This window comes from Mobula birostris, chromosome 2, assembly GCF_030028105.1.
Source record: "Mobula birostris isolate sMobBir1 chromosome 2, sMobBir1.hap1, whole genome shotgun sequence".
Classification (NCBI taxonomy): Eukaryota; Metazoa; Chordata; class Chondrichthyes; order Myliobatiformes; family Myliobatidae; genus Mobula; species Mobula birostris.
In genome coordinates, this window is record NC_092371.1 from 238,106,685 (window position 1) to 239,260,117 (window position 1,153,433).

Sequence of the window (1,153,433 nt, forward strand, 5' to 3'; positions counted from 1 at the left end):
GATCGGTGGTGGTGCTGATGCTTCTATTTTTGCCAGTGGTGAGAGGGGGGTTGTTGCTCATGGCCACTTATGCACAGGAGGGAGGGGAGCTGGGGGGGGGGTACTTTGGGGTTCTTATGTTTATCTGTCGTTCATTCTTTGGGGTACTCCTCTGTTTTTGTGGATGTTTGCAAAAGAAAAGCATTTCAGGATGTATATTTTATGCATTTCTCTGACATTATATTGAACCTTTGAAGTAACAAGCAGGGTGGACAAAAGAGAGGTAGTGGATGTCATTTACTTGGATTTCAGAAGTCATTTGATAAAGTGCCACACATGAGGCTGCTTAACAGGATAAAATCCTATGCCATTACAGGAAAGATATTGGCAGGCAGGAGGCAGCGAGTGGCAATAAAAGGGGTCTTTTCTGGTTGGCTGCCAGTGACTAGTGGTGTTCCTCGGGGGTCAGTATTGGGACCTCTACTTTTCCCATTGTTTGTCAATGATTTGGATAATGGAATTGATGGCTTTGTGGCAAATTTTGCAGATGATACAAAGATAGGTGGAGGGGTAGGCAGTGCTGAGGAAGCAATGTGATTGCAGCAGAACATAACATAATCGAAGGATGGTCAAAAAAAAGTGGCAGATGGAATACAGTGTTGGGAAACGTATGATAATGCACTTTGATAAAAGGAAAAATAGTGCAGACTGCTATCTAAATGGGGAGATGATTCAAACATCAGAGGTATAGAAGACTTGGGAGTTCTTGTTCAAGACTCCCAGAAGGTTAGTTTACAGGTTGAGTCTGTGGTAAAGGCGGCAAATGCAAAGTTGGCATTTATTTCAAGGGGAATAGAATATAAAAGCAAGAAATAATGCTGAGGCTTTATAAGGCTCTAGACAGGCTGCACTTGGAGTGCCGTCAACAGTTTTGGGCCCAATTTCTCAGAAAAGAGAGAGTCCAGAGGAGGTTCACAAGGATGATTCCTGAAATGAAGGGGTTAACATCTGAAGACTGTTTGGCAGCTTTGGGCCTGTACTCACTGGAATTTAGAAGAATGTTGAGGGATCTCATTGAAACCTATCGAATGTTGAAAGGACGAGATAGGGTGGATGTGGAGAGGACATTTCCTATGGTGGGGATATCCAGAACTTGAGGGCACAGCCTCAAAATTGAGGGGCAACCTTTTAGAACAGAAGTAAGGAGAATTTTTTTTAGCCAGAGAGTGGTGAATCTGTGGAATGCTCTGCCACAGACTGCTGTGGAGGCCATGTCCATGGGTATACTTGAGGCAGAAGTTGACAGTTTCCTGATCGGTCAGGGCATCAAAGGATATGGCAAGAAGGCAGGTGTATGGGGTTGAGTGGGATCTGGGATGAGCCATTTGGGAATGGTGGAGCCTAATTCTGCTCCTATGTCTTATGGTCTTACGGATGCTTTTTCCAAGAATCCACTCTAACACTGCTATTTTCACAGAAGGCTAAGAAAATGTGGCATGTTCACGATGGTTTTCATCAATTTTTTACAGATTCGTCATACAAAGTATCTCATCTGGATGGCTTTCTCCCAGAACTCTAGATATAGCGGTCAAACTGGAGGGCTTCTCGAGTTAACGAATGGACCAAGCTGCTGATTCGGAAAAGGCGAAAGGTGTGAGTTTCACGATAAACTCTCGGTGCTCTGATGTTTTGTTGAACTCAAGTGCTCCCAGCTTTGTACACCTAATAGTCAAATGCTGTCCATTCTATTTACTAGGGTGTTCTCATCTGTGATCTTGACCGCAGTTTACATACCACAAGTGGCTGACGAGAATCAAACCCTTGAGGTACTGCAACCTCTTATTTACTGTCAGTAAGACCAAGGAGATGATTATTGACTCTACTTCCTTAGGAGTTTACAGAGATTCGGCATGACATCCAAAACTCTGGCAAACTTCTATAGATATGTTGTGGAGAATATATTGAGTGGCTGCACCACAGCCTGATATGGAACCAGCAATACCCTTGAACGGAAAGTCCTACAAGAAAGTAGTGGGTACAGCCCAGTCTATTGTGGGTAATCTTCTCCCCACCATTGAGTACATCTGCATGAAATGCTGCCATAGAATCAGGGACCCCTACCACCAATGTCATGCTCTCTACTTACTGCCGCCATCAGGAAGAAGGTACAGGAGCCTCAGGACTCACACCACCAGGTTCAGGAACAGTTATTACCCCTCAACCGTCAGGCTCTTGAACCAGAGGGGATAACTTCACCTGTCCCATCATTGAAATGTGCCCACAACCAATGGACTCACTTTCAAGGACTCTTCAACTCGTATTTATTGCTTATTTATTTATTATTATTATTATTTTGTTCTTTTTATATTTGCACAGTTTGTTGTCTTCTGTAGTCCGGTTGAACGCCCAAGTTGGTGCAGTCTTTCATTGATTCTATTATGGTTACTATTCGATAGATTTATTGAGTATGCCTGAAAGAAAATAAATCTCGGGGTTGCATATGGTGACATACATTTTTATAATAAATTTCCTTTGAACCTTGCACTTTCCGGTCCTTTGGGAAAGTAGCAGACCAAATCAATGATACCACCAACTCAATTATTCTCTGTTCTCCCCCTCCCATCAGGCAGCATATACAAAAGTTTGAGGACATGTACAACCAGGATCAAAGATAACTTCATTCTGCTGTAATAAGACTGCTGAATGGACCTCTCATACAATGAAGGTCTCTCAATCTACCACACCGCAGTCATTGCACATTATTTTCCAGCTACACGGCACTTTCTCTGTAACTGTAACACCAATTATATCTGGATGGCACGCAAGCAAAAATAAATTTCACTGTACCATAGTACAGGTGACAAAAATAAACCAATTACCTTTAACAAGCATCACTGAGAAATGGAAAAAAAAAAGTCTTGTTTTGGTGTGAAATAATTGGGCTTGATGTTGGATGACAAGTGAACTATTTAACAACGTGATGCCCCAAAGTTGCTGAAATAGCAAGAAAAACAAAAACTTGAAATGTATGTACTAGAGAAGTCACTAATCTGAAACTATTTAGCATAATTGTTGTAATTTAAGTAACTTCTGTGGTAAATTCAATATCTTCAGACATACCCACCATTTTCGGACCTTTCAGCCAGAGGCATTGGACCTAATTCCCAAATTTCAGCCTGGAGTTCAGGGTCCCATCGAAGCTCAAAGGTCGATCATTAGTCCAGAAGTCAAAACCCAATAAGGGCAGACTAGAAACTGAAGGCCTGGAGACTGTAGTCTAAGTCTGGAGACTGGAAGACTGGAGACTAGAGTCCGAAGACTGGAGATTGTTAACCTTGGGGAACCGCTTCGCCAAGCACTATGCCCTGTCTTGTTGAACAAGTGCCACGTCTGCCCCTACATCTCCTCTCTCATGACCATTCAGGGCCCAAAACAGTCCTTCCAGGTGAGGCAACACTTCAGCTGTGAGTCTGTTGGGGTTTTCTACTGTATCCAGTGCTCCCGGTGTGGCCTCCTGTATATCGCTGAGACCTGACATAGATTGCAAGACTGCTTCACCACGCACCTATGCTGCATCCTCCAGAAAAAGCAGGATCACCCGGCCACCACCCGTTTCAATTCTACTTCCCATTCCCATTCCATGTCAGTCCATGGCCTCCTCTCCTGTCACTATGAGGCCACATTCAGGGTGGAGGAGCAACATCCAATATTCCATCCAACCTGATGGCCTGAACGTCGATTTCTCAAACTTCCAGTGTGTATCTCCTCCCCCGTCTCCTTTACCATTCCCCATTCCCGTTTCACTCTCTCATCTTACCTGCCCAGCACCTTCCTTGGGTGCTTTTCTCCCTTCCCTTTCTCCCATGGTCTTCCAGCCAACCCTATCAGATTCCCCCTTCTTCAACTTCACAGTTCTTTACTTCTCCCCTCCCCCTCCCAGTTTTACCTATCACCTGCCACCTTGTACTTCCTCCCCTCCCCCCCACACCCCCACTTTCTTACTCTGACTTTTTATCTTTTTTTCCAGTCCTGATGAAGGGTCTCAGCCTGAAATGTTGACTGTTTAATCTTTTCCATAGATGCTGCCTGGCCTGCTGAGTTCCTCCAGCACTTTATCTGTGCTGCTCGGATTTCAAGCATCTGCAGATACTCTCTTGCTTGTGATTGGACATCCTTATGAGTGTTAGTTCTTGGCGCAAACAATACATTTCCCTGCATGTGATAGATACATCTGAATCAGAATTTGAACTTGCATCCACCTATACTGCCAGAAACAAACTCACCCGTTTCACTGCTGCTATGTTTAATTTGGTGAATTACTAGTTCCAATAGACAGCTAAGGATCAGAATTTGTTCTTTTTTTTGCACGTTTTGTATTTGATCTTTCCTTTAACAGGTTCCATGGTGTTTCTTTGTTTCATGGCTGCTGTGTGAGGATCAATCTCAGAGTTGTATCTGTCTACGTACTTGGATAGTATATGTACTTGATTTTAGCTTTCACAATATTTCTAAACTTCAGACGCTTGGTGAAAACACCTCGCATTGATTTTTTGAGGGGGGCTCTCTTTGATCTGTTTACTGTCAAAAAAGAATGTCAGATGCATTTACAAATTTAGAATGAGAAGCACTGAGCTGGCCTGACAGTGATGACAGTTTGAAGTAAGAATTCAATTCGTCTGTCTTTTAGTTTGTCTTTATCCTTAACATGCAAATTTCAAACATTACTAATAGTGCACACATCTTGTCAGCGTTAGACTGGCTCACTGCTGCATCGTCTACATTGCAATTTCTATGTCACATTTTGCTATTATTATTTGATAAAGGGAGCATTGCTTCAAAATTCATCCTCAGTTAGTACCAATAAATATGCATTATTATAATGTCATCATATTAATTCTGACTAGAAAATTTATACCATCTAGAATGAATGAAAGACACTCCATGGCTGGCTTATTAGGTACAGGAATGGGACCTGGTGTAGTCTTCTGTTGCTGTAGCCTATTCATTTCAAGATTCGACATGTTGTACACTCAGAGATATTCTTCTATCCACCACTGTTGTAATGCGCGGTTATTTGAGTTACTATCGCCATCCTGTCAACTTGAGCTATCTGACCATTCTCCTCTGACCTCTTACATTAACAAGGTGTTTTCACCCACAGAAATGCTGCTCACTGGATGTGTTTTGTTTATCGCACCATTCTCTGTAAACTCTAGATACTGTTCTGCGTGAAAATCCTAGGAGATCAGCAGTTTCTGAGATACTCAAACCACCCCATCTGGCACCAACAATCATTCCACAGTCAAAATCAATTAGATCACATTTCTTCCCCATTCTGATATTTGGTCTGAACAACAATTGAAGCTCCTGACCATGTCTGCAAGGTTTTACATGTTGAGTTGCTGCCATATGATTGGCTGATCAGATATTTAACAAGAAAAGCTGTACCTAATAAGACCATAAGACAAAGACAAAGGAGCAGAAGTAGGCCATTCGGCCCATCGAGTCTGCTCAGCCATTTTATCTTGAGCTGATCCATTTTATCCTATTTAGTCCCACTGCCCCGCCTTCTCACCATAACTTTTGATGCCCTGGCTACTCAGATACCTATCAATCTCTGCCTTAAAGACACCCAATGACTTGGCCTCCACTGCTGCCCGTGGCAACAAATTCCATAGATTCACCACCCTCTGACTAAAAAAATTTTTTCGCATTTCTGTTCTGAAAGGGCGCCCTTCAATCCTGAAGTCATGCCCTCTCGTACTAGACTCCCCCATCATGGAAAACAACTTTACCATATCCACTCTGTCCATGCCTTTTAACATTCGAAATGTTTCTATGAGGTCTCTCCTCATTCTTCTAAACTCCAAGGAATACAGTCCAAGAGCGGACAAACGTTCCTCATATGTTAACCCTCTCATTCCCGGAATCATTCTAGTGAATCTTCTCTGTACCGTCTCCAACGTCAGCACATCCTTTCTTAAATAAGGAGACCAAAACTGCCCACAGTACTCCGTGAGGTCTCACCAGCGCCTTATAGAGCCTCAACATCACATCCCTGCTCCTATACTCTATTCCTCTAGAAATGAATGCCAACATTGCATTCGCCTTCTTCACTACCGACTCAACCTGGAGGTTAACTTTAAGGGAATCCTGTATGAGGACTCCCAAGTCCCGTTGCATCTCAGAACTTTGAATTCTTTCCCCATTTAAATAATAGTCTGCCCGTTTATTTTTTCTGCCAAAGTGCATAACCATGCACTTTCCAACATTGTACTTCATTTGCCACTTCTCTGCCCATTCTTCCAATCTATCCAAGTCTCTCTGCAGACTCTCCGTTTTCTCAGCACTACCGGCCCCTCCACCTATCTTCGTATTGTCAGCAAACTTAGCCACAAAGCCATCTATTCCATAATCCAAATCGTTGATGTACAATGTAAAAAGAAGCAGCCCCAACACGGACCCCTGTGAAACACCACTGGTAACCGGCAGCCAACCAGAATAGGATCCCTTTATTCCCACTCTCTGTTTCCTGCCAATCAGCCAATGCTCTATCCACGTATGTAATTTTCCTGTAATTCCATGGGCTCTTATCTTGTTAAGCAGCCTCATGTGTGGCACCTTGTCAAAGGCCTTCTGAAAATCCAAATATACAACATCCACTGCATCTCCCTTGTCTAGCCTACTGGTAATTTCCTCAAAAAATTGTAATAGGTTTGTCAGGCAGGATTTTCCTTTAAGGAATCCATGCTGAGTTCTGCCTATCTTGTCATATGCCTCCAGGTACTCTGTAACCTCATCCTTGACAATCGACTCCAACAACTTCCCAACCACCGACGTCAAGCTAACAGGTCTATAATTTCCTTTTTGCTTCCTTGCCCCCTTCTTAAATAGCGGAGTGACATTTGCAATCTTCCAGTCTTCCGGAACCATGCCAGAATCTATCGACTTTTGAAAGATCATCGCTAATGCCTCCGCAATCTCCACAGCTACTTCCTTCAGAACATGAGGGTGGATTCCTTCTGGTCCAGGAGATTTATCGACCTTTAGCCTATTCAGCTTCCTGAGTACTTTCTCTGTCGTAATTGTGACTGCGCACACTTCTCTTCCCTGCCACCCTTGAGTGTCCGGTATCCTGCTGTCTTCCTCAGTGAAGACTGATGCAAAATACTTGTTCAATTCCTCTGCCATCTCCTCATCTCCCATTACAATTTCTCCAGTATCATTTTCTATTGGTCCTATATCTACTCTCACCTGTCTTTTAGTATCCTCTTCAATACTATTTGCTAGTTTCCTTTCATAGTTAATCTTTTCTCTCTTAATGACCTTCTTGGTTTCCTTTTGTAAGGTTTTAAAGACTTCCCAATCCTCTGTCTTCCCACTAATTTTTGCTTCCTTGTATGCCCTCTCCTTAGCTTTAACTTTGGCTTTGACTTCTCTTGTCAACCACGGTTGCATCCTTTTTCCACTTGAAAATTTCTTCTTTTTTGGAATATACCTGTCTTGCACATTCCTCATTTTTCGCATAAACTCCAGCCACTGCTGCTCTGCCGTCTTTCCCGCCAGTGTCTCTTTCCAGTCAACTTTGGCCAGTTCCTCTCTCATGCCACTGTAGTTTCCTTTACTCCACTGAAACACCGACACATCAGATTTTGGCTTCTCTTTTTCTAATTTCACAGTGAACTCAATCATGTTATGATCACTGCCTCCTAAGGGTTCCTTCACCTCAATCCCTCCAATCACCTCCGGTTCATTACACAATACCCAATCCAGTACAGCCGATCCCCTAGTGGGCTCAATAACAAGCTGTTCTAAAAAGCCATCTCGCAGACATTCTACAAATTCTCTCTCTTGAGATCCAGTGCCGACCTGATTTTTCCAATCTACTCGCATGTTAAAATCCCCCACAATTATCATAACACTGCCCTTCTGACAAGCCTTTTCTATTTCCAGTTGTAATTTGTAGTCCACATCCCTGCAGCTGTTTGGAGGCCTATAAATAACTGCCATCAGGGTCCTTTTACCCCTGCTATTCCTTAGCTCAACCCATAAGGATTCTGCACCTTCCAATCCTATATCACCTCTTTCTAATGATTTAATATCATTTCTTACCAATAAAGCCACGCCTCCCCCTCTGCCTACCTTCCTATCCTTCCGATACACCGTGTATCCTTGGAAGTTCAGCTCCCTGAGACATGCATCCTTTAGCCAGGTCTCAGTGATGGCCACAATATCATACCTGCCAATCTGTAGCTGTACAACAAGATCATCCACCTTATTTCTTATGCTGCGTGCATTTAAGTACAACACTTTAAGACCAGTATTTGATACTTTTTGCTTTGATTTCACTGCAACTTTTTTGCACTGCAACTCATCCCAATGGCTACACATTTGCCCCATCACCTGCCTGTTTTTCCTGACATCTTTACTGCTCACTATCTTACATTTATTTCTGTTTTCCCCTTCCTCCGCTCTATCATTCCGGTTCCCATCCCCCTGCCAAATTAGTTTAAACCCTCCCTAACAGCTCTATTAAACTTTCCCACCAGGATATTGGTCCCCTTCGGGTTCAGGTGTAACCTGTCCTTTTTGAGCAGGTCATACTTCCCCCCAGAAGAGACCCCAATTATCCAAGAATCTGAAGCCCTGCCCCCTACACCAGTCATTCATCTGCCTGATCCGACTACTCTTGCCCTCCACTGAGTGTACATTTCGAAGACTGGCACAATCTCGTAAAGTGTTAATTGCCACTAAGTAGGGACGAAGTTCTGGCTATTTAATCTTTGGTTAACTTGAACAAACATAGGAAGCCTGCTAGCTCATTTACATAAACATCAAATATTATCAAAAATGCCCACCATCCGTGCACTCTATTCTCACTACTACGATTGGGCAGAAGGTACAGAAGCTTCAGGTCACACACCAGATTCAGGAACAGTTATTACCCCTCACCAATCTGGTTCCTGAACTGGCATGAATAACTTCAATCACCACAACTCTGAACTGATTCTACAACCTTTGGACTTACTTTAAAAAAAAAAGTTCTTTACAACTCATGTTCTTAGTATTTTATTGTTATTTGCACGGTTTGTCTCTCACTACAGATTGGCTGTTTTTCAGTCATTGTTTTTGTATAGCTTTTCATAGATTCTATTGCATTTCTTTATTTTTCCTGAAAATGATGGCAAGAAAATGAATCTCAAGGTAGTATGTGGTAACATGTAAGTGCTTTGATAATAAATTTACTTTGAACTTTGATACTGTTATATTTTTCATCTCCCTGCATTAACAATATTTAAAATACATTTGGATATACACATGGATGGGAAAGGATTTGAGAACTTGAATTGGAATTGCAATCAAAATGTGCTTATCGTGTACCAATATACAATGCAGAATAAAGTGTAATAGCTACAGAGAAAGTACAGTGCACATACACAATAAAATTCAAAGTAAATTTATTATCAACGTGCATATATGTCACCAAACCACCCTGAGATTCATTTTTTGTGGGTACTCACAATAAATACAAAGAAGCACAATAGAGTCAATGAAAGCACATGCAACAAATGCAAACAACCAATGAGCAAAAGAATACAAACTGCAAATACAAAAAGGAAAAAAGTAGCAATAAATGTACTAAATAAATAAGCAATAAATTTCAAGAACATGAGATGTAGAATTCCTTAAACTGAATTCATACTTTAAGCTCCCGTACCTCCTTTCTGATGGCAGCAAAGAGAAGAGAGCATGATGTGGATGGTGGTGCAGGGTGCAAGGTCATAACGAAGTAGATTGTGAATTCAAGAATCTGTCTAATACTTCAGAACCAGAATCAGAGTTTAAAATCAGGTTTATTATCACTTTCATATGTCATGAAATTTGATAATTTGACCATTCAGTCGGCTTGTAACAGTGACCAAATAAGGTTCAAATAGGATTGGCTTATATAGCAACTTGTATAGCATGGATGACATGGGCCAAAGGGTCTGTTCCCATTCTGTATTACTCTATGATACTATAACTTTCTTGATGGAGCATTTGAGCCACTACAAAGTTCAAAATTCAAAGTAAATTTATTAGCAAAGTAGATATATGTCATCATAACAAGCTTGAGATTTATTTTTTATGGGCAGACTCAATAAATCCATAATAGAATAATAACCCAACAGAATCAGTGACAGATCACACCAACTGGCCGTTCAACGAGTGTGCAACAGACAATGTGTAAATACAAAGAGAAAGAAATAATAATAATAATAAATAAATCAGTAATAAATATCAAGAACATGAGGTGAAGAGACCTTGAAATTGAGTTCATAGGTTCATTGACTAATGCAAAGCAAATACATTTCTTCCTATTTTGGACAATGCCATTGGGTCTCTGGCACTGAGCCTGGTTCTGTGGTGCAGAAGGGAAAGAGGAAGATGAGGAATGTGGTAGTCATAGGGGATTTTATAGCGAGGGGAACAGACGGGAGGTTCTGTCAGAGGATGTCTCAGATCGGGTGCAGAGTATTTTGGAGGGAGAGAGTGAACAGCCAGAGGTCTTGGTACATGTTGGTACCAATGACATAGGTAGAAAAAGGGAAGAGGTGCTGAAGAGAGAGTACAGGGAGTTGAGTAGGAAGCTGAAAAGCAGGACCTCCAGGGTAGTAACTCAGGATTGCTGCCTGTGCCACATGCTAACAAGCGCAAGAATAGCATGATCAGGTATATTAATGTGTGGCTGAGAGACTGGCACAGGGGACAGAGCTTCAGATTCCTGGATCATTGAGGTGTCTTCTGGGGGAGGAACCACCTGTACAAAAAGAATGGGTTACACCTGAACCCAAAGGGGTCCAATATCCTGGCAGGCAGGTTTGATAGAGCTGTAAGGGAGGGTTTAAACTAATTTGGCAGGGGGATGGGAACCAGAGTGATAAGACTGAGGAACGGGGAAACAGAAATAAATCAAAGATAGCATACTACAGAGATGATAGAAAGGACGGGTAGGAGATGAGGCATGATCACAGCCAGTGGGATGAGTTACGGAACAATACAGTCGTGGTGCAGTTAAAACAGAAAGCAACAAATACTGGACTGAATGTGTTATATTTGAATGCACACAGAATAAGAAATAAAATGCAAGATCTTGAAATTCAGCTACAGAATGGCAAGTATGATGTTGTGGCCATCTCTGAAACTTGGCTAAAGAATGGCTGCCATTGGGAGCTGAACGTCCAAGGATATATGGTGTATCAGAAAGATAGGTTAGTAGGCAGAGAGGGTGGTGTGTCTCTGTGTATAAGAAATAATACTAAATTATTAGAAAGGGATGACGTGGGATTGGAAAGTGTAGAGTCTCTATGGGTTGAGTTAAGAAATGGCAATGGTAAAAGGACCCGAATGGCAGTTGTATACAGGCCTCCAAACAGCAGCCAGGATGTGGATTACAAATTACAGCAGGAGATAGAAAAGGTGTGTCAGGAGGGCAATGTTATGATAATCATTGGGGATTTTAACATGAAAGTGGATTGGGAAAACCAGGCCAGTACTGGACCTTAAGAGAGAGAATTTGTAGAATTACTAAAAGATGCCTTTTTAGAACAGCTTGTTGTTAAGCCCACTAGGGAATCAGCTGTGCTGGATTGGGTATTGTGCAACGATCCAGAGTTGATAAGAGCTTAAGTTTAAGGAACCCTTCGGGAACAGTGATCACAATATGATCGAGTTCACTTAGAAATTTGAGAAAAAGAAACATAATTCCAATGTGTCGGTATTTCAGTGGAATAAAGGAAATTACAATGGCATGAGAGGGAAACTGGCCAAAGTTGACTGGAAAGGGACACTAGCAGGAAGGACAGCACAGATTCAGCCTCCAGGTCTGGAGACCGGGAGGCTTACAGCTCAGCCAGGGCTAACCTGAGGAGGGGAATCTCTCAGGCTAAACACATATACAAACAGAGAATCGAGGAGCATTTCAACTCCTCAGACCCCTGGCGCACGTGGCATGGCATACAGGTCATTACAGACTTCAGACCACCTAGTACTGTGCCCCCTTCCAGCTCTGCTTCCCTCCCTGATGAGCTCAATTACTTCTACACTCACTTTGACCGAGAGAACAAGGAGGTCACCCTCAAAGCAGATCTCCCACCTGGTGAACTGCCTCTCTCACTTTCCGCCTCCGATGTTTACGCCACCCTGAGCAGGGTGAATGTACGGAAGGCAGCTGGTCGTGTGCTCAGAGTCTGTGCAGGGCAGTTGGCCGGGGTCTTCACGGACATTTTTAATCTGTCCCTGGCCCAGGCAGTTGTCCCCACAAGCTTCAAGATCGCCACCATCATGACAGTGCAGAAGCATTCCACTGCCACGGGCCTGAATGACTTCTGTCCGGTTGCACTCACCCCCAGCATTGCAAAGTGCTTTGAGAGACTGGTTCTATCACATCTGAAATCCTGTCTGCCCACTACCCTGGACCCCCATCAATTTGCCTGTTGCACCAACAGGTCAACAGAGGACGCCATCTCCACGGCACTTCACTCTGCCCTGACCCACCTGGACAGCCCCAACTCTTACGTCAGAATACTGTTCATTGACTTTAGTTCGGCATTCAATACCGTGATCCCCTCCAAGATGATCGCCAAACTTCGCCAGCTTGGTATTAGCTCATCCCTCTGCAATTGGACCTTGGACTTTCTGATCTACAGACCCCAATCAGTTAAATTAGACAACCTCTCCTCCTCCACTCTCACCCTGAACATCGGTATGCCTCAAGGCTGTGTGCTGAGTCCTCTTCTGTACTCCCTTTTCACCAATGACTGCGTTCCTGTTAATGGTTCTAACTCCATAATCAAGTTCGCAGATGACACCACGGTGGTTGGTCTGATCAGAGGGGATGTCGAGACGGCCTACAGGGATGAGGTCCAGCACCTGGCTGCGTGGTGTGCCGACAACAATCTGGCCCTTAACACCCAGAAGACCAAGGAGATCATTGTGGACTTCAGGCATGCCAGAAGTCACACTCATGTCCCCATCTACATCAACGGAGCTGTGGTGGAGCGTGTATCAAGCTTCAAATTCCTTGGTGTCCACATATCTGAGGATCTTACCTTGTCCCTGAACTCCTCCATCCTGATCAAAAAGACGCAACAGCGCCTTTATTTCCTGCGGACCGAAGAAAGCTCACCTCTGTCCCAGGGTAATGACAGACCTTTACCGCTGTACCATTGAGAGCATACTCACCAACTGCATCTCAGTGTGGTATGGCAATTGTCCCGTATCAGACCGCAAAGCACTCCAGCGTGTGGTGAAAACTACCCAGCAGATTATCGGCACCCAATTGCCCACCATTGAGAACATCTACCATCAACGCTGCCTGGGCAGGGCGAAAAGCATTATCAGGGATGCATCTCACCCTAACCATGGACTTTTTACCCTCCTCCCATCCGGTAGGCGCTACAGGAGCCTCTGCTCCCGCACCAGCAGGCACAGGAAGAGCTTCTTCCCTGAGGCTATGACCCTGCTGAACCTCTCATCACAGCGCTAAGCAGTATTGCATCCATATTGTACTGTCTCAGTACTTTTATATTTGTGTGCTGTAGCACTTTTTTTATTCGCAGTTATTTTGTAAATAACACTATTCTTTGCACTTCTGGTCAGGTGCTAAATGCATTTAATTGACTTTATATCTGTACTTGGCACAATGACAATAAAGTTGATAAAGAGCAGCAATGGCTGGAGTTTCTGTGAAAAATGAGGGAAGTGCAAGACAGATATATTCCAAATAAGAAGACATTTTTGAATGGAGGAAGGACACTACAGTGGCTGATAAGTGAAGTCAGAGCCCAAGTAAAAAGCAAAAGAGAGGGCATACAAGGAAGCCAAAGCTAATGGGAAGATAGAGGATTGGGAAGCTTTTAAAAACTTACAGAAGGAAACTAAGGTCATTAGGAAGGAAACGATGAATTATGAAAGGAATCTGGCAACAAGTATCAAAGAAGATACAAAAAGCTTTTTAAGTATATAAGGGGTAAAAGAGAGTCGAGGGTAGAAATAGGACAAATAGCAAATGACGCTGGAAATATTGTAATGAGAGATGCAGAGATAGCAGAGGAAGTGAATGTGTATTTTGCATCAGTTTTCACAGTGGAAGACATCTGCAGTATACCAGACATTCAAAAGTGTCAGGGAAGTGAATTATGTGCAGTGAAAATTACGACTGAGAAGGTGCTCAGGAAGCTTAATGGTCTGAGGGTGGATAATCTCCTGGACCTGATAGAATGCACCCTTGGGTTCTGAAGGAAGTAGCTGGGGAGATTGCAGAGGCATTAACAGTGATCTTTCAAGAATCGATAGATTCTGGCATTGTACCGGATGACTGGAAAATTGCAAATGTTACTCTGTTATTTAAGAAGGGTGGGAGGCAGCAGAAAGGACCTGTTAGCCTGACATCAGTGGTTGGGAAGTTGTTGGAATCGATTGTTAGGGATGAGATTACAGAGGCACATGACAAGATAGGCCAAAGCCAGCATGGTTTCCTGAAAGGAAAATCCTGCCTGACAAACCTACTGCAATTCTTTGAGGAAATTACAAGCAGGGTAGACAAGGGAGATGCAGTAGATGTGGTGTACTTGGATTCTCAGAAGGCCTTTGATAAGGTGCCACACATGAGGCTGCTTAGCAAGATAAGAGCCCATGGAATTACAGGGAAGTTACTAGCATGGGTGGAGCATTGGCTGATCAGCAAAAACAGAGAGTGGGAATAAAGGGATCCTATTCTGGCTGGCTGCCAGATACCAGTGAAGTTCCACGGGGTCAGTGTTGGGACTGCTGCTTTTTACAATGTATGTCAATGATTTGGACTGTGGGATTAATGGATTTGTGGCTATGTGTGCCGCTGATACAAAGACAGGTGGAGGAGCAGGTAGTGCTGAGAAAATAGAGAGCCTGCAGACAGACTTAGATAGTTTAGGGGAATAGGCAAAGAAGTGGCAAATGAAATACATTGTTGGAAAGTGTGTGGTCATGCACTTTGGTGGAGAATTAAACGGGCAGACTATCATTTAGATGGGGAGAGCATTCAAAAAGTAGAGACGCAAAGGGACTTGGGAGTCCTTGTTCAGGATAACCTAAAGGTTAACCTTCAGGTTGAGTTGGTGGTAAAGAAGGCGAATACAATGTTGGCATTCATTTCTAGAGGTATAGAATATAAGAGCAGGGATGGCATGTTGAGGCTCTATAAAACACTCATGAGATCACACTTGGAGTATTGTGTGCAGTTTTGGGCTCCTTATTTTTGAAAGGATATACTGACATTGGAGAGGGTACAGAGAAGATTCACTAGAATGAAAGTGTTACTGTATGAGGAACGTCTGGCAGCTCTTGGGCTGTAAGGGTAAGATGAAGGTACACATACCAATCCTCAAAGAGGGATCAGAAGTGGAGAGAGAGAGCAGTTTCAAGTTCTTGGGTGTCAAGATCTCTGAGGACCTCACCTGGTCCCAACATATTGATGTAGTCATAAAAAAGGCAAGACAGTGGCTATACTTTATTAGGAGTTTGAAGAGATTTGGCATGTCAACAAATACACTCAAAAACTTCTATAGTTTTACCGTGGAGAACATTCTGACAGGCTGCATCACTGTCTGGTATGGAGGGGCTACTGCACAGGACCGAAAGAAGCTGCAGAATGTTGTAAATCTAGTCAGCTCCATCTTGGGTACTAGCCTACAAAGTACCCAGGACATCTTCAGGGAGCGGTGTCTCAGAAAGGCAGCATCCATTATCAAGGACCTCCAGCACCCAGGGCATGCCCTTTTCTCACTGTAACCATCAGGAAGGAGATACAGAAGCCTGAAGACCCACACTCAGCGATTCAGGAACAGCTTCTTCCCCTCTGTCATCTGATTCCTGAATGAACTTTGAAGCTTTGGACACTACCTCACTTTTTTTAATATACATTATTTCTGTTTTTGCACATTTTTTGAAAATCTATTCAATATACGTAACTGATTTACTTGTTTATTTATTATGTTTTATTTTATTTATTATTATTATTCTTTTCACTCTCTGCTAGATTATGTATTGCATTGAACTGCTGCTGCTAAGTTAACAAATTTCACGTCATATGCTGGTGATAATAAACCTGATTCTGATTCTGATTCTCTGGAGTTCAGGAGAATGAGGGGGGATTTAATAGAAACATTCCAAATGTTAAAAGGCCTCAACGGATTAGATATGGCAAAGTTATTTCCCATGGTAGGGGAGTCTAAGACAAGATGGCACAACTTCAGGATTGAAGGACTTCCATTTAGAACAGAGATGTGGAGAAATTACTTTAGTCAGAGGGTGGTAAATCTGTGGAATTTTGTTGCCACAAGTGGCTGTGGAGGGCAAGTCATTGAGTGTATTTAAGACAGAGATAGATAGGCTCTTGATTAGCCAGGGCATCAAAGGGTATGGGGAGAAGGCAGGGCAGTGGGGATGACTGGAAGAATTGGACTGGCCCATGATTGAATGGCAGAGCAGACTCGACGGGCCGAATGACCTACTTCTGCTCCTATATTTTATGACCTTAAGAAAAAAATAAGCTTGCTGCTGGGTGTTTTTCACAACCTTAATAATCCTATCAGAAGGAAGATTGGAACTTGAAGGGGGTGAATACTTATGCAATCAATTATTTTGTGTTTTATATTTAGAGCACTTAGAACCATAGAACCATAGAAACTACAGCACAGAAACAGGCCCTTTGGCCCTTCTTGGCTGTGCCGAACCATTTTCTGCCTAGTCCCACTGACCTGCACACGGACCATATCCCTCCATACACCTCCCATCCATGTATCTGTCCAATTTATTCTTAAATGTTAAAAAAGAACCCGCATTTACCACCTCGTCTGGCAGCTCATTCCATACTCCCACCACTCTCTGTGTGAAGAAGCCCCCACTAATGTTCCCTTTAAACTTTTCCCCCTCACCCTTAACCCATGTCCTCTGGTTTTTTTCTCCCCTTGCCTCAGTGGAAAAAACCTGCTTGCATTCACTCTATCTATACCCATCATAATTTTATATACCTCTATCAAATCTCCCCTCATTCTTCTACGCTCCAGGGAATAAAGTCCTAACCTATTCAACCTTTCTCTGTAACTGAGTTTCTCAAGTCCCGGCAACATCCTTGTAAACCTTCTCTGCACTCTTTCAACCTTATTTATATCCTTCCTGTAATTTGGTGACTAAAACTGAACACAATACTCCAGATTTGGCCTCACCAATGCCTTATACAACCTCATCATAACATTCCAGCTCTTATACTCAATACTTTGGTTAGTAAAGGCCAATGTACCAAAAACTCTCTTTACAACCCTATCTACCTGTGACGACACTTTTAGGGAATTTTGTATCTGTATTCCCAGATCCCTCTGTTCCACTGCACTCTTCAGTGCCTTACCATTAACCCTGTATGTTCTACCTTGGTTTGTCCTTCCAATGTGCAATACCTCACACTTGTCAGCATTAAACTCCATCTGCCATTTTTCAGCCCATTTTCCCAGCTGGTCCAAGTCCCTCTGCAGGCTCTGAAAACCTTCCTCACTGTCTACTACACCTCCAATCTTTGTATCATCAGCAAACTTGCTGATCCAATTTACCACATTATCATCCAGACCATTGATATAGATGACAAATAACAATGGACCCAGCACTGATCCCTGTGGCACACCACTAGTCACAGGCCTCCACTCAGAGAAGCAATTCTCTACCACCACTCTCTGACTTCTTCCATCGAGCCAATGTCTAATCCAATTTACCACCTCTCCATGTATACCTAGTGACTGAATTTTTCTAACTAACCTCCCATGCGGGACCTTGTCAAAGGCCTTACTGAAGTCCATGTAGACAATATCCACTGCCTTCCCTGCATCCACTTTCCTGGTAACCTCCTCGAAAAACTCCAACAGATTGGTCAAACATGACCTACCACGCACAAAGCCATGTTGACTACACATTATCCCCTAATAAGCCCCTGTCTATCCAAATGCTTGTAGATTCTGTCTCTTAGTACTCCCTCCAATAACTTACCTACTACCGACGTTAAACTCACCGGCCTATAATTTCCCGGATTACTTTTCGATTCTTTTTTAAACAACGGAACAACATGAGCCACTCTCCAATCCTCCGGCACTTCACCCGTAGACGGCGACATTTTAAATATTTCTGCCAGGGCCTCCGCAATTTCAACACTAGTTTCCTTCAAGGTCCGAGGGAACACCCTGTCAGGTCCCGGGGGTTTATCCACTTTAATTTTCCTCAAGACAGCAAGCACCTCCTCCTTTTCAATCTGTACAGTTGCCATGGTCTCACTACTTGATTCCCTCAATTCCATAGATTTCATGCCAGCTTCCTTAGTAAATACAGACGCAAAAGACCTATTTAAGATCTCCCCCATTTCCTTTGGTTCCGCACAAAGCCGACCACTCTGATCTTCAAGAGGACCAATTTTATCCCTTACAATCCTTTTGCTCTTAATATACTTGTAAAAGCTCTTTGGATTATCCTTCACTTTGACAGCCAAGGCAACCTCATATCTTCTTTTTGCCCTCCTGATTTCTTTCTTAAGTATTTTCTTGCACTTCTTATACTCCTCAAGCACCTGATTTACCCCCTGTTTCCTATACATTTCATACAACTCCCTCTTCTTCTTTATCAGAGTTGCAATATCCCTTGAGAACCAAGGTTCCTTATTCCTATTCAATTTGCCTTTAATCCTGACAGGAACATACAAACTCTGCACTCTCAAAATTTCCCCTTTGAAGGCTTCCCACCTACCAATCACATCTTTGCCAGAGAACAACCTGTCCCAATCCACGCTTTTCAGATCCTTTCTCATTTCTTCAAATTTGGCCTTCTTCCAGTTCAGAACCTCAACCCTAGGACCAGATCTATCCTTGTCCATGATCAAATTGAAACTAATGGTGTTATGATCACTGGAATCAAAGTGCTCCCCTACACAGACTTCTGTCACTTGCCCTAATTCGTTTCCTAACAGGAGATCCAATATTGCATCCCCTCTAGTTGGTCCCTCTATATACTGATTTAGAAAATTTTCCTGAACACATTTTACAAACTCTAAACCATCTAGACCCCTAACAGTATGGGAGTCCCAATCTATATGTGGAAAATTAAAATCCCCTACCACCACAACTTTATGTTTCCTGCAGTTGCCTGCTATCTCTCTGCAGATATGCTCTTCCAAGTCTCGTTGACTATTGGGTGGTCTGTAATACAATCCCACTAATGTGGCCATACCTTTCCTGTTTCTCAGCTCCACCCATAAGGACTCAGTAGACAAGCCCTCTAATCTGTCCTGCCTGAGCACTGCTGTAATATTTTCCCTAACAAGCAATGCTACTCCCCCACCTTTCATTCCTCTGCCTCGATCACATCTGAAACATCGGAACCCTGGAATATTAAGCTGCCAGTCCTGCCCCTCCTGTAGCCAAGTTTCACTAATTGCTACAACATCATAATTCCACGTGTCAATCCATGTCCTCAACTCATCTGCCTTCCCCGCAATACTCCTAGCATTGAAATATATACACCTCAGAAGATTTTTACCACCACTCACAACCTTTCTATGAGCGGATTTGCTTAAACTTTCAAAATCATTTATTTTCACCCCAGCCACACTGTCAGCTCTGGCACTCTGGTTCCCATCCCCCTGCAAATCTAGTTTAAAGCCTCCCCAATAGCATTAACAAACCTCCCTGAAAGGATATTGGTCCCCCTGTAGTTCAAGTGTAACCCGTCTCTCTTGTACAGGTCCCACCTGCCCCAGAAGAGGTCCCAATGATCCTGAAATCTGAAACCCTGCTCCCTATACCAGTTCCTCAGCCACTTGTTCATCCTCCAGAGCATCCTATTCCTACCCTCACTGGCACCTAGCACAGGTAGCAATCCTGAGATTACCACCCTTGAGGTCCTGCTTTTCAACTTCCTACCAAGCTCTCTATACTCACTGTCCAGGACCTCCTCACTCTTCCTTGCTATGTCATTGGTACCGATGTGCACCACGACATCTGGCTGATCACCCTCCCACTTGGAATGTCATGCAATCGATCAGAGACATCCTTGACCCTGGCACCTGGGAGGCAACAAACCATCCTGGATTCTCTGTCACGACCACAGAACCTTCTATCTGCGCCTCTAACTATCGAGTCCCCTATCACTACCGCTCTCCTCTTTTCCCCCCTCCCTTCTGCACTGCAAAGCCAGACTCAGTGCCAGAGATCCGGCTACTGCAGCTAGTCCCAGGTAAGTCATCCCCCCCAACAGTATCCAATGCAGTATACTTGTTGTTGAGGGGAATGGCCACAGGGGAACCCTGCTCTGCCTGCCCTTTCCTCTTCCCTCGCCTGACAGTGACCCAATTTCCTGTGCTCTGCTCCTTTGGCGTAACTACCTCCCTGTAGCTACGATCTATAATCTCCTCATTCTCCCGAATGATCCGCATGTCATCCAGCTCCTGCTCCAGTTCCCTAACGCGGTTTGTCAGGAGCTGCAGCTGGATGCACTTCTTGCAGGTGTCGTTGTCAGGGACACCGGAGGGCTCCCTGACTTCCCACATCCTGCAAGAGGAGCATTCCAACATCCTGCCTGGCATTCTCTCTACGCTAGACAATCTGAACAAAAAAACTTACCGGAACCTACCCTGGCCTCTGCCTGTTCTTGTCGAAGCCTGTTTGAGCCAAAGCCGCCCCACTCTGATTCAATCCATTTTGTAGAGATCTGTTTTCACTTTGACACAAAGGAGTATTTTTCTGTTGATTAGTGTCAAAAAGGCCAAATTAAATACACTATGATTCAATGTTGTAAAACAATAAAACATGAAAACTTCCAAGGGGGGTGAATACTTTTTATAAGCACTGTATATCTGGTTCCCATTGCTCAGAGACAGGAGGTGATTAAAGTATAAGTCTCACCTTCAGAGTTAATCAGGACCAGGACCCTTCGTCAGAACATTCAGCATCTGACCTGCAGCATCTGTCTTGGATCTGAAATGTCAACTCTACAGAGTGCATCTGACCTTCTGAGTGTGTCCAACGTTCTCTGTGTCTGCAGGATCCCTTGCCTCTTCAGGCAATGACTTGTGGGATCTCACGTGGGGAAATTTGATGGCTCTGTTTCTGTACTCGCTGAAGCTTAGAAGGATGAGGGGGGATCTCGTTGAAACCTACTAGACATTGAAAAGTCAAGATGGAGTGGATGTGGAGAGGATGTGCGACCATTGCTGAGGATGCAAAGGAGGTTTCGGAGAACAATCCCAGAAATGAAGAGGTTAATGTATGAGGATGTTTGATAGTCCTGGGCCTGTACTTGCTGGAGTTTATAAGAATAAGGGAGGAATCTCATTGAAACATATTGAATATTGAAAGGTCTACAGAGAGTGGACATGGAGAGGATGTTTCCAGTAGTAGGGGCGTTTAGGACCAGATGGCACATCTCAGAATAGAAAGACATCCCTTTAGAACAGAGGTAAGATATCTTTAACCAGTAGATGATGAATCTGTGGAACTTACTGCCACAGACGACCATGAAAGCAGTCATTGGGTATATTTAAAGTAGAGGTTGATTAGTAAAGGAATCAAAGATTATGGGAAGAAGGCAATGAGAATGGGGTTGGGCGGGATAATAAATCAGCCATGATAGAATGGTGGCGCAGACTCGATGGGCTGAATGGCCTAATCTGCCTCTATGTCTTACGACATGGAATCAGAGTTCTTTGGCAGAACTGTAGCTGTTTTGGAGTCACAAAATGGGATAAAATCCAATACTGTTTTAAATGAGGTAAACAAGTGAAAAAAATCTACTCCATTTGAGCCCCATTCAAATGGTGAGGGAGGAATAACTTTTACAAGTAGGTTCAAATATAAATTTAAAAAAAACACAAAATGAAGCTCATTACACCACCTCAAGCTATCATGTTCAAATTTAAAGATTATATCAGCCAGAGTTCTACTCGTGAGGAGCATCAATTCACAAAAGTTTGGATGGGAATTGGAAAGACAAAGTGGGCAAAAATTGGTCCCATTGTAAAATTGTCTCTACTTGCGACATGGAGGGAAATATTATGCGGTTAGCAGTCAATCACTGACCCTCTTGATTTGACACCAAATAAGTAATGTAGTTTTTATTCTGCTTTCAAAGGATAGGCTTACAGCTCAGCCAGGGCCAACCTGAAGAGGGGAATCTCTCAGGCTAAACACATATACAAACAGAGAATCGAGCATTTCAACTCCTCAGACCCCTGGCGCATGTGGCATGGCATACAGGTCATTACAGACTTCAAACCACCTAGTACTGTGCCCCCTTCCAGCTCTGCTTCCCTCTCTGATGAGCTCAATTACTTCTACGCTCACTTTGACCGAGAGAACAAGGAGGTCACCCTCAAAGTGGATCTCCCACCTGGTGAACTGCCTCTCTCACTTTCCACCTCCAATGTTTACGCCACCCTGAGCAGGGTGAATGTACGGAAGTCAGCTGGTCCAGATGGAATACCTGGCCGTGTGCTCAGAGTCTGTGCAGGACAGTTGGCCGGGGTCTTCACGGACATTTTTAATCTGTCCCTGGCCCAGGCAGTTGTCCCCACAAGCTTCAAGATCGCCACCATCATGACAGTGCAGAAGCATGCCACTGCCACTGGCCTGAATGACTTCTGTCCAGTTGCACTCACTCCCATCATTGCAAAGTGCTTTGAGAGACTGGTTCTATCACATCTGAAATCCTGTCTGCCCACTACCCTAGACCCCCATCAATTTGCCTGTTGCACCAACAGGTCAACAGAGGATGCCATCTCCACGGCACTTCACTCTGCCCTGACCCACCTGGACAGCCCCAACTCTTACGTCAGAATACTGTTCATTGACTTTAGTTCGGCATTCAATACCGTGATCCCCTCCAAGATGATCGCCAAACTTCGCCAGCTTGGTATTAGCTCATCCCTCTGCAATTGGACCTTGGACTTTCTGATCTACAGACCCCAATCAGTTAAATTAGACAACCTCTCCTCCTCCACTCTCACCCTGAACACCGGCGTGCCTCAAGGCTGTGTGCTGAGCCCTCTTCTGTACTCCCCTTTCACTTATGACTGCGTTCCTGTACATGGTTCTAACTCCATAATCAAGTTCGTAGATGACACCACGATGGTTGGCCTGATCAGAGGGGATGACGAGATGGCCTACAGGGATGAGGTCCAGCACCTGGCCGCATGGTGTGCTGACAACAACCTGGCCCTTAACACCCAGAAGAACAAGGAGATCATTGTGGACTTCAGGCATGCTAGGAGCCACACTCACATCCCTATCTACATCAACGGAACTGTTGTGGAACGTGTATCAAGCTTCAAGTTCCTTGGTGTCCACATTTCCGAGGATCTCACCTGGTCCCTGAACTCCTCCATCCTGATCAAAAAGGTGCAACAGCACCTTTATTTCCTGCGGAGCATGAAGAAAGCTCACCTCTGTCCCAGGATAATGATGGACTTTTACCGCTGTACCATTGAGAGCATACTCACCAACTGCATCTCAGTGTGGTATGGCAATTGTCCCGTATCAGACCGCAAATCACTCCAGCGTGTGGTGAAAACTGCCCAGCGGATTATTGGCACCCAATTGCCCACCATTGAGAACATCTACCATAAATGCTGCCTGGGCAGGGCGAAAAGCATTATCAGGGATGCATCTCACCCTAACCATGGACTTTTTACTTTCCTCGCATCCGGTAGGCGCTACAGGAGCCTCTGCTCCCGCACCAGCAGGCACAGGAAAAGCTTCTTCCCTGAGGCTGTGACATTGCTGAACCTCTCATCACAGCGCTAAGCAGTATTGCATCCGTATTGTACTGTCTCAGTACTTCTATATTTGTGTGCTGTAGCACTTTTTTTTATTTGCAGTTATTTTGTAAATAACACTATTCTTTGCATTTCTGGTTAGATGCTAACTGCATTTCATTGGCTTTGTATCTTTACTCGGCACAATGACAACAAAATTGAATCTAATCTAATCTAATCTAATTATTATTTCAAAAAGCTGTAAGGAGATTGGAATTTGTACCTAAATGTTACTTTTTTTAAATTGGTGTTTAATAAGACCATAAGATATAAGATCAAAAGTAGGCCATTTGGCCCATCGAGTCTGCTCCACCCATCCAAACATGGGCTGATCCAAGTCTTCCAGTCATCCCCACTCCCCTGCCTTCTCCCCATACCCTTTGATGCCCTGGCTAATCAAGAACCTATCTATCTCTGCCTTAAATACACCCAATGACTTGGCCTCCACAGCCGCTCGTGGCAACAAATTCCACAGATTTACCACCTTCTGACTAATTTCTCTGCATCTCTGTTCTATATGGATGTCCTTCAATCCTGAAGTCATGCCCTCTTGTCCTAGAATCCCTTACCACGGGAAATAACTTTGCCATATCTAATCTGTTCAGGCCTTCTAATGTTCAGAATGTTTCTATGAGATTCCCCTCACTCTCCTGAACTCCAGGGAATACAGCCCAAGAGCTGCCAGACATTCCTCATACAGTAATCCTTTCATTACTGGAATCATTCTCGTGAATCTTCTCTGAACTCTCGCCAATGTCAGTATATCCTTTCTAAAATAAGGAGCCCAAAACTGCACACAATATTCCAAGTGTGGTCTCACAAGTGCCTTATAGAGCCTCAACATCACATCCCTGTTCTTATATTCTATACCTCTAGAAATGATGCCTACATTGCATTCTCCTTCTTCACCACTGACTCAAGCTGGAGGTTAACCTTCAGGGTATCCTGCACAAGGACTCCCAAGTCTCTTTGCATCTCTGCATTTTGAATTCTCTCCCCATCTAAATAATAGTCTGCCTGTTTATTTCTTCCACCAAAGTGCATGACCACACACTTTGCAACAGTGTATTTGCCTATTCCCTTGAACTACCTAAGTGAACGGCAGTTCTGTGGGCGAAAATGCTTTGTTAATGCGAGAGATCAGAGGAAACTGGCCAAACAGGTTTAAGGTGACAGTAACTCAAATAGCCACACGTTGCAACAGTGGTGTGCAGAAAAGCATCTCTGACTGCAGAATATGTCGAACCTTGAAGTGGGTGGGCTGCAGCAGCAGAATTCAACTCAAATTAAATCAAGTTTGATTATTATCCAAACCATACATTGATACAGCTGAACAAGACTGTTCCCCCGGGGCCAAGGTGCAAAACATTCAAAGTAGCAAGTAACATTCAAAATAGTGAATAGCATACTTCAAAATAGTAAGCAAAGAAGCACGTTCACTCAAGAAAAAACATATATGTCCAAGAGCCTGAGGGGCAATGTCTGGCAATCTATTGCCTAGTCTCCTGGCAGTGTGTGGATGGACATAATCCAAAGTCTCTCACCTGCAGCAGCAGCCAAGCCCAAGGCTTGAGGCCTAGTCCAACTTCAATGCTTCTGAGTAGCGGGCAGCGCAGTCTGCACCAATGTCAGCTCCTCTGAACCCACGTTTCGTAAGGAACAAATTTTACAAAGAGAAAAAAAAGCACCTTTGGTTGGCCTGCAAGAGGCTGCTGCGTTCACGTACACCACCATCTTAAGACCATGAACTTACGCTCAGTGGCACTGAGTGTAGGTTCTTGCTTGTAAATCAGTTGAGAATGTAATATAGGGTTTGAGGAAGATTGGGTACGTTGATAGATTCATCTACGTTCCCTGGCCACAACCTCGCTAGAGAGCAGACTATAAAGTATCACTCACAACGCGCTGGAGGAACTCAGCAGGTCGGGCAGCATCCGTGGAAAAGATTGGTCGACGTTTCGGGCCGGAACCCTTCGTCAGGACTGTAGAGGGAAGGGACAGAGGCCCTACAAAGAAGGTGGAGGGAGGGTGGGAAGAAGAAGGCTGGTAGGTTCCAGGTGAAAAACCAGTAAGGGGAAAGATAAAGGGGTGGGGGAGGGGAAGCATGGAGGTGATAGGCAGCTGGGGGAGGGGGCAGAGTGACATAAGGATAGGGGAAGGAGGGAAAGGGAAATACTGGATGTTGGAGAATTCTATGTTCATACCAAGAGGCTGGAATCTACCTAGACGGTATATGAGGTGTTGCTCCTCCAACCTGAGTTTAGCCTCATCATGGCAGTAGAGGAGGCCATGTACAGACATATCTGAATGGGAGTGGGAAGTAGAGTTGAAGTGAGTGGCTACTGGGAGATCCTGTCTGTTCTGGCAGACGGAGCGGAGGTGCTCGACGAAGCGGTCCCCCAATCTGCGTCGGGTTTCACCGATGTAGAGGAGGCCGCACCGGGAGCACCAGATGCAATAGATGACCCCAACAGACTCACAAGTGAAGTGTTGCCTCACCTGGAAGGACTGTTTGGGGCCCTGAATGGTGGCAAGAGAAGAGATGTAGGGACAGGTGTAGCACTTGTACTTACAGGGATAAGTGCCAGGTGGGAGATCCGTGGGGAGGGACATGTGGACCAGGGAGTCGCGGAGGGACCACTCCTTGCGGAAGGGGGAGAGGGGTGGAGAGGGAAAGATGTGCTTAGTGGTGGGGTCCTGTTGAAGGTGGTGGAAGTTGCGGAGGATAATGAGCTGAATCCGGAGGCTGGTGGGTGGAAGGTGAGAACAAGGGGAACTCTGTCCCTGTTGTGGTGGCGGGAGGATGGGGTGAGAGCCGAAGTGCGGGAAATGGAGGAGATGCATGTGAGGGCATCACTGATGACAGCAGAAGGGAAACCACGATCCTTAAAGAAAGAGGACATTTGAGATGTCCTGGAATGGAAAACCTCATCCTCGGAGTAGATGCGGCGGAGATGAAGGAACTGGGAATAGGAAATGGCATTTTTGCATGTGGTGGGGTGGGAAGAGGTATAGTTGAGGTAGTTATGAGAGTCGGTGGGCTTGTAGAAGATGTCAGTGGACAGCCTGTCTCCAGAGATAGAGACTGAGAGATTGAGAAAGGGGAGAGAAGTGTCCGGGATAGACCAAGTGAATTTGAGGGCTGGGTGGAAGTTAGAAGTAAAGTCGATAAAATTGACGAGCTCAGCATGGATGCAGGAAGCAGCACCAATGTAGTCGTCAATGTACCGAAGGAAAAGTTGGGCAGCAGTACCAGAATAGATTTGGAGCACAGACTGTTCCACATAACCAACGAAGAGGCAGGCATAGCTAGGGCCCATGCGAGTTCCCATAGCTACACCCTTAGTCTGAAGAAAGTGGGAAGAGCCAAAGGAGAAGTTATTGAGTGTGAGAACCAGTTCCGTCAACCGGAGGAGGGTAGTGGTGGTGGGGAACTGGTGAGGTCTATTATCCAGAAAGTAGCGGAGGGCTTTGAGGCCTTCTTGATGGGGAATGTATAGGGATTGGACATCCATAGCGAAAATGAAGCAGTTGGGACCAGGGAACTGGAAGTTATTGAAGAGGTGGAGAGCATGGGATGTATCCCAGATGTCGGTGGGGAGGGACTATAAAGTATATTAAAGGGGCAAAGATTATTGGGAGTGATGAGGGTGGAGTGCCATGGGAGGGGTGTGGGATAGGTAGCTGATAAAGAGTACCAGGGGAGGGAAGTGACACGAATGCAGACATGCCTAGCCCTTAGACACCAGGCAAGGTCATTTGATTACAGACAATTGGTTTATTGATCATTTCAGAATGTCCCTGGCATTTCCCATTCCCTCCCCTCTCCCTTCCCCTTTCCCCAACCATGATTCCTCTCTCCCTGCAGCCTTCCCACTCTCAGTCCACAATAGAGACCCATATCAGAATCAGGTTTATCATCACTCACATGTCATGAAATTTGTTTATTGTTTCGCGGCAGCAGTGCAGAGCAATATATAAAATTACTACAGTACTGTGCAAAAGTCTTAGGCACCCTAGCTATATACGTGTACCAAAGACTTTTGCTCAGTACTGTACAGTAATGCCACCACACATACATTACAGGCTCTCTTTCAGTGCAGTCATAAAGGCATTACCCCAATGCATAACTATAGGTAGAAGTGAATGACTCACAAAACACAAGATGGGAGCAGAAGTAGGTCACTCAGCCCCCTCGAGCCCATCTCGCCATTCAGTATGATCTTCCCCCAAACTAAAACTTCTCTTTGTTCCTTATAGCCCCAGTCTCTAAGATTTTTGAAACACTTCTCATTTGATTATATTATAGTGAGTGACAATGCCATTATTTCATTTTAACGCTCTTCAAAGAGGATTTTGAAAGTCTAGTGTCCTAAAAGTACCTAATTATGTATAGTCAAAATACCCTTTTCTCTTTTACAAAAAAACATTTTATTATTGACAGAAAATAGAAATACTACAAGATTTCATTTGAAGCATATGTTCATTATTAGCATATGTTATTGTCAGATTTTTAAAATATATTATTAAGAAATAAATCTCCAGGAGCACATGTCATAATACAAAATTCACCGGGACTTCAATTCCAAACAAAAAAATTGAACCTATCATTGCCAAAGATTTTTTAATAAATTGTGAAGCATGATTAAATTGTATCAACATAATTGATCTACACAGCCTATGAATGCTAAACAGTGTGTCAGCTAATTGGTTAAAGTGAAAGAAACAGTAAAATTATTAAATAACCGTACCATGAGCTGCTGATCAACATTAATATTCTGAATGTGTTAAAAAGATCTTTCCATTAATCTTGACTCTGTTGTTAAAATGTGGCATATGCTTTTTCAAATTATCTCTGCTATTTACTGGACCGCATTAACCCATTTAAATTACACAACTCCTCTGAAATAGCTGATAAAGGAATTTCAAGTGGATGAACATACTAAGTTTTCATACACTGCAATCCTATAGGGTAATCTTGGGGCCTGATAAATTTATGGAGCAGTTCCTTACTTATAATTTGACATGACTAAATTTTGCCATAAAGCATTCTGTAGTACAATCAGTGTGCAATATTACTATTTGAATATTCAATCTTACCTGCAAAGAAATATAATTTACTGTTCAATGGATCAAATAGCTAATTTAGCAATTTTCCTCTTACCAAAACTGACAGTATATGAAAAAAGAGACTAATGTATTATTCAAGTAATATTGGACACATGAGAGTACAGTCTTGCTAAACTAATTAGAAGTGGGATATCTGAAGGATAAGTCCGAAGGTCACGGCTATCAATCACCCATCAGATCTTCATGTTGGCAAGTGTATACATATAGAGTTCATTACTGCTACCATGCCTTAAGGAAGATTATTTTTCAGTTCATATTGCCAAAAGTAATCAAATAAATTTTCACCCAATTCCATAATGTGTATGTATGAATCCACAGCACAGCACATTACAATCTCCGTTCCATTCTACTTGTCCTGGGACAATAATTTGGGATTGCACTCAATCGAATTTGAAGTTCAGATGCCAGGAACCTGGAGCCTAAGTATCCTGCTTCAGCAGCTGAGTTTTGACCATAAGACCACAGGACATAAGAGCAGAGTTAGGCTATTTGGCCCATCGAGTCTGCTCTATCATTTCATCATGGTTCCATAGTCTATTATTTGGCACTCTTACCACTAGAAAGCAGCTAAAGCTGTGAATTAATCAAAATACAAAACAGAAAATCATGACAGCTACATCTTTCCTTTATCAGAAAAAATCTAAATTTAAATTAGCATTAACACGCACAAAACGCTGCAGGAACTCAGCAGGTCAGGCAGCACCTATGAGGGGAATAAGGAGCCGACTCTTTGGGCCAAGTCTCTTCATTTGGACTGATGAGTCAAAGAAAGCTAAAGAATTAAAGCATTAAGTTTTATAAGGTGTTCATCAAACCACATTTGAAATATTCTGAGTGGTTTGGGGCCCCATATCTAGGAAAGGATGTGCTGGAATTGGACAGGGTCCAGAGGATGTTCACAAGAATGATCTCAGAAATGAAAGGGTTAACGTACGAAAGTGTTTGATGGTCTGGGCCTGTACTCACTGAAGTTTGGAAGAATGAAGAAAGATCTCGTTGAAATTATCCAAATATTAAAAGGCCTAGATAGAATAGTAGGTGGGCATGTGGCCAAGTGGTTAAGGCATTGGACTAGCGACCTGAAGGTCGTGAGTTCGAGCCCCAGCCGAAGGAACGTGTTGTGTCCTTGAGCAAGGCCCTTAATCACACATAGCTCTGCGACGACACTGGTGCCAAGCTGCATGGGTCCTAATGCCCTTCCCTTGGACAACATTGGTGTTGTGGAGAGGGGAGACTTGCAGCATGGGCAACTGCCAGTCTTCCATACAACCTTGCCCAGGCCTACGCCCTGGAGAGTGAAGATTTTCCAGGCGCAGATCCATGGTCTCGCAAGACTAACGGATGCCTTTTAGTTAGAGTAGAAGCAGAGAGGATGTTTCCATTAGTGGGAGAATCTAAGACCATAGAACGCAGTCTCAGAATACAAGGACATTCATGAGGAGGAACTCCTTTAGCCAGTGGGTGGGTTAATCTGTCTAATTCATTGCCACAAAGGGTGTGGAGGCCAAATCAATGTGTATATTTAAACTGTATACATTCTCTGATATTAAATGGAACTATTGAACAATTGAACCATTTTCTTCAGCAAGCAATAAACCAGAAATTTTGAATCAGGGGTTGGAGTAGATTTTGGTACTAACCCAGAGATTTTAAAATGCAACCTGAAAAAGACAGGAAGTTTAAATAATTTTCTCATTTAAAACTTATAAGGGATATGATTGCTAATATCTCAATTTTCATATGTTTACCTATATATACATTGCAAATCACACAATAAAAATACACTCATCTGCAAACAATTCTATTATGTAAAATTATATACATTCTTTGGAGGCACTTTAAATACTACACCAATTGTAATAGAATTGGATTCTGTAATTACCTGATCTTGATGTTTTAGTTAAATGACCATTATTACCAAATGTTTCTGTATTTACATATAGCAAAAAAAGAGCACTAATCATTGAAGGAGATATGAATCAAAATCCATTGACAGATAAGCAATGAAGGACGAATCATTATTTTCTCTTCTTCTGATAACTATATATCTAGTTATGATACTCACTAAAATTATGTATGAGTCATGTTTTCCCCGCAGAAGGTAAAATTTGAGATAATTCAGAGAGAGCCTAATAAAATTTGGCAAAAACTATAGGAATGAAATTGAGCAAGACTGAATAATCCCACCTTAAATATGCATTATATCATAGTAAATACAAATTGTTTTCATTTTCGTAATAATCTGGTGGGGCAGCAAAAAAAAACATTTGTGTATCCGTTATTTGCCCGACCTGATTTTCTTTTCCAATGCAGTCCACGGTGGCATTCCATCGTGTCCAACGATGACAGGATACCTGTGCGGGAGAGTTTTTAAAGTGGAAAACCCGTTGCACTGGGATAGTTCCACTCTCACAACTTCAGAGGTCTTGGACCAGTGGTACAAACAAGTGTCACAAACTGGGGGCTTCCTTGGATGCAGTGGATGAGCTTGTCATCTCCTGTGCCTTGTCGTGCCCTGAACTGCCTTCCTGGCCGTTGCATCTCACTGTAGGTCTCATCTGCCCTGCCCACTGGAGCCGACTTCACATTCTAGGACTGATATGAAGAAAATCTATATTCCTCCAGTTCAGATGTTGGTGTCAGAACAGGATTTTTTAAGAATATCTCCGGAAATAACACAGCTAATAACCAATTTGTCTATTATTCCTTCCATATCGTTCTGAAACACTGCCCCTCACCCCACTCTCATGGCTAGGGGTTCACTTTCTGGAAAGTGGCCCACAAAATCATTGTCATGTTGAAGAATAGATGGGCTCTTGGAGAAAACACTGCAGCTGGTTCTCACCAAACATTTGAGCATATGCTTTATCTCAGCATGTTTCAAACTGAATTATTTTCCTTCCCAATCCACGGAGTACTGATTGGCCTCTTCATCCATACAGTCCACTTCAGTGACATCAGTCCAGCTACTTATGAAAGCAACAAGGTTTGATATGCTTCCTTCAAAAAAATGACACGGTAGCGTAGTGGTCAGCACAAACACTTTACACTGTCAGCCATAAGGCTGGGGTTCAGTTCCTACCACTGTCTGTAAGGAGTTTTAACGTTCTTCCCGTGACCATGTGGGTTTCCTCTGGGTGCTCTGGTTTCCTCCCACATTCCAAAGGATGTACAGGTTAGTAGTTTAATTGGTCTTTTGAGTGTAATTGGACAATGCGGGCTTTTTGGGCCAGAAGGGCCTGTTAACGTGCTGTATCTCTCCCTCTCTTCATAAAACAATGTGCAAATTAAGTTCAATGAGATAGAATTCATTATAGCCTAAAGGCTAGAGCATGTACTCAGCGTGGTATGATATACACACATGCCGGCCTAAATCTAAGCCAATAAGCTATATTACAGATGTCAAGATGTGAATGTTAAAAACAGTTCGATTCACTGTAAGAAAAGTTACCAGAAAAATTGCCAACACTAACTAACAAAAACATTGGCATCTGTGTACGCTGAAAGATCGGTCTCAAAGAAGTCCTCCAGCTTCCACTGGAGGGTCTCAAATGTTGGTCGTTCATAATCATTCTCTTTCCAGCATTCCAACATGATCTCATATAGTGGTAAAGGGCATTCTGCAGGGCATGGCATTCTGTATCCTTTCCCCAACTCCTGGACAACTTGAAGGTTTGTCATTCCTGCGGGTGGGGGGGGGGGGAAGCCAACATATAGATATTACAAAATTGTAAAGATAAACATAAATAATAAGCTGGAAATCTCAAAAAGTATTTTCCTTTACAGAAAATTCTTCAAAGGACCACTTGATGGTTCTATCAGATGGATTTATTAAATTCCAAATTAAACCAGGCAAGGAATGTTCTTTCCACATCCACTCTACCTTGGCCTATCGAATATTGAAAACCTTAGCCAGAATGGATATGGGAGAGTCTAGGTCCAGAGGGCACAACCTCCGAAAAAAGGGATTTCCCTTTAGAATAGAGATGAGGAGAAATTTCATTAACTAGAAGCTTGTGAATCTGAGGAACTCATTGCCACAGATGGCTGTGGAGATCAAGTCAATGAGTGTATAAAAAGCAGAGGTTTTGGTAGGTACATGTCAAAGGTTATGGGGAGAGGACAAGAGAATGGGGTTGAGAGGGATAATAAATCAGCCATGATCAAAAGGTGGAACAGACCCAATGGGCCAAATAGCCTACTTCTGCCCCTCCCCCCATGTGTTATGGTCATAGACTTATAAAACACTATGGCACAGGCCTTTCAGCCCATCTAGTACTGTATGTGCTGAACTATTATTCTGCTTATTCCCATCGATCTGCAACCAGATCCTTGACCTTCACTGGGACCAAAGCCATCTATATCCCTTCCACTGATGAACATACACAAATATCTCTGTAAGATTGGGTAAACATGACCTACCACGCACACAGCTATGTTGACTATCCTTAATCAGTCCATGTCTTTCCAAATACTCATATGCCCTGTCCCTTAGAGCAGGGGTCCCCAACCTTTTTTTGCAGCGCGGACCAGTTTAATATTGACAATATTCTTGCGAACCAGCTGACCGGGGATGGGGCGGGGGGGGTGTTCAAGTAGGGTTAAACTCACCTCAACATGTCTTTTACACTTAGGGTTGCCAACTTTCTCACTCCCAAATATGGGACAAAAGTAGCAGTCAAATCCCGGGACACTTTACCCCAGGAAAGACTACCACGACCATGAAGCCTTGTGTGGGCACATGTGTGCGCATGCGCGACGTGCCGATTTTCTTTTCCCCATAAATCGGTTTTGCCTTCATCTTCCCGACTATACTGTACATACATTATTTCTACTTTATATAGGGCTGTGTATTTATCATATCATTCCTGCTTTGACTATATGTTAGTGTTATTTATTTTCAGTTTTATGTGTTATTTGGTATGATTTGTTATGTTATTGTTTTAGGTCTGGGAACACTCAAAATTTTTTCCATCTTAATTAATGGTAATTGCTTCTTCACTTCATGCCATTTTGGCATGAAAGGTTTCATAGGAATGCTCTACCTTAGCAGGGGAACTACGAGACAAACCAATTTAGCCCAATATACAGGATGTGCCATCAAATACGGGACAGTTGGCAACCCTATGTTCAAGTTCAACAGTGCACGACAGGGAATGAGGAAAGGTGCAGCTGACTCATATCATTTCCTCGCGGCCCGGTAGCACATGCTTTGCGGCCCGGTACCGGTCCGCGGCCCGGTGGTTGGGGACCGCTGCCTTAGAATACCTTCCAATAACTTTCCCACTACTGATATCAGGGTCACCAGCCTATAATTTCCCAGCTTATTCTTAGAGTTATTCTTAAACAACAGAACAAGGTTAGCTGTCCTCCAATCCGACAGCATCTCACACGTGGCTAAGGCCATTTGGTTTATGGCCTTATGTTCTGACAAATGAATTTAGTATCCTGAGCAATTTTTGGATTTTTGATGTTGTTCACTTGAGCTACAATAATCCATGCATACAAACTCTTCCTTATGTGGATTCAGATTTACTCAAACCATTATAGACAGTTTCAGTAAAATTTCAGTGACATACAGTACTGTACAAAAGTCTTAGGCACATACACATCGCGAGAGAGCCTAAGTCTATTGCTAGAGAGTCTTAAGTCTTTAGAGAGACATTCTGTAATGATCAATACATCAATTGTTTGGTATCAAATGACCTTTGGTATCTTAGGGCTGGCTGTGTATGCATCCGTGCCACCCCCCCATCCCAGCACTCCTTCTCTGCCACCTGTCCCACTGCACTCCACCATCGACTCTCTGTATACACATGACTGTGTGGCTAGGCATAGCTCAAATACCATCTCTAAATTTGCTGACGATACAACCATTGTTGGGAGAATCTCAGGTGGTAACGAGAGGGCATACAGGAGTGAGATATGCCAACTAGTGGAGTCGTGCCGCAGCAACAACCTGGCACTCAACATCAGTAAGACGAAAGAGCTGATTGTGGACTTCAGGAAAGGTAAGATGAAGGAACACATACCAATCCTCATAGAGGGATCAGAAGTGGAGAGAGTGAGCAGCTTCAAGTTCCTGGGTGTCAAGATCTCTGAGGATCTAACCTGGTCCCAACATATCGATGTAGTTATAAAGAAGGCAAGATAGCGACTATAATTTATTAGGAGTTTGAAGAGATTTGTCATGTCAACAAATACACTCAAAAACTTGTATAGTTGCACCGTGGAGAGCATTCTGACAGGCTGCTTCACTGTCTGGTATGGAGGGGCTACTGCACAGGACCAAAAGAAGCTGCAGAATGTTGTAAATCTAGTCAGCTTCATCTTGGGCACTAGCCTACAAAGTACCCAGGACATCTTCAGGGAGCAGTGTCTCAGTAAGGCAGTGTCCATTATTAAGGACCTCCAGCACCCAGCGCATGCCTTTTTCTAGCAACGCACATCAAAGTTGCTGGTGAACGCAGCAGACCAGGCAGCATCTGTAGGAAGAGGTGCAGTCGACGCTTCAGGCCGAGACCCTTCGTCAGGACTAACTGAAGGAAGAGTTAGCTAGTCCTGACGAAGGGTCTCGGCCTGAAACGTCGACTGCACCTCTTTCTACAGATGCTGCCTGACCTGCTGCGTTCACCAGCAACTTTGATGTGTGTTGCTTGAATTTCCAGCATCTGCAGAATTCCTGTTGTTTGCATGCCCTTTTCTCACTGTTACCATCAGGTAGGAGGTACAGAAGCCTGAAGGCACACACTCAGCGATTCAGGAACAGCTTCTTCCTCTCTGCCATCCGATTCCTAAATGGACATTGAATCTTTGGACACAACCTCACTTTTTTCTAATATTCAGTATTTCTGTTTTTGCATGTTTTTTAAATCTATTCAATATACATAATCGATTTACTTGTTTATTTATTATTATTTTTATTAATTTTCTTTCTCTGCTAGATTATGTATTGCACTGAGCTGCTGCTGCTAAGTTAACAAATTTCCCATCACATGCTGGTGATAATAAACCTGATTCTGATCCTTTGCTCCACACAGATTTTCAAACTCACTCTCTGCTCCATGTTGACAAATACCGTTCTGTGCAAATGTCTTAAACACCCTAGCTATATGTATATACCTTAGACTCATGCACAGTACCGTAGTGATTCTAATTGTGTTCTGAAACGAAGAGCTAACCTGGGTAAGGTATCTTTCCATAAGTGATAATTTCATACAGCAGTATTCCAAAGGACCAGACATCCGATTTGATGCTGAATTTATTTGAGTGAAGGGCTTCCGGTGCAGTCCACTTTACAGGAAATTTTGCTCCTTCTCTTGCTTCATAAACATTTTCATCATCTCCCTGATAATGTCAAAAAAATGGTCTTAGCAATAATGTATCCAGCAGTTTAAATAATGCACTCAAGATTACACTGGCAAGATAGCAAGATATTCACCTTGTTTTATTCTATTCTTTTATTTAGAGATACAGTAACTGGCCCTTCTTGCTCAACTAGCCCTCACTGCTCAATTACATCCATCACCATTATGTGGCACAGGCAGACATGGTCTTTCCACGGCCATCACACATCAAAGTTGCTGGTGAACGCAGCAGGCCAGGCAGCATCTCTAGGAAGAGGCACAGTCGACGATTCAGGCCGAGAACCTCCCCCATTTTATTTTTTAATAAAAATGCCATCCCCTTCTTGCAATTCCTCGGTCTCTGCCGCATCTGCTCTCAGGATGAGGCTTTTCATTCCAGGACGAGGGAGATGTCCTTTTTTTAAAGAAAGGGGCTTCCCTTCCTCCACTATCAACTCTGCTCTCAAACGCATCTCCCCCATTTTATTTTTCAATAAAAAGCCCTGACGAAGGGTCCCAGCCCGAAACGTCGACTGCACCTCTTCCTAGAGATGCTGCCTGGCCTGCTGCGTTCACCAGCAACTTTGATGTGTGTTGCTTGAATTTCCAGCATCTGCAGAATTCCTCGTTTTTACCTTTCCACGACCATGATTGTTCTTGGCAATTTTTTCCACAGAAGTGGTTTGCCATTGTCTCCTTCTGGGCAGAGTCTTTACAAGACGGGTGACCGTTGCCATTATCAATACCCCTCAGGGATTGTCTGCCTGGCGTCAGTGGTTGTGATATGCACCGGCTGCTCAAACAACCATCCACCACTGCCCCCGTGGCTTCATGTGACCCCTGACTGGCGGTGGGCAGGGGGAGGGAGGTCAGGTAAGCAGGTGCGACTCCTTGCTCAGGGGTGGCCTGCAGGCTAGCGGAGAGAAGGAGCACCTTGCGCCTCCTTTAGTAGAGCTGTATCTATATATAGTTATATATTTGCCTTATTTTATTTTAATCTTTTATTCAGAGACACTGCACAGTAGCAGGCCCTTTCAGTCCAATGAGCTCTCACTACCCAGTTTCACCCATGTGACTCATTAATCTACTGACCCGTATGTCCTTGGAATTTGGGAGGAATGCAGAGCAAACCCATGCTGTTGCAAGGAGAACATGTAAGCTCCTTATAGTCCGCTGCAGAACTGAATCTGGGTCGCTGATGCTGTAATAATGTTACTCTAGCTGCGACATTCTATGCTACTGTGCCATTATGTTAGTACCCACTACCCACGCTCAGGGCTCAGAGTCCCCATCGTCCCACACTTAACAGGTAACTCAGTCAATCAATCCACCTTATCCTTCAATGAGCAATGAAATGAAAGGGAAATAATTGTCATCTTACCATAAAAACTCGGGCAAGTCCAAAATCAGCTACCTTGCAGGTGTTGTTCTCCCCAACCAGAACATTCCTGGCAGCTAAGTCCCGATGGATATAACTTTTAAGTTCCAGATATGCCATTCCTGCAGCTACCTGTGCAGACATTTCCAGTAGGTCAGTTACAGTCAAGCTTGACTTCTGGTTCTCTGTCGAAATTAATACATGGTGAATGTTAGAATTCAGAAAATATTTTCAATTCTCCTTAAAATGTCTTATCTGCTAAAAAGCATGATCTGCTCTGGATGTCGGTATTGGTTCTGTGGCCAAATGTGTGGATGATAGGTGATGGGGCGGGTAGTGTTGAGGAAGCAGGGAATCTGCAGGTCATGGACAGAATAGGCAATAAATGGCAGATTGACTTCTGTGCTGGGAAGTGTGTGATTACGCAACTTGATATATAAAAGATAAAGGCACAGACTACTTTAAAAATGGGGAGAAAATTTAGAAACCGGATGTCCAAAGGGACTTGGGACCCTTTCTTAACTTGCAGGTTGAGTCCGTAGTAAGAAAGGCAGATGCAATGTTAACATTCATTTAGAGAGGGCTAGAATATAAAAGCAAGAATGTAATGCTGAGACTTTAAAAGGCATTGTCCAGACTGCATTTGGAGTATTGAGAACAGATTGGGCATTACCATTGGAGAGGATCCAGAGGAGATTTCCGAGAATGGTCCCAGAAATGAAAGGGTTAATGCATGAGGATGTTTCATGGCTCTGAGCCTGTACTTGCTGAAGTTTATAAGAATGAGGGGAGATCTCGTTGAAACCTATGAATATTGATAGGCCTAGATAGAGTGGATGTGCAGAGGATGCTTCCAGTTGAAAGAGAGTCTAGAATCAGAAGACACAGCCTCAGAATAGAAGCATGTCTCTATAGGACAAAGATGAGGGGAATTTCTTTAGCCAGAGGGTGGTGAATCTGTGGAATTGTTTGCTACAGACGGCTCATTGCTCCATTAAGGAGGAGATACAGAATCCTGAAGGCACACAGTCAACAATTCAGGAATTGCTTCCTCAGATTTCTGAATAGACATTGAACCGATGAACACTACCTCACTGCTTTTTTTCCTCTCTTTTTACACGACTTATTTAATTTAATTTTCTTACTATATATATTTCTTACCGTAATTTACAGTTTTTATTTTGTGTTGCAATATACTGCTGTCACATAACAACAAATTTCACAACATATGCCAGTGACATTAAACCTGATTCTAGTTCCCTGGAGGCCAAGTTATTGGGTATATTTAAAACAGGGGTTGATAGGTTCTTGATTAGTAATGACATTGTGAAGGGGAGAAGGCAGGTTGAGAGGGAAAATAAATCAACTCTGATCGAATGGCAAAGCAGACTCGATTTGCCAAACGACGTAGTTCTACTCAAATGTCTTAGGGAAATCGAAAGTGAAGCAACCTGAAACCCTGCAGATGCTGAAAATCTAACAGAAAAGTTGCATGCTGGAAACATTCAGCAGGTAAGGCAGCATCCATGGAGAGTGAAACATGGATGCTTCACTAATAAATCAAGCCAATGACCTTTCCACCCGATGAAAAGTCTGGAAAAGATAACCCTGTTTTTTTTTTAATCTCTAAGCAGGAAAACTTTTTCTTTCTTTTTTAAATACCATCATCTTTATGTGCCATGTCGTATGACATAAGCAATCATGGACATTTATCTGTACCCGACCATGACTGTACTTGGCAAATTTTTCCACAGAAGTGCTTTGCCATTACCTTCTTCTGGGCAGTGTCTTTATCAGGCAGGTGACCCCAGCCATTATCAATTGTTCCTTTCCACGCACGCCTTGTGGCACATCAGAAGACTACCATTTCTTTAGCCTATGTCTGTTTTTTTTTTACAATGCTGAGTTGCTAGCATGACTCTCAACCCAGCTCGGATGGAAAGCGTTCAAGGAGTCAGTCAGATTCTAACCCGAGACCACCCACTTTGCAGCCCGGTGCGGATGCCACTACACCTCCAGCCAGCTAGCCATGATCAGTACCCTTCAGAGATTGTCTGCCTGGCGTTAGTGATCGCGTAAACAGGACTTGTGATATGCACCGTCTATGAATGGGTTGGCTGAAAGCTTTATCCAAATCTTCAAGAAGTCCATTAAAGTGATGGACAAGGAGAACATTTCCGTACAGCACAAGCTGGACAACTTTCTTCTTGTATATCAGAACTCTGTCTATGCAATGACAAATCAAACACCTGCAATGCTGTTCATGAACAGGAATCTGAGATCTCGCAAAGAGCTCCTAAAACCAGACCTCCGGAGGGAAGTGAAGACTAAACAGTTAAGCCAGTTGCCAAGTGAAGCAGCAAGGAGCTTTGTGATTGGACAGAAATTCCTATCACGTGATTACCAAGAAGACAAGTGGACACCCGGTAGGATAGCTACAAGAACTGGACCACTGATAATACACAGTGGATGTTGGAGATCGGACATGTGGATCAGATACTGGATGCTCAACTGAAGAACATACCCTAGTCGATTATACCCAACAAGATGAACATATTACAGTCACTGAACTTATCTCTCAGTGATGATCATGTCACTGACAGCAACATGACATCGGAAACCGAGAACATTATCTTAGACAGGACACCAACCAAACCTGATGCCACTTCACAGGTCCAGAGCCGTCATCCTGAAATCTATTTCTTTTAAAGCAAAGACCCTCCCCTCAGCATTATGTATTGATCTGTTGTCTACACATATGCATTATTCTCTCTCTCTCGCTGCAATATGAATACACCAGTTAAATCCATCTCCCGCGTGCGTGCTTTTATTTAATTGATATGTAGCTGCAAAGACACACTTTTCAGCAAATAGCTTCTAATGAGGCAAAATGCTTTAAATTAATTCTTGCTGAATGATGTTTCAATGTGACTAAGCAGTCCCATCAGGAAGCAGTGGTGTCTGGGACCATTACGTTACCTGTCATTTTGGAGTGCTGTTTTGCTCTGTAAATATCAGTGCACATTGCTTAATGACCATTCTTGTACATTCAAAAATAAAGTGGTTCCCAGGTGGCTCAGCAGTTAATTGCATCGTGCAGCGTCGTATTGCTGGGTACAGACTGGGAAAACACAGGTCCAGTGTTTTACCCTTCTCTATCCCTGTAATCTTCTCACCTTCTCCAAATTTCTGCAAAGTTGGTGTTCCTTTAACCCCATCTCTTCATCCCGCCTTTCATAACTATGCTGTCAAAAGTTGAGGTTGGAAGCTTCCAAATTCTAACCCCACTCATTCTCTGTCTCTTGCCCTCTCTCTCTCTCTCTCTCACACACACACACGCACTTACTCTATCACTCACACGCCCACTCAGTCACAGACCAACTTAGTCATACACTCACTCCCACACTCAACACATGAACTCACATGCACGCAAGCGTGGCAACACACACACACACACACACACACACACAGGATGCACATATGAGGTTAAAAAAAGGCTCCTTAATATCATATATGTTTTCACTATAAAAATATGCAGCAAAGAACCAATGGATCGGATTCCTTTTCTCCCGCCCTTTACCTTTCCCACCCACCTGGTTTCACTTATCACCTTCTAGATTGTGCTCATTCCTCTCCCCACCCCCGCAACCTTATTTGATTCTGGTATCTTCCCCCTTGGTTCCATGAGGTTGTTATAGCCAGAGGTGGAAGTGGGCACAAGCTTCTACTACCTATTAAATGCTCCCAATGATATGCATCGCAAATAGCCTCCGACAACCAAGTCCAGCTCCTGCCCTTCACATGTGGTTTATTTACTAAGCCTGGCAGAACCATTTCTACTGGCAGGATAAGGGGTAAGGGTGCTGTACTGGCACCTTAAAACCAGTTAGTTTGGGCAGATGGGGCTCATCAGCCATGGTTGGCAGCTTTTTTAGGAGAAGGGAAACTCTGACCTCAAACCTCCGGTGCCTTGCGGCAATACTTACTCATGAGGAAGGCTTTGGGAGTAAACCCTGGGGGAAAAATCTGGAGCTGGAAGTCCCTAAGGCAGTCCTATGTTGAAATCAACATTGATTGGCAACTCCTGCGAGACTGCTGGTGCCAAGCTGTATCAGTTTCTTCTGTTCCTTTGAATTCATCAGATGCGTGGAGAGGGTGAGCTTGCTACATGGGCAACAGCTTGTTCTCCATATTGGACTGCCGTGGTTTGTGTACTGGCACGCGTATCACATAGGCAGCTGAGGCACAACACTCATGGTCAACACAGGGCCACTGCCCCCTTTCTTTCCAGTCCTGAAGAAGGGTCTTGGCCCTAAATGTCGACTATTTATTCCTCTCCATACTCTCAGTGCCTGACCCACTGAGTTCCTCCAGCATTTTGTGTGTGTTATAATGAATCTGATGTCATCTGAGAGAAATGGAATTAAATGAATATTTTCTTTCAGTGGCTCTGAGCAATACCTAGCAATCGGTTTTTCTATCGAGTTCATGAACTGGTTTCTATTAGCTTTTGTAATGCATTTTATATCATGTTAGCTTCTGCATGCTTTATGTTTAATATATGTATGTCCATGGCATCTAATTGTTTGAAAATTACTTTAGTCGAGCAAGAAGATCTCTGCATCATAACTTGCTTCTCAAACTATTTTCTCCATTGTGGATCAGTAGCACCTAATATTGCTGACTGCTAAGCGTTGGTGTCAGTATTGAATCTTACCAAGATTGTCGGCATCTTTAATTTTACTGCTATAAGCTGTAAACAAGGAGGTTCAGTGACACGTATTGTTGGGTGTGAGCTGTAGAGCTGCTAATGTTGACCTCATTACAAAGGGTATCATATTTAGTGCAAAAGAAAAGGAAGGGGTACCTCAAGGCTCAGTGCTGGGACCCCAGTTGTTTACAATATATATTAATGACTTAGATGAGGGAATTAAATGCAGCATCTCCAAGTTTGCGGATGACACGAAGCTGGGTGGCAGTGTTAGCTGTGAGGAGGATGCTAAGAGGATGCAGGATGACTTGGATAGGTTGGGTGAGTGGGCAAATTCATGGCAGATGCAATTTAATGTGGATAAATGTGAGGTTATCCACTTTGGTGGCAAAAACAGGTGAACAGATTATTATTTGAAAGGTGGCCGATTAGGAAAAGGGGAGGTGCAACGAGACCTGGGTGTCATTATACACCAGTCATTGAAAGTGGACATGCAGGTACAGCAGGCGGTGAAAAAGGCGAATGGTATGCTGGCATTCATAGCAAGAGGATTCGAGTACAGGAGCAGGGAGGTGCTACTGCAGTTGTACAAGGCCTTGGTGAGAACACACCCGGAGTATTGTGTGCAGTTTTGGTCCCCTAATCTGAGGAAAGACATTCTTGCGATAGAGAGAGTACAAAGAAGGTTCACCAGATTGATTCCTGGGATGGCAGGACTTTCATATGATGAAAGCCTGGATCGACTAGGCTTATACGTTGGAATTTAGAAGATTGAGGGGGGATCTTATTGAAACGTATAAGATCCTAAAGGGATTGGACAGGCTAGATGCAGGAAGATTGTTCCCAATGTTGGGAAAGTCCAGAACGAGGGGTCACAGTTTGAGGATAAAGGGGAAGCCTTTTAGGACCGAGATTAGGAAAAACTTCTTCACACAGAGAGTGGTGAATCTGTGGAATTCTCTGCCACAGGAAACAGCTGAGGCCAGTTCATTGGCTATATTTAAGAGGGAGTTAGGTATGGCCCTTGTGGCTAAAGGGATCAGGGGGTATGGAGGGAAGGCTGGTACAGGGTTCTGAGTTGGATGATCAGCCTCGATCATACTGAATGGCGGTGCAGGCTCGAAGGGCCGAATGGCCTACTCCTGCACCTATTTTCTATGTTTCTATGAAAGGGGAACGTTTTGATAAGGGCCACAAAAGCACAAGTAGCAGGCATCACTGGAATTCCCTTTCTGGGATTGAAAATGAACACAAGGGGCTGGTGATCTGTTACCAGCGTAAACCTCTGTCCACAGAGGTAGTAGTGGGACTTCTTTGTTCCCCATACTGGACCAAGGGCCTCTTGGTCGATCTATGCATAGTTGCATTCTGCTTTCATGAGTGATCTTGAAGCAAATGGAATCAGGTCCTCAGATCCATCTTTCATAATGTGTGACAAAATGGCTTCAATGCCATAAGGGGACACATCGCATGCCAGTCTGATAGGCAGGGATGGGTCATAATGAGTGAGCAGTTCATCAGATGCTATTTGTCTCTGTTTCCTTGAATGGTCTTTCACATCTTTCTGACCATTCCCACTTTGCTCCTGTCTGTAACAGTGCGTTCAATGCGTGCAGCACTGTAGCAGTGTTTGGGAGAAACCAATGGCCGTAGTTTACAGGCACAAGTATGAACTGAGTTGTGACACAGTTTCTGGTTTGGCTGCCTGTAGCACTGTTCCCATCTTCTCTGGTGACTTGTGTAAGCCATGCTTGTCAAAGACGTGTCCACAATATGAGAGTTCATTCTTCAAAAACTCACATTTCTCCCTCTTTGCATGCAGACATTACTCACTCCGCCTGGTAAGCACTTTACCAAGGATCTGGAAGTTGTTCTTCGTCATTTTTGCCAGTCACAATAATGTCCATAAGACTATAAAACATAGGAGCAAAATTAGGCAATTTGGCCCATCGAGTCTGCTTCGCCATACAGTCATGGCTGATCCTTTTTCTTTTCTCCTCCTCAACACCATTTACCAGCCTTCTCCCCGTAACCGTTGATGCCATGTCCAATTAAGAACCTATCAATCTCTGCCTTAAATACACCCAGCGACCTGGCCTTCACAGCTGCACGTGGCAATAAATTCCACAAATTCACCACCCTTTGGCTAGAGGAATTTCTCCGCATCTCTGTTTTATACAATTATACTGGGACAGCCCCTTGTGAGTGTTGATTGTGAGGAACTTCCTGCTTGACTCGTCAATCTCCAACTGCGGATAGGCTTGTGACAAGTCAATTTTTGAAAACCTCTCCCTACCTGCCAAAGATGCAAAAATGTCTTCTATTCTTGGCAGGGGATACTGCACAGTACACAGCACCAGGGTGATGCTCACCTTGAAATCCCCAGGCGAATGGCCCCAGTCTTCCCTTTCTTGATTCTGGGACAATGGACATGGCCCAATCACTCCCCTCAATCTTGGAGAGAATTCCAGACACCTCCAAGCTTTGCAGTTCAGCATCCACTTTAGGACATTCTGCATAAGGCACTGGATGCACTTTATGGAATTTTTGTGTTGCTTTTTCATCTGGTTCAATTCTGGCCTTCATGTCTTTGAGTTTACCAATCCTTTCTCAAACACTTTCTCATTAGCATTAAGTAGCTGTGCCAGTCTCTGGTTAGTGCTACCATTTGGGCTGCTGTTGCCTGTTTATGTCACACTGAGAGCTTTGACTGAGTGCAATCTAGTCAGATTTTTCACAACCATTCACATCTGAAAAGAGCTGGTCCTTCACTTTTCAATACATAAAGCTCTAACTGTTGTGTTTGGCCTCTATACGTCACATTTATTTTCAGTTTGCCTTTGGGAGACACTCTTTCATCCGTGTAAGCTTCAGCATCACTGAGGTCTTTCCTAATGGAATCTTAGAAAACAGTCTGTCGTAGTCAGCCTCTGGAATGATGGACAAAGCTGGCCCTGTATCCAGCTCCATTTTCAGTTTTACACCAGACACGTCTATTGTGATCCAAATTGTCTTGTGATCTGCTTCATTTATACTATGCAATTCTAGGCATGACAGTTCACCTTTGTCAGACCCTGTTATCTGATTTTGTTTTACATTTCGTAACTTTATGCATTTGTTTAGTTTTGCGTTTCAGACTTTTCACTCAGCTGTGCTTTTTGTTTGCCTTGCACATTCTCTCTCTCTGACTTTGTCTATGACACTTTTTACAAACTTTTGCTTTGAACCAACACAGATCTACATTATGGGAGGATTTACCACATTAATAACATCTTTGGCTTTTTGCACCATTCAGGGACATTTTGTGCATTTCACATTCTAAACTCCATTTTCTCTAGTTCTGCTGCACCCTTTGCTGCAGTCTCTGACAATATTGCAATGATCAATGTCCGTTCTAAGGTTGGGGCTCTTTTGACCATAAGACTGTAAGATCTAGGAGCAGAATTAGGCAATTTGGCCCATTGAGTATGTTCCACTACTCAATCATGGCTGATCCTTTTTTCCCCCTCCTTAGCCCCACTCCCTGGCCTTCTACAAGTAACCTCTGATGCCGTGGCCAATCAAGAACCTATCAATCTCTGCCTTAAATACACCCAAGGACTTGGACTCCACAGCTGCCATTGGTAACAAATTCCACAAATTCACCACCCTCCAGCTAAAGAAATTTCTCTGTATCTCTGCTTTAAATAGACGCCCCTCTATCCTGAGGCTGTGCCCTCTTGTCCAAGACTTCTCCCGCCATGGGAAATTCCACATCTACTCTGACTAGGCATTTCAACGTTTAAAGGGTTTCAATGAGATTCCCCCCTTATCCTTCTAAATTCCAGTGAGAACAGACCCACAGCCATCAAATGTTCCTCATATGGTAACCCTTTCATTCCTGGAATCAGCCTTGTGAACCTCCTCTGAACCCTCCCCAATGCCAGCATACTTTTTTCTTAGATAAGGAGCCCAAAACTGGTCAGAATACTCACCAGTGCCTCAGCATCTCATCCCTGCTCTTATATCCTAGACCTCTTGAAATGAATGCTAACATTGCATTTGCCTTCCTCACCACCAACTCAACCTGCAAGTTAGCCTTTAAGGTGTTCAGCACAAGGACTCCCAAGGCCCTTTGCATCTCAGATTTTTGGATTTTCTCCCCATTTAGAATATAGTCTACACATTTATTTCTTCTAGCAACGTGCATGTCCATGCATTTTCCAACATTGTGTTTTATTTGTCTCTTTCTTGGTCATTTTCCTAATCTGTCTAAGTCCTTCTGCAGCCTTCCTGTTTCCTTAGCAATACCTGCCCCTCCACCAATCTTCGGATTATCTGCAAATTTGGCAAAAAAGCCATTTATCTTCTGGACAGTAGCCTCTTTTGAGTGCTTTGACTATACATGCCACATACAAGCCTGTATATGTTAATGCACCAGAAAGTCCATCTCTAAAGTCACAGTACTGGGAAAGTTTGCACAGTTCTGCAGTGTATACAGAAACGCTTTTATCCTTTGACTGGTTCCTTTTATAACATCTAAATTTCTCAGTTATTACCAGTAGATTAGGGCTCAAGTAATTTTGTAAAATTATAACAACTTCATCAAACATCTTGCTTACTGGCTTTGCAGGGGTTACTAGGTTGCATAAGAGACTGCATGTTCTTGCACACATTAAGCTAAGAAGTGTAGGGACTTTATTTTGCTCTTCCACGTTGTTCATGTTACAATACAATTCCAACCTCTCGATAATGACTCCCAGCCTTCATTAGCGCTATCAAATTTGTCAACTTTCCCGACTGAAGCTATCACCACATTATTTTCACTTTAAATTCAGTGTGTCTTTCAGTGTGTATTATGCACTGTACTCACACCTTTGTTAGTATCCGTGCCTCCTAGGGGTTCCTTCACCTCAATCTCTCTAATCACCTCTGGTTCAGTACACAATACCCAATCCAGTACAGCCAATCCCCTAGTGGGCCCAACAACAAACTGTTCTAAAAAGCCACCTCACAGACATCCTACAAATTCTCTCTCTTGAGATCCAGTGCTGACCTGATTTCCCCAATCCACTTGCATTTAAGTATAACACCTTAAGACCAGTATTTTGATTTCACTGCAACTTTATTGCACTGCAACTCATCCCAATGGCTACAAATAGTCATAGTCATAGTCATAGTCATAGTCATACTTTATTGATCCCGGGGGAAATTGGTTTTCATTACAGTTGCACTATAAATAATTAAATAGTAATAAAACCATAAATATTTAAATAGTGATATGTAAATTATGCCAGGAAATAAGTCCAGGACCAGCCTATTAGCTCAGGGTGTCTGACCCTCCAAGGGAGGAGTTGTAAGGTTTGATGGCCACAGGCAGGAATGACTTCCTATGACGCTCTGTGCTGCATCTCGGTGGAATGAGTCTCTGGCTGAATGTACTCCTGTGCCCAACCAGTACATTATGTAGTGGATGGGAGATATTGTCCAAGATGGCATGCAACTTGGACAGCATCCTCTTTTCAGACACCACCGTCAGAGAGTCCAGTTCCAGCCCCACAACATCACTGGCCTTATGAATGAGTTTGTTGATTCTGTTGGTGTCTGCTACCCTCAGCCTGCTGCCCCAGCACACAACAGCAAACATGATAGCACTGGCCACCACAGACTCGTAGAACATCCTCAGCATTGTCCGGCAGATGTTAAAGGACCTCAATCTCCTCAGGAAATAGAGACGGCTCTGACCCTTCTTGTAGACGGCCTCAGTGTTCTTTGACCAGTCCAGTTTATTGTCAATTCGTATCCCCAGGTATTTGTAATCCTCCACCATGTCCACACTGACCCCCCTGGATGGAAACAGGAGTCACTGGTGCCTTAGCTCTCCTCAGGTCTACCACCAGCTCCTTAGTCTTTTTCACATTAAGCTGCAGATAATTCTGCTCACACCATGTGACAAAGTTTCCTACCGTAGCCTGTACTCAGCCTCATCTCCCTTGCTGATGCATCCAACTATGGCAGAGTCATCAGAAAACTTCTGAAGATGACAAGACTCTGTGCAGTAGTTGAAGTCCGAGGTGTAAATGGTGAAGAGAAAGGGAGACAAGACAGTCCCCTGTGGAGCCCCAGTGCTGCTGATCACTCTGTCGGACACACAGTGTTGCAAGCACACGTACTGTGGTCTGCCAGTCAGGTGATCAAGAATCCATGACACCAGGAAAGCATCCACCTGCATCGCTGTCAGCTTCTCCCCCAGCAGAGCAGGGCAGATGGTGTTGAACGCACTGGAGAAGTCAAAAAATATGACCCTCACAGTGCTCGCTGGCTTGTCCAGGTGGGCGTAGACACGGTTTGCCCCATCACCCGCCTGTCTTTCCTGACATCTTTACTGCTCACTATCTTAGATATATTTCTGTTTTCCCCTTCCTCCGCTCTATCATTCAGGTTCCCAACCCCTTGCCAAATTAGCTTAAACCCTCCCTAACAGCTCTATTAAACCTTCCCGCCAGGATATTGGTCCCCTTCGGGTTCAGGTGTAACCTGTTCATTTTGAACTGGTCATACTTGCCCCAGAAGAGATCCCAATTATCCAAGAATCTGAAGCCCTGCCCCCTAGACCAGTCTCTCAGCCACGCATTCATCTGCCTGATCCTACTATTCTTGCCCTCGCTAGCATGTGGCACAGGTAGCAATCACAATATTACTACCCTAGAGGTCCTGCTTCTCAGCTTCCTTCCTAACTCCTGGAAAACTCTCTTCAGGACCTCCTCTCTTCTCCTATCTATGTCATTGGTACCAACATGTACCAAGACAACTGTCTGCTCGCCCTCTCCCTTCAGAATATTCTGGAGCCGAGCCGAGACATCCCGTACCCTGGCACCTGGGAGGCAACACACCAGGTGGGTATCTCTATCAGGCTCACAGAATCTCCTGTCTGCTCCCCTGACTATGGAATTCCCTATGACTACCGCATTCCTCTTCTCCCTCCTCCCCTCCTGCACAACAGCACCAGGCTCAGTGCCAGAAACCCGGTCACCGTGGGTGTCCCCTGTCAGGTCATCCCCCTCAACAGCATCCAGAACAAGATATTTGTTGCTGAGGGGGACAGCCACAGGGGTGCTCTCCACTATCTGGGCATTTTCCTTCCCTCTCCTAACACTCACCCAGTTTTCCGACCCCTGTAGCCTAGGGATGACTACCTCTCTGTAGGCTCCTGTCTATCACCTCTTCACTTTCCCTGATAAGCAGTAGGTCATCAAGCTGCAGCTCCAGATCCCTAACACTGTCTCTGAGGAGCTGCATCTCAGTGGCCATCAGGGAGGCTGGAGGTCTCCCACTATTCCCACATCTGACACCCTGAACAAAGCACTAACCCTGCAGGCATGCTATCTAATTCTACAGGAATGAAACAGGAAAAATAAGTCTACTCACCCACTTACCTCGACAAACAGATGAACTTTTTAAACCATTAGCTCGTACCGTTAGCTATGTGAGCCCTGCTGTTCCTGTCTGTCCGGGCCGATTCGCCAAGGGGAGAAAAAAAAGAGTTGGCGCTTCGCTCTCACCTCTTCTCGTTTACTGCCAAAGCCCGTTGAAGCCAAAGCCCTACACTCTGCTGCCACTCACTCCGCTGTCCGCTCCGACTGCTGCCCGCTGTATAGGGTGGTCTCCTTTTTAAACTCTCCGCGCTGTCCTGTCTACGTCATGCACCTGCGCAGTCTCGTCCTTCTTGCACTCGAAGAAGTTTTTTTAAAAACTGCCTTCCTTCAGAATTCAGCTCCCACGCCACTCTGCTTTTCCCAATCCAGAAGACTATCCACCACTTGCACTGTCGGTTCGTTCCACACTCGCACCACCCTCTGAGTGAAGAGGTTCTCCCTCATGCTCCCTGTAAACATTTCGCCTTTCACCCTTAACCCACGACCTCTAGTTCTAGTCTCACCCAACCTCAGTGGAAAATGCCTACTTGCATTTACCCTATCTATACCCCTCATAATTTTGTATACCTCTATCAAATCTCCTCTCATTCTACTATCTCTAGGACTGGTAATACAGTCCTAACCTATTCAACCTTTCTCTATAACACAGGTCTGGCAACATCCTTGTAAATTTCTCTGCATTCATTCAAGCATCTTTCCTGTAGGTAGGTGATGAAAACATAGGAATGTTATGCGTATTTTATATATGTCATCATCATGTGCCATGTCGCATCCATTGCCTTCTTCTGGGCAGTGTCCTTACAAAATGGGTGACCCCAACCATTATCAATTCTCTTCAGAGATTGTCTGCCTGGTGTCAGTGGTCGCATAACCAGGACTTGTGATATGCACCAGCTGCTCATACAACCATCCACCACCTGCTCCCATGACTTTATGTGACCCTGATTGGTGGCTAAGTCGGTGCTACACCTTGCCCAAGGGTGACCTGCAGGCTAGCGGAGGGAAGAAGCACCTTTAGTACGAACATATCTCAACCCCGCCACCTAATTGATAGGCATCCATTAGTCTCGTGAGACCATGGATTTGCGCCTTGGAAGATTTCCAGGGCGCAGGCCTGGGCAAGGTTGTATGGAAGACCGGCAGTTGCCCATGCTGCAAGTCTCCCCTCTCCACGCCACTGATGTTGTCCAAGGGAAGGGCACTAGGGCCAATACAGCTTGGCACCAGCTTCGTCGCAGAACAATGTGTGGTTAAGTGCCTTTCTCAAGGACATAGAACTAGTGACTTTCAGATCACTAGACGAATGCCTTAACCACTTGGCCACATACCAACACACATGCCACCTAATTAATATGTATACATATGTATAAAATACACAAAGATACAAAATATACATACAAATTATGTATATGTACATACCTTGATAATAAATTTGACTTTAAACCCTCTTAAAAGGTACAAAAAGTAGCAGCCTTTCAGTCACTATAAGTTTAAATGCCTTAGATTACTTTCACAAGCATCAAAAATATAGTTACATTTGCATTACATCTCAATGCGTAAAAGCTTTGTCATCTTTATAAGATCTAAATCACCCAGGGATAGGCTCACCATAAAATCAAACAGAAGCCAATTCCTCTTCAGAGGTAACCATCTGGATGAGCACAATCTCAGATTAATTTCACAGGGATCCTTAGCAAATGCTCACTTCCTACATTTCCTTCCCCTTTGGAGTTAATAGCAAAGTATATAACATCATTTCAGATTGTACCAGCACCTGGTAGGTTCTAAAAAGACACCATACTTACTGTGTAAATAATCAAGCAAGCTCCCATTTTTCATTAATTCAGTGATAATGTAAATTGGCTCTTCAACGGTGCACACAGCATACAGCTGAATTAGCTTGGGATGTCTCAGTGACTTCATTATTTGTGCCTCCCTTAGGAAGTCCTCTTTGGCCATCATTCCTAAAAATGGACACAGCAAACAAATTCTGTTCACTCACTCTTACCCAGCAGGATCCACAATAAAATCTAACAGGGAGATTATCATCCGTACCTAAGGAATTAGTGGCATTACTTGGTCAGCCAAAGATTTTCAGTCCCTGTGCATTGATAGTAGGTTCAAACACAGTACTCACCACTATTCCAGGCCGATCATGTTATATTGAACATTGATTCAGGACCATGCTTTCTGGTGGTGTCCTGTTATAAAAACTGAATATTCTGGGATAGAAATTCTGCTTGCAACAAGCAAAATGCTGAACACAAACATCCCACCGATCCCCTGAACTTCCAGATCATTAATTTCCAATTCTGATCTCTGCTCCTTCTAAAACGATTAAGTCAAGTGGAGATGAAAAGGGATCTCCACGGAAGAAAGGAATAGGTTTGCTTGTGCGTGACAATTTCTAATGACTTACACTATACTGCATGTCTGCTCATCAAGATCCTAATAAAGCAATAAAGTCTCTCCACCTAAGATTGGCTTCCTTTACCAAGTAAACAGTCAATGCTTCGGGCTCTTTATCTTTCCCACCCACCTGACTTTGCCTACACTGTAAAACGGGATATAAATCAAGAAATAATGGGTGTTGGTGAGAAAGTTATTGCAATAGTAATAGGTAATTTTAATTCTCAAATTTACAGAGTTATTTCTTAGAGCTCAAGAACAGATAGGCCTACAAAAAGTGGTGGATACAGCCCGATCTATCACAGGAAAAACCCTCCCCACCATTGAGCACATCTACAGAGAGCGCTGCCACCAGAAAGCAGCATCCATCATTAAAGCCTCCCACATTCCAGGCCGTGCTCTCTTCTTGCTGCTGCCATTGGGCAGGAGGTGGAGGAGCCTTAGGTCCCACACTACCAGGTTCAGGAACAGTTATTACCCTTCAACCATCAGTGTAGATAACTTCACTCACCTCAACTCTGAACTGATCCCACGACCTACTGACTCACTTTCAAGGACTCTACAATTCATGTTCTCTGTACTTACTATCTATTTATTTATGGGTTTTTTTATTTCCACAGATTGTCTTTTTTGTCATATTGGTCGCTTGTCAGTCTTCTTGTGCAGTTTTTCATTGATTCTATTGTATTTCTTTATAAATCAAGAAATAATGGGGGTTTTTAAGAAAGTTACTCAATAATAGTGTGTGATTATAATTATCCTATTCACAGAGTCTATTCAGAATAATTTCTTAGAGTAAAATGATAGGGAACCACCCAGGGAGCAAGCTATTTTAGATTTGGTAGAGTAAGTGAAGACAAGATTAATTAATGCACCTCATATTCTGTGCAAGTAACCTCGAACGTGATGGCAAGCATATTATTTTCTCCTTCTGAAATATTTTTGTTCTTTTTCTTTTTTTCTTTTCCCCTCCCCTTCCCTCTTCTTCTATTCCACACTCTGGCCTCTCACCTATTCTCCACGTCTGCCTATCATCTCCCCCTGGTGCCCCTCCTTCTTCCCCTTCTCCCATTGTCCACTCTCCTCTCTTATTAGCGCCCTTTGCCAGCCCTTTGCCAGCCCTTTGCCTTTCCTACCCACCTGGCTTCACCTATCACCTTCTAGCTTGTCCTCCTTCCCTCCTCCCTACATTTTAATTCTGGCATCTTCCACCTTCATTTTCAGTTCCGATTAAGAGCCCTGGCCCGAAATGTCAACAGTTTATTCATTTCCATAGATGCTGTCTGACCTGCTGAGTTCCTCCAGTGCTTTGTGTGTGTTGTCTGGATTTCCAGATTCTGAAGAACCTCTTGTGTTTATGATTAATGAATGCAAGGTACAAAGTACTTTGCACAAAAGTACAGCTAGGGTGCCTAAGACTTTTTGCACAGTACTGTATTTGTCAACATGGAGTGGAGGGCCTGTTTGTAAACCTGGCGGGAGCAAATGATGTTGGGAACGGCGAGGTGGGAATGGCGAGGTTGGAGCGTCATCAGAGGGGTGTGCGAAAGGTGGCAGAGAAGGAGTGCCAGGGCAGGGGCAGGGGATGGTGCAGGTGCAGGCACACCCAGTCCGGAGATACCAGGCAAGATCATTTGAACCCAAACAATTGGTTTATTGACCATTACAGAATGTCCCTCTGGTGCTTCCCGCTCTCTTCTCTCTCCATTCCCCTTTCCCAACTATAATTCCCCTCTCCCTGCCCGCTTCCCACTCTCAGTCTACAATAGAGACCTTTATCAGAATCAGGTTTATCATCACTCACATATGACATGAAATTTTTTGTGGCTGAAGTACAGTGCAATGTATAAAATTACTACAGTACTGTAGAAAATTCTCTCTCTCTCTCTCTATCACCATATACACCTATGAAATTTGCACAGTACTGTATACACTTAGTTCAAAGGTTCAAAGGGTCATTTATTATCATACAACTCTGAAATTCTTCAATTCTCTAGGTAGCTATGAGACCAAGAAAGAAAAGAAAAAAAAGGCAGTACAATCATGAATCCCCAAATCCCACCTCCCTGAAAATAAACAAACAATTACAGAGCAGGTACATCAACCACCAAATCCCTCCTCATGCACAAAAACCAAACCAACACAGAATAGGCATACTTTGGAGGTCACTTTATTAAGTACACCTGTACACCTGCTCGTTAATGCAAATATCTAATTAGCCAATCATGTGGCAGCAACTCAATGCCTAAAAACATGCAGACATGGCCAAGAGGCTCAGTTATTGTTCAGGCCAACATCAGAATGGGGAGGAAATAGGATCTCAGTGACTTTGATCATGGAATGATTGGTGGTGCCAGATGGGGTGGTTTGAGTATCTCAGAAACTACTGATCTCCTGGGATTTTCATGCACGACAGGAGTTTACAGAGAATGATGAGAAAGACAGAAGGCATCCAGTGAGTGGCAGTTCTGTAGGCAAGAATGCCTTGCTAATCAGAGAGATCAGGGAAGGATGGCCAGACTGATTCAAGCTGACAAGAAAGTGACAGTCACTCAAAGAACCACGCGTTACAACACAATGTGCAGAAGAGCATCTCTGAACGCACAACACATCGAACCTTGAAGTGGACGGGCTACAGCAGCAACAGGTTCCATTCCTGTAACTAATTAAGGTGACCTCTGAGTGTGTACTAGTGGAACACACTTAGCATGCACTCCAACTTTATAAATTCAATAGAACATTGATTCAAGGTGCAATTTTGGCATTAATCAAAGGACCACCCTTACCTGATTCACTGTTGAGGATATTATCCTCAACTTACACCCCCTTCTTAAAGACTTTAATCGTTAATAAACCCCCTCATTCCTCCTTACATTTACTGCCATGTCTACCTCCCTCCACAAGTCTTCTTTTCTCAGCCTGGCTCCTGGTTGATTTCCTCACTGTGCCTTGGGACTCGATTTGATATTTTACGCAAATTTCTCCCCAAAAGTCATCCCCTCAACCTCCTACTATGTCACTTACATAGCTCCCTCTCAATTCCCCCACCCCACCCTTAAAAAAATCCTCCTTGCAACCATTTGCAAGTGCAAAGCCCATAGGGATGTGGTGTAATGGGAGAGAGAACCATACAGCACAGGAACAGCCCCTTCAGCTCACAATACCAATTTAAACTAAATCTCTTCATCCATATCCCTCCCTTCCTTGCATATTCTTGCGTCTATCAAATGGCTTCCACCACTACCCCTGACAGTCTATTCAAGGCACCTCGTCTACATTGAAAAACTCACCCTGCACGTCTCCTTTAAGCTTTCCCCCTCTCCCCTTAAAAGCATGTCCTCTGGTGTTCAATATTTCTAACCTGGGGAAAAGATCCCGACTGTCTACCCTGCTTAAGAGACTCTCATCCTTTTTTAAAAGCTCTGTTGGGTCTCCCCTCAACCTGCAATCCTCCAGAAAAAAAAAACAAACCATGCTTCCCTGACCTCTCCTGATAGCTCATACCCTCTAATCCAGGCAGCATGTTGCTAAACCACTCCTGTACCCTTCCCAAAGTTTCCATGTCCTTCCGGTAGTGGAATGACCAGAACTGAACACAATATATCAAAAATATCAAAGCCTCTAGAACCCTACCCAATACTTTCCACATGGAAGCATTTCTAAGCCAATATCTGCTTTAGTAATAACCAGTTTCTGATCAGCACGCCTTTAAAAACATCACTGACTTACTCCTTACAGACAGCAGCTGGAATGAGTTATCAAATGAGTGATCGTACCGGTCTTTAGTGTTTTTATGGCAACTGGGGTTCTGTCATTCCAAACTCCTTGCCACACTTCTCCAAATGTTCCAGCACCCAATTTCTTTACCAGTTTCAGAGAGCTACGAGGGATTTCCCATTGATCCACAGTATTGTAAGACAATCCAACCGTATCCGGTGTTCCTGCCTGATGGTTTAAAAAGAGACGGTCAGACATATTTTAAACTTTCAACAGCATACAAGGAGCCAGTGAATAGAATCCTTTAATTTATGAAGATTGTAAATGACACCCACAAGGCCTCATTGTATGAAATCTATGAGAGCAACCTGTCATTAATTTTATTTTTTTTATTTAAAGATACAGCATAGTAACAAGCCCTTCAGGCCCAGTGAACCTGTGCCACCCAATAACACCAATTAACCTACTAAACTGCCACTGCTACTGTGTGGTAACCGGAATCTCCGGAGCAGAAGGCCTCAAATCCTCGGCTTTGCTTGTTTCGCGGCTGGGGCGAGGTCGAAGGCGCTCGGCAGAGGATGGCGCTCGGGAGGCTGTATCGGAGGCTCGAAGTTTTCGGACGGACGGACTCAGTGTTGGCTGTGGTCGGCTGCTTCCAAGGCATTGGCAAGTTGACGGTGCCTGGAGGTTTATGGCAGGGAGTTTCTCCCTTTTGCCGCCTGCTATCGGGGACCCGGGAGTCGATCGACTTGGGGACTTTGAGACTTTTTTTTACTGTGCCCATGGTTTCTCCTTCATCAAATTATGGTATTGCTTTGCACTGCTGTAACTATATGTTATAATTATGTGGTTCTGTCAGTGTGAGTCTTTGGTTTGTCCTGTTTTCTGTGATACCACTCTGGAGAAACATTGTATCATTTCTTAATACATGTATGCATTTCTAAACGACAATAAAAGAGGACGGAGTGTTCTCATAATCTAAAAAAAAACTGTATGTTTTGGAATGTGGGAGGAAACTGGAGATCATGGGTTAAGGGTAAAAGGTGAAAAGTTTAAGAGGAACAAGAGGGGAAACTTCTTCACTCAGGGGGTCGTGAGAGTGAGGAATGAGCATGTAAGTGGTGCATGCGAGCTCGATTTCAATGTATAGGTACATCAATGGTAGGGTTATGGAGGGCTATGGTCCCAGTGGGAGTAGGCAGTTTAAATGGTTTTGGCATGGACTAGATGGGTTGAAGGGCCTGTTTCTCTATGACTCTATGATTCTCTGACACCCAGAGAAAACCCACTCAGTCACGGGGAGAACATAAAAACTTCTGAGAGACAGTGGCGGCAGGGCAGCGTAATCCTACTTCAGCGCAGCTGTCACATCAGCTTGTCTCCACCATGAGCAAACAAAAGCCACATCCTAGAGCTCAGCTCCCGTGATCCCATGCGGTGCAAAGCAACGTTTCATAGGTGCTGGATTCTGTACCATACCACCCAACGCAGCATGAGCATACTTGATCATTTTCTGAGAAAAACCACATGCCTGGCTGCTGTGCTGAGCAACATGCAGCTGCAATGCAGCGATTCCTGTTCCTGGTTCTTTGCATGCGTGTCTCTTAGTCCACATCCTCAGGAATTAACATTACCCACAGGAAGTCAAGGTCATCACATCAAAAAGAGAAATGGAAAATATTTGCATATACATTCATTATTCATAATGCCTGCTACGACTTCACCATTGGAGCACTTTTGGCATCTAGTCAGTATTTTCTGTTGCGAGTTCACAGAAGACTATTGGTGAGGTAGACAGTAATCTATTTCTTTCAGGTGATGCCACCTGAGAGGCAAGAATAGACCAGGTCACTGGGTGAAAGCTGGCAATCATCGTTGAGTGGTGTCACACAAGGCGGTGCTGCCTTTTTTGAATGTTCTATACCTCAAAGAAGTCAGCGCCGGAATTGTAGCCTCTCTTTAGCGTGAACTTCATTGTCAGCCTGGATCACAAGTACAAGCCCGAGGAATTCTGCAGATGCTGGAAATTCAAGCAACACACGTCAAAGTTGCTGGTGAACGCAGTAGGCCAGGCAGCATCTCTAGGAAGAGATTCGACGTTTCGGGCAGAGACCTTTTGTCAGGACTAACTGAAGGAAGAGCTAGTAACAGATTTGAAAGTGGGAGGGGGAGGGGGAGATCTAAAATGATAGGAGAAGACAGGAGGGGGAGGGATGGAGCCAAGAGCTGGACAGTTGATTGGCAAAAGGGATATGAGAGAATCATGGGACAGGAGGCCCAGGGAGAAGGAAAAGGGGGAAGTTACGAAGAATAATATGTTGGACCTGGAGGCTGGTGGGGCGGTAGGTGAGGACCAGGGGAACCCTATTCCTCGTGGGGTGGCGGGAGGATGGAGTGAGAGCAGATGTGCGTGAAATGGGGGAGATGCATTTGAGAGCAGAGTTGATGGTGGAGGAAGGGAAGCCCCTTTCTTTAAAAAAGGAGGACATCTCCCTCATCCTGGAATGAAAAGCCTTATCCTGAGAGCAGATGCGGCGGAGACGGAGGAATTGCGAGAAGGGGATGGCATTTTTGCAAGAGACAGGGTGAGAAGAGGAATAGTCCAGATAGCTGTGAGAGTCTTTTCCTTCTCCCTGGGCCTCCTGTCCCATGATCCTCTCATATCCCCTTTGCCAATCACCTGTCCAGCTCTTGGCTCCATCCCTCCCCCTCCTGTCTTCTCCTATCATTTTGGATCTCCCCCTCCCCCTCCCATTTTCAAATCTCTTACTAGCTCTTCTTTCAGTTAGTCCTGATGAAGGGTCTCAGCCCGAAACGTTGACTGTAGCTCTTTCTAGAGATGTTGCCTGGCCTGCTGCATTCACCAGCAACTTTGATGTGTGTTGCACAAGTCCAAGCCCCTGGTTTCCTGGCGGGCTCTTCTCTCCTCCCATATATTGCAGTGGAAAGGATAGTGAGGGCTAGTAACTAATAAATCGGGATGTGGATCGTGCTAATGTGGTCACAGGGAAACGCAGACAAAGCCTCAAAGCAGAGAGATGGAATGCAGCGGCAACGACACCCAAGCTTCAAGAACTTCATTAATAATGCTATAATGTGCGTCCATCAGTCTTTCTTTGTGTGTAGTTATTCTTTGATGCTGTTGTACAGTATTTCTTTGGTTTTTTAACTTGTTTTTATTTATTGAGATACAGCACAGAATAGGCCTTTCCAGTTCTTTGAGCCACTTGGCAATCCCCCGATTTAATCCTAGCCCAATCACAGGGCAACTAACCTACCAACCAGTACATCTTTGGACTGTGGGAGGGAACTGGAGTAACCGGAGGAAACCCAGACGGTCACAGGGAGAATGTACAAACTCCTTACAGGCAGTGGCGGGAATTGAACCCTTGTCGCTGGTACTGTAAGGTGCTGTGCTAACCACTACACTATCATGCCATGCCATTTTACTGTCAACGCCTGCAGGAAAATAAATCTCAAGGTAGTACATGGTAACATATACATAGTTTGATAAAAATTTTACTTTGAACTTTGCATTGTTGTAATTGAAAATATGGATTTGCTGTTAGAACTGTTGAAATTATTTTATCCTGTAATCAAAGATCTAGTCTGCTTAAGTCTTCCTGTCACCATCATTCTGTTATCAAAAATGTAATTTTATTGGCAATCTCGTCAACTGAAAATGTTAAAGCTGTGCCCAATTTGTGCTCAGGTAGATCAACATTGACTGCTCTGGTGAGTGTCAGATTCGTTTAATAAACCACCCATTATTTCAAACACCGACTCCATGTGGCCTTTTGATTTGCTCCGATACATTTTACAAAGGTGGATGAGTCAAAGATTCAAAGTACACTTCTTATTAAAGTATGTATAAGACCATAAGACCAGAAGATCTAGGAGTAGAATTAGGTCATTTGGCCATTGAGTCTGCTCTGCCATTTCATCATGGCTGATCCAATTTTCCTCTCAGCCCCAATCGCCTGCTTTCTCCCCATAACCCTTCGTGACCCGATTAATCAAGAAACTATCAACCTCTTCCTTAAATATACATTAAGACTTGGCCTCCACAGCTGCCTATGGCAATGAATTCCACAGATTCACCACTCTCTGGCTAAAGAAACTCCCCGAACTTGGAGGACCACTCTTAGTCTGGCCTCTATTTTTGGCCTGTTTGGCATGGATATCCCTACCGAAAGTCAAAGTACAAGGACCTGACTCCAGCCAACATAGCTCTCTGAGTCATAGAAGCACGCAAGCCTCCAAATCCTACAGCAAGTTTGTGGTCCTCTTGGAGGTCATTACTATTGAGTTTAGATCATTAAGAATGAATAAATGACTCAATACTTCATTTAGTAAATTTGAACATTTATCTCACCTTCCTGCATGGAGTCTTAAGTTTGGTACACAAGCCGTCTTGGTTCATCATGTAGTTGTTGACCAGCTCAGCCAGCGTTTGAAATGTTGCTCTTCGTGCAATAAAAAAGCCTCCCTCGTCCAACTTCCTGATTTTATAATGTTTCACTACGTCCCCATCACGAACTGCAAATTACATATGAAATTGGAAATAAATAAAGCACAATATATTTTATTCAAACGGTTTTCGTGGACAGATGGTTTGAACGACAAAAAAATGAAAGAGATGGAACTACAGCAGATCTAAACTTTCACAGATGAGAAGGTCAACTGCACTCTGCCCGCAATGACCATCACCAGCTTCTAGTTCCTCATCATTCCCAACCCATCACCTTATGGTGAGGTTGAGTGGGTTGAGACCTTCAAGTTCCTGGAAGTGACCATCACCATCAGCCTGTCCTGGTCAAACCACAGAGATGTCACAGCCAAGAAAGCTCACCAATGCCTCCTCTTCCTTCCTGAGGCTAAAGAAATTTGGCATGTCCCCACCAGTCCTTACAATTTTTATTTATGCACCACAGAAAACATCTGAATGCTTAATGGCTTGGTGTGTGTGGCAGCTGCTCTGCCTGTGATCACAAGAAACTGGAGAGAGTTGTGGACACAGCTCGGCACATCACAGGAACCAGCCTCCTCTCCACGGACTCTGTTTATACTTCTCCCTGCCTCAGTAAAGCAGCCAGCATAATCAAAGACCCTACACACCTCAGGCATTCTTCCTTCTCCCTTCTTTCATTGGGCAGAAGATACAAAAGCCTGAAAGAGCATGCCACCAGGTTTAAGGACAACTTCTAACCTGCTGTTATGAGACTATTCAATGATTCTCTAATACAATATGCTGGATTCTTGACCCTGTTATGCTCTCACACTTTTGTTTATCTGCAATCTCTGTAGCTGTTAAACTTTATTCTGCATTATTAATGTATTATAATTAAATATAAATATAAAGGCACCCGTTAGTCTTGCGAGACCATGGATCTGCGCCTGGAAAGTCTTCACTCTCCAGGGCGCAGGCCTGGGCAAGGTTGTTTGGAAGACCAGCAGTTGCCCATGCTGCAAGTCTCCCCTCTCCACGACACCAATGTTGTCCAAGGGGAGGGCATTAGGACCCATACAGCTTGGCACCAGTGTCGTTGCAGAGCCATGTGTGGTTAAGTGCCTTGCTCAAGGACACAACACGTTGCCTCGGCTGGGGCTCGAACTCACAACCTTCAAGTCGCTAGTCCAATGCCTTAACCACTTGGCCACGTGCCCATATGTGTTGTAATTAGATTACCTTTAATTGTCACACGTACATCAAAGCATGCAGTGAAATATGTCATTTGCGTCAAATCAAATCAGCAAAGGTTGTGCTGGGCAGCTTGTAAGTGTCACCACGTTTCCCGCATTAACATAGCATGCTGATAACTTACTAACCCTAACCATGAGAGCTTATTGTGAGAGGAAACCAGAGCACACAGAGGATATCCACGTGGGGAGAACATACAAACTGCTTACAGACAGCCGCAGGAATCGAACCCTGATCTTACAGCCAGAGCTGTAAAGCCTTGCATCAACAGCACGCGGCCTTGTTCTACCTCAGAGCACAGTATGCAAGACAAGCTTTTCACTCATTCTTGGTACATTGGACCACTGCAATTCTAATTCTAATTCCAGTCCTCAGCATTCTCCACCCACTGGGTGAAGCCCAACATAAACATAGAACATAGAACATAGCAATATACATCACATTACAGGCCCTCTGGACCACAATGTTGCGCCGACCAAGTAACCCACTCCAGAAACTGCCTAGAATTTCCCTCACCCATAGCCGTCTATTTTTCTAAGCTCTATGTACTTATCTTTGTGGCATCCGTTAGTCTCGCGAGACCACGGATCTGCGCCTGGAAAGTCTTACTTCAGTCTGTGTTGGTAGAGCAGCGTCTGTTGTGGCTGTAGAGACCCACACAGGAGTGACAGTCTCGGCTGCAGCGGCTGCACTTGAAGGCGCTGTCCTCCAGTGTTGTCTTGGTGCTGTTTTTCCGACGAGTGCGCTCTTCTTCAGCAGCGAACTTCAGCTTCTCTTCTCCTCTCTTGAGACCTCATGTACTTATCAAAGAGTCTCTTAAAAGACCCTAATGTATCCGCCTCTATCACCTTCACTGGCAGTGCAGTCCATGCACCCACCACTCTCTGTGTGAAAAACTTACCACTGACATTCCCCTTGTACCTCCTTCCAATCACCATAAAACTGTGCCTCCTCATGTTAGCCATTTCAGCCCTGGGAAAAAACTTCTGGCTATCCACACGATCAATGCCTCTCATCATCTTATACACCTCTATCAGGCCACCTCTCATCCTCCGTCGCTCCAAGGAGAAAAGGCCAAGTTCACTCAACTTATTTTCATAAGGGATGCTCTCCAATTCAGGCAATGTCCTTGTAAATCTCCTCTGCACTCTTTCTATAGTATCCACATCCTTCCTGTAAGTGGTGTAGAAGGAGTTCAGGGTCTCACCGCTACCATTCAGAAGGAGGTACAGGAGCTTTAGGTCCCATACCACCAGGTTCAGGAACAATTATTATCCTTCAACCACCAGGCTCCTGAACCAAAAGGGTTAACTTCACTCAGCTCAACAATAAACTGGTTCCACAACCAATGAGCCAACTTTCAAGGACTCTACAACTCATGTTCTCAATATTAATTAACTGATTTTTAATTAATTAATATTTGCAAAATTTAATTTCTTTTACATATTCGTTGCTTGTCATTCTTTGCTTGTATGTAGTTTTTTGTTGATTCTGTTGTATTCCTTTGCTCTACCGTGAATGCCCATAAGATAATGAATCTCAGGGTAGTGTATGGTGATATATACATACTTTGAACTTTTAATGGGTTAAAGCACAATGACCTAGTGGATGAGAATTTAGGCAAAAGGATTATGATTGAGGAGCCAGCCACAGTTCCTGCAGTTCGCTACGATGCCGCATATCAGAGAAAGTACCTCACAAGACAAAGAGTCTAGAGGCCGTGATGCATTTCAGAAAAAGAAATGGGAAGAGATGATTTGAACTAAACGGTTCATTTTCGAAGGGGATGCAGGAACACAGAGACTAGAGAGTGAGCAGATGAAAGTCTTTTGACAATGACAGAAATTGAAAAATCAGACAGAATCTTTAGCTTTATAAAGAAGAGGGAAAAGTAGAAAACCAAGGAAGATTGCTAACCTTCATACTCCACAAGTTAGAGACTAGTTGGAGAACTGGAGTCAGTTTTGGCCATCGCATTATATTGAAGCAGATCAAGACTCAGCATGGATGTAGAAAAGGTTTACCAGAGTAATCCTGCAGCAAGAGACCTCCAGAAGGTAGAAGGAAGAAAATTAGGTTGCGCCCTGTAGAGCAGAGAAGGTTTTGACTGAGCAATTTAGTCCTGAGAAAGATTCTGAGAGAAAAACTAAAAAAAAGTAAGGAAAAATTATCTTCAGAGACCATAGATTTACAGCAATTGATAAAATGCAACATAACAGAAGTGTGAACTAGCTTGTAATTATTATCCACAGACTCACTTTCAAGGATTCTGCAATTCATGCTCTCAATATTATTTGCTTTATATTTCCACAGTTAGTCTTCTTTGGCACATCGGTTGTTTGTCAGTCGTTGTTTATCTATAGTTTTTTTTTGTAAATTCTATTGTATTTTCTGTAAATGCTTGCAAGAAAATGAATCTCAAGGTTCCCATGATTACCAAAATTCTATTAATCTCTGCTCTGGATGAGCAAAGATTCAAAGTACATTTGTTATCAAAATATGTATGCAGAACACAACCTTGAGATTTGTCTTCCCCGCATACAGCCACAAAACATGGAACCTATTCAAAGAGAAACCACAAACTCCCCTTCTTCTTAGTAATGAGAGCCCTCATCTCAGTACTACCATCGGGGGGTGGGGGGAGGTACTGGAGCCTGAAGACCCACACTCAATGCTTCTTCGCCTCTACCATCAGATTTCTGAATGGTCCATGAACACTACCTCACCATTCCTCCTTTGCACTTCTCGTTCATTTATATGAAGAAATTTTTTTTTTGTGTCTTGCAATGTCCTGCTGTCACAAAACGACCAAGTTCACAACATGCATCAGCAATAATAAACCTGATTCTGATTCACATTGACTGAGCCTTCCAGGGTAAAGGAATACAAAGGTTCATCATCCTCTGAGTGAAGATATTTCTTCTTACTTTGGTCTTAAATTGTCTATCCCCTATTATTAAACTGAGCTCCTGGTTCTAGACTCCTCATACTTCTTCCTGGCATACTCCTGACATCTATTTATTTATTCATTGATGTATAGCCACACCAGCCCTTCAAACTGCATCACAGAGCAATCCCCCGATTTAATGCTAGCCTAATCACCGGACAATTTACAATGACCAATTAACCTACCAACCAGTATGTCCTTGGACTGTGGGAGAGCATCTGGAGGAAACCCACACAGTCACAGGGAGAAGGTACAAACTTCTTATAGGCAGTGGTGAGAACTGAATCCGAGTTGTTGGTACTGTAAAGCGTTGTGCCACACCAACTAGCCTGTCAAATTTTTTATGTAGGTTTCGATAAGGTTTCCCCTTGTCTTTCTAAAGTCCACTCAATCTCTCCTCAAAGAGCAAACCTACCAGCATTGAAGCTAGTCTAGTTAATCTTTCCTGCTTTCCTTCTATGTTAAATACACCCTTTCCTAGGTAAAGAGACCGAAACTGAATCTAATATTCCAGATACAGTCTCACTAAGGCCCTATACAATTGAGGTTCTCCAGTAATTCCTCCTGGGAGGGGGGAGAAGATGGCGGCACGACGGCAGCGCGTGCGGCCACTTCGGTGATGCTGTCTGTTATCTGTCAAGTAGGGGACCGTGCACAATTCTGATTTGATGGAGACAGACGTGAGAGTGTGGAGGAACATCTGGAAAACTTCTGAAATGCTTGATGTAGTGATTTCTCCTTTGAAATGCATAGTGTATGTGCTTTAACAGACCTGCAATTTGTCCCAAAACTGATTTTGGGTTGCAGCAGACTCCAGCAACAAATAGGAGAACTGCTATTTAGGGAATGCTTCATTACAAATTGAAATCATCAAGGCAAACAACTTCATACCAGACACCACATGCTGCAGAACATCACTCCGTAATGCTCACACCATCCTATACAACCGTAGCTTAGATGTAAATAAGATTTGCTTTACTTGTCATATGTACACCGAAACATCAAAATAATAAATGGCACAGTTTGCAGCAGTAACAACACAGACCAAGGTTGTTCAAGAGGCAGCCTGAAGTGTTGCCCTACTTCCGGTGCCAACATAGCATGCTCTCAATTTACTGACCCGCACGTCTTCAGAATGTGGGAGGAAACATTCTCTTCTGAAAATGTACGGGTTACAGTTAGTAAGTTGCGGGCATGCTATAATAGTGAGGTGCCCAGCACTTTTGCACAGGCCTGTATTTGTCAATGTGGAGTGAAGAAAGATTATGTAATTCTGGCAGGAGCAAAGGATGTTGGGACTGGCGAGGGTGGAGTGCCACAAGAGGGGTATTGGACAGGTGGCAGAGAAGAAGCGGGGGGTGTGGCACAGGTGCAGACGTACCCAGCCCTGAGACAACAGGCAAGATCATTTGATTCCAAACAATTGGCTTCCCTTCTCCCTTCCACTTTTGCCAACAAAGATTCCCCTCTCCCTGCACCCTTCCCACTCTCCATCCACAATAGACCATATCAGAATCAGGTTTATCATCGTTCATAGGCCATGAAAACTTGCTGCTTGCAGCAGCAGTACAGTTTAATAATTAAAACCACTACAGTACCATGCAAAAGTCTTAGGCACCCTAGCTATACTATATATATGTGTGTGTGTGTCTGAGACTTTTGCACAGTACTGTATTTGTCAGTGGAGTGGAGTGGAGATTAGGTTTGTAAATCTGGAGGGAGAAAAGGATGTTGGGAATAGTGAGGGGGGAGTGGCGTGGAAAGAGTGTGGGACAGGTGGCAGAGAAGGAGTGCCAGAAGGTGGGGGGGTGGTGTGGGTACAGACACACCTAGCCATGAGACAACAGGCAAGGTTTTATTTCCAAACAATTGGACTTCTACTGCCTATATACAAAAATAGTCCAAGTGAACTGAAGCGACACACATCAAATTTGCTGGTGAACGCAGCAGGCCAGGCAGCATCTCTAGGAAGAAGTACAGTCGACGTTTCAGGCTGAGACCCTTCGTCAGGACTAACTGAAGGAAGAGTTAGTAAGAGATTTGAAAGTGGGAGGGGGAGGGGGAGATCCAAAATGATAGGAGAAGACAGGAGGGGGAGGGATGGAGCCAAGAGCTGGACAGGTGATTGGCAAAGGGGATATGAGAAGATCATGGGACAGGAGGTCCGGGAAGAAAGACGGGGGGGGGGGACCCAGAGGATGGGCAAGGGGTATATTCAGAGGGACAGAAGGAGAAAAAGGAGAGTGAGAGAAAGAATGTGTGTATATAAATAAATAACGGATGGGGTACGAGGGGGAGGTGGGGCATTAGCGGAAGTTAGAGAAGTCAATGTTCATGCCACCAGGTTGGAGGCTACCCAGACGGAATATAAGGTGTTGTTCCTCCAACCTGAGTGTGGCTTCATCTTTACAGTAGAGGAGGCCGTGGATAGACATGTCAGAATGGGAATGGGATGTGGAATTAAAATGTGTGGCCACTGGGAGATCCTGCTTTCTCTGGCGGACAGAGCGTAGGTGTTCAGCAAAGCGGTCCCCCAGTCTGCGTCGGGTCTCGCCAATATATAGAAGGCCACATCAGGAGCACCGGACGCAGTATATCACCCCAGTCGACTCACAGGTGAAGTGTCGCCTCACCTGGAAGGACTGTCTGGGGCCCTGAATGGTGGTAAGGGAGGAGGTGTAAGGGCATGTGTAGCACTTGTTCTGCTTACAAGGATAAGTGCCAGGAGGGAGATCAGTGGGGAGGGATCGGGGGGACGAATGGACAAGGGAGTCGCGTAGGCAGTGATCCCTGCGGAAAGCAGACAGGGGGGGAGAGAAAGATGTGCTTAGTGGTGGGATCCCGTTGGAGGTGGCGGAAGTTACGGAGAATAATATGTTGGACCCGGAGGCTGGTGGGGTGGTAGGTGAGGACCAGGGGAACCTTATTCCTAGTGGGGTGGCGGGAGGATGGAGTGAGAGCAGATGTGCGTGAAATGGGGGAGATGCGTTTGAGAGCAGAGTTGATGGTGGAGGAAGGGAAGCCCCTTTCTTTAAAAAAGGAGGACATCTCCCTCGTCCTAGAATGAAAAGCCTCATCCTGAGAGCAGATGCGGCGGAGACGGAGGAATTGCGAGAAGGGGATGGCGTTTTTGCAAGAGACAGGGTGAGAAGAGGAATAGTCCAGAGAGCTGTGAAAGTCAGTAGGCTTATAGTAGACATCAGTAGATAAGCTGTCTCCAGAGACACAGACAGAAAGATCTAGAAAGGGGAGGGAGGTGTTGGAAATGGACCAGGTAAACTTGAGGACAGGGTGAAAGTTGGAGGCAAAGTTAATAAAGTCAACGAGCTCAGCATGCGTGCAGGAAGCAGCGCCAATGCAGTCGTTGATGTAGCGAAGGAAAAGTGGGGGACAGATACCAGAATAGGCACGGAACATAGATTGTCCAAGTGAACTGAAGTCTGGTTACCCTCCAATATGATGGTTGACTGGGTAACCTCCAACTCAATGGCATGAAAATCGATTTCTTCTTCTGGTAAACAAATTCCTCCCCCTTCCTCTGTTCTCCACTCTAACCTCTTACTTCCCACCTGCCTACTATTTCCCCCTTGACCCCCTCCTCATTGCCTTTCTCATATAGTCCACTCTCCTGTCCTATCAGATTCTTTCTTCTCTAGCCCTTAACCTTTTCCACCCACCTGGCTTCACCTATCACCTTCTAGCTAGCTTCTTTCCCCTCCCCCCTCCTTTTTATTCTGGCATCTTCCTCCTTCCTTCTCAATCTTGAAGAACGGTTTGGCCCAAAATATCGACTGTTTATTCTTTTCCACAGGTGCTGCCTGATCTACTGAGCTCTTCCAGCATTTTGTTTGTGTCAACTGAAGTCGAGTTCATCATCATGTAGACATGTGTGACGAGGTACAGATACAGGGAAATACTTGATTCAGCAACATCACAGGTACATAGATACACACTGCACACAACATAAAATTTTATAGACAGTGAAGAGTGAGAGAAAAATGACCGCACAAGAAACAAGAGTTTACTGTAAACAGACACAATCTGAAACAGGTCCATGATCTTGCAAAAGGTAGTCTGTATTGTTCTGTTACTGAGGTACAGTTAGGGTTGTGGATATACATTTAAAACTTTGAGATTTTTTATCTATTTAACCTTGTAATGTGACAAAATGGAATCTGTATAATCCCAAAGTCCTGTGCTATATGCTGAGTGTGTATGTGACAGAAGGCATGTAATGTTCTGATCATTGTTCATTGTATAACTAAGGGAAGGTTGGTACATTGCGTGGCCTTGAATACTGCAGCTGCTAGGTGGAGGAGCTGACTCCCAGAACAGATAAAAACCAAGAAAAGTTGTATTTAAAAAACTTTGTGAGCTGTAAAACAGCAGTGCCTGCCATCCACTTAGGAATGGAGATGTTTCTCCTTGCAAGTAATAAACATGCTTTTGAACAGATCGATTCTGTGTTTTTTTTTGGTTCTTTGTTATGAGACCTAGCGAAAGGTGCACGATAGGATCTCGACAAGAACCTGATGGTTGTAGAAAGTAGCTGTTCCTGAACCTGGTGTTCTGGGACTTCAGGCTTCTGTAACCCCTGCCAGCAAACATTAGCATGTCTAAAATAGGCCACAGCTCAGTAATGCATGGGAAACACAAACAAAATGCTGGAGGAGCTCAGCAGGTCAGGCAGCATCTATTGAGGGGAATAAACAGTCAATGTTTCAGGCCAAGACCCTTCATCGGGACAGATGACGACTCTCATACTGAAACATCGACTGTTTATTCCCCTTCATAGATGCAGAGTTCCTCCAGCATTTTGTGTGTGCTGCTCTGGATTTCCAGCATCTATGCTGCTGTGCTCTATAACTCTATAACAAGACTCATTTAGATCCACAAAGGACAAAAATATTTTATAAAGGATAACAATGATACCTGAGAGAGAGTAGTCACCAAGTTTGCTTTCACTCTCTCGGACAAGGAAGGAGCCAGGACTGTTTCCCGCCATCATCAGCTGTTTTTCTGCATCAGCACGCTTTATCCCTCCGAAGAACCATCTGTAATGAAACGATAAGAATGCTTAAGTAGGAACTCTGGACTGGTAAGCAACATGACATTGCCAATTTTCTCTTCCTTGTGCTGTCCAGAAAATCAGCTGAGTGACAAACCGCACAGAAAAAGGAGCTTTTACTTCAGTAAAGTTTTCGTCGCAACATTCCTGCCTTCCCTCATTATATTATCAACCAATGAATTATTGTCCCATCTTCTGAGAGGCTAACTGTGAAGCCCTTACTCATCAAAAGACAAACGGCCTTTCAATATATCTATTAACCTGGCTTCCACAGATTTACTAACCTCTGGCTCAAGAAATTCCTCTTCATCGCTGTCCAAAAGGGACGTCTTTTCATTCTGATGATGTGCCCTCTAGTCCTAGACTCGCCCGTTATAGGAAACATCCTCTTCACATCCACTCTATCTCGGCCTTTCAACATTCAATGGGTTTCAATGAGATCCACCTTCATTCTCCTAAACTCCAACAAGTACAGGCCCAAAACCATACAATAGCCCTTTCATTCAACGATCATTGTCGTTAACCTCCTCTGGACCCTTTCCAATGCTGGCACATCCTTTCTTAGATGTGGGGCCTGGAACTGCTGACAATAGTCCAAATGTGGTTTGACCAATTTCTCATTAAATTCTTGCTTTTTATAGGCATATAGCAGCTCATAGGCATAAAGTCGACTTTCATATGTATTCTGTACAACACCATCTCTGTGACCATTCACTACCGAGCTGATATTCTTCTATCTGAGCAAGGTCTTCTTTTCAGTTTAACATAGGCTGCACCAAATCCATTCTGCGTTAATTATTGTTTGTATATCCCAGCCCTTCGGGACAACTCTGCCTCCCAGCAAAGCAAATCTATGAGCTTCATTCCCCTTGCTGCTACTTTAATCTTACACAGGCGAAGTAATTCCCCTTGGATCCATTTGTCCCTCACTTACACTATAGGGGATCACCATCACCAATTAATTTCCCAGCATGTCTTTGTGACGTATGGAATGACACAGTTATGTAGCAGTTAGCGCAACACTTTGCAGTGCTAACAGTCACCAATCAGGGCAGAATTCCTGCCACTGTCTATAAGGGCTCACACCACCAGGTTCAGGAGCAGTTACTACCCATCAACCATCAGGCTGTTTAATCAAAGGGGATAACTTCACTTGCCCCATCACTGAAATCTCCCACAAACAAATGACTCACTTTCAAGAACTCTTCATCTCATGTTCTCAATATTTGTTGCTTATATACTTTTTATATATAAGCACGTGGCCAAGTGGTTAAGGCATTGGACTAGCGACCTGAAGGTCGTGAGTCCGAGCCCCAGCCGAGGCAGCATGTTGTGTCCTTGAGCAAGGCACTTAATCACACATTGCTCTGCGACGACACCGGTGCCAAGCTGTATGGGTCCTAATGCCCTTCCCTTGGACAACATTAGTGTCATCGAGAGGAGAGACTTACAGCATGGGCAACTGCTGGTCTTCCATACAACCTTGCCCAGGCCTGCGCCTTGGAAACCTTTCAAAACGCAAATCCATGGTCTCATGAGACTAATGGATGCCTAAAAAAAAATTATTCTTTTGTATTTGCACAGTCTGTTGTCTTTTGCACTCTGGTTGCCTAGTTGGGTGGTCTTTCATTGATTCTATTATGGTATTGTAAGACTCTTCATCAAGACTGGAAAAAAAGATGAGGTCAGGGAAAGAAGGTTGGGTTAAGAGAGGAGAAATACAGGGTGGTGGGTGATAGGTGAAACTAGATGAGGGGGAAGGGGTGAAGTAAAGAGCTGGGAAATTGATTGGTGAAAGCGATAAAAGGCTGGAGGAGGGGGAATCGGATAGGAAAGGGTAGAAGATCATGGAAGAAAGGATAGGAGAAAGAGCTCCAGAGGGAAGTGTTGGGCAGATAAGGAGATAGGAAAAAGAGATAAACAAGTGTAATGCCCTGGAAAGGTTTCACTGCTAATGTAATGGTTTCTCTGCCGCAGCGGTGTTTGGGTTATGACTAGAGATAACGGGGTCTTTGGAATGTGCGGCGTCCAATGAGGGGAGTGTTTTTTTCTTTCTTGTGTGCCCGAGAGGAGGTAGTCGCGGTCTTTTCGTCAGCTAGAGATGAAGAGAGAAGACGTGAGAAGCCAAAGCTCGTAAACCACAAGACGGAGTGGACTTGAAGTGAGGGTCCAGGAGTCGACGACGCTCGGAGGAAATCGATGGACAGAAAATAGTGCACATCAGACTGTTTCATTAAAATGGGCCCTTTTTGTTTTCTTTACTAACCCTATAGTCAAATTAAACATCATAAAGCTCAATCATTTAATTTCATATGGTGTACTATCTGATATTTTGTGGTGCGGATTTGTAACAGGGTAACACATCATGCAGCATCCACACAAACGAGATTACACAAGTTTGGTGGGGTCGGAGACTGTCTTTCCCCTAGACTAGAGCCGCTGGAATGGGAAGTGGTGAAATGGAGTGGGGCAATTACCAGAAGTTCGAGAAATCGAAGTTCATGCAATCCGATTGGTGGCTACCCAGACGAAATATAAGGTGTTGCTCCTCCAACCTGAGTGTGGCCTCATCGCACAGTGAAGTAAAAGTAAATTTATTATCAAAATATGTATATGTCACCATATATCACCCTGAGATTAATTTCCTTGCAGGTATTTACAGGAAAAAATTTTAAAAACAATAGAATGTATGAAATTATACATAAATTGAACATCGAATTCTTGAAATTCTGGTAATTGCGCTCTCCTTCACCATTGCCCCATTGCCATTTCCCTCTCTCAATTTATCTCCTTACCTGCCCCTCACCTCCCACCTGTACTCCTCCACCCTGCCTTTCTTCCATGATCTTCTACCCCCTATTAGATTCCCCTTCTCCCACCCTTTATTGAAATCAGAATCAGGTTATTATCTCCAACATGTGCTGAGAAATTTGTTAACTTAGCAGCAGCAGTTCAATGCAATACATGATAATATTCTTCTCTTTCACCAATCAACATTCCAGCTCTTTACTTCACCCTTCCCCCTCCCAGTTTCACCTATCACCTACCGCCTTGTACTTCTTCCCCTCCTCCCCCACCCACCTTCTTAATCTGATTTATCTCTTTTTCCAGTTCTGGTGAAGGGTCTTGGCCCGAAACGTGAACTGTTTACTCTTTTCCATTGATGCTGCCTGGCAGGCTGAGTTCCCCCAGCATTTTGTATTTATACATCAATAAAAACTGACCACCAACCAATGTGCAAAAGAAAACAAGATCACAAGACAAAGGAGCAGAAGTAGGCCATTCAGCCCATCGAGTCTGCTCCGCAGCTCCCCCATGAGCTAAACTATTCACCCATCTAGTTCCAATTTCCGGCTTTTTCCCCATATCCCTTGATACCCTGACTAATTAGATAACTGTCAATCTCCCCCTTAAACACCCTCAATGATCGGGCCTCCACAGCCATATGTGGCAACGAATTCCACAAATCCATGACCCGCTGGCTAAAAAAATTTCTCCTCATCTCTATTTTAACTGGGTACCCTCTAATTCTAAGACTATGACCTCTTGTCCTGGACTCACCCACCAAGGGAAACAATCTTTCCACATCTACTCTGTCCAACCCTTTCAACATTCCAAATGTTTCTATGAGATCCCCTCTCATTCTTCTATACTCTAAAGAATACAGTCCAAGAGCCGACAGACGCTCCTCATATGTTAGCCCCTGCATTCCAGGAATCATCCTCGTAAATTGTGCAAATTAAAATAAATAAATAAATAATGCTGAGGTCATGTTATAGAGTTTATGAAATTGAGTCAGTAGGTCATGGAATCAGTTCAGCATTGCGGTGAGTAAAGTTACCCATGCTGATTCAGGAGCCTGATGGTTGAGGGGTAATAACTGTTCCTGATACCCATGCTGATTCAGGAGCCTGATGGTTGAGGGGTAATAACTGATCCTGAAACTTAAGACTCCTGCCCAACAGCAGCAGCACGAAGAGAGCATGGTCTGGATGGTGGGCATCATCCTTGTGGATAAATGCTTCTTTCTTGTGGCATCGATCCTTGTAGAGGTGCTCTCAGGTGGGGAGGGTTTTGCCTGTGATGGACTGGGCTATATACACCACCTTCGAGAAGCATCGCCTTTCCTGGCCCTTGGTATTTCCATACCAGGCCACGATGCAACCAGTCAGGATACGACCCGCTGTGGATCAATAGAAGTTTGTCAAAGTTTCAGGTGTCCGTTGTGGAAACCACATTATTGCCTTTGAAAGGGTAGCAAGTCACACAATAAAACTAATTTCTAATATTAAAATATCAGCAGTTTTTGGATGACTCTGCCATAGTTGGATACATCAGCAGGGGAGATGAGGCTGAGTACAGGGCTACGGTAGGAAACTTTGTCACATGGTGTGAGCAGAATTATCTGCAGCTTAATGTGAAAAAGACTAAGGAGCTGGTGGTAGACCTGAGGAGAGCTAAGGTACCGGTAACCCCTGTTTCCATCCAGGGGGTCAGTGTGGACATGATGGAGGATTACAAATACCTGGGGATACAAATTGACAATAAACTGGACTGGTCAAAGAACACTGAGGCTGTCTACAAGAAGGGTCAGAGCCATCTCTATTTCCTGAAGAGACTGAGGTCCTTTAACATCTGCCGGATGATGCTGAAGATGTTCTACGAGTCTGTGGTGACCAGTGCGATCATGTTTGCTGTTGTGTGCTGGGGCAGCAGGCTGAGGGTAGCAGACACCAATAGAATCAACAAACTCATTCATAAGGCCAGTGATGTTGTGGGGATGGAACTGGACTCTCTGACGGTGGTGTCTGAAAAGGGGAAGCTGTCCAAGTTGCATGCCATCTTGGACAATGTCTCTCATCCACTACATAATGTACTGGTTGGGCACAGGAGTACATTCAGCCAGAGAGTCATTCCACCGAGATGCAACACAGAGCGTCATAGAAGTCATTTCTGCCTGTAGCCATCAAACTTTACAACTCCTCCCTTGGAGGGTCAGACACCCTGAGCCAATAGGCTGGTCCTGGACTTATTTCCTGGCATAATTTACATATTACTATTTAACTATTTATGGTTTTATTACTATTTAATTATTTATGGTGTAACTGTAACGAAAACCAGTTTCGCCCGGGATCAATAAAGTATGACTATGACTGTGACTATGACTATTAAAATTTAACATTAAGGGAAAATGTTAAGGAAATACAGTGTTCTTTATGAAATGGAGAGATCTGAATATTTATATGAAATAAGGACACAGCGAATATTTTCACCCTTGTGATCCTGCTGTGGTTTGAATTGTTCAAGCCCACAGCAAAAGCTGATTTAGGAACAAAAACAATTTGTACACGGGCAAGCTATGCAACCTATCTTGAGAAAGACACAATGTAGATGCCAATATTACTACAGTCAATACAGGAAAAACCTGATCTGTACTCTGAGCGAAATAGAAACATAGAAACATAGAAAATAGGTGCAGGAGTAGGCCATTTGGTCCTTCGAGCCTGCACCGCCATTTATTATCATGGCTGATCATCCAACTCAGAACCCCGTCCCAGCCTTCCCTGCATACCCCCTGACCCCCGTAGCCACAAGGGCCATATCTAACTCCCTCTTAAATATAGCCAATGAACTGGCCTCAACTGCTTCCTGTGGCAGAGAATTCCACAGATTCACCACTCTCTGTGTGAAGAAGTTTTTCCTAATTTCGGTCCTAAAAGGCTTCCCCTCTATCCTCAAACTGTGGCCCCTCGTTCTGGATTTCCCCAACATCGGGAACAATCTTCCTGCATCTAGCCTGTCCAATCCCTTTAGGATCTTATACGTTTCAATCAGATCCCCCCCTCAATCTTCTAAATTCCAACGAGTACAAGCCCAGTTCATCCAGTCTTTCTTCATATGAAAGTCTTGCCATCCCAGGAATCAATCTGGTGAACCTTCTTTGTACTCCCTCTATGGCAAGGATGTCTTTCCTCAGATTAGGGGACCAAAACTGCACACAATACTCCAGGTGTGGTCTCACCAAGGCCTTGTACAACTGCAGTAGTACCTCCCTGCTCCTGTACTCGAATCCTCTCGCTATAAATGCCAGCATACCATTTGCCTTTTTCACCGCCTGCTGTACCTGCATGCCCACTTTCAATGACTGGTGTATAATGACACCCAGGTCTCGTTGCACCTCCCGTTTTCCTAATCGGCCACCATTCAGATAATAATCTGTTTTCCTACTTTTGCCACCAAAGTGGATAACTTCACATTTATCCACATTAAATTGCATCTGCCATGAATTTGCCCACTCACCCAACCTATCCAAGTCACCCTGCATCCTCTTAGCATCCTCCTCACAGCTAACACTGCCACCCAGCTTCGTGTCATCCGCAAACTTGGAGATGCTGCATTTAATTCCCTCATCCAAGTCATTAATATATATTGTAAACAACTGGGGTCCCAGCACTGAGCCTTGCGGTACCCCACTAGTCACCGCCTGCCATTCTGAAAAGGTCCCATTTATTCCCACTCTTTGCTTCCTGTCTGCTAACCAACTCTCCACCCACACCAATACCTTACCCCCAATACCGTGCGCTTTAAGTTTGCACACTAATTTCCTGTGTGGGACCTTGTCAAAAGCCTTCTGAAAATCCAAATATACCACATCCACTGGTACTCCCCTATCCACTCTACTAGTTACATCCTCAAAAAATTCTATGAGATTCGTCAGACATGATTTTCCTTTCACAAATCCATGCTGACTTTGTCCGATCATTTCACCGCTTTCCAAATGTGCTGTTATCACATCCTTGATAACTGACTCCAGCAGTTTCCCCACCACCGACGTTAGGCTAACCGGTCTATAATTCCCTGGTTTCTCTCTCCCTCCTTTTTTAAAAAGTGGAGTTACATTAGCCACCCTCCAATCCGCAGGAACTAGTCCAGAATCTAACGAGTTTTGAAAAATTATCACTAATGCATCCACTATTTCTTGGGCTACTTCCTTAAGCACCCCGGGATGCAGACCATCTGGCCCTGGGGATTTATCTGCCTTCAATCCCTTCAATTTACCTAACACCACTTCCCTACTAACATGTATTTCGCTCAGTTCCTCCATCTCACTGGACCCTCCGTCCCCTACTATTTCTGGAAGATTATTTATGTCCTCCTTAGTGAAGACAGAACCAAAGTAATTATTCAATTGGTCTGCCATGTCCTTGCTCCCCATAATCAATTCACCTGTTTCTGTCTGCAGGGGACCTACATTTGTCTTTACCAGTCTTTTCCTTTTTACATATCTATAAAAGCTTTTACAGTCCGTTTTTATGTTCCCTGCCAGTTTTCTCTCATAATCTTTTTTCCCTTCCTAATTAAGCCCTTTGTCCTCCTCTGCTGAACTCTGAATTTCTCCCATGGAGGGGTGTGGATAGTGTGCGCGTTGAAGGGGCAACACGCACACAAAATGCTGGAGGAACTGGAGTCCTGAGGAAGAATCTCGACCTGAAACGTTGACTGCTCATTTTCCTCCATGAGAAGTGACCTGAACTCCTCCAGCAACTTGTATGCGTTGCCCCATCATGAGAAGCACGACACTATTACAGCTCGGGACATTCCAGCGTTTGGAGTTCAACTCCCACCGCTGCCTGTAAGGAGTTTGTACGCTCTCCCCGTGACCGTGTGGGTTTCCTCCGGGTGCTCCCGTTTCCTCCCACAGTCCAAAGACATACCGGCCAGTAGGTTAACTGGTCATTGTAAACTGTCCTGTGATTAGGCTGGGGTTAAATAGGTGACCCGGCTGGTGGCGTAGTGGCATCAGTGTCGGACTTCGGGACGAAAGGTCCCCAGTTCGAATCCAGCCGGTTCCCCTGCACGCTTTCCATCCGTGCTGGGTTACGAGCTGGTGATCTCTTTGGAAACTCACCCGGCAGAGGGCAATGGCAAACCACTGCTGTAACTTGCCTCGTACGCGGTTCCCCACTACGTCAGAGAGGCGTGGAGGGAAATCAGCCGCTAACTGGAGAAACTCCGGATGTGGCGTACCTTTCCTTTCCTTAAATAGGGGGGTTGCTGGGTAGAATAGCCTGTTCCATGCTGAATCAGTAAATAAATAAATGGAATTTCCAGCATCTGGAGAATCTCTTCTGCAGGTAGAAGGGATTAGTTTAATTAGATGCCATAAGCTTAATTAGTTCAGTGCAGCACTGCAGGCCAGAGGGCCTGTTCCTCTGCTGCACTGTTCGATGTTCTACGATCTCAGCAGAGTTGAAGTGACGGTAATTGCAGAACGTTGCTAGGTACTGCAATCCTTCCCCTCATTATGGGAAAACTTCATCATTCATCAGCGACGATCCTATTCTTCACTGAGACTGGTCCCTCTCACAGCTTGACAGTGTTTGAGCCATCCTGGACTGATGGCTGCTCAAAGCAGTCTTGTGGGATTAACAAGATAGCTTCATGTTTGCCAAAACACAATTACATTTTGCTTCGACACCAATCAATCTGCTGTTTGGTGGGGCGAGGGGCACTGCAGATTCTCCCAGTTGGATATAAATACAGAAACTGCACAACACACACAATGCTGGAGGAACCAGGCAAGTCGGGCTATGGAGGGGAATGAACAGAAGACAATTCAAGCCGAGACCCTTCACTATGATTGGAAAGAAATGGGGAAGAAGCGAGAGTACGAAGGTGGTTGGGGAGGGGAAGGAGTACAAGGAAGGGAAGGATAGGTGAGGTCAGGTGAAGGGGTAGATAGAGTGGTAAAGGGCGGAAGAAAAGGAATCTGATGAGAGATGCAAGTGAACCATGGGAGAAAGGAGAAGAAGAGGGGAACCCGGGGAAGATGATGGGGCAGGTGGGGGGAAAAGAAGGGGTGGGAGGGTAAACTGAATGAGGAATGGAAAATCAGAGAAGGATGAAGGTGGAATCAGTCCTGCTGAAAGATCATCAACCAGAAACATTTAACTTTTTTTCTGACTCACTCTACAGCGACTGCCTGACCCAGTGAGCATTCGTTTTTACACTCAGTGGCCACTTTATTAGGTATACCCGTACACCTGCTCATTAATACAATTACCTAATCAGCCAATCATGTCGCAGCAAATCAATGCATAAAAGCATGTAGACACAGTCAAGAGGTTCAGTTGTTGTTCAGACCAAACACTTACGTCACTAATGTGACACAAGTGACTTGGGCAATGTTGTTGGTGTCAGCCGGGATGATTTGTGTAGCTCAGAAACTGCTGATCTCCTGGGACTTTCACACACAACGGTCTCCAGAGTTTACAGAGAACGGTGTGAAAAACATCCAGTGAGCGGCAGTTCTGTGGGCAAAAAATACCCTGGTAACGAGGGAGGTCAGAGGGGAATGGCCAGATTAGTTCAAGTTGACAAGAAGGTGACAGTAACTCAAATAACCACACATTAGAACAGCGGTGTGCAGTAGAGTATCTCCGAACGCACAACACATCGAACCTTGAAGTGGATGGGCCACAGCAGCAGAAGACCACGAACATACACTCAGTGTCCACTTTATTAGATAAAGGAGATGCCAAATAAAATGGCCACTGTGTGTATTTTAGCACACTATTTAGCTTTGCCAGAAAGATCTTTCGGTAAGATGGCAGCGTGCTCAGGTGCAGATGCTTCTACAGGTCCAATCTAAGGTGTAATTTTCTCTTTTTTATGATCACAAGACACTGCCGGACATTAAGAACTTGAAGTACTACAAGTTTACCCATTATCGAGTTGCTCATTGGTCGAGGAGCTAAACCTGGTGTGGATGGTGTTGTTGCCTGCTACAGAGTTGGTGCATTAAGGTGGTGAGCACTGTAACAGCGAGTGATTGCCTTATCATTTTTCTAGGACATTGATAATGTGGAACGCTGCGAGTCCTGCTCACTGGATTATTGGCAGGACTGACGGCGGAGGAACCACTTGGCATTGGCTGTAGCACAGACTAGGCCTCATGCTGCAGTGTCCCCTATTGTAGCCACCCTGTAGAGGTGTCACAGCGGTGTGGCACAGCATCCATGCTGGTGTTGGTGCTGCCCTCTAGTGTTCACTTGGTGGAAAACAAGCTGGATTGCATTCATCTGCAGACTGCATTAATCTTGCTGACAACGTCCAAGGACTCAGGGACTTGGGCTGTATTATGAATTTTTTTTCTGTGACTGTTTGCTGCAATCCTATCTGTGTTATACGTATCTTGTGCTGGGTATGATTGTTGGGAGTGGGTTTTGTACCTTGGCTCTGGATTAATGCTGTTTCATTTGGCTGTAGTCATGGATATTCATGTACGGCTGAATGACAACTAAACTTGAACTTGAAAGAAAATGCTGATCTGTTGCTCCTTTCGCTTCTAGTTTCCCTGATACAGTGTTGGAAGGAAGTGCCGCAGAAAAGACGGGCTCCGTGTTACGAGACAGCTGCTTTCAGCATTGTTTTCTGCCATGTTTGAAATATTATTTCAGTTCTTAACGATCAATGAGAATTTTCAAAGCTGATCTGTGCAACCACTTGTACAATGGAACAGACTTTCTATTTTCATTTCTCAAGGGCAGGTTATCTTGCTGATTGCTGCACAGAATTTGCATAAAGACTTCACAGCGGGTTGACAGGGTGCCAAGGGCTTTGCAGCATCTGAAACTATAATCAGAAGGAAGCAAGCTACCTACTGTAAATCTGAGATAAAAGCTGAAAGTTCCAGAAATACTCCAGAGGTCAGGTGACAACTGTGGCAAAGTTCGGATAGCATTTCAGGTCGATGATTCCCCTTTATCGATGCTATCTGACCTGCGGATGGTTTCCAGCACCTTCGGAATGTGTTTCAGAATTTGGGTGGCAAGGTAGAGTAACTAGCATAACACTATTACAGTGCTAGGTTCCATTTGTACTCTCTCTCTGTGATTGTGTGGGCTTTATCAAAGTGCTCCAGTTTCCTCCCACCTTCTGCAGACGTACAGATCAGTAGGATAATTGGTCACAATGGTGTAACTGGGTAGCTCTGGGTCTGTTACCATGCTGTGTCTCTCAACAAAATTTTATTTCAATCCATAGATGCTGTCCCCAGCTTTCAGCCTGGTTTGCTCAAAATTTCCAGCATCTGTAGAGTTTCTTGTGCTTCAAAGTTTTCCAAAGCGTACAGAAGGTTAAAAAGTGAACAAACAAGAGGAAAACTGCAGATGCTGGAAACCCAAGCAACACACACAAAATGCTGGGGGAGGTCAGTGGGCCGGGCAGCATCGAGGAAAACAGTACAGTCGACATTTCAGGGCAAAACATTGACTGTGCTCTCTCCCTAGAGGCTGCCTGGCCCACTGAGTTCCCCCAGCATTTTGTGTGTGTTGCTAGGTTAAGAGTGAATCTGACTCTTTAAGCCTTCTCTGCCATTCACTATTATCCCAGCTGATTGCCCAAAATCAGGTCCCTGTTACAGACTTTCTTCTCATATTTTTTGATCTCCTGCCCCAGAGCAAAAGGAAGTGTCCGACAAATGAAAATGTACAGTTCTGTGCAAACGTCTTAAGCACATATATACAATATATAGCTTGGATGATGAAGACTTCTGCACAGTACCGTGTTTGTCAATGTGACACATGAAAACCTATTTACAGACATCCCACCTCTCCCGGAAGTTCCGGGAGTCTCCCGCATATTAATAGCGGCTCCTGATGCCTGCAAATTATATACAATATCACAGAAATCAATTTTTTTGAGAGCGAGCGAGCGAGAGAAAGCAAGACAGAGCGCGAGAGCGACCACGAGAGAGCGAGAGCGCGAGAGAGAAAGCAAGTGAGAGTGAGAGCGAGAGAGAGAGAGAGAGAGAGAGAGAGAGAGAGAGAGCAAGCAAGCGAGAGAAAGCAAGCGAGAGCGCAAGAGTGCGCCATGGCAGAGTGTTCCAAAAAAATATAAAACGTACATCACCCCAGACTACACTAAAGTGTACCCCTGCCTAATAGGGGTCAAAATAATGACAGTGTTGCTTGCTGCACTGTTTGCAACAGTAATTTTTCTATTGCCCATGGTGGGTTAAGACTGTAAAAGATATGTTGAGGTGAGTTTAACAGGTGTCATTTGTTCATTAGCATAGCTAACGTTATTTAAACTAGCTGGCCAGCTGCTAAGGAGCTACTCTATTGCAGACATCCCACCTCTCCCGGGAGTGTCCCGCAAATTGATGGTGCTACCTCCTTGAAATGAGTTTTTGCAGGGTGGGATGTCTGTATTTACAAAGACAAATGTTACAAATGACATGAACATTGACACAAAAGATAGTTTCCTAACTAATTAATAATTTGTTGATTATCTTGTGGAAACCTGAATAAATTCAGAAGGACACAGAATAATTATTTATTTACTGAAATACCGCGTGGAATAGGCCCTTCGACCCCTTCAATCCGTGCTGCCCTGCAATCTTTGATTTGATCCGAGCCTAATCACGGGACAATTTACAATGACTGACAACTGGTACGTCTTTGAACTGCGCACCCCAGATGAAACCCGAGCAGTTACAGGGAGAACATACAAACTTCTTACAGGCAGCGGCGGGAATTGAACCCGGGTCGTTAGTGCTGCAAAGCGTTGCACTAACCACTACGCTACCGTGCCTTGTTGGTAGTTCAGGTTTTAGTTAATTGTATCTGTGTAGATCAAGGAAGGACAAAGAATTAGGAATTCCCATAAATTGCCCTTTCATTGCCTGGGGAAGCTATATTAAAATTCATTTGACCAGTAAAATTAAATAGCCTCAGTATTTCCTACTTGACAAAAAAAAATACTAATGTGTCAGAATGTTTGACTCAGCTCCTTCCACCTTTGATCTGTACTTAACAAAAAAGGGGCAAATTAAAAACAAACAATGGAATCCACTGGCTCACACTGAATAAATGATTTATGCCTGGTTTAATATAGCTGTATTTCAAGGTCACTGTAATAAAGATTAGTTTTATTGTTACATGTACATCAACACATGCAGTGAAATGATTGCATTGGGCGGCCTGCAAGTGTTGCTATGCTTCCAGTGCCAACATAGCATGCCCATAACTCACTGTATGTCTTTGGAATGTGGGAGGAAACACATCCAGAGGAAATTTACACAGTCACAGGGAGAACATACAAACTCCTTAATCTTCAGAGTCTTCAGATGCTGGAAATCCAGAGTAACACACACAAAATACGAGGGGTGATTGATAAGTCTATGGCCAGAGACAGAAGGAGTCAATTTTAGAAAACCTAGCACATTCATTTTTCAACATAGTCCCCTCCTACATGTACACACTTACTCCAGCAGTCGTGGAGCATACGGATCCCTTCTTTGTAGAAGTCATCCACAGCAGGGGTGATTGATAAGTTCATGGCCTAAGGTAGAAGGAGATGAGTTATACAGCTCTTGTTACACGCACATGCAGTTCAAATCTTTGAGTGAAAATGCAGAAAGTTTAAAGTTATTAACTCATCTCCTCTACCTTAGGCCACAAACTTATCAATCACCCCTGCTGTGGACCACTTCTGGAGGCCCAAGACGCTGACTTCTACAAAGAAGGGATCCGTATGCTCCACGACCGCTGGACTAAGTGACCATAAGACAAAGGAGCAGAATTTGGCCATTCGGCCCATCGAGTCTGCTCTGCCATTTTATCATGACCTGATCCATTCCCCCATTTAGTCCCACTCCCCCGCCTTCTCACCATAACCTTTGATACCCTGGTTACTCAGATACCTATCAATCTCTGCATTAAATACACCCAATGACTTGGCCTCCACTGCTGCCCGTGGCAACAAATTCCATAGATTCACCACCCTCTGACTAAAAAATTTCTTCGCATTTCTATTCTGAATGGGCGCCCTTCAATCCTGAAGTCATGCCCTCTCGTACTAGACTCCCCCATCATGGGAAACAATTTTGCCACATCCACTCTGTCCATGCCTTTCAACATTCAAAATGTTTCTATGAGGTCTCCCCTCATTCTTCTAAACTCCAAGGAATACAGTCCAAGAGCAGACAAACGTTCCTCATATGTTAACCCTCTCATTCCCGGAATCATTCTAGTGAATCTTCTCTGTACCCTCTCCGATCTCAGCACATCCTTTCTTAAATAAGGAGACCAAAACTGCCCACAGTACTCCAAGTGAGGTCTCACCAGCACCTTACAGAGCCTCAACATCACATCCCTGCTCCTATACTCTATTCCTCTGGAAATGAATGCCAACATTGCATTCGCCTTCTTCACTACTGACTCAACCTGGAGGTTAACCTTAAGGGTTTCCTGTACGAGGACTCCCAAGTCCCGTTGCATCTCAGAAATTTGAATTCTTTCCCCATTTAAATAATAGTCTGCTCGTTTATTTCTTCTGCCAAAGTGCATAACCACGAAATTTCCAACATTGTATTTCATTTGCCACTTCTTTGCCCATTCTTCCAATCTATCCAAGTCTCTCTGCAGACTCTCCGTTTCCTCAGTACTACCGGCCCCTCCACCTATCTTCGTATCGTCAGTAAACTTAGCCACAAAGCCATCTATTCCATAATCCAAATCGTTGATGTATAATGTGAAAAGAAGCAGCCCCAACACGGACCCCTGTGGAACACCACTGGTAACCGGCAGCCAACCAGAATAGGATCCCTTTATTCCCACTCTCTGTTTCCTGCCAATCAGCCAATGCTCTATCCACGTATGTAACTTTCCCATAATTCCATGGGCTCTTATCTTGTTAAGTAGCCTCTTATGTGGCACCTTGTCAAAGGCCTTCTGAAAAACCAAATAGACAACATCCACTGCATCTCCCTTGTCTAGCCTACTGGTAATTTCCTCAAAAAATTGTAATAGGTTTGTCAGGCAAGATTTTCCTTTAAGGAATCCATGCTGAGTTCTGCCTATCTTGTCATATGCCTCCAGGTACTCTGTAACCTCATCCTTGACAATTAACTCCAACAACTTCCCAACCACCGATGTCAAGCTAACAGGTCTATAATTTCCTTTTTGCTTCCTTGCCCCCTTCTTAAACAGCGGAGTGACATTTGCAATCTTCCAGTCCTCTGGAACCATGCCAGAATCTATCGACTTTTGAAAGATCATCACTAATACCTCCGCAATCTCCACAGCTACTTCCTTCAGAACACAAGGGTGCATTCCATCTGGTCTGGGAGATTTATCTACCTTTAGACTATTCAGCTTCCTGAGTACTTTCTCTGTCGTAATTGTGACTGCGCACACTTCTCTTCCCTGCCACCCTTGAGTGTCCAGTATACTGCTGATGTCTTCCTTAGTGAAGACTGATGCAAAATACTCGTTCAGTTCCTCTGCCATCTCCTTATCTCCCATTACAATTTCTCCAGCATCATTTTCTATCGGTCCTATATCTACTCTCACCTGTCTTTTACTTTTTATATACTTGAAAAAGCTTTTAGTATCCTCTTTGATATTATTTGCTAGCTTCCTTTCATAGTTAATCTTTTCCCTCTTAATGACCTTCTTAGTTTCCTTTTATAAGGTTTTAAAAACTTCCCAATCCTCTGTCTTCCCACTAATTTTTGCTTCCTTGTATGCCCCCTCCTTTGCTTTAACTTTGGCTTTGACTTCTCTTGTCAGCCAGGGTTGCATCCTTTTTTCATTCGAAAATTTCTTCTTTTTTGGAATATACCTGTCTTGCACATTCCTCATTTCTCGCATAAACTCCAGCCACTGCTGCTCTGCCGTCCTTCCCGCCAGTGTCTCTTTCCAGTCAACTTTGACCAGTTCCTCTCTCATGCCACTGTAATTTACTTTACTCCACTGAAATACCGACACATCAGATTTCAGCTTCTCTTTTTCTAATTTCACAGTGAACTCAATCATGTTATGATCACTGTCTCCTAAGGGTTCCTTCACCTCAATCTCTCCAATCACCTCCGGTTCATTACACAATACCCAATCCAGTACAGCTGATCCCCTAGTGGGCTCAACAACAAGCTGTTCTAAAAAGCCATCTGGCAGACATTCTACAAATTCTCTCCCTTGAGATCCAGTGCTGACCTGATTTTCCCAATCTACTCGCATGTTAAAATCCCCCACAATTATCATAACACTGCCCTTCTGACAAGTGTGTAAATGTAAGGAAAAATAAATGTTCTAGGTTTTCTAAAATTGACTCCTTCTACCTTTGGCCACAAACTTATCTGTCACCCCTCGTACTGGAGGAATTCAGCAGGTCAGGCAGCATCAATGGAAATGAATAAACAGGCGGTGTTTTGGGCTGAGATCCTTTATCAGGGTAATTCCACTGTTTGAAGTAAAGAGAATACAGGGAGCTAATAACTATTGCCTGACGATAATAATTGAAAAGATGTTGGAATGTATAGAAGATGCGATAGCAAATATTTTGAAGAATTTGGTGCAGAGTCAGTGTGGCTTTACCAGTGTGAAATCATACTTGTCTACTAATGGAGTTCTTCCGAGATCTACACGGAAGTAGATGTGGCGGACTTGGATCATGAAAGGTCTTGGCCCAAAACATGGCTGTTTATTCCTTTCTACAAATGCTGCCTGACCTGCTGAGTTCTGGCATTTTGTGCGTATAACCCTTTATAGACAGCAGTACGGAATCATACCCCAATCTGACTGTGGCTGCAGTAAAGCTCTGTGCTAACTGCTACAGCAACATGCCACTCTCATATGAGTCTTTCAATGTCACATGCACAGTTAAGTCCATTTTGCTGTGATGATTGTTGCTTATATTCCATTTGGAAAACAGCTGCAGTGGAAGAGCAATGGAATGCATCACTGCCAAGATGCAAGTCATTGTCCTATCAGAATGACAATCTGGTGATAAATATTCCCTTCTCCTCTCATGTTTGCTAAGCTTGTTTTCCAACAGTTTGTTTAGTTTCTGGTTGTAAAGTCTTCAGTTCTTAAAATATAAATGGAAAGCAGTAATCAGTTTAAAGTTAAAACAAAGTATTGTCTATAGAGCAACTTTGCAAACAAGCTCTGTCGATAGTGTGACGAAAGAGGGGTACAAAAGTACACATAGGCTAAGATATTAACTGTCCTGTGCTAGCACCAGTGGGATCAACAGTTGATCTGCCACCTGTCTTCAGGAGAGAGAGATAAGTAAGACAATGGAGCAGCATTTGGAAATGTTAATGAAAAGACGAGACAGTTTAACGGAAGGAGACACCGGTCTGAGTATTGTCAAGACCGGCTCCTTTTGAACCCTGAACTGTTTGAAGTGTGATGGACAGGCGATACCCCAGCAGGGGGATAAAAAGGGGCAGGTTCGCTAAGACACCACACACGACACCACGAGGTAACGAGATCCTGGAAACGGTGCGCCCCCACAAGTCGGTGGGAGTTTTGGAGGTCTGGTCGCGGGACCGGCCATAGACACACAGGGTGGAAAGATACGGTCCGCGGGAACCTGGTGTGTGTCCGCCCTTGCCTGGGTGCCAGGTTCACCGCTGAAGAACGATCGTGTCTGGAACGGAGGGGTCACAGTCAGTGACCTCAGAAGACATTACAAAGGGCTCGCCTGAAAGCTAACTGCAAGGAATATCGAAGGTCTGTTTGGAATCCGATTTGCATATTCATTCCTTCTCTCTCTCTCTCCAACGGCATGACGGCGATTACTGCGAACTGAACTAAACTGAACTCTGTCACTTGTGATTGATCATCTTACTCCTAGACTGTGATAGAGCTGGATTGACCCTATTATCCTAGTTCTGTGTACGTGTGTTTATTCATTGCTAACCTGTTGCATTTATATCCTTACTATTAGAGTACTGTGTTGCTTATTTCTTTAATAAAACTTTCTTAGTTCCAGTAATCCAGACTCCAACTGAGTGATCCATTTCTGCTGGTTTGGCAACCCAGTTACGGGGTACGTAACATAAGTGGGGGCTCGTCCGGGATTTTGAACATTAAATTTGGGACGAGGTAAATTGATTGGGTTAAAATTCCCGAAAGAAGGAAAAGGCAAACAGCAGAAATGGAGATTGAGGAATTTCTAAAGGCGCCGACCTTGGAGGCATTAGAGGATGCCAGGAAAGCAGAATTGGCAGCTGTGGCCAAACGGTTGAATCTTGTTAAGGGGAAGTCCACAATGAGGAGAGAGGAGATACACAGAGCTATCGTAGAGCGCTATGTATTTAAAGGTGTGTTTCCCCAATGGGAGCTGGAGGTGATATCTATTGGAAAACCTGGTGGAAACGCAGTACAGGTGCAGCTTGAAAAACTGAGACTCGAGCACGAGTTCCGGGTACAGCAGCTAGAACACGAAGAGAAGCAGTTAGAACGGCAGGAGAAAGAGAGACAGTTAGAACGGCAAGAGAGAGAGAGGGACAAACAGTTGGAGCGAGAAGAGAAACAGAGGGAAAAGGAATTCGAGCTGGAGAGGTTAAAGATAAGGGCAGAGCAGGGAACCAAGGTGGAGGGTTCAGGGCGACCCAGGAGGTTAGGCTGGTTCCCCCATTTGACAATACCAATGTGGATCAGTACGTTCTCCATTTCGAAAAAGTTGCTACAAGTCAGGACTGGCCGAGGGATAAGTGGGCTGTTTTGCTTCAGAGTGTACTAAAAGGGAAAGCCCAACAAGCTTACTCGGCTTTGTCCGCGGAAGGTGCCCAGAGGTATGAGGTGGTGAAAGAGGCCATCCTCAGGATTTACGAGTTGGTCCCGGAGGCATACCGGCAGAGGTTCCGGAATGCGAGGAAGCAGTGGGACCGCACGTATTTAGAGTTTGCCCGTGAGATGCAGACATATTGTGAGCGTTGGTGCGCCTCGAAAGGGATTATGACAGACTGCTACAGCTGATCCTGAGTGAGCAGTTTAAAGGTTGTGTCCCTGACGGTATGAGACCCTACCTAGATGAGAAAGAGGCAGACACTTTAGCCGCAACTGCTAAGTTAGCGGATGAGTATGCGTTGATGCATAAAACGAAGTTTGCCCCGAGTAAAGGCTACCAGAAGGGTAGTCAGGACGGCGGGAGAGTCCGCCAGAAAAGTCAGAAAATAAGCCAGGGACTAGTGAGAAGGATAAGGTAGACCGGGAGCAGTCTGGTAGGAAGTCTCCTGGGGTCGTATGTTATAATTGTGGGAAAGCCGGACACTTTGCGTCCAGGTGCTTTGCCCCAAAGGAGGAGACGGGAAAAGGAAAGGCAGCGTTTCCGACTGGCTGTATTGAGTTGGTAAACAAACCGCTAGGAGAGGAGAGGGCTAGCAAAGTTCAGGAAGGGCGCGAGAGGTTTATCTCGGCCGGATTGGTGTCGGTGAAGGAGGGGTTAAACCCAGTTCCAGTGCGGATCTGGAGAGACACGGGAATGTGTCAGTCATTGATATTGAAGAGTGTGTTAGAGTTTAGTTCAGAGACCCAGACTGGGGAGGTCAGGGTCAAAGGTATTGGGGAAGGGACAGAAGCAGTGCCTTTGCACCAGGTACACCTACAAAGCGACTTGGCCTCTGGACTAGTCACAATCGGGGTGAGGCCCGAATTACCGATGAAAGGCGTGGAAATCTTACTCGGTAATGACCTCGCTGGCGGGGAGGTGTACCCAGCAGTGAGATTGACAGGGCCGCCTGTCAGCATTAAGGCCCCGCCCATGGACTCACAGGTTCATCCTGTTTGCGCAGTGACTCACTGTATGTCCAGAGACACTGCTGAGACGTTTCTACCAGCCTTGTACGAGGAGGGGGTAGAAAGTGAAAAGAAGGAACGTAATGAAACAGGAGGAAGTGGGGAAATTAAGGTAGATTTATCATTAGAAAAGAAGGACTTTATACAGGCACAGGAGCGAGACGAGGAAACAGCTCTCTGTGAAACAGAATTAGGAAGGGAGCCAGTGAATTATGGTGTGAAGGGGGAGGTGCTAAGGAAGGAAGGGAGACCAAGTACCGCAGATGAGGAATGGGGGGTGGTGCAAAAGAGTTATGGGGATGAGATTTTTAACCTGGCCCACAAGGTACCCCTCGGTGGACATTTTGAGGTGCTGAAGGAAACAGTCACGGAGCCATGAGAGAGTTTTTCTGGCTGCACAGGAGGAAGGATGTTATTGATTATTGCAGACGTGAACTGAGACTGTCACAGGCTTTTGATATGCTAACAAACCTAGTCGGTGTTAGCGCGGAAATCAGTGAAGCTAGGGTGCCACCTGATAAGGGGAAAACCCATTTTGAAAAGATGAGTATGGTACCGACCAGATGGGAGAAGGCTATTGTTTTGGCCAGCTCTGCTGATAAGGTCTCTCCCTTAATCCCCAAACAAAGCGACCCTTTAGGAGAGCTAATTAAACGGCTCGCACACGTGTATTTGATTGTCCCAAGGCGATGCAAAGAACTGGGACATAGGGTGGTGTGTTTGTCACGGTAGGGCAGCCTAGTGAACAACACCCCTATAGAATGAGTAATTCAGTGACGAAAGGGCTAAAGAACACAGAAGTGTATATTGGCGATGTAATACGGCTGTCTGAAGCCAGCTTGATAGTGAACCTTGAAAAAAATGAGTTCGGCCATGCGAAGGTCACTTATCTGGGAATTGTGGTAACACAGGGGCAGTTGGCAGCGATGCAAGCTAAGGTGCGGGCTATCTCTGACATCCCGACAGACAAGAGGGCCCTCAGAAGGCTCTTGGAGATGGTGGGGTACTGTAGGAAGTTTTGCAATAACTTTGCAGTACTACCCCTCCCCCTCCTACTAAGCCTTGCAAAAGAAAACTAAGTCGGGATGGGACGACCCTTGTTATCGTGGTCCGGGATGAAACCCAATGAGACGTTACATTGATCACAATTCATCAGTGTTTTCGGCCACTATGAAGTTTGTTAAGTTGGAGCCTGGTTTAGAGGATTATTAAAATAACACGTATAAAAGGGACAGAAAATGTGACTGCTGACTGTCTGTCAAGGTGTTGACAACTTAAAATTCTCTGTAATAGCCAAATAGCTGATGAAGATGTATATTTGTGTGTATCTAATAATGTATTCATGCTTATAATTTTTACCCCGGTAAAAATCCTTAAAGGGGAGGGGTGTGACGAAAGAGGGTGACAAAAGTACACCTAGGCTAAGATGTTAACTGTCCTGTGCTAGCACCAGTGGGATCAACAGTTGATCTGCCACCTGTCTTCAGGAGAGAGAGATAAGTAAGACAATGGAGCAGCATTTGGAAATGTTAATGAAAAGACGAGACAGTTTAACGGAAGGAGACACCGGTCTGAGTATTGTCAAGACTGGCTCCTTTTGAACCCTGAACTGTTTGAAGTGTGATGGACAGGCGATACCCCAGCAGGGGGATAAAAAGGGGCAAGTTCGCTAAGACACCACACACGACACCACGAGGTAACCAGACCCTGGAAGCGGTGCGCCCCCACAAGTCGGTGGGAGTCTTGGAGGTCTGGTCGCGGGACCAGCCATAGACACACAGGGTGGAAAGATACGGTCGGCGGGAACCTGGTGTGTGTCCGCCCTTGCCTGGGTGCCGGGTTCACTGCTGAAGAATGATCGTGTCTGGAACGGAGGGGTCACAGTCGGTGACCTAGAAGACATTACAAAGGGCACGCCCGAAAGCTAACTGCGAGGAATATCGAAGGTCCGTTTGGAATCCGATTTGCATATTCATTCGTTCTCTCTCTCTCTCCAACGGTACAACGGCGATTACTGCGAACTGAACTAAACTGAACTCTGTCACCTGTGATTGATCATCTTACCCCTAGACTGCGATAGAGCTTGATTGATCCTATTATCCTAGTTCTGTGTACGTGTGTTTATTCATTGCTAACCTGCTGCATTTATATCCTTACTATTAGAGTACTGTGTTGCTTATTTCTTTAATAAAACTTTCTTAGTTCCAGTAATCCAGACTCCAACTGAGTGATCCATTTCGGCTGGTTTGGCAACCCAGTTACGGGGTACGTAACAATAGAAGAAGCTCTGTCTATGTAAGGTAACTACACCTGCTCTATTGCTGCTCAGGGATGCGGTATAAGATGATAGTTTGATTAATTTGGATTGTTTTAAACCGACAAGCTGACTCTAAGTTGCTTAGTTCAAGGAAGCTTGCAGACTAGATAGATAATATCATTTAGCATATCAAATAACCTACTGTGTTTATATTTCTTATAATGTATAGCATATTATATGTATTGGACTGTACTGCTGCAAAATATAATATAAATTATAAGAAATATATATGTAAATCAAATAAGTAGCGCAAACAAAATAGTGGAGTAATGTTCATTGTCCATTCAGAAATCTGTTGGCTAAGGGGAGAAGTGTGTGCCTTCAGGCTCCTGTACTTCCTCTGTGATGGTGCCATGGTTCCGAGTGAACAGTGGCAGACATCCGAGTTTCGGCTCTCCAATTCTCTGGAGTATGGTTAGCTGCAGCTGTCCCTTTAAGACTCGGACTGCCAAGTATTGCCTGCTATATTCCTTCACAGAAAGTCTGTACTTAAGGGCCTTGTGCTGAGTACTCAGTGCTCAATCGTAAGAGTTCTGTTTTCTAGTACTACTGCTTGTGATCTTGCCTTTGGATCATCTTGTTTATTTCAAGTATGAATCTGAGTCTGAGGTAATGCTAGACTTTACTCTGCACTTGTTACAGATGGTAGCAATGAGGAGAGGACATGTCCTGGGTGATGGCGGCGGGGGGTGTCTTTCATGATGGATGCCACCTTTTTTGAGGCATCACCTTTTTAAGGTGTCCAGAATGTTGGGGAGGCTAGAACCCATGGTGGAGCTGGCTGAGTTTACAACCCTCTGCAGATTTTTCCGATCTGTGCCCCTCCATACTAGACAGTGACGCAACAAATTAGAATGCTCTGCGCAGTAAATCTGTGAAAATTTGCCCTGATTGAGTATTAAGGGATCAGTAGAGGCTGCGATTCACTGCTCAGAAGTAGAATGGCAATGACATCGACATCAGGGAAATTTGTTTTCCACATTCACACATCCCCAGAGTGCAGCTTGTCTCTTAAACTATAAGAGACAAACTCAAAGACAGAAAACAGACATCCATTAGAAACTCATGTAGAAATAATTGGGTGAAATTAACAGCCATTTATTAAAGAGCTTTAACCAAGAGCTGGATTTCTTTCAGTAGCCCATCCTGTGAAGGAGAAAGGCACTCAGCAACATTTAAACCAAGGCCCAGAGCAGGCTTTAGCTTTTGGAATACTTTTGATTTCTAAAGCAACACACACAAAATGCTGGAGGAACTCTGCAAGTCAAACAGCATCTTTGGAAATGAATAGGTGATGTTTCAGGCCAAGACTCTTCTTGATTTCTAAAGTAGCCAGAGTGAATCTCTGCAGATTTTGTTTCTCTCTGATGGGGCCATTTTTTAAATAAACCCTCTTCGAAAAGACTGGACAGTTTTTGGATGGGGCTCAGATTAACATGAGGTGATTGCGTAAAAACGGATTTGCGGGAGCTAAATTTTACGAAGCAGACAATGGTTATGATCACATTGGAACTAGCAGTGGTCAAAAAGAAATAAATCAGTATCTTCAGATAGGATTTGGATAAACATTTTAGAGTGCATAATTTACAGGGCTGTGGAGGGAAAAGAGGAAAATGTGACTCACAAGACTGTTTGCCTTAGATCTGACACACACCTGATTAAAGACTGACTTTCTTATGTGCCTTAATTCCATGTTTTTTAAATGTGCTGTACAGAACAGATGGGTGGACAATAGATCTCCAGATTTTTATGCATTACTGAATTTCATAGAGCAGGTAATTACGTATCACCAGCTATTTTAAGAACTCCATTTATGCTTTACTTAACATGTTGCAATTGAAAAACAGATCAGTCTTACTAGTTCTACAATAATAGGCTCCAAATAAAACTAAACTGGTGTTTAATCTGTTGAGGCTTGACAGCAGAACAGGCTAAACAACCTTCTTCAGTTACAGAGTGACTAACTGGGGCAACCTGTTGGAATTTACAAGAAGTCAAAGTGTTCCCCTTGCCTGTGCCAATGCTATGATCAGATTAATTGCATTCCCTTCTTCTTTGCTCACTACCTGGCCAATTATTTTTCTCTTCAATCATTAATCTAGTTATATTTTGAGATTTACGAATGAATCAAGTTCCGGTCACGGTTTCAAGAAGTGCCTTCCAGTTAGTGCTGAATCATGAAGCAAAGTTTTATCCCCATGGTCAATTAGTTTCTTTCACCAGTCATTAAAATTTATGATGGCTGGTCACTGATTCCTCCAACAGCAGGATTGGCTCCGTCCACTTCAGAACACAAAGCTGACACCCAGCTATGCTTTAATAATGTAAGGCGGAACGTGGAGGCGGGGTCCAGGCAATGCGACAATCCCGGGTCTCAGAGCAAGTAACGACCCAATACCAGGCCGGATGGATTGAAAAGGCAGGGTGTGGAGACCAGAGCCGAGGGTCAGGCGGTTTCTACTCACTGCCCTGTGACGTTTACTGCACTGAGTCTGAGGCTGTGGGCGTGTGAGCTCCACCACGTTTTGTTCTGCTGTGTGATGAACTGAGGCTGAGGCTGTGGGCCTAGTCTGGCTGCTCCGGGCTTCATGTCTACGGACTCGCCTTTCGTTCTTACTTTTACTTTACTTTATTACTTTATCATCGCCAAACAATTGATACTAAAGCGTACAATCATCACAGCGATATTTGATTCTGCACTTCGCACTCTCTGGAGTACAAATCGATAGTAAATATAATGAAAATTTAAATTATAAATCATAAATATAAAGTAGAAAAGGGAAAGTAAAGAAGTGCAAAAAAACCGAGAGGCAGGTCCGGATATTTGGAGGGTACGGCCCAGATCCGGGTCAGGATCCGTTCAGCAGTCTTATCACAGTTGGAAAGAAACCCACGGACTTCTTCATCAAGTTATGGTATTGTTACACTGTTTGTAATTACATGTTATAATTATGTGGTTTTGTCAGTTTTTTCAGTCTTGGTTTGTCCTGTGTTTTGTGATATCACACCGGAGAAAATAATGTATCATTTCTTAATGCATGCATTACTAAATGACAATAAAAGAGGATTACGTGTCTTCATAATCATATCATAAGCTGTTCCCAAATCTGGCCGTATCTCTTCTGCCAAAGTTACTCAGGTGTCGGGATAAAGATACGTCTCTACTAAAGGAGGTGTAAGATGCTCCTTCCCTCTGCTAGCCTTGGGCAAGGTGTAGCACTTGCATAGCCCCCCAATCAGGGTCACGTGAAGCCATGGGAGCAGGTGGTGGATGGTCATATAAGCAGCTGGTGCATATCACAAGTCCTGGTTATGTGACCACCGACAGCCGGCAGACTATCTCTGAAGAGTATTGATAATCACTGGTGACACCCATCTGGTAAAGACATTACCTAGAAAAGGGCAATGGCAAACCATTTCTGCAGAAAAATTTTCCAAGAACAATCATGATCATGTGACCATGACGGATCACATCATACAACACGCACCTAATGGTGATGACTATGGTTGTGTGATACGATGCACATCTCAAGGTCCTGTGTGATCACAACACTCTGTTCAGCATTGGTAACATAAAAAGCCCAGCTCACTGGTTTATTGCAAGTTGCGTGGCCTCTAGGGTTGCTTACGGTCCCATATTAGCCGGGACATCCCGTATATAGGGCTAAATTGGTTTGTCCCATACGGGATCGCCCTTGTCCCGTATTTGACTGCTACTACTCTATAATCACCAGAGGGCACACTTCCAGACAGATGTGAGCTATGTTATGAACCCCAGTTTCAATTCCTGGGACGGTACGTGATGTACTGGGAATCTGTGACTTTGTTTCTGTGAGTGTCATGCGAGGATCTACCCCAAGAGTATAAAAGGACCAGCGCAGATTGCTCCAGGGAGAAACCTTGATGGAGAGTCGTTGTGTTTGGACAGCAGAGTCGTTAGTGAGAGTGAAAAGTGCAAACTTCGATCGAACCCAAAAGGGAGTGGGTAGTCGATAACGCTGTACATTTCGGAGGTGACTGACATTTCGTAAACCAAACGTGGATTTTTGGCACCCACTTTGGTAAACCCCTGCAAGGTCTCAGGTGTGCGGTGACCAGTCCTGAAAAAAGGGACATCTCCTGTCAGTTACGTGGTGAAATTCTCACTTTTTGTGGACTCTTCGTAGACTCTTCGAAACAGACCGCATCGTGAACACGCTTCCACTGTAAAGGTACGGTGGCCGCTTTGTGAGATCAGCGTTCGAAAGGTACTGTTTGTCTGCCGGGTCGCCTTTGGAAAGGAACGATGGCAGTTTTTGGTATATCTCTGCGAGACTCGCTTCTTCACTGTATTTTGAATCTCTGTCTTCAAGACAGTCTCTTCGCTACACTTCGAATCCAAAAGTTTCTCCTCTCAATCACCCTGTTAACTTCATTTTAAGTTAGCGCTTGTTTAATTCTCAATGTTTCTGCTTAAATGTTAATAAAGTTCATTGTTTTTCGATAATATCCCATATTCTCCATCCCACATTCTGCTGCTGCTGGGTTCGTAACAGCTATATTTTGCCAATTCCTGCCAAAACAAAAAGCTTCAGTAACGTCTGGTGTTGTTCAGTCGGTTTGGCATATGCAAATATGGATAAACCTGCAAAAAAGAAAAGACTGTGCAGCTATAACAAGCAATGGGAAGCAAAAAAGACGTGGGTTAAGCCCGTCAGCAGTGACTCGACGTCGACGAAGGCCTTCTGTACTTTATGCCGTCAGGAATTCTCAATTAGCCATGAAGATGAGAATGACCTAACTCAGCATGCTTCCACATAAGTGCACAAGAAGGCCACACTAGCTAAAGGTGCAAGCAATTTGGTGCATTCTTCGTGAAATCTACTGTGGAAAATGACAAAATCGTGGCAAGTGAAGCCTCATATGAGTACCATACAGTTAAACACGGACTCAGCTACAGCAGCACCAAGTGTCTTGCTAAGCTCAACGGTGCTTTGCTTAATGACTCAAATGTTGTGAAGAAGATGCACTTGGGAAGAACGAAAGCTGAGGTGATTACAATGAATGTTTTAGGACCAAAGACTGTGCGGGATATTATAGATGATCTGTCCCCGACCGAAGAAGGTGAGCCCGTGTATTTCTCATTTGGCACCGATGCCTCAAACAAGGGAGATAGAAAAATGTTTCCAGTGTGCGTGAGGTATTTCTCTGTGTCTAATGGAGTGCAGTGTAAGTTACACAGTGATGAAACTGCAAATGGCGTACATCAAGCTCTGATGAGCTGTCTGGAAAAGTATGAACTGGATATTACACACGTCATAGACTAAGCAGCAGATAAACTTTGGAAAACACCACTCAGTTTACCAGTTATTGAGCAGTGCCAACAATTGCATTCTGAAAGCTAATTGCCCAGCTCACATAGCTCCCAACGCCTGCAAGCACGCCTGTGATCAGCTGTCAGTGGATATTGAGACAGTTGTTCTAAAGGCCTACAGACACTTCTCAACATCTGCTTCCCAAAGAGAGGAACTGCGTTCATTTTTTGCCTTCGTTGACATTGAGTGGCGTGAAATTCTATGTCATGTTTGCACACGATGGCTCTCTCTTCATCCAGCTGTCGAACGTCTCCTGCAAAGCTGGCCAGCTCTTATGTCATACTTCAGGTCCCTTGAGACCTGTCCTGTGGGACTGAAGAAGATTTTTGAGGATGAAGAAAAAACTGGAGCTACTGAAATTTATCTGTGCTTTTTCCACAACGTGGGATGTGTTTTTGACCAACTCGTAAAAAAAGCTGGAGGAAATAACACTCTGCATCACAGATGTTTACGAGGAAGTCCGAAAGTTCAAAATGAAGATGCTTCAGTGGAAACAGGACAGCTTTTTTGGATACCAGACCAAGCAGCTGATGGACAAACAAGTGCCAGTACAAAGGTCCAAGCAGCAACAGGACTTGGTGAAGTTCTATGACTCTGTCATTACATACATTGACAAGTGGTTTGATTTCTCACCAGAAAATGTAATGGTGAAACTGAAACCGATCGGCCTCTATGAGGAGCTCTCCTTCACTGACCTGGAACAGATGGTGGCTGCCCTCAAAATGACAGAGACAGTCAATATGGACCAACTCTGTGAAGAGTTTTGTGCTAGCCGGGAGGAAATACAGAAAGCCAGACAGGATACCACAAAATCCACCAATGAAAAGTGGGTGGCAGTTTTCCAAAACATAGGGAAAGCCAACTTGATCAACATGTTCGGGGTTGTCTCATTTGTCCTCAGGATGCCAGGCTCAAATGTCTTTGTAGAGAGGACCTTCTCTTCGATGACCATTAAATGGTCGGACTCAAGAAACAGATGCAGCACAGAGTCACTTGTCATGTAAGGACTTCTCTCTGGCTGTGCAAAAGGTCAAAGGACTGCTTGAATCAGTCAAGAGCAGCAAGAAATACCCATGGAAAAGGTAGACTTGGTGAGCCCCCCCCCCCCCACTTTCCTCTTTTGCAGTGATTATATGTCTACTCTATAGGCACATACAGATAGGGTTATTTGGTGTTATTTCATGTCTGACTAGTAGTCAGATTATGCTCTGTATTATGCCTTGTTATAATTTGGTGTTACATTTCATATATAACACTGAAGATATGTATACATGGTTCATATATTGGATTTGTTTACCTAATCGGGGTTGTTGTGTTTCTCTCTCTCTCTCTTGAAAAAGGTCCCTGTTGCCATCTGCTAGCTGCCAGCCCCCTCAGTCACTTTATCCCAGGCCTGTTCCATACCCACACTGCCGCGGCACACCACCTTTTGTCCCTTATTTGGGAGTGAGAAAGTTGGCAACCCTAGTGGCCTCGGATGTATCGAGGATTAGGCCTCATGCCACGGGCTTGCCTCTTGAAGCAGTTCAGGAGGGGAGATGCCAGAGGCGGTGTGGCGTGGCATCCATGTTGGATTGGCAGCTGGCCTCTCCCACTAGTGCTGCCCCCCAGTGTTCGCTTGCTGGAAGACAGGCTGAATTAAGTGCTTGTGTTTAGGCCAACAACACACATGCACCCTCAATTTACAGAATATGTCACTCAAAGACTTGAGCTATATGTATATTTTTTGTGACTATATGTTTACTGCTATAAACCCAAGAAAATCTGCAGATGCTGAAAATCCAAAGCAACACACACACAAAATGCAGCAGGCAGGCAGCATCTATGAGTGTGGCCCCTCACCTTCTTGGTCTGACTCCTTTCCCCTCCTATCCTTCCTGAAGAAGGGTCTCGGCCCAAAACATCAACTGTTTACTATTTTCCATAAATGCTGCCTTGCCCGCTGAGTTCTTCCAGCATTTTTGTGTGTGTTGCTTTATACAGTATGTGCTACGTGTGCCTTATGCTGTGTATGACTGTTGGTACTACGTTTTGCACTTGGCCCCAGCGAAATGCTGTTTCATTTGGCTGTATTCATGGGTATTCAGGTATGGTTGAACGGCAATTAAACTTGAATTTACAGTTCTCTGCAAAAGTCTTAGGCACATGTATAGAACTAGGGTGCCTTAAACCTTTGCACAGTACTGTAATAATTTTATGTATTACACTGTACTATTCCCACAAAAAAATCATGACATATGTGAGTGATGATAAACCTGATTCTGATGTGCTCTTTTGTGGTCTGACAGTGGGAAGGGGGCAGGGAGACTGGAATCATGGCTGGGAAAAGGGGGGGAAGCAGGAAGCACCAGAGAGACTCCTGTAATGATCAATAAACCAATTGTTTGGAATCAAATGCCCTTGCCTGGTGTCTCAGGGCTGGGTGTGTCCTCACCTGCCCCAACACACCTCCCTCCATGGGCACTCCTTCTCTGCCACCTGTCCCACACCTCTCCAGCAGTGCTCTACCATCAGCATTTCCAACATCCTTTGCTCCTACCAGATTGACAAACTCAGTCTCCACCCCACGTTGACAAATACAGAACTGTGCAAGAGTTCTCGGCACCCTAACTATCCATATGTGCTTAAGGCTTTTGCGCAGTACTGCAACTTAAACATAAAATAGATTGTATAACTCACACCTGTGGTGGAGTTCCAGTCCTACGTTTTCATAATACGCAAGGAGCATGAATTTAGAAAATGTTAGATTTCTTTTTGTAGAATTTTAATAAAAAAGAGATTAGCTTTATCTGTCACATGTACATCAAAACTGTCACAAGGAGAATGTACAAACTCCTTACCTACAGGCCAGGAAATGAACCCCAATTACTGGTGTTGGCACTGCAGAGCGTCACGCTAACCACTACGCTACAGTTAAAATGAATAATGGTGTACATGTGGAGGAGAAGGCAGTCACTTAAATAAAAGATGTAGTGAAATATCTCACATGATCGTCATTACACAAAATTACAACTATTGGGATAGAATAAACAACAGGCCTAAAAGCTGGAGAATGACCAACTGACTGCAAAGTTCAAGGTTCAAAGTAAAGTTATTATCAGAGTGTGTGTGTATATATAGAGTAAAAATATATATATACACACACTCATAATATATATATATACTTTTTTTGTAATTTATTTTTATTAAAGTTCATCATTAAACAAACATTTCCATAAGATGTATTTCAGATACTGTACATATATATATCATATAATCATATTTGTCACAAATCTTCACATAATATTTATCTGAGGTATACACTTATAGAAAGGAGAGGAAAGAAAGAACAATCGAAAGAAGAAAACTATGGGAGTGATCTAATATATATATATATAGTGTAATATATAGTATATTTTATATATATATATCCATCACATCAAATGACCTTGACTGGTGTCTCAGGTATGGATGTGTCTGCACCCATAACACCCCCGGCACCTGGCATTCCTTCTCTGCCACCAGTCCCATCCTCCCATGGTGCTCCACCCTCACCATTCCGAGCATCATCTGCTCTCAAAGATAGAATGAGGAGGAGGAATCGTCAACTCAGGCCTAAGAGGCCAGCATCAGGCATTTTCATGCCTTACAAGGCGCAGAACGAAAGACTGTGTGACGCGCCACTCCTCACACAGACATAGAGCAATGTGTGGTTAGGTGCCTTGCTCAAGGACACGATACGCTGCCTTAGCTAAGGCTCGACCTGGCGACCTCCAGATTACTAGACGAATGCCCTAACCACTTGGCCACGTGCCCACAACAAAGACAGAAGGGACCTCTCAAAGATTCAGTTCAAAGATTAAAAATACATTTCTTACTAAAGTATTTATAAGACCATAAGATATAGGAGCAGAATTCGGCCAAATGGCCCATCAAGTCTGCTCTGCCATTTCGTCATGGCTGATTCAGCCCCAGTCTCCTGCCTTCCCCACCCCCACCCCCATATTTCTTCATGCCCTGACCAATCAGGAATCTGTCAACCTCTGACTTAAATGTACTCGATGACTTGGCCTCCACAGCTGCCTGTGGCAATGAATTCCACAGGTTCACCACTCTCTAGCTAAAGAAATTCCTCCTCATCTCTGTTCTAAAAGGACGGCCCTCTTATTCTGAGGCTGTGTCCTCTGGTCTTAGACTTTCCCACCATAGGAAACATGCTCTTCACATCCACTCTGTCGAGGACTTTCAGTAGGTTTGGATGAGATCTCTCCTCATTCTTCTGAATTCCAGTGGGTAGAAGCCCAGAGCCATCAAATGCTCCTCATGTGAGAAGCCTTTCAATCCTGGAATCACTTTTGTAAACCTCCTTTGAACTCTCTCCAATGTGAGCATATCATTTCTTAGATAAGAGGCCCAGAACTGCTCACAATATTCCAAGTGAGGCTGCACCAGTACGTTATAAAGCCAAAGTATTATGTCCCTGCTGTTCATACAGATCATTACACTGTGCAATGAGGTAGAGCAATGTAAAACAATAACAGATGCAGAATAAAGTGTAACAACGACAGAGGAAGTTCAGTGCAGGTAAACAATAAGGTGCAAGATCATAACCTCCAGTCGTGTTTCATAATCTCCTACTTAACCTTCATGGCAATGTTTTTCTCTCTGTCTAACTAAATGTAAAATCACATAAAAAAAAAATTCTCCCAATGTTTAATCTTTTTCCTTACTGATCCTGAACCTGACATGCAAATAGTCTCCTGACGTGTTGGTTGCGAAAAGTTTATCTAGTTATCTGCCAAAACCCACATGAAGTTGAGCCACAACCCATTTGTTTCCCTTCAGCAGTTTGATCGGGCATAAAAAGATTAGCAAAGGAAAGTTCTTCTGACAAGCAAATTCCCTGAGGGATTAAATAGCGTAAGGAAATTCTATTATTTTCAACATTCTACCCCAGCACGTGTTGCTATTTAAAAAACCACAAGGGTTATTGAAGTTTTGAGACTTGGAGGATAGTGATAGTGAGTGCTAACCAGATCTTGGAAGTCACAGAGCAATACAGCACAGATACGGACCATTTGGCCCAAGGCCAAAGCCAACCCACCCAGCTGGTCCCAATTTCCTACATTTGGTGCAAATCTATGCCCCCCAGTTTTAAACTCCTCTACCCTGGGGAAAAGACTGTTACTGTCTACTTTACCTATTAAACATTTCTATAAGCTTGCCCTTCATTCTTCTACGAGTAGTTGGTGATGCCGTAGTTGGAGTACTGCATAAGGAATAAAGACCTACCCTGTAACTCAGCTCCTCTAGTCCTGGCAACACCATTGGAAACCCTTTCTGCACACATTCCGGTTCAGTCCCATAAAAGGCTGACCAAAACTGAATGCAGTACTCTAACTATGGCATCACCAACGACTTGTACAACTCCATCACAGTTTCCCGATTCCTTTACACAATGCCCTGAATGATGTAGGCCAGCATGCTAAATTCCTCTTTCACCCCTTGTCTACCTGCAACTATTCGAAAGCACAGGAATGTGAGAAGCTGCTGAGAGCAGTGGACTGTGCCCAATTCATCACAGCCACATCCTTCCCCACCACTGGTAGAATCTACAGGACGCACCATCTCAGGAGGGCAAAATGTGTCATCATCTATCCAGTCCTGATGAAGGGTCTTGGCTCACAACATCAACTGTTTATTCATTTCTACAGATGCTGCCTGGCCTGCTGAGTTCATCCAGCATTTTGTGCATGTTGCTTTGGATTTCCAGCATCTGCAGAATCTCTCATGTTTACAAGTCCCTCTATTCCATTACACTCCCTAGTGCCCTAATTCAGATAGTTAACATTTCAGACAAGCTCAGAGCATCCTGGGTGTATAACGATGAATAACACAGGGGTTCCCAACCACTTTATGCCATGGACTGAGGTGTCTGAGCGCCCCAGGTTGGGAACGCCAGGTATAACACAACCCGCTCTGGTTACCACTGAACTGCTGTTTATTTTGTGATTTGATTAAGTGGGCATGCGGTATCCATAGGCAAATGTTTTATGAACCTGAAGTGGGTAATTGACTATATGCAAAATTCCTCACTATATTATGTTACAACCTCAATCGCTTCCATTTGATTTGTAACATCTCCTCACCAGCCACCAACACAGGTGCACCTCAAGGCTGCGCACGTAGCCCTCACTCTAACTTCTAATCATCTGACTGTGTGGCTAAGCACAGCTCCAACAGATTCTTCAAATTTGCCAATCACACTGCTGTTATTCTGGGGAATAACACTGTTGGGAATAGTTACTCTGGTCAAGATGGTGCCAGTGAACAAAGATTTCTCAGGCGACATCTTCCAGATAGTTGATTATTTCACCTCTTCTACGCCTTTCACTTACTCTTTTTATCTTAATTGTGTCTTGGAAACTGTTGGAGCCTGTGACTTCAGTTTGGCGTACAACTGAGAGATCTAGTGCTCTGCTGTTGACAAGAAAATTCCAGGAGAGGACCACGAGCTTGAGCTGTCTCAAACAGGATGGAGCACGGGTCCATGGTCGACCCCCTTTCTTGTCGTTTGAAGCATCAAGGAAGATTGAGGCGGATGTGGAAGAGGTCTGTGGAGTTTCAATAATCATCACCTCCACATTGCAAGTAAAATAGGCTCATCCATATTACAATTTCCAGCTGCTGAATTGTCATTTAAGACAACTTTTGGTGAGTAACAACCAGGTCTTCATGTTGTATTCATTAATTTAATAAGGCCACTGTTACTGTAGTGTGAGTGTGTAGAGGCGGTCGCTCTGGAGTCGGGCTGGAGTTTGCCCCTCACAGGAGGCCACGTTGGACCGGAGGTCGCTCCCCATAGGAAGATGCTTCGGGTCGGAGGGTGCCCCTCACAGGAGGCTGCTTCTCGGCAGATGAGGGCTCCATGGAAGGACTGAGTTTGAACTGTTGCTCTCATCAGTGCTGATGGAGGATACTTTTGAAATTCCGAGACGTGTGATTATTGGTGTGGGCTGCAGTTTATATTGGTCTCCTTCAGGATTTCCATGCGTCAACCATATTTTTTTTCCATTATGCTGCTTGGCCTGCTGAGTTCCTCTAGCATTTTGAACATAGAACATAGAATAGTACAGCTCATTACAGGCCCTTCGGCCCATAATGTTGTGCCGACCCTCAAACCCTGCCTCCCATATAACCCCCCACCTTAAATTCCTCCATATACCTGTCTAGCAGTCTCTTAAACTTCACAAGTGTATCTGCCTCCACCACTGACTCAGGCAGTGCATTCCACGCACCAACCACTCTCTGAGTAAAAAACCTTCCTCTAATATCTCCCTTGAATTTCCCACCCCTTACCTTAAAGCCATGTCCTCTTGTATTGAGCAGTGGTGCCCTGGGGAAGAGGCGCTGGCTATCCACTCCATCTATTCCTCTTATTATCTTGTACACCTCTATCATGTCTCCTCTCATCCTCCTTCTCTCCAAAGAGTAAAGCCCTAGCTCCCTTAACCTCTGATCATAATGCATACTCTCGAAACCAGGCAGCATCCTGGTAAATCTCCTCTGTACCCTTTCCAATGCTTCCACATCCTTCCTATAGTGAGGCAACCAGAACTGGACACAGTACTCCAAGTGTGGCTTAACCAGAGTTTTAAAGAGCTTTGTCTGTGTTGCTCGGATTTCCAGCATCTGCATATTTTCTCTTATTTTCATTTTTTATGTATTTTCTTTCTTGTTGCCGATTGGCGGGTGGGCGATACGCTACTTTCTTGGGTGAGGGAGGGCGTGGGTGTTTGATGGCATTGTCACTGTTTATGTGTGTGGGAGGAGTTGAGGGTTTGCGGTTTGATGTTTTAGCTGCTGTGTCCGGGAAGACAATCAGTTAGTTTTTGTGCGAGGGAGAGGTTGGGGAGTTTAGGGTTTGTGAGCTTTGTTTCTTTTCCTTTCTCGAGCTACAGTTTAGCAATACTATGATCACTTTGGCCATTTTGCACTAAAATGGACTTTTCTTTTGTTTGAACTCTGTTTTCTTGTAAAAATGGTGCATAAATTATGTCGAACACATCACACCAGGTGGCAAAACATTTTAATTCCGATCCCCATTCCGGTTCTGACATATTGGCCCTTGGCCTCCTCTTGTGCCAAGATAGGGCCACCCTCAGGGTGGAGGAGCAACACCTTATATTCTATCTGGGTAGCCTCTATTCTGATGGAATTAATATTGATTTCTACTTCTTGTAATTCCCTCACCCTCCCCTCTTCTTCTAACCCCCACTCTGGCCTTTTACCTCCTCTGACCTGCCTTATCACCTCTGCCTGGGCCTTCCTCCTTTCCTTTCTCCCATAGTCCACTCTCTTCTCCTATCAGGTTCCTTTTTCTCCATCCCTTGACCTTTCCCACCCACCTGGGTTCACCTATCACCTTCCAGCTATCCTCTCCAACCCCCCCCCCAACCTTTTCATCCTGGCGTCTTCCCCTTCCACTTCAACTCTAAGGAAGGGTCTCGGCCTGAAACGTTGACTGTTTATTCATTTCCATAGATGCCGCCTGACCTGCTGAGTTCCTCCAGCGTTTTGTGTGTGTTACTTATAATTTATGTTTGTGTTTTCCGTGTGAACGCCGCCTATGCGATGCTATTCGCCTGAGATGCTGCTGCAAGCAAGGTCTACATCACACCTGTGCATGCACGTACTCGTACACATGACAATACAAACTTGACTTTGACTATTTAGACCAGGAAATGATAAGAAATTGCAGAGGAATGTTAATAGATTCCACGTCATAACAATATATCATAGAGTAAACACATGCAATCATTTATTTGCAGATCATTTCTGGGTTTTGAAAATCTTGATCAGCATGAATAAAATGAAAAGGAATTACTACATAGCAGGAAGTCACCTAAAGCTGCAAATAAACACAAATGTCAAGCTGCCTAGGGCACATTCTCGGGACTAAATTCAACAGCCCCATGTTGGGATCTTCCTGCTCATGAAACATGGACTCATAGAACACTACAGCACAGAAATAGACCATTCGGCTCATCTAGTCCATGCTAAACTATTAATCTGCCTGTCCCATCAACCTACACCACAAACCCTCTCATCCTTGTACCTGTCTCTTAAATGTTGAAACCAAACCAATATTCACTACTTCCACTGGCAGCTCATTCCACACTCTCACCTCCTTCTGAGTAAAGAAGTTTCCCCCCATGTTCCCCTTCCACATTTCACTTTTCACCCTTAACCCATGACCTCTAATTCTAGTCTTACCTTAAGTCACCCAGACCAGAGGAACTGAACCCTAGGGTTCTGAAAGAGGTAGAGACTGTGGTGACATTAGAAATGATCTTTCAAAAATCATTGAACTCTGGCATGGTGCCAGAGGATAGGAAAACTGCAAATGTTACTCCACTCTTTAAGAAAGGAGGAAGGCAGCAGAAAGGAAATTATAGACCAGTTAGCCTGTCCTCAGTGGTTGGGACAATATTGGAGTCAATTGTTAAGAATGAGGTGATGAAGTACTTGGTGACACAGGGCAAGATACTGTAGTACAAAGGCAGCATGGTTTCCTTCAGGGAAAATCCTGCCTGATGAACCTGTTGGAATTCTTTGAGGAGATTACAAGTAGGATAGATAAAGGAGATGCAGTGGATGTTGTATATTTGGACTTTCAGAAGGCCTTTGACAAGGTGCCGCATATGAGGCTGCTTACCAAGTTAGGAGCCCATGGTACTACAGGAAAGTTACTAACATGGCTAGAGCATTAGCTGATTGGTAGGAGGCAGTGAGTGTGAATAAAAGGATCCTTTTCTGGTTGGCTGCCAATGACTAGTGGTGTTCCACAGGGGTCGGTGTTAGGACCACTTCTTTTTATGCTGTATATCAATGACTTAGGTGATGGAATAGATGGCTTTGTTGCCAAGTTTGCAGATGATACAAAGATTGCTGGAGAGGCAGGTAGTATTGACGAAACAGGTAGGATGCAGAAGGACTTAGACAGATTAGGAGAATGGACAAGAAAGTGGCAAATGAAATACAATGTTGGAAAATGCCCGGTCATGCACTTTGGTAGTAGAAATAAATGTGCAGATTATTTTTCAAACAGGGAGAAAATCCAGGAATCTGAGAAGTAAAGGGACTTGGGAGTCATTGTGCAGAACACCCTGAAGGTTAACTTGCATGTTGAGTCGCAATGCCACGTTAGCATTCATTTCAAGAGGTCTAGAATACAAGAGCAAGGATGTGATGCTGAGGCTTTATAAGGCACTGGTGAGGCCTCACCTTGAGTATTGTGAAGAGTTCTGGGCTCCTCATTTTAGAAAAAATGTGCTAGCATTGGAGAGGGTCCAGAGGAGGTTCACAAGGATGATTCCAGAAATGAAAGAGTTATCATACGAGGAATGTTTGATGGTTCTGGGTCTGTACTCACTGGAATTTAAAAGAATGAGGGGGGATCTCATTGAAACCTTTTGAATGTTGAAAGGCCAAGACAGAGTAGATGTGCAGAGGATGTTTCCTATGGTGGGAGAGTCTAGGAGAAGAGGGCACAGCCTCAGGATAGAGGGGCGCTGTTTCGAAACAGAGGTGCGGAGAAATTTCTTTAGCCAAAGGGTGGTGAATTTGTGGAATTTGTTGCCACATGCAGCTGTGGAGGTCAGGTCGTTGGGTGTATTTAAGGCAGAGATTGGTAGGTTCTTGATTGGACATGGCATCAAAAGTTACGGGGACAAGGCTGGGAACTGGAGTTGAGGAGAAGATAAAAAAAGGATCAGCCATGATTGAATGGTGGAGCAGACTCGATGGACCAGATTACCTAATTCTGCTTGTATGTCTTATGGTCTTATAGTCTTATAATCTGGAAATGCACTGCCCGTGCGCAAAGCGCTGGATGAAAAAAATCAAAAATTCCTACTGTACAAAATATTAAAATAAATATGAGATAATATATGATACAAGGATTGGAGGTGTAGTAGACAGTGAGGAAGGTTTTCAGAGCCTGCAGAGGGACTTGGACGAGCTGGAAAAATGGGCTGAAAAATGGCAGATGGAGTTTAATACAGACAAGTGTGAGGTATTGCACTTTGGAAGGACAAACGAAGATAGAACATACAGGGTTAATGGTAAGGCACTGAGGAGTGCAGTGGAACAGAGGGATCCGGGAATACAGATACAGAATTCCCTAAAAGTGTCGTCACAGGTAGATAGGGTCGTAAAGAGAGCTTTTGGTACATTGGCCTTTATTAATCAAAGTATTGAGTATAAGAGCTGGAATGTTATGATGAGGTTGTATAAGGCATTGGTGAGGCCGAATCTGGAGTATTGTGTTCAGTTTTGGTCACCAAATTACAGGAAGGATATAAATAAGGTTGAAAGAGTGCAGAGAAGATTTACAAGAATGTTGCCGGGATTTAAGAAACTCAGTTACAGAGAAAGGTTGAATAGGTTAGGACTTTATTCCCTGGAGCGTAGAAGAATGAGGGGAGATTTGATAGAGGTATATAAAATTATGATGGGTATAGATAGAGTGAATGCAAGCAGGTTTTTTCCACTGAGGCAAGGGGAGAAAAAAACCAGAGGACATGGGTTAAGGGTGAGGGGGGAAAAGTTTAAAGGGAACATTAGTGGGGGCTTCTTCACACAGAGAGTGGTGGGAGTATGGAATGAGCTGCCAGACGAGGTGGTAAATACGGGTTCTTTTTTAACATTTAAGAATAAATTGGACAGATACATGGATGGGAGGTGTATGGAGGGATATGGTCTGTGTGCAGGTCAGTGAGACTAGGCAGAAAATGGTTCGGCACAGCCAAGAAGGGCCAAAAGGCCTGTTTCTGTGCTGTAGTTTCTATGGTTTCTATTTTGAGTCTATCCTTAACCAAGATGAGTACGAGGATGAATACACAGATGGGACTCTCCCACTTTGACAGAGGAAAGCTCCAAAGTCAATAAATTAGTCATACGTCTCAAAGAACAAACACTGAAACCACACCAAACTAAATACTATCAATATCTGCAAATCTGTAACAAATTCTGAAGCTGATTTTCATACTGTAAATGTGGAAATAAATTTTTTAAATTGAGCTACGTTAATTTAAAATTTTATATTTTGAAAGCCAACTTGTATTCTTATAAGCTGAGTCAAATTGAGTTTATTGTCTTTTAAAATGACAATCAAGTACAATAAAATCTGCACATAGAGTAGATTCAGACAACTAACAAAACTGTGTGTAAATTAAGTTATACAAGACAGTGAAAAAAACCAAGAATAACAAGTTTGAGAGAGATATCAGGCATATAAGGATATGGTAGACACAAGAGATACTGTGGAGACTGCAACAAGAACTACATTGTCCAGACAGGACGTGAACTCTCAACTCTTTTATGGGAACACAAACTGGTGGTACGGAGACATGATCCATTGTCACTGATCTCGGTACATGACAAACGAGAAGGACACCACTTTAACTGGGACACCACCAAGGCAAACTTGAAGCAGGCATGAGAATTTTTAGAAGCGTGGTTCTCTTCTGAGGCTCGGTAAACAAACATATCAAAATCGATGCCATCTACCAACCTCCAAGAGCCAAAGAAATGCAAGCCAATACAATTCAAAGGTCAACTGAAGGGGGTAGCCAATCAGGACCGAGGCAGGTGAACAGCGGGGGGGGGGGGGGGCAACGTAAACGGGAGCTCTCCCAGAGAGAAACGCCAACTTCTGCGCACTGAGGATGTCACCTTGATTGGTCATGAAACGTCTACAAGTTAATTGTCAAGCTCAGGAAACACCACTACTTCAACAAGAGATTCTGCAGATGCTGGAAATCCAGAGCAACACACATAAAATGCTGGAGGAACACAGCAGGTCAGGCAGCATCTGCTGAGAGGAATAAACTGTCGATGTTTCAGGCTGAGACACTTCATCAAGATATAAAACATAGAACATAGAATAGTACAGCACAGTACAGGCCCTTCGGCCCACAACGTTGTGCTGACCCTCAAACCCTGCCTCCCATATAAGCCCCCACCTTAAATTCCTCCATATACCTGTCTAGTAGTCTCTTAAACTTCACAAGTGTATCTGCCTCCACCACTGACTCAGGCAGTGCATTCCACGCACCAACCACTCTCTGAGTAAAAAACCTTCCTCTAATATCCCCCTTGAACTTCCCACCCCTTACCTTAAAGCCATGTCCTCTTGTATTGAGCAGTGGTGCCCTGGGGAAGAGGCGCTGGCTATCCACTCTATCTATTCCTCTTATTATCTTGTACACCTCTATCATGTCTCCTCTCATCCTCCTTCTCTCCAAAGAGTAAAGCCCTAGCTCCCTTAATCTCTGATCATAATGCATACTTTCTAAACCAGGCAGCATCCTGGTAAATCTCCTCTGTACCCTTTCCAATGCTTCCACATCCTTCCTATAGTGAGGTGACCAGAAATGGACACAGTACTCCAAGTGTGGCCTAACCAGAGTTTTATAGAGCTGCATCATTACATCGCGACTCTTAAACTCTATCCCTCGACTTATGAAAGCTAACACCCCATAAGCTTTCTTAACTACCCTATCCACCTGTGAGGCAACTTTCAGGGATCTGTGGACATGTACCCCGAGATCCCTCTGCTCCTCCACACTACCAAGTATCCTGCCATTTACTTTGTACTCTGCCTTGGAGTTTGTCCTTCCAAAGTGTACCACCTCACACTTCTCCGGGTTGAACTCAATCAGCCACTTCTCAGCCCACTTCTGCATCCTATCAATGTCTCTCTGCAATCTTTGACAATCCTCTACACTATCTACAACACCACCAACCTTTGTGTCATCTGCAAACTTGCCAACCCACCCTTCTACCCCCACATCCAGGTTGTTAATAAAAATCACGAAAGGTAGAGGTCCCAGAACAGATCCTTGTGGGACACCACTAGTCACAACCCTCTAATCTGAATGTATTCCCTCCACCACGACCCTCTGCCTTCTGCAGGCAAGTCAATTCTGAATCCACCTGGCCAAACTTCCCTGGATCCCATGCCTTCTAACTTTCTGAATAAGCCTACCGTGTGGAACCTTGTGAAATGCCTAATGAAAATCCATACAGATCACATCCACTACACCACCCTCATTTATATGCCTGGTCACCTCCTCAAAGAACTCTATCAGGCTTGTTAGACACGATTGCCCTTCACAAAGCCATGTTGACCGTCCCTGATCAGACCATGATTCTCTAAATGCCTATAGATCCTATCTATAAGGATCTTTTCCAACAGCTTTCCCACCACGGACGTAAGGCTCACTGGTCTATAATTACCCAGACTATCCCTACTACCTTTTATGAACAAGGGGACAACATTCGCCTCCTTCCAATCCTCCGGTACCATTCTCGTGGACAACAAGGACATAAAGATCCTAGCCAGAGGTTCAGCAATCTCTTCTCTCGCCTCGTGGACCAGCCTGGGGAATATTCCGTCAGGCCCCGGGGACTTATCTGTCCTAGTGTATTTTAACAACTCCAACACCTCCTCTCCCTTAATATCAACATGCTCCAGAACATCAACCTCACTCATATTGTCCTCACCATCATCAAGTTCCCTCTTACTGGTGAATACCGAAGAGAAGTATTCGTTGAGGACCTCGCTCACTTCCACAGCCTCCAGGCAAATCTTCCCGCCTTTATCTCTCATTGGTCCTACTTTCACTCCTGTCATCCTTTTTTTCTTCACATAATTGAAGAATGCCTTGGGGTTTTCCTTACCCTACTCACCAAGGCCTTCTCATGCCCCCTTCTTGCTCTCCTCAGCCCCTTCTTAAGCTCCTTTCTGGCTACTCTATATTCCTCAATAGACCCATCTGATTCTTGCTTCCTAAACCTCATGTATGCTGCCTTCTTCCACCTGACTAGATTTTCCACCTCACTTGTCACCCATGGTTCCTTCACCCTACCATTCTTTATCTTCCTCACCGGGACAAATTTATCCCTTACATCCCGCAAGAGATCTCTAAACTTTGACCACATGTCCATAGTACATTTCGCTGCAAATTCTGCTTTCTACACATCAAGGACAGAGAAACTATTATAGCTTAACTTTTTAGTTCATAGTTCAATAAGGAAAATGTAAAGACAGGAGATTGGGGCTGAGACGGAAATGGGTCAGCTATGATGAAATGACAGAGCAGGCTTGATGGGCCAAATGGCCTAATTCTGCTCCTATATTTTATGGTCTTAGTAAATACAGCTATTGCTACATTTTTCTATAAGCTAAGTAACAGCATTAAATCTACAGGTGAAATTATTAAAAGTGCAAAGTATATTTTATCCTTGTATACCAGATTGCAAAATTTAGTCAAGGCAGTCATGTTCACTTGATAATCAAAAATCACTGCAAATGTTGGAAACTGGACTTATCCATTCACAGAAAGAAGATTTGACAGAGGTACACAAAATTAAGAAGGGTATAGATAGAGTAAATGCAAGCAGGCTTTTCCCATTGAGGTTGGGTGGGACTACCACCAAGGGTCATGGGTTAAGGGTGAAAGGAGAGAAATTTAAGGAGAACTTGAAGAGAAACTTCTTCACTCAGAGAGTAGTGAGAGTGTGAAATGAACTGCTAGCACAAGTGGTGCAGGCAAGCTCAATTCCAACATTTAAGCAAATTTTGGATAGGTATATGGATGGTAGGTCGATGGGAGTAGGCAGTTCAAATGGTTTTGGCAAGGTCTAGATGGGCTGAAGGGCCTGTTTCTGTGCTGTACTTTGCTACGACTCTACAACTCTAGAACCTTGATATTTTGGTACCATTTTGCTGTTTGGGACAACTATAATTTTGCCTTCTTCGTTCTTAGCTAAAAATGAACACCACGAAAATTAAATTTCCCCATGTTTATATTTTGTTGTAAGCCTGGTAGTGTGGGCATGTGGCCAAGTGGTTAAGGCATTGGGCTAGCGACCTGAAGGTTGTGAGTTCGAGCCCCAGCCGAGGGAATGTGTTGTGTCCTTGAGCAAGGCACTTAATCACACGTTGCTCTGCGACGACACTGGTGCCAAGTTGTATGGGTCCTAATGCCCTTCCCTTGGACAACATCGGTGTCGTGGAGAGGGGAGACTTGCAGCATGGGCAACTGCTAGTCTTCCATACAACCTTGCCCAGGCCTGTGCCCTGGAGAGTGAAGACTTTCCAGGCGCAGATCCATGGTCTCGCAAGACAAACGGATGCCTTTTTTCTAAGCCTGGTAATAATATTAGATAAGGTAAAAAGAATCTTTTCCCCATGGTAAGGGCATCAAAAGCAGGAGGTCACAGTTTTCAGGTGAGAGGCAGGAGACTGGACGGGGATCTTAGGGACTTTTTTTTAACATAGAAAATGGCTGATATCTGAAGCCCACTACTGGTGGAGAGTCGAACTGGATATACTCAGTAAGTTTAAGATACAGTCCATGGATGGAATTCATTGCCACATTTGGCTATGGAGGCCAAGTCATTGGATATACTGTATTTGAAGCTGAGGTTGATGGATTGTTGATAAGTAAAGGCGTCAAAGATTATGGGGAGAAGACAGGAGAATGGGGGTGAGAGAAAAAAATCAAAGTTCAAATTTCAAAGTAAATTTATTATCCGAGTACATATATGTCACCATATATAATCCTGAGATTCATTTTCTTGCTGACATTCAGAGTAAGAGTAGAACAAAAAAATACAATAGAATCAATGAAAAAAGAAAAAGGATAACTGGCAAACAACCAACGTGCAAAAGAAGACAAAATGTGCAAATACAAAATTATCAAATATTTGTTGTGGCATCCGTTAGTCTCGCGAGACCATGGATCTGCGTATGGAAGGCCTTGCTTCAGTCTGTGTTAGAGCAGCGTCTGTTGTGGCTGTAGAGTCCCACACGGGAGTGACAGTCTCGGGTGCAGCGACCGCACTTGAAGGCGCTGTCCTCCAGTGTTGTCTTGGTGCTGTTTTTCCAACGAGTGCACTTTTCTTCAGCGGTGAGCCTCAGCTTCTCTTCTCCTCTTTTTAGACCTCTGCGTAGCTCCAGCCTCCAGTGAGAGCGATCGCTTGCAATGTCCTCCCACCTCTCGACGTTCATGTTCAGTGACCTCATGTCTCTCTTGCAGACGTCTTTGAAACGAAGATGGGGCCGCCCTTGTGCTCTCTTGCCGGAGGCCAGTTCCCCGTACAGCAGGTCTTTCGGAATCCTCCTGTCTGACATGCAGTGTACGTGGCCCAGCCAGCGGAGACAGCATTGTTGGAGCAGGGTGAAGAGGCTGGGTATCTGGGCGCAGGCCAGGACCTCATTGTTGGTGACTCGGTCAGTCCACGTGATGTCCAGGATGCGTCTCAGGCTGCGAAGGTGGAAGGCGTTGAGACGCCGCTCTTGTCTGGAGTAGAGGCTCCAGGTCTCGCTGCCATAAAGCAGTGTGCTGAGGACGCAGGCCCCGTAGACTGCAACTTTGGTGTGCGTCGTCAGCTTTCTGTTCTCCCCAACTCTCTCTGTCAGCCTGCTGAATGTTGAGGCTGCTCGACTGATCCGTCTGTTGACCTCTGGGTCTAGGGAGAGGCTGCCCGTGATGGTGGAGCCAAGGTATGTAAACTCATGAACTACCTCCAGCTCGTAGTTGTTGATGGTAATGGCAGGGGGGTGCTCAATGCCTTGGCCCAACACGTTGGTCTTCTTCAGGCTGAAGTCCTGGCAGGCTCTTGAGAAGCTGTCCATGAGGCGTTGCAGTTGTTCTTCAGAGTGTGTTGCCAGTGCCACGTCGTCTGCAAACAACATGTCCCTGATGAGTACTTCACGATCCTTGGTTTTCGCTCTCAGCCGGGATAGACTGAACAGCCTCCCGTCCAATCTGGCGTGGAGGTAGACACCATCAGTTGATGTTCCAAAGGCGTGCTTCAGCATGACTGCGAAGAAGATGCTGAACAGGGTGGAGGCAAGCACACAGCCCTGCTTCACACCACTGCGGATACTGAAGACCTCCGAAAAAGAGCCGTCGAAAATATCAAATGTTAGTAATAATAAATTAATATGAATTATTATTTGATCAGCTCAGATCAAATAGAAGAGCAGACCTGATGGGCCAAATAATCAAATTCTGCTCCTATGTCATACTGTCTTTTGGTCATTTAGTTGGCTGGGACACTGGAGATTCATTCGTTATGTGCCATATCCTAAGACATAGGCAATCATGGTCTTTCCATGATTACAGTTGTTCTTGGCAAATTTTTCTACGGAAGTGTTTTGCCTTTGCCTTCTTCTGGGCAGTGTTTTTACAAGACGGGTGACCCCATTATTAATACTCTTTAGAGATTGTCTGCCTGGCATCAGTGGTCACATAATCAGGACTTGTGATATGCACCAGCTGCTCATACGACCATCCACCACCTGCTCTCCAAAATAAACTTCAAAGGCTGTAAATCTAAATTAAAAATGGAAAATGCTAGAAATTTTTGGTGGACAACGCTGCATCTCTTCCCACAGCTGCAGTTGATTTGCTGTCTATTTCCAGTATTGTCTGTTTTCCATTTGGTATAGTTACCGCTCTCTTCGTATGAACAGCCAAACCTCAATGATAGCATTTCCCACAATCTATCAATGCCTATAATTTTGGGATAAAGGTAATGATGAGGTTTATTTGTCACTTGTACATTGAAACACGAAACATACCGTTTGCATCAAATCAAATCAGCGAGGACTTTGTTGGGCAGCCGGCAAGTGTCGTCACAGTTCTCACGCCAATATAGCATGCCCCTGACTCACTCACCCTACCCTTATATCTTTGAAGTGCGGAAGGAAACCAGAGCACCTGGAGGAAATCCACATGGTCATGGAAAGAACGTACAAACTCCTTACAGACAGCAGCAGGAATTGAACCCCAATCTTACAGCCAGTGCTCTAAAACATTGCACTAATCGCTATGTTACAGTACAGCCCCCACTCTGCTGAGTCAATTTAAAAAGCCTAAATTATTATTTTAATGTATCTAAATTAAAAGTACAGAATGCCTTGGACGTTGCGTAACCAGAGAACAAAATTAAAACTGCACTTTCCTGGCAGGAGCAGCTTTAGTCAAGTTGAAGAGATTGAGATTTCTGTGAAAATAGGATTCGGTGCTGACATGGTTGTCCAGGAGCATTTCTTTATACAACCACTTGACCGGGGTTCACAACCTTGTGTCCAAGGACCCCTTGAGTAGTGATATTTGTCCACAGCATAAAAAAGTTTGGGAGCCCCAGACATAGACTAAATTATGAATTGCAGGAAAAGTTTTTTGAGCCATGTTGTACAATTAAGAAGATTGAGTAAGAATAGTTCGATGATGTGATCTTTGCTGAGAAAGAGGTTCTGTTATACTGGAGAATGACAGGCCACTTCAACAGAAATCAGAAGAGACTCTCCCTAATCTCAGTAAAATGTAACTTTTCATAAGTCTGTCCAATTTTTACATTTTTTATTGCAATTTATAGTAATTTTGTGCATTTACTCCGTAAGTTATAGGTCACATTCTACTTGTGCACCCATCAAACTTGTTCATCAAACAGGTGATTTACAATACTGTGCAAAACTCTTTGGCATATATATATTTTGCTAGGGTGCCTAAGACTTTTGTACAGTTCTGTATTTGTCAACATGGAGTAGAGAGCAAGTTTGCAAATCTGGTGGGAGCAAAGAATGTTGGAAAAGGTGAGGATGGAACGCTGTGGGAGGGGTGTGGGGCAGGTGGCAGAGAAGGAGTGCCAATGACAGGGGTAGCACGGGTGCATACACATCTAGCCCTGAGGCGTTCAATTCCAAACGATTGGTTTATTGATCATTATAGAATGTCTCTCTGATGCTTCTTGCTTCCTGCCCTTTTCCTTCCTCTTTTCCTAACCATGATTCCCCTCTCTCTGCCTCCTTCGCAATCTCAGTCCACAATACAGACCCATATCAGAATCAGTTTTATCGTCACTCACATATCTCATGAAATTTGCTATTTTTGTAACAGCAGTACAGTGAAATACATAAAATTACTACAGTACTGTGCAAAAGTCTCTGGAACCCTTGCTAGCTAGATATATAAGAGTTTTGCACAGTACTCTACCTAGAACATAGAAGAGTACAACACAGGTACAGGCCCTTCGGCCCACAATGTTGTGCTGATCCAATTAAATTAGTAATTAAATGGACAACCTCTGCCTACACAATGTCCATATTGTTCCATTTTGCTCACATTCCTGTGTCTATCTAAATGTCTCTTAAAAGTCTATAATCCATCTAAATTATATTAGCTATAAAACATGGAATGGAATGTATCAAAACAAATGAAAGTTGTGATAACAACATTGCCATCACCACTGGTTACACCATCATCAAATCGAGTACAGAGAGCAGAGAGGGAAGTTCCAATGAAAGAACAAATTGAATGCATTTCATAGACCTGTTTCATGCATTGTCATAAAATATTGCTATGTTCAATTTTGCTTCCATCGTAAACGCATTTCATACACTTGGAAATACCATAGAAACACGAGAAAGTCTGCCGGTGCTGGAAATCCAGAGCAACACACACAAAATGCAAACACGAGAAAACTTGCAGATGCTGGAAATTCAAGCAACACACACAAAATGCACGAGAGAATGCACGGTCCTGACGAAGGGTCTCGACCCGAAACGTTGACTGTACTTCTTCCTTTCAATGCTGCCTGGCCTGCTGTGTTCCACCAGCATTTTGTGTGTGTTACATGCAAAATGCCAAAGGAACTCAGCAGGTCAGGCGGCATCTGTGGAAATGAATAAGCAGTCGATGTACCTTAGTTCATAAGGAACGTTGTTTCATTCAGCTATACACATGTGTATTATTTTATGTGCTGAATATGTACAGTGTTTTGCACCTTGGTCCCCGAGGGACGTTGTTTCATTTAGCTGTACGGTTGAATGACAGTAAACTTGAACTTGTACTGCTTTTAAAACTGTATCAGTATACAATGATCTTAAATTACGGGTCAAAAGTTAATGGAGAAGAAAACCTGATGCCTCAGGCTGTGTGCTAACTGCAGTCTATTGCAGTCTCTGTCACTCTATTGTCAACATATACAACCCGGAAAATGAATCTCAGGGCTGTATATGGTGACCTAGGAAATTTACTTCGAACTTTGTCACTGCACCAGTCCCTCCATCACCCCTGAATCAGCTTCACTATTTGAGCGGTACATCAAGGATTGTTCCTCAATCATGTTATTTGCCTTCTGACCTGATCTCCTTTGCATTACCACTTAATAAACTGCTGACAAATGGGGCATTAGGATTCACAGAAGAGAGAAGAAAGCTGACAAATCAATAAGCAATTTTCTGATATACAAGTATCGGAATAAAGTGTAATGGACATTGACGATCGGAGCCACTGCTGCACATTGTCAACAAGTAGTCAAGTGGAATCAATAAACTTGCAACATAAAACTGGAATACAAAAATGCAAAGTAGTTTTGCCCTGAACCCAGCAACCCAAAATCCTTGATCTCAATGTTACATCAGAATCACAATCTGGTTTGACATCACCAACATGTGTCGTGAAATTTGTTTGTTTTGCAGCAGCAGAACTTTGCAATACATAGTAATTTAAGAACTACAAATTACATTAAGAATGATATTTAAAAAAAAATATACATTAAATAAGTCATGTAAAAAGTGAGGGGAAAAGTAGTGAAGCTGTATACATGGGTTCATTGTCCATTCATAAATCTGAAGGCAAACGGGAGGAAGCTATTCCTGAAGTATTGAATGTGTACCTTCAGAATCAGATTTAATATTATTAGCATATGTCATAAAATTATGTTGAAAGGCCTAGAGAGAGTAGACGTGGAAAGGATGTTTCCCATGGTGGGAGAGTCTAGGACAAGAGGGCACAGCCTCAGGATAGAGGGGCACCTTTTCAAAACAGAGATACAGAGAAATTTCTTCAGCCAAGGTGTGGTGAATTTGTAGAATTTGGTGCCACATGCAGCTGTGAAGGCCAGGTCGTTGGGTGTATTTAAGGCAGAGATTGATAGCTTTTTGATTGAACATGGCATCAAAGGTTACGAGGAGAAGGCCGGGAACTGGGGTTGAGGAGGAGACAGAGAAAAGGATCAGCCATGATTGAATGGCGGAGCAGACTCGATGGGTGAGATGGCCTAATTCTGCTCCAATATCTTATGGTCTAAGAGGGCACATCCTAGATGAACGGGGTCCTTAAAGATGGATGCGACCTTTTATTTCCTGCTGACCCCTTGAGAATCAGCCACTCATTACTGTTTTCAATCATAGTTTCACAATCATCAAGCTGAATAAGACAAGATATGCAAGTATACTTTAGTTTGGAGGGTTCCTTTTATTTGCCTTAATTTAGAGAAAAATTTGGAGAAGATTATCTTTATTTCCCATATGTACAATGAAATATTGAAACATATACTGCAGGCTTCATTTGCATTAATAACCAACACAGTCTGAATATAGTGCCCACTCTATTAGGTAATCTATACATTTGCTCATTAATGCAAATATCTAATCAGCCAGTCATGTGACAGCAACTCAATGCATCAAGACATGCAGACATGGTTAAGAGGTTGTTGTTCAGACCAAACATCAGAATGGTTAAGAAGTGTGATCCTAGATTGAGTAAACCTTTATTACAGAAATTAAAAAAGGATGGTGGTATGGCTTTGCCAAATTTTAGAATGTATTTTTGGGCAATTAACATTCGATATATTACTTTTTGGATTCATTACTCAGACATACATGAATGTCCTTCATGGTTGGATTTAGAGGAAAACTCGGTGAAAGGGTTCTCTTTGGCCTCTTTACTGGGAGCTCCTCTTCCATTTTTGTTTTCTAAGATTAGTAGGCAAGACTTCAATCCTATTATTAAACATACTTTAAGAATTTGGTTTCAGTTTCGTAGATTTTTTGAGTTACATAATTTTGTTCTTTCTAGTAATATCCGTTTTAATTATTTTTTTAAACCATCAATCTTGGATCAGACCTTTTTAATTTGGAAAACCAAGGGAATAACAAATTTTTCAGATTTGTTTTTATTGGACTTTTTAATGTCTTTTTCTCAGTTAATGGATAAATATGGTTTATCTAATGTACATTTCTTCAGGTATTGACAAATTAGGAACTTTTTATGTGGTTTGCTGCCAAATTACCCTTCTGCTTATCCACCTAATATGACAGATGCTTTTTTTCAGCTTAAACCACTTCAAAAGGGGTTGATAGCTGTAAGTTATAAATGGATATTGAATTTACATATGATATCTAACGATAAAATTAAGCGTGCTTGGGAGTTGGAAGTTTAAGAGTCATTTTCAGATAATCAATGGAGTAAAATTCTTCATTTGGTTAATAACTCATCTATTTGTGCCCGTCATTCCTTGACACAGTTCAAGGTAGTGCATCAAGCCATATGTCAAAGGATAAACTAGCACGTATTTTTTCTAACATCAGTCCTATTTGTGACAGATGTAATAGTGAGCTGGCCACTTTAACTCATATGTTTTGGTCTTGTATAAAGCTAGACAATTTTTGGAGAGATGTTTTTAAAACATTATCAAAAGTCTTGGATCTGGACCTACAACCTAATTTACTGACGGCAATATTTGGGATTACCCCATCGAAACCAGGTAATATTCCTGTTTCTACTCAACTTTCAACTTTATTGGGTAGGAGAGCCATTTTACTGAAGTGGAAGGATTCTAACCTACCTACTGTCTTTTATTGGCTCTCCTCCATTATGTCCTGTTTAAGTTTAGAGAAAATAAGAAGTCAGACATTTGATACATCCTTTAAATTTGAGCAAATCTAGCGACCTTTTATTCAATATTTTCATTTGATTTGATTTATTACTCTTCCTTTTTTTTTCAAAGTTTTAGATTTATCAGAAAGTCTTTCTTTTTCTTTTCTGGTCGTATCTTCAGAACGTACTGCCCAGTCCCTTTTTTTTTTTGTACAGCGTAGTGGGTTTTTTATTCCTTCATTTAAAATTCAAAGCTTTTTCTTTCCTCTTCCATACAACCTGATATGGAAGTTGTCCTGTCCAAGATCGGAAGAAGCTGCAGAAGATTGTGAACACGGCGCAGCACATCACACAAACCAATCTTCCGTCCGTGGACTCACTTTACACCACACGCTGTCGGAGCAGTGCTGCCAGGATAATCAAGGACACGACCCACCCAGCCAACACACTTTTCGTCCCTTTTCCCTCTGGGAGAAGGCTCAGGAGCTTGAAGACTCGTATGGCCAGATTTGGGAACAGCTTCTTTCCAACTGTGATAAGACTGCTGAACGGATCCTGACCCGGACCTGGGCCGTACCCTCCAAATATCCGGACCTGCCTCTCGGTTTTTTTGCACTACCTTACTTTCCATTTTTCTATTTTCTATTTATGATTTATAATTTAAATTTTTAATATTTACTAATTTTAACTATTTTTAATATTTAATATTTGTAATCCAAGGAGTGGGAAGCGCAGAATCAAATATCGCTGTGATGATTGTACGTTCTAGTATCAATTGTTTGGCAACAATAAAGTATAAAGTATAAGTAAAGTATAAGTATGAACTGATAAGAGGAGAATTGCTGTTTTCTTTTTTATTATATATTATATACTAGCTTAACACTATGTATGTTTTGATAATGTCTATTTTAATCTCTGTATGGTTATTGATATATATATATATTTTTTGAGATAATTCTCCTCTTGTTTGTATTTATGTTCCTTTTAAATCAATAAAAAGATTAATAAAGAAAGAAAGAAGATGAAGTGTGATCTGAGTGACTTTGACTATAAAATGATTGTTGGTACCAGATGGGGTACTTTGGGTATCTAGAGCTTAGTAAACCCAGTCTCTAGAGTTTACAGACAATGGTGCAAAAATACAAATCACATCCAGTGAGCAGCAGTTCAGTGGTCAAAAATGCCTTGTTACTGAGATAGTTCAAGCTGAATGGACAGACTGATTCAACTTGAATAACACTAGACAACAAAGATATTGCTTCCTGAATACTTTTGGGTATGTCTTACGGATTTTGAGCTGCTGATCATGGAAATTACCAGAAAAATTTCACTATCATGCACTATTTTTTTGAAATTGCCTATTTTTTTTAACCTCAATTCATAATTGAAATAAGAATAACTGATGCCATAAATCAACTTGTTCTAGTGGGACCAGAGAAAATCTCATGGAAGGCATTCAAGGATTTTGTTGAAAATTTTCTTGGCATCTACAATGCAGCAAATTACATGCAGCTGGTTGACAATGTACCTCAAAACTATAAAACCAACTTACAGTGGTCTATCATAAACAAAAGAAATTCTGAGGAAACAACACTTCCGAAAAAATGTGTTGTGCAGTACATCACTGTTGTGTGTGTTGCTTGGATTTCCAGCAGCTGCAGACTTTCTCATGTTTGCAAAAATAAGTTTGCTAAATGTCCAGATGGCTCAATGCAAGGAAAACAAGAGGTTAAACATTTTTTCTTTAAAACCTTCCCAGATTTTCATGCACAACAGACCCTAGAGTTTACAGAGAATGATGCGAAAAGCAAAAAGACATCCAGTGAGCGAGCAGCAATTCTGTGGGTGAAAATGCCTTGTTAATGAGAGTGGTCAGGTGAGAATGGCCAGACTGGTTCAAACTGACAGGAAGGCGACCGTAATTCAAATAAGCATAAGACATAGGAATAGAATTAGGCCATTCAGCCCATCAAGTCTGCTCCACCATTCCATCATGGCTGATCCCAGATCCCACTCAATCCTATAAACCTGCCTTCTCGCCATATCCTTTGATGCCCTAACTGATCAGGAAACAATCAACTTCCGCCTTAAACATACCCACGAACTTGGCCTCCTCCGCAGTCTGTGGCAGAGTATTCCACAAATTCACTACTCTCTGGCTAAAAAAATTGCTCCTTACCTCTGTTCTAAAGGGTTGCCCCTCAATCTTGAGGCTGTGCCCTCTAGTTCTGAATACCCCCATCATAAGAAACATCTTCCCCACATCCACCTTATCTAGTCCTTTCAACATTCGGTAGGTTTCAATGAGATCTCCTCACATTATTCTAAATTCCAGTGAGTACAGGCCCTATAACCATGCATTATTTGAGATTCTGTTCTACAGGCATATTCTATAGATGTATTGAGTGTGATCACAAAAAATGAATCTCAGGGTTGTATACAGTGACATATATGAACTTTGATAATAAAATTTACTTTGAACTTTGTTACAACAGTAGTGTGCAGAAGAGTATCTCTGAATGCAAAGCATGTGGAACCTTGAAGTGGATTGGCTACAGCTGCAGAGGATAGTGCACATAAACTCATGGCCACTTTATTAGGTACAGCCAATACATAAAAAAGTTAAAGTCTGTCCAGAGCCTTGTGGCCCTTCAGGCCGGTGTTTATGCCTGTTTCTGTGGCGAGAAGCGACTGAGAATACGAGACTCCCCCCGGACAGGACACCAGTCTATCGCGAGGTTAACACCCAACATTTGCCGGTACCCATTTTCAGCTGGGTGGACTGGAGCAGTGTGTGGTTAAGTGCCTTGCTCAAAGACACAACACACTGCCTTGGCCGAGACTCGAACCCATGACCTTCAGACCGTGAGCCCAACGCCCTAACCACTTGGCCATGTGCCAATACATAATGAAGTGGCCATGGAATAGATAAATAACAAAAACTGAAAAACAATTGATGTGTACAGAAACACGCACAAAATGCTGGAGGAACTCAGCAGGTCAGGCAGCATCTATGGAAAAGAGTAAACAGTCGACGTTTCGGGCCGAGATCCTTCATCAGGACTAATGTGTAAAAGAAGACAGACCATGCAAATAGTAATCAAGAAGTAAATCAATAATACTGAGAATATGAGTTGTGGAGTCCTTGAAAGTGAGTCCATAGATTGTGGAGTCAGCTCAGTGTTGAGTGAAGTTATCCACGCTGCTTTAAAAAACTTGGCCTAGTCCTGATGTCAAGGTCCACATTCCCAGCTGGGAAATGGCCAACATTCCAAGAGGGTAGTTAACAACCACCTGAAATATTCTTCATATAGGCCAAAAGATATCTTCAATATTAATGAAATGAGTTTACTTAATGGATCTGTAGCCATGCAGAACATTGTTAACAAAGAAATTGCTCAGCTGGGGGTGATTGAAGGCAAGCTTAATTATAGTTTGTGCCAGCGTAGCTGAGGGCCAGGAAAGAAGAAAATTGCCGATGATTACATTTTTTAGAATGGCCAGTATTATTATCAATTTGAAACCTGCAGAAAAGATTTGAGACTAAAGATCATCTTTGTTCATCAAAACATCTGGTGAAATGCGATGTTTGCATCAGTGAACAACACTGTCTGAATATGCGCCGGGGGCAGCCCGCAAGCATCAGCACACTTCTGGCATCAACATAGCCCGTCCATAACCTGCTAACACTAACCCTGCCCGTATGCCTTTGGAAACTGGAGCACCCAGAGAAAACCAACACAGTCCAGGGTAGATTGTACAAACACCATACTGACAATGGTGGCAATTGAAACCCAATCACGAGTTGCTGGTGCTGTAACAATGTTACGCTAATCACTACTCTACCCTACCATACAGAAGCAAAATACAGTATCACTGACTGAGGCTCTTTTCTCTTATTTTGAACTCATCATGATTGGCAGAGTTTCCGAAGTGACTGAAGTTTAATGTAACGGAGACCTTATTTTTATCATGTTCACAACCAGGCTAATTCTGCGACCAAAATGAAAGAATAAGAGATGAGTCTCAGGAATTTTGCAGAATCTTAGTGTTCAGGCTTTCCAGTGTGAGTAACAGAAACTACTTTTGGCATGGTACATGTTCTTTCTTCTTCTTCATTTGTCCATTACACTGCTGACGTTTAGGGGAGCAATGGAGGTCCTCCATCTCTGGTGGCATTCACGGTTTCCTCCATCGTGTCAGTAGCTTCCTTTTGGTTTACCGTCAGTCACTCAAGTTGCAGGTGAAGACGCAGGAATACCGTCGCACTCAGATGTAGAAGGATTCTTCATTACTGTTTTCATAACAGTTCAGTTTTACCTGTCAGGGTTGTACCCCTTTGCTGAACGCTCCACTGAACCTGGAGGACCAGTGGACCACTCTTAGTCCGACCTCTACCCTTTGACCTGTTTGGCATGGATGACCTTACCAAGAGTCAAAGCATAAAGCCTGACTCCTGCCAACATTGAGGCATGCAAGCCTCCAAACCATGATAAGACTGTGGTCCTCTTAGGAGATGGTACATATACTCCCAATAAATGTACACATCCCAGCTGAACACACACTAACTTAGCACAACCTTCTCTTTGCAGTTGCCAGCAGACATCTGGTATGAAAATATGACGTACCTAAAACCCAAGTACTGACCTGTCCTCATAAGACAGCATTCCTATTTCAAAGCAAGACACGCATTTTCATGGAGGAACTCAGCAGGCCTGCCATCATCTATAGAGAGAGCAAGACCCTTCCTCAGGATTGGGAAGGAAAGGGGAAGAAGCCAGAATAAGAAGGTGAGGGGAGGGGAAGGAGTGCAAGCTAGCAAGTGATGGTGAGACCAGGTGGATGGGAGTGGGGGAGGGATGGTGAGAAGCTGTGAGGTGATTGGTGGAAATGGGAAAAGACTGAAGAAGAAGGAATTTGAGTGGGCCAAGGAAAGGAGGAGGTACACCAGCAAAGGTGATGGCCAAATAAGGAGAGAAGAGGTAAGAAGTGAGAGTGGGGAATGGAAGAAGGAGGAGGGATAGGTGGGGAGAAGTTACCAGAAGTTAGAAGAATCGATTTTCATGCCATCAGGTTGGAGGCTACCCAAATGGAAAATGAGGTGTTGCCCCCCAACCTGAAAGTGGTCTCATTGTAGCAGAGGAGGAGGCCATGAAGCGACTTGTCAGAATGGGAGTGGGGATTGGAATTTAAATGGTTGGCCCCTGGGAAATCCTGTTTGTTGTGGATGAATCAAAGGTGCTCGACAAAGCAGTCCCCCGATCTACATCAGATCTCTGTCACCCGCAAATCTGTTGGGGGTCATCAAAAACTTACCCTATATGAACATACTTTTAGCTTTTAAATACCTTTTATAATTTCCACACTCATGCCCAGATCTCTTACACCACACTCTGCTTACCAAATCTATTTCCACTCACTTATCTCATCTATAGTGCATGGTACCTCCATTATGTTTACAGCTTACTTTGTGTCATCTGCAGACTTAGCCACTACATAGTCAATGCTTCCATCTGTCATTTACAGAAATCTGGGTTAGGGTTCAAGCCCTGTCCTCCGTGGTTTATCACTCATTTCCGAGAACCAGCTAGTTAAAGGGCCATTAATGCCGAGTGACTCTTTGAACTTCTTCAAGACTTTTCCAAGCAAAAATACCTTCACTGTAATCCATTGTATCTCAATTACTTTAAAAGCCTTGACTTGATCACCACACAAACCTTTAAGCACAAGATTAGGAAAGAATTCGCAATTATCTTTCCAGTACTCAGTCAGAATTTAATCCTTTAAACCTTGACATCATTACGGATGCGTTTCAACAAAATGCCTCCAGCATTGCTGGAGAAGTACAGTCAGTGGCCACTTTATTAGGTATACCAGTCCATTAATTCCAAATATCTAATCAGTCAATCATGTGGTAGCATCCCTAGGCATAAAAACATGCAGATATGGTCAAGTTGTTCAGCGGTTGTTCTGACCAAACATCAAAACAGGGAAGAAATGTGATCTAAGTGACTTTGACTGCAGGAAAATTGTTGGTGCCAGATGGGGTGGTTAGCCTATCTCAGAAACTGCTGATCTGTTATGATTTTCACATGCAACAATCTCTAGAGTTTACAGAGAATGGTGCAAAAAATAAAAAAAAAAATTCAGTGGGTGGTAGTTCTGTGGATCAAAAGGCCTTCTTAATGAAAGAGGTCAGGGGAGACTGACCAGACTGGTTCAAGCTGATGAGAAGGTGGCAGTAACTTTAACAACCACACATTACAGCAGTGCTGTGCAGAAGAGCATCTCTGAATGCATAACATGTTGAACCTTGAAGTGGATAAGCCACAGAAGCAGAAGACCACGAACACACACTCAGTGGCCATTTTATTAGATACAAGCAAAACCCAATAAAGTAGATTTCTGGTCAACAAGCAGTTATCAAAACAAGAGGAACAATAAAACATATGGGAAAATGTTGCAGAACAGTTTGAATGTTTTTATTATGCATTATATAGCTTCAATATCCCAACCGTTCTGCAACCTCATAATTACATCTTTAAGAATACATTGCTAGTCCTAACATAGAAACACAGAAGATCTACAGCACATTACAAGCCATTTGGCTCACAATGTTGTGCCAACCACATAACCTAGTCTAGAAGCTGCCTAGAATTACTCTACTGCATAGCTCTCTATTTTTCTAAGCTCCGTGTACCTATCTGAGAGTCTCTTAAAAGACCCTATTGTAATCATACAAAAGAAGATACAGTTTTTTTCCATTCCAACTAAACTTGCAATGGAAGTTCGGAATCAGAGTCAGAATCAGGTTAAGTCACAGACATACATCATGAAATTTACTGTCTCGCGGCAGCAGTACATTGCAATACCTGATAACACAGAAAAAACAGAATTACAGTAAATAAATATAAATATTAAATAGTTAAATTAAAAATAGTGCAAAAACAGAAATAATATTAAAAACTGAGTTCATGTTCATGGGTTCAATGTCCATTCAGAAATCGGATGGCAGAGCTGTTCCTGAATCATTGAGTGTGTGCCTTCAGGCTCCTGTTCCTCCTTTTGATGGTAGAAAAGAGAGGTGGGCATGTTCTGTGTGATCATTCATTCATTCAGGTGCCTTGCCATTCGGCGTGGGCGATCATGTCTCTCCATCCATCACGGTCCCTGACCCTCCCAATTGTAGTTGTTGCCTCCCTGTTTCTAACCATGATGTTATTCCATCTATCATTTTCATTCTCTGCCTGCCTCTGCTTCTTTTTCCTTCCAGCTTTCCAGTTGTAACCAAATGTTCTAATGTCTCTGTTCGCATGATGTGTCCAAAGAGTTTTGATTGCCGTTTTCTGATTTTTTTTAAGTAATGTACGTTTTGTTTTCGTTCTCTGTAGAACTTCTACAGAGAATCCTGTCCTGGTTATCCTATGATATGCATAGCATTCTTCTGAGGAACCACATCTCTGCTGCATTGATTCTTTTTTCCACTGCATTTGTGATGGTCCATGACTCGCAGCCATACATCAATATAGGAAGAATGTAGCAGCTGAGAGTTCTAAGGCAGATGTCAATTGCTATTTTCTTGTTCGTTAGGATGTTTCTCATTTCTGTAAATGCTGTTCTTGCCATTGCTATTCTTGCTTTTATGTCTGTTTCGCATTTGCTGTCAGATGCCCATGATCCAAGGTACTTGAACTTGTGAACTTGTTTCAGGATTTCATTTCCCAATACGATCCTACAGTTTGGGATATCAGGTTTTTTTTGATAGGGGTCCTTAATGACGGCTGTCACCTTTTTCAGGCATCACTCCTTGAGGATGTCCTGGATACTATGGAGGCTAGTACCCATGATAGAGCTGACTAATTTTACAACTTTCTACAGCTTACTTTGATCCTATGCAGTAGCCCCCCCCCCCACCGCCCCCCATACAAGACAGTGATGCTGTTCCTGAGATGTTGAGTGTATGTCTTCAGGCTCCTGTAACAACCTCCCTAAGGTAGCAATGAGAAGAGGACATGTCTTTGTTGGAGAGGCAACCAATCAAAGGTTCAAAGGTCCAATTTAATGTCAGAGAAATGTGTACAATATACATCCTGAAATGCTTCTTCTTCGCAAGGGGTGAATTCAGTGCAAGGTGGCAAATTCAAAATGCCACCGAGGTTTAAGTGGTGAATGTTAGCAATATGCCATAATTGATTCCTGTCATTCATGCAAATAGAGATGGAATTCAGAGACTGCACAGAGAACAACACAGGAGGGTGTGCTTTGCTGAGCTCACTGCCTGGTTTGGCCTCCCGTGCTTTTCCCATAGTCACAGCTGATTCGCAGCTCTGCAAAGCCAAGCCTTCCTGCCTAGGCCGTCCCGTGAGGGAGAGGTTGCCACAAGTGGTGATGAGGCATCAGGTGATGAATTGTGAGGCCCTGCTCATAGACCCTTCTGACTGCCATTCCACCGTTCACTACTGTTTCCCGAAGGCTCATATTAAAATACCTCAAGCAGATTTAATGGCATTTAATACCTCAGTAATATTTAAATAATATTGCAAATATATTGTTTGAATAAGCATTCTTTATTTAAATAATTCATTACAGGTTATACATATGTAACACGCTGTAAGGTTCTACAGCTAATGTAATGGCCGCTCTGTAATGTTTCACTGCTAAGGTAATGGCTTCTCTGTAGCAGCAATGTTTGGGTTATGACTAGAGATAACAGGGGCTTTGGAATGTGCGCTATCCAATGAGAGGCAAGTTGTTCTTTCTTGTGGGGCTGCAGGGACTGCGCGGTCTTTTGTCCGAAGAGCAAAGACGTGAATGGAGAGAGTTGGTAGACCGCCAGATGGAGTGGACTTGGAGTGAGGGTCCGAGGGTCGGCTACGCTCGGAGGAGGTCGACACGGAACAAATGGACGGAACCATGTGGAGCGAGGGTCTGAGGGTCGGCTACGCTCGGAGGAGGTCGATGCGGAACAAATGGATGGAACTGTGAGCTCCAATGTTGCACACTAGACTTTTTCATGAGAATGGGCCCTTTTCTTTTTTTGTTTCTTTACTAACCATATAGTCAAATTAAGAATCATAAAGCTCAATCAATTAATCGGATATTGTGTACTTTGTTATTTCTTGGTACTGATTTGTAACAGGGAAACACATCATGCAGCATCCACCCAAACAAGATTTCTTAAGTTTGGCCGGGCCAGGAGCTGTCTTCCCCTAGACTAAGCTGCTAGCCGAACCGAGGATTGCATGTAAAAGTACATAAATGGTATGCGTCATGACGTTACCACATCATATACCGACCCCTCACTTAAAGTAAAAGCTAACTAAACACACTATATCTGGATTCCCATCTTTTTCTTGCAATTAGTTTTTATGATTTGGAGTTACAAGACCTGCTGGAAATCCAGAGCAACACACACAAAATGCCGGAGGAACTCAGCAGGTGAGGCAGCATCCATGGGTCTTGGCCCAAAATGTCGATTCTGTATTACAGACATAGATTATATTGTCAATTACATTACAAATGTTGACTATAAACATTGATTCTCCTTCATCGATGCTGTCTGACATGCTGAGTTTCTCTAGTGTTTTGTGTGTGTTGCTCAAGAAGGTATATTTTGTTTTAAAAAAATACTTAAAGATCATATAAGCCAGAAAATTAAGTTAAAAAATAAATATGTTTGAGAAGTCAGGCACTGGAGTTTCTGTTTTGGTGTTCATGTTGCAATACAAATGCATGCAAATCAAAGACAAAGGACAAGGAGAAGATGATTGACAGTTCTCTTTCCAGTTGAGGTGAGTAATTTGAAACCATTGTTTTTAAGAAGTCTCCCATATTTGCATGAAGCCTTCCTCATCCTTAAGACCTCAGAAGTTTTACAATTATTGCAGCCTCTCAGAAATTCCCACTCTCTGGCCAGATCAAAGTGTTATTTTAAAGATTTTCAGAGTGATAAGGGTCTGCCTGCTTCTATGGCATTTTGTTCTACAAGCAGTACATTATACAATTCCAAGTTGTCTTTGTTTTGAGATAACAAGCCCTTCCAACCTAACCAGTCTATTTAACCACAGACTGATTTACAACCAATATTCCCTCTAAGGCATGCATGCACACACATCTTTTGCTCCTAGTGCACAACGGAACTTAAACTGCGCACAAAAGGTTGTCACCCTCTACCTCATTGGAACGTCAAGTATATTTCACGATCATACACGATCACATTTCCTTTTCTGGCTTCTGATGCGGATGGCGCTGACAGCGTGGAGTTTGCGATGTTTTGTCTGAAGATTCTAGAACTGGCTTATCTATACTGCTTTTATTGAAGTTATTCAGTACGCACTTCTGTTGTTGCTGGGCAAAAAATGACACGGCACAAGATTTCTGCTACACTGGTCATTACAAATTAGACAGAACATTGCTTACAATGACCGATTAACGTACTAACTGGTAGATTTTGGAATGTGGGAGGAAACTACAGCACCCAGAGGAAAGCCACATGTTCACGGAGAGAACACACAAACTCCTTGCAAATGGCATTGGAATTGAACTCTGAACTCCCTATGCCCCAGTTGTAACAGTCCCACGCTAACCACTACGCTAAATTGTTGAAATTACCGCTATCGTTTTCCAAAATTAAAGCATATTTGCAGCAGGAAAGTTATGCACATAGAGAATGATTCAAAATTCTGCAATAACAAGTACATCAGTCACTGAAAGCAAGCATGCAAGTACAGCAGGCAGTGAAGAAAGCTAATGGCATGCTGGCCTTCATAACAAGGGGAATTGAGTATAAGAGCAAAGAGGTCCTTCTGCAGCTGTACAGGGCCCTGGTGAGACCACACCTGGAGTACTCTGTGCAGTTTTGGTCTCCAAATTTGAGGAAGGACATTCTTGCTATTGAGGGAGTGCAGTGTAGGTTCACAAGGTTAATTCCCGGGAGGGCGGGACTGTAATATGTCGAAAGATTGCAGCGACTGGGCTTGTATACTCTGGAATTTAGAAGGCTGAGAGGGGATCTTATTGAAACATATAAGATTATTAAGGGATTGGACACGCTGGAGGCAGGAAGCATGTTCCCGCTGATGGGTGAGTCCAGAACCAGAGGCCACAGTTTAAGAATAAGAGGTAGGCCATTTAGAATGGAGTTGAGGAAAAACTTTTTCACCCAGAGAGTGGTGGATATATGGAATGCTCTGCCCCAGAAGGCTGTGGAGGCCAAGTCTCTGGATGCTTTCAAGAAAGAGATGGATAGAGCTCTTAAAGATAGCGAAATCAAAGGTTATGGGGATCAAAGGCAGGAACTGGATACTGATAGTGGATGATCAGCCATGATCACAGTGAATGGCGGTGCTGGCTCGAAGGGCCGAATGGCCTACTCCTGCACCTATTGACTGTTGTCTATAACCTCCTGTTATACAAAAGTCACAGAAATTAATACTGAAGAATTTTCCTAAAAAAAAGTGCAACCTTGCGAAAATAATTCACTGCTTAATTTGGGGACTGATTCAAACTTCCATTTGACAGAAATGACACATCACTGAGCACAATATAAAAATCAATCCAGACTAGGTGCTGAAATTCACTTCATTAAAATAAACCAGAAAATGTCATTCCAACCTTCAGTTTATCATCTTCACAGCTGAATTAACAAAATTAGCTGGAATGTGCACTTTACAGAAGATGAGGTTTCATTAAGTATAGTGCCCACTTTCGCTGTGAACAATGCTGCCAAGCCTGATTTGAGCATGGAAGAATATTTGCCAGATAGGTTACCTACAAAGTATTTGAAGATTCAATTATTTTTTAATTTATCAATATTGAATTATCAAAATTCAGCATGCAGTGCTGAAATTATTTAATGAAACTACTTTAGAGAATGGTTTATAGATTTTAATATGAACTGGCATGTAGAAATTTAGTGTCTATTGAACTGTAACCAGTAAAATTGAAGTGCGTTATATTAACTTCAACTCAAATGTAAATTAGATGATCCCTCGGTGGGGTGCTGTGGTTTAGCTGAAAACAAATAAAAATACCTTGAAGCTAGAGTGGATGTGGCAAAGTTGTTTCCCATGATGGGGGAATCTAGTACGAGAGGGCATGACTTAAGGATTGAAGGGCACCCATTCAGAACAGAGATGCAAAGAAAATTTTTTAGCCAGAGGGTGGTGAATCTATGGAATTTGTTGCCACGGGCGGCAGTGCAGGCCAAGTCATTGGGTGTACTTAAGGCAGAGATTGATAGGTATCTGAGTAGACAGGACATCAAAGGTTATGGTGAGAAGGCGGGGGAGTGGGACTAAATGAGAGAATGGATCAGCTCATGATAAAATGGCGGAGCAGACTTGATGGGCCGAATGGCCGTCTTCTGCTCCTTTGTCTTATGGTCTTATAATTCTATGGCTGATTTCTGAAACAATTCAAGTAAAAAGCAGTCAGATAATAGCAGGGTAAACTAAACCCCACTACCCAACTGTCAACTCAACTCCCCACCCCACTGCCCATGTCATGTCCAATATGAATCAGAATCAGGTTTAATATTGCCGGCATATGTCGTGAAATTTGTTGACTTTGCAGCGGTTGTACAATGCAACACGTAAAAACCTGTGAATTACAGTAAGTGTATATACAGTAAATAGTTGAATTTAATAAGTAGTGCAGAAATAAAAAAGAATAGAATGCAGTGAGGTAGTGCTCATGTGTTCAATGTCCATTCAGAAATCTGCTGGCCGAGGGTAAGAAGCTATTACTGAATTGCTGAGTGAGAGGCTTTAGGCTTCTCTACCTCCTTCCTGATGGTAGCAATGAGAATAAGGAATGACCTGGGTGATGGGGGTACTTAATGATGGATGCCGCCTTTATGGTGGAATCACTCCTTGAAGATGTCCTGGATGCTACGGAAGCTAGTACTCACGAAGGAGCTGACTAAGTTTACAACGCTCTGCAACTTACCTCAACGCTAGATATTCCAGGCACATAGGCACTAGGAATTTAATCTCCTTGCTTCCTTGCCACATCCAATAAGAAATTACTTTAGATATTCCAGCCACATGGGCACAGGGAATTTAATCTCTTTGGTTCAACATAGACTTGTTCACACTTTATATTCAGGAGATCTAGAGAACTAATTGTTTTGTGCTAACAGCAAAGGGGTTTCTGCATCGCAGTTAGCACATCTTACAGCGCCAACGACCACCGACCCAGGGCTTCAGATCCTGCCACTGTCTGTAAGAAGTTTGTATGTTCTCCCTCTGACTGTATGTAGGTTTCCTCCCTCATTCCAAAGGTATATGAGCTAATGTTAGTAAGTTGTGAGCATGCCATCTTTACACAAGAAGCATGAAAACACTTGCAGGCTGCCCCCAGCACTTCCTTGGCTATTGATGACAATGAGGTATTTCACTGTAGGTTTTGAAGTATGTGTAACAAGTAAAGCTAATCTTCAACTTTATCTTCACATCCTCATTCCTTCCAAAGCCGAGCCTCATTTATGCTAATAAAGACTTGTGCTTATACATTATTATCCTTGAACTCAGGATATCCGATTGCGTTTTACAGACAATCAGACAATTCTTGTAAAGTAGGTAATATAGCAGATAATTCATGAGTCAGAGGTGTGATAATTATGTTTTGTTATATTGTTTATGCACTACATCTTGGTTGAGACATCTACTTAAAAAAACTGTGGAATCTTTTATGTCAACCTGAAAGAGCCTCAGCTGAATGACAGTCTCTGAAAGTGGGTAGACTTCCAATATTGAAACAGAAGAGATTCTGCAGGAAACCTTGAGTAACACGCACAAAATGTCGGTGTTCAGTACCTTAGGCACAGTCCTGTATTTGTCAACGTGAAGCAGAAGTGAATTCATAAATCTGGCAGAAGCAAAGGATGTTCGGAACGGCGAGGGTGGAGTGCTGGGTGTTGGGGGGGGAGGTGTGGGGCAGGTGGTAGAGAAGGAACACCAGGGACGTGGGTTGGCGTGGATGCAGACACACCCAGTCCTGAAACACCAGGCAAGGTCATTTGAATCCAAACAATTTGTTTATTGATCTTTACAGAATGTCTTTCTGATGCTTCCTGCTTTCCCCCCCCCCCGCCCCATTCTCCTTTTCCCAACCATGATTCCCTTCTCCCTGCCTCCTTCCTACTCTCATCCACAATAGAGACCCATATCAGAATCAGGTTTATCAGCACTCACATGTCATGAATGGGTGCTTCCCTGGTGTCATGGATTCTTGATTACCTGACTGGCAGACCACAGTACGTGTGCTTGCAACACTGTGTGTCAGACAGAGTGATCAGCAGCACTGGGGCTCCACAGGGGACTGTCTTGTCTCCCTTTCTCTTCACCATTTACACCTCGGACTTCAACTACTGCACGGAGTCTTGTCATCTTCAGAAGTTTTCTGATGACTCTGCCATAATTGGATGCATCAGTAAGGGAGATGAGGCTGAGTACAGGGCTATGGTAGGAAACTTTGTCACATGGTGTGAGCAGAATTATCTGCAGCTTAATGTGAAAAAGACTAAGGAGCTGGTAGTAGACCTGAGGAGAACTAAGGTACCGGTGACCCCTGTTCCCATCCAGGGGGTCAGTGTAGACATGGTGGAGGATTACAAGTACCTGGGGATACGAATTGACAATAAACTGGACTGGTCAAAGTACACTGAGACTGTCTACAATAAGGGTCAGAGCCATCTCTATTTCCTGGGGAGACTGAGGTCCTTTAACATCTGCCGGACGATGCTGAGGATGTTCTGCGGGTCTGTGGTGGCCAGTGCTATCATGTTTGCTGTTGTGTGCTGGGGCAGCAGGCTGAGGGTGGCAGACACCAACAGAATCAATAAACTCATTCGTAAGGCCAGTGATGTTGTGGGGATGGAACTGGACTCTCTCATGGTGGTGTCTGAAAAGAGGATGCTGTCCAAGTTGCATGCCATCTTGGTCAATGTTTCCCATCCACTACATAATGTACTGAGTGGGCACAGGAGTACATTCAGCCAGAGACTCATTCCACCGAGATGCAGCACTGAGCGTCACAGGAAGTCATTCCTGCCTGTGGCCATCAAACTTTACAACTCCTCCCTTGGACGGTCAGACACCCTGAGCCAATAGGCTGGTCCTGGACTTATTTCATAATTTACTGGCATAATTTACATATTACTATTTAACTATTTATGGTTTTATTACTATTTATTTTTATGGAGCAACTGTAACAAAAACCAATTTCCCCCGGGATTAGTAAAGTATGAGTATGACTATGAAATCTGTTTTTTTTTTACAGCAACAGTACAGTATAAAACTCCCAGAATACTGCGTAAAAGTCTTAGACAACCTAGCTCTATATACATACATACATACATATATACACACACATATACACACACACAGTATGTGCCTAAGATTATTGCATAGAATAGTAATTCAGCAGGTCAGGAGAGAAATAAACAGTTGATGTTTCAGGCTGAGAGCTTTCATCAGGACAACAAATCGCCAACATTAGGAATGACAGGATTAATGACTAAGCATCCTGATATTATCACTCAATGGCATGGGTGCTACTGAATGGGTCATCAGTGTATGTGCAGTATAAGCAAATCTCCACCCAAAATATGAGGAAATATGATCATTCCTAGGAGTGTAAGACTGGTGCGTAAGTACTGGTTGAGCAGATAACAGAGCATCTGTTATTTCTTTTTAAGTTGCCATGGTGTGCATAGTATTTTTTGTAACTGAAGTTTTAGGTATTGCCAATATTTATTAGATTAGATTAAATTATTAGATTATGAGGACACGCAGTCCTCTTTTATTGTCATTTAGTAATGCATGCATTAGGAAATGATACAATATTCCTCCGGTGTGATATCACAGAAACACAGGACAGACTGAAAAACTAACAAAACCACATAATTATAACATATAGTTACAACAGTGCAACAATACCATAACTTGCTGAAGAACAGGCCATGAGCACACTAACAAAGTTCAAAGTCTCTTGAAAGTCCCACATCTCACACAGACGGGGGAAGGAAGAAAACTCTCCCTGCCATGCCCGACCACAGCCCGACTCTGAGTCATCCGAAAACTTCGAGCTCTGATCAGCCCTCCGACACCGAGTACCGAGCACCATCTCTATCCGAACGCTTTGACCTCAGCTTCAGTCGCCAGCAGCAGGCAAAGCCAGGGATTTTGGGGCCTTTCCTCCGGAGATTCTCGATCGCACAGTAACAACGGCAGTGAACCAGGCATTTCAGAAATTTCTCCAGATGTTCCTCTGCTTCTCACGTCGGTCTTCATCAAGTCAGAATTGTCCACGGCCCCTATTTAACAGATACAATATAATTTCACTGGAGAGCTGCACGCGCTGCGTCACGCTGCCATCTTCTCCTCCCTATTTATTTCAACAGATTCAAATTACATTTATGATCAAAGGATGTGTGCAGTATGCAACCCTGAAATTCATCTTATTGCAGACAGACTCGTAACCTGTTCAAAGAAAACATCAAACACCCAACGCACAATAAAAAGAACAAATCGTGCTAATGGCAAAGAACAAGAAAAAAAACACACACTATATTAAACATCAAACCACAGAGTTTTGGAAACAGTCTAGGAATGTTCAGCTTAGTTCAGTTCAGTTCAGTTCAGTTCAATTTAGCGCTGTGTCGTTCGTTGACTGCAGGCCGCAGTCAGTCCGCCCCGATTAAAATCGCACAAAATTGCAATAAAAAAAGTAACCAGAAACCAGAAACACATATAACATGAGCTGCAGAGTCTAATCTAATCTCTATTGTAATAAAATCAACATCCTGTAAGATTTATGCAGTCCTGAAAAAAATTCACCTCTTGTACTTCCTTCTAGTTGCGGGTCAGATATTCAAGAAACAGTCAACAGCAAACTGAAAATCTTTTAAGAACTTTGTGTAATTTTGTAACCAGCAGAACAGGTATTCTGGCCTTCAGCTGTGATATCAACTGCTACCCCCAATTGCTCACTGGCTGCCAGGCTTCCTGAGGGTTATTCAGTCGCCTTCAGCGGATTGTTCTTGGTTTGGTTCCTAGTTTCTCTCCCCTGCCAAGATTAGCCTACAGCTGATCATCCCTCCTCACCTTCAGATTGCTGGCTCATGAAACATTCCATCTAAAAATGAAAAATCAGCCTTACAAAGGGCAGAGGCATGTACAGTTTGTGCCTGTGATGCAAGTTTGAAGCTTACGTTTGGCCGTTGTCACAAATTACTGTTCTAATACTATAAAACCATAAGACAAAGGCGCAGAATTAAGGAATCTGACTCACTGAGTCTGCTCTGTCATTCATCATGGCTGTTATTATCCCTCTCAATCCCATTCTCCTAATAACCTCTGATGCACTGCCTAATCAAGACCCGATCTAAGCTTTTATATCCCTACATTTACATTCTGCCCTTCAATAAATTGACAATAAACTGGACTGGTCAAAGTACACTGAGACTGTCTACAAGAAGGGTCAGAGCCGTCTCTATTCCCTGAGGAGACTGAGGTCCTTTATCATCTGTCAGATGATGCTGAGGATGTTCTGCGAGTCTGTGGTGGCCAGTGCGATCATGTTCGCTGTTGTGTGCTGGGGCAGCAGGCTGAGGGTGGCAGACACCAACAGAATCAACAAACTCATTCCTAAGGCCAGTGATGTTGTGGGGATGGAACTGGACTCTCTCACGGTGGTGTCTGAAAAGAGGATGCTGTCTAAGTTGCATGCCATCTTGGTCAATGTCTCCCATCCACTAGATAATGTACTGGTTGGGCACAGGAGTACATTCAGCCAGAGACTCATCCCACCGAGATGCAGCACAGAGCGTCATAGGATGTCATTCCTGCCTGTGGCCATCAAACTTTACAACTCCTCCCTTGGAGGATCAGACACCCTAAGCAAATAGGCTGGTCCTGGCCTTATTTCATAATTTACTGGCATAATTTACATAATACTATTTAACTATTTATGGTTTTATTACTACTTATTATTTATGGTGCAACTGTAATGAAAACCAATTTTCCCTGGGATCAATAAAGTATGACTATGACTATGACAACTTCTGCTTTAAATATACCCAATCACGTGGCCTCCACAACCGTCTGTGACAATGAATTTCACAGACTTACCACCAACTGGCTAAAGAAATTCCTCCTCATCTGTGTTCTGGCAGGACGTCCTTCTGTTCTGAGACTGAGCTCTCTGGTCCTAGACTCTCCCACTATATGAATCATACTCCCTACATCCACTCTGTCTAGCCCTTTCAATATTCGACAGGTGTCAATGAGATCCCCCCTCATTCTTCCATACTCTAGTGAGTACAGACCCAGAGCCGTCAAATCTCCTCATATATAAACCTTTCATTCCTGGGATCATTCCCATCAACCTCCTCTGGACCCCCTTCAATCCCTGCACTTTCTTTCTTCGATAAGGGGCCCAAAACTGCTCACAATACTCCAAGTGCAGTCTGAGAAATGTCTTATAAAGATACAGGATGACATCCTTGCTTTTATATTCTAATCCTCTCAAAATGACTAACATTGCAGTTGCCTTCCTTACCACCAACTCAACCTGCAATCTAACTTTTAGGGAATCCTACACGAGGACTCCCAAGTTCCTTTGCTCCTCCGGTGTCTGAATTTCTGAGAGTGCATTCCGGTTAATTGAACTATTGGTTAACTGGGGCAACTGCTAGTTTTGGACAATCTTAAAGTTCAAAAACTAATCAAGAAAATTGCCGGGATTCACCGCATTTATTTGAGACTCTATGCATTTAATTGGGGCAGCAGAGTATTGCCATATAGGTTCCAACTAGCGGTAGTCACATGCACTTGTGATGTTTCAGTGTACTTGGAACGATCATCTTTTAAATAGTATCAGTTGCATGTTTTTCTATTAAAGTCATAGAGAAATACAGCACAGAAACAGGCCTTTTGGCCCATCTAGTCCACGACAAAAACATTTAACCCTAATGACCTGCACCAGGACCATTGCCCTCCATATCCCTACCATCCATGTACCTATCCAAACTTCTCTTAAATTTGAAATCAAGCTCCCATGAGCCACTTCTTCTGGCAGCCAGCTGCACACTCTTACGACCTTCTGAGTGAAGAAGTTTCCCCTCATGTTCCCTTTAAACTTCTCTCCTTTCATCCTTAACCTATGACCTCTGGTTGTAGTCTCACCCAACCTCATATCTGTAGCCCTCATAATTTTGTATACCTCTATCAAATCTTCCCTCAGTCTTCTACATTTTAAAGAATATAGTCTTAACCTCTTCAATCCTTACTGATAACTCAGGTCCTCCTGTAAATTTTCTTTGCATTCTTTCAACCTTGTTTACATCTTTCCTGTCGGTAGGTGACCAAAACTGCACACAATACTCCAAATTAGGCCTCACCAATGTCTTATACAATTTCAACAAAACATCCCTTCTTCTGTACTCAATACATTGATTTATGAAGGCCATTGTGCCCAAAGCTATGCCCTACCTACCATGATGCCACTTTCAACAAAATATAGACCCTCATTCCCAGACCCACTTGTTCTACCACACTCCTCAGTGCTTTATCGTTCACTGTGTAAGTCCTACCCTGGTTAGTCCTACCAACGTGCAAAATCTCACACTTGTTTGCATTAAATTCCATCTGCAATTTTTCAGCCCATTTTTCCAGCCGATCCAAATCCCTCTGCAAGCCATGATGGCCTTCCTCACTGTCCACTACAACCCCAATCTTGGTGTCATCTGCTGATCCAGTAAACCATATTATCATCCAGATCATTGATATAGATGACAAACAATAAAAGACCCAGCACTGATCCCTGTGGGACAGCAGTAGGCACGGACCTCCAGCCAGAGAGGCAACCATCTACAATCACTCTCTGGCTTCTCCCACAAAGCCAATGTCTAATCTAATTTATTACCTCATCTAGAACACTGAGCTTTTAAACAAAAAGCAATGATTTTTTTTGTCACTGATAATTGAGGAGAAATTAGCGGTAAAATAATTCAGGACTGTTTTGCTCACTGTGGATTTAAGCATTCAGGCTTGGAGATGCCAGAAAAGCCTGGGAGTGAAAATGAAACAATTTCACCATTTCAGTAAGTTAGGAACTACGAAGAATTTGAAGGTATTGACAATCATATTGAATGTTACAATGAAAGTGAAGATTTGGAGGATGCAATTGTCAATAGTATTATACAAAGACAGCCCCTGATCTGCACTGATTTTGTTCATTTATAGTCAATCAAAACAATGTGGCAGTGGACACTCTGTCGATAACTATTAGGAACTAGTAAATAAATTTCTAGTACTGTAGTACCATTGGTAATGTTCTAATTTGTTCTGTATTTCATTTAAATACGTAATTTGTTACTCACTTTATCTTCTTTATACCTTTTTAACTATTTCCATTGAAACTTCTGCTAATTGGGACAGCCGCTTAATTGGGCCAAAATGTACTGGCCCTGCTGTGTCCCAGTTAACTGGAATCCACTGTACACACAACCTCTAAATTAAGCCGCGTGACGTTTTGATTACTGCTTTCTTGCAATTACAAATGAACTGACAGATCGGGTTTGGAGAGTTATGTCCTGCTTTCAGCTGTAAACCCCACGGATAATGTGAGAAACCGGCTCACGTCATTTTTCCATTTCATTCAGTGACAGAGCTGTATCTTGGATTTCCTAATCTTCACTTGAATTCTGTAGAATCATTGTGCGACATGATGATCAAAGAATCACATCTGGGGAGCAGAACCAAAACCTTTATACTGTATCTCGGTCTATGTAACAGCAGTAAACCAATTATGAATCAGACTATGAATGAGACGCGTTTCCAGCTCATCAAATATGGGACAAATGCCAAGAGCAATATTTGCCTGACAAAAGGGTTATGCTGCAGTCAGCAGGGAAACTTTTAAAAGATAAAGTCAATATTCAATCATTATGGTTTGGCAGCATGGTATGAAGGGCAGTGAGTTACTGGAACCATTCCCAGCTATCACTGAAGCTAAACAGAAAACTCTTTTTAATATGTTGTTCTCCATCACATAGACAGATGTTCTTTAAGACTTCATATACCAAGCTCTATAAGTTAAGGAGATCAGAATCATGTAGATTATCACCAACATACATTGTGAAATTTATTGTCCTGCAGCAGCAGTACAGTGCAAGACATAAAGAATAAACGGGCAGACTATTATTTAAATGGGGAAAGAATTCAAAGTTCTGAGATGCAACGGGACTTGGGAGTCCTTGTACAGGATACCCTTAAGGTTAACCTCCAGGTTGAGTTGGTAGTGAAGAAGGTGAATGCAATGTTGGCATTCATTTCTAGAGGAAGAGAGTATAGGAGCAGGGATGTGATGTTGAGGCTCTATAAGGTGCTGGTGAGACCTCACATGGAGTACTGTGGGCAGTTTTGGTCTCCTTATTTAAGAAAGGATGTGCTGACATTGGAGAGGGTACAGAGAAGATTCACTAGAATGATTCTGGGAATGAGAGGGTTAACATATGAGGAACGTTTGTCCGCTCTTGGACTGTATTCCTTGGAGTTTAGAAGAATGAGGGGAGACCTCATAGAAACATTTCGAATGTTGAAAGGCATGGACAGAGTGGATGTGGCAAAGTTGTTTCCCATAATGGGGGAGTCTAGTACGAGAGGGCATGACTTAACGATTGAAGGGCGCCCATTCAGAACAGAGATGCAAAGAAATTTTTTTAGTCAGAGGGTGGTGAACCTATGGAAATTGTTGCCACGGGCAGCAGTGGAGGCCAAGTCATTGGGTGTATTTAAGGCAGAGATTGATAGGTACCTGAGTAGCCAGGGCATCAAAGGTTATGGTGAGAAGGCAGGGGAGTGGGACTAAATGGGAGAATGGATCAGCTCATGATAAAATGGCGGAGCAGACTCGATGGGCCGAAGGGCTGACTTCTGCTCCTTTGTCTTATGGTCTAATTACGATAAGTCACAATAAGCAATATTTTTCAAATAATGCAAAATGAGAGCAAAAGGTAAGATACTGTTCACAGGTTCATGAACGTTCAGAAATCTGATGGTGAAGAAGAAGAAGCTGTTTCTGAATCGTTGAGTGTGGGTTCTCAGTCTCCTGTAACCCCTCCTGTTGTGAAGAGGGCATGTCCTGGATGGTGAGGGGCCTAAGTGATGGACGCCACTTTCTTGAGTCATTGCCTATTGAGAATGTTCTCGATGGCGGGGAAGCTGGTGCCCACAATGGAACTGGCTGAGTTTACAACCCTCCGCAGCTTTTTCCAATCCTGTGCATTGGCACCTCTGTACCAAATAGTGATGCAAAGACTAAATTAGAGAAAGCAATGAATAGATTTTCTGTTTCCTGATGACTGTGTCTTAAATGCGGTCATCTACAATAATGCTCAGACGATTTAGCAAGGTTGAATCGATCTAAACGCCAGGTCAGTATTGGGAAATGTATCATAATGCAGTTTGGTAAAAGGAACAATAGGGCAGACTATTATCTAAATGAGGAGAAGGTTCAAATATCAGAGATATAGAGGGACTTAGGAGTCCGCAAACACGAGGAAATCTGCAGATGCTGGAATTTCAAGCAACACACATAAAAGTTGCTGGTGAACGCAGCAGGCCAGGGAGCATCACCAGGAACAGCTACAGTCGACGTTTCGGGCCGAGACCCTTCGTCAGGACTTAGGAGTCCTTGTGCAAGACTCCCAGGTTGAGTCTGTGGTAAAGGCGGCAAATGTAATGTTGTCATTTATTTCAGGAGGAATAGAATATTAAAGCAAGGAGAGAATGCTGAGACTTTATAAGACACTAGTCAGGCCACACTTGGAGTATTGTCAACAGTTTTGACCCCCATATCTCAGAAAGGATGTGTTGTCATTGGAGAAAGCCCAGGGGAGGTTCACGAGGATGATTCCAGGAATGAAGGGGTTAATATATGAGGAGTGTGTGGCCTGTAGTCACTGGGATTTAGAAAATGCAGGGGGGTCTCATTGAAACCTACCGAATGTTGAAAGGACTATATAAGGTGCATGTGGAGTGGATGTTTCCTGTGGTGAGGGTATCCAGAACTACAGGGCACAGCCACAAAACTGAGGGACAACCTTTTAGAACAGAGGTAAGGAGTAATTTTTTTTAGCCAGAGAGTGATGAATCTGTGGAATGCTCTGCCACAGACTGCAGTGGAGGCCAAGACCATGCATATATTTAAGGCGGAAGATGATTATTTCCTGATCGGTCAGGGCGTCAAAAGATACAGCGAGAAGCCGGTGTATAAGTTGAATGGGATCCAGGATCAGCCATAGTGGAACGGTGGAGCAGACTTGATGGGCCAAATGGCCTAATTCTGCTCTTATGTCTTATGGTCAACTTGGAAAGGTGAGGTATGGGCCAGAACATAACGGCAGGGTCCAGGCCCAGAGCATATTGATGCAGCAGGGGACGACCTGGTCTTTGGACAAATTAATCACCAAGCCAGATGGACTGAAAAGGCAGGGTGTTGAGACCGGAAGCGAGGATTGGGCCTGTTCTGCTCGCTGCTTTGCAATGTTTACTCCGCTCTCCTTGGAGCTGAAGCCTGTGCCCTGTTCCGGCTGCTCTGGGCTTCGCGTCTGCGAGTTTTCAATGGTTTGCCCCATGTGTGATGAATTGAGGCTGAGGCTATGGGTCTACTCCGGCTGCTCTGGGCTTCGAGTCTGCGAGGTTTCAATAGTTTGCCCCATTGTGTGATGAACTAAGGCTGAGGCTTCGGGCCTACTCCGGCTGCTCCAGGCTTCGGGCCTATGGACTCAATTTGGTTTTCAATGCTGTTGCTTCCTTTTATTGTTTGCAGGATTTGTTGTTTTGTTCTCTCTCTGCACATTGGCTGTTGGCTTTTTTAATTGGGTTCTTTCAGTTGTTTTGTTATGTGGTTGTCAAGGTTGTGTAATTTATACACATTTTGATAATAAACATAATTTGAACTTCAAAAATTTAGATTCAATGGCTGATAACTACACTTTCCAATCCACATTGAAAAGATGTAGTGATGCATCCAGGAAACAGCCTGCTACTTGAAACACTTAATTTGATCCAACCATGCTTTAGGGAATGGATAAGTTCTCTTAGGCTGGTGAGTTCCTCCAGCGTTTTGTGTGTGTTGCTCCAGATTTCCAGCATCTTTAGAATTTCTCATGTTTTGACATTAAAATTATGCCCACTCGTATTAGCCATTCCTACCCTGAGGAAAAATCTCAGGCTTTCCAGTCTCATCATATACAGTAACCGCTCATTCTCCTTTGCTCCAAAGAGAAAAGCCCTACCTCGCTCAAACTCTCCTCATAATTTATTTATATTGTGGAAGTTTAGTTGATTGCCAAGCTTGGCAAAATGTTTGCAGATGTTTTGGCCCTATTGCAGACATCCCACCCTGAAAAAACTCATTTCAGAGAGGTACCACCCCGCTCCCGGTCAACCTCCAAGGGTGTATGTAATACTTTGTTTAGTGATTTTGTCTAATCTGTAAACCAAGTTGGGTATATACAGAAAATGTGACATTAAAATATGTACTTATATTATACTATATTATCATATTTATTCTATTACAACTTTAAGCAAGTCTACAGGGAGTTTGGCCTCATCACGTAGGACATCAGTAGCATAGCTCCTTAGCAGCTAGCCAGCTAGTTTAAATAACGTTAGCTATGCTAATGAATGAATGACACCTGTTAAACTCACCTCAACATGTCTTTTACATTTTAACCCACCATGGGCAATAGAAAAGTCACTGTTGCAAACAGTGCAGCGAGCAACACTGTCATTATTTTTGAGGTCGACTGTAAAGCCCGCCCACAGAGAAAACTGATAGGTCCATTTAGCACAAAGAGAGACCAATCAGGATGCTCCCTCTCAAAAAAATTGATTTCCGGGATATTGTATATAATTTCCGGGCATCATGGAGCCACTATCAATATGCGGGAGACTCCCAGAACTTCCGGGAGAGGTGGGATTGAGAAGCCATCATCTGTGCGCATTTGAGGGATTGAGGGATCGTCTCCTCAGAATGCCAGTTTATATACTACTCCAGGGTCCGAATGGGAATTGTTTAAACATCATGATCCGGTTGGCTGGTTCAAACACTGGAACGGTTTAGCAGTAGAAGATTGTAACTGGCTAGATTCAAGGGAGGCCCACTGGAAATACTTGCTTCACTGTCAGATCCCGATGTTACTGGCGATTCATTGATTGCTGACATGGCTGTTTTTCTTTTCTCGATGGGTTTGTTGATAGATCCCTCTGCAGAGAACCACACTTTGAGAAATTCCCGTTCAGTTCTTGTTCATGCTTGATCAAGACCCTGGCTGTCGTCCAGTTGAAATGGTGCCCCCCTTCGTCTTCATGATAGTTTTCTTCCTGTTTGACCAATGTGGTACTTATAAACGACAGCAAGACTGCTTCGGCAACACAACATCACAGTTAACAAAGAACATAGTAATCTACATCATATTACAGGCCCTTCAGCTCACAATGTTGGGCTGACCTTGTAAACTACTCTAGAAACTGCCTAGAATTTCCCTACTGCATAGCCCTCTATTTTTCTAAGCTCCATGTACCTATTTAAGAGCCTCTTAAAAGACCCTATTGTATCCGCCTCCACCACCGTCGCTGGCAGTGTATTCCACGCACCCACCACCCTCCATGTAAAAACTTCCCTTGGCGTCCTCCTGACATCCCCCTACTTCCAAGCACCTTAAAACTGTGCCACCTTGTGTTAGTCATTTCAGCCCTGGGAAAAAGCCTCAGACTATCCACATGATCAATGCCTCTCATTACCTTGTACACCTCTATCAGGTCACCTCTCATCCTCTGTCGCTCCAAGGAGAAAAGGCCAAGTTTACTCAACCTACTCTCATAAGGCATGCTCCCTAATCCAAGCAACATCTTTGTAAATCTCCTCTGCACCCTTTCCATGGTTTCCACGTCCTTCCTGTGGTGAGGTGACCAGAACTGAACACAGTACTCAAAGTGGGGACTAACTAAGGTCTTATATAGCTTTAACTTTGCCTCATTAATCCCATGGTTGATGAAGGCCAACACAACATTGTCAACCTGCACAGCAGCTTTGAGTGTCCTATGGACACGGACCCCAAGATCTCTATGATCTTCTACACTGCCAAGAGTCTTACTATTAATATTATATTCCATCTTCAAAATTGATCTACTGAAATAAACCACTTCACACTTATCTGTGTTGAATTCCACCTGCCACTTCTCAGTCCAGATCTACATCCTATCGATGTCCCACTGTAACCTCTCACAACCCTCCAGACTGTCCACAACACCCCTAACTTTTGAGTCATCAGCAAACTTACTAACCCACCCTTCTACTTCCTCATCCAAGTCATTTATAAAAATCACAAAGAGGAGGAGTGTGCTGCAGAACACCACTGGTCACCATCCTCCATGCAGAATACGAACCATCTACAACCACCCTTTGCCTTCTGTGGGCAAGCCAATTCTGGATCAACAAAGCAAGGTCTCCTTGGATCCCATGCCTCCTTACTTTCTGAATGAGCCTTGCATGCGGAACCTTATCAAATGCCTTACTGAAATCCATATACGCTAAATCTACTGCTCTATCTTCAACAATGTGTTTTGTTACATCCTCAAAGAATTCAGTCAGGCTCATAAGGCGTGACCTGCCCTTGACAAAGCCATGCTGACTATCCCTAATCAGATTATGTCTCTCCAAATGCTCATAAATCCTATCATAAATCGAGTCAGCTCCGCCATTCAATCATGGCTGATCCTTTATTTTTTTCTCCTCCTCAACACCAGTTCCCGGCCTTCTCCCCGTAACCTCTGATGTCATATCCAATCAAGAACCTATCAATCTCTGCTTTAAATACACCCAACAACCTGGCCTCCACAGCTGCAGGTGGCAATAAATTCCACAAATTCACCACCCTCTGGCTAAAGAAATTTCTCCGCATCTCTGTTCTGAGAGGGTGCCCCTCTATCTTGAGACTGTGCCCTCTTATCCTAGACTTTCCCACCATGGGAAACATCCTTTCCAACAACTGCTCTGTCCAGGCCTTTCAACATTTGAAAGGTTTCAATGAGATCCCCCCTCATCCTTCTGAATTCCACTGAGTACAGACCCAGAGCCATCAAAAGTTACTTGTATGATAACCCTTTCGTTCCTGGAATCATCCTTGTGAACCTCCTCTAGACCCTGTCCAATCCCAGCACATCTTTTCTAAGATGAGGGGCCCAAAACTGTTCATAATACTCAAGGTGCCTTATAAAGCCTCAGCTTCACATCCTTGCTCTTGATTTCCTGGATTATCTCTACTCCTTTCCTTGAACAAAGAAACAACATTTGAAACCTTCCAATCCTCTGGTACTTCTCCTATCCCTATTGATGACGCAAAGATCATCACCAGAGGCTCAGCAATCTCCTCCCTCACCTCCCACAGTAGCCTGGAGTATATCTCGTCCAGTTCTGGTGAATTATCTAACTTAATATCTTTCAAAAGTTCAAACACATCCTCTTTCTTAATGTTTATACGTTCAAGCGATTCAGTCCGCTGTAAGTCATCCCCATAATTGCCAAGGTCCTTTTCTGTAGTGAATGCTGAAGTACAGTATTCATTAAGTAACTCCGCTACCTTCCGACTCTATGCACACATTTCCACTATCACTCCTGATTAGTCCTATTCTCACACAGTTCATCCTCTTGCTCTTCACATACTTGTAGAATGCCTTGGGGTCTTCCTTAATCCTGCTCACCAAGGCCTTCTCATAGCCCTTTCTAGCTCTCCTACTTTCATTCTTGAGCTCCCTCCTGGCAGCATTGTAATTTTCTAGAGCTCTCACAGTACTTAGTTTCTTGAATCTTTCATAAGCTTTTCTTTCTTCTTAACTAGATTTTCTACATCCTTTGTACACCTTGGTTCTTTTACCCTACCATCCTGTCCCTGTGTCAATGGAACATACCAATGCAGAATGCCATGCAAATATTCCCTGAACATTTGCCACATTTCTGCTGTGCATTTCCCTGAAAACATCTGTTCCCAAGTTCCTGCCTAATAGTATCATATTTCTCCCTACCCCAATTAAATGTCTTCCCAAATTGTCTGTTCCTATCCCTCTCCAGCACTACGGTAAAGGAGATAGAGTTGTGATATCTAACCTCCAAAATGCTCTCCCACCGAAAGAACTGACACCTGACCAGATTCATTACCCAAAACCAGATCAAGTACAGCCTCTCCTCTAGTTGGCTTATCTACATATTGCGTCAGGAAACCTAACAAACTCCACCCCATCTGAACCCCTTGCTCTAAGGAGATCCCAGTCAATATTAAGAAAGTTAAAAATCACGCTTCACAACAGCCCTATTATGATTGCACCATTTCAGAATCTGCCTCCAAACCAGTTGCTCCATCTGCCTCCAGTTGCTCACAAACCGACTGCAACATTCAGAAGGAACCTATCAAAACCCAAAGCACAACAAAATGTGGCTGATAGCAAAAACATTATCTACAAAATCCAATGTAGTGACTGCAACAAGTACTACATTGGTCAAACAGGAAGAAAACTATCGACCAGGCTGCAGAAGCATCAGCCAGTGTGCAGAACGCACGACCCACTCTTGCTAGTATCAACTCATGAAGCTGAACAAGGACACCATTTCAACTAGAGGGAAGGTTCTTGGGAAACTGAAAGGTCTGAAGGTAGATAAGTCACCTGGTGTACACCCCAGAGTACTGAAAGAGGTGGCTGAAGAGATCGTGGCGGCTTTAGTAATGATCTTTCAAGAATCACTAGATTCCGGAATGGTCCTAGAAGACTGGAAACTTGCAAACATCACTCCATCTTTAGAAGGGAGACAGGCAGAAGAAAGGGAACTATAGGCTAGTTGGTCTGACCTCAGTGGTTGGGAAGATGGTGGAGTCAATTATTAAGGAGTGATGTTAGCATTCATTTCAAGAGGACTAGAATACAAAAGCAAGGATGTACTAGTGAGGCCTTACTTGGAGTATTGTGAACAGTTTTTGGCACCTTACCTTAGAAAGGATGTGGTGAAATTGGACAGGATTCAAAGGAAATTCACGAAAATTATTCCAGGAATGAATGGCTTGTCATATGAAAAGTATTTGATGGCTCTGGGCCTGTATTCACTAGAGTTCGAAAGAATGAGGGGTGGCCTCGTTGAGACCTATCGAATGGTGAATGGCTTTGATAGAGTCAATGTGAAAAGGAAGTTTCCTACGATGAGAGAGTCTCAGACCAGAGGACACAGAGGGGTGTCTTTTTAGAACGGAGGTGAGAAAGAATTTCTTTAGCCAGAGAATGGTGAATCTGTGGAATTCTTTGCCACAGGCAGCTGTGGAGGCCTAGCCTTTATGTAAATTTAAGGAAGAGGTTGATAGATTCTTGATTGGTCAGGGCATGAAGAGATAAGGGGAGACAGAAGCTGAGAGGAAAATTGGATCAGCCATGATGAAATGGCAGAGCAGACCTAATGGGGCTAATGGCCTAATGGCCTTTTAACGTTCGGAATGTTTCTCTGAGATCACCCCTCATTCTCCTGAACTCCAGGGAATACAGCCCCAGAGTTGCCAGGTGTTCCTCATACAGTAACCCTTTCATTCCTGAAATCATTCTTATGAATCTTCTCTGAACCCTCTCCAATGTCAGTATATCCTTTCTAAAATAAGGAGCCCAAAACTACACACAATACTCCAAGTGTGGTCTCACGAGTGCCTCAGAGCCTCAACATCACATCCCTGCTCTTATATTCTATATCTCTAGAAATGAATACCAACATTGCATTCACCTTCTTCACAACCAACTCAACCTACAGGTTAACCTTTAGGGTATCCTGCACAAGGACTCCCAAGTCCCTTTGCATCTCTGCATTTTGAATTCTCTCCCCGTCTAAATAATAGTCATCCCATTTATTTCTTCCACCAAAGTGTATGATCATACACTTTCCAACATTGTATTTCATTTGCCACTACTTTGCCCATTCCCCTAAACTATTTAAGTCTCTCTGCAGGCGCTCTGTTTCCTCAACACTACCCGCTCCTCCACCTATCTTTGTATCGTCGGCAAATTCAGCAACAAATCTTAAACTCTGCCCCTTTGGACTCCTCACTTGGGAAAAAGACTATTACCACCTACCTTATCTATGCCTTTCATAACTTAGTTTCTATACGGTCACCCCTCAGTCTCCTGCATATAAGAAACAAGCTTGGCCAACTCTCCCTGTGACTCAGCCCCTCTAGTCATGATAACATCCTCATAAATCTCATTAATATTTCAGCTGGCAAAGAATTATTACCATAGTGAAGCTACAGGTTATGAATGGAGATCTGCAGAGACAAAATCAAAATATTCTTGCAACATCAGTAGATTGGCTGTTATTATGCAACCCAGAGCAATATGCCTTACACAGCATGGCACAGAGAGTTCAAGGGACAAGAGTGCCCAATTTGCCAGTCAGACTTTCTCAGAAACCAAAGCGTCAGTGATTTCCCATAACCTTCCGACATATACACTCAGTGGCCACTGAATACACCTGCTCATTAATGCAAATATCTAATCAGCCAATCATGTGGCAGCAACTCAATACATAAAAGCATGCAGGCTTGGTCAAAAGGTTCAGCTGTTGTTCACACCAAACACCGGAACAAAGAAGAAACGTGGTTGGAGTGGCTTTGACCGTGGAATGATTGTTGGCGCCAGAAGGGGTGGTTTGAGTATCTCAGAAACTGCTGATCTCCTGGGATTTTCACACACAAACCTCTACAGCAGGGATTCCTAACCTGGGGTCTACAGGCCTGTTGATTAATGGCAGTGGTGCATGGCATGAAAATGTTTGGGAACCCCTGCTCCAGAGTTTACAGAGAACGGTATGACAAACAGAAATCATCCAGCGAGCAGCAGCTGTGTGGGCAAAAATGCCCTGTTAATGACAGAGGTCCGAGGAGAATGGACCGTAACTCAAATAACTACATGTTATAACAGTGCATACCCGAAGGCATGATTCATCGAACCTTAAAGTGGATGACCTACAGCAACAGAAGATGATGAACATACTCTCAGTGGCCACTTTATTAGGTATGGGAAGCAGAACACCAAATTTCACCACATTTGCCAGTGATTTTAAACCTTATTCTGATTCAATATATTCAATATACACACATTCTTTCTCTCTCTCTCTCTCTCTCCTTTTTCTCCCTCTGTCCCTCTCACTATACCCCTTGCCCATCCTCTGGGTTTTCCCCCCCCTCCCGCTTTTCCTTCTCCCTGGGCCTCCTGTCCCATGATCCTCTCATATCCCTTTTGCCTATCACCTGTCCAGCTCTTGGCTCCATCCCTCCCCCTCCTGTCTTCTCCTATCATTTTGGATCTCCCCCTCCCAGTTTTAAATCTCTTACTAGCTCTTCCTTCAGTTAGTCCAGACGAAGGGACTCGGCCTGAAATGTCGACTGTACCTCTTCCTAGAGATGCTGCCTGGCCTGCTGTGTTCACCAGCAACTTTGATGTGTGTTGCTCAATATATTCGTAATATTTTCAGAATAAATTCAATATTTAAAATAATCTGAATCACTAAACATATTTTTTTCAATTTAACTTGATTGAATAGACTTTCTCCTGTTGCCTGATTGTCATGTAGTGGTAGGAGTCCATTGTGTCCAACGATGACAGGAAACCTGTGCGGGAGAGTTTTTAAAGCGGAAAAGCCGTTTTCCACTGGGACAGTTCCACTCTCTCGACCTCAGAAATTCGGATCCAGTGGTACAAACAAGCATCACAAACTGGGGGCTTCCTTGGTTGCAGTGGATGACCATGGCATCTCCTGTGCCTTATCGTGCCCTGCGCTCTCCACAGAGCGTTGCAGAACCGCCTTCCAGGCTCTTGGATCTCACTGTAAATCTCATCCAAGTCCTCCGGAGATGACTTCGCATGCTAGGACAGGCATGCCCTTATCTGACCAGGATGTGAGGCCGCAGGCTACCTTCACCTGTCAGGATGTAGCCGCTGTCACACTCAAACAGCTACTTGAAGCCACAGGTGAGAGCTGAGTGTCCAGTAGGGACCAAAGGTGAGTGAGCTGCCCCAGAATGGACATGACAAGCCCCTTCACCAGAGGTACTACCCCACCCTGGACATCCCATACACCATTGTACAGTAATGCTGTACAATATCCCTCAAAGCATTTGCCAGCTGTACAGAAGGAGCTCGTTAATGGGAACATCCAGTGTTAGGCAACATGTTCTCTTTACATGAAACAATCCTTTCAGCAAACAGTGCCTGAGCCATTGTTTGCTTTTACGGGATATTAATCAAACAGTATGCTCTCTGTTCACTCTGAGAGTCCATGGCATTCCATTAATTAGTCATTTTAACACATAGGCTGATAAATCAGAATGAGAAATTTAGCTAAATGGTTATTTTATATTCTTCTAGAAAACTGTTACTAAGCACAGAAAGAACGCAGGATTCCTGCCGAAGGGTTTCAGCCCGAAACATAGACTGAACTCTTTTCCTAGAGGCTACCTAGCCTGCTGAGTTCCTCCAGCATTTTGTGTGTGTTGCTCGGATTTCCAGCATCTGCAGGTTTTCTCTTGTTTGCAAGTTAAATAGCCACCCTTTGATCTGTCAGCGTCACTGGTCATAAAGGCACAGCATTAAATTATATGAAGACAGACAGAGTCATAGAAAAGTACAGCTACAGAAGCAGGCCCTTTGGCCCATCTAGTCCATGCTGAACCACTTAAACTACCTACTCCTATAGACATGCACCAGGACCATAGCCCTCCATATCCCTACCATCTATGTACCTGCCCAAGCTCCTCTTAAACGTTGAAATCGAGCTCGCATGATCTCTCACGATGGGAAAGATTAAAATGAAAAGATGTTTCTTATCGCAATTGTTCCTCAATAATTCCAACTTGGTGAAGCAAAATGAAGGGGAGGTAAGAAGACTTCATGTGGGCCAGCGGGTGGGTTTCTCCATACTCCAAGTCACCCGGCTGCAGGATAATTTTGCATAGACTTAGCAGAGCCAAGGGCCTCTTTCTGTTTTGCATGACTCAATGATGAGGGGTTCTTCACTTTGTTCTGTGAGACTTAACCTCAGGCCTGCATATGTGCTTCATCAACTTCACTATATCTCCCACTGAGTGAAGCAACTTCCATTTATGAAGATGGCAAATGCTAATATTTGACCAGTGACAATCATTGCAGCGAGAAGAGAATCCCTACTTGAAATATTTTATCTAGAGACACAGTTACAGGCTCTTCCAGCCCAACCCTTGTGACCAATTACCCAAATAACCCGCACATCTTTAGGTGGTGGGATAAAACGAGAAAACCCAGAGGAAACCTACGCAGTCACAAAGAGAATCCTTACAGACAGCAGAGGAGTTGAACCTGGGTCTCTGGCACTCTCATAGTGTTAGGCTAAACCACTATGCTACTATGCAGCCTGAAAGCTCGCAGGCCTGACTTTAATCGCTGGAAATTCTGAAATAAAACAGAAAATGCTGACAATACTCGGGCAGCAGTTGAGAAGAGCTAACATAATCTTCCTGAAAGGTCTTTGTTTGGGTGTCACTGCCAGTAACCTGGAAACACAGTGTGAGCAGTCCATAGTTCACTTCTACCTTTGCTGCGAATTGTTTGTTGAGGAGGGAGAGAATGCATTCAATTCAAAGGAGAGGAACATACTCAATTACAAAATAAATCAAGTTTTTTAAAATTATTTTTGTTCACTTAAACATTTCAAGTGTTTAAGCAGTACTTTAATAATTTGACAATTGCTACAATCAAGGAGGAAGTACAGCAAGTCTGAAGACACACAGTTTAGGAACAGCTTCTTCCCCTCCACCAACAGCCTCTTGAACAACAGGGGATAACCACACTCATTCTATTTCTGGTGTTTCCACAACCAACGGTCTCACTTTAAGGACTTATTATCTTATTATTTCACATTATTAATTGCTATTTATTTATATTTGCATTTGCAAAGTTTGTTGTACATTGATCCTGTTTACAGTTACTTTCTATTGATTTGCTAAGTATGCTTGCAGAAAAAGAATCTCGGGTTTACATGTGGTGACATGTCCGTACTCTGATAATAAATTTTATTTTGAACCTTGAACCATCAGCTTTCTGAATAGTCCATAAACCCATGAACAATACCTCACATTTTGCTCTCTTTCTGCACTACTTGTTTATTTTTTATACATGTCTTATTGTAATTTATTGTAATGTTTAATGTATTGCACTGTACTGTTCCTGCAAAACAACACATTTCATAGTGTCATAGAGCAGTACAGCACAGCAACAGGTTCTTTGGCCCATCAAACCATTTAAATGGCCTACTCCCATCAACCTGCACCGGGACCATTGCCCTCCAGACCCCTTCCTGCCTCTCTGCTTAATCTCACTTTGTTAATAAATCACGTTCTTCTTTCCTCCTTTATCTATGATCTGCCTTTCATTTTCTGTTGTTGCTTCTCCAGCAATCCAATATCTATCTTCCTCTCGCTGCACAGAACAGCAGCAGGTCCAATTATTGACACAAGAGGCTGAGCAGATGCTGGAAGTCTTGAGCAACACACACACACACACACACACATATACTGGAGAAACACAGCAAGTCAGGCATTATCCATAGACCAAAAGAAGAAATTGATATTCATGTCTTCAGGTTGGAGGGTACACAGAAGCATGGGCATGTTTGTATGGCATTCCCATTCCAATGTGTCAATCCATGGCCTCCTCTTGTGTTCTCAGGGTGGAGGAGCAAAATCTTATAATCCCACTGGGTACCCTCCAATCTGATTCTCCTTTTGGTTTACAATTCGCCTCCCCCCATTTGCCACCCTGACCTTTCACTTCTCACCTGTCTATTACTTTCCCTAAGTCCCCTCCTTCTTCCCTTTCTCCAAAGGTTCACTCTCCTCTCCTATCAGATTCTTTCTTCTCCAGCCCTTTCCCACCCACCCGGTTTCACCCATCACCTTCCTGCTAGCCTCTTTCCCCTCCCCCACCATTTTACTGTGGCATCCTCTTCCCTTCTGCTCAGCCCAGAAGAAGGGTCTTGACCCAAAACATCTCGTGTTTATTCATTTCCATAGACACTGCCTGACCTGCTGAGTTCCTCCAAAATCAGATCAAATCAAGTTTAATTAGCATTCAAACCATACATAGATACAGCTGAACAAGATAGCATTCCTCTAAGGCCAAGGCACAAAACATTCAAAATAGCAAGCAAACATTCAAAAATAGCAAGTAACGTAATTCAAGATATTGAGCAAATAAACATATACTTTTGATTTCATTTATTAATTGAAGGGTATAATGAAATACAGCACAACAAAGAAAATCTTTCACATTTCATAAACTTTTTCTATCTGCATCCAATTTCAGCAGTGTGGCATCAAAGTTCATGTGCGTGGGAGCGTGCACCCGCACAGCTCAGAGGAAACAATGCTGAGGACCCACCAATAGACAACCCCTTAGGAGAACATCATGGTCAACTCAAGTGATCACACTATTGCTGTTTTTAAAGTAGATTATGAAACTGCTGCCTCAGTAATTTTGTATAATTAAACTACAAAAGCACCGATAAACGACCTGCAATTTTCCAAATAGAGTGATTTGCTTTGAGGTAAAATGATTTGTTTATTTTGGGAAAAATACCCAACATTTTCCATACAAATGATCTTCTAGAAGCAGGATTATTACCACTAACTTACATTTTGAACTTTTTTTTTTGCAGCAGTGCAGTACAAATTAGAATAACCTAATCTGTCAATTCATAGTTCATAGTTTAATTGTTATTTAGCTGGACAACAAAACAGTGTTACTCTGGGGCCAAGGTGCAAATTAAGTACCAATAATCACAGATAGCACATAGCAGGTAGCAAGCACATGTAAGATATCAGTAAAATACAGTCACACAAAAATATACATAGTCCAAGACCCTGAGTCCATGGATATGGCAGAGAGTGCAATCGACCACAACTCGGCTCGTCTTCTGCCGACTTATCTGTGATAACAATATTACCTGGTTTGCGTGACAGAACGCTATTTCATCAGACAGGCATTAGGAGCCTTTGTCTAATACTTCACCTGAAGGACAGCAAAATTTTTGTCAGGATAGTGGCAATTCCTTTGTTTGAATTCCAACTGTGTAATGGGATATCTCTTACATCCACCTGAATCAACAGATTTTACACTTAAGCTTTTGAAATGCATTGTTCATGTTTCAAGAGTTCAAGAGTGAACTTTACCTGAATGCCCAACTCAAGAGATGGTAATATTCAATCAGGGAAAATATTGTAAAAGTGAAGTATTGTGATATATTACCATGAACTACAGTATCTCATTTCAAAAGATTCAAAGATTCAAAAGATTCAGAAAAACTCTATTGTCATTCTAACCATACATCAGCTCTGCAGGGCAGAATGAGACAGCATTTCTCAGGGGCAGTGCAATCATAACATAACAAATGCAACACTAAATAATAAACATAACAATAAATAGTAAAACACAACAGCCACATGTCAGTTAAAATCAGTTATAAGTGTCCAGTGCAAGTTAAGAGTGTCCAAGGCAGAGTCAGGTGGAGCAGCTATTTAGCAGTCTGACTGCCTGCGCGAGGAAGCCGTTTAGTAGCCTTGTGGTTTTAGTTTTGATGCTCCTGTAACGTTTGCCTGATGGCAGAAGAACAAACAGTTCCTGGAGAGGGTGTGAGGGGCCTTTATTGATGTACCGTGTCTTCTGGAGGCATCGACTCTGAAAGAGGTCTTGGACAGAAGGTAGGGAGATCCCACTAACCTTCTCTGCTCCCCTAACCACTCTCTGCAAGGCTTTTTTGTTGACAGCACTGCAGCTGGATTACCAGGTTGTGATGCAAAAGGTCAGCACACTCTCAAACACGCCTCTGTAGAATGTAGTTAAGATGTTGGTGGGGAGTGATGCTTGTTTAAGCTTCCTCGGAAAGTGCAATCTCTGCTGGGCCCGTTTCACAATCCCAGTGGTGTTCCTGGACCAGGTGAGATTGTCCAAGATCTGCACCCCAAGGAACTTGATGTTTTCCACTCTCCACTTTTCGACCCTAAGTTGAAGTTCTCTGGTAAAAAATGTAAAATTGCTGAAATCTGAGCAAGCATCTCAGCTGATCTCTCCTAGGCCCACCATATTAATGTAATCGTGGTGAAGGCACACCAGTGGTCATACTACCTTAGGAGTTTGAGGAGATTTGGTACATCACCAAGGAGTCTAGCATATTTCGACAGATGCACTATGGAGAGCACCCTGACTGGTTACACCACAGCCTGGTATGGAGTCACCAATGCACAGGTTCGTCCAAGGGTTCAGCGTCATCGACTTAGCCAGCTCCATGATGGGCATAATCCTCCCCATTGTTGAGGATATCTTCTGAAGGCGGTGCCTCAGGAGGTGGCACCCACCATTATACTTTATACTGTATTGTCACCAAACAATTGATACTAGAATGTACAATCATCACAGCGATATTTGATTCTGTGCTTTCCGCTCCCTGGATTACAAATATTAAATATTAAAAATTAGTAAATATTAAAAATTTAAATTATAAATCATAAATGGAAAATAGAAAAATGGAAGGTAAGGTAGTGCAAAGAAACCGAGAGGCAGGTCCAGATATTTGGAGATTAAAGACAGGTCCGGACATTAAAGACCCACATCATCCAGGACATGCCCTCTTCTCATCAGTACCATCAGGGATGAAGTACAGGAGCCTGAAAAACCATACTCAGCACTTTAAGAACATCTTCATTCCCTTTGTCATCAGATTTCTGAAGACACAATGAATCCATGAACACCACTTGTTTCACTACATCTATCTACTGTATCTATCTATTTTTATTGTAACCTGCAGTTGCTTATTATGCCTACCCCGTGCTTCTACCACTAAACAAAAATTCACAACTTTGATTTGAAAAAGCCCATGCTTGTTTAGTCTGATTGAATTCTTTTGAAAAAGTAACAGAAAGATGGGAGAAGATGACTAAAGTGGGTGTGATATTTGCCGTGCCATATGATGTAAGTGACTGTGGTCTTTCCATGACCATGATTGTTCTTGGCAAATTTTTCTACAGAAGTGGTTTGCCATTACCTTCTTCTGGGCAGTGTCTTTACAAGACAGGTGACCCCAGCCATTATCAATACTCTTCAGAAATTATCTGGCCAGCATCTGTGGTCACATAACCTTGACTTGTGATATGCATCAACTGCTCATATGACTGTCCACCACCTGCTCCCATGGCTTCGCGCGTCCCTGATCGGGGACTAAGCAAGTGCGACACCTTGCCCAAGGGTGACCTGCAGGCAGTGGGGGAAGGAAGTGCCTTACATGTTTCATAATTTCCATAAAGTAGTTTAGACTCAGGAATTGGAGGTGGCACAATAATATCAATAACATGGATGCTGCCATTTTTGCAGTACAGGTAATCCTGAAGGAACATGAAATAAAATTAATGAATTTAAATGAGACACAGGCACAAAGTGATCTAGGGATACAGGCAGACCAATGAAGGTACAGACATAAGTTAATGAATGAAAGGATATGCTAAGAAGATTAGAGGCTATTGAATTTTCAAATACTGTATATTAAAGATTAAACATTAGCTTTATTTATGATATGTACATTGAAACATAGAGTGAAATGCATCATTTGTGGCAAATCAATTCAGTGAGGATTGTGCTGGGCAGCCCATAGGCGTTGCCACCCTTTCAGCGCCAACATAGCCTACTCACAACTCACTAATCCTAACCGTAGGATTTGGAATGTGGGTGGAATCAGCTTGGCACCTAGATCGATTGAACCTTGCTCCTAGTTTAGGTGGACAGGGTCCGAAACTCCTCCGCACGGGAGAAAGGTCACAAAAATGTAATAGCGGGGTGGGAGGACATAAGATCACAATCGATTCAATGAACCGAATGTGGCCTCCTGTCCCGTAGCGTAACGCTTTACAGACCCACTGACCCAGGTTCAATTCTGCCTCAGTCTGTAAGGAGTTGGTACATTCTCCCCGTGACCACTCAGGTTTCCTCCAAGTGCGTCCGGTTCTCTCAAATCAAAGACGTACCAGCTAGTCGGCTGTGGGTCTGCTACGTTGGCGTTCCAAACATGACCACACTTGAGGGCTGCCCCCAGCTCAATCTTTGGACTTTGTTGGTCATTGACGCAAACAGTGCATTTCCCTGTATGTTTCAATGTACATGTGACAAATAAAGCTAATCCTTCAGCTTCACAACTCTGCCAGCACAGTCATGTATCAGTCCACACTAGCGTTGAAGCAGGTTCATTGATTTCTGAAACATGCTGTCTTATACTGGCGGCTTTTAATTTTAGATTCCAAAAAAGCACCAGTCTCCCCTCCATGGACTCTGTCTATACTTCCTGCTGCCTCAGTAAGGCAGCCAGCTTCACCCAAACCAAACATTCTCTCTTCTCCCCTCTCCCTTTTGGCAGAGGAAACACTTGACCTCACAGTCTACCTCGTTCTGACTCTGCACCTTATTCTCTACCTACGTTGCACCTTCTCTGTAGCTGTTTCATTTCTGATATTGTGTTACACTGCACTATCTCAAACGGGTGGCAGGGTGGACATACGTCTCTACCAAAGGAGGTGTAAGGCACTCCTTCCCTCCGCTAGCCTGCAGGTATCCCTTGGACAAGGTGTAGCACCTGCTTAACCCCCCGATCGTATGAGCGGTTGGTACATATCACAAGTCCTGGTTATGTGATCACTGATGCCAAGCAGACAATCTCTGAAAAGTATTGATAATGGCTGGGGTCACCTATCTTGTAAAGATACTGCCCAGGGGAAGGCAATGACAAACCACTTCTGTAGAAAAATTTGACAAGAACTATCATGGTCAAGACCACAATCGACCAGGCACATAATGAATGAATGAACCTCAATCATTTGTGTAATGATTTGATCTAGAACATAAAACATACTGTAGGGCATTACAGCACAGTACAGGCTCGTCACCTATGATATTGTGCTGACTCCATGATTGACCCAAGCCTTCCCTCCTCCTATTTCTATCATCTATGTGCCTATCTATGAGTTTCTTACAGGAACCTTGGCAGTGTGGAGGATCAGAAGGATCTTGGGGTCCAAGTCCATAGGACACTCAAAGCTGCTGCGCAGGTTGACTCTGTGGTTAAGACGGCATACGGTGCATTGGCCTTCATTAATCATGGAATTGAGTTTAGGAGCCGAGAGGTAATGTTGCAGCTATACAGGACCCTGGTCAGACCATACTTGGAGTACTGTGCTCAGTTCTGGTTGCCTCACTACAGGAAGGATGTGGAAACCACAGAAAGGGTGCAGAGAAGATTTACAAGGATGTTGCCTGGAATGGGGAACATGCCTTATGAGAATATGTTGAGTGAACTCAGCCTTTTTACCTTGGAGTGATAGAGGATGAGAGGTGACCTGATAGAGGTGTATAAGATAATGAGAGGCATTGATCGTGTGGATAGTCAGAGGCTTTTTCCCAGTGCTGAAACGGCTAGCGTGAGAGGGCATAGTTTTAATGTGCTTGGAAGTAGGTACAGAGGAGATGTCGGGGTAAGGTTTTTTTATGCAGCGAGTCGTGAATGCATGGAATGGGCTGCCGGCGATGGTGGTGGAGGCGGATATGATAGGGTCTTTTAAGAGATTCCTGGACAGGTACCTAGAGCTCAGAAAAATAGAGGGCTATGGGTAACCCTAGGTAATTTCTAAGGTAAGGACATGTTCGGAACAGCATTGTGGGCCGAAGGGCCTGTATTATGCTGTAGGTTTTCTATGTTCTATGTTCTATGAACCTAATATATCTACATGAACAGTGGCAATAAAGTTTCCACTGTACCTCGGTACATATGACGACAATAAAATAATATTCATTTCAAAAATCTGCATTTTTAAATCAGGTTTGGAAGTAGATTCTAAATGGAAAATTTCTATTTCATAAAACCTGTTTCAATTTTGGCTCATTTTGAAGTTTAACTTTGGCATTGAATTTGTATGTCCAAGTGTTGCTCCCCGAAATTATTTGGGCTTTGCGAAGACAAGAACCTACTCATTGTATAGCTACACACACAAAATGCTGAAGGAACTCAGCAGGTCAGGCAGCATCTCTGAGAATGAAAGAACAGTCGACGTTTTCGGCTGAGACCCTTCATCAGGATTGGAAAGTAAGTGGGGAAGAAGCCAGAAAATCAGTACATGGCTTCCCCATGTCACCAACACTGTCTTCAGGAATTTGAACCCACCTTTTGCAAATAAATATTGTCCATGAACAAGAGAATATTTCGTCTCTTTCCATGTTACCATTATCATATAGTCATAGAGAAAAAAAACAGAAACAAGCACTTCAGCCCACTGCGTGTGTGCTGACCATTAACCACCCATTTACACTAACCTTCCACTAGCCTTTTATCCCTTTTCTTTATCCTTTGCACATTCCCATCAACTACCAGCTTACACACAGTGGGTAATTTACCCAACTACCTGCAGGATGTAGAGGAAAATGGAACACTCACAACACGCTGGAGGAACTCAGCAGGTCGGGCAGCATCCGTGGAAAAGATCAGTCGATGTTTCGGGCCAGAACCCTTCGTCAGGACTGTAGAGGGAAGGGGCAGAGGCCCTATAAAGAAGGTGGGGGGAGGGTGGGAAGGAGAAGGCTGGTAGGTTCCAGGTGAAAAACCAGTAAGGGGAAAGATAAAGGGGTGGGAGAGGGGAAGCAGGGAGGGGTTAGGCAGGAATAGGGGAAAACAATGGGTAGTAGAAGGAGGCGGAACCATGAGGGAGGTGATAGGCAGCTAGGGGAGGGGGCAGAGTGAAATAGGGATAGAGGAAGGGAGGGGGAGGGAATTACTGGAAGTTGGAGAATTCTATGTTCGTACCAAGGGGCTGGAGACTACCTAGACGGTATATGAGGTGTTGCTCCTCCAACCTGAGTTTAGCCTCATTATGGCAGTAGACCAGCCTTCCAGCCTACCAACCTACCAGCCTTCTCCTTCCCACCCTTCCCCACCTTCTTTATAGGGCGTCTGCCCCTTCCCTCTACAGTCCTGACGAAGGGTTCCGGCCTGAAACGTTGACCAATCGTTTCCACGGATGCTGCCCGACCTGCTGAGTTCCTCCAGCGTGTTGTGAGTGTTGCTTTGATCCCAGCATCTGCAGATTATTTTGTGTGCAGAGGAAAAAGGGAGCAGCCAGAGGAAATCCACACAGCATAGAACAGGAGTTCCTAACCTGGGGTCCACAGACCACTCGTGAGTCCATGGAATTGGATGGGAAAAAAATTACATCTTCATTTTCAGTAACCTCTAAATGAAATTTAGCATTCTTTCAATTATGAATGCATTACTATATCACAAACGTGTTTTTAGCATTTTGATAACTATATTTCAATATAATTGGTTTCTTTTGTAATCCTATGTACTTTGTTTTATATATTTCAATAGATTATTCTGATTATTCCTTATTTTAAGGTCCCCTTAAACTTATTCTGAGAAGAAGTCCATAGTACTGCCAAAGAGGTCCATGGCATAAAAAGGTTAAGAAGCTCTGGGATAGAGCATGCAAACTCCAAACAGGTAACATGTAGTATTAAACTAAAGCAGATCAGCAAATGGTCCATGATGTGTATTTAATATTTCAGTAATATTTGAGTAATATTGTAAATATATTGTTTGATTAAGCATTCCTGCTCATTTAAATAATTAATTATGGGTTATATATAAAAGTATGTGAACGGCATACATCATCACGACACCATGTCATACATGCATGTCTCGCTTAAAGTAAAAACAAAAATAGGGTGTGCATCTCTCAGGCTCCCTTCTTTTTATGTCGATTAATTTACATTTTGGAGTTTAAAAACATAACAGTTCTTAATCCCCCATTCTCTCTTAGAATCACAGAGTCATCGCAAAGTACAACACAGAAACAGATCCTTCAGCCCATCTAGTCCATGGCAAACCATTTAAACTGCCTACTCCCATCGACCTGCACCGGGAACATAGCCCTCCATGCCCCTTCTATCCATGTACCTATCCAAACCTCTCTTAAATGTTGAAATCAAGCTCACATGTACCACTTGTGCTGGCAGCTCATTCCACACTGTCATGACCCTCTGAATGAAGAAGCTTCCCCTCGTGGCCCCTTAAACTTTTCACCTTTCACCCTTAACCCATGACCTCTAGTTTTCGTCCCACCCTACCTCACTGGAAAAAGCCTGCTTGCATTTGCTCTATTTATACCCCTCATAATTTTGTATTTCTCCTCTCAATTCTCTACTTTCCAAGGAATAAAATCCTAACCTACTCAATCTTTCCTTATAACTCAGTTCCTCCAGTCCAGCAACAACCTTGTAAATTTTCTCTGTGGTCTTTCAACCTTGTTTACATCTTTCCTTATCAAATTAAATCTGTTGATCATTGCAATAATTTCAATGATCTTTCAACAATAGCTTCTCAGAAAATTAGTTCCAGGTTTTCTACTACGGTTCATGACAGAAGCTGCTCCCTAGTTTCATTGCCAAATGGCTTACTCTAACTTTGAAATTTTTACCCATTTGTTCCACATCCTCAGATCAAAGGAAACAGTTTCTCATATTTACTCTATCAAATACCTTTATAATTTAAAGACTTTAATCCTGATAACTTTCTCAAAGAAGGAAGAAATACAAGCTGAATTTATGCAACATGACTTCATTGCACCTTTTAAAACCCATAAGAATTCGATGAATTTCTACTATGTTCCTTAGAAACCTGTTTTCCTTGCCTAAATTAAAACACAAAACAGGTGTAAATCAAATTCTGGTCAACAGATGCATTCTAATTCCAGCTGCTGCTTACGCATGGGAGAGGGGAGCTGTGGGGGGGGGGGGGCTTTGGGGTTCTAACATTCAACTATCATTCATTCTTTAGAGCACTCCTCTGTTTTCATGGATAGTTGTGAAGAAAAGGAATTTCAGGATGTATATTGTACACCTTCCTCTAACATTAAATGTACCTTTGAAACCTTAGAATTAACCCATTAGATGGCTTTTCCTTCCTATGTGTTAACTACCAGAAATGTGTACAGATGCAGAAAAATCTTTTGCTCCTCCACTTTCGCCATTCTTTTTGTCATTAAGAATCTTACTCACCTTTCTTAGATCTAATATAGATCACTTGAAGACACACTCAATGTTTGAGGAATAGCTTCTTCCCCTCTGCCTTCAGATTTCTGAATGGACAATGAACCCATGAATGCTACCTCACTATTCCTCTATTTTGCAATACTTATTTATTTATATTTATATATACTTCCTATTGTAATTTATAGTTTTTATTACATGTATTCAATGTCTGTGAGCTCTCCACTGGTTGGGGTCAACCATGGATATTACGAACCAGCTCTCTGCATGATATGAAAGCCTGGGCAGTATGATATGGAGAGCAAGCTGTTGCCCATGTAGCAAGCTCCCCCTCTCCACGCAGCTGATAAACCCAAAGGAACGACAGAGTCTGATACAGTTTGGCACAGCAGTGAAACAGGAGTTGCCAGTCAGTGTTGAACTCAGCCTAGGACTGCCTTAGGGACTCCAGCTCCGGATTTTTCCACGGAGTTTACTCCCAAAGTCTTCCCATCATGGGCATACTGTGTGCCAGTGATATTAAACTTGATTCTGATTCTTGCTCACAATGAATTTCATCTGTCACAGAACTGTCTATTCGTTGATACATTTTCATCACTTTCTGTCCAATTGTGTTACTACTGCAAAGAATCAAGTTTAAGGATTGGGAAGATTTCATATCGTTACCCCCAAAAAAAATGTTTTCTTCATCATTTGATACAGATAATTATCATGCAAGTGTTCTCCACCAAAATAAAATCAACTGGTTTAGATAGGTATTAGGTACTTCTCACAAATCCTGGAAAGGGCGCCACGGTAGCGTAGCAGTTGACATGACGCTATTACAGCTCAGGGTTCAATTCTGACCTTATCTGAGGGAGTTTGTTTGTCCTCCCATGAATGTGTGGGTTTCCTCCAGGTGCCCTGGTTTCCTCCCACACTCCAAAGATGTGCTGGTTAGCAGGTTAACTGGTCGTTGTAAATTGTCCGGTGATTAGGCTGGAGTTAAATAGGTGAGCTACTGGACAGCTTGGCTTGTTGGGCCAGAAAGACTCGTTCCACGCTGTTTCTTAGGTCAGGGTCAAATCGGGGTTGTCGGGGACTGCGAGGTCATCCAGCTTGAAGGGCTGTATCTCAAAATAAAATAAAATTAAAACATTTGAATCTGTCTGTCTAGAAGCTGAGTGGAGGTCATAAAATATAGAACATAGAACAGTATAGCACAGAAACAGGCCCTTTGGCCCACATTGTTATGCTGAACCAGCTAACATTTAAATCAAAAACACCCAAACACTGATCCCTCTTACCTACACAATGTCCATATCCCTCCATCTTCCTTATATCCATATGCCTATCCAAACATCTCTTAAAAGCTTCTAATGTCTTTGCCTCCACCACCATACCAGGGAGCGCACTCCAGGCACCCACCCCTCACATCCGGTTTGAACCTACCCCTTCTCACTTTCAATGCATGTCCTCTGGTATTAGACATTTCTACCCTTGGAGAAAGATATTCCCTATCTACTCATCTCATAATCTTATAAACCTACATCCAATCTGCCCTCAGCCTCCGACACTCCACAGAAAACAACCCAAGTTTGTCCAACCGCTTGTTGTAACTCATGTCCACTAAACCAGACAGTATCCCGCTAAATATCTTCTGCACGCTCTCCAAAAGCCTCAACATCCTTGCTATAGTGGGGTGAGCAGAACTGTATGCAATGGTCCAGATGTGGCCTAACCAGAGTTCTATAAATCTGCAACATAACCACTTGACTTCTTAACTCACATAACCTCTTGAGTTTTGAGCTAATATCAAAACACTAAAGTTTAGTTATAGAACTGCTGTTGCTAGGTGATTTTACTTTGGGTCATGACTGGTAGAAACTTTCAGAAAGTAAACTGCCTTTTATTCAAAGTCAAAGGGATTCAGAAATCTTTTATAACTCAGAAATACTCTGCAAGTTTTAAATGTGTGTTAAGAACTAAGTGTCTAAATTTAAACATGTATCATTAAAAATAAAATAAACTGCCCTTCATTAACTAGAGGTATCTCCACCTTGGTAGGGAGGGGGAGCCCAGCACTCCAGTGGTGGATATTGGCATCTAGACCTTGCCACAGGCACTGAGCATGGCAGTAAGTTAGTCTGAAAAGAGTAAGTGGATTCAATATCACCTTCCTATAGTGAGGGTACACATAGGTACCTATATTGGATAGGGATTAAAACCTTTTGAGTTTTCAGCCTTTGCGGACAGTGAACCCAATACCATCACAGGCACCATGGTAGTGTATCAGTTAGCAGACACTATCACAGCTCGGGACATCGGAGATTGGAGCTTAGTTCCAATGTCATCTGTAAGAAGGTTGTACATCCTCCCATGAACCTGTGGGTTTCCTCCAGGTGCTCCGGTTTCCTCCCACAGTCCAAAGAGGTACCGGTTGCCAGGTTAACTACTCATTGTAAACTGTCCCGTGATTGGGCTAGGATTAAATCGGTGGGTTGCTTTTGGCTTGGCTCAAAGGGATTAATCAGCACTGTATCTCTAAATAAGTAAACATCTGATTCACCAAATGATTTCTATATTATAATACCTTTAATGTAAATTAAGTCAAGTCAAGTCGTCACTTTTTATTGTCATTTCAACCATAACTGCTGGTACAGTACACAGTAAAAATGAGACAACGTTTTTCAGGACCACTAATATTCAATCTCATATTCTTCCCAATGGTTCCTTCATTAATTTCTCAAGAGCTGTACTTACTGTACCTTTGATATTTTACTTTATAGAATGTATCTTATTGCTAGTAATACACCACAATCAAAGTCTGAATCCTTGCCCGTGATAACTCAAATGACAAAGTTGTGCAGTTCATCTTGTGACATGGCGTTTCACTGATTAGGAACAACATTCCCTCTTTTCTTTTACGACTGCATATTTTTACTTGGCCTGAAAAGTGCACGGCGCTTTAATAAAATATTATAAAAAAAGGAAAATTCCAACGGCGCGGCAACGAGGGCTACGTGCGTGGGAGCAGTTCCGTTGCTGCGTGGCCACATAGAGGGAGCAGTGATTAACAGCACAGTTCCTTCAATCTGAAATAGAAGTCAGCATAACTGCTGTAATTTGTTTCACAATCATTTCCTGGCCAGCTTCAGGACCAAAATGTTCAGTCAAATAAATCACAATTGAACTAACGAGCACAGTAACAAACAAAACAAACTTGCAGATGCAGCCAATGTGCTAACGGCATTTTCAACGGCTCGGGCATTCTTTGATGTGGTCTCCCTACCTTGTTTACTTTATGATAATTAAATAAAAAGGAAAAGGCAAGCACTATTTCTCACAGGTGTAGCCTCATATGGCAATAACTCCACAGAGAGACTATTAGTATTTTGCGACCAGCTGGTGCATGCAGCATCTAGAATTGGGAGCACATTAATCATTTTTAACAGGCTTGCGCTGAAATCAAAACTGAAGCTATTAGCATTTTCAAATGAAGTTATCTAGGGAAATTGTCTGAAGCATATCATAAACTTAATTTATCAACATTTCATATATGTTGCTGTAACTCTTGAAAAATGAATCAGAATCAGGAACCAAAAGCAAATAAAAACTTACAACAGAACATTTGATAACTTACAAACATGAGAAAGTCTGCAGATGCAGGAAGTCCAAAGCAATACACATGGAATGCTCACACAAGGAAATCTGCAGGTGCTGGAATTTCAAGCAACACACATAAAAGTTGCTGGTGGATGCAGCAGGCCAGGCAACATCTCTGGGAAGAGGTACAGTCCACGTTTCGGGCCAAGACCCTTTGTCAGGACTGACTGAAAGAAGAGATAGTAAGAGATTTGAAAGGGGGAGGGGAGGGGGAGATCTGAAATGATAGGAGAAGACAGGAGGGGGAGGGATGGAGCCAAGAGCTGGACAGGTGATTGGCAAAGGGGATATGAGAGGATCATGGGACAGGAGGCCCAGGGAGAAAGAAAGGGAGAGGGGAGAAGCCCAGAGGATGGGCAAGGAGTTATAGTGAGAGGGACAGAGGGAGAAAAAGGAGAGAGAGAGAGAGAGAGAGAGAGAAAAAAAAATAATTAATTAATTAATTAATTAATTAATAATTGGGGTACAAAAGGGGAGGTGGGGCATTAACTTAAGTTTGAGAAGTCAATATTCATGCCATCAGGTTAGAGGCTACCCAGACAGAATATAAGGAGTTGTTCCTCCAACCTGAGTGTGGCTTCACCTTTACAGCAGGTCAGGCAGTAACTATGGTCATGAATAAATAGTCGACATTTTGGGCCGAGACCCTCCTTCAGGACTGGAAAGGAAGGGGGAAGATGTTAAAAAAAATGTGGGGGGGGTGGGGAAGAAGCTGGCTGGAAGGTGATAGGTGAAGCCAGGTGAGTGGAAAAGGTCAAGGACTGGAGAAGGAGAAATCTGATATAAGAGGAGAGTGGACCACAGGAGAAGGGAAGGAGGAGGGGATCCAGGGGATAGTAATGGGCAGGTGAGCAGAGGCAATAGGGCCGTTTTGGGAACAGCAGAACAGGGGAAGGGGAGAAATTGTTTACTGGAAATTGTTTACCATCAGGTTGGAGGCCATCCAGACGGAATACAAGGTGTTGCTTCTCCAGCCATGAGTCGACACATTGGAACGGGAATGGGGATTGGAATTAAAATGATTGGCCACCAGGAAGTCCTGCTTGTGGCGGTTGGTGCAGAGGTGCTCGACAAAGCAGCCTCCCAACTTACAACATTTCTCACCAAAGTAGAGGAGATAACTTAGTTCAGTTACTTGATAACTTGGTCTACTTTGAACTCCTAAATCAAGCACCATTTTTCCTTGCATTCCTTCACATCCATAGGTTTGAACACATTGCTAATCACTTTGCTACTCGGTCTCTGCCATTCCTTCGGGTTTATCAGATGCATGGAGAGGGAGAGTTTGCGACAGGGGTAATAGCTTGCTCTGCGTATCGTTCTGCCCAGGCTTGCGTACCTTGACAGCTGGAACGCAACGTCCATGGTCGACCATGACTGACGGAGGTCTCACTAAACACATTGCTAATATTTCCCATCTGGCAAATTAAATATTTTAACTTTGAATATTTTCTCTATCACAGTCATATATACTCTTGCCTTCATCTGTCCCAAGTTTCCTCCTTAATTATATCACAAATGTAGGGTCTCCTTTCTGAATAAAACTGTCCCTTACTTTTGGCAGTTTGTATATTGGGACTGTGCAACTACAAATGTAGAATGGTTAGACACTCTGTCTGATTATTCTTATCACGTCATGTCCTACTATATTGAGAAATTGTGCCAATAAAATTCATTAAAATTATTTGTAAAAGGTACGCATGGGGTGGCAGGGTGGAGATACAGCTGTACCAAGACAGGTATGAGGTGATCCTTCCTTCCCCTAGCCTGCAGGTCACCCTTCGGCAAGGTGTAGCATCTGTTCAGTACCCTGATGAGGGTCACGTGAAGCCAATGGATGCAGGTGGTGGGTGGTCGTATGAGCAGCTGGTGCATATCACAAATCCTGGTGATGCAACCACTGACACCAGGTAGGCAACCTCTGAAGAGTATTGATAATGGCTGGGATCACCCATCTTGTAAAGACACTGTCCAGAAGAACGCAATGGCAAATCACTTCTGCAGAAGAGATTGCTTAAAACAATCATAGTCATTGAAAGACCATGATCGCCCACATCATACAACATGGCACATCATGGTGATGATGATGACACGTTAAATAATTCTGAAGTTCTTGTATGAAGCTGGTGAGAAGAGGGTGAGGCACTTATCCAGGGTTTCATCAAAGGGAAAATAGAGCCTAGAATTGGAGATGTAATAATTCTATTGTTTAGATAGATAGATAGATATACTTTATTGATCCCGAGGGAAATTGGGTTTCGTTACAACCGCACCAACCAAGAATAGAGCATAAATATAGCAATACAAAAACCACAAACAATCAAACAACAAAATGCAAACTATGCCAGATGGAAAAAAGTCCAGGACCAGTCTATTGGCTCAGGGTGTCTGACCCTCCACAGGAGGAGCTGCAAGTTCGATGGCCACAGGCAGGAACGACCTCCCCAGTGTTGAATCTCGGTGGAATGTGGCCGAAGTCCAACAGTAAAAAGTTCAATATCCGGTCTACAAACATGTTCCTCGATCGTAATATGACCCGGATTGCACCATCTGTTGTTAACCAGAACAGTAAGCACCCAACTCCTTTACGCTTACCGCTCTCAGTGCACTTCCAGTCAGCCGGAACGGTCTGGAAGCCGTCCATGGAGGAGTTTTGATCGGGTATGTCCTCATGCAGCCCCGTTCTAGTGAAACACATCACACTGCACTCCCGAAATGTTCTCTGACGCCTGGCTAGCAAGGTGAACTCGTCCATTTTATTACCCACCATTTTAGAAGGAATTGGCAAGATGGAAAAGTGAGTTGTAAATCAAACGTCAGTAAATTATTGGTTTTGTGATAGCATGGGGTGAAATTAATAAGCATTAGAAAAAATGAAAGTTTATCCGACTCATGAAGTGTGTACTTCTGTAAGACATGTTACTGAAGACATGATAGATAGAACAATGTGGTAGTTTTGGTCTGCAATCACCATAAGAACCATTAGACATAGGAGCAAAATTAAGCCATTTGGCTCATTGATTCGTCTTTGCCATTCCATCATGGCTGATTTATTATCCCTCTCAACCCCATTCTCCTGCCTTCTCCCCGTAACATTTGATACCCTTACTAATCAGGAAACTATCAATATAAAAGTTGCTGGTGAATGCGTTCACCGGCTACTTTTATGTGTGTTGCTTGGAATTCCAGCATCTGCAGATTTCCTCGTGTTTGCAAGGAAACTATTAATCTCCACTTTAAGTATACCCCATGACTTGGCCTCCACAGCTGTCTGTGGTAATGAATTCGACAGATTCACCACCCTCTGGCTAAAAACATTCTTCCTCATCTCTGTTATAAGTGGACGTTCCTCTATTTCAGGGTTCCGAACTTTTTATGCCATGGAACAATACCAGTAAGGAAGGGGTCCATGAACTCCAGGTAGGGAACCCTTGCTCTATTCCAAGGCTGTGCCCTCTGATCCTAGACTCTCCAATTCCATCCTCTCCATGTTTACTGTATCCAGTCCTTTCAATATTCAATAGGTTTCAATAAGATCCTCAGAGAACCATAGAATTATCAGCAATGATTTCTCTTCCATGTCCAAGTTCTGATAGCCTCATAGAGTTATCTTTGCCCTTCCTATGCCATATTTACATACTTCCCCTCGTTGACAGCATCCAGAATTATTGAGCTATTTTACACAAGTGGATACTATCTGCAGCTCCAAAACATCACCCCTCCCAACCACCCACTGCCTCCTGTGAATGTACATTGTTGGCTTGGTTATCCAGCATTCAAATAAGCAGAAATTTCTCCAAATAGAGACTGGGAAGAGAGAGGTCAGTCTCCTTTACAAACTCTATCTTTCCCTCCTGGCTGAATCCTAGCGTCACAATTTTAATGTCATATTTAATCACAGGAGGAGCTTTGGGTCACGTGTCAATGCCATCAGAGTTGTTTCTACCTCAGTAGTATCATCCAACTGCCTTCTTTCATCTCAGGTTAAGATTCACGTTCATTTATTTATCTCACGTACATTAAAACATACAGCAAACATACACCACCGAAGGATGTGCTGGGGGCAGGCAGCAAAAGTGTCAGCACACGTTCCAGTGCCAGAGATAGCATGCACATCATCCTCAGCAGAACAATGACAAAGCAAGCCCCTTTCTACCCACCCATTCACGCACACAGACACTTCTCCAACTCCAGGACAGGCCAGCCTCCACTGGGCTCATAGACATCACCATCCAACCCAAATATCTGTTGCTGAAACTTTCATCCAATTCCACAGTATTCTGGTTGACCTTCCTTGTTCCATTGAACATCACCTTGAGGTCGTCCATAACCCTAATGTCTGTCTCCTAACTCACACCCAGCCTTATTCACATAGTGCTGTGTGCTTGTGACCATATATCATAAGTAGACCAAACAAGGCTTTGAGTCATAAAAAACGTCAGAATAAAAACAGGGACTTCGGCCCATCTAGCCCATACTGAACCATTTAAAATGCCTACTCCCATCGACCAGCACCGGGACCAAAGCCCTCCATGCCCCTACCATCCATGTACCTATCCAAACTTCTCTTAAACGTTGAAATCAAACTCGCATGCACCACCTGTGCTGGCAGCTCATTCCACACTCTCACAACCCTCTGAGTGAAGAAGCTTCCCCTCACGTCTTCCCTAAATTTTTCACTTTTCGTCCTTAACCCATGACCTCTAGTTGTAGACCCTCTCAAACTCAGTGGAAAAAGCCTGCTTGCATTTACCCTAACTATACCCCTCACAATTTTCTATACCTCGATCAAATCTCCTCTCAGTCTTCTATGTTTTCCCCTTATTTTTCAATCTCTCATAGTTCTACCCCATCTTCTGTAACCTCGAGGCTTTAAAGCCCTTGCTGACTTTTGCTGTTAAACTCTATTCTCTTTCACATCCCTGATTTTAAATGCAACCCCACATTTAGCTGCAAAGAACTTACGTTCCTGGATGCATCCCACAATCCTTCTGCCTCGCTTTTTCCATTTCTGGTTTAAATATTTCCTGGCAGTCGCCCACCCTCATTCCCTTACCCCAGCAAAATCTGGAATGGTCAGACTTTCAGCTGATACCTCCCTTGTGTGGCTTGTGTCCCTTGGTAATGGAGCATCTGTGAATACATAACAATGTTGAAGGCTCTGCATTGCTATAAATTGCTGTTTCTATTATATGCATCCCCTAATCATTTTACAGTATTTATTTATTGAGATAAAGCACGGAAAAAGCCCTTCCGGCCCTTTGAGCTGTGTTGCCCAGCAACCTCCAGTTTAACACTCGCCTAATCACAGAATTAGTGTTGGCGCGTGGCCAAGTGGTTAAGGCGCTGGTCTAGTGATTTGAAGGTCGCTAGTTCGAGCTTCAGCTGAGGCCGCGTGTTGTGTCCTTGAGCAAGGCACTTAACCACACACTGCTCTGTGACGACACCAGTGCCAAGCTGTATGGGTGCTAGTGCCCTTTCCTTTGGACAACATCGGTGGTGTGGAGAGGGGAGACTGGCAGCATGGGCAACTGCCTGTCTTCCATACAACCTTGCCCAGGCCTCCGTCTACATCGAAAGTGATGGACAGCCGAAGAAGAAGAAGAGTCACAGAATAAGTTATAATGACTAATTAACCTACCAACCGGTATGTCTTTGGGAGGCAACTGGAGCACCTGGAAGAAACCCTTTGATAGTAAAGTTAATAGTACATGGTTTCATATTGAGTGTGGCCTTCTAGATAAGGAGATGGCTGGAGGGTAAACAGCAAAGAGGAGAGGTAAAGACATGCCTCTTATACTGTACAGATATGATGTTACACCATGATTTGTGTTGTTTCTATTGATAGTTAATGCAAACAATGGTTTCCAGTTTAAGTTGGTGCTGGTGAATCTCAGTGACTTCTGGCTGGTGGCCGATAAAACAAAGAAAACAACTAAGTACTTTGTTAATCACTACTTTTCTGGCAAATGATAATTGCAAGCAATAGCCTGTGACTTGGGGCAATTCGCTGTGGCAGAACCGACGTAAGGCGAGGCAGCAAGCCCGGCGCCGAGAGCGAGGAAGACCCGAGGTTTCAAGGTTCAAAGTATATTTATTATCAAAAATCAATAAATTATACAACCTTGAAATTTGTTTGCTTACAGGCAGCCACAAAGCAAGAAACCCAAAAGAACCCAACTAAAGAAAAAATAAACACTAATACCTGAGAAAGCTTTGATCGATTTAAGCACCATGCCAAATCGAGGTAGCAGGGTCCAAGCCCTGAAGCATATCGACGCGGCTGAACCCATTGGGCCAGATTGAAAAGGCCAGGGCGTTGGGGCCTGAGGTGAGGGACAGGCCAGTTCAGTCACTACTCCACCCTGTGCTGAACTAAGGGTCTGGGGGTGGACTCTCTTTGTGGACTTCAGTTCAGAACACTATTTACTGGCGTTTATTGTTTGCTTTCTTCTCTGCACATCGGGTGCTTGATGATCTTTTTTTAATAGGTTCAGTTGGGTTTCTTTGTTTCGTGGCTGTCTGCTAGGAGACGAATCTCAAAGTTGTGTAATGTACTCATGAACATTTTTTAAAATCTAGTTTGGGGTCCTCTTCATGTATCACATCTACAGTATGATGAGTCCAGAAAGACTGCAGGGATATGATAAACAGGTCTGTGAGTAAGGAACAGATAGTGGCAAGTGATATCGAATATCATTTGTTTTCAAGCAATACGAAAGAAAACCTACTAAAAGGTGAAGCATGATTGCAAGAATCAGTCTGATATGAAACACAAATTGTTAGAGATGTCGGCCACAGCAGGTGCCAGAGGAGCTAGATAAAGATGTCCCGATTTGATATAAATATTTGGAGAGCTTTCTAACTGGCTGCATCGCTGTCTGGAATGGGGAATTGGGGAGAATCAAAATAAGCTGCAGAGAGTTGTAAACTTATGAGGGGTGATTGATATGTTCATGGCCTAAGGTAGAAGGAGTCAATTTTAGAAAACCTAGCACATTTATTTTTCAGCATAGTCCCCTCCTACATTTACACACTTAGTCCAGCGGTCGTGGAGCATACGGTTCCCTTCTTTGTAGAAGTCGGCGTCTTGGACCGCCAGAAAGTGGTCCACAGCAGGGGTGATTGATAAATTTGTGGCCTGAGGTAGAAGGAGATGAGTTATACAGCTCTCGTTACATGCATGTGCAGTTCAACTCTTTGAGTGATTATGCAGAAAGTTTGAAGTTAACAACTCATCACCTTCTACCTTATAGGAATAGGGTTCCCCTTGTCCTCACCTACCACCACACCAGCCTCTGGGTCCAACATATAATTCTCCGTAACTTCTGCCACCTCCAATGGATCCCACCACTAAGCACATCTTTCCCTCCCCCCCTTTCTGCTTTCTGCAGGGATCGCTCCCTACACAACCTCCTTGTCCATTCGTCCCCCCCATCCCTCCCCACTGATCCCCCTCCCGGCACTTATCCTTGTAAGCGGAACAAGTGCTACACATGCCCTTACACTTCCTCCCTCTCCACCATTCCGGGCCCCAGACGGTCCTTCCAGGAGAGGTGACACTTCACCTGTGAGTCGGCTGGGGTGATATACTGCGTCCGGTGCTCCCGATGTGGCCTTTTATATATTGGCGAGACCCGACGCAGACTGGGAGACTGCTTTGCTGAACACCTATGCTCTGTCCGCCAGAGAAAGCAGGATCTCCCAGTGGCCACACATTTTAATTCCACATCCCATTCCCATTCTGATATGTCTATCCACGGCCTCCTCTACTGTAAAGATGAAGCCACACTCAGGTTGGAGGAACAACACCTTATATTCCGTCTGGGTAGCCTCCAACCTGATGGCATGAATATGGACTTCTCTAACTTCCGTTAATGCCCCACCTCCCCTTCGTACCCCATCCGTTATTTATTACTATATTTTTCTCTCTCTCTCTTTTTCCTCCCTCTGTCCCTCTGACTATACCCCTTGCCCATCCTCTGGGCTCCCCTCCTCCTTTCTTTCTCCCTAGGCCTCCTGTCCCATGATCCTCTCATATCCCTTTTGCCAATCAACTTTCCAGCTCTTGGCTCCATCCCTCCCCCTCCTGTCTTCTCCTATCATTTTGGATCTCCCCCTCCCCCTCCCACTTTCAAATCTCTTACTACCTCTTCTTTCAGTTAGTCCTGACGAAGGGTCTCGGCCTGAAACATCGACTGTACCTCTTCCCATAGATGCTGCCTGGCCTGCTGCATTCACCAGCATTTTTTGGTGTGAAATTGTATTTGTTTTTTTTTTAATTTTCCATTAGAACATAATCCTTAATTCATATCCTCTGTGTTACAAACATCTGACTTATGGACTCCTCAAACGTATGAACAAGTACCTAGGGACCACAATGTTATTAAGCTGACTGCAAAAGGTTATGGAATCAGGTAGTACATTGAGCACAGGACCTGATGTGTCCTCACTTGCCCTTCCCCCTGCCCCAGCACCCCTTCTCTGCCACCTGTCCCAGACCCCTCTCACCATGCTCTACCCTCGCCATTCCCAGCACCCTTTGCTCCCGCCAGATTTACAAACTCACTCTCCGCTCCACGTTGGTAAATAGAGTGCTGTACAAATGCCTCAGGCACCTAGTTACATATATTCGAGCCAAAGACTGTTGCATGTTACTGTATTTAGAGATACAGAATGGAACAGGCCCTTCCGGCCCGACGAGCCACGCCGCCCGGGCCTCGCCTATGTAACACTAGCCTCATCACAGGACAATTTACAATAACTAATTAACCTACTAACTGCACATCTTTGGAATGTGGGAGGAAACCTGGGGAAAACTCAGGCATTCACAAGGAGTACACACAAACCCGTCACGGTGCCGGAGCTGAGCTCCAAACTCTGATGCACTGAGCTCAAACAGCTTTCTCTTCTCTGAGGAAGAGATGTGAGATGATTCCTGGCAATTTTATCAACACATTCTAATTTGCTTTCTGAAGTCATGGAAGTACTTCAAATAGTTTTATAAGCCACTTATGAGAAGGGTTCCAAGCTGCAATAAAGTGAAGACTTTATCCCTCATAGGACATATCTAACGTGACAGACAAATGACAGGATAAAACAGGACATATTAAAACAGTCCCACTTATATTCATCGCTGGCTGGTGGTGTAGTGGCGTCTGCACCAGACTTCAAGGTGAATTGTCCTGGGTTCGAATACGGCTGGCTTCTTGCCAGACGTACTGGGCTGAGCATCGATCCAGCAACTCAGCCGTGTAAAAAAGGGGGGAAAAATGCTAAAGAAATGGCAAAGTTGCCACCTAACACTCTTAAGGCGTGAAGAATTTACACCGCCCTCGTAAAGTGTCTACTTTGATTATAGAAATTAAAGGGAGAATAAAGATTTCAGAAGCCATATTCGAGGGTTTATTGCATCATTTTAAACCACAGATAAACAGAAAATCTATCATTACCTGTGCCATCCCCGTATACCAGGCAGAAAATTCAAAACTACTTTCAATCTAGGGAATTCAGATGCCACCAAGGTTCCTCGAAGTTTGTTTTACAACTGTGCGGACCATAAGACCATAAATAAATAAAGGCATCCGTTAGTCTTGCCAGACCATGGATCTGCGCCTGGAAAGTCTTCACTCTCCAGGGCGCAGGCCTGGGCAAGGTTGTATGGAAGACCAGCAGTTGCCCATGCTGCAAGTCTCCCCTCTCCACGACACTGATGTTGTCCAAGGGAAGGGCATTAGGACCCATACGGCTTGGCACCGGTGTCGTCGCAGAGCAATGTGTGGTTAAGTGCCTTGCTGAAGGACACAACATATTGCCTCGGCTGGGGCTCAAACTCAGGACCTTCAGGTCGCTAGTCCAATGCCTTAATCACTTGGCCACGTGCCCACACATAAGACCATAAGATCATAATATAGAGGAGCAGAATTATGCCATTTGGCCCATCGAGTCTGCTCTGCTATTTCATCATGGCTGATACAATTTTCCTCTCACCCCAATCTCCTGCCTTCTCCTCGTATCCCTTCGTGCCCTGACCAATCAAGAATCTATCAACCTCTGCCTTAAATATACATAAAGACTTGGCCTTCACAGATGCCTGTGGAAACGAATTCCACAGATTCACCACTCTCTGGCTAAAGAAATTCCTCCTTACATCTGTTCTAAAAGGCCACCCCTCTATTCTAAGGCTGTGTCCTCTGGTCTGAGACTCTCCCACCATAGGAAACATGCTCTCTACATCCACTCTATCAAGACCATTCACCATTCGATGGGTTTCAATGAGGTCACCCCTCATTCTTCTGAATTCAGGTGGGTAGAGACCCAGAGCCGTCAAACGCTGTTCACATAACAAGCTTTTCAATCCTGGAATCATTTTCGTGAATCTCCTTTGAACTCTCTCCAGTTTCAGCACATCCTTTCTAAAACAAGGGACCCAAAACTACTCACAATACTCCCAAGTGAGGCCTCACCATTGCTTTATAAAGCCTCAACATTACATCCTAGCTTTAATATTCTAGTTCTCCTAAAACGAACGCTAACATTGCATTTGCCTTCCTCACCACCAACTCAACCTGCAAGTTACCCTTTAGGGAACCCCCCCACAAGGACTTCCGAGTAGTCCCTTTGCACCTCAGATTTTTGGATCTTCTTTCCATTTAGAAAATAGTGTACCCCAGTGAAACCTTTCACCATGCTTGTCACTGACGGTGCTAAGGTTTGCAGGGAAGAAGTCTAAACGGGAATGCAAAAAATAAATTTTTAGTGACATGTTGCACTTCATGGTTTTGTATGGCTGAAACATGTTGTCAACCAGCTGCACACAGATTAGTGCTCTGCAGTTAACCTACCATTATTCTGAGCAGGAAATTTTTTTTCTACACGGCCTGAAAAGTGCACGGCACTTTAGATGTTTTTAAATGCGAGCATACTTTTCCGATTGAATTTAGATGGGACTACAACTAGAGGTCATGAGTTAAGAGCGAAAAGGCGAAACATTTCTGAGGAACATGGGAAACTTCTTCACTGAGGGTTATGAGAGTGTGGAGCGAGCTGCCGACCAAGTGGTGCATGCGAGCTCGATTTCACTGCTTAAGGGAAATTTAGATAGATACATGGATGGCAAGGATATGGAGATCTATGGTCCAGGTGCAGGTCGATGGAACTAGGCAGCTTAAATGGTTCGGCAAGGACTAGATGGGCCAAAGGGCCTGTTTCTGTGCTGTATTTTTCTATGACTCTGCGACTCTAGTTTTTGTAATAAGCTTACAATGAATATTTAGAATGGAAACCGAAAAATGACATACTTTGAATTTTATTTACAGATTAAATGGTATATCAAATAAAATCATTTATAAACATTTTCTAGCTATACCCAATTCCAGCTGATCAGCAACAAAGGCTATGTGTGTGGGAGCATTTCAGTTACTGTGCAGCCACGCACACGTGCAGCTCAGTGGCTGCTGCATATGATGATTTAGTTTACCGGCAGTTTTGAACCTTGTCAGCAAGGTTGGCATTTGTCACCAATACTAACTACCCTGGGAAAGCTGTTACCTTTCGCTACTGAGGTACTCCTGATGTTGTTGGGTATGGAGGTCCAAGATTTACACACGATACTCAGTATCATTTTAATGTTGGGCAGCAGAGTAGCATAGTCGTTAGCACAACGCTTTACACTGCAGGTGATCCAGGTTCAATTCCTACCACTGCCTGAAAGCAGTTTGTACATTCCCCCTGTGACCACGTGGGTATCCTCCCACAGTCCAAAGTCGTACTGATTGTAGGTTAACTGATTGCTGTAAATTGTCCCGCGATTAGGCTTGGACAAAAATCAGGGGATTGCTGGGAGGCGATGCTCATAGGGCCGGAAGGGTCTATTCCACGCTATATGTCAATAAAATAAAAATCGTACAGAAGTGTGAATTTTTCTATTTTTAGATTCGGTGACTTAATTAACGCTAGAATTATTTCACAGCTCTGAGCATATAGTCCAAACTTCCTCCTGCTGACAGATTTAAAGTCCATCCTTAGACTAGCTTTGACCTTTGTTCCAGCCTGTTGGTCTCCTCTCACTATATCATAAAATTACCTAAATGTCATAGACTTCTATGTTTACTTTCCATAGTTATTCTGGCTGAAGGTTTTGGGCATTTAAAAAAGAACTATGGTAAACACAAGAGATTGTGCAGGAACACACATTAAAGTTGCTGGTGAATGCAGCAGGCCAGGCAGCATCTCTAGGAAGAGATACAGTCGACGTTTCCGGCCGAGACCCTTCGTCAGGACTAACTGAAGGAAGAGCTAGTAAGAGATTTGAAAGTGGGAGGGGGAGGGGGAGATCTAAAATGATAGGAGAAGACAGGAGGGGGAGGGATGGAGCCAAGAGCTGGACAGTTGATAACTGTCCAGCTCTTGGCTCCATCCCTCCCCCTCCTGTCTTCTCCTATCATTTTAGATCTCCCCCTCCCCCTCCCACTTTCAAATCTCTTACTAGCTCTTCCTTCAGTTAGTCCTGACGAAGGGTCTCGGCCCGAAACGTCGACTGTACCTCCTCTTATAGATGTTGCCTGGCCTGCTGCGCTCACCAGCAACTTTTATGTGTGTTGCTTGAAATTCCAGCATCTGCAGATTTCCTCGAGATTGCGCAGGAGCTGGAGATGCAGAACAACACAGTTTATATAGAACACTACAAACCAAAAGCTAAATTTCAATCACATACACTCAGTGACCAGTTCATTAGGCACATCTGTACACCTGTACATCTGCTCATTAATGCAAATATATGATCCACCAATCATCTGGCAGCACCTCAGCGCATAAAAGCATGCAGACATGGCCAAGAGGTTCAGCTGCTGTTCAGACCAAACATCGGAATGGGGAAGAAATGTGATACAAGTTATTTTGACCGTGGAATGATCGTTGGTGCCAGACGGGGAGGTTTGAGTATCTCAGAAACGGCTGATCTCCTGGGATTTTCATGCACACAAGTCTCCAGAGTTTACAGTAAATAGTGCGAAAAGCAAAAAAAAAAATCATCTATTGAGTGGCAGTTTGGTGGGCAAAAACACCTTGTTAACAAGAGAGGTCAGAGGAGAGCGGCCAGACCGGTTCAAGCTGACAGGAAGGCGACAGTAACTCAGATAATCATGCTTTACAACAGTGGTGTGCAGAAGAGAATTTCTGAACGTACAACATGTCGACCCGTGAAGTGGGTGGGATATGGCAGCAGAAGACCATGAACATAAACTCAGTAGCCACTGTATCAGGTACAGGAGGTACCTAATAAAATGGCCACTGAATGTATACTATCTTAATGAGATTACCAGTAAGTGTTTTTATTAAATTAATGTCACCACATTTTGCAAGTGGATATTCTGTAAATCAGTTAACATCAGGCTAAGACGACAAAAACAGTAAACAAATCCTCAGCAAACATTAATATATTTGTATATCATTGTTAATTTGAATTTCCCACAAAATATCAGTGGCCTGCAACAATAGTATACAATCCATAAGACCATAAAACATATCAGGATAATTAGGCCATTCGGCCCTTTGAGTCTGCTCCACCATTCCAACATGGCTGATTTATTACCCGTTCTCCTCCCTTCTCCCAGTAACCTCTGATTCCCTGACTAATCAAGAGCCAAAACTTTGATATGTTTTATCTCCATACAGTGTGTACCTGTTTCCTGGTCTGCAGCATACGGAAACTATTGGTGAAAGATTATCATTTTAATAACTAATGTGTTATTCCAGTATGTGAACCGGTGCATTCAAAGTCCTTTCCAAAAGCGTCACTTCTTGAAGTGCAAATCAAAAAGCAAAGATATAAACTATGTGAAAAGTGTAGAGGTCAAAGCTCTCTGAGGGCATCCCATCGCTTATTCCATGTACGCCTTGCTTTTGATTAGGACAAGGGAGTGAATTTCAACCCCAGGGAGCGCTATAAACTAACACAAGGGCATCAAGTGGGGCGCCTGGAGCATCCTCAGAATAGAAGGACGTCCCGCTAGGACAGAGATGAGGAGGATTTTTGGCGGTGAATCTGCGAAACTCATTGCCACAGACAGTTATGGAGGCCAAGTCACCGAGTATAGTTAAAGCGGAGGCTGATAGGTTCTTGATTAGTCAGGGCGTCAAAGGTCACGAGGAGTAGGCAGGAGAATGGGGTAGAGAGGGATAATAAATCAGCCATGATGGAATGGCAGAGATGGGCCGAATGGCCTAATTCTGTTCCTATGTTTTATGGTCACTGATCGGGGTTCAGAAGTCGTCTGGAGTTATCCTATTTCAGCCTTTCCAACTGATCACCATTGGTACCGACGACATTGTAGTTTTTACCAGTGTGACAAAGGTCCACTTTTACTTTGGTTGGACGGCAGCGAATAACCGCGGTCTCCGGAACACTGCCCTCTGAGGCAAACACAGACACCTGTCTAGGGCCGAACATAATAACTCGGTACTCACGGCTCTGCCTCGATGCTGCGGTCGGGCGCCACGTAGTTGCTGGGGATATATCCCTGCCTGCCTCTCCCTCGCTTCAGCGAGCGGGCCAGCCACCAGTTGTCCAGCGACTGATCGATCACCTCCAGCCTTTCGCCCGCCTCGAAGCTCAGGTCCTCGGACGTGCGAGCCGAGTAGTCGTACAGAGCCACGTAGATAATGCGCTTGTCGCCGATCGTCGACGTCTTCTGAGCCGGTTCCATGGGCAGCGGACGGGAGAGTGTGGCATTGCCGCTGGCCACCGTCACCGCCAACTCCGACTCGTTGGGCTTGGGTTTCTTGAAAACACACGGGCAAATGCACTTCAGCCAAACACAGTGAGTCCGAATGAAATTCCCCATGGTATCGCTGCTTATTTAACCTCCGCGCCAAAAACACATTGGAGAGCAGGCAACTTGCAACAAATTGTCTTTTAAAATATATATATATATACATATAAAGTAAAAATTTTTACAGTGTAAAAGAAATAAAGCAAAGAAAGCGGACTCCCTGTGCGCGTTCCATTAGCTGTTCTACCGACAACGCTCCCTGTACCTGGATCTCGAACCAGGAAGTGTTTTCGGCAGGCAAAAAAGGTGGTAGGAATCTGCACTGAAACTTTGGCATCGAGTAGACACACCTTACCCGTATCGAACAGCCTCAGTCAGGTAGCGTCCCCCCGCACGATGAAAATCTCTTCACTTCCTGGTCCGGTAAGTGCTGATTTGCCGGTGGACTATTTAAAAGAAAGGGGTGTCCTTCACAATAATTGTTAACAATTGAAATAATTGTTACTCTGGGTCCGATGTAGCACAAAAAAAACATAATATGATAAAAACACAATAATAAAAAACATAATAAATATAAAAGCATAGAATGTTCGGCAGATGCGAGATGGGCCGAAGGTCCTGTTTCTGTGCTGTACTTTTCTATGTTACTATGTCTCTAAGATACCTCATGTGTATAGATTCATTGTATGTCCAAAGGTGACGTTGGGTACTGGAGTGCCTGAACATAAGGGGACTCTGACAGGAGGTGATAAAGTCTTGGTGGTGGGTTCGTGACTGGAGGTGCTGATCTTCCGCCAATCTTGACAGCCTGAGGAATTCGGACTAAATTGAGGAGAGATACAAGTGTCAGCCGCAAGAAATGAACTCGAGTTTATGAACTTTATACAGCCTGCTATATATACCATCTCAAATAAAAAGAGTCTGCCTGTTCTGATGCGCTCCTGCCGAATACGTGGCGCAGCTTCCAGCACCCGCCGAGTCTCCAGAAGAGAACTACTCCTCCGCCGTGTGAACTCGGCGGGTCCTTCTTGATTTCAATGCTCGCAGCTGTGGATCGATTATACCCCTTAGGCCAATGAATGGGAATCCAAACTTGTAAGGTGTATTGCGTTCTGAAGAGAAGCAGAGGTGTTGCTAGGTATGATGATGAGGGAGATGCTGAATGAATCGAGAAGTGCCTAAATCTTGCGGGGTGAAACCATGCAGACAGACCCAGATATTAAATTCCACATGATCGGTGACATACTCGGTTCACCGTGGTTATGACTCTCTGAGCCTCGATTTTTCATGAAACAGATTGTTTGTCCAGACTTTTGATCATCGATGTCGAGGAGTCTGGGGAAATATTTATTTATCGACTGGTTGATGAGATACAGCGCAGAATTGGCCTTTCTGGCCCATCGAGCCACGCCACCCAGTGATCTGTGGAAAAGGGTACAGATGATGTTTGGGTCTCTGCCCGAAACGTTGACTGTACTCTTTTTCACAGATGCTGCCTGACCTGCCGAATTCCTCCACCATTTTGTGTGTGTTGCTCGGACCTCCAATATATGCGGATTTTCTCTTGTTTGTGAGTGGATCACCCAGTAATACCCCGATTTATTCTTAGCCTAATCACAGGACACTGACGAGAATTGAACCCGGGTCGCTGGTACTGTAACGCGCTGTGCTAGCCACTACACTACTGCGCCGTGATAACTTGTTTATTATTGTCACATGTACCCAAGGTGCAATGAGAAACGTTGTCTTGTCTGCCATCCATACAGATCATTTCACCGCATCAGTACATTGAGTAGTACAAAGAGGAATGCGGAACAGAATGCAGGATAAAGCGTTACAATTACAGAGAAAGTACAGTGCAGATGAAGTTCAAGGTAAGTTGTGAAATCTTATACTGTATAATGGTCTTATAACAGTGGGATAGAAGATGTCCTTGCAGCTGATGGTAGGTGCTTTTGTATCTTCTGCCCAGTGAGAGAGGGCAAAAGAGGGAATTTTCAGGGTGGGCAGTGTCTTTGTTTATGCTGGCTGCTTTACTGAGACATTGGGAGGTATCTAGTGATTCTTAAAAGATCATTACTAATGCCTTCGCGATCTCTCCAGCCACCTCTTTCAGAACTCTGGGGTGTACACCATCTGGTCCAGGTGACTTGTCTACCTTCAGATCTTTCAGTTTCCCAAGAACCTTCTCCCTTGTTATGGTAACTTCACACACCTGGAGCTTCCATCATATTGCTAGCCCCTTCCACACGGAAGACTGGTGCAAAATACATATTCAGTTCATCCACCAGTTCATTGTCCCGCAAAACTACCTCCCCAGCATAGTTTTCTAGCAGTCCAATATCCACTCTGGCCTCTCTTTTACTTTTAGAAACTTCTGGTATCCTCTTTAATATTTTTGGTGAGCTTTCATATTCCATCTTTACCTTCTGAATGACTTTTTCATTGCCTTCTGTTGTTTTTTAAAAGTTTCCCAATCCTCTAACTTCCCACCAATCTTTGCCGTATACATGCCCTCTCTTTGGCTTTTATGTTGGCTTTGACTTCTCATGTTAGCCACGCTTGTGTCATCTTTCCTTCAGAATACTTCTTCCTCTCTGGGATGTATATATCCTGTGCCCTCCAAATAACTTCCAGAAATTCCAGCCATTGCTGCTGTGCTGTCATCCCTGCCAGTGTTCTTTTCCAATCTGCTCTGGTCAGCTCCTCTCTCATGCGTCTGTAATTGCCTTCACTCCCCTATAATACTGACTTTAAATCTGACTTTAGCTTCTCAAATTTCAGGATGAATTTGATCATATGATGATCGTTTTCCCATAAGGGTTCTTTTACCTTAAGCTCTCTAATCAATTCTGGTTCATTGCCAAACACCCGATCCCGAACAGCTGATCCCCAAGTGGGCTGAAGCACGAGCTGCTCTAAAAAGCCATCTCGTAGGCACTCTAGAAATGCCCCCTCCTGTAATCCAGCACCAACCTGATTTTCCCAATCTTCCTGCATATTGAAGTCCCCCATGACTATTGTAACATTGCCCTTTTGGCATGTATTTTCTATCCCCGGTTGTAATTTTTAGGCCACATTCTTACTACTGTTTGGGGATCTGTATACAACTCCCATCAGGGTTTTTTTACCCTTGTAGCTCCTTAGCTCTATCCACAATGATTCAACACCTTCTGACCCTATGTCACTTCTTTCCGATGATTTGATTTTCATTTTTTACCAACAGAGCAATGCCCCCCTCTCTGCTTTCTTGCCGATCCTTTCAATACAAAGTGTATCCTTAGGCATGAAGCTCCCAGCTGTAATCTTTACATCATACCTACCAATCTGCAACTGTGCTGCAAGTTCATCTACCTTATTCCATGCAATGCGCACATTCAGATACAACACCTTCACTCCTGTATTCACCCTTTTCAATTTTTTCTGCTTTTTACATTGCAACTCATTCTGTTGACTGAAATTTTGCCCTATCAACAGCCTCTCTTCACTACAAAATTGCCTCTGTAAATCAGCTACCTCACCCTTAACACTATTATCTGCCTTTCCTATGATGATACTTGCATTGAAATATAGGCAGCTCAGGATACTGGTCACACCATACTCAACCTTTAGATTCCTAACTTTGAAGTCTTACCAACATGTCTCCTCAACTTCTCCACCAACTGTTCTGGCATTTGGGTTCCCATCCCCTGCAACTCTAGTTTAATCCCCACCGTGCAGCATTAACAAACCTTCCCGCCAGGGTATTAGTCCCTCTCCAGTTCAGATGCAAACTGTCCCTTCTGTACAGGTTCCACCTTCCCTGGAAGAGAGCCCAATGATCCAGAAATCTTATGCCCTCCCTCCTACACCAACTTGTTAGCCACGTATTAATCTGTGTAAACTTCCTCGTTCTGGCCTCACTAGCACCTGCCACAGGTAGCAATCCTCAAGGTCCTGTCCTTCTATTTACCACCTAACTCCCTGAAATCCCTATGCGAAACCTCGTCACTCTCCCTACCCATGTCATTGGTACCTACATGGACCATGACTTTTGGCTGTTCACCCTACCACTTAGAAATGCTTAGATTTGATTATGAGGACACTCAGTCCTCGGTTATTGTCAGTTAGAAATGCATGCATTAAGAAATGATACAATGTTCCTCTGGAGTGATATCACAAAAAACAGGACAAACCAAAGACTAACACTGACAAAACCATATAATTATAACATATAGTTACAGCAGTGCAAAACAATACCATAATTTGATAAAGAGTAGACCATGGGAACGGTAAAAAAAAGTCTCAAAGTTCCGATCAACTCCTGATAGTCCCCGATAGCAGGTGGCAGAAGGGAGAAGCTCTCTCTGCCATAAACCTCCAGGCGCCGACAACTATCGATGCATTGGAAGCACCCGACCACAGCCGACACTGAGTCTGTCCGAAAACTTCGAGCCTCCGATCAGCCCTTCGACACCGAGCACCGAGCACCATCTCTGCCGAGCACTTCAACCCCGTCCCAGCCACCGAGCAACAAGCAAAGCCGAGGACTTGGGGTCTTCCCCTCCGGAGATTCAGGATCTCACAGTAACAATGGCAGCGAAGCAGGCATTTCGGAAGTTTCTCCAGATGTTCCTCCATTCTCTCACGTCTGTCTCCATCACATCAGGATTGTGCACGGCACCCTACTTGACAGATTACAGATATCATTCACCGGAGTGGCTGCGCAAGCTGCGTCTCACCGCCATCTTCTCCTCCTGCTGAGGGCTCGATTAGAGATATCCTGTACCCTGGCACCCTGGAGGCAACATACTCACCTCATTTTCACCCACAGAACCTCCTCTCAGTTCCCCTAACTAACGATCCCCTGTCACCACAGTGTGCTTCTTCTGCCCCTTCCCTTTTGAGACACAGAGGCAGGCTCAGTGCCAGAGACCCAACCACTGTGATTTCCCTCTGCTAGATTATCCCCCCTGACAGTATCCAAAGTGACATATCTGTTGTTGAGAGGTTGGCTACAGGGTACTCTGCACTCTAGTCCTTTCCCTTCCTGTCACCCAGTTTCCTGCATACTGCACCTTGGGTGTAACTACCTCTCTATATGTCCTGTCTATTACCCTTACAGCCTCCCAAATGACCTGGAGTTCACCCAGCTCCAGCTCCAACTCTTTAACGTGGTTGGAAGCTGTACCTGGACGCACTTCTCACAACTGTAGTCGTCAGGGACACTGGAGGTCTCCCTGCCTTCCCACAAGAGGACCATTTCACTATCCTTACCTGGCATTTCTGCTGCCCTGGCTGAGCAGATATAAAGAATTGGCAAGACCTGACGCAGGCTGGGAGACCGTCTCGCTGAACACCTACGCTCTGTCACCCAGAGAAAGCAGGATCTCCCAGTGGCCACACATGTTAATTCCACGTCCCATTCCCATTCTAATATGTCTATCCACGGCCTCCTCTACTGTAAAGATGAAACCACACTCAGGTTGGAGGAACAACACCTTATATTCTGTCTGGGTAGCCTCCAACCTGATGGCATGAACATTGACTTCTCAAACTTCCGTTAATGCCCCTCCTCCCCTTCGTACCCCATCCCTTATTCATTTATTTATTCCTTTCCCTTTTTTTCTCTCTTTTTTCTCCCTCTGTCCCTTTCACTATACTCCTTGCCCATCCTCTGGGTTCCCCCCCTCCCATTTCTTTCTCCCTAGGCCTCCTGTCCTATGATCCTCTCCCTTCTCCAGCCTCGTATCCCTTTTTCCAATCACCTGCCCAGCTCTTAGCTCCATCCCTCCCCCTCCTGTCTTCTCCTATCGTTTCGGATCTCCCCCTCCCCCTCCCACTTTCAAATCTCTTACTAGCTCTTCTTTCAGTTAGTCCTGACGAAGGGTCTCGGCCCGAAACGTCGACTGTACCTCTTCCTATAGGTGCTGCCTGGCCTGCTGCGTTCACCAGCATTTTTTGTGTGTGTTGCTTGAGTTTTACTTTCCTTTGCTGTCTCTGAATGAAGCCTCAAAGAGCTAAAGCCTTAAGATCACCACTCTATGTCTACTCAGGCGACAGCCACTGGCTTGCCCCTGGCTTCCTTCAATTTGGTTTTACTAATTAATCCCAAACACTGATCGGCCACTGGTCAAAACTCTGTTACGCTGCCGCCACCTGCCCCTGCCTTTTATCCTTGGGCAGTGGACCTGACTGAAGTCCTCTCCTCTCCACACTTCCAATGTCTGGATTGACCGCTGGTCAAAGCAAAGGTTTTGACTCTTTGCAGAGGGTAGCCCAAGTATGTAGAGATGAACAGAAAATAATATCAATGCATATCACGCCTTTGTATGTTATGAACAATTTACAAATAATCAATGTTTGATTTCCTGGTGGCAAACTAATTTTCTGGGATTTAGGTGAACATTCTGGCTTATGAAGTGACTGCATGGTCTAATATTGGGCACAGCCAAATCACCAACTAGCCAGGCAAAGCAGAGTTTGAAAATGTAAGCCCGATGTCCAGGGATGCACCTAGCTACTGGGTTTTGTGAAGGAGAGGCTGAGAGGTAAGGGAATGTCATTAACTGTACGTAAGTCAGATCATGTCTATGTGCAGATAGACCGTAAAACCAGAAGACAAAGGAGCGGAATTAGTCATATTGGCCCTTCGAGTCTGCTTGGCCTTTTGATCAACTTAATTTCCCTCCCCATCCCATCTTCCTGCCTTTTACCTCTGATTTTTGACCCACTTACTAAACAGGAACCTTTCAATCTCTGCTTTAAAAGGTGCTGGGCAAAGGCCGGCAATGACATAAAGGATCCCGCTCAACCTGCTTCTGGGCTGCTTGTCCCACCTCCATCAGGGAAGAGGCAATGAAGCATCCTCGCCAGGACCACTGGGCTCAAAGTCAGTTCCCTGAAGCTGTCAGGCTAATCAACACCTCCGTTCATTAAACCAGCTCATCAGCAACCACACCTCCCGCCCCCCACCATGACATCCACATCCTCTCCACAACCCTTCAGCAGCCACTTTACACTCACACTCCGCACCTCTTACCTGCACCAACACAGCTACTGTTACTTGTACAATAGAACATAGAACATAGAATAGTACAGCACAGTACAGGCCCTTCGGCCCACAATGTTGTGCCGACCCTTAAACCCTGCCTCCCATATAACCCCCCACCTTAAGTTCCTCCATATACCTGTCTAGTAGTCTCTTAAACTTCACTAGTGTATCTGCCTCCACCACTGACTCAGGCAGTGCATTCCACGCACCAACCACTCTCTGAGTAAAAAACCTTCCTCTAATATCCCCCTTGAACTTCCCACCCCTTACCTTAAAGCCATGTCCTCTTGTATTGAGCAGTGGTGCCCTGGGGAAGAGGCGCTGGCTATCCACTCTATTTATTCCTCTTAATATCTTGTATACCTCTATTATGTCTCCTCTCATCCTCCTTCTCTCCAAAGGTAAAACCCTAGCTCCCCTAATCTCTGATCATAATCCATTCTAAACCAGGCAGCATCCTGGTAAATCTCCTCTGTACCCTTTCCAATGCTTCCACAATGTGTTTTATAGGTTCATATTTATATATTTGTTGTGTTCTTCATGTTTATTGTGTGTTTTATGCTGTATCAGATCCAGAGTAAAAACCTTTTCATTCTCCTTTACACTCGCGTCCTCCAAGAGAACCACAGCCTTGTGGTTATGTTTGGAGGCTTGCTTGCCTCAATGATCCGGAGAGCTATGTTAGCTGGAGTCAGAGCTTCAGTCACAAACTAGAGAAAACCTGCAGATGCTGGAACTCCAAGCAACACACAAAATGCTGGAGGAACTCAGCAGGCCAGGCAGCATCTGTGGAGAGATTACAGACGATGCTTCGGGCTGAGACCCTTCAGCGGACTGCAGAAAAAAAGATGAGGAGTGGAGTTAAAAGGTGGGGGGAGGGGAGGGTGAAAGGTGAAACTGGGAAGGGGAGGGGTGAAAAAAGAGTTGGCAAGTTGACTGGTGAAAGAGATTCAGGGCTGGAGAAGGGGGAATCTAATAGGAGAGGACAGAAGGCCCTGGGAGAAAGACAAGGGGGGAGGAGCACCAGAGGTGGGCGGGCAAGGGGATAAGGTGAGAGAGGGAAAGAGGGATGGGGAATGATGAAGTGGGGGGGGTGGCAATTTTCGGAAGTTAGAGAAATTGATGGTCATGTTATCAGGTTGGAGGCTACCCAGACAGAATATAAGGTGTTGCTCCTCCAACCAGAGTCTGGCCTCATCGCGGCAGTGGAGGAGGCCTTGGTTAGGCATACTGGAATGGGAATGGGAAGCGGAATTAAGATGGGTGACCACTGGGAGATCCCACTTTTTCTGGAAGACGTAGCATAGGTGCTCGGCAAAGTGGTCTTCCAATCTCACCAATATACAGGAGGCCACACCGGAAGCACCAGACACAGTATATGACCCCAACAGGCTCACAGGTGAAGTGTCACCTCACCTGGAAAGACTATTTGGGGCCCTGAATGGTAGTGAGGGAGCAGGTGTAGCACTTGTTCTGCTTGCAAGGATAAGCACCAGGAGGGAGATCAGTGGAAGGGACGAAGGACAAAGGAGTTACAAAGGGAGCAATCCCTGCAAAAAGCAGAAAGTGGGAGGGAGGAAAAGATGGGCCTGGTGGTGGGATTCATCTCCAACAGAATTCATTTTCAAGGACTCTACAACTTTTTTTTACAAAATCTACAATGTAATTTTTATAAATGACCTGGATGAGGAACTGGAGGGATGGGTTAGTAAGTTTGCTGATGACACAAAGATTGGGGGTGTTGTGGATAGTGTGGAGGGCTGTCAGAGGTTACAGCGGGACATTGATAGGATGCAAAACTGGGCTGAGAAGTAGCAGATAGAGTTCAACCCAGATAAGTGTGAGGTGGTTCATTTTGGTAGGTCAAATATGATAGCAGAATATAGTATTAATGGTAAGACTCTTGTCAGTGTGGAGGATCAGAAGGATTTTGGGGTCCGAGTCCATAGGACGCTCAAAGCAGCTGTGCTGGTTGACTCTGTGGTTAAGAAGGCGTACGGTGTATTGGCCTTCATCAATTGTGTAATTGAATTTAGGAGCCGAGAGGTAATGCTGCAGCTATATAGGACCCTGGTCAGACCTCAGTTGGAGTACTGTGCTCAGTTCGGGTCGCCTCACTACAGGAAGGATGTGAAAGCCATAGAAAGGGTTCAGAGGAGACTTACAAGGATGTTGCCTGGATTGGGGAGCATGCCTTATGAAGACAAGTTGAGTGAACTCGGCCTTTTCTCCTTGGAGGGACGGAAGATGAGAGGTGACCTGATAGAGGTGTATAAGATGAGGAGAGGCATTGATCATGTGGATAGTCAGAGGCTTTTTCCCAGGGCTGAAATGGTTGCCACAAGAGGACACAGGTTTAAGGTGCAGGGGAGTAGGTACAGAGGAGATGTCAGGGGTAAGTTTTTTACTCAGAGTGGTGAGTGTGTGGAATGGGCTGCCAGCAACTGTGGTGGAGGCGGATACGATAGGGTCTTTTAAGAGACTTTTGGATAGGTACATGGAGCTCAGAAAAATAGAGGGCTATAGGTAAGCCTAGTAATTTCCAAGGTAGGGACATGTTCGGCACAACTTTGTGGGCCAAAGGTCCTGTATTGTGCTGGAGGTTATCTATGTTTCTATGTTTCTGGTCTCAGTATTATTTTTTTACTTATTTATTTTCTTTTTGTCTTTACGTAGTTTGTCTTCTTTTGCATATTGGTTGTTTGTCAGTCTTTGTGTGTAGTTTTCATTGATTCTATTGTATTTCTTTGTTCTACTGTGAATGTCTGTAAGAAAATGAATCTCAGGGTAGTATATGGTGACATATACAGTACTCTGATAATAAATTTACTTTGAACTTTGAACTTCCGTTTTCCTCTATTCTATAAGACAAAAGACCATAAGACATAGGAGCAGAATTAGGCCATTTAGCCCATCGATTCTGCTCCACCATTCAATCATGGCTGATCCTTTTTTCCTCCTCCTCAACCCCATTCCCCGGCCTTCTCCCTGTAACATTTGATGCCATTTCCAATCAAGAAACTATCAATCTCTGCCTTAAATACACCCAATGACTTGGTCTTCACAGCTCCATGCGGCAACAAATTACACAAATTCACCACCCTTTGGCTAAAGAAATTTCTCCACATCTCTACTTGGAAAGGGCGCCCCTCTATCCTGAGGCTATATCGTCTTGTCCTAGACTCTCCCACCATGAGAAACATCCTTTCCACATCTACTGTGTCTAGGCCTTTCAACATTCAAAAGGTTTCAATGAGATCCCCCCTCATCCTTCTGAATTCCAGTGTGTACAGACCCAGAGCCATCAAACGTTCCTCATAGATAACACAATTCCTGGAATTGTGAACCTCCTCTGGACCCTCTCCAATGCCAGCATATCTTTTCTAAGATGAGGGGCACAAAACTGTTTACAATACTCAAGGTGAGGCCTCACCAGTGCCTTATAAAACCTCAGCATCACATCCTTGCTCTTGCACTCCAGACCTCTTGAAATGAGTGCTAACATTGCATTTGCCTTCCTCACCACCACCTCAACCTGCAAGTTAACTTTCAGGGTGTTCTGCACAAGGACTCCCAAGTCCCTCTGCATCTCAGATTCCTGGATTTTCTCCCCATCTAGAAAATAGTCTGCACATTTATTTTTACTACCAAATGCATGACCATGCATTTTCAAACATTGTATTTCATTTGCCACTTTCTTGGCCATTCTCATAATCTGTCAAAGTCCTTCTGCATTTTCATCTATTCCATCATCTAAATCATTTATATACAGCATAAATAGAAGTGGTCCCCTGTAGAAAACCACTACTCACTGGCAGCCAACCAGAAAAGGACCCTTTTTTTCCCACTCGCTGCCTCCTACCAATCAGCCAATTCTCTAACTATTCCCTTGGTGTATGTAATGAGGTGTGTAAGCCTTTCAGTTTATACATATATAAAATGAGACAAGAACTAGAGGTCAAGATGATATATTTATTTAAGGGAACCCTGATGGGAAAATCAATCAATCAATCAATCTCTCTCTCTCTCCCCCCCCCCCCCCAGATGCTACCTGGTTGGCAGGATACTTGGTAGTGTGGAGGAGCAGAGGGATCTGGGGGTACATGTCTACAGATCCCTGGAAGTTGCCTCACAGGTGGATTGAGTAGTTAAGAAAGCTTATGGGGTGTTAGCTTTCATAAGTCAAGGGATAGAGTTTAAGAGTCGTGTGGTAATGATGCAGCTCTATAAAACTCTGGTTAGGCCACACTTGGAGTACTGTGTCCATTTCTGGTCGCCTCACTATAGGAAGGATGTGGAAGCATTGGAAAGGGTACAGAGGAGATTTACCAGGATGCTGCCTGGTTTAGAGAGTATGGAATATGATCAAAGATTAAGGGAGCTAGGGCTTTACTCTTTGGAGAGAAGGAGGATGAGAGGAGACATGATTGAGATATACAAGATATTAAGAGGAATAGATAGAGTGGATAGCCAGCGCCTCTTCCCCAGGGCACCACTGCTCAATACAAGAAGACATGGCTTTTAAGGTAAGGGGTGGGAAGTTCAAGGGGGATATTAGAGGAAGGTTTTTTACTCAGAGAGTGTTTGGTGCGTGGAATGCACTGCCTGAGTCAGTGGTGGAGGCGGATACACTAGTGAAATTTAAGAGACTACTAGACAGGTATATGGAGGCATTTAAGGTGGGGTGGGGTTATATGGGAGGCAGGGTTTGAGGGTCAGCACAACATTGTGGGCTGAAGGGCCTGTACTGTGCAGTACTATTCTATGTTTCTATGTTCTATGTTTAGGGGGCATGTGCTATAACAAGACGCTGGCTAAACTTGGGTTGTTTTCTCTGGAAGGCCGGAGGCCGGGAGGAGATCTGATAGGGGTTTATATGATTAGAGAGACGTAGGTAGAGTGGACAGAGAGTATCTGTTTCCCAGGGTTGAAATATTTAATTCCAGAGGGCATGCACTGAAGGTGAGAGGAGGTAGGTTCAAGGGGTAAGTTTTTTCACTCAGAGTTGTGGATGCCTGGAATGCACTGCCTGGTATGGTGGAAGAAGCAAATACATTATAGGCTTTGAAGAGACATTTGGATAGGCACTTAGATGTAAGGAAGATTGAGGGATTTCGACAGGGTGTAGCTAGGAGGGATCAATGTTTGGGTGGTTTTGTTTTGCTTTTTAGCTGATTCAGTACAACATTGTGGGCTGAGTCACCTGTTTCTGGGCTGTACTGTTCCATGTTCTATCTCTCATGCTACTCACTTTATTAGTTTCAGGTGTACCCAACAAAGTGAGTGTATGTATAACAAATACCCTTAAATATTTTTAATTGGCTTGCAAACTTTTAAAATTTAAACTGAAACTTTATGTGAAATATATTACATAGATTCATTCACTGTTTCAGATGTAAAATATTTGTGAGAAATGCACCTAAAAATTGTGCATGCCAAAGAAAAATTTGTATGTTTAATTCACAATGAGCAAAATGATAGTGCAAAATTGAAATACAGGTATGCGTCACTTAACGTCCACGATACGTTCTGTGAAATCAGACGTTATGTGATTTGGACCTTGTGCGAACACCATATTATATATTTAGCAAACCTATATGGAGTACTGCAGTGTACCTGTATTGACTAAATAGCTAAGAGCTTACACTAAAACTGTGTACTGTACACTATAATACATACATATATACACTAAAGTTTTTTATTTCATTTTAAACTTTTTAATTTTCTTCACTTTTTAAACTTTCATGTAAACGCTTTCTTAGCCTATATTACACACAATTTACCAATATCGTAGTCTAGTCCTGCTTTTTCTTTAAGCATTTCAAACAAGCTCTGTGCCTTAGCAGTGATCGTCAACGTGCTGAGAGGGATTCTCTTTTGTGTTGGGTCCTCAATCCATCTCATTAGCAATTTCTCCATATCCGATATAGTTCCCTCTCACATTTTCGTGAACCTTGTAGTTTTCTGTGAAGCCAATCCTTTAACAGCTTCAAGAATTTTTTCTTTTTTTTCAGGATCGTCGTGATTGTTGAGTGTGACATGCCTAAATCCCAAGCAATAGCATTCACTGGTTTTCCACTTTCATATTGTTTAATAACCCAAACACGAGGAATTCTGCAGATGCTGGGAATTCAAGCAACACACATCAAAGTTGCTGGTGAACGCAGCAGGCCAGGCAGCATCTCTAGGAAGAGGTACAGTCGGCGTTTCAGGCTGAGACCCTTCGTCAGGACTAACTGAAAGAAGAGCTAGTAAGAGATTTGAAAGTGGGAGGGGGAGGGGGAGATCCAAAATGATAGGAGAAGACAGGAGGGGGAGGGATGGAGCCAAGAGCTGGACAGGTGATTGGCAAAAGGGATATGAGAGGATCATGGGACAGGAGGCCCAGGGAGAAGGAAAAGGGAGAGGGGGGGAAAAACCCAGAGGATGGGCAAGGGGTATAGTCAGAGGGACAGAGGGAGAAAAAGGAGAGAGAGAGAGAAAGAATGTGTGTATATAAATAAATAACGGTTGGGATACGAGGGGGAGGTGGGGCATTAGCCTTGTCTCCCCCCCCCCCTCTGCTTTCCGCAGGGATCGCTCCCTACGCAACTCCCTTGTCCATTCGTCCACCCCATCCCTCCCCACCAATCTCCGTCCTGGCACTTATCCTTGTAAGCAGAACAAGAGCTACACATGCCCTTACACTTCCTCCCTCACCACCATTCAGGGCCCCAAACAGTCCTTCCAAGTGAGGCGACACTTCACCTGTGAGTCGACTGGGGTGATATACTGTGTCCGGTGCTCCCAATGTGGCCTTTTATATATTGGCGAGACCCGACGCAGACTAGGAGATCGTTTTGCTGAACACCTATGCTCTGTCCGCCAGAGAAAGCAGGATCTCCCAGTGGCCACACAATATTAATTCCACGTCCCATCCCCATTCTGATATGTCTATCCACGGCCTCCTCTACTGTCAAGATGAAGCCACATTCAGGTTGGAGGAACAACGCCTTATATTCCGTCTGGGTAGCCTCCAACCTGATGGCATGAACATTGACTTCTCAAACTTCCACTAATGCTCCACCTCCCCCTCATATCCCATCTGTTACTTATTTATATACACATATTCTTTTTCTCTCTCTCCTTTTTCGCCCTCTGTCCCTCTGACTATACCCCTTGCCCATCCTCTGGGTTTTCCCCCCCTCCCCCTTTTCCTTCTCCCTGGGCCTCCTGTCCCATGATCCTCTCATATCCCTTTTGCTAATCACCTGTCCAGCTCTTGGCTCCATCCCTCCCCCTCCTGTCTTCTCCTATCATTTTGGATCTCCCCCTCTCCCTCCCACTTTCAAATCTCTTACTAACTCTTCCTTCAGTTAGTCCTGATGAAGGGTCTCGGCCCGAAACATCGACTGTACCTCTTCCTAGAGATGCTGCCTGGCCTTCTGTGTTCACCAGCAACTTTGATGTGTGTTGCTTGTTTAATAACCTTTTGTTTCACTTCCAAATCAATACTTTTCCTTTGCCTCTTGCTGCTGCTGTCACTAAGAGTGGTTTTGCTGCATTTGGAAGCCATGATGCACTTTACGGTAATATTTTTGAAAGAAAATTAAACAGGGAGATAACACTACTACACTCAAGAGACACGCGATACACGAGGTTGGTTATCTCCGCTACGTCACATTCTCCGATTGGGACAATGGACGTATATGCGATTGGATGTTGTCCGAATGGACGTTAAGCAAGAATGAAGGTGCAAGAGACATAATGACATAATCACAATTTATTCATATAACATACGATCTTCAAAATGAATAAAAATCTAAATCTAATTCATGGTGACAACTTTAGATCTTGTGACATAAATCGCAACTGGACACAATAGAGTCTTGCGGATACAATAGGGTCTTTTGAGAGAATCTTAGGTACATGGAGCTTAGAAAGATAGAGGGCTATGCACTAGGGAAATCCTAGGCAGCTCCCAGAGTAGGTTACATGGTCGGCACAACATTGCGGGCTGAAGGGCCTGTAACGTGCTGTAGATTTCCTATGTTTCCATGTTTCTATATTATTGGGTCAATATACCACCTAACCCCAAAAAAATTGCAAACAAAAAGTTTTATGATCATTTATTGTCTATTCGATGTGGAGAACAACACATCAAAAGTTGGACAATTTTGACACACATGAAAGCCTCCAAAAATGACATCAAAAAACAAGATGGCCTCCAGCAGAAAAACGTCAAAAGTCTGAATGATAACGATCAAATTGCAAGTTTTTTAAACCTGGCGTTTTAATGAATGCTCTTTTCACCAATGGTTTTCAAATAACGTAGTTTTTGGAATGAAAGTTGCATTTGTACTGACGTCATGATGTCATCAATGACGTAATCAAGGAACAACTATGGTATTAAGTACTGACATCATGACACATAATATGCTACCTTATGGATTCTCAGATGCAGTCTTGTTCATCATCCTCTTCTATCACTGGCTCATTTGTCATATTGTCATAGCTGCCATCTTTGCAATGCCCACATGCACTGGTTCAATCCAGCCCATGCTTTCTGCAGGTACACTTTAGCGTATTGCAGCCTCCCGAACAGTTGCAGTGAATCATCTGAATAAGTACCTCTGGAGCTGCCTTTTGTCTGTCATCACTGGAACGAGATTTTCCCCCTTCTACCCTCCATCCCCACTCAGACGGCTCCATTTCATCACTACAGCCCATCCACTCCATAACCTGGTAGTAAGTCCGCGGGGAGTGAAATTTACAGGCTGAGGTGACTCATGGCAAGACGTGACGAAAGTCTTAGCTCTCGCAACTTTCTTGCAGAGCATATTGTATCTGATAGATGTCAGGGAGTCGTTCTGATTTCCATTGAACAACCCCACCATTGCCCTACAGCCATTGGTTTCCACAGCATCCTGACTTTGCTTTGGTGAACAGAACGCTTTCGAACAGTCTCTGATTCCCTTTTCTTTCATGATGATTCTTTGGAACCCCGACTTCTTTCCGATCCCAAATTCTCTGGACGTTGAGTCGCATCCGGTAAAGGCGTGGAGAAACAATCGATCATCACAAGCTGCTTCTCCGAGTATCTGCTTAAGGACCTTGATATTATAGGCATTTGATTTCACCTTGTCCGAGCGGAAATAGAGTTCAGTGCAGTTTGTTACCACTACATGGTAGAGCAAGAGTACGAGGAGATCTGTGTCTTCTCCAGCGAGGGTGGTAGATTTGAAAGCAGACATTGCGACGGCTGCTTTTGCAATCTCAACGTCAGCATTTCCTTCAGCTTGAATCACTTCGCAGCCTCTCTGTCGCAAACGTGCCATGATGAGCTGGATAATTATCTGCTTGTTTGTCTCATTCAACAAGAAGTCCTCCTTTTTTCCAACAAATTTTGTCGCCATTGTAATGTTCACCTTGTTCGCATTCAAATTTCTACTTCGACGCTGATGAGTATGGTCCTTTATGCTTGGCCCAACCCCATAACCATCAAACACTACAGTGGCCCTGGCATAGTGTTTGATAGTGAATGAGGTGTAGTCATCTGCACTTGAACTGTAGATGTACCTCTCCATCCATCTTAAACGGTGCAGAAGTGATCCCCATCTCAAACATAGTGATCTGTCACTGGGACAGTCTGTGTGACAGCATTGTCTGATTTGGAGGTGACATAGTTCTTTATCACTTCTGCCAGTTGTGGCTTATCCGGCTGGTGCGAGATGTTCTATCTTCAAACATAGTCATCGGATATGGACAGAGTTCCTAGTTCATCACTTCGTCTAGCCGGAGATCACCTGTCTGTGACACAACTAGGAACCTCTGGAATAACAATGCTGGATCTATGGTATGGTCTTCAGCAACTTCCACTGCCCTGCTGGATGCTAGTGTCTTGACCTTCGAACTTCTTTTGTGCGAATATGAGAAAACAGTGTCCATCCATCTTCCTAATTGTGTCATTTCCTATTGCAAACAGATCATGTACGTTGACATTCTCATTTGCATAAACACCTGTGATGATGTTGTGCAATGATTTATCATCTGAAAATGGCATGAAACAGTCCAGTTTTGCTGTGACTTTTTCAAGGTCAGCCTCATCTCTACTCACTCTGGAGGTGGACAACTCCTTATGTTGTTCACCTGCTGTGTAACTATTCACAGTCAGTTCTTTCATGGCGAGGTTGTCAGAAGATGACACAGTGGAAGACATAGTCCAGACTGCTCTCTGGTGCTCTGACATCCCATTTCCTCGCGTTAGGCCCCCTTGGCTTTTTAGTGAGCACATTAGTGTCTGTTCTATCACAAGATCAGAGCCAAGGCCAGCCCAGTATTGGCTGCTGCGTCTGATTACATGGATCCCAGAGTGGAACTTGTGATGTCGTCCTCCAATGCATGTATCTTCTGGAGATAGAGACGAGCTGACTTCAGATAATTTGGATGGCCAGCGGCCGCGAATATCGGCAAGCAAGCTGAGACGGCGCTGAGATGCATCACCCATGACCCCATTTGATCAGCAGCAACAGGTGCCCTAGCAACCCCTACCGTGCGCTGGTAGTTGACCCACAGCGTGCTGCTTTTGGAGGTCCCTGCCAGTTCATCCTTTCTGAGAGTTACAGTGTTGTCAATCCTGAGAATGCAATCTGATTTCAACAATGACTCTAAGTCACTTGCGCCAGTCTCCATCAGCGTGTACAGTCTCTCAATTTCCTCCGCTTGGTCTTGAAAACCAGGGTCACCCTCCACGATCCTCCATTTTATACCACAATTATGGCACTGCCGTTGTTAGAAACAAGAGAAATACAGCAAAATAAGACAGATATGGGTCCAATTCTTATCACTGGCGGCCATTTTTTTAAACGTCAGCTTTTTTTTACTTTCCCATGCTCCGTTTCTGTCGAACTTTTGATATGTTGTTCAGTATGTCTGAGAGTACAAGAAATGACCATAAAACTTTTTTTTTTACAATTTTTTTGGGGTAGGGGTATTTTAGCACTATATTGACAGCATCAATAAATCAGATGATTAATAAGTGTCCACGCACATTTAAGATTTCAAGGAGAATCCGTTGATTATTCTGTGCTCTCGCTCTAAAGATTTGGATCACTAGATTTATTTTCTGACACATTTGACTTATTAAAGCACGTTGGATGCAGGTATGTGATTGAACTATCATCTGGAACCAAATTCTCAAAACTGACTCAATCAATGTTACAAAGTTGTAATTTACTTTCTTTCTATAATTCTAAATAGTAATAATATTCTTATTGAACTATTGTATATATAAACATTTAATATACATTCAGTGACAACTTAATTACATGCATCTATATACCTGCTCATTAATGCAAAAATCTAATCAGCCAGTCACTCCATGCATAAAAGCATGCAGATGTGGTCAAGAGGTTCAGTTGTTGTTCAGACCAAACATCAGAATTGGGAAGAAATAAGTGACTCTCACTGTGGAATGATTGTTGGTGTCAGATGGTTTGAGTAGCCGAGAACCTGCTGATCCCCTGGGATTTTCATGCGTAACAGTCTCCAGCGTTTACAGTGAATGGTGCAAGAAACAAAATGCATCCAGCAAGAGGTATTTCCGTGGCCAAAAACGCCTTGGTAATGAGAGAGGTCAGAGGGGAATGGCAAAACTGGTTCAAGCTGACAGGAAGGTGATAGCAACTCAAATAATGTATTACAAACAGTGGTGTGCAAAGGAACATCTCTGAATGCTTAACACGTTGAATCTAGATGGAGTACAGCAGCAGAAGACCACAAACATACACTCAGTGACCATTTTATTAGGTACCTCCTTATAATATGTGGTAGAAATGATAAATTGGAAAAGAGCTGAAAATACAATTGAAATACTATTAAGCACTGAAACTGAGGTCTAACTAACAGAAGATATACTTTTATTGTTGGAAATATATCCAAAGATAAATCGAAATTTATGCATTTTTTTAGGCTTGTTAAAACTTAACTATGTTGAGTCCCACAGACCAGCGGTCCCCAACCACCGGGCCGTGGACCGGTACTGGGCTACAAAGCATGTGCTACCAGACCGTGAGGAAACGATATGATTTGGCGATATGAGTCAGCTGCACCTTTCCTCGTTCCCTGTCACGCCCACTGTTGAGCTTGAACGCACGCGAGGTCATTACGCACGCGTCATCCATGTCAACGCGGGAAGGAGATCAACTCCTCGAGCTTGCAAATGACGGCGGGCTAAAAAGTATGTTTGACATAACATCTCTGCCGGCATTCTGGATCAAAATCAAGGCTAAATATCCTGAGATTGCCACGAAAGCACTGAAAACGTTGCTTCCATTTCCAACATATCTCTGCAATGAATGCAATGAAAACTAAATTGTGGAATAGACTGGACATAAGGAACTCCCTTCGAGTATCGCTGTCTCCCTTCACCCCTCGATAGGATCGTCTTGTCGCAGGGAAACAAGCCCAGGGCTCCCACTGATTCAGCGATATTGGTGTGTTGCAATGATTTTATACGTTCATACGGGGAAAATATGTGCTGTGTGTTTAATATCCAAACGATACTTAAAATGTTATGATGCTATTGACTTATAAGTGACTTATAATTGACTTATCACTATATTCATGCAAGGAAAATATGCGCTGTGTGTTTACTATTAAATTCATTAGATAAACCCTTTTAGAAACGATATTTTAGATTATGAAGACATGCAGTCCTCTTTTATTGTCATTTAGTAATGCATGCATTAAGAAATGATACAATATTTCCTCCAGTGTGATATCACAAAACACAGGACAGAGCAAGACTGAAAAAACTGACAAAACCACATAATTATAACATATAGTTACAACAGTGCAACAATACCATAACTTGATGAAGAACTCCATGAGCACAGTGTATTAGCCACAAATTGAGTGTATTAGCCACTTATCACCTATATTCCGGTCATGATTAACACCCCCCCACCGAACAGAATCGCCAAAAACAATTTGTAGGAAAAAAATCGGCATGTACACGCATGCGCACTGGTGCCCGCGTGAGGCTTCATGGTCACTGTAGTCTTTCTCGGGGTAAACACAACATATTTGACTGCTACTCTTGTCTGTTGGCAACCCTACAACCCTACAACCCCCCCCCCACAACCCTGGTCGGTCAGTCCACAAGAATATTGTCAATATTAAACTGGTCCGCAGTGCCAAAAAGGTTGGGGACCGCTGAACAAGACAATTCATGATAACTCTGCCATGGACGGTCGCAGGCACATCTGTGAAAGGAGGCGGTTTGGACATGGGGCTATGATTATTATGATTATGAGGACACGCAGTCCTCTTTTATTGTCATTTAGTAATGCATGCATGAAGAAATGATAAAACGTTTTTCCAGAATGATATCACGAAAACGCATGACAAACCGACTTAAAACCTAACAAAAACCACATAATTATAACATATAGTTACAACAGTGCAAAGCAATACCGTAATTTGATAAGAACAGACCATGGCACAGTAAAAGTCTCAAAGTCTCTCTAAAGTCCCATCATCTCACGCAGACGGTAAACCTCCAGCGCCGCCAACTTGCAGCATCCTGGAAGCATCCAACCACAGTCCGACTCCGAGTCCGTCCGAAAAACTCTGAGCCTCCGACCACCTCTGCGACACCGAGTACCAGGCACCATCTCTGCCGAGTGCTTCAACCCCAGCCCCAGGCAACAGGCAATAGGCAAAGCCGAGGATTTGGGGCCTTCGTCTCCGGAGATTCTCGATTGCACGGTAGCAGCGGCAGCGAAGCAGGCATTTCAGAAGTTACTCCAGATGTTCCTCTGCGCTTTCTCACGGCTGTCTCCATCAAATCCGGATTGTGCACGGCCCCTAGTTACACATAATCGATATTCCCATCCCATACTAACCCAAAGCTACAGAATCGCCAACAAAAGCAACAAAGTCCTCATCCCTGGGAGAGGAAGGATGTTCAAAGACGGGTTACTCCTGGGGACAACTTGAAAGTCTGGCGCAGGACAGAGGACCTTGACAAACCGCTGCCAGCGGCCTGTGCCCCATTAGGGTGATGGGCTTAAGAAGAACAACAGCAACAATTCAGGACAAAAGCAGCTTCACATGATGGTGTTAGAAATAGTAAAAGCCTTTTCCATATTTATAATGAAAGAGAATGCGATTCCTTTGTTAAGATTGCAATACAGCTGTGATTATCAACTCACAACTCACAAAATGCTGGAGGAACTCAGCAGGCCAGGCAGCATCTCTGGAAAAGAGTAAACAGTCGATGCTTTTGGCTGAGATGCTTCATCAGGGCTAGAAAGAAAGAGAAGTCAGAGGAAGAAGATGGAGGTAGGGGATTGATGAGACAGGAGGTGGGGTGAAGTAAAGAGAGGTGGTTGATTGGTGAAGGAGATAAAGGGCTAGAAAAGGGGGATTCTGATAGGAGAGGATAAAAGACCATGGAAGAAAGGGAAGGGGGAGGAACACCAGAGGGAGTTGATGAGCAGGTAAGGAGAGAAGTTGAGAGAGGGAAACAGGGATGGGGAATGGTGAAGGGGGTGGGGGCAATTACCAGAAGTTCAAAAAAATCAATGTTCATAGCCTCAGGCTGGAGGCTACCCAGACAGAATATAAGGAATATAACTCTACCTATTACATTGGGTTGGTTCAGTGAATCAGAAATCCTGAGAAGGACGACTGCATTAAACTGGAAGAATACAAACCATCAAACTTTTCTAAAGGCAATTGTAAATATATTTTATCGACTTCTTGAAGCTCGAGTACCACACTCCCTGAGGCATGGTCAATCTTTCTGCCTTTGTAATCATCATATGTGTACAGGATTGGTTTGCCATTTTTATATAATCCAATTTGAACACTTCTGTCTCTGACATGGATGTGATAGGAGAAATAGTAGATGCCAGGTATTTGACATGTAAAAATTCCTGTCTCTGGATCATAGGTATTGGCTTGGTTGTATTGTATTCTGTCAAAAGCTATGGGTGATCCTGCTCTTGGGTACGGGGTAGAGAGAGTGGCTTTAAAGCCTTGACCAGTACTACACGCTCCTGAGATCCGCTGCAAATTAGGGTCAGTGTTGGACAATATATTTGTTTCTCCAGCTGGCCCTGGTGGACCCGGTGGTCCTGGTGGGCCAGAGGGGCCTTGAGGGCCTTGAGGTCCTGGTGATCCCCATATTTCCACACTACCATTTGCTTCCTCCAGCAGAATTCCAAACTGGGAAAGGTTGGGTTGGCCTGAAAGCCCAGGTGGTCCTGCGTCCCCTCGCAATCCTTTTAGCCCTGGAAGACCTCCAGGCCCAAATACACCCCGACCACCAATATTTCCATGAGGTCCCTCCGATCCTCGAGCACCTTGTTGACCTTTAGGCCCTCGAAAACCAGGAAGGCCTTTTATTCCTAACTCGCCAAGAATACCAATGGATCCTTTATCGCCTTGTGGACCAGGTGGTCCTCGTTGTCCCTGTGGGCCTCGGGTACCTTCTTCTCCTCGACTTCCTGCTATCCCAGGATATCCTGATGGTCCTTCCTCACCCAGTAACCCAGGGAGCCCCTGCAGCCCGATTTCCCCAGGATCTCCCAAAGGCCCAGGATAGCCGGTTGGGCCTGGAAGTCCCTGCTCTCCCACTGGACCTATGAGCCCTGGAGCTCCTCTGGGCCCTGCAATACCAAATTGTCCATCTACTCCTGGATCCCCTTTCTCGCCAGGATTACCGTTCAAGCCCCAAGGGCCAGGATCACCCTTGATACCCAGTAACCCTGGTCCTCCAAGTGCTGGTGACCCAGGTTTACCCCTGACACCCTTTGGACCAGGAGGACCTTTTATCCCAGGAAGCCCAGCAAATGCTTGTTTTCCATTTACTCCTGCTATTGATACTGAGATCCCTGGAGGACCTCGTACTCCTCTTTCACCAGGCAGCCCGGGGATACCGGGTTCACCAGAGTTTCCCACATCACCTTTCTCTCCCACAGTCCCAACAGTGCCAGGGACACCTGGCGTCCCTTCAACTCCTTCTCCACGAGGTCCTGAAATCCCCTGTGGCCCTGGGTAACCCTTCTCTCCCTTTCTTCCCGGAAGGCCAATCCCGATGTTCCCTTTTTCTCCATGAGAACCCGGCTGCCCTGGTTCTCCGCTGACTCCGCTTTTGCCTTTGGGTCCTGGAGATCCTGGTGGCCCTTGGGAACCTGATCTGCCACCTTGTGGGATTGCGTTCATGCCAGGAGCGCCGAGCGGTCCCTGTTCACCTTCTTCTCCTTGTAATCCCAGAGGTCCTATGTCACCCATTTCTCCACAGAGTCCTCCTTCACCTTTTGCTCCTGGACTTCCTGGTATTCCTGGCCTTCCCACACAGGACACCCCCGGTAGTCCCGGGTGACCACCTGATCCAGGCATACCTCGGGTACCTCTATTCATTGTACCTCTTGGCCCTGGTGGACCTCTTAGTCCAGGCAAGCCCGGCTGACCTCTGATTCCTGTGAAAAGAAATAAGGACGAGTTACAATATGCCAATGAGAATGTGAATCCAGTATCATTTTCCATCAATCTAACACTCCTAAAAAAAGAAGTTTCAAATCTTGATGAAGGATTAGCTGTATTTGTCACATGTACATTGACACATTGAGTGAAATCTGTTGTTTACATCAAATCAAATCAGCGCAGACTGTGCTGGGCTGGGCGGCTCGCGAGTGTCGCCATGCTTCTGGGACCACGATAGCACGCCCATAACACGAATCCATACGCCTTCGGAATGTGGGAGGGAGCTGTAGCTCCCGAAGGAAACCCTGGTGATCACAGGGAGAGCATACAAACTCCTCGGTGGTGGGAACTGAGCCCCGGTCAGTGATCTCTGGTGCTGTAAGTCTGCTACACTAACTACACACAGGGAAGTCCTGAGGCTGATGACATGTAGTTGCAGTGCCAGGAGTAGTTCGAATATAGAACACACAGTGCTACAGCACGGTACAGGCCCTTCAGCCAGCAATACTGTGCTGACATTTTAATCTACGACCAATCTAGCCCTTCCCTCCTACATTGCTGTCCATTTTTCTATCTCCGTGCATTCTGAGTTATATTTGTTTAACTTACTTATGGTAATATTTTGTTTTTATGTGCTGCTTTTGATGTATGTTGCGTGGGTGCAATGTGGACTAGAGGAAAGTTGTTTCGTTCATATGTGCAGTCAGATGACAATAAACTGGAACGTGAATTTGAACTTGAACTATCCAAGAGCTCCTTAAGTGTCCCCAGTGTAACTACCACCATCCCTGGTAGTGCAGTCCATGCACTCCCCACTCTCTATGTAAAATATCTCTATGCCCTATACTTTCTTCCAATCATCGTAAAATTATGCCCCCTCATATTAGCCACCTCTACCCTGTGGAAACGTCTTTAGCTGTCCACTCAATCGATACCTTTTATCATATTGTACTCCCTTATCAAGAGTCCTCTCATTCTCCTTTGCACCAATGTATAAAGCTCGAATTCATTCAACCTGTCCTCAAAAGTCATGGTCTCTAATTAGATTAGATTAGATTCAACTTTATTGTCATAGTGCCGAATACAGATACAAAGCCAATGAAATGCAGTTAGCATCTGACCAGAAATGCAAAGAATAGTGATATTTACAAAATAACTGTGAATAAAAAAAGTGCTACAGCACACAAATATAAAAGTACTGAGACAGTACAATATGGGTGCAATACTGCTTAGCGCTGTGATGTGAGGTTCAGCAGGGTCACAGCCTCAGGGAAGAAGCTCTTCCTGTGCCTGCTGGTGCGGGAGCGGAGGCTCCTGTAGTGCCTACCGGATGGGAGGAGTGTAAAAAGTCCACGGTTAGGGTGAAATGCATTCTTGTTAATGCTTTCCGCCCTGCCCAGGCAGCGTATATGGTAGATGTTGTCAATGGTGGGCAATTGGGTGCTGATAATCCGCTGGGCATTTTTCACCACACGCTGGAGTGCTTTTCCGGTCCGATACGGGACAATTGCCATACCACACTGAGATGCAGTTGGTGAGTATGCTCTCAATGGTACAGCGGTAAAAGTCTGTCAGTATCCTAGGACAGAGGTGAGCTTTCTTCATGCTCCGCAGGAAATAAAGGCGCTGTTGAGCCTTTTTGATCAGGACGGAGGAGTTCAGGGACCAGGTGAGATCCTCGGAAATGTGGACAACCAAGGAATTTGAAGCTTGATATACACCCCACAACAGCTCCGTTGATGTAGATGGGGACGTGAGTGTGGCTCCTAGCATGACTAGGGCGAGGTTATTGTCTAGACAGCCATGGTAAATTGTTAACAGAAGCTTGCGAAATATGAGAAAGAACGATGACAAGCTCCTGCCGACAAGATTTTATAACAAACTATAGGAGTGAGTTCCTACGCGGCATAAGCACCACTGTTGTCTGAATCAACTCTCTGTAGTTTTATGTTGTATGTTGTAACTTTTATGTTGGAACGTCTCATAAATGTGAATAATGATTTGTAATGGACAGTGCTTCAGCAGCTGAAGCCTTTCCCTGGATTTCATGTATCACTAAGTCCGAGTTACGCACGGACCTAGGATTTGAGCAAAGTCAAGCTTGCAATTTGGTCAGTGGAACATGAATTTACGCGGGAGATAAAAGGCGCAGCTAGTTCAATCGAAGCAGTTTTCCCCGATTCACATTCATTTATTTACGGGGCTAAGCCTTCTGTACCTCCTGCCTGATGGCCGTAGCAGGAAGTGAGTGTGGCCTGCATATTGAGGGTCTTTGATAATGAATGCTGCTTTCCCGCCCTGAATACCCATTTCCACCACTCTGCCCTTAATCCGTGAGCCACTGTTCAGAGACCTAATCTTCAGATCCCCAGGATTAAGAACAGCAAAAACTCATGACTTTTTAGGAGAAAAAAGTGCCTTCAGAAAATTGAAATATTCATCCATTGTTTCCCTATATCCATTCTACAAGCTCAAAGAACTTAAGCAAATGACTTCCAAACAACTTTCCATTCATAAAAACCACTGACTGTGTGGTTGTCTTGTAAATTCAGACTCAGATTCTTATCATGTGTACATGAAAACAGACCATTGTAATGTATGGATCTATTTTTTTTAGAGCGACGACCCCCCCGACCCCCCCCCCCGCCCGCTTGCACTATGTATTGATCTGTAGTCTGCAAATGCACTGTTATCTACACATGTGCATTGTTCTCTCTCTCTCTCTCGCTGCAATGTGAATACACCAGTTAAAGCCATCTCTCGCATGCATGTTTTTATTTAGTCGATATGTAGTTGGGCACAGACACAGCAAATTGGCAACAAGTATGGGATGCACTTAGTCAATCTTTGAAAACCTCTCCCTGCCTGCCAAAGATGCAAAAATGTCTTATACTCATGGCAGGGGGCTCGCAGTACGCAGCACGCAGCACCAGGTTGATACTCACTTTGTAATCCCCACATGTGCGAACTTATCCCCACGTATGTAGCCTTCCCTTTCTCGATCCCAGGACAATGGACATGGTCCAATCACTCCATTCAACCTTGGAGAGAACTCCAGACACCTCCAAGCTCTGAAGTTCAGCATCCACTTTAGGACGTAGTGCGTAAGGCACTGGACACGCTTGGTGTTGCTTTTCATCCAGTTCAAATCTGGCCTTGTAAACTACTACCTCTGGTTTCTCCGAAACATTGGTACAGTTCTGCATCCATTGAACACACTGTTACAGACAGGAGCAAAGTGGGAACGGCCAGCAAGATGTGAAAAAGCACTCAAGGAAACAAAGAGACTAACAACGTCTGATGAACTGCTCACGCATGATGACGCATCCCTGCCCGTCAGACCGGTGTGTGATGCATCCTGCTATGGCATTGGGGCCATTTTGTCACACACTGTGAAAGATGGATCTGAGTGGCCGATGGCGTTTGCTTCAAGATCACCGACAAGCGCAGAACACAACTACGCACAGATCAACTGAGTTGGTGAATTGGTCAGGTACGTTAATTGGTCATTGCAGATGATCCTGTGATTAGTCTAGGGTTGAATCAGAGGATTGCTGGCGGTGTGGCTCGAAGGGCCTATTCTGCGCCGGCTCAATAAATAAATAAATAAATGTGTAATTCTTCAGAGCTCCTCCTGATTTTTACTGATTTTGCCAGTTTATTATATAACTGGGCCTGGTGTAGAGAAATAAGCAATGAACAATTGTTCTTTTTATTTCAAAAAGCACTGAAAAATGAAAAAAAATTTACCCAAGACCAGTTCTGTTCTCCAGAGTGGTATGGTACGCAGAATGTTTCATCCGGTCAATCGATTAAAACCAAGAAATTATCAATCCCTTTCTCTTAATAACAGGTACTCTTTGGAATTGGCTTATTATTTTTCCTTCTCACGCAAGTTGCCATAGAGCACTGTAACACAAAAGATAGGCCCTACAGCCTATCTAGTCAGTGTCAGATTATTATTCTGCATAATCCCATTGACTCACTGATAATGTTTTTGCTCGTTTTTGCTACCTTGACAGATAGTCACCTGTCTACTAGGTTCAGCTTCATAACTTGAAGCATAGCACTATGTCTACATGATAATAACACTTCCCAAACATATATGCACACATACATACCCACTGATACTGTATTAATATTATACATATTTTTCTGCTGTTCTTTGCTGTAATTCAATTCCTAATCCTAGCTCAACAAATGATGTAATTTAACTGTGCTGTTTGCCTCCTCCATAAAAGTTACAACCTCATGAAATCAATGAATTCAGCTCAATTCACTCGTTGACTATTTTTCACACAGCACATCAAAGTTACAGCTATTCTTCATAATAAACTCACTGAAAGTTTTGCCTGACTTTTGATTTCCCAGTTTTCACAACTTCTGACTCTTCATAGAACATAGAATAGTACAGCACAGTACAGGCCCTTCAGCCCACAATGTTGTGCCAACCCTCAAACCCTGCCTCCCATATAAGCCCCCACCTTAAATTCCTCCATATACCTGTCTAGTAGTCTCTTAAACTTCACTAGTGTATCTGCCTCCACCACTGACTCAGGCAGTGCATTCCACACACCAACCACTCTCTGAGTAAAAAACCTTCCTCTAATATCCCCCTTGAACTTCCCACCCCTTGTATTGAGCAGTGGTGCCCTGGGGAAGAGGCGCTGGCTAGCCACTCTATCTATTCCTCTTAATATCTTGTACACTTCTATCATGTCTCCTCTCATCCTCCTTCTCTCCAAAGAGTAAAGCCCTAGCTCCCTTAATCTCTGATCATAATGCACACTCTCTAAACCAGGCAGCATCCTGGTAAATCTCCTCTGTACCCTTTCCAAGACTTCATAGAGTCACAGAAAAGTACAGTACAGAAGCAGGTCCTTTGGCCTATCTCTTAGAAGTTGAAATCAAAATTGCATCCTCCACTTGCACTGGCAGCTAATTCCCCACACTCACCACCCTTCGAGTGAAAATGTTTCTCCTCATGTTCCCCTTCCGTAAATGTGATCCTCAAGTCCCGGCAAGTTCCTTGTAAATTTTCTTTGTATCTTTCAAACTTATTTACATCATTCCTGCTAGGTAGGTGACCAAAGCTGCAGACAATACTCCAAATTAGGCCTCATTAACATCTTATACAACTTCAACATAACGTCCCAACTCCTGTACTCAATACATTGATCTATGACGGCCAATGTGTCAGAAGTTTTCTACCTGTGACACCACTTCAATGAATTTTGAACCTGTATCCCCAGATCCCATTGTCCTACCAAACTACTCAATGCCCCACTGTTGGAGCACTGTTGGAGGAGGTGTTGGAGTTGCTAAAATACATTAGGACAGATAAGTCCCCGGGTCCTGACGGAATATTCCCCAGGCTGCTCCACAAGGCGAGAGAAGAGATTGCTGAACCTCTGGCTAGGATCTTTATGTCCTCGTTGTCCACGGGAATGGTACCGGAGGATTGGAGGGAGGCGAATGTTGTTCCCTTGTTCAAAAAAGGTAGTAGGGATAGTCCGGGTAATTATAGACCAGTGAGCCTTACGTCTGTGGTGGGAAGGCTGTTGGAAAAGATTCTTAGAGATAGGATCTATAGGCATTTAGAGAATCATGGTCTGATCAGGGACAGTCAGCATGGCTTTGTGAAGGGCAGATCGTGTCTAACAAGCCTGATAGAGTTCTTTGAGGAGGTGACCAGGCATATAGATGAGGGTAGTGCAGTGGATGTGATCTATATGGATCTTAGTAAGGCATTTGACAAGGATCCACACGGTAGGCTTATTCAGAAAGTTAGAAGGCATGGGATCCGGGGGAGTTTGGCCAGGTGGATTCAGAATTGGCTTGCCTGCAGAAGGCAGAGGGTGGTGGTGGAGGGAGTACATTCAGATTGGAGGATTGTGACTAGTGGTGTCCTACAAGGATCTGTTCTGGGACCTCTACTTTTCGTGATTTTTATTAACAACCTGGATGTGGGGGTAGAAGGGTGGGTTGGCAAATTTGCAGACGACACAAAGGTTGGTGGTGTTGTAGATAGCGTAGAGGATTGTCAAAGATTGCAGAGAGACATTGATAGGATGCAGAAGTGGGCTGAGAAGTGGCAGATGGAGTTCAACCCAGAGAAGTGTGAGGTGGTACACTTTGGAAGGACAAACTCCAAGGCAGAGTACAAAGTAAATGGCAGAATACTTGGTTGTGTGGAGGAGCAGAGGGATCTCGGGGTACATGTCCACAGATCCCTGAAAGTTGCCTCACAGGTGGATAGGGTAGTTAAGAAAGCTTATGGGGTGTTAGCTTTCATAAGTCGAGGGATAGAGTTTAAGAGTCGCGATGTAATGATGAAGCTCTATAAAACTCTGGTTAGGCCACACTTGGAGTATTGTGTCCAGTTCTGGTCACCTCACTATAGGAAGGATGTGGAAGCATTGGAAAGAGTACAGAGGAGATTTACCAGGATGCTGTCTGGTTTAGAGAGTATGGATTATGATCAGAGATTAAGGGAGCTAGGGCTTTACTCTTTGGAGAGAAGGAGGATGAGAGGAGACATGATAGAGGTGTACAAGATAATAAGAGGAATAGATAGAGTGGATAGCCAGCACCTCTTCCCCAGGGCACCACTGCTCAATACAAGAGGATATGGCTTTAAGGTAAGGGGTGGGAAGTTCAAGGGAGATATTAGAGGAAGGTTTTTTACTCAGAGAGTGGTTGGTGCGTGGAATGCACTGCCTGAGTCAGTGGTGGAGGCAGATACACTAGTGAAGTTTAAGAGACTACTAGACAGGTATATGGAGGAATCTAAGGTGGGGGCTTATATGGGAGGCAGGGTTTGAGGGTCGGCACAACATTGTGGGCCGAAGGGCCTGTACTGTGCTGTACTATTCTATGTTCTAATGTTCTATGTTTGTTCACTTTGTAAGATCTACCCTGGTTTGTCCTCTGAAAGTGCAACATCTCACACTAGATTCCACTTGCCATTTTTCCAGCTGGTCCAGATCTCACTGGAAGCTCTGATAGTCTTCCTCACTGTCCACTACACCCCCAATCTTTCAAAGGTTTCAAAGGTACATTTAATGTCAGAGAAATGCATACAATATACATCCTGAAATGCTTTTTCTTCGCAACCATCCACAAAAACAGAGGAGTGCCCCAAAGAAATGAACCGCAGTTAAATGTTAGAACCCAACAGCCCCCCCCAGCTCCCCCCACCCACTCATAAGCAGCAGCAAAGCAATGAACCCCCTTCCCCCACCAGCAACAAAAAGCATCGGCGCCCACCACCGAGCGCCCCCGCGTGCAGCAAAGACGCAGACTTGCAGTTGCCCAAAGACTACTCGTTCACCCGGTAATTCAACATACCATACATTCTTTCTCTCCCTAATAAGGGAAAAAGAGATGTTTTGGTTTCACAGAGTCCTGGTATTATCAGCCAGTTGACCACATTATCATCCAGATATTTGATATAGATGACTATTTGGGATTGAAATGATTATGTAATGGTTGTACGATTTACTAAGCAATTTGCTTTCTACAATTTACTAAGTAATCTAGCATTTACAAGCATAGTCAAGAAAGTTCATCATTACTTTTTGTAGGATTTTCCGTTCAAGGGCATTGGTGTTTCCATACCAGGCTGTAATGCAGACAGCCAAGGTACTCTCCACTACACTTCTATAGAAGTTTGTCAAAGTTTTAGATCTCATGCCAAATTTGTGTGAACTCCTGTGGAAGCAGAGGTGCTGCTGTGTTTTTTTCCGGAATTGCACTTACGTGCTGGGTCCAGGATATGTCCTCCAAAATAATAACATGGAGGAATTTAAAGTTCCTGACTCTCTCCACCCCAGATCCTTCGATAGATCTGGCTTGTGGATCTCTGCTTTCCTCCTCCTGAAGTCAACAATTAGTCAAAGAAAACATCAAAGCCTGCTTGAAAAAAAAACACCATGGTAGGCATTTGGAAACTTTCCCTGTCCCAAGTCTACTCAAATGTATGAGCCAGGAATATCGAGGAACATATTGAGCACCTCAAGTCTCTATAATAAAAAAATCCCAAACAATTTACGGGCCGAGACTCTTTGGCCTGACAAAGGGTCTCGGCCAGAAACGTCGACTGTACCTCTTCCTATAGATGCTGCCTGACCTGCTGCGTTCCACCAGCACTTTTTGTGTGTGTTGTTTGAACTTCCAGCATCTGCAGATTTCCTCCTGTTATCCCAGATAATTTGTCCACCAGCCCAACCAAGCAAGCACCTCTTATCCCACTTGTTTCAGAGTCTACTCATATGGTGAACATCGCACCTTTATGTCACAGAAATGGAACTGATGCAAGTTATTCTCGATCCCAAGACTACTTAGAAGAGAGAAGAAAAGCACAGACAATTAGGCGGAACGTGGAACAGGAACGCCGTCGAAAGGCTGATACGGGAACACCGAATAGTTTGCGATATCAGCTACTGGCCAGCAGATGGTGCTGTTGTACTGTACAAAAATCTATCGACACTTGCTTTTCACTCACGGTGCAACTGAACCCTTTGAATAAAAATATAGCGATTACTTTTTTTTCTGAAGCTTCCTGCTGCAAAAATAATTAAACCTGTAAAATACTTCGAGCCAAACTCTATTAGCTGCAGTGATACAGAACCTCTGTTGTTCAAATTAAAGCAAATGCCGGTGTAAATCCGGAAACCCGTGTCTGAATGTCCCAATGCTGAGATTTCAGCCGCTGAAATAGGCTCAGGGCGTCCAACAGCAGCACTTACCCTTCGCTAACAACCCCCAGTATAAGGTCGGGGCATCGCCACTCAAATACCATGGCAGGCCAGCCATGAAGCGATTAAAATTACCGAAAGCCCGTTGATTTTAGGGGGATTTGTAGATAATGATTTAGAGAACAACAAGGAAGGTCCATTAATATCTGTGATTTTAGTTAACTCTTATTATTAAGAAAGGGTCACTTTACTTTTTGTTAATTATTTACATCATTGTTAAAAGATTGTTATGTCTTGAATGTCGAAAATAATTAAAATTAACAAAATTAGTGATAATTTTGACAGAGGAAACATCTTTATCTCCAAAAGTTGCTTTTCATCAAGAATCTTTGAATCTTTGAATTATTTAGTGACTTTATCAAGCTGGCCTGGTTAAAATCTCCCAGAATGATGGGGAAGGCATCAGGATGTGCTGTTTCATACCTATTGATTACGTCACTCAGTTCATCGAGAACCTGAGGTGGAATGTACATCGCTACTAAAAAGATCCCTGAAATCTCCTGTGCCAGGCTAAAATGAAAATGTTCAATGTTTTCCATCATTTTCAGTGTTGAGGCTGTCCGTGGTGTGGGCAGCCCGGAGATGATTATATGAAACCTGGTGTGGGCAGCCCAGAGGTGGATTATATGAACTATCAGAGCCTGAAGACACACACATCGATGTTTTAGGAACAGCTGCTTCCCTTTAGCCAACAGATCACCGATCTTAGATATTTCTTATTGTAACTTAAAGGAATTTTTTTATGCATTACACTGTACTGTCGCTGCAAATCAAATTTCACAACATGTCAGTGATAACAAAGCTGATTCTGATTCTGATTGTGAAGAGAGTCTGAGTGAAGTCAATCGTAAGCTGGAATATTGTCTGATACCTTGGCATACTCCCGATGGTGTAACGTACGGTTCCACCTGGGCTCCCAGTTGCTGATCCAGTTCCCTCTCTCTATAACCGGAGGCTCCAAAGGCATTCATGGAATTCATATGCACAGCTACAGTACGTGAGTAACATACATTTACCGCAACAGAAACTAAATGAGTCACAATCACAACACAGTGCCAAGGTTTGAACCATAGATTCAGAGAAAGTACAGCACAGAAACAGGCCCTTCAGCCCATCTAGTCCATGCCAAACCATTGAAATTGCCTAATCCCATTGAACTGCACCCTGGCCACAGCCCTCCATATCCCTATCATCCATGTACCTATCTTAAATGCTGGAATTGAACTCACATGCACCACCTGCGCTGGCAACTCATTCCATACGTTCACTACCCTCTGAGTAAAGAAGTTTCCCCTTAAACTTTTCACCTTTCACGCTTAAGCCCATGACCTCTCATTGTAGCCCCACCCAACCAGAATACCTGAAGAGAGCTTCCAGCCTCTTCTTATGTGTTGCATTCCCAGCTGGATCAATTGTTCTCTTAAAAAAAATCAGAAAATTTCCCATGTCAAATCTGTCACAAAATCATTGTAATTTCCAGGCTATTTTTGTTTTATGAAGGATAAGTAAAAATGTCTGCTTCTCTTCACCACTGTCCCCTCTAAACAGTGGGTGCGTGGCTGCACGGTAACTGAAATGCTCCCATGCACATAGCCTTTGTTGTCACGCAGCTTGAACTTTCTTTTATATAATGTTTTATTAAAGTGCCGTTGATGGAGGGGCAGGTAGTGTTGAGGAAACAGGGAGGATGCAGAAGGACTTAGATTAGGGGAATGGGCAAGAGAATGGCAAATGAAATACAATGCTGGAAAATGCACGGTCATGCAACTTTGGTAGTAGAAATTAATGTGCAGACTATTTTCTAAATGGGGAGAAAATCCAAAAATCTGGGGGTCCTAAGACTTTTGCATAGTACGGTATTTGTCAACGTGAACATAGAACAGTACAGCACAGTACAGGCCCTTCGGCCCACAATGTTGTGCCGACCCTCAAACCCTGCCTCCCATATAAGCCCCCACCTTAAATTCCTCCATATACCTGTCTAGTAGTCTCTTAAACTTCACTAGTGTATCTGCCTCCACCACTGACTCAGGCAGTGCATTCCACGCACCAACCACTCTCTGAGTAAAAAACCTTCCTCTAATATCCCCCTTGAACTTCCCACCCCTTACCTTAAAGCCATGTCCTCTTGTATTGAGCAGTGGTGCCCTGGGGAAGAGGCGCTGGCTATCCACTCTATCTATTCCTCTTATTATCTTGTACACCTCTATCATGTCTCCTCTCATCCTCCTTCTCTCCAAAGAGTAAAGCCCTAGCTCCCTTAATCTCTGATCATAATGCATACTTTCTAAACCAGGCAGCATCCTGGTAAATCTCCTCTGTACCCTTTCCAATGCTTCCACATCCTTCCTATAGTGAGGTGACCAGAACTGGACGAAGTGGAGAGTGTGTTTGTAAATATGCCGGAAGAAAAGGATGTTGAGAATAGAAGGGTGGAGTGCCATGGGAGGGGTCTGGGACAGGTGGCGGAGAAGGAGTGCCAGGGCTGGGGCGTGATGCTGGTGCAGACACACCCAAATCCTGAAAACCAGTTAAGATCGCCTGATTCCAAACAATTGGTTTATTGATCATTACAGAATGTCTCTCTGGTACTTCCTGCTCCCTGGCCTCTATATATGTGCCTAAGACTTTTGCATAGTACGTAGCACGATAGAGATCCATCTCAGAATCAGGTTTATCAACACTCACATATGGCATGAAATCTGTTTTTTTTGCAGGAACAGTAGCAGTACAGCACAATACATAAAATTACTACAGTTCTGTGCAAAATTCTTAGGCACACTAACTATATACTGTACATGTGCCTAACACTTTTGCATAATACTGTAATTCTATAGTCCATAAGACCATAAGATACAAGAACAGAATTAGGCTATTCAGCCCCTCAACTCTGAATCCCCATTTGACCCAGGCTGGTTTATTATCCCTCTCAATGCCATTCGACTGCTGTCTCCCTGTAACCTGTAATCTGAAGATCTACCGTGAGCCCAACATATCGATGCAATTACAAGCAAGACATGGCTGTAGCTATATTTCATTAGCAGTTTGAGGAAACTTGGTATGACACTAAAGACTCTCACAAATTTCCACAGTTGTACCATGGAGAGCATTCTAACTGGCTGCATCACTGTCTGGTATGGAAGGGTGACAGCAGAGGATTGGAAAGAGCTGCAGAAGGTTGTTAACTCAGCCAGCTCCATCATGGGACTACCCTCCCCAGCATCCAGGACACCTTCAAAAGGCGGCATCCATCATTAAGGACCCCCGTCACCCAGGACATGCCCTCTATAACGGGCGCACCAATCGTGAGTTGGAGAGCTCTAGAGAGGAGGTGGCGCACAGGTCTGGGAGCGAAGTTTCGGTGGGGAAAGCTTCGCGGGAACTCGGCTACAACTGGAGCACCAATCGTGAGTTGGAGAGTAGGGAAGGTTCAGGCATTGCCTAGTGGGGCGGTCATCAAAGAAGGGTCATCGATGGGGTGGTCTGAGGCAGAGTGGTAGGGCTTTGGCTCATTCGGGCTTCGGCGGGGTAAGTGGGTAAGCGGATTTCATTTTTTTCCTTGCATTTTTTAAAGAATAGAGAGCATGTCTGTAGGGTTAGTACCCTGCTCTGGGTGTCAGATGTGGGAATCCTGGGAATCTTCCAGTCTCCCAGGTGGCCACATCTGTGCCAGATGCTCCGAGATGCAACTCCTGCGAGAGCGTGTTAGGGATCTGCCGCTGCGGGTTAATGACCGATAGATTATTAGGGAAAGTAAGCAGGAGATAGAAAGGAGATACAGGGAGTTAGTCACCTCAAGGCTGCAGGAGTGAGACAAGTAGTTGACTGTCAGGGAAAGGAAGGGAAGAGCTCAGATAGCAGAGAGCATTCCTGTGGCCATTCCCCTCAGTAATCGTTATCTCATTTTGCATGCTGTTGAGGGGGGTGACCTGACAGAGGACGATCACGGTGATTGGGTCTCTGGCACTGAGCCTGGTTCTGTGGTGCAGAAGGGAAAGAGGAAGATGAGGAATGTGGTAGTCATAGGGGATTCCATAGCGAGGGGAACAGACGGGAGGTTTTGTTAGCCTGATAGCGATACCCGCCTGGTGTGTTGCCTCCCAGGTGTCAGGGTACAGAATGTCTCGTATTGGGTGCAGAGTATTCTGAAGGAAGAGGGTGAACAGCCAGAAGTCTTGGCACATGTTAGTACCAATGACATAGGTAGAAAAAGGGAAGAGGTCCTGAAGAGGGAATTCACGGAGTTGGGTAGGAAGCTGAAAAGCAGCACCTCCAGGGTAGTAATCTCAGGATTGCTGCCTGTGCCACGTGCTGACAAGCACAAGAGTACCATGATCAGGCATATTAATGCGTGGCTGAGAGACTGGTGTAGGGGGCAGGGCTTCGGGTTTCTGGATCATTGGGGTGTCTTCTGGGGGAGGTACGACCTGTGGATGGTTTACACCTGAACCCAAAGGGGTCCAATATCCTAGCAGGCAAGTTTAATACAGTTGTTAGTAAGGGTTTAAACTAATTTGGCAGGGGAATGGGAACTGGAATGAAAGGGCTGAGGAAGGGGAAACAGAAATAAATCAAAGATAGCTTGCAACAGCAATGATAGAAAGGACAGGCAGGAGATGAGGCATAATCGCAGCCAGTAGGATGAGTTACAGAGCAATAGAGGCGCGGTGCAGTTAAAACAGAAAGCAACAAATAACTGGACTGAAAGTGTTACATTTGAATGCACACAGCATAAGAAATAAAATGGATGATCTTGAAATTCAGCTACAGAATGGCAAGTATGACGTTGTGGCCATCTCTGAAACTTGGCTAAAGAATGGCTGCCATTGGGAGCTGAACGTCCAAGAATATACGGTGTATCAGAAAGACAGGTTAGTAGGCAGAGGGGGTGGTGTGGCTCTGTGTATAAGAAATAATATTAAATCATTAGAAAGGGATGACATAGGATCGGAAGGTGTAATGTCTCTATGGGCTGAGTTAAGAAAAGGCAAGGGTAAAAGGACCCTAATGGTAGTTGTATACAGGCCTCCAAACAGCAACTGGGACGTGGATTACAAATTACAGCAGGAGATAGAAAAGGCGTGTCAGAAGGGCAATGTCATGATAACCGTTGGGGATTTAACATGAAAGCGGATTGGGAAAACCAGCCCAGTACTGGACCTCAAGAGAGCGAGTATGTAGACTGCCTAAGGGATGGCTTTTTAGAACAGCTTGTTATTGAGCCCACTAGGGGATCGGCTGTGCTGGATTGGGTGTTGTGCGATGATCCAGAGGTGATAAGAGAGCTTAAGGTTAAGGAACCCTTAGGGAACAGTGATCACAATATGATCAAGTTCACCTTTAAAATTTGAGAAGGGGAAGCTAAATTCCAATGTGTTGGTATTTCAGTGGAATAAAGGAAATTACAATGGCATGAGAGGGGAACTGGCCAAAGTTGACTGGAAAGGGTCACTAGCAGGAAGGACAGCGGAGCAGCAATGGCTGGAGTTTCTGTGAAAAATAAGGGAAGAGCAAGACAGATATATTCCAAATAAGAAGAAATTTTTGAACGGAAAAGGGACACTACCATGGATGACAAGTGAAGTCAGAGCCAAAGTAAAAGCAAAAGAGAGGGCATACAGGAAACCAAAGCTAGCGGGAAGATAAAGGATTGGGAAGCTTTTTAAAACTTACAGAAGGAAACTAAAAAGCTCATTAGGAAGGAAAAGATGAATTATGAAAGGAAGCTGGCAAGTAATATCAAAGAAGATACTAAGAGCTTTTTTAAGTTAGATAAGTATTTTTGTCTAACCTGAAGATATTGCAGGAAGTGTGTATGAGAGAGAGAATATTTGCTAATTAACTCTTCAAAAGTCATCAATCGACCATCACAAAATAAATCTGCAAAAAAAACAGATCTCCTTATTTCTCCATAAGAGAAAAATGGGATCGGTTATTGAAGGTTTAAATAGAAAATTTTGATGTAAAGAGCTAGACAATTTAAAAAGTTGCTTAAATTTGGAATTTTAGCAAGTTGTAAAGGTAATGAAGCTCCTAATAATGAGGTTAAATGAAATTGTTTGATAACTTTTAATTCCAAATCAATCCAAGTTGGTTTTTGGCTCTTGTCGAGCCAATATAGCCAAAAACATAATTGTCGAATATTAACAGCCCAATAATACAATCTTAAATTAGGTAGTGCAAGTCCACCATCTTTTGTAGATTCTGATTTGTTGGATACTCTTTTGAATATGAATCCTTTAGTGAGAGGTTCCATTGGTAGAATTTATAATTTATTTTTACTACAAAAAGATAACCTCTCACGAAAGATGAAACAAGATTGGGAGAGAGAACTTAATATGACCTTTGTTAATGAAGATTGGTTGCGAGTTCTGAAAATGGTCAATTCTTCTTCAATATGTGCCAATCACTGTTTAATTCAATTTAAAATTGTTCACCGTTATTATTTAACAAAGGAGAGACTATCCAAAATATTTCCTAACATAGATATCTATTGTGATAAGTGTAAAACTGAAGTAGCCACCTTGTCACATATGTTCTGGTCATGTTCTTCGTTAAAATCTTTTTGGAAATCTTTATTTTCTATAATTTCTAAAGCTCTGAAAATTAACTTACAACCTAATACATTGACTGCTCTATTTGGAATAGTTCCGCATTATATTCAGGGTATTTCATCTTCAGACCAACATGTAATTGTATTTGTTACATTGTTGGCAAGAAGGGCTATTTTATTGAAATGGAAAGATACCTCTGTCCCTACATTAATTCAATAGTTTTCCCAAGTAATGTTATGCCTTAGTTTGGAAAAAATTAGAAGTAGAACTTTTGATCCTCGATTCAATTTTGTGAGAAGATGGGGCTTTTTTTGCCAAAGATTATCATTTAATTTGAATTAATTTATATAGTTTCCTTCCAATCTTATTTTATATAAATGTGAATTGACGGTTGATGATTTTTCTTCTTTATATATATAGATGATTGTAAGACGTATTGCTCTGGGAGTTGGTTCCAAAAGGGTTTTTCTCTTTTTTTTCTTTTTTCTTTTTCTTTCTCTTGTAGTTAGTGTTTTTTTTCTTTTAGTTAGTTAGGGTTCTCTTTTTTCCTTCTTTTCTTTATAAAAAATATCTTTTTTTCATTATCATATATTATTCTTTTTTGATGTTTTTTTCTTCAGCATTATTAACTGTATATATATCAATTTGTTGAAGTCTGATATCATTTTATAGCTGTAGAAGATTATGTATCAATAAAAAGATTTTTAAAATGAAATTAAAAGCTTTTTTTAAGTATAAAATGGGTAAAAGAGAGTCGAGGGTAGATAAAAGACCAATAGAAAATGATGCTAGAGATATTGTAATGAGAAATGCAGAGATAGTAGAGGAACTGAATGCATATTTTGCATCAGTCTTCACAGTGGAAGACATCCACAGTATATCGGACATTCAAGTGTGTCAAGGAAGTGAAGTTTGTGCAGTGAAAATTACGACTGAGAAGGTGCTCAGGAAGCTTAATGGTCTGAGGGTGGATAAATCTCCTGGATCTGATGGAATGCACCCTCGGGTTCTGAAGGAAGTAGCTGGAAAGATTGTGGAGGCTTTAACAATGATCTTTCAAGAATCGATAGATTCTGGCATTATACCGGATGACTGGAAAATTGCAAATGTTACTCCACTATTTAAGAAGGGTGGGAGGCAGCAGAAAGGAAACTATAGACCTGTTAGCCTGACATCAGTGGTTGGGAAGTTGTTGGAATCGATTGTTAGGGATGAGATTACCAAGTACCTGGAGGCGCATAAAAAGATAGGCCAAAGCTAGCATGGTTTCCCGAAAGGAAAATCCTGCCTGAGAAACCTACTGTAATTCTTTAACAAAATTACAAGTAGGGTAGACAAAGGAGATGCTGCAGACGTGGTGCACTTGGATTTTCAGAAGACCTTTGACAAGATGATGTACATGAGGTTGTCCAGCAAGAGAAGAGCCCATGGAATTACAGGGGAGTTACTAGCATGGGTGGAGCATTGGCTGGTTAGCAGAAAACAGAGAGTGGGAATAAAGGGATCCTACTCTGGCTGGCTGCCAGTTCCACAGGGTTCGCTGTTGGGACCGCTGCTTTTTACGATGTATGCCAATTATTTGGACAATGGGATTTGTGGCTAAATTTGCCAATGATACAAAGATAGGTGGAAGAGCGGGTAGTGTTGAGGAAACAGAGAGCATGCGGAGAGAGTTAGATAGTTCGGGGAATGGGCAAAGAGTGGCAAATGTAACACAATGTTGGAAAGTGTATGGTCATGCACTGTGGTGGAAGAAATAAACAAGCAGACAATTATTTAGATGGGGAGATAATTCAAAATGCAGAGATACAAGGAGACTTGGGAGTCCTTGTACAAGATACCCTAAAGGTTAACTTCCAGGTTGAGTCGGTGGTGAAGAAGGCAAACACAATTTCTAGAGGTATAGAATATAAGAGCAGGAGTGTGATGTTGAGGCTCTATAAGGCACTCGTGAAACCACACTTGGAGTATTGTGTGCAGTTACTGATGTTGGAGAGGGTTCAGAGAAGATTCACAAGAATGATTCCAGGAATCAGAATCAGAATCAGATTTATTATCACCGGCATGTGACGTGAAATTTATTAACTTAGCAGCAGCAGTTCAATGCAACATATAATCTAACAGAGAAGAAAAAAATTATAATAATAAATAAAATAAAAATAGTAATAATAATAAACAGGTAAATCAATTACGTATATTGAATAGATTTTAAAAACGTGCAAAAACAGAAATATTGTATATTTAAAAAAAGTGAGGTAGTGTCCAAAGATTCAATGTCCATTTAGGAATCGGATGGCAGAGAGGAAGAAGCTGTTCCTGAATCGCTGAGTGTGTGCCTTCAGGCTTCTCTACCTCCTACCTGATTGTAACAATGAGAAAAGGGCATGTCCTGGGTGCTGGAGGTCCTTAATAATGGATGCTGCCTTTCTGAGACACCGCTCCCTGAAGATGTCCTGGGTACTTTGTCGGCTGGTACTTAAGATGGAGCTGACTAGATTTACAACCTTCTGCAGCTCCTTTCGGTCCTGTGCAGTAGCCCCTCAATACCCATCAGTGATGCAGCCTGTCAGAATGCTCTCCATGGTACAACTATAGAAGTTTTTGAGTGCATTTCTTGACATGCCAAATCTCTTCAAACTCCTAATAAAGTATAGCCGCTGTCTTGCCTTCTTTATAACTACATCGATATGTTGGGACCAGGTTAGATCCTCAGAGATCTCGACACCCAGGAACTTGAAACTGCTCACTCTCTCCACTTCTGATCCCTCTATGAGGATTGGTATGTGTTCCTTCGTCTTACCCTTCCAGAAGTCCACAGTCAGCTCTTTCGTCTTACTGACGTTGAGTGCCAGGTTGTTGCTGCGGCACCACTCCACTAGTTGGCATACACACATCAAAGTCGCTGGTGAACACAGCAGGCCAGTCATCATCTCTAGAAAGAGGTACAGTCGACGTTTCAGGCCAAGACCCCTCATCAGGACCCTTCGTCTAGTCTTGATGAAGGGTCTCAGCCCGAAATGTCGACTGTACCTCTTCCTAGAGATGCTGCCTGGCCTACTGCATTCACCAGCATCTTTGATGTGTGTTGCTTGAATTTCCAGCATCTGCAAAATTCCTCATGTTTGCGACTAGTTGGCATATCTCACTCCTGTACGCACTCTCGTCACCATCTGAGATTCTACCAACAATGGTTGTATCGTCAGCAAATTTATAGATGGCATTTGAGCTATGCCTAGCCCATGTTTGAATGGCGGAGCAGACTCAATGGGCCAAATGGCCTACTTCTCCTCCTATATCTTATGGTCTTATGGTCTCATTGCTACCATCAGATGGGAGGTACAGGAGCCTGAAGGCACACACTCAGAGTTTCAGGAATAGCTTCAGATTTCTGAACTGACAATGAACATTACATCACTATTTTTCTGTCATTTTGCTTCATTTATTTACTTTTTCATATGTTTCTTATTGTTATTTACAGGTTTTATTATGTATTGTACTGAACTGCTGCCACAAGACAACAAATTTTACAACATACACCAGTGATATGAAACCAGATTCTGATTCTCAGGATTGGTGCTGCTAAGCTGAATCAGTTTGAACAGCAATCCTGAGGCATCATGTCATCGTTACTCAAGCTAATGTTTGTGCTAGAAGATCAAAGGGCACGGGAAATACACAGCAGGCCCAGCAGCATCCGTGAGGGGAAAATCAGAGGTCCCATTTCAGGCTTTCATCACAGCTTGGAAAAGTGAGAAAACAAATACATTTTAGGTTGTGGAGACAATATAGGGAATGTCAATGATTGGATGGAGACCAAGATTGTCTTTGGTGCTGTCTGGGTGAGTAGTTATTAATCACAGCTGATCTGTCTGGAGGAGGAGAAGAAAAAAAATGAGAGACAAATGAGAACAGAGAGGAGAGAGGAGGAGGATTAAAAAACAAAGATGAACAGAGCTGCAGCACATAGCAGTTGCTGGAAATCTGAAGTAAAAGAGAATGCTTAGTTCTCAGCAAGATGGTAGCCTCTGAGGGTTGACAAAGACTGAGCTAATACTGGAGGTTAATATTAGGCGTTTGAGGAGATTTGGTATGTCACGTAAAACGCTCTTAAATTTCTACAGATGTACTGTGGAGAGCATTCTGACTGGCTGCATCACCGACTAATATTGGGGGTGGGGGGATGTCTACAGCACAGGATCAAAGTAAGCTGCAGTGAGTTGTAAATTAGTCAGGTCCATCATGGGCACTGGCCTCCATAGTAATCAGGACATTTTCAAGGAGAGATATCTCAAAAAGGCGCCGCCATCATTAGGGACCACCATCGCCCAAGACATGCTCTCTTCTCGTTGCTACCATTAGGAAGGAGGTACAGAAGCCTGAAGGCACATCATCAACGATTCGGGAACAGCTTCTTCCCCTCTGCCATCTGATCCCTGAATGGACATTGAACCCAAGAACACTACCTCACAATTTTTTAATTTCTATTTTTGTATTATTCATTTATGTGGAGGAGGAGGAGGAGGAGGAGGAGGAGAAGATGACGGTGCGACCACTCTGGTGAATGATATCTGTAATCTGTCAAGTAGGGGCTGGGCACAATCCTGATTTGATGGAGACAGACGTGAGAGAACGGAGGAACATCTGGAGAAACTTCTGAAATGCCTTTTTCGCTGCCACTATTACTACGTGATCCAGAATCTCCGGAGGGGAAGGCCCCGAATCTTCGGCTTTAGTCATAGTAGTCATAGTCATAGTCATACTTTATTGATCCCAGGGGGAAATTGGTTTTTGTTACAGTTGCACCATAAATAATAAATAGTAATAGAACCATAAATAGTTAAATAGTAATATGTAAATTATGCCAGTAAATTATGAAATAAATCCAGGACCAGCCTATTGGCTCAGGGTGTCTGACCCTCCAAGGGAGGAGCTGTAAAGTTGGATGGCCACAGGCAGGAATGACTTCCTATGACGCTCTGTGCTGCATCTTTGAGGAATGAGTCTCTGGCTGAATGTACTCCTGTGCCCACCCAGTACATTATGTAGTGGATGGGAGACATTGACCAAGATGGCATGCAACTTAGACAGCATCCTATTTTCAGACACCACCGTGAGAGAGTCCAGCTTTGCTTGTTGCTCGGCGGCCGGGACGGGGTCAAGGTGCTCGGCAGAGATGGTGCTCGGTGTCGGAGGCTCTCAGTTTTTGGATGGACTCAGAGTCAGCTGTGGTCGGGTGCTTCCAATGCATCAGCAGTTGTTGGTGCCTGGAGATTTATGGCAGAGGGAGTTTCTCCCTTCTGCCGCCTGCTATTGGGACTACCGGGAGTCGATTGGAACTTTGAGACTTTTTTTTACTGTTCCCATGGTCTGCTCTTCATCAAATTATGGTATTGCTTTGCACTGCTGTAACTATATGTTATAATTATGCGGTTCTGTCAGTGTTAGTCTTTGGTTTGTCCTTTTTTTTGTGATATCACTCTGGAGGAACATTGTATCATTTCTTAATGCATGCATTTCTAAATGACAATAAATGAGGACTGAGTGTCTTCATAATCTAACCTAATTTAACTATTTTATATATATTTACTGTAATACACAGATCTATTGTATTGTACTGCTGCCGCATAGCTAACAAATTCCTTGACATATGCCGGCTGTATTAAACCTGTTTCTGATTGTGATTCTGAGTTATATCAGACTGGCTTTGTAAGTTTGAACACAAGATGACGATTATCAGAAACTGTTGAAGTCACTTTGGAGTCCTGAGAGCTGCAAGGTTCTTTGATAGAAAACGAGATTATTCTGGGTTTCTCTAGAATACGTCAAAGATAGAAAGGCAGAGGGAGAGTGAGATGGAAACTCCACTTGAGGCTCAGTATACCTTTGCAGAAGTGATCTGTAAGTCTGTCACTGACTGCAATTTCTTTCTTTACTCAGTTTTGATGAAAGTTCAGTAACCTGGCACATTGACTGTATCTCTCTCTCCAGAGAAATATTTTCTGATCTGCCTCCTTCCGCTTTCCCTGCTTTTATTTAAGATTTCTCATGTCTATGGTATGTGAGAGTATTTCTTGCCAAGTTATTCACTGAAGATAGTGATAAAATTAGATTTGAATTCCCATGGCTGGTTTATTAACTCAGATCTCCTGACCAGTAACTTTACCGCACCTTATTGTGCCAAATGTTTTATTTCTGGTCTGTGAATGCCTGGTAATAATTTCATTCCACAGTCAACTTGCTAGGTTCAGGTTCACTGAAATGTACAGTGAGCATTAACAACCAACACAACCGAACGATGTGCTGGGGGCAGCCTGCAAGTGTCGTTGCACTTTCTGGTGCCAACATAGCATACCCACAATGCTCGGCAGAACAACACAGACACCACAAAACAGAATTGTCTCATTGAGAAAACTAACTCTGTTCATAGTTCAAAGTAAATTTATTATCAAAGTACATATATGTCACCATATTCAACACTGACATTCATTTTCTTGCGGGCAAACACAGTAAATCCAAAAATTACAACAGAATCAATGAAGAACCAAACCCAACAGGATGGACAAACAACCAATGTGCAAATACAAAAGTGAAAATAAATAAACAAACAAACAAACAAATAAACAAATAGATAAATAATTAAATACATAGATAGACAGATAGATAAATAGATAAGCATGTTCTGACGTCGGTCTCCAAGACAGAGACCACAGGGTCACTAGACGCTGCAGGGATTTGCACAGGTGTAATTTTATTCCCCTTTTCAAAGCCCGCATTTTTTTTACTTTTTATTCTCCTTTTCAAAGCTTCTACAGTAAAGAAGCACCACAGGCCCAGACCTCACATTGGATACACACACCCTCCATCCCAGGAATCCATCTACTGAACCTGTGTTGCATTGCTATTGCCCGATACCCTTCCTTGAGTATGGAGACCAGATATGAGCGTATATAATATAGGACTTCAGTTCCCAGGGTGCAATGCATGCGGTTCACCCCGGAACTTGAAGTGACATTGGTGTGCCAGTTGCAAGCGTTCAGGTTGAACTGAATTCACGAGCTGGTTGCACGTGCTCATGCGGAGCTGAAGCCATTAATGGAGTGTCCTGTGAATAAAATGTGCCAGTGTTTTTACTAATGCAAGTTTGCCTTTATTAAGAACAAACATAACAACATATACACGTTATTCCTGGTGAATTTTCACCAGGACCCTTGCATTAGTAGCAAGCCATTTTTAGAAAATCACTTAATTACATTGGAAAACCAACACAGACATCCCACCCTGCAAAAACTCATTTCAGGGAGGTAGCACCACCACCCCTGCCCCCCACTACCCCATTTCCCCCTCCCAGTCGACCTCCAAGGGTGTATGTATACAGGACATTTGATTATGAAAGAACACAATTGATCACGTATTGAAACTATTTACACACACACACATATTGGCAGATTTGAGCATTTTGCTGGAAGTCGCAACCTCATAGCGGTCTGTGTCGATGAATTTGTTAATTTTGCAAGATATCAGATTCACAAGTGTTTTGTGAGATAGCTGACTTCTGAATTCTGTCTTAATGTGATGCACCATGCTGAATCCCCTTTCTACATCACAATTAGAACTTGGCAGCGCCAAAAGCAACTTCATCAACTGGCAGAACTCTTTGAATCTCAACTGCCCTGTGCTCACAGATTTTACTTTGGACAGCTTCCCCCAGAACTCATCAACTGGCAAACATATGTAGTTTGGCACCAGTCCTTCAAGGTTAATTGAGACATAATCCAGGACTTCCAAGTTGAGCTGTTCTCTTGCATCTACCTTGATCACATTTGGAAATCTCCCTGCCAAAGTCAAAATCTGCTTTGGATTCACCTCATCTTGGCTCTCTGTATTGACCACTGACAGAGTTTTCAAGATTTGGTCTCTCGTTGGGAACTTCTCCAAGATTTTTTGAAAGCACCTGACATAGAATGCTCTGGCATCTTTGAAGAACTACTTTGTCTTGTAAGGGGGTTATCATCACGTAGGACATCAATAGAGTATCTCCTGAACAGCTAGTCAGCTAGTTTAAGTAACATTAGCTATGCTAATGAATGAATGACACCTGTTAAACTCACAACACACTGGAGGAACTCAGCAGGTCGGGCAGCATCCGTGGAAACGATCAGTCAATGTTTCGGGCCGGAACCCTTCGTCAGGACTGAAGAGGGAAGGGGCAGAGGCCCTATAAAGAAGGTGGGAGGAGGGTGGGAAGGAGAAGGCTGGTAGGTTCCAGGTGAAAAATCAGTAAGGGGAAAGATAAAGGGGTGGTGGAGGGGAAGCAGGGAGGTGATAAGCAGGAAAGGTGAGATAGGGGAATAGGAGAAAACACAATGGGTAGTAGAAGGAGGCGGAACCATGAGGGAAGTAGTAGGCAGCTTGGGGAGGGGGCAGAGTGACATAGGGATAGGGGAAGGGAGGGGGAGGGAATTACCGGATGTTGGAGAATTCAATGTTCCTACCAAGGGGCTGGAGATGACCTAGACGGTATACCTGAGTGACTGGCTACCTGAGTGTTGCTTTGACCCCAGCATCTGCAGAGCATTTTGTGTTTATGACACCTGTTAAACTCACCTCAACATGTCTTTTACAGTCACTTAACCCATCGTGGGCAATAGAAAAGTCACTGTTGCAAACAATGCAGTGAGCAACACTGTCATTGTTTTTGACCCCTATTAGGCAGGGGTACACTTTAGTGTTGTCTGGGTGAAGTTCGTTTTATATTTTCTTTTTTGGAACACTCTGCCATGGCTGCAAGACACTAAATTGAACTGATGGACAATGAAAGAGAGAGAGAGGTCAAATGTAAAGCCCACCCACAGGGAAAACTGATAGGTCTACTTAGCACAAAGGGAGACCAATCAGGATGCTCTCTCTGTCACTCTCTCGCTACGTCTGTCATTCGCTCTCTCTCTCTCTCTCTCTCTCTCTCTCGCTCTCAAAAAAATCAATTTCCAGGATATCGTATAAAATTTACAGGCGTCAGGGAGTCGCTATCAATATGCGGGAGACTCCCGGAACTTCCAGGAGAGGTGGGATGTCTGCCAACATGTTATAGCACTGTTTATTACTGAAATTGCAATGGCATTTTGCTGACTACATCTATATTGTACCAACCAACTCCTGTCAATTACATCATCAGATCCACCCTGCTAAGTCTAATTAGCAACACCTGGCTGACTCCCAACGTTCCTTGTGAAACTGGAAAGGGAATAGCAACATTTGGAGTAACAACACTGTGGGTCTCCAGGAGGGTGTGGTCGACACCCCACCCCAGCATGCCTGGTAGCAGAGTGCTATTTATTGTTCTTGTTTTAAAATGCTTTCATGGGATTATGGTGGGATGTTTGAAATTCATTTATTGCTACATTTTAGCTCGGATTTTACAGTTATTGGCTTGTGTGTTTGTGGGTCACCCTGACTGTAACCGGAGTGTGTAATAATCACCTCCCCCGTCTTTATGTGACCAAGTGGGTTCCCTCCCCCAGTCATAGTGCCCGGTCTGTTTGTGTGTTTATCACAATAGAACCAACAGTTGAGCTAAATGAGCTTCTCTTGTCTATCATCATGGACCGAATGCTCACCTCATTGGTGTCAGGAGTGGGATTAGAAATTAACAGTAAGATTGAAGATTTACAATGTTAGAAAATGCATAGCCATACACTTTGGTGGTAGAAATAAATGTGCAGACTATTTTCTAAACGGGGAGAAAATCCAGGAATCTGAGATGTAGAGGGACTTGGGAGTCCTTGTGCAGAACACTCTGAAGGTTAACTTGCAGGTTGAGTCAGTGGTGAGGAAGGCAAATGCCATGTTAGCATTCATTTCAATAGGACTAGAATACAAGAGCAAGGATGTGATACTGAGGGTTTATAAGGCACTGGTGAGGCTTCACCTTGAGTATTGTGAACAGTTTTGGGCCCGTCATCTTAGAAAAGATGTGCTGGCAATGGAGAGGGTGCAGAGGAGGTTCACAAGGATGATTCCAAAAATGAAAGGGTTACCATATGAGGAACATTTGATGGCTCTGGGTCTGTACTCGCTGGAATTTAGAAGGGTGAGAGGATCCTGTTTAAACCTTTCGAATGTTGAAAGGCCTAGACAGTAGATGTGGAAAGTATGTTTCCCAAGGTGGGAGAATCTAGGACAAGAGGGCACAGCCTCAGGATAGAGAGGCGCCGTTTCAAAACAGAGATGTGGGGAAATTTCTTTAGCCAAAGGGTGGTAAATTTGTGGAATTTGTTACCACATGCAGCTGTGGAGGCCAGCTGTTGGGTGTTTTTAAGGCAGAGATTGATAGGTTCTTGATTGGACACGGCATCAAAGTTTACGGGGAGAAGACCGGGAACTGGGGTTGAGGAGGAGATAGAAAAAAAGATCAGCCATTATTGAATGGCGGAGCAGACTCGATGGGTCGGATGGCCTAATTCTGCTCCTATGTCTTATGGTCTTATGGTTACAATGTTGGATGGAGAGCCTTAAGGCCCGGGGAATAAGTCAAGCAGTATGCCTTCCCCACACCCTTGGGCCAGGCTCCCAAACACGGGGCACTGACCCAGAGGGAGGACCTGGGACCGAGCATTGCGCCTTCCCAGGGAGCCCCGGTGGGGTGCACTTACCCAGACTCCCCAACCCGGGGGACATGGCAGAGCGCATCACTTGCCTTCATCGTGGCCCGCACCAGGGGACTCAAGATACCACAGCCATGGGAGGATGGGCAACATGGCAGGCTCCACCAATGCCACTAGAACAAGAAGAAATCGAACGGCCTCAGCTGTTCGCGCCGCAAGGGCCAACTGGAAGGTCCCCAGATACAATGGAGCCAGCCAACTGGAGCCTTAGCTGTTGGTGTACCTGGCCCTGGTGCAGGAGGGAGATGCCCTGCGGGCCCTCCTCAGCCTAATACTGGCTGAACAGCATGACTACAGGGCCCTGGAGCAGTGTTTCGAGCAAAGGCCATGACAGCAAGCAATGAGGGAAGAACTGGGCACCACTGTGTGGGAGAAAGCCTGGGTGTGTTCACAGCAGTTCTCCACCATTGTGCTCAGCATGGCTACCCCCAGTTCCCTCCCGCGGCCCAGAAAGAGCTGGCCCTCCACGCCTTTGTAAAGGCTCTGACGCCAGAGCGCCTTCAGCAGTGTTTGCCTGACATCACCATCATCGCTGGCCAAGGTGCTGGCAGAGGCAGAGAGGGCAGAAGCAATTTTAGCCCCCCAAGGTGTTCCAGTTGCCTAGCACACCGTGAGCCCGGGCTTGTGTCACTGAGGCGGAGGAGGAAACTGATGAGGATGAGCCTGTGAGACAGGTCCGACCACCGCTGCACCAGCCCCACTGTGGGCCACAGAGCAACCGGTGTGGCAAAGCAGGCCATCTGCCTCAGGACTATCCCATACCAGCGCCACAGCCCAGCCATCAGGAAATGTCAAGTGGGCAGCACCACCCGAGACCTCCAGTAGAGTGCCTCCAGTGTTGCCCCTTCGGTTGGGCCATTTGGGTGAAGAGCAAGGCTTATACGTGGACTGTGGTGGAGGGCATCAGATGCCGTGCGTTGGTGGACACGGGGGCAACCATCACTATCATCCATCTGGGTGTCGTCCCCAACACGGACCAGCCATCTTCGCCTGGGTGGACAACGATGGCGGTCCAGCTGGCTACGGTCTCCGGCGACTGTGCGTCAATGAGGGGGAAGAGTGGCTGGGCATCGCAGCAGGGAGAAGCACAGTGGAGCACAAGGTGTGGCTTGCTGACACCTGAGAGTGCTGTATCATTGGCCTGGAGCTACACGCTGTCCTGCTGGGCTCCCATGTGGACGTGCCGGGGGCGACACTCTACCTCGGCACTGCGGCCGCGGCTCTCCGGGAGGGCAGCTCCAGGAAGCGAACACAGCAGGCGCAACAATAACCACCTTCGGTCTGACGGCAGCCCACCGCAGTGCAAGCACAACCCACATTACGGGGTGTGTAACAATCACCTCCCGTCTGTATGTGCCTGATTGGCTTCTCTCCCCGGGTCTTAGTGTTTCTGTGCTTTTGTCTCAATAAAACCGGCAGCTGAGCTAAACGAGCTTCTCTCATCTGGCATCATGGACCAAATGCTCACCACAATACTGTTAGAAATCGCTCAAGGGAACCGCTGATAAATTTTGAGCACAAAAGATTCTGCCGATGCTGAATCTTGAGCAACAAACACAAAATGAAGGAGGAACTCGGCGACTCAGGCAACATCTATGGGGAAGAATAAACTGTTGGCATTTTGGGCTGAGACCCTTCTTCAGGACTGGAAAGGAAGGGGGAAGATGCCAGAACAAGGTGAGAGGGGAAGGGAAGGAGTACAAGCTGGCAGGTGGTAGGTGAGACGAGGTGGGTGGTTTGGGGAGGGGGGTGAAGTGAGAAGCTGGGAGATGATAGGTGGAAGAGGTGAAGAGCTGAAGAAGGAGGGGAGGGCCATGAAAGAAGGGGAGGTGCACCAGAGGGAGGTGATGGGCAAGTGAGGAGAAGGGAAGGCATGAGATGAGATCCGGAATGGGAAGTAGAAGAAGAGAGAAGGAAAGGAGGGAGGAAAAAGTACCGGAATGTTCATGCATCTGGTTGGAGGCTAATCAGATGGAATGTGAAGACTTGCTCCTCCCAACATGTCAAAATGGGAATGTGAAGCTGACTTGAAATGGATGACCACCCAGAGATCCTACCTCTAAAGGTGGACTAAATTTTGAACTTATGTCTAGATCTATGAAAGACTAACCTACTTTACAGGGTCAAAACCTATCAAAGGAAAACACCCTCTCCATGACATCACCACTCCTGTAGAAGTTGACGTCATCGCTCCTAGGATCAATTTGCTTCCATACTCTGAAGACACACTGTCAATTTTAGTTTGCTGCAATGTAAACATACTGTTCACGGGCAGAATTGGCAAATGGTTTTAAAATAATAAATAAAATGGAAGATAGAATTTTTTTCTCTCGGGTAGAATAGAGACTTGAACAAATAGCATATTAAATAGTAACAGGAAACAAGGAAGAAATACAGATGTCAGGGATGAGATTAATTTTCTACATCCATGCTACAGCTAGACCACAACTAAAGGTCATGGGTTAAGGGTGAGAGGTGAAAGGTTTAAGGGGAACATGAAGGGAAACTTCTTCACTCAGAGGTTGATGAGATGGCGACGAGAGAGGACCAGTGGAGTGAGTTCGAGATGGAGGATGGCGGTAAAGAGGAATGGAGTGGAAAGAGTAAGAAAAGAAAACAGAGGTATGAGATATCGAACTGTGAGGAGTCAGAGGATGATCGAAATAGGATAGCAAAACAATGGAAAGAAGATGAGATTAAAGCAATTATAAAACTGAGCGAAGACAATTTCGGTGACTGGAACCCAATTCTTTTGACGAAGACAATCAACAAACTTATAGGCGAGGTTAACAGAGCAAAAATTTTACGAAATGGATCGCTATTTGCCGGGATAGTGCTCAGCAAGGCAAAGTGATAAAATTAAATAAAATAGACGGCAAGAAAGTACAATGCTCCATACCCCACAACAGAAAGTGGACTAGAGGAGTTATTTCGGGAATACCAACAGAAGTTACTATGGACAAGATTAAACAGAACATAAAAGGAGCAAAAATTATTGAGGCCAAACGTTTAAAAGCTACAAGAAATGGAAAAAAGTGTGATAGTTTGTCAGTTACGATTAACTTCGATGAAGAGAGATTGCCGACTGAAGTTTATTTAGGATATATGTGTTATGAAGTCAGAATATATATACCACCTCCTTTAAGATGCTTTAAATGCCAGAAATTCGGGCATATGGCAGCGGTCTGCAGAGGGAAACAATGATGTGGGAGATGCGCTGGAGAACATGAATATGGGAAATGTGAAGCGGGAGCTAGGCTGAAATGCTGTAATTGTGGTGAGGAACACAGCGCAGCTTACCGAGGGTGCATTGATAGTAAGAAAGAAGCTGAGATACAATATGTGAAAGTAACTCAAGGAATCAGTTACGCGGAGGCAGTGAAAGCATTTGCTGGAAAGAAGGCTATCAAGCAAACAAATACAAGGAATAATAAACCGGTGAACTGTGAGGGCTGTAATAAGATAAATAAGGATACACTAACAATGAGTAGAAAGGATTTCATACTGTTTATGGTAGATGCCATTAACTGTTCAGCGCAAACAGACAAAAGAACTGAAAAAATTAAAATTATAGTCAAGTCTGCAGAAAAATATCTTGGGATTACAGGGTTTAGGTGGGAAGCAGTCAAAGAAACGCTGAATGGAGGATCAAACAGTTGACAGGCAGGAGAGGCGGGATATTAATGGCAGTATATATATTACAAGGGGAAGCAAGGAGTCTTATTGCAAATGGTCAAGAATTTACAAAATATGTATCAGAACTTAAAGGAAAACTTCAGATTTTATGTATACAAGAAACATGGTTGAAACCCAAGGTAAAGGTGCAGAACTCCAACAACAAATAGAAGTACTCAAAAAGAACAACTGAGAGTTGGAAAAGAGATTGGATGAAACAGTACTGCATTTAAAGGAGACGGTTTCTGAAAAGGATGCTTGTTGTCAAAAATTCAGTGACTTGGAAAACAGATTAAGAATGGAGGAAATTAGTCAAAGTTATAAAAGGAAAAAGGAATTGTTGCAAAGTGAATTATTTACATCCGGATTATTAAACGAAAACATGGGAACAAATTTAAAAGTTAAGCATGCAATAAATAATAAGAAGATTTTAGTCTTACAAATGATGCAGATGAAATCAATGTAATTGAGGTGATGCAATTACTTGAAAACCATGTGATAAAAATTAGGGAGAACAGCAGTTTGCAACACTGCTCTCCAACGGGCGCATACAGCATTTGCAAGAGGAATTGCAATTACAGAGTGAAACGAATAGAGATATGCAGGTGGAACTAGGTTGTCTAAAGTGGGTTGGAAAGAGATTGAAAATGGAGGAACTTATTACAAAATTACAAAAGGAAAAGGTATTGTGGTAAAGTGAAGTATCTACATTCAGGTTATAAATGAAAACATGGAAGCAAATGAAGAAAAACTGCAAGATCACAGTAAACAACAAGAGATTATGATTCAGGAAAAGGGAAACTTGGAAAAAGCAGATAGACTTGAAAAACAGCAATTTTAAATGTTAAGCATGCGAAAATTAATATTCTTAAACAAGAAGCTTTTAGCTTTACAAATAATGCAGTTGAAATCAATAATGCAATTACTTGAAAACCATGTGACAAAAATGAGGGAAGAAAAGCAGTCTGTGGCACTGCTACTTACTGAGTGTATACAGCACTTGCAAAATTAATTGCAATTACAGAGTGATGTAAATATAGATATGCAGGCTGAACTAGATTGTTTAAAGCTGAGTACTCCAGGATGAATTTGGTTGAAGACGGAAGCCTAGCAGGTGGTGGTGATGCACCTTAAAGAAGGTTTGCCAACCGCCATTAAACAAGAAGAAGAAGACTTCTTCACTCAGAGGGTTGAGAGAGTGTGTTATGAGCTGCTGGATAGATACATGGGTGGTAGGGGTATGGAGGGTTACGGTCACAGTGCAAGTCGATGGGAGTAGGCAGTTTAAACGGTTCAGCACAGACTACATAGGTTGAAGGACCTATTTCTGTGCTGTACTTTTCTATAACTTTATGATTCTATGCTGGGTCCCCCAGGAACAGCAAATAGCAGCCAACTATGCATTTCATAGTGTGTGTTTTGACAGAACTGGTGTGTCAGGCTACTACGATCTCCCACGAAACTGAAAATGATGTGAATACTTAACAGCTCAGTCAGAATTTTGGCATGAGACACTGTTGGGTCTCCTGAGTATTTTCTGCATTTTCCCTTTTATTTCAGATTTCCACCATCTGTCATATTTTGCTTTAGGGTAGCAGCCTGTAACTATTCTAAAACAAGTTATTAATTTGACAGAAAACAATCAAGGGACTTAATTTGTCAAGAAATATGAAGAATAATATAAAAGTAGATGATGTTTATTTTATATTTAACATGAGGATTTATTATGTGACATTTGACTTTTCTTCCAGTTTTCAAATTTGCTCTCTTTTTTACAATCTGCCTTTTACATTTTATTATTTGCCTTTTGAACCCTATCTTTTACACCATCATTTGTGAAATAGCAGTGTATTTATGTTAAAGGTTTTAGAATTGGGTTATAATTATAGAGTGGTCAAGGGATTTTAAAGATGGGAGAAATCTGACAACATACCATTTTGCAAAGACCACTCCTCTAAGCAGTACACGCCCATATTAGAAGGTCCTTTATAATGACATTATAAATAAAATATTCATTTTTTGTATATAATAAAATTATAAACATGTACTATATTTTTATTTATATTATCAGTTTATAATTAACTAAATAAAACATGTCCAAATAACTTCTTCCCATTCCATGTCCTTGAGTCAAACAGCAAAGAAATAAGTCTTTCATTCTCCCAAATCTTGAGGCCCTGCACTGGTCAAGGTTGACCATGGATATTGTGTGCTAGCTGTCTCTGCGATGCTCAAGCCAGGGCAGTACAATATGGAAAGCGAGCTGTTGCTCATGCAACAGATGTCATCTCTCCACGCAGCTGATGAATCCAAAGGGACGGCAGAGAACAATACAGTTTTGTCGTGTATTTAATATTCCAGTAATATTGTAAATATATAGTTTGTTTGAGCATTCTTTGTTGTTTACATAACGCATTGCGGGTTATGTGTAAAAGTACATAAATGGCATACGTCATCATGCCACCAAGTGATAAATGCACCCTTTGCTTAAAGTAAGTCTCCCATTCCTGATTCCTTTGTTTTCCTTTTGATCAATTTTATGTCTTGGAGTTACGAAACATAACACCTTTGGCACCAGCAGCATTGCAGGAGTTGCCAGTCAGTATTAAACTCAACATAGGTCTGCCTTAGGGAGTCTGACCAAATCTATACTGACCTTTTTACACTAACATTATTCTCTCCACATTTCCATCAACTCCTCCAGGTTCCAGCACTTGCCTGTAGCCTCAGGACAATTCACAGTGGCTAATTAATCACCTAACACACCTCTTTGCCATGTGGGAGGAAACTCCACAGAGACAGACAGACTCAACTGTTTTACTGGCTGAATCATTGTGCCATTTAATTTTTTCACTTTGGTTAAGCCTGTTCCGCATACCTTTCCTTTGCTTCCAGAGCAAAGGCAGCAAAGAAATAAAATATCAGTTTCCATATCATTGTAAAGCACTTCTAAAAAAGAAAACAAAAGCATCAAAAGATCACACATTTTGCAATGTGATTTTATAACAATTAAACCTACCACAATAATTCGTTCCCGAGACGATGAACACAGAAGCCAGCAGTAGAAATGCAACTATTTCTCCTCCTTCCATGTTTACAGACCTAGCTCTCTGAATGATTAAAAAGACACTGTCAGAATACACCTAAAAAAAATCATTTGGATGAAAGGAACACTGGCAAACTACACTGAAATTTTAGATAAAGTTAAGTAAGTCCCAGGACATTACCTCTGTCAGTGTGAGGTGTCTGCTTTCCAGTTCTGGTAGACAGAGATCAAGCACAATGTTGTATTTATATGAGGCTTATTCATTGAGTAATTTAGCAAAGTAAATCATGAAAAATCCTGACTACATAATTATGTCTGTGCTGAATATGTCACTCTCTTATGAACAAGTCATGGCAGGTAGGAGTACATCAAACAAAGTTTATTTACCCTCTTGGTAGTAATTTCCATGTTATGCAAACTCCAATTTGCAATGTCTTTCTTGACAACAACCATGTCTGGCTGCGCCCAGTCCTGGAGTGAGCAATTGTTTATTGCTCAAGATGACATTAATTCATGGGTGACTTGATAGAGGTATACAACGGCCTAGATCGAGTGACTGGCCAGACGCTTTATCCCAGTGCGGAAATAACTAATATCAGATGGTATAATTTTAAGGAGACTTTTAGAAGTATAACTCTTGCTTCGGCTAGTGGCTTAATATAGGGGGTGATAGCCCCCAGCCCGTCCAAACTTAAGAAAATTCATTTGGGTGGATGTGGCTTGATGTGTCCCCTGTTACAAATCAGCACCCTGAAATAACGGACAGTACACAATGTGCAATTAATGATTAAGCTTTATAATTCTTACTTTGACTATATTGTTAATAAAGAAAACAAAATAGAAAAAGGGCCCATTCTCATGAAACAAGTCTATTGCACAAGGTTGGAGCTCATTGATAAGGCCGTTCATCCACTATCAACCTCCTCTGATTGTCGCTGACCTTCGGACCCTCGCTCCAAGTCCACTCCATCCGGCGGATTACCAACTCTCTCCATTCACGGCTTCTCTCCTCATCTCTCCCCGGCAAAAGACCCACAAATTCCCGGCTCCCAGACACACAAGAAAGAACAACAACCTGCTCATGTGGCTAGCATGCCCCATTATCTCTAGTCATAACTGAAACATTGCTGCTACAGAGAAACCATTACCTCAGCAGTGGAACATTACAGCGTGTTACAGAAGGTATCAAGGGAATGTGAGGGGTAGGTTCTTTACGCAGAGAGTGGTGAGTGCATGTGATGGTGGTAGACATAGATACATTCGGAGCATTTAAAAAACTCTTAGATAGGTACATGCAGTATCTATCCCTCAAAAAGTGGTGGATACGGCCCAGTCCATTACAGGTAAAGTAGTGGATACATAGAACATAGAATAGTACAGCACATTACAGGCCCTTCGGCCCACAATGTTGTGCTAACCCTCAAACCCTGCCTCCCATATAACCCCCCACCTTAAATTCCTTTATACATCTGTCTAGTAGTCTCTTAAACTTCACTAGTGTATCTGCCTCCACCACTGACTCAGGCAGTGCATTCCACACACCAACCACTCTCTGAGTAAAAAACCTTCCTCTAATATCCCCCTTGAACTTCCCACCCCTTACCTTAAAGCCATGTTCCCTTGTATTGAGCAGTGGTGCCCTGGGGAAGAGATGCTGGCTATCCACTCTAACTAAGCCTCTTAATATCTTGTACACCTCTATCATGTCTCCTCTCATCCTCCTTCTCTCCAGAGAGTAAAGCCCTAGCTCCCTTAATCTCTGATCATAATGCATACTCTGTAAACCAGGCAGCATCCTGGTAAATCTCCTCTGTACCCTTTCCAATGCTTCCACATCCTTCCCATAGTGAGGCAACCAGATCCATTTTCTTTTGGGGTTACTCAATAAATTCATAATAGAATAATACCAAAACAAAATCAATGAAGGACTGCCCAACTAGAGTGTTCAACCAGAGTTCAGAAGACAACAGTCTGTGAAAATAGAAAAAGAAGAAATAATGATAATGTTGGAAAGGTGGGGAAAGTTGACCGCTGAGTCATTCAACTTCGGGGACTGCCCAGTTCCTGCGGGTTAGAAGAGGAGGTTGGTATGGACGATGTTGAAGCTGGGAAGTGTCTTTTCCACTGACAAGTTTGATGTGGGTTGTTCCAAGAGCACGCGTCACATTATCCGTTCAGAGAGAGGTCGTGGTGTCTGATCCCTGCAGAGTTGGAGGACGTTTGGCAGCAATTGTGTAAGTAGAAGGAAGCTGGGATCTTCACCAAGTCCCAAATCTACAATGTGTCCCCAATAGTAGTGGCCCGAAAAAAGAATGGGAAGGTACGGATATGTGTGGACCATAGGACTCTGAACAGGTGCACCATCTCTGACCAGTATACTGTCCCAAGGATTGAAGACAGGCTAGTCTGTCTGAGTGGTACGAAGTGGTTCAGTGTGCTGGACTTGAGGACTAGCTATTGCCAGATCCCCATGAGGCAGACAAAGAGAAAACGGCATTTGTATGTCCTCTCAGAATTTTCCAGTTCGAAGGATACCCCAGGGCATCTTGGGAGCTGTACTATTCTATGTCTTATGTTCTATGTTTTATGAATATGTACTTTGATAACAAATTTTACTTTTGAACTTCTGGATGATAGAAAAATTGAGGTTCTACACCAAAGGAGGGAAGGGTTAGATTGATCTTGGAGCAGGTTTTAAGGTCGATACAACATTGTGGGCTGAAGGCCCTATGCTGTGCCCTTTTATGTTCGATGTTCAATGCAACTTCGAAGCAATGAACATCATGTCACACTTGTCCACCTTAATTGTCTGACGTTCTGGGAACTTAGTCCTTTCTGGATGTTTGCATTCTTTGTATTTTTGTTTCTTAAAGATTTCTACTCTTCAATTTTGCCAATCAGGCATGGAAAGGCCAGTTCTCATTATGCTATATAATTTGTGAGTGAACATGTAGATTTGTTAGTCTTTGAGTCATCAAACACTACCGTTAATCTGTCTAGTCCCATCAAACTGCACCTGGACCACAGCTCTCCATACCCCTCCCATCCATGTATCTATCCAAATTTCTCTTCAATATTGAAACCGACACCGCATCCACCTTTCCACTGGCAGCTCCTTCCACACTCACACGACACTCCGTGAAGAATTTACCAATCATGTTCCCCTTAAACATTTCACCTTTCACCCTTAACCCATGACTGTTGTGTATTTAATATTTTAGTAATATTTGAGTAATCTTGTATATATATTGTTTGATTAATCATTCTTGTTTGTTTAAATCATGTACAAATACATTAATTGCATGCATCATCATGCTACCAAGTGCTACGTGTGCGCCTCGCTTAAAGTAAACTTGAAATCAGGCCTGGAATTCGGACTCTTGTGTCTTCTTTTGAATTAGTTTAATGTTCTGAAGTTATAAAACATAACATACTTTACACTTTATTGTCGCCAAACAATTGATACTAGAGCGTACAATCATCACAGCGATATTTGATTCTGCTCTTCGTGCTCCCTGGAGTACAAATCAATAGTAAATAGTAAAAATTTAAATTATAAATCATAAATAGAAAATAGAAAAGGGAAAGTAAAGTAGTGCAAAAAAACCAAGAGGCAGGTCCGGACATTTGGAGGGTACGGCCCAGATCTGGGTCAGGATCCATTCAGCAGTCTTATCGCAGTTGGAAAGAAGCAGTTCCCAAATCCGGCTGTATGAGTCTTCAAGCTCCTGAGCTTTCTCCCAGAAGGAAGAGGGACGAAAAATGTGTTGGCTGGGTGGGTCATGTCCTTGATTATTCTGGCAGCGGCAACAAGGTATTTTTAAAATGAAACCAAGACAGCTATCAACCTGCTAAAGTACTGCAAGCAACAGTCAATTTCATTAAAACAGTCCAGTTTCAGGTATGGTTGTTACTCCTTAACCAACAGGCTCTTAAACTAGAGGGGATAACTTCACTCATCCCAAAACTGAACTGAACACAACCTATGGACTCACTTTCAAAGACTCTTCATTTCATGTTCTTGATATTTATTGCTTATTTTTTATTATTATTATTTTGTATTCGCACAGTCTGTTGTGTTTTGCACAGTGGCTGTTTGTCCATCTTGTGTCCTGTTTTTCATTGATTCCATTGTGGTTCTTTGTATTTACTGTGAGTGCCACAAAATATGAATAACACAATTGTATATGGTGAGATATATGCACTTTGATAATAAATTTACTTTTTAAACTTCGATTTTTTATTCTACAATCTTTCTGAGCTCATCATCCAGTTTCTCACCTCATGATCTTACTATTTGTTAATGGCTGACACGATTCTGGTTGAGGTGACTCAACCACTCTTAGTATTTCTATAGGTATCTATCTCTCCTTACTTCTTGTAAGTGTTTTTAGATTGTCCTCACCTGTTCTTTATTAGGGGCACTTATTCAATGGTCTGGATTATGTCATCAGGGCAAAATAACAGCAATTATTGCAGACATCAAAGAAAGATGAGCACAAAGATCCAGCAAATCCTCTGCTGTGGGGCTAATATTTCCTGAGGATGGCTACTGTTGGGTTTCAGCTCTTCATCCAGGTGTTGAACAGCCAAGCTGGCCCACCAGCAATTCTGAGAAGAGTTCTCAAATAGCAAAAAAAATATGTACTTTAAAAACTGCAGTCTCTGGTGAATAAAATCGATGATCTCAGAACCAGGGTGCTGAATCAGAGGGACATTAGGACCGCGTGTGTCCTTTGTTTCACAGAATCCTGGTTAACCCTTTCCGTACTGGATGCAGATTGATGGGTTTACTATACACCATCAGGATAGATCTACAGAGTCTCTCAAAAGCAGAGGTGGAGGAGTATGCCTCATGATCAATTCTTCTTGGTGCACAAATATATCAGTGCTGCCCCAATTCTGTTCGGGACCTGGAATATCTAGCAGTAAAGTGCCGTCCTTTTTACCTACCATGGGAGTTCTCTGGGTGAGACGAAAGAGCTGATTGTGGACTTCCGGAAGGGTAAGACAAAGGAACACACATCAATCATCATGGAGGGATCAGAAGTGGAGAGGGTGAGCAGCTTCAAGTTCCTGGGTGTCAAGATCTCTGAGGACCTAACCTGGTCCCAACATATCAATGTAGTTATAAAGAAGGCAAGACAGCAGCTATACTTTATTAGGAGTTTGAAGAGATTTGGCATGTCAACAAATACACTCAAACTTCTATAGTTGTACCGTGGAGAGCATTCTGACAGGCTGCAATAATGTCTGGAATGAAGGGGCTACTGTACAGGACTGAAAGAAGTTGCAGACGGTTATACATCTAGTCAGCTCCATCTTGGGCATTAGTCTACGAAGTACCCAGAACATCTTTAGGAAGCGGTGTTTCAGAAAGGCAGCATCCATTACTAAGGACCTCCAGCACCCAGGGCATGCCCTTTTCTCACTGTCAGGTAGGAGGTACAGAAGCCTGAAGGCACATACTCAGCGATTCAGGAACAGCTTCTTCCCCTCTGCCATCCGATTCCTAAATGGACATTTGAATCTTTGGACATTACCTCGCTTTTTTAAAAATATACAATATTTCTATTTTTGCATGTTTTTTAAATCAATGCAAAATACGTTATTGATTTACTTATTTATTATTATTATTTTTTTCTTCTCTCTGCTAAGATTATGTTTTGCATTGAACTGCTGCTGCTAAGTTAACAAATTTCACGTCACATGCCGGTGATAGTAAACCTGATTCTGATTCTAATTTTGAAAAGTTTAAAATAAAGAATTTAATATATCCATGTAGTTAATGTGAATTTGAAATATCTGAAAGAAACATCTTTCTTTCATTACAAAGGCAAAATCCAAAAAAGGTATTTATACTTCCTCTTAATCCCCAAGGCAGGGGACAGTCAATACCCAGGTTGAAACAAGCTGTGGAAAGACTTTGGGAAAGTTATCATAAGAAAGTTGATTTTTTAAAATCAGATGGATGAGTATTAAGCCACATAGGACCAAGGGGGTAGAGTATGGGTGTATAAATTTGTGAATAAATCACTGAAGGTAAGTTGCTGCATGAATAATCATTGAAGATGTTGTTGGAACACTAGGGTCTGAGTACATATTTCAAATGGAAACTGGGTAACATTTTAAGCAGTATGCATGATAGAGTCTGGAAGTATACATTGGATAGATTGTTGTGGATTGTTATTCAAAAGATGGTACATGACAGGCTATCGACCCCTTTATTCTCGGTCAGTTTGGATCATACTTACTTGGAGCTCTCACAATATGATCTCAGGAATAAGAGCACTAATGGAATCAGCACTAAAGGTTTTTGAGGAGTTACACATGTAGAGATTCTTTACTAACAACATTGACAAGAGTTGTGGACTCAGCTACAAGAAACTGCAGAGAGTTGTGGATCACAGGAACCAGCCTCCCTTCAGAGGACCCTCTCCACTTTTCTCACTGCCTCAGTAAAGCAGAAAGAGTAAGGCTCCCTTCCCTATATGGCCATAGAAGCAGAATTAGGCTATTCAGCCCATCAAATCTTCTCCGCCTTTGCATCATGGCTGATTTATTATCCCCTCAACCCCATTCTCATGCCTTCTCTCCGTAACTTTTAACACCCTTACTAACCAAGAATTTACCCAATGACTTGGCCTTCTCAGCCATCTGTGGCAATGAATTCCACAGAGTCACCACCCTCTGCCCAAAGAAACTCATCCTTATCTTTGTGAGATCCTTGTATTCTGAGGCTGTATCTGTAGTAGTAGTTAATAGGTTACTCTTGTGCACTCCATTAGCCACTCCCACATGGGAGGAGTTCACATATTGTACAAGCAACGTTATCAATAAAATTCAATTAAAGTTGGATTGCAGGGTATCCTCAAGAGAGAAGGTGATCAGCCAGAGGTGGTGGTGCATGTCAGCACAAATGAGGTCAGGAAGAAGATGAGAGACATTTTGCAGCATGACTTCAGAGAACTCGGAAGAAGGCTGAAAAGCAGGACCTCCAGGGTGGTTATCTCGGGTTTGCTTCAGTTCCTTGTGCTGGAGAGGACATGAACAGGGAGATAGCGAGTATAAGCCCAGTCGATCCAGTCTTTCTTCATATGAAAGTCCTGCCATCCCAGGAATCAATCTGGTGAACCACCTTTGTACCCCCTCTATGGCAAGAATGTCTTTCCTCAGATTAGGGGACCAAAACTGCACACAATACTCCAGGTGTGGTCTCACCAAGGCCTTGTACAACTGCAGTAGTACCTCCCTGCTCCTGTACTCGAATCCTCTTGCTATGAATGCAAGCATACCATTCGCCTTTTTCACCACCTGCTGTACCTGCATGCCCACTTTCAATGACTGGTGTATAATGACACCCAGGTCTCGTTGCACCTCCCCTTTCCCTAATCAGCCACCATTCAGATAATAATCTGTTTTCCTGTTCTTGCCACCAAAGTGGATAACCCCACATTTATCCACATTAAATTGCATGGGCCATGAACTTGCCCACTCACCTAACCTATCCAAGTCACCCTGCATCCTCTTAGCATCCTCCTCACAGCTAACACTGCCTCCCAGCTGCATGTCATCTGCAAACTTGGAGATGCTGCATTTAATTCCCTTGTCTTAGTCATTAATATATATTGTAAACAACTGGGGTCCCAGCACTGAGCCTTGCGGTACCCCACTAGTCACTGCCTGCCATTCTGAAAAGGTCCCGTTTATTCCCACTCTTTGCTTCCTGTCTGCCAACCAATTCTCTATCCACATCAATACCACACCCCCAATACCATGTGCTTTAAGTTTGCACACTAATCTCCTGTGTGGGACCTTGTCAAAAGCCTTTTGAAAATCCAAATATACCACATCCACTGGTTCTCCCCTATCCGCTCTACTAGTTACATCCTCAAAAAATTCTATGAGATTCGTCAGACATGATTTTCCTTTCACAAATCCATGCTGACTTTGTCCGATGATTTCACCACTTTCCAAATGTGCTGTTATCACATCTTTGATAACTGACTCTAGCATTTTCCCCACCAACGATGTCAGGCTAACCAGTCTATAATTCCCCGGTTTCTCTCTCCCTCCTTTTTTAAAAAGTGGGGTTACATTAGCCACCCTCCAATCCTCAGGAACTAATCCAGAATCTAAAGAGTTTTGAAAAATTATCACTAATGCATCCATTATTTCTTGGGCTACTTCCTTAAGCACTCTGGGATGCAGACCATCTGGCCCTGGGGATTTATCTGCCTTTAATCCCTTCAATTTACCTAACTCCACTTCCCTACTAACATGTATTTCACTCAATTCCTCCATCTCACTGGACCCTCTTTCCCCTACTATTTCTGTTCTTGTTCACATAAATCTATGAAAACTATCCAGAGAGTTATCAGCCTAGTTGCTAAATGCATGCACCATAAGGCCGAGGCTGAGCTGAGAAAATGCCAGGGTTGTCTTCTATCTAGACCCAAAAGTCTGTACATTGTAGTAATCTGCGGGCCACTAGCCTGGGGAAGTGCACATGGAGACAGACACAGCAGAGAAGTCAGACAAACTCTCAGTGAAAGCAAAGAAGACTTTTGTACTTCAAATAAATAAAATAATAAACAATCAGGAAAATTGAGCAAATGGCCACATCTACTGACCTAATAAACCCCACCCCCCAACCACAAGATATTTGATTTCTCTAAACCAGGTGACTTTGAGAGATGGCTCAGATGGTTTGAGAGACTTAGGGTTGAAAACAATCTCACTCAGGCTTAAGAAGAGCATCAAGTATTATACACTGATATACCGTATGGGTGACAAAGCAGATGACATCATGGGTGGATTAGGATTGACAGATGCTCAGAAAAAGTACAAAAGAGAGCAGGACAAATTCAAAGAATACTTCATAGGAAAGCGTATATGAGATGACAAAGTTCAAGTCCAGAAAACAGGAGTCAGCTGAAAGAGTAAATAACTTCATCACAGCATTGTATGCCCTGTCAGACAACAGTGCATATGGAAATCTGAGGGATGAGTTCATTGGAGACAGGAGTGTTGTCGGGCTACTAGACACCAAATTGTCAGAGAGACTTCAGTTGCAGGCAAATCTCACACCAGAGAAACCTATTACTACTGTCAGGCTAAGTGAGAACGTTCGTCAGTAACAGACAGAACTCAGGCACAAAAATGATGCTGAGGTAATGCTAGAAGCCGTACAAAAAGGGTACAAACAAGGTGCCCTCAGAAAGACCACAGAAACAGGTGACAGTAGAAATCAGCTCAAACAAAACAGGCAAGTGAAACCAACAGTAGGTAAAATGTCCAACTGCAGGAGATGCAGCAAGTCCCCATTCCACGTCAAAGAGCTCTGTCCAGCAAAAGAAGGGAAATACCACCAATGCAATAGACTTAGCTATTATAAAAGCCAGTGTCACTCAAAAACAGTTCTTTAGGAGGTCAAAGAAGATTTAACTATCCTTCATGTAATCTCCTCCAAAAATTCCAACAGGTTCATCAGGCAAGATTTTCCCTTAAGGAAACCATTCTGACTTTGTCCTATCTTGTCCTGTGTCACCAAATACTCCGTAACCTCATCCTTAACAATTGACTCCAACATCTTACCAGCCACTGAGGTCCAGCTAACTGATCCGTAATTTCCTTTCTGCTGCCTTCCCAGTCTCTTAAAGAGGGGAGTGACATTTCCGGCCGAAACCCTTCAGAAGGATCTCTTTTCCATAGATGCTACCTGGTCGGCTGACTTCCTCCAGCATGTTCTGTGTGTTGCTTGGATTTCCAGCATCTGCAGAGTTTCTTTTGTTTGTGATTAAATATCTCCTCACTGTGGATTACTACTAATAGAATTTTGAAGTTTCCAAGCTGTCTTCTACATCCTCAGCTGCAGTTATACAGCACCTGAAGGCTGTGTTTGGTCGCCATGAAATAACAGACACTTGTTTCAGACAACGGTCCACAATTCAGCTGCTCAGAATTCAGAGCCTTTGGTAGGGACGATGAGTTCAAAGACCAGGCAAGCAGTTCACAGGATCTACAGGCAAATGGAGAAGCAGAAGGAGCAAGGCAAACTGTTAAGCATCTCCGACTGAAGGCAAGACATTTCTACAAAGCACTGTTAGCTTATTGATCCACACCTCTTGGGAATGGCTACTGTCCATCAGAGCTGTCAATGGGCCGGAGACTGAGAACAGGCCTTCCCTTTCTTCCTTCCCTTCTCCAACCTCACTTACAAACTTAGACAAAGTGAGGATTTTTGAGACAACTGCATGTGAAAATGAAGAGCATGCATAGAAACAGAAACATAGAAAAACCTACAACACAATACAGGCCCTTCGGCCCACAAAGCTGTGCCAAACATGTCCTTACCTGAAAAATGACCTAGGGTTACCCCTAGCCCTCTATTTTTCTGAGCTCCATATACCTGTCCAGGAGTCTCTTAAAAGACCCTATCGTATGTATCTGTCTCCACCACCATAGCCGGCAGCCCATTCCACGCATTCACCACTCTCTGCATAAAAAATTACACCTGATATCTCCTCTGCACCTGCTTCCAAGCGCCTTAAAACTGTACCCTCTCGTGCTAGCCATTTCAGCCCTGGGAAAAAGCCTCTGACTATCCACACGATCAATGCCTCTCATTATCTTACACACCTCTATCAGGTCACCTCTCATCTTTCGTCGCTCCAAGGAAAAAAGGCTGAGTTCACACAACCAATTTTCGTAAGGCATGCTCCCCAATCCAGGCAACGTCCTTGTAAATCTCCTCTGCACCCTTTCTATAGTTTCCACGTCCTTCCTGGAGTGAAGCAACCAGAATTGAGCACAGTACTCCAAGTGGGGTCTGACCAGGATCCTATATAGCTGCAACATTACCTCTTGGCTCTTAAACTCAATCCCATGGTTGATGAAAGCCAATGCACCATATGCCTTCTTAACCACAGAGACAACTTGCGTAGCAGCTTTGAGTGTCCTATGGACTCGGACCCCAAGATCCCTCTGATCCTCCACACTGCCAAGAGTCTTGCCTTAATACTATATTCTGCCATCATATTTGACCTACCAAAATAAACCACTTCATACTTATTAGGGTTGAACTCCATCTGCCACTTCTCAGCCCAGTTTTGCATCTTATCAATGTCCCGTTGTAACCTCTGACAGCCCTCCACACTATCTACAACACCCCCAACCTTTGTGTCATCAGCAAATTCACTAACCCATCCCTCCACTTCCTCATCCAGGTCATTTATAAAAATCACGAAGAGTAGGGGTCACAGAACAGATCCCTGAGGCACACCACTGGTCACTGACCTCCATGCAGAATATGACCCATCTACAACCATTCTTTGCCTTCTGTGGGGAAGCCAGTTCTGGATCCACAAAGCAATGTCCCCTTGGATCCTATGCCTCCTTACTTTCTCAATAAGCCTTGCATGGGGTACCTTACCAGATGCCTTGCTAAAATCCATATACACTGCATCTACTGCACTTCCTTCATCAATGTGTTTAGTCACATCCTCAAAAAATTCAATCAGGCTCATAAGACACGACCTGCCTTTGACAAAGCCATGCTGACTATTCCTAATCATATTATGCCTCTCCAAATGTTCATAAATCCTGCCTCTCAGGATCTTCTCCATCAACTTACCAACCACTGAAGTAAGACTCACTGGTCTATAATTTTCTGGGCTATTTCTACTCCCTTTCTTGAATAAGGGAACAACATCCGCAACCCTCCAATCCTCCAGAACCTCTCCCGTCCTCATTGATGATGCAAAGATCATCGCCAGAGGCACAGCAATCTCCTCCCTTGCTTCCCACAGTAGCCTGGGGAAAATTCCGTCCGGTCCCGGTGACTTATCCAACTTGATGCTTTCCAAAAGCTCCAGCATATTCTCTTCCTTAATATCCATATGCACAAGCTTTTCAGTCCACTGCACGTCATCCCTACAATCGCCAAGATCCTTTTCCATAGAGAATACTGAAGTAAAGTATTCATTAAGTAGCTCAGCTATCTCATCCGGTTCCATACACACTTTTCCACTGCCACACTTGATTCTCTCACGTCTTATCCTCTTGCTCTTCACATACTTGTAGAATGCTTTGGGGTTTTCCTTAGTTCTGCCCACCAAAGCCTTCTCATGGCCCCTTCTGTCCCTCCTAATTTCATTTTTAAGCTCCTTCTTGCTAGCCTTGTAATCTTCTAGATCTCTATCATTACCTAGTTTTTTGAACCTTTTGTAAGCTCTTCTTTTCTTCTTGACTGGATTTACAACAGCCTTTTGTACACCACGGTTCCTGTACCCTACCATCCTTTCCTTGTCTCATTGGAACATACCTATGCAGAACCCCACGCAAATATCCCCTGAACATTTGCCACATTTCTTCCATTGTTGCTGTTTCTGCAGCACTGCCTGTGCCCGGCACAAGAGAGAACCTTAGCACCGGGTACGTTGTCTCCCCAGGAGATGCCCAAGATGTGATGAAGGCACCTTAAATGGAAGGTGTTCTCTCTTGCTAGGTGTATGTTGTCCAGGTCTTGCTGCTGTACAGCGGTGTGCTAGCGACACAAGTATTGTACACTGCTGTCTTTGTTTTGAAGAGAGCTCTCCTGGACTCGTGGTGAGGCGGGCAAGAGTTGTTGCAGCCTTCCTGATGCACACCCTTGGTCCATTTCTGCATCAAAGGAGGGGTTGTCTCTAATAATGAACCTGATGAACAACATCCAGTTTGTAGTTATTAATGGTAATAACTGGAGGTGCCTCTATGTCTCGCCTTTGTTTTTGTAGAGGGTAATAATCGTGGTGTCCCTCATATCCTGCGGTATGGCTTCTTCCTGCCAGCACTGACAGAGGACTTCATGCAGTGGGTGCAGTAGGGGAGTCATGCAGTGCTTGATCAGGTCTGGGAGAATCCCGTCGTTGCCTGGTGTCAAGTTGCCGATGTCCTTCCTGAGCTCCTTCAGGATCTGCTCTGTATCCCGTTCTTTGCTGGCGGGCACTTGACTGTGTCCAGGGCTGAGGTGATGACAAGTGTTCACCCTGGAGTAGAGGTCGGACTTATGCTCTACCCACCTTTCCATCTGTTTGACCCTGTCTGTGATTACTTCCCTATTGACAAGGATCCACAATGAAAAACTTCAGAATTTATACGATTTTGGAAGGTTTTAAACATCGTCTCCACTATCTCGAAAGGCAACTCTTTCAAAAATCAGGCTCTTGGGATGTATCAATTTTTAAGCTTACCACTTTCTCTTGACTAATCTATTACTCTTGCTAGAGTCTAAATTACCCCACTTGGAGAACTTTGCTCAGTTCTGGTCGCCCCACTACAGGAAGGGATTTGGAAACCATAGAAAAGATGCAAAGTAGATTTACAAGGATATCGCCTGGATTGGAGAGCATGCCTTATGAGAATAGGTTGAGTGAACTCGGCCTTTTCTCCTTGGAGCGACGGAGGGTGAGAGGTGACCTGATAGAGGTGTATAAGATGATGAGAGGCATTGATCGTGTGGATAGTCAGAGGCTTTTCCCCCAGGTCTGAAATGGCTAGAACGAGAGGGCATAGTTTTAAGGTGCTTGGAAGCAGGTACAGAGGAGATGTCAGGGGTAAGTTTTTTATGCAGAGAGTGGTGAGTGCGTGGAATGGGCTGCTGGCGATGGTGGTGGAAGCAGATATGATAGGGTCTTTTAAAATATTCCTGAACAGGTACACAGCTCAGAAAAATAGAGGGCTATGGCTAACCTTGGGTAATTTCTAAGGTAAGGACATGTTCGGCACAGCTTTGTGGGCCAAAAGACCTGTATTGTGCAGTAGGTTTTCTCTGTTTCCATGTTTCTATACATTCCTGCCGAAGGGTTTCGGCCTGAAATATCAACTGTACTTTTTTCCATAGATGTTGCCTGGCCTACTGAGCTCCTCCAGCTTTTTGTGTGTACTGCTTGTGAAACCTCCCGGTTTCCTTGGCTGTGTAAGTCTCGGGAAGACAACCTCTGGCTCCGCCAAACTCGTGAGATTAAGCCGCACTCCCACACCAAACCCCTGCTTGAGTGGATGCTGTGTAATTTGGTACCCTGTTACAAATTAGTGCCACGAAATAACAGAGAGCACGCAGAATACAATTAAAAGATTACCTTTATGATTATTAATTTGACTAAAGGGTTAGTAAAGAAAAGAACCCCATTTTAATGAAGCAGTCTAAAATGCACAAGTTGGAGCTTACAGTTTCTCCAAATCACCGATCCTCAATCAATCACACCCCGAGCTTCACTGAATCACGGTCCCGCTCAGGGTCAAATCCTTTGACCTATCTCTCTCACTATTTTGATCTTTTTTTGCCCAACTTACTTAATTTAATATTATTATAATTTATAGTATTTTTATGTATTACATTGTACTGCTGCAGCAAAGCAACAGATTTCATAATATATTAAACCTGATACTGATCGTCCTTGTCAGTCTTTGATGCACTCTTTCCAGTTTAAAACCATCTTTCCTATAGCAGGGTGACCAAAGCTGAACCAACAGCTCAACTTGATCCAAATTGATTCTAATTCTAATACCAAGATCACTCGCTGCATATGAATTGACCTCAAAGTACACACCTTGCAATTCTCCTGAGTTGCAATGCTTGATAGATCTTTCAGCTTAACAATTTACCCACTTCTATTTTCTAATTAGGTGTGCCAAATTTAGCTCTCAGCCATGTCAAACTGCTGTTAGTTAAAACACTTTGTACTTTTTCTGCATGAGGCATGTCTTTAGCTTTCTGTGGAAATATTAAACTAGCGACCAATTTACCTTGGAGCATATTTCTGCGAGGAAAATCACTTTCTTTGATTCCCTCACTTCAGCCCATTCATCCACAGTACATTTTTTCCCCCACATAAGCATTACCATTGGCCACGAATTTCATCTGCATCCTCAGCACGTAGAATGTGAATAACATGCAAGCCTTGTTACAGGCTGAAAACACTGCTTGTGTTTGAGCCAACTCTCTTTTCCTATAAAAACGGTGCAACAATTTCGAACGAGGTTGGAGGCGACATTGGATGCATTATAATTCTGGCAGGGTTAATGTTCTACAAGGCGAAACACAACAGCATGAATAGCAGCAATGCTTCACAGATAAACTCAATGCCTTCTACATCCGCTTTGAAAGGGCGAATATAACTACAACTGTGAAAATCTCTGCTGCACCCAGAGACCCTGCGATCTCTGTCTCAGAGGCCGACGTTAGGCTGTCTTTAAAGAAGGTGAACCCTCGCAAGGTGGAAGGCTCCAACAGAGCACCTGGTAAGGCTCTGAAAACTTGTGTCAACCAACTGGCAGGAATATTTAAGAACATTTTTAACCTCTCACTGCTATGGACAGAAGTTCCCACTTGCTTCAAAAAGGCAACAACTATACCAGTGCCTAAGAAGAATAATGTGAGCAACACACATCAAATTTGCTGGTGAACGCAGCAGGCCAGGCAGCATCTCTAGGAAGAGGTGCAGTCGACGTTTCAGGCCGAGACCCTTCGTCAGGACTAACTGAAGGAAGAGTGAGTAAGAAGAATAATGTGAGTTGCTTTAATGACTATTGTCCAGTAGCAATCAAATCGACAGTGATAAAATGCTTTGAGAGGTTGGTCACGACTAGACTGAACTCTTGGCTCAGCAAAGACCTGGACCCATTGCAATTTGCCTGTCGCCACAATAGATCAATGGCAGACACAATCTCAATGGCTCTTTACACAGCTTTAGACCACCTAGACGACACAAACACCTACATCAGGGTGCTGTTCATCGACGATAGCTCAGCATTTAATACCATCATTCCCACAGTCCTGATTGAGAAGTTGCAGAACCTGGGCCTCTGTACCTCCCTCTGTAATTGGATCCTCAACTTTCCAACCAGAAGACCACAATCTGTGGGGATTGGTGATAACATATCCTCCTCGCTGACAATCAACACTGGCACACCTGAGGGGTGTGTGCTTAACCCACTGCTCTACTCTCTGTATACACATGACTGTGTGGCTGGGCATAGCTCAAATACCATCTATAAATTTGCTGATGATACAACCATTGTTGGTAGAATCTCAGATGGAGATAAGAGGACTTACAGGAGTGAGATATGCCAACTAGTTGAGTGGTATCGCAGCAACAACCTTGCACTCAACATCAGTAAGACCAAAGAACTGATTGTGGACTACAGGCAGAGTAAGACGAAGGAACACATACCAATCCTCATAGCAGGATCCGAAGTGGAAAGAATGAGCAATTTCAAGTTCCTTGGTGTCAAGATCTCTGAGGACCTAACCTGGTCCCAACAGATCAATACAGATATAAAGAAGGCAAGACAGTGACTATACTTTATTAGTAGTTTGAAGAGATTTGGTATATCAACAAAAATGCTCAAAAGGATCTGGAGAGCATTCTGACAGGCTGCATCTCTGTCTGGTATGGGGTGGCTACTGCACGGACTGAAAGAAGCTGCAGAGGGTCATAAATTTAGTTGGCTCCATCTTGGGTAGCCTACAAAGTACCCAGGACACCTTCAAGGAGCGGTGTCTCAGAAAGGCAGTGTCCATTATTAAGGACCCCCAGCACCCAGGGCATGCCCTTTTCTCACTGTTACCATCAGGTAGGAGGTACAGAAACCTGAAGGCACACACTCGGCGATTCAGGAACAACTTCTTCCTTTCTGCCATCTGATTACTAAATGGATATTGAACCCATGAACACAAGCTCACTTTTTAATATATATTATTTCTCTTTATGCATGATTTTTAATCTATTCAATATACATATACTGTAATTGATCTACATATTTATTTATTTTTACCTTTTTTCCTATATTATGCATTGTATTGAACTGCTGCTGGTAAGTTAACAAATTTCATGACACATGCTGGTGATAACAACCCTGATTCTGATTCAATACATCAGAGTCCTGAGACAAACATGGTCTAAAGTGATGTGTTTCGTGTTCTAACAATATTTTTGAGACTTTTTTCTGCAGCCGGTCCAGACCTGTGTTTAAACTGAACACTATATCCCCGATGTCTGTGAGTCCGCGGGAGGCCTAGAGGCGGCCTGCCCTGGGGTTGGAGGTGCAGAGGTGGGGTAGCTTGTTCTGAAGATAATAATCATATTAACAACTTTATTTATAGAGCACTTTTCATACAATGTAGTTCAACATGTTTTACAATGGCTTAAAAGTGTAAACATGAAAATAAAAGAAAAAAGGATGTTAGTTAAAAGCAAGGCTAAATAAATAGGTTTTGAGATGACGTTTAAAAGTGTCAACTGATTCTGCATCCCCGTTCCACGGGCTCTGGACAATACTTCTAAATATACCTCTTTCGAATTACTCTCACAGCAATCTGCAGCATGTAATTTCCCTTTAAGCGATGTACTTTTAAATCTTGTAATTTACTATTTTTAAATTTATTTTTATTTATTTATTTTCTGTGATGCTGCACAGTCTTTTGTCTTTTGCACACTGCTTGTCTGTCCTTTTGGTGCACTCTTTTATTGATTCTCTTATGGTTATTATTCTATGGATTTATTGAGTATGCCTGTAAGAAAATGTGATACCTGTAAGAAAATGAATCTCGGAGTTGCATATGGTGACATACAGTATATGCACTTTGAGAATAATTTTACTTTGAACCTTATAGCTTTAGGTACAGAATTCCACAGTTTAGGAGCATAGTTCAAAGAAGATAACCTGCTAATTTTCTTTTGAGGGAGATTGCTTATTTAAGAAATTGGTGGAAGAAGCAGAATTATAAAATGAAAACTATTTTGTGATATACTCTGGTCCCACACCAGTATGAGCTTTAGAAACAAATAATAAAACTTTACAATCAATTCTAAAAGATACAGGAAGCCAATGCAGAATAGCTAGGATGGGAGTGGTATTTTCCCTCATCCCAATTTTATGTAAATATCTAGCAGTGTTGTTCTGAATGAGTTGATTTTTGTCAATAGATTGCATTGGAAGGCCAGTAAATTGCAGTAATATAGTCTATTTGATTTAAAGGCATGAATAAGTTTTTCAGCATCATTACATGACAGGAACAGATATTCCTTTGTAATATCTCTTAAGTATAGAAATGCTGCTCTGGTCACTTTCTTTATGTGAGATTTAAAATTCAAATATGAATCAAGAATAACACCCAGGCCCGTTACTTCTGATTTTACAAGGGGAGCCAAGTTCCCAAGTTTATCTCATTTGGCTTTGGGACCAACCAGAAGTATTTCAATTTTATCTTCATTTAGTTTTAGGAATTTATTGCTCATCACTAATCACTAATGGATAACAATCTGTTTTCATGCAAGATAAAATCAAGATAATATTGCTTTGATTTGGTTCCTTCTGGGATGGAATCACCATTATTCTAGATTTTGCCAACTTAGAATGGTGCTAGCACCAACTTCATAAGAACATCGATTTTCAACAAACATGCAACAGGAAAGACTTCATCAATGTAACAATAGTTTAACTAATTTGTTCTATAGCATCTGTGTTCTAAAATGTTTAGTAAAAGTAAATATGATCATGGACACCAGATGAATGGTCGAACACCTTTGCTCCATCCACCACAAATGGTGGTTTTCCCAGTGGCCACCCATTTTAATTCATCTTCCAATTCCCATACCGGTATGTGATTCCATGGCCTCCTCTACTGTAATGATGAGGCCACTCTTAGGTTAGAGGAGCAACACCTCCTATTCCATCTTGGAAGCCTCTAAGCTGACAGCATGAACATCAATTTCTGTAACTTCCAGTCACTTCTGCCCCTTGCCCTACTCTGTTTTTCCATTCCCTTTTCTAGCCCCCTTCTTACCCTTTCTCTTCGCCTCATCTCCCCATTCTCTTTCTCCTGTGGTCCATTCTCCTCTCCTGTCAAATTTTTTCTTCTTCAGCCCTTTATCTCTTCCACCTATCATCTCCCAGCTTCTCACATCATCCCACCCCTCCCCCTCACCTGGTTTCTCCTATCACCTGCTAGCTGTACTCCCTCTTCTCACCCTACCTTCTTATTTTGGTTTCTTCCCCCTTCCTTTTGAATCCTGATGATCGGTCTCGGCCTGAAACGGCAACTGCTTAATTCCTTTCCTTAGGCACTACCTGACCTGCTGCAATCCTCCAGCATTTCGTGCGTGGCTCTGGATTTCCAGAATCTCAAAGTTCAAGAGTAAAAGTAAAATTTATTATCAGAGTACATACATGTCACCACAAACAGCCCTGATATTCGTTTTCCTGCGGGCATACTTAACAAATCTATGGAACAGTGACGGTAAACAAAATCAATGAATCAGAATGAGAATCGGGTTTATTATCATCGGCATGTGTCATGAAATTTTTTAACTTAGAGGCAGCAGTTCAATGCAGTACATAATACAGAAGAAAAAATAATAATCATAAATAAATAATCTGCCAATGGAGGCTTACAATCAAACAGCAATGGAAAGATTGCATAGTCATCAGACCAAGGGACACTGAGTTGTTGCCCCAGGTGTTTTCATAAATATATTTTATACAAAAAACATGCAAAACATTCCAATATCATCAACATGAAGGTGACAAGACCAAAAGACATAGGAGCTTTGACTTACTGAGTCTGTTCCACCGTCTCAGCATGGCTGCCTTTTTATCCCCCTCAACCCCATTTTCTCTTTCTTCTCCCTGCCTTCTGCCCTTTCCCTGTGGCATTTGATGTCAGAATCAGGTTTATTATCTCCGGCATGTGACATGAAATTTGTTAACGTAGTAGCAGCAGTTCAATGCAGTACATAATACAGAAGAAAAAAATAAATAAATAAGTAAATCTTATTCAGTGTACTTTGTACAGTATATGTATATTGAATAGATTAAAAATCATGCAAAAAAAGATATAATATTCTGTATATTAACAAAAAGTTGGGTAGTGTCCAAGAGTCCGTTTAGGAATCAGATGGCAGAAGGGAAGAAGCTGTTCCTGAATCACTGAGTGCGTGCCTTCAGGCTTCTGTACCTCCTACCCGATACTAACAGTGAGAAAAGGACATGCCCTGGGTGCAAGAGGTCCTTAATAATGGACGCTGCCTTTCTGAGACACTGCTCCCTGAAGATGTCCTGGGTACTTTGTAGGCTAGTACCCAAGATGGTGGAGCTGACTAGATTTACAACCCTCTGCAGCTTCTTTTGGTCCTGTTCAGTAGCCTTGCACACCCGCCCCCCCGCCCCCATACCAGACAGTAATGCAGCCTGTCAGAATGCTCTCACAGTACATCTATAGAAGTTTTTGAGTGTATTTGTTGACATACCAAATCTCTTCAAACTCCTAATGAAGTATAGCCGCTGTCTTGCCTTCTTTATAACTGCACCAATACATTGCGACCAGGGTTAGATCCTCAGAGATCTTGACACCCAGGAACTTGAAACTGCTCACTCTCTCCACTTCTGATCCCTCTATGAGGATTGGTATGTGTTCCTTCGTCTTACCCTTCCTGAGGTCCACAATCAGCTCTTTCATCTTACTGACGTTGAGTGCCAGGTTGTATCTGTGGCACCATTCCACTAGTTGGCATATCTCACTCCTGTACGCCCTGTCATCACCACTTGAGATTCTACCAACAATGGTTGTATCATCAGCAAATTTATAAATGGTATTTGAGCTATACCTAGCCACACAGTCAAGGTTATATAGAGAGTAGAGCAGTAGGCTAAGTACACACCCCTGAGGTGCACCAGTGTTGATCGTCAGTGAAGAGGATATGAAGAGGATATGTTATCACCAATCCGCACAGATTGTGGTCTTCCGGCTAGGAAGTCGAGGATCCAATTGCAGAGGGAGGTACAGAGGCCCAGGTTCTGCAACTTCTCAATCAGGATTATGGGAATGATGGCATTAAATGCTGAGCTATAGTCAATGAACAGCATCCTGACATAGGTGTTTGTGTTGTCTAGGTGGTCTAAAACAGCATGGAGAGCCATTCAGATTGCATCTGCCTGTTGTCCAGGTCCTTGCTGAGGTGGGAGTTCAGTCTAGTCATGACCAACCTCTCTAAGCATTTCATTACTGTTGATGTGAGTGTTACTGGGCGACAGTCATTAAGGCAGCTCACGTTATTCTTCTTAGGCACTGGTATAATTGTTGACTTTTTGAAGCAAGTGGGAGCTTCCGCCCGTAGCAGTAAGAGGTTGAAAATGTCTTTGAATACTCCTGCCAGTTGGTTGGCACAGGTTTTCAGAGCCTTACCAGGTACTCTATCGGGACCTTCCACCTTGAGCGGGTTCACTCTCTTTAAAGGCAGCCTAACATTGGCCTCTGAGACAGAGATCACAAGGTCATTGGGTGCAGCAGGGATCTTCACAGCTGTAGTTGTATTCTCTCTTTCAAAGTGGACATAGAAGGCATTGAATTCATCTGGTAGTGAAGCATCGCTGCCATTCATGATATTGGGGTTTCGCTTCCTAGGAAGTAATGTTTTGCAAACCCTGCTAGGGTTGTCGTGCATCCGATGTCACCTCCAACCTCGTTCAAAGTTGTCTCTTTGCCCTTGAAATAGCCCTCCGCAAATCATACCTAGTTTTCTGGATCACCAGACTTGAATGCCACAGATCTGGCCTTTAGCAGATGATGTACCTCCTGGTTCATCCACGGCTTTTGGTCTGGGAATGTACAGTAAGTCTTTGCAGGCACACACTCACCCACACAGGTTTTAATGAAGTTGGTAACAACTGCAGCATACACAGTCCTTACTGATCAAGAACCTATCAACTTCCAGTTAAATATTCCCAATAACTTGGTCTCTCAGCCATTTTTGGCAATGATTTCCATAGATACACTGCCCTCTGGCTGAGGAAATTCATCCTCCTCTCTGTTCTAAAGGAATATCCTTGTATTCTTAGGCTGTGCCCTCTGGTCCTAGACTTCGCCATGATTAGAAACAACCTTTCAACGTCCTCTTTATCTGCGTCTTTCAATATTCCAAAGGTGTCATTGAGTTCCCTCCTCATTCTTCGAAATTCCAGCAAGTACATGCCCACTCAGAGCCATCAACTGCTCCTCATTTGTTAACCCTTTCATTCCTGGGATAATTCTTGTGAACCTCTTCTGGACCTTCTTCAATGCCAGCACATCCTTCCTTAGATAAGGGAGCCAAAGCTGCTCACAATACTCCAGATGTAGTCTGACCAATTCCTCATAAAGCCTCATCATTACGTCCCAGGAGCTTTTAGGTCAAATACTGCTGAGAATTTTGAAGAAGTGGCGTCAGTTTGCCTTAATGGAGACCAATAGTTCACAAGGCATCACTATAACCATGGCTGGTTTAGACACTCCAAGGAGTGCATGTCAAAACAAAATTCCTTGTTCTCCTTGATGTGAACTGCAAATGTATTGGGTACAGATATGTAAGTACTTACACAACATTGGAATATATCAGTAAAATAATGAGATGAACACGACTAAGCCTGGCTGTGAAAGGAGGGTGGTTGGGTATGGGGTAGCAACCCCATTCTTAAAAACTCACGGCTACAGAAACAACAGCAGAAGCTCCAAAGACCTCATCCCTGGGTGAGGAAGATGGGCTACACCTGGAGACAACTCGAAAGCCTGGCCCAGGACAGAGGGCTCTGGGTGAGCTGCAGTCAGTGGCCTATGCCTCAATAGGGGTAATGGACTTAAGAGAGAATGTGATGAACCCTTGCTGTACTGGAATGCCAGAAGAATTTAAGACCAACAGTGGACCATATTCAGACTTGTTTGAGAATTTTATGCAATTTCATAGTATCAAATATTCATTGTAATTTTCTTTTCATCCTACTTCCAATGTAGGCATTAAAGTAGCCTTCAAGAAGCAAGTGTCCCTATGTTACTTCATAACAAATCATGGATTTTATGACTTTTCCTTCAATTGCCATACAACACAAAATTTTATCACCATTTTTATTTCAAATGTTTCCTTGTCATATTGTCAGGTGAACAACAGATTTTGTTAGATTGCAGATCATGGTCTCTCTCTCTGGGGCTCTGTTATTGCTTGTTTGCTGGGTGGTGGGCCCTGATGCTTCCTGCTGGAACAAGTGGGGGGTGTAGTGAGGGGGAGAGCTGATGCTTTGCTACTGCTTGTGTGTTGGGGGCGGTGAGTGGGCTTTGGGGTTTTAACGTTTTTCTGTCATTCATTCTTTGGGGCTTTCTTCTGATTCCATGAATGTCTGTGAAGAATAAGAATTTCAGGTTGTATACTGTACACATTCTCTTATTTTAAGTGGAACCATTGAAAGAAACTATTGAACCATTGTCTTTGGACACTAATGAACTTGGTACAGCTCAGTATGAAGGGAAGAGTGGAAGAGCAACAACTGAGGTAAAGCTAATGATTCAAGACAAGTGAAACAATTATGACTAATGCCTCTTTCACCTCATTGGGTGCAATTAAGGCAGAGATTGATAGGTTCTTGATTGGACATGGCATCAAAGGTTACGGGGAGAGGGCTGAGAACTAGGTTTGAGGAGAACACAGAAAAACAATATCAGCCATGATTGAATGGCGGAGCAGACTCGATGGGTCAGATGGCCTAATTCTGCTCCTGTGTCTTACGAACTAAATGAACAAGTCAGGGTGGATAAATCTGAGACTCAGCAATGGAATTTCGGTGAAGTAGTGGAAGATTGTAATCCAAAACAGCATTTGGTACGAAATGAAAAAATTACCCAAAGCATCTACTTTGTCAAAGACAGGTATTAATGTACATTAATACATCATCGCATATTGAAGTACATGAATATGATATATTTGTGTACATCATACAAGTGTGAAGACAATGAATTGATTCCTGATACAGTGCCTATAAAAAGTATTCACACTCCTTGGAAGTTTTCATGTTTTATTGTTTTATAACATTGAATCACAGTGGATTTAATTTGGCTTTTTTGACACTGACAACAGAAAAAGACTCTTTCGTATCAAAATGAAAACAGATCTCTACAATATGATCTAAATTAACTACAAATATAAAACACAAAATAATTGATTGCTTAAGTATTCACCCCCTTCCAGTCAGTATTTAGTAGATGCACCTGTGGCAGCAGTTACAGCCTTGGGTCTGTGTAGGTAGGTCTCTATCAGCTTTGTACATCTGGACACTGCAATCTTTCCCCATTCTCCTTTACAAAACTGATCAAGCCCTGTCAAATTGCACGGAGATCATGAGTGAACAGCCCTTATTAAGTGGAACTTGACCACTCCAAGACATTTATTGTTTTTAAGTGTAGCCCCCTGGTAAGCCTCAGGCTCACTCAACTTGCTTTCGTCTAGAGGGAGCAGCCTTCAGCCCTGCCAAACTGGGTAATCAAGTTTGTGTGGATGCTGTGTGATGTACCCCACCCCGCCAAATAACAGACAATACATCATATGCGATTAAATAATTACACTTTATAGATCTTACTGGAACTATGTAATTAATAGAGATAAAATATAAAAGGAAAATAAAAGGCGCCAAACTTATCAAAGTTCAACCACTTCGTGCACAACAGTTGGAGCTCAATTAACGAGTCCTCTTTCCACCATTCGATCCCCTCTGACCCCCTCGACCCACCGCCGGGACCAACCACGGTGGTCGACCAGATGCTCCACACGAGTCTGTCTTTGTCTCCTCTCCTCACTGAAGACTCTAGGCCTCAGACTCCCGCTTGGGGTCCGTCCTGCCACCCAGCTTACAGCATCACGCCTCCTCTCTCATCGCGGCCACTGGGAGATCCTTTCTCTGGCGTTTAGATTGTTTTGCTGAACACCTACGCTCTGTCCGCCAGAGAAAGCAGGATCTCCCAGTGGCCACACATTTTAATTCCACATCCCATTCCCATTCTGACATGTCTATCCACGGCCTCCTCTACTGTAAAGATGAAGCCACACTCAGGTTGGAGGAACAACACCTTATATTCCGTCTGAGTAGCCTCCAACCTGATGGCATGAACATCGACTTCTCTAATTTCCGCTAATGCCCCACCTCCCCCTCGTACCCCATCCGTTATTCATTTTTATACACACATTCTTTCTCTCACTCTCCTTTTTCTCCCTCTGTCCCTCTGACTATACCCCTTGCCCATCCTCTGGGTTCCCCTCACCCCTTGTCTTTCTCCCCGGACCTCCTGTCCCATGATCCTCTGATATCCCCTTTGCCAATCACCTGTCCAGCTCTTGGCTCCATCCCTCCCCCTCCTGTCTTCTCCCATCATTTTGGATCTCCCCCTCCTCCTCCCACTTTCAAATCTCTTACTAACTCTTCCTTCAGTTAGTCCTGACAAAGGGTCTTGGCCTGAAACGTCGACTGTACCCCTTCCTAGATATGCTACCTGGCCTGCTGCGTTCACCAGCAGCTTTGATGTGTATTGCATGTATCCCAATTGGTTCATTTTCTCTCTTATCAATAATATAACCCAATCAAGCTGCGAAAGAGAAGCACTTTCTCAGCAGCTAACATAACAAAGAAGCCATTTTATTCTAACATAACAAAGAAGCCATTTTCATTAGCCTTAGCAGTAACAAAAGAAGAAACCCCTTACATAAGCCATTCCTGTGTAGCTTTGGCTTTATGCCTGGGGTCATTGTCTTGCTGGAAAACAAATTTTCTCCCAAGTCACAGTTCTCTTGCAGACTGCATCAGGTTTTCCTCCAGGATTTCCATGTAATTTGCTGAATTTATTTCACCCTCTACCTTCACAAGTCTTCCTTGGCCTGCTGCATTGAAACAACCCCACAGCATGATGCAGTCACCACCATGCTTCACGGTAGGGATGGTGTGTTTTTGATGACATGCAGTGTTTGACCTTTGCCAACATAGCGTTTAGACTGATGGCCAAAAAGATCAATTTTGCTTTCAACAGACCATAGAACCTTATTCCAGCTGACTTCAAAGTTTTCCACATGCCTTCTTGCAAACTCTAGCAAAAATTTCATGTGAGTTTTTTTCAACAGTGACTTTCTCTTTGCCACTCTCCCATAAAGCTGTGACTGGTGAAGCACCCGGGTAACAATTGTCGGATGCGCATTCCGTCCCATCTCAACCACTGAAGCTTGTAACTCCTCCAGAGTTGTCACAGGTCTCTTGGTAGCCTCCCTCACTAGTCCCCTTCTTGCACGGTCACTCAGTTTTTGAGGACGGCCTGCTCTTGGCAGATTTACAGCTGTGCCATATTCTTTCCATTTCTTGTTGATTGACTTAACAGTACTCCAAGGGATGTTCAGTGACTTGGAAATTTTCTTGTATCCATCTCCTGACTTGTGCTTTTTAATAACATTTTTGTGGAGTTGCTTAGAGTGTTTTTTTTTTGTCTTCATGGTGTAGTTTTTGTCAGGATATTGAATCACTAGCAGTTAGAGCTCCCAGATACAGGTGTATTTTTACTACAGTCAATTGAAACACCTTGACTGCACACAGGTCTCTATTTAAATAACCATGTGACTTCTAAAACCAATTGGCTGGACAAGTGATGATTTGGTGTGTTATATTAAAGGGGAATGAATACTTATGCAATCAATTATTTAGTGTTTTATATTTGTAATTAAATTAGATCACTTTGTAGAGGCCTGTTTTCACTTTGACACGAAAGGCAGTTTTTCCGTTGATCAAAAAAGCCAAATTAAATGCACTGTGACTCAATGTCGTAAAACAATAATAAATGAAAACTTCCAATGGGGATGAATACTTTTTGTAGGCACTGTATTTTCTCAGAATCAACCACTGTTGAAAATTCACAGGTTAGTAATAATCTTGGCTGAGGGGTGCCAGCTCTTCAGTTCAGTGAACAAATATAGGTACATCGAGTCATAGAGTAGTAGAGCACAGAAACAGGCCCTTCGGCCCATCTACTCTGTGCTGAACCATTTAAACTGCATACTCCCATGAACCTGCACCGAGATCATAGCTTTCCATATCCCTATCATCCATGTATCTATCCAAAACTTCTCTTAAACATTGAAATCGAGCTTACATGCACCACTTGCACATTCTTACCACCCACTGAGTGAAGGGATTTGCCCTCATGTTCTCCTTAAACATTTCACCTTTCACCTTAACCCATGACCACTGGTTTCCCTTTTATCCTCAAACTGTGACCCCTTGTTCTGGACTTCCCCAACATCGGGAACAATCTTCCTGCATCTAGCCTGTCCAATCCCTTTAGGATTTTATACGTTTCAATCAGATCACCCCTCAATCTTCTAAATTCCAACGAGTATAAGCCTAGTTCATCCAGTCTTTCATCATATGAAAGTCCTGCCATCCCAGGAATCAATCTGGTGAACCTTCTTTGTACTCCCTCTATGGCAAGGATGTCTTTCCTCAGATTAGTGGACCAAAACTGCACACAATACTCCAGGTGTGGTCTCACCAAGGCCTTGTACAACTGCAGTAGTACCTCCCTGCTCCTGTACTCGAATCCTCTTGCTATAAATGCCAGCATACCATTTGCCTTTTTCACTGCCTGCTGTACCTGAATGCCCACTTTCAATGACTGGTGTATAATGACACCCAGGTCTCGTTGCACCTCCCCTTTTCCTAATCGGCCACCATTCAGATAATAATCTGTTTTCCTATTTTTGCCACCAAAGTGGATAACTTCACATTTATCCACATTAAATTGCATCTGCCATGAATTTGCCCACTCACCCAACCTATCCAAGTCACCCTGCATCCTCTTAGCATCCTCCTCACAGCTAACACCGCCGCCCAGCTTCGTGTCATCTGCAAACTTGGAGATGCTGCATTTAATTCCCTCATCCAAGTTATTAATATATATTGCAAACAACTGGGGTCCCGGCACTGAGCCTTGCGGTACCCCCCTAGTCACTGCCTGCCATTCTGAAAAGGTCCTGTTTATTCCCACTCTTTGCTTCCTGTCTGCCAACCAATTCCCTATCCACATCAAGAAAAGACTTCTAAGTACTACATGTTTTGACTTCAATTGTTTGGAGTCCAACTTTAATCAGAAATGTCTTTAATCTTAGGTGTATAAGATGATGAGAGGCATTGATCGTGTGGATAGTCAGAGGCTTTTTCCCAGGGCTGAAATGGCTTACACGAGAGAGCACAGTTTAAAGATGCTTGGAATTAGGTACAGAGGGGATGTCAGGGGTAAGCTTTTTACGCAGAGAGTGGTGAGTGTGTGGAATGGGCTGCCGGTGACGGTGGTGGAGGCAGCTACAATAGGGTCTTTTAAGAGACTCCTGGGTAGGTACACGGAGCTTAGAAAAATGGAGGGCTCTGGGTAACCCTAGGTAATTTCTAAAGTAAGTATGTGTTCGGTACAGCATTGTGGGCCAAAGGGCCTGTATTGTGCTTTAGGTTTTCTATGTTTCTAGAACAAGGAAACTTTTTTTTGTTACTTTTATTCTCCACCCCACTCAAATTCCAGTCTGTGAGTCTTTGGCCTGCTGTGCTATTTCAATGAATCTTGGTGTAAGATACAGCACCATTATTAAGCATTTTAGAGCATTTTAGAATTAATACTGAAGTCAAAACTTTCAGATAACTAGCACTTCCTTTTTGTGTCGTTATGAGTTAGTTCTGTTCTAAAGTCATCTACCTTAAACATTAATTTGTTATTTTTCCCTCCAAAAATACTGCTGTGTATTACTACAGCATTGTTTCAGATTTCTGGCAAATTCGATGTTCTGTTTCTGACAATTGCAGCATGTTCTTTGCTTTTTTTCTTTCTTTGCAGGTCAATGGGAGCGAGCAGTTTAAATGATTTTGGCATGGACTAGATGGGTCGAAGTGCCTGTTTCTGTGCTGACTCTTCTACATATTAATTTGAGAATGCTCTTAAAGCATTGGACAATTGGTTACCATCCTTACACTGACATTCACTTTGTTCTTGCCATTTCTTCACCTCTTTGCAACTTAGAACTTTTTCTTTCCATTTTCCATTTCTGATGCAAATAATTGATCTGCAATTTTAATTGTACTTTAATTAAATTTCATAAAGGATGTTGCTGGGACTGGAGGACCTGAGTTTAAGGAAAGATTGATTAGCTTAGAACTTTACTCCCTAGAAATTAGAAGATTGAGGGAAGATTTGATAGAGGTATACAAAATTATGAGGCGTATAGATAGGGTACATTCAAGCAGGTTTCCCCCCCCGCCCCACCACCATTCCTCATCCCCTTTTCCCTTTCTCAGTTTATCTCCTTGCCTGCCCATCACCTCTCTCAGGTGCTCCTCCTCTTTTTCTTTCTTCCATTGTTCTGTCCTCTCCTATCAGACTCTCGCTTCTCCAGCCCTGTATCTCTGTTACCAATTAACTTCCCATCTCTTTACTTCATACCACCCCTCCAGGTTTCACCTATCACCTGGTGGTTCTCTCTCCTCTCCCCCACCTTTATAAACTACTCCTCATCTTTTTTCTCTCACCTCCTGCCGAAGGGTCTCTGCCTGAAACATCAACGGAACTTTTTTTTCCATAGATGCTGCCTGGCCTGCTAAGTTCCTCTAGCATTTTGCGTGTGTTTTTTGTTTACAACTAGAGGTCATGTGTTAAGGGTGAAAGGTGAAAAGTTTAAGGGGAACATGATGGGAAACTTCTTCATTCAAGAGGGCGGTGAGAGTGTGGAATGAGCTACCAGCACAAGTGGTGGATGTGATTTGATTTCAAAGTTTAAGAGAAGTTTTCGATAAGCACATGGATGGGTGGGGTACAGAGGATTATGGTCCAGGTACAGATTGATGGGAGTAGGCAGTTTAAATTGTTTGGCATGGACTAGATGGACTGAAGGGCCTGCTTCTGTGCTGTAGTTCTCCATGACTGTAACAGGGTGTTGTGGTAGTAATAAGTAAAACAAAAACGGAGTGCAGAGTAAAGTTTTAAAGTTACAGATAAACTGCAGTGCGTGGAAACAATAAGGTGTAAGATCATAACGAGGTAGATTCTGAGGCCCAAGAGTCCAGCTATGTTATACTATCCAACAGCCTTATAACAGAGGGATAGCTGTTCTTGAGCCTGTTGGTTCGGGCTTTTGTATCTTCTTTCTGATGGGAGGGAGGAGGAGAGAATGCTCAAAGTGGGTGGGGTCTTTGATTATGCTGGATGCTTTCCCAGGGCAGTGAGGACAGAATCCACTAAGGGGAAGTTGTTTTCTGTCACCTACAGTGTCAACAATTTTCTGCTGTTTCTCGTGATTGTCATACAAAACCATGATACATCCAGATAGATCAGGGGTTCCCAGATTGGGACCCTCTGAGAGAGATCTTTCTTATCACTAAAAATTGGTGGGTGTCTAATTCCTTTAGTTTTCTGAGGAAGTAGAGGAGCTGGTGAGCTTTCTTGGCCATGACAAGCTGTTGCAGATGTTCACTCTGAGGAACTTGAAGCTCACAAACTTTTCAAGCTGAGCACCATTGTTGTAAACAGGAGCAAGGGACCAGCCAACTTCCTAAAACTTCTACATGAGGAATTCTGCAGATGCTGGAAATTCAAGCAACGCACATCAAAGTTGCTGGTGAACGCAGCAGGCCAAGCAGCATCTCTAGGAAGAGGTACAGTCGACGTTTCAGGCCGAGACCCTTCGTCCTAAAACTTTTGCTGACATTGGGGAAAGGCTGTTGTCATGACACCATGTCAGTAGGCTCTCAATCTGCATCTCGTACTGTGAATCATCATTATTTGAGATACAGCCCACTGTGGTGGGGTCATTTGCAAATGGAGCTGGAGGAGAATCTGGCTGCACAGTCATGAGTAGTTAGGGAGTAGAAAGGGCTGAGGACTACTGTTCCCTCTAAGCTACACAGGCACGTGCCCACACAGTAACTGAAATGCTTCACTGCTGGAGTTTTCTTTTGTATATGTTTTATTAAAATGCCACGCAGTTTTCAGGCCGTGTAAAAGTTTCCTGCTCAGAGCAATGGTTGGTCCATGCAGCTGTGAAAAAAAAGGGGGTAGGTTGCTGACGAGACAGCCTAATGGGGCTGCAGTGCTGAGAATAGTAATGATGGAAGTGTGCTGCCTAACCTTTCTGAATGTGATCTGTTGTGTTTCTCTGAAGCTGCTTTCTGACCTGTTGTGTATTTCCAACAACTTCTATTTTAAGTGGATAGTATTGTGTTTAGAACTTAGGAGCACTCTTATATATACTTTCTTTCTAATGGCATTTACGTGCTGGGCCCAGGTACAAATCCTCTGAAGTAGTAATACCAAGAAACTTAATGTTGCTGACCCTCTCCACCTCTGATCCCTGATGAGTACCAGCTTATTGACCTCCAGTTTTCTCCTCTTAAGGTCAATAATCTTCGTCTTGCTGATATTTAGTAAGTTGTTGTTGTTGTTGTGGCACCACTCAGCCAGATTTTCAATATCCCTCCTATTTGCTGTTCTAACGCCACCATGTTCTAACTAAAAACACAGTAAACATCTTTCTGCTTTTGACACCGTCCTACAGGAACTAATTGTCTGAAAAGTGAAAATCTTGTAAAACTGAAATCTGAAGATTTAACAAAAGAATGTTTTTTGTATCAATGTTTCCATGAAACAGAAAACATTTGAGGTGCTTTTGACTATGTTGGTTTATTTTTGTGCAGTCATTCTGAGCAGTTGTGTTGGTGCTGCTGGTAACCATGGTTATAGTTGATTACAAAACCCAGGTTTTATCGCACTGTCCCGTCTTCTCAATCTTTTAATCGGAAAAAAGTGACCCTGTTGGGAAGTTTCATAGAGACAAAAGAAGAGAGAAGCAGCCACATACAAAATGTTGGAACTCAGTAGGTCAGGCAGCATCCATAGAGGGGAATAAATGGTCAACATTTTGGGCTGTAATGCTTCATCAGGACCTGCAATCTGTAATTGTCCTGATGAAGGGCCTTGGCCTAAAATGTCAACCGCTTATCCCCCTAAAATAGATGCTGCCTGACTTGCTGAGTTCCTTCAGCATTTTGTGTATGTTCACTTAGATTTCCATCAACTGCAGAATCTCCTGTGGTGTGAGAAGCAGGTGCTTGCCTTTCAGCTCATCAAACCCATTTTCTCATTCAATATTCTTCTTATTGGCCATTCTAGTAGAGGCAAGTTGTCTTGATGTTGTCCTTCACTCTGGACGACACTAACAGTATGCCTGATGTTGTAGTGTGTGAAGGAAGAGAAGCGGATGCAGTTACTGTTACAAGAGAGAAGGTGCTCAAAAAGCTGAAAGACCTAAAGGTACATAAGTCACCTGGACCAGAGGAACTGCACCCAGGGTTCTGAAAGAGGTAGCGTTAGAGATTGTGGTAGCATTAGAAATGACCTTTCAAAAATCTTGGTACCAGAGGACTGGAAAATTGCAAATGTTACTCCACTCTTTAAGAAAGGAGAAAGCAGCAGAAAAGAAATTATAGACCATTTAGCCTGACCTGGCCGGCTGGTGGCGCAATTGCATGAGCGCCAGACTCCGGAGCGAAGGTTCCCGAATCCAAGTCGGGCCACCCCTCGAGCATGCTTTCCATCCGTGTCAGGTTGAGCGTCCAGCTAGCCACTCGGCCTCGTAAAAAAAAATGGGTCGAGTCAGGAATGTTCATATCGTGACCCAGTTAATCCGAAAGGAGACCAATCCTGACACTATGAGCCAGACAAGAATGGCTGACTGTCTGGTGCGACACGATTTTAAAAAAGCCTGACCTCAGTGGTTGGGAAGATATTAGAGTCAATTGTGAAGGATGAGGTAATGGAGTACTTGATGACACAGGACAAGATAGTACAAAGTCAGCATGGTTTCCTTCAGGGAAAATCCAGCCTGACAAACCTGTTGGAATTCTTTGAGGAGATTACAAGTAGGATAGGTAAAGGGGATGCAGTAATGTCGTATATTTGAACTTGCAGAAGGCCTTTGATAAGATGCTACACATGAGGCTGCATATCAAGTTAAGAGCCCATGGTATTACAGGAAAGTTACTAACATGGTTAGAGCATTGGCTGATTGTAGGAGGTAGTGCATGGGAGTAAAAGGATCCTTTTCTGGTTGGCTGTCAGCGACTAGTGGTGTTCCCCAGGGGTCGGTGTTGGAACCACTTCTTTTTATGCCGTATATAAATGATTTAGATGATGGAATAGATGGTTTTGTTGCCAAGTTTGCAGATGATACGAAGATTGGTGGAGGAAACAGGTAGGATATAGAAGGGCTTAGACAGATTAGGAGAATGGGCAAGAAAGTGGCAAATGAAATACAATGTTGGGAAATGCACGGTCATGCGCTTTGGTAGTAGAAATAAATGTGCAGACTGTTTTCTAAATGGGAATAAAATCCAGGAATCTGAGATGCAGAGCGACTTGGGAGTCCCTGTGCAGAACACCCTGAAGGTTAACTTGCAGGCAGAGTCAGTGGTGAGGAAGGCAAATGCCATGTTAGCATTCATTTTAAGAGGACTAGAATACAAGAGCATCAGCATTGGTGAGGCCTCACCTTGAGTATTGTCAACAGTTTTGGGCCCGTCATCTTAGAAAAGATGTGCTGGCATTGGAGAGGGTCCAGTGGAGGTTCACCAGGATGATTCCCGGAATGAAAGGGTTATCATATGAGGAACGTTTGATAGTTCTAGGTCTGTACTCGCTGCAATTCAGGAAGAATCTCATTGAAGCCTTTTGAATGTTTAAAGGCCTAGACAGTTAATATGGGAAGGATGTTTCCCATGGTGGGAGAATCTAGGACAAGAAGGAAAGTCTCAGGATAGAGGGGCGCCTTTTCAAAACAGAGATGAGGAGAAATTTCTTTAGCCAAAGGATGTGGAATTTGTTGCCACATGCAGCTGTGGAGGCCAGGCTGTTGGGATTATTTAAGGCAGAGATTGATAGTTTCTTGATTGGACATAGCATCAAAGGTTAGCCATGATATAATGATGGAGCAAACTCAATGGGCCAGATGGCCTTTTTCTGCTCCTATGTAAAGGATCTAAAGGGTCAACTTATAGCATCAAGATGTGCATATTGTCAACCATAAGCTTCCACGGGGCAGAATTTCTAACCTACCTTCAACCTCATAAAGTCTGTAGCTGCTGGAAATCCATAGCAACACAAAAAAAAATGATGGAGGAACTCAGCAGGTCAAGCAGAACCTATGGAAATTAATAAACAGTCAATGTTTCAGGCCCAGATCCTTCCTTAGGAGGGAGAATTCAGAATAAAAAGGCGGGCGGAGAGCAAGGAGGCTAGCTTGAAGGTGATAGGTGAAGCCAAGTGGGTGGGAAAGGTAAAGGGCTGGAGGGGAAGGAACCTGCATATTTCCTGGAAGGATATGTGGTTGTGGTAGTGGGTCGGATGAGTAAGAGGTCAGCAGAGTTCACAGATGGGAAACAGTGAGAGAGGCAAGTACAACTTCCATATTTATTATCCTTCATTGATGCTGCCTGAACCAGTAAGTGCCTTATACATTTTGTGTATATGGACATTCTAGCAGTGTTAGAAATGCCTTTGCATGAGAAGACCATAAGGCATAGGAGCAGAATTAGGCCATTTGACCCATTGATTCTGCACATCATTCAACTGTAGTTGATTTATTTTCCCTTTTAATCCCATTCTCCTGCCTTCTCTCTACAACACTTGACACCCTTAATAATAAAGAACCCTTCAACCTGTACGTAAAGCCTCAATACCACCACCATTTTGTATCATTTGCAGACTCACTAACACCTCCAACATTCATATCCACTGTTCAGGTGTTGTAATTTATGATTTGGAGGCAATGAATCAGAATCAGAATCGTGTTTATTATCACCGGCATGTGACGTGAAATTTGTTAACTTAGTTTTTCAATGCAAAACATAGTATAAAAATAATAATAAATAAATTGCGGTATACATATATTGAATAGATTAAAAACATGCAAAAAACAGAAATAATGTATACTAAAAAAGTGAGGTAGTGTTCATGGGTTCAATGTCCATTTAGGAATCAGATGGCAGAGAGGAAGAAACTGTTCCTGAATCGCTGAGTGTGTGCCTTCAGGCTTCTGTACCTCCTACCAGATTGTAACAGTAAGAAAAGGGCATGCCCTGTGTGCTAGAGGTCCTTAGTAATGGACACTACCTTTCTGAGACACCGCTCCCTGAAGATGTCCTGGGTACTTTGTAGGCTAGTACCCAAGATGGTGGAGCTGACTAGATTTACAACCCTCTGCAGCTTCTTTCAGTCCTGTGCAGTAGCCCACCCCACCCCCCCCAAATACCAGACAGTGATGCAGCCTATCAGAATGCTATCCATGGTACATCTACAGAAGTTTTTGAGTGTATGTCAACATGCCAAATCTCTTCAAACTCCCAATGAAGTACAGCCGCTGTCCCGCCTTCTTTAATAACTACATCGATATGTTGGGACCAGGTTAGATCCTCAGATCTTGACACCCAGGAACTTGAAACTGCTCACCATCTCCACTTCTGATCCCTTTATGAGGACTTGTACAATATACCTGTGCTTGTTCTTTCATTTGTTCATTCACTCTCTTATTAATGGTAGTAATGTTTTTTCTCACAATGGCATTGAGCTGCGACCTCTGAGTCTTGGCTCAGATTTCATTTGTTCGTTATGACGTAGGTGATCATTGTCTTTCAGTGATGATTGTTCTTGGCAAATTTTTCTACCGAAGTGGTTTGCCATTGCCTTCTTCTGAGCAGTGTCTTTACAAGATGGGTGACCCCAGCCATTATCAATACTCTTCAGAGACTGTCTGCCTGGTGTCAGTGGTCACATAACCAGGACTTGGTGATATGCACCACCTGCTCCCATGACTTCATGATTTTGGGTAGATGGGGATGGGGGGTGCTATAAGCAGCTGCTACACCTTGCCCAAGGGTGACCTGCAGACAAGCGCAGGGAGGGAGCGCCTTCCTTTGGTAAAGACGTAACTCCAGCTCACCACCCAGGTTTAGTTGTTTTATAATTATATATTTTTTATGTTTGTAGCATCTCATGACATAATTTTAAAGAGGAGAGGTGTCAGGCCAGATCCTGAAGTCAGGTAGCTCCTCAGGAATGGTCTTAGTAGATGCAGTGGGCGCTTCCCATTTGAACATACCCTCAGATGCAAAGTACACTTATCCTGGAGGACCTACTCACTGTCCTCAGTTGTTCATCCAGTACCAAAACACCAAATCCTGTACCCACCAATCTCATAATTTGCTTCCAGACTATCAGATGCAGAGTCCTCAGCCTACAGTATTCAGGCGCTACACTGGATTGTTAGTTAAGACCTTCCCATGGGGGTAAAGACCTTTCCCAAATGAGGATCACACATCAGGTAATGATACTCCCTCTAGTATACCCCTCTCTCATGTTTCTCAGCTGGGTAGCCTTTGATGCAGAGCCCTCTCCACAAGATGCCCTGTCAACACTTTTGTACCCAGAGACACCAGCTATGTGTTGTAATCCCATGCCCGTTCACAAATCTTCTGGGCCCTTCTCACTGGAGTCCTTGATCCCAGATGCAAAGAACTCCTCACTGTACTTGTGCAGTGTGACAGTAATCTCAACAAGGGTGTGCAAGGGACCACATTTCTGGCGTCCTGGCCTCCCTTCCCCTCGTTGTTCACCCAGAGCACTCGGGCCTCACCTGCTGTTATGGGTAGACAGGATCATGTCGGACTCCCGCCTCAGGTGTGAGCGTACAGATCACATCCCCACCCCTCCCGCGGTACTCGGGCCCCTCCCCCCTCTCCTCCTCCCCACGGTGGCGTTGACGCGCGTGCTGCGGCAGTCAAGTCAGTGCGGAGGGCGGGCGGGAAAGAAGGAAAGAGGGAGCTTGCTGTAGGCCGCCGTCGCCATGGCTGAATACTTCTCGCTGGCCGACTGTGATGTGATCGGCTTCGACCTGGACCATACCCTGTGCCGGTACAACGTGACCAGCACCTTTGCGGTGAGTCTGTTGGCGGCGGGGGCGCTGCTCATCACCTCCGGCCCGGCCTACTCTGCGGGTAGGGCGTGAAGCCGCGGCTGAGGCGCCAAGCCCGGCGGGCTGAGGAAGCGGCAGCGCGGCCCTGCTCGGTACCGCCGGGGGGCAGACGGGGGAGATCCAGGCAGCTGCCGCCTGTATCAGCAGCGCGGCAACATGAAGCCGGCTGAACACCTTCGGCGAGGGTCGGCTTGTTTATGTTTTGCAGTCGTTTCCCTCTCGAGATTCCTTCTGATATCAGACCGGAGCATTTACTGAAAGTAACTGAATTTTATTTATAAACGTGACACCCTTCACCACGCCCCCTCCATCTCCCACCCACCCATAGCAATACTGGAATTTTAGCACCGAATCCAACTTTACATCTTGTTACTCGTACGCGGCAGGCCATTCGACTGATTACTCGTCATGTTTTAGACCTCTAACGGCGGGGATGGGGTTGTGGGAGGGGGTAGTAATAAATTTCTAAAAAGCCTTTGAACTATTTCTCTTGTAGTTGCTTTGCCTGCACCTGCCCCTGCCCCTGCTGCACGATCTTTTCGCCGAAAGTGGGACGCAAGAATGAATGGTTGTTGGGGCTTAGTTGATCAATCCGGTTCACGTCTCGGAGTAACCAGTTATGCAGTAAATTGATTTGTCTTGAAATCCACTCCCAATACAGTAGAAAAGTTACACACTACAAGGTCACACAAACGGTGGTAGGGATTAAAGGTGCATTTTAAACATTTCTTCATGTGGGCAAGTCATTGAGTCCAGAAGAAGAACTGCGGTCGGAAACGTCGACTGTTATTCATTTCCAGGATGCTGCCTGACTTGCTGAGATTCCCCCAGCATTTTGTGTGTGTTGCTTTGGATTTCCAGCAACTGTAGAATTTCTCCTGTCATTGATTAGATGTAAAGCTGGAAGCTTCCCCGTTTGCTGATAGTCAACTTATCAGTAACTGATAAGATTGGATTTGTCCAGCTTTTTGTGTACAGAATCTTTCTGGTAGTGTTTTATTTTGCTGTGGTACAGTTGCATTTCATTTAGAAGGTTCCAGTGGATGCATTTGGAACAGCCTTTACTTTGTAGTTAGAGATATGGCTAGTTCTGGTGGATACTGTCCTGTGCTTGGGATATTTCTTATTCTATCAGAATCAGGTTTAATATCATTGGCAAATGTTGTGAAATTTGTTGTTAGGTGGCAGTACATTACCATACATAATAAAAAGCTGATTTACAGTAAATATATAATGTTAAGTAGTGCAAAAGGAGAAAAAAATAAGTAGAGGTGGGTTCAATGTCCATTGAGATGTTGGTTTCCTGTGGGCATACTCAGCAAATCTATAGAATAGCAACAATAACAGGATCAATGAAAGATCAACCGGAGTGCAGACAACAATGAACTGTGCAAATTCAAATATAAATAAATAGCAATGAATAATGAGAACATGAGATAGAGTCCTTAAAGTGAGATCATTGGTTGTGGGAACATCTCAATGGATGAGCAAGTGAGTGTAGTTACCCTCTTTTGTTCAAGAGCCTGATAGTTGAGTGGTAGTAATTGTTCTTGAACCTGTTGGTGCGAGCCCTGAGGCTCTTGTACCTTTTACCTGGTGGCAGCAGCAAGAAAAGAGCATAGCCTGGGTGGTGAGGATCTCCGATTTTGGATGCTGCCTTCCTATGACAGCATTTCATGCAGAGCTGCTCAGTCGTTGGGAAAGCTTTCCCCCTGGTGTACTGGGTTGAAAAAAAACCTTTTGCAAGATTTTTCCGTTCAAAGGCATTCGTGTTTCCATACCAGGTAGTGATGCAGCTTGTCAATACACTCTCCACTGCACATAGAAGTTTTCAAAGTTTTTGATGTTACGTCGAATCTCTGCAGTGTCCTAAGGAAGTAGAGGTGCTGCCATGCTTTCTTTGCAATTGCATTTACATGCTGGGTCCAGGAGAGGTCCTCTGAAATAGTAACACCCAGGAATTTAAATTTACTACCCCTCTTCTGCTCTGATCCTCTGATGAGTACTGGCTTATGGACCTCTGGTTTCCCTTTCCTAAAGTCTAGAACCAGTTCCTTGGTCTTGCTGACTTTGAATGAGAAGTTGTTGTTATGGCACCGCTCAGCCACATTTTCAATCTCCCTCCTGTATGCTGATTTATCATCACCTTTGGAGAAGAAGCTGTATGTGATGTGAATGTTGCAGGCAAGGCCAGTGTGTAATGCTCATTCCTCAATATTCTTGAGAAGATGTTGATGAGGATTTGTAACTTTTCCAGTGAAGGTAACTCCCACATTACATTCAGATGGAAGTTCAAAGATTTAGACCTGGAGATGATGAATGGTTGGCAATACATTCCTAGGTCAAGATGGTCTATGAGTTAGAAAGGAACTAGGCAGGTATTTCATGTGCCTGGTCTCCTTGCTGGTATGGGTCATTGGTCTGGGAGATGACGTTGTGTAAATTTTGATTAATAACTGCAGTTTATGGGGCAAGGGGTTAACCACAATCTGCAACACATGGGTTGCTTTGTCTTGGATCATGTTGGAGCAGCACTTGTTCAGGCAAGTGAAGAGTATTTCCTCATGCATGTGACATGAATTGTAGCTGGTGGAAATGTGGGATCCTTTCATTAAAAAGTTATTTAGCTTCAGATCAGCTTTTACAACTGCTGTATTTATCTAACTGGCCAGTTGAGTTTCATGATAATTCCTCAAATATTGATGTTAATGGATGTGGAAGTGTGTACATGACAGTCTCTGAAGAAAATTCTATTAAAAGTGGTTAGGTTCACTCTTCAAGAGGTGGTCAATATATGGAGTTCCAGTGGCATAAATGTTACTTTCCACTCATTAGCCATGCCTGAGCATTTTCTGGGTTTTGTTGCATATCTGGAGTCCAGCAATCTGCAAATGTATAATTTTGATTTCAAGATGGAATAAAAATCATTGATGGTTGGGCTGAGGATATTACCCTGAGGAATTTTTGAAGGGATTTCCTGGGGCTGAGATGATTGAAATCCAAAACAATGGTATGATTCCAACTGTTAGAAGGTTTTTCTCCTGATGTCCTTTAGTTTAACTAGAACATCTGATACCACACGGTATCAAATGCCATCTTCAAGAAATAGGCAATGACTTGACACATCATCTCTGGAACATATTGGGACCAAGACTTTGTTGACCTAAAGAGCCAAGTGGTCTAGGTACTGAGCTATAGAAATGCAGTTAAATTCCATGAAGTGTGATGGGAAAAGAAGCCAATTTTACTGTGATACTGTAATTTCATTTGGGATCAATAAAGTATATAACTATACAGTATACTAGACTTAAGTTGACATCCTAAAGAGGCACGCCATTTTATAAAAATCGCTTGTATTTGTTATTTCAATTCATAATTCAAGTCAGAATAACCAATGTCAAGATAAAAGGAGGCATTTTTGTTGGTCCACAAATCAAACAGTTCATCACTGACAGGCAATTCAAAGAACTTGTGGGACCAGAGAAAAGTGCATGGAAGGTATTCAAGGATGATAGAACATAGAAATCTGCAGCACATTACAGGCCCTTCAGCCCACAATGTTGTGCCGACCACGTAACCTCCTCTAGAAACTGCCTCAAATTTCCCTACTGCATAGCTCTCTATTTATTAAAGCTCCATGTACCTATCTAAGAGTCTCTTAGAAGACCCTGTTGTATCTACCTCTACCATCTTTGCTGACAGTGCATTCCACACACCCACTCCTCTCTGTCTGAAAAACTTACCTATGTAATTACCCTTGTACTTACTTCCAAGCACCTTAAAACTATGCCCCCTTGTGTTAGCCGTTTCAGCCCTGGTGCTCTCATCCTCTGTTGCTCTAAGGAGAAAAGGCCAAGTTCACTTAACCTATTTTCATAATGCATGCTCTCTAATCCAGGCAACATCTTGTAAATCTCTTCTGCACTCTCTCTCTATATAGCCACATCCTTCCTTTAGTGAGGTGACCAGAACTGAACACAGTACAAATGCGGTCTAACTAAGGTCTTATCTAGTTTTAACATTACCTCACGGCTCTTGAACTTAATCCCACGGTTGGTGAAGGCCATCAGACTACATGCCTTCTTAACCACACTGTCAAACTGCCCAGCAGCTTTGAGTATCCTATGGACACGGACCCCAAGATCTTGCTGATTCTCCACACTGCCAAGAGTCTTGCCATTAATATATTCAGTCTTCAAATTTGACCTACCGAAATGAACCACTTCACACTTATCTGGGTTGAACTCCATCTGCCATTTCTCAGTCCAGTTCTGCATCCTATCGACGTCCTGCTGTAACCTCTGACAACCCTCAAGACTATCCACAACATCCCCAACTTCTGTGTCCTCAGCAAACTTACTAGTCCACTCTTTTACTTCCTTATCCAGGTCATTTATAAAAATCATATAGAGGAGGGGTCCCAGAACCCCTGCAGAACACCACTGGTCACCATCCTCCATACAGAATATGAACCATCTACAACCATCCTTTGCCTTCTGTGGGCAAGACAATTCTGGATCCACAAAGCAAGGTCTCCTTGAATCTCATGCCTCCTTACTTTCTGAAGGAGTCTTGTATGGGGAACCTTATCAAATGCCTTACTGAAATCCATGTACACTACATCCACTGCTCTACCTTCATCAATGTGTTTTGTTGCACCCTCAAAGAATTCATTCAGGCCCAACCTGCCCTTGATAAAGCCATACTGACTATCCCTAACTAGATCATGTTTCTCCAAATGCTCATAAATCCTGCCTCTCAGGATTTTCTCCAACAACTTGCCACCACTGAGGTAAGACTTACTAGTTTATAATTTCCTGGGTTATCTCTAATCCCTTTCTTGAACAAGGGATCAACATTTGCAACTCTCCAATCCTCCAATATTTCTGTCACTATTGATGATGCAAAGAGGCTCAGCAACCTCCTCTCTTGCTTCCCATGGTAGCCTGAAGTACTTCTCATCTGGTCCCAGCAACTTATCTAACTTAATGCCTTTCAAAAGCTCCAGCACATTCTCTCAATGCCTATATGCTCAAGCAAAAAAAGTTGTTGTCCAATGTTTTCATCTATGCCTGTTGATTTTTCTGGCATCATCTTGTCCACTCATCGACCTGAGATTGGTCTCCTGGCTTTATGATAATATTGGAGTGTATATTTTGTACCATTAGGTCATGCGTTGAATTCCGGCTTTCATAATTTCATATCAGTGAAGCTTGTTTCCAGGCAACAGAGCTTGCACTAATTAACAAGGAGAATGTGAAACTCCTCCAGTTGCTTGCAGTAATTATGAACTGATGTACTTGAACATATAATTGAAATTTCATAAGTTTCAAGCAAGATGTAAGTGACTAGTCATCCATATTTGAAAATCATTAAGTAGTCAAGTACTCTTATGTACCTGCAGCTCTTTCAATCATAATTTTCAATATCTTCTCAGGGTAATACTTGTTAAGACTGTCACTCAGTAGTGATTTGTCTTGTAAAAGATTTTTATTTAAGATTGTTTGCAGGAAGGCCTTCCCAAAAGACACTGCCACGGGAAAAGTAGAAATTAATTAGTCAGGTTATTTTTTTGTCGAATGCTTATTTCTTGCAAAACTCAACTAATATGTTGAAGTGGGAAAATTTGTTTTAAGGTGGAATTGATCCTTAAGAGCAGGGGTTCCCAACCATGGACCCCTACTATTACCGAGGAGTCTGTGAACCTCAGTTTGGGAACCCCTGCTTTAGAGTTACGCACCAGTAGCATAATTGATAATTGTATCAGCCATTCAGCAAGAATTGTTATGTGGCATCTGAATGGTTTAGTAACTTATTTTGTTATTGTCACGTGTAATGAGTTGTAGTGAAAGACTTCTGTTGTGTATGCTATCTGTACAGATAATTTCATTACAACAGTGCGTTGAGGTTGTACCAATATCAGAAAGCAGCATAAAGTGCTACAGTTACAGAGAAAGCGCAGTGCAGGCAGTCAATAAGTTGCAAAACCATAATAAGCTTAAGTGTTCATCTAATCATAAAAAGGACTATTCAATAGTCTTATAACAGCAGGGTAGAAGCTGTTCTTGAACCCAGTGGTATGTGCTTTCAGGCTTCACCTGATGGGAGGTGAGAAGAGAGATTGTCTGGGGTAGGTACGTTTGTTGCAGACTCTTGTATTGTCCAAACAATTTAAAAGTGGAATTGTAATAGAAGGTGCATGCCTCATATGTGTTGGATACTGACATCATTGTGGCGTATTCATACAATGATACCATAATCGTTCGGCTGTTCTAACTTTCTTGAGTGGGTGCCTTTTAATTAAAAATGAAGGAGATTCATTTTTAAAATGATATAAATAGAAAAAAGTATTTTAGATGTAATTATTCAGGTTTTTATATGTAAGGTTTTTCTTTTTTAAACTCTTAATCTGTTTATAGCAGAGGGATGCCAATTCTTCCTCCCAAATCATTATCTGAGAGTTGAATGTTTTGCAGTGTAGAGCATGATCCTGTTGTAGTAGTACCATGATAATTAAACCCTCGGAAATATCCTGTCTACAATTAAAATTATCAATTTTACTTTCCTGTCTGAATTATTTCAATAATGGTTTAGCACAGACATTCATTTCAAGCCACTGCAGAGAGGCCAAATTTCATCCAAATGATTTGGACTGATAAATGCAGTTTCTAGATGAAACACAAAGAACTTCGTAGTGTACAGTTCTATATTTATTTAAAATTTTGAAGCCCTATACAGTATTGGCACAGCTTTAAGGGATGTGGATGCTCTTGTGGAGTAGATTTTTCTGTTGCATCTTGGCTTTGCTAGGGAAAATGTGGATTTGAACTTCAGCATGTTTAGCCATTTGGATGTGCAGTGGTGCTAGAACGTTTGTGAACCCTGCAGGATTTTCTGTATTTCTGCTTAAATAAGACCTAAAATGGGATCAGCTCTTCACGCACGTCCTAAAACTAGATAAAGAGAACCCAATTAAATAAATAACACAAAAACATTATACCTGTTTATTTATTTATTGAGAAAAAATGATCTAATAATACATGTATTTGTTGGAAAACATATGTGAACTTCTGGGGTATTGTCTTCTACAAAAACTATTTGAACGCAGCAGGCCAGGCAGCATCTCTAGGAAGAGGTACAGTCGACGTTTTGGGCTGAGACCCTTCGTCAGGACCCTATTCCAGCCCCTATTCCAGCATCTGCAGATTTCCTCGTGTAAAGCTATTTGAAGACAGGTGTTCCAGTCACTAAGATGAGATTGGAGGTGTGGGTTGTAGAGGTGCCCTGCCCTATCAAAAAGACACACAAAGTCAGGTTACTGACAGAGCTTGCTCTGTTTATGTGCACCATGCCTTGACCAAAATAACTTTCAGAGGACCTTAAAAAAAGAATTGTAGAGATGTATGAAGCTGGATAAGGCTACAAAAGCATTTTTACAGACCTGAGTGTTCAGCAGTCCACAGTAAAAGAAATTGTGTACAAATGGAGGAAACTGTACTGTTGCTGTTCTCCCTAGGAGTGGGCATCCTGCAAGGATCACAGCAAGAGCACAATGTGCAATGCTGAAGGAAGTGAAAAAGTACCCAAGGATAAGAGCAAAAGACCTGCAGAAATCCCTAAAACTTGCTAAAGTCTCTGTTCATGTGTCCACCATAAGAAAAACACTGAACAAGAATGGTCTCTGTGGAAGTACACTGCGGAGGAAACCACTGTTCTCTTAAAATTGCATGTCTCAACTTTGCAAAAGACACCTGGATGTTCTACAATGCTTATGGGACAATGTTTTGTGGACAGATGAGACAAGAATTTAACTTTTTGGCAGAAATGCACATTGCTATGTTTGGAGGTAAAAGCACACCAACACCAAAACCTCATCCCAATTGTGAAGCATGGTAGAAAGAGCATCCCGGTTTGGGGCTGCTTTGCTGCCTCAGGGCCTAGACAGCTTGCAATCGTTGAGGGATCAATTAATTCAAATTTTATCAATACATTTTACAGGAGAATGTCAGGGTAGCAGTCTGTTACCTGAAGCTTCATAGAACTTGGATAATGCAACAAGACAATGATCTGAAAGACAAGAGTAAATTAACAACATAATGGTTTAGACAGAAGAAAATTTGTGTTTGAAAAGGCCGAGTCAAAGTACTGACCTTAATCAATAGAAGATGTTGTGGAAGAACCTGAAGCAAGCAGTTCATGCAAGGGAACCTCCAACATCCCAGAGTTGAAGCAGTTTTGTAAGGAGGAATGGCCTAAAATTCCTCCAAGCTGATGTGCAGGACCGATCAACAGTTTGGCTGAAGTTATTGCTGTACAAGGGGGTCACACCAGTTAATGAAAACAAAGGTTCATATGCTTTTTCCAACAAATACATGGAATATTGGATAGTTTTTCTCAATAAATAAATGAACAAGTATAATGTTTTTTGTGTCATTTATTTAATTGGATTCTCTTTATCTAGTTTTAGGATGAGTGAAAATCTGATCACATTTTAGGTGATATTTATGCAGAAATAGAGAAAATTCTACCATGTTCACAAACTTTCTAGCACCACAGTAGTATCTAATTTGTGAGACCGTAAATGTTTTTAAATTTCAAATATTTCAGTGGAGAGGCTCAATTACAATTACAAAACAAACTCTTAAGGTTTGTTGTAAAATGTAAGTATGTTCCTCTTGTTTTAGTTAAATATTCTTTATTGATAAGAAATAAAAGAATAATTATTTATATTATTTACTACAAATTGTTACCAAGTAGGTGTCTGTTTGCTGTGTGAGGTGTGAAATAGCAGTTATTATGTTAAGATTATTCTCAAAATTCCTAACAGCTAAACAAAAACTTCTGAGATCTGAGTCTTGTCTCTAAAAAGTTATCATATATACAAAGTGACAGTATTTCCTGAGGACACAAGTTTGTGATTCCTCTAATTTCTAGTTAGCTCTCTGTTACATCATTGAAGACACATGATATTGCCAGTATTTATTGTAAACTTTGTTTTTATTCCAGCTAATTTATGACAGCTTTGCTCAGTACTTAGTTGAACAGAAAGGCTATGACCAGAAACTTATGACAGTGACTCCAGACTCTTGGGATTTTTGGTAAGTCTTTTTGTTTTCACTATTTATAGGTGCTAAAAAAAGACTACTTGCCTTTACCCTGTATGAAATTACCAAAATTTTGGGTGAGACCAAAGTAAGAACAAATTCCAAGTTAAATATTTTCATTTTGATCGTTAGAGTAAAGATTGTTGTGTGAAAGGAATAATATTTAGTTGGGGCAGGAAAGGTGGTAGGGGGAGACAAAGCATTTAACATTGTGGCTGCTGAGTGTGCCAGGCTTTAGATGTTTCAAAAAGAACAGAGAGGGAAGCAAAAGAGGTGGGGGCGTGGCATTGCAAATTAGGATAGTGTCACGGCTGCAGAAAAGGAGGAAATCATGGATGGATGGTCTACTGAGTAAGTGTGGGTAGAAGTCAGAAACAGGAAAGGGGCAATAACTCTACTGGGTGTTTTTTTATAGACTCCCAATAGTAACAAAGATATCAAGGAGCAGATAGGGAGGCAGGTTCAGGAACGGTGAAATAATGAAAGAGTTGTTGTGATGGGAGATTTTAACTTCCCTAATATTGATTATCTCCTTAGTGCAAGGGGTTTAGATGGGGTGGAGTTTGTTAGGTGTGTTCAGGAAGGTTTGATAGATAGCTAGATAGATAGATAGATATACTTTATTAATCCCGAGGGGAAATTTGGTTTCTGATACAGTATGTAGATAAGCCAACTAGAGGAGAGGCTGTACTTGATCTGTTATTGGGAAATGTACCTGGTCAGGTGTCAGATCTCCCGGGAGGAAAGCATTTTGGAGTTAGTGACCACTAAGGGAAGATGAACCCTGGGTGGCCTCCCAAGACTATGGTCAACGCGCTCCTAGAAGACAGTGGCGTGGCTAATGTAGATGAGAAGTGAACACACTGATGAGGGAGAGGGAGAAGTGGAGAGTCCGTCATTGTGCCTGATGCCGGCCCCCTAGGCCTCAGTAGTAGTAGCAGCAGCAGCAGCTTCTCCACCACAGGGCTGGTGAGGGATAGGAGCAGATAATTTGGGAAACATTTAATTGGGGTAGAGGGAAATATGATGCTATTAGGCAGAATCTTAGGAGCAGATGTTCTCAGGGAAATGCACAGCAGAAATGTGGCAAATGTTCAGGGCACATTTGCATGGTGTCCTGCAGAGGTACGTTCCATTGAGGCAGGGAAAGGATGGTAGAGTTAAAGAACCATGGTGTACAAAGTATGTAGAAGATCTAGTTAAGAAGAAAAGAAAAGCTTACAAAAGGTTCAGGAAACTAGGTACTGTTAGAGCTCTGGAAAATTACAAGGGTGCCAGGAAGGAGCTTCAGAATGGAATTACGAGAGCCAGAAGGGACTATGAGAAGGCCTTGGTGAGCAGGATTAAGGAAAACCCCAAGGCATTCTATAAGTATTTGAAGAGCAAGAGGATGAGCCATGTGAGAATAGGACCAATCAGGTGTGATAGAGGAAACGTGTGCGTGGAGTCAGAGGAGGTAGCGAAGCTACTTAATGAATACTTTGCTTCAGTATTCACCAGGGGAAAAGACCTTGGCAATTGTGGGGATGACTTGCAGCGGACTGAAATGCTTGAGCACATAGACATTAAGAAAGAGGACGTGCTGGAGCTTTGGAAGAGCATTAAATTGGATCAGTCACCGGGACCGGATGAGATATACAGGCTACTGTAGGAAGCGAGGGAGGAGATTATTGAACCTCTTGCGATGATCTTTGCATTATCAATAGGGATGGGATAAGTACCGGAAGATTGGAGGGTTGCAAATAAGACCATAAGACAAAGGTGCAGAAGTCGGCCATTCGGCCCATGGAGTCTGCTCCGCCATTTTATCATGAGCTGATCCGTTCTCCCATTTAGTCCCACTCCCCCACCTTCTCACCATAACCTTTGATGCCCTGGCTACTCAGATACCTATCAATATCTGCCTTAAGTACACCCAATGACTTGGCCTCCACTGCTGCCTGTGGCAACAAATTCCATAGATTCACCACACTGACTAAAAAACTTTCTTCACATCTCTGTTCTGAATGGGCACCTTTCAATCCTTAAGTCATGCCCTCTCATACTAGACTCCCCCATCATGGGAAACAACTTTGCCGCATCCACTCTGTCCATGCCTTTCAACATTCAAAATGTTTCTATGAGGTCTCCCCTCATTCTTCAGTCTTCAGTCTTTGAGATGATTCAGTCTTTGGCATGAAGTTAAGAATGTAAGATGTCAATGCAGGATTGTCTAATGTGTCACCTCGAGCCACTTCTGTCATTCAGTAAGACCTTTGCTGATCCTGTATCTTGCGTACTTCATTGTCTAATCTCCATTTTCTGATTCATATATACTCACTGAGCATTTGAAATCATCTGAGGATTTCAAAAACTTATAAATTTTGATGTCAAGACGGTCTTCATTTACCATTTCTAGAGGGCCAACCTCTATAGAGGGGCACCACAGTAGCATAGCAGTTAGCACGACACTATAGAAGCTCGGGGCACTGGAGTTCAGAGTTCAACTCGACTGTTGTCTTTAAGAAGTTTGTACGTCCTTCCCATGAGCATGTGGGTTTCCTCCCTCAGTTCAAAGACGTATCAGTTAGTAGGTTAATTGTTCATTGTAAATTGTCCTGTGATTAGGCAGATTGCTGGGTGATATACTCGTTGGGCTGGAAGGGCCTGTCCAATACTGTATCTCTAAATAAATAAATAAAATCTTACCCTGAGATTGCTTGCTGATATTTTTTTTTTACTCCAACTAGCTGGTTTTTGCACTGTACCTTATCAATTCCAAAGAAACCTATCACAATCAGATCACTTTTCTTTCTTTATGATCTCCAGTGAGCATTGGCAATCTTAATCATTCTCCTTTTGTGGACATTTCTTTTATTTGAGGAATTAATCTTGTGATCTATGCCATACTAATTCTAAAACTTGCAAAACTGCACGATGTCATCTGCAGGCAAGGTACAGCCCATCCCAATGCATTTCAAATTATAGTTAGTGACTTTAACCAGGCCTCTGCCCAATTATCAGCAGCACGTAATCTATTGCAACAGAGGTCCCAACACTAGACCACTACTACACTACGATAAGGAATGCCTATCATTCCTTTTCTAGACCACATTTTGGCACATCAGATCATTTAGCTGTACTCCTGCTATCTGCATACAGGCAGCATAAAAAGCAAGGCTTCAGAGGTCAACACAGCTAAGAGGTGGTCATGGAAGGCAGAGGAACAGTTACAGGATTGCCTTGAGTCAGTGGACTGGGTTGTGTTCAAGCACTTGTCTGAATATCTGAATTACTTCACCAGTGTTGTAACAGACTTTATTAGAACAGCATTCAGCCCAATCAGAAGCCCTGGATGAACCATGAAATCCAGAATTTGTTGAGGACCAGTTTAGAGGCATTCAAGTATGGAAATCAAGAATGCTACAAGAGGTGTAGATATGACCTCCGGAAAGCCATCTCATGGGTGAAGTGGAGATTCCAGACTAGACTGGAATCAATGAGGATGCTTGACAGCTGTGGCAGGGTTTGAATGCTATAACCTCCTACAAAATTAAATCTAGCAACATGGGGGACAGCAGAGCTTCGCTTCCAGATGAGCTCAATGCCTTCTATGTTTGCTTTGACCACCAGAACGGAGAGGGACCACTGTGCACCCCAGTGTCTCCCAGTGATCCTTTGATCTCAGTATCTGATGATGACATGCTTTCAAGAGGGTGAATCCAAGGAAAGCATCTGGTCCGGACAGAGTACCTGGTCGAGCACTGAAAACCTGTGCTGACCAACTGGCTGGTGTGTTCACAGATATCTTCATCCTCTCACTCCAGCAGTGTGTGGTACCCACTTGCTTCCAGCAGGTTTCGGTTATACTGGTGCCCAAGAAGAGGGTGGTAACCTGCCTCAATGACTGTCGCCCAGTGGCACTTGTATCCACACTGATGAAGTGTTTTGAGAGGCTGGTGTTGAAACATATCAGCTCCTGTCTGAGCGGTGACTTGGATCTCCTCCAATTTGCCTACTGAAGCAACAAGTCCGTAGCAGATGCCATCTCATTGGCTTCACAGAACCCTGGAACATCTGGACACCAAAGATGCATATATCATGATGCTCCTTATAAATTACAGTTCAGAATGTAATACCATCATCCCTCAAAACTAATCAATAAACTTGAAGACCTGGACCTCAATACCTCCTTGTGCAGTTAGATCCTGGATTTCCTCTCTTGTAGACCCCAGTCAGTTTGAATTTGCAAAACATCTCCACATTCTCCATCAGCACAGGTGTACCACAGGGCTGTGTTCTTAGCCCCTGCTCTATTTGCTTTACACCTATGAATATGTGGCTAAGTACAGCTCCAACATCATATACAAGTTTGCTGATGACATCACTGTTGTGGGCTGTATCAAAGGTGGTGATGAAACAGCAGATAGGAGGGAGACAGAAAATTTGGCTGACAACAACGACCTCTTAGTCAATGTCAACAAGACCAAGGAACTGATTGTTTACTTTAGAAGAGGGAAACCAGAGGTCCATGAGCTAGTACTCATTGGAGAATCAGAGGTGGAGAGGTAGATTCAGAAATAGGAGACAGGGTAGTGGTCGAAGGGAGTTCTGCAGGCATCTGTGCCGGGACCACTACTGTTTGTAACATATGTAAATGACCTGGATGAATATGTAGATGTGGGTTAGTAAATTTGCAAGTGATACCAAGATTGGTGGAGTTGTGGATAGTGTAGAGTACTGGCAAAGAATACAACACAGTATAGTCCAGTTGCAGGTATGGGCTGAGAAATGGCAGATGAAATTTAACCCAGATAAATGGGAGGTGCTACTCCTCAGAAGGGCAAACTCAAAGAGAAAATACACTATTAAGGGCAAGGTACTTTAAGAGTGTTGCTGAGCAGAGAGAACTTGGGATCGACATTCATAGCTCCCTGAAAGTGGCTACACAGGTGGATGAAATGGTTAAGAAGAACTATGGAATGCTTGCTTTTCTTAGTCAAGGCACTGAGTTCAGAAGTCAGGAGGTGATGTTGTAATTTCATAAAACTCTGGTTAGACCACATCTGGATTACTGCTACAGTTCTGGTTGCCCCACTATAGGAAGGCTGTTGAGGCTTTGGAGAGGGTGCAGAAGAGGTTCACCAGGATGTTGCCTGGTTTTGAGGTCATGTGCTATCACATGAGACTGGACAGTGGAGGCTGAGGGGAGTTCTGATAGAGGTATGCAAGATTATGAGAGGCACAGATAGAGTAGACGAGGAGTATCTGTTTCCCAGGGTTGAAATGTCAAATACTAGAGGACGTGCATTGAAGGTGAGAAGGGATAGGTCCAAGGGTGGTGTGAGGGCTAAGTTTGTTTTACTCAGAGAGTGGTGGATGCCTGGGATGTACTGCCTGGTATGCTGCTAGAGGCAAATTCATTAGCGGCTTTTAAGAGAAGTTTGGATAGGCACATGGATGTAAGGAAGATGGAGAGGTTATGGATGTGGTGTAGCTAGGAGGGAGTAGTGTTTGGGTGTTTATGATTTGCTTTATAGCTGGTTTGGCACAACATTGTGGTTTGAATGGCCTGTACTGTTCTGTACACTTGTATGTCTTGTGTCCTACTCCTTTTTTATGCTTCTGTGTTAAAGATTGCCTCAAGAATCAGGGGAGAAGATTTAGGACGGAGATGAAGAGAAACTGTTTGTCCCAGAGAGTGGTGAATCTGTGGAATTATCTGCCCAGAGAATCAGTTGAGGCTTCTTCACTAAATATATTTTAAGAAACAGTTAGAAAGGTTTTTACATAGTAAGGGAATTAAGGGTTATGGGGAAAAGGCGGGTAGATGGAGCTGAGTTTATGGACTGATCTGCCATGATCTGATTGAATGGCGGGGCAGGCTCAATGGGCTGGATGGCCTACTCCTGCTCCTATTTCTTATGTTCTTATTAAGATAATTGAGGTGGGGTATAATTGGAGGTTTCAGTGCAAAGTGCAATTACATGTCTGTGAGGGATCAATTTTGTTGAGAGTTGTGGCTGTGGTTGGGGAGAAGTCAAGTGGACATACAATACCGAAACGAGACATGTTGGCCTAGCACGTTGATCATCAAGTATCTATCTAGATTAATCCAATTTACCGGCACTTGATCTATCAAGTGCTCACCCTGGTGGTTCTTAACTGTTGCGAGAGCACTTGTTTTCACTACCCACTTATGCAGGATAGATCTTTGGATGACTCCAGATTCGTGCTACAAGTGTGGGAAAATAATTCATTGCTGAGATTTTTTAATTACATTATAGAAGAAAATGAAACCAGTTAAATGAAATTTTATGCAAGTGTTTATTATTTCTGTGATAAAGTGTTGGATGAGGGCAAATGTGTTCAACCAGGGCTGAAAATTTCATATACCTGTGCTGAATCCTGATGCTTTTGTGATCCAAAGATTCTTTGCAAATTAAGAATGAGGCATGAAATTTGTTGCTTCTGATCATTTTATTAAATGTTACAAGGACAAAGACAACAAAGGGAGAAGCATGGTGAGAGACAGAGGAAAGAGAAGAGCAAGGAGAGAGCAGACGAAGAGAGCCTACGGAGGAGAAAAAAAAGAATGAACAAAGATGGTCTTGTCTTCTTATACCAGACCACTAAGTTCCAACAGATAACAAATAACCAATTAAGTAGCCAGATTCAAGTAATTGACTCCTGCCACTGAAACTAAGAACCTTCCAGAAAAATAGAGAGACAACCATAACCACTGAGAAACATCCTGAACAATCACATGTATATAGGTGATTATATAAAAACACAAACAAATGTAGGAGTGTTCAATAGTAAGTCTAGAGACAAATCCAACACCTGTTTGTACCCACTGTTTGCCTCACTGCTTTGATCTCTTCTTATTTGATTTGGGTGCCCTGGCTCAAATCACTGCAAAGAAACCTTTTCTACTCTGAGCTGATGTCAGATCCGGTTTAACAAAATCTTGTTGATAGAAGATCTGTGAAAGATTATTAAGCCACTATCTGTGCTACTAACATTTATCAAATAACTTAATGTTTGTGACATGTGTAAATAACTATTTCTTACACATCAAAGATTCAAAGTTTATTTATTACCAAAGGATTTATAAATTATACACCTTGAGATTTCCCTGCTTTCGGGCAGCCACAAAAGCAAGAAACCTGAAAAACCTAATTGAAAATAAAAAGAAAGACCAAAACCACTGCACAGAGAAAGAGAAAAAAAAAACCATGTGTAACCTTCAGGTTCGGCCAGTGGCGTTAGTCTAGGGAAGACAGTCTCCGGCCCTGCCAAGCTTGTGAAGTCTCGTTTGTGTGGATGCTGCATGATGTGTTACTCTGTTACAAATCAGTACCATGAAATATCAGACAGTACACACCATATGCAATTAAATGATTGAGCTTTATAGTTCTTAAATTGACTAGGGGCTAGTAAAGAAAACGAAACGAAAAAGGGCCCATTTTAATGAAACAGTCTAATGTGCACGTTGCAGCTCACGGTTTTCATGTCCGTTAGTTCTCCATCAATTTCCCCTGGGCGTCGTCGACTCCCGGCCCCATTCCGAATCCACTCTGTCCTGCAGTCTATGACCTCTCTGTTCCGGCATCTTCTCTCTCCATCTTCCGGTGAACAAAAGAACATGAATACCTCACTCTCGGGCACACAAGGAAGAAAACACTCCCCTCATTGGACAGCGCACATTCCAAAGCCCCTGTTATCTCTAGTCATAACCCAAACACTGCTGCTGCAGAGAAACCATTGCAACTAGCAGTGAAACCTTTCCCAGGGTGTTACACATGCAAACAGTAGAACCAAGGAACAGCATCCAATCCATATTGAGTCTTTAGGTCCGTTCCTTGGAGCAGCCGGAGTAGGCCTAAGCCTCAGTATCAGTAGCACAGCAACAGAAACAGTTGTCACGTACCCTGTGACGGGTTAAAGAACCAGCAGAAATGGATAACACTTTGGAGTCCAGTATTGCTGTTAACTAATAGTATTTATTAGTAACTACTCAATACTGTAATATGAATACTGTAATATCAATACTGTAATATTAATGGAGACTATGGAGCCATGAGGGAGGAGCTGGCCAAAGTTGACTGGTTGGTATCCTAGCAGAAAAGACAGTGGAACAGCAATGGCAGGTATTCTTGGGAATAATGCACAAGGTGCAAAATCAGTTCATCCCCTGGAGAAGGAAGGATTCAAAGGGGGGAAAGTGGCCACAGTGGTTGACAAAGGAAGTCAGGGATAGCATAACATTAAAAAAGAAGTATAACAGAGCTAAGGTGAGTGGGAAGACGGATGATTGGGAAATTTTTAAGGAGCGACAGAGCTTAACTAAAAAGGCAATACAAGGAGAAAAAATGAGGTATGAACGCAAGCTAGCTAGGAATATAAAGGAGGATAGCAAGAGTTTTTTTAGGTATGTGAAGAGAAGGAAGATAGTTAAGAACAATGTTGGGCCCTTGAAGAATGAATTGGGAGAAATTGTTATGGGAAACAGAGAAATGGCAGACGAATTTAACTTTGGATCTGTTTTCACTAGGGAAGACACAAGCAATCTCCCAGATGTATGGATGGGCCAAGGACATAGAGTAACAGAGGAACTGAAACAGATTGACATTAGGAAGGAAACAGTGATGAGTAGACTGATGGAACTGAAGGCTAACAAATCCCCAGGTCCAGATGGTCTGCATCCTAGGGTACTAAAGGAGGTGGCTCTGGAAATTGCGGATGTATTGGTGATCATTTTCCATTGTTCCTTAGATTCAGGATCAGTTCCTGAGGATTGGCGAATGGCTAATGTTATCCCACTTTTTAAGAAAGGAGGGAGGGAGAAAACAGAGAACTATCGCCCTGTTAGCCTAACATCAGTAGTGGGGAAGATGCTAGAGTCCATTATTAAAGATGAAATAGTGGCATATCTTGATAGCAGTGATAGGATTGGGCCGAGCCAGCATGGATTTACCAAGGGCAAATCATGCTTGACTAATCTATTGTTTTTCGAGGATGTAACCAGGAAAATAGATGCAGGTGATCCAGTGGATGTGGTGTACCTTGACTTTCAGAAGGCATTTGATAAGGTACCACATAGGAGATTGGTGGGTAAAATCAGAGCTCATGGCATTGGGGGGGAGGATATTGACATGGATAGAAAACTGATTGGCAGATAGAAGGCAAAGGGTAGCGATGAATGGGTGTTTCTCGGAATGGCAGGTGGTGACTAGTGGGGTGCCACAGGGCTCGGTATTGGGACCTCAGCTGTTTACGATTTACATGAATGATTTAGAGGAAGGCATTGTGAATAACATCAGCAAGTTTGCTGATGATACTAAGCTGGGTGGCAGTGTGACATGTGATGAGGATGTTAGGAGAATTCAAGGTGACTTGGATAGGCTGGGTGAGTGGGCAGAAACTTGGCAGATGGCGTTTAATGTGAATAAGTGTGAGGTTATTCACTTTGGGAGCAAGAACAGGAAGGCAGATTATTATCTGAACGGTGTGGAGTTAGGTAAGGGAGAAATACAAAGAGATCTAGAAGTACTTGTTCATCAGTCTCTGAAGGTGAATGAGCAAGTGCAGCAGGCAGTGAAGAAGGCTAATGGAATGTTGGCCTTTATTACAAAGGGAATTGAGTACAAGAGCAAGGAAATCCTTTTGCATTTGTACTGGGCCCTGGTGAGACTACACCTGGAGTATTGTGTGCAGTTTTGGTCTCCAGGGTTAAGGAAAGACATCCTGGCTGTGGAGGAGATACAGCGTAGGTTCACTAGGTTAATTCCTGGGATGTCCGGACTGTCTTACGCAGAGAGGTTAGAGAGACTGGGCTTGTACACGTTGGAATTAAGGAGATTGAGGGGGGATCTGATTGAAACATATAAGATTATTAGGGGATTGGACAAGATAGAGGCAGGAAATGTGTTCCAGATGCTGGGAGAGTCCAGTACCACAGGACGTGGTTTAAGAATAAGGGGTAGATCATTTAGGACAGAGTTGAGGAGGAACTTCTCCCAGAGAGTTGTGGAGGTGTGGAACGCGCTGCCTCAGAAGGCAGTGGAGGCCAATTCTCTGGATGCTTTCAAGAAGGAGCTAGATAGGTATCTTATGGATAGGGGAATTGAGGGTTATGGGGACAAGGCAGGAGCCAGGTATTGATAGTTGATGATCAGCCATGATCTCAGAATGGCGGTGCAGGCTCGAAGGGCCGAATGGTCTACTTCTGCACCTATTGTCTATTGTCTATTGAATACAGATATATCAACAGGTTAGCAATGAATATATATTTATATATATATAGTGTGTGCGTGCGTGTGTGTGTGGTGTGACAAAAGACCAAGTTATCAGAAGATTGATGCTAATGAGAGAGGTAAGTGAGACAATGGAGTAGCATTCGGAAATGTTAATGAGAGACGAGAGATTAACGAAAAGAGACACAGTTCCAAGTATTGTCAGACTAGTTGCTTTGAACCTGAACTGTTTGAAGTTTGATGGACAGGCGATACCCCAGCAGGGGGATAAAAGGAACAGGTTCGCTAAGGCAAGAGACACCACAAGATAACGAGGCCCTGGAAGTGCAGTGTGCCCCCACAAGTTGGTGGGAGATTTGCAGGTCTGGTCGCGGGACCGACCATAGACGCACAGAGTGAAAAGGTATGATCGGCGGGAACCTGGTGTGTGTGTCCGCCCTTGCCTGGGTGCCGGGTTTACCGCGGAAGGACGATCGTATCCGGAACGGAGTGGTCACAGTCGGTGACCTCAGAAGACAGTAAAAGGGCTCGCCCAAAAGCTAACTGCTAGGAACATCAAAGGTCTGTTTTGAATCAGGAAATTTACATATTTGCTCTCTCTCTCTCCAATGGCACAACAGCGATTACTGCGAACTGTACTAAGCTGAACTGAACTCTGCGTCACTTGAGTCTGATCATTTTACCCCTAGACTGCGATAGAACTTGATTGATTCCTATTATCCTAGTTCTGTGTACGTGTGTTTTACCATTGCTAACCCGTTGCATTTATATCCTTACGTTCAGAGTACTGTGTTACTTATTTCTTTAATAAAACTTACTTAGTTCCACTAATCCAGACTCCAACTAAGTGGTCCATTTCTGCTGGTTTGGCAACCCAGTTACCGGGTACGCAACAGTGGAGATATATGAAAATCAAGCTTCTTTAAGTCTAGGAGATAGTCTTATGATGATGAGTACAGTTCAGATCAGTTTGTGGTATTGAGTTGAGTAGTGATGGAGAGAGAGAGTTGAGTCTTCAGGTGAGCTGACGCCGTTGATCTTCCCGTTGTCCTCCGAAATCCTTTAGAAGTCACCTGACTGTAACCACAACAAAGGGGACCATTCTTCTGTGGTGGAATTATCAACCCAGGCGAGGGTTGGACACACGAATAACTCCCCACCGGTCACACCCTTTTCACACTGCAAGAGCTACTGATCGATCTGCCTGATCGATCCTCCAAAACCCACCTTTTCTGTGGGCACAACAAAGCTCATTCAGTGTCCAAAACCATGTGTCTGTAGGTCTAGCATTTGACCTTCTATTTATTTCACCGTGCTGAGTACCAACTGTCTCTCAAGTAGCTCCTCCTTCTCTCTCTGTAAGGACTTACAAGCAGGCAGTGTCCTTGTAGAAAGTATAAACAAACTGTGAGCAGTCTTCGCCTCTCTCTTTCTTTCTCTTTTAACAAGGTGTCTGTGTTTGGCACCTCTCTCTCTCCCTTTTCCAAATGCACAGTTCATAGGGGTAATTCAGGACCCCGTCACACAGTTCACCACCAAGAGCTGAATGAACAACATGGGAGAGCGAGTGGAATCAGCCTGACCCTCACCTCCGGTCCCAACCCTCAGGCTTTCCAATCTACCCTGACCAGTGTTTAAATTGCCCAAGCACAGGGAGTGTCTTGCTGTAGGGCCTGGACCCAGGCACTGTGAAACGCCTGGGTAGCCCAGCTGGAAGCCATATTCAATCTTACTACATTAGTTCAGTGCTTGGAGCGACCCTCCCTCTCACTTGGGTTAGGTGGATGGGCATTGAAACTCTTCCGCAACGATTCCTCTCCTACTGCATCTCTGACAGCGTGGACAACTCCATCTGCAACCCTGTCTTAAACATGTTGCGCTTCAGCTTTGTGGAGCACTAGCATGGCTCATCCTTTGAATCAGCTTATCAATGGTAAATACAGAATATTGTTGATGTCGGACTTGATAATGATAAAGTCATTAAACGACAGGGAAAGTAGTTCAAATATGTTTGTAAGAGGTGGCCATTGTCTGGAGTTGTGCAATATGAATATTACCCATCTTAATATTCATCAGAGGTAAAGCCTCCCCATTATATAGGACATCTGCACAAAGTGTCACAGGAAAGCAGTGTCTATCATCAGTGACCCCCACCACCCTGTAGGCAGGTCAATATACCACCTAACCCCAAAAAATGGGGTTGGGACCATTCGTATGACAGCATTGTCTGATTTGGAGGTGACATAGTTCTTTATCGCTTCTGGCAGTTGTGGCTTATCTGGCTGGCGCAAGATGTTCTTTGCTTCAAAGACATCGGATATGGACAGAGTTCATAGTTCATCACTTCGTCCAGCCGGAGATCACCTGTCCGCGACACAACTAGGAACCTCTGGAATAACAATGCTGGATCTGTGGTATGGTCTTCAGCAACTTCGACTGCCCTGCTGGATGCTAGTGTCTTGACCTTCGAACTTCTTTTGTGCAAATATGAGAAAACAGTGTCCATCCATCTTCCTAACTGTGTCATTTCCTATTGCAAACAGATCATGTACGTTGACATTCTCATTTGCATAAACACCTGTGATGATGTTGTGCAATGATTTATCATCTGAAAATGGCATGAAACAGTCCAGTTTTGCTGCGACTTTTTCAAGGTCAGCCTCATCTCTACTCACTCTGGAGGTGGACAACTTATGTTCTTCACCTGTTGTGTAACTATTCACGGTCAGTTCTTGCATGGCGAGGTTGTCAGAGGATGACACAGTGGAAGACATAGTCCAGACTGCTCTCTGGTGCTCTGACATCCCATTTCTTCGCGTTAGGCCCCCTTGGCTTTTTAGTGAGCACATTAGTGTCTGTTCTATCACAAGATCAGGGCCAAGGCCAGCCCAGTATTGGCTGCTGTGTATGATTACATGGAACCCAGACTGGAACTTGTGATGAATATAAAAGAAACATGTCATTACCCCTACCCCTAAAAATTTGGGATTATCATGATTGAGATTTTTCTTTTGTTTTAACTTTCGAATATGCATGAAGATGGCAGCACTGTACTTTATGGAGCGCTAAAACCTCAAATATGGATTCAAAGTCAGCGAGAACGTTGGTAGGGAAACCTAAATTGATTGAAACAATAAGACATTTGGATTAACAGTGACAATAACCATTAAAATACTATGAATACGTCATGACAGGACGTCATATGATGTCATGAAATAATAGTTCATAGTTCTGGAGATAAAACACACTGCGGGTATTCCCATTCACATTTTGCACCACAATTATGGCGCTGCCATTGTTAGAAACAGTGAAATACAGCAAAATAAGACAGATATGGGTCCAATTCTTTTCATTGGTGGCCACTTTTTTAATGTCAAATTTTTTAAAATTTCCCATGCTCCGTTTCTGTCCAACTTTTGATATGTTGTTCAGTATGTCTGAAAGTACAAGAAATGACCATAAAACTTCTTCTTGTACTTTTTTTGGGGTAGGGGTATCTTGGCGCTATATTGACAGCATTACTGGTTGTGCTTGATTCTTGCTGCTGCTACCAGGAGGAAGGTACAGGAACCTTGGGTATCACACAACCAGGTTCAGGAACAGTTATTATCCCTCAACCATCAAGCTCTTGAACAAAAGAGGATAACTTCATCCAACATCACTTGTCCCATTATTGAAATGTTCTCACAACCAGTGGACTCACTCTTCATCTCATGTTCTTGATATTTATTGCTTATTTATTTATTTATTATTATTATTATTACTTATTTGTATTTGCAGTTTGTTGTCTTTTGCACACTAATTGAACGTTGGTGCAGTCTTTCATTGATTCTATAATGGTTATTATTCTGTTGTGGACTTCTTGTGGGCATACTCAATAAAATGAATCTCAGGATTATATATGATTAGATATATGAACTTTGCTAATAAATTTACTTTGAACCTTTGAACTTTGAATCTGCTCTTTGTGGCGTCAGGGCAAGGATTGGTTCAGTATGTAATGTATTAGCAAAGAAACAAAATGTTGTGCACTCCCCACAATTGACAATGTGATGGAGGAAAGATCACTTGGTTGATAATCCTGCACTTTTGCCAGATTTTTGAGGATTATGTTCCATTCTCTTTTTCTTATTAAAAAATTATGCATTTCATCCATTCTGTGATGGCAATGCCACATATTGTTTCTGAAAATATTGGTAGTTTCGAAAGTATTAAGTAAGCTATTATATCTACAGATAAACTGTAAACCCAAACAAGCAATTACAGGGGTAATGATGATAATTTCAAGCATTAGGCAAAAATTATAGTGGCTAGAACCAAAGAAATTTTCTATTTAAAAGGTGGAATTAATCTCTCAGGTTCTTTGTCAACTCCTCTCACTAAATATACAGCAAGATAATTAGGCTCTGTGTCTTTGATGTTGCCAGAAGGTTTGAAACAACTGAATAAGCTAGGAAACTGTCCTGAGGAACTCGAGGCATTGTCCTAGAGTTAAATTGCTGTATCAATGTGGTATTTTAATAATTTTACAACTGTTCCTTTCACATTTACTGGTACTGCTCTGATTTAAAATGAACAGTGGTTATGCATGACTTCCATATGTCTTTCTTTTTCAAGCAGAACTTGGGTTGAGTTGCTCTCTGATTTTGGCAATTTACTTGCAAACCTTTCATCACCATGCGAGAAGACATCATCAGTGTGCTGTTGATTGTGGTGTGTCCTCCGAATGTTTGGCCTTTATATACTTTTCAATCAGCTGATTGGATGTCATTTTGGAAACTGAGTTGTGATGTGGGGAGGAAATCTTGTTACTGATTGGCTGTGTGGCAAACAGGGTTTGCCAACCCGGGGTCCACGGACCCCTTGCTTAATGGCATAAAAAAATGGTTGGGAGCCCCTGGTTCAGAGGTTTTCAATATTTGTTTGGTAACTGAAATGTGAAGAAAGCTACAGGTGAGGGGTAATATTGAAGATGGTGAGGAGTGGCCATCAGAATATTTTGCATTGACATTCAAGACTGTAGAATGGACAGGTAAAGTGATAGGGGTAATGTCTGTGGTGGGGTGGTGGGATAAATCACTGGTTGTGGTGAGAGCTGAAATCCAGTTAAAGGGTGGATTGTGTAGAGCTGAAGATAGGAAAAGGTGTTCTCGAAGTTGGAATGCTACTTAAATTTGGGCTGCTGCTTTTTTTTTTATCCATTATCTCTGATTTGCTGCTTTTTACAACCCTAGTTCTTTTTTCCATTAGGAGTACATTTCGTAGTTAGCTGTAAGTGGGGACAAATGTGGAAAATTAACTCTGTCTTGAGCTAGAGGGCTTAGTGATAAAGTTTGCCTTCCCAGAGAGGAAAATGATGGTTTGCTACCACAAATTTTGCCTGGTACTTGTGACATCAGCAAGCATCTGTCATCGGTCAGACCATTTAATGAGCCAGTCTTATTTACATTGCTAGCCGCAGGTGCAAAAATATTTATTTTTGAAGCCATTTAGCATCTTTAATATCTAATTAATGGTTTTTCCATCACGGAAGAGCTGGAAGCTATTCATGGTGAAAGAACAGATAAGTCAAACCCACAATACTTATTGTAAAACCATTGAAGTATCATTTGGTAAACATAGAATTTAGCTTATTGTGGTGATGTAGTCACTTTGAAAATTTTTCTTTTAAATTTATTCAGCAAATGTGGGTATTGGAATTATGTAGTCATGCATGCCAGGTTAAGAGTGACATTTGGTCTCAAAACATAATGTGTTAACTACAACAACACGCAAAATACTAGAGGGAGTCAGATTATGGTAAACGATCACTGCAAACAATGATGAGACTGGGTTGAGAGTTGAAGCGTACGTGTACGAGGTGGAGTTAGAGGTCGAGGTGTGCTTGAGAAGTTGGAATAGGTCGAGGCATACTTGAGATGGAGTCAGATGGAGAAAAGTTGGAGTGGAGGAGATTCGGGGTCTATCCATCCAAATGGAGAGCGATGTTTGGTCGATCTAAGCAGCAGGTTGATTTGGAAAAGTTGTGTACGGGCCTAATGTGGTGGTGGGGTCTAGGCCCTGAGCGTATTGAAGTGACAGGGCCCTGATCCTTGAGCAAGGAATGACCTAATGTTTGGATGATTTACTGGTGCAAGGAAAAAGTTCGTGAACCCTGGGTTTTTATATTAGTTACTCATAAAATGTAGTCTGATCTCCATTTGTCAAAATAATAGACAGACACAATCTGCCTAAACTAATAACACACGAACAATTGTACTTCTCTTGTCAGTACTGAGTACACCATTTAAACAATCACAGTCTAGGTTCAAAGTAGTATGTGAACTCTGGGGTAATGCCTTCTGCAAAAGTTATTTGGAGTCAGGTGTTCCAATCAATAAGATAAGATTGGAGGTGTGGGTTATAAAGGTGCCCTACCCTATCACAAAGACACACATTAGACCATCAGGAAATATCCTGTACTTTGTTCCAAATCTCAGAGTTGACAGAACCTGCTCTTCTCAAGAAAGATCTGTTTATGTGCATCGTGTGTCAATCTAAACAACTTTCAGAGGAACTTAGAAGAAGAATTGTAGAGATGCGTGTAGCTTGAAAAGGCTACAAAAGCATTTCTAAAGACCTGCGTATTCATCAGTTCTCTGTAAGAGAAATTGTCTATGAACGGAGGAAATTCAGTACTGTTTCTACTCTCCCTAGGAATGTGCATCCTGCAAAGACTGCACCAACAGCACAACGTGCAAAAGGAAGTGGAAAAACAAAGGAAGTGAAAAAAAACACAGGAGCAACAGCAAAGGTTTACAAGAATCTCTATATTTTGCTGAAGTCTCTGTTCACGTGTCCACTATCGGAGAAACACTGAATAAGAATGTTGTTCATGGAAGGACACCACAGAGGAAACCACTGCTCTCAAAAAAAAACTTTGCTGCAGGTCTCAAGTTTGCAAAATACCATCTGGATGTTCCAGAATGCTTCTGGGACAATGTTCTGTGGACAGATGAGACAAAAGGTGAACTTTTTGTAAGAAATGCACACCAATTTATTTGGAGAGAAAAGGACACTGCACACCAACACCAAAACCTCACCCCAGCTGTGAAGCATGGTGGAAGGAGCATCATGGTTTGGGGCTGCTTTTGTGCCTCGGGACCTGGACAGCTTACAGTCATTGAGGGACCAACAAATTCAAAATTGTATCAATTAATTTTACAGGACAATGTCGGTGTAGCGGTCCATCACCTGAAGCTTAATAGAAGTTGAATGATGCTACAAGACAATAATCAGGAAGACAAGAGTAAATCAACAATACAGGGGTTAACATCCTTTTTCCAGCCTGGACTTTGAATGATTAAACAATGTGTTCAATAAAGACATGAAAAGTACAATTGTTTTTGTGTGCTTTTAGCTTAGGCAGATTGTTTTTGTCTAATATTGTGACTTAGATGAAGATCAGACCACATTCTATGAGTAATTAATGCAGAAAATCGCGTAATTCAGAAGATTCACAAACTTTTTCTTGCGACTGTAAACGCCGGGCTAGAGGATTGAAAGGCCAGATGTCAGGACCAGAGGCAAAGGTCAGGCTGGTTCTGCAAGCTGCTCTGTGACAACTCTACTGAGGCTGTGGCCTGTTCCCGCTGCTCCGGATTCCCTGTCAGCGGGCTCCGCGATATTTACTCCACTGTGTGCTGAACTGAACGTGAGGCTGTGGGCCTGCTTCAGGCTCCATGTCTGAGGATTCACTTGCGTACCAAATGCAATTTTCTAACTTTTATTGTTTGCACGGTTTTTTTCTCTCTTTCTTGAGAGAAACCAGAACTGAACTGAAGAGATGGAGGAAGGGGCGGTTGGCTCACAAATAGAGAAAGCTTGGAGACAGTACGAGAGGGAGGATAGGCAGGTGATAGAGAAGGGATAAACTCAGACCTATGGTTTGAGATATGTCTATTTTAAATCAAGAAGCATCATGAACAAAGCATATGAGCTTAGAGCGTGGATCAGTACTTGGAGCTATGGTGTTGTGGCCATTACAGAGGCTCGGATGGCTCAGGGGCAAGAATGGTTACTTAGAGTGCCAGGCTTTCGATGTTTTAGAAAGGACAGGGAGTGAGGAAAAAGAGGTGGGAATGTGGCACTACTGATCAGATATAGTGTCACGGCGGCAGAAAACAAAGAAGTCATGGATGGATTGTCTACTGAGTCTCTGTGGGTGGAACAGGAAGGGGTCAATAACTCTACTGAGTGTTTTTTATAGACCACCCAGTGGTAATAGGGACATCAAGGAGCAGGGATGTAGTTTGTTAGGTATATTAAGGAAGGTTTCCTGACACAATATGTAGATGAGCCTACAAGAGGAGAGGCTGTGCTTGATCTGGTATTGGAAATGAACCTGGTCAGGTGTCAGCTCTCTCAGTGGGAGAGCATTTTGGAGATAGCGATCACAATTCTATCCCCTTTACCATTAGAGAGGGATAGGAACAGACTTTAGGAAAGCATTTAATTGGAGTAAGGGGTAATATGAAGCTATCACGCAGGAACTTGAAAACATAAATTGGGAAGAGATGTTCTCAGGGAAACGTATGACAGAAATGTGGCAAACGTTCAGGGGATATTTGCGTGACGTTCTGCATAGGTACGTTCCAATGAGACGGAAAGGATGATAGGGTACAGGAACCGTGGTGTACAATGACCGTTGAAAATCTACTCAAGTAGAAAAGAAAAGCTTATGAAGGGTTCAAAAACTAGTTAATGATAGAGATCTTGAAGATTATTAGGCTAGCAAGAAGGAGCTTAAGAATGAAATTAGGAGAGCCAGAAGGGGCCATGAGAAGGCCTTGGCGGACAGGATTAAAGAAAACCCCAAGGCATTCTACAATGTGAAGAGCAAGAGGATAAGACGTGAGAGAATAGGACCAATCAAGTGTGACAGTGGAAAAATGTGTGTGGAACCGGAAGAGATAGCAGAGGTACTTAATGGGTACTTTGCTTCAGTATTCACTACGGAAAAGGATCTTGGCGATTGTAGGGATGACTTACAGCGGATTGAAAAGCTTGTGCATATAGACATTAAGAAAGAGGATGTGCTGGAGCTTTTGGAAAGCATCAAGTTGGATAAGTCACCGGGACTGGATGAGATGTACCCCAGGCTACTGTGGGAGGTGGGGGAGGAGATTGCTGAGCCTCTGGCAATGTTCTTTGCATCATCAATGGGGATGGGAGAGGTTCCGGAGGATTGGAGGGTTGCGGATGTTGTTCCCTTATTCAAGAAAGGGAGTAGGGATAGCCTAGGAAATTATAGATCAGTGAGTCTTACTTCAGTGATTGGTAAGTTGATGGAGAAGATCCTGAGAGGCAGGATTTATGAACATTTGGAGAGGCATAGTATGATTAGGAATAGTCAGTGTGGCTTTGTCAAAGGTAGTATGAGCCTGATTGAATTTTTTGAGGATGTGACTAAACACATTGATGAAGGAAGAGCAGTAGATGCAGTGTATATGGATTTCAGCAAGGCATTTGATAGGTACTCCAATGCAAGGCTTATTGAGAAGTTAAGGAGGCATAGGATCCAAGAGGACCTTGCTTTGTGCATCTAGAACTGGCTTGCCCACAGAAGGCAAAGATTAGTTGTAGACAAGTCATATTCTGCATAGAGGTTGGTGACCAGTGGTTTGCCTCAGCGATCTGTTCTGGGTCCCCTTCTCTTTGTGATTTTTATAAATGACCTGGATGAGGAAGTGGAGGGATGGGCTAGTAAATTTGCTGATGACACAAAGGTTGTAGGTGTTGTGGATAGTGTGGAGGGCTGTCAGAGGTTACAGTGATCTGATGGATGCAAAACTGGGCTGAGAAGTGGCAGATGGAGTTCAACCCAGATAGGTGTGTGGTGGTTCATTTTGGTAGGTCAAATATGATAATAGGTTATAGTATTAATGGTCAGACTCTTGGCAGAGTGGAGGATCAGAGGAATCTTGGAGTCAGAGTCCATAGGACACTCAAAGCTGCTGCGCAGGTTGACTCTGTGGTTAAGAAGGCATACAGTTCTTTGGCCTTCATCAACCATGGAATTGAATTTAAGAGCCGAGAGATAATGTTACAGCTATGCGGGACCCTGGTCAGACCCCACTTGGAGTACTGTGCTCTGTTCTGGTCACCTCACTACAGGAAGGATGTGGAAACTATAGAAAGGGTGCAGAGGAGTTTTACAAGGATGTTGCCTGGTTTGTGGAGCATGCCTTATGAGAATAGGTTGAGTGAACTTGGTCTTTACTCCTTGAAGCAGCGGAGGATGAGAGGTGTAGAAGATGATGAGAGGCATTGATCGTGTGGGTAATCAGATGCTTTTTCCCCAGGGCTGAAATGGCTAACACAAGAGGCACAGTTTTAAGGTGCTTGGAAGTAGGTACAGAGGGGATGTCAGAGGTAATTTTTTTAATACAGAGAGTGGTGAGTGCGTGGAATGAGCTGCTGGTGATAGTGGTGGAGGCAGATACAATAGGGGCTTTTAAGAGAGTCCTGGATAGGTATATGGAGCGTAGAAAAACAGAGGGCTATGGGTAACCCTAGATAATTTCTAAAGTAAGCACATGTTTGGCATAACATTGTGGGCTGAAGGGCCTGTATTGTGCTGTAGGGTTTCTGTGTTTCTATGTTTAAACACCAAAACATTGAGTGTTTGTATTTTTTTTAATGGGTTCTTCTGGGTTTCTTGTTCTGTGGCTGCCTGTAAAGAGACGGATCTCAAGGTTGTATAATATATACATACTTTGATAATAAATGTACTTTGCACTTTGATGGAGAGGGGTACAGACTAGTTGGTGATAGTTGAGTCCAGGTTGGAGTGCAGGAAAGGGAGAATGAAATGAAATGCTAGGAGGTGATAGTTGAAAGAGGTAAAGGGCTGAAGAGATGGAATCTAATTGGAGAAGAGAATGGACCATGGAATAAAGGGAAGGAGGAAGGAAACTGGGGGAGGTGAGAGGAGAAAGGGTGAGGGTAACCAAATAGGAAATAGAAAAAGCAAGAAAGGAGGAAGATTCAAGATGTTTGATGTCATTTCCTGTACACAGTGTAAACAGAACAAAATAGTTGCTACTCTTGGATCCAATGCAGCACAAAGAAACATACATAATAAATATAAATACATACATTGATTGTATGTACATAAAGTGACGTTGGGTTTGGCAGAAAATAATAAAGTCATGGTGGAAGTGGCGAGTGGAGGTGTTGGTTGGCTTTACTGCTTGGGGAAAGTTACTGTTTTCACAAACGTTTGTAGTTTGGTCCTGTGTGGATGCTACATAGCCTCCTCCTTAATGGAGGTGGGACATGAGCAGAGTGTGCACGAACTTTCATGATGTTACTGGCCTTTTTCCAACACCCTTCTGTGTATATGTCTGATGGGCGGGTAGGCTGGTGCCAGTGCTGTGTTGGGCAGTTTGACTACCTGTTGTATAGTCTTTCTGTCGGCCGCAATGCATTTTCCATACCAAGCAGTGATATAGCTTAGAGGATGCTCTCTACTGCGCCTCTGTAGAATGACGTGAGAATGGATGTTCAATGGTTGCACTTTTCAGCAGCCAACACGCTGGATGTGTTCTGAGACTTTGAGATGTTCTGTGTAAAAGGGGAGGAATTACCAGAAGTTAGAGGAATTGATCTTCGTGCCATCAGGTTGGAGGCTACTAAGACAGAATACATGTTGCATCTCCAACGTAAATTTGGCCTTATGGCAGCAGAGGAGGCTAATAACGGATGTGTCTCAATAGGAATATAAAGTCAAATTAAAATGGGTAACCCACTGAGATCCTGCCTTATGTAGCAGACAGAATGAAGGTGGTCGACAAAGTGGTCCTCCAATCTGTGTTATTTCTCACCAATGTAGAGGAGACCACACTGCTTACAGTAGATGACCCAATGGGTGCAGGTGAAGGGAAGAAGTGTAAAGGAAGGTCTAGCTCTTGTCACACTTGCAGGCATGTGTCTGGGTAGATCAGTGGGAAATGCTAACCGGATAGAATTTGGCAAGTACTTGAGTGGTTTTATGGACACTAATGCTGATTTTAAATTCTGAAGCGGCTGTGATAGAATTTGAACACATGTTTTAGCTGATTAGTCAAAGATTATAATTACTGTACAATGTAACCACAATGCCACTGTTACTCAGTAATGTACTTGTAAATAGGATACTCTGTGATTTGGAACAATGTACAGTATATTTCCTCATGGTCCAATGTATGTGTGTTGTATTCAAATTTGTGTTGTATTTCAAATGTTAAGGAAAGGTTATAGAAATGGTGGATATTTGGTAGGGAATAGACTGCCTGTAGTCAGAGTGATCATATTAATCTTTGGTTCATCTCTAATTTCAGTTGGACAACAATTGTTGTGAACTCTAACATGAAAATTGATTGAATTGAATTGACTTTATTTCTTACATCCTTCACATACGTGAGGAGTAAAAATCTTCGTCTCCGTCTGAATGTGCAACGTGCAAATTATAGTAATTTGTAATAAATTGTATGTATAGTAAGATGTACAACAGAACAGTCAGTATGACATAGAAATACAACGGTGTCAGGATGAATTAATCAGTCTGATGGCCTGATGGAAGAAGCTGTCCCGGAGCCTGTTGGTCCAGGCTTTAATGCTGCAGTACAGTTTCCTGGATGGGAGCAGTTGGAACAGTTTGTGGTTGGGATGACTCAAGTCCCCAATGATCCTTCGGGCCCTTTTTATGCAACTGTCGCCGTCAACGTCCTGATTAGTGGGAAGTTCACAACCACAGATGCGCTGGGCTGTCCGCACCACTCTCTGCAGAGTCCTGCGATTGAGGGAAGTACAGTTCCCATACCAGGCAGTGATATAGCCAGTCAGGATGCTCTCAATTGTACCCCTGTAGAAAGTCAATAGGATTTGAGGACTCATGCCAAGCTTCAACTGTCTGAAGTGAAAGAGGCACTGTTGTGCTTTTTTCACCACACAGCCAGTATGTACAGACCAAGTGAGGTCCTTGGTGATGTGTATACTGAGGAACTTGAAGCTGTTCACTCTCTCAACCCCAGATCCATTGATGTCAATAGGGGTGAGCCTGTCTCCGATCCTCCAAACTTCATTAACAGATTGGAGCTGTGGGTGGCGACACAGTCATGGGTGTACAGAGAGTAAAGGAGGGGGGCTTAGGACACAGCCCTGTTGGCTGTTTCCACCTCTCATGATGGGGATGTAGGGTTTTGACTTTGTGAGGCCCAACTCAAAATCCAAATTCAATTATTTTATATAAATTGTAGTTGATAAAGCCAAGTATTCAAAATTTAAAATCATTTTTGTATTGAAATTGTGAAACAAATCAGAGTGATATTCCCAAAGCCAGGGACCCTCCATTTGGAAGAAAATTGGGTCCTGATTATGATTTGAACAGTGTTGCCAAAAAAAACCCCACAAAGTATTGTAGCAATTGTACAAATGTAGCTTTCGTGTTTCTGAACTATTTATAGAATGTTTCCCATTGACTTTGTATTGGATGCATCATCTAACTCTGAAGTGATGAAGTCAAGACTAGAGAAAACTAAATGGACTGAAGCCATTAAATCTCTTGATAAAAATTTTAAACTTCCACTTTGTCACCCTTTAATGTGATTTATTCTTATGGCAGTTTCAAAGGCTTGCTTTTGGACTTGGAAGATGGAAATTTACTGAAACTAGGTGAAGATGGGACCGTTCTGAGGTAATTATTATTTGATTGTCTTATTTATAATGAGCAAGGAATTTCATGAAATTCTGATTTTATATTTTCACTCTTGTGTTACTAGCACGTAACCTTTAGCTTCATTAAAATGTAATTGGGCTTAAGACTAAAGTGGTGCCCACAACACTATGCTAAATTGTACTAACTCCTATTTTTTTCTCCAAATGTGATAGTACTTTCTTTCTCCTGAACTGCTGCAGTTTTCTGTAGAAGGTAGGAAAGGTTAGGAAATTCCAAAATCTTGATCTGTGTTGCCAGAGGAATAACAGTACATATCCAGATCATGAGTCACGCTTCTGTAAATCCATAAGATGTATGAGCAGAAAGACGCCATTCAGCCTGTCGAGTCGGCTGCACCATTCAATCATGATCGACGTTTCATTTCTCAACCCAGTTCTCCCACCTTCTCCCCATTACCCTTAATCCCCATACCAATCAAGAATCCAGCAATCTCTGATTTAAATGCACCTAGTGACTTAACCTTAACAGCCCTCTGAGGCAATGAATTTCAAAGTCACTACTCTAGCTAAAGTCAGGTTATTCATAACCCCAGGAAATTCTGTTTCTCCTTGCCTAGTGAAGTGCAATATTCTGACCATACAATTAATCCCAATAAAGACTTAACACAAATTTTCTCATACATTTTAAAGCACTTTTTCAAGCTAGTAGGACTATAACCAGAGGTCATAGGTTAAGGGCAAAAGGTGAAATGGTTAAAGGGAGCATGAGGGAAAACATCTTCACCCAGATGGTCGTGAATGTGTGGAACAAGCTGCCAGCACATCTGGTGTATGTATGCTCGATTTCAGTGTTTAAGAGAAGTTAGGATTGCTACATGGATAGTAGGGGTATGGAGAGTTGTGCTCAATGGGACTAGCTAGTTTAAATGGTTTGGCATAGACTAGAGGGGCTGAAGGACCCGTTTCTGTGCTGTACTTTTCTGTGACTCTATGTCTATAACTCTAGTGATGATAATTGGATTTTGCTTCCTGGTACCAGTTAATGACTGGATTCAGGATAAATTCCATTACTTTCATTACGGGTGTCTAAGCGTGATTATTCATTGAAATGAAAGAATTGTACCAAGCGTATACAATATGGGTCAGTATGGAAAAGGATGTTTTTGATTTACAGAGAAATTGGCTTACAGACAGAACTATATAAAATTATGTTGCCTTTCTTCATCCCTATTACCAAAATGCACCTTCTTAAATTCATCTTTATTCAATTTGAAGCGCTAATTCTCTGACCATTTTGCTGTAGTTTTGTTAAAATTTATTTGTATGTTCTTAACTGTTTGCCGCACTTTAAAGGTATTGTTTTCTGATGCAATTCAATGTTACTTTGATTTTGGTTTCTCTAATGATGTAGTCCTGAAATGCCAGGGGAGAACATCCAATTTTGTAAGGAAGCTTGGATATGCCTTGAGCCTGTTTTATACGATGCTTATGGAAGGATTTACACCCCTCCCCCTCCCTGGGAGGTTTTCATATTTTATCGTTTTACAGCATTGAATCATAGTGAATTTGGCCGTCTTTGACACTGATTAACAGAAAAAAACTCTTTCATGTCAAAGTGAAAACTGATCTCTACAAAGAGATCTAAATTAATTACAAGTATATAACACAAATTAATTGATTGCATAAATATTTATCCTCTTTAACAGGACACACCAAATCATCACTGGTGCAACCAGTTGGTTTTAGAAGTCACTTAATTAGTCATATGGAGATCTGTTTTTGGAGACCTGTGTGCAGTCAAGGTGCTTCAATTGATTGTAGTAAAAATACACCTGTATCTGGAAGGTTCAACTGCTGGTGAGTCAGTATCCTGGCAAAAACTACACTATGAAGGCAAAAGAACACTGAAAGCAGCTCTGCGAAAAGGTTATTGAAAACCATAAGGCCACCAAGAGACCTGTGACAACTCTAGAGGAGTTATAAACTGAGATGGGAGAGACTGCACACACAACCGTTGCCCAGGTGCTTCACCTTTATGACAGCTTTATGGGAGAGTGGCAAAGCAAAAGCAACTGTTGAAAAAAACACGTAAAATCTCAGCTAGAAACATGTGGGTGACTTTGAAGTCAGCTGGAAGAAGGTTCTATGGTCTGATGAAACCAAAATTGAGCTTTTTGGCCATCAGACTGAACACTATATTTGGTGTAAGCCAAACGCTGCACATCATCAAAAACACACCATTCCTATTGTGAAGCATGGTGGTGGCTGCATCATACTGTGGTGATTCATCACTGCATCAGGTCTTGGAAGGCTTGTGAAGGTAGAGGGTAAAATGAATGCAGCAAAACAGAGGGAAATCCTGGAGGAAAACATGATGCAGTCTTCAAGAGAACTGCGACTTGGGAGAAGATTTGTTTTCCAGCAAGACAATGACCCCACCCGTAGAACCAAAGTTACACAGGAATGGCTTAAAAACAAGAAAGTTAATGTCTTGGAGTGGCCAAGTCAGAATCCAGACCTCAATCCAATTGAGAAATTGTGGCTGGACTTGAAAAGGGCTGTTCACTCATGAACTCCATGCAATCTGACAGAGCTTGTGCAGTTTTGTAAGAATGGGAAAATATTGCAGTATCCAGATGTGCAACTCTAACTGCCAAGGGTGCATCTACTAAATACTGACTTGAAGGGGGTGAATCCTTAAGTAATTAATTATTTTGTTTATTATGTTTGTAATTAATCTAGATCATATTGTAGAGATCTGCTTTCACTTTGACAGAGCTTGATCAGTTTTGTAAAGAAGAATGGGGAAAAATTGGGCCTGTGTGGATAGATCGCTATCAGCTTTGCACATCTGGACACTGCAATTTTTCCCCATTCTTACAAAAGGCTGTAATTAGAAACATAGAAAACCTACAGCACAATAAAGGGCCCTTCGGCCCTCAAAGTTGTGCCAAACATGTCCCTACCTTAGAAATTACTAGGCTTACCCATTGCCCTCTATTTTTCTAAGCTCCATGTACCTATCCAAAAGTCTCTTAAAAGACCCTATCGTATCCGCCTCCACCACCGTCGCCGGCAGCCCATTCCACGCATTCACCACTCTCTGAGTAAAAAAACTTACCCCTGACATCTCCTCTGTACCTACTCCCAAGCACCTTAACCCTGTGTCCTCTTGTGGCAACCATTTCAGCCCTGGGAAAAAGCCTCTGACTATCCATACGATCAATGCCTCTCATCATCTTATATACCTCTATCAGGTCACCTCTCATCCTAAGGAGAAAAGGCTACGTTCACTCTACCTATTCTCATAAGGCATGCTCCCCAATCCAGGCAACGTCCTGGTAAATCTCCTCTGCACCCTTTCTATGGTTTCCACACCCTTCCTGTAGTGAGGCGACCAGGACTGAGCACAGTACTCCAAGTGGGGTCTGACCAGGGTTCTATGTAGCTGCAACATTACCTCTTGGCTCCTAAATTCAATTCCACGATTGATGAAGGCCAATACACTGTATGCCTTCTTAACCACAAAGTCAACCTGCACAGCTGCTTTGAGCGGCCTATGGACTCAGACCCCAAGATTCTCCTGATCCTCCACACTGCCAAGAGTCTTACCATTAATACTATATTCTGCCATCATATTTGACCTACCAAAATGAACCACTTCACACTTACCTGGGTTGAATTGCTGCCAAAGGTGCATCTACTAAATACTGACTTGCAGGAGGTGAATGCTTGTGCAATCAATTATTTTGTATTTTATATTTGTAATAAATTTAGATCACATTGTAGAGATCACGAAAAAGTATTTTTCTGTTGATCAGTGTAAACAGAACCTACTTAGATTCACTGTGATTCAATGCCGTAAAACAATATAACATAAAATCTTCCAAGGTGGGGTAAGTACTTCTTTGAGTATGAGACCATTTTCTATTAAAATACAAGATATGAAATGAAGGCAGCCAAATGTGATTGATTTTTTGTGTTTCATGTTAAATTATACATGTCCCTACTTTTTTTAATGTTGAAATGTCAAGTTAGGGCTGAACTACTTTCTTGATTTGAGTTTGACAATTTTTTTCATGCTGCTGAATTAGAAAATTTGCTTTCTGAGGAAGGTGGAATATGTGTTCAATACTATTACATTGGTTCCTGTGTGTCAGTATAATTATAATTTGTAAATTAGAAAGCCTAGAAGTTATCTGTTCTATTTATGAGCAAGACTGTATTGAATTTAGTAAATAAGCAGTATGCTATATGCTTTTTGTATAAATGAAATCTGGAACTATAGGATCTCACTTGTTTTAAATAGGGCTAGTCATGGCACAAGAATTTTAACAGCAGAAGAGATATTGGAAACATATGGAAAGAAGAGAAAATGGAAACACTTCAAAACAATCAATGGTGTTTTTGCACGTTCAGGTACGAAGCAAGATGATTAAAAGGATGCATTTAATTGATTTCACTTTTTAAAGTACAGTGGATTCTGGTTAACACACACAAAATGCTGAAGGAACTCAGCAGGCCAGGCAGCATCTGTGGAAAAGAGTACAGTGGATGTTTCAGTCTGAGACCCTTCAACAGGACTGGAGAAAAAAAAATGAGCAGTTTCTGGTTAATTAACCCAATTAAGCGGCTGCCCCAATTAGTCGAAATTTCATGGAAATAATTAAAGCGTATTTTTTTAAAAAAAGACAAACTACTGTTTAACTGAGTAACAAATTATGTATTTTCATGAAATACAGAACAAATTGGAACCCAACCAATACCACAACAGTACTATAAAACTGTGCATTAATTCCTAATGGTTATCCATGCAGAAATTCATCTGCCATGTTCTTTTGATTGACTAAATAAACAATTTGCACAGTCACCTATTGTAGATAATGGACTGCCATAACACAATAATTAAGACGATTGCATCTTCCAAATAGTCATTTTCATTGTAGCAATCAAGATGATTGTTGATACCTTTGTAAATCCTAACTTGTTGAACTAGTGAAATCGTTTCATTTTCACTCCCAGCCATTTCTGTCATCTCCAAGTCTGAATGCTTGAAACCGTAGTGTGTAGAACAGTTTCACATTGTTTTACTGCTTATTTCTTGCCTACTATCAGTGACAAAAATCACCACTTTTTGAACACAAACACAAGCTATTTAAAAACTGATTGCCTAAGCACAGTGTAGAGTCTAATAGCTGTTCAAGTGGATGCGACTTACGCTAGTTAGAAACTGTTCTGCAACAGTGTCCTGCCCTAAATAAGTGGTCTAGTGTCCCAAATAAACAAACGAATCCTGGCTATTTTTTCAATTTAGGTTTTGTTTTTCAAGACTTGTTCCAAATAAACGGCCCAGTTGACTGGAATCCACTCTATTTACATTTGTGAAGATCTTTAAATATTTAATTTAAGTGTTAACAGAAGGAAATAAATTTCCTCTAAAAGAGTACAATTCTGAGTTAATGTAATTATTTATTTCTACAGATAAGAATTAATTGTGGAGATAGTTAATTTGACAAGTTTGCAATGCATTACTTATATTTCATAATAAAGTAGAATATATAAAAGAGAGATTTTGATTGGCCTTTTTTCTCCTTTTTCTCAGGCAAATATCATTTCTATGACAATTATTTTGACCTGCCAGGAGCTTTGCTGTGTGCACGTGTAGTAGATCTATTAGATCAGGTAAGGAAGGCTTTAAGTTCTTTTACTTTTTCCTCCCTGAGTCATGGAAGGCACAGTAGACTAAAGGCTATCCATACCGTTATCTCATACTGGTTACTTACTGTAAATTAAATTATTTATTCTGATTTTGATCCTAGAAAAACAACATGTTTTGTATAAATATGAAGAAGTATTATATACTGTAATGGAATCAGAAATTCGAGCAGCCGTAAATAAAACAAAACATAACAGAGCAACTGGTCCAGACAACATCACTGTTGAAATGATACTGGCCTTAGAAGGTTTTGGAATAGAGAAAATAACAGAAATAACAAATGAAATCTATGATCATGGGGAGATACCCGATGATTTAAGTAAATCAGTGTTCATCACACTTCCAAAGAAAAAGGGAGCAACAGAATGTGAGTTACATCGTACAATAAGCCTGATGAGCCACATGGCAAAAATTATTCTCAGTGTAATCATGATGAGAGCAAGACACTGTATAAAACCAGAAATCAGTAAAGAACAATGTGGCTTTGTGGAAAACACTGGAACCAGAAATGCAATTTTCATGCTACGGATGATCTGTGAACGAGCCATCCAGGTACAAAAAGACATCTACCTATGTTTCATTGACTATACAAAAGCTTTTGACACTGTCAGACAGCAAGATCTTCTGGAAATGCTTCAAGATCTTGACATAGATGGGAAAGATATACATTTCTTAAGAAACTTATACTGGGACCAGACAGCATCCATCAGAATAGAAGGAGAAGTGAGTGAGTATGTGAATATCATGAGAGGAGTCAGGCAAGGTTGTGTCTTTTTGCCAGACTTATTCAACCTGTATAGTGAAAATATCTTGAGAAGTTTCAAAGACATCAAAGAATTCACAATTGGAGGCCATAATATAAATAACATCAGATATGCTGATGGCATCGTACTAATAGCTGACTCAGAAACAAAACTTCAAGAGTTACTCACTATAATGGCAGCAGAAAGTAATTGCAGAGGCCTCTCACTCAACACCAAGAAGACAGAAAGCATGGTCATCTCCAAAAAGACAAACATCCCACAATGTGTGATCAAGATCAGAAATACAAACATCAAACAAGTCAACAAATTCAGATATCTTGGCAGCCTAATAACAAGTAATGGCAGGTGCGACACAGATATCAAATACAGAATAGCAACGGCAAAAGAAGCTTTCCAAAAAATGAAGCCCGTATTAACAGACAGAAAGATGAGCACGTACACTAAAAACAGAATACTGCAGTGCTACATTTATTCTATCCTGACTTATGGAAGTGAATGCTGGACCATTTCTCCAGCAATGGAAAAGAGACTAGAAGCAGCTGAATTATGGCTCTACAGGAGAATGTTAAAAATATCATGGACCACACACACATCAAATAAAGAGTTTCTCAGAAGAGCCCAGGCAGTTCGATCACTCATACCAACAATAAGAGAAAGACAACTCAGATTCCTAGGACTCATCATGCGGAAAGGTGAACTAGAAAAACACATACTATCTGGAAAGATTGAGGGGAGCAAACCTAAAGGAAGACCTCGGCTTATGTACATCAAAAGCATGGCCAGGTGGCTACACATCGAGGAAATGGAAGTCATCCAAAAAACGAAGGATAGACCTATATGGAAAACCATGGTCACCAAAGTCTGCATCGGATATGGTACCTAGACAGACAGACAGTGGTTTGTTCAATTTCTACTGTCGCGTCCTTTTCAAGGCGGTTAGTCCACCTTTGGTCCCCACCTGGCACTCAGCTCTCACTTGTGGCTCTCTGTAGTTGTTTGCATGCAACAGCGACCACACCCCAGGCAACGGCTTCGACAAGACGGCTAAACCAGGTGAGGGTAGCCGACGGGTCTCAAACCCTCGGTGAGATAGGGAGTTGTCTATCCCAGCATGTGAAGACAGACTCCAGCAGATTGAGCGGACGAGACCAATGGAAGGTCCAATGGTCAAGAAGGTGGTGTCTGCAAGCGTCGTGGAACGTGTAGAGCACGACTAGACACAGAAGATGTCCTGATCTGCCACAGCACCTAGTCCCATCTCCAGCCGTCTTGACTCTGTCTTGCCACTGGATCCAGATGGGAATTGGAAAGAGAGGGTGAGGCTGACGCTGCGCAACTCTCCCTCACTTAAATCCAAAACAAGCGTTAGTCTCGACACCATTGGTGTCGAGGTCTTCATGAATGATGACGATGGACGAACACGCTGCAGCTGTAAAGAAAGCACAACTTCAGAAATCTTTAACCATTTATATTTTTCCTATAATTTTAAAATTTGGGATATAAACACTAGGCATAAATACTGAAAATCAGCAAAATTATACTTAACTAGTCAAGACAATTAGTGTTATGCACCTTCAGATTTTGTTGTTAAAGAGTTAATGTTCACAGATAACTTTGAAATGAGAATTGAGATTGCACATATCCTGTCCAAGTTTTCAGAAATTAAAACTGGAAGGTCTAACTTGTCATTCTAATCTTTATTTTGATGGCTGAAAATTACTTTGCACAACTCTTGATTAAATTAAAATGGCCTATTTGAAGAGCAAAAATATTGTATGCTTTTCTGAGTTCCTGGGTACCCATTGGGAATTTCAAGCCTTGACTATTTGACAAAGCTTTTCACTGGGGAGCAACTTTATTTTCTATTTAAAGCTTCATCAAATGATGCAACACTCACAACATTTTGTGTTATTTTTAACTTTGCTACCTGAAAAATGGTACTTCCTCTTTAGTTGCAAAGCTACTGGCTTTTGTTAACTCTTTTTCCTTTCTTTCTATCTTATAAACGGACCAGTGTTGTAATTGACTAAACTGAGCCTCATAGAAGCTGTATATAAGACCAGAAGATACTGGAGCAGAATTAAATCATTTGGCCCATCGAGGCTGCTCCACCATTTCATCATGGCTGATCCAATTTTCGTCTCCGCTGCAATCCCCTGCTCTCTCCCTGTATCCCTTCATATCTTGACCAGTCAAGAATCTATCAATCTCTACCTTAAATATACATAAAGATTTGGCCTCTACAGCTGCATGTAGCAAAGAATTCCACAGATTCACCACTCTCTGGTTAAAGAAATTCCTTCTCATCTTCATTCTAAAAGGACACCCCTCTATTCCTCTGGTCTTAGACTCTCTCATCATAGAAAACATCCTGTCCACCTCCACCCTATCAAGGCCTTTAACCATTCATTAGTTTTTAAATGAGGTCACCCCTCATTCTTCTAAATTCTAGTGAATACAGACTTAACGTCATCAAACACTCTTTATATGACAAGCCATTCAATCCTGGAATCATTTTCATGAGCCTCCTTTGAAACCTGGCCAGTTTCAGCACATCCTTTCTAAAATAAGGGGCCCAAACTTGCTTACAGTACTCCAAGTGAGGCATCACCGGTGATTTATAAAGCTTCAAAATTACATCCTTGCTTTTATATTCTAGTCCTCTTGCAATGAATACTAAAATTGCATTTACTTTCTTCACCAGACTCAACCTGCAAATTAATCTTTTTAGAATCTTGCACAAGGACTCCCAAGTCTCTTTTTGCACCTTGGTTTTTTGTATTTTCTCTCCATTTAGAAAATAGTAAATCCTTTCATTTCTTCTGCCAAAGTGCATGACCATACAATCCTGAGACTGTATTCCATCTACAATTTTCTTGCCCAATCTGTCTGTCCATCTAAAGCCTCTCTACTTCCTCAAAACTATCTGTCCCTCCACCTGTCTTCATGTCATCTGCCAACTTTGCAACAAAGCCATCTATTCCATTATCCTTTATTCCCAATCTTTGCCTCCTGTAAATCAGCCACTGCTTTATCCATGCTAGAATCTTTCCTGAAATACCATGGGCTCAAGGTTTGTCAAGCAGCCTCATGGGTGGCACTTTGTCAAAGGCCTTTTGGAAATCTAAGTACATAACATCAACCGATTCTCCTTTGTTTATTTTGTTTGTTACTTCTTTCAAAGTATTCAAACAGATTTGTCAGACAAGATTTTTCCTTGCGGAAACCATGCGGACTATAGACTATTTTATCATGTGCCTCCAAGTGCCCTGAAACTTCATCCTTAATAATTGACTCTAACATCTTCCCCACTACTGAGGTCAGACTAACTGGCCTATAGTTTCCTGTCTTCTGCCTCTCTCCCTTCTTGAAGAATGGAGTGACAGTTGCAATTTTCCATTCATCTGGAATCATTCCAAAATCTAGTGATTCTTGAAAGATCATTACTAATGCCACCACAATCTCTTCAGCCACCTCCTTCAGAACCCTGGGGTGTACACTATCTGGGCCAGGAGATTTATCTACTTTCAGATCTTTTAGTTTCCCAAGGAACTTCTCTCTAATTATGGTAATTTCACACACTTAATGAACCTTGACACCTGGAACTTCCATTATACTGCTAGTGTCTTCCACAGTGAAGACTGATGCAAAATACTTAGCAATTCGTACGTCATTTCATTGCCCCCTATTATTACTTCTCCCACATTGTTTTCTAGTGGTGTAATGTCCACTGTCGCCTCTCTCCTACACTTTATGTATCTGAAGGAATTTTTGGTATCCTCTTTAATATTATTTGCTAGCATTTTTGTATTCCATCTTTACCTTTATGACTTTTTTTAGTTGCCTTCTGCTGTTTTTTAAAAGTTTCCCAATCCTCTAACTTACCAGGAATTTTTCCTCTATTATATGTCTTCTCTTTGGCTTTTATGTCGGCTTTGACCTCTCTTGTTAGCTATGGTTGAGTCATCTTTCCTTTTGGATATGTTTTCCTCTTTGTGATATATATATATCCTGTGCTTCTGAATTGCTTCCAGAAATTCCAGCCATTGCTGCTCTGCCGTATTCCCTGCTAGTGTTCTTTTCCAATCAATTCTGGCCAACTACTCTCTCTTGCTTCTGTAATTCCCTTTACTCCACCGTAATACTGATACATCTGACTTTAACTTCTCCTTCTCAAATTTCAGGGTGCATTCTATCATATGATGATCACTTGTCCTTTTATTTTAAGCTCTCTAATCAATTCTGGTTCATTGCACAACACCCAATCCAAAATGGTTGATCCTTTAGAGGCCTCAACCATGAGCTGCTTGAAAAAAATCCCCCCCCCCCCCCAGTAATCCAGCACCAACTTGATTTTCCTAATCTAACTGCATATTGAAGTCCTCCATGACTATTTTAACATGTTGGTAGCAATGACATAAGAAGGAAAAGTAATGAGGTCCTGAAGAGAGAATTTAGAGAGCTAGGCGGAAAGATGAGTTGCAGGACCTCCAGTGTAGTAATTTCTGGATTGCTACCTGTGCCACGAGCCAGTGAAGGTAGAAACAGGGAGAAACAGGATGTTTTGGCAGATAAAATGTGTGGCTGAAAAGCTGGCGTAGGGGGAAGGGACTCAGGTTCGTGGATCATTGGGATCGCTTCTGGGGGACCAATATTCTCGCAGGCAGGTTTGTTAGAGCTATTGGAGATGGTTTAAACTAATCAGGCAGGGGAATGGGAACTGGAGTGAAGGGATTCAAGATAGGATGGATGGTAAGAATACAAAGATAGTGTGCAATCTGTCAGGAAGGGAAGGCTGATTCTAGGACAAAATTGCAGCTGGCAGGCTGAGTATTTGTGTATTAGGGATGAAGAATCAAAAAGGTTAGCAAATAGCAGTACTCAAAGTGTTATATTTCAAGCACAGAGTATAAAAAATAAGGTGGATGATTTTGTTGCACTTTTACAGTTTGTTGGGTTTGATGTTGTGGCAATCATTGAATCGTGGCTAAAGGATAGCTGTAGTTGGGAGCTGAATGTGCAAGGTTACACATTGTATTGGAGGATTAGGAAGACAGGCAGAGGGGTTGATGTGGCTCTGCCAATAAAGAATGGCATCAAATCATTAGAAGGATATGACATAGGATCAGAAGATGTTGAATCTTTGTGGGTAAGAAACTGCAAAAGTAAATGGACCCTGATGGCAGTTATATACAGGCATCCAAACAGTAGATGAGATGTGAACCACAGATTACAATGGGAAATAGAAAAGCATGTCAAAAGAGCAATGTTATGATAGTCTTGGGAGATTTTAATGTGCAGGTAGATTGGGAAAATCAGTTGGCAATGGATCCCAAGAGAATGTATTTGTTAAGTGCTTATGAGATGGCTTTTTAGAGCAGTTTGTCATTGAGCCTACTGGATTGGGTGTTATGTAATGAACCAGAGGCAATTAGGAACCCTTAAGAGGCAGTGATCACAATATGATTGAGTTCAACTTGAAATTTAGTAGGGAGAAAGTAAAGTCTGACAGTGGGGTAAAGGGCATTACAGTGGTATGAGAGAGGAGTTGGCCAAAGTAAGTTGGAAGGAGATGCTGGCAGGGATGACAGCAGAGCAGCAATGGCATAAGCTTCTGAGAAAAATGAGGAAGGTGTAAGATAGATGTATTCCAAAAAGAAAGAAATGCTTAATGGCAGATAGTACAACTGTGGCTGTCAAGGGAAGTAAAAGCTAAAAGCAAAAGAGAGAGCATACAACAAAGCAAAAATTATTGGGAAGATAGAAGATTGGGAAACATTTCAAAACCTCCAGAGAGCAACAAAAAGGATCACTGCGAGGGAAAAGATGAAGCATGAAACCAAGCTAGCAAACAATATCAAGGTGGATAGAAAAGGCTTTTTCAAGTATATAAAAAATAAAAGAGAGATGAGAGTGGATATAAGACTGCTAGAAAATGAGGCTGGAGAAGTAATAGTGAAGGGGGGGCATGGTAATGAGATGGCAGGTGAACTAAATGAATATTTTGCCTCAGTCTTTACTGTGGAATTCACTAGTAGTGTGCCAGGTGTTGAAGGGGGTGAGGGAAGAGAAGTGAGTTCAGTTACTATTACAAAAAAGCTGAAAGACTTGAAGGTACATAAGTGACCGGACCAGATGAACTCCACCCTAGGGTTCTGAAAGAGGTAGTGGTAGAGTTTGGAAGCATTAGAAACGATCTTTCAAGAATCATTGGACTCTGGCATAGTTTTGGAGTACTGGAAAATTGAATTGCAAATATCACCCCACTCTAAGAAAAGAGGAAGACAGGAGAAAGGCAATTATAGACCAGTTAACCTGACCTCAGTGATTGGGAAGATAATGGTGTCAATTGTTAAAGTTGAGGTTAGGGAGTACTTGGTGACACGGGACAAGATAGGACAAAGTTAACATGGTTTCCTTGAGGGAAAATCTTGCCTGATGAACTTGTGGGAATTCTTTGAGGAAATTACAAGTAGGATAAATGAAGGGAATGCAGTGGATGTTGTATGTTTGGATTTTCAGAAGACCTTTCACAAGATGTCACACATGAGGCTGCTTACCAAGTTAATTGCCCAAGTTAAAAACCCTAGCTGGCCGGCTCTCCCATCCATTCTGCTCTCCAATGTCTACTCCTTGTCAATAAATTGGACTACATCCGACTCCAGCGGACTACTCAATGTAAGTTTAGAGTCTGCTGTGTTTTTTAGGAAAACGTGGCTCACTGACAAGAGTTCCAGATGCCGCTTTTCGGCTAGATGGGCTCGCTTTGTTTCGGGCCGACAGATGCAGCTCTGTGTGGTAGGGCTCACAGTGGTGGCTTGTGTGTATACATCAACACGGAATGGTGCAAGAACACTGTGCTAGACTCTAGATACTGCTCATCGCTAGTGGAGTTTGTGACTGTTAGATGCAGACCATTTTATTTACCACAGGAATTCACCACTGCCCTTATAGTCAGTGTGTACATTCCCCCCAGTGCTAATGCTAAGGAGGCGCTCTGTGAACTGTATGGGTCTGTTAGTGAACTGCGGAACACACACCCTGATGGACTGTTTATTGTCGCTGGAGATTTCAACCATGTGAATCTCAAGTCAGTGCTCCCCAAGTTCCATCAGCATGTGGATTTTGAAGCGAGTGGGAAGAACGCGTTGGACCTTGTTTATACAAACATTCCTGACGTGTACCGGGTGGAGCCCCACCCCCCACCTCGGTTACTCAGACCTCATCTCTGTTATGCTAATCCCAGCTCGTTAGATGCTCTGGACCAGTTCTGAAGTAGGTGAAAATCTGGCCAGCAGGAGCCACCTCTGCTCTTCAAGACTGCTTTGAGCATACTGACTGGCACATGTTCAGGGAGGCTGCAACCGATAGCGGCTCCACCACCTTAGAGGAGTACATGGCATCAGTGGCTAGCTACATCAGCAAGTGCATTGATGATGTCACTGTGTCCAAGACCATCACTATACGCTCCAACCAGAAGCCATGGATGACCGCGGAGGTGCGTGTGCTGCTGAGGACCTGAGACTCCGCCTTCAGAACAGGTGACAAGGCATCAGAGAGGCAAAGCATGCACACGCCCAGTGAGTCCACAGCCATTTCCAGGACAATGGTAACACACGGCGCATGTGGAAGGGCCACCCCTCCTCCCAATGACCAAGTGCTGTGTCTTACCGTGGCCAATGTGAGGAAAATTCTATGCAGGGTCAACCCATGGAAGGCTGCTGGACCAGACAATATTCCTGGCAGGGTGCTCAGAGGATGTGCAGACCAGCTGGCAAATGTTCTCACTGACATCCTCAACATGTCTCTGAGCAGCGTTGTCGTTCAAGGCCACCACCATCGTCCCCGTGCCGAAGAAGTCTTCAGTGTCCTGCCTCAATGACTACCGTCCCATTGCTCTCACATCCATCATCATGAAATTTTTCGAGAGGCTTGTCATGCGACACATCAAGACCCTGCTGCCCCCCTCACTGGACCCCCTGCAGTTTGCGTATTGTCCCACCTGCTCAACAGACAACGCCGTTGCCATCACCCTCCACCTGGCCCTAACCCACCTGGTCAAAAAAGACACATACGTTCGAATGCTGTTCATAGATTTTAGTTCAGCATTCAACACAATCATTCCTCAGCACCTGATTGGAAAGCTGAGCCTGCTGGGCCTGAACGCCTCCCTCTGCAACTGGATTCTAGACTTCCTGACTGGGAGACCTCAGTCAGTCCGGATTGGAAGCAGCATCTCCAACACCACCACACTGAGCATGGGGGCCCCCCAGGGTTGTGTGCTCAGTCCACTGCTGTTCACTCTGCTGACCCACGATTGTGCAGCAATGCACAGCTCTAACTACATCATCAAGTTCGCCAATGACACAATCGTGGTGGGTCCCATCTGCAAGAACGATGAGTCAGCATACAGAGAGGAGGTGCAGTGGCTAACGGACTGGTACAGAGCCAACAACCTGTATCTGAATGTGGACAAAACAAAAGAGATGGTTGTTGACTTCAGGAGAGCACAGAGTGGCCACTCTCCGCTGAACATCGACGGCTCCTCCGTTGAAAGCACCAAATTTCTTGATGTTCACCTGGCGGAGAATCTCACCTGGTACCTCAACACCAGCTCCATAGCTAAGAAAGCCCAGCAGCGTCTCTACTTTTGCGAAGGCTGAGTAAAGTCCATCTTCCACCCCCCATCCTCACCACGTTCTACAGAGGAGGTATCGAAGGTATCCTGAGCAGCTACATTACTGCCTGGTTCGGAAATTGCACCGTTTCGGATTGCAAGACCCTGCAGCGGATAGTGAGGTCAGCTGAAGGGATCATCGAGGTCTCTCTTCCCGCCATTACAGACGTTTACACCACACGCTGCATCCGCAAAGCAAACAGCATTATGAAGGACTGCGCGCACCCCTCATACAAACTCTTCTCCCTCCTGCCATCTGGCAAAAGGTACCGAAGCATTCGGGCTCTCACACCCAGACTGTGGAACAGTTTCTGCCCCCAAGCCATTAGACTCCTCAATTCCCAGAGTCTAGTCTGACACCAATCTACACACACACACACACACACACACACACACACACACACACACACACACACACACACACACACTCCCTTTGCAATTTTCGCTCATTTCTTTCTCAATTCCTGCTAAAACATGGTTTACATTTACATTTATATCATTTATTATTATACTGTAATTTATCCTTTACTGTGCCTATTGTCTTGTTTATTAATTACTGTACTGTCTTACACTGTTTTGTGCACTTTATGTAGTCCCGTGTAGGTCTGAAGTCTAATGTAGTTTTGTATTGTTTCATGTAGCACCATGGGCCTGGAGGAGCGTTGTTTCGTTTTTTACTGTGTACTGTACCAGCAGTTATGCTTGAACTGACAATAAGAGTGACTTGACTTGACTTTTATTCATATAGATGATCGAATAGATGGCTTTGTTAGTAAATTTGCAGATGATATGAACATTAGTGGAAGGGCAGGTAGTGTTGAGGAAACAGGAAAGCTGTAGAAAGGCTTAGACAGATTAGGAGAATGGGCAAGAAAGTGGCAAGTGAAATACAATGTTGGAAAATGTATGGTCATGCACTTTGATAGGAGAAATAAATGTGCAGTCTATTTTCTAATTGGGGAGAAAATCTAAAAATCTTAAGATACAAAGGGACTTGGGAGTCCTTCTGCAGAACACCCTCAAGGTTAACTTACGGGTTTAGTCAGTGGTGAGGAAGACAAATGCATTCATTTCAAGAGGTCTAGAATTTAAGAGCAGGGATGTAATGCTGAGGCTTTATAAGGCCCTGGTGAGGTCCCACTTTGAGTATTGTGAACAGTTTTGGGCTCCTTATTTAACAAAAGATGTGCTGGCATTGGAGAGGGTGCAGAAGAGGTTCACAAGGATGATTCTGGGAATGAAATATGAGGAATGTTTGATGGCTGTAGGTTTGTACTTGCGGCAATTTAGAAGGATGAGGGGGGATCCCATTGAAACCTTTCGAATGTTGGAAGGCTTTTACAGAGTAGATGTGGAAAGGAAGTTTCCCATGGTGGGGGAGTCTAGGACAAGAGGGCACAGCCTCTGGATAGAGGGGCATCCATTTAAAGCAGAGATGCCAATAAATTTCTTTAGCCAGAGGATGGAGAATTTGTGGCATTTATTACTACGGGCAGCTCTGGAGGCCAGGTCATTGGGTGTATTTAAGGCAGAGCTTGATAAATTCTTGAATGGCCATGGCATCAAAGATTATGAGGTGAAGGTCAGGGAGTGGGGCTGAGGAGGGATAAAAAAAGATCAGCCATGATTGAATGGTGGAGCAGATTTGATGGGCCAAATGGCCTGATTCTGCTCCTAAGTCTTATGGTCTTATGGAGCAGAATAATGAAATGGCAGAGCAGACGCAATGTACCAAATAGCCTAATTCTGTTCCAATCTAATGTCTCTGGTCTTATGGTTATTCCCCTTCAACCATTAGGCTCCTGAACCAGTATAGATAGCTCTTCACCTCAACTCTGAACTGATTTCATGACCTATGGACTTAACATTCAAGGACTCTGCAACTTATGTTCTCAGCTTTATTCACTCATTCATATATCCATCTATCTATTCATTTATTCCTATTTGTTTTTAATTGCATTTGCACAAATTGTCTTCTTTTGCACATTGGTTGTTCATCAGTCTTTGTGTGTAGTTTTTCATTGATTTTTTTTGTATAAAAAGAAGATTGTGCCAATGAACAATGTGACCAAGTGTAACATCCTACAGTTCACAAAGCTACTTCTTTTACTTCTTATTCATTCAAGTATGTTTCTGCTACTATTGGAACCTGTGGTTTACTTTTTGATGGTGTGCTTTTGGGCTAATTGAGCGATCTGGTGCTTTGCTGTGTTGCCAAGGGGGTTCGGTGAGGTTTCGTGTAGAGTGTGCAGCCTGGAGACTGGGCACAAGCCCATGATTGACTCCATTTCTTGCTGATCTCTCTGATTAAAACATTGAGTAAGATTGAAATCATCAAGTCCAAGAACTGAAGGTGAACAGGTGTTCAGCGCCATCAGCCTGTGTTTTACAGGTCTCTTTCTCTCCCTCTCGTTCAATGCTGCTGGAGGATGGTGCCCGAGTCTTGGGTCTTGGGCAAGTTTTGACCAATATGGTTTGTGGGTTGAATGCTATAGTTCATGGTGTGATTATGTTTCTGGTTGCTCCTTTTTGCATTGCTATATTTTGATTGGGGCAGAGAGGGTCTGTAGCCTGCAGTCAACAAGCATTAAATTGAACTGAGCTGAACTAAACTGAACATACTTAGACTGTTTACAAAACTCTGTGGTTTGATGTTTTATATTTTGTGTTTTCCACTTTTTTCATGCCATTTGCATGACTTGTTCTTTTTTTTGCCATTGGGTGTTCGTTGTTTTCCTTGAATAGATTCCATGGTGTTTCTTTGTTTCATGGCTGTCCCTGGGAAGATGAGTCTCAGGGTTGTATACTGTATACAAACTCAGATAATAAATGCACTTTGAACCTTTGAATATTTGTATTTCTTTGTTGTACTATGAATGTCTGCAAGACAATGAACTCAGGGTAGTATATAGTGATGTATATGTATTTTGATAATAAATTTACTTTGATCTTTGGTTAAGAACTATATCAGAGCCTCGAGAGCTCAGAGCACTGGTGTGAAACTACAGCATTAATTGGATAGCCTCATCCCCTTTCTCACTCCCCTTTCACAGGACAGGTCATGGAGTTGATTGCAGAACTTCTGACATCTGACGTGTCCTTCTTTCCCTGTGAAATCGTACTGTGCCAATTTTTCCGCTATCTGAGCCTTGTGGGCTGGTTTTAAACCCCTGCTCCTGCAGTATATCTGAAACGCTGCCTATGACCCCAAGTGACCTGCTTTATTCTCTAAGGTAATAAGTACACCATCTACATTATTGTAAAATGGCTGTGTAGTTTGGTATCAGATTAACTGTTCCTAAAGGTCTGTGTCATAGCCTTGTGACATATAGCTGGGCTATTTTGGAATCTTTGGGGGATGTATACTACTGCCCACCCAGGGTGAAGGCAAATTTGTCTTGGGACTTGAGGTTCTTCACTGCAGCTCTGTAGCCTGCAGTCAATGAACAACCTTACAACCTTTTTTAACCTCTTCTTTGGTCTGTCTCCTTAGCCCATACTATTGTGGAGCAGGTTAATCCCACAATGATCCTCAAGACTAAAACTTCCTCATGGGCTGAGCTCAGCCTTCCTTCAGCACTTTCAAGAAGACTGGATCATCTCTCCCTGGATTGCCCAGCCCTGAGCGTTTCTCATACTGTACGCCTGTTAGAATAGAATAGAACTTTATTGTCATTGCTCAAGGCATGAGATGGTGGTGCTACTCCAGTCCGTGCAAAACAGATACTTACAATATGTAAGATATTATATAAGATGGCACCAGTAACTGGTGACTCTGCGCGTGGTCTCCCGAGCAAACTGCCCTCTACACTATCCTATACCCAAGAAACTCTTCGAAACCTCCAATCTGTTACCTCCAGCAAGATCAACAACACCCTGGTGAAGCTACTGACCAACTGGAGAGCACAGCACCAGAATTGCTTCTTAAACTCCGGACCGCACCTGGACCCGACCAGCGACCCGACCAGCAACCCGACCACGTTCCCGGAGAACCGCGGTCTGCTACCGTGCCAGAGCGCTTGGAGACGTGGCCCATTCCGACCAGCACATCTCTGGAGCAGACGACCACACAGAACTGACGGCGGAGACCTCAAGGTTCCCCGGTGCGACCACCGTAAAGCCCCGTTGGTGGACATCCACAGCTGCCGGAAGTGAGGCCTCTGCCGCCGACCTTGGAAATTGAGCCCGAGGCTCGGCTGGAGCGGGGGCCTCCACAACCGTGACTCAGCTTATGGACTTGTTTCAGCCAGGAGCCCGGCCCTCCGGGATTAAATGTCAGCTTTGGGGCCCGACCCAATCGACAGCCCGGGCCCCCGGCAGCTGGAAGTGGCAGTGGAGCCTCCCCCGTCACTTGGCCTGACCCGGAGCGCCCGACGACGCGACCTGCCGATCAATCCCTGGGGGACACGTCCACCAACCTCAGAGAGCTGACAACAACTCACTGCATCGATGGAAACCTGGAAAGATGCACTATTTACCGAGGAAGCATGGGAAATGAGCTGGGCTGCTGATCAGATTGAAGCTGAGGGGCTTCAGGGTCCCTATGCCCACCATCCTACTAGCTAATGTGCAAGAACAAGGTGGATGATCTTAAAGGGAGACTGCATCATGCAGGGAGATGCAGAACTGCTGTGTATTCTGTTTCACCGAGACCTGCCTCTCCCCTGCCACCCCCGACTGTGCCATCCGACCGGAGGGATTTTTGATCCATCAGATGGACCGCATGGCGTCTTTGGGCAAGACGAGGGGAGGTGGTGTCTGCCTACTGATCAACACTGCGTGGTGCTTGGACACAGTGGCACTGACAAGCTCCTGCAGCCCAGACCTGGAACGCCTGTCAGTGAAGTGTCGTCCCTACTATCTGCCACAGGAATTCACCTCGGTCATACTGACAGCGGTCTACATTCGCCCCCTGGCGGACGTGGAGTGTGCTCTGAACATACTGTATGCCAACATCAATGAACTTCAGACCAAGTATCCGGAGGCTTTGCTCATTACAGCCAGGGATTTTAACCAGGCCAATCTCAGAAAGGCGCTGCCAAAGTTATACCAACATGTCTCCTGCCCCACTAGAAGCCCGAGTATACTTGACCACTGCTACATAGCAGTCAAGGATGCCTACTGTTCCGTCCCATGACCTCACTTCGGAAAATCAGACCATCAGGCCGTACTCCTCCTCCCGGCTTACAGACAGAAACTGAAGTGGGAGATCACGGTGTCAAAAGTAGTGTCACGTTGGACGGAGGAAACGGATGAGGTCCTCCGTGACTGCTTTGAATCGGTGGACTGGTTAGTATTCAAGGACTCGGCAGCTAACCTCGATGAGTATGCCTCAGCTGTCACGGACTTTATTTGGAAATGCATGGAGGACTGTGTGTCTCGCAAGACGATCCAGGTATTCCCTAACCGGAAACCTTGGATGAATTACGAGGTCAAGTCTCTCTTGAAGGCTAGGGCTGCGGCTTTTATGTCTAGGGATACCAGTCGCTTCATGGAATCCAGACGTGAACTCTGGAAAGCCATTAAGGGCGCCAAGAGGCAATATGGAGCCAAGTTGGAAGCCCAGGCTAACCAGAGGGATGCAGGGTGTAAATGAGATCACTGGGCTCAAAGAAAAGGTTGGGAATATCAATAACTGTGGCGCTTCTTTTCCTGACGAACTTAACATATTCTACGCAAGATTCGAACAGGAGAGGAGTGTCCTGCTCCCTCCGGAAGAACCAGACCTGGTGGCATTGAGATTCATCGTCACCGAGGAGGATGTTAGAAGGGCCTTCTTGAAGATAAATCCAAGGAAGGGAACGGGCCCAGATGGCATCCCGGGATGGGTTCTCTGGGCCTGTGCAAGCGAGCTAGCTGGAGTGTTTGCTGACATCTTCAACTGCTCCTTGCTTCAGTCTAAGATCCCCTCGTGTTTTAAGAAGGCAATGATAATCCCAGTGCCGAAGAAGAGCAAGGTGGCATTCCTGAATGACTATTGACCTGTGGCTCTGACAGCAATTGCTATGATGTGTTTCGAGTGATTGGTTATGGCACACATCAGCCACAGCCTACCGGTCAACCTCGACGCTTTGCAATTCACCTACCGGAGCAACAGGTCAATGGCAGATGCCATGTCTCTGGCCCTATATTCCTCCTTAGAACACCTGGAGAATAAAGACGCATACGTAATGCTCCTTTTCATTGACTACAGCTCTGCCTTTAATATCATCATTCCAAATAAACTGATTCCTAAGCTCCGGAACCTGGGCCTTAGCACTCAGATCTGCAGCTGGATCTTCAACTTCCTCACAGACAGGACCCAGGCCATAAAAATAGGGGACAAGCTCTCCTCTACAATCACTCTGAGCACCGGTGCCCCACAAGGCTGTGTACTCAGGCCCCTGCTGTATTCACTGTACACCCATGATTGTGTAGCCAAGTTTCCATCAAACTCAGTATATAAGTTTGCTGATGACACAATAATTGTAGGCCATATCTCGGGTAATGATGAGTTTGAGTACAGAGAGGAAATTAAGAACCTGGTGGCATGGTGTGAAGACAATAACCTCTCCCTCAATGTCAGTAAGACGAAGGAATTGGTTGTTGACTTCAGAAGGAGTAGCTGACCGCACGACCCAATTTACATCAGTGGTGCGCAAGTGGAACAGGTCAAAAACTTTAAGTTCCTCGGGGTCAATATCACAAGTGACCTGACTTGGTCCAACCAAGCAGAGTCCACTGCCAAGAAGGCCCACCAGCGCCTTTACTTCCTGAGAAAACTAAAGAAATTTGGCCTATCCCCTAAAATCCTCACTAATTTTTATAGATACACTGTAGAAAGCATTCTTCTGATATGGAAGTTGTCCTGTCGAAGACCGGAAGAAGCTGCAGAAGATCCTGAACACGGCGCAGCACATCACACAAACCAATCTTCCGCCCTTGGACTCACTTTACACCGCATGCTGTCGGAGCAGTGCTGCCAGGATAATCAAGGACACGACCCATCCACCAACACACTTTTCATCCCTCTCAGGCTCAGGAGCTTGAAGGCTGAACGGATCCTGACCTGGACCTGGGCCGTACCCTCCAAATATCCGGACCTGCCTCTCGGTTTTTTTGCACTACCTTACTTTCCATTTTTCTATTCTATTTTCAATTTATGATTTATAATTTAAATTTTTAATATTTGCTATCGATTTGTAATCCAGGCAGCGGGAAACGCAGAATCAAATATCACTGTGATGATTGTACGTTCTAGTATCAATTGTTTGTCGACAATAAAGTATAAAGTACAATGTAAGTGGTATGGCTTAATTTAAAAAAAATCCATGTTTGAGTGCAACAGATGACTCTGATAGTCCATAACATTCAAAGTCCATTGGTGAGCCAATATGTTCTGCATTGTCCATAGAGGGATCATCATCTTTCTGAACTATTGACACTGTTATTCCTCAATTACTCCCACCTTCCTCCAGTTATTGCATTACTGTCCTTTCAAAGTAGTGGGATCTGTTCTCATTGCTGGCATCTACTTGTTGGCCACGCATCATTACCCCCACCTTCACTCCCTCTCCCAACCCCTCTCCCAAGCCCCTCCCCCTCTCTTCCCCCCTCCTCCCCTCCCCCTCCCTCCTCTCCTTCCCCTCCATCCTCTCCCCCTCTCTCCCCAACTCTCCCAGCCCCCACCTACCCCCCTCTACCCACCTACCCCACTTTACCCACCTACCCCCTCTCTCCCCCTCAGTCCCTCTCCCTCACCCCCTCCCCCTCACCGCTTCCCCTCATCCCCTCCCGCTCATCCGCTCCCCGTCACCCTCTCCCCCTCACCCCTCCCCTTCTTCCTCTCCCCTCCCCTCTCCACCCCTCTCCTTCCCCTCTCCTCTTCCTCCACCACTCTCCCACCCCACTCTACCCCCTTCTCTCCCACCCTACCCCTCTCTCCCCCACAACTGCCTCTCCCTCACCCCCTCTCTCTCTCCCCCTCTCCTCACATCCTCTCCCACCCTCCTCTCTATCTCTCTCTCCCACACTCCCTCCCTGTCCTCCACACTATCACTCACCTCTCACACTCTCCCCCTCACACTCTCCCTCACTCTCCCTCACACCCTCACTCTCGCTCACACTCTCCCTCCCTCACTCTCTCCCTCTCTCTCTGTCTCTCCCTCACTCTCTCCCTCCCTCTCTCTCTCCCCCTCACTCTCTCTCACTCCCTCTCTCTCCTTCACACTCTCTCCCTGACACTATCTCTCCCTCCCTCACACTCTCTCCCTCCCTCACACTCTCTCTCCCTCCCTCACTCTCTCTCTCCTTCACTCTCTCTTTCTCTCCCTCACTCTCTCTTACTCTCCCTCACACTCTCCCTCACATTCTCCCTCACACTCTCCTTCACACTCTCTCACACTCCCCCTCACACATACAGCTATACAAGAGTGCTGGGCTGGAGATACGTCTCTACCAAAGGAGATGTGAAGCGTTCCTTCCCTCTGCAGGCCTGCAGGTCGCCCTCAGACAAGGTGTAACCTCTGCTTAGCCCCCCATCCCCCAACCAGGATCAGCGTCACGCGAACCCATTGGAGCAGGTGGTGGCTGGTCCTTTAGCAAGTAAATCACATATGGACAATGTGCAAAACATGTGGCTAAGAAAATCTTTAATTACACGCTACAGGCCTGGGAAAGTACAGATGAACGAAAGAAAACGATCAAACCAAGATAGATCAAAGTCCTTATCGATGATGTTTTGGTAGCTGTTAATATCAATACCTCTATATATACAATTCAGTGTGCACATGTTGTTGTCACTGGACAAAAAATTGCACAGCATAAGATTTTTACGCACACTGGTAATTACAAATTGAAGGGAACATTGGTCATGGATTGCCCATTATATACAACATGGCACATAATGTTCGAACTAACTACTATACAATTTTCTGAACATGTGTACACGCACAACCTTCTGACATGCTGAATGGTCAGTAACAACCTTTTGCAACTTATTGCTCTGTCTCACCAAACTACTAGATAGTGTCTGATATTTGATTGTGTGTGTGTGTACACTCAGAAACACACGTTTATATCTGCCAGTTCAACACTGCTATCTGCTAATACTTGATGTCGTATAGTAGTTGGCCTGAGTAGATCTAAGAATGTATTAAAAATATGCAGTCCCTCAGACCGCTGAAGTTGCTGTCCACATAGCGAGTCACAGATATATCTTGGACGAACTCCTAAATGTTTTTGTGAACCACACAGAAGCTGTAATTGGCAAATATAAGAGTCTTTAATCACACAGCAGGACTTCTGGGGAGAAAGTCTTAAGAACATTTCACTGTCATAACACAATATTTTATTCCTTTTAAACACAAAGATAACAATGAACAATTAACTGTAGTTACAGTGTATTTAATCACCTATTTAATCTTAAGATTTTAAATATAGTCAGGTAACTTTGCAGAATTACAAATGTACAATGGTAGCATATCCCAATTAGTAGAACATCTTTGAATATTTGATTACTTGTAACTAGTCAAAGAGCTTCTAAGCACAAATCCCAGGGACTGAAAATAGTATAACACTCTTCTTCCTTTCAGAATCAGAATCAGAACCACTTTATTGCCAGTACGTGAAACATACCAGAATTGATTGTGGTTCAGTGCCAAGCATAAATCACAGGACAATACCATAACAGAGAACACATGAGCAACCAACAATTTACAAGACAATAGTGCAAATAACCATGAGCAATCAACAATTAGCACAAATGTCAATAATCAAACTTAAATAAACATGAACATATGAATAGAGAAATTAATTATCAACAGAACAAGGAGAGCAGGAAAGACCATTTCACGGATGTTGTGCAGGAACTGTTAGGGTATTACACCTGGGTGAATTTTGTTGAGAAGCTAGGTAGCTACAGGAAAGCTTTGGAGATGATGTGTCATATTGCTAATGATGGGAGGGAGGGAGGAGAAAATGGCGGCACAACGCAGCGCGCACAGCCTCTCCGGTGAAATGATATCGTATTTGTTAAATAGGGGCCGTGCACAATCCTGATTTTATGGAGATGGATGTGAGAAGCACAGAGGAACATCTGGAGAAACTTCTGAAATGCCAGGTTCGCTGCCGCTGCTACAGTGCGATCGAGAATCTCCGGAGGGAAGGCCTCAAATCCTCGGATTTGCCTGTTGCTGGCGGCCGGGGCTGGGGTCGAAGCGCTCGGCAGAGATGGTGCTCGGTGCTTGGTGTTGGAAGGCTGGTCGGAGGTTCGAAGTTTTCGGATGGACTCAGAGTCGGACTGTGGTCGGGTGCTTCCAGGATGCTGCATCAGCAAGTTTGCGGCGCTGGAAGCTCATGGCAGGGAGAGTTTTTCTTCCTTCTACCGTCTGCGTGAGATGTTGGGACTTTCAAGAGGCTTTGAGACTTTTTTTTACCGTGCCCATGGTCTGTTCTTCTATCAAATTACGGTATTGCTTGCACTGTTGTAATTATATGTTATAATTATGTGGTTTTTGTCAGTTTTTCAGTCTTGGTCTGTCTTGTGTTTCCGTGATATCACACTGGAGGGACATTGTATCATTTCTTAATACATGCATTACTAAATGACAATAAAAGAGGACTGCATGTCCTCATAATCTAATCTAATCTAATCTAATGAATTTGTAGCGTCTCGCTGATGGCAATTTGGAGAATAGGTGATTGCTACAGTGGGTGAAGTTCAAAGGGAGATAAACACCTTGCCAGAAGAAACCACTTCAGCATTACTGGACTGTTCCGAAAACACAAACTAGAGCGTATTCAGGGAGGTGGCTATCTACCCATTGATGACCATACGGGATCTGTAAATGGCTATATAGAGAAGTGCACTGTTACTAAACACATCTATCTCTGTGAGCGCAAATCAGAAGCCATGGTTGACAGCAGAGGTCCAGGCACTGCAGAGAGATCATGATGCTGCCTTCAGATCAGGGAATAAGATAACTCTTATAAGATAGTCAAGTTAGAAATGATAAGAATTTGAAGATATTGATAATCATCTTGAATGTTACAGTGAAAATGAAGTTTTGGATGATGCAATTGTCAATATCATTGTAAGAAGGCAGTCCGTTATTTGCACTAGGTATCTGTGCTGATTTTGATTCCAGTCAATCAACAGAATGTGGCATATACTGCATGAATTCCTCCGTCGATAACAATTAGGAACTAATACACAGTTTATAGTACTGTAGTAATATTGACAGTGTTCTAATTTGTTCTAGGTTCCTTTTAAATACATAATTTGTTACTCAGTTAAACATTAGTTTATCTTTTTTTAATACCTTGTTACCTAGTTCCATGAAACTTCAGCTAATTGTGGCAGCAGTAATTGAGCCATGAAGTACTGGTTCCGATGTCTTCCTGTAATGCAATGTGAATTGATTTGCTTTGATCTCATTCATCCTGTTGTGCTCCACAACTCAAAGTTCTGATTATGAGGAGTAGGTTTTTGCAAATATTGTGGATGGGGTACGTTTGTCAATTGTTACAGGAGGTACTTGCTGTATAAAAGATTTAATCTGATCTTTCATATTGAATGCTCACGGAACACCTATATATACTACTAAAACTTTCATGCTCTGTCTGTCTGTCTGTCTGTGACCTCCAAGTAGTTTAAACAGTGTATTACGATGGCACTTTTTTTGGCTAAATGGAATTAAAGTGCGCTAACTTCAAGAATGCAGGCAAAGTTCAGGGTTATATATTCATAAAAGATTGCTCATTTGCCAAAATTAATTGGCTCACTTTGACCTGAGAGCCGATCCGCCATCATAGAAATCGGGAAGCAACAGCTCGATGCATGTGCACAGCCAGCCTCAGCAGCGACGCCTACTGGAGCAAAAGGGAAGGGCAGCTCTATTTCGAGGGGTCACATTCTGCTGATCACCATCAGCAAGTGCAGGATTGGGACAGATCCTGCCACCCATCAATAAGAGATAATTAAATCTTATTATAATGACGTACTTCGAGACACCCATAAAACCCTTTGCTGCAGTCAAAGGACAACAGTGACTATATCGCGTTCATTTAGGAGAGCGCCATCCACATCATCAAGAATAATCAGCATCCTTTGATGTTAGTGCTTCGTATCTTCTATCCAGCATTAGGGTTAAAAAAAAAATGGTCAGCCTAATTCTGCCGCGTGGAAAGGTAAGGGGGACATTATGGCCAAGAGATTACGTCAAACGTTGTCGGGAAGTGGCAAGGAGAGGGAGAGAACGAGAATCGGATGAGGCCAGGGCCACACAACTCCAGGATCAAACAGTCAGAACAAAAAAAGATGACAGAAGAAGAGACAGAGGAGGAGAGGCATACACGTCTCCAGGATCAGAGACAAACAACAAACAGCAGAAGAGATGAAGAGACGGTGGATGAAAGGGGTGCACGTTTCCAGAATGGCAACGACAGGCACGAGGGTGGCAGATAAACCAGAAATGATGCCATCAAAAGTGCCCTTCGTTAAATGAGGAGCAGCAATATTTGCTTTACTATGTGTCGTTCTTCTTTAATAAACTGAGGTTTTCTACTTCAATTTCCAAAGCAAAGCGATACCAATAGCATTCAGGAAAATTTAATGTTCATCCTGGTCACATCAGACTGTACTACCCTTCTCTCAAAGGGTGCCCCAACGGGTCACCCCGTTGTCTAGTATATACTACAGTGAAGGTTGGAACCATTTAATAGAGTGATTTCTACCTTTGTATCTTTCAGATCATATATCCACTTTTTAAATACAGTTAACTTGACCCAGCTGGTGGCGTAGTGGCATCAGCGTCGGACTTCGGGACAAAAGGTCCAGAGTTCAAATCCAGCCAGCTCCCCTGCACACTTTCCATCTGTGTTGGGTTATGAGCTGGTGATTTCTTTGGAAACTCACCCGGCAGAAGGCAATGGCAAACCACTGTTGTAACTTGCCTCGTACGCGGTTCCCCATTACTTCAGAGAGGCGTGGAGGCGTGAAATCTAACCGGAGAAACTCTGGATGCAACGTACCTTAACTTGATCTATGAGTACACTAATAATTGAACCATTGAGCAGGTTGTTAAAACTTTAAATCATTGCTTTTTCACAGAACAGAAATGTGAAGAAATATGAATTCTGGAAGGATGTTATTGCTTCCATTGAATACAATTACAAAGCTTCTGCCTTCAAAGGTAAGGCATTATTTCCTCTTAATAATACACATTTACTCACAAATTTTGTGGCAAATAGATCTTGGCAATATTTTGGATGAATATTGTATCAGTAATTTTATTTGGTGATTTGAAGGCTATATGAGCTTGGCTATTCTCACTGTTCTACATAGTTTTATGACTGGATCTTCTTTTAGGACCAGTTTTGATAGTACATTTGATATACCTTGTGAATAAGGACCTTCGCATCAGATGTCAAATGCATTAAATCATGTGCTATTGTATGGATATCTCCACTGTACAGGTCAATTAAGTTATAAGTCATGTGGAAAAGTACTGATTTAAGTAATTTTGACATTTATGAAGGAATAGTTTGCACTTTTGGTCTATTCTAGTAATACAATAAAACACGATGGTAGAATTCTTGTTAATTTTTATCTGAGAATGATTTAATTGTATGCACTGTTGACTTTTCACTCGATAGATTGAAGAAGTGTGTGCGCAATTGATTAACTCCCTGGCATTATATCTGATTTTTGTCTAAATTCTATGTCCCCATGTTTGATTATATTTTGGCTCATTATAATTGAATTTTAGATAAGTAATAAATATTAATTTTCTGTTGTTAACTTGTTAAGTGCATTTTTAAAAAAATCATTGCATGTTCTTTAGCTAGTTGTTGTTTGGCTTCTATAAACTTGATACTTTGATGTGATTGCAAATGCTTAAGGATATAATATCTTGTGCATGAATGATTGTCGAAAACTTTGAATCTTAAATTTCATCTTTGTATGAGTTCTTTCATTTCCTTTGGCTCAATTTTGTTTGCTTTGATCTACTTTTGTACAAAATTATTTGATTGTGAAGAGAATGGGTGGACCTTCATGATTACAACTTCCTAGGGATATTCCACCTCTAAGTGCCCATATTTGCTGATAAAGCATATTGAGTTTGGTTTTTGGTTTGATTCAGTGAACTTTATTTGTAACTATGGTTAAAACATTATTATGTCATAATATATCAAATCAGATAAAAAGCTTGCTGTTATCCATGAGACTGACTGTTCAGGCAATAACGGTCGAACACTGTTAGGGTTATAGTAGGAAATTGGTGAGCTTTGTTGTGAATGGTCAAATAATTAATACGTTATACAAAATCTGATCCTTAGTTGTTCTCTCCACACTAAAGGAGGAAATTCTGATGAAGAGACAAGCATATATGAAAATTAGCACTTTTGATTCCCTTTTAAATGTCAAATATTTATACTTGTTGGGCCCTACCATATTGCTCTAGTTCTCGATGGACTGGGACTTGCTAGGGGATGCTGGCGAGTTGCAGTTCTGTGGATTCTACATGAATGCTAATGTCCTGAACTTGTTGGCTGTACTTTGCAGTGGTGTTATCCATGGAGCCCAGCGAAGAGACAGAGAGTTGCAGTTTCCCAGGGTTTACCAGATTAGACCTGGCACAGGAACACTGACTCCATTTGTTCCAATAGAGAGTCAAATTAAGTAACCATTAATTAATGTTATGTTTTGAATTATTTGTGAATATTCGAATGGTTGTTCTAGTTAAAATTTCAAAGTTTAAGATGTAATTGTCAACCAGCTTGGCCTCAGGTAGTGGTTAAAAGGGATGTTTGTTTTATTCAGCTGCTTTATAGGTAGGGCTTGTCTTGTCTGTAGGTGATTATATTGTATAACATCTCATGGTTATGTCCTTCCACCATTAAGAACCTCACATTTTACGATCTGGACATCTCTCCAGCAAGTTAACACTGGCAAATCTGTATTGACTTTACAACACACACAAAATGCTGGGGTTTTGTGTGTTAAAACTATGAAGTTTTAGACATAATTGGCAACCAGCTTGGCGTCAGGTAGTGGTGTAAAGAGATGTTTGTTTTATTCAGTTGTTTTATAGGCAGGGCCCGTCTTGTTAGATAACATCTTGTGGTTATGTCCTGCCGCTATTCTTTTCAATAGATGCTGCCTGGCTTGCTGAGTTCCGCTAGCATTTTGTGTGTGTTACTTTGGATTTCCAGCATCTGCAGATTTTCTCGTGTTTGTGTATTTATTTTACATTCAGGTTAATAAACTGCATAATCCTAGGTATGCCTACAAGCACAAGGAACTTAATAAGCTGCTAGGAGTAGTGACTATGGTTCAAGGCAGGTTTTGCTTCACCGCTCCGTAAGTCAGTGGGGAACTAGCCTTGGACCTTTATGCAAGGAATTAGCACTTTTGCAAATAATGGAGATACAAATGAACTAGTTAGTAATATGCTTTATTAGGATGAGGCACATTACATCTAGTATTAAGTTGATCCAAATTTATTTCTGTTGGAGAATGTGCTTAATCTCTGATGTGATTATATTGTCACTGCCCTTTGCTGTGAGTGAGGGTGTTGGGGATTTGCTGCTGCTGTTGCTTTTTTTCTGAGGAGGAGGGGGCTGGGGATTTGATGTTATTGTCCTCTGCAAGGGAGGGGGGTTCGAGGTTTGTGAGTTTTGTTTCTTTTTCATTTTTGTGCCGGGGGGGGTGGGAGGAGGAGTTGATGCCTTTTCTTTCAGTAAGCCCATGTTTTTTTCTGTATTTCACGGCTATCTGGAGTTGTATTGTACATGCATACCTTGAAAATAAAATGAACCTTTGAATATTTGGAGTCAAATGTAATTTACAGGGTGGAATTGATGTAAGATTAATTTTTAAATTTTTGGATAATGTATTTACAAATTAATTATCAGGTTTATTAAAGTAACAATTAAATGGGGGAAGGCACACCACAAGGTGGGTGCTTAACAGACTGTTGTACTCTCATGAGTGTGTGGCTAAACAAAACTCTGTAAGTTCACCAATGCCATCACCGTTGCTGGTGGAATCTCAGATGGTGATGAGGAGGCATATAGGAGTGAGATGGATCGACTTAGTGACTGGTACCACAACAACATACCAACTTCCACTCAACGTCAGCAAGACCAAGGAGTTGATTATGGAGTTCAAGAAGGGAGAGCTGGAGAAAACATGTTGAGGGGTCATTAGTGGAAAGCTTCAGGTTCCAGGCATCATCATCTTGGAGGATCAATCCTGAGCCGAACATGTTGGTGCAATTTCAAAGGAAGCACACTAGTGGCTCTACTTCATTAGAATGGAGTTTGAGGAATTCAGTATGCCACCAAAGACTCTGTGGTGAGCCTTCTGACTGGCTGCCTCACAATGGGGGCCTCAATGCACAGGATTGTAAGATATTACAGTGGGTAGCTCAATTAATTGAGGGCATAAACCGCCCCCCCCCCCGTGAAGATATCTTCAAGAGTCAGTGATTCAAGAACATAGAACATAGAATAGTACAACACAGTACAGGCCCTTCGGCCCACAATGTTGTGCCGACCCTCAAACCCTGCCTCCCATATAAGCCCCCACCTTAAATTCCTCCATATACCTGTCTAGTAGTCTCTTAATCTTCACTAGTGTACCTGCCTCCACCACTGACTCAGGCAGTGCATTCCACACACCAACCGCTCTCTGAGTAAAAAACCTTCCTCTAATATCCCCCTTGAACTTCCTACCCCTTACCTTAAAGTCATGTCCTCTTGTATTGAGCAGTGGTGCCCTGGGGAAGAGGCGCTGGCTATCCACTCTACCTATTCCTCTTATTATCTTGTACACCTCTATCATGTCTCCTCTCATCCTCCTTCTCTCCAAAGAGTAAAGCCCTAGCTCCCTTAATCTCTGATCATAATGCATACTTTCTAAACCAGGCAGCATCCTGGTAAATCTCCTCTGTACTCTTTCCAATGCTTCCACGTCCTTCCTATAGTGAGATGACCAGAACTGGACACAGTACTCCAAGTGTGGCTTAACCAGAGTTTTATAGAGCTGCATTATTGCATCGCGACTCTTAAACTCTGTCCCTCGACTTATGAAAGCTAACACCCCATAAGCTTTCTTAACTACCCTATCCACCTGTGAGGCAACTTTCAGGGATCTGTGGACATGTACCCCCAGATCCCTCTGCTCCTCCACACTACCAAGTATTCTGCCATTTACTTTGTACTCTGCCTTGGAGTTTGTCCTTCCAAAGTGTATCACCTCACACTTCTCCGGGTTGAACTCCATCTGTCACTTCTCAGCCCGCTTCTGCATCCTATCAATGTCTCTCTGCAATCTTTGACAATCCTCTACACTATCTACAACACCACCAACCTTTGTGTCGTCTGCAAACTTGCCAACCCACCCTTCTACCCCCACATCCAGGTTGTTAATAAAAATCACAAAAAGTAGAGGTCCCAGAACAGATCCTTGTGGGACACCACTAGTCACAATCCTCCAATTTGAATGTACTCCCTCCACCACCACCCTCTGCCTTCTGCAGGCAAGCCAATTCTGAATCCACTTGGCCAAACTTCCCTGGATCCCATGCCTTCTAACTTTCTGAATAAGCCTACCGTGTGGAACCTTGTCAAATGCCTTACTAAAATCCATATAGATCACATCCACTGCACTACCCTCATCTATATGTCTGGTCACCTCCTCAAAGAACTCTATCAGGCTTGTTAGACATGATCTGCCCTTCACAAAGCCATGCTGACTGCCCCTGATCAGACCATGATTCTCGAAATGCCTATAGATCCTACCTCTAAGAATCTTTTCCAACAGCTTTCCCACCACAGACGTAAGGCTCACTGGTCTATAATTACCCGGACTATCCCTACTACCTTTTTTGAATAAGGGGATGACATTCGTCTCCCTCCAATCCGCCGGTACCATTCCTGTGGACAACGAGGACATAAAGATCCTAGCCAGAGGCTCAGCAATCTCTTCTCTCGCCTCGTGGAGCAGCCTGGGGAATATTCCGTCAGGCCCCGGGGACTCATCTGTCCTAATGTATTTTAACAACTCCAACACCTCCTTTCCCTTAATACCAGCATGCTCTAGAAGGTGGCATCCATCATTAAGGTTCCTCACCAACAGGAGATGCCCTCTTCATATTACTACCATTGAGAATGAGATACAGGGGCCTGAAAACCCACACCAATGATTCAGAAACAGCTTCCTCCCCTCTGCCATCAGACTTCTGAATGGTCCATGAATGCCAGTTTGTTATTATGTTCTTTGAACTATTTATTTATTCTTGACATTTATGTAAATTTTTGTCTTTGCACTGTACTGTTGCCATTAAAAAAATAAATTTCCTATTGAAGTCAGTGGTAATAAATCTGATTTTGAGCTTGATTGTTTCTTGATTATTTCATTGCAAAACTTTTAAAGTACAAAACAAAATCAATAATAACTGCTGTACTTTTCGCAAATCTTACTGAGTCTGCAGTAGCATGTGCGACATAAATGTATATGAAACCTTGAAGTGTTTGTCTTGCTTAAATAAGCATAAAATAATTGAAAACTGCAGATTTGGAGAAAAAAATACAAATGCTTCCATTGATGTTGAAGCTGATGCATGACAAATTAGGAAGACCTATTTTATAATTTAAAAAGTTTATCGGATTTTAACTTGCTGAACTTTGCTTGTTTTCCACCCTTAATTGTCAATGTCCTTCACTGTACACCAGAAGGATTTACAGAATTAATTATTCACAATTCCACTCTGGACAAAGCAGGTATAGAAAAGTAAGTACCCGTTGCTCTCATTTTGCTTTGCCCATATTAATAAATTTTGACAGGTAGCAATGAAAATATTTTATTATTTGTCTGTAAGGACAAAGTGGAATCAATATTTGTTAATATTTATTAATGGGCTGACTTCTGCCAAGTTGTCCAAGGCACAAATTGCTTGTGGGTGCCTACATGCAACTGTGCTTCGAATTGTTTATTTTGTAGACAAAGCAACCAGTCTATTTGTCATGCAACTCCACCTGCCTTGTAATTACACCACACCTACTTAGTATTGATGTTGCATGATCATCACTTAATAGTCCTTTTGGCTGTTGCTTGGTGAAGCTTAGGTATTTTAGTGGCAACCACAGTAAAAAGAGTAATTCAAGTGTTGAATAACATGACATTCTTTAGGATATGTAAGTAGACTTTTGGTTCATGCTTTGTTCTCATTGTCACCATCCGGAAGGAGGTACAGAAGCCTGAAGGGACACACTTAACGATTCAGGAACAGTTTCTTCCCCTCTGCATAGTATTTTCTGACCATTTGGCTTCAATAAACTTTTTTTTGGGTTCCTTCTCCGTGCCTTGTGGTGAATTGGTGGTAACCTTGCTGTTTAAGCATTTTCCCAGGAGGCATCATTTTAAGGTGCTTCGAAGTACATACACGGGGGATGTTGGAGGTAAGTTTCTTCACACAGAGTGGTGGGTGTGTGGAATGCACTGCCAGTGACAGTGGTAGAAGTGGATACAATAGGGTCTTTGAAGAGACTGTCAGATAGGTACATGGAGCTTAGAAAAATAGAGGGCTATGTGGTAGGGAAATTCTAGGCAGTTTCTTGAGTAGGTTACGTGGTCGGCACAACATTGTGGGCTGAAGGGCCTCTAATGTGCTGTAGATTTCTATGATTCTATAATTCTATGATTTGTCTGTTTTATACGAAGCTGAGTTGCTAGATTGATGTTCAACCCAGCATGCATGGAAAACATGGAAGGAGTCGGCGGGATTCAAACCTGGGACCACTCACTTCGAAGTCCAGTATGGATGCCACTACACCACCGGCTGGCTGATTTAATAAACTTTGAAATAATTAAACTTTTATAGGTTTTCAAGACATTGAATACTTAAGTAACTGCACTGAATATAATCTGTATTTGTGGCATTCCTATTTCATTTGACCTAAATATAAACACAATCAAAGAGTGCAATTATAGAAGAGCAGAGCCCTTTTCTATACTTCTTGGATCATAAACACTTCAGAATACTAAATGCAATGGGTCATATTGAGAAATAGTAATTGTTATAAAGATGAAAGTGGTAGTCATTTTGTGCAAATTTCCAACTGTAGATGAATTGAGACATTTGTCAAAAATTGGAGTCATTTCATTTATCTTGTTGGTAATAATAGTGGCAGAAAAATGCCATTGAAATTAGCCTTTCCCTAGTTGAGGATTTTAACTTGAGGACCGGTGCTAGCTTTTCCCATGAAACTAATAGAAGTATGGTCACCTGTCCCAAGGTCTGAGGACATAGTTTTTAAAGAATGATTAATATTCTGCAAAAAAAAACAGCAAAAGAAATATAACATGAACCTGTTAAATCAAATCAATGATATGCCACTTTCTTTATGTTTTGTACTTAAGTAATGGGCAGGTTTTACGATGAAAATATTGAGAAGACTAATGATACTATTACTTATCAATTATTAAAGTTTACACTGACTTGAAGAAGGTTGTGATGGCAGAGTGAGATGTACCATTGCAGTTAGCTTTAAAGGATATGCTGTTGCTACATTTGCATGCTAGGCAACAACTGTACTCAGTTATGGTATAGTTTTGACATTACTAGTCTAAGCAACATCTTTCTTGTCTCTTTCTTTCTACCATCTGTCACGTGGCCACAGTTTCACTATTTCACTCTCTATTTCTTCCTGTGTCTAGGTCAATACTTGTTTGTCCTCTATTTCTCATTCAGTGACCGGATTGAGATTTTTTTGGTCAGAGTAGACCCAACTATTTTAAGCTGTTTTATCAATCAATGTTCCATTCAAGACACAGTTCCTCAGGTGACACCTACTTGAGCATGAATTCGATAATGTTCAGGCATGGGCATTAGGCCTCCAAGAAGACCACACCTTGTTGGAGGCTTGTGCACTTCAATAACTTGGAGAGCTTTGTTGGCGAGAGTCAGGGCCTTATGCTTTGGGGTCTTGTTAGGGTCACCTGTTCTAAACAGGTCAAAGGGTAGAGGCCAGAAAGTGTGGTTCATTGGCCCTCCAGATTTTGGGGTTCAAGTCAGGGCTAACAACCCTGACTGGTCAAAAAAAATGTTGCGGAATTTTGAAGCAATGAAGAGTCCTTCGATAGAGATAGAGAGGGAGGACTTTCATTGCTGCCCTAAATGCCAGTGGCATAATAGACAATAGATGCAGAAGTAGGCCATTTGGCCCTTCGAGCCAGCACCGCCATTCACTGTGATCATGGCTGATCATCCACAATCAGTATCCAGTTCCTGCCTTATCCCCATAACCTTTGATTCCGCTATCCTTAAGAGCTCTATCCATCTCTTTCTTGAACGCATCCAGAAACTTGGCCTCCACTGCCTTCTGGGGCAGAGCATTCCACATATCCACCACTCTCTGGGTGAAAAAGTTTTTCCTCAACTCCATTCTAAATGGCCTACCCCTTATTCTTAAACTGTGGCCTCTGGTTCTGGACTCACCCGTCAACGGGGACATGCTTCCTGCCTCCAGCGTGTCCAATCCCTTAATAATTTTATATGTTTCAATCAGATCCTCTCTCTCATCCTTCTAATGAGCAATAAGTATGGGCATTAGGGTGGAAGGCGAGGAATATTTGCCCCAAAAAATTGCCTGCCAATGACTACCTCCAACAAGAGCCAAGTCTATCTAAACACTCTTGATGTTCAACACTCTTGTACTTTTGCTGGTGTACCTGCCATCAACATCCCTTGACCAGAAGCTCAAATGGGGCACAATGGTAGCATAGTGGTTAACGAGACACCATTACAGCATGGGGCATCAAGTTTGGAGTTCAATTCTGACATTGTCTGTAAGAAGTTTGTACATCCTTCCAGTGAGTGTGTGGGTTTCCTCCAGGTGCTCTCGTTCCTTCCCACATTCCAAATGCATACTAGTTAGAGGGTTAATTTTAGTCATTGTAAATTGTCCTCTGATTAGACTAGATGGTTTGCTCGGCAGTGCAGCTCGTCGTGCTGGAAGGACCTGTTCCGCGCCATATATCTAAGTAAATAAATAGTCTACCTATATGAGTAATGTGGTTATGAGAAGAGATCAGATGCCAGCTATATGTAGTGGGTGACATTCCTGAAACCCTAAAAGCTTCCAGGGGAGTGCTATGATGCTTAATACATGTCTGGATTGATATATCTCCAAAAGTGCTCAAGAAATTTAACAGCAGGCCTAGGTAGGGTGCTTGATTGGCACCCTGTCCATCATCCTGAACATTCATTCCCTCCATCATCAGTCCATCATCTACAAACCTGCTGGACAGCATTTTCTAAGCCAGCACCTTCTGTTATGAAAAAGGACAAGGGCAGCTGGTGTATGAGAAGACACCATACCAAACAACATTCTTGAGCAAGTTCACCAGAACATCTGAATTGCAATGGTTCAAGAAGGTGGCTTACTACCTCCTTAAGGACAATTAAGCATGGCAAATATCTACTGGCCATGTCATTTGTTGAAAAGTGAATACACTTTTAGCAGTAATTACTAAAAAGTGTCCAGTTGTATGCTCTGTTTGCTCAAGTTCATAATGGGACTTCCCAAGCCCCATTGTAATTAGTGTATATGTTCAGGGAGTGTAAGAATGAAATTGTGAGCTGAGGTGCATAGGCAATGTCTAATTGTTGACCTGCTGCATATATTTCTCTCAATGTATGTGTTCAGTAAGATGCAAGCTAAAATTATTTTTTGTTCTAACGCATTATTATTTGTAGTAAAATGAATGAAGTGTTAAAAACTACTGCACCTCATCTTTAAAAAGCACTTGTTAAACTTTATTAATTGATACTGCTGGAATAGAAAAGCTACCAATAGGAGTGTGCTGAACATAACTTGCATTGTGCCCTTCTGGAAATTGATTTATTTTTATCTGTGTAATTAAGCACACTCAGCTTTTATTTTGAAATGAAAAGATTCAGATCTCCATTGGGTCACTTCCTGTGTAGTCAGGAAGAGGTAAGTAGGAAAGCACATTGCTAGGCAGAAGGCCAGAGATTTATGTTAGGAGCTAAAGAAGTGTCTATCTAAATCTATCCTGTTGTTTCTCTAGCAGAAGCATTGTTTGTAAGTTGATGTTATATTGTTTAGAAGTTGATACATTTTATTAAATGTATCAATAAAATTTTTCTGAAATAGAATGTTAAATTTGAGTTTATTAGATGCTCACCTAGATGCTAATGGTTTACACATTCTATTTTCCTGTAGTATTTACTTGTTGGAATATTATGATATTTACCTGCAGGACTAAGTTCTTACTTATTTGTGTATATTTTCTTGTGTGAATGGAACAATATGATAATTGCACTGTCTTTTGTCGCTTTTCAATTTCACTCCTTATTCATCATGTCATGCCATTGAGTCTGCAATAAACCCAAGGAGCTAGGATGCTATATCCTTATTCTCATGTTATTTTTGTCTAGCTGATGTTGCAACACCTCAGCGAGGGCAGTACAACTAGCATTCAGTATTTGTAAAAGAACTGAAAAGTTCATCATGATATTTTGAGGATTTTGTTTTAAGAAACATTTTATTAACAGAAATAATAACAGCAGAACAAACTTTTGCTCTGTGCAAAAGCACATTGTTAATATGATCTTTCCCACTGCTATTCATCTGAATTTCATCTCTAATCAGGATTCTGTTCTTCTGATCAAAATAGAGTCACAATATTAGTCATTTACATCACCCATTTCTGTTAATGTACATCATGATTGAGCAATTAGACACCCTGAAAAGGAAGAAGTTTTATCATCTGATGAATACAACCCATTGGAATCTTTTGAAGGTAATTGAATATAAACTTGATCATTTTTGTGCAGACGTAATATAGCACTCCCTGAAGCCTGATCAATGTAACCTTTTTTATAGTCATCGTATGTATACATTACAGCTTTACCATTTTTGTATAATCCAACCCAAACATTTGTTCCTAGGACTTGTATGTGATAAGAAAATTGATAGATGCCGGGTACATCACATGTAAAGATTCCAGTTGATGGATCATAATTATCATTAGAATTAATTAATATTCTATCAAATTTCACTGGTTTGCCTGCTGATGAATATGAACGAGACAGCATGGCTGTAAATGCTGGAAAAGAACTAGCTTCCTCTGACATGCTGGAGGAGTCATCATCACCACTATCATCATATTTTCCTGATCGTACAATCATTCTTCCCGGTGGGCCTGGTAGACCAGGATGTCCTGGAGGCCCTGGGGGGCCTTGTCGTCCAGGTGAACCAGGTAGCCCAGCAGGTATTTTTCCATAATATTCACCTGGTTTCCCAGGTGGCCCAGGAGGACCTGGATCTCCCTTTTCTCCAGGGTATCCAGGGGCCCCTTGTGATCCAGATGGCCCTCGTGGACCAGATGGTCCAGGGGCCCCTCTCATTCCTTCTTTACCTGGAAATCCAGGTGGCCCAGAAGATCCTGGAGAACCTGGCATACCTGATTTACCAGGTGATCCAGCTGCACCTGTGTCACCCTTTTGACCAGCTGGGCCTTGTTGCCCCTGTGAGCCTGGCCTTCCAGGTTGACCTGGAGACCCTGGTGTTCCTGGTGTGCCACTTGGCCCTGGTAGGCCTTTTGATCCTGGATACCCTTGTGGACCTGATGGTCCTGGCTGACCTCTTGATCCTGGTGCTCCAGCAGGTCCTGGTAACCCTCTTGGACCTTGTTCTCCTGGTGAACCAGATTTTCCAGCAGCCCCTGGAGCTCCAGGCTGTCCTCTTTCTCCTTTTTTCCCTTGTTCTCCAGGGTAACCATTTGCACCTGCAGGACCACGCTCTCCTTTTGGACCTTGACTTCCGGGTTTTCCAATGCCTGGCAATCCAGGTGCTCCTCTCAAACCTTCTTTACCCCTTGAGCCCTTTGGTCCTGGAGCTCCTGTTGCTCCAGGCTTTCCATTTGCTCCAGGCTTTCCATGTCCTGGCTGTCCAGATGGTCCTGGTGATCCTCTCTGGCCTTGTGCTCCTGGCATTCCCTGTGAACCTGGGGCACCTTTTTCACCCTTTGCACCTGTTTTACCAGGGGGACCAGCAGGCCCAGGACGTCCAATTCCATTTGATCCGGGTACACCCGGAGGCCCTCTTGGTCCTGTAGCACCTTTATCTCCTGGGCGCCCTGGAGCTCCTGAGCCCCTTTCTCCCTTTGGCCCTGGATGACCCAGACTCCCTGGTTTTCCTTTCTCTCCAGGTGACCCTGGTGCTCCTGGATGACCTCTTGCTCCTTGGGGACCTGGTTTACCTGGAATTGACAATCCAGGAGGCCCAGAAGGTCCCCTTGGTCCTGGACTGCCTCTTTCTCCTTGTTTCCCAGGAGATCCCCGGTCACCTTTTTCTCCAGGGGATCCACTTGCACCTGGTTTTCCTGGGGCTCCTGGACTGCCTGGTCTCCCTGGAGATGATTTTCCCTCTGGTCCTTGTGGTCCAGGTTTACCAGGAGGTCCTGGCATTCCGATACCTGGCCTTCCAGCCTGTCCTGGTGACCCTGCTGGACCTGGGGGTCCACGTGGCCCAGGTGGTCCACGTGGTCCATATTTTATTCCTTTTGCAGAAAGAAAGAAAATATACTTTAGACTTCCTCATAAAATAATAATTTTTATTTGTTACTTTAAAAAAATTTCCTGATCCAAGTCACAGTTATTGTTAATTGTTTTACCCATAAAATACCAGTGCTCTGCTTTTTAAATTCATCTCAAGCCTGAAATGAAGCTTCTTATGTTCTTCCCTAAAAATTTGTCATCAGTAGAAATTCAACTCAGCACTGGTCTGATGATTGTTCCTCTTGATGTGGTATATTTCAGCCATCATTCCATTATTAGTTATTGTCCCTTTAGCTGCTTTTGTCTTGGGCATCAGAATTCTGACTCTCAAATCTTTTCTTGACCTTTCCCTCTAACCTCCTTGCCCCATGAGCTTTATGTCACTGGTTTGACCAAATTCCTGGTCATAATTCTTGTTTTGGACATTAAACCCAGGAACACTACCTCACAACAAACAACAGGAATTCTGCAGATGCTGGAAATTCAAGCAACACACATAAAAGTTGCCGGTGAACGCAGCAGGCCAGGCAGCATCTCTCGGAAGAGGTGCAGTCGACGTTTCAGGCCGAGACCCTTCGTCAGGACTAACTGAAGGAAGAGTGAGTAAGGGATTTGAAAGTTGGAGGGGGAGGGGGAGATCCAAAATGATAGGAGAAGACAGAAGGGGGAGGGATGGAGCCAAGAGCTGGACAAGTGATAGGCAAAAGGGATATGAGAGGATCATGGGACAGGAGGTCCGAGAAGAAAGCCGGGGGTGGGGGGGGAACCCAGAGGATGGGCAAGGGATATATTCAGAGGGACGGAGGGAGAAAAAGGAGAGTGAGAGAAAGAATGTGTGTATAAAAATAAGTAACAGATGGGGTACGAGGGGGAGGTGGGGCATTAGCGTTAGTTAGAGAAGTCGATGTTCAGGCCATCAGGTTGGAGGCTACCCAGACGGAATATAAGGTGTTGTTCCACCAACCTGAGTGTGGCTTCATCTTTTCAGTAGAGGAGGCCGTGGATAGACATGTCAGAATGGGAATGGGATGTGGAATTAAAATGTGTGGCCACTGGGAGATCCTGCTTTCTCTGGCGGACAGAGCGTAGGTGTTCAGCAAAGCGGTCTCCCAGTCTGCGTCGGGTCTCCCAGAGAAAGCAGGATCTCCCAGTGGCCACACATTTTAATTCCACATCCCATTCCCATTCTGACATGTCTATCGACGGCCTCCTCTACTGTAAAGATGAAGCCACACTCAGGTTGGAGGAACAACACCTTATATTCCGTCTGGGTAGCCTCCAACCTGATGGCATGAACATCGACTTCTCTAACTTCCGCTAATGCCCCACCTCCCCCTCGTACCCCATCTGTTACTTATTTTTATACACACATTCTTTCTCTCACTCTCCTTTTTCTCCCTCTGTCCTTCTGAATATACCCCTTGCCCATCCAATGGGTCCCCCCCCCCCCGTCTTTCTTCCCGGACCTCCTGTCCCATGATCCTCTCGTATCCCTTTTGCCTATCACCTGTCCAGCTCTTGGCTCCATCCCTCCCCCTTCTGTCTTCTCCTATCATTTTGGATCTCCCCCTCCCCCTCCAACTTTCAAATCCCTTATTCACTCTTCCTTCAGTTAGTCCTGACGAAGGGTCTCGGCCTGAAACATCGACTGCACCTCTTCCTAGGAACACTATCTCACTCCTTTTTTATTTCTGTTTTTACACTACTTATTTAAGTTAATGATTTAATGTACATAGATATACTTACTGTAATTCACAATTTTTTTTTCCTATATGAATCATATATTGCATTGTATTGCTGCTGCAAAGTTAACAAATTTCACAATATATGCTGGTGATTTTAAACCTGATTCTAATTCTGAACGATGATGTGGTAGTTACTATTAAAATATGAACAGGAAACAGAATTATTTCTTAATCCTGTTACAGTATGCGGATTGGCTCATGAGGCTAGAACATATTGCCTGTGCTTATTGGCTAACCCTTTTCTTCCGTTGTAAATAGTATGTTCCTTTCAGGAACTATTTATTCATTCGTTTTAAAACCACCATCACTCCTTTATAAATAAACATACTTGTACACCGAATATTGCTGCTCCAATTCCAATCTACAGTTCCTCTTTAAACTTGTTGATTACATCACTTCCCCATCCCCATGCTTTTCTTTAGCTTAGCTCCATATTTAAGTCTCTTTAATATACTGTCTGCACATTCCAAAGCTCTAAAGACATTTTAGCCAGAATCATTCTTCTGAACCTGTCTGCAGTTTTTCACACACCTATCCATAGCATTCCTCAGCAAAGCTTGTTCTCCTGATGATGCTGTCTTCCATTGGCTTCAGTATAGCTGAGTAAATTCTTCTAACAAAAACCATGCCCAGCAATAAATTCTCACCTTTTTGTTATGGGTGTCAACTAATTTAATCTAGATTCTACTTTTGCTTCCTCACCCATTTATCTCATGAAATTTAATTTCAGGCTGTTTATATTGAATGTTGTTTGCCATCCAGTGCATTAAAGAATATTTTGCTGTCAATCAAAATGATTGATTAAAAAAACTACAGGTCTGCATGCAATTGTAAACTGGATATCAAGCAGATTATGAAAAGTACTTAGTGATATTGTTAAAAGTCAGGGTTAGTAAAGGCTTGCATTTTATTCAAATTTTGTAAGTGGTGTAGCAAATTAATTTTATTACCTGATGAAAGTTCACTCCCAAATTAATTTGCCTCATAAAGCCTCAATTTTTTTCATTAATTAGACATAATGTTTGCAAAAATATTCTTTCAATGTTTCTGTCAAGCATTGCGTATAATTTTCTCCAATTTTTCTCTGGATTTATTTTTAGGAAGTGTTTACTTTTATTTTACCTCATTTGGTGATTTTGCCTTCTATTTATAAAGCTGCTTTTAAATAATCAAATGCAGATCGTATCAGTTACTTAGAAGTTTAATTTAAAAATCATGCTATATTTTGTCCTTACAGTAGTTCAGTTGTTTTTTTCTGCTCACAATCGTGTTCCGATTTTTGTGATTCTTTCCCTTGCAGTGTAACAGGACTACAACTTTCTTTTTTCTTATATAGCCTTTCATTCCAATCTTTTGGTCTATTTTTGCCTCCACTGGTGCCTACAGTTGCAGCTGAAGTTCAATTACCTTTTCTCTAGTCCAAGGATATGAAAGGAAGATTGCTATTAATTCTCCATGTGGAGTGAGATTGTTGAATAGTATTTAATATTTTACAGAAATTAATATATTTTCTTGAATATCCATGGTTAAGTCTTTATTCGTAATTCTATGCAAAACTAAACATGATTTTGAGAAAGCTCAAAGTTACCATTGAAGATTTAGTCATAATTTAATTTTTCTTTGTCATTCTACTTCTGATTTCCCACATTGAATGAAGATTCACATAACTTTAGAGAATATGAAGGCCATCTTTTTCTTCAGTGGAGGAGTAAGTTTTTGAGAAATATGTTGTTTAAATATTTTGAATAAATATGATTTATCTTTCCTTCTGAGCAGCTTAAATTTTACAGATTTTAATTAAAAATAAATTTATTTGTGCAGTCATTCCAGACATGAGGGGGTTAGACTATGAGGAGAGATTGAATTGCCTGGGACTGTACTTGTTGGAATTCAGAAGAATGAGGAGGTCTTGTAGAAGCATATAAAATTATGAAGGGGTTAGATAAGATAGAGGCAGGAAAGTTGTTTCAAACTAGAACTAGGGGACATACCCTCAAGGTTTGGGTGAGTAAATTTAGGATGGAGATGAGGAGGAACTGCTTTTCCCAAAGCCAAAGAGTGGTGAATCTTACGTTATGTATATAAAAGGAGAATTAATATGCATTGTGATTTAAATTGCTGTGTGTTTCAATTATGGTTGTGTGGAATTGATTAAAGGGTAAGAATAATATATTATAATTAAAGAATTGGTGTTACTTTCCACGTAGATGATAATAGGTTTATCCTCTATTGTTGTTCATCCTGTGGGAGCAGCTTAACCTGATAAGTAACCAAATCTCCCTGTGACTACGTCAGAGTAAGAACCCTGTTTACCATTTGGAAGTCTGAAGAAATCATTGAGTAATCAAATAATATATAATATTTTCTGTTTGCAGTTACCATTAGTAGAGTTTTTAAGGGCACTGGCATTGTACAAGATTTTGCTGAGGCTGCACATGGAATTGTGTACAGTTTTTGTTGCCCTGTTTTAGGTAAGATACCACTAAGGTGGAAAGAGTGCAAAGAATCTAGCCAGGATTCCAGGGTCTTAATTATAGGGAGTAGTTGGGTATGGTAGGACTTTATTCTTTGGAGCATAGGAGCCTGAGAGATGATGATCTTCTCGATATCTATAATATTATGATGGGCATGGATAAGAAAATGTACACAGATTTATCCTCAGGAAAAGGGAATCAAATATGAAAAGATATACACAAAAGTTGCTGGTGAATGCAGCAGGCCAGGCAGCATCTCTAGGAAGAGGTACAGCCAACGTTTTGGGCCGAGACCTGACAAAGGGTGTCAGCCCGAAACATTGACTGTACCTCTTCCTAGAGATGCTGCCTGGCCTGCTGCGTTCACCAGCAACTTTTGTGTGTGTTGCTTGAAATTCCAGCATCTGCAGATTTCCTCTTGTTTGTGATGAAAAGATATACAGGTGTCTCCTGCTTTTCGAACGTTTGCTTTACGAAACCTCACTGTTACAACAGACCTACATTAGTACCCTGTTTTCGCTTTCAGAAGGTGTTTTCACTGTTACGAAGAAAAAGCAGCGCGCGATAAAAGGCAGCGCGTGCCCTGAGTAGCCATTCTCCCCTGGATTCGGAACGGCATTGCTTTAACACGTGCCTGTGAGCAGCCGTTTGCAAGATGAGTTCTAAGGTATTGGAAAAGCCTAAAAGAGTTCATAAGGGTGATACACTTAGCGTAAAACTAGACATAATTAAGCGTTTCGATCGTGGTGAACCAAGTAAGGACTAAGAGAGTTTGGCTTGTGGAAGCTGACGAACATGATGTTGAAGAGGTTTTGGCATCCCATGACCAAAAACTGATAGATGAAGAGCTGATGCAATTGGAAGAGGAAAGGATAACAATTGAAACTGAATGCAGTAGCGAACGGACCGAAAGTGAAGTCGTCCAGGAACTGAACGTGAAGCAACTGTGTGAGATTTTCGCTGCAAGGATAAAGTACGACTTTAATTTTGAAAGGATACTTAGGTTTAGGAGATATTTGCAGGACGGTTTGAGTCCTTACAAAGAACTGTATGATAGAAAAATGCGCGAGGCTCAGCAGTCAAGCAAGCCTTCCACAACAGCCACAGCAGACGACGAACCTTGACCTTCAACATCGAGGCAGACAGTCATAGGAGAAGATGAGCTGCCTGCTCTAATGGAAACAAACGACGAGATGACACCCCAGTGTCCCACCACCCCAATACCCAGGCCACGGACAGATACCGATTCGCGGAGAATGCAGCGGTAGCCAGGAGGCACACAGCACATCTTTAAGAACACAAAATACTCTGCAGATGCTAGGGTCAAAGCAACACTCACAACACGCTGGAGGAACTCAGCAGGTCGGGCAGCATCCGTGGAAACGATCAGTCAACGTTTCGGGCTGGAACCCTTTGTCAGGAGAAGCTGACAAGTTAATTAATTAGGTGCTGCCCGACACGTAAATGTCGGCCCAGATCAGAGACGACGCAATCGGAAATCGGCACTGATCTGGGCCGACAATTACGTGCCGGGTGGTACCTAATTAATTAGCATGTTTATTTCGGCTTTTTTCTTAAAGATGTGCTGTGTGCCTCCCGGCTACCGCTGCACCCCTGCATACTCCGCGGCAATGTATCGCTCGGCGGCCTGGAGGGTGGGGGCCACTGCACCACCCAACCTGCAATGACTCAGTCTAACATACCATCATCAGTGTGCTGGGCGCTGAACCAATTCCGGTAAGTGATACTACACTGTACATACATTATTTCTACTTTACATAGGCTGTGTATTTTTACGTGTTATTTGGTATGATTTGGCAGCTTCATAGCTTAAAGGTTACTGGAGAACGCTTGCACCGTGTTTTTGCCAACAGTGCTTGCATGAGATTTTCTGCCAACGGCGCTTGCGTGAGATTTTCACTACGAATAACAGTACAGTAATGATTGTGGAAAAGGATTTCTACTTTATATAGGCTGTGTATTTATCATATCATTCCTGCTTTTACTATATGTTACTGTTATTTTAGGTTTTATGTGTTATTTGGCATGATTTGGTAGGTTATTTTTGGGTCTGCGAACACCCACAAAATTTTCCCATATAAATAAATGGTAATTGCTTCTTCGCTTTATGACATTTCGGCTTATGAACCGTTTCATAGGAACGCTGTACCTTTGGATGGCGGGGGAAACCTATAGTTCTAAGGTATGGAGGGAACCCGAGGGGTCACTTCACACAAAAGAGTGGTGCATGTGTATATAGAAACATAGAAAACCTACAGCACAATACAAGCCCTTCAGCCCACAAAGCTGTGCCGAACATGCCCTTATCTAGGGTTACCCATAGCCCTCTATTTTTCTGAGCTCGATATACCTGTCCAGGAGTTCCTTAAAAGACCCTATTGAATGCGCCTCCACCATTGTCGCCAGCAGCCCATTCCATGCACTCACCACTCTCTGCATAAAAAGCTTACCCCTGACATCTCCTCTGTACCTATGGAATGGAATGCTAGAGAAAGTGGCTGGGCCAGGTACGATAACTACATATTAAGTACATTTAGACATGTACATGGATAGGAAGTATTTAGAGCAGGGCTCTTTGGTTAATGGTGGGGGTCTGTGGCATAAAAAGTTTGTGAATCCCTGGTTTCGAGGGATGTGGGCCAAATGCAGGCATACAGGACTAGCTTAGATGGGCATCTTGATCAGTAGGGACAAATTGGTCTGCAGGGCCTGTTTCCATACTCTTTGACTGTGGCATCATGCTGGTGTCTAGCAACAAAATTATTGTACATCTACTGCTTTATTTTGCTCACACTTTCATTGGTTTTTCTACCTGATCAGCATTAATATGAAATCAGTATGTTTAGGTAACATATGCAAAATTGCATTGGAATTTCTTTTTTTGTTGTAAAAGAAAACTTTCGCGCCATTTATTGCCGTATTAGTTTTTTTGAATTTTGAATTGAATTGAATTTATTTCTTACATACTTCACGTACATGAGGAGTAAAAATCTTTACTTTATGTCTCCGTCTAAATGTGCAATGTGTAATCATAGTAATTTATAATAATTTATAATAAATAGAACAGTCAATGTACACTCAAATCAGCGTGAGTTAAGCAGTCTTATGGCCTGTTGGAAGAAGTTGTCTCAGAGCCTGTTGGTCCTGGCTTTTATGCTGCAGTACTGTTTTCCGAATGGTAGCAGCTGGAATAGATTGTGCTTGGGTGACTCAGGTCCCCAATGATCCTTCGGGCCCTTTTTATACACCTGTCTTTGTAAATGTCCTGAATGATGGGAAATTCACAACAATAGATACGCTGAACTGTCCGCACCACTCTCTGCAGAGTCCTGCAATTAAGGAGGTATAGTTCTCATACCAGGCAGTCAGCATGCTCTCAGCTGTGACCCTGTAGAAAGTTCTAAGGATTTAGGGACCCGTACCAAACTTCCTCAACTGTCCGAGGTGAAAGAGGTGCTGTTGTGCCTTTTTCACCACACAGCTGGTGTGTACAGACCACATGAGGTCCTCGGTGATGTGGATGCCGAGGAATTTAAAGCTGTTTATCCTCTCAACCCCAAATCATTGATGTCACTAGGGGTTAGCCTGTCTCCATTCCTCCTGTAATCTACAATCAGCTGCTTTGTTTTTGCGACGTTGAGGGAGAGATTGTTTTCTTGACACCACTGTGTCAGGGTGATGACTGCTTCCCTTTAGGCCACCTCATTATTGTTTGAGATTAGGCCAATCAATGTAGTGTTGCCAGCAAATTGAATTAGCAGATTAGAGCTGTGGGTGGTGACACAGTCATAGGTATACAGGGAGTAAAGGAGGGGACTCAGTACACAGCCCTGAGGGCTGAAATGTTCATTTATTGGCCACAATAAACATCTGGTTTTGTTTTCTATCTGTAATTATTTTACTGTTTGAGGATAGAAAGGAATTAAACTGTAATAGGCGAGGCAGTGCTGACTTCCTAATGTCAATCTTTGTGTTTTCGACTTCTGTGTTTCCCATGCCTTTTAGGTGTCTATTCAAACTGTTTCATGTGTTCAACAGGGATGATGTCGTCAAACTGCCTGATCAACCAAGGAAATAGAAAATGGGGAATTGTGTTCTATGTGCATAATATTAGTTTTGGGGATAAAAAAATGACCAAGATGTTTCAGAATCTGGTTTAATATCACTGGAAAATGCTTACTTTCACATTAAACTAGTATCCCACGCAATAGCATAACATTTTTGTTTTTATGGAGAAAGGTGCAAAACTATGCGGACAATGGAGGGACATTAAATATCTGAAGCAGCTTTGGGATTCTACAAATACAAACTCAGAAACTCTTAAGTTGATGTTAGTTTAATAGTTTAACATTGATAGTTTTGATTTTGTTGCAGTTGCAAAATCCACACTGTGGTTTATAATAGCGAAGTATTTTATACATTTAAAGATAATGCAGCATTTGTATGAAGATTGAAACAACGCAAGTCAAACTTACCTGCTTCGTTGCTGTTTGAATTATCTCCATCCCAGTCATTTCCATTCGTTTCATTTTCACCCGAGTCACTTTCTCCCGAGTCATTTCCCCCTGAGTCGTTTCCACCCAAATCACTTCCACCGGAGTCATTTCCACCCGAGTCACTTCCACCTGAATCATTTCCATCTGAATCACCCCATTTTAGAAAATAAATAAAATATTAAAATTAATCAAAAATTTGTTATTTGGTATGTTTGAAAAATTTTTAAAGCTAAAATCTTATACAGCACCTTCATAAGTATTTAATTAGAATATAATATTAACTCCTAGTTTTCTTGTAGTTTGCTAGAGCAAAGAAAGGCATCATACTGTATAATATTTGTGGGAACCATCTTAGTATCCAGTTCAAGCATCATAGATTTATAATAAAATAAGACTTGCTCACTCTCATATTTCTGGTAGTGGGGTTTGTGGAGGTTGGCAAGCATTGAAAACATTAACTGCAAAATGTAAAAGCTAGGCTTTGGAAAATGCGAGTGAGATGTAGCCAAATTCAGTGATGTATAACTCTTCTGTGTAACTAGAATGCAAGCATAATACTGGCTTCTTAAGTATTTAGGAGGATGTCCAGTTGGGGTTCCCAACTTGGGGTCCGTGGGCCCCTCAGTTAATGGTAAAGGGTCCATGGCATTAAAAAAGGCTGGGAACCCCTGTTACAAGTGCTTCCTGATTTCTTGCACATGTGATCTTTGTCTCGTACTCTTACACGTGCATTTGCTTTATGAAAGTTACCATAAGTTAAGTGGGTAAAGGATCCCAGGATAATTGATATTTATCAATAACGTAGAATCTTTGATCCTGGCTATCTAATGCCAAAGAATGCTGAGTGCCTGTACAAACATGGGAACATAAGAAATAGGACTAAAAGTAGGGCGTTTGGCCATGTGAGTCTCACTGCCATTCATGCAATCATGGCTAATCAATCTTCTGCCCATTACCATTTTCTTTTGTTCCATTACTATCTGTTAATAAGGAATGCAGCAACCTCAGTTTTTTGAATACCACCATGACTCCATGACATTTTTTGGTAAGGAGGTTTAAGATCGTGACCCCTGGTTCTAACTTGAGTCAAGGTATCCTCCCAGTATCTGCCCTACTGAGACGTCATTGTATTTTTATGTTTCTATAAGATCACCTCTCTCCTTTATTTTAAATAGAAACTCAGACTACTTAATCTGATCTTTTATGATACATTTACAATTCCAGGAGCTAGTCTGATGTATCTTTGCTGTACTCTTGGCTAGAAGGCAACTCCATTTTTAAGGTAAGGAGATCAAAATTGTTGGCAGTATTTCAGGTGTGATCTCATCAAAGTCGAACATAATTTTAGAAAGATAAATTTGAGAATAAATTACTTTTGTACTCAAATCCTACTGCAATAAAGACCTGAGTTAAAAGGAAAGACTGAATAGTTTAGGACTTTATTCCTTGGAAGGTAGAAAATTGAGAGGAGATTTGATTGAGCTAAACAAAATTATGAGGGGTAGAGATACAAACATGCTTTTTCCACTGCGATTTGATGTGAATACAATTAGAGGTCATGGGTTAAAGGTGAAATGTGAAAAGTTTAAGGGGAATATGAGGGGAAACTTCTCACTCAAGCGTGTGGTATGAGCTGCCAGTGCAAGTAGTGCGTGCGAGATTGATTTCAATGTTTAAGCAAGTTTGGATAGATTATATGGATAGTAAGGATATGGAGGGCAATGACCCTGGTGCAGGTCAATGGAAGTAGGCAGTTTGAATGGCTCGGCGTGGACTGGATGGGCTGAACGGCCTGTTTCTGTGCTGTACTTTTCCATGATTCTAAATCATTTGCTTCCGAATTGCCTGACTCCCTGGCAAGTTAGCTTTCAGTAACTTATGTAGAAAGATGATCAGTTCTTGATCGTCAACCATTCCCAATCTCAGGTTCAAATGTTTTAAATATTTCTGTTTATTACTACTGTAATGGATAACTTTACATTCTGCATATTGTACTTTGGCTGCCATATTGTTTTTCAGGCACTGAATCTGATCTTTTTTTGCATCCTTAACACTGCTCATATTTCCACTTCTGTTTCACATTGTTAGAACATAGAATAGTACAGCACAGTACAGGCCCTTCGGCCCACATTGTTGTGCCGACCCTCAAACCCTGCCTCCCATATACCTCCCCGCCTTAAATTCCTCCATATACCTGTCTAGTAGTCTCTTAAATTTCACTAGTGTATCTGTTAGTATGAAACAAAAGTTACATTCAGTCTTCCCAGGCAAATAATCTGTATGTGTTCATAGTAAAGTGGTGGAAAATTGTTGCCTTATGTATATAATAATGTATTTACAGGATAGCGTGTATATAAATGAAGAACATATAACTCTGCATATCAAAAAATTGGTTGAATAATGTATGCTTGGAGAACAAAATGCATGTACATACTGCCCATGGTAAAAGAAAAGCAAAATACTACAGAAGCTGAAAGTCTAAAATCATTATATAATGCTGAAAATTGTCACCAGGTCAAGTACCACCTGTAAAGAATGAAAAGGATTAAAGTTTAAAAAAATAATTACCTGTTTTCAGAAATCCAGTATATGGAGTTATTTATTATTAGCTCTGATAAAAGGTCATTAAATCAAGACATTAACTTTATTTTCTTCGTCTACATGTCCCTCTTGATTTGTTAACTATTTCAAGAATACTTTATCTTCATTGCACATGTAAGGAAAGGCAAATGGTGATAGTGATTTAGGAAAAGTAGCAGGAGAATATCTGTAAGGGATGTACTGTACAAAGGAACTTTTGAATTGAGTAGAGAACCTGTTGTAGTGGAACAGTTTTGTTTTTTTGTTAACTAAATTTTAGTTTTGAATGTTTAAGATGTGTCATTGACAAAATAATAATGTCCAGCTTGTTCAGCTTTGACTTTTACGAACTCATTTGTCTTAAGTTCAAGCTTACCCTGGTTGGTTTTCCATTGGTGAGTCTCGTGGCCCTTTCCGTAGGCCAAGGTCAGGGTGAGAAGTAATAAAAGCGCAATAATTTGTTTTGATACCATGGTTGTAGATCAGATCTGTAGTTGATAAATGTTTTTGCAAAAATTAATAAAACAAGGTCCAGAGTAATTTGAATATATTCAGTAGAATTGTAGGAGTTGAGCTTGAATAGAATTGATTAGATCTTTCAGCCTAAAATCTATGGTGAAGTGCTTTGAGAGATTGGCTATGGCTAGAAACAACTCCTGCGTAAGCAAGGATATAGACGCACCACAATTTGCCTATTGCCACAATAGGTCTACAGCGGATGTGATCTCATTGACTCTTCACATGGCCTTGGATCACCTGGACAATAGTAATAATTACATCAGGCTGCTGTTAATTGACTACAGCTCAGCTTATAACGCAGTTATTCCTACAGTTCTGATCAAAAACTTCCAAAACCTGGGCCTCTTTACCTCCCTCTGCAACTAGATCCTTGACTTCCTCATCATAGTCTGCCAAGGGAAATAAAATCTCCACCTCTTGGATAATCAACACTGGTGCACCTCAAGGATGTGTGCTTAGCCCACTGCTCAACTCTCTGTACACACATGACTGTGTGGCTAGGAACAGCTCAAATACCATCCATATATTTGCTGACAACGCAACTATTGGCAAAATTTCCGATGGCGATGAGAAGGCGTACAGAAGCAACATGCATCTGCTTGTTGAGTGGTGTCGCAGTAACAACCTTGCAGTCAATGTCAGTAAGACCAAAGAATTGATTGTGGACTTGAGAAAGGGTAAGATAAGGGAGTCCACCCACCAGTCCTCATCAAGGGAGCAGAAATGGAAAGGTGAGCAATTTCAAGTTACTGGATGTCAACATCTCTGAGAACCTATCCTGGCTCCAACATATTGATGCAATTACAAAGAAGGCATGACAGCAGCTATATTTCATTTGGAGTTTGAGGAGATTTCGTAAGTCACCAAAGACACTCGCAAATTTCTGCAGATGTAGCATGGAGAGCATTCTAACTGGCTGCATCACCATCTGGTATTGGGGTGGGGGCTGCACAAGATCGAAATAAGCTGCAGAAAATTGAGGACTCAACCCCATCATGTGCCTCCCCAGCATCCAGAACATCTTCAAGGAGCGATGCCTCAAAAAGGCGGCATCCTTTATAAAGGACCTCCATCACCCAGGACGTGCCCTCTTCTCATTGCTACCATCAGAGAAGAGGTACAGGAGCCTGAAAGCACAATGATTCAGGAAGAGCTCCTTCCCCTCTGCTGTTTGATTTCTGAATAGACATCGAACCCATGAACACTACTTCACTTTTTTTTCTCCTTATGCATAACTTGTTTGATTTAACTTTTTAATATATATATTTACTGTAATAATTTATTATTATATATTGCATTATACTGCTGCCGCATAATAAAACATTTCACAACATCTGGTAATATTAAATCTGATTCTGAATACATTACCAATTTAAGAAAACACTTATTTCTTTACATTTTGCTGTAAAGCTTTTAAGATATTCTGAAAGGTCTCACTTGCATTCAGATAATATGTAAATGCTGGAAACGTTACTTTACCAATACACTTCTGCACCCTACAGCTGAGCTGTATGACCACGTGCAACCCGCACTGATGCACTTGATGCAGTGTGCTAGCAACCAGACTAATTGGTATGTTAATCTCAACATATGCACACAGAAATTGATCTTTTTGCATCCTGGTACTCCAAGTAAACAGTAGCATAAAATGAAGTTCGAACGTACCGGCATAATTTAGATTTCAGAACCTTGCTTCAGTCCAGTTTTCCCTGGTGATTGATCTCTGCAATGGGTGATGAAGATGTGACTTTTAAGCAGAATGTCATGTATTTATATATGGGAGACCTTAGTTTTGGACAACTGAAATCTTTTAACTCCTCCTTTTCAAAGCATAAGTGCTAATTATGAATTTTATGTTTACATGTATTTCTTGAAGGTGAGGTCAGCCTTGTGGTTGCTTGTGGTTAGAGCTTCCTTGCCATCTTAAGGATTAGTATCTCTCTCGTGCAGTTAGTTTATCATCCAAATAGGGGGCAGATCATTTTTAACTATTTTCGGAAGCAGTAAAAATATTGATTTTAAACCTGGATTAGTGAGGCTTTTTTCACACAGAAATAAAGTACTATTCTAATTTTGTCATTCATTCTTTAGTGGCATGATTCCATCAGTTATTAACTTTGCATTGTAACTCTGCTTCTGCTAGTTAAACAAAGGTATCAGGAAAGGTAACTGCAGAGAAGAGGAAAACGTATTTGAAACCAAAGTTTAATGTATCAATTTCTGCCAGTTTCTCAGTTTGCTCTAAAGATAATGTAACTGCAAAATAATTGATAATCAGAAAGTTGAGGGCTAAAGCATATTATCTGGATGGCTTTAAAAAAGAATATAAAAGATATGCTACCTTTCTTCAAAGTAAGACAGGATGTGCTTAGAGATGATATATATTCATTTCATTTGGAATGGACTGTATTGTTGCTGTACTGGAGTAATGAGATGTTATTATCGTGTTGTAGTCTTCCGTTTCCCTTGTTTTTCAGTTGGCCGCTTTTCTTTTTTTGTAATGCTGCTATTTGTGTTACATAATGATCCTTTACAATACAGGAAGATCTTTTCTGTTATAATTCCCAAGTTTTCAAAATTGCTTAATTACACTGTAAGTGTTATTTTTTCCTTTTGGCAAAGGGAGGTTGATTATAACGTTTGTGTATGTGTAACCTGTAGCGTGCACACAAAAGGTTGCTATTGCCTTTTCTCATTTCTGTTCACGACTTTTCAACTCTAACTTCTGGCATGCAGCTTTTGACAAATTATACTGCTATTATAATGTGGATAGATATTGCCTGAGAGATTTGGCGTGGACTGCATTCAACAGTGAACGACAGCACTCGCTTCTAACCTTGATGAAAACTGCAACGAAAGATTTATCAGGGATATTGGTGTGATTTCATATTCCCAGGTAACAGTGGTAATTGGGTACCAGTTCCGAAGAAACACTAGTCATCAATTTACAATGTTGACATCAAACAGCCTGTGCACCTAATCACGTTCAATATTCTGATTGCAAACAGCAAAGTTAAAAAGCTCCATTTAACTCGTTAAATATTTTGCAATTTATTTAAATATTATCTGTACTACACTTCATGAAATTAAGATGCAGAGGAAGTTTCACATACAGTTTAAAAATACTTCTTAAATTTAATGCTTGTGAAATTTTGTGCTATTTGAAAGAATAACTGTATTTATAAATAATGTCTTTTAAGAGCTTGTAGGTTGTTTCAACAACAATTTTTCTACAGTGCAATAGCAGCCACTTGTAGCTCATGCAGCAAGTCATAATTTCTTTCCTCCTTTTATAACGGTGAGAACTTCTGTAAATCATTTAATTGGCTCATTATTTTAATTATGATTGACTAGAAATCTGACTGAAGTTCCCCGTACAGATGCAAAGGTACACTGCCATTCCTTTTGTATTAGTTTTTTTATGTTTAAAGATGTTATATTTAATTTATTTCATCTTCTCCTTTAGTTCTATCAAGTTTTAGCCCACTGTAGAAATGTGTTTGGGTTAGTATCAGAATCAGTTTTAATATCACTGGCATACGTAATGAAATTTGTTGACTCTGTAGCCGCAGTACATTGCAATACATAAAGCTGTGCCGAACATGGCCTTACCTTAGAAGTTACCTAGGCTTACCCATAGCCCTGTATTTTTCGAAGCTCCATGTACCTATCCAGGAGTCTCTTAAAAGACCCTATCGTATCCGCCTCCACCACCGTCACTGGCAGTCCATTCCACGCACTCACCACTCTCTGCATAAAAAAACTTACCCCTGACATCTCCTCTGTACCTACTTCTAAGCAGCTTAAAACTATCCCTTCTTGTGCTAGCCATTTCAGTCCTGGGAAAAAGCCTCTGACTACATGCCTCAAGTATTAAATATATAATACTTAAAAATGTAATGATGTAGTGTTCATGAGTTTAATGTTCATTCAGAAATGGATGGCAGAGGGGAAGAAACTGTTCCTGGATCATTGTGTGTGTGCATCCATGCTACTGTACTTCCTTCCAGATGGTAGGAATGAGAACAGGGCAGGGAGTCCTTAATAATGGATGCTGCCTTTTTTTGAGGCATCACTCCTTGAAGATGTCCTGGAAAGTATGGAGGCTAGTGATTATGATGTAATTCATTGCTTAAGGTTTGAAGGATCAGAATGCTTTGCAGACCATCATTTTAAGTGTTGTGGTCAATGTTGCAACAAAGGAGATACAGCAACAAATTTGTACACAGCACAATCTCTCAGAGAGCATTGTGGCAGCAATTATAAACTTGGTTTTAGTAATCTGCTGGATAGTCTAATATCTGGCTTTATTACTTTAGAATTTTTCTAAGAGATCTCTGCACACATTGGATTCAGTATTTGTAATTGGTTTGTTGACATGCATCATGATGTGCTTTTCTCTGAATATGTCTTTATCTTCATCTTTGCCTTTCAACTTGATACATTTTAATAGCTTAATGGAAAGAAAATGTTTAGTTGAAAAGTTGTAAGGATTGTCCAGTAATTTTTTTTTGCAAAGACTCAAATTTTATTTTATCAAAACTTTGACTTTGACACAAATATAATCTGCGGCAAGTACATGTTGAAGGGATGCTTTGTCTGCCCACTCATTTATCCCCTCAATAAGGTCATTTTGATTTTGGAATAGTGGAAAGTGGGTGGTACCAGGTTTGCTGCCTGGTTTTCTATTCCATTACCTAAAGTCAAAATGACCCACAAGCTTACACACAAATAACATTTATATAATAGAGAAGATAACAGCATCTATTAATCATAAGTTGGAACAATTTTATTCATACTGGAAACATAGTTTAACTGCATAACACCTCATAGGCCTGATTTTATTCTCACAAGTCAATATGTTGTTATAAAAAAACACACCCTGCTCTGTACATAGTTTTCTTCTTTTGATTGTCTGTTCTTTCTTCTTTCTATAAATGTATACCTCAGATAAATATTGTGTGGAGATTTGTGACAAATACGATTATATGATATATATGTACAGTATCTGAAATACATTTTATGGAAATGTTTGTTTGATGATGAAATTCAATAAAAAAATAATAAAAATAAATTACAAAAAGAAAGAAATTTAAGAACATAAAACATAAACACCAGTAGAGTATGGGCTTTTGGCCCACAATGTTGTGCTGACCTTTTATGATCAATCTATCCTTTCCCTCCTACATAGTCCATAACACTCTTGTGTTCTTTCGTCTATATATCTACTATATCTAAGAGTCTCCTAAATGTCCCTGTGGTACCAGCCTTTACCATCACCCCCAGCAGTGCAGTCCAGGTGCTTAACAATCTCTGTGTGTGTAATCTCCTCCAAACTTTTCCATCACTCACTATGCCCTCTAATATTAACCATTACCACCCTGGAAAAGAGGCTCTGACTGTTCACTCTATCTGTGCTTCTTCTAATCTTATACATCTCTATCAAATTGCCTCTCATTTTCCTTTGCTCTGAAGATCACTCAGCCTCAAACATGTTCTCTAATTGAGGCACCATCCTGACAAATCTCTCTGCATTTTTGATGTAAAATATCAAGAAAACTAATAACATAAGAAATCAATTAATGCACTTGTATTACCTCTGTTATTTTATTGATAGGTTTACACTTCATTATTTTTTAAAAAATTGTTAGTGGATGCTCACCGGTAATTTTCTGGTTCCTCTCATCATTAATGATTTATATGGTTCACATTTCCAACTCTGGTTTGTTTTTTTCCTACTACAATATAACTTAAATGAATGTGAGAGGTGCATTAAAGTTTGCTTGGCCAATCCATCTGGATAGATTGTGTTGACCTGGAACATAGAAACATAGAAAAACCTACAGCACAATACAGGCTCTTCAGCCCACAAAGCTGTGCCAAACATGTCCTTACCACAGAAATTACCTAGGGTAACCCATAGTCCTCTATTTTTCTAAGCTCCATGTACCTATCCAGGAGTCTCTTAAAAGATCCTACAGTATCTGCCTCCACCACTGTCGCCAGCAGCCCATACCATCACTCCTGACATCTCCTCTGTACCTGCTTCCAAGCACCTTAAAACTGTGCCCTCTTGGGCTAGCCACTTCAGCCCTGGGAAGAAGCCTCTGACTATCCACGTGATCAATGCCTTTCATCATCTTGTACACCTCTTTCAGGTCACCTCTCATCCTCTGTCATTTCAAGGAGAAAAGGAGTTCCAAGGAGTTCACTCAACGTATTCCCAATCCAGGCAACGTTCTTGTAAATCTCCTCTGCACCCTTTCTATGGTTTCCACATCCTTCCTGTAGTGAGGTGACCAGAACTGAGAACAGTACTCCAAGTAGGGTCTGATCAGGGTCCTGTATAGCTGCAACATTTCCTCTTGGCTCCTAAACTCGATTCCATGATTGATGAAGGCCAATGCACCATATGCCTTCTTAACCACAGAGTCAATCTGTGCAGCAGGTTTGAGTGCCCAATGGACTCGGACCCCATGATCCCTCTGATCCTCCAACTGCCAAGAGTCTTACCAATAATACTATATTCTGCCATCATATTTGCCCTACCAAAATGAACCACCTCACACATTTCTGGGTTGAACTCCACCCGCCACTTCTCAGCCCAGTTTTGCATCCTATCAATCTCCCGCTGTAACCTCTGCCAGCCCTCCACACTATCCACAGCACCCCCAACCTTTGTGTCACCAGCAAATTTACTAACCCATCCCTCCACTTCCTCACCCAGGTTATTTATAAAAATCATGAAGAGTAGGGGTCCCAGAACAGATCACTGAGGCACTCCACTGGTCACCGACCTCCATGCAGAATATGACCTGTCTACAACCACTCTTTGCCTTCTGTGGGCAAGCCAGTTCTGAATCCATAAAACAATGTCACCTTTGATCGCATGCCTCCTTACTTTCTCAATAAGCTTGCATGGGGTACCTTAGCAAATGCCTTGCTGAAATCCATATACACTACATGGACAGCTCTACCTTTATCAATGTGTTTAGTCACATCCTCAAAACATTCATCCAGCTCGTAAGCCATGACGTGCTTTTGACAAAGCCATGCTGACTATTCCTAATCATATTATGCCTCTCCAAATGTTCATAAATCCTTCCTCTCAGGATCTTCTCCATCAACTTACCAACCACTGAAGTAAGACTCACTGGTCTATAATTTCCTGGGCTATCTCTACTCCCCTTATTGAATAATAGAACAACGTCCGCAACCCTCCAATCCTCCAGAACCTCTCCCATCCCCACTGATGAGGCAAAGATCTTCGCCAGAGGCTCAGTAATCTCCTCCCTTACCTCCCACAGTAGCCTGGGGTACATCCTGTCCGGTCCTGATGACTTATCCAACTTGATGCTTTCCAGAAGCTCTAGCACATCCTCTTCCTTAATATCTACATGCTCAGGCTTTTTAGTCCGCTGTAAGTCATCCCTACAATTGCCAAGGTCCTTTTCTGTAGTGAATACTGAAGCAAAGTATTCATTAAGTATCTCTGCTATCTCCTCCATACACACTTTACCACTGTCACACTTGATTGGTCCTATTCTCTCACCTTATCCTCTTGCTCTTCACATACTTCTAGAATGCCTTGGGGTTTTCTTTAATCCTGTCCGCCAAGGCCTTCTCATGGCCCCTTTGGCTGTCCTAATTTCATTCTTAAGATCCTTCCTGCCAGTCTTAAAACCTTCTAGATGATCTTTTAGTTTTTTGAACCTTTTGTAAGCTCTTCTTTTCTCCTTGAATAGATTTACAACAGCCTTTGTACACCACGGTTCCTGTACCCTACCATCCTTTCCCTACCTCATTGGAACGTACTTATGCCCCATCTGATGCTGGTTAATTTCTCCATTGGCAATCTCCAATGGATTAGTGGGCCAAGTCCATAATCGAGGCTATTGGATGATGGGTCTGTTATTTAATGACCAATACATGTACCATGTTAATTAGATCTAAGTGAGAGAAGATGAAACACATTAAACTAGAAAAAAGAATGGTGGAGCAGAGGTTCCCAACCATTTTAATGGCTATGGACCCCTACCATTAACTGAGAGGTCTGTGGACTGCAGGTTGGGAACCCCTGCCTTTTTGGGACCTGGTCACCATAAGGTTGGAAATGGGAACTGAAAATATTCTGGTGGCAGCAGAAGTTCGGAAAGAAATCATTAAAAGGTGGAAGTCAGTCCAGTGGAAAATTAATTCACGAGTTAACCAAAGCCAATATTGGCTTGAAAGGGGCAAATTTAGTGTGGAATAGGTTTTCCTTATAGGTATGCAAAAGGCGTTTTTGTGGAAGTGGCATTTAAATCTGAAGGCAGATAAGAACAGTGATCTGGATTGTTCTTATATTGCCTAACACTGGAATGTTATCTGACTTTGGCCAAGCAGTAAAAGGAAATTTGTGTGGGCACGTGGCCAAGTGGTTAAGGCACTGGACTAGTGACCTGAAGGTCGTGAGTTCAAGCCCCAGCTGAGGGAACGTGTTGTGTCCTTGAGCAAGGCACTTAATCCCACAGTGCTCTGCGACGACACTGGTGCCAAGCTGTATGGGTTCTAATGCCCTTCCCTTGGACAACATTGGTGTGGTGGAGAGGGGAGAAACATAGAAACATAGAAAATAGGTGCAGGAGTAGGCCATTCGGCCGTTCGAGCCTGCACTGCCATTCAGTATGATCATGGCTGATCATCCAACTCAGAACCCTGTACCAGCCTTCCCTCCATACCCCCGATCCCTTTAGCCACAAGGGCCATATCTAACTCCCTCTTAAATACAGCCAATGAACTGGCCTCAACTGTTTCCTGTGGCAGGGAATTCCACAGATCCACCACTTTCTGTGTGAAGAAGTTTTTCCTAATCTCGGTCCTAAAAGGCTTCCCCTTTATCCTCAAACTGTGACTTGCAGCATGGGCAACTGCTGGTCTTCCATACAACCTTGCCCAGGCCTGCACCCTGGAGAGTGAAGACTTTCCAGGCGCAGATCCATGGTCTCGCAAGACTAATGGATGCCTTTAGTTTAGTTAGTTTAAAAGGGAATTAGTATTGTTTGGAGAGGTTAAGCTAGATTTGGTGAACTGAAATCTAATTTTTTCTGAAGTGTTGTTCTATTTAAAAATATATTGTATTCTTTGAGTGTGCATTACTTGTAGTCTGATCACATTACTCTGTAACTTAACATTTCATTTCCTCTCAAATTTCCAGACTTGAATTTGCCTCAAAATAAACTAATGAAGCTACTTAGCAGTTAATTTTCATAAAAGTTGCTGGTGAACGCAGCAGGCCAGGCAGCATCCGTAGGAAGAGGTGCAGTCGACGTTTCAGGCCGAGACCCTTCGTCAGGACTAGCTTTTATGTGTGTTGCTTGAATTTCCAGCATCTGCAGAATTCCTGTTGTTAGCAGTTAATTTTATTTAGTTTCTGGAGAATATTTGAATAATTAAATAATTTAACATAATACATAATTGACTGACTATTATTTAATAGAATGTAAAAAAGGTATGTATCACTGTGTAACCTTTTAATTATGATTTTCATCACAGAGTAGCAAGTAGTACACAAAATAATTAAGTGCCTAGGCATCTTCATTATCATGTGAAAGTCAAATCAAAAGCACAAATTAAGTTCATGGTCACCAGCGCAACAGCCAAAACTCCATCATGAACCTAGAACATCATTTGGAGAGAAACAAATCAGTCAGGAGGAATGTGAGAAGCTCCAGCTGTACATAATTAGTACACAGATTTAGGTAGTTTAAATCCAACACTATTGAGTGTGAAACCAAAATAAATCGGTTAATTTATGGACTATAGCAAAAAACACATTATCAAAATTTTAAATTGGTCTGTAGAAGACCGACATGATTTCAGTCTTGCATTAACTGTTTGATATATCCAGGCCTTTGAAGTGGTAGTGATACTGATCTTAAAACCAAAGATAGAATCATTGAAAAATAGTACCTTTATGTCAAGTACAGAAAATCCTACTTTAATAAAGAAAAAACTACAGAGAGTGATAAATCTTGTGCTTGGTCATGAAGGACTGATTTGAATGTTTGCAAATAGTGCAAATTAACTTGTGTCTTGCAGAGAAGTACAAAGCATATAATAAACCAAAATTTAAAAAAAACTGATAAAACAGCAGAAAATATGTTTGTACACAGCAAGAATGTGAGAGTTTGTAAAAAGATTAGGCAAAGATTGGGTTCGTAAATTTGCTGATGACACAAAGGTTGGAGGTGTTGTGGATAGTGTAGAGGGCTGTCAGAGGTTACAGCAGGACATTGATAGGATGCAAAACTGGGCTGAGAAGTGGCAGATGGAGTTCAACCCAGATAAGTGTGGGTGGTTCATTTTGGTAGGTCAAATATGACAGAATATAGTATTAATAGTAAGACTTTTGGCAATGTGGAGGATCAGAGGGATCTTGGAGTCCGAGTCCAGTGGGTACTCAAAGTTGCTGTGCAGGTTGACTCTGTGGTTAAGGAAGCATATGATGCATTGGCCTTCATCATTTGCGGGATTGAGTTTAGGAGCCAAGATGTAATGTTGCAGCTATATAGGACCCTGGTCAGACCCTACTTGGAGTACCGTGCTCAGTTCTGGTCGCCTCACTATAGGAAGGATGTGGAAACCAATGAAAGGGTGCAGAGGAGATTTACAAGGATGTTGCCTGGATTGGGGAGCATGCAATATGAGAATAGGTTGAATGAACTTGGCCTTTTCTCCTTGGAGCGATGGAGGATGAGAGGTGACCTGACAGAAGTGTACAAGATAATGAGAGACATTGAACTTTTGGATAGTCAGAGGCTTTTTCCCAGGGCTGAAATGGCTAGCACGAGAGGGCACAGTTTTAAGGTGCTTGGAAGTAGGTACAGAGGAAATGTCGGGTAAGTTTTTTACACAGAGAATGGTGAGTGCATGGACTGGGCTGCCAGTGACGGTGGTGGAGGTGGATACGATAGGGACTCCTGGATTGATACATGGAGCTCAGAAAAATAGAGGGCTATGGGTAACTCTAGGTAATTTCTCAGGTAAGGACATGTTTGGCACAGCTTTGTGGGCCAAAGTGCCTGTATTGTGCTGTCGGTTTTCTGTGTTCTACGTTTCTATCTCTAATTGCCATCCCAAAATGTTCCACTTTCCCTACAATGTCAAAGGTATGAATTATCTATATCTTCTGTTTCTATGTTGCACAAGTTGATGTTTAGAATGCAGTGAACGTCTCTGAGAGAATGGTTAGACAACATGAATGACAGAGGAAGGAGGTATGGTTACAAACATAGTGAATAACCTGATTTCTCCAGAATAATGCAATGGACGCAGCCCAGAGACCACCCAATATCATCCATCTTTCAACAAAAGGGACTCCTGTAAGACAAAAAAAAAGGAAAGGTTGATTTTGGAAGACCAGTTCAGAAGCAGAATCAGGTTTAATATCACTGGCATATGTTGTAGCAGCAGTACATTGCAATATATAACATCATATCCTGTTTCATTTGGAGTGATTTGTTTTTTGTCCCATTACTCTGTGGTTCTAATTGAGTTGCTAGAAAGCTAATGATCAAAAAACCACAGTAGCGGTTCAAGGTGATCTTCTTCTGTGAACATCGTTTCAAATCTATTGGGATTTCACATTTACTGAACAATGTATGATCTATGTAAGGTGGGATATTAAGGAGGGTATTACTTAACACAATGGATTTCTCTTTTACTTCTCATTTTTTCCATATGTTCTCATGAAAATAAAATTATCTTTCACTTGCACATGCATTCCACCCCTTGGTGATTAGCATCTAGTAATCCAGTCTTGTGTGTCCTCCTTACATGGATGTCCTGTTCTTTCATTTTCATTCAATCTTGTTCACTTGGTCATCTTTGGATGTGTTCTCTGTTTCAATCATTGTGGAAGTGCTGGTTGTGGAAATTGGGTGTCAGTATCAAGGCATTAATTATTGATAAATTAAACATGCATTAGAAATGTAATACAAAATAATTGCTTAGCTGTAAAGTGTAGCATGTAGCAAAAGTTGGAATGGGACCCAACAAGATGGCAGTTCACCCATTCAGAAACAATTTATCTTTCTCGAAATTGCATTTAAATTACTTTATGTAATCAAGCATAAGATAATAATTCATATGATCTCCATTAGCTTAAATTTTATATTGGGCTAGTTTGAATGTGTACAGCTTCAAAACTCTTAATGATTGTTTTTATTAGAACTTTATATGGTGTGTGAAAATTGGACAAAGAAATGTGTTAAATATCGTACCAGAACCAGAACAGAATCGGGTTTAATATCACCAGCATATGTCGTGAAATCTGTTGCCTTTGTGGCAGCGGTGCATTGCAATACATAATAATAGAGAGAAAAATGGGTAAAAGTAGGCAAGTATTACTTTTCTCATCTTTTGTGGAATGTTTTTGCCTATTTCATTTTTTATTTCTGTTGTAGCTGACTGTGGAACTCTGTTGCTTTAACATAATTTTCGGCTTTCCATTTATTTATTTCATTATTTAAAGCATTTAAGTGCTGTCAATGGGCAAATAATCTGGCTAAAAATTGTTGCAAGTGGAGGCTAATTTCACCTGGGCTCAAATTTTCTTAAAAGCTGCTCTCTGTGAATTTGACATTGCAGGAGATTGTCCAATAATTTTATACATGCAGCATGTTAACTGCAAAGCGGAGCAATAGACTATTAAAAATTGAAATACCCATGGTAACAGCAAAGTATTATCCATGAAACTGCTGGACACATGGCTTTGTTACTTATAATGAATATGCATAATAAGTTACATTCATTAGAAAGACATGCAGAAATGATTGAAGTATTTTGTTTATTTTATTTTTTTTAATTAATTTGATTGGGAGCTGTATTAAAGTCTATTACTTAAGGTTCAATATTCCAATAAAGATTCTTAAATACATCATCATGTGATATTCAATGTTTTCACCAATTTGTGCATGGAAAAGATGTTTCAGATCTATGTGGTGTCTTTGATTATTTTTGTGGATATAGGCTAGTTATTTATACTATTTAGTATGAACAAATTGCCCAAGATAAGCAACTTGCCCAGGATTTGTAAATTTAAAAGTTTGTAAAATCAAGAAGTCACGTAGTTCAAAAACAATACCAAACTTCCTGGGGTCACTTCAGTCTGGTAGCATAGGCAGTATCCAGGTTATGTAAGAGTTCCCTGCCAAAGAACTGTCTGCAAGTCAGAAATGTATGTTTACCCAAGCATATTGTATCACTTTAGGTGCACTTGCTTTAATTCTTTCATCCATCTCTTATTTGGACTAACACTACTCCTAGTTCAACTCATGGAATATATATTCTATTCAGTCAGTTATAAGCACTATGAAATATGGACATAACGTGGAAAATGTGTAGCTCAGGTGGTTGATGGTTAGGTTGAGTTGTTCTCTGATCTTGGCAATCCATTTGTAAGCATTTCGTCACCAAATGAGGAAACGTCATCAGTGTGCTGCTCACTTGTGATATGTCCTTCGAATGCTTGGCTTTTATATACTTATCAAGCAGTTGATTGGTCGTCATTACGGGAACTCAGTTGTGACGTACGGAGGGGATCTGGTCGCTGATTGCATGGCGAACTCTTGTGTGTCATCTGGAAATGTTTTTATACGCCTTGGCTTATCTGGAATCGAGGTCTACATGTCTGTTTATAAAATTAATTGTGGATAACTATGCTTCTAGGAATTCTCTTGCATGCTGCGTGTTTGCTTACGCCGTGGCTTTAAAAAATGCTTATTGAGGGTGTTAGCAATATTGTGTAAAAATCTTTTGTTTATTCTTTTAGGAGCATTATTACAATTTTACAATGAAGAATTGTCACTGTTTTCTTTTTGTGTTTGCTTTAATGTTGAACAGAAAAGATATAAATGGAACAGTTGAATCATAGTATTGTTCAGGTTGTTTATTGTTTTGCAGAAATAATAGTAATACACTAAAATGTGAAAATTGTACAACATAATTTAATCCCCGAAGTTCTAAGAATTTCAAGCATTAAATTACAAATAATAAATATTGCAAACTATTTTAGGTGGATTACAATGAGAGAAACTTTGAGACATTTTATAAGGCTGTAGTGTCGTAACAGTTGTACAGAAGAATTGTGTCACTGAAATGGAAATTCAGAACCTTAGGCTTATCCTGATGGTGTCCTGAAAGCTGATGTTAAACTTCCAGATTTACAGAACTTAATTTTGCCAACATTGCAGTTGAAATGTAAATGCAATACAAAGGCTAGTATTATGTACCTAGAAAAAATGTTTTTTGTGTTGATGTCATTTGCAAAGATATTAACAAAATTATCCTGTTCTTAAACAGTCATGTTGAATTATGCCATAAACATGATCAGTGTTAGAACATTAAATTTAAAAAAATGAAAGGTCATGAAGGCATATAACTTTTGATACTATATTTCTCAAATGATCATATTTTTTCTTCATAAATTGTGCACACAAATTAGAAATAAATTGTCATGCTGTCAGCGAATATATTATTTTGATCTTTATAGGGATGATTGGTTTCCTGGAATGCATGCCTGTCCTTTAAAAATACTGCAATGATTTCTTGGTTTGACATTCTTTGGGTATTTATGTCACTTTCATAAATTTACCCTACAATGTCATCTGACTGTGTCAGATATAGACTCACAGCTTTGCCTCTTAAGACTGACATGCATCATGATGGTGTAATTAACAATCCAGTAAAAGATGAATACATATACTCAGAAGAATATAAGCCATTAGACTTTTTTGTTGGTAGTTTTACATACACTTTGTCACCATCATTTAAATGTAAAATGGCAGTTCCTGAGGCATGATCAACATATTGTGGTGAATATTCATCATATGTATACATTACAGGTTCATTGTTTTTATATAATCCAACCCAAACATTTGCCTCCTTGACATGTACGTGATAAAAAAATTGGTAGATGCCTGTTATTTCACATGTAAAAATTCCATTTGATGGATTATAGTTGTTATTTGAATTGATCAATATTTTGTCAAAGACTATTGGTTCATCTGTTGAATGAAATGGATGAGAAAGAATGGCAGTAAATGCTGGAACAGGATTCACTACATCACCTGAGTTGATATAGCCATGATAGCCTAAATATTTTCCAGTGTGCATAATAATTTCACCAGGTGGGCCTGCTGGACCAGGAAGTCCTGGACTGCCTGGTGGCCCACTTGCTCCTTTTGGTCCAGGTGGACCTTGTGGCCCTTCAATGACTTTTCCATTAAATTTACCTGGGGGCCCTGGAGGACCTTGTGTTCCTGGAACCCCTGGATCTCCTTTTACTCCTGGATGCCCTGGAGAGCCTGGAAGCCCAATTAAGCCTTTTGGACCGGGTGTTCCTGGAAGTCCTTTCTTTCCAGGTTCACCTGGATGACCTTGAGGTCCTTGAGGCCCTATTCTACCTGCACTGCCTGGCTTTCCACGTGGTCCAATAAGTCCTTTATCACCCTTTTTACCCTCTGGACCTGGTAGTCCTTTATCACCTTTTGATCCTGGTTTTCCGGGGGACCCTGGAGGTCCTCGCTCACCAGTTGATCCTGGCTCACCTTTTGAGCCTGCCTGCCCTTTTGGACCCATCATTCCTGGATGACCCTTTTCTCCTGGTGCACCAACTGCACCAGGTGGACCTTTTGGGCCTTTTAGTCCTGGTGGCCCTGATGGTCCTATCAAACCTCGTGGTCCAGGTTTTCCAGGTGAGCCATGCTGTCCTTTCTCTCCTGGTTTTCCAGCTTCACCAGGTAAACCTGGATGTCCTTTTAGTCCTGGCAGTCCTGGTTTTCCTAAGCCTGGCACTCCAGGTGTACCTAGCAAGCCTTGTAGACCAGGGTGGCCTTTCTTCCCAGGAATTCCTGGAGGTCCTCTTGCTCCAGGTTTTCCAATCCCTTGTTTTCCAGGTGGTCCGGGTGGGCCATTTTGGCCTGGTTTTCCTGGACTTCCTGACTCTCCTGGTGATCCTTTTTCACCCTTGTGTCCTGGTTCACCTTTAGGACCAGGCAGTCCTGGGTGTCCTTTACCTTGTGGTCCAGGTAGACCTGGTGGACCTCGTGGTCCAGGAGGACCCTTATCGCCAGGTTGCCCTGGACTTCCAATACCCTTGTCCCCTTTTGGCCCAGGTTGACCTGGATATCCTGGGTTCCCTTTTCTTCCAGGAAATCCAAGTGTTCCTGGTTGACCTGGTTCTCCTTTAGCACCTGGTTTACCAATGACAGATAACCCAGCTGGTCCAGGAGGTCCACTTGGTCCTGGAGGCCCTCTTGGTCCTTGCTTCCCTGGGGATCCCTTTTCCCCTTTTCGTCCAGGAGTTCCTGGCACACCTGGCCTTCCTGCTTCTCCCGGATGGCCTGGTTTTCCAACAGCTGATAATCCTTGTGGCCCTGGTGGCCCAGGTTTACCAGGATGCCCTGGTAGCCCAAATCCTGGCTTTCCTGGGTATCCTGGTGGACCAGGTGGCCCAGGTGGGCCAGGTGGTCCTGGCTCTCCATCTTGTTCTTCTGTTAAAAAGAAATAAAGTTCACTTAGATTAACGTGTTGGAACACTGTTACTAAATTGTGCGTGTTTTTCTGTACTTGCCTCTGTGTGCCATATAAAGTATTTTTAATGAAAATGTCTGTGTTTGCTGCTGAAGTGAATTCAATTTAGTAAGGATGAGTAGGACATGATGCAAGTAAGTAATAGATGCAAGTAGTCTAACAAACTTTTTAGTGTTGAAGTACTTTATAAGAAACCATCTTTGGTTGACGTCTTACAAGTTAACCATACATTTTGGTGCGTTTGTTGGTTTTTAAATTTATTTTAACCAAGTGGGAAAGGGGGTTAGGTTTTACCTTCACAGTTAGGTAACAAGTATTAATAAAGTTAAAATAGAATGTGTTTTGAGCTGCATCCCCTATATAGAGTCTGGGGAGTGAGATGCCTTGCTGATAATCCCCATTAACGCCATTTCCAAGACTCTGTGGGTTTGTAAGCTATTCTATTATATTCATCTGGTATAAAATTGTTTGATGTACTTGGTTTCTGACCAAATTTATGGTCTTTATTCTCCCAGGAGCATACCTCAATTAGGAATTGAAATGATGTACTCCCTTTTCACCTATGACTGCGTTCCTGTACATGGTTCTATTTCCATAATCAAGTTCGCAGACAACACCACGGTGGTTGGCCTGATCAGAGGAGATGACGAGACGGCCTGCAGGGATGGGATCCGGCACCTGGCCGCCTGGTGTGCCGACAACAACCTGGCCCTTAACACCCAGAAGACCAAGGAGGTCATTGTGGACTTCAGGCATGCTAGGAGCCACACTCACCTCCCCTCCTACATTAACAGAGCTGTAGTGGAGCGTGTATCAAGCTTCAAATTCCTTGGTGTCTACATTTCCGAGGATCTCACCTGGTCCCTGAACTCCTCCATCCTGATCAAAAAGGCGCAACAGCACCTTTATTTGCTGCGGAGCATCAAGAAAGCTCACCTCTGTCCCAGGATACTGATGGATTTTTACCGCAGTAACGTTGAGAGCATATTCACCAATTGCATCTCAGTGTGGTACGGCAATTGTCCTGTATCGGACTGCAAAGCACTCCAGCGTGTGGTGAAAACTGCCCAGCGGACTATCGGCACCCAGTTGCTCACCATTGAGAAAATCTACTGTTAATGCTGCCTGGGCAGTGCAAAAAGCATTATCAAGGATGCATCTCACCCTGACCATGGACTTTTTACTCTCCTCCCATCTGGTAGGCGCTACAGGAGCCTCCGCTCCCACACCAGCAGGCACAGGAAGAGCTTCTTCCCTGAGGCTGTAACCCTGCTGGACAGCGCTAAGCAGTATTGGACCCATATTGTACTGTCTCAGTACTCTTATATTTGTGTGCTGTAGCACTTACTTTTTATTCACAGTTATTTTGTAAATAACACTGTTCTTTGCTTTGTATCTGTAATTGGCACAATGACAATAAAGTTGAATCTAATCTAATGTAAATAGAAATATGTACTTCCATCCTTTTGATGACTTGCAAGGCTACCCTGAGCACATCCTCATGGCCTCCTCCAACTGTACTATTCATTTGCATTTTCTACCCTTGGGTGATGGGGTGGTGGGGAAAATATCTCCCCATGTCATTAGCCTCAACTTCCCAAGTGGACATTGATCCCTTGGACACTACCACACTCAAAAAAAAATATTTATTATTATCATTTTTATTTTATTTATTTTTTTTCTCTTCTAGATTATGTATTGCATTGAACTGCTGTTGCTAAGTTAACAGATTTCATGTCACATGCTGGTGATAATAAACCTGATTCTGATTCTGATTTTTATTCTTTCGGCTGCTAGCACCTTTCCACTTGGTAGTTTTGAATACAATTAATGTTAAAAGCATATTAGCCTATACTTTGTAAAGTGTTTAACAGACAATGATTTATTTGGCTCTGCTTAGATTTTCCACTACTTCTATTTTCTATTTGTTTTTCTAAGTTTATATTGTATTTAATTGTGCTCTTAAATATTTATCACGTTTTTATTTCCCCATTCCCATTCTTGGGGTAAGGCTAATGCTTGGAAAAAAAAATCTTGAAAATTTTACTCCAAACTCAAAGGAACTCTGAAATGGTTGAATGTTGATTTCAATCCATAATGAAAAAGATAAGTGAAATCCTTCTTAAATTTTCAGAGAAGTGAATGCTTGATCACTTAACCAAGTTAGTGAAAAGAGAATATGCAATGGATTCTTAATATATGATCTTAATATTGTTTATAAAAAAACTCTTCTGTTCTGCATACAATTTTGTATCTTATTACCTGAGGAAGACGAGGAAGAGGAATCAGAATTGTTATTAGTTTCATTGTCTTCTGAATCTTGTTCATTAGATTCATCACCTATTTGAGAAAGAAACAAGCATTTTGTACTTAAAGTTTGTCAACTAAAATGCAAATATTGACGTTAGTTATTTACTTCTTCTTGGAGCATTAATTTTGAGAAGAAAATTTTGGATTTGGTTGCTAAAGCATAATATAACCAGACTGGTTAACTCAAAAAACAGTTGCAATGTTTTAAGAGATGGTTGAACAGGCTTTGTTCTTGATCGTATCAGTGTTAGGCATCACTTCACCTGTGTATCTGTTGGGGTTGTCTACGGTATCTGGTGCTCTTGATACAACCTCTTCTACATTGGTGAGGCCCAATGTAAATTGGAGGTCTACTTTTGTTGAGCACCTGCACTCCATCCGTCAAAAGCGGAATTTCCTGGTGTTGATGTCCAACCATTTTAATTCCTATCCCCATTCCCATTCTGACATGTCAGTCCATGGCCTCTTCTTCTGCCATAGTGAGGCCACTCTCAGGGTGGAGGAACAACACCTTACTTCTGTCTCAGTAGCCTCTGACCTCATAGGATGAACATTGATTTCTCTTTCCAGTAATACTGCTTTTTCCTCCTCCTTCCCTCATCTTCTATTCCCCACTTTGACCTCTTACCTTTTCTCCTCACCTAATTATCAGCTGGCCCTGGTGCTGCTCCTCCTTTTCCCTTTCTCCCATCATCCAGTCTCTTCTGATCCCTTCTTCACTCCTTTGACTTTTCCACCAAACACTTCCCAACTTCTTACTACTTACTTCAATCACCCCCACCCCACACCAGGCTGGCTTCACCTATCACCTTCTAGCTTGTCCTTCCTCCCCTTCTCCACCTTTTTCTTCTGGCATCCCCCCCTCCCTTTCTGGTCCTGATGAAGGGCCTCGACCCAAAACGTTGATGTTTATTCATTTCCATTGATGCTGCCTGACCTGCTGGTTTGCTCCAGCATTTTGTGTGTGTTGCTCTGACTTTCCAGCATCTGCAGAATCTCTTGTGTTCTTGTATATCAGTGATAAATTTGATTCAAAATGAGAAGCACAAGGCCTTTAACACAAACATCTACAAGGCCTTTAACACTGGAAGAATAACTAAGAGGTATATGTTCTCCTTGAGGGAGAATTAAGAAGTTATTATTTAGCACACCAGAATTTAAGGTGGCACAAAAGTTCATTTATCACACAGTTTCTCGGCTCATTCAATATCATCTTAGTTTTTTACTCTATGCTATTGTAATTGATTCAGAGGTCTCTGGGAGTTATCAACAGTGAGAAAGGTTTAGAGAAGTTGCAACATAGAGCAGATTGTTAATCCATTGTCAGGTGTGCCCTGGGAATCTTGAGAGAGTATTATACATAATGTGACGTCACTAATTGCACCTCCTACTGATCCTACCACAACCTAAGCAAATGTTTGATTATTAAACAAAATTGGAGAGCACATTACTGCAGGATAACATTGATATGCATTGCATATTGGTAACAAGGGAACAAAAATGGGTAAAATGTGACCGGTGGGATGCTGCTGGGATTCATACTGAAGTTTGGTGTTTGCATTCTATGTCAGTGTTTTGGATGAGGATCAACTGTTATTTCCATCTTTACTATGACATAAAGAAAGCAAAGTTGGGGAGTGCAGCTGTTCTTCAGGGGATAAAGTTAATGGGCAAAGATGTGTGATTTGAAATATATAGTGAAAAATATGCGGTCATCTTAAATAGAGAACATTTGCAAATTATGATAGGTTAAAAGGTGTTGGTGCTCATTGAGAGCTGGATGTCTTTGTATGGGAATCACTGAAAGTGAGCACACATGTATGGCAAGCAATTCAGGAGGGAGATGGTATGATTGCCTTGACTGCAAGAGGATTTAAGTACAAGAGTGGAGTCATCTTATTTGGATTATACAGATTACATGTGAAAATGGAACTGGAATACAGTTGGAACTCTTGTCTCTGATTGATATATTTATCATAGGAAAAAGGTGCAGCGAAATGTTCAGTAGATTGATGCTTTGGACACCGAGTTTGTTGTATAAAAAGAGATAGTGTAGACCAAGTCTGTGCCTTGAATTGTATGTAAGACAATTGAAATCTGAAAGAACATGTCAGTTATCCTGTAGAAGGATAGCATAGTATTTTGATTTGCATTTTAATTTCAGATTTCCACATTTTATTTTGTCGACAAAAAGCTTACTTGTTGAGTTAGCATCTGCACCCTGATTGTTTTCTTCAGAAGACGATCTCCTTGAATAGTGGCCCTTTTCCAGATGTGCTGTTTTTGGAGAGTAGAATAAATTCAAATTTGAAGGAGCCTCTGATTCTAGTTTGAACATTTGTCAATATATACTACATAAGGTAAGATTCTTAAGATAAAACAAAATGTTGTTTCATGACCAATCACTTTAGTAACAAAATCTGAAATATGAAACATCAGTGCACTTGAATGGAAAATCCTACAAAAGGTAGTGGATACGGTCCAGTCCATCATGGGTAAAGCTCGCCCCACCGTTGACTACATCCACATGGAGTGTTTTTGCAGGTAAGCAGCCTCCATCATCAGGGAACCCCACCACGCAGGTCATGTTTTCTTCTCGCTGCTTCCATCAGGAGCCTCAGGAATCACATCAACAGGTTCAGGAACAGATATTACCCCTCAAGCATTAGGACCTGGACCTGAGGGGATAACTTCACTTGCCCAATCATTGAACTGTTCCCAAAACCTATGGACTCACTTTCAAAAACTCTTCATCTCATGTTCTGGGTATTTACTGTTTGTAGGTACAATTGCATTAGTAATGCTAATCATGTGTTAGCCAAACTATGTATGTAGTTCTCCTTCCATAAAACATATAGGTAAATCAGATTGATTTTTAACGTGGTGTGGAGTTTCATGATCATCAGTTCTGATATGGATCTTTGTGTCAAATTTTATTTTTAGATTTGACTGGATTAGTGTGTTGTAATATAAACCAGAGTGCGATGAAAATCATTGCTTGCATGATGCTGACAGTAAACAGTTTACATGGTAATTAAATACAACAGTAAATACAATAAGAGCACAGAACAGCAAAGCGATACAAAGTTCCTCGGGCAAACTGATGGACTGCAATATAAAGGTACCAAAAGTGTCAATAACAGAACTACCAAGAGAGGTAGAGTAAAGTGAATGAGAATGTGGCAGTATCACCAGGAAAGGAGTGTGACAGAGTTGATGGGTTTGAGAGTCTGACAGCAGTGGCAAAGAGCTGATCTTAAGTGTGGATGTCTGATCTTTCAACCTCCTGTATCTTTTGCGAGAAAGTAGAGGAGAGAAAAGGTAATAGCCAGAGTGGCAGGAATCCTTGATGATTATACTGACCTTCCTGAAGCAACACACCATGAAGACAGATTGGATGGAAGGAAGTGATGAACAGTGATAGACTGGTCTTTATTTGAGCTATCCAGTTAGTGTGGTGGGTTTGCAGTCATATGTCCAGATCAGTGGTTCACTTTCCTGGTTACCGTTCCAGTAATATGGCCACCTTATCTTGCAATATCTATAAATTACTGGCCTGTTTGGTTATTTTGGGTTAATCACCTAGTGTCAACCTGGATTGGTTTGCCTTTAATGGAGTGAAGATGACAGTTTCCTTCTCTGATAGTTTTCACAATAATTTGAATTGAATTCAGCTTTGCTACAATAGGGTTTGCAAACAGCAGGTGGTTTACGAGCATTGTGCTATGACACTGGGTTGCTATGCAGCACTTACCTTAATCATCCCATACCTGTGTACTATTCTTGAATGATGAATTCTTGTTTGCTCTGGTATTAATCCAAAACCATGCAGCATCTGATAAAACTAACATTTATGAGACTAACACACACAAAATGCTGGAGGAACTCAGCAGGCTGGCAGCATCTATGGAAAAAAGTACGGTTGACGTTTTGGGCCAAGATCCTTTGGCAGGACTGGAGAAAAAAAAAACTGCAGAGTAGATTTGAAAGGTAGAGGAGGGGGAGAGAGAAACGCCAGGCGATAGGCGAAACTAGAAGGGGGACGGATGAAGCAAAGAGCTAGGAAGTTGATAGGTGAAAGAGGCAGAAGGCTACGGAAGAAAGAAAAAATGGAGGGGAGGGAGCATCAGAGGGAGGCGAGTTTCACCTATTGCCTGATGTTTGTCTGTCTTCTCTCCACCTTTCAAATCTACTCCTCAGCATTTTTTCTCCAGTCCTGCCAAAGGGGTTCAGCCCGAAACGTTGACTGTACTTTTTTACATAGATGCTGCCCCTGCTGAGTTCCTCCAGCATTTTGTGTGTGTTGCTCGGATTTCCAGCATCTGCAGATTTTCTCTTGTTTGTGATTTATGAGATTAAAATTGAAATAAAGTGGTTTGACAACAACCTTTCCTACAATGTCAGCACAACAAAAGAGTTGGTCATTGACTTCAGGAAGTTTGTGGCAGTGCAGTGTACACACTCCTATTTACATCAGTGGTGTCGAGGTTGAGAGCTTCAAGTTCCTAGGAGTGAACATTGTTGTTGTCCACACAAATACTATTGCCAAGAAAGCTCACAAGCACCTCAGCTTCCTCCGTAGGCTTAAGAAATTTAGCATGTTCCTTTGACCCTTACTAATTTTTTGTTGATACACCATAGAAAGCTTTCTATCTGGATGCATTATGGCTTGGTCTGGCATCTGCTCTGCCCATGACCATGAAAAACTGCAAAATGTTGTGGACGTGGCCTAGTACATAGCAGAAACCAGTGTCTCTTTCAGGGTCTCCTTGCTGCCTTGGCAAAGCAGCCAGCATAATTAATGACCCCACCCACCATGGCTATTCTCTCCATCCCTCCCTCTCACCCCACTCTCATTGGGCAGAAAAACAAAACTTAAAGCTTATACCACCAGGCTAGAGCACAGGTGTTGTCCCACTGTAGGAGCCTTGTATCTTTATTATCAGTCTGTATTGTATTTGTGTTGCACATCCTCGCTCTAGATTAGGGTAATTTGTCACGTGGGTTTGGGTGGTGTTGGAAATAAATGAATATAGTCACCTGTTTACCTTCATAGTGGCACAGAGAGAGGATGAGTAGGGAGCACAGTTTTTTTGTTAACCACTCTTGTATTTGTTTGAATTTGATCCAATTACGTTCATCTCACTCATTTTGTTTCACTGGACTTATGAAAGAATCAAATGATTTTATTGATGGTTTGCAATAAAGGATTAAATGTACTTTTTGAGTTGGAATTCAGTTTGTTGGAAACGTGTCATACAATGCAATATTCCCTCAGCCTCTCAGTGACTTGTGTTTTCAGGTTGTTGTTACACCCACTGTATGGAAAGATGGAATTGTTTACTGCACTGCATTTTCTCTAATTGTACCACTTTATGTGCATTCTGTTATTATTTTTACTGTGAATGACCTGTAAGACAGTTCTTTTTCACTGTACCTTGGTAATATATATGACAATTATAAACCAATTTGCTAAACGTTGTTACTTACTCCCAGAACTGAAATAACCATACTGGGTGTATTCTTCAGAGGATCTCCTTGAGTACTGACCCTTGACCTGGTAACCTGAAAGTGTAATACATTGAAAGCTGGTGAATTTCCCTCTTTTGATTTGAGCATTATTATTTATTCACCTATTTCACCTATTTGTTCATTTTACCAACAAAACTGTTTGCTCAATGGATTTTAAGTGAAAAATGTTAGTATAAGTAGAAACATAGAAAACCTACAGCACAATACAGGCCCTTTGGCCCACAAAGCTGTGCCAAACATGTCCTTACCTTAGAACTACCTAGGCTTACTCATAGCCCTCTATTTTTCTAAGCTCCATGTATCAATCCGGGAGTCTCTTAAAAAAGACCCTATCGTTTCCGTCTCCACCATCGCCGCCGGCAGCCCATTCCACGCACTCACCACTCTCTGTGTAAAAAAACTTACCCTTGACATCTCCTCTGTACCTACTTCCAAGCATCTTAAAACTCTGCCCTCTCATGCTAGCCATTTCAGCCCTGGGAAAAAGCCTCTGACTACTCACATGGTCAATGCCTCTCATTATCTTGTACACCTCTATCAGGTCACCTCTCATCCTCCATCGCTCCAAGGAGAAAAGGCCGAGTTCACTCAACCTATTCTTTTAAGGCATGTTCCCCATTCCAGGCAACATCCTTGTAAATCTCCTCTGCACCCTTTCTATGGTTTCCACGTCCTTGCTGCAGTGAGGTGACTAGAATTGAGCACAGTACTCCAAGTGGGGTCTGATCAGGGTCCTATATAGCTGCAACATTACCTCTCGGCTCTTAAACTCAGTAGTAATTGTTTTGACAAACTTCCATTGATACTGGCATCTTCCCCTTTCCTTCTCTGTTCTGAAGAAGGGTTCTGGCCCAAAACGTCAACTGTTTATTCATTTCCATAGATGCTACCTGACCTACTGAGTTCCTCCAGCATTTTGTGTGTGTCGCTTTCCATTGGCAAGAGTGGGTTTTAATACACAAATCTGTAGGCAGTTCTGTTGTGATCAGATAGCCAGTTTTTGTCAGTTTTACAGAGATGGGATTGATTTTGTATGGAGCAGATACCCTGAAGATCATTGGGTTTTATTCCTGCACAATGACATATAATCACCTCAACCATTTTGGAGATAATTTAACTCACTTGCATTACTGGACTGGGAAGAAGGTTCCAGGCTGTCTTCCCTGAAGGAACGGGGATATAGGTTTGTGTCATAAGTCCACACTAATTGAGGAAAATCCCAGTTTGATTTTGCAACTATTCATCTAGGGTGGGTTACTCATGTAGTGTCATTGCCACTGGATTTTTTCTGCAGTCTTTAAAATTCACATTAATTTAGCACAAAGTTACCTCACGTACACAGTAAATACTTGTTTCAGCTAGTGCAGACATCCAATATGTAGATTCTTTTAAAGCATAATCATATCGGAACTGACTAAATCAACATGTTACTTACTTCCAGAATCAAAGTGACCACTGTGGGTGTCTTCTTCAGAAGATCTCCTCGAATACTGGCCCTTAGTCTGGTGACCTTAATGTGTAATAAATTGACAATTGGTGAACTTCTCTTTTAATTTGAGCATTTGTTAATTTTTTATCTTTTTATCACCAACAACTATTTGCTGAATGAATTTTATAGCAGATAATGTTAGTATTTATTCTAACAAGCTTCCATTGGATAGAGTGGCTTTTAATGTTCAAATCTGTAGGTAGTTCTGTTGTGAACATAGAAACAGAGAAAACCCACAGCACAATACAGGCCCTTCAGCCCACAATGCTGTGCCAAACATGTCCTTATGTTAGAAGTACCTAGGCTTACCCATAGTCCTCTATTTTTCTAAGTTCCATGTAGCCATCCAGGAGTCTCTTAAAAGACCCTATTGTATCCGCCTCCACCACCACCGCCAGCAGCCCATTCCACGCACTCACCACTTTCTGTGTAAAAAAAAAACTTACCCCTGTCATCTCCTTTGTACCTTAAAACTATATCTTACCTACCAGAATGAACCACCTCACACTTACCTGGGTTGAACTCCATCTGCCACTTCTCAGCCCAGTTTTGCATCCTATCATTGTCCCGCTGTAACCTCTGACAGCCCTCCACACTATCCACAGCACCCCCAACCTTTGTGTCATCAGCAAATTTACAAATCCATCCCTCCACTTCCTCATCCAGGTCATTTATAAAAATCACAAGGAGTAGGAGTCCCAGAACAGATCCCTGAGGCACACCACTGGTGACCGACCTCCATGCAGAATATGATCCGTCTACAACCACTCTTTGCCTTCTGTGGGCAAGCCAGTTCTAGATCCACAAGGCAAAGCCCCCTTGGATCCCGTGCCTCCTTACTTTCTCAATAAGCCTTGCATGGGGTACCATATCAACTGCCTTGCAGAAATCCATATACACTACATCTACGGCTCTACCTTCATCAATGTATTTAGTCACATCCTCAAAATATTCAATCGGGCTTATAAGGCACATCCTGCCTTTGACAAAGCCATGGTGACTATTCCTAATTATATTATGCCTCTCCAAACGTTCATAAATCCTGCCTCTTAGTCTCTTCTCCATCAACTTACCAGCCCACTGGCCTATAATTTCCTGGGCTATCCCTATTCCTTTTCTTGAATAAGGGAACAACATCCGCAACCCACCAATCCTCCGGAACCTCTCCTATCCTCATTGATAATGGAAAGATCATCGCCAGAGGCTCAGCAACCTCCTCCCTCGCTTCCCATATTACCCTGGGGTACATCCCTTCCGGTCCTGGTGACTTATCCAACTTGATGCTTTCCAAAAGCTCCAGCACATCCTCTTCCTTAATATCTACATGCTCAAGCTTTTCAGTCTGCTACAAGTCATCCCTACAATCACCAAAATCCTTTTCCATAGTGAATACTGAAACAAGGTATTCATTAAGTACCTCTGCTATCTCCTCCGGTTCCATACACACTTTTCCACTGTCACACTTGATTGGTCCTATTCTCTCAATTTTATCCTCTTGCTCTTCACATACTTGTAGAATGCCTTGGGGTTTTCCTTAATCCTGTCCGCCAAGGCTTTCTCATGGTCCCTTTTGGCGATCCTAATTTCATTCTTAAGCTCCTTCCTGCTAGCCTTATAATTTTCTAGATCTCTATCATTACCTAGTTTTTTGAACCTTACATAAGCTCTTCTTTTCTTCTTGACGAGATTTACAACAGCCTTTGTACACCTCAATTCCTGTACCCTACCATCCTTTCCCTGTCTTCTTAGAATGTACCTATGCAGAACCGCACGCAAATATCCCCTGAACATTTGCCACATTTCCGTATGTTTCCCTGAGAACATCTGTTTCCAATTTATGCTATCAAATTCCTGCCTGATAGCCTCATATTTCCCCTTATTTCAATTAAACCTTTCCCTAACTTGTCTGTTCCTATCTCTCTCCCATGCTATAGTAATGGAGATAGAATTGTGATCACTATCTCCAAAATGCTGTCCCACTGAGAGACCTGATACCTGACCAGGTTCATTTCCCAATACCAGATCAAGTACAGCCTCTCCTCTTGTAGGCTTATCTACATATTGTGTCAAGAAACCTTCCTGAACACAACAAACTCCACCCCATCTAAACCCCTCAATCTAGGGAGAGGCAACTTAAAATCTCCCATCACAACAACCCTGTTATTACTACACCTTTCCAGAATCTGTCTCCCTATCTGCTCCTCGATGTCCCTGTTACTATTGTATGGCCTTTAAAAAACACCCAGTAAAATTATTGACCCCTTCCTATTCTTAACTTCCACCCACAGAGACTCCATAAACAACCCCTCCATCACTTCTTCCTTTTCTGCAGCCGTGACACAATCCCTGATCAACAGTTCCACACCCCCACCTTTTTTGCCTCCCTCCCTGTCCTTTCTGAACAGTAAACCAATTCTTTTCATTTTATCTGGAATGGAACTGATTTTGCATTTTCATAGAGCAGATACCCTTAAGATCATTAGGTGTCATTCCTGCACAATGAGTTATAACTGTGTAGTTACTTATTGGAGATACTGTAATTTGAATCACTGACATTGCCAGACTGTGAAGGAGGATTAGCTGTTTCCCCTGAAGAAACTGTATTTGGTTTCTCATTAGTCTAAATTAATTGAGGAGAATCACTATTCAGTTTTTCAACTATTTGTGGTAGGGTTTGAATTTGCATATTGTCTGTTGCTTATGTCGTAATATTGCCACTGGATTATTCTGCAGTCTCTAAATTCACATTAATTTAACATAGTTACATCACTTACCTTGTGTCAACTGGTGCTAAGCATTCAATGTGTAAACTCCTGTAAAAGATATTCATATCCTGTCAAATTATCCTGACTAGTTTGAAGTATTACTTACTTCCAGAATCCAAGTGACTATCCTGGGTGTCTTCTTCAGAGGATCTCCTTGAATAATGACCCTTAACCTGGTGACCTGAATGCGTAATAAGTTGACATTTGTTTTTTTTCCACCAGTAACCATTTGCTCAATGTAATTTACAGCAGAAAATGTTAGTATTTGGTTTAACAAGCTTATTTTAGAAAGGGCTGTTAATGTACAAATCTGTAGGCAACTCTATAATTGTGAATAGATAGTATAGTTCTTGACAGTTTGACTGGGATGGAATTACTTCGTGTTTTCATTGTGTTGATACATTTTCATTGTGTTCTTTAGGTTTTATTCCTCACAGTGACTTATATTTGGATGGTCTTCTCGGTTATTTCAAAGATGATTTGGAATCACTGATATTGCCGTTCTGGAAAGGAAGATATAAGCTTTCTTTCCTGAAGGGGCTGAGATATTTTCTCGTAATAGTCCAAATGAATTGATGAAAATCCCAGTTCAGTTTTGAAATTTCTCATGGTGAGGTTTGAATTTGCAACATATAGGTATAGTACTTTTACCTACTAGGCTACTAGGCTACTCTGCAGTCACATTCATTTCACAAAAATTTACCTCACTTATGCAGTTAACATTTGTGCTGATGCAGAACATCCAATGTGTGAACTCCTGTAAGGAGCAGTCTTGACCTAGCTGACATAATAATATGTTACTTACTGCCAGAATTGGAGTGACCATTTTGCCTATTTTCTTCAGAGGATCTCCTTGAATACTGACCCTTTACTTGGTGACCTGGAAGTGAAATTGGTGAATTTCTCTTTTGGATTGAATACTTGTTATTTTTTCATTAATTAACTAATTTTGCCAACAATTATTTGCTCAGGTATATACAGGTAAAAAATAGTATATGTAGTAATTGTTCTTACAAAGATCCACTAGAACAGGAGTTCTCAACTTGGGGTCCATAGACCCCTCAGTTAATAGTAGGAGTCCATGACATAAAAATGTTTAGGAACTCCTTCACTAGAAAGAGTTGCATTAATACACATATCCATAAGCAGCTCTCCTAAAGTGAATATAAAGCCCGGTTCTTTTTATTTTGATTGAAATGTGATTGATGTTATGTTTCCATGATCCTGATACCTTTAAATTCTTTGGGTTTTATTCCCATGCAGTGACATATAACCACAGTTCAACAGTCATTTCAGAACTGATTAGAGTCACTGGTTTTGCTGGCCTAAGAATGAGGAAGCCTGCTGTCTTCTTGAAGGAATTGATGTATTGGTTTCTCAAATTCGTCCAAATTAATTGATGGAAATCCTGTTCAGATTTGCAACTTCTTTTGGTAGTAACCACTAGGCTACCCTGTGGTCTAAGTTCACTCTGATTTAACACAAATTTATCTCACTTATACAGTGAATATTTGTTTGTACTGGTGCTGAACATCCAACGTGAAGACTTCTGTAAAGGATAATCATGTCCAAACTGACATAAAAACCATAAGACATTGGAGCAGAATTATGCCATTTGGCCCATCGAGTCTGCTCCATCATTCAATCATGGCTGATCCCTTTTCCCTCTCTTCGGCCCCACTCCCCGGCCTTCTCCCCGCAACCTTTGATGCTGCGTCCAATCAAGAACCTATCAAGCTCTGCTGTAAATTCACCCAATGACCTGGCCTTCATAAATTCACCACCCTCTGGCTAAAGAAATTTCTCTGCATTTCTGTTTTAAATGGACAGCCCTCTATCCTGAGGCTGAGCCCTCTTGTCCTAGACTCTCTCATCATGAGAAACATCCTATAACATGCTACTTACTGTCAGAATTGGAGTGACTATTCTGCCTATTTTCTTCAGAGGATCTCCTTGAATACTGGCCCTTCACCTGGTGACCTGGAAGTGAAATAAATTGACAATTGGTGCATTTCTCTTTAGGTTTGAGCATTTGCAAACTTTTTTGCTAATTAACTAACTTCCCTTGAGGTGCTCTGCAGGGATCTGTTCTGGGACCCCTCCTCTTTGTGATTTTTATAAATGATATGAGGAAGGAGAAGGATGGGTTAGTAAGTTTGCTGATGACACAAAAGTTGGGGGTGTTGTGGCTAGTCTGGGGGGTTGTCAGAGGTTACAGTGGGACATCAATAGGATGCAGAACTGGGCTGAGGAGTGGCAGATGGAGTTCAACCCAGATAAGTGTGAAGTGGCTCATTTTGGCAGGTCAATTTTGAAGACAGATTATAATATTAATGGTAGTGTGTGGAGGATCAGCGAGATCTTGGGGTCCGTGTCCAAAGGACATTCAAAGCTGCTGTGCAGGTTGACTGTTGTTAAGAAGGTGTATGGTGTGATGGACTTAATCATCTGTGGGATTGAGTTCAAGAGCCATGAGGTAATGTTAAAGCTAAATAAGACCATACTCCCACTTGGAGTACTGTGTTCAGTTCTGGTCCCCTCATTACTGGAAGGATGTGGATACTATCGAGAGAGTGCAGTGGAGATTTACAAGGGTGTTGCCTGGATTGGAGAGCATGCCTTATGGGAATTGGTTGAATGAACTTGACCTTTTCTCCTTGGAGTGACGGAGGATGAGAGGTAACTTGATAGAGGTATATAAGATGATGAGAGGCATAGGTCATGTGGATAGCCAGAGACCTTTTCTCAGGGCTGAAATGGCTAACACGAGGTGCTGGGAAGTAGATACAGAGCAGATGCCAGGGGTAAGTTTTTCACACAGCCAGTGACAGTGGTGGAGGCGGATACAACAGGGCCTTTTAAGAGACTCTTAGATCAGGGGTCCCCAACCTTTCTTGCACTGCGGACCAGTTTATTATTGACAATATTCTTGCCGACCGGGGTCGGGGGGGGGAGGGCAGGGTTACCAACGGAGAAGAGTAGCCGTCAAATACGTTGTGTTTACCCAAAGAAAGACTACCATGACCATGAAGCCTTGCGCGGGCACCAGTGCGCATGCGCGTACATGCCGATTTTTTTCTACAAATCGTTTTTGGCGATTCTGTTTGGGGGGGGGTGTTAATCACGACTGGAATATAGGTGATAAGTGGCTAATACATTCAATTTCGTTTCTAAAAGGGTTTATCTAACGAATTTAATATTAAGCACACAGCGTACATTTTCCTCACATGAATATAGTGATAAGTCAATTATCAGGGGAGGACAGGGGAGCTTGAAATAAGTGTTGAACGAACTTCCAGCAGAAGTGGTAGAGGCAGGTTCGATATTATCATTTAAAGAAAAATTGGATAAGTATATGGACAGGAAAGGAATGGAGGGTTATGGGCTGAGTGCAGGTCGGTGGGACTAGGTGAGAGTAGCGTTCGGCACGGACTAGAAAGGCAGAGATGGCCTGTTTCCGTGCTGTAATTGTTATATGGTTATATAAGTCACATATAAGGCAATAGCATCATAACATTTTAAGTAACGTTTGGATATTAAACACACAGCACATATTTTCCCCGTATGAACATATAAAATCATTGCAACACACCAATATCGCTGAATCAGTGGGAGCCCTGGGCTTGTTTCCCTGCAACAAGACGGTGCCATCGAGGGGTGATGGGAGACAGCGATACTCGAAGGGGGTTCCTTATGTCCAGTCTATTCCGCAATTTAGTTTTCGTTGCATTCATTGCAGAGATATGTTGGAAATGGAAGCAACGTTTTCCGTGCTTTGTGGCAATCTCAGGATATCTAGCCTTGATTTTGATCCAGAATGCCGGCAGAGATGTTAAGTCAAACATACTTTTCAGCCGTCGTCATTTGCAAACTCGAGGAGTTGATCTCCTTCCCGCGCTGACATGGATGACGCCTGCGTAATGACCTCGCGCGTGTTCAAGCTCAACAGTGGGTGTGACAGGGAAAGGTGCAGCTGACTCATATCGCAAAACCATATTGTTTCCTCGCGGCCCGGTGGTTGGGGACCACTGTCTTAGATAGGTACGTGGAATTTAGAAAAATAGAGGGTTATGCAGTAAGGAAATTCTAGGCATTTTCTCGAGTAGGTTACATGGTTGGCAGAACATTGTGGGCCGAAGGGCCTGTAATGTGCTGTAGACTTCTATGTTCTAACAGCTATGTGGTCAATAATTTTTACAGTATAAAATCTTAGATAAATACTATAGACTTTCATGGTTCCTTCTTTTCTTGGTGTGTCAGGGCCAGATGCATGACAGATGCTTTGGCATCTATCGTAGAGAGGTTCTGTCAGTAAGCATAGTAGTCAGTGTCCAGTGTGGCAGGAATGGATATGTGCCTTTCTCAGCTATTCAAAGCACTTCATGATGATTGGCGTCAGTGCTCCTGAATACTGGAGGGAAGATCAACCTTTTTACCAACATATTTTAAGAACAATTATACATAATAAATTGATAGGGAAACATTCATGGTTATGGTGCTGTATAATGGAATCATAAGTTACTAATCATGTTATCTGTTAGGTTAGTAAGATAGTATGGATTATGCAGTATATTGAGCAAGCAGAGATGGTTAAGGTTCATTGTGAGATACTGACATCTGCTGGAAGGAGTGTATATTTGTAGGCGCTATGAATTCAGTGATAAGTCAGCTGGGATCCTGTTCCCGAGAACTTGTTGTTGAACAGCTTGTTTATAATCATTGTTCATATCTACACTTAGAAGTTGTTTATTGAAACTAATCTGTGCTTGCCCAATAGTGCTATGAGTAGCAGAAAAATTCTGTTGAACTTTTAAGATTTTAAGGAGTGAATTGAGCTTATAACTGAGCATGGATTTTACTTGGATCTTTGAAATCAAGGTTAGTTCCAGGGAATGGGATTGATACTACTCTGACTTGATAGTAAACCTTACATCTGAGAACTCAAGAATTTACAAGCTGGCGGAGGCTTCATGGTCCCTTAAGCCTAATCAACCATTCTGTAAAATCATGGCTGATCAGGTACCTGAAGTCTATTTTGCTGCTCTGTGCTATGTTCTTTGACTCCTTTTGTACCCTCTGTAGTAGTGAAGACTAAACTTTTATAACTGTTGACTAGAAAAAGTTCTTATTTCATTGGTAATTGGTCAACTCATGGTCCTGAGCCTCTGCTTTGTAGTTCTAGTCTGTCTAACTGAAGGGAGCAGCTTTTGAGATCCACTTTGTCAGTTGCTCACAGTGTTGTAGCTCTCAGTGAGATCATGTGCTCCTAAGTTCCATGAATATAGACCCTGATTTGTCATTCTGTATTCATAAGACAATATACTCATCCCAAGGGTCAATCTAATGAGTGTCCTCCAGGATCACTGTATTTCTATAGGTAGAGAACTAAAGTGCGCACAAATATACCAAAGTTCTCACACAAAAAAGTCTCTAAATTATAAGCTAGACTTCCTTTCTTTAATATTGCAGCAGCCTTCAGTAATAGCTAACATCTGTTGTCTGCTGCAATTTGGTCTGGCACGTAAAACAGCCAAACAGCGGTTCATCATCGCTCTCAGATCCGGGCCCTACCACGTTGATATGCCCTCAGGCCTGGAGCCCACCAACTCGATTCAGCTCATACCTGACCTTTCCAATTCACTTAAATTGGTCAAACCTCTGCTTGTTTCTCACGCTTGGGCCTGGGCTCTGCTGCCTCATCTCTATTACGCTGCTTGGAATTGCCTCCAAGTCCACTTCAGCAGACAAACATTGGTTTGTTTCCCAGTCTCAGGCCCAGGCCCCGCCACCTTGATTTGGTGTGTATACACCATGCTGTAATCACCCTGCCCTGCACCTTCGAAATTTCAGTTTACATCGCAAAAAATGCCAAGGTTCTACAGCTGATGCAAAAGCTCAACTCCAAAAGGAAGGTTACAGGCTTTTGATTGCAGTGATCATTTTTGAGAAAAAGTGTACAGTAATTAATAGTTGTTTTGCTGTCAGCAAGTCATCCCTGTGCTTTACCAATGCCATCTTAAACCAGATTCTCTATAGCATTACAGCTAACTTTGATACTTTGATTTGTATATCAGCAAACTTGAGGGTTCGGTACTGATTCTTGTGGTGTCTCCCTAATAAACAGTCTGCCCAACTCCTATATGTTCCTGCTCCATCTTAGACCGTAAGCTATAGGAGCAGAATCAGGCTATTTGGCCCATCGAGTCTGTTCCGCCATTCAATTGTAGCTGATCCTGTTTTCCTCTCCTCAGTTCCACTCCCCGGCCTTCTCGTTATAACCTTTGATGCCATGTCCAATCAAGAAGCCATTAAGCTCTGTCTTAAATACACCCAACAACCTGGCCTCCATGGCTGTCTGTGGTAACAAATTCCACAAATTCACCACCTTCCGGTTAAAGAAATTTCTCTGTATCTCTGTTTTAAATAGACGCCCCTCTATCCTGAGGCTATGCTCTCTTGTCCTAGACTCTCCCATCATGGGAAACAACCTTTCCACATCTACTCCGTCTAGGCCAGGGGTCCCCAACCTTTTTTGCACCGTGGACCGGTTTAGTATTGACAATATTCTTGCTGACCGGCCGACCGGGTGAGGGGGTGGGGGGGGGGGGGAGGGTTGCCAACTTTCTCACTGTGTTTACCCCGAGAAAGACTACCACGACCATGAAGCCTTGCGCGGGCACCTGTGTGCGCATACATTACGTACGTATGCGTGTATGTGCCAATTTTTTTCTACAAATCGTTTTTGACGATTCTGCTCAGTGAAACTACACTATATATACTTCCACTTTATATAGGCTGTGTATTTATCATACCATTCCTGCTTTTACTACATGTTAGTGTTATTTTAGGTTTTATGTGTTATTTGGTATAATTTGGTAGGTTATTTTTTGGGTCTGGGAATGCTCAAAAATTTTTCCCATATGAATTAATGGTAATTACTTTTTCCCTTTACGCCATTTCGGCAAGAAAGGAACGCTCTACCTTAGCGGGGGAAATACGGGACAAGGACAAAGGCGGTCCCGTATGGGACAAACCAATTTAGCCCAATATACGGGATGTCCCGACTAATATGGGACAGTTGGCAACCCCGGGGGTGGTGGGGGGGCTGTTAATCACAACTGGTATATAGGTGATAAGTCAACTATAAGTCACTTATAAGTGGCTAATACACTCAATTTTGTTTCTAAAAGGGTTTATCTAATGAATTTAATATTAAGCAGCGCATATTTTCCTCGCATGAATATAGCGATGAGTCAATTATATGTCACTCATAAGTCAATAGTATCATAACATTTTAAGTAACGTTTGGATATTAAACACACTGTGCATATTTTCCTCGTGTGAACATATAAAATCATTGCAACACACCAATATCACTGAATCAGTGGGAGCCCTGGGCTTGTTTCCCTGCAACAAGACGGTCCTATCGAGGGATGATGGGAGACAGCGATACTCGAAGGAGGTTCCTTTTGTCCAGTCTATTCCACAATTTAGTTCTCGTTGCATTCATTGCAGAAAACCCTGCTTCGCAGAGATATGTTGGAAATGGAAGCAACGTTTTCAGTGCTTTCGTGGCTATCTCAAGATATTTAGCCTTGACTTTGATCCAGAATGCCGGCAGAGATGTTATGTCAAACATACTTTTCAGCCCGCCGTCATTTGCAAGCTCGAGGAGTTGATCATCTTCCAGTGCTGACATGGATCACGCGTGGGTCATGACCTCGCGTGCATTCTAGTTCAACAGTGGACGTGACAGAGAATGAGGAAAGGTGCAGCTGACTCCCATCGTTTCATATTACCAAATCATATCGTTTCCTCGCAGCCCGGTAGCACATGCTTTGCGGCCCGGGACCAGTCCGTGGCCCGGTGGTTGGGGACCACTGGTTTAGGCCTTTCAGCATTAAAAAGATTTAAATGAGATCCCGCCTCATCCTTCAAAATTCCAACGAGTACAGACCCAGAGGTGTCAAATGTTCCTCATGTGATAACCCATTTTTCCTGGAATCACGGTTCGGAATTTGCACCGTCTCGGATCACAAGACCCTGCAGCAGATAGTGAGGTCAGCTGAAGGGATCATCGGGGTCTCTCTTCCCGCTAGTACAGACATTTACACCACATGCTGCATCTGCAAAGCTAACAGCATTGTGAATGACCCCATGCACCTCTCATATAAACTCCTCTCCCTCCTGCCATCTGGCAAAAGGTACCGAAGCATTCAGGCTCTCACGACCAGTCTGTGTAACAGTTTGTTCCTTCCCCCAAGCCATTAGACTCCTCAATCCCCAGAGTCTAGTCTGACACCAACCTACACACACACACACACACACACACACACACACACACACACCACTCCACTCCACTCCACTCCACTCCCTTTGCAATTTTTGCTCATTTCTTAATTCCTGCTAAAACATTGTTTACATTTACATTTACATCATTTATTATTATATTGTAATTTGTCCTTTACTGTGCCTATTGTCTTGTTTATTAATTATTGTACTGTCTCGCACTGTTTTGTGTACTTTATGTAGTCCCGTGTAGGCCTGAAGTCTAATGTAGTTTTGTGTTGTTTCAGGTAGTCTAGTGTAGTTTTGTGATCATTTCATTTTTACTGTGTACTGTACCAGCAGTTATGGTTGAAATGACAATAAAAGCAACTTGACTTGACTTGACTTGTGAACCTCCCCTGAACCCCTTCCAATGCCAGCGCATCTTTTCTTAGATGAGGAGCCCAAAACTGTTCACAATACTCAAGGTGAGGCCTCGCTTCTGCCTTACAAAGCCTCAGCATCACATCCCTGCTCTTGTATCCTAGACTTCTGGAAATGAATGCTAACATTGCATTTGCCATCCTCACCACCAACTCTACCTTTAGGGTGTTCTGCACAAGGACTTCCAAGTCCCTTTGCATCTCAGATTTTTGGATTTTCTCCCTATTTAGAAAATAGCCTGCACATTTATTTCTACTATCAAAGTACATGACCATGCATTTTCTAACGTTGAATTTCATTTGCTATTCTCTTGCCCATTCTCCTAATCTGTCTAAATCCTTCTGCACATACCTGTTTCCTCAACACTAACCTGGCCCTCCAGCACTCTTTGTATCATCAGCAAACTTGGCAACAAAGCCATCTGTTCTATCATCTAAATCATTGATGGACAGCATAAAAAGAAGTGGCTCCAACACCAACCCCTGCGGAACACCACTAGTCACTGGCAGCCAATCAGGAAGGGATCGTTTCATTCCCACTCACTGCATCCTACCAATCAGCTGATGCTCTAACCATGCCAGTAACTTTCCTGTAATACCATGGGCTCTTAACTTGGTAAGCAGCCTCATGTGCAGCACCTTGTTAAAGGCCTTCTGACAGTCCACATATACAACATCCACTGCATCCCCTTTATCTATCCTACTTGTAATCTCCTCAAAGAATTCTAACAGGTTCGTCAGGCAAGATTTTCCCTTAAGGAAACCATGCTGCCTTTGTCCTATCATGTCCTGTGTCACCAAGTATTCCATAACCTCATCCTTAACAATTAACTCCAACATCATCCCAACCACTGAGGTTAGACTAACTGGTCTATAATTTCCTTTCTGCTGCTTTCCTCCTTTCTTAAGGAGTGGAGTGACAGTTGCAATTTTCCAGTCCTCTGGCACCATGTCAGAGTCCACTGATTTTTGAAAGATCATTACTAATGCCTCCACAATCTCTACTGCTGCCTCTTTTACAACCCTAGGGTGCAGTTCATCTGCTTAGGTCTTTCAGCTTTTTAAGCTCCTTCTCCCTTGTAATAGTAACTGCACCCACTTCTCTTCCCTCACACCCTTCAACATCTGGCACACTGCTAGTGTCTTCCACAGTGAAGACTGATGCAAAATATTCATTTAGTTCATCTGCCATCTCCTTGTCCCCCGTTATTATTTCTCCGGTCTCATTTTCTAGTGGCTCTATATCCACTCTCATCTCTCTTTATTTTCACACTCTTCAAGAAGCTTTTACTATCCACTTTGCTATTGTTTACTAACTTGGTTTCATATTTCATCCTTTCCCTCTTTTAATTGCTCTCTGTTGGTTTTAAAAAGTTTCTCAATCCTCTATCTTCCTGCTAATTTTTGCTTTTTTGTATGCCACCTCCTTTGCCTTTACATTAACTTTGACATGGCATTGATCGTGTAGATATCCAGAGGGTTTTTCCCAGGGCTGAAATGGCTAACATGAGGAGGCATAGTTTTAAGGTGCTTGGAAGTAGGTATAGAGGGGATGTCAGGGGTAAGTTTTTCACACAGAGAGTGTTGGGTGTGTGGAATGCACTGCTCGTGACAGTGGTGAGGCGGATACGATAGGGTCTTTTAGGAGATTCTTAGATAGGTACATGGAACTTTGAAAAATAGAGGGCTATGCAGTAGGGTAATTCTAGGAGTTTCTGGAGTAGGTTACAACATTGTGGGTCAAAGGGCTTGTAGTGTGCTGTAGATTTCTATGTTCTATGTTCCCATGTCAGCCATGGTTGTACTATTTTCCCACTTGATTATTTCTTTGTTTTGCAGTACATCTATCCTGTACCTTCCTCACTTTTCCCAGAAACTCACACCAGGATAGTATTTGGTGACATATATGTGCTTGGGTAATAAATTTATTTTGCACATTGAAATTTACTTTGGACTTTGAGCTTAGTGTGACAATTCCTGCTTTCAAAGTGTGACTCCCTGCAGTTTTCCCCTCCAAAGGTCTTAGAATACAAAACATTAAATATATACAAGGTTGAAATATATTTTTGATGACTTGGCCTGAAAGAAGAGTTGAAGCCAAAGGTCAAGAGCTGTGATCTAATTAAAAGGCAAGGCTGGGTGGAAGGTCTGAGTGTCCTAGGCCTGAACCAATTCTCAGTGTTATAAACCACTTTTCAAAAAGAGTTTATTGTCGATAAATGTTCTGACAAATACGGCATATGTATGCAGTTTTTCCCTCATTGGATAATACATAAAGAGGATTGAAAGATGCCGCAAATGCAATTGGTAGATAAAGAAGATTACCTTTACAGAGCATATCAATCAGCAGTTCAGTTATAGAGTTAAACTAGAAAATTTAGGAGATAATGGATTTAAATATGAGAGGTTATCATGAGCTGGAAAGTGGTGCTGGGGGTCAAGGCATTAATTTGGGAGCATGGCAGGGTAAAACCAACTTTACTGCTGATAGAAGTTTTCAGTGTATGTTCAGTAACTGAGTGAATTTGGGTGCTTGAAACACTGACATCATATATTGGATGTGCTACAGCAATTTACTTTGTGATAGTTATAACTTCCTTCTTGGTGGGTGTTCCATTTACAAAAGTACCTTTGAATTTAAGTTACCTTTTACGCTTGCAGAATTAGTAACCAGATAGATTGAAACTGGCAAGAAGTAGTGAAGGTGAATCATACTTAAGCACTCAAGTCCAAGGACTGGAATAGAACTCAGGTCATGAGCCAGCGCTTTATGCAAAACTGAATAACCTGTTTCAAAAAGTTCAGGGAAGGAAAAGTCCATTTGTAAATCACCAACCCACGCACTAATCCTGGTGTATATTTGGTTCTGGAAACCAGTAATATTTTGATGTGGTTATTTATATTTATCATGAATACAAAATGTAACATTTTTTAAAATAAATGGAATGATCTATTGCCACATTGTGCAAAGTAAAATTAGAATTCTTTATCTGCTTATTTTCTGTATAGTTTTTGTTATTGGACTTTGCTATCAATATGTTATATGTAATTAATAATAATACTTTATTTAAAATTTCATAATAAGTTTGATGTTTTTACATATAAAAAATAAAGAAAAATTACGTAATGTGAACAGTTACTAATAGTAACTCAAACCTTTATGCATTTAGTATTGTGTGTGGATTACTTATTAACCAGTTCTGTGACCATTGATTAATCTTCAACGGGAAACAGAACTTACTTGAGAAGGTTTCAGCCCGAAACGTCGATGGTCCGTTCATTTCCATAGATGCTGCCTGACCTGCTGAGTTCCTCCAGCATTTTGTGTGTGTTGTGATTGTTACCTGAGCATCTCTTTTAGAAAATGTGTTTATTTTTGTTCATTCTATTGTTTTTCAGTGCTGTAGAAAAAACCCTTTATTTTCCAAAACTCTCTTATTTACTTATTCTAACTTATTCATTTATTTATTTATTATTTTTATTTTATTTTTTTCTTCTGTGTTAAGCATGGCATTGAACTGCTGCTGCTAAGTTAACAAATGTCATGTCACATGCCGGTCTATAATAAACCTGATTCTGATGATGAAATGATAGGAAATGATGGAAATTAGTAATGTACTTTGTTCAGAAAGTTCAGTACTATGATTTCTGTGTTCCTATTCAATGTAAATTAATCAACTGCTCCACAGAAAATGAATCTTAGGGTTGTAGGTGATGACATGTATGCACTCTGATAATACATTTTACTTTGAATTTTGGACTTCGAACTTTAAGATTAATTATCAAATATAAGGTAATAACTTCAAAGTCCTTGGGTTGATTTTATGAACAGGGAAATTAAGGAAGGAACCTTTCAAGCTGAACCTTTGATCATTTTTGCTTTCACAGCTGCTGGCACCTCGCTGTTAAGAGAGCATTGTCTTTCTCAGGTTTATAATAAACAAACTCATGCTTGCTCATGTTGTATTCCTTTTGTCATGGTTAGCCTAATTAGTATATCTATGCATTTGTTAAATTCCTTTCCCACCAATATAGCACTCTTTTATGAATTGTGTATTGTTTGCAAATTTAATGAGTTTCTGATATCTTGGTACACATCCTTGGTTAAGAACTTTTGGTCCATCCTACAACCTGGTGTCAAGTTTTTTTTCCCTCTACTTCCCAATCAATAACAAATTTATATCACAAGGTTAATCCTAATTTCAAGTATTCCTCTAGTTTTCATTATACTCTTCTGAGACAGTACTTGAACTTTCAAGAGGAGCCTTCCCTTTCTTCCATGGTCTTCTGTCCTCTCCCATCAGATTCCCCCTTTTCCAGCCCTTTATCTATTTCACCAATCAACTTCCCAACTCTTTACTTCACCCCTCCACCTCTCCCACGTTCCCGCCTTGTACTACTTCCTCCCATTCCCCACCTTCTTAGTCTGATATCCCTTTCCTTTCCAGTCCTGACGAAGGGTCTCGGCCTGAAACGTCGACTGTACCTCTTCCTAGAGATGCTGACTGGCCTGCTGCGTTCACCAGCAACTTTGATGTGTGTTGCAAGATATTTTTGCATTTGGTATTGTAGGAATTGTTGAGAAAATCCAGGCTGAAGATGTGGTGCCTACCAGCATATATTGCCAAAGAGTGTTCACTGACTAAATTCAACGCAAGTTCCATGTGTGGATGCCAGCCAACTTTAGTGCTCTTGCTTGGCTTGGAATGCATACATGCAAAATAATTATTATTGATAGTTTTTGGTAACTTATCAAATACTTTCTGGAAATCAGTATCGACAACATCCTGGGCGCACTAGTGCCCACCATGCCAGTGACTTTTTCAAAATATTCAACTAAGTTTGTCAAACCACGCTAGTTCTTTTTAGCAATTGATTCTTGATTCTTGAATTGATAAAATTGATTGCCTGAAAGTTTGTCATCATCGATATCCAACTAATTTTCTTTCCCTTAGTTAAATAATATTGATTTTTTAAAATCCTAACACAATATTCCTGAACCCAGAAGGTTTTCTCAAAGGCATCTTTCCTCTAGTGTGATACTTGGGGTTAACAGGAGTTCAAAGTGATCAGTAATTGAAAGATGAGGTCTGGTAAAATTATGATCGCCAGTCACGTAAGCTGGTGCTGACTGTAATTGCTCAAAAGGTACAGTATATTTTTTTACCTCCTATCGTTCAGAGAATCAGGACAAGAACCTAAGCATGGACTTGAGGTACGGTATCATATCTGTCAAAGTAGATAAAAAATGCAAATTCTGGCAATCAGAATTGTTAAATAAATGCAAAATATGAAAAGATATTCCTGATTTGCAATTTTATTCTCCATCACATTTCAAATTCCAATATTAGGAAAATGTTTGAGCAGATTAAGATTGCACCTCAAACAAATCCTACTGGAAATGGACAGGTAAAAAAAACACAAAACCTGACTAATATTTAAAATTTCTGATGTTATTTCTTCTGATGTTTTGTATCTAAAATTGGTAATCAACGCTTTTGCTATAGGAGAATAAAATGAGTCTTCATCAATGATTAAATTTATGGTACAGGCAAAATTAAAGCTTACTTACTTTCAGAATTGTCATCAATCTTGAATGCATACTTTCCCTTTACTTCATGACCTATTTTATGAAAGAAACAAAGCAATAACCAAAAGCATGAGTTTTTTTAATTACAGTTGATATAAATATTAAGAGGAATGTGTTTTAATTGATCTTTGTGAGTGAAGAAGGGTAATAAAATATTTTTATTTGCATAGCTCATAATATGATTAATGAATGGATCTTACTTGCAGAATTAGAGTGGCCATTGTTTCCATATCCTTTTACTTCATTACCTATTTTGAGGAAGAAAAACAAAATAAGGTTGTTGTTATTTTTAACTCCTTCCCTTCTCTAAATACAAGATCTCATAACATTGAAGAGAGCAGCGCAGGAACAGGCACTTCAGTCTCTGATGTCTGCACCGGTCGTAATGCCAAACTAAACTAATCCCATCTGCCTTCAAATGATCCATATCCCTTCATTCCCCACATGTTCATGTGCTGTCTAAATGCTCCTTAAACCCTATTATGTGTTGCTTTCCACACTCGTGCTGTCAGGTACCTACACTCTGAATGTGTGTAAAAAAAAATATCCTTCACACCTTAAAGCTTTTCCTCTAGTATCTGCTATTTCTGACCTGGGGGAAAATGCTCAGACTATCTCTGCCTCTCATAAATTTATAACTCGGAATTAGTTTATTATTGTCACATGTACTGAGATACAATGAAAGGCTTGTCTTGCATATTGTTCATACAGATCAAATCATTACACAGTGCATTGAGGTAGAACAAGGTTTAAAAAAGAGAACAGGATGAGGAATAAAGTGTAGAGCTCCAGAGAAGGTGCACTACAGGTAAACTTCTATCAGGCCTCCCCTCAACCTTTGTCACTCCAGAGGAAACAATCTAAGTTTGTTTAGGCTCTCCTGCTTAGCTGATAATTTCTAGCCCAGGCAGCATTCTGGTGAACCTCTTATGTACACTTTCCAAAGCCTCCACATCCTTCCTGTAGCGGGGCGTCCAAACTGTGCAAGGGTCAGTTGAGGAAAGATTTGTAAGGTTTAACTCTCACAAATATTTGTACATTTTAGTTCTTTTGAAGACGTTAGATTTGGCAGGACAGGAAGAGTTTATAACCTTAATGATAAGATATTTTTAATTCTGCACAGCTTCAGGTAAAGTTAGGAAGTTGAGGTGATTTTGGAGATCCAACCAAGAAAAAGAGATAGGTAAAACATGTATGTTAGACTGAGTTTACTTCTAGGCTGTAACACAGACATTAAATCCAGTGTTGCACCAAAGTAACTTTACAGTTTTATTAACAAGAGAATTATAACTCAAGTCAAGTCACTTTTTATTGTCATTTCGACCATAACTGCTGGTACAGTACACAGTAAAAATGAGACAACATTTTTCAAGACCATGGTGCTACATGAAACAATACAAAAACTACACTGAACTATGTAAAACAACACAAAAACTATACTAGACTACAGACCTAACCAGGACTGCATAAAGTGCACAAAACAGTGCAGGCATTACAATAAATAATAAATAAGACAATAGGCACAGTAGAGGGTAGTAGGTTGGTGTCAGTCCAGGCGGTGGGTATTGAGGAGTCTGATGGCTTGGGGGAAGAAACTGTTACATAGTCTATACTAAATAGACTATAATACTAGAATGACAAGATAATGAGGCATATGGCATGCTTGGCTTTTTTGGGAGGGGCACTGAGTAAGGGAGTCATACTGCAACTATATAAAACTTTAGTCAGACCTCATTTGGAGTATTGTGTACAGTTCTAGTTACTGCATTAGGAAGGATGAAGAGAAACTGGAGATAATGCAGAAGGGGTTACCAGGGTGCTGTCTGGCGTACAGGGTATGAGATATAAGGAGTGGTTTGACAAGCTTAGGTTGTTCTCCCTAAGTGTTTTCAAAGTTCAAAATACATTTAGTATCAATGTATGTATTCTATATACTGTACAACTTTGAGATCCATCTTCTTGCAGACCAAGGTCAAACTTGATAGAGGTCTTTAGAATGATGAGAGGCATAGATAGAGTAGTCTGTCAGAATCTTTTCAGCAGGGTAGAATTGTCAAATACCAGAGCAAATGCATTTAAGACTGGGAGTTTTTTTTTATCCAGAGCATAGAAAGAAACAGTTTGGTGGAATTAGATAGGGACAATGATGAAAGGAATGGAGGGATTTGGACAATGTAGGCTATTTATTTATTTAGAGATATAGCACAGAATAGGCATTTCTGACCCTTTGGGCTACACTGCCCTACCAACTCCTGACAACCCTGACAATCTACAATGACCAGTTAATCTACCCAGTATGCCTTTGGACTCTAGGAGGAAACTGAGGCCCAGGGAAAACCCACACATTCCATGAGGAGGACACACAGAAACTCCTTACAGCAACTCTGATGTCCTGAGCTGTAATAGTGTCTTGCAAATCTTTATTCTACTGTAGGGCCCATCTTTGCTAGGACCTCTCTTGTTGTAATGAATGTGGCATCAAGATCAATAAAACAACATGGGCCTAATGGCCTGTCCAGTACTGTACTGTTGTGTGTTCTATAAGTGGGCAGCAATCTTGATCTGAAGCCTGAAAGGGCACTGTACTCGCATTTAAATATTTCCTTTTGTGAGTCTTAAATTTATGATTGGCGATAATTGCGCACAAGAGAACTCCAAGCTAAATTGCATATATTTTAATACAAAAAGTATTGATGAACTCAAAGCTTTAAGTAAACAGGATTCCATCAGTGAGATATGGTCGAAGGAACAACAGAGGGGTGGATAAAAGGGAAGGAGGTATGGCACTGTTAGTCAAAGAAGCACTATTGATGGGAGATATCATAAAATGCTTCTCAAGTGAGACCATGTAGGTTGACATTAGGAAAACGAAGTGTGTTGTTGTTTTGCAGGGGCTATGTTACAGACCTCCTAATAGTTAACAGAACATACGGGTTTGGATATGGAAACAGAAAACTTAGAGCACAGTACAGGCCCTGCGGCCCACAATGCTATGCCGAACGTGTACTTACTTTAGGAATTACCTAGGGTTACCCATGGCCCTCTATTTTTCTAAGCTCCATGTACCTATTCAAGAATCTCTTAAAAGACCCTATTGTATCCACCTCCACCACCGTCACTGGCAGCCCATTCCACGCACTCAGCACTTTCTGCGTAAAAGAAAAACATACCCCTGACATCTCCTCTGTACCTACTTCCAAGCATCTTAAAACTAGGCTTTCTCGTGTTAGCCGCTTCAGCTCTGGGAAAAAGCCCCTGACAATCCACACGATCAATGGCAGTCATCATCTTAAACACCGCTATCAGGTCACCTCTCATCCTCTCTAATATAGGCAAGTATCAGAGAGATTCAATAAAATAAACTAATATACTGTGGGATTCTAATTACCCAAGTATTAACTGCAATTGCATAAGCTTCAAATGCTCAGAAGGGATTGAATTTTTGAAGTGTCTGGGAGAACATTTTCATGCAGTATGTAGATAGAACAGTGAGTGAAGGAGTATTACTTGACCTTATCTTGCGGTCAAGTGGGGGGGGGGGGTGTCTGCAAGGGATCATTTTGAAGATGGTGACCATATTCTGTATATCTTCAAGTAGGTGTGGAAAGAGATGGAGATGGACCAGCATCGTTCGTTCGTTATGTGCCATGCCGTATGATATGGGCGAACATTGGCAAATTTTCTACAGAAGTGGTGTGCCATTGCCTTCTTCTGGGCCGTGTCTTTACAAGACCAGTCTTTTATTAGACTTTTGGATAGGTACATGGAGCTTAGAAAAATAGAGGGCTATGGGAAAACCTAATAATTTCTAAGGTAGGGACATGTTTGGCACAACTTTGTGGGCCGAAGGGCCTGTATTGTGCTGTATATTTTCTATGTTTCTATTTCAGCCATTATCAATATTCTTCAGAGATTGTCTGCCTGGCATCAGTGGTTGCATAACCAGGGCTTGTGATATGCACCAGCTGCTCAAAAGACCATCCACCACCTGCGCCCATGGCTACATGTGACCCTGATGGGGGAGCTAAGCAGGTGCTACACTTGCCCAAGGGTAACTTGCAGGCTAGAGGAGGAAAGGAGCACCTTACACCTCTTTTGGTAGAGACATATCTGCAACCCACCCTGGAACAGTATTAAGGTATTAAACTGAGGAAAGATCAATTTCATTAATATGAGAGAACCTGGCAAAGATGGATTGGGTGCATCTACCTGCAGATTTGATTCATCTGCTCATTGATCAGCTTGTAAAGAAGGAATAGCAAAATTTCAAGGCCAAGATTTTCCATTATGGGTAAAAGCTAGTGTGGAGGAAGTGACAAGTAAGAATAGGGATCCTGAATATTTAGGGATGGGTAAAGAAGGTTGTACTTACACTTGGATAATAAATGTACTTTGAACTTTGAAGTAATAAAAGTGCAGGAAAATGCTTTAAAAGGAAACTAGGAAGAGTATGATGGACAAAAGAAATCATAGGTAGTCAGAATTAAGGTGAATCTAAAGGTGCTGAAGAAGAATAACCAGGGCGAAAAAGTAGGGCACAATTAGACAACTTGAGCAATCTGTGTGTAAAGCCAAAAAGTATAGGAGTGATCATCTATACATCGTTCACAAAGGAAGTAGACTTTGGAGAATTCAGTGATGAATGTTCAGTGCAGGTCTCCAGGAATAAAGAAGAAGATACATGAAGATGGATTAATTAATGGCCACACACACACAAAATGTTGGATGAGCTCAGCAGGCCAGCCAGCATCTATGGAGGGAAATAAACAGTCAGTATTTCGGGCCGAGAACCCTCATGCGGACGTGAGGAAGCTAGGTCAGGTGTGAATAGAACTCAAGGACATACATTTTGGGTAAGGGGAAAGAATTTAGGGGGACCTTTAAATACTCAGAGTGTGTCTGAAATGCAATGCCAGAGAGAGGGGTAGAAACAGAGTTGCTGATGGCATTTAAGTGTCCAGATAAGACAAAGAAAGTCACAGACCAGGTGCTGGGAGATAGGATCAATAAGGGATGGGTTCCCACAGTAGACAATGAGCCAAAAGGTCTCTTTCCATGCTGTATGACTCCACATTTTTTGTATTAAAGATCAAAAATTAAAGAACAAAATTTTCATTCTGAGTGTTGCTTGCTTTTATTGTTTGCACAATTTGTTTTTTCTCTCTGCTCATTGGGTGTTTGTTGGTCTTTTTTTCGTGGGTTCTTTTGGTTTTCTTGTTTTGTGGCTGCCTGTAAGGAGATGAATCTCAGGGTTGCTTAATTTATACATTGATAAGTGTACTTTGAACTTTGGTATGTGAGCATTAGCTGTTCTTATTATTGCCTTTTACCATCCAGAATTACACGTTAATAATAATGCATTAGACATAAACTGAATAAGTTATTGCTCTTTTGAAAAGTAAGAAGTACGTGTGAAAATATTACAACTATGCAATAGTTTTACACAATTTATTGGATGTAATAGACTTGCAGTCTGTAATCATGAAATTGAATAGCTAGATCTGACTGAACCAAATCGATTATCAAAACAACACACATACAATGCTGGAGGAACTGAGCAAGCCAGGCAGCATCTATGGAAAAGAGTAAAGTACAGTCAACGTTTGCATTGTGTGTGAGTGTGTGTGTGTGTGTGTGTGTGTGTGTGTGTGTGTGTTGCTTGGATTTCCAGCACTTGCAGATTTTCTCTTGTTTGTGATTATCAAAGCAGTTTCTATTTACACAACACACATCAAAGTTGCTGGTGAACACAGCAGGCCAGGCAGCATCTCTAAGAAGAGGTGCAGTCGACGTTTCAGGCCGAGACCCTTCAAGTCTACAAACATAGATACATAGATGTCTATAATGTTAGGAAGCATCTTTACATGATGGTTTGTCAACTATTTTTGTTTGTAAATTGCGGTGGATTGGGTTCCTGATTCATTTGGCACAGATGGTATGGATTACGTTTGATACCTTGAACCTCCAGTAGTTCATCATTGGGATGACTTTTTTTCACAAAACGACAGCATTATTTCTTTCTTAAATTACAAGTACCTGGCATGCTTCAATGTGTGGATTGTTATTTTTGAAAAAAAAAACATTCTAAAAGCACTTCTGACTTTTTTGTGCGCTTTAATATTGATTTTAAGGTACTTTTAATGGAAAAAAACTTTGTAGATTATGTATTTATAGTGTCTAAAAATGGAATTTTCTGCATACCAAAACCTGATGTGGTAACAGAAGACAAATTGGGAAGTGACAGCTGGTGCCTATCCTTAGGCCAATGTAACTAATGTCTGCGGTGGAAATGTACGTAACCACTGCCATTCGCCATTTCCTTTTGGAAATCACTGAGAGTTTTACACGTCCTACAAGTGTCATAGAATACGAACTCAAGACATTAACTTCTTCACAGGATTTTCTAATTTCATTAAAGCTAATGTAAGATAGTAGGGAAAACTGGGAAGCAATACACTATAGTGTATTTTGTTGTTAAAAGTAAAGCAGTACTGCTCATAATATGATTGAATTCATACTGCAATTTGAGAGGGAGGAGCAGAAGTCACATGAATCAGTACTACAGTGGAATAAAGGGAATTACAGAGGCATGAGAGAGGTGCTTGCCCAGATGCATTGGAGGAGGATACTGGTAGGGATGAGGACAGAACAGAGGTGCTCAAGTTTCTGGGAATAGTTCACAAGGCGCAGGATGGATATTTCCCACAGAAGAAATTCTCAAATGGCAGGGTTAGCCAACCGTGGCTGATAAGGGAAATTAAGGACTGCATAAAAGCCAACGAAAGGGCATATGATGTAGCAAAAGTGAGTGGGAAGTCAAATGATTGGGAAGCTTTTAAAATCCAACAAAAAGCAACTAAAAAAGCTCTAAGAAGGGAAAAGATGAAATATGAGGGCAAACTAGCTGATATATAAAGCTGGATACTAGAAGATTTTTTCAGTTATATAAAGAATAAAAGAGAGGTGGTGTTGATATTGGAGCACTAGAAAATGATGCTGGTGAGGAAGTAATAGGGGACAAAGAAATGGCATATGAGGGGGAGGGGGAATGTCGACTCAGACGATGAGAGGCCTGCGTCGGGCATTTTCATGCCTTACAAGGCGCAGATTAGAAGTCTGTGGGGCGTCACTCCTCACACAGACTAGAGCAATGTGTGATTAAGTGCCTTGCTCAAGGACACAAACACGCCGCCACAGCTGAGGCTCGAACTAGCGAGCTTGAGATCACTAAACAAACGCCTTAACCACTTGGCCACGTGCCCAACACAATGAACTCAATAAATACTTTGCTTCGGTCTGTACTGTGGAAGACACTAGCTGTATGCCAGGTCTGTGAGTGTCAGGGAACAGGAGTGAGTGGCATTGCTACTACAAAGGAAAAAAATTTAGGAAAACTGAAAGGTCTTAAGGTGGATAAGTTACCTGAAGAGATAATGGATGCATTGGTCATGATCTTTCAAGAATCACTTGATTCTGGCATTGTCCCGGAGGACTGGAAAATTGCAAATGTCACACCACTCTTTAAGAAGGGGGGAAGACAAAAGTGAAGAAATTATAGGCCAGTTAGCCTAATCTCAGTGGTTGGGAAAGTATTGGACTCCATTATTAAGGATGAGGTTTCGGAAAACTTGGAGACTAATGATAAAATAAGTCAAAGTCAGCATAGCTTCTGTAAAGGGAAATCTTGCCTGACAATCTGTTAGAATTCTTCGAGGAAGTAACAAGCAGGAAGACAAAAGAGAGGTAGTGGATGTCATCCACTTAGATTTTCAGAAGGCATTTGATAAGATGCTTCACATGAGGCTGCTTAACAAGATAAAATCCTATGGTGTTACAGGAAATATACTGGCATGGATAGAGGAATGGCTGACAGGCGGAAGGCAGCGAATGAGAATATAAGGGGCCTTTTCTGGTTGGCTGCCAGAGACTAGTGGTGTTCCTCAAGGGTCAGTATTGGGACCACTACTTTTCCAATGTTTGTCAATGATTTAGATAATGGAATTGACATTTTGTGGCAAAATTTGCAGATCATCTGAAGATAGGTGGAGGGGTAGTTAGTGCTGAGGAAGCAATGCAATGGCAACAGGTCTTGGACAAATTGGAATAATGGGCAAAAAAGTGGCAGATGGAATACAGTGTTGGGAAATGTATGATAATGCATTTTGGAACAATAGTGCAGACTATTATCTAAATGAGAAGCTACAAACATCAGAGGTGCAGAGGGACTTAGGAGTCCTCGTGCAAGACTCCTAGAAGGTTAATTTACAGGTTGAGTCTGTGCTAACGAAGGCAAATGCAATGTTGACATTTTTTCAAGGGGAATAGAATATAAAGACAATGAGATAATGCTGAAACTTCTTAAGACACTAGTCAGCCGCACTTGGGATATTGCTAACAGTTTTGAGCTCCTTATCTCAGAAAGGATGTACTTTCATTGGAGAGAGTCCAATGGGAATGAAGGGGTTAACATATGAAGAGCGTTTGGTTGCTTTGGGCCTGTACTTATTGGAATTTAGAAGAATGTATGGGGATCTCATTGTAACCTACTGAATGCTGAAGGCCCGAGATAAGGTGGATGTGGAGAGGATGTTTTCTCTGATGCGGGTATACGGAACTAGAGGACGCAGCCTCAAAATTGGGGTGACCTTTTAGAACAGAGGTAAAGAGGTAAGAGTGGTGAATCTGTGGAATACTCTGCCACAGACTGTAGTGGAGGCCAAGTCTGTGGGTATACTTAAAGCGGAAGTTTCTTGATCGGTCAGGGCATTGAGGGATATGGTACTGAGAGGGCAGGTATATGGCATTGAATGGGATCCAGGACAACCCATGATGAAATGGCGGTGCGGACACAATGAGCTGAATGGCTTAGGATGGCCTGAAGGATCATTGCTGACCAGAGTCACCCCAACCACAGTCTATTCCAGCTGCTACCATACGCGAAACAGTACCGCAGCATAAAAGCCAGGACCAACAGCTTCCAGTACAGCTTCTTCCACCAGGCCATCAGACTGATTAACTCATGCTGAATTGAGTGATTTGATGTTACATTGACTGTTCTATTTATTATAAATTACTATGATTGCACTTTGCACATTTAGTTGGAGAAAAAATGTAAAGAATTTTACACCTCATGTATGTGAAGGATGTAAGAAATAAAGTCAATTCAATTCAATTTTAGTTTTAACTACCTCTGATATGTTGAAAGGCTTTCCTGTAGTCAACCCTATCTATGTCTGTTGTAATTTTATATACCCTAATCATGTTCCCTTCTTGGCCTCCTCTACTACTGGAAGAACAGACATAAACTCTCCAGTGATGTACTGGTTGGTAGGTTAATTGGTCATTGTAAATTGTCCCATGATTAAGCTGAGCCAGGGGTTCCCAACCTGGGTCCCTAACTCCTCAGTTAATGGTAAGGTTCTATGGAATTCAAAAAAAAGTTGACCCCTGGGCAAGAGTTAAATTGGCAGCTGCTGTGTAGTACAGCTCAGAATGCTGGAAGGGCCTATTCTGTGCTGTATCTCAATAAATAAATAAATAAATAAATACACAAGTTTCCAGGATATATGGGGAAGTTGAATGCAGACCCTGCTGTTGGTGAAGCAATGGAACACAGGTACTAGATTGAGTTGGAGCCGTAGATGTTGCAAGCAGAGACCAAGTGTGGAAGAGACCATAAGACAAAGGAGCAGGAGTTGGCCATTCGGCCCATCGAGTCTGCTCCGCCCTTTTATCATGAGCTGATCCATTCTCCCATTTAGTCCCACTCCCCTGCCTTCTCACCATAACCTTTGATGCCCTGGCTACTCAGATACCCATCAATCTCAGCCTTAAGCACACCCAATAACTTGGCCTTCACTGCCGCCTGTGGCCACAAGTTCCATAGATTCACCACCCTCTGGCAAAAAAAATTTCTTCGCATCTCTGTTCTGAATGGGTGCCCTTCAATCCTTAAGTCATGCCCTCTCGTACTAGACTCCCCCCCCCCCCCATGGGAAACAATTTTGCCACATCCACTCTGTCCATGCCTTTCAGCATTTGAAATGTTTCTATGAGGTCCCCCCCTCATTCTTCTAAATACAGTCCAAGAGCGGACAAACATTCCTCATATGTTAACCCTCTCATTCCCGGAATCATTCTAGTGAATCTTCTCTGAACCCTCTCCAACGTCAGCACATCCTTTCTTAAATAAGGAGCCCAAAACTGCCCACAGTACTCCAAGTGAGGTCTTACTTATAGAGCCTTATAGAGCCTCAACGTCACATCCCTACTCCCATACTCTATTCCTCTAGAAATGAATGCCAACATTGCATTCGCCTTCTTCACCACCGACTCAACCTGGAGGTTAACCTTGAGGGTATCCTACACGAGGACTCCCAAGTCCCGTTGCATCTGAGAACTTTGAATTCTGTCCCCAGTTAAATAATAGTCTGACTGTTTATTTCTTCCGCCAAAGTGCATAGCCATATACTTTCCAACATTGTATTTCATTTGCCACTTCTTTGCCCATTCTCCCAATCTATCCAGGTCTCTCTGCAGACTCTCTGTTTCCTCAGCACTACCGGCCCCTCCACTTATCTTTGTATCATCAGCAAACTTGGCCACAAAGCCATCTATTTCATAATCCAAATCATTGACGTACAACGTAAAAAGAAGCGGCCCCAACGCGGATCCCTGTGGAACACCACTGGTAACCGGCAGACAACCAGAATAGGATCCCTTTAGTCCCACTCTCTGTTTCCTGCTAATCAGCCAACGCTCTATCCACGTTTGTAACTTTCCAGTAATTCCATGGGCTCTTGTTAAGCAGCCTCATGTGTGGTACCTTGTCAAAGGCCTTCTGAAAATCCAAATATACAACATTCACTGCATCTCCCTTGTCTAGCCTACTTGTAATTTCCTCAAAAAATTGCAATAGGTTTGTTAGACAGGATTTTCCTTTAAGGAAACCATGCTCAGTTCTGCCTATTTTGTCATATGCCTCCAGGTATTCCATAACCTCAACCTTGACAGTCGACTCCAACAACTTCCCAACCACCAATGTCAAGCTAACAGGTCTGTAATTTGCTTCTTTTTGCTTCCTTGCCCCCTTCTTAAATAGCTGAGTGACATTTGCAATCTTCTAGTCCTCCGGAACCATGCCAGAATCTAATTGACTTTTGAAAGATCATTTCTAATGCCTCCGCAATCTCCACAGCTACTTCCTTCAGAACACCAGGGTGCGCTCCATCTGGTCCGGGAGATTATCTACCCTTATCTACCCTTAGACTATTCAGCTTCCTGAGTACTTTCTCTGTCGTAATTGTGACTGCGCACACTTCTCTTCCCTGCCACCCTTGAGTGTCCGGTATACTACTGATATCTTCCTCAGTGAAAACTGATGCAAAATACTCGTTCAGTTCCTCTGCCATCTCCTTATCTCCCATTACAATTTCTCCAGCGTCACTTTCTATCAGTCCTATATCTACTCTAACCTATCTTTTACTCTTCATATACTTGAAAAAGCTTTTAGTATCCTCTTTGATAAGAGAGAGATGTCACACTGAAGAGGGACCACAGAAAAATGTGAATGTGGGTCAGAATTTTAAAATCACTACGTAGAGGTGAAAAATGAGAAGAACCTTCTTGCATTCTCTAATACTGTAAAGCTTTGCATCAAAAAAAAACTTGAGTTCAGAATCCTGTGTTATTTGGATGGAATTTGGGAGAAAGCAGGCCACTAGAACAGTCAAATTTGCCTCACTCCATCCTCCTACCACCCCACCAGGGATAGGATTCCTCTTGTCCTTACCTACCACCCCACCAGCCTTCGTGTCCAGCACATAATTTTCTGTAACTTTCACTATCTCCAACGGGAACATTGATTTCTCGAACTTCCAATAATGCCCCCTCCTTCTCTGTTCCCCATCCCATTTTCCCTCTCCCACTTCATCTTCATGCCTGCCAATCACCTCTCTCTGGTGCTGTCCTACTTTTTCTTTCTTCTATGCCGTTTTTTCCTCTCCTCTTAGATTTCCCATTCTCCAGCCCTGTATCTCTTTCACCAATCAACTTACCAACTCCTTACCTTACCCCTCACCCCTCACCCCCCCACCCCAGTTTGACCTAACACCTTGTGTTTCTCCCCCTTCCCCCCACCCTCTGACTCTTGACTCCTCATCTTTTCTTTCTCCAGTCCTGCTGAAGGGTCTCAGCCCAAAATGTCAACTGTACTCTTTCCTATAGATGCTGCCTGGCCTGCTGAGTTCCTCAGGCACTTTGTGCGTGTTACTTGGATTTCCAGCATCTGCAGATTTTCTCGTGTTTGTGATTGGATGGCCCCTTGAATATTTGCCTCTTAGGAAACATCCTACTAGCATGTAGTTGGTATGGGAATCTTGTATGTTTCAATAAAATCATAAATTAATCTTCAAACCAAGAAGTTATGCCAATTTAAGTTGCTGTCTCTGTATTGGACAGCTCTGTCATCCTAGGAATTAATTCAATGAATTATTACACATGCAAATGATCTACCACAAGTTTAGCCTTGATGGGTCTGTTTTGTTGATGTGGTCTGCAATCCATAGTTTGTATTATTCCTGCTTTTACATTTTTTTCAAAATATGAAGCAATCCACATTAATACAGCCTCCTAAAAACTCTTCCCTGTCTAATCTAGATATCTTACCTTGAAGTAGAGAAGCTCAATTTTCAATTATAAGCCCTGCTAATAAATATTGAATATAACTTACTTGCAGATTTTGAGTTGCTGTTATGCCCACTGTCTTCTTTGCTTGCTGAATGGTGCAAATTTACTTCATTATCTGTTTTTGAAAACAAGACAAGTTACTATTTTATTTTTTAAATTTTGCTCCATGTTATACAACTTTGGAAGGACTTTTAACACTCCTGATGAATAACAAAATTTTTTTCAGATTTAACTTTCAGAATATCAATATGAAGTAGCTCATTTAGTTGAAAAAGTGGTTATTTTGTTAAGTATAAACAAGTTCTTATGTTCCCAAAACACACACACAAAATGCTGGAACTCAGCAGGCCTGGCAGCATCTATGGAAAAGAGTACAGTCGATGCTTTGGCCTGAGACCCTTCGGCAGGACTGGAGAAAAAAAGATGAGCAGTAGATTTAAATGGTGGGGGAGGGGAGAGATGAATACAAAGCGATAGGTGAAACCGGGAGGGTGAGGGATGAAGTAAAGAGCTGGAAAGTTTATTGGTAAAAGTGATACCGGGCTGGAGAAGGGGGAGTCTGATAGGAGAGGAGAGAAGGTCATGGAAAAAAGAAAATGGGGGAAGAGTGCCAGAGAGAGGCGATAGGCAGTCAAGGAGATAAGCTGAGAGAGGGAAAAAGGGATGGGAAATGGTGAACGAGTAGGGTGGGGGCATTACTGGAAGTTCGAGAAATCGAAGTTCATGCCATCAGGTTGGAGGCTACCCAGATGGAATATAAGGTGTTGTTCCTCCAACCTGAGTCTGGCCTCGTTGTGACAGTAGAGGAGGCCACAGATTCCTCCAACTTGAGTGTGGCCTCATCGCAACAGTAGAGGAAGCCATGGATTCCTTGAATCTGAGTGTGGCCTCATTGCGACAGTCGAGGCAATAGATTTATGTTCCCATTTTTGTTGAGATTTACCGGTAAACTACAGGAAGAAATTTTGACAAATATTAAATCTAAGGATCACACCCTCTCTAATCAAAAGCTCCAGTGTACCAAGAATAAGATAAAGTTGAGATTCTGAGCAGCGTACTCCTGTAATTTTCTGAGTGGTCACCAGGTGGTCTATTTGGTAAAAACACTTAAACCTACTTAGATCATTGCCCATCATCCTTTCCTGTTAAGGGTTGATAGTTCATGGGAGAGTTCAATTGTTCCAGCATCTGCTGTTAGCACCAACTACTACGACTTGCTTCCATGAAAAACCCTTAAGGACAAATAAATGCTTTTTTCCTTTGCATTACCTCCTGCAGTCAAACAATGAATCCAAATTGCAACTTCTGCTCTTTTTACCAACACCTTTTCCTTGAATCCGGACAGAGACCTCTTCATGTAGCCTGTGGGTACATTTCATACTGAACCCCTCCACTCACTCAGAGAGCATAAGACACACCAACATGTTGCCCTTTCTATAGAATGCTACCTGACTTGCAGTGTTTTCGTATTTTCCATTTTTATTCCAGATTTCCAACAGCTGAAACTTACTGATATTCAAGAATTTGGACATCTCTTTAGCATATTAATTTATAAATATTATGCACTGAACCTGATCCAGAGCAGTAAGGTTTTTTCCTCCTAAGTCTTGTCTGCCAAATTTGACATGCATAGTTGGATCTTTTCAGTTTGGGTCAGATACCTGTGCCTATGTGCTCTTATTGATTTGAACTTGATGGCCACATGTAAGCAAGTGTCTATTTTCATTGACAATGTACTTGAGTTTATTTAGTAGAAGTCAAGATAAGGCAAGAAGCTTTTGATCAAGTGTACACTTGAATTGACTTTATTTCCTACATCCTTCACATACATGAGGAGTAAAAATCTTTACGTTACATCCCCATCTAAATGTGCAATGCGCAATTTATAGTAATTTGTAATAATTAGTATGTACAACAGGACAGTCAATATAGCATAGAAATACAATGTATAAGTGTGAACTGATTGGTCTGATGGCCTGGTGGAAGAAGCTGTCCTGAAGTCTGTTGGACCTGGCTTTAATACTGCGGTACCATTTCCTAGATGGGAGCTGCCGGAACAGTTTGTGGTTGGAGTGACTCGGGTCCCCAATGATCCTTCGGGCCCTTTTTATACACCTTTCTTTGTAAATGTCCTGAATCATGGGAAATTCACATCTACAGAGGTGTTGGGCTGTCCGTACCACTCTGCAGAGCCCTGCGATTGAGGGGATTACAGTTCCCATACAGCCAGTCAGGATGTTCTCAATTGTGTAATTGTTTGCTCTTAGACATCAGTTCAAGAGGTTCCCCAGAAATAACAGTTATACCATCAAACAAACTGAACAGTTTATCAATAAAATATTTTCACAGACAGCAAAGCAAAATATAAAAAAAACATGATTTTTAATTTTTAATCACATTGCAGGGTACTAAAATAACATGCCTGATGTATGTAGATGTAGAAAACAATGATCAAAGCAGCACACACAAAATGCTGAAGGAACTCAGTAGGTCAGGCAGCATCTATAAATGATTTGGGTTGCGACCCTTCAGGACTGGTAAATACTCACTGAGTTTTGTATTTTTATGGGGCAGGAAGTTACAAAAAGTACAAGGCAATGACAACTCAGTCATCCATGCCACTGATTGCTTTTCTTAAAATTGTTAATAATAGCATTAACAAAAGTTGTGAATCTGCTATAATATTCTCAGAGAATTGAGGCCCAGTATAAACAGCTGTGCTTTACTTTGATGTTATGCGGAATATCGGTAGCTCGGGTTGGCTATTTGGAAATTTGGTTAATTGCCTAGCTTGGCAAAATGCTTGCAGATGTTTTGGCTGCAATGGAGAAGCCATCATCAGTGCACAGTTTAGGGTGTTGTCTCTTCAGAATGTGGGCTTATATACTCCTCTGGGGTCTGAATGGATATTGATCAGACATTGTGATCTGGTTGGCTGGTTCAAAGCACTGTGAACTGTTTAGCAGTAGAAGATTCTGATTGGCTAGCTTCGAGGGAGGTCCGTTGACTATCCAGATTCCAAATGGACCTCCCTTAAAGCTAGCCAATCAAAATCTTCTACTGCTCAACATTTCACAGGGTTTTGAACCAGCCAGCCAGATCACAACATTAAATCAATATTCATTTGGACTCCAGAGGAGTATATAAGCTAGCATTGTAAGGAGGCAATACTCTCAACTGTACACTGATGATGGCTTCTTGTGTGGAGCCAAAACATCTGTAAACGTTTTGCCAAGCTCGACAATCAAATAAACTTCTAAGTGTTTTAATTAGTTTTATTACTGATTATTTGTGTAAATTACCTTTCCCATTGATGCTAACTTAAAATTCCTAAACCAGGCCATGTTTTCCGTAATTAGACTTATTTGCAAAGAACATAATTTAGCTACTTATTTCAAATAGCACTTCAGTAATATTAATCTTTATTAATAAGGATTTTGATTTAGGATTCTTTTTGCAAAAAGTAGTTAGTTAGGAAAGTAAATCTATAAATTTGCTGAAGATACAGCTATTGCTTGTAGAATCTCAGATGGTGACAAGAAGGCATACATGAGCGAGATATGCTAACCAGTGGAGTGGTGTCGCAGCAACAACCTGGCACCCAACGTCAATAAGACGAAAGAGCTGATTGTGGACCTCAGGAAGGGTAAGATGAAGGAACACATACCAATCCTCATAGAGGGATCAGAAGTGGAGACAGTGAGCAGTTTCAAGTTCCTGGGTGTCAAGATCTCTGAGGAACCTGGTCCCAACATATTGATGCATTTATAAAGAAGGCAAGACAGTGACTATACTTCATTAAGAGTTTGAAGAGATTTGGCATATCAACAAATGCACTCAAAAACTTCTACAAATGTACTGTGGAGAGCATTCTGACAGGCTGCATCACTGTCTGGTATGGGGTGGGGGCTACTGCCCAGGACCAAAAGATACTGCAGAGGGTTGTAAATTTAGTCGGCTCCATCTTGGGTACTAGCCTACAAAGAACCCAGGACATCTCAAGGGGAGGTGTCTTAGAAAGGCAGCATCCACTATTTAAGGACCTTCAGCACCCAGGGCATGCCCTTTTCTCACTGTTACCATCAGGCAGGAGGTACAGAAGCCTGAAGGCACGCACTCAGTGATTCAGGAACAGCTTCTTCCCCTCTGCCATCCGAATCCTAAATGGACATTGAACCCTTGGACACTACCTCACTTTTTTATTATATATTATTTCTGTTTTTTTGCAATTTTTAATCTATTCAATATACGTATATTGTAATTGATTTACTTATTTATTATTATTCTTCTTCTATATTTTGTATTGGTTTGAACTGCTGCTAAGTTAACAAATTTCACGAGACATGCCGGGGATGATAAACCTGATACTGATAAATCATAGTGTAATCTCTAGTTAATTAGACAGCCATGAACTTCCAGATCTCCAGGTCATCACACTGATCATGAAGCCACGTGGCAGTTTTTGAGATACGGCCATCTTCTTGTCAAAGGAAAACATTTGTTCTGGATAAGATAAGGTATGAATACTGCATTTTGTGTCTAGTCACCCTTTCCTGCAAGAATACTATAGTAGTACATGCAAAATGTAGTGTTTCTAAGTCTGGGAAAACTGAGTCTTTAAATCATTAAAAATTAGATGCTACACGCCTCAAATTGAAATGAAATAATAATTCTGGCAGGGCCTTATGAGTTCTTTCATCTTTCACCAAGACATATAATGGCATTTGAGCTGTGTAATGGAGCCTGAATTTTGATTAATTGATACCTCAGGCCAGAGATAAAATTAATGATATAAAATTATAGCTAGATATTCTTAATTATAATCTTTTGGTGGTTTGGTTTTTAACAAAGGACCACTAGAAGTTCAGTATTAAGCATTACTGAGGAAAACTATTTTTGTATATCCTGGTGTTAAGCTGCAATAATTCAGGAGCTTTACTGCACTTTGCTGTGATTTAAATAGTTTATCCCTTTGATTTTTGTCAATTTGTTATTCCAGAATTGAATAAACATTTTTAATAATCTGTTCAAACTTTTTCCTCAAAAATAAATGTCATACAAATTTGTCACCAGTCAATTATCATTAACACTTTATTGTGTTCTGGATAATCTCATTTGTGTAAGGCTGTAAATAATGTCTGTAAAAAAAATTGATCATATAGCTACAATAAGACTACATTGCAAAGTGGTTATTCAGCATGATTATTCTTATTGGTTCGTCAGGGCATGAGGGCCGGAGATTGGGGCCGAGAGGGAAGATGAATCAGCCGTGATGAAATGTCGGAGCAGACTCGATGAGCCAAATCATGGCCTAATTCTACTCCTTTTCGTTATGGTCTTAAGGTCTTAATTAACAGATCTCTGTGAGATTTAGTATCATGTCCCTTGCTTTAAAGTGTTACCATGCCATTCCTGTTCACACTGTATTACAGTTAAGTTTTCACCACAGTATACCACCTTTGTGATTCATATATATCCAGATGGAACTGATAGAAAAGGAATTTGCTCTGATTGCTTTAGAAATACCTATGTGATATATGTTTGATCATTGTTACTTTTTCTGTCACGTTAAACAGTATCTTTTGCAAAGTATTGACAGTTCTGTTCAGATCTATACTTTATACTTTATTGTTGCCAAACAATTGATACTAGAATGTACAGTCATCACAGCAATATTTGATTCTATGCTTCACGTTCCCTGGAGTACAAATCGTTAGTAAATATTAAAAAATCAAATTATAAATCATAAATAGAAAATAGAGAAGGGAAATTAAGGTAGTGCAAAAAAAAAACCGAGAGGCAGGTCCGGATATTTGGAGGGTACGGCCCAGATCCGGGTCAGGATCCGTTCAGCAGTCTTATCACAGTTGGAAAGAAGCTGTTCCCAAATCTGGCCGTATGAGTCTTCAAGCTCCTGAGCCTTCTCCCGGAGGGAAGAGGGACAAAAAATGTGTTGGCTTGGGTGGGTCGTGTCCTTGATTATCCTGGCAGCACTGCTCCGACAACGTGCGGTGTAAAGTGAGTCCAAGGACGGAAGATTGGTTATTTTGCGGTGAGTGCCACTAAAAACGGGATTTCTCTTTGATTGAAGAAGCCCCAAGTATGTGAATGAGAATTGCTGGTGTTTCTTGAGTTTCACTGTGATATCATACTTTTTGAGTCTAGTGGTAGAGCAGTTTCCCCATACTTAAACTGAGGAATTTTATTGGCGCCTCTGAGCCATTTTTGGAACTATGACAGAAAACAAGTGATTGCATTAAATTAAGTGACGTGGAATGGCTGTGAGTGACGAGGATAATATAAACTTATTTTCTAACTGAATTTACTTTAATGTTTTAACTTTTCAGTGCTTTAAGGTGTTTTGTGATCTAATTTTTTTATTTCCAATAATATTTTTATTTAATTGATTTTAAATTTGGATAGCGCCTGGTATGCGATAGTTTTAATAGCAAACTGTTAAAGGCATTTTAGCCCTTCTGTGACAACTGTCTTAAACCCACTTTGCTGCTACTGTTGCACTGGGCCTCACCTCTGTGGATCAGGACCAGCAAGTCAGTATTTTCTGATTCACAAAAAGTAAACTGCCTTTTTATATGGTTCTGGACCATTAAATGGACATTGTTTTTTCTATGAAATTATGCTAGTAATGGAAAATATCGCTCAGTTTTAGTAGGCAGAGCCCTAAAGTGGATCAGGTTAAAATCAAACAAAAATCAAAATAAAAACTTTAAATGGCAATATGAAATGAAAATGGAAAATTCTGGGATAGAGTCAGCAGATTAGGCAGCACCCATGGATAAAGGGATAACTAATGTTACAAATCCAGGACCTTCATCACTCTTCTTTTACACAGAACTCTGTAAGCACCAAGTGAGCCAGCTGGAACCCTACGGCATACATATTTTGTGTTCAAGTTGGCAATGTGTATGTTGAAATGTTTAGGTTTGATTTGGTTTGAGACAGACTCTGCTATGTCAGCCAGGCTCAGTACTTTATCTATGGTTAATTTCTTTGAATGACCAGATTTGTCACTATCATTCCAAACAGATTAATAGCATGATTGATGGTCAGATTAGATATAGAAATGATCCCAGTTCTCTGGTCAAAGTTAATTTTGGGTTAGCTGTATTTGGGTCCAGTTTTAACTTTATTCTTCTAAATTGGATTCTGACTTAAAAATTTGATACAAGAAGTAGCACCTCTGACAATGTAGCATTTCCTTTGTACTGCAGTGGAGTACCTGCCTTTGTAATGTGCTTAAGAATGAGGATAGAACCCACAAGCACCCAACCAAGTGGTATATTTCTATAACACCATAAGATATAGGAGCAGAATTAGGCCATTTGGTCCATCAAGTCTGCTCCTCCATGGCTGATCTAATTTCCCTGTCAGCCTCAATCTCTTGCCTTCTCTGCATATCCCTTCATGCCATGACTAATCAAGAATCTATCAACCTCTGCCTTCAATATACCCAATGACTTGGTCTCCATAGGTGTCATACCATGACCATGTTAATTTTTGTGATCAGAAGGTTACCTGTTTAAGTAAGTGCATAGTGTAGATTTAGCATTTTTAGAGCAGTATTATAGTGTCATGAGACCATGTGCTGAATGGCTCTTTGGACCTGGATCAAATGCTATTACTTTATCTGTAGTTGGTGGGAATTAGTTTCAACTGATCTTATCTTGTAAGTCAATTTATCAGAAGGGAATGCATGCTGCAAATCTACACAAATGACCAGTACTACGCACAAAATGCTGGGTTCCTCCAGCATTTTGCATGTGTTGCTTGGATTTCCAGCATCTGCAGATATTCTCTTGTAAATGACTAGTACTTATGCCTTGCTGGTTGATCAGTTTATAGTGACCTTTTAGTTATTTTTCTCTCTTTTTCCCAAGAGCATTCTACTTGTGGAACACAAAATAAGGCATAAAGCTTAAAATCAAACTACAGTTAAAACGAAGAACAGTGATCAGCTTGCATTGAGATGACAGCTAATTTTGTCATCTTTATCTGCCTATCAGAATAGTTAAACTGTAACCATTCCAAAGAAATATTTAACTATGAGGTATAGACTTACTCCCATAGCTTTTTATATTATAAGCTGGATATACATATCTGATAAGATCAGTTCCATAAACCAGGTTCAGTGGCAGCAACAGCAGAAGTGCACTAATTTCTTTTGAAACCATGTTGCACCTGTAATGTAAAGAAAAAAGCAATATTGAGAAGTGTTAAAGGAAAACATAATTCAAGGATATTGGATTAACAAATTAGTTGAATGGAATGTATTTCTCTCCAGTTTTTACGCAAGCAAAAATGACTCTGATAAACAGTTGCCTTTTTCAAAATTTGCCTAGTATTTCAGTCACATCAATGGAAAGAGGAAAAGTTCAAGAGATTTAGTGATCTAAATCTTTTGATTTGAAAGCCCTTACAAATTGTTTTATTTTGTGTCTCTTATGTGGTGCCCTTCGAAATAATTAATAGTATTTATAATCATATCTGAAAGGTGTTACGTGCCAGGTATGATTTTACAACCTAAGTTTCCCAGAACATTTCTATCTAAGCAAAACGTTGGCAGTCAATAGTTTGGCTGCAGGATTTTGACACATGATCATATTGAGAGTGTTTAAAGGACACGCAATGTAATGCTAATGAAGTTAGTGAACTAAATCCCAGATTTCCATATTCTTCTGCATGTTAACAAAACTCTGAACAAAATTCTAAACAAACATACCAGTGTTTGTGGTCTTCGTGGACTTGCTTCTGTAAAAGTTTCCCAAAAGATTGACCTGGATGAAGAGTAACTTAAGTATACTTTAAAAAGATGAATCCTGTTGTATTTATATAGAGGTGGTTCTACAGCTAATTTCATGGCTCCTCCTGTTAAAATGGAAGCATTAATTAGGAAGTCTGTACTTTTTTTAAAAATATCAAAATGTTGCATCAAGTTAGGGAGTTCCTCGTGGTCAGTGTTGCTTTGCATTCTCTAGGTGTAGTCTTTGGCAATAGCAAATTATTTAATAATCATGCATTTCCATCCTTCTAAAGTCTTGACAACATTAAAGGAAATAGTATTTTTTGATAATTGTGTCTGTTGATTTTTAATATGAACATAAGACCTTAAGACATAGCAGCAGAATTAGGTCATTCAGCCCATGGTCATACTACACTGCAAAGTCTCCTCCAGGAAGCCTACCCTGAAGAAGTTAAAATTTTCCATTCGACGGGAGTTCAGTAAAACCCTCTCTCACTGCTCCTCTTCTGTGATCTCTGCAGCCTTTTGACTCTTCTACCACATGCACCAATCAACTTCCTAACTCTTTGCTTCATCCCTCTCCCTCCAAATTTTATCTGTCACCTTGTGTTTCTCTCTCCCCTTCCCCCACCTTTTAAATCTACTCCTCAGCTCTCTTTCTCCAGTCCTGCTGAAAGGTCTTGGCCCAAAATGTCACTTATACTTGTTCATTGATGCTGCCTGGCCTGCTGAGTTCCTTCAGCATTTTGTGTGTGTTGCTTCGATTTTCAGCATATGCAGATTTTCCCTTGTTTGAGGTCATTAAGTTCATTGGGTCTGATTCACCATTGGATCATGGCTGATTTAGTTTCCCTCAACCCCTTTCTCCTGCCTTCTCACTGTAATCTTTGACCCCCTTACTAATCAAGAAACTCCTAAGGTTCTTGACAAAGAACCCATTAACTACCCCTTTAAATATACCCAGTGACTTGGCCTCCACAGTTATCTATTACAGTGAATTTCAGAGATTTATCACCATCTGCCCAAAAAAATTCCTCCTCATCTGTATTTTAAAGGGACCTCCCTCTATTCCGAGGCCGTGCCCTCTGGTCCTAGACTCTCCTGCTATAGAAAACATCCTTTCCAAGACTTTCATTAGTGAGTAGCTTTCAATCTGATCCACCCCTGTCCCCCTCCATTCTTGAATATAGGCCCAGAGCCATCAAACACACCTCATATGTTAACCTTTTCATTCCTGGAATCATTCTCATCATCCTCCTCTGGGCCCTCTCGAATGCCAGCACACCCTTTCTTAGATAAGGGGTCCAGTAGTGACATCAAACCTTAGGTCGTGTTAGTTGTTAACGTAAATAGTGCACTTTACTGTTTGCTTCGTTGTACATGTGATAAATAAATCATTCTGAATCTGAATCTGTATCTCATCTTCTCTCTAGTGTGCTTGCACCACAGACTGGTAATGATTTTTGAAAATCTGTATCTTGGGGATATCAGAATTTAGTTCTAGAATAAAAAGTAATTATTGATTCTACATGGATGAAGGAACAACAGCATTTTAAAGTAGTAAGAGTTGGAGTTAGAGTCATCATGCTGTACTCTGTGACCTATAATGGTGAAATCACCCATAAATAGAGTGGAATAAGTTACTTGTGCCATGTTAATTTACATAAATATTTAAATTCTGTTCAAAGTTCAAAGTTTAATCTAAATTCTGAATGATTGCAAAGTCTCAGGTATAGACATTAGTTTAATTCTAAAATGGATGGAGTTTGGTGATTACTTTGGATTCATATTAAAGAGTCCATTTTTGAAATTTTGAAATGCTTATAATATTACAAATCGTGATGAAATGCATAATACCAATGGGTCTCCTTTATTGGAGAAAACATGGCATGGTGAGATGTTATGAATTCATATTTCTCTGTAGCTTGGCTAATATACTGAATGTCTTTTTGGAATCTAATTACAGAGATAAATATACTTGATGCATTTCTGAACTGAGTCTCCAGGTTCTGTGGGATATACTGAGTACCCGTTCTAGAGCATGGCGATATGCATCTAGAATTTAAATTTATGTAGTTGCTCCTTTCCCAATTTTGTTTTTTGTATTTTGTCCCACAGGCTATATTATGAAACAAAACACATCCTATTCGTGAGTATCTGGTTAAATTCTGTGCTGGAATGTGTTACTATATACATACCATTGCAGCTTGTTTTTACCTCCTGAACAAATTAAAGACAAGTACATAAAAATGTTGAAAACCAAATGACAGATGAACTGGTACTATTTTACACAAAGTACAGTCTTCATAAAGACTATGCTTCATCCTATTTAGAGCTTAATTTCTCAAGTCTCATGTTCTAGTTTGTGATTTAAAGTTGCAAATTAATGCAAAAACAAATCCAGTTTAATTTAGTGCTCTTAAAAAAAATCTGCACCCTAATTACCATTTAAATTATGTTCTTCTTGTCCCATAATTTAAAATTACATACATAAACTGAAGGTCATAAATGAGAGAGACTTTAAAACACTTTTTATAATGCTGTTTACATTATAAATACATGCTGGTGCTTATGTATTTATGACCGTTTTATTCCATATCCATCTTTTAACCTATTACTTTATTTTTGTATAATTCTTCATTCTTTATAATTGCTGAATGTTTTTTTCTGTTGCATGCCCTGGCCTATACACCACAGCAAATTTCTAATACATACCCTTGTGTTGTGTGAAGTAAAGTAAATTTATTATCAGAGTAAATACATATATGCCTTCATGTACAACCCTAAGATTTATTTTCTTGTGGATATACTCAGCAAACTTATAGAATAGTAACTATAGCAGCATCAATGAAAGATCAAGTAGAGTGCAGAAGACAACAAACTGTGTAAATGCAAATATAAATAAATAACAGTAAATAACGAGATCATGAGATAATGAGATAAAGAGTCCTTAAAGTGAGATCGCTGTTGTGGTAACTTCTCAATGATGGGGGAAGTGAGAGTAGTTATTCCCTTTATTCAGGACCCTGATAGTTGAGGGGTAGAAACCATTCTTGAACTTGGTGGTGCAAGTCCTGAGGCTATTGTACCTTCTACCTGACAAAAGCAGTGAGAAGGGAGCATGACCTGGGTGGGGGGGATCTCTGATGATGGATGATGCTTTCACACGACAGATGTGCTCAATGGTTGGGAGGGCTTTACCTGTGATGTACTGGGCCAAATCCACTACCTTTTGTAGAATTTTCTATTCAAAGGCATTGGTATTTCCTTACCAGGCTATGATGCAGCCAGTCAATATATTCGCCACTATGCATCTATAGAAATTTCTCAATGTTTTAGATGTCATGCCGAATCTCCACAGACTCCTGAGGAATAGGGGTGCTGCCATGCTTTCTTCCAGGACAGGTCCTCTGAAATAGTAACACAGAGGAATTTCCAGTTGCTGACCCTCTCTATCTCTGATCTGCCGATGAGGACTAGCTCATGGACTTCTGATTTCCCTCTCCTGAAGTCTATAATCAGCTCCTTGGTCTTGCTGGATTGAGTGAGAGGTTTTTTTATCATACCACTCAGCGAAGTTTTCATTCTCCCTCCTGTATGCTGATTCATCACCACTTTTGATTCAACCCGCAATAGTGGTGTCATCTGCAAACTTAAATATGGCATTGGAACTGTGCTTAGCCTCACAGTGTAAAGTGAATAGAGTAGAGGGCTAAGCACACAACCCTATGGTGCACCCGTGCTGATGAAGATTGCGGAAGAGATGTTGTTACCAATCCAAACTGACTCCGGTCTACAAGTGAGGAAATCCAGGATCCAAGTGCACAAGGAAGTATTGAGGCCAAGGTCTTGGAGCTTATTGATTAGTTTTGAGGGGATGATAATATTGAATGTTGAGCTATAAAGAGCATCCAGATATATGCATCTTTGTGTGAAGAACCAATGAGATATATCAGTAATATCTGAGTAACATAGTGAATATATTGTTTGATTAAGCATTCTTTGCCATTTAAATAATTCATTATGGGTTATATATTAAACTATGTGAACAGCATATGTCATCATGCCACCACATCATAGACGAATGCCTTGCTAAAAGTAAAGCAAGATTAATGTATAGGAGTTATCCTGCCTCTGTGTTTTTCTTTCAATTAGTTTAATGTTTTAGAGTTACAAGATAATTATATATGAAGCATAAAGTTGATCCTTAAAATACATTAGGATGGTGATACTTAGGTACAGTATTCAGGAAAAAATTGTGTTTATTAATAATAATATAGTTTTTTCAAGAAATAATTGGAACTAAATATTACAGCCTAACTTGGAACAGAATCTTAAAGAAAAGTTCCCATGAGAATCCTGGGTTGTCAGCAAACTACTTCTCCATTGTTGAAGTCTTGCAGCAGACCATAGTTATTGGAACTCTGGCAGAAAATTTGTCTTTGTGGGAGTCCCAAAATATATTTGCACTTGTGTTGAGGTATGCTGATAGTATTGTGCTGAATTGCTGCTGTACCCCAGCGTAATGCAGACCTAAGATTCAACATTGTTTAATGTCATTTCCAGTACACAAATGTAAAGGAAAACAATATAATTGTTATTCCAGATCTGAACCAGCACGTAAAAGCAATAAGATCAAAAAAAACCCACAAAAATAAAAAAAAACAATAAGTATAAGTATATAAGGTACTTTATATACATAGATTAATTGTACATCCATAAAGTGACGCTAGGTACAAGACTGCCTGTACATATGGTGACTGTGTCAGGAAATGATATAGTAGTGGTTGTTGGGGTGTGTAGAGGGATGGGTTGGTAGTTGGAGGTATTGATCAGCTTTACTGCTTGGGGAAAGTAACTGTTTTTGAGTCTGGTGGTCCTGGTGTGGATGCTACGTAGCCTTCTCCCTGATGAGAGTGGGACGAACAGTCCATGAGCAGGATGGGTGGAATCCTTCATGGTGTTGGGATTTTCCAGAGCTTTTCTGTGTATGTATGTCCTTGAATGTGGGTAGGCTAGTGCTGGTGATGCATTGGGCAGTTCTGACTACCCGTTGTAGAGATTTCCTGTCTACTGCAGTACAGCTTCCATACCGTGCAATGATGCCACATGTTAGGATGCTCTCTATTGTGCATCTGTAGAAGGATGGGAGTATTGGTATGCATAGTCCAGCTCTCTTTAGCCTCCTCTGAAAGTGGAGGTATTGGTGAACTCACTTGATTGTGGCTGTCTTATCATTGTTGGTGATGAGCCTTGCCACTGCTGTGTCATTGGTGAATTTGACAATGTGATTACTTGGGTGTGAGCAGTGCACAGCAATGGGCTCAGCTTACAGCCCTGGAAGGGCACCCATGTTGAGGAGTTGTTGTGCATCCTGATTATCTGAGGTCTGTTGGTTAGGAAGTCTGAGACATATTAGGACATCTAACTCTCTACACTTATAATAATATGAACATCATTGCATTGCCGATCGACAGATGACGCATTAGCCACAGCTCTACACACTGTCCTTGCACATCTAGAGAAGAGGGATGCTTATGTGAGAATACTGTTCCTGGACTACAGTTCATCTTTCAACACCATAATTCTCTCCAGGCTCGACAAGAAGCTGAGAGACCTCGGCCTTCACCCTGCCTTGCGTAGCTGGAGCCTGGACTTCTTGTCAGATCGCCGGCAGGTGGTAAGAGTGGGCTCTCTCACCTCTGTCCCTCTGACCCTCTGACCCTCAACACAGGTGCCCCTCAGGGCTGTGTACTAAGCCCCCTCCTCTACTGTCTGTATACGCATGACTGTGTCGCCACCCACAGCTCCAGTCTACTAATTAAATTTGCTGATGACTCTATACTGATTGGCCTAATCTCAAATAATAATGAGGCAGCCTACAGAGAAGAAGTCATCACCCTAACACAGTGGTGTCAAGAAAACAACCTCTCCCTCAATGTCGCAAAAACGAAGGAGCTGGTTGTGGACTACACAAGGAATGGAGAGAGGATAGCCGGAATTGACATCAATGGATCTAGGATTGAGAAGGTGAACAGCTTTAAGTTCCTTGGCATAAAGATCACCGAGGATCTCACATAGTCTGAACATACTGGCTGTGTGGTGAAAAAGACACAACAGTGCCTCTTTCACCTCAGATAGTTGAAGAAGTTCGGTGTGGGCCCTCAAATCTCAAGAACTTTCCGTAGGAGCACAACTGAGAGCATCCTGACTGACTGTATCACTGCCTGGTATGGGAACTGTACTTCCCTCAATAGCAGGACTCTGAAGAGAGTGGTGTGGACAGCCCGGTGCATCTGTAGATGTGAACTTCCCACTATTCAGGACATTTACATTGACAGGTGTTTAAAAAAGCCCAAAGGATAATTGGGTACCAGAGTCACCCCCAACCACAAACTGTTTCAGCTGCTACCATCCAGGAAACAGTACCGCAGCATAAAAGCCGGGACCAACAGGCTCCAGGACAGCTTCTTCCACCAGGCCATCAGACTGTTGAATTCATGCTGACACAACTCTATTTCTAAGTTATGATGACTGTCCTGTTGTACATACTATTTATTATAAATTACTATAAATTGCACATTGCACATTTAGATGGAGAGGTAAGGTAAAGGTTTTTACTCATGTACAGTATATGAAGGATGTAAGTAATAATGTCAATTCAATTTAATTCAGTTCAATTGTTCTGCATTTGAACTACTGTAATATAAGGTAGATACTGGTAGATGGCTTCCAGTTTAAAAATATTAGGCAATCTAATTGTATGAATTAAAGCATTAAGAGGCTGTTATTGCATTTAGTCACGGTTGTGAAGAGAGGTCTCAGCCCTCGGCTCTTTATTCCTCTCCACAGATCCTGTTTGCCCTGTTGAGTTCTTCCAGCACTCTGGATTTCCAGCATCTGCAGAATCTCTTGTGTTTGTAGTTTTCAAGCTAAGATCTCTCTAATAGCACTCAAAATTTTAATCATTAGCTGTTCCGATTTACTAGTTCTAATTGGGTGCACCATCTTTCATTCCTGCTAGGGCACCAGTTGAGCTATCTAGTATGTGGGATTGTGAGGGGTTTTTGTTTTCTTTAAAACACATGGAGTAATCTTTGGTGCTGGAACGGAAATTGAATAAGCAATGAAATCACATCAAGAATGTAGAATTATGCTTACATCATCAGTTCAAGCAAAAATTAGTGGACCTTATTTAGTTGTGCTAATGTTATTATTTAGTCACCTTTAAATATGTAGTACAACTGTAAGTTGTCCCATATCTTATAATTCTAAAAATAAATTGGAAATCACTTAAAATATGTATAAGGCATCCATTAGTCTTGCAAGACCATGGATCTGCACCTGGAAAGTCTTCACTCTTCAGGGCGCAGGCCTGGACAAGGTTGTATAGAAGACCGGCAGTTGCCCATGCTGCAAGTCTCCCCTCTCCACGACACCGATGTTGTCCAAGGGAAGGGCAAGGGCCAATACAGCTTGGCACCGGTGTCGTCACAGAGCACTGTGTGGTTAAGTGCCTTGCTCAAGGAAACAACACGCTACCTTGGCTGGGGCTCGAACTCACAACCTTCAGGTTGCTACTCAAATGCCTTAACCACTTGGCCACATGCCCACACTAAATATATAATGAATGTTGAAATGCATAACTGTATGCCCTAAATAATCAGCTATCTAACGGTAGCGAAAAGTTCAGGTTTGCTAGACACTGAACAGAAAGAAGAAGAAAACAAGGTAGTGTGCATGGGTTTGTGGACCATTCAGAAATCAGAAATCTGATGGTGGATGACAAGAAGCTGTTCTTAAATAATAGAGTGCGGATCTTCAGGCTGCCTTACCTCCTTCCATGGATGGACATGTCCTGGATAGTGAAAGTCGTTAGTAATGGATGCTGCTTCCTTGAGATGCCACTTCTATGGGAGGGGGAAATTGTGCCTCTGATGAAGCTGCTGAACCCACAACCCTCTAGAGTCCTGTCCATTGAAGCTTTCTTACCACGTTGTGATGCAATCATTGAAAATGCTCTAGACCCTGTACATTTATAGAAATTTGCAGTGTGTCTGGATTGCCATGTATCTTCTCAAAAATCTGTATTGTTGTACAGTTCCAACAATGCAATGTAGGAATATGAGTTGTAATATTATTGGAATGTTAAATTCTTAATGACATTGCATTAGCTGTACAGTGGGTTTTCCTTAGTAACTACAGCTGTCAATTAATACTAGTGTAAATTAATGCATTAATTGTATGTGTTAATGGAGAAATGGCATTGCAGTTTCCAAAAGAAGGGTTTATCAATATCTGCCTTTTTGAGGCATCACCTTTTGAAGGTATCTTCAATGATGGGAAGACTAGTCCCCATGATGGAGCTGGTTGAGTTTGCAACTCTTTTCAGCTTTTTCTAATCCTGTGCAGTGGCCCCTCCATACCAGATAGTGTTGCAACCAGTTAGAATGCTCCCCACAGTACGCCTATAGAAATTTGTTAGTCGTTGGTGACATACCAAACATCCTCACTATGTTGGGCCTGGGATAGATCTTCAGAGATGTTGACATCCAGGAACCTGAAACTCCTCATCCTTTCCACTGCTGATCCCTTAATGAGGACTGATGTGTGTTCCCTCGACTTCCCTTTCCTGAAGTCCACAATCAGTTCTTTAGTCTTATAAACAGCAACCTGACATAGTTGATTCAAATCTGAGTGGAGAGTCAGTGAGATTGCATCTGCTGTAGACCTGTTGCGGTGAGTCCAGATCCTTGCTCAGCAGTGAGTTGGTTCTGGCCATGACCGTCCTCTCAAAGCGCTTTATCACAGTGACGTGAGTGCAACTGGGAGATAATTGTTGGAGAAGCTAACTTCACCACATCCCTGGAACCCCAGCTTGTTATGGTCATTGAACCATTAATAAGAAGGTAAAGCAATTGACATATGCACACATACTTAACTGTAGTTATTCAATTTGTCAGAACACTGGTCACAACTCAATTCAAATGAAGCTTGTCTTTATGGGACTTCACCAATACCACTACTGTGTCCTTAAATCAAAAGCGCTTTCTACCATACCATTCTTTGAATCATTTAATTGATTCCTCTAATTTGTTTTATTTTGTGTTAATTTGAATACAGTTCAGTTAGTAATCCAAATCATATAGCATTTGTAGCTTTGGTAATATACACCTTTATTCCTCGCGCAATGGGCGAATTTTCTCATTAGTATGTTATTAGCTCCTCTGAGGACAAATTATCTATAGTAATTAGTTAGGTGTCAATTAAAATAAAAGTTAAAATATCAATTCCTTCCTGTCCCAAGGAAATGTGCTAATGCTGGCAGCAGATAGGCAATGCTGTGTTTTGGATTCATGTTTCTGGCTGCACAGTGCAGTATCTGTTCAGACTATATTTTTCCTACTAATTGCCAATCCTGCATTGACAGTTCAGGATTTCTTTTCAATCCCCTATACTGAATTGATTTCTCTACTATGGTGGCGTATTTTAATTGTCTATTCCTGTAATAGTCTTGTTCACATTTTCAGTGGCAGCCAGTACTCTTGTATCCTGAGACATAAAGCATAACTATGTAACAAATTTGCCTTCGAGGACTTGCATTTCTCACACATTGGGAACACCTCTGGGAATATTTTATGAATCCTTACTTTTGAGTAATGTAGTCTCTGTAGGATTTTATATTGTATTAAACAATGCCTGGCATTAATGGAACAGGAGTTAACATACTCCAAAGCCTCATTCCATATAACCTCCTCTATCTCTGTACCCAATTCCTTTTCCCACTCTTTTTTAATATTATCCAATGTTATATGACACTTGTTTTGTATGGCATCATACAGATAGGCGATGATGTGTTCTGTCCCTAAACATGATCTTAAATGATTATCTAATTTATCAGGTTCTGCCGTCTCAAAACCAGAAAGATGTGATCTTATATAGTGTCTTAGTTGGAGATACCTGTAAAAATGACTCTTTTGCAATCCGAATTTGTCCTGGAGCTGCCAAAATGATGCAAAAATCCCTTGTATGTATAAGTCTCCAACTCTGCGTATCTCTAATTCTTGCCATGCATCAAAGGCCCCATCTATACATGAAGGGCTAAAGAGGGGTTCGCTGATATAGGTACAAGAAAAGATAATGTTCTGAGTTTCAAATGGTTCCCCATTTGTCTCCACATCTGTATGGTGCTATGGATAATAGGATTGCCTCTATAACAGGTTTTATTTAACTGAATAGGGGACATAATGATTGCCCGTATGGAGTATGGTAGGCAATCCTCACGCTCCATCTCCAGCCATCCAGGAAGTACAACAGTATCATCTATCCAGTATGCTATATGGCTAATGTTAGCAGCCCAGTAATAAAAAATAAAGTTGGGTGGTGCCAGCCCCCCACTGGTCTTATTTTTGCAGAGATGTTCTTTCCTAATTCGATGGGCTTTCTAATTCCATATAAAAGGTAGAATTATCGAATCTAATCCTTTAAAAAAGGTTTTGGTAAGATAGAGGGACAGGTTCTGAAATAGATAGGGCAGTTGGGGAAGAAAGATCATCTTGACTGCATTTGCTCTATCCACTAAAGAAATTAGGAGTGTCTTCCAAAGTTCTATTTTCTTTTTAATCTTTTCAATTTGCTTCAAACAGAGAACTATACTTTTTGGTTATTACAATTCCAAGGTAAGTAAACTTCTCAAGGGTTATTTTGAATAGAAGTTGTTTAAGCCCCTCCTGTTCTTCTACTCGGACTGGGAATAAATCACTTTTCCCCCAATAAATCTTATACCCAGAGAAAGTGCCAAATAAATCGACTATTTCCAGCAAAACTGGAATAGTAATATATGGTTTCATTACAAACAACAAAACATCGTCCGCATAAAGGGAAATTTTGATGATAGTATATTCTGTATTGTACCCATAAATTTCGGGGTGAGAACATATAGTCTCCATCAGTGGTTCCAGGGCCAATGCAAACGATAAGGGACTTAATGCACAGCCCTGTCTTGTACCCCTGTGCAACCTGAATGCTTCTGAGAGGGTCTGATTAGTTAGTACTTTAGCACTAGGTTTACTATACAGTAGCTTAATCCAAGTTATAAATTTGCCTCCCATTCCAAATGTTTTCAAAACCTTGTAGAGGTATTGCCATTCCACTTGGTCGAATGCTTTCTCAGCATCTAAACTTAATATTATAAGGTCTTCCTTAGGATTTCTTGGGGAATATGTACATTATATTAAGAAGACGCCTGATGTTATGGAAAAAATTACTTTTAGGGATAAACCCTGTATGATCAGTATGAGCGTACCAATTTATTTATCTGCTGACTGAGTCTCCTAGCCAGCTTTTTAGCAAAAATTTTCTGATCTGAATTTAGCAGTGAAATCGGCCTATAAGATCCTACCTCCTCTGGGTCTTTGTCTTCTTCAGAATAAGCGTGATAATGGCCTCGTTCAGGGTTTAGGGTAACCTGCTAGTTTCAAACGACTTTCTATACATCCTTACCATATAAGGTGCTAAACTTCTTATAAAACTCATTACCTATTCCATCTGAACCTGGACTCCTGCCATTTTTGAGGGATCTTATTGTCCTTACTATTTTGTCATTTGTAATCTCTGTTTCCAAAGCCTGAGTGAAGGTAGCCTACAAGTATCCAGAAATATGTGCACGCGTCCCGTCAGTACATTAGATTGAGATGCATATAATTTTTCATAATACTGACGGAATCTTTGATTAATGTTTTTGTGTCTCATCAGCGGAGCACCTGAGTCTGATTTAATTTTATGAATGGACCGATCACTTTACAATCTGCGCAGCTGTCTTACCGGCAATTTGTGTGGACTATCACAAAATTCAGAGAAATTCGGTTTTGTAAACATAAAGGCTCTGAACTTCCTTTCTGAGAGTATTTGGTTAAGTTTGTGTTTTAATGCTGAAATTCTGTTGTATTTTTCTGCAGCTTTCTCTCTATTTGTGAGCCAACCTCCTCTTCCCCAGTCTCTTCAGTTCGGTTCCCACCCCCCAACAATTCTAGTTTAAACTCTTCCTAGTAGCCTTAGCAAACCTCCCCACCAGGATATTGGTGCCCCTGGGATTCAAGTGCAACCCATCCTTTTTGTACAGGTCACACCTGACCCAAAAGAGGTCCCAGTAATCCAGAAATATGAATCCCTGCCCTCTGCTCCAATCCCTCAGCCACACATTTATCCTCCACCTCATTCTATTCCTATATTCACTGTCGCGTGGCATGGGCAGTAATCCGGAGATTGCTAGTCTTTATTTTAGGACCTCTTCCCTTTTCATACCTATGTCATTGGTACCAATATGTATGATGACCTCTGGCTGTTCTCCCTCCCACTGCAGGATATCTTGGACGTGATCTGAAGCATTCTGGACTCTGGCACCTGGGAGGAAAACTACCATCCCAGCCCTCCTGAATTCTTTCTTAAGTGTTCTCTTGCATTTCTTATGCTCCATAAGCACCTCATTTGTTCCTACCTGTGTATACCTGCTGTGTACCTCCTTGTTTTTCTTAATAGGGCTTCAGTACCTCTTGAAAACCAAGGTTCCCTACACCTGTTATCTTTACCTTTTATGCTGACAGGCACATATAAGCTTTGTACTCTCAAAATTTCACTTTTGAAGGCCTCCCACTTAGCAAGAACACCTTTGCCAGAAAACAGCTTGTCCCAATCCACACTTGCAAGTTTATTTCTGATGCCATCAAAATTGGCCTGTTCAAAATTCTGTCCCTTTCTTTCTTTTTCATTTCCTTAGCTCTCAGTGTGGTATGGCAATTGTCCCGTATCGGACCGCAAAGCACTCCAGCATGTGGTGAAAACTGCCCAGTGGACGATCAGCACCCAATTGCCCACCATTGAGAACATCTACCATAAACGCTGCCTGGGCAGGGCGAAAAGCATTATCAAGGATGCATCTCACCCTAACCGTGGACTCTTTACTCTCCTCCCATCCAGTAGGCACTACAGGAGCCTCCGCTCCCGCACCAGCAGGCACAGGAAGAGCTTCTTCCCTGAGGCTGTGACACTGCTGAACCTCACATCACAGCGCTAAGCAGTATTGCACCCATATTGTACTGTCTCAGTACTTTTATATTTGTGTGCTGTAGCACTTACTCTTTATTCGCAGTTATTTTGTAAATAACACTATTCTTTGCATTTCTGGTCAGATGCTAACTGCATTTCATTGACTTTGTATCTGTACTTGGCACAATGACAATAAAGTTGAATCTAATCTAATCTAATCTAATCTCTTCCCCATTCTGATTTCTCACAACTTTTCTGGGTACACTTGAATGTCATGGAAAAGTTGTAATTATCTAGAAAGCGAGATCAACAAAAAAGCGAGTATGGAAGACTAACTCCAACAGTGTGGTCCTTCTTCTGAAAAGATAAGACCTCATGGCAACATATTAACTCCTGGTGCTGGCAGTTGTTGGCATTATGTTGTCATCTATATGAGGCATAACAAGTATTAAGATCTTTTGGAGTGCCTCATTCTCTAGTGACCCCTCATCCATGCTTGTTTTTCCAGGAATCAGTTTTCAATGTTCACCATGGTGGGATCCCATCTTCTACCTTCTGCAAAATTCAAGTTCATCTAAACCCTGCCTTGTACCTAGTCTCACACATCAAAGTTGCTGGTGAACGCAGCAAGCCAGGCAGCATCTCTAGGAAGAGGTACAGACGACGTTTCGGGCTGAGACCCTTCGTCAGGACCTCTTCCTAGAGATGCTGTCTGGCCTGCTGCGTTCACCAGCAACTTTGATGTGTGTTGCTTGAATTTCCAGCATCTGCAGAATTTCTCGTGTTTACTGTACCTAGTCTCATTGTTATTATTCTGTGTTTGATGATGCACATTGACTCCCTGCTGAACATTGCCTAAATTATAAAATTCTAAGGCTCCTTTTAAAGTCCTTCCATGGCTTAATCCTACTTCTGTAATCTTGCCACTTCTAATTTGATGCATTTCTTTGTGGCTCAGTGACAAATTGTGTATAGTTATACAACTGTGAAACAATTGGGAACAGTTCTGTTTGTTGAAGGTGTTACATGAATGCATGTTACTCAAATATATGAGCATAATTGGGGGCCTGCTAGGATTAGCATTGTAGTTTCTATTAGTGACTTATTTTCAAATGAAGGTCAATGTTTTGATTCCGGTCTCATTTCCAACACAGAATGCCGAAGGAGGAACAGAAACTGAAATTTTCATTCCTACCTTGTTGATAAATTTTATTTTTATTTTGTATTTGGCCCTGGAATGATGAGAAAGACCAGAAGGTTGTGCTTTCTAGATTCATGTTTGCCTATTCTGCAATACTGATTTAGAGGAAAATGATGTGTCTCTATTAACTTATTATTTTAGATTTTCTAAGTGAAATACAACAGCTAATATTTATCATAAAACATCATTCATGTAATTTATGTTCTAGAACAGGGGTTCCCAGCCTTTTTTATGCCATGGACCAATACTATTAAGCAAGGGCTCTGTGAATCCCAGGTTGGGAACCTCTGTTCTAGAATCTAAGTTGGTTTTGTCAGGGCATGTACGTGATGAAAAATATAATCGTAATGACCATCCAGGGTTTACAGTTATTCAACTCAATATTGGCATGATATATCCTCCTGAACTGGGGCCAACTTATGAATGTAATTATTGATGTGCTTCTGAGACTCTCCAATGAAGTCATAAAATTTGTAACAATCATCATTTATTTAAGTGCATGGTAACAAAAATGCATTTGTAATTTTGCCAGATTTGAGAAATCCACTTTTTAACTGGTCAATTACAAAACAAAATATTTTATTATCTGCTACAGTAAAATTTACATGTTTGTGTTTCAAATGTATATATATTTTTGGAGAATGCATATATTATCAATGTCTTAGATTTATCTGGAACTTATAATATGCTTTTTACAGTTTGAATTGCGTAATAAGTAATTTGCTATTGAAATACATAAAGTAATGGTGGTAGACAGTTCTTGACACAGTTAAAAGACAAACACTGAAATGTTTGAATGTGTGTAATAGCATTGAAAATAACAGAAATTTCCAGATTATTTTTAGCTGAATCGGACTGAGGTGGTTAGTTGTTAAGGGTGATAAAATAAATTTCAAGCACCAAAATACATTTTTATACAAACATTTTCTGCAAAAATGGGCAATCAAAGTGTTTAACTCAAAGGAACAATTAAATTTTGAAGTACCAAGACCCTTTTAGTAAAAGAATTTAATGCATATATTCAGAATTTTTTTGGAAAATTATTTTATCAGAAGAACAATATACTTTTGTTTCCAAGGTGCATATCCTAAACCTGAAGGCTTTGTTTCAGACAGATGACGTTTGGTAAATAAAAACAACACAACTGTTTACTGGTCAGAACAGGATGTTTCTTAATATAACAATGATTACGTTTGATCCTTTATGAATTTGTTCTGTTAACTACATTGTGTTGTGCCTCACTCAGAATAGAATATTCAGCACACCACTGGATATTTCCAAGCTGATGCACATCATGAGTGAACAATTAGAAACCCTGAGAATGCTGAGTGCATGAGGTCTGAAGAATATAAACCATTAGACTCTTCTGTAGGTAACTGAACATGGACTTGATCATTTTCATGTAGATATAAGACCACACTTCCTGAGACCTGATCAATATAACCTTCTGTGTAGTCATCATATGAATACATCACAGGCTGATCATTTTTGTATAATCCAACCCAAACATTTGCTCCCTTGACTTGCACCTGATAATTAAACTGATAGAGACCAGATATTTCACATGTGAAAATTCCGGATGATGGATCATAGTTCTGATTTGAATTGGCCACTAATTTGTCAAACACGATTGGTTCCCCGGTACGGTAATATGAGTGGGAAAGAATAGCAGTAAAGGCAGGATATGGACTGAGCATCCCACCTGCCGGCTCTCCTGATTTAATATAACCATTATAATTATACTTGCCTGGGGACATAATCATTTCAGCTGGTGGACCTGGTGGGCCAGGAGGACCTGGTTGACCTGGAGCACCTGGTGGTCCTTCTGGTCCAGGTGCGCCACTTCTCATCTTCCCGTAAAATTGTCCAGGAGGACCAGGTAGACCAGGACGTCCTGGATCTCCTTTCTCTCCAGGAAACCCTGGAGAACCAGCTGGACCAGCTGGACCTTTTGGACCAGCTGGGCCTGCACTTCCTCTTGCCCCTGCTTCACCAGGGTACCCAACTGGTCCTTGGCTACCAGGACGGCCAGGGCTTCCTGGTTTACCAGGTGCACCAGCTGGTCCCATGCTGCCTTTGGCGCCAGTTGGTCCCTGTTGCCCTTCTCGGCCAGGTCCACCTGGCATTCCGGGCATTCCTGATTTTCCAGGGGCACCAGCAGGACCCATCTCACCCTTGGCTCCTGGATATCCAGACCGCCCAATGGGCCCCATAGGACCTTTCTCTCCAGGTGCACCTGTCACACCTGGCGCGCCTCTTGGGCCCTGTGGTCCGGTTGGTCCTGGTAAACCTCCGGCTCCAGGAGCTCCAGTTGGCCCAGCTAAGCCCATCTCTCCTTTCTCACCAGGGTAACCAGGAACACCTGCAACACCAGCTTCTCCTTTGGGCCCTGGTAACCCTGGTTTTCCATAGCCAGGTAGTCCAGGTGCACCGGGCAGACCCTGTGGACCAGCGGCACCCTTGTGTCCAGGAGCTCCAGGCATTCCTGGTGCACCTGGTTTTCCAGGTTTTCCAAATCCGGGTAATCCGGGACTTCCTGCTGGTCCTTTAGGGCCTGGTGCACCTGTATATCCTGTTGGACCAGGTGAACCCCTGGCCCCCTTTTCACCCATTGGACCTGGGTGACCAGGTGCGCCAGCTACACCTCTTCCTGCTGGTCCAGGTTGGCCTGGTGGCCCCTGAGGACCTGTTGCTCCTCTGCCGCCGGGAAGCCCAGGCATTCCCACTCCCCTATCCCCCTTTGCACCTGGGAGACCCATGGGTCCTGTCATTCCCCTTTCCCCTTGTCGTCCAGGTGCTCCTGTAGGCCCTTGAGGCCCTTGAGCTCCTGGTTTCCCGGCAACAGATAATCCTGTTGGCCCAGGATATCCCATGGGCCCTGCTTTGCCAATTGGCCCCGGAATCCCCTGGGGTCCTCTGTCGCCTTTTGCTCCTGGGGCTCCTGGTGCACCTGGTCTTCCTGGTGCACCTGGGATTCCTGGCTTTCCCGCAGCTGAAATTCCTGGTGGCCCTGGTCTTCCAGGTTTGCCAGGGGCTCCAGATGCCCCAATGCCACTTATTCCAGGAGGACCCGGTGGTCCGTGAGGGCCTGGTGGTCCTCGTGGGCCCTGTGGCCCTTGTATGCCATGTAGTCCTTGATGAGCTTCAAAATCTGTAATTAAAAAATTAAAGCGGTTATATTTTATCATGTCTACCATTAAGAGCAGTCTAATAGAATCATGCAATTTTTGTGTTGGGAATGTACATTACAGAAAGAACTGTTAACTTAGAACAATTTATTCAGAAATTATGAAGAGTGCTCAGTTTGCAAACAGTTTGATTTCTGGATGCAAGTTTAAAATTCTATTCCAAGTATCTCAATGAGAAAATTAATTTTGTCTGAGTTTTGCATAGCAAGTTAATTAAGGGATATGGGGAAATGGCAGGTGGGGTGAGCTGCGTCTGTGGCCAGATCAGTCATGATCTTATTGAATGGTGGAGCAGGCTCAATGAACTGGAGGGCGGACTCCCGCTCCTACTTCTTATGTTTTTTATGTAAGTCTTCCTTGTGGTTTTTGGTGGATCATTTATGCGAAACATATATAGTGTTGCCCACCTCTGCTATCTTCACTGTCTTCTCGTTCTCTTTCTTCTTCCTCTTCAGAATATTGAGCATCATATCCTTTTACACGATAATCTAATTTGGAAAAGACAGGAAAGAGGTTTGTACCACAAAAGAGAACAATAGGGAACTGCAACCTTTTTATAAAGCTATTGTTTCTGTAAGAATGTAAAGATCTTGTATCTGTATAGCACATTTCCCATACAAGGATGTTATAAAATGCTTAGCTGTAATGAAATCCAGTTGCCAAATTGCAGACAGCAATCTTTGAATTGAATGATTAACTTATTCTTAATATTGTTTGAGAACAACTGCTGGCCAAGTTTAAAGAAAACACTCTCCTCTTCACAAAGTTCAACATATCTTTCAGAATAGGCAGAGGCCCTAGTTTTTATTGGCTAGACAGTGCTACTTGCTAGCGAGTGGTTTTGTGAAGAACTGCTAACCAGATACTGTATGTAAACCATCTTGTTCTTGGCCTCCATGTGGAAGTTAGATGTTGTGTGTGTTGGAGGAGTTGACTGGCATGTGTTGAATGATGAACTGGGTTAAAAATAGCAAGTGCTGGCTTCTTTACTTGTTTTTATATAATCTTAATGTTTTAAATTAATTTCCATCATTTAAACCCAATTTTCAGTAAATTGATTTTTAAAATACATCCTCATCATTTGAATGTATTTCATCTGTTTTTAAATATCAGAAATATTTCAAAACAGTTAGATAAAGCCTTTGAAGGAAGTGCACCATCATCAAACTATCAATGTAGTCCAGTCGCAGGTAGTCAGGATCTGTCACCTGTGGCTTAATAGTTGCAGGTGCCCCGCTCTACTTGATTGGACCGATGAGGCAGAACACTTGGATGTGGACAAATACTAAAAGTAGTGAGGCATCAGGAATAGCTTAAGGCATGTGAGAGAAGTGAGCCCTTCTGAGCTGTGATGCCTTGTTTGAAAGCAAGTGTCTTTTGACATGTAATCATTGTCTCTGCAGGTAGATCTTGCAGTCTCGCCCAACACTGTAAGAGAAAAATCTTCATCAGCCACCCACTCCCTATTGCAATTAAGGATGAACAATGAATGGTGGCATTACCAGTGACAATCAGATTACAGAAAATTACTAAAATAAAGCTCCGGTATTACATTGAGTCATGAGACTATTTGTTTGCAAGTACTGCAGAGAATTGAGCCAACATTTTTAATGTCTGTAAAATAATCAAGAAAATAATGGTTCAAATTTTGCGAGAGAATGATAGTGAGAAAAAGAAGGTATGAACAAATTGCTGATAGACGTCTAGGGTGGAGATTGAATTTATGCCAGACAATTAAATTGTGAATTTCCTAGAGACTAAAGTAACAGATGTAAGAAACAATAATAGAAAGAGAATGTGCATGAACCTCTGATTTTATTTTTAAAATTGATTCTAGAATGCTTTCTGATGAATTGTTAAATTGTACGTACTTAAAACTGTCCAGGAAGCATTTCAAAACTCTCAAAGTTACTTGAGCGTTTTAGGATATTTTGAATATTTTAACAAGAATTAATTTGCACATCTTGGGGTGGTTTTGAATGTTCAAGGACCAGAGTGTGCAGAGCTGCATGTATTTTCTGTTGTGTGTGTAAGCAAGTTCAGGACCTTGCCATGAGCACAGAAGCCTCAAACTTGCTGGCATGGTTCTTGTGCAGTTTTCCCAGCTGTGTACCTGACTGAAGGGGGGCATTTGACTGATTGAAACCATTTAGGCTATCAGTAGACCGATCCCATTTCTCTCATTCCTCTGCACTTGATTTCTCTGTTTTCCAAAACTTTTCTCATTTTCTCTGATATCCAACAACTCTGCTTACACAAAGCAATTAAACTCCCAGTGTATCTTTAAGAATTGTGAGGAAACTGGAGCACCATGGAGAGAATAGGCAGACTTAATGCAGTCGTCATCTGAGGTAGCACTAACACGGTGCCACTAGATTGCTCCTGTTAACTTCCGATTCGTTGTGGAGTCTAGCAGCAGCAGAATATGAATTTCCCAAATTTCACAGTAAATTTTCCACTGAGGAATTTGCCTGCTGAACCCTCAGCATTTTGGCACCGATTGAGGATGAATGAACTCATTCAGTTGACTGAATGGGAATGCCTGAAGGACAAGTATAGGCATGAATTAATTTGCAAATTTTAGTTTGTAATGTTTTTAACCATTGAAACTGTTCTAAACATTTTTTTATTGTTTAAGTGAATTTTGATAGCCTTTTAGATGTTGATTCAAAAACATTTAGGCTTCTCAACTGTTAAGATTGCTGAGAATTCTAGGGGCACGGCCTAGAGAGCTGTCAGGGATTTTTCAGCCGTTCCCTGAACAGGACTTGTTCTGGCTTCTCCACCATTTGACATTAATTCACACAAAGATAATCCGTAAGAGCATAAGACTTTGGAGTAGAATTGGGCCATTCAGCCCATTGAGTCTGCTCTGAAGTTCCATCATGGCTGATTCCAGATCCCGCTCAAACCCATGTACCTGCCTTCTCACCACATCCTTTGATGCCCTGACTGATCAGGAAATTATCAGCTTCCGCCTTAAATATAAACATAGACTTGGCCTCCACTGCAGTTTGTAGCAGAGCATTCCACAAATTCACTACCCTCTGACTAAAAAAAAATTCCTCCTTATCTCTGTTATAAAAGGTCACCCCTCAGTTTTGAGGCTGTACCCTTTAGTTCTATCTTCTCCTCAACCCCATTTCCTGGCCTTCTCCCTGTAACCTTTGATGCCGTGTCCAGTCAAGAACCTGTCAATCTCTGCCTTAAATACATCCAATGACCTGGCCTCCACAGCTGAATGAGGCAACAAATGCCACAAATTCACCACCCTTTAGCTAAAGAAGTTTCTCCGTATCTCTGTTCTGAAAGGATGTCCCTCTATCCTGAGGCTGTGCCCTCTTGTCCTAGACTCTCACACCATGGGAAACATCCTTTCCACATCTACTTTGTCTAGACCTTTCAACATTGGAAAGGTTTCAATGAGATTCCCCCCTTATCCTTCTGAATTCCAGCGAGTCCAGAGCCATCAAACATTCCTCATATGATAACCCTTTCATTCCTGGAATCATCCTTGTAAACTTCCTTTCCAATGCCAGAGAAGAGGGGCCCAAAACTGTTCGCAATACTCAAGGTGAGGCCTCACTAGTGCCTTATAAAGCCTCAGCATCACATCCTTGCTCTTGTATAAAACTTCAGCATCACATCCTTGCTTTTGTTGACACCTGATGCATCCTGCCTATCAGCCATTTCTCTGTCTATGCCAGCATCTTTTCTGTAACACCATAGGATTTTATCTTGTTAAGCAGACTCATATGTAACACTTTATCAAATACTTTCTGATACTCCAAGTAAATGACATCCATTGCCTCTCCTTTGTCCACCCTGCTTGTTACATTATTGAAGAATTCTAACAGATCAGTCAGGCAAGATTTCCCTTTACAGAAACCATCCTAACTTTGACTTATTTTATTATAGAAACATAGAAAACATACAGCACAATACAGGCCCTTCAGCTCACAAAGCTGTGCCAATCATGTCCCTGCCTTAGAACTACCTAGGCTTTACCCATAGCCCTCTGTTTTTTCTAAGCTCCATGTAGCCATCCAGGAGTCTCTTAAAAGGCCCCATCATTTCTGCCTCCACCACTGCCGCTGGTAGCGCATTCCACGCACTCACCACTCTCTGCGTAAAAAAACTTACCCCTGACATCTCCTCTGTACCTGCTTCCTAGCACCTTAAAACTGTACTAGCCATTTTAGCCCTGGGGAGAACCTCTGACTATCCATACGATCAATGCCTCTCATTATCTTGTACACCTCTATCAGGTCACCTCTCATCCTCCGTCGCTCCAAGGAGAAAAGGCTGAGTTCACTCAACCTATCCTCATAAAGCATGTTCCCCAATCCAGGCAACATCCTTGTAAATCTCCTCTGCACCCTTTCCATGGTCTCCACGTCATTCCTGTAGTGAGGCGACCAGAACCGAGCACAGTACTCCAAGTGGGGTCTGACCAGGGTCCTATGTAGCTGTAACATTACCTCTCGGCTCTTAAACTCAATCCAACGATTGGTGAAAGCCCATGCACCGTGTGCCTTCTTAACCACAGAGTCAACCTGTGTAGCAGCTTTGAGTATTCCTATGGACTCAGACCCTAAGATCCCTCTGATCCTCCATACTGCCAAGAGTCTTACCATTAATGCTATATTCTGCTATCATATTTGACCTACCAAAATGAACCACCTCAGACTTATCTGGGTTGAACTCCATCTGCCACTTCTCAGCCCAGTTTTGCATCCTATCAATGTCCCATTGTAACCTCTGGCAGCCCTCCACACTATCTATAACACCCCCAACCTTTGTGTCATCAGCAAATTTACTAACCTATCCCTCCACTTCCTCATCCAGGTTATTCATAAAAATCACGAAGAGTAGGGGTCCCAGAACAGATCCCTGAGGCACAGCATTATTAGTCTTCAAGTACCCTGAAACTTCATCCTTAATAGTAGATTCCAACATATTTCAGAGACTAGAGACAAAGAAGGACAGTTCGTAAAAATCACAGGAAGAATAGAAGGTACAGAAATAACATTGCTGAATGTTTATGCTCCTCCAGGTTGTGAATGGTCATTTTATAGACACATTTTTGACCTAATGGTCAGTTCTCAAGGGGTAGTAATTTGTGGAGGGGATTTTAATATTAGATTAAATCCTATATTAGATTCTTCAAGAATAGTTACTCAGAATAAACCTCTGACTCGGAAAGTGAATTCATTGATGGAGGAGTTGGGAATTATAGATGTCTGGAGGGAATTACACCCTACTAGTAAAGATTATACATATTACTCTTTCCCTCATTCAGCCTATTCAAGGATAGACTATTTCTTTATCTTTAATACAGATAGACTCAGGATAAAAAACTGTAATATTGCAACAATTGATCTGTCGGATCATAGCCCAGTCTCTATGTCTCTAATCCTGGAAAGGAAAATGAGGAAAACACTATGGAGGCTAAACTCACATATACTCAATAACCCGAAAGTAATGGAGAGATTAAGGGGAGAAATCAAAGAATATCTAGACCTTAATGACACAGGAGAAACATCACCAGTGATCTTATGGGATACATTGAAAGCTGTACTGAGAGGGAAAATTATTTCCATTACCACTCACATGAAAAAAATCAATGCACAAAAATTAGCAGACCTTCAAGGAAAATTAAAACAACTTCAAGTTGTAGACAGTAACAAAAGTAATTCAAATCGAAAACAGGAAATTAGGAAATTGCAAAGTGAAATTGACGATATTTATACGTTGGAAACTCAAAGAAATTTTCTTTACCTGAGACAAAGGAATTATGAAGTAGGAGGTAAATCAGCTAGATTATTAGCATATAAATTACGAAAACAACAAGCAGACAATACAATTCATAAAATAAAAAATCCAAAGACAAAGCTTGTGGAGAGTACAATAGGGAAAATTCAAGAGAGTTTTGAAACATATTATTGAGAGCTGTACTCCCAACCCCGGGCCCCCAATGAGCACTATATAGACAGTGTATTGAATTTTTTAGATCTACCTAAACTTACAGATTTACAAAATGAAAGTTTATTAGAACCAGTAACTGTCAAAGAACTGAACGTGGCCATCTCTAGGTTAAAGGCTGGAAAGTCCCCGGGTTCTGATGGGTTTACCTCAGAGTGGTACAAGTCCCTGAAGACACAGTTAGCCCCATTACTACTTAACACCTTTAATTGGATCTTGCAGAGAGGAGAAACTCCACCTTCCTGGAGAGAAGCGATTATTTCAGTTATTCCTAAAGAGGGTAAAGATAAACTAGAATGTGGCAATTATCGGCCAATTAGTGTTCTTAACTTAGATTACAAACTATTTACATCTATATTAGCGCGCAGATTGGAAAAGCTTTTACCTGGCCTAATCCATTTAGACCAGACTGGATTTATTCAACAAAGGCAAACACAGGACAACATAAGGAGAACTCTGCACATATTAGAACAGGTTAATAAGAACGAGACAGAGACAATGGTAGTAGGATTGGACGCTGAGAAAGCTTTTGATTCGGTTAGTTGGGCATTCCTATACAGAGTGTTAGGAAGATTCGGCTTTCAAGAAAAGTTTATTAAAGTAATTCAGACTCTATATGACAGCCCTACAGCCCAAATTAAGATAAATGGGGACCTCTCTGACTCCTTCATCTTAGAGAGAGGCACTAGACAGGGATGCCCAATTTCTCCTCTCCTTTTTGCGCTATATATTGAACCACTTGCCCAACTAATAAGACAGAGCGAAATCGTAAAAGGTATCAAGGTGGCAGGGATTGAACAGAAAGTGGCGTTATTCGCAGATGATGTTTTGGTCTATCTGAGTGAACCAGAAAAATCATTTATAGGTTTGTTTACACTGTTGGATGACTTTGGGAAAATATCAGGTTATAAAATAAATGTAAAGTAAATGCAGGTTATGTCCCTAAATTATACACCATCCAAAAAATTTCAGGATACATATGATCTTAAGTGGGAAGCTAAATCATTAAAATATTTAGGAATAACCCTGCCGAAGGATCTTTCAACACTGTCACAGGTAAATTATGGGCCATTAATCTCAGAGATAAAAGCAGATATGTATAGATGGAATCTTATCCCCTTTTTAAGTTTAAATTCAAGGATAAATACTATAAAAATGAATATTCTTCCTCGGTTATTGTATCTTTTCCGTACTTTACCAGTGGAGGTGGATGATAATCAATTCAGGGAATGGGACAAATGGATTTCCAGCTTCATTTGGCAAGGAAAGAAACCTAGAATTCGATATAACACCTTACAGTTAGGGAAGGAAGGAGGAGGTATGGTTCTTCCTTGCCTGAGAAATTATTTTTATGCCTCACAGATAACCCCTCTGTTATATTGGTGTAATAGGGAATATAAGGCTAGATGGAAGGAAATAGAATTTGGATTAGTTGACAGTTTTCCTCTTCAGGCCTCAATAGCTGACAAAGGATTGATGGCCCAGTTGGAAAAATTTAAAAACGCTTGGATAAATCTTACATTAAAAGTATGGCAGAAGGTGGTTAATTCATGTGGAATTAATAACATGTTAAAACTCTTTAGATGGTGTGCATATGATACCGAATTCCTTCTCAACAGAGGAGATAAAAGATTTGAGCTATGGATAAAGAAAGGTCTTACAACCTACCTCTCATTTATAGATAAAAGAGTATTACAAAGTTTCCAAATCCTGCAGGACAAACATGGCCTAGAACATAATGACTTTTTTAGGTACCTTCAAGTACGAAACTATGTTAACCAGAGTTGTAGATATACAGACCTATCAACAGTAGAATTAGAATTTTTCAAGATTCTGAATTCGGTTTGCAGTTCAATACCTAGTAAATCAGTTTCTCGATTATATAATGCACTCTCCCATGCTAAAAATGTAAATACACTGTATATTAAAGAGAAGTGGGAGAAAGAAGCGGGGTTGGTACTTCAGAGGAGGCTTGGGAGAAAATCTGCAGCTTTCAATGGTCCTCGACTAATTCTTTGACTTGGAGAGAACATTGTTGGAAAAACATTATAAGATACTTCAAGACCCCATATCAGGAAAAATATAAAGGTACAAATGTGATGTGTTGGAGAAGGTGCGGCTCCAAGGAGGCAAATCATTTTCATATTTTTTGGGATTGCCCTAAATTAAGTCTATTTTGGGAAGGTATTCATAGAACATTAGTTAAGGTACTTAGGTCCCAGATACCTCTGAACTTTGAGACGCTCTATTTGGGGCATGTATTGTTTCCTGAACAGAAGGAAGATATAAAGTTGCTGCAGGCCCTCTTAGCGGCAAGTAAGAAATCAATCACTAGAAAATGGCTAAATCCAATACCACCTACATTAGAAGATTGGTACGAAATTATCTTGGAAATATTTAAAATGGAAAAGTTGACTTACTCCCTGAGAACTCAAAAAGAAAAATTTTATCAAATCTGGAATAAGTGGATTGAATATATAACCCCAATGCGAGCAGACTTTAGGTGACTCTCCTAATGATTTATACTGCTCTTCTCATCAACACAGTAATATTGCTAACGTAAGCACCCCTAGTCTAAATGTTTGTTTTTTTTGTTTTCTTTTGGAAAATAGAGAATTAACACAAGTAAAGGGAAAGATTTGGGAAAGGAATAAAAAAAAAAATGAAAAAATTAAATAAATAAGTACATAGGGATTGGATAATTATGTCTGCAGGCAGGAGCAAGCATGAACAAATTAGGACATAAACACCTACAATGGTTGATACATAGGCTTATATACAACATTTTGGACCAGTGGAAATGGTCCAGAAGGGTTATATGGAAACTATTATTACCATTTTTCTTAACAACTAATTCCATTACTTAGCCTAATAGGTTAGATTTACCACAGTACATAATTATCTATTTAAATGTTTATTTTTCTTTTATATCATCTCAATGTGTACTTAAGAATATATAAATAATTGTAGTTTTATACATATAAAAAAATGGAAAAGGTTATATGTGTGAAAAAAGTACATGATATTTGTGAATTCCTTATCCAAATAAAAATAAAATTAAAAAAAATGAAAAAAAAAATAGTAGATTCCAACACTTTCCCAACCACTGGGGTGAGGCTAACTGGCCTATAATTTCCTTTCTTTTGCTTTCCTCTCTTCTTAACGAGTGGTGTGACATTTGCAATCTTCCAGTCCTCCGGGACCATGCCAGAATCAAGTGATTCTTGAAAGATCATGACCAATACATCCTCCCTATTTTAGAACAAGTTGGGTCTTCCCATTAAATCGTCACAGGAAAGACCTGTAAAAATATCAAATTCATATTTCTTTTTTTCATCAGTTGTGAGTTGGCATTGTTTGTTTCTCTGTAGCTGTTACACTTTATTCTGCATCATTTGTTTTACTTTGTTCTACCTCAATGCATTGTGTAATGATCTGATCTGCATTAAGAATATACAAGACAAGCTTTTCAAAGTAGCTCGGTATTTGTGACGATACTAAACCAGTTTGAATTCCACGCATTGTCAGCTCACATCTGGAAGAAGGTTCTGATGCATTAATTGCATTGGGATGTGACTAACTGAATATCATTTTTGTTCTGACTTTGTTGTGTTGGTCACCCCATATGAAACTCCTTATGAAACAGAAGGCTGTTGATAATGTCAGGCCAAATTCTCATAGTAGTTTCCGCAGGTTCATGCTGTGAGATAATCCATTGTTCTGCATTTTTAAATCAAAGTCAGCTACTGCCAATAATGTTTATTGTTGTCTGTAATATATCTCCAGTATGTGTCAAACTTATCTTAAATTTAGTAAGTGAAATAACTGATATAGTGATGCCAGAAATTATTCGGTGTAAGATTGCTTTGTTATACATTGTGAACAGGTTTGTTATACCAATTCTGTCCCATTTCACGCGCATCTGCTCTCACCCCATCCTCCAGCCACCTCACTAGGAATAGGGTTCCCCTTGTCCTCACCTACCACCCCACCAGCCGCCGGGTCCAACATATAATTCTCCGTAACTTCTGCCACCTCCAACAGGATCCCACCACCAAGCACATCTTTCCCACGCACCCTCATCTGCTTTCCACAGGGATCGCTCCCTACGCGACTCCCTTGTCCATTCGTTCCCCCCATCCCTCCCCATCAATCTCCCTCCTGGCACTTATCCTTGTAAGCGGAACAAGTGCTACACATGCCCTTACACTTCCTCCCTTACCACCATTTAGGGCCCCAGACAGTCCTTCCAGGTGAGGCAACACTTCACCTGTGAGTTGGCTGGGGTGATATGCTGCCTCCAGTGCTCCTGATGCGGCCTTCTATATATTGGCAAGACCTGACGCAGGCTGGGAGACCGTTTCGTTGAACACCTACGCTCTGTCCACCAGAGAAAGCAGGATCTCCCAGTGGCCACACATTTTAATTCCACGTCCCATTCCCATTCTGACATGTCTATCCACGGCCTCCTCTACTGCCAAGATGAAGCCACATTCAGGTTGGAAGAACAACAGCTTATATGCTGTCTGGGTAGCCTCCAACCTGATGGCATGAACATTGACTTCTCTAACTTCTGTTAATGCCCCACCTCCCCTTCGTACCCCATCCCTTATTTATTTGTTTGTTTGTTTATTTATTTATCCCCCCCACCCACCCTTTTCCTCTCTTTTTTCTCCCTCTGTCCCTCTCACTATAACTCCTTGCCCATCCTTTGGGTTCCCCCCTCCCCCTTTCTTTCTCCCTAGGCCTCCCGTCCCATGATCCTCTCCCTTCTCCAGCCTCGTATCCCTTTTGCCAATCAACTTTCCAGCTCTTAGCTCCATCCCTCCCCCTCCTGTCTTCTCCTATCATTTCGGATCTCCCCCTCCCGCTCCCACTTTCAAATCCCTTACTCACTCTTCCTTCAGTTAGTCCTGACGAAGGGTCTCAGCCCGAAACATCGACTGTACCTCTTCCTATAGATGCTGCCTGGCCTGCTGCGTTCACCAGCATTTTTTGTGTGTGTTGCTGTTATACCAATTATTTAGCTCTTAGAAAGTAGAACATGGAATAGTACAATAATAGGACAGGCCCATTGGCCTGTGATATTGTGCCAAACTAATTAAACTAATGACTGTAACAAATGCAAAATGTTGGAGGATCTCAGTCGGCCAGGCAGCATCTGTGGAAATGTCAACTGTACTTTTTTCCATAGATGCTGCCTTGCTTGCTGAGTGCCTCCAGCATTTTGTGTGTGTTACTTGGATTTCCAGCATCTGCAGATTTTCTCTTGTTTGTGATTTGATAAACTAATGACTTTTGATTAATATAATCAAATCCCCTTTCCCTGCACATTGATCATATTCCTTCCTTCTCTGCATATTCATGTGCCTATCTAACAGTCTCTTAAATGCTGGTATTCTCTCTACCTTTATCACTATCCATGACAATGCATTCCTGGTCTGCAGCACTCTCTGTAACAAAAAAAACTTGCCTTGCATCTCTGCTTTGTACTCTTCTTCCTCTCACCTTAAATACATACCTTCTTGTGCTAGGCATTTCTATACTTTGAAAGAGATACTAGCTATCTAACTATGCCACACATAATTTTATAAACTTATATGAAATCTTATCTTATCACATGTCTGTCTAGAGTAAACAGCCCTAATTTGTCCTCCCCTCACAGCACGTGTCCTCTAAACCAGGTGGCATCCTAGTAGATTTCCTCTGCACCTTCCTTCCTCTCCAAAGCTGTCTCATCCTTTCTTTAATGAGCTGACCATAATTGAATACAATTCCCTAAATTTGGCCTTATCGGAGCTTCATATAACTATAATGTCACTTCATGGCTCTTGAACTAAGTGCTCAACTAACGAAGGCAATCATGCCCTACCCTTTCTTTACAATCCAATCAACCTGTGCAGTCACTTTTTGGGAATCTCTCAAAATCTGCACCTCACTCCTCACAATCCTGTATTCAAAACACTGCTCTGAAAGATGCTTTATCTTTTTTAAAGAAGGTTTTTGAACAAGGCTATCTGGTCAGTGAGTGAATAGAACAGTTGGAGGGTGCGAGCATAGTCAAAAGAAGTTGTGAAATGCAGAGCAAGAGGACGCCCGTCAAGTCGGGCTAGTCATCTCCTTCAATCCCAGAGAGTTCCTAATACTACACATGGATGACTCATACAGACTGAGAAATCAAGTTATCTGAAATTCCCCCAAGTGATGATCCGGTCTGAGTTTGCTTTCTCCAGTGTAGAGGAGACTACATTGTGTACACCGAAAGCAGTACACATGATTGGGAAGATGTGGACATGAATCACTTGGAAAGACTGTTTAGATTTTTGGATGGTGGAAGGGAAGAAATGAACGGACAGATGTTGCATCCCCTGCGCTGCAAGGGAAAGTACCATAAAAAGGTGTTTGATCGGAATGGAAGAGTGAACCATGAAGTCCTGGGGAGGGTCCTTGCAAAATGTTGAATGGGGAAAAGGGGAAGGTGTGTCTGATGGTTGAATCTGTTTGAACTTGTTGGAAGTCATGGAGAATGATCTGTTATATGTTATGTATTGGTAGCAAGGAAGGTGAGGACCAAGGGGAACTCTGTCCTTGTTCTGTCTTGGAGGAGATGTGCTGATCAAAGAGGTGTGGTCAGAGGTTTTGTAGGGGGAATTCCCAGTAGGGGGAATTCACGGTTCAGAAAGAAGACATGTCAGAGGCACCTGTATGGAAACTCTCATCGATGGAGCAACTACACCAGGTGGCCACTTTATTACACCAATACATGTGCTCATTAATGTAAATATCTAATCAGCCAATCATGTGGCAGCAACTCAGTGCATAAAGTCATGCAGACATGGTCAAGAGGTTAGGTTGCATTTAGAACAAACATGAAAAATGGGGAAAATATGTGATCAAAGTGACCTTGACTGTGAATTTGGTGCCAGGTGGGATGGTTTGACTATCTCAGAAACTGCTGGATTGCTGATCTCCTGGGTTTTTCATGCATAGCAATCTCTAGAGTTTACAGAGAATGGTGTGAGCAACAAAAAACATCTAGTCAGTGGCAGTTCTGTGGGTGAAAACAGTTGTTAATGAGAGAGGTTCGAGGATGGCCAGAGTGGTTAAGGCTGAAAGGAAGGCAACAGTCACCCAAATGTGTTACAACAGAGGTGTGCAGAAGACTATCTCTGAATGCACAACACATCAAACTCTGACGTGGCTGAGCTACAGTAGTAGAAGACCATGAACATACCTCAGAATCCTCTTTATTAGGTACCTCCTGTACCTGAGTGTATGTCAGAAGGAGAGGATCCAGGAGAATGGATTAGGGTCCTTACAGGAGGCAGGGTGGCACAAAAGGTAATTCAGATAGCTGTGGGTGTCAGTAGGCTTGTAATAGATGTTAATAGCTGGCCTACCTCCAGAAAAAAAGAAAAGTAGAGTCAGAAATTGACTATGTGAAGGTGAGGGTATGGTGGAGAGGAGGGAGGGAACGTCGACTCAGACCATGAGAGGCCTGTGTCAGGCATTTTCATGCCTTACAAGGCGCAGATTGGAAGTCTGTGTGGAGCGCCACTCCTCGCACAGACTAGAGCAATGTGTGATTAGGAGCCTTGCTCAAGGGCACAAACACGCTGCCACAGCTGAGGCTCAAACTAGCGACCTTGAGATCACTGGATGAACGCCTTAACCACTTGGCCATGTGCCCAGCACAATGGTGAAAATTGTATGGTGGAAATTGGCAGCAAAAGTAATGAAGATGTTGGATTCTGCTTGAATGCAGGAGGCAGCTGTGCTGCAGTCATCACTGACCCTGAAAAAGAGCTGAAAGACTGAAATAAAGACCATTCAATATGTCCCACAAAAAGACAGGCAGAACTTGGGACCTTGTAAGTACTCATAGCTACATCTGGAGGAAATGAGTAGAGACGAGTGAAAAGTTGTTTAAAATGAGAACCAGATGAAAGAGTGTAGGTGGAGGGGAACAGTTTGGCTCACAGACCATCCCAATGTGGGATGGAAGATTGTATGCCCATAATGAGGACAAATTTGTTGGGACCAGGGAATTGGATATGGTGAAAATGGTGGAGGACATTGGAGGTGCCATGGGTATAAGTGGGAAGTGGCCAAACTAGAGGAGAACAGATAAGAGTCAAGGTAGGAAGAACTAATTTCAAAAACAATGTGCTGTTCTTGTGGATTTTGGGCAGAAAATAGAATCAGGCTTTGATTGGTTAAGATTGGAAGCTGTGGAGGGAAGGTCTGTTAAGGAAATGAGATCCATGACTGTTTAGATGACATTGGCCTGGTGTTCTCTGGTGGGGTTGTGATCTATATTGCTTATGTGATGCCTGAAGGTTTCTGTTTGCTGGAGGTGAGTTCACTACTAAAAGATTCCTGTTGAAATGCAGAAGTATTTCTCTCAAAATCTGTTTCAACAAGATGAAATTGGAGATAGGAATTTACAATTTTTACAGTATTTTTAAATGATGCTTTGAGCTTTTAAATGGTCGCCATGACTAGAAAACAAAACATTATAAACCCAGCAGAAACACCTATTTTAACTCTTTGTCCTTTACCCTAATACATATTTACATCTTTAGTTTGGAGAAAGGATAGTTATAATGTTTTTCTGTCTCATAGGATATCTCCATATTTTTTTCTTGTTTTAGTGTTAATTTATCATGCAAACATTAGTGAGAGTGGTGTTTCCACCTGGGCATTTACAGATTGTGAGAATATGCTTAGTAATTTAAAAACAAATGCACAATGTAAAGGTAGCTGGTATTGACTGTTGAATTCAGCAAGAAGCTCAATTTATTTTCACTTTGGACTTCAATAACTAGCTTCATGAATTGACAAAACAGATATTGACTAAGGAGGCAGAAGGGAAAGGGGCAGTGTGTTTGTGGTTGCTTGCTCACTGGAATGAATGTTTGGGGCCTTGAAGTGTCGTCTCCAGGTGAGTCTTTCGGAGTCATCCACTGTATCCAGTTCTCTTGATGCAGCTTCATCTACATTGGTGAGAACTGACGTAGAAGAGGGAATCACTTCATCAAGCACTTTCTGCCCGTCCGCCATAAAAGGCAGCAATTCCACTTCAATTTTGACTTCCCCTTCCCATGCTGACGTGTCAGTTCATGGCCTCCTCTACTGCCATGATGTGGCCACTCTTAGGTTGGAGGTGCAGCACTCATATTTTGTCTGGGTAGCCTCGAAGCTGACAGAATGCACATTGATTCTCTAAGTCTGGTAATTTGTCCCCTTTTCCATTTCTCTCTTTTTCCCCATTCCTCTTATTGGGTCACTTCTGACCCCTTCCCCTTACCTGCTCATCACCTCCCTCTGGTGCCCTGACTCTTTTCATTCCATGGTCCACTGTCCTATCAGATTCCTCCTTCTTCAGCCCTTTACCTCTTCTACCTACCACCTCACAGCCTTTTGCTTCATTCTCCTTCCTTCACCCAGCCACTTCCCCCCCATGCCTTGTGTCACCTATCACCTGCCAGCTTGTACTCCTTCCCCTCCCCCCACCACCTTAATCTGCCATCTGCCACCTGCCTTCCCAGTCCTAATGAAGGGTCTTGGCCCAAAACGACAACTGTTTATATACCCCTCCACTGATGCTGAATGACCTGCTGAGTTTCCAGCATCTACAGAATCTTTAGTGTTTGTAGGTATTTTTATTTAATTTGATCCATTTTATTTAAATATCTTTAATTTTGCAGGAATATTTTAAGACTTTAATGTTTGATATTTTAATACTTAATTTTTAAATAAAATTTCAATAAAACTCCTTTAAAGTTGAATATTAAAGTATTTGAGACAAATGGGATTAGTTTAGCAAAGTGGTTTGCAATAAAAGACTAGCTTTGATTTTATTGAATGACAAAAGGATATGGTTTGCATCTGCTTCTGTTTCTATTGTTCTTATAATTGCCAAAGACACTTATAAACATTCAGTTTAAATAACAGCTTTAACAGCTGGTAAACTCTGAGGTGGAGCCATTATTTGTACTTGGCCAAATGCTGCAGCTCACTGAACTTGTTTGATCAACTGGGAATCAGCTTTCCAGTTAATGAGTGTATGTGCTGCCTACTGCGAGGGACAGCTCCAAGAGAGGGTGAACAACAAGCTCAAATGGTCACTAGTCAGTGCAAGGTCGCCGATCCACCCCTGCTCCATCACCACCACCTCACAATGATTTTACTATTTACCCAAGAAGTAAAGCACAGATTAATTTGGAACATAGAACAGTACAGCACAGCACTTTGGCCCATGATGCTGTGCTGACCTTTTAACCTACTCCAAGGTCAATCTGACTCTTCAGAAACACAAGAAAATCTTAGATGCTGGAAATCCAAGCAACACACACAAAATGCTGGAAGAAGCATTTATGGAAAAGAGTAAACAGTTGACATTTTGGGCTGAGACCCTTTATCAGGACTGGAAAGGAAGAAGTCAGAGTAAGTTCGTGGGGGGAGGGAGGAAGAAGTACAAGGTGGCAAAGAAGGGGGTGGGGGGTGAAGTAAAGAGCTGGAAGTTGATTGGTGAAGGAGATAAAGGGCTGGAGAAGGGGGGTCAATCTAACTCTTCCTTCCCACACAGCCCTCTATTTCTCTTTCATCAATTTGCCATGTGCCATCGTTGTGGTAGACATCATGCTTTCATCAGATTCCAGCTTTAGTACTAAAGGAATGGATCCTGTAGTGTTTTAAAGAAAGATTGAACATTATCTTTAGGCATTATGGGACTTCCATCATATTTAGGATGGCACTGGAGCTTTATAGTACCAGTGATCCAGGTTAACTTCGTGTTGCTGTCTGTAAGGAGTTTGCATGTTCTCCTTATGGTCATATGGGTTTCCTCTGAGTACTCTGGATTTCTACCATGGTTCAAAGACGTAGGTTAATTCATTTTTGTAAATTGCTTCATGGTTACTTACTGCCTGTTACTTTACTGGCATTTAGGGCAGCAATGAAGGTCTTGCATTTGTCTATCCATGCCATTGCACACAGATACAGAAGAATTCTTCATTGCTATTATCGTAACAATTTTTATGATCAGTCAGGGATGTTGGCCGTAGCTAAACCCCTGAACGTGGAGGACAGGTGGACCACTCCTACTTTGGCTTTTACCCTTTGACCTGTTTGGCATAAGTGACCCTACCAAGAGCCAAAGCTCTAGCCCCTGACTCCAGTCAACATAGTTCTCTGGGTCACTGAGGCATGCAAGCCTCCAAACTCTGTGACAAGGTTGTGGTCCTCTTGGAGGTGTCCCATGATTAGCCTAGGGTTAAATTGGGGTTTGCTGGGCAGCGCGGCTCGAGGGACCAGAAAGGTCTATTCTGCACTGTATCTCAATAAGTAAATAATAATGATAATAAATTTCTCATCTGGATTGCTTTCGTCAGGAAGATTTTTCTTTATACTAGTAAATCTTCCTTAAGTAGTAGTAAATCCAAATATTGACATATTAGTATGAACATCATATCCACCCTAAATCAGGAGTTCTTGGTCCAAATCTCTATATACCATAGAAACAAGGCTTTTTGGTCAACCCTGATACTGAAGAATGCTGCTACAGAGGTGCCCAAAATGCTTCCTTAAATATGCCAAATTGTACAGAGAATATATTTAAACTTTATCATGACACATTGTGTATAGATCTGCATTCAAGTAAAGATCGGAGCACAAAGAAAAGTACATATGTATGAATTTCATCTCGGGGTAATACGTTTCCTACTTGCATTGTTTACAGTCATAATTGATTATTACATATTTTATAAAATGCTAATTTATCTTGGCTAATTATACTCGTTATAGTAATAATGGGGACCAAAAGAAAAAAATCTTGTATTTATACTTATACTTTTTTTAGCACTGCATAAATGCCTCTAGGCAAGTTTTGCTTCAGCTGATAGTAATTTGATGTGACTCCAATTTAGACCTACTTATGACAACATTCAATTTAGTTACCCAGGCTTAATTCTTTTAAATGAAACTTAAATATTTAATTGTAGATTCCATTCACCATTAAGCAGAAAATGAAATTGATACCAGTTGGACTTTTATTTTATGCAGTTGTTGTATAAGAATAACAGTAAGCTAACTAAAGTCAACAAGTGTGTCCATTCCTTGATGTGCTATAAAATCCACCCCCTGCTGTTGGACTCCATGTGGAGTTTATCACTAAAAAGAATAAAGAGTAAAGTGCTATTTGAATAATATATTTTATGACAATGGTGCATTTTAAAAATTCTTCAGAGACATTAAATTATATCCAGCGTCCAATGTTCACAAACTGCCATGTACACCAACAGGACAAACTTGAGATAATTTTATTTTAAGGCTGCTGCTTAAAAGACAAATATTAACCAGAACACCTCAAGTCTTTAAAAAGTAGCACCAAGTAAGATTTTCTATTAAACTGCTCATCCAGTTTTTGAGAATTCATCCCTCCTTGAAATGTGGGTCTGGGTTGTAAACTCAGGGCCTAAACCCATGACGATATGATTCAGAAGCTAAGTTATTGATCCAAAGCTGACTGCAAAATGTTTGATATTCACTTGTGCGAGAGGCTGTTTACAAGTTTTTATTACTAATTGCTTCCGGTCTATATATTGGAAAATGAGCTGATTATGCTTATTCTAAAACTGGAAACTAACTCATACTTCTGCATATTTTACTTCCTTATTTCTACTGTGCATATTAGTGGAAAGATGAAGACAATCAATTAATGGATTGGATAAACTTTTCACTATGGACATCTTTAGAAATATTGGATTGAATTATGTTGGTTGTGACTGGCAGTTCTGAAATGATCTGCCAGAATTCAGGCCTTCCAGGGTAAATACACCTGGAGAGTGTTGAGTGAAAAGGTGGTAGAACGTCTGTCATTCTGTTGATAAACTCCACATGGAGTCCAACAGCACAGGGAGTGGAATTCTCCAACATTAAACTGAGATTCTGCCTGCTGTAGTTATGACAATACTATTTACTTGAATGGTGGGCAATAGAATTTATTTAGCATTTCAAAATATATTCTCCAGTAATTTTAATAGTTTATTTGACTCTGAATATGATAGAGTAAGTTTTTATACTTTCTTCATTGACTGACAGGATATTGAGACTCTGCCTTCCAACCTTTATATATTTATTTATTGAGGTACAGTGTGGAGTAGGCCCCTTTTGGCCCTTCAAGTCACACCGCAAAGCAAGCTATTAATTTAACCCTAGCCTAATTACGGGACAATTTACAATGGCCAATTAACCTGTTTGGATTGTGGGAGAAAACTGGAGTGCCTGGAGAAACCCCACACAGTCACAGGGAGACCCTACAAGCTCCTTACAGGTAGCATCAGGGATTGAACACAGGTTGCCAAAACTGTAAAGCGTTGTGCTAACCACTACGCTACCATGCTGCCCCACGTTACCTTGCCTCCTATTAAAATGGCTTGGGGCGTTCCTGGGTGGGGAGTTAACTGTGCACTGCCCAAGGCTTACTAGCCACCAAGTCCTTGTTAAATATTTCCCAATGTAGAGCTAATTTTATCCCATCACCCGCATCTGGGCCAAAAGAATTGTGCAGACAGATGGAGTGTGAGAGCTGAATTCAACTCAATGCAGACCATACTTTATCAAAAAATGTTTCAGAGCACCTTGCTTGTGATTCCTCAGCATTTTATTGAAGGATACTCTTTGTCATTTTCAATACAAAAGGCAGCTGGGGCCCCAGATTTGATAAATATGAAAATTACAGCATTTTCAATTAGTTCCTACTAATTGAAATCTAATTGAAATTACTTACTAATTCATCAATGAAGGTCAATAATTATTATTTTTTATGTATTTTATATAGCTTGGATTAATTTTGCATACCATATAGACTATTTTGCATATGTTCATTTAAATACTATGCCCCATACACAATAGAAAATTGATAATTTAACAAGTTATATTTCTATAATATTGGTGATATATTTGCTAACATTTAAATAGCAAAATAAATTTAATTATGCAATTTCTAAATTAGTTAAACACTTGTGTTTCTAATATGTTAAGATTCAAGCTTATATATTATTTTCTTAATTTGTCTAAGTCCTTTAGTGTGTTTGCATGGATGTGTCTATACTGCTGCACTCACCATGTGCTGCACCTTGCAATATGTCATGAATGTTTACTGAGGAACATAAAGTAAACACAGCCACAAGCCACATTGACTTTTGAATAAGTTATGGTCTAGTCATGGACAAGTGCAGGAGTTCTTGCTCTCAGTGCTACAAAACAACTATGCAAAATCTCGTCTACTGGAAATTCTATAGTGGAGGACAATATAAGACTGAGGAGCTGAACAGAACAGAAACTAAATATCTTTGTCTCACAACTTTGTCAGAGAAGTAATTTGAGGAACCTCCAAATATCCTGACCTGCCTCTCGGTTTTTTTGCACTACCTTACTTTCCATTTTTCTATTTTCTATTTATGATTTATAATTTAAATTTTTAATATTTACTATCGATTTGTAATCCAGGGAGTGGGAAGCGCAGAATCAAATATCGCTGTGATGATTGTACATTCTAGTATCAATTGTTTGATGACAATAAAGTATAAAGTATAAAACTGGATATATGAAGCAAAATTTTAAATAAGAAACATTTATATTTAAACTTACTAACTTTGTCTTACTTAGGTTAGCAAAATGTAAAATAAAATATAGCAAAAACTTAAAAGGTGAAATCTTTAAACTCACCCTCTTGGCTTTTTAAATTTTTGCGTAAATAAGCATATCTATTATATCCTGTTCCGTAGACCAGAGTCACCGATACCAACAACAAAAGAGCACAGATCTGTTTTGAATCCATGTTTGAAGCTTAAATCTGTAGAACATTAACAGAAAATATTAGAAAATAGAGTGGTTTTATTTTTAATCAATCAAATTTTTTGTTAATGATGACCAAAATTATTGCAAAGTTCAAAGTATTTTTATACTGCTTGCTGTAATTCTAATTAGCAATGATTTTGAAGCAATTCTGAGAGGCCTTAGTAATTTATGACCAATTTTAATATGTTTTTGCATAATAATTCTGTGATAAATTGATTCAGAAAGTTTGCAAGCTAAACTGAAAACCCAAGTTTTAACAGAATCACATCACAGATTAGTTAATCATGAGTAGACTGTTACCCTTACTCATAAATGCTTTTTTTGTATGCTTACAGAATTGACTACAAATGAAAGTTCAAACATACCAGCATAATTTGGTTCCACAGGCAATGTAGTATCCCAAATGGATTATCTTCTGAAATTGTGGAATGTCAGTTGGAGCAGTGCTTCCAAAACGATGCCCACTGCTCTATTTATATAGGAGAGAGTTCTTGACATGTCGTTAAATTTGTCAGCTCCTCCTTTTGAAGAGTGTAAGTACTAATTATGGAATACATTTTTTTAACATGGAAAAGTTAAATCAGGTTAGTGGATTTCTTGTGGTTTGAGCTTCCCTGCCTTCTTTGGCATTGGGTTGCACCTTATGCAAATCCAAATGAGGAACAGTGGTTTCAAAGCAACCCCTGATTGTTTTTTTAATAAAAATACTTTTTTATTCAAAGCTACCATTGAGTAAAATTGTGAAAATTGATCTGTCAAATCACAGTTGATGTGTTATTCAGATTTCTGAACTGAATTTGTTTTCGCTGATTAATGCAAAACTCTTTCTTAAGCAATTTAAATATTTTAAATGATGACACAAATCAAACAGCAGAAAATTGATAAACTATTTTCAGAATAAATTAATGTGAGATGATGAATTAAGTAAAAAGAATAGATAAACTGCTTTCTTTTATTCTGTAGCGATATGCAGGTCACTTGAAGTAGAGAAAATGGTTTATAAAGTGATAAAAGACAAAGCTTTACTGTTCATTTCTGGAGACATAGAACTGGAAGACAAGCCGTTTCCTTAATTATAAATAACTAACCACATTTGGATCACTGTACATATAGCCTCAACAATAATCAAAGGTGCAAAATAGATTGGTAGTACTGAGAACATTTTAAACAAAATACAACTGAGGGGGTTCCTTGATGCAAATCTTTAATATTGAGAAAGGTTTTGAAATAGTAAACAATAACTGTTTCTGCTTGATTTCGAAAGCTGAGGATTATTATATATATCAATATAAATCCCTGACATAACATTCTGGATAAGCTAAAGTGTGTTTAGAGTATGGAACTTATACCAGGTATATTAGAGGGAAAGAATATAAACGTAGTTAAAGGAATATTACACTACAAAATAAGGTAGAAAGGGATAAAATGTCGTGATTTACAGAATAAGATGAAGAAGGTAAAAGAGGATTCACGTAGAACATAGACATGGGTGAGGACAAATTTGCGTTTTATGTTTTCTATACTTCCTGGAGGAACATAGGCATGAAAGGGTAGAATATGCACTTTATGCTTCATGAAAATAATTTTCTCCAAAACAAGTTTTGAACAGTGGTAGATATTGCTGAATGATCCATCTCTGCTCTCAACCTGAAACACTTTTCCTCCATTCCCTTTCTTTCAAAGTGTTAATGCTGAAATGGGATATAGTCTCACCAGTACAGAATACCTCAAGTTTCTTGTCTATGGTCTTGAAAATGAAAGATGAAATTTTAAGTATCACGAGAGATTTCATGGTATTCAACAAAGTGTTTAATAGGCATTCTTTACATGTAATCCATTGCCTAACCTGACCTACTGAAAATCAATGTACACTTGAAGAGGTTGCTAAAGTTTTAATTACAGTAAGAACTTAGAAGAATTATCTCCTCTGTCTTTGCAATCCTGAAACTAAATATGACACTTCTCCAGCCTGTCTTTAATTTCTTTGTATTTAACTGGCCTAACAAAAGCATGGCATTGAGGAACAACCCTCTTTAATTCCAAAGCACAGATGCATACTGAGTAAACCTGTCCAATAGTGTAGCTTCAGCATTTTAAGTAGTTTTGCGAGAACATCATTGATGAAATAAACTGAAAGGGCTATGAAGTAGTTTTTTTTTAATTGTATTTCAGAATTGCTGATGTTCTTCAGCACATATGAAGTTATTCCAGAAGATGTATACTGTAAATGACAAAATACCCTTTTTTTGAACCTTAAACATATGAATGTTGTTGAAGATTTGCATGGAGGTTACCCTCTGAAATACGTACCTGTTACCGAGAAAAAACTTGACAGAGTGATGTTCAAGCATTGCTAATTTGATGGACTGAATGCATGTAACATAGTGTTAATATAAGGTTTATAGTGCTATTGAAAGACAATAACTTCCTACAGTCTTGTATTGATCAGGAAGTTAATTCTCCAATCTAGTTTACTTATCATTGATTATGAATTTTGCATTACATGTGTGTCTTATGCTCTATTTAGTTTTTTTACCAAAGGACATTAATCTTGGACGGCAGCATATCAGGCATTGACTCTTGTGTTATTATTACATTGTTGAATGTATTATTTCTTTTTACTAACCCCGGTCAGAAGAATGAAATTACTATTTTGTTGGAAGTAATTCAAACAGCAGTACCACGTCTTCAAGAAATAAGTATAAGAAAATATTGAGACAATATTAGGATTTTCAGTATAAAAGGCAGACTGTGACTTTAATAAAGTGCAAATATTATGAGAAAACACATACAGTTAAAATAAAACTATGTTAGGGTGACTAGAATACTGTAATGGATGAAAGGAAACAGTGTAAACTATTATACAAAGATTTAGGACAGCAGAATTTAATGTAATTCACAATGGTACAAGACTATATTGTACTGTTAAATCTATAAATGTTGGAGATATTTCATAAGAAATGCTTATTTTTTTCTATTTCTTTTGCTGTTGCTTTGTTGTTGAGTTAATTTCATGATATCTGATATCAAAAATGCATTGATACTGTAATTATACTGTTGCATAATTTATGACTGAATATTCCAAAAAGGACAAATGCTGAATTTAACTCTAGCAGTTTAAGAGAGACAACACTTGGTGGTGCCCTTGACTTAAAATAAATTGAAGGTTCTACGTCAACCCTTACAATGTGCTGTACAAACTTTTCTACAAATAAAGACCATGGGAGCTTAGGAGCATTTTCATTGATAGATATAATCTTTAATATATTTATATTTTAGTTTTAGTTAGGTGAGAGTGTTGAATATTACAGTGTCTCAAATACCTTTATGTCCAACAGTTTAAATTAAGTCAACATATATCTCACACAAGCAACAATAGTTCAGTATATGGTGACATTCTCTTGAACGATTAATTACTCAAGTATATCATGACTATTGTGCTCCCAAACTTTGTCAGTCGTTAGTCCATACCCTTGAATACTAATCCCAATCTTTAAAAGTTCAATTAACTATGTGTGTGTGTGTGTGTGTGTGTCTGTGTATCTATACACACACACACACACACACACACACACACACACACACAGTGCCTATATAAGTATTTATCCCCCTTGGAAGTTTTCATGTTATGTTCTTTTACAGCATTGTATCACAGTGAATTTAATTTGGCTTTTTCGACACTGATCAACAGAAAATCTCTTTTCTGTCGAAGTGAAAACAGATCTCTACAAAGTGATCTAAATTAATTACAAATATAAAACAAAAAATAATTGATTGCATAAATATTCATCCCCCCCTCCTTAATTATAACACACCAAATTATCACTGGTGGAGCCAATTAGTTTTAGAAGTTGAACAGTGAACTGTTTTTGGAGACCTGTGTGTAGTCATGCTGTTTCAATTGAATGTAGTAAAATTACACCTGTATCTTGAAGGTCAAACTGCTGGTGAATCAGTATCCTGGAAAAGCCTACACAATGAAGACAAAAGAACACTCGAAGCAACTCTGCAAAAAGCTTATTAAAAAGCACAAGTCAGGAGGTTGATACAAGAAAAATTTCAAGCCCCTTGGAGTTCAGTTACATTAATCATCAAGAAATGGTAAGAATATGGCACAGCTGTAAATCTGCCTAGAGCAGGTGTCCTCAAAAATTGAATGACTGTGCAAGAAGGGGACTAGTGAGGGAGAGCATCAACAGATCTATAACAAATCTGAAGGAGATACACTCTTCAGCGGCTGAGATGGGAGACTGCACATACAATGACTGTTGCCTGGGTGATTCACCAGCCGCAGCTTTATGGGAGAGTGGCAAAGAGAAAGCCATTGTGGAAAAAACTCACATGAAATCTTGGCTAGTACTTGTCAGAAGTCATGTGGGAGACTCTGAAGTCAGCTTGAAGAAGGTTCTATGGTCTGATGAAACCAAAATTGAACTCTTTGGCCATCAAAATAAATGCTATGTTTGGCAAAAGCCCACCACACATCATCAAAAATACACCATCTCTACCGTGAAGCATGGTGGTGGCTGCATCATGCTGTGGGGATGCTTCACTGCAGTAGGCCTTGTAAAAGTAGAGGGTAAAATGAATGCAGCAAAATACATGGAAATCCTGGAGGAAAACCTGATGCAGCCTGCAAGAGAGCTATGACCTGGGAGAAGATTTGTCTTCCAGCAAGCAATGACCCCAAGCATAAAGCCAAAGCTATACAGGAATGGCTTATAAACAACAAAGTTAATGTCCAGGAGTGGCAAGTTAGAATCCACACCTCAATCCATTTGGGAATTTGTGGCTGAACATGATAAGGGCCATTCACTCACAATCCCCATACAATCCGACAGAGCTTGAGAAGTATTGTAAAGAAGAATGAAGAAAAATTGCAGTGTTCAGATGTGCAAAGCTGATAGAAACCTATCCACAGAGACCCAAGCTGTAATTGCTGCTAAAGGTGCATCTACTAAATACTGGCTTGAAGGAGGTGAATACTTATGCAATCAATTATTTTGTGCTTTATATTTGTAATTAATTTAGATCACTCTGTAGAGATCTGTTTTCACTTTGACATGAAAGAGTCTTTTTCTGTTGATCTCTGTGAAAAAAGCCAAATTAAATCCATCGGTCCATAGGTTGTGGGAGCATTTCAGTGATGAGACAAGTGAAGTTGTCCCCTTTGGTTCAAGAGCCTGATGGTTGACGGGTAGTAACCGTTCCTGAACCTGGTGATGTGAGTACAGAGGCTCCTATGCCTTCTTCCTGATGGCAGCAGCGGGAAGAGAGCATATCCTGGGTGATGTGGGTCCTTGATGATGGATGCTGCTTTCCTGTGGCAACTTTTCATGTCAATGTGCTCAATGGTGGGGAGTGCTTTTGGACTGGCTCATATAAACTACTTCTTGTAGGATTTTCTGTTCAAGGACATTAGTGTTTCCATTCTAGGCTGTGATGCAGCCAGTCTATCTTTAGAGTTCATCAACATGTTAGATGCCAGGCTGATTTATGCAAACTCCTCGTTCAGTAGAGACATTGCCCTTCTTTCTTCCTAATTGCACTTAAGAGCTGGGCCCAGGGCAGGTCCACTGAAATAATAACACCAAGAAATTTAAAGTTGCTGACCCTCTCCACCCTTGATCCTTTGATAAGTACTGATCATAGACCTCTAGTCTTGCAGCGTCTGCTGATGTTATAGTGGGAGGTTGTCAGAGTCCAATCTGCACTCAGGGCAATAATCCTATTTCACTTATGGTGCTTTATAGCCTGTTGTGTCATTATTGTTGTGGGTAATCATTATTTATGTAAAGCTTAAACCTTGCGATTAATAAAAACTTAGAAAACCTACAGCATAATACAGGCCCTTCAGCCCACAATGCTGTTCAGAATGTGTACTTACTTTAGAAATTATCTTAGTTTACCCATAGCCCTCTATATTTCTAATCTCCACGTACCTATCCTGGAGTCTCTTAAAAAGACCCTATCGCATCCGCCTCCACCACCATTGCCGGCAGCCCATTCCACGCACTCACCACTAAAAAAACCTACCCCTGACATCTTCTCTGTACCTACTTCTAAGCACCTTAAAACTGTACCCTCTCATGTTAGCCATTTCAGCCCTGGGAAGAAACCTCTGACTATCCACACGATCAATGCCTCTCATCATCTTATACACCTCTGTCAGGTCTCCTCTCATCCCCCGCTGCTCCGAAGAGAAAAGGCTGAGTTCTCTCAACCTTTTCTCATAAGGCATGCTCCCCAATCCAGGCAACAATATACTTTTGCTGTTTTTAGTTAGATGTGTCAATGAGGAAGCAGAAATAACTTATTTTGTGAATAGTCAGATAGCAACCTTACTTAACATATCACTCAAAACATATTTCTAGATTATTACTGCATTAATTTTCCCATATATTACAACTCATACCTGCAACCTAGTGGCTCTAAAGGGAGAATACAGAATACTGATCCAACATTCAACATCTGAGATTTAAAATCAGTCGAAATAAATGGGAAATTCACTTGTTTGAGATGTTAATTGGTAAAGAACTATTGAAGTTGCACTGGCTGCTTAAAAACAAATTTTTAAAAAGTTTGGTTACTGCATTTTTAACTTTTTACAGATGTTACCTATTTTTACTCCAATTTGTTTGAGTTAGTGGTTAGAACATGGCAATGTTAGGAGCAAGAAAAGCACATTGGACCTCAATGGCACACCCTAATTAGTGAATATTGGCTCAGTCCTCGTGCCTCCTATCCTTTCTTTCGAACTCTTTCCCCGGAGCATATTCAATTGTTAATTAAACCCTGAATTACTTTCCCAATAATAAGTGTACTCATGAGGCTGCTCTGTTGTCCATTACCTCTGCAGTTTGGAGTATTTTAAAATATTCCTTTAAAGTTATCATTTCTCATGTTTCATTCCGTCCTTTGTCTTTAGGTTATCGGAAGCCCTCCTGATAATTTTGAAGTCTGAGTGTTGATTTTCTTGAGTGATTGAGAGCTGCAGCAAACTGATGTTTATACTAGAATGTGCTGAAGGACAGTTAACTATTCCTAGTCTGGGCTGATCTAGGTATCTGATGCAGTGAGAAGGAAAATCAACCTTTTCTCTCCCAATTCTGTCATGTCTTGTTCACTCACCTACCCTGTACTCTTGGACCTGACTAGTTCCCAACATTTAACACTTCAAATCTGAAATCAGTGTATTTAAATCCCTATAGAGGTACAGCCATTTGCAGCCTCATGCAACCACCTCATCCCATACCCATACTAATTTTCCTTCCTTTACCAGTATCATCTTTCTTCACCTTGTGTCATGTCCTGTCTGCATTTGTGATCTTGGGTTGGGTTCAAAGCAGTAGAATTCCCTTTGTACACTTCTATGTCTTTGCTTCTAGCTTTCTTTAGGTAACTATAGTGTAGACAAACTTCTAGTTATGTGATGGAGAGTATATTCACTTGTTGCATCCCGACCTGGTATGGAAATACCAATGCCCTTGAATGGAAAATCCTACAAAAAGTAGTGGATATGGTCCAGTCCATCATGGTTAAAGCCCTCCCCACCGTTGAGCCCATCTACATCGAGTGCTGTCACAGGTACCACCAGTAGCCAGGTCATGTTCTTTCTCGCTGCTGATTTTAAAAAGAAGGTACAGAAGCCTCAGAAACTTCACCACCAGGTTCAGGAGCAGTTAATCCCTTTTAACCATCAGGCTTCTGAACCAAAGGGAATAACTTTACTCAACTTCACTTGCCCCATCACTGAAATGTTCCCAGAACCGCAGAGATCGCTCCCCACGCGACTCCCTTGTCCATTCGTCCCCCCCATCCCTCCCCACCGATCTCCCTCCTGGCACTTATCCTCGTAAGTGGAACAAGTGCTACACATGCCCTTACACTTCCTCCCTCACCACCATTCAGGGCCCCAGACAGTCCTTCCAGGTGAGGCGACACTTCACCTGTGAGTCGGCTGGGATGATATACTGCATCCGGCGCTCCCGATGTGGCCTTCTATACATTGGCGAGACCCGACGCAGACTGGGAGATCATTTCACTGAACACCTACGCTCTATCCACCAGAGAAAGCAGGATCTCCCAGTGGCTACACATTTTAATTCCACGTCCCATTCCCATTCTGATATGTCTATCCACGGCCTCCTCTACTGTGAAGATGAAGCCACACTCAGGTTGGAGGAACAGCACCTTATATTACGTCTGGGTAGCCTCCAACCTGATGGCATGAACATTGACTTCTTAAACTTCTGCTAATGCCCCACCTCCCCCTCGTACCCCATCCATTATTTATTTATATACACACATTCTTTCTCTCACTCTCCTTTTTCTCCCTCTGTCCCTCTGACTATACCCCTTGCCCATCCTCTGGGTTTTTCCCCCCTCCCCCTTTTCCTTTTTCCTGGGCTTCCTGTCCCATGATCCCCTCATATCCCTTTTGCCAATCAACTGTCCAGCTCTTGGCTCCATCCCTTCCCCTCCTGTCTTCTCCTATCATTTTGGATCTCCCCCTCCCCCTCCCACTTACAAATCTCTTACTAGCTCTTATTTCAGTTATTCCTGACGAAGGGTCTTGGCCCAAAACGAAGACTGTACCTCTTCCTAGAGATGCTGCCTGGTCTGCTGCGTTCACCAGCAACTTTTATGTGTGTTGCTTGAAATTCCAGCATCTGCAGATTTCCTCGTGTTTGCGCCACAACCAATGAATTCGTTTTCAAGGACTCCATCTCATGTTCTCAATATTTATTTTTTATTTATTAGTATATTTCTTTCTTTTATATTTGCACAGTTTGTTGCTTTTGCATATTAGTTGTTTGTCCATTGTGTTGGGGCAGTCTTTCATTTACTTTTGTGTGCTTCTTAGATTTACTGTGTATGCGCACAAGAAAATAAATCTCAGGGTTGTATATGGTGATATTTATGTTTTTTGATAATGAATTTACTTAATTAATTCCACATAACCCATGCTTTTAGCCAAATGTTGGCTCCCCAACACCCCTCCCAGTAACTATTCTTCAAGTTAGCATGAAAAGTTTCCATCGTTCACTGGTTAAAGTGACAAGGGAGATTGAACTGTTGGCTGCCTGCCTTTCTATCTCTGGGGGATCGCTCTGCTATGGAGATGGAAGACTGCTTTTTTATCGCTGGTGAGATTGCTCTGATACGGAGAGGGGAGACTGCCTTTATTGCTGGTGAGGTTGCTCTGCTACAGAGAGGGAGAATGTTGCCCAGGTTTTCTGTGTTTTGAATGTGAACTTGGACTGTGGACATTTTTCAGTCTTAAATTTTTTTTGTATTCTGTGTTTGTCGTGTTTTTTTTGTATTCTGTGTTTAGTGTGCGGAGGAAGAAATTTGGATTTCCATTTTTGCTTCTTTTTTTTTGTGCTGGGAAGAGGGACTTGAGGGTTTGATGATCATGCTGCCTTTCTTTTCTTTATTGGTTTCATGGCTATCTCAGAATCAGGATCAGAACCAGGTTTATTATCACTGGCATGTAACGTGAAATTTGTAGAAGAAGAACTTCAGAGTTGTATACATTGATAATAAATGGACCTTTGAACCTTTGAAGATATCTTGTAAAATATTCGAACGTTAACCATAGAACAGTAGGACCTTCAGCCTACGATCCTAAGAGCTTCAAGTTCCTAGGAATGATCACCAACGCCTTTCCTGGTCCAACCGTGTAGTCGCCACAGCCAAGAAAGTTCATAAGTTCCTGTACTTCCTCAGGAAGCTAAAGAAATGTGGTATGTTTCCTTATGCTAATGTCAGCCTTTTGGAATATCCTTATGCTAACATCATATTTTCTAGAACGTATTTTATTATTTACTAATTCATTTGTGGTAATATTATTTTTTGTGTTGTGTGTGAGTTATATGTACTGTGTTGTGCACCGTGGTCTGGAGGAACATTGTTCCATTTGGCCTTCTCCAAAGCCAGCACATTTTTTTTAGATAACGGGCTCAAAACTGCTCACACTATCCACTACCCCAAGTGGTCTGGCCAATGCCTTATAAAACTTCAGCATTACATTCTTGCTTTAGTATTCTACTCCTCTTGAAATGAATGCTAACATTGCATTTGCCTTCCCTACTAGTAACTCAAACTGCAAATTAACCTGTTGGGAATCCTGCACCTTGGATTTTTGAAGTCCCCCCTGCCCCATCCCCAATTAGAAAGTAGTTCACGCCTTCATTTCTTCTGCCAAAGTGGATGGCCATGCACTTCCCTACATTGCAATCCATCTCCCCCCAATCTCTATCTATGTTCTTCTGCAGACACCTTGCTTCCTCAACATTACCTGCCTCTTCATTTGTCTCGTTATCATCTACAAACTTGGCCACAGATCCATGAACTCCTTCATCCAATCATTGATCTATTACATGAAATGAAGCAGTCCCTACACTGACCCCTGCGGAACACCAGTAGTCACCAACAATCAACCAGAAAAGGTTCCCTTTATTCCCATTCTCTGCCTCCATGCTAGTACCTTTCCTATACTGTAATTCCATGGGCTGTATTTTGTTAAACAGCTTCATGTCAAAAGCCTTCTGAAAATCCAAATAAACAAGGTTCACTGACTCTCCTTTGTCTATCCTGCCTGTTATTTCCTTAAAAAGCCTGAAAAGACGTCCCACCAGGCTCAAGGACAGCTTCTACCCCACTGTTACAAGGAAATTGAATTGTTTCCTAGTATAATAAAGGATGATCTCATTGAACCCTATGAAATGTTGACCGGCCTTGATAGAGTGGATGTGAAGAGGGTGTTTCCTATGGTGGGGGGAATCTAAGACCAGAGGATGCAGCTTCAGAATAGAGGGATGTCCATTTAGAATGGAGATAAGGAGGAATTTCTTTAGCCAGAGAGTGGTGAATCTGTGAAATTCTTTGCCACATAAGGCTGTGGAGGCTACGTCATTGGGTTTATTTAAGGCAGAGGTTCATAGATACTTGATTAGTGAGGGCATGAAGGGATACAGGGAGACAGCAGGAGTTTGGGGTTGAGAGGGAAAATGGATCAGCAAATCTCACTCCACTGTTTAATAAGGGAGGAAGGCAAAAGAAAAGAAATTATAGGCCAGTTAGCCTAACCTCAATGGTTGGGAAAGTGTTGGAGTCTATTATTATGGATGAGGTTTCGGGTACTTGGAAACTAATGATAAAATAAGACAAAGTCAGCATGGTTTCTTTAAAGAAAATCTTGCTTGATAAACCTGTTCTTTGAGGAAGTAACAAAGGAGAGGCAGTGGATGTCATTTACTTGGATTATCAGAAGGCATTTGATAAGGTGTGTCACATGAGGCTGCTTAACAAGATAAAATCCAATGCTGTTACAGGAAAGATAGTGGCATGGATAGAGGAATGACTGACAGGCAGGAGGCAGCAAGTGGGAATAAAGGGGACTTTTTCAGGTTGGCTGCCAGTGACTAGTGGTGTTTCTCAGGGTATTGGGACAATTACTTTTCACATTGTTTATCAATGATTTGGATAATGGAATTAATGGCTTTGTAGTAAAGCTTACAGATGATACGAAGTTAGGTAAAGGGTTGTTAGTGCTGAAGAAGCAGTGCAATTGTAGCAGGGCTTATTCAAATTGGAAGAATGGATAAAACAAAGTGGCAGTGTTGGGAAATATACCATAATGCATTTTGGTAAAAGGAACAATAGTGCAGACTGTTATCTAAATGGGGAGAAGGTTCAAACATCAGAGGTGCAGAGGGACCTAGGAGTTCTTGTGCAAGACTCCCAGAAGGTCAACTTACATGTTGAGTGTGTGATAGTGAAGCCAAATGCAATGTTGGCATTTATTTAAAGGAGAATAGAATATAAAAGCAAGTAGATAATGCTGAGACGTTATAAGACACTGGTGAGTCCACACATGGAATATTGCCCACAGTTTTGGGCCCCATATCTCAGAAAAGGTGTGTTGTCAATGGAGAGAGTCCAGAGGAGGTTCATGAGGATGATTCCAGGAATGAAGGGGTTAATATATGAGGGCCTGTACTCTCTGGAATTTAGAAGACTGCGTGGGGATCTCATTGAAACCTACTGAATGTTGAAAGGACTGGATAGGGTGGGTGTGGAGAGGATGTTTCCTATGGTGGGTGTATCCAGAACTAGAGGGCACAGCCTCAAACCTGAAGTGACCTTTTAGAACAGAGGTGCAGAGGAATTTTTTTAGCCAGAGGGTAGTAAATCTGTGGAATACTCTGCCACAAACTGCAGTGGAGGACAAGTCCATGGCTATATTTAAGGTGGAAGTTGATAGTTTCCTGATTAGTCAAAGCATTAAAGGATATGGTGAGAAGGCATGTGTATGCGGTTGAATGGGATCAGCCATGATGGAATAGCAGAGCAGACTCGATGGGCTGAATGGCCTAATCCTGCTTCTATGTCTTATGGTCAGCCATGATTAAATGGCAGAGTAGACTCGATGGGCCTAATTCTGCTCCGATATCTTATGGTTTTATGGTCTTACAGTAAGGTGAACTTATGAACTCACAATTTACCTCTACCTCACTGCGACCTTTTTCTTTATTATGCACTTTTTCTGTAACTGTAACACTTTATTCTCCACTCAATTTTTAATTTACCCTGTACCACCCTAATGAACCAGTGTGTCTGAGCAGCTTGCAAGGCAAGTTTTTCGCTGTATCTGAAAATAAAAAAAAACTCAATGTACCAATTTACTCTCCTCAGGCAGCCCATTCTCATTTCTACCTGGTTTCTGTGCAGTTTTACTCTTTGAAATCATTCTGTTGTTCAAAACTTGGAGAGGGTATTTATTTGAATTTCTAAGATTTGCACAACCAATTAAATGATTTCCTCTGCCTGTGCTATTAAAGGCATTAAATCGTTATGAACTGAACAATTATACATACTGTACGTACTGAGGTGACCATTCTATATGAACCTAGGTAATGCTTGCTTTAGATTTGTTCTTAGATAACTATTGTTCTAAACACTTATGTTTCATTTTTGTTGCTTTTGTGCAAATAAAGTATAACTTATATGAACGTGGTTCCTTTAAATGTCGGTTCCGAAATACTGTCATGTGTTGGAGGAGCTCAGCAGGTCAGGCAGCATCTATGGATGGGAATAAACAGTTGATGCTTCAGGCTGAGATCCTTGATCAGTCTTGAAATGTTGACTGTTTATTCTCATCCATAGATGCTGCCCGTGTTGCTGAGCTCCAGCACATTGTGTGCATTGCTCTAGATCTCCAGCATCCACAGAAAGTCTTGTGTTTGTGGATCTGAAATTTGATTGTTCCATTGAATTTCTACATTTACAATAGGAAGCAGAGAAATTTTATGATTTCAAGTGACAATCTTAATTATGAATAAACTAGTGAATTCATAATTTTAAAATAGTTGTTTGTAAAGAATGGATGAATAGAGAGCTGATTAGGTCTTGTTTTAAAAATTTATTTGACATCACATAATAAATATATAAGTATGGTGATACAAAACAATATGCTGGATGTTGTTAAACGTATACGAGCTTTCCATGTGCACTTCTTTTCTATGTTTGATTCATCTGAAATATTGCTCCATGGATGCTAGCAGCTTTTCTGCAGTTTGAATCAGCTGGTCTTTCTTTTGTGTCTCCAGATGTTATTGAAAGCAGTCTAACAACTGCTACGCTGCCTTCTTTTGCAAGGTGCAAGGCGCACACACTTCCCCACAATGTTCACTCAAATTCTGATCTAGAATACTGAGACTATTACATTTACTCATCCTCTCACCTTCTGCTGTACAACTTATGACCTCAGTATTATCTTTTTTAATTTGTCCAATTCCTTTGCACAAAGGCTGTTTGTCATTCTTCGTTTCTGTTTAGCTTTTCATAAATTGCATTGTATTTCTTTATTTTCTTGTACATGCCCGCAAAAAATCTATCTCAAGGCAGTGTATGGTAACATACACATTCAAAGGTCAAAAGTACTGTACATATGTGTCACCATATGCATTCTATAATTATACACTTACTTTGAAATTGCCTTTGGAGGATGAGGGATGTTCACTGTCAAGTTGGCTGATGGATAACCAGCAAACAAATTCACACAAGTAAAAGAATTTCAGGATGTATAAATTTCTCAGACATTAAATGTACCTATTGAACATTACATGAATGGCAATGACAAAAAAGAACAAAGAAAATATCTTTACATTAAAAAAGCTACTCATGAAAAAATTGCATTTTCTTTGGAATAAACACATTTAAAGTATTTTAAATGAAAAAAAAAGAGCTTTTGGTTGTAAACCAAATAACTAAAATTGATGAAATCTGAACTAGTGTACAAAAAGAGAAAATCTGGAAATAAAATAATTAGTGTAATTCCGTGAGTAACACGAACACTGAAAAAGATTACAATCTTGTTTAGGGTACGAAATCCTTAATATCGTACGATCAAACATACATCTTACTTTAATGTAATTTCCTCAAAGATTCTGATTTGGAAGAGGAAAATAAAAATATCATACTGACTGAACACCTTTTTAGTTTTTAGAAACAACAGGTTTTTTCTTCATGAAGGTAACAAGCTATAAAAATGCATACAATTTTTCTGGTTCATTTTGTGTATCTTGTACATCAGTGCATATATAAACTATATATCATATTTAGTAAACTTAGATTTAGAGCATATATGCAGTATAGGAAGTGTTATACAGATATACTTCATATTAAAATAACAGAGGTGGTTTTAGTTTGATTGTTGTTATAAGTAATTGTCCCTTTTTGGCTTCTGTTGTTTCCTTAATGAGGTTGCATTGTTTATCGAGTGGTGTTTGTTGTCTCAAACCTGATCAGATGTATTATCATGATGCAAATTATGAAGGGCTAATTAAAAACCCCGAGAAAGTTGACTGTTTCTTATCAGATGAGTATAAACCATTGGCTTCCTCTGAAGGTAGTAATACATAGACTTGGTCATTTTCATGTAGGTGTACTATAGCATTACCCGAGACCTGATTAACATTCCCTGCGGTGTAATCATCATATGTCTGTAGAATGGGTTTTCCATTTTTATATAATGCAACCCAGACATTTGCTCCTTTGATTTGTACATGGTAGCTAAATTGGTAAAGCCCTGGTATTTCACACACAAATACACCAGACGATGGATTGTAGTTGTTATTTGAATTGGTCACTAATATGTCAAACATAATTGGTTGACCTGCTGGTGGATATGGCTGAGATAGAATGGCTGTAAAAGCTGGAATAGGGCTTAATAATCCAGATAGTGGCTGTACAGATTTTTCTGGTTGGATAAAAATTTCACCAGGTAAACCTGGTGGGCCGGGAGGTCCTGGTGGACCTGGAGGACCTACTTTTCCATTTTCACCCGGTGTTCCTGGTGGCCCCATGATTACCTGTCTGCTGACAATGCCTGGAGGTCCTGGGAGGCCAGGAGTTCCTGGATCACCTTTATTTCCGGAAAGCCCTTGTGCACCTTGCAGACCAGGCAAGCCTTTGTGACCAGGTGCTCCCACAGGTCCCCTCAGACCTATTGGACCTGGAAAGCCCAATGGACCTTGAGGACCAGGAGCACCAGGGCTTCCTGGTTTACCAGATGGGCCAGGAAGTCCAGGATCACCTTTTGGCCCTTCAGATCCAATTGTTCCTGGTAGACCTGGTGGACCAGGTTTCCCTGGAAATCCTGATGTACCTGGACTACCAGTTGGACCTCTCTCACCCTTTGCCCCGTGGTACCCTTGTATACCCATATGCCCTTGTGCCCCTTTCATTCCTGGTGAACCAGGGATCCCTTGTAACCCTCTGGGGCCTTCTGATCCTGGTAGACCAGCTGGTCCCATTAATCCTGGCAGACCTGGTTTGCCAATTGGTCCCATCTCTCCTTTCTTTCCAGGGTATCCAGTATAACCAACTGGACCAGGTTCTCCTTTGGATCCTGGTTTACCTGGCTTTCCAATGCCTAGCAAGCCTGGTGCCCCTGGCAAACCTTGTAAGCCAGGATGACCTTTGTGACCAGGGGTCCCTGGTAATCCTGGTGAACCATTCACTCCAGGCTTTCCAATTCCAGGTAGTCCAGGTGGTCCTGGTGGCCCCTTTTGACCTGGTGCACCTGTGAAACCAAATGGACCTGGGGGTCCCATCTCACCCTTTTTTCCTGGTTCCCCAGGACGACCAGGTGCTCCAGGTGCACTCAATCCCACTGGTCCTGGGATTCCTGGTGACCCTGGGGAACCTGGAGGTCCTTTCTCGCCTGCAGGTCCTGGGATACCAATTCCTCTTTCCCCTTTTTGCCCAGCAGGGCCAGGATAACCCGGATGTCCCTTTGCTCCAGGTAGCCCAGGGGCGCCTGGAGATCCCCCTGCACCTGGTGGACCTGGTTTACCAACTACTGACAGCCCAGCTGGCCCAGGATTTCCTGGAGGCCCCGGGCTGCCTCTGTGCCCCTGTATCCCTTGAATTCCTGGATCACCTTTTGGTCCAGGATACCCTATTCTCCCTGGCTGTCCTGGTGGACCTGGAGTACCTGGAATTCCCTTAAAACTGAGTCCTTGTGGTCCTGGTGGTCCTGGATCGCCAGGAGCTCCTTTCTGCCCAACACCTGGCTCGCCTGGATATCCCACTTGGCCTGGGGGTCCCGGTGGTCCTGGAGGTCCAGGGGGTCCAGGTAACCCTGGATCTCCCCTCACTGTTGAAGTTAGAAAGATGCATCTCAGTATAGCCTGTTTTTATGGTTAATTTTGATTCCTGTTTAAACTAGAATTATGAGCAAAACTAAAACAAGTTATGTTTCATAAACACATAATATTCTGCAGTTGCTGGAAACTCACAGCAACACACGGAAAATGCTGGAGGAAATTAGCAGATCAGGCAGCATCTGTGGAGAAGAATAAACACTGATATTTTGGGCTAAGGCCCTTCTTCTGGAATGGAAAGGAAGGGAATGGAAACCAGGATAAGAAGGTGGGGGAAGGGAAGAAACTGGCAGGTGATAGACGAGACCAGGTGAGACTCAAATTGAGGGGGGTGGGGAATGAAGTAAGAAGCTGGGAGGTGATAGGTGGCAGAGTTAAAGGGCTGAAGTAGAAGGAATCTAATAGGAGAGGAGAGTGGACCAGGGGAAAAGGAGAAGGAGGAGGGGAACCAGGGAGATCATGGGCAGGTGAGGAGAATACCTATTTGATTACCTTACACTGGCTTGAGAAGTGTAAAACTTAAATCACAATTTGAACAATGTTAGAACTAAGGTGTAAGATTTTCTGCTAGTTTGTATTGATTTTTTGTACCATTTTATTCCAAGCTGCCTGTTGTCTAAAGGTTATGGAATGACAGTTTTAAATGTCCGTAAGTGCTGGCTGAATTTCTCTAGCCTTCTGCATTATTTAAAAATTATAGCATGAGGAACCAGTCCTGCCCACAAAATCTGCCATACCATATGGTCAACTAAATTCCATTTTATGAACTTTTGAGGAGCAACTTCATTCAGCTCCAAGATTCTGATGGACATATTTTGAAAGCTTTTATTATTTGTTATCAAACTACTGCAACCGATAAATGGGGCTTTTACATAGTTATTCTACAGGAAATTTCAATTATTTAAAATAGACATCTTGATTTTGCATGATAACTCATTCTAACCCTTAATAAAGTTCAAATTTAAAAGCAGCAAATACTACTGTCCTTTAAAAATAAATTACATTGTCAAAAAACAGGCTACTTTCACTTGACCAGGGAGAATTTTATGTTTAGTACTGTACAAATCAACTGAATTTAAATCTTAGATATGGAAGCCAATTTCCCAAAACAAGCTAATTCTATGCAAAGTGGGAAAATATAGGCAATAAATAAAAATTGTGTACTCAATTAGTTAAAGCTTGTTGTTGAAATGTAGCTTTTAAAAATTGTTTAACAAAAGTTTAATGGAGTAAACAGCATACAGTGCTATAAAGTTGAGAAAGCTTGAGTACTATAAATTACTTCTGCTAAAGTAATTTTTGAATGTGTTTTGATATTACTGTACTTTGCAAAAGTCTTAGGGGTGTGTGCATATATCTAGAATGCCGAAGAATTTTGCACAGTACTATATTTGTCAACGTGGAGCAGAGAGCGAGTTTGTAAATCTGGCTGGAGCAAAGGATGCTGGGATTGGCGAGGGTGGTGCATTGAGGGAGGGGTGACAGAGAAGGTGTGCTGGGGCGGACAGTGGCGCAGATGCAGATAAACCAGCCCTGAGTCAAAAGGCAAGGTCATTTGATACCAAACAATTGGTTTATTGATCATTACAGAGTGTCTCTCTGGTGCTTCCCCTTTCTCTTCCCCTTTTCCCAGCCATGATTTTCTTCTCCTTGCCCCCTTTCCAATCTCAGTCCACAATAGGGACCCATATCAGAACCAGGTGTTTCATCATCACTTATGTACAGTAGATTATGATTTTTGCAGCAACAATACAATGCAATACATAAAATTACTGGGGTACTGTGCAAATGTACCTAAGACTTTTGCACACTACTGTATATGCGCCTAAGATTTTTGCAGAGTAATGTATTTTCTTGCTAGATTGTTATTTGTCGTCCATTTTGTTAATGTTGTATTTTTCATCTTATTAATTGTGAAGATGGTTCCATTAGAACAGGAATGACATGGACATTATAGATTTTAAGTGGGAAGAAAGGGAATGAAAAAGGTATGGCTAGGTCTGGGATTAGATGGAAGTAAGGCAATGTTAAATTAATAAAAAAACAACCTGCATAGTTCTGGTAAAAGTCAGCAACCCTGAAATGTTACTTTGTCTTTCTCTTTCTGGATGCTGCCTAATTATTTACTGTTCTTTTCTGTGTCACATTTCTGCAATGTGCTAATTGACTTTTACACATTTGTATTATGTTCTCTCTTAGACACTTTATATTGCATTGTTTATGATGTCAATTAATCACGTGAATTTCTGTGAAAAGTATCAGTTTTAACATTATCTTGCTCTGTTTACTTAAAGGATCTAAGTGATTATATTAACTTTTGACTTGTGGAAGTATATAATTTAAAGCATAACAGTAGCTAGTAGTTAAGTTTGCTATGGTCATTTATTAGAAGTTGAATACAGAAATATACTTCCAAGGTCTCTTCATCTCTTGTTCTCAATATTTATTGCTTATTTATTAATTAGAGTCATAGAGATATTATTATTTTTTCCCTTTGTTTTGTATTTGCTTAGTTTGTACACTGGTTGTCAGCCCTGTTGATGAGGTCTTTCAATTATTTTATCATGTTTATTGGATTTACTGAATATCCCCACGAGGAAATGAATCTCTGGTTGTATATAGTGACATGTATGAACCTTGATAATAAATTTACTTTGAGCTTTGAAAAATGCATCACTAATTTGCTTTATGTACAATTTACCATATCACAAATGGAAAATAATGTTGAGTTTGGAAAGTGTATTTTCTCAGAGAATCACAATCCATTCAAATTGGGTGTAGGCCACTTCACCTTTGGCCGTGCTTTGCCAATTAATGAACTCAAGCTTGATTCAAAGACTCTTGACTTTTTTTTAAGATTATGAGAACACTCAGTCCTCTTTTATTGTCATTTAGAAATGCATACATAGAAACATAGAAACATAGAAAATAGGTGCAGGAGTAGGCCATTCGGCCCTTCGAGCCTGCACCGCCATTTATTATGATCATGGCTGATCATCCAACTCAGAACACCACCCCAGCCTTCCCTCCATACCCCCTGACCTCCGTAGCCACAAGGGCCATATCTAACTCCCTCTTAAATATAGCCAATGAACTGGCCTCAACTGTTTCCTGTGGCAGAAAATTCCACAGATTCACCACTCTCTGTGTGAAGAAGTTTTTCCTAATCTCAGTCCTAAAAGGCTTCCCCTCTATCCTCAAACTGTGACCCCTCGTTCTGGACTTCCCCAACATCGGGAACAATCTTCCTGCATCTAGCCTGTCCAATCCCTTTAGGATCTTATACGTTTCAATCAGATCCCCCCTCAATCTTCTAAATTCCAACGAGTACAAACCCAGTTCATCCATTCTTTCTTCATATGAAAGTCCTGCCATCCCAGGAATCAATCTGGTGAACCTTCTCTGTACTCCCTCTATGGCAAGGATGTCTTTCCTCAGATTAGGGGACCAAAACTGCACACAATACTCCAGGTGCGGTCTTACCAAGGCCTTGTACAACTGCAGTAGTACCTCCCTGCTCCTGTACTCGAATTCTCTCGCTATAAATGCCAGCATACCATTCGCCTTTTTCACCGCCTACTGTACCTGCATGCCCACTTTCAATGACTGGTGTATAATGACACCCAGGTCACGTTGCACCTCCCCTTTTCCTAATCGGCCACCATTCAGATAATAATCTGTTTTCCTATTTTTGCCACCAAAGTGGATAACTTCACATTTATCCACATTAAATTGCATCTGCCATGAATTTGCCCACTCACCCAACCTATCCAAGTCACCCTGCATCCTCTTAGCATCCTCCTCACAGCTAACACTGCCACCCAGCTCCGTGTCATCCGCAAACTTGGAGATGCTGCATTTAATTCCCTCATCCAAGTCATTAATATATATTGTAAACAACTGGGGTCCCAGCACTGAGCCTTGCGGTACCCCACTAGTCACCGCCTGCCATTCTGAAAAGGTCCCGTTTATTCCCACTCTTTGCTTCCTGTCTGCTAACCAACTCTCCACCCACACCAATACCTTACCCCCAATACCGTGTGCTTTAAGTTTGCACACTAATCTCCTGTGTGGTACCTTGTCAAAAGCCTTCTGAAAATCCAAATATACCACATCCACTGGTTCTCCCCTATCCACTTTACTAGTTACATCCTCAAAAAATTCTATGAGATTTGTCAGACATGATTTTCCTTTCACAAAACCATGCTGACTTTGTCCGATCATTTCACCACTTTCCAAATGTGCTGTTATCACATCCTTGATAACTGACCCCAGCAGTTTCCCCACCACCGACGTTAGGCTAACCGGTCTATAATTCCCCGGTTTCTCTCTCCCTCCTTTTTTAAAAAGTGGAGTTACATTAGCCACCCTCCAATCGTCAGGAACTAGTCCAGAATCTAATGAGTTTTGAAAAATTATCACTAATGCATCCACTATTTCTTGGGCTACTTCCTTAAGCACCCTGGGATGCAGACCATCTGGCCCTGGGGATTTATCTGCCTTCAATCCTTCAATTTACCTAACACCACTTCCCTACTAACATGTATTTCGCTCAGTTCCTCCATCTCACTGGACCCTCTGTCCCGTACTATTTCTGGAAGATTATTTATGTCCTCTTTAGTGAAGACAGAACCAAAGTAATTATTCAATTGGTCTGCCATGTCCTTGCTCCCCATAATCAACTCACCTGTTTCTGCCTGCAGGGGACCTACATTTGTCTTTACCAGTCTTTTCCTTTTTACATATCTATAAAAACATATCTATACATGCATTAGGAAATGATACAATGTTTCTCCGGAGCGATATCACAGAAAACAGGACAGACCAAAGACTAACACTGACAGAACCACATAATTACAACATATAGTTACAGCAGTGCAAAACAATACCACAATTTGATGAAGAGCAGACCATGGGCACAGTAAAAAAAAGTCTCAAAGTCCCGAGTCGATCGACTCCCGAGTCCCCGATAGCAGGTGGCAAAAGGGAAAAACTCCCTGCCATAGACCTCCAGGCACCGTCAACTTGCCAATACCTTGGAAGCAGCCGACCCCAGCCAACACTGAGTCTATCCGTCCGAAAAACTTCGAGCTTCTGACCAGCCTCTCCGATACAGCCTCCCGACTTGGACTATATGTATATTTTTGTGTGTGACCGTATTTTACTACTGTTTTACATGTGTTATGTTTGTCTTGTGCTGTGAATGACTGTACAGTGTTTTGCACCTTGGCCCTGGAGTAACGCTGTTTCCTTTGGATGTACAGTATTCACATGTAGTTATGAATGGTTGAATGACGAATGAACTTGACCGATTGTAGCTTCAACTTTCCATCTATCTACAAGAGCCTTTTATCCTCTTCCTCATCAAGAACCTATCTACCTTTCACTTTAAAAATATTTAAGATATTTTCTTCCAGCATTCTTTGCGACTTCCAAAACTCTGAGATAAAATTGTCTCAACTCTCTTAAATGGCTGACCTTTAATTTTTTAACAGTGACATCTAGTTCTGATTTTTCCAGAGCAGGCAAATTCCTCTCCATGTGCACTCTATCAAGACCACAGAGGATCTTGTATATTTCACCCTCTCCATGTCTACTCTATCAAGACCAGAGAAGATCTTGTGAATTTCAGTTGTCACTTGCTACTGTTCTAAACTCCTGTCCTGTCTAATCTGCCCTCAGAATCCAACTCACATATTCCTGTTATTAGTCTAGTAAGCCTTTTTGTAATCTGTCCCCATCCTCATTCTTTGAGGAAACGGACGGTAATCCAGAAATTTTCTCGTCAATACATTGTATCACACACAAAATGCTACAGGAACTCAGCAGGTCAGGCTGCACATATGGAAAAGAATAAACAGCTGATGTTTTGAGATGAGAGGCATCGTCAGGATTGAGAAGGGAGAAGATGCCGGAATAAAAAGTTTTGTGGGGGGGGGGGGTGGGTAGGGGAAAGAGGCTAGCTGGAAGATGTTAGGTGGAACCAGATGGGTGGGGAATGTCAAGGGCTGGAGAAGGAGAAATCTAATAGGTGAGGAGAGTGGACGATAGGAAAAAAGGAAGGCGTAGGGGACCCAGGGAAAATAATAGGCAGGTGAGAAGAAGTGAAAGGTCGGATTGTGGAAAGAAGAAGGTGGGGGGAGAGATATATTCACCAGAAGGAGAAATTGGTGTTCATGCCATTAGGTTGGAGGGTATCAAGATGCTGCTCCTCACCCTGAAGGAGGCTATGGATCAACATGTCGGAACTGGAATGGGAATTAAAATGTTAGACCACTGGAAAGTCCCACTTGTGGTGGATAGTGTGGACCGCTCGACCAAGTGGTCCCCCAATTTATGATGGGTCTCACTAATGTAAAGGAGGTCACATCGGGTGCACCAGACACAAAGACGACCCCAGCAGATTTGCAGGTCAAGTGCACCGAATGCACTATGGTACTGAACATGACCTGCCTAATTTTGTATTCAATTCCCGAAAAATATATGTTGTTAATACTTTGCTAATCTACTTTTATGGAAAATTCTTCATTGAAACTTCCAAAAACTACACAATGCAAGCAGATTACTTGTCCAACCAACTGTCCATCCTCCAAGAGGAACATAATCTTGTCATAGGCTTTGGAGACTTGCATGCCTCAATGACCCAAAGAGCTATGTCGGCTGGAGCCAGAGCCTTGTGCTTTGACCCTTGGTCAAAGGGTAGAGGTGAGACTAAGAGTTGTCCACTGACCTTCCTGGTTTAGGATTCAGCTCTGGGCTAACAAACCTGACTGGTCAAAAAAATTGTTATGGAAACAGCAATGAAGAAAGCATATGGTGCATTGGCCTTCATCAATCATGGGATTGAGTTTAGGAGCCAAAAGGTAATGTTGCAGCTATATAGGACCCTGATCAGACCCCACTTGGAGTACTGTGCTCAGTTCTGGTTGCCTCACTACAGGAAGGATGTGGAAACCATAGAAAGGGTGCAGAGGAGATTTACAAGGATGTTGTCTGGACTGGGGAGCATGCCTTATGAGAATAGGTTGAGTGAACTCGGCCTTTTCTCCTTGGAGCGATGGAGGATGAGAGGTGACCTGCTAGGGGTGTATAAAATGATGAGAGGCATTGATCATTTGGATAGTCAGAGGCTTTTCCCCAGGGCTGAAATGGCTAGCACAAGAGGGCACAGTTTTAAGGTACTTGGAAGTAGGTACAGAGGAGATGTCAGGGGTAAGTTTTTTATGCAAGGAGTGGTGAGTGTGTGGAATGGGCTGTCAGCGACGATTTTGGAGGGGGATTCGATAGGGTCTTTTAAGAGACTCCTGGACAGGTATATGGAGCTCAGAAAAATAGAGGGCTATGGGTAACCTGGGTAATTTCTCAGGTAATGACATATTCGGCATAGCTTTGTGGGCCAAAGGGCCTGTATTGTGCTGTGTGTTTTCTATGTTCTAAGAACTCTATAGCTGTGTGACAGTATCCCCGAGTCTCCACTCAGGGTTAGTATGACTGACAGTAGTCAAAAATTGTGAGGAAGCTACTTGTACAATGAATGAAGCCTGGAAACTCTGAACCACACCTGGGGCACAATAGAGAAGATGGCCAAGGACAGTCAGAGATGGATGACCTTCATTGCTCCCCTAAATGCCAGCAGCGTACCAGACAGTAACTAAGACCTGTCTGTGAATGTGCTTAGCATCATTGGTTTCAGCGTCATTGCATAAAGCATGTAAGGTTCAAATGTGAAAAAAGAGTGCAATATGGAGCTTGACCTGTGGCAGTTTCTGGGTAAAATGTAGTGGTTTGGAAAGCAACACCATTGTTTAAGAATTTTTGTGCTGATTCTTCAAGAGGACAGAGAGCATTCTGTTACCCGCACAAAAAATGCTGGTGGAAGGCCAGGCAACATCTAGAGGAAGAGGTACAGTCGACGTTTCGGGCCGGGACCCTTCGTCAGGACTAACTGAAAGAAGAGATAGTAAGGAATTTGAAAGTAAGAGGGGGAGGGGGAGATCTGAAATGATAGGAGAAGACAGGAGGGGAGGGGTGGATCTAAGAGCTGGAAAGTTGATTGGCAAAAGGGATACCAGCCTGGAGAAGAGAGAGGGTCATAGACAATAGACAATAGGTGCAGGAGTAGGCCATTTGGCCCTTCGAGCCAGCACCGCCATTCACTGTGATCATGGCTGATCATCCTCAATCAGTATCCAGTTCCTGCCTTATCCCCATAACCTTTAATTCCGCTACTTTTAGGAGCTCTATCCATCCCTTTCTTGAAAGCAGCCAGAGACTTAGCCTCCACAGCCTTCTGGGGCAGAGCATTCCATATATCCAGCACTCTCTGGGTGAAAAAGTTTTTCCTCATGGGACAGGAAGCCTGGGGAGAGAGAGAGAAGGGGGGAGAGGAGCCTGGAGGGTGGAGAGCAGGTAAAGAGTTATAGTGAGAGGGACAGAGGGAGAAAAAAGAGAGAGAAAAAGGGGGGGAGAATATATTAAATAGATTAATAAGCGATGGGGTGTGAAGGGGAGGAGGGGCATTAACAGAAGTTTGAGAGGTCGATGTTCATGCCATCAGGTTGGAGGCTACCCAGACGGAATATAAGGTGTTGTTCCTCCAACCTGAGTGTGGCTTCAGTAAGGAGGCCGTGGATAGACATATCAGAATGGGAATGGGACGTGGAATTAAAATGTGTGGCCACTAGCATCCTGTTTCTTCTTTTGGTTAGGAAGTTTGACAGAAGAAGTGAGACACTGGAGGACTTTGTTCTGGGATGTTTACTGAAAACCCTGTAGGGAAGTTGGCAAATAAAACTAACAGGAGATACCAACCTCCATTACAAAGTACCACAGATCTGGAGGAAATGCATGAACACTCAGTGACTTTGCAAGGTCAGCCAAAGGAAAAGAACTAATTAATTTCATGCACGAAGCATCCTTGGCAATTATAACTTTCTTTTCCTCATGCTACCAAATAAGTTGTATTTAATATGTGCTGAGTATCTCTGTTAAGTATAGGATGCTGTTAGCACCATCACTTCTATGAAGAAACTTTTCTTAAATCATAGAATGCATTTAAGTTAGAGTACTCCTTTAACGTTTATTTGGCCTACTTTCTTATTTACTGTCTGTTATGCTGCTGACATTTGGGACAGCAATGAGGGTCCTTCATCTCTGGCAGCTTCATCATGTCGGTAGCTTCCTTTCAGTTTTCAGTACAGTCAGTCTTACAAGTCCAAGCTGGAGACTCAGGAATACCACCACACTCAGACGTAGAAGGATTCTTCATTGCTGTTTCTGTAACAACTTTGTTTTACCAGGAAGGGTTGTTAGCCCCCAGCTGAACTCCCGAACCGGAGGACCAGTGGACCACTCTTAGTCTGGCCCTCTACTCTTTGACCTGTTTGGCATGGGTGATGCTATCAAGAGCAAAGCAAAAAGCCCTGACTCAAATCAACATAGTTATCTGGGTGATTGCCTCCAAACCCTACAACAGGGATTAATTTATTCCTGAGATTTAGGGATCAGCGGGAAGACTGTTTGTATTACCTTTCCCCATTGGGTTAGCTTTGTGAGGTAATGCAACTTGTGTGGTCCTTTGATGTTTTGGAGGCTTAGTGAGCTTTGCAGGGAGAAGTGGAGTTGTTATTTCCCCATGAGAGTCCCAGGGAAATAGAAAATGTAGAAAACTACGTATGTTTGCTGAAGCTGCAGTGCTCCTACGATGAGCACCACAGTGAGTGGTGTCAGTCTGGTCAATCCAGTAAATAGGTTCAACGTGAAGAACATTGAGCACCTTGAAGACATCTTAAAACTTCTGGCTTGTGCGTTAGCATAGTGGTTAGTGTAATATTTTACAGTGCCAGTGACTGGTGTTCAATTCCACTGCTGTCAGGAGTTTGCATGTTCTCTACCTGACTGGGTGGGTTTCCTTCAGGTCCTTTGGCTTCTTACAACAAATATATGGTTATGCTATGTTGCTGCCGGAAGCATGGCGACACTTGCAGGCTTCCCATCACCACATTCTCGGACGGTGTTGGTCATTTACGCAAACGATGCTTTTCACTGTTTGTTTTAATGTAATAGTAGGCAGCCGTCGACCCCAGGGGATCATGGGTTTGCGCCTCTGGTAGACTGTGCCCTCTCCAGGTGCAAGCCTGGTCAGGAAGATTTGAAGAACCGGCTGTTGCCCATGCAACGGGTTCCCCCTGTCCACGTCACTGATGTAGTCCAAGGGCAGAGCAGGTGCTGATACAACTTGGCACCAGTGTCATTGTAGAGGTTGCCTTAGGGACCCTGGCTCCGGATTTCTTCTTCAAGGTTTACTCCCGAAGCCTTTCCCATGTATGGGTATGGCTGCAAGGCAGCAGAGGTTTAAAATCAGAGTTTTCCTTCTCCGAGGCAGGCTGCTGTCCTAGGCTGACGAGCCCCACCTGTCCAAAGCAACTGGTTTTGAGGCGCCATTGGTCTGCATTTGCTTCTTCTCTTGTCAGTAGAAACAGTTCCGCCGGGCCTAGTAGCTAAGCCACACGTGAAGGCCAAGAGTTGGACTTGGTTGTCAGAGGCTGTTAGAGTCACATGCCATTTGGAGCACTTTATAGGTAGTCAGAGCTTATACCCAACACCACTCCGTCTATGACAACCTTAGGAACCAATGTATGTGTGGCAACTGAGGCTAATCTTCATCTTTTTAACTTGTGGATGGTGGCGTCTTTAAGAGACTCATTTTAGTGCATCTTGCCTGTCCTCTGTCAGTATGATATTAAAGTGGCTGATCAAGATAATGTTCCAAGCAGTTTAATGTGGAGAATTGATAGATATAAGACCATAAAACCATAAGACGTTGGAGCAGAATTAGGCCACTTGCCCATCGAGTCTGCTCTGCCATTCAATCATGGCTCATCAATCTCTGCCCTAAATACACCCAACGACCTGGCCCCCACAGCTGCCTGTAGTAACAAATTCCACAAATTCACGAGCATCTGGAAAAAGATGTTTTTCCGCATCTCTGTTTTAATTGGATGCCTCCCTATCCTGAATCTGTGTCCTTTTGTCCTAGACTCCGCCACATGGGAGGCATCCTTTCCACACCTATTCTGTCTAGGCCTTTCAACATTCAAAAGTTTTCAATGAGATCCCCCCTCATCCTTCTAAATTCCAGTGAGTACAGGCCCAAAGCCATTAAATGTTCCTCAAATGATAACCCATACATTTGCTTTGGTAGCAGAAATAAATGTGCGGACTATTTTCTAAATGGAGAAAATCGAAAAATCTGAGATGCAAAGGGACTTGGGAGTCCTTGTGCAGAACACCTTAAAGGTTAACTGACAGGTCGAGTCAGTGTTGAGGAAGGCAAATGCCATGTTAGCATTCATTTCAAGAGGTCAAGAGTACAAGAGCAAGGATATGATGCTGAGGCTTTATGAAGCACTGGAAAGGCCTCACCAAACAGTTTTGGGCCCCTCATCTTAGAAGAGATGTGCTGGCTTTGGCGAGAGTCCAGAGGAGGTTCACAAGGATGATTCCAGGAATGAAAGGGTTATGATACGAGAAGGCTTTGGGCCTGTACTCACCGGAATTCTGAAGGGTGGGGGGGGGGGGGATCTTATTGAAATCTTTTGAATGTTGAAAGGTTTAGACGGAGTAGATATGGAAAGGATATTTCCCATTGTAGGAGAGTTGAGGACAAGAGGGCACAGCCTCAGGATAGAGGGGTGCCCTTTCAAAACAGAGATGCGGATAAATTTCTTAAGCCAAAGGAATTTGTGGAATTTTTTGCCATGTGGAGTTGTGAATGCCAAGTTGTTAGGTGTATTTAAGGCAGAGATTGATAGGTTCTTGATTAGCCATGGCATTAAAGGTTATGGGGAGAAGTCCAGGAACTGGGTTGAGGAGGAGATAAAAAAAAGATCAGCCATCATTGAATGGCGGAGCAGGCTCGATGGGTCGGATGGCCTAATTCTGCTCCTATGTCTTATGGTCTTATGGAATCATTCTTGTGAACCTCCCTCTGAACCCTCTCCAATGCCAGCCCTTCTTTTCTTAGATGAGGAACCCAAAACTGTTCACAATACTCAAGGTGAGGCCTCACCACTGCCTTATAAAACCTCAGCATCACATCCCTTTTCTTGTATTCTTGAAATGAATTCTAAGATTGCATTTGCCTTTCTCAGCACCCACTCAACCTGCAAGTTAACCTTTATGTTGTTCTACACAAGGTCTACACAAGGGCTCCCAAGTCCCTTTTCATCTTAGATTTTTGGATTTTCTCCCCATTTAGCAAATAGCTTATACATTTATTTCTACTACTATAGGTCATGACCATGTATTTTCCCACATTGTATTTCATTTGCCACTTTCTTGCCGATTCTCTTAATCTACCTAAAGAACTTCTGTAGCCTTCCTGTTTCCTCAACACCATCTGCCCCTCCACCAATCTTCATATCAATCTACTTTCCTCCTTTCTTAAAGAGTGGAGTGCCATTTGCAATTTTCCAGTCCTCTGGAACCATGCCAGAGTCCAGTGATTTTTGAAAGATCATTATTAATGCCTTCCCAATGTCGACTGCTACCTCTTAAAGAATCCTAGGGCACCGTTCATCTGGACCAGGTGACTTATCTACAGTGCCTATTAAAAGTATTTACCTCTTTTGGAAGTTTTCATGTTTTATTGTCTTACAACATTGAATCACAATGGATTTAATTTAGCTTTTTTTGACACTGATCCACCCAGAAAAAGGTTCTTTTGTGTCAAAATGAAAACAGATCTTTAGAAAGTGATCTAAATTAATTACAAATATAAAACACAAGATACTTGAGTGTTTAAGTATTCACCACCTTCAAGTCATTATTTAGTAGTTGCACCTTTGGCAGCAGTTACAGCCTTGAATCTGTATTGATACTATCAGCTTTGCACATCTGGACTCTGCAATTTTTCCCCATGCTTCTTTACAAAACTACTTAAAGTCTTTCAGATTGCATAGAGATCATGAGTGAACAGCCCTTTAAAAGTCCAGCTGCAAATTCTCAATTGGATTGAGGTGTGAACTCTGATTTACCACTCCTGGACATTAACTTTGTTGTTTTAAGCCATTCTTGTGTAGCTTTGGCTTTATGCTTGGTGTGAATGTCTTGCTGGAAAACAAATCTTCTCCCAAGTTACAGTTCTGTTGCAAACTGCACCAGGTTTTCCTCCAGGACTTCCCTGTATTTTGCTGCATTACTTTTATCCTCTACCTTCATAAGCCTTCCAGCACCTGCTATAGTGAAACATCCCCACAGCGTGATTCAGCCACCACCATGCTTCACTGTGAGGATGGTGTGTTCTTTTTTGATGATATGCAATGTTTGGTCTAATGGTGAAAAAGTTCAATTTTGGTTTTAACAGTCCATAGAACCTTCTACCAACCGACTTCAGAGTCTCCCACACGCTCTCTGGCAAACTCTAGCCAAGATTTCATGTGAGTTTGGAGGGCAGAGCTTAGTCAAGATGGCGCTAAACAGCAACTCCTTTGCTTGTATCTTCGGAAACAGCTCTATTTCCATCTTTAATATCTCTATTTTTCCCTTTCAGGGTTCTTTTGAAGACCCTGTACTGGAGTTACATGTTGATGTCGGTTCTTTACGTGGAATGGAACCCGCTCTCGGGATTTCATGACTGGCCATTGTCCGACATGCCAATGGCGCAGCTTAAGAGTTCGGCTCACCTTTGGAAGCCTAGGATCTCGGGGCTCTGGAGACGGGCGGATCAAAGGTCGGTGTCCTGACAGACCGGTGAGTCGTGGGAGCCGGAAGATCCTTGGCTGTGTGGCCAGAGACCCGAGATCTTTGGGCACAGAGTTCGGAAAAGGCGGCGCAATGGACTTTTAACATCGTAAACTAGCGGGTTGTTTGTTATGTCTCCCCTCTCACTGTGACACGGAGACATCTCTTTCTCCCTTATTAGGGAGAGAGAGAAAACTGTGGTATGTCGAATACCGGTGAATATGTAGTCTTTGGAGTTCTGCAAGTCTGTGTCTTTGCAGTTGATTTTGCTCACGCTTGAGTGCTCGGTGATGGGTGCCGATGCTTTAGTTTTGCCTTTGGAGGAGAGAGGATCATGTCTGTTGCCACGGTTCTAACATTTAATTGTCATTCATTCTTTGGGGGCACTCCTCTGTTTTCATGGATGGTTGTAAAGAAAAAGCATTTCAGGATGTATATTGTATACATTCCTCTGACATTGAATGTGCCTTTGAAACCTTTGAGTTATTTCAATAGTGGCTTTTTTTTTACCAATCTCCCATAAAGCTGCGACTGGTGAAGCACGCGGGCAACAGTTGTATGCACAGTCTCTCCCATCTCAGCCGGTGAAGCATGTAACTCCCCCAAAGTTGTCATACGTCTTGCTTGGTGGTCTCCCTCACTTGTCCCCTTTTTGCAGGGTCACCCAGTTTTTGATGATGGCCTGCTCTTTGCAGATTTACAGCTGTGCCATATTCTTTCCATTTCTTGATGATTAACTGTACTCTGCGGAATGTTCAGTGACTTGGAAATTTTCTTGTATCCATCTCCTGACTTGCTTGATCTTCCACAGACCGGTGAATTTTTACTACATTCAATTGAAACACCTTGACTGCATGCAGATCTCCAAAAACAGATCCAATTTAACTAATTATGTGACTCCTAAAACCACTTGGCTGCACCAGTGATGATTTAGTGTGTCTTATTAGAGGGGTTGATTTCTTATGCAATCAATTATTTTGTGTTTTATATTTGTAAATTAACTTCCATCACTTTGTAGAGATCTGTTTTCCCTTTGACACCGAAGAGTCGTCTTCCGTTGATCAGTGTCATAAAGCCAAATTAAATCCATTGTGATTCAATGTCATAAAACAATAAAACATGAAAATTACCAAGGGGCGGTGAATACTTTTTATAGGCACTGTACCTTTAGGTGCTCCAGCTGTGACATAACATGTATGATATGACATTATGCAGGTCAGGGGCACATTATATGGCATTCATATTGGGTATGGTTAACGTTGGCACATAGGAGCAGATAAAATTCACCTCATCTGTTGACCCAACTTGGGGTTAGTTAATCGTCGTTGTTGTCGTGGCTATCCCTCAAGGTCGAGGATGATGGTCTTCGTTCTGTTGATCTACTTATGGGCTCTCAAGTGGCTTATGAGTTCAATTTTGGCTTTGAAAGTTCTTCCGCATTCAGGACAGGTAGTTCCAGATGGCAGATTGGGCTTTGGTTGTTGCTGCCTCTCTTTCCATTTTCTTCTCTTTTCTTCTAATTCTGCACGTCTGTTGGCTTTGAAAGTTGCTGTTCCTTCTTGGATGATGGCTTGCCAGAGTTTCCCGTCCTTGGCATTGGTTTCCCAATTGTTGATGTCGATGTTACATTTCTTCATGTTGGCTTTTAAGACGTCTTTGAATCTCTTCTATTGTCCGCCTCTTTTACGTTTGCCTTCTTTAAGCTGAGAGTAGAAGATTTGTTTTGGCAGACGTTCGTCTTTCATCCAAACAACAAGAAAAATGTCGTGAACAACTTCAACCTTTGTACATGACATTCATTGACCTCACCTAAGCCTTTGACTGGGTATCAAGGGAACTCCTATGGGATGTCCTAGCCACCTATGGATGCCCTGAAAAGTACATTCGAATCCTGAGACTCCTCCACGATGGCATGCTTGCCACAGTCGTGGTCAGCAACAGTAACTGTGAGTCTTTTCAAATTAGATCAGGAGTAAAACAGGGATGAGTGATTGCCCCGAATTTGTTCACCATCTTCATTGCGACAGGCATCCACATTATCAAGGACGACCTACCCCCAGGAATCGAAATTGTCTACAGAACAGATGGCAGACTTTTCCATCTTGCTCGTCTCAAATCCAAAACGAAGACATTCACGAGTTCCAATACGCAGTTGACAACAGTGTCACAGCTCTTTCAGAAAACCACCTACAACAGATTCTGGTTAGTTAATATCCTGTTGTTTATTGGTGAATGCTGCTTCATTACTAGAATTGGATATTGAAAAGATGAATACAATAGTATTGAAAGCTAACAGTCAGATGTTCCCAACCATTTTGATGTCATGGACCAATGTCATTTAGCAAGGTGTTTGTGCCTCCCATGTTGGGAGTCCTTGACAGACTCCTATCAGATGGGCAGCCATTCATGAAGCAGCTGATGGTGATTGGCCCAAGGACCCTCTGGTGAAAAATTTCTGAAGCGATATGTCACAGTGGTGGTAATTGGCTTTGCCAACTGCTACCTTTTTTGTGAAATGTCTAAAATTCCAGTCACTGAAGGATTTTTTAAACAACACTCATTCACTAGTTTGCACTGTACTCAGCCAATTGTTGCCTTGATACTTAGGTCAGTTAGGCCTGATTTATACTCCTATATCAACGCAACGCTGTAAGTACTGCATCACCGCAAACCTTACGCAGAGCCAACGCGAATCCCTATGCCAGAGCCTGATGCGCACCTCTCCCAAAATGTAACTACGCGTCGCAGCAACGCAGAACGCAACAGCTGTGATTGGTCCGCTTGGTAGCATCGCATTTCATCCTATGCTGCAATAGCTTCCCATTGGGTGACTGAAGGGCAGGGAAGGAACTCTGGCTGCAATGCTTTCCATAAAGCTTTACAGACCTCCGAAATTATGGAGGACGCATTTTGCTTTTATGAAAAAAGACGCTCGCTTCTCGTTTACCCCGAGAAAGACTACCATGACCATGAAGCCTTGCACGGGCAGGTGTGTGCGCCATGCGTGACGTGCGCACAAGTATAAATGTTCACAACGCGCATCGGCCACTTGCATAGGTTACGGCGTCGAGTTGATGCAGAAGTATAAATCAGGCTTTATTCTCATGCTTCTGATAATGTCTGTATACGGATTAAGATTATGATAAACTCTTGACTCCGGAGGAGTTGGCAGAAGCTGAACGGTGTTGGTGAGCAGATTACCGATGAGTCAACTAGCCATAAGTACACAGCCTTGCAGGATGTTTACGTACAGTTTATCCTTGACCATGGTATGCGTGAATTCACCATGCCCCAAGTTTGAAGGGCAGTCTGCATTTCTCTTACCTGTGTTTTAAGTATCTTCATGGTGAATTTAGAAGGAATACATTTAGAAAGGTTTGAGCAACAGGAGAGGTGACATTTGGAGTCAGCAGCAGGGCGCAGGATCTTGATAAATATGGTGTGCGGTTTGCAACTCAGCCTGGGTAAAACAGGATGCCAAGATTATAAAACTGTCTGATTCAACCTCAGCGTCTGGCCAGCGGGAGCAATGGTATCTTTGGCAACAGAGAACACCCTTCAGTGGATTCAGCATTCAGTTAGAAGAGAAACTGATTTTTCTGCAAATTGATGTCAGACACTTTAACACCATGGTGATAATCATGTGGTGTAGACAAGTTCTGGGCAGTTAGCTATGCGTGTTATCAGCATACACAGAGGCCGATGATATCCATTCCTGTGGATGATGTCAGGAGGTGCATAATGGGATGGCAGCCAGGATGACGTCCTTGAGGAAATCCAGGGTCGCTGATGATGGTAGAAGAAAGTCCATTGAAAACGTGATGAGTGCATTTAAGGACGAGTGAACCAATCTAATGGAGTTGGCTAAGAGGGAAGGTAGTGAGGGAGGATGGCATATTTTATCTGTCAGATAACCTGGAGAGATCAGGGGTATGAGGACAAGTGATGCAGTGTACTCAACATGAATATCTTCTGATTTTAGATAGAGTAAACTGTAGTTTCAGGGAAGATTATGGAGGTATTATGAGTCATAGCTCCAGATGATGTCTTTGTGGCCCTGGAAACAATTGGACACTTGTATTTTTTTCACTAAGATTATGAATAATGCTTCGGATTATTTTAATGAATACATTGTGGTAGCTGTATGAAACAAAATTTGTTAATCTTGCAAAAATAAATTGGACATTCTGAGGTGCACTACTTTTCTGACTTACTTATGTATTAGAGGACTTAGGATCTTCTGTGATCCCGAGCCCTTTGGGCTTTGGAGATACATCCTCACCACTTGCTAATTTACTTATATTTATACCTTCAGCAAAGTTGGCCACATTACTTTTGGTCCCTTCATCTAAGTCATTAATATCGATAGGGCATTGTAGAGGCCTCCGTGCTAGGCCATGTGGCACCCACTGGTTTCTGATTGCGAATCTGAAAATGACCCCTTTATATCTGACTACTGTCAATTAGTTAAATTGCAATCCCAGTAAATTTATAACACACAACTTTCTTACCCTCTGCATAGCCATTTTTGAGGCACATTATCAAATGCCTTATGGAGATTCAAATATACTTGAACCACTCATTACCTTTACCTGCTCGATTTATTACATCCTCCACAAACTGCAGTCAACTTGTTAAGCACCATGTCTTTTCAGGAAACCACGTTTTACTGCTTGATTGTTATACACTGTTTGAACAAAAACATCCACAACTTCACAAAACATATTACAAGGAAAAGTTTACATTTGTCCTCCTTTAAACATTGATGTTTCTTACCCATGATTCCCTTTGCATTTTCTTCTGGAGTCTGGTGTTGATTGCCTTTTACTTCATAACCTGCATGGTAAACATATTTTAAGTTAATTGAAAACCAGCACAATATGATTAAATTTCTGAATAAAGAACTGACACGTGACATCAATATTTTTGTGAGTTTTTAAGATTGCATGCATTTCAGCTTATTACCACTTTATTTCCTTTCTGAATGTACATATTGGTTAATATTTATCTATTTCAGGTTAATATGAAACATTTTTAAAAAGGTAGACTACAGATAAATTTTTTCCCTCAAAAAAGATTTTGCAACTACAATACATTTGGCTTTTTCATTCTGATTTTTAAACAGACTCCTTCTTTGAAATTTTTAATATTGTCCAGTAACCAGCTCATACATTGGAATCTTACAAATACCTCATCCTGCTGTATAGAGTATACAGATTTTCAGAGATTTGAAGATCTTTTGTGTGACTGACTCAAGAGTAAAACACCTGAGGACTGAAGAACTGAGTGGGAGAAGGAATATCTCCAAATCAGCGATAAGCCAAAGTAGGCGCATTTCTTGCTAGGTTACCTGGGTTAATCATGAGGCTAAAATTTCAAGTTCAAGTTTATTGCCATTCAACTGTATATATGTATACCGCCAAAGCAAACAACGCTGCTCCGGACCAAAGAACACAACGGAGTACATATAACAAACACACAGCAAATAAAGTAATAGTACCACAAACAAATTAATGAATAGTATAATATATTCCAGAAGATTGACATTTAGCATCAGGTACATTTACAACACAAGTCGAAAAGTAAATAGTGTAACACTACTGGCACTTCATAAGTGGTGAGACCTGGGTGGCAGGGAGAGCAGTAGTCTGATGGCCTGACGGAAGAAGCTGTTTTACATCCTAACAGTTATTGTCCTAATGCTCTGCTACTTCCTGCCTGGTGGTAGGGGATCAAAGAGATTGTGGGATGGATGGGAGGGATCCTTGACAATGCTAAGAGTCCTGAGTACATAGCGCTCCTGAAAAAGATCTTAGATGTGTTCAAGAGAGACACCAATGACGTCAAGTTTATTGACCAAGCTCAACATTTAACACAATTATTCCTACATTTCTGATCAAAATCTCCAAAACCTGAGCCTCTGTACAAATGGCCTAATTTTGCTCCTATATATTATGGTCTTAAACTCCAAGGCAGGGCACAAAGTAAATGGCAGGATACTTGGTAGTGTGGAGGTGCAGAGGGATCTCGGGGTACATGTCCACAGATCCCTGAAGGTTGCCTCACAGGTGGATAGGGTAGTTAAGAAAGCTTATGGGGTGTTAGCTTTCATAAGTCGAGGGATAGAGTTTAAGAGTCGCGATGTAATGACGCAGCTCTATAAAACTCTGGTTAGGCCACACTTGGAGTACTGTGCCCAGTTCTGGTCGCCTCAATATAGGAAGGATGTGGAAGCATTGGAAAAGGTACAGAGGAGATTTACCAGGATGCTGCCTGGTTTCGAGAGCATGCCTTATGATCAGGGATGAAGCGAGCTAGGGCTTTACTCTTTGGAGAGAAGGAGGATGAGAGGAGACATGATAGAGGTGTACAAGATAATAAGAGGAATAGATAGAGTGGATAGCCAGCGCCTCTTCCCCAGGGCACCACTGCTCAATACAAGAGGACATGGCTTTAAGGTAAGGGGTGGGAAGTTCAAGGGGGATATTAGAGAAAGGGTTTTTACTCAGAGAGTGTTTGGTGCGTGGAATGCAGTGCCTGAATCAGTGGTGGAGGCAGATACACTAGTGAAATTTAAGAGACTACTAGACAGGTATATGGAGGAAATTAAGGTGGGGGCTTATATGGGAGGCAGGGTTTGAGGGTCGGCACAACATTGTGGGCCGAAGGGCCTGTACTATGCTGTACTGTCCTATGTTGTATACTTCTACTGTAATTTACGGTTTTTATGATGTACTACTGCTGCATAACACGAAATTTCATGACTTATGGCAGTAATGTTAAACCTGATTATGATAATCTCCTCAGCGGTCCTCACAATTGACTGTAGGGTTTTGTGGTTGGATGCCTTGCAATTCCCATACCAGATAGAATCAGAATCAGAATCAAGTTTATTATCACTGGCATGTGATGTGAAATTTGTTAACATAGCAGCAGCAGTTCAATGCAATGCGTAATCTAGCGGAGAGAAAAAAATAATAAATAAAATAAATAATAATAATAAATCAATCAATTACAGTGTATGTATATTGAATAGATTTTAAAAAGTTGAAAAACAGAAATATTGTATATTTTTAAAAAAAGTGAGGTAGTGTCCAAAGATTCAATGTCCATTTGGGAATCAGATGGCAGAGGGGAAGAAGCTATTCCTGAATCTCTGAGTGTGTGCCTTCAGGCTCCTGTATCTCCTACGTGATGGTAACAGTGAGAAAAGGGCATCTCCTGGGTGCTGGAGGTCCTTAATAAGGGAAGCTGCCTTTCTGTGACTGAAATGGTCTCAGGTTCTTTCTGAGACTGAACTGGTCAGGGCACTCTCAATGGTACTTCTGTAAAAATTGTTTAGAATGGTGTGAGGCATGGGGCTGAGATGCCTCAGTGCTTTCTTGACTAATGCAGTGGGTTGAGGTACCAGGTGAAACCTGGTGCTCTTAACTCTGCAGCGAGCAGCCATTCATTTACAGTGAGGAGTTATCAGTCTGCAATCACTTCTTTAGTCTTGACGACATTGAGAACATTGAGATTCAAGTTGTTGTGCTCACATCTTTCTACAATGCTTTACCTCCTGTTTAAAATTATTACACCTTACTACCAGTAACATTTCTAGAAAAAAATAAACTTCAGGGTGTGCATTGCTCTTTTCAGGCTTTCTGCATATTTTAGGTGACTTTTGAGATAGTATCTCCTCTTCATGTTACTGATTTGCTGATCACAAATGAACATAAATTCTGTTTATAGAGCCTTCATAGATTACTTTCCAAATCTGAATGAAGAGTGCAAAGCCATTTGTTCAGGGAAATGCTACTTTCTGAAAGAAAGACTTCACAAGATGAAACAAGCCTCCACAATGTTGTTAGCCTGAGGCATGAGTAGCCTGAGGCATGAGTCAGTTAAATGCCTCTTGGTTCTCATTAACATTTTAAGATTTTCTTAGGAGAGGGAGCTGTTGACGATCTGCTAATCCAGATAAAGATTAGTTTTATTTGTCGCATGTACACTGAAGCATCCAAACATAAAATGTGGTATTTCACAGTTCAAGGACGTGGGATCAAGTGTCGTCATGCTTCTGGCACCAACGTTGCATACCCAAAATTTATTAACCCTAACTTTGGATGTGGGAAGAAACCAGAGCACCCTAAGGAAACCTACATGGTCACGGAAAGAATGTACAAATTTCTTACAGACAGCGGCAGGAATTGATCCCCAATCTTACGGCTGGCACTGTAGAGTGTTATGATAATCATTATGCTACTGTGATTGGTAGGACAAGTTGTCTTACTAATCACGTGAAGAATAGTCATACTTTATTGATCCCGGGGGAAATTGGTTAAATTTGTTAAAGAATTGAACAGTCTCCTAATTTCCTGTCTATACATAAGGTGAGGTTGGAATTTGCACTACAAAAGTACATAACTGAGCAATCCATGTGAAGATACAGTATACTATCAGGTTACACACTCTTCCAGGTGTCGGATCAGGTATCATCACATTCTTGGAAAAGAGTAAACAGTTAAAGTTTCGGGCCGAGACCTTTCATGAGGACTGGAACAAGGATATTAAAAGCCTTCTAACCTTTTTTCTAGTTCTAATAAAAGATCTTGGCCCAAAATGTAAACACGAGGAAATCTGCAGATGCTGGAAATTCAAGCAACACATACAAAAAGTGCTGGTGAACGCAGCAGGCCAGGCAGCATCTATAGGAAGAGGTACAGTCTATGTTTCAGGCTGAGACCCTTTGTTAGTCCTGACGAAGGGTCTTGGCCTGAAACGTCAACTGTACCTCTGCTGCCTGGCCTGCTGCGTTCCACCAGCATTTTTTGTGTGTGTTGGCTCAAAATGTCAACTCTTTACTCTTTTTCATAGATGCTGACTGGCCTGCTGAGTTCCTGTAGCATTTTGTGTGTATTAGTTTGATTTCCAGCATCTGCAGATTTTCTCTTGTTTGTGATCAGCACGTCCTTGGGAACTTGGTATGTTCCAAAACGTGTCGAGCAGCTCATGCTAGTAGCCAGCAGAAAATGCAAGTTCCAGGTACAAACTCCATTGGTGAGTGTGCGATTCTCTGTGTTTTCTTATGGAATGCACAAATGAAGTTTCTGAGAGCTCAGGATAAGAATAGGAAAATCCAGAGGGTTCAGAAAAATAGTGGTAAAAGATGCCGAAGGACAGGCTAAGGAGGTTTTACCACATCAAGCCTCTATGATATTGCTTTGGTGCCTCAGATGTTCACTGAGATATGAAATGCCTGAAAAATCCTAAATAAGATGTTTTTCTTATTTGCCTATTTGGATCCAGTGATATCATAAAAGATATTAGGCAACATTGCCATGAATAGATGATGATGGAGAAAGTGTGCAGGCAGACTAGTACAAGGCTTCATTTTAAGTTGTAAACAAGAATTGTACTCAAAGTTCAAGTTCAATGTAAATTTATGATCGACATATGGATATGTCACCCTGTGATTCATTTTTTGTTGGTATGAAAAAACACAGTAGAGTCAATGAAAAACTACACACAAACACAGACAGACAAACAATCGATATGCAAAAGAAGACAAATTGTATAAATACAAAAAAAACAATAAATAAGTAATAAATAATATTGAGAACAACTTGCAAGTTGCTCAGCATTGCTGGTCATTAAATGGTTGCCATGGCTTAAGAGTTATGGAGCTTTAAAGAAGGTTGAACACATCTGTCAGGCAGACATGATCTCCATCAGCAAAGAAATAACAGGGGTGCAGTGGATGTAATCCTGCCAGTATGTAAGGCCTTTGCACATCTGTACTTCATCTTGCAAAATCGATATTTGCCATTGTCGCAGTAAAACATTTAAGCCAGATGCCTCCTCACCAGGTGCATGCAGAAACATGCGAAGAGGCTCTCATGAGCTTGAATGTTCAAGAGTAACAAAAATTGTCCCACATTAGCAGCAGCAACTGTTTGTATGGCAAATAGGTATGCTTCTCGTAGAATTAGGAAACCTTTAAAGAAAAATACTTTGGGTTGATCACCTGCTGTGAAATGAAACGAAGGTATTGATTGTGTTTGATATTATTCTCTGAACTCACACCAACTAGACAACAAAAGTGAAGTTATTTATATAATTCAAGTCATTTTTTTTTAGGAGATCAGAGGATGCCTTTCCTGGGAATACGTAGATTAGAATTTGAGTGAAGTGAAATTTTAAGTACCTTACCTATTAGTTCATTTGAGCAAGGGTGGAGTGAAGAATCATTTTCACTAAAGTTTATCATACGTAAAATTAAAAAGAAAAATATCATCCAGATTGACTGTAAACTAGTAACTTCAGATGGGGCTATACTACACAGTAGCTGAAATTGGTTCATCTTTTAATTAGTGTAAATGACAGCAGTCTCATATAGTTGTTTCCTTGAGGTGAAAACTTACCAAGACTTTTTGTATTATAGGGTGATTGATTGTAGGTTTTATATCCAACTCCATAAACCACGGTAACAGATATAGACATCAGAAGTGCAACAGTTTCCTTTGAAATCATACTTGAAGGCTTAGTCTGTAAAGGTTTTAATAGAAATTTATTTATAATCACTTACATATGGAATAATTAATATTTAATGGCATAATGAAGTTTACTATCAAAATGAAAATTGGAAGTAACAATAAAACATATATATGGCCAACTACACTAATCTCTTCTGCCCACACAATGTCCAAATCCTTCCATTTTTCTTCACATTCAACTAAGCATCTCTTAAAAGTCGTGAATGTATCTGCCTCTACCACCACCCCAGGCAGTGCACCACTACTCCAGACATCCTCCATAAGATATAGATTTTTGAAAAGTCTTGATTAGGCCAAATAACAGACAAATTAAACCATCATCTCACTGGATATCTCTCTTAGTGTCCATGATTCCAATCATCACTTCAAAATAAATTTGTAGAGAACTATAAAGGGGGAAATATGGATATAAAGTAATCCAACCCATTTGAAACTAATTGAAATCTGTGACATGATGTCTTGCTCCTTTGCATGCTAACGTAATTAAAAATTGAAATGCAACATACCGGCATGTTTTCTCCTCTGAACCGTGTTTCAGTTTTGCATCCCTATTGAATTATTCCCTGATATCTTGGAACATCTGAAGCAGAAATGCTTTCAAAATTATAAATGCTGGTACTTATATATGAGAGACTCCGACATACACAACTGTGAATTTTAAAACTCCTCCCTTTAAATGGAAGTAATAACTATGCAGTTTTCTTTTAACTTTAAAAATGCATCAGGTTGGTGGTTTTGTTCTGGTATGTTGTCTCCCTTCAGACTGGTGTCCAACATGACCATGCAGACAGTTTTCTGCATCTGTGATAAATCTTCAATTTTTTTTTCCAGTATTTCAAATTCTGAGTCCTGAGGGACCATATTGCAATATTTCAGTACTTTCTCACAAAGACATTACTGAAAACATTCTTCAGTTTTTAATGATCTAATCCATGTAAGTTTTTCTTTTAACATTTAATTACATTATAGCTAATCAGAAAACATTGTCCCATTTTAGCCCTGGCCTAATCGCGGGACAATTTACAATGACCAATTATCCTACCAACCGGCGCGTCATTGCACTGTGGGAGGAAACCGGAGTGCCTGGAGGAACCGGTGTGGTCACAGGGAGAACGTACAAACTCCTAACAGACATCAGTGAACCTGGGTCACTGGTACTGTAAAGTGTTGTGCTGACCACTACACTGCCGTGCCACCCTATAAGATTAGAAGTCTTTTATTCACACAGTTTGATAAGTATCTTTGCTGTTATTTGCTCATTTATCTGAAATTACACAAATTACTGATTTAAATATCATAATCAAACTAGCTAATTTGAGTCCTATCCTGAGTCTCTTCACCCCCACGAAATTAGTTTAAACCTTCCCTAACGGCTCTAGCAAACTTGCTCACAAGAGTATTGGTTCCCCTCGGGTTCAGGTACAACCCGTCACTTTTGAACAGGTGATACCTGTTGGGACAGCTCAGCACATCTGTGGATGCGAACTTCCCACTATTCAGGACATTTACAGCGACAGGTGTGTAAAAAGGGCCCAAAGGATCATTGGAAACCTGAGTCACCCCAACAACAAACTGTTCCAGCTGCTTCCATCCGGGCTACGGTACCGCAGCATTAAAACCAGGACCAACAGGCTTCAGGACAGCTTCTTATACCAGGCAATCAGACTGATTAATTCATACTGATACAATTGTATTTCAAAAACCTGAAGCTCTGCCCCTTGCACCAGCTTCTCAGCCACACATTAATTTGCCAAAATGTCCTGTTTCTACCCTTACTGGCACGTGGCACAGGCAGCGATCCAGAAATTACTACCTGGGTGGTCTGGCCCCTCAGCTTTCTACCTAGCTCTCTAATGTCTGTTTTCAGGATTGCTTTATTTTTCCTTCCTATGTCATTGGTACCAGTATGTACCAAGTCATATGGCTTATCTCTCTCCTTCTCCAAAATGTTGTGGACGTGATCGGAGGCGTCCCTGACCCTGGCACCTGAAAGGCAACATGCCATCTGGGTGTCCCGTTCACATCCACACTCTCTCCTGTCTGTTCCCCTGACTATTAAGTCCCCTTTCACTACCGCTCCCCCCTCCTCCCTCCCTTTTGCACACAGACCTTTGCTCAGTGCCAGTAACCCAGTTTCCATGGAATTCCCCTAGTAGGTCATCCCCCACAACAGTATCCAAAGTCGTATACCTATTTTCATACTACCCTGAGATTTATTTTCATACAAGCGTTCACAGTAGGACAAAGAAATACAATAGAATCAATGAAAAACTACACTCAGACTGACAAACAACCAATGTACATATACAAAAAAAACAATAGTACATAAATAAGTAATACTGAGTTGTGGAGGCCTTGAAAGTCTCTAGGTTGTGGAATCAGTTCCGTGTTGAGGTGAGTGAAGTTATCCACACTAGTTCAGAAGCTTGATGGTTGAAGGGTGATAACTGTTTCTGTACCTGCAAGTTGTCTTGGATATTTGACCTCATGCTGAAAGAAGATTATTGATAAAGTAGCTAAAGATAGTTGAGTCTGGGGAACGTCTCTCAGCAACTCCAGTAGTGGTTTCTATGATTGAGGTCCAATAACTACAGCTGTTTTCCTTTGTGGAAGCCATGTCACCAAACTCTGGGTAACTTCTAGATGAACTGGCTTCACTGACTTGAAACCTCATGCAATCAAGTGCTGCCTTTGGGGTAAGTGCTATCTATCATTGTCATCTCACTTCCTGAATGTAGCTTCTTGGTTTACATGTGGATCAAGGCTGCAATGGAGACAGGAGTGAGTCGTCTTAGCAAATTCGAAAATTGGCAATAGGGCGTGGGTTATTGTATTGCAAGTGACATATTCCATCACATTGCTGATGATTGATGTTAAGCTGGTTGGTAAGTAATCACCTTGATTAGCTCTGCTTTTTGAGATTAGGAAATACCCGGGTAATTTTTGGCCAGTTGGTTTAAAAGCAGCTGGGTCTGAGATAAAAGCAAGAGACGCTGCAGATGCTGGAAATCCAGACCAACACACATAAAGTACTTTCAGCCACCCCTTCAAACTGTACTGCTTCCGCCCTCTGCCCTTACATTCTAGGTACGCTCACCTTCACAGCTATACCTCCCCCAATCGAGGTGTTCGATAGCACAGTCAGAGTGTTACTTGGTCCTTTGGTTGTATACCCTCAGATTCTTCTTAGACCATAAGACATAGGAGCAGAATTACGCCATTCAGCCCATGGAGTCTGTTCTGCCATTCCATCATGGCTGATCCTGGATCCTACTCAACTCCATGCACTTGCCTTCTCCCCATATCCCCATATCCTTTGATGCCCTGACCAATCAGGAAACTATCAACTTCTGCCTTAAGTATACCCATGGACTTGTCTTCCACTGCAGTCTGTGGCAGAGAATTCCACAGATTCACTACTCTCTGGCTAAAAAAAAAATTCCCCCTTACCTCTGTTCTAAATTTTGCAGCTGTGCCCTCTAGTCTTGAGTACTCCCACCAGAGAAAACATCTTCTCCACATCCACCCTATCTAATCCTTTCAGCATTCAAGCAACACACATCAAAGTTGCTGGTGAACGCAGCAGGCCAGGCAGCATCTGTAGGAAGAGGTGCAGTCGACGTTTCAGGCTGAGACCCTTCGTCAGAACTAACTGAAGGAAGAGTGAGTAAGGGATTTGAAAGTTGTTCATCAGCAACTTTGATGTGTGTTGAAACGTCGACTGCACCTCTTCCTACAGATGCTGCCTGGCCTGCTGCGTTCACCAGCAACTTTGATGTGTGTTGCTTGAATTTCCAGCATCTGCAGAATTCCTGTTGTTTCTTTCAGCATTCAGTAGGTTTCAATGAGATCCCTGCATTCTTCTAAATTCCAGTGAGTACTGGCCTAAAGCTGCCAAATGTGCCTTATATGTTAACTCCTTCATTCCCATAATCATCCTCATAAACCTCCTCTGGACTTTTTCCAATGACAACATATTCTTTCTGAGAAATGGGCCCAAAACTGTTGGCAATACTTCAAGTGGGGCCTGACTAATGTCTTATAAAGGCTCGGCTTTATCTCCTCGCTTTTATATTCTATTCTCCTTGAAATAAATGCCAACTTTGCATTTGAAATAAATGCTAACTTTGCATTTACAATTTTTACTATAGATTCAACCTGTAAATTAACCTTCTGGGAGTCTTGCACAGGGACTCCTAAGTCCCTCTGCACCTCTGATGTTTGAACCTTCTCCCCATTCAGATAATAGTCCGTGCTATTGTTCCTTTTACCAAAATGCATTATCATACATTTCCCAACACTGTATTCCATCTGCTACTTTTTTGCCCATTCTTCTCATTTGTTTAAGTCCTGCTGCAATTGCATTGTTTCCTCAGCACTACCTACTTCTCCGCCCATCTTTATATCATCTGCAAACTTTGTCACAAAGCTGTCCAATTCCATTATCCAAATCATTGACAAACAATGTGAAATTTAGTGGTCACAATACTGACCCCTGAGGAACACCACTAGTCACTAGCAACCAACCAGAAAAAAACCCCCTTTATTCCCACTGCTGCCTTCTGGCTGTCAGTCATTCCTCTATCCATGCCAGTATCTTTCCTGTAATGCCATAGGATTTTATCTTTTCAGCAGTCTCATGTGTGGCACTTTATCAAATGCCTTCTGAAAATCCAAGTAAATGACATCCACGGCTTCTCCTTTATCCAGCCTGCTTGTTACTTTCTCGAAGAACTCTGAACAGATTTGTCAGGCAAGATTTCCCTTTACAGAAACCATGCAGACTTTGACTTTTTTTTATCATTAATGTCCCAAGTACCACGAAACCTCATTGTTAATAATGGTATCCTGCTTTATATTATTGGCTAGTTTGCCCTCATATTGCATATTTTCCCTTCTTATAGCTTTTTAGTTGCCTTTTGTTGGATTTTAAGAGCTTTTCAATCATCCAACATCCCACTCACATTTGCTATCTTATATGCCCTTTCCTTGGCTTTTGTGCTGTCCTTAACTCCTATGTCAGCCATGGTTGCCTACCCCTGCCATTTGAGAACTTCTTCCTCTGTGGAATATGCCTATCCTGTACCTTGTGAACTATTTCCAGAAACTTCACCCACCTCTGCTCTGCTGTCATCCCTGCCAGTATTCTCCCCAATTCACCCTGGCAAGCTCTTCTATCATGCCTCTGTAATTCCCTGTATTCCATTGCAATACAGATACATGCGAGTTATGCTTCTCCCTCTGTAATTGCAGTATAAATTCAATCATATTATGATCACTGTCTTCGAAAGGGTTTCTTTACATTAAGCTCTCGAGAAAGATCTGGGTTATTGCACAACACCCAATCTAAGATAGCCTTTCCCCGAGAAGGCTCAAGCACAAGCTGCTCTAAAAGGCCATCTCCATAAGACAAAGGAGCAGAAGTCAGTCATTCGGCCCATCGTGTCTGCTCCGCCATTTTATCATGAGCTGATCCATTCTCCCATTTAGTCCCACTCCCCTGCCTTTTCACCATAATCTTTGAGGCCTTGGCTACTCAGATACCCATCAATTCCTGCCTTAAACACACCCAATGACTTGGCCTCCACTGCCGCCCGTGGCAACAAATTCCATAGATTCACCACCCTCTGGCTAAAAAAATTTCTTCGCATCTCTGTTCTGAATGGGTGCCCTTCAATCCTTAAGTCATGCCCTCTTGTACTAGACTCCCCCAACATGGGAAACAATTTTGCCACATCCACTCTGTCCATGCCTTTCAACATTCGAAATGTTTCTGTGAAGTTCCCCCTCATTCTCCTAAACTCCAAGGAATACAGTCCCAAGAGCGGACAAATGTTCCTCATATGTTAACCCTCTCATTCCCGGAATCACTCTAGTGAATTTTCTCTGAACCCTCTCCAATGTCAGCACATCCTTTCTTAAATAAGGAGCCCAAAACTGCCCACAGTACTCCAAGTGAGGTCTTACTAGTGCCTTATAGAGCCTCAACATCACATCCCTGCTCCTATACTCTATTCCTCCAGAAGTGAATGCCAACATTGCATTCGCCTTCTTCATCACCGACTCAACCTGGAGGTTAACCTTAAGGGTATCCTGTACGAGGACTCCCAAGTCCCGTTGCATCTCAGAACTTTGAATTCTCTCCCCATCTAAATAATAGTCTGCCCGTTTATTTCTTCTGCCAAAGTGCATAACCATACACTTTCCAACATTGTATTTCATTTGCCACTTCTTTGCCCATTCTCCCAATCTATCCAAGTCTCTCTGCAGACTCTCTGTTTCCTCAGCACTACCGGCCCCTCCACCTATCTTTGTATCACAGACTGTTCCCCAAGGGTTCCTTAACCTTAAGCTGTCTTTATCACCTTAGAATCGTTGCACAACACCCAATCCAGAAGCTAGATTCCCTAGTGGGCTCAACAACAAGCTGTTCTAAAAAGCCATCCCTTAGTCATTCTACAAATTCTCTCTCTTGAGGTCCAGTACAGGCCTGATTTTCCCAATCCGTGTTAAAATCCCCGATGGTTATCATGACATTGCCCTTCTGACACTCCTTTTCTCTCTACTGCTGTAATTTGTAATCCACATCCCGGCTTCTGTTTGGAGGCCTGTATGCAACTGCCATTAGGATCCTTTTACCCTTGCCTTTTCTTAACTCAACCCATAGAGCTACTACACATTCTGATCCTATGTCATCCCTTTCTAATGATTTAATATTATTCCTTATACACAGGGCCACACCACCCCCTCTGCCTACTAACCTATCTTTCCGATCCTTGGAAATTCAGCTCCCAATGGCAGTCATCCTTTTGCCAAGTTTCAGAGATGGCCACAACACCATACTTGCCAATCTGAGGCTGAATTTCAAGATTGTCCATTTTATTTCTTATGCTGTGTGCATTCAAATATAACTCTTTTAGTCCAGCATTTGTTTCTTTCTGTTTTAACTGCACCATGCCTCTATTGCCCTGTAACTCATTCCACTGGCTGTGATTATGCCTTATCTCCTGCCTGTCCTTTCTATCATCTCTGTTGCATGCTATCTTTGATTTATTTCTGTTTTCCCCTTCCTCAGCCGTATCACTCCCGTTCCCATTCCCCTGCCAAATTAGTTTATACCCTCCCTAACAGCTGTATTGAATCTACCTGCTAGGATTTTGGACTCCTTTGGGTTCAGGTGTAACTCGTCCTTTTTGTATATGTTGTACCTCCCCCAGAAGAGGCCCTAATGATCTAGGAACCCAAAGCCCTGCCCCCTACACCAGTCTCTCAGCCATGCATTAATATGCCTGATCATGCTATTCTTGTGCTCGTTAGCACGTGGCACAGGCACAATCCTGAGATTACTACCCTGGAGGGTCTGCTTCCTACCCAAATCCTTGAATTCTCTCTTCAGGATCTCCTTCCTTTTTTTTACCTATGTCGGTATCAACACGTTCACCCTCTCCCTTCAGGATACTTTGCACCCATCCGAGACACCCTGTACCCTGGCGCCTAGGAGGCAACACACCTTGTGGTTGGCTCTATCAGGCTGACAGAACTTCCTGTCTGTTCCCCTCACTATGGAATCCCCTATGACTACCATATTCCTCATCATCTTCTCTCCCTTTTGTAGCACAGAACCTGGCTCAGTGCTAGAGACCCAATCGCCGTGGTCGTCCTCTGTCAGGTCACCCCCCCTTAACAGCATCCAAGACGAGATTACGATTAGTGAGGTGGATGGCCACAGGGATGCTCTCTGTTGTCTGAGCTCCTCCCATACTTCCTTGACAGTCACCCACTTATCTAACTCCTGCAGCCTCGTGTGACTAACTTCTTGTAGTTCCTATCTCTCTCCTGCTCACTTTCCCAAATAAGCTGTAGGTCATTAAGCCACAGCTCCAGATCCCTAACACGGTCTCTCAGAAGCTGCACCTCAGTGCATCTGGGGCAGATGTGGCCATCTGGGAGACTGAAAGATTCACAGGATTCCTACATCTGACACCCAGAGGAAAGTACTAACTGGACAGACTTGGTCTCTATTCCTCAAAAAGTGCAAGGAAAAAACAAAGCCCACTTACCCAATTACCTTGCTAAAGTGTCACTAAAGGTTCATTTTCTACATTCTCACTTAGACCTCTTCCCTGCAAATCTTGGTGCTGTCAGTGACAAGCATGGTGATAGGTTTCACCAGGACATTGCGGTCATGAAGAAACAGTATCAGGGCAACTGGAATCCATCAATGCTGGCTGATTATTGTAGGACACTTAAGTGAGAAGCCTCAGACACTGAGTACAAATGAAAATCATCAACAAAACATTTTAAATTTAGTTGAGCTATTGAAAAGCGTCAGCAGCATAATGCAATTAAATGCATTACGTTCAATTTTTTTTTCTTCTTTCTCCAAATTCTTACATGATACAAGTTGTCTGAAATTATATTTGCATTCAGCTTCAAGTGATCTATCATAAACAAAAAAAATTATGAGGAAGCAACACTTATAAAAAATGTGTTGCCCAATGTTATTCATTTCCACCCTGGGGAAAGGCAATCAATACCTCTTATCATCTTGTACACCTCTATGAAGTCACCTCTTATCCTCCTTCACTCAAAGAGTAAAGCCCTAGCTCACTCAACCCATCCTCATGAGGCATGCTGTCTAATCCAGGCAGCTTCCTTTTAAGTCTCCTCTGTACCATCTTTAAAGCTTCCATATCCTTCATTTTATGAGGCAACCAGAACTGAACACAGGCTGATGATCTGTGCATAGAATCATTAAATGCTGATCAGGGAATGGTAGGAAATGAGCTTTTGTGTGTAAATAGCATGCAGTTTCCACAGTTCCACAACTCATGAGATGCTTCAGTTAATGGTGATATTTGACAGAGAAATTAATTAGAGTATTATTGGTGCGTTTCACTCTCTTAATACTTATCCAAATACTCATCTGGTTTACATAACTGTGGTAATCCTTTTATCTTAAGGAAGACTGCTGATGTTTGTAAATAGAGCAATATCAGATTTGAAAAATTTTGTCTCGCGTAATAACTCTTAATGAGTAAAATCTCTTATGAGGATAGGTTGAGCAAGGTAAGGCGTTTCTCTTTGGAGCAAAGGTGGATGAGAGGTGACTTGATAGAAGTGCATAATATGATAGAGTGGACAACCAATAACTTCCCAGAGCAGACATGGCTAAAATGAGAGGGCAAAATTTTAAGCTGATTGAAGAAAAATATAGAGGGGATGTCAGAGGTGGCTTTTTTACACAGAAAGGTGAGTGTGTAGAACACCCTGGCAGGGGCAGTTGTAGAAGCAGATACATCAGGGACATTTAAGAAACAATTAAATAGGGACATAGATAAAAGAAAAATGGAGGGTAAAGTTAGTTGATCTTCTAGGTTAAAAGGTCAGCATGGTGATCAGGGGGCTTGAAGAAGTGATGCAACAGATTGTAACAGCAAAACCAACAAGAACAATATCTATCTCTCCCCCTCTAGTGAGAGAGAGCCTGTCTGAGATGTCAAAGTGTTGGGATAGACAGTAATTCTTTTGATGAACTCCAGATCATGATCTCTGTGGAGGCTTTGCTGTTGCTTGCATGGTAGGGTGGTGGGGGTTGATGATTTTGCTTTAGCAAGTGGGGGGAGGGGTTGAAACATTTGCTGCTGCTTGTACGTGGGAGGGTGAAGGGGGTCTATGGGAATGATGTCTTTCTGTCATTCAATCTTTGGGTTTTTTTTCGTGTTTCCTGGATGTCTGCAAAGACTAAGAATTTCAGGATGTATACTGTATACCTTCTGATATGAAAATGAACCATTAAACAACATGAATCAAAGAGCCTTTAATGTGCTGTAATTTTCCTTGTTCTGTGTTCTGATCTTGCAAACAGTATTTTCTGTTTCATTGTAGGAGCAACTTGCAATAGCTGCTTTGATTTTCACTGCAGTTTTATAGAGCAAGAACTCTCATAAGGTTATATTTTGGACCCTGGGGTACAAAGCAGCATGTTTACAGGAACATGTTTATGGCTGGTAAATCCACAAATAGGTTAAATGGGTGATCTAAATAATTGCTTAATTGTGAAAGAAATGTAACTAAGTAATAAGCTTTCACAACCTACACATCATTATGTTTGTATTCTCCAGCAGTATGAAGCATAACAATATTTATCTAGAGCAGTAGCTGGTCTAATATACTACATTTTGTTTTCAAGTTTTTAATTTTCTGTAAATGAGCCAAGGCTGAAGAAAGGGAAATGTGAATTAAACGAAGAAATAATGCAAAATTGGAATTTGAAAATCTGAATACTGTGTAGTGTAAAAAGGAATGATTGAGAATTCTGAACTCCAGTAAAAGATACCAAAAGAAGAGAAAATCTTGATTTCAATGGAGTGATGATGCAATATGTAGGTTGGGGGAAGAAGAGGAATTGATAGAATGGAGTATTCTCATTAAGGGCAACAAAAAAATTTTGATATTAATGACCAAATTAATTTACATGTTGTTGATCAAATTGATTCACTAACCATTGCTGAAGTAATTATGAGTGCCATCACAAGAATTTTTTTAGATTAGATTATGAGGATACTCAGTCCTTGTTTATTGTAATTTAGAAATGCATGCATTAAAAAATGATACAATGTTCTTCCAGAAAGATATCACAGAAATACAGGACAAACCAAGACTAAAACTGACAAAACCACATAATTATAACATATAGTTACAACAGTGCAAAACAATGCCATAATTTGATAAAGAGCAGACCATGGGCACAGTTAAAAAAAAAATCTCAAAGTCCCGATAGCCTCATCATCTCACGCAGACGGTAGAAGGGGGAAACTCTCCCTGCCATGAACCTCCAAGTGCTGCAAACTTGCCGATGCATTGGAAGCACCCAACCGCAGCTGACTCTGAGTCCATCTGAAAACTTCGAGCCTCCGACACCGAGCACCGAGCACCATCCTCTGCCGAGCTCTTTCGACCTCGCCCCGGCCGCCGAGCAACAAGCAAAGCCGAGGACTCGAGGCCTTCCCCTCTGGAGATTCTGGATCACACAGTAGCAGTAGCAGTGAAGCAGGCATTTCAGAAGTTTCACCAGATGTTCCTCCGTGCTCTCACGTCTGTCTCCATCAAATCAGGATTGTTCCCGGCACCCTACTTGACAAATAACAGGTTATCTCCACTGGAGTGGCCGCTGTGAGCTGCATCGCGCCGCCATCTTCTCCTCCTGTATACACAAGAATGAAGCTTGTGTAGCGAATCATCTTAAATGTGCAGTGTTAAGTTCAAGAATACAAAATTATAAAGGTGTATTCTATTGAATCATAAAATGCACAACATAGAAGGATGCCTTTTGACCACCGCCAGTCAAGTAGGATAGTCTAGCCTGGTCCCAGCTTTCTGCACCTGGTTTGTATTCCATCTAGGTCGCAGATCTTAAGTGGCCATTGGTCAAATTTATTCTGATAGTTTAAGCTTTCCTCATTTTGCTTTGAATTCCTCTAATTACTTTAAATCTAATTTCTTTGGTTTATGACACATCAGCATGGAGAAATAGAATCTTCTGATTTCCTCTAGTTGGCCTCTCAAAATTTAATATGCTTCATCTAAATACCTTTTAGCCTCCTCACCAAAGAAAACAACCATAGCTTATTCAGGCTTCCCTCATGGCCACACAGCAAAGTCTTTGACCAATGCAATGGCATCCTTCCTGTTATGTGGTGACCAAAATGGAGCACAGCGGTCCAGCTGTGCCCTAACAAATGCTGTATAGAGTTCTAGAATAACTTCCCATTTTTTGCATTACCAAGATATAAAACATCCCTTGTTCCTTTTTAGCCATATTTTTAGCCAGTTCTGCTGCCCTTGGGATCCGTGGGCACGCACTTCGAAGTCTCTCTGTTCTGCTACATTAAGCAAAATCCTCCATTTTATTGTATTACCCTCCTTGCTGTACTCCCCTGACGTGCATTGCCCAATACCATTTATCAAGAACTGTTCTCCTCACTGATTCGAAGAGGGAGTCTGAGAGTCTGAGTGGGAGTGCCGAGAAAGACATTTTTGAAATTTTCGTTATTTTTTTTTTCTCCAACGGCGTTCTGAGAGGCGGGACTGCGCAGGCGTGTGACGTCGGGCTGTGCAGTGCGGCAGATTTAAAAGGAACAGAGCCTCATAGAGTGGGCAGCGTAGTTTGCGGGCTGCGGAGTGAGCCGGGAGCAGAGTGAAGACTTAAGGGCTTCGGCTCAACGGGCTTAGGCGGAAACAGGCGAGGAAGGTTTGGCATTCATTTTCTGTTGTTATTTGAGGAGAGGGGCAGTATGAGTGTGAGGGCAGTTTGTTGTTCTCAGTGTCGGATGTAGGAGGCCCTGGAGTCTCCAAGCCTCCCGGACGTCTACATCTGCGCCAAGTGCATCGAGATGCAGCTCCTAAGGGACCGCGTTACGGAACTGGAGCTGCAGCTCGATGACCTTCGTCTGGTCAGGGAAAGTGAGGAGCTGATAGAGAGGAGTTGCAGGCAGGTGGTCACGCCGGGGCCACGGGAGGCAGACAAGTGGGTCACGGTTAGGAGGGGGAAGGGGGAAAGTCAGGTAATAGGGAGTACCCCGGTGGCTGTGCCCCTTAACAACAGGTACTCCTGTTTGAGTACTGTTGGGGGGGACAGCTTACCCGGGGGAAGCGACAGTGGCCGTGCCTCCGGCACAGAATCCGGCCCTGTAGCTCAGAAGGGTAGGGCAAGGAAGAGGAGGGCAGTTGTGATAGGGGACTCGATAGTAAGGGGGTCAGATAGGCGATTCTGTGGACGCAGTCCAGAGACCCGGATGGTAGTTTGCCTCCCTGGTGCCAGGGTCCGGGATATTTCTGATCGTGTCCAAGATATCCTGAAGTGGGAGGGTGAGGAGCCAGAGGTCGTGGTACATATAGGTACCAATGACATAGGTAGGAAAAGGGATGAAGTCCTGAAAGGAGAATATAGGGAGCTAGGAAGGGAGTTGAGAAAAAGGACCGCAAAGGTAGTAATCTCGGGATTACTGCCTGTGCCACGTGACAGTGAAAGTAGGAATGCGATGAGGTGGAGGATAAATGCGTGGCTGAGGGATTGGAGCAGGGGGCAGGGATTCAAGCTTTTGGATCATTGGGACCTCTTTTGGCGCAGGCGTGACCTGTACAAAAAGGACGGGTTGCACTTGAATCCTAGGGGGACCAATATCCTGGCAGGGAGATTAGCGGGGGCTACTGAGGTGACTTTAAACTAGAATGGTTGGGGGGTGGGAATCAAATTAAAGAGGCTAGGCGTGAGGAGGTTTGTTCACAACAGGGGGATGGGAACCAGTGCAGAGAGACAGAGGGGTGCAAAGTGAGGGTAGAAGCAAAAAGTACTATGGAGAAAAGTAAAAGTGGCAGGCCGACAAATCCAGGGCAAGCATTAAAAAGGGCCACTTTTCAGCATAATTGTATAAGGGCTAAGAGAGTTGTAAAAGAGCGCCTGAAGGCTTTGTGTGTCAATGCAAGGAGCATTCGTAATAAGGTGGATGAATTGAAAGTGCAGATTGTTATTAATGATTATGATATAGTTGGGATCACAGAGACATGGCTCCAGGGTGACCAAGGATGGGAGCTCAATGTTCAGGAATATTCAATATTTAGGAGGGATAGACATGAAGGAAGGGGAGGTGGGCTAGCGTTGCTGGTTAAAGAAGAGATTAACGCAATAGAAAGGAAGGACATAAGCTGGGAAGATGTGGAATCGATATGGGTAGAGCTGCGTAACACTAAGGGGCAGAAGACACTGGTGGGAGTTGTGTACAGGCCACCTAACAGTAGTAGTGAGGTCGGAGATGGTATTAAACAGGAAATTAGAAATGTGTGCAATAAAGGAACAGCAGTTATAATGGGTGACTTCAATCTACATGTAGATTGGGTGAACCAAATTGGTAAAGGTGCTGAGGAAGAGGATTTCTTGGAATGTATGCGGGATGGTTTTTTGAACCAACATGTCGAGGAACCAACTAGAGAGCAGGCTATTCTGGACTGGGTTTTGAGCAATGAGGAAGGGTTAATTAGCAATCTTGTCGTGAGAGGCCCTTTGGGTAAGAGTGACCATAATATGGTGGAATTCTTCATTAAGATGGAGAGTGACATAGTTAATTCAGAAACAAAGGTTCTGAACTTAAAGAGGGGTAACTTTGAAGGTATGAGACGTGAATTAGCTAAAATAGACTGGCAAATGACACTTAAAGGATTGACGGTGGATATGCAATGGCAAACATTTAAAGGTTGCATGGATGAACTACAACAATTGTTCATCCCAGTTTGGCAAAAGAATAAATCAAGGAAGGTAGTGCACCTGTGGCTGACAAGAGAAATTAGGGATAGTATCAATTCCAAAGAAGCAGCATACAAATTAGCCAGAGAAAGTGGCTCACCTGAGGACTGGGAGAAATTCAGAGTTCAGCAGAGGAGGACAAAGGGCTTAATTAGGAAGGGGAGAAAAGATTATGAGAGAAAACTGGCAGGAAACATAAAAATGGACTGTAAAAGCTTTTATAGATATGTAAAAAGGAAAAGACTGGTAAAGACAAATGTAGGTCCCCTGCTGACAGAAACAGGTGAATTGATTATGGGGAGCAAGGACATGGCAGACCAATTGAATAATTACTTTGGTTCTGTCTTCACTAAGGAGGACATGAATAATCTTCCAGAAATAGTAGGGGACAGAGGGTCCAGTGAGATGGAGGAACTGAGCGAAATACATGTTAGTAGGGAAGTGGTGTTAGGTAAATTGAAGAGATTGAAGGCAGATAAATCCCCAGGGCCAGATGGTCTGCATCCCAGAGTGCTTAAGGAAGTAGCCCAAGAAATAGTGGATGCATTAGTGATAATTTTTCAAAACTCGTTAGATTCTGGACTAGTTCCTGAGGATTGGAGGGTGGCTAATGTAACTCCACTTTTTAAAAAAGGAGGGAGAGAGAAACCAGGGAATTATAGACCGGTTAGCCTAACGTCGGTGGTGGGGAAACTGCTGGAGTCAGTTATCAAGGATGTGATAACAGCACATTTGGAAAGTGGTGAAATGATCGGACAAAGTCAGCATGGATTTGTGAAAGGAAAATCATGTCTGACGAATCTCATAGAATTTTTTGAGTATGTAACTAGTAGAGTGGATAGGGGAGAACCTGTGGATGTGGTATATTTGGATTTTCAGAAGGCTTTTGACAAGGTCCCACACAGGAGATTAGTGTGCAAACTTAAAGCACACGGTATTAGGGGTAAGGTATTGGTGTGGGTGGAGAGTTGGTTAGCAGACAGGAAGCAAAGAGTGGGAATAAACGGGACCTTTTCAGAATGGCAGGTGGTGACTAGTGGGGTACCGCAAGGCTCAGTGCTGGGACCCCAGTTGTTTACAATATATATTAATGACTTGGATGAGGGAATTAAATACAGCATCTCCAAGTTTGCGGATGACACGAAGCTGGGGGGCAGTGTTAGCTGTGAGGAGGATGCTAAGAGAATGCAGGGTGACTTGGATAGGTTGGGTGAGTGGGCAAATTCATGGCAGATGCAATTTAATGTGGATAAATGTGAAGTTATCCACTTTGGTGGCAAAAATAGGAAAACAGATTATTATCTGAATGGTGGCCGATTAGGAAAAGGGGAGGTGCAACGAGACCTGGGTGTCATTATACACCAGTCATTGAAAGTGGGCACGCAGGTACGGCAGGCGGTGAAAAAGGCGAATGGTATGCTGGCATTTATAGGGAGAGGACTTGAGTACAGGAGCAGGGAGGTACTACTGCAGTTGTACAAGGCCTTGGTGAGACCACACCTGGAGTATTGTGTGCAGTTTTGGTCCCCTAATCTGAGGAAAGACATCCTTGCCATAGAGGGAGTACAAAGAAGGTTCACCAGATTGATTCCTGGGATGGCAGGACTTTCATATGAAGAAAGACTGGATGAACTGGGCTTGTACTCGTTGGAATTTAGAAGATTGAGGGGGGATCTGATTGAAACGTATAAGACCCTAAAGGGATTGGACAGGCTAGATGCACGAAGATTGTTCCCGATGTTGGGGAAGTCCAGAACGAGGGGCCACAGTTTGAGGATGGAGGGGAAGTCTTTTAGGACCGAGATTAGGAAAAACTTCTTCACACAGAGAGTGGTGAATCTGTGGAATTCTCTGCCACAGGAAACAGTTGAGGCCAGTTCATTGGCTATATTTAAGAGGGAGTTAGATAAGGCCCTTGTGGCTACGGGGTCAGGGGGTATGGAGGGAAGGCTGGGGCGGGGTTCTGAGTTGGATGATCAGCCATGATCATAATAAATGGCGGTGCAGGCTCGAAGGGCCGAATGGCCTACTCCTGCACCTCTTTTCTATGTTTCTATGTTTCTATGACCACAGAACCATATTTTGTATCTTCAGCCTACTGTTTGTTGTGCTTGTCTGCACTTAAGTCATAATCAATTATATACAGGCCACTTTATTAGGTACCTTCACTACCTGATGTATGATACCATTAAGAAAGTCTTTGACTATAGTTACCTAGGGTCAAGAATGATGAGTTCGGAGAAGGACATAAAGGTACGGAAGGCGCTGGCGTGGAGGGCTATGACCGACATGAAGGAAATCTGGAAGTCGAACCTGACCAGAGGGCTTAAAAAGAGGATTTTCATAGCTGTCATAGAGTCCATTCTCACTTACGGATGCGAGACTTGGACACTCACCAAGCCGGTGCGGAGGTCTCTAGATGGTTGCTATACACGAATGCTCCGGATGGCTCTTGACGTGAGTTGGCAACGGCACATGACGAACGTCGAGCTCTATGACAACCTACCGATGCTCACCACTAAAATCGAGGCGAGAAGACTGCAACTAGCGGGGCACTGTCTACGCCACCCTGAGCTACCTGCCAGCCTAGTCATCATATGGGAGCCCAAGCACAGGAGGATGAACCCTGGGCGCCCTCCCAAGACTATAGTCAACATGCTCCTAGAAGACAGCAGCATTGCTAATGTAGATGAACTGAACACACTGATGAGGGAGAGGGAGAAGTGGAGAGTCGGTCATCGTGCCCGATGCCGGCCCCCTAGGCCTGAGTTGACGTAGTAGTAGCAGTCACTACCTAATAAAGTGGCCATTTTATAAATTTATGGACTTCTGCTGCTGTAGCCCATCCACTTCAAGGTTCAACGTGTTTGGTGTTCAGAGATGCTCTTCTGCACATTGCTATTGTCATGCATGGTTATTTGAATTACTGTCGCATTCCTGTCAGCTTGAACCAGTCTGGCCATTCTCCTCTAACCTTACTTGTTAACAAGACATTTTCACCCACAGAACAGCCACTCAATTGATATTGTTTTGTTCTTTGCACCATTCTTTGCAAACTCTAGACAGTGTGAAAATCCCAGGACAGCAGAGTACTCAAAACCATCCCGTCTGGCACGAACAATCCAAGTCTCTTAGATCACATTTTTTCCCCATTCTGATGTTTTGTCTGAACAAAAGCTGAACTTAGTTTTAATGTTTTTAATGGATTGATTTGCTGCCATAAGTTTGGCTGATTAGATATCTGCATTAATATGTACATAATAAAGTAGTCACTCTTAGTATGTCATTAAATTTGCTGTTTTGAGGCAGCAGTACAGTGCAATGGCAATCCATAAAATACTATGTTACAATAAGAAATATACATTAAAAATAAGTACTGCAAAAGAAGAGCAGAATAGTGAGATACTGTTCATGGGTTCATGGACCATTCAGAGATCTATGGGCAGAGGGGAAGAAGATGTTCCTAAAATATTGAGTGCGTGCCTTCAGCCTCTTCTGCCTCCGCCCTGGTGTTAATGAGAAAAGGACACGTGTTGGATGTTAGACCATAAGATATAGGAGCCATTTGGCCCATTGGGTCTGCTCCGCCATTCAATCATGGTTTATCCAATCCTTCCAGTCATCCCACCTCCCCTGCCTTCTCCTTTGATGCCCTGGCTAATCAAGAACCTATCTTTCTCTGCCTTAAATGCACCCAATGACTTGGCCTCCAAGTCACTCATGGCAACAAATTCCACAGATTTACCATCCTATGACTGAAGTAATTTCTCCGCATCTCTGTTCTAAATGGATGTCCTTCAATCCTGAAGCCGTGCCCTCTTGTTCTAGACTCCCCTACCTTGGGAAATAACTTTGTCATATCTAAACTGTTCAGGGCTTTTAACATTCATATTGAAGGTTCTTAATGATGGATACTGGTCCTTAATAGGTGAGGAGGCTAGTGTCCATGATAGAGATGGCTGAGTTTACAACCCTCTGCAGCTTTTTCCAACCCTGTGCAGTGGCTCCTCCATACCAGTTGGTGAGGTATAACTAGTTAGAATGCTCTCCATGGTACATCTGTAGAAATTTGCTAGAGCCTTTGGTGAGGTACTAAATCTTCTCAGACTCCTGATGAAATACAGTCACTGGCATGCCTTCTTTGTAACTTTGAAAATATGTTGGACCCAGGATCAGTCTTCAGAGATGTTGACACCCAGAAGCTGCGCATGCTTGCCACTGTTGACCTCCAGATGAGGACTCTCCCTTCCTGAAGTCCATGATCAACCTTTTTACTGATGAAAGGTTGTTGTTGCAGCACCACCCAACCAGCCAGCCTATTTCACTTCTTTGCACCTCCTAGCCACTATCTGAGATTCTGCCAACAGTTGTGTAATCGGCAAATTTATAGATTGCATTTGAGCTGTGCCTAGCCACACAGTCATGAGTGTAGAGAGAGTAGTAATTACTTGGTTTATTCCTTTTTCCCTTTTTAAACAATATTAGTAATCCACCAATGCTCTGTACTTAGAGGATTTGAAAATGTGTACTCAGAGCCTCCGCAGTTTCATCCAGACCTACAAATTATTCATTGTCAAAGATATCAAGCTCCTTCATACATCCTTTTTGGTAACTATGCTTATCCAATCCAGCATTTCACAATAGGTCCACTTCACAAATAGCATTGATATCATCCCCCTCCTTTATTGAGACAATTATGAAATATTTCATGTGAGCCTTTCACTTATTCCCACTTTCACACACAAGTTATTTTTAAGAAGCATGGAAAACTGCAGCACAGAAACAGGCTCTTCAGCCCATCTACTCCATGTCAAACCATTTAAACTGCCTACTCCTATTCACCTGCACCCTTACCATAGTCCTCCATTGCCCTCCTATCCATGTACCTATCCAAACGTCTCTCAAACGTTCAATTCAAAATTGCATCCACCACTTGTGCTGGCAACTTGCTTCACACTCTCACCACCCACTGAATGAAGTTCCCCTTCAGGTTCTAAACATAGAACATAGAATAGTACAGCACATTACAGTCCCTTCGGCCCACAATGTTGTGCCGACCCTCAAACCCTGCCTCCTATATAACGCCCCACCTTAAATTCCTCCATATACCTGTCTAGTAGTCTCTTAAACTTCACTAGTATATCTGCCTCTACCACTGACTCAGGCAGTGCATTCCACGCACCAACCACTCTCTGAGTAAAAAACCTTCCTCTAATATCCCCCTTGAACTTCCCACCTTAAAGCCATGTCCTCTTGTATTGAGCAGTGGTGCCCTGGGGAAGAGGCGCTGGCTATCCACTCTATCTATTCCTCTTAATATCTTGTACACCTCTATCATGTCTCCTCTCATCCTCCTTCCCTCCAAAGAGTAAAGCCCTAGCTCCCTTAATCTCTGATCATAATCCATTATCTCTAAACCAGGCAGCATCCTGGTAAATCTCCTCTGAACCCTTTCCAATGCTGCCACATCCTTACTATAGTAAGGTGACCAGAACTGGACACAGTATTCTAAGTATGGCCTAACCAGAATTTTATAGAGCTGCATCATTACATCGCGACTCTTAAACTCTATCCCTCAACTTATGAAAGCTAACACCCCATAAGCTTTCTTAACTACCCTATCCACCTGTGAGGCAACTTTCAGTGATCTGTGGACATATACCCCCAGATCCCTCTGCTCCTCCACACTACCAAGTATTCTGCCATTTACTTTGTACTCTGCCTTGGAGTTTGTCCTTTCAAAGTGTACCACCTCACACTTCTCCGGGTTGAACTCCATCTGCCACTTCTCAGCCCACTTCTGCATCCTATCAATGTCTCTCTGCAATCTCCTTAAACATTTCACCTTTCACCCTTAACCCATGACCTCTAGTTGTAGTCTCACCTAACCTCAGTAGAAAAAAACTGCTTGCATTTACCCTATCTACACCTTTCATGATTTTGTATAATTCTATCAAATCTCTCCTCAATCTTCTACGTGGTAGAGAATAAAGTTCTAACCTATTCAATCTTTCTTCATAACTCAATTCCTCTACTCCCAGCAAAATACTTGTAAATTTTCTCTGTATTCTTATAACCTTATTTACATCATTCCCGTAGGTACATGAGCAAAACTGCACACACTACTCCAAATTAGGCCTCACCAATATTTTAAACAATTTCAACTTAATATCCCTTTTGTACTTTTTGTACCCTAACTATAGAAAAAAATTATTATTTATAAACATGAAAAAGCCTGCAGATGCTTAAATCCAAAGCAACACACACAAAATGCTAGAGGAAATCAGCAGATCCCGCAGCATCTATGGAAATGAATAAATAATTGATGTTTCAGGTCGAGACCCTTCTTCTTCTTGTTATTTTCTGGCTTTTTTATGTATCTGCATACCTGTCCTTGGTACATTTTGTAATCCAAAGGACTTCAGATTGACAATACAAACCTTTTTCTGTGAGGGAACATGTTCATCCTGACTTTCTTGAATCATTTCTTATATGTCTTCTGTTCTGTTACCTTAAAGTTCACATTTCTTGACCATAAACCAAGTAATATCAGTGTTTTTTGCAAAACTGGATTAGAAATTGCATCTCACACTCCCCCACACCCACCAGGCTGTGATGCAACCAATCAAAATACTCTCCACCAAACATCTATAGAAGTTTGTCAAAGTTTTAAATGTAATGCCGAATAGAATTTAGAATTTATTTAAATCTTACGTCCATCCCACAACATGAGGGAGTAAAAATCTTTGCGTTATGACTCCGTTGTAATGTACAGACATGTGAATTTAAAAGATAAATGGCTTGCAGAAAGAAGCTGTCCTGTAATTTGTTGGTCCTGGCTTTAATGCTGTGATAGGATTTGCCAGATGGAAGCAGCTGAAACAGTTTATGGTTGGGGTGACCAGTGTGCCTGATTATCTTCCAGGCCTTCTTTCTGCACCTGCTGCTATAAGTATACTCAGTGGAGAGAAGTTCACATCTACAGATGTGGCTGGGCTGTCCGTACCACTCTCGGCAATGCCCAGTAATCAAGGTTGGTGCAGTTCCCGTGCCAGGGTGTGATACGGCCAGTCAATATGCTTTCAATGGTGCCCCTGTAGAAGGACTTGAGGATTTGGGGGCCTATGCCAAACTTCTTCAGTTGCTTGAGGTGGAAGAGATGCTGTTGTGCTTTTTTTTGCCGCAAAACCAGTGTGATCATCGGTGATGTGGATACCAAGGAACTTCCAACTACTTACCTTCTCAACTGCAGACCCATTGATGTTGATTGGGCCAAGCCTGTCTCCATTCCTCCTGTAATCCACAATCAACTCTTGTTTTTTGGACATTGAGGGAGAGATTGTTATTCCGGCACCACTGTGTCAGGTTGTTATCCTCTCCTCTGTAGGCTGCCTCATCACCACCAGAAATAAGACAGATCAAAGTCTTCTCATCTGTGAATTTGATCGGCAGATTGGAGCTGTGTGTGGCAGTACAGTGTGGGTGTAAGGGAGCAGAGGAGGGGACTCAGAACACAATCCTGGGGGGCGGGTACCTTTGTTGAGGGGCAGAGGTGAGGGAGCCCATCCTTACCACCTGTCAGCGATCCGATAGGAAGTTTAGGATCCAGCTGCACAAGGTGGGGTGCAGGCTGAGGTCTCTGAGCTTCCTGTCAAGTCTGGAAGGAATTATGGTGTTAAATGCTGAATTGTAGTCCAGGAACAGCATTCTAATGTATACATCCCTCTTCTCCAGGTGAGTGAGGATGGTGTGTAGTGCTGTGGCTATGGCGTCATTAGTAGACAGGTTCCATTAGGTGAATTGTAGGGGTCCAATGTGAATGGTAGCATGCTGCAGATGTAGTCTTTACCAGCCTGTCAGAGCATTTGCTTATAATTGAGATGAGTGTAACAGGGCAACCATCGTTCAAGCAAGCTACTTTGGTTTTCTTAGGTACAGGGACAATGATGAACGATTTGAAACAGGAGGGCATTACACACTGGGAAAAGGTGAGATTAAAAATGACCATAAACACACCAGCCAGGTTTTTAGGAAGTACAGTTCGACTTTCACTAATCTGACTACCTGTAATCTAGTTCCTTCGATAATCCAGCACTGATTATACTTAATGTGATCCTTCTGTAATTCGGCATTTTCATTAATCCGGCACTCCTCAGGTCCCAATGGTGCTGGATTAGTGAAGGTCGACCTGTAATCCTGAAATAGTAAGGAAGTAATAAGGCAGTAGAGGCACTGCTGTGCTTTCTTCGTAATTGCACTTGTGTCCTGGGCCCAGGACAGGTTCTTTGACTGCTAAGAGCGGAAGTTCCCACTTGCTTCAAAAAGGCAGCAGTTAGGATGTTGCCTGGATTGGAGAGCATGCCATATGAGAATAAGTTGAGTTAACTAAGCCTTTTCTCCTTGGAGCGACGGAAGATGAGAGGTGACCTGATAGAGTTGTATAAGATGATGAAAGGCATTGATTATGTGGATAGTCAGAGGCTTTTTCCCAGGGCTGAAATGGTTGCTACAAGAGGACACAGGTTGAAGGTGCTGGGAGTAGGTACAGAGGAGATGTCAGGGGTACGTTTTTTACTCAGAGTGGTGAGTGCGTGGAATGGGCTGCTGGCAACGGTGGTGGAGGCGGATATGATAGGGTCTTTTAAGAGACTTTTGGATAGGTACGTGGAGCTTTGAAAAATAGAGGGCTATAGGTAAGTTTAGTAATTTCTAAGGTAGGGACATGGCCGGCACAAATTTGTGGGGCGAATGGCCTGTATTGTGTTGTAGGTTTTCTAAGTTTCTGTGTTTCTATACCAGTGCCTAAGAAGAATAATGTGAGCTGCCTTAATGATTATTGCCCAGTAGCACTCACATCGACAGTGATGAAATGCTTTGAGAGATTGGTCATGACTAGACTGAATTCCTGCCTCAGCAAGGACCTGGACCCTCTGCAATTTGCCTATCGCCACAATAGGTCAACGGCAGGCACAATCTCGATGGCTCTCCACACAGCCTAAGACCACCTGGACAATCAAACACCTATGTTAGGATGCTGTTCATTGACTGTAGCTCAGCATTTATGACCATCATTCCCACAATCCTGATTGAGAAGTTGCAGAAACTGGGCCTCTGTACCTCCCTCTGCAATTGGATCCTCGATTCCCTCACCGAAAGATCACAATCTGTGCAGATTGGTGATAATTTCTCCTCCTCGCTGACAATCAAAACTGGTGCACCTCAGTAGTGTGTGCTTAGCCCACTGCTCTACTCTCTCTATACCCATGACTGTGTGGCTATGCATACCATCTATAAATTTGCTGATGATATAACCATTGTTGGTAAAATCTCAGATGGAGACGAGAGGGTGTACAGGAGTGAGATATACCAACTAGTGGAGTGGTGTCGCAGCAACAACCTTGCACTCAACGTCAATAAGATGACAGAGCTGATTGTGGACTTCAGGAAGGGTAAGACGAAGGAACACATACCAATCCTCACAGAGGGATCAGAAGTGGAGAGAGTGAGCAGTTTCAAGTTCCTGGGTGTCATGATCTCTGAGGACCTAACCTGATCCCAACATATCGATGAATCTATAAAGAAGACAAGACAGTGACTATACTTCATAAGGAGTTTGAAGAGATTTGGTATGTCAACAAAAACACTTAAAAACTTTTATAGATGTACATGAAGAGCGTTCTGACAGGCTCTGTCGCTATCTGGTATGGTGGGGGTGGGGAGGGACTACTGTACAGGACCAAAAGAAGCTACAGAGGTCGTAAATTTAGTCGGCTCCCTCTTGGGTACTAGCCTACAAAATACCCAGGACATCTTCAAGGAGCAGTGTCTCAGGAAGACTCACAACATGCTGAAGGAACTCAGCAGGTCGGGCAGCATCTGTGAAAACGATGAGTCGACATTTCGGGCCAGAACCCTTCGTCAGGACTGTAGAGGGAAGGGGCAGAGGCCCTATCTAAAAGAAATGTCGACTCATTGTTTCCACGGATGCTGCCCGACTTGCTGAGTTCCTCCAGCGTGTTGTGAGTGTTGCTTTGACCCCAGCATCTGCAGATTATTTTGTGTTTACGTGTCTCAGAAAGGCAGTGTTCATGATTAAGGACCCCTTTTCTTATTGAGCATGCCCATTTCTTTTTGTTACCATCAGATAGGAGATACAGAAGCCTGAAGGCACACACTCAGCGATTCTGGAAGAGCTTCTTCTCCTCTGCCATCCGATTCCTAAATGAACATTGAACCCATGAACAGTACCTCACTTTTTAAATCTATTATTTCTGTTTTTGCATGATTTTTATCTATTCAATATACAAACGTCTGTACATATACTGGAACTGATTTACTTATTTATTTATTTTTCCTTCCCTATTATGTATTGCGTTGGATTGCTGCTGCTAAGTTAACAAATTTCACGACAAATGCCGGTGATAATGAACCTGATTCTGATTCTGACTCTGAATTGATAACACTCAGCAATTTAACATTGCTGACCCTTTCCATTTTTGATCCTCCGATGAGGACTGACTGGTGGATCTCTGGTTTCCTCTTCCTGAGATCAGTATTCAGCTCCGTGGTCTTGCTGACATTGAGTGAGAAATTGTTGTTGTGGCAGCACTCAACCAGATTTTCAATCTTCCTCCTGTATGCTGAATCTTAATGCAAGGAGCATTCGTAACAAGGTGGATGAATTGAAAGTGCAGATTGTTATTAATGATTATGATATAGTTGGGATCACAGAGACATGGCTCCAGGGTGACCAAGGATGGGAGCTCAATGTTCAGGGATATTCAATATTCAGGAGGGATAGACATGAAAGAAAAAGAGGTGTGGTGGCGTTGCTGGTTAAAGAGGAGATGAATGCAATAGAAAGGAAGGACATAAGCTGGGAAGATGTGGAATCGATATGGGTAGAGCTGCATAATACTAAGGGGCAGAAAACGCTGGTGGGAGTTGTGTACAGGCCACCTAACAGTAGTAGTGAGGTCGGAGATGGTATTAAACAGGAAATTAGAAATGTGTGCAATAAAGGAACAGCAGTTATAATGGGTGACTTCAATCTACATGTAGATTGGGTGAACCAAATTAGTAAAGGTGCTGAGGAAGAGGATTTCTTGGAATGTATGCGGGATGGTTTTTTGAACCAACATGTCGAGGAACCAACTAGAGAGCAGGCTATTCTAGACTGGGTTTTGAGCAATGAGGAAGGGTTAATTAGCAATCTTGTCATGAGAGGCCCCTTGGGTAAGAGTGACCATAATATGGTGGAATTCTTCATTAAGGTGGAGAGTGACATAGTTAATTCAGAAACAAAGGTTCTGAACTTAAAGAGGGGTAACTTTGAAGGTATGAGACGTGAATTAGCTAAGATAGACTGGCAAATGACACTTAAAGGATTGACGGTGGATATGTAATGGCAAGCATTTAAAGATTGCATGGATGAACTACAACAATTGTTCATCCCAGTTTGGCAAAAGAATAAATCAAAGAAGGTAGTGCACCCGTGGCTGACAAGAGAAATTAGGGATAGTATCAATTCCAAAGAAGAAGTATACAAATTAGCCAGAAAAAGTGGCTCACCTGAGGACTGGGAGAAATTCAGAGTTCAGCAGAGGAGGACAAAGGGCTTAATTAGGAAGGGGAGAAAAGATTATGAGAGAAAACTGGCAGGGAACATAAAAACGGACTGTAAAAGCTTTTATAGATATGTAAAAAGGAAAAGACTGGTAAAGACAAATGTAGGTCCCCTACAGACAGAAACAGGTGAATTGATCATGGGGGGCAAGGACATGGCAGACCAATTGAATAATTACTTTGGTTCTGTCTTCACTAAGGAGGACATAAATAATCTTCCAGAAATAGTAGCGGACAGAGGGTCTAGTGAGATGGAGGAACTGAGCGAAATACATGTTAGTAGGGAAGTGGTGTTAGGTAAATTGAAGGGATTAAAGGCAGATAAATCCCCAGGGCCAGATGGTCTGCATCCCAGAGTGCTTAAGGATGTAGCCCAAGAAATAGTGGATGCATTCGTGATAATTTTTCAAAACTCGTTAGATTCTGGACTAGTTCCTGAGGATTGGAGGGTGGCTAATGTAACTCCACTTTTTAAAAAAGGAGGGAGAGAGAAACCGGGGAATTATAGACCAGTTAGCCTAACGTCGGTGGTGGGGAAACTGCTGGAGTCAGTTATCAAGGATGTGATAACAGCACATTTGGAAAGCGGTGAAATCATCAGACAAAGTCAGCATGGATTTGTGAAAGGAAAATCATGTCTGACGAAACTCATAGAATTTTTTGAGTATGTAACTAGTAGAGTGGATAGGGGAGAACCAGTGGATGTGGTATATTTGGATTTTCAAAAGGCTTTTGACAAGGTCCCACACAGAAGATTAGTATGCAAACTTAAAGCACATGGTATTGGGGGTAAGGTATTGATGTGGATAGAGAATTGGTTAGCAGACAGGAAGCAAAGAGTGGGAATAAACGGGACGTTTTCAGAATGGCAGGCAGTGACTAGTGGGGTACCGCAAGGCTCAGTGCTGGGACCCCAGTTGTTTACAATATATATTAATGACTTGGATGAGGGAATTAAATGCAGCATCTCCAAGTTTGCGGATGACACGAAGCTGGGCGGCAGTGTTAGCTGTGAGGAGGATGCTAAGAGGATGCAGGGTGACTTGGATAGGTTGGGTGAGTGGGCAAATTCATGGCAGATGCAATTTAATGTGGATAAATGTGAAGTTATCCACTTTGGTGGCAAAAATAGGAAAACAGATTATTATCTGAATGGTGGCCGATTAGGAAAAGGGGAGGTGCAACGAGACCTGGGTGTCATTATACACCGGTCATTGAAAGTGGGCATGCAGGTGCAGCAGGCGGTGAAAAAGGCGAATGGTATGCTGGCATTCATTGTGAGAGGATTCGAGTACAGGAGCAGGGAGGTACTACTGCAGTTGTACAAGGCCTTGGTGAGACCACACCTGGAGTATTGTGTGCAGTTTTGGTCTCCTAATCTGAGGAAAGACATCCTTGCCATAGAGGGAGTACAAAGAAGGTTCACCAGATTGATTCCTGGGATGGCAGGACTTTCATATGAAGAAAGACTGGATGAACTAGGCTTGTACTCGTTGGAATTTAGAAGATTGAGGGGGGATCTGATTGAAACGTATAAAATCCTAAAGGGATTGGACAGGCTAGATGCAGAAAGATTGTTCCCGATGTTGGGGAAGTCCAGAACGAGGGGTCACGGTTTGAGGATAAAGGCGAAGCCTTTTAGGACTGAGATTAGGAAAAACTTCTTCACACAGAGAGTGGTGAATCTGTGGAATTCTCTGCCACAGGAAACAGTTGAGGCCAGTTCATTGGCTATATTTAAGAGGGAGTTAGATATGGCCCTTGTGGCTAGGGGGATCATAGGGTATGGAGGGAAGGCTGCTGCAGGGTTCTGAGTTGGATGATCAGCCATAATCATAATAAATGGCGGTGCAGGCTCGAAGGGCTGAATGGCCTAATCCTGCACCTATTTTCTATGTTTCTCTGTTAACCACTTTTGATCTGGCCTGCAACAGTGGTGTCATCAGCAAACTTGAATATGGCATTGGATTTGTGCTTAGCTACACAGTCGTAAATATACGGTCAATGATGGCTACCAAATGTTGACTTTTTAAAGTTCAAGTTCAGGTTCAATTGTCATTAAACTATATACATGTGTATAGCTAAACGAAACGGTGTTCCTCTGGGGCTAAGATGAATAACACAGTACACACAGCACCTATAGCACATATAATTACAGTAGCAGTAAAATATAACAGTCACCAAAACATGTTATACAGCCCAAGTCCCTGAATGTCCTGGACTGTAGATTATTAGTTCATGGAACATTGTCCTGGAGTCACGTTTCTGTAAGAATGAGCATGCAGCAGTCCTCATCATGTACTAGTGCAGCCACAGATGATCGCAATCCATATGTCTGCCACTGAACTAACACTGGGGGGCAGCATAGACGGGAGGAGTCCAGCATCGATTCTCGCTGAAACACACTGACTCCAGTATCACCGTCACCTCCCCTGGGCGGCTGCAACAAAACACCAAAGAGTCCAGAATCCCTGAGGCCACGCAGCTCCCCACCTTCCATCTTACCAATGATCAAGCGAACAGGACTGGCAGTATTCTATGAAAACAATTTGCAGAGGGATCAGTTAAATATATTCCACACCTGGAATCTGGTTCTAAATAACCTCAAATGAGTAGGATGAAAATAACTTCCCTGTAATGATGTAAAAGATCAAATTAAAATGGATTTGGCTGCACTCAGCCAAAATGTGCATGAAGGAGAAAGAAAATTACTGATAATTTTGTCCTGAATTAGCCTTATTACACAGAGACACCACAAATATGTCTGCTAAGGCAAATGAAATTGCCACATTGATGTAGCTGCTGATACAGATTTCAATTATTTAATGTTATATCACGATGGAAGGGCCAAGCAGAAAATGCTGGAAGAACTCGGCAGGTCAGGCAGCATCCCTGGAGAGTAATAAATGGTCAACATTTCGGGCCGAGACTCTTCATCAGGACTGGAATGGAAGGGTAAAGAAGCCAGAATAATAAGGTGAGGGAGGGGAAGGAGTACAAGCTGCTGTGTGAGAGGAGGGGATTTGAAGTAAGAAGCCGGGAAGTGATAGGTGGAAGAGGTAAAGAGCTGAAGAAGGAATCTGATAGGAGAGAAGAGTGGACCATGGGAGATAGGGAAGGAGGAGAGGCAGCAGAGTGAGAGAGAGAGATAGCGTGATTGTTTGTTTATTTATTTATTTAGAGAGACAGCGTGGAATAGGCCCTTTGAGCCATGCTGCCCAGCAATCCCCCGCCCCCCCCCCCCGATATTTTTAATCCTAGTGTGATCACGGGACAATTTACAAGCACCTGGAGAACGTACAGACTTCTTTCAGACAGGTATGGGAATTGAACGAATGTCACCTGTAATGTAAAGCCTATGCTACTGTGCCTTAAATAAATAATAAATTTACTTTGAAGAGAATTGGTAAGAGGGGAGCCAGAAAGGGAAACGAAAAATGAGAGAAAGCATAAATTCTGATAACAAAGGAATCTATGAATACAGATCCATAATTCCTCGGAAGATATATAGGTAGATAAGGTGGCAAGAGAGCTTTTGGCACATTGGCCTTTATAAATCAGCGTATTGAGTACAGGAGTAACGGTTTTATGTTTAAGTTGTGTATGACATTGGTGAGGCCAAATGTGGATCCTTGTGTGCAGTTCTGGTCACTAACCTACAGGAAAGTTCTCAGTAAGATTGGAAGAGTTCAGAAAAAAATGACAAGGATGTTGCTGGGACTTGACTTGAGTTATAGGGAAAGGCTGAATAGGTTTGGACTTCATTCCCTGGGGTGCAGGAGAATGAGGGGAATGAGGAGAATGTAGAAGAATAAGGGAAGATTTGATAGAGGTATACAGAATTATGATGGGTATGGACAGGGTAAATACATGCAAGCTTTTTCCACTGAGGTTGGGTGAATCTAGAACTAAAGGATAAGGGTGAGAAGTGAAATATTTAAAGGGAACTTCTTCACTCAGAGGCTGATGAGAGACGAACTGTCAGTGGAAGTGGTCGATGCGGATTTGACTGCAACATTTGAGAGATGTTTGGATAAGTATATGGATGGAAGAAATATGGTGGCCATGGTCCTGGTGCCAAGCAGAATAACATTTATGCACAAACTACACGGGCCGAAGGGCCTCTATGATTCTATGAAGTGACAACGGGAATGAAAAATGTAGCAAAAGTACTTCTTTGATCTAAAGCATAAATTCTCCTAGAAAGATTAAAAGCAGCATTCTGAGTCAGTGGGGAAAGGCTGAATGTGATACTGTGGAATATAGCTCTAAACTTGGCAAGGCACAAGCAAAATCACACCAGGTTTCATCATATAAGTTTGTGCCACATAATGTATAATTAGCTGATAAAGTTCAGAGTATATTTATTATCAAAGTGTTTTTATGTCACCATATACAACCTTGAGATCTATTTCCTTACGAGCATTCACAATAGAAGAAAGGAACAAAATAGAATCAATGAAAAGCTACTCACCGGGGCTCGTACACCAACTTGGCTCGTTAGCTAACTCTCCTAACAGCCATATGACTCAGCGGTGAGAAAACTGCCTTTCATAAGCAATATACTCCTCAGGTCGGTATGATTTAGTGTTCAACCAAACAGAATGTCAGGCTGTTCTAATTGAAGGAACCTCGATTTGAGTAAATGCTGAGTAAATAGTGCCCGTACACATTTATCAGTAACCCAGAAATGACAGATGTACACCAGCTTAAAAATATAAAGAAAGTATGTTTACCAAATTTCAACTTTATCAAACACTTAAGAGAGAAATAAAAAGCAAGATAAAAGGACCCATTACTGTTAAACCAGTCCAATGTGCCCATAAACATTGGAGCTCTTTTTTGGAGTAGTCAGTTGTCTTGTTTTACATATGTGCTGAACCCACATTCTTTGTGAAGGTATCCAGCCATAGTTCAAACTTCCCTTGAAGATGATTTTGAATGAAATGGCTCACTTGGGAGTATTGGCACTTCCTTCTTGGAGCCATTCATCTGCACAAGTAACTTCTTAAAAGCGAAAGTGCTCCTTCGAACGGCATTCTGCGGTATCTTCACTTGTGCCGCACTCAGCAGCTCCTGCCAATTACCCAAACCAAACCACTATCCTTAAGAAATCTGATCCTGCACAGCTCTCCGAAATCTTCCATTAGGCAGAAACTTGTAATTGGCCAACACAACGTTATAAAGTTGGACAACATGGCTCCTTATCTTTAGCTGAAGCCAAAATACTCTTACCTACAGGACATGCTGCTTTTACAGAAAACTGCTAAAATAAAATACCTCACAGCATAACAGTAGAAATTTTAACCAGGGTATTACAGTACACAGAAACAAAGACTGACAAACAATCTGTGCAAAAGAAGACAAACTGTGGGGAGACATAAAAAGAAGAAGTAACAATAATAAGTAGATAGTAAATTGTAAATAAATAAAGCTGAGTATTAAGACCATAGACATAGGAGCTGAATTAGGCCATTCAGTCCATTGAGCCTGTTCCACCACACCATCGTCATTGACCCATTCTCCTGCCTATTTCCCGTAATCTTTGACACACTAACTAATCTAAAGCTTATCAACCTCTGCTTTAAATATACTCAATGACTTGACCTGCACAGTCATCTGTGGCAATAAATTCCACAGATTCACTGCCCTGTGGTTGATGAAGTTCCTCCTCATCTCTGTTCTAAATGAATATCGCTCTATTCCAGGGATTCCAAACTTTTTTATGCCACAGGCCAATACCATTAAGCAAGGGGGTCCATGGTCCCCAGGTTGGGTACCCCTGCTCTATTGTGGGGCTGCGTCCTCTGGTCCTGGACTCATCCACTATCAGAAACATCCTCTCCACGCCCATTCTATCTAGGCCTTTCCATATTTGATAGCTTTCAATGAGATCTCCCCCGATTCTTTGAAATGCCAACGAGTACATGCCCAGAGCTATCAAACGCTCCTCATACGTTAACCTTTTCATTCCCGGATTCAGTCTTGTGAACCTTCTCTGGACTTTACAATGCCAGCACATCTTTTCTCAGATAACATGCCTAAAACTACTCACAGTACTCCAAATGCAGTCTCAATATTACATCCTTGCTCTTATTTTCTAGTCTAAAAATGAATGCTAACATTCCTTACTGTCAGCTCAACCTGCAAGTTAATCCTGCACAAGAGCTCCCAAGTCCCTTTGCACCTCTGTTTTTTTTAAAATTTCCTCTGCATTTAGAAAATAGTCTATACCTTTATTCCTTCTACCAAAAGTCCGTGGCCATACACTTCCTTACTCTATATTCTATTTGCCACTTCTTTGCCCATTCTCCCAATCTGTCTTAAATACTTTTGCAGACTCTCTGTTTCCTCAACACAACCTGCCTCTCCACCTGCTTTATAACATCTGCAAACTTAGCCACAAAGCCATCAATTCCATCATTCAAATCATTGACATATAATGTGAAAAAAAATGGTCCCAACACCAGTCTGGGAGGAATACCATCGGTGATCGGCAGCCAACCAGAAAAGGTTTGCTTTATTCTCTCTCTTTGCTTCTTGCCAGTCTGCCATTCGTATCCATGCCAGTATGTTTTCTTGTAATTCTATGGCCTCTTATCTTGTTAAGCAACCTTATGTGTAGTACCTTGTCAAAGGCCTTCTGAAAATACAAGTAAACAACATCCACTGATTCTCCTTTGTCTATCCTGCCTGTTATTTCCTCAAAGAATTCCAACAGATTAGTCAGGCAAGATTTTCTCTAATTTGGCGGACTTTGGCCTATTTTGTCATGTGCCTCCAAGTTTCCCAAAACCACATCCTTTAATGATAGACTCCAACATCTTCCTAACCACTGAACTCAAGTTATCTGGCCTATAATTTCCTCTCTTCCACCTCCCTTCTTAATGAGTAGAGTGCTATTTGCAATATTCCAGTTCTCCCGAACTATTCCCGAATCTAGTAATTCTTGGAAGATCATTAATAAAGCCTCCACAATTTCTTCAGCCATGTCTTTTAGAACCCTGGGGTGCAGACCATCTGGTCCAGGTGACTTATCTATCTTCAGACCTTCAGCTTCCCAAACACCTTCTCCTTAGTCATAGTAACTACACTTGATACTCCTCAATTTCTGGCGTACCGCTAGTGTCTTCCACAGTGAAGACTGACACGAAATACTTAATAAGTGTGTCTGCCATTTCTTTTTTCCACATTACTACTTCTCCAGCATAATTTTTCAGTGGTTTGATATCCACTTTTGCCCTCTTTTTATATAGCTGAAAAAACTTTTGATAATTTCTTTTATATTGTTGGCTAGCATCACTCTGTATTTCATTTTTTTTTCTTTCCTTTTGGCTCTTTTAGTTGCCTTCAGTTGGTTTTTAAAAGCTTCCCACAAATATATTTTATGTCCTCTCCTTGGCTCTTATGCTGCCTTTGACTGCTCTTATCAGCTAGGGTCGAGTGATCCTCCCTTTAGAATACTTATTCATCTTTGGGATGTATCTGTCCTCTGCCTTCTGAATTGCTCCCAGAAATTCCAGCTGTTACTGTTTAGTCATCAACCCTGCTAGTGTCCACTTCCAATCATTTTTGGCTAGCTCCTCTTTATGTTTCTGTAATTTCCTTTACTCCAGTGTAATACCGATACACTTGACTTTAGCTTTTCACTCTCAAATTGCAGAATGAGTTCTATCATATCATGATCACAGCCTCCTGGGTTCATTTACCTTAAGCTCCGGAATCAAATCTGCTTCATTACACACACCTAATGCAGAATTACCTTTCCCCTAGTGGGCTCAAGTACAAGCTGCCCTAAAAAGCCATCTCAAAAGCATTCTACAACTTCCCTCTCTTGGGATCCAGTACTGACATAATTTTCGCAATTTACCTGCATATTGAAATCAGAATCAGGTTTAATTCAGAAACAAAGGTTCTGAACTTAAAGAGGGGTAACCTTGAAGGTATGAGACGTGAATTAGCTAAGATAGACTGGCAAATGACACTTAAAGGATTGACGGTGGATATGCAATGGCAAGCATTTAAAGGTTGCATGGATGAACTGCAACAAATGTTCATCCCAGTTTGGCAAAAGAATAAATCAAGGAAGGTAGTGCACCCGTGGCTGACAAGAGAAATTAGGGATAGTATCAATTCCAAAGAAGCAGCATACAAATTAGCCAGAGAAAGTGGCTCACCTGAGGACTGGGAGAAATTCAGAGTTCAGCAGAGGAGGACAAAGGGCTTGATTAGGAAGGGGAAAAAAGATTATGAGAGAAAACTGGCAGGCAACATAAAAACGGACTGTAAAAGCTTTTATAGATATGTAAAAAGGAAAAGACTGGTAAAGACAAATGTAGGTCCCCTGCAGGCAGAAACAGGTGAGTTGATTATGGGGAGCAAGGACATGGCAGACCAATTGAATAATTACTTTGGTTCTGTCTTCACTAAGGAGGACATAAATAATCTTCCAGAAATAGTAGGGGACAGAGGGTCCAGTGAGATGGAGGAACTGAGCGAAATACATGTTAGTAGGGAAGTAGTGTTAGGTAAATTGAAGGGATTGAAGGCAGATAAATCCCCAGGGCCAGATGGTCTGCATCCCAGGGTGCTTAAGGAAGTAGCCCAAGAAATAGTGGATGCATTAGTGATAATTTTTCAAAACTCGTTGGATTCTGGACTAGTTCCTGAGGATTGGAAAGTGGCTAATGTAACTCCACTTTTTAAAAAAGGAGGGAGAGAGAAACCGGGGAATTATAGACCAGTTAGCCTAACGTCGGCGGTGGGGAAACTGTTGGAGTCAGTTATCAAGGATGTGATAACAGCACATTTGGAAAGCGGTGAAATGATCGGACAAAGTCAGCATGGATTTGTGAAAGGAAAATCATGTCTGACGAATCTCATAGAATTTTTTGAGGATGTAACTAGTAGAGTGGATAGGGGAGAACCAGTGGATGTGGTATATTTGGATTTTCAGAAGGCTTTTGACAAGGTCCCACACAGGAGGTATTGGTGTGGGTGGAGAGTTGGTTAGCAGACAGGAAGCAAAGAGTGGGAATAAACGGGACCTTTTCAGAATGGCAGGCGGTGACTAGTGGGGTACCGCAAGGCTCAGTGCTGGGACCCCAGTTGTTTACAATATATATTAATGACTTGGATGAGGGAATTAAATGCAGCATCTCCAAGTTTGCGGATGAAATGAAGCTGGGTGGCAGTGTTAGCTGTGAGGAGGATGCTAAGAGGATGCAGGGTGACTTGGGTAGGTTAGGTGAGTGGGCAAATTCATGGCAGATGCAATTTAATGTGGATAAATGTGAAGTTATCCACTTTGGTGGCAAAAATAGGAAAACAGATTATTATCTGAATGGTGGCCGATTAGGAAAAGGGGAGGTGCAACGTGACCTGGGTGTCATTATACACCGGTCATTGAAAGTGGGCATGCAGGTACAGCAGGCGATGAAAAAGGCGAATGGTATGCTGGCATTTATAGCGAGAGGATTTGAGTACAGGAGCAGGGAGGTACTACTGCAGTTGTACAAGGCCTTGGTGAGACCACACCTGGAGTATTGTGTGCAGTTTTGGTCCCCTAATCTGAGGAAAGACATCCTTGCCATAGAGGGAGTACAGAGAAGGTTCACCAGATTGATTCCTGGAATGGCAGGACTTTCATATGAAGAAAGACTGGATGAACTGGGCTTGTACTCATTGGAATTTAGAAGATTGAGGGGGGATCTGATTGAAACGTATAAGATCCTAAAGGGATTGGACAGGCTAGATGCAGGAAGATTGTTCCCGATGTTGGGGAAGTCCAGAATGAGGGGTCACAGTTTGTGGATAAAGGGGAAGCCTTTTAGGACTGAGATTAGGAAAAACTTCTTCACACAGAGAGTGGTGAATCTGTGGAATTCTCTGCCACAGGAAACAGTTGAGGCCAGTTCATTGGCTATATTTAAGCGGGAGTTAGATATGGCCCTTGTGGCTACGGGGGTCAGGGGGTATGGAGGGAAGGCTGGGGCGGTGTTCTGAGTTGGATGATCAGCCATGATCATAATAAATGGTGGTGCAGGCTCGAAGGGCCGAACGGCCTACTCCTGCACCTATTTTCTATGTTTCTATATCACTGGCATATGTTGTGAAATTTGCTAACTTTACAGCAGCAGTACAATGCAATACAGAATTAAAAAATACACGTGGACTAAGATGTTAACTGTCCTGTGCTATGACCAGTGGAATCATCAGTTGATCTGCCACCTGTCTTCAGGGGTTTCGGCCCGTTTATGATCAAGACTCCCTCGAGGTGGTGGGCCAGCAGTGCTAAACCACCACCTCCCACTGGTGAGCTTAAAAACTTGGCATCTGCCTCTATCAGAATTGTTGGTTACTTCCATCCAACAGACAGTTTGCTCTTCAGGTGTCTATGCAACTACTGAAGGGTTTGCAAGATATGTATACTCTGTCTGACTATCTGACCCTCTGGACATACTTGGTCCACACCCATGCTGATCCTTTCTCTGCTGCCTCAGCTACAACCCTGCTGGTTGACTTGATCTCTCTTCTAGTGAAGCCAAGGTCATGCAGCTACTTCTGGAAAGTGAACGCAATAAACCCACGGCAGCCTGCTTCGAATGGATAGCATGAGACCTTCCACCCTCTGTCTCTGCACTCTGATCTTAATTCTGCATACTTGGTTAACTTGCGCTCATGGGCTTCATCGATGTTGTCTTCCCAGGGGACTGTGAGTTCACCAATAACCACTTCTCCACTGGTGTCAGACCATACGATTATATCTGGACGCAATGTGGTGAAAGCTATTTGCTCCAGGAAACTACCTTTTCCGTCCAGATCAGCCTTGACACACCAATCATTGGTTGAAGAAAGTATGCTTGATCGTGAGCCTGCGCTGTACACCCTTGACTTGGAGCCTTCTTTCACAAATGATATGCGATGTTCTGTGCAACATGGGACATGAGATAAGTTGTGCTGCAGTACTCTCTGCTCAACCGCTTCTGTTACAACTTTGAGAACGTTGTTATGTCTCCATGTGTACATGCCGCTGGAAAGATTGACTCTGCATGCACTCAAAATAATAGAGAAAATAATAATAGAGAAAAAAAACTGAATTACTGTGTGTGTGTGTGTGTGTGTGTGTGTGTGTGTGTGTGTGTGTAAAATAGTTAAATAAGTAGTGCAAAAACAGAAGTAGTGAGGTAGTGTTCATAGATTGAACATCCATTCAGCAATCTGATGGCAGAGGGGAAGAAGCTGTTCCTGAATCGTTGAGTGTGTGCCTTCAGGCTTCTGTACCTCCTTCTCGATGGTCACAATGAGAAGAGGGTGAAGGGGGTCCTTAATGATGGATGTCACCTTTTTGGAGCACCGCTCCATGAAGATCTCCTGGAAGTACCCCATTACTATTGTAAAATTGCCCTTTGTACATGCTTTTTCTAACTCTTGTTGTAATTTATATCCCACATCCTGGATACTGTTCAGAGACATGTATACGAATCCCATCTGGATCTTTTTACCCTTAGAGTTTCTAACTCTACCCGCAAGGATTCTAACTCTTAAACATGAGAAGTTCTGCAGGTGCTGGAAGTCCCGAAGAAGGGTCTTGGTCCGAAATATTGACTGTTTATTCATTTCCATGGATGCTGCTTGACCTGCTGAATACCTCCAGTACTTTGTGGCTGTTGCTTAGGATTCTACGTCCGATGTAATAATATATGTAGTGCACTGATTGACATCTTTACTGTTATGCTTGTAGGTATTTCATTTAGCAGCTCTATAAGAGCTGTTTGTTCCGTTTTCAGCCTGTTTGGATTATTATTGAAGATAAAGGATGATGTGGAATGTGTGGCATCCAATTAGCGTGGAGGTTTCTCTTGGTGAGGGACAGTAAGGTTGGTCTTGGGCTTTTGTTCGAGAGGCGACACTGGGGAGAACTGGTCGTAGCCATTGACCGAGGGCCTAGCACATGAGTGACAGAGAAGTTCAAGATGAGCTCCAACTTGTGCACATTTAACTGTTTAATTAGAATGGGGCCTTTTCTTTTTGTTGTTCTTTACTAATCCTTTCGTTAAGATTCATAAATATAATTCCTTTAATTGTATGTAGTGTATTGTCTGTAATTTTGTGGCATTAATGTGTAACAGGGTAGCGAATTACACAGCATCCACACAAGCAGGGGGTTGGCGGGGGGCTCACGCCTCAATCTCACACCTTTGGCGGGTCCCTCGACTTACGCAGCCGAGGAAACCAGAGTGTTTCAAATATATAATTTATATTATTTAGAAGGGCCGAGATGGCCTGTTTCCGTGCTGTAATTGTTATATGGTTTATATGGTTATAAGTATTAAGTTATGTTTCTTCTCTTATCTATTCACTCTTGCTTTCCTTCTAAATTTCTCAGCAAAGATTTTGCAAATTTTATCTCATTTTGCTGAAAGGAGCTTGCTTCAGTGATCACATTTGCTGGCATTTCTATTACCCAATCTCAACTTTTATTGATTCCATAAGCATTCTTCAGTTCCGTTACATGTGTACCTTAAAGTAGTTATGACTGGAAAAGACAATTTAATCCAAAAGATTATCTCCCTTTATCTTCGTGTTCATAACTGGATATTAGTCTAACTCTGTTGTTTATTGTGAAATAAAATTGTTGTGCTTTCACATATTGTGAGGGTATTACTGTTGGAAAGTGAAACTCTTCCCATTTCCACTGCATCGGCCATGCCATAACCAGATCTAGGTTAAAGTATCTCTCCAGGGCACGGAGCCTTTCACTGATCTGTTGTTGGGTCAGTTCTAATGCTGGCCCAGATAGACTGGAAAGAAGGGGTTGGTTGGGATCAGAGCCGATTTTGCTTCCTCTCCATGATGGTCATTTCTCTCTTCATAATTGTGTTCTTTCAAGTTTGTTGCTTTGTGGCTACCTGTGAGGAAGCAAATCTCATGGTTGTATAATATATACATTATTTGATAATGAGTGAGTCTTGATTCTTTTCTTTATGTTCTGTCTGTATCCAGCTATGCCAGTGTAACATAGGGTTCCATTTCCCTTATTGGGTGGCCTCTTCCTGTGTTATTGCCAAATAGTTTGGAATTAGCTTTAATTTATTGTTGAAATTGGATTCAGGCGATCTCAGCTCATTGCACAATGGGCCAACAGTGTTAGTGGACAGAAGGAACTTTCATACCATAAGTCTGACCAGTGTTTAACCTAAACCTCAAACCTTGCTTTAATGATAAACAGGCCGATTGAAACAAAATTTAAATAAAATGCACTGGTAATGAGAATTAAAATGTCAGGTATAGGGGGATAAAGTGTACAAAGCCACAGAAATGCTCTGCTGTCCGATTACTAAGGATTTTCTCCATCAGTTGTCACACTGTATAACTTTACCAACTGTAGTGGCTCTACCTGCTCACCATCACAGATCAACATCGTCTTTGAACGGCTTCTATTTGCTCAATATACAACTTATTTGTGATCACAATCATCAAGTCATGGAAATCCAAACCCAATTTGTTGGCAGTAGTCATGGCGCTTTCAGATAGTGCCAATTCTCAAATAACTTCCACTGCACTCACACCATGGCAAACTCACTGCTAGGATGTACCTCAGTTTAATAAGGCAAAGGTCTCTTCCTTCACTTCCTTATATGGTATCTGGCCACCTTTCACTAAGAAATTTCTCTAGGCTTTATCCTTTATCTTGTCAATAACAATTTAAAGTTGATGTCCCTTTTCGGGGAGCATAATGGTTAGAGTAACACTTTATAACGGCAGCGATTAGAGTTCAATTCCCATCATGGTGTGTTAGGAGTTCATAATTCTCCTTGTGACCACGTGCTTTTCCTCTGTGTGCTTTGGTTCCCTTCCAAAGACATATAGTTTGGGGTTACACACATAAAAATTGCTGGGGGACGCAGCAGGCCAGGCAGCATCTATAGGAAGAGGTACAGTTGACGTTTCGGGCCGAGACCCTTCGAAGGGTCCTGACGAAGGGTCTCGGCCTGAAACGTCGCCTGTACCTCTTCCTATAGATGCTGCCTGGCCTGCTGCGTTCCCCAGCAATTTTTATGTGTGTTGCTTGAAATTCCAGCATCTGCAGATTTCCTCGTGTTTGCGTAGTTTGGGGTTAATAAGTTGAGGATATATAATGTTGGTGACAGAAGCATGGTGACACTTGCAGGCTGCCCCCAGCACATCCTTAGACTGTGTTGGTTGTTGACACAAACAACATTTTTTTTGCATGCTTTGATGTTTTGAGGTACATGCTTTGTGCAGAATTATCATTAATCTTTATGGATTTGTTTATAGAACCAAACATACTTTTAATTCTTTTATACTCAGAATTTTAAGTTTTATTAATTAGCAAGGAAAAGATGAATTATGAAAGGAAGCTGGTGACTAATATCAAATAAGCTTTTTGAAGTATATAAAGGGTAAAGGAGAGTCGAGGGTAGCTATAGAACCAATAGAAAATGACACTGGAGATATTGTAATGAGAGACACAGAGATAGCAGAGGAACTGAATGCGTATTTTGCATCAGTCTTCACAGTGGAAGACATCTGCAGGATACTGGACATTCAAGAGTGTCAGGGTTATGTGCAGTGAAAATTACGACTAAGAAGATGCTCAGGAAGCTTAATGGTCTGAGGGTAGATAAATCTCCTGGACCTGATGGAATGCACCCTCGGGTTCTGCAGGAAGTAGCTGGAGAGATTGCGGAGGCATTAACAATGATCTTTCAAGAATCAATAGCTCTTTTGTTGTACTGGATGACTGGAAAATTGCAAATGTAACTCTGCTATTTAAGAAAGGTGGGAGGCAGCAGAAAGGAAACTGTAGACCTGTTAGCCTGACATCAATGGTTGGGAAGTTGTTGGAATCAATTGTTAGGGATGAGATTATGGAGTACCTGGAGGCACATGACAAGTTAGGCCAAAGCCAGCATGGTTTCCTGAAAGGAAAATCTTGCCTGCCAAACCTACTGTAATTTTTAAAGCAAATAACAAGCAGGGTAGACAAAGGAGATGCAGTGGACGTGGTGTACTTGGATCTTCAGAAGGCTTTTGACAAGGTGCCGCACATGAGGCTGCTGAGCAAGATAAGAGCCCATAGAATTACAGGGAAGTTACTGGCATGGGTGGAGCATTGGCTGATTGGCAGAAAACAGAGAGCAGGAATAAAGGGATCCTATTCTGGCTGGCTGCCGGTTACCAGTGGAATTCCACAGGGGTCGGTGTTGGGACCGCTGCTTTTTACAATGTATGTCAATGATTTGGACTTTGGGGTTAATAGATTTGTGGCTAAATTTGCCGATGATACAAAGATAGGTGGAAGAGCGGATAGTGTTGAGGAAACAGAGAGACTTAGGTAGTTTTGGGGAATGGGCAAAGAAGTGGCAAATGAAATACAATGTTGGAAATTGTATGGTCATGTACTTTGGTGGAAGGCATAAACAGGCAGACTATTATTTAGATGGGGAGAGAATTCAAAATGCAGAGATGCAAAGGGACTTGGGAGTCCTTGTGCAGGATACCTTAAAGGTTAACCTCCAGGTTGAGTCGGTGGTAAGGAAGGCGATTGCAATGTTGGCATTCATTTCTAGAGGTATGGAATATAAAAGCAGGGATGTGATATTGAGGCTGTATAAGGCACTTGTGAGACCACACCTGGAGTATTGTGTGCAGTTTTGGGCTCCTTATTTTAGCAAGGATATACTGACATTGGAGAGAGTTCAGAGAAGATTCACAAGAATGTTTCCAGGAATGAAAGGGTTACTGTATGAGGAATGTCTGGCAGCTCTTGGGCTGTATTCCCTGGAGCTCAGAAGAATGAGGGGTGATTTCATAGAAACATTCCGAATGTTAAAAGAGCTGAATAAATTTGATATGGCAAAGTTACTTCTCATGGTAGGGGTGTCTAGGACAAGAGGGCACAACTCCTGGACTGAAAGATGTCCATTTTCAACAGATATGCGGAGACACTACTTTTGTCAAAGGGTGGTAAATCTGTGGAATTTGTTGCCATGAGTGGCTGTGGAGGCCAAGTCATTGGGTGTATTTAAGGCAGAGATAGATAGGTTCTTGATTAGCCAGGGCATCAAAAGGTATGAGGAGAAGGCAGGGGAGTGGATATTTCTGGAAGAATTGGATCAGTCCATGATTGAGTGGCGGAGCAGACTCGATGGGCTGAATGGCCTACTTCTGCTCCTATATTTTATGATCTTATGGTCTTATTCATTTGAAGTTTTTTAGATGTTCCAGCTGATTTACAGCCTGTAGCATTTTTTCTATTGAGCGTCTTCTGTATCACTGGCTTAGCTCCAAAATTTATGATCTCCCACCTGTTGACATTAGAATGCAACATTAACCTTTCATCTTAATCCACTAAACTAACTGACTGGCTCTTTAAACACACTCTAATATCTCCCAAGGTAATTTAGCATTTTTAAAATCTACATGTGTTGTGGTTTCAGATTTAAATTCTTCTTAACTTTGATGAGTCACAAGCCATTCATGCATACCAACAGATTTAGCATTGAGTTGTGGTAAACCATATTCATCCCTTTTTCAATTGAAGTCAAACATGTTTTCCAATATTCTGTTTCTGATATAATTTTATTTCATTTTCTTTAAAGATACAATGTGGAACAGACCCTTCCGGTCCAATGAGCCAAGAACCCCAAATTTTTAACACTCGCCTAATCACTGGACAATTTACAGTGACCAGTAAGCCTACACACTGGTGCGTCTTTGGAATGTGGGAGGAAACGGAGCACCTGGAGGAAACCCATGGGTAGGAGAGATGAATTTCAGAATTGAGCTCTGAACTCCGATGCACTGAGCTGTAACAGCATCACGCTAACTGGTACACTTGGGCCGCCTGGTGGTGTAGTAGCATCAGGACTTTGAGGCAGATGGGCCTGAGTTCGAATCCGGGTGGGTCCTAAACTGGGCAGCAGCAGTGTCTCTGTGGAAGAAAGGCGTGGCCCTTTGCTTCCGTATCTTGCCACAAAAACCCTCTGGATAACTACACTATCCATGGGGTTGTCGTAAGGTTGATGGCATTCAACAACAACTGCTACACTACTGTGGCACCCTCCTATGATATCGTGGGTTAAGTCATATCCTGGCTATGTTTTTAATTCATTTTATTGAGAAGAGTGATTGCAGCAAGGCCAATGTTCTTTGCCCAATACAAAATAGCCTTTGACTTTTGTGTCTGTCTTGGCCATTTCAAAGGGCCTTTAAAAATCAACCACACCAGTGTGGATCTGGTGTCACACGGAGAGCAGCAGATTTTTTTCCCTGTAGGAAACCAATGGGTGTTATGATTATTTTTGTCACCATTAAAAGAACCAACTTTTCATTCAATACTTACATTGTTACTTGAATTTGAATCCCCTATTTCTTTTGGTGGGTTTCAAACTTGATTTATATTAATATTCCAAGTCACTAAAAAACAGTTCATTAATCTAACCACAGTGTTCTTGTACCAGTGATTTTGATTTTGTACTGTCATTTTAACCTTATAACTTTTACAGCATTCAGATTTCCATTACCACTACCTGTACGTGAAATGAAGAGATATAGGAACAGAATTAGGCCATTTTGTCCATCAAATCTGTTCTGCCATTTCATCATGGCTGATCCATTTCCCTATCGATACAGAAAACGAGGGACACAGAAAAAGGAATGTAGTGCACTAGAGTGAAGTGAGCAAGTTTAAAAGAGTTCTCAAAGCCCGTATTAAAAGTTTTCATAGATATATGAGGGGAGCTAGCCCCTGTTCTAAAGATTGACAGCAGGTGAGCTCCACCAGCAGGCTCATCCATTCCTATCTACTCAGTACAAGCCATTGAAATGTTAATCTCTGCCCTCCACCTCTACTTAACTTCCCCCATACTTTCCCAGAAGCGATATACCCATCTTGCCAATCTGTGGCTCAACATGGCCAAACTTGTAATGATCAAGCACCTCTATAATTCTGGATGAATAGAAGCAAGCGGGATTCAGAGTATCATCATAAACAATTTTATTTTTTATGCACATTTTGAAATAAAATGTTTTGTAACTATTAATGCATTTCAATACAGTTTTAATTTATTTTTTAGTAGTAAGCCCTTGGGTTTATAAAAAAAAAGGTTCAGCATACTTGTTTTCTGAACAATATTGCCAGTTGAGACCTGTTATAGTTATAAATGGGTTTCTATTATCCATAGCACCTCCTTTTGAATTAATTCTGGAATAATTCATTTGTAAGTTAAGAATTTGACAAATCTTTAAATAATAATTGGTGTACAATAGATTGGTTTTGAATAGTTCTATGTGGAAAACACTAAACTACTAGATTTTTAAAAAATGTGTTTCTATTGTGATAGTTCAGTTTAACATAGCATTGTCAAACTTTTCTGTCAGCTTATTTCACAACACATGCACTTGCTGCTTGAAGCCTAATTCTTTGTAACACTTTGGGTCCTCTTGCTGCCAGGAGGAATAGTTGCATGTTGTAAATATTTGGAAAGCCCCTGTTGGTTCTATCTGAAGGGATATGGATAAAAATAATCATTGAGCAGTTGGTCAAGTGAGCCATTATGTGATTGATCGTTATAAAATCTGTAAGAAACATTTTTAACTAAGACATTTGAAATAACATCAATTCTCTGCTGTCTTTCTTTGCTAGGGTGGAGTTGACTGATTGACACTAATTCTCCTTTGAAACAATAGGCAATAGATATGAATTTAATGATATATTTTCCCTGAACTTTATATAACATAATGAAAAGGCTAATTGCCATTTAGTCGGAGACAGTAATGGAGCAGTTTGATAAAGCGCTGTGGAAAGGAGTTTCAACATTAGCCCACCTTGGACAGAAGAGGAGTGGGAAATGTTCACGCACAGGCTCCATCCAGCAAGCCACCCAAAACATTTTAGTTGTGAAGCTTTTTTGAAAAGTATTCTGTTTGAATTGGCAGCACCCCACAAACATGTAGAAACTACTCGTTGCTGCGGTGGGGGTTGGGATGTTTGTAGGTGATGTGGGCGACCAGGAGAATTGCCAATATAATTGACATGCATCAAATAGTTTGACTAATTAAAAATCCCGAGAAGGATGAATGCATATAATCAGAAGAATATAAGCCATTGGACTCAACTGAAGGTAACTCAACATAAACTTGGTCATTTTCACGTAAGTGTATTATAGAACTCCCTGAGGCTTGATCAACGTAACCCTCTGTATAGTCATCATATGTGTACATTATGGGTTCGTGATTTTTGAACAGTCCAACCCAAACATTTCCTCCTTTGACTTGTAAATGGTAAGTGAAGTGATAGATACCTGGTGTTTTACATGTAAATATTCCAGTTGTTGGATCATAGTCATTGTTTTGATTGGCTAATATTTTGTCAAATACGATTGGTTGTCGTGTTGCTGGGTAGGATTCCGAAAGAATGGCTGTAAAGGCCGGATATGAATTTGCCACACCTCCTTCTATGAAGCCATTGTAACCCCCATACTTTCCTGTCTGTGCACTTTCCCCCGGAGGCCCTGGTGGACCAGGTGGGCCAGGTGGACCTGGGGGACCTTCTGGACCTGGAGGGCCTTCAGGTAATTTTTCAAGAAAGCCGGCAGAAAGACCCGGTAGTCCTGGTGGCCCTGGAGGTCCTGGATCTCCTTTTTCACCAGGGAATCCTGGAGGTCCTTGGTAACCAGGAGGGCCTCTTGAACCAGGAGGTCCAGGGGGCCCATCCATTCCAACCTCACCGGCAAACCCTGGTGGCCCTGGAAGACCTTGAGCACCAGGTTCACCTGTTTTTCCAGGTGGGCCAATGGGTCCAATGGCTCCTTTTTGGCCAAGTGGTCCCATTGGACCTTCAGGTCCTGGCACACCAGGTTCTCCTGGAATTCCTGATTTGCCTGGGGCACCCCCTGGACCCATCTCACCCTTTGGTCCCTGATAACCTTGAGCGCCTGCTGAGCCCTGTGCCCCTTTAGCCCCTGGTGCTCCAGGTGGACCAGGCGCACCTTGTAGACCTTCAGGCCCAGGTGGACCAGATGGTCCTAAAAGTCCAGAGGCTCCAGGATTGCCTGCGGCACCTTTCTCGCCTTTCTCTCCAGGATATCCGGCAGGGCCTGGAGCACCTGAGTCCCCCTTAGGTCCTGGTGGACCCTGTCTCCCAAAACCAGGAAGTCCAGGTTCACCGGGTATGCCTTGGGCACCAGGTGGACCATCGGGTCCAGGAGGTCCTGGTAACCCTGGTGTGCCATCTTCTCCAGGCTTTCCAATACCTGGTGGTCCAGGTAACCCAGGTGGCCCTTTTTGACCTGGTGCACCAGAAAATCCAGGTGAACCTGGTGAGCCCTTTTCACCTTTCTCTCCTGGTTTTCCAGGAAGGCCTGTCACTCCTGGTTTTCCATATCCTGTTTCACCACGAATTCCTTGTGGTCCTGGTGGCCCAGGAGGACCCCTTTCACCTGCACGGCCCGGTATTCCAACTCCTCTTCCTCCCTTTTCACCAATTGGACCAGGGTCCCCTGGTTCTCCTTTCTCACCAGGTGGACCTATTGGTCCTGTAGTACCTGGTGACCCTGGTGCACCTGGTTTACCAGGAATGGACAATCCATTTGGCCCTGGAAATCCTCTTGGACCTGGTGAACCTTTCTGTCCTTGCATGCCAGGAGATCCCATGTTGCCTTTTGGTCCTTGGTTGCCTCTTTCACCTGTCTTTCCCGGTGGTCCTGAAGCACCCTGCTTCCCTACTCCTGGCAGCCCCTGTGGGCCTGGCTGCCCTGGTGGGCCTGATGGTCCTTGAATTCCAGCACCTGGTTTTCCTGGGTATCCTGGTGGACCTGGCGGACCGGGGTATCCTCGTGGACCTTGTGGTCCTCGATGCCATCTCACTGTTAATACGAGATGAAGAGATCTAGTTTAGATTATGGTATTGACTAAATTTATATTGCTACATTATAAGGGTTTTACTGATTTCAATATTACCCTTTTTAAGGATGTATATTTTGAGAGGATTAGATAGATTTTCTGAGTATGCCTGCAGGAAAAAGAATCTCAGGGTTGGATGTGGTGATATTATTGTCCTATGATAATAAAATTTACTTTGAACTTTGAACCTTTGAGAATATAAAAGCAAGGATGTAATGTTAAGGCTTCATAAGATGCTGGTGAGGCCTCATTTGAAGTATTGTGAGCAGTTTTGGGCCCCTTATCTAAGAAAGGATGTGCTGACATTGAAGAGGGTTTAAAGGAGGTTCACAAAAATTATCAGTGGAAACCACAAGAATGAAGGGGGTCTTATTGAAACCTATTGAATGTTGAAACTCCTCACAGAGTAGATTTGGAGAGGATGGTTCCTATGGTGGGGGAGTCTAAGACCAGAGGACACAGCCTCAAAATAGAGGGATGACCATTTATAATGGAGATGAAGAGGAACTTCTTTAGCCAGAGAGTGGTGAATCGGTGGGGTTCTTTGCCACAGTCAGCTGTGGAGGCCAGGTCGTTGGATATATTTAAGGCAGAGGTTGATAGATTCTTGATTAGTCAAGCCATGAAGGGTTATGGGGAGAAGGCTGGAGATTGGGGCTGAGAGGGAAATGGATCTGCCATGATGAAATGGCAGAGCAGACGTGATGGGCCAAATGACCTAATTCTGCTCCTATATCTTAAGATCGTAAGGCCTATTTCAAGAGATGAGTAGAAATGCCCAGTAATGTGAAGCTTATGATGATTTTTCTTTTTTATTTATTTACAAAAGTTAGTAACTTATTAGCATGAGTTATACCGGTAAAGAAGCAGATATTTAGAAGGTTTATAAAAAATAATGGATTGTGAGTAAGTGTATTGCAAGAACTTGAGACAATTATTCAGCTGTTACACAAATCCTTGTAACAGATTTGATTTTAATAATTTAAAAGTTCTATATTCCCAGGTTTATATACATAGAAGGAATTGTATATTAATGCCAGGCTTGTATCCCTTCCCCTTATGAGGCCAACTTCCAGTCCAGATAATTGGGCGTGAATATATAGGCTGACACTTCACTGTGGTGCTGGGGGATTACCAGGATGTCAGAGGTGGCTTCAATTAACCATGATGTTAAGCAGAGATCCGGTTTATCTTCAGCAGCAAGTACAAAGAGCCAGGGGAACGCAACAGGTCAGGCAGTGTCTATGGGGAAGAAAAGATTCATTGTTCTTTTTCAGAGTGAGCCAGGGGATATCCTGGGCAATAATTATACCTCAAATTTTCATGTATCTCATCACTACAACATGGCTGTTTTTAGAAACTTGGCTCTGCACAAATTGCCTTCATTATTACCTGTATAACACCTGTGACAATGTCTAAATAGATACTTCATTGATTGAAAATTTACAGCAGTCCATAGAGGTAAGTTTCTGCCCCATGCTAGAATAGAATCCTGATGAATGGTGTTGGCCCGAAATGTTGACTGTTTATACCCTTCCACGGATGCTGCCTGACTTGCTGAGTTCCTCCAGCATTTATTGCTCAATATTTCCACCATCTGCAGAATCTCTTGTGTTTAGAAATTTTTATTCCCTTTTATTGTTCATCATTGTGATCACTTTCCCCACCTCTGCCCATGATATAGTGCCAGTACCTTAGTTAAGTTGTTGTAGCAGCACAGAAAAAGGCCACAGCATGATGCATAACTACTTGTTTAGCTCTCCCCGATTAGTAGTCTGTCCACCTGGCCAGAAGTCCAGGAACTGATGGCTGCAACTATTGGCAAAATTCTCCAAGTTTACCCAGTTAAACCCTTTCATTATGTTATGGATCTCCACCTGGTTGGTTTTACCTCTTGTCTTCTGCAGAGAAGTGTGCCTCAGTCTGCTTGGTTTTCTTGACAGTGGAAAATCTTCAAGTTCTGTTATCATCCTGGTAAATTACTTTGCACCCCCTACAAAGCTTTCATATTCTTGTTGTGATATTGAGACCAGAAATCTTCCTTTTGCTCTGAGTGCAGTCCAAATGAGAAAATTTCAACTCTGATTTTTGACGTCAAAATGAGCTCCAGTTGCTTGTTTTGCTTTTTAGATGAAGCTGTTAGTACATTTGAGTTTCTGTGTCCTGTTATTTCTCTGTCCTGTTCAGACTGTCACTAGGCTAAAGCTACATGATGCAACAGAAATTGCTGGAGATTTATGGCAGGTATCTCTAGAATCTTGTGTTTTTACTTCAGATTTCATGTTTCACCATGCTTTTTAATTGCTCTGGGTTTCAAATGATCTATAAGCACATAGAGTATTGATCTTAAGAAGCAGAATTAGGCCATTTGGCCCATCGAGTCTGCTCTGCCATTCCATCATGGCTGACTTATTATTACTCTCAACCCCCTTCTCCCCATAACCTTTGCCCTAACTAATCAAGACCCTTTGAACCGTTGCCTTAAATATAATCCATCGTCTTGGCCTCCACAGCCTTCTATGGCAATGAATTCCACAGATTCATTACCCTCTGGCTCAAGAGATGCCTCCTCATTTCTGTTCTAAATGGATGTCCCTCTATGCTGACTGGTTAGAGTGTAATGAGGAATAAAAGTCTAGTAGTAGTGAAACAAATTGAAACAAAATTCCTCCCATTGAGAAAGCACAGGATCCAAGCATACCTTAACAGTCTAACAGTTTCAGAGCAAAACAAAGCATAACTCAGCAGCAACATACCATCCACTTTAAGGCTCCCCCTAACACTTTGTCACTAGGAACAATGTAGCATCGATTTATTATCTTAGTTGTATAGTTTGCCTTCTTTTACACCTTGGTTGATTGTTAGACTTTGTCTATTTCTGTACAGGTGTTTGTACAATTCTATTGTATTTCTATATTTACTTTGAACTTTGAATATTTTAGCTGATTTTAATAATTGGAGCAAATCACAGTTTCTTTGACACTCCAAGAACTCAGTGATAGTGTTTTATAGTTAGCGGTCTAATGGTAAAAAGAGGAACTGGTGATTGTGGAAAGATGTGTTTGCAGAGAGGAGAGATGATGACAGAAAACTGATTGTAATGGAAATCTGGGAAGTTGGAGTTTGAAATCATTTACCTAACATTACAACAAGTGGCACACCACATTTGTTTAGTAAGTTGGTCTGAGAAAGTCATTAAGAAGTGAGTAAAATTGATAGGGAAGGGCATAATTGGAGAGTTGATGTGACAAAAACACATCACATAAATAAACTAGATTTCTTATTCCCCTGCAATAATCTTGCTTCTATTAAGAATTATTAATGGACAATTCAATTCTCTGTGTAATACAAGCCTACTTCTCACCTCTGGGGATAGACACGCGGTTTTCTTCCGAACTTTCAGAACTTCGATCTATGCTTCGTTGACCTGTTTTGGAAAAGTCAACAAAGCACTATGGAACTTGGTGAATATTTTCATTTTTTACTTTGGGTTCACATACAAGCACAGAAGTAATATCTGGAATTGGATTACCACAAATGATCTTTTGGCAGTTCTGCAATAATTTATGTTTATTCATGTTCCTAGTGAAGAAGAAATATAAATGTCATGGTTAATATTCTCTCAGCTCCTTGCATGTAACTAATGTTGTATTAAAAGTTTGTATTCAGTACTTCATTAAAAAAAGAGTACATCTTTTGATCACCAAGCCAACTTTTGATTTGTGTTCAAACTTTAACTCCCCGATGAGCTTTAATTTCTGACGGGAGCTACATATGGGCCTCCGAACAGTACCCAGGATATGGGCTACAAATAACAACATGAGATAGAAAATGTATGTCAAAAGGGAAATGTTACCATACACATGGGGGATTTCAATATGCTGGTAGATTGTAGAAAATCAGGTTGGTGCTGGATCCCAAGAGGGAGAATTTGTAGAATGCTTGTAAGATGGCATGTTAGAGCAGCTTGTGGTTAGGCCCACTAGGGAAAAGGCTATTCTGGATTAGGTGTTGTGAAATGAATTGGATTTGATTAGGGAACTTAAGGTAAAGGTACCCTTAGGTGACAGGGAGTATAATATGATAGACTTCACCTTGCAATTTAAGAAGGAGAAACTAAAGTCAGGTGTATCAGTATTACAGTGGAGTAAAAGGAATTACAGAGGCATGAGAGAGGAGCTGACCAAAGTTGATTGGTGGGGGACACTAGCAGAGATAACAACAGAGCAGCAATGGCTGAAGTTTGTATCAGTTCTGTACTAAAACATTTTTGACACAATTCAAATATGTAATTACTTGAACCATTTCCCTGCCTTGCTAAATTATTTTAGTGCTGATTTTAATCAAGTTGTATATGAATAAAAAGTAAACAGAAAATCAAAAAATGAACCCATATTTTACATACAAATCTTTTCAAACCTGCAATGAAGAACTAACATTAACTTCTATTTTTTTCTCTGTTTATGGTTAAAGTTAGATACTAAGAAAGTCTATATTGTTGGATGTAAAGTACAATAGACTATTATGTATATAATAAGAACTGTGTTTTTAGTTAATTAAAACAAGGTTGCCATTGACATTTTTTATATTTTGATGATACTTATGCAACCTGTTTTATATTTTTTTAGTTCTTATTTTATCTCCTTAATAAACTCAATGTCCTTGGGTTGAATTGAGTTCACAGGCCCGGATATCTTAATTGCTGGCAATGCCACATTCGTTACACTGGACTGCCTGGATTGACCATGAACACTGCACCACACCCTTCTGACTAAGCCATGTCAGGACCATGTGGGTGAATACTTAACCAATTACGAGCAGAGGAAAGACTTACCATTCATGAATCTATTATGGTGAACTAATAGAATATTCTTTCTTAGCAATAATTAGATTCTCTAATCTAAAAATAACTGCAAAGCACTCTGGTTAATGTTAATTTTTTGCAAAACAAATTAAATAGTATTATAATAGTAAGTTTGATTTTATTTATTCTTAATAGGAGCACATTACTTTTGTTTGGAAAGAACTTCATTTGATAAACTCAGCTGAAAGGCCAAGGTCTGTTACTCAAGCTGTTGAAAATAAACCAAGACATTGCAGCTGGGTGATGCCATAAGATTCAGCCAGAATAATTACTACTAGAAATATTGCAAAATAATAAAAAATAAAGGCCTTGATAGAGAGGATGTGGAGATGTTTCTTGTGGTGGGGGGAGTCTAACACCAGAGGACATCACCTCAGAATTAAGAGATACCCATTTTGAAAAGAGATGAGGAAATATTTATTTAACCAGAGAGCAGTGAATCTCTGGAATTTGTTGCAACAGGCGACGTGGAGGGCAAGTCCTTAGATATACTTAAGACAGAGTTTGTTAGATTCTTGCTTAGTCAGGGCATGATGGGATATGGGGAGAAAGCAGGTGATTGGGGCTGAGAGGGAAAGTTGATCAGCCAGGATGAAATGGCACAACTGACTTGATGGGTCAAGTGGCCTAATTCTGCTCCTCTATCTTATGGTCTTATAATCTAAATTAAGAGTGTACTTAAGAAGAATAGACGTCTTAACTTTAAGCACAATTATTTGTTTCATTATCGCCATGGTAGTTTATTTTCCGCCTGATTATTGGTTTTAACAATAACTGATTATTAGCAACTGATACCTCATTGTAGGTTTTAATATCTGTATGGTACCTATTATTTTGTAAACTTCTTGTCTCTCTAATTTACCTGTATTACTTTCGTTTCAGGTCTGCATAGTATTTGGGTCTTCCTTGCCAAGGTTGGGTGTCCACAGGGAAACACCTGAGTTAATTGACTCAGATGGAAATCCTGACCTTATGTGGACCTGATGTTAACCTGGGACTAATTGAGGGACAGATTTTACAACAGTTACTGAAGGTACTGGGCACTAAACCAGAAATTGACTATCATGTCCAGTATCAGCTGATGTAGGGTTGATGACCTCATTCATTTCCGTAGCGATTATTGGCCACCTTTTTTTAAAAAAAAAAAGTTACGTTCCTTTAATGTTTTAATGGTTTGCAATTACAATAACATTTAATTAATTAACTATGTACAAAATATTACTTGAATCTTAATGGCTTCCAGACATATTTCTTAAAACTTTTCAAAGCTTTAACAGGAAACAAAGGCCACTTTCAGCTTTGCCTTCTGATAAAACATATCAGGGCAATACAGGGAGCGGCCTTTGGCCTAGTCATTGCTGCCCATTATCAAGATGCAGAGGGAAAACAAGATATATCCTCTATGTCTGTCCCTGATGAACATGTCCAGCATGGACACAGCTTGGTATTGTTATCAGTTTGTGGCACATCTACTTCTTCAGAAGATTAAAAAAATTTACCATGTACTGGATGACTGTTACCAATTTTTACAGACTCACCTTAGAAAAGCCACTATATGGATGCCTTCCAGCTTTTTAGCATCAGGAAGCACTGCCTCAATAGGGATGAAGCTAAGAGCTGGAAAGTTGATTGGCAAAAGGGATATGAGAGGATCTAAGAGTGGGAAAGTTCATCCTTCCCCCTCCTGTCTTCTCCTATCATTTCGGATCTCCTCCTCCCCCTCCCACTTTCAAATCTCTTACTATCTCTATCTTCAGTTAGTCCTGACGAAGGGTTTCGGCCTGAAACGTCGACTGTACCTCTTCCTATAGATGCTGCCTGGCCTGCTGCGTCCACCAGCAATTTTTATGTGTGTTGCTTGAAATTTCAGCATCTGCAGATTTTCTCGTGTTTGCAGTATCAAATCTAACACCATTTAATACCTAACCTGCTATTTTCATTATTCAACACCAATGAGCTGACCTTTTTCTGACATGTGTATGCCAGTTTTGTAGCACAGCATTTGAACTAATATAATTCAAATTGGAACTTACATTAAAAATAGATACGACTCTTGATTTGTGCAGACACTGATTTTCCTTTACTTTATCATGATTATATTGTGACCTCTGACCTTTCATCTTATTTAGTATCAGCCATTCATCAGTTTATTGGCAATGACTTTTGCCATTTCAAAAATAAAGCTTTGTTGAAGATCTTCGAGAATTTTGAAGTTTAAATAAGCCGTATGATGACAAAGTATCTGAAGAAAATCTATTTTTTTATATCACTTTCTTAGTTATTTATCACAAGAATTGCACAGCATTAACCTAGTCCATTTAAGAAAGCTGCTCCTAGGAGCTTTGATCTGCAAGGATAATACCCCGTTGCTTGTTATTTGCCAATTGTGGTGGTCGACTATTTCATTCTGCCTATGTTGACAAAGACAATTGGAATTATAATATGGATGGATGAAGCAGAACGCATGCCTGTTATACCAGTAATTACTTGGCTGCAAGTTTGTGCAGGAGTGACCCAGGCTCACCCTAGTTGTCTGAGGAGTTGGTGAAGTATTTGGTTTTGGGAGGGACAGAATATGCCATTCTGAGCCTTTTTATATTCCATGTTGTCTGGAAAAGTGCATCAGCAGATAGATGCTTGAAAGGTTTCTCCGCTCAATTTAGTGATGCACAATATGCGGGCCTTGCATCGAGGATATAGAAAAATAAGGTTCGTGAGAAGAAAATAAAAATTAAAAATTAGTTGCCCAAACTATCATTCAGAGACAAGAAACAAAGACCTGAAGATTCAACGGAGCTGCACAGAGCTGTCATTTTGAATGATTTAGTTTATTAAAACTCAGAATAACTACAACATAAACACTTACCATTAGTATATCTATAATATCCAAGTCCATTGACCAAGGTAACAGTTAATAGCAACAGATATGTACCAGCCTCTTTTGGAGCCATCTTTTTGTTCAAATCTGTAAAGGATTTATAGATTTTTTTGACTATTGATAGAAAGGAATTTGTGAACCAATGTAGTTATCTTTAAATCCAGAGTAGCACTGTGTTCAAGATAAAACTATTACATAAATTATCTATAAGAAAATAATACATTGTAAAAATTGTGAATTGTTGCATTCTTCAATATTTGAGAAGTTAATATCATTTATAGTTTTAAAACTGCTAACAATTACAACATTTAAGTTCTTACACCAGCACACACAAAATGCTGGAGGAACTCAACAGGTCAGGCGGCAGCTGTGGAAAGGAATAAACAGTCAACGTTTTGGGCTGAGACCCTTCATCACAACTGAGTTAATAAGTGTAGAACTTTATCAGTTCTGAAGAAGGGTCTGGTGTGAAATGCTGACTGGTTATTCCTTTCTGTAGATGCTGCCTGACCTCTTGAATTCCTCCAGCATTTAGTGTGTGCTACTCTGGATTTTCAGCATCTGCAGACTCTCTTGTGTTTAAATTATTATACTATCTATTGCTTAACAGTGGTCTGCCACTGTATTTAGTATATAGAGTACTTTAAATTCCAGAAATATAATATTCTGTAATAAGTAATGTAGTACCATAGAACTAGAATGACAATTAAAGTTTAATAAACATACCGACATTTTTAATCTTCAAAATCTTGATTCAGTGCAGTCTCCCAATAATCTATCCTTTGAAGTAGTGGGGTGTCCAATGAAGAAGTCTTTTCTGAAACAATATATGTTGCTTTTTATAAGAGAATGCTTACTCACACAACAATACTTCAAAAGCTCCTCCCTTCAAGTGGAAATACCAATTATACTGCTTCATTCTTCCCAGTGACAAGTTTTATCAGGTCTGTGGTTTCCTCGGTTTTGAGTTGCCTTGCCCTCATTGGCGTTGCTCTCCTCTCTGCAGACACAAATGTGGAACAGCTTTCTGGATTGAGTTGTGAATGACTTGCATACTTTGATTGGATTTAGACATCAACTGTACTTGTAAAGAATAGAGGGCACTGCCACAGGTCTATTAAGCTTGTCTCAGACATTGTAATCTAAATATATATAAGTTATGCATGTGGAAGTTCCAATCAGGTTGATCAAAACTAGCTGGTCATTTTCTCTGCCATTCAACGGTTGCCGTAACAAAATTGTAATTATGTGAGAACAAGGGGTGTAACAAGAAACAGAAAGAGATAGTCACTAATAAGTCACAAAAGAGTATTGACCAGCAGGTTTCTTATTTCTGTAATTAATTTCCATTAACATCCATGGAACTAAGTACCTGAGACAGCCTTCCAGATGCTGTGGTTGGAAACATCTGTGACGATGGGGTCCAAGCCTTCAAGAGTCGAGTGCACAAACACCTATCATCTCTGAGAGGGAAGCCACATGCTTCTTCATAAGCTATCATGAGGGGAACCAGGATAGCAATGCTTGGTTGTTGGTAGGTAGGGTTAATACCTGACTTTCAAGAACACTTATGAGTTATGTTCCGGCTGGACTTAGTCCTTAGACTACTGGAGAACAATGCAGAAAGAACGGGTGCTGTTTTCTCCCAGTAGGGATTAGTTTTGAGTTCCAAGTGATCCTGCTACGTTTTGTCACCCTGCAACCTTATCCTTTAATCTCTTTGAATTACAGAGGACAGCATGTGTATAAGTGTCTCTCTCCAGCGGACTTCATCATGATCATCATGACTCCAGTATTTCTACTATGTTTTAATGTTTCTTAATTGTATATATGATTTTTTTGTGTTTCTATTGCTGAGCAGCAGTGAACCATCTGATTGACCTATCAGAGTTCTCTTTGGGAACTAGTTGACTTGATCAGCATTTCTGATTTGGCTGTTGTTCATGATTGCACTTAAAAAAAGACATAACATAGAAACATAGAAAATAGAAACATAGAAAATAGGTGCAGGAGTAGGCCATTCGGCCCTTCACGCCTGCACCGCCATTTATTATGATCATGGCTGATCATCCAACTCAGAACCCTGCACCAGCCTTCCCTCCATACCCTCTGATCCCCCTAGTCAATGAACTGACCTCAACTGTTTCCTGTGGCAGGGAATTCCACAGATTCACCACTCTCTGTGTGAAGAAGTTTTTCCTAATCTCAGTCCTAAGAGGCTTCGCCTTTATCCTCAAACCGTGACCCCTTGTTCTGGACTTCCTCAACATCGGGAACAATCTTCCTGCATCTAGCCTGTCCAATCCCTTTAGGATTTTATACGTTTCAATAAAATCCCCCCTCAATCTTCTAAATTCCAACGAGTACAAGCCTAGTTCATCTAGTCTTTCTTCATATGAAAGTCCTGCCATCCCAGGAATCAATCTGGTGAACCTTCTTTGTACTCCCTCTATGGCAAGGATGTCTTTCCTCAGATTAGGGGACCAAAACTGCACACAATACTCCAGGTGTGGTCTCACCAAGGCCTTGTACAACTGCAGTAGTACCTCCCTGCTCCTGTACTCGAATCCTCTCGCTATAAATGCCAGCATACCATTCGCCTTTTTCACCACCTGCTGTACCTGCATGCCCACTTTCAATGACTGGTGTATAATGACACCCAGGTCTTGTTGCACCTCCCCTTTTCCTAATTGGCCACCATTCAAATAATAATCTGTTTTCCTGTTTTTGCCACCAAAGTGGATAACCTCACACTTACCCACATTAAATTGCATCTGCCATGAATTTGCCCGCTCTCCTAACCTATCCAAGTCACCCTGCATCCTCTTAGCATCCTCCTCACGGCTAACACTGCCGCCCAGCTTCGTGTCATCCGCAAACTTGGAGATGCTGCATTTAATTCCCTCATCTAAGTCATTAATATATGTTATAAACAACTGGGGTCCCAGCACTGAGCCTTGCGGTACCCATTAGTCACTGCCAGCCATTCTGAAAAGGTCCCGTTTATTCCCACTCTTTGCTTCCTGTCTGCCAACCAATTCTCTATCCACATCAATACCACACCCCCAATACCGTGTGCTTTAAGTTTGCACACTAATCTCCTGTGTGGGACCTTGTCAAAAGCCTTTTGAAAATCCAAATATACCACATCCACTGGTTCTCCCCTATCCACTCTACTAGTTACATCCTCAAAAAATTCTATGAGATTCGTCAGACATGATTTTCCTTTCACAAATCCATGCTGACTTTGTCCGATCATTTCACCACTTTCCAAATGTGCTGTTATCACATCCTTGATAACTAACTCCAGCAGTTTCCCCACCACCGACGTTAGGCTAACCGGTCTATAATTCCCTGGTTTCTCTCTCCCTCCTTTTTTAAAAAGTGGAGTTACATTAGCCACCCTCCAATCCTCAGGAACTAGTCCAGAATTTAAAGAGTTTTGAAAAATTATCACTAATGCATCCACTATTTCTTGGGCTACTTCCTTAAGCACTCTGGGATGCAGACCATCTAGCGCTGGGGATTTATCTGCCTTTAATCCCTTCAATTTACCTAACACCACTTCCCTACTAACATGTATTTCGCTCAGTTCCTCCATCTCACTGGACCCTCTGTCCCCTACTATTTCCGGAAGATTATTTATGTCCTCCTTAGTGAAGACAGAACCAAAGTAGTTAGTCAATTGGTCTGCCATGTCCTTGCTCCCCATAATCAATTCACCTTTTTCTGTCTGTAGGGGACCTACATTTGTCTTAACCAACCTTTTTCTTTTCACATATCTGTAAAAGCTTTTACAGTCAGTTTTTATGTTCCCTGCCAGTTTTCTCTCATAATCTTTTTTCCCTTTCCTAATTAAGCGCTTTGTCCTCCTCTGCTGGACCCTGAATTTCTCCCAGTCCTCAGCTGAGCCACTTTTTCTGGCTAATTTGTATGCTTCTTCTTTGGAATTGATACCATCCCTAATTTCCCTTGTCAGCCATGGGTGCACTACCTTCCCTGATTTATTCTTTTGCCAAACTGGGATGAACAATTGTTGTAGTTCTATTGGCTGATACCTCCACATTGTAGCATCTGCTCAGTATTACTGTGTGATGACAACCAAGATTGTTGTGTGCACAAGTCTCAAGACTGGCGTTCAAGCCTGCAATCTTTTGACTTGAGTAAATGATGAATGCTACTCACTTGGTGATGATTGAACCCCTCCACATTTCTCATGTGTTGATCAAATTTTTCTGATTTGTCTTCCTTAGAATGGATGTACTTTTGTATTATCACCTAATGATTTTCTTTTATTGGATCTCACGTGCCTAAGAGTATGTTCACTCTTGGTTATGACAGATATGATTAACACACTCTTTAGAACCACGTGTTAAAGAACATATGGTAGGCCTGCTCTGTTGCCGCCGGAATGTGTGGTGACACTTGTGGGTGGCCCCCAGCACTTCCTTGGATTGGTTGGTTGTCAAAGCAAACAATGCATTTCACTCTAGGCTTTGAAGTACATGTTGTAGGAGCTGTGTATTGACTTATTGTTCATCTCTATTGTATTCATGTTGCGTATCCTCACTCTGGGTTAAGGTGTGATTTGTTACGTGGGCTTGGGCGGCATACAATGCTTGGCAATGGGTGATGGTTCAAATAATACGAATATAATCACCTATTCATCTGCTTGGCGACATAGAGACTCGGGTGAGAAGGAAGTGCATATTTTTCATTGACTGCTCGTTTTTGACTGCTCATCGTTCATCTCCGTTTGAATTTATTTCAATTGTGCTCGTCTTTGATCCAATTATTTTTGCATGAAAAATCAAATGATTTTATTGTTGTTTTTCAAGTAGTCACTATACGTGATAAAGCTGAAGCTAAATCTGAATCTGAATATGCATATATACTTAGAACCACTTGTTTCTTATTTTGTCATGTTCCATTACATTTGCACCTGCTTTTTCTTATCAGTTGTTAAATCTCACATCATATTTTGATTGTGATACAGCATGTGTCGTTTTGCTTTTAAGGTGCAGTATATGTGTTTTGTCATTTACCAAGAACTTTAATTAATACTGACCATTATTCTTATATTAATAATCAACTTAGTTTACTCAACATTTATTTTGTTATCCTTTGAACTTCATTTGACATTTTAGTCTGTGAATCTACTCTTCCACTCTCAACCCTAATTTCATATTCAGGCATGATATACCTGCTATATCTGCTCTCCTTTACTGTCATATTGCAAACTAAATTTATTTATTTGCATCACGAAATTGGCCTTTCTGGCCTTACGAACTGACTGCTCAGCAATCCCCCGTTTTAACCCTAGTTTAATCATGGAACAATTTACAATGACTAATTAATCTACCAACCAGTACATCTTTGAACTGCGGGAGGAAACCAGAGCACCTGGAGGAAACCCATGTAGTCACGTGGAGAACGTACAAACTCCTTACAGGCAGCGGTGGGAAATGAACCCGTGTCACCTGTACTGTAAAGTCTCATTTATTCATGCCTTTTCTGAGGAAACCCATTAGGATTATAATTTGGAGGTGTTGTGGAGATAACCACAGGTTAGGGAGGCCACAATACACTCAGGACTTTGAAAACAGACCCAGCAAACTTCAGCTGTAGCAGTGCTGAGCCTGGACTTTGTAAAGCACCTTGGGGCTGGTAGATTTGAACTTGCATAATGAAGATGACTGTACCCAAAAATATCCCCAGGAAAGAAAATTAGTTGGGAAAAGATCAGCTGAAATGAGATAAATCAGGCAATTTTTTTTGTTCCTTGCAATAAATGTTCAAGAAAATGTTATTGGCTGCAGTCTACAATCACCACAGTCTTTCCACGTGTCCAGGATAAAAAAGCGGGTAGGAAAAATCATTGCGAACTCTGCCCTGCCAGCAAAATGCCTTTTGTGATAGCTCCCTTCTGGAAGGCACTATAGGGCTATTAAAACAAAACTTCACGTTATCTTAGAAATTTCTGTCATCAGGCAGTTAATTTGATCTTGGAAAAAGACCCCCACTATCCAGGCCTTGCTCTCTTCTCACTACTATCTTTGAGGAGGAGGTGCCACACCACCAGGTTTAAGAACAGTTATTTTCCGACAACGATCAGTCTCCTGAACTGGTATGAGTGACTTTCCTCATTACAGCTCCAAGTTGATTCTACAACCTACAAACTCACTTTCATGACTCTTTACAACTCATGTTCTCAGTATTATTCATTTTGTTTGCATGTTTGGTTAAGTGTAATTTTTGGTTAAATTCTGTTGTATTCTTTATTTTTTCCCTATAAATGCCTGCAAGAAAATGAATCTCTATATAATTTATAGTAACGTACAGGTATAATGTACTTTGGCAATAAACTTACTCTGAACTTTGAACTTCAATCAAGTCCTGATTCACGGCATGACTATTAGTCACTGGCAGATGCGGTAAGTAATTAAATCATTTTAACGCAAAACAAGAGATAATAATCAAACTATTCAGACAGACAGCATATGCCTCAGACTTGCATGTCTAGGTTTCTTTCTCAGTTCCAATGCCCTACAGGTGATACAATATTGGTTATGCATTGTACTCATCAGAAATTTAGGCTCTGTGACGTCAATGGCATTGTGGATTTCAGGAATGAGAATGCAATGTAGAACTGTTTTTAATTTGTTAGTGTGTGTGTGGTTAGCAAACGAGGACACATTCCTTCTTTGCTTTATCACACTGCATGTTCATAAATTACAAGGCATAATGTTCACTTCCAGCTTTCTATGCTATTGGAAAAGATAATCTGTTCAAAAGGTGAGCGGCTCATTGTAACCAATTTATTCAAAGTTCAAAATACATGTATTGTTAAATTATGTATGCAGTATACAATCCTGAGATTTGCTTTCCCATGGACAGCCACGAAGCAGAGAAAAACCATGGAACTCATTCAAAGAAAAACATCAGACTGCCACCCCGCCCCCGTACAAAAAATAAAGCGCAAAAATGGCAAAAAAAGGGGTAAAAAACACAGAATTTAAAACATCACCCATAAAAGTTATTGAAAGAGTCCAGGCATATTCAATTTCAACTCACTTCTAGTTCAACTTAGCACTCTTGCACCATTCTTCAACAGCATTGAGGGGGAGGGAGGCCATTCGAATGCAGAGACCTACCTCCGAGAGCAGCAAATGAGACCATCACACACAGACACCTTCCTCTAGCAGCAGCGAATAACACCTGGTAGATGGTGTTGAACACACATTCGCGTTCCGCTCATGCCTTGATGATTTCAGTCTTCCTTGTTGTTTTAATCAGTGAAAAATAAAGTGGATTATTGGCTTACGCCCCATTTCCAGGCTTCTTGTTCTCAAAGCCATTTGCCACCCGTGGAGACAGTAAACGCTAGATTGCTCAATCAGCCTGAAAGCGCACCACCAAAATGTAGATCACAGGCTCCACTTTTGTGAAAAAACAGACGTAAAAAATTGATTCTTCCTAAAATTAAAGCCGCACCCACAGGGTCAGGAGCGGGCCACAGAAGTCACAGAACTACATATTCTAAGGCATTCCTCAGACTTTCATTAACTTGCATGGAGGAACGGTTACAATTTGTGTTTCTTTATATGGATGGATGGACAATGGCATGATCAGCTGAGAAATCAGTGGACTGTCAGATGGTAATTAGGTGGAGAGTAATCAGTATGCAGGAGAAGGACGTTGGTGAATGAAGACAAGTAAGAAGAAAGAGGACAGAGGTTTGGATGGTAATGGGGACTTAGAGGTGCAAATGCAGAACCAGCCTTAATGGCCCAATCAGCCGTGCTGCCCATTAACCCATTTATTTAACTCTAGCCTCATCACAGGACAATTTACAATGACCAATTCTCCTACTAACTGGTATGTCTTTGGACTCTGAGAGGAAATCAGAGCACACAGAGGAAACCCACTTGGTCACAGGGACAGCATACAAATTCCTTACAAATGCTGCCAGAATTGAACTCCAAACTCCAAACCCCTGATGTGCAATAGCATCACGCTAACCTCTATGCAACTGTACCGTATACTTCTGATGTCTGGACTACCTTCAGCAAGAACCTTGGGGTGCTGGATAAATATTTTTAATGTTGTATTTGCAAAGATCATCAGTTTTCTGAAAGGATAAGCAAACCAGCATTGGGGTCCTTTCACAGGCCAACCTCTGATGCTCTGTTCTGAGCTTTGTTTCAGGAAAAGATTACTACTGGGTAGAGAAAGATCCAAGGACGTGTTGAGTGTCCTTGAGAAATGTAAGATTCAAATAGATTCCTGGGAATCAGCCATGATCAAAAGGTGGAGCAGACTTGATTGGTTGAATGACCTAATTCTGCTTCCATATCTTATAGTCTTTTGATAAGAGATGGAAATATAAAGCGATGGGGGAATGGGAGAGAAACCAAAAGAACAAGGAAGAGAAGTACTACACATGAAGTACTGTAGGTAGAAAAGGCACATCAGCAGGGATAAGGGATTGAGGGATGGACAGTTCACCAACTAAGGCAAATTGCAAAGCTCTGTTATTGGGGGTTGTGCCAATAGATGGAAATACTTTCCAGAATGTTTAATTGTGAAAGGAAAAATGGCTTTTAATGGGTTATGAAAGCCACCTGGATCCGCCATAGCTTTCCACGAAGGTTGAGGAAAGGAGGGCGGAAGCAGTGTGTGGGTTAAAATGGAAAATACAGCAATTATAGGGAGAGAGTCCCATCAGTGCTCTTTGGGAATTCTGTGGCCTGAACAATTGTACTTTATGGATGAGAAAATGGAAGATATAACTCATTTTTAATGCGAATTTTAGTAAAAATAATTTGCCAATGTACGGGATTAATAAATGCAGGAGCTACAGTTTGGCCCACAGATTCACTACCAAAGAGGATGATTTTCTTTGGCCAATATTTTTAATGATGGGTAAACCATGGGCAGCCTACCTCTTAGTCTTGATCTGTGCAGCAGTTTCCGGGACTTACAGCAAACTGGTAAAATTATGTTTTTTTTATTCCCAGATTACTGCACTTCTGGCCAAAATCTTTACCTAGCTGTTTATTTATTATAAAATATTACTTTTTCTTTTATGAATTCCACTTTGAATTTGCAAGCTTTTGTTAGGACTCAGATTTTTACATTACTAGAATGCCAATGTATGAAGTATTTATTTAAGGTCCGGGTCTCCTCAGCTCAACTCTGTTTTCTGTATTAGTTAATCAGTAAGTGAAGAAGATATCAGATTAGATTTTGATTTTTGATTGCCCAAAGCCAACCACCAAACGTGAATGAGCAGTCAACATGTAGCATAGAATTATTTGTATTATTGTTTAATAGGAATTGCAGGTGATATAAGGAAGGAAAACTATAGAAAGGACTAGCTGGAGGCTATTTTGAAGTATCACAACCATAGACTCTCTTTCAAGGACTCTACAACTTAGTATTATGTATGTACTATTTTAATGTTCCCACAACCAATGGACTCAGTTTCAATGTCTCTTCGTCTCATGTTCTTGATATTTATTGCTTATTTATTATTATCCTTTCTGTATTTCTGGTTTGTTGTCTTCTGTACTCTGCTTGAATGCCCAAGTTGGGTGGTTTGTCATTGATTCTGTTATGGTTATTACTCTATAGATTTATTATGTCCACAAGAAAATAAATCTCAGGGTGGTATATGGTTTGTTTATATATATATATATATATATACTTCAATAATGGATTTACTTTGAACTTTGAACTTTATTATTTGCTTGATTTGTCTTCTTTTGCACATTGTTATTCATCAGTCACTTATAGATTTTCATAAATTCTGCTGCATTTCTTTATTTTCCTGTAAATGCCTGCAAGAAAACAAATCTCAAACTATTATACAGGTATAGTGATATATATGTACCTTGATCATAAATTTATTTTGAACTTTAAACTTTGAGTTTAGGCTTGTGAATTAACTAGACAAGACTGCAAATGCTGAATGTATTACCAACATCTGATTGACGTTGTATTGGTTCTTCACTTCTTATGATACTCCTGAATTGTGACAGCTTCCATTGGTTTACTGATTATGAGTGTTGGTAACCAGTGCACAGTAGGGAACTGTTTTAATGCACATATAATTTTACTTAAATATCATTTGTTTTATCATCTCACTCCGATAATGTTTATTGTCACCATCGGCCACAAGAGGAGCTTCCCGGTGGCCAAATATTGTAATTTCGATTCTCATTCCCATTCCGATGTGTTGATCCATGGCCTCCTTTTGTGCCAAGATGAGGCAGCAACACCTTATATTGCGTCTGGGTACCCTTCAACCTGATGGTATGAATATCAATTTCTCCTTCGGATGAACAAAATTCCCTCCTCTTCCTCTATTCCCTATTTTGTCCTTTTACCTCTTTTCATCTGCCTTTTTCTTTTCTCTGGGTCCCCTCCTCCCTTCCTTTCTCCTATTATCCACACTCCTCTCCTATCAGATTCTTTCTTCTCCAGCTCTTGACCTTTCCCACCCACCTGGCTTCAGCTATCACCTTTCAGCTAGCCTCCAATCCCTCTCCCCTACCTTTTTATTCTGGCATTTTCCCCCTTCCTTCTCAGTCCAGATGAACAGTCTTGACCTGAAGCATTGACTGTTTAGTAATTGTCATAGATGCTGCCTGACCTGCTGAGTTGCTCTGGTGTTTTGCGTGTGCTGTTTTATTGTTTTCGTGTCATTTTTATATTCCCAATTTGTCATGTTGAATGAGTTTTCTTTCTGTGAATGTGACTTGTTGCTGCTATTACAACTCTTTTGAAACATTCTGACACATTATGTATTTCCAGGTGTAAGAATGGGATCCCCTACAGTAGGTTTTCACTGATGGGAGGGAACGGGGCTCATTGATTTGTTAAGTATGTGCAGGTGGTCAAAGCAATCCCCTCACCTCAGTCCTCCAGTATTTTTCCTATGTAACTCATTCCTTGCACACGCCCATCTGGTTTTCCCTTCCTTTCCACCACTCTTCCCCCCCCCCCCATCCGAACAGGATGTGAAAATCTGAGCATCTTGAGGAAACCGATGTGAGAAGATCAAGGAGAATCTCTTAAGAAGTATGTTGAACTGGACGCAAATTACAAACCAAAATGTCTATGGGTTCGGGGCTGAGGAGTGAGCCATTGACATCTGAGGAACCATGCTCATAACGGCTGATAACCAGGGATCCAGGCCAGTGGAGGTCATTCAGCTATCCAGTTGGCCAGGACCTAGAAGGGGCTAGCAGCCAGCAAGACGGTCAACCAATCAGAACAATGAGTCAGGCCAATACAAACGTGAACACTCAGCAGAAATAACACTTAATTGTACACTGATGATGTCACCTCGACTGGTGATGAAATGTTTGTGACCTCCAGGCTCAGCGAACAAACCTACAAACAAGCAGCCAACCTGAAATACCAATCTTTTCTTTTGTTTCAACCAAGGAGAATGTGCAAATTCCACTCAGCAATATGGCTCAGGATTGTACCTGGGCCACTGGAATGCTTAGGGCACAGCAGCTCTTATTCATGTTCTATAAATGTTAGACTACCTGGCAAAGACTAATAATTTTCCCATTAAGCAGAGCAGATGAGAAATTTGGTAGGTCGTCAAATCAAAGGTTCATTTTATTGTCAAAGAATGCATGCGCAATACAATTCTGATATTCGTCTTCTCCAGATAGCCATGAAATACAGAAAACCATGAGAATCATTAATAGATAAGACATCAACCCCTTCCCCCACAGGAGAAGGAAAAAGAAACAAAACCCACAAACCCCAAACCCCCACCCCCTCCCTCGCACTAAAAATCTAACAGATCCTCCATACAGAAAACAGCAGCTGGAACACAAAAGCAGCTGTACAGGGACCTGGTGAGACCACACCTGGAGTACTGTGTGCAGTTTTGGTCTTCAAATTTGAGGAAGGACATTCTTGCTATTGAGGGAGTACAGCATAGGTTCACAAGGTTAATTCCCGAGATGGCAGGACTGTCATATGTCAAAAGATTGGAGCGACTGGGCTTGTATACTCTGGAATTTAGAAGGCTGAGAGGGGATCTTATTGAAAGATTATTAAGGGATTGGACATGCTGCAGGCAGGAAGCATGTTCCTGCTGATGGATGAGTCTAGAACCAGAGGCCACAGTTTTTAAGAATTAGGGGTGGGCCATTTAGAACAGAGTTGAGGAAAAACTTTTTCACCCAGAGAGTGGTGGATATATGGAATGCTCTGCACCAGAAGGCTGTGGAGGCCAAGTCTCTGGATGCTTTCAAAAAAGAGATGGATAGAATTCTTAAAGATAGTGGAATCAAAGGTTATGGGGATAAGGCAGGAACTGGATACTGATAGTGGATGATCAGCCATGATCACGGTGAATGGTGGTGCTGGCTCGAAGGGCCAAATGGCCTACTCCTGCACCTATTGTCTATTGTCTATTGTCTAAAACCCCAACCCACTCCCCCGCAAAAAGGAACAGCGCCAACAGCACCAAATCCCAATCTCCTCTCCCACACACAAAACCAACAGATCACCCACTCAGAAGAACAAATGCTACACCATATTGATTATCATCTGGAATATGACCAAGGATGTTCAGAAAATGATTTATGACATTCATATGTTGTAAAATGTTAGTCATCACTCAATTTAAAATACGTTGTTGCCTCATGCTGTGTCCAACCAACTTTTCTGTCCCAGTCCTCATCAACAGAAAAACGGATGAGTGGAGTTTATCCTAACAGCCACTGCGTGTGCTCACTTCCACAACGGCAGTTATTTAGCTTATAATCAATGTATGTGAAGCACATTGTGATAACTCTCAAAGTTCAAAGTAAATTCTATTATCAAACTACATATACAGTATACAAGCCTGAGATACATTTTCCTGTGGACATACTCAGCAAATCTCTAGAATAGTTAGATATGAGTTAGATATGGCCCTTGTGGCTACGGGGGTCAGGGGGTATGGAGGGAAGGCTAGGGCAGGGTTCAGAGTTGGATGATCAGCCATGATCATAATAAATGGCGGTGCAGGCTCGAAGGGCCGAATGGCCTACTCCTGCACCTATTTTCTATGTTTCTATGTTTCTAATAGTAACTGTAACAGGATCAGTCAAAGATCGACCAGAGTGCAGAAGAAAACAAATTCGCAAATACCAGTAAATAATGAGAACAAGAGATAACCTGATAAAAAGTCCTTAAAGTGAGAACATTGGTTGTGGGAACATCTCAATGGATGGGGCAAGTGACTGTAGTTATCCCCTTTTGTTCAAGGATCTGATGGTTGCGGGTTAGTAACTGTTTTTGAACCTGGTGGTGCGAGAACTACTGCTGCTAAGTTAACCAATTTAACGACACATGCCGGTGATAATAAACCTGATTCTCATTCTGATTTTGAGTCCTGAGGCTCTTGTACCTTCTACCTGATGGCAGTAGCAAAAAAAAGGGCATGGCTTGGACGGTGGGGATCTCTGATGAAGTCTGATGACTAAAGATTTATTATGTGAATTTTTATCATTCACATAAGAAGATAGATTTCCAAATTTTCATGTGACTATATTTTGTGAAATAATTCAATAGGTTTTATTACTGTCAAAGCATTAGATTAGATTAGACTTACAGTACTAAATGTTGAGGTCCAACCATCTGAGGGTTGTCACCTTGTCATGGTGGAGGGGCATGTGAGTTCCTGAGATTCCGACAGCGATGCCATCTGGAGTTTAGCCATCTGACGCTCAGCTCCTTGGTCATCGTTGGCAATTAGGTCGAGGGGAAGGTTCCTGGCAATATGCGATCCAACAAAAACTTCAGCAGTGGAGCTTGTGGAAGATGATGACATAGCACACCGGCAGTGAAGGTGGAAGAAGGCTGCATTCCAAGCCACTGAACCCTGACCCTGATCTACCAAGGACCATGTATTACCTCCTGACACACAGGTGTTCTCCATTTAGTGAATTAACCCGAACATCCCAGATTAAGTTCCACAGCAATCAGCTTGGAATTCAATGCTATCATCCCCTCAAAGCTAATCAATAAACTTAAGGTCTTAGACCTCAATATCCCTTTATGCAAATAGATACTCGATTTCTTCACTTGCAGGCCCCGGTCAGTTTGGATTGGCAACAAAATCTCCTCCACAATCACCATCAGCACAGATGCATGACAAAGATGTGTGCTTAGCCCCTGCTCTACTTGATTTACACTTATGACTATGAGACAAAGCACAGCTCCAATGCCATATTTAAGTTTGCTGACAACATCGATCGTTGGGTGAGTCAAAGGTAGTGATGAATCAGCATACAGGAGGGTGATTGAAAATCTGGGGCTGAGTGGTGCCAGAACAACCTCACGCTCAGTCTCAGCAAGACCAATGACATGATTATTGACTCCAAGAGGAGGAAGCTGGAGGTCCATGAGCTAGTTCTTATTGGGGGATCAGAGGTGGAGAAGGTCAACAACTTTAAATTCCTCAGTGTTTTTATTTCAGATGATCTGTCCTGGGCCCAACACGTAAGTGCCAATACAAAGAAAGCTCGGCAGTACCTCTACTTTCTTTGTATTGGCACGTTGACAAACTTCTATAGATATGTGGTGCAGAGTATATTGACTGGTTGCATCACAGCTTGGCATGGAAACACCAATGCCTTTGAATGAAAAATCCTACAAAATGTAATGGATATGGCCCAGTTTATCACAGTTAAAGTCCAACCCATCTACATGGAGCGTTGTCACAGGAAAATAGCATCCTTACCACCCAGCCCATTCTCTCTTCTCACTGCTGCCATCAGAAAGAAGATACTGGAGCCCCAGGACATGCACCATCAGATTCAGGAACAGTGGTTACCCCTCAATCATCAGGCATTTGATTCAGAGGAGATTTCTCACCTCACAATCCTTCCCCCTTCAAAGTTTGAAGTTAAAAGTAAATTTTTTATCATTTTCCCCATCACTGAATTGTTCCTGCAACCTATGGACTCACTTTCGAGGACCTTTCATCTCATGTTATTGATAATTATTGCTTATTAGTCTTCCTCCTCCTTCTCCCCCTCCCTCCTCCCTCTTCTGCCCCTCCCCTCCTCATCCCTCCTCCTCCCTAATCATCCTTTCTTCCTCCTCCTCCTTCATTCTTCCTCCTTCCTTCTTCCTTTTTCCTTCCTCCTCACTGGTTATTAGTCAATCTTGTTAGGTGTGGTCTTTCATTGATTGTATTGTGTTTCCTGTATTTACTCTGATTGCCCGCAAGAAAATTAATCTGAGGGTTCTTTATGGTGACATATGTGTGGATCTCAAATTGGCCTCTACAGGCACCTGAAGATCCACCAATAGACAATCCATAAGACATAACAGCAAAATTAGGTCAATCAACCCACTGAGTCTGTTTCACCATTTGATCATGACTGATTTATTTTCCCTTTCAAAACCATTCTTCTGCCTTCTCCCTGTAACCCCTGGTGCACTGATTAATCAAGAACCTACCTCCTTAAATATACCCAATGACTTTGCCTGCACAGCCATCTTTGCAGTGGTTGTCACAGATTCACCACCTTCTGGCTAAAGAAATTTTTCCTTAGGTGAGAAAAATATTGAAAAGGAACCCCTTAGGAGAACATTAAACTCAACTCGAGTGATCGCATTACTATCTATAAAACTTTTCAGATTTATTGTCTTAAATATTAAAAGGCAAAATTGCTCTAATTGAACCAAAGTCCACATTCTAACAATTTTGATTCTGGATTCAAACAACTGTTACCTTTTTAAGTCCTGTTATATTTATTGGGTAACTGCATAGTCTTTGACTGTATATTCCTGCTTCATTTCACAAACATGTCTTTTCATATATTATGTAGACAGTCCAGAATTCATCTAATTTGCCACCCTGACAACATACTAAAATATTGTTAATTTTACGAATGCCTCTTTGCTATTTGGTGTTTTGATTTATTCTGAAAATATGAATAAGCCAACAGTGTTCTTCCTGAGATCCTCCAGAGCTTCCATCTTTATGATTGAAAAGAAGGTCATTTTGAGCCAACAAGTCTATGCTGACACATTAACTCACTGTTTTTCCATTGTAACCTCTTTACCCTGCATTCTCATCAGCTATTTCCAGTCCACCCACCCCTCCCCAGATGCTAACACTTACTAACGTACTAGAGACATGAGTAACCTTTAGGGTGTGGGTAGTCAGGGGTGAACCCAGGTCACTAAAGCAGTGGGGCAGCAGCTCTACTTGCTACACCAATCTGCCGTTACAGACCTGACAGATTAGAAAAATATTAGTATGTCGATATATTGAAAACTGAAAATGCCAGAAGTACTTAGCAGGTAATAGACATCCGTTAGTCTCGTGAGACCATAGATTTGCGCCTTGGAAGGTTTCCAGGGCGCAAGCCTGGGCAAGGTTGTATGGAAGACCGGCAGTTGCCCATGCTGTAAGTCCCCCCTCTCCACGCCACCGATGTTGTCCAAGGGAAGGGCACTAGGACCCATACAGCTTGGCACCAGTGTCGTTGCAGAGCAATGTGTAGTTAAGTGCCTTGCTCAAGGACATAACATGCTGCCTTGGCTGAGGCTCGAACTAGCGACCATCAGGTTAATAGACCGACGCCTTAACCACTTGGCCACATGTCAACACACTTAGCAGGTCAGGTAGTATAAAACCATAAGATATAGGAGTTTAATTAGGCCATTTGGCCCATCGAGTCTGCTTTAAGTATGTGTAGAAAGGATGCCACGTGAGAAAAAGATCAAGGATCACCTTGATTTGGCTTATACATTTACATGTATTGGGAATGTGATTTGATGTCAAGCTAACATACCACAGCAAATTTATAATACATGTTGGTGACAAATAAAGTTGATTCTTGATCTTGGATTCCGTATTTTTGATTCATGCTTCTGGTCCAATACTCTGACAGGAATTTATCTTTATTTTAATCAATGGGGGCTCTAGACTAAGACAAAGCAATTGAAAATATATTCTGAACAATGAATTCTTTTTTAAAGTTCGTTGTTTGTATTTTTCAACCAGTGCACCATACTTCATCACAGTTGCAATGTTTTTATTTGGATTTATAGATACAGCACAGTGACAGGATCTTCCAGCCCAAAAACTTGCACTGCTCAGTTAACTTATCCCATGTGACCAAGTAAAGATGAATTTGTATGCATTCTTTTAGAAAATAGGAGGAAACTGGAACAGATGGAGGAAACCCACAATCTCACGAGGAGAACTCCACAGTACACAATACATGTGCTTGCAACACTGTGTGTCCGACAGAGTGATCAGCAGCACTGGGGCTCCACAGGGGACTGTCTTGTCTCCCTTTCTCTTCACCATTTACACCTCGGGCTTCAACTACTGCACAGAGTCTTGTCATCTTCAGAAGTTTTTGGATGACTCTGCCATAGTTGGATGCATCAGCAAGGGAGATGAGGCTGAGTACAGGGCTACGGTAGGAAACTTTGTCACATGGTGTGAGCAGAATTATCTGCAGCTTAATGTGAAAAAGACTAAGGAGCTGGTGGTAGACCTGAGGAGAGTTAAGGTACCGGTGACCCCTGTTTCCATCCAGGGGGTCAGTGTGGACATGGTGGAGGATTACAAATACCTGGGGATACGAATTGACAATAAACTGGACTGGTCAAAGAACACTGAGGCTGTCTACAAGAAAGGTCAGAGCCGTCTCTATTTCCTGAGGAGGCTGAGGTCCTTTAACATCTGCCGGACGATGCTGAGGATGTTCTACGAGTCTGTGGTGGCCAGTGCTAACATGTTTGCTGTTGTGTGCTGGGGCAGCAGGCTGAGGGTAGCAGACACCAACAGAATCAACAAACTCATTCGTAAGGCCGGTGATGTTGTGGGGATGGAACTGGACTCTCTGACGGTGGTGTCTGAAAAGAGGATGCTGTCTAAGTTGCATGCCATCTTGGTCAATGTCTCCCATCCACTACATAATGTACTGGTTGGGCACAGGAGTACATTCAGCCAGAGACTCGTTCCACCAAGATGCAGCACTGAGCGTCATAGGAAGTCATTCCTGCCTGTGGTCATCAAACTTTACAACTCCTCCCTTGGAGGGTCAGACATCCTGAGCCAATAGGCTGGTCCTGGACTTATTTCATAATTTACTGGCATAATTTACATATTACTATTTAACTATTTGTGGTTCTATTACTATTTATTATTTATGGAGCAACTGTAACGAAAACCAATTTCCCCCAGGATTAATAAAGTATGACTATGACTATGACTAACTTATCAATCTTATGAACAGCGGCAGAACTGAACCTGGGTACAGGCGTTGTAGTAGAGTTACACCAGCCATTATACTTTATACTTTATTGTCACCAAACAATTGATACTAGGACGTACAACCATCATAGCGATATTTGATTCTGCGCTTCCTGCTCCCTGGATTACAAATCGATAGTAAATATTAAAAATTTAAATTATAAATCATAAATAGAAAATATAAAAATGGAAAGTAAGGTTGTGCAAAAAAACCAAGAGGCAGGTCCGGATATTTGGAGGGTACAGCCCAGATCCGGGTCAGGATCCGTTCAGCAGTCTTATCACAGTTTTAAAGAAGCTGTTCCCAAATCTGACTGTACAAGTCTTCAAGCTCCTGAGCCTTCTCCTGGAGGGAAGAGGGACGAAAAGTGTGTTGGCTGGGTGGGTCGTGTCCTTGATTATCCTGGCAGCACTGCTCCAACAGCGTGCGGTGTAAAGTGAGTCCAAGGACGGAAGATTGGTTTGTGTGATGTGCTGCGCCGTGTTCACGATCTTCTGCAGCTTCTTCCGGTCTTGGACAGGACAACTTCCATACCAGGTTGTGATGCACCCTAGAAGAATGCTTTCTACGGTGCAACTATAAAAATTAGTGAGGATTTTAGGGGATAGGCCAAATTTCTTTAGTTTTCTCAGGAAGTAAAGGTGCTGGTGGGCCTTCTTGGCAGTGAACTCTGCTTGGTTGGACCAAGTCAGGTCATTTGTGATATTGACCCTGAGGAACTTAAAGCTTTTGACCTGTTCCACTTGCGCACGCTGATGTAAATTCGGTCGTGCAGTCCGCTACTCCTTCTGAAGTCAACAACCAATTCCATCGTCTTGCTGACGTTGAGGGATAGGTTATTGTCTTTGCACCATGCCACCAGGTTCTTAATTTCCTCTCTGTACTCAAACTCATCATTACCCGAGATACGGCCTACAATTGTTGTGTCATCAGCAAACTTATATATTGAGTTTGATGGAAACTTGGCTACACAATCATGGGTGTACAGTGAGTACAGCAGGGGGCTGAGTACATAGCCTTGTGGGGCACCAGTGCTCAGAGTGATTGTAGAGTTTGTCCCCTATTTTTACACTGAAGTTTTCAACTCTTTGTTTTCAAATCTCTGCAGGACTTCACTCCTCCCTATCTCAACTTTCTTCAGTGCTGCAATTTGTTTTTCCATTAATCGTCACTTGGTCATTTCCAGATTACTTTCAAATCCGGAAATCTCCCAGCCTATTACACATTTCTGTCCCTATATCCCTTATTATTTCTTGAAGATGTAAAGTCATATTTGTAACAAAGTTCTTCCTTATTTACCCTACTGAGGCAAAGTGGATGCAAAAGAATGAAGGAGAAACACATGGCTGCTTACAGAAATACAATACCTCCATGCAAGTCTGTGCTATCGGATGTCACATGGTAAATTGATCTATGTGCAGTGTCTTGAATCTATATTTTCTCAACAACTGAATTAGAAATAATCATTATTAAGGGGTATCTTATTGCATGGTAGCTGATCGCATGTTTGAATTTGATTAAAAGCTATTATGTTTTAGTGTATTACCAACTTAAGCTTGGAAATTACAGTGCTGTGTCTGAAGCACATGTATATGCTAGGGTGCCTAAGACTTTTGCACGGCCATGTTGTAATCTTATGTATTGCATTCTGCTGCTGCCGTGAAAAGAAAAATAACCTACTGTATGTGAGTGATGATAAACCTGATTCTAATATGGGCCTCCATTGTGGACTGAGAGTGGGAAGGGGACAGAGAGAGGAGAATCATGGATGGGAAAAGAAGAAGGGAGAGGGGAGGGAGTGGGAGGCACTAGAGGGACATTCTGTAATGCTTGGAATGAAATCATCTGGCCTAGTGTCTGAGGGCTGGGTGTGAGTGCATCCACGCTACCCCCCATTACTAGCACTCCTTCTCTGCTAACCGTCCCATACCCTTCATTATGTGGAAAGCAGTAGCTTTTTTAAAATGTTGTCATTTGTAACTGATGGGGTAAAGCATGTGCTTACCTTATATACAAACACAATCAATTACCTTTATTTACGGTCATTGGTTGGGCTGCTGTGCTGTGAGTGAGAAAGGGAAAAGAGTGGTAAGCTTTGCACGAGGAAGGACAGAGACAGAGGTGGGAGGAAGAAAGTGTGGGAAAGAACTTAATGTCACTGTGGACACTGAATGGATTGGTGTCGATTTGTATGTAAACCCACAAGGCAAAGTCAGGTTTTCAGTTGTTTTAAATTGGCTTGTCATTGGTTCAGGATGCCGCTCTGTCATTTTTGTGCAGGGGTGTGTATGGTTGATATTTTTTTCTTCCAGCGATGCTGTGGATTTTCTGTATTTAATGGCCATCTGGAGAAAACAAATTTCAGAGTTGTTTTCTGCTTACATACTTTGAGAATGCAATGAACCTTTACAAAGCCCATTCATCACCTAAGAGAAGTCCTACACAGGCCTGTTTCTTTTAAAATTAGAACCGGAATAGAAGATGTCATTCACAAGTCCAGGATTGCTTAGAAAGGTGACTGAGGCCTCCGTTGGTCAGAGTTGACCGCGGATGTTGTGTTCGAGCCATCTTGATATGCACGCCAGGTCAGTACAATATAGAGAGCAAGCTGTTGTCCATGTAGAAAACTCCCCTTCTTCATGTATCTGATGAACCCAAAAGAATGGCAGAGACCAATACAGTTTGGCATCAGAGGCATCACAGGAGTTAGTGTTGGACCCAATGTAGCACTGCCTCCAGATTTTTCCCACAGAGTTTATTCCTGAACCCTTCTCCATGAGCGGATATGGCTGCAAGGCAGGGGAAGTTTGAGGTCAGAGTTTTCCTCCTTCTAGATGAGCTGTCAACCACGACTGACAAGCCCCATCTGCCCGAAGTGACTGGTTTTAAGACACTAGTAACCCACCTTTCCCCTTCTCCTATGAATAGAAACAGTTCCGCTGGGCTTAGTAGATAAAAAGTCCAGAAGCTGGACTTCATGTCAGAGGCAATTTGAGACATCCGTCACTGGTAGCATTTAATAGGTAGTGGGAGATTATCCCCCCTAACACCCTCTACACCACCCCACCCCCCAGCTATGACAATTAATGAAGCTGGAATTTGTTGTCAGAGGCGATTTGAGACATCCGTCACTGGTAGCATTTAATAGGTAGTGGGAGCTTATCCCCACTAACACCCTCCACACCCCCTCCAGCTATGACAGTTACTGTATGTTTTATGCTTTAAGTTAATTCTCAATTGCAGAAAACGTATCTGAACTTCACTTTAGAATAGTTGCATTTCATATCTTTTTTTCAAATGTTTCTACATTTATTTAAACAAAACTGAAATTCTAACTTATACATAAAATTAAGCTTAATTTAAATATATTGTCCAGTTGTAGTACCTGGACAATATGTTTCAATAATTTTTCTATGAAATGTAATGAATGGCTACTGCTCAGAAGTTCCCTTCTTGATTTCCCTAGTTTTTTGATGTTTAGGGAAAATAAATGTAACTGTCAGAAATTGCTAAAATAGATTAAATGGTTCAGATACCAAGCAATTAAACTCGAATTGAGTTTTTTTCCTTATCTCAGTGTTACTTATTTACTTATTTTATTCCTTTTATTTAAATAAAACGTGAATAGTTCTGTTGTGTTGACTGGCAGATTGTGTTCAATTTAATGTCCTTAGCAAAGATTAGTTTTGGCATTGACATCAGAATCAGCTTTAATATCACCTGCATATGTTGTGAAATTTGTTATCTTTGCGGCAATATGTAATAATAGAAAAACTGTAAATAAATAAAATAGTTAAATTAAACAAGTTGTGCAAAAATAGAAATAAAAACACATAGAGAAGTAGTGTTCATGGGTTCAACGTCTATTCAGAAATCTGATGGCAAAGGGGAAGAAGCTGTTCCTGAATTGTTGAGTTTGTGCCTCCAGGCTTCTGTACCTCTTTCCTGATGATAGCAATGAGAACAAGGCATGACCTGGGTGGTGGGGGTCCTTAATGATGGACACCACCTTTTTGAGGCATTGCTCCCTGAAGATGACCTGAATACTACGCAGGCTAGTGCCCATGATGGAGCTGACTGAGTTTACAACTCTTTGCAGCTTATTTCAATCCTAGAGGTTTGTTGAAACATTTTATAATTCAGCGTTTCTTACTTTAACATTTTGCTGCATTATATATGAATGAATCAAACTGTACGAAGCTGTGAAAATATCATGCATTTATAAATAAACACTGACTACGTTAGCCCCATCGATTAAGTGCTTAGTTTGTAACATCTCAATTCCTCTTCTGCTTTTCTTTCCAATTTTAGCTTTCTTTTTTATAAATGGTAAACATATGTTTCATATGTGACAGTGGTCAAAAGAACAATTAACCATGCAAGACCCATAAGAAGTGTTTCACCATTTGCTACTTGTTCATGGTTTTACTTAAAGGACTTTTGTTTCTCTGAATCTGTTGACCATGGCAGTAAATAACCTAAATCCAGTATCAAGAGCAAAAAGTCCTTTAACTTAAATTTAAACAAAATTAAAATCATTCCCGTTCTGATGAAAGGTTGTAGACTCAAAACCTTGGCATTTTCCACAGATGTTGTGTGACCAGCTGAGTTTTTTTCCTGCATTTTTTGTTTTTGTTAGAAAAACAAAACAGGATTGTTCCTTTGACAATTCATTGAATGGAGTGGAACAATTGTTGCACAATCCGGGTATTTCAGTGAAATTCTCCACCCCACAGACAGCTGTGGAGACCAGCTCAGTTCAGCTGTGATTATTTCAAATAGGCGCTTCATACAAAGAGCTGCCGTTCTCTGACGCCCTTGTGTTAAAGTGGCATCCATCTTCAAGAACTGTCACTATCCAGGACATGACCTCTTCTCGTCACTACTATCAGAGGCCTGAAGGTGCACACTGAACATTTTAGGAATCGCTTCTTCCCTTCTGCCGTCAGATTTCAGAATTATGAACACTACCTCATTGTTTTGTCCTCTTTTAAGAATTAGAATCAGATTTATTATCACTGACATATGTCATGAAATGTGTTGTTTTGTGGCAATGTATAAAATTCACTATAAGTTACAATAAGAAATATACAGTGTAAAAAATAAGTAAGTGGTGTGAAATAGACATGCCCAGACATCATCTCTGATGAAGCTGGCAGAGTTTGTCATCGAAACTTTGGTTAAAATTGATATCTGTACCCAAATGGAGACCTGGGAAGAATTTATTCATCATATATGCTAGGAAAGCAGTAGATTCTTGATCACTTACCTCTACGGGGAGGAAGTTCATTGCAATACAGTGGGCCCTCCATGTCCGCAGAGATTTGGTTCCAGGACTCCCTGCGGATACCAAATTCTGCGGATGCTCAAGTCTCGTATATAAAATGGCGTAGTATTTGCATGTAAAAACCAATTTCCTTCAGGATCAATAAAGTATGACTACTACTACTACTAACCTACGCACATCCTCCCGTATACTTTAAATCATCTCTAGATTATAATACCTAATACAATGTAAATGCTATGTAAATAGTTGTTATACTGTATTGTTTAGGGAATAATGACAAGAAAAACAAGCCTGTACCTGTTCAGTACAGACGCAACCATCGTAGCTCTTCTGGGAACGCGGATGCTGCCTCGGCATCAGCCGATGCCGATTCTCCCGCGATCTTTAAGTTCTTGAGGCTGTAGCGCTTTACATAGCTAGCCAGCCATCCCTTACTAGCCTGAAACTCCTTCCTCTCACTCACAACACAAGTAGCGAACGAACAAGACGCGAGGCAAACAATGCTCAAACGAGTAATACTTTTAATCCTCTCTAGATGACAGTACTTATAATACCTGATACAATGGAAATGCTGTGTAAATAGTTGTTACACTACTGTTTAGGGAATAAGGACAGTTTGGAGGAGGATCATTAATACTAATGTCGGGATCTGTGCTCAAACAACGAGCGTTGGAGAGAGAACTTTAGTTTTTCTTCTGATCCCGATCCGCGGTTGGTTGAACCCGCGGATATGGCGGGCCGACTGTATTCATCACTTTGAATCATTACATAAAGAGAAGGCAAGGCTTCTTTGTTCTTTAGCCTTCTTTTTGAGATGCCAGGACAACAACATCACCCTAAGTTTGTGAGGTGCATTCCGTGGTGGTTTCTCTGGTGGCTAAATGCATTCTACAGTGAGCTAGCCAAGTATTGATTTGAGAGCATCGTTCCGCTCTGGACATCAACACAAACAGACAACCGTCTCTTCACCTGGAATAGTCAGCCCTCTTGTCTCCTAGTGCTCGCTCTAAGTAAGAACTGGAATCCGATTGTAAACAAGATCGGACAATGGAAATCTGACTGGCTGAGGACCAACCAACTAGGAAGGATGAGCGACGGAGGTATAGACTAACCAATCAGGAAGGACTGACGACGGGGTATAGATACCACTGGACTAGACAGACCTAGGCATCATCTCTGATGAAGATTGCAGAGTTTGTCATCAAAACATTGGTTAAAATTAATACCTGTACCTGGCTGGAGGCCTGAGAAGATTTAAACTTCTTCAGGGGAACACCATATTCTAAACCGCCAGTGTTACTTTTGTGGCAAAACCCTGCAATACTGCTCTGCAAACTTCTCAATTAGAGATTTATCCCTTTTTGGAAGTTGGGCAGGGTTCTTAGGATCACTTACAATACTATTGTAGTGCTTTTGAAACAGAGTAATGAAAAGTTCAAGCCATTAACTAAGAGCATAAATATTTGGATGTTCCAGAATGGAATCTGCCACGTCGTTCTTTTGTAACAGAGAAAGAAATGTTTTCATAGTGTGTAGTCCCAAACTGCAAGGCAAATCCAGCTTAGTCCACGACACATTACTCTTTAAAGAAACAAGTAACAAGGTGATGTTAAGCAACACACACAAAATGCTGGAGGAACTCAACAGGTTAGGCAGCATCTATGGAAAACAGTACAGTTGACATTTCGGGCCGAGACCCTTCATCAGATCTCGGCACAAAATGTCGACTGTACTCTTTTCTGTAGATGCTGCTGGCGTGAGTTCCTCCAGCATTTTGTATATGTTGCTTGGATTTCCAACATCTGCAGATTTTTTTCTTGTAGGTGATGTCAAGCAATGTGCTTTGTTACCTAACTGTGCATTTTTAAGATCTGTTTTTCAAGCATATTTAGGCTATTTTTTTAGCTAGTTCTTACAGTTTTGCAATATTATCTCCAACACCAATCTTGTGGATTTTCTAATTTTATTTACTCTCATCCTCCCTCTTCCAACTCCTGATGGTCTTTTGTAAATTCTACCTTGAATGTTCAACAACATTTTCATCTGATGTAAGTGGAGTAACCACTATCTGCCACAGCAGCAAAACTGACTGACTCAGTCACAGCAAATGAATGGTAACTCAGTCAACCCACAGAAGGTTGACCTTTTTGTTCTTTGCTTCAACTTCTATTACAACATGGCCCAGGTTAAATCAGGTTATGAGTTTCTGCTGTGTTTTGTCGTTTGCTCCGAGTGTTAGAATGAGTAATCTTTCAGACCCAGCTGTTGCGGTACTGTCAAAGTCAATTTATTGTCAAAGTATGTTTGTGTCACCTTAGACGATGTTGCAATTCATTTTCTTGTAGGCATTCACAAGAAAATAAAGAAATACAATGGACTTTATGAAAAAATATATATAAATAAAGACTGACAAAAAACTGATGTGCAAAAGAAAGCAAATTTTGCAAATATAAATAAATATTTACGTGAATTGTAGACTTGTGTTGTATAATGCTTGAAAGTGAGTCTGTAATCATTTCAGAGTTGAGGTGAGTGAAGTTATCCGTACTGGTTTAGAAGCTTGATGGTTGTAGAGTAACAACTATTCTTGAACCTAGTGTGGGACATAAGGCTCGAGTACCTCCTTCTCAATGGTAGTAGCGAGAAGAGAGCATGGTGGGAGGGGGGTCCCTTATGATGGATGTTGCTTTCTTGTGACAGCGCAGGGGCACTTCCTGTGATGGACTAGGCTGTATCCACCACTCTCTGTAGACTTTTCCGTTCCTGGGCATTGGTGTTTCCATACCAGGTCATTTTCAGAACGGACTAGGTCTATTAAAAGTAAATTTGTATTGATGTGTTGATTTGCCTGATGCCAGGCATAGGCAACTGGATGATTCTGTTGGACATGCTAGAATATTGCATCAGCAATGAGTGGATTCCGTATCTTAGCACTACAGGTAAGCTTCCTGCTAATCTGTCCTTCAGACAGCATTGATTGTTTCTAGGATATAGCAAGCCTATCACCATTTTGCACAGGACTTTTCTTATTAAATCTATGGTGGAAGATTTTCATGAATGTATCAACTTAGAATCCATCTGTGTAATGATCAGTATGTGAATAAATTGGCCTTTGATCTATCTAAGTATGTGAAGAGTATAAAATCTCCAGAAATTCTTGCTCCTAGATTATATCCAACAACTGTTTTCTCTCAGAGAATTGGGAGTCTTTGGAACTCTACTCCTCATAGGACAGTGGGACCAGTGATTTTGAGTATTTTTAAGCCAGAATCTTGATTAGTGAATAGTTTCTGGGAAAAACAGGAATGTAATGACAAGGGTGCAATCAAATTACAAGTTACCTTTTTATTTTTTAAATTTTATTTAGAGATACAGCATTCAATAGGCCCTTGCTGCCCTTCGAGCCATGCTGCCCAACATTTCACCGATTTAACCTTAGCCAAATCACAGGGCAATTTACAATATCAAATTAACCTATTAACCAGTACATTTTTGGACTGTGCGAAGAAATTGGAGCACCTGGAGGAAACCTATGCACACATGGGAAGGAATGTACAAGCTTTCTTACAGAGGACTCTGGAATGGGACTCCAAACTCTGACGCCTCGAGATATAATAGCGTCACGCTAACCATGTCGTGAAGCTGACTGGGTCACATAGTCCTACTCCTAAATTGTATATTGTACGTAGGTATTTGATAACATTGAATATTGAGCTTTGAGAAGACATCTTTATACTTCATACTTTATTGTCGCCAAACAATTGACACTAGAGCGTACAATTGTCACAGCGATATTTGATTCTGCTCTTTGTGCTCCCTGGAGTACAAAGCGATAGTAAATATTAAAAATTTAAATTATAAATCATAAATAGAAAATAGAAAAGGGAAAGTAAGGTAGTGCAAAAAAACTGAGAGGCAAGTCCGGATATTTGGAGGGTATGGCCCAGATCCGGGTCAGGATCCGTTCAGCAGTCATATCACAGTTGGAAAGAAGATCTCAATATTAGAATCTCTTTTAATATCATTAGATGCTGTGAATATAAATGTTTAGGAACTTGAATCTGAAAGGAAACACAAGTCTCCATGATAGCGTTAGCAAAAGATATTTAACTTGGACATGAATGAATTGTTGATACTTGGTTGTATAAAGTGTTAGGAGGTACCAGAACACTGCCAGTGAGCATTGAATCATAACACAGGGATGTGGGATTGGCACGAGGACTGAGGGTGAGTGTCAGGAGCGGGCTGAAAAGCATCTGTTTTTCCTTTTACTGTTTGACTGATTTTACCAATGTTGCCTTTAGCGGTATTAAAAATCTAAGACTTTTGCCTCACATTGAACACCAAACAATCTGAAGTTTTTATTTACATTCTAGAGTACAAATAAAAGTTGTGCTTTCTCCCCATGACCATATGGGATTCCTCTGGGTGCTCCGGTTTCTTCACACATTTAAATGATCTACCACATTCCAAAGACATACGGGTGAGGGTTAGTCAGTTGTGGCCATGCTATGTGGGCGCCGGAAGCATGGAGACACTTGCGGGCTGCCCCCAGCACAGCATTGGACTGCGGTGATCGTTGACACAAACGGCACATTCCACAGTATGTTTCAATTTTTCAATGTACATGTGACAAGTAAAGTTAATCTTTATCTTTAGAATGAAGAAAATATAAAATTTTGCTCGAATGTTCCAAAACCCAAATGGAAAACCTTCAGCACAGCTTTTTAATAACACATATGCCTATCTCATTCATATTCAAATATTACTGGAAATGTGTTTTCTAATTGTTCAGGCTTATCCTGTGGTATTATTTGCTCTTCCTCTATTACAATGTGAATGGAGTAAGCCACTACTTGGATTTCATCTTAGGATAATGCTAGCAAATGTTGCTTTTAAGACCTTAGGATATAGGAGCAGAATTAGGCCATTTGGCCTATTGTCTGCTCTGCCATTTTATCATGGCTGAGCCATGCATTTCCCTCTCAGCCCCAGTCTCCTGCCTTCTCCCCATATCCCTTACTGCCCTGATTAATCAAGAATCTGTCAACCTCTCCTTAAATATACTCAAAGACTTGGCCTCCACAGCTACCTGTGGCAATGAATTCCACAGATTAGCAAAAAAGCTAAGGATCTAAGAGAGTGAAGTGTGAATTATTTCATGCTAAAATTGTAAGATCTCAATTATGTTTCTTTAATATTGACTGTGATTGGCACTTCTACAAAACTGGAACGAAATCTCCTGTTTCCAAGTTTCTGTCTTGCTTTTTTCCTGTTTAAAAAAAACCAAATAATTTAAAGAAATGTTTAGTTTCCTGAGGTTTCCTTCAACTATAGTTGTTTTTACATATACAGTAATTTAATATCATGTTTTCCTCTTATCTGTCTTGCCTTCTGTCTTTTGCCTGTGTGCGCGCGTTCTCTCTCTCTCTCTCTCTCTCTCACACACACACACACACACACACACACACACACACACAGACCGGAGGACACTGTTTTTATGCTGTAGTTCTGTGGATTCTGGGATGGTTGATGACATTGCTGGACTGTTCATATGACCAGAAGAGAAGGTGGGCAGATGGCATAGCAGTTGGTGCACTTGGTCTTTTTTTTTGGGCTGGCTTTCTGTATTTTCCTATCCAGGAGTATTTGGGGTTTTCAGTTCCGTTGCAGATACTCCACCATCATCTTGAGAAGTCAGGAGCCAGGGATTTACATGAGTCAGTGCCATTCGCCAAGGAGGGTTTGAGGACATCTTTCAAATGTTCCTTTTGTATTCCTGGCAATCTATAGCCATGACACAGCTCTGAGTAGAGTGCCTGAGTAGAGAGTCTGGTGCTGGCCAGGGGAGCACACTCTTTGTTCATCAGAGGGTACGAACATCAGGTCATCTGTCCCCCAGTGGAGTTGATAGATTCTGTATGAGACTACATTCATGGTATCTTTCCTGTGCTTTAAGGTGTCTGTGAGCGGTCATCCAAGTCTCAGAAAGGATTCTTGCTGCCCAGTAGAACATGAACTTTATGCTGATTTTGAGGGCTCGATCTTCCAATACTCTTCTTCAAACTTCCAAAGACTGTTCTGGATCATTGGAAGTGATAATAAGCTTCACTGTATGCTTTCACTGAGTGGTGGCTGCCAAGATCTAGGAATTGGTGCCGTTGTTTGCTTTTTTCGTTTTAGGGCTGTGTTGTGCTGTGGCAACAGTCTGGCACAAGAAGCTTTTGATGTTTAATATGAGCCTAATCTCTTTTATACCTCAGTGAATTAGTCATTGGTGACTTGGAGTTTGGACTAAGATTGAAGTTCATACTGGAATGGAAGCCATGTAGGTTGAACAGAGCAACACATATAAAATGCTGGAGGAACTCAGCAGGTCAGGCAGCATCTATGGAAATGTATAAACAGTCAACAGTTTATAAGCAGTTTGGGGTCAAGACCTCTTCCACCCACCTGGCTTCACCTAGTTTGTACTCCTTCCCCTCCCCCACCTTCTTACTTTGACTTTTTCCCCTTAACCTTCCAGTCCTGAAGGAGGGCCTCAGCCTGAAACATCGACTGTTTGTTCTTCTCCACAGATGCTGCCTGACCTGTTGAGTTCCTCCAGCATTTTGTGTGTGTTGCTTTGGGTTTCCAGTACCTGTAGAACCTCTTGTGTTGTAGTTTGAGCAGTTTCCCCTGTAGATTAGCTTCACTGCAGCGTTTATCTAGTGGAGGTGAGGTACAGCATTTTTGTGAGAAAGACTGAGAAAAGGTTTGGAGTGTATACAGCACATTGTTTCTTGAGTAGAAAAGCTGACTGAGCTGTTTCAGAGGGCAGGCAAGTTGAGCTGCATGAAGGCCAGACCAGAGAATAATGGCATATGGTATTTTCTTCCCTGAAGGATATTTCTAAAGCAGATTGCAGTGCAGGCAACGTTCACTGGATTGGTTCCAGGGAGAAAGCAATTATCTTGTGAAGAAAGGTTCTCTCTGGAGTATAGAAATAGTGAGAAAAAGTATTGAAGCCAATGAAGTATTGGAGTAGGATTGGATGAGATAGGGTGATAGGTTTGACAAGGTAGATACAGTGACAATGTTTTTCTTGGAAATGGAAGATTAAACAAGATTGGGAAAAGGAGCTCAATTTGACTTTTATGACGGAGGATTGGACGCGGATTCTGAAGCTGGTTAACTCTTCTTCAATCTGTGCTAGTCATTCACTGATTCAATTTAAAATTGTACATCGTTACCATTTGACGAAGGAGAGACTGTCTAAAATATTTCCTAATGTTGATAATTATTGTGATAGATGTAAAACTGAGACAGCTACACTGACACACATGTTTTGGTCTTGTTCTATACTGGAACAGTTCTGGAAGTCAGTTTTCTCGACAATTTCTAAAGCACTTAAAATTAATTTACAACCTAACAAATTAACTGTGCTTTTTGGAATAATTCCTCAAAATATTCATGGTATCTCTGTGTCTGACCAACATGTTATTACATTTGTTACATTGATAGCTAGGAGGGCCATTTTGTTGAAGTGGAAGGACACATCAGCTCCCACTTTGTCACAATGGTTCTCTCAAGTGATGCTATGCCTTAGTTTGGAGAAAATTAGAAGTCGAACCTTTGAAACTTTATTTGATTTTGAGAAAAGATGGGGCTCATTTGATCGTTATTATCATTTGAGTTAATTGGTAGATCTCCTCCACAATCTAATTGTAAATTTTTGGTATTTTTTTTTTCTTGCTGGCGGTTTGATGTCTATCTTTAGAAGCTCTTTGTATGACGCATGGCTCCGGGGTTGTACACCTAATGGGGTTTTTTCCCACTTTTTCTGCTTGGGGTATTTTTATTATCACCAAAATTTTTCAATCCTTAAAATAATGTTTTTTTTTCCTTGAGACATTGTAAGTGTTGTTTACTTCAATGTACTCCTGTTATTTTTGAATAATATATAATAATAAAAAGATTTAAAAAGAAAAGAAAGGCCTATTCCGCGCTTTAGCTCTAAATAAATAAATGAACTTTTTGAACATCTTCACCGTCCTCTAACTTCATTGTAAATGCAGTTAGAAAACTTTGCTGCAAATTTTAACATTGGAACACCTACAACATACTTTTGAAATCTCTCACTGTCAGCAGCTCACAGTCTGTCATCTGTCTCTAAGCAACAGATTCCGTATTTTGGTTTCATGTTGCACTTACTCATGGGTCTTCATGCTTTTCTTCCCTTGACTTGCCTTACGGCAGGGTGTGCTGCAAACTTACTTCAGATCTGAATGCCATCCAAAAGGTTTTTACATATTGTTAATATTATTGTCTAATAATCCACAACCAATGGACTCACTTTCAAGGACTCTTCATCTTGTGTTGTCGATATTTCAAGTCAAGTCAAGTTACTTTTTGTTGTCATTTCGACCATAACTGCTGGTACAGTACACAGTAAAAACGAGACAGCGTTTTTCAGGACCATGGTGCTACATGAAACATTGCAAAAACTTCACTGAACTATGTGAAACAACACAAAAACTACACTAGACTACAGATCTACCCAGGACTGCATAAAGTGCACAAAACAGTGCAGGCATTGCAATAAATAATAAGCAAGACGATAGGCACTGTAGGGGGCAGAAGGTTGGCGTCAGTCCAGGCTCTGGGTATTTAATGCTTATTTATTGATTTTTGATTGATTATTATTTCTTTCTTTTTGTATCTGTGCGGTTTGTTGTCGTTTGGATACTGGTTGTTTGTCCTGTTGGTGTGGTCTTCCATTGATTCCATTATGTTTATTATTCTATCATGGATTTCGTGAGTATGCCCACAAGAAAATGAATCACAAGGTTGCATATGGTAACATATATGTACTTTGGTAATAAATTTACTTTGAGTGTTGAATTTTAATGATTTCTGGTTTTAATTCATATGCTTTCAACATTCTCGACTGGTTTTGCACTCTTACTAAACAATGCTATAATAACTTGGTTTAGAGGAAATAGGCTTTATATGTCACATGTACATTAAAACATCAGAACATGCAGTGAAATGTGTAACTTGCGTCAATGACCCACACAATGCAAGGGTGTGCTGGGTGCAGCCCTCACAAGTGTCGCCGTGCCTCTGGTGACATGTGCGAAGAACCTGGAGCACCTGGAGGAAACGCACACAGGCTTGTGGAGAAGTTACAGACTCTTCACAGACAGCAGCAGAAATTGCACCTTGGTGTTTCTTAGCTGGCGTTGTAATGCATTACGCTAACCACTGCGTTACTGCGCCACCCCTTTATATAATCAGTTCACTACAGCATTGAGCAGATTGTGTCTTCAGCTTAAAGCTAATCTGTAATTACTACCCAACTATGTCTAATATTCTGCCAACAGTAAAGCAATTTAAATGTTAAATTCCAATTCCTTCCACTGTCCTAATTTGAGACTTAGTTTAATAGGCTTTCAGATTTAACAATTTTGTTATAGTATTTGTTAAGCTTTATCTCTCTCATCTGAAAAAAAATACAGTACTGTGCAAAAGTCTTAGGCACACATATATAGCTTGGGTAACTAAGCCTTTTGCACAGTATGTGGAGTGGAGAACGAGAGTAAATTTGGCTTGAGCAAGGACGTTGGGAATGACGAGTGTGGAGCGCTGCAGAATGGGTGTGGAACAAGTGGCAAGGAGTGCCAGGGGTGCAGGGTGGCATTGATGCAGACACACCCAGCCTTGAGACACCAGGCAAGGTCATTTGATTCCAAGCACTTGGTTTATTGATCATTATGGAATGTCTCTGGTGCTTCCCGCTCCCTCCCCTTTTCCCAACCATGATTCCTCTCTCCCTGTCCCCTGTCCCACTGTCAGTCCACAATAAAACCCATATCATCACTCACATATGTCATGAAATGTGTTTTTTTTTGTGGCAGCCGTACAGTGTAATACATGAAATTACTACAGTTCTGTGAAAAGTCTTAGGCACCCAAGTTTTACATATATGCTTAAGACTTTTGCACAGTACTGTACCATCATGTGATATATATCTTTTTAAAATTATCTTTCTCCTTCAACTACTAAAAATCTGGAGTTTTTTTAGTTGGAATATTAAGGCTGAGTAGAGATTATGCTTCTGCTGTAAAATAAAATTGATGAAAGGTTGCATTAACATCCTACAGTATCATGAGTAATTCAAATGACAGCTCGAATTGATTCAGCTCCTAATCCATACCCATTTGGTATAGTGTCAGTGTACACGATGCTTGAAAGAAAACACATGCCCTTATTTTTCAAGATTTAGTGGTCAACAAATGTGTGACATTGTCTTTGTGGAGTTGTTGGGATTTTTATTTGTCTTAAATCTTTCTGGCCCAAATTCCAGAGACTTGTGGATCTCTTCCATGGACTGAAGGACTGCAGCAACAAGAAAATTAATAGACAAAAGAATCATACCACTTCTCTCTGATTACAAATAGTATTGTGAATACTATTACTATACTATAGTATTATTAATATTTATATATTATTAATATACTATAGTATTATAGTATCGTAAGGGGCAAAGGTGGGTTACCGACTCCGTAAAACCAGTTGCTTTGGGCAGATGGGGTTCACCAGCCATGGTTGGCAGCTCATTTAGGAGAAGAAAAACTCTGATCTCAAACCTCTGCGGCCTTGCAGATATACCCACTCATGGGGAAGTCTTCGGTAGTAAACACCTAAAGGAAATATCTGATGCTGGTATCCCTGACTTCTAGTGGTGAAAGTTTAAATCCTAGGTTCAGATTAAGTTTAGTTCAAATTGTATTTATTACCGAAGTATGTATACCAAATACAACCTTGAGATTCAAGGCAGCCGCAAAACAAACACAATAGAATCAATGAAAAGCCCTACACCACAAAGACCATCAAACATCCAATGTGCAAAAAAGACATATCATGCAAACAATAGAAACAGTAAACAAATACTACACAGAATGTTAATCACTGAGTTCCGGAAAATGAGTTCACAGCCACGTGCGTGCCGATGGCTGCAGCTGCGGAGTCAGTTCAGTGCTGAGGTGAGTGAAGCCTCGTGGAATAGTGAGCTGAACGTCAGTTCATCCTTTGCTCTTGGCCTCAACACCTTGATCTTTGAAATCAGCTAAACATCATTTTCACTCTTGGTCCGGGCCCCGCCACCGTATTCTTCAGAGTCCAGTTCACCGAATCTTTCAGAATACCGAAAAAACGCCAGGTCCTACAGACGGTTCAAATGCACAGATCCGAAGGGGAAATTATAGGCTGCAATTGCAGTGATCATCATCCAGAAAAAGTGTATTTATTAGAACAGTTAATACTTTTGTTAGTTGCTTGCAAATCATCGCTGTGTCTCACCAGCATGTTCTAGATAATTAAATCTGGACATTTTTTAAAAGTGGGTATCAATAATAGTGACCATACTTGGATTGCCATTTCATCTCCTATCACATATATTTCCTTTGTTCTACCCAGTTCCTTCTCTGTTACCAGCTTGTTTTCTTTTGCCCAGTTCTTCTGAACATCCTCTGACCTGAAACTCAAAGGAAAACATCAAAAACAGTAACTAACAGAGCTGTCAGTTATAAAAATGGAAAATACTGGTAACACTCAGCAAGACTGGGAACATCTGTGGAAAAAGAAATGAAATCAATATATCATCTTCACAATGAAATATCATTGACCTGAAACATTAACTGTGGGGGTGCCATGGTAGTGTGGCAGTCAGCCTGACGCTATGATATCTTGGGGTATTGGTATTCAGAATTCAATTCTGGCACCATCTGTAAGGAGTTTGTATGTTCTCCCCTCTAGAAACTCCCCCTCCTGGAATCCAGCACCAACCTGATTTTCCCAGTGTACTTGGGTATAGAAGTCCCTCATGACTCTATTGTAACATTGCCCTGTGGGCAGGCATTTTCTCTCTCCTATTGCCACATCCTTACTACTGTTTGGGGGTCTGTATACAATTCACATCAGGATCTTTTTACCCTTGAAGTTCCTGAGTTCTATCCACAATGACTCCACACCTTCCGACGCTATGTCACCTCTTTCTAATGATTTGATTTCATTTTTTGCCAGTTCACCAATAGCTCTGAGATAATGACATTTGTCAGTCATACCTTTCTGCATCTCTAAAGTGCCAAGCAAACTGTTTTGTTCAGGGCAATTTGGAATCAATGGGCTCCTATGTTTTGTGGTCTGACCTAATGGAATGGACAATAATCTGTGAACATGTAAATTATTTAGCCTATTGGTAGAGCTGGCATTTAATTACCATAAATGCAAGAGATTCTGCAGATTCTGGAAATCTAGAGCAACAAACACAAAATGCTAGAGGAACTTAGCAGGACAGGCAGCATCTATAGAGAGGAATAAACAGTCAACATTGTGGGCCAAGACCATTCATCAGGACTGGAAAGAAAAGGAAGAGAAGACAGAATAAGGTAGAGGGAAGGGGAGGAGTGCAATCTGGCAGGTGAAGCTGGGTCAGGGGGAAGGTGGGTAGGTGGGTTGTGAGGCAATGAAGTGAAAAGCTGGGAGTTAATAGATGGAAGAGTTAAAGAGCTGAAGAAGAAGGAATCTGATATGAGAGGACAGTGGTCTGTGAGAGAAAGCGAAGGAAGAGGGGCACCAGGGGGATGATGGGAGGTGAGGAGAAGGGGTAAGGGGGGAGCCAGAATGGGTGATGGAAAATGAGAGAAGGGGTAAGGGGATGAAATTGCTCAGTTAGAGAAATTGAAGTTCATGCTATCGGGTGGGATGTTACCAACTACCATTCCTGTTTTGGGATCCACCTACCATTGTTCAAAGTGTACCTTCCGTTTGATACAACTCAGTTGTGAATGCACCAGAATCTGAACCAAGGTGCATTCAAATAAAACTTCTGCTTTTTAAACCCCTCATCCCTTACCACCAGAAATAAAACAAAAATATTAGTGCATTTTAATGATAAATGCCAGGAACAGAAGGTCAATAGGTGCCAAGATAAAGATCATTAGGCCACAAGATTCCAGTAAGTTGGTCTTCAACCACACCAGAATTAGAAGCCAACCTAAGTTGCAATTATGTTTATTTTTATAAATATTTGTAAACTAACTTTGAAACAGAACATTTAACCAAGTGAAGATTGTTGATGAGAGCTTCCATATTTCAAATAGGACCTCACTGTGGTGAATTTTTGCCTAACTCTAAAATAGTGTTTTGAAACTTAATAATTATACATTTGAAGCCGAGCGTATTATTTGTCTCTGGTGTACGGTCCAGTTGTTTGGTATTATTGAATGATTTCAGTAAAACGGCTCTAAAAATATCTGCTGTCCTGCTAAATATTTATTCACACATAAGGAAATCCACTAAGTCATGGAGATGAAAGTTTTTTTTAATAATCTGCATTTGTGTAAGGTAAAAAAAGGACGTAATAATAAGATACCTTCTTTGTATATCTAATTTAGTGGCAATTTTTAAAAAAGATACACAGAAACTAAATACTTTTTTAAATCAGTTTTCATATATAATGTTAGAATGGTTTGAAACAAGGTTGAGAAATTTAACATCAATGTGAAGAAGCTTTTGGAATTATTCCTCACTCATGCAGAAACCAGAATCTAGAATCTGAAAAAAAATTAAAATAAAGTAGTTCAAAGTAAATTTATTATCAAAGTAAATATACACTATATGTCACAATATACACTATATGTCACCATCTACAACCCAGAGATTCATTTTTTGCAGACATAAATCTAAAGAATAATAACTATAACAGAATCAATGAAAGACTGTGCCAAATTGGGTGTTCAGCCAGTGTGCAGGCACAACAAACTGTGCAAATACAAAAAGAAAGAAATAACAATAATAATAAATAAGCAATTAGTATCAAGGATATGAGATGAAGAGTGCTTGAAAGATGAGTCCTTGGTTGTGGGAACATTTCAATGATGGGAGGAGTGAACTTATCCCCATTGGTTCAAGAGCCTGATGGTTGAGGGGTAATAACTGTTCCTGAACTTGATGGTGTGAGTCCTGAGGCTCCTATACCTTCTTCCTGATGGCAACAGTGTCAAATAATACTGCCAGGTCTCATCTCTATTAGAGGCATAGAGACAGAGATAAAATGAAGAATGTTTGCATTTACCTCTTGCTGGCTCTGTTGCTTTGGGAGAAAATGAAATGATTTTTATGTTCAAAATATATTTTTCTCATTTCATTTTTGACTGTTTCCGAGAACCAAAACTAAATTGGTATGTGGTTGTGCTTTAAACATTAAAAACATCAAAGCGTAGCGTCTGAACCACATATAAAGTTACAGTTTATTCTTTAAATGAATACCATCTTAATGCTTGGTTTACAGTAATACATTACAATGTTACCATATCTTTATGAAAGCCTGGGCTTTGATTCCTGGATTTTCTAATTAGCAGTCACTACAGTACTCACGTTGTGGACAAATGTCAATTCAGCGATAGGAACCTAAAAATAAAAGCATAATGTGGGAAACTGTGAAAATACTTATTCATCATGCATTTGTATAGTTGGGAATTACAATTAAAGTCTGCATATACATTGATTTATTTAAATATGGCATTACTTGTCAATATTTTTTGTAGCAGAGAAGAAATGTGCTTTCCTAACATTATAATTATGTTTAATATTTCTTCAGTAAACTATTGCACTAAATAGAATAATTATTTGACCTCAGATCTGTTTATAGGGATATGGATAGAAGGCAGGAGACTGGACTCGGAGGAAAATGGATCAGCCATGATGAAATGGTGGAGCATACTCGATGGTTTAATTCTGCTCCTATATTTTATGGTCTTATAAATTTTGGACATCTATTGATATCTGTTTTAGAGTTGGACCATTAATGCAGAGTTTGTTGGTCATAATTCTGATAAAAGGAGTTCTGGGTGATTTGTTCAATAGGTCAGGGCTATTGATTTGCACTTTTTGCTTCCACAGATACAGCTTGACCCAGTGAGTTCTTTCAGTATTCTGTTTTTCATTCCCCAGTCTTCTCTTTTCCTTGGAGAAATCCCCAGGAATTCATTTATTCCCCTTTGGTCTAATTTTCAGTGGTGGTATACTGATAATTTTGAGCTGGAAGAAAATTAATGTTTGGACTTGCTTTGAAGAGAATCATTGAATGGTTACAGCAGAGAAAGAGGCCTTTTGGCACGTCAATTTGACTCTGGTTCAGAGGAGTTCCCCTGGGTGGCTTGCTCCAAACATATTTGGTCATTAAGGAAAGATTTTGCCTTTTACCTTCAGAGCTTGCTGTCAATGCATGGGCTGCCTTATTTCCTGAAACAATGAATACACTTCAAAACCACTTCAGAGGTTGTACAGTATTTTGGAAAAATAAAAAATGCACTTTATGAAAACAAGTCTTTCCATAATTTGTATAGCTGATCAATATCTACTTTTGTTCATGTAAAAAGTACCAAACCATTCTTATCCCAACAAAACTGTGCCAGTTTCAATTGCTATAATTATAATTGCTATAACTTTAACACTTGGAGTATAGTCTGGTAAAGTTACACATTTACATATTTAAAATATATAGCATGTCTCAACTAGCAGAACCACTTTGAATATTCAATACCGGTCTCTGTTCCAAAAGTCAGTCACCCAAAATATACAACCAAGAGAAAATCTACAGCCAAAGTTTCGGACTGAAGCCCTAAATATTGATCCTGCCAAAGGATTTCGGCCCGAAACATCAACTGTACTCTTTTCCATAGATCTGCCAGGCCTGCTGATTTTCTCCAGCATTTTGTGTTCGTCGCACCCAAATATACCCCTTTTGTTACAGAATTGAAGAATGACACCATGGATGTTCGGCTAACCAGAAGATTAAGTTAGAAAATCCGTGGAGTTCGTTGCCACAGGCAGCGCGAACACTTACGGCAGAGGTTGATAGATTCTTGATTCTTGATTAGCATGAAGGGTTATGGGGAGAAGACAGGAGACTGGGACTGAGATGGAAAATAGATCAGCCTTGATGAAATGGTGGAGAAGCCTCGATGAGCCAAATGGCCTAATTCGGCTGTTGTATTTTGTGGTCTTATGGTATGAAAACAGATTGGTCCTAAACTGTAGATGAAGTGGCCAGGGTACCTTTAACAATATGCTAACAGCAAAATTCTGCTGAAGCGTCTCAGCCTGAAACATCAATTGTTTTATTCATTCCCATAGATGTTACCTAAACTGCTGAGTTCCTCTAGCATTTTGAGTGTATTGCTCTGAATTTCCAGCATCTGCAGAATCTCTTGTTTTTGGAATATTCATCTATTGCAGAAGTTCCCAACCTGGGGTCCATGGACCCCTTGGTTAATGGTGGGGGTCCGTGGCATAAAAAAGGTTTGGAAGCCCTGATCTATTATCTTTCCCTGACAAGTTTCAGTGGGATAGAATCAGAATGTCCCACACCCACTGTTTGGTTTCACTAGCCACAAAATATCAGTTGGAAGTTAAATTGTGGACAGCTTTTATTTCCTGAAGACTGGTTCTCATTCCATTTAAATTTTACTTATGCTATCCATAATGTCATAACTTCAGAATAATCCCCAACACTCCCAAGGTCAAACCCAAAGAGTACAAAGTATAATTACAAGCATATGGAGCTATTAGCATCCGTAAGATGGAGCATTTTGAAAATCTCATCAACTACAACCCTATCCTTAGTAGCCTTGACCCATCCCACAACAATCCATCAAGCTTAGGTTTGCTGCCACCCTGACCTACAGGTCCAAAACAGGTCAAGTGCCAACTGAGAAACAACAAAACCTCATGAGCAGACAGTATCTCTGTGTAGTTTCGGGACAGACTGGTGAGAAGCTTCAGTCACAAATCTACAGCTTCATTTTCTTTCTCTTCCCAGGTGTGGGCTTGCAGGAGATGTTCGAGATACCGTAATGATGGATCCTCAGGAAACCAATCAGTATAGAAAGGAAAGTCATTGTCACAGTCTTCCTCACCCACACACTCCCAGTGGTCAAAAAGGTCCTCCTGAAATTGCAGGGTGGGTACTCTCCATCCAGAAGCATAGTAGACATGCTCATCAGGCATGCTAGCTCCAATAGATTACTAGGTGCAGCACCATGGTCGTCTTCAATCTCACTAAACTATTTAGCTCTGTCAAATTTGAGTGGTTCCAGCAATTATTTATGATGTAGTCTTAGTCATAGTCTTTACCAGTGGGTGTGTAACAGATCCAGTTTCAAAGTAGTCTGGTGTCAAACAAGGCTATGTTATTATTTCAACATATTTATCAATTTTCTTTGCCACAATTCTTTAGGTCATTTCCATCAAACATCCTGTTTGATTTTAAATATGTAGGACTACTGGAAAATTTGTTAGCCTAAAGTACCACTCCAGAATCAACATTATTACTCCACAGCATCAGGCTCCTGAACTGGTGTGGATAACTTCACTCACCACAACACTGAACTGATTCCACAACCCATGGACTCACTTTCAAAAGACTCTACAACTCATGTTCTCGGCATTATTTATTTATTCGTTACTTCTATTTGTACATTTTGTTTCTTTTGCACATTGGTTGTTTGTCAGTCTTTGTGTGTAGTTTTTCACTGACCCAATTGTATTTCTTTGTTCTACTGTAAATGCCTGTAAAAAAAAGGTGAATCTGAGGGTAGTACGTATATGGTGACAAATATGTACTTGGATAATAAATTCACTTTGAACTTTAAAAGTCACCATAACCCTGCAGGCAACCTTGCAGGATGTGTCAGACTCTTGTGCATGTGTACATTTGGAGGTTTAGCACCAAGTCAATGATACCTCTGATTGAAGCATTGGAGAGGGTGAGCATTAATCTTCACACCTGCAAAGCATGTCTTTTACCAGTTGACCCTACTGTACAGTACCACTCTCCAACAACAATGGTCCTTAAAAAGAACATGGAAAACATGGGCGCTTCCTGTATCTCAAGAACCACCTCTAGATGAGGCCAAACGTTGAAAATGAAATTCACTATTTCATCCAACACAATATTTGGGTGTATGAGAAAAATGATGCTTGAATATTGAGACCTGAACCTCAGCACAAAACTCATGATCCATTGAAGGACACGGCAGCTATGGCTCCCAGTGCAACCTCCTCCACATAGGTGAGATTCAATGATGATTGAGTGACAACTTTGTTGAGCACCTACACTCCTTCCCCCCAGAAAAGGCAGGATTTCCCAGTGCCCACCCACTTCAATTCAAGTTCCCATTCCCATTCCGACATGTTGATCCATGGCCTCCTCGATTGTCAATGATACCACCATCAGGTTGGAGGTGCAGCACCTTAAATTCCGTCTGGGTGCCACCTCATATCCCATCTGGGCAGCCTCCAACTGATGGCATGAGCATTGATCTCTCTGATTTCCAGTAAAATTTCTCTCCTCTCCCCTTTCTCTGTTTTTCCTTTCTCCATTCTGGCTCTTCCCTTATTTCTTCTCTTTACCTCCCTCTGGTTTCCTTCCTCCTTCCCTTTCTCACATGGTCCACCCTCCTCTCCTATCAGATTTGTTCTTTTTTAACCCTTTTCCATTTCCAGCTTCTTACTTCATGCTCCCTCCTTCACCCACCCACCTTCCCCCTCACCTGATTTCACCTATCACCTGCCATGTCTCCTTTCCTTTCCCCCAACTGCTGATGCTGGTTTCTTCCCCTCTCTTTTCCCAAAATATCAGCTCTTTATTCCTCTCCATAGATACTGCCTGACCTGCTGAGTTCCTCCAGCACTTTTGTGTGTGTTTCTGGAACTTACAGCAGGAATTTCTAACAAATGTCATCAGAACCATCCCCACAAATCTTCCTGATCTGGTAACTGGAATAAGAGAATGAACAACATTGTCTTCTCCAAGGCCAACACCACAACCTTGGGACCCTAATTACAGTTAGTTGGCTCATTCTCCAGAATGTGTTATTCTTATGAAGTCTTATCATGGCAAGTAACCAACCCAGTTACCTGCTATGAAATTTGCCATTCAATGTGGTAAAGCTTGGCCTGGCTGAAATTCCTTAATTTTACCTTAATAATTGGAGTAATACGCACAAAATTATGGAGGAACTCAGCAGGTCAGGCAACAGTTATAAAAAGAATATACAGTCAACGTCTTGGGCCAAGACCCTTCATCAGGACTGGAAAGGAAGGAGGAGAGAAGCCAGAATAAAGAAGATGGGAGCAGGGTAAGGAGTACAAGCTGGTAGGTAATGGGTAAAGCCAGGTGAGGGGGAAGTCGGTGAGTGGGGAGGGGTAAAGAAGTGAGAAGCTGGGGGGTGATAGGTTGGAAAGGTTAAGGCTGAAGAAATGGGAATCTGACAGAAGAGAGTGGACCATAAGAGAAAATGGAAATGCTAAAGCTGAAGTTTAGAGCTTGTGTTAAGTATAAAGTGTAGTATCCTTGTTAAGGTTATCATTTTAATTAATTTAATAATTATCACTCGTCATGGCAGAAACACCCCCATTATAATTGTGACCCGCTCCTCCACCTTTGTACCTTTGTATCAAACACAAATTTAGCCACAAATCCATTAATACCGTAGTCCAAAACATTGATTTACATCGTAAAAAACAGTGGTCCTAACACTGACCCCTGTGGAACTCCACTGGTAAATGACAGCCAGCCAGAATAGGATCCCTTTATTCCCACTCTCTGTTTTCTGCCGACCAGCCAATGCTCCACCCACACTAGTAACTTCCTTCAGAACTTCCATCGTTAATGCCTCCGCAGTCTCTCCAGCTACTTCCTTCGGAACTCGAGGGTGCACTCCATCAGAAATAAGTTCTGTTCACCTACCTACAGGAAAGATGTCAATAAGATTGAAGAGTACAGAGAAAATTCACAAGCATGTTGCTGGGACTTGAGGACCTGAGTTATAGGGAACGATTGGATGGGTTGGGACACTATTCCCTGGAGCACAGAAGAATGACTGGAGTTTTGAGAGGAGTGTATAAAATTATGATGGGTATAGAATGGGTAAGTACAAGCGGGCTTTCTCCAGTGAGGTTGGATGAGACTTGAACTAGAGGTCATAGGTTAAGGGTGAAAGGTGAAATATTTAAAGGGAACCTGAAGGGAACTACTTCACTCAGAGGATGGTGAGAGTGTGGAACGAGCTGCCAGCGGAAGTGGTGAATGCGGGGTCATTTACAACATTCAAGAGAAGTTTGGATAAGTACATGGATAGGAGGGGGTTGGAGAGCTATGGTCAGGATGCAAGTTGGTGGGACTAGGCAGAATAACAGTTTGGTGACCTGATGGCCTGTTTCTATGCTGTTGCACTCTATTGACATTACAGACTATCTGTAGAAACAGGGCTTGAAAACCAACACCAATTATCAGAATCAGGTTTAATGTCACTGGCATACATAGATCATGAAATTTGTTAACTTTGCGGCAGCAGTACAATGCAATACAATAATAATGGAGAATAAACTGAGAATTACAGTAAGTATATATATGAGAAGAGGGCTTGTTTCTACAGATATCCTTTTCTAACACGTTTTTTCTCCCCTCATTTCCTATCAACTCTCCTTTGTCCTAAGATTCTATCATCCACCTACACATGAAGCGCAAACTATTGCAGCCAGTCATAACTGATCAACCTACACAATTTTTGGCACGTGGGAGGAAACTGGAGCATCCGGAGGAAGCCCACATGATCACAGGGAGAATGTGCAAAGTCCACACAGACAGCACTCGAGGTCAGGATCAAACCCTGGCCCCTGGAGTTGTGAGGCAGCAGCCCTACAAGCTGTGCCAACTGTGGCCTCAGGAGAAGGAAAAATGAAATAGATTTGTATATTATGAGCAAGTTCTGTAAAGTGAAAGGAAATTATATTTCTTTACCTGCGATGTTTGTGAAGCATCTACTTTATATTATCATTACAGAGTGTAGTACTTTTCCCATATTTCTTTTGCATTGCTTCAGTAACTTTATTATGGAGAGCAATGGCTGATTTGCTGTCTCAGTTAAATTGTGACAGGACTGTGGTAAATACCAGAGGCCACACTCCACATCCTAGACTGCCTGTGAACATTACCACAGGAGATCTACCAGTTTATATAAATTTGATTGCTGCCAAAGATTTTAGTGCTATATTTAACTTTGCCTCTGGCTGTTTTCTGGCAAGTGAAAGGGTATCATCAATGTTCCATTCTGTGTAAGATTTGTGGGCTGACCTGCAATTTGTTTTTCCCTTCCGTTCGTTGTCTGTCAACAGATATAGGACTAAAAATGTTTAAGTTGCTTTATGACTTATGCATAACTTTATGGTGCTACTTATAGAATGCAAAAATGTACCTGTATTTTAACCAATACAGTATATTGTTATTTTCAAATTTACTGAATATGAAGTAAGATAAACTAAGTATTGTATAGATTCACATGTGAGTATATTAACTTAGGATTTTATGTATCTCATGTTGAACAATACTTCTTTATATTTTGTTTAGTCGGGGTTAAAAAATTAATTAAGTTGAGAATTAGAAGCACAAATGTGCCTTTCTGCAGATGCTGAAATATGAGCAATAAGTTGTGTTCCCCTCCTAAGAAAAATTGTGTGGGCAGTAATGGAATTTAATGTCTGAGGGAAAATCCTAATAAGTCCAATGGGTGGTTATTGGAACTGAATAGACTTCAAACAATGGAACCCGTCAGGGCGACTAATGCGACGTGAGTACTACTGGCAAGACTTGCGTTTATTGCTTGTTCTGAATGATGATGAGACGGACTACAGAGAGGTCGTGGAGTGTGAAAAGAACAACCAAATTTCGAGTGTGGAGGAGACAAAGAAAATCATTATGGACTTCGGGAAAGTGGATATGAACCAGCCCCTCTGCGAATACATGACTCCTGTAGAGAGAGTTACGTGCACCAAGTGCCTGGGAGTCCACACCATGGATGACCTCACCAGTCCCTTAATATCACCTCCACTTAGCAAGCAAGGCTCCCTCTCCCCCCCACCGTGCGCGCGCGTGCACACACACACACACACACACACACACACACACACACACACACACACACACACACACACACACACCCCTTAACCGCATTTTATAGGGCGCCATTGAGAGCGTCCAGAGAAGCTGCATCTTCATCTGATACGGGAGCAGCCAAGCATCGGCCCTGAAGTCCCTACAAAGGACTGTGAGAACAGTTGAAAGGATCATAAGGGTCTCCCTACCATCCTTCGGGGACATTTATCAGGACTGTTGTGTATGCAGGGCTCCCATCCATCCATACAGCATCCTCAGGAAGGAGACTCCAATGCAAGAATTGTTAGGATGGGGAACAGTTTCTTCCCTCAGGCCATTAGGCTTCTGAGCTCCCTGCTGCATCATATTCAGAGCGTCACCAGTTAATCTGTTCTGGACCTCACAACATTTACTTAATGAACTCTACTTCATTTATTTATCTGTAATTTCACTGTAGATTTTATCCTTACTTTCATAAGTTATTGTGTGTTATATGTGAGTTATGTGTACTACTCTCAAAATTGATGGGCAACTCTTTAGAACAGGGGTACGGAGGAATTTTTTTAGCCAGAGAGCAGTGAATTTGTGTAATGCTCTGCCACAGACTTCTGCCAAGCCTGTGGGTACACTTAAGTGGAAGTTGATAGTTTCCTGATCGGTCAGGCATCAAAGGATATGGCGAGAAGGCAGGTTTATGGGGTTGAGTGGGATCTGGGATCAGCCAAGATGCAATGGCGGAGAAGACTCGAGGGGCTTAATGGCCTAATTCTGCTCTATGCCTTATGGTCTTATGGTGTTTTACACCCCGGTTCAGAGAAACGTCTTGTTTGACGGTATACATGAATATGGTTTAATGGCAATAAACTTGACTTGATTGACTCTTCAGAGCATGATGCAGAGCCACCTTCTTGAACCTTGCAGGTTTACTGGGGAATACTTTATTGGATGAGAAGGTCCCATGAGTAGACCTGGAGACGATGAAGGATCTTACAACTCAGGAGAGCGTAGATATCAAGTCAAGAACTACAAATAATCTTCCCAGATACCACTGTCACTGGTCTAACTACAAGAGATTCTGCAGATGATGGAACTCCAGAGTAACACACACAAAATACTGCAGGATCTCAGCTGATCAGGCAGCATCTATGGAGAGTTCAAACTACATTTATGTCGCCATGTACAACCCTGACATTCAGTTTCCTGCAATCATACTCAGCAAATCTATAGAATAGTAACTATAACAGGATCAATGAACAATCAACTAGAGTGCAGAAGAGAGCAAACTGTGCAAATGCAAATATAATAGCAATAAATAACAATAACATGAGATAATGCGATGTCCTTAAAGTGAGATCATTGGTTGTGAGAACATCACAATGGATGGGCAAGAGACTGTAATTAGTCCCTTTGTTCAAGAGCCTGATGGTTGTGGGGTGTAAACATTTGGCATTCTGTGTCAAGATGCTTCATCAAGACTGGAAAGGAGAGGGGCAGAATAAAGTGGGGGGAGGGAAGGGAAAAGAGTACAAGCTGGAAGGTGATCGGTGAAATCATGTGAGGAGAAAGGTAGGGGTGTAAGTAAAGGGGATGAGAGAAGCTGCCAAGTGATCGGCGAAAGAGGTAAAGGGCCAAAGAAGAAGGAATATGATGGGAGAAGACAGTGGAGCACGGAATGAAGGGAAGGAGTAGAGGTGGTGAACTGGAGGGAGGTGATGGGTAGGTCATGATGGCAGAGGAGGTGAAGAGAAAGGTTGGAGCGCCACCAGGATTGGAAGGTGGACAATGGGAGAACATTAACTAAGCGGGGAACCAGAGGGAGGTAATAGGCAGGTGAAAAGAGAGGGTTAAAGGGGAGCCAAATTGGGAAAGGAAAAAGAGAAAAGTGGCGGGGGGGGAGAAACTGCTAGATGTTAGAGAAATTACTCTACTTGATGGTTGAGGTGAAGGATTCAGGCATTGCTTTCAGATAAGTTTAGGTGAACAGATGCATTGCATTTTTTGCAGATGATGCGCATGCCTGTAGTGTATTGTTCATGATCAGAATTAATACTCAAGGGTTCTCATTCAAGTGGACTGCTTTGTCCTGGACTGTGTTGGAGCTGCACTCACCTAAGCAGATGGAGAGTATTCCCTACATTCCTGATTTGTGCTATGTAGACTGTGTAAGGGTTTTGTGGTGTGAGAAGGTGAGTCAGTCACCACAGGTTGCACACCCTCTGACCCGTTCTTGTAGCCACAATATTTATGTGACTGGTCCATTCGAGTTTCTAGTCAATATTAAACCCCTGGGTTTTAATGGTGGGGGTTTCCGTGAAGGTAGTGCCATTGAATTTCAAGCATTGGTGGTTAGACTCTGTTATTAGAGAGAATCGTTGCCTAACATTTTTGTGGCACCAATATTACTTGCCACATATTAGCCCTGTCTGGCTGCAGTCAGACGTGGACTGTTTCATTTACTGTGGAGTTGTGAGTGGAGTTGAACATTGTACATCATCAGTGACCATCCTTAAGCCCCATCCTCTGGCTGAAGTCGGTAGGTCAAGATGGCTGAGCAAGTGTTGCTTGATAGCACCTTATGTCACTCAATTAATGACTGAGAGGGTCTGATATTCACTTCCCAGATATTGATGACACATTTCTTCTCTGAACTATCTTCAAAGCAGGGGCACCACTGTAGTATAGAGGTTAGTGCAGCACTATTACAGTTTAGAGTTCAGAGTTCAATTCTATCACCATCTTTAAAGAGGTGGTAAGTTCTCCCTGTGACCGCATGGGTTTCCACTGGGTATTCCAGTTTACTCCTGCAATTCAAAGATGTACTGGCTAGTAGTTTAAAATTGTCCTGTGATTAGGCGAGTGTTAAATAGGTTGGCTGCTGTGCGGCGCAGCTCATAAGGCCAAAATGGGCCTGTTCCGCGCTGTATTTGTAAATAAATAAATAGATACAATATCAACTAAATATTAAATCAGTTGCACACTGAATATCGATTTAGGCCGGTACTGTTACTTAATTTGTGTGATTACAATATATAATATAATAAGGACATTTAGGTTGATGTAGCTGGAAGTGGTACTGGGAATAAGCTCCCACTACCTATTAAATGCTCCCAATGGAATGTATCTCAAATAGCCTCTGACATCCGTCCTTCACGTGTAGCTTAGCCCTGTGGAACTGTTTTTACTGACAGGAGAAGGGGCAAAGGCAGGTTACTAGCGCCTTAAAACCAGTCGCTTCGGGCAGATCAGGCTTGTCAGCTGAGGTTGGCAAGTCATCTTGGAGAATGAAAAATCTGATCTCAAATCTCCGCTGCCTTGTGTCTATACCCACTCCTGGGGAAGGTTTCGGGAATAAATCCAGAGCTGGAGTCCCTAAGACAGTCCAATTTTGAGTTTACCACTGATTGGCAACTCCTGCTACACCGCTGGTGCCAGACTGTGTCAGTCTCTGCCATTCCTTTGGCTTCATCAGCTGTGCGGAGAGAGGGAGCCTGCTGCATGGGGTTCTCCATTTCATACTGCCCTGACATGTGTATTATGTAGACAGCTGGGGCACAATATCCATGGGCGATCCCAATCAATGGAGGAGCTCAAGAACATTTAAGAGAAGATACCATGGTTGTTTTTTTATGGGTTAGGTTTCAATAGGTACATTTAATGTCCAAGAAATGTATGCAGTGTGCATCCTGAAATTCTTCTTCTTCACAAACATTCACAAAAACAGAGTGCCCTAAAGACAGTTAAATGTTAGAATCCCGAAGTCCTCCCCAGCTTCCCCCTCCTATGCATAAACAGCAGCAAAGCGATGACCACTCCTCCCCCACCAGCAAAAAAGCATCGACCCCCCCCCACCAAACACTCAAATGTGCAGCAAAGCATCAATAACGACACAGACTTGCAGTACCCCAAAAGCTACCTGGGGTACAGGTGTCCACGTTCGACAGCGAAGGGGGAGAGACATAACAAAACAACTTGCTGATTTATGGTGTTAAAAGTCTGTTGCGTCACTTTTTCTGAGCTCTATTCAGAGATTAAGGGAGCTAGGGCTTTACTCTTTGGAGAGAAGGAGGATGAGAGGAGACATGATAGAGCTGTACAAGATAATAAGAGGAATAGATAGAGTGGACAGCCAGTGCCTCTTCCCCAGGGCACCACTGCTCAATACAAGAGGACATGGCTTTAAGGTAAGGGGTGGGAAGTTCAAGGGGGATATTAGAGGAAGGTTTTTTACTCAGAGAGTGGATGGTGCATGGAATGCACTGCCTGAGTCAGTGGTGGAGGCAGATACACTAGTGAAGTTTAAGAGACTACTAGACAGGTATATGGAGGAATTTAAGGTGGGGGCTTATATGGGAGACAGGGTTTGAGGGTCGGCACAACATTGTGGGCCGAAGGGCCTGTACTGTGCTGTACTATTCTATGTTCTATGTTCTACGCGCAAAGATCTTTGGTTTCTGGGCACACAGACAGCAGCCAGCTTGCTGCTTTTGATCTATGTGGTTCCATGACGCATCAGTTTTCTGCGGCGGCACCAACCTCGAATCTGTCCGCCTCCAAAGCCATGAAAATCTGGCACCCTGAAGGCACACTAGTCTTCTAGGCCGCATCCTTGGCATCATGAAACGTGGCCGGTCGTGAGGCCCTGAAAGCAGGTCCCATTCCCGCAAAGAACCAATGTCAGCGTGTAACTCCAGGACAGGGTCTTAAAAAGAACCTTGAAAAAAAATAGATGTTGAAGATAGAAATAGAGCTGTTTCTGAAGATGCAAGCAAAGGAGGCACCATTTAGCGCCATCATCCTAAGCTCCACCCTCCTATAATTGATTAGTTAGATTAAATTTCACATATGTTAAGGTTCCAAGTTGTAGCTTGTGTACTTTTTAAGAACCTGCTTCAATTTGATAAAATAAACATTTCTTCTACTCAGCGGGCTTTGAGTGCCTGCAAACATTGCAATCAAATATTCTATTCTGTTGGGGAAAAAAGAAACCTAAATATTTTTAAATTAAAATTTGAGGGAGTTAAATGTGTCATTAAATCTTCTTTTCAAAGAAAATTTCAAACATCACAGCAAGATTGGGGATACTCTTCACATGACGTATGTGTAGTTTTAATTAAGATGTGCTAAAACCCGAAATTATAGTCTGGTAAAAATTGCATGCTTTACCGTCTGTGTCTGAGAATGCATTTCGCAACTAGGATATGAAATAAAGGAGTACAAAATAATCTTTGCTAACAACACTCCCTGCGTACATAAAAAGTGAGTCTAGACTGTGTTACCCATCTGTCCTATTGCTTTTTTTCCTGTTGGCACCACCTAATGGTCAATATAAGTGGAATATCATAAATGAGTTCTTTAATGTGGCCTGATTCTATTACAGAGAGCTTCCATCAAATGCCATTTATGTGCATGTCATCAAAATCAGTTTTTCTGATCTTTGTAGTAACATTTTTAATGTTTCAATAAAATTTCTAAAATGAATACTCAATCAGTATACTCATAAGTCAATGTTATTTTATGTATTTTGGTCCACCTTGACCCTGTGTGGCTATCGAGAACGTTACTCAAATGAAAAGATAAAAATTTGCTCAAATCTTTTCATAACAAACTTTAGTTCATTCAACCTACATAGGATTTAAAGAGCTCAGGGGGTTACTCAGTAGAATGACACAGTTAGTAGCAAGTTTCTGCAGATATCCAATTAAGATTAATAACTTGACTAAGGACTTTTGGCCTAAAACATTCTTTCTATTTCTAGCTTGGCCAGAGCTATGCAAGAATTAACTGTGAATTGACTAAGTAAGGGCATCGTCTGACTATCAATGACACTGAGGTTAATGATAACCAGTAAATGGAGCAAAATCAATGGGCTGAATTGCCTAATTCTGCTCCTATGTCAGATGGCCTAAAATGTAGCAGCATTTAATGTTTTTGATTCAGATCTCCACCAACTGCAGTTTTTAAAAATATTTTCAATATGAACCTCAGTTTCGTTAACTTAGATCTTGGATTTCCCTAATATGACTTGCCTTTTTTGATTTTCACTATTCATTTTTCTAATATTTTCTAACTGCAATCAGAGCTACTATTAATTTCAGTAGAATTGGCTTAGTGAAGGTTCTTCACACATGAGAACATCTGCAGGTGTTGCAAAATGATGAGGCCACATTCAGGTTGGAGGAGCAACACCTTATATTCTGTCTAGTTAACTTCCAACCTGATGACATGAACATTGATTTCTCTAACTTATAGTAATTGCCCATTCTCCATTCCTGTTTCCCTCTCAGCTTATCTCCTTTCCTGCCCGTCACCTCCTTCTGGTGCTCCTCGCCCTTCCCTTTCTCCCATGGTCTTCTGTCCTATCCAATCAGATTCCCCCTTCCCCAGCCCTTTATCTCTGTCACCAATCAACCTCCCAGTTATTTACTTCACCCCCTCCCCTTCTCCCAGTCTCATCTATTACCTACTATCTTGTACTTCTTCCTCCCCTTCCCCACCTTCTTATTCTGACTTCTTCTCCCTTTCTTTCCAGTCCTGAAGAGGGGTCTCAGCCTGAAACATCAACTGTGTACTCTTTTCCATAGATGCTGCCTGACCTGCTGAGTCCCTCCAGCATTTTGTGTGTGTTGCTATTGAAGGTTCTTGCCCAATGTGTACTTACAGGAAAATCTAGCTCATTATTCCTGCAGCAGAGAACATCCAGGATTTGAAATGCTCAGTTTGCAGCTTAGAAGTACTGTGGAGAACTCTTTATCAAATGTGCTTGTTCCAGGAAATTTACTGCCACTTTGCCAGTGCCACAAAAATGATGTGCCAGCCATGATTCCAATGACCATGTCGCAAAGTCCAAAGGTCAGTGCAGTCTTGGGTCAAGAAAGAATTTGTTATCAGATAAATCTACTTAATCTTTCGAGCCTCAGTATTGCTCTTCACACCCAACAAACTTCCTGCTGGAGCTGAACTAATTGGAAGCTGTACAATCTTTGTTGCCTGCACCTCAGACTTTCCAAAAATCCACTTATTGAACTTCAGGACACAGATGATGAAGAGTCTTGGCCCAAAATGTTGACTTTTTATTCCACTTCATAGATGCTGCTTAATCTGCTGAGTTTCTCTGGCATTAGTGTTTGTTACTCTGGATTTCCAACATCTGCAGAATCTCCTGTGTTCAGCACACAGATGATGCTTGTATTTGTGCATGCTCAAAGGCCAAGCTGTAACTTACCATTTATAAATACAAAAGGTTCTGCAGATGCTGGTATTATCTATGAAGAGGAATAAAGAGCTGACATTTCAGACTGAGACCCTTCTCAAGTTGCCATTGACTTCTTGCGTAGATGAGAGATCACTGAATATCTGTAAAACGAGATCTCTTCCAACCTGTCCCGGCTGTAGAACAGTACCTCCCAAATTAAAGGTGCACAAGGTGACATTGGAAAGTGTGGATCACTTTCAGCATTTTGGAAGCCACTTCTCAGTAAATGCAGACACTGATGATAAAATTCACCACTGTCTCCACTGAACCAACACAGTTCTTGGCTGTCTGAGGAAAAGTGTTTAAAGAACAAAACCTCAAACTCAACATGGTTTACCAGGCAGTTGTGATTGCTTCCCCATCTGTATGCTTTTAAGACATAGGCTACCTACAGCAGACAGGTCAAAGCACTGGAGAGGTATCTTTGTGTTGAATCTACAAAGTCATCCAACATGCATTGGCTGAATATGTGAACAAAAATCAGTGCTCCCTCCCAGAGCCACATCCTCAGCACTGAGCTCCTAACTGCAGTTTGTCAGCGTATATGGCCAGCCCATTTTACTCCAGGGCCCATAAGGCATTCATTTGTTCATTATGTGCTGTGTCGTATGACTGTGGTCCTTGACCGTGATTGTCTTTGGAAAACTGGCCATTGTCTCCTTCTGGGCAGTGTCTTCACAAGACAGGTAACCCCAGCCATTATCAGTCCTCTTCAGAGATTGTCTACCTGGCATCAGTAGTCACATAACCAGGACTTGTGATTTGCACCGGCTGCTCCCATGACTCTGAGCGGAGGGCTAAGCAGTTATTACATCTTGCCCAAGGATGACCTGCAGGCTAGCAGTAGGAAGGAGTGCAGTGCATTACACCTCGTTTGGTAGAGACATATCTCCACACCACCACCCAGACCATAAGGCATAGGAGAAGATTAGGCCACCCGGTCCGTCAAGTCAGTTCTGCCATTCAATCATAGCTGATTTACTTTCTATTTCAACCCTATTCTCCAGCCTTCTCCCTATAACCTTGACACCTTTGCTAATCAAGAACAGTGCCAGGCTCCTGAAGAAAAATCTTGACTCTGAACTCTTATCAAGGCAAGAGAAGGCTCGGTGAATAGAGGAAATTGTTCAAGGATGTTCTCACACTTTGTTTGAAAGAAAATGTCATGTGCTCACATAACTGTCAGTAAGTCTGGTCCAAAGCCAATCAGTAGGGAGACAGCAAGACAGCAAGCATCTTAAGACACTTTCTGGTGCTCATGGATACATATCAAAGATGATTGGAAGTGTGCACCACGTCCCTTTCTACACAGCTACCTGCCCTGTCTAGTATCTGCTGCATAGGTCCCAAATTCATCGCAGGGTCCATAGACTGTTGTAGAAGCTAGTCATTTTCATCTGTGGATCTATCAATAAGAACATCCATCCATCCAAAGGCCATCTCAGGAAAACGTATGTGTAAACTAAGGAATTTATTAGACATACAAACAATAGCTTCAGCAAAGGTCAGGTTGTACGTGATGATTTCTATGTAGGTAACACTCCAAGGTAGCGGGGGGTGGGGATACATCTCTTCCAAAGAAGGTGTAAGGCGCTCCTTCCCTCCACTAGTCTGCAGGTCACCATTGGGCAAGGTGTAGCACCTGCTTAGCACCTCTTCACCCCACCTCCCCCGTGATCAGGGTCACGTGAAGCCATGGAAGCAGGTGATGGATCCTCATATGAGCAGCTGGTGCACATGACAAGTCCTAATTATTCAACCACTGACACCAGGCAGACAATCTCCGAAGAGTATTGATAACGGTTGTAAAGACACTGTCCAGAAGAAGGCAGTGGCAAACCACTTCTATAGAAAAATTTGCCAAGAACAACCATGGTCCTGGAAAGACCATGATCGTCTACGTGATATGACATAGCACGTAACGAATGAGTAAACACCCGCAAGATATTTCACACAGGCTTAACCAGATGAAACACCAGTGGGGCAAAGACCGGGTTATTGGGTGGGGTGATCAATTCTGTTCTATTTTCTCCCTGTCATATATTCAGGAGTTTCTGGAGATACTGGAAATGTTGAGCATCACACACAAAATGTTGGAGGAACTCAGCAAGTCAGGCAACATCTATAGGTGGAATAAACAGTTGATGTTTTGAGCTGAAACCCTTCATCAGTGCTAGAAAGGAAGGTGCAGAACCCGGTATAAGAAAGAGGAGGGAGGGAATGTGAATGCTTCGATTTCCTTTATGTTCTGGGTTTCCTCCCATATGCCATAGTCATGCTGATTTGTAGGCTAATTAGTGATTGTGAATATTCACAGTGTATCATGCAGATAGGAAGATCAGAATGGAATAGATGGTGTATAAGGAAGATTGTCTGGCAGGTAAATAAGAGGAGGTGGGTATGTGAGGTGGAATTGATCGCATTGCTTATCGAGCCGGCAAAAGCTTGATGGGCTGAATAGTAGGAAATTTGGGAACAGTTGGTTCACAATGTGAAAAGTGAAATTGTCATGGTCCGGTCCGTGAACTGCAGACTCTGGGTCTTCCAGCTGTCCCTTGTTTCAGTTGGGCTTAATCATAGGCACCTGATGCTTATCTTGGGGCTGGGAATATAAGTGGCCCTGGGTTTGAGTGTGGTTGCTGGTTTGTCTTGTCAGTATCCTGTCCTCAATTCCGTGGGGTAAATCAGGCTGTCTTTGCCGTTACCCTGCGGTTGGATCTGTCCCTTCCTGTCCTTGCCTCCGTTGGGTAAGCCAGGCCATCTTTGCCATTACCCTGAGGCTGGACTGTTCCCTTCCCTTCCCTGCCCCTTCCTTCTGAAGCCTTGCCCGCAACCTTGTCAAGTTCAACCACCAGAGCGAGACCGGAGCCTTGCTGTGTCAAGATAAGGAACAGTCTATCGTTGAGTTGGAACTGTCTGTGTGTCCACGCCTTCACTGGGTAGGTCTGGCTGTTTGCTGCTACCTAGTGTTGGGAACTGTCTCTGTGTCTACACCTTCGCTAGGTAGGTCTGGCTGTTTGCCGCTACCTAGTGTTGGGAATCATCTCTGAGTTCACACCTGCACTGGGTACGTCCAGCTGCTTGCCACTACCTAGTGTTGGAAACCATCTCTGTGTCCGTGCTTTGCTAGGCAGGTCCGGCCGTTTGCCGCTACCTAGTGTTGGGAACCGTCTCGTCATGTTCAGCATTCTATGTAGAGACCCAGCCCCAAGTCCTGTTCCTAAGGAGGGATCCTGGCTCTGTGTTCCTGTTGCTCAAGTCCAAGGCTCCGTGTTCCCGTGCTTTAGAGCTAGGCTCTGTGTTTCTGTCCTCCCCAAGACCAAGGCTCTGTGTTCCTGTTGTCCCAAGTCCAAGGCTCGGTTGTTCCTGAGTACCAAGTCAAGGCTTCGTGTTCTCGTCCTGTCCATGTGCCTCGTCCTGTCAATGTGCTTCATCCTGTGCTAGCGTTCCCTTGTCTTGCCCAGGAGTCTCTTGTTCTGTCCTGTAGCCTCACCTAGTCCTGTCTCCCAAGACCATCTCATGTCTTCGCGTAGTTCCGGAGACTGAGCCTGAGTCAAGACCCAGGTTCTGGGTCCTTGTCCAGTCTCTGGCTCGGATTCCAAACCCAAGCTTCGTCCTGTCCTCACCATGAAGTATCCAAGCCTCAAGGAACCCAAGACTCGAGGAACCCAAGCCACGAGGAACCCAAGCCATGTCCAGTCCTGTAGCCTTGTCAGGACCCCTCGCCTAGTTCCGGGGTCCGAGCCTGAGTCAAGATCCAGGTTCTGGGTCCTTGTCTAGTGTCTGGCTCGGAGTCCAAGCCCAGGCTCCTAGTTCCCAGTTCCTAGTCCTGGTCCCGCTTGCCTAGCCAATGTCCTAGCCCAAGTCTCTGTTCTTGTCCCAGCTCCTAGTCTGTATGCAGTCACGTCCCTAACTCTAGTCCTGTCCTGTTCCTAGTACTTCAGTGTCTGTGTCTTGCATTTGGGTTCGCTCCCAGTGCCCCCGTTATGACAGAAATGGAGGGGTTTGGAGGGAGAGTTCCAGTCTTTGATGTGTGGATGTTTGAGAGAATGGCTGTCAGTAATGAGGTAAAGAGAGTAAGGCCCTTATTTTTGAGTTACAGAATTTTGGCAGAAATAGGGAAAGGTGAGACTATGAAGAGGGTGATGCAAGAACCAGTGCAATTTGTCGAGGATGGGTGGGAGGTGGGATGTGCGAGATGGGTAATATGGATGGTGGAAAACCTCAGGACAGAGAATCATGCAGATGAGCAATGGAATAAGCCTGGGAACATGAAATGCAAACGTGAGAGTTTCAACAGCGGGAGGTATGTCACAGAGATCCTAATGAAGAAGAATCTTTGATGTTGGAATGTTAATTAAGGATAGGAACCAAGGTTGTGAATGTCATGGTTCAAGCTGAGAGAAGGATAAATCACTCAGAAAGGCTGGGGACCTCTACTCACTGGAGTTTAGAAGATTGGTGGGTGGCGTGGGGGAGCTTATTGAATCCTATCGAATTTTGAAAGTGTGGATGTGAAGGGGATGTTTCCTTTGGTGGGGGAGTTTAGGACCTGAGAGCACAGCCTCAAAATAGAGGGACATGCATTTAGAACGGAGATCAAGAGGAATATCTTTAGCTAGGTGGTGGTGAATCTGTGGAGTCTGTTGCCACAGGCAGCTGTGGAGGCCAGGTCATTGGGTGCATTTAAGGTGGAGGTTGATAGGTTCTTGATTAGTCAGGGCATGAACGGTTATGGATAGAAGGCAGGAGAATGGGGTTGAGAGGGAACTGGATCAGCCATGATGAAATAGCCGAGAGACTCGATGGGTTGAATAGTCTAATTCTGCTCCTATGTCTTATGGTCTAAAGAAGGAATCCTTCATGACTACACAAAGTTGATGTTTCTTGTTAATGAAGAGTTTTCAACCTGAAACATTGACCCTGTTTCTTTCTGTACAGATTCTGCCTCACCTCTGAGTTTTTCCAATTTTATTTCAGATTTTCAGCCTCTGCAATCTTTTTAACTTTTCTGTCAGTGACAAGATTATATAACTATAATTAACTAAGTAGAAGAGAGTAAACATAGTGAGTTAGTGTTCCTGGGTTCATTGTCTCTTCAAAACTCCGATGGCGGATGGGATGCAGCTTTTCCTAATTCATTGAGTGTGTGTCTTCCTCTCAAAGTTCAATATCCAAAGTAAAGTTTATTATCAAAAGTACGTATGTCACCATATACAACCTTGAGATTTATTTTTTTATGGGCATACTCAACAAATCTATAGAATAGTAAATATAACAGAATCAATGAAAAACCGTCCAACTAGGCTGTTCAGCCAGAGTGCAGAAGACAACAAACTGTGCAAATACAAAAATAAGAAACAATAATAATAAATAAATGAGCAATAAATATCGAGAACATGAGATGAAAAGTCCTTGAAAGTGAGTCCATTGGTTGTGCGGACATTTCAATGCTGGGACAGGTGAAGTTGAGTGATAACAAAAGGGCATGTACTGGGTGGAGCGTGTCCTTAATGGTGGATGCTGACTTCTTACGAATGTCCTCGATGCTGGGGAAGCTAATGCTCATGATGGAGCTGACTAAGTTTACAACCCTCTGCAGCTCTTTCTGATCCCGTGCTGTGCTCTGTCCATGTCAGGTGATGCAACCTGCCAGAGTGTTCTCTACAGTACATTTGTTGAAATTTGCTTGAGTCTTTGGTGAGGTGCCAAATCTCCTAAAACCTATGTGGAAATATCACAGCAACATTATCAATTGGGTGTAGGCAGCCAGTTGATGTAACTACCGTGTATACATCACCTAGTAACATATGGAGGACCACACTAATGTTTACTTAGGTGTGCTGTACATGTACACAAGAGAGCTGGTTTTCAGATAAAATCTGTTGTGTGGCCCATAACGTAGTTGTGCTACTCAGGAGAATTTCTTGCCTGTGGTTTCTTCCATCTAATCTGCCAAACAAAATCATAACTAGCTAACAAAGATCCTGTTTCATATCTTGATTACGTTTGCACCCAGAGGAATTTCATGTCTCAAAGATTAAAACCTGTGGAATGTATAGGACAAGTGATCCCTTCTCCACTAACCATAAGTGTCTTCTGTGTTCATGAGTGAAGTAGAAGAGGCCTTTAGGAAGATTGTAACCGTAGTGAACTGCAAAACTAAATGGCCGTCTTCACTAGTTATATCCATGACTTACAGTCAACTGCAATGGATGGCAGATTGTCCTAGAGGTGGTGCAACCAAAAAGGAAAAGCTATAATTTGGTAAACATGGGCAATACTGTGTCTCCATTAATTCCAGAAGCTCCATCCTAATTCTCACATCTGGTTAGTCAGACTACTGTTTGTTTTCCTGTCTTATCCACCATTGGTTTCTGAGGTCCACTTGGTTTGGAAGAATTCCAGAGAGGTATCCAAACCAGCCCAATTATGTTACACTTTTGACTTTTAATTGACTGTGCTGTGACACTGGGATCTGCAGAAGGATGTACTTAAGACATGGGAACCAGAGGGTCTGATGAAGAACATTTTGTAGTGTAACCCTTATCATGGACGTTTCAATTTTTTTTGCTGTTATTGTCCAAACCAGTAGTATTTTACCATTATTGTACCGTCTTTGTTTAATTCTAACCATTTATATAACTGGTAGATAGAAGGAGGTCAAAGTTCAAAGTAAATTTATTCCCAAAGTACATACTGTGTATGTCACCTTATACGACCCTGAGATTAATTTTTTTGCAAACGTTCACAGTAAATAGAAAGAAACACAGTAGAATAAATGAAAAGTACACACAAAAGATGGACAAACATCCAATGTGCAAAAGATAACAAATTGTGCAAATACAAAAAGAAAATCAAAATAATAATATAATAAAATTATATTTTATTAACATATTGTGGTAATACTTCATTTTATGTTTTGTGGGTGCATGGTAGTCTAGAGGATCATCATTTTACAAACAAGAAAATTGGCGGATACTGGAAATCCAAGCTATACGCCCAAAATGCTGGAGGAACTCAGCAGGCCAGACAGCATCTATGGAAAAGAGCACATTCAAAGTTTTGGGCCGAAATCCTTCATCAGGAACATTGTTTCATTTGGTTATACGTATGCATTGTCAAGTGACAATAAAACTTGTACTTGAACTTGAAATCAATAAGCAATAAATAAAATTGAGAACAAGAGTGGTAGAGCCCTTGAAAATGACTGCATAGATTGTGGAATCAGATCAGCGTTGGGGTGAGTGAAGTAAAGCACACCGGTTCAAGAATCTAAACGCAAACAACAGGAATCCTGCAGATGCTGGAAATTCAAGCAACACACATCGAAGTTGCTGGTGAACGCAGCAGGCCAGGCAGCATCTCTAGGAAGAGGTACAGTCAACGTTTCAGGCCAAGACTCTTCGTCAGGACTATCTGAAGGAAGAGTGAGTAAGGGATTTGAAAGTTGGAGGGGGAGGGGGAGATCCAAAATGATAGGAGAAGACAGGAGGGGGAGGGATGGAGCCAAGAGCTGGACAGGTGATTGGCAAAAGGGATACAAGAGGATCATGGGACAGGTGGCCCAGGGAGAAAGAAAAGGGGGGGGGGAAGCCCAGAGGATGGGCAAGGGGTATATTCAGAGGGACAGAGGGAGAAAAAGGAGAGTGAGAGAAAGAATGTGTGCATAAAAATAAGTAACAGATGGGGTACGAGGGGGAGGTGGGGCATCAGCGGAAGTTAGAGAAGTCGATGTTCATGCCATCAGGTTGGAGGCTACCCAGACGGAATATAAGGTGTTGTTCCTCCAACCTGAGTGTGGCTTCATCTTTACAGTAGAGGAGGCCGTGGATAGACATGTCAGAATGGGAATGGGATGTGGAATTAAAATGTGTGGCCACTGGGAGATCCTGCTTTCTCTGGCGGACAGAGCGTAGATGTTCAGCAAAGCGGTCTCCCAGTCTGCGTCGGATCTCGCCAATATATAAAAGGCCACATCGGGAGCACAGGACGCAGTATACCACCCCAGTCGACTCACAGGTGAAGTGTTGCCTCACCTGGAAGGACTGTTTGGGGCCCTGAATGGTGGTAAGGGAGGAAGTGTAAGGGCATGTGTAGCACTTGTTCTGCTTACACGGATAAGTGCCAGGAGGGAGATCAGTGGGGAGGGATGGGGGGACGAATGGACAAGGGAGTTGTGTAGGGAGCAATCCCTGCGGAATGCAGGGGGGGGGGGAGGGAAAGATGTGCTTATTGGTGGGATCCCGTTGGAGGTGGTGGAAGTTACGGAGAATAATATGTTGGACCCGGAGGCTGGTGGGGTGGTAGGTGAGGACCAGGCGAACCCTATTCCTAGTGGGGTGGCGGGAGGATGGAGTGAGAGCAGATGTACGTGAAATGGGGAGATGCGTTTAAGAGCAGAGTTACGTGAAATGGGGGAGATGCGTTTAAGAGCAGAGTTTACATGAAATGGGGGAAATGCGTTTAAGAGCAGAGTTACGTGAAATGGGGGAGTTGCGTTTAAGAGCAGAGTTTACGTGAAATGGGGGAGGTGCGTTTAAGAGCAGAGTTTACGTGAAATGGGGGAGATGCTCTTAAACGCATCTGCTCTTAAACGCATCTTCCCCATTTCACGTACATCTGCTCTCACTCCATCCTCCCGCCACCCCACTAGGAATAGGGTTCCCCTGGTCCTCACCTACCACCCCACCAGCCTCCGGGTCCAACATATTATTCTCCGTAACTTCCGCCACCTCCAACGGGATCCCACCACTAAGCACATCTTTCCCTCCCCCCCCCCCCCGCATTCCGCAGGGATCGCTCCCTACGCGACTCCCCTGTCCATTCGTTCCCCCCCCATCCCTCCCTACTGATCTCCCTTCTGGCACTTATCCGTGTAAGCGGAACAAGTGCTACACATGCCCTTACACTTCCTCCCTTACCACCATTCAGGGCCCCAAACAGTCCTTCCAGGTGAGGCAACACTTCACCTGTGAGTCGACTGGGGTGGTATACTGCGTCCTGTGCTCCCGATGTGGCCTTTTATATATTGGCGAGATCCGACGCAGACTGGGAGACCGCTTTGCTGAACATCTACGCTCTGTCCGCCAGAGAAAGCAGGATCTCCCAGTGGCCACACATTTTAATTCCACATCCCATTCCTATTCTGACATGTCTATCCACGGCCTCCTCTACTGTAAAGATGAAGCCACACTCAGGTTGGAGGAACAACACCTTATATTCCGTCTGGGTAGCCTCCAACCTGATGGCATGAACATCGACTTCTTTAACTTCCGCTAGGCCCCACCTCCCCCTCGTACCCCATCTGTTACTTATTTTTATGCACACATTCTTTCTCTCACTCTCTGTTTTCTCCCTCTGTCCCTCTGAATATACCTCTTGCCCACCCTCTTGGTCCCCCCCACCCCCCCGCTTGTCTTTCTTCCCGGACCTCCTGTCCCATGATCCTCTCGTATCCCCTTTTGCCTATCACCTGTCCAGCTCTTGGCTCTATCCCTCCCCCTCCTGTCTTCTCTTATCATTTTGGATCTCCCCTCCCCCTCCAACTTTCAAATCCCTTACTCACTCTTCCTTCAGTTAGTCCTGACGAAGGGTCTTGGCCTGAACCGTCGACTGCACTTCTTCCTACAGATGCTGCTTGGCCTGCTGCGTTCACCAGCAACTTCGATGTGTGTTGGTTCAAGAATCTAATGGTTGAGGGGTAATAACTGTTCCTGAACCTGTTCAGAAGGATCACAAGCGCAGACTTCTCCCCATTCATTGACCCATTATTCTGATGAAGAGCCCCAGACGTGAGATGGTAACTGTTTCACTTTCCACAGATGCTGCCTGACCTGACTGTTTCCAGCAGTTTCTGTTTTTGTTTCAAATTCCTAGCATCATATTCCTTTTTAATTTTCTTTAAATCTGATTTTCTTTGTGACCATTATCATTCTGTTGAAATTGTTTCCAGCTGACATAGGTACCTTCCCTAATTGTGACTCCTATTTAACCTTGACATTAGCTAAAACAAGGAAAGTCCTCATTTATAACAGTTGATTACCTAGCATAGTAATCAATAGATCCTTGTCATGTAAAGCTACTGAAGAATTTGACCAGAGGTGGATAAGCTGGGTAAGCAGTCAAGGCTGTTGAAGCTATTCTTTTTAGCCTTATTTGCCACATGTACATCAAAACATACAGTGGTCAGGGCATGAAGGGATATGAGGTTTCAGTACTGCGTAGGTCCTTCAGGCCTTTCGAACTATGCTGCCCCAATAACCCCACAATCCCAATTAACCCTAACCAAATCAAAGGGCAAGTTACAATAAGACCATAAAATATAGGAGCAGAATTAGACTATTTGGTCCGTTGAGTCTGCTTTGCCATTTTTCATGGCTGATCCATTTCCCCCTCAGCTCCAGTCTCCTGCCTTTTCCCTTATCCCTTCATGCCCTGACTAATCAAGAATCTATCAACCTCTGCCTTAAATATACCCATTGACTTGGCCGCTACAGCTAACCGTGGCAACGAATTCCACAGATTCACCTCCCTCTAGCTAAAGAAATTCTGCCTTGTGACTAATTAACATAACCCGGTACATCTTTGGACTGTGAAAGGAAGCTGGAGTATGCAGGGAAAGCCCTTGTGGTCACTGGGATGATGTACAGAGGCTCTAGAGAACCATGTGGGAATTGAACTCTGATCTCTTGATGTCACAAGCTGTATTAGCTTTGTGCTTACCACTACACTACTGTTGTGCCCACTGTGGCACTGAACTCAATGAGAAGATAATGAGGACAATTGCTGTTGCTGCTGAAATAGATCTATGCCTGCATGGTAAGTATAGACTTGTGGAAGATTGTCCAACTAAGTCCTCATACAGAGATGAGGTGGAAGGTCTGCATTTTTCGCTTCTAGATGTCATGAATCTGTGAGATCGACCTATTGGTCTATTTCAGCACAAGTGATGTTAGTCAAATTAGAAGCATACTCTTAATAATTTAGGGTTCCAGATCCCATATGTAAAATCTGTAATGTAAATTTATTGTAATTTCATGATGTGCTGCATTAAAAACGGTGTAAGAGTGTAATGGTTGATCATATTAGATTTTCTCTCATTAGTGATAGGAAATGCCGAGCCCCAATTTGTATCTTGCCAATTGACAAACTGAAACAATGCATGGCAATTACCACATGCCAACAGAACTTGTAAGTTTTTCTCGAACTTCCAGTTATTGTCCCCCCACCCCCTTCACCATTCCCCATTCTTGTTTCCCTCTCACATCTTCTCGTCTTACCTCATAACCACCATCCGGAGCTCCTCCCTTTCCCTTTCTTCTATGGTCTTCTGTCCTCTCCTATCAGATTTCACCTTCTCCAGCCCTTTCTCCAACGTTGACAGTTTATTCCCCTTTATGGTTCCTGAATCCCCAAGCAGCAACTATATGGTGAGCTTTTGCTGGGCAAGAGGAATCAAGGAAGATTTAAGAGGTTTAAAGGTTGTGTGAAAGCTAACACTGGGGTTGTACCAAAACAGCTGGAACAGACTGGAATGGCTAGCGAGCCTTGTTTAGAACCACTCACAACAAGCTGGAGGCGAGACATCAAGCAGTACTAATCGCTGCCTGACAAAGAAGGAAAGTAGTAGCAGTGGCTTCACTTCCAGATCCACACGGTTTTCATGTCCTTATTGTGGACATCTAAGTCGTTTACAACTTGGAATCAGCAGCCACCTATGAACACATAGCAGAGATGCACAAATTTAACTGTCATAAGAACAAGAGTAGACCATCTGAACATGGAATCTCCACCTACCTGCTTTTTCCTGATAACCCTTAATTCCCCTACTGTGCAAAAATCTATCCAACCTTATCTTAAGTATATTTACTAGGGTAGCCTCCTGCTTCATTGGGCAGAGAATTCCACAGATTCAGCACTCTTTGGGAAAAGCAGTTCCTCCTCATCTCTGTCCTAAATTTACTCCCCCAAATCTTGAGGCCATGTCCCCTAGTTCTAGTCTCACCTACCAGTGGAAACAACCTTCCTGCTTCTATCTTATCTATCCCTTTCATAATTTTATATTCTTCAGTCCTGAAGAAGGATCTCGGCTGTTCACTCTTTTCTATAGATGCTGCCTGACCTGCTGTGCTCCTCCAGCATTTTGTGTGCATTACTAAAATTATTCAAGTAAGGCAGCACCTGTGGAGAGAGAAAATGAAGTTTAGGTCACTAATCTTTACTCTTTAAAGAGAATGGATATGCCAGTGTGTTAAACTAAAGCAACCCGAAAGAAAAAAACAAACGCATCTCCCCCATTTCACGCACATCTGCTCTCACTCCATCCTCCCGCCACCCCACTAGGAATAGGGTTCCCCTGGTCCTCACCGACCACCCCACCAGCCTCCGGGTCCAACATATTATTCTCCGCAACTTCCGCCACCTCCAACGGGATCCCACCACTAAGCACATCTTTCCCTCCCCACCCCCTGCATTCCGCAGGGATCGCTCCCTACGCGACTCCCCTGTCCATTCGTTCCCCCCCATCCCTCCCCACTGATCTCCCTCCTGGCACTTATCCTTGTAAACGGAACAAGTGCTACACATGCCCTTACACTTCCTCCCTTACCACCATTCAGGGCCCCAGACAGTCCTTCCAGGTGAGGCGACACTTCACCTGTGAGTTGGCTGGGGTGATATACTGCGTCCTGTGCTCCCGATGTGGCCTTCTACATATTGGCGAGACCCGGCGCAGACTGGGAGACCGCTTTGCTGAACACGTACGTTCTGTCCACCAGAGAAAGCAGGGTCTCCCAGTGGCCACACATTTTAATTCCACGTCCCATTCCCATTCTGACATGTCCATCCATGACCTCCTCTACTGTAAAGATGAAGCCACACTCAGGTTGGAGGAACAACATCTTATATTCCGTCTGGGTAGCCTCCAACCTGATGGCATGAACATCGACTTCTCTAACTTCTGCTAGTGCCCCACCTCCCCCTAGTACCCCATCCATTATTTATTTTTATACATACATTCTTTCTCTCTCTCTCCTTTTTCTCCCTCTGTCCCTCTGACTATATCCCTTGCCCATCCTCTGTTTCCCCCCACCCGTCTTTCTCCCCAGACCTCCTGTCCCATGATCCTCTCATGTCCCCTTTGCCAATCACCTGTCCAGCTCTTGGCTCCATCCCTTCCCCTCCTGTCTTCTCCTATTATTTTGGATCTCCCCCTCCCCCTCCCACTTTCAAATCTCTTACTAACTCTTCCTTCACTTAGTCCTGACGAAGGGTGTCGGCCTGAATCTTTGACTGAAACCCTTCCAATAGATGCTGCCTGGCCTGCTGTGTTTACCAGCAACTTTGATGTGTGTTGCTGAAAGAAAAAAATATGTCCACTCTTTAAGAAAGGAGGGAAGCAGCAGAAAGAAAGTTATAGACCAGTTAGCCTGACCTCAGTGGTTGGGAAGATGTTGGAGTTAATTGTTAAGGATGAAGTTATGGAGTACTTGTTGACACAAGAGAAGATAGGACAAAGTCAGCATAGTTTCCTTAAGGGAAAATCTTTTCTGACAAACCTATTGGAATTCTTTGAGGAGATTACAAGTAGGATATATAAAGGGAATGCAGTGGATTTTGCATATTTGGACTTTCAGAAGGCTTTTGATAAGATGCTACACATGAGGCTGCATATCAAGTTAAGAGCACATGGTATTACAGGAAAGTTACTAACATGGTTAGAGCATTGGCTGATTGTAGGAGATAGTGCATGGGAGTAAAAGGATCCTTTTCTGGTTGGCTGTCAGCGACTAGTGGTGTTCCCCAGGGGTCGGTGTTAGAACCACTTCTTTTTATACTGTATATTAATGATTTAGATGATGGAATAAATGGCTTTGTTGCCAAGTTTTCAGATGATAGGAAGATTGGTGGAGGAGCAGGTAGTGTTGAGGTAACAGGTAGGATGCAGAAGAGCTTAGACAGGTTATGAGAATGTGCAAGAAAGTAGCAAATGAAGGACAATGTTGGAAAATGCATGGTCATGCACTTTGGTATTGGATATAAATGTGCAGACTATTTTCTAAATAGGAGAAAATCCAAAAATTCTGAGATGCAAAGGGACTAGGTAGTCCTTGTGCAGAACAACCTAAATGTTAACTTGCAGGTAGAGTCAGTGGTGAGAAAGGCAAATGCAACGTTGGCATTCATTTTAAGAGGACTAGAATACAAGAGCAGGGATCTGATACTGAGGCTTTAAAAGGCAGTGGTGAGGCATCTTGAGTACTGTGAACAGTTTTTGGCTTCCCATCTAAGAAAGGAGAGGGTTGGGGGGGGTTTAGGACAAGAGGGCACAGCCTCAGAATAGAGGGGTATCCACTTAAAACAGAAACGTGGAGAGATTTCTTTAGCCAGAGGGTGGTGAATTTGTGGAATTTGTTACCACAGGCAGCTGTGGAGGCCAGGTTGTTGGACATGTTTAAGGCAGAGCTTGATAGGTTCTTGATTGAATATAAGATCAAACATGAGAGAAGGCCGGGGAGTGTGGCTGAGCAGGGGAAAAAGAGATCAGCCATGATTGAATAGCGGAACAGACTTGATCGGCTAAATAGACTATTTCTGTTCTTTTATCTTATGGCCTTATAAAGATGGTAGAAATTATGCAGTCCAACCTGTAACTTATTCATGGCATGGAAAATTGCAATTGTCCATACGAGTGTCCATCTCAGCATACTACCACTGTTATTTCATGTCTTATCAGCTGGTAGTTTCCTCTTTTGATTTTAGGAGCTTCTAATTTTTCATTATAAATGTTTACTATGATCTTTACTCAAATGACGATTTAACTCTGTGTTTTGGTCAATGGAAATCACTCAGAATTAAGTGATCACAATTGTGTGCACAACTAAAAATCATGAACTATTTTAGGTACAAAAAAATTAAAGAAGTCTGCAATGGTGATTGAAAGCTCAGAAAACCAAAGGCATCTGTTTATTTCTAACCAATAATTGCATACTGTTCTTGGCAAAATTTAATTTTGTGTTTCCCACCCAGCTCTTTTTGAAAAGCACTTTTGCAGGATGGATTTGAAGTAGGTTTGTATACCGTGTTGCTTATTTATTTTTGCACAAAGTTGGCCAAAACCATGAAACTATGAGCTGTAGCTGTAAGAATGTGAAGAAAGAAACTCTAGAGATTTAGCAGATGCTGGAAAACTTGAGCAACACATCCAAAATGCTGGAGGAACTCCACAGGTCAGGTGGCGTCTATGGAAATGAATAAACAGTCAACTTTTTGGGCCGACACTCGGACTGAAAGGGAAAGGGGGCTGATGCCAGAATAAGAAGGTGCGGGCAGGTGATAGGTGAAACCAGGCATGAGGAGAAGGTAGGTGGGTGGAAGAGGGTAGATAAAGTGAGGAGATGGGAGGGGATAGGTGAAAGAGGTAAAGGGGTCTGATAGGAGAGGACAGTGGACCACAGAATAAAGGGAAGGAGGTGCTGAATTAAAGGGAGGTGATGGGCTGGTCATAAGGGTGGTGGGGAGGGGGGGGGCGGTCAAATCCATTATCTCTGATGTTCTGTCCATTGGTCTGAGCAGGAAATTTTTACAAAACCTGAAAACTGCATGGCACTTTAAATTTTTCTTGTAATATGCACATTAAATAAACACAAACCACAACTCATAACACAAATAAACAATTTCAAGTAATCAAAACAACTGACAGGGACAGTGGCAAATGTAAAATGTTTTGACTAGATGATGTCGGTAATCAGTGGAAGGGCAGTTTATCAACAATGAGCTACCGACTTCTATTCTGTGTTTATTGTCACAGTTTGTAACTTGAAACACTGAAACTGTAAGTACGTTGAAGCTCTAAAATGTTTCGGAGCAAAGATTGTGGTACATTTATTATTTAGAAAATTTATGGATTATATTTATTAACATAATTAATTACAGAGTTTTTCACAATTACATTAACATAGATTTCAAAATTATATAAGAAGACATTTCGAGCTGCGCAGTAACAAAGGCTGTGTGCGTGGGGGCATTTCAGTTACAGAGTGGCTGTGCACCAGCACAGCTTAGAGGGAACAGTGATCATCTCTACCACTAAGAAGGATTAGGGCAGCAGATACATGACACCATCATCACGTGCACATTGAACACAATCTGACAGCACTCTCATTGCTCCCTATTTGCTGTCACTCAAACTTCTGTAGTTCACTCTCCAAAAGCACTGTCGAAGTACTTCGTTAGAGGACTTTGATGTTTATGAGTGTGATTCAGTACAACTTTTGCAGGGGTAATTAGAAATGAAAAATATATATTGGCCTTGTAGTTTTAAAGATAAAACTGCAAGGCCAAACTGCAGTTTTAAAGATAAATTAAATCAAAGCGACTGTGCAGATCTTATCTTTGCATTATGTTAATGGTTGTGTTTTGAATCTGTAGGCTAAGGACAGCAGGAAATTAAAGCAGTATGGTTTTTTCTGAAGGGCTGACGAGATTGGAATTAGAAATAATTTGTATGTACTGTGCTCCCATGGCAGGCTAAAATAAGTGGAATATTGACACAGTTAAATATGCCTCTGTAAATATATGAGGTGATATTGCTGACTTTGACAGCTCATTTAAATTTAAAGCAGGGAGGAAATGGTAGGGAAGTTAGTAGGCGTACAGGCAGAAGAGCCATTAAAAGCACCACAGATTTTCCAGACTACTGTTTAATGCCATTTAAGGGCTCTGTATGTATTTTTGTTTTCTTTTTCTCCCAACCTTGGGATTATAATATTTATTTTTTTTTGCCCCACGCTTCCTTTACTGGCACTGGAGAATTGGTCTATAGGGACCTGGAGGCCAGTGTGTTCAGAAGACGAGGGTGGGCTGTGGAGGGATGCCAGGTTGCTTCAGAGGTAGGGGCTCGTGCAGTCCTGATGGTGTGTATTAACAATGTTTGCACAGAGATATGCACTTGGTGGCCAGTTTATTAGGTACACCTGCACACCTGCACACCTGCTGCTTAATGCCAATATCTAATCAACCAGTCATGTGGCAGCAATTCAATGCATAAAAACATGCAGACATGGTCAAGAGGTTCAGTTGTTCTTCAGACCAAACATCAGGATGGGGAAGAACTGTGATCTAAGTGACTTTGACCATGGAATGATTGTTGCTGCCAGACAGGTTGGTTGATTATCTCAGAAACTGCTGATCTCCTGGGATTTTCACACTTAGCCATCTCTAGAGTTCACAGAGAATAGTGCAAAAAACAGAAAATGTCCAGTGAGCAGCAGTTATGTGGGTGAAAACACTTTCTTAATGAGAGAGGTCAGAGGAGAATGACCAGACTGGTTCAAGCTGACAGGAAAGTAACAATAACTACGCATTACAACAATAGTGTACGGAAGAGTATCCCTGAATGCACAACATGTCAAAACTTGAAGTGGATGGGCTACAGCAGCAGAAGACCTCAAACATACGCTCGGTGGCAACTTTATTAGGTTCAGGAAGTACCCAATAAAGTGGCCAGTCAGTGTACATAAGTCTCCTTATCTATCGATAGACTTTTGATGCCATTACAGTGTCATATTAATGCCGGGTTAACATCACTGTTTGATTTTTCAGAGGCAGGCAATCTTTGGAATGCATTTTGTTCATTCAAGTCATTTCAGCGTTCAGGACAACTACATCACAAATATATTTGCCCGATTTCTATGTGACGATACCAAACAATGACATATAATAAAGGAATGCTCTGTTATGGCAAAGACATTACTTAAATGAACAACCAATTCAAAGTTCAAAAAAATCATTGCAACTCTATTATCGAATACATATATATCACCATAAACTACCCTGAGATTCATTTTCTTGCAGCCATTCACAGTTGAGCAAAGAAATACAATAGAATTAATGACAAACTACACACAAAGACTGAGCAAACAACTAATGTGCAAAAGAAGATAAACTGTGCAAATACGAATAATAATAATATATAGTGGTAATAAATACAGGATGAAAAACTTACTTTATAGATATAGCCATTCCAAGACTCTCACAACATACAAAAATCAATAAATGAACAACACCACAAATACACTGAATTAAAAGAGAAAATTGCAAGACTTTGGAATACATTGTCCCAATAGTAATATCTACAGCTAGTATCATCCCAAAGTCACTACACAATAGCATTAAATAATTAGACCTATGCGGCAATATTTATGTAATTCTCCCAAAAGCCACAATACTAAACTCCACTAAAATAATCCGAAGGTTCCAAGCAATTGAGAAATAAGTGTGCTTGGCATGCCGGTTCCTCAGGCTTTACCAGCTTCAGCTGAGAAAAAATAACAAATTTCACAACATATGCTGGTGATATTAAACATGATTCTGATTCTGATTAGGTTAAAGGGTCAGCTCAAAATTGTTGGCCCTGTACTGTTCTATGTTCTATATCACGACTGATCTTGCAGAATAACATAGACCACTTCTATAGAAACATTATTTAATTTGAAGATTTTTCTTATGTGTCCAGTATAGAGTTTGATGTTTAACATTTTGAGTGATATTTGTTCACTTTTTGCTGCTTGCGTGATTTGTTCCTCTTTTTTGCATGTCTGATGGTCTTGTTGTGTGGGTGTTTTCTTTAAACGGCTTCTATGGTGTTTCTTTGTTTTGTGGCTGTCTGCAAGAAGATGAATCTCAAGGTTGTATACATACTTTGGTAATAAATATATTTGAACTTTGCATAGGTGGGAACCTTATAGCAACATTTGGATTTTTTGAAGGGATTTTAAGGCAGGAACTAAGCCTTCAGATATATCTGGCTGGTGTTAAATTTGTGTTTAATTCTGGAAAACATTGTTTTTTAAAAAAAACTGTTTTAACAAAGAACTCCCAACACACCCATTCCCATTGAATCATACAAAAACAATTGTAAAACCACAATGCCATTGAAACAGAAGGGCATGGCGAATTCTGGTTTGTGCAACTAATCTGGAGATAATTACAAAACTCCCAACCCCTCCTTTAACAAGACCAGGGTTTCTTGAGGAATTCACTGCTTCAAGTCCACTACCTATCACCGTCAACGTTCCTTCACAGATGCTCATCATCAAGCCTCAACTCTCCACACAATTTATGATTCCAAATACATAATATCTGTAAGCTCCTCATCAGCCAGGATATCTTCAAGGAGCAAAGCCTCAAAAAAGTGGCATTCATCATTAAAGAGTTCTATCACCCAGGACATGTCCCCTTCTCATTACTGCCATCAGGGAAGGAGGTACAAGAACCTGAAAACACACACACAATGATTCAGGAACAGCTTCTTCCCCTCTGCCATCAGATCTCTGAAGGGATATTGAACCTATAAACACTACCTCACTACTTTTTTTTCTCTTTTTGCATTACTTAGTTTCGAGATACAGCATGGTATAGGCCTTTCTGGCCCTTCGAGCCACACTGCCCAGCAATTCCCCGAGTTAATCCTAACCTAGTCACAAGATAACTTACAATGACCAATTGGCCTTCTAACTAGTATGTTTTTGGACTGTGGGAGGAAACCAGAGCACTTAAAGGAAGCCTATAAGGTCATGGGGAAACAGGCAGTGGCAGGAATTGAATCCACGTCACCTGTACTGTAAAATGTTGTGCTAACCACTACACTGTCATTCTGTCCTCAGAGCACCCAGAAAAAAATGACATGCTCACCGCAAGAATGTACAAACTTATCGTAGACAGTGACAGGAACTGTACCCCCAGTGATTGATCAGTGATCAATAGCACTGTAAAGCCTTGTGCAAACTGCTGTACTGCCACGTGAGTTCGTTGCAAAAAATCACCAAGGACTTACCGGATAGAATAATCAAAGGTGTGCTGCACTAATTGACCTCTGTCCGTGTTGTTACGTCTGCATTCAGATTTTATTTCGTCAGTTGTGTCAAATGCGTGGTGATACCCTTTTCCACGATGGACTGATCAAATCCTTCAACACCACAACACTGCTAATTAACAAGTAACTAGTTACATGATTGTGGGTGTGGTAAAAGCCAAGGGAATAAGTTCATGCTTTGTTAGTTGCATTTTGTAGGTAGCTGGGGACTGGCAGATGTCATATTTTTTGCTGACCAGTCAATAATGCTCAATTATGTTTAGATTACACTTGGGTACACTTCAGTTACATCGCTTCAAGATTGTATGCTTGCTAATAGCTAATAAAGGATTGAATGCACACCTTTGACTTTGGAACACAGGCAGTGGCAATTGTTTTGGTTTGGCCGCTACAGTGGGAAAAGGAATTAATGCAAAAATTGTACTAAAAAACCTGCAATGAAAACAGAAAATCTTGGAATAGCTCAGAGGATCAGATGGTATCTGTAAAATAAAATTAATTATTAATCTGTTTAGAATTTCTCACTTGTTATAATTTCGATCAGAAGTACTGCCTTTTCATTGATTGAGCAGAAGAGCCATATGGGAAATTAATCACCCATCTGACTCATGATCTGGACCAACTGGGAAAATAGGCTGAAAATGGCAGATGAAACTTAATGCAGACAAGTATGAGGTGTCGCCATTTGACAGGACACACCAGGGTAAGACTTACTCAGTGAATGGTAGGGTACTAAGGAGTGCAGTAAAACAAAAGGATCTGGGAACCAGATCAATAATTTCTTGAAAATGGCATCTATGTTATATAGGCTTGTAAAGAGAGCTTTTGGCACATTGCCCTTTATATATCAGAATGTTTAGTACAGGAGTCGGGATACAGTATTAAGTTGAAGTTGTATAAGACATTGGAGAGGCCAAATTTGGAGTATTTTGTGTAGTCCTGGTTACTTACCTACAGGAACAATATCAATAATCACAGGACAATTTACAATAACCAGGTAACCTCCCCAGTATGTCTTTGGACTGTGGGAAGAAAGCTGGGCACCCGGGGAAAACCTACACATTCCACTGGAAGAAAACCCAAATTCCTTACGGAGGATACCAGGATGGCACTCCATATTTTGACGCCCAAGCTGTAATAACGTTGCGCTTACCTTGTGGCCTGGACTTGACCCTCCTTTGATGATAAGATTCCTTCAGTAAAGACTGATCATTTTACTAGGGGCAGTATGGTACCACAGTGGTTAGCACAATGCTTTACAGTACAGGCTACCTGGGTTCAATTCCCGCTGCTGCCTGTAAGGAGCGTGTACGTCCTTCCCAGGACTGCTTGGGTTTCCGGGGATCACTGGGCGGTGTAGCTTGAAGGGCCTATTCTGTGCTGCATCACAATAAACAAAAACAAACATTAAATAGAATATACCCTGGGGGAATATCCCAAATGGTATCAGTCATTCAACACCCAGGCTCATTCCCCATTCATGATACCTTGTTGTCCACTGCCTATTCTAATGGAGTCGGCTCAAGAGACAATTTTCTAATCAGCAGTAGAGTCCTGGTGCATCAGTTAGCTGCTTACGTTTGGGGACATAAGAATAAAAATAAAGTTGGAGTAGGCCACTTGGTCCTCGTGCCTGCTGTGCTATTCAGCAACATCATGGATGATTTTTTTGCTCTGGGCATGTCTAAATTAACAAGGTGGGTTCTGGAGGACACCTGTGAGAGCTGAGAAAGGATTTACAAGATTGTTCAATAAAGTGGATTGAAAAATGTCCAAAGCTTAGTGTCTCGAAATCAGGAAATATATATAATCACTAGCCACTTTATTAGGTACAGCTGTGGAACCCAGTGTGTCACCTTCTGCTGTAGCCCATCCATGTATGTTTGACGTGTTTCTGAGTTACTGGTACCAATAATCATTCCATGGTCAAAGTCACTTAGATCACACTTCTTCCCCATTCTGATGTTTGGTCTTAGTCTGAACAACAACAGAACCTCTTGACCATGTCTGCATGCTTTTTTGCATTGAGTTGCTGTTTCATGATTGGCTGATGAGATGTTTGCATTAATGAGTCAGTGTACAGGTGGACCTAATAAGGTGGCCACTGAGTGTATTAAATATGATCCATGTTCAGGTGGCTATATAGTGAGGTATAAAGGTAAATGGTATTTAGAAAAGAGATAGATGCAAATAAAATATTCACTTTTATTAAAGAAAGACACCAAAGAAGCGAGACTCCATAATTGTGAAATTAAATTTTTATGGCCAGAAAGGCTATTGGCAATCATCACAGACTTATCACAGCCTAAAAAAAGTTCACTAACTTTATTGTTCTTGGTTCTGATTAGTGTGGAACTACAGTGCAATGTGGAGTCAGTGGTTCTGAGGTATTGCATGGGAATGGAAATTTTAGATTCTGTACCAAACTGCCCAATATGAGCTAAGGGCCTCACTATTATTCTCCTAGTATCTAAGACATTGATATAAATCCTTGAATATTTTGTATATCACCATCTTCTTGAATTATCGCTGTCTTCCTCCTATTCATTTTATTTAGGAAAAAGTCAAAATGTGACCAACTGCATTTAACTAAAACTCAGTTGTCTTTTAGTTTCAATTCTTGACAGTCAAGTCCTAGTTACTACAACTTGGGAGCCTTCTTTGAAATATACGCTTTCCAATCATATTCCTTTTCCCTTATTGCTATAGTTAGGTTATAGCTGAATTAAGATCACAAGTTTTGAAAGAGATTTTTTCTAAGTTCTTTTTCTACTTTACCACTTATACTTGAACCATTTGTAGGCAGCGAATAACATATAAAACCACAAAACATAGGAACAGAATTAGGCTATTCAGCCCACCAACTCTAAACATACGAACATAAGAAATAGGAGCAGGAGTAGGCTATTCGAGCCTGCTCCGCCATTCAATATTATGGCTGATCTGGCCATGGACTCATCTCTACCTACTTGCCTTTTCCCCATAACCCTTAATTCCCCTACTATGCAAAAATCTATCCAACCTTGTCTTAAATATATTTACTGGGCTAGCCTTCACTGCTTCATTGGGCAGGGAATTCCACAGATCCACCACTCTCTGGGAAAAGCATCCTCCTTGTCTCTGTCCTAAATCTACCCCCCAAATTTTGAGGTTAGTTCTAGTCTAATTATAGCCAGTTACATTGAGCACATCTACAAGGAGCACTGTCTCAAGAAAGCAGCATCCGTCACCAAGGACCTCAAAATCCAATCATGCTAGAGATACACACGGTCACAGGTGAAGATACATATGGCTAAGAGGTGGAAAACATGGGTGGTAGTTGTATATGGGCCTCCAAACAATACTTGTAATGTAGGTTTGATATCAAACAAGAAATTAAAGGTGCAAAAAGATTTGCCGTGATGAAATGCTGGTACAGACTTGATGGGCCAAATGGCCTAATTCTCCTATATTTGTCACTTGAACATCGAAACATGCAGTGAAATGCATTGCTTGCATCAAATCAAATTGCCAAGGAATGTTCTGAGCAGCCTGCAAATGTTGCCATGCTTCTGGTGCCAATGTAGCATGCCCACAGCTTAGCAACCCAATGTATACATCTTTAGGAATTGTAGGAAAGTGGAGCACCTGGAGAAAACCCACATGGTCTCAAGGAGAACGTACAAACTCCTTACAGACAGTGTCTGTGACAGCTTTAAACCAAAAGACTTTGGGAAATGTTGCCTCTAATAATAAAATTCATCAAGGCATGATATGATTAAGAATAGTCAGCATGGCTTTGTCAAAGGCAGGTCATGCCTTATGAGCCTGATTGAATTTTTTGAGGAAGTGACTAAACGCATTGATGAAGATAGAGCTGTAGATGTAGAGTATATGGATTTCAGCAAGGCATTTGATAAGGTACCCCATGCAAGGATTATTGAGAAAGTAAGGAGGCATGGGATCCAAGGGGACATTGCTCTGTGGATCTAGAACTGGCTTGCACACAGACGGCTGTAGATGGGTCATATTCTGCGTGGAGGTCGGTGACAAGTGGTGTGCCTCGGGGATCTGTTCTGGGAACCCCAACTCTTTGTGATTTTTTAAATGACCTGGATGAGGAAGTGGAGGGATGGGTTAGTAAATTTGCTGATGACACAAAGGTTGGGGGTATTGTGGATAGTGTGGAGGGCTATCAGAGGTTACAGCGGGACATCAATAGGATGCAAAATTGGCTGAGAAGTGGCAGATGGAGTTCAACCCAGATAGGTGTGAGATGGTTCATGTTGGTAGGTCAAATAAGATGGCAGAATATAGTATTAATGGTAAGACTCTTGGCAATGTGGAGGATCAGAGGGATCTTGGGGTCTGAGTCCGTAGGACACTTAAAGCTGCTGCACAGGTTGACTCTGTGGTTAAGAAGGCATACGGTGTATTGGCCTTCATCAACCGTGGGATTGAGTTTAAGAACTGAGAGGTAATGTTACAGCTATATAGGACCCTGGTCAGACCCCACTTGGAGTACTGTGCTCAGTTCTGATCACGTTACTGCACGAAGGATGTGGAAACTATAGAAAGGGTGCAGAGGGGATTTACAAGGATGTTGCCTGGATTGGGGAGCATGACTTATGAGAATAGGTTGAGTGAACTTGGCCTTTTCTCCTTGGAGCGACTTAGGATGGGAGGTGACCTGATAGGGGTGTATAAAATGATGAGAGACATTGATCATGTAGATAGTCATAGGTTTTTCCCCAGGGCTGAAATGGCTAACACGAGAGGACACAGTTTTAAGGTGCTTGGAAGTAGGTACAGGGGGGATATCAGGGGTAAGCTTCTTTTTACGCAAAGAGCAGAGAGTGATGAGTGCTTGGAATGGGCTGCCGGACACAGTGGTGGAGGCAGATACAATAAGGTCTTTTAAGAGGCTCCTGGATAGGTACATGGAGATTAGAAAAATAGAGGACTCTGGGTAACACAACGTAATTTCTAAAGTAAGTACATGTTCGGCACAGCATTGTGAGTCGAAAGGCCTGTACTGTGCTGTAGGTTTTCTTTGTTTCTATGTTCTATGTTCTAAGTTGATATTTCATTAAAACGAGAAGAGTTCACTATGGGCAAGGAGCTCTCTGCTTTGTCAGCTTATTTCCCATGTGGTGAAGTCAAAACTATATTGCCTGGATTTGCTTCTGTTTTCTCCTTGATTTTATGACTTAAATGTTTGCCTTTCATTTGAATTGAAAAATAGAATACATATGGTCACAGCCCAAATTCAAATGTATTCTTCAGTTAGCCATATGAACTATGATGATTGTTTGGTTTAAAGCTCCAAATTCAACCACAAACATCCGAGGGAGGGGTTTTTTTCCCAGTAAAGAGACCACTTTGGTCAGATCAAAGCTAAACACAAAACTCAGTAAGTACAGTGGATGTTGTTTGTAATTGCTTTGTGTCAAGAGAGGACAGAATATACAAAAAAAAAGGTGCATTAACAAATTAAATTCAGGCAAGAAATAGTTGCAATGGGACAAATAGATCCAGAGTACAAAATAGAAATGTTAAGATGTCTAAAAAGTTAAGGAAACTGATAAGGTGCTCTATCTAAATATGTGAATCATTCATCATGAGGTGGATATTGCCAATGGATGTGAAGCGATTAACATGACAGAGCCATGACTAAGAGTGACTAAGGATATTTGTATCTAGTAAGCACAAACCTAAGTTTATGGGGTGATGTTAGTAAGGAATGAAATGCAACAGCGAGGAAGGATATTATGTAGGAAAACTAAAGTATGGATTTAGTCCAGGTGAAGTTAAGAGGCAGAAGACATTGATGGGAGTTGGGTTAAGTTGTTCACCAATTTTGGCAATTTACCTGCAAACGTATTGTCACCATGTGAGGAGACATCATCAGTGCGCTCATACTATTAGTCTTCCTGAACAGTTAGGAGACAATTTGCAGGCACAATAGTATAGTGGTTAACACAACGCCTTACAGTACATGCGACTTGCGTTCAATTCCCGCCGCTGCTTTTAAGGAGTTTGTACATTCTCCCCGTGACCGCATGGTTTTCCCCCATGTGCTCTGGATTCCTTCCACAGTCCAAAGATGTACCACTTGGAAGGTTAATTAGTCATTGTAAATTGTCCTGTGATTCAGCTAGGATTAAATTGGGGGATTGCTGGACGGTGTGGCTTAAAGGGTCAGAAGTGCCTTTTCTGCACTGTATCTCAGTAAATAAATAAAATAAAATGAAAAATATCATTGGTGCGCTGTCAATTGTGGTGTGTCCTCGGAATGTTTGGCTTTTATATACTTATCAGTCAACTGATTGGACGTCATTTCTGTTATCTGAATGGACACTGAACCCATGAAAACTACTTCACTGCATCTGCAGATTTCCTCGTGTTTGAGTTTTTAAATTCACTACTTCTGTATTTTATTTTATTTAACTATTTTTATTTATACTTACTGTAATTCAGTTTTTTTCTCTATTATTATGTATTGCATTTTATTTTGGCTGCGAAGTCAATACATTTCATGACACATGCCAGTAATATTAAACATAATTCTTATTTGGATGTGGGAGAGGAATTAAGTTTCAAAAGTGACATCCCATTAGTTGATTGAGAGGTATATAAAGGCCAAGCATTCGGATGACACACTACAGTCAACTGCGCACTGACTATGTCCCCTTGTGTGACGACAAAAGGTTTGCAAGTAAATTGCCAAGATCAGAGAACAACTCAGCCGCCCAAGCTACACATTCCATTGGAAGGAGTTGAATCTGGGCCTCGAAACCGTACTGGTAATGTACATCTGACAGTAAACAAGCAAATGAAGGTGCATATAGCAAGAATTCTTGTGTAATTGTGAGTAGTATAATCTCCATACGTTGTCATCATCACCATTATGTGCCATGTCATTAAACATGGCTGATCATAGTCTATCCATGACCGTGATTGTCCTTGGCAAATTTTTCTACAGAAGTGGTTTGCTATTGTCTTCTTCAGGGCAGTGTCTTTACAAGTCAGGTGACTCCAGCCATTATCAATTCTCTTCAGAGATTGTTTGCCTGGCATCTGTGTTTGCATAACCAGGACTTGTGATATGTACCATCTGCTCATATGACCATCCACTGCCTGCAGTGTCATGTGGCTTCATATGACACTGAGCAGGGAACTAAGCAGGTGCAACACCTTGCCCAAGGGTGACCTGCAGGCTAGCAGAGGGAAGGAATGCCTTACACCTCCTTTGGTAGAGTTGTATCTTCCCCCTGCCAGCTGGTCAGATCCCACTTGGAGTACACACAAAATACTCTGCAGATGCTGGGGTCAAAGCAACACGCACAACATGCTGGAGGAACTCAGCAGGTTGGGCAGCATCCGTGGAAATGAACAGTCAACGTTTCAGGCTGAGACCCTTCATCTGTGCTCAATTCTGGTGGCCTCACTATAGGAAGGACGTGGAAATCATAGAAATGGTGCAGAAGGGATTTACAAGGATGTTGCCTGGATTGGGGAGCATGCCTTATGAGAATAGGTTGAGTGAACTCGGCCTTTTCTGCTTGGAGCGACGGAGGATGAGAGGTGACCTGATACAGGTGTACAAGATAATGAGAGGCATTGATCGTGTGGATAGTCAGAAGCTTTTCCCCAGGGCTGAAATGGTTAGCATGAGAGGGCACAGTTCTAAGGTGCTTGGAAGCAGGTACAGAGGAGATGTCAGGGGTAAGTTTTTTATGCAGCGGGTGGTTGAGTGCGTGGAATGGGCTGCCGGCGGCGGTGGTGGAGGCGGAAATAATAGGGTCTTTTAAGAGACTCCTGGTTGGCTACATGGAGCTTAGAGAAATAGAGGGCTGTGGGTAAAACCTAGGTAGTTCTAAGGTAGGGACATGTTCAGCACAGCTTTGTTGGCCGAAGGGCCTGTATTGTGCTGTATGTTTTCTATGTTTCTATATTTCTATTTTCGACCACATATATTTGAAATATCTGTAGGCTGTGAATAAATTTAATCATGGCCATCTACATTGCGGATGGAAGGAGCACCTTACACTTTCTGTGGTATGAATAATTCTCCACCACCAACAACCATATGCTCTAGCCAAAAACAACCTTCAAAAATATGAAAGAAGAATTTCAGAAGTGTGTACAGGATAGGCTTTTGGATGTTGAGTAGACACCTACAGTATAAGCTACCTAAATCTGGTTATTGTGCAGCAGCAAAAAGTTAGATGACAGTCTTTTTGTATGGAAGAGTGGCCATAACTTGATAGTATTCTTCATTAACATGGACCATGAAGTAATTAAATCCAAAACTCGGTCCTACGTCAAAGTAAAGGAAAACATGAAGGTCCAAGGAGTGAGATGTCAAAGATGAATCTGGGGTGGGGGTTTTGTTGAAAGGCATGGCAGTGAATTTAGTTGGCTGATGGTTTAGTGACATCTGCACTGCACTTCGAGGTGAGTGGTCCAAGGTTCGAATCCAGCCAGCTCCTTGTATGCTTTCCATCTGTGCTGGGTTGAGCATCGAGCTAGCAACTTGGCTTTGTAAAAAAGAGACAAAAGCTAAGGAACTGGCAAGGTTGCCACAAGGTGTGGAGAGGAACATCTATGGCAGTGAATTGGCAAAGGCTAACATTTGAACCATTAATTGAGTACAGGAGACGGGATATTATGTTGAAGTTGTATAGTTGGCCCTCCGTATCCGCGGATTCAACCAACTGCGGATTGAAAATATTCAAAAACAATTCCAGAAAGTTCCAAAAAGCAAAACTTGAATTTGCCGCGCGCCAAGCACTACGCTGAATCCATGTGAATGAAGTGATGTGTAGGCATACCCTGCTGTAGCCTCCCGCCATTGCACAGATCCTCAGTCTCTCTCCAGCACTCGTTGTTTGAGCACTGTTCGCCTCGCGTCTTGTTCGTTCGCTACTTGTGTTGTGAATGAGAGGAAGGAGTTTCAGGCTGGTAAGGGACGCTGGCTAGCTATGTAAAGTGCTACAGCCTCAAGAACTTAAAGATCGCGGGAGAATCGGCATCAGCTGATGCCGAGGCAGCATCCGCGTTCCCAGAAGGGCTACGATGGTTGCGTCTGTACTGAACATGTACAGGCTTGTTTTTCTTGTCATTACAGTGTAACAACTATTTACATAGCATTTACATTGTATTAGGTATTACTTTATACTTACGCTTTGTACTTTATTGTCGCCAAACAATATACTAGAACGTACAATCATCACAGCGATATTTGATTCTGCGCTTCCTGCTCCCTGGATTACAAATATTAAATATTAAAAATAGTAAAATTAGTAAATATTAAAAATTTAAATCATAAATCATAAATAGAAAATAGAAAAATGGAATGTGAGGTAGTGCAAAAAAACCGAGAGGCAGGTCTGGCTATTTGGAGGGTACAGCCCAGATCCGGGTCAAGATCCGTTCAGCAGTCTTATCACAGTTGGAAAGAAGCTGTTCCCAAATCTGGCCGTACGAGTCTTCAAGCTCCTGAGCCTTCTCCCGGAGGGAAGAGGGACGAAAAGTGTGTTGGCTGGGTGGGTTGTGATAATTATATGCAAATACTACGCCTTTTTATATAAGGGACTTGAGCATCCGTGGATTTTGGTATCCACAGGGGGTCCTGGAACCAATCCCCCGCGGATACCAAGGGACGACTGTATAAAACATTGCTGAGTCCTAATTTGGAGAGTATTGTGTGCAATTTTTGACAAGTACCTACAGGAAAGCTGTCAATAAGGTTGAAAGAGTACAGAGAAAATTGACAAGGATGTTGCCTGGTGTAGACGACTTGAGTCATAAGGAAAGGTTGAATAGATTAGGACTTTATTCCTTGGAATGTAGATGTTTGAGAGGAGATTTGATAGAGGTATACCAAATTAGGAGGGCTATAGGCAGGGTAGATGCAAGCAGGCTCCTTCCACTGAGGTTGGGTGGGACTACAAATAGAAGTCATGGATTAAGGGTGAAAGGTGAAAAGTTTAAGGGGAACATGAGGGGAAACGTCTTCACTCAGAGGGTCATGAGAGTGTGGAATGAGCTGCCAGCACAAATAGTGCATGTGAGCTTGAGTTCAATGTTTAAGAGAAGTTTGGATAGATACAGTATATGGTTGGTAGTAGTATGGAGAGATGTGACTCTGGTACAGGTTGATGGGTATAGGCAATTTAAATTGTTTGGTATGGACTAGATGGGCTGAAGGGCCTGTTCGTGTGCTGTATTTCTCTAAGACTCTATGACTATATATGGGAACAACAATGGTTATCAGCCATGATCAAATGGTGGAACAGACTTGACGAGCCGAATGGAAAGACTATAAGAAATTTACCTGTAAATTTATAAGAATTTACCTGTAAATTTATAAAACTATGAGAAATTTACCTGTAAATTTTCTGTTAAACCATGAAGGGGAAATAGTGAAAACAGATCCAAAACCTGAACATGTAAATCAAAAATATTACTGTAAAATTCTGTGTCCGTTCCAGTTCTATCACATTTGAGTGTTTATGGCAGTATTGTTAACAAGCATGAAAGACAATTTAGTTCCCAAGTTATTCCTTCGTCATTACACTCTGTATGATTTACAGTGAATGCTTCATCCAGCTCTTGCAGCTTTACAAAGGCTGGGACAGTTACCTGATGGAGGGAAAGTTTTTGAAAACAGTAGTGTTTGATCTGTAGGATCCTCCTCAAGCATCAGATGTTTCCTGCAAAGTCTCTGATTGAAATACAGAAATACTGTACTGTGCATGTACGAATTACCAGGGTGCCTAAGCTTTTGCACTGTACTGTGTTGCAGAACTCCAACGTGCCCATACAAAAAGATCCTAAATGAGAACGTTAAATGAGAGGAAACTTAAATTCCTGGGCCATGTCATCAGAAAGGGAGAAATAGAATGCCTTACGCCTACCCCACCCAATCACCTCTCCCTTTGCTGGTATTCCCTATTGCCTTCCAAATTCTACTCTTCCCCTCCCACACCTTCTTATTCTGGAGTTTTCCCTCTTCTTTTCCATTCTCAATGAAGGGCCTCAGCCTAAAACGTGGAGAGACTCTTTGTTCCTCTCCACTGATGCTGCCTGACTGGCATTTTGTGTGTGTTACTAAGAGTGGACTAATTTTACCTGTAGAGAAGCAGGGAGGGTATGTGATAGCTAGAATTTGGGAAAGGGGTGAAATATTGAAGATGTTGAGGAGTTGAAATGTTATTTGGCAGGGGTGAATACAATCATCATTGAAAAGAAATTAGGTGAATAAGGGTGGAGTCTCTATTTAATGGGTTTGGAGAGGGAACAGATGCATGATGAATTGGATCACTGAAGCAATTGTGCAAAGTCAGGGTCTGGTTGGTCTACTACAATCCTAAATGACAATTAGATTTTAATCTTGGTTAAACAAAACTCTGAGGGTGACCACATAAGATGACTAATTCCAAGCTTCCAGTTAGCGCGCCACATTTACATTTTTGAACATTCCTGAGTTTGGAGTTCAATTCAATCGCTGTCTGTAAGGAGTGTGCGTGGGTTTCCTCCGGGCCCACTGGTTTCCACTCACAGTACAAAGATATACCAGCCAGTAGGTTAATTGGTTATTAAATTGTCCTGTCATTAGATTACTGTTAAATCAGTGGGTTATTGGATGGTGCAGCTCATTGGGCTGGAGGGGCCTGTTCCGTGCTGTATCTCTAAAAAAGAAATAGATAAATTTAAAAAAATAAATATGACTGGAAAAGAATAAATAGATAAATGAATAAACTATTTACTAAAGTGGCAAATTAATTAATTGATTAGATAGTTCGATAAAGCTTTAACTTCCAATACCAATAATGCAAGGTCCTAGATGTTGACTGCTCAAGTTATGAATCAGAACTTATATAAGATAGAAATCTCTGATTGCTAATTTTAAATCTTTTTCCAGTTGTTTTGGTCTACGTGTGCAATTTACTTGTTTAATGGTTGGCTTAACGTGGAGTTTCATAGTTAAGCAATAAACTTCTATTTCTTATTGTCAGTCAAATGCTTGTTTAAACATTTCCAACCTGGTCACACATTCCATTGCATCAGGACATGAGTAACAATGTGGAGGAGGCCTTTCCGGTGGTCTGAATACAGTGATTCTGATCCAAGTTAAATTCACAATTTCTTATTTAATGGGATGTGGGTGATGCTCGCAAGACCAGGATTTATTGTCCATCACTAATTGCTCTTGAGAAGGTGGTGGTCATCTTCTTGAACCAGTGCAGTCTGCATGGGAAGGGTCATGGGACGTTCCAGGATTTCACGAAGCAACAGCGGAAGAGCAAAAGTATATTTCCAAAGTAACACGCACAAAATGCTGGAGGAACTCAGCAGGTCAGGCAGCATCTATGGAAATGAATAAACAATTGATGTTTTGGGTTGAGACCCTTTGTGAGGAATGGACTGAAAAGGAGAAGAAGCCAGCATGAGAATGGGGGAGAAGGAATAGGAATAGAAGCTAGATGGTGATAGGTGAAGCCAGGTGGGTGGAAGAAGGATATGAAGGAAGAAGTTGGGAGGTGATAGGTAGAAAGGGAAAGGGCTGAAAAAGTAGGAATCTAGTAGGAGAGAAGAGAGAACCATGGGAGAAGGGAAAGGAGGAGGAATACCGAGGGAGGTGATAGGTAGGTGAGGAGAAGAGAAGAGGTAAGAGGGGAGCCAGAAACAAGAGAAAATCTGCAGATGCTGGAAATCCGAGCTACACCCACAAAGTGCTGGAGGAACTCAGCAGGCCAGGCAGCATCTATGGAAAAAAGTACAGTGGACGTTTCGGGCCACAAGCATGGGGAATAGAAGAAGAAGGAAGGTGGGGTGGGGGGGGTGTGGATGACAGACAGTTAGAGAAATCAATGTTCATGCCATCGTGTTGGAGTCTACCCAGACCAAATATGAGGTGTTGCCCCTCCAGCCTGAGAATGGCCTCATCTTGGAAATAAAGGAGACCATGGACTATTTATTGTATCTTCATCAAGCAATTCATATTCGCTATCTTTAGTCCACTTTTGTCCCTCATTAATGAATGTGTAACTACCAAAGTCTGTAGAAAATGGCATAGCAATTAACACAAGTCACTGCTTCATAACATCTTGCATTTAATCCTGGTCTTGGGTAACTGCCTGCAAGTTGCCATGTCAGTCTGCTGCATCATGGACACTAACATCCAGGACACCTTCAAAAGGTGATGCCTCAAAACGGCGGCATCTATTATAAAGGACCCCCAACACACAGCACATGCCCTCGTCTCATTGCTACTGTCAAAGAGGAGGTACAGGAACCTAAAGACACTCAATGTCTTGGGAACAACTTCTTTTCCTCCGCCTTTGGGAGCAGTTATAGCCTTGAGTCTGTGTGGATAGGTCTCTATCAGCTTTGCACATCACTGCAACTTTTCCCCATTCTTCTTTACTTAATCAGACATTGCTCTAGTGTCTGTGCGAGGAGTGGCGCCCCACACAGACTTCCAATCTGCGCCTTGTAAGGCATGAAAATGCCCAACGCAGTCCTCTCATGGTCTGAGTCGATGTTCCCTCCCTCGTTCTTTACAAAGCTGCTCAAATTCTGTCAGACTGCATAGGGATTGTGAGTGAACAGCCCTTTTCAAGTTCAGCCACAAATTGTCAATTGGATTGAGGTCTTGGTCACTTTTTTTGTTTTTAAGCCATTCCCGTGAGGCTTTGGCTTTATGCTGGGGTGATTGTCTTGCTGGAAAACAAGTCTTCTCCCAAGTCACAGTTCTTTAGCAGACTGTATCAGGTTTTCCTCCAGAAATTCCCTGTATTTTGCTGCATTCATTTTATCCTCTACCCTAACAAGCCTTCCAGGGTTGGCAGCACTGAAGCATCCCCATAGCACGATGCATTACACCATGCTGTAGGGATGGTGTGTTTTTGATGATGTGTGGCATTTAGTCTAATGGTCAAAAGCTTAATGTCGGTTTCATAGAACCTTCTTCTAGCTGACTTCAGTCTCCCACATACCTTCTGGCAAACTCTAGCTGAGATTTCATGTGAGTTTTTTTTTGAACAGTGGCTTTCTCTTTGCTACTCTCCCATAAAGCTGTGACTGGTGAAACACCTGGGCAACAGTTGTTGTCTGCGCAGTCTCTCCCATCTCAGCCACTGAAGCTTGTAACTCCTCCAGAGTTGTCATAGATCTTTTGGTGGCCTCCCTCACTAGTTCCCTTCTTGCACCATCACACAGTTTTTGAGGATGGCCTGCTGTAGGCAGATTTACATCTGTGTCATATTCTTTCCATTTCTCGATGATTAACTTAACTGTACTCCAATTCAGTGACTTGGGAATGTTCTTGTGTCCATCTTCTGACTTGTGCTTTTCAATAACCTTTTTGTGGAGTTGCATGGAGTGTTCTTTTGTCTTCATGGTGTAGCTTTTGCCAGGAAATCGACTCTTCAGCAGTTGGACCTTCCAGATACAGGTGTACTTTTACTACAATCAGTTGAAACACCTTGACTGCACACAGGTCTTCAAAAACAGATCTCCATTTAATTAATTACAGTACGTGACTTCTAAACCCCATTGGCTGCACCAGGGGTGATTTGGTGGGGGTGAATACTTATGCAATCAATTAATTTGTGTTTTATATTTGTAATTAATTTAGATCACTTTGTAGAGATCTATTTTCACTTTGACATGAAAGAGTTTCTTTGTTGCTAAGTGTCAAAAAAGCCAAATTAAGTCAATAAACAATAAAACATGAAAACTTCCAAGGGGGGGTGAGTACTTTTTATAGGCACTATATATTTCTTGTTGTAATTTATAGTTTTTCTATTATGTATTGCACTGCTCTAATGACACAAAACAACAAATTTCATGGCCTGTGCCACTGATATTAAACCTGATTCTGGTTCTGCCTGCATGTAGTTTTCACATTCTACGTACGACCATGTGGGTTTTCTCTGAATGTTCTGGGTTCCTCCCAGATCCCAAAACCATGCTGGTTGATAGGTTACATGGCTACTGTAGGTTGCTGCAAGTCTGCACGGCTTCAGATGTTTTGAGGAGTTGGGTTGGTGCAGGATTTGATGGACACGTGGAAAATAGATTACAGAGGTGTCATTGGAGGAATGGGTCTTGTGGGATTGCTCTGAAATCTGGCATGGATTTAATGGCCTTCCATATATGAGAAATGTAATACATTTGAAAACTATAGAAACTGCTACCAGATTTCCTCTGTGATAATACTGGGTGCCAACACATAAATTAGGGCCTAATTTTAAGAGATAGGCCTAAATAATTTTAGTGCAATTTGATTTGGACTCTAGTCAAAGATGAACAGAGGGTTCCTAATTTTTAGAGCATCTTTACCTTAAATTAACTTTCATTGAACTAAGTGTAGATAAATGATTCATTTTCTGAATTTGTACTCCCCTTGTAGGCTAAATTGCTTATCAAAAATTCAGTCTGATTATCCAACCATTTAACTTGGATGGAACATCTTTGTACTGGAAGGAGGTTTGAGGCTACCCAGACAGAATATAAGGTGCTACTCCTCCACCCTGAGGGTGCCCCCTCATCTTGGTCCAAGAGGAGGCCATGGACCGACATGTTGGAATAAGAATAGGAATTGAAATGCTTGGCCACTGAAAAGTTCCGCTCATGGCAGATGGAGCAGAGGTGCTCGATAATTTCTGATAGGTCTTACCAATGCGGGGGGGGGGGGCCTGTTTGGAGAATTGCATTTTACAAGGCAATCATTCTGAAAAACTCTCCCGCACAAATTTCCTTTCATGGTTGGATACGATGAACAACCAGCAGCTACTAATAAGTATATGTACTACCACGTCTACAAAATGTGTGCTCTTTGTTCTGCTCTCCACAGTGAATCTGAATCACTCAGGAGGCCTGTTTGGAGAATTACATTTTACAAGGCACAGGTGTGAACTTCATTTATTGATTCAAGAGGCAGCAGCTTTTGTGGGGCCCAAAATGAAAGGAATTGATCTCACACAAAAAGAATTATATCAGACAGGTGTCTTGGACCGAAACATCGAGTGTTATTTGTTAGCGCAATGTTATTACAGTTCAGGGCATTCTGTTGTTTGGAGCCATCTGTAAAGAGGTTGTATGTTCTCCCCGTGGGTTTCCCACCCTTTTTGGGTGCCACAGTAGTGAGGTGGTTAGCAAAGCACTTTACAGTACAGGTGAACTGGCTTCATTTCCCAGCGCTGTCTATTAGCAGTTTGTATGTTCTCCCTGTGACTGCCTGGGTTTCCTCTGGGTGCTCTGGTTTCCTTCCATGGTCCAAAGACGTATTGGTTCGTAGGTTAACTGGTCACTGTAAATTGTCCCACGATTAGGTTAGGGTTAAATCAGGGGATTTCTGGGTAGCGAAACTTGAGGGCCAGAAGGGCCTACTCCATGCTGCATCACAATAAATAAATTCCTCGCCACTGATGCTTCCTGACTTGCTGAGTTCCTCCAGCATTTCATGTGTGTTGCTCTAGATTTCCAGCATCTTGTATTTAGGAATTATCTCAGTAATTTAAAACATAACTGATGTAATCTGGTATTTTAGTTTGTTTTCTGAAAAGGCTAATCCAGCATCAGATGGTAGCAGATATCAGGAATTGGGGACGTGAAGGTCAGTAAGCTAAATTCTTCTTATGTTCTCACTCCGCCTAAACCATCCGCCCACGGCTCCTTTGATGGCTAATGAATCCACTCCCTCTCCACAACTGTCTCCAAGTCCCGACACTGGTTTGTGGTGACCCTGTGCGATCTATAAAATGGTTTAGTATTGCCACAGAACTTCAGACATTGACTTCAGATTCTTTAGTGCTTCCTGCTTTCTGACCTCTGTTTGTAACTTGGACCAGCCTCTAATTTCTCCCATAGTTATACGTTCTGGGGGACCTTTCTATATCCATCCATCTACTGTTGTGCGTTGGTCCACGTGTCTCCAAGGCCTTTTTATTTTTATCCTTTTGTTTTCTCGTCACCATTCGATGCCTCCCCTAACCTAATTTCAATCAGTCGTCTTTCTAATCTTCTGTTACTATCTCTCACATACACTCGCAGTAAGGAGTTTTTACATTCTCTGTGTAACTGCATGAGTTTCCTCCCACATTGCTAAAACGTACCGGTTGGTAGGTTACCTGGTCATTGGAAATTGTCATGTGATTATTTTAGGGGTAGATCTGGGGATTGCTGGGTGGTGTGACTCGAAGAGCCGGAAGGACCTATTCCACGCTGTAGGTCAGTCAATTAATAGATAGATACACACATAAATAAATAAATAAATAACACAACAGTCATGGACAAAGGAGAGTTGAGGTTAACAGAGAACAGGAGGAAATCGAATTGCTGCCATCAAACCAACTTGAAAGAAGAAACAGGCTCAAGCAGCTACTGTGTATGCCCCATGTTTGCTGATATTTCTTATGTTCTGAAGAGCTAATCAAATCTTTAAGCATACAGCTCTCTCTGTGACAATCACTTGCAGCACGCCTATAGGACACACTCTCACCATCGCTCATTCCATATCATTCAAGCCACCATAAACTGGGAACAACCGTCTCAATCAGATTTTCCATAAAAATCCAAACAATCATTTTTCAAAATCGGAATTAGAAACATATTGAATGTCATGAAATTTACAAATTTGTTGTTTTGTGGTAGCAATACAATGCAATATGTACAAAATATTAATACTGTATAAGTTAACGTGTGTAGTGCAAAAAGAGAGGTATTGTTCATGGACCATTCAGAAATCTGATGGCAGAAGGGAAGAAGCTGTTCCTGAAAGGTTGTGTCTTCAGGCTCCTGTACTTCCTCCCTGATGGTAGCAATGAGAAGAAGGCATGACCTGAATGGAGAGGTCCTTAAAGAGGAGCAATGTGTCATGTTCCAACTTGATGGCATGAACATTAATTTCTCCTTCTGGTAGAAAATAGATTCCCTTTCCCCCACCCCGCTTTCATTCCCTACTTTGGCCTCTTAGCTCTTCCCATTACCTGCCAGTCACCTTCCCCTGTGCCCCTCCTGTTCATTTCTGTCGAAATCTGCTAAAGTCATTCATGACATAACAAATCTCCTCACCTTAGTTTTTAAAGGCACTTTTCTTTATTCTGAGGCTGTACCCCCAAATCCTGGACATTCCTACTAATGGAAATATCCTTTGTGTGACCACTCTATCTGGGCCTCTCAGTATTTGGTAGCTTTCAAAGAGATTCTCCCTTCTCCTTTTAAACTCCATCGAGTAAAGGCCTAGAGATGACAACTAGCCTCATACTTTGTCTTTCATTCCCAGGGGAATCATTCTTGTAAAAAAAAATAGAGATGGTGCAGACATAAAAACGTTGTTATATAGATGCAGAACAAATATACAGTGGAATTGCTTGCTGGTTTTACGGTGCAGGAAGCAGAAAATTGCAACTTTAACTTGGCAACTCTCAATCATGTCCGAATGTGCTTGTCCTCACCGCAGAGGAAGACATAGGCCATTAATCATTCCCACTGTTTCTTCCAAAAATCATTCTTGGGTGTTGCAATCAAAACTTTCGGTGTTATTTGTTGTGAACCTTATAATAATTAGGTCTATCTCTCCCTCTTGTAAACAGGAGGAATAGCTAATTCCAGCTTAAATTTATGACTGAAAATGTAATTTAAATTAAGTGTTGGTATGGTCCAGTGTGCTACTTTAATAGAATGTAGAACAGTACACCACAGGAACAGGCCTTCAGCCACAGTGTCATGCTGAACTAAATAAATTAGTTATTAAATGGCCAACTAAACTAATCCCTTCTGCCAATACAATATCTATATCCTGACCAATATCCTGGCAGGGAGATTAGCGGGGGCTACTGAGGTGGCTTTAAACTAGAATGGTTGGGGGGTGGGAATCAAATTAAAGAGGCTAGGCCTGAGGAGGTTAGTTCACTACAGGGGGATGGGAACCAGTGCAGAGAGACAGAAGGGTGTAAAGTGAGGGTAGAAACAAAAAGTACTATGGAGAAAAGTAAAAGTGGCAGGCCGACAAATCCAGGGCAAGCATTAAAGAGGGCCACTTTTCAGCATAATTGTAAAAGGACTAAGAGAGTTGTAAAAGAGCGCCTGAAGGCTTTGTGTGTCAATGCAAGGAGCATTCGTAATAAGGTGGATGAATTGAAAGTGCAGATTGTTATTAATGATTATGATATAGTTGGGATCACAGAGACATGGCTCCAGGGTGACCAGGGATGGGAGCTCAACGTTCAGGGATATTCAATATTCAGGAGGGATAGACATGAAGGAAGGGGAGGTGGGGTGGCGTTGCTGGTTAAAGAAGAGATTAACGCAATAGAAAGGAAAGACATAAGCCGGGAAGATGTGGAATCGATATGGGTAGAGCTGCGTAACACTAAGGGGCAGAAGACGCTGGTGGGAGTTGTGTACAGGCCACCTAACAGTAGTAGTGAGGTCAGAGATGGTATTAAACAGGAAATTAGAAATGTGTGCAATAAAGGAACAGCAGTTATAATGGGTGACTTCAATCTACATGTAGATTGGGTGAACCAAATTGGTAAAGGTGCTGAGGAAGAGGATTTCTTGGAATGTATGCGGGATGGTTTTTTGAACCAACATGTCGAGGAACCAACCAGAGAGCAGGCTATTCTGGACTGGGTTTTGAGCAATGAGGAAGGGTTAATTAGCGATCTTGTCGTGAGAGGCCCCTTGGGTAAGAGTGACCATAATATGGTGGAATTCTTCATTAAAATGGAGAGTGACATAGTTAATTCAGAAACAAAGGTTCTGAATTTAAAGAGGGGTAACTTTGAAGGTATGAGACGTGAATTAGCTAAGATAGACTGGCAAATGACACTTAAAGGATTGACGGTGGATATGCAATGGCAAGCATTTAAAGGTTGCATGGATGAACTACAACAATTGTTCATCCCAGTTTGGCAAAAGAATAAATCAAGGAAAGTAGTGCACCCGTGGCTGACAAGAGAAATTAGGGATAGTATCAATTCCAAAGAAGAAGCATACAAATTAGCCAGAGAAAGTGGATCACCTGAGGACTGGGAGAAATTCAGAGTTCAGCAGAGGAGGACAAAGGGCTTAATTAGGAAGGGGAAAAAAGATTATGAGAGAAAACTGGCAGGAAACATAAAAACGGACTGTAAAAGCTTTTATAGATATGTGAAAAGGAAAAGACTAGTAAAGACAAATGTAGGTCCCCTGCAGACAGAAACAGGTGAATTGATTATGGGGAGCAAGGACATGGCAGACCAATTGAATAATTACTTTGGTTCTGTCTTCACTAAGGAGGACATAAATAATCTTCCAGAAATAGTAGGGGACAGAGGGTCCAGTGAGATGGAGGAACTGAGCGAAATACATGTTAGTAGGGAAGTGGTGTTAGGTAAATTGAAGGGATTGAAGGCAGATAAATCCCCAGGGCCAGATGGTCTGCATCCCAGGGTGCTTAAGGAAGTAGCCCAAGAAATAGTGGATGCATTAGTGATAATTTTTCAAAACTCGTTAGATTCTGGACTAGTTCCTGAAGATTGGAGGGTGGCTAATGTAACTCCACTTTTTAAAAAAGGAGGGAGAGAGAAACCGGGGAATTATAGACCGGTTAGCCTAACGTCGGTGGTGGGGAAACTGCTGGAGTCAGTTATCAAGGATGTGATAACAGCACATTTGGAAAGTGGTGAAATGATCGGACAAAGTCAGCATGGACTTGTGAAAGGAAAATCATGTCTGACGAATCTCATAGAATTTTTTGAGGATGTAACTAGTAGAGTGGATAGGGGAGAACCAGTGGATGTGGTATATTTGGATTTTCAGAAGGCTTTTGACAAGGTCCCACACAGGAGATTAGTGTGCAAACTTAAAGCACACGGTATTGCCGGTAAGGTATTGGTGTGGGTGGAGAGTTGGTTAGCAGACAGGAAGCAAAGAGTGGGAATAAACGGGACCTTTTCAGAATGGCAGGCGGTGACTAGTGGGGTACCGCAAGGCTCAGTGCTGGGACCTCAGTTGTTTACAATATATATTAATGACTTGGATGAGGGAATTAAATGCAGCATCTCCAAGTTTGCGGATGACACGAAGCTGGGTGGCAGTGTTAGCTGTGAGGAGGATGCTAAGAGGATGTAGGGTGACTTGGATAGGTTGGGTGAGTGGGCAAATTCATGGCAGATGCAATTTAATGTGGATAAATGTGAAGTTATCCACTTTGGTGGCAAAAATAGGAAAACAGATTATTATCTGAATGGTGGCTGATTAGGAAAAGGGGAGGTGCAACGACACCTGGGTGTCATTATACACCAGTCATTGAAAGTGGGCATGCAGGTACAGCAGGCGGTGAAAAAGGCGAATGGTATGCTGGCATTTATAGCAAGAGGATTCGAGTACAGGAGCAGGGAGGTACTACTGCAGTTGTACAAGGCCTTGGTGAGACCACACCTGGAGTATTGTGTGTAGTTTTGGTCCCCTAATCTGAGGAAAGACATCCTTGCCATAGAGGGAGTACAAAGAAGGTTCACCAGATTGATTCCTGGGATGGCAGGACTTTCATATGAAGAAAGACTGGATGAACTGGGCTTGTACTCGTTGGAATTTAGAAGATTGAGGGGGGATCTGATTGAAACGTATAAAATCCTAAAGGGATTGGACAGGCTAGATGCAGGAAGATTGTTCCTGATGTTGGGGAAGTCCAGAACAAGGGGTCACAGTTTGATGATAAAGGGGAAGCCTTTTAGGACGGAGATTAGGAAAAACTTCTTCACTCAGAGAGTGGTGAATCTGTGGAATTCTCTGCCACAGGAAGCAGTTGAGGCCGGTACATTGGCTATATTTAAGAGGGTGTTGGGTATGGCCCTTGTGGCTACGGGGATCAGGGGGTATGGAGAGAAGGCTGGGGCAGGGTTCTGAGTTGGATGATCAGCCATGATGATAATAAATAGCGGTGCAGGCTCGAAGGTCCGAATGGCCTACTCCTGCACTTATTTTCTATGTTTCTATATCCTTTCCTTTTCCTCACATTCATGTGCCTGTTTTCAAAGTTCCTCATGTATCTGCCTCCAAACTTACCGCAGGCAGCGCATTCCAAACACCCACCTTCCTCTGTATAAAAAGCTGTCCCTCACATCTCCTTTGGAATTACCCTCATCTCACCCTCCTTTTCATTAATGTTGGCCAGTTTTCTGTAAGCAGTGGAGTAATAATTTGGTATCTACATGCTACAGTATGTCGGGGTGAAAAAATGCAGGTGTAGTCCAAGCATTTTGTTTTGATGAAAACACAAACCCAGAAATGAGTAACAGTTTGGTGAAGAACTTGGATGGAGTGGCCAGGGGAAGATATTGGGGTGGAATTCATTTGTGATTAGGTCTTAGCAGTAATGGGGGTGTGGGGTTTAAAAAGACATTGGGTAGATTTAAGGCAGAGGTTGATGGGTTCTTGATTAATCAAGGTGTCAAAGGTTACATAGAAACATAGAAAACCTACAGCACAATACAGGCCCTTCAGCCCTCAAAGCTGTGCTGAACATGTCCTTACCTTAGAAATTACCTAGGGTTACCCATAGCCCTCTAATTTTCTAAGCTCCATGTACCTATCTGGGAGTCTCTTTAAAGACCCTATCGTATCTGCCTCCACCACCGTCACCAGCAGCCCATTCCACGCACTCACCACTCTCTGTGTAAAAAACTTACCCCTGACATCTCCTCTGTACCTACTTCTAAGCAGCTTAAAACTGTGCCCTCTTGTGTTAGCCATTTCAGCCCTGGGGAAAAGCCCCTGACTATCCACACGATCAATGTCTCTCATCAACTTATACACCTCTATCAGGTCACCTCCCATCCTATATCGCTCCAAGGAGAAAAGTCCGAGTTCATTCAACCTATTCTCATAAGGCATGCTCCCCAATCCAGGCATCATGGAGAAGGTAGGAGAATAGGGTTGAGGGGAGTGATAAATCAGCCTTGATGGAATGGCAGAGCAGGCTTGGGGGGGCCAAATGATCTAATTCTGCATCTAGGTTGTGTGTCCTATGGTCCGAAGAGAAAAAAAAGCTGTGCAGGACAGATGTATTCATTGAACTGGTGAACAAGGTGAAATTCCCTGGAGTAAGGAGAGTGTTGAACTTGTTACCTCCTTATCCAGGCCAGATGATAACTTGGAGCAGTATAGTAGTGTAATACTTTACAGCACCAGTAATCTCTGACTGGGGTTCAATTTCCACTGTTGTTTGTAAAGAATCTGTACATTCTCTCCGGTTACCACCTGGGTTTCTTCCAGACACTCTGACTTCCTCCCACATTCCAAAGACATGCAGGTTCGGATTAGTAAGTTATGGGCATGCTATGTTAGCACCGCGAATATGGCTACACTTGATGGCTGCCCCCACCACAATCCTCAGACTGTGTTGGGCATTGGTGCAAATGACATATTCTACTGTATGTCTTGATGTTTCAATGTACATGTGACAATTAAAGTAAATCTTCTTCACCAGCCTGACTCAATTCCTGGTGAAGTTCCTTGAATTTTTTTTGCACTGTGAAAATCTTCATCATTTTCCAGAGCAAAGTAGAATGTACGACCAGCAATTCTTGTACCATTCTGTGTCTGGTTCACTTCCTCTGTGGGGTAGCTGATAGCCCATGAATTACTTTTGCAATCATGGTTATAGTTCAGCTTTTTCACCAGTGTGGATAACTTCAGTCTCCCAGCGCTGAACTGATCTCACAATCTATGGGCTCACTATCAAGGACTCTATAACTCATGCTATTCCTCTCTTGTGCTATTTATTTAGTGTAGCTCAGTAATTTTAGTTCCTTAAGGTTGTCACAGCCGGGGGTGGTAATGGGAGCAAGCTTCCAGTACCTATTAAATGCTTTTAATAGCGTGTGTCTCAAATAGTCTCTGACAACCAAGTCCAGCCATTGCTTTATACTTATTAGCTAAAAGGAGAGGGGGAGTCTGCTACATGGGGACAGCTTCTTCTCCATATTGTACTGTCCTGGCTTACGTGTCATGTGGACAGCTAGGACGCAGCAGTCATGATCGACCTCGACCATTGGAGAGCCTCAGTCATACAAAACAATACATTTCATGACATTTGTCAGGAATTATAAACCTGATCTTGATTCTGATTCTGATTTTTTTTGATTTTCTGTTGCATCCATCTTTGCTGTTCCAATGCCTTTTGTACTGTATCTTTGTAATATACTGTGGGGCAATACAGTAGGGCATAGGTTTCTGACAGGGGCTTCGGTTTCAAGTTCAAGTTCAGTTTATTTTCATTCAACCATACACGTGTATACCACCAAGCAAAGCAACGTCCCTCCAGACCAAGGTGCACAACACAGTACATATAACTCACATACATAATCCATAATATTACCGCTAGTCAATTAACAAATAATAATGTGCATTTACATTACAAGTTAAAAGTAAACAGTATTATGATACTGACCATGTTCCATATAGCCATATATATCCCATATTCCAAAGCCATACAGGTTTGCATGTTAATTGGTTACGTGAGTGTAATTGGGTGGCGCAGGCTCACTGGGCAGGTAGGGCCTGTTATTGTGCTGTATACCTAAACAAAAAAAAGTAAAAATTAATCAGCTTCAACTTTGCATGACAAACACCTTCTGGTATTTTGACAAATTCCTTCTGAACATCAGGAAGGAGGTACTTCCAGTGTTTTGTGTGTGTTGCCAGGAGGTGCAGGAGCCTGAAGGCACACACTCAACAATTCAGGAGCAGCTATCAGATTTCTGAAGGGACATTGAACCCATCAACACTACCTCACTGCTTTTTTTTTGTTTTTATCCTTGCACCACTTACTTAATTTAACTATTTTATATATACCATATACTTACTGCAATTAATATTTTTTTAGAAACATAGAAAATAGGTGCAGGAGTAGGCCATTCGGCCCTTCAAGCCTGCACCGCCATTTATTATGATCATGGCTGATCATCCAACTCAGAACCCTGCACCAGCCTTCCCTCCATACCCCCTGATCCCTTTAGCCACAAGGGCCACATCTAACTCCCTCTTAAATATAGCCAATGAACTGGCCTCAACTGTTTCCTGTGGCAGAGAATTCCACAGATTCACCACTCTCTGTGTGAAGAAGTTTTTCCTAATCTCAGTCCTAAAAGGCTTCGCCTTTATCCTCAAACTGTGACCCCTCGTTCTGGACTTCCCCAACAGCGGGAACAATCTTCCTGCATCTAGCCTGTCCAATCCCTTTAGGATTTTATACGTTTCAATCAGATCCCCCCTCAATCTTCTAAATTCCAACGAGTACAAGCCTAGTTCATCCAGTCTTTCTTCATATGAAAGTCCTGCCATCCCAGGAATCAATCTGGTGAACCTTCTTTGTACTCCCTCTATGGCAAGGAAGTCTTTCCTCAGATTAGGGGACCAAAACTGCACACAATACTCCAGATGTGGTCTCACCAAGGCCTTGTACAAATGCAGTAGTACCTCCCTGCTCCTGTACTCGAATCCTCTCGCTATAAATGCCAGCATACCATTCGCCTTTTTCACTGCCTGCTGTACCTGCATGCCCACTTTCAATGACTGGTGTATAATGATACCCAGGTCTCGTTGCACCTCCCCTTTTCCTAATCGGCCACCATTCAGATAATAATCTGTTTTCCTATTTTTGCCACCAAAGTGGATAACTTCACATTTATCCACATTAAATTGCATCTGCCATGAATTTGCCCACTCACCCAACCTATCCAAGTCACCCTGCATCCTCTTAGCATCCTCCTCACAGCTAACACTGCCACCCAGCTTCGTGTCATCCGCAAACTTGGAGATGCTGCATTTAATTCCCTCATCCAAGTCATTAATATATATTGTAAACAACTGGGGTCCCAGCACTGAGCCTCGCGGTACCCACTAGTCACTGCCTGCCATTCTGAAAAAGTCCCATTTATTCCCACTCTTTGCTTCCTGTCTGCCAACCAATTCTCTATCCACATCAATACCTTACCCCCAATACCGTGTGCTTTAAGTTTGCACACTAATCTCCTGTGTGGGACCTTGTCAAAAGCCTTTTGAAAATCCAAATATACCACATCCACTGGTTCTCTCCTATCCACTCTACTAGTTACATTCTCAAAAAATTCTATGAGATTCGTCAGACATGATTTTCCTTTCACAAATCCATGCTGACTTTGTCCGATGATTTCACCGCTTTCCAAATGTGCTGTTATCACATCCTTGATAACTGACTCCAGCAGTTTCCCCACCACCGACGTTAGGCTAACCGGTCTATAATTCCCCGGTTTCTCTCTCCTTCCTTTTTTAAAAAGTGGGGTTACATTAGCCACCGTATTATATATTGCATTGTATGACTGCCACAAAGACAACAAATTTCACGACACATGCCAGTGATATTAAACCTGATCCTGATTCTGATTTGAGCATTCCATATCTTGGGCCTTGTTGTTACTGAATTTCCAAGCAGTGCACTCAAAACCAAAACAATCATCAGCATGATGCACAGTGTGGCTCTGTAAGAGATGAAAAAATACTGACCACACCATTTTACTGGTGGAGACTAATGAGACTAATTGCTTGCTAATTGCCTTACAACTTAAATGACTTCTTTAAAGAGAATTTGTTTGTTGTGCTTTGAGCGACTTTTTCCAGTTGTGCGAAGCTGCTTTATGAATTCAGCAATTTCTGTTCATTTACCCTGTTTACTGACTTGTTGCTTCCTCATCTGCCTGAGGTAGGAATCAGAATTTGCTTTTCACATGCCATAAAATTACCTTAATTTTCACTTGCGCCACCAATTACTTAAAATTACTACACTGTATACAGTGTGCACGTCCTGAATTGTGAGATGTCCAAGTGTTTGTGTTGCTGTTCCTCACAGTGTTAGCTATTCCCCCGAACTTCCAATTGGGTGGTTTTGTAACAAATATATAGAAATTGAAAAAATCTATCGAGAAAAGGTGATGATAACAGGGTGTTTTATTCTTTTTGTCCTCTTTAAATTAAATTGAATGGCATTAAGGTGAATACATTATCTGATTGTTTAAAGTGGTACAGCAGCATAACGTAAATGATTAAGGCTTCACAAATTGTTACAGAGAGAAAAAGATCTTTGTACCTTATTCTTAACTTTGTAGACAATATTTCAAAAATTTAAACTTCAAAGTAAACTTATCATCAAAGTACATATATGTCACCTGAGATTCATTTTCTTGTGGGTATACTCAATAAATGTAATAACCATAATATAATCAATGAAAGACTGCACCAACAGGGCAGACCACCATTGTGCAAAACAACAAACTGCAAATACGAAAAACAAGCAGGAATAATAACAATGATAAATAAATAAACAATGAAGATTGAGAGCATAAGAGGAAGAGTCCATGAAAGTGAGTCCATGGGTTGTGCGAATAGTTCAGTAATGGGGCGATATTTAAAAAGAACTAATCAACCTGGTACAGCAAAGACGACTTCATTTTAATCATCACTCACTTAAATATATTTTTGGTAGCCTGATTGCAGAATTTAATGTATTCATTGATTACTTTGGTCAGAATGTTCAATATATATATATGAATAATATATGCCAGTAATACTAGGAATTGTTATTCAGCTGCAGATCTGTCACAATTAAAGTTGCAGCAAGGATATGACAACAATTATTGATTTAGTACTGACAAATATCAAGGATCAACTTTATTCACCATCTACATTTACATGTATTAGGAATGTGTTGGCATGATGTGCAACAAAAGGCAACATTCAGCAACTACAGTATAAAGAATAAAAATAAGTTAAGAGTCTGAAATACAGATATCAATCAGAATAACTATTTGGGGGAAAGAAACTTTCAAGATAGTGTAAAGTTTTTGTTTTAAAAGCCTTATAGCGTTGTTTGTTTATGTATTTATTTTATTTAGAGATACTGTGCAGAGCAGGTTCTTCTGGCCCTTTGAACCGTGCCACCCAGCAACCCACCGATTTAACCCTGGCCTAACCAAGGGCCAATTTACAATGACCAACTAACCTACTAACTTGTATGTTTTTAGACTGTGGGATGAAACTGGAGCACCTGGAGGAAACCTACAGAGACACGGGATGTAAAAACTCCTTACAGACAGCAGCAGCTATTGAACCCTTGTCACTGGCTATGTTACCACGCCGTTCCAGAATGGAGTTTTTGGAAAAGGCAGTTTGTGGGATGGGTAGTCTCTGTAATGAGTTTTGCTGACCACTACTTTGTTACGGACCCATACAAATTCTGAACTGATGGTAGACTGCAGCCAATGACTTTTCCTGTTGGCCTGACAGTTCGCACTCATGGGGAGCTTGTTGACTTCATCAGCTTTGCCTTCAACGTCCATCCTGCCTTCAAATTTACCTGGTCCATTTCCAACACCTCCCTCCCCTTTCTCAGTCACTATGCCTCTATCTCTGGAGGCAGCTTATCTACTGGTGTTTATTATAAACCCACTGACTTCACAGTTACCTGGACTATACCTCTTCCCACCCTATTACTTGTAAAAATGTCATTCCCTTCTCTCAATTCCTCTGTTTCTGCCATATCTGCTCTCAGAATGAGGCTTTTCATTCCAGAACTAAGGGGGTGTCTTCCTTCTTTAAGGAAAGGGGCTTCCCTTTCTCCACCATCAACACTACCCTCAACCACATCCTTTCCATTTCACGCATGTCTGTCCTCTCGCCACTCCACCACAGAGAGGGTTCCACTTGTCCTCATCTAACACCCCAACAGCCTCAATAACTTCCGCCATCTCTAATAGGATCCCACCACCAAGCACACGTTTCATTCCCACCCCCACTTTTTGCTTTCCGCAGAGATCACTCCCTACACAACTCCCTTGTCCATTTGTTCCTCCTCACTGTTCTCCCTCCTGGCACTTATCCTTGCAAGTGGAACAAGTGCTATACTTGCCCCTACACCTCCTCCATCATTACCATTCAGGGCCCCAAACAGTCCTTCCAGGTGAGGCGACACTTCACCCGTGAGTTTGTTGGGGTCATCTACTGTATATGGTGCTTGCAGCGTGCCTCCTATATTTCGGTGAGACCCAATGTACAAACTGAGAGACATATTTGTCGAGCACCTACACTCCGTCAATCAGAAAAAGCAGGTTGTCCCGTTGGCCACTCATTTTCAATTCACTTGCCATTCCCATTCCAACATGTCAGTCCATGGCATGCTCTACTGTTGCGACGAGGTCACACTCAGGTTGGAGGAGCAACATCATATACTCCATCCTGGTAACCAACAACTTGATAGCATGTACATCGATTTCTCGAACTCCAGTCTTCACCATTCACCATTGCCCATTCCCATTTAGCGGGGATGACTGGAAGAATAGGATCAGTCCATGATTGAATGGCAAAGCAGACTCAATGGGCCGAATGGCCTACTTCTGCTCCTATGCCTTATGGTCTTATCTCTTTACCTGCCCATCACCCCCCTCTTGTGCTCCTCCCCCTTTTCTTTCTTCCATGGCCTTCCGTCATCTCCTATCAGATTCCACCTTCTTCAGCCCTGTATCTCTTTCACCAATCAACTTCCCAGCTCTTTTCTTTGCCCCTCCTCCCCTCCCGGTTTCACCCATCACCTTGTGGTTCTTCCTCCCCTTCCCCCACTTTCTTACTCTGACTCCTCATCTTTTTTTTCCCAGTTCTGATGAAGAGTCTCAGCCCAAAATGTCAACTGTACTACTTCCATAGATGCTACCCGGCCTGCTGAGTTTCTCCAGCATTGTGTGTGTGTTGCTTGGATTTCCAGCATCTGCAGATTTTCTCTTGTTTCTGACAGTTGACTGTAGTTTTCGTATGTTGTGAGAGGATGCTGTGTCAAACCAGATAGTAATGGCTGATAAGAGGACGCTTTCTATGACAGTGTAGAATTGTACCTGTATGTTCTGGGGAAGATGAAATTTACCAACTACTGCAAGAAGTACATCGTTTGCTGAGCCACAATTGTCACAATACCTTGAATTTAAATAGTGAATTTTCTGTAGATTAACATCCCAAAATAGCAGAATGGAAAATGTGTTGCAGTATTAACATTATTCTCATCATGTTGTATAATATTTAATAGTCATAGTCATAGTCATACTTTATTGATCCCGAGGGAAATTGGGTTTCGTTACAGTCACACCAACCAAGAATAGAGTATAAATATAGCAATATAAAACCATAAAAAATTAAATAATAATATGTTAATTATGCCAGGAAATAAGTCCAGGACCAACCTATTGGCTCAGGGTGTCTGACCCTCCAAGGGAGGAGTTGTAAAGTTTGATGGCCACAGGCAGGAACAACTTCCTATGACATTCTGTGTTGCATCTCGGTGGAATGAGTCTCTGGCTGAATGTACTCCTGTGCCCAACCAGAACATTATGTAGTAGATGGGAGACATTGTCCAATTTAGCATGCAACTTGGACAGCATCCTCTTTTCACACACCACCGTCAGAGAGTCCAGTTCCATCCCCACAACATCACTGGCCTTACGAATGAGTTTGTTGATTCTGTTGGTGTCTGCCACCCTCAGCCTGCTGCCCCAGCACACAACAGCAAACATGATCGCACTGGCCACCTCAGACTCGTAGAACATCCTCAGCATCGTCCGACAGATGTTAGAGGATCTCAGTCTCCTCAGGAAATAGAGACGGCTCTGACCCTTCTTGTAGACAGCCTCAGTGTTCTTTGACCAGTCCAGTTTATTGTCAATTCGTATCCCCAGGTATTTGTAATCCTCCACCATGTCAACACTGACCCCCTGGATGGAAACAGGGGTCACCAGTGTCTTAGCCCTCTTCAGGTCCACCACCAGCTCCTTAGTCTTTTTTACATTAAGCTGCAGATAATTCTGCTCACACCATGTGACAAAGTTTCCTACCGTAGCCCTGTACTCAGCCTCATCTCCCTTGCTGATGCATCCAACTATGGCAGAGTCATCAGAAAACCTCTGAAGATGACAAGACTCTGTGCAGTAGTTGAAGTCCGAGGTGTAAATGGTGAAGAGAAAGGGAGACAAGACAGTTCCCTGTGGAGCCCCAGTGCTGCTGATCACTCTGTCTGACACACAGTGTTGCAAGCACACATACTGTGGTCTGCCAGTCAGGTAATCAAGAATCCATGACACCAGGAAAGCATCCACCTGCATCGCTGTCAGCTTCTCCCCCAGCAGAGCAAGGCGGATGGTGTTGAACGCACTGGATAAGTCAAAAAACATGACCCTCACAGTGCTCGCTGACTTGTCCAGGTGGGCGTAGACACGGTTCAGCACGTAGACGATGGCATCCTCAACTCCTAATCGGGGCTGGTAGGCGAATTGGTGAGGATCTAAGTGTGGCCTAACCATAGACTGGAGCAGCTCCAGAACAAGTCTCTCCAGGGTCTTCATGATGTGGGACGTCAATGCCACCAGTCTGTAGTCATTGAGGCCGCTGGGGCATGGCGTCTTCGGCACAGGGACGAGGCAGGAATTATGGTCAAGATTTCTGTTATGAAATTACAGTACTGGCACACACTGCAGGTCGATGACAGAAATGTGTGATATTTTTCGGACTATATATTTGACCTGTTCCATGGCCAATTTTCCAGTAAAATTTTGCTTAATTAAAATGTTGTGTTCAACATTGTTTAGCTTTTCGATCTTTATGTTGCTGAGAACCAATGCCCTGAGTCACATTCAGAATATTCATATCCTGTTCTGATAAATTATTGACTTTACTGAGTCAGACCCCACTGTGATTAAGTAGTATACTGCACAGATGTGAATGAAACAATACGATTATTGAATCTTTTACCAGTTAGCCACTACTCTTCACTATTTCCTTGGGTGACTAAGGAATTTTGGCATGTCACTGTTGAACCTTAACAATTTTTATAGATGCATCCTTTGTCTGCATTACGGCTTGGTACGGCAACTGATCTGTACGTGACCACAAAAAACTGTGGAGGTGTGGACACAGCTCCACGCATCATGGAAACCAGCCTCCCCTCCATGGACTCTGTCTTCACTTTTCATGGCCTCAGTAAAGCAGCCAGCATAATCAAAGACCCCACGCACCCCAAACATTCTCTCTTCTCACCTCTTCCATCAGCTAGAAGGTACAAAAGCCTGAAACTACATACCACCAGGCTCAAAGACAGTTTCTACCCCACTGTTATATTACTATTAAATTGTTCCCTCGTATAACAAAATGGACTGTTGACCTCACAATCTACCTCGTAATGATCTTGTGCTTTGTTGTTTACCTCCACTGCCCTTTCTCTGTAGCTTTTACACTTTATTCTGCATTGGTATTGTATTACCTTGTTCTACCTCAATGCACTCTACTGTATAATGAATTGATCTGAATGAACAGTATGCAAGCCAAGCTTTTCACTGTATCTTTGTACATATGACATTAATGATTGGTTGTCCATCGTATCCAATGTTGACAGTTAGATTTGTGCAGTTCTCTTGTGTGTTCTTGGTGGGCTGGTGAGTCCAAGTTCTGAGCAATGTAGATGTCCACAATAAGGACATGAAAACTCTGCTGGATCTGAAAGTGGAGCCACTGCGACTGCTTTCCTTCTTTGTCAGGCAGCGACTCATCTCTCCTCCAGGTTGTTGTGAGGTGCATGGAGCTGCAGCTTGATGATCTTCGGCTTGTTAGGGAAAGGGAGGAGGTGATCGATAGGTGCTATAGGCACACTGGGGCCACAGGAGGCAGATAAGTGGGTGACTGTCAGGAGAGGGAAGGGAGAGCGTCAGGTGGTGGAGAACACCCCTGTGACTGTCTCCCCTAACAATAAGTACTCTATTTTGAGTACTGTTTGGGGTGGGGAGCTACCTGGGGGAAGCAACAATGGTTGTGCCTCTGGCACTGAGTCTGGCCCTATGGCTGAGAAGGGTAAGGAAGAGGGTGGTAGCATTAATAGGGGTCCATAGTTAGGGGGACAGATAGGTGGTTCTGTGGGTGCGAAAAAGAAACATGAATGATAGTTTCCCAGGTGCCAGAATTCGTGATGTTTCTGAATGTATCCACAATCTCTTGAAATGGGAGGGTGAGCAGCCAGAGGTCATAGTACATATTGGTACCAACGACATAGTTAGAAAAAGGGAGGAGGTCCTGAAAGCCGAATACAGGGAGTTCAGAAGGAAGTTGAGAAGCAGGACCTCAAGTGTAGTAATCTCGGGTTTGCTGCCTGTGCCACGCAATAGTGAGTATAGGAATAGAGTGAGGTGGCGGATAAATGCATGACTGAAGGATTGGAACAGGGGGCAGGGATTCAGATTTCTGGATCATTGGGACCTCTTCTGGGGCAGGTGTGACCTGCACAAAAAGGCTGGGTGGCACTTGAATCTGAGGGGGACCAATATCCTGGTGGGGAGGTTTGCTAAGGCTGTTGGGGAGAGTTTAAACTAAGTTTTGCAGGGAAGTGGGAGCCGAAGTAACGAGGCAGAGGATGGAGTGGTTGGTGCACAAGTAAAGGCAGCTTGTAGGGGGTTTGTGATGAAGGATAGACAGATGATAGAGCAAAGATGCACTCAGCCTGATGGTTTGAGAGCTGTCTATTTCAATGCAAGGAGTATCATACAAGGTGGATGAACTTGGATCAATACGTGGAACTATGACGTTGTGGCCATTTCAGACACTTGGGTGTCTCAGGAGCAGGAATAGTTGTTGAGTATGTCGGGCTTGACATGTTTCAAGAAGGACAGGGAGAGAGGCAAAAAAGGTGAAGGCATGGCATTGCGGATTAGGGATAGTATTACAACTGCAGAAAAGGAGGAAGTCATGCAGGGATTATCTACTGAGTCAGTTTGGGTGGAAGTGAGAAACAGGAAAGGAGCAATAACTCTACTGGATGTTTTTTATAGACCCCCCCCCCCCCAATAATAACAGGGCCATCAAGGAAAAGATAGGGAGGCAGATTCTGGAACGGTGCAATAGTAATAGGGTTGTTGCGATGGGTGATTTTAACTTTCCTGACATTGACTGGCATTTCCTTCTAGGGGTTTAGGTGGGGTGAAGCTTGTTAGGTGTGTTCAGGAAGGTTTCCTGACACAATATGTATATGTAGGTAAGCTAACTAGAGGAGAGGCTGTTCTTGATCTGGTATTAGGAAATGCACCTACCCTCTTCAGTCCCGACGAAGGGTTCTGGCCGGAAACATTGACTGATCGTTTCCACGGATGCTGCCCGACCTGCTGAGTTCCTCCAGCATGTTGTGAGTGTTGCTTTGACCCCAGCATCTGCAGAGTATTTTGTGTAGGCAATTTGGAGAAACATTTAATTCGGGTAGGGGGAAATATGATGCTGTTAGGCAGGAACCTGGGGCATACATTGGAAGCAGATGTTCTCAGGGAAGTGCATGGCAGAAATGTGGCAAATGTTCAGGGAACATTTGCATGGCATTCTGCATAAGTATATTCCATTGAGGCAAGAAAGGATGGTAGGGTAAAAGAACCATGGTGTACAAAGAATGTGGAAAATCTATTTGAGAAGAAAAGAAAAACTTACGAAAGTTTCAAGAAACGACGTATTGGTAGAGTTCTAGAAAATTACAAAGCTGCCAGGAAGGAGCTTAAGAATGAAATTAGGAGAGCTAGAAGGGGCCATGAGAAATTTTTGGTGAGTAGGATTAAAGAAAACCTCAAGACATTCTACAACTATGAGAAGAGCAAAAGGATGAGCTGTGTGAGAATAGGACCAATCAGCTGTGACAGTGGAAATGTGTGTGGAATCAAAGGAAGTAGTGAAGGTACTTAATGAGTACCTTGCTTCAGTATTCACCAGGGAAAGGACCTTGGCAATTGTGGGGATGACTTATAATGACTGAAATGCTTAAGTATATAGACATTAAGGAAGAGGATGTGCTGGAGCTTTTGAAAAGCATTAAGTTAGATAGTCGCCAGGATCGGACAAGATATACCCCAGGCTACTGTGGGAAAGCGAGGGAGGAGGTATCTGAGCCTCTGGCTATGGTCTTTTCATTATAAATAGTGATGGGAGAAGTACTGGAGGATTGGAGGGTTGAAAAGCAATAGACATAACCCAGGAAACTATATAGACCAGTGAATCTTACTTCAGTGGTAGGCAAGTTGTTGGAGAAGATCCTGAGAGGCAGGATTTATGAGCATTTGGAGAGGCATAATCTGATTAGGGATAGTCAGCATGGCTTCGTCAAGGGCAGGTTGTGCCTTATGAGCCTGATTGAATTCTTTGAGGATGTGACTAAACACATTGATGAAGGTAGAGCGGGATTTCAGTAAGGCATTTGATAAGATTCTCCATGCAAGGCTCATTCCGCAGGGATCGGTTCTGGAACTCCTCCTGTTTGTGATTTTTGTAAATGACCTGGATGAAGAAGTAGAAGGGTGGGCTAGTAAGTTAGCTGATGACACAAAGGTTGGCGATGTTGTGGATCGTCTGGAGGGCTGTCAGATGTTACACTGGGACATTGATAGTATGCAGAAGTGGTCTAAAAAGTGGCAGATGGAGTTGAACCCAGATAAGTATGAAGTGGTTCATTTTGGTAAGTCAAATTTGAAGACAATATAGTATTACTGTTAAGACTCTTGGCAATGTGGAGGATCAGAGCGATATTGGGGTCCGTGTCCATAGGACACTCAAAGCTGCTGTGCAGGTTGACAGTGTCATTAAGAAGGCGTTTGGTGTGTTGGCATTCATCAGCCGTGGGATTGAGTTCCAAGAACCGTGAGGTAATGTTACAGCTATATAAAACCTTGGTCAGACCCCACTTGGAGTACTGTGTTCTGTTCTAGTCACCTCACTACAGGAAGGTTGTGGATACTATAGAAAGAGTGCAGAGGAGATTTTTTACAAGGATGTTGCTTCAATTGGAGAACATGGCTTATGAGAATAGGTTGAGTGAACTTGTCCTTTTGTCCTTGGAGCGGTGGAGGATGAGAGGTGACCTGATAGAGATGTATAAGATGATGAGAGGCATTGATTGTGCAGATAGTCAGAGGCTTTCTCCCAGGGCTGAAATGGCTAACACGAGGGGGCACAGTTTTAAGATGCTTGGAAGTAGGTACAGAGGAGATGTCAGGGGTGAGTTTTTCACACAGAGAGTGGTGGGTGCATGGATTGCACTGCTGGCAATGGTGGTGGAGACAGATACAATAGGGTCTTTTAAGAGACTCTTAGATAGGTACATGGAACTTAGAAAAACAGTGGGCTATGCGGTAGGGTAATTTTTGACAGTTTCTAGAGTAGGTTACATGGTCGGTACAACATTGTGGGCCAAGGGGCTTGTAATGCGCTGTAAATTGCCATGTTCTAGGTTCTGTGATTCCCACTGCTATCTATAAGGACTTTGTATGTTCTCCTCTTGACTGCGTGAGATTCCTCCAGTAGTTCTGGATTGCTTCCACATTCCAAAGGTGTACGGTTAGAGTTAGAATGTTGTGGGCATACTATGTGGTTTCGGAAGTGTGGTGACACATACAGGCTGCCCCCAGCTCAAATCTTGCTGACACAAACAACACATGTTCAATGTACATGTAACAAAGTTAATCTCTTTAAAATCTTTGAGGAAAGAAAGAAGGGCAAGAAAAAAAAAACTGATCCCAAAGTGGATTTGCAAGATTTAATAAGTGGTAAAATTGTACTCAATTTTTATGGGAAACATAATTCATATTTGACTTTTTTGCAGTCTTTTGTGGTGTTACACTGTTTGCTATGTTAGTTGTGCAGTTTCTCTAAATTACGAGGTGTTTATATAAATCTGCAATGAGACAAAGATTTACCATTGTTTACCCATCTAGCTCCTAGAAAATTCATAATCACCTGAGAGGAATTTGACCTATATTAATGCTTGTGGTGAGTCAGAAATCCACATTAAAGTGTAATACTTATTGTTCAAAGTTCGAAGCAATAACAGAGTTTGGATTCTAAATCGCTGCACACTACTGGTTTCAGTGGTAGAGTGATATAGACACGGTAGCGTTGTGGTTAGCACAATGCTTTACAAAATCAGCGACCTATGCTCAATTCCTACATCAGGCAGTCCTGATGAAGGGTCTCGGCCTGAAACATCAACTGTTTTCTCTTTTCTGTAGATGCTGCCTGACTTGCTGAGTTCCTCCAGCATTTTGTGTGGGTTGCTTGGATTTCCAGCATCTGCAGATTTTCTCTTGTTCAGGTTCAATTCCTGCAATGCTTAGTAAGAGGTTTGTACGTTCTCCCCGTGACCATGTGGTTTTCATCTGGGTGACCATAGGACATAGGAGCAGAATTAGGTCATTCAGCCTATCGAGTCTGCTCGGCCATTCCATCGTGGCTGATTCCGGATTCCACTCAACCCCATACACCTGCCTTCTCCCCATATCCTTTGAGGCCCTAACCAATTGGGTAGCTATCAACTTTCACCTTAAATATGCCCATAGACTTGGCCTCCACTGCAGTCTGTAGCAGAGCATTCCACAGATTCACTACTCTCTGGCTAAAAATTCCTCCTTACCTCTGCTCTAAAAGGTCACTCTGCAATTTTGAGACTGTGCCTTCTGATTCTGGATATCGCACCATAGGAAACATCCTCTCCACATCCAATTTATCTAGTCCTTTCATCACTCAATAGGTTTCAATGAGATCTCCCCGCATTCTTCTAAAATGTGTGCTCCGGGTGCTCCGGTTTCCTCCCACAGTCCGCAGACGCATCGGATGGTTGGTTCATTGGTCATTGTAAATTGTCCTGTCATTAGGTTAGGATTAAATCAGGGGATTTCTGGGCGATGTGGCTTGAAGGGCCAGAAGAGCTTATTCCACACTGTATCTCAATAAAATTAAAAATAAATATATGGATTCATCTTTTCTGATGTGCATTTTTATATGCTGCTCTTCATCTCATGTTCTTGATACTTACTGCTTATCTATTATTATTATTTAACTTTTTCTCAGCTCAAGCTTGTAAAACATGAGGTATGGGTATAGCCAAGCACATTCTTTTCTCAATTATTAGGAACTTTCAGACTACTCTAGCGGTGTTTTGTCTTGTGGCTTTCTGGAGATTTACATAAATATTGCTGTGTAGGCCTAATTGTTTAATGCTATTGTGTAGTGCCCTTGGGAAGATACCAGTTATAGATATTACTATTGAGACAACCCTGTTTGTGTTCCATAGTCTTTCTATTTCCACTTATCATTCAGCATATCTTTGGTGTTTTTCAGTTACTGATTTCTGTGTGTTATGTATGTTTGGAATAGCTATATCCATTAAGTAGGTTGTGCTTGCTTGTTTATCCTGTATTATTATATCCAGACAGTTATTATGTATTGCTCTATCTGTAAGAATGGATGGGTTGTAATATAATTTGTAGGACTCTGAATCTAAAACTTGACCAGGCTTGCATTTATAGTAAGGTACGTTGCCTGTTATGAGTCTGCATTTTAAAGCAAGATTTTGGTGAATGATGTTTGCCACTTAATTGTGCATGAGTAAATAATCAGATTGAGTTAAACTACTGTAGGATCCTGTAATGTCTTGGATTGTTTCTGGTTTCTCTTGGATTTTTTTTGCATTTATCATCTTGAATTTGTTGGTCTTTCATAAGACAGATAGATACTTTATTGATCCCAAAGGAAATTACAGTGTCACAGTAGCATTACAAGAGCACAGATATAAATATTAGAAGAGTAGTAGAAAGAATAAAGAATAAGTTACCATAAACAGTCTAACAGGAAGGGATTATCACTTCCCTGGCTAAAGGTTGACTCATTATAGAGCCTAATGGCCAAGGGTAAGAATGACCTCATATCGCGCTTTTTGGAGCAACGTAGTTGTCCTAATCTATCACTAAAAGCGCTTGTCTGTTCAGCCAAGGTGGCATGCAGAGAGTGAGAAACATTGTCCAGAATTGCCAGGATTTTCCAGAGGGTCCTTTGTTCTACCACAGCCTCCAGTGTGTCCAGTTTGACTCCTATAACAGAACCGGCCTTTCTAATCAGTTTATTGAGTCTGTTGGCATCACACATCAGCGGGAACATGCTTTCTGCCTCCAGCGTGTCCAATCCCTTAATAATCTTATAGGCTTCAATAAGATCCCCTCTCAGCCTTCTAAATTCCAGAGTATACAAGCCCAGTCGCTCCAATCTTTCAACATATGATAGTCCCGCCATCCCGGGAATTGGGATCGGATGGTGTGAACTCCAAGGTTCTGAAGGAGTGTGCTGAGCTCTCCAGCGCATTTTCGGTCTGAGTCTCAGCCTGGGAAGGTTCCTGACTGTGTAGAAAGCATCATGTGAGGTCCTAGTACCCAAGAAGGGCCAACCAAAAGCCCTGAATGACTACTGTCCAGTGGCCCTGGCCTCACACATCATAAAGATCCTTGAGAGGCTGGTCGTGGCTCACATCCAACCCCCGGTCAGATCAGCCCTCGACCTCCTATAGTTTGCCTACCAGGATCACACTGGAATCGACGATGCTATCGTCTACCTGCTGAACAGAGTCCTATGGTCTGATGAAACAGAAATTGAACTGTTTGGCCATAATGACCATCGTTATGTTTGGAGGAAAAAGGGTGAGGCTTGCAAGCCGAAGAACACCATCCCAACCGTGAAGCATGGGGGTGGCAGCATTATGTTGCGGGGGTGCTTTGCTGCAGGAGGGACTGGTGCACTTCACAAAATAGATGGCATCATGAGGAAGGAAAATTATGTGGATATATTGAAGCAACATCTCAAGACATCAGCCAGGAAGTTAAAGCTCGGTCGCAAATGGGTCTTCCAGATGGACAATGACCCCAAGCATACCTCCAAAGTTGTGGCAAAATTGCTCAAGGATAACAAAGTCAAGGTATTGGAGTTACCATCACAAAGTCCTGACCTCAATCCGATAGCAAATTTGTGGGCAGAACTGTAAAATCGTGTGTAAGCAAGGAGGCCTACAAACCTGACTCAGTTACACCAGTTCTGTCTGGAGGAATGGAACAAAATTCCAGCAATCTATTGTGAGAAGCTTGTGGAAGGCAATCCAAAACGTTTGACCCAAGTTGAACAATGTAAAGGCAACGCTAACAAATACTAACAAAGTGTATGTAAACTTCTGACCCACCGGGAAAGTGATAAAAGAAATAAAAGCTGAAATAAATCATTCTCTCTACTATTATTCTGACATTTCACATTCTTAAAATAAAGTAGTGATCCTTACTGACTTAAGACAGGGAATGTTTTCTAGGATTAAATGTCAGGAATTGTGAAAAACTGAGTTTAAATGTATTTGGTTAAGGTGCATGTAAACTTCTGACTTCAACTGTACCTCTACCACCACCCCAGGCAACTCATTCCGCAACTGTGTAAAAATCTTTGCCCCTCACATCTCCTATGAAATTACCCCCTCTCACCTCACATGCACCTTAGACATGTCAACTCTGAGAAAAAAGATTTTGTTTGTCAACACTATCTATGCCTCTCAATTTGTTCAAAATTGTTTAAATGTAATTTACTTAAAAAGGAAAAGGATTGTTATTTTAAAAGAATTTACTGTGTTCATCAGTCAGCTTATTTTGGCGAAGTCTCACTCAGAAACTTGCAGCGTTTCAACATCTTTAATGATGTGCAACATTGCAGAGGTGCCAATCGATTTGTATTGTAATTGTCAGTACCGGTAGTGATGGATATCTAAGCTCAGATTTTCAGCTTTCAACATTGACATTATGCATTTTTGCATTCAGTTTTGGGCATGTTACAGGCTGTATTTGTAATTAAATGTCTTTAGTTTTAGGTGGAGCAAAATGTGATTAGACTGGGCATGTTCCCATTCAGCATCTGCTACCTATAACAGGGATTGTTGCATTACTAGGTTGTCCGACATCAACCTAGGAATGTTGTCCTGCAATTATCTTTTATTTTTAAACCTTTTACAAATTAGAAATCATTCTTCAGTTAGCTTGTACAGGAGCACTTTTTTCCCTAATGTTTGGTTCTTATAAATAAAACTTTAAGAGCAGTGCTTTTGAAGTTGTTTCACTGTGCGGAGAAGTCGAAAATGATGTTGCTTGAAATCTACAGACTGTTGCACCCTGGCACGTACTACAACCACATGTTTTTGCCACTTATTTATCATACCATGCAGACACTGAGACATGCGCCTTAAGTATTCATTATTGAGTCTAGGATGCAGTTCCGTTTTTTGCAATCTAGTTAATTAATATGTCTGAATATTTTGTCATGCTCACTCTCAACCATACTGCAATCCATTACTTCACTCCACCCTTCTATAAAAATGGTTATTGTCTCCGCTTTTTTGGGAATAGGGTGGTGATATTTTTTGAAATACATATACGTTGTCATTGGATATCAAAGACAACAGACTGTGTAATATAGTTCTGTTGTTAAAATAAAAGTATTTCTCCTATGATGCATCGTTTTTCCTCTCCTAGTTTCCTCTTGTTCTTTCAAGCCTAGACTCAATGGCCACTTCCTTCAGTATAGGAGTGGAACTTAGTGCGGTCTTCTGCTGTTGTAGCCCACCCACTTCAAAGTTCGATGTGTTGTGCATTCACAGGTGCTCTTCTGCACACCACTGTTGTAACACGTAGTTATTTGATTTACTGTTGCCTTTCTGTCAGCTTGAACTGATGTGGCCATTCTCTTCTGACCTCTCTCGTTCAGACATTTTCACCCACAGAACTGCCACTCACTGGATTTTTTTTGTTTTTTGCACCATTCTCTGTACCTTTCTAGAGACTGTTGTGTGTGAAAATCTTAGGAGATCAGCAATTTCTGAGATACTTAAACCATCCTGTCTGCTACCAGCAATCATTCCACATTCAAAGTCACATTTGACCATGGAATGATCACATTTCGAAAGGTCAGATTTGTTCCTCATTCTGATGTTTGCCCTGAACAACAACTGAACCGCTTAACCATGTCTGCATTTTTTTATACATTGAGTTGCCACCACCTGTTTGGCTATTTAGATATTTGCATTAATGAGCAACGGTACCGGTGTACCTTATTAAGTGGCCATTTAGTGTATTTTGTTAGATCAGGGCAACATGTTGAATATAGACATTCGCAAATGTCTACAGATGTACTGTGGAGAGTATTCTAGCTGGCTGCATCACTGTCTGCTGTGGGGGGTGGGGTTGCTACTGCACAGCATTGAAATAAGCCGCAGAAAGTTGTAAAATTTCAGGTAATTTCTTCCCCATCCTCTCTTTTTCCTATCTCCTTTAACTTCCTTACCTACCAGGCTTTACCTGTCATCTTCTAGCTATTGTCCTTCCCCTTCCCACACCTTTTTATTCTGTCATCTTTCCCCTTCCTTCTCAGTCCTGAAGGTCTCCCAAAATGTCGACTGTTTATTCTTTTCCATTGATGCTACCTGACCTGCTGAGTTCCTCCAGCATTTTGCGTGTGTTATGTGTCGTTTTACTGCTTGTTCAGGATGAACCATTCACACTTGGAGTCTGACGGTGGACATCACTCAGATTCTCAGCATAGATCCAAGGGCAATAGCGGGACCAACTAGCAATACGAATTTGCTTCTGGTCACCAAATAAAGGGAGGTATAATTTGGGGGGTAGTTGAATCCCAAGTTTTCAGTGATGATTTAACTTTTTTGTATTTGACTGGGCATTGATCCCCTTCATGTGATTTGGACCCAATGATCTAGCTCACAATGGTCAAGGCTTAATCATACAATCTTCTGATCCCTGAGGAGAAGGGTTTTTTGTTCACGCAAGTACAGAATCAGAAATTAAGCTGTGTTGTCAGTATTCCTTCATTGTATTATTTGTGTCCAGGGGTTATGACAATGATGGAGATCAATATTGAGTGGAAAGGTATGTACAAATTTCTGAGGTCTCTATTGGGCAGGGTCAACCGTGGATGTTGTGTCCTAGCTGTCTAGATGCACAAACCAGAGCAGTACAATATGGAAAGCAAGCTGTTGTCCATGTAGCAAACTTTCCCTCTCCACACAGCTGATGAACCCAAAGGTTCAGCAGAGACCAATACAGTTTGGCTCCAGCAGCATTGCAGGAGTTGCCATTCAGCTTTGAACTCAAAGTAGTACTGCCTTCGGGACTTCAGCTTTAGATATTTCCCTCAGGTTTATTGCCGAAGACTTCCCCATAAGAGGGTATAACCACAAGCCAGTGGAGGTTTGAGATGCCAACTATGGCTGATGAGCCCCAAATGCCCCAAGCGACTGGTTTTAAGGCACCAGTAACCCAATTTTACCCTTTTTTCCCTTCAGTAGAAAAGGTTCAGTCAGAGTTAGTAGCTAAGCCACGCGTGAAGTCCACAAGCTGGACTTGGTTGTCAGAGGCTATTTGAGGTGCATGCCATTGGGAGCATTTAATAGGTAGTGGGAGCTTGTCCTCACTGCCTCCCTCCACACTCAGCAGTGACAACCTGAAGGAACCACGTACAAGTGTAGCACATTCATTACTAATCTACTCTGAAGGTCTGAAGGCATGTTCCCAGAATGTATTAATTTTTGACATGCAGTACATTACTTCCAGTCTTTTAGATATTTTATTTTACTTTAAAATGGTCAATAATAACATTTTATTGAAAATTATGAAAGTCAGTTAAGAATTAAATAGTCCTCACACTTCAAGAAAGTGGAGGAGTTTAATTACTCACCACAAGGCAGAGCAATAAATTTAAGATTATATATCCTTTGTGTGCTTTACTGTGTTTCTGTGGTGCATTTCTAGGCCCTGCTGAAAAAGGAGACACACAAATATGATCCCTGAACTGTTGCCCATCCCTAATGCATGGATGAAGCTTAAATAGATTTGTAAATGGCTAATTTTGTAGAGAAATGCACACACACAGTGGGGGAGGAACTCAGCAGGTTAGGCAACACCTATAAGAGGGGAATCAACAGTCGATGTTCAGGCCAAGTCCCTTCATCAGTACTGGGAAGGAAGGGGAAGAAGCCAGAATAAGTGGGGGCAGTGGTAGCAGTAGAAGCGGCAGGTGATAGGTGAAACCAGGTAAGAGGGAAGATAGGTGAGTGGGCGAGGCGGAATGAAATAAGGAGCTGGAAAGTGATAGGTGGAAAAGGTAAAGGGTTGAAGAAAAAGGAATTTGATAGGAGAGGAGAGAACACCATTAGGGAAAAAGGATAGGAGGAAGGGCACCAGAGGAAAGTGATGGGCAGGTGAGAAGAGAAGGGGTAACAGTGGAGTCAGAATGGGCAATCGAGAAATAGAGAAGGGGGGGGTAGAAATTAACAGAAGTTAGAGAAAAGATGTTATCAGGCTGGAGGCAATCCAGACAGAATATGAGGTATTGCAAAGTCAATTGCCGGAAGGAATTAAACCAAGAATGCCACCACAGACCTAGTGAGAGATTATAGAATTAATATTTCAGGACAATGATTTTTCATCAAAAACAGTCAATAGAAATATTGCAATGTGTTTAAAATTTAATGATTAAGAATTTTATTAATTTTATCAGTAGCAATTTCAATTTGTACTTTTACATTACTTCAAAACTGAAATGAATACCTGAAGTAAAAATTTATTTCTGGAAGCCTTAACTTACCACCTTTGTTCATATAAATAATCAGTATGGAATGATTGAAGATGACTATAATTCTATATCACAGTTCTAATGGTTGTTGTCAATTTGCATAAAGTAATAATGAAAAGAATCAAATGTATGGATTCATTTTTTTGGGGTATTGTTAAACACCCAGAACACACTGCACCGGAAGCAAAAGAACTTAGGTTATGGGCCCTGATGAACGGTCTCAACCCAAAACGTCAGCCATTTATTCCCTTCCATAAATGGTGTCTGACCTCCTGAGTTCTTCCAGCATTTTGTGTGTGTGTTGCTTTGAATTTCCAGCATCTGCAGAATCTCCTTTGTTTAGGTTATTAATTTCTCTGGTTTGGGATGGGTCCATTCAGTTGTATTGTTGACCACCAATGGTATCATGATTGTAGGCACCCACATGTGGAAGACTTGTTGGCTCATAGTTAATTACAGTACATGGACTGCAATTATTGGGACCCTTGAATAGATAGCCACAATGCCAAGCAAATGGCAAATGTTAACATTTAATGTAGCTTTGGTTGTCTCGCTCCAGGAGCAGACACTTCATGGACAATGTGCACAATTAAGTAGTAATCTGGGATTAGTTTGATGGTGAAAAAAGGACTTTTTTTTCTTTGATTTGTTCACTCTATGTGATGAGGTTGTACTTACGCTTGGAGACACAGGTTAGGATGATTAGGAAGAGGAGAGCTTAGATGAACCAAAATAACCAGGAATAACCCATGAAATGAGTGCGATTGCAAATCTGTAACACCTCAGAGTTTGATGAAAGGACTAATCATGACACAACTGAGCTATGCATTGACATTCAATAAAAATAAATTCTTACCTTGCAGTGGGTCCCTTTTTAAAAACCGTATAGAATTCTGCTTTGAACCCATTTTTTATTGCAAGTTGTACCTCACCAGATTAGAATGACTACTGAATTGAACTGAATTCTAAACATTAATATCAATAACTAAGAAGGAAAATACACATAATTATCTTCAAATATTTTCCCTACAAGGCAATTGCCTTATACTGTGCTGAATTGAGTGTCGAGCTAGCAACTCGGCCTTGTAAAAAGCAGTTGAATGCTACGGAACGGCAAAAATGTCGCCACATGTGCCAGAAGGCAAGAAAGGGAACAACAACAACCATAATTACTGTTGGGTGTCAAATGAGGCGGATAATACATTGTAGCAACAGAATGCTTCAATCCATGAAATCTGTTCCATGAGGATATTACTTTCCCTGTACCCATTCAGATATTTAGATTTCTTATGATTGCTGAATGAATCCCAGATCCATTTCAATTACATCACATAGCCTTAAAGAAAGAGGTAATCTCTAATCAGTTTTGTGTGGTCATGCCTTTACAAAATTGAGTATCATGTGTTTTGCCATGAAAAGCAACACAAAAGTCAGGAACAAAAATATCCTCCTTAATATTTTTCGCAAATAACATTCAATGTTGTGACATTGTTGTATTTCAAATAGATGGTGGTCTTTGTGTGTAGTTTTTCATTAATTCTATTATATTTCTTTGTTCTGCTGTGAATACCTGAAAGAAAATGAACCTCAGGGTTGTATATGGTGATATGTATGTACTTTGATAATAAATTTGCTTTGAACTTGCATCACATGATTTGCTTATGCAACTTACTGTCAAACTAATGCAGGAAATACCATATTAATGTATTTTAATACTCTCCCTATTCAAGAGATTGTAATGATTTCTGAACATTTGTGTCATTATTACAGTGATATAACCTTGTTTAATAATGAATGTTGTTGTGTTTCATGATATTTAAGGCAGAGGTTGATAGATTCCTGATTGGTCAGGACATAAAGGGCTATGGGGAGAAGGCAGGAGATTGGGACTGAGAGGGAAGTGGATCAGCCATGATGAAATGGCGGAGCAGACTTGATGGGCCAAATGGCCTAATTCTGCTCCTTTGTTTTAAGCTCTTGTTTATTGATTTCTTAATGACACTATTTCCTGATTTTTGCTTCAGTATTGAAATTTTGACATTTCGTTTTCTCTCTTCCACTCATACCATGAAATAGAACATAGTTAGTTTAATTAGTTGAGCTTTATTGTCATTTCTGAGGACAAGGAGATTGCAGTGCCTCTCCAATCCATGCAAAACAGCACACTGGCAGTTCATTTACTGAAAACACAATGACTACACTTAAAATATTTAGAGTGAGATCTAAATTACAACTGCTTTAAAAACATCGGCTCTAAAATGAAAAGAAACAGTGGCTGCCTCGTGTTGCACAAGGCCATTTTACAAAGTCCTGACGAAGGGTCTCGGCCTGAAACGTCGACTGTACCTCTTCCTAGAGATGCTGCCTGGCCTGCTGCATTCACCAGCAACTTTGATGTGTGTTGCATTTTATAAAGTACAATGTTTAAATATAAACAGCATCAAGAATGAAAGCTGAGATTTTTTTAAAAAGAGCTCTGAAATCAAAGGAAGTTAACTGTCCCATTTAAACCCAAATACTTCACATGCCCATGTATTACACTTAAGAGTTTGTCCATAGTGCCAATGGACTTTGGGTGGGTGTGTGGGGTGCGGGCATTGTTCAGTTACTCGACAACTCAGGGGAAGAAGTTGTTTTTCAGTCTGGATATCCTTGTAGAGATGTCTCAGGAGCTCCTGCCAGATGGTAGGAGATTGAAAAGGCGATTGCTAAATGGGATGAGTCCGTTATGATGCTGGGAGCCCGCTGTAGACAGTGTGAGTTGTAGATGGTTTCCATATCTGGTAGTTGTGTCCTAAGGTGTTCTGTGCAGTCTTGATCACGCACTGAAGTGATGTTTGGTCAATCTTGCTGCAGCTAGTTTACCATACTGTCATGCAGTAGGTCTGTGTGCCCTCTATTACACATCGATAAAGGTTTATCAGCAGCTTTTGTGGTAGATCTGCTCTCTTTAAATCCCTAAGATAGCATAGAAAATAGATCAGAGAACTGTACAGCACAGGAATAGGCCCTAAGTTAGTATCAAATGGCTAACTAAACTCATCACTTCTGCCTACACGATATCCACGGCCTTTGATTTTCTTCAGATTCATATGTCTAACTAAATGTTTCTTAAACGTTTCTAATGTATCTGCCCAGGCACCCACCATTCTCTGCGTTAAAAAAAACTTGTCTCTCATATCTCCTTTGAATTTACCCCCCCCCTCAATTTTTAATCCATGCACTCTGGTATTAGACATTTCAACCCTGGGAAAAAGATACTGTCTGTCTACCTATGCCTCTCCTAATTTTATAAACTTCTATCAGATCTCTCCTCAGCCTCTGCTGCTCCAGAGGAAACAACCCAAGTTTGTCCAAGCACTCATTATAGGACATGCCTTCTAATCCACTCAGCATCCTGGTAATTGTCTTCTGCACGCTCTCCAAAGCCTCAACGTCCTTCCTATAACGGGGCAACCAGAACTGTGTGCGGCCGAACTAGAGTTTTATAAAGCTGAAACAAAACAAGAACGTCAACGTATTTTCTTTCATTTGGTATTTCTGCCCTTTGGTACATTCATTGTTTTTACATATTGCCACATTTCCCAAAACCAGTGTTGCCTTTTGGGTTGTATCTTTGGTTTCTATATAATGCTGTTTGGCTTGTGATGAAAGCTGTCCTTGATGGTGGGCAGAACAGTAACCCCAGCAGGGAACAACCCATGTCTTCAATCAGAATACTCTCCAAAACTTTTAGAAAAATAGTCCACATCTTGTTCACATTATTTTGCACTTGTAATCTCATTACATGATATGTTAAAGAATACATTCCATACTTAAATAGCTGCTTATATAATTGCTCATTCATCCAGTAACTAAAGTGGTACACATTATTCTTTCAAAAGCAAGTTATTTTCATGGGAACTTTGACCACTAATATGTCCCAGAGCGTTTCACGGTCAATATAAGGTTCAGATCAGTTAATTCAGAAACAAAGGTTCTGAACTTAAAGAGGGGTAACTTTGAAGGTATGAGACGTGAATTAGCTAAGATAGACTGGCAAATGACACTTAAAGGATTGACGGTGGATATGCAATGGCAAGCATTTAAAGGTTGCATGGATGAACTACAACAATTGTTCATCCCAGTTTGGCAAAAGAATAAATCAAGGAAAGTAGTGCACCCGTGGCTGACAAGAGAAATTAGGGATAGTATCAATTCCAAAGAAGAAGCATACAAATTAGCCAGAGAAAGTGGATCACCTGAGGACTGGGAGAAATTCAGAGTTCAGCAGAGGAGGACAAAGGGCTTAATTAGGAAGGGGAAAAAAGATTATGAGAGAAAACTGGCAGGAAACATAAAAACGGACTGTAAAAGCTTTTATAGATATGTGAAAAGGAAAAGACTAGTAAAGACAAATGTAGGTCCCCTGCAGACAGAAACAGGTGAATTGATTATGGGGAGCAAGGACATGGCAGACCAATTGAATAATTACTTTGGTTCTGTCTTCACTAAGGAGGACATAAATAATCTTCCAGAAATAGTAGGGGACAGAGGGTCCAGTGAGATGGAGGAACTGAGCGAAATACATGTTAGTAGGGAAGTGGTGTTAGGTAAATTGAAGGGATTGAAGGCAGATAAATCCCCAGGGCCAGATGGTCTGCATCCCAGGGTGCTTAAGGAAGTAGCCCAAGAAATAGTGGATGCATTAGTGATAATTTTTCAAAACTCGTTAGATTCTGGACTAGTTCCTGAAGATTGGAGGGTGGCTAATGTAACTCCACTTTTTAAAAAAGGAGGGAGAGAGAAACCGGGGAATTATAGACCGGTTAGCCTAACGTCGGTGGTGGGGAAACTGCTGGAGTCAGTTATCAAGGATGTGATAACAGCACATTTGGAAAGCGGTGAAATGATCGGACAAAGTCAGCATGGACTTGTGAAAGGAAAATCATGTCTGACGAATCTCATAGAATTTTTTGAGGATGTAACTAGTAGAGTGGATAGGGGAGAACCAGTGGATGTGGTATATTTGGATTTTCAGAAGGCTTTTGACAAGGTCCCACACAGGAGATTAGTGTGCAAACTTAAAGCACATGGTATTGCGGGTAAGGTATTGGTGTGGGTGGAGAATTGGTTAGCAGACAGGAAGCAAAAAGTGGGAATAAACGGGACCTTTTCAGAATGGCAGGCGGTGACTAGTGGGGTACCGCAAGGCTCAGTGCTGGGACCCCAGTTGTTTACAATATATATTAATGACTTGGATGAGGGAATTAAATGCAGCATCTCCAAGTTTGCGGATGACACGAAGCTGGGTGGCAGTGTTAGCTGTGAGGAGGATGCTAAGAGGATGCAGGGTGACTTGGATAGGTTGGGTGAGTGGGCAAATTCATGGCAGATGCAATTTAATGTGGATAAATGTGAAGTTATCCATTTTGATGGCAAAAATAGGAAAACAGATTATTATCTGAATGGTGGCCGATTAGGAAAAGGGGAGGTGCAACGAGACCTGGGTGTCATTATACACCAGTCATTGAAAGTGGGCATGCAGGTACAGCAGGCGGTGAAAAAGGCAAATGGTATGCTGGCATTTATAGCGAGAGGGTTCGAGTACAGGAGCAGGGAGGTACTACTGCAGTTGTACAAGGCCTTGGTGAGACCACACCTGGAGTATTGTGTGCAGTTTTGGTCCCCTAATCTGAGGAAAGACATCCTTGCCATAGAGGGAGTACAAAGAAGGTTCACCAGATTGATTCCTGGGATGGCAGGACTTTCATATGAAGAAAGACTGGATGAACTGGGCTTGTACTCGTTGGAATTTAGAAGATTGAAGGGGGATCTGATTGAAACGTATAAGATCCTAAAGGGATTGGACAGGCTAGATGCAGGAAGATTGTTCCTGATGTTGGGGAAGTCCAGAACGAGGGGCCACAGTTTGAGGATAGAGGGGAAGCCTTTTAGGACCGAGATTAGGAAAAACTTCTTCACACAGAGAGTGGTGAATCTGTGGAATTCTCTGCCACAGGAAACAGTTGAGGCCAGTTCATTGGCTATATTTAAGAGGGAGTTAGATATGGCCCTTGTGGCTACGGGGGTCAGGGGGTATGGAGGGAAGGCTGGGGCGGGGTTCTGAGTTGGATGATCAGCCATGATCATAAAAAATGGCGGTGCAGGCTCGAAGGGCTGAATGGCCTACTCCTGCACCTATTTTCTATCTGAGTACTTTTTCAGTATGATGATGGTTTTTACTTCCACCATCCTTTCAGAGTTTAAGACTCCGTTTTTCTCTGGATGAAAAGAAATCCCTCCTTTTCCCTTTAATTATTTTAGTCTTTTAATATAGTTTAAATTAAATCATAGAACCATAGAAGACTACAGCACAGAAAACAGGCCATTCGGCCCTTCTAGTCTGTGCCGAAACTTTATTCCACTAGTCCCATTGACCTGCTCCCAGTCCATAACCCTCCAGACCTTTCCCATCCATGTACGTATCCAATTCATTCTTAGAACTTAAGAGTAAGCCTGCATTTACAATGTCAGATGGCAGCTCGTTCCACACTCCCACCACTCTCTGAGTGAAGAAGTTTCCCCTAATGTTCCCCTAAACCTTTCCGCTTTCACCCTAAAGCCATGTCCTCTCGTATTTATCTAATCTAAGTGGAAAGAACCTATTCGCATTTACTCTGTCGATACCCCTCATAATTTTGTCAACCTCTATCAAATCCCCTCTCATTCTTCTACGCTCCAAGGAATAAAGTCCTAACCTGTTCAATCTTTCCCTGTAACTCAACTCCTGAAGACCCGGCAACATCCTAGTGAATCTTCTCTGCAGTCTTTCAATCTTACTGATATCCTTCCTATAATTAGGTGACCAGAACTGCACACAATACTCCAAATTTGGCCTCACCAATGTTTTATACAACCTCACCATAACATTCCAACTCCTATAGTCAGTACTTTGATTTATGAATGCCAGGATGCCAAAAGCCTTCTTTACAACTCTGTCTACCTGTGACACCACTTTCGGGAAATATGTATCTGAACTCAGAGATCCCTTTGTTCCTCCACACTCCTCAGTGCCCTACCATTTACTGTGTATGTACTACCTTGACTTGTCCTTCCAAAATGCACTTGCCTGCATTAAATTCTGTCTACCATTTTCTGGCCCATTTTTCCAGTTGGTCCAGATCCCTCAGCAAGCTTTGAAAGCCTTCCTCGCTGTCCACAACGCCTCCAATCTTAGTGTCATCAGCAAACTTGCTGATCCAATTTACCACATTATCATCTGGATCATTGATATAGACAACAAACAACGATGGTCCCAGCACAGATCCTTGAGGCACACCACTAGACACAGGCCTCCAGTCTGAGAAGCAATCATCCACTACCACTCTGTCTTCTCCCACACAGCCAATTTCGAATCCATTTTACAACCTCTCCATGGATACCTAGTGTCTGAACCTTCTCAACTAACCTCCCATAGGGGACCTTGTCAAAGGCCTTACTAAAGTCCATGTAGACAACATCCACAGCCTTTCCTTCATCTACTTTCTTGGTAACCTCCTCAAAAAACTCTACAAGATTCGTTAAACACGATCTACCACGCACAAAGCCATGCTGACTATCCTTAATCAGCCCTTGGCTGTCCAAATACTTGTATATCCAATCTCTCAGAACACCTTCCAATAATTTACCTACTATTGATGTCAGGCTCACCGGCCTGTAATTACTCGGTTTACTTTGGGAGCCTTTTTTAAATAACGGAACAACATGAGCTACCCTCCAATCCTTGGCACCGCACCCGTGGCTAAGGACATTTTAAATATTTCTGCCAAGGCCCCTGCAATGTCTACACTAGTCTCTCTCAAGGTCCGAGGAAATATCATGTCAGGCCCGGGGGATTTATCTACCTTTATTCGCTGTAAGGAAGCAAGCACCTCCTCCTCTTTAATCTCTATATGTTCCATGACACTACTGCTTGTTTCCCTTCCTTCCGTACACGCTATGCCAGTTTCCTGAGTAAATACTGATGCAAAAAAACTGTTTAAGATCTCCCCCATCTCGTGAGGCTCCACACATAGACGACTGCTCTGATCTTCTAGGGGACCAATTTTGTCCCTTACTATCCTTTTACTCTTAATATACTTGTGGGCACGTGGCCAACTGGTTAAGGCATTGGACTAGTGACCTGAAGCTCGTGAGTTCGAACCCCAGCAGAGGCAACGTGCTGTGTCCTTGAGCACGGCACTTAATCACACATTGCTCTGCGATGACACTGGTGCCAAGCTGTATGGGTCCTAATGCCCTTCCCTTGGACAACATTGGTGTCGTGGAGAGGGGAGACTTGCAGCATGGGCAACTGCTGGTCTCCCATATAACTTTGCCCAGGCCTGCGCCCTGGAGAGTGAAGACTTTCCAGGCGCAGATCCATGGTCTTGCAAGACTAACGGATGCCTTAACACTTGTAGAAACCCTTCGGGTTTACCTTCACATTTTCTGCCAAAGCAACCTCATGTCTTCTTTTTGCCTTCCTGGTTTCCTTCTTTAGTATTTTCTTACATTTTCTATACTCTTCAAGTACCTCATTTTCTTTGTTGCCTATATCTGTTATACACCTCTCTCTTTTTCTTAACCAGATCGCCAATATTGCTTGAAAACCAAGGTCCCCTATGCCTGTTAACTTTGCCTTTAATCCTGGCAGGAACATGCAAACTCTGCACTCTCAAAATTTCGCCTTTGAAGACTTTCCACTTACTGAACACATCCTTGCCAGAAAACAACTTATCCCAATCCACTCTTCCTAGATCCTTTCTCATTTCCACAGCATTGGCCCTTCCCCAATTTAGAACCTGAACTCAAGGACCAGACCTATCCTTATCTATAATTAACTTGAAACTAATGACATTATGGTCACTGGACCCAAAATGTTCGCCTACACATACTTCTGTCACCTGACCTGTCTGGTTCCCTAACAGGAGATCAAGTATTGCATCCTCTCTTGTAGGTACCTCTATATATTGATTTAGAAAACTTTCCTGAACACATTTGACAATCTCCAAGCAATCCAGCCCTTTCACAGTGTGGGAGTCCCAGTCAATATGTGGAAAGTTAAAATCCCCTACTATTATAACATACTGTTTCTTACATTGGTCTGCTATCTCTCTGCAGATTCCCTCTGACTATTGTGCGGTCTATAATACAACCCTATTAGTGTGGTCACACCTTTACCATTCCTCAGCTCCACCCATATGACCTCTGTAGACAAGCCCTCCGGGCTGTCTGTCTACGCACAGCTGTGATATTCTCCCTGACTAGTAATGCCACTCCTCCGCCTTTCATCCCTCCCCCTCTATCACATCTGAAACAGAACCCCGGAACATTAAGCTGCCAGTCCTGCCCCTCCTGCAACCAAGTTATTGTAACTAATAGCAATAATATCGTAATTCGACGTGCCAATCCACACCCTAAGCTCATCTGCCTTACCTACAATACTCCTTGCTTTGAAATAGATGCACATGAGAACATTTCTATCACGTACAAACCTTTGATTTCTGTCTATGCATGCAGTCCTCACATGACCTTTATCCTCCTCCACCTCACTATCTGCTCTAACACTCTGGTTTCCCTCCCCCTGCAAATCTAGTTTAAACCCCCTGGAGCAGCACTAGCAAATCTATCCCCAAGGATGTCAGTCCCCCTCCAGTTCAGGTGCAAACCGTCCCATTGGAACAGGTTCCACCTTCCCTGGAACAAAGCCCAATTGTCCAGAAACATGAAGCCTTCCCTCCTGCACCATCTCCTTAGCCACGTATTTAGCTGAATTATCTTCCTATTTCTAGCCTCACTAGCACGTGGCACGGGTAGCAATCTTGAGATTGCAACCCTGGAGGTCCTGTCTTTCAACTTTGCACCTAACTCCCTAAACTCTCTTTTCAGGACCTCCTCCTCCTTCCTATCCACGTCATTGGTCCCTACATGGACCACGACATCTGGCTGCTCACCCTCCTTCCTGAGAATACCGAGAACTCGATCCGAGATATCGCGGACCCTGGCACCAGCGAGGCAACAGACCATCCGGGATTCTCGATCTCTCCCACAGAACCTCTTATCTGTCCCCCTGACTATCAAATCCCCTATCACTACTGCTCTCCTCTTTTCCTTCCTTTCCTTCTGAGCTGAGGGTCCAGTCTCGGTGCCAGAGACGCGACCACTACAACTTGTCCGTGGTAGGTTGTCCCCACCAACAGTATCCAAAACAGTATACTTATTATTAATGGGAACGGCCACAGGGGTGCTCTGCTCTTTCTGTCTATTCTCCTTCCTTCTCCTGACAGTCACCCAGCTTCCTGCCTCCTGACTTTTAGGGGTGACTGTCTCCCTGTAACTCCTGTCTATTTCTGCCTCTGCCTCACAAATGATCCAAAGTTCATCCAGCTCCAGTTCTAGTTCCTTAACTCGGTTTGTCAGGAACTGCAGCTGGATGCACCTTTTACAGGTGTAGTCATCAGGGACGATTGTGCTGTCCCTTACTTCCCACATACTGCATACGGAGCACTCGACTGCCCTAACTGCTGCCTCCATTACCTACTCCTAAGTTAATTAAATTAGCTAAAGGAACTTACCCGGCCTTACCTCACTGGGAGCAGGCTCGTCCTCAGTCTCTGCTCACCGAAGCCTCTCGAGCCAAAGCCTCAAAGCTCCACTCCTACCCTGAGCCACTCATACACTGGCCGCTCCTCTTCAGTTACCCCTCCTTTTATTTGTCCTTGCCAATTATCTCAAGTACTCACTCCCTCTAATCAACTAATCAACACTCTGTTTAACCCTTCTGTTGCCCTCCGCGCTTCTTTTAAAGCACACTCACCTCAGCTGCTTCCCAACACTGAGTGCTCTCCCGAGCCCCTCGCTCCTTCTCCTGCTGCGACGGTCCTGCGATCACACTGCGATCGCTGATATTATGGAAGCAAATATAGAATGTGCATTATGTCTTCTTGGAGGCAGCCGTCGATCCCAGGGGATCATGGGTTTGCGCCTCTGGTGGACTGTGTCCTCTCCAGGGCGCAAGCCTGGGCGGGAAGATTTGAAGAACCAGTTGTTGCCCGTGCAACGGGTTCCTGCTCTCCATGTCACTGATGTAGTCCAAAGGAAGGGCAAGCACCGATACAGCTTGACACCGGTGTTGTTGCAGAGTTGCCAGGGTGAAGTTGCATTAAACTGCCTAAGGGACCCCTGCTCCATATTTACTCCTGAAGCCTTTCCCATGGGTGGGTATGGCCGCAAGGCAGCGGAGGTTTAAATTCAGAGTTTTCCTTCTGCTAGGCGGGCTGCCGTCCAAGGCTGATGAGCCCCACCTGCCCGAAGCAACTGGTTTTGAGGTGCCAGTGTCTGCCTTTGCCCCTTCCCTTGTCAGGAGAAACAGTTCCATGAGGCCTAGTAGTGAAGCCAAACATGAAGGCCAAGAGGGGGACTTGGTTGTCAGAGGCTGTTAGAGTCACATGCCATTTGGAGCACTTTATAGGTAGTGTCCACCCCGTCTATGACAACCTTAGGAACCATTATGTCTTATAAGATCCCATTATAAATGATACAATTAAGGTGTTGTTTGAAAGGTGTACACATTAATTATTTTAGCATGAGTCCATTCCATGGCCTTCGGTGTTACGACTATGTAAAGATTAAGATTATAAATGTAAGAGATTCTGCCAATGCTAGAGATCCAGAGTAACACACACAAAATGCCAGAGGAACTCAGCAGGTCAGGCAGCACCTATGGAAATGAGTAAACAGTCAACATTTTGGGCCGAGGCTCTTTATTCCTCTGCATAGATGCTGCCTGACCTGCTGGGTTCCTCCAGCGTTTGTGTGTGAATGTGTATATATTGTACTTAAGGTAGATACTTCTGATCATTTTGTAATGTGATTGTAACTACATTGTGGGATGCATCATATTCTAATTCATGTGTAGTCTTATGTTAAAGTTTGTGAGTAATTAAAGATGACATGTCCTGATACCTAGAATAAACGGGCGCATGGCTCTCAGTAGGGGAGCAAGAGGTCAGGGAGTTCATACTCGACCAAGTATGTGGCTATAATTGTGTTGTTTAGTAAACATAGAAACATAGAAAACCTACAGCACAATACTGTGCCGAACATGTACTTACTTTAGAAATTACCTGGGGTTATCCATAGCCCTCTATTTTTCTAAGGTAGATAACTTTTGTAAATATTAGCAGTTTTTGTTTTGCTATTTTTGCTAATTTTTGTAAGTTTGATTTTTGATGCACCTATTATACACCCTTGCACAAAGGTGCTCAGCGACTCCAACCATTTTCTTTCTTTGGTCAAAAGCCACGTTTTCTAACACGTGATCAACCTGTTCCAGGCTGTAATTCCACTGAGCTATCTCTAACAGACAGGCAAACCTGTTCATTTACCTCACATCTGGATTTGTCAATCTGACCTGTTACTCCAAACTAGTTGCAGCAATTGTTTTAAAATGGGCAGAGGAAAGGTTTCAACTATGTTTTCAAATCTTGTTGAAGGCATTCCCCAGCTCTGGAGAATCTCATGGAAGATGGAGAAGTTGTGTTTGGAATGAGATTGAGTCTGGTCATCAGGAAGCAGATGCCACAGAACATTAGTAGGCATAAGTGGCCAGCTGGCTTCCTTCGATTGCTATTTATTATTAACCTATTATTATCATTAGGCTCTTTCTCAAATGGAACAGGCAGTGGCTTCTTTTTGTGTTTTGATTCTATGGTTGAGCTCATGAGCCAAGGATTTCCGTGAATTGGTGAGGATATTTTTGACGACGATATTGTGAACATGCTCAAAGTCTATTCTGTGTCCTCCTGGAACTTTCTTGCCATATGGTGCTTACTCTAGGAAACTGGTGTCAGGCAAACAGGCGATGTGCCTTCCAACTTAAAGTTGGGATATTGGCTTTTAGAATATTAACTTTTAACTTTGTCTGCCAATGGAATTCAAGGATTTCTCAATTCCTTCCCTGCTAAACAAGCCATCTCAGTAACTTAAAATACATTTGTATTTCTTACTTCCTTAAGTTTGGATGAAACGTTAATGCTATTTCATTTATCACAGAAGCTGCTTGACTTCTGAGTATTTCCAGCTCTTTTTGTTTGAATTTTTAAACCCCTTCAGAGGCCCATGTACCTTTGGTTTCTGTGAAGGAGGATCAATTGTCTTTGTTTTGGACAGGAGGCAGGATCAGGGTATAATGTCTTTTTGGCCTCATCAGGGGCTGGGCCATTTGTGGTGATGAGCTCAGAGTGCAAATTTAACACTAGAGCATTTTGCATCTTTCACTTATGGCCTAGATGGTAGGAAGACCCCCCCCCCCACCACCACCCGGGCCATGCGCTCTTCTAGCTGCTGCCATCAGGAAGTGGGTACAAGAACCTTAGGTTCCACATCACCAGGTTCAGGAACAGTTATTACCTTTCAAGCATCAGGCTTCTGAACCAGCTTGGAGAACTTCACTCACCTCAACATTGAACTGATTCCATAACCTATGGACTCATTTTCAAGGACTCTGCAATTCATGTTCTTAGTGTTATTTATTTACAATTTGCAGTATTTATTATTATTAAGGTATTGGTTTTTTGTACATATATGCATAGTTTGTCTTCTTTCACACATTGGTTGTCAGTAAGTCTTTGCATGTAGTTTTTCATATATTCTATTGGACTCCTATTCTACTGTGAATGCCCATAAGAAAATGAATCTCAGGATGGTATGTGGTGACATATTGCGTACTTTGACAATAAATTAGCTTTAAATGTGAACTTTAAGGAAGAAACACTAAGATGCCAGGCAAGGTAATTCACGACACCAAAGCCCATTCTACTGAAGCTGGTATTCCTCAGTGTCCAGGAGAAGATGTATGTTTGATATCACAGACCTGATTGACCAGAGAGCACAGCCTCAGAATACAACCATCATGGTTACCCTGCAACCATCACATTCCTGAACCAGCGTGGATAACTTCACTCAATCCAACTCTGAACTGATTCCACAACCTATGGACGCATTTTCGAAGATTCTACAACTGAGTTCTCAGTATTATTTATTTCTTATTTCCAGAATTTGTCTTTTTTTGTAAATTGATCATTTTCAGTCTTTTTTATGTAAAGTTTTTCATAAATTTTAGTGTATTGTTTTATTTTCCTGTAAAATGCCTGCAGGAAGATGAATTTCATGTCTGTATGGTGACACATACATACATAAATTTCACTTTGACTTTGATTCAAAGGGACGTCCTATTAGAATAGAGATGAGGAGAAATTTCTTTAGCCAGAGGGTGATGACTCTGTGGAATTCATTGCCAGACGGCTGTGGAAGCCAAGTGTTTAGGTAGATTTAAAGTGGAGATTGATAGGTTCTTGATGAGTAAGGGTGTCAAAGGTTATGGGGAGAAGGCTGGAGAATGGGATTAAGAGGGAAAATAGCTCGGCCATGAAGGGATGGTGGAGCAGAGTGGTGCGTGAATGGTCTAATTCTGCTCCTGTGGACAGATAGCAAGCAGGGATGGCCAAATCAGTAATAAAACACTGTGTTATGATGGTCATACAAGCTTCATTCAGTTTTCCTGATAACCATTTGTGTGCGAATATCCAGGATATTTGACAGCAATCAGACCTTTATCAAACCTTTGACCCCCACCCAACAAGTACATCATTGTCATAAACGCAAGAGGTTCTGGAGATGCTGGAAACCCAGAGTGACACACACAAAATGCTGGAGGAACTCAGCAGGTTAGGTAGCATTTATGGAAACAAATAAAGGGTTGACATTTCAGGCCGACATTTCTCACTGTCATAAAAAGCATTAAAATTACTGAAAGAGGACTGTTATATCCAGTCAGTAACTTCCAGCTTTATGGTTTCAAATGTTTCAGCTCTGTCCTAGCTGTAAATGACCTTTCCTGTGGGGAGCTGCAAATTCCTTTGGCAAATCGTCCTGTCAGCACACCTGCTTACAGGTACTTTAGAATGAGGATTTCAGAACCGGAATCAGAATCAGATTTACCATCACTGACGTTTGTTGTTTTGTGGCAGAGGCACTGTTAATACATAAAAACTACGTTAAGTTACAATATGAATTATAAAAGAGCAGAATAGTGAGGTGGTGTTCGTGGGTTTATGGGCCAATCAGAAATCTGATGGCGGGGGGTTGGAAGCTGTTTCTAAAATGTGGCGTGTGGATTTCAGGCTTCTGTCCCTCCTCCCTGATAGTAGTAATGAGAAGAGGCCATGCCTCAGATGGTGAGAGTCCTTCATTCTATGAAAATCATGTCTGACGAATCTCATAGAATTTTTTGAGGATGTAACTAGTAGAGTGGATAGGGGAGAACCAGTGGATGTGGTATATTTGGATTTTCAGAAGGCTTTTGACAAGGTCCCACACAGGAGATTAGTGTGCAAACTTAAAGCACACGGTATTGGGGGTAAGGTATTGGTGTGGGTGGAGAGTTGGTTAGCAGACAGGAAGCAAAGAGTGGGAATAAACGGGACCTTTTCAGAATGGCAGGCGGTGACTAGTGGGGTACCGCAAGGCTCAGTGCTGGGACCCCAGTTGTTTACAATATATATTAATGACTTGGATGAGGGAATTAAATGCAGCATCTCCAAGTTTGCGGATGACACGAAGCTGGGTGGCAGTGTTAGCTGTGAGGAGGATGCTAAGAGGATGCAGGGTGACTTGGATAGGTTGGGTGAGTGGGCAAATTTATGGCAGATGCAATTTAATGTGGATAAATGTGAAGTTATCCACTTTGGTGGCAAAAATAGGAAAACAGATTATTATCTGAATGGTGGCCGATTAGGAAAAGGGGAGGTGCAACGAGACCTGGGTGTCATTATACACCAGTCATTGAAAGTGGGCATGCAGGTACAGCAGGCAGTGAAAAAGGCGAATGGTATGCTGGCATTTATAGCGAGAGGATTCGAGTACAGGAGCAGGGAGGTACTACTGCAGTTGTACAAGACCTTGGTGAGACCACACCTGGAGTATTGTGTGCAGTTTTGGTCCCCTAATCTGAGGGAAGACATCCTTGCCATAGAGGGAGTACAAAGAAGGTTCACCAGATTGATTCCTGGGATGGCAGGACTTTCATATGAAGAAAGACTGGATGAACTGGGCTTGTACTCGTTGGAATTTGAAGATTGAGGGGGGATCTGATTGAAACGTATAAGATCCTAAAGGGTTTGGACAGGCTAGATGCAGGAAGATTGTTTCCGATGTTGGGGAAGTCCAGAACGAGGGGCCACAGTTTGAGGATAGAGGGGAAGCCTTTTAGGACAGAGATTAGGAAAAACTTCTTCACACAGAGAGTGGTGAATCTGTGGAATTCTCTGCCACAGGAAACAGTTGAGGCCAGTTCATTGGCTATATTTAAGAGGGAGTTAGATATGGCCCTTGTGGCTACGGGGGTCAGGGGGTATGGAGGGAAGGCTGGGGCGGGGTTCTGAGTTGGATGATCAGCCATGATCATAATAAATGGCGGTGCAGGCTCGAAGGGCCGAATGGCACCTATTTTCTATGTTTCTATGTTTCTATGACAGATGCTGCCATTTTGATGCATCACTTCTTGAAGATGTCCTCAGTGGTGGAGAAGCTTGGGTCCATGATGAAGCTGTCTGAGTTTACAACCCTCGGCAGCTTTTTGTCGGTCCTGGGCACTGTCACTGCCATTTAACCATTCTTCCGGCTTCACAGAAACGTTTCCGAACGTGATGGTGTTAGTGTTCGCTGTAGAAGAATCACAGTTGATGCAAACCTGGCACCAGAGTGAAAATTCAACCTGTTTGTGCAGTTTGAGATTTTTATTTTATATAGATATCACAGCCAATTTCCCTTGTTGGTTTCAGCTATGTAAGACTTGGAATGCAGCATTTTATCCTGTTCCCAACATGCAACAATGACTGCATTTCCAAAATGCTTCATTGGCTCCAACAGTGGTTTGAGGCTTTGAACAGGGAGAACACCTTGTACTGGAATGGTACTTGTGGTTGACTATAGTTACTCACATGGAAACAAACATGGAACTTTTTTTATTTAGAAAGTTTCAGGATTCAGGATAGTAACAGGCACTTCTGGCCCAATAAGCCTATGCCGCCCAGTTACACCTGTGTGACCAACTAACCTACTAACCCGTACACCTTTGGATTGTGGGAGGAAACTGGAGCACCTGGAGGAAACCCACGCGGTCACAGGGAGAATGTACGAACTTCTTACAGACAGTGGCTGGAACTGAACCTAGTTTGCTAGTGCTGTAACAGCTCTGCGCTAACTGCTACACTACTGTGCATCCCAACGTTTAGCTGCTGTGTTTTTATTACTGTCCCAAAGGCGCTAGGCACAACACAATGAAGCAGGAAAATAATTTATTCTCATTCTCCTTTTAATTTTGAGTTGTGGAATAATGAGAGGCTGGATGGTAAATGCTTCCCCAAATTTCTGATCAAGATGATCTGACCAAGTGGTGACTGAGTGAATAGTTTGGAACAGTAGGACTTGATTTCAGGCCCATGAGTCATCAATGTGCATGCTGGAATTTCTCCTTTTAGAAGACCATAAGACTGTGAGGTGTAGGAGCAGGATTAGTCCATCTGCTTCATCCACCGTTCCATCAGAGCTGATTATATTTTCCCTCTCAAGAAGGTGCTGAATCCCCAGCATTTACTACTGCAGAGGCTATTGGAGGCTGGATCAATAGGGGTATTTGAAGCTGGAGTAGGTAATTTTATTTTTGAGACATAATAAAATCAAGGGCAATGGCAATGGAAGATGAGACAGACAAGACACGACCTAGTTTCAAGATGGTTCAAGGTGGCCCCAGCGAACAAAACAACCAGTGGTGACCTCCTGCAGACAACTTACAAAACTACTTAGAACATAGAACATAGAAGAGTACAGCACAGTACAGGCCCTTCGGCCCACAATGTTGTGCTGACCCTCAAACCCTGCCTCCCATATAAGCCTCCACCTTAAATTCCTCCATATACCTGTCTAGTAGTCTCTTAAACTTCACTAGTGTACCTACCTCCACCACTGACTTAGGCAGTGCATTCCACGCACCAACCACTCTCTGAGTAAAAAACCTTCCTCTAATATCCCCCTTGAACTTCCCACCCCTTACCTTAAAGGCATGTCCTCTTGTATTGAGCAGTGGTGCCCTGGGGAAGAGGCGCTGGCTATCCACTCTATCTATTCCTCTTACTATCTTGTACACCTCTATCATGACTCCTCTCATCCTCCTTCTCTCTAAAGAGTAAAGCCCTAGCTCCCTTAATCTCTGATCATAATGCATACTTTCTAAACCAGGCAGCATCCTGGTAAATCTCCTCTGTACCCTTTCCAATGCTTCCACATCCTTCCTATAGTGAGGTGACCAGAACTGGACACAGTACTCCAAGTGTGGCCTAACCAGAGTTTTATAGAGCTGCATCATTACATCGCGACTCTTAAACTCTATCCTTCAACTTATGAAAGCTAACACCCCATAAGCTTTCTTAACTACCCTATCCACCTGTGAGGCAACTTTCAGGGATCTGTGGACAAGTACCCCGTGATCCCTCTGCTCCTCCACACTACCAAGTATCCTGCCATTTACTTTGTACTCTGCCTTGGAGTTTGTCCTTCCAAAGTGTACCACCTCACACTTCTCCGGGTTGAACTCCATCTGCCACTTCTCAGCCCACTCCTGCATCCTATCAATGTCTCTCTGCAATCTTCGACAATCTACACTATCTACAACATCACCAACCTTTGTGTCGTCTGCAAACTTGCCAACCTACCCTTCTACCCCCACATCCATGTCGGTAATAAAAATCATGAAAAGTAGAGGTCCCAGAACAGATCCTTGTAGGACACCACTAGTCACAATCCTCCAATCTGAATGTACTCCCTCCACCACCACCTTCTGCAGGCAAGCCAATTCTGAATCCACCTGGCCAAACTTCCCTGGATCCCATTCCTTCTAACTTTCTGAATAAGCCTACCGTGTGGAACCTTGTCAAATGCCTTACTAAAATCTATATAGATCACATCCACTGCACTACCCTCATCTATATGCCTGGTCACCTCCTTTTACTTCTTTTACTTCTTTTTTCAAATATTATTCTACTACTAAGATGTGTGTGATCGGAACCTGTAATTTACACTTTGATGGTATGTTTTTGGCCTGATTGAGCAATCTGGTGCTTTGCTGTCTCCAAGAGGGTTCACTGAGGTTTGCTGCTGGGCGTGCAGCCTGGAGGCCTGGAGGCCTGGAAACGAGGTATGAGCCCATGATTGACTCCACTGCTTCTTTCTGATTGAGGTGTGAGCAAGGTTGAAGTCAACGAGGATGAGAGACCGTGTGGGCGGGTGTTCGGGGCCGTCTGCCTGCGTTTGACGAGTCTCCCTCTCCCCCTCGCTAGCTGTTGTCAGAGGAAAGTGCAGGAGTCATGTTGCAAAGATTGACTTGAAAAGCTGTGGACCGGTTTTGAGGTACTTTGGGGTTCAAGTTGCATGTGTTCCTGGATTCTGTTTACTATTTTATTTGCTGTTGTTGATTGAAGCGATCTATGTGGACTGGGGCACTTCAGTGAGCGATGCTGCCTGCAGTGGGCTAGTGGCGCGACGCTGAACTGAACTGAACTGAACTGGACACTACTGGACTCCTGGTTTGACATTTGATATTCTTCGTCTTGCCAGCTTGCTTTTTGCTGTTTGCGCAATTGGTTCTTTGTTTGCCTGTTGGGTGTTTGATATTTTGTTGAGCGGGTTCCATGGTCTTTGTTTTGTGGCTGCCTGTGGGAGGGTGGATCTCAGCGTTGTATTCTGTGTACGTACTTTTGATGGTAAATCTACCTTGAATCTTTGAATCTTGGTGAATAACAGGCCAGGCTCGAGAGGCCGAGTGGCCTCCTCCTGCGCCTTGCTGGTGATTCGGTTTGCAGCTTAGAGACTTTACCGTGTAGAGTGTATTGGCCAATGATTTTACCATAACTGGAAGAATAAAAGTTAACATTTTCTAAACCACTCAGCCTTGGAATTGTGCTATGCATTTAGACACAAGAGTGAAAATATTTTCAAGGTACCTGGCAGTTGTGCACCTTTGGAAGGAATAGAAGTTCAATTAAAAAGACGTCATTCAGAAACAGTAGAAACAAAAATAAACTGAGTCCTGGCTGTATGTGACCTTTCCTGTGGGGAAGCTGCTAGGGGCAAGTCGTTCTGACAGCACATCTGTTTACAAGTCCTTTGGAATGAGGATTTTGTCCATTCTTCCGGATCCACAGAAATGTTTCCAAATGTGATGGCAATGGTGCCAGCTGCAGAAGAATCACGGTTGTGGCAAACCTGGCATCAGGATTGATCTCTATCCTCATGTCCCTCTATTCTGAGGCTGTGCCCTCTGGTCCTAGACTTCCCTACGATAGGATACATTCTCGCCACATCCACTCAATCTAGACCTTTCAATATTCGGTAAGTTTTAATGAAATTCCCCCCCCCCACCACCTCCATTCTTCTAATCTGCAGTGAGTACATGCCCAGAGCCATCAAACATGCCTCATACATTAACCCTTTCATTCCTGGGATCATTTTTGTGAACCTCGGGGCCCTCTCCAGTGTCAACACAACCTTTCTTAGATGAGGGACCCAAGACTGCTCACAAATCTCCAAGTGAGGCCTCACCAGTGCCTTATGAAGCCTCAACACTACACCCCCGCCTTTGTTTTCCAGTCCTCTTGCAATGAACACCAACACTGTATTTGCCTTCCCATCACCAATTCAACTTGCAAATTAACCTTTAGAGAATCCTGCACTAGACCCATATGCACCACACATTTTTGAATTTTCTCTCCATTTAGAAAATTGTCTACACGTTTATTTCTTCTACCAAAGTGCATGAAGAAGAAGAAAGCCCTTAACTCTGAGTGGAGTCATGGGAACGTCACCATGATGGCGTTTTTTTTAGCAGGCTTTCTTACTTTTACGAAGCCGAGTTGCTAGCTCGACGCTCAACCCAGCACGGATGGAAAGCATGCAAGGGAGCCGGCTGGATTCGAACTCGGAAGCCTTCACTCCGAAGTCCAGCGCTGATGCCACTACGCCACCAGCTGGCTAAAAGTGCATGACCATATGCCATTTCTTTGCCCATTCTCCTAATCTAAGTCCTTTGTAGCCTGTTTAGAGCAATTAACATATTTTTACATATAACCTGTAATTAATTATGTAAACGAACAGGAATGCCTGAACAGTAATCTTGTATACGTACAAGATTACTCAGATATTATTGAAGTATAAAATACACAACAACCATGGAAAAAAGGAGAGAGGGGAGAGAAATCACCAGTAGTTTGGGAAATTGATGTTCACGTCATCAGGTTGGTGGCTACCCAGACGGAATATGAGGTGTTGCTCCCTGAACCTAAGTTTGGCCTCATTGTGGCAGTAGAGGAGGTTGTGGACCGACATGTCAGAACGAATTGAAATGGGCAGCCACCAGGAGATCCTGCCTTTTGCAGCAGACAGAACAAAGCTTGTTCTAGGACCATAATTGTTTTCAAAATGGTTGCTCATTTAGAGGAACCAGTAAAGTTGTGTTAAAAATCCTCAGGTTTAGGCATTTCTTATCCAAACAACTATTAAAAACATCATGATGACGCAGAAATGTTTGCCATTCAGCAAGAAGTGGCTCATTCTAAATAGGGTAAAAATGTCCACAACATTGTGTGGTTAATTTTTATTTTTGTAGATCCAAATCTAGCTTTTGCATCACTAACATAGTTATAATCTGCAGGGAAAAAAACTGAATTCTTTAGTCTTTTGAATAGTGTGAGTAGTGTCACAAAGTTTTACTGAATGTTAGTCGGGAGTTTAAATGACAAAACAAGAAGATTGTTTCTTCAAATATGCCAAGGGACAGCTTTTTGTCAATAAACTAGTCAAGATTCCGAATCCAAAATCACAAGAGGAGTCAATGGATCACCATATCTGAATGGGAATTGGAATTAAATTGTTTGCCCATGAGTAGTTCTGCATTTGGCAGATGGAACAGAGGTGTTTGATGAAGTGGCCCCCTCTCCACCAATTTAGATATAATAAATTACCCCAGCAGATTTGCCTCACCAGACAGAGCTCTTTGGGGCCCTGAATGTAGATGAGAGGTGAATGGGCAGGTGTAGCATTTAGGCAGTTTGCCGGGATAAGTGCCAGGGGTGAGATCAGTGGGGAGTGACGATTTGATAAGGGAATCATGGAAAGTGGAGAAAGGGGGAGAGGTAAAGATATGTTTGGTTGTATGATCCCTTTAGAGATGGCAAGAGTTTTGGGGAATAAATGTGTTGGATGTGGAATCTCATGGGGTGGTAGGTAAGTACAAGCTAAACTCTATCACTGTTAAGGCAATGGGAAGATGGGGCGAGTGCGGATGTTCGGGGAAAGGAGGAGATGCGGGTAAGGACAGCATCATTAATGACTTGGTGAGGCCAAGTCACTAGGTGCATTTAAGGCAGATAGGTTCTTGATTAGCCAGGGCATCAAAAGGTATGGGGAGAAGGCAGGGGAGTGGGGATGACTGGAAGAATTGGATCAGCCCATGATTGAATGGCAGAGCAGACTCAATGGGCCGAATGGCCTACTTCTGCTCCTATATCTTATGGTCTTATGGTCAATAGTGGCGGATGGGAAAGCCTGTTTTTTGAACAAGGAGAACATTTCTGATGTCCTGGAATGGAAAGTCACATCCTGGGAACAGATGCGGCAGAGCTGAAGGAACTGAGAAAAGGGAACAGCATTTTTACAGGGGACAGTAGGAATCGGTAGGTTTATAAAAGACGTCTGTTGACTGCTTGTCTCAGAGATGGAGACAGAGAGGTCAAAAAAGTGGAGGGAGGTGACAGAAATGGACCAAGTGAATTTAGAGGCAAGGTGGAAGTTAGAGGCAAAGCTGATGAAATTAATGAACTCATCATGGATGCATGAAGCAGTACCAATACAGTCGTCAATGTAGCAGAGGAAGAGTTGGGGAGCATTACTGCAGAAGGCTCAGAATGTGGATTGTTCTACGTAGCCAGAGAAGAGGCAGGCATAACTGGGCCCCACAAGTGCCCATGACTACCCCTCAAGCCTGGAGAAAGTGAAAGGATTGATCAAAATGTCACATGGTTTACAACTGTGTGTGGCCACTATCTAGATTTAGCTTAGTGAATTGTCAACCTGTCAACCTGTTCAGTTTTTATTTCTACTTATAAAGCTTCAAGTTATAAGACATAGGAGCAGAATTAGCCCGTACAACCTGTCAAATCTGCTCAGCTATTTCACCATGGCTGATATATTTGATGATCAAGAGCCTATCAACCTCTGCCTTAAATATACTCATTAACTTGGCCTCCGCAGCCGTCTGTGGCAACGATTTTCACTCTCTGTTGAAATAAATACCTCTTCATCTCTGTTTTAAACAGACACCCCTCTATTCTGAGGCTATGCCCTCTGGTCCTAGCCTATGATATACTGCAGATACTGAACAAATAAAAGAATAAATCTGACAACATAACAAGCACAGGTCATTGTACATTGCCTCCGCATCATAAATTACAGCACCTGAACAGTGAATATGAATGCTGGAGGTATCATTAGTAAGTCTGCAGATGATTTGAAATTGGTGGTGGTATTGAGGCTAAGTCATATTTAAACCTGATGTTGATAGGTTTTTGATTAGTAATGGTGTCAAAGGTTATAGGGAAAAGGCAGGGGAAAGATATTGATAGGAAAATAAATCAGTAACGATCAGACTTGATGGACTGAATGGCCTAATTCTGTTCCAATGTCTTATGGTCTTATGGCAGTGAGGAGAGTAAGCTGCTGTGACAGAACTATATTGGTGAGTTGTCAGGTTGGACAGGGAAAAATATGAAGCGTTGAATTTTAGAGAAATTTGCCCAGAATATACAAAATAAATGATAAATCTCTAGGATGTACTGAGGAACAGAGAGACCTTGAGACGCACGTCCAAGGATCCCTGAAAGTAATAACATAGGTGAGTAGGAAGGCATACAGGATATTTGCCTTCATTTGAATGTTAGAGCAAGGATGTTATGGTATAATTTTATTCTGTAGCTGAACTATTCTGTGCAGTTCTGATCACTACAGTATAGGAACTGTGTGAATGTACAGGAGAGGGTGCAGATGTTGCCTGGGGTGGAGCATTTCAGTTGTGTAGGGAGACTGGATTGATTGGAATTGATTCCCTTGGTGAAGAGAAGGCTGAGGTGTTACCTCACTGAGGTACACAAAATTATAGGGCAGGGAAAGAGAAAAGAGGAGGAAAAATTATTTTCTTAGCCGAGGTGTACTGGTTAAAGGTTAGGGGTAGGGGATTAGAGAGGAGTAAAACTTTTAAGACCATAAGACATAAGAGCAGAAGTAGAGCATTCAACACATCGAGTCTGTTCTGCCATTCCACTATGACTGATGTATTACCCTTCTCAACCCCGCTCTTTTTCCTCTTCCCCATAACCTTTGATGCCCTGATTAATTGAGAATCTATCAACCCTTGGTTAAATATACCCATTCAGACAATTGTAATCACAGGGTGGTTTAAATCTGGAATGCATTTCAAGATTCAGGATTGTTTATTGCCATTCTGCAGTACACGGATGCAGAGGAGAACAAAATGATTGTTACTCAGATCAAATGCAACATAAAAAACACACTGGACGGCGCATTTCGAAGGATAGGAGGGCACTGTATCTCAATCAATCAGTCAATCAATAACATTATAAAAAAACAATAAATATAATAGCAATCCTATAAAACACAATGTACCTAGACTGATTTAATGTACATAAAGTGACGCTAGGTGATGTGTACAGTATGTAGTGGTGGGGGGTGGTAATCTTGAGGGAATGGTGGAGCCAGGTAATCTTTCAATATTTAAGAAATATTTAGATGAGCAGTTGAAATGCATTGGCATAAACACACTGTAAGTGCTGGGAAGTGGAATTAGTTACCTGATGGCTAACAGAGAGTCAGTGGCCAAAGGTCCTGTAAGCATGCTGTTTGTCCTGATGTCTCTATCGTTGCTGCTTACGTTTCTTGCTGACTAACTGAGAGAATTAGCCACCGTTACTTAGGAAATTACAATTTAGACCGTGAGACATGGGAGCAGGATTAGGTTATTGGCCGATCGAGTCTGCTCCACCATTGCATTATGGCTGATCCGATATTCCTCTCGGCCCCAATCTCCTGACTTCCCCTAGTTATCAGCCATCATGGAATGGCGGAGCTAATTGTCAGGTCATCCGCTTTGGAAGGGAAAATGGAAGATCAGATTATTATTTAAATGGTAAAATCTGTGATATGCAAAGAAGATTTCAGTTTGTAATTTGTAATTGAGTTGCATTGCAACTCAAAATTCTGCCTAGAGCCCATCTGACTCCAGATCGTCTTTTGAAATTTAAGACGGGGGTTTCTCCAATGTGTTCTAAATGTAGAGTAACTACTGGAACTTTCACCCACTGTTTTTGGATGTCCCAAACTTCAGGCATACTGGAGTGATACTTTGGGTGAAATGGAAAAGATTCTGAAGATGGAGCTTGAACTGGACCCAGTGTCTTTTCTCTTAGGCTTACCCAGCAGTCGTATTATTAATGCACATCAGAAAAATCTTTTTAACGTCCTGACTTTCTGTGCAAGGAAGAACATTTTACTTTGTTGGATATCTGATAAGGCCTCTGGACTTTTGGGTTGGCGTAAATTAATCATGGAATACATTCCTTTGGACTTTTTGACATGTATGGTACACTCAAAAACAAATAGTTTTCATAGAACATGGCAACCTTTTCTGCAGTATGTAGATGTAAACCTGTCTGCTATACTAATAAGGGCTTTTGTATAGGATGTTGTGGCGATGTCTGTTTTTTGATGGAAGTGTTCTGATACCTGATAAGACATGTAAATGTAAGTGTATCTGGAAATTGAAAGTTTTGTTATGCTGAGCATAACTAAAAATAAAAAAAATTGCAACATGCTGCTGTGCAGAGGGACTTGAGAGTGTTTGCACATGAATCACGAAAGGTTGGTTTACAGGTGCAGCAGGTTATCAAGAAGGCAAATGGCATGTTGGCCTTCATTGCTCAAGGGATTGAACTTAAGAGCAGGGAGCTTATGCTGCAACTGTATAGGGTTTTGGTGAGGCTACACCTGGAGTACTGCATGCAGTTCTGGTCTCCTTACTTGAGAAAGGATATACTGGTGTAAGAGGCAGAGGAGGTTCACCAGTTTGATCCCAGAGACGAGGGGGTTAGACTATGAGGAGAGATTGAGTCGCCTGGGACTGTACTCGCTGGAATTCAGAAGAATGAGAGAAGATGTTATAGAAATATATAAAATTATGAAAGGGGTAGATAAGATAGAGGCAGGAAAGTGGTTTCCACTGGTAGGTGAGACTAAAACTAGGGACGTAACCTCAAGATTCGGGGGAGTAGATTTAGGACAGAGATCAGGAGGAACTGCTTTTCCCAGAGAATGGTGAATCTGTGGAATTCTCTGCCCAATGAAGCAGTGGAGGCTAGCCCAGTAAACATATTTAAGACAAGGTTGGATAGATTTTTGCATAGTAGGGGATTTGGGATTATGGGGAAAAGGCAAGTAGGTGGAGATGAATCCATGGCCAGATCAGCCATGATCTTATTGAATGGCGGAGCAGGCTCGAATAGCCTACTCCTGCTCCTATTTCTTATGTTCGTATGTTTAGAGTTGGTGGGCTGAATAGCCTAATTCTGTTCCTATGACTTGTGGTTTTATATGTTAAAGAAATGAAATATTTTAAAGACAATGAAAGTATAATGATGTACTTTAATTTTTAATGTTAAATAAAGTAGTATTTGATTATATAATTAAATAGCAGTTAATTAAACAAAAGGTTTTAGTTATATATCTAAAATAGTTTATGTAATTATATAGACCATAAAACCATATACCGTATAGACCATATGCCATGAAAAGAATCCTTGGAGAATAAGCAGATAGTAACATTCTTATTTTGTGCCTTCCTGTTATGTTCTAACTTCCGTCTGCAAATTCCTGTAAAGATTATTTGTCATTGTAGCAATATTAAATCAAATGAAATAAAGACACAGATCATGCATTGAGCAGTTAAAACTATACACAATTCCTGTGTCAGAATCTGAATGAGTGATTTTAATATGTTTAAAATAAAGCAGTTTGTTGACTGCTTGGTATCCCAGGTTTATTAAGATGAGTTTTTTAAATAATTCCCTACCCTGCATGGTTCAAATATTTACTTATTGCCAGGATCCAACAGGGGCTTTCAGCATTCCTTCAGGAGGCGACAAATGGGTGACTTGTTCTCTAGCAAATGGCACCATGCCAGTCAATACCCTCGTGGTCGCAGGTGGATCTCCTGAGGGAAGCTGTGTGCATTCTGCCAATACTTTTCCACCATGACCAGGAACTTGGTGAAATTGAAATACAGCATTTCAATGATGGAATAGAAATATTGTACTTCACAAATCTCTATCTCCATTTTGCCTGTAGGTAAAAAACATTTTAATGTCAGGTAAACAGAAAATAGATGGGAACCAGAACTATGTTACAAGTGATGTGCCTCAGGGATCTGTTCTGGGACCCCCTACTCTTCGTGATTTTTATAAATGACCTGGATGAGGAAGTGGAGGGATGGGTTAGTAAGTTTGCTGATGACACAAAGGTTGGGGGTGTTGTGGATAGTGTGGAGGGCTGTCAGAGGTTGCAGCGGGGCATCAATAGGATGCAAAACTGGGCTGAGAGGTGGCAGATGGAGTTAAACCAGGATAAGTGTGAACTGGCTCATTTTGGTAGGTCAAATATGATGGCAGAATATAATGTTAATGGTAAGACTTTTGGCAATGTGGAGGATTAGAGGGATCTTGGGTTCCGAGTCCATAGGACGCTCATAACTGCTGGCCAGGTTGACTCTGTGGTTAAGAAGGCATACAGTTCATTGCCCTTCATCAATTGTGGGTTTGAGTTTAGGAGCTGAGAGATAATGTTGCAGCTATATAGGACCCTGGTCAGACCCCACTTGGAATACTGTGCTCAGTTCTGGTCACCTCACTACAGGAAGGATATGGAAACTATAGAAAGGGTGCAGAGGAGATTTACAAGGATATTCCCTGAATTGGGGAGCATGCCTTATGATCATAGGTTGAGTGAATTCGGTCTTTTCTCCTTGGAACGATGGAGGATGCTAGGTTTCCTGATAGAGGTGTACAAGATGATGAGAGGCATTGATCGTGTGGATAGTCGGAGGCTTTTTCCCAGAGCTGACATGGCTAGCACGAGAGGGCACAGTTTTAAGGTACAGGGGAGATGTCAGGGGTAAGTGTTTTACACAGAGAGTGGTGAGTGCGTGGAATGGGCTGCCGGCGACGGTGGTGGAGGCGGGAACGATAGAGTCTCTGACTCCTGGACAGGTACATGGAGCTTAGAAAAATAGAGGGCTTTGGGTAACCCTAGGTAATTTCTAAGGTAAGGACATGTTTGGCACATCTTTGTGGGCTGAAGGGCCTGTATTATGCTGTACGTTTTCTATGTTCTATGTTCACTTACCCCGACTCTGAACTGATTCCACAACTTATCGACTAACTTTCAAGGATTCTACAACTCGTTCTCAATATTATTCATTTATTATTATGACTTTGTTTCTCTTTTCTGTATTTGCACAATTTGTTTTTTTTTGCACATTGGTTGGTTGTCTTTGTGTACAGTTTTTCACTGATTCTATTTGTTTCTTTGTATCTACTCTGGATACATGCAAGAAATTGAATCTCCATGATATGCAGTGACATATATTACTTTGATAATAAATATACTTTGGAATGCGCTGGATGAATTGATATTAAAATTCATGAGATCCATCTTTCATTTTCCTCAGTCTGAAACATCAACTATTATTCCTCTCCATGGATGCTCTCTGAGCAGCTGAGTTCCTCCAGCATTTTGTGTGTGTTCCTCTGGATTCCCAACATCTGCAGAATCCCTTGTGTTTATATATTCACCTTTACCTTCCATGTTACTCTGTGGTGTAATTGTAAGGCGTCACATCCATGTCAAGTCCCTGCAGATTGAGAGCTTGTTATTGATGTTCAAGCCTCGGTCTGTACAGAGGTGCCAGTGACACACAGCAGATGGCGCTATTGTGCTGTGATGATATCCCATTGTCAAATCTGCTGTACCACTGTGAACTGAAGTAGAATGTGTAACAGCTCTTGCTCTATCTAGGTCTTTCGAATATTGAAAGGCCTAGATAGAGTGGATGTGGAGGGGATGTTTCCTATAGTGAGGGAGTCTAGGACTAGAGGACACAGCCTAAGAATAGATTTAGAACAGGGATGAGGAGGAATTCCTTTAGCCAGAGGGTGGTGAATCTGTGGAATACATTGCCACAGACAGTTGTGGAGGTCATGCCATAGTGTATATTTAAAGCAGAGTCAGATGTCAAAATTTATGGGGAGAACGCTGGAGAATGGGGTTGAGAAGAATAATAAAGCAGCCAGGATGAAAGGCGGAGCAGACTCAATGGGCCAAATGGCCTAATTCTGCACCTATGTCTTATCTTCTTATAGTCTAAATTATAAAGAAGAAAGTATGGTAGATTAGGTGATATAAAAATGAAAAATATTGAGTTGAACAGCAAAATCTGTTGACTCTACTTCAGTTCCCAATGGTATAGCAATTTTAACAATGAAATATGATACCACAGCACAACAGCACCATCTGCTGGCTGTCACTGGCATTGAGGCTTGTAGCTCAAAACCTGCTTGGACTTAGACAAGGATGTGGTGCCATCTTGTGGCAATGGCTGAGCTGCTGATGGTTTTGTACAATACAAATTCCTGGTGCATCTTTGTACTACAGTATACCAGAAGTTCGAGAGCATCAGGGGACAGAAGTGAATATAATTGCTTTTACCAGGGAGAAGGTGCTTGGGAAACTGAAAGGTGCAAAGGTAGATAAGTCACCTGGACCAGATGGTGTGCACTCCAGAGTTCTAAAAGAGGTGACTGAAGAGATTTTGAAGGCAATAGTAATGATCTTTTAAGAATCACCAGATTCTGGAACGGTTCTGGAGGACTGGAAAACTGCACATGCCATATGAAGGGAGAAAGGCAGAAGAAAAGAAATTATAGGCCAATTAGTCTGACCTCAGTGGTTGGGATGATGTTGGAATCAATTGTTAAGGATGGAGTTTTGGGGTACTTGGAGGAACATGATAAGATAGGCCATAGTCAGGAGGGTTTCCTCAAGGGAAAATCTTGCCTGACAAATCTGTTGGAATGCTTTGAGGAAATAGCAAGCAGGAGAGACAAAGGTGAATCAGTGGATCTTGTGTACTTGGATTTTCAGAAGGCCTTTGATAAGGTGCCATACATGAGGCTGCTAAACAAGATAAGAATCCATGATATTACAGAAAAGATACTAGCATGGGTAGAGCATTAGCTGATTGGCAGGAGGCAAAGAGTGGGAATACTGGGAGCCTTTTCTGATTGGTTGCCGGTGACTAGTAGTGATCCACAGGGGTCGGTGTTGGAACCACTTCATTTTACATTGTATGTCAATGGTTTTCGATGACAGAATTGATGGCTTTGTGGCCAAGTTTGTGGACAATATGAAGATAAGTGGAGGGGCAGGTAAAGTTGAAGCAGGGAGGCAGTGTTGAAGAAGGACTTGGACAGATTAGCAGAATGGGCAAAGAAATGGAAGATGAACTACAGTGTCAGGAAGTGTATGGTCGCGCAATTTGGTAGAAGGTATAAAAGAATAGACTATTTTCTAATCAGGAGAAAATTCGAAAGTCTGAGGTGCAAAGGGATTTGGGAGTCTGGAGGATTCCCTGAAGGTTAATTTGCAGGTTGAGGCAGTAATGAGGAAAGCAAATGCAATGTTAGCATTCATTTTGAGAGCAGTAGAATATAAAAGCAAGGACGTAATGCTGAGGCTGTATAAGGCACTGGTGATGCCTCATGGTGTATTGTGAACAGTTTTGGATCCCTTATTTAAGAAGATAAGTGCTGACATTGGAGAGGGTTCAGAGGAAGTTCACAAGAATGATTCTGGAAGCGAAAGGCTTTTCATATGAGAAATGACTGATAGCTCTAGGTTTTTACTCACTGGAATTTGGAAGAATGGGGGGGGGGTGGTGATCTCATTGAAACCTATCAAATACTGAAACGCCTAGATAAAGTAGATGTGGAGAGTATGTTTCCTATGGTGGAGGAGTCTATGGCAAAGAGGCACAGTCTCAGAATAGAGGGATGTCCATTTAGAACAGAGATGAGGAGGAATTTCTTTAGCCAGGGGGTGGTGAATCTGGAATTTATTGCCACAGCTGCTCTGGAGGCCAAGTCATTTGTTATATTTAAAGCAGAGGTTGATGGTTTCTTGTTTAGTTAGGGCATGAAGGGTAGTGGAGAGAAGGCAGGAGAACAGGTTTAAGATGGATAATAAATCAGCCATGATGAAATAGCAGAGCACTTGAAGGGACATATGACCTTATTCTGCTCATGTGTCTTACAGTTTTATAGTCACTGCAGAGAATGCACAGGGAGAATCTCGTCGGAGAATTCTCCCACTCGTCAACGTCTACCGTAACCACCATGGAAGTCCTGGTGAGGATGGAAAATAGTTGTGGAGATACACGATACTGTACACGCTAGGAACTGGAGAAAAAGCAAACAAACTGTTGGAAGGACTTAGTGGGTGAAGAAACAATTTGAATTGGCTGGAAGCTGAGGCCAGATTGGAAGTCCTGGAGTCAAGGGCTGATGGCCAGAGCCTGAGTCAATGAATCTCTGTGAGTCCACTGAGGAAATCAAAGGCCCAATATTTACAAATCCACAAGTTTACTGGAGAAGCCCAAGGCCCAATGTCTGTGAATCTCTGTGAGTCTACTTGTGAAGCTGAAGTTCCAATGTCTGCAAACGCATGAGTCTACTGGAGATGCCCAAAGCCCAGTCAGTATCTGTGAATCCAGGATTCTGCTGGAGGGTGAGGATGGCTTTCCTGGGGTTAGAGGACAGTGCATATGCATGCGTAGGTGAGAGGGTGAGAGGGATAAACGGGTATTGTTGTTGTTGCTTTGTCACTTAGTATGTTCTGTTTTGCTGTGTTCTGTGATGTTCTACAAGACATGGTGGATATACTATTTTGGTGCCAGAATGTGTGTTGACACTTATAGACTGCCCCTTAGTACATCACTGGGTACATAGGATATTAACACAGATGACACATTTCACTGTACATCAAAGTACTTGTGATAAATAAATCTAATTCTGAATCTGAAGATCTGTGGAGACAAAGGGACAGTCAGTGTTTTGGTTTGAGACCCTACGTCAGGGCTTATTAAAATATTTTTGAAGATTCACTCCCAATTTGCGTTACATCTCTCCATCTTTACATAAGAGATTCAATTTATGATTGGATAATTACTTCCAAATTTTAGAACCAGCATTTCTCTGCAAAATATAATTTCAAAGTAGATTTATTATCAAGGTACGCATATATCACCATATATGTCCAACCCTGAAATTCATCTTCTTACAGACATTCACATAGAACAAAGAAATACAACAGAATCATGATAAGACTACACACAAACGAAGACTGACAATGTGCAAAGGAAAGAAATATAGGAGTTAAATTCAAACTCAGCGAGGGTACAAAGCTTGTAACAACAAAATTAGCCACACATTGCATGCCTCTGCTGATCTGTGAGTATAACTTTTGCCTCTCCTGAGGCTGAATTTCAAACCGAAAGGTTCTCTGTTTCCCTTTATGGTTCTCAAGTGAGTGGTTCAGTATGCTGGTGCCGTTCTGCAGTTTTAATGCATTAGACGTGGAAGGAGGGTGATTGAGTGATTTTAAGACAGAGGTAGGTAAGGCAGAAAGAGGATTTTGTGAAGCTAGGATTACAATCAGATCTATCACGAACTTATTCTGTCATGCATTGGGCTTGAGGACCAAAATGGCCTACTGGTACTCCCTAACTGCTATGCTGGCATGCATGTTTGCATGTAGTAGTCCAATCACTCAACTTTCTCCTAAGAAGTTGCCAGTGAATTCCGTTAATGGAGAACCCCTGTGGTTGGCTTTGTGTAACATGGGGAGGCTGATGCACGGGCAGTCATCAGGCAGTTCTTCACGGGGGGGGGGGGGTCAGGGTCCGGAGGCATGGAACACAAGATGATCAGTGACTCCTCACTGCTGCAGCCTTCCTCTGCCTTCACTGCCGTTGTGATGTGTCATCATCTTCCACCAGCTCCATGGCTGGACCTCACCGCCATGGGTGATGCTACCAGGATCTACACTCCTGACGGCATTGCTCTTGGGATCTTAGGAACTCACAAGCCTCTCCACCACAAGACAATGATCCTCAGATAAACTGTATACAGCAACTCCGTCATGATATGTTTCTTCCCTACAGAGATTATAAAGCACCATTCAAGTGCAAGATATGGGTTAAAGGGAGATTGATTGCAATTGTAAACACCTACCTAGATATACCTCCCCCCTCCCTGCACACCCAGCTCTCACTGGCTGTGATGACAACAGTAAAAGTACTGAGCGTGCTCTGTGCAGGCAGAGCTGCCATCTTTCATTAACACAAGGTCTAATCAGCCCACTTGAGTGCACAAGAGATCATTGCATTATTCCTCTTGCATAAATAAGTTTGCTTTCTACTGTTTTACCTAATATGTATTCCTATTCAAAAAGAGGTTAATGGATTATTAGCACAAGAAATTCTGCAGATGCTGGAAATCTGAAGCAACACACACACAATTGCTGGAGAAACTCAGCAGGTCAGGCAGCATCTATGGAAATGAATAAACAGCTGACGTTTCAGGCTGAGATGTCATTGTGGCACAAGAGGAGGCCATATCATGCAACATACCCCAGCTATGTGTGTCTTTGGAATGTGGGAAGAAATCTGAGCACGGACGAAACCCATGCAGAATGTCCAAATTCCTTGCAGACAGCAGCAGGAATCAAAACCCAATCACTGTAAAACTATTGTGCTAACCACAATGCTACTGGGCGCCCTTTCATTCAAGCTGCAGTCTTACCAGAGCTTGATGACTGGAGGATTAGAGTATAAGTCATGTAATTGAGCAAGATCCTCTACTCTTGTACTCAAACTCTCTTGCAATTAAAGGCCATTTGCTTTCCTAATTGCTTGCTGAACCTGCAGATTAATTTACAGGAGACACCCAGGTATCTCCGAACACCTCCACCTTTCAATCTCTTGTTATTTCAAATATATTCCTCATTTCTCTTTTCTCTTTTAGCAGACGCCTTTCAAACATTGAAACAGAAAAGCAACAGATGAGAATTCACTATTATTTTTTCACTATTATAAGAATAAACATGGAAATTGCAAAATAATTGACTATGTTTCCTAATCTCTGTATTCACCACAGAAATAAATTCTTTCATCTTTCCTTGTCTTTAGCCCTTTGGACTACTCATTTGAGTCTGAGTTATTTTTTGTAATTTATAATTTTATATTGACATGTTCACCACCCTGTCTGAAGACTATTTTCATCATGGTATAAATACAGGAGATTATGTCATGTTATGATTCAGTCCTCACTGACAGGAATGGACCTCGCCACCAACGTAAAGAGTAACTCATGACGTTCAGCTTGTTGAGTGAAATACACTCAGTGACCACTTTATTAACTGCCTCCTGTACCTAACAACATGGCCACTGAGTGATGTTCATGGTCTTCTGCTGCTGTAGCCCATCCACTTCAAGGTTTGACGTGCTGTGCACTCAGAGATGCTCTTCTGCACATCACTGTTGTAACTTGTGATTATTTGAGTTACTATTGTCAGCTTGAACCGGTCTGGCCATTCTCCTCTGATTTCTCTGGCCATTCTGCAGTTAACAAGGTGTTTTCGCCCACAGAACTGCCACTCACTGGATTTTTTTTTGTTTTTCACACCATTCTTTGTAAACTGTAGAAACTGTTGTCAGTGAAAATTCCAGTAGATCGGCAGTTTCTGAGATACTCAAACCACCCCATCTGGCACCAACAATCATTCCATGGTCAAAATCACTCATGAAAACAATCTTAATTTTGAATTTCAAATAACAGAGGGAGGCATGAACTTTTCCGGTACCAGTCCAGTTTTTAAGACTTGTACACAGATGCTGAATTATCCAGTTTGGTGAGCAGGGCATGGAAGCAGACTCCATGCCAGAAATGTGCCACTTGGAATGTTAATAAAGGGTGAAACTTGGACCTGTTGGAGGGAAGGGTATGGTTCACAAAGATGGTTGTTGGTGCAAGCATTAGTTTACCCAGTTGGGTTCCCCTGGGCATTTAACCAGCTTTACGACAGTTAAATTCCTTTTATGTTATATGTCAATGATTTGAATGATGGAATTGATGGCTTTGTTGCAAACTTTGCAGACAATACGAAGATAGGAGGGGGGCAGGTAATTTTAAGAAAGTAGAGAGACAGATTAGGAGATTGGGCAAAGAAATGACAGATGGAATGCAGTGTCAGGAAGTATATGGTTGTGCACTTGAGTAGAAAAAATGAAAGGGTTGACTACTTTGTACATGAAGAGAAAATATAAAAATCTGAGGCACAAATGGACTTGGAAGTCCTTGTGCAGGATTCCCAAAAGTTTAATTTGCAGGTTGAGTCTGTGATGAGGAAGGCAGATGTGATGTTAGCATTCATTTCAAGAGGACTAGAACTTAAAAGCAAGGATGTAAGTTTGAGACTTTATAAAGAACTGGTGAGGCTTCACTTGGAGTATTGGGAGCAGATTTTGGCCTCTTATCTTAGAAATGATGTGCTGGAACTGGAGAGGATTCAAAGGAGATTTACAAAAATGTTTCCAGGATTGAACAGCTTGTCATATGAAGAGCGTTTGATAGCTCTGGGCCTGTATTCACTGGAATTCAGAAGAATAAGGAGTGACCTAACTGAAACCTATCGAATGTGGAAAGGTCTCGATAGAGTGCATGTGGAGAGGCTGTTTCCTCTGGTGGGAGAGTCTACGATCAGAGGACACTATCTCAGAATAGTTGGTGTAGTTTTAGAATGGAGATGAGGTGGAGTTTCTTGAGGCAGACAGTGGTGATTCTGTGGATTCCAAACAATTCGTTTATTGATCATTACAGAATGTCTCTCTGGTACTTTGTGCTTCCCCACCTCCCCCTTTCCCATTTTCCCAACCATGATTCCCCTCCTCCTGCTCCCTTCCCACTCTCAGCCCACAATGGAGACCCATATCAGAATCAGGTTTATCATTACTCACGTATGTCATGAAATTTGTCTTATTTTCTTCGGCTGCAGTACATTGCAGTGCGCTAAATTACTACAGTACTGTGCAGAAGTCGTAGGCATCCCAGGTATATATATGTGCCTAAAATTTTACACACTATTGTATCTTAAAAGGCACTTAGCTGAGTATGGAGTGAGGAGACACTGTAAGCTTCTTCTACGTCTATTCCTGTACTAAAGATTGATGCCAAATCCTAATCTGCCTCCTTCCTTCTCACCAAATCAATTCCCTCAACTTACTCTCAGTCGCTGTTTTCTTCTCTTACCTGGCGTGCTAATCCATCTATTAGACCCTTGCCTTAACCCCACTCTGAGTCATAGAGTCCCAGAGCATGGGAACAGTCCCTCTGTTCATGACAACCATCAAAGTTAGTCCCATTCGACTGTGTTTGGGCCATATTCTTCTAAACTAGAAGTTCCCAGCCTGGGGTCCATGGACCCCTTGATTAATAGTATTAGGCCATGGCATAAAAAGGGTTGGGAACCCCTGCTTTACACCTGCCTGGGAATGCAGGCAGGGTAGAAGAGGGAGTGTTATCCTAATGTTCCTGTTAACTCACCCAGAACTTCTTCCTCTCCACCATCAGATTTCTGAATGCTTAACCAACTCATGAACACTACTTCACTATTTTGCTCTCTTTTAGCATTATTTATTTAATTTCTTCATACACACACACACACACACACACACACACACACATACACACACATCTTGTTTTAATTTATGGTTCTTTTATGTAATGCTCTTCACTGCGGTTGCAAAACAACAGATGTCACAACATATGTTAGTGATATTAAACCCAATCCTGATGATAACTCAGGCAAAAAAAAATTGTAAGTGGTTAAAGGTAATACACAATGTTACCCCCCTCTCATCTCCTAGCGATTATAAGTAGAAGGCCCTGATTCATCAACAAGTTAGATGACATGACATAGAGTTTAATATTAGAGTGGAATTTGACTGACAATTTACACCACAGAGAATGAATGATTTCTCACCAAAAAAAGACACCCGGGGGAGTCATTGTTGTTAATGAGTTCAATTTGTGTTCTACCGCCACCTTGTGGCTCGGAGTGAATCAAACTTAAACAGGACAAATGAAATGGAACTGTTGTGCAGAATTAAAAGCCCTCTTTCACCTTCTGGTAAAAAAATTTCCCTCTGCCCCTCCCCTCTTCTTCTATTCCCCACTGTGGCCTTTTACCTCTTCTCACCTTCCTATCATCTCTCCCTGGGTTCCCTTTCTCTTATGTCCACTCTCCTCTCTCCTATCAGGTTCTTTCCTCTCCAGCCCTTTATCTTTCCTACCCACCTGGCTTCACCTGTCACCTTCCAGCTGCCCTGACGAAGGATCTCGGCCCAAAACGTTGACTGTTCGTTTCCACGGATGCTGCCCACCTGCTGAGTTCCTCCAGCGTGTTGTAAATATACTTTTGAATTACCTGAATGCTTTGCAGTGCCAGCAATCACTGATCAGGGTTCAATTCCCACCGCTATGTGTCAGGTGTTTGTATGTTCTCCCTGTGACCCTGTGGGTTCCCTCCAAGTGCACAATCCTCACTGATCTGATTTGATGCGAATGGCGTATTTTACTGTATGTTTTGATATACATGACAAATAAAGTTCATCTTTATCTTTATTCTTAATCCTACTTTCAAGTCGATGGGTCAAAGCTCCACAAGGCAAATGTTAGCATTCATTTCAAGAGGACTAGAATATAAAAGCAAGGATGTAATGTTGAGACTTTATAAAGCACTGAGGCCTCATTTGGAGTATTGTGAGCAGTTTTGGGCCCCTTATCTAAGAAAGCATGTGTTGATCTTGGAGACAGTACAAAGGAGGTTCACGAAATCATTCCAGGACTGAAAGGCTGTTAATATGAGGAGAGTTTGATGGCTCTTGGCCTCTACTCACTGGAATTCAAAAGAATGCGGGATGACGTCATTGAAACCTACCAAATGTTGAAAGGTGAAAGGCCTTGATAGAGTGAATGCGGAGAGGATATTTCCTATGGTAGGGGAGTCTAAAACCAGAAGACACAGTCTGAAAATAGAGGTGCGTCCTTTCCGAACAGAGATTAAGCAGGATTTATTTAGCCAGAGAGTGGTGAATCTATGGAATTCGTTGCCACAGGCAGCTGTGGAATCATTGGTTATATTTTAAACAGAGTTTGATAGGTTCTTGATTATTCTAGACATAAAGGGATATGGGGAGAAGGCAGGAGATTGGGGCTGAGAGGGAAAATTGGATCAGCCATGATGAAATGGCAGAGCAGACTTGATGGGCCAAATGGCCTAATTCTGCTCCTATATATTATGTTCTTGTGTCATGTGTCTTGAAGTGTTCGGTCGAGTGTAGTAAGGGATTTTACTTCCACTCTCTTTTTGGGTGATGAGTTCCACATCCCCACCACTTGTAAATATTTTCTGGAGTGTCTTCATTTTTATCTAGCGCTGAAATCTATGTTCCCTTCCCTAGCTACTGACATCTCTACTTCCCAGTGTCCACTTTTAAAAATAATGTCTTAAAATACGTCAGGAGCCTTTTTCCACTTCTGAAGGAAAAATATAATGTTTGAACAGAGATGAGGAAGAACTTCTTTAACAGAGGGTTGTGAATCATTGCAATGCCAGCTATGGAGGCCCAATCATTGGGTATATTTAAAGTGGAGGTTGGTGGGTAGATAATTGGTAAGGGTATCAAAGGTTAAGAGAAAAGACCAGAGAATGGGGTTAGTATCAGAGAGTATATACAGGATACAACCTGAAATTGAACCATTCAGTATGGTGCTGAGAGGGGTAATAAATTAGGTATGATGGAATGGCAGAGCGACATTCGGAGCAAGGGGGCTGTGAGTAAATGACTGATTTTCGGAGCCGAGGCAGTTTTTACCAGTCGAGGTAAAAGAGAGGCAAGACTGTGCAGGCGCATGACATCAGCCAGTAGAGCACAAAAGGTTTAAAAAGAAGTCCGCCATATCCAGCAGGTAGTATTCGGAGCGGGCAGCGGAGTGAGAGGCAAAAGAGTGATAGGGCATTGGCTCAACGGGCTTAGGCAGTAACGAGGTGAGGCGAGGTAGGTTTACCGGTGTTATTTGCAGAAAGGAGGAAGTATGTGTGTGAGGCCAGTTTTCTGTGCTCGGTATCGGATGTGGGAGGTCCTGGAGTCTCCCAGCCTCCCAGACAGCCATATCTGCACCAGGTGTGTCGAGCTGCAGCTCCTAAGGGACCAGGTTAGGGAACTGGAGATGCAGCTCGATGACCTTCGCCTGGCCAGGGAGAGCGAGGAGGTGATAGAAAGCAGTTATAGGCAGGTGGTCACACCGGGGCCATGGGAGACAGACAAGTGGGTCACAGTCAGGAGGGGGAAGGGGAAGAGTCAGGTTCTAGAGAGTACCCCTGTGACTGTACCCTTGACAATAAGTACTCCTGTTTGAGTACTGTTAGGGGGGGACAGCCTACCTGGGGAAGCGACAGTGGCTGTGCCTCTGGCACAGAGTCTGGCCCTGTGGCTCAGAAGGGTAGGGAAAGGAAGAGGAAGGCAGTAGTGATAGGCGACTCTATAGTTAGGGGTTCAGACAGGCGATTCTGTGGATGCAGGAAAGAAACTCGGATAGTAGTTTGCCTCCCAGGTGCCAGGGTCTGGGATGTTACTGATCGCATCCAAGGTATCCTGCAGTGGGAGGGAGAACAGCCAGAGGTCGTGGTACATATTGGTACCAATGACATAGGTAGGAAAAGGGAAGAGATCCTGAAAAAAGAGTACAGGGAGTTAGGAAGGAAGTTGAGAAGCAGGACCGCAAAGGTAGTAATCTCGGGATTACTGCCTGTGCCACGCAACAGTGAGAATAGGAATAAAATGAGGTGGAGGATAACTGCGTGGCTGAGGGATTGGAGCAGGGGGCAGGGTTTCATATTTAAACCATAGAAAACCATAGAAACTACAGCACAGAAACAGGCCTTTTGGCCCTTCTTGGCTGTGCTGAACCATTTTCTGCCTAGTCCCACTGACCTGCACATGGACCATATCCCTCCATACACCTCCCATCTGTCCAATTTATTCTTAAATGTTAATAAAGAACCCACATTTACCACCTCATCTGGCAGCTCATTCCATACTCCCACCACTCTCTGTGTGAAGAAGCCCCCCCCCAATGTTCCCTTTAAACTTTTCCCCCCTCACCCTTAACCCATGTCCTCTGGTTTTTTTCTCCCCTTGCCTCAGTGGAAAAAGCCTGCTTGCATTCACTCTATCTATACCCATCATAATTTTATATACCTCTATTAAATCTCCCCTCATTCTTCTATGCTCCAGGGAATGAAGTCCTAACCTATTCAACCTTTCTCTGTAACTGAGTTTCTCAAGTCCCGGCAACATCCTTGTAAACCTTCTCTGCACTCTTTCAACCTTATTTATATCCTTCCTGTAATTTGGTGACCAAAACTGAACACAATACTCCAGATTCGGCCTCACCAATGCCTTATACAACCTCATCATAACATTCCAGCTCTTATACTCAATACTTTGATCAATAAAGGCCAATGTACCAAAAGCTCTCTTTACGACCCTATCCACTTGTGACGCCACTTTTAGGAAATTTTGTATCTGTATTCCCAGATCCCTCTGTTCTACTGCACTCCTCAGTGCCTTACCATTAACCCTGTATGTTCTACCTTGGTTTGTCCTTCCAACGTGCAATACCTTACACTTGTCTATATTAAACTCCATCTGCCATTTTTCAGCCCATTTTTCCAGCTGGTCCAAGTCCCTCTGCAGGCTCTGAAAACCTTCCTCACTGTCCACTACACCTACAATCTTTGTATCATCAGCAAATCTGCTGATGCAATTTACCACATTATCATCCAGATCATTGATATAGATGACAAATAACAATGGACCCAGCACTGATCCCTGTGGCACACCACTAGTCACAGGCCTCCACTCGGAGAAGCAATTCTCTACCACCACTCTTTAGCTTCTTCCATTGAGCCAATGTCTAACCCACTTTACCACCTCTCCGTGTATACCTAGTGACTGAACTTTCCTAACTAACCTCCCATGTGGGACCTTGTCAAAGGCCTTACTGAAATCCATGTAGACAATATCCACTGCCTTCCCTTCATCCACTTTCCTGGTAACCTCCTCGAAAAACTCCAATAGATTGGTCAAACATGACCTACCACGCACAAAGCCATGTTGACTCTCCCTAATAAGTCCCTGTCTATCCAAATGCTTGTAGATTCTGTCTCTTAGTACTCCCTCCAATAAATTACCTACTACCGACGTTAAACTCACCGGCCTATAATTTCCCGGATTACTTTTCGATCCTTTTTTAAACAACGGAACAACATGAGCCACTCTCCAATCCTCCGGCACCTCACCCGTAGACAGCGACATTTTAAATATTTCTGCCAGGGCCCCCGCAATTTCCCTTCGAGGTCCGAGGGAACACTCTGTCAGGTCCCGGGGATTTATCCACTTTAATTTTCCTCAAGACAGCAAGCACCTCCTCCTTTTCAATCTGTACTGTTTCCATGATCTCACTACTTGATTCCCTCAATTCCATAGACTTCATGCCAGTTTCCCCAGTAAATACAGACGCAAAAAACCTATTTAAGATCTCCCCCATTTCCTTTGGTTCCGCACATAGCCGACTACTCTGATCTTCAAGAGGACCAATTTTATCCCTTACAATCCTTTTGCTCTTAATATACCTGTAAAAGCTCTTTGGATTATCCTTCACTTTGACTGCCAAAGCAACCTCATGTCTTCTTTTAGCCCTCCTGATTACTTTCTTAAGTATTTTCTTGCACTTCTTATACTCCTCAAGCACCTGATTTACTCCCTGTTCCCTATACATTTCATACAACTCCCTCTTCTTCTTTATCAGAGTTGCAATATCCCTTGAGAACCAAGGTTCCTTATTCCTATTCAATTTGCCTTTAATCCTGACAGGAACATACAAACTCTGCACTCTCAAAATTTCCTCTTTGAAGGCTTCCCACCTACCAGTCACATCTTTGCCAGAGAACAACCTGTCCCAATCCACGCTTTTTAGATCCTTTCTCATTTCTTCAAATTTGGCCTTCTTCCAGTTCAGAACCTCAACCCTAGGACCAGATCTATCCTTGTCCATGATCAAATTGAAAATAATAGTGTTATGATCACTGGAACCAAAGTGCTCCCCTACACAGACTTCCGTCACTTGTCCTAACTCGTTTCCTAACAGGAGATCCAATATTGCATCCCCTCTAGTTGGTCCCTCTATATATTGATTTAGAAAACTTTCCTGAACACATTTTACAAACTCTAAACCATCTAGTAGACCCCTAACAGTATGGGAGTCCCAATCAATGTATGGAAGATTAAAATCCCCTACCACCAGAACTTTATGTTTCCTGCAGTTGCCTGCTATCTCTCTGCAGATATGCTCTTCCAAGTCTCGTTGACTATTGGGTGGTCTGTAATACAATCCCACTAATGTGGCCATACCTTTCCTGTTTCTCAGCTCCACCCATAAGGACTCAGTAGACAAGCCCTCTAATCTGTCCTGCCTGAGCACTGCTGTAATATTTTCCCTAACAAGCAATGCTACTCCCCTACCTTTCATTCCTCTGCCTCGATCACATCTGAAACATCGGAACCCTGGAATATTAAGCTGCCAGTCCTGCCCCTCCTGTAGCCAAGTTTCACTGATTGCTATAACGTCATAATTCCACATGTCAATCCACGCCTTCAACTCATCCGCCCTCCCTGCAATACTCCTAGCATTGAAATATATACACCTCAGAAGATTTTTACCACCACGCACAACCTTTCTATGAGCGGATTTGCTTGAACTTTTAACATCATTTATTTTCACCCCAGCCACACTGTCAGCTCTGGCACTCTGGTTCCCATCCCCCTGCAAATCTAGTTTAAAGCCTCCCCAATAGCATTAACAAACCTCCCTGAAAGGATGTTGGTCCCCCTGTAGTTCAAGTGTAACCCGTCTCTTTTATACAGGTCCCACCTGCCCCAGAAGAGGTCCCAATGATCCTGAAATCTGAAACCCTGCCCCCTACACCAGTACCTCAGCCACTTGTTCATCCTCCAGAGCATCCTATTCCTACCCTCACTGGCACCTAGCACAGGTAGCAATCCTGAGATTACCACCCTTGAGGTCCTGCTTTTCAACTTCCTACCAAGCTCTCTATACTCACTCTCCAGGACCTCCTCACTCTTCCTTGCTATGTCATTGGTACCGATGTGCACCACGACATCTGTCTGGTCACCCTCCCACTTCAGAATGTCATGCAAGCGATCAGAGACATCCTTGACCCTGGCACCCGGGAGGCAACAAACGATCCTGGATTCTCTGTCACGACCACAGAACCTCCTATCTACACCTCTAACTATCGAGTCCCCTATCATTACTGCTCTCCTCTTTTTCCACCCTCCCTTCTGCGCTGCAGAGCCAGACTCAGTGCCAGAGATTCGGCTACTGCAGCTTGTCCCAGGTAAGTCATCCTCCCCAACAGTATCCAATGTGGTATACTTGTTGTTGAGGGGAATAGCCACAGGGGAACCCTGTTCTGCCTGCCCTTTCCTCTTCCCTCGCCTGACAGTAACCCAATTTCCTGTCCTCTGCTCCTTTGGCGTAACTACCTCCCTGTAGCTACTACCTATAATCTCCTCATTCTCCCGAATGATCCGCATGTCATCCAGCTCCTGCTCCAGTTCCCTAACGCGGTTTGTCAGGAGCTGCAGCTGGATGCACTTCTTGCAGGTGTCGTTGTCAGGGACACCAGAGGGCTCCCTAACTCCCCACATCCTGCAAGAGGAGCATTCCAACATCCTGCCTGGCATTCTCACCGCACTAAACAATCTGAACAAAGAACTTACCGGAACCTACCCTGGCCTCTGGATCATTGGGACCTCTTCTGGGGCAGGTGTGACCTGTACAAAAAGGATGGGTTGCACTTGAATCCCGCGGGACCAATATCCTGGTGGGGAGGTTTGCTAAGGCTACTGGGGAGAGTTTAAACTAGAATTATTGGGAGGTGGGAACCAAACTGAAGAGACTGGAGAAGAGGAGGTTGGCTCACAAATAGAGAAAGCTTGGAGACAGTGCGAGAGGGAGGATAGGCAGGTGATAGAGAAGGGACGTGCTCAGACCGAAGGTTTGAGATGCATCTATTTTAACGCAAGGAGTGTTGTGAACAAGGCGGATGAGCTTAGAGCATAGATCAGTACTTGGAGGTATGATGAAATGGCCATTACAGAGGCTTGGATGGCTCAGGGACAGGAATGGTTACTTCAAGTGCTGGGTTTTAGATGTTTCAGAAGGACAGGGAGGAGGGTAAAAGAGGTGGGGGTGTGGCACTGTTGATCAGAGATAGTGTCACGGCTGCAGAAAAGGTGGATGCCATGGAGGGATTGTCTACAGAGTCTCTGTGGCTGGAGGTTAGGAACAGGAAAGGAGTCAATAACTTTACTGGGTGTTTTTTATAGGCCACCCTATAGTAACAGGGATATCGAGGAGCAGATAGGGAAACAGGTCCTGGAAAGTTGTAATAATAACAGAGTTGTTGTGAGAGAGATTCTAATTTCCCAAATATTGATTGGCATCTCCCTAGAGCAAGGGGTTTAGATGGGGTGGAGTTTGTTAGGTGTGTTTAGGAAGGTTTCTTGACACAATATGTAGATAAGCCTACAAGAGGAGAGGCTTACCTTGATTTGGTATTGGGTATGAACCTGGTCAGGTGTCAGATCTGTCAGTGGGAGAGCATTTTGGAGATAGTGATCATAATTCTATCTCCTTTACAATAGCATTGGAGAAAGATAGGAACAGACAAGTTAGGAAAGCGTTTAATTGGAGTAAGGGGAATTATGAGGCTATCAGGCAGGAAATTGGAAGCTTAAATTGGAAACAGATGTTCTCAGGGAAAAGTACGAAAGAAATGTAGCAAATGTTCAGGGAATATTTGTGTGGAGTTCTGCATAGGTACGTTCCAATGAGACAGGGAAGTTATGGTAGGGTACAGGAACCGTGGTGTACAAAGCTGTAATAAATCTAGTCAAGAAGAAAAAAGCTTACAAAAAGTTCAGAGAGCTAGGTAATGTTAGAGATCTAGAAGATTATAAGGCTAATAGGAAGGAGCTTAAGAAGGAAGATAGGAGAGCCAGAAGGGGCCATGAGAAGGCCTTGGCAGGCAGGATTATGGAAAACTTCAAAGCATTCTACAAGTATGTGAAGAGCAAGAGGATAAGACGTGAAAGAATAGGACCTATCAAGTGTGACAGTGGGAAAGTGTGTATGGAACCAGAGAAAATAGCAGAGGTACTTAATGAATACTGTACTTTACTTCAGTATTCACTATGGAAAAGGATCTTGGTGATTGTAGTGATGACTTGCAGCAGACTGAAAAGCTTGAGCATGTAGATATTAAGAAAGAGGATGTGCTGGAGCTTTTGGAAAGCATCAAGTTGGATAAGTCACCGGGACCAGATGAGATGTACCCTAGGCTACTGTGGGAGTCGAGGGAGGAGATTGCTGAGCCTCTGGCGATGATCTTTGCATTATCAATGAGGATGGGAGAGGTTCCGGAGGATTGGAGGGTTGCGATGTTGTTCCTTTATTCAAGAAAGGAAGTAGAGATATCCCAGGAAATTATAGACCAGTGAGTCTTACCTCAGTGGTTGGTAAGTTGATGGAGAAGGTCCTGAGAGGCAGGATTTATGAACATTTGGAGAGGTATAATATGATTAGGAATAGTCAGCATGGCTTTGTCAAGGGCAGGTTATGCCTTACAAGCCTGATTGAATTTTTTGACGATGTGACTAAACTCATTGATGAAGGAAGAGTAGTAGATGTAGTGTATATGGATTTTAGCAAGGCATTTGATAAGGTACCCCATGCAAGGCTTATTGCCCACAGAAGGCAAAGAGTGGTTGTAATATAATAGGCATGCGTTAGTCTCGTGAGACCATATATTTGTGCCTTGGAAGGTTTCCAGGGCGCAGGCCTGGGCAAAGTTGTATGGAAGACCGGCAGTTGCCCATGCTGCAAGTTTCCCCTCTCCACGCCACCGATGTTGTCCAAGGGAAGGGCACTATGGCCAATACAGCTTGGCACTGGTGTCATCGCAACGCAATGTGTGGTTAAGTGCCTTGCTCAAGGACACAACACGCTGCCTCAGCTGAGGCTCAAACTAGCGACCTTCAGATCACTAGACCAATGCCTTAACCACTTGGCCACGTGCCAACACAAGTGGTTGTAAACGGGTCATATTCTGCATGGAGGTCGGTCACCAGTAGAGTGCCTCAGGTTTCTGTTCTGAGATCCTTACTCTTGATGAGTTTTATAAATAACTTGGATGAGGAAGTGGAGGGATGGGTTAGTAAGTTTGCTGATGACACAAAGGTTGGGGGTATTGTGGATATTGTGGAGGGCTGTCAGAAGTGACAGCGGGACATTGATAGGATGCAAAACTGCGCTGAGAAGTGGCAGATGGAGTTCAACCCAGATAAGTGTGAAGTGGTTCATTTTGGTAGGTCAAATATGATGGCAGAATATAGTATTAATGGTAAGACTCTTGGCAGTGTGGGAGATCAGAGGGATCTTGGGGTCCAAGTCCATAGGACACTCGAAGCAGCTGCGCAGGTTGGCTTTGTGGTTAAGAAGGTATACGGTGTATTGGCCTTCATCAATCGTGGAATTGAATTTAGGAGCCAAGAGGTAATGTTGCAGCTGTATAGGACCCTGGTCAGACCCCACTTAGAGTACTGTGCTCAGTTCTGGTTGCCTCACTACAGGAAGGATGTGGAAGCCATAGAAAGGGTGCAGAGGAGATTTACAAGGATGTTGCCTGGATTGGGGAGCATCCCTTATGAGAATAAGTTGAGTGAACTCGGCTTTTTCTCCTTGGAGCGATGGAGGATGAGAGGTGACCTGATAGAGGTATATAAGGTGATGAGAGGCATTGATCGTGTAGATAGACAGAGGCTTTTTCCCAGGGCTGAAATGGTTGCCACAAGAGGGCACAGGTTTAAGGTGTTGGGGAGCAGGTACAGAGGAGATGTCAGGGGTAAGTTTTTTACTCAGAGAGTGGTGAGTGCGTGGAATGGGCTGCCAGCAATGGTGGTGGAGGTGGATACGATAGGGTCCACCTCCACCACCATTACTAGGGGTAAGCCTAGTAATTTCTAAGGTAGGGACATGTTCGGCAGAACTTTGTGGGCCGAAGGGCCTGTATTGTGCTGTATGTTTTCTATGTTTCACACCCCATGAGCCAAATGACCTCATTCTGTTCCCATGTCTTGTGGTTGTTATTGTATGTGGCTGCTTTTCTGAAATGCCCATCTTAACATACTGAATGGCTGTTACGCTCGTACTTCCCCGTGTTAATTTTTTTTCAAAAAGTAACATCTGAAAATACCTTAGGAGCCTTTTTCCTCTTTTAAAGGAACATTCAGTTGTTTTTATTGTACAGGTCTGGTTTTCCTTAATGTCTGTCCAAACAAAGCGGAAGGGCCTCAGCTTGCTGTGTCTCTGGATGTGATAACAATGTGCAGCCTTCCCTGACTGAGAGGCAAGGCGAGCTAACAGTGCCACACTGTCACTTTGTGACAGAAAACAAACCAGTTTTAAAACAACGCAAGTGTTGAAGAGGTTAAACATGTTAATGGACCATATGTCATTCCTGAAATCAAAGTGGAGTGATGTTGGAATGCCAGTTCAAACACCATTACCTGGAAACATTTCTTCTGTTGTTTTCCCAGGATTCAATTTCCTTTCTCCTCCAAATGCTTTAATCACACATCTGGTAACCATTTGTTGGGGGGAAAAGGAAGCCAGTTGTTCCTCTCAGATGAGTGTTATTTAACACTTTTTCGAAGTGATTTTGACATGTTGGTTGTGAAGTTTGCTTTCAATATTTGGACGTTAGATGTCAGCTGATGTTTGAGCCAATGTTTGTGTCCCTTTCCATATGTTGTGTTGCTTGTCTTGAACTGGCAGTTTTGGGGGAAGAGTTGTGACTAGGCCTAGTTGGGAGTTGTTCAAAGTTCAAAGTAAAGTTTATTCATCACAGAACATACATGTCACCACATACAACCCTGAGGTTCATTTTCCTGCGGGCATACTCAGCAAACCTATAGAATAGTAAGTATAACAGGATCAATGAAAGATCAAGTAGAGCATAGAAGACAACAAACTGTGCAAATATGAATACAAATAAATAGCAATAAATAACAAGAACATGAGATAACAAGATTAAAGAGTCCTTAAAGTGAGATCATTGGTTGTGGGAACACCTCAATGAAAGGGCATTAACACAAGAGAATTTGCAGATACTGTAAATCCAGTCCCATTGAAGGGTCACAGTCTGAACTATCAACTGTTTACTCTTTTCTATAGATGCTGCCTGGTCTGCTAAGTTCTGCCAGCATTTTGCGTGTGTTTCAATGAATGGGCAAGTCAGTGTAGTTATCCACTTTTGTTTAAGAGCCTGATGGTTAAGGGATAGTAGTTGTTCTTGAACCTGGTAGTGCGAGTCCTGAGGCTCTTGTACCTTTTACCTGACGGCAACAGCGAGAAAAGTGCATGGATTGGGTGGTGAAGATCTCTTATGATGAATACTGCATTCCTATGACAACATTTCTTGTAGATATGCTCAATGGTTGGGAGGGCTTTACCTGTGATGTACTAGGCCGAATCCACTACATTTTGTTGGATTTCCCGTTCAAGGGCATTGGTGTTTCCATACCAGGCCGTGATGCAGCCAGTCAGTAAACTCTCTACTACACATCTATACAAGTTTGTCAAAGTTTCTGATATCATGCTGAATCTCTACAGACTCCTAAGAAAGTAGAGGCACTGCTGTGCTTCCTTTCTAATTGCATTTACATGTTGTGACTCTCGACCAAGGTGGGGAGGGGGGCAAGTAGGTGACAAGTGAATAGTAGGGGTTTGTTGTAAAAATTGGTCCTCCGGTGTCTGACATTGTCATTAAATTTCTTTTAACTTTTTTAGTTCCTTTTTGAGTGAGTTTCCCCTGACACTTGTATGAAGAGTCCTTTACGACCCTAGATTGCTCATTCTGCATGTGGATTAACAAGTGGACTGTAAAGGCACTGATTCAGCTATTTATTTGTATTTACATTTGCACAGTTTGTTGTCTTCTATGCTCTATTTGGTCTTTCATTGATCCTGTTATAGTTACTATTGATCCTGTTATAGACGATGTCCTGGATACTACAGAGGCTGGTGCCCATTATAAAGCTGACTACGTTTACAACTCAAAGTCGCTTCATTTGATTCTGTGCAGTAGCCCCCTCCCCATACCAGGCAGTGACACAGTCAGTTAGAATGCTGTCCAGTGTATATCTGTAGAAATTTGTTTTTGTTGACAAACCAAATCTCCTCAAACTCCTGATGAAATATAGCCGTTGTTGTGCCTTCTTTGTAGCTGCATCAACATATTTCTGTTTCTATATAATCAGCAGTATACATGTGATTGTTCTGGGAGTTTTTCGGTGATTACAGCTGCCCATGTATTTTTCTGGAAACATCAAGTTGCAGTGGCGGGTATCATATGACTTGAATCTGGCTATTAATGGAATTTACTGTAAAACCAGACCACCTTTGTTCATGTTCTACTTCCCCTGATCTTTCCCCCACACCTACCTCCCTACCTCCCTCTCTCTCTCTCTTACATTTTCTCTCTCTCTCACTCTGTCTTTCATTCTCTCTCTGTCTCATTCACTCTTTCATTCTCACTCATTCTCTCTCTTTCATTCTCTCCCTCTTTCATTTTCTGTCTCTCTCTTTCATTCTTTCTCTCTCTCTCTCTCTCATTCTTTCTCTCTTATTCTCTCTTTCATTTTCTCTCTCTCTTTCATTTCTTTCTCTTTCATTCTCTCTCTTCATTTTCTCTTTCATTCTCTGTCTATCTCTCTCTCTCCCTTCATTCTCTCTGAGCATTTGATGCCTCCAGGCCAGTACTCACTGGAGTTGAGGAGGGGTCTCATTGAAACCTATTGAATGTTGGAAGGCCTCAGTAGAGTGGATGTGAAGGAGATGTTTCCTCTGCTGGGAAGTCTAAGACCAGAGGACACAGCCTCAGGATAGAGGGCTGTCCTCTTAGCACTGAGGTGAAGAGGAATTTCTTTAGCCAGGGAGTGGTGAATATGTGGAATTCGTTGCCACAGGCTGTTGTGGAGGGCAAGTCATTGGTTATATTTAAGGCAGAGCTTAATAGGTTCTTGGTTAGTCAGGGCAGGAAGGGTTATGGGGAGAAGGCAGGAGATTACGGCTGAGATGGAAATGCATCAGTCATGATGAAATGGCAGAGCAGATTCAATAGGTCAAATGGCATAATTCTGTTCCTATATCTTGTGCTCTCTCTTTGTGCTTCTTCTCCCTTTGCCTGTGTTCTTGTAACGATTAAATGATCGGATGCAACAAGTTTCATGTCTCATTCTTAACTTCTGAAGAACCTTTGGATCACAGAAGCATCAGGATCCAACATGGTGCTGAATTTCTTTAAAAAACACCTGACCTTAAATTTGCTGCAGTAGGTGATAGTAAACTCTATATCTCTCTACTACATCCTAATCCAATTATCTCTCTGTGCCAAGAATTCACTATTCCTGACCATGAGGTTACTATTTCCTGTTTACACACACTCTGTGGTTCTTAAGTAATTGGAACCCTTAGAATGTCTCATTTGGTTGAAGTGGAATCAGTGGGTCCCTGAGCTTGCTACGTTGTTCCATTCACTGAATGCATCTCCAGTTTGTATGGATGAGGTTTTAACTTTGCCAGTGCAGCAACAATGTTACAATAATTATCATCACCCAAGGAAAGGAAAGGCAGATACAGTATTGGAAGAATACAATATTCAAAGTTCAAAGTAAATGTATTATTAATGTCAGTCTTCTTCAACATACAATACCCTGGTTGACTTTAGACCATATAGGTCAGGATATAGGAGCAGAATTAGGCCATTTGACCCATCGAGTCTCTTCTGCCATTTCATCATGGCTGATCTATTTCCCTTAGCCCCAGTTTCCTACCTTCTCCCAGCATCTCTTAATGCCCTGACCAATTAAGAATCTATCAACCTCTGCCTTGAATATACCCGTTCGACATCTACAGCCAAGTGTGGCAATGAATTCCACAGATTTTCTTGTAGGCATTCACAGTGGATCAAAGAAATACAACAGAATCATTGAAAAACTACACCACAGACTAGCAACCAACCAATGTGCAAAGGAAGACAATCTGTGCCAATACAAAATAAAATAATAATAAATAACTAAATAAATAAGAAAATAAAAATATTGAGAACTTGAAAGTGAGTTCATTGGGTGTGGAATCAGTTCAGAGTAAAGTTATCCATACCAGTTCAGGAGCATGATCCTTCATGTCTGTCGTCAAGACTACTACTTTCTTCTGTAAAATGAATGTGCAGAACTTTGAATATATACATCACTGCAAAAGTCTAAGGTTCATATATATATATATAGCCAGGTTGTCTGAGACTTTTTCGCAGTACTGTACTGTATTTGCCAATGTGGAGCAGAGAACAAGTTTGTAAATCTAACGGGAGCAAAGGATGTTGAGAATGGTGATTGCAAATGAAGAAGAATGCCAGACACCAAGCAAGGTCATTTAACACCAAAGAATTGATTTATTGATCATTACAGAATGTCTCTCTGGTGCTTCCTGCTCCCTTCCCCTTTTCCCAACCATGATTCCCCTCTCCCTACCCCCTTCCCACTGTCAGTCCACAATAGAGACCCATATCAGAATCGTTTATCATCATTCACACATCATGAAATTTGTTTCTTTTTGCAGCAGCAGTACAGTGCAATACATAAAATTACTACAGTACTGTGCAAAAGTCTTAGACTCCTCAGATATATATATGTGCCTAAGAATTTTGCACAGTACTGTATTTATTTTGGTTTTGTTGCAGATGCAATGCATAAAACTGGAATTTTTGTCGGGATTTATATCCACAAAAATATTGTAGGCATTGGATATTTATTTATAGAAGCGTTATACATTTTGAAGGAGTTCAGACGATGAAGTTGAGGGTTGCTTTGTGTACTCAGATGTGCGTCTTGGCAATCCCCTTTGAAGTTTGAGAGAAGGCAATTATATTCAACACGTGTTGTCCAAAAGGGCCAGATTTCAGTGGAAGAAATGCACATAGCTGGCGTGGGTGTGGAATTTGGGTACATATCTGCAGCCCAGGGAAGGTGCAGAAAGTATTTATTGAGAGATCAGTTTTATAAGCAGGCACATTCAGACAGAGTTGAAGCAGGTTGCTAATATTTAGCTGCGATCATTAGTGAACTCAGTGTTGTAGGGCAGTGAGTGAAAATCTCAACAGAAACAAAGAAGTTCATATTCATACAATAACTTTGTTATGAAAAGTCCACGTTCAAAATGTCAGTATTTCTCTATATATCACTAAAGCGGCTTATCCTGCTTTGATGTTCCAGACATAAACTCCAGATTCTGTAAGTGCAAAAAATCTAAAGTGACAATTACAACAGCTCGGCCTGGAATGTCGACTGGTTATTCCTTTCCGTAGATTTTGCCTGACCTGCTGAGTCCCTCCAGCATTTTGAGTGTGTTACTCTGGATAGTCCAGTAGTCCGTTGTTTCAGATCTTTTGTTTTTATTTGTTTTGGACTTTGAAAAAGACACCTCTCACTGTCGTATTTAAAACCCTGCACACTAGCATCAGTCTTATGGTTGAAAGAGTACAGAAAAAATTTACAACGATGTTGCTGGGTCTGGAGGACCTGAGTTTTAAGGAAAGATTGAGTAGGTTAGGACTTTATTCCTTGGAATGTAGAAGATTGAGAGGAGATTTGATAGAGGTATACAAAATTATGAGAGGTATAGATAGGGTAAATGCACGCAGCCTTTTTCCACTGAAGTTGGGTGGGACTACAACCAAAGGTTATGAGTTAAAGGTGAAAAATTTAAAGAAGGCATGAGGGTCGTGAGAGTGTGGAGCGAGCTGCCAGCACATATGGTACAAGTGAGCTTGATTTCAATGTTTAAGAGAAGTTTGGATAGATACGTGGATGGTAGGGATATGGAGAGCTAAGGTCCTGGTGCAGGTCGATGGGAGTAGGCAGTTCAAATAGTTCGGTTCGAAATAAATAGACCGCAGCGGCTGTTTCTATGCTGTACTTTTCTATGACTATGATTTTTCGAAGGTAATGGCTTTTAAAAACAGAATGATAACTGAACAAAGAAAGCAGTCGGCCTTTGAAAGTTACCTGCTGCTCAAGTAGACAAACTGTGAAAGACAATAGGAAGGGATGCAGACTGGATAAAGAGAAATTATATAGGTGACCCACCAAAATAAACGTAGGCTGATTTGGGAGTGAGGCCCAGCTCCATGGAATAGTAGATTGTTTCACATGGTGCACTATACCACATTGAGAATGCATTAGATGTCTGAGTAACAGGCAGATATGGATTTGGAATCGGTCACTTTCTGCTTCCAAGCTAAGCTCTTACTGTAAAGCTGCTGTTAAATCACATTGTGTGATAATCTTGGAAACAGAAACAAGAATACGATATATTTTTAATTTAAATCTTTGTCCTGATGTCAGAAACTGTGTGGAGTTTACACTAAATATTAAATCCTAAAAATTGGCTTGGACAGCAGGTTCCACTAGAAACACACACAAAATGCTGGGGGAACTCAGCAGGCCAGGCAGCATCTATGAAAGAGAGCACAGTCGATGTTTCAGGCCAAGATCCTTGAGTAGGGCTTGAGAAAAAAAGATGAGTAGAGTTAAAAGGTGGAGGGAGGGGAGGGAGAAACACAAGGTGATAGGTGAATCCAGGAGGGGGAACTCTACTATTCATCTTTTTTTCTCCAGTCCTGACGGAGACTGTGCTCTTTTCCATAGATGCTGCCTGGCCTGCTGAGTTCCTCCAGCATTGTGTGTGTTGCTTGGATTTCCAGCATCTGCAGATTTTCTCTTGGTTTTGATTAGGTTCCATTAGGATGATTTTTTATCGCAAAATGCAGGTATTACTGACAAATCCTGCATGTAATACCCACTTCTCTTGAGAAAATATAAGTAGGCAAGTACAGTGTAGATTCCCAAGAATGTGGACAAGATCGAGAGCCTCTAATTTGCTGCTGTTATATCTCCAGGTTTTAGTAACCCTACACTCAAGAGTCTAGGTATCTATTTCAAATGTGTTGGTCACCTGTTAGCCTGAACAGTTTTGGATCCAACATACTCCCGATTATTCTCTAGTCTTATTTCAATGTCTCCCTTCATTAGACAGTTCCAAAAGCCATTGGTGCAACACAATAGTTCAGTGCTGTCAAAGTCAAGGGTGGGACGGTGGAAACCTGATTGGTTGAGGAATAACCAATCAGGAGGGACAGATGATGGGAGTTGAGTACATAGCTGATATCTTTTTGTAAATGTTGGCACTATTAGATTATAAAGTCCTGTTTTATTGTCATTTAGTAATGCATGCTTTAAGAAATGATACAATATTTCCTTTGGTGTGATATCACAAAACACAGGACAGACCAAGACTGAAAAAACTGACAAAACCACATAATTATAACATATAGTTACAGCTGTGCAACAATACCATAACTTGATGAAGAAGTCCATGAGCACAGTAAAGTTCAAAGTCTCTCAAATGTCCCACATCTCATGCAGACAGGAGAAGGAAGAAAAACTCTCCCTGTCATACTGACCACAATCCGACTTTGAGTCATCCGAAAACTCCAAGCTCTGATCAGCTCTCCGACACCGAGTACTGAGCGCCATCTCTGTCCGAATGATTCAACCTCCTTCTCGGTCGCCAAAAGCAGGCAAGGCCAGGGATTTTGAGGCCTACCCTCCGAAAGATTCCCAACCACGCAGTAACGACAGCAGCGAACGAGCGTTTCAGAAATTTCACTATTTTCGCTATTTTTTGTAAGTTTGATTTTTGATATACCTAATAAGTATCCTTGCATTAAAGTATGAAGCAACTCCAGCCATTTTTTTCCTTTGGTCGTACCCATGTATCTGTCAGGCAGCAACAGAGGCATAGTGGTCAGTGTAACACTATTACAGCGCCAGTGACACAAACACCTACGTCAGGATGCTGTTCATCGACTATAGCTCAGCATCTAATACCATCATTCCCACAATCCTGATTGAAAAGTTGCAGATCCTGGGCCTCTGTACCTCCTTCTGCAACTGGATCCTCGACTTCCTAATGAGAAGACCACAGTCTGTGCAGATTGGTGATAACATATCCTCCTCACTGACGATCAACACTGGCGCACCTCAGGGGTATGTGCTTAGCCCACTGATCTACTCTCTGTATACACATGATTGTGTGGCTAGGCAGAGCTCAAATACCATCTATAAATTTGCTGACAATACAACCATTGTTGGTAGAATCTCAGATGGTGACCAGGGGGCGTACAGGAGTGAGATATGCCAACTAGTGGAGTGGTGCTGTAGCAACAACCTGGCTCTCAACGTTAGTAAGACAAAGGGGAGCTGATTGTGGACTTCAGGAAAGGTAAGACGAAGGAACACATACCAATCATCATAGAGGGTTCAGAAGTGGAGAGAGTGAGCAGCTTCATGTTCCTGGGTGTCAACACAAAATATTCTGCAGATGCTGGGGTCAAAGCAACATGCACAACACGCTGGAGGGACTCAGCAAGTCAGGCAGCATCCGTGGAAATGAACAGTCAACTTTTCGAGCCGAGACGTTGACTGTTTGTTTCCACGGATGCTGCCCGACCTGCTGAGGTCCTCCAGCGTGTTGTGTGTGTTCCTGGGTGTCAAGATCTCTGAGGATCTCACCTGGGCCCAACATATTGATGTAGTTATAAAGAAGGCAAGACAGGGGCTATACCTTATTAGGAGTTTGAAGAGATTTAGCGTGTCAACAAATACACTCAAAAACTTCTATAGTTGCACCGTGGAGAGCATTCTGACAGGCTGCATCACTGTCTGGTATGGAGGAGCTACTGCACAGGACTGAAAGAAGCTCCAGAAGGTTATAAATCTAGTCAGGTCCATCTTGGGTACTAGCCTACAAAGTACCCAGGACATCTTCAGGGAGCGGTGTCTCAGAAAGGCAGCGTCCATTATTAAGGACCTCCAGCACTGAGGATATGCCCTTTTCTCACTGTTACCATCAGGTAGGAGGTACAGAAGCCTGAAGGCACACACTCAGCGATTCAGGAACAGCTTCTTCCTCTCTGCCATCTGATTCCTAAATGCACATTGAATCTTTGGACATTTCCTCACTTTTTTTTAAATATACAGTATTTCTGTTTTAGCACTTTTTTAATCTATTCAATATACATCATTGATTTACTTGTTTATTTATTATTACTTTTATTTTATTTATTATTATTTTGTTTTCTCTGCTAGATTATGTATTGCATTGAACTGCTGCTGCTAATTTAACAAATTTCATGGCACATGCCGGTGATAATAAACCTGATTCTGATTCTGACCTGGGTTCAATTCTCTCCGCTACATGTAAGGAGTTTGTACATTCTCCCTGTGACCACATAGGTTTCCTCTGGGTGCTCTGGTTTCCTCCCACATTCCAAAGACATAGGGGGTAGTAGGTTAATTGATCACATGGATATAATTGGGTAGTGAGTGCTTGTTAGGCTGGAAGAGCCTGTTACTATGCTGTATGTGTAAATAAAAATAAAAAGTGTTAATTTTATTTGTATTATGGGTTTACACTTCCCATCTCCTTTCCCCAATTCCACCCCCCTGGCAACATGCTACAATTCCATGATATTGATTTTCTCATGATAGCCCATAAACAAGAGCTTTAATGTTGTTCATACTGTTTGTTGAATCACTTAGAGAAACACAAAATAAAATTAACGTTTCCCTGGAGTGGCAGTAAGTATGTAAGCTGATGAATAGCACTTTAGTGATTGTGTGGGGGATTGGATCAATGGAGTGTGAGTTGTTCAGTTCAAATTTTCTTCTTCAATGATCACAGTTCCACACATTCTGTGCACGTGCACCTGAAGTTTACATTCATACCACTGAGGGGAGCTATTGTACATAGTAAACACACAAAATGCTGGAGGAACTCAACAGTCAGGCAGCATCTATGGAAATAAACAAACTGTCAGTATTGTCACAGACTGGAAAGAAAGGGAGAACTCTGTCAAACCTTTGGCGTTTGACTGGTTACTTTAGGAAGCTTGTGCAGTGCACTAGCAACACAACTCTTTGTAGTATTTGTCATGTAAACTTGGTCCAGTTGGAAGGGCGTTAGGAATTTAATTTACACACAAAATGCTAGAAGAACACAGCATACCGGGCAGCATCTATGGAGGAGGGGGATAAACCGTCGATGTTTTGGGTCAAGACCCTTCATCAAGACTGTCTTCATATTCTTATCCATGTTCTCCTCTACCTCCATGATGAAGCCACTCTTAGGTTGGAGGAGCAACGCCTCATATTCTGTCTTGATAGCCTTTAAACTGATGACACGTACATCAGTTTTCCTTACTTTGGTAATCTCTCCCACCATCATTCTTTCTTTCTTCTATTCCCTATTCTGGTTACCCTTTTGCCCTTTTCTTCTCATCTTCTTCCGGTTCTTCTCCTTCCCTTTCACTGAAGGACCACTCTCCTCTCTTATCAGACTGCATCTTCTACAGCCCTTTACCTTTTGCACATATCCCCTCCTAGCTTCTCACTTCATTCCTCTCCCCTAACCACTGGAGTCAGTTATCACCAGCCAGCATGTACCCCCTCTTACCAACTTCTTTATTCTGACTTCCAGCCCATTCCTTTCCAGTCCTGATGAAGGGTCTCGACCCAAAACTTTGACTGTTTATTCCCCTCCTCCATAGATGCTGCCTGACCTGCTGAGTTCCCGCAGCATTTTGTGTGTGTTGCTCGAGATTTCCAGCATCTGCAGAATCTCTCGTGTTTGGAATTTAATTTAAACAATTTACAACTGCAGCTGTTTGCAGCACCTGGCCAGTCTTTGCATTTTAGAAAGTCCCACAGACAACATTATTGTGGTAACCAAGAAAGTTTTCATTGTTAATTGTCTTGAAAGGCCTGACAGAGCTTTCTTTTTCTCCTTCAGATGGATGTGAGTTTCCCCAACAAAGCCTGCATTTAGTGTGATTATCTAATTCCTCTTAAGAGGTGTTCTTTTTTAATTCTCCACCATAAAAGTGATGAATTTTAATCAAAATGCTGAAGTATAGGGTCATAAGAGAAGTACAGCACTGAAAGGCCCTTTGGCCCATCTAGTACATGCCTAAACCATTTAAACTGCCTAATCCCATTGACCTGCAGTAGGACCATAACCTTCCATACTCTGACCATCCTTTATCCAAACTTCTCTTAAACATTGAAATGGAGCTCACATCCACCACTTCTGCTGGCAACTCGTTCCACACCCTCACCAACCTCTGAGTGAAGAAGTTTCCCCTCATGTTCCCCTTAAACTTTTCGCCTTTCACCCTTAACCCATGACCTCTGGTTGTAGTTCTACCCAACCTCAGTGGAAAAAGCCTCCTTGCATTAACTCTATCTATACCCTTTATAATTGTGTATACCTAATAAACATAAACAGAAAATGCTGCTAACACACAGCAGGTTGGGAAGATCCGTGAAAGGAAAAGCAAAGTTAACGTGTCAGGTTGAAGACCCTTGGTTGGAACTGCATTTTGACCCATCAGCAATCAAAAGCACGGATATATTTCTTGTCAGGTAATATCACAGAATAGAGACACGAGAGACTGCAGAAGCTAGAGCAACAATCATCGGGTCGAGCAGCATCTGTGGGAGGAAAGTAATTGTCGGCGTTTTGGGAGTATTGCTACTTGGAGAAGAAATGAAGATTAAGATTAGCTTTATTTGTCAGATGTACATTGAAATGGGCACGTAGGCATGTGGCCAAATGGCTAAGGCACTCGACTAGCAACCTGAAGGTCATGAGTTCGAGACCCAGCCGCGGCAGCATGTAGTGTCCTTGAGCTTAACCACACAGTGCTCTGCGACGTCACTGGTGCCAAGCTGTATCGGCCCTTGCCCTTCTCATGGACAACATTGGTGTCGTAGAGAGGGGAGATATGCAGCATGGGCAACTGCTGGTCTTCCATACAACCTTGCCCAGGTCTGCGCCCTGGAGAGTGAAGTCTTTCCAGGCGCAGATCCATGGTCTCACAAGACTAACGGATGCCTTAAACATTGAAATACAATGAAATACGTTTTTGTGTCATATAAAATCAGTGAGGGCTGTGCTGGCCAGCCCACAAGAGTTGCCATGCTTCTGGCATCATCATGGCATACCACAACTCATGAACTCAACCCGTACGTCTTTCAAGATTCCAGATTGTTTATTGTCATTCTTCAGTACACAAGTGTAAAAGAGAAAGAAATGATTGTTACTCTTGATTTGATCCAGTGTAAAAACACAAGGAAAACAAAACAAAATAAACACGCAATAAATAAAAATCCAAAAGCATTCCTATAAAACACCTTTGGTGGGAGGAAACCAGAGCACAGCCATGGGGAGAACATAAATAGCTCTTTATAGGCAGCTGCAGGAATTGAACCCCTGCAGCGATCACAGACACTGTAAAGTGCTGAGGTAACCGCTATGTTATGTGCCGCCCCAGGAAATGATATTGCTGTGGCCATATTACCCATACCTTTACAACTGAGGTTACAGATGTGAAGGGTGGCATTGAAAAAGCTTTGCTGGGGTGCATTTTGTAAAGGCTCCACCTGACCCTCTCCAAGAAATACTTCTGGGACTCAGGAGATGAATCATTCCCCACATTATACCCAGATTTAGACATGGTCTTGAGCTCAAGCTGTACAGTTATGTTTCTGGGGAAAGTTGATCACCCAAGATGTGTAATGTGGATGCTTTGACAATGATAATTCCATTATGGGTAAAGGGGAGGTGGATGCACTGTATTCAGAATGGGTAAGACATCAGAAAGGGTACGACAAGGGAACACATACCAGTCCTCATAGAGAGATCAGAAGTGGAAAGTGTGAGCAGTTTCAGGTTCCTGGGTGTCAGTATCTCTGAGGATCTGTCCTGAGCCAACATATTGATGCAGCTATATTTCATTAGGAGTCTGAGGAGATTTGTTATGTCACCAAAGACACTTGCAAATTCCTACAGATGTACCATGGAGAGCATCCTAACTGGCTGCATCAAGGTCTGGTCTGGTGGTGGGGTTGCTACTGCACAGGATCGAAATAAGCTACAGTGAGCTGTAAGCTCAGTCAGCTCTATCATGGGTACTAGCCTCCGTAGCATCCAGGACATCTCTGAGGAACAATGCCTTAAAAAGGCAACTTCCATCATTAAGGACCCCATCACCCAGGTCATGCTTTGTTCTCATTGTTACCGTCAAGGAGGAAGTATAGGAGCTGGAAGACACACTCAGTGATTCAAGAAGAGCTTCTTCCCCTGTCATCTGATTTCTAAATGGACAATGAACCCATGAACACTACCTCACTACATTTTTATTTCTACTTTTGCACTACTTTTAAATTAATTTAACTATCTAATACAGATGTACTTACTGAAATTCATGTTTTTTTTATTATTATGAATTGCATTGTACTGCTGCCACAAAGACAACAAATTTCACAACATATGCCAGTGATTTTTAGCCCGATTCCGATTCTGAATCAGGCTTATTATCACTAGCATGTGTCGTGAAATTTGTTGCTTTTGTGGCATCATAAAGAATTATTGTAAGTTACAGTTAAATAAATAAATAAATAGATAGATAGATAGATAGATAGATAGATAGATAGATAGAGCAAAAGAGGAAAGATGAGGTAGCGTGCTTCATTGACCATTCAGGGATCTAAAAGCAGAAGGGAAGAAGCTGTTTCTAAAACATTGAGTTTGGGGCTTCAGGCCCCTGTACCTCCTCCCTGATGGTAGTGGAAGAAGAAGTCATGTCCGGGTTGGTGAAGTTCCCCCATGATGGATCTGACCTTGTCTGCAACCCTCTGCAGCTCTTTCAATCTTGCGCGTTGGAAGCTTCATACCAGGTGATGATGCAACCATTTGGAATGCCTTCCACAGTACATCGATAGAGTCTTTGGTGACATAGCAACCCTCCTCAAACTCCAAATGGAGTATAGCCCCTGGCATGCCTTCATGACTGCAGCAATAGATTGGGCCCAGGATATATCCTCTGAGTTGTTGATGCCTAAGTTCAATTCTACACTGCCATCATAGAGAGCATCCTCACAGCAGCCATTAGTGACTGGTTTGGTGCAGCATCTTCTTACAGTACATGAAAATTACAGTGAACTGGCAGGTCAGCAGAAAAGGTCATTGGCTGCAGTCTACCAGCACTGCAAGACTTCTTTCAAGATGGCTCCAGCGAATGACACGACCAACGCAAAGTCCTGCTGACAGTTCATGAAACTTCTTCTCTTACTTCTTCCAAATATGATTCTACTACTAAGCTGTGTGCAATTGAAACCTATGATTTACACTTTGATGTCGTGGCTTTGGGTTGATTGAGTCACCTAGTGCTTTGCTGTTTCCGAGGGAGTTCAGCGAGGTCTGAAGCGCAGCATGCGACTGGGAGGCCTGGTAGCCTGGAGACCGAGATTGACTCCATGCTTCTCTCTGACTGAGGCATCCAGCAAGGTTGCAGTCGACAAAGATGAGAACGGAGGATGGGTGGGTGTTCGTCAGCATCTGCCTGCTTTTCACCAGTCTTCCCCTCCCTCTCACTAGCTGCCGTCAGAGGAGAGCGTAGCATTACTGAGATCCACATTGCAAGGATTGATCAGCGAGGCTGTGGCCTCATTTTAGGGGATTTTGAGGTTCATGTTGCATGTGTTTCTTGATTCCATTTACTCTTTTTTTGTTGTTTTTGAACTATTTAATCAGGTTGATTGATGCGTACTTGGGCGCTTCAGCTAAGTATGGCCCTGAAGTCTGCAGTGGCTAGTGGGATGGCACTGAACTGAATTGAACTGAACTAAGCTGAATACTATTGAACTCCTTGTTTGATGTTTGATATTCTATGTGTTTGTTCGTTCGCTTTTTGCCATTTGCGCTATTTGTTCTTTTCTCACGCGTTGGGTGTTTGTTGTTTCCTTGAATAGGTTCCATGGTATTTCTTTGTTTCGTGGCTGCCTATAGGAGGATGACTCTCAGAGTGATATTAAACCTGATTTACATTGCAGGCACTACCCACCCTGTGACCCACCTTTTCGGAAAGCTCCTGTCTAGAAAGCACTCATCACCATCGTTATGTGCCATGTCGTGTGTCGGGCGATTATAGCCTTCCATCTGTCTTTAACCTGAGAAGTTCTAATAAACTGTTCTAAACTCTTACCTGTCCAACCCTTGTTGTCGACTGCTCATCAATTTTTCCCATCGCTGAAAGATGTTCGAGCTTCTCTGTCCTCAGTATGTGTCTCAGCAATTCTAGCTGCTGTTTCCTGATTGATGATATCAGCTCTCTTCTCATTCCAGCTTTTCACAACACTTCCTCACTTGTTACTCTGTTCTTCCCCGATATTTTCATCGTTCTTCTCGAAAACCACATTTCCGTAGCTTTGAGTCTTCCCTCATTTTGCTTTGATATTGAAAGCACAATAGTGCTTTTAAAATAAAAACTTAAAACTATATTAAAAGTTGTTCCCCCCACAGGCAGTTAATCTAGTTAGCCAACCTCCACCCTCCTCTATCTATTACCTCAGTCACTGCACTGCAGTGTCAACACTTTAAACCACTTTTTATAATGTTCCCTGCAATTTATTTATGCATTTTTACACATTTAATTCCATATCCATACTTCTAAATTTATTTTATATAATTCCTTATTCTTTATAATTATTGAATGTTTTTGGTGCATGTTGCACCAACACACCACAGCAAATTCCTAATACATGTAAATCTATATTGCGAATAAAGTTGATCTTTGATAATGATCCTAAATCTGCTCTCCCTTTCCACTGCCGACACTGTGACACATAGTGTGAAAGTGTGCTACAAGGCCAAGCCTGGACGCTGTCCAGGTCATGCTGCAAGCAGGCATGGCACGCTTCCATAACGTACTACCAGTGAACACTAATGCTGCATTACTGTACACAGTTGTTATACTTGACTTGCTGAAATTGATTTTTGGCTCTGACATTAATAAGGTACGACCAGCAGACATGTCAGACTACTTAAGCACTTCCACATGACCTGTCTTTGCAGAATACTTAACATCTATTCAGAAACCAAACTAGAGATTAACATTTGTAACTGACTACAAAGTTACCAGAGTTGTAATCTTACTTTTGATGAGGGTGTTAAATTAAACTTTTTTTTAATATTACCAACACAGGCTAGTGGAAGTAGTTTTTCCAAATGGTCAAATCTCCCCCAGATTTTTAATCCCCATTAGATTTCCTCTGTGAACATTCCACTAATAAAAAGAAAAGATTCCAGACACACCATACAAACAAACCTCCCAACATTGCTGGAAGAATCACTGATCAGGTGGGGCAGATGTCTGATGATAGAATACCAAAGTAGAAGAATGTCTGATGATAGAATACCAAAGCAGCTACATGGCAAGCTGACTGATGGATAGAAAAGATACTCTTCAGATATCTATGAAAAATTCAACATTGACACCACTGTTCTCTCTAAACTGTGCAGGTGTGTGGCTGCACAGTAACTGAATGCTCCTACGCACATAGCCTTTGTTGCCGTGCAGCTGGATATTTCTTTTATATAATGTTAATATATTTAGAGAATATGCTAATATAATTTTGAAATACCCTGTAGTTACTTATGTGTTAATGAACATAATCCACAAAATTTCTAAATAATACATGTACCACAACCTTTACTTTGAAATCTTTTATAGCTTCAACATATTTACATTGTCAGTGTTTTAAATTACAACACTGTTACAAATTGTAACAATAAACACAGAATAGAAGTCAGTAGATTATTGCTAATAAGCTGCAGCCCGCTGAATCCCAATACCGTCCACAAAAAAAATCATTTACGTTTTAAAGCCATGTAAAATTTCCCTGCACAATGCAACGGTTGGTCCGTACAGCTGTAAAGAAGAAATTTAAACAGCATTTTGAAATTCCCCTTCTTCCTCTGGTGATGGTTTCAAATTATAGCTTTTCATGTTAGCAACATAAGCTAGTGGAAATATTTTTTCCAAATTCACATGATCAAATCTCTCCAAAATTTTGAATTCCCATTAGATCTCCTCTATGAATTTTACACTAATTAAAACTGCCCTAGTTTCCCTAGTGTATTCTCACAACTAAAACTTTACTTGGTAAATATCCAAATTGCCTTATCGAAATGCACCTCACCTCCTTCATTTTAAAGAAAACACCACAAAACACCAACCATCTGCAGAATGCAGTATCAAAACTATTATATCTCCAGGTACCTCAATTCTGAACTGATTTCACCACTGACAGACTCACTTTCAACAACTCTCACAAGGACTCTTCATTTCATGTTCTCGATATTTATTGTTTATTTATTATTACCTTTTTTCTCTATGTATTTGCATAGTTTGTTTTCTGTTGCACATTGGTAGGGGGTGGTCATTCTTGAATTCTTTGTGTTTCTTGTATTTACTGTGACTTCCCACAAGAAAATGAATCTCGGTTGTATATGGTGCCATGTATGTACTTTGATAACTAAATTACTTTGAACATTGAACTTAAATAAAGCTTTCACTTAGTTTTGTTTAGGGGAAATTGTGAATAATCATGGCCATTCCTCATTGTTGTGCATCAATCATTCTCAAGTAAGACCATATCATCAGGTCTATAGTGTCACAATGTGTACAGATGGCTGATTAGACCATTCTGGGTTTCAAAGTTCCTTCCATACTGGTAAGGATACTGTAACGTCAGTGGTTCCTGATCTGAAAGATTCCCCTTTCCTCTCTGCTTGCTCTGTTCCAGCAAGCTCAACCGCTGTTAGACTGCACACCACCTGCGTGCACCTTCCTCCATCGCCTGTCTGTGCAGGCAGCAGCACTATCTGCACCAGGTCCAGCTCCTTCAGTTCCACCATCAATGACCAGCCTGCTGATGGGGTAGATCTGCAGGACTTTTAAGTTGTTAACGTCCAGGAGGGTCTTGCATTCGTAGAAAATACATTAGAAAAGGATAGTAACACCTTAGGTTGACCCTCAAGAAGCTGCTGCAACCAAGTGTGCCGCCATTTTAGCAGAAATCTATTGCCTCAAAATAAATCCATTGACTTTTCAGTTGTTCAAAGGTTTCTGTCAAAGGTTGAATCTTGTTATGTATTAATTCAAATTTAAGGTTATCATTGGGACTACCTGGGATCTGCACAAAGTTGAGCTGTAAGTAAACCTGCGCCAATGAGAAAAAACGTATTTTTAAATCTTCTAGAGAGGGAAATTGATGCGGAGTTGCTCACAGCATTTAAGGAGTGTCAAGATGAACACTTGAGTCCCTTAGGCAAAGGGAGTTATGGATCAAATGCTGTGTGCTGGCTTTGATACCAAATGGTGCCCACTGTTCAGATTCAGATTAATTTATTTATCACACGTACATCAAAACATACTGTGAAATGTGCCAATTGAGTTAACAACTGATACGACCTAATGATGTGCTGGGAACGCCCCACAGGTGTCAGTACACATACTGACACCAACATAACATGTCCACTATGCTCAGCAGAACAACACAGAACACAACAAGCAACAAAGCAACAACAGCAAAACAAGTCACATTGTTGGAGAGGGTACAGACAGTCCATCAAACACAGGACAGACTGTCTCTGGTCCCCAGCCTCCAATGAACTCGTGGGTTTGCAGATTTGCAGTCAAGGAGTCTTTGACTTCCCCATTGGACTCATAAACTCATGATGTTGGCTGCCGGGCCTCGACTTCCAGACTTCTGATCAACCCTTAGGGCTTCGGTCTTCGGTATTGATCTCAGGACTCGCTGATGGTGACGAATGAGGACCTCAAACTCCCAAACTCCAGGCCTCGAGCTCTAGACTTGCCGACGATGAGGCTCGAATGCTAGGCCTCAAACTCTGGTGTCGCTGACTTGCATACTTAGGGGGTCACCGTCAATCATGCATTCTGCCTGTACAGAACTATGATCCCTGAAACTCACTGACAACTTGTTGCCCTGTGGGGTTGTGGGGGGAGGATGAGTACTTTTCCTTGTCCTTATCCTCACTCTCCTTCTAGTGGAGTGTCGCAGGAAGCGGTGCTGGATCCATTGTTGTTTGTCATCTATAATCAACGATCTGGATGATAATCTGGTTAACTGGATCAGCAAATTTGCAGATGACACAAAGATTGGTGGTGTAGTGGACAGCGAGGAAAACTATCATGGCTTGCAGCGGTATTTGAAACAACTGTTAAAATGGTGCTGAAGATGGCGGGTGGAGTTTAGTGCAGACTCACCATGGTAGGTCCTACACAGTGAACAGTTGGGTGCTGCGGACTGTGGGAGAACAAAGGGATCTGAGCATACAGGTCCATAATTCATTGAAAGTGAATTCATCACAGGTGGACAGGTCATAAAGAAAGCTTTTGGCATATTGACATTCATAAAATTAATGTATTGAGTACAAGAAATGTGACGCTATCTTCAATTTGTATAAGACATTGGTGAGACCTGATTTAAAGTATTGTGTGCAGTTTTGGTCAGCTACTTACAGGAAAAATGTAAATAAAGTTGAAAAAATACAGGGAAAATTTACAAGGATGTTGCCATGTATGGAGGACCTGAGTTATGAGGAAAGATTGAATAGTTTAGGACTTTATTCCTTGCAACATGGAAAATTGAAAGGGTATTTGACAGAGGTGTACAAAATAATGAGGAGTATAGAAAGGGGAAATACAAGCTGGCTTTTTCCACTGAGGTTGGGTGGGACTACAACCAGAGGTCATGGGTTAAGGGTGAAAAGTGAAAGGGTTTAAGGGGTACATTAGGAGAAACTTCTTCTCTCAGAGGGTCATGAGAGTGTGGAACGAGCTGTCAGCACGCAAGCTCAATTTCAATGTTTAAGAGAAGTTTGGATAGGTAGATGGTTGGGGGGTATGGAGGACTATGGTCCCAGTGCAGGTCGATGGGAGTAGGCAGTTTAAGTGGGTCAGCATGGGTTAGAGAAACTGAAGAACCTATTTGCGTGCTGTCCTTTTCTATGATTCTATGACTAGCCCATCATGCAACAACAAATGTTCTTCGACACATGTCCCTGTGACCAGCCTTCGAACACGGTTGTGGTTCAGAGGCCTAGACACTGGCCTGAGCTCTAACTCCCCCAAATTCCTGTCCCTAAACCCCAACCTGACTCCAAACTCCCCTCTCTGTTCCCATGACAGCATGGATTTGTTGGGCCGAGTGGCCTGGTTTCACGCTGTACTATTCTATGTTTCCTGGCAACAAATCGGTGTATAGTATTCAGCTCCAGAGGTACTCTGGTGAGATAGTATAAACCTGGTCTGGTGCATTGTCAGTGTTTGGTTAGTTGATCTTTCAATAGGTTTTCAGTGCTAGGCAGTAAATGGCTGAAATTCCATTGACTCTGAGGGAAACAATAACTGCCAACAACTCACATCTGTGATTGCTAACCAGTGCTTCCTGCTGGAAAATATTTGTATGTCCAAGTGCACGGTTGTTAAAATAATCTCTTGAGAGAGGGCCAACTCCCAGCATCAAAAACCTTTAAGAATGGTAGGAAGAATCGGATGTGATTTCTAAAGGACATGCTCTGTTCTTCTATACCCCTTCGCTTCTGAACAATGTTGGAGAGGTTCAGAATCAGCATCAGATTTATTACCACTGACATATGTCGTGAGATTTGTTGTTCTGCAGCAACAGTACAGTGCAATTCATTAAAAAAACTAAAAATTACAATAAGAGATATATTTTTAAAAAAATTAAGTAGTACAGAAAGAGAGCAAAGCTGGTGATGTAGTGTTCACGGTTTAATATCGTCGCCAGGAGAGGTTGATATATAGATAGGTAGACAGATACTTTATGGATCCCAAAGGAAATTACAGTGTCACGGTAGCGAGGAGTGGCGATAAGCTCCCATTATCTATTAAATACTCCCAATGGTGTGTGTCTCAACCTCTGACAATCAAGTCTAGCTCCTGGACTTCACATGCGGTTTAGCTGTAAAGCCTCGCAGAACTGTTTCTACTGACAGGAGAGGGGGCAAAGGTGGGTTACTGGAGCCTCAAAACCAGTCGCTTTAGGCTGATGGGGCTCGTCAGCCGTGGTTGGCAGTTCATCGAAGAGAAGGAAGAACCTGATCTTAAACATCCACTGCCTCGCAGCTATACCCACTCATGAGAAAGGTTTTCAGGAGTGAACGCCGAGGAAAACTCCAGAGCGGGAGTATCTACGGCAGTTCTATGTTCATTTCAACACTGACTGGCAACTCCGCTGGTGCTAAACTGTATCGGTCTCTGACGCTGTTTTGGACTCATCAGCTGCATGGAGAGGGGCTGCTTGCTGCATGGGCAACAGCTTGGACACCACATTGTATTGCCCTGGCTTGTGTACCATGCAGACAGCTAGGAGGCAACATCCACGGTCAACCCCGACCAGTGGAGGGAGGGCCTCAGTGTTCACGGACGGCTTTATTCTCCGTTTAGAAATCTGATGGTGGAGGGGAGAAAGCTGTTCCTAAAGTATTGGGTGTGGCTGTTCCATCTCCTGTATCTCCTCCCTGATGGTGGTAATGAGAACAGAGCACATCGTGGGTTAACCACTTAGCCACTTAACTGGGGAGATGCTTCAGCTTCTCTTAGAAGAAGAAGAAAATAACATGGAGATTTGTGATTTCATTGAGGAAAAGCGCTGAAGAAAAATAGATATAATATGAAGCTCTATTTGTGCTGACTATCTGTTTTAAAAATGTTTTTTAAACCTCATTATCAGAACCATATTAAGTGATGATTTTGGAAAACAGTTTGAATACAAGCCAGATGAGTCACTTCAACGTTTTAGAAGAAATGAAAAAGCCACAGCCTGTGACAGATTGTGAGCCGAAATCACAACCAAATGTAGTCAGTTATCTACAGAATTTAAAACTGTATTCACAGCCAAAACGTAGATCAGGAATCTCTTGTTTCTATTAGTTTGTGGTGGGTTGTCCTACCCAGGAATGTGTATGAGTCCAGCCCCTATATACAGTCGGGGCAGCACGGTAGCATAGCGGTTAGCACAATGATTCACAGTATCGGCGATCGAGGTTCAATTCCCACCGCTGCCTATAAACAATTTGTAAGCTCTTCCCATTTCCTCCAGATTCCTCCCACAATCCAAAGACGTACTTATTGGTAGGTTAATTGATCATTGTAAATTATCCCATGATTAGGCTAGGATTGAAATCGGGGGATTGCTGAAAGTCGCGGCTCGAATGGCTAGAAGGGCCTGTTCTGAATTGTGTCTCAATAAATAAATAAATAATAGATATTCACCAAGACTGCCTGGTTGCACCAACCAGTCTGTTTCCGTATAGTTATTTCTCTCTAATTGCATACAAGGTTTGTTGCTGTATGATATACATGGTTTTTGTTTTTGCTGTGCAGCTGTAGAAACTATTTTGTATGTTGTCTTATCTTTATATGAGTCCCGATGAAGGTCTCGGCCCAAAACAGCAACTATTTATTCCTCACTATGTCTTCCTCCAGCATTTTGTGGGTGTTACTGTGGATTTCCAGCATCTGTAGAATCTTCTGTGTTTATGTCTTATCTTCATGGTATACTTTCCTAAATTTGATCAAAGTAATGAAAATATTAGGTATTAACTTTTCAATGCAGGGGTAGTGGTAGAGACATTCAGTGATATTTAAGAGACTCTTAGACACATAGCTGAAAGAAAAGAAGAGGGCTGTGTGGAACAGGAGTAGATTGATCTTGAGGCCCTCGTTTGGCACTGACTAGATGGGCCAAAGGGCCTGTTTCCATACTGTATTTTTCTATGACTCTAAAAGGTACATGGAGGCATTTGGCTCTCCATAACCACTGAGATAGGAGCACAAGTTCTCAAGCCAAGCCAGTGCAAACACTTGACAGGTTAGTAGGCAGAGGCGGTGGTGTTGCCCTGTGTATAAGAAATAATATTAAATCATTATAAAGGGATGATATAGGATCGGAAGGTGTAGCGCCTCTATGGGTTGAGTTCAGAAATTGCAAATGTAAAAGGACCCTAATGGCAGTTGTATCCAGGCCTCCAAACAGCAGCCGGGATGTGGATTACAAACTACAGCAGGAGATGGAAAAGCATGTCAGAAGGGCAATGTCATGATAATTGTTGGGGATTTTAACATAAAAGTGGATTGGGGTAACCAGGCGAGTACTGGACCTCAAGAGAGAGAATTTGTAGAATGTCTAAGGGATGGCTTTTTAGAACAGCTTGTTGTTGAGCCCACTGGGCTGTGCTGGATTGGGTGTTGAACAATGATCCGGAGGTGATAAGAGAACTTAAGGTTAAGGAACCCTGAGGGAACAGTGATTACAATATGATCGAGTTCACTTTGAAATTTGAGAAGGAGAAACTAAATTCCAGTGTGTCGGTACTTCAATGGTATAAAGGAAATTACAATGGCATGAGAGGGGAACTGGCGAATGTTGACTGGAAAGGGACACTAGCAGGAAGGACAGCAGATCAGCAATGGCTGGAGTGTCTGCGAAAAATGAGGGAAGTACAAGACAGATATATTCCAAATAAGAAGAAATTTTCGAATAGAAGAGGGACACTACCGTGGCTGACAGGTGAAGTCAGGGCCAAAGTAAAAGCAAAAGAGAGGGCATACAAGGAAGCCAAAGCTAGTGGGAAGACAGAGGATTGGGAAGCTTTTAAAAACTTGCAGAAGGAAACTAAGAAAGTCATTAGGAAGGAAAAGATGAATTATGAAAGGAAACTGGTGACGAATATCAAAGAAGATACTAAAAGCTTTTTTAAGTATATATGATGCTGGAGATATTGTAATGAGAGACACAGAGATGGTAGAGGAACTGAATGCATATCTTGCATCAGTCTTCACAGTGGAAGACATCTGCAGTGTACCAGACATTCAAGAGTGTCAGGAAAGTGCAGTGAAAATTACGACTGAAGAGGTGCTCAGGGAGCTTAATGGTCTGAAGGTGGATAAATCTCCTGGACCTGCTGGAATGCACCCTTAGGTTCTGAAGGAAGTAGCTGGAGAGATTGCGGAGACATTAACAATGATCTTTCAAGAATCGATGGATTCTGGCAGTGTACCGGGTGACTGGAAAGTTGCAAATGTTATTCTGCTATTTAGGAAGGGTGGGAGGCAGCACAAAGGAAACTATGGACCTGTTAGCCTGACATCAATGGTTGGGAAATTGTTGGAATCGATTATTCGGGATGAGATTACGGAATACCTGGAGGCACAAGACAAGATAGACCAAAGCCAGCATGGTTCCCTGAAAGGAAAATCCTGCCTGACTAACCTACTGCAGTTTTTTGAGGAAATTACAAGCAGGGTAGACAAAGGAGATGTGATGTACTTGGATTTTCAGAAGGCCTTTGACAAGGTGCCGCACTGAAGCTGCTCAGCAAGATAAGAGCCCATGGAATTACAGGGAAGTTACTAGCATGGGTGGTCCATTGGCTGCTTGGCAGAAAACAGAGAGTGGGAATAACGGGATCTTATTCTGGCTGGCTGCTGGTTACCAGTGGAGTTCCACAGGGGTCGGTGTTGGGACCGCTGTTTTTTACGATGTATGTCGATGATTTGGACTATGGGATTAATGGATTTGTGGCTAAATTTGCCGATGATACAAAGATAGGTGGAGGAGCGGGTAGTGTTGAACAGAGAGCCTGCAGAGAGACTTAGACAGTTTAGGGGAATGGGCAAAGAAGTGGCAAATGAAACACAATGTTGGAAAGTGTATGGTCATGCACTTTGGGGGAAGAAATAAATGGGCAGACTATTATTTAGATGGGGAGAGAATTCAAAATGCAGAGATTCAAATGGACTTGGGAGTCCTTGTGCAAAATACCCCAAACATTAACCTCCAGGTTGAGTCGGTGGTGAAGAAGACAAATGTAATGTTGGCATTCATTTCTAGAGGTATCGAATATAAGAGCAGGGATGTGATGTTGAGGCTCTAAAAGGCACTTGTGAGACCACACTCGGAGTATTGTGTGCATTTTTGGGCTCCTTATTTTAGAAAGGAGAGGGTTCAGAGAAGATTCACAAGAATGATTCCAGGGATGAAAGTGTTACCGTATAAGGAACGCCTGGCAGCTGTTAGGCTGTATTCCCTGGAGTTCAGGAGAATGAAGGGGAATCGCATAGAAATATTCCAAGTGTTAAGAAGCCTGAAGAGATTAGATATGGTAAAGTTATTTCCCATGGTAGGGGAGTGTAGGACAAGAAGGCGTGTCTTCAGGATTGAAGGATGTCCATTCAGAACAGTGCTGTGGAGAAATTACTTTAGCCAGAGGGTGGTAAATGTGTGGAATTTGTTGCCATGAGCAGCTGTGGAGGCCAAGTCATTGGGTGCATTTAAGACAGAGATAGATAGGTTCTTGATTAGCCAGGGCATCAAAGGGTATGGGGAGAAGGCAGGGCAGTGGGGATGACTGGAAGAATTGGATCAACCCATGATTGAATGATGGAGCAGACTCGATGGGTCGAATGGCCTACTTCTGCTCCTATATCTTATGATCTTATGGTCTAAACTCTACATCACCTGACTAGAAATGGTTTGTAAAGGAGCACATATTTGATGATCATGAGTAGGAATGTTTAATTTTCAGATGTGAATGTGAGCTGTGAAAATTGATCCTTTCTTTCTGTACAGTTGCTTGGTAATAAACAACAGCGCCTCTTTCACCTCAGACGGTTAAAGAAGGTTGGTATGGGTCCACCAAGTCCTAAGAACTTTCTATAGGGACACAGATGAGAACATCCTGACTAACTGCATCACTACCTCGTATGGGATCCTACTTCCCTCAATCGCAGGACTCTGCAGAGAGTGGTGTGGACAGCCCACCGCATCTGTAGTTGTGAACTTCCCACTACTCAGGACATTTACAAAGACGTATGTAAAAAGGGCCCGAAGGATCATTGGTGACCCGAGTCACCCCAACCACAAACTATTCCAGTTGCTACTATCTAGAAAACAGTACCACAGCGTAAAAGCCAGGACCAGCAGGCTCCAGGACAGCTTCTTCCACCAGGCCACTAGACTGCTTAATTCATGCTGGCAGAACTGTATTTCTATGTTATATTGACTGTTCATATTTAAACATCTTGTTACTGTCCTGTTGTACATACTATTTATTATAAATTACTATAAATTGCACATTTAAATGGAGATGTAACGTAAAGATTTTTACTCCTCGTGTATATGAAGGAAGTAGGTAATAAAGTCGATTCAGTTCAATTCAGATCAGTAACAAGCCCCTTTCCGTAAGACCGTAGGAGCAGAATTAGACCATTCAGCCCAAGCTCGTTGTTCTTGCTCCACCATTCCATCATGGCTGATTTATTTTCCCTCTCAAACCCATTCTCCTGCCTTCCCTCCGTAACCTTTGACGCCCTGACTAATCAAGAACCAATCAACCTCTGCTTTAAATATACCCAGTGGCTTGGCCTGCACAGCTGCCTGTGGCAATTACCACTCTCTAGCTAAAGTAGCAGACCCAACACCGACCCCAGCAGGACACTACTAGTCCCCAACGATCAACCAGAAAGGCCCCCCTTTATTCCCACATTGCTTCTACCAATCAGCCAATCTTCCATCCACGCTAGTATCTTTCTTGTAACACCATAGGCCTCTACTAGCCTCATGTGCAGCATCTTGTCAAAGGACTTCTGAAAATCCAAGAAAATAACATCCACTGCTTGTCCTTTGTTTCAAAGTATTCCAACAGATTTGTCAGGCAAGATTATTCCTTCAGGAAACCATGCTGACTTCTTCATGGTCTCCTGTGACATTAAAGTTCAGAGTTCGAAGGTAAATGTGTTATCAAGGTACATCAATGTCACCATATGCTATCCTGAGATTCACTTTTTTGCCAGCAATTACAGTAGAACAAAGAAATACGATAGAATCAATGAAAAACTGGACACGTCAAAGACAGACAAACAATCAATATGTAAAAAAACAAGGAGTGTCAATGCAAAAAGAAAAAAATAAAATAATAATAATAAAGAAATAGGCAACAAATATTGAGAGCATCAATTCCTTGAAAGTGAGTCCATAGGTTGTTGAATCTGTTCCAAGTTGGGTTCAGTGGAGTTATGCCCTGTGGTTGAACAGCTTGATAGCTGAGGGGTAATAACTATTGCTGAACCTGGGGGTGAGATCCTGAGGCTCCTGTAATGACAGCAGTTAGAGAGTGCATGGCCTGGATTGTGGGGGTTCTTGATGATGGGAGGCTGCTTGTAGATGTGCTTGATGATGGAGAGGGTTTTACCTGTGATGGATTGGGCTATATCCATTATTTTTTGTTGAATTTTCCATTCAAGGGCATTGGTGTTTCCACATCAGGCCGTGATGGAACCAGTCAATATACTCTCCACTGCGCATCTATAGAAGTTCATTGAAGTTTTGGATGCCATACTGAATCTTCTCAAACTTCTGAGGAAGTAGACGTCTTATACCCATAACCCCAATGAGCATGGTTGCTTGTGAATATCCTCAGCTGCATATTGTAGATGTTGACGGCGCACTAACAATGAAATATTACAGTCACACTGTAATATAAGAAAACTTCCAGTGTTAATTTTGTGACTCTGGATAGAAAGTATATTTGACATGCCAGATATCAAATATGTCTAGAGAATTCTTGTGCCAGTTAAGATAGTAATTTGAACATCATTGCAATGGATCATTTAATAATGGCTGTAATTTGTCTTTTCTATTAAAACAGAAGATTCTGGAATATATTTTCCATCGGTGAAAAAGAATCCAGAAAAGTATTTACTCCGTTGCTCAGAATCAGTGAAAGATTGGCTGAGGAGACTGAAAAATGCTGGGAAAGTGCTGCTGCTGATCACCAGCTCTCACAGTGACTACTGCAGACTGCTCTGTGAGCACATTCTAGGGTGAGTACAGAAACCCAACGTAGCCTAATGATTAGTTCAAAGTACATTTATTGTCAAAGTGTTTGTACCAGATACAAGCTTGAGATTCATCTCCTTACAGGCAGCCACAAAACAAAGAAACACATTAGAATCTACGAAGAACCTCACATAGCAAAGACCGTGAAACATCCAATGTGCGCAAAAAACAAATTGTGCAAACAATTAAAAAAGTAAATAAATACTGCACAGAACATGAAACCGTAGAGTCCCTGAAAATGGTCCACAGCCACTGAGACACGTGCTGATAGCTACAGGCCACAGCTGCAGAGTCAGTTTAATGCTGGGCCGCGTAAAGCCTCATGGAGTAGTGAGCTGAACACTGATTTGTACTTCAGCCTTGGCCTCGGTTAACCTTTTTAATCTAGCTCCATGTTTAAATCTGTTACTTGATTTACTTTTCCTTGTAGATCACTAAGCACTCCCTTCTTCATTCTTTTTTGTTAATGTTATTATTAAATACCTCACATGTTTGCTTCTGCAGAGATCTCCAGATTTGAGTCTCCTCTCTCCTGCTTATATCTTCGGTACAGGATTGTGACCCAGTCACCTTACAATGCTGTAAACATAAAGAAGAGTGGGTAGTGGAGCATATTAAACGGATGTGCTGAATTTTGTTGGAATTGTATCTTCTTTATCATCCACCAGTGATCCATTGAACTCATCCCACTGTTCAAGATGAGCCTAATTCAGTATGTGCTATGGCTAAAATTTGCAGGGCAATTAAGATTCAGATTCATTTATTTATTACGGGGAAGCATACAGTGAAATGTGTCGCTTGTGTTAACAAGCAGGATAGCCTAAAGATGTGAACATTACAAGCAACTAAACAGCAACAGCAAAACAAGCCTCTTTCCTCCCTCTCGCACACCATCCACACAGACACTTTTCCCTCACTCTTTCCCTCCCACACACCCATCCACACAGACACTCTTCCCTCACTCTCTCCCTTCCACACACCCAACCACAAAGACACTCTTCCCTCACTCCCTCCCATATACCCATCCACACACTCTTCCCTCACTCCCTCCCACACACCAATCCACAGACACTCTCTTCCCTCACTCCCTCACTCCCACACACCCATCCACACAGACACTCTTCCCTCACTCTCTCCCTCCCACACACCCATCCACACAGACACTCTTCCCTCACTCTCTCCCTTCCACACACCCATCCACAAAGACACTCTTCCCTCACTCCCTTCCATATACCCATCCACACACTCTTCCCTCACTCCCTCCCACACACCAATCCACATAGACACTCTTCTCTCACTCCCTCACTCCCACACACACATCCACAAAGACACTCTTCCTTCACTCTCTCCCTTCCACTCACCCATCCACACAGACACTCTTCCCTCACTCCCTCCCATATACCCATCCACACACTCTTCCCTCACTCTCTCCCTCCCACACACCAATCCACACAGACACGCTTCCCTCACTCTCTCCCTCCCACACACCCATCCACACAGACACTCTTCTCTCACTCCCTCCCATATACCCATCCACACACTCTTCCCTCACTCTATCCCTCCCACACACCCATCCACATAGACACTTCCCTCACTCACTCCTTCCATCCCACACATCCGTGCACACAGACAGTCTTCCAAACCCAGGACACTCCTTTGGGCCTCCAACACTGACTAATTGTCTTTGTACTTAACTATCACCAATACAGTATAGTCAATAATGGAATTTTCATTACAATTTCTTTATTTCTGTTCCTTTCACATTAAAAAAGACTTTTAAATTATGAAATATAATGCCATGCTTTGAGTAGAACTTTGCAACCTACGTTTTTGCCAGCCAATGTTGATAACAGTATCTCCACTTCCCCACTTAAAGTCATCTTGTTATCTCCAACTATTCCATATGGCATTCATCAAGAGAATAAGCAATATGGCATTCATCAAGAGAAAAGCAATAAGACAATTTTAAAATTGGAATTATTCAGAGGTTAATTTAATTTTCCTGTTTCAGATCAGACTCTCACTCAATGTTGCCCAGACACCAAATTTGATTCCTTCAGGCAAGCAGTTGGTTCACGTCACATCAGTGTAGCTGATGTTGTTGAAAAATAAAAAACCTTTGACTTCAATCACTTTCCCAGATGACATGGGCTATTAACCAGCTATTAGCCAGTTTTTAGGAAGTAGTTCCTCACAGGTCTATGCTTAATTGTCAGTCAGAGAAGTTGCAAGAATTCTTAATGTAGGAACAATCATTGCAACGTCTGCAAGAGGTTTGTATGGGCTTCCTGTGAGTGTGTATGTTTTCTCCAGGTGTTCCAATTTCCTCCCACAGTACAAAGACAAAGGTTATATGTTAATTGGTCATTGGAAATTGTCCTGTGATTCGGCTCGGGCTTAATAGGTGGGTTTCTGAGCAGTGTGACTCATTGGGCCAGAAAGGCTTGTTCCGTATTGTATGTCTCAATAAATAAATCTTTAGAGTGAAACCGGAGCACCCAGAGGAAAGCACATGGTCACGGCGAGAACATACAAACTCCTTGCATACAGCAGTGGGAATGAACCCAAAATCACACACTAAATCCTTCTATTCCCCAGTGTGCCCTCTTACATCTTCTCACTTGCCTATCACCTCTCCCTGGGTCCCTTCCTTCCCTTTCTCCAATGGTCCACTCTCTTCCCATATCATATTCCTTTCTCTCCAATCCTTTACCTTTCCCACCTACCTGTCTTCACTTATGACTTTCTAGTTATCCTCCCTCCCCTTCCCCCACCTTTTTATTCTGGTGCCTTTCCCCTTTCCATTTGTGAAAAAGGGTCTCAGCTGATAGAGGTGTATAAGATGATGAGAGGCATTGATTGTGTAGATAGTCAGAGGCTTTTTCCCAGGGTTGAAATGGTTGCCACAAGAGGACACAGATTTAAGGTGCTGGGAGTAGGTACAGAGGATATGTCAGGAGTAAGTTTTTTACACAGAATGGTGAGTGCATGGAATGGGCTGCTGGCAACAGTGGTGGAGGCGGATACAATAGGGTCTTTTAAGAGTCATTTGGATAGGTACATGGAGCTTAGAAAAATAGAGGGCTATGGATAAGCCTGGTAATTTCTAAGGTAGAGAATGTTCGGCACAACTTTGTGGGCTGAAGGGCCTGTATTGTGCTGTAGGTTTTCTATGTTTCTATGAAACGTCAACTGTTTGCTCTTTTCCACAGATGCTGCCTGACCTGTGGTGTTTCTTCAGCATTTTGTGTGTGTTGTTAAATGTTGGCGGTCAGGTCAGAAGTATGGAGGGTAATAAACAGTCGACATTTCGGGCTGGGAGCCCTCTTCAGGGTCCTGATGCAGTATATTCCCTTACACAATAGTAATTTCTGCCATGTTCTTCCCCAATGTCCTGTCATAAATTTGCTGGATGATTGGCAGAGTCCCAGGAGAAATGATGTAAATGACGAACCATACCATTTTTCGAACGCTTTCCTGTTCTGCACCTGTGGTACCATGGAAATTTATTCTGATATTTGTAATGTAGTTGGACAGATTACAGCATTTCCCCAGGGTTTCTGCCACTCTTCCACAAAATTGTACTGAGAGAGCAAATGAATCATTAAGATATTTCTGTTTATGAAAGAATGCTTAGTAAAGTTTTGTTTCTTGGAAAGGGAAAAACCTTGAAATCATCTTTTGTTTCAGGATTATACTTTTCATTGCAATACTTGTCTTTATTCTTTGTGACCCACTAAACAAACCAATTTGCAAAGCCTTTGTTTAAAGTTTCGGCTCCTTTCAGTTCACTAATTTCCATCCTTGAGCTGTATGCCTCCCTAATCCATCAGATGCATGTCCAGTGAAACCTGTCAGTTTCTGTTTCTGCTGTGTGCCTCCTGAAGGGGGGATATCGCATTGTATTGCAATGAGTAATGTATGGAACAGGAGTGATTTCAGAGAAATGTCGATGATGTGAAGTGCAGATGTTTCACAGCCATCGCAGTTATTACAGCCAAAGTTGAATGATCTGTTTTTATTGGTAAAAATTTTGGATACTCAGCCAGTGATTGCATTTGTGAACAATGCATACCGTATAGGAGGATGTGGCACATTAATCCATCCCGCCTGTTTTTAACATAGTTGCACCATTCTAGTATTACAGTATATCTAGTCATTATTGATGTGCAATCTAATTGTAACGTGAACAAAGACACTGAAGCTAGTGGATACAGAAGTGTCTTATTCCACAATGAGCAGCACGCATCATATTGAGACACTCTTGGAGGAAGAGGACTCATGACCCAATATTGCATAACATTTTATAAGCTAAAGATCAAAAGTAACAGTAGGACAATTCTATAGTTACAATGTATCTACAATAATTTTTTTGAATTAGAGATTGTTTTCAAACACCTCATCTTTGCACCCACACTCCAGACACCCAAAGTGAATGTTAATCCCCACTGACACTGGGCCACATTCATGCATATACAGACATCTGAGGTCTAAGTGGAGTGTTTCTTTGTTTGCGATTGACCCTCAACCTGCAGCTCCAGGAAGCTCATTGTTCTGAGCTATATTTTAAATTCAATCTGCTTCCACATTCAAATCTGAGGACTGGCTGCTGTTGAATTTAATATTTGTTATATACCCTAGCTAATGAATACGGCCTAACACTAGTCAATATTCATTGTTCCATTTTCAAGAAGAGCCAAATAACACGTGAAAACCCAACGTATCAGCTCACATTGGCTTCACACAGCTGGAGCTATGCAGGTATGTGTGATAAATACTAGTTTTGCCAAAAATGTCCATGCGCCAAAATTGAATTCAAAAAGGAGCATTACATACAAGCTTTTGAATGTAGGCACAAGAGACCGCTGATGCTGAAATTCTGAGTAACAAGCAATTTGCTGAAGGAACTCAGTAGGTTGAGCAGCATCTGTGAGCACAAAGGAATTGTCAAGATCTGCCCCTTCCCAACCAGTCTCAGTCCTGATATAGAGTTTCAAAGTTCAAAGTAAATTTATTATTGAAGTATGTATCTGTCACCATTCATTTTCTTGCAGACATTCACAGCAGTGAATGGTGGCGAGGTGGAGATACATCTCTACCAAAGGAAGTGTAAACGGCACCTCTTTCCTCTGCTAGCCTCGGGCAAGGTGTAGCACCTGCTTAGCCCACCCGATCAGGGTCACGTGAAAGGGATATGAGAGGATCATAGGACAGGAGGCCCAGGGAGAAAGAAAAGGGGGAGGGGGGAAACCCAGAGGATGGGCAAGGGGTATAGTCAGAGGGACAGAGGGAGAAAAAGGAGGGAGAGAAAAAGAATGTGTGTATATAAATAAATAAATAACAGATGGGGTACGAGGGGGAGGTGGGGCATTAGCAGAAGTTTGAGAAGTCAACGTTCATGCCATCAGGTTGGAGGCTACCCAGACGGAATATAAGGTGTTGTTCCTCCAATCTGAGTGTGGCTTCATCTTTACAGTAGAGGAGGCCGTGGATAGACATGTCAGAATGGGAATGGGACGTGGAATTAAAATGTGTGGCCACTGGGAGATCATGCTTTCTCTGGCGGACAGAGCGTAGGTGTTCAGCAAAACGATCTCCCAGTCTGCGTCGGGTCTCGCCAATATATAGAAGGCCGCATTGGGAGCACCAGACACAGTATATCACCCCAGTCGACTCACAGGTAAAGTGTCACCTAGAAGGACTGTCTGGGGCCCTGAATAGTAGTGAGGGAGGAGGTGTAAGAGCATGTGTGGCACTTGTTCTGCTTACAAGGATAAGTGCCAGGAGGAAGATCAGTGGGGAGAGATGGGGGGAACGAATGGACAAGAGAGTCACGTAGGGAGCGATCCCTGCGGAAAGCAGAGGGGGTGGGGAGGGAAAGATGTGCTTTGTGGTGGGATCCCGTTGGAGGTGGCGGAAGTTACGGAGAATTATATGTTGGACCCGGAGGCTGGTGGTGATAGGTGATGACAAGAGGAACCCTATTCCTAGTGGGGTAGCGGGAGGATGGAGTGAGAGCAGATGTACGTGAAATGGGGGAGATGCGTTTGAGAGCAGAGTTGATGGTGGAGGAAGGGAAGCCCCTTTCTTTAAAAAGGGAAGACATCTCCTTCGTCCTGGAATGATAAGCCTCATCCTGACAGCAGATGGGGCGGAGACGGAGAAATTGCGAGAAGGGGAAGGCATTTTTACAAGAGACAGAGTGAGAAGAGGAATAGTCCAGATAGCTGTGAGAGTCAGTAGGCTTGTAGTAGACATCAGTAGATAAACTGTCTCCAGAGATAGAGGCAGAAAGATCTAGAAAGGGGAGGGAGGTGTCGGAAATGGACCAGGTAAACTTGAGGGCAGGGTGAAAGTTGGAGGCAAAGTTAATGAAGTCAATGAGCTCAGCATGTGTGAAGGAAGCAGTGCCAATGCAGTGGCCGATGTAGTGAAGGAAAAGTTGGGGACGGATACCAGAATAGGTTTGGAACATAGATTGTTCTACAAAGCCAACAGAGAGGCAGGCATAGCTGGGACCCATACGGGTGCCCATGGCTACACCTTTAGTTTGGAGGAAGTGGGAGGAGTCAAAGGAGAAATTATTAAGAGTAACATGAACTACAGTCCGAACCATAAACTGTGTCCATTAAACCTTGCCCAAGACCCAAGACTTCAGCACCAGGTTCCGACAGCATTGAGCGTGGGAGAGAGAGAGAGATCAAATGCAGGGACCTTGCTCCTGGAGCAGCTGATGAGAGCAAGATAGAGACTGGTCACTCGCAGGTAGATGGTTCTGAACAGCCACTTGCCTTCTGCTTTCACTCTTGTTAATTTCAATCTTCCGCAGTGCTTTAATCAGCGAGACGGTGAGAAGTGGAGTCGATCATAGGCATTTAGTGACACGTGACATAAATCTGCAAGCAGATAAATCTACCTGTTTAAGTAGAGAAGAAGCATATTAGTACAGTTGCTGAACTACATGGATGAATTGGTTTGGAAAATAATGGATATAGTAATCCGGAACTTCAAGAGCCAAACAGAGCAGCTCCCATGCTGAGGTCTTCAATGCCACAGTAATGAGATTACTGTGGCATAAATGCTGCGTGATGTGATTTGCTGGAATTTATTGTCCTTGTGAGTAGAATTTTCAATACTTCCCAGAAAAGGTATTTTCATATAAAATTAAGTGTTTCAGTAAATAGGAAACCCATTATCGGTCAACCCTGTTATTGGCGAGTCCAGGGGTGTTAGGTTCGAAGGTCCAACTCATGACCCTGAGGTGAAGTCTGAGGTTGGAAGCCTGATGTCTGTGAGTCCGGGGCCAAGGACTAGGGGCCCAGAGGTGGCCTGTTCTAGCTTGGAGACCTGTCTTTGTGTGTGTGAATTGGCAGCTGGGTGGATGGGAAAAGGGATTGTTTTGCTGTTGTTTTGTTTTTTGATTTGTTGTTTGTGTTGTTCGCTCAATATTGTGGGCAGGCTATGCCGGCAGTGGAATGTGTAGCAACACATTGGTTGTATTATTGTTAATACAAATGACGCATTTCACTGTATGTTTCGATATACATGTGATAAATACATTTGAATCTGATTCCGAACCTGAAACAAGAACAGCCAACAAAGGTGTCCGACTCAGTGATTATGAATCAGAATATCATTAGCATGTCTTGTGAAATTGTTGTTATATGGAGTAGTACATTGCAATACGTAATAATAAAAGCTGTCAATTACAGTACGAGTAAAGTCACTAAATAATTACCATCGGCAAATCACTTGTAGTAACTAAGGAAACAACATATTGTTACACTAAGTTCAAGAGTGCCTACCGTGCTTTCCCACACCCACACTTCAGAAAGTCTGATCACCTGGCTGTTCTTCTACTCCCTGAAGACTGCAGCACCATGAGTGAGGACCAAGAAGTATGGACAAGGGAAACACAGGTATGCTTACAGAACTGGTTTGAATCGATGGACTGGACTGTATTCAGAGATTTCTCTTCAAATCTGGATGAGTATGCCCCAGTTGTTGCTGACTTCATTAAAACCTGTAGGGATGAATGTGTGCCTACGAAAACTTGCACCAAGTAGTTCTTCCCATATTTAACCTAGTACTGAATGTCCATTAAGAATGTTAAAAATCAAAAGTACTGTTCGCCCACTTGAAAACCTCTCCTGAGCTTCATCAAGAAGATTTAATTGTGCAGAGCAGTGGTGCTAGATGGTGGGTAGTTGGGGAGAGGATGTGATGGAAAAGTGTGAGAGGAAGAGAAGTGCAGCATGTCCTGTGAACAGTGAAGATAGCCAGGAAGATTGTGGTGTTCCCTTTCTGACTTCTGCTTCCCTGTGTTATACCCACCCAATATTTGAAGGCCTAGACAGAGTAGACATGGGGATGATGTTTCCAATAGTGGGGGAGTCTCAGATCAGAAGGCAAAGCCTTAGAATAGAAAGATGCCCCTTTTGAACAGAGATGAGGAGGAATTTCTTTAGCCAGAGGGTGGTGAATCTGTGCAATTCATTGCCATGGACACTTGTGGAGGTCAAGTCATTGGATATATTTAAAGTGGAGGATGATAGGTTCTTGATTAGGCATCAGAGGTTACAAGGAGAAGGCAGGAAAATGGGGTTAAGAGGGAAAATTAATCAGCTATGATGGAATGGCAGAGCAGACTCATAATACCATAAACTATAGGAGCAGAAGTAGGCAATTCAGCCTATTGAGTCTGGGCTGATCCAATTCTTCCAGTCATCCCCATTCCCCTGCCTTCTCCCCATACCCTTTGATGCCCTGGCTAATCAAGAACCTATCTATCTCTGCCTTAAATGCACCCAAATGACTTGGCCTCCACGGCCACTAGCGGCAACAAACTCCACAGGTTTACCACCCTCTGACTAAAGTAATTTCTCCACATCTCTGTTCTAAATGGATGTCCTTCAATCCTGAAGTCATACCTTCTTGTCCTAGACTCCTCTACCATGGGAAGTAATGTTGCCATATCTAATCTGTTCAGGTGTTTTAACATTCAGAATGTTTCTCTGAGATCCCCCATCATTCTCCTGAACTCCAGGGAATACAGCCCAAGATCTGTCAGACGTTCCTCATATGGTAACCCTTTCATTCTGGGAATCATTCTCGTGAATCTTCTCTCATTCGACTCGATAGGCCAAATGGTGAAATTCTACTCCTATGTCTTGTGGTCTTATCGCCTTACCAGAGCCCAGCAGGCTTTGTGAAGCCGTTGCACATGATGCCATTGATGATATTTGCACTGCTTTGCAGTCACAGTGTATCAATGTTCACCTACAGAGGAACATCCACGGATTCTACTCCCAATAAATCTAACACCACCCAGTGATGCCTCCAGATTCACCAGAGCAATTGAAAAACTAGGCAAAGCTTGACTGAAATTCTTGCTAATGACCACAGTGAATAACATATTGGAACAGCATTAGGCCCCATGATAGGAAACACCCTCCCCACATCCATGCTATCTAGACCTTGAATGTGTGTGCAGTGTTTACTGCTGCATGTTACTGCACAGAAGCACGGAACGTTTTGTGGAAGCTAGAAATCTTGAGTAATATGTACAAAGTATTGGAGAAACTCAGCAGCTGAGGCAGCATCTATGGTGAGGAATAAAGAGTCAACATTTTGGGCCAAGATCCTTCATCAATACTCAAGAGGAGGAGGGCAGAAGCTAGAATAATAAGATGTGCGAGGGGGATGAGTACCAGTTGGCAGGCAGTAGGTGAGACCAGGTGAGGAGGAAGGTGGAGGGTGGGGAAGAGGGGAATGAAGTGAGAATCTGAGAGGGCCTAGGTCAGGGATTCCCAACCTGGGATCCACAGATCCCTTGGTTAATGATATGGGTCCATGACATACAAAGGTTGGGAACCCCTGGCCTAGATGCAAAAGGTTGAAGGGGGAATCTAGTGGTAGAGGACAACGGACTATAGAATAAAGTGAAGGATGTGGGGAATCAGAAGGAGATAATGGGCAGGTTGTGAGGGTGGGAGAAGAGAAAGTGTGAGAAGGCCACCAGAGTGGTGAAAAATAGAAAAAAAGTTGGGAGGGGTCAGAAATAGAGTGGAGTGGTAACCAAAGATTAGAGCGATCAATATTTATTCCATCAGATTGCTGACTACACAAGAGAATATGTAATAGAACACTGGTGTGCTGGAGCCAGTCTGATGCTGAGGTAACTGAGGTCTGTGTGGTGGTTAGCAGAGCTGCTGATTAGACCTGTTGTGCTGTGCTGAATAACGGTATGAGTTCTGGAATTGGTTCATAAATTCATGTGTACCAAGATACAGTGAAAAGTTTGTCTTGCATACTGTTCATGCAAATCAGGTACTGTCCAGTCCCTGCATTAAGGTTGAACAATGTAAAACAATAACAATGCAGAATAAAGTGTAAAAGACAAGGTGCAGTGCAGCTAAATAATGAAGCACAAGTTAGACTGTGAGGTCAAGAGTCCATTTTATCATCCAAGAGATCGAAAATCTTGTTGAATGGTGCCACAACAACCTCTCACACAACATTGGCAAAGACAAACCACGGGAGGAAAATAACAGAGGTCCGTGAGCCAGTCCTCATTAGGGGAACAGACGTGGAGAGGATCAGTAACTTCAAATTCCTTGGCGTTTTAAAATCAGGGAATCTGCCCTGGCACCAGCATGGAAGTGCCATTACACAGAAGATACAGCAGTGCCTCTACTTTCTGGATGTTTGCGTAGATTTAGCATGTCATCTAAAACTTTGACAAACTTATATGGATGCACGGTGGAGAGTATATTGATTGATTGCATCATGGCCTGGTATGGAAATAGCCACACCCAAGAATGGAAGAGTCTTCACAATGTGATGAATACAGCCCAAGTCATCACAAGCGAGGCCCTCCTCCCCATTGAGCACATCTACAAAGAGTGTTTCCACAAGAAAGCAGCATCCGTCATTAAGGACCGACCATCCAAGCCATACACTCTTCTTGCTGCTACCATTGGGAAGGAGGTACAGGAGTCTTAGGTCCAACACCACCAGATTCAGGAGCGGTTAATGTCCTTCAACAATCAGGCTCTCTTACCAATGTGGGCAACTTCACACATCTCAACCCTGAACTGATTCCACAACCAATGAACTAATATACTAATTGACTAAACTTCTACAGTCATTTTGAGAAAAGACTTTCAAACATTCTGTATCCTCTGAGGGATAGACATTTGCTTTATCATTTCTTCCCTAAAAGGCTAAACTTTTATTTTGAGACTCTGGACTTGGGTACTAGACATGCCAGTCTATGGAAACATCACCTCTGCATTTGCTCTATAAATCCCCGTAAAAACATTGCATGTTCATTCTTCTAAACTCAGTAGAGTGTAGGTCCAGTCTGTATAGTCTCTCATCTTAGAGAAATCCTTTATCCCAGGATCAAGTTGGTGAACCTGGCATTAAATTATTCACTTTACTGGAAGATGTCAACTGACAGGAGGAAGGTAAATAGCATTCAGGTAGTTTAAATATTTTTGTTTGATTTTTAGAGTGTTGATGTACTTTAAATGTAAGCATATTTTAACACTTCATTTTAGCTTGGTCCATGTGTAAGGGGGTTTCATCTTTTATGTTACTGCGCAGGCTAATTAAAATGGCTTCTTTGTTTTGTTATACTTGGGAATGCTTCTTTGTTATGTTAAACGCTGAAAAAGTTCTTGCGCTAGCAGCTTGTTTTGGGTTAGGCTGTGATAAGAAGATGTTACGAACCAATTGGGATAGTTGTTATGCTTTTGGTGTATCTGGAAGATTTGTATGCGCGGGGTTTTGGAGGGAGAAAGCAGGAGAGAGAGGCAGAGGATGGACCAGGTGCTGTGATGTCAGCTAACAGGGTCGGACCCCGAGGAGGACGTTTGGCGAGGAGATGGAGACGGACTCGTGTGGAGCGTCTGGTCGACCACCGTTGTTGGTCCCAGGCGGCCAGTCGAGGTGGTCCGAGGGGTCGCAGGGTGAAGATAAGGGTCCTGAGCTCCAACTGTTTGTGCACGAAGAGGTTGAACTTTGATAAGTGTGGCGCCTTTTATTTTCCTTTTATATTTTATTCTCTATTAATTATATAGTTCCAGTAATATCTATAAACTGTAAATCATTTGATCGTATCTGGTGTATTGTCTGTTATCTGGGCGGGGTGGGGTACATCACACAGCATCCACACACACTAGTTACCCAGTTTGGCGGGGCCAAGGGCTGTTTCCCTAGATGAGCCAAGTGACCCTGAGGTTGGCCAGGGGGGCTACACATGACTGTTTTGGAAGGCCATCAACACTGGGTAGTCACAGTCACACTAACAACTTACTGACTCTGAGAGAGGATGAAGATTCATCAATGGTCGAAGTGGCTCTGGGTGTGCAGCAGACTATCTTTGCTGAGACAACCCTTTACTTTCCTCTACCATGCTGAAATGCTGGGGGCAGATGACAGATGCAGACAGCTGATGATTTGGGTCAATCACTTATTGAGCACTTCTTGCAGATGGGGCTCGTCAGCTCATCCAGGAGAAAGAAAACTGATCTCAAACCTGTGCTGCCTTGCGGCTAAACTCACCCATGGGGAAGGAGTCCGGACTGAGTTCTACACTGACTGGCAACTCCTGTGATGTGGCTGGTGCCAAACTGTATTGGTCTGTGCTGTTCCTTTAGATACATTAGCTCCATGGAGAGGGGGAGCCTGCTGCATTAGCAACAGCTGGCTCTCCATATTGTATACTGCCCCGTGTTGTGTATTGACTGATGGCACCGCGACATCTAGGATGCAACATCCATGGTTGACCTCAACCTTATTATTAAGCAACCAGCACTGCAATCGAAAGATTAAGAGCAGGTACATATCTCTGTGGACTATCAAATATAGTTCCCCATACTATTGTGCAGCTGTAGATTTAAGCTGCATTTTTCACCCTTCACAGATTATCAACATAGGACTTTTCAAACTACTGAGCGATATTAATTGCAGTAATTGGGCCGATCTGTGATTTTACATCGCCTGTCTTAAATTCCTTGAAGATCAAGTTCATTCCACCATTGTTCATGCAATTTGACAATATCAAAAGTGCAGAAGTTTAGCCACTAGTCAAGTTAGAATAACATCAGCTGTGAATCTTATCTTGCTTTGACTGGAGTTGTTAACATATGGAATGTTACAATGAACTTTGATATAAGATAAGATTATAATATTATAATATTAGGTTTATTTCTACATCAAAACATTGTAGCATGCAGTGAAGTGTATTGTTTCCTTCAAATCAAATTAGCAAGGATTTTGCTTTACAGCCCGCAACTGCCACCGTGCTTCCAGCACCAACATAGCATGCCCACAACTCACTAACCATATCTGTAAATTTTTTGGAATGTGGGAGGAAACTGGAGCAGCCAGTGGAAACCCGTGTAATTAGAGGGAGAACGTACAAACTCCTTACAGACAGTGGCAGGAATTGAACCCAGATCAGGGATCGTTGGCACTGAATGCATTAAAGCATGCGGATGTGGTCCAGAGGTTCATTTGTTGTTCAAACCAGATATCAGAATGGGGGAAGAAATGTGATCTAAATGACTTTGACTGTAGAATGATTGTTGATGCCAGATGGGGTGGTTTGAATATCTCAGAAACTGCTGATCTCCTGGGATTTTTACTGTCAGGTCTCTAGAGCTTACAGAGAATGGTGCAAAACACACAAAAAAATTAGTGAGCGGCAGTTCTTTGGTCGAAAATGCCGTGTTATTGAGAGAGGTCAGAGGAGTATGGCCATATTGGTTCAAGCTGACAGGAAGGTGAAGTAACTCAAAAAACTACGTGTTACAACAGTGGCGTGCATAAGAGCGTCACTGAATGCACAACATATCGAATGTGGAAGTGAATGGGCTACCATGAAGTCCATACAGATCAATGCATTACACAGTGCATTGAAGTAGTACAAGGTAAAACAATCACAGAGTGCAGAATAAAATGTTACAGTATAGCCAAAGTGCAGTGCAAGTAGACAGTATGGTACAAGATAGATTGTGTGCCCATCTTATTGTGCTAGGTGACCCTTCAGTACTCTTATAGTAGTGGGATAGAATCTGTCCTTGAGCCTGGTGGTATGTGCTTTCAGAATTTTATATCTTTTGCTCAGTGGGAAGAGGGAAAGAAAGAATGCCTGGAGTGGGTTGGGTTTTTGATTATGCTGGCAGTTTTACTTGTCACGTGTCCAGCAACAATGGATATGAAATTAGAAACCATAGAAAAACTACAGCACAGAAACAGGCCTTTTGGCCCTTCTTGGCTGTGCCGAACCATTTTCTGCCTAGTCCTACTGACCTGCACACGGACCATATCCCTCCATACACCTCCCATCCATGTATCTGTCCAATTTATTCTTAAATGTTAAAAAAGAACCCACATTTACCACCTCATCTGGCAGCTCATTCCACACTCCCACCACTCTCTGTGTGAAGAAGCCCCCCCCCTAATGTTCCCTTTAAACTTTTCCCCCTTCACCCTTAACCCATGTCAATCATGGGCTGATCCAATTCTTCCAGTCATCCCCCACTCCCCTGCCTTCTCTCCATACCCTTTGATGCCCTGGCTAGTCAAGAATCTATCTACCTCTGCCTTAAATGCACCCAATTACTTGGACTACACAGCTGCTCATGGCAACAAATTCCACAGATTTACCACCCTCTGACTGAAGTAATTTCTCCACATCTCTGTTCTAAATAAATGTCCTTCAATCCTGAAGTTGTGCCCTCTTGTCCTAGATGTTAGGGATAGGTTTGATATGTTATAGGGTTATAGAATCATAGAAAAATACAGCACCGAAACAGGTCCTTCAGCTCACCTGGTTCATGCCGAACCATTTAAGCTAACTACTCTCATCAACCTGCTCCAGGACCATAGCCTTCCATATCTCTACCATCCATGTACCTATCCAAATTTCTCTTAAACATTGAAGTCAAACGTGCATGCACCAATTGCGCTGGCAGCTTGTTCCACACTCTGATGACTCTCTGAGTGAAGAAGTTTCTCCTCATGTTCCTGTTAAACTTTTCACCTTTCACCCTTAACCCATGACCTCTGGTTGTAGTCCCACCCAGATTCAGTGGAAAAAGCCTGCTTGCCCTAGCTTTAACCTACCTTTAGCCCTCATAACTTTCTATACTTATACAGTATCAGATCTCCTCTCAATCTTCTACATTCCAAGGAATAAAGTAATAACTTATTCAATCTTTCCTTATAACTCACAGTCGCTATATTATTGAAGGTTCTGTATAGCACATACTCAGTGAGTCAGTCTTTGTCCTCCAACTTTTTTATCCTAGACATTGTATGAAACAGGTTCAGAGGGGTCATAAATTATCCATGATGGAATGGCAGAGCAGACTCAATTGGCCAAATGACCTAATTCTGCTCCTGTGTCTTATGGTCTTATGGTCTAAATGATACTAACTCAGTGATTTAAAAAAGAAAATATGATACGGGACCTGCCTACCATCCATTAAGTTTTTTACGCAGAGAGTGGTAAGTGCGTAGAATGGGCTGCCAGCAACGGTGGTGGAGGTGGATACGACAGGGTCTTTTAAAAGACTCCTGGACAGGTACATGGAGCTCAAAAAATAGAGGGCTATGGGTAACCCTAGGTAATTTCTAAGGTAAGGACATGTTCAGCACAGCTTTGTGGGCTGAAGGGCCTGTATTGTGCTGTAGGTTTTCTAGGTTTCTATTTTCTATGTTATTTTTTACTGACCCTTTAACTTCTGTAAGGGAACATACTAGGTATTTTGGAAAACTTGCATGAATGGTAGAAGAGAGAGAAGTGGGAATGTGTCTGTGAAGGACCAATAGGAGATAGTGCCAGTAGAGATTTTTACAATTGTTGCTAATTTCCCTTTGTTTCTATTTCTTCTGCTTCACTTATCATCTCTTCAATTACTCCCTGCATCTCCTATGTGTCTTTAATGGTTCGTTTTTCACCATGGTGTTTGATACGTCACATTTATCCATTCAGCATTTCTTATTCAAACTTCTTTTTCCCTTTAAGTACCGTATGGACGTATGTGAGTGTGTGTGTTTTCTTCTGTTCCTTTCATTTCGTTCCTGTTGAAGTGCTCTTCATCTTCCTCAGAAGAACGTCCTCAGTCCCAGCATCCTTGGCTGCTTTATTGATGCCTTTCTCCCTGTCATGCCCTTCGTGACGTCTGTGTTCAACACCAAGTACAACTCAGTCGCAAAGTGCCAGTGCATCCGCCTTCAGCAGGGTCACAACAACAGTCAAGGTTGGATTGATGAGTGAACACATGCCGCAGATGAAAATCAAACAGATGATTCAGTCATTTCCCCTTGACCTTGAATCGACCCACTACTGAATATTTCATCAGCAATGCTTTGAGATCAGCAGCATAATTTTTATCAGATAATTATTTCAAAATCTTGTGCTTTTTAAAATAGCAAAAAAATCATTATCCTTTAAACATTACTGGTATTTCAGCTCTTACTTGGTGTCATATTATTCCACAATTTCTAAAGATATTAAAATGTTATGCTTTCTTCCTGCTTTGTAGCCTAAGAATTGGCTGCTATAATAAGCTATTGCTGTGGAAATCTCAGGAGGCACTTCTTCACTGTGAGGGAGGTGCGTGTGTGGAACGAACTGCCAGTGAAGTGCTAGATGGAGGTTGAATTGACTTTATTATTTACATCCTTCATATACATGAGGAATAAAAATCTTTACGTTATGTTTTTGTCTAAATGTGCAATGGGCAATTTATAGTCATTTGTAATAAATAGTATGTACAACAGGACTGTCAGTATAACATAGAAATACAATTGTATCAGCGTAAATTAATCAGTCTGATGGCCTGGTGGAAGAAGCTGTCCCGGAGCCTGTTAGTTCTGGCTTTTATGCTGAGGTGCTGTTTCCTGGATGGTAGCAGCTGGAACAGTTTGTGTTTGGGGTGACTCGGATCCCCAAAGATCCTTTGGGCTCTTTTTATGAACCACAATGTAGTTACAATCATATTACAAAAGAAACAGAGGTACCTATCTGAAATACAGTATGCAAACAATATATACACATTCACACATACTCCTTACTCTGCCATGTATGGGAGGAAAGGCACCATAAAGGACCCATTATTAGAATATACGGGTGAAGACAGTGAAGTGTGTACTCTCAGCACAGCAACAGTAGAATGACAAGGCAATGTTTGTTGTGTGTGTGTGTGTGTGTGTGTGTGTGTGTGTGTGTGTGTGTGTAAGGGGTGTGTTTACCACATGTTCTGCATAGCACAGTTCCTTTCTTCTACACCCATTATGAATGCATGTATCCACATTTGTAATGGAAAATGCCTGTGCAAAGCATGCCAGACTGCATTTACACTCTCCTCATTGAGTTTATGTGCTGCAGGGCTGTCATTCTCAGGATGATTGAACAACATTGTGACAGGGGGACATAGGCTATAAATGTTTGTCTAATAAAAGTGCAAAAATAAAACCAGAATGTGTAATTTTAGAATAAAGCCTGAATCACAGCTGCACTTTGTCAAAATCATAAAGTCGACCTGGTACGTTAGCAAAGATTCTTGCTAATTTCTGTAGATATAACGTGGAGAGCATTTTGACTGGTTGCATCACCACCTCCTATGGAGGCTCCATTGCACAGGATCAGAAATTTGTTCTATGATTCCCTTGGATGTCAGAAAGAGTTTCAGGAACAGTAGGAGGTTCTCTCAATCCGTATAACAAACAGGAACATTGGATTAAAAACAATTGTGACTAATGAAGAACAGTGTCTGCCTGAAAGCAGCTGATCCACAGACATTTGCGCAACTAACTCAAATGGAAATATCCAGCAAGCCAGCTAATATCTGTGGAAAGAAACACAGAGTTACAGGGAATCAATTTACAGGGAACTTCCAGCAATTCTGTAGCAAGCTGTTGGCAATTACCCCTCACTTAAGCCAGCTGGACTGAAAGCAACATTTCCAAAGATCCTAACCAAGCCTGGCTTGTGATTTTCCAGCCGCAGTCCACAGCTGACCGCCACATGGAATCCAACAGGTCAGCCTGAACTACTGGGTTAAAAAATACACGTGGACTAAGATGTTAACTGTCCTGTGCTATCACCAGTGGGATCATCAGTTGATCTGCCACCTGCCTTCAGGAGCTTTGGCCCGCTTATGATCAAGACTCCCTCGACTACTGTAATTGCTTACCCCAGCACCTGGAAACCTACCTGCTGAACCTGTGCCACAGAACACCTGGAAACACATATATCTGAGTGAAGATACCGCAGCAGCAAGAAGAGAGGGTAGATTGATTGATTGACTGATTTATTGAGCTACAACGCAGAATAGGCCCTTCTGGCCCTTTGTATCACGCCCTCCAGCAACCCCAATTTAACCCTAGCCTAACCACGGGACAACTTACAATGACCAATTATCCTACCGACCAATAGGTCATGGTACTGTGGGAAAAAACCCATGCAGTCATGGGGACAACATTCAAACACCTTACAGACATCAGCAGGAACTGAACCTGGGTGGCTGGTACTGGAAAGTGTTGTGTTAACCACAATGCTACTGTGCCTTCGCCAATAAGATAGATTAGCTTTATTTGTCACATGAACGTTAAAACATCAAAACAACGTGAAGTGCATCATTTGCATCAACGACCAACAGCATCCAAGAATGTGCTAGAATGAGCCCGCCAGTGTCACCACGCTTCCCGTGCCAACATAGCACACCCACAACTTACTAACCCTAACCCGAACCTAATCATCTTTGGAATGTAGGAGGAAACCAGAGAACCTGGAGGAAACCCACACAGTCACAGGGAGAATGTACAAACTCCTTACATATAGTTGAATCTCAATCAATCATCACTGGCACTATAAAGCAGTGCACCAACCACAATCATAAGACGTAGAGCAGAATTACGCTATTCAGATCATTGAGTCTGCTCTGCTATTTCATCATGGCTGATTTATTATCCCTCTCAACCCCATTCTCCTGCCTTCTCCCCGTAAACTTCGATGCCCTTACTAATTAAGAACCTCTCAATGTTTATTTTCAATATATCCAATGACTTGGCCTCCACAGCCGTCTGTGGCAATGAATACACAGATTCCATCCTCTGCTGAAGAAATTCTTCTTTATTTCTGTTCTAAAAGGAAATCCTTGTATTCTGAGCCTGTGCCCTCTGGGTCCAGATTCCCCCAATATTGGAAACATCCAATATCTAGGCATTTCAATATTCACGAGATTTCAATGAGATCTGCTATGTTACTGCACCACCCTGTATGTTTTCAATTATTCCTGCCAGCATTCAACACTCAGGTTCCATGTGCTTGCCAGGTCTGGTTCTTGCTGGTGTAAGTCCTGTGTGGTGTATGGAGAGGTGTCTCAAGAGAAGAAATGGGCCGATGTGCCCATTTAAATGAACTAATAGTACAAAGATAGGTGGAGGAGAAGGTAGTGTTGAGGAAACAGAGATCCTGCAGAAAGACTTAGATCGTTTAGGGGAATGGACAAAGAAGTGGCAAATGAAATACAATATTATCTGTGCTCAATTCTGGTCGCCTCACTATAGGAAGGACGTGGAAACCATAGAAAGGGTGCAGGGGAGATTTGCAAGGGTGTTGCCTGGATTAGGGAGCATGCCTTATGAGAATGGGTTGAGTGCACTCAGCCTTTTCTCCTTGGAGTGACGGAGGATGAGAGGTGACTTGATAGAGGTGTACAAGATAATGAGAGGCATTGATCATGTCGATAGTCAGAGGCTTTTCCCCAGGGCTGAATTGGCTAACACGAGAGGGCATAGTTTTAAGGTGCTTGGAAGTAGGTACAGAGGAGATGTCAGGGGTAAGTTTTTCACACAGAGAGCGGTGAATGTGTGGAATGGGCTGCTGGCGGCGGCGGTGGAGGCAGAAATGATAGGGTCTTTTAAGAGACTCCTGGATGGCTACATGGAGCTTAGAAAAATAGAGGGCTATGGGTCAAGCCTAGGTAGTTCTAAGGTAGGGACATGTTCAGCTCAGCTTTGTGGGCCGAAGGGCCTATATTGTGCTGTATGCTTTCAATGCTTCTATGTTTGTACAATGTTGAAAAGTGTATGGTCATGCACTTTAGTGGAAGAACTAACTGGGCAGACTATTATTTAGATGGGGAGAGAATTCAAAACGCAGAGATGCAAAGGGACTTGGGAGTCCTTGTGCAGGATACCCTAAAGGTTAACCCCCTAGGTTGAGTTGGTGGTGAAGAAGGTGAATGGAATGTTGGCATTCATTTCTAGAGGTATAGAATACAAGAGCAAGGATGTGATGTTGAGGCTCTATAAGGCACTCATGAGGCCACATGGAGTATTGTGTGTGTAGTTTGGGTTCCCTATTTTAGAAAGGATATACTAACTTTGGAGAGGGTTCAGAGAAGATTCAGAAGAATGATTCCAGGAATGAAATGGTTACCGTATGAGGAACTGCTGGAGCTCTTGGGTTGTATTCCCTGGAGTTCAGGATAATGAGGGGGGGATCTCATAGAAACATTCCAAATGTTGAAAGGCCTGACTAGATTAGATATGGCAAAGTTAATTCCCATGGCAGGGGTTTTTAGGACAAGAAGGTACGACTTCAGGATTGAAGGACATCCAACAGAGATGCGGAGAAATTACTTTAGTCAGAGGGCGGTAACTCTATGGAATTTGTTGCCACGAGTGGCTGTGGAGGCCAAGTCATTGGGTGTATTTAAGGCAGAGAAAGATGAGTTCTTGATTAGCCAGGGCATCAAAGGGTATGGGGAGAAGGCAGGGGAGTGGGGATGACTGGAAGAATTGAATCAGTTATGATTGAATGGCAGAGAAGATTCGATGGGTCAAATGGCCTACTTCTGCTCCAATATCTTACGGTCTTATGGTCGTATGGCAAGCTGGTGCTGTGGCTTTGCTATCCGTAGGGCTTTTTTCCCAGCTTTTACAGGCACAGGGATTGTTTGATAATAAATCTTTGATCAAAGTATGTATGTCACCATGTACTTCCCTGAGATTTATTTTCTTGCAGACTTTCACAGGAGAACAAAGAAATACAATAGAATCAATGAAAAACTACACATTGACGAACAAACTATGTGAAAAAGGTGGAATGTGTAAATAAAAATAAGATATAGTAGATAAGTATTTAATACTGAGAACATAAGTTGTAGAGTCTTTAAAAGTGAGTCTGTAGGTTGTGGGATCAGTTCAGTATTGAGGTGAGTGAAGTTATCCATCTCGACCCGAAACCCTAACCCTACACCTTTGCCATAAATGCTGCCTGGCCTGCTGAGTTCCTCCAGCATTTTGTGTGTGTTGCTTGGATTTCCAGCATCTGCAGATTTTCTCATGGAAGTTATCCATGCTGGTTCAGGAGCATGATCATTCAAGGATAGTAACTGTTCCTGAAGCTGGTGGGGTGGAACTTATGGTTCATGCACTTCCTGCCAGATGACAGCAACAAGTAGAGAACACAGCCTGGATGGTGAAGGGCCTTTCGGCTGGCAAGTTCAAAATCCCAGATTACCAAAGCAATGAGGTGCTTTTGGCAACTTTTGGTCCCATGTTGCAAGATGCATGAAGCCTCTGACACTGTGGGAGTGAAATTATTTATACCATAGCTAATTAATAAATTGCCTATCTGATCAGTTCTGCTCTTGGTTTCCAGAGAGATTACTTACATTCTGTCTACTAAATCTGACCACACATCCAAACATATATCTTGGAAATGTACTGTGTTGATGAAAGTTTGCCATTAATGCTTTTTTCAATCTGTCAATATTAACTTTCAGAGTATTGAATTTCATTTTGTAGCTGTCTTAATATCACAAGTTATTTATGGAAATTCTGCTTTCATAAACAAAATCCGTTATATATTGCAGAATAGAAATAAGGAAGTAGTGTCAAATGGAAAATCAGACAAGTGGATATATGCTGATGCACTAGGAAAGGGGAAAGAGAAGGAGTTTTGTGGTTTTGATGCAGTTAAATTGTTTGTTCCCATGACGAGACACCTTGGATTTGAAATTTTATCACTGCACCATAGAAAGCATTCTACCTGGATGCAGAACAGCTTTTATTCTCACTTGCTGTCTTCTGCCTGTCATCCACTCCGCTATCCATGCCAATATCTTTCCTGTAACGCTATAGAGTTTTGTCTCGTTAAGCAGCGTCATGTGTGGCACCTTTATCAAACGCCTTCTGGAAATCCAAGTAAATTACATCCATGCCTCCCCTTTGTCTACCCTGCTTCTTACCTCCTCGAAGAATTCTTAATAGATTCATCAGGCGAGATTTCCCTTTACAGAAACCATCCTGACTTTGACTTATTTTATTATTAGTCTCCAAGTACCCTGAACCCTCATCTTTAATAATAGATTCCAACACTTTCCCAACCACTGAGGTTAGGCTAACTGGCCCTTAATTTCCTTCCTTTTGCCTTCCTCCCTTCTTAAAGAGTAGAGTGACATTTGCAATTTCCGGGACCATGACAGAATCAAGTGGTTCTTGAAAGATCATGACCAATGCATCCGTTATCTCTTCAGGAACCTCTCTCAGGACTCGGAGATGTGGTCCATCTGGCCCAGGTGATTTACGAACATTAAGACCTTTCAGTTTGCCTAGCACTTTTTCCTCAGTAATAGCAATGGCATTCACTTCTGCTCCCTGACACTCATGGACCTCTGGCACACTGCTAGTGTTTTCCACAGTGATGACAGATGCAAAGTTTATCTGCCTTTTCTTTGTCCCCCATTACTACCTCACCAGCATTATTTTCCAGTGGTCCAATATCAACTCTCACCTCCCTTTTACTCTTTATATAACTGAAAAAACTTATAGTATCTTGCTTTATATTATTGGTCGGTTTGCCCTCATATTTCTTCTTTTCTCCTTATAGCTTTTTTAGTTACTTTTGCTACCTTATATGCCCTTCCTTTGGCTTTTATGCAGTCCTTAACTTCCTTTGTCAGCCACAGTTGCCTACCCCTGCCATTTGAGAACTTTTTACTCTGTGGAGCATATCTATCTTGTGCCTGCCTTGTGAACTATCCCCAGAAATTTCAGCCATCTCTGCTCTGCTGTCATCCCTGCCAGTATCCTCCTCCAATCCACCTAGGCAAGCTCATGCCTCTATCATTCCCTTAATTCCATTGTGATACTGATACATGTGACTTATGCTTTTACCTCTCAAATTGCAGTATGAATTCAATCATATTATGATCACTGCCTCCTGAGGGTTCCTTTATGTTAAGCCCCCTTAATAAGATTTGGGTATACAACATCCAATCTAAGGTAGACTGTCCCTGAGTAGACTCAAGCACAAGCTACTCTAAAAAGCCATCACGAAGACATTCAACAAATTCCCTCTATTGCAATCCAACACCAACCTGATTTTCCCAATCCCCTTGCATATTGAAGCCCTCCATTACAATTGTGTCATTACCCTTATTACATGCCTTTTCCAGCTCCCTTTGTAATCTCAATCCCACATCTTGGCTACTATTTGGAGGTCTATATATGTGATTCCCATGTTTTTTTTTTACCTTTGCGATTTCTTAATTCCACCCACAAAGATTGAACATTCTCTGACCCTATGTCACCTCTTTCTAAAAATACAATTTCATCTCTTACCAATAGAACCACACCACTCCCTATGCATTCCTGCCGGTCCTTTCAATACAAAGGATATCCTTTAATGTTAAGCTCCCCCAACTATGACTTCTTTCAGCCACAACTCATTGATGCCCACAACGTCATACCAACCAATCTTTAACTGTGCCATGAGTTCATCTACCTTATTCCAAATGCTTTTATATAGGCATCTGTTAGTCTTGTGAGACCATGGATTTGTGCCTTGGAAGGTTTCCAGGGCGCAGGCCTGGGCAAGGTTGTATGGAAGACCGGCAGTCGCCCATGCTGCAAGTCTCCCCTCTCCACGCCACCGATGTTGTCCAAGGGAAGGGCATTAGGGCCAATACAGCTTGGCACCGGTGTTGTCGCAGAGCAATGTGTGGTTAAGTGCCTTGTTCAAGGTCACAACAAGCTGCCTCAGCCAAGGCTCGAACTAGCGACCTTCAGATCACTAGACGAACGCCTTAGCCCCCAACTTGGCCACGCGCCAACACTCCAAATGCTACATGCATTTAAATACAGCACTTTCAGTCCTGCATTCTTCACCCTTTTGAATTTGGCCTCTGTTGTACAATTTAACCCTTTGCTCTTTCTGCATTTGCACCCAGTCATTGGCTTGTTCTTCCTTACATACACGTTACACCCATCACCTACTTGTAAACCTGCTGGCTCATCCTCAGCTTGATCATTCTGGTTCCCATCTCCCTGCCATACTAGCTTAAACCACTCCCAACAGCTGTAGTAAATCTGCCTGCAAGAATAATTGATCCCCCTCAGATTCAATCCCTTTCAGTCCCTTTTGTAGAGGTCACACCTGCCCAGAGGAGGTCCCAATTATCCAGAAATCTGAATCCCTGCCTCCTGCTCCAATTCTTCACCCACACATTTATCAGCGACATCATTCTATTCCTGTTCTCACTGTTCGCGAAAAGAAACACAAGAGAACCCTAATAGAACTCTATTAAATACAAAAGAAGAACACCATATACCCAATGTGCAGAGAGAAAAAAAAAACAAATTGTGCAAACAGTAAAAGCAAGGAAACAGCATTCAGGACTGAAGGCCACAAAGCCAGGCATCACTGCAGCCAATACAGAAGTCCACAGAAGACCATTCAGAATGCCTCAGTTCAGCACAGAGATAAAGAAACTTTGCAGAGCAGTGAGCTGGACTGGCCTGACTCTTGCCTCTGACCCCAAAAGCCCAACCATTTCAATCTTGCCCTTTCGCTTAAATCGTCCAGGCCTCAGGTATTTGCTCATCCTTGAGCTCGTGCTCCATTGCCTCCTTAAGGGTAGGACCCAACCTTTCCAATTCAGCTTGGCTCTTAAAGCAATCAAGTTCTGGTATTTCAAGAGTTCAGGCACATCTCTGGGCAGTGTCGCCTGGAAAGAGTAAACAAACTTGGAAATTGACCAGATGAAGGCAACAGTAGTCACCTCAGGATCAAAAAGTGATGATGAGCTGAACTTTCCTGTACCGGTCTAAGAATGTTATTAGAATAATCTAAAACTTTCACTGTGGTGGGACTTTTCTATTCACCAAGATGAACAAGCAAAAGCTACAGATGCTGGAAACCACCGAGATGCAATACAGAGCGTCATAGGAAGTCATTCCTGCCTGTAGCTATCAAACTTTACAACTCCTCCCTTGAAGGGTCAGACACCCTGAGCCAATAGGCTGGTCCTGGAGTTATTTCATAATTTACTGGCATAATTTACATTTTACTATTTAACTATTTATGGTTCTATTACTATTTATTATTTATGGTGCAACTGTAACGAAAACCAAATTCCCCCGGGATCAATAAAGTATGACTATGACTATGACTAAGACTAAACCAGAACTAAAAACAAAAAATGCGAGAAGTACCCATGAGGTCAAGTTCCAATCATGGTGAGCTATTGATAACTTCTCATAAGATACATAAGATCCGATTAGGAACAGTCAACATGGATTTGTGCATGGAAGGTCATGTTTGACAAATCTTATTGAATTTTTTGATGAGGTTACTAAGAAAGTTGACAGGGTAAAGCAGTGGATGTTGTCTATATGGACTTCAGTAAGGCCTTTGACAAGGTTCCACATGGAAGGTTAGTTAGGAAGGTTCAATTGTTAGGCATTAATATTGAAGTAGTAAAATGGATTCAGCAGTGGCTGGATGGGAGACACCAGAGAGTAGTGGTGGATAAGTGTGTGTCAGATTGGAGGACGGTGTGTAGCGGTGTGCCTCAGGAATCTGTAATGGGTCCAATGTTGTTTGCCATATATATTAATGATCTGGATGATGGGGTGGTAAATTGGATTAGTAAGTATGCAGATGATACTAAGATAGGTGGCGTTGTGGATAATGAAGTAGGTTTTCAAAGCTTGCAGAGAGATTTAGGCCAGTTAGAAGAGTGGGCTGAAAGGTGGCAGAGGGAATTTAATGCTGAAAAATGTGAAGTGCTACATTTTGGTAGGACTAATCAAAATAGGACATACATGGTAAATGGTAGGGCATTGAAGAATGCTGTAGAACAGAGGGATCTAGGAATAATGGTGCATAGTTCCCTGAAGGTGGAATCTCATGTGGATAGGATGGTGAAGAAAGCTTTTGGTATGCTGGTCTTTATTAATCAGAGCATTGGTTATAGGAGTTGGGATGTAATGTTGAAATTGTACAAGGCATTGGTAAGGCCAAATTTGGAGTATTGTGTACAGTTCTGGTCACCGAATTATAGGAAAGATGTCAATAAAATTGAGAGAGTACAGATGAGGTTTACTAAAATGTTGCCTGGGTTTCATCTCCTAAGTTACAGAGAAAGGTTGAACAAGTTAGGTCTTTATTCTTTGGAGCGGAGAAAGTTGAGGGGGGACTTGATAGAGGTGTTTAAGATTATGAGGGGGATTGATAGAGTTGACGTGGATAGGCTTTTTCCATTGAGAATGGGGGAGATTCAAACAAGAGGACATGAGTTGAGAGTTAAAGGGCAAAAGTTTGGGGGTAACATGAGGGGGAACTTCTTTACTCAGAGAGTGGTAGCTGTGTGGAACAAGCTTCCAGCAGAAGTGGTTGAGGCAGGTTCGATGTTGTCATTTAAAGTTAAATTGGATAGATATATGGACAGGAAAGGAATGGGGGTTATGGGCTGAGTGCAGGTCGATGGGACTAGGTGAGATTAAGAGTTCAGCACGGACTAGAAGGGCCGAGATGGCCTGTTTCCGTGCTGTAATTGTTATATGGTTATATAGAAAAGCTTTCACTTTCAACTTTTTATAATGCTCTTTACATTGTAGTATTTGGTATGTATTTATGTACATTTTATTCCCTATCTGTACTTTAACCTCTGACTTTATTTTTTATATAATTCTGTATTCTTTATAGTTGTGAATAATTTCTGTTACATGTCGCGCCAACAGCAAATTCCTGTTGCCTGTAAATATATAGAGTGAGTAAGGTCAATCATTGATCCTTGAAGGGGTGGGAGACTGGGGGGAACAAAGGGAAGTCTGTGGGATAGTGGAGATCAAGAGAGATTGAATGATACATAGATGATGGTGTGTGCTGAGAGGATCTGGTAAACAGATGTTCACTACAGATGATGTGGCTGGAAGAGATGTAAATTGAAGAAAATGTAGGAGATTGGAGGAGAAAGGAACTCTGGGAGATGGAACACAGCAACTTCTGATTATCTAAAATAAAGGAAATACCTAACAGGTCAAAGAGATAACATTACAGGTTGTTGACCTATCATCTAGAGTCATAGACCTACAGAGTCTTAGAGAACAACATCACAGAAACAGGCCATTTGGCCTATCTAGTGCACGCCAAACTACTAATCTGCTTAGTTCTATCGACCTGCACCCGGACCATAGCCCTCCACACCACTTCCATCCCTGAACCTATCCAAATTTTTCTCTAATGTTGAAATCGAACCTACATCCACTGGCAGCTCATTCCACACTCTCACGACCCTCTGAGTTAAGAAGTTACCCCTCATGTTCCCCTTAACCATTTCACTTAACCCATGACTTCTAGTCCTAGTCTCAGTCAACCTCAGTAGAAAAGATCTGCTAGCATTTATCCTATCTATACCTCTCATAATTTTGCATACCACTATCAAATCTTCCCTCATTTTCCGGCACTCAAAGGAATGTTCCTTGGTCTTGAGGACCTGAGATATAGGGAATGGTTAAATATGTAAGGGCTTTATTCCCTCGAATGTAAAAGATTGAGAGTAGATTTGACTGAGATATTCAAAATTATTATGAGGGGTATAGATAGGGTAAATGCAAGCAGGCCTTTTCCACTGAAATTGGTGGGACTACAACTAGAGGTCATGGGCTAAGGGTGAAAGGTTCAGTGTTTATGGAGAACATGAGGGGCAACTTCTTCACTCAGAGGGTCGTGTGAATGTGAAACGGCCTGCCAGTGGAAGTGCTGAATCCAGGTTCAAGTTAAATATTTAAAAGAATTTCAGATAGGTACGTGGATGGGAGAGTATGGGAGGCTTTGGACCAGGTGCAGATCGATGCAACTGGGCAGATTAATGGTTTAGTATCGACTGGATGAGCCAAGGAGCCTGTTTCTGCTCTGTAGTACTCTATGACTCTATGATTCTATGACATGTAAGCTACCTCTGACTGTGAGGTGAAGCACAGCTCCAAGTCCATATTTAACTTTGCCACTGTCATTGACCAAATCAGAGGTGGTGATAAATCAGCCTATGGGAGGGAGACTGGACATCTGGCTGAGTGGTGCCACCTCTTACTCAATGTCAGCAAGACTAGTGAGCTGATTATTGACTTCATGAGAAGGAAACCAGAAGTCCATGAGCCAGTCCTCAGTGGGAGATCAGTCCTCATGGAGAGGGTCAGCAAATTTAAATTCCTCTGAGTTATCATTTTAGTGTGGGCACGCGGCCAAGTGCTTAAGGCATTCGACTAGCGACCTGAAGGTTGTGAGTTTGAGCCCCAGCTGAGGCAGCGTGTTGTGTCCTTGAGCAAGGCACTTAATCATACATTGCTCTGCAACGACACTGGTGCCAAGCTGTATCGGCCCTTGCCCTTGCCTTGGACAACATTGGTGTGGTGGAGAGGGGAGACTTGCAGCATGGGCAACTGCCGGTCTTCCTTACAAATTTGCCCAGGCCTGCGCCCTGGAGAGTGAATACTTTCCAGGTGCAGATCCATGGTCTCGCAAAACTAACGGATGCCTTAATCATTTCAGAGACTCTGTCCTGGGTCCAGCACAGCACGAAAGTACCATTACGAACAATGCACAACAACACCTCTACTTTCTTTGCAGCTCGGGAAGATTTGGCATGTCATCTAAAGTGTTGACAGGCTTCTAAAGACGTGTGGTGGAGAGTATATTGACTAGTTGCATCAAAGCCTGGTATGGAAACATACAGGAAATCTGACAATAAAAGTAGTGTATGTGGTCCTGTCCATCTTGGGTAAAGTGCTCCCCACTTTTAAACATATCTGCACAGAGAGTTGTTGCAGAAAAGCAGCACCATCATCAATGACCCCCAGCGACCTGATCATGCTCTCTTCTCACTGTTGCTGTCAGGAAGAAGGTACAGGAGTCTCAGGACCCACACCACCAGGTTCAGGAATAGTTATTATACCTTGAAATGAAGGGGATAACTTCACTCCACTTCACTTGTCCCATCACTGAACTGTTCCCGCAATCTTTGCACTTTCAAGTACTCTTCATCTCATGTTCTTGATATTTATTAGTTTTTTATATCACTATTATTATTCTTTCCCTTTCTTTTTGCATTTGTTCAGCTTGTTTGTTGGCTTTTTCTTTGCACATTGTTTGTCCCCCTGCTGGGTGTGGTCTTCCATTAATTCTATTGTGTTTCTTGTATTTATTGTGATAGCCCGCAAGAAAAGGAGTCTCAGGGTTCTATATAGAAACATAGAAACATAGAAAATAGGTGCAGGAGTAGGCCATTCGGCCCTTCGAGCCTGCACCGCCATTTATTATGATCATGGATGATCATCCAACTCAGAACCCTGCACCAGCCTTCCCTCCATACCCCCTGATCCCCGTAGCCACGAGGGCCATATCTAACTCCCTCTTAAATATAGCCAATGAACCGGCCTCAACTGTTTCCTGTGGCAGAGAATTCCACAGATTCACCACTCTCTGTGTGAAGAAGTTTTTCCTAATCTCAGTCCTAAAAGGCTTCCCCTTTATCCACAAACTGTGACCCCTCGTTCTGGACTTCCCCAACATCAGGAACAATCTTCCTGCATATAGGCTGTCCAATCCCTTTAGGATTTTATATGTTTCAATCAGATCCCCCCTCAATCTTCTAAATTCCAACGAGTACAAGCCTAGTTCATCCAATCTTTCTTCATATGAAAGTCCTGCCATCCCAGGAATCAATCTGGTGAACCTTCTTTGTACTCCCTCTATGGCAAGGATGTCTTTCCTCAGATTAGGGGACCAAAACTGCACACAATACTCCAGGTGTGGTCTCACCAAGGCCTTGTACCTGCAGTAGTACCTCCCTGCTCCTGTACTTGAATCCTCTCGCTATAAATGCCAGCATACCATTCGCCTTTTTCACCGCCTGCTGTACCTGCATGCCCACTTTCAATGACTGGTGTATAATGACACCCAGGTCTCTTTGCACCTCCCCTTTTCCTAATCAGCCACCATTCAGATAATAATCTGTTTTCCTATTTTTGCCACCAAAGTGGATAACTTCACATTTATCCACATTAAATTGCATCTGCCATGAATTTGCCCACTCACCCAACCTATCCAAGTCACCCTGCATCCTCTTAGCATCCTCCTCACAGCTAACACTGCCGCCCAGTTTCGTGTCATCCGCAAACTTGGAGATGCTGCATTTAATTCCCTCATCCAAGTCATTAATATATATTGTAAACAACTGGGGTCCCAGCACTGAGCCTTGCGGTACCCCACTAGTCACTGCCTGCCATTCTGAAAAGGTCCCGTTTATTCCCACTCTTTGCTTCCTGTCTGCTAACCAATTCTCTATCCACATCAATACCTTACCCCCAATACCGTGTGCTTTAAGTTTGCACACTAATCTCCTGTGTGGGACCTTGTCAAAAGCCTTTTGAAAATCCAAATATACCACATCCACTGGTTCTCCCCTATCCACTCTACTAGTTACATCCTCAAAAAATTCTATGAGATTCGTCAGACATGATTTTCCTTTCACAAGTCCATGCTGACTTTGTCCGATGATTTCACCGCTTTCCAAATGTGCTGTTATCACATCTTTGATAACTGACTCCAGCAGTTTCCCCACCACCGACGTTAGGCTAACCGGTCTATAATTTCCCGGTTTCTCTCTCCCTCCTTTTTTAAAAAGTGGGGTTACATTAGCCACCCTCCAATCCTCAGGAACTAGTCCAGAATCTAACGAGTTTTGAAAAATTATCACTAATGCATCCACTATTTCTTGGGCTACTTCCTTAAGCACTCTGGGATGCAGACCATCTGGCCCTGGGGATTTATCTGCCTTTAATCCCTTCAATTTACCTAACACCACTTCCCTACTAACATGTATTTCGCTCAGTTCCTCCATCTCACTGGACCCTCTGTCCCCTACTATTTCTGGAAGATTATTTATATCCTCCTTAGTGAAGACATACATGGTAACATATAGGTACTTTGATAATAAATTTACTTTGAACTTTGAATGTCCACCCTGCTGACTATTTCTGCCACATTCAGATTTTTATTTTGAATGTTAATATAAAATTGGTGTATTTAATATAAAAACAGTATAGACAACAGAAGCATTAATTTGGCCATATGTTCCTCAATCTATCATTAATAATGTATTTCAGATTATGTGGATTTATAATTTTTATAATTTGATTGGATTGAAATACTTACTAATGATTAAGTATTTTGCTTCCTTTTTCAGAGAAGACTTTGAAGAAATATTTGATATCATAATTACAAATGCTTTGAAACCAGGATTCTTTACACAATTACCGCAGCAAAGACCTTTTCGAACTCTTGGTAAGTTGTAAGATTCTCAGAAATTAATGCAATATCTTTAATTGTACCAAGGAACTGACCTTATTAGTGTCCTGCTAATTCAAATGTAATGCTGAGGCTGTGGAATTATAGAGTCATAGAAGAGTCGTTGAACACTTTAAAGCAGAAACAGGCCTTTCGGTCCATCTGGTTTATGCCAAACTACTAATTGGCCTAGTCCCATAATGGCTGCATATGTCTGTGAATTCTAACAGTTCTCTCTGGCTCTTTCACTCTTGTATGAAAATAAAACTAGTTTAGGCCTCTTAAAATGTATGAATCAAACCTAGCCTCATCAATCAAAAATAGATAAATCACATTCAACTTGTCAGCCCTTAAATGATGCACATAAACTGACTGAGAATCACAAAGTATGAATACAGGCCAACCCCTGCCAGTCAATTGCCAATAAGCCTCTGCCCAACTGTGGGCCGGATCTTGTTTCTAAAGTAGCACAACCATCCAACACCACCCGAACAGATTTCCTCCAAAGGCAGAGCTAGAAAAGGAAAGATCTCTGTATAGAGATATTCTCTGTCATAATAACCCTTATACACTGGAGACCTCTGCTGTCAAGAGCGTTGGAGGGATTCAATGTGGAATACTTTCCTAGCAATGCTTTAACAAGCCTTTGCAAGTACCCTAGAGTTTCTAGTCTTGTTAACCAGAAAAGGTTTTATCTCAGTTATAAAACTACAATATATACTCAGTGGCCACTTTATTAGGTAGACCTGTACACCTGCTCATTAATACAAATACCTAATCAGCCAATCATGTGGCAGCAATTCTGCATTAAAACATGCAGACATGGTCAGGAGATTCAGTTGTTGTTCAGACCAAATATCAACATGGGGAAGAAATGTATTCTAAGTGACCTTGACTGTAGAATGATTGTTGGTGCCAGACGGGGGTGGTTTGAGTATGTCAGAAACTGCTGATCTTCACTCATAACAGCCTCTAGAGCTTCCAGAGAATGGTGCGAGAAACAAAAAAACATCTGAGCGGCGATCCCGTGGGCAAAAAAATGTATTGTTAATGAGAAAGGTCAGAGGAGAATGTCCAGACTGATTCAAGCTGACAGGAATGCAACAGTACTTCAAATAACCGTGTGTTACAACAGTCATGTGCAGAACAGCATCTCTGAGCGTACAACATGTTGAACCTCGAAGTGGTTGAGCTACGGCAGCGGAAGACCATGAACGTACATGTACACTCAGTGGCTGCTTCATTCCAATAAAGTGGCCACTGAGTGTATTTTGTGTTTTGGAAAGATTGCCTTCAATTCTCCTGAAAATTAAGGATACAACAGCCTGTCAACATCGCAACAAATATTTGGGACTTCTTAGACTTTATATTCCATCAACTTCGGATGCTGGTCACCTTTGTAAGGAGACCTGTGTTCCATAAGGTCTAGAGTATAGCTTTTGCTGTCCAGTATGTTTTTAATTGATGGCACAAATGAAGGATCATTTTATATCTTACTATTTTTAAAGATTAGCTGATTCAATCATCTAATACATTGGCAGCTGCTTTCTGGTGTTGTAGAAACAGATTATGCTGTGCAAGAGGTTCTCCAAATAGTATGCACCTATGAGATTCTGCAGATGCTGGGGTCCAGTGTAACACATACAAAATGCTGGAGGAACTCAGCAGGTCAGGCAGCATCTATGGAGAGAAATGAACAACAGCATTTTAGGTGGAGACCCCTCATCAGGACTGATGAAAGGTCTCGGTCTGAATCATTGGCTGCTTATTCTTAACATAGATCCTGCCTGGCGTGCTTACAGAATGCCTATGTCTGTGCTAATGCTAGTTCTTAAATTTTTTTTTCTTGTATCCGCCCCCACCACCATTGTTTTCGATTTAAATCTGATTTTCCTAGCTTTCCCTGAATCTTTTGTCCTACATGTTCAGTTCCTTTTGTCCAGTAATGTGTTTAAGGGGCACTTATGATGTTGTAATGTAAAACTTTCTGAAAGGCAAGTTTAAAAAATGTCCTTGCTAGGCAGTAGTTTCGTTTGAAGATGACTGGTCTGAGTTTCAGTTCTGTGAGCCCTGCGGAACTCACATCCTCTATCACAGGTGCGACAGGAGGTCCCAAATGGGTGAACATGCAGACAGGCGGCTTTTGCAACAATGCCAACCCAGATAGTCCTTTACTCAATGATAAATGATTGGAATATCCTATCGAGCAAGGTAATGGAATCAAAAGTATTGGGGTATTGAAAAGTGTTTCAATAACATACAGGAAAGATAGTAATAAGATTGAAAGAGGACAAAAGAAAATTTACAAGGATGATGCTGGCACTTGAGGACCTGAGTTATTGGTAAGGGTTGAATAGATTCAAAGTTCAAAGTAAATTTATTATCAAAATACATATATTTCACCACATACTACAATGAAATTCATTTTCTTACGGACATTCACAGTACAACAAAGAAATGCAATAGATTCAATGAAAAAGCTACACACAAAGAATGGCAAACAACAAATATGCAAAAGAAGAGAACATATACAAAAGCAAAAAAATAAGTAAATAAATGAGTAAAATAAATAACGCTGAAAACTTGAGTTGTAGGTCCTTGAAAGAGGGTCCATTGATTTTGGAATTAGCGCAGTGTTAAATTGAGCAAAGTTATCCATGTTACTTTATTCCCTGGAGAGTAGTAACATAGAAAACCTACAGCACAATACAGGCCCTTCGGCCCACAATGCTGTGCTGAACAGACTTACTTTACTTACTTTAGAAATTACCTCGGGTAAACCAAAGCCCTCTGTTTTTCTAAGCTCCACATGCTTATCCAGGAGACTCTTAAAGGACTCTTTTGTATCCGCCTTCACCACCGTTGCTGGCAGCCATTCCATGCACTCACCACTCTGCGTAAAAAGCTTACCCCTGATATCTCCTCTGTACCTACTTCCAAGCACCTTAAAACTGTGCCCTCTTGTGTTAGCCTTTTCAGCCCTGGGAAAAAGCCTCTGACTATCCACACGATCAGTGCCTCTCATCATCTTATACACCTCTATCAGGTCACCTTTCATCCTCTGTCGCTCCAAGGAGAAAAGGCCAAGTTCACTCAACCTGCTCTCAAAAATCATGCTCCCCAATCCAGGCAACATCCTTATAAATCTCCTCTGCGCCCTTTCTATAGTTTCCACATCCTTCCTGTAGTGAGTTGACCAGAACTGAGCACAGTACTCCAAGTAGGGTCTGACCAGGGTCCTATATAGCTGCAACATTACCTCTCGGCTCTTAAACTCAATCCCACGGTTGATGAAGGCCAATGCACCGTATGCCTTCTTAATCAGTAGGGAATGAGGAGGTATACAAAATTATAAGGAGTATTGATAGGGTAAATGCAAATAGGCTTTTTCCACTGAGGTTGAGTGAGACTGGAACTAGAGGTGCTAGGTTAAGGGTGAAAGGTGAAGTACTTATGGGGATTTTTCACTCAGAGGGTGGTGCAAATGAGGGAATGAGCTGCCATTGGAAGTGGTGAATACGGGTTCGATTGCAACATTGAAGAGAGTTTGGATAAATATGTGGATAGGAAGGGAATGGGGAGCTATGGTCCAGGTATGGGGCAATGGGACTGGGCAGGATGACAGTTTAGCCCAGACTAGATGGGCTGAAGGGTCTGCACTGTACTGTTCTATGACATGATGGGCCTATATTTGATATATTAAAAAAGGGAACTTTGATGGGGTGACTTGCTTCAGTGTCTTCTTTTAATTCTCATGTGAATGATTTAATTGTCTCTTTCAGTCTTTTAATGTTTATGAACGCAACTACTTCAGGAAAAGATTATTATAAATGTTTCTGCAAAGAACAAAAGCACAGAAGCAAAATGGATCAGTATTGCTCACTGAGTACCTTGAAGCAGCACGCTGTTTTCAACAAAATACTAACTTGCATTCAAAGTGAACTGATCCCTGAAAGGTTATCTAGGAAAACTGCCAGTAGGATGAATCAGTGTCAAAACAAGAATTTTTTTTTTGTTTGGCTGAAAGTAAAAGTAACTTTTCAGCTATAATCAGTGTGATTTCCCAATGGAGTAACTTCTGTGATTTTTGTAGGAACGTTGAAGGCGAGTTTTTATTTTTATTCTGCTCCTGTCAAAAAGATAAAGCAATTGGTGCAGACCAGTATCAGAATAAGTACAAATCTGTACAGATAGTAGTCACTTGTTTTTCTAAGCAATAGGTCAGGGTTCTCATGGGTTCCACAGACCCTTCGGTTTATGGCAGGAGTCCATGGCAGAAAAATAGGCTGACAGCTCCTACATTAAATATTGCAGTGAACTAGAAATTCTGCAGATGCTGGAAATCCGGAGCAAGATACGCAAAATGCTGGAGGAACTCAGCAGATCAGGCAGCATCTATGAAGGGAATAAACAGTTGATGTTTCGGGCTGAGAGCCTTCGTTAGGACCCATGGCCTGAGGTGTCATCTGTTTATTTTCCTCCAGAGATGCTGCCTGACCTGCTGCGTTCTTCCAGCATTTTATGTGTGTCGTAGGCAATTGGGACAAGCTAGGTGGGCACCACGGTCAGCCCGAACTGTGGGGCTGAAGGGTCTCGGCCCAAAATGTTGACTGCTTATTCCCCTCTGTAGACGCTGATTTCTTCCAGCATTTTATTATTGCACCCATTAAATTGATCTTGTTGAGCGTAGCATCTCCTGCCTCTTGGTTATCTGAGCACTGTTTGACTGTTTTGTACCAATGAATATTCTTTCTGCATTTACTTGAGGTTGGGGCTTCCCTGGCAAAGGAAATGATTCAAATTCCTGACCTGGGCTGCATGTACAAGACCCAGCAGGCAGCTGGCTGCAGTATGTGAAAAAAAACAGCCCATATGTTTTGTAGAGAATGGTTTGAAGCTTTTATTTTCTGAAAAAACGAAGCTTAGGAATTTGCGTGAACTGGCACACATTGTAAATCACAGCACATATAGTACTTTGCTAGAAGGTAACATATCGGCAATAGACTTCTGTGAGGTTTTCATAAGTGGTGGTCCAACAGTAAAACATAGTTATTAGCTTTATGGCTGTGAAAACATTTTAACGTATGAGAAGTGTTAAATGTTGAGTCTTTCTAAAATATCATGATGGGCTGCTTGGGGGCATTTCCAAGACTTGCTTCTCTGCAGTTTTTATAAGTTAACCTTGTTTAACAAATTATCTTATTATTTCCAAAATAATCCCAATGCAATGAAGAAATGGGGGGAATTTGTTCTGTCTCCTCTAAGTTCATTGCAAGAAATCCTTTTTGGTAAAATAAGGTGCTTAATCAGCCTGAACTCCAAGCACATTTCAGGCTTTTCTCCACTGGGGTTGGGCAGGACTACAACCAGAGGTCATGGGTTAAGGGTGAAGGGTGAAAAGTTTAAGGGGAACATGAGTGGAACCTTCTTCACTCTGAGGGTTGTGAGAGTGTGGAAGGAGCTGTCAGTGCAAGTGGTGCATGCAAGTTCAGTTTCACCATTTAAGAAAAGTTTGGATGGTAGGGGTATGGAGGGCTATGGAGGTCGATCGGAGCAGGCAGTTTAAATGGCTTGGCATGGACTGGATGGGCCAAAGGGCCTGTTTCTGTGCTGTACTTTTCTATGACTCTATGACTACATTAAAAAAATATTAGGGAGGGTTTTTTCAGGTTAATGTTAATTTCGGTTTGAAACTTGTACTGAAAAATTCTCATGTTGGTTCTGAATTGCAATGATTAAGTTCCAACCATTTTACCAGCCCTACCTACTGAAACACTGAAAACAGTTTTCTTTAAAATCTATATTGTCATTCAAAGCCAACGTGTATAACAACAGACAAAACAAACGCTGGAAGAACTCAGCAGGTCAAGCAGCATCTGTGGAGATTCAAGCCATGACCCATCATCAGAATTGGAAAAGAAGTTCAAAAGTTCAAAGTAAAATTTATTATCAGAGTACATGTCTCCAAATACAACCCTGAGATTCTTTTTCTGTGGGCAGAAACATCTACTTTTCACACTTTTTCTGGTAAAGGATGCTGTAAGCAATGGCCTGCGACTTCCCTGTTGGAGTTGAGGTGAAATGTCTGAAGAATCTGGCATTTTTGCGGTGTGGCTGGATTCTCGCTGGGGCAGGACAATTGCAGCATGTCCGGGCTGGAGTTGCTAGAGTGTACCTGGAGGAAATTCGATGCAGTGGAGATGAAGTGAGGCGAGGAAACATGCAAGATTTGATCAATTTAAGAGCTAAGCCAAGTTCAAGAAATCCAGGCAACACACATCAAAGTTGCTGGTGAATGCAGCAGGCCAGACAGCATCTCTAGGAAGAGGTACAGTCGACGTTTCAGGCCGAGACCCTTCGTCAGGGCGAACTGAACTAATGAAGGGTCTCGGCCTGAAATGTCGACTGTACCTCTTCCTAGAGATGCTGCCTGGCCTGCTGCGTTCACCAGCAACTTTGATGTGTGTTGCTTGAATTTCCAGCATCTGCAGAATTCCTATTGTTTGCGGTTCAAGAAATCAGGTACTGATTGTATGGAAATGGTGGAGCCCAAACCTGTGGGTGAGAAATGACCTGAGGTTTGAATGATTTAAGCGCTGGGCCAGATTGAAATGGTTGGGTGTAATGGTTGGAGGCAAGAAACAGGCCAGTTCAGCTCGCTGCTCGGTAGGATTTGCTCGACTCTGTGCTGATCTGAGACTGCGACCTGCAACCAGTGGACCCCTGACATGGCTATGTTAATGCCTGGTGTTGTGAACTTCAGTTCTGAGTACTGTTTGCTTGCTTTTATTGTTTGCACAATTTGTTTATTTTCTCTCTCTCTTCACACGTGGTGTTTGGACAGACTCTTGGTTTTAATGGATTCTATTTTGTTTTGTGCCTACCTGTAAGGAGACGACTCCCAAGGTTGAAAAAAATATACATACTTTGATAATGAAATATACTTTAAACTTTGAACTTCTGAACTATGTATTTCCTTCCATGGATGCTGCCTGACCTGCTGAGTTCCTCCAACATTTTGTGTTGTTGCTCAAGACTTCCAGCATCTACAGAATCTCTTGTGTCTCCAATGTATATGAATAGGACCATATTTAGATATTTGAAATGCAAATTAGCCAAAAATAGTTCACTGAAGCATTATGCATCAAATTTGATTTTTTCTTGTGAATTTGGTTTTTCAAGGTCTTTACATTTTGAGTGAATTATTTATATAAGAATTGTTACTGATTTCTTTAACATCCAGAGTTCTGCTTCAAAATCAAAATATTGCTTTCAGAATCTTTCCTCTACTCTAGATTCCTCTTAGGCAAGTTCATGGAACATAGAAAACATAGAAACATAGAAAACCTACAGCACAATACAAGCCCTTCGGCCCACAATGCTGTGCCAAACATGTACTTACTTTAGAAATTACCTAGGGTTACCAATAGCCCTCTATTTCTCTAAGCTCCATGTATCTATCCAAGAGTCTCTTAAAAGACCCTATTGTATCCGCCTCCTCCACAGTCGCCGGCAGCCCATTCCACGCACTCACCACTCTCTGCATAAAAAATCTCACCCCAGACATCTGCTTGCAATCGATAGAAATGATCTTCTGATAGCTTATTCATTGATCACCTTCCTTTCTCGGAGCTGGAATTGGAATTGGAGTTAGTTCATGAGTGATACTTGTAAAAAGATACAAGTATCATGACTTGTGAAAAACTTGTCTTGCATACTGTTCATACACCTCAAATCATGAAACAGTGCATTGAGGTAGAGCAAGGTTAAAGAATGACAGAATACAGAATAAAGTGAAAGTGCAGAGCACGTAAACAATAAGGTGCAAGATCACTATCAGGTAGATTGTGAGGTCAACAATCCAACTTGTACTAAAGAACTATTTGATGGCCTTTTAACAGTGATGTGGAAGCTGGTGGTACTTGCAGACTTGATTTTGTATCTTCTAAAATGGCACTACTCAAGATGTGCGACCGCTTACTGGTAGTTCAAGGGCAAGAAGTAGGACTAAAACATCATTAATAACGCTTTTTATGAGGTAAATTGTGATGCACAATCACCATAAACAATGAAGAGGCGAGCAGAGGCGAAGCTGACTCAAGGGATGAGCCATACTGGTACGTTGCAAAGTCAGAGCGCAACATGTTCGAGGCGGTTTCAGATATGGAGAAGGTCTTGGAGTGAGTGGTTTGAAAAGGAACTGAGGTGGAGAAATTTTGGTGCCCGTCCACCTAAAGCAGATACAAGGTTGGATCATTCTTTTGGAGAAGTCAAGAATGGTTTTGGGCTGAGCAGCGAAGGCTACACCCTGCGCCAGGGCCACCTGGGACATGACCTGGTGTTCGGACGATTCAAATGCCGGCCCAGGTAGACAGGGAAAGGCAGGGTGCCAGAACCTGAGGTGAGGGTTTGGCCAATTTTGCTCGCTGTCCCGCGATGTTTACTCCTCTCCCTGTGGCACTGAGGCTGTGAGTCTGCTGCCAGTGCTACACGCTTCGTGTCTGCAAGCTCCACGGGATCTTGCCCCACTATATGATGAACTGAGACTAAGGCTTTTGGGCCTACTCTGGCTGGCCCAAGGATTCGGGTCCATGGACGCAATTTGGTTTGGAATGCTCTTGCTTTTTCCTTCTGTTTGCATGATTAGTGTTTTTATTTCTCTTTCTCTGCACATTGGGCGTTGGTCTTTCTTTTTTTTTGATTGTTTTCTTTTGGGTTTCTTGCTTTGTGGCTTCCTATAAACAGACAAATCTCAAGACTGTAAAATTTATACATACTTTGATAATAAATATACTTTTAATTTTTGAATCTTCGTATGTCCAGGGCAGTGTGGGTGAGGTGTTTGATTATGCTGGCTGCTTTACTCAGCCAGCAAAAAATATAGACAGAGTCCATGGTAGGGAGGTCTTTTTTGGAGGTGTTGAGCTGTGTCCACAACTCTCTGCAGTCTCTTGTAGTCCTGGGCAGAGCAGTTGCCATACCAAACTGTTCTGCATCCAAATAGGATGTTTTCAGTGATGCATCAATAAAATTGGTATCATCTTGCCTCCTTATGAAGCCTAAGAGCAAAGGACGTAGGAGCAGTATTAGGCTATTTGGCCCATCGATTTTGCTGTGCCATTTCAACCTGGCATATTAATTATCACTCTCAACCTCATTCTCCTGCCTTTTCCCTGTAACTCTTGATGTGCTTACTAATCAAGAACCTTTCAAACTCTGCCTTAAATATATCCAGTGATTTGACCTGCACAGCCATCTGTGGCAATGAATTCCACATGTTCACCACCCTCTGGTGTCACTATCTCTGAGGACCTAACCTGGTCCCAACACATTAATGCAGCTATAAAGAAGGCAAGTCAGCAGTTATATTCCATTTGGTGTTTGAAGAGATTTGGTTTGTCACCTAAGACACTTGAAAACTTCTATAGATGTACCGTGGAGAGCATTCTGACAGGTTACATTACTGTCTGGTAATGAGTTGGAGGGGTTGCTAATGAACAGGATCAAAAGGAGCTACAGAAGGTTGTAAAATTAGTCAGCTCCATCTTGTGTACTAGCCTCCATCGTATCCACAACATTTTCAAGGAGCCTCATTAAGGGCCTCCATCACCCAGGACATGCCTTCTTCTCATTGTTACTGTTAGGAAGGAAGTACAGAAGTCCGAAGGTGTGCACTCAGTGATTTAGGAAGAGCTTCTTCCCCACAGCCATCTGATTCCTAAACGCACATTGAATCCATGAACACTACCTCACTGCTTTATTATTATTATTTCTGTTTTCAATAAGTACCTTGAATGTCAGAGAAATGTATACAAAATACACCGTGAAATTCTTTTTCTTCGCAAACATCCACAAAAACAGAGGAGTGCCCCAAAGAATGAAAGACAGTTAAAATATTAGAATCCTCAAAGCCCCCCAGCTCCCCCTTCCCACGCACAAGCAGTAGTAAGGCAATGACCCCCTCCCACCCCCCACCAGCAAAAAAGCATCACCACCCTCCACCGAGCACTCAAGCATGCAGCAAAGCATCAATAAGGAAACAGGCTTCCAGCACCCCAAGAACTATTCATTCACCCGGTAATTCGACATACCACAGTGTGTGTGTGTCTGTCTCTCTCTCTCTCGCACCCCCCCCCAATAAGGGAAAAAGAGGTTTTCCCATTTCACAGCGAGAGGGGAGACATAACAAACAACTCGCTGATTTACGATGTTAAAGATCTGTTGTGTCGCTTTTTCTGAGCTCTGCACCCGGAGAGTCAGCACCAAAAAGGCGCAGTTCTATGGACACACAACCCCTGGCAGCTAACCCACTGCTCCGATATTCCATGTTCTCCCGCGAATCTTCAGTCAGGAGCACCGGCCTAGAGTCAGCACATCTCCAGAGCCACAAAAATCCGGAAACTTGAAGGCGTGCTCGCCTTCCAGGCCTTGTCCTTGGGGTATCAAAAAGTGGCCAGTCATGAGGCCCTGCGAGCAGGTCCCATTCCCACAAAGAACCAAAGTCAGAGTGTACCTCCAGGTCAGGGTCTTCAAAAGAACCTTGAAAAGGGAAAAAGGAGATAACAAAGATAGAAATAGAGCTGTTTCCGAAGAAACAAGCAAAGGAGTCGCCATTTAGCACCATCTTGACTTCACCCCGCCTTCCAGATTTTTGCACTGTTATTAATTTATATACAGTACTTACTGTAATTGATTGATTGATTGATTTTTCTCTATAATTATGTCTTGCATTGTATTGCTGCCGCAAAGTTAACAAATTTCACAACATATGCCAGTGATATTAAACCTGATTCTGATTCTGGTCCAGACTCCCCCAACCATAGGTGACATCATCTCACCATCCACTCTATCCAGACCTTTCAATTTGTTGAATTGAGATGCCCCCCCTACTTAGTTTTCTAAACGCTAACGAGTACAGGCCTAGAGCCATCAAATGCTCCTCATGTGTTAACCCTTTCATTCCTAGGATTATATTTTGAGGTAGTTGAAAATTAAATTATCACTTGAGAAAATTTGCAAACTAAGAACTGTCAATTCTTTCCTTTTGCTGCCTCAGAGAAATTAGAACAAAAATAGCAGTATTTCTTTAACTTTAGTATGTCATTTTGTCATTAATATGCAGTGCAAAAAGAGAGCAAAAATAGTGAAGTTGTGTTCATAGATTTATGGTCTGATGGTGGGGAAGAAGCTGTTCAAAACATGTGAGTGTGTATCTTCAGGCTTCTGTACCTCCTTCCTGATGGTAGTAATGAAAAGAAGGCAGATCCTGGGTGGTGCAGGTCCTTAATGGAGGAAAAAGCTATTAATAATTATGGGAACACACATCAAAGTTACTGATGAATGCAGCAGGCCAGGCAGCATCTCTAGGAAGAGGTACAGTCGACATTTCAGGCCGAGACCCTTCGTCAGGACATAATTATGGGGCATTGTGGAGTTAATAAAATGCAACAATCCAATGGGCGGCAGGGTGATATAGTGATTAGCTCAACACTTTACAGTACCAGTGACCCAAGTTCAAATTCCGCCCCCCCCATTGCCTGTAAGGAGTTTGTACATTCTCCCCATGAACGCATGTGTTTTCTCCGGGTGCTCCGGTTTCCTCCCACAGTCCAAAGGCATACCAGTTGATAGTTTAATTGGTCATTGTAAATTGTGCTATGACAAGGCTAGGTTTAAATCGAGGGATTGCTGGGCAGTGCGGCTCGAAGGGCTGGAAGAGCCTGTTCTGTGCTGTATCTCAATAAATCAATGAAGGTGTTGCAGACTTTTCCTTAACATTATTCCCAGAGGTGCTTGAAGCACATTTACTTCACTATTCAGGAAATGTATGAAGGAAGCAGAGGAAAACAAGAAAATAAACGTGAAAAAATGCAATTACAGGATGTTTGTAGTAAAGGGGTGATATTTACTCTGAAATAAGTAAATTGTTACAAATACCACAGGAAGAGAATTAGTCTATAGGTAGAGCAATTTTAAAAATAAATTGCTTAAATTGTTTATAAAAGTACTTCCATTATTTATTTGATCTCTGTTCACTATTGAAGCAGCAAACTAGGTTTCATTTCAAGAAATGCTTACATATAGAACAGGAAGTTTTTTAAAAGAAACAAACTGCTTGAGAATTTCCTATTCCTTTCAATAAAAATTAAGGAAGTACTCTGATCGCTGTAATGATATCTATATAATGCAGTTATGTCTAAAGATTGATAAATTAACAAGCTTTCCCCATTTAACGGTGCAATCATTTATTGATACTTATACCATGGAAACATTGAGGGGGTTAGAAATTTTTTTTTGCTACACGTCAACATATTTCTGATATCCACACCTGCATACTGGAGTGGTGGTTATCCATCAAGTCCAACGATGACACCTGTACCGGAGGTTCTTTAAAATGGATGAGCTTAGTACAGGGACAATTCCGTACTCTCAACCTCAGAACTCCAGGTCCAGTAGTTCTGTAGTCTGAACAAGCATCACAAATTGGGGTCTTCCTTGGTTTCAGTGGATGGCTATGATGTCTTCTCTGCCTCGTCATGCCTTTCGCTCTCCTAGGAGCGCAATACCCCTCCTGACCATTGGATCTCACTGTAGATCTCATCCACCCAGTCTGCTGGAGCTTTCTTCACACGCTAGGATAGGCATTTCCCTATCTCACCGGGGTATGAGGCCACCAGCTACCCTCATCCGGTTTAGCCCGCCTGTCAAAGCAGTGTACCAGGGTGCGGCCACTGTCGCAGGTAAACAACTACTTGGAGCCACAGGTGAGAGCTGAGTGTCTGGTGGAAACCACACTTTTTCTTCTAAACCATCACTGCAATCAATAGCCTGTAACTTTCCTTTCACAGTTGAGGTTATGAACCGCCAGTATGACCTGGCATTTTTGCAGTGTGAACTGGAGTCTTGAAGGTGCAGGCCGGTCGCGGTGTGACATTACAAATCAAGGCAGTGGGGCCTGGACCCAAAAGTGGGGAATGAGGCAGTATTTGGCTATTGCTGGAGTGGGCTTGGAGCTGATTTGAAGTGGCAGTTTCAAGGCAAGGCAGAGTCTAGGCGGAGAGGGACAAACTGATGTTCAGCTCACTGCCTGCATGATTTACTCGTCTCTGTGCTAAACTGAGGCCGAGGTCTACAATTAACAGGCTTCTGGACCAGCTGAGATGAGATTTGTGGCTGTGAACTCACTCTCATGAGCTTCAGTTCTGAATGTTATTTGCTTACTTTTGTTGTTTCCATGATTCTTTTTCTTTCTACACATTGGGTGTTTGACAGTCTTGTTAATGGATTCTATTGGGTTCCTTTGTAATGTGGCTGCCTGTAATCTCATGGTTTTATATAACGTACATACCCTGATAATAAATGTACTTTGAACACTGAATTTTTTGAAGTCAAAGACTGCTTACCAGTAGCACATAGATTCAGAGTCAGAAATGATGGCAATCCCAAGCTATCTCATTCTGTATTCAAAAACCTGAAAGCCAAAACACTTCCAACCCCAAGCATTTTGGATAATGTGTACTCAACCTGTAGTATTTTTATACGATTTCTGAGTATGCATAAGGGTATTTTGGGAATTTGACAGTGGTCTTGCCTGATTTGTGTCTCACTATTAAAAGACTTCATGTCCAATTACCAGGGCAAGAACTGGCCAGAAGTGCTGAAAATCTACGTTACAATTTGTATCGGAGGGACAGGAAAGTAGGTAGAGGGGGTGGCATAGCTTCCGGCCGGGATGAGAGCAGAGCAGTAATGGTGTGAGTTTCTGGGAAAATGAGGAAGTTGCAGGATAGATGTAGTGCAAGAGCAGATACTCAATAGCAAAATAGTACAACTGTGACTGACAAGGTAAGTCAAAGCTAATGTAAAAGCCAAAGAGAGGGTATACAACAACACTAAAATTGTTGGTAAGACAGAGGATTGGGAAGCTTAAAAACCTACAGGGAGCAAGCAAAAGAATCATTAGGAGAGAATCATTATGAAAGCAAGCTAGCAAACAATATCAAAGTGGATAGTAAAAGCTTTTTCAGGTAGGTAAAAAAATAAAAGAGAGTTGAGAATGGATATAGGGCCACTAGAAAATGAAGCTGAAGACATAATAACAGGGTCTAAGGAGATGGCAGATGAACTAAATGAATATTTTGCATTAGTCTTCACTATGGAAGACACTAGCAGTGTGAGGGAAGAAAAGTGAGTGCAGTTACTATTACAAGGGAGAAGGTGCTCAGAAAGCTGAAATACCTAAGGGTACATAAGTCACCCGAACCAGATGAACTGCATCCTACGGTTCTGAAAGAGGTAGTGTTAGAGATTGTGGAGGCATTAGTATTGCTTTTTCAAAAATCATTGGACTCTAACATGGTGTCAAAGAACTGGAAAATTACAAACTCCTCTCTTTAAGAAAGGAGAAAGGCAGTAGAAAGGAATTTATAGACCAGTTAGCCTGACCTCAGTAGTTGGGAAGATGTTGGAGACAATTGTTAAGGATGATGTTATGAAGTATTTGGTGACACAGGACAAGATAGGACAAAGTCAGCATGGTTTCCTTAAAGGAAACTCTTATCTGACGAGCCTGTTGGAATTCTTTGAGGAGATTACAAGTAGGATAGGTAAAGGGGATGCAGTGGATGTTGTATATTTGGACTTTCAGAAGGCCTTTGACAAGATGGCACACATGAGGCTGCTTACCAAGTTAAGAGCCTGTGGTATTGCAGGAAAATTATTAGCATGGTTAGAGCATTGACTGATTGGTAGGAGGCAGCGAGTGGGAATAAAAGGATCCTTTTCTGGTTGGCTGCCAGTGACGAGTGGGATTCTGCATTCTGTAAAAGGGCTGGATGGTTTGGAGTTTGTAAAATGTGTGCAAGATAGTTTTTTGCAGCAATACGTAGAGGTACCAACTAGAGAAGGGGCAGTGTTGGATCTCCTGTTAGGGAATGAGATAGGTCAGGTAACAGAGGTATGTGTTGGGGAGCACTTCGGGTCCAGTGATCATAATGCCATTAGTTTCAAAATAGTTATGCAGAAGAATAGGACTGGACCAAGGTTTGAGAATTTTGATTGGAGAAAGGCTAACTTTGAGGAGATGCAAAAGGATTTAGAAGGAGTGGATTGGGACAATTTGTTTTATGTGGAGGATGTCATAGAGAAATGGAGGTCATTTAAAAGTGAAATTTTGAGGGTACAGAATCTTTATGTTTCTGTTAGGTTGAAAGGAAAGGTTAAAAGTTTGAGAGAGCCATGGTTTTCAAAGGATATTGGAAACTTGGTTCGGAAAAAGAGAGAGATCTACAATAAATATAGGCAGCTTGGAGTAAATGAGGTGCTTAAGAAATATAAAGAATGTAAAAAGAATCTTAAGAAAGAAATTAGAAAAGCTAAAAGAAGATATGAGGTTACTTTGGCAAGTAAGGTGAAAATAAATCCAAAGGGTTTCTACAGTTATATTAATAGCAAAAGGATAGTGAGGGATAAAATTGGTCCCCTAGAGAATCAGAGTGGACGGCTATATGCGGAGCCAAAAGAGATGGGGGAGATTTTGAACAATTTCTTTTCTTCAGTATTTATTAAGGAGAAGGATATTGAATTGTGTATGGTAAGGGAAACAAGTAGGATAGTTATGGAAGCTATGATGATTAAAGAAGAGGAAGTACTGGTGCTTTTAAGGAATATAAAAGTGGACAAGTCTCCGGGTCCTGACAGGATATTCCCTAGGACCTTGAGGGAAGTTAGTGTGGAAGTAGCAGGGGCTCTGACAGAAATATTTCAAATGTAATTAGAAATGGGGATGGTGCCAGAGGATTGTCGTATTGCTCATGTTGTTCCATTGTTTAAAAAGGGTTCTAAGAGTAAACCTAGCGATTATCGGCCTGTGAGTTTGACATCAGTGGTGGGTAAATTGATGGAAAGTATTCTTAGAGATGGTATCTATAATTATCTGGATAGACAGGGTCTGATTAAGAACAGTCAACGTGGATTTGTGTGTGGAAAGTCATGTTTGACAAACCTTATTGAATTTTTTGAAGCGGTTACTAGGAAAGTTGACGAGGGTAATGCGGTGGGTATTGTCTATATGGACTTCAGTAAGGCCTTTGACAAGGTTCCACACGGAAGGTTAGTTAGGAAGGTTCAATCGTTAGGTATTAATATTGAAGTAGTAAAATGGATTCAGCAGTGGCTGGATGGGAGACACCAGAGAGTAGTGGTGGATAACTGTGTGTCAGATTGGAGGTCGGTGACTAGTGGTATGTCTCAGGGATCTGTACTGGGTCCAATGTTGTTTGTCATATATATTAATGATCTGGATGATGGGGTGGTAAATTGGATTAGTAAGTATGCAGATGGTACTAAGATAGGTGGAGTTGTGGATAATGAAGTAGGTTTTCAAAGCTTGCAGAGAGATTTAGGCCAGTTAGAAGAGTGGGCTGAAAGATGGCAGATGGAGTTTAATGCTGATAAATGTGAGGTGCTACATTTTGGTAGGACTAATCAAAATAGGATATACATGGTAAATGGTAGGGCATTGAGGAATGCAGTAGAACAGAGGGATCTAGGAATAATTGTGCATAGCTCCCTGAAGGTGGAATCTCATGTGGATAGGGTGGTGAAGAAAGCATTTGGTATGCTGGCCTTTATAAATCAGAGCATTGAGTATAGGAGTTGGGATGTAGTGTTGAAATTGTACAAGGCATTGGTAAGGCCAAATTTGGAGTATTGTGTACAGTTCTGGTCACCAAATTATAGGAAAGATGTCAATAAAATTGAGAGAGTACAGAGAAGATTTACTAGAATGTTACCTGGGTTTCATCACCTAAGTTACAGAGAAAGGTTGAACAAGTTGGGTTTTTATTCTTTGGAGCGTAGAAGGTTGAGGGGGGACTTGATAGAGGTATTTAAAATTATGAAGGGGATAGATAGAGTTGACGTGGATAGGCTTTTTCCATTGAGAGTGGGGGAGATTCAAACAAGAGGTCATGAGTTGAGAGTTAAAGGGCAAAAGTTTAGGGGTAATATGAGGGGGAAGTTCTTTACTCAGAGAGTGGTAGCTGTGTGGAACGAGCTTCCAGCAGAAGTGGTTGAGGCTGGTTCGATGTTGTCATTTGAAGTTAAATTAGATAGATATATGGACAGGAAAGGAATGGAGGGTTATGGGCTGAGTGCATGTCGGTGGGAATACAATAGGGTAAGAGTTTGGCACGGACTAGAAGGGCCAAGATGGCCTGTTTCCGTGCTGTAATTGTTATATGGTTACATGGTTATATGGGTTGGTTTTGGGGCCACTTCTTTTTATGCTGTATATCAATGATTCAGATGATGGAATAGATGGCTTTGTGGCCAGATTTGCAGATAATACGAAGATTGGTGGAGGGGCAGATAGTGTTGAGGAAACAGGTAGGCTACAGAAGGATTTAGACTGATTAAAAATGGAAAAGAAGTGGCAAATGAAATACAATACATGGTCATGTACTTTGGTAGAAGAAATAAATGTGCAGACTATTTTCTAATTGGGGAGAAAATTCAAAAAGCTGAGATGCAGAGGGACTTGGGAGACTTGTGCAGAACAACCTAAGGTTAACTTGCAGGTAGAGTTGGTGGTGAGGAAGGCAAATGCAAAGTTAGTATTCATTTAAAGAGGTCTAGAACACAAGATGTGATGCTGAGGCTTTACAAGGAACTGGTGAGGCCTCACCTTGAGTATTGTGAAGTTTTGGGCCCCTCATCTTCGAAAAGATGTTCTGGCATTGGAGACGGTTCAGAGGAGGTTCACAAGGATGATTCTGGGAATGAAAGAATTATCATGCAAAGAACGTTTGTTAACTCGGGTCTGTACTCACTGGAATTTAGAAATATGTGGAGGTACCTCATTGAAACCTTTCGAATGTTGAAAGGCCTAGACATAGCAGATGTGGAAACGATGTTTCCCATGGTGGGGAAGTTTAGGATAAGAGAGCAGAGCTTCAGGATAGAGGCCATCCATTCAAAATAGAGGTGCATAGAGATTTCTTTTGCCAAACGGTGGTGAATTTGTGGAATTAATAACATAAGACCATAAGGTATAGGAGCAGAAGTAGGCTATTTGGCCCACCGTGTCTACTCTGCCATTCAATCATGGGCGGATCAAATTCTCCCAGTCATCCCCACTCCCCTGCCTGCTCCCACAGGCAGCTGTGGCGGGCAGGTCATTAGGTGTATTTAAGGCAGAGCTTGATAGGTCCTTGATTGGACACAACATCAAAGGTTACGGGGAGAAGGCCAGGCAGTGGGGCTGAGGAGGGGAAAAAAAGGATCAGCCATGATTGATTGGTGGAGCAGACGTGATGGGCCAAATGGCCTAACTCTGCTGCTATGTCATATGGTCTTACAGTCTAAAATCTAAAATAAAACTAGAGATACTCAGCAAGTCAGGCAGCATCTGTGGAGAGAGAAACAATTATGGTTTCAAGTTAGTCTCCTTCCATTAGAAATGGTGAAACTTAGAATTAAAAATTGTTTTACTTTTGGGAAAAGGGGAGAGGAGTAACACAAGATGATGATTTTAGTCTCTTGGAAGATAAGATGGAGGGAAAGGAGACAATGAAAAAAAACAAAACTAAAGATATATCTGTGGTTTTTCTTATTGAGAAGCAGAAAATGAAATATGCTAGAAACCTGAAACAGAGAAAATGATGGAAAGATTCACAGTGCAAAGCTGCAAAGAGGGATCAACGCTAATTGTATGCTAATTTACAGAACTTTTTTTTGCCATTTATTTTTATTCTTGCCTCATTGCTTTCCCTATCGGTTTTCAAATTCTTGCTCTTCTTTTCCTGAAATGTATCCAATTTTAGACTTGCTGTTATTTTTGGCAGTGTTCTAAGCCTTTTCATGTGATTGATTTTAACTTCTCTTTGTAATCATTTTTGAGAGCAATCTTTCCTGGTTTTTGTTTGACTCTGCTGCTACTACTGCTGCCCGTTACACTGTTGGTGTTTAGGGCAGCAGTGAAGATCTTCCATATGTCTCCTGCCCCTGTAGAGGCCGAAATATACTTGACCACTGCTACACAACAGTCAAGGATGCCTACCATTCCGTCCCACGACCTCACTTCGGAAAATCGGACCATTGGCCGTACTTCTCCTCCCGGCTTACAGACAGAAACTGAAGTGGGAGATCACGGTGTCAAAAGTCGTGTCACATTGGATGGAGGAAACGGATGAGGTCCTCCGTGACTGCTTTGAATTGGTGGACTGGTTAGTATTCAATGACTCAGCAGTTAACCTCGATGAGTATGCCTCAGCTGTCACAGAGTTTATTTGGAAATGCATGGAGAACTGTGTGTCTCGCAGGACGATCCGGGTATTCCCTAACCGGAAACCTTGGATGAAATATGAGGTCAAGTCCCTTTTAAAGGCTAGAGCTGCGGCTTTTAGGTCTGGGGAGACCAGTCGCTACCCGGAATCCAGGCATGAACTCCGGAAAGCCATTAAGGGTGCCAAGAGGCAATATCAAGCCAAGTTGGAAGTCCAGGCTACCCAGAGGGATGCCAGTAGACTATGGCAGGGTCTAAATGAGATCATTGGGCGCAAAGAAAAGGCTGGGAATATCAATAACTGTGGCGCTTCTCTTCCTGACGAACTTAACGTATTCTACGCAAGATTCGAACAGAAGAGGAGCATCCCGCTCCCTCCGGATGAACCAGACCTGGTGGCATCGAGATTCATCGTCACCGAGGAGGACGTTAGAAGGGCTTTCCTGAAGATAAATCCAAGGAAGGCGACGGGCCCAGATGGTGTCCGGGACGGGTTCTCCGGGGCTGTGCAAGCGAGCTAGCTGGAGCGTTTGCTGACATCTTCAAACTGCTCCTTGCTTCAGTCTAAGATCCCTTCGTGTCTTAAGAAGGCAACAATAATCCCAGGGCCGAAGAAGGGCAAGGTGGCATGCCTGAATGACTATCGACCTGTGGCTCTGACAGCAATTGCTATGATGTGCTTCGAGTGATTGCTTATGGCACACATCAATCACAGCCTACCAGTCAAACTCGACACTTTGCAATTCGCCTACCGGAGCAACAGGTCAACAGCAGATGCCATCTCTCTGGCCCTACGTTCCTCCTTAGAACACCTGGAGAATAAAGACGCATACGTAAGGCTCATTTTCATTGACTACAGCTCTGCCTTTAATACCATCATTCCAAATAAACTGATTCCTAAACTCCGGAACCTGGGCCTTAGCACTCAGATCTGCAGCTGGATCTTCAACTTCCTCACAGACAAGACCCAGGCTGTAAAAATAGGGGACAAGCTTTCCTCTACAATCACTCTGAGCACTGGTGCCCCACAAGGCTGTGTACTCAGTCCCCTGCTGTACTCACTGTACACCCATGATTGTGTAGCCAAGTTTCCATCGAACTCAATATATAAGTTTGCTGATGACACAACAATTGTAGGTCGTACCTCGGGTAATGATGAGTTTGAGTACAGAGAGGAAATTAAGAACCTGGTGGCATGGTGCGAAGACAATAACCTATCCCTTAACGTCAGCAAGACGAAGGAATTGGTTGTTGACTTCAGAAGGAGTAGCGGACTGCACGACCCAATTTACATCGGTGGTGCGCAAGTGGAACAGGTCAAAAGCTTTAAGTTCCTCGGGGTCAATATCACAAATGACCTGACTTGGTCCAACCAAGCAGAGTTCACTGCCAAGAAGGCCCACCAGCGCCTTTACTTCCTGAGAAAACTAAAGAAATTTAGCCTGTCCTCTAAAACCTTCACTAATTTTTATAGATGCACCGTAGAAAGCATTCTTCGAGGGTGCATCACAACCTGGTATGGAAGTTGTCCTGTCCAAGACCGGAAGAAGCTGCAGAAGATCGTGAACTCGGCGCAGCACATCACACAAACCAATCTTCCGTCCTTGGACTCACTTTACACCGCACGCTGTCGGAGCAGTGCTGCCAGGATAATCAAGGACACGACGCACCCAGCCAACACACTTTTCGTCCCTCTTCCCTCAGGGAGAAGGCTCAAGAGCTTGAAGACTCGTATGGCCAGATTTGGGAACAGCTCCTTTCCAACTGTGATGAGACTGCTGAACGGATCCTGATCCAGATCTGGGCCGTACCCTCCAAATATCTGGACCTGCCTCTCCGTTTTTTTTTGCACTACCTTACTTTCCATTTTCCTATTTTCTATTTATGATTTATAATTTAAATTTTTAATATTTACCATTGATTTGTAATCTGGGGAGCAGAAAGTGCAGAGTCAAATATCGCTGTGATGATTGTACGTTCTAGTATCAATTGTTTGGCGACAATAAAGTATAAAGTATCTGGTGGTGTTCAGGACTTCCTTCATCATATCAGTAGCTCAGTTTTCGCTACTGTCAGTTATGCCTATTCCAGGTGGAGACTCAGGAATATTCTCACACTCAGATGCAGAAGGATTCTTAATTGGTGTTTCTGTAACAATTTTGTTTTACCGGTCAGGGTTGTTAGCCCTGAGCTGAACCCCTGTGAACTTGGAGGCCCTGTATCTTCGTCTGCCCTCCACTCTTTGAACTGCTTGACATGGGTGATCCTACCAAGAGCCAAAGCATTAAGCTCCGACTCCAGCCAACATAGCTCTCTGGGTTATTGAGACACACAATCCTCCAACCCCTACGACAAGCTTGTGGTCCTCTTGGAGGTCTGTTTGACTCTGAGAAACATATATTACTAATAACAAACAGAGGTAGACATGTTTTATTTCTTCTGAGGGCTATTAATAAGGTGCCACACAAGTGGTTATTTAATAAAATCGGAGTCCGTGGGATCAGTAGGTACTGTAAATGGATCAAGAAATGCTTAATGGATGGAATAATGGTATGGGACTAAACGGGTCGTTGACAGGTTGGAAGAATGCGATGAGTCAATTTTTACAAGAACCACAGCTGTGAGTGTAATATATCTAATGATTTATTACTGTTACAGAGTTGAAGGGCTTTGAGAGTTGTGAAAAGAACGCAGAGAGAATTCAAATGAATATTGGCAATTTGCTGACGACCTAGCAAATGAAATATAATATGGACAAATGTGAGGTCATCTGCTTCGGTAGAAAAATAAGAGGAAGGCAAAGCATATTTTAAATGGTGAAAGGTTGTTGATTGGAAAGTGGGGGGATCTTGTACACAAACAATGGGAAAAGATTAACTGAATACTGGAATAAAGGCAAGTTATAGCTTGGTCAGCCTGCAGCAGGAATTACGTATACAGATATGTTCACCTCCCAAAGGTCGGATATATTTACAGTAGAGATTAGTTACAATCATGATTCACCAGATTGATTCCTGGCATGGGAAGCTTGTCCTTGGAGGAAAGTTAAGCAGGAGGTTTTTAGTCTTTTGACTGTATAAAAGAGTAAAAGGTGATTTCACTCTACACATAAAATTTCTATGGGGCTTTGAAGAGGAGATGTTTCTCCTTGCAGCGATGTCTAGAAGCAAGCGTCAGAGTCTCAAAACAGGGGCTGGACATTCAGGCTGTGATTCAAAGATTCAAAGTGCATTTATTATTAAAGTCTGTATGCAGTATACAACCCTAAGATTTGTCTTCACACAGACAGCCACGAAACAAAGAAAACCATGGAACCTATTCAAAAAAAAGCATCAAACCCCCAATGCGCACAAAAAAATCGTGCAAACAGCAAAGGAAATGAGAGGGAAAAAACAGAATATAACACACGAAAGCACAAAGTCATCAAAAGAGTCGAAGTGTATTGAGTTTAGTTAAATCTTGTGCTGTGTCATTTGTTATCTGCAGGCCGCACAGCCAGTCTGGCCTGCTCAAAATCACACAGAATGGCAGCAAAGGAAGGAGGGACTAGAAGCCAGGAACACATCATAACGTGAACTACAGAGCCCAAAAGAAAATATACTAAACTTTCAGTTCAGGTTCATTGTTGTTCAGCCATACACACAACACAATACAGTAAACACACACACAACACTTAAGTAATATTACGACAAATAAATGATCAAATAATTAAATATATTCCAGAAGGTTGACATTTAGCATACAATCCATTTATAACACAAGCTAAAAAGTAAACAGTATGACACTACTGGCACTTCAAAAGTGGTGAGACCTGGGTGATGGCAGGGAGTTCAGTAGTCTTATGAAAAATGTGTTTTCCATCCTAACAGTCCTTGCCTTAATGCTACGGTACCTCTTGACTGTTGGTGGGGGTGGGGGTCAAAGAGATTGTGGGACAGATGGAAGGGATCCTTAACAATGCGAAGGGCCCTACATACACAGCACTCCTGATAAATATCTTGGATGGGTGGAAGAGAGATCTCGATGATCCTCTCCAAGACACTGTATCTTTGTATTCTCAGTCCAAAAGGGCCGTGCAGGGTCAGTAGCTGAGAGTGTTCAACAGAGATCAATAATCTCTTAGATATTAAGAGAATGAAAGGATGTGGAATTAGTAGACAAAAGTGGTGCTGAGGTAAAAGATCAATGATTTTGTTGAACGGTGATACAGGCAAAAGAAGCTGCCTGCCCTTGATCTGCTTCTGTTTCTTACCTACTTATCAAAAATCCTGCCATAACCGACGATCATTATTTTAAAAGAATACAAAAAAACATGCATGCAGGCTTTTCCCACCGAGGTTGGGTGAGACTAGAATAAGAAGTCATAGGTTGAGCATGAAAGGTAAAATATTTGAGGGGAGCCTGAGGGTGAGCTTCTTCTCTCAGAGGATGACGAGAGTGTAGAAGTGATGGGTGCAGGTTGGCTGTAATATTTAAGAGAAGTTTGGATAAGCACATGGATGGGAGGGCATGATGGGCCTTGGTCCAGCTGTCAGTTGATGGAACGAGTCAGATTAACAGTTCAACATGGACTAGAAGGGCTGAATGGCCTGTTTCTGCACTCTGAATCTATGACTCTATACAGAATGCACAGCGGAACATCCAGTGTCAGCAGGAAAGAGTCCCACAGGGAATGCATAGTCAGAAATTTACCCTTCATGTAAAATCAGCTCTAACCTCAGTTTACTATTGCTGCTTCAGAAATCTGTAATAGTCACTATCTAATGGGTCATTAAAAATTTAATTGCAATACAGTACTGTGCAAACGTCTTAGGCACATTTATGTACCTAGGGTGCCTAAGACATTTGCACAGTGCGGTATTCATCGATGTGGAGCAGAGAGCGGGTTTGTAAATCTGGCAGGAGCAAAGCATATTGGGAGTGGCAGGAGGGGTGTGGGACAGGTGGCAGGGAAGGAGTGCCAGGGGTGGGGCACGGCAAGGATGCAGACTCACCCAGCCCTGAGACTCCAGGCAAGGGCATCTGATTCCAAACAACTGGTTTATTGATCATTACAGAATGTCCCTCTGGTGCTTCCTGCTCTCTCCCCTCTCCCTTTCCTCTCCCTTCACCTTTTCTCAGCCATCATTCCCCTCTCCCTACTGCTTCCCACTCTCACTCCACAATAGAGACCCTAATCACAATCAGGTTTGTTGTCACTCACATATGTCATGAATTTTCTTTTACGGCAGCAGTACAGTGCAACACATAAAATTACTACAGTACTGGGCATGTATATAAATGTGCCTAAGACTTTTGCACAGTACTGTAGACTGTCGTCAAGCCATCAAGGCACCTAGAGAGTGGCGAGCATGAAGTATAGTCAGTGTGGCCAAAAAATATCACCTAGAGGGCATATTTCCTGCATGGGATAATGGATGACTGCATTCCTGCTCTAAATATGGCCTCACCACAGGTTTTCTGTTGCTATTTATATCATGTATTTGTCTATAATCTGTGTGGGTTTGCCATTCTGCAGCGGTTCCCCTTTTAACTTTCTGACATCATACCTACAGAAAAATTATCAAAAAGCTTGAATGAATACAGGGAAAATTTACAAGGATGTTGATGAGACTTGGGGACCTGAGTCATAGGGATGGGTTGAATAGCTTAATTTATTCCCTGGGGTGTAGGAGAATAAGGGAAGATCTTACAGAGGGATACAAAAATTGCATGAGTATAGATAGGGTGAATACATGCAGGTTTTTTCTCTTGAAGTTGGGGTTGTGTACAGCTAGAGTTTATAGCAGCATGGTGACATTACAGAGCCAACAACTGGGTTTAATTCTGACATTGCATGTTCTCCCTGTGACCTCGTGAGTTTCCTCTGATACTCTGGCTTCCTCCCGCATTCCAAAGAGTTCGTAGTTCAATTGGTCACATGGTTGCAATTGAGCCGGAAGGGCCTGTCCTTGCTGACGATCAAAACTGGCGCACCTCAGGGGTGTGTGCTTAGCCCATTGCTCTACTCTCTATATACCCATGACTGTGTGGCTAGGCATAGCTCAAATATCATTTATAAATTTGCTGATGATACAACCATTGTTGGTAGAATCTCAGAGGGTGACGAGACGGCATACTGGAGCGAGATATGCTAACTAGTGGAGTGGTGTCGCAGCAACAACCTGGCACTCAACGTCAGTTAGACGAAAGAGCTGATTGTGGACTTCAGGAAGGGTTAGACGAAGGAACACATATCAATCCTCATAGAAAGATCAGAAGTGGAAAGAGTGAGCAGTGTCAAGTTCCTAGCTGTCAAGATCTCTGAGGACCCAACCTGCTTCCAACATATCGATGCAGCTATAGAAACATAGGAACACAGAAAACCTACAGCACAATACAGGCCCTTCGGCCCACAAAGCTGTGCCGAATATGTCCTTACCTTAAAAATTGCCAAAGGTTATTCATAGCCCTCTATTTTTCTGAGCGCCATGTACCTGTCCAGGAGTCTCTTAAAAGACCCTATTGTATCCGCCCCCACCATCGTTGCCGGCAGCCCATTCCACGTACTCACCAATCTCCGCATAAAAAACTTACCCCTGACATCTCCTCTGTCTCGACTTCCAAGCACCTTAGAACTTTGCTCTCTCATGCTTGCCATTCCAGTCCTGGGAAAAAGCCTCTGACTATCCACATGATCAATGCCTCTCATCCTCTTATACTCCTCTATCAGGTCACCTCTCATCCTCTATCGCTCCAAGGAAAAAAGGCCGAGTTTACTCAATCTGTTCTCATAAGGGCATGCACCCCAATCCAGGCAACATCCTTATAAATCTCCTCTGCACCCTTTCTATGGTTTCCACGTCCTTCCGAAAGTGAGGCGACCAGAACTGACCACAGTACTCCAAGTGGGATCCGACCAGGGTCCTATATAGCTGCAATTACCTCTCGGCTCCTAAACTCAATCTCATGATTGATGAAGGCCAATGCACCGTATGCCTTCTTAACCACATTGTCAACCTGCACAGCAGCTTTGACTGTCCTATGGACTCAGACACCAAAATCCCTCTGATCCTCCACACTGCCAAGAGTCTTACCATTAATACTTTATTCTGCCATCATATTTGACCTACCAAGATGAGCCACCTTATACTTATCTGGGTTGAACTCCATGTGCCACTTCTCAGCCCAGTTTTGCATCCTATCAATATCCCGCTGTAATCTCTGACAGCCCTCCACACTACCCACAACACCCCCAACCTTTGTGTCATCAGCAAATTTACTAACCCATCCCTCTACTTCTTCATCCAGGTCATTTATAAAAATCACGAAGAGTAAGAGTCCCAGAACAGATCCCTGAGGCACCCCACTAGTGACTGACCTCCATGCAGAATATGACCCATCTATAACCGCTCTTTGCCTTCTGTGGGCAAGCCAGTTCTAGATCCACAAAGCAATGTCCCCTTGGATCCCATGCCTCCTTACTTTCTCAATAAACCTTGCATGGGGTACCTCATCAAATGCTTTGCTGAAATCCATATACACTACATCTACTGCTCCTCCTTCATAAATGTGTTTAGTCACATCCTCAAAAAATTCAGTCAGGCTCTTAAGGCATGACCTGCCTTTGACAAAGCCATACTGACTATTCCTAATCATATTATAGCTCTCCAAATGTTCATAAATCTCTTGCCCTCAGGAGCTTTTCCATCAACTTATCAACCACCGAAGTTAGACTCACTGGTCTATAATTTCCTGGGCTATCCCTACTCCCTTTCTTGAATAATGGAACAACACCCGTAACCCTCCAATCCTCTGGAACTTCTGTCTTTCCCATTAATGGTGCAAAGATCATTGCCAGAGGCTCAGCAATCTCCTCCCTCGCCTCCCACAGTAGCCTGGGGTACATCTCATCCGGTCCTGGTGACTTAAGCACATTCGCTTTCTTAATACTGTATTTACATGCTCAAGCTTTTCAGTCCACTGTAAGTCATCCCTACAATCACCAAGATCCTTTTCCGTAGTGAATACTGAAGCAAAGTACTCATTAAGTACGTATACTGTCTCCTCCGGTTCCATACACACTTTTCCACTGTCACACTTGATTGGTCCTATTCTCTCACATCTTATCCTCTTGCTGTTCACATAATTGTAGAATGCCTTGGGGTTTTCCTTAATCCTGTCCGCCAAGGCCTTCTCATGACCCTTTCTGGCTCTCCTAATTTCATTCTTAAGCTCCTTTCTGCTCACCTTATAATCTTCTAGATCTCTATCATTACCTAGTTTTTTGAACCCTTCGTAAGCTCTTCTTTTCTTCTTTGTACTAGCTTTACAGCAGATTTTGTACACCACGGTTCCTGTACCCTACCATCCTTTCCCTGTCTCATTGGAACGTATAAAGATGGCAAGAAAGTGTCTATACTTCATTAGGAGTTTAAAGAGATTTGGTATGTGAACATAAACGCTCAAAACTTCTATAGATGTACCCTCGAGAGCATTCTGACAAGCTTCATCGCTGTCTGGTATGTAGGAGGGGGGGTAGTACTGCACAGGACCACAAAAAGCTGCAGAGGGTTGTAAATTTAGTTGGCTCCATCTTGAGTTCTAGGCTACAAGGTACCCAGGACATCCTTAGGGAGCGGTGTCTCAGAAAGGCAGCGTCCATTATTATGGACCTCCAGCACCCAGGGCATGCCCTTTTCTCACTGTTACCATCAGGTAGGTGGTACAGAAGCCTGAAGGCACACACTCAGCGATTCAGGAACAGCTTCTTCCCCTCTGCCATCCGATTCCTAAATGGACATTGAACCCTTGGACACTACCTCACTTTTTAATATATATTATTTCTATTTTTGCATGATCTTTAATCAATTCGTTAGATGTATACTATAATTGATTGATTGATTTTTCTTCATCTATATTATGTATTGTATTGAACTGCTGTTACTAAGTTAACAAATTTCACAACATATGCCGGTGATAATAAACCTGATTCTGATTCTGAAAGGAAGGTGGAAGATGTCTGATGCCTAAACACACTGATTTCCAGCATCTGCAGAGTCTCATATTTAAAAAATCTGCCACTGTCATTTTGATCAATTCTTAGAAAATAGCTCCTTTCCACTATATTGTTTTAATATTGTTGGACTTACAGCAGGGGTTCCAAACCTTTTTTATGCCAGGGACCCCTATGATTAACGAAGGTAGGGAACCACCAGCTTAGAGAAAGAAATTAGATTTATGAACACGTTATTTGGAATGACCGTTGAAGTAAATTGTATGAATGGATTGAAGAGAATGTCATGCATGTTATTTGTGTGTCACAAGGATTCTGAGTGGGTTGATTGACGTAAGTAAGCATAGACAGTGCCTTTAACCCCTGTCTATGAACTCCCTGAAACTGGAGAACTTCTTGTTTCCTTCATCCCAGTGTAAGTGTCACAGACTGCAAGCATTATGTCATAGACCTGGAACTGTACCTTGTGTTAGTGTTGTGTGGAGGTGACAGAAGTCCATTCAGATAATTTTTAAAAAGTTGGATTAGATTCATGAGATGAAGCTTTGCCAAATTTACAATGTCACCAAAGTGTAAGCACCATCAGCTGCTGTTGGCTGCTCTACATTGGAGTACAACAATATTCCTGTCTGATTCCAAGGTATTGAAAAGGGAATGCAAGATCAAAAGAGGAGGGAATAGATAGTAGTAAATGGAGGGAATGATTGAATTCTCTTATTTAATGTTTTCTTGCAAGTAAAGGATTGTTGCATACACACTCTGCTTAAATGACAGCCCTGCATATCAGTGTACTTTCATTTGCCAAGATATTCTTGACTTGTTAGCTTCACGGATATATGCTTTCTTTTTGTAAGATTCTGTTCAGCTGTTGAATCTCTTGTTTGATATATATTGAATGCAACCTATGGACTCAATTTCAAGAACTCTACAACTCATTCTCAGTATTATACAGAATATATGTAATTTATTATTATTATTTTTATTTTTTCTCAGCTCAAGCTGGTAAAACCTGAGGTACAGTCGTAGCCAAGCACACTCATTTCTCAATAGCCAGGAACTTTCAGACTATTCTAGTGGTGTTTAATATTGTACCTTTCTGGAGATTTACATCAATATTGCTGTGTAGGTCTAATTGTAGACGTTACTATTGGGGCAATGTATTCTATGTTCACGTCCCATGCTCTTTCAATTTCCTCTTTTAATTCAGCATATTTCAGGTGTTTTTCACTTACTGATTTCTGTACGGTGTGTGTATTTGGAATGGCTATATCTATTAGGTAGGTTGTTCTTGTTTCTTTATCCTGTAATATTACATACAGATGGCTATTATGGATTGTCCTGTCTGTAATAACAGATAAGTCATCATTCTTCATTATTTGGTGTAGTTTTTCAATGATTCTACATGCTATTTTGTCACATTGTAAATCTCAGCAAGAAAATGAATATCAGGGTGACAGATACATACTTTGATAATAAATTTACTTTGAACTTTGAAGCTTCACTATATGACAGGTAACCATCCTTCTGGAGTGAGGTGTGTAATCAAATAAGACTCACATCTTCCAGTCCGAGTAATTCTCTCAACCTAATACTAAGTTGTATTACAACTGCCACACATAATGCCTCAAATGCAGCATAAAGTGGTTTTACTTTGCAATGACGTTGAAAGCAAAGGAGCATGATGCCTTTCTCGTGTTTGTTTGTCAACGTAAAAGTAAGTGACAGCAAAGTACTGTATTCCTTCTTTAATAAAAAGTCTTATTTAATTCTGTCAGTGTTGTTACTATGGGGACAGAACAAACAGACTCTCACAAGGAACAGGAATTCTGCAGATGCTGGAAATTCAAGCAACACACATCAAAGTTGCTGGTGAACGCAGCAGACCAGGCAGCATCTCTAGGAAGAGGTACAGTCGACGTTTCAGGCCGAGACCCTTCGTCAGGACTAACCTAAGGAAGAGTGAGTAAGGATCTCCCTCTCCCCCTCCAACTTTCAAATCTCTTACTCACTCTTCCTTCAGTTAGTCCTGACGAAGGGTCTCGGCCTGAAATGTCGACTGTACCTCTTCCTAGAGATGCTGCCTGGTCTGCTGCGTTCACCAGCAACTTTGATGTGTGTTGCTAGACTCTCACAAGGACACGATACTAACATGTGAATTGGTTTTGACGGTGACGGAAAGTGCTGAGTGGGATGCCTGCGTTTAAAGTAGGGGCTAGTTGAAGAGGTTGAGTTTTAAACCTCTGGATCTGGAAGTGAATGGCATCGAAGCCACATATGTAAAGAGATTAAAGATTAGCTTTATTTGTCACATGTACATCAGCACATACTGTTAAAAGTGTGATTTGAGTCAACGACCAACACAGTCTGAGATGTGCAGAGGGCAGCCTGCAAGTGTTGACATGCTTCCTGCGCCAACATAGCATGCCCACAGCTTATTAATCCGTAAGTCCTTGGAATGTGGGAAGAAACCAGAACACCTAAGGGGAACCTATGTGGTTATGGCGGGAATGTACAAACTCTTACAGGCAGCAGTGGGAATATATCTTATAGTCTTAATGTAGTGCATCAGTAAAAATGCCTCACAGACAAAGAATGTGACAGAGCTGCACTCTGGGACATCTGTTGACATGTCCATTGACTGGAAAGTGTGCGGCAATGGAGGGATTTGGCTGTGGCTACCAACTCGGTCAGGAAGGTGGTGTTATATCCAAATCTTACTTCCATCACAGTACTTAGTGAAAATTGTTGTTTCTATCATATTCTGTCAATTTATTATTGACATCAATTCCATAGGAAAAAAATTTAATCCCGATCTCGTATTGTTGGGTAGTAATTTGTGAATTCTGTAAGGACAAATTCCTATAACCCTCATGGGGTTCAGCTCTACTGCCTGACCTGTTGGCTATTTCCCACAAGTTTTCATTTCAGATTTCCAGCTTCAGTATTTTTGCATTTTGAAACTTCTCAGCAGGTCCATCATTATGTTTCTTTTCTAGAATCTCAAATTGTGGTTAAAATCTAAAACAAAAAGAATGCATACTCTTAGAAGTAAATTTCAGTGTCAAAGAAGGTATGTGGCAAAGTATTTCAGCAAATTTCCATTAAGAACTAAGAGATAATGAGTGGTTTACATCAATAATGAACAAGAACATCTATGGGACGTGTATACATAACAGTGAAATTGCTTTAACATTAGCCACAAATATTTAAATTTAAACATAGGTGTTAAACATACGCATTTAAGTACCCTTCCCTGTTCTTCAACAGCAAGTCCCTTGAGCAGATGCCATTACAGTAAACATTCCTGCTTCAACCTCTATTCCTCACTCTAAGACCATAAGACACAGGAGTAGAATTAGGCCATTTATTTGGTCCATTGAGGCTGCATCTCCATTCCATCATGACGGATTCATTATCCCTCCCAACTCAATTCTCCTGCCTTCTCCCCGTAACCTTTGACACCCTGACTAATCAAGAATCCATCAACCTTTGCTTTAATTGTACTCAGTGACTTGGCTTCGTCAGCAATTGTGGCAATGAATTACACAGATTCATCACCCTCCGCCGAAAGAAATTCCTCCTCATTTCTGTTCTAAATGGACGTCCCTCTATTCTGAGGCAATGCCACGCTATCTAGGCCTTTCAATATTCAGTAGGTTAACCAGGAAAACTACTTTGGTTAACCATAACTGTTCTTCATGCCTTCCATATGCCACCATCAATTGCTTAAAACAAGAAAGGAAAATTCACATGAAATCCCATTGCTATTACCTAGAGCTATTCGTGTACATCAAAGAATTGTTTCAGGTTCAAGTGTATTGTCATTCAACCATATACATATATACCGCCAAACAAAACAACGTTCCTGCAGACCAAGATGCACAACACAGTACATATAACTCACACAAAACACAAAAGTAATACTGTATTACCACAGATAAGTGAACAAATAATAGGGTGCATTTACAATACAAGTCAAAAAGTAACAGTACTAAGTGCTTATAAAAGTTGCTGGTGAATGCAGCAGGCCAGGCAGCATCTCTAGGAAGAGGTGCAGTCGACATTTCAGGCCGAGACCCTTCGTCAGGACTAACTGAAGGGTCTTCCTTCAGTTAGTCCTGACGAAGGGTCTCGGCCTGAAACGTCGACTGCACCTCTTCCTAGAGATGCTGCCTGGCCTGCTGCGTTCACCAGCAACTTTGATGTGTGTAAATTGAATAAGTATTTTGCATCAGTCTTCACTGTGGAAAAACCTAAAGGTATGGTGGAAGTTCCAGGTGTCAGGGGGCATGAAGTGTGTGAAGTTACCATAACTAGAGAGAAGGTTCTTGGGAAACTGATAGGTCTGAAAGTGGATAAATCACCTGGACCAGATGGTGTACACCCAGAGTTCTGAAAGAGGTGGCTGAAGAGATTGTGGAGACATTAGTAATGATCTTTCAAGAAGCTCTAAATTCTTGAATAGTTCCAGAAGACTGGAAAGTTGCAAATGTCACCCCACTCTTCAAGAAGGGAAAGAGGCAAAAGAAATGAAACTATAGGCCAATTAGTCTAACTTCAGTGGTTGGGAAGATGTTGGAGTCAATTATGAGGTCTCAGGGTACTTGGAGGCACATGATAAAATAAGCCGTAGAAAGCATGGTTTCCTCAAGGGAAAATCTTGCTTCACAAATCTGTTGGAATGCTCTGAAGAAATACCGAGCAGGATAGACAAAGAAGGATCGATTGATGTTGTGTATTTGGATTTTCAGAAGGCCTTTTACAAGGTGTCACACATGAGGCTGCTAAACAAGCTACAAACCCATGGCATTACAGGAAAGATTCTAGCATGGATAAAGGGGTCTGTGTTGGGAGCGATTCTTTATATGTTATACGTCAGTGATTTAGATGATGGAATTGATGGCTTTGTTGCAAAGTTTGCAGATATGAAGATGGATGGGGAGTGGGTAGTTTTGAGGAAGTAGAGAAGCTACAACAGGACTTAAACAGATTAGGAGAATGGGTAAAGAAATGGCAGATGGAATACAGTGTCAGGGAATGTATCGTTACGCACTCTAGTAGAAGAAACGAAAGGGTTGACTATTTTCTAAATAGAGAGAAAATACAAAAAAACAAGTGCAAAGGGTCTTGGGAGTCCTTGTGTAGGATTTTTGCTGATGAGGGGAGGGGGATTGTTGCTTGCTGCCGCTTATGTGTGGAAGGGAGGGGAGCTGGGGGGGAATTTAGGGGTTCTAAGATTTAACTGCAGTTCATTTCTTTGGGGCACTCCTCTGTTTTCATGGATGGTTGCGAAGAAAAAGCATTTCAGGATGTGTATTGTATACATTTCGCTGACATTAAATGTACCTTTGAAAGGTTAATTTGCAGGTTGAGTGTGATGAGGAAGGCAAATGCAATGTTCACATTCATTTCAAGAGGGCAAGGATGTAATGTTGAGACTTTATAAAGCACTGGTGAGGCCTCAGTTGGAGTATTCTGAGCAATTTGGGGCCCCTTTTCTCAGAAAGGATGTGCTGAAACTGGAGAGGGTTTAAAGGAAGTTCACAAAATTGATTCTAAGATTGATTGGTTTGTCACATGAAGAGTACTTGTTGGTTCTGGGTCTATGTTCGTTGGAATTCATAAGAATGAAGGGTGACTTCATTGAAACCTATTGAATGGTGAAAGGCCTTGATAGGTTGGATGTGGAGATGATGTTTTCTATGGTGGGAGAGTCTATGACCAGAGGATACAGCCTTAGAATTGAGGGTTGTCCGTTTAGAACGGCGATGAGGAGGAACTACTTCAGGCAGAGAGTGGTGAATCTGTGGAATTCTTTGCCATAGGCAGCTGTGGAGACCAAATTATTATGTATATTGATAGATATTTGATTGGTCACAGCATGAAGGGATACGGGGAGAAGACAGAAGATTAGAGCTGAGAAGAAAATTGGATCAGCCATGTTAGAGCAGACCTGATAGGCTAAATGGCCGAATTCTGCTCCTGTGGCTTATGTTCTAATTCCCATAACAGATGGTGATACGGCCAGTCAGGATATTCCCAATCTTCCTTTAAAAATTAGTTAGAATGGGTTTGCTCAATCTCCTCAGGAAGTAAATGGCATTTCCTCTAATTAGTGTTTACTGTTTCTGTATTTCATTTGCACTCTTTATCTGCTCTACTTCAGCCCTCTTACTTCCCGATGTAAAGTAAATATAAATTTATTGCTTGAGTGGTTCTGGAGTACAGCCTTATCAGCCAGTTTATGGATTGCAAAACTCTTTTGGACCACTTTTGCCTATTAATAGTGCTGCTGAAATGTGGTGTGAGATCTTCATATTCAGAATGCATAATCTAGTAATTTTCTTTCCATCATCTGTAAATCATAGTCAAGCTGAGAAAAAAAAATAAAGCGCAAATTGCAAAATGGTCACAGCATGGAATGCAACCAGTTAAGTCCAAACAAAATCTATACAAGAGCAATTATCTGGTCTCGCATAACCCTTCCACTTCTCTCTTTTCAGATACTTATTCATTTTGTAAGACTATAAAATCATAAGACATAGGAGCAGAATTAGGCCTTTTGGCTCATCGAGTCTGCTGCGTCGTTCAGTCATGGCTTATTCTTTTTTCCCCTCCTCAGCCCCACTCTCCGGCCTTCTCCCTGTAACCTTTGATGTTGTGTCCTATCAAGCTCTGCCTTAAATACATCTAATGACCTGCCCGCCACAGCTGCCTGTGGGAGAAGGCAGGGGAGTGGGGATGACTGGAAGAATTGGATCAGCCCATGATTGTGACTGTGTAACAGTTTCTTCCCCCAAGCCATTAGACTACTCAATTCCCAGAGTCTAGTCTGACACCAACCTACACACACACTCTCAACTGAACACCACTCCACTCCCTTTGCAATTTTTGCTCATTTCTTTCTCAATTCCTGCTAAAACATTGTTTACATTTACATCATTTATTATTATATTGTAATTTGTCCTTTACTGTGCCTATTGTCTTGTTTATTAATTATTGTACTGTCTTGCACTGTTTTGGTGCATTTTATGTAGTCCCATGTAGGCCTGATGTCTAGTGTAGTCTTGTGTTGTTTCATGTAGCACCATGGTCCTGGAGGATTGTTGTTTCGTTTTTACTGTGTACCATACCAGCAGTTATGGTTGAAATGACAATAAAAGCGACTTGACTTGACTTGATTGAATGGCGGAGCAGACTCGATGAGCCGAATGGCCTACTTCTGCTCCTATATCTTATGGTCTTATGATGTTATGTAATAAATTCCACAAATTCATCACCCTCTGATTGAAAAAATTTCTGTGCATCTCTGCTTTAAATGGACGCCCCTCTATCCTAAGGCTCTGCTCTCATATCCTAGATTCCACCACCACGGGAAATATCATTTCTATATCTACTTTGTCTGGGTCTTTCAACTTTCAAAAGGTTTCAATGAAATCCTCCATCAGCCTTCTGAATTCCAACGAGTACAGACCCAGAGCCATCAAACATTCTTCATATGGTAACCCTTTCATTCCCAGAATCATCTTTGTGAATCTTATCTGAACCCTCTCCAATGCCAGCACATCTTTTCTTTGTTAAGGAGCCCAAAACTGTTCACAATACTCAAGGTGAGGCCTCACCAGTACCTTGTAAAGCCTCAGCATCTCATCCTTGCTCTTGTATTCCAGACCTCTTAAAATAAATGCTAATACTGCATTTATTCTACCTGCAAGTTAACTTCCAGGGTGTTCTGCACAAGGACTCCCACATCCTTTGCATCTCAGATTTTTGGACTTCTTCCCCATTTAGAAAAAGTCTGCTCTTCTATTTCTTCCACCAGAGTGCATGACCATGCATTTTCCAACATTGTGTTTAATTTGCCACATTCTTGCCCATGCTCCTAATCTAAGTCAACAAGGCTACAGAAGTTTCTCAACACTACCTGCTCTAAACTTTGTATCATCTGCAAACTTGACAAAAAAGCCATCTATTCCATCATCTTAATCTCTGATATACACCATAAAAAGAAGCGACCCCAACACCGACCCCTGCGAAACACCACTAGTCACTGGCAGCCAACCAGAAAAGAATCCTTTTATTCCCACTTGCTGCCTCCTACCAATCAGCCAATGCTCTAACCATGCTAGTAACTTGTCTTTAATACCATGGGCCTTAACTTGGTAAGCAGCCTCATGTGTAGCACTTTGTCAAAGTCCTTCTGAAAATCCAAATATACAACATCCACAGCAAAATCCTTTGTGAAACTCCATTACTACATCTGACCAGACATTATTAGTCTTAAGATTCAAGGATAAACTTTATTTGTCATATACATTTACATGTATTAGGAATTTGCTGTGTTGGTGCAACATGCAACAAAAATACAACAACATTCAACATTTATACAGATTAAAGAGTTATGTAAAATTAAGTTAGAAGTAGATGTAGAATAAAATGTGCATAAATAGATAAATGCCAGCATGCACATATTTACAATGTAAACAGAATTATAAAAAGTGGTTTAAAATTGGTATTAAAAATTCCAATTTAAAGCTGGGTTTAAAGTGGTTAAGAATGCTGCCCGGCTCACTGAGTACCTCCAGCATTTTGTGTGTGTTGAAGTGACTTAAACTGTTTGCACTGCAGCAGAGTAACTGAGGTAATAGATAGAGGCGGGTGGGTGCGGCTAACTAGAATGGTCAATCAAATTAACCGCCTGGGTATAAAGTGGTTTGAAGTGCTTACAATGCATCACAGTGACAGGGGAGATAGATAGAGGGGAGTGTGTAGAGCTAATTAGAATGGTCGATCAGATTAACCACCTGGGTTTAAAGTGCTTTGAAGTGTTAACAATACATCACAGTGACAGGGGAGATAGATAGAGGGGAGTGTGTAGGGCTAACTAGAATGGTCGATCAGATTAACTGCCTGGGTTTTAAATGGTTTGAAGTGCTTACAATGTAGTACAGTAACTGAGGGAATAGATAGAGGGGTCAGGGGGAAGAGGCTTATGAGAATGTTGTCAGATTAACTGCTTGTTGGAAGAAACTTTTAAGATAGTGTGATGTTTTTGCTTAAATGGTCTTATAGTACTTTCCAGAAGGGAGCTGTTGGAAAAGGCAGTTTTCCAAGGGGGTGGTTTGCAAGTATTGCAGTATGTAAATATATTTTCCTCATCTTACTTTTGTTTTTATTACTATTCAGATGTATTCCCTGTCCCTTGATTCTTAACACTTATGACAATACAAGCAGTTTATATCCACACTACCCTGACCATAATGTTTCATGATTTTAAATGCCTTTATCAGGTCTCCACACAGCCTCCTCTTTCCAAGGAAACCAAGGCCAGATTCTCCAGACAACTCACATTGAGCTGAAGGTTCCCATCCCTGAAATAGTTTTAGTAAATGTCTTCTGCACAATCTGTAAAGTTTTCACTTCTTTCCTAAAATCCAGTGCACAGAATTGGATGAAGAACTCAGTTGTGTCTTGGCTCGAAACCTCGACTGTTTATTCATTTCCAATAATGCTGCCGGACTTGCTGAGTTCTTCCAGCATTTTGTGTGTGTTTGAACCAGTTTTTTAAAATTATAATGATTTTATTATGATTTTCTTACTCATGTGCCTTTACTTATAAAGCTCAGAGTTCCTCAACTTGTCCTGCCATTTTCAAAGAACTATGCAATATATTCTCAAACTTCTATCTTGTAACCCTCTTAGAATTGGACACTCGAGTTTATAATGCCTGCTCCACTTCTTCCACCAACTTCACATTTTTAAACATAACATTTTGTCTGCCTACTCATCAGTCTTTCTCTTCATTCCACCGTCTTGTTTATACTTGAAGTTGATTGATTTCCATAAGACATAGAAACAGAATAAGGCTGACCATGATGGCTAATTTATTATCCCTCTCAACCCCATTCTTCCACCTTCTCCCTGTAATCTTTGATGCCCTTACTAATGCTTTAAATTTATTTACCCAGTGACTTGCCTTCCACAATCATCAGTGGGAATGAATTCCACAGATTCACCCCCTTCTGGCTAAAGAAATTCCTCCTCATCTTTGCAGTAAAGGGACATCCTTTTACTTTAAAACTGTTCCTCAAATTACATTCCACACAGATAGCCATGCCTCCACATTTTGTGAGGTCAATAGATTTAAAAATTATATCCTATACACCCAACTCCAAGATATATTATGGATTAAGATAAGTACTGGCCCTAGGATACCCCTGGGGATCTTTACCGTACACTTCCCAGCAGTCTAAAAGACAGGGCAAATTAAAATTCACTTCACTTGCTGAGAGTAGCAATGAAAAGAAATGAGTGCAGACAAAACATGAGATATATGATCTGATATGTTACTATAAGCAAGATGTTGGTTTTTAAAACATATTTTAGTGCCCTTGATCCTAATATTCTAATATTTTGTAACCCCCGTGAGGAATATGTACTGCATGTAGTCATTCTGATATTATGTCTATTACTGCAATAAGCCAAACAATATTTCCCAGTCCTTAAAGAAAATTTTCTGAAAACTGAACCTGTTCACTAAGCAACACATACAAAATGCTGGAGCAATTCAGCAGATCAAGCAGCATCTATGGAAATTAATAAATAGTCGACAATTCGGACCGAGAGCCTTCTTTAGGACTGGAAAGGAAGGGGGAAGAATCCAGAATAAAAAGGCGGAGGGAGGGAAAGGGGGATAGCTAGAAGGTGACTGGTGAAGCCAGGTGAGTGGGAATGGGCTGAGAAAAGAAGGAGATGAGAAGGGGAAGAAGGGGGGACAACAAGAGGAGATGATAGACAGGAGAGGAAAAGAGGAGAAGATAAGAAGTCGGAGTGAGAAATAGAAAAAGAGGGAAAGGATAGAAAATATTTTTCCCAGAAAGAGAAATCGATGTTCAATAATCTGTCCTGAAGAAGGGTCTTGGCCCAAAACGTCGACTGTTTACTCATTTCCATAGATGCTGCCTGACCTGCTGAGTTCCCCCAGCATTTTATGTGTGTTACTTTGGCTTTTCAGCACCTGCAGATTTCCTCTCATCACTAATCTGTAATTTTATCTCCAAAGTTTATTAGGAATTCATAAACACAAGGAAATCTGCAGATGCTGGAAATTCAAGCAATGCACATAAAAAATGCTGGTGAACGCAGCAGGCCAGACAACATCTATAGGAAGAGGTACAGTCGATGTTTCGGGCCGAGACCCTTCATCAGGACTAACTGCAAGAAGAGATAAGAAGAGATTTGAAACTGGGAGGGGAAGGGGGAGATCCAAAATGATAGGAGAAGACAGGAGGGGGGGGGAATGGAGCTAAGAGCTGGAAAGATCTCCCAGTCTGTGCCCGGGTCTCGCCAAAATATGGAAGGCCACATCGGGAGCACCGGATGGCCCACTTTCAAATCTCTTACTATCCCTTCTTTCAGTTAGTCCTGACGGAGGGTCTCAGCCTGAAATGTTGACTGTACCTCTTCCTATAGATGCTGCCTGGCCTGCTGTGTTCACCAGCACTTTTTATGTGTGTTGTTAGGAATTCATAGATGCTATCCATTGTAAAAACATCAAAGGCTTCTTCAGATCAATTTTAGTATCACTGATGTCATGAAATTGTTGTTTTATCTCAGCTATAGCGTACAAGACATAAAAATTTCTATAAGTTACAAAAATAAATAATGCAAAAGAAGAAAAATGAGATAGTCTTTAGGGGTTGATGAAGAAGAAGGAATCTGATAGTAGAGGAGAGTGGACCATGAGAGAAAGGGAAGAAGGAGGGGCATCGGGGGTGATAAGCCGGTGAGCAGAAGAGAAGAGGTAAGAGGGAAGCCAGAATGGGGGAACAGAGGAAGTGGGAGGGGGAAAATTATTGTAAGTTATTGTTCAAAGTTAAATTTTATAAGTTACAAAAGTTATATTGCCGTAAGTGGATTGAAGTATCCGTTTAGATTTTATGCTCACTTCTGGAGTGAGACTTAAAACTAAGCATCTAACTCAAAGGCAAGTGTGCTCATATCTTGTTTAACCATAGCTGGTAACAAAAGCACATTTCTTTAAACTGTTGCAGTTGGAAGTCCTACATCTGGAATTCAGACCTTAAGAGACAGGATTTTCAAGCATAACGAGTCAACAGTGAAATAAGCAATTAGATAAATTTCCCATGAACAATAAAAATATTTATTCTATCCCCAAACTAAAATTAGATCCAAGCTAAAAAAACATCCCGGGCAATCAGCAATCTATTGTTTGATAGTTGCACTGCTTTTAACTTTCAATAGTTTTTAAAAAAAATTACCAGGGCTTTCAGAATTTTGAAGTTAGCAGCTTGATGAATAGTTTTTAAATACCATCACTGAAGCCTCTCCTCCTCACTGTTTACTGGAATTCCAGGCACTGTGTCATGAACAAACTCTGATATTATGTTGCCTCTGCCGGAGCCCTCGTTATTTGTATAAACCAAAGAGATGTGGTTCTCATTTTAATTCCTGTGGGATACTACTGCAAACTTCCTATCAGTCTGATAAACAAAACGAAAAAATTATGTTGCGTTCTTGTATGTTCCTTTCAGCATGTCACCATGAGCTTCACAACCAGTGAAGTACTTTGGAGATGTTGAGATGTACTTACTGTTGCAATGCAGGAAATATGGCAGCTAATTTATTCAATGCAAACTGCAGTATGATAAAGAGCAGATAATCTGTTTTTAATGATGTTTGCTGATGAATAATTGTCGTCTGCCTGCTTCTCCTTCACTTGTATCATTGCTTCTTTTAATTCCATGAATTTCAATTTTATTTATTTACTTCATTGAGATACAAGGTGGAGAAGGCCCTTCAAGCTGCGCCACTCAGCAATCCCCCGACTAATCACGGGGCAATTTACAATGGGCAAAACGAGGGAATATACACCAACCCTCACAGAGGGATCAGGAGTGGAAAGAATGAGCAATTCCAGGTTCCTGGGTGTCAATATCTCTGAGGCTCCAACCTGGTCAAAACATATCAATGCAGTTATAAAGAAGGCAAGACAGTGGCTATATTTCATCAAGACTGGTCCAATGCAGTCAGCAGTGAGCTGAGCACACAACCCTGTGGAGCACCTGTGCTCAACATGTTGGAGCTAGAGATTATAGTCTTATGGCCTAAAAAGAATAGAAGTTATTCAAACGTTCAAAGTCATAGAGAAGTACAGCACAGAAACAAGCCCTTTGGGCCATCTAGTCCATGCCAACATTTTTTAAAACTGCCTACCACCATCGATCTACACTGGGACCATAGCCCTCCATATCCCTACTATCCATGTACCTATCTAAATTTCTCTTAACGGTTGAAATCAATCTCACATGCACCACTTGTGCTGGCAGCTCATTCCACACTCTCACGACCCTCGGAGTGAAGAAGTTTCCCTTCATGTTCCCCTTAAACTTCTCACCTCACCCTTAATCCAAGATTTCTGGTTGTAGTCCCACCCAACCTTAGTGGAAAAAGCAACACACATCAAAGTTGCTGGTGAACGCAGCAGGTCAGGCAGCATCTCTAGGAAGAGGTACAGTCGACATTTCGGGCCGAGACCCTTCCTTCAGTTAGTCCTGACGAAGGGTCTCGGCCTGAAACGTCGACTGTACCTCTTCCTAGAGATGCTGCCTGACCTGCTGCATTCACCAGCAACTTTGATGTATGTTGCTTGAATTTCCAGCATCTGCAGAGTTCCTCGTGTTTGCTAAGTGGAAAAAGCCTGCTTGCATTTACCCTATCTATACTCCTCAGAATTTTGCATTGAATCTTCTCTCAATCTTCTACATTCTAAAGAATACAGTCATAACCTATTCAATCTTTCCTTATAACTCAGGTCCTCCAATGCTGGCAACATCCTTGTAAACTTTCTCTGCCCTCTTTCAACTTTGTTTACATCTTTCCTATAAGTAGGTAGGTAGGTGACCATAACTGCACACAATACTCCAAATTAGGCCTCACCAATGTCTTACACAACTTCAACATAACATCCAATCTTCTGTACTCAGTACATTGATATATGAAGGCCAGTGTGCCAAAAGCTTTCTTTATGACCCTATCTACCTGTGACACCACTTTCAATGAATTATGTACCTAAATTCCCAGATCCCTTTGTTGTACCACACTTCTCAGTGCCCTACCACTCACTGTGTAAGACCTACCCTGGTTGTTCCTACGGAAGTGTAACACCTCTCAATTGTCTGCATTAAATTCCATCTATTGTTTTTCCAGCTGGTGCAGATCCCTCTGCAATTCATGACAGATTTCCTCACTCTCCAATAAAGCCCCAGTCTTGGTGTCATCCACAAATTTGCTGATCCAGTTAACCACGTTAAGAAATTGTAAAATAAACATTTGAAAATAAACTTAAAACACATAATTGAAAAGATCACACCAAAGCAAAATAATATGAAGCAATACACACAATGTGCTGGAGGAGCTCAGCAAGCCAGGCAGCACCTATAGATGGGAATAAATAGTTGACTTTTTGGGTTGAAACCCTTCATCAGAGCTAGAAAGGATTAGATTAGATTTAGATTAGATTATGAGGACACTCAGTCCTCGTTTATTGTCATTTAGAAATGCATGCATTAAGAAATGATACAATGTTCCTCCAGAGTGATATCACAAAAAAAACAGGACAAACTAAAGACTAACACTGACAAGACCACATAATTACAATATAACAAATAGTTACAACAGTGCAAAGCAATACCATAATTTGATAAAGAGCAGACCATGGGCACAGTAAAAAAAAAGTCTCAAAGTTCCGATTGACTCCCGATAGTCCCAATAGCAAGCGGCAAAAGAGAGAAACTCTCCTTGCCATAAACCTCCAGGCGCCGACAACCGTCGATGCATTGGAAGCACCCGACCACAGCCAACTCTGAGTCTGTCCGAAAACTTCAAGCCTCCGACCAGCCCTCCGACACCGAGCGCCATCTCTGCTGAGCGCTTCGACCCCGCCCTGGCCGCCGAGCAACAAGCAAAGCCGAGGACTCAGGGCCTTCTCCTCCGGAGATTCTGGATCACACAGTAGCAGCGGCAGCGAAGCAGGCATTTCAGAAGTTTCTCCAGATGTTCCCCCATACTCTCATGTCTGCCTCCCATCAAGTCAGGATTGTGCACGGCACCCTACTTGACAGATAACAGATATAATTCACTGGAGTGGCCGCTGCGCACTACGTCGTGCCGCTATCTTCTCCTCCTCCTTCCCATTCCCATGGGCGGAGAAGTCAGAATAAGAAGGTGGCGGGGGAGAGAAGGAAGAAGTACAATGTTGCAGGTAATAGGTGAAACTGCGAGAGGGGTAGGGGGTGTCGTAGAGAACTGGGAAGTTGATTGGTAGAATGATTGGGGTAGGTGTGGAATTTAATGCAGACAATTGTGAGTACTGGAGAAAGGGGAATCTGGAGAGGGCAAAAAGACCATGGAAGAAAAGGAAGGGGAGGGGCACCAGAGGGAGGTGATGAGCAAGTAAAAAGAGAAGGTGGTGAGAGGAAAACACAATGAGGAATGGTGAAGGGAAGTTCAAGAAATCAATGTTCATGCTATTAGGCTGGACAGAATATAAGGTGTTGCTTCTCCACGGGTGTGGCATAGAAGAGGCCATGGACTGACTTGTCAGAATGGGAATGGGAAGTAGAATTGAAATGGGCGGCCACTGGGAAATCTTGATTTTTGTGGCGGATAGAGCAAAGGTGCTTGACAAATCAGTCTCCCAATCTATATTGATTCTCACCGATGTACAGGAGGCCTCACCGGAAGCACCTGGTACAGTAGATGACCCCAACAGACTCGCAGGTGAAGTGTCACCTCACCAGGCAGGCCCCTGGAAGTAAGCAATTTACCTGTTTCTTTGGCTCATTATCCATAGCTCTGCAAGCTGCATTAAAAGCAATATCCTCTTCCATCCCACTACAATCTTAACTTGTCACAGGAACTAAGAGGGAATTCTAGCAATGCACCAAAGTAATAGATACAGCTTTTCAAATACATCAGTGAAGCTAGAACTATAATATTCGACAGAACTCCTGGACTTGGGGTTATTCCAAAGACTACCTGCTGGTGGTTCTATGAACCTCCAGAAAAATTAGTATGTATGGACCTTGTACACGCTCCTAAAGCTACTGAACATCGTGCCGAGCCTAGAAGTGGAGAGGATGTTTCCAATAGTGCAAGAGTCTCGGACCTAAGAGAACAGACTCAGATTAAGGGTCCTTTTAGAATAGAGATAAGCAGAAATTTCTTTAGTCAGAGGGCAGTGAATCTGTGGAATCTTTTGCCACAGAAGGCTGTGGAGGCCAACTCATTAGGTACATTTAAAGTGGAAGTTGATAGAAACTTAATTAGTAAGGGTAACAAAGGTTATGGGAAGAAGGCAAGAGAATAGGGTTGAGAAGGAAAATAAATCAGCCATGATGGAGTGGCAGAGCAGACTTGATGGGCTGAATGGCCTAATTCTGCTCCTATGTCTGACGGTTTTCCTTTGTCCCTTACTGTCCCTGCTAAATGCCCAAGAAAGTTAAGCAGTTTGCTGTTGAATCCAACAATGTACAGGCATTTTTATTATCTGCTGAAGACCACATATGTCACCAATGTCAGTCTGAAAATCACACCCCTGATGCTATCTAAATGTGCTAACAACAGCAACAAAAAACAAGTTTAAATCTCAGAAATGAGCCATCAAAAACCTTCTCAGCACATGTAAAATTTTCTTACAATACAAATTTTAAGAGCACTCAGCGCTCTCATCAGAGCTGAGGCTGTATTGTTCTCCAGCTGCTCTGTGCTTTGTGTCTGCGAGCCTCTTGGCGATTTGCCCTTCTGTGTGATGAACTGCCACTGAGACTATGGGCCTACTCTGGCTGCTCTCGGCTTCAGGCTTATGGACTCAATTTTGTTCTGAATGCCAATGCTTGCTTTATTGTTTGCATGATTTGTTTTCTTTTTCTCTTGTTCTGCACATTGGGTATTGGTCTTTTTATTAAGATTGGGTTCTTTCAGGTTTCTTGTTCCGTGGCTGCCTGTAAGCAGACAAATCTCAAGGTTGTATAATTTATACATAGTTTTGATAATAAATGTACTTTGAACTTTGAACTGTTTTTGCATCTATAAATGGTCCCTATAGTGGTCCCTCCACATGCAGCTGTGGAGGCCAGGTCATTGGGTGTATTTAAGGCAGAGATTGATAGGTTCTTGATTGGACACGGCATCAAAGGTTACGGAGAGAAGGCCGGGAACTAGGGTTGAGGAGGAAAAAAAGATCAGCCATGATTGAATGGCGGAGCAGACTCGATGGGCCAGATGGCCTAATTCTGCTCTTATGTCTTATGGTCTTATTTCCTTATGAGTGGTAAATGTGAAGATTGAAGATTATATTTTGTTTAGAAGGACAGGATATTCTGCAAATGCTGGAAATCTTGACAACCACACACAAGATATTGGAGGTCACTCAGCAAGGCAGGCTGCATCTATGGCGGAGCATTTTGGGCTGAGAACCTTCATTAGGACTATATGAGGAATCTCAATCTGAAACATCGACTGTTTATTCCTGTCCATAGATGCTGCCTGCTTGCCGAGTTACTCCAACATTTTTTTAAAAATTTTGTTTGTTTAGACAACTTTCAATGCTGCCATTTCTGTGGTTTCTCCACAGCTTTAATGTTAATTTGCTTTCGATGACTTATTTATTCAAAATTTAGGATGAGTGGGAGTGAACTTACAAGTAAAACCCTCACCCTTCCCTGGCATCAAGGACCTTGGCTGTGGCTTCCTCTATAGACTCTCCATCTTGCAAACTAAATAGACAAGGCTGTCTGTCCTACTGGCTGGCTGTCAAACCAAAGACGGAGAGGAATGTGTTTTTGTAGTTTTGCCATTAGGTTTAGGAGGTTCTCAGTATGATTAACTTTGTCAGATAGTCCATTTTGTTGTTTTTGATCTTCTCTGTCCTAATTCCACTAAAATATTTGTTATCTAAGAATGCAGACTATTTAACCCAATACAGCCTCAGTATCAGTATGTATATTAAACCCACCATGGAGATAATTTTGAAGAAAGCACTCTATATGTTTGTGAAACTTGAAGTTCAAATTAAATTTGTTATCAAAGTACATAAATACAACCCTGAGATTAATTTTCTTGCAGGCATACTCAATAAATCAAATAACCATAATAGAATCAATGAAAAACCATGCCAACAGGGCAGATAACTAGTGTGCATACGACAACAGGTTACGCAAGCACAAACAGAAAGAAAGAAAGGAAATAATAATAATAATAATTAATTAATAAACCATGAATATCGAGAACATGAGATGACGAGTCCTTGAAAGGGAGTCCAGAGCATATGGAAATAGTTCAATAATGAGACAAGTGAAGTTGAGTGAAGTTATTCCCTCTGGTTCAAGAGTGTGATGCTTGAGGGGTAATAACTGTTCCTGAACCTGGTGATGGGAGTCCTGAGGCTCCTGTACCTCCTTCCTGATGGCAGCAGTGAGAAGAGAGCGTGACCTAGATCATGGGAGTCCTAGATGATGAATGCTGCTTTCCTACGACATTATTTCATGTAGACGTGCTCAATGCGAGAGGGGGCTTTACCCATGATGGACTGAGGTGTATCTACTATTTTTTTGTAGGATTTTTCATTCAAGGGCATTGATGTTTCCATCCCAGGCTGTGATGTCAATATACTCTGCACCACACATCAATAGAAGTTTGTCAATATTTTTCTCTTTTATCACTACTTATTTAACTTTTTAAATATATATGTACACTACTTTCTGTATTTTAAAGTTTTTATTATTATACGTTGCAATGAACTGCTGCCGCATAACATCAGAAGTGGAGAGAGTGAGCAGCTTCAAGTTCCTGGGTGTCATGATCACTGAGGATCTAACCTGGTCCCAATATATCGATGTAGTTATAAAGAAGGCAAGACAGCGGCTATACTTCATTAGGAGCTTGAAGAGATTTAGCATGTCAACAAATACACTCAAAAACTTCTATAGTTGTACCGTGGAGAGCATTCTGACAGGCTGCATCACTGTCTGGTATGGAAGGGCTTCTGCACAGGACCAAAAGAAGCTGTAGAAGGTTGTAAATCTAGTCAGCTTCAGGAACAGCTTCTTCCCCTCCGCCATCCGATTCGTAAATGGACATTGAATCTTTGAACATTACCTCACTTTTTTTTAATATACAATATTTCTGTTTTTGCATTTTTAAAATCTATTCAATATACGTAATTGATTTACTTGTTTATTTATTATTATTATTTTTATTTTGTTTATTTTTTTTCTTCTCTGCTAGATTATGTATTGCATTGAACTGCTGCTGCTAGGTTAACAAATTTCACATCACACGCCGGTGATAATAAACCTGATTCTGATTCTGATTCTGATCCTCCGATTCACGCTCTTAAGAAAGTAGAGGCATTGCTGTGCTTTCTTTGTAATTGCACTTATGTGCTGGGCGCAACACAGGTCCTCTGCAATGAGAACATCGATGAGTTAAAAGTTGCTGACCATTTCCACCTCTGATTCCACAACGAGCACTGGCTCACAGACCTCTGGTTTTCTCCTCCTGAGGTCAATAATCAGTTTCTTAGTCTTGCTGACATTGAGTAAGAAGTTGTTATGACACTCAGATTTTCATTCTCCCTCCTGTATGCTGATTCGTCACCACCTTTGAATCAGGCAACAACAGTGGTGTCATCAACAAACTTGAAAATGGCACCAAAGCCGTGCTTAGCCACACAGACATAAGTATAGAGCAGGGGGCTAAGCACACAGCCTTGTGGTACACCTGTGCTGGTCGTGATCATAGTCATAGTCATACCTTATTGATCCCGGGGGAAATTGGTTTTAGTTATAGTTGCACCATAAATAATTAAATAGTAATAAAACCATAAATAGTTAAATAGTAATATGTAAATTATGCCAGTAAATTATGAAATAAGTCTAGGACTAGCCTATTGGCTCAGGGTGTCTGACCCTCCAAGGGAGGAGTTGTAAAGTTTGATGGCCACAGGCAGGAATGACTTCCTATGACGCTCTGTGTTGCAACTCGGTGGAATGAGACTCTGGCTGAATGTACTCCTGTACCCACCCAGTACATTATGTAGTGGATGGGAGACATTGTCCAAGATGGCATGCAACTTGGACAGCATCCTCTTTTCAGACACCACCGTCAGAGAGTTCAGTTCCATCCCCACAACATCACTGGCCTTACGAATGAGTTTGTTGATTATGTTGGTGTCTGCTACCCTTAGCCTGCTGCCCCAGCACACAACAGCAAACATGATCGCACTGGCCACCACAGACTCGTAGAACATCCTCAACATCGTCCGGCAGATGTTAAAGGACCTCAGTCTCCTCAGGAAATAGAGACGGCTCTGACCCTTCTTGTAGACAGCCTCAGTGTTCTTTGACCAGTCCACTTTATTGTCAATTCGTATCCCCAGGTATTTGTAATCCTCCACCATGTCCACACTGACCCCCTGGATGGAAACAGGGGTCGCCGGTACCTTAGCTCTCCTCAGGTCTACCACCAGCTCCTTAGTCTTTTTCACATTAAGCTGCAGATAATTCTGCTCACCCATGTGACAAAGTTTCCTACTGTAGCCCTGTACTTAGCCTCATCTCCCTTGCTGATGCATCCAACTATGGCAGAGTCATTAGAAAACTTCTGAGGATGACAAGGCTCTGTGTAGTAGTTGAAGTCCGAGGTGTAAATGGTGAAGAGAAAGGGAGACAAGACAGTCCCCTGTGGAGCCCCAGTGCTGCTGATCATTCTGTTGGACACACAGTGTTACAAGACACGTACTGTGGTCTGCCAGTCAGGTAATCAAGAATCCATGACACCAGGAAAGCATCCACCTGCATCGCTGCACCTGCATCATGCAGGAGATGTTGTTGCCAATCCGAAGTGACTGAGGTTTGCAAGTAAGGAAATCAACGATCCAATTACACAAGGAGGTATTGATGCCAAGGTTGTGAAACTTATTGATTAGTTTTGAGAGGGTGACGATATTGAATGCCGAACTGTAGTCAACAAAGTGCATCATTGCTGATCAGATTGTTCAGGGTTGAGTGAAGAGCTAATGAAGCAGCATCTGCCGTGGACCTCTTGTGCCGGTAGGCAAATTGGAGCAGATCCAAGTCTCTTCTCAGGCAGGAGTTATTTCCCTGATAGAAAAATTAAGGGCGGCACTTTAGCTTAGTGTTTAGCACAGTGCTTTACAGTACAGGCGACCCAGGTTCAATTCCCGTCGCTGCCTCTAAGGAGTTTGTACATTCTCCCAATTCTCCGTATGGGTTACTTCTGGGTGCTCCAGTTTCCTCCTGCAATTCAAAGACGTACTGGTTTGTAGGTTAGTTAGTCAAAATCAGAATCTATTTTAACGGGCAAGTGACCTGTTCCAGCTGTTTATGCAGAACAGAAATCAGGACAAACTCACCCCACATTACTAAATAAATAGGAAAGCAGACAAAGCCAAAATAACACACCGCAAATCTCTCTTCTTGAGGTAATTATGCAGAATACAGGGACCGAAGTACATGATTGCTCATATTAAAATATTTGAAGCTTCAGCTAACTATCATTCATTCAGGAAGCATAACCAAATCCAGATTACCAGTGTGTCTGATTCATCTGGAATTTCCAGAGATCAACAGAATTCGGTATGCCCCGAGTAGTCAAGTGCTTGAATGTGTTACGACTCATGTTTTTATACATTGTTTTCTGTCTGTGTTCCCACCCATTCACACAGTTTGAATTCACAAATTATCCTTCAACCTGTTTCAGTTCCTGCTTTGCACAAATAATCCTACCGAATTTCGTATCATCAGCAAACTTGGAAACATGATGCATGATCCCCCTCAGGCAAGACATTGCTGTAGATTGTGAATAACTATACCCAATCACCAATCCCTATGGTAGGCATCTAGCTGCAGCCTACCAATCTGAGTAAACTATGTTTATTCCCACTCTCTTGGTTTCTGTCTCAGTCACCAATTCCCAATCCATGTTGCTGTATAATCCCTAATTTCGTAAACTCTATGCTTTTTGACAAATGTCCTCTTCTTAAAAGTCTAGTACAAAATCCAATCATACCACATCTTCATCTTCTTCAATAGTTTAATTTGATGCAAATGGCACATTTCCCTGTATGTTTCTAAGTAGGTGTGACAAATAAAGCGAATCTTTTCTCTTGGAATTTGAGAAATTGAGCATCTTTTCACATATTTCATGACCAGAATCCAATTCTAAGCTATTTATATCATCATTATTATGTGCTGTGTCATGTAATGATGATGATATATGGGTAGGATGAGTGACAAGGTTCTGGTTAGGGAATTTTGGGAGTTAGCTGCTAAGTTAAAGGGCAGGATCTCCAGGGCTTTGATTTCAGGATTGCTACCTGTGCCATGTACTAGTGAAGTCAGAACTGTATAGTAGTTCTATACAGAACTAGGAAGATTATACAGTTTAATATGTGGCTAAGGAGTTGGTGTAGGAGGTAGGGCATAAGATTTCTGAATCATTGGGCTCTCTTCCAAGGAAGATAGGACCTGTCAGAAGGGACGGTTTGCACATGAACTTGAGGGGAACTATCCTAGCGGGAAAGTTTGTTAATGCTGCACAGTGGGGTTTAAAATAGAATTGCAGGAGGATGGGAACCAGGGTGCCAGAACAGTTGATGACGAGGTTGTGGAGGTAGATGTTGGTAAGAGTTCAGACAAGATTAGGAATCAAAAGGTTGAGCATGGTGCAACTCGTGTCCTGAATTGCTGATATTGCAGTGCAAGGAGTATTATAGGAAAGATGGATAAAAGTCCTGAAGGTGATGTAGCTGATTTCCAAACAGAGGCCATGTGTAGTGAGGAGAGGCTGTTGACAGGAAAAATTGCAGTCAACAGGATGAGTTGCAATGTAAAAGGGGGACAAAATCAAAAAGGGTGAATACAGGACTGAAGATGTTGTATCTGAATGCGTACAGTATATAGAATAAGGGGGATGAACTTGCAGCACAGTTGCAGATTGGCAGGTATGATGTTGTAGGCATCACTGAATCATGGTTGAAAGATTATAGCTGGGAGCTTAATGTCTAAGGACACACATTGTAACGAAAGGATAGTCAGGAAGGCAGAGGGGACGGCATTGCTATGTTGGTAAAAAAATGAAATCGAATCATTAGAGAAAGATGACAGGGTTGGAAGATGTTGAATCATTATGGATAGAGCTAAGAAACTGCAAGGGTTAAAATACCCTGATGGGAGTTGTATACAGACCTCCAAACAGTAGTAAGGATGTTGCCTGCAAATTACAACCAGAGATAGAAAATGCATGGCAAAAGGAAATGTACAATAGTCATGAGGGCTTTCAATATGTAGGTAGATTGGGAAAATCAGCTTGGTGCTGGATCCCAGGAGGGGAAATTTCTAGAGTGCCTACGAGATGGCTTTTTAGAGCAGCTCGTGGTTGAGCCCACTGGAGGATCAGCTATTGTGGATTGGGTGTTGTGCAATGAACCAGCATTGGTTAGAGATCTTAAGGTAAAAGAATCCTTAGTGGCAAGTGAACATAATTTGATCAAATGCACCCAGAAATTTGAGTAGGAGAAGCTAAAGTCAGATGTGTCAGTATTATAATGGAATAAAGGGAATTACAGAGGCATGGGAGAGGAGTTGGCCGGAACTGATTGGAAAAGAACACTGGCAGGGATGATGGCAGAGTAGCAATGGCTGGAATTTCTGGAAGCAATTCAGAAGGCACAGGATATATATATCCTAATGAGGAAGAAGTATTCTAAAGGGAATATGACAGAACCGTAGCTAACAAGAGAAGTCAAAGCTAACATACGAGGAGTGAATGATAAGTTTGTGGCCTAAGGTAGAAGGAGTCAATTTTAGAAAACCTAGCACATTAATTTTTCAACATAGTCCCCTCCTACATGTACACACTTAGTTCAGCAATCGTGGAGCATACGGATCCCTCTTTGTAGAAGTGGTCCACAGCAGGGATGATTGATAACATAGAACATAGAATAGTACAGCACAGTACAGACCCTTCGGCCCATAATGTAGTTCATGGCCTAAGGTAGAAGGACGTGAGCTATTAATTTCAAACTTTCTGCAGTATCACTCAAAGAGTTGAATTGCATGCGCATGTAACGAGAGCGTCTTGGACCTCCAGGTGGTCCACAGCAGGGGGGTGATTGATAAGTTTGTGGCCTAAGGTAGAAGGAGATGAATTATACAGCTCTTGTTACATGCACATGCAGTTCAACTCTTTGAGTGGATATACAGAAAGTTTGAAGTTAATAACTCATCTCCTACCTTAGGCCACGAACTTATCAATCACCCCTCGTAAAAACCAGAGAGGGCATATAATAGAGCAAACATTAGTAGGAAGTTAGAGGACTGGGAAGGGATTAAAACCAACAGAAGGCAACTAAAAAGTCATTTAGAAGGGAAATATGGAATACGAGTAAAAGAGATGCAAGAGCGGATATTGGACCCCTGGAAAAGGATGCTGGAGAGATAGTAATGGGGGACAACAAAATTGCAGACGAACTAAATAAGAATTTTACATCAGTCTTCACTGTTGAAGACACTAGCAGCGTAGTGGAAGTTCCAGGTGTCAGGGGTCATGAAGTGTGTGAAATTACCATAACTAGAGAGAAGGTTCTTGGGAAGCTGAAAGGTCTGAAGGTAGATAAGTCAGCTGGTCCAAATGGTGTACACCACAGGGTTGTGAAAGAGGAGGCTGAAGAGATAGTGGAGGCATTAGTAATGACTTTCAAAGATCACTAGATTCTGGAATGGTTCCAGAAGACTAGAAAATTGCAAATGCCACTCCACTCTTCAAGAAGCGAGATACAGAAGGAAGGAAATGATGGGCCAGTCAGTCTGGAGGATGTTGGAGTCGATTATTAAGGATGAGGTCTCAGGGTACTTGGAAGCACATGATAAAATAGGTTCTTGTCAGCATAGTTCCCTCATGGGAAAATTTCGCCTGACAAATCTGTTGGAATCATTTGAATAAGTAACAAACAGGATAAACAAAGGGGAATCGGTTGATACTGTGTACTTGGATTTTCAGAAGGCCTTTGGTGAGATGCCAGACATGCCTTAGTGTTGCAGGGAAGATTCTAGCATGCATAAAGCAGTGGCTGATTGGCAGGAGGCAAAGTGTCCGAATAAAGGGAGCCTTTCCTAACTGGCTGACTGCCAGTGACAAGAGGTGTTCCACAGGGATCTGGGAGGAGATAGATGGAAAAGTTAAAAGACCGAGGAAGAAGGTATTTGAGAGGAGATGCGAGTGGACCATAGTAGGAAGGAAAGGAGGAGGATTTGATAGACAGGTGAGAAGAGAAGGAATGAGAGAGCCTGAATGAGGAATGAAGAAAGAGAGAGGAGAGAAGGGAGAAAGTTACTGGAAGTTGGAAAAATTGATGTTCGTGCCACCAGGTTGGAAGGCACAATAAGAGGTGTCACTCTTCAAACTGGGAGGACCTCACTGTAGCTGTGGAGGTGGCCACAGACCCACATGTCAGAATGGGAATGGTCTTCTAAAGGTGCTTTGTTACATTTTCATGCGGTTTTCTTTCTCTAACATTAAGAAGATTGGACATTCCTGGAGACCCAGGAGTGGTACATATGGAGAAGGTATGGTAATTGGTGCGCTGGTGATGTGTATATCACAATGATGCTTCATGTCATTGGTAATGTGCAGCAGTTTATTCTGTAGATTATGTGTGTGTGATAGAGACACCCGGATAGAATATTGCCTCCCAGGTGCCTGGGTCAGGAATATCTCGGATAAGGTCCACGGCATTCCTTTGTGGGAGGGTAATCAGCCAGAAAACTTGGTATATATTGGCAGCAATGACATAGGTAGGAAAGGTGAGGAGGTCCTGAAGAGAGATTTTAGGAACAATGTAGAAAGCTGAAAAACAGGACCTCTGGGGTAGTAATATCTGGATTGTTGCCCCTGCTAGTGAGGGTAAGAATAGAATAATTTGGCAGATGAATACATGGCTGAGGAACTGGTGCAAGGGGGAGAGATTCAGATTTATGGATCATTGGAATCTCCTCTGGGGAAGGTCTGACCTGTACAAAAGGGATGGGATATACCTGAGTGGGACCAATACCCTTGAGGGCAAGTTTGCTAGAGCTGTTCAGGAGGGTTTAAACTAATTTGGCAGGGGGATGGGAACCAGACTGATAGTGCTGAGGATTAGGTAGTGAGACTGCTAGCAAGGTACAGCTAAGAGACTGCAAAAGTAAAAAGACCTCGATGGGAGTTATATACAGACCCCCAAGTAGTAGTAAAGACATGGTCTCCAAATTACAATGAGAGATACAAAACACATGCTAAAACAGTAATGTTATGGGAGATTTCGATATGCAGATAGATTGGGAAAATCAAGTTGGTGCTGGATCACAAGAGGGCAAATTTCTAAAATGCCTATGAGATGGCTTTTTAGAGTAGCTCATGGTTGAGCCAACTGGGGGGGGGGTGGGGGGATCAGCTATTCCATTCTGTGTGTTGTGCAATGAACCGGAATTGACTAGGAAGCTTAAGGTAAAGTAATGGTAAAGTAAAGTAACAGGTATATGGAGGAATTTAAGGTGGGGGGTTATATGGGAGGCAGGGTTTGAGGGTTGGCACAATATTGTGGGCCAAAGGGCCTGTAATGTGCTGTACTATTCTATGTAACCCTTAGGGGAAGTGATCATAATATGATAGACTTCTGCAATTTGAAAAGGAGAAGCAAAGTTCAAATGTATCAGTATTACAGTGGAGTAAAGGGAGTTACAGAGGCATGAGAGAGGAGCTAATCAAAATTGATTGGAAAAGAACATTGGCAGGGATAATGGCAGAGTAGCTATGGCTAGAATCTTTGGGAGCAATTCGCAAGGTGCAGGATATGTACATCGCAAAAAGAAGGAAGTACTCTAAAGGCAGGATGGCTATTTATTTTTTGTACTCTATAGTCTTATATGTAAAACTAATAATAAAAATATTGGAAAAGAAAGGGCAGGATGACACAGCCGTGGTTGACAAGAAAAGTCAAGGCCAACATAAAAGTCAAAGAGAGTGCATTTAACAGAGGAAAACTTAGTGGGAAGTTAGAGGATTGGGAAGCTTCTTAAAAACCAACAGAAGGCAACTAAAAAAAGTCAAAAAGAAGCAAAAGATAGAATATGAAGATAAGCTAGTCAATAATATTAAAGGAGATACCAAATGTTTCTTGAGAGTAGATATTAGACCGCAGGAGAATGATGCTGGAGAGGTAGTAATGGGGACAAGGAAATGGCGAACAAACTGAATTGGCAGGAGGCAAAGAGTGGGAATAAAGGGAGCCTTTTCTGGTTGGCTGCTGCAGAATAGTAGTGTTCCACAGGAGTTTGTGTTGATCCACTTCTTTTTACGTCATATGGCAATGACTTGGATGATGGAATTGAGGGCTTTTTGGCCAAGTTTGTGGATGATACAAAGATAGGTGGAGTGGCAGGTTGCTTTGAGGAAGTAGAGAGGTTACAGAAGGACTTGGGTTGATTAGGAGAATAGACAAGCAAGTGGCAGATGAAATGCAGTGTCAGAAAATGAAATAACCAGGATATAAATTCCACTCTCTAAAACATCTGTATATTACCAAGCAGTTGATACTTTCAACAGCTGAAATGAAACAGGTATAATTTATGTGAGAATAATCAAGCAGTGCATTAGAAATCACATGAGAATCCAAGCAACACTCACAACACGCTGGAGGAACTCAGTAGGTCGGGCAGCATCCGTGGAAATGATCAGTTTCGGGCCGGAACCCTTCATCAGGACCGTAGGGGGAAGGGGCAGAGGCCCTGTAAAGAAGGTGGGGGGGGGGTGGGAAGGAGAAGGCTGATAGGTTTCAGGTGAAAAACCAGTAAGGGGAAAGATAAAGGGGTGGTGGAGGGGAAGCAGGGAGGTCATAGGCAGGAAAGGTGAAGAAGGAATAGGGGAAAACACAATGGGTAGTAGTCCATACATGGCCTTCTCTACTGCAATGATGAGGCTAAACTCAGGTTGGAGGAGCAACACCTCATATACTGTCTAGGTAGTCTCCAGACCCTTGGTATGAACATTGAATTCTCCAACTTCCGGTAATTCCCCACCCCCGCCCTCCCTTCCTCTATCCCTATTTCACTCTGCCCTCTCCACCAGCTCCCTATCACCTCCCTCATGGTTCCGCCTCCTTCTACTACCAGACTTGATGGGCCGAATGGCCTGCTTCTGCTCCAATATCTTAGGGTCTTATGGTCTTCAACCAAAATACAACAGAAATTATTCAATCTGGCTGAAAACACACCTCCCTTCAATGCAAAATACATCGATAGCAGCAAGAAAACATTTAATGCCTGATCTTTCTAACTATAAGAAAGGAATGCATAGTTTACCAAAAAAATGAGCAATTTTAAAAATAAACTTCAAAAACATATATTTCATATACAGATCAAGAATTGTTCTCAGAATGTGCCTTGAAATCCAAGTTCTATTTTTGGTTTTCATTTAATGTGTACGTACTGTAAACTATTTTCATTCATTCAGCATCTTTGGATTTTTAGAGCAAACTTATTCTTAGCTGTGGGGTGGAACGTAAGTGTGAGGCGCCTAGCTTTGAGTTAAAATTCAATGGCACCAAGTTGACATGACTTAAAGTTTTCAAAATGAAATGCAGACACAAAAGAGCATCTGTTTCAAATCTTTAACACTTGTTTTTCAGATGTTATTCAAATATAAAGTTCCTTGGAAAAGTGAAAATGTGGTTTCACATATCTTAGAAATCTGTCTTCTGCTTCCACAACTATCTCATTATTTTTTGTACTACAGGTTTTACTAAGTAGTACTTATTCAAAGAATCAGGAGAGCTTAATAATATGAAGGTGTTATATTTGAATGCATGCAGTGTATGGTATAAGATCGATGATCTTGTAGCACAATTAGAAATTGGCAGGTTATGATGTTGTGGGTATCGTTGATTAGTGGCTGAAAGGAGATCATACTTGGGAGCTTAACATCCAAGGATATACAAGGACAGGCAGGTAGGCAGTGAGGGGTGGGGTGGCACTCTTGGTAAAAAAATTAAATCAAATCCTATGGCATAAGGCATAAGGCATTACAGCACAGAAACAGATGGGCCTTTGGCCCATCTAGTCCTTGCCAAACTGTTATTTTGCCTAGTCCCATCAGCTTACGCCTGGACCATAACCCTTCATGTCCCTCCCATCCATGTACTTATCCAAAACTTTTCTTAAATGTTGAAATCAAACCCACATCCACCATTTCCATTGGCAGCTCATTCCACACTCTCACCACCCTCTGAGTGAAGAAGTTCCCCCTCAGGTTCCCTTAAAGAGTCATAGAGAACTATAGCATAGAAACAGGCCCTTCGGCCTATCTTCTCTGCGCTGAACCATTAACCTGCCTAGTCCCATTGGCCTGCACCTGGCCCCTAGTCCTCCATACTCCTCCTATCCATGTACTTATCCAAACTTCACTTAAACATTGAAATCAAACCGGCATCCACCACTCCTCTGGCAGCTTGTTCCACATTCACATCACCCTTTGAGTAAAGAAATTCCCTCTCGGGTCCCCCTTCAACACTTCACCTTTCACTCTTAACCTCAGTGGAAAAAAATCCTGCTTGCATTAACCCTGTCTATACCCTCATAATTTAATGTCCCTCTATCAAACCTCCCCTCATTCTCCTACACTCCAGGGAATTAGAATTCTTAAACACTCCGCAATTCCTGGGATCCTAAAAACATCAAAATAGTTAGTCAGGATGACGTTTCGCAAATTGTTTTGCTGAGATTGCTGGATACGTGCTCTATGACAGAAACTAAGGCGCTAAGCAGCTGTGAGCATCTGCTTGTTTTGGCCTCGACCCCCTGCCAATATTTATGGTGTGTTTGACCTTCAGTTCGACCTCACAGAATGAGGAATGTAGACATTTACTTGTAAATGGTCATTTTTTCCCATTGGGTTTTAACACTAATTGCCTTCTGCATTACACTCAAATGTTTGGTATGTTAATTGTTTTAATGTATCCTACATGCCAGATTTATTGCAATTTTCAATGAAACAGTAAAGCAAGCTTCTACTTAAAAATCAGTTCATTGTACAATTTGTTGTCATTCCAGAACTTGTATCAAACACGAAACAAAGAGCAAGTTATTGTTTGTGTATAATATTTTGGTTAGGGCTCATCTGGAACACTGCTCTTTCTACTGAGCTCCAGATACTTCTGGCTTCATCCACGTTACTCCCTCCCTGAATGTGGCCCTTAAATTGCTATCATCAAGGATCAAGGATCTGTTATGACACACACCCGACCGTGCCAGCCTAAAGGATTTAGATGCTCTGTCTGTAATATGGATTGCGGGTGTGACCCCTTTAAAGATTCAGGCCTGCCCCGCTAACTGGCGACTATGTTTTGGTGCCAGGATTTTAATATTTAAAGAGCACATGAACTGATGTGCGGTGTTCAGTCGTCAGCTCAACTTTAGATCCTTGTCTAGCGTCTAGTTTAGAACCCTGTCTTCATTTTAGTCTTGGATATTCCAGCACTTGGGTCCTAACCATCCTCACACTAGGTCTCTTGTCACAGGATCAACCCTATTCACCATATATATTTACATGTATTAAGAATTTGCTGGTGTGTTGGTCAGGGGGCGACATCCATCAAATACAACATTCAACAATCGTAAAGGATAAAGAATTATACACTGTGGGCAGCATGGTAACATAGTGGTTAGAACAACTCTTTACAATATCAGCAACCCGGGCTCAATTCCCACCACTGCCTGTAAGGAGTTCGTACATTTTCCGCGAGACTGCATGAGTTTCTTCCCGCAGTCTGAAAATGTAACGATTGGAAGGTTAATTGGTCATTGTAAATTGTCCCATGATTAGGCTAGAGTTAATTAGCAATTGCTGGGTGGTGCAGCTCGAAGAGCCAGAAAGGCCCACTCCATGCTGTATTCCAATAAACAAACAAACAAATAAATAAATAAATAAAATGTGCATAAACACATTAATACCAACATGTCTCTACAATGCAGCATCAGAATCAAGATTAATATCACCGGCATACGTCGTGAAATTTGTTGTATATGTGGCAGAAGTATAATGCAATACATGGTAATAGAAAAAATCTGTGAATGACATTAAGAGTGTATATGTGTATATATATATATATATACACACACTAAATGATTAAATTAAATAGGTAGTACTGTTTACTGTTAAACAGTAAACATCCAAGGATATACAAGGACAGCTGCCGCTGCTACTGTGTAATCCAAAATCTCCGGAGGGGAAGGCCCCGAATCCTCGGCTTTGCCTGTTGCTTGGCGGCCGGGGCCGGGGTCAAAGCACTCGGCCGAGATGGTGCTCGGCGCTTAGTGTCGGAGGGCTTGTCGGAAGCTCAAAGTTTTTGGAAGGACTCAGAGTCGGACTGTGGTCGGGTGCTTCCAGGATGCTGCATTTTTAATGTATGCATTTCTAAATGACAATAAACAAGGACTGAGTGTCCTCATAATCTAATCTAATCTAAGTAATTAGTAGAAATAAAACGTAGTGAGGTAGTGTTCATGGGTTCAATGTGCATTCAGAAATCTGATAGCAGAGGGGAAGAAGCTATTCCTGAATCGTTGAGTGTGTATCTTCAGGTTTCTGTTCATCATTCCTGATGGTAGCAATGAGAACAAGGCATGGCCTGGGTGATGGATGCTGCCTTTTTGAGGCATTTATTGTTTACTAGTATTTCTAAAACCTGCATAAGATATGCTGTACTATATACAAGATTTGGGCGACATGGCAAAGTGGTTGCATAATGCTGTCACTGTACCAGCAGCCTGGGTTCAATTGCACCACTGTCTGTACATTCTACCAGTGACCCTGTCAGTTTCCTCTGGGTGCTCCAGTTTCCTCACACATTCCAAAGAATACAAGGTCAAAGGTTCTAAGGTTGATTTAGTATCAAAGTATACAGTTCTGAAATTCTGAAATTCTCCAGGTAACCATGAAACCAAGAAAGAGAAAAGCAACGTGATCATCAACCCCCAAACCCCGCCTCCCTGCAAAAAAAGAACAAAACGGATCAGGCACAGTGACTCCCCCCCCAAATCCCTCCTCCCATACAAAAAAAAAGCAAACAAAACAGATCAGGCAAAAAAGATCAGGTGATAAAACACTGAACAGAAAAACTGTAAGACTGATAAAAAAAAAAAGTCTATAGTGCAAAGTCCAAATGCAAAATGCACAAAAAGCTTGGACAACACTCTCAGGGTGCTGCAGCAGTCTCTCCCCTCTCTGGTACAGAGCAACTGGTCAAAAGGCAGGCAGCCAGCGCTCACCCTCTGCACTCGCTTCGATGCTTCAATGTCTCTCATTGCTCAGTGAACAATGGAAGCTACGATTGGCAAAATGGAGCCAAACATCGGCTTGCACCCATCCTGGAGCCTGCCCACGATAAAGTTTGCTCACGCGGCCTCTGCCACCCAGACTCTCTTGGAGACTGCAGAGTGCTGGAACACCCAAACTTTAGAAGAGAGATGAGGAGGAACTTCTTTATGCAGAAGATGTTGAATCTGTGGAATTTTATCACCAGAGGCAGCTGTGGAGGCCATTTCATTACATATATATAAAGCGGAGGTTGATAGATTCTTGATTAATAAGGGCATCAAAGGTTACAGGGAGAAGGCAGGAGAATGAGGTTGAAAGGGATAATGGAATGGCGAAGCAGACCCGATGGGCTAAATGGTCTAATTGTGCTCCTGTGCCTTATGGTCTTCTGGTCAAAGACATACAAATTGGTAGATTAATGGGTCGCATGGGTTCAGAGGTGCAATACAGCTTTGATGGGCTGGAACGTCCTGTTATCATGCTGTATTTCTAAGTAAATAAGTAAAAATAATACACAGTTCTCTTATACTCTGGAATATTTGTGAATAAATGATAACAGCATATTAATTAATATTTAGCAGGGAAGCTCTTTAGGTTGATATAATTGCATTTGGACTATATTCACACGAACTATGGTTTGATCTACTCCAGATGTGTGACTGAGGTCTGGATCATCTACACTGCTTCTGACCTCAAGTTTCAAAACCTTATTGTGCAGCAGGCCAAATGGTTTCCCATACAGACCGACCACATCATGTACGCCTGTGCCTGAAAATCTTTCCAATGCATCAAAAGCTCAGCTGCTGTCTCCGAGCGGCATATGGCTTTTGTAACAATATGAAACCCACAAGCAAAGAGAAGGGTGTCTTTAATACCAGTATGACGTCAGTTATTTGAGCTAACTGTGCCAAAGTTTACAAAAGAAAACTTCATACTTTCTACATTTCCTGCAGTTCAAGCTTGTATAAAGACCTTAAGACATAGGAGCAGAATGAGCCATTTGGCCCATCGAGTCTCCTCCACCATTCAATTATGGCTGATATATTATCTCTTTCAGTCTCATTCTCCTGCCTTCTCCCCATAACCTTTGATGCCCTTATTAATCAAGAACCCATCAATCTCTGCTTTAAATATATTCAATGACTTGGCCTCCATGGCTGTCTGTGGTGATCATTTCCACAGATTCATCACCCTCTGGCTAAAGGAATTCCTCCTCATCTCTGTTCTAAAGGGACGTCCTTCTATTTTGAGGCTGTGCCCTCTAGTGCAAGAGTCATAGAAAAGAACAGCACAGAAATAAGCCCTTTGGCCCATCCAGTCCGTGCTGAACCATTTAAACCCTACTCCCATCGACCTGCACCCAGACCACAGCCCTCCACACCCCTACCATCCATGTACTTCTCTGAAATGTTGAAATTGAGCTGCATGCGCCACTTGTGCTGGCAGTTCATTCCACACTCTCACCATCCTCTGAGTGAAGAAGTTTCCTCTCATGTTCTCCTTAACTTTTCACCTTTCACCGTTAACCCATAGCCTCTGGTTGTCGTCCCACACAACCTCTGTGGAAAAAGCTTGCTTGCATTTACCCTATCTATACCCCTCACAATTTTGTAAATTGTGTCCCCCACTATAGGAAACATTCTTTCCACGTCCAAACTATCCAGTTATTTCAATATTCAATAGCTTTCAATGTGATTCTCTTGTCATTCTTCTAAATACCAGTGAGGACAGGCCCAGAACTATCAAACTCTCCTCATATGTTAACTCTTTCATTCCTGGGATCATTCTTCTGAACCTCCTCAGGACCTGGACCCTCTCTAATGCCAGTTCTCAGATAAAGTGGCTCTTACAGTCTCTGCTACATGGTGTTCAAATGAAAAGCGGTCTAACTATATTAAATGGGAAGGAAAGACATTTTGTCTTTATTTAAATGCCTCTGTGAAAACAGTGATTTGAATATTTTGGATAAATTTTTGAAATAATTTGAATGGCCTTGAAGATAAGTCCCACTTCCCTTCCTTTATTCCGCACTCTGACCTTTTACTTCTTCTCACCTGCCTATTACTTCCCCTGAGTCCCCTCTTACTTCCCTTTCTCCTATGGTCCACCCTCCCCTCCTATCAGATTCCTTCCTCTCCAGCTCTTTAGCTTTCGAACCCACTTGGCTCCACCTGTTACCTACTAGCTATCCTCCATCCCCCCCCACCCCCCCACCTTCTGATTCTGACAGCTTCTCCCTTCCTCCTCAGTCCTGATGAAGGGTCTCGACCCGAAGTGTTGGCTCTTTACTCTTTTCCATAGACGCTGCCTGACCTGCTGAGTTCCTTCAGCATTTTGTGTGTATTATTTTTGGATCTGCAGACTTTCTTATGTTTATAAAAATAGGTTCGCTGTCAAATATTCCCACAGACCAAGAAAAATTAGAATCTATTCAGAAAGATAACATGTTATCTTGCTCCCGTGGTAAGATGGCATTTTGTGTTATTGTTATTGATTTACCTCACTCTAGCTCAATGCACTATATAGTGATTTGATCTGTATGAACAGTATGTGAAACAAACTTTTCACTGTATCGTGGTGCAAGTGACAATAATAACCAATACCAAAACCAATACCATGTTGGCACTGGCAAGTGTGGCAACATTCGCAGGCTGCCCCCAATGTGTTACTTCACTGTATGTTTTGATATACAGTACATGTGATTATTAAGTAAATTAGGCTGTATCTGATGAAGAGTCCTGGAATCATCCAATTACATACACAGATACACACACACACACACACACACACACACACACACACACACACACACACACACACACACGCATACTGTATGTACTTACTTTAATTCATGGTTTTTTCTAATATTATGTATTGCATTGTACTGCTGCTGTAAAGACTACAAATTTCATGATATGTGCTGGTGATATTAAACCTGATTCTGATTTTGAAGGGTTGGCCCAAAACATTGGCTGTTTATTCCTCTACATCGCTGCTGCCTGACCTGTTGGGTTCCTCCAGCACTTGTGTGTGTTGCGCTGAATCTCTTTGGTTTCTGAATCTGAATCTGTTGATAGGCAAATCTACACTGTGATGGAATGATCAGCTCTTGGCTACTGAGAGGAGGAGGATGACCCAGGTGATGAGTGTCCATGGCAATCCCTATATACTTACAGTATTTCAGTTGTATTTGGCTCCTTTCCTGAAGATGGTCACAATGCCAACATGTCTAAACTCACCTGGCAATGTACGCTCTTAAACACAAGAAAGTCTGCAGGTGCTGGCAATCCAGAGCAACACACACAAAATGCTGGAGGAGCTCAGCAGGTCAGGCAGCATCTATGAAGATGAATAAACAGTCGACATTTTGGGCCGAGACCCTTCTTCAGGACTGGAAAGTTTATGGAAGATGCCAGAATAAAAATGTGGGGAGAGGGGAAGGAGGATAACTAGAAGGCAGGTGGGTTGCAGAGGAAGGAATCTGATAGAAAAGGCAAATAGACCATTAGAGAAAGGGAAGAAGGAGGGACACCAGAGGGAGGTGATAGGCAGGCACTCTTACATAGATATAGGAAACACACAGCAGCCAGGCAACACTTCAGGTTGAAAGCCCTTGTTCAAACTGTGAAAGTGAGAAACAAATTAGTTTTAAGTTATAGAGGGGGGGAGTGAAGAATGGATGGGACAGTGGGAAAACATCTGATAGGGCAAGGCTTGTGTTGCCAAGGTGATCTTGCTAAAGTATTTCTTGGTAAGAGGACAAGAACTGTGTATGTTGCTCTAGGTGTAGCCTCTCCAATCCTCTATATAACTGTTATAAAATTTATGTATTTTTAATCTCCAACCCATTTGCAATAATGCCCAATGTGCCATTTGCCTTCGTAACTGCTTGATGCAGCAGCCTCTAACATATACAAGGACACCTGATCTCTCTGTACTCCATTACTTGCTGCCTCTTTCCATAAAGGTAGTGATTTGCCTTTTGATTTATTTAAGTACATCATCTCATACACTTCCAAAATGAACCATATTTACAAACTGTTCACCCACTCACTTAACCTCCCTATATCCCTTTGTGGAATTGCAAGGTCTTCATTACAACTTACTCTTCCAACAGTTTTTGAGTCACTGGCAAACTTGGTTACCTTACATTCTGATTCCTCATCCAGCCTCTTAGCTTAAATCAATCATAATTGAGGGCTAAGAACTACTCACTGGGTACCCCACTCATTACATCCTTCCAACCTGGAAAGGAACCATTCATTTCATGTGCTAACGAGCACAGGAATTTTGCTTCAGTCTTCACAGTGGAAGACATCTGCAGGATACTGGACATTCAAGAGTGTCAAGGAAGTGAAGTATGTGTAGTGAAAATTACAACTGAGAAGGTGCTCAGGAAGCTTAATGGTTTGAGGGTGATTAAATCTCCTGGACCTGGTGGAATGCACCCTTGGGTTCTGAAGGAAGTAGCTGGAGAGATTAACAATGATCTTTCAAGAATCGATAGGTTCTGGCATTGTACCAGCTGACTGGAAAGTTGTAAATGTTACTCTGCTATTTAAGAAGGCTAGGAGGCAACAGAAAGGAAACTATAGACTTGTTAGCTTGACATCAGTGGTTGGGAAGTTGTTGGAATCGATTGCTAGGGATGAGATTACGAAGTACCTGGAGGCACATGGCAAGATATGCCAAAGCCAACATAGTTTCTTGAAAGGGAAATCCTGTCTGGCTAACCTACTGGAATTTTTTGAAGAAATTACGAGCAGGGTAGACAAAGGAGATGCAGTAGATGTGGTGTACTTGGATTTTCAGAAGGCCTTTGACATGGTGCCACACGAGGTTGCTTAGCAAGATAAGATCCCATGGAATTATAGGGGAGTTACTAGCATGGGCACAGCATCGGCTGATCGGCAGAAAACAGAGAGTGGGAATAAAGAGATCCTATTCTGGCTGGCTGCCGGTTACCAGTAGAGTTTCACAGGGGTCGGTCTTGGGACTGCTGCTTTTTACGATGTTTGCCAATGATTTGGACTATGGGATTAATGGGTTTGTGGATAAATTTGCCAATGATAGGTGGAGGAGTGGGTAGTGTTGAGGAAACAGAGAGCCTGCAGAGAGACTTAGACAGTTTAGGGGAATGGGCAAAGAAGTGGCAAATGAAATACAATGTTGAAAAGTGTATGGTCATGTACTTTGGGTGAAAGAAATAAATGGGCAGACTACTATTTGTATGGCGAGAGAAATCAAAATGCAGAGGTGCAAAGGGACTTGGGAGTCCTTGTTCAAGATACGCTAAATGTTAACTTCCAGGTTGAGTCAGTAGTAAAGAAGGCAAATGCAATGTTGGCATTCATTTCTAGAGATATCGAATATAAGAGCAGGGATGTGATGTTGAGGCTCTGTAAGGCACTCGTGAGACCACACTTGGAGTATTGTGTGCAGTTATGGGCTCCTTATTTTTGAAAGTCTATACTGACATTAGAGAGGGTTCAGAGAAGATTGACGTCAATGATTCCAGGAATGAAAGGGTTACCATATGAGAAACTTCTGGCCTCTCCTGAGCTGTATTCCCTGGAGCTCAAGAGAATTGGGGGGGGGGGGCAGACGGGATCTCAGAAACATTCCAAATGTTAAAAGGCCTGAACAGATTAGATATAGCAAAGTTATTTCCCATGGTAGAGGAGTCTAGGACAAGAGGGCACAACTTCAGGATTGAAGGATATCCATTTAGAACAGAGATGTGGAGAAATTACTTTAGTCAGAGGGTGGTAAATCTGTAGAATTTGTTGCCACGAGTGGCTGTGGAGGCCAAGTCACTGGGTGCATTTAAAGCAGAGGTACAAAGGTTCTTGATTAGCCAGGGCATCAAAGGGTATGGGGAGAAGGCAGGGGAGTGTGGTTGACTGGAAGAATTGGATCAAATGGCGGAGCAGACTCAAAGGGCCGAATGACCTACTTCTACTCCAATATCTTATGATCTTATGGTCTTATTCCAGTTTTGTTTGAAAGTCAGGAGAACAAGGTTTGGAGGATTAATGCATTAGTTATTAATACATGAGCTATGGAGTACACTAAATGGGCTGAATGGCCTAATTCTGCTCCTGCAGTATGTCTCAGGTTTCAATGTGATAAGTAATTTCAATCCATGCCAAGACAATTCCCCCAATACTGTGAGCTCTTAACTTATGCACCATCCATTTATATGATACCTTGTCCACACTTTTGGAGTTTCAAATACATCTCATCTACAGACTCTCCTCCATCTGCTTTGACAATGGCATCATCACGGAACTCAAGCAGATTTATCTAACGTGATATGTCCTTTATGGAACCATGTTGACTTGGTTTATTTCTGCTGAAAGTCAATCAGGTTTAATATCACTGGCATATGTCATGAAATTTGTTGTTTTGTGGCAGCATTACAGTGCAATACATAATAAAAAATACTATAAATTACAATAAGAAATATATAATATATAAATTAAATAAGAGCAAAAAGAGAAAAAAGAATAGTGAGGTATTGTACGTGGATTCATTGTTGGGCACGTGGCCAAGTGGTTAAGGCGTTCGTCTAGTGATCTGAAGGTCGCTAGTTCAAGCCTCAGCTGTGGCAGCGTGTTTGTGTCCTTGAGCAAGGCACTTCACCACACATTGCTCTAGTGTCTGTGCGAGGAGTGGCGCCCCACACAGACTTCCAATCTGTGCCTTGTAAGGCATGAAAATGCCCGACGCAGGTCTCTCGTGGTCAGAGTCAACGTTCCCTCCCTCCCCATTGTCCATTCAGAAATCTGACGACGGAGGGGAAGATGCTGTTCCTAAAATGTTGAATGTGTGTCTTCAGGCTCCTGTACCTCCTCCTTGATGGTGGCAATGAGTAGCAATGAACTGGGTGATGAGTGTCCTTAATGGTGGATGCTGGTTTTTTGAGGCCATTGCCTTTTGAAGATGTCCTCAGTGCTGGGAAGCAGGTGCCCAAGATAGAGTTTACAACTTAATACAACTTTTTCCAAACCTGTGCAGTGCCCCCCCCATAGCAGACTTTCCTAAGTGATTAGCTATTTCTTCTATGATTATTGACTCTAACACTAACTCATGCTGTGAAATTCAGAAAAGAGCTATTTCTCAAATGAATAATGCTGGAAATGGCCAGGAACCATGGACAACTTCAATAGGCGATGCCTCAAGAAGACGACATCCATCATTAAGGACCTCCATCATCCAGGACATGCCTTCTAATTATTTCTGCCACCAGGGAGGAGGTAGGAGCCTGAAGACACACATTCAACATTTTAGGAACAGCTTCTTCCCCCCGCATCAGATTTCTGAATGGGCAGTGAATGCTATCTCACTTTTTTCTCTCTTTGCACTGCTTTTTTCTCATATTTCTTATCGTAACTTACACTCAGTTTATGTATTGCACTGTAATGCTTCCACAAAACAAAATTTTTACAACTCACATCAGTGAGAATAGAACTGATTCTAATTCTGAGATCAAACAGTGCTATTTTGATAGAAAAAAAACCTAAATAGATATTACAGGTGAACTTACAGCAAAAGTGGCCCATCCTAATACAACATTTCCAGTTTTCTCAGTATCAAATTTACAGCATCTGCAGTTTTTTTTTTAATTTTCATCTAATCGTGGAGAGAGGTGAGTGTTCTGTAGCAAGTGACTCACTGATGCAATTCTCTGAAGCGTTTCCACCACCCACAAGGCACTAGTCAGGAGAGTGGTGGAATATTAATGGTCGTTTATGTGACTTTTCAGGTGTTTGGCATAGCTTCAGATAAAATATTGGTCAGCTTGTGGAATAAAAGGTTCAGTGATGATACAGATAAAAATCTGGCTAAAGGAGCAAAAGCGGTGATTTTCGATGAACAGATATTTTCCTACTGATTATGGCATTCTTCAGATGACTGCTTGGAATACTCTTAATTCAATCTATCTGCACAAAAGCAGGCCCTTTGACCCATCCAGTCTGTGAGGAACTGTTGCTCTGCCTCGTCCCATTGACCTACATACTTTTTCCATCCATGATCCAAACTTCTCTAACATCCACCACTTGCGCTGGAGGCTCATTCCATGCTCACACCACACTCTGAGAGAAATGCCCCAACACGTTCCCCGCAAATATTTCACCTTTCACCATAAAATTACGACTTTTAGTTCCAGTCTCTTCCAAGCTCAGTGGAAAATGCCTGCTAGCATTTACCCTGTCTGTATTCCTCATAATTTCATATACTTCTATCAGATCTTCACTTACTCTTCTGTGGATACAGGAATGCAGAGTATAATTTCAAAATCAGTTGAACTGTACCCCAAAATCTCACCTGTCTTCTTTGATGGTATCTTCCAAATCCACTACACCTAAATGGAGGGTCTCAACCCAAAGCACCAACTGTCCTTTTCCCTCCTTAGATGCTGCCTGACCTGCTGAGTTTCTCCAGCACTTTATGTGTTGCTCCACAACATCTATGATGAACAAGAACAGCAGAGGCACCTGCAAATTTCTGTGCAAATCATTCACCATTCTCTCTTGGAACAATATCATTATGGGGTCAAAATCTTGTACAACTAGCTCTCTTCCTATCTTCACCATACAGACTGCTCCTGGGAATGAAAGGGTTACTATATGAGGCGTGCTTGATGGCTCTGGGCCTCTGCTCGCTGGAGTTCAGAAGAATGGGGGAGGGGGGAATAACATTGAAGGTTAAAAAAAATTGGAAGGATGAGATAGAGTGGACATGAAGGGGATGTTTCCAATAGTTGGTGGTGAATCTGTGGAATTCATTACCACAGACAGCTGTGGAGGCCAAATCATTGGGTATATTTAAACTAGAGGTTGATCAGTAAGGCATTAGAGGTTATGGGGAGAAGGAGGGAGAATGGTGTTGAGCAGTATATTAAATCAACCATGATCCAGAGCAAACTCAAATGGCCAACTAGCCTATGTTTGCTCCTGTATCTTATGTTCGTGGTAACATTCCATTGGCATTCTGATTAAAAATAGAATATCTGATATACTTAAAGACAGAAAAAGAACACAAAATCCCTTGATGGCCTAGTACTTGAGTTAAAGCCTCTTGGAGCACAGAAATGAACAAACCAGGAGGATTTCAACTTTAAATCAAAGATAAGATCAATCAACTTAGCTCGGATTAAGTGTTTCTTACTTACATCATTCTATTGCCAATGGATGGACAACTATGAATTTAGTATGCTGGCACTCATAGCAAGAGGAGTCGAGTACAGGAGCAGGGAGGTACTACTGCAGTTGTACAAGGCCTTGGTGAGACCAAGCCTGGTGTATTGTGTGCAGTTTTGGTCCCCTAATCAGAGGAAAGACATCCTTGCCATAGAGGGAGTACAAAGAAGGTTCACCAGATTGATTCCTGGGATGGCAGGACTTTCATATGAAGAAAGACTGGATCGACTAGGCGTATACTCGTTGGAATTTAGAAGATTGAGGGGGGATCTTATTGAAACATATAAAATCCTAAAGGGAATGGACAGGCTAGATGCAGGAAGATTGTTCTCGATGTTGGGGAAGTCCAGAACAAGGGGTCACAGTTTGAGGATAAAGGGGAAGCCTTTTAGGACCAAGATTAGGAAAAACATCTTCACACACAGAGAATGGTGAATCTGTGCCACAGGAAACAGTTGAGGCCAGTTCATTGGCTATATTTAAGAGGGAGTTAGATATGGCCCTTGTGGCTAAAGGAATCAGGGGGTATGGAGAGAAGGCTGGAACAGGGTTCTGAGTTGGATGATCAGCCATGATCATAATAAATGGCGGTGCAGGCTTGAAGGGCCGAATGGCCTACTCCTGCACCTATTTTCTAAGTTTCTATCTTTCTAGTATGCTTAGGAAGATGCAGTTTGAGTACTGTGAAAGAACCCATTCCTGTAATTTTCAGGCTGCACTAACACAATCAGGAGTGGAAATATGGTCTTTGGACGTGTAACAGTTATGTACCAGTCCCGCCGAACTATTAATATGCCTTAAAACATGAGATTTCCTACAGATACTGGAAATGCTGAGCAACATGCTGGAAATCCAAAACAACACACACAAAATGTGTGCAAGATATTAAGAGGAATAGATAGAGTGGATAGCCAGTGCCTCTTCCCCAGGGCACCACTGCTCAATACAAGAGGACATGGCTTTAAGGTAAGGGGTGGGAAGTTCAAGGGGGATATTAGAGGAAGGTTTTTTACTCAGAGAGTGGTTGGTGCGTGGAATGCACTGCCTGAGTCAGTGGTGGAGGCAGATACACTAGTGAAATTTAAGAGACTACTAGACAGGTATATGGAGGAATTTAAGATGGGGGGTTATATGGGAGGCAGGGTTTGAGGGTCGGCACAACATTGTGGGCCGAAGGGCCTGTACTGTGCTATGTTCTATGTTATGCTGACAGTCTTCTGGCTTCAACACACACAGTTCAGGCAGCATCTATGGAAAAGAATAAACAGTTGACGTTCTGGGCCAAGACCCTTCTTCAGGACTGAAAAGAAAGAGGAGAGTCAGAATAAGAAGGTGGGGGAGGGAAGGAAGGAAGGAAGAACTACAAGGTGGCAGATGATAGGTGAACTCAGGAGAGGGGGATGGGGTGAAGGAAAGAGATGGGAAGCTGTGAAATTTATATTCCTTCTTGCAGGCAGACATGAGTTTCATAATACAATACCTAAGCAAGGGAGATTGATTGCTATTTGGAAAATACCAGACCAATGTGAGACAAAGAGTTAACCAGTATTTTGTACACACACCACTCAGCCAGATTTTTGACTGCCCAAAAGAATGTTAAACTGCTTCAGAGTTCTTTTCGGTCTGTGGAATGTGATGAGAGCATGATATGGTTTAGTTGCATTTTTCCCCAGAAAAGTAACTAAAACACATCACAAAATATGTTTTATAATCAGTGTCCTATAGCACGTTGATCTTTTTGACTGTATTACCACATAAGAAACTTGATATAATTTATATTCACTCAGTAAATAGAATAAAGCATGTGTGTTGAAGTCAAATAGATCACTCTGTGGAATTGGCTTATCGAGATTCAAATTCAGTATTGTTTAATGTCATTTCCAGTACACAAGTGTAAAAAAAACAAAATAGTTGTTACTCCGGATCCGGTGCAGCACAATATTAATAACAAATCATAATAAATATAAATATGTAAGATAGCTTATACATAGACTGATTATATGCCCATAAAGTAACACCAGGTACAGAAGTGTCTGTACATAAGGTGACTCTGACAGGAAATGATAAAGTAGTAGTGAGCGTGGAGGCGTGGGTTAGTGAGTGTGGAGGGGTGGGTTAGTGAGTGGAGGGGTGGGTTAGTGAACGTGGAGGGGTAGGTTAGTGAGCGTGGAGGTGTGGGTTAGTGAGCGTGGAGGGGTAGGTTAGTGAGCGTGGAGGGGTAGGTTAGTGAGCGTGGAGGGGTGGGTTAGTGAGTGGAGGGGTGGGTTAGTGAGCGTGGAGGGGTGGGTTAGTGAGCGTGGAGGGGTGGGTTAGTGAGTGGAGGGGTGGGTTAGTGAGCGTGGAGGGGTAGGTTAGTGAGTGTGGAGGTGTGGGTTAGTGAGCGTGGAGGGGTGGGTTAGTGAGCGTGGAGGGGTGGGTTAGTGAGCGTGGAGGGGTAGGTTAGTGAGTGTGGAGGGGTAGGTTAGTGAGTGTGGAGGGGTGGGTTAGTGAGCGTGGAGGGGTAGGTTAGTGAGCGTGGAGGCGTGGGTTAGTGAGTTTGGAGGGGTAGGTTAGTGAGTGTGGAGGGGTGGGTTAGTGAGCGTGGAGGGGTGGGTTAGTGAGTGTGGAGGGGTGGGTTAATGAGTGTGGAAGCATGGGTTAGTGAGTGTGGAGGGGTAGGTTAGTGAGCGTGGAGGGGTGGGTTAGTGAGCGTGGAGGGGTGGGTTAGTGAGTGTGGAGGCATAGGTTAGTGAGCGTGGAGGGGTGGGTTAGTGAGTGTGGAGGCATAGGTCAGTGAGCGTGGAGGGGTGGGTTAGTGAGTGTGAAGGCGTGGGTTAGTGAGTGTGGAGGTGTGGGTTAGTGAACGTGGAGGGGTAGGTTAGTGAGCGTGGAGGGGTAGGTTAGTGAGCGTGGAGGGGTGGGTTAGTGAGTGTGGAGGCATGGGTTAGTGAGCGTGGAGGGGTGGGTTAATGAGTGTGGAGGTGTCGGTTAGTGAGTGTGGAGGAGTGGGTTAGTGAGTGTGGAGGTGTGGGTTAGTGAGTGTGGAGGGGTGGGTTAGTGAGTGTGGAGGCATAGGTCAGTGAGTGTGGAGGGGTGGGTTAGTGAGTGTGGAGGTGTGGGTTAGTGAGTGTGGAGGGGTGGGTCAGTGAGTGTGGAGGCATAGGTCAGTGAGTGTGGAGGTGTCGGTTAGTGAGTGTGGAGGAGTGGGTTAGTGAGTGTGGAGGTGTGGGTTAGTGAGTGTGGAGGGGTGGGTTAGTGAGTGTGGAGGTGTGGGTTAGTGAGCGTGGAGGGGTGGGTTAGTGAGTGTGGAGGGGTAGGTTAGTGAGCGTGGAGGCATGGGTTAGTGAGTGGAGAGTTTAATCAGCCTTATTACTTGGGGAAAGTAAATGTTTTTGGGTCTGGGTCCTGGCATGGATGTGATGTAGCCTCCTCCCTAATGGGAGTGGGACAAATTATTTTACTGGCCATTTTCCAGCACATTATTGCAATGCAAGCCAGACAGTCATCTGTGTATTACTAAGTAAGATTAAGAATTATTAGCCTGAACATTAGCTAGCAGCAAGTTTGGTATGGGTTGGGATGGAATTGGGTCAGTTTCCAGGCTTAAATCCTGACAGGATACCCAAGGATCACCTCCAGTGTGAACTGGACACTGGAATCCCACAGGACCACTTCAGACTGCTGTGAAATGCAGACTGATTAATGCTTTAGCAAGATTTGGCAACTAAGAATTGTATCATTTCTAGGTAAGAATTCTGGTACCGAATCTGTACGTTTCTAACTCATTTACAATATTTTGCAGAGCTCCTGTTATTTAAGTAAACAGTCAAAAATTTTTAATTGAAATACTGGGTTAGACACTTTACACATTGCCAACATTACAGTTAATTCAATAGATTTATTGATCCACTTGTTTAAACACACAAACAAATAGCAGCAAACAAAATTCCAAATTTTGGATTAATAAAGAGGTGGATACAGCCCAGTTCATCACAGACAAAGCCCTCCCCACCATACAGCATATATACACGGAGAATTCCCACAAGAAAGCAACACCCATCATCAGACATGCATCATCCAGGCCACGCTACAAGATGATGCCAACAAACAACGTGACCAGTGGCGACATCCTGCAGACAGTTCACGAAACTACTTCTTTTACTTGTTCTTCTTTCAGATATGATTCTACTACAAAGCTGCGTGTGTAATCGAAGCTTGTGAGTTACATTTTGATTTTGATGGTGTGCCTTTGGGGCCGGTTGACCGATCTGATTTTTTGCTATCTCTGAGGGAGTTTGGTGAGGTTTGCAGTGGAATGTGTGGCCAGGAGGCCTGGAGATGGGACACGAGCACATGATTGGACTACATTGCTTCTCTCTAATGAGGTGTTGAGCAAGGTTGAAGTTGGTGACAGTGGAAGATGGGCGGGTGCTGGGCGCCATCTGCCTGCGTTTAGCTGGTCTTCCTCTGTCTTGCTGGCTGCTGTCGGAGGAGAATGCAGGAGTTTTGGAATCAATGTTGCAGGGATTGATCTGCGAGTCTGTGGACTCATTTTGGGGGACTTTAAGGTTTCTGAATTCTAGTTGCTCTTTTTTTTGCTGTTTTTGAGCGGTTTGATCAAAGTGATTAATGCACACTGGGAGCTTCGTTGAAAAATGGCTCTGCGGTCTGCATTGGCTAACGGTGCAGCACTGAACTGAACTAAACTGAATACTACATCACTCCTGGTTTGATGCTTGATATACTTGCTTTATGCTGTTTGCACAATTTGTTCTTTTTTCATGCATTGTGTGTTTGATGTTTTCTGGAATGGATTCCATGGTGTTTGTTTTGTGGCTGCTTGTGGGAAGGTGAATCTCAGGGTTGTATTCCATATACATACTCAGATAATAAATGTACTTTAACTTTAACCTTGATGCTCTGTTCGTGTTACAATCATCAGGCAGGAGGTACAAAAGCCTTAGGTTCCACACCATCAGGTTCAGGAATAGTTATTATCCCCAACCATAAGACTTTTAAACCAGTGAAAATAACTTCACTCACAACTCGGACTGATTCCAATACCTACAAACTCATATTCAAGGGCTTTTAAAACTTACGTTTTTTATTTGCACAATATGTCATCTTTTCAACATTGGTTATTCATCAAACTTTGTTTATGTATTGTATTTCTTTATTTTCCTGTAAATGGCTGCAAGAAAATGAATCTCAGGATAGCATATGGTAATACTTGATAATAAATTTTACTTTGAACTTTGAATTTGCTGTCAAAATAAACGATGCTCCAGACTGTAACATCAAGTTGTTGGTCTCCCCTCTCGCTGTTGCAGAAGTGTGTGTGTGTGTGTGTGTGTGTGTGTGTGTGTGTGTGTGTGTGTGTGTGTGTGTGTGTGTGTGTGTGAGAGAGAGAGTGAGTGAGTGAGTGAGTGACTGAGTGAGTGAGAGAGAGAGAGATATATATATATATATATATATATATATATATATATATAGTGGCATGTTGAACTATTGGGATGAACTGTGGTTTTTGATGGACTCTAAGTCATGATCCCTTTGAGGGCTTTGCTTTTGCTATCGTGCTTGGGGGTGGGGGGGCTGATGCTTTTGCTGAGGGAGGTGGAAGGAGGGGGACGAGGGAGGGTTAATGCTTTTGCTGTGGTTTGTACATAGGAGGAGGGAAAGGAGCTTTGGAGTTCTAATATTTTCCTGTCATTCATCCTTTGAGTTTTTTTCTGTTTCATGGATGTCTGTGAAAATTAAGAATTTCAGGTTGTATGCTGTATATATTCTCTGATATTAAGTGGAACCTTTGAACAATTGAACCATTACAGACCCTTTGGGCTTCAGTTTCTCTCTGTGTCAAAGCCTGAAGATCAGTGTGTTGTAATTTTCTCACAATGCCTAGATCTTAAAAGGTAAGAAGTATAGATTAAGGTACTCAGCAAGCGAAAGACATCTTAAATAGTCAGAATATTGCTCTGGTGCAACTGTGGAATTCACAAGTGTCAAAATGCTTGGAATGATTGATCTTTGCAGCGTTCAAATGAGACTATGTCACAAACTGTGAAGGATGAAGCAATTTGATCTTCTTAAACAACTTGATGATTCCCGCATCAGTGTTATGTGAACAAATCAAGGAAGTACTTCATCAGCTGTAATTAAATAGGAGTCTGATGAGATTTGGCATGTCACCAAAGACTCCAGCAAACTTCTACAGATGTACCATGGAGAGCATTCTAACTGGTTGCAACACCCCCTGCTATGCAGGCTCCAATGCACAGGGTTGAAAGAGGCTGCAAAGGGTTGTAGACTAGGTCAGTTCCATCATGTGTACAACTCTCCCCATTGTCGAGGACATCTCCAAAAGGTGGTGCCTCAGGAATGCGGCTTCTATCATTAAAGCCACCAACTCTCTGGGACACGTCCTCTTCTCATTACTACCATTGAGGAAGAGGGACAGGAACCTGAAGATGCACACTCAACAGCTTCTTCCCCTCTGCTATCAGATTTCTGAATGGTCCATGAACCATCCACTTTTGCACTATTTATTTAATTTCTATTTCATTGTAAGTTACAGTAATATTTATGTCTTATTTTCATCTTGCAATGTACTGCTGTCCCACAATAACAAATTTCATGACATACTGTATGTCACTGATTCTGATATGTAATATTTTTTGACGTAACTTTTGATTCATTCACAGTTAATGATGAGGAACGAGAGCCTCTTCCCTCTCTCGAGCAACCTGGCTGGTACTCACAAGGCAACTGGAGTCACCTTAATGAACTACTGAAGAAGATAACTGGAAAGGCTGAGCCAAAGGTAATGCTGAGAATTTATTGCAGATAAATGACACAAGAAAGTAGAATATTCCTCTTTGTCTCTTTTGTTCCAGGGCATCACTTATCATTTCTTAGAGCAGGGTTTCCCAACCTTTTCTATGCCATGGACCAATACCATTAAGCAAGGAGTCTGTGGACCCTGGGCTGGGAACCCCTATTAGTGTGACAGATCCCCAGCTCTCCCATCCTCCTCACCCACGCTGCTGAAACCGCAGTGAAATTCAGGGCTGAACTGTCCAACTTGAAAAGCGTGCCAGAAGAAACTGTTTATTACTAGTAAATGCTCCTTGGTAGTCACTGGAAAATCTAGCACAATGTGGAAGTTAATTAGTTGGAAGTTAGAGGATTGGAAAGATTTTAAAAACCAACAGAAGGCAGCTAAAAATTCATTGAGAAGGTAAATATGGAATACGAAAGTAAGCTAAAGAATAATACTAAACAGGATACCAAAAGTTTCTTCAGATACATAAAGGATAAAAGAGAGCCGAGAGTGGATATCAGACCGGTGGAAAACAATGCTGGAGAGGTAGCAGACATCCCACCACTCCCGGAAGTTCTGGGAGTCTTCCACATATTGATAGTGGCTCCCTGGTGTCTGCAAATTATATACAATATCTCAGAAATCGACTTTTTTGAGAGCGAGCAAGAGAACGCGAGAGCAAGACAGAGAGAGCGCGAGAGAGCACCATGGCAGAGTGTTCCAAAAAAAAGAAAATATAAAAGGTATATCACTCCAGACTACACTAAAGTGTACCCCTGCCTAATAGGGGTCAAAAATAATGACACTGTTTGCAACAGTGACTTTTCTATTGCCCATGGTGGGTTAAGACTGTAAAACACATGTTGAGGTGAGTTTAACAGATGTCATTCGTTCATTAGCATAACTAACATTATTTAAACTAGTTGGCTAGCTGCTAAGGAGCTACTCTATCGCAGACATCCCACCTCTCCCGGAAGTTCCTGGAGTCTCCCGCAAATTGATGGTGCTACCTCCCTGAAATGAGTTTTTGCAGGGTGGATGTCTGAGGTAGTAATGGGGGACAATGAAATGGCAGACGAACTGAATAAGTATTTTGCATCAGTCTTCACTGTGAAAGACACTAGCAGTATGGCGGAAGTTACAGGTGTCAGTGGGCATGAAGCTACCATAACAAGAGAGAAGGTTTTAGGGAAACTGAAAGGTCTGAAGGTAGACAAGTCACCTGGACCAAATGGTGTACACCCCAGAGTTCTGAAAGAGCTGGCTGAAGAGATCATGGAGGCATGAGTAATGATCTTTCAAGAATCATTAGATTCTGACATTTGAAGTTTTCCAGTCTTCTGGAACCATTCCAGAATCACTAGATTCTGGAATGGTTCTGGAAGACTGGAAAATTGCAAGTGTCACTCTACTCTTCAAGAAGGGAGAGTGGCAGAAGAAGTGAAACTGAAGACCAGTTAGTCAGACCTCGCTGGCTGGGAAGATGTTGGAGTCAATTATTTAGGATTAGGTCTCAGGGTACTTGGAGCCACGTGATAAAATAGACCATAGGCAGCTTGGTTTCCTCAAGGGAAAATCTTGCCTGTCAAATTTGTTGGAAGTCTTTGAAGAAATAACCAGCAGGATCGACAATAGAGAATCGTTTGCTGTTGTCGACTTGGATTTTCAGAAGGCCGTTGACAAAGTGCCACATGTGAGGCTGCTTAACAAGCTATGAGCCCATGGTATTACAGGAAAGATTCTAGCATGGATAAAGCAGTGGCTGATTGGCAGGTAGCCCCAAAGAGTGGGAATAAAGGGAGCCTTTTCTGACTGGCAGACTGCGGCTAATGGTGTTCCACAGGGGACCGATTCTTTTTATGTTATCTCAATGATTTGGATGATGGAATTGATGGCTTTGTTGCAAAGTTTACAGATGATATGAAGATCAGTGGAGGGGTAGGCAGTTTTGAGGAAGTAGAGAGGCTACAGAAGGACTTAGATGGATTAGGAGAATGGGCAAAGAAATGGCAGATGGAATACAGTGTTGAGAAATGTATGGTGATGCGCTTTGGTAGAAGAAATGAAAGGCCTTGATAGAGTGGATGTGGAGAAGATGTTTCTATAGTGGGAGAGTCTAAGACCAGAGGATACAGCCTCAGAATAGAGGGGTGTTTGTTTAGAATGGATATGAGGAGGAACTACTTCAGGCAGAGAGCAGTGAATCTGTGGAATTCGTTGCCACAGAGCAGCTATGGAAGCCAAGTCTTTACGTATATTTTAAGGTAGAGTTTGATAGATCAGGACATGGAAGGATAGGGGGAGAAGGGAGGTAACTGGGGCTGAGAGAAAAATTGGATCAGCCATGACAAAATGGTGGAGCAGGCTCAGTGGGCCAAGTGGCCTAATTCTGCTCCTGTATCTTATGCTCATGGTATGTGGATGTCTATGCCATTCAAAAACAAATTTAAAATACTGTTAAAAATAAATAAACAGTAAAATACAAGAAAACTTTTGAAAACATAAATGCTGGAAAACAACAAAAACAAATCTATTTAAGTCAACACTATTAGATCATATATAAATTAAGTTGATACAACACTTAACAGGACAGCGATCCTAGTTCAATGCCTGCCACTGCCTATAAGGAGCTTATACGTTCTCCCCATGACCGCTCTGGTTTCCTCTGGGTGCGCTGGTACAGTAGTGTAGTAGTTAGCACACCGCTTTATGGTACCAGTGAACCAGGTTCAATTCCAGCTGCTGCCTGCGAGGAGTTTTTACATTCTTCCTGTGACTCTGCGTGTTTCCTCCAGGTTCTCCAGCTCCCTCCCACAGTCCAAAAATGTACTGGTAGGTAGGTTAATTGTTCATTGTAAATTGATAATTGTCCTATGATTAGGCTAAGATTAAATCGGGCAGCACAGCTTGAAGGCCTTGAAGAGTTTGAAGGACCACAAGGGCCTATACGGTGCAGTATTTCAATAAATAAACAACAACTAAACTTCGGACCACTGCCTTTCCCTCCTGCTTAATTAAAGGACCAGATGAACCAGTGCAGCAGGCAAACCCCAGTTTAAGTGCTGGGTAATCTATGAAAGTTTGTGAACTTTCTTGGAATGCATGTGTGGAAAATCAAGACGTCTGCCTCCTCTTGGGAATATTAAATTTCCACCTAGTACATTAGGAAGGAGCCATCAAAGCACAATCTCCAGCCCATTAACTGTTTCACTTGCAGGCCTGCTGAGTCATCATCATAATTACGTGCCATAACGAATAACATAGGCGATCATGGTTTTGTAGGGGCATTGTCCAGAAGGCGGCAATGGCAAGCCATTTCCGTAAAAAAAGTTGTCAAGAACAATCATGGCCATGAGCGTCTTTACAAGATGGGTGACCCCAGCCATTATCAATACTCTTCAGAGATTGCCTGGCGTCAGTGTTCATATAACCAGGACTTGTAATATTCACCAGCTGCTTGTACGGCCATCCACCATGTGCTCCCATGGCTTTGGAGTGGCGGGGGGGGTGGGGGGGGGAGAGTAGGTGCTACACCTGGCTAGTTGAAGGAAGGAGTGTCTTATAACTCTTTTGCTAGAGAAGTATCTCAACCTCATCACCCAGAGTGTTTAGATTGGTATAGTGTTAAAGTGTTTTTCATGATCAGAGTATAGTCAATGGGCTGAGGTTATGCTTCCATGCTGTATGACATCTCGAAAAGTCTCTACTTTCTTTGAAGTTTGTGCGGGTTCAGCATGTCATCTGAAACTCTGACAAACTTCTATGGATGCATAGTGTTGAGTATCCTGACTGGTTGCATCACAACCTAGTATAGAAGCATCCGTGCCCAAAAATGGAGAAGCCTGTAAAAAGTAATGGTTACAGCTTAGTCCGTCATAGGCAAAGCCCTCCCTACTATTGAGCACATCTACAAGGAGCACTGCCACAAGAAAGCAGCCTACATCATCAAGGACCTCATCATCCAGGACATGCTCTCTTTGCACCACTACCATCCGGAAGGAAGTACAGAAGCCTTGGGTCCCACACTGTCAGGTTCAGGGACAGTTATTACCCCTCAAATATTAGGCTCCTGATTCAGTGTAGATAACTTCACTCACCTCAACACTTAACTCATTCTGCCATGCATAGACTCACTTTCAAGGACACTACAACTCATGTTTACAGTATTATTTATTCATTTATTCTTATTTGTAATTCTTTGTATTTGCACAGTTCGCCTTCTTTTGCACATTGATTGTTTTTTTTGTGTAGTTTTACATTAATTCTGCTGTATTTCTTTGTATCTATTGAGAATTCCTGCAAGAAAATGAATTTTAGAGTTGTATGGAGTCTCAGGGAGGGGTAGCACCTCTGGTGGGGGAACATGTCGCGTCCTTTTCAAGGTGGTTAGTCCACCTTTGGTCCCCACCTGGCACTCAGCTCCCACCTGTGGCTCCCCGTAGCTGTTTGCATGCGACAGCGGCCACACCCCAGGCAATGGCTTCGACAAGCCGGCTAAACCAGGTGAGGGTAGCCAACGGGTCTCAATCCCTCGGTGAGATAGGGAGTTGTCTATCCCAGCATGTGAAGACAGACTCTGGTGGAATGAGCGGACAAGATCAATGGAAGGTCCAACAATCAAGGAGGCAGTCTCTGCAAACGTCGTGGAACGTGTAGAACAGGACAAGACACAGAAGACGTCCTGGTCATCCACTGCGCCTAGTCCCATCTCCAGCCATCTCGACTCTATCTTGCCACTGGATCCAGATGGGAATTGGGAAGAGGGAGTGAGGCTGACACTGCGCAACTCTCCCTCACTGAAATCCAAATCACGCGCTAGTCTTGACACCATCATAATGGTGTCAAGGTCCTCATCGACGTTGATGATGGACGAACACGCACATACTTAGACAATAAATTTACCATAAGCCCATAAGATATAGAAGCAGAATTAGGCCATCTGGCTCATTAAGTCTGCTCCACCATTTCATCATGGCTGATCCATTTTCTCTCGCAGCCCTAATATCTCCTCATGCCCTGACAAATCAAGTACCTATCGACCTCTGCCAATCCTCATAGAAGAATTAGAAGTGGAGAGAGTGAGCAGCTTCAAGTTCCTGGGTGTCAAGATCTCTGAGGATCTAACTTGGTCCCAACACACTGATGTAGTCAAAAAGAAGGCAAGACAGCAGCTATACTTTATTAGGAGTTTGGAGAGATTTGGTATGTCAACAAATACACTCAAAAACTTCTATACTTGTACCATGGAGAGCATTCTGACAGGCTGCATCACTGTCTGGTATGGAGGGGCTACTGCACAGGACCGAAAGAAGCTGCAGAAGGTTGTAAATCCAGTCAGCTCCATCTTGGGCACTAGCCTACAAAATACCCAAGACATCTTTCAAGGAGCGGTGTCTCAGAAAGGTAGCGTCCATTATTAAAGACCTCCAGCACCCAGAGCATGCCCTTTTCTCACTATTACCATCAGGTAGGAGGTACAGAAGCCTGAAGGCACACACTCAGCGATTCAGGAACAGCTTCTTCTCCTCTGCCATCCGATTCCTGAATGGACTTTGAAACATTGGACACTACCTCACTTTTTAAATATAATTTCTTTTTTTTTTGCACATTTTTAATAATCTATTCAATATGCATAATTGATTTACTTATTTATTATTGTTTTATTTTATTTATTATTATTTTTCTCTCTGCTAGATTATGTATTGCATTGAACTACTGCTGCTGTTAACAAATTTCACATCACATGCCGGTGATAATAAACTGATTCTGATATATATGTAAAAACCTGGCCTCCACAGCTGCCTGTGGCAACAAATTCCACAGATTCACCACTCATTAGCTAAAGAAATTCCTCTTCATCCCCTCTATTCTGAGGCTGTATCCTCTAGTCCTATACTCTCCCACCATAGGAAACATCCTCTCCACATCCAATCCATTGAGGCCTCATGGCATTCAATTAGGTCACCCCTCATTCTTCTGAATTCCAGTGAATACAGGCTTAGAACCATCAAATGCTATTAATATGACAAACCATTCAATCCTGGAATCATTTTTGTGAATCACCTTTGAACTGTCTACAGTGTTAGCACATCCTTTCGAAGATAAAGGGCCCAAAACTGCTCACAATGCTCCAAGTGAAGCCTCACCAGTAAAGCCTCAACAGTACATCCTTGCTTTTATATTCTAGTCCTCTTGAAATTAATGCTAACATTACACGTGCCTTCCTCACAAACGACTCAACCTGCAAATGAATTTTTAAGGAATCCTGCACAAGCACACCCCAGGTTCCTTGGCACCACAGATTTTTTCATTTTCTCTGCACTTAAAAAATAGTCAACCTTTTTAGTTATTCTACCAAAGTGCATGACCGTACACTTCTCAATACCGTATTCCATCTGCCATTTCTTCACCCATTCTCCTAATCTGTCCAAGTCCTTCTGTAGCCTCTCTACTTCCCCAAAACTACCTGTGCCTCCACCTATCTTCGTATCATCCGCAAAATTTGCAACAAAGCCATCAATTCCATCAACCCAGTCATTGACATACAACTTAAAAAGAAGCACTCCCAACACAGCCCCTGTGGAACACCACTAGTCATTGGCAGCCAACCCGAAGAACAAGAGGAGATGTTATAGAAACATAAAATTATGAAAGGGATCAATAAGCTAGAGGCAGGAAAGTTGTTTTCACTTCTCGGTAAGACTAGAACCTGGAGGCATAGCCTCAAGATTCGGGGGAGTAGATTTAGGACAGAGCTGAGGAGAAACTACTTTTCCCCCAAGAGGGTTGAATCTATGGAATTCTCTGCCCAGTGAAGCTGTGGAGGCTACCTCAGTAAATATACTTAAGACAACGTTGGATAGATTTTTGCATAGTAGGGGAATTAAGGGTGATGGGGAAAAAGGCGGGTAGGTGGAGATGAGTCCATGGCCAGATCAGTGATGATTTTATTGAATGGCAGAACAGGCTCAACAGGCCAGATGGCCTACTCCTGCTCCTATTTCTTATGTTCTTATGTTAACCAGGTAAAGCTCCCTTTATTCCCACTCTTTACCTCCTACCAACCAGCCTCTGCTTTATCCGTGCTAGTAGACTGAGGTCCTTTAACATCTGTCAGACGATGCTGAGGATGTTCTACGAGTCCGTGGTAGCCAGTGCTATCATGCTTGCTGTCGTGTGCTGGGGCAGCAGGCTGAGGGTAGCAGACATCAACAGAACCAACAAACTCATTCGTAAGGCCAGTGATGTTGTGGGGATGGAACTGGACTCTCTCACGGTGGTGTCTGAAAAGAGGATGCTGTCTAAGTTGCATGCCATCTTGGTCAATGTCTCCCATCCACTACATAATGTACTGGTTGGACACAGGAGTACATTCAGCCAGAGACTCATTCCACCGAGATGCAGCACAGAGCGTCATAGGAAGTCATTCCTGCCTGTGGCCATCAAATTTTACAACTCTTCCCTTGGAGGGTCAGACACCCTGAGCCAATAGGCTGGTCCTAGACTTATTACCTGGCATTTACATATTACTAATTATTTATGGTTTTATATTGCTTTATTTATACTCTATTTTTGGTTGGTGCAACTGTAATGAAAACCAATTTCCCTCGGTATCAATAAAGTATGACTATGACTATTTCTTCTAATACCATGGGCTCTTGACTTAAGCAGCCTCACGTGTGGCACTTTGTCAAAAGCCCTCTGAAAATCCAAGTACACAACATCCACTGATTCTTTGTCTATCTTACTTGTTATTTCTTCAAAGATCGAAGAAGGAGTCTGAAAGTCTGAGTGGGAGTGCCGAGAAAGACATTTTTGAAATTTTCGTTATTTTTTTTTCTCCAACGGCGTTCTGAGAGGCGGGACTGCGCAGGCGTGTGACGTCGGGCAGTGCAGCGCGGCAGATTTAAAAGGGCAGACATCCTGCTTCGGGTTTGATTCGAAGAAGGAGGCTGAGAGTCTGAGTGGGAGTGCCGAGAAAGACACTTTTGAAATTTTCGTTATTTTTTTTTCTCCAACGGCGTTCTGAGAGGCGGGACTGCGCAGGCGTGTGACGTCGGGCTGTGCAGCACGGCAGATTTAAAAGGAACAGAGCCTCATAGAGCGGGCAGCGGAGTTTGCGGGCTGCGGAGTGAGCCGGGAGCAGAGTGAAGACTTAAGGGCTTCGGCTCAACGGGCTTAGGCAGAAACAGGCGTTGTTATTTGAGGAGAGGGGCAGTATGAGTGTGAGGGCAGTTTGCTGTTCTCGGTGTCGGATGTGGGAGGCCCTGGAGTCTACAAGCCTCCCGGATGTCTACATCTGCGCCAAGTGCATCGAGATGCAGCTCCTAAGGGACCGCGTTACGGAACTGGAGCTGCAGCTCGATGACCTTCGTCTGGTCAGGGAGAGTGAGGAGGTGATAGAGAGGAGTTGCAGGCAGGTGGTCACGCCGGGGCCACGGGAGGCAGACAAGTGGGTCACGGTTAGGAGGGGGAAGGGGAAAGGTCAGAAACAAAAAGTACTATGGAGAAAAGTAAAAGTGGCAGGCCGACAAATCCAGGGCAAGCATTAAAAAGGGCCACTTTTCAGCATAATTGTATAAGGGCTAAGAGAGTTGTAAAAGAGCGCCTGAAGGCTTTGTCTGTCAATGCAAGGAGCATTCGTAATAAGTTGGATGAATTGAAAGTGCAGATTGTTATTAATCATTATGATATAGTTGGGATCACAGAGACATGGCTCCAGGGTGACCAGGGATGGGAGCTCAACGTTCAGGGATATTCAATATTCAAGAGGGATAGACATGAAGGAAGGGGAGGTGGGGTGGCGTTGCTGGTCAAAGAAGAGATTAACACAATAGAAAGGAAGGACATAAGCCGGGAAGATGTGGAATCGATATGGGTAGAGCTGCATAACACTAAGGGGCAGAAGACGCTGGTGGGAGTTGTGTACAGGCCACCTAACAGTAGTAGTGAGGTCGGAGATGGTATTAAACAGGAAATTAGAAATGTGTGCAATAAAGGAACAGCAGTTATAATGGGTGACTTCAATCTACATGTAGATTGGGTGAACCAAATTGGTAAAGGTGCTGAGGAAGAGGATTTCTTGGAATGTATGCTGGATGGTTTTTTGAACCAACATGTCGAGGAACCAACTAGAGAGCAGGCTATTCTGGACTGGGTTTTGAGCAATGAGGAAGGGTTAATTAGCAATCTTGTCGTGAGAGGCCCCTTGGGTAAGAGTGACCATAATATGATGGAATTCTTCATTAAGATGGAGAGTGACATAGTTAATTCAGAAACAAAGGTTCTGAACTTAAAGAGGGGTAACTTTGAAGGTATGAGACGTAAATTAGCTAAGATAGACTGGCAAATGACACTTAAAGGATTGACGGTGGATATGCAATGGCAAGCATTTAAAGGTTGCATGGATGAACTGCAACAAATGTTCATCCCAGTTTGGCAAAAGAATAAATCAAGGAAGGTAGTGCACCCGTGGCTGACAAGAGAAATTAGGGATAGTATCAATTCCAAAGAAGAAGCATACAAATTAGCCAGAGAAAGTGGCTCACCTGAGGACTGGGAGAAATTCAGAGTTCAGCAGAGGAGGACAAAGGGCTTAATTAGGAAGGGGAAAAAAGATTATGAGAGAAAACTGGCAGGCAACATAAAAACTGACTGTAAAAGCTTTTATAGATACGTAAAAAGGAAAAGACTGGTAAAGACAAATGTCGGTCCCCTGCAGACAGAAACAGGTGAATTGATTATGGGGAGCAAGGACATGGCAGACCAATTGAATAATTACTTTGGTTCTGTCTTTACTAAGGAGGACATAAATAATCTTCCAGAAATAATAGGGGACAGAGGGTCCAGTGAGATGGAGGAACTGAGCGAAATACATGTTAGTAGGGAAGTGGTGTTAGGTAAATTGAAGGGATTGAAGGCAGATAAATCCCCAGGGCCAGATGGTCTGCATCCCAGGGTGCTTAAGGAAGTAGCCCACGAAATAGTGGATGCATTAGTGATAATTTTTCAAAACTCGTTAGATTCTGGACTAGTTCCTGAGGATTGGAGGGTAGCTAATGTAACTCCACTTTTTAAAAAAGGAGGGAGAGAGAAACCGGGGAATTATAGACCGGTTAGCCTAACGTCGGTGGTGGGGAAACTGCTGGAGTCAGTTATCAAGGATGTGATAACAGCACATTTGGAAAGCGGTGAAATGATCGGACAAAGTCAGCATGGATTTGTGAAAGGAAAATCATGTCTGACGAATCTCATAGAATTTTTTGAGGATGTAACTAGTAGAGTGGATAGGGGAGAACCAGTGGATGTGGTATATTTGGATTTTCAGAAGGCTTTTGACAAGGTCCCACACAGGAGATTAGTGTGCAAACTTAAAGCACACGGTATTGGGGGTAAGGTATTGGTGTGGGTGGAGAGTTGGTTAGCAGACAGGAAGCAAAGAGTGGGAATAAACGGGACCTTTTCAGAATGGCAGGCGGTGACTAGTGGGGTACTGCAAGGCTCAGTGCTGGGACCCCAGTTGTTTACAATATATATTAATGACTTGGATGAGGGAATTAAATGCAGCATCTCCAAGTTTGTGGATGACACGAAGCTGGGTGGCAGTGTTAGCTGTGAGGAGGATGCTCAGAGGATGCAGGGTGACTTGGATAGCTTGGGTGAGTGGGCAAATTCATGGCAGATGCAATTTAATGTGGATAAATGTGAAGTTATCCACTTTGGTGGCAAAAATAGGAAAACAGATTATTATCTGAATGGTGGCCGATTAGGAAAAGGGGAGGTGCAACGAGACCTGGGTGTCATTATACACCAGTCATTGAAAGTGGGCATGCAGGTACAGCAGGCGGTGAAAAAGGCGAATGGTATGCTGGCATTTATAGGGAGAGGATTTGAGTACAGGAGCAGGGAGGTACTACTGCAGTTGTACAAGGCCTTGGTGAGACCACACCTGGAGTATTGTGTGCAGTTTTGGTCCCCTAATCTGAGGAAAGACATCCTTGCCATAGAGGGAGTACAGAGAAGGTTCACCAGATTGATTCCTGGGATGGCAGGACTTTCATATGAAGAAAGACTGGATGAACTGGGCTTGTACTCGTTGGAATTTAGAAGATTGAGGGGGGATCTGATTGTAACGTATAAGGTCCTAAAGGGATTGGACAGGCTAGATGCAGGAAGATTGTTCCCGATGTTGGGGAAGTCCAGAACGAGGGGGTCACAGTTTGAGGATAGAGGGGAAGCCTTTTAGGACCGAGATTAGGAAAAACTTCTTCACACAGAGAGTGGTGAATCTGTGGAATTCTCTGCCACAGGAAACAGTTGAGGCCGGTTCATTGGCTGTATTTAAGAGGGAGTTAGATATGGCCCTTGTGGCTACAGGGGTCAGGGGGTATGGAGGGAAGGCTGGGGCGGGGTTCTGAGTTGGGTGATCAGCCATCATCATAATAAATGGCGGTGCAGGCTCGAAGGGCCAAATGGCCTACCCCTGCACCTATTTTCTATGTTTCTATCTCCAACAGATTAGTCAGGCAAGATTTTCCCTTCAGGAAACTATGCTGACTGACTATGCATCTAAGTACCCCAAAATCACATCCTTAACAATCAACTTGAACTTTGACATCCAGTCTGAATCTGATGGGAGACTGGGATTACTCAGTTGATGACTTGCATTGCTGTGGTTGAAGCATTCATTAATTGGTTGCTTGTCAAAGTAGTTGGAATGGAAAGAGAAATAGTCATATAATTTATCCCTCAGTGTGCTCTTAATAAAGTGAATATTTTCAACAATTGGAATTCATCCAAGTTGCTGAACTAATCAGTGCAATGATGTATGAAGAACAATGCTAAGTATATTAGTTTTCTTTGCGATGAAGTGGATCATTTTAGTGGAAAGGTTTTCGGTGCAATGCCTACTGAGAGCAAGTTTGACTTGTATTCTGTCATATGTTTTTAAGAGCATAATAGCTCTGTAAATTGAAGTTCATTGCCAGAACTGTGTGTGTTGAAGCCAGAAGACTGTCAGCATAACATAGAACATAGAATAGTACTGCACACAGTGTTGGCCCTTCAGCCCACAATGTTGTGGTGACCCTCAAACCCTGCCTCACAGAAAACCCCCCACCTGAAATTCGTCCATATACCTGTCTGGTAGTCTCTTAAACTTCACTAGCGTATCTGCCTCCACCACTGACTCAGGCAGTGCATTCCACACACCAACCACTGAGTAAAAAACCTTCCTCTAATATCCCCCTTGAACTTCCCACCCCTTACTTTAAAGCCATGTCCTCTTGTATTGAGCAGTGGTGCCCTGGGGAAGAGGCGCTGGCTATCCACTCCATCTATTCCTCTTATTATCTTGTACACCTCTATCATGTCTCCTCTCATCCTCCTTCTCTTCAAAGAGTAAAGCCCTAGCTCCCTTAATCTCTGATCATAATGCATACTTTCTAAACCAGGCAGCATCCTGGTAAATCTCTGTACCCTTTCCAATGCTTCCACATTCTTCCTTTGGTGAGGCGACCAGAACTGGACACAGTTTTATAGAGCTGCATCATTACATTGCGACTCTTAAACTCTATGCCTCGACTTATGAAAGCTAACACCCCATAAGCTTTCTTAACTACCCTATCCACCTGTGAGGCAACTTTCAGAGATCTGTGGACATGTACCCCGAGACCCCTCTGCTCCTCCACACTACCAAGTATCCTGCCATTTACTTTGTACTCTGCCTTGGAGTTTGTCCTTCCAAAGTGTACCACCTCACACTTCTCCGGGTTGAACTCCATCTGCCACTTCTCAGCCCACTTCTGCATCCTATCAATGTCTCTCTGCAATCTTTGACAATCCTCTACACTATCTACAACACCACCAACCTTTGTGTCGTCTGCAAACTTGCCAACCCACCCTTCCACCCCCACATCCAGGTAGTTAATAAAAATCACGAACAGTAGAGGTCCCAGAACAGATCCTTGTGGGACACCACTAGTCACAACCCTCCAATCTGAATGTACTCCCTCTACCACCACCCTCTGCTTTCTGCAGGCAAGCCAATTCTGAATCCACCTGGCCAAACTTCCCTGGATCCCAGGCCTTCTGCCTTTCTGAATAAGCCTACCGTGTGGAACCTTGTCAAATGCCTTACTAAAATCCATGTAGATCACATCCACTGCACTACCCTCATCTATATGCCTGGTCACCTCCTCAAAGAACTCTATCAGGCTTGTTAGACATGATCTGCCCTTCACAAAGCCATGCTGACTGTCCCTGATCAGACCATGATTCCCTAAATGCCCATAGATCCTATCTCTAAGAATCTTTTCCAACAGCTTTCCCACCACAGACGCAAGGCTCACTGGTCTTATAATTACCCAGACTATCCCTACTACCTTTCCTGAACAAGGGGACAACATTCGCCTCCTTCCAATCCTCCAGTACCATTCCCGTGGACAATGAGGACATATAGATCCTAGCCAGAGGCTCAGCAATCGCTTCCCTCGCCCTGAGGACTTAACCATCCCAATGTATTTTAACAGCTCCAACACCTCCTCTCCCTTAATATCAACATGCTCCAGAACATCAATCTCACTCATATTGTCCTCACCATCATCAAGTTCCCTCTCATTGGTGAATACCGAAGAGAAGTATTCATTGAGGACCTCACTCACTTCCACAGCCTCCAGGCTGATCTTCCCACCTTTATCTCTAATCGGTCCTACCTTCACTCCTGTCATCTTTTTGTTCTTCACATAATTGAAGAATGCCTTGGGGTTTTCCTTTACCCTACTCGCCAAGGCCTTCTCATGCCCCCTTCTTGCTCTCCTCAGCCCCTTCTTAAGATCCTTTCTTGCCACCCTATATTCCTCAATAGACCCATCTGATCCTTGCTTCCTAAACCTCATGTATGCTGCCTTCTTCCACCCGACTAGATTTTCCACCTCACTTGTCGCCCATGGTTCCTTCACCCTACCATTCTTTATCTTCCTCACCAGGACAAATTTATCCCTAACATCCTGCAAGAGATCCCTAAACATCAACCACCTGTCCATGGTACATTTCCCTACAAAAACATCATCCCAATTCACACCCACAAATTCTAGCCTTATAGCCTCAATTTGTCCTTCCCCAATTAAAAATTTTCCTGTCCTCTCTGATTCTGTCCTTTTCCATGATAGTGCTAAAGGCCAGGGAGCGGTGGTCACTGCCCCCCAGATGCTCACCCACTGAGAGATCTGTGACCTGACCCGGTTCATTACCTAATACTAGATCTAGTATGGCATTCCCCCAGTCGGCCTGTCAAACTGCTGTGACAGGAATCTGTCCTGGACACACTTAAACTCTAGTTCCAATGGCCTAGATGGAGCAATCAGGTGCCAATCAATATTAGGGAAGTTAAAGTCACCCATGATAACAACACTGTTATTTTTGCACCTTTCCAAAATCTGCCTCCCAATCTGCTCCTCAGTATCTCTGCTGCTACCAGGGGGCCTATAGAATATCCCCAAATAGAGTAACTGCTCCCTTCCTGTTCCTGACTTCCACCCATACTGACTCAAAAGAGGATCCTGCTACATTACCCACTCTTTCTGTAGCTGTAATAGTATCCCTGACCAATAATACCACCCCTCCTCCCCTTCCCCCCAACCCTTTTAAAGCACTGAAATCCAGGAATATTGAGAATCCATTCCTGCCCTGGTGCCAGCCAAGTCTCTGTAATGGCCACTACATCATAATTCCATGTATGTATCCAAGCTCTCAGTTCATCACCTTTGTCCCTGATGCTTCTTGCATTGAAGTACGTGCACTTTAGCCCTTCTACCTTACTACCTTTACACTGTTTATTCTGCTTCTCTTTCCTCAAAGCCTCTTTATATGTCAGATCTGGCTTTACTCCAGGCACTTCTTTCACTGCTCTATCACTCCGGGTCTCATCCCCTTTGCAAATTAGTTTAAACCCTCCCGAACCATGCTAGCAAACCTATCTGCAAGGATATTGCTTCCCCTCGAGTTCAGGTGCAACTCATCCAATCTGTATAGGGCCCACCTTCCCCAGAAGAGATCCCAGTGATCCAAAAATCAAAAACCCTGCCCCCTGCACCAACTCCTCAGCCACGCATTCAACTACCATCTCCTCCAATTCTTACCATCACTATCACGTAGCACTAGCAGTAATCATGACAACGCCACCCCCCCCTTGAGGTCCTGTTCTTCATCCTTCTGCCTAGTTCCCGAAACTCACACTCCAGGACTTCGTCCCACTTCCTGCCTATGTTGTTGAATCTCACAGCAGTAAAGCTGTGTAATAAGACAGCTGTCACATTGAGACAATAGCAGGCACTGAGAATTGATTTATCTATATACAGTGGTCACTTTACAAGGTACATCTGAACATCTGCTCATTAATGCAAATATCTAATCATGTGGCAGCAACTCAATGCATAAAAGCATGCAGACATGGTCAAGAAGTTCAGTTGTTGCCCTTCAGATCAAACATCAGAATGGGAGAGAAATGTGATGTAAGTGACTGACTGTGGAACGATTGTTGGTGCCAGATGGGGTGGTTTGAGTATCTCAGAAACTGCTGATCTCCTGGGATTTTCATGCACAGCTGTCTCTAGAGTTTACAGAGAATGGTGCAAAAAACATCCTCTGAGCAGCAGTTCTGAAAACTTTTTTTTTAAAATGAGAGAGGTCAGAAGAGAATGGCCAGACTGGTTCAAGTTGACAGGAAGGTGATAATAACTCAAATAACCATGTGTTACAACAGTGGTGTGCAGAAGAGCATCTCTAAATGCACAACTCATTGAAACGGATGGGCTGCAACAGCAGAAGACCATGAACGTACACTCAGTGGCCACTTTATTAGGTATAGGAGGTGCCTAATAAAGTGCCCACTGAGTTGGTTCAGTTCAGACAGTCAGTCTATCAGTTCTCAGTGTCGGCTGGGGCGGCAAGGAAGAGTAGCAGTTTGCGTAATACTACCACAGCACCAGAGACCGTGTTGAATTCTTCCACTGTCTGTAAGAAGTTTGTGCTGTGTAATAAGAGTAATCGTGTGTGCATGTGTCTGTGTGTGTATAGTTGATTAAGCAATCTTGTTTGTTTAAATAATTCATTACAGGTTATATGTAAAAATAAGTAAATGGCATACATCATCACACTATCACATGATATATGCACGCTTTGTTTAAAGTAAACACGACATTAGACTCGCGTGCCTGGACTCCCTTGTCTTCCTTTGAATTAGTTTAATGTTTTGAAGTTACAAAATATCAGTTCGTACATTCTCCTTGCAACTGCGAGGGTGTCCTCCTTGTGGTCCGGTTTCCTCCCTCATTCCAAAGATACAGGTTACTGGGTCAATTGGTCACATGGGTTTCATTGGACAGTGAAGTCTTGTTGGTCTGGAAGGACCTATTATAGTACTGTATATTCAAATGAATAAGTACTTTTTCTTCAGATATCGGTGCCAATGAAAGTTTCCCTATGAAGATAGGTCTTCCCATGGTACTTGTGCTGAGGTTAGTCTTTCAGTAATAACAGGGAGGGAATTTTAGGACTGCATGTAACTTGACGGGGCACATGCAGATAATGGTGGCTCCACTATCTCACTGATTCTTTATGGTGGAAGGCATGGGGGATGGGGGTGCGGGAAGTCCAGCTGAAGGAAATTTGCTGCACTGAATCATTCAGACTTTCACATTTTGAACTGAGGATATATAACCTTGTAGAAACACCAATCTGCTCAGCTCAGGAGCTGTGTTCACCCATGGTTAGTTTTGTTTGTTGTTGTTGCTTGCATTGTTCTGTAGAACATTGTAGCCATGTTATTTTGGCACTGGAATGTATGGTGACTCATGCAGCATATCCTTGGGTGAGCAGAGCACAAAAGTAGGACTTTTTGACCATCTAGTCCATGCAAACCATTAATCTGTCTAGTCCCATTAACCTGTTCTGGAACCATAGCCCTCCCATCCATCTACCTATCCCAAATTTCTCTTAAGTGTTGAAATTAACTCCACAGACACCACTTTGTGCTGGGAGCGCATTCCACACTCTCATCACCCTCTGAGTGAAGATTCCGCTCATGTTCCCCCTTGGAAATGAATAAAACATCAAGTAGACTCAATGGGCCAAAAGGCCTAATTCTGCTCCTATGGTCTTAAACATGTCACCTTTCACCCTAAGCCCATGACCTCTGTTCAAGTCTCACCCAACCTCAGTGGAAAGAGCTTACTTGCATTTCCCCTATCTATACACCTCAATTTTGTATACCCCTATCAGATTCCCCCTCAATCTATGTTCTAGGGAATAAACTCAAACTATTCAGCCTTCCCCTGTAACTCAGGTGCTCATAGAACGCGAAGGAGGAGGGACATCAGAGGAGGTTATGGTCCACTCTCCTCTCCTATCAGATTCCATCCTCCCTGGCTGATTACCTTTCCCACCTACCTGGCTTCACCTATCTCCTTCCAGCTGTCCTCCTACCCCTCCCCCCCCCATCTTTTTATTCTGCCATCTTCTGCCACAAGGTGCTGATCCTCAGAGAAGAGGTGATGATCCTTGGGCAAATATAATAAACTGAAATCCATCCGAAGAACAGCTTCAGCCCCATCAGATACAGACACTGGTTTTCTGCAGCCATTCAGACACCATACCAGTAGACATCCCTTAGATCAAGAAAATACTCCAAGCAATTCATCACAAATATCGGAAGGTTTGCCAAAATCAAATCATATGGACCCTGAGGCATGACAAATCACGAGCCTAAAAGTGAATAATAGGAGGAGTGATCGGAGCAACACACAAAATACGGGAGGAACTCAGGAGATCAGGCAGCATCTATAAGACCGTAAGATATAGCAGCAGAATTGGGCCATTCAGCCCATCGAGGCTGCTTGCCATTTCATCTTGGCTGATCCATTTCCCTCTCAGCCCTAATCTCATACCTTCTCCCCACATCACTTCATGCCCTGACTAATCAAGAATCTGTCAGCCTCAGCCTTAAATATACATAGGGACTTGGCCTCCACAGCTGCCTGTGGCAATGAATTCCACAGATTTACCACTGTCTAGAAATTCCTCCTTACCTCCATTCTAAATGGGCTTCCCTCTATTCTAAGGCTATTTCCTCTGGCCTTAGACTCACCCACTATAGGAAACATCTTCTCCACATCTACTCTGTTAAGGCCTTTCAACATTCAATAGATTTCAAGAAGACCCCCCCCCCATTCTTCTGCATTCCAATGCTCCTCATAATAATAATCTTTCAACCCCAGAATCATTTTCACCACCGATGTAGATGAATAAACAGCTGATGTGGCAGGCTGAAAGGAAGGGGGCAGAAGCCAGAATAAGAAGGTGGGGGGGGGGGGGGAGCGAGAGGGAAGGAGTACAAACTGGCAGGTGATAGATGAGTCCAGGTGAGGGGGAAGGACGGTGGGTGGACGAGGGGGGATGAAGTGAGAAGTGAAGTGGTGAGGTGATAGTAGAAGAGATGAAGGGCTGAAAGAATCTGAAAGGGCAGGACAGTGGACCATAGAAGAAAGGGAAAGAGAGTCATCAGCACAGCTTTCAAGCCACTAAAAGAATTGCAGTGATTAGCTGTTTTTTTTTTATTACTAATGGAATCAGGTTGTATCTCCAGCCACCCAATCTCGCCTTCATTGAACTTCCAGATGCAAGAATAGAAAGGATACAGCTAGTGGAAATTCATTATGCTCTGCAGTTGGAATTAGGTGCCATGCAGTTCACAAGATCAGCAAATGCCATTTGTCACCTACCTGGTAATATGTTATATCTGCCACTTTCATCCATTTGGTGGTGGTTTTCCTGGAGAAACTGCTTTCATTCAATTAGTTTTCCTCTGGTATCTTTATTGTGCCAAGAGAAATAGCTGGTTTCTGCTTGAAGCGCTCACGAAATTAAAAAAAAAAAGTTCAGTAATAATCATTCAGCACTGATTCAGTCTGCAATATAAAAAAAATCTTTTGGATTCAGATTGGTAAATTGTGTTTTCTTTATGTCTTTCTGTACATCACAATCTCAACTGAAACTTGTGGCATGATATATCTGGTGTTAAACATTGCAGGAGTTTATCCATACAGAGCAGACTGGTTGAGGACTTTGTTTTGTGAATGTAAAACCCAATGTCTTCAATGTCTGAGTGACATTCTTTAAATTCATTTATGGGATGTGGACGTCGCCAGCTAAGCCAGCATTTGTTGCCTATGCCTACTTGCCCTTGAGAAGGTGGTGATGAGCTGTCTTCTTGAACTGCTGCAATCCCCGAGGTGTAGGTATACCTCTGTTAGCGAGGGAATTCCATGATTTTGACCCAGCGACAATGAAGGAATGGCGAGAGGACATGGCTTTACAACATTGCGTGGCTCAAATGTTAACTTGCCGCTTGTCAGCCCAAGCCTGGATATTGTCCAGGTCCTGCTGCATTTGGGTATGAACTGCTTCACTGTCTGAAGAGTCATGAATGGTGCAGAACATTGAGCAGTCATTTAAAAACATCCCACTCTAACCTTATGACAAACAGACAGGTTATTGATGAAGCAGCTGAAGATGGTTGGTCCGAGGACACTTCCCTGAGGAACTCCTCTGGTGATGTCCTGAGGATGAGATGATTGACCTCCAACCACTACAACCATCTTCCTTTGTGTCAGGTATGATTCCAACCAGTACAGGGTTTTCCCCCCAATCACCATTGACTCCATTTTGGTTAGGGCATCTTGATGCCATACTGGGTCAGATGCTGCCTTGATGTTGAAGGCTATCACTCTCACGTCACCTCTGGTATTTAGCTCTTTTGTCCGTGTTTGGACCAAGGAGGTGATGATGTCAGGAGCTGAGTGGTCTTGACGGAACCCAAACTGGGCATCCAGAAGCAGGTTATTGCCGAGTAGGTGCTGTATGTTAGCACTGTTGATGATCCTTTGCATTACTTTGCTGATGATTGAGAGTAGGCTGCTAGGGCAGTAATTGGCTAGGTTGGACATCCTGTTTCTTGTGTACAAGACATACCTGGGCAATTTTCCACATTGCTGGGTGAATGGCAGTGTTGTAGCTGTACTGGCGTGACAAGTTCCAGAGCACAAGTCTTCAGGACTATTGCCGGGATTTTGTCCGGGCCCATAGCCTTTGCAGTACCCAGTCAACAATAACTTGAAACAGGGTGGAACTGTAATATAGTGGTTAGCACAATGCTTTATAATACCAGCAACGCAGGTTCAATTCCCACCACTGCCTATACGTTCTCCCCGTGACCTCGTGGGTTTCCTCAGTCTAAAGACGTACCCCACCCCAGAAATGTTTATGTTTATAGTTCTACAATATTGAATCACAGCAGATTTAATTTGACTTTTTCCAACATTGATCAACAGAAAAAACTTGTCAAAATTAAAACAAACTTCTATAAATTGGTCTAAAGTTATAAACAAAATAGATTACATAATTACTCACCCCCTTTCAAATCAGTATTTAGTAGATGCACCTTTGACAGCAATTACAGCCTTGAGTCTGTGTGGATAGGTCTCTTTCAGCTTTGCACATCTGGAAACTGCATTTTTTCCCCCCACTCTTCTTTACAAAAGTGCTTAAGCTCCGTCAGATTGCATGGGGATTGTGAGTGAGCAGCCTTTTTCCAAGTCCAGCCACAAATTCTCAATTGGATGAAGGGCTGGGCTGGGCTCTGACTTGGCCACTCCAGGACATTAACCTTCTTGTTTTTAAGCCATTCCTATGTAGCTTTGGCTTTATGCTTGGGGTCATTGACTTGCTGGCAAACACTAGCTGAGATTTCATGAGTTTTTTTTCCCAACTCTTTGCCACTCTCCCATAAAGCTGCAAGTGAAGCTCCCAAGCAGCAGTTGTATGTGCAGTCTCTCCCATCTCAGCCACTGATACTTCTAACTCCTCCAGAGCTGTCATAGGTCTCTCGGTGGCCTTCCTCACTAGTCCCCTTAGAAAACCTACAGCACAATACAGGCCCTTCGACCCACAAAGCTTGCCGAACATGTCCTTACCTTAGAAATTCCCTAGGGTTACCTATAGCTCTCTATTTTTCTGAGCTCCACGTACCTGTCCAGGAGTCTCTTAAAAGACCCTAAAACCACCTCCATCATCGTTGCCAGCAGAACATTCCATGCTTTTGGTGTAAAAAATTTACCCCTGATGTCTCCTCTGTACCAACTTTCAAGCACCTTAAAACTGTGTCCTCTCGTGCTAGCCATTTCAGCCCTGGAGAAAAAGCCTCTGACTATCCACACGATCAATGCTTCTCATCATCTTATACACCTTTATCAGGTCACCTCTCATCCTCTGCCGCTCCAAGGAGAAGAGGCCGAGTTCACTCAATGTTTCCTAAGGCATGCTCCACAATCCAGGCAACATCCTTGTAAATCTCCTCTGCACCCTTTCTATGGTTTCCACATCCTTCCTGTAGTGAGGCAACCAGAATTGAGCACAGTACTCCAAGTGGGGTCTGACCAGGGTCCTATATAGCTGCAACATTACCTCTCGGCTCCTAAACCCAATCCCACGATTGATGAAGGCCAATGCACTGTATGCCTTCTTAACCACAGAGTCAACCTGCGCAGCAGCTTATATAGATGTACCGGAAGTTGGAGAATTCTATGTTCATACCACCCTATATACATGTACCAAAGACTTTTGTGCAGTACTGTAATTACCCACAAGAGTTTAGAATGAGGAGCATTCTCAGTGAAACCTACTAGGTATTGAGAGGCTTGAATAGAGTGTGTATGGAAAGGATGTTTCAAATAGAGGGAAAGTCTAGGACAGAGGTTCCCAGTCTTTTTATGCCAGGGAGCCTTACCAGTAACAGAGGCCTCCATGAACCTCAGGTTGGAAACCTCTGCAGGACCAAAGAATACAGCCTCAGAATTGAAGGGCATTCCTTTGGAAAGGAGATGAGGGGAACCTCTTTAGCCAGAGGGTGGTGAATTTGTGGAATTCACTCTCAGATGCCTATGGAGGCCAAGTCATGTACGGGTATATTTAAAGAGGAGGTTGATGGGTTCTTGATTACTAAAGGTTACGCAGAAGGTAAGAGAATGGGATTGAGAGAAAAAATAAATAATCTATGATCAATGGGCCAACTGGCCCAATTTTGTTCCTAGGTCTTATAGTCCTATATGTTGTGATTTTGCAGCAGCAGTACGTTGCTTTACATAAAAAACTAAACTACAATACATACATATTTTAAAATAAATTAAATTCAATTAATTCAAAAACCTCTGCTTTAAGTATGCCCAATAACCTAGCCTCCACAGCCATTTGTGGTAATGAATTCCACAGATTCACCACTCTCTGCCGAAAGAAATTCATCCTCATTGCAGTTCTAAAGAGCTGGCATACTATTCTAAGGTTGTGGCCACTGGCTCTGTAGACTGTCCCACAACTGGAAACATCCTCTCTATGTCCACTCTGTCTAGACCAATCAGTGCAGATGACTGTATTTTGACTCACCAAATTTTACAGCTGGCTTCCCACAACATTAAGATTCAAAGTACATTTATTATCAAAGAATTTCTAACTTATACAGCCTTGAGATTTGTTTGCTCACAGGTAGCCACAAAGCAAGAAACCTGAAAGAGCCCAATTAAAGAGAAAAAAAAAGAATAAAAATAAAAAAAAAGGCCAACACCCAATGCGTAAGAGAAAGAAAAAAAAAATCATGCAAGCAATTGAAGCAAACAACAAGATGTGACATTGGTGTCTCTCACTAATTTCATTTGTGTGTGTGTTTCCTGCACCATTATCCCCAGCAAATCAAGAAGTGAAAGGCCCTGTGTCAGGAATTCATAGTTGCTGACGCACAGACAGCAGTTCCAGCGTGACTCCAAATAAAACAGAACTGATCCAGGGATTTAGAAAGAACAGTAAATCCCAACTCACAGATGATGATAAATAATTCCTATATCAAGACAGAACTCCAGCACCATTGGTAGAGTGAGACAATGCTCATATGGAGATCGAAGGAGTCAGTAACTTTAAATTGTTGGATGTGGTCATTTCAGAGGATCTGTCTTGAGACCAGCAAGTAAATGCCATTACAAGGAATGCACAGCAGCATCTCTACTTCCTTCAAAGTTTGTGCATATTCAGCATGTCATCTAAAAGTTTTATAAACTTCTCTAGCTGCGTAGTGGAAAATATCCTGACTGCATCCTGTCCTGGTATAGAAACACCAATGCCCAAGAAAGGAAAAGCCAACAAAACGTGGTGGATACAGCCCAGTTCATCTCAAGAAGAGCCCTCCCCACAAGAAGAGCATAAGACATAGGAGCAGAATTTGGCCATTCAGCCTATCTAGTCTGCTCCACCATTCCATCATGGCTGATCCTAAATCCTACTCAATCCCACACAACTGCCTTTTCACCATATCCTTTGATGCCCTGACCGATCAGGAAACGATCAACTTCCGTTTTAAATATACCCACAGACCTGGCCTCCTCCGCAGTCTGTGGCAGAGCATGCCACAGATTCATTCTCTCTGGCTAAAAAAAATCCTCCTTACCTCTGTTCTAGAGGGTCACCCCTCAATTTTGAGGCTGTGCCCTCTGGTTCTGGACACCTCCTCCATAGGAAGCATCCTCTCTACATCTACCCTGTTTAGTCCTTTCAACATTTGGTCGGTTTCAATGAAATCCCCATGCATTCTTCTAAATTCCAGTGAACACAGGCCCAAAGCTGCCAAATGCTCATGTTAACCCCTTCATTCCTGAAATCATCCTCATGCACTTATTCTGGACTCTCTCCAATGACAACACAACCTTTGAGATATGGGGCCCAAACTGTTGGCAATACTCCAAGTGCAGCCTGACTAGTGTTTATAAAGGTTCAGCAATATCTCCTTGCTTTTATATTCTATTCCCCTCGAAATAAATGACAACATAGCATTTGCCTTGACTCAACCTGTAAATTAACCTTCTTGGAGTCTTGCACAAGGACTCCTAAGTCCCTCTGTACCTCTGATGTTTGAATCTTCTCCCCATTTAAATAATGGTTCCTTTTACTAAAATGTATTATCATACATTTCCCAACACTGTATTCCATCTGCCACTTTTTTGCCCATTCTTCCAATTTGTCTAAGTCCTGTTGCAATTACATTGCTTCCTCAGCACTACCTACCCCTCCACCTATCTTCATAATCATCTGCAAACTTCACCACAAAGCCATCAATGCCATTATCCAAATCATTGACAAACACTGAAAAGTAACAGTCCCAAAACTGACCCCCTAATGAACACCACTAGTCACCGGCAGCCAACAGAAAAGGCCCCCTTTATTCCCACTTGCTGCCTCCTGCCTGTTAGCCATTTCTCTGTCCATACAAGTATCTTTCCTGTAACACCATAGGATTTTATCTTGTTAAGCAGCCTCATGTGTGGTACTTCATTAAGTGCGTTCTAAAAATCCAAGTAAATGACATTCACTACCTCTCCTTTGTCCACCTTTGCTTGGAACTTCCTTGAAGAACTCTTAACACATTTGTCAGGCAAGAATTCCCTTTATAGAAACCATACTGATTTTGACTTATCATTAGACTTCAAGCAACTCAAAACCTCATCCTTAATAATAGACTCCAACACTTTGCCAACCACTCAGGTTAGGCTAACTGGCCTATAATTTCCCTTCTAAAAGAGTGGAGTGACATTTGCAATCTTCCGGTCTTCCGGGACCATGCCAGAATCAAGTGATTCTTGAAAGATCATGACCAATGTCTGTGTGTGGGGGAGGGTGGGAAGGAGAAAGGGGGCTTGTCTTGTTGTTTGTTGTGTTCTGTGTTGTTTTGCCAAGCATTGTGGGCATGTTATGTTGGTGCTGGAACATGTGGTGACACTTGCAGGCTTCCCTAGCTTGAGTTAGTTGTTACTGCAAATGGTGCATTTCACAGTAAGTTTCGAAGCACATCTGAAGGTGACTCCTTTGCTAATTTGATTAGTATTTCAGTTCTGTGCTGCATTTTGGATATTCCAGTGTGACATCAACATGTATTTATGTCATTTTAGGAGCACATCGAATACAGCATTGAGAGACATGCAGCATATGGAATAAACAGTCAACCAAATCCTGGCAAAAGATCTCAGCCTGAAATGTCAACTGTTGATCCACTCCAGAGCTGCTTTCTGACTTTTAGGGTGTCTCTAACATTTTGTGTGTTGTTCAAAATTTCTCACATGTGCAGAATCCCTTGTGTCCATTATATGGAATACTTTACTAGATCGAGTGGCCTTCCATTGGTTGGGTCATCTGTGGATATATGTGATCCACAAGCCAGTACAATATGGAGAGCAAGCTGTTACCCTATGCAGCAGCCTGTCCCTCTCCATGCAGCCGATGAACCCAAAGGAACAGCAGAGACCAATACGGTTTAGCACCAGCAGTGTCGCACGAATTGCCAGCCAGTGTTAGACTCATCATTGTACCGCCTTAGGGACTCCAGGTCTGGATTTCTCAGGGTTTACTCCTGAAGCCTTCCTCATGAATGGCTATAGCCCCAAGGCAGTGGAGGTTTCAGATCAGAGTTTTCCTTCACTTAGCTGAGCCACCAAACATGGCTGATGATCCCCATCTGCCCAAAGCATCTAGTATTAAGGCACCAGAAACCAGCCTTTGCCCCTTCTCCTGTCAGTAGAAACAGTTCGGCCAGGCTTAGTAGCTAAGCTACACATGAAGGCCAGCAACTGGATTTGGTTGTCAGAGGCTACTTGAGACACACTGTCGGGTTCTGTCAGGTTTCAGCGGGACTCAAGTGCAGACCAATGAATACTATTTCACCAGGATTATTAGGGAGCACAAAGGCAACCGTCTTTCAAAAACAGAAGGCAGGCACAAATCCAAACTGGCAGACAGAAGTCTTACCAGGAAAGGCAGTTAGGCAAGGGCAGACAATCTGGAGCGCACAGACAAAAATTGAGTCCAAGAGCAGGCAAAGTCCAAAACACAGAATCAGGCAAAATTGGTTGGCAGAAGTCACAATGACAGACTGGAACGACAGGTCAGAACTGGCACAAACTGGCAGAGAATCTGTCTGTATCTTGTTTTATGGCGGTTGGCATCCAGCTTAATGGTGCATTACCGCCACCCTCTGCTCCAGAATGTGCACTAGACCACACACACACCACCCTCCCATCTTTGACCATCCTAGTATCCTATTCCTGTTTATTCATCATATTCTATAAAAAACCCCTGTACCCCTTAAAAACGCTAAAAATACCCGGACGTGCTCTCTCACCCATGCCCAGCAACCCTTTTAATATGAATTCCTGCATCCCCAACTCCCTTAATTTATTTCTCATCATCTCTCTCTGTATCCCATACTTCCTGCAACACAAAACTACATGTTCTACTGACTCCTCTTCCTGACATTCCTCACACAATCCTGTCTGGTGTTTCCCTATCATTTTCAATGTTTTGTTTAATGCACAATGCCCCAGCCTTAACCTAGTCCACACAATTTCCTCCCTTCTGTTTCCATTACCTACCCTAGTAACTGCAACACACTTTTGTATTTGATATAAATGCCTCCCTTTCCCCTCCCTGTCCCATCTTTCTTATCACATTCGGTTGACTTTTTCCCAGATTACACACTTAACCTCTGCTTTACTGATACTAATGTGCATTTCCACATTTTCTTACTTTAACGCCCTCTTTGCCAACTCATCCACCCTCTCATTCCCCTTCATCCCTACATGTGCTGGAACCCATAGAAATTTTACCTGACCTCCCTGATTTGCAATTCTTGTAACTAACTGAAGGACTTCATAAAGTACATCTAGCTGACTGTTTGTGTGAAAAGACCTTAAACTTGCTAGAACTGAGGATGAATCTGAACATATCAATGCTTTGGCTTGTCTGGCTTTCTGCACCCATTGCAACGCAACCAACACTGCCAGCATCTCCACTGTAAACACCCCTAACTTATTAGATGTTCTTCTGCTGAGTCCAATTTCTTTTGCTGGTATTACCACCCCAAACCCTGTCACTCCTGTTTCAGGTTCCTTCGCACCATCCGTATAAATGTGAGTATAATCACTATACTTTTCCATCACATGACAGTTAAATGCATTTACCAAATCTGTTTTATATCTTTCTTTCCTTTTTACGTCTAACAAATGCCAGTCTATGTCAGGCCATACAAGCTTCCATGGAGCTACAACCGGATAAACTACTGAAGGATTTATCCTCAGATCAAATACTCCACATTCTTTCGCGATATCATTCCCTACCCGACTAAAGGTATCCCACTGAAACCTCCCATTTTCCCAGCACTCCTGCAACACTCCTTTAGTAGGGTGAGAATCATTGTGCCCCTGCAAATTAGCCCAGTAGTTTGCCATCAGTTGCATCCTTCTTAGTTCCAAAAGCATTATTCCCATTTCTACCTGTAGGGCTGACACTGGTGACATTTTAAAAGCCCCACTGCACGCTCTCAAGGTCTGAGCCTGAATCACATCCCGTTTCCTTATAAGAGACCTAGCTGCTGATCCATATAGTATATTTCCATAATCCAATACAGATCTTACTAAAGCCACATACATTCTCTTCAAAGCTGAACAACTTGCTCCCCATTCCCTACCAGTCAAACATCTCATCACATTTATTACTTTTTTACATTTCTCCTCAACTTTCCTGATATGGTCTGCCCATGTTAATCGTGAATCAAATATAACTCCCAGAAATTTAAATGATGCAACCCTTTCTAATTCAACCCCATACATCCTTAACTTCTTCCCTACCTCAACCCTTTTCCTGGTAAAAAATACAGTTTGAGGGCAGTGCTGGGACCCCAGTTGTTTACAATATATATTAATGACTTGGATGAGGGAATTAAATGCAGCATCTCCAAGTTTGCAGATGACACAAAGCTGGGTGGCAGTGTTAGCTGTGAGGAGGATGCTAAGAGGATGCAGAGTGACTTGGATAGCTTGGGTGAGTGGGCAAATTCATGGCAGATGCAATTTAATGTGGATAAATGTGAAGTTATCCACTTTGGTGGTAAAAATAGGAAAACAGATTATTATCTGAATGGTGGCCGATTAGGAAAAGGGGAGGTGCAACGAGACCTGGGTGTCATTATACACCAGTCATTGAAAGTGGGCATGCAGGTACAGCAGGCGGTGAAAAAGGCAAATGGTATGCTGGCATTTATAGCGAGAGGATTCGAGTACAGGAGCAGGGAAGTACTACTGCAGTTGTACAAGGCCTTGGTGAGACCACACCTGGAGTATTGTGTGCAGTTTTGGTCCCCCAATCTGAGGAAAGACATCCTTGCCATAGAGGGAGTACAAAGAAGGTTCACCAGATTGATTCCTGGGATGGCAGGACTTTCATATGAAGAAAGACTGGATGAACTAGGCTTGTACTCGTTGGAATTTAGAAGATTGAGGGGGGGGATCTGATTGAAACATATAAAATCCTAAAGGGATTGGACAGGCTAGATGCAGGAAGATTGTTCCCAATGTTGGGGAAGTCCAGAACAAGGGGTCACAGTTTGAGGATAAAGGGGAAGCCTTTTAGGACCGAGATTAGGAAAAACTTCTTCACTCAGAGAGTGGTGAATCTGTGGAATTCTCTGCCACAGGAAGCAGTTGAGGCCAGTACATTGGCTATATTTAAGAGGGAGTTAGATATGGCCCTTGTGGCTACGGGGATCAGGGGGTATGGAGAGAAGGCTGGGGCGGGGTTCTGAGTTGGATGATCAGCCATGATCATAATAAATGGCGGTGCAGGCTCAAAGGGCCGAATAGCCTACTCCTGCACCTATTTTCTATGTTTCTGTTTTATGTTTCTGAATATCTACATCCCCAGTCATAACCCCACTCCACCACTTCATCAATTGCTTCTTGTAGTTTCCTGATTATATGGTCCCTGTTCCTGCCTCTTTTCCACGAGGCCCCATCATCCGCAAACAGTGACCTACCTATATCCACTAGTACCTTTGTGAAGACATCATTGATCATGATGAAAAGTAACAAGCTAATCACACTACCTTGAGGTGTGCCATTTTCCACTACGTACTGTTTTGATAATTCTGATCCAATCTGAACTTGAATTTTTCTACCAAACAAAAAAATCTTTAATCCAATTAAAAACTCTCCCACCAACCCCCATCTTGTGCAGTTTAATTAATAACCCTTCCTTCCACATCATATCATAGGCTTTTTCAATGTCAAAGAACACTGCCACTACTGACTCTCTATTTGCCTGGGCCTTCCTTATTTCAGTCTCTAACATAATCACCGAGTCCATGGAATTCCTTCCCTTTCTAAAACCACTGATAACTTGCCAGCATTCCCCTTTTCTCAAGCTCATATGATAACCTTTCTGTTTTCATCCTTTCCATTATCTTACATATACTTGATGTTAATGCAATTGGTCTGTAGCTAGTGGGTTTTGACAGATCCTTACCAGGCTTCCATATTGGAATTACTACTGCTTCTTTCCATGCACTTGGTAATCTTCCCTCCTCCCACACTCTGTTATAAAAATGCAGCAACTTCAAGAGCACTCCTTCTAGATTTTTTAGGATCACAGAGCATATCAGATCTTTCCCTGGGGAGGTTGGTCTCGATCTCTTTATTGCTCTCACCATTTCTGCTAATGTAAATGGATCATCAATTATATCATCTGTTCCTTCCCTCTTGCTTAACACACCTGGGTGTTGGCTCATTATTCTTTCCCTTCTTCAGACAAATTTTCTGAACTGTGTATTAGTACAAATGACTTGGCCATGACCTCAGCCTTATCCCTACTGGAGACTGCAGTTTCCTCCTCAGATATTATTACTAGATATTCCCATTCCCTTCTATCTCCTCCCCTCCTCTTAATCATTCCCCATATCTCTCCCACAGGTGTTGTTCTTCCTACCTTGTCACAAAAACTCCTCCAACTTGCCCTTTTAGCTTGACGTATAGTTCTTCTCACCACTGCCTGTGCTTTCTTATATTGAACCAAATGCTGCATATTATGGGTTCTTTTAACTAGCCTGAATGCTCTATTTCTGTTTTTTACAGCCTGACAACATTCCTCTGTCCACCATGGTACCAGTTTTCTATTCATCCTATTTTTACTCCTAGGTATAGATCCTTCTGCTGCCATGATAATTGCTGAAGTCACCTGACTGTTTAATTCATCTACATTTCCAGAAATATCAATCTTTGTCAACCCTTCTTCACTCAACTTCTAGAACTTACCCCAATCAGCTTTTTCAAACACCCACTTTGGGGTCTGGCAGAGAAAGCTTGTCAAGGCAGGGTTTAAGTGGACAGGGTAATGAGTGAAAATTAGAAACAGGTGGGTGCAAATGAGGAGACAAGCAGGTAATTGGAAGAAGTTCAAAAAGGAAGGGGGCTGGGCCAGAACCCACATGGCCAGGTGAAAGAAAACAGAAATTAAAGACTGTCGTGATCCAGAGCTACCAGCAGAGGCCCTTCGACCCTGTGTTCAGGCCGGATCCTTAACACACACGCTGTTGGGAGCATTTAATAAGTCATGAGAGATTGTCCCCTCTACCTCCCCCACCTACAACAACCTTAAAGAAAGTATACTTAGGGAATCTGCACTACAGTGCTGCTGCAGTGCTGGGTAAGTATTCAAGAGATTACGACTGTGTGGAAAGGGACAGCTGAAATGCTGTTTGTAATTACTGTTGTTGGCAGAATTTCAGGTGGTGATGAAGAAGTGTACAGGAACTGGTTGAGTGGTGTCACCAACAACCTTGCACTCAACATCAGCAAGATTAAGGAATTGCTGTGGTCTTTAGAAAGGGGAAGTAGAGGGAACACACACCAGTACTCAATGCCTATTCAATCTTTCCCTATAACTCAGGTCTTCAAGTCCTGGCAACATCCTTGTAAATTTTCCCTGGACTCCCTCAATCTTATTGACATCTTTTCTGTAAGGAAGACACTAGAATTGGACACAATACAACAAATTTGGCCTCACCAACATATGGATAAATTTGTAATCTGAAAATAAACCTCTTGGTTTTCTGGTCTCCTTTTTAAATCTACATGTTATAAACATCATTAATATTCATCGTTGGTCTGGTCTTATTCTCATGAGATGTCAAAGTGATATCTGGTGTTCAATCCACAGGTCGTTTACTTTGGTGACAGTATGCGCTCAGATATTTTTCCAGCCCACAGCTACAACAACTGTGAAACAGTTCTGGTCCTGGAGGAGCTGGAAGTTGAAGCCAGTCAACAAGTTACAATGGAAAGGCAAGACTCTCAGCCTCAAGAGAAGAAAGGAAAATATGAAGTAAGTATCTAAAACAATGTAATTATAATTGGTTTGGACAAACAAAGCAAGAAGAGCTGTAGTTTACATTTGATGATTGTGGTTTGGATTTTCCAGTCTGCATCAGAGTAATGGCACTCCCAATGAGCTCAAAGGGATGTATGCCAAAAGAATTAAGCTCTGCTCCCATGCAGATGTATGACATCTACAACAAGCCATGTCAACAAACTGCTTTAGTAGATAATCAAATTGAAACTTCTCAGAAAAGGCAAATCAAGGAGTAAAAGTCAATTTCTTTGAACATTTTTTAAATTTGTTTCATGGGAAGGATGTAATAGAGAAATGGAGGTCATTTAAACGTGAAATTTTAAGGGTACAGGATCTTTATGTTCCTGTTAGGTTGAAAGGAAAGGTTAAAAGTTTGAGAGAGCCTTGGTTTTCAAGGGATATTGGAAACTTATTTCGGAAAAAAAGAGGGATCTACAATAAATATAGGCAGCTTGGAGTTAATGAGGTGCTCCAGGAATATAAAGAATGTAAAAAGAATCTTTAGAAAGGCTAAAGGAAGATACGAGGCTGCTTTGGCAAGTAAGGTGAAAATAAATCCAAAGGGTTTCTACAGTTATATTAATAGCAAAAGGATAGTGAGGGATAAAATTGGTCCCTTAGAGAATCAGAGTGGACGGCTATGTGCAGAGCCAAAAGAGATGGGGGAGATTTTTTAAAAATGCAATCAACAGGAATTCTGCAGATGCTGGAAATTTAAGCAACACACATCAAAATTGCTGGTGAACGCAGCAGGCCAGGCAGCATCTCTAGGAAGAGGTACAGTCGACGTTTCGGGCTGAGACCCTTCGTCAGGACTAACTGGAGGAAGAGTTAGTAAGAGATTTGAGAGGGGGAGGGGGAGATCCAAAAGGAGTCTGCTCTGCCATTCAATCATGGGCTGATCCAATTTTTCCAGTCATCCCCACTCCCCTGCCTTCTCCCCATACCTTTTGATGCCCTGGCGAATCAAGAACCTATCTATCTCTGCCAGAACTGCACCCAATGACTTGACCTCCACAGCCACTCGCGGCAACAAATTCCACAGATTTACCACCCTCTGACTAAAGTAATTTCTCTGCATCGCTGTTCTAAATGGACGTCCTTCAATCATGAAGTCGTGCCCTCTTGTCCTAGACTCCCCTCCCATGGGAAATAAATTCGCCATATCTAATCTTTTAACATTCAAAATGTTTCAATGAGATCTCCCCTAATTCTCCTGAACTACAGGGAATACAGCCCAGGAGCTGCCAGAGATTCCTCATATGGTAACCCTTTCATTCGTGGAATCATTCTCGTGCAACTTCTCTGAACCCTCTCCAATGTCAGTATATCCTTTCTAAAATAACGAGTCCAAAGCTGCACACAATACTCTGTGTGGTCTCATGTTTGGCTTACAGAGCCTCAACATCACATCCCTGCTCTTATATTCTAATACCTCTAGAAATGAATGCCAACATTGCATTCGCCTTCTACACTACCGATTCAATCTGGAGGTTAGCCTTTAGGGTATCCTGCACAAGGACTCCCAAGTCCCTTTGCACCTCTGCATTTTGAATTCTCTCGCCATACAAATAATAGTCTGCCCATTTATTTCTTCCACGCAAAATGCATGACCATACACTTTCCAACATTGTATTTCATTTGCCACTTCTTTGCCTATTCCCCTAAACTATCTAAATCTCTCTGCAGGCTCTCTGTTTCCTCAGCACTACTTGCTCCCCCATCTTTGTAATATCGGGAATTTTAGCCACAAATCCATTAATCCCCATTGTCCAAATCATTGACATACATTGGAAAAAGCAGCGGTCCCAACACTGACCCCTGTGGAACTCCACTGGTAACTGGCAGCTAGCCAGAATAGGATCCCTTTATTCCCACTCTCTGTTTTCTGCTGACCAGCCAATGCTCCACCCATGCTAGTAAATCCCCTGTAATTCCATGGGCTCTTATCATGCTAAGCAGCCTCGTGTGCGGCGCCTTGTCAAAGGCCTTCTGAAAATCCAAGTACATCACATCTCCTTTGTCTATCCTGCTTGTAATTTCCTCAAAAAATTGCAGCAGGTTAATCAGGCGGAATTTTCCTTTTAGGAAACCATGCTGGCTTTGGCCAATCTTGTCATGTGCTTCCAGGTATTCTGTAATCTCATCCCTAACAATCGATTCCAACAACTTCCCAACCACTGATGTCAGGCTAACAGGTCTATATTTTCCTTTCTGCTGCCTCCCACCCTTCTTAAATAGCAGAGTAACATTTGCAATTTTCCAGTCATCCTGTACAATGCCAGAATCTATCGATTCTTGAAAGATTATTGTTAATGCCTCCGCAGTCTCTCCAGCTACTTCCTTCCGAACCTTAAGGTGCATTCCATCAGGTCCAGGAGATTTATCCACCCTCAGACCATTAAGCTTCCTGAGCACCTTCTCAGTCGTAATTTTCACTACACGTGCTTCACTTCCCTGACACTCTTGAATGTCTGGTATACTGCAGATGTATTTCACTGTGAAGACTGATGCAAAATATGCATTCAGCTTCTCTGCTATCTCTGTGTCTCTCATTACAATATCTCCAGCGTCATTTTCTATTGGTCCTATATCTACCCTCAACCCTTTATATACTTTAAAAAGCTTTTAGTATCTTCTTTGATATTAGTCAACATCTTCCTTTCATAGTTCATTTTTCCTTCCTGATGACCTTCTGTAAGTTCTTAAAAGCTTCCCAATCCTCTATCTTCCTACTGGCTTTGGCTTCCTTATATGCCCTCTCTTTCGCTTTTACTTTGGCTCTGACTTCACTTGTCAGCCATGGTAGTGTCCTTCTTCCATTCGAAAATTTCTTCTTATTTGGAATATATCTGTCTTGCACTTCCCTCATTTTTCTCAGGAACTCCAGCCACTGCTGATCTGCTGTCCTTCCTGCTAGTGTCTCTTTCCAGTCAACCTTTGCCAGTACCCCTTTCATACCATTGTAATTTCCTTTATTCCACTGAAATACCGACACATTGGAATTTAGTTTCTCCTTCTCAAATTTCAAAGTGAACTTGATCATATTGTGATCACTGTTCCCTAAGGGTTCCTTAACCTGAAGCTCTCTTATCACCTCCCAGTCATTGCACAACAACTAATCCAGCACAACCGATCCCCTAGTGGGCTCAACAACAAGCTGTTCTAAAAACCCATCCTTTAGACATTCTACAATTTCTCTCTCTTGAGGTCCAGTACTAGCCTGGTTTTCCCAATCCACTTTCATGTTAAAATCACCAACGATTATCATAACATTGCTCTTCTGACAGGCCTTTTCTATCTGCTGCTGTAATTTGTAATCCATATCCTGGCTGCTGTTTGGAGGCTTGTTTACAAATGCCATTAGGGTCCTTTTATGCTTGCCATTTCTTAACTCAACACCTAGAGACTCTACACCTTCTGATCCTATGTCATCTCTTTCTAATGATTTAATATTATTACTTATACACAGGGCCACACCACACCCTCTGCCTACTAACCTATCATTCAAATATACGGTATATCCTTGGACATGTATCTCCTAATGGTAGCCATCCGTTAGCCAAGTTTCGGAGATGGCCACAACATCATATTTGCCAATTTGTGGCTGAATTTCAAGATCGTCCATTTTATTTCTTATGCTGCGTGCATTCAAATACAACACTTTCAGTCCAGTTATTTGTTGCTTTCTGTTTTAACTGCACCGCGCCTCTATTGCTGTGTAACTCATCCTACTAGCTGCGATTATGCCTCATCTCCTGCCTGTCCTTTCTATCATCTCTGTTGCACGCTATCTTTGATTTATTTCTGTTTTCCCCTTCCTCAGCTCTATCACTCCGGTTCCCATCCCCCTGCCAATTTAACCCTCCCTAACAGCTCTATTAAACCTGCCTGCTAAGATATTGGGACCCCATTGGGTTCAGGTGTAACCCGTCCTTTTTGTAAAGGTCGTACCTCCCCCAGAAGATGCTTCAATGATCCAGCAACCCGAAGCCCTGCCCCCTACACCAGTCTCTCAGCTGCACATTAATATGCCTGATCATACTATTCTTCTACTCTTTAGCATGTGGCACAGGCAGCAATCCTGAAATTACTACCCTGGAGGTCCTGCTTTTCAGCTTCCTACCCAACTCCCTGAATTCTCTCTTCAGGACCTCCTCCTTTTTCTACCTATATGATTGGTACCAACGTATACCAAGACTTCTGACTGTTCACCCTCTCCCTTCAGAATACTCTGCACCCAATCCAAGACACCCGTACCCTGACACCTGGGAGGCAACACACCATTCGGGTAATTCTATCAGGCTGACAGAACCTCCTGTCTGTTGCCTCACTATGGAATCCCCATGACTACCTCATTCCTCATCTTCTTCTCTGCCTTCTGCACCACAGAACCAGCCTCAGTGCCAGAGACCTGATCACCGTGGTCGTCCTCTGTCAGGGCTTCCCCCCTCAACAGCATTCAAAATGAGATAACGATTACTGAGGGGAATGGCCACGGGCGTGCTCTCTGCTATCTGAGCTTTTCCCTTCCCTCCCCTTTCAGTCACCCACTTATCTAACTCCTGTAGCCTCGGAGTGACTAACTCCCAGTAGCTCCTATCTATCTCCTGCTCACTTTCCCTAATAAGCTGTAGGTCATCAAGGTGGTTTGAGTATCTCAGGAATTGCTGATCTCCCAGGATTTTCATGCACAACAATCTCTAGAGTTTATAGAGAATGGTGTGAAAAATTTAAAAAATAGTGAGCTGCCAGTTCTAAAAATGCTTCATTAATGAGAGAGGTCAGAGGAGAATGGCCAGACAGGTTCAAGCTGACAGGAAAGTGACAGTACCTCAAATAACCATGTGTTACAATAGTGGTGTGCAGAAGAGCATCTCTGAATGCACAACATGTCGAACATAGAAGAGGATGGGATACACCACAAACATATACTCAGTGGCCACTTTATGAGATAATTCCTGCGCCCAATAAAGAGGTCACTGTGTGTGTATTATGTTAAAACAAAATGCAAATTCTTTTCTGAAGAAATGGCCATCCACACATAAAAAAGTAGATTTTCAAGATCAGCAGGCTGTAGCTTTATCTAAGTAAGTTGTTACAAACTCTTACACTTAATTCAACGGGGTTGAAATATCTTGTGTTTGTTGCAGTGAAACTACTGCTAAAAATTTAATTTTTTGATACTTAACTCATTTTTTTATTGACTGTATCTGAAGAGATATGACTTCTGAAGAGGCACAATATCACTGAATGTCCATTGGATACTTTTTTTTTAATGATAGCGGAGGAGGCCGTTCTGCCCATCGAGTTTTCACTGGATCTCAGAATACTCTCAATCCCCCACTTACTTGTCCGTAGGCTGTTTTTTCTCACATATCCAACAACCCATATCCAAAGCCTCTGTTCTCAAGAAATACTCGCACTCTCTCTTTCTGTCGATTGATGGTGAGTGGGAGCTTGTCAATCCTCAACGCAGCAATGCAGCTGATTGCAACATCGAAAGCTGGTCTCCCGCTCTCGTTCATTGCAGGAATGACCTCTCTCTGCCTCACTACAGAGACAGAGCTTTTTTGAGATTCCAAAGTGTTAGGATGGACGGTAGTTTTTCGATGGACTCTAGATCATGGTCACTTTGGGGCCTTTGCTGTTGCTTGCACGATGGGAGGGGAGTTGATAGTTTTGTTGCTGCTTCCATGTGGGAGGAGGGAAGTCGGGCTTTGGGGTTCTGACATTTCTGTTATTCATTCTGTGGGGTTTTTTTCTGTTTCATAGCTGTCTGTGAAGAGTAAGAATTTCATGTTGTTTACTGTACACATTCTCTGATATTATATTTAGCTATATAACCCTTCTTTCATTCTCATCTTAGATTCCTAGATCATCAAACAGCATAAAAACAGGCCCCTCAGCCCAACATTTCCATGGGTGATTGAGATGCCCCATCCAAGCTAGTCCCATTCACCAGTGTTTGACCCATAAACCTTTTCTGAGTAACACTACACTAAATGCTGGAGGAACTCAGCAGTTCAGGCAGTATCTGTGGAGAAGAATAAAGAGCCAATGTTTCATGTTGAGATCCTTCATCAGAACACCCTACCCATCCATGTTCCTGTCCAACTGATGCTATTGCCTCAACTGCATCCTCTGGCAACTCACACTAAATATATGCTGCACTGTGCACTGAATATATACTGTGTCATTTGTATTGTGCACAAACATAGATAGTGGCGGTGACTAAGACTTTTGCACTGTACTGTAGTAATTTTATGTATTGCACTGTGCTGCTGACGCAAGAAAAAATATTTCACGACATATGTGAAGGACAATAAACTTGATTCTGATATAGGTCTCTATTGTGGACTGAGAGTGGGAAGGGGGCAGGAAGAGGGGAATCATGGTTGGGGAAAGGGGAAGGGAGAGGGGAGGAAGTGTAAAGCACCAGAAACCTATTCTGTAGTGATCAATAAACCAATTTTTGGAATCAAGTGACCTTGCCTGGTGTCTCAGAGTTGGGTGTGTATCTGCACCCATGCCACCCCCTCCCCGTCCCCTGGCACTCCTTCTCTTCCACCTGTTCCACACCCCTCCCGGGGTGCTTCACCTTTGCCATTCCCAACATCCTTTGCTCATGCCAGATATACAAACTTACTCTCCTCACCATGTTAGCAAATGCAATGTATGTATAAATATATGCCTAAGACTTTTGCATAGTACTGTATCATCATTTGTTTAAAAAGATTTCCCCCCAAGTTCGTAGTGAATCATTCCCCTCCCACTTTAAATTTATGCCTTGTAGTGCTTAATTCCCAAACCTGGTAAAAAATAGACTGAGTGTATTCATCCTATCTATACCCCTCATGAATTTATACACCTTGATAAGAGGTGGCAGGGGTAGTAGGATGGAGAGACGTCTCTACCAAGGAAGGTGTAAGGTACTCCTTCCCTCTGCTAGCTTGCAGGTCACCCTTGGTCAAGGTGTAGCACCTGCTTAGCCCCCTGATCAGGGTCTCTTGAAGCTATGGGACCAAGTAGAGGATGGTCGTATCAGCAGCTGGTGCATATCACAAGTTCTGGTTATGTGACCACTGGCACCAGGCAGACAGTCTCTGAAGAGTATTGATAATGGCTGGCGTCACCTGTCTTGTAAAGACACTGGTCAGTAGAAGGCAATGGCAAACCACTTACCTAGAAAGATTTGCCAAGAATAATCATGGTCACCTTGGTCACCATGGTCATATGACGCAGTACATAATGATGATGATACCGTTACCGTGCTGTGTCTCTAAATAAAATAAATAAAAATTAAAGATATAAACTCGATCAAGTTTGTTAAGCGTAAACTCCCACCTACAGAGCCATAATGACTACCTCTGTTTTTGCAAATATGCATTTATCTTATTGCCCACAATTCTCTTTGGTGTCTTACCCAATGCAGATTTACTAGCCTCTGCTTTCCAGGTTTTTCTTTCTGGTTTTCTTACATAAAGGCACAACTCTCACTAAACTCCAGTCCACTGGCAGCTCACCTGTGGTTAGTGAAGGTGCCAATACCCTCAGTGGCCACTTTATTAATTTCTTCCTGTAACTAATAAGTGCCGACTGAGTGTATGCTTGTGGTCTTCTGCTGCTGTAGCCCATCCACTTCAAGGTTTGATTTGATGTGCAGAGATGCTCTTTTGCACATCACTGTTGTAATGTGTGGTTAATTTGAGTTACTGTCACTTTCCTGTCAGCTTGAACCAGTCTGGCCAATCTCCTTTGACCTCACTCCTTTTTGCCCTTTTTCCCACAGAACTTCCACTCACTGGATTTTGATTTTTTGCTTTTTAAACATAGAAAATAGGTGCAGGAGTAGGCCATTCGGACCTTAGAGCCTGCACCGCCATTTATTATGATCATGGCTGATCATCCAACTCAGAACCCTGCACCAGCCTTCCCTCCATACCCCCTGATCCCCGTAGCCACAAATGCCATATCTAACTCCCTCTTAAATATAGCCAATGAACCGGCCTCAACTGTTTCCTGTGGTAGAGAATTCCACAGATTCACCACTCTCTGTGTGAAGAAGTTTTTCCTAATCTCAGTCCTATAAGGCTTCCCCTTTATCCTCAAACTGTGACCCCTCATTCTGGACTTCCCCAACATTGGGAACAATCTTCCTGCATCTAGCCTGTCCAATCCCTTTAGGATTTTATACGTTTCAATCAGATCCCCCTCAATCTTCTAAATTCCAACGAGTACAAGCCTAGTTCATCCAGTCTTTCTTCATATGAAAGTCCTGCCATCCCAGGAATCAATCTGGTGAACCTTCTTTGTACTCCCTCTATGGCAAGGATGTCTTTCCTCAGATTAGGGGACCAAAACTGCACACAATACTCCAGGCTTGGTCTCACCAAGGCCTTGTACAACTGCAGTAGTACCTCCCTGCTCCTGTACTCGAATCCTCTCGCTATAAATGCCAGCATACCATTCGCCTTTTTCACCGCCTGCTGTACCTGCATGCCCACTTTCAATGACTGGTGTATAATGACACCCCGGTCTCATTGCACCTCCCCTTTTCCTAATCGGCCACCATTCAGATAATAATCTGTTTTCCTATTTTTGCCACCAAAGTGGATAACTTCACATTTATCCACATTAAATTGCATCTGCCATGAATTTGCCCACTCACCCAAGCTATCCAAGTCACCCTGCATCCTCTTAGCATCCTCCTCACAGCTAACACTGCCGCCCAGCTTCGTGTCATCCGCAAACTTGGAGATGCTGCATTTAATTCCCTCATCCAAGTCATTAATATATATTGTAAACAACTGGGGTCCCAGCACTGAGCTTTGCAGTACCCCACTAGTTACTGCCTGCCATTCTGAAAAGGTCCCGTTTATTCCCACTCTTTGCTTCCTGTCTGCTAACCAACTCTCCACCCACACCAATACCTTACCCGCAATACCGTGTGCTTTAAGTTTGCACACTAATCTCCTGTGTGGGACCTTGTCAAAAACCTTTTGAAAATCCTTTCTTTTCTTTTTCAATCTTTTTATTAATTTCAAAATATAGAAACAAAACATAGCAATAATACAGATAATATGAGATGTATTGTTACATTTAAAAAAAGAGTAATTGCAAAACCAAATAGTGGAAATTACCAAAACTCCCATACATGTAGAACTGATCACGGATAATATAAAGCAAAAAAAAAGGAAAAAGACGAAATAAAGAAAAAAAAACCCATCCCAAAAGAAAAGAAAAAAAAACTAAACTAAACTAAAAGACTTGGGCAAAACTAACAACTTAAAAATGGAAAAGAAGAAAACCTCAGCGTCGACGCCTCCACTCCCCTCCAACAACAGTACAGAGAAATAAAACCAGTTTGGAAATGATCAAATTACATCAAATGAAAATGCTGAATAAATGGCCTCCAAATTTTTTCAAACTTAATAGAAGAGTCATAAACTGCACTTCTAATTTTCTCCAAATTCAGACACACCATAGTTTGTGAAAACCAATGAAATACTGTAGGAGGGTTGATCTCTTTCCAATTCAACAAGATGGACCTTCTAGCTATTAAAGTAAGAAATGCAATCATCCTTCGTGATGAAGAGGTTAAATTATTTGAGTCTATCATTGGTAATCCAAAGATAGCAGTAATTGGATGAGGTTGTAAGTCCAGATTTAGGACCGTTGAAATAATATCAAAAATATCTTTCCAATATTTCTCCAAGGGACATGACCAAAACATGTGAGTTAAAGAAGCAATCTCAGACTGGCATCTGTCACATATTGGATTAATATAAGAGTAATAACGAGATAGTTTATCTTTGGACATATGAGCCCTGTGAACTACTTTAAACTGTATCAACCTATGCTTAGCACATACAGAGGATGAATTCACCAGCTGAAGAATTTTTTCCCATTTTTCAGTCGGTATATTAATCTCAAGTTCTCTTTCCCAGTCAGCTTTAATTTTATTAGAGGCATCAGGACATAAATTCAAATATACCACATCCACTGGTTCTCCCCTATCCACTCTACTAGTTACATACTCAAAAAATTCTATGAGATTCGTCAGACATGATTTTCCTTTCACAAATCCATGCTGACTTTGTCCAATGATTTCACCGCTTTCCAAATGTGCTGTTATCACATCTTTGATAACTGACTCCAGCAGTTTCCCCACCACTGACGTTAGGCTAACCGGTCTATAATTCCCCGGTTTCTCTCTCCCTCCTTTTTTAAAAAGTGGGGTTACATTAGCCACCCTCCAATCCTCAGGAACTAGTCCAGAATCTAACGAGTTTTGAAAAATTATCACTAATGCATCCACTATTTCTTGGGCTACTTCCTTAAGCTCTCTGAGATGCAGACCATCTGGCCCTGGGGATTTATCTGCCTTTAATCCCTTCAATTTACCTAACACCACTTCCCTACTAACATGTATTTCGCTCAGTTCCTCCATCTCACTGGACCCTCTGTTCCCTACTATTTCTGGAAGATTATTTATGTCCTCCTTAGTGAAGACAGAACCAAAGTAATTATTCAATTGGTCTGCCCTGTCCTTGCTCCCCATAATCAATTCACCTGTTTCTGTCTGTAGGGGACCTACATTTGTCTTTACCAGTCTTTTCCTTTTTACGTATCTATAAAAGCTTTTACAGTCAGTTTTTATGTTCCCTGCCAGTTTTCTCTCATAATCTTTTTTTCCCCTTCCTAATTAAGCCCTTTGTCCTCCTCTGCTGAACTCTGAATTTCTCCCAGTCCTCAGGTGAGCCACTTTTTCTGGCTAATTTGTATGCTTCTTCTTTGGAATTGATACTATCCCTAATTTCTCTTGTCAGCCACGGGTGCACTACCTTCCTTGATTTATTCTTTTGCCAAACTGGGATGAACAATTGTTGTAGTTCATCCATGCAATCTTTAAATGCTTGCCATTGCATATCCACCGTCAATCCTTTAAGTGCCATTTGCCAGTCTATCTTAGCTAATTCACGACTCATACCTTCAAAGTTACCCCTCTAGTTTAAAGTCACCTCAGTAGCCCTCGCTAATCTCCCTGTCAGGATATTGGTCCCCCTAGGATTCAAGTGTAACCCGTCCTTTTTGTACAGGTCACGCCTGCGCCAAAAGAGGTCCCAATGATCCAAAAACTTGAATCCCTGCCTCCTGCTCCAATCCCTCAGCCACGCATTTATCCTCCACCTCATCGCATTCCTACTCTCACTGTCACGTGGCACAGGCAGTAATCCCGAGATTACTACCTTTGCAGTCCTTTTTTGTACAATTCTCTATAAACTCTAGAGACTGTTGTGTGTGAAAATCCCAGGAATTCAGTTTCTGAGATATTCAAACCACCCTGTCTGGCACCAGCAATCATTTCAATGCCAAAGTCACTTAGATCACGTGATCACATTTCTTCCCTGTAATGACTTTTGGTCTGAACAAGAACTGAGCCTCTTCATCATGTCTGCATGCTTTTATGCATTGAGTTGCTGCCACATGATTGGCTGATTAGATAGTTGTATTAATGAACAGGTGTACCAAATAAAGTGGCTACACGATTTTTTCTCTTATCTCCCTTCACCTACACTGGAGATAATTTGCAGTAGTCATTTAAACTATCAACCAGCACATCTTTGGGATTTGGGAGAAAACAAGCCCCAAACGGAAATCTACACTGTCACAGAAATAACTTGCAAATTCCACTAGTCAGCACTGGAAGCTTGGATCTAACCTCGATTGCTGGGGCTGTGAGTTTGTAGCACTAGCTCCAACACCACCACATCACCCTTTATTTTCCTTATTTAAAGATTACTTGTCACATGTACTTCGAGACTTCTAAACATACAGTGAAATGCAACATTTTGTGCCAATGACCAACACAGTCCAAGGATGTGCTGGCGGCAGCTTGCGAATGTCGCCATGCTTCTAGCACTAACATAGCATCCCCACAGCTCACTGACCCTAACCTGTACAACTTTGGAATGTGGGAGAAAATCATTGTTGTCAATAGAATACTTATTTATTGATTTGGAAATACAGTACGGTAATAGGCCCTTCTGGCCCAATCAGCCTATGCCGCACATTTACACTCATGACCAATTAACCTACTAATCGTCTTTTGGAATGTGGGAGGAAATCGGAGCACTCAGGGGAAACGCACACAATCACAGGGAGAATGTACAAACTCCTTACAGATAAACCTCCATCAGTGATTGCTAGCGCTGTAAAGCAATTGGGCTAATTATAACACTACTGTGCCATTCAATATCTTACTTGCAAATATTGGAATCTGCTGTCAGGATACAGGCTACAGATAAAGAGTGCCAACAGCTTCAATGTCAGTTATCTGCAAAATCAAGGCTAGTAACAGTGACTCTATTTATTCTCAATGCAGCAGATGTGCATTAACTTTGCTGCAAGCCAAGTATATTATTTTGGCCATGTTATACAAGGTATAATTCTGGTAAAATAATCCTTCCAAAGCTAACATACTTTATTTAGAAGAATTTTGTATGTTGACGTTAGCCTAAACTATCCAAGCTTAATTTTCAACCGCATGTGAATTAATGTTGCCTTTCTTATAAACAAATTCCCTCTACGTCACTGAAGCTTTACTTTATCCCTGAAGTGTAGTCTGCACGTTGAGGAGGAAGAAAGTTTGTTTGTGAAAGAATCAACTGAATTTGACCAATATATTCAGCATCTAGTAGCAAAATCTGACATAACACATTCATAAAAGTATTTCTTTTTAAATCTCAAGTAACACACACAATACTCAGCAGGTCAGGCAACATTTATAGAAATTAATACACACTCAACATTTTGGGCCTACACTCTTCATCAGCCTAAAATGTCAACTGATTATTCCTTTCCATAGGCACTGCCTGAACTGCTGAGTTCCTCCAGCATTTTGTGTGTGTGTGTGTTTGTTATTTGAATTTGCAGCATCTGCAGACTTTTATGTTTAAAGTGTTGTTTGATATGATATTTTTGAGTATAGATATCTGGTTCTGAGGAAGCACAGTATTTTTGGGCCTTTTTTTCTCTGATCTTGCAGTTTATGTAAACATTAGCAACCCCATATTAACATGTGAAGTGTAAGAATGAGTACTTTCTAACATTTCTTCCCATACTAATATCAGGTAAAGTGGAATTGCTGGCCATTCATTTAATTGAAGTCTGTGACGCCTTCCTCTACATTCCATTTAACTGCACAAAAACACCAAGTATACTTCAAACCGTGACTTTGAAAAAGATGTGCATGTTCCTTTAAAAGCAGCATGTTTGTACGTTCGCCCTGTGCCACATGGATTTCCTTCGGGTGCTCCGGTTACCTCCCACTTCCCAAAGATGTCAAGTCAAGTCAAATTTATTGTCATTTAATTATGTACATGTAGGCTGTCAAACGAGACAATGTTTCTCCAGATCAGGATGCAAAGCACAGTTGTACACATAACACACAATAACCCGTGAAAGCAAGGATAAAATCTACAGATAAATTATGCATAAATAAACAAAGCAAAGTGCATAAATTAAATACTGTAAAGTACAGAACAGATTAACCAGTGACACTTCGAATGTGATGCGGCCGGGAGTTCAGAAACCTAATGGCCTGAGGGAAGAAACTGTTTCCCATCCTGACCGTTCTTGTTTTTATGCATCGGAGTCTCCTTCCTGATGGTAGAAAGTCAAAGAGGACGCTAGTTAGGTTTAATAAATTTTGGTCATGCTACACTTGCGACAGACGCATGAGAACACTTGTGGGCTGCCCCCCAGCACATCTTAAAGTCGTTTACACATGACAATATATTTCACTGTATGTTTCAATGAAGCTAGTCTAATATATAATTTATATGGCATGATCAAAACCCTTGGCCTGGCAGAGAAATGTGATTTATTTAAACTGCCTTCATTCTTAATAAGGTGCAATTGATTATTCCCAGCTGTGGGAAGGTTACATTCTCAGAAAATGACACAAACATTATGGCAACAGAAGCAGCTGCGAACTGAAATAAATGAGCTAGTACAATGATAAAACAACTTCAGAAAGCACGCTACAGGAAGAAATTGTTTTCGACCCAATCCTTTCGAAGACCTTCTGCAATATGCCCTTGTTTCTAGCCTGTTATAATGTTAGATAAGCATTATATACAGTAACATGCAAAAGTTTGGGCACCCCTGGTCAAAATTTCTGTTGCTGTGAATAGTTAAAGTGAGGAGAAGATGAACTGATCTCCAAAAGTCATAAAGTTAAAGATGAAACATTCTTTTCAACATTTTAAGCAAGATTAGTATATTATTTTTGTTTTGTACAATTTTAGAGTGAAAAAAGGAAAGGAGCACCGTGCAAAAGTTTGGGTAATCCAAGAGATTTGAGCTCTCAGATAACTTTTACCAAGGTCTCAGACCTTAATTAGCTTGTTAGGGCTATGGCTTGTTCACAGTCATCGTTAGGAAAGGCCAGGTGATGCAAATTTCAAAGCTTTATAAATACCCTGACTCATCAAACCTCATTCCAACAATCAGCAGCCATGGACTCCTCTAAGCAGCTACCTAGCACTCTGATAATTAAAATAAATGACGCCCACAAAGCAGGAGAAGGCTATAAGAAGATAGCAAAGCGTTTTCAGGTAGCCATTTCCTCAGTTCGTAATGTAATTAAGAAATGGCAGTTAACAGGAATGGTGGAGGTCAAGTTGAGGTCTGGAAGACCAAGAAAATCTTTCAAGAGAACTGCTCATAGGATTGCTAGAAAGGCAAATCAAAAACCCCCGCATGACTGCAAAAGACCTTCAGCAAGATTTAGCAGACTCTGGAGTGGTGGTGCACTGTTCTACTGTGCGGTGACACCTGCACAAATATGACCTTCATGGAAGAGTCATCAGAAGAAAACTTTTCCTGCGTCCTCACCACAAAATTCAGTGTCAGAAGTTTGCAAAGGAACATCTAAACAAGCCTGATGCATTTTGGAAACAAGTCCTGTGAACTGATGAAGTTAAAGTAGAACTTTTTTGGCTGCAATGAGCAAAGGTATGTTTGGATAAAAAAGGGTGTAGAATTTCATGAAAAAAGACCTCTCCAACTGTTAAGCACGGGGGTGGATCGATCATGCTTTGGGCTTGTGTTGCAGCCAGTGGCACGGGGAACGTTTCACTGGTAGAGGGAAGAATTAAGTACCAGCAAATTCTGGAAGCAAACATCACACCATCTGTAAAAAAGCTGAAGATGAAAAGAGGATGGCTTCTACAACAGGATAATGATCCTAAACACACCTCAAAATCCACAATGGACTACCTCAAGAGGCGCAAGCTGACGGTTTTGCCACGGCCCTCACAGTCCCCTGACCTAAACATCATCGAAAATCTGTGCATAGACCTCAAAAGAGCAGTGCTTGCAAGACGGCCCAAGAATCTCACAGAACTAGAAGCCTCTTGCAAGGGAGAATGGGTGAAATTCCCCTAAACAAAAATCGAAAGACTCTTAGCTGGCAACAGAAAGCATTTACAAGCTGTGATACTTGCCAAAGGGGGTGTTACTAAGTACTGACCATGCAGGGTGCCCAAATTTTTGCTTCAGGCCCTTTTCCTTTTTTGTTGTTTTGAAACTGTTAAAGATGGAAATAAAAAATTAACTGCTTTTTGGAAATCAGGTCATCTTTTTCTTGCTTAGCTATTCACAGTAACAGACATTTTGACCAGGGGTGCCCAAACTTTTGCTTGCCCCTGTACCTTCCTATTTTCCCATGCTTCAGAGTGATGGAGAACATAGAAATAATAATCAGGTGCCAATACATTTTTGTATGATTGTATTGAATTCCATAGGGAGTGTGTAAGTGGTTTTGCTTAATTCAGTCCTTGAGGTGTCTTTCAGCGGTCCCCAACCACCGGGCCGCAGACCATGCACTACCGGGCCGCGAGGAAACGATATGATTTGGCAATATGAGTCAGCTGCACCTTTCCTCATTCCCTGTCACGCACTATTGAGCTTGAACACACGGAGGTCATTACCCGCACGTCATCCATGTCAGCGCGGGAAGGAGAGCAAATCCTCGAGCTTGAAAATGACGGTGGGCTGAAAAGTATGTTTGACATAACATCTCTGCCGGCATTCTGGATCAAAGTCAAGGCTAAATATCCTGAAATAGCCACGAAAGCACTGAAAACATTGCTTCCATTTTCAACATATCTCTGCAATGAATGCAACTAAAACTAAATTGTGGAATAGACTGGACATAAGGAACCCCCTTTGAGTATCACTGTCTCCCATCACCCCTCGATAGGACCGTGTTGTTGCAGGGAAACAAGCCCTGGGCTCGCACTGATTCAGCGATATTGGTGTGTTGCAATGATTTTATATGTTCATACGGGGAAAATATGTGCTGTGTGTTTAATATCCAAACATTACTTAAAATGTTATGATGCTATTGACTTATATAACCATATATCAATTACAGCACGGAAACAGGCCATCTCTGCCCTTCTAGTCCATGCCGAACGCGACTCTCACCTAGTCCCACCGACCTGCACTCAGCCCATAACCCTCCATTCCTTTCCTGTCCATATACTGATCCAATTTTTTTTTTAAATGATGATATCAAACCTGCCTCTACCACTTCTACTGGCAGTTCGTTCAACACTTACTTCAAGCTCCCCTGTCCTCCCCTGATAATTGACTTATCGCTATATTCATGCGAGGAAAATATGCCCTGTGTGTTTAATATTAAATTCGTTAGATAAACTCTTTTAGAAACGAAATTGAGTTTATTAGCCACTTATCACCTATATTCTGGTTGTGATTAACACCCCCCCCCCCCGGAACAGAATCACTAAAAACGGTTTGTAGAAAAAAATTGACACGTACACGCATGTGCAAGTCACGCATGCTCACTGGTAAACCCAATGTATTTGACTGCTACTCTTGTCCGTGGGCAACCCTACCCCCCCCCACCCCCCCGCCTGGTCGGCTGGTCCGCAGTGCGAGAAAGGTTGGGGACCCCTGCTTTATAGCAATACTTTATCACTTTTATAACATCCAGAACTATAAACTAGGAAGTGGAATTTATTTTTACTTTTGCAGTGAACGTATTATTTAACTGCCATATAAAATATTTCTTAAGTCTACCACTTGTAATGTCTTTTTACCATATCTGAGTACAGTTCTGAATTATGTAACTCCAAAGAAAAGACTGTCAAATGTCAAACTTAAAGTAAATTTCTTATCAAAGTATGTACCATATACAGCATACACATATGTGTATCAAAGGAGGTGTGGGCCCCTCCTTCCCTCCACTAGCCTGCAAGTCATCCTTGGGCAAAGTGTAGTATGTGCTTAGCAACCCCTCCCCCCCGCCCGATCAATGTCACATGAAGCCATGGGAGTAGGTGGTGGATGGTCGTATGAGCAGCTTGTGCATATCACAAATTCTGGTTATGTAACCACTGATACCAGGCAGACAATCTCTGAAGAGTATCGATAATGGCTGGGGTCACCCGTCTTGTAGAGGCACTGCCCAGAAGAAGGCAATGGTAAACCACTTCTATAGGAAAATTTGCCAAGAACAATTGTGGTCATCGACCATGATCATCCACATCATGCGACACAGCACATAATGATGATGGCAAACAGTTTACTCACAAATACAATTTTTAAAGTAATCCAATATTTTGGTGAGGGAGAAAGGTCAAAATGTGGCAGCCATCCTTCAAAGAGCAAAGTAAATTTATTACTGAAGTATGTGTATGTCACCATACACTGTGCTGAGATTTATTTTCATGCATGCGTTCACAGTAGAACAAGGAAACACAATAGAATCAATGAAAACTACACACAAAGGCTGACAAACAACCAACATGCAAAAGATAAGCTATGCAATTACAAAAAAAATAATAATAGTAACACTTGCAAAATGCTGGAGGAACTCAGCAGGTCAGGCAGCATCTATGGAAATAAGTAAACAGTCAATGTTTTGGGCTGAGACCTTTCATTATGAAAGGTCTTCTCCTGACCTCCAAACCGTCTTCTCCTGAGCTCCTCGAGCATCTTGTGGGTGTTGCTTGGATTTCCAGCATCTGCAGATTTTCTTGTATTTCACAATCAGGTTTAATATCATTAACGTATGTTACTAAGAAAATGAATCTCAGGGTAGTACAGTGCATATAAAAAGTGTTCAGCCCTCTTGGAAGTTTTCATGTTTTATGTTTTACTACATTGAATCACAGTGGATTTAGTTTGGCTTTTTTTGACACTGATAAACAGGAAAGCACTCTTTTGTGTCAAAGTGGAAACAGATCCCTACAAAGTGATCTCAATTAATTACAAATATAAAACACAAAATAATTGATTGCATAAGTATTCACCTCCTTCAAGTCAGTATTTATTAAATGCACCTTTGACAGCAATTATAGCCTTGAGTCTTTGTGGATAGGTCTCAAGTTTGCACATCTGGTCACTGCAATTTTTCCCCATTCTTATTTACAAAACTGCTCAAGCTCTATCAGATTGCATGGGGATCATGAGTGAACAGCCCTTTTCAAGTCCAGCCACAAATTTTCAATACAATTGAGATCTGGGCTCTGAATTGGCCATTCCAGGACATTAACTTTATTGTTTTTAAGCCATTCCTGTATAGTTTTGGCTTGATACTTGGGGTCATTGTCTTGCTGGAAAACAAATCTTCTCCCAAGTCACATTTCTCTTGCAGACTGCATCAGGTTTTCCTCCTGGATTTCTCTTTATTTTGCTGCATTCATTTTACCCTCTCCTTCACAAACCTTCCAGGGCCTGCTGCAGTGAAGCATCCCCACAGCATGATGCAGCCAACACCGTGCTTAATGGACGGTGTGTTTTTGATTATGTGCAGTGTTTAGTCTGATGGTCAAAAAGCTTAATTTTGGTTTCATCAGACCATAGAACCTTCTTCCAGCTGACTTCAGAGTGTCCCACATGCCTTCTGGCAAACTCTAGCTGAGATTTCTTATGAGCTTTTTTCAATAGTGGCTTTCTCTTTGTCACTCTCCCATAAAGCTGTAACTGGTGAAGCACCCAGGCAACAGTTGTTGTGTGTGCAGTCTCTCCCATCTCAGCCACTGAAGCTTGGAACACCTCCAGAATTGTCATAGGTCTCTGGTGGCCTCTCTAGTCTGCTTCTTACATGGTCATTCAATTTTGGGGGACGGCCTGCTCTAGGCAGATTTACACCTGTGCCATATTCTTTCCATTTCTTAATGATTGACTTAACTGTACTCCAAGGGATATTCAGTGACTTGGAAGTTTTCTTGTATCCTTTTCCTGACTTGTACTTTTCAATAACCTTTTCGCAGAGATGCTTGGAGTGTTCTTTTGTCTTCATGATGTAGTTTTTGCCAGGAAACTGACCCACCAGCAGTTGGACCTTCCAGATACAGGTGTATTTTTACTACAATCAATTGAAACACCTTGAATGCACACAAGTCTCCAAAAACAGATCTCTATTAAACTAATTAGGTGACTTCCAAAACCAATTGGCTGCACCAGTGATGATTTTGTGTATTATATTAAAGGGGGTGAGTGCTTCTGTAAACAATTAGAGGATAGAATATATAAATCTACAGCACATTACAGGCCCTTCGGCCCACAATGTTGTGCCGACCATGTAACCTACTCTAGAAACTGCCTAGAATTTCCCAACCACATAGCCCTCTATTTTTCTAAGCTCCATGTACCTATTGAAGAGTCTCTTAAAAGACCTTATTGTATCCACCTCTACCACCATCGCTGGCAGTGCATCCATACGGCCACCGCTCGCTGTGTGAAAAACTTACCTCTGACATTTCCCTTGTACCTACTTCCAAGCACCTCAAAACTATGCCCCCTCGCATTAGCCATTTCAGCCCTGGGAAAAAACCCTCTGGCACAGAGTCTGGCCCTGTGGCTCAAAAGGGTAGGGAAAGGAAGAGGATGGCAGCAGTGATAGGGGACTCTATAGTTAGGGGGTCAGACAGGCGATTCTGTGGACGCAGGAAAGAAACACAGATGATAGTTTGCCTCCCAGATGCCAGGGTCCGGGATGTTTCTGATAGCGTCCACGATATCTTGAAGTGTGAATGAGAACAGGCAGAGGTCGTGGTACATATTGGTACCAATGACATAGGTAGGAAAAGGGAGGAGGTCCTGAAAACAGACTACTGAGTTAGGAAGGAAGTTGAGAAGCAGGACCATAAAGGTAGTAATCTCGGGATTACTGCCTATGCCATGTGACAGTGAGTATAGGAATAGAGTGGGGTAGATGATAAATGTATAGCTGAGGGATTGGAGCAGGGGGCGGGGATTCAAATGTCTGGATCATTGGGACCTCTTCTGGGGCAGATGTGATCTATAGAAAAAGGATGGGTTGCACTTGAATCTGAGGGGGACCAATATCCTGTCTGGGAGGTTCGCAAAGGGGAGAGTTTAAACTTGAATTGCTGGGGTTTGGGAACCGAACTGAAGTGACTGAGGAAAGGGAGGTTGGCTCACAAATAGAGAAAGCTTGGAGACAATGCGAAAGGGAGGATAGGCAGGTGATAGAGAAGGGACGCACTCAGACCGATGGTTTGAGATGTGTCTATTTTAATACGAGGAGTATTATGAATAAAGCGGATGAGCTTAGAGCGTGGATCAGCACTTGGAGCTATGATCTTGTGGCCATTACAGAGACTTGGATGGTGCAGGGGCAGGAATGGTTACTTAGAGAGCCAGGCTTTAGGTGTTTCAGAAAGGACAGGGAGGGAGGCAAAAGAGGTGGGGGCATGGCACTGTTGATCAGAGATAGTGTCACGGCTGCAGAAAAGGAGGAAGTCATGGAGGGGATGTCTATGGAGTCTCTGTGGGTGGAAGTTAAGAGTAGGAAGGAGTCAATAACTCTACTGGGTGTTTTTTATAGACCACCCAATAGTAACAGGGACATCGAGGAGCAGATAGGGAGACAGATTCTGGAAAGGAGTAATAATAACAGAGTTGTTGTGGAGGGAGTTTTAATTTCCCAAATATTGTTTGGCATCTCCCAAGAGTGAGGGGTTTAGATGGGCTGGAGTTTAAGTGTGTTCAGGAAGGTTTCTTAACACAATATGTAGATAAGCCTACAAGAGGAGAGGCTGGTATTGGGAAATGAACCTGGTCAGGTATCAGGTCTCTGAGTGAGAGAGCATTTTGGAGATAGTGATCACAATTCTATCTCCTTTACCATAGCATTGGCAAGGGATAAGAACAGAAGAGTTAGGGAAATGTTTAATTGGAGTAAGGGGAAATATGAGGCTATCAGGCAGGTACTTGGAAGCATAAATTAGAAATATGTTCTCAGGGAAACGTACGGAAGAAATGTGACAAATGTTCAGGGGATATTTGTGTGGGGTTCTGCATAGATACGTTCCAATGAGACAGGGAAAAGATGGTAGGGTACAAGAACCGTGGTGTACAAAGGCTGTTGTAAATTTAGTCAAGAAGGAAAGAAGAGCTTACGAAAGCTTTGAAAAACTAGGTAATGATAGATATCTAGAAGATTATAAGACGAGCAGGAAGGATCTTAAGAATGAAATTAGGAGAGCCAGAAGGGGCCATGAGAAGACCTTGGCGGACAGGATTAAGGAAAACCCCAAGATATTCTACAAGTATATGAAGAGCAAGAGGATAAGATGTGAGAGAATAGGACCAATCAAATATGACAGTGGAAAAGTGTGTATGGAACCAGAGGAGATGGCAGAGGTACTTAATGAATACTTTGCTTCAGTGTTCACTACGGAAAAGATCTTGGTGATTGTAGGGATGATTTGCAGCAGACTGAAAAGCTTGAGCTTGTAAGTATTAAGGAAGAGCATGTGCTGGACTTTTTGGAAAGCATCAAGTTGGATAAGTCACCGGGACTGGACGGGATGTACCCCGGGCTACTGTGGGAAACGAGGGAGGAGATTGCTGAGCCTCTGGCGATGATCTTTGCATCATCAATGAGGACGGGAGCAGTTCCAGAGGATTGGAGGGTTGCAGATGTTGTTCCCTTATTCAAGAAAGGGAGTAGGGATAGCCCAGGAAATTATAGACCAGTGAGGCTTACTTCAGTAAGTTGATGGAAAAGATCCTGAGAGGCAGGATTTATGAATATTTGGAGAGGCATAATATGATTAGGAATAGTCAGCATGGCTTGGTCAAAGGCAGATCTTGCCTTATGAGCCTGATTGAATATTTGGAGGATGTGACTAAACACGTTGATGAAGGTAGAGCCGTAGATTTAGTGCGTATGAATTTCAGCAAGGCATTTGATAAGGTACCCCGTGTAAGGCTTATTGAGAAAGTAAGGAGGCATGGGATCCAAAGGAACATAGCTTTGTGGGTCCAGAACTGGCTTACCCACAGAAGGCAAAGAGTGGTTGTAGATGGGTCATGTTCTGCATGGAGGCCGGTGACCAGTAGTGTGCCTCAGAGATCTGTTCTGGGACCCCTACTCTTTGTGATTTTTATAAATGACCTGGATGAGGAAGTGGAGGGATGGGTTAGTAAATTTGCTGATGACACAAAGGTTGGGGATGTTGTCAATAGTGTGGAGGGCTGTCAGAGGTTACAGCGGGATATTGATGAGATGCAAAACTGAGAAATGGCAGATGGAATTCAACCCAGATAAGTGTGAGGTGGTTCATATTGGTCGGTCAAATATGATGGCAGAATATAGCATTAATGGCAAGACTCTTGGCAGTGTGGAGGATCACAGGGATCTTGGAGTCCGAGTCCATAGGACGCTCAAAGCAGCTGTGCAGGTTGACTCTGTGGTTAAGAAGGCATACAGTGCATTGGCCTTCATCAATCATGGGATTCAATTTGAGCCAAGAGGTAATGTTGCAGTTATATAGGACCCTGGTCAGATCCCATTTGGAGTACTGTGCTCAATTCTGGTCACCTCACTACAGGAGGGACGTGGAAACCATAGAAAGGGTGCAGAGGAGATTTACAAGGATATTGCTTGGATTAGGGAGCATGCCTTATGAGAATAGGTTGAGTGAACTTGGCCTTTTCTCCTTGGAGCAACGGAGTTTGAGAGGTGACCTGACAGAGGTGTACAAGATAATGAGAGGCATTGATCATGTGGATAATCAGAGGCTTTTTCCTGGGGCTGAAATGGCTAGCATAAGAGGGGATAGTTTTAAGGTGGTTGAAGTAAGTACAGAGGAGATGTCAGGGGTAAGTTTTTTTACATAGAGAGTGGTGAGTGCATGGAATGGGCTGCCAGCAGCAGTAGTGGAGGTGGAAACGATAGGGGCTTTAAGAGACTCCTGGACAGATACATGTTGCTTAGAAAAATCGAGGGCTATGGGTAAGCCTCAGTAGTTCTTAGGTAAGGACATGTTCGGCACAGCTTTGTGGACTGAAGGCCCTGTATTGTGTTGTAGGTTTTCTATGTTATCCACACAATCAATGCCTCTCATCATCTTATGCACCTCTATCAGGTGAACTCTCATCCTCTGTTGCTCCAAGGAGTAAAGGCCGAGTTCTCTCAACCTATTCTCATAAGGCATGCTCCCCAATCCAGGCGACATCCTTGTAAATCTCCTCTGCACTCTTTCTATAGTATCCACATCCTTCCTGTGGTGAGGTGACCAGAAATGAACACAGTACTCCAAGTGGGGTCCAACTACAGTCTTATATAGCTGTAACATTATTTTGTGTTTTATGTTTGTAATTAATTTAGATCACGTAGAGATCTGTTTTCACTTTGACACAAAAGAGTCTTTCTCTGTTGATCGGTGTCAAAAAAAGCCAAACTAAATCCACTGTAATTCAATGTTGTAAAACAATAAAACATGAAAAGTTACAGGGGGGTGGTGAGTAAGTAATTCAAATAGCAAAGCATGAGAATATTTGATGATTCCCTTTGGAGCTGTATGCAAATAGTCACCATTTTTCAGTGCTATCTTTATAATTAAACGATTGATTTATTTGTTGCTGATAGATAGATAAATAACTAAAGCATACTGTGAATAGCTGTAAGTCATTCACTCTGTTATCTTGTTCGCAGGGCACGAGACAGAGTACGTGGCCAGTGGTGTCTGAGCAGTGGGGCTCCTACTTTGTGGATGGTGTCACAGGGCTCGAGGGTGAAGGTGAAACCCAGGTTCACACATGGTGCAGCAGCAACATTAACACTTACAGCACCATCGCCATTCCCAGCCTGCAGGCCATCGCAGGTAAGAAACAATATGACAGAAAATAGAGATAGGAGCTGCTACACACACTGGAGGAACTCGCCAATTTATTTAGATTAACAACACAGTAACTGGCTACACCACCCATGTGATCAGTTAACCTACTAACCTGCACATTTTTGGACTGTGGGGCCCCCAGAGGAAACCCACACGTACAAGCCCCTTATGGACAGCGGTGGGAATTGAACCCCGATTGCTGGTGCTGTAATAGTTACCACTACATTACTCTGCCACCCCAGTGTACTAAGATAGATGTATAAATATTAATTTAAGGCATCCGTTAGTCTTGTGAGACCATGGATCTGTGCCTGGAAAGTCTTCAATCTCCAGGGCGTAGGCCTGGGCAAAGTTGTATGGAAGACTTGCCCATGTTACAAGTCTCCCCTCTCCATGCCACCAATGTTGTCCAAGGGAAGGGCAAGGGCCGATACAGCTTGGCACCGGTGTCGTCGCAGAGCAATGTGTGGTTAAGTGCCTTTCTCACGGACACAACACGTTCCCTCGGCTGGGTCTCGAAATCGTGAGCTTCAGGTCGCTAGTCGAATGCCTTAACCATTTGGCCACATGCCCACACTGTGTGCATATATAATTGAACCTGGGTCACTGGCACTGTAATAGCAAGCATCTGTGGAAATGAATAAACAATCACTGTTTCGTGCCACAACATCGACAATTCCTTCCCCCACCCCTCCCCCATGTAACCCACCGAGTTCCTCCAGCAGACTGTTGAACTGAAAATTCTTCCACTTCAGGCATCAGTCTATCAAAAGACTTGTTTCAAGATGTCTCCACACTAATGAAATTCATGTTCTTTCAGTGCATTGACATTGTGTTAATTGTGATGAATGACAGGAAACCCTTTGAACTGTAACCTGTTAATGTGGAACAGAGCATTTAATTCATTATCTGAAGTACAAATGAGCTCCGCCTTGCATTTATTAGGGAATCTGGAGTAACTGCATGCAAAGTATACAGAACCAGACTGAAAGATTATCTCATTGTTAAAAGACCGTTAAGGGAGAATGTGCCCATTCACCTCCTCCATCACCTGCATTCAGGGCCCCAAACAGGTGAATCTGCGTATCTGCTGGGATTGCCTGTTGTGTCCAGTGCTCCCAATGCACTGGCCTCCTCTACACTGGTGAGACCTGTGGTAAATTGGGGGATCACTTTGTGGAGCACCTCCACTCCATCTGCCACAAGTGGGACTTTCCAGTAGCCAAACAGCTCAATTCCATTCCCACTCCCATTCCGACGTGTCAGACCATGGCCTCCTCTTGTCCCAAGATGAGGCCACTCGCAGGGAGGAGGAGCAACACCTTATATTCCATCGGAGTCACTACAAACCTGATGACATGAATATCGATTTCTCCCTCTGGTGAACAAATCCCCTCCCCCTTCCTCTATTCTCCACTCTGAACTTTTACTTCTTCTCACCTGTCTATTACTACGCCCGGGTTCCCCTTCTCCCCTTTCTCCTATGGCTAGTGAGATTAGTGTGCAAACTTAAAGCACACGGTATTGGGGGTATGGTATTGATGTGGATAGAGAATTGGTTGGCAGACAGGAAGCAAAGAGTGGGATTAAACAGGACCTTTTCAGAATGGCAGGCAGTGACTATTGGGGTAACGCAAGGCTCAGTGCTGGGACCCCAGTTGTTTACAATATATATTAATGACTTAGACGAGGGAATTAAATACAGCATCTCCAAGTTTGCAGATGTCACAAAGCTGGGTGGCAGCGTTAGCTGTGAGGAGGATGCTAAGAGGATGCAGGGTGACTTGGATAGGTTAGGTGAGTGGGCAAATTCATGGCAGATGCAATTTAATGTGGATAATTGTGAGGTTATCCACTTTGGTGGCAAGAACAGGAAAACAGATTATTATCTGAATGGTGGCCAATTAGGGAAAGGGGAGGTACAATGAGACCGGGGTGTCATTATACACCAGTCATTGAAAGTGGGCATGCGGGTACAGCAGGTGGTGAAAAAGGCGAATGGTATGCTGGCATTCATAGCAAGAGGATTCGAGTACAGGAGTAGGGAGGTACTACTGTAGTTGCACAAGGCCTTGGTGAGATCACACCTGGAGTACTGTGTGCAGTTTTGGTCCCCTAATCAGAGGAAAGACATTCTTGCCATAGAGGGAGTACAAAGGAGGTTCACCAGATTGATTCTTGGGATGGCAGGACTTTCATATGATGAAAGACTGGATCGACTAGGCTTATACTCGCTGGAATTTAGAAGATTGAGGGGGGATCTTATTGAAGCGTATAAAATTCTAAAGGGATTGGACAGGCTAGATGCAGGAAGATTGTTCCCGATGTTGGGGAAGTCCAGAATGAGGGGTCACAGTTTAAGGATAAAGGGGAAGCCTTTTAGGACCGAGATGAGGAAAAACATCTTCACACAGAGAGTGGTGAATCTGTGGAATTCTCTGCCACAGGAAACAGTTGAGGCCAGTTCATTGGCTATATTTAAGAGGGAGTTAGGTATGGCCCTTGTGGCTAAAGGGATCAAGGGGTATGGAGAGAAGGCAGGTACAGGGTTCTGAGTTGGATGATCAGCCATGATCATACTGAATGGCAGTGCAGGCTCGAAGGGCCGAATGGCCTACTCCTGCACCTATTTACGATGTTTCTACGTTTCTATATTTCACGCTCCTCCCCACCAGATTCCTTCCTCTCCAGCCCTATACCTTTCCCACCTACCCACCCACCTGGCTTCATCTGTCAACTTGCAGCTAACCTCTTTCCCCTCCCCCCCCCCGCAACATTTTTACTCTGGCATCTTCCCCTTTCTCCTCAGTCCTGAAAAGGAGGCTCTGCCCAAAACACTGACTGTTTATTTCCATAGATGCTGCCTGACTTGCTAAGTTTTTCCAGCATTTTGTATGTGTTGCTTTGGATTTCCAGCATCTCCAGACTTTCTCGAGTTTATGATTGACTATTGTATGGACCTTGTGTTGATTAAGGGTGAATTCTTGACCTCAGCATCTACCTCATCATGGGCCCTTGGACCTTATTGTATACCCCTCGCTGCACTTCCTCTGTAACTGTAACATTTTACATTCTGTTATTCCTTTTCCTTTTTCAATGTTTGAAATAAATTTATTATCGAATTACATATATGTCACCATATACAATCCTGAGATTCATTCATGCAGGCATTCTCTATAGATCCATAATAGAAATAATACCATAATAGTATCAATGAAAGACCGAACAAATTTGAGTGAGCAGCCAGTGTGCAGAAGACAACAAACTGCAAATACAAAAGGAAAGCAGCATCCATCATCAGAGATCCCCACCACCCAGGCCATTCTCTTTTCTCATGGCAGCCATCAGGTAGCAGGTACTGGAGCCTCAGGACTGACACCCTCACCCATCAGGTGGGAACGAAAGGGGATAGCTACTCTCACTTTGAGATGTTCCCACAAGTACAGTCAATGATCTCACTGTAAGGGCTCTTTACCTTCTTATTTCATGTTCTTGTTATCTATTACTATATATTTATATTGGCACTTGCACAATTTGTTGTCTTCTGCAGTCTTGTTGCCCGTTCATTGATTCTGTTTCAGTTACTATTCTGTGGATTTGCTGAGTATGCCTGTAAGAAAATGGATCTCAGCATTGTATATGGCGACATGTATGTACTTTGACAATAAAATAATAAAAATAAATAAATACACAATAATTAGTGAAATTTGCTAATGTGATGAAATGTAATGTATGGGGGTGGGCACAAAAATCTAAACTTCTCATTGTGCCTTGGTACTTATGACAATAGTCAACTGATTCCAATTCCAACAAGGAGCCCGCTTGTTTTTCAGACTCACAACCTTCACTTCATCATCACTCTCCTTTCGGTAAACCTGGGGATACACAATTGTCAGGCTTGGGAAAGTGGGCTGGAGATGTTGATGGGGATGGAGGGGCTTTGGTATTTCTGCTTGCCTAGGCCAGAATTACATTCCTTGGACATACAAAGGTAAGCCGAGAATTTGATCACCACAGGCAGCGCATTCTAAACTTGGCAGTTTAATCATTAGTATTCTTCAGTATTTTATGTTACAGGAGAGGATTCTGTTGTAGGTTAATTCTACAAAATATCAAATTCCGCTGCTTCAGGCAAGCCCTATAGGCAGGGTTTTGCTTTTCTTCCCACTTCTATAAAATGAAAAATGTCTGTGCGGCTTTCATAATCCACCGTGCGTGTTTAGACATCTTCCCTGCATTTCTTAAGAATCCCCTCATCTGATCAGACATGTCACTGTGACTTCTCTTTCCTGTCAAGATTTCTAAAGATGAACTACTGCAGCTGCCAGATGTGAGAGAGAGAGAGAGAGAGAGAGAGATGAGATTTATGGACATGGCCCACGTCACCTCTTCAACTCCAAACCATTTTCAGAATAATAAATCTTAAATTAGTTTGAAAATTGTCAACTATTCATTTTTAGCTGCTCTTGCTTGTTTCTTGCCCCTCCCCTCCTACCTTTGTGCTATCCACTTGTCCACCCACAGATCTCTAACTCTTGTACATACGCAATATTTCACATGCATAGGAGGTTGGATCACCACATACAGTATTTGAAGCGAGTTCCCCAGCTGCTACCAATAGCTGGCAGCTTTGATTCAAGCCAGAACTGTTTATACTTTTCAGGTTTTGGGTGAAGATATGTTGTTGGTTGGCAGCAGTAATGTGCAATTCGTCATGGCTACTCATTACACTGCATTGACAAAATCATACACAGTTTCCCATTGATGGATGAGAAAAGTGCAACCCTAACTGACTTCCGAATCAGAATCAGATTTTATATCACTGGCATATGTCATGACATTTGTTGTCTTTGCAGCAGCAGTACAATGCAATACATAATGTGTGTGTGTGTGTGTGTGTGTGTGTATAAAATAGTTAAATTAAATACGTAGTGCAAAAATAGATATAAGAAATAGTGAGGTGTTTTAATGAGTTCAATGTCCTTTCAGAAATCGGATGGCAGAGGGAAGAAGCTGTTCCTGAATCAATGAGTACATGCCTTCAGGTTCCTGCACCTCCTTCCTGATGATAGCAATAAGAACAAGGCATGACCTGGGTGATAATAGTCCTTAATGATGGATGCTGCCTTTTTGAGGCATCGTTCCTTGAAGATGTCCCAGATACTGTGGAGGCTAGTGCCCATGATGGAGCTGACTAAGTTTACAACTCAGCAGCTTATTTTGATCCTGTGCAGTAGCTCCCCACCCCCACAACTCCATACCAGATGGTGATGCAGCCAGTTAAAGTGCTCTCCACAGTACATCTATAGAAACTTGTGAGGGTCTTTGATGACAGACTAAATCTCCTCAAACTCCCAATGAAATATAACACTGTCATGTCTTCTTGGTAGCTGCATTGATATGTTGGGTCCAGCATAACTCCTTAGAGATATTGACACCCAGGAACTTGAAATTGTTCACTCTTTCCACTTCTGATCCCTCTCTGAGGACTGGTGTGTGTTCTCTCATCTTACCCTTTCTGAAGTCCATACCAGTTACATTCTGTTGACTTCAATAATAACAAATTTCAGAGACAAGAAAAAAATACATTCGAGTAAATTATAATGTGCATTTCATATTGGCGAAGAGGAATGAACTTCGACATAGCAGAGTCCAAAAATGGCAAAGGCGTTCAATTATTTGGATGATTAATTTTGTGGTTATTTTCACAGCACTGCTAATTTGGTAGAACTAATAGCACACTCACTATTGCAATTCATGCAAAAAAAAATAGCAATAACAGTCTTTATTTTCATCCTCAGTGTTTAAGGTAAAAATAGAATTTAATCCAAACAAATGGAAAGTCAAATATTAGAAGGAACTAATCGAGTAAATTTCAGGGATCTTAGGAGTGTTGTGATACAGAGACGGACATTGGAGTCCAATGCAGAGCTCCCAGTAAATGGAGACACGGGTAGATAGGGTGGTGAAGAAGATATTTGATACACTTATCTTGAGGCCATGGCTTTGAGCATCAGAGGGGAGAAGTCCCATTGCAGTTGTAAAAACCATTGGTTCGAACACATTTGTGTGCACTGTTGTGTATAGTTCTTGTCGCCACACTACTGGAAGAATGTGGTAGCAACTGAGAGAGAGTGCAGAAGAGATTCACCAGGATGTTGCCTTGAATGGAGGACTGTACTTCTGGGGGAAAATTGCATAGGCTTTTGCACAGTAGTGTGTTTATCAATGTGGAGCAGAGAGTGAGTTTGTAGATCCGGCCGGAGCAAAGGATGTTGGGAATAATGAAGGTGGAGCACCTTGGGAAGGGTGTGGGCACGTGGCAGTGAAGGAGAGCTGGTACTGACAATTTGTGCAGGTGCAGGTACACCAAGAGTCACCAGGCAAAGTTATTTGATTCGAAAAAAATCGGTTTATTGATCACTGCAGAATGCCTCTCTGGTGCTTCCTGTTCTCTCCCCTCTCCCTTCCCCTTTTCTCAACCATGATTCCCCTCCCCTGCCCTCTTCCTCAGTCCACAATAGAAACCCATATCAGGACCAGGTTTATCATCACTCACAGATGTCATGAAATTCGTGTTTTTTTTTTTGCAGCATCAGTACAATCCACAGGTGTAATCATGTTTCCAGTACTAATATACTGTAGCGTCCTGCAACTTACTACCCCTAACCTGCACAGTGGTGCTAGAAAGTTTGCGTACGCTGTAGTATTTTCTCTATTTCTGCATAAAACTAGATAAAGAGAACTCAATAAATAAATAACACAAACATTATGCTTGTTTATTTGTTTATTGAGAAACATTGTCCAATGTTGCATGTATTTATTGGAAAAGTATGTAAACCTTTACTTTCAGTAACTGTTTGACTCCCTTGTACAGCAACAACTTCAGCCAAACATTTCCAGTAACTGAATCAGTCCTGCACATCGGCTTGGAGAAATTTCTCCTTACAAAACTACTTCAACTCTGGGATGTTGGTGAATTGGTTGCCACAATCTTCTATAGGATTAAGATCAGGACTTTGACTCGGCCATTCCAAAATACAAATTTTCTTCTTTTTAAGTCATTCTGTTGATTATTTACTCTTGTCTTTCAGATCATTGTCTTGTTGCATTATCCGACTTCTATTAAGCTTCTCTCCTGTGAAATGTCTTGATACAATTTTGAATTCATTGTTCCCTCTATGATCGCAAGCTGTCCAGGCCCTGAGGCAGCAAAGCAGCCCCAAGCCATGATGCTCCTTTCACCATGGTCCACCGTTGGGATGAGGTTTTGGTGTTGACGTCCAGTGCCCTTTTTCCTCCAAACATAGCAATGTGCATTTTTGTCAAAAAGTTCAACTTTTGTCTCATCTGTCTACAGAACAATGTCCCAGAAGCATTGTAGAACATCCAGGTGGTCTTTTGCAAACTTGAGACATACAGCAATGTGTTTTTTTTTGGAGAGCAGTGGTTTCCTCCATGTTGTCCTTCCATGAACACGCTTGTTCAGTTTTTTTCGTATTGTGGACACATGAACAGAGACTTTAGTAAGTTTTAGAGATCTCTGCAGGTCTTGCTGTTACCCTTGGGTTGTTTTTCACCTCCTTCAGCATTGCATGTCATGCTCTTGGTGTTATCTTTGCAGGATGCCCACTCTTAGGGTCAATAGCAAACCACCTCTGTAGAAAAAATTACCAAGAATAATCATGGTCATTGGCCATGATCATCTATGTTTTAAGACATGACACATAACGAACAAACAATAATTGAATTAGTTTTAACTGTGGGTGGAAAATTCTGAGACTAGTTAGGTTTCCTTGTAAAAGCTATTTTTCTGCGATCAATACATCATGTTAACGAGTTGTTATAGAATATTACAACCTTAGCTTTTAGTAGCAGTGGGTTTCAGGGTCTGAACTGCAGGTACCATTTTAGTGACTACACTGAAATCATGGGGACACGATAGCGTAGTGGTTACAAATAGTTTCTTCTATTTGTAGACAATTTCTCTTACTGTGGACTGATGAACACTCAGGTCCTCAGAAATGGTTTTGTAGCCCTTTCCTACTTCAGGCATCTCTACAATTCTTCTTTTAGGATCCTTTAAAAGTTGTTTTGATCATGGCATGGTCCACATAAACAGATCCTTCTTGTGTAACCTGACTTTATATGTCTTTTTTATAGAGCAGGGCACCTCCAATCTCGTCCTATTGAATGAAACACCTAACTCCAAATAACTTTTGTAGAAGGCATTACCTCAGGGTTTCACATACTTTACTTTTTCCAACAAATGCATGGAATATCGGTTCATTTTTCTCAATAAATAAATGAATAAGTATAATTTTTTGTGTTATTCATTTAATTGGGTCGTCTTTATCTAGTTTTAGGAATTACATGAAGATCCGATCACATTTTAGGTGGTACCTATGCAGAAACAGAGAAAATTCTACAAGGTTCACAAACTTTCTAGCACCACTGCACCTCTTTTGGAATGTTGGAGGAAACCGGAGCACCCAGAGGAAGCCTGTATGGGGGGAACATACAAACTCCTTACACAGAGCAGCAGGCATTGAACCCTGATCTCACAGCTGGCACTGTAAGTGTTGCACTAACCACTACGCTATCGTGCCCCCATGATTTCAGTGAAGTCACTAAGATGGTACCTGCAGTTCAGACCCTGAAACCCACTGCTATTAAAAGCTAAGGTTGTAATATTCTATAACAACTCGTTAACATGATGTATTGATCGCAGAAAAATAGCTTTTACAAGGAAACCTAACTAGTCTCAGAATTTTCCACCCACAGTTAAAATTAATTCAATTATTGTTTCAACCAACACACATCAAAGTTGCTGGTAAACGCAACAGGCCAGGCAGCATCTCTAGGAACGCCTGGCCTGCTGCATTCACCAGCAATTTTGATGTGTGTTGCTTGAATTTCCAGCATCTGTAGAATTCCTTGTGTTTGCGTCAATTATTGTTTGTTCATTATATGTCATGTCTTAAAACATAGATGATTATGGTCATTCCATGACCATGATTATTCTTGGTAACTTCTTCTACAGAAGTGGTTTGCCAGTGCATTCTTCTGGGTGGTGTCTTTACAAGAGGGATGATCCCCAGCCATTATCAATACTCTTCAGAGATTGTCTGCCTGGTGTCAGTGATCACATCACCAGAACTTGTGATATGCACCAACTGCTCAATCAACCATCCAACACCTGCTCCCATGGCTCGAAGTGACCCTGATCGGAGTTGAGGTGGGGTGCTAATCAAGTGCTACACCTTACCAAAATGTGACCTGCAGGCTAGTGGAGGGAACGAGCACCTCACACCTCCTTTACTATAGATGTATCTCCACCCCACCATCCTAATTCAATGATAAGAAGCATGAATATAGGCATGTGCTGGGATGCACTTGGGGTAGAATCAGAACTGCCGATGGTATGAATTTCAAACGTCTGATAATGAAACACATTCGTGGTTGGTCAGCTTAACTGTGGCAATCAGATTTGTATGACATTCTTAACACCTTGTACCAAACTCATCAGATCTTACTCTGAGAACCTTTCTTCTTACTTCAGTATCCAACTGCAGTTGTAATAGAGTCAGAGTCCTAGAGAAGTACAGCACAGAAACAGGCCCTTCAACCCATCTAGTCCATGCCAAATCATTTAAGCTGCCTACTCCCATTGACTCAAGCCGGTGGTTTAGTGGCATCTGCAGCAGACTTTGAGGGGAATGGTCCCAGGTTTGAATGCAGCCAGCTCCTTGCATGTTTTCTATACATGCAGAATTGAATGTTGAGTTAGCAGCTCAGCCTCATTAAAGAAAACAGACAAATGCTGAAGAAACAGCAAGTTTGCCACCCGATGTGCCACAAGGCACGGAGAGGAACAACAAAACAAGTCCCCTCGACCTGCAGCCAGACCTTCACCCTCCATATCCCTCCCATTCATGTATCTATCCAAACTTTTCCTAAACGTTGAAATCGAGGTCGCCTACACCACCTGTGTTGGCAACTCATTCCACACTCTCACTGCCCTCTGAGTGAAGAAGTTTCCCTCCATGTTAAACTTCAATATTTCACCTTTCACCCTTCACCCATGGCTTCTAGTTGTAGTCCTGCCCAATCTCAGTGAAAAAGCCTGCTTGCATTTACTGTATCTGTACCCCTCTTAATTTTGTATGCCTCTGGCAAATTTCTTCTCAGTCTTCTACATTCCAAGGAAAAAAGTCCTAACCTATTCAATCTTTCCCCATAACTCAGGCCCTCCAATCTTGGTAACTTCCTTGTAAATTTTCTCTGCACTCTTTCAACCTTATTTACATCTTCCCTGCAGGTAGGTGACCAAAACTGCACACAGTACTTACTCCAAATTAGACCACATGAACGTCTAATGCAATTTCAACACAACACCTATACCCATCTCCTATACTCTATAGTTTGATTTATGAGGGCCACCCATCTCCTATACTCTATAGTTTGATTTATGAGGGCCAATGTGCCAAAAGCTTTCTGTGTGACCCTATCTACCCGTTCCATTACGTAGTGATCACAGAAGTACAGCTTGTGTTCTCTAAGCTCATCTTCAGCTCAACAGACCATGTCCAATTTCGCCAATGTGGTTTTCACTTCTCAATTAAACTGTGTCGGAAATGTTGTACAGATTGAAGAGATAGAATTAAGGCTTTCACATAATATGTATACAAAACACAACTGTTTGCAATTTCTAGTATACAGTATGGCCTCAGGAATGTGACCCACATTATTAAGATTAGTGAGAGTTTAATGATGATTTATGATAAGAGTTTGCACTGTGCTGAGTGGAGGAACCTCCCAAAGGAAGGTAAGTAACCTCCACCATGCTCATGTTTACAGAAGCCTACTGCCAGGAACCTAGAAGGAACCTTATCATCTCTATCAGTAGCAGAGGGGCAACAGAAAATGGAAACTGGAGTCAGCAGGTCATTCAAGCCCAAGGGGAATAAAACTAAACCTAATCCAGATGAAGAAATCTCAGTGAAAGAACATAAAGAAAAAAAGTAGTTCTTTATATTAGGAGTGGTTGCACATTGGTTGTTTGTCCATCTTTGTGTGTAGCTTTTATTATGTTTCCTCATATCTACTGTGAATGCCCACAAGAAAATGAATCTCAGGGTAGTATGTAGTGACATATACACCATCATTGTCATTATGAAGTGTCACATGACGTGACTGATCATGGTCTTTCCATCACCATGCTTGTTCTTGGCAAATTTTTCTACAGAAATGGTCTGCCTTCTTCTGGGCAGCGTTTTTACAAGATGGGTGACCTCACCCATTATCAGTACTGTACAGAGACTGCCTGCCTGGCATCACTGGTCGCATAACCAGGTCTTCTGATATGCAGCAGCTGCTCATAAGACCATCGGCCAGCTGCTCCCATACTTCACGTGACCCTGATCGGGGGCTAAGCAGGTGATACACCTTTTGCCCTGCAGGCTAGCAGAGGGAAGGAGTATCTTACATCACCTTTGGTAGAGACATATCTCCACCCTGCCACCCTGCTACGAAAAGCTAAGGTTGAAGTATTCTGTAATAGCTCATTATAGTTGTGGCAGACATATGTGTATTTTGATAATGAATTTACCTTGAACTTTGAACCTTGGATAAAGAAGGGAACTCTTTACATGGAACAGCATCGGAATCAGGTTTAATATCACTGGTATATGTTAATAGAAATTTGTTGTTTTTGTGGCAGAAGTTCAATGTAATACATAATATTAAAAATTGAGAATTACAGTAGGTATAAATATATATATTAAATTAGTGCAAAAAAAGAATGAGGTTCACTGTCCATTCAAAAAACTAATGGCAGAGGGGAAGAAGCTGTTCCTGAAGTGCTGAGTGTGTGCCTTCAGGCTTCTGTATCTCCTTCCTGATGGTAGCAATGAGGTTGGTGGGACAGTGGTGGGGTAAGGATAGTTGGTGGTTATCTGTAGTGTTGACAAATGCATTTATTTGTTTCTGCTGAAGTCTGTTGAGTGTTCAATGAGTGGAAAATTGGCTCTTATTGGGTACAGTCCTACTGTACGTCATGTTCTCCAGGTCTGTTACTCAGACTTGGGTGTCATTGCAAAATCACCCTTCATAAAGACATGTTTCGAGCAAGATTTCCCTTCAGTTTACATACCTACCCACAGTTTGTGCCTGTGTAAGTATAATTTAGAGTTAGTATTAAATTTAGGGTGAATAAATTTGCTTTAAGGTGACATCTTTGGGGAAGAAAATGAATCAAACACCTGATTGCCAATAGAGAGGTGAAAATCTTCCCTCTTCTCCCATCAGTACAATAAAATGTCCCCCTTGAGTACCTCCATCAAGAAGATTTCCAAGTGAGGCATCGAGCCTCAGTGAACTACCTTTTCCAAGCTGTTCAAGACTACTTTGTCGGATTGAATTCTGACACTATCTTGTTCGCCTCATGTAAAGTTTGTACTGTGGCATTTTTTGTGCTGGTACTGAGCTGCAGACATCAAACATGATGTCAGGTCTGTCCTGCCTTGTCTGACCTATCTTTGACCTAAGTTGCTCATCTTCCTGATGAAGGGTCTCGGCCCGAAACGTCGGTTGTACCTCTTCCTAGAGATGCTGCCTGGCCTGCTGTGTTCACCAGCAACTTTTATGTGTGTTGCTTGAATTTCCAGCATCTGCAGATTTCCTCGTGTTTGCGTTGCTCATCTGCAGCTTCACTGAGGGCTGCATCCTGCTGTGTGGCACATGATTTCTTGTACACACTGTCTTTTGGCCAAGGTCTCTAGCTTCCTCAAACACTCCATTATTTCTCCAGCTTCTGATTCCAAACTGCTTTGCTGATTCAAACGACACCTCTTTAGTTACTAGGACATCTTCATCTTGATATTTCTCAGATGGTCCAGCCTACTCTATACTTGATCCTATATGAAGAATGTGTACACGTGACATGTCGACTGACCCTGCAGTGCCTGCGACCGTGACTGGTTCTAAGTAATTCAAGTTGTACCAATTTTTATTTCTCCAAATATCTTTGAAATACTAGTGTTTTGGTTTACAAATCTCATACTTTGTCCTATCATAAGACTGAAACTTCCATGTTGTCCTTGCACTTTGAACTCTACTGAGTTCCCAACTGCACTGTCTTCAGCAATGTCTGTGCCACTGTTAAGCAACTCTGTTGGGTCCTCAGCTGCACTCTCCCCATCCCTCTCTGTGCTATGTGACTGTGTGCCAGGTAAGTGCTTTTCATTTCTTGTGTCATTCTCCACAGAGTTCTAATCGTCTTCAGTTTGTGTTTACGTAGTCTGGAATGATGCACTCTCTCATATGTACCTCCATGTCTCACCAATACCACAACTCTATCCTGAACGATGACAACTCCAGGACCTTTCCATTCTGTACAGTCTGCTCTTTTGTAATACACTTTGTCCCTGTGTCGTATTTGTCATTTGTAAGAGGGTCCTGTGTCCTCTGTGCTCTTCAAATTCTGTCTGAATACTCTGCTTCAGTGAAAGCTTTCCTTGATCCATGCAGTGCTGAAGTATGTTTCCGAACCCATTCACTCCTTGCAGGGTCCTGTAGAGCAAGTGATCTGTCAACCAGTACAGAGGGAAGGTTTGGATTCTGGCCGAACACCAATTGATACGGGCTACGGCCATGTACATTGTGCATGGTATTCTTCAACATAAGGGCCCAGTCCAGGGCTGTTCCAATCACAGCCATTGCTTTTCTTTACCTTCATTATTTCAGTAGGTGTTTGATTGTGTCACTCCAGAAGTCCATTATCCCAAGGACTTTATCCCACTGTTGTCTTTGTTTCGATGTTAAAGTTCTCTGCCATATCCAGGAATGGATTTAGTTTTTCACTATCTCTGAGGGTCTCTTTGTATTCACAATGCTACCAGCACTGAAATGTGTGAACTCATCAGTGATGTGGAGATATCACACTCCTTGCTCCAGTTCATGTAGGTCTACGGCTACTGTTTCATTGTATCCAGATGCTAGTGCAGACCAGCCACAGATGAGACTTTCAGCATGTCTCACAGCTGTCAATTATGTGTTTTAGAAAGGAAATATTATCTGTGTCTTTGTTCCCTGAACTCCTGAGCAGTTTCTGAAGTCTGTCATTGAAGTGTGTCCAAACTGCTTGTGAAGTCTGAGCAACACTTTGCGTTTCTCATCTGTGGCCATGTTTAGTGTGGCAGTTAGTACTTCATTCTCACATTGGTTCTCAGTAATGTCTTTATCTAGAATGTTCACACAGTAATGTCCAGGGCTGGTGAGCTCAGGAGACACAGGCTGTTGAAACATCGTTGCTTGGTCATTCTCCATATCCTGTACTGCTCTTGCTTTCTTTAGGGAAGATTTACTCAGGGTAATGGAATGTTCACTGGTGCCACCTCCATTTCAATATAACATTTTGTCTGCCCTATTTTTGCAGGAATTTTCATTCTTTTGGTGGAATGTACAATCTTTCCATCTGCAAATTGGAATGCGTTGTTACTAGGTGTATCTGTGATCACCAATTTCTGCACTTCATTCTGGTTTAGTTCACTTACATAGCTTTCGAGCCGTTTTTCTCCACACACTCTGGGTGTGCATGCTGTGTCAATAACAGCAGATCCTAGGGATTCTATCATCAAAATCTCTGCCTCAGATGTCTCTGCATTAGTAAGTGACTCCTTCGCAAACAATGTAATATGGCACTCTTCTACTTCTTCAAATTTATTATCAGCAGTAGGCCTAACTTGTTCGATGCTGTGCAGACAACAGGAATTCTACAGATACTGGAAATTCAAGCAACACACATCAAAGTTGCTGGTGAACGCAGCAGGCCAGGCAGCATCTCTAGGAAGAGGTACAGTCGATGTTTCAGGCCGAGACCCTTCGTCAGGACTAACTGAAGGAAGAGTGAGTAAGAGATTTGAAAGTTGGAGGGAGAGGGGGAGATCCAAAATGATAGGAGAAGACAGGAGGGGGAGGGATGGAGCCAAGAGCTGGACAGGTGATTGGCAAAAGGGATACGAGAGGATCATGGGACAGGAGGTCCGGGAAGAAAGACAGATGGGGTACGAGGGGGAGGTGGGGCATTAGCGGAAGTTAGAGAAGTCGATGTTCATGCCATCGGGTTGGAGGCTACCCAGACGGAATATAAGGTGTTCCTCCAACCTGAGTGTGGCTTCATCTTTACAGTAGAGGAGGCCGTGGATAGACACTCAGGTTGGAGGAACAACACCTTATATTCTGTCTGGGTAGCCTCCAACCCGATGGCATGAACATCGACTTCTCTAACTTCCGCTAATGCCCCACCTCCCCCTCGTACCCCATCCGTTATTTATTTTTATACACACATTCTTTCTCTCACTCTCCTTTTTCTCCCTCTGTCCCTCTGAATATACCCCTTGCCCATCCTCTGGGTTCTCCCCCCGCCCGTCTTTCTCCCCGATCTCCTGTCCCATGATCCTCTCGTATCCCTTTTGCCCATCACCTGTCCAGCTCTTGGCTCCATCCCTCCCCCTCCTGTCTTCCCCTATCATTTTGGATCTCCCCCTCCCCCTCCCAATTTCAAATCTCTTACTCACTCTTCCTTCATTTAGTCCTGACGAAGGGTCTCGGCCTGAAACGTCAACTGTACCTCTTCCTAGAGATGCTGCCTGGCCTGCTGCGTTCACCAGCAACTTTGATGTGTGTTGCTCGATGCTGTGCAGACAGTTTCTTGCTCAGTAGTAAGCACTTTGACAAACCGCACATTTCGATCTCCTGCCATACCAGGCAAACGACGAGCAGGAGTCCATGGAGGAGGGGAGAGCTGAGGTGGAAACGGAATGGAAGGTTGTAAAACGCAAAAAGACCCAAAAGGCGGCGGCCAAGCGACAGAAGGCAGAGTAACACAAGAAAAGGGCAGGGAACCACACAGCCTCTGGTACCCTGTCCTCTTCAGAGGAGGAAGGAGTTGGGGGAGGCCAGCAGCCCCGGCGGAAGAAGCGGCTGGCAGAACAGGTGGAGAGGAGGAGAGAGGAGGGAGAAAGTCTGCTGGCCACCCCCCAAGTACTGGAGGCGGAGAGCAGCCGACATACACAGCTCCGGGAATCCGGGAGCAGAGTCACGGCCGGCACCCAGCAGCCGGAAGGGGAAGCAGCCCAGGAAGTCAACAACCCCCCCGGGCCCAGAACCAGAACGGCCACACACGGAGGAGTACTACCAGCAGTACCTGAGCCCACAGAAGGTGGAAAACTTCACAAAGGCGGTGGGAATGAAGGCTCAGGATGGCAAGGGTGAGGACAGAGAGCAGCCAAAATAAAAGACTTACAACGATGGCAGACCTTAAATTGGCGTGCTTGAATGTGCGAAGTTTGAAGAGTACTGGGCGATGCGTCAGCACACTCCAGTACCTGGACACTGTAAAGACCGACGTGACCTTCCTCCAGGAGTGTGGACTACCACATCTCCGTAACTACCGGAGGTGGTCACGGTGGTGGAAAAGAGGTTTGTCTGTGTGGTCGGAGGGCAACGATTGTCGCGCTTCTGGCCTGGGGATTCTGCTGCGGGGAGGCAACTTCTCAATCACCCAAGTTAAAGAGGTGGTTGCGGGGCGCCTCCTGGCAGCAGACGTCAAATACCGGGGCACTCCGCTCCGGCTGATCAACGCGTACGTCTCCCCCGAGTGGTTGGCCGTCTTCGAGCAGCTCCCACAGCTGCTGGTGACATCCCAGCCGGCCGTTCTGGCCGGAGACTTCAACTGCACCATTGATGCGGCTGGAGGACCCGGCAGCACCGACGGCAGGCTGGACAGTACCTCTAGACTCCTGAGGGAAACGGTGAAGACAGCCAAGCTGCGCGACGCCTTTTGCACCCCCACAGGTGGAGCACAGCCGCAAGCCACCTGGACACAATCGGACGGCTCAGCCCGCTCCCGGATCGACTTCCTCTTCCTGTCTGAGTCCCTCACGGTCAGGTCCACCGACGTCACGCCGGTGTTCTTCTCTGACCACTGCCTTCTGAGAGCCACCTGTCGCTTACGGGAGGACCAGAAGGCAGGCAGGGGGACATGGAAGCTGAACGTAAAGCTGCTGACCCCAGAGAACATCGAGGAGCTAGAGAGGGAGTTGGAGAACCTTGAAAGCCTTCTTTGATTCCCCAGTTCACTGGTGGGAAGCCACCAAGGAGAACATTAAGAGGTTCTTCATCCGCAAGGGTATCCAGAAGGCAAGGCAGGAGCAGAGGGAACTGCGTAAACTCCAGACAGAGTTGCAGCAACTTCTCCTTCTGCAGTCGAAGGGGGTGGATGTCAGGGAGGAATTGCGAGAGGTGAAGGGCCGGCAAGCCCAGCACCTCGCCACTGAATCCTCCAAGATCATCTTCCGATCAAGGGTCCAAACCGTGGAGCAGGACGAGACGTGCTCACGCTTCTTCTTCCAAAAGGTGCACAGGGGGAGCTCTGTGATCCACAACCTTAAGGAAGAGGACGGCTCAGTCGCGTCCTCGCAGACCGACATACTGAGGATCTGCAAGTCCTTCTATGCCGGTCTGTACGACGAAAAGGCCACAGAATCCACAGCCTCCCGCAACTTCCTTTCGTCTATCACGCAGGTCTTAGACGACGGCAAGCGGGAGAGTCTGGATCAGCCATTGACCCTGGACGAGCTGACAGGCTCCATCCGTTCCTTTGGGTTGGGTAAGACTCCCGGAAGCGACGGCTTACCGGCTGAGTTGTACTCGGCTCTGTGGAACTGGATGGGCCCAGACCTGCTGGAAGTGTACAACGCTATGCTTCTGGCCGGCAGTATGTCTGAGTCCATGAGGAAGGGCATCATCACCCTCATCTACAAGCAGAAGCGGGAAAGGGAGGACATTAGAAATTGGGGAGACCCATCTCTCTCCTGAATGTGGACTACAAGATCCTGTCCAAGGCTATTGCCAACAGGGTCAAGTCTGCTCTGGGACAGGTGATCCACCTGGACCAAACCTGTGCTGTACTGGGCAGGAAGATCTCAGACAGCCTTGCGCTGCTGAGGGACGCCATCGCCTACGTGCAGGACAGGAGGGTGGACGCCTGCCTGGTCAGCTTGGACCAGGAGAAAGCCTTCGACAGGATATCACACACGTACATGGCGGACGTGCTCTCCAAAATGGGATTTGGGGAGGGAATCTGGAATTGGATTAGACTGCTCTACACAGACATCCGTAGTGCAGTCCAGGTCAACGGGTGGGAAACAGACAGCTTCCCCATCAGGTCTGGAGTCAGGCAGGGCTGTCCCCTCTCCCCTGTCTTGTTTGTCTGCTGCATAGAACCCTTTGCGGAAGCCATCAGGAGGGATGAGGGCATAAGAGGGGTGACGCTGCCAGGCAGTGGAGGGACCCAAGTGAAAACCTCCCTGTACATGGACGACGTCACTGTCTTCTGCTCTGATCCGAGGTCAGTTCGCAGGTTGATTGGCCAGGTTGATTAGCATCGGGGGCCAGGGTCAACCGCACGAAGAGCGAAGCCATGCTCTTCGGCAGCTGGCCCAACCGATCCAGCATCCCCTTCACCATCAGGTCTGACCACGTGAAGGTGTTGGGGATCTGGTTCGGAGGGGCCGAGGCGTGCAACAAGAACTGGCAGGAGCGGACTGCCAAGGTGAAACAGAAACTGGGACTGTGGGGAGGGCGCTCCCTGTCGATAACGGGCAAGAACCTGGTCATCAGGTGTGAGGTGCTCTCAGGGCTGCTGTACTTGGCGCAGGTTTGGCCCGTCTCCCACTCCTACAGCTCAGAAATCACCCGGGCTGTCTTCAGATTCGTCTGGGGATCCAAGATGGAGCGGGTGAGACAGACCGTCATGCACAAGTCCCTGGACAACGGGGGCAAGAACATCCCCAATGTCGCCCTCACCCTGATGGCTAGCTTCGTATGTGGCTGCATCAGGTTGTGTGTAGAACCCAGGTATGTGGGCACCAAGTACCACTATGTGCCCAGGTTCTACCTGTCGCCCTGGCTACGAAGGATGGGTCTGGCCCCACTCCCGCGCAACGCCCTAGTCAGCTGGTCGTTGCCGCCATACCTGTCCTTCGTAGAAAAGTTCTTCCAGGTCAACGCCTTTGACCACAGGACCATCAGGCAGTGGTCGGCACGTAATGTCCTGCAGGCACTGCAGGAGAAGGACGTGATGGACACAGTGGGGTGGTTCCCTGAGCAGACTGTCCAGTTCATCTGGCAAAATGCCTCATCGCCAGATCTCACCAACAGGCACCAAGACCTCGCCTGGCTGGCGGTGAGAGGGGCCCTCCCAGTCAGAGCCCTCCTGTACGCCCGGAACGTCGTCTCCGCACCCCGCTGCCCACGGGAGGACTGCAGTGAGGAGGAGTCTGTGACCCACCTCTTTGCACACTGCCAGTTCGCAAAGAGGGTGTGGAGGAGGATGGACGGGCTAGTGTCACGTTTTATCCCCAGCAGCTGCGTAACAGAGGACTCTCTGATCTACGGGCTGTTCCCGGGGATGCACACGGAGACCAACATCCGGTGCTGCTGGCAGATCATCAACTCGGTGAAAGACGCTCTTTGGTCGGCCCGAAACTTGATGATCTACCAGCACATGGAGATGTCCGTGGGAGAATGCTGCCGACTGGCACATTCTCGGCTGCAGGAGTACATGCTGAGGGACACACTGAAACTCGGTGCAGCCACCGCAAGGGCCCAGTGGGGAAGGACCACAGTATAGGTTTCTTCACCCGCGGGAGTGGGAGGGGTCGGTGGGCGGGGAGTATACCCCTCAACAATGATATGCTAAGCTGAACTCCTGGAGTGCCACGTGGGTGGCTATAAATACGGATATGTACTGAGTATAATGGAAACGAATGTAAAGGATGAAAAGTTATTGAATGGTTTATTGTATATATTTATTTTTGAATAAAGTATATTTTGAAATTAAAAAAAACTTGTTTAATAGATTTGTGCCAGGTAATGGTACCCTTGTCTGGTCACTCTGGGATCTATGCTTGCTATACTCTTGTGTCTGCTCAGTGAAGTATGCCATTTCCTGAGTCAAGTTAATTCTGACTGTTGTCTTAGCGGCCTTTTCTGCAAAAGTCCTCTTCACTGCTGATTTCATTGATGTAAATGTAAGTTCTGTACATGCAGTTAATTCCAGCTATCTGTCTTTTCTGTCTAGACACACAGTATCCAACAATTTAAGAGCTAATACAGCATCAGGAAGTTCTATTCTGTATTTACACATGCAACTGCATTTTTGTTCAAAATCAATAATCAGCCATATTTTTAGAATTGTCTATAAATTTTGTCAAAGTCTGAATATGCCTCATTGTTCCGATCCTTTTCTTCCTTCAAAAACACAGTCAAGTGTTTTTATTAGCATATTCATGCTATCATCTTCATTCAAGTCTTCCACCAAAATTCCCAGCGCGGTCTCTCTCACTCTTCCCAAAAACGACAACGCAACAGCCAAGGCTTGCTTTGACTTCACCAGTTCTATAACACGAGTCCATATTCCAATTTCATTATGCCAGCTTTCATAGGGCTTGCTGTCATCAAATACTTGTGGGATCCTATAATTGGAAGCCATCCTCTGCTACCACTGTTAACGCTCAAACAACAAGGACACCCTTTTTTTCTTTTCAAACAGCTTTACTTTCACGTCTCTGTTCAATACCTGAGGGCAGCCACCTTTACATCCCAGAATTCCCTGGCTAGGGTGCCTAAGACTTTTGCACAGTACTGTCATAATTTTATGGATTGCACTGCATCGATGCCGCAAAAAAAAAACAAATTTCATGACATTTGAGTGATGATAAACCTGATTCTGATATAGGTCTCTGTTGTGGACTGAGAGTGGGAAGGAGGCAGGGAGAGGGGAATCATGGTTGGGAAAAGAGGAAGGGAGGGAGGGGAAGGGAGCAGGAAGCACCAGAGAGATGTTCTGTAATGATCAATAGACCAATTGTTTGGAATCAGATTACTTGCCTGGTGTCTCAGGGCTCGTTGTATCTGTACCTGTGCAGTCTCTTTCTCTGCCACACCCCTCCCGCGGTGCTCCACCTCACCATTCCCAACACTCCCACCATTTGCAACACACACAAAATGCTGGAGGAACTTAGTGGTCCAGCTAGCATCTATGGAAAAAAGTACATTTGACTTTTTGGGCCAAGACCCTTCGGCAGGACTGGAGAAAAAAGGATGAGGAGTAGATTTAAAAGGTGGGGGAAGTGAGAGAGAAACACAAGGTGATGGGTGACAGGGAGGGGGAGGGATGAAGTAAAGAGCTGGAAAGTTTTGCCCCACAAATTCGCTCTCTGCTCCACGTTGACAAATACAGTACTATGCAAGATTCTTGGGCATCTGGCTATATACATATATGTGCCTAAGATTTCTGCACAGCACTGTATTTATTGTGGTTTTTTTGTGCTGCATTGGATCTGGAGCAACAATCATTTCATTCTCCTTTACACTTGAGTACTGGCAATGACATTAAACAATCTTGAATCATGAAATCAGATTAAGTGTCACCACTTCCATGTATTTTGCATTAATTCCTTCTCAGAGCTGGAAATGACCTTTAAAAATGTTTATAGCTAATAAACTGATAAAGTCTAAATAAACTGTGGTAGGAAGATGTCTACAATATTGGAAAACAATGTTGCATTCATCATGAGGCTTATCATCTTTTTATTGTGGATGTAATTAGCACCAAATCACCTAATAACCTTGCATAATAAAAATGTTCCAATGCCTTTGGGATTTAATCTTGGATCTGAAAGCATTCTGTGTTTCAACTTGTGTGACCTCCCTGCATTTACATTAGCCACGGTCTACACAACTTAGCCTGATAATTGAGGTTGCTGAACATTTTATTTAATGTTTCATATTAAGTTTTATTCATAATAGACAAGTGCTGACTACCAAGGCTGAAACTGTGAGATTCCCACAACAATTTTACAATCGATAGCACTTCACTAGAATTGTAGTTAACTCAATCCAGACTGTGGCGGTATTTTAAGCCTCTAATATAGTCTATGATGCATCATGGCATTTACAAGGTAAAGTTAATTTTAACAAATTATGAGATGAATGGAAAAGATAAAAGCAGGATTTCCTGCAGTTCTTAATATAATAAATCTTTGACTACCTTCCTGCTTTCAGCATCCACAGCTATTACTTATAACAAGCAATGACAAAACTAAAATGCATGGCTCGTACAGTGTGGATGGTACTGCAGTAAATTTCTGTTAAACAAATAGCATCTGTATGTTCGAAACTGAGACCATACAATGAAATGCAGAGCAACACTCACAAAATGCTGGAGGGTCTCAGCAGGACAGGTAGCGTCTATGGAGAGGAATTAACAGTTGGCGTTTTGGGCCAAGACCCTTCAACAAGACTGCTGATGAAGTGTCTTGGCCCAAAACATCGGTCACTTATTCCTCTCCATGGATGCTGCCTGGCCTGCTAAGCTCCTCCAGTATTTTGTATGTGTTACTCTGGATTTCCAGCATCTGCAGAATCTCTTGTGTTAATGAGATACTATCATTTCTTTATATCTGCACAGTACTGCACTTGTCAATGTGGAGCGGAGAGCGAGTTTGTATATCTGGCAGGAGCAAAGGATGTTGGGAATGGCATGGGTGGAGCTTCATGGGAGGGTTGTGGGACAGGTGGCAGAGAAGGAGTGCCAGGGACAGGGGGGTGGTACAGGTACAGACACACCCAGCCTTGAGACACCAGGCAAGTCATTTGATTCCAAACAATTGGTCTACTGATCATTACAGAATGTCCCTCTGGTGCTTTCCACTCCCTCTCCAATCCCTCGCCCTTTTCCCAACCATGATTGCCTTCTCCCTGCCCCTTTCCCCTCAGTCCACAGTAGTCCATATCAGAATCAGGTTTATCATCACTCACATATGCCTTGAAGTTTGTTTTTTATTTGCGCCAGCAGTACAATGCAATACATAAAATTACTACAGTATTGTGCAAAAGTCTTAGGCACCCTAGATATATATATGTACCTCAGAGTTTTACACAGTAATGCGGTACTGATTGAATTGTCCATATTTCATATTTTACAGCTAATAGAATTGTGCATATTTTATGTTATCTTAATGCATTGCTCTTTGTTTGTTGAACTTTTAAAAAGTCAGTGGCTCTAGAAATGGAAAATGCTGGAATACTCAGCAGGTCAGGCAGCGTCTGTGGAGATTGTAACTGTTAACATTTTGGTAAATAAAAACAGCTGCAGGAGGGAATCAACGGTTCAGGCAGCTCTGCAGATAGAAGTGGGCATTTGATATTTCAGATTAGACCTTTCATCTAGACTTGGTTTTATTAAAACTGGACAAATTTGTTTATCTAATTTTTTTCCCATTTCTGAAGATTTTGAAGTGACATCTTGTACACCTGCTCATTAATACAAATATCCAATGAGCCAATCATGTGGCAGCAAATCAATGCATAAAAATATGCAGGCATGGTCAAGAGGTGCAGTTGTTGTTCAGACTAAACATCAGAATGGGGAAGAAATGTGATCTAAGTGACTTTGATTGTGGAATGATTGTCATTGCCAGACAGAATGGTTTGGAGTGTCTCAGAAACTGCTGATCTCCTGGGACTTTTCCACACCACGGTCTCCAGAGTTCACAGAGAATGGTGTGAGAAACAGAAACCATCCAGCAAGTGGCAGTTCTGTGGATGAAAATACCTTGTTAAGGAGAGACACACATAAAAATTGCTGGTGAACACAGCAGGCCAGGCAGCATCTATAGGAAGAAGTACCGTCGATGTTTCGGGTCTCAGCCCAAAACGTCGACTGTACCTCTTCCTATAGATGCTGCCTGGCCTGCTGCGTTCACCAGCAATTTTTATGTGTGTTGCTTGAAATTCCAGCATCTGCAGATTTCCTTGTGTTTGCGTTGTTAATGAGAGAGGTCAGTGGAGGATGGCCAGACTGGTTTAAGCTGACAGTAACCCACATAAGCATGCGTTACAACAGTGGTGTGCAGAAGAGCATCACTGAATGCACAACACGTTGAACCTTGAAATAGATGGGTTACAGCAGCAGCCATCATCAAGGAGTCCCACCATCCAGGCCATGCTCTCTTCTCACTGCTACCAACGGGCAGGAGGTGTATAAGACTTAAGTCAGACACCACCAGGTTTAGGAACAGTTATTACCCTTCAAACATCAGACTCCTGAACCAGTGTGGATAGCTTCATTTGCCACAGCTCTAAACTGATTCCACAAACTACAGACTCATTTTCAAGGACTCTGCAACTCATCTTCTCAGTATTTACTTATTGAAACCCTCTGTTGGCCAGGATTGACAATGGATGTTATGTTCCAGCTGTCTACGTGATACACAAACCAGGGCAGTAGGGTACGGAGAACAAGCTGTTGCCCAGACAGCAGGCTCCCCCTCTCAATGTAGCTGATGAATCCAAAGGAATGGCAGAGACTGATACGGTTTAGGACCAGCAGCGTTGCTGGAGTTGCCAATCAGCATTGAACTCAAAGAAGGATGCCAACTCCATATTTTTCCCCAAGGTTTACTCCTGAAGCTTCCCCCATGAGTGGGTATAGCTGCAAGGCAGCGGAGGTTTGAGACCAGAGTTTTCCTTCTCCCCAGTAAGCTGCCAACCAGGGCTGAGGAGCTCCATCTGCCCGAAGTGACTGGTTTTAAGGTTCCTGTAACCCATCTTTGCCCCTTCTTCTGTCAGTAGAAACAGTTCCACTGGGCTTAGTAGCTACGACACATGAGAAGGCTAGGAGCTGGAGTTGGTTGTCAGAGGCTATTTGAGATGCACACCATTGGGAGCATTTAGTAGGTAGTGGGAGCTTGTCCCCTTTAACACTCCCGGCTATGACAACTTTAAGGAACCCTGTATTTATTTATTTATTTGTTTGTTTGTTTGCATGATTTGTCTTCTTTTGCACACTGGTTGTCTGTAAGTCTTTGTGCGTAGTTTTTCATAAATTCTACTGTATTTCTTTATTTTCCTATATATGCCTACAAGAAATTGAATCTCAGAGAAGTATATAGTAACATCTGGTGTATGCTACTTCGATAATAAATTTCCTTTGACTCTGAAAATTCATATTTGCATTTGTGTTCTTCGATATACTTAAGGATTTTGCTCCTGTACTAAAACCATGTTAAGACAGTTCCTGGAATCCGAAATAATATGAAGGGTTTTAACTTAATTACTTGCCTTAAAGAGTACTCTTTACCTCTGATCTCCTTTTCAGTTGTATTTTTATTAGTACTTTATTTCTGGAACTAGGCCAGATTTTGAATCTTACCAGTAAATGAGAATGAAAAGCAACTGCAGATCCTAAAAGTGTTCTGAGGAAGATTTTTCCTTCTGAAATGTTACCTGTGTTTCCCTGCACACAAATATGGCCAGACCTGCCGGGTGTATCCATTTTCTGTTTTTAGTTGACATTTTACCAGTTCTTGGGTATCAACATCTGAATTTTATATTGGAGTTATATCTACCTTTGTATCTGTGCCTTAAGTAATCCACAGATCAGAAGCAATCTAATCGTTAACAAGATAATCACAAGGATATAACAATTACACAGTTATGTATGGTAAAGCAGCTTAACTCAGTACAGCAAGACCATTTCAGCTGGTTTCAACTTAACACAATAGTCTAGAGCACATTGGCAAAAATGGAGCCAAACTTCCAATTTCAAATCAGAATCAGGTTTATTATCACTGAAATTCATTGTTTTGCAGCAGTACAGTGCAGTACCTAAAATATACTATGAATTACAGTACAAAATACATAGAAAATGTTAAGTAGTATATACTGTATACAGTATATATGTAGAGCAGAAATATTGATGTAGTGTTCATGGGTTCATGGACCATTCAGAAATTTGATGGCGGATAGCAAAAGCTGGTCCTAAAACGTTGAAAATGTTGAGTGTGTGTCTTCAGGCTCCTGTATCTCCTCCTTGATGGTAGTGTTTCTATCATCAGGGATGAGATACAGAAATATCACACAGATTTGGTGTTTGAAATAACAGGGGATTTATTTAAAAGTGGTGCACACCAGGAGACCAGACAAATCTGATCTACCTGAGCAGGAATTTAATACACCTTTCACATTCTCAGTTGATGATATTACCAGTAAAACTACATTTTGATAACAGAATGGTAGCAGCAGGAAGACTTAATTAAGTAACGTACTAAAAAAATCACAGTTCAAAGTAAATGTACTATCAAAGAACCATAAACAACCGTGAGATTTGTTTTTGTGAGCAATCACAGTAAATCCAAGAATCACAATGGAATCAATGAAAAACTGCACCCATCAGGATGGACAAACAACCAACGTGCAAAAGAGAACAAACTACAAATACAAAAAAAATTAAATAAACAATAAATACCGATAAAGTGAGAGAACAGGTTGTGAGAACAGTTCAGTGACAGGGTGAGTGAAGTTATCCCCTCTGGTTCAAGACCTTATGGTTGAGGGGTAACAACTGTTCCTGAACATGGTGGTGTGGGTCCTGCGGCTCTTGTACCTTCTTCCTGATGGCAGCAGTGAGAAGAGAGCGTGGGTGGTGGGGATACCTGATGATGGATGCTGCTTTCCTGCTTCAGCACTCCATGTAGATGTGCTCAATGGTGGGGAGAGCTGGGTCCTGATTCCAGAGTAAAGTGATTGTCCACAGGCCTAACAGTAAATCCAGCTTTCTATTACAACAATGGATGCACGCTATAACATAATTATTTAAACTCACGAAGCTTGGACTTCATCCAAGGGCATTCAAAGAAATACAACAGAATCAATGAACAACTCCACACAAACAAAGACTGGCAAGCAACCAATGTGTAAAAGGAGAAAAGCTGTGCAAATACAAAAAAATTATAATAATATTAAATAATTCCCAAAACAGGGGTACAATTTAAGACAGGATATCTCAAAGGTTTAGGAATCAAACAACACACAAATAACATCTAAAATTTAATAACAACCTATTAAAGAGCAATGGCTGATGTCTTCTGGTTATTGCTATCTAGTTCGGCTGTATCCATGAATGGTTTGAATGAAAATTAAATTTGATTTGATTTTATTGATTGAATAACTTTATCAGTATATTGTAAACTTGTTAAGCGACTGCACTCTGCTATCAAGAACGCTCAAGAAAACCCCTTGCCAAGCAACACACATCAAAGTTGCTGGTGAACACAGCAGGCCAGGCAGCATCTCTAGGAAGAGGAACAGTTGACGTTTCGGGCTGAGACCTTTCGTCAGGACTAACTGAAGGAAGGGCTAGTAAGAGATTTGGAAGTGGGAGGGGGAAGGGGAGATCCAAAATGATAGGAGAAGACAGGAGGGGGAGGGATGGAGCCAAGAGCTATACAGGTGATTGGCAAAAGGGATATGAGAGGATCATGGGACAGGAGGCCTAGGGAGAAGGAAAAGGGGGAGGGGAGAGGAACCAGAGGATGGGCAAGGGGTATAGTCAGAGGGACAGAGGGAGAAAAAGCAGATAGAGAGAAAGAATGTGTGTATATAAATAAATAATGGATGGGGTACGAGGGGGAGGTGGGGCATTAGCAGAAGTTAGAGAAGTCAATGTTCATGCCATCAGGTTGGAGGCTACCCAGACGGTATATAACGTGTTGTTCCTCCAACCTGAGTGTGGCTTCATCTTGACAGTAGAGGAGGCCATGGATAGACATATCAGAATGGGAATGGGATGTGAAATTAAAATGTGTGGCCACTGGGAGATCCTGCTTTCTCTGACGGACAGAGCATAGGTGTTCAGCAAAACGATGTCCCAGTCTGCATCGGGTCTCGCCAATATATAGAAGGCCACATCGGGAGCACCGGACGCAGTATATCACCCCAGCTGACTCACAGGTGAAGTGTCGCCTCACCTGGAAGGACTGTCTGGGGCCCTGAATGGTGGTAAGGGAGGAAGTGTAAGGGCATGTGTAGCACTTGTTCCGCTTACAAGGATAAGTGCCAGGAGGGAGATCAGTGGGGAGGAATGGAGGGGATGAATGGACAAGGGAGTCGCGTAGGAAGTGACCCTTGCCAATTTCTTTTTCAAATTTCACCTTCACAAACTGAGTGCAAAGTTGCCACGCACTGAGAACATAGGTACCAAGGAACACACACAAAATGCTCAGCAGGTCAGGCAGCTTCTATGGAGAGGAATATACAGTCGATGTTTTGGGCTGTGACCCTTCATTAGGCCCTTCATCCTCATTCTGAGAAAGGGTCTTGGCCCGAAATCTCGACTGTTTATTCCCCTCCATAGAAATGCCTCACCTGCTGAGGCGCCCCAACATTTTGTTCTGGATTTCCAGCATCAGCAGGACCTCTTGCATTTATTACTTCAATACAAATCTTGACCTGTCAATTTACTAGGATTTTACCAATATCCTTGCAAAGAATTTAAAGTATGACAGCCCATTCTAAATACTTGCTGCACCCAACTCAGACATCTTCATTTCAAATGTTTCAGAAAGAATACTGGAATAAAGCAAACATTTGAAAGAAATATCTTGACACAGCTCCAACAATTTCAGCCCCCTGATTTCAGTCTGAACTGAAACTGTCAAATCTGAACAGGATGAGAAAGGTTGGCTATGTCATACTTAAGTGGAAAGTTGAAAAGATTACACTTATTATGTGTGACAAAGTTCAAATGATCTCATATCTGAATCTCACAAGTTCTACTTCAAAGGCAATGTATCTGAACTCCGTCAAACTTCTAAGAGTAGTCACTTATCTACATAATTCAAGGCAGTTGCTTTAATTTTAGAGTTTAGCTTTTGAACATATTTTTGCTTTAATTCTATGCCAAACAAAAAAGAAATCCTGTCACACAATGAAAAGGATTATCAATGGATACTATTACAAACCAATCAAAAATTCAACTCTTTCCCTTATCCTCTCCTACTTTTCATTGTCCCTGTACCTTCTTAAGAAGCTGTTAAATGTAAAACATCTTTCAGGTCCGTAAACTATTTACCTCTTCAATAATGCTGCGTGTCTTCCAGAGTATTTCCTCTCAAGACCTACAGCGGTGCTAGAAAGTTTGTCCACCCCGTAGAATTGTTTCTATTTCTGCATAAATATGAACTAAAATATGATCAAATCTTCATGTATGTCCTAAAACTAGTTTAAAAGAACCCAATTAAATAAATAACACAAAAACATTATACTTGTTCATTTACTTATAAGAAAAATTATCCAATAATACATGTATTTGTTGGAAAAGGTATGTCAACCTTTGGGGTAATGCCTTCTACAAAAGCTATTTGGAGTCAAGTGTTCCAACCAATGAGATAAGAGTGGAGGTGTGGGTTGTAGAGTTGCCCTGCCCTATAAAAAAGACACGAAGTCAGGTTACCGACAGAGCCTGCACTTCTCAATAAAAATCTGTTTATGTGCACCATGTCTCGATCAAAACAACTTTCAGAGGACCTTAGGAAAAGAATTGTAGAGATGCATGAAGCTGTAAAAGGTTACAAAAGCATTCTTAAAGACCTGAGTGTTCATCAGTCCACAGTAAGAGAAATTGCCTACAAATGGAGGAAACTCAGTACTGTTGCTGCTCTCCTTAAGAGTGGGCATCCTGCAAAGATCATACTAAGAGCACAACATGCAATGCTGATGGAGGTGAAAAAGAACCCAAAGGTAACAGCAAAAGACCTGCAGAAATCTCTAGAACTTGTTAAAGTTTCTGTTCATGTGCTCACTAAAAGAAGAACACTGAACAATAATGGTGTGCATAGAAGGACATCACGGAGGAAACCACTGCTCTCCAAAACAAAATATTGCTGCATGTCTCAAGTTTGCAAAGGACCACCTGGATGTTCTGCAACACTTCTGGACAATGTTCTATGGACAGATAAGACAAAAGTTGAACATTTTGGCAGAAATGCACACTGCTATGTTTGGATGAAAAAGGACACTGCACTCCAACACCAAAGCCTCATGCCAACTGTGAAGCATGGTGGAAGAAACATCACGATTTGGGCTGTTTTGCTGCCTCACAGCCTGCATAGCTTGCAATCGTTGAAGGAACAATGAAATCAAAATTGTATCAAGACATTTTGCAGGAGAATGCCAGGGTAGCTATTCATCACCTGAAGCTTACTAGAAGTTGGATAATGCAACAAGACAATGATTTGAAAGACAACAACAGAATGGTATAAAAAGAAAATTTGTGTGTTAGAATGGCTGAGTCAAAGTCCTGACCTTAATCCTATAGAAATGGTGTGGAAGGACCTAAAGCAAGTAGTTTGTGCAAGGAAGCCCACCAACATCCCAGAGTTAAAGCAGTTTTATAAAGAGGAATGGCCTTAAATTCCTCGAAGCCGATGTGCACGACTGATCAACAATTACCGGAAACCTTTGGTTGAAGTTACTGCAGTACAAGGGGGTCGCACCAGTTACAGAAAGCAAAGGTTCACATACTTTCTCCAACAAATACATGTAATATTGGGTCATTTTTCTCAATAAATAAATGAACAAGCATAATGTTTTTTTGCATTATTTATTTAATTGGGTTCTCTTAATCTAGTGTTACGACTTGCGTGAAGATCTGATCACATTTTAGGTCATATTTATGCAGAAATAGAGAAAATCCGACAGGGTTCACAAACCTTTTAGCACCACTATATTCAAAGTAAATTTATTATTGAAGTACATATATACTCAGTGGCCACTTTATTCGGTACAGGATTGGAACCCAGTGTGGTCTTCTGTTGCTGTAGCCCAACCACTTCAATGTTCAGTGTTCAAACTTCAGTGTTGTGCTTTCAGAGATGCTCTTCTCCACATCACTGTTGTAACGTGTGGAGGGTTACTGTCACCGTCCTGTCGGCTTGAACCAGTCTGGTCATTCTCCTCAGACCTCTCTCAGTAGTAAGGCGTTTTCACCCACAGAACTGCCAATTACTGGAGTTTCTGTTTGTTTTTCATACCATTCCCAGTAAATGCTAGAGACTGTTGTGTGTGAAAATTCCAGGAGATCAGCAGCTTCTGAGATACTCAAACTGCCCCGTCTGGCACTAACAATCATCCCATAGTCAAAGTCACTTAAATCACATTTCTTCCCAATTCTGATGTTTGGTCTGAACAACAAATGAACCTCTTGACCATGTCTGCATGCTTTTATGCATTGAGTTGTTGCTACATAATTGGCTGATCTTCCTGCAACAAGCATTGTCACAAGAAAGCATCAACCATCAGGGACCCCCACCACCCAAGCCATGCTCTCTTCTCACTGCTGCCATCTGGTAGAAGTCACAGAAGCCTCAGGACTCACACCACAAGGTTCAGGAATAGTTACTAACCGTCAACCATCAGGCTCTTGAACCAAAGCGGGTAACTTCACCCAATTTCACTTGCCCCATTACTAAGATGTTCCCACAACTATGGACGTACTTTCAAGGACACTTCATCGCGTGTTCTCGATATTTATTGCTTCTTTATTTATGATTATTATTTCTTTTTATTTGCTCAGTTTGTTGTCTTTTGCACATTGGGTCTTTCATTGATTCTATTATTGTTTTTGGATTTATTGAGTATGCCCACAAGTAAAAGAATCTCATATATGGTGACATATATGTGATTAAATATTTGCATTAACAAGCGGAGGTACTTAAAATGTAAGTATAATATTTCAAGTTTTAACTTTTGGCTCTGTGTGACTTGGAAATATACTGTTGCTGTTCTCACTTTCTGTCTCTAACTGCAAAAACTAAGTCTGCTTGGCATAAGTTATCCAACTGCGCCAATGAACTCCTTTGTTTCCTTGCAGATTTGTCACTTGATCACAAGTTTCCCAGGTTTTGTCCAGGTAAGCCGAGATCCGCTGGATACTATCCAAGGCCTCCGGTGCCCCTTGTTCCAAGATCCAGTGAACCCATCACACAAGAATAAGCATGCAGGAGCTGTTATCTCGGCTTGTGAAGAAAAGCAGACCCTCTCCAAAGCAACACGTTTTGTCCCTAGTGTGGCTACTGTGCATTACCTCCATGAGAGACGTTTCTGTACTGTTAAGTGCATTTAGAATCAGCTAAACTGATGGTTTTATTTTTTAAAAAAAAGCTGTTATATCTTTATTTTTTTTAATTCCTCTTTCAGTGTTAATGGTTGTAAGAGTAGCATAAATCAGTCTAACTATAGTATAAGCCTGGTGATTGTGACACTGGTGGAAGTAATGTAACTCCATTTAAACAGGGGCACTATATTAACGAGAATATTTGGCAAACCTTTTTTGATTTACAAGGAAGAGAAGTTGGAAGAACTGTGGTGACATTTTGGTCACAATAAACTCACACAGCAGTAATGCAATGATGTGTTTTGATGTGATTGATTTGATCATGTTGTAAGCTTGTTAATTCTTTCAAAGTGTTTACCATGTACTTTTTTCAAGTAAAGTGCGATGGTCGACTGGTATTTAATTATATTGGAATCAAACTGAAATGTTTCCCTGTGAACCATGTTCCAATCAAATGGCATCAATTGCATTGCCACATGGATACTGACAGAGCTGTCTATTTAGAAATCTATTACACTGTCAAATATTTTATGGATGTAAAATGTAAAATACAGTGTAAAATAAACATCTCTCTATAGACACTGCTGTAATGTTGGGGACAGGATAATTATTTTGCTAATTCTTTAACATAGATCATGAAACTCTATATTTGGACCAAATGTCATTTCAGCGTTCATTTTTGCTGTGTTCCAGCACAAGGACAAAACAACTGTATTGTGCTACATAAGAAGGTTTGCAAGTATTGACTTTTCACATTGATAGAAGTATTTTTCAATATTTAGTGAATAGATCTGACAAATTATTGATTAAACTTTAGTATTTGTAGAAAAATAATCTTGCAATTGTTGGATGCACATATTGTACTCTGCTTCAAGTCTCAGTAACTGCGTTAAGTCTGAACATGGTCAACAAGGCATTGTAACACCTACTCTGTTTCCGATGTAATTTGTTAAAGTGATGTGAGCTGTGTCAATCAACATGTAAACATCAGCTTCATCTTTGGTTTTCTATATTAAAATAAAAAGGCTAAAAAATGTGTTCCAAATTAAATCTTCAAGAGAAATCTTTTCATCTCTGGTGTGTAATTTTATAGAATCAGAAACAGGTTTAATATCACCGGCATATATCGTGAAGTTTGTTAACTTTGCGGCAGCAGTACCATGCAATACTGTACACCATAATATAGAAAAAACAGCGAATGACAATAAGTAGAGTTAAATAAGTAGTACAAAAATAAAAATAAAAAAGTAGTGAGGTAATGCTCATGAGTTCAACGTCTATTCAGAAATCAGATGATGGAGAGGAAGAAGCTGTTCCTGAATTGTTGTGTGTGTGCCTTCAGGCTTCTGAACCTCCTTCCTGATGGTAGCGATGAGTAGAGGGCACGTCCTGGGTGCTGGGGGTCCTTAGTGATGGACGCTGCCTTTCTGAGGCACTGTTCCTTGAAGATGTCGTGGATAACACGGAGACTAGTACCCATGATGGAGCTGACTAATTTTACAACTCTCTGCAGCTCACTTCAATCCTGTGCGGTAGCTCCCCCATAGGAGACAGTGATGCAGCCAGTTTGAATGTTCTCCTCAAACTCCTAATGAAATATAGCTGCTGTCTTGCTTTCTTTATATCTGCATCGGTATCTTAGGACCAGGTTCGGTCCTCAGAGATATTAACACCCAGGGACTTGAAATAGCTCTCTCTCTCCACGTCTGATGCCTCTGAGGACTGGTCTGTGTTCCCTCATCTTACCCTTTCTGAAGTCCACAGTCAGCTCTTTGGTCTCACAGATATTGAGTGCCAGGTTGTTACTGCGACACCACTCCAGTAGTTGGTATATCTCGCTCCTGTACACCTTCTGATCGCCATCTTTTATTTGGTTTCAATACAGATCGTCAGAACGTAATACAAGTTCATCATATAATTCACCCCCAGCAAACTGTCATTCAGTTAGACCATGAGGGATCCAGAGTGCACTTTTAGTTTGTGTCTTTTTGCCAAGGTATATGGGATGGGGGTGGAAGTCCCGCGTGGGAGGTTAGTTAGGAAAATTCAGTCGCTAGGTACACATGGAGAGGTGGTAAATTGGATTAGACATTGGCTCGATGGAAGAAGCCAGAGAGTGGTGGTAGAGAATTGCTTCTCCGAGTGGAGGCCTGTGACTAGTGGTGTGCCACAGGGATCAGTGCTGGGTCCATTGTTATTTGTCATCTATATCAATGATCTGGATGATAATGTGGTAAATTGGATCAGCAAATTTGCTGATGATACAAAGATTGGAGGTGTAGTAGACAGTGAGGAAGGTTTTCAGAGCCTGCAGAGGGACTTGGACCAGCTGGAAAAATGGGCTGAAAAATGGCAGATGGAGTTTAATACTGACAAGTGTGAGGTATTGCACGTTGGAAGGACAAACCAAGGTAGAATATACAGGGTTAATGGTAAGGCACTGAGGAGTGCAGTGGCACAGAAGGATCTGGGAATACAGGTACAAAATTCCCTAAAAGTGGCGTCACAGGTAGATAGGGTTGTAAAGAGAGCTTTTGGTACATTGGCCTTTATTAATCAAAGTATTGAGTATAAGAGCTGGATTGTTATGTTGAGGTTGTATAAGGCATTAGTGAGACCGAATCTGGAGTATTGTGTTCAGTTTTGGTCACCAAATTACAGGAAGGATATAAATAAGGTTGAAAGAGTGCAGAGAAGGTTTACAAGGATGTTGCCGGGACTTGAGAAACTCAGTTACAGAGAAAGGTTGAATAGGTTAGGACTTTATTCCCTGGAAGAATGAGGGGAGATTTGATAGAGGTATATAAAATTATGATGGGTATAGATAGAGTGAATGCAAGCAGGCTTTTTCCACTGAGGCAAGGGGAGAAAAAAACCAGAGGACATGGGTTAAGGATGAGGGGGGAAAAGTTTAAAGGGAACATTAGTGGGGGCTTCTTCACACGAGAGTGGTGGGAGTATGGAATGAGCTGCCAGATGAGGTGGTAAATGCGGGTTCTTTTTTAACATTTAAGAATAAATTGGACAGATACATGGATGGGAGGTGTATGGAGGGATATGGTCCGTGTGCAGGTCAGTGGGACTAGGCAGAAAATGGTTCGGCACAGCCAAGAAGGGCCAAAAGGCCTGTTTCTGTGCTGTAGTTTCTATGGTTTCTATGGTTTTTCCATGTCTTACTAAATATTGAAAAGTCTAGATAGAGTGAACGAGGAGATGATTATTTCCAAGAGTCTAGGTCTAGAGGGTACAGCTTCAGAATAGAAGGATAAGCCTTTAGAACAGAGATGAGGAGGAATGTTTTATACAGAAGGTAGTAAATCTGTAGAACTCATTGCCATTATGGCTGTAGAAGCCAAGTCATAGGGTATATTTAAACCGAAGGTTGATAAATTCTTAATCAGTAAGGGCATCAAATGTTATGGGGAGAAGGCAGAAGAATGGGGTTGGAAGGGAAAATAAATCAGCCATGATTAAAAGGCAGAACAAACTTGATGGGCTGAATGGCCTAATTCAGCTCCTCTGGTCTTACAGGCTTGCACTAACGTTTGATCCAATTTGCTTCTCTTTTGAAATATTACTGAAATCTGAAAAGATCCACAATTAGAAGGTAATCCTGGTGATTGTGGTTGCCTTGCGTGTCCTTACACTGTTTGGAGTCATCAGAACTGCCGGTGGCAAAGAATTCCACAGAGTCACCACCCTCCGCCTGAAGAAATTCCTCCTTATCTCCATTCTAAAAGGATGCCCCTCTATTCTGAGGCTGTGTCCTCTGGTCTTAGACTCTCCCACCATGGGAAACTTCCACTCTATCAAGGCCTTTCACCATTCAATAGGTTTCAGTGAGGTCACCCATTATTCTTCTGAATTCTAGTGAATACAGGCCCAGAGCCAACAGACACTCTTTATATGACAAGCCATTCAATGGTGGAATCATTTGAACCTCCTTTGAATCCTCTACAGTTTCAGCACATCCTTTCTGTACTCTGTTATTAGTTAAGTCTACACACTGTTAGGTGTGTTTTTAAATGCTGTTGTAATTAAAGAATTTCGCACTTGGGGTCAATAAAGTACTTAATATTGTTATTATAAGGGGTCCAGACCCACTCACAATACTCCAATTGAGGCCTCACCAGTGCTTTTTAAAGTTTCAACATTACATTCTTGTTTTTATATTCTATTCCTCTTGAAATGAATGCTGGCACCACATTTGCCTTCCTCACCATAGACTCAACCTGTCATTTAACCTTTAGGGAATTATGCACAAGAACTCCCAAGTCCCCTTGCACCTCAGTTTGTTCTGTTTTCTCTCCATTTAGACAATTGTCAATCCTTTCATTTCTTCTACCAAAGTGCATGACCGTACACCTCCCAACACTGTATTCCATCTGCCACTTCTTTGCCCTTTCTCCTAGGTTCTTCTGTAGCCTCTCTGCTTTCTCAAATCTACGTACTCCTCCATTGATCTTCATATCATCTGCAACCCTTGCAACAAAACAATCAACTCCATCATCCAAATCAATCAACTCCATCATCCAAATCATTGTCATATAGAATAAAAAGAATCGGTCCCAACACAGATTCCTGTGGAACACCACTAGTCAGCGGCAGCCAGTCAAAAAGGCTCCCATTATTCCCACTCTTTGCCTCCTGCCAATCAGCCACTGCTTTATCCATGCTAGAATCTCATAGCTCATAGCTTGTTAAGCAACCTCATGTGTGGCACCTTGTCAAAGGCATTCTGAAAATCCAAGTACACAACATCAACCGATTCTCCTTTGTCCATTCTACTGGTTACTTCTTCAAAGAATTCCAACGGATTTATCAGGCAAGATTTTACTTTGAGGAAACCATGCTGACTATGGCCTATTTTACTGTGTGCCTCCAACTGCCCTGAGACTTCATCCTTGATAGTCGACTCCAACAGCTTCCTAACCACTGAGGTCAGGCTAACGAGCCTATAGTTTCTTTTCTTGTGCCTCTCTCCCTTTTTGAAGAGTGGAGTGACATTTGCAATTTCCTAGTCATATGGAATCATTCCTGAATCTAGTGATTCTTGAAATATCACTACTAATACCTCCACAACCTCTTCAGCCACCTTGTTCAGAATTCAGATGTGTACACCATCTGGTCCAGGTGACTTATCTGCCTTCAGACTTTCAGTTTCCCAAGAACCTTTCTTCTAATTGTGGTAACTTCACACACATCATGCCCCTGGACAACTGGGACTTCCACCATACTTTTGCAAAATACTTCGTTCTTTCCCCATTACTACTTTTCCAGCATCATTTTCCAGTGGTCCAATATCCACTGCAGGGTGTTGGGAATCAGAGTGCAGAACAAACTTTTAGTATTCTCTTTAATATTATTTGCTAGCTTACTTTCATATTCCATCTTTACCTTCTTAATGACTTTTAGAGTTGTCTTCTATTGGGTTTTAAAAACTTGTTAATCCTCTAACTTCCCACTAATTTTTGCTCTATTAAATGCCCTCTCTGACTTTTATGTTGGCTTTGACTTCTCTTGCCATGGTTGTGTCATCTTCTCTTGCAAATACTTCTTCCTCTTTGGAATGTATATATCATGTGCCTTCCGAATTGCTTCCAGAAAATCCAGCTGTTGCTGCTCTGTTGTCATCCCTGCCAGTGTTCTTTTCCAATCAATTCTGCCCAACTTCTCTCTCGTGTCTGTGTAATTTTCTTCACTCCACTGTAATACTGATACATCTGACTTTAGCTTCTTCTCAAATTTCAGGATGAATTCAATCATATTCCTATCACTTTCTCCTAAGGGTTCTTTTACCTTAAGTTCTAATCAGCTCTGGTTCATTGCACAACATCCAATCCAGAATAGCCAATCCTCCAGTGGGCTCAACCATGAGCTGCTCTGAAAAGCCATCTCATAAACACTCAAGAAATTCCCCTTCCTGGAATCCTGCATCAACCAGATTTTCCCAATCTACCTGGATATTGAACTCCCCCACATAGTAACATTGTCCTTTTGCCATGCATTTTCTATCTCTGTTGTAATTTGTAGGCAACATCCTTGCTACTGTTTGGGGGGGTTCTGTATACAACTCTCAAGAGGGTCTTTTTACCTTTGCAGTTCCTTAGCTCTATCCACAATGTATCAGCAGCTTCTGATATCTATGTTTTGATTTGCATTTTTAGCAACAGAGCAACTCCGCCCCCTCTGCCTTCCTGCCTGTCCTTTCAATACAATGTGTATCCTTGGACATTACGCTCCCCGCTATAATCTTCCAGCCGTGATTCTGTGATGCCTACAACATCATACCTGCCAATCTGCAACTGTGCTGCACATTCATCTACCTTATTCCATATACTGCACACATTTAGATACAACACCTTCAGTCCTGGGTGCACCCTTTTTGATTTTGTCTCACCATGCTCAACCTTTTGATTCCTAACTTAATCTGAGGTCTTACCAGCATCTGCCTCCACAACCACGCCACTAACCGTCCTGGCACTCTGATTCCCATCCCCCTGCAACTCGAGTTTAAACCCCACCATGCAACATTAACAAACCTTCCAGTTAGGATATTAGTCCCACTCCAGTTAAGATACAAACCATTCCTTCTGTGTGGGTCCCACATTTCCTGGAAGAGACCTATAACCCAAGAATCTCATGTGCTACCTCCTACAGCAACTCCTTAAACTGTCTAATCTTTCTAGTTCTAGCTTCACTAGCACATGACACTGGTAGCAATTTTGAGATCACAACCCTGGAGGTCCTGCCCTTTAACTTAGCACCTAACTCCCTATGCAGAACCTTGTCACTTGCCCTACTTATGTCATTGGTACCTACATGGACCATGATTTCTGGTTGTTCACCCTCCCACTTAAGAATGCTGAGGACTCAATCTGATTTATCCCAGACTCTGGCACCCTGGAGGCCAGATACCATCTGGGAATTTCGTTCTTGCACCACAGAACCTCCTGTCTGCTCCCCAAACTAGCAATCCCCTATCACCACACCGAGCCTCTTTTCCCCACATTCCGATCTGAGTCACAGAGGCAGACTCAGTGTCAGAGACCCAACCACTGTGAATTTCCTCTTTTAGGTCAACCCCCCAACAGTATCCAAAGTGATATACATGTTGTTGAGGGGGCTGGCCACAGGGTTACTCTGCACTGGCTCCTTAACTCCTTTCCCCTAACTGACTGTCACCCAGTTTCCTGTGTCCTGCACCTTGGGTGTAACTACCTCTCTATATATCACATCTATCACCCCCTCAGCCTCTCGAATGACCTGGAGTTCATCCAGTTCCAGCTCCAACTCCAACTCCTTAACACTGTTTGTTAGAAGCTGCAGCTGGATGCTCCTCTCCCAGTTGTAGTCGTCAGGGACACTGGAGGTCTCCGTGCCTTCCCACATCCCACAAGAGGAGCATTTCACTATCCTGTCTGGTATCTCTACTGTCCTAGCTGAGCAGGTGTAAAGAAGAGAGGGGAAAGACCTTGAGCTTTGCTTTCTCTGAGTGAAGCCTCTCTTCTCGAAACTCCGAAGAGCTAAAGCCTTAATATCACCACTCTGACTATGTCCACTCAGACGATGGCCGCTAGACCTGCCGCTTCCTTCCTTTAATTTGCTCATACTAATTAATCCAAACGCCAATTGGCCACTGGTCAAAGCTCTATCAAGTTGTCACGAACTGCTCCTGCCTTTTATCCTCGGGAGTTGGACCTGATTGAAGTCCCCTCCTCTCCAAACTTCTGATGTCTGGAAATAAAAACAAAAACAAGTCATAATGCTACAAAGATTTCAGACCATTTGCAATCTGTCGCCAGAATGCTTTATGTCGAACAGGTATTGCAATATATCCCACAATCACATTTTAAGAAGTGGCCATAAATGATTCAAGGTCTTGATTGTTGAGATAAAGGGAAAGACTGCTGTCATTTAAGTTTAGTCAGCAGTATAGCCGCAAAAATTATCTGAAACAAAGGGCCTCCTGACTAGTTTTCACTAGGAATCTGTAAAAAATTTAATGATGTCTAATTGTCTGCTGAAACATAACCGGTTAATACAACACTCTGGTGTTTGAGGCTGTTCTCCAATCTGGGAAATGTATCATTTAAGGATGACAAACTTATACCGAAATGATACATTAACCTTCACGTGCATTTATATCCGCTCAATTAGGAAGACCCAACTTCACCAAAGTAAAATAAAGGGAACAATTCCTAGATATGGCAGCTCAGTAGCGTAGTGATTAGCACAAGGCTTTACAGTACGGGTGACCTGGTTCAATACCCACCGCTGTCTGTAAGGGTTTTGCAAGTTCTCACCAAGACAGCTTATGTTTCCTGCAGGTGCTCTAGTTTCCTCTCACAGTTCCAGGGCGTACTGATTGGTAGGTTCATTAGTCATTGTAAATTGTCCCATGACAAGGCTAGGATTAAATCAAGGGATTGCCAGGCAGCATGGCTCTAAGGACTGGAAAAGCCCCCTCCCCACCGTATCTCAATAAATAAATAAATAAAATCTACTTTACAGAAAGTAAATTGCACATTCAGCAGAAAATACCCACAAATACAGTACTTTGTGGTTAGAATGCCACACTTGAATGAGTTGTAATTTCTGGCCCTCTGTGATTGCATACACTGTGTCGCAATGTGTGAATAAGAGCTTTGTAAGCTATTTTACTTCCAGTGTTTGCCAAGCTTAACCAATCATAGAATTTCCAATGTAGTTTACATTAAATGTCAAAGAATGAGGAAATTATATTCAGCATTTTCTGTTTCACAAACATAATATACCTTGAGGCATCTTTCTAACCAAGCACCAGATTTTGCTTTAGAAAGGCATTTAGCAGAGTTAACTTTTATTTAGGCTTAGGCCACAAGACGTAGCAGCAAAATTAGACTTTTCAGCCTATCAGAGTAACAATCATTTTGTATTCCTTTGCACCTATGCACTGAAGACCATAAGATATAGGAGCAGGATTAGGCCATTTGGCCCATTGAATTTTCTCTGCCATTTCATCATAGCTGATACAATTTTCCTCTCACCCCCAAATCTCCAACCTTCTCCCTGTATCCCTTCATGCCTTGACTAATCAAGAATTTGTCAACCGCTGCCTTAAATATACCCAATGACAATATTAAACAATCTTGAATCTTGAAATGTCAAATAAATTAAAGGAAAAAGGGAGATGTTTGGATTTATAAAAGAAATGTAAGTTAAATTTGCGATATATACAGTAATTATGGTGAAAGGATGGAGATACGGTACATCTCTACCAAAGGAGGAGTAAGATGCTCCTTCCCTTCACTTGTCTGTAGGTCACCTTTGGGTAAGGTGTAGCACCTATTTAGCCTCCCGGTTGTGATCATGTAAACCCACAGGAGCAGGTGGTGGATGGTCGTATAAGCAGCCGGTGCATATCACAAGCCCTGGTTATGTGACCACTGATGCCAGACAGACAACCTCTGAAGAGTATTGATAATGGCTGGGGTCTCCCATCTTGTAAAGACACTGCCCAGAAGGCAGCAATGGCAAACCACTTCAGTAGAACAATTTTCCAAGAACAATTATGGTCATAGAAAGGCCATGATAGCCAACATCATACGACACAGCACAAAACGAATGAATGAACAGTAACTTAGTTTTAATAAAGTCTACGATAAAATTCTGAAGGACAAACTTCCACATATGAGTTAGTATTTTTAGGTCGCAGAGAGATTGATCAGCAACAGTTAATACTTCAGTTCATTGAAAGGTACTGCCTGAAGTGACAGAAAAATCAAACAAAAATCTAAGTTGCTGAAATGAAATAAAAACGGCAGGTCAAAAAAGAATACAGAGTTGATATTTCAGAACAAAACGCAAAATGCTCCCAATGGATAGATTCAAGTGTTGTCAATGCCATTCCAAATATTCTTCCTCCATTTTGAATCCTTTTGGTCTGGGGGTGAGGGGTAGGTCATGCCCTTCAAGGAAGCTTTCGATGCACACTTGAATCTTTGCCTCTGACAACACACACAAAATGCTGAAGAAACTCAGCAGGTCAGGAAATGAATTAACTGTCGTTTCGGGCCGTGACCCTGAAAGGTTCAAAGTTCAAAGGTTCATTTACTATCAAAGTATACACCACTGAAATTCTTCGCCGCCAGACAGCCACGAAACCAAGAAAGAAAAGAATGGCAGCATGACCATCAACCCCCAAACCCCTCCCCTGCAAACAAAGAAAACGAGAAAGATCAGGTGATAAACACAGAACATAAAAAACTATAAGCCTGAAAATAAATCTATGGTTCAAGTCCATATCCAAAATGCAGAAACCTGACACAGTGGCAGCCCCTTCCTTCTCCAGCAGCAGAACAATCCCACCAGCGATCAAAAGGCAGTCTCCCCTGTCCAGTAGCAGAGCGATCCCACTAGTGATCAAGAGGCGGCAGTGGATATTGGACCGCTGGAAAATGATGCTGGAGAGGTAGTAATGGTGTTACCATTAATATGGTGCTATAGTCCATCATTCCGTCATACCATCATTCCCACAATCCTGATTGAGAGGTTGCAGAATCTGGGCACATCTTCCACATTCGCCTAAATGTTTCAACCTCCCTCATTACTTTAGTCGGCAAAATGGAGTCGAAAATTGGCTCGCACACAGTCTTCTTGCCATGAGGGTCACGCATGCTGCTCTGTCTCCTGGAATCCTTTTGGAGACTGCAGAGTGCTGAGACACCTAAACATGCTCCAAACTGCAAATCAAAGGCTCCCAACAGTTCAGGAATCACATTCAACAAAAATCAAACATAAAGGACATTAAAGAAGTGAAATATATGATTCGTGATCTATACAGTAGATGTCGACCATCTTGACCGGAAGCCAGGACTGGAAAGGAAGGGAGAAGACAATGGAATAAAAAGGCAGGGAGAGGGAAAGGAAGATATCTAGAAGGTGATAAGCGAAGCAACACACACAACATGCTGGAGGAACTCAGCAGGTCAGACAGCATCTGTGGAAGTTAATAAACAGTAGATGTTTTGGGCCATGACACTTCTTCAGGACATGAAAGGGAATATGACCAAATAAGAAGGTGGTGGGGTGGGGAGGCTGGGAAGGAAGGAATCTGATAGGAGAGGAGAGTGGACCATGAGAGAAAGGAAGGGAGGAGAGGACCTGGGAGGTGAGAAGAGGTAGGGGGCTAGGATGGGGAATAGAAGAAGAGGGGAGGAAGAGGGGATTTTTTTACCGGAAGGAGAAATCAATATTCATGACGTCAGGTCGGAGGCTACCCAGACAGAACATAAGGTGTTGCTTCCCAACCCTGAGGTTGGCCTCATCGTTGCACAAGAGGAGGCACTCTGCCAGTTATTTGCTATAACAAGCCTCGGAATGGACTGTCTGCTTCAGTGGGATGTCTTCAGTAAGTGGCTTGTCCAGTAAAATAGATGAAACATAAGCTCTTTGAAAGACGTTAAACTTTATTTATTCGGGGCAAGAATAGAAGATCGGTGTTTCTCCTAGGTCTCTGCCTTTACTAGTCAGAATCAGAATCAGGTTTATTATCATCGGCATGCGACGTGAAATTTGTTAACTTAGTAGCAGTAGTTCAATGCAAAACATAATAAAGAAGAAAAAAAATAGTAATAACAATAAATAAATCTTATTCAGTATACTTTATACAGTATACATATAGTGAATAGATAAAAAAACATGCAAAAAACAGAAATACTAAATATTTTTTTAAAAAGTGAGGTAGTGTCCAAGGGTTCAATGTTCATTTAGGATTCGGATGGCAGAGGGGAAGAAGCTGTTCCTGAATCACTGAGTGTGTGCCTTCAGGCTTCTGTACCTCCTTCCTGATGGTAACAGTGAGAAAAGGGTATGCTCTGGGTGCTGGAGGTCCTTAATAATGGACGCTGCCTTTCTGAGACATCAGTCCTTGAAGATGTCCTGGGTACTTTGTAGGTTAGTACCCAAGATGGAGCTGACTAGATTTACAACCCTCTGCAACTTCTTTTGGTCCTGTTCAGTAGCCCTGCACACTACCCCACCCCCATACCAGACAGTAATGCAGCCTGTCAGAATGCTCTCCATAGTACATCTGTAGAAGTTTTCGAGTGTATTTGTCAACCATGCCAAATCTCTTCAAACTCCTAATAAAGTATAGCCGCTATCTTGTCCTCTTTATAAATGCATCAATATGTTGGGACCAGGTTAGATCCTCAGAGATCTTGACACCCAGGAACTTGAAGCTGCTCACTTTCTCCGCTTCTGATCCCTCTATGAGGATTGGTATGTGTTCCTTCGTCTTACCCTTCCTGAAGTCCACAATCAGCTCTTTCGTCTTATTGATGTTGAGTGCCAGGTTGTTGTTGTGGCACCACTCCACTAGTTGGCATATCTCATTGCTGTATGCCCTCTCGTCACCACCTGAGATTCTACCATCAGCAAATTTATAGATGGTGTTTGAACTATGCCTAGCCACACAGTCATGTGTATATAGAGAGTAGAGCAGTGGGCTAAACACACACCCCTGAGGTGCACCAGTGTTGATCGTCAGCAAAGAGGAGATGTTATCACCAATCCACACAGACTGTGGTCTTCCAGTTAGAAAGTTGAGGATCCATTTGCAGAGGGAGGTACAGAGGCCCAGGTTCTGCAACCTCTCAGTCAGGATTGTGGGAATGATGGTATTAAATGCTGAGCTATAGTCGATGAACAGCATCCTGACATAGGTGTTTGTGTTGTCCAGGTGGTCTAAAGCTGTGTGGAGAGCCACTGAGATTGAGTCTGCCATTGACCTATTGTGGCAATAGACAAATTGCAATGGGTCCAGGTTCTTGCTGAGGCAGGATTTCAGTCTAGTCATGAGCAACCTCTCAAAGCATTTCATCACTGTAGATGTGAGTGCTACCAGGCGATAGTCATTAAGACAGCTCACGCTATTCTTCTTAGGCACTGGTATAATTGTTGCCTTTTTGAAGCAAGTGGGAACTTCTGCCCGTACCAGTAGAGGTTGAAGATGTCCAGTTGATTGGCACAGGTTTTCAGAGCCTTACCAGGACTCCTTTGGGACCTTCCGCCTTGCGAGGGTTCACTCTCTTTAAAGACAGCCTGACATCGGCCTCTGAGACAGAGATCACAGGGTCACCGTGTGCAGCAGGGATCTTCACAGCTGTAGATGTGTTCTCCTTTTCAAAGTGGGCATAGAAGGCATTGAGTTCATTTGGTAGTGAAGCATCACTGCCATTCACGCTATGGGGTTTCGCTTTGTAGGAAATAATGTCTTGCAAGCCCTGTCAGTGTTGCTATGCATCTAATCTTACCTCCAACCCTGTTTGAAATTGTCTCTTCGCCCTTGAAATAGCCCTCCGCAAATCATACCTGGTTTTCTGGCACAGACCTGGGTCGCCAGAATTGACTGCCACAGATCTGGCCTTCAGCAGACAATGTACCTCCTGGTTCATCTGTGGCTGTTGGTTTGGGAATGTGCAGTAAGTCTCTGTGAGCACACACTCACCCACACAGGTCTTCCCCCACCTCACAAACAATTATAACTAGCTTTTCTCAAGCAAAGGATTTGCTGCTAAAATAACTTTTGCCCTGGATGAGTTACTACAATGCATCTTGTAAAGTTGCACAGTGGAACCACTAGATAATTTTGTCCTCCTGTTTGCCTTTTTGACTATACTCCTGCATCCCTTAAATTCCCTCAGGGATCCACTTGATTTCAACTGATTTTACCTGACTGATGATTCCTTCTTTTTCATTACCAGATCCTCTATATTAAAGCTCAAAGTAAATTTAATATCAAAATACATATACAACCCTGAGATTCATTTTCTTGTGGGCATACTCAATAAATCCATAATAGTATAATAACAATGGGAGAATCAATGAAAGACTGCACCAACCTGAGTGTTGAACCAGACTGCAAAAAACAACAAACTGTGAATAATTATGATAATGAATGAATAAGCAATAAATATCGAGATGAATGGTCCTGGAAAGTGGTTCTATAGGTTGTGGGATCATTTCAATGATGGGGCAAGTGAAGCTGGGTGAAGTTATCCCCTTTGGTTCGAGAGCCTGATGGTTGAGAGGTAATAACTGTTCCTGAGAGTGGTGGTGTGAGTCCTGAAGCTCGAGCACCTTCTGTCTGATGGCAACGGCAAGAAAAGAGCATGTCCTGGGTGATGGGGGATAGTGCTATAGTCGTAGTCATAGTCATAGTCATATTTTATTGATCCTGGGGGAAATTGGTTTTCGTTACAGTTGCACCATAAATAATAAATAGTAATAAAACCATAAATAGTTTAAATTATGCCAGGAAATAAGTCCAGGACCAGCCTATTGGCTCAGGGTGTCTGACCCTCCAAGGGAGGAGTTGTAAAGTTTGATGGCCACAGGCAGGAATGACTTCCTATGACGCTCTGTGTTGCATCTTGGTGGAATGAGTCTCTGGCTGAATGTACTCCTGTGCCCACCCAGTACATTACGTAGTGGATGGGAGACATTGTCCAAGATGGCATGCAACTTGGACAGTGACAATACTTTGCGTAGGTGTGCCCAATGGTGGGGAGGACGTTACTCATGATGGACTGGGCCATATCCACTACATTTTGTAGGACTTTCCGTTTGAGGGCATTGGTGTTTCCATACCAGGCTAGGATGCAGCCAGTCAATATACTCCCCACCACACGTCTGTAGAAGTTTGTCAAAGTTTTAGATGTCTTGCTGAATCTTTGCAGATTCCTAACGAAGTAGAGACACAGCCGTGCTTTCTTCGACATTGCATATAGGTGCTGCTGGGCCCAGGACCAATGCTCCAAAATAATAACATTGAGGACTTTAAAACTGCTGACCCTCTCCACCTCTCAAAACATCTCATCATTGTGGATATACTGTAAGTGCTACTCAACCATAGTTATTTTCTCATGTCATCCAGATCTTTACTGGAACATGCAGACTTCAGCTACTGCTGAATCACTTTTAAAAGCCAAAGGTCCCTTTGACCAATCGGCTTTAAAAACTCCTGTCAAATACTGCAAAATTTTAAACACAAGAGATTCTGCAGATGCTGGAAATCCAGAGCAACAGATAGAAAACACTAGAGGAACTCAGCAAGTCAGGCAGCATCTACGGAAGTGAATAAACAGTTGATGCTAAGACATTGGAGCAGAATTAGGCCATTTGGCCCATCGCTTCTGCTAGATGAGATGGTTCTTCAGGACTGGAAAGGAAGGGGGAAGAGGCCAGAATAAAAAGGTGGGGAGAGGGGATGAAGGATAAGCTAGAAGATGGCGAGTGAAACCAGGTGGGTAGGAAAGGTAAAGAGCTGGAGAAGAAGGAATCTGATAGGAGAGGAGAGTGGACCATGGGAGAAACTAAAGGAGGGGCACCAGGTGGAGATGACAGGCAAGTGAGGAGAAGAGGTAAGAGGTGTCATCTTGACAAAAGCGGAGGCCATGGAGCGACATGTTGGAATGGGAATGGGATTTGGAATTAAAATATTTGGTCACTGGGTAATCCCAATTTTGGCAGATGGATGGAGGTGCTTAACAATTCTGGAAAACTCCCATTCACTGCCACCAAACTCATAGTTCCGTTACCCAACACTTCTCCTTTCTACAACCTACCCAAGATCCACAAATCTGACGGTACAGGTAGGCCTATTTTTTTCCTGCCCCACTGAACTCATGTCCCCCACACCTCAATTCCATTCTATCCCCCTTGGTTATCCTCATACCTTGAGTCCATTCTATTCCCCTCGGCTCAGTCCTGTCCCACCTACATCCACGACATTGGACATGCTGTTGCTCTCAACAATTTTCAATTCCTTGGCTCTGACAGCCTCATTTTCACCATGGATGTCCAGTCCCTATAGAATTCTAACCCCCATCAAGAAGACCTTAAAGCTAGCCCCTTTTTTTCCTCAACTGAAGATCCAGCCAGTTCCCCAACACCAACAGCCACATCCGTCTGGCAGAACTAGTCCTCAGCCTCAACAAGTTCTCTTTCTGCTCTTTCCACTTTCTCCAAACTCAAGGGGTAGTCATGGGCACCTGCATGGACCCCAGTTACAATTGCCTTTTTGCTAGTTACATAGAACAGTCCATTGCTTCGAGTCTTCCCCGGTGACGCTCCCCAACTCTTCCTCTGTTATATTGACCACTGCATTGGTGCTGCTTCATGCACTCATGCTGAGCTTGTCAATTTCACCAGCTTTGCCTCCAACTTCCACCCTGCCCTTAAATTCACTTGGTCCATTTTTGACATCTCTTTCCTTTTACTTGATCTCTCTGTCTCCATCTCTGGAGACAAACTGTCTACCAACATCTTCTATAAACCTATCAATACCCATGGCTATCTTGACTATTCCTCTTCCCACCCTGTCTCCTGTCAAAAAGCTATTCCCTTGTCATCACCACTGCATCTGTTCCCTAGATGTGGCTTTTCATTCCAGGACATCACAGATGTCCTCCTTCTTCAAAGGTTGGTGTTTACCTTCCTCTACCACCGCTACTGCCCTCACCCCCCATCTCCTCCATTTCCCGGACATCCGTGCTCAACCCATCTCCCCGCTACCTTAACAGGAATAGAGTTCCTTTTATCCTCACCTACCACCCCATGACCCTCTGCATCCAACACATCATCCTCTGCAACTTCCACTATCTTCAATGGGATCCGATCACAAAACACTTCCTGCAGGGATCGCTCCCTCTGTGATTCCTTCGTCCATTCATCCCTCCCCACTAATCTCTCTTCTGGCAGACATCCCTGGAGGCACAGAGGTCAAGAGCGCACAGCCTCCGAATAGAGGGGCATCCATTTAAAACAGAGATGCAGAGAAATGTCTTTAGCCAGAGGGTGGTGAATTTGTGGAATTTATTACCACAGGCAGCTGTGGAGGCCAGGTCGTTGTGTGTATTTAAGGCAGAGCTTGACAAGTTCCTGATTGGACACAGCATCAAAGGTTACCGGGAGAATGCCAGGGAGTGGGGCTGAGGAGGGGAACAAAGGGTCAGCCATGATTGAATGACGGGGCAGACTTGTTGGGCCAAATGGCCTAATTCTGTTCCTATGCCCTATGGTTTTATGAAGCCAATTTACTCATAAGTGTTAATAACAGTAAAACAACAAAAATATTTCCTATGTTTAGCATGTCTAATAAAAGAAACTTATAAGAAACAGTGATGAAAATAATTCTATTTTATTATAATAAACAGATAGAAAGAGAGATCAGCCTCTCAGTTCCATTTCTGGAGAAGTCAGCTTCAGGAAAATATTGTTTATAAGGACTGATCTTTTTAAAAAAATTGGTTTTGTTTGGCATAACACAGGTTTGAGCAGATTATTTTCAGGATAACGTGCTCTGTTGCCAGTATACCAGATGAAGAGAATATGAGCAGTGATCAAAATACCACCGAAGCCAGAAATCTGAAATAGAAAGAGAAGAATATACATCTAGCCATTTGGTACCAGTGAAGGCAGAAGCCAAGTTAATATTTTCACTGTGAATCCTTTCTCAGAGCTCCGAAAATCTTGTTTGTACATGAATGTGTGATGAGGACTTAAATGATGCTAATTTTAATTTTTATTAAATTTGGACTTGATTTAAAGAAAGTAGTTTCATGACCCGTCATAGAACTCGCGAAGATTTTTGTTAACCATTATTTTTATATATAGTACTAATCTCTACTGGAAGATTTATGTACAAAATAGATAGCTTTTTCTGTTTATAAGAGTAGAACTACAATTTGGATACTGCTTCACAGGATTAATACCTGACTTTCAAGAGCACTTGTGAGTTATGTTCCGGCTGGACTTAGTCCTTCAACTGCTGGAGAACAGTGTGGAAAGAACAGGTGCTGTTTTCTCCCGGTAGGGATTAGTTTTTAGTTCCAAGTGCTCCTGCCACGTTTTGTCACCCTGCAACCTTATCCTTCAATCTCTTTGAATTATGGAGGACAGCTTGTGTATAAATGTTTCTGTCCAGCGGACTTCATCATGATCATCATGACTCCAGTATTTCTACTATTTTTTAATTGTACATATGATTTTTTTGTGTTCTATCGCTGAGCAGCAGTGAACCATCTGATTGGCTTATCAGAGTTCTCTTTGGGAACTAGTTGACTTGATCAGCATTTCTGATCTGGCTATTGTTCACGATTGCATTTAATAAAAAAAAGTTACTGGACACTTCTCTATGCACATATCTGATTTCTTCTATTGATGTCAACATGAGGAAAAAGGATTAAAGTTTGTAGGTTTGGCCGATCGGTGTTAGGACTAAAGAAGCATAAAACTCCCTTTATTCCGTCGTCACACAAGGACGGCCTCCAACTGCAGCAGAAATGAGAAAGATTTATGAAGTGAGAAGAGCAAATGATAAAAAAACATAGAGGCTGGACAATATACTTATATTGCAGTTCTTTCATAAGATTGAGCTGGCACTTCCAAGGGCTCACCCAAAGTTCAAGGTATGTATACAGTATGTCACCATATATTACCTAGAGATTCATTTTCTCGCAGGCATTCTCCGTAGAACAAGGAAAAACAATGGAATCATTGAAAAGCTACACACCAAAGACTGATAACTAATCGACGTGCAAAAGAAGACAAGCTGTCCAAATACTAAATAAATAGATAGAAAGACAGATAAATAAATAAATAACACCAAGAGAGTGAGTTGTAGAGACCTTGAAAGTGAGTCCATAGGTTGTGGAATCAGTTCAGTGTTGAGATGAGTGAAGTTATTTCACTGGTTCAGGAGCCTGGTGTTTGTGGGGCAATAACTGTTCTCGAACCTGGTGGTGTGGGTCCTAAGGCTCCCGTACCTCCTCCCCGATGACAGGAGAGCATGGCTTGGACGGAGGCCTCCTTGATGATGGATGCTGCTTTCCTGTAGCAGCGCTCCTTGTAGACGTGCTCTGTGGTGGGGATGTCCTTTTCTGTGGCTCTGTGAATGATGATCCGAGGATAAATCATCGGGAGGTCTCCCTGTGCCATTATGTTTGCTTCTAATAGTGAAGTGAGATCACAACAATGGTCTCAGCTATGTCCCCAACAGTACTGAAGCAGGGTGACCCTGTTGCTAATCCTACATTCATGTTACTATCCTATTGAGGTCTGTGTCCAATCAGCCGGAACAACAACAATTGGTATCTTACCACCAATGTGGGTGGTGAGGTGGAGGTAGACCTCTACTAAAGGAGGTGTGAGGCACTCCCTCCCTCCGCTAACCTGCAGGTCACCCTTGGGCAAGGTGTAGCACCTGCTTAGCCCCCGATCAGGGTCATGTGAAGCCATGGGAGCAGGTGGTGGATGGTCGTATGAGCAGCCGGTGCTGATCACATGTCCTGGTTATGCGACCACTGACACCAAGCAGACAATCTCTGAAGAGTATTGATCATGGCTGGGGTCACCCGTTTCGTATAGACACTGTCCAGAAGAAGGCAATGCCAAACCACTTTTGCAGAAAAATTTATGAAGAACAATCATGATCATGGAAAGATTATGATCGCCCACATCATACAGCACAGTGCATAACATCATTGTTTCAGTTTCAAGAAAGTAAAAGATTTCAGAGCCTTTCTCAACAAAGCAGTGGTAGAAATTGAATCTCACCTAGAAAACTGAGCATCTTGTTAAAGTGGCAAATATTCTGCCAGAATATACATTCCGAGAAACAGCTGGAATAAACCACATACCAGGAATCAAAACAGACCTGGCCAAATGCGTATGGGAATTACACCCAAATGTACAAAACCGATCTTTTTGTGGAAGAGAGTCTCTGGAAATTGAAGAGCCTGCAAGAAAAGTACTGCAAATTATTGCCGAAAACACCAATATGACACACAATAGCAAGAATGCCTGATGTAAGTTTTAGAAAATGAGAACCAGCCAAAGAAAACAGGACACTAAAAATGTAATCTGCCTTGAGCAGTCAGTAGTGGAAAGGGAAAGTAGCTTCAAATTCTGGGCGTCAATATCTCAGGAGATCTGTCGTTGGTCCAATATGTCAATCCAATTGCGAAGAAGGCACCCACGCAGTTCTGTTCGTTGTCAGTTAAGGAGATTAAGCATGTCGCCAAAGGCTCCAGCAAATTTCTGTAAGTGTACAGTGGAGAGCTAACTCCACCACGGATCATCCCAAGCCCAGCTATGAAAGGAAGAGGGCTGGGCATGGGGCTAGCAACCCCATCCTGTAAAAACCCAGAGCTGCAGAAATGCCAACTACAAAAGGTGGAGGCTTCAGCCCAATACGTCACAGGTAAAGTCCTCCCATCCACTGAGAACATCTACATGAAAGCAACATCCATCATCAGAGATCCTCACCGCCGTGCCCTTTTCTTGCTGCTGCCGTCAGGTAGAAGGTACAAGACCCTCAGGGTTCACACCACTGGGTTCAAGAACAGTCACTACCCCACAACCATCAGGCTCTTGAACAAAAGGGGATAACTACACTCACTTGCTCATCCATCGAGGTCTTCCGGCAATCAACGATCTCATTTTAAGGACTCTTTATCTCATTATCTCATGTTCTTACTGTTCATTGCTATTTATTTCTATTTGCATTTGCACAGTTTGATGTCTTCTGCACTCTGGTTGATCTTTCATTGATCCTGTTGTAGTTAGTATTCTATAGATTTGCTGAGTATGCCCGCAGGGAAATGAGTCTCAGGGTTATATGTGGTGACATATTTGTACTCTGATAATAAATTTACTTTGGTCTTTGAACAGAAGCTCCAAAGGCTTCATCCATGGGAGAGGAAGGATCTTCAAAGATAGGGTACTCTTGGGGACAACTTGAAAGACTGGCCCAGGCTTTGGTGAGCTTCCGTTGGTGGCCTATGCCCCAGTAGGGGTGCTAGGCTTAAGTAAGTACAGTTAATTGGTTACTATCACAAAATTCACTCAACTGTGTATCTATACAGGCTAAAAGTTAGGCATCATGTTGAGACTCTTTCGGAGGAAGAGGCCTGCTCAAACCCAATATTACATGACATTTTAGATGCTAAAAGATCAATTGTATATTTACAATATATCTACAATGCTTTCCTTTGAATTATGCACTGGATAACTTTCACACCTCCTTCTTCACACCCACACCACAGACACCCAAATGAATTTTAAGTCAGCATTGTCTTAAACTATGATTCACAGCTCTTAGGAACCCATTGTCCAGGGCTACAGTGTGTGTCCAGCTGAAAGTTAATCTACAGTCCATATTCAGATCTGAAGATTGGTGGCTGACGTTAGTTGCTAAATTTTTTTTATATACCCTACGCCTAGAATATGTTCTAATAGTTATGATCAAAAAATTCACTCAACTGCGTATCTATACAGGCTGAATTTTACAAACTGTAGGCATTATTTTTTGCTGTGCTTTGGCTGGGGGAGAGAGAGAGAGAGAGAGAGAAGGCCTTTGACAGCTTTGTGTGCTCGCTATTTCAATGTTTCGATCTCCAGTGACACTTCAGTCGGTGACATTGGCAGGGAATCGGGTCATCTATAGGGCACCATCCCATGTCTTTCAAGCTGTTCCTGGAGATCCTGAATATATGATCTATTTCATTTATTCAAAGACTTTTAAGATATTCCATTGCCAAAACACCTGAATTTCCTCGATGTGTTGCTTTCTTTTTTCACACAGATAAAATCTATCTAATTGACTTAGCTTAGTGTCTTCTAGATTCTCCTTACGTAGCTTAGTCATGATTTGCTTGTTAATGCCTGTCTGAAGTGCCTCGGGATATTTCATTTCATTAAAGGATTTATAGAAATACTGATTGTTGATTCTGCTTTCATCACCAGACTTACCATTCACCTCCCACCTTCCCAGTCGTGCCTGCATTTCAGATCGCTGATTAAGCAGGGAGGCAGGTTGCTTGACTGGTCCTATAGACTCAGGCAACTTTGCCTGTTTCAGACTGATAGAAAAAGTAGCCTTGGTTGGGTTAGAAGATTGGATATGATCTTCATGAATGTAGAATGGGCTTGAAAGGCAAAATAGTCTATGCTTGCTTCCTATTTCTTCTAGAATGAGAGGAAAATTGCCTTGTGTTGGCCTTCAATAGTGAGTTCAATAGCTGTGAGGTAATGTTGCATCTCTTTAAAACTCTGGCATAATGAACAAATGAATGATGGGGAACTGATTTTCACAGGAATACATTACAGTCTCGCAGCTTAGGATAACCTACCGATAAAATTAATTGAGGTATAAGGCACAGGCTGTGTGCCAATCATGTCTTTCAATTTCCTCCCCACTGGAAGCATGGAGTAAATTTTTAGAAGAAAATAGGATATTATCAAAGATCTGTGGTAAACTGGATCAGCAAACTTATGAATGACACCAAGATTGGGGGTGTATCGGACAGTGAGGAAGACTACCAAATCTTGAAGTGGGATCTGGACCAGCTGAAAAATGGCAAATAGAAAAATGTGAGGTGTTACACTTTGGGAGGACAAACCGGGACAGGACTTCTACAGTGAACGGTGGGGCACTGAGTAGTGCAGTGGAACAGAAGAATACAGATTCTTCGTTCCCTCAAAGTGGCATCACAGATTGAGTACATAGTTCTTCATAAATCAAAATATTAAGTACAAGAGTTGGGATGTTGTATTGAAGTTGTATAACTAAGGCCTAATTTAAAGGATTGGGTGCAGTTCTGGTCACCTACAACAAGAAAGATATTAATAACTTTGAAAGGATGCAGAGAAAATTTACAAGGGTGTTGCTGAAACATGAGGACCAGAGTATCGGGAAAGGGTGAATAGTTTAGGACTTTATTCGCTGGAGATTAGGAGAATGAGGGGAGATATGATAGAGGTATACAAAATTATGAGGGGGACAGATAGGGTAAATGCACAAAAGCTTTTCCCACCAAGATTGAGTGAGACTAGAACTAGACGTCATGGGTTAACGGTGAAAGGTGAAATATATGAGGGGGAACTTCACACAGAGAGTGATGAGAGTATGGAATGAGCTGCCAGTGGAAGTGATGGATGCAGGTTCAATTTCACCAGTTAAGAGAAGTTTGGATAAGTACATGGATTGAATGGGTCTGGAGAGGGCAGACGGCATTAGGCAGAATAATGGAAACATGGACTAGATGGGCTGAAGGGCCTATTTCTCTGCTGTAGTACACTATAACTCTATGAGATCCCATCAGAAGTGAGGAAGTAGAAGGACATGAAAATGGAGTTTTCCAATTCTGTGACTCGTTCTCCTGGATATCCTGCATTCAAGTGATTTTGTAAACAAGTTGTTTTGGAAGCAGGTCATGTCAAGTCAAGTCAAGTCACTTTTTATTGTCATTTCAACCATAATTGCTGGCACAGTACACAGTAAAAACGAGACAACGTTTTCCAGGACCATGGTGCTACATGAAACAATACAAAGACTACACTGAACTACATAAGAGAAAAACACAAAAACTACACGAGACTACAGACCTGTCCAGGACTGCATAAAGTGCACAAAACAGTGCAGGCATTACAATAAATAATAAACAAGACAATAGGCACAGTAGAGGGCAGTAGGTTGGTGTCAGTCCAGGCTCTGTGTATTGAGGAGTCTGATGGCCTGGGGGAAGAAACTGTTACATAGTCTGGTCGTGAGAGTCTGAATGCTTCGGTGCCGAACAAATAAAGTTGACAATTTTTCTAATGCCAGATTTCTTTCAAGTAGTGAACTCAGCGTTGCCTACCTTTTGCACTCACTTGGGAAAACACTGCCCTGATAGAAGAAGAAATGTACAAATACTTTAAATAGTGATAGACTTCCATCATGAAAACTGGAGAATTCATGGGAAAGGCCACCGGGGTGTGAGATGCAGTATTTCTGAGATGGAGGTAAGAAATACTGCAACATTGTGAAGGGGAAAATGGCAGCCTTAGTGGTACAAATTCGTCAGGAAAACAGCCGTAGCAAAACAATCTAAAATCCCCCCACAGCACACACACAATACTGGATGAACTCAGCGGATCAAGTGGAGATCCTCCAGCACTTTGTGTGTGTCGCTCTGGATATCCAGCATTTGCAGAATCTCGTATCTTTAACTCTTTTTCTCCCCCAATAATAAGACCACAAAATATAGGAGAAGAAATAGGCTATTTGGCCCATCGAGTCTTCTCCACCATTTCACCATGCCAGATTCATTTTCCCTCTCAGACCATATTTCCTGCCTTTTCCCCATATCCGTTCATTCCCTGACTAATCAAGAGTCTATTAATCTCTACCTTAAAAATACCCAATGACTTGGCTTCCACAGCTGCTTGTGGCAACGAATTCCACAGGTTCCAGGATACAAAGGTTCACTTTATTATCTAAGTGTGTATGTGGAATACGACTGAAACTTGTCTTCTCCAGATATTCACAGAATGCAGAAAACCACATAAGTTGTTGAAAGAACAGCATCAATCCTTCCCCTGTGCGAAAGGGAAAGGGAACAAAAGCTCACAAACCCCGAACACCCCCAGCCCTCCCTCACACAAAAAACTAACAGATCACCCAAACTCCCAGCCCACCAATCCACAACAAGAAAGAATGGGTGAGACACCTAAATATCCATAGAACTGAAAGGGGCCAATATGAACTACAAGCAACACACATCAAAGTTGCTGGTGAACACAGCAGGCAGCATCTCTAGGAAGAGGTACAGTCGACGTTTCGGGCCGAGACTCTTCGTCAGGACTAACTGAAGGAAGAGCTAGTAAGAGATTTGAAAGTGGGAGGGGGAGGGGGAGATCCAAAATGATAGGAGAAGACAGGAGGGGGAGGGATGGAGCCAAGAGCTGGACAGGTGATTGGCAAAGGGGATATGAGAGGATCATGGGACAGGAGGTCCAGGGAGAAGGAAAAGGGGGAGGGGGGAAAACCCAGAGGATGGGCAAGGGGTATATTCAGAGGGACAGAGGGAGAAAAAGGAGAGAGAGAGAAAGAATGTGTGTATATAAATAAATAATGGATGGGGTACGAGGGGGAGGTGGGGCATTACCGGAAGTTAGAGAAGTCAATGTTCATGCCATCAGGTTGGAGGCTACCCAGATGGAATATAAGGTGTTGTTCCTCCAACCTGAGTGTGGCTTCATCTTTACAGTAGAGGAGGCCGTGGATAGACATATCAGAATGGGAATGGGATGTGGAATTAAAATGCGTAGCCACTGGGAGATCCTGCTTTCTCTGGTGGACAGAGCGTAGGTGTTCAGCAAAACGATCTCCCAGTCTGCCTCGGGTCTCGCCAATATATAGAAGGCCACATCAGGAGCACCGGACGCAGTATATCACCCCAGTCGACTCACAGGTGAAGTGTCGCCTCACCTGGAAGGACTGTCTGGGGCCCTGAATGGTGGTCAGGGAGGAAGTGTAAGGGCATGTGTAGCACTTGTTCTGCTTACAAGGATAAGTGCCAGGAGGGAGATCAGTGGGGAGGGATGGGGGGACGAATGGACAAGGAAGTCACGTAGGGAGCAATCCCTGCGGAAAGCGGGGGGGGGGAGGGAAAGATGTGCTTAGTGGTGGGGGGTGGTGGAAGTTACAGAGAATAAAATGTTGGACCCAGAGGCTGGTGGGGTGGTAGGTGAGGACCAGGGGAACCCTATTCCTAGTGGGGTGGCGGGAGGATGGAGTGAGAGCATATGTGTGTGAAATGGGGCAGATGCGTTTGTGAGCAGAGTTGATGGTGGAGGAAGGGAAGCCCCTTTCTTTAAAAAAGGAGGACATCTCCCTCGTCCTGGAATGAAAAGCCTCATCCTGAGAGCAGATGCGGCAGAGACAGAGGAATTGCGAGAAAGGGATGGCGTTTTTGCAAGAGACAGGGTGAGAAGAGAAATAGTCCAGATAGCTGTGAGAGTCAGTAGGCTTAGAGTAGACATCAGTAGATAAGCTGTCTCCAGAGATAGAGACAGAAAGATCTAGAAAGGGGAGGGAGGTGTCGGAAATGGACCAGGTAAACTTGAGGGCAGGGTGAAAGTTGGAGGCAAAGTTAATGAAGTCAACGAGTTCTGCGTGCGTGCAGGAAGCAGCGCCAATGCAGTCGTCGATGTAGCGAAGGAAAAGTGGGGGACAGATACCAGAATAGGCACGGAACATAGATTGTTCCACAAAGCCAACAAAAAGGCAGGCATAGCTAGGACCCATACGGGTGCCCATAGCTACACCTTTAGTTTGGAGGAAGTGGGAGGAGCCAAAGGAGAAATTATTAAGAGTAAGGACTAATTCCACTAGACAGAGGAGAGTGATGGTAGAGGGGAACTGATTAGGTCTGGAATCCAAAAAGAAGCAGAGGGCTTTAAGGCCTTCCTGATGGGGGATGGAAGTATATAGGGACTGGACATCCATGGTGAAAATAAAGCGGTGGGGGCCAGGGAACTTAAAATCATCGAAAAGTTTAAGAGCGTGAGAAGTGTCACGAACATAGGTCGGAAGGGATTGAACAAGGGGGGATAAAACCATGTCGAGGTATGCAGAAATGAGTTTGTTGGGGCAGGAGCAAGCTGAGACAATAGGTCTGTCAGGACAGGCAGGTTTGTGGATCTTGGGTAGGAGGTAGAAACGGGAAGTGCGAGGTGTGGGAACTATAAGGTTGGTAGCAGTGGATGGGAGATCCCCTGAGTTCCCACATCTCGCACTTCCCGTTTCTACCTCCTACCCAAGATCTAACTTCCGCTAATGCCCCACCTCCCCCCGTACCTCATCCGTTATTTATTTATATACACACATTCTTTCTCTCTCTCCTTTTTCTCCCTCTGTCCCTCTCACTATACCCCTTGCCCATCCTCTGGGTTTTTTCCCCCTCCCCCTTTTCCTTCTCCCTGGACCTCCTGTCCCATGATCCTCTCATATCCCTTTTGCCAATCACCTGTCCAGCTCTTGGCTCCATCCCTCCCTTTCCTGTCTTCTCCTATCATTTTGGATCTCCCCCTCCCCCTCCCACTTTCAAATCTCTTACTAGCTCTTCCTTCAGTTAGTCCTGACGAAGGGTCTTGGCCCGAAACGTTGACTGTACCTCTTCCTAGAGATGCTGCCTGGCCTGCTACGTTCACCAGCAACTTTGATGTGTGTTGTTTGAATTTCCAGCATCTGCAGAATTCCTCGTGTTTGCAATATGAACTACAGTTAGTTTATTCTCCAGTCCAGTTCATGAATCTCAGAATTTTGATGACATCTCCAAGAACATCGGACCTAGTGGCCCCTCTGAGGGCACTGACCTCAACCAGATGCCCCTCCGCATGCAGTGACTCAAACCAGCGGCCTCACTGAGGAGAGTGACATGAACCAGCAACCTCTCCGAGAACTGCTCGCTCTCCTCTGCATTTGCCTCAATGTTTCAAATTTCCTCAATGCTTTAATTGGCAAGAAATAAAGTTGATCATGGACCGTTGTCTCTTCCCTGAGCTTCTCCACATGGCTCACATTTCTCTCCTGGAGATTTCTCGGGGACTGCAGAGCGCTGGTTCACTCGATCAAACTACAGACTGTAAGTCACGGGTTCCAACAGTCTCAAAAACAAAGCTCTCTCTGGCTAAATAAGTTCCTCCTCATCTTCATTCTAAAAGGACACCCTTCTATTCTGAGACTGTGTTCTCTGGTCTTAGACACCAGCATCCTCTCTACATCCACTCTATTGAGGCCTTTCAACATTCTATAAGTTTCAATAAAGTCACCCCCATTCTTCTGAATTCCAGTGAATACAGGGCCAGAGCCATCAAATGTTCTTCATATGACAAACATTTGAATCCCACAATTAGTTTTGTGAACCTCCTTTGAAACCTCTCCAATGCCAACATATCCTTTCTTAGAAAAGGGGCCCAAAACTGCTCACTAGTACTCTATAAAGCCCCAACATTTCATCCTTGCTTTTATATGATCACGTTCATTATTATCAGACTCACTAAGCAACCAAAATTGTACAAAAATAACGTGCAAACACTCTTTTTCCTATGGAAAGGGTATCAAAAACCAGAGGGCAGAGGTGTCCTGACGAAGGGTCTCGGCCTGAAACGTCGACTGCACCTCTTCCTAGAGATGCTGCCTGGCCTGCTGCGTTCACCAGCAACTTTTATGTGTGTTGCTTGAATTTCCAGCATCTGCAGAATTCCTGTTGTTTGGGCAGAGGTTCAAGTTGATTAGGGAGCAATTTCAAGAACACCTGAGGTACAACTTAGCCGATAAGACCATGAGTCACAGAGGCAGAATTAAGCCTTTCAGCCCATTGAGTCTGCTCCATCATTCCAACATAGTTGATTTATTACCCCTCTCACCCCATTCTCCTGCCTTCTCCCTGTAGCCTTTGATGCCCTTACTAATCAGGGACCTATTAACCTCCATTATAAATACACCCAATGACTTGGCCTCCACAGCCATCTGTGGCAATGAATTCCACTGATTCACTACCCTATGACTAAAGACATTCCTCCTCATCTCTGTTGTAAAGGGACTTGCTTGTATTCTGAGGTTATGCCCTCTAGTCCTAGACTCTCCCACCAATGGAAACATCCACTCTATCTAGACCTTTCAATATTCGATAGGTTTCAAGGGAGATAATAGATAGGTTTTCAAGGGAACTTCTTCACACAGAAGCTGGTGTGTATTGCCAGTGCAAATGTTTGAGGCAGGAACAATAATAACATTTAAAGGATATCTGGACAAGTACAAGGATAGGAATGGTTTAGAGGGATATTGACAAATAACTAAACCCAGGTACAGAGGAGAAAAACACCAACGCCATCGACGCAGAAGCTCTCCTCGGGGCCAAGCAGGCGAACAGCCGTCACATCCCTGCTACTGGTAACCATGTAATCCAGTACAACGTGTTCATGGTCCAGTGGTCGGCGACTAAACTGGCTCCCCCACCGGACCCAGTCTGGTGAGGAGGGTGTGAGGACACCCAGCAGGACTGAAAAACAAGACCTGACAAAGGGCAGATGAGCTCCTTGTGAGCCAACGGCCATCTTCCGTGGAAGAGATTAAAGCCTCACCACGTATCTATGAATCGTATGCTATGCACTTAGTTAGAAGAGACATGCGTTGTGCAGATGAACCTGGGCCGCTTGCGAGTGATTCTGCTGTACGTAGCCACAAGGAAGAAGATGACGACCTTGGGAATTGTAGGTCTGTTGGGAATGAAGGTGGCACACCAAATCCGAAAGGACGTGTGGCACTGGCTAATGATAGACTGAAAACTAGGGGAAGTATCTTACGGATAGGGACATGGAATGTTCGAACAATGTATCAAGCGGGGAAGCTTGATAATGCAATTCTTGAGATATCTCAAATGAAGCTGGATATTATGAGAGTAAGCGAAGTCTGTTGGACAGAGGCTGGAACAGTTGGCAAGAATGATTTTGTGATGATATACTCTGGAGCAGAGAGCCATGCCAATGGCACTGGAATTATTATGAAGAAGAAAATCTGCAACACAATGGATGGGTTTTGGCCCATAGCTGACAGAGTCATAATGGTAAAATTAAAAGGAAAGCCTTTCAATGTTACGATAGTCCAAGTGTATGCACCAACAGGTGAACATGAGGATGAAGAGGTGGAATGGTTTTATGAGGACGTAGAATCTGCTTTAAAAAATGCAAAGAGCTCTGATGTACTTTTCATTATGGGAGATCTGAATGCTAGAGTAGGCAATGTGAAATACAAGGATATCATTGGTCAGTATGGCTGAGATGAAAGAAATGAAAGGGGGGAAGATTTATACAATTTTGTGAACAGTAGGAGCTGATGGTAGTAAACACATGGTTCAAATTACCCAAATGAGAATTATACACTTGGAAGAAGCCTAGGGATACTGGAAGGAGACAAATTGACTATATTGCAGTGAGGAAACGCTTCAGGAGAAGTATTAGTATGGCCAAGACTTATCCAGGTGCCGATATAGGCTCGGATCTCAACCTGGTGGTTGTTAGGGTGAAGATTGCAATAAAGACCAAGATTAAGGCTGCAACCAAGAAAGCCAGGCTGGATATGGACTTACTGAAGAAGAGTGAGTGTAGTGAAAGATTTTCTGCAGCGGTACAAAATAGGTTTAAAGGACTGAGAGTAGAAGACATGGAACAGACACCAGATAACATGTAGTCAAAGCTGAAGGACCGTACGCAAATGGCAGCTGAAGAATGTCTCCCCAAAAGAAGGCGTGTAGCTAAACAAGCCTGGATGACGGATCACATTCTGAAGCTCATGGAAGAGAGAAGGAAGCACAAGAAGGACACGTCTAAGTACAAGGAATTGGACCAACAAATAAGAGCAGAATGTGCAAAAGCTAAAGAACAATGGTTTATCAAACAGTGTGAAAAGGTAGAGACCATGGACATGTTGCTTCATTCAAGGGATATGCACAGGGAGATTGCAGAGATGACCAACAGGAACAAGAAACAATCAAGGACTGGCATTATTCAAGACAAGGACGGGAGCACACTCTTTGAGAATGACAAGGTGGAAAGTAGATGGATGGAATACATTAGGGAATTGTCCTACGATGCTAGAAATGATCAAGTGAGTGAGAAGAACACGGAAAGTCCAGAAATTTTGGTGGCGGAAGCAAGAGCAGCCATTGAGAAGTTAAAAACTAGTAAAGCTTGTGGTGTAGATGGTATTACAGCCGAAATGCTGAAATGCCTTGGCGATTCGGAGGTTGAGGAGATCACGAGACTTTGCAATACAATCTACTCAACAGGAAAGTGGCCAACAGATTTTGTGGTGTCAGAATTTGTCATGATCCCACAGAAAAGTAAGAGCACAAAATGCTCAGACTTTAGAACTATAAGTCTTATAAGTCATGCCTCCAAGATCTTGTTATTAATACTTCTAAGCAGAATAAAAACCACAGTTCTTAATGAAATTATTGAGTGCCAGAGCGGATTTATACCGGGTGAGGGTACACGTGAAGGAATTTTCAATTTGCGAATGATTGTGGAATGAGGTCTAGAAAAAAAAAGACATATACATGTGCTTCCTAGATTACGAAAAAGCTTTTGACCGAGTCAATCATGAACAGCTGGTCAATCATGAACTCATTGGGGCTGGGTGGGAAAGATGTTCGACTGATTGCGAGTCTGTACTGGCATCAGAAGGCAGTAATAAGAACTAGTGGTGGGAATTCACTGAAAGTTGAGATCCATAAAGGGGTTCACCAGGGCTGCATTATCTCCCCTTTATTATTTAACATTTACTCAGAGGTAATCTTTAGGGTGTTGAATGATGAAGCTGGTGTCTAAATTGGTGGAGTGATATGAACAACTTGAGGTATGCAGATGATTCAGTGTTGTTAGCCGAGACTGAGGCCGAGTTACTCAGGATAGTAGATAAGATAAATGCTAAAGGAGAACGATTTGAAATGAAAATAAATGCCGCAAAGACGAAGATGATGGTAGTATTACAGAAGAAAGAAGTCCCCAAGATCAGTATCAAAATTAACGGCGTAGGCATAGAGCAAGTCAAGAAGTTTGTGTACTTGGGACAGATGGTCACAGAGGATGGGAAATGTGATACAGAAATTAGACGAAGAATTGAGATTGCAAGATCAGCGTTCTGGAGCCTGAGTGACATGCTATGTGGCAAGAGGTTGGACTCTGGGCTTGGAAATGCTACATCTGGAGTAGTCTGTTGTATGGAGTCGAATCGTGGACCTTACGCAAGGAAGTGCAACGAGGACTGGAGGCATTTGAAATGTGGTGTTTAAGGAGAATGCAGAAAATTAGATGGGTGATGAAGGTCAGTAATATGGAAGTGTTGAAGAGTGAGCAGAGAAAAGGAGTTGCTGAAGAATGTGCAGAAAAGGAAGCTGGAATATGCCGGGCACTTGTTACGAGGTGGTGGACTGCAGGAATTGTTATTGGATGGGACGATAGAAGGAAAGAGGGAAAGAGGAAGGCAGCGAACCACTTGGTACAATAATGTGAGGCAATGGACTGGGTTGAGTTATGCTGAGGCCAGAGAAAGAGCTCAGGATTAAAGAAGATGGAGGTGCATAGCCGCCAACCCCGGTTTTGGGACGGCACCTACTGACTGACTGACAGAGGAGTGACAGACTCCCAGGTAGAGACAAAGACATGAGTTTACTCACAAGAATTCCATTGATGGCTTAGCCAAGCAAAACCGCGAAATAAATCATTCTTGAAACACCAGGACCCCATGATAAGTGCAAATTGGGAGTCCGCTTTAAAGAATCACAGTACACTGAAAACCCGTGCCAGTCAAAATAAACTTAATCAGAAAGCGCAAAGGCTTAATGACTCTAGATAACAATTAACAAACAGGCCCACAGGGCTCATAACTGACATGGGTCAAACACGGGCAAATGGGACTAGCTTGATGGTCACCTTGGTCCATGTGAACAGGTTGGGTCAACGGGTCTGTCCCATGCTTTAAGAAACTGCATGTGCTGAAAAATAGTTCAGGAACAGTGGAACTCAGCGAATTAAGTGATGCAAAGGAATGAATCAGAATCGGAATCGAGTTTAATATCACCAGCATGTGTCATGAAATCTGTCGACTTTGCGGCAGCTGTACAATGCAATGCAAATAATAGAAAAAAGTGTGGATTACAGTAAGTATATATATTAAATAGTTAAATTAAATAAGTAGTGCAAAAATAGGAATGACCAATACATGAGATTGGTGTTCATGGGTTCAATGTCCAATACAGAGGGGAAGAAGCTGTTCCTGAATCATTGAGTGTGTGCCTTCAGGCTTCTGTACCTCATTTCTGATGAGAAGAGGCCATGAGCTGGGTGATGGGGCTCCTCAATGATAGACGCTGCCTTTTTGAGGCATCACTCCTTGAAGGTATCCTGATGGAGTGACTAAGTTTACAACCCTCTGCAGCTTATTCCAATCCTGTGCAGTAGCCCCTGCCCCCCCCATACCAGAAAGTGACGCAGCCAGTTAGAATGCTCTCCACGGTACATCTGTGGAAATTTGCGAGTGTCTTTGGTGACATACCAAATCTCCTCAAACTCCCAATGAAATATAGCTGCTGTCGGGGGTGGGGAGGGCTTTACCCATGAAGGACTTGGCCGTATCCACCACTTTTTGGAGGATTTTCCATTCGAGGACATTGGTGCTTCCATACCAGCTGTGATGCAGTGAGTCAATATATTCGCAGCACACATCTATAGAGGTCTCTCAAAGTTTTAGATGTCATGCCGAATATTTGCAAGCTTCTCAGGAAGAAGAGGTGCTGCTGTGCTTTCATTGTAATTGCATTTATGTGCAGGGCCCAGGACAGATTCTCAGAAATGATAACACCGAGGAATTTAAAGTTGCTGACCCTCTCTACCTTTGACCCCTGATGAGGACCCCTTTTCCTAAAGGGTTTTCTATTACTGCGTCCTCAGGTGGCCAATCTAGGATGCACATATGCTGGTGCAGTGTGGACAAGAGTGAGTGGTGGCTGTGGTTAGTAGATATTGATGAATATCTTGTCTCCATATTCCGTTTCTCTTTCCACAGATGCTGCCTGATCCGCTGATTTTTTTAATTTCAAATTTCCAGCATCTGCAGTTTCCTTGTTGAAATCCCTAAAACATCATCTCCCCAGGTACTAACAACCACATAGTTTGTTTTTAGTTCCGAGTTTCCACCATCCACCATATTTTCTTCTTGTAACGGACAAATCTATCTGCCTCACAAATTATTTCCTTGCAGACATTTTTTCTCAATTAGAATCAGGTTTGATATCACAGCCCATGTCATGAAATTTGTTGCTTTGCCACAGCAGTACATTGCAATTTACAATAAAAGCATTTTAAATCACAATAAGAAAAATATATAAATGAAGTAGTGCAGAAAGAGCGGGAAAATATTGAGGTAGTGAACATGGTTCATTGTCCATTCAGAAGGAGGAAAAGAAGCTGTTCCTAAAACGCTGAACGTGTGCGTTCAGACTCCTGTACCTCCTCCTAGATGGTAGTAATGAGAAGAGGGCATATCTTGGGCGATGGGGGTCCTCAATGACAGATGCCGCCTTCTTTGATCTCCATTGCCTCCTTCTGTTTTGTTGTTTTTTTACATATTAGTGTGTTGCTTTTGAAATTCGATCAGGTCCTTCTCCCGACCATATGTGCTCACGTTGGCCCTTTCCTGCCTCCTTCTCCCTCCCCCAGCCAATCTCTCTTCTTAACACTGATGGTCACCTACCCCTCTGTTTTTGGCTCCTAACATCCCACCCTGCGGAATCGCTGACCCCAGATCTGTTCGCACCTTTGCCCATCCGCACCTGCCCTTTCTTGCTAAACTTCAGCACCTTCCTCTCACCTCCCGGAGTTCTGGGCGGAGGGAAAAGTTTCGGACTCTGTAACTCCGGCCGTTCTCTCCGCCTTGGCACCGGTTCCCGATCGAAGTTCGATGTAAGGGGAGATCTTCCCCACCACCCGCCCTCCGTCCCTCCCACCTTCCCTCTAGTCACCAATCACCGGAGGGTGACGTCGCCTCCCTCTTCCTCCTCCTCAGCCCCTCACTCCTCCTCGAAAGCTCCCGCTCTCACCATCAGCTGGAAAAATGTCCCGTCCTCGGGAATGGCAGTGACCGACGACCTTTCTCCTCGCCCCGTAAGTCCCGCTCTTGGCGGCAGCGGGGACGACGCCACTTGCCAGGCAAACCTCAGCTCGCATCCCCGCGGCGGAAAGTGAAAAAGAAAAAAAGGTAACGAGAATTTCCAGTGATGTGTGTTTTGTGGGGCGGGAGGGAGGGGGGGCCGAGGGGTTGGCGTCCACGTTTCATCCCCCTCCCGGATTGGGTCTGTGTGCGCGCGTTTCACGGTGTGGAACCGTCAGGGTGTGAGAGCAGTGATGGTGCCCCGGGGTCTTGGCGGACCCTCAACCCGGAGCGGGCAGAGGCCACCCTATCCACCATCTCCTCCTCCCGGGCTTCCCCGCCAGCTGGACCAAACTTTCGCCGTAAGCCTTTTAAATCCGCGACTGGTGCCGTACAACGGGTTAACGCGGGCTCGACCCAGCCTGATTTGGAGGTCCCGGGTTGGTAACTGGGTTTCGGCAAGAGAGAGAGAGGATTGCGGTAGATGCTGCTGTTTAGGGCGGGGAGATGCGGACTGGTAGTTGTCACCCGCCGGTTGCCTACGGTGGGGAGCTTTCGCCACGGCCACGGGTGGACTACTTCGGGAGGGTAGCCTTGCAAAGGGAGGGGGGTGTGGGAGGGATTCCGTGCAGGCGTACAGACTCCGGAGTTCTGATTTTGACCGTGGGTTGAGAAATAAACAGATGGACCTCTCCAGTCTGGTGCGGAGAATATGTGGCGGGGCAGGAGAGGGTTACACCCCCACCCCCCGTGGGTAGTTTACCCATTATCGGGAAACAGGATACGAAGAGAGGCGATTATTGTGGAAGTTTGGAGCCCAAATGTTTCTTCTTAAAGTGCACGATTCTGCAGTGTGCTTGACGTTTGCATTTATCCCCTTAGTTTACACTTTCCATCCTGTTAGGGAGATGAAATTGTACTGTGGAAATAAATACAGCAAACGAGAAAACGTATGCCAGCATCTGCTCCGTATTAATAACGTCTTCGGCATGTGGAGCTACTGAAGTCTGCGTTTCACCGAGGGGAACTTTCGGTCTTCTGTGTTCGTCGCTCCCGGGTAAACCGCAAGGGTTTTCTTATCGAGGACGGTATTAAAAACGAAACTTCTACCTATCCCTTGAACAGTACAAAGGACATCTTAAATTTGCCGCAGCCGTAGAATAGCCTTTATTTCTCCAGCCTCTAATCTGAATGATCCCACCCACCCTACTCATGGACTGTTTGTCCCAATCCCATCAAGGAAAAGTTCCGTAGCCTGCACGGCAGGACCACCAGAGTCACTTTCGCCAAGCAGTTAAGATTTTTCAACACCTCCGCCCACTAACCCACCCCTCCACCGTACTTAATTATTTCCTGTCAGAGTCACCTTATGTGCAGACCCTCCTGTACCCAGATACACTTTATGGACTATCTATGTAAATCAGCTGTCTTACATATAGTTGGTGTTTCTTCTGTGCTGCCTCAGATTCCGAGAAACAACTGTTTTGTTCTTGTGTACTGGAAATGCTATTAAACAATCTTAAATCTCGGGAAGAAAAAGAAAGTTTTGATTTACCGTAATACAGGCAAAGCTGAAGGTACTCTGCAGGTCAGATAGCATCTATGGAGGGGAATAAACAGTCCACGTTTTGGGCCAGTCCAAAATCCTCTCCAGATGCTGGGTGACCTGCCGAGTTCCTCCAGTGCGTGTGTGTTGTTCTGGATTTCCAGCATCTGTGGAATCTCTTGTGTTTATAATTTACAGCGATGGCCTAAGGCATTCATACAGACAGAACATTCAAAACCACAAGGAAAGTGCTTGATTGCAATAGTAAATGAGAATGGGCTACACCAGAGTATTTCAGTGGTGAATTCAGGCTAAGATAAGATTCTCAAAATTCAACAGGGAGGTACAGTAGGTGCTGGAAATATGGAGGTATTTGGTATTTGAAATATCGAGACAGGTATATGGAGGAATTTAAGGTGGGGGCTTATATGGGAGGCAGGGTTTGAGGCTCGGCACAACATTGTGGGCCGAAGGGCCTGTACTGTGCTGTACTATTCTATGTTCTATGAAATAAACGCAGGAGATATTGGAAATAGTGGGTCAGGCCACATCAGCAGAGAGAGTCAGAATTAACACAGTGAGTGAGGTCACTGTCGGTCAGGCTTGACCATGGGTTCTGCATCGTAGCTATCTAGAAACGCCTGTGGGCACGTGGCCAAGTGATTAAGGCATTGGACTACGATTTGAAGGTCGTGAATTCAAGCCCCAGCCGAGGCAGCGTGTTGTGTCCTTGAGCAAGGCACTTAATCACACAGTGCTCTGCGACGACACCGGACCCTTGGACAACATCGGTGTGGTGGAGAGGGGAGACTTGCAGCATGGGCAACTGCTGGTCTTCCATACAACCTTGCCCAGGCCTGCGCCCTGGAGAGTGAAGACTTTCCAGGTGCAGATCCATGGTCTTGCAAGACTAATGGATACTTTAATCTAGAAACGTGAGCCTGGGCGGTACAATGTGGAGAGTAAGCCGCTGCCTATGTTGCAGGCTTCACCTCTCCACCCAGCTGACGATTCCAACAGAATGGCAGAGACCGATACAGTTTGGCACCAGCAACATCTCAGGACTTGCTCGTCAGCGTAGAACTGTAAGTAGGACTGCCGTAGGGACACTAACTTCAGACATTTTCCTCGGGGTTTACTCTCGGAGCCGTACTCATGACCAAGTATAGCCGGAAGACAGTAGAGGTTTGAAATCAAAGTTTTCCTTCTCCTAGATGAGCTGCCAGCTATGGCCGACAAGCCTCATCTGCCTGAACGGACTGGTTTAAAGGCACCAGTAACCCGCCTTTGCCCCACCTCCTGTCAGTAGAAACAGTTCTGCTGGGCTTGGTAGCTAAGCCATACTTGAAGACCAGGGGCTGGACTTGGTTGTCAGAGGCTATTTGAGGCACACACCATTGGGAGCATTTAATAGGTCGTGGGAGCTTGTCCTCACTGCATCCCCCGGCTCTGACAACCTTCGGGAACCAATTTAACGTTGTAAATCAAAATCAAGAAAAGGTGGAACTGAAGCGGCTTGCAGAGAAAATGGGATGGGCAGAGAGAACAAAAGCCAATGACCCAGAGAGATTGAAAAGATGCTGAGTAAACGAGGCAGGTTGTGGCATGTCCAGAGCAGATATCAGTAAGAGGAGACTGAAATCCAAGGTACCAGAGACTGAGACGGGAACAATCTGCCTGCTTTCCTATAAAGCCCAATCTTATCACTTCTGTACTCATTTGTCTCTTCACATGCCTTATTTTGCTGTTTTGTTTATATTTCCATGGATAGATTAAAACTGTCTGTCCATACAAGTCGAAAAATACCAAAAATAGCTTTGGGATACTTTTATCTTCTTTCAATTTTGATTTTTATCTCCACTCTCTTTCTTCAATTTGTCCCAAGCACACTTAGTAACTTGCTTGTTGAACATCTAATTTAATGTACGGTACTTGGAAAGACCATAAGATATAGGCGCAGAATTAGGCCATTTGGCCCATCAAGTCTGCTCTACCAGTTCATCATGGCTGATCCGATTTTTCCTCTCAGCTCCAACCTCCTCCCTTCTCCACGTAACCCTTCATACCCTGAACAATCAAGAATCTATCAGCCTTTGCCTTAAAAAATCTTAAAGACTTGGCCTCCTTGGCTGCCTGTGACAAAAAATTCCATAGGTTTACTACTGTCTGGCAAAAGAAATTCCTCCTCGTCTCTGTTCTAAGGCTCTATTCTGAAGCTGTGTCCTCTGGTCTTAGACTCTCCCACCATAAGAAATACCCTCTCCACATCCACTACATCGAGGCCTTTCACCATTTGGTAGCTTTCAATTAGGTCACCCCTCATTCCCTCATTCTTCTGAATTCTAGTGAATACAGGCCCAGAGACATCAAATGCTCTTCATATGACAAGCCATTCAATTTCAGAATCAGTTTCATGAACTTCCTTTGAACCCTCTCCAGTTTCAGCACATCCTTTCTAACATTAGGGGTCCAAAACTGCTCACAATACTCCAAGTGAGGCCTCACCTGTTCTTCATAAAGTCTCAACATTACATCCCTACTTTTATATTCTATTCATCTTGAAATGAATACTAATATCATTTGCTTTCCTCACCTGCAAATTAACCTTTTAAGGAATCCTACCCAAGGACTCCCTAGTACCTTTCTGCCTCAGATTTTTGTATTTTCTCTCCATGTGGAAAATAGTCAGCCCTTTCATTTCTTCTACCAAAGTGCATGACCGTACACTTCCCAACACTATATTCCACCTGCCACTTCCTTGCCCATTCTCCTAATCTGTCGGTCTTCCTGTAGCCCCTCTACTTCCTCAAATTACCTGCCTCTCCACCTATCTTTATATCATCTGCAAACTTTGCAACAACGCCTTCCAAATCAATGACATATAACATAAAAAGCATCGGTCGCAACACAGACCTGTCTAGAACACCACTAGTCACTAGTAGCCAAGCAGAAAAGGCTTCCTTTATTTCCACTTTTTGCTTCCTGCCCATCAGCCACTGCTTTATCCATGCTAGAATCTTTCTTATGATACGATGGGCTCGTAACTTGTTAAGCAGCCTCATTTGTGCCACCTTGTCAAAGGGCTTCTGAAATTCCAAGTACACAAAATCAACCAATTCTCCCTTGTCTGTCCCGCATGTTATTTATTCAAAGAATTGGAAACTGATTTGCCAGACAAGATTTTCCCTTGAGGAAACCATGCTGACTACGGCCTATTTTATCATGTGCCTCCAAGTACCCTGAGACCTCATCATTAATAGTTTACTCCAACAGCTTCCCAATCACTGAGGTCTGACTAACTGGCTTATAGATTCCTTTCTGCCTCTCTCCCTTCTTGAAGAGTGGAGTGACATTTGCAATTTTTCAGTCTTCCAGAACCATTCTTGAAAGATCATTACTAATGCCTCCACAATATCTTCAGCCACCTCTTTCAGAGTCCTGGGGTATACACCATCTGTTCCAGGTGATTTGACTACCCTCAGACCTTTCAGTTTCCCAAGAACCTTCTTTCTAGCAATGGTAACTTCACACAGTTCATGACCCCTGACACCTGGAACTTCCACAAACTGCTAGTGTCTTGCATAGTGAAGACTGATACAAAATACTTACTCAGTTCATCCGGTATTTCCTTCTCTCCCACTACTACCTCTCCAGCATCGTTTTCCAGCAGTCCAATATCCACTCTCACTTCTTTTCTACACTTTATGTATCTGAAGAATCTTTTGGTGTTCTCTTTAATATTATCAACTTGCTTACTTTCATATTCTGTTGTTTCCTTCTTAGTGACTTTTTTAGTTACCTTTTGTTGGTTTTCAATAGCCTACCAATCCTTTAACTTCTGATTAATTTTTGCTCTATTATATACCCTGTCTTTGGTTTTTTCTTGTCTTTGATTTCTGTTGTTCACCACAGTTGTGTCATCTTGCTTTTAGAATATTTCTTCCTTTTTGGGATGTACATACCCATGCCTTCCGAATTGCTTCCAGAAATTCCAGCCATTGCTGCTCTGCCATCATCCCTGCCAGTGTTCTTTTCCAATCAATTCTGGCCAACTCCTCTCTCATGCTTCTGTAATTCCCTTTACTCTGCTGTATTGGTGATGCATCTGGCTTTAGCTTGTCCTTCCCAGATTTCAGGGTGAATTCGATCATGTTATGATCTCTTGTCCCTAAGGGTTATTTTACCTGAGCCTGTCTAGACAGTTCCAGTTCATTGCACAACACTCAACCCTGAATAGCTGATCCCCTAGTGGGCTCAACCACAAGTTGCTTTAAAAAGCCATCTCGTAGGCATTCTAGAAATTCCTCCTCTTGGAATCCAGCACCAACCTGATTTTCTCAATCTTCCTGCAGATTGAAATCCCCATGACTATTGTAACATTGTCCTTTTGGCGTGCATTTTCTATCTCCCTACTCCTTTTTGGGGGTCTGTATACAATTCCCATCAGGTTTTCTTTGGGTTTACCCTTACAGCTCCTTAGCTTTATCCACAATGTTCAACACTTTCCGACCATATGTCACCTGTTTTGATTTCATTTTTATCAGCAGAGCAATGCCGCCCGCTCTGCCTTCCTGCCTGTCCTTTCAATTTAATGAGTATCCTTGGACATTAAGCTCCCAGCTATAATCTTCTTTCAACCATGATACAACATCATACCTGCCAATCTGTAAGTTCATCTACCTTATGCTGTATACTACGTGCATTCAAATACAACACCTTCAATCCTGTACTCACCCTTTTTGATTTTGGCGGCCTTTTACGTTGCAACTCATCCTGCTGACTGCATTTTTGCCCAATCAACAGCCTCTCCTCACTACACATTGCCTCTGCTTGTAAACCAACTACCACATCTTCAGCATGATCATTCTGGTTCCTATCCCCCTGACAAATGAGTTTAAACCCTTCCGAACAACTCTAGCCACCCTGCATGCAAAGGCATTGGACCCTCACTGGTTCAGGTGTAACCCACCCTTTTTTTTGTAGAGTTCGTACCTTCACCAGAAGAGAACCCAATGATCCATAAATCCAAGCACCCGCCCCCTGCACCAGTTCCTCAACCACGCATTCACTTGCCATATCATCCTATTCCTACCATCGCTGGCATGTGGCACAGGCAGCAATCAAGAGATTACTACCCTGTATGTCCTGTTTCTCCTCTTTCTACCTAGCTCTCTAAAATCTCTCTTCAGGACATCCTCACCTTGTCTACCTATGTCATCGGTGCCAATATGTACCAAGACTTCTGGCTGCTTGTACTTCCCCTTGAGAATGCCATGGACTCGATCTGGGACATCCCTGATCCAGGAACCAGGGAATCAACATACCATCTGGTTTTCTCCATTGCGCACACAGAACCTCATCTCTGTTCCTATGACTATGGAATCTCCTAACAACACTGCAGTCCCCTTCACCTCTCTGCTCTTCTGAGCCACAGCACCAGACTCTGTGCCAGAGACCCGGTCTCTGTGGCTCCCACTGGTAGTTCATCCCCTCAATAGTAACTAAAGTTGAAGCACAGGATAGATTATTTACTGCTTTCCACAACGCCTCTATATGTTGCACAAAATGACCATGAATTTCTGGATGCCTGTCATGTTAATTGTTACACCCCTGGCGTTTCGGGCAGCAATGAATGTCCTTCTTCTCTGGTGGTGTTAAATCCAAGGATGGGTTTCTTTCTCTTGCCTTTAATTTAAATGCGTATCCATGAAATGCATGTTCCTCCAGCTTTTTGTGTGTCTTGCTGAAGATTCACAGCTCTTTCGTCATGAAATCCAGAGGGCGGTTATTCAAGTATAAGATAGGATTCTTGCTTGCTGCCTGTTACGCCGCTGGCATTTAGGACAGCAATGGAGGTCCTCCATCTCCAGTGGTGTTCAGCTGTTCTCCATCCTGCCAGTAGCTTCATCTTGTTACTCACGTCAGTCATGCAAGTCCCAGGTGGAGACGCAGGAATACTGCAGCACTCAGCTGTAGAAGGATGTTCATTACTTTTTCTGTAACAGTTTTGTTTTACCAGTCAGTGTTGTTAGCCCTGAGCTGAACCCCAAAACTTGGAGGTCTGGTGGAACTCTCCTAGTCTGGCCTCTACCTTTTGATCTGTTTGGCGTGATTGAACCTGCCAGGAGCCAAGGCATAAGGCCCTGACTCTAGCCAATATGCAACACTGAGGCATGTAAGCCTTCAAGGTTGTGATCCTGTTGGAGAAGCCCCAGGAAATTAATACCAAATTTAGCACTTTCAGATAATCAAGCAGTCCAATCTAAAGTCACATTTCTGAATTTCAGATTTTGTTTTCTGCCACTTGATCTGGTACTTGACTTTTTTTGGGTATCTATGATTCAGTCTAGAGTTGCAGAGTCCATGTCGTTATACGGCACAGAAGCAGGCCCTTCAGCCCACTGGCCCATGCCAGCCACAGCAGCCATCCTGCCTGTTCCAGCTGTCCTCCTTCGGCCCATAATCTTCCAAGACCCTCCCCTCCTTGTAGCTGTTCTAATACCTCTTAAATTGTACCTACCTTGCCCACTTCCTCTGGCAGCTCATTCCGGGTACCCCCTTCCTTCAGTGCAGAGAAGTTACCTCTCAGGTCTACTTCAGGTGAACATATTTACACTACGTAAAGCCAGCACTGCCACAGATTGATAATTTTCATATTTCTGATAAAACATCTCCAACCCTAAATAACATAACTTGCCTCAATGTTTCTCAATACTTGCAGATCTTCATTGTTTGCCACTTTATAAACACTCAGAGTTCAACGTTGTATGAAAATTTACAATAGTCTCCCCCTCCCCCACACACTCTATTCTTCACTAATCCAACAGCTACTAGATTAGCCCTCTAGAAGAAGGCAGTGGCAGACCATTCCTGTAGGAAAATTTGCCAAGAACAATCATGGTCATGGAAACACCATGGTCGCCCACGTCAAACAACACAGTATAACAAGCAGATGAACTAGATTATTTCCTACTTTGGCTTCAAATATATTCCCAATTTTAATTACTGTGCCTTTGGCACCTCTGCATCTGGCTCCCAAAGTTTCTATTTCTTCATTTAGTGGTTTGAGGCTTCTGAGAAACCCATCATTATTTTCCATCACTAATTACACTATTGAAAACATTGGAGCTCTGCTGAAAGTATTACAATAGTCTTGCATAAATGGTAAATTGCTTTATTGTTGTCGCTTGTATTGAGCAGTTTTGGAACTCTTATCTAAGAATGGATGCGCATTGGAGAGGGTTCAAAGGAGGTTCAAGAAAATGATATTGGAATCAGTAGGCTTATCATATGAAGAGTATTTGATGGCTCTGGGCCTCTCCTCACTAGAATTCTGAAAAATGAGGGGTGACCTCATTGAAACCTATCCAATGTTGAAAAGCCTTAATAGAGTGGATGTGGAAAGGATGTTTCTTGTGGTTGGGGAGTCCAAGACTAGAGGACACAGCCTCAGAATAGAAAGGTGTCCTTTTAGAAAGGAGATGAGGAACTTTTTAGCCAGAGAGCGGTGAATCTGTGGAATTTGATGCCAAAGGTGGGTGGGGGCTAAGTCGTTGGGTACATTTAAGGCAGAGATTGGTGGATTCTTGATTAGTCAACACATGAAGGGATACGGCGAGAAGGCTGGAGATTGGGGCTGAGAGAGAAAATCGATCAGCCATGATGAAATGCCAGAGAAGACTCGATGGGCCAAATGGCCTAATTCTGCTCTTATGGTTACCGAGAAGGTGCAAGGCCCTAACAGGTTAGGTTGTGAGAACAAGAGTGAATCTCATCGTCACAGGAAACTATTCAATAGTCTTATAAGAGTGAGATAAAAGTCTCCCTGAGGATGTGGCACGTGCTTTGAGGCTTTTTGTGTTTTCTGCCTAATGGGAGAGGTTTCAATAGGTTCATTTAATGTCTGAGAAATGTATACAATATACATCCTGAAATTCTTTTTCTTCGCAAACATCCACGAAAACAGAGGAGTGCCGCAAGGAATGAGTGATAGTTAAAACGTTAGAACCCCAAAGTCCGCCTCAGCTCCCCCCTCCCACGCATAAGCATCGGTAAGGCAACGACCCCCACCCCCACCCCTACCAGCAGAAATCATCAGCGCCCTCCACCGAGCACTCAAGCGTGCAGCAAGCATCAATGAAGACACAGACTTGCAGTACCCCAAAGACTACTTGTTCACCCGGTAATTTGACATGCTGCAGGCTCTCTCTTTCCCTCCCTAATAAGGGAAAAAGAGGTGTTCCCATTTCACAGGGAGAGTGGAGACATAACATCATAAATCAATGAGTTGTTTGTTAAAAGTCTGTTGCGTCGCTTTTTCTGAGCGCCCCAGAAAGGTGCAGCTCTCCAGTCACACAACCCCAGCAGCTAACCTGCTGCACCCGATGTTCCGTGTTCTCCCGCGGCGCTTCAGTCAGGGGCACCAGCCTAGAATCAGCACGTCTCCCGAGCCATGAAAATCCGGAACCCAGAAGGCGCACTCTCCTTCCAGGCTGCGTCCTTGGGATATCAAAAAGTGGCTGGTTATGAGGCCCTGAGAGTGGGTTCATTCCCGTGAAGAACAGAAGTCAGCGTATAACTCCAGGTCAGGGTCTTCAAAAGGACCTAGAAAAGGGAAAACAAAAGAGATATCAAAGATAGAAATAGAGCTGTTTCCAAAGATGCAAGCAAAGGAGTGGCTGTTTAGTGCCATCTTGACTTCACTCTGCCTATGAAGGAGGGAAGAGTATGGAGGGAAGGCAGGCCAATGGGGTTGTGAGGAATATTAAATCAGTCATGATCAAATGGTGGAGAAGACTGAATGGGCCGAGTAACTTAATTCTGCTCCCCTGTCTTATGGAGAAGGGAGAATGTCTGAATCAGTCACATCTTTAATTATGCCAGCTGCTTAATCACAGTAGCAAGAAGTGTAGGCACACACCATGGAGGTGAAACCAGTTTCTGTGGTTGCTGTACCAAGTTGTGATAAGTCTGATTGGGTGGTGGGGTGGAGCTATGTCTCAACCTAAGGAGGTGTAAGCTGCTCCTTCCCTCTGCCAACCTGCAGGTCACCCTTGGGCAAGGTGTAGCACCTGCTTAGCCCCCCGATCAGCGAGTAGGTGACGGATGGTGATATGAGCAGCTGGTGCATATCACAGGTCCTGGTTATGGAAACAATGACACCAGGCAGACAATCTCTGAAGGGTATTGATAATGGCTGTGGTCACCTGTCTTGTAAAGACACTGCCCAGAAGAAGGCAATGGCAAACCACTTCTGTAGAAAAATTTGCCAAGAACAATCATGGTTATAGATTATGACTGCCCGTGTCTTACGACACGGCACGATGATGATGATATGTCTGATAGAATGTTTTATTTTATAGTGCATTGTTAAATACTGGCAAATTTTCTATAGCTCCTGAGGAAGTAGAGGCGTTAGTGAGCTTTCTTGTCCCTGGCATTAACGCAGTAGGACCAGGAGAGGCTATAAATGATGTTTGCTCCAAGGAACTTGAAACTAGGAACACTAGATCTCAGCACTATTGATGTAAACAGCAGTATGTGCACCTCTCCACCTCCTCAAGTCAATGACCAGCTCTTTTGGCTGACATTGAGAAGAAGGTTGTTGTCATGACACCATGTCACCCGGCTCTCTAACTCTGTATTCTGACTCATTGTTATTTGAGACGCAAGAGCAGTATCCGGCCATGCAGTCATGAGAGTACAGGGAGCAGAGTGGGATGCTGGGGATCCAGTACTGAGGATAATCATGGCAAAGCTGCTGATCCTTTCTGACTGCTGTCTGTTGGTCAGGAGGTCAAGGATCCAGTTGCAAAGGGAGGTGCTGAATCCTTGAGGTCAAGGATTTTGGAGATGAGTTTACTTGGAATGAGCTGCACTCAATAACCAATAGTTTAACATTGGTGTCTTTCCTGTCCAGATGGCCCAGAGATGAGTATAGGGAGGGCCGGGAGCTGGCATCTTGCCGTGGTTGATGTTCTGTGGGAGGCTGGATTTAATGAGTGCCACGATCAGCCTCTCAGCCCTTCTTGTTGCCGGTTACAATGAAAGCACCAGGTGACAGTGAAGGTTTAACAGTATATTACGAACACGATGTGATGTGTCCATCACCAGGAGCTCCACCACCCTGGCCATGCTCTCTCCTCACTGCTGCCATCAGGAAGAAGGTACAGGAGCCTCAGGACCTATGCCACCTGGTTCAGGAACAGTTATTACCCTCAACTGTCAGGCTCTTGAACAAAAGGGTTTAACTTCACTTTCCCCATCACTGAAGTGTTCCCACAGCCAATGGACTCACTTTCAAGGACTCCTCATCTCCTGTTCTCTATTTATTGCTTATTTATTTATATTATTATTTCTTCTTTTTGTATTTGCACAGTGTGTTGTCTTCTGCACGCTTGCTGAACACCCTAGTTGGGTGGTCTTTCATTGATTATCTTATAGTTATTATTCTATGGAGTATGCCCACAAGAAAATGAATCTCAGGGTTGTATATGGTGACATATATATACCTTGAGAATAAAGTTAACTTTGAACTTTGTAGGGAAGCCTCAGGTCAAATTGGACTAGTCAAAGAACACTGAGGCTGTCTACAAGAAGGGTCAGAGCCGTCTCTATTTCCTGAGGAGACTGAGGTCCTTTAACATCTGTTGGACGATGCTGAGGATGTTCTACGAGTCTGTGGTGGCCAGTGCTATCGTGTTTGCTGTTGTGTGCTGGGGCAGCAAGCTGAGGGTAGCAGACACCAACAGAATCAACAAACTCATTCGTAAGGCCAGTGATGTTGTGGGGATGGAACTGGACTCTCTGACGGTGGTGTCTGAAAAGGTGCATGCATCTTGGACAATGTCTCGCATCCGCTGCATAATGTACTGATTGGGCACAGGAGTACATTCAGCCAGAGACTCATTCCACCGAGATGCAACACAGAGAGTCATAGGAAGTCATTCTTGCCTGCGGCCATCAAACTTTACAACTCCTCCCTTGGAGGGTCAGACACCCTGAGCTAATAGGCTGGTCCTGGACTTATTTCCTGGCATAATTTACATATTTACATATTACTATTTAACTATTTATGGTTTTATTACTATTTAATTATTTATGGTGCAATTGTAACGAAAACCAATTTCCCCCGGGATCAATAAAGTATGTCTATGACTACGACTATGACTAGGTCCTGGTGTTCCCATGTGCCTGCCATCCTTGGTGCTGGTAGTTAGTGGTGCAAATCTGCCGAATTTGCTTTTCCCAAGTTTCAAAATCTAATGCTCCTGAATGGATTACTGCATCCAAATGAAAATAGTCAGTAGGTTGTGACGTATTCTAAATCTGCCAGGTGTTTGTAGCTTAATCTATCTTAATTCCTCAATAAAACAAAATTTCAACATCAAAAAGTTTTCTTCCATGTTGTAGCAATAAGTCGTAAGGAAGCCAAAAAATCACTTTTATTCCATTTTGAGACTGTCAGAGCTGCTGTCCTCATCCAGTAATAATTGCCTTTAATGTATCCATGTCGGGGAATACTGAGGCTTTCAGCATAATGTGTATCACCCTGTGGTACCCAAAATACTTCGTACCACAGTCACAAATATGTACTGGATGAACTCAGCCGGACCAGCAGCATCCCCTGGGAGGTTTGGTGTCGCAACTCTGCAGCAGGAAATAACTGCAGTCAGTCTGGGTATGGTTTATTTTCAATAAGAAAATAGCAAAGAAAATGAAATTATGAAAAATATGAAAAAATAATTTTAAATGGAGGAAATTCGGAAGGTTCAGGAAAGATTCATCCCAGAGATGAAGAAATATTCTAAAAGGAGCATGGCTGATGAGGAAAGTCAAAGACAACATAATAGCAAAAGAGAGGGCATAAAACATAGCAAATATTAATGGGAAGGGAGAGTATTGGGAGGCTTTTTTAAAAAACAACAGAAAAAAAGTTTGAAAGTCATTAAGAGAGAAAAGATGAGCTAGCCGATAATATAAAGGAGGATACAAAAAGTTCCTGATATATAAAGAGTGAAAGAGAGACGAGAGTGAATATTGGACCACAGGAAATTGATGCTGGAAAGGTAATAATGGGGGGGGGGGGCAGGATGCAAAGAAATAGCGGACAAACTGAAGAAGTATTTTGTGTCAGTCTTCACTGTGGAAGATCAGTAAAATGCCAGATGTGAGAGAGTCAAGTGCTAAAAGTGAGTATTGTGGCTAACACTAAGGGAAGCTGAAAAGTCTGAACGTAGATGAATCACCTGGACTAGATGTACTACAGCCCAGGAGTCTGAAAGAAGTAGCTGAAAAGATTGTGAAGGAATTAGTAGTGATCTTTCAAGAATCACTAGATTCTGGAATGGCTCCTGGGGACTGGAAAATTGTAAATGTCCCTCCAAGTAGTGTGTAGTGTATATGGATTTCAGCAAGGCATTTGATAAGGTGCCCCATGCAAGGCTTATTGAGAAAGTAAGGAGGCATGGGATCCAAGGGGACATTGCTTTGTGGATCCAGAGCTGGCTTGCCTACAGAAGGCAAAGAGTGGTTGTAGACGGGTCATATTCTGCATGGAGGTCGGTGACCAGTGGTGTGTCTCAGGGATCTGTTCTGGGACCCCTATTCTTTGTGATTTTCATAAATGACCTGGGTGAGGAAGTGGAGGGATTGTCGTACTCGATCAGACCCGATGCAATAGCAATAGTACCACAAATACACTAACACACGTAATTCTTTTCAAAGCTTTATTCTCTACTCCTAGCATGCTATGGGGGAAGTTACAGACTGATCTCCCAAAAGAGCCAGTCCAGAAACTGCCCCCGAATTACACAATTGTCCACAATTTATAACATTGATCAGGTAGCAGGAAATCTTACCATTACAAGTTTAAACAATATTAGAATCATTTCAATCACATGCTACGATACAATTAGATGTAAGATAATCATTGGTCAGTTAGTTATAATTATTTTAAGCCAAAGCTCACCCATCAGTTCCCCATTCGGACCCTTCCCCTTTTCTTCAGAACATTCTAGTCCCTACACTATACTTCCTATATTTAGCTATACCTTGAGCTGCTTCTGCAAGATCAGATAGTTCCTTATTTCAGCCTTTGCCTATCTTTAGACAACAATGACTAGTACGTCACCGGCTGCTGGGTAAATCTTCTTTCTAACTTGTCCAAAGCAGTTAGCTAAGACAAGGTGATTGATCATTAATTAATCATTGTCCTCTGTTTTTCCCCCTATTTACCTATCCCTTCATTCTATCAGGATGGGTTAGTAAATTTGCTGATGACACAAGGGTTGGGGGTGTTGTGGATAGTGTGGAGGGCTGTCAGAGGTTACAGCGGGACATTAATAGGATGCAAAACTGGGCTGAGAAGTGGCAGATGGAGTTCAACCCAGATAAGTGTGAGGTGGTTCATTTTGGGAGGTCAAGTATGATGGCAGAATATAGTATTAGTGGTAAGACTCTTGGCAGTGTGGAGGATCAGAGGGATCTTGGGGTCTGAGTCCATAGGACGCTCAAAGCTGCTACACAGGTTGACTCTGTGGTTAAGAAAGCATATGGTGCATTGGCCTTCATCAATCGTGGGATTGAGTTTAAGAGCCAAAAGGAAATGTTGCAGCTATATAGGACCCTGGTCAGACCCCGCCTGGAGTACTTTGCTCAATTTTGGTCGCTTCTCTGCAGGAAGTACGTGGAAACCATAGGAAGGGTGCAGGGGAGATTTACAAGCGTGCTTTAGGAGAATAGGTGAATCGACCTTTTCTCCTTGGAGTGATTGAGAATGAGAGGTGACCTGATAGAGGTGTACAAGATAGTCAGAGGCTTTTTCCCAGGGCTGAAATGGCTAGCACAAGAAGGCAGATTTTTGAGGTGCTTGGGGGTAGGCGCAGAGGAGATGTCAGGGGTAAGTTTTTTATGCAGAGAGTGGTGAGTGTGTGGAATGGGCTGCCGGTGGCGGTGGTGGTGGTGGCAGAAACAATAGGGTCTTTTAAGAGACTCCTGGATGGCTACATGGAGCTTAGAAAAATAGAGGGCTATGGGTAAGCCTAGGTAGTTCTAAGGTAAGGACATGTTCAGCACAGCTTTGTGGGCTGAAGGGCCTGTATTGTGCTGTGGGTTTTCTGTGTTTCTGTAGAAGCAAAAGAAAGGAAATTGTAGGCCATTTACCCTGATTTCAGTGGTTGGAAAGATATTGAAGTATATTATTAAGGATGAGGTTTCAGAGTACTTGGAGTCACATGCAGAAGACAACCACCATGCAGTCACTTTGCATTCAGCTGAGTTTAGACTCCATCTCCAGGCATGTTGCCTGTGTCTACATATGCTACAGTTGGCAGTGAATATCCATGTTCAGTGATAATATAGTAAATTATAAAGTTTGGATTGTGTAAACCTTGAAGATAAACTGAAGGGGTCTGATGTCAGGGTACTTGAAAATTACAGTGTTCATCTTTTCATGCACTAACATAAAAATTTAAATAGTTCATTATAGTTCTGGTTGTGAGGAGGCTACAGAGCATTCACACCAGGACCGCCAGACTCAGTATTAGTTATTTCCCCTAAGCTGTCCGGCTGATTAACACTCCACCCGCTAATCACCTGTACGACCTGGCATTTTTGCAGTGTGAGTTGACGTATTGAAGGCGTAGGATCGCTGCGCCATGGCATGTACGGGCTGAATCAAGCTGGCAGGGTCCGGGCTCGAGAATGAGGACGAGCCAGTGTATGGCCATTGCCGAAGTAGACTTGGAGTAGTGGATCCAAGGCAAGCTGCGGTGGGGCAGCAGGGCCCATGCCCAAGAGCAAGGGACGAGCCGATGTTTGACCAGCTGGAAAGGTTGGGTATGGGCCAAAGTGCTGGGCTACATTGAAGAGGTTAGGGTGTTGGGCCAGAGGCGAAGGACAGACTAGCTGCTCAGTGAGGATTTCTCATCTCTGCACTGAACTGAGGCTGTGAACTTAAGTTCTGAATAATAAACTCCTTACTTCTGACATTATTTTTATATAATTCTTTATCCGTGGACTCACTTTACACCGCACGCTGTCTGAGCAGTGCTCCCAGGATAATCAAGGACACGACCCACCCAGCCAACACACTTTTCGTTCCTCTTCCCTCCGGGAGAAAGTTCAGGAGCTTGAAGACTTGTACGGCCAGATTTGGGAACAGCTTCTTTTCGACTGTGATAAGACTGCGGAACGGATCCTGACCCGGATCTGGGCCATACCCTCCAAATATTCGGACCTGCCTCTCAGTTTTTTTGCACTACCTTACTTCCCATTTTTCTATTTTCTATTTATGGTTTATAATTTAAATTTTTAATATTTAATGTTTGTAATCCAGGGAGTGGGAAGGGCAGAATCAAATATCGCTGTGATGATTGTACGTTCTAGTACCAATTGTTTGGCGACAATAAAGCATAAAGTATCTCTTTTGGCAGTCTGAGGTACCCACCTGCTTCAAGCAGCCTTGAATTCTACTGGTGTCTAAGAAGCATGTGGTAACTTGCCTCAATGACTATCGTACAGTAACACCTGCATCCACTGTGATGAAGTGTTTTGAGAGGTTGGTGATGAAGCACATCAATTCCTGCCTGAGAAGCAACTTGGATCCGTTCCAATTGGCCTATCATCACCACAGGTCAACAGCAGATGCCATTTCATTGACTCTTCACTCAACCTTGGAACATCTGGACAACAAAGATGCATACATGAGGATGCACTTTATTGACTACAGCTCAGCATTCAATCATATCGTTACCACAAAACGAGCATTCAAGGCCTTGGCCTCAAAATCTCCTTGTGCAATCGGATCCTCTATTTCCTCACTTGCAGACCCCAGTCAGTTCGAATTGGGAACAACATCTCCTCTACGATCTCCATCAGCACAGATGCACCACGTGCCTGTGTGCTTAGCCCCCTGCTCTACTCACTTTATACTTATGCTATTACTACTACGCCGACTCAGGTCTAGGGAGCCGGCACAATGACGGACTCTCCACTTCTCCCTCTCCCTGATCAGCGTGTTCAGTTCACCTACATTAGCCGCGCCGCTGTCTTCTAGGAGCGTGTTGACCATAGTCTTGGGAGGGCGCCCAGGGTTCATCCTCCCATGCTTGGGCTCTCTTATGATGACTAAGCTGGTAGCTCGCAGTGGCGTAGACAGTGCCCCACTAGTTGTAGTCTTCTCGCCTTGATTTTACAACACCACTGTCATTGGGCAAATCAAAGGTAGTGACAAATCAGCATATAGAAGGGGGAATGAAAATCTCTAAGTGGTGCCATAACAACAGCCTCTCACTCAATGTGAGCAAGACCAAGGAGCTGACTATTGACTTCAGGAAGACACCGGAGGTCCATGAGCCAGTCCTCATTGGGGGATCAGAGGTGGAGAGGGTTAGCATCTTTAAATTCCTCAGTGTTATCATTTCAGAAGATCTGTTCTGGTCAATTATGAAGACAGCACTGCAGCACCTCTGCTTCCTTAGAAGTTTGAGAAGTTTTGGCATGACATCTAAAACTTTGAAAAACTTCTATAGATGCATAGCAGAGAGTATATTGACTGGTTGAATCACAGCCTGGCATGGAAACACCAATGGCCTTGAATGGAAAATCCTAGAAAATGTAGTGGATACACGTCAGTCCCTCATGGGTAAAACCATTCCTACTATGAGCACATCTATACTACGCGCCGTCACAGGAAAGCAACATCCATCATCAGGTATCCCCACCACCCAGGACATGTACACTTCTTGCTGCTGCCATCAGGAAGGAGGTACAGGAGCCTCAAGACTCACACCACCAGGTTCAGGAACAGTTCCCACCCCTCAACCATCTCCTGAACTAAAGGGAATAACTTGACTCAAATTCACTTGCCCCATCTCTGCACTATCACAATCTCTTCAAGAATTCTTCTTTGCATGTTCTTGATATTTATTGCTTGTTTATTTATTATTATTTCTTTTTGTTTCTTTAGTATTTCAGTTTGTTGGCTTGTGCATCTCAGTTGTTTCTCTGACCTGTTGGGTGTGGTTTTTCAATGATTCCATTACTGTATCTTACTTGGATTTACTGAATATGCCCACAAGGAAATGCATTTCAGGGTTGTATGTGGTGACATGTATGCACCTTGATAGTAAATTTACTTTGAGCTTTATTCTTAATTGTTGAATCTTGTTTTTTTTTTAATTACATGGCACGCAAATGATGCAAATTCTTGATGAATAAAGTTGTTCCCTGAAATACCCGTTTGAGCTGATTTGGCCAAATGCCTTCCTCTCTTCACCTCCAAACCACAACAACTTTAACCTGCTCTCAATCATTTATCGTGTCATGTCCTTACTGCTTGGTGCCTGATCATTTAATTATAAGCTCAAGTTGATCAAATTTCGCATGATATCTTAGTAAATGTGATCCAATCGTGGCATCTTCAACTTGCTAGCCGAATGGGAACTAACACAGCTATCCTGTTAAGACAGTCGATTGCTTAAGTGTTAGATGTGACAAAAATCAGAATATGATTACTGAGTCTTGGGAAGTTAATCCAAATATTGCAGAGGAATTACAGTGAAATGGGCAGCAGGGTAACATTGTAGCTAGCGTAACACTTTACAGCCCCATCTATAACATCCGGGTTCAATTCCCACTGGTATGGATGAGAGGAGTTTGTATGTTCTTCCTAGGACTGTGGGTTTTCTCTGGGTGCTTCCACGTGTGAAAGATGTATGAGTTAGATATCAGATGTGGGCGTGGGCGTGCGATGCTGGCACTGGAAGTGTGTCGACACTTGCCGGCTGCCCCCAGCACATCTTCAGACTGTTGCTGTTTGATGCAAATGACACCTTTCACTGCCTGTTTCGATGTACGTGTGATAAATAGGTGTGAAGGGACTCGGGATAGAACGGATGGTGATAAAGCATGCAGTCAGGTTGTCAGGAACTGTTGGCAGATGATAGGACAAAATTGCAGCCAGCAGGGTGAGTATCAGTGCATTGGGGATTCAGAATCAAAAAGAGGAGCATATACAATACTCAAAGTGCTATATCTCAATGCATGGTGGGTGAGAAATAAAGTGGGTGATCTTTTTGCACTGTTACAGATTATCAGGTATGATATTGTGGCCATGATTGAATCGTGGCTGAAGGATGGTTGTAGTTGGGAGCTGAATGACCAAGGTTACACGTATCAGAGGGATAGGAAGGTAGGCAGAGGGGGTGGTGTGGCTGTACTGGTAAAGAATGGCATCAAATCAATAGAAAGATGTGGTATAGGATCGGAAGATTTTGAATCCTTGTGGATTGAGTTAAGAAGCTGCAAGGAATGCTAATGTCAATTATATACAGGCCTCCAAACAATGGCTGGTATGTGGACTGCAGATTACAATGGGAAATAGAAAAGGCACGTCAAAAGGGCAATGTTCTGATAGTCATGGGTGATCTTGACTTGCAGGTCGATTGGGGAAAATTGGGTTGGTAATGGTTCTCGATAATGAGTTTTTAGAATGTCTACAAGATGGCATTTTAGAGCATTTTGTTATTCAGTCTACTAGGGGATAAGCTGTACTGGTTTGGGTGTTGTGCAATGGACCAGAGAAGATTAGGGGGCTTAAGGTCTTAGGAGGCACTGATTATAATATGATTGAGTTCCATTTGAATTTTGATGGGGAGAAAGTAAAGGAAATTACATTGGTATGAGAGAGGAGGTGGCCAAGGTAAACTGGAAGGAGCTGCTGGCAGGGGTGACAGCAGAGCAGCAATGGTGTGAGTTTCTGGGAAAAATGAGGAAGGTGCAGGATAGATGTATTCCAAAAATGAAGAAATACTCAAATGTTAAAATAGTACAACGGTGGCTGACAAGGGAAGTCATAGCTAATGTAAAAATAAAAGAGAGGGCATACAACAAAGCAAAAACTAGTGGGAAGATAGAGGATTGGGAAGCTTTTAAAAACCTAAAGAGAGCAACTAAAAGAATCACTAGGAGGAAAAAGAGGAAATATGAAAGCAAGCTAGCAAACAATGTCAAAGTGGATAGTAAAAGCTTTTTCAAGTACGTGAAAATTAAAAGAGTGATGAAAGTGGATATAGGAACGCAAGACAATGAGGCCAGAGAAATAATAACGGGACAAGGAGATGGCAGATGAACTAAATGAGTATTTTGCATCAGTTGTCACTGTAGTGTGCCAGATGTTGAAGGGTGTGAGGGAAGAGAAGTGAGTGCAGTTACTATTACAAGGGAGAAGGTGCTCAAAAAGCTGAAAGACCTAAGGGTGCATAAGTCACCCAGACCAGATGAACTGCACCCTAGGGTTCTGAAAGAGGTAGCAGTAGAGATTGTGGAGGCATTAGAAATGGTCTTTCAAAAAAAATTATTGAACTCTGGCATGGTGCCAGAGGACTGGAACATTGCAAATGTCACTCCACTCTTTAAGAAAGGAGGAAGGCAGCAGAAAGGAAATTATAGACCAATTAGCCTGACCTCAGTCATTGAGAAGATGTTAGAGTCATTTGTTAAGGACGTTGTTATGGAGTACTTGGTGATGCAGGACAATATAGGACAAAGTCAGCATGGCTTCCTTCAAGGAAAATCTTGCCTGACAAACCTGTTGGAATTTTTTGAGGAGATTACATGTAAGATATATAAAGGGGATGCCGTGTATGTTGTATATTTGGACTTTCAGAAGGCATTTGACGAGGTGCCACATGTGAGGCTGCTTACCAAGTTAAGAGCCCGTGATATTACTGGAAATTTACTGGCGTGGTTAGAGTATTAGCTGATTGGTTGAAGGCAATGGGTGGGAATAAAAGGATCCTTTTCTGGTTGGCTGCTGGTGACTAGTGGTGTTCGGCCGTGGTGGGACTGCTTCTTTTTATGTTGTATATCAATCAGTTATATGATGGGATAGATGGCTTTGTTGCCCAGTTTGCAGATGATACAAAGATTGGTGGAGGGGCAGGTAGTGTTGAGGAAACAGGTAGGCTGCAGAAGGACTCAGACAGATTAGGAGGATGGGCAAGAAAGTGGCAAATGAAATACAATGTTGGAAAACGCATGGTCCTTTGGTAGTAGAAATGCACTTTGGCAGTGGAAATAAATGCACGGACTATTTTATAAACAGGGAGAAAAGTTCAAAAATATGAGATGCAAAGGGAATTGGGAGTCCTTGTGCAGAACACCTTAATGGTTAACTTGCAGGTTGAGTCAGTGGTGAGGAAGGCAAATGCAATGTTAGCATTCATTTCAAGAGGTCTGGAATACAAGAGCACGGATGTGATGCTGAGGCTTTATAAGGCACTGGTGAGGCCTCACCTTGAGTACTGTGAACAGTTTTGGGCTCTTCATTGAAGAAAAGATGTGCTGGCTTTGGAGAGGGTTCAGAGCAGGTTCACAAGGATGATTCCAGGAAAGAAAGGGTTATCATACAAGGAACGTTTGATGGCTCTGGGTCTGTACTCGCTGAAATTTAGAAGGACGAGGGGGGATCTCATTGAAACCTTTCAAATGTTGAAAGGCCTAGACAGAGGAGATGTGGAAAAGATGTTTCCCATGGTGGGGGTTCCAGGACAAGACAGCACAGCCTCAGGATAGATGGGCGTTCATTTAACACAGAGATGCGGAGAAATGTTTAGCCAGAGGGTGGTGAATTTGTGGAATTTGTTACCGCAGGCTGCTGTGGAGGCCAGGTATTTAAGGCAGAGCTTGATAGGTTCTTGATTGAACACTAGTTATGGGGAGAGGGCTGGGGAGTGGGATCTAGGAGGGGGGAAAAGGATCAGCCAGGATTGAATGGTGCAGACTCAATGTATCAAATGGCCTAATTCTGCTCTCTTGTCTCATTAAAATAATAGATGTAATTTTTAATCTTTTAATTCAAGCAAGGTTCATGAAAGTACAAGAACATAATTGTGCTGCAAGATTTTTAAAGGACTTTTCTAAGCATAGTTAAATGTGCCTGTCTCTAAGGTAACCATTATGAGGAAACGAGGGTTGTAGTATTAATTCTATAGATGCTAATTACTGTCAGCGAGTTGTTTTATGTCTCCCCTCTTGCTGTGAAAGGGGACACCTCTTTTTCCCCTTATTAGGAAGAGGGAGAGCTTGTGGTTTGTCAAATTGTCGGGTGAATGATTGGGTTTTGTTGTACTGCAGATCGAGGTCTTTACTGGGGGGCATTGCCTGGGTGGGTGGAGGGTGCTGTTGCCTTTTTTGCAGAAGGGGGTGGGGAGAGTGTTGTATGTGGGTTTGGTGGGGGGTTTGGGGTTCTAACATTTTAACTCATCCATTCTTTGGGGCAGTGTTCTGTTTTCAAGGATTTCTGCAAAGAAAAAAAGAATTTCAGGAGTATATTGTGTCCATTTCCCTGATATGAAATGGAACAATTGAACTATTGTGTCATAGATATGGTTTGCAATGACCAGTCACAATGAGTACGCAGAAACGGTAGGGAATTTATCCCATTGTAAACACACTTTTTAAAAAGAAGTATTCACAGTCCTGTTGCCTGTTTTCATCCATAAAAGCCTTTAAGTAAAAAAAAAGTTAAAATCAGGTGAAAAGCAATCTTCTGCCAAATGTTTCTTTAGAATAATCTGAAAAATCTGTAAGGGGCAAAGCTATATTATTACTTCACCTGTGTGTCATATTCTATGGATGATGGGAAGCAACGCCTCGTATTCCGTCTGGGTAGCCTCCAACCTGACAACATGAGCATTCATTTCTCCTTCTGGTAAAAAAGATTTTTCCCTCCCCTCTTCTTCTGTTCCTCACTCTGCCCTCTTATCTCTTCTCACTTGCCTATCCACCCCCCCCCACCCGCCCCAGATCCACTCCTCCTTCCCTTTCTCTGATGGTGCGCTGTCCTCTCCTATCAGATTCCTTCCTCACCAGCCCTTTACCTTTCCTACCCACCTGGCTTTACCTATCACCTTCTAGCTATCCCCCTTCTCCACCCCCCCAAACTTTTTTAGTATGGCATCTTCCCCCTTCATTTCCTGTCCTGAAGAAGGGTTTCAATAGGAAACGTCGACAGTTTATTCACTTCCGTAGATGTTCTCTGACCTCCTGAGTTCCTCAACCATTGTGTGTGTGTGTGTGTGTGTGTGTGTGTGTGTGTGTGTGTGTGTGTGTTGCTTTGGATTTCCAGCATCTGCAGACTTCTTCGTGTTTAAGCTTTATGTTAATATGCTACCTTGCTAGTCATTTCTTCAGTTCTACTGAATGCATGCAGCTAGACATTGGAGCCCAGATGGCGTTTTAAAGATTAGCGTTATTGAAACATCAAGGCAGGCAGTGAAGTGTGTCATTTGCCTCAGCAACCAGCTCAGTGCGGTGATCTGCTACGGGCAACCCCCAAGCGTTGCATTGTTTCTGGCGTGAACATCGCATGCCCACAACTCATTCACCCTAACCCGTGTGTCTTTGTTATGTGTGAAGACGCCGGAGCACCAGGAGGAAGCCCAAGTGGTCACAGTCAGAACGTACAAACTCCTTTCAGAATTGAACCGAGGTCACTGGTGCTGTAAAGGTTATGTCAACCACTGTGATACCATGCTGTCCCTACTGGTTTTAATGAAGTAGAGCATCTTAAGCTATGCTGTTGCTGGTTTCTCTAAGTAAGGTTGAGTACTTTTGTTGTAGAACAGCTATTTACAGAGGGTGGCATCAGTCACATCAACATGGCTGTGATTTTCAAACACAATTTATCTGTTGGTAATACACATCAAAGTTGCTGGTGAACGCAGCAGGCCAGGCAGCATCTCTAGGAAGAGGTACAGTCGACGTTTCAGGCCGAGACCCTTCGTCAGGACTAACTGAAAGAAGAGCTAGTAAGAGATTTGAGAGGGAGAGGGGGAGATCCAAAATGATAGGAGAAGACAAATCTCTTACTAGCTCTTCTTTCAGTTAGTCCTGACGAAGGGTCCCGGCCCGAAACTTCAACTGTACCTCTTCCTATAGATGCTGCCTGGCCTGCTGCGTTCACCAGCATGTTTTGTGGGGGTTGTAAGATGATCACCTGCTGTTAGACTGACTCCTCTGACCCAGGGAGCAGCACAGCCCACACCACGTCTGGCTCCTTCAATTTTTTATGGCAATGAGTGACTCACTAATGGAGCAGACCGGCAGTCATTTATGATGTTAATGCCTAGCAGGGTCTTGCGATTGTAAAAAATATGTTTGAAGTTAACGCCTTTGGTTGACCCTGTAAAAGCCGCTGCGATTGAACGTGCCACCATCTTACCGGACAGCTCATTGCTTTCTGCTAATTCTGGGCCTCTAGTCCTTTCGGCTCACTAACGCTGCACTGTGTATTGAGTATCCATTTTAAATTAGCACCAATTTATTCTTCACACTTTCCTGTAAACCCCTGAATTCTACCACTTACCATACATACCAAGGACCATTTGCAGTGGCCATAATAGGGATAGTCATTGTTACAGCACCAGGTGGTAAGATCCGAGTTCAATTCCTGCCACTGCCTGAAAGGAATTCATACATCCTCCATGTGGGTTTCCTCTGGGTGCTCTGGTTTCCTCCCACAGTCCAAAGATGTACCAGTTGGTAGTTTGGCTGGTCCTTGAAAATTGCCCTGTGATTAGGCTCAGATTAAACCAGAGGATTGCTGGGCGGTGCTTGAAGGACCTATTCCATGCTGTATCTCAATAAGTAACTTAATTCAGTTTTGACAAACAAGGTTCATTTGCAATATGGTTTTTGGTGCTGGATATAAGATATTTGAAGAAACCTAAAAATAGAATGAATATAATCATTTAATGCACTGTGTCATAATATTTTCTGTCAAATGAACTTGGTAGTGTGGGTTGGACTCTATACTTCATGTTATGAAGTGTTTCTGGTTGCTCGTCTTTTTTTGCTGCTATTTTGTATGATTTTGGTCGGAACGATCAGGCTCTGCGGCCTGCAGTCATTGAAGTGACGCAGCACTAGGTTGGACTGGACTGAAGTGAACTGGACATTCCTGGACTTTTGTCCAGGAACTGACGACTTTTCTGGTTTGATGTTTTGTATTCTGTGTTTTTCCTCGCTTTTTGCTGTTTGCGTGATTGGTTCTTTTTGTTTGCACTTTGGGTGTTTGATGCCTTTTCTTTGAACAGGTTTCATGGTATCTTTTAATTCATGGTTGTCTGTGGGAAGGTGAACCTCGGGGTTGTGTACTGCCTACTTTGAAACTTGAATCTTTCCTTTCATCAAAAAGCTTTTTTTTTGTCAACTGTGTTTTTTCCCTATTTTCTTGAATCCCATGAAAACTCAATGATGTGTCGGTGCTGATTTCAACAGCAAAAGAGAGAATTTTGCTGGAATGTTGAACATTTTGGGTTTCTTTACTTGCTAACATTATCTGTCAGGAGGATTTTCTTTTGCGTGCAGACATGGTGAAATGTTGAATAACAGCCTTAATCCTTTAAAACAAGTTTCTACCTGTGCTTATCGCCTACAAAGCAGCACTTCTCCTTGGTAATGATATACATACATTTTTGTTTTCTCAAGAATTTTACTAATCTTTTTAAGTACTTTTCACCAGGACGCTGTAATTGAAGTATGTGGATTAATGGTTTTTGGGCTGGTTTTAATGTGAGTGATGATGTCACAGATCCACAATGTTTTGGTGCTAATGACTGATCAAACAGATGTGGTTGAAGTGCAGGAGAAGACAATAGAAGTCTTGTAATATTGTTAGGGGGTTTGGAAGAGAAGAAATTCATTGCTAATAAGGGAAAAGTATGTTGGCAGTTTGCTCTTCATCCCCCTAGGGAGATTAATGTCGATGCGTTTCACTTTATGGGGCAGTGCAGTAATATAGTGGTTGGCATAATGCTACTACCATGACAGCAACGACCTGTGTTCAGTTCTGCAGATATCTGTAAAGTGTTTTCTCCCTATGACGGCTGGGATTGCCTCCAGGTGCTTCTGTTCCCTCCCACATTCCAAAGATGTATGGGTTGGCAGGTTAACTGATCACATGGGTGTAATTGGGTGGTGTGGGCTCATTGGCCCAAAAGAGCTTGATTCTGTGCTGCAATACTAAATTTAAAAAAAGTGATTAGTCTAATTACATGTGTCACATTAACTGTAAACTCCTTTTGCTATTCTTTGGACATCAGGCTGTTGTGCCTCATCATATCGTGCTACATTGTGTGTCTGCAGTGGGATGTATGAGGGGGCGAGCTAGAAAGCTCCCAGCCCTGAACCTGGGAACTTTGTCCTCCATTTCCTGTAAGTTCAACTTCAGTTCATTCTCATTCAGTTGTGCACATGTATATCAACAAATGAAACAATATTCCTCCAAGAATCAGAATCAGGTTTATTATCACCGGCATGTGACGTGAAATTTGTCAACTTAGCAACAGCTGTTCAATGCAAAACATAGTATCGAAGAGGAAAAAAAATAAGTAAATCAATTACATATATTGAATAGATTACAAAACATGCAAAAACAGAAATACTGTACATTAAAAAAAGTGAGCTAGTGTCCAAGGTTTCAATGTCCATTTAGGGATCGGATGGCAGAGGGGAAGAAGCTGTTCCTGAATCGCTGAGTGTGTGCCTTCAGGCTTCTGTACCTCCTACCTGATGGTAACAGTGAGAAAAAGGCATGTCCTGGATGCTTAATAATGGATGCTGCCTTTCTGAGACACCGCTCCCTGAAGATGTCCTGGATACTTTGTAGGCTAGTACCCAAGATGGAGCTGACTAGATTTACAACCCTCTGCAGCTTCTTTCGGTCCTGTGCAGTAGCCCCTCCATACCAGACAGTGATGCAGCCTGTCAGAATGCTCTCCATGGTACATCTTTAGAAGTTTTAGAGTGTATTTGTTGACATGTCAAATCTCTTCAAACTCCTAATCAAGTATTGTCGCTGTCTTGCCTTCTTTATAACTGCTTCGATATGTTGGGACCAGGTTAGGTCCTCAGAGATCTTGACACCCAGAAACTTGAAACTGTTCACTGTCTCCACTTCTGATCCCTCTATGAGGATTGGTATGTGTTCCTTTGTCTTACCCTTCCTGAAGTCCACAATCAGCTCTTTTGTCTTACTGACGTTGAGTGCCAGGTTGTTGCTGTGGCACCACCCCACTAGTTGACATATCTCACTCCTTTACGCCCTCTCATCACCACTTGAGATTCTACCAACAATGGTTGTATTGTCAGCAAATTTGTAAATGGTAATTGAGCTATGCCTAGCCACACAATCATTGGTATATAGAGAGTAGAGCAGTGGCTAAGCACACACCCCTGAGGTGCGCCAGTGTTGATCGTCAGCGAGGAGGATATGTTATTACCAATCCGCACAGATTGTGGTCTTCTGCTCAGGAAGTCGAGGATCCAATTGCAGAGGGAGGTACAGAGGCCCAGGTTCTGCAACTTCTCAATCAAGATTGTGGGAATGATGGTATTAAATGCTGAGCTGTAGTCAATGAACAGTATCCTGACGTAGGTGTTTGTGTTGTCCAGACTCCAGCTGGTCTAAAGCCGTGTGGAGAGCCATTGAGATTGCGTCTGCCATTGACCTATTGTGGCGATAGGTAAACTGCAATGGGTCCACGTCCTTGCTGAGGCAGGAGTTCAGTCTAGTCATGACCAACCTCTCAAAGCATTTCATCATTGTCGATGTGAGTGCTACCGGGCGATAGTCATTAAGGCAGCTCACAATATTCTTCTTAGGTACTGGTATAGTTGTTGCCTTTTTGAAGCAAGTGGGAACTTCTGCCCATAGCAGTGAGTGGTTGAAAGTGTCCTTGAATACTCCTGCCAGTTGGTTTGCACAGGTTTTCAGAGCCTTACCAGGTACTCCATCGGGACCTTCTGCCTTGCGAGGGTTCATTCTCTTAAAGACAACCTCACATCGGGCTTTGAGACGGAGATCACAGGGTCATCGGGTGCAGCAGGAATCTTCGCAATTGTAGTTGTGTTCTCCCTTTCAAAGCGTGCATAGAAGGCATTGAGTTCATCTGGTAATGAACCATCGCTGCTGTTCTTATTATTGGGTTTCACTTTGTAGAAAGTAATGTCTTGCAAACCCTGCCAGAGTTGCCGTACATCTGATGTCACCTCCAACGTCATTCAAAATTGTTTCCTCGCCCTTGAAAAGGCCCTCCGCAAAACATACCTGGTTTTCTGGTACAGGCCTGGGTCACTAGACTTGAATGCCACAGATCTAGCCTTCAGCAGGCTATGTACCTCCTGGTTCATCCATGGCTTTTGGTTTCGAAATGTACAGTAAGTCTTTGTGGGCACACTCTCATCCACACAGGTTTTAATGAAGTCGGTTATAACTGCAGCATACTCATCCAGGTTTGAAGATGAATCCCTGCATACAGTCCAGTCACTGATTCAAAGCAGTCCTGTAGGCACTCCTGTGCTTCCCTTGTCCAAACCATCTTGGTCCTCACTGCTGGTGCTGCAGTCTTCAGTCTCTGCTTATACTCAGGGAGTAGAAGTACAGCTAGATGATCAGACTTCCCAAAGTGAGAGTGTGGAATAGCATGATAGATGTTCTTGATGGTGATGTAGCAATGGTCCAGTGTGTTGTTTCCTCTGATATTGCAAGTGACCAGTTGATGGTAATTGCTTAGTGATTTTTTTGAGACTGGCCTGGTTAAAATCTCCCAAGACGATGGTGAGGGTGTTAGGGTGCTCTGTTTTATGCTCTGTTTTATCCCATTGCTCAGATCATCTAAAGCCTGCTTGATATTGGCCTGAGGTGGCATGTAAACTGCTACCAAAATGACCCTGAAGAACTCCTGTGGCTGGTAAAAAGGATGGCACTTAATTGCTAGATATTCCAGGTCTGGTGAGCAGAATTAGGGGACGGCAATTCATTGGGACTGATATATTTGAGCACCAAGAAGAGTTGATCATGAGGCATACTCCTCCACCTCTGCTTTTGAGAGACTCTATAGATATATCCTGACGGTGTATAGTAAACCCATTGACCTGTACATATAACTCACACGCAGTGCATTACCACAATTAAGTTAACAAGTAATTACACAAGTTAAAAAGTAAACAGTATAACCCTACTGGCGCTTCATGTGTGATGAGACCTGGGTGGTGGCAGGGAGTTCAGTCATCTTACAGCCTGGCGGAAAAAGCTGCTTCCCATCCTAATAGTTTTTGTTTTAATGCATTGGGACTTCCTGCCTGATGGTAGTGGGTCAAAAAGATTGTTGGATGGGTAGGAGGGATCATTGACAAAACTAAAGGCCTTGCATATGTAGTGCTCCTGATAAATATCTCTGGATGGAGAGAGACACTCATGATCCTCTCAACAGTACTCGCAATCCTTCGTAGGGTCTTGCGATTGCTGTACCACATGGTGAAGCAGCTGGTCAGGCCACTCTTGATGTTGCTGCTGTGAATATTGGTTAGAGTGCTGGAGGGGTGAGGGGTTTGAGCCTCACTCACCTCTATCTGCTCAAGAACTGAAGATGGTGCAGTGCTTTCTCTACCAAAGAAGTGACGTTGAGGGACCAGTGAGGTTGTCCATTATGTGCACTCCAAACCTGGTGCTCCTAAATCTCACTATGGAGAAGCCAAGTATGTGCATTGTGGAGTGGTCAGCCTTCACCTTCCTGAAGTCCGCAATCATCCCTTTCGTCTTGTCCACGTTGAGACTCAAGTTATTGTGCTCGCACCATTCTACCAGTCACTCTATCCCCTCTCTGTATGCTGTCTCGTTGTCATTGTTGAGGCCAACCACTGGATGATTCCAGCGAACAGGATGATTCAGTGTGAAGAGGAATCTGACTGCACAGCCATGCATCAGTAACGTGAACAGCAGTGGGCTGGCTGTGCACACAGACTTGGTGAGTGCCGGTGCTCAATGTGATGGATCTAGAGATGTTACTGCCAACACAGTCTGACTGTTGTCTTTCAGTTACAGAGAGAGGTGTTGAGACCCTATGAGGACAGTATACCTACCAGTTTCTGAGGGGTGGTCATGTTAAATGCCGAGCTGAAGCTGATAAACAGCATCCTGGTGTATGAGGCACCATTTTCCAGCTGGGAAATGGCGGCGAGGAATGTAGAGGCTATGGCATCATCAGTGGACTGATGATCAGTACTGAACTCTTTATTAAAGGGGTCAGATTCATTGTTTGAAGTTGTATCTCAATTCCGATCTGCACATTCAAGATGTTGCGCTGGAAAAATAATGTTGACATTTTCAAGCCATAAATGAGCATATGAAAATGCATCATGTGCTGAGGTTTGTTTGTGAAAATGATCTGTTGCATGATGTACTTTTAAGATCTTAGTTGCTGAGTTTCAGCTAAGCTCCAGCCCATATTTCTGGCTTTCATCAGAATGGGAACGTGGGACACGCATTCCAAGTTTGCATTTTGGTCTGAATGATTTTCCTTTTGACAAAACTTAATGTTCAGTGGAATTAAAGTAATAGATTTGTGGAATTTTGTTTTTGCCCAGCAACCAAATTATGATGAGTGGTGTTTGCTTGTTTGAAAGTAAAGTTTTAATTTGCCAGCACACGTATGAAACTAACTTATAGATTGCATCGGCTTGTTCTGCCAGCTCCAGACAGCTGCCACATGAGGAATGAGAAGTAGAACAATTTCCAGTGATATCTCCCTGTAACAGGAAAATGTCTCCGTGCTTTTCAGTAACACTACTCCTTAAAAATAAACTAAGTTAAAGTTCAAAGTACATTTTGTTATCAACATATACACTGTGGAAATACAAAAAGAAAGAAATAATTATAATAAAAATAGGTAAGCAACATAAGATCAGGGGAATGTCGACTCAGACGATGAGAGGCCTGTGTCGGGCATTTTCATGCACAAGGTGCAGATTGGAAGTCTGTGTGGGGCGCCACTCCTCGCACAGACTAGAGTAATGTGTGGTGAAGTGCCTTGCTCAAGGGCACAAACACGCTGCCACAGCTGAGGCTCGAACTAGGGACCTTGAGATCACTAGATGAACGCCTTAACCACTTGGCCACGTGAGATCAAGGGGCCATAAAAGTGTCTCCATTGGTTGTGGGAACATTTCAATGATTGGGCAAGTGAAGTTGAGTGAGGTTATCCCCTTTGGTTCAGGAGTCTGATAGTTGAGGGGTAATATCTGTTCCTCAACCTGGTGGTGTGGGTTCTGAGGCTGCTGTATCACCTTCCTGATGACAGAAGTAGGAAGACAGCGTGGCCTGGGTGGTGGGGGTCCCTGATGGCGGACGCTGCCTTCCTGCAGCAGGTTTTCATGTAGATGAGCTCAATGCTTGGGAGGGCTTTACCCGTGATGGACTGGGCTGTATTCACTACTTTTTGTAGGATTTCCCATTCAAGGCCATTGGTGTTTTCCAACCAGGCAGTGATGCAGCTAGTCAATGTACTCTCCACTCCACATCTGCCTCAGGCTAATTTGTGATATGTCATTGAAACCACAGAATGCTGGAGGTACTCAGCAGGTTAGGGAGGATCTAAAGAGAGGACTTCACAGTTGATATTTCACGCTGAGACCCTTCATCAGGACTTGGCCGGAAATGTCAGCTGTTTATTCATCCCCTTGGATGCTGCCTGACCTGCGGAGTTCCTCCAGCAGTGAGTGTTGCTCTGGATTTCCAGTAGCTGCAGAATGTTTAATGTATGTAATATACTGTGAATGTGATATACAGTGAAATATATCATTTGTGTTAACAGCCAACAGTATGGATATGTGCGGGGAGCAATGGGTGAGCGTCACCATGCTTCTGGTACCAAACGTAGCACTGAGGTACCTTTGTATATCGAGGCAAGTGACCCATGGTCAGATTTCAGGAGCATTTCAAAGGAAGAGGTGGAAGGTTCAGGGTTGATGTAGGGAATTCCAGACATTGTGATGTTGGTAGCTAAAGGCATAGTTGTTTGCAATGAGCAATTAGAATCAGGGATACTCACAAAGCTTGGGTGGGAGAAGAGCAGAGATTTTGTCTGTTTGGAGAAGTTTGAGAGGATGTTTCCAATAGTGGGAGAGGGGAGAGTCTAGGACCAGAGGACACAACCTCATGATACAAGGATGTCCCTTTAGAACAGAGATGGGAGCAATTTCTTTCGCCAGAGTGTGGCGAATCTGTGGAATTCATTGTGGATGATAGGGTATATTTAAAGTGGAGTTTGATCGGTTTTTAATTAGTGTAACCTTCAGGTTTGGCCAGTGACGTTAGTCTAGGGAAGACAGTCTCTGGTTCTGCCAAACGTGTGAAATCTGAGGTGCAAAACCTCTTGTTTGTGTGGATGCTGTGTGATCTGTTCCCCCGTTACAAATCAGTAGCATGAAATAACAGAAAGTACACCATATGCAATTAGACGAGTTAGCTCTTTAATTCTTAATTTGACTAGTAAGTAAAGTAAAACAAAAAGAAAAGGGCCCATTTTAATGAAACGGTCTAATGTGCACGTTGGAGCTCACGGATTCCCTTCTGCTGGTTCTCCATCGATTTCCCCAGGTTTCGTCAACTCTAAGTCCACTCCGTCCTGCTGTCTACAACCTCTCCTTTCTGATGTCTTCTCTCTTTCTCTCTCGCTGAACAAAAAACCCAGATCACCTCACTCTTAGGCAAACAACAAGAAAAAAACACTCCCTTCATAGCCCCCATTATCTCTAGCCATAACCCAAACACTGCTGCTACAGAAAAACCATTACATTAGCAGTGAAACCTTTCCCAGGGCGTTACATTAGCCTGGCACCGGGGGTGTCAGGATTGGCAGTCCGGGCACCAGCTCAGAAAAGCACCCACCTCTTGAAGCTTCTAGTTTACATGGAGAAACATACCCTCGGGGTCCTCCGAGTGGGAGGGAGAATGATGGACCCAATTGGACTGATACAGTTAATTACAGGGAATGACTACGACCAAGAGCTAGGATAAGAGGCTCTGAGTGTCCAGTGTGTTGGTGTGGGAGAGCATTTTCCAGCATTAAAAGTTTACGAGTCCACCAAGCAAAGTTGAAGTGCTATTCCATCCCAGTGGATGAAGATGAGATTTCTTCACCAAGCACAGATGCTGTGGTCTTTTCAACCACTGATTCACAAGCCACAGCGATTCGCTCTGGAGAGAGTCATCATACTCCAGGTCAGACGAGAGATAACCCAAGTCAGGTTTCAGACCACAGTACCCAGGTAGATTCTTCGCATGATGGCGGTGGTGAGGAGGTAGAGGAGAAGAGGAAGGTCAAGTGGCCAGCAATGGCAGATGAGAAGGCTTGGCATGTATTTGATGAGGATATCAGTATGATATTGGACAACACTCTCAGGGGAACATCAAAGAGAAAGTTGGAAGTGATGTGTGATATGATTTATGATGTTGGAAAGTACAGGTTTGGTTTGGTGGAGTTGAAGAAAGCAAAGCCTACACAGCAACCAAGCAGGCACCAGAAGGAGATTAGTAGGTTGAGGAGAGAGCTTAGATCGTTGAGACAGAGGTGGAAGGTAGCAAGTGAGGGTGACAAGCCAGGGCTTGCTGATCTCTGAGAGCATTTTCAATTAAAGTTAGCATCACTCCGTCGTGCAGAGTCACAACGTAAAAAGAGAAAGAAGAGAGAAAAGGCAAGAAAGTCATTCTTTGAGAACCCTCACCAGTTCACAAAGAAACTGTTTGAACAAAGTAAGAGCGGGCAACTTAACATCTCTCAACAAGAACTTGAGGATCACCTAGCAAGCACTTACTCTAACGAACAGCAGGAGGCCCCTTTGCTTGACATTTCAGGGCTTGTGAAGCCTACCAAGCCAGGAGCGAAGTTCAATCTGTCAGAACCCAAACTGGCAGAAGTCGAACGGTTCATCAGAAAGGCAAGGTCAGGCTCAGTGCCAGGACCTAATGGAGTGCCGTATAAGGTGTTCAAGAAGTGTGAACAGCTGAGGAAATACTTGTGGAGATTGTTAAAGGTGGTGTGGAGACAAGGTGTTGTTCCTTTGTCATGGAGTGAGGCTGAAGGAGTATACATCCCGAAGGAAGAGAATTCTTCTACATTGAATCAGTTCTAACCAATTTCATTCCTGAATGTAGAGGGGAAGATTATGTTTGGCATTCTGGCAGAAAGAATATCTTCATTTGTGATTGAAAATGGATTAGTAAATACATCTGTGCAGAAGGCAGGAATACCAGGCTTCCCAGGATGCCTTGAACATTCTAGTATGATATGGCATACCATCCAGGAGTCCAAAAGGTTGAGAAGAAATCTGGCTATAGTTTGGCTTGATCTGGCAAATGCATATGGTTCTGTTCCCCATGTCCTGATTGAGTTTGTGATGGAATTCTTATGGATTCCTGCTAAGGTGAAGAACTTTGTTATGCAGTCCTGCAACGATTTCCAGATGAGGTTTTCCACTCAGCAGTTTACAAGTAGGTGACAGAGCTTGGATGTTGGAATCCCAATGGGATGTGCAATTTCACCCATCCTTTTTGTGTTAGCCATGGAGGTCATTGTGAGGGCTGCAGAATCAGTGGGACCAGGTGTTGCACTTGATGGCGGAGAGGAGTTACTACCAATACGAGCGTTCATGGATGATCTTACCCTTTTGGGTCCCAGCACGGAGGCAGTGGAAAATGTACTATCTAGACTCGAGGAGAAGATTGGGGAAGAATGAAGTTCAAGACCAAGAAGTCAAGGAGCCTTGTTCTTAGGAGAGGAAAGCTGGTTGACTTTCATTTCACCCTTTGTGGAGAGGAGATTCCATCCATTCAGGACCAACCAGTTAAGAGCCTCGGGCAATGGTACACAGAGGAGCTGAGAGGCACCAAGAGGATTCAAGAGACAGCAGAACAGATCAGCAGAGGTCTGATGTCTGTTGACAAGTGTGGCTTGCCTGGCAAGTTGAAGTTGTGGTGCTTGCAGTACAGACTGATGCCACGGATAATGTGGCCGCTAACTGTCTATGAAGTGGCAATGTCCCACGTTGAGGCAATGGAACGGAAGATCAACAAGTATGTGAAGAAGTGGCTTGGAGTACCGAGCAGCCTCACCAATGTTGCAATCCACAGCAGCGAGACAAAGCTTACCATCCCAGTGCAGTCCCTTGTTGAGGAAGTCAAGGTAGCCAAGGTAAGATCATTCTTGATGCTTCGAGACTCAAAAGACCCTGTCATCAAGAACACCCAGCTGGATGTGAGATCAGGCAGGAAGTGGTCAGCCCGTGTAGCAGTTGATGAGGCAGAGTCTATATTGAAGCACAAGGAGACAGTTGGGGCTATCCAGCTAGGCTGCCAGGGGCTTGGATGGACAACCCACAAGTGGTGGTTTCTTCTACAGGTAAGGAGCACCGTGAGCTTGTAACACAAGAAATACGAGAGGTAGAAGAGGAGAAGAGGTTAACATAACAGCTGGCCTGGCCAAACAAGGGGCTTGGACCCGGTGGGAAAGTGTTGAACAATGACACCTATCTTGGAATGTTCTGTGGCAGATGGAACCGCTCCGCATTTCTTTTTTATGCAGAGCAGCATACGATCTGCTCCCAACACCTGCCAACCTCAGCACCTGGTATGAAGATAAGACAGACAGGTGTGCTGCTTGAGGTGAGAACAGAACACTTCAACATATCTTGAGTGCATGCAGAGTCATCTTTCCAGCGGCATGAACACTTGGAGACATAACAACGTTCTCAAAGTTGTAACAGAAGCGGTTGAGCAGAGAGTACTGCAGCACAACTTATCTCATGCCCCATGTTGCACAGAACATCGCATATCATTTGTGAAAGAAGGCTCCAAGTCAAGGGTGTACAGCACAGGCTCACGATCAAGCATACTTTCTTCAGCCAATGATTGGTGTGTCAAGGCTGAGCTGGATGGGAAAGGCAGTTTTCTGGAGCAAATAGCTTTCACAACATTGCGTCCAGATATAATCATATGGTCTGACACCAGCAGAGAAGCGGTTATTGGTGAACTCACAGTCCCCTGGGAAGACAACATCGATGAAGCCCATGAGCGCAAGTTAACCAAGTATGCAGAATTAAGATCAGAGTGCAGAGACAGAGGGTGGAAGGTCTCATGCTATCCATTCGAAGTAGGCTGCCGTGGGTTTATTGCGTTCACTCTCCAAAAGTGACTGCATGACCTTGGCTTCACTAGACGAGCGATCAAGTCAACCAGCAGAGCTGTAGCTGAGGCAGCAGAGAAAGGATCAGTATGGATGTGGACCAAGTATGTCCAGAGGGGTAGATAGTCAGACAGTGTATACATCTCTTGCAAACCCTTCAGTAGTTGCATAGACGCCTGAAGAGTAGACTATCTGTTGGATGGAAGTGACCAACAACTCTGATAGAGACAGTCGCCAAGTTTTTAAGCTCACCAGTGGTAGGTGGTGCTTTAGCACTGCTGGCCCACCACTTCGAGGGAGTCTTGATCATAAGCGGGCCGAAACTCCTGAAGACAGGTGGCAGATCAACTGATGATCCCGCTGGTGATGGCACAGGACAGTTAACATCTTAGTCCACGTATATTTTGTAACTCTAGTAAGAGCATCAAAGGTTGCAAGAAGTCAGGAGAATGGGGTTGAGAAGAATAATAAATCAGTTCTGAATGAATACCAGAGCAGACTCTCGGAGCTGAATGGCCTAATTCTGCTCCAATGTCTGACGGTCTTTTCTATTTCCAGTATGCCTGACGTTCTTTGAGAGGATCATTTACAGCCTTAGGGAGGGACCAGACCATGGAGAGATTTGAAAGTAAATTTTTAAACTGAACCCTTGTTGAATTGTGAGTCAGAAATCAGAGGAGTGTTGGGTGAAAAGTTCTGTGTGAATTAGAACCTGGCCGAAAAGTTATGGAAAATCTGTAGGTTAGAGAGAATAGGAACAGATAGGCTATCCAGGATCGTTGCAGTAGTTATATTTGAATGTACCATGGAATATATACAGTTTCAGGAGCAGCTGAGCTATGGCAAGAAAATGATATGGAATGGGGATGGGTGGTTTTGGAGAGTAATCTGCAAATTCATATAGTCATCAGTTCCACACTGCACAGTGTCTGGTTTAAGTTCAAGTTTATTGTCATTCAACGTACACATGAATAAGCTAAATGAAGTAATGTTCCTCTGGGACCAAGGTGCTAAACACAGCATATCTATGGAAATGAGTAAATGGTTGATGTTTTGGGCCGAGACCCCCCTTCAGGACTGGAAAGGAAGGGGAAGACACCAGAATAAAAAGGTGGGGGGAGGCGAAGGTGATAGGTGAAGCCAGGTGGGTGGGAAAGGTAAAGGGCTGGAGAGGAGAGAAAAGGGAGGGGGAGATGGGCAGGTGACAAAAGGTAAGAAGTCAGAGTGGATAATAGAAGAAGAGAAGACGGGGAGGTTTTTTTATAACTGGAAGGAGATATTCATGCCATGAGGTTGGAGGCTACCCGGATGGAATATCAGATGTTGCTGTTCCATCCCTGAGGGTGGCCTTATCATGGCACAAGAGGAGGCAAATATGTTGCAATGGGAATGGGAAGTGGAATTAAACTCCTGGCAGATTGAGCGGAGGTGCTCGATAAAGCAATCCCCTAATTTACGACGGGTCTCACCAAAGTAGAGGGGGCCACATTGGGAGTGCTGGACAGAATAGTCCCAGCAGATCACTGGTGAAGTGTTGCCTCATCTGAAAGGACTGTTTGGGGTCTGAATGGAGGTGATTTATTGAAAGCAAAAATACTTATCGAAAAGTTTATCATTTAATTATGCAGCGTACAAGCCATGGGAAAACATTTAATGTATTATCCAACAACTGCAATTGCATAGCCTTTGTAAAATTGATCTGCTGGGGTATATAAACCGGAAGTAGTGACCTTGACAATGTAATTGTTGCCATGTTTCGCTGTCTGCTCATACATCAAGTGGGTGGAAATCAAGTTGCATGCCATTGCATTCAGACAAGCTCTGCTTATTAACACAACAGTGTTGGAGGTGACATATTAAGTTGATTTTAAAAACATTCAAACACCCATGATTGCTTTACATGAACTGTTAACAAGGTATTTCTGTGTTCATTTAAAATTCCTGTTGTAACAAATAATTAGCACTGTTCCTTTCTTTAAAATGCTTGTGAAACAGTGTGTAGCAATTTTAGAGTACAGCTCTGTTCCACTCTTGCTGTCCCGACATAGTTTTCACGGAGGCTCCAACCTCCTAATATAGATGAGAGTTCTACTAAAATATACAAATGAGGCTTCAACCATAGTGATAAGACCCTGAATATAATTTTGTGGTGCAGGCATTGGTTCATGCATTACAATTCTTTGGCATTTATATGCTTAACTTTTAATTCCTCTTGAGGTGTTTTGCAGCTCTTTAAACTTCTTTGAATAGTATAATTTATCATCAGTAAGAAATTTTACTGTTTGTTAATTTGCTAGGTTGTAAATCTTGTCCTGTACCTAATATCAGCCAGCTTTCTGTTGGTAAGTTAATGACTTGATTTTTAATAGGTCTTCCATTTTCAGATAGAAAATAGTTGCATTTATTTAAACCTCAGAATCAAAATCACTTTATTGCCAGTACGTGAAACATATCATCTTGAGGCCCAACTATTCCAATGCTGTACACACCTTGAAAACAGTGGAAATGTGATCTCATCCAGAACTCAGCTGCCCGTGCCCAAACTGGTATCAAATCCCAATGGCAAGGTGTTAGTTCTCTGACCTGCTCACTAGGTGGTCACTAACTGGTCCTGTTGTGATTGTATTGGGTTCCCTGTCCTCAAAACCCTAAACATCAAAAAAAATTTTAAGCCTTATCCCAATTTGTAACCATGTTTGATATGCTAAGTGACATAACCCCACTTTAATGCACACAAAATGCTGGATGAACTCAGCAGGCCAGGCAACATCTATGGAAAAGAGTACAATTGATGTTTCGGGCTGCGACTCTTCTTCAGTCCTCCTGAAGGGTCTCAGCCCAAAACGTCGACTGTACTTTTTTCCACAGATGTTGCCTAGCCAGCTGAGTTCCTCTAGTGTTTTGTGTGTGTTGCTTGGATTTCCAGCTTCTTCAGATTTTTCTCTTGTTTGTAACCCCACTGTATTGCGTTTGGCCAATGGAGACGAGTCTCCTGGTCTCTTTACTTTGCAAAGCTCTGACTTCAACATCAAACTGATTGCTGATTACAACTTGCATTGAGAATTAGGGACTAGTTCTTGTTTATAACAATCAAAATCACTTTATTGCCAACATGTGAAATATACCAGCATTGATTGTTGTTCAGTGCCAAGCATAAAACATAGTACAGTACCATAGCAGACAACACAATAGCAACCAACAGTTGCAACCATAGGTAGTGCAAACAACCATGAGCAATCAACATGTAGCAGAACGGTCATATGTGCAAAGGTCAATAATCAAACGTAAATACATGTGAACATATGGACAGACTCAATAATTATCAACAGAACAAGGAGAGCAAGAAAGACTCCAACAGATGTCAACAGGTCTTCCTTTGAATTAGTTTAATTTTTGCAGTTACAAAGCAATGCACACTGTTTGACATTTATCATCTGCTAGATCAGTAATTGATTTACAGTAACAGTGTCTCACTAACAGCCAAGATTAATGATCTGTTCATACCTCTAAAGGTGTTTGAGAAATACTGTTGACCTGTGCACCTGATATCTCTTCACACTGTACAAGGCTGGAATTTGGAATATACAGTTTGAAACGATATTGGAAGGAGACAAAGCAAGAGTGTAGTTGTTAGAACAATGCTATAATAGTACCAGCGACTTATAATTTTTACTAATAGAATGCTACCATAATTCGTCCCTTGATCAGTAAGGATAGTTAGCTTTGCTGATCAGTTATGATCCCCCAGCATCTAATTATAGTTTGCCAGCTTTAAAATGGCCCAGTTATCCTAACTTTCAGTTTTATGCTGGTTAGCCAATCAATTCTCTAATGCTTGCCGATACTGTCCTCAAGGCCTTTGTACATTCTCCCCGTCAATGTGTAGGTTTCCTACGGGTGTTCTGGTTTCCTCCCAGACAGGTTAGTTGGTTAACTGGTTGCGTGGGTGTGATTGGTGGCGTGGGCTCACTCGGCCGGAAGGTCCTGTTACTGTGCAAAATTAAAGTAATGCAAAAGGGGAGATTGCAAGGAAGTTTAATAGAGGTGTGCAAAATGATGAGGGTATAGATAGGGTAAATGCATGCAGACGTTTTCCACAGAGACGAGAAAATCTGCAGATGCTGGAAGTCCAAGGCAACGCACACAAAATGCTGGAGGAACTCAGCAGGTCAGGTAGCATCGAATAAACAGTTGACGTTTCAGACTGAGACCCTTCATCCGGACTGGAAGGGAAGAGGAAAAGTCAGGGGGAGGGGAGGAAGTTTCCATTGAGATAGAGTGGGACTATGACTAGAGGTCATAGGTTAAGGGTAAAGGGTAAAAAGTTTAAGAAGAACATGAGGGGAAACTTCTTCACTCCGAGGGTAAGGAGAGTGTGGAATGAGCTGCCGGCACAGCTGGTGGATGTGGGGTCAATTTCAATATTTAAGAGAAATTTTTGGTAGGTACATGGACAGGAGGGGCAGAAAGGGCTACGCTCCAGGTGCAAGTTGATGGGACCAGATAGATTAATGGTTCAACATGGACTAGGTGGGATGAAGAGCTTGTTTCTGTTACCCAATAAAAGAGATGCCCAATCGAAGTAATAATTCAAACTGTTCTTTATTTGTCATATTCATGTTTTTCTTGAAATGACAGAAATCATTATATCATCAAAGGCTGTCTATTTTGGTTTGTTACTGGCCTAGAACATGAGGCTAGTTTACGGGGTGTATTCCTCATGGATTTAATGTGGAGTTTTCGAGTAAGACTCCAGGCAACTACCAAAGGAGCTGAGCTGTAGCCTGGGAAAATAGGCTGCAATTCCTGTTATGGAAATTTCAAACTACCCTCCCATGAGATGGCAGGGAAGTATTTATTCTGCCTCTTCAATTCCTTTGATTGGCATGCATTCGAGAATTGGCAAACTTACAGAAAACTAGGATCATTGGGCTATTTTGAAGTTGGCAAACTGTAATTAATGGGATGCCGGGGGATCATAACTATTCTGCAGATGTTTGCTATCTTAATTAATCGAGAGACTAAGTCTATGGTAGCACTCTATTAGTAAAAATAATGAGCACCAAGGTTTGTAAGTCCAGCTACAACAGTTTAAGGTTTCGGTAGTACTGTACCTGGAGGACTGCATATAGTTTTGGTCTTCTTATTTCCGGAGAGTTCTACTTGCATGGAAGGCAGAATCTCAAGCACGAGAAAATCTGCAGATGCTGGAAATCCAAAGCAACACACACAAAATGCTGGAGGAACTCAGCAGGCCAGGCAGAATCTGTGGAAAAGGGCAAACAGTCAATGTTTCAGCCGAGAACCTTCATCAGGACTTCTGCAGAATCTCTTGTGTTTGCGTGTGTGTGACTGGGATGTAGTGATTCTCTTATGTGGAACCTTTGAATAGCCTGGAGCTGGACTATAACAGGCTGGGTGCATGGTAGTGTAGCACTTAGAGCAACATTTTATAGCACCAGCGATTACTGATCGAGGTTCATTTCCAGCCGCTGTTTGTAAAGAGTTTCTACGTTCTCCCCATGACCTGTGGATTTCCTCCCACAGTCCAAAGATGTTAGGTTGAGGTTAAGGTTAAGGTTAGGTGGTGGGAATGTCATATTTTGAAAGCTTGGAGTGACTGGGCTTGTATACACTGGAATTTAGAAGGATGAGAGGGGATCTGATTGAAACATATAAGATTATTAAGGGATTGAACATGCTGGAGGCAGGAAGCATGTTCCTGTTGATGGGTGAGTCCAGAACCAGAGGCCACAGTTTAAGATTAAGGGGTAGGCCATTTAGAACGGAGTTGAGGAAAAACTTTTTCACACAGAGGGTTGTGGATCTGTGGAATGCTCTGCCTCAGAGGGCAGTGGAGGCCAGTTCTCTGGATTCTTTCAAGAAAGAGTTAGATAGAGCTCTTAAAGATAGTGGAGTCAATGGATATGGGGAGAAGGCAGAAACAGGGTACTGATTGTGGATGATCAGCCATGATCACTGTGAATGGCGGTGCTGGCTCGAAGGGCTGAATGGCCTACTCCTGCACCTATTGTCTATTGTTAACATGTTGGTGCTGGAGGCATGGCGACACTTGCAGGCTACCCCAGCACATCCTCAGACTGTGTTGGTAGTTGACACAAGCGACACGTTTAATGCGATGTTTCAATGTACAATGTGACAAATGAAGCTGCTCTTTAAACTCCCTTTATATTCATTGAAGTTCAGATAATAGGGGGTAATCTTATTGATTCAGAGTAAGTCCATGGAGAGAGCAGCCAGTTGAAGGAAGTAGGACATAGAACTTGAAACGGTACAGCACAGTATCGGCCTTTCTGCCACAAGGTCGCACTGATTTATATAGCCACAAGCCTCCGTTTTTCTTGCGTTGTGTACCTATCTATTTGCTTACTGCCCATTATGCCGCTGGTGTTCAGGGCAGCCATGGAGGTCCTCCATCTCTGTGTGTCCATACCGTCACACTCAGATGTACAAGGATTCTCCATCGCTGTTTCCATAACAACTTTGTTTTATTAGTCAGGGTTGTTGGCCCTGAGCTGAACCCCTGAACCTGGAGGACCAGTGGGCCACTCTTAGTCTGGCCTCTATCCTTTGTCCTGGGTCACCAATGAGGAGCCAAAGAACAAGCCAACGTAGCCCTCCGGGACATTGACACAAGCCTCCAAACCCCATGACAAGGTTGTGGTCCTCTTGGTGAAGTGCGTCATTTTGTTTTAACTTCCAAGTCTCCTGTGCCAGAAATACTTTTTGGGAAGTCAGGTGCAGAGGGCGGTGAGCATGACACAATTCACCACCTTTTTCAATGTTAATAGATGAAAAATTCCAGTGGTTTGGCTAAATTCCTGACTTGCTTCTTGGCTGGCTGTTAAATGCCGGCACTGCAAATTCACAAAACTACTCAGTATTAGCACTTATTATGAAAAATTAGCGAGTACACGGTCTGGTTATTTTTGAAGTGAGCATGATAGAAAATGAACAACAAAAATCTGTAAATGAAGAAATGGAAAAGTTATTCATCAAATATGATGGCAGATTGGAGTTGAAAAGTTCATTGGAGCAGTTCCTTAAAGTATGTACATAAACTCCATTTGACTTAAGTTGGAAATTTGCACTCAGTGCCCACTTTATTAGGTACAGGAATGAAATGAAACCCAGTGTGATCTTCTTCCGCTGTATCCCATCCACTTCAAGGTTTGACATGTTGTGCATTCAGAGATACTCTTCTGCACATCACTGTTATAACATCTGGTTACTTGAGTTACTGTCACCTTCCAAGCACCTTAAAATTGTGCCCTCTCGTGTTAGTCATTTCACCCCTGGGAAAAAGCCTCTGACTATCTACACAATCAATTCCTCTTATCATCTTGAACAAGTCTGGTCAGTTGCCTCCAACCTCTCTCATTAACGAAGTGTTTTCAGAAGTGCCGCTTTTTTTTTTGTTTGCAATTTTTCAGTCATCTGGTACAATGCCAGAATCTGTCGATTCTTGAAAGATCATCGTTAATGCCTCCGCAATCTTTCTAGCTACTTCTTTCAGAACCCGAGGGCGCATTCCGTCAGGTCCAGGAGATTTATCCACCCTCAGACCATTAATCTTCCTGAGCACCTCCTCAATCGTAATTTTCACTGCACATACTTCACTTCCCTGACACTCTTGAATGTCTGGTATACTGTGAAGACTAATGCAAAATACGCATTCAGTTCCTCTGCCATCTCTGTTTTTCTCATTACATCCAGCATCATTTTCTATTGGTTCTATATCTACCCTCAACTCATTTATCCTTTATATACTTAAAAAAGCTTTTAGTGTCTTCATTGATATTAGTCGCTAGATCCCTTTCATAATCCATCATTTCCTTCCTAATGACCTTCTTAGTTTCCTTCTAAGTTTTTAAAAGCTTCCCAATCCTCTATCTTCCCACTGGCTTTGGCTTCCTTGTGCTTTTACTTGGCTCTGACTTCACTTGGCACCCACCATAGTGTCCTTCTTCTATTTGAAAATTTCTTATTTGGAATATATCTGTTTTACACTTCCCTCATTTTTTATGGAAACTCCAGCCATTACTGCTCTGCTGTCCTTCCTGCTAGTGTCCCTTTCCAGTCAACCTTGGCCAGTTCCCCTCTCATACCATTGTAATTTCCTTTAGTCCACTGAAATACCGACACATTGGAATTTAGTTTCTCCTTCTCTAATTTCAAAGTGAACTGGATCACATTGTGGTCACTGTTCCCTCAGGGTTCCTTAACCTTAAGCGCTCTTATCACCTCCGGATCATTGCACAACACCCAATCCAGCTCAGCTGATCCCCTTGTGGGCCCAACAACAAGCTGTTCTAAAGTCATCCCTTAGACATTCTACAAATTCTCTCTCTTGAGGTTCATTACTGGCCTGGTTTTTCCTAATCCACTTTCATGTTATAATCCCCAACGATTATCATGACGTTGCCCTTCTATCTGGGGTTGTAGTTTGTAATGCACATCCTGGCTGCTGTTTGGAGGTCTGTATACATCTGCCATTCGGGTTGCTGCCACATAATTGGTTGATCAGATACTTGCAGAAACAAGTACAGGTGCACGGAATAAAGTGACCACTGGGTGTATGTTGAGAGTATCCTAACTACTTGGATCATGGCCTCGTATAGAAATACCAATGCAGAGATGGAAAAGGCTACACTTTATCACTAAGTTAGTTGATTGCTTGATTATGATCCCTGTCGCAATACATGCCAGTTAAGGTTTTGGAATCCAGGATTAGCTGTATTTGCCAAATACATTTACATGTATTAAGAACTTGCGGTGTTGTGCTGGAGGGACATGGAAACAACATTTAACAATTATACAGAATTTTATTTAAAAAAAGCTGGAAGTATGGATATTAGATAAAATGTGTACAAATACATAAATACTACCATGTAGTTATAATGTAAGCAGTATTATTAAAAGTTGTTTGAAGAGCTTCCAGTACAATGCAGTGACTGAGATAATCAATAGAGGCTGTGGGGTGGTGTTCACTAGAATGATTGATCAGATTACCTGTAAGGTCTTAAAAAAGATGTTATTCTGGCAGAACAGATTATCGTACTAGTTCGATTAAATCTTCCATATCATATTATAGGAACCTCAGAAATCGTAAGACACAAGAGGTACTGCAGATGCTGGAGATCTAGAGCAATACCCACAATGTGCTGGAGGAGTTCGGCAGGTCGGGCAGCATCTATGGATGGGAATATACAGTTGACATTTCAGGCCGAGACCCTGCACCAGAACTCCTGATGCTCTGACGAAAGGACTCAGTCTGTAATGTCAACTGTTTATGCCCATGCATAGATGCTGCCTGACCAGCTGAGCTCCTTTAGCGCATCATATGTCTTACTCAAATCTTTCTTGGCTGTGAGTAATGATCTTACACACATCTCTCACTAATTCTTCTACCTCTTCCTCATGCTATTAGGACAGTTTAACTTGACTTAATTGAGGCTGTACGTAAATAAAATAATGTTACTTCAAGCAATAAATTTCAGTGTGAGACCGCTTTCTAGTTTGTTCTGCCCCATTAAAAACACTGCGCTTTCTGCCTTCTATTTATGGCTGGTCTATTTCTTAAACCCTCACCACATTCCAACTTTACACCTTTGCACCATGAAGCAACTGACTTCTGACTAACTTGCCATAAAAACCACTGGTAGTATAATGTCTAATCTCTTCATCAGTCCAGATGAAAGAACTCAGCCCGAAATACCGGCTCTTTATTTCTCTGCATGGATGATGTTGCCTGACCTGTTGGGTTCCTCCAGTGTTTTGTGTCTATTTCTCTGGATTTCCAGCATCTGCAGAATCTTGTGTTTATGAAATACTGGAGGAACTCAGCAGGTCAAGCAGCATCTACGGAGAGGAAGGAAGAGTCAACATTTTGAGCCAAGACCCTTCATCAGGAAGGGTCTCAGCCCAAAACATTGAATATTCCTCTCCATAGGTGCTGACTGACTTGCTGAGTTCTTACAGCATTTTGTATGTATTATTCTTGAGCTCCAACATCTGCAAAATCATTGGTGTTTATGAAATGCTGGGGGACGGCATCTGTGGAGAGGAATGATGACCCTTCATCAGGAACATAGAACAGTACAGCACAGTACAGGCCCTTCGGCCCACAATGTTGTGCCGACCCTTAAACCCTGCATCCCATATAACCCCCCCACCTTAAATCCCTCCATATACTTGTCTAGTAGTCCCTTAAATTTCACTAGTGTATCTGCCTCCACCACTGACTCAGGCAGTGCATTCCACGCAGCAACCACTCTCTGAGTAAAAAACCTTCCTCTAATATCCCCCTTGAACTTCCCACCCCTTACCTTAAAGCCATGTCCTCTTGTATTGAGCAGTGGTGCCCTGGGGAAGAGGTGCTGGCTGTCCACTCTATCTATTCCTCTTAATATCATGTATACCTCTATCATGTCTCCTCTCATCCAGAGAGTAAAACCCTAGCTCCCTTAATCTCTGCTCATAATGCATACTGTCTAAACCAGGCAGCATCCTGGTAAATCTCCTCTGTACCCTTTCCAATGCTTCCACATCCTTCCTATAGTGAGGCGACCAGAACTGGACACAGTACTCCAAGTGTGGCCGAACCGAAGGGTCTCGGCTTGAAACATTAATACTACATGGAATGGTAGTATTGCTTTGTGATGTGCTTTTTTTTTCCCCCTTCTTTTCCAGGGTTGCTGAAGATGATTCGGTTGGAAGTGGGATTTGGGGAGCTGCTGCCACAATGAAGACTTACACACATGGAGTACCAGTGATAATTTTGATAAATCTCTTCTCCCTTTTGACACATACAACAATTGGTGGCAGCATCCACTTTATGAATGGGAATTACGATGGTCACCCGATGCTGTACTTCAGTAAAGGCGATGTGGAAGGGCTGCGACTCAAGGCAAAAACTACTCACCGGCACATTGCGAACAGTATCTGGGACGCCGTGCAGGTCATGCTATCAAACCCAAAGGAATACCTGCCTCCCTGGGACCCCAAACAATTCAGCGCTCGATGGAATGAAATCTATGGCAACAACCTGGGCGTCTTGTCTATGTTCTGTGTCTTGTTTCCGGAACGAACAGATGCTGTGGAGTTTGCCATGGACTACATGGCGAGGATGGCATCTCAGCCTAGTTGGTAGATTCTTGTTTTAATTTTTTTTGAAGCATGTGTTTTATGGAGAGGCTTAATTTTGCTACATGCGCAAATGGGTCTTTCACCACAAGATATAGGAGCAGAATTAAACCATTTGGCCCATCGAATCTGCTCCACCATTTCATCATGGGTGGTACATTTCCCTCTCAGCCCCAGTCTCCTACTACAGGAAACATCCTCTCCACATCCACTCTATCAAAGCCTTTCACCATCCCATAGCTTTCAACGAGGTCACCCCTCATTCTTCTGAATTCCAGTGCATACAGGCCCAGAGCCACCAAACAGTCCTCATACGATGAAACTTTCAAACCCAGAATCAGTTTCGTAAACCTCCTTTGAACCCTCTTCAATGCCACCACATTGTACGCTTCCCAATTAATGTATTTATTGTGATACAGCACGGAATAGGTATTTCTGGCCCTTTCAACCGCACCGCCCAGCAACCTTTGATTTAACCCTAGCCTAATCACTGGACAATTTACAACGACCAATTAACCTACTAACCGGTGCGTCATAGGGATGAAACCAGAGCACCCAGGGAAAACCCTAGTGGCCATGGCGAGATAGTACAAACTGCTTACAGGCAGCGGTGGTAATTGAACCCGGGTTGCCTGTATGGTAACGTGTTATGCTAACCACTACGCTACCGTACCAGTCTGCATTTATTTGAAAAGAATTCAGAATGACCAAAGCAGGAGGAAGTTTTGAATTGACATCAGCTTGTTTCTTATTTACATTGTAAATGATTTTCTGTTCTTTATCCTGAAGGTTAGCCTGTACATTATCTTGTTTGCCTTGTGTGAGTTTGCGAAATTACAACTTAAAGCTTAATTTTCTTATCACTGCTGCAGACAACCAGAGAAAGTTCTTAGATGTATTTTAAAAACTAGTAATTTACCTATTACTTCTACATATTGGTTCATGTAGAAATTGGAGTGATTTGAAGTGGACTCAATAAATAATAAAGGTATCCGTTAGTCTTGTGAGACCATGGATCTGCGCCTGGAAAGTCTTCACTCTCCAGGACGCAGGCCTGGGCAAGGTTGTATGGAAGACCGGCAGTTGCCCGTGCTGCAAGTCTTCCCTCTCCACGACATCAATGTTGTCCAAGGGAAGGACAAGGGCCGATACAGTTTGGCACCAGTGTCGTCGCAGAGCACTGGGTGGACAAATACACCCTTAAAGTAGCTAATGAGTTGCAGGAAATCTTGATATCAGAAACGGAGACATATTAAATAACTGCCAAAGGTGGGAAGTCATTTAATGAAACCTCTGAGGAACATATCCAATTTGATCTGGAGAACACGTCAGGACAATAAGTTAACATGCCATGTTTGGTATTCATCTGGACAGGCACGCAGGACTATCCTCCAGTACTACCACAGTGAGTCTGCGACAGTGACAGTGTAGAACTTACCCAGAACTTCATGTGAAATTTTATGGATTACTGTCTCGCATGTATCAGCCTGACTCAGTTTTATTATTGCTATCATTCGTTAATTTTGACGTTTTGTCAGCGAGGATTATTCTTGGTGCATGAGAATTCACTTGGGAAGAAGAGAAAGTCTTGAGGTACCACAGTTGCTGGCTATCGTCTCAAAGCTTTCTTGACTCTGCCTTTTCCATTAAAATGCAGTGAAAGCAAGGTTAAAAGGCTCAACCTGCCTCCGTTTGAAAGCTTGTTTGATTTTGATGCATATTTATATGAGAGAAAATATAGAACATAGCACAGTACAGGCCCTTTGGCCTATGATGTGCTAACCTTTTAATCTACTCCAAGGCCAATCTAAACTTTCCCACCCACATAGACTCCATTTTTCTATTATCTGTGTTCTTATCTAGGAGTCTCCTGAGCATTCTGACAGGCTGCACCACTGTCTGGTATGGGGGGTGGGGAGCTACTGCACAGGACCGAAGGAAGCTGCAGAGGGTTGTAGATTTAGTCGGCTCCATCTTGGGTACCATCAGGGAGCGGTGCCTCAGAAAGGCAGCGTCCATTATTAAGGACCCCCAGCACCCAGGGCATGCCCTTTTCTCACAGTTACCATCAGGTAGGAGATACAGAAGCCTAAAGGCACACGCTCAGCAATTCAGGAACAGCTTCTTCCCCTCTGCCATCCGATTCCAAAATGGACATTGAATCCTTGGACACTACCTCACTTTTTTAATATATAGTATTTCTGTTTTTACATAATTTTTAATCTATTCATTATACGCATACTATAATTTATTTATTATTATCTTATTTTTTTCTCCTATATTATGTATTGCATTGAACTGCTGCTGCTAAGTTAACAAATTTCACGACACATGCCGGTGAAACTAAACCTGATTCTGATTATTTATTTATTGAGAGATACTGCACGGAGTAAGCCCTTCCGACCCTTTAAGCCGTGTCGCCCAGTAATCCCTCGATTTAACCCTAGCCTAATCTTGGGACAATTTACAATGACCAATTAACCTACCAACTGGTATGTCGTTGGACTGTGGGAGGAGGCCAGAGCACCCGAAGGAAACCCACGCAGTCACGGGGAGAATGTACAAACTCATTACAGGCAGCGGTGGGAATTGAACCCGCGTCACCGGCACTGTAAAGCGTTGTGCTAATCCTAATGTATTCTGATGCGTCTGTCTCTACCACTACCCTTTGGCAGTCCATTCCACTCTATGTAAATAAAAATCATACCTTTGACATTCCCCCACCCCTCCCCATGCATTACTCCAATCACCTTCACATTATGTTCTCTTGTATTAACCATTGCTGCTCTGGGGAGAAGGTGCTGGCTGTCCATCTTGTACAACTCTCATCTTCCTTTGTCCCAAAGAGAAAAGCTCCAGCTCCAGCCAAATCAACTTTTCCTCAAGACATGCTCTTTAATCTAGGCAACCTCCTGCTAAGCAATAAGCATGAGAAAGTCTGCATATGCTGGAAATCCAAAGCAACACAAACAAAATGCTGGAGGAACTCAGCAGGTCAGGTAGCATCTGTGGAAATGAATAAACAGTCAACGTTTTGGGCCGAGGCCCTTCTTCAGGACTGAGAAGGAAGGGGGAAGATGCCAGAATAAAAAAAGGTGGGGGGAGGGGAAGGAGGGTAAATAAAAGGTGATAGGTGAAGCCAGGTGGGTAGGAAAGTTAAAGGGTTGGAGAGGAAGGAGTCTGATAGGAGAGGAGAGTGGACCATAGGAGAATGGAAGGGAGGAGGGGAACCAGAGGAAAGAGTTAGGCTGATGAGAAGAGCTAAAAGAGTGGGGAAAAGAAAAAAGGAGGGGAAAGGAAGGGAAAACATTTTTTTGCCGGAAGGAGAAATCGATGTTCATGCCATCAGGTTGGAGAGTACCCAGACGGAATATAGGGTGTTGCTCCTCCACCCTGAGGGTGGCCTTATCTTTGCACAAGAGGAAGCCACCTCTTAAATATCTTGCTAAATCTCCTTTGCACTCTTTAATATTTCCACAACTTTCCTATAACGAAGCAACCAGAACTGATTTGATTTGGGTTTAATTGGTTACTATAAATGAGGTATCAAAAAGCTATTGCTGTGGCCTGCAGCCATCAGGCTCCTGCGCTCACCTGGCTGTTTGGCTGTGGGCTCACTTTCGGGGACTCTACAGGTCACATTCTGTGTGTTGTGTGATTATTTACCATTTGCACAATTTGTTCTTTTTTTCACACATTGGGTGCTTTGTTGTCTGGGGTTTCTCATAGATTTTGTTGTGTTGCTTTGCTGTGGTGGCTTTCTGCAAGAAGATGAATCTCAAGGTTGCATTGATTAAAAAAATTGCTTTGACCTTTGAACTTTTGAATTGAAGTTGGGTAAATCCTGCAGGGCACTAGCTTTGAAATATAAGCTCAAGTTATCAAGGCACGAAGGCACTGAATGAGGGGGCAATATTAATTTAGAAAGTTCTTGGCGGCACGGTAGCGTAGTGGTTAGCACAACGCTTCACAGTATCAGCAACCCAGGTTCAATTTCCACTACTGCTGCCCATAAGGAGTCTGCATGTTCTCCCTGTGACCGTGTGGGTTTTCTCCTGGTGCTCTGGTTTCCTCCCACAGTCCAAAGACGTACTGGTTGACAGGGTAATTGGTCATTGTAAATTGTCCGGTGGTTAGGCTAGGGTTAATTCAGGGTTGTTAGGGCGACATTGCTCGAAGGGCTGGAAGGGCCTACTCCAGGCTGTATCATTAAATAAATAAAATAATCATTTAACTCCTGAAGGAAGGTGTTGCTCCAAAACAGCAACAGCTCATTTCCCTCTACATATGCTGTCTGAACTGCTGAGGTCCTCCAGCACATTTTGCTCCAGATTCCAGCATTGGAGAAAGGAGCTGAATTAGGCCATTGGGTCTATCATTCGATTTATTATCCCTCTCAAACACATTCTCCTGCTTTCCACCTGTAATCTTTGACACCCTTCCTAAACGAGAACCTGTCAGCCTTCACCTTAAGTATACCCAATGACTTGCCCTGTGCTGATGAATTCCACAGATTCACCACCCTCTGGCTAAAGAAATTCCTCCTTGTCTTGGTTCTAAGAGGTCATCTTTGTAATCTGAGGCTGTGAACACTGGTCCTAGACTCTCCCAGATGAACTAGCTCAAGGGTTCTGAAAGAGATTGAGGAGGCATTAGTGATGATACTTCAGGAATAATTAGATTCTGAAATGTTTCCTGAGGACTGGGAAGTTGCAAATATTGCTCCACTCTTTAAGAAGGAAGGAAGTTATAGGACAGTTCGTCTGGCCTTGGTGGTTGGAAAGGTGTTGGAGTCAATTGTTGAGGATGAGGTTTCAGGGTACTTAGAGGCACATGATAAAATAGGCCAAAGTCAGCATGGTTTCCTTAAGGGGGAATCTTGCCTGACAAATCTGTTGGAATTCTTTGAGGAAATAACAAGCTAGAAGGATAATCCAAAGAGCTTTTACATGTATATTAAGAGCAGAAGGATTGTAAGGGATAAAATTGGTCCTCTTGAAGATTAGATTGGACGGCTATGTGTGGAACCAAAGGAAATAGGGGAGATCTTAAATAGGATTTTTGCGTCTGTATTTACTAAGGAAACTGGCATGAAGTCTATGGAATTAAGGGAAACAAGTAGTGAGATCATGGAAACTGTACTGATCGAAAAGGAGGAGGTGCTTGCTGTCTTGAGGAAAATTAAAGTGGATAAATCCCCGGGACCTGACAGAGTGTTCCCTCGGACCTTGAAGGAGACTAGTGTTGAAATTGCAGGGGCCCTGGCAGAAATATTTAAAATGTCGCTGTCTACAGGTGAGGTACCGGAGGATTGGAGAGTGGCTCATGTTGTTCCGTTGTTTAAAAAAGGATCAAAAAGTAATCCGGGAAATTATAGGCCAGTAAATTTAATGTCGGTAGTAGGTAAGTTATTGGAGGGAGTACTAAGAGACAGAATCTACAAGCATTTGGATAGACAGGGACTTGTTAGGGAGAGTCAACATGGCTTTGTGCGTGGTAGGTCATGTTTGACCAATCTATTGGAGCTTTTTGAGGAGGTTACCAGGAGAGTGGATGAAGGGAAGGCAGTGGATATTGTCTACATGGACTTCAGTAAGGCCTTTGACAAGGTCCCACATGGGAGGTTAGTTAGGAAAATTCAGTCGCTAGGTATACATGGAGAGGTGGTAAATTGGATTAGACATTGGCTCAATGGAAGAAGCCAAAGAGTGGTAGTAGAGAATTGCTTCTCCGAGTGGAGGCCTGTGACTAGTGGTGTGCCACAGGGATCAGTGCTGGGTCCATTGTTATTTGTCATCTATATCAATGATCTGGATGATAATGTGGTAAATTGGATCAGCAAATTTGCTGATGATACGAAGATTGGAGGTGTAGCAGACAGTGAGGAAGGTTTTCAGAGCCTGCAGAGGGACTTGGACCAGCTGGAAAAATGGGCTGAAAAATGGCAGATGGAGTTTAATACAGACAAGTGTGAGGTATTGCATGTTGGAAGGACAAACCAAGGTAGAACATACAGGGTTAATGGTAAGGCACTGAGGAGTGCAGTGGAACAGAGGGATCTGGGAATACAGATACAAAATTCCCTAAAAGTGTCGTCACAGGTAGATAGGGTCGTAAAGAGAGCTTTTGGTACATTGGCCTTTATTAATCAAAGTATTGAGTATAAGAGCTGGAATGTTATGATGAGGTTGTATAAGGCATTGGTGAGGCCGAATCTGGAGTACTGTGTTCAGTTTTGGTCACCAAGTTACAGGAAGGATATAAATAAGGTTGAAAGAGTGCAGAGAAGGTTTACAAGGATGTTGCCGGGACTTGAGAAACTCAGTTACAGAGAAAGGTTGAATAGGTTAGGACTTTATTCCCTGGAGCGTAGAAGAATGAGGTATATTTGATATATACCTCTATTTGATAGAGGTATATAAAATTTTGATGGGTATAGGTATAGATAGAGTGAATGCAAGCAGGTTTTTTCCACTGAGGCAAGGGGAGAAAAAAACCAGAGGACATGGGTTAAGGGTAAGGGGGGAAAAGTTTAAAGGGAACATTGGGGGGGTGCTTCTTCACACAGAGAGTGGTGGGAGTATGGAATGAGCTGCCAGACGAGGTGGTAAATGCGGGTTCTTTTGTAACATTTAAGAATAAATTGGACAGATACATGGATGGGAGGTGTATGGAGGGATATAGTCCGTGTGCAGGTCAGTGGGACTAGGCAGAAAATGGTTCGGCACAGCCAAGAAGGGCCAAAAGGCCTGTTTCTGTGCTGTAGTTTCTATGGTTTCTATGGTTAGATAGACAAAGGAGAATTAATGGATGTTGTATACTTGGATTTTCATAAGGGTTTTTATGAAAGATGTCACACATGAGGCTGCTTAACAAGATAAAATCCTGTGGTATTTCAGGAAAGATACCAGCGTGGATTGAAGATTATCTGACTGGCCGGAAGCAAAGAGTAGGAATAAAGGGAGCCTTTGCTGGTTGGGGGGCGCTAAAAACAACCTGGCCCATAGAAAGGAACGTTGTATCTCCGGTAGAGCTGAGAACCCTTGTAGATGTGACTTTTGCAACAGAGACTGCCAGTCTTGCATTGGTCTCGTCAGCCTCTGATGGTGCTACACCAATAAACGTAGATAGCTAGGATGCATCATCCTTGGTCGACCTCGAGTAGGGGAGGGCCTTACAAATAACTTCATGGTTCAGTGATAGCTAAGTACACTTAATTCAGTTATACGTCAAAGCAGATACTCATGTTTCTTCTTGGAATTCATAACGGAATTCTAAAAATGTAAACTAATACTAATGTAAAGGTGGATTAGAATTTCGTCTGGTTTGAAGCTTTTATCAGAGTGTTTCAATAGCAAAATCAATTAAAATTCTGGCTGTGTAATATCATACGGACACATTTCAGGAGATACTGTTAAAGGAGAAAGTGACAATGCCCTTGATTGTACAGTCACTGGACCCTTTGGCAGTTACCTACCCAGTGTCTTTGTGGTGGCTAGAAGGACATGGAACATTTGTGGGGAGGTGGGATCTGTGGAACAGCTCGGATACTGACTAGGAAGGGAAACACTTAATTTCTTGCTGTTAGTTCCAGGAGTTAGGGAGGGGATTGGAGTTGAAGTTTATCAGGATAACTTGGGATTGGCGAGTGTTGAGCGCTGCGGGACGATTGAGGGACTGGTGGAGAGAAGGAGTCCTGGGGGGTGGGGGTGGTATGGGCGCACATACACCCAGCCCTGAGTCACCAGGCAAAGCCACTTGATTCCAAACAATTGGTTTATTGATCAGTACAGAATGTCTCTCTGGTGCTTCCCACTTCCTCCCGTCTCCCTTCCCCTTTTGTCCACCATGATTCCCCTCTCCCTGCCCCCTTCCCACTCTCTGTCCACATTAGAGACCAATATCAGAATCAGGTTTATCATCACTCACTGTCATGAAATTTGTTTTCATGTGTTTGTACAGTGCAATACATAAAATTAGTTAAAATATATGACCTTTGCACAGTCCTGTAAAATAAAGTTAGGGGACAATAGAATAAAATGTGCAAAAATACCAGGATGTATTTACAATGTAAACAGCATTGTAACAAGGGATTTAAAGTGTTTACAGGACAGAGCAGCGACTGGGATGATGCATGGGGGGCAGTGGGGAGAGTGCTTTAACCGGAATGGTTGAACAGATTAACTGCCCGGGGGAAGAAACTTTTAAGAGGCTGTTTCCCACTCTCACCTTATCTCCTTACCTGCCCATCACCTCCCTCTGGTGCTCCTCCCCCTTCCCTTTCTTCCGTGGCCTTCTGTCCTCTCCTATCACATTCCCCCTCTCCAGCCCTTTACCCCTTCCACCAATCAAACTCACAGCTCTACTTCACCTCTTCCTCCACCCCCCCCACCCCCCCACCGCATCTCGGTTTCACCTATACCTACTACCTTGTATTTCTTCCTTTCCTCCCTCACCCCCACCTTCTTACCCAGATGTTTCATCTCTTTTTCCAGTTCGGATGAAGGATCTCGGCCCGAAACATCGACTGACCATAGATGCTACCTGACCTTCTGTGTTCTTCTAGCATTTTGTATAAGCAGCCGGTGCATATCACAAGTCCTGGTTATGCGACCACTGATACCAGGCAGACAATCTCTGAAGAGCATTTTATATTTGTCACAAAATACTCCCAGCATTCCCTCTTTTTTTTAACAGTTTCAATGACCAACCATTCCTCTGAGCAGGAAATGCTTACATGGCCTGAAAACAGTGCAGCACTTTAATAAAACATTATATTAAAAAAAACTTCCAGCTGTGCAGCAACAAAGGCTTTGTGCACAGGAGCATTTCAGTTACTGTGTGGCTGTGCACCCGCTCATTTCAGAGGGAACAGTGTATACTGCCCTGAGGTTCATCTTCTTCCCTCCGCTAGCCTGCAGGTCACCCTTGGGCAAGGTGTAGCACCTACTTAACCCCCCAATCAGGGTCAAGTGAAGCCATGGGAACTGGTGATGGGTGGTCGTATGAGCAGTCGGTGCATATCACAAGTCCTGGTTATGCCACCACTGATACCAGGCAGAAGATCTCTGAAGAGTATTGATAATGGCTGGGGTCACCCATCTTGCAAAGGCACTGCCCAGAAGTAGGCAATGGCAAACTTCTTCTGGAGAAAAATTTACCAGAAACAATTGTGGTTATGAGACCATGATGCCCCACCCACATCAGAAGACACTGCACATAATGATGGGATGATGAATTATTTTCAATGAATCAGATGTCAAAAAAGATATTGATATTCTCAGAATGGCTGAAGTAGTAACAGTTACCTCCATCAAAGACCCCACATAAGTACGATTTGCTAAATAACTTTCTTTTCTGAATCATTCTATGATTCTGTTAAATTTATTTTGATGTAGTATTTTAAATTACTCAGCTAGGCAGCTTTAGGCTTGCTGTAATTTAATACAGCTCTTTGCCAAATGCGTTCCCTGGTGGTACGGCAAATACCTTATAGTATTGTCCTTCCCAGTTGTTAAAGAGCTCATCTGCTGTGACAGTATTAGTTTAGAACATTCCAATTGTGTGCATTTGGCTATTCCAGAGGAAACTTTACAGATACTCAAAAACAAACCCATGGAAAATGCAGGGAATACTCGACAAGTCGGGTAATATCTGTGGGAGAAGAAAAGAGAGCAAACGTTTCAGGATCAGGATCCAAGTTTCATCAGAACTGTGAAAGTGGAAGAACACACTCAGTAGCCACTTTATCAAGTTCGTCCTGTACCTAATAACGTGGCCTCTGAGTGTGTGTTCATGGCCTTCTGCTGTAGCCTGTCCACTTCAAGAAATTCTCTTCTGCACTCCACTGTTGTAATGTGTGGTTATCTGAGTTACTATCACATTCCTGTCCACCTCAGCCAGTCTGGCCATTCTCATCTGACTTCTCTCATTAACAAGGGGTTTTCATCTATAGAGCTGCCACTCACTGGATGTGTGTTTTTTTTTTGTTTTTCACATCATTCTCCGTAAACTCTAGAGCAGGGGTTTCCAACCTGGGATCCACAGTCTCCTTGCCTATTGGACCATGCCATGAACAAAGGTTGGGGACCCCTGCTCTAGAGACTGCTGTGCATTTAAAATCCCAGGAGATCAACAGTTTCTGAGATAGGCAGACACCCTGTCTGGCACCAGCGATCATTCCACAGTCAAAGTCACCTGGTTCACATTTCTTCCCCATTCTGACGTTTGGTCTGAACAACAACTGAATGTCTTGACCGTATCTGTATGCTTCTTATGCAGGAAGTTGCTGCCACATGATGGGTTGATTAGATATTGGTATTAACAAACCTAATTGTTTGGTGGTGAATCTATGGAACTTGTTGCCACGGGCAGCAGTGGAGGCCAAGTCATTGGGTGTATTTAAGGCAGAGGTTGATAGGTATCTGAGTAGCCAGGGCATCAAAGGTTATGGTGAGAAGGCGGGGGAGTGGGACTAGATGGGAGAATGGATCAGCTCAAGACTCGATGGGCCGAATGGCCAACTTCTGCTCCTTTGTCTTATGGTCTTATGGTCTCTAATAACATGGCTACTTAATGTAAGTGTGCTTAACATTGCACAGAGGGTGGTTGAAGTCAACATGGGGAATAAAAATCAGATTTATTAACAATGATGTATGACAAGAACTTTGTTGTAATACTGCAGCAAAATGGCAAAGATCTTTAAATTACAACAATATATAAACAGTGCAAAGACAAGGAATAACAAAGTGTTCAAGATTCAAAATTGTTTATTGTATTTCTTCAGTACACGAGGGTAAAGGAGAATGAAATGATTGTTACTCTAGATCTGATGCAGCATCAAAAGACCAAACATAAAAATGCAATAAATGTAAAAGTAATCCTATAAAACACAATGTACAAGGAACTGACCAGGTCAGGCAGCATCTATGGAAAGTAATAAACAGTTGGCACACATCGTCAGGACTGAATATTTTAAAGTTTGGGTTATTTTGGAGCTCTGTTGGACTGCAACCTTGTCGTGGTTTTGCTGGCTTGCGAGCTTCAGTGACCTGGAGGGCTCTGCTGGCTGGAGTCAAGGCTTTATGCTTTGGTTCTTGGTGGTCAATGTGTTGGGCTGAGACCCTTCTTCAGGCCTGTCATCCTCATTCTGGTGAGGGGTCACGGCCCAAAAAGTCAACTGTTTATTCATTTCCATAGATGCCAGGTTCCTCCAGCATCTGCGGGCTTTCTTGTGTTTGTGATGCACAAGGAACTGTTTGAGTGTGGCCGTATATAGATAAGATCAGCTTATCTACATAGACTGATTGTATATTAAGTGATGCTAGGTGCAGGAGTGTCTGTACATGAGGTGACTCTAACGGGAAATGATAAAGTGGACCGTTCAGAAATCTGCTGGCGGAGGGGAAGAAGCTGTCCCTAAGTTACTGAAAGTGGGTTTTCTTGCTCCTGTGCCTCCTCCCTGATGGCGGTAAATATCGTGTACTGAAATGGTAAGGTTAGTTAATGCAGTTTGACACTTGTCAAGTACAGTGATGACATCATCAGTCTGGGACGGAGCAACACGTGATGTGAGGGAGCATGGAAGTGAGAATGAGAAATAAAGACACGTTCGGAGCATGAAGCATCAAGTCACGATATATGCACTGTCTATTTCAGTACTAACTACTACTACGTCGACTGAGGCCTAGGGGGCCGGTGTCGGGCACGATGACGGACTCTCCACTTCTCCTTCATAGTCATAGTCATAGTCATACTTTATTGATCCTGGGGGAAATTGGTCTTTGTTACAGTTGCACCATAAATAATAAATAGTAATAGAACCATAACTAGTTAAATAGTAATATGTAAATTATGCCAGTAAATTATGAAATGTCCAGGACCAGCCTATCGGCTCAGGGTGTCTGACCCTCCAAGGGAGGAGTTGTAAAGTTTGATGGCCACAGGCAGGAATGACTTCCTATGATGCTCTGTGCTGCATCTCGGTGGAATGAGTCTCTGGCTGAATGTACTCCTGTGCCCAACCAGTACATTATGTAGTGGATGGGAGACATTGACCAAGATGGCATGCAACTTAGACAGCATCCTCTTTTCAGACACCACCGTAAGAAAGTCCAGTTCCATCCCCACAACATCACTGGCCTTACGAATGAGTTTGTTGATTCTGTTGGTGTCTGCTACCCTCAGCCTGCTGCCCCAGCACACAACAGCAAACATGATCGCACTGGCCACCACAGACTCATAGAACATCCTCAGCATCATTCATAGCCCTCCACGTCAGCGCCTTCCGTATCTTTATGTCCTTCAGTACTAAGACAGGTTGAAAACACACAACAGTACAGTAATGAGAAGATTGCATATCCCGGATGGTGAGGGTCCTTAATGTCTTTTGGACGTGTCCTCAATAATGGGTGGGGTGGGGACAGTTGTGCCTGGGATGGTGCTGGCTGAATGTACCACCCTCATGCAATCCCTGTAATAGACTCGGGATCAGTGACCACAAGCGCTGATAATGCTGTTTAAGAGAGGGTAATGGATGCTTGTTGATCACGAGCGATCTGTTTGGACATCTGTAAACAGAAAGAGATGAATAATGATGGTGAAAAATATGCTGGGAGTGTGTAATGCCGAACATGGTGGTTACTGGAAATCCAGAGCAAAAAAGAGCGTGAGAAACAGGCGGCATCTGAAGAGAGAGAAAAAAAACTGCTCGGTGGGTTTTCGTCAAAACTGACTGTTTCTGACAAAAAAAACAGGAAAATGTCGGTTACTGGATTTTAATGCTGAATTCTGAGGACTATAATTCTCCATGGAAGATTAACTTTCTCAGATTTACATTAGGTTTTGTTTCTTCTCTGCGACTTTAAATATTTTTTCCTAAAATTTTATATTCTGACGGATGGTTTATTAAATTTAGATTTTGCAATGGATGTAAAGAAAATATGCTTCAAATACGGGAAATCTGAAACTAAACCAGGAAATGTTGAAAACACTAAATGAGTCAGACAGCATCCGTAGGAGGAACAAAGTTAACATTCCAAGTTGGTCCCAAATACAAGTAGACTCATTGCGAGATCTAAATTTAATAAACCATCCGTCAGTCCGGTCCGTTATTGGTCTGTGTGTGGGATTCCTCAGCAGTGCACTGGGGAGAATAGCCACTGAGTTCTTAGCGCTGCACAGTAGCTAATTACAGCACCAGCGATCAGCAATTGGGGTTTGATTCCTTGCCGGTGTCTATAAGGAATCTGTTCTCCCCATGACCATGTAGGTTTCCGCTGGGTGCTCTGGTTACCTCCCACATTCCAAAGACATATGGTTAGGGGGTAGTAAGTTGAGGGCATGCTATGTTGCACCAGAACACTGCACTTCTACAGATGGCTGGCTGCATCAGAGCCTGGTATGGAAACCCAATGTCTTTGAATGGAAGATCCTACAAAAGGTAGTGGATGTGGCCCAGTCCATCTCGGGTAAAGCCCTGCCCACCATCGAGCACATCTACTCTGAGTGCTGTCACGGGGAAGCAGCATTCATCTTCAAGGAGCCCCCAGTTACTCAGGGCATGTTCTCTTCTCACTGCTGCCATCAGGAAGAATGTACAGGAGCCTCAGGACTCACATCACCAGGTTCAGGAGCAGTTATTACCCCTCAATCATCAGATCCTTGAACCGGTACGTTAGTTCAAATGACGAATCTGTTAGAGTTCTTGGAGAAGGTAACAAGCAGGGTGGACAAAAGATGGGCAGTGGATGTCATTTACTTGGATTTTTGGAAGCCATTTGATAAGGTGCCACACATGAGGCTGCTTAAGATAAAATCCTATGGTGTGACAGGAAAGGTACTGGCATGGATAGAGGAATGGCTGACGGGCAGGAGGCAGCGAATGGGAATAAAGGGGACCTTTTCTGGTTGGCTGCCAGTGACTAGTGGTGTTCCTCAGGGGTCAGTATTGGCACCACTGCTTTCACTTTATTTGTCATTGATTTAGATAATGGAATAGATGGCTCTGTGGCAAAGTTTATGGATGATAGGTGGAGGGGTAGGTAGTGTTGAGGAAGCAATGCAATTGTAGCAGAACTTAGACAAAATGGAAGAATGAGCAAAAAAGTGTCAGATGGAATACAGTGTTGGGAATTGTACGATAATGCATTTTGGTAAAAGGAACAATAGTGCAGACCATTATCTAAATGGGGAGAAGATTCAAACATCAGAGGTGCAGAGGGACTTAGGAGTCCTTGTGCAAGACTCCCAGAAGGTTAATTTACAGGTTGAGTCTGTGGTAAAGAAACTGCCAAACACAATGTTGCCATTTATTTCAAGGGGAATAGAATACAGGTATAACAGCAAGGCGATAATGCTGAGCCTTTATAAGACACTAGTCTGGTCGCCGTGGAGTATCATCAACAGTTTTGGGCCCCATATCTCAGAAAGGACATGTTGTCATTGGACAGAGTCCAGAGGAGGTTCATGAGGACGATTCTGGGAATGCAGGGGCTAACATATGAGGAGCATTTGGCAGCTTTGGGCCTGTATTCGCTGGAATTTAGAAGATGCGTGGGAAGATCTCATTGAAGCCCACTGAACGTTGAAAGGACTAGATAAGGTGGATGTGGAGAGGATTTTTCCTGTGGTGGGGGTATCCAGAACTAGAGGACACAGACTCAAAATTGAGGGTTGACCTTTTAGAATAGGGGTAAGGGGGATCATTTTCAGCCGGAGAGTAGTGAATCTGTGGAATGCTCTGCCGCAGACTGCGGTGGAGGACAAGTCTGTGCATACATTTAAGGCAGAACTTGATAGTTTCCTGATCGGTCAGGGCATCGAAGGATATGGCGAGAAGGCTGGTGTAGGGGTTTCAGTGGGATCCAGGATCAGCCATGATGGAATGGTGAAGTAGACTCAATGGGCTGAATGGCCTAATTCTGCTCCTATACAGTGGCATGCAAAAGTTTGGGCACCCCGGTCAAAATTTCTGTTACTGTGAATAGTTAAGTGAGTAGAAGATGAACTGATCTCCAAAAGTCATAAAGTTAAAGATGAAACATTCTTTTCAAGATCTTGAGCAAGATTAGTGTATTATTTTTGTTTTGTACAATTTTAAAATGGGAAAAAAAGGAAAGGAGCGCCATGCAAAAGTTTGGACATCCGAAGAGATTTGAGCTTGCAGATAACTCTTTCTAAGGTGTCAGATCTTAATTAGCTTGTTAGGGCTATGGCTTGTTCACAGTCATCGTTAGGAAAGGCCAGGTGATGCAAATTTCAAAGCTTTATAAATACCCTGACTCATCAAACCTCATTCCAACAATCAGCAGCCATGGACTCCTCTAAGCAGCTACCTAGCACTCTGATAATTAAAATAAATGATGCCCACAAAGCAGGAGAAGGCTATAAGAAGATAGCAAAGCGTTTTCAGGTAGCCATTTCCTCAGTTCGTAATGTAATTAAGAAATGGCAGTTAACAGGAACGGTGGAGGTCAAGTTGAGGTCTGGAAGACCAAGAAAATCTTTCAAGAGAACTGCTCATAGGATTGCTGGAAAGGCAAATCAAAAACCCCTGCATGACTGCAAAAGACCTTCAGCAAGATTTAGCAGACTCTGGAGTGGTGGTGCACTGTTCTACTGTGCGGTGACACCTGCACAAATATGACCTTCATGGAAGAGTCATCAGAAGAAAACCTTTCCTGCGTCCTCACCACAAAATTCAGTGTCAGAAGTTTGCAAAGGAACATCTAAACAAGCCTGATGCATTTTGGAAACAAGTCCTGTGGACTGATGAAGTTAAAATAGAACTTTTTGGCCGTGATGACCAAAGGTATGTTTGGAGAAAAAAGGGTGCAGAATTTAATGAAAAGAACACCTCTCCAACTGTTAAGCATGGGGGTGGATCGATCATGCTTTGGGCTTGTGTTGCAGCTAGTGGCACAGGGAACATTTCACTGGTAGAGAGAAGAATGAATTCAATTAAATACCAGCAAATTCTGGAAGCAAACATCACACCGTCTGTAAAAAAGCTGAAGATGAAAAGAGGATGGCTTCTACAACAGGATAATGATCCTAAACACACCTCAAAATCCACAATGGACTACCTCAAGAGGCGCAAACTGAAGGTTTTGCCACGGCCTTCACAGTCCCCTGACCTAAACATCATCGAGAATCTGTGGATAGACCTCAAGAGCATTGCAAGCAAGATGACCTAAGAATTTCACAGATCTAGAAGCCTTTTGCAAGGAAGAATGGGTGAAAATCCCCCAGACAAGAATTGAAAGACTCTTAGCTGACTATAGAAAGTGTTTACAAGCTATGATACTTGCCAAGGGGGGTGTTCCTAAGTACTGACCATGCAGGGTGCCCAAACTTTTGCTTGCCTCTGTATCTCATGGTCTTCACTCTGATGCATTATTTTAAACTCAATGGAGGAAAAGTTAGGGGAAATGACAGAGGTGGGTAGTTTTTTTTTCAGAGTGGTAGGTGCCTAGAATGTACTGGTGGTAGAGGCAGATATAACAGGGATACTTAAGAGACTCTTAGGTACATGGATGAAGAAAAACTGTGGGGGGGGTGGTTAAGACCTGTATAGGGGGGAACGGTTTGGATCAAGGGTCAGCTTTATTTGTCATATGCACTTATATATATTAAGAATTTGCTGTGGTGTGTTGGTGTGACATTCAACACCAAAACAACATTCAACAATTATAAAAACTTATATAAAAATTAAAGTTAAGAGGTTAAAATATGGATATAGAATAATAAATCACAAACACAAGAAAGTATGCAGATACTGGAAATCCAGAGCACCACGCACAAAAAGCTGGAAGAACTCAGCAGGTCAGGCAGCATCGAAGGAAAAGAGTGAACAGTCAATGTTTGGAGCCGAGACGCTTCATCATGATATAGAATAAAATGTGTTTAGACACAAATATACGCACACACATAAATACCAGCATAGATTGACAAAGGAATAAGTTAAAAGTACAGCACAACATTCTGGGCCAAAGAGCTTGTACTGTACTGACACGTTCTAGGATCGATGTCAGCAGTTAGTTATTAGATTTATCTGAGAATGGTAAAGTGGGGCAGATTACAAGGGAGGTGGGGAGAGACAATGTTATAAAGGAATTTGAGACCAGCAGTAGGAACCTTTAAATTGCTTAATCTTGAGTCAATGAGCAAGGGACCAAACCAAGAAAGTTCATTCCTTTTTGTGATTGATAACACCTCATTCTCTTTGTTTGCAAGCCAAGTTAGCATACTAAGGTGGATGGCTCCAGTACTGCATAACTTTTGCAATCACAGAGGATACTTAATCTTCCTGAAGGTGTTTGCAGTTTCAAAATAGAAGGGGTGACACAATAGCATGTTGGTTAGCACAGTGGCGTATTGGTTAGCACAGCAGTTTGCAGTACCAGTGACCCGGGTTCAATTCCCGCTGCTGTCTGTAAGGAGTTTGCACAGTCTCTCCGTGACCACATGGGTTTCCTCTGGATGCTCCAGTTTCCTCCCACAGTCCAAAGATGTACCAGTTGCTGGGTTAATTGTTCATTATAAATTGTCCCATGATTAGGCTCGGGTTAAGTCGGTGAATTGCTGGGGGAGGGCGGAGTCAGTGGTTCGGAAGGGCCTGTTCTGTACTGTACTTCAATAAACAAATAAATAAAAATAAGAAAGTTGGGGAAGTAAAGTTAAAACAGTGAGACGGCTGGATGCAAAATTAGCCACAAGATGTTCTGATTATTTTCTCTTGAATTATGGATGCGACTCAGGCAGGTGGGGCTCTTTAGCCTTGGATGGCAGCCCGCCTAGGGGAAGGAAAACTGATTTTAAACCTCCACTGCCTTGCAGCCATACCCACCCATGGGAAAGGCTTCAGGAGTAAACCCCAAGGAAGAAATCTGGAGCTGGGGTCCCTAAGGCAGTTTGATGTTGTTTACAACTTCACTCTGGCAACCTCTGCCACAACACTGGTTCTTCAAACCTTCCCACCCAGGCTTGTGCCCTGGAGAGGACGCAGTCCACCTGGGATCGATGGCTGCCTACTATGGATGTGGTTGTCGTTACTGACATACTGTATGTTGTGAAATTTGTTGTTTTGTAGCAGCAGTATAAAGTTCAAAGTTTGAAGTAAATTTCGTTATCAGAGTACATTTATATCGTAATATATAACGCTGAGATTAATTTTCCTGTGGGCATTCTCAGCAAATCTATGGAATAATAGCTATAGCAGGATGAATGAAAGATCATCCAGAGTGCAGACGACAATGAACTGTGCAAATGCAAACATAAATAAAAGATGATAACATGAAATGCCAGACTGTGATACAGCCAGACAATATACTGTCTAATACAACTCTATAAAAGTTTGTCAAAGTTGTTGATGTCATACTGGATCTCCGCAGTCTCCTAAGGAAGTAGAGGTGCTGTGGGGTTTTCTTCACGGTTACATTTACGTGCTGGGTCCAGGACAGATCATCTGAAGTAGTAACACCCAGGAGTTTGAAGTTACTAACCCTCTCCACTTCTGATCCTCTGATGATTACTGGCTCATTGATCTCTGGTTTCCCTCTCCTGATGTCTACAATCGGTTCCTTGGTCTTGCCAACATTGAGTGACGGGTTGTTGTTATCACACCACTCAGCTAAAATTTCATTCACCCTCCTGTATGCTGGTTCATCACCACCTTTGATTTGGCCCACAACAGTGGTGTCACGAGTAAATTTGAATATGGCATTGGAGCTGTACTTAGCATCAAAGTGTAAAGCGAGTAAGGCAATACTGTGCTAAGCACACAGCAATATTTAAAAAGTGACTATAAGTTTATTTTTATTTTCTATTTAGAGATGCTGCGTGATAACCAGCCTTTTTTTGGCCCAACAAGCCTGAGCCACCCAGATGCACCCACTTGACCAATCAACCTACGGACATCTTTGGAGTGCAGGAGGAAACTGGAGCACCCAAAGGAAACCCACACGGTCGTGGGGAGAGCGTACACACTCCTTACAGGCAGTGGCGGAGATTGAACCTCTGGTGCTGTGATAGCGTTACGCTAACCACTACACTACCGAACCTCCCTAGTTACAATAAGAAATGTAAAAAATAAGCAATCAATAAATATTGCAAACAGCAAAGTAGTGTTCATGGGTTCATTGTCCATTCAGGAATTTGATAGCGGAGGGGAAGAAGTTCCTCAGATGTTGGGTGCGTGTCTGTCCTGTACATCCTCCCTGATGGTAGTAATGAGAAGAGGGCTTGCCCTGGAGGATGGTGAGGGTCCTTCATGGTGTATGTTGCCCTCTTGAGACATTGCCTTTTGAAGATGCCCTTGATGCTGGGGAGGCTTGTGATTCAGCTCGCTGAGCTTACAACCCTCTGCAGCGTTTTCTAATCCTGTGCAGTGGTGCCCCAATGCCGAACTGTGATACAACCAGTAAGAACGCTCTCCACTTTACATCTGTAGGAACTTGCGAGAGTCGTTGGTGACATACCTAATCTCCTCAAACTCCGAATGAAATATAGCCTTTGGTGTGCCTTCTCCATAACTGCATCAATATATTGGGCCGAAGGATAGATCTTCAGAGGTGTTGACATCCAGGAACTTGAAACTGCTCACTCTTTCCACTGCTGACTTGTAGATAAGGACTGGCGAACGTTCTCCCCACTTCCCCTTCCTGAAGTTCATGGTCAATTCCTTGGGGTTACTGACACTTAAAGCATTATTCCCGATCAGCATGATTGCATGATCCTACTGTCAGGGACTGAACCCAGGTGTGGAGGAACGATATATCATGACAGTAGGACCCAGTGATCACACTAACCCGGAATAGCTTTAAATAATCACAGTATGTGGAAAACCCGCACTAATCAAAATAAACTTAACAAGATTAAACAGAAAGCACAAAGGCCTTACTGACTGCATGATACACCAGTTAACAACTTCAGGTGCACAGGCCTGCAGGGTTAAGACGTGTACTGCCAGTTTTATTACACAGAGATTGGTAGGTGCGTGGAGCAGACTGTCAGGGGACTGGCGGAAGCAGACACGATCACTGTACGTTGTTTAAGAGGCTGTTAGACACATGAATATACATGGCAGGTAGGGATATGTGTCATGACTAGGCAGCAAAGAATTGGTTGAATTCAGCATTTTGAGCCGAGGTGCCTCTTTCTGTGCTGTAGAATTTTCTAGGGATGGGGTTCCTCTGATCCTCACCTACCACCCCATGAGCCTCCGCATCCGACTCAGCATTCTCCCCACCTTCCACCACCTTCAACGGAATCCTACCACCAAACACATCTTTACCTCCCCCCTCAACTCCATTTTCTACAGAGATCGCTCCCTCTGCAATTCTTGTCCATTCATCCCTCCCCTCTAATCTCTGTATCCCTACAATCCATGCAGATGACAGAAATGCTACACCTGCCCATTTACCTCCTCTCTTACCTCCATTCAGGGCCCCAAAAAGTCCTTGCAAAAGTGAGGCAACATTTAACTTGCAGATCTGCTGGGTTGTCTATTGTATCCTGCGTGCCTCTTCTACATCGATGAGACCCAAAGTAAATTAGATCGAGCACCTCTGCTCCATCCACATAAAGCATGATTTCCCAGTGACCAACCAGTTTAATTCCGATCCCCATTCCCATTCTGACATGTTGGTTTATGGCCTCTTCTGTGACAATCAGACCACTCTCAGGGTGGAATATCATAGTGGTGGTAGTGGTAGTAGTCATACTTTATTGATCCTGGGGGAAATTGGTTTTTCATTACAGTTGCACCATAAATAATAAATAGTAATAAAACCATAAATAGTTTAATAGCAATATGTAAATTATGCCAGGAAATAAGTCCAGGACCAGCCCATTGGCTCAGGGTGTCTGACCCTCCAAGGGAGGAGTTGTAAGGTTTGATGGCCACAGGCAGGAATGACTTCCTATGACGCTCTGTGTTGCATCTCGGTGGAATGAGTCTCTGGCTGAATGTACTCCTGTGCCCAACCAGTACATTATGTAGTGGATGGCAGACATTGTCCAAGATGGCATGCAACTTGGACAGCATCCTCTTTTCAGACACCACCGTGAGAGAGTCCAGTTCTACCCCCACAACCTCACTGGCCTTGCGAATGAGTTTGTTGATTCTGTTGGTGTCTGCTACCCTCAGCCTGCTGCCCCAACACACAACAGCAAACATGATCGCACTGGCACCACAGACTCGTAGAACATCCTCAGCATCGTCCGGCAGATGTTAAAGAACCTCAGTCTCCTCAGGAAATAGAGACGGTTCTGACCCTTCTTGTAGACAGCCTCAGTGTTCTCAACACCTCATATTCCATCTGGATAGACAAAAGAACACATACCAATCCTCATGGAGGGATCAGAAGTGGAGAGAGTGACAGTTTCAAGTTCCTGGGTGTCAAGATCTCTGAGGATCAAACATGGACCCAATATATCAATGTAGTTATAAAGAAGGCAAGACAGTGGCTATACTTTATTAGGAGTTTGAAGAGAATTGGCATGTCAACAAATACACTCAAAAACCTCTACAGATGTACTGTGGAGAGCATTCTGACAGGCTGCATCACTGTCTGGTATGGGAGGGCTACTGCACAGGACCGAAAGAAATTGCAGAAGATTGTAAGTCTAGTTAGCTCTATCTTGGGTACTAGCCTACAAAGTACCCAGGACATCTTTGGGGAATGGTGTCTCAGAAAGGCAGCGTCCATTATTAAGGACCTCCAGCACCCAGGGCATGCCCTTTTCTTACTATTACCATCAGGTGGGAGGTACAGGAGCCTGAAGGCACACACTCAGCGATTCAGGAACAGCTTCTTCCCCTCTGCCATCCCCTCTGCACATTGAACCCTTGGACACTACCTCAGTTTTTTTTTAATATATAGTATTTCTGTTTCTTGCGCGTTTTTTAATCTATTCAATATACGTATACTGTAATTTATTTATTTATTCATTTATTATTATTTTTTTCTCCTCTGTATTATGTATTGCATTGAATTGCTGCTGCTAAGTTAACAAATTTCACGTCACGTGCGGTGATAATAAACCTGATTCTAATCTTTGCGTTCACCAGCAACTTTGATGTGTGTTGCTTGAATTTCCAGCATCTGCAGAATTCCTGTTGTTTACTGATTCTAATCTGATGCTGATTCTGATTCTGGTCGAGTCTCCAGCACTGAGTCTGGCCTGGTTCATCTGTGGAATCCTCTGCCATAGCCAGCCATAGAGGGCAAGTCCTTGGGTATATTTAAGGTAGAGTTTGCAAGATTCTTGATTGGTCAGGGCATGAAGGGATTCAGGGTGATTGGGACTGAGAGGAAAACTGGATCAGCCGTGATGAAATGGCAGAGCAGACTCGATGGGCCAAATGGCCTTATTCTCCTGTATCTTATGATCTTATGACAAGCCGGCATAATTTTAAGGTGTTTGGAGGAAAGTATATGGGCAATGTCAGAGGTACCATTTCTATACAGAGTGGTGAGTGCGTGGAACACCCTGCTAGGGGTGGTGTAGAGGCAGGATGCATTAAGGCCATTTCATCAACCCTTAGATGGGCACGTGGATGAAAGAAAAATAGAGGGCTATGTTGGAGGGAAGGATTGATTGATCAGACTAGGTTTAAGTTTGACACAACACAGTAGGCCACATGGTCTATACTGTTCTGTAATTTTTGACTATCACTAATGTTCAGAAATACTGTAAAACATCAAGATTAATGTAATTAATTAAATGATTTTAAATAATAATAAATAAAAACCCTAACACTAATGTGTGGTTTGTGTCAAAACAAATCAGCAAGGGTCTGCTAGGGCTTTGATCAGGCCTACGTCAGTGGTGTTGCCAGCAAATTTGCTTACGGCGTTGGAGCTGTTCTTAGCCGCACAGCCCCAGGTGTAAGGCAGACAGCCTTGCGGTGCACCCGTGCTGATAGAGATTATGGAGGAGATGTTTTCAATCCGAACTGACTGGGGCCTGTAAGTGAGGAAATCAAGGATCCAATTGCACAAGCGGATACTGAGACCAAGGTCCTGAAGCTTACTGATTAGTTTTGAGGGGATGATGGTGTTGAATACCAAGCTGTAGTCAAGATAGAGCATCCTGGTATACGTATCTTTGCTGTCCAGATGTTCTAGGGTTGAGTGGAGTGCCAATGAGGTTTCTTCTGCTATGGACCTGTTGTTCTGGTAGGGAAATAGAAGCAGATCTACGTCACTTCTCAGCAGGTATCGGAAGGATAGGAAGGTAGGCAGAGGGGGAGGCGTGGCTTTATTGGTAAGAAATGATATTAAATCATTAGAAAGAGATGATATAGGATTGGAAGGTGCAGAATCTTTATGGGTTGAGCTAAGGAATAGCAGGGGTAAAAGGACCCTGATGGCAGTTATTTATAGGCCTCCAAACAGCTGCAGTGATGTGGACTACAAATTACAACTGGAAATAGAAAAGGCTTGTCAGAAGGGCAGTGTTATGATAGTTGTGGGGGATTTTAACATGCGAGTAGATTGGAAAAATCAGGTCGGCACTGGATCTCAAGAGAGAGAATTTGTAGAATATCTGTGAGATGGCTTTTTAGAACAGCTTGTTGTTGAGCCCACTAGGGGATCGGCTGTACTGGATTGGGTATTGTGTAATGAACCGGAGGTGATTGGAGAGATTGAGGTGAAGGAACCCTTAGGAGGCAGTGATCATAACATGATTGAGTTCACTGTGAAATTAGAAAAAGAGAAGCCGAAATCTGATGTGTCGGTGTTTCAGTGGAGTAAAGGAAATTACAGTGGCATGAGAGAGGAACTGGCCAAAGTTGACTGGAAAGAGACACTGGCGGGAAAGACGGCAGAGCAGCAGTGGCTGGAGTTTATGCGAAAAATGAGGAATGTGCAAGACAGGTATATTCCAAAAAAAGAAGAAATTTTCGAGTGGAAAAAGGATGCAACCGTGGTTGACAAGAGAAGTCAAAGCCAAAGTTAAAGCAAAGGAGAGGGCATACAAGGAAGCAAAAATTCGTGGGAAGACAGAGGATTGGGAAGTTTTTAAAACCTTACAAAAGGAAACCAAGAAGGTCATTAAGAGAGAAAAGATTAACTATGAAGGGAAACTAGCAAATAATATCAAAGAGGATACAAAAAGCTTTTTCAAGTATATAAAGAGTAAAAGACAGGTGAGAGTAGATATAGGACTGATAGAAAATGATACTGGAGAAATTGTAATGGGAGATGAGGAGATGGCAGAGGAACTGAACAAGTATTTTGCATCAGTCTTCACTGAGGAAGACAGCAGGATACCGGACACTCAAGGGTGGCAAGAAAGAGAAGTGTGCGCAGTCACAATTACGACAGAGAAAGTACTCAGGAAGCTGAATAGGCTAAAGGTCGATAAATCTCCTGGACCAGATGGAATGCACCCTCGTGTTCTGAAGGAAGTAGCTGTGGAGATTGCGGAGGCATTAGCGATGATCTTTCAAAAGTCGATAGATTCTGGCATGGTTCCAGAAGACGGGAAGATTGCAAATGTCACTCCGCTATTTAAGAAGGGGGCAAGGAAGCAAAAAGGAAATTATAGACCTGTTAGCTTGACGTCGGTGGTTGGGAAGTTGTTGGAGTCGATTGTCAAGGATGAGGTTACAGAGTACCTGGAGGCATATGACAAGGTAGGCAGAACTCAGCATGGATTCCTTAAAGGAAAATCCTGCCTGACAAACCTATTACAATTTTTTGAGGAAATTACCAGTAGGCTAGACAAGGGAGATGCAGTGGATGTTGTATATTTGGATTTTCAGAAGGCCTTTGACAAGGTGCCACACATGAGGCTACTTAACAAGATAAGAGCCCATGGAATTACAGGAAAGTTACATACGTGGATAGAGCGTTGGCTGATTGGCAGGAAACAGAGAGTGGGAATAAAGGGATCCTATTCTAGTTGGCTGCCGGTTACCAGTGGTGTTCCACAGGGATCAGTGTTGGGGCTGCTTCTTTTTACATTGTACATCAATGATTTAGATTATGGAATAGATGGCTTTGTGGCTAAGTTTGCTGACGATACGAAGATAGGTGGAGGGGCCGGTAGTGCTGAGGAAACGGAGAGTCTGCAGAGAGACTTGGATAGATTGGAAGAATGGGCAGAGAAGTGGCAAATGAAGTACAATGTTGGAAAGTGTATGGTTATGCACTTTGGCAGAAAAAATAAACGGGCAGACTATTATTTAATTGGGGAATGAATTCAAAGTTCTGAGATGCAACGGGACTTGGGAGTCCTCATACAGGATTCCCTTAAAGTTAACCTCCAGGTTGAGTCGGTAGTGAAGAAGGCGAATGCAATGTTGGCATTCATTTCTAGAGGAATAGAGTATAGGAGCAGGGATGTGACGTTGAAGCTCTATAAGGCGCTGGTGAGACCTCACTTGGAGTACTGTGGGCAGTTTTGGTCTCCTTATTTAAGAAAGGATGTGCTGACGTTGGAGAGGGTACAGAGAAGATTCAGTAGAATGATTCTGGGAATGAGAGGGTTAACATATGAGGAACGTTTGTCCGCTCTTGGACTGTATTCCTTGGAGTTTAGAAGAATGAGGGGAGACCTCATAGAAACATTTCGAATGTTGAAAGGCATGGACAGAGTGGATGTGGCAAAGTTGTTTCCCATGATGGGGGAGTCTAGTACGAGAGGGCATGACTTCAGGATTGAAGGGCGCTCTTTCAGAACAGAAATGCGAAGAAATTTTTTTAGTCAGAGGGTGGTCAATCTATGGAATTTGTTGCCACAGGCAGCAGTGGAGGCCAAGTCATTGGGTGTATTTAAGGCAGAGGTTGATAGGTATCTGAGTAGCCAGGGCATCAAAGGTTATGGTGAGAAGTCGGGGCAGTGGGACTAAATAGGATAAAATGGATCAGCTCATGATAAAATGGCGGAGCAGACTCGATGGGCCAAATAGCCTACTTCTGCTCCTTTGTCTTATGGTTTTATGATATGTTTCATTACCAGACTCTATCCACTTCACCCCTGTGGATGATAGTCATAAAGGCGGTTCACCACATTCTTAGGCACCGGTATAGCTGAAGCCTGATTGAAGCAGGTGGTACGTCATGCTGCTGAAGTGAGAGCTTAAAGATATCAGTGAACTGATTAGCACAAGTCTTTAGTACCTTGTCTGGGCTGGATGTTTTTCATGGATCCAACCTCCTGAAGGATGCTGTCATATTGAGGAAAGTTGCCATAGTACAGCAGCGTCCATCATTAGAGATCCCCACCTCTCAGGCCATACTCTCTTCTCGCTGCTGCCATCAGGTAGAAGGTACAAGAGCCTCAAGACTCGCACCAACTGGATCAAGAACAGTTGCTACCCCTCAACCATCAGGATCTTGAACAAAATGGGATAACTACGCTCACTTGCTCATCCATTAAAAGATGGTTGATCTTTCATTGATCCTGTTATCGTTATTCTATAGAACTGATGAGTATGCCTGCAGAAAAATGAATGTCAGGGTTGTATATGGTGACATATATGTACTTTGATTATCAAATTTACTTTGAATGTCGGCCTCAGAGACAGAAATCACGGGATCATCGGGGGTTGTGTGAGTTTGTGATGGTTCCTCCAGGTTTTGATAGTCAAAGCGAGCATAGAAGGCATTGAGCTCATCTAGAAGTGAAGCAGTTGAGATATGTTTAGGAAAGGTGTTACGTAAATGCATTTTTGCCCCTTAATCCAGGTCAGATGTCTTTCACCACCAACGTAGTCCTCTGAATTATTTATTATTTTTAGTTATAAACAGGAAACTGAGTACTCTATTTTGTGATTCTCTGGAAAGATGTGCTCCAGGAGTAGGAAGGAATAGACAGTGTTATATAAATCTTCCATTCTCAACATGTGTGAAGTGATGTTTCTGGGCTAATGAAACCCATTATGTAAGTCAATGGTCCTGCATTATTCATATGTTTCTTGCAAACATAGTGCATTCACTATATTCATTGCCAGACTTTGTGGGCAAGAAAGAAAAGACAAATCTAATTTGATGTAACTGGGACAGACACACTTACACTCATGCTCACTATCACTCTCTCACACTCACACTCTCACTCACATACTCTCACTCACATTCTCACAAACTCACTCTCATTCTCTCTTTCTCACACACACACACACTCTCTCACTCACACACTCTCACACTCAACACACACAGTCTTACTCACAAACTCACATTCTCATTCTCTTTCTCGCACACACACACGCACACACACTCTCTCACTCACACACTGACACACACACTCTCACTCACATACTCTCACTCACACTCTCACTCACAAACTCACTCACTCATTCTCTCTTTCTCACTCACTTTCTCACACACACACACACTCGCACACTCTCACTCTTTCTCACTCACTCTCACTCTTTCATTCTCTCATTCTCTCTCATTCTCACTCTCTCACACAGCCACAACACACAATGCCGGAGGGACTCAGTAAGTGAGACGAGTTTTTTTTGCAAACAGTGAATTGGGCCGGCATCGATGGCAATGCACAGAGTTGTAGCCTTGCATTTGAACTCTGTTTGACTGAGATATTAATGTTTTTGGGAAACTATTTGCCCAGAAGGTTTGTGACTATATTCCGTGTACCCTTCGATTTACACTCAATGGCCACTTTATTAGGTACACCCTTAATGTAAATATCTGGGCAGCCAATCATGTGGCAGCATGTCAATGTATAAAAGCATGCAGACATGGTTGAGAGCAATGTTCCCTCTAATTTGTAATGACCCGTGTGTGCAAAAATCTTGTGCTGTGCAATTTTTTGTCCAGTGACAACAATGTGTGCACGGAATAATTTCTTCAATAAAAACAGTATAAATAAGCCAATTCTAAAATCTGCGGGCAAATTATCGCAAACTCCATGTTGTCAAAGCCATCTGTGTCAGAAACCAGAAAAGGAAATGTGATTGTGTATGATTGTGAAATATACTTAACATGCCAGTGAGGTAGAGGGTGACAGCCTTTCGTGTGCAGTTTAAATTCTTTGTGCGCTAGGAGCAAGAGATGTGTGCACGCGCACGCCTTAGAAGGAACTTTGGTCGAGAGATTCAGTTGTTGTTCAGGCCATCAGGATCTCAAAACAAAGTGGGTAACTTTCATTTGCCCCATCACAGAAATGTTCCCACAAGCAATGGACTCACTTTCAAGGACTCTTCATTTCACGTTCTCAATATTTATTGATTATTTATTTATTTGTTTATTTATTATTTCTTCTTTTTGTATTTGCACTGTTTATTATCTTCTGCACCCTGGGTGAACACCCTAATTGAGCAATGTTTCATTGATGCTATCATGGTTATTATTCTTTCGATTTATTGAGTATTCCCACAAGAAAATGAATCTCAGAGCTGTATATGTACTTTGATAATAAAATTTACTTTGAACTTTGAACATCAGAATGGGGAACAAATGTGACCTAAATGACTTTGACCTTGGAATGACATGCCGGACAATGTAGTTTGAGAATCTCAGAAACTGCTGATCTCCTGGATTTTCACACACAATGTGTGTCTGTTTGAGTGAGAGTTTGGGTGTTTGGGTGGGTGGGTGTGTGAGAGGGAATTTCCAGCATCTGCAGAATTCCTCGTGCTTGCGGGAAGAAAGGGACTTGTTTTGCTGTTGTTGTTTTGGTGCTATTGTGTTGTCGTTCGTGCTGTTCTGCTGAACATTGTGGGTGTTTTATTTTGTAACTTCAAAATATTAAACTAATTCAAAGGAAGACACAGGAGACCAAAACGTGAGTCTAACTTTGGCTTTTACTTTAATTGAGACTTACGCAGATCATGTGGTTGTGTGATGACGTATGCAATTCACATATTTATACATATAACCCAAAATTAATAATTTAAACAAACAAGAATGCTTAATCAACCACTGCGTACATACATCTATTGATGCTTCTGGATACATCTTCAGTGATGTTCCTGGAATCATCGGGTGTTTTGGGTCTTTCAACATCATACAACCTCCTCCAGGTGACCCAGCCGGGGCTGATCAGACCCCAGCTTGTGTCCAGATGGCTAGCTACTTATGACTCCATGGCTCCCCTCTTTTGAGCCACAGCCATCTTGAGACCCTCTCTGCCGCATCGGTGGTACTGCGGATGGCTCTCCTCTTCCTTTCTCCCTCGATGTCCAAAATGCTGAGGGCTCTAACTAAAGAACGGGCTACGAATCCCCTAGAACCAACCTCCACTGGGAGACACCTCGCTCTCCATCCAGCCTGCTGACAGTTGCTGACCAGTCCTGCGTACTTGGAGAGCTTCCTTTCAAAGGCCTCCTCCACGCTATCTTCCCCTGAGACTGTCAGCTCCAGCAGACTCAGACTGCTTAGTAGACTCAGACACTAGGACAATCAAGCTGGGGTCTGATTAGCCCCGGCTGGGTCACCTGGAGGAGGTTGTATGATGTTGAAAGACCCGAAACACCCGATGATTCCAGGAACATCACTGAATTCCAGAAGCATCAATAGATGTATGTACACAGCGGTTGATTAAGCATTCTTGTCTGTCTGTTTAAATTATTAATTTTGGGTTATATGTATAAACATGTGAATTGCATACGTCACCACACAACCACAACCAATATATATATACAAGATTATTCAAATATTATTGAAATAATAAATACACAACAACAGTGGGCATGCTATGTTGATGCTGGAATGTGTAGCAAATTTTGTAGGCTGCTTCCCACCCTCCGGATGTCCTTTGTTATTTGTTAACGCAAACAACACATTTCACTGTGATTTTCAATGTCCATGTGATAAATAACTGAACCTGACTCTGAAGCAGTGAAGTTAGAATGCTGAATGCAAATGTTGGAGGAACGCTAGTTTGCGGAGAGTTGTTCACATTAATTGTGAAAGAAATTGTGAATAAAACTATGCAAAGAAATTAGGTGAATTTGACATTATGACTTTTAGACCTTAAGACCATAAGATATAGAAACATAGAGACATAGAAAACCTACAGCACAATACAGGCCCTTCGGCCCACAGATTTGTGCCGAACATGTCTCTACCTTAGAAATTACTAGGCTTACCTACAGCCCTCTATTTTAATAAGCTCCATGTACCTATCTAAAAGTCTCTTAAAAGACCCTATTGTATCCGCCTCCACCACAGTTGCCGGCAGCCCATTCCATGCGCTCACCACTCTCTGAGTAAAAAACCTACCCCTGACATCTCCTCTGTACCTACTCCTCAGCACCTTAAACTTGTGTCCTCTTGTGGCAAACTTTTCAGCCCTGGGAAAAAGCCTCTGACTATCCACACGATCAATGCCTCTCATCATCCTATACACCTCTATCAGGTCACCTCTCATCCTCCATCACTTCAAGGAGAAAAGGCAGAGTTTACTCAACCTATTCTCATAAGGCATGCTCCCCAATCCAGGCAACATCCTAGTAAATCTCCTCTGCACCCTTTCTATGGCTTCCACATCCTTCCTGTAGTGAGTTGACCAGAACTGAGCACAGTACTCCAAGTGGGGTCTGACCAGGGTCCTATATAGCTGCAACGTTAACTCTCGGCTCCTAAGCTCAATCCCATGATTGATGAAGGCCAATGCTCCGTATGCTTTCTTAACCACAAAGTCAACCTACGCAGCTGCTTTGAGCGTCCTATGGACTCGGACCCCAAGATCCCTTAATCCTCCACACTGCCAAGAGTCTTGCCTTAATACTATATTCTGCCATCATATTTGACCTACCAAAATGAACCACCTCACACTTATCTGGGTTGAACTCCATCTGCCACTTCTCAGCCCAGTTTTGCATCCCATCAATGTCCTGCTGTAACCTCTGACAGCCCTCCACACTATCCACAACACCTCCAACATTTGTGTCATCAGCAAATTTACTAACCCATCCCTCCACTTCCTCATCCAGGTCATTTATAAAAATCACGAAGAGTAGGGGTCCCAGAACAGATCTCTGAGACACTCCACTGGTGACCGACCTCCATGCAGAATATAGGAACAGAATTAGGCCATTTGGGCCATCAAGTCTGCTCTGCCATTTCATCAAGGCTGATCCTTTTCCCTCTCAGCTCCAATTTCCTGCCTTCTCCCCGAATCACTTCATGCCCTGACCAATCAAGGATCTATCAATCTTTGCCTTACATATACATAAACACTCGGCCTCCACAGCTGCCTGTGGCAATGAATTCTACAGATTCTCTTAAACAATTCCTCCTTATCTGTTCTAAAAGGATACCCCTCTATTCTGAGGTTGTGTCTTCTGGTCCTAGACTCTCCCACCACAGGAAACATCCTCTCTACATCCACTCTATCAAAGCCTTTCATTATTCGATAGGTTTCAATGAGTTCACCCTTCATTCTTCTGAATTTTTGTGAAAACAGGCCCAGAGCAATCAAACGTTCCTCATATGGCAAGCCATTCAAACTTGGAATCATTTTCGTGAACCTCCTTTGAACCCTGTCCAGTTTCAGCACATCCTTCCTAAGATAAGGGGCCCAAACCTGCTGACAATACTCCCAAGTGAGGCCTCGCCAGTGCTCTATAAAGTCTCAGCATTATATCCTTGCTTTTATATTCAAAATGTTGTATTCCTTTGGTTTCTGTGCATCTTGATTTACAGCATCTCATTTGCCACAGCACTGCTCCTGATAAACTGTACACTAGTCATGTTTCCTTCATTAGTGGAGAAATCAAATAATGATCTGTCTAGCATTTTGTACACCCACCAAGGACACCTCTCTGCAATGATATTCTGCTAAAATAAATCACAATAGCAGTGTCCTGCAGGTTGAAGGGTATTTTCCACCTAAACACTAATTTCATGTGTTATCAACCACAACAGATCAATACTGATAAACGCATGTATTAATTTATATCTCGACCATAAGACAAAGGAGCAGAATTAGGCCATTCAGCCCATCAAGGTTCTCCTGCATTCCATCATGGCTGATTCATTATTCCTCTCAACCCTATTCTCCAGCCTTCTCCCCTTAAACTATGGCACGCTTACTAATCAAGAAACGATTAACCTACTATTTAAATATATCCAATGACTTGGCCTGCACAGCCATCTGTGGCAATGAATTCCACATATTCACCACCCTGTCGCTAAAGAAATTCCTCCTCATCTCAGTTTTAAAGGGACGTCCCTTAATTCTGAGGCTGTGCCCTCTTGTCTTGGATTTTCCCACTATAGGGAACTTCCTTTCTACCTCCACTCGATCTAGGCCTTTCAACATTTGATAGAGTTCCAGATTTAGGTGAATAATGTTTTCTACTCTAACTCACTGATGTTAAAGAAAAAAAAAATCAGTTAAGTCTTCCTATTTTTGTTCCAATTTCTTTCTGGAGAAAAACTAAAAAGTCCAAAAAAGACTACTACGTTTTCTCCTCCTCTCAATTTTTCCTCCTAATTCATTGCTTTGGTGATGACTTATCTTTTACCGTCAGGTCACTCGTCTGAGTGCTACTGGTACCATGTAACCCAGTACTACCTGTCGCATGGTCGGGTGGTCGCCGACTAAACTGGCTCCTCCACCAGGCTTGCCTGGCGAGGAGGGTGGCTAGACACCCTGCAGGACGAAAAACAAGACCTGTCAAAGGACGGATGAACCCTCTCGTAGGGTCAACGGCCATCTAGCAAACACGTGCCGTGAAGCGCAGAAAGGGCACCCATTGCATCGAAGCTTGGTCTGGCCATTCACTGCAACAGAACTTCTTCCAGCCGTCCTGGACCCCACCGTGCCGCTGGATCCGGGAGGGGACGTCGAGAGGGTGGGTCTGGACATGTGCAACCCCCTACTCACCTAAAATCCATTCACGCACACGCTGTTCCTTTCTGAAGAGTGGGGTATAAACCCCACTAGCTGACTGAAAGGAACCATCATCATCATCCTATGGGAAGGATAGCCAGAGAGAGAGAGAGAGAGATATTAGAATAAATTCATTTCTGGGCAGTGATTAAGACAAACCAAAAGATTTGGAGTGCCTAACACTGTTAGTCATTCTTGTTGTGAATTGTGAGTTTACAATGATCCTCAATTAGCACATTACTGATGGAGCAATTCATGCCTATTTTTGATTCAGCAAATAAAAAGCTGAATGTTGGATTAGACTGGATAATTTTTATTTTCTTTGCAGTTTAACAATTTATACCTGCTTGTATTTTATATAACGACCTAAATACATGTAATTGTTCAGTATGTTTCCCAGGGGTCAGAGTATGTATATGCAATTGTTCCTAGTGGTTACATGTACTTGAATTATTCTGGAAGTTTCTTTGGTGTCACGTTATTTGAATAAGGACTATCTGATTGGTTAATTCTTATCTACAAATTTGAATGGAATGCCTCTTATCTGTGCTATAAGAAGGGCTGAACATGTTGGCCCACCATCTTTCATCTTAGCTTCTTCTTTCCCTTCCCCTATTTGCCTCTCACTATTCCCCATTTTCAACTCTCTTCCCTTTCTTAGCGCTTAGTGAAATGATCATGAAGTTTTATGCCTCGTGACTTCTGAAAGAATGTCAGATCAGAACTGTCAGACTCCAACACAATAAAGTCAAGCAATCTGATGAGTTTTACACTGCATTATGCTCACGATATTTTTCTCCTTCAAAGGCTGGTCAAGGACGCCGCATGGGATGAGGTTCCACTCGCTCACTCACTCGTGGGTTTTGCCACTGCTTATGACTTTCTGTATGACCATCTGAACAAAACTCAGCAGGAAAGATATTTAGAAGTCATCAGTGACGCCTCGCAGTACATGTACGAGAAGTCTTTCAGTCGTGGATGGGGATTTCAGTATCTACACAATCATCAACCCACCAACTGTGTGGCCTTGTTGACAGGAAGCCTGGTCCTCTTGAATCAAGGTACGTTGTGCTGGTTATCAGAAGTAAAGTTGGGTTAATATTGTCACATCTTGAGGTATAGTGAAAAGCATTCTCCTGTCTTCTCTGTCCCCACCCCGCCCGTAACTTTTGACATCTTTACTAATGAAGAACCTATCAACCTCCGCTTTAAATAGACCCAATGACTTGACCTTCACAGCTGTCTGTGGTAATGAATTCCACTGATTCACCACCCTCTGGAATAAAGAAGCCTTGATGTAAAGAATAACAGATCACTTGGCTTCCTGCTTGCCTGCTGCATCTCCACGTGGGCCTTAAGAGACTTGTGTACAAGTGCTCCCAGCTCATTTTGAACATCAAGACAAATCTCTCACCATTAGACAAACATTTCACTTTCCTTTCATGAGAACCAAAGTGGATGAGTGCTTATTATTTTTCATTCCTTCTGCCATGCTGCCACCCACTCACCCAGCCTAAACATATTCCCTTAAAGCCTCTTCCACCTTCACGTTCACAATTCTCACTTTTGGGGACCCGGCAGTTCATGCTCTAAGTGTTAATTCTTTGCTTTTTTATTATTTGTTCTTTATCCACATTGGACAATGTTAGTCTTTGTGGTTTTTCATGGATTCTATTGTCTTTCTTTGTTTTGTGGGAGTCTGCAGGATGATGAATTTCAAAGTTGAATATGGAATTCATTCTTTGATAACAAACTTACTTTGAACTCCATTTAGTGTCAATCTGGGCCTGGCAATTGATTGGAAACGCAGTGATTCTTGTTTACTTCTGATTTAACTTTTTACTCAGTTTTTAATTCAGATTTTCAAAGTGAATTTGTGCATACCAGTCAATTCCAACATTTAAATAAAATCCAAATGACATCAGTTCATGATATTATGATAACAGTTGATGTCTGCACACAAGTTCTTGGCATTTGCGCTTAGTAATAACTGTATCATCATAAATTATTTCAAGTGGCAAGACAGTGCTTTCTCTGATTTCATTTCAAGATGTTTAAAAATAGCATTTTTAAACTATTAACAATGCTGATGGAGTCCTGATGAAGCATCTCAGCCTGAAACATTGACTGTTTATTCCAGTCCATAGATGCTGCCTGACTTGCTCAGTTCCTCTAGCGTTTAGTGTGTGTTGCTCAGGATTTCCAGCTTCTGCTGAATCTCTTGTGTTTATTTTTAAACTGTTTTCTCTTTTATTTCTCCCTGTTTCTGTGCTCGTGCAATCATTTTGGAGATATGATGAGCAGGGATTTCTGCAAGAATATGTGACGGCTATGCACTGGAGACTCTGACCTAACATGTGGCGTGCTGTGTAGTGATACAGCATGGAGTCGGCCCTTCCTGTCCTTTGAGCAAGCCTCGACAAACCCGACCAACCTAATTACGGGACAATTTACAATGACCATTTAACCTACCTGTTACATCTTTGGACTGTGGGAGGAAACCAGATCACCCAGGGGGAAGCCCACACATTCCACGAGGAGGACGTACAGAGACTCCTTACAGAATGGTGCTGGAATTGAATTCCGAGCTCTGGAGCACCCCAAGGTGTAATGGTGTCACAATAACCTCGAGCGCTAACACCAGGGATGCACTGCGACAGCTGTATAGTATCGTCACTTCTCCACAAAACAAGCATCCGAATTGCAGAAGTCTTCAATCAATTTATTTGTTGTAGTTTTTTGTTCTTTTTTTATTGTGTTCTTTTTATAGTTAGTTATTATGTTTTTTAATGCTGCATCAGAGCCAAAGTAACAATCATTTTGTTCTCCTTTGTTCTCATCTACTGAAGAATGATGATAAATGATCTTGAATCTTGAAATTAAGCTATACCATAATTAAATAGCATTTTCTTTTTAGAAACAGTATGTATCTAAGGTTTTATAAGTCAGAGGTCAGACCACACTTTGAGTATTGTGAGCAGTTTTGGGCCCCTTATCTAAGAAAGGATGTGCTGACATTGGAGAGGCTTCAGAGAAAATTAACATCAGGAATGAAAGAGTTAATGTTTATGAAGTGTTTGGCTCTGGGCCTGTACTCGCTGGAGCTTAGAAGAATGAGGGGTCATCTCATTGAAACCTATTGAATATTAAAAGACCTAGATGGAGTGGATATGGAGAGGATATGAAAACTTACTGATTTAATCAACGACATTTTTGAGACTGGAATAATACCAGAAGAGATGAAAAAATCAGTATCTATTACTCTTCCTAAGAAACCTGGAGCAATAGAATGTGAATTACATAGGACCATAAGTTAAATGAGTCATATCACCAAGATACTTCTAAGAATTTTGATGACAAGAGCTAAAAGTAAGATACAAGCTGCAATAGGCAAAGAACAATGTGGTTTTGTGAAAGACAAAGGTACAAGAAACATGATATTGATGTCAAGGATACTATCAGAATGAGCTATTCAAGTGCAAAAAGATTTGTTTGTTTGTTTTGTCGACTACACAAAAGCATTTGATAAAGTGAAGCACAATAAGCTATTTGAAATATTACAGAAAACTCTAGATCTAGATTCGAAAGACTTCCGCCTAATCAGAAATCTGTACTGGGAACAAACTGCCGCTGTAAGAATAGATGGAGAAGTGAGTCAGTTTATGAAAATCAAGAGAGGCGTTAGACAAGGGTGTGTTTTCTCCCCTGATTTATTTAATGTGTACAGTGAAACAATATTACAAAAAATAAGAGACATCTTGGGAATCAAAGTTGGCGGTGAAAACGTCAATAATTTCAGATATGCAGATGACACTGTGTTGATTGCAAGTACGGAGGAAGAACTACAAAATTGTTGAAGAAAGTGCAAAAATGGGTCTATCTATCAATTACAAAAAGACAGATTGTATGGCGATATCCAAAAAGAAGGAGAATCCGATCTGCAGGCTGAGAATAAATGGGGAGGACATAAAACAAGTACAGAACTTTTGCTACTTAGGAAGCTGGGTGACATCAGATGGCAGGTGCGACTTGGACATCAAAAGAAGAATAGGGATGGCAAAAGACACCTTTACGAGAATGAAGAGTATACTGACCAATACTAAACTAGGCATGACAACCCACCTCAGAGTACTGAAATGTTACGTTTATCTAGTTATGTTATATGGCTCAGAATGCTGGACAATATCTAATAACATGAGGAAATGAATTGTAGCAGCAGAGATGTGGTTTTTGAGGAGGATGCAAAGAATATCATGGACAAAACGAATATCTAATGAGAATGTCATGAACAGAGCAAACACAAAAAGAGAAATAATGTATGAGATCATGAAAAGGCAACATAACTTCATTGGACATGTAATTAGGAAAGAGGAGTTAGAATGCATGGTAATTATGGGAAAGATTGAAGGGAAGAAAGCAAGAGGAAGACAAAGACAAATGATGATGGAGACAGCAGCCAGAGAACTGGAAATGAATACCAATGAATTGATCCACTTGACCCGATACAGCAGTGTGTGGGCCATGGCAGTCAAAGCTCAAACTGGGCATGGCACCTGATGATGATGATGATGGAGAGGATGTTTCCTGTAGTGGGAGAGTCTAAGACCAGAGGGCACTGTTGTAATGTGAGCATTATTAAAAGTAAGTTAATACTAATTGGGATAATGGGGGGGTTTTACTTCTGTTCCTTTTTTACTTCCGGTGGGCTTTGTTTATAGAGTTCCTGGCATGCCGTACGGGTTGTGAACGCCTCTGTATATACATAACGGTTTTGATTCGAGATAAAGTTGTTTCTTTGGCATGAAGTTGTTGAGTGTGCCTTTTTCAAAGTAGAAGTTACTACATATTTTTGGCGACGAGGTGAACTGGTTTTGTGAACGTATCGGCACGTTTTTCGAATGGGAGCTTTGTGTTTCAGATGTCTACGTTTGGAACTATCGGGGAATTTCTGGAAGGAAACGAGGACTGGCCGGAGTATGAGGAAAGGTTGGGACACTTTTTCTGTGCTAATGGAATTACTGAAGAGGCTAAGAAGCGCTCTATTCTCCTGAGTGTGTGTGGGGCGAAGACTTACAAGCCAATAAGGAATTTAGCCACACCGCGGAAACCGGTGGGGGGGGGGGAACATTCCATATGACGAACTGGTTAAGCTCGTGGGGAACCACTGCAATCTGAAACCTTCTGTGATAGTCCAACGGTGTAAGTTTCACAGTCATTTCAGGAAGCCAGGTCAGTCTGTGGCCAATTTTGTGGCCGAGCTTCAGCAGCTGTCGGAGCATTGTGATTTCAGAGTGGTGTTGGATGACATGCTCCGTGATCGATTGGTATGCGGCATTAATAATGACGGTATACAACGCCGCCTGTTAGGGGAAACCGCACCGCTGACTTTCAAGAAAGCCTTAGAGATTGCCCAAGGCATGGAGATGGCTGCTGATGATGTCAAGGATATCCAGAAAGGACGTGGGAGGTCGCAGTCGGCGACTGTGCACCAAGTCAGGAGGGAGACTGGTAAACAGGCAAAGCGGGTGGAATGTTTCCGGTGTGGAGGGATGCACTATGCAAATGATTGCAAATTCAAAGACACTGTCTGCTATGCTTGTAGCAAAAAGGGACATTTAGCTAAAAAGTGCAGAAGTTCAAAGGGTAAGATTAAGCCTGGGCAGGGGAAAACTCAACAGGCTCAGGCAGCCACACACCATCTAGAAGAAGCAGATAAAGAGGCAGCGTGTGCCTACAACATGTTTGCAGTGGAAACAGATGAGGAACCACCTGAACCATGTTATGCCACAGTCACTGTCAGGGGAAAGGACATTAAGTTTGAGATTGATTCAGGGGCTACTGCATCGGTCATTAGTGAGGAGACCTACAGGAGGACATGGGGGTCCAACCTACCTCCCATTAAACCGTCAAAAGCTCAAACTTAGGACCTTTATGGGGCAGCACGTACCTCATTTAGGGGTGTTATATGCGGACATTTCAGCTGGGGGTCAGAAGGCTGAAGCCAGGCTTGTGATAGCTAAGGGCAGGGGGCCCAGTCTTTTGTGTTTCAATTGGCTTCGCAAAATCCAGCTAAACTGGCATGAAATTAAGTATGCACACATGACGGAGGACATTCTGCAGCGGTACAGGGACGTTTTCAGGGACGAGCTGGGCACACTGAACGGCGTGACAGTGAAACTCCATATTGACCCTGAGGCTACACCACCTTTTTTAAGCCCAGGTTGGTGCCCTATGCCATGAGAGGCAAAGCCGAGGAGGAGCTGGAATGTTTACAGAGGCTGGGCATTATTGAGCCTGTCCAGTTTTCAAGGTGGACGGCTCCCATTGTTCCAGTTTTAAAGGCAGACAAAACGGTGACTATGTGGGGATTATAAGCTTACGGTGAATCAGGTCTCTAGGCTAGAGGAGTACCCATTGCCACGGGTGGATGACCTGTTTGCGACCCTGTCGGGGGGTAAGCTGTTCACAAAGCTGGACATGAGCCATGCCTACCAACCGCTGCTGCTTGACGAGGATTCAAAGGAGTACGTCACAATTAATACGCACAAGGGATTATTCAAGTACAATCGCCTGGTGTTTGGAGTGGCGTCCAGCCCTGCCATTTTCCAAAGGACAATGGACACTTTGCTGCAGTGGATTCCGCACATAGCAGTGTACCCTGATAGTATTTTGATCACGGGGGCTACGGAGGTAGAGCATCTGGCTAATTTAGAACGGGTGCTGAAGAGGCTCTCAGACACAGGGCTGCAGTTGAAACGTGGAAAATGTGTGTTCCCGGCATCGAGTATGACTTACCTGGGACACAAGATCACAACTGAGGGGCTTTGTCCTGTGGAGGACAAAGTGAGGGCTATTAAGGAGGCCCCAAGCCCTAAGACCGTCACGGAACTCCAATCATTTTTGGGCATGGTGAATTATTATGGCAAGTTTCTTCCTGACAGACTGAATCTCTGACGGGACAATTCTTTTTTTTATTGTTGTTAGACTGAATGTTGAATCTGTCACATTTTCCAGATGTTTTGTGTTGATAAACTGTTGCTGAGATACTAGTATTAAGTTTTCAGGGGAACACAAGTTAATAACACCACTGTTTTTATTTCCTAGTTTTTACATTTGGGGGATGTTGGATTTTAAAGGGGGAGAAGTGTTGTAATGTGAGCATTATTAAAAGTAAGTTAATACTAATTGGGATAAGGGTGGGGGGGAGTTTACTTCCGTTCCATTTTTCACTTCCGGTGGGCTTTGTATATAGTGTACCTGCCATGCCGTACGGGTTGTGAAAGCCTCGTGTATCAATAACGGTTTTGAAGTTCGAGATAAAGTTGGCATGAAGTTGTCGAGTGTGCCTTTTTCAAAGTCGAAGTTACTACAAGCACAACCTCAGAATAGAAGTGTATTCCTTTTGAACGGAGATGAGGAGGAATTTCTTTAGCCAGAGACTGGTGATTCTATGGATTAATTGCTACAGGCTGCTGTGGAAGCCACGTCATTGGATATATTTAAAGCAGGGGTTGATAGATTCTTGATTAGTAAGGGCGTTAATGTTATGGGAAGAAGGCAGGACAGTGCGGTTGAGAGATAATAAATCAGTCATGGTCAAATGGTGGAGCTGATTCAATGGGCCAAATGGCCTAATTCTGCTCCTATGTCTTGTGGTCTTACCTGTTTCCAGTGTACATGAAGCTCTTTGAGAGGGTCTTTTACAAATCTATGTACTGTGTGGAGCAGAGTCTCACATACGAAGATTAAAGGAGCCCACTGGATTACTTGACTATAAAAGGCCTTTGTCCTCTTTGAATAAATACCTGATGTGCTCTTGGAGAAAGTTGACATGTTACGGATAAACATTTTCCTCCTCAATCAATCTCGCGCCATCCGCAAACGCATTTTGCCTGTGTCATGGATGTGGAGTAACAAATTAAGCACTTGGATTTCTGGAAACTTCTGAAGCAGATTTCGCCGGTGTGAGCAATCTTATTTGAAAATTGTGCTACTTTAACAGGACGAATTTCTTTTATTTACAGCAGTGTGAGGAATCATTTGCGTAAAGTGTTTTCTTGGGGAGGTGTCAGGAAAAATGTCCTGTATCTGTACATTGGCAATAATTAAAGATAGAACAGTGTCATGGAGAGGGAGGGAGGAAGAGAGATTGGGAGGGAGAGAGAGGGAGGATGGGAGACTGAGGGAGAAAGAGAGGAAGAGAAGGGGGGCAGGAGAGGGTGCAAAGGAGAGAGAGTGAGGGAGAGAAAGAGGGTGGGGAGAGGGAGAGAGGGGAAAGGAAGGAGTGAGTATGAGGGAGAGAGAGTGGAGGAGGTAGAGGGAGGAAGAGAGAGAGGAAAAAGTGTATCTTGTGAATTGGTATCTTGGTAAGCCCTGATTTCTCCACCCATTTTGATGTGTTGCATTCCCCTGAGCATATACAATATAAAGTTTTTAATTCCTTTTGAAATCTCTGGCATAAAAGTGCTAATGGTAATGATTGCTTATGTGAAACAGATGGCATGAACTTGTGCAAAATGGAAATAGATTTTCCAAATATTTTTGTACAGCATTGAGATTACACTCATAAATCTATGTACATTTTGTATCAAAAGAAAGCTAATGTGTAGGAAATGTTTAGGTGAGGCTATATGTGGCACCATAACTGTGTAGGCTTCATTTTAATTGCTCACAGACCTGGTGAGAAATTGCACTAGGAACCTAGTCTCTAACCTGCCAAGGCAGAGGGAGACATAAGTAATTTAAAAGGCTGAGTTCCAGCCAAAGCTACCCCACCCCAACCCTGTTCCAAGCTGAAAGAGATATAGATTCAGGCTATTTGCGGGTCACTCGCCAGAATCCTCCAGAATCCTGAGAGATCCTTGTATTTTCCCATACAACACACAAATAAGTGACACAAGAGATTCTGGAGACTCTGGAAAATTTGTCCCAAATGTCTACTGTTTATTCTCCTCCACCAATTCTGCTTGAATTGCTGAGTTGCTCCAGCATTTTCTGTATGTTAAAGAAATTTATGGCTGGCTGCCTGTTCTTTCCTTGTATGTCGTTATTTTTGCCTCCTTCTTGGCCTAACCCAGCCGACTTTCTACTGGAATGTTCGTCTGTGCCTTTATCACCTCGAGGCCCAGTGCTGTCCACGTCTTGCAAACAGTGGAAATGTGATCTCATCCAGAACTCAGCTGCCTGTGCCCAAACTTGTATCGGATCCCAATGCCAAGGTGTTTGTTCTCTGACCTGGTTACTAACCAGTCCATTGGATTCCCTGTCCACAAACATACACAAAATGTTTGAGGAACTCAGTAGGCCAGGCAGCATCGATGGAAAAGAATAAACCGTCGACGTTTTGGGCCGAGACCCTTCATTAGAACTGGGGAGAAAAAGATGAGGGGTCAGGGTTAGAAGGTGGGAGGACGGGAGAAAGAAACACAAGGCGACAGGTGAAACCTGGAAAGGGGGGGTGGCAGTGTGAAGTACAGAGCTGGGAAGGTGATTGGTTACAGGGCTGGAGAAAGGTGAATCTGATAGGAGGGGACAGGAGGGGGAAAGGGGGAGGAGCACCAGAGGGAGGTGATGGGCAGGTAAGGAGATAAAGGTGAGAGAGGGAAAAGGGGATGGGAAATGGTGAAAGGGGAGCTGGGGTATGACCGGAAGTTCGAGAAATCAATGATTATGCCATCAGGTTGGAGGCTACCCAGATGGAATACAAGGTCCAGCTCCTGCCTGAGTGTGGCCTCATCACGACAGTAGAGGAGGCCATGGACTGACATGTTGGAATAGGAAGTGGAATTAAAATGAGTGGTCACTGGGAGATCCCACTTTTTCTGGCGGACGGAATGTAGGCACTCATCGAAGGTCTCCCAATCTACATCAGGTCTCACCCATATACAAGAGGCCAGACCAGGAGCACTGGACACAGTAAGTGACCTCAACAAACGCACAGGTGAAGTGCTGTCTCACCTGGAAGGACTGATTGGGGCCCTGAATGGTAGTGAGGGAGAAGGTGTAGGGACAGGTGTAGCACTTGTTCCACTTGCAAGGATAAGTGCCAGGAGGGAGATCAGTGATGAGGAACGAATGGACAAGGAAGTCGTGTGGGGAGTGATCACTGTGAAAAGCAGGAAGTGGTTGAGAGGGAAAGATATGCTTGGTAACGCATACAAAATGCAGGAGGAACTCAGCAGGCCAGGCAGCGTCTATGGAAAGGAGTCCCTCCGAAGGGTCTCAGCTCAAAACGTCGACTGTACTTTTTTCCATAGATGCTGTCTGGCCTGCTGAGTTCCTCCAGCATTTTGTGTGTGTTGCTTGGATTTCCAGCATCTGCAAATTTTCTCTTGTTTAAGATGTGCTTGGTGGTGGGATCCCGTTGGAGATGGTGGAAGTTCTGGAGAATAATGTGCTGGACGTGGAGGCTTGTGGGGTGGGAGGTGAGGACAAAAGGAACTCTACCCCTGATGGGGCAGCAGGAAGATGGGAGTGAGGGCAGATGTGTGAACTGCCCCACTGAACTCATATCTGCACACCTCAGCTCAGTTTTATTCCTGCCTGGTTCATTCCCTTCCTATCTACATCCATGACACTTCACACGCTCTTGATCTTTTCAATGATTTCAAGTTCCCTGGCCCTGAGCATCTTAATTTCACCATGAATATCCAGTCCCTACACACCTCCATCCCCCACCAGGAAGGCTTCAAAGCTCTCAGTTTCTTTCTGGACGCCAGACCTAACCAGTTCCCCTCCACCACCACTCTCCTCCATCTGGCGGAACTTGTCCTCACTCTCAATAATTCCTCCTTTGCTTCCTTCCACTTCCTTGAAACAAAAGGTGTAGCCATGGGTATTCGCATGGGTCCCAGCTATGCCTGCCTGTTTTTTGGCTGCATAGAACAGTCTATGTTCCAAGCCTACACTGGTATCACTCCCCAACTTTTCCTATATTACATTGACAGCTGCCATGGTGCTGCTTCCTGCACCTAAGCAGAGCTCTGTGTGGAGTTAGGTAAGGGAGAAATACAGAGAGATCTAGGAGTACTTGTTCATCAGTCTCTGAAGGTGAATGAGCAAGTGCAGCAGGCAGTGAAGAAGGCTAATGGAATGTTGGCCTTTATTACAAAGGGAATTGAGTACAAGAGCAAGGAAATCCTTTTGCATTTGTACAGCGCCCTGGTGAGACCACACCTGGAGTATTGTGTGCAGTTTTGGTCTCCAGGGTTAAGGAAGGACATCCTGGCTGTGGAGGAGGTGCGGCACAGATTCACTAGGTTAATTCCTGGGATGTCTGGACTGTCTCACGCAGAGAGATTAGAGAGGCTGGGCTTGTACACGCTGGAATTAAGGAGATTGAGGGGGGATCTGATTGAGACATATAAGATTATTAAGGGATTGGACAAGATAGAGGCAGGAAATATGTTCCAGATGCTGGGAGAGTCCAGTATCAGAGGGCATGGTTTAAGAATAAGGGGTAGGTCATTTAGGACAGAATTGAGGAGGAACTTCTCCCAGAGAGTTGTGGGGGTGTGGAACGCGCTGCCTCAGAAGGCAGTGGAGGCCAATTCTCTGGATGCTTTCAAGAAGGAGCTAGATAGGTATCTTATGGGTAGGGGAATCAAGGGTTATGAGGACAAGGCAGGAACCGGGTATTGATAGTAGATGATCAGCCATGATCTCAGAATGGCGGTGCAGGCTCGAAGGGCCGAATGGTCTACTTCTGCACCTATTGCCTATTGTCTATAACCTCATCTACTTTGCCTCCAACTTCCACCCTGCCCTCAATTTTACCTGGTCCATTTTCAACACCTCCCTCCCCTTTCTCAATGTCACTGTCTCTATCTCTGGAGACAGCTTATCTACTGATATCTATTATAAACCAATGGACTCTCACAGCTACCTGGACTACCTCCCACCCTGTTACTTGTAACAGTGCCATCCCCTTCTCTCAATCTCTCTGTCCCCGTGCATCTGCTCTCATGATGAGTCTTTTCATTCCAGAACGAAGGAGATGTCCTCCTTCAATGAAAAGGGCTTCTCTTCCTCCACCATCAACACTACCCTCAACCACATCTCTTCCATTTTGTGCACATCTGCCTCACCACATCCTCACCTACCACCCCACCAGCCCCTATCTGGGCCTTTCGTTAGATAGAGTGGATGTGGAGTGGATGTTTCCTGTAGTGGGGTGCCTAGGGCCCGAGGGCACTAGTTCAGAATCAAGGGACGCCATTTACAACTGAGATGAGGAGGAATTTCTTTAGCTAGAGGGTAGTGAATCTGCGGAATTCATTGCCACAGTAGGCTGAGGAGGCCAAGACATTGAATATATTTAAAGAGAAGGTTGATAGGATCTTGATTAGTAAGGCTGTCAAAGGTTAGTTTTGTTTTTAAATTCTTCTATAGCTTTTCCTATTCTTTCTTTGTAACCTTTCCTAATATATGACCCTTTTAACTTTTCGCATTCCTCTAATTTTAGCATTTGTATCACCCAGAATTTCATCACTCCATTATTGAAAGATTAAAGATTAGCTATATAAATGTCACATGTACTTTGAAGTATCGAAACATACAGTGAAATGCGCCATTTGTATCAACGCCAGTCTGAGGATGTGCTGGGGGCAGCCTGTAAGTGTCACCATGCTTCCAGTGCTAACGCAGCATGACTCACCCTGACCCTTACGTCGTTGAAACGCGGGAGGAAACTGAAGCACCCAGAGAAAACCCACATGGTCACGGGGAAAATGTTCAACAACCTTACAGATAGCAGTGAGAATTGAACCCGGTTCACTGGTGCTGTAAAGCAACACCGTGCCATGTTGGCTGCTGGTATTTCAGACACTTATGGAAATAAATCCCTAACGCTCTCCCATCCTTTCCTCTTTCAAGTTACAACTTACACTCTGTCTCACTGACCAAGCTTTTTGCCATCAATTCAATCACTTTATTTGGTGGTATGGTATCACATATGTTTGCTAACACGTGTGCAAAACCCGTGATGTTTTATGTTGCATTCATTAATATGCAGAGACACTTTCTACAGTAGTTTCAATGGTCCCATTTAATATCAGAGAATGTATACAGAATAGAACCTAAAATTCTTACTCTTCGCAGACATCCACGAAACAGAAAATCCCTAAGAATGGACGATAGAAAAACGTTAGAACTCCAAAGCCCCCTTTCCCCCCTCCCATGCACAGGCAGCATCAACCCCCCCACCTCCCCCTAGCAGAAAGCATCAGCTTCCTCCATCCACCAAGCAAACAATAGCAAAGCCCTCAAGGAGCCCATGATCTGCAGTCCAACAAAAACTACAGTTCATAACCCAGCACTTCAACATCTCACAGCCTGTTTCTCTCTCATTAAAAGGGACAGAGGAGTCACCCTTTCCACAGCGAGAGAGATCAGATCGCTGTTTCAGTGTTAAAATCTGAAGCAATGCTTATTTGGGGAGGGAGGGAGCGAGAGAGGGAGAGAACAGCCCTCTCCCTCGATGTTCCTGTCTTCGCGAAGTTCCAGTCGGGAACACTGGCAAGGAATCGATTCTTCCAGGCTACTCCTGGAGATATTAAACATGCCGGGTTGTTTAGTGAGTTATGGAAGCAGGAAGTCGCTGCTGTTCTGAACGACAGTTTGAGTGCAGCTGTAGATCACAGACAGGACTCCACCAGCCACCTTGAAAAGGAAAAAAGATTCATTAAAGAGAAGAACTTTAGCTGGTTCTCTGATGATTTCGAAGACGTTGCCCTCTAGTGTCATCTTAACTTCTCCCCCTCCAATCAAAGCTGTAGCCATGGACCTTGCATTGGCCCCAGCTACGCTGGTCTTTTTGTTGTCTGTGTGGAACAGTGATTGTTCTGAACCCCCACTCTCCACCCATTTAGAGTTATAGAGTACAACACAGAAACAGATCCTTCGACCCAACTAGTCCATGCCAAGCCATTTAAACCCTACTCCCATCGACCTGCACCCAGACCACAGCCCTCCACATCCCTACCATCCATGTACCTGTCCAAACTTTTTGTAAACGTTGACTTTGACAACTGCTTTGTCGTTGCTTTTTGTTCTTCTGGGTTATTTGTCAATTGTGTCACTTTTGCTAACAAATTTCAACCTGCTTTCAAATTCACCTAGACCAGGGGTTCTCAACCTGGGGAGTACGGACCCCTTGGTTAAGGGTGTTAGTCCATGGCACAAAAAAGGTTGGGGAGCCCTCGACCATTGCTGACACTGCACTTTCCTTGATTTGTCTGCGTCCATTTCAGGAGACTAGATATACACTGAGAACCAACACACACTCATGACTCCAACAGCTACACCTCCTCCCACCCTTTTAACCAGTGTTTTACTTACCCGAGCTGTAACACTGTGCTCTTGTATTCCATGCCTCAGCTAATGAAGGCAAATACCTTCACTGCCTTAGCTGCTTATGCTGCCAGCTTCAGAGATTCTGGAACTTGTTTACCAGGGATAATTCTCCTGCTTTTCTTCAGATAGTTCAACGTGACTTTCACGTGCATCGGGGAAAGCAGATGGGGCATCAGGTTACTGTGCTAATCAATAAACAGCACCCACAAGCATACAGATTAGCTTTATTTGTTAAGTGCAGTGAAATGCATCATTTTGCATCGAGTCAAATCAGCAAGGATTGCAGCGGGCACCCACGAGTGTTGCCAAGCTTTCAGCACCAACACAGGATGCCCACAATTCGCTGACCATAAACCGCACGTCTTTGGAGCGTGTGAGGGAATTGGAGCTCCCGGGGGAAGCCCATGTGGTCATACGGTGAGCGTGCAAGCTCTGTACAGACAGTGGCAGAACCTTACAGCTGAGCACTGTAATCACATTACATAGAAACGTAGAAAACCTACAGCAAAATACAGGCCCTTCAGCCCACAAAGTTGTGCCGAACATGTCCCTATCTTAGAAATTACTAAATGCCCTCTACTTTTCTAAGCTCCATGCACCTATCCAAAAGTCTCTTCAAAGACGCTATTGTATCCACCTCCACCACCGTTGCCAGCAGCCCATTCCACGCACTCACCACTCTCTGAGTAAAAAACTTACCCCTGACTTCCTCTGTACCTACTCCCCAGCAGCTTAAACCTGTATCCTCTTGTGGCAGCCATTTCAGCCCTGGGAAAAAAGCCTCTGACTATCCACACAATCAATGCCTCTCATCATCTTATACACCTCTATCAGGTCACCTCTCATCCTCACAACACGCTGGAGGAACTCAGCAGGTCAGGCAGCATCCGTGGAAACAATAAGTCAACGTTTCAGGCCGGAACCCTTCGTCAGGACTGAAGAGGGAAGGGGCAGAGGCCCTATAAAGAAGGTGGGCGGAGGTGGGAAGGAGAAGGCTGGTAGGTGCCAGGTGAAAAACCAGTAAGAGGAAAAGAGAAAGGAGTGGGGGAGGGGAAGCAGGGAGGTGATAGGCAGGAAAGGTGAGATAGGGGAATAGGAGAAAACACAATGGGTAGTAGAAGGAGGTGGAACCATGAGGGAGGTGATAGGCAGCTAGGGGAGGGGGCAAAGTGAAACTGGGAAGGGGGAAGGGAAGAGGAGGGAATTACCGGAAGTTGGAGGATTCATTGTTCATACCAAGGGGCTGGAGACTACCCAGACAGTATATGGTTTCTTACCTGGCACCTACCAGCCTTCTCCTTCCCATCCTCCCCGCACCTTCTTTATAGGGCCTCTGCCCCTTCCCTCATCAGTCCTGACGAAGGGTTCTGGCCCGAAACGTTGACTGATCATTTCTACGGATGCTGCCCGACCTGCTGAGTTCCTCCAACGTGTTGTGAGTGTTGCTTTGACCCCAGCGTCTGCAGAGTATTTTGTGTTTACCTCTCATCTTCCGTCGCTCCAAGGAGAAAAGGTCGAGTTCACTCAACCTATTCTCATAAGGCATGCTCCCCAATCCAGGCAACATCCTTGTAAATCTCCTCTGCTAACCTCTATACTACCATGCCACCCCATACAGGGTGAGCGTGCAAGCTCTGTACAGACAGCGGCAGAACCTTACAGCTGATCACTGTAATCACATTGCGCTAACCTCTACACTACTGTGCCACCCCGTACAGCAATCCCGAGCACCCGGAGGAAACCCACGGGGTCACAGGGGGAACGTGCAAACTCCTTACTGACAGCGGAGGGATCTTAGAGCTAACTGCCACACTGCCATACCATCCTGTATAGCATTCCTTTCAGTCTTGCAATGAAGTTTCTCTCAGATATTTTCACAGTCAAGTTTTAAAATGGCTCACTGGAAGGAAAAGGAACTGAAAACAAAGGGAAACTAATGGAATCAGTTTTTCTTTTAATCATTCAAAGGTGACTGCAGAATGGATTTCCAAATCATTGTTCAATGTTCAGAAATTAGTGTTTTTAAAACAAATTAGAATTTCTAGGACTGAGAGTAAAGGAGCTCTTTCTAATTTTCCATCCCTTCTGATAGCTGGTTTCCCCTGTTCTCTAAGAGAATTACCACCTTCGAGCTGACAGGAGCCTGAAGAGACACACTCAGCATTTTAGGAACAGCTTTGACCATAAGACATGGGAGTAGAATTAGGCCACTTGGCCCATGGAGTCTGCTCCTCCATTCCACCTTGACTGATCTATTATCCCTCTCAACCCCATTCTCCTGCCTTCTCTTCGTAAACCTTTCAACCCTTGACTAATCAAGAACTTTTCAGCCTCTTCTTTAAATGTACCCAAATGACTTGGCTTCCACAGCCATCTGTAGCAATGAATTCCACAGATTCACCACCCTCTGGCTAAAAAAAATTCCTCCCCATCTCAGTTCTAAAAGGACGTCCTTCTACTCTGAGCCTGCGCCCTCTGGTCCTAGTGCCCCCCACTATAAGAGACATCTTCTCCATAACCACTCTTTTCTTTTCTTTTTAAATCTTTTTATTAATTTTCAAAATTATAAGCAAAATAACAATGTTGATACAAAGAGATTGGAATAATCTTATTATTAATAAACAGATACAAAAAAGATTTCAAATAACACGGATATAATAGACTTCCAAACTTATGATGTAATTAATCATAAAGAAAAAAATGTACAAAGAAACCCCCCCCCCCCCAAAAGAGGGAAAAAAAGAAGTAAATACTAAACCCAAAAAAAGCCAATGGAACAAAACAGGGCTAGACCAATATTTTAAATCGAACACGTCAGTAATGTCGTCAACTCCACTCCTCTATTCATATATTTTAAGTTAATAAGAAGGATTCAGAAAGGTCAAATTACATCATATGAAAATGTTGAATAAATGGTTTCCAAATCTCTTCAAATTTAACCGAAGGATCAAAAAATATCACTTCTAATTTTTTCTAAATTTGAACATAATATAGTTTGGGAAAACCACTGGAATGTAGTAGGAGGATTGGTTTCCTTCCAGTTCAATAAAATAGATCTTCTGGCCATTAAAGTAACAAATGCAATAATCCGACAGGCTGAAGAAGTCAAAGATCTATGTTCTACCATTGGCAATCCAAAAATTGCCGTTATAGGATGGGGTTGTAAATCAAGACATAGAACTGTTGAGATAATATCAAAAATATCTTTCCAGTATTTTTCCAAGAGAGGACAGGACCAAAATATATGAGTTAAAGAAGCCACCTCAGAGTGACGTAACCACTCTATCTAGGCCAGGCTTTCTGAACTTTGTTATGCCATGGATCCCTACGATTAACCAAAGGGTCCATGGACCTCAGGTTGGGAATCCCTGACCTGGGCCTTTCAGTATTTGATACTGAACCCTCCCCCTCCCCCACCATTCTTCTAAACCCCACTTTCTCCCCCCCACCATCAGATTTCTGAATGGTGTTTGAACACTACTTCACTTTTTGCTCTTTTTTTACTGTCACTTATGGTCATTTCTTATGTCTTGCACTGTAACTGCCACAAAGCAACAAATTCACAACACAGTGTGTCAATGCGAAAATAAGGTGCAAGACCTTGAGGTAGATAATGAGTCAAGAGTTTATGTTCTCCCATGTCCCTAGCAGTCTTTCTCTGGCATCTATCCCACATCTCTCCCATGACACTCCACCCTCGCCATTACTCATGTCCTTTGCTCCTGCAAGATTAACAAACTTACTCGCCGCTCTATGTTGTGCAAAAGGCTTAGTTAGTCTAGCTACATATATTTTATGTGTCTAAGACTTCTGTGCTGTACATATATTCCAGCTGTGGCCTAACCAGTGTTTTAAGTAGTTGCATTGTAACTCTGTGCTTGTATATTCTGTGCCTCAGCTAGCATCTTCTATCAAGTCTCCTCTCATCCTCCTTTACTCCAAAGAGGAAAGCCCCGGCTTGCTCAGCCTTTTCCCGTAAGACATGTAAGCCTGTAAACATTGTAATTGTTTCTGCCTCTGCCAGTCCCTCTGGCAATTTGTCCCATTTTGGGATGATTGGTCAGGGCATGAAGTGATACGGGGAGAAGGCAGGAGACTGGAACTGAGAGGGAAATGGCTCAGCCATGATGAAATGGTGGAGCAGACCTGATGGGCCAAATGGCCTAATTCTGATCTTATATCTTACGATCTTATAACCATCATCTTTTGTGTGAAGAAAATTGCACTTCAGGTCCCTTTTAAATTTCCTCCCTCACAGCTTTAACCTATTCCTTTTAGTTTTGGTCTGCTCTGCCCCAGGAAAACACTGTATCTACCCTATCTATGCACATCATAATTTTATAAACCACCATACGATCACTTTGAAGGCCCTGTGTTCCAGTGAGAATAAATTCAGTCCATCTACCACCAACACCTCGCTGCTGGTAAAAAAGGCACAACAAAGACTCTTCTTCCTCAGAAGCTGAAACAGGCCAAACTTCCACAGAAACTGTTGCTGAACTTCCACAGAAGCGCAATTGAAACCATCCTGACCTACAGCGCCACCGTGTGGTATGCCAGCTGCACTGCCGCTGGGCAACAAGACCTGCATCGCGAATTGTCAGGATGGAGCTCCCAGGACTGGACGCCATCTATTCCAGCAGACTCAGGAGGAAAGCAATCAGCATAACCAGAGACACCACACACCCCGGCCACTCCCTGTTTGACCCGCTGCCGTCCAGCAAAAGGTTCAGGACACTAAAAGCCAGAAAAAATAGACTGAGGAACAGCTTCTATCCCAGAGCTGTGGCCTCCATCACATCACTCCCACAGAACAATGAATGAAACTGTGAGCACACACATGCACACACAAGGACTCAAATACTTGCACTAATGGCACTTTGTGCATTACTGTGATATTCTGGTGCTGCTGAAACTTATTTTCTGCTACTTATCTATTTAATACTGTTTTTCTATTACTGTCTTGTTTTTATCTACCACTTTATTTAATTGCCTGAGAGGAAGCCAAACAGAGTTTCATTGTACCTATGTATAATGACAATTCAATTCAATTCTAATCCCTCCTTATGAATCCAGTGCTCCATTCCAGGCAATCTCCTATGCAAGATCACAGGAGGCTACAGAGGATTATCAACTCCAATATGATCACTAGCTCTCCCACCATCGCGGACATCTTCAAAAGGCAGTGCCTCAAGAAGGTGGCATCCATTATAAAGGACCTTCATCGTCCAGGACATGCCCTCTGTTTATTTCTGCTGTTGTGGTGACCCACTTTCTAGCACACATGAATCGGCTCACGAAACAGCGCGCGCAGACAGAGGGGCCGGCCCCAAAAAGGGCGCCAGGCCATCTTCACCAGCAGGGGGAAAATCCCGCGCGCGGAAAGGGTCTGGGAATATGCATTCCCCACAGCAGTCCCGCCCCAGGGAGGGCAGGAACGGGGAGGCTTTAAAGCAGGCCGCGAAGTTTGAATAAACCTCTTTCATCGCAACTCTAACTCACCGACTCCGTGTGGTTATTCTAGCGCTGTGTGTAGCATACCACTACATTTGGTGACCCCGACAGCCCAAACGATATTTGGGCCAGAGATGATCGACACCGCATCTGTTCACGCAGTTTCGTTACAGCTGCCAAGCTTTTGGCCGCTGAGACCCCATCTGTGGTTGGAACAGGCAGAAGCACAATTCCACATTCGGCAGATAACCTCGGAGTCCACTCGTTACTACTACGTGCTGAGCTCTCTCGACCAAGAGACTGCTGCACAAGTTGAGGAGTTTATACAGTCGCCCCCGGAGGATGGCAAATACACAGCATTCAAAGCCCTGCTCATAAGGACTTTCGGACTCTCACGGCGTGAACGAGCACGCCGCTTAATGCACCTGGATGGTTTGGGAGACAGGCCGCCATCGGCATTAATGAACGAGATGCTGGCCCTGGCTGAAGGACACAAACCCTGCCTCATGTTTGAACAGGCGTTCCTAGAGCAACTGCCCGAGGACATACGCCTGCTGCTGTCCGACACAGATTTCAGCGACCCCCGGGAGGTGGCGGCCCAAGCAGATGTGTTGTGGAATGCCAAGAAGGAGAGAGGGGCATCCGTCGCACAGATCACCAAGCCGCGTGCCCAATGGCAGACCAGACCAGGCCCGGCAGCAGAGCCCAACGAACAATGGTGCTTCTACCACCAGTGGTGGGGCACAGAGGCCCGCCGCTGTAGACCACCCTGCAAATCCCTGGGAAACGCCAAGGCCCAGCCGCCGCCGATTGCTACGGCGGCTGGCCATCAGGACAGTCTCCTGTACGTCTGGGACAAGCAGTCGGGACGCCGATTTTTGGTCGACACCAGAGCGGAGATCAGCGTTTTACCTCCAACGAGTTACGACACCCGCAACAGAGAACCTGGACCCACCCTGAGGGCCGCAAATGGCAGCACAATACGAACCTACGGCACCCGCACGGTGCGGCTACAGTTCAGCTCCAGCCGGTTCACGTGGGACTTCACACTGGCCGCCGTGGCCCAACCACTCCTGGGGGCGGATTTTCTGGGAGTCCACAGCCTGCTGGTCGACCTGCAAGGGAAGCGATTAGTCCACGCCAAGACTTTTCAAACGTTCTCTCTGGGCGAAGCAAAGTTGCCAGCCCCACACCTGGACTCCATCACGCTGTCCAACGATGAATTCACCAGGGTCCTGGCGGATTTCCCATCAGTACTGACACCGCAGTTCACGGCAGCCATGCCCAGACACAGAGTACAGCACCAGATCCCGACCCAGGGGCCACCCTTCCACGCCCGTGCTCGAAGGCTTCCCCCGGACAAGCTCCGACGGGCGAAGGAGGAGTTCAAGAAGATGGAGGAATTGGGGATCATGCGACAGTCCGACAGCCCATGGGCCTCCCCTGTGCACATGGTGCCCAAGGCAACGGGGGGCTAGAGACCATGCGGTGACTACCGCAGACTGAACGAGGCTACAACGCCAGACCGCTACCCTGTGCCGCACATTCAAGACTTCGCAGCAAACCTACACGGCACAAGGATCTTTTCCAAGGTAGACCTTATCCGGGGATACCATCAAATCCCGGTACATCCGGACAACATCCCCAAAACAGCACTCATCACCCCGTTCGGACTTTTCGAATTCCTCCGAATGCCATTTGGTCTAAAGAATGCCGCACAGACTTTCCAGCGGCTAATGGACGCGGTGGGACGCGACCTGGACTTTGCATTCACCTATTTGGACAACATTCTCATAGCCAGCAGTAGTCGTCAGGAGCATCTGTCCCACCTCCGCCAGCTCTACTCCCGCCTGAGCGAATTCGGCCTTACAATCAATCCAGCCAAATGCCAATTCGGTCTCGACACCATCGACTTCCTGGGCCACAGGATTACTAAAGACGGGGCAACCCCGCTGCCTGCCAAGGTAGACGCGGTCCGCAACTTCCCCTGACCCAACACAATCAAAGGCTTGCAGGAATTCGTGGGTATGGTGAATTTCTACCACCGTTTCCTCCCCTCAGCAGCCCGAACCACGCACCCCCTGTTCACTCTAATGTCGGGTAAGGGCAAGGACTTTACCTGGAACGAAGAGGCCGCAACCGCTTTCGTTAAAACCAAAGAAGCCTTGGCAAACGCCGCAATGCTAGTGCACCCCAGAACGGATGTTCCTACTGCCCTCACAGTGGACGCATCCAACACAGCGGTCGGTGGAGTGCTGGAACAACTCATCGAGGGTCGCTGGCAACCCCTGGCATTCTTCAGCAAACACATACGACCACCTGAACTCAGATACAGTGCTTTCGACCGGGAGCTATTGGCACTATACCTGGCAATCTGGCATTTCAGGTACTTCTTAGAAGGTAGGCCCTTCACCGCGTTCACAGACCACAAACCGCTTACCTTTGCGTTCATGAAGGTGTCCGACCCCTGGTCGTCCCACCAGCAGCGACATCTGTCCTACATCTCCGAGCACACGACGGACATCCGGCATGTCTCTGGAAAGGACAACGTCGTGGCGGACGCACTTTCCAGACCTACCATACAGGCCCTGTCCCAGGGGGTGGACTATGCAGCGCTGGCAGAGGCACAGCAGACAGACGCTGAGATCCCCAGTTACAGGACTGCAGTCTCCGGTTTACAGCTTCAAGACCTCCCCGTAGGCCCAGGTGAGAGAACCCTACTAAGTGACGTCGCTACCGGCCAACCCCGCCCCGTCGTCCCAGCAGCCTGGCGCCGGCGGGTTTTCGAGTCCATTCACAACTTAGCGCACCCCTCCATCAGAACAATCGTCCAGCTGGTCGCCAACAGGTTCGTGTGGCATGGGCTGCGTAAACAGGTCAGTGAATGGGCCAAAACGTGCATGCAGTGCCAAACGGCCAAGGTGCAGCGGCACACCAAGGCTCCGCCGCAGCAGTTCAAACCCATCCGCCGGAGGTTCGACCACATCCATGTGGATATCGTGGAGCCCCTGCAAGTGTCGCGAGGAGCGCGGTACCTCCTAACTATGGTAGACCGCTTCACCAGATGGCCAGAGGCAGTCCCGCTCACAGACACCACCTCCAAATCCTGTGCCCGAGCACTGATCGCAACCTGGGTAGCACGCTTCGGGGTACGGGCCCACATTACCTCCAACAGGGGCGCCCAGTTCACCTCCAGCCTGTGGTCAGCTATGGCCAACCTTTTAGGAACTCAGCTACACCACACAACTGCCTACCACCCACAGTCGAACGGACTAGTGGAGTGCTTCCACCGTCACCTGAAATCGGCTCTCATGGCCCGCCTGGAGGGGCCTAACTGGGTGGACGAGCTTCCCTGGGTCCTGCTCGGAATCCGCACGGCACCCAAAGAGGATCTGCTCACCTCGTCGGCCGAGTTGGTGTACGGCGCACCCCTGGTCGTCCCAGGAGAATTCATACCAGCCCCAAGGGGGCAAGAGGAAGAACCCACAGCAGTCCTAGACAGACTACGGGAGAGGCTCGGTAACCTGGCCCCCATCCCCACTTCACAGCACGGACAGAGCCCGACCTGCGTACCCAAAGACCTGCAGAACTGTAAGTTTCTTTTTGTACGACGGGGCGGACACTGGGCACCGCTACAGCGGCCCTACAAGGGGCCGTTTAAGTTGATCAGGAACAACGGGTCCACGTTCGTGCTGGACATTGGGGGGAGAGAGGAGGTATTCACGGTGGACCGACTCAAACCGGCCCATGTGGACTTGGCACAGCCGGTCCAGGCTCAGGCACCGCGGCGCAGGGGCAGACCTCCCAAACAGAGGCCGATCCAGACTGTGGACATTGGGGGAGGTATCGCCGGTTCTGGGGGGGGGGGGTTATGTGGCGACCCACTTTCTAGCGCACACGAACCGGCTCACGAAATAGCGCGTGCAGGCAGAGGGCCGGCCCCAAAAAGGGCGCCAGGCCATTTTCACCAGCAGGAGGAAAATCCCGCGCGCGGAAAGGGTCTGGGAATATGCATTCCCTACAGTAGTCCGGCCCAGGGAGGACGGGAACGGGAAGGCTTTAAAGCAGCCTGCGAAGTTTGAATAAATCTTTTTCATCGCAACTCTAACTCATCGACTCTGTGTGGTTATTTTAGCGCTGTGTGTAGCACACCGCTACACTATCATGGAGCAGGTACAGGAGATGGAAGACCAACACTCAAAAGTTTAGGAACAATTTCTTCTCCTCTGCTATCCGCTTTCTGAATGGTCCATGAACCCATGAACTCTACCTCATCATTTTGCTTTCCTTTTGCACTACTTAATTATTTTTTATATTTCTTATTCTAAATTTTTTTTAGATTATGAAGACACGCAGTCCTCCTTTATTGTCACTTAGTAATGCATGCATTAAGAAATGATACAATATTTCCTCCGGTGTGATATCACAAAACACAAGACGGACCAAGGCTGAAAAAACTAACAAAACCACATAATTATAACACATAGTTACAACAGTGCAACAATACCATAACTTGATGAAGAAGTCCATGAGCACAGTAAAAAGTTCAAAGTCTCTCAAGTGTCCCACATCTCACGCAGACGGGGGAAGGAAGAAAAACTCTCCCTGCCATACCCTCCTATGGTTTTCGTATGTACTGCATAAAAGGAAAAACTTTTTCACCCAGAGAGTCGAGAACCAGAGGCCACAGTTTAAGAATAAGGGGTAGGCCATTTAGAACGGAGTTGAGGAAAAACTTTTTACCCAGAGAGTGGTGGATATATAGAATGCTCTGCCCCAGAAGGCTGTGGAGGCCAAGTCTCTGGATGCTTTTAAGAAAGAGATGGATAGAGCTCTTAAAGATAGCGGAATCAAAGGTTATGGGGATAAGGCAGGATCTGGATACTGATTGTGGATGATCAGCCATGATCACAGTGAATGGCGGTGCTGGCTCGAAGGGTCGAATGGCCTACTCCTGCACCTATTGTCTATTGTCTATTGTCTACTTGTTGCCACAAAATAACAGAGTACATAACATATGCTAGTGATAGAAACATAGAAACATAGAAAATAGGTGCAGGAGTAGGCCATTCGGCCCTTTGAGCCTGCACCGCCATTTATTATGATCATGGCTGATCATCCAACTCAGAACCCTGCACCAGCCTTCCCTCCATACCCCCTGATCCCCGTAGCCACAAGGGCCATATCTAACTCCCTCTTAAATATAGCCAATGAACTGGCCTCAACTGTTTCCTGTGGCAGAGAATTCCACAGATTCACCACTCTCTGTGTGAAGAAGTTTTTCCTCATCTCAGTCCTAAAAGGCTTCCCCCTTATCCTCAAACTGTGACCCCTCGTTCTGGACTTCCCCAACATCGGGAACAATCTTCCTGCATCTAGCCTGTCCAATCCCTTTAGGATTTTATACGTTTCAATAAGATCCCCCCTCAATCTTCTAAATTCCAACGAGTATACGCCTAGTCGATCCAGTCTTTCTTCATATGAAAGTCCTGCCATCCCAGGAATCAATCTGGTGAACCTTCTTTGTACTCCCTGTATGGCAAGGATGTCTTTCCTCAGATTAGGGGACCAAAACCTTTATTAAACCTTATTTTGATTTTGATTCTGGCTCATGAAGCCATGCATTTTGCACCATTAAATTATTTTGTGTAACTTATAGTTATTTTTGTATGTAATGCACTGTACTGCTGCCACGAAACGTTTCTCCGCGGGAAGCAATCAGTGTGAGAGGTGGTTCGCTGGTGACACAGAATGAGGTTTAAAAAGAGCTCGGGTGCTTTTTGGCTTCTTTCTTGATGGGCTGAAGTCAGCGTGAGGCCCAATAATAGGGAATGTGTAAGTGGAGCAGCCATTGTGTGAGTGGGCCATTGTTAGAGTGGTCCGGCTTTGGCTCCAAAGCCTTAGGCAAGAACAGGCAGAGGTCGTAAGTAAGTAAGAAAGTTTCTAGTAAGTTTTTTTTTCTGTTAGTGCATAGCTGGTGTGCTGAGAATAGATCTGGAGGTGGTGGTATGTTCATTGCATGAGATGTGGGAGATCTGGGAGACCTCCGGTCTCCCTGATAACTACATCTGCACAAAGTGCACCGAGCTGCAGCTTCTCAGAGACTGTGTTAAGGAACTGGAGCTGCAGCTCAATAACCTTCGGCTCACAGGGAGATTGAGGAGGAGATGGATAGGAGCTACAGGGAGATAGTCACCCCTAAATTGCAGGAGGCAGGTCACAGGGTGACTGTCATGAGAGGGAAAGGGAATAGGCAGCCAGTGCAGAGTACCCCTGTGGCTGTTCCCCTCATACCACTTTGGGTACTGTTGGGGAGGGCAATGACCTACCAGGGGGAGCCTCCACAATTAGGCCTCTGGCATATGCCATTTACATACTTCTACATATAACCCACAATGTATTATGTAAACAATGAAGAATGCTTAACTAAACAATATATTTACAATATTACTACATTAACGGAGACATAGTGGAGTGAGTGTCCAGTTTCAGGTTTCTGGGAATACACATCTCAGAAGATCTTACATGGTCCACTAACACCACAACAATAGTTAAGAAAGCACAGCAACGCTTGCTTTTCCTCAGGACGCTGAAGAAAGCTGGTCTACCTGAACAGGTGCTTCTACCTGAACCTTTTACCGCTGCACCATAGAGAGCATCTTAACATACTGCATCTCTGTGTGGTATCTCAGTTGTACAGCAGCTGATAGGGAAAGCACTTCAGCGGGTCGTCCCTAGCACACAGAAGATCATCCGGACACAGCTCCCAGCCCTGGAGGACACCTACAGCTCTCGCTGCCTAAGGAAAGCTACAAGCATCTGTAAGGACAATACACACCCATGCAATCATCTGTTTGAACTTCTTCCATCTGGCAGATGTTATAAGATTTTCTATGTCCTCACTTCCAGACTGAAAAATAGCTTTTTCCCCAGAGCTATAATTGATCTGAACCAATCGATCAAGCATCATCCATAAGTTTGTTATACTGCTACTTTAATACTGGTTTTATGGCTGTCATGTATCTGAGTTGTGCTTTTGTACTGCTGGACATGGCTTGTACTGGCTGGTTACTTGATTTTATTTATTGTTTATTTATTTTATTTGTTGTTTTTTAGCATTGAGTATGAGAGTTGCAAACTCATTTTCGCTGTATTGGTGCATGACAAATTGTACTATGCAGTGACAGTAAAGATATTCCATTCATTCATTCTAAAATATTAAATACACAGCAGATGGAAACTGGAGTGATAGGGCTGAGGATGGTGCAGTTGGTATACAACTAGAAACGTTTGTAGATGCAGTGTACAGTGAGACTGTGAGGAAGGACAGGCAGATTTTAGGGAAGATGCAGTCAGTGGAATGAGCTGCAGTGTCATGGGTACAAAATTGTCAATGATGACAGATATAGGACTGAAGGTGTTACAATATATTTGAATGTACATAGTATAAGGAATATGATAGATGATATTGTAGTTCAGTTGGAGTTTGCCAGGAATCTCCGAGCGGTGGCTGAAAGAAGATTAGGTTAGGAGTTTAACATCCAAGTATGCACGTTGTATCAAAAGGACAAGGAGGTAGCCAGAGGGAGTGGGTGCCTCTATTGGTAAAAAATGAAATCACATCCTTACAAAGAGGTGACATAGGATCATAAGATATTGAATCCTTGAGTTGAGGAACAGCAAGGGTAAAAAGACCCTGATGGGAGCCATGTACAGGCCTCCAAACTGTAGCCAGGATGTGGGCTACAAATTACAATGGGAGATAGAAAATGTATGTCAAAAAGGCAATGTTATAGTCATGGGGAATTTCAATTTGCAGGAGGATTGGGAAAATCCGGTTGGTGCTGGATCCCAAGAGAGAGAATTTGTAGAATGCTTACAAGATGGTTTTTTAGAGCAACTTGTGGTTGAGGCCGCTTGGAGAGCGACAGTACTGGATTGGGCATTATCTCACTCTTCATCAGGAGAGGGCATATAATACAGCAAAGGAAATTAGAGGATTGGGAAGCTTTCAAAAGCATCAGAAGGCAACTAAAAAAAAGCTATAAAGAGAGAAATGATGAACTGTGAAGGTATGCTAACTAATAATATAAAAGAAGATACAAAAAGTTATTTTGGATATACAAGGAGCGAAAGAGATATGAGAGTGGATATAAGACAATTGGAAAATGAGGCCAGAGAGGTAGTGATGGGGGAAAAAGATGTGGCCAAGGAACTTAATAAGTATATTTTGCATCAGTCTTCGCCGTGGATACCAGAATGCCAGAAGTGCAAGATTTTCGGGGGCAGAAGTGAATGCTGTTGCTATTACTAAGGAGAAGGTGTTTGAGAAACTGAGAAGTCTAAAGATGGATAAGTCATCGTCATGCAAGATACCCAAAAGATTAACTTGCAGGTTGAGTCAGTGGTAAGGAAGGCAAATGCAATGTTAGCATTTATTTTGAGAGGACTAGAATACAAAAGCAAGGATGTAATGCTGAAGCTGTGGACAGACTGAACTTGGAGTATTGTGAGCAGTTTTGGTCCCCTTATCTAAGAAATGGTGCACTGGCATTGGAGAGGGTCTAGAGGAGATTCACCAGAATGACGCCAGGCATGAAAAAGTTAACATCTGAGGACCATTTAGCACTGGGCCTGTACTTGCTGGAGTTTAGAAGAAAGTGAGGGATCTCATTAAAACGTATCAAATATTGAATGGTCTGGATAGATTGGATGTGAAGTACCTGTTTCCTATAGTGGGGGAAGTCTAAGACCAGAGGGCACAGCCTCAGAATAGAGGAACGTCCATTTAAAACAGAAATGAGGACAATTTTCTTCAGCCAGAGGGTGGTGAATTTGTTGAATTCTTTACCATAGATGGCTGTGGAGGCCAAGTGATTGGGTATATTTAAGGTGGGGGTTGATAGTTTCTTGATTAATCAAGGGGTCAAAGGTTATGGAGAGAAGGCAGGGGATTGGGGTGAGGGATCATAAATCAGCCATGATGGAATGGCTGAGCAGATTGAATGGACCGAATGGCCTTATTCTGCTCCTGTGTGTTCTGATCTAAAACAGCTAATTTTGTAACATATTTCAACGAGACCAGACTCTGATTCCGAGTTAAGAGGGTTAGAGGTGGAAGAATTAGGAATAAGCACAATCGTAGGAAAGGCGTGGATGAAGTCACGGGTTGTTGGGGATTGAAGTCATGCCCCAGGTCTCTGGGAGCTCAGGGCAAGCTTTAATCGTCAACAAATGGCTCTCTTCTGGTTTCCTGTGGAGTAACTGTTACAACAGCTTATGCCTGTGGTCATCCCTGACATGTGAGGAATCAACAAAGCTCCCACATGCACTGCTGTGGCTGCTCTGCGCATTCTGCTCCATCCCCCGGTTTAGTTCTGGCAACTGACCAACAGAAAGACTGATGGGGAGCATTTGTTGAAGTGCTGGATGTGTAATTAATTCCTAAGAACCTTATTATCTCTCTTAGCCTCTGCCAGTTATGCTTCAAACGGAAATACCATGTAAAACACTTTACTAAAGTTCCAAAATCTTCGCCAAAATAAATGCAAGAGTCTGCCATCTAATGTCGGTTTATTGTAAACTAAACCAAGAACTTTAACCGCCTCTCTATAACTTTTTTACTGCACCCACTTGATTATATTTTATTTACTTAGAGATAAAAACAGAACAGTTACAATCCCTTTCACCCAATGAGCCTGTTCTGGCTCATATATATACACATATATGATCAATTGACCTACTAACCTGTATACACAAGGAATTCTGCAGATGCTGGAAATTCAAGCAACACACATCAAATTTGCTGGTGAACACAGCAGGCCAGGCAGCATCTCTAGGAAGAGGTACAGTCGACGTTTCAGGCCGAGACCCTTCGTCAGGACTAACTGAAGGAAGAGCTAGTAAGGGATTTGGAAGTGGGAGGGGGAGGGGGAGATCCAAAATGATAGGAGAAGACAGGAGGGGAAGGGATGGAGCCAAGAGCTGGACAGGTGATTGGCAAAAGGGATATGAGAGGATCATGGGACAGAAGGGGAGGGGAGGAAACCCGGAGGATGGGCATGGGGTATAGTCAGAGGGACAGAGGGAAAAAAAGGAGAGAGAGAGAAAGAATGTGTGTATATAAATAAATAATGGATGTGGTACGAGGGGGAGGTGGGGCATTAGCGGAAGTTAGAGAAGTCAATGTTCATGCCATCAGGTTGGAGGCTACCCAGACGGAATATAAGGTGTTGTTCCTCCAACCTGAGTGTGGCTTCATCTTTACAGTAGAGGAGGCCGTGGATAGACATGTCAGAATGGGAATGGGATGTGGAATTAAAATGTGTGGCCACTGGGAGATCCTGGAATTAAAATGTGTGGCCACTGGGTGATCCGTCTTTAGAATATGTGAAGAAACCAGAGCACCTGGAGGAAGCCTATGTGGTCCTGGGGAGAACGTACAAACTTATTACAGAGGGTCCAGAGGAAATGTTCATGAGAGTGATCCAGGGAGTGAAAGTATTAATGTACAAGAAGTGTTTGATGCCTCTGGCCCTGTACTCATTGGAGTTTAGAAGAATGAGAGGGAATGTCATTAAAAGCTACCAAATATTGAAAGGCCTGGATACAGTAGACATGGAGGGAATGCTTCCAATAGTGGGAGAGTGTAGAACCAGATACAACGTCCTCAGAATAGAAGGGATTCCCTTTGGAACTGAAGTGAGGAGGAATTTCTTTTGCCAGAGGGTGGTGAATCTGTGGAATCCATTGGCACAGGCAGCTGTTGGGGTAAGTCACTGGAGATATTTAAAGTGGAGCTTGATTGCTCCTCAATCAGCAACAGTGTCAAGGGCTTTGGGGAGAAGGCTGGAGAGCAGGGGTGAGAGGGAAAATAAATCGGCCATGATTAAATGGCGGAGCAGACTCGATGGGCCGAATGCCTTATGGTCTTCTGGCTTTGTGGATCCCAGGTTGGGAACTCCTGGTCTAAAAGGAATACTCACTTGTAGATTTTGGCAGGAAATAGTTGACTGTGGCAGATTCTGACAATTCAAACGGTAGTAAATAATGTAAGATAGAAATTGCTGGATGGACTGGGTGGTACAGTTGGCGGAGCCAGCACCTCACAGTGCCAGAGAACAGCATTCAATCCTGACGCTGGTTGAGTCAGTATGGAGTCTGCACATTCTCTCTATGACCTATGGATTTCCTCCAGGTTCTCCCGTTCCTTCCCACATTCCAAAGAAATGCTGGTTGGTGGGCCATCACAAATTATCCCTCGTGTGTAAGTGAGTGTAAAACCTTCGGTGAGTTGATTTGGAAATGGGGAGAATAAAAGAAAATGGGATTATCATAAGATTCTTAAATGAGTACTTAGAGCTGCTGGATTTTAGGATTGAAAATTCTAGTTACCCTTGAAATGAAAATATTTTTGCTGATTGAATTACTTCACTTTGCATAGTTTTCTGAAACATAGTCTGCAAATGTGTTGTTATTGTGCAGTGTCCAAAAGCTCATTTAGAAAACCGGTGAGAATATTGGAATAGGTGGAATTTAATAAACCTCTTAACCAAGTGTTTCTAATGATAGGGGAGTTAACACAAAGCACAATGAGACAAAAAAACTATTGATAATTTAAGGAGCCAGATTATGCTAAACCTATCCTGTTGCCCTGATTCCTCACCTGTTATAGGCAAAGAAAAATCTGGGAACTACAGACTGTAACATCTGTGGTAGGGAAGTTATTGGAGAGGATTCTGAGGGATAGATCTGTAAAGACCGTTGTTGATTAGATGTAGAGTGCCTTTATGTATATAAGATCATGTCTTCCAAACTTGACTGAGTTTCTTGTTGACTGACTTACTGCCTGTTACACTGCTGGCAGTTGGGGCAGCAATGAAGGTCCTCCATCGCTGTCTGTATAGAAGGATTCTTCATTGCTGTTTCCGTAGCAATTGTTTTTTGACCAGTCAGGGTTGTTAGCCCTGAGATGAACCCCTGAACCTGAGGACTGGTGGACCACTGTTAAGCTGGCCTCTATCCTTTGACCTGTTTGGTATGGGTGACCCCACAAACAGTCAAAGCACAAGGCGCTGACCCCGGCCGAAATAGCTCTCCAGGTCATTGAGGCACGCAAGCCTCCAAACACTGCGACAAGGTGGTGGTCCTCTTGGAGCTTTCTTGAGGTGACCAAGAAAGCTGATGAGGGTGGGTCGGTAGACATGGTTGATATGAACTTCAGTAAGGTTTTTGATAAGATTCCATGTGGTAGGCTGCTCTGGAAGGTTACATCGCCCATGGAGACTGAGCTAAATGGGTACAGAATTAGCTCAGTGGTAGAGGGGAGAGGGGGTGATGGTGGAAGGTTGTTTCTCATAGCGGAGGCCAGTCGGTAGTGGTGTGCCTCAGGGATCAGTGCTGGACCCATTGTTGTTTGTCAATGATTTGGATAGGAAGGTAAGTTTGGTTAGTACATTTGAAGACAACATTAGAATAGTTGGTATAGTAGAGAATGAAGGTTATAAAAATTACAGGAGAATTTTGATCAGCTGAATAAGTGGGCCAAGGAATGGCAAATAAAGTTTAATTTGGTTAAGTGAGATGTATTTCATTTTGGAAAGTCAGATCTAGGTAGGACTTTCACAGTGAACATCATGGCCCTGCAGAATGTTGTAGGCCTGAGGACCTTGGAGTACAAGGTTGCTAGGAAGTGATGTCACAGGTGGACAATATGGTGAAGAAGGCCTTGCCTTGTGAATAGAAGATCATGATGTGGATGTACAGAACACTGGTGAGGCTGCGCTTGAAATATTGTGTTCAGTTTTGGTTGCCTGCTGTAGGAAAGATGTTTCTAAACTGGAAAGAGTGCAGAAAAAAATTCCAAGGATTATTCCAGGATTTGAGGGATTGAGTTATAGGAAGAGTTTGGGCATGCAAGGCATTAGAATGTAGGAATCAGGGGAGATATTCTTGAAGTGTATAAATTCACGAGGGGCCCAGACAGGGTGAATGCACTCTAGTTCTTCATTCCCCAAACCTGGGGAAAAAAGCTGAGGGCATTGGTTTAACACAAAATTGAGTGCTAACTTTTATTTTAACACAAAGAGTGACATCTATGTGGAACGAGGTACCAGAGGAAGTGATTGCGGGATGTAGATTAACAACTTTTAAAAGACAGGTTGGACAGGTACATGGTTGAAATAGCTAAGAAGTTCATGGTCCAAGTGCTGGCAAACGTGACTGCCCTGGATGGACACCTTGGTTGGCTTGGACCATTGGACCAAAGGGCCTGTTTCTGTGCTGCATAAGTTGATGACCTGCAGCAACCACCTGCCCAGATTTTCTTTCTTCTTGACCACACCTAAGAGGTAACCCACAATGCAACTCGAGCATTATGGCTGAGCCACTGCCCCAGACCAGTCTGATGGTCTTAGACAACTTGGCAGAAAGATTGGAGGTTTTATAATAGTTTCTAATAGTCAGCCACATTTAAAGATTAGTCACCTTTAAATAATTATAGTGAAGTCTAGAATTCTAAGAAATAACAAAAATAATTAAAATGAAGTAAAATCATTCAAACATTTTAAGAGCATAAGACCATAAGATACAGGAGCAGAATCAGGCCATTTGGCCCATTGAGTCTGCTAAAAGTTGTTTTAAGTCTTATGACAAGCTGAGTTCATTGTCATGGGAGAGTGTGATCAGAATCTTGGCTAAATGATTTGAGTCTGACGTCACTTCAGAATCAGGTTTAATACCACTGACATACTGTACTGTGCAGAAGTCTTAGGCACATATATAAAGCTCGGGTGCTTAAGACTTTTGCACAGTACTGTATTTGTCAGCAGACAGCGAGTTTGTAAATCTGATGAGAGCAAAGGATGTTGGGAATGGTGAGACTGGAGCACTGTGGGAGGGATGTGGGGCAGATGGCAGAGAACAAGTGTCAGGGACAGGGGGCTGGCATGTGTCTAGATTCACCCAGCCCTGAGACACTAGGCACGGTCATTTGATTCCAAACAATTGGTTTATTGATCATTACTGAATGCCTCTCTGGTGCTTCCTGCTCCCTTCCCCTTTTCCCAACCATGATTCCCCTCTCCTTGCCCCCTTCCCACTCTCAGTCCACAAGAGAGACCCATATCAGAATCAGGTTTAGCATCACTCACATATGTCATGAAGTTTGGTTTTTTTTTTTGTGACAGCAGTACAGAGCGATACATAGAATTACTACAGTACTGTGCAAAAGTCTTAGGCACCCTAGTTATACTGTATATATAACTAGGTCTTAGGCACCCTAGTTGTAAGACTTTTGGACAGTACTGTATGTCATGACATTTGCTGTTTTCATAGTCATAGTCATAGTCATACTTTATTGATCCCGGAGGAAATTGGTTTTCATTACAGTTGCACCATAAATAATAAATAGTAATAGAACCATAAATAGTTAAATAGTAATATGTAAATTATGCCAGTAAATTATGAAATAAGTCCAGGACCAGCCTATTGGCTCAGGGTGTCTGACCCTCCAAGGGAGGAGTTGTAAAAGTTTGATGGCCACAGGCAGGAATGACTTCCTATGACGCTCTGTGCTGCATCTCAGTGGAATGAGTCTCTAGCTGAATGTACTCCTGTGCCCACCCAGTACATTATGTAGTGGGTGGGAGATATTGTTCAAGATGGCATGCAACTTAGACAGCATCCTCTTTTCAGACATCACCGTGAGAGAGTCCAGTTCCATCCCCACAACATCACTGGCCTTACGAATGAGTCTGTTGATTCTGTTGGTGTCTGCTACCCTCAGCCTGCTGCCCCAGCACACAACAGCAAACATGACAGCAGTGTAGTGCACAATGTAGAAACATACTGTCAGTTACAATAAAAAAATAATGCGGAAGAGGAATAGTGAGGTCGTGTTCATGGACCATTTAGAAATCTGATGCTGGAGGGCAAGAAGCAGTTCCTAAAATGCTGAGAGTAGTGAAAACACCTTTCCCATAAGACCATAGGATATTGAATTGACTTTATTCCTTACATCCTTCATATACATGAGGAGTAAAAATCTTTACATTACGTCTCCATCTAAATGTGCAATGTGTAATTTTAAATAAATAGTATGTACAACAGGACAATTACTATAACATAGAAGTACAATGTTATGTGCATGAATTAATCAGTCTAATGGCCTGGTGGAAGAAGCTGTCCTGGAGCCTGTTGGTCCTGGCTTTTATGCTGTGGTACCGTTAGAGGTAGAATTAGGCAATTTTGCTCATTGTCTGTTCCACTGCTCGATCACGGCTGATTTATTATTCCTCTCAACCCCATTCTCCTGCCTTCTCCACATAACCTTCAATATCCTTACTCATCAAGAACCTATTAACCTCTGCTTTAAAAACATATACCCAATGGCTTGGCCTCCACAGTTGTCTGTGGTAATGAATTTCATAGGTTCATCACCCCCGGCTCATCTTTGTTCTGAAGGGACATCCTTGTATTCTGAGCCTGTATCCCGTGGTCCTAGAGCCCCGTCCTCCCCAAGATGGGAAACATCCCTTCCACATCCACTCTATCTGGGCCTTTCAATAGGTTTCAATGAGATCCATCCCCTCATTCTTCTAAACTCCAGTGAATACAGGTCCAGAGCCATCAAATGCTCCTCATATGATTACCCTTAATGCATTTCTCCCGTTTAATCAGTTCACTTTTTAAAATCTTTGCAGAAGTTGTAATTCATGTAAAAAGATAAAAAGAAGAGATATCACTAGGGGGTGCTGCTGTTACATTGGGAACACAGTACCATGCCATTCAGTTCAAAGGTGTTTTAAGTTTGTTTCAAGGTAAGGAATCCACTTACAGAAACTGGCCAGGAAACTATCCCTGAAATATGCATATCTTTTTAATCACTGCTATTTTCACATCATGTGCCATCTCACAACGATCAACTCCCCTCCCCCTCCCACTTTCAAACCTGTTACTAGCTCTTTCTTCAGTTAGTCCTGACGAAGGGTCTCGGCCCGAAACGTCGACTGTACCTCTTCCTAGAGATACTGCCTGGCCCGCTGCGTTCACCAGCAACTTTTATGTGTGTTGATCAACAAAGAATATATTTTACCAAAAATGTATCAATTAAACCTTTTAAAATATTTCAAAGTTCAAAGTTAAATTTACTATCAAAGGACATATGTCACCCTGAGATTCAGTTTCTTGCAGGCATACTCAATAAATTCATAATAGAATAATAACCTTAGCAGAATCAATGACAGACCGCACCAACTTGAGCACTCAACTAGTGTGCAAATACAAAAAAAAGAAGTACTAAATAAATAAGCAATAAATACTGAGAATGAGATGAAGAGTACTTGGAACTGACTCGATACTTATCCCAAAATGTGCTATTCTAAAACATGTTCCCATATTTGAAAAATTATTGGGCCAACCATTATTTAACACATAACTGCTGGAATTGACCGGTGTTTCTCGTTCAAAAAATTAGGTTGTGAGGCAAAGGGAAATTTCATAATGAAATTTTTCCAGCATCCAAGAGGAGCTCAAGCTTTTTTTGAGTTCCAATGTATCCAATGTCTAAGTATTATATTATCAAGTACGTATACAGTATGTTACCATATCCTACCGTCAGATTCATTTTCTTGCAGACATTTACAGGAAAATAAAAAAACACAATAGAATTTTTAAAAAACAATACATGAACAAAGAATGACAAACAACCAATGTGCAGAAGATGGCAAATTGTGCAAATAGAAAAATAATACTGAAAACTTGAGTTGTAAAGAGTCCTTGAAAGTGAGCCTGTAGGTTGTAGAATCGTTCAGAGTAGTGATGAGTACAGTTACCCATGCCAGTTCAGGACCTTAATGGTCATGGGGTAATAACTGTTCCTGAATCTGGTGGTGTGGGGCCTAACGCTTCTGTGCCCATCTCCAGCCTGATGGTGATAGCGAGAATAGATATGTAGTGCACAGTGGTGGGTATTTGACTCAACAACTCCACAGTGGCTTCAGCACTGATTCTCATTCGGACATTTTCGTCTGCATTCTCTTCTGTAGCTAAACTGCTGCAGTTCTTCTAATTCCAGACTGCAATCACTTGTTCAGATCTGGGTCATAGAGAACTGCAAACATATTGACATTACAACATGATACTTATCAAAGATCTGCTGAAACCACAAGCAGAATATACACACACAGTGGCCATTTTATTAGGTACACCTGTATCCCTGCTTGTTAAGCAAATACCTAATCATCCAATCATGTGACAATAACTCAATGCATAAATGCATGCAGACATGGTCAAGAGGTTCAGACCAAATATCAGAATGGGGTAGAAATGTCACCTAAATGACTTTGACCACGGAATGATTGTTGGTGCCAGACTGGGTCGTTTGAGTATCTCAGAAACTGCTGATCTCCTGGGATTTTCTCTATGATTTACAGAGAATGGTGCGAAAAGCAAAAAGCATCCAGTGAGCAGCAGTTCTGTGTGTGAAAACGCCTTGTTAATGAGAGAGGTGAAAGGAGAATAGCCAGACTGGTTCACGCTGACAGGAAGGTGGCAGTAACTCAAATAACCAAGTGTTAAAAAGGGGTAGATGGAGCTCATCAGCCTGGAAGGCAGTCCATCTAAGAGAGGGAAAACTCTGATTTCAAACCTCCGCTGCCTTGCAGCCATACCCACTGATGGGAAAGTCTTCGGGAGTAAACCCTGAGGACAAATCTGGAGCTGGAGTCCCTAAGGCAGTCCGACGTTGCCTTCAACCTCGTTCTGGCAACTCCTGCGACGACACTGGTGCCAAGCTGTATCGGCCCTTGCCTTTCCCTTGGACAACATCGGTGTCATGGAGAGGGGAGACTTGCTGCATGGGCAACTGCCAGTCTTCCATAAAACCTTGCCCAGGCTTGCGCCCTGGAAACCATTCCAGGCACAGATCCATGCTCTCACGAGACTAACGGATGCCACAGAAGTGGTGGATAGAAGAGCATTTATGAAAGCACAAGATTCAAAAATTGAAGTAGATGGGCAACAGTAGCAGAAAGCCACAGAGGTACACTCGGTGGCCACTCTGTTAGCTACAGGAGGTACCCAATAAAGTGGATGCTGAGTGAACGTCACATTACCCTCGAATAAACTTACTTTTTCTTTAAAAGAAATCAACGAGATGGTCAAATATCTCATGTTTTTAGTTCATGGCTATTTTTTTCTATTACATCTTTGAGTGAGGATTATTTTTTCCCCAGTATAAACACATGTGATTCTGTGAATGCTAGAATCTTGAGCAACACACACAAAGTCCAGGACAAGATGGGACAAAGTCAGCATGGTTTCCTTAAGGGAAAATCCTGCCTGACGAAACGATTGGAATTCTTTGAGGAGATTGCATGTAGGATAGATAAAGGGGATGCAGTGAATGTTGTATATTTGGACTTTCAGAAAGCCTTTGACAAGGTGCCACACATGAGGCTGCTTACCAAGTTAAGAGCAGGAAAGTTACTGGCATGGTTGAGTCCTGACGAAGGGTCTTGGCCTGAAACGTCGACTGTGCTTCTTCCTACAGATGCTGTCTGGCCTGCTGCGTTCCACTAGTATTTTGTGTGTGTTGCTTGAATTTCCAGCGTCTGCAGATTTCCTCGTGGCATGGGTTAGATTGTTTCTTTTTCATGTTAAGCAGTAGCATAACAAGAGTAATCTAGAGTTCTCAGGCTGGTTCATTCTTCCCTTCTGAAGACAGGAATGAAATTACCTACCTCCCAGTTCTTTGGCACTCCTGTTTCTAATTAATGTTATTGAACAAAAAATTTGGCAACTGCTCACAAGTAGTATTGGATATGCTTTGAAAGTGCCAAATTGAGCAAGTTATTATGTTGTCTTACTCAAATGTCTTCCCTCTCATTTTAACCCCTTCAGGTTTCCTCCAGGAAGCTTATTTATGGGCAAAACAGGTTATCGTTATTCTGGAGAGGTCACTGGTTTTGCTAAAGGACATTAAGGACGGATCCTTGAACGAAGGTGTGGCTTATGGCAGTTACACCACAAGATCTCTGTTCCAGTACATGTTTCTGGTGAAAAGGCATTTCAACATCAGCCACTTCAGTCATCCCTGGGTTAAGCAGCATTTTGCATTCTATTATAGGACCGTGCTTCCAGGTAAGAGTCATCATGTCATTGCTATTGGGCTATCTAACATGAGACAGGGCCTTCAGCCCACTCTGATAATGTTGGTCATCAAGTCTCTGTCTACACTCATTCCATTTTCCAGTCCTCTAGGCCGAGTATTCATCTAAATGATATAAAAAGAGCTTCTGGCACATTGGCATTCATAAATCAAAGTACTGAGTACAGGGAAGATTGAATAAGCTAGGAGTTTATTCCCTGGAATGTAGAAGATTTAAACCACAAGACTTCTCTTGTTAGTCACGGTTGTGTCATCTTACCTTAAGAATACTTCTTCCTCTTTGTAATGTATATATCCTGTCCCTTCCAAGCTGCTTCCAGAAATTCCAGCCGTTGCTGCTCTGCCGTCATCCCTGCCAGTGTTCTTTTCCAATCAACTCTGGCCAACTCTCATGCCTCTGTAATTCCCTTTACTCCACTGTAATACTGATACATCTGACTTTCTCCTTCTCAAACTTCAGGGTGAATTAAGGAGAGATTTGATATGCAAATTACGAGGGGTATAGATAGAGTAAATGCAAACAGGCTTTTCCCACTGAGGTTGGGTGGAACTACTACTAGATGTCATGTGTGAAGGTTGAATCTGACATCAGTAGTGGGAAAGTTATTGGAAGGTATTCTAAGGGACCAGGTATGTAAGTATTTGGCTAGGCACGGAATGATTTAGGATAGTCAGCATGACTTTGTGCGTGATCTTATGGAGTCATTGGAAGAAGTTACCAGGAAAGCTGATGAAGGCAAAGCAGTGGATGTTAACAACATGGAATTTGATAATGTCCCTTATAGGAGGTTGGTCAAGAAGGCTTAGTTGCTCAGCATTCAAGATGAGACAGTATATTGGATTAGACATTGGCTTTGTGGGAGAAGCCAGAGAGTAGTCGAGGATGGTTGCCTCTCTGACTGGAGTTCTGTGACTAATGGAGTGCTGGGTGCTGGATATTGTTGTTTGTCATCCATATCAATGATCTGGTTGATAATGTGATTAACTGGATCAGCAAACTTCCAGATGACACCAGAATTGGAGGCGCAGTGGACAATGAGGAAGACTATCACGGCTTGCAGCTGGAGCGGGACCAGCTGGAAACATGGGCTGAAAAATGGCAGGTAGAATTTAATGCAGACAAGTGTGAGGTTTTGCACTCTGGTAGGACCAACCAGGGTAGTTCTTGTTTAAGAGAAGTTTGGACAGATAAGGGTATGGAGAGCTATGGTACTGGTGCAGGTCAACAGGACTAGACAGATTAAATGTTTTGGCATGGACTAGATGGGCTGAAGGGTCTGTTGTACTTTTCTATGACTCTAAGTACCTAAGTTACATGAGGGTAGCTGTCTCTACTGCCTCTTGGAGCAGTTTGATCCCGATTGCAATTCACCAACAAACATTCCACAGTCAAAGTCACTGAGATCACATTTCTTCCCTATTCTAATGTTTGGTCTGAGCAACATCTGAACCTCTTGACCATGTCTGCATTTTTTTTAATGTATTGAGTTGCTGCCACAATATTGGCCATGTTGATAACATCCACTGCTTTGCCTTCATCAGTTTTCCTGGTAACTTTTTCCAATGACTCCATAAGATCAGGGTCACATGAAGCCCTGGGAGCAGGTGTTGGGTATCAACAAGTACTGGTTGTGTGATCACTGACGCTAAGCAGACAATCTCTGAAGAGTACTGGTAATGGCTGGGATCACCTGGCTTGTAAGGACACTGTTCAGAAGAAGACAATGGCAAACCAGTTCTGTAGAAAAAATTGCCGAGGACAATCATGGTCATGGGACCATGATTGGCTAAGTCATACAACATGGCACCTAATGATGATGAAGATGTCACCTCTATCAAGTCACGTCTCATCTTGCTTCAATACAAAGAGAAAATCCCTCGCACTCTCAACTCATCCTCATAAGACATGCTGTCCAATTTGGTAAATCTCTACACCCTCTTAAAGCATTGACAGCCTTCCAATGATGAGGTGACCAGATCTGAATACAATATTCCAAGCATGATCTAACCAGTGTGTAATAGAGCTGCAATGTTATCTCATGAGTTTTGAACTCAGCCCTGACTAAAGAAGAGCAACACCATATACCTTCTTAACAGTCTTATCAGCTTTTGTGGAATTAATGGGTGTGGACCCTATGATCACTCTTTCCTGCACATTGCTAAGAATTCTGCCATTGACCCTTCAAATCCAAAATTCCAAAGTGAATTGCTTCACGCTTTTCTGAGCTGAACACCATCTGCCACTTCTCAGCCGCTCTCTGTCAATGCCCTAGTATAATCCTGAACAACCTTTTAACACCACCAGCGTTTGTGTCATCCGCAAACTTACCAGCCCACCCTTCCACTTCTAATGGAGTGACCTTAGTCACTGTTTGCAGAGTGCCCACCCTGTGGGGTGGTCTGGGGCAGCCAGGTATCCAGGTAGTGAATAGTGAACATGGTCATGAGAGGAAAGTGAGACTGTGGCCATCCCATAGGAGGAGAACTCGAGGCTTGGGTTGCCGGAATTCAATTACTGCTTCTAGACAAGTGATGATCATTTTACACTCTCTGTGTCTGAGGCCTCCATCGGTCAGTGTCGACAATGGATATTGCATCCCAGCTGTCTAGATAGACAAGGCTGGCAGTACAATATGGAGAGCAAGCTGTTGCCCTTATAACAAGCTCCCCCTCTCCATGCAACTGATGAACCCAAAGGAACAGCAGTGACCTATACAGTTTGGTACCAACAGCGTTGTATGAGTTGCCGGTCAGCATTAAACTCAATGAAGAACTGCCTTAGGGACCCCAGCTCTGGATTTTACCCTTGGGGCTTATTCCCGAAGCCTTCCCCATGAGTGGGTGTAGCTGCAAGGCAGCGGAGCTTCGAGATCAGAGTTTTACACTCAGTGGCCACTTTATTCGGTACACCTGTACACTCACTCGTTCATGCAAATATCTAATCGGCCAATCATGTGGCTGCAACTCAATACGTTAAAAAAAATGCAGACATGGTCAAGAGGTTCAGATGTTGCTCAGGCCAAACATTAGAATGGGGAAGAAGTGTGATCTCAGTGACTTTGACCGTGGAATGATTGTTGGTGCCAGATGGGGTGGTTTGAGTATCTCAGAAACTACTGATCTCCTGGGACTTTCACAAACAGTCTCTAAAGTTTACAGAGAATGGTGTGAAAAGCGTCCAGAGAGTGGCAGTTCTGTGGGTGAAGATGCCCTGGTAGTGAGAGAGGTCAGAGAAGAATAGCTGGACTGATTCAAGCTGACAGAAAGGTGACAGTAACTCTAACGAAGGCAACAGTAATGCTAATGAAGGCGACAGTAACTCTCACTACAGTGGTGAACAGCAGAGCATCTCTGAATGCACAACAAGTTGAAGCTTGAACTGAAGACCATGAATGTGCACTCGGTGGCCACTTTGTTAAGTACAGGAGATACATAATGTGGTGGTCACTTAGTGTAGCTTCACTTTTCATTGGAGTCATGTGTTTTAATTTCTGGAATCTCTTCCAGGTTTTCAAAGAACCGTGGGCATAGCTGATTCAAACTACAACTGGTTTTACGGGCCAGAGAGCCAACTGGTGTTTCTGGATACCTACGTCATGCGCAATGGCAGCGGTAACTGGTTGGCGGAGCAGGTCAGGAAGAATCGGATTCAGCGGGGAACAGGGTCGCCTGCCAAAGCACAGCGATGGTGCACGCTCCACACAGAGTTCTTGTGGTAAGTTAATGATCTAAGAAAGGGAATTAAAATCGGGGGATCAGAGGGTTACGTTTTGACAGACAGCTGATGATATCTGGAATACGCTTGCCAGAGGAGTTGGTGGAATCAGATATAGTCACTCAGTTTGAGATTTAATCAGACACTGAGAAGCTTGCAGGTACAGCAGGCAGTGAAGAAAGCTAATGGCATGTTGGCCTTCATAACAAGGGGAATTGAGTATAGGAGCAAAGAGGTCCTTCTGCAGCTGTACAGGGCCCTGGTGAGACCACACCTGGAGTATTGTGTGCAGTTTTAGTCTCCAAATTTGAGGAAGGACATTCTTGCTATTGAGGGAGTGCAGCGTAGGTTCACAAGGTTAATTCCCGGGATGGCGGGACTGTCATATGTTGGAATGACTGGGCTTGTATACACTGGAATTTAGAAGGATAAGAGGGGATCTGATTGGAACATGTAAGATTATTAAGGGATTGGACACGCTGGAGGCAAGAAGCATGTTCCCGCTGATGGGTGAGTCCAGAACCAGAGGCCACAGTTTAAGAATAAGGGGTAGGCCATTTAGAACAGAGTTGAGGAAAAACTTTTTCACCCAGAGAGTGGTGGATATGTGGAATGCTCTGCCCCAGAAGGCTGTGGAGGCCAAGTCTCTGGATGCTTTCAAGAAAGAGATGGATAGAGCTCTTAAAGATAGTGGAATCAAAGGTTTTGGGGATAAGGCAGGAACTGGATACTGATTGTGGATAATCAGCCATGATCACAGTGAATGGCGGTGCTGGCTTGAAGGGCCAAGTGGCCTACTCCTGCGCCTATTGTCTATTGATAAAGTATTAATGTAGTGAAGTTCAAAATACATTTATTATCAAAGTATGTGTAAATTATGCAATCTTGAGATTCATTTGCTTGCAAGCACCCACAAAGTAGGAAACCTGAGAGAACCCAATTAAAAAAAAGAAAGACCAACACGCAATAGGCAGAGAAAGGGAAATAAAACAAATCATGCCAATGATCAGCAAGCATTGTCATTGAGGGCAAAATTGAGTCCATAAACCTGAAGCCAGCAGCAGCCGAAATAGATACACAGCCTCAGTCTCAGTTCATCACAGGGGGCAAAGAAAGAACTTCACGGTGGAGCAGAGGGTGTGTTCCTGTACTGTACGAGTCCAGACTTTATCTGGAGTATGATGATAAAGACAGAATCATGACTGGTCGAATGTTCGTTAATTGACATATGGTAAGGTGTTGGTGCGTTCAATCCCAGCAGCTTCTACGGGGTCAACAAAAGGTGTTATTGTGTTTTTTAAACTTATTTTTTTCACGATCGCAAGGCCCTGCTGCACATGAAGATCTTACGGTACTGCAGGTCTGCCCCATCAGTGAGTTTCTCATTGGCAGAGAAACTGAGGGAGCTGGTCTTGGTATGGTTCGTACTGCTGCCCGTGTCAGGAAGTCGGTGTGCAGTCCAACGGCAAGTGATCGTCTCAGTCGCTTTTCATGTGATCACAAGACCCTGCTGGATATTGTTAATGTGGAAAGCTGTGAGCTTGGTTCACTGATTTATGGTGGACGGGGCAGGAGCTGCATGGCCTCCATCATAGCAAGGGCTGGGCCTCAAGCCGCAGTGTTGCCTGTGTACGGCTGCCCAGGAGAGAGGAATCAGGCTGGGTGTGCTCCATTGGAGGTGGTACGGTGCCCCCTACCCCCCCACCCGGTGTTCACTCGGCAAAAGCCAAGCTGTATTGTGGTTGACTGCAATTTTCTGCAGCGTTCATGGACTCAGCATTTTGGACTATACTTTTTAGTGTGACTGTATTTTACTGATAAAATAGTAAAATTGTGTGGGCACGTGGCCAAATGACTAGCGATCTGAAGGTCGTGAGTTCGAGCCCCAGCCGAAAGAACATGTTGTGTCCTTGAGCAAGGCACTTAATCACACATTGTTCTGCGACGACATTGGTGCCAAGCTGTATGGGTCCTAATGCCCTTCCCTTGGACAACATCGGTGTCGTGGAGAGGGGAGACTTGCAGCATGGGCAACTGCTGGTCTTCCATACAACCTTGCCCAGGCCTGCGCCCTGGAGAGTGAAGACTTTCCAGGCGCAGATCCATGGTCTCGCAACTAATGGATGCCTTTATTTATTATTTTACTGATAACTTATATGTGTTTGCTATCTTATATGGCCCTTGTTCTGTGTCTAACTATAGGTACTGTGTTTTGCACCTTGGACCCAGAGTAACACTGTTTTGTTTGGCTGTATTCATGTATGGTTGAATGCCAATTAAATTTGATCTTCAAACTTGAATTTTGAGCTTCGAACTTTGAACTTCAAACTACCTATGGACTCACTTTCAAGAACCCTACAACTCATGTTCTCAGTTTTATTTATTTATTTTTACAATATGCCTTCTTTTGCACTTTGGTTGTTAATCAGTCTTTATTTGTGTGTAGTTTCTCTATTTTTCTACTGTGAATGCCTGCAAGAAAATTAACCCCAGGATGGCACATGGTGACATACACGTACTTTGATAATAAATTTACTTTGAACTTTACTTTTCAATCCCATCACAGGAGATGAGATGGGATGAAATCTTGAGCAGCACGCACAAAATACTGGAGGAACTCAGCAGGCCGGGCAGCATCTATGGAGACTATCCTAGCAGTATTTATGTTTTGTCGGCTATTTATTCCCCTCCATAGATGCTACCTGACCTGCTGAGTTCCTCCTACATTTTGGGAGTGTGTTGCTTTAAATTCTAAAGTTCCTAAGCTGTGGGTTTCCAGCAGTAGCTGACCGCTTCCCCAGCACCACCAGGTCCTGTCTATCTTAGCATGTGTCTGTTCTTGCCAAGGTTTGGGCCTCTCTTTTGGTACATGTTTTCAGGATGGCAGAAGGAGGGAGATAGGTTATTTCCAACAGAGAGATACATCGATGTTTGTGATGCTCACATATAGTACTGTGCAGCAGATCCTGTCGTCACACAGCCCAGGTCCTTGTGTGAAGATCTCCAGTAAAGTGATATGCCTGGAGTGAGGTGGATGACATTGCTGGGAATTTCAATGACAGCACAGTCAAAACTGAAATCCTTACTGGCAGACATTACTTTTACATTTGGCTGCAGTCCAACCTCCTAATTTGGTCCTGAAATTCTTAAAGGATTAGGGGGAGAAAAGTATCTTTGGGAAAGGTAGTTGGGGGGGTGGAAGTGGAAGTTGAGTCATCATCATTATGTGTTGTGTTGTATGATGTAAGGTGATCATGGTCTTTCCATGACCATGATTGTTCTTGGCAAAGTTTTCTACAGAAGTGGTTTGCCATTGCCGCCTTCTGGGCAGTGTCTTTACAAGACGGGTGACCCCAGCCATTATCAATACTCTTCAGAGATTGTCTGCTGGGCGTCAGTGGTCACATAACCAGACATCCCACCCTGCAAAAACTCATTTTAAGGAGGTAGCACCATCAATTTGCGGGAGACTCCCAGAACTTACGGGAGAGGTGGGATGTCTGCAATAGAGTAGCTCCTTAGCAGCTAGCCAGCTAGTTTAAATAACGTTAGCTATGCTAATGAAGGAATGACATCTGTTAAACTCACCTCAGCATGTCTTTTACAGTCTTAACCCCCCATGGGCAATAGAAAAGTTACTGTTGCAAACAGTGTCATTATTTTTGACCCCTATTAGGCAGGGGTACACTTTAGGGTAGTCTGGGGTGACGTATGTTTTATATTTTCTTTTATAGAACACTGCCATGGCACGCTCTCTCGCTCTTGCGCTCTCTCTGTCGCTCTCTCTTGCTTTTCCCTCTCTCGCTCTCTTTTGCTTTCTCTCTCTCACTCACTTGCTCTCAAAAAATTGATTTCTGGGATATTGTATATAATTTGCGGGCATCAGGGAGCCACTACTAATATGCGGGAGACTCCCGAAACTTCCGGGAGAGGTGGGATGTCTGCATAACCAGGACTTGGACCATCCACCACCTGTATCCATGGCTTCATGTAACCCTGACTGGGGGCTAAGCAGGTGCCACACCTCGCCCAAGGGTAAGCTGCAGGCTAGCAGAGGTAATGAGCACCTTACACCTCCTTTGTTAAAGACATATCTCCACCCCCGCCACCCGCAACAATACAGTACCTCCCGAATATTGAAAGGCCTAGATAGAATACATGTGCAGAGGATGTTTCCAATAGTGGGAGAGTCTAGAACCAGAGAGCACAGCCTCAGAATAGAAGGATGTTTCTTCAGAACAGAGATGAAGAGGAATTTATTTATCCAAAGGTTGGTGAGTCTGTGGAATATGTTGCCACAGATAGCTGTGGAGGCCAGGTCACTGAGTACATTTAAACTGGAGGTTGATAGGGTCTTGATTAATCAGAGCACAAAGGTTACAGGGAGAAGCTAGGAGAATGGGGTTGAGAGGAAAAATAAATCAGCTATGATCAAATGGCAGATCAGACTCAGTAGGCGAAATGGCCTAATTCTGCTCCTATGTCTTAAGGTCTGTATAACCACACGTTACAGCAATAGTGTGGACAACATGTCGAACTGAACTCTGGTCCTCAGGTCTCAGCACCATCTTTCAATACTTTGCTTCAGTACTCACCACGGAAAGGGACCTTGGCGATTGTAGGGATGACTTACCACGGACTGAAAAGCTTGAGCATATAGACATTAAGAAGGAGGATGTGCTGGAGCTTTTGGAAAGCATCAAGTTGGATAAGTCACCGGGACCAGATGAGATGTACCCTAGGCTACCGGGGAGGCAAGGGAGGAGATTGCTGAGCCTCTGGCGATGATCTTTGCATCATCAATGGGGACGTGAGAGGTTCCAGAGGATTGGAGGGTTGCAGATGTTGTTCCCTTATTCAAGAAAGGGAGTAGGGATAGCCCAGGAAATTATAAACCAGTGAGTCTGACTTGTGGTTGGTAAGTTGATGGAGAAGATCCTGAGAGGCAGGATTTATGAACTTTTGGAGAGGCATAATATGATTAGGAATAGTCAGCATGGCTTTGTCAAAGACAGGTCGTGCCTTACAAGCCCGATTGAATTTTTTGAGGATGTGACTAAACACATTGATGAAGGAAGAGTTGTAGATGTAGTGTATATGGATTTCAACAAGGCATTTGATAAGGTACCCCATGCAAGGCTTATTGAGAAAGTAAGGAGGCATGGGATCCAAGGGACCTTGCTTTGTGGATCCAGAATTGGCTTGCCCACGGAAGGCAAAGAGTGGTTGTAGATAGGTCATGGAAATCAGTGACCAGTGGTGTGCCTCAGGGATCTGTTCTGGGACCTCTCCTCTTTGTAATTTTTATAAATGACTTGGATGAGGAAATGGAGGGATGGGTTAGTAAATTTGCTGATGACACAGAGGTTGGGGGTGTTGTGGATAGTGTTTTGGCTGTCAAAAGTTACAGTGGGACATCAGTAGGATGCAAAACTGGGCTGAGAAATGGCAGATGGAGTTCAACCCAGATAAGTGTGAGGTGGTTCATTTTGGACAGTCAAATATGATGGCAGGATATAGCATTAATGACAAGACTCTTGGCAGTGTGGAGGATCAGAGGGATCTTGGGGTCCGAGTCCATAGGACTCTCAAAGCTGCTGCGCAGGTTGACTGTATGGTTAAGAAGGCACACGGTGCATTGGCCTTCATCAACCATGGGATTGAGTTTAAGAGCCGAGAGGTAATGTTACAGCTATATAGGACCCTGTTCAGACCCCACTTGGAGTACTGTGCTCAGTTCTGGTCACCTCACTACAGGAAGGATGTGGAAACTATAGAAAGGGTGCAGAGGAGATTTACAAGGATGTTGCCTGGATTGGAGAGCATGCCTTATGAGAATAGGTTGAGTGAACTTGGCCTTTTTTCCTTGGAGTGATGAAGGATGAGAGGTGACCTGATAGAGGTGTACGAGATGATGAGAGGCATTGATTGTGTGGATAGTCAGTGGCTTTTTCCCAGGGCTGAGCTGGCTAGCACGAGAGGGCACAGTTTTAAGGTGCTTGGAAGTAGGTACAGCGGGGATGTCAGGTAAATTTTTTACACAGAGAGTGGTGAGTGCGTGGAATGGGCTGCCTGCGATGATGATGGAGGTAGATATGATAGGATCTTTTAAGAGACTCCTGGATAGGTACAGGGAGCTTAGTAAAATAGAGGGCTATGGGTAACCCTAGGTAATTTCTAAAGTAATTACATGTTTGTCACAGCATTGTGAGCTGAAGGGCCTGTATTGTGCTGTAGGTTTCTGTGTTTCTATGTTTCTAAAATTCCCTCTCTACTCTTTCAATCTCATTGATCTTAATATACTCCTGTGCCAGAACTTAAGGGACTGAGTTTGGACAGGCTAGGGCTTTATTTCTTCAGCAGTAGAGTGATTTTAGTCAGGTGCATAAATTTTCTTTGTATTATTTCAAGCTCGTTGATATTTTTCCTGTAGGTTGGTGACCAGAATTGCACACAATACTCCAAGTTGGGCCTCATCAACATCTCATTCAACTTCAACATAACATCCCAACTCCAGTACTGAGTGCTACTGTTTGTTAAGGACAATGTGGCAAAAGCTCTCTTTATCTGCAATGCCATTTTCAAGGAATTTTGGCTCTGTATTCTGAGGTTCCTCTGTCCTACTGTGCTCTGCAGTGACCCACCATTCACTGTGTAAGTCTTACCCGGGTTTGTCCTCCTCACACCGCATACTTGTCTGTATTAGATGCCATCTGCCATTTCTCAGCCCATTTTCATAGCTGGTTTAACTCTTCAATAAATGTAAACAAAAAACAAATGGCTGTAATCTAGAAAAGGATGAGTTTATCTTCTGCTCGTCTGTCTTCTCAACTGCCCTTCAAGCTCCATCAAATCAATCCAGGACATGCCCTCTTCTCATTGTTACCATCAAGGAGGAGGTACAGGAGCCTGAAGACACACACTCGATGTTTTAAGAACAGCTTCTTCATTGTTCATAGTTCGTTTAATTGTCATCCAACTAGATTAGATTAGATTAGATTATGAGGACGCTTAGTCCTCATTTATTGTCATTTAGAAATGCAGATATTAAAAAAATGATACAATGTTCCTCCGGTATGATATCACAGAAACACAAGACAGACCAAGACTAAAACTGACAAAAACCACATAATTATAACATATAGTTACAACAGTGCAAAACAATACCGTAATTTGATAAGAGCAGACCATGGGCATGGTAAAAAAAGTCTCAAAGTCCCGATAGCCCCAACATCTCACGTAGACGGGAGAAGGGAGAAACTCTCCCTGCCATGAGCTTCCAGCGCCGCAAACTTGTCGATGCAGCATCCTGGAAGCACCCAACCACAGTCCGGCGCTGAGTCTGTCCGAAAACTTCAAGCCTCCAACCAGCCCTCCGACACCGAGCACCGAGCACCATCTCTGCCGAACACTTCGACCCCTGCCCCGGCCGCGAAGCAACAGGCAAAGCCGAGGACTCGGGGCCTTCCCCTCCGGAGATTTCGGATCACACGGTAGCAGCGGCAGTGAAACAGGCATTTCAGAAGTTCACCAGATGTTCCTCTGTGCTGTCACATCTGCCTCCATCAAATTGGAATTGTGCACGGCCTCGTACTTGGCAGATTACAGATATTCATCACTGGAGAGGCTGCGCGTGCTGTGTCGCGCCACCATCTTCTCCTCCTCCCGACAGGAGGAGTATTCATGAATACCCGTGAATACAACCAAACGAAACAATGCTACTCCAGGGCCAAGGTGCAGAACACAGTACCAAATATAGCACATATAAGATAACAAGCACATAAAAGATATCAGTAAAATGCAATCACGCAAAAAAAATGGTCCAAGACCCCGAGTTCCTGAATGTTACAAGAATCTGCCTTCAAACTCAGTACATGTTCCTTCTGCCAAGTCAACACGAGGGGGCAGCACCAACTCCAGCTTGGACATCTCCCTCCTATGTGACTGTAAACAGACGACACTGCAGCTTGAGGCCTGGTCCTCGCCAGAACCAAGACTGTGCAGCTTCCCCTCAGTCCACCATCAGTGGATCGGACTTACAGCATTCCGCATTAACAATGTTCAACAGGGTCTTGCGATCACAAGAAAAATTCCTCTCCACCACCTGATTTCTGAATGGACAGTGAATTCATGAACACTACTGCACTATTTTTGTGCTCTTTTTGCACTAAAGTTAGTTTATATATTTTTATTGTGATTTGTAGTTTATTATTATGTATTGCAATGCCCTGCTGCCTCAAAACAACAAATTTTATGCCAATGATATTAAACCTGGTTCTGATTCTGATGTGGTTAGGTGTCTTGTGGTGGCATGCACTCTGAGCTCCATAAGGTGGTGAGCGGTGGTGAGCAGTGGTGAGCACAGCTGGGGGTACGGCCAGTGGAGATCATCAAGTAGGCTAGCATTAGCAAGAAGTACCGGCAATTTCCATTAATCTTGCAAGATTGTGGGAAGTGGATATGGTTCACACCAGGCATTAGGATGATGTGTTGCTGGGGCTGGGGTAGCTTTTAGAGCGGCAAGTTTACTAGTCTATGCTACACTTCCTGCTATAATGGATGACCAAGATACTAGGCTACAGACCTGAAATAAAGCATTTAATTCCAAGTTCAAGATCAGTTAAATGAACAAAGAATATTTCTAGAGAAAACAGTAAATCTGTTTGAAGCAGAGTGGATCTAATCATCATCATTATGTGTTCTGTTGTTTGATGTAAACCATCATGGTCTTTCAATTTGACCATGATTGTTCTTGGCAAATTTTTGTATATTGCCTTCTTGTGGGCAGTGTCTTTACTGTACTCTTCAGAGATTGTCTGCCTAGCGTCAACTAGGATTTGTTATATGCGCCGCCTGCTACCATGGCTTCATGTGACCTTGATCGAGGACTATACAGGTGCTACACCTTGCCTAAGGATGACCTGCAGGCTAGTGGAGAGAAGGAGTGCCTTACACCTCTCTTAGTAGAGATGTGTCTTCATCCCGCCACCCAATTCTGTTTATACTGATTAAAAATCACCGTTCAGAAGTTGTCTGTTATTTAAAGTTTTTAAAAATCTAGATTTTTTAATCTATGTTTTGAAAAAGGGTTTGTTGACTGCACCTAGTGTTTAAGGATAACTTTTTTAAAAATCTAGATTTCTTTTGTCCATGTTTTGAAAAATATTTTTGTTAACCATACTTGTATGCTATTTAAAGATAACTTTATAAAATTCCAGATTTTTTATCCACGTTTTGTAATATAATTTTGTTGACTGTACTTATTTATCTGTCGTTCTAACTACCTATTGATTGAGATACAGTGTTTCAACCCTTGAGCTGCACGGCCCAACAACCCCTGATTTATCCCTCACCTAATCACAATGACCAGTTAACTTACTAACCGGTCCATCTTCAGACCAGAGCGAACCCACGCATTTCACACGGAGAATGCACAGACTCCTTACAGATGGTGTCAGAACTGAACTCCGATGCCCTGTACCTACATGTTATTAAATGACAGTGATAAAAAAATCCTACATTTTTTTATTCACGTTTTGAAAAATCGTTTTGTTGACCATACCTATGTATTACTTAAAGATGTCTTTGAAAAATCGTGGATTTTTAAAAATTCACATTTTGAAAACAGTTTCGTTGGTTGTACCTACAAATTGTTTAAGGATAACTTTTAAAAATCTAGATTATTTTGTCTGTGCTTTGAAAAATAGTTTTGTTTAATAACTTGCTAATGTTCTGGTGCTTCTTCATTTCTTGTCAGGTACGACAGCGCCTTGCCTCCAGTCCCACCTGCAGATTATGGGTCACCGAAATTACATTACTTCGAAGATTGGGGGGTCGTGACCTACGGAGGTGCTTTACCAGCAGGACTTAATCGGCCCTTCCTGTCCTTCAAGTCTGGCAAACTGGGAGGCCATGCGATTTACGACATTGTTCACGAAAAGAAGTACTCGCAGTGGATTCGCGGATGGACGAATTTCAATGCCGGGCATGAACATCCCGATCAGAACTCTTTCACGTTCGTGCCTAATGGCGTGCCTTTTATCACAGAGGCCTTATACGGCCCAAAGTACACCTTCCTCAACAATGTTGTGATGTTCTCTCCAACCACGTCGGACACTTGTTTCAAGCATTGGGAGGGGCAGGTGACAGAGGCTTGCAACTCAAAGTGGTTGAAGTATAAAAGTGGCATCTCTGCGGATTGCCAGGGCCAGGTCATCGCGGCTCTGGAGCAGAATGGTGTGGTCTTTATCCGAGGAGAGGCAGTGGGCGCTTACAGCCCTAGCCTGAAGCTGAAAAGTTCTCAGAGGAACCTTCTCCTCCTAGAGCCGCAGCTGTTACTGTTAGTGGATCAAATCCACTTGGAAGAAGGTAGCTCGCTTGAGAAAATGAGCGCTTTTTTCCACAACACAGACGTGGCCTTCGAGGAAATCTCAAGAGATGGAGTAAACGGGGCATTTGTTCAGCAAAAGGATGGCCCGTATAGAATGTTCTGGATGGATGATAAAGGCAGAAGTGAAAAGGCCACACTGGCGTTCAAGTCCTACCCTCGCGGGTACTCATACAATGGAACGCATTACGTGAATGTTACAACCACATTGAGGTACCCAGTAACTAGGACGGCCTATATCTTCTTTGGACCTTCAGTGGAGATTCAGAGCTTTAGCATTCGAGGGGATTTGGATCGAGTGGATATATTTTTAGCAACAAATGAGAAAACATATACAGTATACCTCCTGACAGGGCAGACTCCCGTGAAACCACTTTTTGCTATGGTATTAGCCGATCACCAGAAAATTGTTTTTGACAGGGCTTCTGCAATCAGGGATGTTTCAGTGCAGGAATCGCAAGATTACGCGAACGTCGTTGAGGGAAACCTTCAGCGCGCAAAGCCAGTTTTTCAGCAACTGGAGAAGCAGATCTTGGCCCGAGTCTTGAACACCGATAACTTCCGAAAGACCGCTGAGCGTCTTTTAAAACAATCGGACAAAAGGAAGACGGAAGAAGCCATTGAAAAGTTTTTCTCCGTCTCATTTGAACAAAGCAAGACAAAAAAAATTAAAAAGGGGAAAGGCAACGGAGTCAAACTTTCCAACGGCCTTCCAAATATATTTGCACAGATCGAAATGACTGAGAAAAGAGAGCGACAGAAATTATTGCAGCAAATGCGGGAAGAAACCTCTGATGAGAGAAATGACAATATGAGGGAGATTCTTGATTTTGTGGATGATAGTTATGTAAAACAGGAACAAGGCACAAACAAAAATATAAGACATGGTTATGTCAAACCAGGAACCACTGTTCGAAGTACTGCACAATCCCTTTCAGCTTCCTACACAAGAGTGTTCTTAATTTTAAATATAGCAACTTTCTTTTTCCTATTAGCTTTACAGCTAATTCGGTTTCAGAAAGCTCCAAGCTTGCACGCCCAAAGATTTCTCTACGCCGTGCTTCTTTTGGATAGCTTTGTGCTTCTCTGTTTGTATTCCTCTTGTTCCCAAGCACAGTGCTAGACCGTGGAAGGCACCCTTTGAGAGACCAACTAGATGCAGAAATATTAACTAAATGATGTACTTATGCAAGTACAAGATTTGCACATGAAGATTTTTGTTTAAAAAATTGGTATTTAACGGGGAAGCCAAAGATTCAACAGATCAGCATTACGAATGGAAACTTTGTTATTCTACACTCTTGAAAAACTACCAGTATTTCCCAGAAGGAAGATTTGGATGAAATCATTTCATTGTGTGGCTATATTTCAATCTGAGCTTTATCTGTTTTCATTTGGTGGATTGATTCACAATGTTTCTAAAGTTCTTTTAACTCTTATTTGTTTTCATTGCCATTTCCTCGCACACTGAAGTGTAAGTTTAGAATATTGGGAAGTTTTGGTAACCTGCTTGCCTTAATAATCAACAGGAAGCTTCCTTCATTTGATTGTTTCAAGGCATTCTATCAGACTAAAACAAACAGTGTGCTGAACAAGATATTGTTCTATGGTTTTGATTTTGACTTTTCTCGCTGTGTATTTTTGAGATATATATATGTACTTGTGTGTGAATATCATTCAGGTGGAACTGTATCTTCTCTTTAACTTGAAGAGTTCAGTGTTCTTTCATCATGATTCTGCTGGTTATTGTTGAGATCTTTGTGAAGAGAGTTTGCCTTTGTCTTTTGTTTCCTGCTGGGTCAATCAGTTTGTCATTTTTTCCATGGTCATTCATTAAAGCACTAATGCAATTAAGCATTTCTTAAACTTAAAAAAAAGTCAAGTTTGTTTTCAATAAGCCATTGGAGTGATGGTTTATTGTTTTTGTTCTGTTTTGTAGCTCCAAAACATAAAAACTAATTGAAAGGATAACACAGTGAGTCGATAATGTGTGTCTAACTTTGTTTTTTACTTTAACGGAGGCGCACGCATATCATGTGGTAGCAATTCATGCACTTTTACGTATAACCCATAATGAATTATTTAATAACAAGGAATGTTCAGTCAAACAACATATTTACAAACAAGAGAAAATCTGCAGATGCTGTAAATCTCCAATGGGATCTTACCACCAAACATATTTTTCACTCCTCCCCCCACCTTCTGCTTTCTGCAGGGATCATTCCCTACACGACTTTCTTGTCTATTCGTCCCTCCCCACTGATCTCCCTCCTGGCACTTATCCTTGCAAATGGAACGAGTGCTACACCTGCCTCTACACCTCCCACTTCACTACCATTCAGGGCTGCAAACAGTCCTTCCAGGTGAGGTGACACTTCACCTGCGAGTCTGTTGGGGTCATATACTGTGTCTGGTGCTCCTGTTGTGGCCTCCTGTATATCGGTGAGACCCGACGTATATTGGGAGACCATTTTGCCGAGCACCTATGCTCCATCTGCCAGAGAAAGCAGGATCTCCCAGTGGCCACTCATTTTAATTCCACTTCCCATTCCCATTCTGATATGTCAATCCATGGCCTCCTCTACTGTCGCGATGAGGCCACACTTGGGTTGGAGGAACAACACCTTAAATTCCATCTGGGTAGCCTTCAAACTGATGGCATGAACATCGATTTCTCGAACTTCTGGTAATGTCCCCCGCCCTCTCCTTCACCATTCCCCATCTCCTCTTCCCTCTGTCACCTTATCTCCTTGCCTGCCCATCACCTCCCTCTGGTGCTCCTCCCCCCTTCTCTTTCTTCCATGGTTTCTGTTCTCTCCTGTTGGACTCCCCCTCTCCAGCCCTGTATCTGTTTCATCAATCAACTTCCCAGCTCGTTACTTCACCCCTCCCCCTCCCGGTTTCACTTTTCACCTTGTGTTTCTCCCTCCCCCCCCCCCCCACCTTTTCAATCTACTCCTCATCCTTTTACTCCAGTCCTGCCGAAGGATCTCGGCCTGAAACGTTGACTGTTCTTTTTTTTCCATAGATGCTGCCTGGCCTGCTGAGTTCCTCCAGCATTTTGTGTGTACTGCTTGAATATACTTACAATATTGCTCAAGTATTACTGAAATATTAAATATGGGTGTGTTGAGTCATTTTCCAACCTTGGCAATCTATTGCAAATGCTTCGTTCCCATATGAGGAGACAAGTAAATTGCCAAGCTCAGAGAACAACAAAACCTAATCATCAACCAGCCAAGCTACACATTTTCCAACTAAATTCTGAAATATTAAATGCACAATACTCCTCATTGTTTAGCGATAAACTCCAACTCAATATAGAATGCATCTCAATTTGTATCCAGTACAGTATAAAGGTCTTAGGCTCATGTATATAGCTAGGGTGCCTAAGATTATATATGGGTGCCTAAGACTTTTGCACAGTACTGTACTTGTCAACATGGCGCGGAGAGCGAGTTTGTAATTCTGGCAGGAGCAAAGGATTTTAGGAATGGTGAGTGTAGAGCACTGTGGGAGGGCTGTGAGACAGGTGGCAGAGAAGGCGTGCCAGGGGCAAGGGGCTGGCACAGGTGCAGACTCACCTAGCCCTGAGACACATAGAAACATAGAAAACCTACAGCACAATACAGGCCCTTCGGCCCACAAAGTTGTGCCGAACATGTCCCTACCTTAGAAATTACTAGGCTTACCTATAGCCCTCTATTTTTCTAAGCTCCATGTACCTATCCAAAAGTCTCTTAAAAGACCCTATCGTATCCGCCTCCACCACCATTGCTGGCCACTCACCACTCTCTGAGTAAAAAACTTACCCCTGACATCTCCTCTGTACCTCAGCACCTTAAACCTGTGTCCTCTTGTGGCAACTATTTCAGCTCTGGGGAAAGGCCTCTGACTATCCACATGATCAATGCCTCTCATCATTTTATACACCTCTATCAGGTCACCTCTCATCCTCCGTCGCTCCAAGGAGAAAAGGCCGAGTTCACTCAACCTATTCTCCCCAATCCAGGCAAGGTCATTTGATTCCAAACAATTGGTTTATTGACAAACAAAAGAAAATCTGCAGATGCTGGAAATCCAAACAACGCACACAAAATGCTGGAGGAACTCAGCGGGCCAGGCAGCATCTATGGAAAGAAAGTACAGTTGACGTTTCGGGCCGAGACCCTTCGGCAGGTTTATTGATCCTTTCAGAACGTCTCACTGGTGCTTCCTGCTCCCCCCTTTTCCCTTCCCCTTTTCCCAACCATGATTCACCTCTTCCTGTCCCCTTCCCACTCCCAGTTCACAATAGAGACCCATATCAGAATCAGGTTTGTCATCAGTCACATATATCAGGATTTTTTTTTTGCGACAGCAGTACAGTGCAATACATAAAATTACTATGGTATTGCAAAAGTCTTCGGCACCCTAGCGCGCACGCTCTCTCTCTCTCTCTCTCCCTCTCTCTCTCTCTCTCTCTCTCTCTCTCTCTCTCTCTCTATATATATATATATATATATATATATATATATAAAAAATTATAAAACACACAGGGCTAGTGAAGGCTCTTGTCCTGGAACATTGGCTCTTTATTCTCCAGCTCCCCCTCACCATAGATGCCGCTTGACATGCACAGACTCGATGGGCCAAATGGGCCCTCCCCCTCCTGGTTTCACCTACCACTTTGTGCTTCTCCCTCCTCCCCCCCCCACCTTTTAATTCTACTCCTCATCTTTGCTTCCCCAGTCCTGCTGAAGAGTCTCGACCCAAAGTGTCGACTGTACTTCCCCTCCCCCTCCCCATAGGTGCCGCCTGGCCTGCTGAGTTCCTCCAGGATTTTGTGTGTGTTGCTTGGTTTTCCAGCATCTGCACACTTTCTCTTGTTTGCGATTCTGCTCCAACATCTTACAATCTATGGCCTTACAGTCTTATACACTGCTCCACGGTATTTGACCACTTATTGGCCTGATTTTGTGTTGGAAACTTTGTTGTAAACTTTAAGTTAATGACCAAAGGCAAGAATATGTTGTTAAGGCTGGCAAAGCATGAGTAGTTAATAGGGTTAAAGGTACTTTGGAATGCTGGACATTCCAATTATAGAGTTTATGGGAAATACTCACGGCCGAAGGTGATCTAGATTCAAAATGGCACTGTCAATTTCCTTCCACAGATGCTGCCTGACTGGCTGCGTTCTTCCAGCGATTTGTGTGTTGCTCCAGATTCCAGCATCTGCAGTCTCTTTGTCTTTGTAATGAAAATATCAAAGTTCATATTTCAAAGTAATTTTATTATCAAAGTACATATATGTCACTATATTCTACCTTAAGATTCATTTTCTTGCAGACATGTGCAAGAAAATAAAGAAATGCAATATAATTTATGAAAAGTTGTAATAAACACAAAAAGATTCTGCAGCTGCTAGAAATCTGTTACGTAAAGAACGGCTGCCAATATGTAAAAGAGTTCAATGTTCAAGGTAAATTTATTATCAAAGTACGTACAGTACATGTCACCATATACAACCCTGAGGCTCACTTTCTCACGGGCATACTAAGTAAATCCACGAACCATAATAGAATCAATGAAAGATTGCACCCAACAGGTGGACAAATAACCAATGTGGAAAGACAGCAAATTGTGCAAAGACAAAAGAAGAAAAAAGAAATTATGATAATAATTAAACAATAACTATTGAGAACATGAGACTAAGTCCTTGAAAGTGAGTCCATAGGATGTGGGAATGGTTCAGTGATGGGCAGGTGAAGTTACCCCCTTTGGTTCAAAAGCCTGTAGTTCAGGGGTAATAACTGTTCCTGAACCTGGTGGTGTGAGTCCTGAGGCTCCTGTACCACCCTCCTGATGGCAGCAGCGAGAAGAGAGCATGGCCTGGGTGGTGGGGTCCCTGATGATGGATGCTGGTTTCCTGTGACAGCGCTCTGACAGCGAAGCTAAATCTTGAAAATGCTATAAAATTGTTTTATAGAACTATTTTATAAAACTATTTTATAGTTTTATGCTATAAAGTAGTAAATAAAACTCAGAACATGAGTTGTAGAGACCCTGAAAATGATGATCTGGGACAGATGTCTACATTTAACAAGTGGTGCAAATAAGCAGGGGTGCAGGTGGGGAATGGATTACAGTATAAGGGAGTTTTGAAGAATGTACAAGTGAGTGGCCAGACTGCATGAAGGGGATATTATGATATAGTGTAAAGATAGATACAGAATAAACTGGGGGGTGGGGCATGAAAAGGAGAGCACATTTAGCTAAGTTTGACAAATGGAATATTTACACTCACAAAGTACAATTGGTTAACAAGATTGGAGAGGGTAGATCCAAGCTTGTTAATTGGGGCAATGGGAATTTTGTGGCAAATGAGTTTAACTTCTGACTAAAAACCAGTGGATTCATTGTTACTCATTTCATTAAAATTAAACATAATAATTGTGAAAATAAAGAGATTAGCTTTGCCTCTATTTGTTACATGTAGATAAAGAACAAACAGTGAAATGCGCCATTTGTGCCAATGATGGACACGGTCTGAAGACTGTGCTGGGGGCCACCCGCAAGTGTCGCCGCGCTTCTGGCGGCCACAGAGCATTCTACAACTCATTGAAACAGGAAACTGGAACACCCGGAGGAAACCTGCACGGTCACAGGGAGAGCGTGCAAACCCCTTGCACAGCCGCTGTAGATATAGAAATGCTTGCCGCGAGCCAGGTTGAGCGAATTTTAATGGAAAACTGGTCTTCCTTCCCATCGCTGTAAGTTTGCAGAGATTGGTGCTTGTGATGGGGTGAAGAGTGAGGCATTGATATCGCTCATCTTCTTGTTCATTTTGATAAGGGGCTTGTACATTGACAAAAAAAATCTGCCCTGATGCTGGAAATCCAAAGCAACACAGGCACACAATGCTGGTGGAACTCAGCATCAATGGAAAAGGGAAAATAGTCGACCTTTCGGGCCAAGACCCTTCATCAGGACTCCTGTTTGAACATTGTGTTCAAGTTCAGTTTACTGTCATCCAGTATGTATACTACCAAACAAAAACATTCCTCCAGAACAAAGTGCACAACACGGTACTTACAACTCACACGCATAACACATAAAAGTAAAATTACCACAAGTAACAAACAATAAGATGCATTTCGGACGTAAGTTGAAAATTTAACGCAAACATGAGAAAATCTGCAGATGCTGGTCCTGATGAATGGTCGGATCTCGACCCTAAACCTCGACTGTTTACTCATTTCCAGAGATGCTGCCTGGCCTGCTGAGTTCCTCCAGCATTTTTTTGTGTGTGTGTGTGTATATTGTTCCAAACAGCATAACTACTGGTGCTTCATACTTGATGAGACCTGGGTGGTAGCAGCGAGTTCAGTAGCATTACGGCTACTGGACAGAAGTAATGTCGGCTTTCCCATGACAACCCGAGTAGTAATATTAAAGCTCTCAGGCAAACCCTAGTTCACTCCGAAGAAAATTGAACCAAAAGATAGCATCCTTCTTGGGGAAAGCAATGAACAGCCCATAAAGACAATTGGAGACATGACAGGATTGCCATTATTTACCAGCTGTGCCGGAGCTGAAATGCCTTTTTGATATTTAAACAGACCCACATATGGAGTCGGTTACAAGCAGGATGCATTGGCAGGCACGTTGCATTCCGCGGCGCTTTGCTTCTTAATTAGATTTAGTTTCATTTTCCCAATTTTTTCCCCTCTCTTATCGCCAGCAAAGACTTGATGTAAATTATTTATGAGATGCTCGCAGACGGCCCGAGCGAGCGGCAGAAAGGAAGTTGCATCAACAGTCATTGGGACCAAGCGTGGTTTGAAGATGGAGAAATTTAAGACCCTGCTGAATTTCGTCCTGAGGCAGCACGCCACGCTGGGATACAGCTTTCTGGCCTTAGCAACAGCTGGAGGGGAACAACTGTTCTCGGTTGTCGTGTTCAGCTGCCCCTGTAACTCATGGAATTTTACCTACAGCGTTGTTTTCCTTCTCGTCCCAGCGCTGGTCTTGGTCGTACTGGGATACTTCATCAGCAACAGAACCTGGAAGCTGTGCACGGGCTGCTGCGTTAGTCAGAGAAAGCAATACTCGAAAACAATCCTCCTTCGAGGCATAAAGATCTTTATTCTAATCACCATGGGGGCTTTAGTAGCCCCGGTTACCTGGGTTTCTGTCGCGCTGCTGAATGGAATGATTTATGAATGTGGCATGTCCGGCTATTACAATGATTACTTCGAAGATAAAATCTGCAACAACGACTCCAAAAACTGTCATCAAGATCTTTACCGAGTGCCTTGTGGTGAATCAGCATTGCCTCCGCCCACCCAAGAAGATATTCTTCGTACACTCCGGGCACACTCCCAGGTAAGAAATATATTCCAGAGCAGATGTCATTTTTTACTGTAGTGGGAGCAGGATTAGGCTAATTGGCCCATCGAATCTGCTGCCGTTCTATCATGGCTCAGCTCCCCCCAAACCCCATTCTCATTCACACCCTCATTAATCAAGAACATGTCAACCTCTGCTTTAAGTATACTCAATGACTTTGCCTCCACAACCCGACTCAATTACCAGCTCGTACAAATGATTTGGTTTAAGAATTTAGCCAGGTGAAATCATGCATCCCTTTACAATTACTGTACACGAAAAACCTAAGTGTTTGGGTCGTGGGGAAAGGGGCGTGTACAATTATGGGACATGTTGCAACCTGTCATGGACTACAGTTTGAGTAACTCACACAAAATGTGGGAGTAACTCAGCAAATCGGGCAGTGTCTATGAAAAAGAACTTAAACAGTCGACGCTTGGGGCCCGAGATCTTGCATCAGGACCCTTCAGCTGTTTTGATTGAAGGGTCTCAGCCTGAAACATCGACTCTTTGTTCCTCTCTATAGATACTGTCCGACCTGTTGAGTTCCTCCGGCATTTATGTGAATTTCGGCATCTGCAAAATTTCTTGTCTTTCAGGTTCACTCCGTTTTGTTTGAGTTGTCATAATGGACAGACCCTACTCACGTTGAACTGCTGTCATACTATAAGGGGTGGCACGGTAACGTAGTGGTTGGCACAACGCGGCGACACGGGTTCAATTCCCGCCGCTGCCTGTAAGGGGGGGTTTACGTTCTCCCACGTGACCACGTGCTTCGGTCTCCTCCGGGTGCTCCGGTTTCCTCCCACTGTCCAAATACCTGCAGGATGGTAGGTTAACTGGTCAATTGCAAACTGCTCAGTGATTAGGCAAGGACTAAGTCAGAGGTCGCTGGGCTACGGGGCTCAAAGCAACAGAAGGGCAAATCCGCACTGCATCTCAATAAATAAATAACTATTTGAGAATATTAGACAGTGCCTTTAATTTTTTTACCTTGAGATTAGGAAGAGCCTTAATCAAAGACTGCTTAATTTTAATTTTAGAGGCAATTTCTTTATGTATACATTATTTTAGCACTTTAGTCACTTGAGAGCTAGATCAGCATTCAATCTTAGCAATTACATTCAACTTTTTTGCTCACTTATTTACAGTTAAAAGTTTTAGCATGCATAAGGCTCAAAAATATATTCTGGCTGATGACAGAACAGACAAGGATGAGTAACACACAAAACGCTGGAGGAACTCAGCAAGTCAGGCAGCATCTATGGAAATGAATAAACAGTTGACATTTCAGGCCAAGACCGTTCTTCAGGACTGGAAAGGAAGGGGGAAGATGCCAGAATGAAAAGGTGGAGGGAGGGGAAGGAGGATGGCTGGAAGGTGATAGGTGAAGCCAGGCGAGTGGGAAGGGTAAAGGGCTGGAGAGGAAGGAAGTTGATAGGAGAGGAAGGAAGTTGGTAGGAGAGGAGAGTGAACCATAGGAGAAAGGGAAGGAGGAGGGGACCCAGGGGGGAGGTGAGAAGACGAAAGAGGCCAGAGTGGGGAATAGAAGAAGAGGGGAGGGGGAGGGATTTTTTTTTAACCAGAAGGAGAAATCAATGTTCACACCATCAGTTTGGAGGCTACCCAGATGGAGTATAAGGTGTCGTTTCTCCACCCTGTGAGAGACCTCATCATAGCACAAGAGGAAGTATGGATCGACATGTCAGAATGGGGGTGGGAATGGGAATTAAAAAGTTTGGCCAATGGAACCTGTTAACTGATTCCATTTTGTCACCATAACAACTGAATATAAGATCACCCCCTCACCCACCAATCAATGCAAGAGCATACGTAAATTATTCATAATATTCAATAGTTGAGGCAGGAATAGAAAAACAAGTCCAACGTAGGTAATTTATATATGAAATTCACTCTAATTTTAGTTATAAAGAAGACCGTGATTGCCAGATGGCTTACATTAAGAAACAATGCCACTTGTTCGTTGGGAAAGCAGATCACATTTGTAATAAAAGCTCACCATAGGCCATCTGGAAATTTAAGTCATGGATTAAAGGGTCTATACAAACAGCGCAGAGGAGGAAATAAAGTTTGCTCCTGTCCTGTTGTTAATTGCATACAGTACTTCCAGAATCTGAACCAGGTTTAATATCACAGACACATGTTGTGAAATTTGTTATGTTGTGATGCCATAGCAGTACATTGTAATACATAATGTTAAAAACTGTAAATTACAGTAAGTGTATATATAATTATTTATATATATAGTAAAACATTAAACTAATTAAGTAGTACAAAAAGAGAAAAAGTAGTAATGAGGTAGTGTTCATGGGTTCAATGTCCATTCAGAAATCTAATGGCAGAGGGGAAGAAGCTGTTCCTGAATCGCTGAGTGTGTGCCAGAACCTCCTCCCTGATGGTAGCAATGAGAAGAGGGCATGTCCTGGGTGATGGGGGTCCTTAGTGATGGATGCCGCCTTTTTGAGACATTGCCCCTTGAAGATATCTTGGATGCCGGGGAGGCTAGTGCCCCTGATGGAGCTGACACAGTTTACAACTCCCAGCAGCTTATTTTGATCCCGAGCTGTGCCCCACCCTTATATCAGATGGTGATGCAGCCAGTGGAAATTTGCTACAGACAGTTTTCTTAAAAAAAAATCTAAAAACACAGATGCTGGAAATCCAGAGTAACACACACTAAATGACAGAGGTCAGGCAGCATCTATGGAGAGGAGTAGGTCCTTGTAAACCCTGATGAAGGGTTTCAATGTTGACTGTTTATTCCTCTCCACAGGTGCCACCTGACCTGAGTTCCTACGGCATTTTCTGTGTGTTACTTTTAGAAACCAACGACTCTGCAGCCACAATTGCATTTGTTCTCCTAATTCATGTGACTGGCTGCTGGTCTCTTCATAAGCATTCTTTCTTCCTGGAAATTGTAAGAGCTGGCACAAGACTTTACTTTGAAACAACTGTGAGGATTTTGTTAGGCAGGATTTGGAAGATTTGCCAGATGTGAACTCATTCCAAAGCGGTACTGGATTGCAGTAGTTTCATAAGTACTACAAATGTCAAAGGAAAATCTTTTCAAAGGCCTGTATTTTGAATAGAATTGCTGCTAAACTGGGCTGTACATTCCGCGTATTAGAAGATTATACAATCTTCGTTACAATTTAAAAGCAGTAACGTGGAAGACAATTTCCACAATTTTGTGAACCCCCAACACACACAAATGTTGGAGGAACTCACCAGGTCAGGAAGCATCTATGGAGAGGAATAACCGAGGGTAGGGCTCCAATTTCAAAGTAACTTTGTTATCAAGGCACATACATGTTGCCATATACTACCTTGACATTTAGCTTCTTACAGGCAAAAACAAAACAATAGAATTGACAACAAACTACACGGACACAAAAACTGACAAATGACCGATGTGTAGAAGAAGACAAACTGTGCAAATTAAAAATAATACTGAGAACATGAGTTGTAGAGTCCTTGAAAGTGACTCAGTAGGTTGTGGAGTCAGTTCAGAATTGAGGTGACTGAAATTATCCACGCTGCACACATCAAACTTGCTGGTGAATGCAGCAGGCCAGGCAGTATCTCTAGAGATGCTGCCTGGCCTGCTGTGTTCACCAGCAGCTTTGATGTGTGTTGCTTGAATTTCCAGCATCTGCAGAATTCCTCGTGTTTGCATTATCTACGCTGGTTCAGGAGCCTGATGGTTGCAAGGTAATAACTGTTCCTGAACCTGGTGGTGTGAGACCTAAAGCTCCTGTACCTCCTGCCTGACAGTAGTAGTGGCCTTAGTGGTGGAGGTCTTTGATGATGGGTTCACTAAGGTTGTCATAGCTGGGGAGATAGTGGGTTCAAGTTCCTACAAGTTTTTAAATTCCCCCTTTGGCATGCGTCTCAAACAGCCTCTGACAACCAAGTCCAGCTCCTAGAACTTCGCATGTGGCTTAGCTACTGAGCCCAGCGGAACCATTTCCACCGACAGGAGAAGGGGCAGAGACGGGTTACTGAGGCCTTAAAACCAGTCGCTTCGGGCAGATGGGGCTCCTCAGCCACCGTTGGCAGCTCAGCTCGGAGAAGAGAAACTCTGATCTCAGACCTCCACTGCCCTGGGGCAATGCCCACTCATGGGGAAGGCTTCAGGAGTAAACCCTGAGGGAAAATTCTGGGGTTGAAGTCCCTAAGGCAGTCTTACATTGAGTTCAATGCTGAATGGCAACTCCTGCAGCACCACTGGTACCAAACTGTGTCAGAGAGTGGGATGCCCGGGATGGTAGTAGAGGCAGGTATAACAGAGACTGTTTAGTTAGGCACGTGAATGTGAGGAAAATGGAAGAATATGGACATTGTGTAGGCAGAGGGCATTAGTTTAGTTGGCTATTTGATGACTAATTTAACTGGTTTGGCACAACATTGTGGGTGAAAGGGCCAGTTCCTGTGTGGCACTCTTCTATATTCTGTGTTCTATTACAGGTTATTGGATGGAGCCTGGTTGCGGCCATCATGGTTTTTGCCCTGACCTCTACCTGCCTCGTGCGCTGTTATTCCCCTGTCAGCTTCCTCCAGCTCCAGTTCTGGAAAACCTACAGAGAAAAAGAGAACGAAGTGCTGGAGAAGAAATCAGCCGAGCACGCTAAAGAAATGGCCGAGAGAAACGTGAAGAGCTTCTTCGAATCCGTAGCGCCGAAGGAGTTCAAAACGCCGAGCAGAGCAGCGTGGCAGGAGATCTCGATGCTGTATTCCTTCAGTGAAACTGAGCAGCACTACAGCACGATACACAAGCACGCAGAAATGAAGATTGAGTGTGTCCATAAATCATCGTCCTATGGCAACGTGGACATACCTGCTGTGCTGGACTTTGTTGATGGTAGCAAAAATTCTGTGGACTCCTATATTTGAGCATAGGTCAGATTGAGAACATCCATGCTAAATTAAGTTGTACTGTCCTCACAAAAGCAGGCGGTAATATTTCTTTGAAGTCTTCCTCTCATTTTACATGTAACAGTACTTTTATCATGAATTCTTTTTAAACACTTGTGCAGATACTCTCATTGAGAACGTGCATGAAGGAATACTTCTGCCATCAGATGTGGGTTTGCTCTGAACTGAGGCTGCCAGAGTTGAGGAGCAGGACTCTTCAATCTTGTGGTGCAAGGTTACAACTCAAAAAACATGGAGGGAGAACATCATGAATTTTTTTTTGGCAAACTCTTTGTGATATGATTTTTTTTATCTTCCACTTTTCATATTTATCATAAGCAAAAATTGAATGTACTTATATAATTTTTAAATGCTTAAAAATATTGCATACTAAAGCTCTGCCCACCTTCAATCACATCTTCAATGTCCTGATGAGAGCATTAAAGGGTAAATTAAGATGGGCCTTATTCCCTTAGGCATTCTGATTCGCAAAGTGATTGCAAGCCTCAGATCTAATTGATGCATTACTAAAGAGCAAATTACTAAGATAATGTTCTGAGACTGCACGCTGAAGCAGATTGATAATATCGATCCGTTTCCTGATTTCACTGTGGGAGGCAAGTTCATTGGTTCCGCCTTCAATTGGAGTCAGACAAAATGAAAACTGGATGTAATGTCAATTAGGCTGCTGATGTTCTTTATGGCCATGAGTCAACATTTAGTTAATAGTGAATTAACTGAATCTTGACTCATGGACCATAGAGAGAAGCAACAGTCTAATTAATATCTCAGAGAGCCCCATAGGACATAGGAGCAGAATTTGTCCAGTCAGCCCATCGAAACTACTTCACCATTTCATCATTTATTATTCCTCTCAACCCTATTCTCCTGCCTTCTCCTTTGACACTCTGACTCATCAAGAATCTATCAACCTCTGCTTTAAATCTACCCAATGACTTGGCCTCTACAGCCATCTGTGGCAATGAATTCTACAAATTAACCACCCTCTGTCTAAAGAAGTTCCTCTTCATTTCTGTTTTAAAGGGGCATCCTTCTATTCTGAGATTGTACTCTCCATTCCTGAACTTCCCCATTATAGAAAACATTCTCTCTAAGACCACTCCATCTAACTCTTTCAATATTCATTAGGTTTCAAAGCGATCCCCCCTCATTCTTCTAAGTTCTAGCGAATACAGGTCCAGAGCCATCAAGCGCCCCTTATACATTAACCCTTTCCTTCTCAGGCTCACTCTGCTAAAAGTCCACTGGACACTCTCCAATGCCAACACATCATCGTTATGTGCTGTGTTGTAAGACATGGGCGATCATGGTCCCGTGATCATGATTGTTCCTGAAAAATTTTTCTACCAAAGTAGTTTGCTATTGCCGCCTTCTCTTTCCTAGATAAGGGGCCCAAAACTGCTCACAATAGTCCAAGCTGGCTGACCAGTGCCTTACGATACCTAAGCATTACATCCCTGTTTTTATTTTCTACTCCTCTCAAGGTGAATGCTAACCTTGCACTTGCTTTCCTTACCACCGACTCAACCAGCAAATTACCCTTTAGGGAATCTTGCACAAGGACCCCATGGGCAAACTAAGTGATATATTTAGTTGTGAATCCATTCCTAGGCAGGTTGTTCTTAGAGATATAATGGCTGAAGGTTAAATTTCTGTTGTGTTTACAAAATGCCATTTCCTTAAATTATGAGAGACCTGTTGTGAATCAAGGTCACTGGTGATCAGAGTTACCCAGTCCAATGAAAAAGTGTTTTTGCTTTAAAATGATCACCTCTGCATTATAGCTCAGCACATGACATTGACAAAACCCGAAACCTGCTGAGACATCACCTAAATAAATATTACTTGAGGAAAATGCTTGAAAGGGCCAATTCCAGAATAGGAGCTCCTTTATATTTCAACATTCAGCTTGCATTTGACCATACCAGGTAGGCTGCACAAAAAGATATTTCGATAGTCACTAAGGTCCAAAAATATCTTAGCCCAAATGTTAAAAAAAGTTGAAAACCAAACCAGCCAGGATACCACCGAACTGAATTTTACCCTTGGGGTTTTTCTCCAAGGATAGGTACATGGATAGTAGGGGTATAGAGGGCAATGGTCCGGCTGCAGGTTGATAGGACCAGGCAGTTTAAATGTTCAACACAGACTAGATGGGCTGAAGACCCTGCTTCTGAGCTGTAGTTTTCTATGACTCTATGATAAAGGTGACCTAAATTTACTTAGTACTTCTCACTGGACAAGATTTCTTTTCACATTGAAATTCTGGAATTGGAGATCCTCTAAATTTCTTTTTTTTTAATTTTATTTTTATTCAGATCCTCTAAATTTCAACATTCTGTTTGCAGTTGGAAGGCTGCACAAAAAAATGCATTTCAATGAGGCAAATTGCTGTCACTAAGGACCAAAGATACCTCAGCCTCAATGTTTAAAAAAGATGAAACCCAAAGCAGTCAGGGCACCACCTAAATGAATTTTAACCATTTGAAATAGTAGATTTTCTCCAAGGATAACGGAGACCTAAATGTACTTAGCACTGTTCACTGAGCAAGATTTCCTTGTGTTATGTTTGATAACTTCAAAACATTAGACTATTCAAAGGAAGACACGAGAGTCTGAAATGCGGGTCTTAGTTTAAGCAGGGCATGTACGTACCAGGTGGTAGTGTGATGACATATGCCATTCACATATTTATACCTACAACCTGTAATGAATTATTTAAATGAACATGAATATTTAATCAACCTATATATATATATGTATATTCACACAGGATTATTCAAACATTATTTAAATATTCAATACACAATACTTTGCACCATTTAGTATTATATTCTATTAAATATGAATCTGAATTAAATTTTATTTTATCATATAGATTTACTGAGTGAAAACTGCAGCAATATTTTTACTGATTATAGTGTTAAATTATTACTTTATAATTTTAAGTGTAAACATTATTTTCAATATGTCAGCATAGCTGCTATCATTAGTAAGATTATTTAATGTTTCCTGTACTCAAGTGTAAAGGTGAACAAAATAATCGTTACTCTGGATCCGATGCAGAACAAAAAAAACACAATAAGATAAAGAACACAATATAAAGAAAAACACAATAAATATAAATATATAAGATAGCTTATATATACAGATTGATTATATGTCCATAAACTATACACACTTAGAGTATTGTGTACAGTTTTGGGCTCCTTGTTTTAGAAACGATATACTGACATTGGAGAGGGTTCAGAGAAGATTCACGAGAATGATTCCAGGAATGAAAGGGTTACAGTATGAGGAACGTCTGGCGGCTCTTGGGCTGTATTCCCTGGAGTTCAGGAAAATGATGGGGGACCTCATAGAAACTTTCTGAATGTTAAAAGGCCTGAACAGATTTGATATGACAAAGTTATTTCCCGTGGTAGGAGATTCTAGGACTAGACGGCACGACTTCAGGATTGAAAGACGTCCATTTAGAGCAGATATGAGAAGAAATTACTTTAGTCAGAGGGTGGTAAATCTGTGCAATTTGTTGCCATAAGCGGCTGTGGAGGCCAAGTCATTGGGTGTATTTAAGGCAGAGATGGATAGGTTCTTGATTAGCCAGGGCATCAAAGGGTATTGGGAGAAGACAGGGGAGTGGGGATGACTGGAAGAATTGGATCAGCCCATGATTGAATGATGGAGCAGACTTGATGGGCCGAATGGCCTACTTCTGCTCTTATATCTTATGGTCTGATGGTCTTATAGTGGAAAAGACAGGGAAATCTGTGAGGAGTAAAAATTTCAAGTTATATACTGTATACATTCTCTGATATTAAGTGAACCTTTGAAATCTATGTATTTATAATGCAAAGTAGTTTTTCAGCTGAAAGCTTTAAGCAGGGACTAATGGCTGAGAATTTCCTCACACCAGCATTTACTCTGTTCCTCCGAGTTTACTGAGAGCAGAGAGTTCCCATTGCATGTCCAGTAAATCTGCGGTAGCAGTACCGATGTAACTGTGTGGAAGTTTGCAGTTGCAGTGCTAATATAAACCTGATATTCTAATATTAATGATAACGTCATTGGTTTTCATCCCACTACCCTAAATGGTAACGTTATTCTGTCGGAAAGCAAGGTAAAAACGATTTTGACACAGGAGCATAAAGTAAAATAATAGTTTATTTAAAAATATAATTATTTGATTTATTAATGTGTGACATATGTGAATGAGGAAATTCATATGTTTATTGAAAGAAGTTATAGTGCTTGGCTGCATCTGTTTATCAAGTTGCTGTATCCTTATTTACAAGAACTATACAGGAATGTAAAGACAAAGCATTTAATTTTACATGAACTTGCATTATTTTTGTTACTTTTTACTGACAATGTTCGCTCATAGTGTTTTAAGTAAATAAATAAAAGTTACGTAAAATTATTTGATCATTGACTGTTCATTATGTATCCCTGTGAACTTGTATTTATGAGCCTATTTGTATCTTGGGAACCTGATGATATCATCAAATAGATATGAACTGACAAAATTTGCTTTCTATTTAATTATTTGACCATGTCTTTGAAGGAGGAATCTAATTAAACCCAACTGCTAAGCTGCAGAAGAATATTACATGTTCAGAATCAGGTTTAATATCACTAATCTTTCATCACCATGAAATTTGTTGTTTTGCGGCAGCAGTACATTGCAATACTTAATAATAGAGGGAGAAGTGTGAATTACAGGAAGTATGTATATACATATTTATTGTGTGCCTTCTGGCTCCTGTAGCTCCTTCCCGATAGTAGCAATGAGAACAGGATACAAATCATCAAATCAGTCTACTCAATGCTTTCAAGATCTAAACACAAGAGATTCTGCAGATGCTGGAAATCCAGAGTAACACACACAAAATGCTGGAGGAACTCAGCAGGGCAGGCAGCATTAGCCAGGCTGCATCTTTGGCCTGATGCTGCCCAAATTGACCTCTGTCCTTGGCCTTGACGCCTTGATCTTTCTAATCTGGTTTGGTGCTTAAATTGGCTAAAGTATTAGTTTGTTTTTCGATCCGGCCCGAAGTCCGCTCCAGCAAAGGCAATCGCGACGACGACAGTCTCGAGAATCCAGTTCACCGAGTCCTTCAGGAGACCTGAGAAGGTTCACAAGAATAATCTCAGGAATGAGAGGGTTAATGTATGAGGAGGGTTTGGTGGCTCTGGGCCTGTACTCACTGGCATTTAGAAGAATGAGGGGTGATCGCATCGAAACTATCAAATATTGAAAGGCTTAGATGGAATGAACGTGGAGAGGATGCTTCCTATAGTGGGGAAGTCTAGGACTAGAGGGTACAGACTCAGAATACAAGGATGGCTCTTTAGAACAGAGAGAGGAGGAATTTCTTTAGCCAAAGGGCAGAGAATCTCTGGAATTCATTGTGCAGGCCAAGTCATTAGACAGGAGAATGGTATTGAGAGGGATAGTAAATCAGCCAAGATGGAATGGTAGCGCAGACACGTAGCCCCTATGTCTATGTTGCTCCTAAGTGTATCAAAACTTGCAGCCAGATCTGGAGCAGCTAGAAAAATGGGCTGAAAAGTAGCAGAGGAATTGAATACAAACAAGTGTAAGATGTTGCACTTTGGGAGGACAAACCAGGGTAAAATGTGCAGTGAACAGCAGGAATCTGTGGGATGTTGTAGAACAGAGAGATCTGAAAGTGCAGGTAAATAATTCCTTGCGAGTGGCCCCAAAGGTTCATAGGGTCGCAAAGAGAGCTTTTGGCACATTGGCGTCATAAATCAATGCATTGAGCACAGGTGTTCAGATGTTATGCTGAAATTACATAAGACAGTGAGACCAAAGTGAAGGTGAGAGGGAGTGGGTTCAGGTGGGATATGAGGGGTAGAGAGTTGTGGACGCCTGGAATACAGTGGTAGAAGAAAACTCGAGTAGCAGCAGTACTCTCCATGGATATGATCGAATATTCCCGTTTCAGCCTGATACAGCTAAAAAGCGCAACTGCTTCCAAGGTCAGTACAATCAACAAAGATGTCTTAATGCGTTTAAACGAACTTTCGCTGCTTAAAACCGATGGAAACAACACCGATTGTGGTCGGAAGCGCCCACGGAGGGCGCTTCGGAGGAAGCGCGGGTGAGTTAGATATGGCCTTTGTGGCTACGGGGGTCAGGGGGTATGGAGGGAAGGCTGGGGCGGGGTTCTGAGTTGGATGATCAGCCATGATCATAATAAATGGCGGTGCAGGCTCGAAGGGCCGAATGGCCTACTCCTACACCTATTTTCTATGTTTCTATGTAGATCGGGGTTATAAGTGTGCTTAAGGAAATAGGATATAAACTCCCTATACCGACTATCTTGCTGGCCACCGTGCGGTCTCTGGCGAATAAAATCAATGATCTGAGAGTTAGGGTGCTGAATCAGAGGAACATTAGGACTGCGTGTGTCCTTTGTTTCACGGAATCCTGGTTAACCCCTTCCGTACCGGATGCAGCGATTCATATCGACGGGTTTACGATACACCGTCATGATAGATCTCAAGAGCAGAGGTGGAGGAGTATGCCTCATGATCAACTCTTCTTGGTGCTCAAATATGTCAGTGTTGTCCCAATTCTGCTCGCCAGACCTGGAATATCCAGCAGTAAAGGGCCATCCTTTTTACCAGCCACGGGAGTTCTCCAGGGTCATTTTGGTAGCAGTTTACATTCCATCTCAGGCCAATGTCAATCAGGCTTTAGGTGATCTGAGCACTGGGATCAACATGCACGAAACAGTGCACCCAACACACTGTACCATTGCTACATCACCGTCAAGAATTCCATGTCTGATCACCTGGCTGTACTTCTACTTCCTGAGTATAAGCAGAGACTGAAGACTGCAGCACCAGCAGTGAGGACCAAGAAGGTTTGGACAAGGGAAGCACAGGAGCGCCTACAGGACTGCTTTGAATCAGTGGACTGGACTGTATCCAGGGATTCATCTTCAAACCTGGATGACTATGCTGCAGTTGTTACCAACTTCATTAAAACCTGTGTGGATGAGTTTGTGCCCACAAAGACATACTGTACATTCCCAAACCAAAAGCCGTGGATGAACCAGTAGGTTCGCCATCTGCTGAAGGCCAGATCTGTGGCATTCAAGTCTGGCAACCCAAGCCTGTACCAGAAAACCAGGTATGGTTTGCAGAGGGCTATTTCAAGGGCAAAGAGACGATCTTGAATGAGGTTGGAGGCGACAACGGATGCACGACAACTTTGGCAGGGTCTGCAAGAAATTACTTCCTACAAAGCGAAACCCAATAGTATGAAGGGCAGCGATGCTTCACTACCAGATGAACGCAACGGTTTCTATGCCTGCTTTGAAAGGGAGAACACAACTACAGCTGTGAAGATAGGTGCTGCACCTGATGACCCTGTGATCTCTGTCTTAAAGCCCGATGTTAGGCTGTCTCTAAAGAGAGTGAACCCTCACAAGGCAGAAGGTCCCGATGGAGAACCTGGTAAGGCTCTGAAAACCTGTGCCAACCACTAGCAGGAGTATTCAAGGACATTTTCAACTTCTCACTGCTATGGACGGAAGTTCCCACTTGCTTCAAAAAGGCAACAATTATACCAATGCCAAAGAAGAATAACGTGAGCTGCCTTAATGACTATCGCCCGGTAGCACTCACATCGACAGTGATGAAATGCTTTGAGAGGTTGGTCATGACTAGACTGAACTCCTGCCTCAGCAAGGACCTGAATACACTGCAACTTGCCTATCGACACAATAGGTCAAAGGCAGATGCAATCTCAATGGCTCTTCACGTGGCTTTAGACCAGCTGGACAACATAATCACCTACACCTAGATGCTGTTCATCGACTATAGCTCAGCATTTAATACCATCATTCCCACAATCCTGATTGAGAAATTGCAAAACCTGGGCCTCTGTACCTCCCTCTGCAACTGGATCCTCGACTTCCTAATGGGAAGACCACAGTCTGTGTGGATTGGTGATAACATATCCTCCTCGCTGACGATCAACACTGGTGCACCTCAGGGGTGTGTGCTTAACCCACTGCTCTACTCTCTATATACACATGACTGTGTGTCTAGGCATAGCTCAGATACCATCTACAAATTTGCTGACAATACAACCATTGTTGGGAGAATCTCAGGTGGTGACGAGAGGGCGTACAGGAGTGAGATATGCCAACTAGTGGAGTGGTGTCATAGCAACAACCTGGCACTCAACGTCAGTAAGACAAAAGAGCTGGTTGTGGACTTCAGGAAGGGTAAGACGAAGGAACACATACCAATCCTCATAGAGGGATCAGAAGTGGAGAGAGTGAGCAGTTTCAAGTTCCTGGGTGCAAGATCTCCGAGGACCTAACCTGGTCCCATCATATCGATGCAGTTATCAAGAAGGCTATACTTCATTAGGAGTTTGAAGAGATTTAGCATGTCAACAAATACACTCAAAATCTTCTATAGTTGTACCGTGGAGAGCATTCTGACAGGCTGCATCCCTGTCTGGTATGGAGGGGCTACTGCACAGGACCCAAAGAAGCTGCAGAAGGTTGTAAACCTAGTCAGCTCCATCTTGGGTACTAGCCTACAAAGTACCCAGGACATCTTCAGGGAGTGGTGTCTCAGAAAGGTAGCGTCCATTATTAAGGACCTCCAGCACCCAGGGCATGCCCTTTTCTCACTGTTACCATCAGGTAGGAGGTACAGAAGCCTGAAGGCACACACTCAGCGATTCAGGAACAGCTTCTTCCCCTCTGCCATCTGATTCCTAAATGGACATTGAACCCTTGGACACTACCTCACTTTTTTTTAAAATACAGTATTTCTGTTCTTGCACGTTTTTAAAAAAATCTATTCAATATATGCAATTGATTCACTTGTTTATTTATTATTATGATTTTTATTTTATTTATTATTATTTCTCTGTTAGATTATGTATTGCATTGAACTGCTGCTGCTCAGTTAACAAATTTCACGTCACATGCCGGTGATAATAAATCTGATTCTGATTCTGATATTAGAGGCTTTTAAGACACGTTTAGATGGGCACATGAATAGGAGGAAGATGGAGAGATATGGACATTGTGTAGGTAGGAGGGATTAGTGTTTGGGTGCTTTAGATTTGCTTCTTAGCTAGTACAGCACAACATTGAGGGCCAAATGGCCCGTTCCCTGTTCTGTACTCTTCTATGTTCTATTCTATCTCCACCTCATCGATGTCGGACCACCTCTTCCCTTGGGCATGGAGAGGAGAGGGGAGAATTGTCCACTTCCTACCCTTACCCCTCACACCTCCATCACTATTTCGAGAGAGAGAGGGAGGATCACGCAATGCTTGCTCGTGACTGAGAGGCGGCTAAGAGGGAGGGAGGGAGGGAGTGGGAGGGGCAGTGAGGAGGGAGAGGGCAACACAGGAAGGAATATGGGAGCACAGTGGGAGGGTTGGGGATGAGGGAAGGGTGGGGAAGTTACCAGCCCACTCAACCCTAAGACACAAGGCAAGGCTTTTGTTCCAAACAGTTACTTTATTGTTCAATATAGATTTCCCTCTCCCCATTCCATCCCACCCTCTCCCCACCACTCCCCTTGTCCTCCCCTCCTGCTCCCTCTCCCCATTCCATCCCACCCTCCCCTACCACTCCCCTTCACCCTCCTCCTGCTCTGTCTCCCCATTCCATCCCACCCTTCCTACCACTCCCCTTGTCCTCCCCTGCCGCTCCCTGTCCCCACTCCCACTATATCTTCCCTCCTCATCACCACTACCACCCCTTCTCCCCTCTCCCTCCCACTTCCTGCTCTATCTCCCCTCTCCCTCCCATTTCATATCTCCCTCTGCTTCACCACAAATGCTCCCTCTCCCCTCTGCATCCCCATTTCCAACTCCTACCCATTCACCCCCTTAAAACTCACACAGGGTTACCATGGAGCCATGGAGGAGCCATGTACTAGGCCACGCCCATGGCCTTAACAGATTCTAGTCTCAGATGGGGCCTGACACCAATGCTTTGTTCCCCCGCCCCCATCTGTCCTACATAACTCCTTCGTCCTTCCGTGGAACAGCTCCCTCAAGACCCGACCCCACGGGGTCCTCTGCTCTTGGTGATCTACCAGGGGGGTGCAGCTTTCAGCCAGCACCCCCTCAGCAGTCTCCACACCTCTGGAAAGGTAGCAGGCAGACCAGTATTTTAGATTGGAGCAGGGCACCGCACTGGATGGCTCTCTGGGAGTGTGGAAGGAGGAGAGGCCTGTCCTTTCAGCAGCCATCTCAGAGGCTGCACCTGTCACTCAAATTCTTGGGAGGGTCCTGGCCCAGATCTTCTGTCTCATCTCGTTCGGGGTGCATTAAGCGTCCTCCCTCCCTCCGTTCACCCTGGGAGAAGTTTCAGCCTCATAGTCCTTGTCCCAATGCCCGATCAGATGATGAGGAGACCGGTCCTCTTGGCCTGGCTGCCCAGGTGTCCCACAATGTGACAGAACACACTCCTTATCCTGGCTAAGATCCCCATAGGGTCTTTTCCTCAACCAGGCCTGATAATGAGTGCTGTCCTGGGCCAAAACACCAAGCGACAGGCCTTGAAGAGACTCATTGCCATGACAACAGTGTACTATTGTAGGCCTGGCATGTATGTGGATATCCCAGGACACTGGAACTCCATTGAGATGTGGGTGCACAATTATAGGGGATATTAGTGAGGGTCTTAATGCAGATCCTGGCATATGGAGGGTGGGCTTGTACCACTGGCAATGTTGTCCTCACCATCAAGACCTGGGAGACCATGAGCAGTGTTAGTGTATTGTTAGTGTAGTTTAAATGGCCATTTTGTGTTACTCATGCCAGTCTCCTGGGGAACTACATCAGCTTGAAGTGCATCCAGCTGCAGCTTCTTGAAGACTGTGTTAGGGATCTGGAGCAGCAGCTGGATGACCTTCAGCTTGTACAGGAGAGTGAGGAGATAATCGATTAGAGTTACAGGGAAGTAGTCACCCTGAAGTTGCAGGAGATGGATAGCTGGTTGATAGTCAGGAGAAGGAATGAGATGATGAATGAGCAGTTAGCACCATTCCTCTCAATAATAGAAACATTGAAACATAGAGAATCTACAGCACAATATAGGCCCTTCGGCCCACAATGCTGTGCTAAACATATACTTACTTTAGAAATTACCCAGGGTTACCTGTAGCCCTCTATTTTTCTAAGCTCCATGTACCTGTCCAGGAGTCTCTTAAGACCCTATCATATCCACCTCCACCACCATCACCAGCAGCCCATTCCACACACTCACCACTCTCTGCATAAAAAACTTACACCTGACATCTCCTCTGTACCTACTTCCAAACGCCTTAAAACTGTGCCCTCTTGTGCTAGCCATTTCAGCCCTGGGAAAAAGCCTTTGGCTATCCACACGATCAATGCCTCTCATCATCTTATACACCTCTGAATAACTCTGGGCTTCTCATCTAAGAAAGATGTGCTGACATTGCAGAGAGTCCAGAGGAGGTTCACAAGGATGATTCCAGGAATGAAAGGGTTATCATATGAGGACTGTTTGATGGCTCTGGTCCTGTACTCACTGGAATTCTGAAGGATGAGGTGGGGATTTCATTGGAATTTTTCTAAAGTTGAAAGGCCTAGGCAGAGTAGATGTGGAAAGGATGTTTCCCATGATGGGAGAGTCTAGGACAAGAGAGCAGAGCCTCAGGATAGAGGGAAGTCGTTTCAAAACTAAGATGTGGAGAAATTTCTTTAGCCAGAGGGTGGTGAATTTGTGGAATTTGTTACCACAGGCAGTTGTGGAGGCCAGGTTGTTGGGTGTATTTAAGGCAGAGATTAATTGGTTTTTGATTGGCCATGGCATCAAAGGTGATGGGGAGAAGGCCAGGGAGTAGGGCTGAGGGGGGAAGAAAAGGATCAGCTATGATTGAAATAGTGGAGCAGGTTTGATGTGCCAAATAGCCTAATTCTGCTCCTATGACTTATAGTCTTATCCTCCTCGCCATCTGGACACGGGACTGCAGGAACATCAAAATCCGACTCAACACCAGGAACTGGATGCACCTTCAAAGAAAATGGCTACCCGTGTCATGGTCTGGATCGGGGTCCCTTTAAATTTACTTTGTTTATGCCATGATCCGGACCGTTGACTCCCTGTTTCCTTTTGGTTCCCTGTTTTCCCGTGTCCCTCGGCCTTGGTGATTGGAGGCAATTTACTCTCGGCTGAACCGGCAGTTTATAGTCTCCGGCTTTCAACCGTTCGGCGCGAGAGCGTTTGCAAAGTCACCGAAGGTACTGCGAGCCAATGTCATCTGGCCAGAGCAAGCCTAGTCTCCCCCCGAAGCGAGTGCCAGTAAGTTGCCTTTCCTCACCGGAGCGAGCCTGCAAAGTTTCTTCGTCGAGGCAGGTCCGTCAGTTAACCCGCCGGAGGGGATCAAGAGCTGCTGTCTACTGTTCCCGGGCCGAGTCTAGAGCTCGCCACTACCCGGAGGCTCCAAGTACAAAGTCCTGGCTCCGGGGGGCTCCAAGTACCATGTCCTGGCTCCGGGGGGCTCTAGGTACCAAGTCCTGGCTCCGGGGGGCTCCAAGTACCACGTTCTGGCCCTGGCGGCATCCAAGTTTCAAGTCAAATCCTGGCCCTGGCGGTCCGTGATTCCGGGTCCTAGCCCAGACCCTTAGTCCCAGCCTAGTCCAAGGCCTGAGTCCTTGTCCAGTTTGCTATTCCTGCTTCTGCTTTGCTCTCCTTGTATTGAGCAATTAAGTCAATTAAGTTAGCCTCACAAGATGTGTCTTGCATTTGGGTCCACTCTTGCTCCCCACGCCCCCCATTGTGACAACCCGATAGTAACCAAAAGGGAGTGTTGAACAGCGTTGAAGGGCTTGTTCCTGAGCTGGTCTATGTTCTCTGTCAGAATTCCAGCATCTGTTATAACCTCTGCTTTTAATTCTGATGAAAAATCCCAAAGTTCAAAGTTAATTTATTATCAAAGTATATGTCATGATATACAACCCTAGGGTCCATTTTCTTGTAGTCAGTCCCAGTAGAACGAAGAAATACAATAGATTCAATAAACACCCTAGTCTATTGTACTCTCCACTTGCACTGAATAACTAACCTTGGCAATACCAAATGAGAGAATCTGCTGGAAGTCTAAGCAACCCACACAATATGCTGGAACTCAGCGGGCCAGGTAGCATCCATGGAAAAAAGTACAGTCAATGTTCCAGGCTCAGCCCTGCTGAAGGCCCTTGTAACTATCTTCTGCTTTTAATTTCATATTGTCAGTGTCTCCTGTTTTTCACCCTCAAGCTCTTTCGCTTAAATTCTCTGTGATGAGCACACACAACTAAGCAAAAGCAGCTTATTCCTGTACAATGGTCCATTCAGAGCTGGTGTATAAAAGAAATAGTTAATTGGCCAGAATAGATCACTATCGTAATAGAGAAAATGCTTCTCCAACATACAATGAGTCACTGCAGAAGATAACACACTACTTGTTCTGAATAATAGTGTCATGCTGATCTTAAGTACTTAACAAGCCATGTGCAGTAAGTAATTAAACCGAAGTATGAGTCTGTTTCTTCTGCCTTTGATTTAAACTCATGGCCTTGAAATTCAGAGCAACATGCACAAAAAGCTGGACTTGCTGAGTTCCTCCAGCATTTAGTGTGTCTTGCTCAAGATTTACACTTCTGCAGAATCTCTTGTGCCTTGAAATCCAGAGAGTGGTCATTCAAGTATAAAATAGGACTCTTACTGACTTATTTCCTGTTGCATCACTGGCGTTTTGGGCAGCAAAGAAGGTTCTCCATCTCCGGTGGTGTTTCAGGGCTTCCTTCATCATGTCAGTAGCTTCCTCTCAGTTTTCACTCCTGTCAGTCATGCAGATCCTGGGTGGAGACTCAGGAATACCGTCGCACTCGGATGTAGAAGGATTCCTCATTACTGTTTCCAGAACAATTTTGTTTTTTCCAGTCAGAGTTAGTAGCCCTGAGCCGAACTCCCGAATCTGGAGGACCGGTGGACCACTCTTAGTCTGGCCTCTACCCTTTGACCTCTGGTGACCCTACATAGAACCAAGGCATAAAGCCCTGACTCCAGCCAATATAGGTCTCTGGGTCACTGAGGAACACAAACCAACAAACCACAAAAAGCTTGTGGTCCAACAGGACTTTAAAATGACCCAAACTCTAAAATATTCAGTCCTGATGAATAAGACCTGAACACTGCCAGAGATGGAAGGCCTTCTTTGCTGCCCGAAATGCCAGTGATGAAGGGTCTCAGCCCTGCTAAGGTGTGTCAACTGTTTATTCGTTTCCGTAGATGCAGCCTGACCTGCTGAGTTCCTCCAGCATTTTGTGTGGGTTGCTGTAAAATATCCCATCTTTGAACTGACCTTATTGTGGATAACAAAGACAAATCATTTTGCATTGCTCCTGCACACAATGCAGGCCATAGGTCCTCGTCCAATAAAAATAAAGGGTCTAACTCCAATGGTGCTACTGAAGATGTGCGACAGCCTACTGGTAAATCATAACGCAAGAGAATCGACTGAAAACACTACTGATAACACCTTTCCTGAAGCAAATTGTGGTGAACAATCGCTGCAGACAGTGAGGAGGCAGGTGGAGATGAGGCTGGTTTGGGGAATGAGCCGTACAGGGGCATTTCCAGGCGCCACATTTTTGGACCGCCGGGTTCACAATCGGAGTTGGTGGTATCGCTCCCTGAGGTGGAGACAGTGTTTTGGAGAGGAGTAGATGCAGAAGGGTTTTGATGCCCTTCCAAGTGCCCAGTCAATTTGATGAAATCGAGAACAGCTTCGGATGGGGCAGCCCAGGCGGATCAGGGCACATGGAACGTGGTACTACCCAGTGCTTGGACAATTTAAATGTTGGCCCACGTAGACTGGAGGCCCGAGTGTCAGATACGGAGTCGAGGGTTGGGCTGATTTCACTCGCTGTCCTGTAAATGTTCGTTCCTTTCTCTGCAGCGACCAGGCTGTGAACTGATCTGGATGGTGTGCATTTCTGCCCCACTGGTGTGAAAACTAGGGACCAAGGCTTGGGCCTACTCTAGCTACTCCTGGAGCGGACCTGGGACTCACTCTGGATCTGAATATTGTTTGCTTGCTTCTACTGTTTGCACGATATGTTTTTTTCTCTCTCTTTCTTTCTCTGCACAGTGATTTCTGGTGATTTGCTTTTTTAATTGGGTTATTCAAGTTTCTTGCTTTGTGGCTGCCTGTAAGCAGACAAATCTCAAGGTGTATAATTCTTTGGTAATAAATGTGCTTTAAATCTTTGCAAAGTTAGATTCCGCCGTAACACTCATTGTTCAAGAAACAATGGGCTGGATCTAAACAGGCCAGGCAGCATCTATGGAGAGGAATGAACAATCAACATTTCAGACCAAGACCCTTCATCAGTGGGAAGAAGCCATAATAAGAAGGTGAGAGTTATGGAGGGGAAGGAGTACAAGCTGGCAGGTGATTGGTGAAACCAGGCAGAGGGATGAAGTAAGAAGCTGGGAGGTGAGAGGTGGAAGAGGTAAGGGGCTGAAGAAGGATGGATCTGATAGGAGAGGATAGTGGATCATGGGAGAAAGAGAAGGAGGAGGAGTACCGGTGGGAAGTGATGGGCCGATGAAAAGGGAAGTGTAAGAAGGGAGCCGGAATGGGGAATGGAAAAAAGGACGAGGAGGAGGTGGGAGAAATCGATGTTCAGCAGATGCTGTCTGACCTGTTGGGTTCCTCCAGCATTTTGTGTCTATTGCTCTGGATCTCCAGCATCTACAGAAGCTCTTGTGTTTAAGGGATGGATCATGCTCACTTCAGCGATCCTCCACTTCCTGATCAGCATCTCACTGATTTTCCAACATGATGAAGGTCAGACACCAGAGCACTGAGCCCACTGGTGGACTTCAACTGAACATCTTGTCACTCTACCCCACCACAGCCATGCCTGATATAAGAAATGCAACCCCATTTATTGACCAATCTTGAAAACAATGGTAGGCTTTTATTTTATAAGATTTTATTTACTTTTAATATGGCTTATTAAATTCTAGTATGTTAAGGATTTTTGCTGTAGTTAATTTAAAATTTATGCATTTTCTCAAATAACTTATTTCTGATCAGACGCCTTTAAACACATCAAAATGTTCTTTAAAATGGAAAGAACAAATGAAATGTTTCAGCGGCCGGGGAGAGGTCGAAGGCGCTTGGCAGAGGATCTCACTCGGGAGGCTGTATCGGAGAGGCTGCTCGGAAGCTCGGAGTTTTTGGACAGATGGACTCAGTATCGGCTGTGGTCGGCAGCTTCCAAGGTATCGGCAAGTTGACGGTGCCTGGAGGTTTATGGCAGGGAGTTTCTCCCTTTTGCTGCCGCTATCGGGGACTCGGGGACTATGAGACTATTTTTTTACTGTGCCTATGGATTGTTCTTCATCAAATTATGGTATTGCTTGCACTGCTGTAACTATATGTTATAATTATGTGGTTCTATCAGCGTTAGTCTTTGGTCTGTCCTGTTTTCTGTGATATCACGCCGGAGAAACAGTGTATCATTTCTTAAAGCATGTATGCATTTCTAAATGACAATAAAAGAGGACTGAGTGTTCTCATAATCTAAATAAATATATTTGATAGAATCAAATGCATGAAAGCCCACACTATTGTTTATTATTGTTGTATATACCAAGATACAGTGAAAAGCTTGTCTTGCGTACCGTTCATACAGATCAGATCATTACACAGTGCACTGAGGTAGAACAAGGTAAAACAATAACAGAATGCAGAATAAAGTGTAACAGCCACAGAGAAAGTGCAGTGCAGGTAAACAATAAAGTGCAAGAGTTAGATTGTGAGGTCAGGAGCCCATCTTATCACACTAAGGAACCATTATAGTCTTATTACAATGGGGTAGAAGCTAGCTGGTACCTGTTACCATTCCTGGTTACGAAACCACACAATCTCTGAAGAGTATTGATAATGGCTGGTATCGCCCGTCTTGTAAAAACACGGCCCAGAAGAAGGCAATGGCAAACCACTTCTGTAGAAAAAGTTGCCAAGAACAATCGTGGTCACGAAAGACCATGACTGCCCGTGTCATGCGACACGGCACGTAACGAATGACAAGAAACTAGTTGCTGCTCAAAGCCTGCATTGTTTTCTAGGAAGTGTGGCAGGTCAACCCGCTGTATGTGGGGTGCCTAAGACTTTCACATAATTCTGTGCGTATGACAGTAAAACACCAAAATGTGTTTCAAACTAATAATAACTTGATGGTGTTGCTTTGTCAATCGCCAACTATGCTTTATTCCTGCAGCATTGATGGATCAGAGTTTCAATGTCTTATGCATAGATTTGTATATGTTATTTAGTGTACATTGTTAACCTATAAATCAGGAATCACATTAAAAGATAATAATTATGATTCTTCATTCATTGCTGCCATAACCTTGCCTTGTCTCGGGCATCTACACTCAATAGCCACCTTACCAAGTACATCTGTATACATGCTCATTAATGTAAATATCTGATCAGCCAATCATGTGGCAGCAACTCAATGCATAAAAGCATGCAGACATGGTCAAGAGGCTCAACTGTTGTTCAGACCAAACATCAGAATGGAGAAGAAATGTGATCAAAGTGACTTTGAATGTTGAATGATAATTTTGGTGCCAGATGGGGTGACTTGAGTATCTCAGAAACTGTTGATCTCCTGGGATTTTCACACACAGCAGTCTCTAGAGTTTATAGAGAATGGTGCAAAAAACAAAAAAAAACATCCAGTGAGCAGCAGTTCTGTGGGTGAAAATGCCTTGTTAATGAGAGAGGCCAGAGGACAATAGCCAGACTGGTTCAAACTGACAAGAAGGTGACAGTAACTCCGTCAGCCATGCATTACAACAGTAGTGTGTAGAAGAACATCTCTGAACAAAAAAAATATTGAACCTTGAAGTCGCTGGGCTAAAAGCAGCGTAAGGCTATGAACATACACTCAGTGGCCACTCTATTAATTACTCGAAGTGGCCACTAGTGTATTTCAGTTTGCAAATATAATGCTAGAGCGACTGACTGAAAAAAGTCCGGCAGTTTTCTGAAGCGCTATTCTTGCTGCTTATCAGCAGTAAGAGCCACTTTGCGTCTTCTCACCAGCCTCATTCTTATTTCTGTTATGTTGTTCTCTTTGACAGAATCCTGAAGAAGTTGAACATCCACTGGCAGACGGACCTGGGAATACAAAAAACAAAGAGCTGATGTCAGACGTCTGAGAAACGTTGCGCTTTCGCTGTGCGTGTGAATTTCCTCAGGTATTGTCCCACTTCGCTGCGGGACATTTGGCAGACCCCTGCTTTGATCATGTACAAACGATTTCAGGAGCTCTCAGGAATTTCAACTATAACTCACTAGATCTAAGAGCAAAATTAGGGGCAACAGTCTTCAAAATTCAAACTAAATTTATTATCAAATTATGTGTATGTCCATATTCAACCATGAGATTTGTTTTTTTCAGGCATTCACATTGAAACAAAGAAGTACAATAGAATCAATGAAAAACTGTATGCAAAGACTGTCAAACAACCAATGTGCAAATGAAGGCAACTTGTGCATATACAGGAACTTCACTATGGACAGTCACAAGCCCGGCTGCAACCCCAACCTGTAAAAACCCAGTGCTACAGAAATGCCAACAGAAACTTCAAAGACCTCATCCCTGGGGGAGGATGGGCTAAAAGTGGGGACAACTTGAAAGACTAGCCCCGGACAGAGGTCTATCCAAGGAAGAAGGTCTTGAAAAAAGAACAAGGAGTTAGGAAGGAAGCTGAGAAGCAGGACCTCAAGGGTAGTAATCTCGGGATTACTGCCTGTGCCACACGACAGTGAGAATAGAAAAAGAATGAGGTGGCAGCTAAATGCATGGCTGAAGAACTGGACCAGGGGGCAGGGATTCAGATTTCTGGAGAATTGGGACCTCCTCTAGGGCAGGTGGAACCTGTACAAAAGGGACGGGTTGCAGTTGAATCTGCAAAGGACCACTATTCTTGCAGGCAGGTTTACTAGAGCTGCTGGGAGTGGTTTAACTTAATATGGCAGGGGGATGGGAACCAATATGACAGAGTTGAGGATGAGGGAACAGTTTATAAGTAGATGATGAATGTAATAGGAACGTAAGGAAGGAGAAGCCGATGATTGGGTACAAATGCAGACAGAGCAAAGAGTTAGATTGTACCACCGAGGCAAAACTCAAAAGGGTAAAAAACGCAGGACTGAAGGTGCATAGCATTCGAGGTAAGGTGGATGAACGCGTGGCGCAATTAGAAATTGGTCGGTATGACATTGTGGACATCACTGAGTCGTGGCTGAAAGAAGGCCATAGTTGGGAGCTTAATATCAAAGGATATACTTTGTATTGAAAGATCAGGCAGGAAAGTACAGCCAGTGGTGTGGCTCTGTTGGTAAGAGATGGAATTACAGCTTTAGAAAGAGGTGACATAGGGTCAGAGAATGTCGAATTTTTATGGGTGCAGTTAAGAACTTGCAAGGGTAAAAAAAAACATTATGGGAATCATATATAGGCCTCCAAACAGTAGCCACGATGTAGGATAAAGATTGCAAAGGGAACTGTAAAAAGCATGTAATAAGGATAATGACACAATTGTTATGGGGGACTTCAATATGTAAGGGGATTGGGAAAATCAGGTTAGTGTTGGATCGCAAGAGAGGGAATTTGTTAAGCGCCTACGTGATGGCTTTTTAGAGTAGCTTGTGCTTGAGCCCACCAGGGGAAAGGCTATCTTGGGTTAGGTGTTGTGTAATAGCCCAGATCCTGTTATGGAGCTTAATGTAAAGGAACCCTTAGAAAGCAGTGATCAGAATATGTCTGAATTCATACTGCAATTCAAGAGGGAGAAGCATAACTCACATGTATCAGTATTAGAATGGAATAAAGGGAATTACAGAGGCATGAGAGAGGAGCTTGCCCAGGTGGATTGGAAGAGGATACAGTTGGGGATGACGGCAGAACAGAGATGGCTGAAGTTTCTGAGAATAGTTCACAAGGCGCAGGATAGATATATCCCACAGAAGAAGAAGTTCTCATACGGCAGGGGTAGGCAACCATGGCTGACAAGGGAAGTTAAGGACTGTATAAAAGCCCAGGAAAGGGCATATAAGATAGCAAAAGTAAGTTGGAAGTCGGATGATAGGGAAGATTTTAAAATCCAACAAACGGCAACTAAAAAGCTATAAGAAGGAACAAGAGGAAATATGAGAGCAGCTAGCTAATAAAAGGACGGGTTACACTTGAATCCTAGGGGGACCAGTATCCTGGCAGGGAGATTAGCGAGGGCTACTGAGGTGACTTTAAACTAGAATGGTTGGGGGGTGGGAATCAAATTAAAGAGGCTAGGCGTGAGGAGGTTAGTTCACTACAGGGGGATGGGAACCAGTGCAGAGAGACAGAGGGGTGTAAAGTGAGGGTAGAAGCAAAAAGTACTAAGGAGAAAAGTAAAAGTGGCAGGCTGACAAATCCAGGGCAAGCATTAAAAAGGGGCACTTTTCAACATAATTGTATAAGGGCTAAGAGAGTTGTAAAAGAGCGCCTGAAGGCTTTGTGTGTCAATGCAAGGAGCATTCGTAATAAGGTGGATGAATTGAAAGTGCAGATTGTTATTAATGATTATGATATAGTTGGGATCACAGAGACATGGCTCCAGGGTGACCAAGGATGAGAGCTCAACGTTCAGGGATATTCAATATTCAGGAGGGATAGACATGAAGGAAGGGGAGGTGGGGTGGCATTGCTGGTTAAAGAAGAGATTAACGCAATAGAAAGGAAGGACATAAGCCGGGGAGATGTGGAATCGATATGGGTAGAGCTGCGTAACACTAAGGGGCAGAAGACGCTGGTGGGAGTTGTGTACAGGCCACCTAACAGTAGTAGTGAGGTCGGAGATGGTATTAAACAGGAAATTAGAAATGTGTGCAATAAAGGAACAGCAGTTATAATGGGTGACTTCAATCTACATGTAGATTGGGTGAACCAAATTGGTAAAGGTGCTGAGGAAGAGGATTTCTTGGAATGTATGCGGGATGGTTTTTTGAACCAATATGTTGAGGAACCAACTAGAGAGCAGGCTATTCTGGTCTGGGTTTTGAGCAATGAGGAAGGGTTAATTAGCAATCTTGTCGTGAGAGGCTCCTTGGGTAAGAGTGACCATAATATGGTGAAATTCTTCATTAAGATGGAGAGCGACATAGTTAATTCAGAAACAAAGGTTCTGAACTTAAAGAGGGGTAACTTTGAAGGTATGAGACGTGAATTAGCTAAGATAGACTGGCAAATGACACTTAAAGGATTGACGGTGGATATGCAATGGCAAGCATTTAAAGGTTGCATGGATGAACTACAACAATTGTTCATCCCAGTTTGGCAAAAGAATAAATCAAGGAAGGTAGTGCACCCGTGGCTGACAAGAGAAATTAGCGATAGTATCAATTCCAAAGAAGAAGCATACAAATTAGCCAGAGAAAGTGGCTCACCTGAGGACTGGGAGAAATTCAGAGTTCAGCAGAGGAGGACAAAGGGCTTAATTAGGAAGGGGAAAAAAGATTATGAGAGAAAACTGGCAGGGAACATAAAAACTGACTGAAAAAGCTTTTATAGATATGTAAAAAGGAAAAGACTGGTAAAGACAAATGTAGGTCTGCTACAGACAGAAACAGGTGAATTGATTATGGGGAGCAAGGACATGGCAGACCAATTGAATAATTACTTTGGTTCTGTCTTCACTAAGGAGGACATAAATAATCTTCCAGAAATAGTAGGGGACAGAGGGTCCAGTGAGATGGAGGAACTGAGTGAAATACATGTTAGTAGGGAAGTGGTGTTAGGTAAATTGAAGGGATTGAAGGCAGATAAATCCCCAGGGCCAGATGGTCTGCATCCTAGAGTGCTTAGGGAAGTAGCCCAAGAAATAGTGGATGCATTAGTGATAATTTTTCAAAACTCGTTAGATTCTGGACTAGTTCCTGAGGATTGGAGGGTGGCTAATGTAACCCCACTTTTTAAAAAAGGAGGGAGAGAGAAACCGGGGAATTATAGACCAGTTAGCCTAACGTCGGTGGTGGGGAAACTGCTGGAGTCAGTTATCAAAGATGTGATAACAGCACATTTGCAAAGCGGTGAAATGATCGGACAAAGTCAGCATGGATTTGTGAAAGGAAAATCATGTCTGACGAATCTCATAGAATTTTTTGAGGATGTAGCTAGTAGAGTGGATAGGGGAGAACCAGTGGATGTGGTATATTTGGATTTTCAAAAGGCTTTTGACAAGGTCCCACACAGGAGATTAGTGTGCAAACTTAAAGCACACGGTATTGGGGGTAAGGTATTGGTGTGGATGGAGAATTGGTTAGCAGACAGGAAGCAAAGAGTGGGAATAAACGGGACCTTTTCAGAATGGCAGGCAGTGACTAATGGGGTACCGCAAGGCTCAGTGCTGGGACCCCTGTTGTTTACAATATATATTAATGACTTGGATGAGGGAATTAAATGCAGCATCTCCAAGTTTGCGGATGACACAAAGCTGGGTGGCAGTGTTAGCTGTGAGGAGGATGCTAAGAAGATGCAGAGTGACTTGGATAGATTGGGTGAGTGGGCAAATTTATGGCAGATGCAATTTAATGTGGATAAATGTGAAGTTATCCACTTTGGTGGCAAAAATAGGAAAACAGATTATTATCTGAATGGTGGCTGATTAGGAAAAGGGGAGGTGCAACGAGACCTGGGTGTCATTATACACCAGTCATTGAAAGTGGGCATGCAGTTACAGCAGGTGGTGAAAAAGGCGAATGGTATGCTGGCATTTATAGCGAGAGGATTCGAGTACAGGAGCAGGGAGGTACTACTGCAGTTGTACAAGGCCTTGGTGAGACCACACCTGGAGTATTGTGTGCAGTTTTGGTCCCCTAATCTGAGGAAAGACATCCTTGCCATACAGGGAGTACAAAGAAGGTTCACCAGATTGATTCCTGGGATGGCAGGACTTTCATATGAAGAAAGACTGGATGAACTGGGCTTGTACTCGTTGGAATTT

General features: G+C 42.7%; 7 protein-coding genes and 1 long non-coding RNA gene across 12 annotated transcripts; 4 read left to right on the forward strand and 4 right to left on the reverse strand.

The window, feature by feature from the left end:
• Nucleotides 1-28,313: 28,313 nt before the first annotated feature.
• Nucleotides 28,314-183,538, reverse strand: frk (fyn-related Src family tyrosine kinase). The gene is made up of 8 exons (XM_072251618.1): nucleotides 182,969-183,538; nucleotides 69,526-69,647; nucleotides 60,321-60,484; nucleotides 56,005-56,173; nucleotides 51,625-51,783; nucleotides 37,697-37,878; nucleotides 36,151-36,316; nucleotides 28,314-32,652 (listed from the first exon to the last, which is right to left on the reverse strand). The coding sequence occupies exons 1-8, from the start codon at nucleotides 183,343-183,345 to the stop codon at nucleotides 32,438-32,440; spliced, it is 1,554 nt and encodes a 517-aa protein (XP_072107719.1). The 5' UTR covers nucleotides 183,346-183,538; the 3' UTR covers nucleotides 28,314-32,437.
• On the forward strand, nucleotides 183,024-202,861 carry LOC140194141 (uncharacterized). Its single transcript, XR_011885035.1, has 3 exons — nucleotides 183,024-183,321; nucleotides 185,040-185,147; nucleotides 202,290-202,861. It is a non-coding gene; the product is annotated as an uncharacterized lncRNA (long non-coding RNA).
• A 2,088-nt stretch (nucleotides 202,862-204,949) lies between these two features.
• LOC140194142 (uncharacterized) lies at nucleotides 204,950-209,774 on the reverse strand. Its single transcript, XM_072251619.1, has 2 exons — nucleotides 209,725-209,774; nucleotides 204,950-206,775 (listed from the first exon to the last, which is right to left on the reverse strand). Exons 1-2 carry the CDS (start codon nucleotides 209,738-209,740, stop codon nucleotides 204,950-204,952), a joined length of 1,842 nt encoding a protein of 613 aa, XP_072107720.1. The 5' UTR covers nucleotides 209,741-209,774.
• Nucleotides 209,775-276,149: 66,375 nt separating this feature from the next.
• On the forward strand, nucleotides 276,150-949,908 carry nt5dc1 (5'-nucleotidase domain containing 1). The gene is made up of 12 exons (XM_072251620.1): nucleotides 276,150-276,313; nucleotides 285,356-285,447; nucleotides 309,337-309,408; nucleotides 313,699-313,808; nucleotides 314,992-315,071; nucleotides 337,637-337,718; nucleotides 752,722-752,896; nucleotides 784,475-784,572; nucleotides 861,199-861,317; nucleotides 892,446-892,610; nucleotides 916,648-916,816; nucleotides 948,612-949,908. Exons 1-12 carry the CDS (start codon nucleotides 276,221-276,223, stop codon nucleotides 948,731-948,733), a joined length of 1,377 nt encoding a protein of 458 aa, XP_072107721.1. The 5' UTR covers nucleotides 276,150-276,220; the 3' UTR covers nucleotides 948,734-949,908.
• Nucleotides 348,282-418,971, reverse strand: LOC140194180 (uncharacterized). Its single transcript, XM_072251687.1, has 7 exons — nucleotides 418,884-418,971; nucleotides 417,658-417,729; nucleotides 404,910-404,960; nucleotides 380,793-380,870; nucleotides 376,667-378,490; nucleotides 358,836-359,000; nucleotides 348,282-350,122 (listed from the first exon to the last, which is right to left on the reverse strand). Exons 1-7 carry the CDS (start codon nucleotides 418,969-418,971, stop codon nucleotides 348,282-348,284), a joined length of 4,119 nt encoding a protein of 1,372 aa, XP_072107788.1.
• Nucleotides 441,913-567,759, reverse strand: LOC140194181 (uncharacterized). The gene is made up of 11 exons (XM_072251688.1): nucleotides 567,370-567,759; nucleotides 560,942-561,032; nucleotides 560,204-560,302; nucleotides 555,838-555,900; nucleotides 550,623-552,436; nucleotides 505,484-505,607; nucleotides 499,854-499,913; nucleotides 495,020-495,138; nucleotides 479,507-481,361; nucleotides 444,216-444,296; nucleotides 441,913-443,771 (listed from the first exon to the last, which is right to left on the reverse strand). Exons 3-11 carry the CDS (start codon nucleotides 560,286-560,288, stop codon nucleotides 441,913-441,915), a joined length of 6,060 nt encoding a protein of 2,019 aa, XP_072107789.1. The 5' UTR covers nucleotides 560,289-560,302; nucleotides 560,942-561,032; nucleotides 567,370-567,759.
• A 33,368-nt stretch (nucleotides 949,909-983,276) lies between the features above and the next one.
• On the forward strand, nucleotides 983,277-1,121,487 carry dse (dermatan sulfate epimerase). 4 transcript variants are annotated; one of them, XM_072251621.1, is made up of 6 exons: nucleotides 983,277-983,484; nucleotides 1,030,663-1,031,118; nucleotides 1,064,740-1,064,993; nucleotides 1,102,639-1,102,878; nucleotides 1,106,414-1,106,621; nucleotides 1,116,379-1,121,487. In XM_072251621.1, the coding sequence occupies exons 2-6, from the start codon at nucleotides 1,030,715-1,030,717 to the stop codon at nucleotides 1,118,129-1,118,131; spliced, it is 2,859 nt and encodes a 952-aa protein (XP_072107722.1). In that variant the 5' UTR covers nucleotides 983,277-983,484; nucleotides 1,030,663-1,030,714; the 3' UTR covers nucleotides 1,118,132-1,121,487. The 4 variants fall into 4 exon arrangements, with proteins under 4 accessions (XP_072107722.1, XP_072107725.1, XP_072107723.1 ...); XM_072251622.1 differs by lacking the exon at nucleotides 983,277-983,484 and adding an exon at nucleotides 983,635-983,738; XM_072251624.1 differs by lacking the exon at nucleotides 1,030,663-1,031,118.
• A 2,239-nt stretch (nucleotides 1,121,488-1,123,726) lies between these two features.
• LOC140194146 (calcium homeostasis modulator protein 5-like) lies at nucleotides 1,123,727-1,134,708 on the forward strand. 2 transcript variants are annotated; one of them, XM_072251626.1, is made up of 3 exons: nucleotides 1,123,727-1,123,760; nucleotides 1,124,732-1,125,375; nucleotides 1,129,867-1,134,708. In XM_072251626.1, the coding sequence occupies exons 2-3, from the start codon at nucleotides 1,124,755-1,124,757 to the stop codon at nucleotides 1,130,290-1,130,292; spliced, it is 1,047 nt and encodes a 348-aa protein (XP_072107727.1). In that variant the 5' UTR covers nucleotides 1,123,727-1,123,760; nucleotides 1,124,732-1,124,754; the 3' UTR covers nucleotides 1,130,293-1,134,708. The 2 variants fall into 2 exon arrangements, with proteins under 2 accessions (XP_072107727.1, XP_072107726.1); XM_072251625.1 differs by lacking the exon at nucleotides 1,123,727-1,123,760 and having other exon boundaries at nucleotides 1,124,695-1,125,375.
• The last annotated feature ends 18,725 nt before the right edge of the window (nucleotides 1,134,709-1,153,433 follow it).

What these genes read in the sequence shown, in the direction of transcription:
- frk (XM_072251618.1), bottom strand. Translation starts at nt 183,345, where the DNA reads ATGGGGAATTTCATTCGGACTCACTGTGTTTGGCTGAAGTGCATTTGC. An exon ending in TTAAGACTCCATGCAGGAAG is followed by an intron (nt 56,174 to 60,320) that starts GTGAGATAAATG and finishes TTAAACCATCAG; the next exon opens with GCAGGAACACCGGATACGGT. An exon ending in CTTGCTTGATTATTTACACA is followed by an intron (nt 37,879 to 51,624) that starts GTAAGTATGGTG and finishes TAATTTCGACAG; the next exon opens with AGAACCAGAAGTCAAGCTTG.
- nt5dc1 (XM_072251620.1), top strand. Translation starts at nt 276,221, where the DNA reads ATGGCTGAATACTTCTCGCTGGCCGACTGTGATGTGATCGGCTTCGAC. An exon ending in TAGTAGATCTATTAGATCAG is followed by an intron (nt 315,072 to 337,636) that starts GTAAGGAAGGCT and finishes GCTTTTTCACAG; the next exon opens with AACAGAAATGTGAAGAAATA. An exon ending in CTGGAAAGGCTGAGCCAAAG is followed by an intron (nt 861,318 to 892,445) that starts GTAATGCTGAGA and finishes TTCAATCCACAG; the next exon opens with GTCGTTTACTTTGGTGACAG.
- LOC140194180 (XM_072251687.1), bottom strand. Translation starts at nt 418,971, where the DNA reads ATGAAGAGGTCTCTGTCCGGATTCAAGGAAAAGGTGTTGGTAAAAAGA. An exon ending in GATTGATGACAATTCTGAAA is followed by an intron (nt 380,871 to 404,909) that starts GTAAGTAAGCTT and finishes TTTCTCAAATAG; the next exon opens with GTGATGAATCTAATGAACAA. An exon ending in CTCTTCCTCGTCTTCCTCAG is followed by an intron (nt 378,491 to 380,792) that starts GTAATAAGATAC and finishes TCTTTTTAACAG; the next exon opens with AAGAACAAGATGGAGAGCCA.
- LOC140194181 (XM_072251688.1), bottom strand. Translation starts at nt 560,288, where the DNA reads ATGGCTCCAAAAGAGGCTGGTACATATCTGTTGCTATTAACTGTTACC. An exon ending in AAATGCAAAGGGAATCATGG is followed by an intron (nt 495,139 to 499,853) that starts GTAAGAAACATC and finishes CTGTGCCCAAAG; the next exon opens with ATCTCGGGTCTCTGGCCACA. An exon ending in GAGATCCTAGGCTTCCAAAG is followed by an intron (nt 481,362 to 495,019) that starts GTGAGCCGAACT and finishes CCATAAAAACAG; the next exon opens with GCTATACTGAGATGCATCTT.
- dse (XM_072251621.1), top strand. Translation starts at nt 1,030,715, where the DNA reads ATGAAGACTTACACACATGGAGTACCAGTGATAATTTTGATAAATCTC. An exon ending in ATGGCATCTCAGCCTAGTTG is followed by an intron (nt 1,031,119 to 1,064,739) that starts GTAGATTCTTGT and finishes TCTCCTTCAAAG; the next exon opens with GCTGGTCAAGGACGCCGCAT. An exon ending in CCTGGTCCTCTTGAATCAAG is followed by an intron (nt 1,064,994 to 1,102,638) that starts GTACGTTGTGCT and finishes TAACCCCTTCAG; the next exon opens with GTTTCCTCCAGGAAGCTTAT.
- LOC140194146 (XM_072251626.1), top strand. Translation starts at nt 1,124,755, where the DNA reads ATGAGATGCTCGCAGACGGCCCGAGCGAGCGGCAGAAAGGAAGTTGCA. An exon ending in CACTCCGGGCACACTCCCAG is followed by an intron (nt 1,125,376 to 1,129,866) that starts GTAAGAAATATA and finishes GTTCTATTACAG; the next exon opens with GTTATTGGATGGAGCCTGGT.